Source organism: Pleurotus ostreatus (assembly GCF_014466165.1).
Source record: "Pleurotus ostreatus strain PC9 chromosome Unknown scaffold_9, whole genome shotgun sequence".
NCBI classification, from domain to species: domain Eukaryota; kingdom Fungi; phylum Basidiomycota; class Agaricomycetes; order Agaricales; family Pleurotaceae; genus Pleurotus; species Pleurotus ostreatus.
The window spans coordinates 1,262,585-2,134,864 of NW_023503164.1; the positions used below are offsets into that span (position 1 = coordinate 1,262,585).

The window sequence follows — 872,280 nt, forward strand, 5'->3', positions numbered from 1 at the left end:
ACGTGACGAACGGAACGGAGGACCTGCAACTGCTTGGACTCGCTTTCGCAACGCAACTGAGGCTACTCAATCACGACAACTATTACCTTTTGCCTCCATTGACTTGAAAGATATCATCCAAACGAACTGATACCTTCAGTTGTCGATGTTTCCCTGGGAAATACATCCTTCCAGCTGACCACGGTCCGCGTAGGTTCGATGGGTCCTCCACTGTGCGCGTCAATACCGTAAAGCTCAGTGATCATTGGATATCATTGAAATTGCTCTCTCCTCTCGCTGCTACAGGTGAAGCTAGCCTAGCTATCAATGACGCTAGCGGCAAAGTTATCGTCATGACCATCAGAATACTCTGGGTTCACCAACGTCTCTCACCCGACAACACACGGTCGACGTCGACGTCGCATCTGAGAAAGTGATCGCCACTGGCTCACTCGCAGTGTTCGGAGAATTGACCTGGATATTTCTGTAAAGAATGGATCGTGCAATGCCTTCATCTTTATTCATTCTCTTCCTTCCTTTTATATACATCCCCTTTCCGCTTTAGTCCCAGCGCCTACTATTTAGGTGTCGCCCCCTATTCCCATACCTCAGCTTCGCACCACATCCTGGTACGACTGAGGTATGTAATCCCTCGACTTGCCCGGTTATAATCTAGCGTTACTCACACACACCATTGTAGAACATACGCTAACTCGCTCGTTCTACAGGTAGTTATATTTACTATAATATAATTGAGCTTCGCACCACATCCTGGTACGACTGAGAACATACGCTAACTCGCTCGTTCTACAATTTCCCCCGAACAGACAGGTCGAAGCGGTGTCCCATTATGCCCAGCAAATGGTTCTCCGTAGCCAATCCTTGTCTTTGGATCTCCAGGGTACTATATCTATGGTCGCCACCCAATAAAACCAATTCATCCAACTGCTGCGTCTTTGAAATAAACGACTCAGCGCACATCCGTTGGATCTTCTGCTCTGTTTCTCTGCAGAGTAGATCAAAGTCTTCACGGAGTAGACACACGCGACTAGGCATCAATGCACCTACATATATCAAACCGGGCTTCGTTCAGAGCTTTGTACTCGGCACGATTCTGAAAACCTCAACGGGCGTGCAGCTGGACGTAGGGGAGAAATTGACATTCACTGAAATGCCAGGTCGAAGGATAGGTTATCCAGCAGCAAGCAACGTCGTTGTGAAGGTGGTGGTGAGATCAGCATAGATGCGAGCGCTAATAGAGAGCGCAGAATTTGGATCGGTATCGAGACTCGAGAGTGGTGAAGGAGATTCGGCTGGCCGAAAACGCAGCTGAGGGTATTCCTTCGGGGGCTGCCTCGAACGCTGCTCCGCTACGAGATATTTATTTCCAACGTCACACATGCATATATATAAAGACTCACACCGTACCAGAGGTTCGCTGGTGCCAATTGGGCCAACTTTGATAACAGCGCGCACAGAAATGTACTGACCCCCAACATTCGGTCCACTGACCACGAGATCAGGCAACCCCCCAAAGAACTGTGGTCTTAGAGTCTGAATTCGGAAGCGAACTGAATTGACGCTGGAGAAGTTGTAAGCTGGTTTCATTGCGAGGATAAGGAAGATACATGCGGGGACGACTCGGAATTAACATAGTTCAGGCGAGCTGGATAATCTCGTAGTTAGCTTGCGCAAGCTGCGGGTGCATTGTGTTTTCTTACGGTCTTCAGGGTCGGAACCTTCGGGAGGAGATCCTGTCGTGCAAGTGTTGAATTCGCAAGGTGCGGTCAATGTCGTCGGCGGAGCCGTCGAAGATCCTGTTCCTGACTTATTGATCGCGGGGCAGGAAAGTACTAGCTAAAACGAATACATGCACATTCAGTGATTTTGGGAAAACGCAAACGGTACCGCGTATATATATGTACGTACATTGAATCCAGCGGCTTCTAGGGCTTTGAATTGCGCACGAGTTTGGGCTGTTGCCCATCCGTCGTCATTGGCGACTACAATGTTATTCGGTCTGTCCGATTGCCTGTGTACGAAACCAAATCCAATGCATAGGAGGGCGGCGAAGATTGAATACTTCATGGCATGATTTGTCCGCTGAGGAAGGTAGATGACTTGGTCGACATCGCTTATACGCCCTAGGATAAACTGCCAAAAGGTCTCGGTGGGTATGGCTCCCAAACGTGCTGGTGAGAGAAAAACAACACGCCATGGATTCTAATCAAGTGACTAGCTCTCGAGAACGCTCCAGATTGATGGGAGGTCACATCATTATTTCACTTGAATGGAGTGTGCTCATGTGTGTCTGTCTGTCAACGGCTCAGCGATGGACCAGCTGTATAGCAGCGTGCGAGCAGCGGGTACTGGAGCCTGGAGGACCCAGGGGGTTGGAGAAGGTTGGAGACTGGTACGCGGCATGAAGGGCACCATCTGAATGGACGGTTCTTCAGGAAGACAGGCACGTGAGGAGGTACGGGGGCACGTGCTGGCTGAGTCGCTATCGCTTGGGCGCCTCCCCGAGTCGGCGAGGACACTGGGCTTGATATCTTCGACTTCAACGGTGATGGACACACACATCTGTCCATATGTGCGACCTGAAGAACTCGGCCTTTTGCAACCACAACCTTTGCAGTTTGGCTGTAGTGGTCACAGACTTGTTCCGTCGTTGGCGCTGAGCTTCTGTGACATGGGCATTTCAACATTGCAGGCAATGCTCGGTGCATATCTACTTTGCCGTAGTGGATCTTCAACGTTGACCACTGTTGACCATTGTTTTTGTGCGTGGTAAGCTTGGGGTGGTAATCTCACTACCATTACTGCCACAACCTTGCCCTGGAATAGACCCGCTATGAATACCTGCCCCTCCGCTGAATCACTTCACGACTACCACTACGACTATTACAACTTCTACCCTTCAACTGAACCGTACTACTCCAACTCGGACTCCAGTAAGTGGCAACCTTACTATTTCTCATTCTCGCTCACTCGTCTTCATTTCAGGCATGGACAGTGGTTTGCAGGCAGAGCTTTTCGGCCTCGTATCAGAAGATGTGGATATGGAAGAATATGTGCAGCATGTGTATGGTGTATCAAAGGCCGATGTCGAGTACATACGCAACAAAGAATGGAAGCTCGAAGGCTTGCCTACCTATACTAAGTTGCTCGATGAAGCCGCGCCCGAAGAAGACCTCTACGAACCATTCAAAACGATCATGGCCGCCCTCTTCGACACCTTCATCGACAGCGGGCGCAAGCTTGACGTGCACCACGCGTCGCTTGGCAAGACGCCACTGAAGGGTATCTGGAACGTCCGAAAGCCGGAACAGTTATTCCTCTTCGGCTCGCACGACCATGAGTCGCCCGTAGCCTGGTCACTCGCCAAAGCCTTTGTCGAGTTCGCCGTGACACCTCGCACACAGCGCGTCGCAGGTGGTGACTCAACTATAAGCACAACTAACGAGGAGGGGACCGCTGCTGCGGCTGCTCCAGCTTCATCCACGTCTGACCTAGCACTCGCTGCAAGCTCTAGTACCAAGCGCAAACACTGCAGCGCTGATACCCCCGACGAGCCAAAGCCAGCGCCGAAACGCCCGAGACTCGCAGCCTACGCTAAGAAAGAACCGCAAGCTGCTGGATGTGCTTTGGAGCTCTTGGCTTCGACTTGCAGACGATGGGCCACCGGTGTGGTCATCACGGACACGCAAGTGACGTTACATTACTACGATCGCATGGGTGCTATCCTCACGCAGCCTTTCAAATTCGACGAGGAGCCGTGGAAGCTAGCGTTAGTTGCCTTGGCCATTGGACAGTGTAACCTTGCACATGCAGGGTTTGAGCCACTCGTTGCGTCCAACCTGGACACCGCCCTCTCGCAGCCGCTATACTCATTGCAAAACGCGATCCTCAAGATTCCCAACGATAATAGCAACAGGATCAACAACGACTCGATTGAAGTTGTGGATAACCTTGGGCGAGGGATCTATTCGCACTTCCAAATTACCGGCAACCCTCTATACATTTACGGCGGACTTACGGGTAAGGGATCACACGTCTTGCCTGGATATATGGTCAAGATGATTGGTGGGGCTCCTTCGCAGGACGACGGAGACTTTCGCGACGCAGCGAAGGAACTGGCGTTGCAAGTCAACTCAAAGGATACAATGGTCGTCAAGCTCAGTTGGCCATTAGAGAGGCGTCCATGCCTAGAAGCCCGTACGATCAATGCCCTTGTTAACAAGATTCCTTGGATGAAGCGGCACCTCCCCAAGGTTCACTGCGCCTTGACATTCAAGGGCAAATCCACGGGACTTCCGCGACATCTCTTCCATGACATGAACGTAGCACATGGATTGGAGCAACGGTACTTCACCCTCCTATTCTCGGATCGTTATAAACACCTTTGGGAAGTCAAAACGTTGATTGGGTTCCAAATGGCATTCATTGACATTGTTGAGTGTACGTGGTGCGGTTCATCATTTAGACCTCACTAACGCTTCGAAATTCACAGGCCACCGCACCGTGACGAGGTACGGAATGGTGCTTCATAGGGATATAAGCGAAAACAACCTACTATGGACTAATGATAAGCGCGTCGTTGGTGTCCTCAATGACTGGGATCTAGCCACACCCGTCGATGCGGTTGGCAATAGCACCAACCACCGAACCGGGACGGGCCCGTTCATGGCCTACGACCTACTCGGGCCCAAACCGCCTGTCCATCTGTATCGGCACGATCTCGAATCGCTCTTTTATGTGCTTATATGGGCGGTAGTGCATTATAAGATCGGCAGTGACGTCCCTTACTCCCGCGTTGTCAATCCAGTGCTGAAAACATGGACTGGGGATTATGGAGAAGCTCGTAATGCGAAGCGTGCTTTCTTGGGGGACCCTGAGCCCGTGCTACACGAGGTACAGCCTGTGTTCAAGCCATTGCAAGCTACATGGATCGAACCACTCTGCGACCTTTTTCAAGAGGCTCAGACGAATCGAGACAAGCATGCGAGAACGAGAAGAGCAAGAGTAGAAGTCATCGGACAGGACGTTCTGACGGGAAGCCAAGGATCTGCACTCATGACCACTGGCGACGACAGCGATGACGAGGACAATGCAAACAACTTAGCGCTTCCTGAGCCTGCTGTCAAAAGCGCTCCGGCTCATGATATCGATTTCGAAACCCTAGGATGCTTAACCTTTGAAAGCTTTATGGCTGCTCTCGATCACTGGAAACCTCGTTCGATACCAAAGGAATACCGCGAGTATGCAAAACGACTTCTCAAAGAGGACAAACCGCCAGTAGTTAGTGAATCACTAGTGGGCTGAAAATAGGTCACGAAATTCGGAATGTCTACTCACTATTTGTACAATCTAAACGAGGATACCCTCAGCTGCCGATGTTTGCCAACGTCATGCAGACAAATCGCACTCGCAATATAAATACAAATTGAACGTCCTGAAGTGAATGCTAAATATAAACGACGGCCTACTGCCGATGCACAGCCATTCGGAGATAGGCCCGCCACATCCGAAAAGGACTTACGTTCGACTTCGCCCCAACCATCTTTTATACCTCGCGGGGCGCATGTAGCCTTCATGTCCTTCTAAAATACCTCTCTCGGAAAGGACCTTCGACGAATCCATTCTCGTTTGCAAGCCATATGTCCGAGTCAAATAGGATTCTACAGCTTTCGCTCGCCATCGTCGTAGAACGGCCCAAATCCATGGATCAATTACGACGCCAAGGTACAGATCCTAGAAACAAAGCAAGAGCGGACTTCGTAAAGACAAACGAGATGGGAATTGGTGTCAAATGATTTCCCTATACATCAGGCGCTCGAGTGAGCAACTGAGCTTTCTGGAAAGCTTTGCTTCGGATCTGTGTCGTCCTCCATCTGGGTAGTGATATCTACTTTGATGCGCTTCATCGGCATGCACCCGATCGTCTGGACGGGGTCGGACCTCGAGAACGCAGTGGAGTTGGCGCGAAGCTTGATGCGAATAGTGATAGCGTTGAAAGTGATCCCCTGCTCGTATATCAAACCCATGGCATGACCAGACAGCCAAGGAGAGACGCGCCACTGTAGGCGTCATCAGCTCCAGCAACTCGGAAGAAGTACTGCCCGTTCACCGTGCGCGAGTAGAGCGCGAGCAGCAGGATCTCCACGACAAGCTGTAGCGCCGCAGACTCGATGAGGATGCGTGCTACCGGGAGGAGGTAGCTCCCGGTTTTGTACTGGGCGGATCTGGCGGATGTGTGCCAGATGCGGAAGGCCATGAGGGAGGTTGTGACGACGTTTTGGACCACGGCGATGGAGCACAAGGGTTGGATCCACGCGTTCAGCCGATCCGTGCAGACGCTTACCGTGGGGTCGATTTGGACGAAGAGGGCGCATGCTACAGGACCAAGGCGAGTTAGAGAGATATCGACCCAACTGATGTTGGTTACTCACGAACGCACAGAACATCACTCTCATCTACAAAAGGCCAAACAATCTGGGGGTTCCTAGTCCCTGATTTGATACCAAAGTTCGCGGGCAAGTTCTTCGCCGAGGTACCCGCCCGCTCCGCCCAAGGAAAGATAAGGAGCCAGGAGGCCATTGTCCAGGGTTGGGAGAATGCTCCCGAGGCTGCTCTCTTGGATATGTTGAAAGGAGGAGGGAAGGTTGGCAAAGTCGTTGTCATCGTCGCTAAGGAGTGAACTCGTTAACGCCGATGCAAAGTATGTACATAGGTACAGGATGAATCACCCGTTTCCCATGCCCCTTAGAGGGAATAGTGCACACCTAGTATATTCTAATTGACTCGGTGGCAGAGCGCCCTACTCGTATGCAAGCATACAGAATGAGGGAGTAAGTCGTTCAGATCGGTCGTCGCACAAAGCAACTTGTGCATGAGGAAGGTTTTGTTAGTAAGCCTAATAAGATGGCTTTGTCGGGGCGCAAGCGATCTAGTTCGTCGGCCCGCCCTTGAAGTTTCGCGTGTGGGTCCAAAGGACAATAGAATGGAAAAGCCACAAAGTACCAACCTCACGACTCCGCAAGCCGCCCGATACCCTCTGCTTCGTCTCTTCCCTGTCCCCCTAATCTCTGCAAGGGGGATGATAGGCTAGACGAGCACTTCCTCCACCCTGCTTTACTGCGAATTCTGAACGACCCCCGTGGCTTCGCTACAGTCCCTACCTCCAAGAATGCTGTCGAATTGGAAGATTTTCCCCCAACAGCTAGTGCTGGTTCGAGTGTAGGTACAATGTCCTCGTTGGCTGGATCGACGGAATTCGAGATGCTTGCCGACTCACATCGCTGGTCGTTCTTCTTAGAGGATGGAATGCGATCCTTCTTTCGGAAGAACCAAGGGAGAAGAGGCGACACACAGGTATCGTAGGTTGATTACAAATGCATCAGAGAAGTTATGCATCCGTGTACGAGTGACCCTGCAGCATTTCGAGAGGTGGCGGTGGAATGGGAAAGACTTGCAACACCTGATGTTTGCAGACCCTATTATCGTGGGCACAGGTTTACATGTATGTGCTTCTGCTCGCTGCTAGTTGGTTCGTGCTAGTACTCATGGTAGCGCACCCACAATACCCCGTTCAAGGACAACAAGGCAACGTCGAACCTCAGTTGCCGCTCCTGTCGTTAGTAGCGACATGTTGATACTATGTAGTCCGTCAAATTTTCAATCAGTCAATCTGAAGTAGCGGTGCTAGGATTTCATACCTTCCGAGCCCAAAGGCATTAATTTGCGAACGAGTTATCTTATCATCCTAAGTTAGATAGCGCTTAGGGTAGAAATTGAAGCGGAGATGTAAAGTAACGGTCTGTGCGTATTGGACAAACCTCGGCCGAACGGCATCAGCGCGGGGCTTGAAGCAGATTCCCAGCACCAAAAAGCCCAGCACTCCACCTAAGAGGCAGCCAGCGCCCCCTCTGCAACCCAACACAGTGATTGCCCCTACTGCGATTTTAGCTGTATACGCCTGGCCTGCCTGCGCTCTCCTCTAAAATCCAAGTCTCCAATACTCCCTCTTTTCCTCAAACTTAGTCGCCAAGGTATGTTGCTATGGTTCATTCGACACTGCTGGCGGTGTTTTTGCCGTTGTTTGGGGGTTCCTCGTCGTTGTAGACGGCGACGAGCAGGAAAGGGGGATGGCAGAGAGCGCGTTGTTTGTTTGGTCACACGGACGCGTCGCGCTCTCCCTCCGCCCTCGCTCATCGGCCACATCGCTCGAAGGCGACCTCCTGGCGCCGCTGGAACTTCGCTCGACGTGTCATTTGTGGTGATGGTGTCTGTTGAATGATCGTTGGCTGACTGGCTTCTGCCCTTGCACTTCTAGATGCCCAAGGCTGCCACAAAGTCCAAGGTATGTTCAGATCAGCTTTCAGGACCTTTGTTGCGCTGTTTCGGGTCGGACGCCATGCTGTACAATGCTGTTGAACTTGAAAATTTTCAACTTTGGCTCGTTTTAGGGCGCATATACTTGTGTTCTGGGCTCTCGTCCGATCCGTGATGCCTCTTCGTTGCCGATCACTCTTCTGACGACCTTAGCGCTGCTACCATCGCTGGCGGCATGGTTGCAGCTCGTCGTCGTCCTCAACGAGCTCCGAGCCTTCTCTCCCTTTCACTTCCGATCCTACCTTACGATTCCGTGCACTCCGCTGACATCCCCTTCCCGTCTCTAGTCCCGCAAGGCCGCCGATAAGGCTGAGAAAGCACCTAGGAAGGGCAAGAAAGACCCGAAGGCACCCAAGCGCGCCCTCTCCGCATACATGTTCTTCAGCCAAGACTGGCGAGAGAGAATCAAGGCTGAGAATCCCGATGCTGGGTTCGGTGAGTGACAACGGCTTCTCGTTGTCTGTTGTTTCCTTCCTAACACTATGCCTCGTACTTAGGTGAAGTTGGCAAACTCCTTGGAGCTAAGTGGAAGGAGATGGACGATGAGGACAAGAAGGTGCAGCTTTCGCTTTATTTCTGATAACGCTCCTGCTGACGTCCCACATACAGCCATATGTTGAGCAAGCTAACAAAGATAAGACACGGGCCGAAGAGGAAAAGAACGCTTACGATGTTCGTACTTTTCTCTCGTTTCTCATCAACGTTCTCTCATCACTATTGTCCAACAGGATCGCAAGAAGAGCGAAGAGAAAGAAGAAGCGAAAGACGAGGACGACGAGGACGACGATTAAATATACACTCGTTCACTGTCCGTCGGATGTTCTTATACCTGCTGGGACGCTGTTGCCTTCATGACGCTGGGATTAATCACTTCCATCTTTTTCTCCTGTCGCTCATTCTCTGTACTCGTACTCACTCCCCCACCCCAGCCGGCTACACTTTCCTCTTGCTCTCTCTCTCCTCATCATTTTTTCGTACATTCATGTTTATTGTCTGGCCTCTGTTCGCTTAAGTCCTGCTGTCCTGCCTGGTCATCCATGTAAATTTGCTCGTCAATATCCCGCTCGCCTTACCCCCGTGTTGTACGTACCTTTGTAGTGCATCATATACCTCAGCAGCAGCACCTTGATGTAAATCCGTAGACTAGCCTCCGAAAATATTATATAGCTGCTTGGCGGGTAAACAAGGAAACATTTCGATGACCCGTATGGTGCTCGGCGCTTCACAACAGGCTTATATCGAGAAGGCCATCACCAACCGAACATACGCAGAGAGTGAGCGCAGCGCCACCTCCGCCCCATTTCTAAATCGGGAAATAGTTCGGTGTTTCTTTCTGTTCATCGTCTCGTCAACACGAATGGTAAACTCGAATGCAATTTCGACTCTGAATGTCCCAACAGCGAATGCCTATCCTTCTATTCGCTGCGTGCAATGGTCGCGCGACGGGCAATTGCTCCTGATGATGAAGTCCTCCATTTACATTTTGGTAAAGAACTACGTTTGACAGGCTTCCCTGGTGCCCATTTCGACGGACATGTAGACCCCGCATCTAGGTTTAAACTTTGATGTAGCCTCTGTCATCAGGACCTCGACTGGCTCCCCCGACGCACAATTGAACTGGTATCGCAACTTGATTGACCTGGACGCGCTGAGCCCAACCAAATGGCCAGAGATTTCCCAAGGCGAGTCGTCCCGATTTCTGTGGAGCAAGCGACTGAAACGGCACTAGACTGGGGCGCTCTCTCGCTTGGCTCTTTGGATATCAGTCTCAAAGCGATATGCTCGTCTCCTACTGATGTTTCCCCGAGTGCAACGTATGTAGTTCATCTACGTCTCGAGACTTCGCTGATCCCCCTCTCAGATGCGTTTTGGCTGTTCTGACCTCCAATATGGACCTGTCGATATGGGCGCCCAGTAAGAACATATTGAAGGGCGAATGGAATATGGTATGCATATAGCTCACTCTTGCCTGACGTCGGGCAACGAAGATCAGATCCACCATTATACAGCTGGGCGACAAATTGCTGGACATGAAGTCCAAGAGTACCAGATCATGAGTTCGTGGCCTGTCTCACCTATAGCTCTGTATTCAGAAATAGCCATATAGGTATTACATGGACAGGGCAAGCTGCCTTTGGCCTTTCCCCATCGCCACTGGTCGACGCATCGTTGCTGATAGCTGGCACTCGCGCGGGGACAGTGTTGCTATTCCGGTTGAGTCCCACTCATAGGTAACGCACCCTTTCAGCTGACCGCGGTCTGCATAGGTTCGACGGAAAATCCGTTGAACGCATCAATACCGTAAAGGTCAGCGATTATTGGGTATCACAAATTGCTGTCTCTCCGTGGGTTGCCTCTGGGGAGAGTACATGTACGTTGGTTGTCGGATTCCGAAAACCCCTCTGACCCACACCGCTGCAGGTGAAGCACGCCTGGCTATCAACGACTCTAGCGGCCAAGTTATCGCCCTGGCCATCAAGCAAACGTTGAATATACTGGGCTCACCATCATCACTATCTCGACAATACGCACTAGACGTCGAGGTCGCATCCGAGAAAGTGATTGTCACCGACGCACTCGTAGTTTTTGGAGAATTGTCTTGGATATCTCCCCCAAGCAGACAGGTAGAAGCAGGTTTCCACTCGTGACAAGCAAAGAACTCATTAGTTCGCCATAGCCAATCCTTGTCTTTGGGTCCCCAGGGGTACTCCATCTATGGTCGCCTCTCAATAGAAGCGATTCGTCCGACTGGGTAGGATTGCGTTCCTTGAAATTGACAACCCAGCGCATGTCTGTTGGGTCTTCCGCCCTCTATCCGCCCTCAGGCATCCAATACCTAGGTCGATGGGACATCCTCCTCATTTCCCTGTTCGATGGGTCAGCCCATATCGTTCACAATATAACGGGGGGTCCCTCCTGGGACCCACCTGCCGAAGATTGCACCAGCCTCGCCACCGGACACACCAGCAAGTTGGTGCGCTCAATCTTTGAAGCCTATGAACCCAACTCCACGTTTGAAGACGTTGGTCGAATTTGCGGAATGTGCTGCTACGACTCTTCCGCTGCCGTTTGGGTACACGAGTAAATCTACTAGTTTATTTCTTCCTCTGCGCAATTGATAGGCTTCTGCTAGGTCATGTCGGCCAGCAGACTTCAGCTACAAGCACGAGGCGAAGCACACAAGCATGCTCGTAGTTGCGCAGTTGTTCCCGGAATCTGACGATGACGCCTTCCTTGCCGGGCTGGATGACTTGTTGAAGAATTGCAAAGTTTGTAAGCTCGTGGCTCTTTCTTCGCCATCGGTGACCCTCACGCTAGCATGCCACCAGCCGATGGGGCATCACCGCACGACTTGCTTCGCGCTGTATTCCGCCGGTTGAACGGACCAGGTACTCTCGACAAACTCCACTCGAATATCCTGAACATAATTCGGCCGTCCGGCGACCCTCCTCTCACATTCGCCCCCGATCCGTACGACGGAGTGCTTTGCGAGGACTTTCGCATCTGCTTTAGGCGGTGTTTGAGAGAGCAGCTATTTGGTTCGGATCGTGTACTTTCCTATCGCCTCCGGCTAGCCATAGCAGATTACGCTTGGGTAGGCCTGTAATACACACTCTGCGTTTCCGCTGACGCTGATATGGCTTCTAGAAAATCTACCAGGACCCCGAGAAGCAGGAAGCCTGTGGCCGCATTGCACAAACACTTTTAGACAACATATCTCACCACATTTTGAGGGCCGTGGTCCAGCATCTAACGGCAGTTGCTCCGATCCTCCAAGGTTCGTTCGTCGTTTCTACGTATAACTCATATACGTACCCAGCCGGATTTCTATAGCCGACGACATACCGTTCATCCGTCGCCTTGTCGTACAGTCCAACCTCCCTCGCTGTCCCCCAGACTTATTGCTCAGTGTCCGACATCTTGCTGAGAAGCTCAACGGCCTCGGGATGCCCATCTCCTCAGAAGCCCTAACTCCGACATCGCTCAACGAAAGTTGCCCCGCGTGTGGGTCGAACATCCCTTTCCAGGACATCATTACTGCGCAATGCGAAAACGGACACAGCTGGAGTGAGTGAAGCTGCTTCATCGGCGCTTGGTCAACTCGTACTGAATTTGTGCAGGCAGATGCTCCGTCACGTCCTTCATCTTGTCGACAACATCAGTAAGAACGTGTGTTGGGTGCACGCGTAAGGCGTTGCTGCCGCCTTCGGCTGCCTTGGGCCATTCATCGATGGGTTGGATCGTGGAAGAGATGTTGGAGGCGGGGTATCGCTGTTCTTTTTGTGGGAATAACTATGTAAGTATCGTGTAGCCAAAAGTCTGTCCTATTGCGGCGTATGCATGCCATGATGGCACAGTACGTTTTCGTGGAGCAGGGGAAGCATCCAAGTAAGACCTTACTTTTCCACAACGTGTCCAATCAATTCCTCTAGCTATAGTATGGTCTACAGTATCGTTACTCTTTGGTGCTCTGCTTACAAGCAAGATACCAAGCCATTCAATCGACCCAATACTTGCGCTTGTTTTTCTTTTCCTACGTCTAATTTCAACCTATCATCCAACGCCGTTACGCTGGCGAAGCAACCTCTCGCCACTGTCGTTGTTTCATCAGGTAAGTGATCCTTCCCACAAGTATTCACGTCTTTGACGAATGGGTTCGGGATTAATCGCGTGAATATGAACTTGAAGCTCTCCGCTGTGGGGCAATTATCTGTCGGCGCGAAGTTCACGTTCAAGAACGTATGTGATGGGAGTATGTCGCCCGGGCCGTCCAATAGTTTGTTGACGAAGGTAAGGATCAACGAGCTGTAAATTCGCGCTGCGACGCTATCCTGGGAGGTTGGGTCGGATTCAAGCGAGGTGTATGATATATGCGAGGCGGTCGCCCCAGAAAAGGCGATGGATGATATGCCTTCTTTAGAGCCTTCGGCCGCAGCTCCGCTAAATTCAATCGATATTAGTGCGTTACGGAAAACTAAGGAAAGAGTTGCGACGCACACCGTCCCAGAGCCCAGAACTCCCAAATTAAGGTTGTCTAATTGGGTTGGTGAGTGAAGCGAAGCGACTTGAGTGTCTCGGTGATACGCACTCCCAACATTAGATCCGCTGATAACAATGTCAGGCTTGCCGTTGAAGAACTTTGGAGCCAACGTTTGGATGCCGAAGCGCACGGAGTCCACACTGCAAGGACATTGAGAAGGCGAGGACATAGGAAACGTTAAGTACTCACGGGAAAGCATTCACGTAGTTTAGGCGTGCTAAGTTACGCGTCACTCGTTACAGCAAGTAATGTGAAGCTGGATGCCTACGGTCCGTCTCGTTGAAGCCAACAGCTGGGGACCCTGCTGGGCAACTATCAAACTCGCAAGGCTCTGTACGAGGCGTTGGATCCTCAGATCGCGAGCCAGTCCCTGACATATTTTCTGCGGGGGCAGACAAGACAACCTTCCTCCATACTGATAAGCAGACGCACGGAACTAATCATTGATATACTTACATCAAACCCAGCTTCATTCAGAGCTTCGTACTCGGCACGAATCTGCGCCTCCGCCCAGCCATCGTCGTTTGTCAGGATAACTTTGTGCTGCGAGAATACCACAGGCAGGCGGCAGAGCACTAGGACAGTAAACAGATGAAGCGCGTGGAGATATTTCATGTTTTCCTGGGGAGTACGATGTCAGTGACATATATTTATATCCATAAACACGCACGTTTCTGAGCTTACTCCGCATGGAACGATGGAGTCAGCAAGGATATGTCGACGGAGAAGCGTGAGCCAGTGAGAAACTATGTACATGAATTCGGGGTCAATATATTTCGACATTCAGTGCTGTAGTATAGAAATGAGGTCCATGAGGTCCTGTGTGACTACCAGCCAATTTCAGCAACGAGCACTCACCAAGAGCCTCAGCTTGTAGCTTACAAACGTGCTAGCGAAGACTAGGCAGCCAAATGTGCTTATACACATTCTTCAAGAGCCAGCCAGTGGATTCCCCAACTTCTGCAAGACCAAGGTACGGTGTAACGACCGGGCAATTGGCGCCTGGTCCCGTCGAGACTTCCTCGACCATCCCCAATTCCAATTCCCTCAACTCCACCTCATCCATGATATTGTTTCGGCTACGTTAACTCCCAGTCGGCCCTCCGTCATTTCCAATCTCGGATCCCCGACTATTCCTTATCATATGTCTGTCTACTCCTACTCTACCTATAAAAACCCTATAGATACTTTGTATTCAATAGCGTTTCTTGAATCGACGGTTATTCCTGTCACCTTTCGAGCGACCTCAAAACCTTCCTATTCCGTGTGCCGAGACTATTTTCCCTTTCGGGAATCTCCTCGTCACATTTTTTTGACAGTACCAACCAACCTATCCGACTTCAACTCTCCTCCTTCTTTTTCGCTCTCATCCTTCTAAAAAATCTCGGGACCACCCAGTCTGATCAACTGGACCACCGACTAGGAAAACCTTCAAAATATTTCATTTTCGGCGCTCCTTTCAACACTACTACAAAACAAAACATGTCTCGCTCGATGCACCTTCGAAGCCGCGGCCCCGTTCAGGACACATCTCCTACGGTCCCCGGGCATCTAGCTGAGTCCTCCCCCCTTAGTCTTATTCCTACTAATAGAAGTTCGGTGTCGGACACCGAAGAGATTGGCCAAGAGTCACCTATCCCGCGCTTGCGTGCGTTATCGTACAGCGAGGTAGTGGCTGGCCCGGCCCGAGCGCGCCTGCAGTCGCCTCGGGTTGACTCGTCTGACCATAGCGTCGACGCCGCTCAAGACGCCATTGAAAGCGTGAGCGAAGGTCCGAAGGGTAACTCGGACCCTGATCCCGCAGTATCCAGGATGGATAAGGGACAAAGCGAAGGGCGTTCCACGCCAGGTGCTGACACCGTCGATGCACACTTGACGAAGGTTCAAGTCGAGGCCATTAGAGCGGCCGAAGATAAACTGTCGGCAGAGCAGCGCGATGTATTAGCTAGACGAAACAAAGCATTAACAATTAAAGAACGAGTACCTGAGCACGAAAGTCGTGACAAAGGCAAGGGAGCTGATCCCGCAAACTGGGGAGAGTTCCACTCGGATGATGAGATCCAGGATGTCGAGCTACAAAAAAAGGTCATGAAGAGCTACCAGGACTTGAAGCGTGGCGCGCATACCAAGGATATCGGTGGCGCGGGACCGTCCAATAGTCAGGCCGCCTATACAGGGAAGGTACCGCCGACGGAGCACCGAACGGTCGACATCACCAAAGTGGACCCGAAGATTGAGCGCGGTCCAAGTCTCGACCAGTTGAAACTTCAGAGTTTGGTGGACGAGGTGGAAAGACTCAAGGGAGAACTTGCGAACAAGCCGTTCTTGAGGACCAAGAAGGGGAAATCCAAGAAGTCCCCGAAAGCGAGGGCCGATAGCAGCGCAAGCGAGATTGAGAGCGGTGAGGACCGCGATAATGATGTCCTCCCCATACGGCAGGTTGCCAAAAATTCGGCATTGGGAAAATTCTTCGCGCAAGTTAGAGCTCGAAGTAATGCACCATCGGATCCCTCCGATTCTAGTAGTGACGATGACTCGTCTCACCACAGTGATTCCTCGGGAAGATCAAGCTCCAACGGCGGGCGAAGGAACAAGCAGAGACCTAAGGGTAGGCACTCGCGGCTGTCTAGGTCGCATTCTGCATCGCGACGACGGGCAAAGAAAAGAAAGGCAGTTAGAGAGTCTAAAATTAAGCCTGTGCAACCAAAAGCTTACAATGGTGAGGCTTACCTGCCTGATTTCCATAGATTCATGATGGAGGTTGTAGCATACTTGGAGGACGGGCAGGTGCCGCGAGTCAATGAGGTACGCACAGCGTTGCGCTTCCTCGAAGGGTGAGCCCATGTATTCGCGTCGCAGGTTATTCTGTTTGACATCGAGAACTGGACGCTAGATCGCTTGTTTACAGAATTGTTCAACCATTTTTTCCCGAGTGACTTCCGTGAACGCCAGCGTATGCGTTTGAACCGATGCTATCAGAACGATAGATCAGTAAAGGAATACGCAGCCGAGCTTGCGGAAATTTACATGGCTATCGGGACGAACGACAAACAAGATAAGGTTGTCCGGCTGTGGCAGGGTTTCCGAAAGTCGTTGAAGAGCAAGCTGTGGGAAAACGGCTTCACGGGCCTTCAATGCTCTTGGGAACGTATGGTTCGACAGGCAGAAACCTATGAGGTGGCAGCGAGTATTGCTGGTAACGGCGAGCGTCCTCGTGAAAAGAGGCAATCGTCAGCGAAGCCAGACGGCGGCCGCAACGAACGCACAAATGGCGGTTTTCTTTCCCGTAAGGGGCATTCAATGCCACAGAGCAATGGAGGTTCGAGTAAGGGCAGTCGGCGTGACTTTAAACCTAGTAACGGGAATGCTAAACCGAAGTCTAATAAGTTTAACCTCTCCAAACAAGAGATGAACGACTTGCGTGCGGCGAAAAAATGCTTCCTGTGTAAGGAAGCTGGGCATGTAGCCCGTCAATGTCCTCGCGTTAACAGTGTAACATCTTCAGCGGGAGGACGGCGCCCTCCTGGTGTTCGTAGCAATAATGTGGAGATCAGCTTTGAGAACGCTGAAGACCTAAGAACGTCAATTGAAGATGACAATACCTTGCATACCATTGAAATTGGTATGATCAATGTGAGCAGCCAATTGGTTGAGGCCGTGACCTTAACCGGCCCTGTAGACGACAGAACTGAGGACGAGGGTATGGGTTATGACACCGATCCCGAGATGCCAGGTCTGATTCCTGTCAACAACGACAACTCGGACGATGAAGGCGAAAGCGGTGTGCCGATCCCTGAAGATGTGGGGAACACTTTCCAACGATACTTTGACGATTGGGACGATAACAACGGTAATGGGTCTGGCATCCTTGCCTCTGGTATGGAAAGCCCGGAGGCGGAGGATGGAGCCCAAATTGACCCACAGTCCATATACGTAATGAACTGGGGGCTCTTCGCCTCGGAAATGCTGGCTGAGGTTCGGGTCATCGACGATTATGTGCACATCCCGGTCGAGAAAACTGTGACTGCCGATCCTTTCGAGGACGTGGATGGCGAACTCGTGATGACACCTGAGGTGGACATAAAGGAATGGGCTAACATGTCACCTACTCAGTGGAACGAGCGCACCCACTGGGAATGGTACTCAGCGTATTATTTTCCAGGCGGACGTATGGGTGACAGCGTGGCGAATGCACAAACGATGTACATGGAAACGGTCAAGGAATTGGGGTTTCCTGGCGATGACAAGTTCGCGCCCGTTAACAAATGGGAACCGCGGTTCACGTTCTGGTCAATTTCTTCCCAAGACTACGCGCTAAGGGATAGCCTACGGAAAGGAGAAATTGTGCTCATCAACAAGGAGCTACTGCAGGCTGAGGAATTCAACCTAGCGTGGTGGTATGCAAAGTACTTGGCAGACGTGAATGGGATTGATCACGCGGAGCGCTGCGTGTCCTTGATGGAATGGCAGCCGTTTGTCGTTGATGCCTTAGATGAAAACGTGTTTGCGCACCTGGGCGCAATGGAAATCCGTGCAGCCCTAACTGAGGGCAGGGAGGCTTTTGTGAAGGATAATGGCCGGTGGTGGCTGGATTTTGACGACGCCCGTGAATGGTGCACGATTGGCGACCGACTGCTAAGGCTCGAGTCAAAGATTAAGGTGTCGTTACTGGAGAATGCCTTGTTTAACCTCGAAGATTGGTATGAAAAGAGGATCCAACAGTCGTACCGTGATGTGGAATTGGCTGTTACTGGTAATGACGGAACAGCTGACCTACGAGCACTGTACAATCCTGACAAGGGCAGGGAGGAGCGTGCATTGGATAGCCTTGCTCTGATGATGACGACCTTGTCGCGTGTACGTTTCGATGACTGGGAGGACGAGCTACAGGTGGTGGAAATGTTTGGTCAGCAAGTTCCCCCAGGAACGTACCCTGCAATTCAACGAAATGCAGCGATCGCAAAGGACTTTGTACGATTAATTCCACGACCAGTGGTTGTAATGGTGAACGTGAACGGGAAACCGGCAAGGGCTTTGCTGGATTCGGGTTCGCTCGGGGATTTTGTGTCGTCCACACTGGCCGAACAATTGAAACTGGACCGAGTAGAACTTGAGAAACCGTTACCGTTGCAATTAGCCGTGCAAGGGTCTCGCGCGAAAATTAATTTTGGCTGCCGGGCTAGGATAGAGTATCAGACGGTGAAGGAGGAGCATTACTTTGATATAATTAACCTCTCCAACTATGATGTTATCCTCGGCACACCTTGGATGTTCCAACATCAAGTAAAACTTGGGGTGAACCCAGCTAGCGTGGTTATTGGAAGTACAAGTCCGCTACCGCTGAAGGGCGATGGTGTAAGCAAGCTTGCCTCGCGAGCGATGGAGATGCACGACGAAACAGTGGAGCGCGCCAGGGAGGAGCTGCTTCGATACGCAAAACCGCTGTGTCTAACGGTGGAAGACACCCCGTTGCCTCCTCTGCGCGCAATTAACCACACTATTCCTCTGATAGATGAGGGCAAAATCTATCCTTGGCGGCCCGCGAAGTGTCCTGAGGCCTTGCGTGCTCAATGGGTAGCGATGCGTAATGCGTACCTAAAGTCCGGGCGGTGGAAGGTCACTAACTCGGGTAATGCCTGCCCCATGCTGTTGATATACAAGCCAGGGACAAAGCAACTGCGGACGGTGTTTGACCTGCGAGAACGGAATAAGAATACTCGCAAGATGGCGACGCCGATGCCTGATATTGAGGGAATATTGAGGTGTGTGGCTTGTCGCCGCTATCGTTCTACAATGGACGGCAAAGATGCTTATGAGCAAATCAGGATTGTGCCTGAACATGTTGCGCGCACCACCGTAACGACACCTAACGGAAATATGGTCTCGTTAGTAATGCAGCAGGGGGATTGTAATGCGCCGGCAACATACCAAGCGCTGATGAATCACATCTTCGGCGCACACTTAGGACAGTTTGTAGACGTTTATCTTGATGATATTATTGTCTATTCGGACACATTGGCTGATCATGTTCGGCATGTTAAGCAGGTTATTGATATCCTTAAACGAGAGAAGCTGTACCTTTCCGAGGCTAAGCTTCACTTTCTGCAGCGAGAGCTTAAGATCCTGGGTCGTATCGTTGACAACGACGGCATTCGGATGGACCCCCATAAGGTGGATTCAGTGTTGAAGTGGAAAGTGCCCACGAACCGAGACTTGCTGCGAGGTTTCTTGGGTGCGGTGGGTTATCTAGCCGACGACGCAGCACGTATTCGCATTCCCATGGGAGTTCTGGCTGCGTTGACTGGGGATCGCGTGGCGTTTCGGTGGGAGCATACCCATCAACGCGCATTTGACGAAATCAAGGCCTGTATTGCTCAGTTCAGTGAGCATCGTCGCAAACCGTTGGACTATGGGAAGGACGCACCTCCTGTTTGGATCGCAACTGACGGTTGTGTTTCTGGAATCGCAGGCGCGGTACTTCAGGGTAAGGACTGGAAATCCGCGCGTGTGGCTGCCTTCTATTCCGCGAAATTGAGCGCGCCTCAGCAGAACTACGCGACACATGAAATTGAGATGCTGGCCGGGCTGGAGACAATGATGCGACATCGTGAGATTCTGCAGGGCATGAAGTTCAAATGGCTGACTGACCATCGGGGCTTAATTCATCTGCTGAATCAGAAGGGATTGACGGGCCGTCAAGCTCGATGGATGGAGAAGATGAGCGAATTTGATTTCGAGCCCATGTACATCGCTGGGACGGACAATGTGCTGAGCGATGCGTTGTCTCGAATCTACTCGAACGACGCACCTGGAACAGTGTGTTCTGCTTCTGAGTACACCTCCTTCGATGACGGCCTACTAGTGACAAAGGGAGTCGGCTCTTATTCGGCGCCAGTACTGGTGGCAGACGAGGGTCGTATGGCTGGAACGGCTCCCGGGGGCGCGAACAACGCCCTGTGTGTAAACATGCTGGATGTCGATGATGATACTCCCAAGCAGGTGAAGGAGTTCGCTCGGCGCATGGCAGCCAAACCGTTTGTGCTACACGGACCTTGAAGGAGTACCGCGCATGGTGCTCATCGCGCAACGTCGCCAACGGCAGGCTTGTCAGAGAAAAAACTTACCCTTCGTATCCCACGTATTGACAAGCGTGGTGGTGGTGGTGGTAATGTGGCGAAGGCGCCAACTCAGGGTTCCGCTGAGTTTCACAACAAGGATGTAAGCGGAAGCAAACCGGGTCCTGCCAAGCAATACTCAAGTACATCGCAGGAAGAAGGCACCACGGAGGACGTGTCACTGCTCGGTGTACTGACATTGAGGCATGATGGAATTGACCTCCGAAGGGCTCTTGTGGGGAAATACCACGGCGACTCTTTTTTTCGTTTGATTCTGGAGAACCCGAAGCATTATAAGAACTTCGTGGTGCGCGAAGGTTTGGTTTACATGAGGGAGCGCGGCAATGAGTTGTTGTGCATCCCGAATGTCGTAATTGATGGTCGGAACATACGGGAAATAGTCCTGAATGAGGCCCATTCGTTGTTGGCGCATCTTGGACATGCTAAGACGTTGGCATACCTTCGGGACCATGTGTGGTGGCGGGAGATAGTCAAGGACACCCAGGCGTATTGCGCATCGTGTACTGTCTGCCTGCGTTCAAAACCTAATAATCAGCGACCTTATGGCCTCCTGAATCCACTGCCAATGCCACGTAAGCCCTGGGAAGTTGTGGGCGTTGACTTCGTCGGTCCGCTACCTGAGTCGAGTGATCGCGACGCGACCTTTGACTTGATTACTGTGGTTATTGATTTGATGTCGGCGATGGTTCACTTGATTCCCAGTCGTACAAATTACACAGCGAAGAATGTAGCGGAATTAATGTACGACCGTGTCTGGAAACTGCATGGATTACCCTCCGCTATTGTCAGTGACCGAGATGTCCTGTTCACTTCCCAGTTCTGGCGCGAGCTACATCGTCTGCTGCGCACGAAATTACGAATGTCGAGCGCGTATCACCCAGAATCCGACGGCGCCACTGAACGCGCTAATCGCACAGTCACTCAGATGATCCGTCAGTGCATTGAACCTAGCCAAAAGGACTGGGTTTTGCGCTTACCCGCTATTGAATTTGCAATCAACTCGGCACGATCTGAGTCAACAGGGTATGCGCCCTTCTTCCTGAACAATGGTTGCATGCCTAGATCGTTATTGTGGGATTCTCCTAGTAAGGACGAATTCCCCGGAGTTCGTGTCTTTGCGCAACGTATAAAACATGCGCTTATGTCCGCACATGATTCTGTTCTAGCCGCGCGAGTTAAACAGACACGAGACGCAAATAGGAAGCGGTGGCCTGCCCCTTTCAAGAACGGGGACCTGGTGTATGTTTCTACCAAGAATATCACGTTCCCTAAGGGATTAGCGAGGAAGCTCCTGCCGAAGTTTGTGGGACCTTACCGTATTACGAGAGATTTCAAGAACAATTCATTTGAGGTTCGGTTGCCAAGTGAGCTGCTTCAGCGCGGAGTACACAATGTCTTCCATGCTTCATTGCTAAGGATGCATATTGCGAATGATGACAGACTGTTCCCAGGTCGGTCATTGGATCAGGTCTCGAATCCTGGGATTGGCAGTAAGGAGTGGGCAGTTAAGGAGATCATCTCCCACCACGGTGCCAGAGAAGGGGCAATGTTCGAGATCCTGTGGGCCTCAGGTGATAAAACCTGGATGGAATATGATCAGATTGCTCACTTACAGGCTCTGGAACGTTACTTGGAGGCTCTGGGTGTTCAGAACATTGCCAAGCTGCCTAGAGGTTCGGGCACCCCTCCTGAAGGTGATCCTCAAGTGTTTATAGGGGGAATTCATACTGCCCCTATTAGAAAGGTATTTAACCGTGAGCTTTGCTCCCAATGCCGACAGCCTTTGCCTCGCCGTCTCTTGGGAGTAGTACCTGCAAAGCGTACTCAGCATCTTGCAACATTGTCTTCATTTTCTCTACCGAACTCGCCTCGCTCCCATCGCCCACAAATGGCTGCCCCGGTCGGAAACAAACTTTTCCATCACCATGTTCTCACGACGTCACCTGCCCTTGACCAGTTCGTGATTTCCAATCCTACCTCCAACGAGGTCATCACTCGTACGGCTGCGGAGATCCGCAACTACATTGTCATTCATCATCAGGCAAAATCTGAGAACATACCCTTTGCCGGTGGTTTGCCGTCCGACTACCTGCAGTTCGCCCGCGCCTACAACCAGGAGCCTAACATTTGGGCAAAGTTCGCGATGCCCAACGCGAACGGCTCTCTCATCGTGTCCGACCGCGACCCCCGTACCCGCAACTTCGGATTAGAAGACGATAGCCTGACCCAGGCATTCTCAGCACTGCTGCCCGTTCAACATCACACGAACTATCGTAACAACCACACCAACAATCGTAACAACAGCGTCGAAGAACAAGGCTCGAGGGTCTCATCGACACAATCCGGTCGCCACCAGGAGTCGGCCCCAAGGCACCTTTTTGAGAACGCTAGTGCCTGCGGCAGCTGCCTCTGTCCCTGTGGTTAGCGCTGCTGCCTCCACTGCCGTCCTCGGTAACTCTGTGACAGCGACCATCAACACGACTAGCGGTGGTGAATCCCCTACGGGGAATTCGAAGAAGAAGAACTTGCGGAAGAAAAGGGTTGCTGGCAAAGTGACCACCGCTGTCGAAGAAGGTGCTGCCGATGAAATGATCGTCGACTATTGCGAGGATCTCGAAGGTGGACCTGTCGCATCCTCTAGCAAGGCCTGAGCGCACTCGTCGACACGAGTCCGGAAGGGCGAGTGTAACGACCGGGCAATTGGCGCCTGGTCCCGTCGAGACTTCCTCGACCATCCCCAATTCCAATTCCCTCAACTCCACCTCATCCATGATATTGTTTCGGCTACGTTAACTCCCAGTCGGCCCTCCGTCATTTCCAATCTCGGATCCCCGACTATTCCTTATCATATGTCTGTCTACTCCTACTCTACCTATAAAAACCCTATAGATACTTTGTATTCAATAGCGTTTCTTGAATCGACGGTTATTCCTGTCACCTTTCGAGCGACCTCAAAACCTTCCTATTCCGTGTGCCGAGACTATTTTCCCTTTCGGGAATCTCCTCGTCACATACGGACTCTGGCGTCGTAACCTTTGTGGTCGCATAGGCGCGGGAGTAGACATCCCTATGAACAATACTAGGGGTACTAGGGGTGCAGTTCGGTGGAAAATGCAGCACATGCGGCCGGCAGATATGATGAATCAACTTCTAATACAAGGGGCAGTAAACGGAAAAAAGACAATTCGGATCCATGACTATGCATACTACCAAGGCATATCGCCTCAAAAGCACGTCAAAATGGGAGACAGTTTCTCGAACACAATCGCCTGTGTTGCGGCATCTACATCACCCTTGGATGCAGCATTCATCACGCTGACACTAACGAAGCATCCTGGGCCGGTGACAACTCCTCTCTCAGCAGGAAGATGCTCTGTCGCACAAACAGGTGCATCTATCACATTGTTGTTCGCAGCAATACGTGTCGGCACGAATCTGAAAGCCCCAGCGGACAAGCAGTTGGGGGTGGGCGAGAAGTTGACATTCACTGAGATGCCAGGTGGGAGGACGGGTCTCCCAGCGGCAAGCAGTGTTGTCGTGAACGTGGTGGTGAGATCAGCATAGATACGTGCGCTAATGGAGAGCGCAGAATCCGGGTCGGTAGTGAGAGTGGTGAATGAGATTTGGCTAGCCGTGGAGGCCGAAAACGCAGCTGATGGTATTCCTTCAAGGGCTGCCTCGCACGCGGCGCCACTGTTACTGAATTATTTGCGACACTACGCATACCAAGAAGTAAAGACTCACACTGTACCCGATCCGTTGATGTTTGGGCCGAGATTTGCTGGTGCCAATCGGGGTCAACTTTAGCGGCGTCGAAGTGTGGTACGATACTCACTCCCAACATTCGGTCCACTGACCACGAAGTCGGGCAACCCCCCAAAAAACTGCGGGCTCAGAGTCTGAATTCCGAAGCGGACTGAATCAACACTGAAGAAGTTCGTAAGCCAGCGGTTCGAGCGTCGGAGTCATAGAGAGAATGGAGTAGATACACACGGGAACGAATTGACATAATTCAGGCGAGCTAGAGGATCTCAGAATTAGCTCTCCTAGTTTACGCATACATTGCCCCTCCTTACGGTCCTCTGGATCAGAACCTTCCGGTGGAGAGCCTGTTGCGCAAGTGTTGAATTCGCAAGGTGCGGTCAGCGTGGTAGGTGGGGCCGTCGAAGATCCTGTCCCAGACCTATTGATTGCAGGGCATGAGAGTATCAGCTGCACCAAACCGTATAGTCAGCAATCTGGGGGCAATGCGTTCTGGATGCCATGTATATACGAACATTAAATCCGGCGGCTTCCAGGGCATCAAATTGCGCACGAATTTGGGCTGTTGCCCACCCGTCGTCATTGGTGACTACTATATTATTCGGTCTGCCCGTCTGTCCACTGACGAAACCGAATCCACTACAAAGGAAGGCGGAGAAGAGTGGATACTTCATAGCGTTGTTTGTTCGTTGGGAGAGTAAGTCGTAGACAATGACTTTGTCGACATGGCTTATATGTCTATACTTCGAAATAGAATCTTCATGAAGTCATATGGACGCCGCACACGTTGGCGTACGCATTGGATGCCAGGTCATGCACCATGTAGGATGAACTGCCAAAAGCTCTAGGTGAGCATGGCTTCCAATCGTGCTGGTGAGAGAAAAACAACGCACCATTACTATTAATCGATATCCCTCGCGATTGCTCCAAGTCGATGGCAGGTCAGCATTGTTTCGCTTGAATGGATTGCGCTCATCAGTATCTGCCTGCCAACAGCTTAGCGAAGGAGCAGCTGTGCAACGGCGCGAGCAGCGGGTACTGGGGACCCAGTGGATTGGGGACGTGCAACCTTCGAACGCATGCTTCAGGAGACTTCTTTTCTCACAAACGGTGCCTTCACGGAATCAATGCGGTCGACCTTCTGATGCCCTAACCTTGCAGCTGAAACCACACATGGTGAACAGAAAAATGTCAAAGAAGTAGACAACGTAGTTACGTACCAGACGGCACTGTCATCTCTGTCGAAGTTTCTGTAAGTCTCGATGCGGAACGTTGAAGGGGTCGGACAGGAGGTGCATTTCACCAGTTTCCTCATCTAATGTTTCAAGCAGTCAGTTTGATGGATAAAAATACACTGGAGCCTATCTCCGTCTATGTATTGCCTGAATCAAAATGCTCTGTTGGGCGAGGTATAGATGAAAGAAAGACTACAAATTGCAAGGACATACGATATAAACGGCCCTCATCTGCTCCATAGGGATGACAGCGAGATAAAAAAGAACGAAAGCAAGCAGTGGCTACAAAGGAGTCTACCAGGACAATTAAGAAAATAAGGTCGTGAGTGAGGAGTGTGGTCTATCGAGTAAGTGGGGGGAATCAATCTCGTCGATACTTGAAAATACCACGGGGGGAGGAGGAGAAATAAGACACTTGACTATCTGCGGGCGGCGTCAGCGGCAGCAGCAGCAGCAGCTCCGGTCTTTCCCTTGGTTGCTGGTGCTGAAGGCTCAGTTGCAGCTGACGCTACAGACGCTGAGGCAGCAGCTTTGGCGTTCGCGTTCGCATTTGCGTTCGTGTTGCCATTGGCGGCACCAGCAGCAGGGACAGCAGCAGCGTTCTTGCCACGCAACGACACGGTGGGTTCGGCTGCTGCTACTGATGACGCAACGGGAGCGGCGGCGGAGGAAGGAGCTGCCGCTGTGTTGCCTTTCTTACCGCCACGCAATGAGACGGTAGGTTGTGCTACGGCTGCTGCTGTTGACGAGGCGGCGGCGGCGGGATCGGGAACCGCAGAAACGGCACCACCAGCGGCACCACCGCCAACCTTGGGGCCCTTTCCACCACGGATGCCTACGGTCGATTGGGCGGCGGCGGCAGAGCTAAGGACGCCAGAGGCTTTGACAGATCCGCTGACGACTGCTGAAGGAAGCGCGGTGGCGGAGGCAATGTTGGAAAGGACGGCAGTTCCATTGTTAGCAATACCTGTAGCGATGGCTGTGGCGTTGGTAGCGATACCCGAGGCAGTAACGGAGGCAGAGGCAGTAGAATTCGAGGCACCAGTGTTCGCACCAGTATTCGCACCGGTATTCGCGCCGGTGTTTCCACCGGTAGTGGCACCAGGCGCGGCAACGGGCACACCATCAGCGGTGACAGTGAACTAAGAAGTGAACAATCCAGTAAGCGTTGAACAGACCATATTATGGGCGGCGCTTACGTAGATCACATCGTCCAAAGAACCGTGCTGAGCAACTGGAGCGATGGCGGGCTGATGGTTGGCGGCAGAGTTGATCGAAGAAAGGCGGTAAACACCAACAGGGAGACCGTTGTCGACGGTAGCAGTGAGGACGTTGTTGATGGCCTTTCCGTTGAGCCCCTTGAAGAACGCGAACTTCTTGGGATCCGTGACCTTGGTGTCCTGAAGGGAGGCAATCTGCTCAACGACAACGTGGGAGTGTCCTTGGATTTGACCTTGGGCGTTGAGTTGCTGGGGCGCGGAGAAGTAGTTCTTCTGCGCATTGACGAAGAAGCCCGTATCGAAATTTCTGACCGCCATCGCGATCGTGAAAGGGGTGTCGGCCTTGACGGTGCCGAAGTTGGGAGGGAACTGGAATTTGGACGACGGCATGTTGTCGGTCGAGGGGATGGTGCCAATGGGAGCGGGGTTGCACGAGCCAGTGGTGATTTGCTGGCCGTTGGTGATGGGGAGATTGGGGACGGTAAGGCAGAAGTTGATGAAGTTGTTGGTCGACGTGAGCGAAGAAACTTGGCCGGCGGCAGGAACGTCTTGTCCGTCATTGGCAAAGCCTTGAGCGATGACTTTGGGGTCGAGCGCTGCGGAGATACATCAGGTTGGCCCAGCCAAAGAAAGGGCGGTAAGAAACTCACTGAGTGACGTCTGTGCGGCGTTGGCGTTTCCGCCATTGTTTCCGCCGTTGTTGCCACCGTTGTTTCCAGTGTTCCCGCCAGTGTTCCCGGTATTCCCTCCGTTGTTTCCAGTATTCCCTCCATTGTTTCCAGTATTCCCTCCGTTGTTTCCAGTGTTGCCACCATTGTTCCCGGCATTGTTGTTGCCGTTGTTTCCTGTGTTGTTGCCGTTATTGCCAGTGTTCCCGTTGTTGTTGTTACCGGTGTTCCCAGTGTTGTTATTGCGGGTGTTCCCGTTGTTGTTGTTGTTGTTGCCAGCGTTGCCAGTGTTCGTCTAGTGAGAGCATCGATAATGATAAGTACGACACTCTCTATGGTGCCAAGTAAACTCACCGAGCCACGGGCGGTAGTGGTCACAGTGCCCTTTCCGCCGCCAGTGTTGTTATTACCATTGTTGCCGGTGTTGTTATTGCCGTTGTTACCAGTGTTCCCGTTGTTCCCAGCGTTGTTATTGCCGTTGTTGCCAGTATTGGTGTTGCCGTTGTTTCCAGCCTTGCCAGTGTTGGTCTGCACGAAGTAAGAACGCATCCAGCGCAATAGAAGAGCGAAACTCACCGAACCACGAGCCGTAGTGGTCACGGTTCCCTTTCCACCGCCAGTGTTGTTGTTGTTGTTGTTGCCTGGAATATAATCAGAATGAAACGTACGCCGCTGAATGAACGATCTAACCGTTGTTGTTGTTGCCTAAAGAGGGGGAAGGCGGATTAGATATGTTTTCACGAGACGAACGTTATATCCAACTCACCAGTGTTGTTATTGTTACCGGCGTTGTTACCAGTGTTACCGTTGTTGCCAACCTTGGTATTCTGGCTCTGCGCTGCCGTCACGGTCGCGGTAACGGTTACAAACCGGGTCTTCACTTGGGGCAGCTAGAAAGTGAACATTATTTATACCATTCAATGTCGATCACCGCTTGGCACGTACGTCACAATTCTGGTTATTGAACTGGCGAGCAGTCGGCATAGCCTGGGCGGTAAAGCCGGCCAGATAGATGGAGAGCCAGACGAAGCAGAGAGTCTTCGCGAACATAGTGTCGTTATTAGGAAGAAAGGTTGAAACTGGTAGAAATTTGTGTGGTAGAAGCGAACGAGGGTGCTTTGAGAGCTTGAAGAATATACGGAGTCCTTGCAAGTGACTTCAGAAATGAACTGTGAAGAAAACGACACCAGTGCCGGGCGTGCGCAGTCTTTGGGAGTCGCACTAGGCGGCTTGCCGTAGAGCAGGTTGATTCAGGCGAAAGAAGGGGGGAAGGAAAAAAGGTACCTGAACTCATCCAGATCATTTGCTTATATCTACGCCTGCTCACTTGCTCGGTCACACAGCCTGTCACACTATCATTGTTGCCCCCGGCACCTCGGCTCCCTTGTCACGGTCCATCAATTGCTCTTCCGTGATACAGTGCGTTGCTCGCGTTCGTTGCCACTTGGTAAGCACGAACATATGAGAGTGGGTGCCGGCGAGGGACCTCGCTACTCGCTGCGAGCTCAGCTGCACAATATTCTGCGATTTTAGGACCTTTTTGCACCTCGAACAGTGCAGAAATACACCGTTGCTAGGTGCGTCTATATATATGACTCCGACATTGATATTGATTGCTCTGTCGGCAGTTCCGACCATCCAGCTCCCTGCTCACCATCCAGAGACTCATCATCGTGCAGACTGATGCTGATCCTGCGTGTGCATTCTGCAGAGAAATCATTTCATGCGGCCACAAACTCCTTCGATACAGGCTCGCGAATCTGCTGCAAGTTCTCGCTGGCCGGTCTCCATCACATCGGCAGTGGGCGTTGCCATCCGCAAAAGCTCCGTTCTTATTTGGACCGAGCACATGGCGGCCGCATTAGCACCAGTAATGTCCTTTTAGCGAACACACTTTGCGGTGAACCAGATGAGGGGACACTCTCGGAGTAGACAGCACCCCGGGCAGCGAGCATCAGTCAGTGCCCCCGGTCAACCAGCATGCGGTGGCCACAAAATGCTTCCCATGACATGACTGTGATGTATTGATGCTGATGCATTGCATCAACAGAATACCCGTTCGTTGCGCTGGTCGTGATCAATGATATCTTCGATTGGTGTTCCTGAACGCTAACGAAGCGACGATGCAAGTCCTCGCTGTAATTCGTCCATCAACCGGCGTCTGCTACCCGCTCTATAATATTCAGAGCCGATCACAACGACGTTGTAGCACTCACATCAAAACCCAGATAGGCACTTGATCGTCGTCGTCCAGCAGAGCGCACGCTTTGCCCAAATACCCGGAATGCCTGGCACGCCATCAATGCTACCGTTCTAGCCCCCAGGCGCAGATGATATACTTCCTTCAGGCCGTGAGTTTCGAGTTTCATGGGACTCCATCACGTACGGAACGCTGCAGCGCTGGACACTGAATGTTGAACACTGAATGGGTGGCAGCCACCCGCGCGTGAGGGCGTTCCTGGCGCTCTCCCTTCGTAGATACTAGCCGGCGGTGCAGTGACGGACACGCCATCAGAGGGTAATCCTCTCGAGTCTCTGATCACCTTGAATCCCTCGTCGACCTCGCTTAGCACCAACCCGTTTCTCAAAGTAATGCCATCCCCTACTGCGCTGCGTCTCTCCCGACTCCTACCTACTCAGCCCTGCCCATTCTTCAGGATCTCGACGGACCTGGCATACCTCCCACACTTCCACTGCAATTCCACACAACTTAGAGTTCAAACCCCAGCACCCCTTCAGAGCCCCTTCAACTCTTCGACCGCGCATCGACTACACGCCGTATCCATCTGAAAGGACACGCTTTATCCCAGCTTACCCAGCGAATTGCTCGCTCTTCAGTGGAGTCTCGGGTAGGACACTTACAGAGAACTGCGCACAGAGACAGAACTACGTACAGAGAACTGCTTGCAGAGAAAGAGACGCGGTCCTGCCCGTCGGCCCTCGGCTTTAGACCTCCAGCTTTAGGCCTTTGGGACGCAGGCGCGGATGGAGGTCAGCACGAAGGACGAGCTGATTATTAACGGATCATTCGATCGGTAGCCACTTGTTCTGTTCTAGGTTCCTTATACACACGCACCCAACCACGCACCCCTTCCCGCGATCCCTTCAAAATCCCATCCCTTCAAACAAACAAATCCGCACATTCCCTCTGTTGACAGACTTACTCATCCATGCAACCGCATTGCCGGTGTACAGAGCCCGCGCAACGAATTAATGATGACTTGATCACTAAGCTTGGGAAGTCTGATATCAAAGCGAATGATGAGATGATGATTTCCCTGCAGAGTCGTTATCCCTCGTATCCCTGCCCTATCCATGCAACGCCATAATGCCTCAGAATACTCAGCAAGACGACAAACGGCGAATCCGGATTCAAACACCTTGGACATTGATACGACACCTCCAGTGGTCCGCGCGACACACTACTGCACCACCTTCCCTCATACCCTTGCCAAGTCCTGTAGGGTTGGCTCCCTGTTCGAACCCGCACACATGGTATGTTGTACGCTTGCTATCGCTTCGTTTACTACTTGTTTCGGTCCGCAACTGAACATGAGTTGCTGCGCCGCCACATTATTTCTTAGGTATTATCTTAGTTTCCCCTTAGTTGCATTGCGAAAGCGAGTCCAAGCAACTGGCAGTTGCACGCGGCGCCCGTTCCGTTCGTCACGTGGCATTCGGTGTCATTCATTCCTACATACCATTCCCTGTCCACACCCGCGAATTCCCCTTCGCGCCTACAGTCCGTTGAACACCACAATGCGTAGAGCGTAGAGAAGAGCGCTGCAGCATGCTTGGAAGTTGGCTGTTTGGCGCAGGTGCAGGCGTGCTAAGTTATAGATATGCAGGACCTTAGTTGCGTAGCGTTTTCCAAGATTTTCCGTACATGGATGCATACCTTAGTGGTTAGTGGTTAGTAGTTAGTAGCCAGACAAATCCCATACATCACTGTCACGGCGTACACGATAAATAGCGCTGCGCGTAGTCGCGTTGCTCACCTACTGCTACGATCAAAGTCCGACGTGTATTCGCCCGCCAGGATCATGCTAGAGCTTAGACACACGGGACTGCGTACTATGCGCACGTCCTCAATATCAATGTTGGCACAATGCACAATGCACATCAGTGACACTCTGTAGTTCTGTTGGACTTGCAGACCTGAAACATATTGGGTTTGGGATGTCACGGTGCGCACTGCCGACTGTCTATATGTTGCGCTGCTGCTTAGGCCAGCCGCCGGGGTGCGAAGGTGCGTACAGCCTGTGCTCTATGTACTGGTTTATGCTCCTTGAAACGATATGCATAGTACAGTGACTACCTGCCTGGCGGTGGCAACTTGGAGAACCTCCTGATAATGATGTGGCGTGTTACCTCCATCCGACCCTGACCACATCCCCACCTTTTGACAGAATCTGCATTACCGTTCAAGTCACCCGGCAGGAAATGGTCATCTCATCCAACATCTGCACGAAGTCTCAGGCGGGCGTCGTCTCAACATCTCAAGCAAGGAGTCCCGCCAGCCGCCCGACGCTCGTATCGATCCTAGCTTACTGGTTACCTCATTTGCAAATTATTACCTCCGTGGTTACAACAGCCCTGCACAGAGTGAGAGCGCCCAGTGCCGCGCGGAGACTCCTCATTATCATCCACATCCTCTGCTCTTTTTGACGTTTTTTCTCCTTCCCGACGGCGTGTGGCGCGCCCTGCTCTCTAGCATACCACGACCGTGCTGCATTGCACAAGACACCTACTGAGCCTCACCTCCCGCCATAGATGCCGCGTGTGAACCACACCATCGACGACCGCAGCCCCTTGATCCGTTATGCGCCCGCGGGCACTTGGTCGCTTGGGAGCAGAACCCTCGACCCCCTAGCGTCGCGGTGCGTCTGCACGTCGCAAAGTCTGCCCGGCTTCTTGCTGGTGCAAGAATGACGTCGAGTGGGAGCTGACGAACTGGCACATTTGAATTACTAGGTATAGCAACAACGGAACGTTCACGCTTTGCACTACTGCGGGGGCGTCGGCGACGTTTACCTTCAACGGCACAGGGATCTGGATCCACGGTGCCAGGCGAAACAATCACGGTACGTCTATCTCGCTGTACAATGGACAAAAGCAAGTTCTGACAGCTGCACAACAATCTGTCTTCTGTCTCTCTGTCCTCTGCTTACTAGGCCCATACGAGATAAACCTCGATAACGACGTGAAGAGGTTTGATGGGTTTCAGGCCGTAGAAGACTTCACCACGCCGCTCTTTTCCGCAGACAACCTGTTCAACGGGCTCCACACCATCTCGATCACCAATCGCCGCGATACCAGCGATGCAAGACCATACCTAGACATCGACTTCGTACGTTGTTGCGTTGTTGCGTTGACGCCCTCTGCTGGCATCGTGTCTCTAATTGAATGGCTGCGCAGATCACTTGGACGGCGGAGGTACAAAATGCGTCGGCGAGCCAAGTTGTTATACCTCACACAGCCGGCGCCTTTCAATACGAACCGGCGTCAGCCTGGAACCAACCTGTCTCTGCTGGGTTCAACAGCACAACGGCACAGTAAGTCTGCCTTTAGTCAGGACTCTCAACCCATGGCAAACCGTTCGCAGCTTCACAACCACGACAAACGCCGAGGCATCGTTGACGTTCACCGTACGTTCACACCTACCCCACCCCGTTGCCTGTAGTGATAAAAGCTACGAGTAGGGCAGCGCTATCTCTGTGTTCGGTGCTGTAAGCGGCACGACGGCGCCGTACTCGGTGCAATTGGATAATCAGCCCGCGCAGAATTTTGACGGTCGAGTGAACGAATACACACCGCAGACGATGCTGTACTTCGCGGACAACCTGGGGCCTGGGAGCCACACCCTAAAACTGGTGAACTTGCCGGCTGCAGAAGGGCAAGGCCTGCTCCTCGATTATGCTCTGGTCGTTGACGGGGGGTGCGTGTGTCTCCTGCTAATGTTTCGTGATGATCGCTGACAAGACTTGCGACGTAAGCTCGGAGACTCCGACGACCGCAGATACGAGTTCGGGAGGGTGGGTGCCCCTGTTCTTTCTTCTGCGACGCATTGCTGACCCTCATTTGTAGAATGAGCTCGGGGGTCATCGCGGGCATTGCTGTGGGCGCCGTGGCGCTGCTGGCTTCATTCGTTGTTGCCTTCTTTTTCTGGCGGAAGACAGCAGGGCGGTCCAAGCGCGCATCGATGGTGATCGAAGACCGCCCTCTCCCTCCCAGCAGCCTCGTCTATACGCCATTCACCATGGGCTCCACCACCCAATCTGAACTCCTACCCCCAAGCGAACGCCCTGGTGCCCCGTCAGCTTCAGAGCGACCTTCTAATTCCGTGCGTCACGTCTACTCGTATGGCCCCTCTGTATACAACGACTCACCTTTTCGTAGATATACCCGCGGAGCAGCATGTCGCAGGTGTCCAGTGCTGGTGGCAGCCGCCCTCCATACACCGCGAACCCCTCCGAGCCCGACTCGCCTCGAGAAAGGTCGTACCCCGCAAGTGTGAGTACCCACGCCTACCATCCCCCGGATAGCAAGCGTTCTATGGTCCAGCTCTCTCATACCGCCGACCAGACTCCCTATTCCGCCGTGCCGGACATGGAGGAATCCCCGCCGAGCTACGACCACGCGTCGTATCGGCAGTAGGACGTTGTATATAGTTAGCGTTTACTTCCAGACCTTCGTTTTGTATTTATGTTGCGAATGGGCTTGTGACGGTTCCAGCCTATTTTTTAACAGGTTGGACTGCGGGGAAAGATCAGCAGCTTTAAGTATATCAGTTTACTTGAATGGTAAGTCCATCGAGGGCCAAAAGTTAAGGGGTAATGAGTCGCCTCACTAAGCCGTACAAGTAAATAGATAGGGTACAATATTATACACCAGTGAAAGGCTGGAGATTGGCTGTGCTACGTGCTGGAGATGAAATACATAATCATTCCTCTGCCAGAAGTCGTTCTGCATACTCGCGGTACTCCTTAGGTATTGGACGAGGCGTCCCGCCATTGAGAGCAGCCAGGAACTTTTCGTACGTCAAACATTCGCCCAGAGTTTCGAAATCAATGTTTGCTGATGGGACAGGCGGAAGAGGAGCGGGAGTCGTTGAGGCCTCGTCTTCGTCGCAATCCAATCTAGACAATAGTGCTCCTGACAAAACGTCCCGTCCGATGACTTCTTCTTGTGCTTGGTGGGCCAAGTTCGCAAGATTGTCCCGGTTGACTTGTGCTTGTCGGAATAGGTTGCAGAGTGGTTGAATCCACAACGCTCGCAACGACTTGAACACAGGCTGTGTATTGCGGAGTACGGGCTCTGGATCCCCCAAGAAAGCATGCTTCGCATTACGAGCTTCTCCATAATCCCCAGTCCATGTTTTCAGCACTGGATTGACAGCGCCGGAGTAAGGGACGTCACTGCCGAGGTTGTAATGTACCGCCGCCCATATAAGGACATAAAAGAGCGATTCGAGATCGTGCCGATACAGATGGACAGGCGGTTCGGGCCCGAGTAGGTCGTAGGCCATGAACGGGCCCGTCCCGGTTCGGTGGTTGGTGCTATTGCCAACCGCATCGACGGGTGTGGCTAGATCCCAGTCATTGAGGACCCCAACGACGCGCTTATCATTAGTCCATAGTAGGTTGTTTTCGCTTATATCCCTATGAAGCACTTTTCCGTACCTCGTCACGGTGCGGTGGCCTGTGAATTTCGAAGCGTTAGTGAGGTCTAAATGATGAACCGCACCACGTACACTCAACAATGTCAATGAATGCCATTTGAAACCCAATCAACGTTTTGACTTCCCAAAGGTGTTTATAACGATCCGAGAATAGGAGGGTGAAGTACCGTTGCTCCAATCCATGTGCTACGCTCATGTCATGGAAGAGATGTCGCGGAAGTCCCGTGGATTTGCCCTTGAATGTCAAGGCGCAGTGAACCTTGGGGAGGTGCCGCTTCATCCAAGGAATCTTGTTAACAAGGGCATTGATCGTACGGGCTTCTAGGCATGGACGCTTCTCTAATGGCCAACTGAGCTTGACGACCATTGTATCCTTTGAGTTGGCTTGCAACGCCAGTTCCTTCGCTGCGTCGCGAAAATCTCCGTCGTCCTGCGAAGGAGCTTCTCCAATCATCTTGACCATATATCCAGGCAAGACGTGTGATCCCTTACCCGTAAGCCCGCCGTAAATGTATAGTGGGTTGCCGGTGATTTGAAAGTGCGAATAGATCCCTCGCCCAAGGTTATCCACAACTTCAATCGAGTCGTTGTTGATCCTGTTGCTATTATCGTTGGGAATCTTGAGGATCGCGTTTTGCAATGAGTATAGCGGCTGCGAGAGGGCGGTGTCCAGGTTGGACGCAACGAGTGGCTCAAACCCTGCATGTGCAAGGTTACACTGTCCAATGGCCAAGGCAACTAACGCTAGCTTCCACGGCTCCTCGTCGAATTTGAAAGGCTGCGTGAGGATAGCACCCATGCGATCGTAGTAATGTAACGTCACTTGCGTGTCCGTGATGACCACACCGGTGGCCCATCGTCTGCAAGTCGAAGCCAAGAGCTCCAAAGCATATCCAGCAGCTTGCGGTTCTTTCTTAGCGTAGGCTGCGAGTCTCGGGCGTTTCGGCGCTGGCTTTGGCTCGTCGGGGGTATCAGCGCTGCAGTGTTTGCGCTTGGTACTAGAGCTTGTAGCGAGTGCTAGGTCAGACGTGGATGAAGCTGGAGCAGCGGCAGCAGCGGTCCCCTCCTCGTTAGTTGTGCTTATTATAGTTGATATTATAGTTGAGTCACCACCTGCGACGCGCTGTGTGCGAGGTGTCACGGCGAACTCGACAAAGGCTTTGGCGAGTGACCAGGCTACGGGCGACTCATCGTCGTGCGAGCCGAAGAGGAATAACTGTTCCGGCTTTCGGACGTTCCAGATACCCTTCAGTGGCGTCTTGCCAAGGGACGCGTGGTGCACGTCAAGCTTGCGCCCGCTGTCGATGAAGGTGTCGAAGAGGGCGGCCATGATCGTTTTGAATGGTTCGTAAAGGTCTTCTTCGGGCGCGGCTTCATCGAGCAACTTAGTATAGGTAGGCAAGCCTTCGAGCTTCCATTCTTTGTTGCGTATGTACTCGACATCGGCGTTTGATACACCATACACATGCTGCACATATTCTTCCATATCCACATCTTCTGATACGAGGCCGAAAAGCTCAGCCTGCAAACCACTGTCCATGCCTGAAATGAAGACGAGTGAGCGAGAATGAGAAATAGTAAGGTTGCCACTTACTGGAGTCCGAGTTGGAGTAGTACGGTTCAGTTGAAGGGTAGAAGTTGTAATAGTCGTAGTAGTAGTCGTGGGGCAGGTATTCATAGCGGGTCTATTCCAGGGCAAGGTTGTGGCAGTAATGGTAGTGAGATTACCACCCCAAGCTTACCACGCACAAAAACAATGGTCAACAGTGGTCAACGTTGAAGATCCACTACGGCAAAGTAGATATGCACCGAGCATTGCCTGCAATGTTGAAATGTGAGCCCCCCATGTCACAGAAGCTCAGCGCCAACGACGGAACAAGTCTGTGACCACTACAGCCAAACTGCAAAGGTTGTGGTTGCAAAAGGCCGAGTTCTTCAGGTCGCACATATGGACAGATGTGTGTCCATCACCGTTGAAGTCGAAGATATCAAGCCCAGTGTCCTCGCCGACTCGGGGAGGCGCCCAAGCGATGAGTAGGGGAGCGACCCAGCAAGCACGTGCCCCCGTATTTTTTTTTTTTTTTAATGTCTGCATTTATATACCGCAACAAGCAAGCTAAAGCTACTAAGACGCGGTGTGGGTTGAGTACAACGAATTAACGCTGCACCCGGTTGTTACGAGTAGGGTTGGTCAAATTGGGGTTGGGCCGTGTTTGGAGTAGTTCCCGGTGTTATGCAGCGACTTTGAGCAGGATAATGGTTGGTCGGGTGGTGTTTAGCATAGGGCATATTAGCCATAGAGAGGGAAGTTTAAAGTCATTCCAGGACTGGAGGGCGTGGCTACATCCACTTTAAGCTCCTTTACCAAGGGAGCACCGACAGTGGCTGGCACTGGGAAGTTTCCAGTCTTTCCAGGACTCAGAGGGCGTGAACACTCATTTAAGCTCCTTAAAGAAGGAGCACCCTCTGGCAGGAACCGTGCTGCCTTCCCTCGTCGTCGTAGTGCGAGAATGGCTGTAGAAGCCTGTACGTGGCTGACGACGGGCCTCGAGAACTGAAAATCAACCGTGGGAAACCCAGAGATGGTGATGGTTCGAGTCCAAGAGCGGTTGGCACGTGCCCCCGTACCTCCTCGCGTGGCTGTCTTCCTGAAGAACCGTCCATTCAGATGGTGCCCTTCATGCCTATATATCTTTCTTCTGGAGCATGCGTACCAGTCTCCAACCCCCTGGGTCCTCCAGGCTCTGGTACCCGCTGCTCGCACGCTGCTATACAGCTGGTCCATCGCTGAGCCGTTGACAGACAGACACACATGAGCACACTCCATTCAAGTGAAATAATGATGTGACCTCCCATCAATCTGGAGCGTTCTCGAGAGCTATTGATGAGAATGCATGGCGTGTTGTTTTTCTCTCACCAGCACGTTTGGGAGCCATACCCACCGAGACCTTTTGGCAGTTTATCCTAGGGCGTATAAGCGATGTCGACCAAGTCATCTACCTTCCTCAGCGGACAAATCATGCCATGAAGTATTCAATCTTCGCCGCCCTCCTATGCATTGGAGTTTCGTACACAGGCAATCGGGCAGACCGAATAACAGGTCCTCCGTTCCGTTCGTCACGTGACGTTCAGTTTCACTTCACTCTTTCTTACTTCGTCTTTTGGTGGAAACACACCATTCCCAGTCCTCGCATTCACACAAGCGCGAATTCCCCTTCGCACCTACAACAGAAATTTATACGAGTTATTATGTTAAGCGCATGAAAGATACATACTGAGGACAAAACATGACCGAGAACCTCGATAAGCAAACTATATTAAATGTAGTAGCAGACTCGATTATTGAGTCTCACTTGGGCACTGCAAGGAGGGATTCCGCGTAGGCGCGGTATTTCTTCGGTATCCCAACGGGCCGGCTTCCACCCAAGGCAGCCATGAATTTCTCAAACGTCAAACAGTCTCCCAGAGTCTCGAAGTCGATGTCGTCGCTTCGTGGAGCAGGAGAAGGAGGGACAGCCTGTGGAACGGTCGGAGAAGGGGCTGAGCCCTCGTCATCATCCTGGTCTTCGTCCCACAGTCTCATAGCGAACAGGTCCGTCTCTGTGGCAGATCCTTGGCTTCCCGTCAGAACGTCCTGTCCGATGACTTCTTCTCTTGCTCTTCTCGTTCTCGCATGCTTGTCTCGATTCGTCTGAGCCTCTTGAAAAAGGTCGCAGAGTGGTTCGATCCATGTAGCTTGCAATGGCTTGAACACAGGCTGTACCTCGAGTAGCACGGGCTCAGGGTCCCCCAAGAAAGCACGCTTCGCATTACGAGCTTCTCCATAATCCCCAGTCCATGTTTTCAGCACTGGATTGACAACGCGGGAGTAAGGGACGTCACTGCCGATCTTATAATGCACTACCGCCCATATAAGCACATAAAAGAGCGATTCGAGATCGTGCCGATACAGATGGACAGGCGGTTTGGGCCCGAGTAGGTCGTAGGCCATGAACGGGCCCGTCCCGGTTCGGTGGTTGGTGCTATTGCCAACCGCATCGACGGGTGTGGCTAGATCCCAGTCATTGAGGACCCCAACGACGCGCTTATCATTAGTCCACAATAGGTTGTTCTCGCTTATATCCCTATGAAGCACTTTTCCGTACTTCGTCACGGTGTGGTGGCCTGTTGATTTCGAAGCATTAGTAATGTCTCAATGACGAAGTGACATTGCTACGTACACTCAACGATGTCAATATATGCCATTTGGAACCCAATCAATGTTTTGACATCCCAAAGGTGTTTATAGCGATCCGAGAATAGGAGGGTGAAGTACCGCTGCTCCAATCCATATGCTATGGTCATGTCGTGGAAGAGGCGCCGTGGTAGTCCCATAAATTCACCCTTGAGTGATATAGCGCAGTGAATCCGAGGTAGGTGACGCGACATCCATGGAATCTTCTCGACGAGATCCTTGATTGTATCCGCCTCGAGATACGGACGTTTCTCCATCGGCCAACTGAGCTTGACAACCATGGCGCCCTCTGGTGCCTCTGAGGCTTCAGCAACCTGCTTTCCCTTGCTGGCCACACCTTCTGCGCGATCCTGGGCAGGGGCTTCTTCGACTAGATCTCCAGGTAAGACATGTGACCCGCGTCCAGTAAGACCGCCATATACGTATAGCGGTTCACCAGTGATTTTGAAGTGCGACCAGACTTTCTCGATGACAGTTTCACCTTTCACTTTATCGCCAATCACTTTGTCGCTGCCGTCCTTATTGCTGTCATCTTTTGGCAATCTAAGAATCGCATTCTTTAGTGAAAGAAGCGGCTGCGAGAGCGCGGTGTCGAGGCTGGACGCAACGAGTGGTTCGAATCCTGCTTGTACAAGGTCGCATCCTCCAATGGCCAAGGCGACCAACGCTAACTTCCATGGCTCTTCGTCGAATTTGAAAGGCTTGGTGAAGATGGCACCCACACGATCGTAGTAATGCAAAGCCACTTGCGTGTCTGTGATGACAAGACCAGTGGCCCACCGTCGGCAAGTCGAAGCCAGGAGCTCCAAAGCGTACCCTGCAGCTTGTGGTTCTTTCTTATTCAAGATGCTGATTTTGGGGATCTTCGGGGGCTTCGGTCTGTCTGTGGGATCTGTGCTCCGGCGCTTCGTCCCCCCGGACGGTGTTGTGATTGTTGCGGGTAGCATCAAGTCGGGCGCTGACGCAGCTAGACCAAATACAGCTTCCTCTTCATTGATTGTGGCTATAGCCGAGCTACTGGACGTGATGATGCGTTGCGCGCTAGATGTCACGGCGAGCTCGACAAAGGCTTTAGCGAGTGACCAGGTTATGGGTGACTTGTCGTCGTGCGAGCCGAAGAAGAAAAGTTGGTCTGGTTTTCGAACGTTCCCGACACTTTTCAGTGCGGTCTTGCCAAGGGATGCATGATGTACGTCAATCTTGCGTTTCTCGCTCTCGAAAATGCCGAATAAGTTGGCCATAATTGCCTTGAATGGTGCATAGAACTTCTCTTCTCGAGCACCTTCGCCAAGCAGCTTCATGTAGGTATCCAAGCCCTCAAGCTTCCATTCTTTGGACTTTATTGCCTTGATGTCGTCTTTCGATACGCCGTATACATGTCGCACAAATTCTTCTAATTCCACGTCTTTCGTGATGAGGCCAGCAAGATCTGCCTTCAAGGCAGCGTCCATATTGGTGCGGTTTCGAGCGTACACGCCAGTTGCCCCTTGCTTACTCGGCGTAGACATGCCTAAGTTAAGATATGTGAGCAAGAGTATGGGATAGTAAGGTCGACACTTACTGGAGTCGTTGGAGGAGAACGATTCAGTTGAAGGGTAGATATGGTAGAAGTTGTAGTAGTCGTAGTGGTAGTCGTGAAGTGATTCTGTGGAGGAGCAGCGACTCATGGTGGGATGGTCCATTTTAAATCAAGCGTGGTGGCAAGGTGGCAAGACTGAATGGTGGTGGATGAAGTTCAGGTTTGGACGATTGCCAATTTAGGCTTACTACTTAGATTGGTTGCTTCTTTTGGCCACTAACAGCAATAAGTAACAACAGACAACAATGGTTTAGCCACCCCCTAAGTGTGAGTCGGTGGGCCGTGGCTAGATTGTGGACTCTGTACTGTTCCACACACGCGCAGTGGTCCTGGTGTCTCATTATTTGGCGCTCACGTAGGGTTCCAGGAATATTGACGAACATGGACCGGTACGATAACTCAGATATTTAACTACAGAACGAGATCATCGTGGCCGGGAGCTCCGCTGGCCGACGTATCGATAAACAGGGCGTGTCCGCAATTTCAGATTGTCAGAACTGAGCGAGCGACGAAAGTTACTTTTACTGTGTGGGAAAAAGTTCGCACAGTAAGGTCGAAAGATCGAAAAGTAACTTTATGCACACTCCTGAGCGAGCAACGCTAGAAAACCATATCCCCATGTCATCGCGACGAAGAAGCAGGCTCACAAGAACACCCTCCTCTGACGGCATGGACTGCCAAAATATCGCGTACCATTGGGTGGGGGATGGCAGGAGCTGTTTACCTGCGGAGAAGCACCTTCCCCCAAGTCAGCTTCGACTTTCACCACAAGGATGGGCCCAACGTGCGCAAGCGGAGAGCAAAGCGTTGTTTATCGTATAGCCGTATATGTCGTATTTGTTCGCCGGCTATAGAACTAGGGTTGATTACTACTTGGTCGTCAGAAACATCAGTGTACCCAACACAATCCCCCACGTCTGATGACCTGCACTGAATCCAAAGGCAGCCTTGTCCACGCTTCTACCTCCAAGTGCGACGGTGATGAGCGCCCTCGTCCCCGTGCCAATACGACTGCGCCCTCCAGTCAACTATTCATCTCATGTTGTTGTCCGCCCCGTCCGGGCCCCAGGTGTCCCAAGGAACCAGCATGGGTGCATGACCAGGAGCCATGGCGGCGTAAGAAAGCAGGACGCGATTGGGGACAAACAAACGGAATCTAATCCCAAACTGCGCGTTGTATGCTACTGACATAACGTGGATGTGAGATTTCCGCTGTGGGGGAAGCCGTTTTGGATTGAAGGGGCCGTGCAACGATGGGCGGTGAATGAGAGGTGAAGAAGCGCAGCGAGATGCCGGGAGTCAAGGAGGGGAGGGGTAGCGTAGCCTTGAGCTCGGGGCGTGGGGTTCGAGAGTCATTGGAGAACTCAAGGGTATAGATTTGTATTGAACCACACCCTTTGAGTGAGGGGAGCATGAAGGATCGTGCAGACAGAAGCCCGCAACCACCGCAAGTCATAGAATAGTCCTCGGTCTACCGAAACAAGAATGAGATATCAATCAGAGTGGAATGCGGGTCACTTACGAGCCATAGATCGCCGGTCATCCAGTTCCACAGGCGGACGTGGACAGACTCGGCAGCAAGGGTGGTATATTGAATCAACACAACGTCCTCTGCAATTTGCCAGTAAAGCACACATGATGAAGGGGTGCCCAACGAAGGGGTATCGGGCGGCTTGCGGAGTCGTGAGGTTGGTACTTTGTGGCTTTTCCATTCTATTGTCCTTTGGACCCACACGCGAAACTTCAAGGGCGGGCAGACGAACTAGATCGCTTGCGCCCCGACAAAGCCATCTTATTAGGCTTACTAACAAAACCTTCCTCATGCACAAGTTGCTTTGTGCGACGACCGATCTGAACGACTTACTCCCTCATTCTGTATGCTTGCATACGAGTAGGGCGCTCTACCCCCGAGTCAACTAGAATATACTAGGTGTGCACTATTCCCTCTAAGGGGCATGGGAAACGGGTGATTCATCCTGTACCTATGTACATACTTTGCATCGGCGTTAACGAGTTCACTCCTTAGCGACGATGACAACGACTTTGCCAACCTTCCCTCCTTCTTTCAACATATCCAAGAGAGCAGCCTCGGGAGCAGCCTCGGGAGCATTCTCCAAACCCTGGACAATGGCCTCCTGGCTCCTTATCTTTCCTTGGGCGGAGAGGGTGGGTACCTCGGTGAAGAACTTGCCCGCGAACTTTGGTATCAAATCAGGGACTAGGAACCCCCAGATTGTTTGGCCTTTTGTAGATGAGAGTGATGTTCTGTGCGTTCGTGAGTAACCAACATCAGTTGGGTCGATACTTCTCTAACTCGCCTTGGTCCCGTAGCATCCGCCCTCTTCGTCCAAATCGACCCCACGGTAAGCGTCTGCACGGATCGGCTGAACGCGTGGATCCAAGCCTTCTACTCCATCGCCGTGGTCCAAAACGTCATCACAACCCCTCATGGCCTTCCGCATCTGGCACACATCCGCCAGATCCGCCCAGTACAAAACCGGGAGCTACCTCCTCCCGGTAGCACGCATCCTCATCGAGTCTGCGGCGCTACAGCTTGTCGTGGAGATCCTGCTGCTCGCGCTCTACTCGCGCGCGGTGAACGGGCAGTACTTCTTCCAAGTTGCTGGAGCTGATGACGCCTACAGTGGCGCGTCTCTCCTTGGCTGTCTGGTCATGCCATGAGTTTGATATACGAGCAGGGGATCACTTTCAACGCTATCACTATTCCCGTCAAGCTTCGCGCCAACTCCACGGCGTTCTCGAGGTCCGACCCCGTCCAGACGATCGGGTGCATGCCGATGAAGCACATCAAAGTAGATATCACTACCCAGATGGAGGACGACACAGATCCGAAGCAAAGCTTTCCAGAAAGCTCAGTTGCTCACTCGAGCGCCTGATGTATAGGGAAATCATTTGACACCAATTCCCATCTCGTTTGTCTTTACGAAGTCCGCTCTTGCTTTGTTTCTAGCGATCTGTACCTTGGCGTCGTAATTGATCCATGGATTTGGGCCGTTCTACGACGATGGCGAGCGAAAGTTGTAGAATCCTATTTGACTCGGACATATGGCTTGCAAACGAGAATGGATTCGTCGAAGGTCCTTTCCGAGAGAGGTATCTTAGAAGGACATGAAGGCTACATGCCTTGTGTACTGCCCCGCGAGGTATAAAAGATGGTTGGGGCGAAGTCGAACGTAAGTCCTTTTCGGATGTGGCGGGCCTGTGCATCGGCAGTAGGCCGTCGTTTCTATTTAGCATTCACTTTAGGACGTTCAATTTGTATTTATAATTTATTTATATTGCGAGTGCGATTTGTCTGCGTGTCGTTGGCAAACATCGGCAGCTGAGGGTATCCTCGTTGGGATTGTACAAACAGTGAGTAGACATTCCGAATTTCGTGACCTATTGTCAGCCCACTAGTGATTCACTTGTCCTCTTTGACAAGTCGTTTTGCATACTCGCGGTATTCCTTTGGTATCGAACGAGGTTTCCAGTGAGCGAGAGCAGCCATAAAGCTTTCAAAGGTTAAGCATCCTAGGGTTTCGAAATCGATATCATGAGCCGGAGCGCTTTTGACAGCAGGCTCAGGAAGCGCTAAGTTGTTTGCATTGTCCTCGTCATCACTGTCGTCGCCAGTGGTCATGAGTGCAGATCCTTGGCTTCCCGTCAGAACGTCCCGTCCGATGACCTCTTGTCTTGCTCTTCTCGCTCTCGCATGCTTGTCTCGATTCATCTGAGCCTCTTGGAAAAGGTCGCAGAGTGGTTGAATCCACAACGCTCGCAACGACTTGAACACAGGCTGTATATTGCGGAGTACGGGCTCTGGATCCCCCAAGAAAGCATGCTTCGCATTACGAGCTTCTCCGTAATCCCCAGTCCATGTTTTCAGCACTGGATTGACAGCGCCGGAGTAAGGGACGTCACTGCCGAGGTTGTAATGTACCGCCGCCCATATAAGCACATAAAAGAGCGATTCGAGATCGTGCCGATACAGATGGACAGGCGGTTCGGGCCCGAGTAGGTCGTAGGCCATGAACGGGCCCGTCCCAGTTCGGTGGTTGGTGCTATTGCCAACCGCATCGACGGGTGTGGCTAGATCCCAGTCATTGAGGACACCAACGACGCGCTTATCATTAGTCCATAGTAGGTTGTTCTCGCTTATATCCCTATGAAGCACCTTTCCGTACCTCGTCACGGTGCGGTGGCCTGTGAATTTCGAAGCGTTAGTGAGGTCTAAATGATGAACCGCACCACGTACACTCAACAATGTCAATGAATGCCATTTGAAACCCAATCAACGTTTTGACTTCCCAAAGGTGTTTATAGCGATCCGAGAATAGGAGGGTGAAGTACCGCTGCTCCAATCCATATGCTATGGTCATGTCGTGGAAGAGACGCCTTGGTAGTCCCATAGATTCACCCTTGAGTGATATAGCGCAGTGAATCCGAGGTAGGTGACGCGACATCCATGGAATCTTCTCGACGAGATCTTTGACTGTATCCGCCTCGAGATACGGACGTTTTTCCATTGGCCAACTGAGCTTGGCAACCATGGTGCCCTCTTGTCCTGATTCAGCACCCTGTTTCTCCTTGCTGGCCACACCTTCTGAGCGATCCTGGGCAGGTGATTCTTCGACTAGATCTCCAGGCAAGACATGCGATCCTCGTCCAGTGAGGCTACCAGATACGTATAGCGGATCACCAATGATTTTGAAGTGGGACCAGACCTTATCAACGGCGGCTTCGCCTTTCACTTTATTGCCAATAACTTTGTCGTCGTCGCCCTCGTAAGCACTATCCTTGTTGCTGTTATATTTGGGCAGCCTAAGAATGGCGTTTTTCACCGAGAAGAGCGGCTGAGAGAGCAGGGTATCGGTGTTGGGTGCGACGAGTGGCTCGAATCCTGCTTGTACAAGGTCGCACTGTCCAATGGCTAAAGCGAACAACGCTAGCTTCCATGGCTCCTCGTCGAATTTGAAAGGTTGAGTGTAGATAGCACCCATACGATCGTAATAATGCAATGCCACTTGTGTGTCTATGATGACCACACCGGTGGCCCATCGTCTGCAGGTGGAAGCCAAGAGCTCCAAGGCGTATCCAGCCGCTTGCATTTCTTTCCGAGTGAAAACTACGAGTTTCGGGCGTTTTGCAGCTGGCATCGGTCCGTCGAGGGTATCTGTGCTAGAATGTTTGCGTTTGGTACTAGATCGCGTCGTGAGTGTCGGGGTGGGCACTAGGCCGGGCGATGACACAGCTAGAGCAGCTGTAGCAGCTGTCCCCTCTTCGTTAAATGTACCTATAGTTGAGTCACTGGCTGCGGTGCGCTGTCTGCGAGGTGTCACGGCGAACTCGACAAAGGCTTTGGCGAGTGACCAGGCTATGGGTGCCTCCTCGTCGTGTGAGCCAAAGAAGAAAAGCTGGTCAGGGTTTCCGACGTTCCAGACGCCTTTCAGTGTTGTCTCGTCAAGGGACGTGTGGTGTACATCAAGCTTGCGCCCGTCGTTGGTGAAAGTGTCGAAGAGATCGGCTATAATTGATTGGAATGGTTCGTAAAGGTCCTCTTTTTGCGCGCCTTCATTAAGCAACTTCGTATAGGTAGGCAAGCCCTCGACCTTCCATTCTTTGCTGCGTATGTACTCGATATCGGCCTTCGATACGCCATACACGTACTGCACGTAATCCTCTATATCTACATCTCTGGAGATGCGGCCGAAAAGCTCTGCTCGTAATGCATCGTCCGTGCCTACATCAAGACGCGTGAGCAAGATTGTGAAATAGAACGGTCGCCACTTACTGCAGTCGTCTTCGGAGAACGACTCGGTCGAAGAGTAGAAGTTGTAATAATCGTAATGATGAAGGGAGTCGTTAGAAGAATAGCCGTTCGTGGAGGGGTCCATTCTAAGGCAGAAGTTGTGGCGGATAGGTTAAGGCAAGGCTGAACGAAACAAAGGCAGTGGATGAAGTTCAGGTTTGGGCGAGGCCCAATTTGGGCTTACCACTTAGATTAGTTTCTTTCGAAAACAATGGTCAACAGTGGTCCACCTGACGAGATACCTGGTGGCCACGGCGGTATACCTGTACGGAGCGTTACCTGCCAGAGTAAAGTTCGTTGACCTTATCTATCCTGCATCTCCATCATTGTAGCTCATTGACAGGAAGAAGAGACAGTGAGACGGTGAGAGCTCAGAGGATGTAATGGACACGCTTCGTGTTATTGCTTTTCCCGCGTAAACGTACGTCAAGTTATATGTGAGCGGAGGACGGTTCTGTTATATTGACGGCTCTTACGTGGATGATTGTAGGAATGCTGGTTTTTTTTTGTAAAAGGGGCCTCATAGATGGATGAGATCCTCCAACTCTGACTCGCAGCCGCCTCAAGTCCTCACTGTCGATGGTGTGCCCACCGTCGCTCCCATTGGGCGTCCTAGGCGGGTATCGCTTTCGCTTCATGCTGGAATCCACCGTTTGCGCATAATTTCGTCTTCCTGCGTTCTCCTGCTATATTCCTATGCACAGGAAAGGGAGTCACCCACTAATTCTTATACCGTCGCTGTCGTCGTTGCTGCGAATGAGAGGAATTTCGGAGGCGTGTATATTTTCCGCTACGTCCTGAGTCGGGTAGTAGCTGGAGTAATCTGGGCGCTAAATTCCTCCTTCCAGACATCTCGTGACGATTCTCGTCAGCTCGACGTCTAACGAGGGCGGATCACTCTGGCTTGCCATAGTGCTAACAGTATATGTTTTGGCAGGTTATATCCGTCGTTGAAAATAACAGTCTCATCGCGGTGCAAAGTGCGACGCATGCTGATACCATGGACTGCGTTTTCGGCTTCCACAGCGGGCCAAATCCTCGTTCGCCACTCTCGATACACACTCTCCAATAGCGCACGCATCTATGCTCATCTCACCTCCACCTTCACGCCGGATCTCAGTGAATGTCAACTTTCCACCCACCCCCCCACTGTACGTCTGCTGAGGTTTTCAGATTATTGCTGCGAACGACAATGTGATGGGTGCACCTGCTTGTGTGACAGTGCATCTTACCGCCGGATGTCCAGGATGCTTTATTAGCACCAGCGCGATGAATGTTGATGAATGCCGCACCCAAGGGCGATGCAAACACCGCAACTCGAGCACTTGTGTGCAAGAAGCTGTCTTGCACTTTGACGGGCTTCTGCAACGGTAGGCTTTGGTTGTACAGTCACAAGCCTGTCTCTTTGTTTTGTTTACTGCCCGTATTAGGAGTCAATTCACCGATAGTTGCATGCTTACGCATACCTCTCTATCGAGAGAGCTCAGCACTCCTATTGTCACTAGGGGCATGCTCCCTGTCGCCAATACTTGCGCGTCTGGCTACCCTAAGTTTGTTGCCCGCATTCATCATCCTATCAATGGGACATCTATCATCAGTGGTGTCCGTCTGAATGCGACCATGAAGGATACAGTGTAGATCCCGCAGATGGAGCCTTCGTCTTGCAGATGTTAGGGTGTTTATTGGCACCATTTATCGCGTATGAGGCCGCATAGTCTTTTGGATCAGCACGTTTGCAAGTTTTAATCTCTGCTCTGGTGAGGCTTCGTTTCTGAGAGTGGCCAGTAATCGTATATGCTTTCACAGGACGTTATGGACGTTGCGGAACATGCCTTCTGCAATACAGATGGTGGAATTGCCAAACTTTCTCTCCCCATGTATGCATTCTCTCACTGATTGGCGACCATCTACATATCCATGCTGACTGCATGATCCCATGGACAATAAACGTGTGTATGGCTATGGATATAAATATCGGTCGCTAGCCTCGCACCCACTGAAAAAACATGAGACCCTATCATGTACTTCATCTATTCACCGTCCTAAATTTCTGCTTGCGCGGGGTATCGGCACAGCGCAAAGTCATCTTGACAAACGACGGCTGGGCCGAGGCGCAGATTCGTGCCGAGGACGAAGTTCTGAATGAAGCTGGGTTTGATGTAAGGGCATCAATGACTAGTTGCGTGCGTCTGTTTATCAGAACGGAGGAAGGTTATCTTGTCTGCGCCCGCAGAAAATAGATCAGGGACTAACCCGCAATCGGAGGTGCCTACGCCCGGTAAAGATCCTTGCGAGTTTGATAGTTTTCCAGCAGGATCACCGGCTGTAGGGTTCAACGAGACGGACCTTCGGTATTCAGCTTTACACGGTTTGATGTGATGACTGATTCGCAGCCCAGCACGTCTAAACTTTGTGAATGCTTTTCCGTGAGTACCCAAAGGTTACCTATATACTGCTCCCGCTTGTCAATGACGAATCGCGATCTCCCTTCCAGATGCTGGCTCCGAAGTTCTTCGATAGCAAGCCTGACATCAGTGGATATAAAATCTGGGGGTGCTGGATTCTGGGACCGTGTCCGTCACAACTATTTTCGCAGCGCACGAATAACAGTCGAATTTAGCAGTGCTGCGGCCGAAGGTTCGAGGTTGACGTCAAAAACAACAGAGTTTATATATATATTATATGCTATACAGAAGACATAGACTAACCTGGTTTTAGCATCGAGGAGAATTAGCTGTACTGTTGGGAGTGGTAGAAGTGACAGGTTCCTCCTCAAGGAGCCGTTCTGCATACTCGCGATACTTCTTGGGCACCCCGCTGGGCTCCCACCCATCAAGAGCCTTCATGAAGTTCTCGAAGGTTAGGTACCCCCCTAAAGTTTCGAAGTCGACATTAACCGCAAGAGAGTGCGCAGTAGGTGCAGGTGGTGGTAATGGGTGTTCCTTCCCATCGATTCTTTCCTCATCACTTTCATCGTCGCTATATTTTGGTAGTTTCCTTGGTTTCCGGGCTAGTTGTTTGCTGCTCTGGCCGCCTTTCTTGGCTCTAGCAAGGAGGTTAGCGTTGGCGCGTGCCTTCCGGAATAAGTCGAGGAGTGGTTCAATCCAAGCTTCGCGCAATGGCTCGAACGCTGGCTGTAGATGTTCCAGCACGGACTCGGCATCCGAGAAGAAGGCAAGCTTTGCCACGCGCGCCTCTTCGAAGTCCCCGTTCCACTTCTCCAGTGCGGGATCGACAGTGTGAGAGTAAGGCACCTTGCCACCGATGTCATAGTGGACCGCCGCCCATATAAGTACGTAGAATAGTGATTCGAGGTCGTGGCGATAGAGATGGACAGGAGGTTCCTTGCCGAGGAGGTCCAGGGCCATGAATGGGCCCGTACCCGTTCTGTGGTTAGTACTGTTGCCGACCACATCGACGCGTGTGGATAGATCCCAGTCGTTAAGTACACCTACGACCTCTTTCTCTTTGCGTGTCCACAGTAGGTTGTTCTCGCTGATATCCCGATGCAACATCTTGCCGTACCTCGACACGTTGTAGTGGCCTAAAGAACAACATTACCATTAGTACCGCAGATTCGTAGGACGCATCTACACGCACATTCAACAATGCCAACGTATGCCACCTGGAAGTCATCCAACGTCTTGATGTCCCAAAGGTGTTTATAGCGGTCGGTGAATAAGAGAGTAAAATAACGCTGCTCGAGTTTATGGGCCGTAGTCATGTTATGAAAGAGATGTCGAGGGAGCCCCATCGATTTACCCCTGATTGTCAAAGCGCAATGGATCCTGGGGAGGTGTCGTTTTATCCAGGGAATCTTGTTCGCGAGCGTGTCGATGGTTTGGGCTTCTAGGAACGGCCGCTTCTCCATTGGCCAACTGAGCTTCACAACCATAGACCCCTTTGCGTTTACTGGTACGGTCGGCTCCTCTCTTTGATCGTCCGTGGCTCCATTATCCTCCATCCTGATGAGATCACCAGGCAAGACATGCGACCCCCTACCAGTAAGACCCCCATAAATATATAGTGGGTCACCAGTGATCTGGAAGTGCGAATAGACCCCCCGACCAAGATTATTCACGAATTTGATACCGTCGCTGTCACCGCCTTGGGTTACACTACCCTCGTTTCTGGTTTCTTTGGGCACATTGAGGACAGCGCCTTTCAACGAGCCTAATGGCTGGGAAAGCGCGGCGTCGACGTTGGGTGCAATCAGTGGTTCGAATCCTGCTTGTACAAGGTCGCACCGTCCGACGGCCAGGGCGAATAACGCTAGCTTCCAAGGCTCTTCGTCGAATTTGAAAGGCTTGGTGAAGATAGCGCCCATACGATCGTAGTAATGCAACACCACTTGCGTGTCTGTGATGACCATGCCGGTGGCCCATCGTCTGCAAGTAGAAGCCAGGAGCTCCAAAGCGTAGCCTGCAGCTTGTGGTTCTTCCTTACTCAAGACATTGAGTTTCGGAAGTTTCGGGGGCTTCGGTCTGTCTGTAGGATCTGTGCTCCGGCGCCGCTTGGTCCCCCTGGACGGTGTTGGGATCGTTGCGGATGGCATGAAGTCGGGCGCTGACACAGCTAGAGCATGTATAGATTGTTCATCCTCGTTGATTGTTGCAATGGCTGAGGCACTGGACATGATACGTTGTGCGCTAGACGTCACGGCGAGCTCGACAAAGGCTTTAGCGAGTGGCCAGGTTATCGGTGACTTGTCGTCGTGCGAGCCGAAGAAGAAAAGTTGATCTGGTTTTCGAACGTTCCCAACGCTTTGCAGTGCAGTCTTCCCCAGTGATGCATGGTGCACATCAATCTTGCGTTCCTCGCCATTGAGAATGCCGAATAAGTGGGTCATAATCGCCTTGAATGGCGCATAAAGCTTCTCTTCTCGAGCGCCGCTGCCAAGCAGTTTCACATAGGTAGCCAGACCGTTAAGCTTCCATTCTTTAACCTTTATTACCTCGATGTCGTCTGTTGATACGCCGTATACATGTCGCACATATTCTTCTATATCCACGTCTTTCGTGATGAGCCCAGCAAGATCTGCCCTCAAGGCAGCGTCCATGTTGGTGTGGTTCCGGACGTACACGCCAGTTGCCCCTTGCTTACTTGGCGTGGACATGCCTAGGTCAAGATAGGTAAGCAAGTAGTAAGGTCGACGCTTACTGGAGTCGTTGGAGAAGGATTCAGCTGAGAGGTAGAAGTTGTAGTAGTCGTAATAGTGGTCGTGAAGTGACTCTGTGGAAGAGCAGCGACTCGTGGTGGAGGGGTCCATTCTAGACCAGGCGTTGTGGCAAGTTTGAAGCAAACAATGGTCGTGGACGAAGTTCACGTTTTGAAGACTTATCAGGGTCCTTTAGCGTTCTGCACAAGCTAGTACACATGAAATGGTTGAAACGGCCAGCTAGGATTGAAGCCACATTATACGTTGTCCAACGGGCTATCCGACTATTCGACTCGAAGATTTCTTCTACTACGGAGGTGATAACGTCGTGACGATGTTCCCTCAGCGGGAGACGCAGTTGCAGTCAGAAAGTGAGTCTGATACTCGTCCTTGATTTGCCCTTGATCATAGATCAGAACGACTGCTGACGGCCTAGCATCTTGGTTCTTCACTGAATATAACGAATGTGGCGGACAGAGACAAAGATGTGCGCGTGCGACCAAATAATAAACAACGCGCTCTCTGGCCCCCATATGTCTGTCGCCGCCTGCAACAACGAGGAGCCTCCAATCCCAAACACAATATCAAAAGACACCGCTACTTGGAGCCTCGCATGAAGTTTGATAACACACTCCGGCTGCCAAGTTGAAGTCAGAGGAACCAGGAGAGCGGCTATATCATCGCTACTGGCAGGCTCATTCGAACACCCTCCTGCTTATCTTCATCTCGTACTCCTACCAACTCGCCCAGGGGCGCGCCAGTTGATCTCACCACACGGGTCGCTATTAGACAAACATAGACTGCAAGAGATCTCGCGTGTCATAGAGAGGATAACAGGAAATGTCGGCCTGCGGGGAAACAGTTCAAATACCGACGTACATAGGTATGTTCCTCCAGATTTCGCCTGCCCAACTTCTGGAATCCACTCGGATGGTGTCCCCTGGGATGACAATTCCTGGCCTCAAGGCTACGGAGGATAAAAATTTGTTTCTCTGTGTGGCAGCTTTGCACCTGAGATGAAGCGAGGACGATAGCTATTTTGTACTAACGCCCGATTTTGGAGGGTGTACCTGGGCGATCCCTTCGTATGTGAAGAGCAGGAAGACACGGAAACCGACTCCCCCCTTTTGCCACCCTCTGATGAATGGCTTCGATTAGACGCAGTTTGACAGTTCGAGGGAAGATTGGAGGTGGTCTAGAGCTCACAGTAGCCGGGATCGGGACCTCATATAAAAGTGTAAACCATCCCAACGGATGTAGCCATTCAATCGTTTCTCGATGATCTCGATGATCTCTGTACTCTACGTCTTGGTGCTACTTATTGCCCCGACAAGTTTCGTGAATGCTCAAAGGAAGGTTCTTCTTTCTGACGACAACGGCTGGGCAGTAGCCCACGTTCGTGCGCCGTATACTGCATTAAAGGCCGAAAATTACGATGTAGGCTTTTTCTCGATATTTTTCATTTCTATCGATATTTAATGAAAGTCTTAGGTCTTGCTCGTCGCCCCTGCTGACGACGTGTCGTCGGGTCTCTTCCCGCCATTTATACCTATTCTCAATCAACGACTGCTACAATGCCAGTTCAACACATGCCCCGGGCTATTAGACCCTCTAGGGCTTCCCCTGGGCCTCTTTCCGGCGTCAGGTTACAATTCGACTGATAGTAAGGCATTCCAAGACGACATCCCCGCTAGTTCTAACATCGTGTCTTCGTAGATCGGCTCAATTACATCACTGGCCTTACGTTCGTATAATCAGCATCGACCCGCTTCATTGCCTGATATATTGATTCCAGCGCAGACGCAGTTCAGAAAGGCTTACAAGATTTATCTCCCACCGCCTTCAACTCGCCTCCTGATCTTGTTCTTATCGGTGTCCACGTTGGTAGTAAGTCCCGCTTCCTCACTCGTGTGTGTGGGGGCCTTCATCACAGTCCTCGTTAGATATCAAGGGCACGTCAATAAAGTCTTCTGGCATTGTGTAAGATGAATTTTATTCCCGTCACACAAGCCCTCACAAAATCTCAGCACTGCCGCCGCTGCAGCTATTAGTCAAGGAATACCAGCGGTCGTCTTCTCTGGCGCAACAGGCTCACAAGTATCCTACACCACCCTCGACTCGGATCCAAATTCTTCCACATCCATTGCAGCCCGTACCTACGCCTCTCTAGTCGTGCGTTTAGCCAACAAACTCACAGCACCGCCCGGCCCCATCCTCCCTCCCAATGTCGGCCTCAGCGTCAACTTCCCTCCTGCAACCAACTGCGCGACCGCTTCCAGCGTGAAGTTCGTCTTAAGCAGACTCGCTGCAGATCCCAACGCGAATGACGAATCCTGCACCAATCTCCGCTTACCCTTGGAGTCGGTTGTGTTGAATGCCAACGGCGGTAGCAGTTGTTTGGCTAGCATAAGTGTTTGGGACGTGTCAACGAAGGAAGATGCGGATCCTTTGGCTCAGGCCGCGGTGATGTTCAAGTTGCTGGACATTCTGACATGCCCTAATCTGTCGTAATTGGTGGCTGAATGCTCTCATCAGTGGGAAATTCCCGCATCCGTTACCCTACGTACATCTGGCCAAAAGTGCTGTCTTCTTCCGCCGACCCTATGGGGGCACCTCCTAGTACCCGGCAAAGGTGTGAACGGTTCCTGGCATCTGTCAAGATGTGCTACTATCTCGTCTAGAGCCTCCTCACTTGTACGGAAACAGCCCCGACCTCGGGCCCAAATAACTCGTTTAACCATTCTACGTAATGTCTACATGTGCTCTATGGCTTCTCTCTTGAACGTGGCAATCCCCAGAGGTGGCGAGTGCAAAGTGCTCTGTGTGGACGACGATTTGTGTAGAAATCACGCTACCAAGTACGACGTAATATACCCCTGCCTTTCCAAGGAACCGTATAGATAGCTTGCGAAGCCCAACGGATGTCGGCAAATGTACCTTGCGAAAACACCAGCCGGGTAATCTTTCTCGGATCTTTCTTATTAAAAAGCCCAACCCAGAGTCATCGATCTGCGCAGGGAGACTTTGGTCTTACGGCGATCCTTATTACAAAGACTCTTTCATCAAACGTCGTGGAAGAAGGCACCCGCACCGAACCACATTCATGCGTTGGACTAGGAATCACATCGGAGCGTTATGGATCCTGTGTCTATCTCCCTGGCCCTCTGCTGCCCAACGGAAAGTTCTTCTTACAGCCGACAGTGGATGGGCGACTGCTCAGATTCGTGCTCAGTACAACGCGCTGAAGGCCGCCAATTATGATGTACGTTGTTCCTTGGGACTGTCTCTGCGTATCGTATTTGATGTGGTATCCTAGGTGCTCCTTGACGCTCCTGCAGACGATACCACCAGCGGAATCGTATCGCCGGTGCTCAGTCTTCCTCTTCTGGGCATAAATACTCGCCTGCTCCCGTGTCAATTCAACACTTGCCCTCCTTTACTGGATCTCTTAGGCATACCGTTGGGATTTCCAGTCAGTGGATCAAATGCGACTGATGGTGAGTAATACCACTTTGAGCATTATCCTTGGGGCTCTTACGTCTCCTTCATAGCGCGCCTCCATTTCCTCACTGGTCATCTGTCGGTGTTTCCGTTTGTTACCTCGCTGATGGCTCACCGTGGATTTCAGATCCGATGCGCTTAATGATGGTTTGAATAAGTCGTCTCCAACCATTTTCGGATCCCAACCAAACTTAGTGATCGTCGGCCCTCATTTTGGCAGTAAGTGCTTGTTCGGATCCCTCTCCCCCTAAGCCCCTGATCGATATCCCTAGATACATTTGGCGCAGCCATCAATAGCTCAGAAACTCTGTAGGTTGCCTCTCTCTTCTATCTTTGCACGACCTCGCGACCTGATTCGGCTTGAAGTGGCGCAGCAATAGTAGCTATCAATGCAGGTACCCCGGCTATCGCATTTTCTGGCGCAACGGGTAGTCCTGTATCGTTCACAACTTTGCAGTCCGATCCTACTTCCCAGTCGACCCTCGCTGCGCAGGCCTACACATCATCGATGATGAGGCTTGTCAATACTCTCACGCTACTACCGCCGGCGTTACCTGCGGGAGTTGGTCTCAACGTCAACTTCCCTGCCCTATCGAATTGTACGTCAGCGACCATACCTTTCAGGCTCACTAGGTTCGAAGCCAGACCAAACCAAATTGACCTATTGCCTTGCCCTCTGAGCCTTCATATACCCGACGAGGCCACGACGGTGAACTCTGGGTGCTTGGCCACCATTACTGCCTTCGATGCCGAAACGAAAGCAGATGTAGACGCCCTGACTTTGACTTTGCTTGTAACGAAGATGCTTCCCATTTTGACTTGTCCTAGTATACTGTAGGGAAACACGCGGGGTATGATAGAACACATAAATAAAACGATAACGAAGTTATTGACACACTTTCGTTAGTAGTGTGCCAGTAGAATCAACAAGGCAATGCATGGCCATAGGGTTAGAGACGGCGTTGCAGAAATGGCGCTGTTGCCAGTGCTTTTGATTTCGGTTGTCTCAAGAGGTCCTCTAGTGCACTTGAATCCTAGCGTATCTTGTTCTCCGGGGACAAGAGTCGTGGGATCGCAAATGACGGTGGTAGCATTCTCTGGTTTCTCGAATGGACGCACATTGATGTCGCGGAATGTCAGGTTGAGGGCTATGACACGAAAATAAGGTCGCACTCTGATAGAAGCAAGCTCAGCCGGCTTACCAGTGTCCGGGAACAGATCGAAAATGATAGCTTGGGTAGTGTCACCGCCCTCAACGAAATTCCAGCAAGGGTTGCTAATGCAGGTCCCGTCGGCTGTAACATAGATGAGGGCGAAGTTTACTCTAGCTATGTCGAAAATACGTACTCCAATTCGAGCCCAAAGTACCTGTGAAATTTTGGAACAGGAAATTGGAGATCTTAGTGCTGGTTTTATTGATGTTATCCGGTCGAGGACCTTTGTCCTAGAAGAGCATCAGCTTTGAGCGCCTCGTACCAAGGAAACACGAACCTGGTCGAAGTAACTGAAGGTGCTCGGTCAGTTGTATTGCAAACAAGATACAAGTAAATATATACTTCTGAGTAATGAAGATGGCAGTCGATACATTGACCACGTGAATATCTTGCCAAGTAATGTTGTCGGCAAAACCTTGTCCTCCGGTCCAGGATTTGAACTATGAACAAAGTCAGTACACGAGAGTCAAGTACGAGAGATCAGATACTGACGCGAGCTCCATAAACTGCGCCCTCCATCGTCCAATTCTTAAACACTACATCTTTTACGGTCTGGTTCGCACCATTCCGGCCGAGTGAGCCTATGGATAGCCCATGGGAAGAGAAACCGCAGAAGCCATTTTGAGCGAGGATATTTCGGGCACCATTCACCACCGAGACACAGTCGTCGCCATTATGTCCATAATATCCGTCGATCGTTATGTTTTGACCTGAAAGGTTGAAGCCTACGTTTGAAAGGCTATCTGAGTCAATGGCTCACCACTGGTGACTGAATGCCTTACCATCCCTATTTCAATTGATGAGTCAATATTCTCAGAAAGAGGGTGTAGAGGACGTACGTGTTGAAAGGGAAACTCTGGCACGACATAGGTGAGCATCCGTCTGTGTTAGAGTTAGACAAGGAAAAACATACGACTGTGCTGTCTCTTGTGCTGTTATCTGGAGCGGCATCAACGAAATGATCTTCCACGCGAATATTCTGGCCAGGAAGATTCCAACCCCAAGCAACGGGCTTGATCACCTTGAGCTTGCGAAGCAAACCATTCGTTACATTGAATGTCGCCAGTTGTGGACGGAGAATCTGTGTTGGGAAGACGATAAGCGCCTCTCCATGTACACATCAACCGCAAGCTGACCCTGTTGCCGATATCCCACCACTGTTGCCCAAATCCGTGGAATCTTCCCCACTCAAAATCGTCAGAACCTATAATTTGGACATCCGATCCCTGAATGTAAAACCAAGGTGTCGCATAGGTCTAAAATACGAAGTCAGTCTGGGGCTGGGATGTGGGCCATAACCTGAACGTACACTTGGGGTGTTCTGTGTGATGTTGATTTCATGCTGTACTTGCGATATATTATTGGGTAGATTTAAGTTTCCGTTCAAGAAAACGGTGACATTTCCTGCAGAAGTATGAGATACTGCAGAGGAAGAGAGTTGCAGCCTTACGTAGGCCGGTTAGGGAGAGAGGTGTGTGAGCACTGTAGTTAGCACTCTCGAATGTAATCGTGCTATCAATTGCGCATTCTTGGAAGGCCTGAAGTATGGAAGGGCTGTCGTCTGTTCCATTGTCGCTGTGTTTCACCGTGCATTCTGCGGCATGAACGGATGCGATTGAAGACAGAGAAACGAGGAGAGCCAGCGTCGAAAAGCGTCCCATGGTCGGATCGAACAGCGTTGCCTGGGGGGTGCGGTAGCTCTGAAGATGCCCCAATTTCTGCCATTTTATCGAAAGAAGCTTCGGACTCAGTATGCGTGCTTTTCCTCGTTACATTCTTCGCCAGCTCGTCAAGTCGTCGGAGGATCACACGAGTGGTCAGCAGACCAACGGGCCGGCTATAGTTCATACTGTAACAAGTTGCAACGGGTATCGCCTATACACCTACGAATTGTGGGGAATGAGAAACGTCTCCGAAATTGTTCCTTTGGTAGAGTGGGCGCTTGGCTGGCACACAGCGGGCCGCCGGAAGCTTGGCCTAGTAAACGCCGCACATCCAAGAATCTAGCCGGGGAGAGTAAATCACTTCCAAGGAGAAAGATTTGGGAAGAGTGGACGATCCGGGACGCTTCAGCGGAGGTTGTGGAGCAAAACATTATCATTTTTACGTACCACCCCAGACATCGGTGAAAGGCAGGAGAAGATGTAACTGACGCAATTCACTTCTTCTTCCCGTCCAACAGGTCATGTACTTCAATCCACTTCTTTGGTACCCCCTTCCCAAGCAGTAGATCTGTAACAACTTGCGCTTGTTTCCCCTGGACCAGCACCTCTTGTCCGGACGACTTCCCAGGGGCGGGAGACACTGCACATCCGTGATGAGCACGCACGGCTAGTGACACTGAAAAGACGAAATATGATATACCTGAGGTAGCGGAAGCACACAGTTTCCTCAGCTCATCGGCTAAGTCTTCCGCAACAAGAAGAAAAGGCTCAAAGCCTGTGATCAAGGTAGCAGCCTTTCGACCTTGTCTGATTTTCACTGCAACAGAGATCGGCTTTAAGGCCCCTTTTCTGCATCACGGCCTCTGGTAAGCTTCTTGCTATTATGGTAGCGCAAGATCGGCTTACTTCAGGATGGGATCTTTACCATCCGGGGTGATTTCATGCCAGCTTTGCATTTTGCCTAAGATAAGGGGTGAGCAGGCGGAGAAAAGGAGCGATATTGCCCATACCAATAACGAAGCGCACTAAGTCATCCCTTTTCAAGAATTGGGTATCGGGGTCACAACCTTGCATCGCCTTTTGTAGTGTTTCGTCGATATTTATGTATTGTTGCTCTCGTACGTTTACCAGTTGTTTGTCCTGAACATACTGGTTGATGATGGCTCGGATCTCGGGGGCGGTGTACAAAGCGCTGGTGCTTGAATAGTCCTACTTGATGAGTATTTCCAGGAGAAAGCTGAACGGGCTTACTTCTTTCCACAGTCTTCGAAGAAGCGCACGCTTCCAGATCCCATCGGTTTGTACTTCTCGGTAACCGCATGTTCTTTTACTTTGCTTCGTTCCTTCACTTCTCGTTGCTCTCGTTTCTCTTTCCTTGCCTCGATGTCTGCGATGGTGGTATAAGACGAATGAGACTCAACGTCTGGATGCTTGGCGTTTACGGCAGTGACGACTACGTCGCCCCCAGCTTTGCCCTTCGGCACTTTAAGAGTTATCAGACCTTCTTTTTCCATCGCCTTCAGAAACGCAGTCAGAGATTTGTGGGATGAGTGTTTGACGTCGACGGGTGTTTCGGAGTATGGGGAAGGAAACGCTGGGCGAGATGGAAGGACACTGTTTGTGTAGAGCGTAGTGGCGATGATGGGGAAAGATGACTGAGGGGTTTTAGACAGTGTCGTCTGTATGGCTTGGAGCAGACTACTCCGTAGTACGGCGGACACATCTAATTAAAAGTATCATCCGCACTGACTTGGTTTTGGACGGTAGACAACCAACCATCAGGAGTCAGCTCGACGGCTTGAGCATTATCACTGCTGGCACCGCCGGACTCGGGATTGGGCGATCGATCATTCGACGCCCCAATGACAGGTGCCGTAGGATTACCCTCCACCTGAGACGAACTGTCTTGTGGCGAGGCCGGCAAGTCAATCGTCATAGGATCTGGGATCTCTCCACCGCGCCCCATATCCCATAGCGTATCCCTCCAGGTGTGTTTAACGTAGACTGCTTTCCCCTTGCCATCTTGATGCAGAGTTCCTTTATCAACAGACATGTGTCCAACGGCTAACGGATATCCTCGCTTTGACTCGTCCGGAGTGTATTGTACGATAGCAACGAGCTGCCCCTCTGCAATAGCCGGTGACCACTGCACGACTGGCTTGCGAGGCCCAAGAAAATATGAGTTAGGTAACGAATCCTTGAAATCGACGTACCGCCTGGAATCATAAGATCTGCTCCACCGATGAGCTTCGGAATCACAGCTTCTGGAGTCGAAACCCATGGCAAGAGTCCAGGACGCTTCCACAAAGTGTACACTATCCAGCTCGTCTCAGAATCTCAGTGGACAAGTGGAAACAAGTTGGATCGCGACATACCTGTAGGAATCAATTCATCTGAGTCTTTACCGATGGAGAACCACAATGGATCTCGGCCGTCGGGGGCAAGATACGCGGTCTATGAAGGTTTTCATTTTCTCTAGATCGGACTGTGCCATCGAGTCGAAGACGTACTCCTGGCTCCTCTAGATGGGTTAGAAATTTGACTGATTGCAGGCCATCTGGCACCAACAGATCCCCTTCTTCGTTGGATATCTGATACGCTTGGACCACCTTTTGACGAAGCTTGCGGCGATCTGAACCACGCAAGGGTGCTAATTTGCGAATGAATATTGAACTTCATGTGAACTTTGGGCCGTTCCCCGTACCCGAGGTCTTAAGATTGGACAGAGGTTTCTTGAACATGATGATTTGTGACGAAGTCAAGGTGCAACGAAGGAGTGCGCCACTTCTCGCGGTGAGACGAGGCGTTGTTTGCCTATGTTGTTATGAAGCGTTAACAATTTGCTATAGGCGGCTTCGATCTCCCAAAATGCCTCGAGCAACGACCGAGCGATTTTCCCGAGCACACCAGCCATCAGCGAAGGCTCAAGAAAAGAATGCAGAGGCCGGACCATCTTCGTCTGGCCGAAATCCCCTTTTCAACACTGAACGCTTCGGCCAACATATCCTCAAAAATCCACTGGTTGCCCAGGCGTGAGTAGCCATCAGTGAACTGCGCTCGAATCATCGTTGAGCCAATGCATTAGGATCGTTGACAAGGTATTCGACTTAGATATCTGATCAACAGTTAACTTATTGATATCTTCAGGCAAATTTACGGCCTACGGACAGAGTACTTGAAGTCGGCCCTGGTACGGGGAACTTGACGATGAGGATACTGGAAAAAGCCAAGAGTGTGACAGCTGTGGAGATGGATCCTCGCATGGCCGCTGAACTGACAAAACGTGTCCAAGGAAAGTGCGTATGCGACAACCCTCGTGGGCTTCAGGATCTTTACGAAGGTCTTCATTCAGGCCAGAGCAAAGAAAACTCGATATTATCATCGGTGATTTTGTCAAAGCAACCCTACCCTACTTCGATGTCTGCATATCAAATACGCCGTACCAGATATCTTCACCCCTTATCTTCCGTCTGCTGTCTCACCGCCCGATTCCTCGCATCGCCATCCTCATGTTCCAGCGCGAATTCGCCCTCCGGTTGGTCGCCCGTCCGGGAACGAATCTATGGAGTCGGCTCTCTGCAAATGTGCAATTGTACGCCAAGGTGGACCATATAATGAAAGTTGGGAAGAACAACTTCAGACCTGCTCCCCAGGTTGAGTCGAGCGTCATACGATTGGTGCCTATAGATCCACCGCCACCAGTCAAGTTTGAAGAATTCGATGGCTTGAATCGAATACTATTCAGCCGACGGAACAAGACAGTACACGGCAACTTCATGGCAAAGGGTGTAATAGACATGCTGGAGAAGAATTGGCGAACGTGGTGCGCGGAGACTGGGAAGGTAAGCAATATCGCAAAATCCGACTGAACATTGCTCACCACTCAATAGATGATTGAAGACGATGTGGATATGAAGGCTAAAATAGAGAAAATATTGGAGGAAACGGAGAATACGGAACAACGCCCTGCTAAAATGGACGTAGACGATTTGCTCAAGTAAGTCCTTGGACGAATTTGATACTGTAGTCACTGATCCCGCGCTAGGCTGCTATCTGCGTTCCACGATGCCGGGATACACTTCGCCTAAGGGTGTCGATTGCGACTTGATTCATATCTATAGCGTTGTTAAAATACAGTGATCTATGTAGTCACTGCGTTCGTAGCATGCCGACCTATCCCCTGCGCGGTAAATGCAAGTTAGCCTGCTTTTATGCACAACCTTGGCCGTGCAGAACTGTTTTCTACTTCTTAAGTACTTGAGTCTCCATAACTACTTGACAACGGACCTTGGATGAAACGAAATCAAAGCAGTTCATCGGTGGCAATCATCATGCCTCGAAGGCAAAGGGAGAGATGGTCAATAATCTAGTACAATAGTGTCAGTCGAGTCATCACTGCGTAGACAAGGATAGGATGAAAAGATAATGTCCCTGCGACATTCGTGCCGATTTAACGGTTCTCAAAGGGGTGTGTTCGTGCCCCAATGGACTGATGTGGACTGGCGAGGGAGAGTAGTTTCAGTGTGGATCCCCTTGGCAGACTCTAACGCTCTGGCATTTCAAACAAGCGCTAATAACTTGGAACATCCTACGATCCACCAAGATGCCTAGCTGTTTGTGCTCCGCAGATATCATGACCATCACCCAGCACCTATAACTCATTTTAGTTGCAGAATTGCGGGAAAGGGCCGCCAAAGCTGCAGATGCGGGAAGACACAAATTCAACGACACCGTTGACAGGAATACCAGGTGAGCGTTCAGTACATGTCAGACGCGTCGGTGAGCAGATAGGAACTATCGCAGCGTTCCTATGAAGAGCACGAACTGGGATCCTTATTCCAAGAAAGCTCCGCCACCACCGCCGCCATCTAGATCTGCGGCAGCAAACGACCAAGGACGACCGTCATCGAGCACCCCTCCTCCTCCCCGAGTGAATATAGCGAATCGCCCCACAGGGCTTCATCCAGTGGGAAGTGATGAGATTGATTGGGCCAACTTATCGCCCGATGACAAGGAGGCTTTCTTCAGCTGGCTTGATGAGTATTTTGAGCGATTATTCAAGGTCGGGATACAGCCCCAGAACCCGGGGGTTCGCTTGCCGCCCGTTCATCAGCCTCGAGCAGCCACTTCGCCCGCTTCTACGGTTAAATCAGGCGTAGGGCCTCCTGTGAGTACTCTTCGCGTCATGGAAATGACACCTCTTATTGACAGAGAGTGAAGCCCAAAGTCGCAACGTGGTCGCGTCCAAATACCACACCCACCTCGAATAACTGTAAGGCCCATCCACAGCATGGACTATCTCACGTTTGATTGTGTATACATCGCAGCGCCATCAGACTTCCCACTTTCTCATCCTCCGCCTACAGTCCATGGCTCTTCGGCACTTGACCTTGCCTATTTCTTTCACCCATCAGCACATTGGTCCTCCCCTTGGTACGATGCCGATAATATCCTCCCTCCGCCACTACACGGCAACAGCGACCACCGGTTCGCGGGCTCCTGGCAATCTCGGAACGCCGACAAGCAAGTCTTTGTTGGCCTATTGTTCGCAGATCTTAGCTTGTGCTGGGGCGTCGTCGACTACTCCACCAAAATCCATGCGGACCCGAATGATACCCTCCTGGTTCGTCGACAAGCTCAATACCTCCCGCGACCCAAAGCACTGGAACGAGAACCTTTGGTGCGGGCTCACGAAACATACGGCGAGACTATTGCGGCGTTTGCCGAATCTTTCGTTGGAACGGGGCAATACTGCTCGCGAGGAGAATGCTGGGATCTCGCCAGTGAAGCGCTCAAATACTTTGATCAGTTCGATTACGTTCCGAAACCTGTACCGAGCATCAGTCGTACACATGGCCATCTAATATTCGAAGGCAAAGCAAATGGGGTACACAAAACCGTGGGTCGATGGCGAGGCGGCGATGATCGTGTGCGTAGAGGAGATATCGTGGAATGGCGGAAGGTTAAGATCGGACTTGTTGGCGGCGCACCCGGAAGCTGGGCTATCCTCGGTGATCCTGATCATACTGCTGTTATTGTACGTGATTCCACAATAGCAGGTGGACGAACGGTGCGCGATGGTGATTCGGTCAAGCCAGGCGACTTGGGGAGTTTAGAGGTCGTCGAGCAGAGTGTCGGGAGTCCCCCCGATAGAAAGGAGTACGACCTGAACGCGTTTGAAGAAGGAGAGATGTGGATTTACCGGCCGATCGGTATGAAGGACTATATGGGATGTGAACTGGCGGCCAAGGCCCCGGAAGATGTAGCAACTATGAGCATTTGAAAGTGCAAGACGCGGCCGTTACAGATTATGATGATGTACAATATCAAATGACATTCTAAGTAGCGATGGAGGGTGATTATAACTGTTAGTGCATCCAAAATCTAAATGTGGTGTCTATAAAAATTTGATGATATCAGCGGGTAATGCGTGGACATTCTGGATGATTTGCTTGAAACATATTCTGGACTTGGTTGTCATCCGTCACGATCTTGTGAAAAGAGACTTTGAGATGAAAAACACCTTCGAGATGGATTTCATGTGAACATACCTCGGGGCAACCGCAATTTCTTGCGGTCTTGTGTTTATGCTTTACGCTGGACTTGCATGTGTCCCTTAGGCAATCGTGTATCTCACCCGTATAGTACCGACCATGAAAATGCTATGATTTCAAAGGTTATCGCTGTCGGATGTCTGAGTAGATGAACGGCGCACCCCGCATCCTCTATAATAGTCTCCTATACTGAATTGAACCGTTAGTGAACGATATCGAATAGGCAACGGCGCCGCGCACTCACATTTCGTGCCTGCACATGGTGGGTAGTAGGGTTGGAATGGGTGACAGGACCGAAGAACATCCCGCCTTTTATAAAGAGGGAAGAAGGGCGCATATGGCCATGCTATCACGGTCGGACGCAGGCATCTGGCACTGGGCGGTTGCCATGAGTTGCCAGGAGGCACTGGAGTGGGCGGGCCCGTCGCGTGCCTTAATCGTAGTGGGCCGGAAACCACCATCGTTGGTTTGACTCTTGAGTCCGAAAAATTCATATCGCATCGCATCAAAAGTAAAAAGTTAGTGATAGCGGCCTCGCCACCACCTTGGATCATATATCGTTGACATGACATTGGTCGTAGAACTTTACGACGAAGTGCAGTATCCGTCATGCTGATACTTGCAACGTCGAGACATCCCTGGCCGCATAATCTGGCCTCCGACTCTGCATAGTTTCACGGAATACTGTGGTCGACTCTGCGACGGCGACAGGGAAGGGAATTCATTCAGGGGGTAGCCCCTCAGGTTCTCCTATTCCTATTCCTATTCCTCCGTTATTTATTTTTTGGTATTTCCTCTCTTTGCGCATCGTTTTGACGCATCTGTTGGACGCTTCGCTAGCATGGCTTCCGATTCGCGTCAAAATTCAGAGGCTTTCACCGGATTTCATAGTTGGAGCACTCAGTTTTGTTGGATGGCTGGATCTCTTTGGTATGTGTCGCCTCGGTCTCATTTTCCTTCTTGCATCCACTGGTAAGTGCCGTATGCGTGGGGTGTGCGCGTGTTTCCCCGTGTGTTCCAAAACGTTACTGGGGTTCCACTCGCGGTGTATCATCATATGCGCTGGTCTGGCGTCAGAACGTACTGCAGAAGGCACGCAAAGTCAACACTCACTATTGGCGTCCCCCCTCTTCAAGCTCAAACTTCAAGCAATGTGCGCTTTGTTCGGCCTTCTCTCTTGTTCGTCCCTTGTGCGGCACGATGGCACCGCTTCCTGTCGTAAAAGCGAAAGAGAAAGTTGCTCTCGTTACAGCAGGATGAAGAAACACCGCCACGTCAGACGTTATACTACCCTCTGGACGCCTCTTGCATGCTCTGTTGCGCACAGTGCGCTGTCGTCTCGATGCGGATGCTGCCAGGCAGTCTCTCCGTGCATAAGGGTCGGTTGTTGTCCTTGATTTTGCACCATTAGGGATGTGCTGGTGTGCGCACTAGGCCGACGTTGAGTTTCTATAAAAGTGTACGGGCGACAGCGGTATTCTCAACACAAGTCTGACCCATTGGCGCCTACGTGCTCGTGCTCGTGTGAAGGTGTAGTGATCTCGCGGCGCTCAAGACGAAGTCGGGCTTACTGTGGTTGGAAGCTGCAGATGACGACGAGTTCGACGCCATTTTCTAATAATCAGCTCACAGGTCATGCATCATGCCTTGCTTGTTCGCGTACCCTTGCACTGCGAAGCGAGTGTATCGCTGGCGCGTCCCACAGATCCATATTTGGATCTTGTTGATGATAGAGCTTCGGGCTCATCCATTTCACATCTGCCATGAATCTATTTCAGAGCACAGCATGCTCTTGGCTTGTCTGTCCATCATCTCATGAAGCCCAGACTATCATCCGTGTCTTCGACCCTGTTTGCCATTGTTCTGCTGATATCGTGGCTGGAAGACGTTAGCTTTGCGTGGCCGGTCACACTGAAAGATGTCGTGAAACGGTGAGCATCGAACTTGGTTGAAGCGCCAACGATGTTGACGAGAATTGGAACAGGGCCACGCAATGCAATGGTCATGAAGAACTCTGCAATAGAAGTTACGGAAACATCACTTTTCTGGGGGCTCATGATTCGTTCGCAAGCAGTAGGGACCCTTTGGCGTGTATGTATCTCTTCAAAGCCGATTCCGCGCCGGATACCCATGCTTGCATGTACCAGTGGCAAGGGACCAGGAAGTCAACATCACCGCGCAACTTGAACTTGGGGTGCGCCTTCTTCAGGCTCAGTCCCATATGTGAGTCCTAGCGTAATACGAATACTCCGTGCACGCACTCAATCTCTGGTAGGAAAAATGGAACATTACATTTCTGTCACACTTGTCAGTATTCCTTTGCCCTTCATCTGAATCTCACGTTGAAGGACTTATATATGTGTAGCCTGCGTAATCATCGAGCCCAGTTAATCTGCCTACTAAAGAGATTCACCAAACACCTTAGACGTTATTCGACGGCGGAACCGTCCTTTCCTACTTGAAAACCGTCAAAGCGTTCCTCGACGGTCACCCGAACGAGGTACTTACCCTCCTTTTCACAAACCCTGAGGGCGTATCCGTTGCAGGGCCATGGAAGGATGTATTTAACAATGCAGGCAGGGTTCCTTCTCCCCTGTACCGTTCCTTTGCTTGACGAGGATAGCGCAGGATTGACGGAACTCATATATACTCCGAGCCCAGCTGACGTGCCTATAAAACGCGACGATTGGCCTACGCTGGGAAGTATGATCGCAAGCGGACGTCGCCTCGTGGTCTTTCTCGACGCCGGTGCCGATCCTACGCAAATAGCGACGATCCTCCCCGAATTCGCCATGGTACGCCTCCTGGACGCGTAGCAGCCGTGTTGCTGACTCGCCAAACCGCAGATTTGGGAGACGCCGTTCAGCGTAACGGATCCCGCGTTCCCGTGCTCCGTCAACCGAATACACGGTCCACTCCCAGTTGAAGACCACATGTACTTGATCAACCACTCGTTGAACGTCAATATCATCCCCATTGGCGAGGGCGTGATCATTAGCGATCCCTTCGAGGCGAGCACCACCAATAGTGTCACTTCGTAAGTGATAGCCGCTCGGACATGTGCGGTGCAAAGGAACTAACGATGTCCATGTAGGATTCAGGCGAATGTGGACCTTTGTGCGCCATTGGCAGGTGACCGGGCGCCGAACTTCATTCTGCTCGACTTTGTCAATCGCGGAGAAGGCCTCCGCGCCGTTGACCTTCTCAACGGTTTCGAGTAAGTGAGCTGCCTGTGATGTATCACTCGGCTAACCGACCGTGAACTGAAGCATCACGCCCCCTTCATCAAATACCACCACTACTCCTCCAGATGGAGACGCAAAGCCGAACAGCGGGTCGAGAAGTGTTGCGGGCGGCGTAGGACATGGAAATTGGTTGTCCGCTTGTGTCGGACTAGCCTACTTTGTGTTCGCTGGTTTGCTCTGATGCTTTTAACGATAGTTGCCAAGTCCTCTTCGTTCTTTGGCGGTACGCTGGACCCTTTTTCATGTGCGCCTGCCCGTACAATGACCCTTGCTCAAATATTATACTCAGCGCACGCCGGTTTGGGCGTCCGCAAGTCCGCTGGCACGTACGTCTTGAATCACCGCACACCGATTTCTCAGAAACGAATAGTCGATATCAGCACTCTATTGTCCGGCTTTACTGTGTAATGGCTTGTCCACGATATATGAATTAAATGGATTTTGGGCCTTACGTAAAACCACGCGTCGAGTGGTAGGCTGTTTTATTTTCCATGAACTAATCCAAAGACTTACGAGGAATGCGGTGGAAAACACAGCATGCCGAAAGGTCCTCGAAGTTTGTTTGACAACCGTGGACCAGCGCATACGTAGCACCATATCCAGACGATCACTCAATCGATGTTCCCTAGGTCACTAGCGCTTCACGTTTGCCACGTCTTCCATTAATCCCACCACAGCCCACCATCTATCTCCCTGAACGCCAATTCTTTGACATCGGCTCAGCTGTCATGAATTGTCCCGAGATTGCGGGGTATATAGTACTCGAAGACGTGAAACATGCAGGAAGGATAGAAACGAGTATTTCCCGGGCCACATCTAGAGCTATGGGCTCCTGACACTACTCTTGTACCTCCCTTTGGCAGCAGAGGCGAACTCCGGGCAGGTATAGAGTGAATGACTTCTTCAGGCCATCACTTCGACGGCGGAGGATTGTCGAATGGGTCTAGTGAATGCGGAGTGGTGATTATCGGGGAGGGTCAGGCTCGTGGACAAATTTGGCAACGACCACAGCCGTGGTCAATAGGCCGACGACAAGCCCCAAGGCTCCCAGTCCTTTTAAAATCTTCATGCGAGTGACGGGCCAACCAGCTGCGGGGCCTACCTCGCTGAGATTCCCGCGTCGAATTTGGCCATGCTCTAGGTCCTGCCCAGGAGCCTGAGGAGAGTACGAAGGCAAGAGAACGGCCCCGGAGTTGTGTGCTACGCCGCTGTGGTAAGCGCGACTCTGACGCAAGGCAGTTAAACACGTACGAGAGAAATACACGGGGGGCGGTGTGTTCACTTCCGCGCGGGACGAGAAGGCAGAGTTGATGCTGCCTCCAGCTCCCCGACCCTATGCAGTGTGTTAATGCTGTTGGCATGCGAGGCAATTGGTGCAAGACAGACCGAGGCAGCGTAGGGAGGGCATGGGTGCTGCTCCCATGGCGAGATATGGCTGAACTCTAGTGAGTCTGAAGGCTGGGGTTGACGACTAGTGTTAAAGCTCATGGTGGTGACGAGGATATGGGCCGGGGACGGTGCTTTAAATAAATAATGCTCGGCTGTTAGCCACAGCCTTACACCATCAATGTGTATTTACTCAGACTTTGACTGTCGTCCTGAATATTCTTACTTCCCCGGATAATATTGATTCTCTTTGGATCAGTGAGAGAGCCTCGACGCCATTGAGCATCGGGAGACTAGAGGACTTCCTATCAACGATGAAACAACAATGAAGGCGGATTTCTCTCCAAACTGACGACGTCCAATAAAGACTTTGCCTTCCAATGGTAAAGGTTCCGTGCTTTCCTCTCTTCCATGGATGCCTGAGCCGCTGAGCGCTCTCTAGAAACACGCCCGAATACAGGGCAATTTCTATGGATCAATCACTGACGTAGTTAGCAGTCTTTGTTTCTGAGTTCTGTAGATGTGTGGCACTTCTCTAGATATCACTGCTGTTGATGCATTGATGGCAACTCGAGCCATACTCAACTTTTGGTCCGCAACAGCCTTTCCACGGCATTGTATTTGTATGATACCCGAGGAGCCCTATGTTGGCGATGATGCGCCAAATGATGCCCGAGTAAGCTTTGTGCATCCGAACTGACGTCGAGGAATCAAGCATTTACGAGTCGAAGAAGCGGAAAGCGGTTGTGAAGCTTAAACGTGACCAGTGCCAGCCGAATTTACATCCAAAAAAGGGAAATTTCGACTCCGCCGCTAACTTGAGGCAGCCATTCACCAAATGTTGAAATGCGGCGTAGAACATCATGCGGATACGATGGGAATCGTGTGCTAATTACGGTCGAGATAACGCACCTTTATCTCGATGGTATAGGGTGACTTGATAGCCTGACTCACTTCTCCCTTTTGTTCAACAGTCAACCAAAGGTTTGACGCAGCACATCTACCATTGTCAACGATGTCCTCCGAGTCCAATACACCACAGTTCCGGCCATTATTGGGCAAATACTCAGCACATTTTTTTTGATAGTATCCGGGGCTAACTTTGATTCGACAGACCAAAGTATTGGATACGGCGTAGTTGTCGGTGCGTCCCTTTCACTTGATTTTTTTATGCTTTGTTGACGCAGATATTAGGCATTGGGTTTTTCTTTGCTTTGGTCATGGTCTTCTTGACCTATTTACAGTCTAAATTCACAACAGTATCGCCGAGTTCATCAGAAGAATTCACCGTCAGTCACCATCAGTATTGAGCGTAGAACAGCGACTAACGGGTGCTATTCTCAGAGTGCCTCTAGAAGTGTAAAGGTTCGTAATTTCATATACAGTATGCGGATATGCTAAGGAGCTCGGCCCAATTTCTGCAGCCGGGACTCGTGTGCTGCGGTATGTAAGTACCCATACGGCTTCGTCTGGTCTTTTGATGGTGCTGATACCGTTCCCCAACAGTGTCAGCGCTTGGACATGGAGTGCGACACTGTTACAGTCTAGTACAGCTGCCTATACCTTTGGCGTCAGCGGTCCATGGTGTGTGTAATCTGCTTCCTGTGCAGCGCAGTACTTTTGATTTCAGTTCTTCCGGTGGTTAGGTGGTATGGTGTTGGGGGGACTATACAGCTTGCGATATTCGGAATGGTCGCTGCCAAAGTTAAAATGAACGCAAACGGAGCTCACACCTTCCTCGAGGTGATGCATACCTCCACGAGCTTCTGTGATATGTTCGCTGATTCCATGATGTCACAGATCGTCCAAGTACGGTTCGGGACAGGACCCCATCTTTTGTTCACATTCTACGCCTTTTTATGCATCATGGTCGTTTGTGGATCTCTTCTATGTGAGCTGTCTGGCGGTGCACATTGGTCGAAGGCTAACTCGGCTCAGTAGGAGGCGCAGCAACAGTCAACGCTCTGACAGGAATGAATACTGTTCGTTGATAATCTCACCACTGTCTCCGGTTTTGATTATCAACAAAACAACAGATAGCCGCCTGCATGCTTCTCCCCATAGGTATTGCGGTGTATGTGCTCTGGGGAGGACTTCGGGCTACATTCATCTGCGATTGGAGCCATACCATCATCCTCTTCACCATAATCTACATATGTAAGATGCTATACTGCTATTCTTGTTTCGAAACCCTAATCCATCACGAATACTAGTCATCTTCAGTGTCTTGTGAGTATGACGATGTTACTGGAAGCTATAACTTACATAGCTGTAGTGGAACCTCACCCGTGACGGGAGGCTTGCACGGCATGCACGATCTACTAACCGAGGCAGGGAATGAGGTTCCTGTCACAGGGAATGCGCAAGGCAGTTACCTCACAATGAAGAGCAATCAGGGCCTTGTATTTGGTGCGGCCACGATTCTCAGTGGATTTTCAGGAATCTTCTGTGATCAAGGCGAGGCTCCTGTCCATACGCCGTTCGCATCATATTAACATCAATTGGTTCTTCCATAGGTTACTGGCAAAGGGTATCATCCTTAAAGCCGTTTGTCGAGCACAGCCGATTGATGCTGATTTCATTTGTGTTGACACAGGCTATCGCAAGTGACCCGAAGACGACCACAAAAGCATATGTAAAGTTGGAATGGCGGTTCCTCGTACCTATACTGATATTTGTGGATAGATGCTCGGTGGGTTATCCTGGTTCGCGGTCCCATTTGCATTCGCCTCGTGCCTGGGACTGGCTGCTCGTGCCCTCGTCAACGATGTAAGTTTCCTCGCTGTATGGCTATCAGTGTCCTTATTGTGAGACATTTCGACGCAGCCCAGGTTCCCCACTTACCCGGCGCCTTTATCCCCAGCGCAAACTAGCGCAGGATTGGCGGCACCAGCGGCCGCATCGGTGATCATGGGCAAAGGCGGAGCAGCGGCAATCTTACTGGTTGTCTTGTGCGTGGAATATGCCAAACGACCCCATCCAGATCATTTGATTTGATTTGAATAGCATGGCCGTAACATCTGCCGTCAGTGCGGAATTAATAGGTGTTTCTAGTCTCTTGTTCGTGTTTCTTTCTGGCTTCCACGTACCTCCAGCTCGCTAACTGATCCCGGTTATGCAGTTCATATGAGTGAGCACGTTTACATCCCGCAGCCGAAGCTGTCATTCCCTGCGACCATTCACATCCTTCACACATCATCTCCGTAAACAGCATTTATCGGACCTACTTCCGACCCACCGCGCGGGGACCCGAAATTGTTCGAGCATCACATTATTTCATCTGCTTCTGGGCAGTGTGGATGGGATGTTGGGCAGTGATCGTGAGCATCTCTCCTTCCCCCATCCACTAATCACATCGCACCCACTAATCACATCGTTCCTAGCTACACAAAGCTAGTATAGATCTAGGATGGGTGAACCGTTCTACCATTGCTCTTGAAATTATTGTTACTGATACTTTGTCGCTAAATCAAAGCTGTTTTATGTCCAGTGAGTAATTTACGCCCGGACGTTCGTTCATTGCCTTATCAAATGTCTTATAGGGGAGTAGTTCTGAGCCCCGCTGTCATACCAATTGCTTTGACGGTGTCCTGGAGTAAGCTTACTCGGGCAGGGGTGCTGTCCGGTGCCCTCATTGGCGCAACACTTGGTATGGCAGCATGGATGATAGGTTGTTGGAAAATATATGGTACGCCTTTCCATCTTCTCCAGGGTATTGGCTACTAAGTGAGTAATATCATCACTTAATAGGCGTGATTAACGTCGCCAACCTCGCGAACCCATACTCTGCCGTATGCAGCGGTTTGACGGGACTTCTGTTCTCGGGGCTAATTACCGTGGCCGTTTCCCTTCTCAGTGCGTCTTTTCTCACTTACAACGCAAACGCACTTCATTGGAACATTCAATTTCTTCTCGCTTTAAGGTCCAGATGATTACAGCTTCCATGGTACTAGGGCGATAGAAGATCTAGACAAAGTTGCCTCAATTCCCCCTGATAGCCCCCCTCTCACTGTCAGGGGCGACTTCAGTCCATCTGAGAGGAAAGCAGGGAAAGTCGATGTAGAAGCGGGGTCAATCCAAGTGAAAGAAAGTGCACCATCAGAGCAAGATGAGCGTGACAAACCTGTCGACATCACTACCCTTCGAGCATCATTCAAACGTGCGGCTATATACTCCTCGAGTCTGACCGCCATTGTCACCATCATTGGTTCGTCGAGTCTCACCCGTAGTCTCTTCGCACTAGTTTACTTACCTCCTGCCCCGAAGTGCCCATCCCCATGTTCTTCAGCAACTACGTCTTCAGCGTGCAATTCTTTGGGTTCTGGATTTCCGTGAGCATGTAAGCCCGCTTCTCCTCTTCCTCTTCTTCAGCGAAGTCGCTTATCATTGTACACCGTCAGGATATGGGTCCTTATGAGTGGTATCTTCTGCGTTCTTTTGCCTATATGGGAGTCCAGGGCACAAATAGTGATTATCGCAAGGGGATGCTGGAAGGCACTGAGGTCATCGCTTCCGCATTAGGGCAAAAGCATTAGGCACGTTGTGGCGGCCAGACATCGTCGACTGGGAGCGTGTAATCGTATGACAGACTCTATTACAGGTATAAGGGGACCGTATCGTATCGTGTATGTTTTACGTGGGGTTCACTGGAAGTAAGGAAATGGTTCGTGGCATCGTCATACGAGGGGATTGTTGGTTACGAACGAAAAAGATGGGGGTATACGTGCTAGTAAGATGCTCGTAAGAGAAGCCTAGTTTAGTTCTTTCTCTTGAACCTAGACCAGAAAGGCTTCTTCTCAGACGTGGTATACGTGGTGGTGGTAGCACCTGACAGCCTATCTTTGCGGCGGCCAAAGCAGACTGTCCCGCCAGCCAACAGCAGGAGGATGAAGGTGACAAGGGTCAGCCAGAAGCCTTCGCAGGCACACGTTAGAACCACGGTGATGGAATTTAAGTTACTCGATAGACGCACCTGGACCAGCGTTTGTGTTGGGGTCGATTCCATTAATCTTCTTGACCTGATGGCGTACGTATACGAAGAGCGCGATATCGATAGCGAAGGCAATTAGGGTGAGAAGCGCGGCGAAGAAGGACACAATCGAGGACACTAGGGTGACCGTGATGTGCTGCGAGAAGGAGAGGAGGAGAGCCACGAAGGTGATTGCGGTGGCTGACGTATTCCGGCCATGAGTCTAAACGATTTGAGGGGGGAAGAAGTGAGCTTACCGACGGGGTGGACAGCCAGTCCACGGGTCCAGGATGATCCAATGATCACGCTGGTGTTTTTATCCACGACACTGCCGATGCCAACGTTGTATCCATGTCCTGGAGCCGATGTAAGCGATGCCCTCTGACCACACCAAATATATCGCACCTGCTTTGCTGCAAGTACGGCTATCATTCACATCGTACGAGCAATACGCCCTGAAAATTTGCGGTTAGTTGACGGGAGTCAGGCAATCAGGACAACGCGACTCACCAGACGCCGAGCTATCCCAGGACAACGCAGATCATGACGCGAGTTTAGATATCGCCATTGGTAAAACTAGCTTGCACTGAGCACTCACCCTCAGCTCCGTCACGCCTTGATCCAAAGTCCCTGCAGTCCCAGCATTTCCGAAATGCACTCGCGTGATGTCGAGGGCGGTCAGGTAGGGCAGCGAGATCGACGTCAGGAAGCTCAGCACGAACGCGCAGAGGAGGAAGATAATCCCGGGGATGCAGAATATGCGGGACATTGCTGAAAATCTGGGACCAGAACAGCAGCAAAGTGGGGCAGGAAAACTTTTTCGCTGGTGGTTCGAGATATAAAGGCCCGGATTCTAAAATAGTCTACGAGCAATGGAACCGAGCATCATTGGACCCTGATTCAGGATTGGCCCCTTCCACCCCACGTGGAAATGGCATGTCAATGTTCTGGCGTCAAATGCTGTCTCAGGTCAATGGATCATGGTGTCGAATACTCTTGATCAGCCTGCGCTGCATGGCGGACTCGCTGATAGCCGTCGAGACAACGTTTTGATACGAAGCAAGGCTGGAGGGGGCATGCCGATTGCGCTGCCACGTCGCTTTGAGTAGACTATAGGAAGCAAACTAAAATTTCAGTCTAAGCCTGGATCATTCAACAATTGGGCTGTACAGTTCGCCACGCCTTTACGCTACCATCGACAGGTTCTACCAGGTACATCAAATTCGAGGCCCAGTCATCCTTCGCCACTTATCATAGGGACTCGTATCCGGCCAGCTTCTTTCCATCCGGTGTGAACCTGTCGTGGCCGATGATTAGTTATTGTGCGCCATTACTCGCCTTCAAGGCGAGTAGCGGAAGGAATTATGGCGTACCTGTAGTCCCAAGGACCTTCCTTCCGATTAATCAATTCCCAGTAAACCTTTGCGTGCGTAGGACCGCTCTTTAGGAAAACATCATACGGCGGGGCTTCGCCACTCTCTGAAACCAAGAACGCGAAAGCGAATCTACCCAACATTCATGTCAACATCAGGAATGCACTTGGCAAGCGAACAAAGGGGCAATGAACGTACTGTATACCGATCCTGTCGGCGCGGGCGAATTGGCCGATAATTCGCTGCTCGATGACCTTCTGAAGATCTAAGGCCAAATAGCCGGGCGTCGGGGCCTTGACTGTTGGAAGCCTGTTGCCGGTGACGATGAAGGCCTTCGGGTTGTTCTCATGTTTGCTTGACCGGAATCCAACTAACGCCTCTTGGATCGCGACGAACACATTGCTTCCAATTGACGCGCCCTTATCGAAAGCATCGAGCGGCAATGTCGAGGGGTCAGAAGCATCAGTCGGTGACTGATGGAAAGCAGCTATAACGAATTTATGCACTGTTACCAACCGATCTCCGTCCCCGGGTGCAAACAAAGTCTTACCGTTGTACACAACAACATTGGGCGGGCCAAGATCGGTGTTGACGGCTGCGAAAGCGGCTTTGATGCTGTCTTTCTCAGTCGCGTCGATCTTTACCGGGTAGTATCCGTCTTGCTTGACCTTCTGGGTGTCGGGGTTACGAGACCCAAGCGCGACAGCATAACCCTTCTCTTTCAAGAGGGCGGCGACAGAGCCGCCGACATTGGACCCAGCGCCAATGATGAATGCGACAAGCGGGGACGACATGCTTCAATCTCCTGAGTTCTGTGTGTGTCGAGTTGTAGTATGAGGATAAGATGTGCGTGCAGACGGGTTGATTGCCGTTGAGAATGAAGTATATACCTCCCTACCACCGACCCGCCTTTTATCCAGATCCACGCGCACCCACGACTGTAGCACTCCCTATCCCTAATAATAGGTGTCATTAGCACCATTGATACGGGCCCTATTCGATAGGCTTTGAAAGCAAGGTCTTTAGTCAGACTTCAGTAAATAAAGTTGATGGCGACATTGTACGCTTACATGAACAATATTGCAGTATCCGTACCGCATCCTGGATTGCGGGGCGTTCCCATGGATTGAAGGCATTAACGCCGTTCTAGTCGAATATGGCGCACCCAAGCGGAATCTGCCAATAGTAGGCCGATTGATAGCCATGGCGTGCTTATCGCAGGTCGATAAAGCGGATTGCTGGGCGCGAAGTCTTCTGACTTGATAATGGTCTGAGGTACTCTTAATACAGTAGTATAGTAAGAGCACATCCCTAAGATTCGCATCCGAAAGAACATCAGGAGTCAGGGGGTATTCTAGGAGTACATCGTAGTAAGCAGTACAGAGTTGCTGATAAACCCACAGCGGGACTATGTACGCAGCGAGGGTAGGAATATCTCAGTTCTCTTCGCGCCATGACCAAGATGACTTGATGAGGAGGCCTCAAGCTCAAGGGCCTAGGTTCATTGACAATTATCAATCATAACGACTCGTAGTTGGCCAGCTTCTTTCCATCCAACGTGAACCTAATGAACGGTCAATGGTGAAAATGGTGGCCGGTGTCTCAACTGACCTGTAATCCCAAGGCCCTTCCTTGCGATTGATTAATTCCCAATACACTTTCGCGTGTACGTCTCCGCTCTTGAGGAATAGATCATACGGAGGTATTCCTCCATCGTCCGCAACCAGAGTAGCATAAGCGAATCTACATGGCCATCAATCGCTCAAGGCCGAAGAAGCAGGTCAAGAGCTGAGGAACGTACTGTATACCGGTCTTTTCGTTTGCGCGGGCAAGCTGGCCGACGATACGCGACTCGATGATTTTCTGTATATCCAAAGAGAAATAGAAGGGTGACAGAGCTTTGTCGGCGGGCAGGACGTTGCCTGTGACGATGAATGCCTTCGGCGTATCCTCGTGTTTGCTTGAGCGGAATCCTTTCAATGCCTCTTGGATAGCAACGAAGACATTGCTGCCTATCGCAATGACATCGTTGAAAGCTTCAAGGGGGAGCGTGGAAGGGTCAGAGACATCGGTAGGCTCTCGATGGATCACGGCTAGAACACAAGCAATCACGATCAGCAGACTCTCCTAATGTACGGACAGCAGGAGGAAACTGACGGTTATACACAACAACACTGGGCGGTCCGAGTTCAGCATTCACGGCTGCGAACGCCGCTGAGATGCTCGCTTGCTGCGTCGCGTCGACTTGGACCGGAAAGTACCCTTCTTTCTTGACTTTGTCGACGTCGGGTTTACGGGACCCCACTGCGACAGTGTATCCTTGCTCCTTCAGAAGGGAGGCTACTGAGCCCCCGATATTGGGCCCGAACCCGATGATGAACGCGACGAGTGGCGTTGAGGAAGGCATGGTGCGGCTAGAAAATATTGGTTGTGTGTGATGAGAGGAGTGGGCTGGGCTAGTGCTGCGGTGATGAAGCTGTCGAGTTACTTGCCTATTAGTAGACCATTTTATATGTTGGAGTGATGTCTGGGGTTTGAACCTGGAAGTGTTGGACGCTTGGGATTGCAAGCAATAGTCATACCCCGATATCCGGTCGCCCGGAATATCGCTAACAGACGGCCATGAAATGGCCATCGTGGTGCTCGCGCAGCGCTGTAATACCAGGGTTCACCCATCAGAAGGTGAGGGCGAATTGGCAGAGGCATTTTACGCTTCAGGTGACATATTGACGGGTCTTTGCCTGGTTGCTCTTACGCGCTTGAGGTCATCTCCATATAGTGATGCAAGAGTGCGGCCATCCCGGAAGAGAAGAATCGTAATACATGCATCTGTCCAACAGGTTGAACAACGGCAAGCTCGAGAGAGGCGATAGAGATGCTGGGTATTCGCTCACGTGTACCAATGCAGATGGACCCGCTGCTATTGAACTTGACACAACCATGGACTTGTCTGACGAAGGCTAACCATTGCTTGGGGTTTCAATATAGATGTTAACGGTCGGATAGAATTCAACTGGTATCCATTGAATGGCAAGGTTCGGAGGTATGCCAAATCAATCTACTGCCATTACGCTATCTCTCTCTAATGATGGTCCTCTTCTTTCGGGAGATCCTGCTCGAGGAAGCTAAGGTACGCGTCGGCACCAGTGATGGTCTCTTCACTCGACGTGGATACGGGTTTTGTGACCTCTGCCGCGGTGGGTTCAGCAGCATCGTATGCGGTGAGCTCCCCCGCCAAATCGGCTGGAAGTGCAGGTGCTTTGGGTGCTGGCGGCAAAGTATACTGCTTCACGTTTCCAACATGGGCGTCTTTAGCCTGCAATTAAGTCGTATAAGCTCGGCTTGCTCGAAACAGTAGTGTAACGGCTCACCACAGGCGTAGGCTTGTATGCCTTCAATTCCCTGAGGTAGAGGTCCTGTACTAGGTCTGCGGACGTACTCGGAATTTAGCGGGTTGTCCTGCATGCAATCACTGTTTCTTACCCTTGCGAGCGACGGCCGTCGAGGACAGTGAGCGCGAGACGGCGCGAGCCTAGATCTCATCAGTACACCGACGCTGCGGTTTGGAGGCTGGACGTACAGCGGTAGTGGCCTGCCTGAGGAATGTGGACATGGTGGGTGAGGAAAGAAAAGTGTGACGTGACTCGGAGGAAGGTCACAAACCGTGAGACTGAGGCGCCCAATCAACTCCGTCTCCCGCCTACGTTGAACCACCTCTCAATTCTACACCACCAACCACAAACAATGCTCGCCAGACTTGCTGTTCGCCGTGTCCCCAGAGTTGCCGTCGCCTCCGTGCGGTTCTCCTCGAGCTTGAAGGAGGGCTCGGTCGCCCAATCCAGGGAATTTAGGTACGATTCTGCGCATATCCACATGACCGCATCCATAATTAAAACGCCCTAATAGCAAAAAAGAGAAGGCCCATGAAGGTCAGATTGTTGCGGCTGTTCGGGGGTGAAGAAGTTGAATTGTCTGTAGACCAATATATTCGTCAACACGAGCAGCAGCTATTGCAGAAGCTGAGAGACAACGTATGTTCGTTCTTATGTGGTTGGCCCATAGGGCTGAGTTATTTTTGTTAGATTGAGGCCAAGAAGGCCGAACTGGTAAGGTTATTTTATCGGGGAAGAATGGTACACATACTCATCATTCCTAGGCCGCTCTTGAGAAAGAGCACCAGGAGGAGCTTGCCAAGGCGAAGTCCGAGTAAAGCAGTAATGCGCCTCTATTGGGTATGTTGCTTCCCCTGCACGTTGAGATGTGTCTCAACATTCCCCAGAATTCAACAGAAAGATGTCGTTTTGTGTCGCAGCTCATGGCCAATATGAATCATCAATACAAACTCTATCTGCTATCCCTTCTTCCTGCTGAAAATGGACAAAGCAATTGTAGCAGTGAACGCCCAATCATCCGAGACTGAAGCCAGCCAAGTTCGTGCTGAATCTAGAAACTCTATACCGTTAGCTCGGGGTAAGCAAGGCAGCAGTGAGGTCACCCTGGCTCTACGTGAGTCCACCCTACCTTTGGGCAAACGTTTCTCGGCTAGCTCAGGTCGTGGGGTGCACCTCCGCGAGCCGCGAGCAAGCCACCACCCCCGAGCCATACATTCGTTTCGACCCATATTGCGAACACTCGCGCTGGGTGGATTATCAATGTAAGTTCTAGAAACCGAAAGCCCTGTAGCCGCTCTGTCGGTCAAAAGGTCGAAGATATGCTAGATACTTGCCCTCGATCGTCCCTACATCTGCTAGCATTCATCATCGGTGCTGGGCCTACCGTTGGGAAATTTGTCGCCGCTTTTTCAAGGAGGAAGGTTACTCTGTCGCCGTGGGTCCCCGCACCCCAGATGTAGATGCGTTTCGAAAGAGGGTTACTTTCGATCGACACCAGTGACGAGGCTAGCGCAATAGCTGCATTAGCGGCGGTGAACGTAGGCATCGATGCTCCCAACGTCGTGTTGTACAACGGTTAGTTATTGTCGCGCATAACCTAATGCGCGGCAACGTACCTCACCCGGTAGTGTCATAGTGACATAGCTGCCTTGCGTCGGCCACCCGACGATCTCAGTTTGTGATGTAAATTGCTTTTTGTGATGTAAACTGCGAGTCCCGCAACTCAAGACTAGCTACTCGAGGGTCAATATCTCTTCTCTATGCTGATTTAGCTGGGGCACTTAGCGTCTACGACACTGCTGAACGTTGATCCTATCCGAGCGAACAAACCAACGCTTCACCTGCACAAGATACAAGAGATTTCTACGCCACAACTATACAAATCGCTTGAACGTCTTGAGACTGCAGAGTGTTCGCATAAGTTCGCCTTGGGACCAATAAATGTATTATTATGTGCTACATATGAATATATATTATGCAAATGCGGAGGTGGGACGATATGTGCTTCTAGATGCGATGAGATGATGAGTGAATTCGACAACAAAAGGACAACGACTAGAACGATTAAGAGAAGAAGTACTGCGAAGACTTTATAGCCTCGACTTTAAAGTCGCCCTTAGCAGGCAACGGCGGCAGGATGTCAGTCAAGTCAACGAATTTGCCCAGGAGAGTGATGGTAGCTGCGTCCTCCTTCGCCTTCCTCTTCTTAGCGGCTTTCGCACGAGGACTAAATTGTTCGTCCTCTTCCTCCTCATCCACTTCTGATTCGTCCTCTTCGAGAAGCATCTCAACGAGAGATTTCGAGGGATCGTCAGATTTTTCGGGAGTAGCAACCGGTGTCGGTTCTTCTTTTTGTAGTTGTTCAAGCATATTCTGGAGATCAGCGAGGGCGGCGGGGTCGTCGGTCTCTTCAACGGTTGGCTTCTCTGTGTCCGAGATGACCAGGAGTTCTTTGATGGCGTCCAGCGTCTTAGCTTGCTCCGGAGTAGCCACGACTCTCGCTCCAGCTTCTTTGAGGTGCTTCACGAGCCGAGGGGAACGGAGGTTCATTAGAGGGACCTTGTATCCCCGATACCGCTCTAGGAACTACATATGCGTGATGTAATAAGTATGGAACCGGATCGCATGTGGGTGGTTGTGGGGTACGAACCTCTTCTTGGAGTTTTACTAAGACGTCGGAGGAATGCAATGTAATAAAGGTATCACGGATTACTTCGGACATCTTGTCGATGCTACACGCGTGTGTCCAATAAGAGTCATGAACGGAAGCAAATGTAAGGCCTTGAGCCTGCAAAAAGAAACGTGGGTCAGCATTTCCGCGTCGGCATAGCATCAAATCCACGGTGCTTACTCTGCATTCAAGAGCGGTCAACATCATGTGCGTAGCATCTAAACTATGGATGAAGTTAGGCGGGAACGCGGAAGCTTGTTTCATCGTGTTCACTGGGTAGAACGGTCAGGCTGAGAGCAGAAACGCTAGCATGTGCACCACATCTCACCTTCAGCCGGTGAATTCGGGTCCGAGATAAACACCGTTTGCAAAGAGGTCATAATCTGCTTTCGTTTGGGCTTCCTGTACGGCTGAACAATGGGCAAGCCCAACGGGGTAGTCCAAACGACGGAGGTCATCTGCTCTTTGCGTATCCGGTCCTGAGGGAGGGTGCTCTTGCGGGAGCCACCCTTTGATTTCGAATGATCCGTCAAGACTTCAGGTAATCTGTCAGCGGGGATGGATTTCGATATAAGCCGCGCGCAGAGATTGAGCCAATTCTGTATATGCTGTGCACCGGTGAAAAGGTCACCAATACAAGCAAGGACCTTGATTTCAGGAGCTTAGTACCTGAAGAGCGGAGCAGAAATGAAATGATGAATACCTTCTTAGCTAGGTAGGCAGAGGCGCCCCAAGTATCTTCATCAGGAATATCCTTTCGGTCCTTTAGCTGTTTCTCGATTTGGTCACGAGCACCAACATAAGTCACGCCGTACACGGTTGTCATGACCTACAATAAGTGCTGGTAAGCCAAGCACCCATGGAAGATACATACACAAAAAGACTGACGGTCTGCTTGACGACCTTCCTGGTGATTTTGCCCTGGAGTAGAATAGCGTATTTCTCGCCTTTCTGAGCATCTTCCTCCAGGAGTTTTTCTACCATGTTGCCGACATATGTGTAGACATCCGATGGACGTTCTGAGGCGCTGAGATTGACCTGGGCGGCACCACGCGCATCCCCACCGAGGGCGGCGTAATGTTGCAGACCGTTACAAGTACCATCCTGGTGGACCGGGATCGACGACATAAATGCTGGGGGATCCGGGGAGGTTAGCGCAGCATGTAGTTCTATACAGCATGCCAGGCATTGCCACGGGTCATCAGCTTGAGTCCACCATCGACGGCCCTGTAAACTGGAAGTTAGACGCGTTTCGTTTACGGTGACTATAACAAACCTCCAGGGGTCGAGTCGCGCTATCAAAGACGTCATCTAGGCGATCCATAACGAATTCGACGCGTTCATCGAAGCTGGCCTTGTCAAATCCATACAAATTGGCAAGGTGAATCTTGAGCCATCGAAGACCACGTTCACCCAAGGGCTTAGCTTCAGAGAACTTGAGAAGGCCACGAGACAGATCATCTCCAATGTGATTCAGATGGGGAGGGATAGGGTAGGCGCGGCCACGGAAGTCGAGATTGTGGGGTAGATAGATCGTGTCACCAAGGAACTAAAGAGATAGTTGAAGCATGATTACGGATAGTCACACAAAAATCTTGGCTTACCGCTCGAGCGATCTCAATCTTATAGTTGACGCTGCATCGATCACTGTGGTTATTTGCCTTGCCTTGCGCGTAAGCACGCTGGCGCTGCAGATACGAGTTCCTGGCCCTGAGATCAGTTTCGTAGTTGTCGGGTCGTTCGGGTTCCTGCTCATCGTATGTCGCTGGAGGCATTTTCCCTAGACGAAGGCCGGAATTCCACACGGCGAGGACAACGTCAAACACGGGCCTGTTTATTCTCCACGGAGTAGACCCGAGGACGTCCAGACCAGCGTACACGAGCTCGACGTTGCCTAGCTGAGATGCGTGCTTGAGGTATGCGAGTTGCTCAACAGAATCTTTGAAACGCATTGCCGATGCTAGGAGCAGTGTGAGTAAGAACGAAATAAACTTACGAAGTCAATGGAACATACTCTTGTTGTAGAAATATCCTCCTTGATCGTGATTCAGCCATGGCTTGGGTCGCACTAACATGGGAAGATGACGTGGATGCAGCGTTTCCCTTAACCCATCTTTCGCAATGCGTTCAGCAACAACTGGATTTAGCCGAATGACACCGAGTTTCTGGCCACGGATGTACTCGTAGGAATGGAAGAAGGCTGGTTGAACTTCCGAGCTACAATCACATATTAGGAGAGTCATATGCCTGTATGGGGGGTACTCACACGATAGCACCAGTCTTGGGATGCACACCGGTCCTCTCAACCTCAGCAACATCCATCAGACATTCTACCAGGATACTTCCGACCTTAAGCCTGACTGCCTGCGTCCAATCCGCCGTCCACCCTTCGCCATCTTCCACAAATTGCTTCGCGGCCACCCGGCGAGCGTGCAAGTCCCAGTACTGATACTTCGAGAAGATTTGAGCCGCTGGCGCGCCAGGGACCGCAGGAGCGGCATCCGTGCTCTGATTCGACCCGATATCCGAGGTAGGGATGCTCGACGGAAGAGACGTAGTGTTCTTTTTGCACATCTGCGCCTTATACTCCATCTCCACGCATTGGCCCACTCCAATCAGTGCACGGGCTGTCTTCATCCCGTCGCTTACGCCACCCGTTCCCTGCAACCGCATGATCTCGAGGATAGTGATTAGGGACAACTTCTCAGGCTTGACAAGTTGCAAGAATGGAGAAAGTGGGATGGTTGTCGCTACTCTCCCCCTCTTCTTCACTGGGTTGGATTCGACCTCGAGGATATCTTTGATAGCTACCGCCAATCTTTCCTGCAATTTAAGATGCCATTCCCACATCCACTTTTGCAAGTCATGGGTTTTGAGTGCCTGGCTGGTGATCCCCAACTCTGCAAATCTCTCGGCTTGGTGCTTCAGTCGTGTGACAGCAACATCATACACGGATTCTTCGAGGAGCTTTTGACGCGCTGTGAGTTCAGAAGGGAGGACGCGTCTAGCGAGCACCACGTCCGCCAGGTGGTTCCGCAGGTTCGTCAGATTGAATGGAATCTCTGGGTCAGCTGGGGTGCCGGACTTGTGGGAGCAATTAGCCACATATTCAAGAGGATGCGATGTGGCATGACGTACCTTATCCTTCATCTTGAAGGCCAACACTGGCCTCACGTCCGGGACGTTCTCGAGAGGATCTTGATATGTTGACCCGATGGCTTCTGCCTGCCCGAGTTCCGACACTACCTTTGAGAGATTGAGGTCTACGGCAGCTTTGGACAACATTTTGATGACTTGCGCTGCCTCTTCATCGGACTCAAATACACGGTCCGAGACAATAGATGGGACTGATATCTCTCGGTCAATGAGATTGGAGAGCAGAGCGAGAGGCGTTTGGGCCCTGTCGCAGGACACTGGATTGGCCGAGTCCGGATTAAATCTAGGAAGTATTATGATTAAGGGTTCGAAGGGTAGAGATATACACACACCTTAGCCATGCAAGTAGCATTAGAGCGTATGTAGAGGCTGTAGGAGCGATTTTATCCACCGTCGAACTCTCCATCGTTTGGTACAGTCGCCAGGCTTCCTCTAACCAGTACTTGGGTTTGGCCGCGTCGTCTGTTGCCGAGGCCATGGCAACATAAGACTCTAGCATACTATTGTATATTCTCGGCTCCAGCACATTTGACGACCGTTTTCTTAGCCGGTCGAAAATCTGCTTTGCACGCGGCACGTCATATAAGTTGTGCAAACAAGCGTCGATCACGGCAATAAGCTCTTGCGTGGTCGAGTCGGTGAACCAGACATCGTTCGCAGGCGACGAGGAATCTTGAGGAAGGGGGGTCGGGAGTACCGTGAAACGAGTCGTCCCTTGAAGCGTTCCCGGGGTTTGCTGAACGCGTGCGATGAAAGGAGGGTAGTCGGGATGGGGAACGGGGTTCGTCGCAAAGGCAGGATTAGACAAAAATCGTCGAATGGGAGGCAAACGACATCTCTGAACCGTTCTCAGTCGAACCAACATGAAGGGATTTGGAAAGTTTTTGAATCCGCTGCACCCTGAGCCTATGCGCGTCCGGTCCGTGAGAAAGAACCCCTGCATATGTCTTCGAATCCCTTAGCGTATCATTTCCTCAGTGTCACATTGTCCCTCCAAAGGAACACCAAGAAATATAAGATACATATCAAATCTACTCTAAGGCTAACCGGCTATAAATCTCAAGCAAACTCCAGGGATTCATAAGTCGCTATGGTATTGAAAATGATACTGAAGGCCCCTGAGGCCGGAGGTATGAGAATAGGAGAACAGTCACATGGTGTTTTCCTTTGTTGTTGCACGAAAGAGGCAACGCATCCAGGCAGTAAAGTCGCCGCCACATCTTGACTCCGTGCCACCAAGTGTGTTCGTTTCATTGATTCGCAACTAGCCCAGCATCGCGAAATGAACCTGCAGCATGTTTGGCGCCGCTCCTTCCTCATCCCCTCACTGCCACTATTCCTCCGATGAATACTCTAGCGATTACTACTCAGACTCCAGTAAGCATGACTCCTTCACGGTTCCCACCCTTCGCTCACTTACTTTGGATTAGGCACAGAGACGGATGCTGCCTGGAAGGCGGATGTCGCCTTGGCGAAGCTCCTCCTCTGCCAACCGCTAAGCAATGTCTCAATTGAAGACTTCGTGAAAAATGTATATGGCTTCACTGACGACGACGTGGATTACATCAACAAGTCGAACGTGTGGACGCTACACTCTGGCGGTTTGCAGGAATACAACACCGTGCTCAGCAAAGACCGGCCTGAAGAGGAGCTATATATACCGTTCAAGACTATCATAGACGATCTATTCAAGAAATTCAGCGACGATGGCTACAAGCTAGATTTAAATCTGGTCCCTCCAGGCGACGAGCAATTGGATAGCACTGGCGCACCTTGGACCCCTGATGGACTTTTCTTTTTTAAATCGTTCAACCCCAAGGTCGACAAGTTGTCTTGGTCACTCTCTAAGGCCTTTCTGGAATTCGCCGTTACCCCACAGGAGCAAATGAACGAGACTGAAGCCTGTGTCACTGTCTCCGCGCCGGACTCGGCACCGTCCTCGACGTCGTCTGGCTCTAAGCGATCAAGCTCCGACGTCCTCGAACTTGAAGAACAAGGTCCTTCGAAGCGGTTCAAACAAATTGCTCGGAAAGAATCACAAGCAACTGGATATGCCCTGGCGATGATGACATTTGCTTGTAGACGTTGGTCAACCGGTCTGGTGATCACGGATAAAGACGTACGGGTGCACTACTATGATCGGATAGGCACCATCGTCACCAAGAAGTTCAATTTCGCTGAAGAACCAAGCAAGCTGGCGATGCTGGCGTTAGCTCTGGCCAAGTGCGACATGGCTCATGCTGGATTCGAACCACTCATCTCTTCTGGCCCCCGCCTCGGGCTCCCTCTCTCCGCTCCGCCCTCTTCAATGAAGGATACGGTTCTCCGGTTACCTACGTGCGATAGTGCAGGAGCTACGTTCGTAAAGGACCTCGGGCAGGGCCTCTACTCAGACTTTGAGATTACTGGTGATCCACTATATGTGTTTCGGGGTGTTTCTGGCCGAGGCTCACACATTCTTCCCGGTCATCTCGTTGCAGCAGTCAAAGAAGAGGGCACCCAGACAGAGCAGGTAGCAGCTGACGATACTGACCCTATTATTCCGAACCATGGCGGCAAAAATGGAAACGTGGCCACTGGAACGACGAAGGAGGCCCCTTCTCAAGTCACTATGGCGGCGAAGCTCAGCTGGCCCTTGGCTGTGCGTCCAAAACTCGAAGCAGAAGTAGTCCAATCACTCCGTGAGAGTGTGCCTTGGATCAAGCCTTTCCTCCCCAAAGTTCACTTTGCGATGGTGCTCAAGGGAAGGTCTATCGGCCTCCCTGGAAACCTGTTTCGCTCCATGACGACAACCCACAAACTTGAACAGCGCTATCTCACTCTCATGGTTGCCGATCAGTACAAACATCTATGGGAGGTTCCAACATCCGAGGATTTCATGCCAGTGTATCTTGATATAGTCGAATGTTCGTTCTGTCCATATCATGCAACCCTATCACGCTCTGACATTATTACTAGGCCACCACGCTGCGATGAAATTCGGGAAAGTTCTTCATCGCGACATAAGCGCTGGCAATGTGTTATGGCGTAGCGTGCCAAAGTCGCGCTGTGTCGGCGTCCTCAATGACTGGGATCAGGCATCTGATATTATTCCACAGGGGCCTCTGAAGTACCGAACGGGAACTGGCCCATTCATGGCACGCGATCTCCTCGCTGGCGGCTCTGAACCACCGACTCACCTCTATCGACATGATCTCGAATCACTATTCTACCTCCTTGTTTGGGCGGCGGTACTCTATACCCTCGATAAGCAACAGCCGTTTTCGAGCAAACCCAATGCATCAATACTGAGATGGACTGGTACGTATGCCAATGCCCGTCAAGCGAAGGCAGCCTTCCTTTGCGATCCGCTGCCAGTGTTTGAGGGTATACAGCCTGCATTCAATCTGCTTCGTGGTCGTTTGTATGGCCTTTGGGGATTATTTCACAAGGCCCATAACAACTCGGTCTCCCTTGCATTACGACCCCGAAGACGCAGCCATGCCAATGTTGCCCCTAATGCAGGCAGAGCCGTGAGGAATGTAGACCTGGTCTTGCCAGAGGGTAGTGACGATGGAGAGCTTCCTGTTGTTGAGTCGAGCCCTCATCTCGAATCTCCTACCCTGGTCGAACCTCTCCCTCTCGATGAGATTGACTTCGAAACATTGGGAGGGTGCTTGACGTTCGAGAACTTCCTGGCTGTTTTAGGTGAAAAGCCCCGGCCCATCAGCGCCAAGTACAAGCACCTCGCTACAGAGTGATTACTGCGATTCGCGTTTGGATGCTTTACCTATATCCTATGTCATATTCGAAATATATAATCAGCGCTTATGTCGAACAAAGCCGCATGTAAAATGGTATAATGTCACCAATATAACGATAACAGTATGGTATCGTCGAAACTTTAAGCAATGGCCATTCGTGGGCGCTTCGAAGTTCTGCTGGAGGAACCAAGCTAGACTTGGGTAGGTTCCTGATGGGCGACATCCGACAAGTGGAAAATGTGGTCAGCACTTGAATAAGCGGGTCAATTAGCGGGCCAGAGGGCATTGATATACATGATTCACATAGAAGACATCTGGAATTCTCTAGCGAACGAAAGATTCATGCATCTGGGGAACCAGTCGACCATGCCTGATGCTATTCGGACTGAATAACACATGCGTGAACGTAAAACCTTCCGCTGGATCCATCTCCGTGGAGGAATTAACATCAATGGTTTTCTATTGAACAAAGACATACGAAGTAAAGTTTACTGTGGATACTAAAACAAGCCCAACAAATCCTCTTCGGGGTTTTGCGGTTGCGCCGGTGTTTGAGGTTGAGCTGGGATAGCGGGTGAGGGTACGCCTCGAACGACTGGACTCATGACTTGATTTGTCGGTGTCATCAACGAATTGGTCGCGCCCAACGACAGGCCTGCAAAGGCGTTGACCGGGGGCGTAGGAGCCATGCCGCCGCCACTGCCACCAAATATTGAGACTAAGTCGTCTAGCGGATTTGTCGATGTGCCGGCGAGGAGACTTGCAGCAGCTGGTGTTGACGTCAGAACTTCGGTTGCTGCAAGGCCAGATGATTGGCCCTCGTAAGCTGGTGCGTCGTCAAAGTCTGATTCGCGAAGTATTAGCCGAGCAATTAAGCATGTCGAAACCTTAGACACTCACCGAGGAGGTTCTCAGCTTGCTGACCGGCAGCAACCGTTTGCAACGCCTTTTGCGTCGAGAACTTATCATCCGAGAGTCTGCGAGTGATGTTACCAAAGAAACAACCTTGAGAAGAAGTAACTATGAAGTACTGACTCGTTTTCCTTGCGTTGCACGGAATCTGCGCCCACTCGGCCTCCTCCAATAAATGTTTCTTCCGGTTTGTGATAAACGCTGGCGAGGCTGGATATTTCACCAAGTAGTTCTTCCAAAAGGGCAGGAGAAACGGTCGTTTGGGGTATTGAAATAGGTGGTCGATGAGCTAGGACGACAGCCTGCGCACATTAGAGGGTCAGTGGCGTTAGGCCAACATAGGATGTGATATACTTTTGCAGCGCCCGGATCTGTTGAGAGTAGTCGCCAGTATATGTATGCTCGGTCGCGGACATCAGGCGAGTCACAGTCCTTGGTAGCGGTATCGAGTATCCGTTGGACGATTCCTTGTGAGGAATCCGGTTTCGTAAGGAACAGCTTGACGACCGCTGTCAAGGTTTGCAGTTGCACCTGACCGCCTCATGTTAGTGGTGGCTCGAGACGGCTTCAGAAGTGATACCAACAGGATAAGATTCTTCCGTGAACGTGTCAACGAAAATACCCAGCAATTCGTCCGCATTGTCGATTTTGTTCGCATATTCACCGATGATCCAGATAAGTGATGCTTTGGCTTCGGGCTCATCTAATTCATCTAAGTTGGAACATAGAATCGGGATGACCCCTTCATATGTTGATGGATATTTCCGGAAGATATCCTGACAATGGTGAGACAATGGCTTTGTTAAGATTGAGATTCAAGAAGAAACAGAGCACACTGACTTTCATAACAACAACAGCCTCCTGAACCACATAGCTCACGCGAGTCGCAATAAGTTCTAGCAGTACGTTGACGCAACGTTCTGCGGCGGCGTCTATTTTCACCGCTGTCTGACCAATCGCCTTAATACTCTTGCGCACAAAGTCGACATCGACTTCGGATGAATACCTGAACCGCATTGGTTAGTCGAACCACGCCAGATCACATACGAGAAGACTTACTCTTTCAGCTCGCTGAGGAGGGGATCTACATTATTCTCGTTTGCTAACCGGACCATAATATCCAACTTCTCTACCTTGACGTATAGCGGATCGTTGTATTTACAGAAGAAGACGCGCATTTCGTTAGTCAGGAGGTCGGACCGCTTCTGGAGTAGTAGATTTATATTTCGCAGGGCCACCCATTGAACCTCCGGCGGAGACGACAGCAACGTAACCAATGGGGGAGCCATTTTACGGATGAGCTGCTTGGTTAGCTCTTCTCGTCGGACACCACGCATATGGATCATGATGACCTGGGCCGGGAGTTGACTTCAAGGACAAAAAGAACGGCGCGGGCCATACCTTAACAGCCGCCAGAACCACACTCCCGTTGACATGTTGGAATTGGGGAACAACTCGTTCGCAAATATGCTCGCTTTCTTTATCGTCTTGAGCTTCATATCTTGCGAGGGCGTTCAGTATCGCGACGCGACCCCATTCGGAGCATTCGTTTAAGGCAATAAGCAGTTTGCTCAGGATAGAGGACGTGATCGTGAAGACAGCTTGTTCTGAAGTAGATGATGATGGCTGGGCTACGGCAGCGGCGTGGATGTCAGATAGAGCTGTAACGGTGTTGGCCACAACCTATGACAGCAGTTTATTACCAAAAGCAAAGATGTCCAATAGACGTACCATCGGATTGGCATCTGCTATCATCTCGTGCAACTGCTCCAAAAATCCATTCTCTATTACAAGCTCGGGTTTCAGATCGTAGAGTTTAGCTACGCAGAGCGCGGCGGTCTTCCGTACGTATGGATTCTCGTCACGTAGGCACTTTTGAAGAGGGTCGCAGAGGTAATCAATGATCTTCTCTGCGCGCAAGCAACCCATGGTTCTGATGGCCAGAGCCCGGACCAGAGGATTTGGGTCATCTGTGTCCTTAACGAATGTGTTGACTGCGAGAATAACGAGCTCTGGCTGGGTCTTCGCGTAATTCATGAGGTATAGATACACCAGCTTCTTCTGCTCCAGGTCGTCCGTCTGCATGTTCTTGAGCACGTCAGGAAACAGGCCGCTGACATCTGGCCTTGATAAGTACGAGACACGGACTGTAGATGTGCGCATTCACCCTTCCCAACGGTCATCGACGCTATCACCCTTTTGATAGCATCCTTTCTCTTCTCGCGATACTCGCTATTGAGGTCAATCCTGAGCTCGTAGTTCTCGCCTTTGGTCGGGGCCCGAATTGACATGATGGGTGAAGAAAGGGAGCAAGAGGGGATAAAATGCTTCTGGTGGCTACACCAAAGATCGCGAACGCGGCTTGGTTATATTACCTGAATCTTGAGTGCGTACTTGAGTATAATGTCTTGGTAGCAACTCAGGGACGATGTTACCGCGGGAACTTATTCATAACCGTGAGAAGTTCAAGATAGTAATGACCATTTATGATCAACAGTGGTCGCAAACTTATCGCATCCTGATGCCTGAATTTACAGGAGCGGCGGGGGTTCACCCCCACGAAATACTACTAGAAATATTTGAAGCACTCATACCCGATTACTCCACTCTGTACAACTGTACCCTTGTGAATCGCCAATTCAACATGGCTGCGTCCAAAGTACTTTATACACGCATCGTTTATTCGCCTCGCAGCGACGAACGAACGCTGTCGCTGAGAGACAGAGGGAGATTATCAGTATATCTCTTTACCATGCCTCGCTATCTATCGCTGAGGAAGCGCTGTAGGAACCATCTGCTTTTGTGTCGTCCATGTTGCCTCACAACGCGATCCATGTTCAACGGCTTGAGATCCATGGTACGCCTTGTTGCTGGCTCCTATGATATAAGTTTGCTAACTTCCACGTATAGGCGATATACCTACGCGTACCCCTCCGTTTAATCAACTACAGGAGAAGTTACCGATTGCAATCCATGCGTATCGAAACTTACGGGCGGTCGTATTCACCCCAGCTTCATATTGCCCTAATACGTTTACCGAAGCGCTCGTTAAATTACAGGGTCTTCCATGCCTAGAAGAAGTGGAAGTCAATGCTTCTTGTGCCGATGAACAGAGAGCCCCACTCCTCGCAGGCATCCCCGTCTGACCAAATTGACGTTACGGGACCCCCCTCGCGCCATCTTGCAACTACTTCCTGAATGGCTTAGGCTGCTGAAAGAAAGTCTGCTATGCTTTCACCTCAAGGTTCGTCTGTGATTATCGTCGTCATGAGAGGCGTATGGAACCTCTCTAGGGCAATTGTGGCTCGATTACCCCAGGCGTACTCCGTTCTCTCATACCATATCTGCAAGGCATCGAATCCTTCAGCCTAGGGCTTTCGTATTCTCTAGCGGACGCTGACGTCTTGCACTTTCTCGATCTCCTACCCTCTTTGACACACGTCCAGTTGCAGTACTACTTAGTGAGTACATCGTTTCCCAATGTTGCTAGTTCTTGATTGACCACCGGTTAGCAATTTAACACGCCCAGGAGCGTACCACCTTTTCCCCGGTTGAGGAGTCTCTCCGTCAAGCATCCCATTCTTGATACACGACAGGATGTTGACCGCTTTTGTGTGTGGATTAGACGGATCATCTCATCCTCGAAGTTGGAGAGCTTGCATCTTATCGGTGATGCGTCGCCGTTTGCTTGTGGCGCAAGCGTCAGTTTTGACGGCCTTGGGGAGCACATCTCAAAGAGGCACGGCCCGACCATAAGGCACCTCAATCTCGGCTCTGCTTTTCTAGGTCTACCTTCTTTGCAACAACTTTGCCAATGTTGCCCTAAATTGGAGCTGCTACGAATCGCGCTGTCCTTAGATACCCTGGTACGTCGACAACAGTGACAAAGGTGTCGTGCTTACCACTGGTAGACTAAATTTGGGATGGTTTCTCAAGGCCTAACCCGTCTCCACACGCTGGAATTATACGTACGAAACGCCCGGAGGAGCCTTTGCAACTTTAATGACAGTTTCATTTCCCGCGCTTTTCAAGACGCCCCCAAGAGTCTGCGCCGATTGAGCGTCGATCATACTACCTGGGAGGTAAGGGGATCGGCTCCGTGGCGGTCTTGCTTACTCTTTCCTGCTGTACGCTCTACTGAATCCACGCCACCCTTAGGTGCGATGGTATACCCAAGAAGCCGACACGAGCGTCATCTCTGTGAGGAAAGTACCTGTAGTAGTACTTCCATGGGATAGATGAGCACAGCTTTCGGTAATCCTTCTTACATTGTTGTTACATACATCAAGATAGTCGAGTCTTTTCACCGGAAGGACCAGGTGGATGTCTCCATCGTCAGCATGGTAAGCATGTATTCTTATTCCTTCTTCGTCGATGGGGTCGATAAGGAAAGCAGCGTGGCATCATCGTCTTCATCGGGGCTCCCACCGTTACTTTTGCGTGCATTCTCTTCGTTGGCAAGTCTCACCCTAAACCCACGAAGGTTAGGATTATCATAATAGCCCCGAAAGAGACCGTACTTATTCCTGGCGAGCAAAATGCGGAGTGTTCTTTCTTTCTCCGCCTCTGTCATACTGCCCCAGTTTGCTATTCGGGATAGGGTCTTCATTATGATGATAAGAGCCGTGACTTTAGCTATCAGCAAACGATGGAGATAGTTTGGCATACTTACGCCATCGCTGTTGACCACCATCGGCCCCAGTTCGTCTAACTTCACGGCAGTGGACCCGACTGCTGCTTGAGTAGTAGCGCCAGGGTCATTCGGGGCTGGGAGAGCAAGCCGAGCTGTCTGATTCTGAGCTTCGATGGCGCTGATGTCGACCATAACACGATGCTGGTAAATGGTTCTATCGAAGTCTGTGTTTTAAACCTCCGTAATCGAAGCCCACCGAAAATGCGAGAACACGGGAGTAGAAATCAGACCGGACTTCGTAATATCATGCACCATCTCTACATACAAGTACAAGTACTAATGATATAAATACGATGGACCCATAGAGATGCGTATTGATGACAAGGAAAATGGCGAATATGCATAATGGAAAAGTTCGCTTGGACACTGAAGTCTAGGACTTATGTATATGATGGATTACACTCGTGGATTAATCTGAGACTTTCTTCTGATCGTGGTTTGATGGAACAGCTGAATGGCTTGGGATGTCTTCTCGGCACGCATTAATGTTTAATCTCGTAAAAGTGGTAACCGGAAGCTCACCTGACGAAGCCAGAGCTGAATTCTGGCAAAACTGGGGTCGGGTTCCCATCGGAATCAACTGCAGGTGATAGCTCCATAGTGGCGATTATATTAGCGGCGACCAACCAGACACTAGAATGGGCAAAATGTCTTCCGGGGCATATTCTACACCGAAGAAAGCGAAAACGTCAGATACGTACGGCAAGACGTGATGATTGATAGATTTTAGGACATACCTTCGTCCGAAACCGAAGACAAAGGAATGAGGGTCTGGAAGTTCAGGATCCTCTAAATATCTCTCTGGATAGAAGGTATCTGGAGATTGACAATTTTTCGCCATTCCCCTGGGTCGCAAGGTTAGGTTTAATTAAGGACGAGGCAAAGTTAGAGCAACGACGAACCATATGTTAGCCAACACCGTAGCGCCTGGAGTTATCGGTCAGTTCTAAGCTCCGTACAATCGAAGTCGAACTTACCTTTGGGTATATGGTGCCCATCATAAATGTCATCTGCCATAAGCCGGTGCGGTAGGCCTAAAGATAGAGCAAATTGAGGGTCTTTGTGTACTCGCAAAATTGAGTGGGCTTACCGAGAGGGACTGGGGGATGCCATCTAGAACGCTTATTAATAAAGTGGTTTAGATTCATGGCAATGACATACCTGTATACCTCCTTGACCAGGCAATCCAGATACGGGAGTGATCCAACGTCTTGGAAGGTAGGAAGGCGCTGTCGGCCAATAACCGCATCAATCTCCCGCTGTGCCTTCTTGAAGACCTCCGGATATAATACCATAGCAAGGATAAATGTTGTTAGAGTAGAAACAGTCTAGCGCCATTCATTAAGCATGCAAGACTCGAGCTTAGGAGACGGTATCTTACTGTATCTTCGGCAGCTTATCGGAAACATTCAGAAACACACATGAACGGCGTTAGAAGTAAATTCACCTGCGTAGAGCGTCCCAGCAGCCCCTTTGATATCCCTCTCGTCTTCGATAGGAAGCTTAAAGTCCCCTGATTTACAATATGACTCGAGTATAGAGGATGTGAAAGAGGGTGGAGCATTGCCGTTAATCTGCAATTAGTACAAACTTTGTGAAGTGGTCACGATACCTTGCATAATTGTGCCACTTACCACACTATCGCGAACACTTTCAAACGGTATGTCAATCATGGCTTGCACCAATGCTTGGCATTTTCGAGCCTCACGTTTGAAACCGCCTCCAGGCATCCAACTTGGAAGGTGTCTAACAAGGTATTCGGTGATCATTACATCCAGGAACGTGAAATCCACGCACTTCAACAGTGGGATAAAGTCTACCAATGTGGCAGCCGGGGTCCCGACCTCAATCGTGGCCGTTCCAGCCTTCTCAGCTAAGTGACTGGGGCCTTAGTGGCAATGATGAGAATATTTGTAAGTATCGTCGCACCTAGTTGGACAAACTTGTCATCGTACGACTTGACGTCGTGCCCATATGTGATTTTCATGATGGTAGCCGCGCCGTACCTTGAACGTGTCCGGCGGTTGTCAACAACGTCAACACCGCACGTTGCCCGAGGACGCCCTCACCTTCTAAAGTGTTGCACAAAAGAAGTCGGGTCGCTTGCAAAGCTGTTGAGAAGGATACCCATTTCCTGGTGCTGTAAAGGTTGATACGACCTCACGGCACCCCGATTGAAAGTTTGCTGCGCAAAGCGACGATGCTTTCGAAACCGGGGACCATACCGCATGTTCGTCGTAGCATCTTGCCAACCCATTCTGGCCACAACTCAGCTGTGGTAGCGACCATAGATTGGAAGACGTACAATTCTTCCAGTAATACGGAACGTGGCCGATCTGAGTATATGGCACTTCGCTTCTCCAGCAAGTCACGCGCTGCTTGCAAGGTATTTAGGATGATCATTTCTTTCCCTAATAGACGTGCGTAGACCACGTCGCCTAGGCGTTGTATGAGAAGCTATCGCCAACGTTTCAGAGTGCTCGGGCTTACCATATCTGGTCCCCCAATCCGAAAATGTCCGCTCCTGGTGTTCGAGTGGTATTTGGCGTAGGTTGCCGATGAGGGGGTCTGATTTTGGACCTGGGGGATAATGTCGTGGGGGTGAATGGCAGCTCGTGATATAGATGCTAGAGACCACGAGCAGTATGAGGATTGCCCATGAGACGGGGGATTGCAATGTGGATATCCATGCTTCGCCTGGCGAGTAGAAGAGGGATGTCATGATATTAGAACTGGGCGGTATGTGGACAGAGAGATTTCAGTTGTCATAGATGGCCTTTTATAGGGAATCTACGCTTTGAGCGTAGATGTCACCAAGAGGATTTATTTCCTGATCAAAGATGCTGGGACGCGAGTTCCCGTGACGATCCACGTATTCCCGCGAGCTGAAAACCTCAGAAAACGACGGTCCGAAGGAGCGGCAAGGGCAGGCCAGCGATAAAGTCACATTAGAGGGAAGGGTATGATCGAAGCACTGAGGGTGGCGCTGGTCAACCGGGGACAATTGGTTGACGCGACCAGGGTATGGGAGAGTGTCAGTTTACCCTTTAGGGCCCGGTCTGCTCGTCGAGATGTTAGTCCCTACCTGCCAAATTTGGCTCCCACGGTTGGACCAAACCTGGCCCAAACCTACTCCAAACCGACAGTTTGGTCTGCTGTACCAGGGGGTTTGCGGGTGGGTTAGGACCTTCCTGTCACATTATTATGTCAGCGTTAATATACCTGGTGGCACCTTGTATCAACTGCATTATCTATTCCCTCCAATAAACAGTACTACAGCTTGTGGTGTTTATTTATTAATGAATGTTAGTGGTGAGATAGCAGGACGAAGAAGTGAAAAAAGGACAATCCGTGGCTCGAACCCGCAACCTTTCCGTGCTAAAAAGTAGTACTCAAGCGCGCAAACCGCTAAACCAACGTACCACATGTTAAACTCTTTTGGACTAGTATATCACCTACTGAGCCGGGATACTTCAGGTCGCCGACAAGAAATACAAGAAATACCGAAAGCAGAAGTTTGCATGTATTTACTTTGTATCTATTGCCGCTTTCCCACCATGATGTCTGTGACTTATTTGTGACGATTCCCAAGCGCCCTGAGCAGACTCCAGCGCTAGGTTTTGTCAAGTTCAATCTCCGCCAACCCCAGGCCCGAGGGACTGACATCTCGACGAGCAGACCGGGCCCTTAGGATACAAGCAAATGAGGACAGTGCGTGCCATATGTCAAGGGCTTCAATTCAGAAGCAGCCTCAAACTTCGTGAAAAAACTCCTTCAGGCCGGTTCCCTTCTCGCAGACGCCGGATCCGTTGATGCCTCTGCTTCAGCACCGGCGTCCGATGTATTCGCGCTCTGCATTGGAGGCCAGGCTCATATGGGAGAATTCTCAGACCCCAGGGGCTCAACGGCCAAGTGAATTGGCGATTTGAATACCGACAGGATCAAAGGTTCCGCCGGTGCAATTTTCTAACGAACAGTCGCCGCGAGGGTGTTTCGGGTTGAGCAATACAGAATGAAGCTTCGAGTTCCTGCATCGTTGGTTGCACGCCAGAAACTAACTCGCCATAGGGGCGCTGACCGCCCTTCTCTTGGCAACCAGTGCAACAACGGCCCTCGTCACCCACTTTCTATTCATATTTTTACGACAGCGCTCGGAGCGGAGCCCGGGCTCGACACCGCGCCTCGGAGGCAGGCTATGGGGAAGCGGGCATTAGCGACTCCAAAATCGGACCCTCAACGATAGATAGCTGCCCACAAAGAAGCTACATAGAAGATGAGTATCTCCTGGTTGATGTAGAGTGGTCAAACTGCGCTGATTCGGTACTTCGTAGTCCAGTACCAGTACCCTTTGAATCCTACAAACGGTCGCGGTTCACAAGAGTACCGTTGGTATGGCGGGATACGACCGTAAGCTGATATCAGTTGAATCCGGCGGGCAGTTGCTCGTACGGAAAGCAGCCAAAAGGACTAAAGCTCATCACGTAGTGCTGTGTACATATCACCATGATAATCACCATCATCGATTGGGCGCGTCAGGGTAACATACAGCGTGCCTCTGAAATAGCCGCATCGTCACTGTAGTGTCCTTGCAGCCTTCCTTTCCTGTGGTGTCCCACTCCTGCATTTAATATTCTAGATAGTGCGGTGCTTGTTCTAGTCCCACTGTCGGCTGAGATGCGGAAGTCGAATTGAAGCCAGAATTGTTCGCGACCCTCCGACAAAGCTGCTTCGCCCCTCATTGCTTTTCTGGACAAGCTCTTCTGCGTGTGTACCAGCGGCGGATTTAGCCAGGTGACCATACGGTGTGGCACCGCGTATTCTTGTCTGCAAACTCTCACTGAAGTCTCACAACATCGCAGGTCCCTGGGGCTGAAGCCGTCCCCTGGCCGATCGCACGTAGTCACAGGACCATGCGAAATCGGGAAAGAATCTCCCGATGATATGCCCGATGCAGCCCGATTCAATATTTCTTATTTTACCCAGATAAGCTTGCTAGATGATTCGGGTAAATATATTTATTTCACTTGTCGATGCTGCTGACCCTTAGTATACTTCCAGGTTCACTACCCCAGATGTCGAATGTCCAACGACCACCGAGCCAGGTTAATGAAATGTCTCCATCGTATGGAGCATCACAATTGGAGCGGACAAATTGTTGAGCAGTTTCGAGGATGGGCACGTTATGAAAGTTCACCCACATTCACTCGCTTCCAGTCTTCGCAACTTCCTATGCTTACAGGTTCCCTTTGATCTTAAAGAGGTGGCGCAAGGTTGGGAAGCCCACGAAGCTCGCCGTGACGCAACACAGTCAACGAAAGTGTGCATTCCATGCCACGCTGAGTGCCCCACTACCCCCGGCGAATTAGCAACCGCGAAAGGGAGATGTATATGGCGACTTCCGTTGCTTGACCTTCTCCCATGTTCTCGGAGAATTATCCTCATCCTGGCAAGACGAGCACCTTGCGACCCATAAGACACACGGAGTTTTCCGTTATCATTGACTACCACCGGCTCGCCCTCCATCGTGCTATGTAAGTGGAAGCAACGGCAACAGAAATCGACCCCTTCCATTCCGGATTTAGCTTCCTCAAGGAAACATTTACTCACCTGAGGTACCCTTGAAGAACAGGTTGTGAACTCCGCCAGGTTCTCAAGATGTCTAGCAATAGGACATGTAGAGCCGCCCGGGATTTGCTTCTCCAAAAGGCGGAACGCCGGGATCATCAGGAACGAAACAGGCAGACACCGTTGCGAAAGCTTCTCTCAGAACCCCAGCTAGCTGCGCAGCTTAACGATGTGCTGACACCAACCTACTTACCCGCTCAGCAGTATTTGGCCCATGGAGGTACTATAGGAACCCCCTTGAAATAAGGTAAGCTTTCTTCATGATCATGGGCACGAGCACCCTTCCACGGGCCTTCATTTCATCCAGATTATGTATAGAATCCTGAGTTATACACTCGAGACGGGACTAGGCTTCAGAAGGTGTGGATATTGTGCGCCTATGCACTTGCCACTTGCTCAGATGATAACATCCGTGTGGTGCACCTTTCCTTGATATTACCTTTCATTTCCCTACATCTATTCACCGCCTCGTGTGCCGAATACATGACGACCCATGTGTTGTTAGCACAATTGGACGAGTTCCTCCGACTCCGCCGAGACAGTTGCCCTGGACCAAGGTAGCCTTTCTGGCCCTCAAGGCCTCTCATCAGCGGCTTATGTGGCGTAGCAATTATCACCAGTCAGCCACCAACGGAAGGGAAGTTACATGAGCGCGATGAAATCCGTTCATCGATTCGCGTAATTCACAACAAATGAAGTGTTGATAGAGAAGAGGTAACCAAGGTGATATTAAGACGGCAAGACATGCAGGTGTTTGATGAACGTAACGAGTTTTGCATCATGCATCATGAGGAATCGTGGAGGAAGGCGTTAAAAGTATTGTATCAGAAATAGGCGCTGTAAAGGCCAAGTCAATCCGCCCGATTAAAATTTCCAAGAGGCTGCTGTGTCCCATCCCCGTCCGCGAATATGTTCCCATCAAACCCCGCTGTACCGTTGAACGATTGCTTTGGTGCATACCACCTTTGGGTCAATCAGTATCTCCTTGCGCGGTGATTGACTTATGAGTGTTACGTACCACAGCGTTGACACGCCCACAGGGAAGGTGATTGTAGCCTCCGAGTCGGACAAATGTCAGCGAAGACGAGTGATAGATGTTTCCAAGGTAGCCTACCTGGGTGCCGCGAAATTCGATGGTCGTCTTCACGGGAACAGGGTTCCAACTGCCGCTGCTGGTGTGGTCATTCCCTAACGGCAAAAGATAAACAACGGCGATTTCGGCATTGATTAATTGATTGACGAAAGACAGCTTACAATTGAGTACCACCAAGGAGTATCTCTCCCAATCATTCGGGTTAGCCCTTCCGGTGACGAAGGCGCTGACGCGCAGTCCAGAACCAAGAGTGCCACCAACAGAAACACCGACCCTCTTCCCCCAAGGTCCGCCGGAGTCCCGTGGAAGAATCGCTTTGGAGGCTTGAGCCATGGCATAAACTGGAAAGCACATATTCAGGGGCGCCCATGATAAAGCCGAGTTGTGAGTCTCATGATAGCGAAGAACATACATTCTTGGTTGACACTATAGGACCCGTCGCTGTTCACGGTTACGATTGCACGGCAACCTGGGCCTCCGCAGCTGCTCGTTCCAGGCAACTTGGGATTCCCCTTGCCATCAAGGGCAATGTTCCACATAAGGGCAGCATGCGCACTGCGTTCAACCGAACCTTGGGTAACATGGATGAATTAGTGAGGTCATCAGCCTCATGAAGGGGCAGCTGTACCGATAAAACTATGTGTTTGTCATCCCTGGAGTGAGTAATCGAGTATTACCACCGCATCGTGTACTCACATGTTATCCAAATACCACTATATGCGGAACATGATGAGCAAAACGATCAATCGACGATAGAACAAGAACTCACTTTGATATCGCTCCACCAATCGGATCCAAATGTACCAGTGCACTCTAGAAATTCCATGGATTAGTAGGGTCTCGCACGTCAGAGGTTGGTCTAACCAGAGAAGTAGATTTCCTTGGTGGGGAACGCCTCATGGAATGTCTCTTGCTGTGCGACATTACCCTGGAATTCGTTCATCCGCAGTGAATACTTCGTATCTATCACGTAACATGAAGAGACTAACCGCATAACAATGGAAGGCCACGCCATCGAAAGCATCACCGCCGGCCTGCATGAGCTGGACCGGATAACTTGATGCAACAGACCAGTTATGTTCAAAGCCTGTGAAAGGAACAACATCTTAGTATCATCACCTGAGCATGCCATAAATCGCATATGTATACCAACCAATGAGCTTAGTGGATGATAGCCCATTGCTATTGAGCTGACTACGGAGAGCTTTACCAATCTGTGCTTCGATGGCTGCTGTCATAGTACATGTTGGGTAAGTAGGGTTACTGTTCAGAGGTTCGTTCTGTGGAGAAGCCAGCTTAATTAAGCCAAAACACGAACAAGGGTAGCGCACTATACCTGGATCGAGATGGCATATACAGATACCCCCTTGCTCTTGAAGCCCTGAACAGCCTTCCGGAGGTAGGTAGCATCTAGATACGGTCATATATTATTGCATCCACTGAGGGATGGTTTCACCCACATGAGTTGACGACATTGGAATTCAGCGACCCGCCCGACATTGTGCCAGTATTCTTCATCCAACCAGGCTACAAGGTGCTCAGCACGCCCTCAAAACATCGACAGACAGCCTTAAGCCTTACCGGAGACCACGGCACAATGTGGATCCTCGTGATCTTGTTGAGTGACTGAATATCCTTGAGAACAGAGAAGAGGTACGAAGGCGCGCGGTCAATGTTGAAACTATTGAATGAGGTATCGCCATTAGTGTCGTCGAGGCTGTATTCTGCAAACAAAGGCATAGTTGGGGTCTATACGCGTGAATTAATGCAAGGAACGTACGGCTTGCGGAAAAGTCTGAAGCGCCAATGGGAATACGAATATAGCTGAGCCCAGCTGCATTGGCTGCGTCCGTAGGCACGAACAAGTAGTTCAATAGTTTCCAATAATTATCCGGGTTCTTCGACTAGGAACACAAAGTAAGTCCCAGTATAAACGGTCGATGCAACAACTCACTTTCAAGTTGTTGAGTGTAAGCGCCGAAGAGTCGGCTATAGATAGCATCAATACTGCAACACAACATTGGAAGCGAAAGAGACCAACTCAGGGACCCGCCAAAGCCCCAAACCGACTGGAAAGTACTTGCATCGTTCACGACGATATCTGCGCTGCCTTTGCCCGAAGGCGAGGTGAAATTAATGGGCGGGGAGATTTTCTGGTATGTGAAGAGCTGTGAGCGATCCCACGTAGTCTGCCACTGCACACCGCCAGTTGTCACTACACGTCGCGCTACAATGTCAATTACGCATAGCGTACCATGTCCCATATCTGATACTGGGCAGCAATGCCATGCACGTAGAGCAGACACGCCAGCGGCGCTAAAATGTTTCGCATGTTGGTGGTTGAAAGAAAGACGACCGTCGTCGTTCGATCAACCTGGGGGAGCCCTTTATACAGCAGCGTGTGTTATTCTTAGGGGGAGAACGCTGTCACACAGGCCGAGAAAGCCTATTGCAACGATGGGAACGCCGCGCTCAAGCGGGGAGACTCCTGCACCGCGCTTCGGTCGATCCAACAAGCATACGGTAAACATCATCATCATTTCACGGGATCACAGACCAGCAGGACTGCAGAGGAAGCGAAAGAAGTCATTTCATGGTTGTTGGCAACAGGCTATTCATATCGCGGCCCATGTGCAATGTCGTCCGTCATGTATGACATATCTTCCCAGCCAAATGTGATATCCTCCACGGTGGAGACAGTCATGGTATATCGTCCAGTACTGCTAAATAGTGTCGCCAGATAAAAGCTTCTCAAGCCCCGCATGTCTGAGAGTTGCGATGTAGCCCAGCAGCGTTATACAGGACACAGATGAGCGTAGTGGTACGGTGCCGAAGAGTATCCGAATCACAGAGAACCTCAGGAACTGGTCGTCCCTATTTCACTACCGACTGCAGACTGCAGAAGCTTTGTTTGGGACCGTAAAAAGGATAACGGGACCGGTAGAAGTCGTGGAAGTCAGCTGGAGCTTCAAACTGGCCAAAGGGAGTCGTGTGAGAGGAGCGAGCAGAATGTCGTGTTTTGTGCATTGTGGAGCGGACAAAGAACGGTCCGCAAGTTGGCATCCTAGTTCCTTGGATGGAAACACGAGTAAACAGACGCCCACAACGCGTCCATAGCCTCCGACCTGCCTTGAAAGGGCTCGGCTACCCGACGCGTATCTTGCTGCCTTGCACTCACGTACAACGGACGGCGTCCATGCAAACTTCGTTGCAACTCCCACCCGAGCTACTCTACGAAGTGATATCGGACGTCGTCGCGAGCTGGATCGACCTTGCTATCACCGCCCCTATTAGCGTCGCGCCGGCACAAGATGCCTCTGTCGAGGCGTCGTCCGGAGCATCTGGAAATGCAGTGGGTGATGAACTGGGAGGTGATGAAGACGACGAAGAAGTATCGAACGATGACGAGGATGGCGACGAGACCGATGTCGATGTCGATCTTCCTTCGCACTCTGAGCTAAGGAGGCAGCTCGTAGAACGCGCAGCTAGTATAGACGTGGACGAATCCCTCCCTCCGAACTATGCCAAGCCCCTGCTACTCGTATCGCATGTAGTCCGTGAAGTTACGTTAAGGATCCTTTCAGAAGCACTCGACATACCTCGGGATCCTGACGGCCGGTTAGTACGCTCATCTCATCGACCTTAAACTCCGGTAACTTTGTATGTTCATCGCACGCCCTCCGCCAGGTTGGACCGGAACCCATGGGCATGCATAAAGAACGGCCGGAGGATTCGATGCTTGCTTCTGTCACCCACGATCAGCCACATGCGCGAGCCTCTGCTAATCGTCTGGGAAGGGCACTCGCTTTTCGCAGTCTACGGTTCGATCGCCATGTTAGAACTGACCCAACTCAAATTCGCTCTCCATCCATCTCCCTCAACTCTCCATGTGATGACCCAAGCTGCTCTGATTGCCGAGGAGAACACCAAGTTCATCTCAAGCTCTACTATTGTCGCGCGCGCCGCTGCGAGAATTCAGAGGCTGGATAACTACACCACATTGCGTAAGCGTTCTACGATGCCTTCTAGATCGATAGGGTTGCGGTTGCCATGCTCATATTTATGCTCGCATTTTGCAGTCTCAGAGATTGGTCAATTTAGATGTATCATGGACTGCATCGTTGAAGACCTGAAAAGCCATGGCGCTAATAGGAACTGGGAGCAAATGGCAGTGAGGAGAATCACTACTATATACGTGTCTTTCGACTTGGTTACTCACCATTCACTAGCCGATAATAAAGTTAACGTTCAAGGGCATTCGTTCCTTCCGGCAGCACTTCCTCCCAGATGAGGCCACTCTGAGCATACTCCCGGAACACTTAGCAAAGGTGTTTACCTTCCTCCGCACTTACCTCCCGTAACTCACTGAGCATATAGGCGTTGGACTTGTCAACCATGACGTGTTCGATGAGGCACGAGCTCGCGCGTATAGCCTCCAAGGTTGATTTCTGTTTACCTGGCGCGGAAAGCCTCTTCAAGTACTCCAGAAAGGGCATGCACGAGTTGTCGAGGATCGCGTACATATGGGACTCCGCTACATTTGCCCAATCTGATCCGCCATTGTCGTAGGTGAGTTGCCTCCAAGAGACTGATGGTTTTTGAATTTGGATCTTGTGATTTACCTTGCTTGAAAGTTAGATCCCTCATGTTTGGACTCGCCTAGTTTTTGCGGATTGCTAGTTGTGCTGCGCCCACTATCTACACTTGTTAAGCTCTGTCATCAGGTATCCTAAGGTATCATCCATCGCCCCCGAACCAAGATTACCCCGAACCAAGATTAGAGATGGGGCTCTTTGCATCGCCTTCACCTTGGACCATTCGACAAGTAGGATCCTTCGTCATACTGACTCGCACACAGCTTCCGTGCCTTGTGCGCCGGCCCTCTTCACACCACCTTCACAACACCCCAAACCAATACCACAATCATAATTCTCCCTCTCTTATACAGATGCTTTCTGTAGCGGGAGACCTGATGATGACAGCAGTTCGACCAGTTGCACATAAGCCGGAGACCAACGCGTAACGAAGACATTTACTAGCTTCCCGACGTGGAGCCATCGCGATTGCGCTCCAAGTTCCAATACCCATCTCCGTTGCAAGGAGGTAGACTGGTGAGCATCCCGTTTATGGGGTCTCGCTGAAAGATAGATTGTTGTTGTTGACAGACCCTCAGAGCAACCGTCGAGCGCGGACAGCGACAAGGTGAGCTTGGGCGGTGGCAAGACCTTCCTCAAGCTGAGAGTCTTGTCGCATTGGTCGATGTTAGACCTTAATTGGAAGCCAACCCGCAAACAGTCGCAAACGTTACAAGAAAGCAGCGGCAAAGATCGTCGGTTTGGCAGGGGAAAGAGGCCTCGACGGATAAATGTCAGCTACCGTAAGACTCCTAGTCAAGCTTGGTATTTTAAAGGCTCCAGAAGCTAACAGAATATGAACCGATGGGATTTCAACAGTATATCGGAAGAAAAACATGTGTCCTCCCTAAAGCTCCTAAAACGCGTCAGCAGGTGACTCCATGTGACTCCGTTTACATGCCAGGGTTCGATAAACAAGTCTCAACACCTCCCTTTCCTGGACCATCATCAGGAGGTCGAGCATTTCAGCCACTTTCGCGTCCACACAGTGAGTAGCTCCTCATGGCCAATGCCACGACTAGCCCAACATCTGACGACCTCATCTCACGTATGCTCACCGATATTTGCCAGGAAAAACCACGTACAAGAGTTCACCCTATTCACTAGGACATTCGAGATGGTAGCCAACCCCAAGTCAGGAGGGAAGTCGAAGGCCGGATCGAACCAGAACGCGCAAGGCGCGAACCAGCCACGGCAAATACAAACTAGGAGTCAGAAGGCTGGATTGCAGGTACGTCGCTTGATATTACTTACGTTTCTTAATTTCTCATAATATCTGACATCTGCCTTCGCAATGCGTCCATAGTTTCCTGTCGGTCGTATACATCGTTATCTCAAGCAGCGTACGCAGCATAATGTCCGCATTGGTGCGAAAGCAGCTGTCTATACATCTGCTATTCTCGAATACCTTACTGCCGACGTACTGGAGCTTGCGGGTGGGTTCACTCTCTGTGCGTACCTCATGGATGCTTATATAATTTCCATCTAGGTAATGCGTCGAAAGATCTTCGTGTCAAGCGTATCACCCCCCGACATCTTCAGCTAGCCATTCGTGGTGACGAAGAACTCGACACCCTCGTTCGGGCAACAATTGCTGGTGGAGGTGTACTGCCATTCATCCACAAGAGCTTGACGACGAACATGAAGGCTCAAGTCAAGAACCCTGGCCAACAGTGATTGTTCCCAGCCGCATGCTTTGGACTTTTTTTGGCGTGCGACTTATGTTCGCTTTCTGATTTCCTTGCTATGGTTGTCGTACTAGTACTAATTATTGCGCTCTTCCCTTGTCTCCAGGTCTCGAGTGACCTGATTGTATCTTCTAGCCCCCTACTCATATATATGTAATATGTGATTCTGCGTATGTCCCCTCAGTTCTCCAATTCTGACAGTACACTGTGCGTTTGCGTTGAACTTTTTGAGTCCCCTGCAGCTCAGGGGTCATTGAGAATCTATACCAAGCATTCCGGTTAGTCGTGATCCGATTCCCAGTTCTCTTGTCTCTGAACCAAGTCCTTCCGCCTCGCAGAACGTCTTTGAATCTAGAGATTATTGATTAGATAAACTGATTATCTCGCTAGCGCCGGTGAGTTTGCCAAGCAGCTTCCCTGCAAGGGGTAATTGTGGGGTATTTGTCATGATCGAGTTGCCGAACAGCCTGCGAACCACGCTACTTATACTAGGGGACTGTCCACAAGACGACCGTCCTACCTTTCACCGCCTCATCATCATCTTCAAGCAGCCTTGCACCCGAATTGCAGTTGGCCGCCATTTCAATTCATCAGGAGATCTATACTCGTACGTTCAGGGCTACCCTCGGTTGAGATCATCACACTCAATGCCCTCCCACAAGGAGCCTTTATATTCAACCATCGTATATTAGAGAGCGATGGTACGGTATTACACAGTTCACCTTCCTCTGGGTACTTCAATATCCGATCTCTAGCCCGGGCCCACTCAGGTGCAAAGCCCGCCGAACGACAACTTCACTCAGGGCCATGGCCACGGGCACGATCTACACGAGAAGAGCCGCAACGAGGGCGGCCCAATGAGTGCCAACGCTCAACACCTTCATAAAGAAGCCCTTAGAATGGCTCTAGGGAGCATCCTCAACCCGGTGCGTACTCGCATCAAAGGGTTCTTCATCGCGACTAACAGTTATTCGATGCAAAAACTGGCCAGAAACGACCATATACCCCGTCTTCTCGCTCGTCGTCTGGCACTGCGAGCCCTGCCTATCCTTATTCTTTTCATCATTCACCAGTTCCAGGGACTCCATCTATACCCCCTGCTCCTCATCCGACGCCATCCAGTGGTCGGTTTTCTGAATCACACCTTAGCCCTTTTCCGTACCATCCTCACCCACAGCCTCACCTCCCTCATGCCCACCCTCCTTTATTGCACTCCCACTCCCAGCCTCATGTGCCTTCGCGTCTAAGTCAATTGGTGCGTGTAGCTTTCATTTCGCTTACCACGTCTTCCGCATGGAATTCTTTCCCCATACTTCTTTACTCCCTTGTCCATCGCTTCCTGGACTTGTTACTCAAACCGCCTTAGGATACTCAAACGGGCCCCCAAGACGGCGATCAGGTATCCCATTCGCAAAGAAACAGCCCGACCCACTCTGGAGCGGCATCCAATTCGGCCAGTCACTGTTCATCACCTATTTTGAGCCAGGCGCCAGGAACATTGTCAGATGCTTCGATCACGGCGCCAGCCAATCCTCAACAAGAATATCCGGACGGCCCGGTTCTCGCTCCAGCTCCAATCAAAGGCGCCGTCGTCGTTACAGATGAAGGTGGTGCCCCTTCGGAGAAGTCGAAAGTCACTTTCATCCAGACACTACAATCGAAGAGCGCTTGGGAGGCTCTTATTCACGGATCGTTTTCATGATGTTGGCTGAGTGACTCTGGACTAGCTGATTACTTACGGTCTATAATTTTTCTCAGTCGTGTAAGTATGTGTGTGCCTGTACGTATAGAACTGTTGAACTTGGAAACTATGTTATCAAGGCTTTGAGAGATGTCTCTGGATCTCATCTAACTAATCTGAAAAAGAGACGAGCAAAGATGAATGAGGAAATCAATATCTGAATGTTGAAACTCTTCAGAGGACGCAAAGCGCTTGTCACAAGAGAGCAAGGAAAAGGAAGGGGAGTATTATGGGACTACCTAGAGGTAGGCTTGGTGGTTGTGGTTTGGGATACAATGTTCTTGTTATATAAGACAACGCGTCACTTGATTACTGGCACAGTTATTTGGGATAGGCACTGAGACATATGACACTGATCATTACATGCTAATAGGCGATAGAAAGGAGATAGAAAGTACGAAATCTAGTAATCACCGGTACTGTCGAGGTTTTTGGTCTAAGGCAGCCAGAAAATTTTCAAAGGTCAAACATCCTCCCAGCGTTTCAAAGTCAATCTCAACCTCTTCCAATGTAGGAACGACCAGGGGAAGAGGTTCGGACTTGGATGTAGATAAAGGAAGCTCGTCATCCTCGTCATCCTCGTCGATCTCCACGAGTAGATCACCATTGATCAGTTCCTCAGTATCAGGAACATATGGTGTACTGTTGCTTTGGAGTCGAGTCGCAAGCGTGACCGAATTTTGATGGGCCTTGTTGAACAAGTTCCTCAGGGCGTTGAGATGCTTTCGTAGGGGCTGGAACGCAGGTTGTATCTTACTGAAAATTGGCAGCGGGTCACCTAAGAAGCTTTTTTTGGCTTCACGAGCGTCGGCATACGTTCCAGTCCACTTCATTATCGTCGAACCTGGTTGGCTCACAACTGGATTACCCTTGTCGAGGGTATAGTGTACCGCCGCCCAAACAAGGACGTAGAATAGAGATTCAAGATCATGACGATAGAGGTGGGTGGGTGGGTCGTCATCGGTGAGGAGGTCGAGTGCCATGAATGGACCAGTTCCCGTTCGGTGCTTCGCGTGAGGACCCAAGGGGATAACGTCGGATGCAAGATCCCAGTCGTTGAGGATGCCGACAGAGCGTCGGTGTTTCGAGCTCCACTTCCATAGTAAGTTCCTATCGCTTATATCACGATGGAGGAATTTTCCAGTTTCCATTGCGGCGTGATGACCTAACAGTGGAAGAGTCAGGGCACAATAGGTGTACATAAGGTAGAGCGTACGAACATTCGATGATATCGAGGTACGCCTTCATGAAGTCTGCGTAAGTCGGAACCTCCCACAGGTGCTTATACTGCTCAACGATCATAACCGTGAAATAGCGCTGCTCAAGGTTGTGCTCCGTAGTCATGGAACGAAACAGGTCTCCGGGGAGATGGATAGATACCCCCTTGAGCACCATCGCGAAGTGGACTTTGGGAAGGTGAGGCCTCATCCGCTTCACCCTCTCGCGGAGGGTGTGTATTACTTCTGCTTCGAGATTCGGCCGCGTAGCCAGCGGCCAGCTTAGTTTGACCACCATAGAGACTTGAGAAGGGAGAGATTTTGTGGTGCCGTGTACGATTCCAATGTCGCCGGAGTCATTCGTGCCGTTCGCTAGCTTGCTTGTGTCTGGTGTGTCGCTCGCTACCTGCTCCAGCTGGGAACCACTTCCCTTAACTGCTTCAAAGGGACGACCCGGGAGGACTAGTGAGCCTCGGCCGTTAAGACCTTGGTATACGTATAATGGATTACCGGAAATCTGGAAGTGAGAGTAGAGGTGGTCCTTCATATATGTAGCGCCCGTGTCGTCATCGCACGCAGGCAAACGAAGGAACGCGCCGTCCATCGAAACGAGAGGAGCGGAAAGCGGGGAGTCGAGGCTAGGGGAGATGAGGGGTTCGAATCCAGCCTGAACGACGTCGCACTTGGCAAGGGCCAGAGCCACCATCGCCAGCTTTTGTGGGTCTTTAGAGAAATCGAACTCCTCAGTGAAGATGGCCCCTATGCGGTCGTAGTAATGCACCCATACAGTTGTATCCCTGATCACGAAGCCGGTAGCCCAACGCCTACAGGCAGCTGCCATCATCTCGAGAGCGTACCCAGCGCCTTGAGCCTCTTTCCAAGTCATTTCTTTGGGTCGCTTCGAATGACCTCGCTCTTCAATTTCAGGGACGTCGGAGCTCCGACGCTTCGATCCAGACGGCGCCAAGTCTAGCGCAGAGGCTATGGCGCCCACATTAACTCTCGAATTTGGCGCAGATCCAAGTGTTCTTCCTTTGCAAAGTGTGCGCATTTGGCCGCGTGCCCCTCGTGCCTCCTTCCGAATCCTTTGATCGCTGGGGCTTATTTGGAATTCAAGGAAGGCCTTGGAGAGTGACCAAGACACCTTGTCTGAGTCTTGGTGCGACTTGAACATGAAAAGTCCGTCAGGTTTCCGAGGTGTGCCCATACTCTTCAATTGCTCGTGGCCTAGAGAAGCAAGATTTATGTCGAGGGAATACTTGTCATCGCGGAATTTCTCGAATAACCCGTCCATGATAGTTTTGAACGGCAAATACAGAGCATTCTCCGGCCGGCCTTGACTGAGTGCTGCGTTGTATTCGGTCAGGCCTTTGAAATCTAGCGTCCACTGATTTGACGTTATGTACTTCATGTCGTTGCTCGTGAAACCATATACATGCTTCACGAAGTCTTCGATTGATACATCACGGAGCGTTCGACCAAGAAGGTCCTCCTGAAAGGCAGCACCTTGCTTGTTGGGAGTAGAGTTTGTAGACGTCATACCTAATTCAAATCGAATGAGCGAAGAAACCAAATCGTTGAGAGGATGCTCACTGGAGTCAGAGTCGTAATCACTAGAGTAGTCGTCGGAGTAATGGTAGTAGTAGAGGGAGTTATTGGATGCCGTGCCACTCATGTTAGCGGCCATTTTGTGAAATGTAGTGTGGTCAATGGCGAATTGGCCAAACAATGGGGTTCGGGCTGGCAGAAAGTCAAGATGTGGCTGTTGCCACATTAGGCTTACCGCTTGGATCCCATGTTGCTTCTTTCAGACAACAAACAGCAGCAATGGACAACACTGCATGTGATCGTTCTTGTTTCCGTAAGCGCCACCAGCGCTTAGATCTGAGGCTCAGGGGCTCCTATTCCGTTCACCATCGTCCATCATCATGGAAAACTTTGAAACGTACCAAACGCCTCTTTCCAGGTCTGAAAAGTCATTGCGTTCCCCGAATGTGTCTCACGTTCTGAGTTTAGCCGATATGCAAGCAAGGAGATGGCCCGCCTGTTCTCTCCGGCCGTACGAAACCGCTCATCTCATCCTAAGACTCTTACTGACGCCTCAATAGATGCGATTCCACACCTGGCGGAAATTATGGCTCAACCTTGCGGTTGCCGAAAAGGAACTAGGCTTGCCTATCTCTGACGAAGCCATCGAACAGATGAAAGCAAACCTTGTACGTCTCCCTATCCACTCATCACCCGCGCACAATAAACTCATGAGACGATAGGATCTCACCGCAGAGCAATTTGAGATCGCAGCCCAAGAAGAGAAGAAAAGACGTCATGATGTAATGGCGCACGTCCATACTTTCGGACAGGTCGCCCCGGCAGCTGCTGGGATCATCCAGTAAGCACGCCGATTTCGATTTCGCATACTACTGAAGCTCATCCTGCCGTTTAGCTTGGGAGCAACGTCGTGTTATGTTACTGAGTAAATCAAATTCATAACTACCTCGAGCAACCGCTCAACTTCCCGATTAGCAACGCCGATCTCATCTTTCTTCGGACTGGTTTGACCTATCTGATACGATCGCTGGGCATCCTCATATCGAGGCTCTCATCCTTCGCTGCCCAGTACAGAGATCTCCCCACCTTGGGATTTACCCACTTCCAGCCAGCCCAGCTGACTACCGTAGGGAAGCGCGCAACCTTGTGGATCCAGGTCCTCATTCTGCATCCAACGAACCATCCAGCTTGCTCACATCACATTTCCCCAGGAACTTCTGTGGGATCTGCGAAATTTGCTGCGTGCCAGGGAAGACATTGGCTTCCGTGGGGTCAAAGGGACGACTGGCACGCAGGCCAGCTTCTTGGCCCTCTTCGACGGAGACCACGACAAGGTACGCATGATGGCCCAAGCTTCACTAAGAAATCGCCTGACAGCGGCATTAGGTTGAGCAGTTAGATGAACTGGTCACAAAGCTCTCGGGATTCGAGTACTCGTATCCAGTGACTTCGCAGACCTATTCACGCAAGATTGACATCGACGTCCTGACCCCTCTCGCTTCCTTGGGCGCCACCGCACACAAGATCGCCACAGACATACGTCTACTTGCAAATCTCAAGGTACTATACTCGATCTGATGAAGTTCAACCTAACTCACAGCACTCTCGTTGCATACATAGGAAATTGAAGAACCGTTCGAATCCACCCAGATCGGGTCGTCGGCGATGGCGTACAAGCGGAACCCCATGCGATGCGAACGTGTGTGCAGTCTGGCGCGCCATCTGATGATACTCCCCCAAAACGCCCTAATGACAGCAAGCGTTCAGTGGTTCGAACGCACCCTTGACGACAGGTACGTCCCTGTCCCTCGCAATTGTTCTCCAACGCGTATCTGACTCTGATTATGCAGTGCCAACCGCCGCATCACCATCCCCGAGGCATTCCTGACCGCAGACATCGTCCTCTCCACCCTGCAGAACATCTCCGAGGGTCTCGTCGTCTACCCAAAAGTTATCGCACGGCGCATCGCCCAGGAACTGCCCTTCATGGCGACGGAGAACATCATCATGGCGCTCGTCAAGAACGGCGGCGACCGACAAGAAGCGCACGAGAAAATCAGGGCAAGTTGCTCCACCTCCCTTTACACCTGGATCTGAGTATATCCACCCGCGACCTAGGTGCTCTCCCACGAAGCTGCCCATCAGGTTAAGCAACTCGGCTTGGAAAACGATCTCATCGACCGCGTCAAGTCGGACCCGTACTTTGACCCGATCAAGGATCAGCTCGAGCAGCTGCTGGACCCCGCGACCTTCGTGGGCCGCGCACCCCAGCAGGTGGACAAATTCATCAAGGACTGGGTCGTGCCGGCCTTGGCGCGCGATGAGCTGCAGGAGGCGATCAATAAAGGCGGCAAAGTAGAGCTCAGCGTCTGAAGAGGGGTAACACGACTAAGCTAAAATGCGTATGTACGATGTTTGGCGAATTGCGTAGGGTGTTAAGCGCGCCGAATACAAGTCGAAAGTTACTTTGTATCTGTGTTCAAAATATAGTGTAGAAGCACATTCACGGCGATGGTAGACTCGCGAGCAAGGAAAATATCACTTTTGGTTTAGCTCGCTAGCTTCCCGAAGTCGACAGCAACACGGTCGGTCAGCGGGACCGAGCCGTCGCTGCACGCCGCCACGCTGATCGTCGCATAAGTCCCTTTCGACAGGAACGACGGATTCACAACGACAGTATGGTCCACGGGCTACCCGGAGGGCCATAAGATTGAGTTCCGTAAACCTCCAACCAGCATTTCAGGCGGACACACGCACCTTCACGAAATGCTTCAGCCGACTCGGCACGATGAGAATATTCGGCGCAACACCAACACCACTCCCCCCGTTGTCAGCCCCCAAGTCTACCCGCAGGCGCTCGGAACGCGACACGTCAAGGTTGACGTCGTGCGCGAGGTCCGCGGACACGGGGAACAGGGGGTAAAAGCTGCTGTTGGGTGAGTATCGAGCATCATAGGGCATCGAGCATCACAGGTAGAGGGCACGCGGGGCGACGACGATGAAGAAGAAAGAAAGAAAGAAAAATGCGTACCTGCGTTGTCGGAGCAGATGTTGACAGAGGCCCGACATGCCGTCGTACGGCGGCGGGGCAGAGTCTGCCTCCATTTTCACACCTCCCGGTTGTTGCTGCCGTTGCTGATATTGTGGTTGTTGCTGTTGTTGAGGGATCTCGCCCGCAGGAGCAGGAGTTTGGAACGCAGCGCCGGGATGCAGGTCGCGGTTGATTGTGTCGATGAACCCACTGGCGTCAGCAGCTGGCGTCGTCGCTGTTGTCGTGGATGTCGCGCTAGCAGGGGGAACCCATTCCGCGTATTCGCCGTGTTTGACCAGCTCCTCCTTCCTGAGGTGAAAGAGCACATCGACGCTCGTCGCGCCGAACGTTACGCCGTTCAGGCTGAATCGCGCGGGGTTCGGGAGCAGCTTGATTCGCTGTAGGCCATGTGAGCTCAGTCACATCGTCATAGTGAAGAGAAGAGTAGCACACACATCGTCGTTTGCGACTAGACTCGGGTCGAAGGCGGCCTGGGGGAAGGACGCAACGGTGTTGTTGATGTCGCGGACGCTCGGCACGATGAGGGCGGTGGACCCCGGCGCTGCATTGAGATACACCGTGAGCGGGGCGAGGAAGTGGTGCGCGAACAGCTCGGACGGCGACATGTCCACGTCGCCCTTTCGGATGCACTGGTGGCTGGCGTCTACGAACGGGCCAAGCTGTACATCATCTCCCTAAGAAACCGTCTATACAGTTAATGAACATGGGTTAAACGTACGAGGAGCACGACGGATGGCTTCGCTGTTTTTAGGGTGTTGAAGAAGGATTTGGCGAAGCCGAAGCTGAGATCGGTGTCTAGCGTGTAGGGCCCCGCTGCTACCTGCATGAAGAACGCCTCGATCTTCACCGGTGGCATCGATTTGAGCGGGGGAAGCTGCGTGGATCCAATCAGCATCACGATGGACAGCGAACAAGGGAGAGGTCTACACATATCGCTTCGTCCACTGCGAACCACCCGCCGCCGCCGTTCCGTCCTTTTAGTGCAGCGATCATACCAGGAAAGAACCCGCATTTCGAGACGCCTTCGGGGCCGCCCCTCATCTGAGCGTACACATGAGGTGATGATGATGATGATCTGACAAGGATCGGGCTTACCTTGACCGTGGGCTCGAAGCGGAGAGGCACGCGCTGCCCGGACCCCATCATGCGCGACGACTCGAGCGCAAGCGATGCGTCCGCGAGCTTGCCGCTGCCGTCTGCGGACGACCCTTCGACCTGCGGCACGATGCGCCCAACGACGTATATCGGCTCCTAAGGGAAAGTCAGCACTGGGGGAGGGGATCTAGATGGCTCTATGATCTGACATTGGTAAAAGTGCACGGGTCGCCGAGCTCGTCGATGTGGTAGTGCTCCCGCACCAGCTCCGCGAACTCGTCGATCCGGTTGTCGAGGACTAGCCGACCGTGAGTCGCGTTCAGTGGTGCTGAGAGGGACGGCACGCACCTTCACTGCGTTCGTATATCTTCTCATACATGTATCGATCTGCGCAGCTGTTAGGGGGGTCCACGTAGAGCATGCTTACTCACAGCTGCGTTTGTCTGTCCGTGGAGGCCCTTGGAATGCGACCTTGCTGGGCCCAGCGTGAGCGAGACTCGTCGTCTCGGACCCCGGTTCGACCTTGACTCGCGCTCGTGCTTGCATATGATGGCGCCCCGCACCTCTCACCGGCGCGCTGTTCAGCCCCCCTCGCCCTCTCGCAGCTCGCTGTGCCACCTTCGTGAGCCCCTGTACCTCAGCCTGCCGCCGCAGCGTCTGTCGAATCGTGTTGCACATGTCCAAGCTGAGGCTGGGAAGCGCAGATCCGCGCGGCGCAGAGAACTTGAAGGACTCTGCCTCGACTTTAAAACTGAAGTCGCGCGGCGTGAGGTTGAAGGACTCGCAGATGTTGGCGCCTGGTCTGGAATTGGCGGGGTCATGGCAGGGGATATTTGGAGGTACGTACATTCTTTGAGGAGCTTCTCGTCTGATACATCTGCCCCGAATATTTCCCTGAGTTGATCCAACGTTCGGGAAGCCATGGATACTAACACTGAAAAGTCAGTGAACGCGCTGAGCGCGTTCGTCACACTCACAGACAACGCGATGTGTCACATCACGGGATTTTTCTACCTGAAAACTTGGCGCGTAGCTGATAATCGACTAGTGTATGTAGGTCAACAGAACATGACTTTCACAAAGAATGGGAGAAAATTGATACATAAATCCCGTAGTAGCAGTCCTGATATTCAATCACTGGGGTTTCGCAAGGAGAGATGCCGCGTAAGCGCGGTATTATTCGGGTACCCCAAGAGGCTGGCTTCCACCCAGGGCAGCCATGAAGTTCTCAAACGTCAAACACCCTTCCAGAGTCTCGAAGTCGATGCCAAGCTGTTGAGCAGGAGTAGGGGCAACAGGAACGAGCAGAGGGGGGGCCGGAGTCGCATTACCATTCCGGTGTTCGTGCCTCTGTCTTCTGGCAAGGTCATCTCTGTGGTAGGTTCTTTGAGAGCACGACTTGCGTCCAGTTGCGCTAAGTGGAGCCGATTTGCATTCTGCCGTGCTCAGATTCGGCGTCATCGGACAATTGACAAACCACCTTTCACGGGATCTGCTTGCCACCTTGAGAGTGTTGATGGCTCGTTGGCGTGGTAGCACTTGGAGTACCTTGGAGTACCTTTTGTAACATCTTGATCCACGAAGAGTATTGGAATTTTGGACGCTATGCGAAGTCGCGGAATGTCAACGTATTTAGTGCCGCGACCTTCAACATTTCCTACACGCCTTCGTTAGGTGATCTAAATTCTCATCTCCGTCCCTACTCCTGATTGTCACGCTTTCTCATAAGCCAACAGCAGGGGGCCTTGATGGCTTTCCTCGTTATCCCAAACAGCAGAGCCATACTTAGGATGAGTACGGTAATTGACGACGAACGGCGGGACAGGCGAACAAGACTGTTGTTACGACATAGGCGGTCACAGATATTACAAGTGCGAAGGTCAATGGTAATCACTCATAAAGTTTATCAGTGAGGTTTATAACCCAAGAATTGAATATTGAGCGACGAAGCACTGAAGAATCGATGCGAAGTCGAACAGGGGTCGATAGGAGGAATATGGAATTCGACAAATCGAGCTCGAATGAGGAGCTGGAGAGGGAAGGAGGGGGTGAGATGAGTACCCAAGTGGTGGATGGGACTACCTCAGAGATTGAAACCGTATCGCAACCTTACGGTAAACCAAATGTGTTATAGACATTATATATACAAATTATACATCAATATCTCTTGGCAACTGACATCTGACGTCAAAAATAAGCCACTGAGCGCAAAATATAGTAGAACAGGTAGATATTGTGTTTCAGTGATTGTGTGTCTAGCAAATGCAGAAAGAAAAGATACATGAATCACTTTGCTTTAGAAGCTTGATCTTTGGTATCTACCGGGCGTATCACTCTGGGAGACCATTTAAGTGCAGCCATGAAACTCTCGAATGTCAGGCACCCGCCTAAGGTCTCGTAATCGACGTCTACTGGCGGCGGCGCGGGTGCGGCTGGGGGAGGAGGCAAGTGTAGCTCTGACTCCTTCTCTTCGTCATGATCGCTTTCATCGTCATCGTCGATGTTCATGTTAGCGGGAACCTGTCCTTCCTTCAGCGGCGCGAAAACGTCATTGGTATCGTCGAGTTCTACTTGAATTTCTTGCTGGGCCGCTTCCACGATCTGGCTCGCAAGCAAGACACGATTGCTCTGTGCCCTCTGGAATAGTTTGCAGAGTGACTCGATCCAAGTCGGCCGCAAACCATGGAACGCGGGTCGTATACGCTTGAGCACAGGCCCTGTGTCACTCAAAAACAGAGTTTTTGCACTAAGGGCCTCCAAGTAGGTCCCTGTCCACTTTTCTACCTCATCGTCGACACGGTGCGCGTATGGGACGTCATCACCTATGTTGTAATGCACTGCCGCCCATATAAGAACGTAGAAGAGTGATTCAAGGTCGTGGCGGTAGAGATGGACAGGGGGTTCCGGGGCAAGGAGGTCCAAGGCCATGAATGGGCCCGTGCCTGTACGGTGCTTGGAACTGTTTCCAATGGCATCGACAGGTGTGGCTAAGTCCCAGTCATTGAGGACGCCAATGGTGCGCCCACGCTTAGCGTTCTTAGCGCTCTTGGTCCACAATAGGTTGTTCTCGCTGATATCGCGATGCAGTACGTTGCCAAACTTCATCGCAGCGTGATGACCTGGAGAATTGGATTAATGAGGTTTATTGCCCATACCGACTACACTCACATTCGACGATGTCAATGTACGCCAGCTGAAAGTCGGCCACAGTTTTGATGTCCCAGAGGTGATTATAACAGTCGGTAAATAGAAGGGTGAAATAGCGCTGCTCGAGTTTATGAGCAGTAGTCATGTCACCGAAGAGATGTCGTGGAAGTCTTATGGATTCACCCTTGAGCGTTATGGCGCAGCGTATTTGAGGAAGATGATGTTTCATCTTCGGAATCTTCTCGAATAGGTCTTGAATTGTGTTGGCCTCTAGCCACGGACGCTTCTCTGTTGGCCAACTGAGCTTGGCAACCATGGCAGCCGTAGAGTTCGTTGGTAAAGACGGTCGCTTCCCCTCGTCGTCCACGTTTTCAGCGCTTTCGTGCGGAATTGCGCTTTCAGCCTTCTTGATTAGTTTTCCAGGTAATACGTGTGATCCACGGCCAGTGAGGCCACCGTAGATATACAGTGGGTCATCGGTGATTTCGAAGTGCGAATAGACTCCCCTTGCAATCCAGTCGTCAATCTTGCCTTTGTCGTTGTTGCTTTCGTCATCAATGTCTTCTTTATTTCCATCTTCCCCATTGTTCTGTGCATTTCCATTGCCCTTCGGTATATGAAGAACCGCGTGCTTCAGCGAGGAAAGTGGGTCGGTAAGTGGGGTGTCGAGATCGGGCGCAATTAGCGGGTCGAATCCTGCTTGTACGACGTCGCACTGTCCGATGGCCAGGGCGAATAAAGCCAATTTCCAAGGCTCTTTATCGAAGCTGAATGGTTTGGTAAAGATAGCCCCCACTCTATCGTAGTAATGTAGCGACATTTGCGTGTCCCTGATGACCACACCAGTGGCCCATCGTCTGCAAGCGGAAGCCATGAGCTCCAAAGCGTATCCGGCAGCTTGCGGCTCTTTCCCACTTAAGGTTTCATGCCTCGCGCGCTTAGAAGATCCACTAGGCATGTCGCTACTGCGGCGCTTTCTTCCTGATGGAGTCGTGGTCGTGGGGGATGGCTTCAAGTCGGGCATAGATGCAGACACAACGTTTCCTGGAGCGACAGAGTCATCTTCATTGATAGTGCTGATGAGACCGAATGAGGCTTTGACACGTTGTGCGCTAGGTGTTACAGCGAATTCAACGAAGGCCTTCGCGAGGGACCAAGTTATAGGCGATTTGTTGTTATGTGAGCCGAAAAAGAAAAGCTGGTCCGGTTTCCGAACATTCCCAACACTTTTCAGCGCGGTCTTGCCAAGGGAAGCATGGTGCACGTTAAGCTTCTTCTCGTCCTGGGCGAAAGTGTCGAAGAGATCGGCTACAATCGCCTTGAATGGCGCGTAAAGGTCTTCTTCTGGAGCGCCCTCATTGAGTAGCTTCGTATACACAGCCAAGCCCTCAGGCTCCCATTTCTTGGACTTTATGTACTCTAAGTCGTCCTTCGATACGCCATAAACATGTTGCACGTATTCTTCCATCTCCACGCCACCTAATATGAGGCCGCAAAGGTCGTCCTTCAAGGCAGAGTCCATGTTGTTGCGATTTCGTTTGTAGACCCCAGATGCACCTTGCTTACTGGGAGTAGACATGCCTAAGTAAATATGAGTGAGGCAGACTGTCGAGCAGCGATAATAGTCGCTTACTTGAGTCAGTACCTGAGTCGTTAGAGTAGGATGATCCAACTGAGGGATAGAAATTGTAGTAATCGTAGTAGTAGTCGTGAAGTGAGTCGGTGGAAGAGCAGCAAGTCATGGTGGGGTCCATTTTAAGCAGGGATTGTGGCAAGCGAGGCTGCACCAAACAATGGTGGTGGATGAAGTTCAGGTTTGGCCGATTGCCAATTTAGGCTTACTACTTAGATTAGTTGCTTCTTTCGGCCACATCAAAACAATCGACAACAACGGTTTAGCCACCAGTGTGTGTCTCTACCGGACATCAACTAGTACTTGACGTAGGAGACCGCTCTCTCTACTTATACAGAAAGGTAAAATACTGCCGCTCGATTTGATAGGCGGTATATTGCACCCTTCCTCTCTATCGGCCTGTCTTAACAAGAATTCGAACGCTCATCCAGCAGCTTGCGGGGTCTTGGGTGAGTCGTATCGACGCCATCTACTACGAGGGTCGTTCTGACGTCGACTGGTGAGTCGGCACGGCCCACAAAGGCCATCCATCCTTGTCGTGACTGAACGTTCACAAGAGCGTTTAAGGCGCATTGTTTGCACATCACGTTCGGAAATGAGCAGCTTGGGGAATGCTGTACATGATGTCGACCAGCGTACATACGAATTCATGGCACCAGTTGTAAAAAGAACCTGAAGACCTTCGACAAGAACACGGAGGTCGTGGTTGCCGGCCCCCAGCTTGACGAAAAAGTATTCACAGTGCTCGATACTCTTCTCCCAGTGTTTCAATTCTTGACAGTTTATTGGTACTGCGCCCTGGCAGCTCGGCACCATCGGACATTTGGTAAACTACCTTTGACGGGATCTGCTTGCCACCTTGAGAGTATCGATACCATGGAAGGTGAAAGTGGCGAGCTGCAATAACGGGCGCTATGGCCGTAATGATGTCTCCTTGGTTCGTTGGCCTAGTTATACTAGGAGTACCTCGGAGTGCCTTGTGCAACACCTTGATCCACGAGGAGTGTTGCACTGGAATTTTGGACGTTATTCGAAGGGTGTTCGATCTGGTTCCACGCGGGCGGTACAAGACTGTTGTTGTGTGGTGGTAGGGAGCTGGGAAGGAGAGGCTAGATTTGCTACCGACGAGTACTTGATTCTAAGCCTATTCGAGGTGCTCTGAAACCCTCAAGCAGAAACATGATACGCTTAGTTCCCAAATGAATGGATGACAAAAACTGGTAATCAAGATTTCATGGCAACTAGGGAAAAAATACACTCTTAATCAAGGGCATCAAGGAAATCGTATCCCAAATCCCGAGATTCCAGGTAGTCACCGTAATACTCGCGTTCCTCCAACTCGGCTTCTTCGCGGGCATACAAGTCCTCCATCTCCACCTCTCTCTCATTCAGTTCGTCAAACTCCCGAGCGTCAAGATCAGCCCAGTACTCCCTGGCCTCCAATTCCTCGTCGATATCCCTGGTGTCGTACGAATCCCACGATGTGCTAACCCCTCGTCCGTAAAGCCTATCGCGCTCCTCCATGTCCTCCTCCCGCTTGCCTTTCTTGGGAGGTTGAACGGCCGGCTTCGCTGGTTGCTGCTTCTTGGGCTGCTGCTTCTTTGGCTGTTGCGGCTGTTGCTTCTTTGGCGGTTGGTGAGGCTTTTGTTGCTGGGGCTTCTTAGGCTTGTTCTGAGTGCCCCATCCTCCATTGCCCCCGTAGTTCTGGTAAGGGTTTCCGTAGGAAGGGAAACCTCCACCCCACTGCGACCATGGGTTCCACGCACCAGCACCGTTATCGCCGTGTCCGTTCTCGTTCCCGTAATCCGGAGCAGGCGGGTACCAACTGTACGGAGAGTTGATGTAGTAGTTGGTGTACTGGTTGGAATCGTAGTCGACGTCGTAATCGTTGACCGGGGCCGCCGGCGGGGTGGCGGGGCCGTTGTTCTGTTGAAGAGGGGGAGTGGGAGTCTTGGGTGGCGCGGGCTTCGGGGTCTCAGGCTTCTTGGGAGGTTGGGGGTTGTTCTTGGGCGGGTTGTTCTTAGGAGGGTTGTTCTTGGGCGGATTGTTGTTCTTGGGGGGAGGGCTGTTGTTCTTTGGGGGTGGGGTGTTGTTCTTAGGAGGTGGGTTGTTGTTCTTGGGCGCCGGCTGCTTGGGCGCCGGGGCAGGAGCCTTCGGGGCAGGCTTGGGACTATCGGATGAGGGGTTAGTACTGCTGGTCGGTAGAAACCATAACTGGAGGGACTAACGGCTCCCTTGCCACTAAGGCATCAGATACATCCGATCCCGGACTATAACGAAAGAAATCAGTACGGTCCTTTCAAATAGGGCGTAGGATGAGGATACAAACATTGGCTTAGCTAAGACACCGGACGCTGCGTTGAGGGCAACGAGCGCGATAGCAAGGGTGGTGGCGGTTGACTTCGTGAACATCTTGGCGTAGCGAGTGGTATGTAGTAACAGAGTTAACTGTTCTGAAGGACGTATGGGATAGTCGTGAACGAAGAGGTGTACGAGTGTAGTTGGATGTAGAGAAAGTAGAAGTGACCGGCACCTGCTACTGTTGAACGATCGAGGGAGTGAGCTCAGCTGAAGAACCAAAAGCGAAGGAGACGAGGTTTATATACCCGTCCATGCTCGGAGCTAGGGGAACTTGCACCGTGAATCCATAGCCTTGGTATCGCCTGATATTGATGTCGCTATCCTCTTGGTGTTTGAGAATCAGTCGTACGCCGCCGCGCGTGGTGGGAGTTTTGCATAGTTCTTGGAGTAACATATGGAAACCGAGTGATTGCGGTGCACACCGAGGCTCCTTTAGGATCTTCCCAAGGGAGCAAGCAGGCTGAAACGACTTTGAAACATGAGCGCCATGCGCACTTTGCTGCTCAACGATCATTGAGACACCAGACAAAGTTCTTCGAACTCTCGTGCATGACTACTGCAACACAAAGAGCATCAGCTCCATGGAAGACCACTAATTGAAGCACGCACCTTTACACTGCCTTTACAGTAGCGCTTGAAAGCCTAGACGTTTAAATAGCATCGGAATGATATCCCTGCGGCCTTCTCCGGACTACTTCACCCAGCATACGAGCCTGATTGGGAGCTACGGGCATTGGCTGAACGTGCAATTGAGCCATTCACTGTATTTGTGAATTATTTCTGAACGAAGTCAACTACGGCGACTGTGGTCCTCACCTTGTTCGGTTGATACTGATGCTTACATCAGCACTCAACCATTGATGGGGCGAAAGTGGGCGCTTATCAAGGTTGCCTGAAACTGTTCCTTCTGTTTCTCGTTCTCATCGACGTGCGCGTCGTCCAGGGCTTCATCCAGCTCGTGAGTTGGGAACTGCCCCCTCCGTTTCTGTCAGATACTGATGATTTCTACCTTTTATGGCAAATCAAGACTCCTAGACGCCCTTGTCTAATACTAAGACATTTCACAAGACTTTGACAGGAAAACTTCAGTCTCGGACACCGTCCCCGGCAATGGCGACAACAGCCAGTCTCCAAATTCCTTCAGCGGAGCCCGGCCCCTCTCGTCAACAACAAGTTCAGCAAGGACAATACCGGCCGGTTTCAGTTGCAGTGCAACCTGCATCTGCGACATCACCCCCTCCCTCTGCTGCTCGAAGGCAACGCGCGTCGCATACCGTCCAACCCAGTAGCAGAGACGAATCTGCTAGTGGAAACCACAGTGGAAGCGCGCCGGTCGCTTACCACGATGTCTATTCTCACCCGGCTGCTGTAGCATATCTTGCCGCGCATCCTCGGCGCACCATTCCCAAGTTTGGGCCATATCTCTTGCTCCATACCCTTGGAGAAGGTGAATTTGGGAAGGTGAAGCTGGGCTTACATAGTCTATGGGGAGAGGAAGTGGCCGTCAAACTCATTCGCAGAGGCAACGTAGACAATAGCGTGAGGATGAGTAAGGTCGAAAGAGAGATTGAGGTATTGAGGGTGAGTGACTCCGTTCGGCTACCAGGTCTTCCTTTTGATGGCATGATACCGCACTTTAGACCCTCAAACACCCCAACATCGTTCGTTTGTACGACGTGATAGAAACCGACAAGTACATTGGTATCATCCTCGAGTACGCGTCAGGGGGAGAACTCTTCGACCACATTCTCGCCCACCGGTACCTTAGGGAAGGATATGCCTCCAAGCTTTTCTACCAACTCTTATCCGGTGTTTGGTACATTCACCAGAAGAAAATAGTCCATCGCGATTTGAAACTGGAAAACCTCCTCCTGGACCGCCATAGAAACATCCTCATCACAGACTTCGGCTTTGCCAATCGATTTGAACATCGCGCAGATGATCTCATGCAGACATCTTGTGGTAGCCCTTGTTATGCTGCCCCCGAACTCGTCATCAGCGAGGGTCTCTATGTCGGCAGCGCCGTAGATATCTGGAGTTGCGGTGTCATCCTCTACGCCATGCTTGCCGGGTATCTCCCATTCGACGACGATCCAGCAAATCCCGACGGGGACAATATCAACCTCCTATACAAGTACATTGTCAATACTCCGTTGACGTTCCCCGACTACATCTCAGACCAGGCCAGAGATTTACTAAGTTTGATGCTAGTCCCGGATCCTACCAAACGAGCTAGTTTGGAAGCTGTAATGAACCACTCTTGGTTAGCTGCTTTCCATGCTCCTCCGGCCGAAGGCGAAGTGATGGATATCGATGTCCCTCGTGCCTTCGGTAGGACCGTGGAGGATCTGGAACGACAGGCTATGGAGCAGCATCAACAAAAGCGCTTAGCTTACCAACGCCAGATGCGTGCTGCTGCCGCTGCCGCGACTGGTCAGCATCAGCAATCATCAACCACTTCACCCCACGGTCATGGTTCTCGACATGGTCATCACAGCTATCAACCAGATGTGCTTTCCGCTGGCCCGGCTTCTGCTGGCGTTGTCAGCCCCAACAGCCGGCATCGCGAACGCAGCGAACATCACAGGGAACGCACTCAGCCAGAATATCTGTATGAAACTTCCCTGGACCAATCATATGCATCTACAGCTTCCCCAGGAATGCCCACACCGCCTACTTCTGCCCCCGCCGTCAGTGGTTCTACGGCTGCTAGCGCTGGAAGGAAAGGCTTCGTTCCCAGCCCAGTCGCAGTGCCGATGGACGAGGATGATCCGTTCTCCATGCCCGTTGGTCCGAAGAGTGCCGGTGTTGTCGCGAACAATGCGCCCGCTGAACGTGAAAGACGGCCGAGTATGGACGGGACTCGGCTCCCTGCAGCTGTCGCTAGCCCCCCTCTCCCGGAAGTCGCTACAAAGAGCCCGCCAAAGAAACCCGCGGATGGCTTCAGGCATACAATCCAGGTCGAGTATGATGAACCCAAAAGCAGCAGAAGGAGTGATGATCGTGCTGCTTCAAGACGGAGCGAAGACAAGGAGAAGGAGAGAAGGAAGGAAAGAACGGATCGGGATCGGTCAGCGAGTCCGCGCAGGTCAGCCGGCGCAAGCAACGCTGGTAGGAGCCCAAGTGTTGGCCCGAAGCGGGATGAGAGGGATCGACAGAGTCGGGTCGCTTCTGGAACCAAACCTCTTCCGCCCTCACCCAATATCCTTGCAGCGGAGCCTCCGATCACGGCCAGCTCGGCGAAGAGAAATGGAGAGACCCCTCCCCCAGCTAGTGAACGCACCCCGACAAAAGCCAAATCGTGAGTTGCTCTTTATATACGTGTGGATCTACTAAGCCAGTCAACAGCGCTGCAGCTAATGGTGCTTCTACCCCAACACATCCTAGGAACAACGTACCTGACACATTGTCCATGCCGACGCCAGTCGTGAACGTTAACGCGGCTAGTCCCCCTGGTACACCCGTTGCCTTCTCACCTACCGCAAAGGACAGGGATGATATCAGTATGGACATTGACGATGTAAAGGGGGCCAGGAAGAAGCCCAGCAGTGAGGACAAACGAGAAACTAGCTCGCAGCACTCCAAAGGTAGTGGCCATCGGCGGGGTTTGTCCGCCGTCGGCCTGGGCAAGATATTTGGTGGCTCACCCAGTTCCACCAACGAGCGCATACCATCAGAAGGATCTGACACATCTGGACAGAGCGGCAGTCGACGGCCAAGTACCCTACAGCTACCTTCAGACGGGGAGAGTAAGAAGTCTTCGGTGGGATCCTCTGTTCTCTTATCCCCAGCCAACAGCGACAAGGAGGGCGGCAAGGAGAAAGATCCAAAGAAGACTTCGCGGAGGAATACATTGACGGTCATGGTCGAGCCGTTCAGCAGGAGCATCAGGAATAGGAACAATAAAGGCCGTGGTGCCAGTACCCCCCTTCATACTCCTGGAGCGGAAACCGCCAATATAGAGACCAAAGACGTACCCGTACCTTCCATGCCCACGAAGGAGGAACTGAATGCCGACGAGTTCATCAAGGTATCACAGGCAGACACAAGCGTCGATCTTGATGCAGGAGGTATGCAGGCCTCGACAAGCGCCGCGAAGAAAGTCATGCAGTGGTTCAGAGGTAGAGGCAGGGGCGGAAGGGATTCCATTGGATTGGGCGAACCTCCTCTCAATGCCCCAGAGTTGCCAGAGAAAGAACCCGCGGAACGGTCGCGAACTCCCACACAACTGACGACGAATGAAAAGGCCAACGCATCATCAACTACTGTCAACCAAGCGACTGCTGTCACCTCACCCAAGGAAAGTGCAAGGTCGCCGTCTACACAACGCGGCGGTTTGTCTCCGCTAGGCCACCCGCAGAGGTCCGCATCCTCAGGCGTCTCGAATCCATTGTCCATCGGTCGATGGATGCGTCCTTCGCTTACTACTGCAAGCCCTGCCGTTACCGCTGCTAGGACTCGTCAGACCTCAAAGAATCCGAACGACGCCATCCGTATACATCACGGACCTGTCGTCACAGCAACGATTACGAATATGGCCCCTCCGGAAGTGATGAAGCACGTCAAGCAGGTATTGGACGGGATGGGTGTCGAGATCCAACTCGAAAGCGAGTTTAAGTATAGGTGTGTCCGGGTGAAGAGGAGAAAGGGAGCTGTCGGTGGGTCAGTTGCTGGCGCGGATTCCGGTAGTCAACTCACGGCTGTGAATATGATGGGGAGCGCTGCTTCGAACGGAGTGAGTTATCTAAATCCTATTAAGCTGTACTCCATCTTATATATGGTGGCGCATAGGTTGATAGACGTGGCTTGCCCGTCCCCTCACACGGAACGTTTTCTGGTAATATGTTGAAGGGACTGCTCATGCGTCGACAATCGTCTCAGGTATCATCACCAAACATGCAGCCCTCCCTTTCATTCGACGATGAGGCTATTTCACCCATCGGTGAGACCACCTCTCAATCCATCAACCCCTCACAAGACCATTCCCCGGTCTACGGCGACATTTCGCAAGATGCTGGCGATGAAGTTCGGTTCTCCGTTGAGCTGACGAGGCTGGACGGCTTAAACGATACGTACAGCTTGGATATCAGGCGACTCCGGGGTAACCTAAGAAGTTACAAATTCTTACACGACATTATCAGAGAGTGAGTCTAAACTCCCTTGGATTTTTTGGCGACACGCTAATTATTTTGCAGTCGTGCCGATCTGCAGAGATAGGACATTTTTCCGCCAATACTGCAGACATGCAGTCTAGTGACAAAATGGCATACCCTAATATCCTTCAGTCCCCCGGATCCTCTCTCCATTTCTTTCCCCTTCTTCGTCTTTTTTCCTTGCTTGCTCGCTGCTAAGCGATTCCTTTCGTCTCCGCCATTCTATGGGTCCTTGTATGATTTATATGGTTAATGACTATGGTTATGGGGCCCAAGAGGCTCGACGTATTGATCCCAGTTGAAGAGTGGATCACGTATAAGTGACGCTACAGTCAGTTGTTAACCTAATCATTGCGCTTCAAGAATCACTTCTGCAGTGTCTCATCTGCAACTCTCATTCCTGTTGGCACCGTTCGGTCCGGGGATGAAGTCGGGAAAATCACGAGAGCGGGGTCTCTACTCTTAGTACGTGCCGCGAGACAAAGCGTACTTATATATGTCTGACCAGGTTGCGAGCAGCGTAGAAGCTCCAGAAATCACGAAGTGAGTCCCAGGTTGCATTGTCCATTGTTGTTGTGGCCAGAAGAAGTCGCCAATCCAAGCGGTAAGCCTAAAGTGGCAATCACCTGAATAGGCTCTCCCACCATTGTTTAGTTCAATCTTGCCACAACTCTTGCTTTAGAATGGACATGAGCTTACACCTTACTATTTCACACTCTAGCTCAATCCCGAACCTCTTCTCAGGCATGTCTACTCCCAGTAAGCAAGGGGCAACTGACGTGTACGTCCGAAACTGCACCAACATGGACTTGCAGGCAGATCGTGCCGGCCTCTTATCGAAAGACGTGGATATAGAAGAATATGTGCGACATGTATACGGCGTATCGACAGACGACATCGAGGCAATAAAGGCTAAAGAATGGAAGCTTGACGGTCTGGCTACCTATGTGAATCTGCTTGGTGACGGCGCTCGAGAAGAGCAACTCTACGAACCATTCAAGGCGATTATGGCCAACTTATTCTGTACCTTCGAGAACGACAAACGGAAGCTCGACGTGCACCATGCGTTCCTTGGCAAGACTGCACTGAAAAGCGTCGGGAATGTCCGAAAGCCAGACCAGCTTTTCTTCTTCGGCTCGCACGACGACAATTCACCTATAACCTGGTCACTCGCCAAAGCTTTTGTCGAGCTCGCCGTGACACCTAGCGCACAGCGTATCACAGCCAGTGGCTCAGCTATAACCACAATAAATGAAGAGGAAGCGGCTGCCACACACGCCCTCGCTGCGTCAGCGCCCGACCTGATACTGTCCCCAACAATCGTAACACCGTCTGGCGGTACCAAACGCCGCAGCACAGATACTCCAGACAGGTCGGAGGCGTCGAAGCGCGCCAAAATCAGCGTCTTGAGCAAGAAAGAACCGCAAGCTGCTGGCTACGCTTTGGAGCTCTTGGCTTCCACTTGCAGACGATGGGCCACCGGTTTGGTCATTATAGACACACAAGTGGCGTTGCATTACTACGATCGTGTGGGCGCTATCTTCACGCAGCCTTTCAAATTTGACGAGGAGCCATGGAAGCTGGCGTTATTCGCCTTGGCCATTGGTCAGTGCAACCTTGTACAAGCAGGATTCGAGCCGCTCGTCGCATCCAACACCAACACCACCCTCTCTCAGCCGCTCTACTCATTGAAAGACGCGATCCTTCAAGTGCCAGAAGGCGAAGGAAAGGAGGGAAAAGCCCAGGGAGGGGACCTCAACGACGGGATTGAATTCGTGGACAAGCTCGGGCAAGGGGTCTATTCGCACTTCGAAATCACTGGTGATCCGCTCTACGTTTATGGTGGTCTTACCGGTCGGGGATCGCATGTCTTACCTGGAGATCTGGTCAAGGTTGGAGAAGTTACTCCGCAGGATAACACAGGAACTTTGGATGACAGCAAAAAGCGACCGGCCACCACAGCAAAACCAAAAGGAGCCATGGTTGTCAAGTTAAGTTGGCCAATGGAGAAGCGGCCATACCTTGAGGCGGATACGATTAACGACCTGCTCAAGAAGATCGCGTGGATGGAGGATCAACTGCCTCGAATCCACTGCGCTATAACGCTCAAGGGTGAATCTATGGAACTACCGCGACATCTCTTCCACAACATGACTACCGCCCATAACCTCGAGCGGCGGTACTTCACCCTTCTATTCACCGACCGCTATAAGCACCTGTGGGATGTCGAGACACTGGCTGAGTTTCAGTTGGCATATATTGACATTGTTGAATGTGCGCGTCGTATTACATTGCCAGTACTCCTTGCTGATGAAATCCCATAGGCCACCATGCTGCGACGAAATATGGTAGAATATTGCATAGGGACATAAGCGAGAACAACTTATTATGGACCAGGCGTGCAAATGGCGTTTTCGGGGTGCTTAATGACTGGGATCTAGCAACGCCTATCAACGCGATTTGTGGTACTACAAATCACCGAACAGGAACGGGCCCGTTCATGGCCTTGGACCTTCTCGACAAGGTTCCGGCCGTTCATCTCTATCGCCACGACCTCGAATCGCTCTTCTACGTACTTATATGGGCGGCGGTTCATTACAACATCGGGGACACTGTCCCGTACCTTCATCAAGTTGATCCGGAGCTGGAAAAGTGGAACGGAAACTACGAAGATGCTCGTGCCGCAAAAACCCTCTTTTACGAAAACACCGAGCCTGTGATGCAGCGTATACGGCCTGCAATGCTTCCGTTGCGCGCCATTTGGATCAAACCCCTCTGCGACTTGTTCCAGAAGTCGCGGGCTAATGCTCGAATTCTGCGAGCGGCCCAGGCACAACCCGAAGTAGTCGTTCCAAGTGTCCTACAGGCAGCCCGTGGGTCGCAGTTGATGGATGCCAGAAACGCCAGAGCCTTCGATGAAAGTGATTCCGATTCGGACGACGAGCAAGAGGTTTTACCACCTCCCCCTGGACCTTCTACACCAGTTGCCCCACCCGTTGCCATCGACTTTGAGACTTTAGGCTGCTTAACATTCGAAAATTTCTTGGCTGCTCTCGATGGTTGTAAACCTCGTCGGATACCCAAAAAATACCGCGAACAAGCCAAACGACTTCTTGAAGAGCTATGACTCAATCATAGTTCCTCGTTCCACGATGTGTATTTCAGTTGATATGTAGAGTATTATAAAGGCCCGCTTGTGATTCCCTTGAATGAACCGTTTGAAAGATAACTACAGCATCGACATACGTCTGGCGTCGCCTCAACAACTGAACAACGTTGTTAACTTTTACAGACTTTTACTTCTTTTTCGAGCTACACAGCGACAGCTTCCAAAGTTTCGATCGCCAGCGAGGAGAGGATGGAGCCGTTGCACACGACCCCGCATTATATTCTCAGGGTGATTTAGGAGTGGTTTCACTTTGGGAAGGAGCAGACGGAAGCAAATGATGGGGCATCACAAACGTCCAAAGTTGGAGCGCTGAGCGCCGCCGCCGAAGCCTGAAACCCTTTGATGTCGAGCGTCAGGACACAGATACGCCCTTCGTTTGCTAGCTCTTCCAATGCATGGGTCCCACCCTCTAGGTCTGGCTTGCAAGCAAAGAGCCTGAACGACGCCATTCGTATTCATGACGGCCCCGTCACCTCTGCTACTACCACAAACATTGATCCTCGAGAAGTCATGAAACGCGTTAAAGAAGTGCTAGAGGCTAATATGAGGCTCCAAATCTATCCTGAAGGCGAATTTAAATACAGATGCGTAAGAGTGAAGCGGGACGGCGAAGGGGTTTCAGAGACAACTACAGTATCGACTGCTGGAAAAGAAGCGGATTCTCAGCTGCCCGGGGGCAGCGGTAGTACGGGTCCTAACCAAGTCAGTTACCTCGGTGATGAAGACCATTACTCTCTCAGTAACATCTGAAGCAGGTGGACCATAGACGCGGGCTTCGACACGCAGCTTCCTCTGGAATGCTTTTGAATGGAGTGAGTAGCTAAAATTGTACGTTTAACATCCACCCTCTGAGTTCAGGACAGGCAAGCGGACTCCGTGGCTCACTCAAAATACCCCGCTACGTTAAGCGAGTAGCGTCGTTTGACGACGATCCCGTTTCACCAAGTTCACCTGTCAGCGAATCCCTTGGTCTTCCACCGATATATGGCGATCCCTTGCAGGACCCTGGTGACGAAGTCAGATTCTTTGTTGAATTAACGAGACTGGACGGGCTGGACGATACGTACAGCCTAGATATTAGAAGATTGCGGGGTAACCTCAGAAGTTATAAATTTTTGCATGATGTTATGAGGGAGTGAGTATGTTTCTCTGACTGGTCGACATGACCTGACTGTTTTGCAGCTGCACGAATTTGCAGTGATGGTCTGCCTCCCACAAAAAATGTACCGGCCCCTAGTACTAGGAAGCTGAAGGAAGGAAAGGAATTTTTTTTTAGAATTTTGTAGATTCTAGAAATCGTCTGTGCGTTCGAGAATTGACACCGCAGACAAAATGACAATGTGGCCAGCTGCTACCGCTGAACCGACTCAAAAAGCCTTGGAAAGCCTCCTCTTGAGCTTCTCTTTCCGGTGATGAAGGTCGCTTCCCCCGCTCGATGTGCACTTTCCTGCACATTAACTACTAATCAGAAGGTGTAAGAAGCAAGGGATCTACGTACACCGTATATAAGAATGGGGTCCTCGATGTACGGTTAGATATTGCTTCCTTGATCCCCCGAGTTTTACCAAATGTTGCGCACCATCCTGTTAATTGCACTCTCCTGCTCTGCCTACGTGCTGGGGAGCACACCCAGACCCAGGTATTAGTTCAATAGACGTTCTACGAGGGTACTTGCTTACGATTGGCATAGGCAAAGGGTCTGCGGGTCGCAACCAAGCCAAGAAAGAATCCAAAGGGCGGAGGCTCATTTTGATGGCCTTAGAAGCAACGTCAGCCTGAATAAAGAGAGTTCTTTCACCGTCTCGGTGCACTGGCATGTCGTCAGCCAGAATTCCACGGTCCGTGGCGGGAACATCCCGTGCGTTAAACCTCGTCGTTTCTTCGGGCAAGATGGTGACCTTTGTGTTAGCGATTCTCAAATTACGGACCAAATAAAAGTCTTGAACGACGCGTACGCGTACTCGGGCTTTTCATTTGAGCTTGCAGGTACCACACGCACGGTCAACGCTACATGGTTTGGCAAGGCCGAACCGGAAAGGTAAGTTGAGCCTGTACGTCAGGCGCCCTCACCAATTCGGATTCCTTGTAGTATATACCAAGATGAAATGAAGGCGGCCCTGCGAAAGGGGGGAGCCGCTGCTCTGAACATCTACAGCGTCGGGTAAGCCTCCTTAATTTCCGCGTTGCGTGTTCGCAGAACTCACCCACTTTCACCAGGTTTACTTCTGGTTACTACTACGGGCTTCTAGGATACGCAACGTTCCCATTTGAATATGGGGATAATCCAAAGGATGACGGTGTTGTGATCCATTACGCCTCTGTTCCGGGGGGTAACTTGGATACATACAACCTCGGGATGGTACGTGTCTGGGTTCCCTTCCTCCCGAGCATACACCTGATCAGCTGATGATTACTGTTCCTCGCATAGACCGCAACGCACGAAGTCGGTCACTGGTTTGGCCTCTACCACACCTTCGAAGGAGGTTGCGACGAACCTGGAGACTATGTTGATGATACCCCCTCTGAGTCGTACGAAGCCTTCGGATGCCCCATTGGTCGTGACACTTGCGACGGCGAAGGCCTCGACCCTATCCGTGAGTCTTGCTTGCAGTCTCGATGAAACGTTGGTTCAGATACTGGAACTCTCGAAGATAACTACATGGACTACACCGATGATGAGTGCATGACCGAGTTCACCGAAGGGCAGGGTCAGCGCATGAGAGAACAGTCCTGGACGTACCGGGGCGTCGAGGCCAGGGTAGCATCACCGGTTTAAGGAACCTGCATGTAGCGCGAAGCTGTGGTTGATTATCAGCATGTTGTTGGAACATGGCACTTGCATGTGAACGTGGCATCCGATTCAATCTATTCATTTGTATTCTGGGCCGAAAGTCTAATGTAGAGATTATGTCTCGCGCCCTCCAAGGGATTTGATGATGGCCTCGTATATCGTAAACACGATGCCCCCGCTCATCTATCAAACGGGTAAGAAGGCACTAGCGGAGGAACGTCAATGGACTTACAACTAGGCGCGCTAATCGCGGTGTAGTACCTGCCCAGAACCGCAGAACCCCTTCCTCTGTCGCTATTCGGTACGCACAGTGAAATGAGTTGCGATACTGTGAACGGGCGTCGAGTGACTGCATCCGTGTTTTAACAACGCTGCCAAACAATACCAATGAGTTGGACATCCACGAACAACGAGCTAGGAGAAAAGTACGTACTCTAGTGGCATAGTAGTGTAAACCGTGACGAGGCCGGCAATCGCTCCAATACCAAAGGTGATGGTACTAGGCAAAGTCTGTCCCGGCCGTGCAGTCCCCTGGACGAATTGCTTGAGTGTCGAATACGTGGTAAACCGTACGGCCGAGTTAGCACCTTGCCGCATCATCTTCACGGATACAATCAGCCTTATGAAACGGGCAAGTAGTTGCGATAGAGGTCATACGACTGGGAATAGACCGCGATAGATGCCGAAGATTCCTTCCTGGCGAACGATACTGACTGTACCATGGATGAGGCCACGATATTGCGGTTTAGGCTGCTTCGCGTCATCTATTATCTTCGTCCTGCGATGGCTAAGTTAATGCTTATACTAGCGATGCCTAGAACGAACACACTTGATCGTTTCTGATGGCGTTACGGCAAATATAGCCTCCATCATCCCGGCACCAAGACCAGCTGCACAAATAGATTTCAGCATGCGTTTCAAGCTCACAGTCTCTTCCCAACATACCGACCAGACTTCGTGGTGCGCTGACTTTTCCCTGTGTGGCAGTAAATATGCCAACTGTCTCCCAATGGGAGAAAATCAACACTCACCTCCGCATCAGCCAGCTTGTTCTTGAAATGGTCATAACTGACGAATCTCACACCCGCTTTCACAGCGTTCCCCACCACGAGAGCCATGCATCCTGAGTAAAGACCAGCAACCCCTTTGTCTCTCAAGGTATTCCGAATGATTGCTAGTGGGCTCTCCTGCGTGATGCAAAGAAGTTTAGAGAGACGGGATTTATATAAGGCAAAGACTCACCTTCCCGCCGCCAAACTGAGATCTTGTCTTTATGAACTCCGTGGGGTAAGTCACGAAACTAGCTTTCTTGAATCGCTCAGCACGGTAGATTGCACAGCGTGCAGGCTACTCACGCCTCGACTGCGCCTGCAGTGGTCCCTGCAATGACTGAATGCAGAGGCTTTTCTTTCTTGAATGCCATGGCTCGGTGATGGTTCGGCAACAAGTTCAATAGCGGACCGAGAATAGAACTTTCCGTGCTTTGGGCGCTTATTCCGCACTGTGGACGATGCCAACCAGCGTCCTCCTCCTTCGAGCGGCGTCGAAGGACGCTCCAGACAAGTACGAGTCCTCATTTGTCGCTGCTGGATATGCCCCCACTTCCATCCCCGTTCTCGAGACCAGCCTCACAAACGTCGAAGAACTAGTCCGAATTCTCAGCGACACTAGCACTGGCTTTTCTGGAGTGGTCTTGACGAGTGCTAGGGCTTGCGAGGCTTGGAAGAGTGCTAGTGACCTTGTGGCTGCACCATCCTTAGGTCTGTATCATCCCGGTCAAGTAGCCCAATCGTTATTGGAGCTGTATCTTTAGTTCGCTGGTGCGCTCTTCCATTCTACGTTGTGGGCAAGTCTACGGCATCAGCGCTGCGCGAACTTGATGGTGCGCCCAAGGACATCTGGGGCGAAGACTCAGGAAATGCCGAGCAGCTAGCTCGTCACATCTTGAACGATACTCGTCAGATGTCGGGGAAACTGCTGTACCTCACTGGTGACAAGAACAGGGACACTTTGCCTAATATCCTAACTTCCAACAACCTGATCCTTCATCAACTTCAAGTCTACGAAACACGAGGGTCAGCCCATTTCGCGACTGATCTGGCAGATGTGTTGAGCAAAGGCACTGATGGTTGGTGACTGCCTCGAATCCCTGTCTACGTCGCATTCACGAAGTAGGACAGGCCTTGATCTATGGTGGATTGTCTACTTTGCCCCCTCTGCGGCAGAATTCGTCACGCCCACCTTGAACTTGCACTTCAATTTTGGTGACAAGGAAGACCGATCGCAGAAGCGTCGGCAAGCTTACGTCGCTGCGATTGGCCCGACAACCCATGACTTTCTGCGAGATACCCTCAAGTTGCATGTGCATGCTGTCGCTTCAAAGCCCACGCCCGATGACTTGGTTTCTGCCATCAAGGCACACGACGGTATCGACTCAGTTGCTGCGTAGTTCCCGGTTTACGATTTACAAACACTTACTACGTCGTCGATAAGGACCATACCTTGCCTCGTCAATTATTGTTCGACAGTTCCATCTCCGTGTTCAATCTTGACCCAATCGCTGAATACTTTACTGGTCCCGTAGTCGAGTATGGTGCACTCGGTCACCCCATGTCCGATATTAAACGATCGACATAAGCTCCATGTCGATCGTGGCGTTGCATTTGTGGCAGGTCGAAATGGAGGTTTGTTCTCGCCCTGTGAGAGTCGACGACATAGTTGTCCGTAGTAGCGACTGCCCGATATGATAAATGTGCCTCCCAAGTCCTTTCAATGAGTCACCTAGCGAGGTAGGTATCTCAGTCAGATAGCCCGTTGGTATTGGCATGCTGGTGCGTCCCCTTGACTCGGCTTTGCTGCTGCAGGCACTGGCGACCTAAACTTCGAGTACTCCATACAATAGATCCACGACAAGGCCCGTATCTGCGAAGGCTAGACTGAGAACGCCTCAATGCCTCAATCCGTTGAAATCCTGGTCAGGACGATGCAATCATCTCAATGCCGGTCGTCGCTTTTTCGTTGCTTTGCCTTTCCTTGGCTGGGACTTGTCAACTTCTTGTCTTTATTTCGGAGTTGAAACATACGTCTCCTTGTGGGTCAATTCCAAGATATATACCGTATACTTGGAATTACGCATGTGCCGTGTATTTGTCTGGTCATGTGTAGGCTATGTCTTACCTTCAATACACTGCAACCGAAGCGGAGCGAGGCAGGTCTTGTCAAGTTCAAACTTCGAAGTTGTAACACCAATTCTGGGGGAACCAGCCACTGGCGATCTTCTCCGTCCCCCGACGTTGCGGACGACTGACAAGACGACTTCCTTATTTATCGTTTATGATTGGAGAACAGAAATCCGTCGCTGCCGCCAAGAAGTCACGTAAAATACAGCCGCATCAGTGCGACAGGGTGCACGTTATCACATTGCTGCCGAAATACCCAGGCTTTTTGCATCCTTTGTTTCTCTCTTCCCCTCACTTAATACTATACCCTCCAGTACTAACTCTCAACGCGCTCGCGCCCATCTCAGCATCACATTCTTTTCAACTGGCCCTGATATCGATAGGGCCCGTCCATTGAGTAGCGACTCGTTCCCCCCCTGCACGAATTACGACGATGGACTCTCCATACACCGGATCCACGTCGAGTCTTCATAAAGAGAGCCGTTCGAGGGTCAACTCGAACATGAGTAGTGGTACTGGATACCCAGTGAGTCTGCCAGCTTGTTCTCCAACCATGTTTGACTCACGTGCGTCGGCAACGTGGTGCAGAGCTCGATTTCCGACAAGGTGTGTGTAGAGTGGTAGTTATGACTCCCAGCTGAATTGCTGACGACCTGGTGCTATAGTATTCTCTTTCACCTTCACCTGCTTCATGGGGTACACCTCTGTTGATGAGCGTGCCGGAACCCGACGACTACCTCCACAACCCGGACCCGCGTAGAGATAGGAAAATCGACAGAGGCGGCTCCGTATTCTCCTCAAGAGGTATCGCCAACCTTGGGTGTTTGCTCATACTGGCCTTGGGCATGTTAATGTTGTTGTAAGTAATTTCTCTCGTCAACATTTCGTGTGACAGTGATTGATCATCCACAATCCAATTTTAGCGGAGGTGAGGCTGTCAATTGGACTTCTTGCTCGACATATTATGGCTTACTGACAGCGATGTGATCAAGGCTACCCTATTTTATCTCATTTATTAGTCCCCTCGCAGACTACACAAGGCGGCTTCAACCTCGGGGGTATCAATGCCTCCGGGCAGATCCCCGAAATGCCAGGGAACTGGGGTCTGATTGATCGCGACACACCGAAGGAGGCGTACGTGAAGAAATCGTATACGGGCGAGGTCGAGATGGAGTTGGTCTTCAGTGATGAGTTCAACACCGACGGACGTACGTTCTATCCGGGCGATGATCCGTATTGGGAAGCTGTGGACCTACATTACTGGGGAACGGTGCGTTACAAAACTGAACGGCCGTAATTGGCTGCGTGTGCTGACTATGAGGGATGTGCAGAACGACTTGGAATGGTATGACCCATCGCAGGCGACGACAGGCGAAGGCCATCTTCGGTTAACGTTGGACAAGGTTGAGAACCCTGCGAATAATCACGATTTGAATTATCGTTCTGGCATGGTAATGCAACCCACTCCCATCTCCAGATCAGGCCTTGTATTGACATCAACTTCTGTCACAGATTCAAACATGGTACGTTACGTGTGCCAACGTTACGCCAAGGTACTGTTGCTGAGGTCCTGTCTGATTTCAGGAACAAGTTCTGTTTTACTGGTGGACTTATTGAGGGTGTGTTCTTTTGCCATCTCAGTGGACTACAGTTCTAACGTTCACCCTAGCTTCCGTACGCTTGCCTGGTGCCAACAATGTTGCGTACGTCACTCCATTGTAAAGTTAACACGATGCTGACTCTGCGTGTAGCGGTCTATGGCCCGCTGTGTAAGTGACTATCTAGCTCTTGGATAATGTGTTCTCATCATCTTGTAGCTGGACAATGGGGAATTTAGGTATAGAATTTGACGCTATCGTGTCTTCTTGCATGCTGAAACTCGCACAGGCCGTGCTGGATTTGGTGCAAGTCTGGAAGGAATGGTGCATCGCTAGTTTGCTGCGGTTCCGAGCTACGCTAATAACTAGTATTGTTTTAGTGGCCCTACACCTACGACTCTTGCGACGTTGGTACCCTCCCAAATCAAACGTACCCAGGCACACGTCTTCCCCTCGCAGCTCACCAAGGTGGCGACCCGACTGCCAATAACGAGCTAGTACGTATCCATTCTTATCTCCCAACAAACTTCATCATCGATCAAACTAAAACTCATCAAATTTACTCCCTTTTAGTCTTTCCTTCCTGGACAACGGTTGTCCGCATGCACATGCCCAGGAGAAGCCCACCCCGGCCCCGTACGTGCCAACGGCGATTACGTAGGCAGAGGTGCCCCGGAGATCGATATCTTCGAGGCTACTATCGAGAGAGGTGTTGGCAAGGTCTCTATGTCGTCCCAGTGGGCTCCATTCAACGTACGTCTGAGTCCCTGTTCTTCATCATGATCGTCTCATAGGGCTTGACCTCTACAGGCGGAGTATACCTGGAAAAACACGACTGACAATATCATCTTCCACGATGGAGATCGTACGCATCTCAATGAATATAAAGGCGGTGCGTACTTCTGTATAAACTATGCACACGAGGACAATGGTTAACTGTTGGTATGTATATTTCAGGTGCATTCCAACAGTGTACTAGTGGCCTCTCTATTACCAACCAAGATTGTTACGAACTGGAAGGTGGTTGCTTCTCCACCTATGGTTTCGAATATACACCTGGGTGAGTAAAAAGTACTACAGCTATCCGGGTTCAATATTGATCCATTTTCTCAGGTTCGATGATGCGTACATCACATGGATAAACGACGGTACTCCTTCCTGGACAATCGTTGGCCGCGGTATGGGATTGGACACCCTGGCTGAGATTGGTCCCCGTCCTATTCCCCAGGAACCCATGGTACGTGGAAACAATAGACTAACTGCTTATGTGGTACTCATCGCTTCCTTAAAGTATATCATTGCCAATCTGGGCTTCTCGTTGAACTTCGGACCTATCAACTTCGAGCAAGTGACGTTCCCCACCACGATGGCAATCGACTGGATCCGTGTCTATCAGCCTGTGGGCAAGAAGAACTTTGGATGTGACCCAGCAGATTTTCCCACAGCTTCGTACATCAATGCGTAAGCCTGACTTATACCATCCTACAATCGTCGCCTCTGATTGTTTGTTGCAATAGTTACCCCGAGGCTTATGCCAACGCCAATCTCACCCTTTGGAGCCAGTACGGCCAACCGGTCCCCAAGAACCGTCTCAACGGAGGATGCTCGTAGGGACAAGCTTACTTCCTCCACCTTTCCATCTATCCTCTTGATTTCATTTTAATGGCATATAACATATACATGGTCGGAATGCTCTCCATTGATTGACGGTCTCACTAGCTCTTCTCCGTTTTCGAGTTCAAGTACAAATTGCTTTAAGTTATACCTTTCACCCCACTGCCCGCTAACCGGCGACCTGGGAAGTTTCTCGTTTTCCCCCTTTCGTCGAACTGTCGAACACACATTTTTAGTCACTACAACAAGCTCTCTACGTCTCGGCCATCTTTGTAGCATACTACTATTGGAATAACCGAAGTTGATAATGTCAAGGGTCTCTCCGCCTGACCACCGAAGTATAGACTTACTTCCAAGTTCCAGCAACTCCGACTTCTTGTGGAGCTCGCTTTACTTTTGACAACTTCAACGCACGTTTACATAAATACTAAAGCCCGAGCCCGGATGGCAACGGCGATGAGTGTCAACGTTTATAAGTTTAGACTTCAACATCCCCGAGCCCCTCCTGTCGATTGCATTCACATACAGCAGAAAATTCCAGCCCACCCGCATAAGGAAGGCACTGGTCCTCAGCGTCGAGGAATTTCCCGAGGCCCTGAAGTAGTGTATGTAATTCCCGTCTAGGCGAGCTTAGTCCTCGAATATCTCAGTCTTCTACCATGAACTTGCCTCGATATCTTCGACAACCGCCCGAGAGCCCGCTACACGACCAAGTAGTGATCAAGGATACCATGAAGTTGCCGTGGAGGATAAACTGTAGTATGCAAGTGAACGCGTCTTACGCTCATCTACTTGGCGTCAGGGGGTTGGCCAAATGAATATAAGTTATAACCAAAGAACCACTCGGCGAAGTGGCGTCAATTCAGGCGACTTGAAAATGGGACGCGACGCGATGCTCGACTCTTGTATGTCGTGGATTTTTGCTAGCCTACTGAAAGTTTTCTCAGACAACCCTGCGAGTACGCGCCTCGATTACCTTCGTCGGTGATGTGAACATTGACGCCGCCTACGAAGTCCCGGGTTTCATGCCGCAAACGCATCGAAACGATCTCTAGTACTGAGTGAGTGGGCCTCACCATTTCATTGATCAACAACTACATCTGACCGTTGTACGCCATCGCTCCCGCCCCACGGGCACCCGTCAACTCATATCTATTGAATACATGCTGTACGAGCACCACCTCCGCGCGAGCGTCTCGGACGGTATGTTGATGACTATAGGTCTTCAACTTTGTTCTGCTAAATAACAATACTAGTATTCGACTGATAAATCATATATATAGATGGCCGATATCTTCAACAAGGACGACATATAAGACGGTTCCTCCTATTCTGGGTACACTGCAAATCCATACGACGTTTCATGCTACTGGGTGTAGGCGTAATGTGTAAGTGACAACAAGTAATACTGCCTACGTGCAATATAACCCACGAATGTATAGGATAACTGTGGAGTGACGCAGCTATGCCGGCGATACTGTTCTCGGTGCTCGTTGGCGTCGTCACTATATCGACCATGGTGAACAAGCGTTGCTTGCCAACTTGGACCTTCGTGTGCACTATGTGATACCTTGTTGATATCGTCTAGGTGGCTCAGGTTTGTCTATGGGAAAATCCCAGCAGGCGCAGCAATATGACATGAGTACTGAATGTTGAATGTTGAATAGGGCAACGTTGTAGGGATGGTGTTCAGCCTTCCAGCGAGCATGAACACATGCGATAGGGGCTACAGCTCACGGGCCGTTAGTAGGGTCTGCTTGGTGCCAAGCGCATCCATGTGCGGCTCGATGCCGCCAAATACAAACGCCGATGTGACCAGAACCATGCAGTACGTCTGCCATCCTTGATCTTTCTCCTCGTACTTGCCGTATCTCTCTCTCTCTCTCCCTTGACGCGCTCGCGCCCAGCGCAACTCTTCATTCTTTTGACAGGCCCTAATATCGACGATCGCTTCTAGTACCCCTATCAAATTCAGCCATAACCACGATGGATTCACCGTATAACGGATCCACGTCAAGTTTGCTCAAGCAAAACCGCTCCAGAGTCAATTCAAACGTTAGCAGTGGTACTAACGGATACCCAGTGAGTCCCCCATCATCAGCCAAACGTACCTGACTCACCCAGTACGGTGGTGGGGCGCAGAGCTCGATATCTGACAAAGTGCGTAACTCTTTGAGTCTGTCTTGAACTGGGGACAATCCTGCCCTATAGTACTCTCTTTCCCCATCGCCTGCGTCATGGGGGACACCTCTTCTAATGAGCGTGCCAGAACCTGACGACTACCTGCACAATCCCGACCCTCGTCGAGATAGGAAGCTTGACAGAGGCGGCACCGTGTTCTCATCAAGAGGATTCGCTAATCTCGGGTGTTTATTGCTACTGATCACCGCCGTCTTGATGTTGTTGTGAGTAGATTCCTTTCATCAATTTGTCGTTGGATAATTGATCATTTCCAACGCAACGGTCAGTGCCGGTAAGGCGATACCATCCACTCGGCATATTGTGACTAAATGACGACAAGGCTACCCTATTTTGTCGCACGTTTTGATACCCACGCAGGGCACGCAAGGTGGCTTTGGCCTTGGAGGAATAAATGCGTCTGGACAAATCCCTGAAATGCCGGGAAATTGGGGGCTGATTGATCGTGACACCCCGAAGGAGGCATACGTGAAGAAATCGTACAGGGGGGAAGTCGAGATGGAATTGGTCTTCAGTGATGAATTCAATAAAGACGGTCGCACATTCTACCCAGGCGACGACCCATATTGGGAAGCTATGGACTACCACTACTGGGGAACAGTGAGTTCTCGGTGGGCATGCTCAGACATTGGGCACTAATTGGACGTTACAGGAAGATCTAGAATGGTATGATCCATCCCAGGTAACGACGGGCGGCGGTCATCTACAGTTAACTCTGGAAAAGATTGATGATCCCGAGAACAATCACAACTTGAACTACCGTTCTGGCATGGTAGCGTCCGTTTTCATTTGTGTGTGATTTGTATACTAAGTTGTGTTACAGATACAATCATGGTAAGGCAGCCGTGCCCAACCTAGATATTTTCATTCAGCCTAACCTGACTCCAGGAACAAATTCTGTTTCACTGGTGGGATTATCGAGGGTATGTTATTGCGTCAGTCCCGCAGAATGTAATGTCTAATGCTGCTATCAGCTGCTGTGCGGTTGCCGGGTACCAACAACATTGCGTGCGTTACTCACCCGTCTCATTGATTGCGAATGGAATATATTAACACTATAACATAGTGGTTTGTGGCCAGCCGTGTAAGTAGCGTTCTATCTTATGGATGATGGAAGCTGATCATCCTATGTAGCTGGACGATGGGAAATTTAGGTATGCAAACTGATACTAACATGCACCTCCTCGAATGCTGATGTATGTAGGACGTGCTGGATACGGTGCGAGTCTCGAAGGAATGGTAGGCACTGCGGCTTCTCATCGTTCGTTCAGGGCTGACATCCGATTCATCAGTGGCCCTACAGCTACGATACCTGCGACGTTGGTACGCTGCCCAACCAAACATATCCGGGGACGCGTCTTCCCGCCGCGGCACATGAGAACGGAGACCCGACCGCCAAAGGAGAGCTGGTACAGTTGCCCGCTGCAAATTGTCTACGTTAACCATGCTCATATACTTTCTTAGTCCTACTTGCCCGGCCAACGGCTGTCCGCATGCACATGTCCAGGAGAGCCACACCCTGGCCCAGTGCGTTCAAACGGTGATTACGTTGGCAGAGGTGCCCCAGAAATTGATGTCTTCGAAGCAATCATCGAAGAAGGCGTTGGCAAGGTCCGCCTGAGTCGATCGACACTGCACTCTGGTTTATACTCACGCCGCTATTCAACAGGTTTCTATGTCGTCTCAATGGGCTCCATACAATGTGCGTAATTAAAACTTAGCCCACAACTCACAAATAATCAATGTCCATACAGGCGGGATACGATTGGAAGAACACCACCGATAATATGATCATGCATGACGGAGATCGCACTCATTTAAACACATATAAAGGTGGTGCGTAAATTCGTGGCATACCCGCCAAAGCTCAATGGATGACATCTGGTACAATACAGGTGTATGGCAACAATGTACTAGCGGTCTCTCTGTCACAAACCAGGCCTGTTACGAACTGGAAGCCGGCTGCTTTGCCGTCTATGGCTTTGAATACTCACCTGGGTCGGTGGAATTGTGTATCACGGACAAGGGGTCAGATACTGAATACGTCCTCCAGATTTGATGACGCGTACATAACCTGGATAAACGATGGCACCCCCTCCTGGACGATCGTTGCGCGTGGAATGGGACTGGACACAGTCGCCGAAATTGGTCCACGTCCTATTCCTCAAGAACCTATGGTATGCCGAATCAATCGACTAAACGCGTGTCTGGTATCCTTAACATTTTACAGTACATCATCGCCAACTTGGGTTTCTCTCTGAAGTTCGGGCCTATTAACTTCGAGGAGGTCACATTCCCCACCACAATGGCTATCGATTGGATTCGTGTTTATCAACCCGTTGGTAAGAAGAACTTCGGGTGCGACCCAGCAGATTTCCCCACAGCTTCATACATCCGCGCGTAAGTCTAAACTGTGGCATTGCGCTTGCAACTGCTGATCTTAATTGTTGTTGAAATAGCTACCCCGAAGCCTACGCCAACCCCAATCTCACAGTTTGGAGTCAGTATGGACAACCGATGCCTAAGAATCGCCTCAACGGTGGATGTACCTAGGGTGCATCTCCCTACCTTTCCTCCCCTTGATTTGATGTGTATATATCGCTGGAAGTCTCTTCGTAGATCTGGTAAGACTCTTCTCGTTCCTAAATTATTGATATTACTCCCATCGATTGGGGCTATCATTTTGCTCTCATAGAACTTACCTTTTCGTAACAACGAGTTATCTACATCGTCTTTGTTGTAGCATACAGATACCTATAACCAGAGTCAGAATTCGAAGTCATTGAACCAGACGGAGACTGCCGAAATCGCTGTCACCCAAATCGTCGAGTCTTCGTTCTCTCATACCAACTCCCATCACCCTCAACATCGCTTGCCTCTGCTGATCAATTGTCCAAGGCGAATCCTACATTTACCCTATTTTCTGTTTAATATCATGACCAGGAACGCACAACCTAAGCCATATTCTCGTCCCAGTAACACTGACTCTGCACATCTTGACTCGCCGGTGGAATTTCTACGTCAAATCGCCTCTGAATGTCAACATCAAGGCCCTGGAAATCCGGACTATGCTCAGTACAAGCAGGCCGAAGCCGACTACGCGCTGGCTCTAAAACCCAATAGGCGGGCTAAAGCCCTTATTGACCATGCGACTTTCGAAGATATCTGGGCAGTGCTTCATGGACTCGACCGTAGGACTCCACAATTCCGCTTTTGGGTTAGAAAGATGTTCACGCTAGGGCCGCCGCCCGAGGACCTTCCCGGGCTTCCATTCCATCGCGACTCTCCCGACTTGGTGGTTCTTCACGAAGGCCTGCCGATCGCGCTGCAGGAACATATATACGACATTCTCTGCTACTGCCACGAACTTAGCGGACACGGCGGTCGCGATAGGACATGCGCAATCACGCGGTCACGCTATTCCTGGATCCCTAAAGACCTTATAGCGCGGTTCATCAAGCATTGTCCAACTTGTGGGACAAAGAAAGGGTGCAGCATCAATGTGGCCTTTCCTTCTCCTGCTCTTGGTGTCGTTGATCAGCGTGATTATAATGACGAACTATCGCAACTACAGGAAAAGTTATCTCATATCGCCGAAGAGCAGGCGGAAGAGGCGTCAGACGGACCAAGTACTTCCTCAGAAGATTCTGGTCTATCTCGGCGCTATTCAACTACTTCGTCGTCATCTAATACTTCTACAACTGCTGTCGAGTCTTTCCCCCATCATACTGAGCCTCCGATGCTGTGGCTGGCCGCGACTGGATTAGCTCCTGGAGTTCGCGACCGCTTCATGGCCAAGTCTGAATCGGCATCTGACACTTCCTCCCTTCCGATGTCGCGTTTCTCGTCCTCGACTGCTAGTTCTTCAAGCGCCTCCAGCACTCCCATGTCTCGCGAAGTCTCTTTGTACGGCGGATTACCAAACGGTTGGCAGTATGTCTCCGAATACCACGATGCCTACAACAAGTTCGCCGAGAACAAGTTGCGGCATCTTCCTCGGGAGGCTGAGCGATTGGCAAGGAGGGAAATGCAACTGCATCCCAGGGTCCCTAGTGTTGCGCCGTTAGGAGCTGCCATTTATTCAGACGCGGATGAAGATGACTTGGTCATTCTACCGCCCATCGACGAGCCTCCGAAGCAACCCTCCGAATTGCCCGGCGAATTGCCCGAACTTCGCTCCTTGCAACCTACCTCGCCTCAAATCGACCCAAAGCTCATGCAACTTCATGCACACAATGACCCAGATCCTCGCTTCGTTTCCTTTTACGATAGGGCTAACAACGCTGGCCCAGCTTGGTCTGATTCTGGATGCTATGTCGTTCATGATCCCTCCCTCGACCCTCCAGACGCGACCGTTCACGCACATTAGCCATTGTAAGACCCGCCCCAGCCGCTTGACGGGTGACAACCAACCCGCATCCACAAACTATCAGCCTGTTATCCTCTATACGAAACCCATTGCAAAACTATTAGTCTTCTTTGTACAGCCTATCGTTCCGCCCAGACTCTAGTAAAGTCCCAGTGAAGCTCATCTAATAATAACACAATTTGAAACGTTCTCAATTTTTTGCCTTCCGATACTTCCTCGTCGCGCGGTGTTATCCTGATTACCAGTTCTCGAACCATCGAGTGCCTTTGCATAGAGGATTGTACGATGCTCTTTTATAGCAGATGGCTGACAGCCGGATAAAGCACATTACAACGGAACTTCAGTAAGGATCTAGCTGCTTACATTACATCTGTTATACGTTCACTTCCTTGTTTCCCGGACAGAGCGTTGTGCTTTGCAAGTCATTTGACTTAATGCTCTACCGTCGCCGGTTCTTCGATCGTTTACTTATGCTATTCTGCGATTCTCAAGCCACTACCTTCAGCACTCCTTTATACCTCACGGTACTGGAGTAGCACCTGGAGTAAAATCTGCGGCTACGTGATTGCTAGGGTTTTGTATCATATGATACAGAGCTTCTGTTCTCTTGTCTCCTATATCGCAGCAGGGGTGAGTAAATATCACGTGAGCAACACCCATGCAAGTTCGGTGGGTCTGCCACAATGACCAGGATACCGGTCATGCCAAAGAAATTGTCTTTCTCTCGCTTCTAGTCATTCTTTTCTTCTCAGGGCCCCACTTGAGTTCACGCGATATTTTGTCCCTTGCGTATATCTCCCCAATGGTCTCTCATAGCGCTGGTCAAGCTCAGCCATCGAAACGGAAGTCAGGGAAGGACACCGGGAGCGGACAAACGTCCTTGAATGGCACCTACAAGGATGCCGGTGGCGACCCAGGAATCAATTTATCGCAGGCTGCGCCTGCTATACTAGATATCTACTGGGTATGTCTTATGAACCGTGGAGGAAGAGGCATGCTGACTTGGGCAGGTCGTCTCAATGCTGCTCGGTGGATGCTGTGCGTACGTGGTATGGGATCGGATTGAAGGAACAGGCTGAATTCCCACCTACAGGAATGTAATGGCCTATGAGCAGTTGCTGAAGACGAATCCTCGTATTGGTGAGTGGATTTGACCTGCTTGGCAATGGCTACACTGACCAGGAGACGGGGCGTAGGCTCGGCTTTAACGTTCTCGCAGATGTTGTTCATAACCACGACTTCGCTACCATCTTTCCTAGTTTGGAAGCCGCACTCTATAATACCTCGACTAAAACCTCGACAAGTGCCGTTGTACAATTGGGCCATACAGGTGGCAGCATTGATTTCTGGATCGCTGATGAACAATTGGGTCTTTGCGTTCAACGTTCCTCTGACCGTGCAAATTGTCTTCAGATCAGCTGGTGAGCATTTTCGCACATGTGCAGAGCGTGCCTTGATTGTGATTTATATCAGGACTCCCCGTGTCCATGCTGATCGGCCGGTTTGTGTTGCAGCGGCGGTATTCATTTCTACAAGTGGTATGAATGTGTCAGCGTTGATGGCGCTCGTCAGCTCACCGACGTGCAATATAGACGTCAGTATTCATGGTGTCTGTCGGCGTAATACTGGCCACACTATCCCGGCCTTCCGGTAGCAAGACAGAAAGCAGCCATGATATACGCCAATACACCATAGGCATCACTATGTTATTCGCTTCTTTATTCCTTACAGGTTTCCTTGGCCTCCTCCAGGAGCGCACGTATAAGAAGTATGGTCCGTGTTGGCAAGAGGGCGTCTTTTACACGGTGAATCTCTTTGTTGCAATAAGCTTTACCGCTGTACTGATTAGTGAGTATGAGTAGCATTTCCTGTCGCTTCCGATATTCCTTTTCCTCGCGTCAGACGTCAAGAGAGGTTTCGGAGGCTTATCTTCGCCTCGAACGGGCACTGATGCCGCGCTCTCCGTTTCACCATACATTATACTCGCCACAAATCTGGTGTCGCAACTTATATGTGTCTCTGCTGTTAATCGTCTATCTTCGGTGTGTCTAAAGTTGTTCATCGCTATCACATATCTGACTATTGCCATAGCAAGTATCATCTGTGTCTACGAATATTGTCCTCACAGCTCGCAAGGCCACGAGCCTTTGCTTGAGCGTGTGGTGGTTTGGAAACGGGTGGAACTGGCAGTTAGGTGCCGGTGCTGGAATGGTGTTCCTGGGTAGCTCCTTGTTCACCGTGGGTGGAGCTAAGGCGAAGGAAGTCGCAAAACCGAAGAAGGAATAATAGCGTGCTATCTTCGTTTTATCATTAGATGGGGACAATGCATATGTAGCTCTACAACCAAGAATCAGCCGACGCCGTCGAGTCTATGTCTATGTCTCGACGACTCTAGATACGGCACTTCCTCATACTCACTGCTTCAAGCGAGACCGCGCTTCACGTTCCTCGGCCCGCTCTCTCCATTTTCCGCCTTTCCAGATGACGAGCAATATGAGGAGCTCGGTAACTACCATGATTAGGCCCCATATTGTGTACATCCAGCCTGAACAGGATCTAGTCAGCGTATGCCTCAATACATTGGAGATCATTATTCACCATCTCCTACCGCGTCCTGCATTAGTGGAGTGAGCAAGTGTACCATGGATAAATATGGAAACTTTGGAAACGAGTAGCTACCTGAAGCGGTACAGCAATCTCGGTCGCAGCGAAAGCAGAGATGCCGCGGAAGGCGCTATTTGATGCCATAGCAGTAGAAGAACGGCCGTTATTGGCGTCTACGATATAAGCAAGTGTGCTGGCATATATCCAGCTGTTACGGACGTCAATCCATGTCAGGCTACCAATGAAGATACTACGTACATGGAGAAGAAACCGTTCAAGAACAGCATAACGCATATTGCGGATATATGGAGATGCTGATGGCTTACCCAACCAAAGCCGATGATGGAGGGGGGAAGAAGGACAAGCCCGAGAAGAGTGCTCTTCAAACGCATCTACAAGTTGATAGTATGATTGGAGTGGTAAGGACTCGATAATGTGATGCAGAATTCAAGTACCTCAGGTGAACTTTTGCCTCCGTTTCCTTCTTTGAGTTTTCTATATGTGTAGTCGGAATAACGTCCCCCCAACAAACTTCCACCCAGGCTACCTATGCCACCAATCAGACGAACTGTATCAAGACGTCAACTGGGAGGATCTACGTACCTATGCCGAAAGATAGAAGAACAAGTCCTACCTTCAACGCATTGTAGTGGTACATGTTTCCTAGAGTTCTAGCCGTCGTGTAGGAAATGAGGAACCCGAAAGCAAAGAAAGAACCTTGATCAAGAATCAAATTTAGAGTGTGGCTGGTTGTTGTAATATGTAGCACAAACCAGAAGCCAAGAGAATGATACAATTGTTGGGCCTTCGTAATACGAGCAAAAGAGGCCTGACAGGATTTACATCTTTGAGAGAAAGTTTGATTTCGGGAAGTTCAAGCGCAGGAGGGAGGCCTTTGGATTCGACGACGGTGTTCTTTAGGATATCTATCAATGGATCCGCCGTGTGAGCCGACTTTTCCGTCGGAGCAGCAGTTATTTCTGTAACACAGGAAGCGTGGTCCGGCAATGGGGTTTCGGCTCCCAGGTTCTTCGCACTAACGCTGTCCCGCTTGTTCTCACTGGCCTCTAACTCCCGCAATCTCGCTCGCAATACGTTCTGGTAGGTCAGACTTCGCTCTTTCCTCCACGTGTCCTTGAAGAAGAATAGAAACGATAGGAAGCTGAGGCCTGAGAAGATCGCCATGAACCAGAAACATGCACGCCAGGAGAACCCCGCCGTCAGCGCGCCACCAAGGATAGGGCCAAGGGAAGGACCAAGCAGTGGTGCCGCATAGTATATTCCCATCTTCGTGCCTCTGATAGACGGGGGGTAGAGATCAGCCAGTGTAGCCCCGCCAATCGATATAACAGACGCAGAGCTGTTCGTATCACAAATATCACTTGCCTCAGTCGAGTAATAGTGAGTGAGATAACGAGAATGTTCATACCCAGCACCTTGAAGACATCTAAAGCCGATAACGAGCCCAATGTTCGGGGCGAGTGCCGTTACGATACACCCAACCGTGGACAATCCAACAGACAGGATGTAGACGAGCTGGGGTCAAGTGTGAGGCGAATGCTGCCACAAAATAGAAAACGCTTACCTTTCTGCCCTTGATTTCGCTAAGGGCGCTCCAGAGAAGCGGGACTGTGCCCTGCAGCAAGATGAAAAGGGACAGCGACAAGCTTATTTGCGAGCTAGTAGCTGGAAGCTGCTCTTCCATTTGCTGTATAGCAGCTATGAAGTCGACGAATGCAACACAATGAGTAGATGTCGTGCAGCCAGAAGGCTATAGACCAGGGTACTCTACGGTTTTGAATGTTAGCCCCCAGTCCAGCTATCATTGCGGCAGCAGAGATGATGAACAACACGACATTCTGATGGACCACGTCAAGTGTATTGGGAAGTAAAGTTTCAATCAGTTCATCTCCTGAGGTCGAATCAATTGAACACGCCGACTCACCTTCCGCGTCGGAGACCAGGTTCGGGGGTCGTCCAGAACTGGGACGAATTCGATATTGACCTGGTTTTGCATGAGAGTATCGGCTCAAGGAAGAGACCGCGAGGGGGGCCGATATCGCACTGATATATCCTCAAATACTTATTATTCATGTCCATCACTCAATCCACATGGCCGCACAGAAGCAGCCCGGCTTGAACCCGGCTCACCAGCTTTGCCGTCGGTTTTATCGGCTTCTACGCCGTGTCGACTCCGAGCCACCGCCGACGGAAGCAATGCTACATTTACGTCTAGGAAATGGGATGACTCTTGTCCTATGAATATATCGTGGAAACGACGCTCTCAATGAGTCGTATACTAGAGTGTTTTCTATGACCTACGTGCCTATTTGTGGCTGGCACTGAATCATATCACGAATATTGTTACCCTCACGTTACGATGTACAAGATAGGGAGAATGATCATACCCAGCACCTTGAAGACATCTGAGGCCGATAACGAGCCCAATATTCAGGGTGAGTGTTGTCACGATGCACCCGACCGTAGACAAGCCAATCGACAGGATGTAGAGTAGCCAAGGTAAATTTGAGACACTTATTGCCGTCGAACAAAAATGCTTACTTGATTTCGCTGAGGGCGCTCCAGGGAAGTGGGACCGTGCCCTGCAGTAAAATAAACAGGGGTAGCGAAAAGCTGCGAAATAGTTAGAGGAAGCTGCTCTTCCATTCGCTGTACCGCAGCTGTGAGGTCCACAACAAGTGCGCCATAGCAGTAATTCAGTGTTATGTGGGCAGAAGACCGGGGTACTTCACGGTCTTGAATGTTAGCACCAGTCCAGCTATCATTTAAGCGGCCGAAATAATAAACGGACAACACTCTCATACACCCGATATTGAGCCCCGTCAGGAAATAACCCACCATCAGTGCACGAAGCAAAAGCGATTGAACACAGTCAACTCGGCTTACGCGTCAAAGACTATGTTCGGGGGTCCAGAACTGGGACGAACTTGATACATTATGGGGGACAGAAGCAGCAGCAATAACTTGCTGTCGGGTTTTCGGCTTACGTGCCGAGCATGCCGCATCCCAGACAACCCGACGGAATGATTCCCACATTGCTTACTTCTAGGAAATGGCAAGGGGATTCAATGTATCGACAATTCAGGGCTCCGAAGTAGATTGCCTCCAGAGGAAGTAGAATTTGTCTGATCAATGCAATGGCACCCAAGTAGCAGGCGACACATGAGGATCTCCGGGACAAGCAATATCAAGATCAAGGGTTTTCTTCGAATGTACCGGGCAGAAAAGATGATACTAAATCAATACAACGTCTTCAAACGTGGGCCCCGCATTGACCCATTCTTGGAGGTAAACTCGACCGATGGAGACACGATACATGTAGCCATTCCTTCTACCAACGATCAAGACGGCGACTGCTAAAGGACTCTCAAGAGACTTGCCACCGATATCGAGATGACGCAACCGAGGAGGAAAAGGGATGAAGGTGTTGGTGTTGAATGTAACTGACAGTCCAATGAATTCGAATATGTCGTTGCCGCCTTCAATTTGAGGGATAACTTCAGTACGGATGAGAGGTTCTAATCTGCTGACGACACCTATACCATTGCCATCAAGATCAAGGACTCTAAGGGTGACATTCGAGTCTAACTTGTTGACTACCCTGAGACGAGCGACCTGCGCACGGCCATATAGAGCTCCTGGGGGCATTTCGGTTTTCCAACGATGTGGATAGTACGACTTAGCGCCTAGTCCATCGAACGGCGAGGGGTTGTCATCCTCTGCCTGGGAAGCAAAAACTTCTGCAGCGAAGTCGCGATAAGTGGGCCACCTATCTGTCAGCATTCTATCAAGTTCTTCGAAGCTGGTTTGCCCCCAAGAAGATCCCTCCAGCACAGGTAACTCAAAGCAACCTGACATCCAAGCCCAAGCCATAGACACCCGAGCAGACACTCGGCGGTTGACCCATGAGTCTTCAGTCTTCATCCATGACAAAGGCGGGCTCCAAAGATTGGCAGCGAGAACGACGACCTTATTCTCCTTCGGGTTGTTGTACGAATAGAGCGACCATGACACTAAAGACCCTTGGAAGTCGTCCGCCTCGAGGTATATGCCGCCAATGACAGAACTCCAGGACCACGAAGGCAACACCAAGCTCTTCGAGTCGTTTAGGACATGCACCTTTGTGCGTAGGGTTGTCGTGGGACTTGTGCCCGGGTGACATCGCCAGAGCAATGCTTGGTCAAATTCAGGGAGCGGAAGACCAAAATAGACATCGTTGGGATCATATAGGGCGTTTAGGATGCCGGCAATAGCGTTATATGTGTCCAATGAATAAGACAAGCGTCGGTCACGATAGGCTAGTAGATGCCTTATATATTCGCCAAAAGGAACATGCCGTCCTCCGTATAAGCCCATCGTGAAGGCCGGAGTCCGGTATTCCGGGGCTTTCTTGTTGAGATTGCCATATCCGAATGAAAGCCGATCCTCGTGCCAAATCTGATTCTCGCATTCAAACTGGATCTGCGAGGAGGTGAAGTAAAGCTTTCGCTTCGCGAGGATAGCTTCCTGGTACGTCCAACTGCGACTAAACCAACTGGACGTGGCGACGGCATGGTGATAGCTTTGGCCAACAAGGGTAACCATCAACCCTTCGATGATTTCGCACTTTTGGTCTTGCCTATCTTGACCCATACCCGCCAGCCCTGCATTCATATGGTCTCCCTCGACAGCAACGAGAACGAACGCCGCAGAAGAGTAAACTCCCGACATTGCTTGAATCTGTTCCATCTTGTCGTTGGGATCGTCCTGGATGATGCAAAGGCGGTCTGTCCACAGGTATCGTTCCTCTAGTTGGATACATGCCTGCATCGCATCCTCGATGGTCCTTGGCATTTTGAGAGCATCTAACCCCCCGATTTTTTGATACGACGAGAATGTAGATACGGTGGTAAGGAGGAGTGATGGATCGGGATTGGGCCCCCAAACGTAGCTCAGGGCAACGTACCGACAACCTTCGGGTATTTCTACGATACGCCTTTCCTTAACATCCACTACACGAAAACCCGTTGGCAAAGAGGTGTGTTGTGCTTTGCAATCGGGATGATCGAGGTCGCATTGATGGAGACGACCTTTTACTGTGGTCCAGTCGGAGATGTGCTTCCTGATAGGGAGCGGCAGAGCCTCCTTCGTTTCCACCGGCGATATCAATGTGAGATTCAGAATAGACAGTACCGCAACCTCTGGCCTGCTCCCAGCAATCATAGCGTACGCTCCCTGCTTATCTCCCGAGTACTCAGTCCACTGACCAGAGTGAAGTCCTGGGACGTAGAAGCTGAGTTGGATTTGAGTTGAGGGTTTACATCCCTTGTCTCGAGCTTTGACGGCGAGCACGATTAAAGAGCAGAGTGGACAGTGTTGGCGCGTTTCAACATCCTCAAGTGCACCGTAAGGTACGACAGCCTGATCGAGGCGTCGATAGCACAAGGAAAGGTGGCGTAACCTAAGGTGCTTGCAGAAGCTACACAATGGCCCACCAACTTCATCCTCATCAGCGAGCTGGCAGCTTTCGCAGCGCTTGTGGAACATCCGGTGTAAATCCGCTGGAGAATATGTTCGTCTTGTCTGAACTTCTCGGCACGTAGAACAGTCCTGCGTCGGTTGGGCCGTCATCATTGTCGCCCGTCAAGAGGTAGCACATCTTGACGGTATATCAAGTACATCAGTCAGCCAGTCAATCCGGTTTTGAGATAGCAGATGGAGAACTCACAAGCCAAAGGATTGGCGCCTCTTCGCACTTTTTTCGCAGGACTTTAACGCTTTGGCTTCCATCTTGATCTAATGGCAACCATGCGACGCCCCTCCGAGGTTCATCTGCTTTCTCGTCCGCGTTGACTTTTGCGCAAGCCTCCTGGTTCTCATTCGCATCCAGAATTTGCATACCGTTGATTGATATCGCCACCCCTCCGCAGCCTAGGCCAACGGAAGACACGGATTGGGTGCAACACTACGGAAACCTGGATGTGTGGGCATGGTACAGTGCTCGACGCGCGTTGTAGTCAGCTAGCCTGCTGCTTGAAGGAGAGGCTACCAGCGAATTCCAAGTAGACGCCCAAAGCCACCAGCCGGTGAGTTTCGGGCTTTTTGACCGGGAAGCCACCGAGTTCCGCAAGCTCCGCGAAAGCCACCCGGTGGCTTTCGCAAACTCTCTATTCAACTCCGCTAGCGACTCCATCCAACTTCTGCAGTGACACGACCTAGAAGGATGAATATTTGAATCTGGCCACTGCGACTGTGTCAGTATCTGCGACGTCAAGGGAGAAAATGTATCTCGGGCTGCTGGCGATGTGGCCGAGTATTATGTCTGAGTTCTCAAAGTATTTTCACATTCGTTTGGCCCGCAAAACGACTCACAGGCCCTGAGGTTGTGTTCGTACTCATTACAACGCCGCACTTGATGTTGCTTCGCCGGCGTATGCTATTCCCCCGCATCGTTCCCCTTATTCTTCTTACCAGTAAGTTCATCATACCAGTGAGTCATCATACACACGTACTCACTGTTCGCCCCTCCGATTCGCTATCGCCTCTGTGCAGTGTACGTTAGATGGAGCGGCAAATATCCATACATTCTCCTTGGTGTCTTCTAGCTCTCGGCCCACTCCGATACCCTGATTCTTGTCGGTCCACATTCAAAGCTGGGTTCGGTCGTTCCTGGTCAATTATTATCTTTCGTGTGTCACCGGTCCGTTTTCTGTTTCCTTACCTATTCCGTCTGTGAGTTCCCCGTTAATTGGCTCTCACACTTGCTAGGTCCAACGAAGGACCTGCGAACCTGATTTGAACAAAAGAAGCACGCGGTGACATAGGATTTTTTTCTCGTCTGCTGAGGAATCATTTGCCTTTGGCGCCAGGCTGCGTAGCATCGTACCAACCTCCATCTGGTTGAAAGTGATCGGACAGAAGTAGGTCCGTACGCACAACCCCTTCCCCACATCAATGAAACCTCAAAGAAGTCTCCCTATCCATCAACTTTAGACTCATTTTAATCGGTTAATGGACCAAAACTTTCCCGGACTCGTATACTTAGACTCAGTACATCTGGAACCGCGGGCTTGCAACAACATCGTCATTAAGTCGGACCTCCCGGAGTACCCCCCGTCCGATTTTGATTGCACAGATTAGCATAGGTTGTGTGGACGTTTTGCAGTGACCACCACGGCCACCCCGACGCGATCTGCTCTCCGAGTTGTTCGAGGAAGTCATGATCAACCTCGATCATGATACATGGTCATCGGAGCGTACTGTCACCGCAAGTACCCTATTCTTCAAGTCTCGCCGGCATCCTTGATCCCCTTCAGGAAACATTTGTAGATCCAAAGCCTCATATATCGCACCCAATGGCAGAGATGATTAACCGAACCTCGGTCGCTTTCACCGGCTTATTTCTTCCTCAACCAACGCCGCGGCCGCCATGATTATCCCGATCTTCATGGTCATCACCACGGCGCCCCAGTCACAACCTGAAGATGTGCCTGCTGAGAGATGGCAAGATGCCGTGTGCAGTGATGTGTGTTGTGTCTTTTTCTTGTTTATGATCATCTTTGGTATTTCTATGATCATCTTTGTTGTCATTTGGTGAGAACCTCCCAGATCTCGTTGCCTTCGTTACTAACCATTCTCTACTTCCAGCATTCTGCAGAGAGGGAGTACCATCATACAAATGTTCGAGTTCACCACATGCCAGTATCACGGGGATATATTCAACGGCCCCATCTATGGTGGGAATAACGGCGGCGCTCGTAATCAAAGTGAGTAGTTATTCAGTCATTCAACGTCGTGATCTCTTATGGGCCCGTGCATAGATACGAGCGTCACTTGAGACTGATAGTGACGGGCGCATTCATTGTGGGCAACCAATCGCGGCCCCAGTTATAATAGGGGTTTACACCTCCTATTCTACAACCGGGCTCATTATACCCTAAGCGTACGGCCAATCCTCTTCGAGGAAACGGCACTGTCCAACATACCAATAACAAATTGTAACATTATATGTATATTGCATCATGGATTCCATGAAGCCCTCGACGGCGTCGGTCAATATTGTTTGCCTCCCTCGCTTAGAAAGCAGAATGGAGTGCTAGGCATCGTCTATTTGACTAGATATGCTATCTTCATCTGCATCTTCATCGTCTTAGTCTCCTCTGAGTCTGACATATGATGAAACAGTCTTGCGCAAGCCTTGGCCACAGGGATCCATAACTTTTAAGGAACATGATTAATATTAATTTTATGGAAGGTAAGCATATCGAAAGCAGATAGCAAATATGAAGCATGGTATCTATATACAATGTATTCTAGGTGTATGCAATATGAATCCCGAATCAAAAACAATCTAATCAAAGAGTGATAGCCTGAGCGTATATGCAGTGTCCCAAAAGCTGTATGAACGCGAGTGTGAATGTTGAAACGTTGACCAGTAACGGTTAAGCCGCGACAGTGTCAACAAGTGGCTTCGCGCCTGATGCTGGCGCATCCGTGGGTGTGGGTATGGGCTGATCTCCGGTCTGCGGTGGTGCCGGTGAGTGGTTCGTATCACCATTAGGCACCTGTTTCGAGCGATTCAGTTCAGTCGGCAGAAGCACGGCGCGGTCGACTGCGAGAGGGAGACCTCTGTGCCTTCCACGGACCCTATAAGCATGTAGTATTAACGCCAAAGAAGCAAACGAGTGGAAAGAGTACGCACATGATAACGATGATAACAAGCTTCGACAGCGGCCGCATCGCTCCGCAGAACGAGAAGTTGTCCTGCACACGGAGTGTCGGTCAGCTCGTATCTGAAAGGTGGGGTATGCTTTCACTTACATATGGTACACCCAACGTCAGCCCAATCCCACCAAACGCCGACACCAACTCGAAGAGCACCCTAAACAGATCGAACCACTTCTTATCCTCATCCATTAGATTGCGCCGCTCGATGACCGCGATAGCCAAGACGGCCCAGACGAGCCACCATATATCTGCGCCCACGAAAACATGGATGAGCATTGACGGAGCGGACGCAGGGAGGTGGATTCACGCACCGTTGGAGATCTGCCTGCGCAGGTGCCAGTCGAGGTACTTGCCCACGCGCTCGCGAGATGGCAAATTCTCCAGATCGCCTGGTTCTTCGTCCTCGTCCGGCGGCGGGGCTTCGAACACGCCTAGGGACCTCTCCTCGTAAACGTTCGTAGCGTGTATGCTCATGGCCACCTGTACCGAGAAGCTCAGTTAGAGCGAAATTCCACACAATGTACAATCCTACTGGGTAGACCTGAGATCGGGAGGTCAAGAGGCCAGAGAGTTGGGGAAAGAAAGGTAGAGGTTAGCGTACGAGGAGAACCCCAGTAATAGGAAGCACTTACAGCGATATACATCATCACTGCATACAAGAATCTTCAAGGTTTTAGGTCCTCAGACGACAGCTCATTGAAGGCTAGGTCAGAAACACTTACTGAATAGCAGGCGCCAAGTTTGCAACCGGCACAATGGAGAAACCTGACGCGCGGGCGGCAAGTCCTTGAAAAAGACCCGCCAGAACGCGCGGGCCTTGCGAGATCGTTTCGAACGCAGGTAGGCCGATGTCTACAACATAATGATTAAAGCACGTCGTGAAACTTGCGTCGAAGTGGAGGAGCGTACTCAGAACTTCGAATGCGGCCCATTCCACGGCACTGATGAATATATGGATCAACAGTCAATCGAACCGTTCAAATTAGCTAAGCACGAAGACGGGTTAGACGGACCTGAAAGCCACGAGACAGATGAGAAGGAACCACGTTTGGTGACTAGGGAATCTGACAGAGGAGTGTTGCGTATGAGGTCTGGGGCTCGATAACAAGCGAGCAAAAATGGAAGGACGTACAGATAGATAAAGCATCTACAGTTTGTCTGTTAGTTAGAGTCTTATCGCGGTCACTGAGATCTGCGTGCGTACCTCCGAGGATGGTCGATAAGGAACTCCATAGCCTTGTGCGTTTCCGATGTGATGGGCGTGATTTTATAGCCGATCCATCTTTCCGACATCGTCAAGATCAGCGACCATTATCCACAAAGAAATCAGGCCATAATAAATGAACACATACATAACAAAGCGCAAACTGGCATGAGACAGATTAACAGATTCGTTTCATTCGTAAACGAGTGGTCGATGAAAGCGAAGGAGAGAAGGAGGGGCTCACAAGATCGGCTGCATCGGTCAAGATTAGTTATCTCTGGACGGATAGTGGGGAAGGGGTGCACTGACCAATGCGTGATTACCCGCAAGGATAACGAACATCAAGGCAACTGACACGGTCGTCGAATCCCTCTGTGTAACAGAATAAATGGAATACTACTCACATATCATGAGATACGCTGACTGGAATGGCACCATGCCCCTGAGAAAAGCGACATGAGAGGTAGGCGAAGACTATAGAAAATGAACTCACATATCCACCAACGAAAGACCGCCGCCGGTATATGCGCCCATCACTTGGAAAAGACCGAACCTGCGTCAAGTAACCTCAGACGGTGCGTAAAGCCTTATTTGAATATTGAATAAAAGCGTACCAAGGCTTCTGTATGGTTCGTGGCTGCGCCTCGAAGACACCGTCGTAGGTGTGCGTCACGGAGATCCACGGCACGAAGAGGATGTACGCGAACACCTGTGTGAGCACGAAATACTATATGCGCATGCGAGCGAGCGAGCGGTCAGACGAGATGGTAAACAACACGAACGGCCGTCAACTAAGTAACACTCACACAAGGAACCAAGTAGCTCAGCACCCTCAGCGCCCTATACTCAGCGCCCCCGATCTCCTCCACCTGGTCGTCCGTCAGCTCGTCCACCCGGAAGTACGAGTTCCTGCCGACTTTCAGCGGGAAGCTCAGCCACGTCACCAGCTTCGTGTTGATATCCGCTATGAACTTCTCCATTGGCGTCTCGTCCTCCCTTATTAATTCACCATTGAGAGGTGAGTGCCGGGCGAGAGGGCTGGAGACGATGGGGCTGGAGACGATGGGGCTGGAGACGATGGGCGCAGGGCTGCCGTTTAGCGTCGTCGTGTAGGGCAATGTGAGCGAGCGCTGGAGCTTCCTGTACGCCGTCGGAGCCATACGTTGCAACGCCATCTGCGCGAGGTTGACCGGGCCTGGGAACCCCCCGTGGTTTTTGTATTTGGCTATATGCTTGCCACTGGGATCGTCCGAAGGCGGGGATACGTGGTGATTCGGGGTGAGCATCGTCATTCCTCTACGAGGCATGTCCCGCGACCCGCTATGGGGTAGACCAGGTCTGACCGCCGATGAGAATGAAATTGTTCGCGGGAAACCAGGGTCATCGGGGCTTGTGGGAGAGGTAGGGGAAGGAGGGGAGAGGGCGACGCTGGCTGCTTTCGGCGAGCTCGTGAACGTTCGCGCGTCATCGCTCATGATTCGGTCAATGTCCGCGCTGTGACGCTCGCCCTCATAACTGACGTTGCCGAACCCGAAGGAAGTCAGCCCCGTCGGGCGGGGTGTGGGTTCTGTTAAGATCACGACATCCGTGGCGTTGGGGAGACCAGTTGGATTGCCGATAGAGAATGGAGAGTCGGTGATCTCCTTCTCTGCATCAGCCTGGGTAACCTTCGGCGATGATATTGAGTTCGGGAGCATCGTGCGCATGCGCTGCAGGGATAGTAATGCGCCACGGCGCGTCGGAGGGCGCAGACGCAGAGAAGCAACGTATTCGCAATGGGTACGGAAGTAGTGCCTATCCCAGCGTCAAATAAAGGCAATGTGAATATTCAAGGTACTCACTTTCGGACGAGTACCATGACCCACGAGACCATCGTTATGTCACCCTGTGCGAAGAACTCGTTCATATCCCATGGTGTAAGCGCCAGGAATATTGCTCACAATCATCATCAAGAAGAAGAGCAGGGCCTGCTGCATTGCGGTCGTTGTAGATAAGTTGATCGTCGAAAGACCAGTGACGGTCATCGCCGAGTAGCATAGGAACAAAGAGTCCAAATAACTGACTGGAAACCGTCCGTTGCAAGCATAGAAGATACCAGAGAAGACGAGGGGGACAATGGCAAACGCGAGGAGGTGAACACGGAAAAACGTGGCTTCTTTCTTTGCGAATCTGTAGAAACGTTGGATTGTGCCTTCCCGGGTATTGAGGTCGAGATCTATTTGAGAGGCGTGGGCGGCAGAAGCAATAGAAGAGGCAGCCATGGCAAGCGCGCCCTCACACCGCGGCGCACGATACTGGCCGCTGAGGATGGAAGTTGATGTCTGCGCGCATCGTGGTAGAGGAGCGGAACTATTTTGGTTCGGCGCTTATCTTCGAAGCCCTCATTGCCCGACCGCGAGCCAAGGAACTTGGCGAACTGCTACGACGATGAAAACGAAGCAATCACCAGCGACAAGCTCACATCCATGGGACCTTACCTATTCAATTAGGAAACGAGCTGGCTCAGTTTCATAGTCGATGTGCACACATCCAACTTTTGCCATCCCAAGGTACCATATTCTACTCCCTCCACCGACAACTATACTCACGACACACTACCCAATCCTAAACGTGGACGATGGAACTCCCTCGAATGCTGCACCAAGACCCCCCCTTAGCATCGAACGTATACGCCTGTATCTCTACGGGAATAGGTGGGCGAGCCATGGGTCAAACAAGAAGCGTGAACGAGACCGAGACCGAGAGGATAAAAAAACAGGAGGAGGAAGAGGAGGGAGTGCGCGAGATGGGGGTCGGCACGGCTTACTCGATGCTATGCCCTCGTCGTCGATGGAAACTGTGGATACGGGGTCAAAGAAGAGGTCAGTTCAGCCTCTGCAAAAAATCAACAGAGAACCTCTCATTATATCTATGTATCTTCGTGGTAGTTAGTTACGATGCAGCCGCGATAGACTCGCGTTTCTCGAATCGGGGGAGATCGCCCACGCACCGTGGATAATGGAGAACCTGGCCGGCAGGAGGCCTACCTTCTACAGCGCAGAGCTCAGAGCTTAGAGCTGTGCCAACGCCAACGCGTGCATAGTCTGGACATGGCCGCGGCTTTGGCTGATAATGTCGATGGGTAGGGCGGTTACACTCACTGGAAACAAGAACGGGGCATAGATAGGGCGGGAACAAAATGGGGATGGTGAGGGTGAGGGTGTGCACAAGGCATGGGAGAGACGCTCACCTCGCGGTTGTCACTCACCCTGTTGTCAGTTGGCCATGCCAGACGCAGCACGAGGCGCCAAATGGGGGGTGCAGGACCCAGTTGAGGGGAGAAGAGAGATGGGATGAAGGAGGATGCGTGCGAGTGTATGGTGCGTAGGTGTTAAGGTAAGTAGTCCGTCATTGCGTTAGATTCGATGAACATTTAACCCATCATGTGTAGGTGTATAGATCGAGAATGGAGATTCGCTCATGGTTATATCAGCCTACAACCTAGAGACTGATCCGCAAGAAACTTAGAGACATGAAGGATCAAAAGGCGAACGAGGGGAGGGATGAAAGGGCAGGGATCAGAGGTTCCATCACGGAAGCGCCAGTGGAAGCGCGGGACCTGTCGGAAAGGTTCCAGAGAAGGGAAGCGATAGGGCTGGGGAAGCCCTCAAGTGCGCACCGCAACGCGTTTGCAAGCATGTCGAATTGGCGCAGTGCCTTCCCCAACGTGTTCGGCATGCGGGGTGTACGAAGAGACAGTCAGCCACTACCTGGTAAAGTGCGAGGCACACCGAGCAGCCAGGGAGGGGATGAGGGGGAGGATAAGACGAGCAGCGATGAACGCGGAAAGAATACTGGGGAATGTAAAGCATTACCCAGCGGTGCTACAATTCGTCGAGCGAACGGGGCGCCGCATTGTGCCAGGACAGCGAACGTGAACTAGTGACCAGCCTCAGCAGTGATGAGGGGAAAGCCACAGGGATATGAACCACCCCGATCCATTTTATATCTCGCCTCTATGATTTACTTGAGCCATGGGGGCGCCACTATTGACTATCTCATCTTATTACGCGGTGTAAACCGCCACGGTGCAGCAGAAGCGGTGGTTCAGATGATAACGATGTAGGTAGTAGACACATCATAGTACACACCCTCCCACGTATGGCTGTGCCACTCCGGAGGATAAACGAGGATAGTCATTTACACGTCAGAGCTCACGCATCGCGGCTGCAATCCGCGGCCTGCTCCCAATCATGACTTTGCATCGCATGCTTGTTGTCTCCTCCGTCGTCCGCCCTCCCCAGGTGATCGTTACCTGCTTGGGCGCCATCGTATCGATCAAACACCTTCTTGTTCTCCAGGAGGCAAGCGGAGAATGTAGACCCTCCCATCGAATTAAATCATGAATAAAAATGTAGGGCATACCGCATCTACTTCGCGGCATCGAAGCGTTGATACCCAGTCTACCTGCTATTTCCTAGAAGTAAACAACGTGGGAATGACTCGCTCAGGCTCTCGTCGCAGTCGGCACCGAATCCGAAACTCCGCTACCACTGTAGGATGCATGATGTACAAGACCTGCGGGACGGTGCCGAATGGGTATCTTTCCTTTTCGTTCCAAATTCTTTGCCAAATTCGCGGTCTTCATAGGAACGAGGCCGCTCCGAGCCGACGACGTTTACATGCCTCTTACGGTCTGTGCCCACCGATCCTGATCGCCGATTTCATTGTTCGTTCGTAAGGAATCAGATTCGGAATCAACCCCCAGGGCGTACGATATAGGGAACCCATATCCCAACACTCTTACTTGTCACTTGCGAACATCCGGCCTCTGTTTATCTAGGTGAGTTCAGTGCAATATTCGTGTCCAGAGTGACTCACGTGTGGGAACCCGAATTTCTCTGCTACCTTCCTTTGCAAGTACTCATTTGCCCTTCTAGCCTTTTGCAGCTTATCATTCATCGTCTCCAGCTCCCCCAAAGCTCGCCATGCAACGCCGTCTTCCACATGGTCTACCATTGCTTCGTACATCTCCAAGGTACTCGTCATATCCTCTAGAATATGAAACATCAGCTAACAGAACGGCAGCACACTGTCTAGTATACCTTTGGCCGCGTAAAAGGTACGCGTGTGGTTGTTTCTTCCACCGTTGTTGCCGCCCGTAATTGGTTTACTAAAATGGTCGCCGTTGTATTTGTCCATTATGTGATCTGGTTGACGTAGCGGCTGGACGAAGGACTGGTCGAGTCAAGACTGAAGAATAGGTGAGTGGTGTACCATGTATCCTCGGAGGCCATGGGACCTACAATGTATTTACTCGAGGGATTGATGTTTGTCTTATGATAGGGAATATATGGTCGTTGGCAGTGTGCGTTTTAAGAGTTCAGTACCAAGGCCAATTGCCTTACCGCTGGTTCGGCATCTTTACTGTTCCTCGCGGAATGTTGCGCTGGCAGCAAGCTTACAAGCACCAAAAAACAAGCCATCTATGGGTCCTTGTTACGACGTGGGAGTTTCGTTTTGTTTCGTCCAAGTTTCGTCGCCCAGACGCCACTTGTGGGCGCTTGTGGGCACATCATTTCTTGTCCGCTTTGGCACTTACTTTGCACTTACTTCCAGCAGCAACCTATTTCAACCATATGCTATCTTTGTTTTCTGTCCCCTGAAACAATACTCCTGGTACATTCAGCCATCCGTGTATCGACAGCAGCTCCGCCTTTCCTTATTCCATACAGGGCCGAAACCCGCGCTATTCCCGAAGGGCTATTCAGCTTTGGCCCCGCGCGACTCAAATACAATGACTTCTTTGTCTATGTGAGTGATCCAGCGATTATCGTCGAGTTTACTGATTAAGCATCGAAGTTTGGTACTAGGGGCAGGCTGAACACGTATAAAGCATCAAGAAAGGGCTATGGGGTTAGCGCACAACTGATTCCTCCCCGAAGCCTATCGCCAACAGCCCTGAAATATATACAACGGTGAGCTGATTGTTCTAGCCATTAGCTGCGAAGCTTGCCATGTAATGCTCAAATGCAGACTGAAAGCGATCAATAATCGATAATGCCGGAATATCAACACCCTGCCCACTTCGCTGGTGATACTTTCGCAGAGATATCCGGCGGCAACAATGGCGGAAAAAACAACATCCATGACACTTTTCGTATGACCGGTGGTACGCAAATTACCGTCTTGCTACCAGAAAATGACCAATCGACGTGAATCATAGAGGACATTGAAGCCGAACTCGATTCGATCAATGCCCGGCTTCCGAATATGTCTTCGACAGAGGGAAAGACGGCATTTGGCAAATTAAAGGAACTCGCTAAGAAAATCGAAGACATGACTGCTCGAAATCAACGGCTGCGAGCAAAACTCGAGAAAAAACTTGTGTTGAATCACAATGGCTATCCAAACCCAATCCGCAGGGCCTGAAGCTTCACGAGTGATACGTCTGCCCAAGTCAGTTCTTATTGGAAATAATTTATACCGTTCCCCGGCCAGTTGTTAGCACTTCTAGCACTTGATGTGCACCCAGGAGCATACCCCTGACTTCTTGTACAATGTACATTAGGATCAATACAAGCGCTGAATTTCAAATTTCCATCCTTGTTCTTGAACCCTGCGTGAACCTGAATCATCACTTCGCCCACACCGTCCGTTTGATGTTGGAATGCTCCAACCACAATGATACGCTACCGAGATTTGTGAGCTCGACTCCTTCATTGTCTATCTCAAAACCAGATTTTCTGACGTATCATTAAGATTGTCGAGAATCCACCTCTTGACGACGAGCGACAATGACGATGGCCCGCAGGACTGTCTTATACGCCGAGAAATACAGACAAGGCGCACATGCTCTCCGGCGCTGTTCCACGGGCGCTGCGATAGCTGCCAGCTCGCTGGCAAGGATTAAGTTGGTGGACTACTATGCGACTTCTTCAAGCACCTCAGATTACGCCACCTTTCTATATGCTATCGAGGGTTCGATCAGGCTGTCGTACCCTACGGCACGCTCGAGGATATCGAAATGCGCCCAGGCTGCCCGCTGTGCTCTTTGATCGTACTTGCCGTCAAAACTCGAGACAAGGCCTGCGAACCCTCAACTCAGATTCGACTAACGTTCTACATCCCAGGACTTCATTCCGGTCAGTGGTGCGAACACTCTGGAGATAAGAAGTAGGCAGCGTATGTTATAATTGCTGGGAGCAGGCCAGAGATCGCCGTATTGTCCATCACAAACCTTCAAATGATGTCGACCGTGGAAGCGAAGGAGGCTCTTGCGCTCCCTATCAGAAAGCAGATTTCGGACTGGACATCAGTCAAGCACCATCTCGATCAATGCGATCACGATCACCCCGATTGCAAAGCACCGCATACCTCTTTACCCGTGGGGTTTCGCGTAGTGGATGTCAACGAAAGGCGTATTGTCAAGATGCCCGAGGGTTGTCGGTACGTTGCCCTGAGCTACGTTTGGGGGCCCAATCCCGATCCATCACTCCTCCTTACCACCGTATCTACATTCTCGTCGTATCAACAAATCGGGGGCTTGAATGCTCTCAAAATGCCAAGGACCATCGAGGACGCGATGCGGGTGTGTATCCGACTAGAAGAACGGTATCTGTGGACCGATCGCCTTTGCATCATCCAAGACGACCCGAATGACAAGATGGAGCAGATCCAAGCGATGTCGGGAGTTTACTCTTCTGCTGCGTTCGTTCTCGTCGCTGTCGATGGAGATCATATGAATGCAGGGCTGGCGGGTATGGGTCAAGATAGGCAGGACCAAAAATACGAAATCATCGATGGGTTACTGGTTACCCTCGTTGGGGAAATTTACCTCCAGGCCGTTGCCACGTCTGGTTGGTTGGTTCAGCCGTAGTTGGACATATCAGGAGGCTATCCTCGCGAAACGAAAGCTTTACTTCACCTCCTCCCAAATCCAGTTTGAATGCGAGAATCAGATTTGGCACGAGGATCGGCTTTCATTCGGGTTTGGGAATCTCAATAAGAAAGCCCCGGAAAACCAAACTCCTGCGTTCACGATGGGGTTATATGGGGGGCGGCATGTTCCTTTTGGCGAATATATAAGGCGTCTACTCGCCTATCGTGATCGAAATTTGTCTTATTCATCAGACACGTATAACGCCATTACCGGCATCCTGAACGCACTATATGATCGCAATGACCTCCATTTCGGTCTTCCGCTCCCCGAACTAGAACAGGCCTTACTCTGGCGATGTCACCCGGGCACAAATCCTTGTTCGCAACGAGTCAAAGAGCTTGGTGTTGCCCTCGTGGTCGTGGAGTTCTGTAGTTGGCGGCATTTACCTCGAGGAGGACGACTTTCAAGGTTCCTTAGTGTCATGGTCGCTCTGTTCGTATGATAAGGATGATAAGGTCGTCGTTCTACCTGCCAATATTTGGAGTCAGCCTTTGTCATGGATGAAGATTGCGGACTCATGGACCAATCGCCGAGTGTCCGCGCGTGTGTCGATGGCTGTGGCTTGGATGTCAGGTTGTTTCGAGTTACCTGTGCCAGAGGGATCTTCATGGGAGCAGATCGGGTTTGAAGACTTGGATAGAGTGTTGATGGATAGGTGGCCAACTTATCGCGACTTTGCTGTGGAAGTCTTTACTTCTCTGACCGCCGAATCAAGCAATCCCCATCCTTTGAAAACAGGGATGTTCCCAGGAGCTCTTCGGGGCCATGCGCAGGTCGCTCGTCTCAGAATACTGAATTCGCATGCCACCCTTAGGGTTGTCGATCTCGGTGGCAATAGAATAGGCGCCGTCAGCAAATTGGAACCCCTCGTCCAAGCCGAAATTCTCCCCCAAATTGAACGTGGCGAGGACATATTCGAGTTCATTGCATTGTCCGTTGCGTTTGACACCACCTCCTTCATCTATTTTCCGCCCCCGTCGCGCCATCTCGATACCAGCGGCAAGTCCCTCGAGAGTGCTTTAACAGTCGCCGTCATGGTCGCTGGTAGAAGGAATGGCTGCATGTACCGCACCTCCATTGGTAAAGTTTACCTCCAAGAATGGGTCAATGCTAGCCCCAGATTTGAAGACGTTGTGTTGATGTGAAAGGACAACTACATTCGCTACCTCGGTACAACTTCGGCCACAAGATTCTTGGTTTCGCTCCTTTTGCTCCTTTTCGGAAGCGACTACCATTAGGCGTAAAGCCAACTCTAGACACTAGTACTGTTGTGTGTTGCTTTTACATTCGTGCTCGCATCCGCAGAACCTTTGACACATTGAATGCTCGCATTTTTCTCGCGTCGTTTCAGGACTCACTCATCTGTGTGGAGTTCGCCGTACCATGCGCTACATCTTTCTCGGTAGGCATGTAACACATTGTCATCTAATTGGGGTCCAGAAGGACATATTAGAACTCCACTCCGCCTCGAGGCACAGGTGAAATCATAGTGAAATGAAATACACGCGTTACCACCAAGTTCAAAGACAAAATAGTCACCTGCAGCCTGGCCGCAGCTGCGAACATCCAAATACCAGATAGCTACGACGGGCGTACTTTAATTTAATGTAGGTGAGATATATGAATGCGAACAGTCCGAAGCCTCCCCAAGACATACATACATGCAAAGTATGATATGAGCCCACCACCAAGACACTAAATATAGAAGCACAGGAACGGGTATGAGCAGGCGCTTGTTGGCTGCCAGCATGAAATGCTTGTTGACCACGAAGAATGCGGTCACGATTCTCAAGCTACATGATGTTCGTAACTAAGAGCAGGGCATCAGTTGGAACGATGAGGAGACATAAAGGGTTGCTCACTTGTATTCCCTCTACCCCCGTTTTGTCCGCCATTGATAGGGCCGTTGTAGTGGTCCCCCGAGAAATATACATTGATGAAGGTGGCAATATGTTCTCGGGGGCTGCGCAAAGAAGGGTTGTTAATCAAACCGGCATTGTGACTCTGGGGAGTCCATACAAGATCATGGAAAAAATGACGAGGATGATTGCGAATAGGAAGGGAAGATACCACACATTGGCATTGACCGATACCGCGATACTCAACTGCCATTTGACTAATGTGTCTGCAGGCATATCGTAGAGTTGCGCTATGGCCGCCTTGGTGATGTTCAGGTAGATTTGTAGTCCTATGTCGGCCGTAGTTCGTAGCAATGGAGGAGGCTCAACGGTGTGCATTTATAACACCCCAGCTGCGCCACGCCTCGAGGTAGCGTTTTTGCAACGGGGAGATTGACAATAAGACCACTGGACCATAGGCCATGCACGTTGAGTAGGGCAGGTAGGGACACATGGAAACGGGCAATCTTGTAGTCGATATTCAGAATTTTCCATCGGAGGCCCAAAGACCTAGCATACATAGAGTGTGGGACCAGAATGATTTCTTGTAGGTGAACGAGGCTATCAACGTGCTTTGAATCGCTGGCCGGAAGGTTCCGAATGTCGCTGTTCAACGGCAGGTATTTGACCATGATCCTGGGTGTTAATGACCTGCTGATGAAGAGGTTGTTTGACCGAAATCCGACAAACAGAACGGTTGCTAACCTATATCATCGGCACCAGATGTAGATGGGTTTTGGATATCGGCCCCGATGATGGGCTTGCGCTTGTGGCCATATTTCTTGCCCGCCAGATTCCGTAGAGTGTTGGTGGCACACAGCCTGGTGCCGAAGGCAAACGATTCATCAGATTTCAACAGCTCCAAGCTGCCCCTGGGATGCTACGACATCCTTTGTGCTGGTTCATGCTCACAGATCCCCGATTGGACCTGGTGACTGCAGGACCTTGTTGGCGTGGAACTGAAGGCGGGGGTCAGATCGAGGAAACAGACAAAGGAAATGATAATGTATGTGAATGACCGGATCTGCCCGGGGAATATGCGGTGGGGTGCGGGTCAAAGGGGCGCGGAAACCTGCTGGCGATAAGAACTCAGAAGAGAAAGAAAGGAATTGATGTGAGTACGCGGCTCTTGTGCACTGGGGATAAACATACTGGATACTGGGCGACGATCACGTGAAGAAGGATGGAACCAGGAAGAACCAGGAAGAACCAGGAGGAACCGGCATACTCACCCAGACACAACACACGCAAAATTAAATACTGCTGGAGCGTTGAGGCCTGAGATATGAGAGATATGAGACTTCACACCATCATTGATCTTGTGCACCCCTGGCAATGGCGGCGGTTCGCCTCCTGGAGGTTTGTCAAGAGATCGAAGATATTGGGTCGAAAACGAAAATATTCGAGTCACGGTTTGAGTTGTTTTCGCATTGTGCATGACTGGTTTGCCAGTCCATACATGGGACATATACAATGTTTTCCGCTCATATCACCTCGGAGGTTCAACGTTCAAACGTCCAACAAACGCAATGTCAACAGTCGTGTCAGCTTGGTGAAAGATTTGCCGTCTTATTGCCTGGAAGCCATTCCGTCATCCGTGAGTCAAACAAAAGCGGAGAAACACTACTTATGTGGGCCATTCCTCCAAGCGAAATACTCGCAAGTTCCCCGAAGCTTGACAGATAGAAGGCGACGCTGATGATGGTCACGGTGGCAGTCGCTCCTGAGGAAAATAGTAAGTACCGCGTGTCCTAATTTGGGAGAATGGCGGGCGCCTAGTATGGTTATGAAACTTGCCGTCACTGATGTGCGACTTCTACCCCGAACGTGAACCCCCACTAAGTACTATGTATCAGATCCCGCCTCTCAATATCAATGGAAGTGCTGATGGTCGCTACGCCGACTCCGATGACCACTGTAGGGCCGCTGCTGTATGATTGCTGCTGTATGATTGCAATACGGTCCGAACCACATACACGCATTTGTCTACGCTCTGAACCGAATAAATGAAGCTAAAGGCGATCTTCAAAAGACCTGCGTTATGCAAGACGTCAGTGCTCATTGGTGATTCGCTGGGTCGCTTCGTAACAAAAACTTGGCTATCCTACTAAAATACAAGACAAGGACTGCAGCCCCGCCGTTTTCCTTGTTCGGTCTGCTGGACATCACCAAGCACCCGAAGCACCATTGTGATCAGTGCCATCACGGTGATCCCCCTTCCACGCACTATATGCCTCTTTGCCGATGGGTTCCCGCGTGGTGAATATCAACGAAAGGCACCTCTCGTAGAGATCCTAGAGATGTACAAGATGCCCAAAGCCCTGGGTCCATATGTTGCCTTGTGTTTTGTTTGAACCTCAATCCCGGCTCACCACTCCTCCTAATCACCGGATCCGGTTTTGTTTTAGTCAAAAGTTATAAGGCTTAATCATTCGCAAGGTGCCAGGGGACTTCTGAGGATGCAATGCAGGCGTACATCCAACTATCTGTAGGCAGATCGCCGTTGCGTCCTTCAGGGTGACCTGAACTATAAGATGGAACAGGTTTGGTCGTACTCCACGATGTTTGTCCTCGTTGCTGACGAAGATCATATAGATGCAGGAATGGATCCAGATAAGCAAAATGAAAAACACAAAATCATTGAGAGATTATTGGTAACCCCATGGGTCAAAGTTAATTCGTCGCCACGCCATGTTGCTTCGAACGCAGTTGGACTGGAGCTTTATCTCACCTTCAATGCAGATTCAGTCCGAAGGTGAGAAACAGACAGCATGCCGCGCCAATTGAATACTCCGATCACCCCACCCGCAGCCTTTTCTCATTCCTATCGATGTGCAAACGTGAGTTGTCTCATACAGCTCGTTTCAGGTTTCGTTTACGACTCAGAACTCTGCTCAGTAACGCGAGCCGCGCGCTAGATTCCCCCAGAAGGCTGGACGATCACTGCCGCGGCCGGTCTCGAGTCTACTCATTTGAGCCAACCCAATTCAACCCCCAACAACTTGACCCCCAACTCTGTCTTCTGATGGTTTACCCGACAGTCGTGTCCAGGCCGTTCAAATGCTTCCAGCCCCACTTGCATCAAAATGACACTCTGATGATCCCTCGCAGCACTGGATGTTCAGAAGGGGCAGCTTATTCCCAGTTTTCAACCGCGAAGGGTACCATGATTCGTGTCTAATTTTATTGCCATCACTGACTTGCTAGGCAATTCCTGAAAGTAAAAAATTGGTCTCACGTACCGCCATTCTTTCAAACACTTGACCACTTCCTCCTTCCGCATGTCTTCCTGTGATAACTCGGGAACTCCACCGTTGCCGTGCGACTTGGGTGCAGGTCATCAAGATCCATTCGCTCGGGAGTTCACTGAGATATCACCGGCTGGGCGTATGGCGTTGTTCGCTTTTCACATGAAAACATAGAACCAACCCACAGCTGACTATACTGCATTGTCCGTCGACATAGGACCATCGTACTTACATGAGTGCCGAGTGCTTGAGTCTCCATTTCTTCTCATCAGCACTGGTGTCTGTCAACATGTGAGTTTTTCTATATCTATATTTGGTCCATTCCAACCAGTTCCTTCGACTTTCGACAAGTAGCATGTAAACAAGGGGCCGTCACATAATACCTACATCCTCGCTTATCGGTGTTTGCACTGTGCAAGCCAGGCCGTTTGCCATCAGGAGTAACTCTGGGGAGGCAAAGCAGAGAAGTGATTGTTGCATCTACCCGACGTGAGCTCTCATGAGTGTCTTTTTCAAGATTGGATCCTTAAAAGCTCACCACGTCGATTGTCTTCAGCAGACATTCTCCAATAGCAAACAAGCATCACTTCAGCCAACACACCAATTAGTAGGTGCGAGTAAAGATGCCTCCCACTGCATTTACTTGCTACTTGGTTTTGGCTGACTGCTCCTTCACGTAGCTATCATCGTGAATTTTTGTGATGTCGACCATATACGACGGCGACCGATTTAATGGAACAATCCGGGGCGGTCACAACGGTGGTAGAAACAATCGCATTCGCAACTTCAACGCATCCCAACAAGGTGACCCGGACGTAGGCGTAGTGCCCCTGAAATATGTGTTGGGAGTCAAAACAGGCGCTGGATTTCAAATTTGAACCTAACCGGTAACCGGTAACCCTTCAAAGCTTCACTGCTCCTCGCTCTCCGCATCCCAAACCGCCGAAATCACTCAAATATGCCCCGAAAATTCAAAAATCTCACTTCGTCGAACACCATGTCCACGACGATGCACATGTTGCCTACACCCACTTCCTGAGCTCTGTCGGTGCCGGAACGCTCCGACCCAGCGCCGGAAGTTTGCTACCAAGATGCAGTGTATCTCGTGAGTTCTCTTCATCTACTATGTTAGATCAGGATTTACCGGCGGGCTGATGTGTTTGATGTATTCGCCTAGCTTGTTCTACCTCTTGACCGACGATAACGACGACGGCTCAATCGATGCGAGACTGGCCTACATACCGAGAAGTACAGACAAGTCGGACGTACTCTCCAGCACATTTACACTGGCAGCCAGCTCGCTGATGAAGATGAAGCCGATAGACCACCATGTGACCTCCGCAAGCACCACCTTTCCGCACGCTATCGACGGCTCGATTCGGCTGTCGCACCCTACTGCGCGCCCGATGATGATGTTGAAACACATAAATACTGCCCACTTCGGTCTTTGATCGCACTTGCCGCCGAGACTCGAAACAAGGGATGCGGACCCTCAACCCGAATCAACTCAGCTTCTGTGTCTCGGAACTTCATTCTGGTCAGTGGAGGCCGGATACTTTGAATGTCTGCGTATGCTAACGTCGGTGGTTGCAGGCCAGAGAGCGCGGTATTGTCTACATCAACCTCCGATCGATGTAGAAATTGATGTCGCTGGTGGAAACGAAGGATACGCATCACGAGCTGGACATCCAGTGAACCATCGTCTCGATCACGATCATCCCGATCGCAAAGCACCACATCCTTCTTTACCATCGGGATTTCGCGTGATGGATGTTGACAAAAAGCGTATCGTAGAGATGCCGGATCAACCAATCCTCCTTACCACAGGATCCACATTCTCATCCTATCCCCAAATTGGCGGCGAAAATACCCGCGAAATGCCGAAAACGATTGAGGATGCGATTGAGGCATTGTGTCGGAATAGAGGAATTGTACTTGTGGGGTGACCGCCTTTCCATCATCCAGGACGACCCAAACAAATGGAGCAGTTTTAAGCTGTGTCGGGAGTCTATTCTTCCACCTCGTTTGTTCTCGTCGCTGTTGCGTGGAGTCATCTGAGTGCAGCATTGTCGGGGACAGGCAAGACCGACAGCACGAATTCGAAGGCTTTGATACTTTGATGGATAGGTGGCCACCCTATCGTGGTTATCCTGCGGAAGATTTTTTTGCTCCATAGAGAGGCTGGCAACCCTTCAACGTCTGTTGGATTGGTCGTCGAGTCGAGCAATCCGTAAAACCCGAGCTGCCCTCGACAACTCTTCACGATATTGCGCAGGTCCCTCGCCTTAGGATACTCGAACGTTCCATACTCGAATGTTTTCCTTGGAGTCGTTGATCTCGATGGCAACGGAATAGGTCCAGGTGGCAAACCGGAACCTCTCCATTGAAACTGAAACCCTCCTAAAATGAACGCTGGCAAGACATATTCGAATCCACTGCAGTGTCAGTTACCGACACCTTTTTCCCGTCTCGGTTGCGCCACCTCAATAAGCACCCTCAAGCTCCGTTAGTCGCGTTTACTTCCAAGAACGAGTCAAAGGCGGCCCCACATTCCAAGATGAAGTAGAATTACCCCTTCTACCCGGTACAAATTCGGCCACAAAATCCTTGGTTGCGCTCGTCCCGGAAATCCTCGCGTGTCGCCTTTTCTTGCCTCCGCCCTAGCACATGTGCGTGGCGCTCCGCGTCGTCATCGTGTCTTCGTATCACTGGTGGGGATTGGCCGTACCTTCTTCCCCCTAACGGAATCTGATGCCGTTCATCCCTTTCAACGCCTCCCGTGGGGTAGAAACTCCACACATCCGGGGTTGCATTCCTGCGGACGACGTATTAGCGCTGGGCACTTCCCGACACGGGGCCGTGCGCATGCTGGAGGCTGTTTGCCGATGTTACGGACGGCTACTTGTCGATGTTAATTGCGTCATCGACTCACTCCACCTACGGCATCTGCACGTCATGGAAACTTTTCCTCGTTGCTCGTCATGAACAATCGTGCGACCGTCGTTGGGTATATAAGCAAGGCGACATCCTCCAACATTCTTCCTTCCCTTCTCCCATCACCACTTTACTCATAATGCAATTCACGATCCTCACCGCCTTCGTCGCCGCCCTCGCCGTCAGCGTCAGCGCCCAAAGCGAATCCACGACCGCGACGAGCCCGATCTCCTCCGTATCTAGCAGGATAGAAAGCGAGCTTTCCAGGTGATTATTTTGTCAGATATTTTCTTCGACAACGTGACTGACCTATCTCATCAGTGCAACAGCCGCTAACTCAGCTTCTGCCTCGTCGGAGCTTTCATCGGCGCTTGCATCGCAGTCTGCTTCGGCCTCAGCAGCTTCTTCTGCGGCCTCTGCCGCCGTCAGCTCTGCCTCCTCGTTCCTGAGCTCGGTCGCTGGAGACGCCACTTCGCGAGTAAGCGCCGCGTCCTCTGTTTTGAGCTCGGTCGCCGCCGGTGCCACCAGCAACGCTGCTACGAATAACAAAATTGAAATGGGTGTCGATATGATCGCTCTGGGAGTCACAGTGATGATTGGCGCTGCCGCAGGTGCTATGATCTTGTAAAAAGTCAGGGATCTCCTTCATTCTCTACTCACACTCAGCTTACATATTACGTAGACGCATGGGTTTTCAGCTGTCGAAGTTCTCGTACCATTGTTCGTTCATCCTTCGTTCCACCTGTCATTAATGGTGTCATTTGAGCTATGTACGCGGTTATACCACATATTTCGGACATTTTTGTAGACGGGGTTCAATGCACGCTACTCTTTTGCAACATTTCTTAACAATGGTCTAGCAGTTCCCAGTAAAATCCGAATCCATCAACAAAATCATGTCAAGCACAATTTGACATCACAAGAAATCATTGAACATTGATATATGCGTGTCATCAACGCACTAAATGGAACCATAGGAAGAAAGGCGAAAAGAAGTACCGCACGAAGGCTTCGTACGATTCTTCTCTTCTACAACCCATTTGTTCGGCTTGGTCGTGCCATCTTGCGTAATTCTTGATGGGTCAGAGAATTGGTCGAATGTTCCCCTGAAATGGAAACTAAGTAAAGAACTTGAGCATATACGACACTATCCATCTGGAAGCCGACGAGCTTAAGGAATGGGTCATATAAGAGGGATTACAATACCGCTGTGGGCGCAATACGACCTCAACGACGCACTGACGACGAGCATGAAATTCTCAACTGCCTCTGTGGCCCTTTTCTTGCTCGCTAGCGGAGTGAGGTTGGTGCATTTACACCCTGTACAGCGAACGGCGAGCTGACAATTCATTTCTGATAGTGCCCACACGACACTGACATCTACCGCCTCAGCTTCGGCAACGGTCTCAGCGTCGGCTTCCTCAGCAGTCGAGCCGGCATTGTCCACGGCCTCGGTGCCTAGCGACGCGAGTGCGAGTGCAAGCGTAAGCGCGTCGGACGTCGTGAGCTCTGCCGCGAGCAGCGTTAGTAGCGCTGTTAGTAGCGCGGCGAGCAGCGCCAGCACTGTCAGCAGCTTCAATAGCAATGTGCGAGGCAGCAGCACCCGTCCTCTCGCCTCGGTTGCTAGCTCTGCTGGAGCCTCCGCGCCCAGCAGCAGCAGCGGGGCATCCAAAAGCATGAACATGGTTAACGGCATGGGGGTTCTGGGCGTGGCTGGGGCAGTCGTTTTGATTATGCTTTAGTCGAAGTCGAAGTCGGAGGCTGGGGATGGAAGAGATGAAGCTAGTATTCTTGAGTTCTTGTGGACAATGATACACTACGTATGATGATATGGAGATGTACTTCTATGGGGTTTGTACCGCGGACAGTTGCGTTTTGTTTATGGCATTAATCTGGGGAATGGAGTTTCATGATTCGAATGCGGGGGAACGAGCTTAGCTACGATCTTCAGTCGCGTATTGGAGGAGGGGAAACGCAAGATACTAGAAGAAGACCAACCGGCGTGAGCTTGTCGTATATACTTAAATAATGATGGAGACCTTGCCTACATTCTAGATGGTTGCATGATGCGGCGAGAATCCTAGCTAGCTAGCTCCAGCACTCTTCTATGAGGCGGCCAGCCTTCTCCATTTCTTCGACGTATTCTTGGGCATCCTCCGAAGTCATACCACCGCATTTTTCTGCAGCGAAAGCCACCGCTTCTTTGACTGCAGCAGGCATCTTATTCGAAGACCTAGAACCGTGGAAGCGAAGGATGTGAAACTTAGGGTCTAGTGTGCTGATACGCTTGAATACATGCTCACCCGGAAATGAGCACCCAAGCGCCACGTTCCCCCACTAGTTCCCATATACGCTGGGCATCTTCACGCATGACGTCCTGTACGTATGTGCGTTTCACACCCTCGGGCCCGTCACGCGAGCATGCCACTCGATAGTTGAGTAGCTGCTTAGAAGCGTAGTCCTCCCACTCGGAATGATAGTGCTGGTCTTTAGAGGCAGAGCGGCACCCAAAATACAGAGAGAGGGTAGCTGTATGCGTGCTAAGTTGGCATCGGGGCTCGGAAGAACGACAGATACACGTACAAGGAGAGACCATTCCACTATGAATTCGGTCTTCGATGACGGCCCTCATAGGGGCAATCCCTGTTCCTGGTCCCACACAAATGATAGGAGTCGACGGGTCTTTGGGGAGCTGGAGGAGACCTTTCTGTAGGCCTATCGAAAGCCTATCGCCTGGTGAATGTCATTTAAGGATCAAACTTACACCCAGATGGAACCTACCGACGACTAAGCCTGAAAGGTACGATGTGCAAACGCCCCGTCGTGGAACTTTCAGTTTCGTACGGTAGTCGACTATGGCGACGCAAAGATGTATTTGGCGCGGGTGCCTCTATTGACTCGATTGAAAGAGTCGGTGAATAGCTCAGTGCTGGAGGTTCACGGAATACATACATGAATTGAACTGGAGATGGAAAACTGGCGGGGCCGCAGCGGAGGGAAAACGTCGAAGATGTACTCTTTAGGGATACGAACATTGCGAAACTCGCTTAAAACCTCCAGTATCGTCCGACGGACTTTGAAGCAGTAGTCGTAGAGCTCGTCCTAAGGACTTTTGTCACCATAGGTCGCAACGGACGGAGAGTAATCGTACGCACTGCACTTTCAGGAGAGAGAAATTCATCTAACCGCTCTGCCTCCACATCACTAGTAGTAAAATACCGGAGCATTTGGAAGAAAGAGCGGCGAGGTACGGCCAGAAAGTCGACATGACGTCTGAAGAGAGCACGGATAGACACTGCCGAAGGGATATCTGTTGGGAGAGACTGATCTGAAGAGAGAATATCAACGTGGTTATTTTTAGGGCAAAAGATAGGGCCTACCTTCAGCTGTTGGCCGTACTGTATATGCAATGTCGGCATCGTCCGTCCATCCAAGTATATCTAGGATCTCCTCAACACGCTCCTCTGGAATCTCTGGATGAATAACGGCTACATCACCAGGGAAATAGCTAGCCATTGTTATATTCAATAATAACCACCGGAAGATACAACAGAGCTCCTTACTTAAGGTCGCCCTCAAAGTCTAATTCAAAATGGCGAACATCTTGATACCAATCCTGAGACGTGATCCGCTGATTTTTTGTCACAGTAGCTTGATGATACGTAGTTTGCCGGTCGCTGATCCAGTAGACATCGCTAGACTTGCCCAGTGATTGAGAAGAGGACGCGACAAAAGAAGCTCGAGGATTTGGCTTTGCATTAGGCGAGAGTGGTTCCACGCCTGGTTGTAGAGGATATATCTCCAGCAAACTCTGGGTCAATTTCTCGCACCACGGATCCAGCGCCCCGTCTATGCTGTAGATGCAAGTTAAGGCTTTTACAGGCACACACATGCGCATGACTCACCCCATTGGATGCTGTTCATCGCCTTCGCCACGTTCACATATGCGGGCTGCTCCCAAGCTTTCCAGCCTCCGGTCCAGTTTCTTCGCCGGCCAGCAGAACTTGTCGTACGCAGTGTCACCCAAACCAAACACCGCGAAGAGCATATCCTCAAACAAGTCGTCTGGAAGTCCCGAACGCAGCAGCATCGACCACATTGGTGTCATTGCACGCGGTTCGACACCGCTCCCCGTGGTCGATGCCACGAATATAACAAGGTTCTCGGCGATGAGGTCGGTCTGAACATTGAAGATGAGGTGGGCCTAAACAGCGCAAGATGGAAGATTTACGGGTTCATAGTCGGCCACGTTCACAACACGGCATTTCAAGTGAATGCAACGCAGTCTTCGAGATATTCGCTCCGCTGCATCTTGCGCGGTTCCAGTTTCAGTCGCGTAGAGAATAAGAGCAGAGCCCATGCTGCCGTTCCGGAAGGGATGATATCTGATAAGATTCCAAACAACGATCACATGACGCTATTATTGCTTGTTGTCGTCCAAAAGAAGCAATCCATCCAAGTGGTAAGCCTAATGTGGCATCTTGACTTTCTGCCACATTCCCATTGTTCCGTCACTTCGAAATTGGCCACAGTACATCGCATAAAATGGCCTCCAACATGAGTGACACCATATCTTCTAACTCATTACTACACTATGACTACTCAGACGAATTTTTGAGTGGTTACGACTCCGACTCCAGTGAGCCTCTTCTATATGATTCACTTCCTTCACTCATTCGACTTGAACTAGGTATGGCGTCTACAAACTCTACTCCCAACAAGCAAGGTGCAACTGGCGCTCGGCACCGCACTCGCGACAACATGGACGCTGCCCTGCAGGCGGACCTTCGCACTCGAACGCTCCGTGATGTGTCAGTTGAAGACTTCGTGAAGCATGTGTATGGTTTCACGGAAAAAGACATAGAGTATATCACATCAAAGGCGTGGACGCTAGATTATCAAGGCTTGGCCGAATACAACTTGGTGCTCAGCAAAGGCTTGCCGGAGACTGCCCTGTATTCGCCGTTCAAGAATATCATGGACGGGTTATTCCAGAAATTCCGCGATGACGGATATGCCCTCGATATCAATCTTGCTTCTCTAGGCAGCGAGCAATTGAAGAGCACGGGCACACCTCAAAAACCTGATGGGCTTTTCATGTTTAAGTCACACAAAGACTCTGACAAGGTGTCTTGGTCGCTCTCCAAGGCCTTTCTTGAATTTCAAATTCGCCCCAGCGAACAAAGGCTTCGGAAGGAAGCGCGCGGGGTACGTCGCCCCATCGACACAATTCGCGAAGGAACAACGCCTGCGGCTGCTAATGTGGGCGTCATAGCCTCCACGCCAGACTTGGCACCCTCTCCGCCACTCAAGGCGCCGTCTGGTTACAAGCGTCGGAGCACTGACGTTCTCGGCACTGAAGAACAAGGTCCTTCGAAGCGACCCAAGCAAATGACTCGGAAAGAGACACAGGGCGCTGGGTATGCCCTCGAGATGATGGCAGCCGCGTGTAGGCGTTGGGCTACCGGCTTCGTGATCAAGGATAAAACCGTATGGGTGCACTACTACGACCGCATAGGCGCCATCTTCACTGAGGAGTTCGATTTCTCTAAAGACCCACAAAAGCTGGCGATGGTGGCTTTGGCCCTTGCCAAGTGCGACGTCGTTCAGGCCGGATTCGAACCCCTCATCTCCCCTAGCCCCGACTCCCCACTTTCCGCTCCTCTCGTTTCGCTGGACGGCGTGTTCCTTCATTTGCCTGTGCGCGATGATGACGCAGGCGCTACGTATGTGAAGGGCTTCGAGAACGATCTGTACTCTCACTTCGAAATCTCCGGTAATCCATTATACATATACCAAGGTCTTAACGGCCGAGGCTCACTAGTCCTTCCCGGCCGTCCCATTGAAGCAGTGAAGGGAAGTGCCCCCCAGCCAGAGCAGGTCGCGGCCGACACACCAGGCACCAACAACAGCACGAAGGATTCTGGCGACATGGAAATCGTACACGGAACCACGACATCTGGGGAATCCGTTCCTCAAGTCCCTATGGTAGTCAAGCTTAGCTGGCCCTTGTCTACGCGACCGAGTCTCGAAGCAGAATTGATTCAGGAGCTCCGCGATAAGATTGGGCGCATGAGACCTCACCTTCCCAAGGTCCACTTTGCGATGGTGCTCAAGGGGACATCTATACAGCTTCCGGGGGACCTGTTCCGCTCCATGACCACGGCGCACAATTTCGAGCAGCGTTATTTCACGCTTATGATTGTTGAACAGTACAAGCATCTATGGGAGGTCCCAACATGCGATGATTTCCTCGATGTGTACCTTGACATTGTCGAGTGTATGTCCTCCTTCCTATGTCCGTTTACAATCTAATCTGTGGTAATAGGTCATCACGCTGCGCTGAAAACCGGGAATATCCTTCATCGTGACATCAGTGAACAGAACTTGCTATGGCGACAAACGTCTCGCTGCGTCGGCATCCTAAACGACTGGGATCTATCATCTGTCGCTGCCCAGCTGGGAGCTCACGCAAAGCACCGCACGGGGACTGGTCCATTCATGGCACTTGATCTCCTGAAAGACGCTGACCCCCCCTCTCACCTCTATCGGCACGACCTCGAATCTCTATTCTACGTCTTTGTTTGGGCGGCGACGAACTACACCCTCGACAAGGATGCACCATTTGTCAGAAAGCCAAATCCAGCCATATTGACATGGGCTGGTACGTATGCCGACGCCTATGAAGCGAAAAAAAGTTTTCTTGGCGACTCGGAGCCGGTTTTCGAAGGAATACAACCTGCATTCGAGCCGCTGCGGGGGTGTCTGGACGCCCTTTGGGAACTATTCCACGAGGGCTTCGACAACTCGGTCAAGCGTAAGAAGCAGCTTCAGAAGGCCAACGCCGCTTCTACTGGACAAAGGAATCGGAAACGCCGGAATGTAGATCTGATCTTGGGGGGTAACGATGAAGAGTTGCCTCTGATTGAGCCAAGTGCTCATTCGCGACGCCCCGTTGGAGTTGATCCTCCCTCCATCAACGAGGTTGACATCGATTTCGAAACTATGGGAGGGTGTTTGACGTTCGAAAAGTTCCTAGCTGCATTGGGAGAGGAACCTCGACAGTATACTGATTTATGAAATGCGACTGCGATACCCTCCTTCGTTGTGTCTCGGAATCGTTCTCTCCATGCATCCCATCTTTCTCCCTATATACCCTCATAATATTAATATATGCCATGACCGCTAACCGAATCCGAATGTCATCACTCTGAGTTGTTAAACGCCGGTAAATTTCCTCTGCGTGTTTGCATGGTATGCAGGCAAAAATGTTTCTTCTGTATACTGGTGAAGGTTGATTTAATCAGCCCCTGACTATGTCCCCTATCCGGCCCCGTTCGAACTAGAGTAATACATGGACGCTAGTTGGAATACTCATATATCATAAATCAATCTTCCGCAAACTTTTCCCAGTCCCACTCAAATCTGCATGCCATAAGAGGTATGCCCTTGATGGTGGCAGCACGGGGTGCACCTCGACGCTAGCGCTCCCACTGGCAATCCCCATACTGGCTGCGGAAGTCGATGAATTGCAGCGTTGGCATCCGCCGAAATACGTGCTCAACCGTGCGCCAATCGTCAAAGGCGTAAGGGACGGAGATGCGGAGCCCTTTCAGTTTTGTCGTTCGCACTTCAAGGAGAGCGTGTAGGATGAGGTATGCGTCTACAGCGAGTAGATAGCGGTCAACACGAGCCGGACAAGTGTAGTTCAAAGGAAGGGACAGTGAAAGGAAAGGAAGGGGATAAACGAGTGTAGAGTACAAAATCGAGTTGGGCGCAACACTTCGACGTGTGGAAGAGGAACAGGATGTATATGTGGATTCGGAAAGAGTAATATAAATATATACACCGATCGTGCCGATGGTTTCTCCAGAACTCAGCCGGTGGCAAGATTGGATCGGAGATATACTACATAGAGTAGGAGGGCGGTTGTTGTGACGACGATTGGTTCCACTGCAAAGACTTGGGAGGAAATCAGTCGCTATGATTGACCATCAACTGTGTGCTTACTACATGCTGGGATGACTTCTGTCGTTCGGTGGTCGACATAACGTCACTGCGGAGGGGTGCTTCGGAATCCTGATAGGAACTTTCAGCATCATGTGTAAGATACGAAGTAGAGGCCATAGGGTGTAAAGTGGAGGCCATAGGATAGAAAGTGGAGGCAGGAGGTGCGGCCAATGGCCGAATCTGTGGGTCGGATTCGGCGTCCACGGAAGAAGTCTTCCCACTGGTGCCCCGGGACTGGCGGTACCACAAGTACGAGGCCAGAATAGTCATCAAGAGCAGCAGCCCCCCGAGAACACCACCGACGATCGCAGTGGTTGGCGGTGTCGGCTTCGAGTCAACGGTTACAGGCACTGCCGAAGTTGGGGTTGGCAAACTGGTGCTTGTCGGTAATTCGAGCGGTATCTCGATCAATAGGTAATCCAGAATCACTCGACCACCCTCATCTGCGCAGGATCCAACAAGCGTATGCTCGGCATACGGCAGGGCGGGGCTTGTGTAGAACACTTGCTGATATTGGATTCGTGGTTGAGGTTTCCCGAAGAAGGAAAAAGGATTGCCGCCGTCTAACACGTAGGTAGTGTTGGGAAGTGTGACGCTATCCAAGGTGCCATAGACCGCTACGGAGGTCCCTGTAGGAAGAGATCAGCCCTGATGTGTGGATACGAATCGAATGTTGAGAGACATACCGACGAATTTGAACGTGAAGGATGCTCCACGTGTCTCAGTGTTGCTAGTCGTGCGTTTGTACTCGTTGGGGGATCCACTTGCCCGCCAACCAGGAGAGTACTGGATTTGGGCGTCCGCATTGTCAATGATCACGCTTCTCGAGCTCATACTGCTTGGCACTTTGAGCTTACACCGTACACGGGAGGGGAACTGAGTTTTGGGGGGGGGGGAGTTTTGTTCTCCCTAAGTTTTGCTTTACGTCGAAGCGCTCATTGCAACCCTGTGGCACCCTGGCCCTCCGTCCAGAGCGTCGAGCGGTGTAGATTCCTGCAGCAAGGCTGAAGCGCTGAAGTTACAGAATCGGATCAATTGATCGTGATGCATGATGTGTTCCAGTGATTGTTAGCTGGACTACAGCTTTTCCCATCCCATAGCGTAAGCTGTACATAGTTTCTGTCAGTACACGCACGTCGCGGGGATACACAACTCACAGGCCATCATAGTCACGCCCTCAAGAGGCCGTAACCAGGAAGCGAACTTCGAAACACAATCAGATTTCTAGTCCAAAGGAAGAAGAAAGTACAGTCTGACCTAGAGATGCGAACCGTCACAGTCCTAGTCCGAATTTCATTGGCGTTGATTGAGCGTTGATGGGAATTTTACGGGCGCTTATACACTGATGGCGCTCCTTGAACTGTCACCCCCAGGTCCTGTTATCCCCCTTCTCCCTATTGCCGTATCTCGGTCTCAGCTCGCCTCACCGGCAAGCTTGCCGTCAATATCGAGTCTATGTATCTAGATGTGGACGAAGAATAGCAATTGAATACGACAAATGATCAGGCTATACATTCGCTGCACAGCTTGCGCGTTGGCAGACGAACACGGAACCGCTGAATGAATTTCCTGTGAGAGAGTGCCATATAACCGAGGAACGTAAGCCCTCGTCCCCTCGACATTCGCAGGTACCTGATGGTGTCCGACACTTTCCTCATAGACGACCAGGATAGTCAAATAGAGTGAGTACTCACCCGGTTGGGATACGCCAGCCTCTGCCACCGAGTACCGCAATACCGCGAGCGTTATAACAAAGCGGGGCGCACCGTTTACGTTCAGGTTTGTTGGTCTACGGTAGACTATCGAGAGCGAATTCAGCAACCGACTTTGGCGCATTTCCTAATACTACGTATGCCCTAGACGGCGGTCAGCCCACATCCTTCTTCGGGGTACCCAGCTTTGAACGCGACCTAATTTATCAAATGTTTTACGCCAGCCCCCCTCTTGCAAACACTAAGCACACACCTATTGGGACTTGCGAGGATGAAGGTGGCCGGGTCATTCTAGCCTACATTTCCGTCGTTCCCCGTTGATTTGGATCTGTCGGTAAACTTTAGTCTATCGCCACTCTCCGCTAGTAATTATCCAGCTGTTGAGCTACGCCCCCGATCATTAGCTACGTCCTTCTCGTCGTCAACGATGTCCACTTTTTTTGGCATCCGCCACAAATCCAAGCTCGCTTTCGCCACCGTCAGCAACAGAGATCCCCACAGCATTGAAGTCGAACCCCAGCTCCGCTCGGGTAATCGCTATTGTCGGCGGCGTCCTTGCGGCTTCGTTGTTCGTGTCTATCACTCTCATCTCCTATCTGCGGCGACTCCGCGTCGGAGGCATTTTCTGCAGACAAAGTCCCAAGGATGCAGTACCACGCCCATTTTCCAGGATATCCGTGGACGTCTTATCAACATCGAGTCGCATGGACAACGTTCTGGTTTGCGCTGAAAGCCATAAGCCCCCCTTCCCTCGGGTAGGCACTTACTTGATGAGATCCAGTGAACAGGACTTATAGAGTGTTGGTTGAGGTGCAAAGCCATGCCACCGTGCGCGGTCGTCGCCACAGGAAATGAGGTCGGTGAGGTAGTGCCGCGCTGTATACCACACTGGCGACCTGGAAGTATATCTCCGTCTACTATCAATATTTGGGAAGGGCGCACCTCTGGCACGATAGCCAACATACCGTGCTCCGTCAGCAATAGTATACTGAATAACAATAGAAGGCTCCATCTCCCGCAGAATGCGGCCCGATGCATCGCACATCTGGCTAGCCTCGGGGCTCTGAAGGTACTCGTCGTGCACAGGAGAGGAGAGCCGTAGAACGAAGGAGTAGAGTAGAGTTGGTCGTGGTGTTCATCAACTCGCCAGAAGCCGAAGCGGTGTGTACGAGATGCAAGAGAAGGATGGGCCACTTAACATGAATCCGTCAGTGCCGGATCCCCCAAGCCACTTCTGACATCTTAGCGATATACACGACGCAAACGATGAATCCCGGAGAATAAGCATAAACAACATTGACAGCAAATGTACATTGACTTCGAGCACGAGGCGTAGCTTGAGACGGTGATCACCAGTCGGGAGGTCCTTCAGGTGTGGGCTGTTCGGGAACCTAGCAATGGTGTGAAAAGCAATCCTTCCTGGCGTTGTGAAAATCAGCGAGATCATTTCGCTCTCACCTTCGTAACTGGCTCTGCGGTTGGTTTGACGTCTTCTACGGGTGAGGCAACCGCAACAAGAACTGAGATCCAGAGGGCGATTGCCATTAGAACGGAACGGATCCGAAGCCCCTTCCCGCGAAGGAGGGATAGGAAGAACACTTACCGAAGACGAGGACAGAGGCGAATACAGCAGCGAACTTCATGTTTGGCAAGATGAGAGGCGATTATGCGTGTGGTCGTAAAGCAGAGCGGGTGCCTTTTAACGTTTCCAGCCACCGGCCTTTAGACTCCCCTCGTCTCAAAACTGAAAAGCCAATCAACGATCGGCGAAACGGTTAAACACCCAAGTCTACTTGTCCGTGTACACCAGGAAAGGCATCGTGTACCGTGAAATCATGTTGATCCTCGATAGAATGCGGGTATCTCTCTGTTTAGACGCCACTCCTCGCAGCACGTTGGTTTTCCAGCTGTTTCCAGGGACTTGGCAACGGTGTCCACATGGCAAAGTAGGTACGGGGTTCGCTGAGTGGTTTACGTGCTAAGCATCGAGCAGGGGGCCACTCTTTCCCCGACTACAGCAGCTGTGGTATGGGAGGGACCTGCTTGGAACGCTTCGACCTTTGCATGCATATGGCGAAATATGGGGTTTTACAGAGAGTGATCTGGTTCCATGACGCCGTCGCCAGATGCCAGGGCGAGTCCTCGTTATCATATGCGCGACGAACACTGAGCCCGCGTGGTAGGTAAGACCTTTCAGGGTGATGGTATGTTCTTGCACATGGTAGAGAATCGGCATAGCGCTGCGTCGACGGTGGATAAGAAGCAGACACTCAGGATGGTCGACCAAGCAGAACAAAACTCCTTTTGTGTTTTCCAAGAAGTCCCAAGCGCGCTGAACTGTGGGTCCTCAGCTGTCCTCAGTAAATCATACCCCGTCGTGAAGCGGGTGTTTACTTGAAGCTTCGTCCCAATCCTTGGCATGCTACCAACCATGGGTTAAGTGCACTATGCCCTCCAGCTTCGCATAAGTTAGCGACCATTCACGACATCGAGTGGGTCGGACGTTGGAATGTTGGACTCGCAAGCAGGCGCTCGAGTCGGCGGTGGAATAGGAGTCGTCACGTGACAAGACTCAGGAGCTCAGGAGGACTATCAGTGATGCCCCAGGCTCTAGTGTCGTGCCCTGGCTCTACGTAGGCGGCGAATGCAGCAAGCGCGCAAATGAGTACTTGAACGTCGTCTACATCCAGCAAAGTCCACCAAAACACATAGATTGGACAGCCATTTTGTTCCTGGAAATGCGTCACTTTGGGTGGGACCTGCGCCAGCTAGCCCCACGAAGGCAAACCTGAATGACCATTGCAGTAGGCCGGCCCCCATTCCCATGGCTCAAACCTATGAAGCGCAGTAAACTGTGATGCGTTACTCCTCAGGCATGCCTCGACGCTCATCATACGCACCATGTGTGACGTCACACTTTCGGCCTACATGGTCTATATAAGAACGAGGAAAAGGGAATGATTGGGATTCAGAAATCTATCCCATAAAACATCACACCAACAACACTCACCCATATACTCATATAACAACAATGTCCGGACTTCCCAGAAGCGACGATAACTTCGCCAGCGTCGGCACCGACTACTCTTCCCCTCAATACTCCTCCAGTAACACCACGACCGACAGTACTTCTCCCCAGTACGGATCCAGTACCCGGGCAACCGATAACTCTTCGTCACAATATTCCGCCAGCAAGAACCCCGCCAATACCACGGACTTCTCTTCCCCACAGAACGCTGCCAGCACCCGCGTCGCTCACGGCACAGACTTCAACAACCCATCCCACCACGTCCGCCACGACGAATCCGAGCCTCTTCCCGGTGCACGAGGAGCACGCGACACGGTTGATTACAGCCCGGATAATCTTGGAGATGACAACACCAGTTGGGCCAGGGACAAACATACCGCAGCTGCAGACTACACGTCGACCAATGAACGTCGCAATGAGTCTGAGCGTCTTCCTAGTGCCCTGGGAGGACGCGATACGGTTGACGATCGCACGAACAACCTTGGGGGTGACAACACTAGCTTCGGCAGGGATAAACATTCGGCAGGTATCAACACCTCGTCCAACAATCAACGAAGCAACCTCGGGAGCAACACAAACCAGGCTTCAGGGGGACGCACAGATGCCTTCGAAGATAATTTCTCCCGCCAAGACGATCCAACACATGGTAAGCTCCTTCGCGGTATACGTTTCAAATTGAAGGCTCAAATCGTCTTGTAGCTGGCTTCGGCAAAGACATTGCGGCAGGCGAAACGAAGGGACACGCCGGTGTAGGCGACAAAGTAATCGGGAAGACCCAGCAGGTATGTCTCTTCTGTGTACGTCATTAATCAGTTCTAATAGTTCGAACAGATGGTAGGCAAAATGACAAACAACGCTGACCTCCGCGAGAAGGGTGAATTGCGGGAAACAAGTGGGAAAGAGGGTGTGTACAGGGCGCCCCGCGACTAGGTGGTTTGGGGCAAGGATAATCGCATTGAAGGACCTTATGAAAATTTAATGTAAATCATGTAATGTCATTGACGCAATTGGGATACTCTCATTGCATTGTGGAAGCATGTCGCAACGGACTTGGTTTGCTTAGAAGACAATACAGCCGTTAAGCACTGGTGGGTGGTAAAGGCAAGACGTTGTATACTTACTTCGGAATCTAAGAAAACCTGGATCAAGCTTTCGTGGGACGCCCAGGCTGCTGAAGCTCGTCCGACGTTGACGCTGGCGAGTTGAACCGTAATGAGATAGATAAAGGTGCCGATTATTCACGCCGTTGCAGCTAGTATCACAGCCATAGATTTATGAGAATCCAAACAGAAATTCTAAGTATTTCGTCTGCGAAGTCAGTAGTCAGCGCGGCGCATTGGATCACCAAAGCATACTCTACTCACCTACTAGCTACCATAGACCTTTCGGCGATTACCCGTTACGCGATCAGCGTACTGAATTCGCATCCTTCAAATCCTTTCTCCTCGTTCTCTCGGCACATGTCCGCATACACGTTCAAACCGCCCGTGAAGTTCAAATGCTGGATAGTCTTGCCCGGGATGTTCGCCCCGGTGTACCATGATTTGGCCTTCGACCACATGCCTTTATTTCCTATGTCATTCACGAGCTTCGTATATTCTTCTTCGGCTTCCTTCTTCGGATGAACCCTGGAGAGTCCGTGGTCTCGCATGTACTGTATGCAATGGATGACCCAGTCGCTTTGAATTTCCTAGAAAGAATTTAATTTAGTCAACTTAGTCGCGGACAGACGGGGGTGATTTACAAGGGCGGTGGGGCCGTTGCTGAACGCGGTAGGGCCATGAGTCGCGTAGACAAAGAACATGTTCGGGAAGTTCGTCGTCATCATTCCCAGGTACGTGCTCGCAAATGCGGTCCATTTATCGAAGATAGTAACACCTTCAGTACCTCGAATGTCGATCTGAGTCATGCTGCCGGTCATAGCATCGAAGCCGGTGGCCAGAACGATAATATCGAATTGATGTTCGACACCGTCCGCCGTCTGTATGCCTTTCGGTGTAATTCGGGTGATTCCGTTTTCATTGACGTCGATGAGGCTGACGTTCGACTGGTTGAACACGTCGTAGTAATTCTGGAAATCAGATTTAGCTCATCACGAGCAGGTCATATGTTAGTTGACTCTCACCTGCTCTAGTAGCGGACGCTTTGCTGCGAATGGATACGGTTTAACAGCGGGGGCAAGCTTTTCTTGCAGCCGAGGGTCGTTAATACGCGCTCTGACTGTGTCCCTCCAGAACGCATACACCCAGTCGTTCGCGTCGTCGTCCGTGTAAACCTCCCGGAATCCACACAATAGTGGAATGAATCCACCACGCGCGTATAACTGTTCATAGAACTCCTTTCGCTCCTCTGGCGAGAAATCGGATGGGCGCATGTCGGTGAAGCTGTAAGAGTGACCCGCGAACGTCTTCTTTCGGAAGTCGAAAGTCTTGAGCTGTCCGTCCTTCAGCTTCCTTGCCGCATCGGCGTCAAGCTTGCGCTGAACCAAGGGCAGGGCGATGCAGGGAGTGCGCTGGAAAAGGGTGACTTGGCGAGCGACCGCCGCCGCTTCCTGAACGACCTGCACACCGCTTGAGCCTGTACCAATGACCGCCACCCGTTTGTCTCGCAGATCAACGCCATCTTGGGGCCATGTCCCAGTGTGATGCATTATCCCGCGAAACGTATCCAGCCCTGGGATCTTCGGGGTGTATGGCTTCGAGGCAAAGCCCGTGCAGAAGCTCAAGAATCGACATCGCACCGTATCGCCTTTCTCGGTTCTGACCACCCATTCGTCGGCAGCCTCGTCGAACTCAGCGGCGACCACGCGAGTGTTAAGGGAGATATCGCGGCCAAGGTCGAGGGTACGGTCGATGTATGCGAAATACTCCCGAAGTTCCTTCCAATCAGGGAAGTACTCTGAGTAGCTCCAGTTCTGCCAGAGTCCGTCGATGGAAAGCTGATAATTGCTTGCATCGGAGTCGACGCGAGCCCCTGGGTAACAGTTCCAATACCAGGTGCCCCCAATGCCCCTTCCTGCCTCGAAGACCTTTACGTTGAATCCGAGGTTCCGCAGGTGATAGAGTTGGTAGAGACCGCTGAAGCCGGCGCCGACGATGAGGATATCGACTTTGGTGGGCATCGTAGACATGTCAGAGACTTAATGGGAAGCAACGTGCAGGAGCTCCTTTTATTCAGCTAGCATATGTTGTTCCGGTCGGTCAAGAAGTCATGGCGGTCGTCCCTGGGGTAAGAGTGTATATGCCCAGAGTACACTTACGCTGGATGAAACGTACTGACCAACTCCTACGCGTCCCCAGCACATTTGTGGCTTATGCCTGCGTTGATCATTCCTTTCACGTCATCCCAAAGTAGTTTGGGAAGAAGCACGCGTACAAACACACAGATATCGTAACCTGAAATGACATGAGCACTTGGTCGTACGCTGTTGTACAATTATTGCACTTGCCTTAGGTCATCACAAAGTCCACCTAGAACATCTGATCACATATATGTAAGACTTTAGAGGCATGAGAACTCACTGTAATTGATATTACGAGCGATATTTCCATGATTATCCCCATGGTAGACCATCAAACAGACACTTCGTCAGGACCTCGCTTCTGAGTAATGGACTCGCACGCCTAGGCTGATCCTGACTTGACACATCCGGGGAGCTGTACTTGAAGACTCGTATTAGAAGAGCACTGCACCTTCGTTGAAGTAAGCGTCGGGTTCTAGACGATGAGCGGAACAAAGATGTATGTAGTCGTTGAAAAAGAAGTGAATGTGAGAGTCTGTAATCTCACGCTCCATATGTCCGTGCATATATGCTGATTTAGCTTCAAAGTTCCCCTTGAACGACAGAAAGCCAAGTAGAGTCCATTCTCGCAGCTGAGTTGTCGCTGCACAATCAATCCTTGTACTTCGAGCGACAAGTCGCTCACCTTCAAGATAAAGTATACTGTTAAACCCGACTCGGAATACAAATCATCACATCGTGTCATCAACGCAATCGCTACGGACTCGCAGGATCATGTCACAATAAGTCGTCGTAGAAGGCTGGGTATTCCAATGCTTGTTTCGCGGCAACTATGCTTCGAATGAGGAAACTCTGGAGGAGCTCGTGCTGAGTAGCATGCCAACGCAAAACCTCGCTCATACATTCATTTCTTGAGAACGAAAACAATACTATCCCCACATTGACCAAGTCAGCAGATAACTGAGGCAAGATCAAAGCAAAGCCTACTCACCTACTAACATGAATTTTCGTTATTTCTTCTGCTTACTCAATTCAAATCCTTCATATCCATTCGCCTCGTTCTCTCGGCACATGTCTGCATACATGCCCACGCCGCCCGAAAAGTTCAGGTGCTGAATTGTCTTGCCCGGGACATTCGCCCCAGTGTACCACGATTTGGCCTTCAGCCACATTCCTTTATCCCCCAGGTCATTCACGAGCTTCGTGTATCTTTCTTCCGCTTCCTTCTTTGGGTGAATCCTGGAGAGTCCCTGGTCTCGCATGTACTGTATACAATGAATGACCCAGTCGCTTTGAATTTCCTATACATCGTTTAGCCAATCTCGTCGCGCATGGACAGGAAGTATTTACCAGAGCTGTGGGACCATTGCTAAGCGCGGTGGGGCCATGAGTCGCGTAGACGAAGAACATATTCGGGAAATTCGTCGTCATCAACCCGAGATACGTGCTAGCAAACGTAGTCCATTTATCGAAGATGGTCACGCCTTCAGTACCACGAATGTTGATCTGAGTCATGCCACCAGTGATGGCGTCGAAGCCAGTGGCCAACACGATGATATCGAATTCGTGCTCAACACCGTCCGCCGTCTGTACGCCTTTCGGGGTAATTCGGGTAATGTCGTTTTCGTTGACGTCGATGAGGCTAACGTTCGACTGGTTGAAAACGTCATAGTAATTCTGGGAATGAGATTCAGCTTGCAGCGAGTGGGTTTTATATCACAGTCGAGCCTAACCTGTTCCAGTGGCGGACGTTTGGCTGCGTAAGGGTGTGGTTTGACAGCGGGAGCAAGTTTTTCTTGCAGCCACGGGTCGTTGATACGCGCTCTGACTGTGTCCCTCCAGAACGCATATACCCAGTCGTTCGCGGCGTCGTCCGCGAAAACCTCTCGGAACCCACACAACAGTGGGACGAACCCGCCACGCGAGTACAACTGCTCATAGAACTTCTTCCGTTCATCCGGCGAGAAATCGGATGGGAGCCTGTCAGTGAAGCTGTAAGTGTGGCCGGCGAACGTCTTTTTCCGATAATCGAAAGCTTCGAGCTGCCCTTCTTTCAGTTTCCTTGTCGCATCGGCGTCAAGCCCTCGTTGACCCATAGGCAGGGCGATACACGGCGTGCGCTGGAAAACGGTGACTTGCCGAGAAAGAGAGGCCGCTTCCTGAACAACCTGTACGCCGCTTGCCCCTGTGCCAATGACCGCCACCCGTTTGTCCCGCAGATCGACACCCTCCTGAGGCCAAAGTCCTGTATGATGGATTATCCCGCAAAAAGTCTCCAGTCCTTGGATCTTTGGAGTGTATGGCTTCGAGGCAAAGCCCGTGCAAAAGCTTAAGAATTGGCACCGCACCGTGTCGCCTTTCTCAGTTTTGACCACCCATTCATCGGCAGCCTCGTCGAACTCAGCAGCGACCACGCGAGTGTTCAGAGAGATATCGCGGCCAAGGTCGAGTGTACGGTCTATGTAAGCGAAATATTCCCGAAGTTCCTTCCAATTAGGGAAGTACTCCGAGTAGCTCCAGTTCTGCCAGAGTCCGTCGATGGAAAGCTGATAATTAGTTGCATCGGAGTCGACGCGAGCCCCTGGGTAACAGTTCCAATACCAGGTGCCCCCAATGCCCCCTCCTGCCTCGAAGACCTTTACGTTGAATCCAAGCTTCCGAAGGTAGTGGAGCTGGTAGAGACCACTGAAACCTGCACCAACGATGAGAATATCGACTTTAGTGGGCAACGTAGACATGGCAGAGACTTGATGGGAAACAACTTGAGGGAGAGCTCATTTTATTCAGCCAACACATGCCATTCAAGTCGTCTCGTGGGAGGCCAAGCAGCCACGGCGATTGACCCTGGGCCGTTTCCTGTGGGAGTGTACACGCCCCGAGCACAACTACGCAGCATCAAACGTACCGAACAACACCAGCTGATCCTCGCGATGGGGCAATCCAGCACAATTGTTGCTTAAGACGGCATTGAACATTCCTTTCCATCCCTACCCGGGGAAGGAGCACGCAGCATATGAAGTCACGGTTACCTTAACTGACACGAGAAGTGGTTAGCACTTATCAAGTATAGTTGTGCCCCATTGTACTCGCCTGAGGTTATTTCAAAGTCCACTTCGGACAGCCAATGATCTGATCACCGCGTCCCCGACAGATATGTAAGAATTATGAGAACTCACGACATTACGAGTGAAATTTACGACTAGCCTCATGATAGACTGTCATACGGACACGTCGTAGAAACTCGCTTTTGAATGAAGCGATATGGTTGCAATATTGCTCTATATTGGAATGGCCGTGGATCTCTAGAGCATCTCTAGGCTGCCAGACACCAGCCGTTTCTTCGCCGAATGAATGAGGCTTTAGGTAGTTGAGGACTAGACCTGGAAGAATAACCGCACCTCCGTTAGTCAACACGTTGATGGAGACGGTGATAGAGGTGGAAAAGCCGCGAATAATGAAGTGAGAGTCCACAATCTCACGCTCAAAGGGGTCGCCACTTGTTGATTTTCTCTACCTATGATCTACGTCTATGGGTTGAAACTCACTGATATTGATGCCCTGCTGATACGAATGCTACGACGAGGCCATTTTTGACATATATAAGGCGTGCACTGTAGGGTTGGCACCCTGTTCGAGCCTTGATACACGAATTACTGTACGTATACTATCGTTTCGTTTACTTCCTGTTTCGGTCTGTCATCAGCTGCGGCCGCATTCATTGTTAGGTACTAGCTTACTAGATTACACATGCACACTCTGCGTGCTTATTTACATCTACCTACAGTATATATAGTACCCACATCCACCTATGAAGAAAAACAAGAAGTTAGTTTCCCCTTCCCTCCGTTGCGTTGCGTTTGAGTCGAGTCCAGCAGTCGCACGCGGCGCTGCTTGGTCGCGTTTCCGTCCTCCGTTCCGTTCGCCACGTGGTGTTCGGTTTCACTTCGTTCCTTCTCACTTCGCTTTTGGTGGGAACACCACCCATTCCCAGTCCTCGCATTCACACCAGCAAATACGACTTCGCACCTACAGCACAAAGCTCTGTCTTTGTATTTCATTTAGACAAGCTACCTCGGCAGTGCGCATTGGGTACTGCTGAAAATGGGATCAACACAGTCGTACTACTCTGATGGACTGAATTCTGAGTATTTCGTTGTTTGAATTTTGTGTTGACGGGGATTCTTACGGAGTACTGAGCACTTGTGCTGGGCAGCTTGCTAAAGCAAAACGTCACTCATACATTCATTCCTTAAACACTCCGAACTTTTCTCCATATAAAAAAGTCAGCGGATAGCTGTGCTGAGAATTACTTCGGTGTACCCACCTACAACATAGACCGCGCCGGCGGGCCGCTACTGACTCTGCCTGAAGTCAATTCGAACCCTTCATATCCATTCGCCTCATTCTCTCGACACATCTCAGCATACACGCCCACGCCCCCCGAAAAGTTCAGATGCTGGATCGTCTTGCCGGGGATGTTGGCCCCGGTATACCACGACTTGACCTTCATCCACAAGCCTTGATCTCCGAGGTCACCCACGAGCTTCGTATACGCCTCTTCGGCTTCCTTCTTCGCATGAATCCTGGAGAACCCGTGGGCTCGCATGTATTCCAGACAATGGATGATCCAATCGCCTTGCACTTCCTGAGGAATCATTGAACATTTAGTCAGTCGATGATAAGGGCGGAATAGACGAGGGCACTTACTGCGGCCGTGGGGCCATTGCTGAGCGCAGTGGGCCCCTGAGTCCCGTATGTAAAGAACATATTCGGGAAATTTGTCGTCATCAGTCCAAGATATGTGCGAGCGAAGGCAGTCCATTTGTCGAAGATGGTCACGCCTTCAGTACCGCGGATGTCGATCTGCGTCATGCTGCCAGTGATAGCGTCGAAGCCAGTGGCCAACACGATGATATCGAATTCGTGCTCAACCCCGTCCGCTGTTTGTATGCCTTTCGGGGTGATCTGCGTTAGGCTGTTTTCATTGATGTCGATGAGGCTGACGTTCGGTTGATTGAATAAGTCGTAATAATTCTGGAGGTAAGATTCAGCGTCTTACGTCTATTTTTGAAAGTGAAGTCTAACCTGCTCCAATGGAAGGCGTTTGGTGCCAAATGGATATGGTTTGATAGTGGGCGCAAGCTTTTCTTGCAGCCAGGGGTCGTTGATACGCGCTCTGACCTTGTCCCTCCACATCGCATATACCCAGTCATTCGCGGCGGCGTCCGTGTAAATTTCCCGGAATCCAGCGAACAGCGGATAGAACCCCCCGCGCGCGTACAACTGCTTGTAGAGCTCCTCCTGTTCCTCCGGCGTGCAATCGGCCATATTTCTATCGGTGAAATCGTAGCTGTGCCCTGCGTATGATTTCTTCCGATCGGTGAAAGCCTTGAGCTGCCCTTCTTTCATCTTCTTTATGTCCTCGATATCGAGTTTGCGCTGACCCATAGGCAGGGCGGTGCAGGGAGTGCGTTGGAAGATGGTGACTTGTTGAGCAATAGGCGCGGCTTCCTGAACAACCTGTACACCGCTTGCACCCGTACCAATGACTGCCACCCGTTTGCTTCGTAGATCAACGCCTTCTTGGGGCCATGTTCCAGTATGATGCAGTCTCCCGCGAAACGTATCCAGTCCTTTGAATTCTGGGATGTACGGCTTGGACGCAAAGCCCGTGCAAAAGCTCAAGAATTGACATCGCACAATGTCGCCTTTCTGCGTTCTAACCAACCACTCATCGGTAGCTTCTTCGAACTCAGCGGCAACCACGCGCGTATTAAGCGAGATGTCGCGGCCAAGGTCGAGCGTGCGGTCGATATACGCAAAGTATTTCCGGAGTTCCTGCCAATCAGGGAACAACGTCGCGTAGCTCCAGTCCTGCCAGAGTCCATCGATAGAAAGTTGATAATTGGTTGCATCGGTGTCGACGCGGGAGCCTGGATAACAGTTCCAGTACCAGGTGCCGCCGATACCCCCTCCTGCCTCGAAAATAGTTACGCTGAATCCGAGCTTCCGCAGGTGATAGAGTTGGTAGAGACCGCTGAGGCCTGCGCCAACTATGAGGATGTCGACTCTCGCAGGAAATGCAGACATGGCGACAAGTTGATGGGAAGAGGACTGGACATGGAGCTTTTATCCACACAGCACATGCCGTTCGTGTCGTCTCGTGGGAGGTCAAGCGGTCACCACAGTTAACACTTGGCCTTCCTATAGGCTCTGACTTGCGACCGTACCTGTGGTCCTAGAGAGCCAGTGGTGATTCGGCCGGCAATTACAGCACATGTGTTGGACGGGACCGTATTGATCATTCCTTCATTCTACCTCATCCCCAGATGGTTCGAAGGAAGCACCCCAGTATTCATATGAGGGAACTGCTGCCGTACTCTATACAACTGATAAGCCGTGAGCACGATCAAACGCCGCTCTCACCTTACGCGATTTCAAGATCCAGCTTGAGCGGCTGATCGCCGTCTCGACAGGCACTGGGCTGTGTCAGAGGATGATGGTCGAGAGGCACATGTACGCGACCAATTGGCGTTCCTCCAAGGGAGGTTGCGCTCTTATCGAAGCCAGCACGCGACATTTTGAAATACAAACCAGAAGCAACGGAATGAGCGTGAGAGTTCGCGCTCTCACGCTCATTATTACGCGGACAGTGTTTTGATAATGTGAATTCGCCCAGCACCCAGAAGATCCAAGCTTCTGCCTAGCGAAACAACAAATGCAATGGCGACCACATTCTTGAACTCTATCGAATCTGTCCTTCCAGCTGAGCTGGCGTCCCGCGTAGCCAAGCTTTGCACTTCGGATGACAGTAAAGCCACCTTGGAAAATGTTCTCCGTTTCGCAGTTGGCGCGCCGAGCTCACTGGAAGCGATTCAGCCGGACGAGTGGTCTGATAAGCAAGCCAAAGCTCGCACCATTCTTGCAGGTATCGTACCCTATTCATCAGACCAAAACAAGAGACCTAGAGAGGATGGTGGCGCATCGGAGGACGCGCAAGACTCTAAACGCGCCAGAACCTCCATTCAGGACCGCGGCAGCCCACTTTTTACACTTCATTCCATATCTGCGACATCTCCAGTCAGAAAGAAGACTGACATCAAAATCTATGCTTCCAGTGTTGCCTTTGAGAACCCAGCGACGCATGCTGTCGAGACAGAAATCCCAGTGCAGACCCTAACCCGGGCCTTTGTCCTGCCTACTCGGGGAAAATCAAAACCCCACTGGACTGTTGTGCTCTTGACTGCCGACGCTCCGTCCGCCGTAAAGGGCGTTTCCAACCAACAGGTCATCTTTGGCATAGATGCGAAGGCAACCACACCCATAACCACTACGGGCGGTACAAACGAGGTCACCCATAAAAAAGGCTCGGAAACCCTCCCAATTCTACGGGAATTTCTCTCGCATCTTCCTATCCCCCTTCTGGAGCCCTCCGTCGATATATTTCGCAGTTCTACGGAAGGCCCTGGACCAGGTGGCCAGGGTGTTCCTGGTATTCAAGCTTACCGAGGCGCGAAGGCCGGCAGTCTGTGGTTCATGAGGGAGGGCATTCTCTGGGGTGAAAGCAAGCCTTGTGAATTCTGGTCCATCGGGGACCTCATAAATAGGACGGAAGGTCTGAGAATCATCGGTGGCACTGGAAGAACTTGTTCAGTAGTCCTAACTCGACGGCCGATGAAGGACGAAGCCGGTGACGGTGACGATGATGAGGCAGACGAGGGTGAAGAAACCCAATTCGGCGTCATCGACGCGAAGGAACAAGACCCTATCAACGGCTGGGTGCGAAACCACCGTCACCTATTTGGCCCGCCCAACAATCAACATCCACCAGCCACTGAAAAATCTAAGGCCCGTGCAAACGTCATGGTTAACACGGGCAAGGTCACCCTCGCCAGTGCCCAGTTTGACGAGTCGGACGGTTCTGACGTCTCGTTCGAAGCTGATTCCGACGATTCGGAAGGCTCTGGGTCGGATTCTGGAGATGAGACTGACAATCAAAACGGGAGCGCTGCCACAAGTCCACAAGAGGACGATGCAGAGAGTAGCGATGGCGGAGACGACATGGATACCGAGGAATTAGATCCAGCGCAGCATCCCCTCCTGAGGCCAGGTGCAGTTCCTCGAATGAGTCGCGCTGCCATGGACATGGTTGTAGGTATGGTTGAGCAAGATATGCTCGGTGCGCAGTCTAAGGAGGAAGAGGATGAGCTGGATGATTGATTTACATGTATATAATCGAGAGGAATGGACTTGTGAGTCACTTGTTGTCAATGTCGCGAATGCCAACGGGTTCGTTATTAATGGGTCAAGAACGGAGGGACTGTAAGTCTAAGGCCTACTGAGAACTAAGATATCTAGAGACATTCCCGACTGGCTGCCTCCGCCAAGCTCAATTCGATTGCAAATCTCAAATCATCGTCTATGTCGTCTAAATCAAAGGCTTTTGTCTCTTTAGCCTTGCCTTTATTGGGTTGCTCCATATCGCGAGCCTCGGGCGATTTACTAATGGCCAGAGGCTTGTTCCAAGCGGATGGCGATTTAGAGGTAGAAGGGGAGCCGCGCGACTTCGGGGTACCATCAGCGTATTGGCTGGGACTGCCCGTCCAGCTTTTGCTCGCCATCATAGGGAAATGTTGCTCGGATTGGTCTATGTTGATGGCCTCCAGTTTGCTGGACTCCGATCCGCCGCTAGGTTGTTTCCCGATGCGAGTGGACCCAGCTTCTCTAGGCTCATCCTGCATTCTTGGAGAAACCTGGATCTTGGAATTGGAGTTTGAACGGGAGATCCAAGAGACTGCACGGCTTCCTTGGGGAGAGGGTCGAGGACTAGACCAAGATGATGGGGGCGAAGTAGTCGGAATCGACGGGGTAGGCGACGGAGCACTTGGGCGGTGGGAAGCTGCGATAACGTGCGCCACTCCATCAAGCTCGAAATCATTGTCAAACACGCCTTCCTCCACGTCGCCAATATATCGTTCATCATATTCTTCCTCATAGTTGTCCCGGCTTAGCATCAGCACGTACTCCACGGCTTCGGCTTCACTTAATCCCAGACTCTCTAACCCAACCCTTTGTTCTCGTTCATTTTGCCTCCGCTCGAGGACACCTTCAGGCATAGGAACATCGTCGGTGAGATCCCTGGATTCATCGATGGCTGCCCGAAGTGCGTAGGCATCTTTGAAGAACGAATTAGAAGCTAGACATATTGTCGGAAAAGTGAAAATCATACTTGAACCTCTGCTCACCCGCCCCGCGTCTTTCTTCTTCTTCGGTATTCCCACCACATTTCTACCTCGAACGCCGCCTCTATAGCCCTTGCGATCTGGTCCAGCCCACCATCCAACTACTCTATCGCCAACGTTGAATACAAGGACTTGCTTGTCCCCCGTCAACAGGATTTGGCCGATGGATTCTTCGTCATAGGTAGCCTCTGCTCTATGTTGACCACGTTTTCTGGGCCCAAACTCTCTGATGAAGGCGAAGTTCAAACTGTCCCAAACCTTAACCTCGCCGGTTGAAGATCCAGTGATCAGGACGGCATCGTTACCCGCAATGGCGGTGATCTTTCCACCCTCGGTATGGGCTTCGAACCTGGATATAGGGAGGACCGGGCGATCTCGCGCAGCCCCTGGTAATGTGTCACTCCCGAGGTCTACCGTCCAGTCATAGACATTTATACATCCCAAAGAATCGCCAACTACGACAACACTGCGACCTTCCGTGTTTTGGACACGAGTAAAGAAGGACTCCAAGCAGGAAATGGAGCCGAAGGATGGGTCGTTACCGAATGAAGTGATCCGGGTTTGCTGGGTAACGGTATCGACGGAAATACGATAGAAATCGGCGTCGTCTTGATAAGCAACCAGGAGATGTATTATGTTCGCCTCTGGATCTCCAGCGTCGAGGACGAGCTTCGAAATGGTCAGGGGAGACGTGTTTGGTGATCTAGCGACTGGACATTCTATGGCTAACCCCCTAATTTCTGGAGTCTGGAGAGTAGGAGATCGCGTAGACGTGGGCAAGAGTTTCCCAAGACCAGACCAAATAAACAGACTGCCGTCTGCGAGGCCGCATGCGACGATTCCGTAATCTGTAATCCTGGCTTCCACAGTGAAGAATGAGGATGTGCCGTACGACGGGTGTGAAGACCAGAGACAGTGTAGGGAATTCCTGTTGGCGTCCCAAACCTTGACCGTGTTGTCGAGGGCAACGCTAGCCCCATATCTGACACCACCGTCCTTCCTAGTGTCGAGCTTCTCCCATGTAACGGCTGACACTGGTCCTGTATGACTAACGTCGATCGGACTGATGATTGGTACAACGTGGCGCATGACGCTCGCGTGATCAATGGCCTTCTGTACGATAACGAGGCCAACTTTTCCGTCGGGGTACCCAAATAAGGCTTTTCCTGCACCATCATGAGCAGAGATGGCGCACGGGTGTGCTACTCCAATGAGCTCCGGGGCCAGGTAGACGTTACCAACCTTGCCGGTAAGGGGCAAAGAACGACAAACAGCACCAGATGAAGCGGAGAAAACAATTATGTTAGGAATCGGAGTGGTCCATGGTGCGATATTTGGCATCTGTGTGCAAGCGAGCTGCATGCTTGTCCCAGGCGTAGCGTTGTTTAATGGTGTATGCGTCATTAGCGAGTTGCCGGAAAACCCCCAACGTCTAAACTCGAACTGATCAGCGGGATTCCGGTGCCCATACCATCGGCGTACCTCAAAAGTTTATATCTCGCAATGAATAGGTCCCTCCATGGCTGCTGAGGGGACCTCCTAAGCATTAAGGATTTATTTTCAATCAATTCAAGATCGCTCTCAGGAGAAATTGCTAGGCATTGAGTTGCGAACGCCCGAAGCCAAGTGCTGTCTAGCTTTACGTGTTGAGACAGGATTTTGCATACTCGTCCGAGGGCCAAGAGGGACGGCGGTTCGAGATAAGAAGTAATGTGGAGGAGGGATTCCTCTGGGACATCAAGCAAGAGCCTGAGGCCAGAAGGGACTGCGTCGTCTGAGTGGGATGATCCATCTTGAGGAATATAATGGTTGCTGGGTAAATAGAGGTCTGAAGTCGATTCTTTCTGGGCTGATTTGTTTCTTCTATAGAGCATACAACTGCAAAAATGAAGCAAAGAGGAGGCCGTGTGCGCAGACAGGTGTCTGCGATGTCGATGGTAGTGGTTCTGGTTCAAGTGCTGGCGCAGAGACAATCCACTTAGGTCGGCGGTTCGGCGTTTGCCGTCCCCTATGGTCCATAAACCAGCTCCATAACGCACTCAGACAAGAAATATTTGGTCTGGGGAAAAGAAGAACTTTGCTAGCAAATCGCGGTGATAATACAAACTATGAAGTGTCTGTATCCTCAAACTCTACGGCGATCGGTCATCGTGCGCACGATGGACCCGACGCCAGCGATCTCAGTCAACTGGAAGCAAATGAGTGACAAACAGAGAAGCGGCGGGATGAGCGCACCTTCTCGTGCCACCCTAGCAGGACACTGCCGCTGATATCACCCCAGCCTGGCATAGCCATGCCCTTGTAAAGGTACTTCATGAGAGCATCCTGCGAGTCTTGGGAGAGAGCTTTGATGACTGAGGACACCTCCGTGGACTTGGTGCTGTTAAGTATGGTGAGGATTGTCTGTAGCGTCAAAACCTTGTGAATGACGATAAGATCAGCAGCGAAGGACACGGTGCAAGGAGGATAGACACACCTTTGCGTCTTCGACATTAGGCCCGTAGGGCGCGTTCTCCAGCGCGATGCTAAGAGCACCTGGGACGTCTCCTCTGCACTAGGGATCAACCGATGCACCACTATCGAAGAAAATGCTCACGAACGCACTTAGCCAGGGCACTCCGCACTGCGGATTGTCGTTGCTTTGCTTCGTCTAATGCCTGTGCAGCATCCTGAGGAAATGGCTCGTAAAGTTCTGATTCTTGCAGAACGTCCTCATCATAAATATCGATGTCGATCTTGCGGAATGCAGTGTCCATTCTGTCAATGTATGGGATGAGTGCGAAGTCAGGTAGTTCACGCCTCACTCACGATGCAGAGGCGCTTGTTATCTGATAAGATGATCTTACGAATCACTTCACTTCACGGGTTACAAATCATAAATATGGTGGAAGGGTACATGGAACAAACGTCGGCGGTATCACACAATGTGATGGCAAAAAACCACATATGTACTCGGATATGTGTACTGAGGACCAAGTATAGCCCCATCCAAAGCTGTGGTGCCGCTAGCCTCCCGTAAGAAAACCACATCGACGCGTTAGACAAACCCTTGCGGATAGTAGGGTTCCAGCCTTTCATTATACAGGGTGCACAAAATTCAAAACCTGCCAAGTGTGGGATAGTCCAGCGCAGAATTGTGGTGTTATGGCAGTGTTAGTTATGCTACTTCTCTTTGAATTCAAAGCCCGCTCCAGCGTTAAAGATTTACTTGCTACTTCAAGTCTTCAAGTCGCTTGGTATCATGGTGCTAATTCAGATGGAAATACGGGACCGGTCCCTTGCCCTTCTGGGATTTGGACAGCTTAGATGACAGTGGCTTGGCCCTTAACAACAGTGTCAAAGTCAATGGGCTTCCGAGGTGAACATGAAATGACTTCCCATTCGGACCGCCCCACGGAGGGGGTACTAGATAATATAGATCAACCGATAGCCGGAATAAGCAGTCTAACAGCCCAGCTGTGGGTTATCATCAATCCTTCTTTTTTGCCAGGGAACATCACTGTGCAATGCAGCCGCTAAAGTACGCACTCTCCCTCATTGGGATAGCGTCCCCCACGACTCGTCGGATACAAAACACCATGACATAGCCCAGATCCACCAGCCATGATCGAGAAGGCGGGGAGCGCGAAGAAGAGAATCGGAATGATTAAGTCGAAGGACAAAGATCCGACTAGACCACGAGTTCCACATCATGTCCAAGAAGTACAACAGTGCCCATATGCGAAACATAGCGAGAGTCGCAGTAAGGCTGCTATGTCTTGTACGGGCGTCACGTCGGTCAGAATGTTGATGCTAAACCGGGGTGCGCCGATGTCCCATTGATTTATAAGGTGTAGTCTCGCTGATCTAACCACGAGCACATCGCCACGACCAGCCGTCAAATCCCCTGTAGTACGCAAAGTACGCCACTTGATCTATCGCCGTGCCTAACAACGATGCCACCCCCCAGAAGTCCGTTTTTTTTTCGGACTGATGATGATGGTGCAAGGTCTACAGCATCAAGAATCGATATCCAGATCAGGTGCGCCTTAGCAGGTGTGGGTGGCGGTTGGCAAAAGAAACAAGACGCACCTTTTGAGACCTGCCAGCCTAATCGAATGCACGTCGTCGAGATTGGCCTCTATTTGTAGGTCCATGTAATTCTCACTGGAGCGGCATTTGATGGGTTCTGTAATAGTCTGCGTTACACCGCCCACACACGAGACTCATCTTGATCAATGAAGAAGCATGATCTTCGAATGATGCGACATAGCCCTCGGGAGGGTGTGAAAGGAAGAAGCTGACGGAGGCGAAAGACAAGTCATTTACCACTGAAGGCCTGAAAGCCGAACGCTTATAGAGGTACGGCCACAGCATTAATGAAAGTCCATTCCTTCCTCCCTCGAATCCAATGGCACAGGCAGTATCACCAGCAAAGCCATCTCTTGTAGAGAAGGTGATGCTTCCGCCATCCGTGACCATACCACCGGCAGTAGCAACCAGAAACGCAGACCCTAGGCGCTTCTCGGGGAGGGCTATCAATATTTCGTTAACTGGAGCATCAGGTGGGAATTACACACCGTTCTTTATCCTTGATGGAGAGCGGCCCTTGACACTTCGTTGCAGTCAAAGGTTATATCCCCCCTTCAGATATGCCTTCCTTGGGGGAGCGCCGCCTTAGGTCCATGACCAATGATCTTGACCTCGAAGCAGGACAAATAAGAGCCCACTCGATACCGCGGGTCCCCCTGTGGGTGAACCGTGTACTACGGAGCGATGGGCTGAAGAAGGCGGTGGTTTTCATGTACTTCTCCATCGCAATAGCATTAGTGATCACGGGGGTCGAGCTACAACGAGGTCGCTCTTTCCCTGATACGGTCCCAGGCAGCCACCGAGGCGTGTAAAGGGAGAAACGTCAGAGCAGGAGAGGATTAGACGGACTAGCCAAATCATACGCAGGGTTATCACTTACAACAGAAAACAATGTAGCATTAGCATCTCGGTGTACAGAAACACATATTACTCATATCAAAGCGGCAGAGAATATGGTATATATCCCTCACTGAATGCCCTTCTGGGATAGACGAATACCTTCGTGGATTGCCACAGCCTAGAGGACATGAGCAACCGTCGAATTTTCCGTATGAAAGTGCTTACCTCTTCTACCCACGGCAACCTGAAAAATTCACTCCTCTTGAGCTCTTCCGCTCTGACGGCCGCACCTTCACCCGCTCCGCCTAGGATACTTTCCAGGTCCCTCGACTGAGATTCCAGCCATGTCTGGATGAACTGAGCTGGGTCATCTGCAAACGATTGTAAGAAAGTCCGTTTGAGGTGGGAGTTGTGTAACGATTGAGCGAGTAAGGCGATCTATGCAGGGGTCAGTAATTTCGACAACGAAGAATGTTTATATATTACCTCTTCGTCTAGTTTAGCAAGGGTCGCAGCACTCTCTTTGTTAGCCTGGAGCATGACAGTCATTCGATTCTTGAGCGTATGGTCCTCGATCTTGACTTCCATATCCCAGGCTGACGGTCTCTCAGGTGGTGGTATTCCTGGATTTAGTGTATAATGGATGACTACGGGGTCTGGGGCAGTCAGGTATCGATTCACAATGTCTGGGAGTTTGTGGAAAGGCACAGATTCTGCACCGAAGATCTAGTCCTTCGGTTAGCAGTCGTGATAACTGATTAGGGTGTGAACGAACGGGTTTCAGTGCATCATCGGCTCGTACTATCCGCCTATTGCTTTTATCCTGCAGCCCTTGCACCTTCACGTAGTTCCACAACGCTTGGATGACGCCGACCCGACTTTCTTCTTTGATGCTAAGCACAGCGGCTGTGGAAATGGTCAGCGTCATGGTAGAGTAGGGCGCAAGATGATGTGACCTAGTTCAGGAGCGACCTTGAATTGCTCCGGCATATGGTCAAGGAATAATATGAGCCTGATCTTAGTGAGCACATCGCCCGTCCTGCGAATAGTGAACCCGTCCAGAACCGGATTCTGGTGACTTGACGCGCGGGGCCACTGACAGTAGCGTGTAAAGGCCTGGACCTGAGGGGGAAGCAATATACTCACTTCGACGATGTTCGACTCTGGGTACACTGCTGGGTCTCTGTCCATCTCCACTACCATTCGTTTGATCAAAGTCGAGAATTTTCGCGGCTGAATCTTGTCCCTGCTTCGTGCATTCGGGGGCTGCTATTTCTCAGAAACAAGTATGCATGTCCAGGACGGACGCACCTCCAACAACCTGCCATCAATCTTCAGCGTCCACGCAGGAACACCTTCTCCTGTATCGAAGTTGGGAACCACAGCATCAGATCCTGCCTGCCATGCCTGGCCTGAAGTGCTGTGACTGAGGAACAGCCGGAGGGTGCGCGTCGTCTTCGAGATATTGGGAAGTCGGAAGAATACTAGTATCTAATCCACTCACTGTTGGATTTCTCCCCAGCGCATCCTGAACTTCGGCTTTCTTTCTCGTGGTAGTCCAATCTAGTTTGCGTTCCATCTCCAGAAGGTCCTGATACATTGCTGAATCCTCCGCGAACGCTGGGTTTTGTAGGATAACATTCGGGATGGACTTGTCGGTGAGCTTTCGCTTTCTGGTATTAACAACACGCTATAGGTTAATGGAGGCCCCATCGAGGACACACACATATATACTCACTTTGCTGATTTTGGAGCGTCTGCGTTGGCGGCTACATTCGACATTGCTGTTTCGCTAAGTGGAAAGTAATGGTAGGTTATGAAGAAGAAAGAGTGATTGGCACTGAGCATGGGAGTTTCTATTCTCACGGTCACTTCGCTCACTCCTGGAAGTTCACCTCCGAAGTTACTAGTACTCTCCGACTCCGTTGGTCCCGTACATGTCGTTCCGTTCTTCCTCAGGAGCTCTGAGACATGTTGCATACATCGACAGAGGCGTCATTCTCCTCAACAAACCCGCTGGACTAGTTTGCCAGGCGCAGCTTCCTAAGAACGCGTCCCCAGAGTCGGTGGTGAGCAGCGGTATCTTTTCCGTGTTGCACGCAAACTGAAAGTCAGCAAACAGACCGACGAAAATCAATTTGACTACCTTCTCCAAGGTATGGCTGTGGCGTAAGGATGTACGGGTAGTGTCCTGATGCTGCGTTGATATAGGTCTCAAAAATAGTCTGAACCTACCGGATGGCCCATTTCCCGTCCATCGGTTGGATAAGGTGCCCTAAAGGGAGTCCTGCATCCTGGAACTTTACTCACGATGCCTGTGTCGACAGTGTACAACGGGGTCTCTTCTCTTGGCCCGCTCGCCTTCCATGGCCCGAGACCTCTCACGGCAATTTAGTCAACGAACCATTGACAAATACTATCTAGCCATAGTGAGGGGCGGAAAGGCGTCCTTCCCTGGAGGAGAAGGTACCGTCGAAGCTGCGCTGCAGTACAATGATGGCCGAGGCTCATTGAGCTCATCAACGAAGGCGAGTAACTCAGTGACGAGCTGGAAGCTTCTCGCTTCATCTGTACGTCACAGTTTCGACTTGGCCGCAGGAACTGCCTGACATTTGCATCGTTTAGCCTGTAGCTCCTTTGAGCCTCATTCAACTCAAATTACACACTGGTTTGAAACATCAACTTCGAATACACATGGCGCAATGCCTCCGAGGTACGAGACATCCCGCCCTGTGACATCCCCCTCTCTTAATCCGCCTCGTGCAGCACCAATACTTGGCGATGCTCTTTATTCCTCCACAGATTCTTCAAAGTCCATCGGGAAGAGTATTAGTCTCCCCAAGGATCGTGTCCTTTTACACTCTTCCTTCCTCGAATTCGACGTCAGTACTCATTTCTTTCCTCTCCCATTTGGAATTTGAACCTCTTCTTAGCGATTCAGGAAATCAGGTCCAAACAAGCACCTCCGACTTGGCCTAAGATCGCCACTACCCAATGATTTTATGAAGCTTTGCTCCGACTTATCAATTCGTATTGATCCAGAATATGCACGCGGCGGCATCTATGTAGACGGTCATCGAATTGACGGACCACTATTATCGGATCTAGACGGTCGATGGTTCTGACCGCACAGCCAACAGACATGAATGGTAGTACAAGTATGTGAAGGGCTAATGGTCGTAAGTGCATAAAATGATAACAAATAAATTTATAAACAACGTGAATGGGTCCAGGTCTTGCTACCTGTCCCGCATGTAGCAACTTCGGGAACTTCAGCGAACGGTCGACGTGGCGGGGGCATTGGCTGCTTGGACTTGTCCGTCCGTTTGTGCTTTCAACAAGTTACCGACACCGAGGGCCACCGCGCTGACGGCTTGCGCGGCGTGGGAGGCCAATACTGCTCCAACGGGTCCTCCAACGCCTGCAGCTACCAGAGTTGCGGGTAGAGTACCAACGGTAATGAGAACAGCGCTGCGAGGAGAGTTCAGTATGTCACTTTCTACTAAGATGATGGGCAACGCTCACCTGATCGTCGTCATGGTTTTTGGATGCTCAGTGGTGAGGAAGTCAAGCGCGTTACAGGCGTTGAGGAGCCACTTTGGTGCATGAGCGATGGTTGTAACCGCTAAGATGACATGAGCAAAAGCCGCTTACGATGCTAAAAGGGTTCCTTACTCTCTTCTGGACTCGACTCGACCGGCTTCGAGGGAAGGACTACAGCGGTCTCAGCTTTCTTGGGAAGAGGCGCTGCGGAGATGACCTCCTTCGACACTTCGTCTTTGGAAGACTCCTTCTCCTTCCTGGTATTCCAAAAAGAAGAGTCTGTTGTCTTGGATTTGACTGGTATGGGCCTCTGGGGCTGTTCACTCGCATTCTTCGAATTCTTGCGCATGAGCCACAGCGAGTCCGAGCGCATAGACGACAAGGTCGGACGTTGGTGTCCCTTGACATCCTTGGTCTCTACGACCTCTTCAACAGATTCAGGTTCCTCGGTCTTGTTCTTCGTGAACCAAAATATCCCAGACGGTTTCGTTTGGACACGAATAGCCTCGGTTTCGGACGCATCAATATCCCCTGGTAATAGCGTTAGTCTGGGGGAGAGGTAAAGTCTCAAATAATACGTACATCCCATATTGCGCATAGCGATCTTGAATTTCTTCCAGTTCCAGCGATAGTTGCCACCATGGACCTTGGCCATCACTTTCTTCAACTCGTCCATCCTACGTCATCGTTTCAGTATAGAAACATGTCGTCTAGAGAGCAAACTTACCTCGCTTTCGCCTTTGGTTCCATGAAATGACGACCGACTTTGTGCCAGTATTCCTGCGGCACCTTGCGCTGAACACACCCCTCCTTGATTTGGTTCAACCATTCGTCGACAGGTAGGTCTTTCTTGGGGTTGCCCGTAAAGCGGGGACCGTCAGTCCAAGACGCGAATATCGGCTCAAGGTCGAAGGGCTTGATCTTGAATGCGTCGAGCATATTGCACGGTACGTAGTTGCGGTATGGTACTATGTTTGAATGAGCCTCTTACTGTTTGACCCTCCCTCTTATACATAAAGGCCTTCCTTTCAGCCTCATTGTCTGGGTGTGGCCAACCCACCGGCAGGCCTTTATCCCAAGGCCTAGGGTAGTAAGTAGGCACCCTAAATCTCCGCACCGAACCGTTAGGATGGTCACAAGAGATAACCGAATGAAAACCACGTTTACTGCTTCCCGATTTGTTGCATAATGGGTGGCATAAATCCCCAACACTAGATCAGGCAAGTGTTTGAAGGTTGCCTCGCCGGTACTGCCTCACGAGAGCGGACGGTCTCCACGAGGCGAACAATGGCATCACGTACCCTCAAACAACGGGTTGAATGGGCCACCGGAAGATAGCCGAACGTTTCTGCTCCCGGTTTCGCGTCTTTTGCCCCAACACACATGGGTTTCGAAGAGTGTGGAAGGATCCGGAAGAGACTTGCAGAACCTATACACTCTCTTACGGTGTTGTTAGCAATGCACTCCACGATTGCGGAAGCGAAGGTGCTCATGTCGGGCTGCTCTACAAGTTACGCCGGATGCGGGTCATGGCTTCAGAGGTCATAGCTTCAGAGGTATATCCATGATGTTACAGAGACCATGGGCACGAGAGTCAGGATTGCAGAAGAACTTTACATCGTGGAATTCACGCAACTATCAAAGTAGCTTCTTTATGTGTTTTGCTGGTCACTACCCGTGTGAAACAAGCTAGGATATTTATCAACTTAGAATTAAACTGAGCTTCGTGCCACTGTTCCACGTCCTGGCCATGCCCACCGAAGAACGTAAAGAAGGCTACGAAATTCGCGAGGTGATCCAGACGACTGCCTCAAACTTCTTCAATTCCCTCACAAACTCCCAAACTCCACTAGCGGTCGTTCTCCCCACCGCGTTTGCCCTTGGCTCGCTCTCAACAGTAGTTGGAACCTCTGTATACAGGCGGTACTTTCGTAGAATAAGAAATGCGGAATGGATTACCCCGGACGTCTTTCAAAAGCGAAAGTGGGTGAAAGGATACGTAACGAAGTGAGTTTCTCGATTACTGCTCGCTCGGTGTGCATGGTACGGGCGTGGCCGCTTCCGCTAGGACGTCTTATCAGTTGAGGACACAGTGTGGGGGACGCAGATAACTTTAGATTGTACCACACTCCCGGGCTGGGCTGGCGTTGGCCTCTGAAATTTCGAAGAATACCGGCCGCTACCAAAGGTCCGTGTTCCCCGCGTGTATAACATACCGTGGACTAACATTTGTGCTCCAGCACTCAAAGACAAGACCATACACATCCGAATCGCCGGAGTGGATGCTCCAGAAGTACGCGGTTACAATCCACGCAAAGCTAAAGTCTAACCTTTCAAGGGCGCTCATTTCGGCCGTCCAGCGCAACCGCATTCCGCGGAAAGCCTGCTCTGGCTGAGGAACCGCCTACAAGGGCGCACTGTCTACTGCCAGCTCCTCCGCAGAGACCAGTATAACCGCGTAGTGAGTTGCGTAGGTGTGGCTCCGGAGTCGGGCTTCTCACTGTGTTACCTACCTAGGTCGCGATCGTGGTGTCCCCGCGTCTGCTGCCGGGCTCGCTAGCGATTAGAAGGGGAGCCAACCTTTCGATAGAAATGCTAAAGTCAGTGTCCAAGCTCTGAGTCTCGAACAAATTCTGAAGGCGAATTTGCAGGGCTGGCTGCGGCACAGTGTACGAGCAGAGCAACGCTGAATACGGACAGTGGGGGAAAGAGCAGTATATGAGTGCGATGGAGGAGGCCAAGTGCGTTCTGTTTGTCTGCCATTTGCTCATCACTTACGGTATCCTCATAGATCGGCTCGTCGAGGCATGTGGAAGGCCGGTACAAATGGAGAAACGCCAGCTGAATACAAACGTCGCTACGCCAACAGCAGCCCCATTCCCACCTCGAAGGGACCTGGGGAAACTGACAGTACTGAGCCCGATGCGAGTGAGAGTCCGCGCAGAACGTGGTTGAGTCGGATTTGGAGAAGATAGCATGAACTGCTGAGATGTTCGAACTTCGAACAGTGGCTGAGTCCGAAACGACTTTCTTCTTCTTACCATTATCTGTATACCTTGGGGTGTTCTCTAGATCCAATTTTGTTTTAGCTACGCGCGATGCACGCCCTCAGGCACATGGACAGCCTGAGATTTCGACACCAATTGTCAGGTCAGCGGACCCGTTCCACGTTCCCAATATAAAGTGTTGGCGCTCTTGTTGCGCTCTTGAGCACTGCTTTGACTCGCAGTATGATCTCTCAGATTCCTACAGAGCTCGTTGGATCCGTCATCGCCCACGTCGACGACCGACCGACGCTGCACTCGCTCCTGGTCGCTTCGAGATTGATACGCTCAGAGACAGAGCGAATTCTGTACGAGGACGTCTCTCTCGGCAGCGCGGCGCTCAGCTGTGGTCAGAACATCCAACCCCTCCGCAGATTCCACGATACCGTAACCGACAAAGGAAACCATCGCCTCACACTTTACGTGCGCAGATTCACATTCTGCCTGAACTACCGTCTCGAATGCTCCTCAGAGCCCGGACAGCTGGTCGACGCGATCCTCAGTCGGCTGGTCAACCTGAGAGGGTTCGTATTCCTGGGCTCGTACTCAAGTCGCGAGGTCCCGCTGCACAAGACGCTGCATTGGAGCAGACCCCCGTTTGCATTGAAGAGGTTCACGTGGGATCACTCGATCAGGGACTGGGACACATTTCACTCTATTCTCAGCACTCACCCATCCATCACCCACCTCGAGGTGCGCGGCATCTCTGCACAACCCTTGGAAGCAACTCTCCTCCCTAATCTGCACACGCTGTGGGCCTCGGTTGATTTCACCGGGTGTCTGCCGCCGGACAGGAGGCTGCTCAGATGGAAGGCTGAAGTACACGGGTCGCCTGCAGAAATAGCGATATCTGATCGCGTGAAGGAGGTCATACGGAGCGTGCGGGTGTTCTCGATATACTCCCTTCGCATCCCCGCCTTCTCGCTCCTCCAGCACATGCCTGATCTAGAGTACTTCGACTTTCAGAATGGTCGAGATGGTGCGTTTGCCTTTCTCTTTGCCTCCTGTTCTCCGTTCGCCGGCTCGTGTTGACCGCTATCTACTCGCTGTAGACGCATACCTCATCCTACACACTCTCCTTGAAGTGCGGACGCCAAAACTGAAAGGGCTCCGCATCTCCGTCCCTTACGCCTTTGACGATTGGCGCACGGTTGAGCACGTATTTCTGCGTATGCCAACGCTGCAGTTCATCGACTTCCGCAGCCAGTATGGGGATTGCCAGTGGGAGCGCTGGCGTCGAGGTGCACCCCGTGCTGCTACCATCAAGGGCATACCTCTTATGGCATGCAGATTTGAGTGGGACTGGGAAAAGTTTGCGGAAGATTGACATATCATTTATGTGTATTTCCTTGTTGGAAAACGAGAAGACCAAGTACTATGGCGTATTCTACTGTCCATTTCCGTCCCCGTGCATAAAAACCAATGTAGGTCCCTACGGGGCAAGCCAGGGGTTAGGGATTGATTACGGTTATGATAAAGGCGGCCATTTGTGCAACGTTTGGGTCGAACGGTAAGTAGCGTTCTGATAGATAGATATATCCAACCCAACATACATCGGCGTTTAACAATCACTCAGGTTTTAGCAGGCCTGTAACATGCAGATGATAAAGCCCCGACATTTTGGTTTCGAGACGAGACGAGCTATTACTGGATTTAGCAAGCAGTCGTTCACCCATCCTGCCACACTATTTTCTACCGCATACATAGCACAGCATAGCCAACAGGTAGTTATGTGCTTCGGAAGTTGTCGCTTGTAAGTAGCGAGGGTGGTGATCACATAATATTCCAATCCAGTCAACGGCTATGTCATATATATTATGAGATGTGTACAGGGAGAAAAGGAAGAGAATGTATAGCCATGGAGAGCACAATTTCGAGGAACAGCAAAGAGGCTGGATGGAGGGCATCATCACAGCGATTAGGACTTATACTGTCGGGGTTGTTCTCCTAAGGCAGCCAGAAATTTCTCGAAGGTCAAACACCCTCCCATAGTTTCGAAATCAATGGTAACCTCGTCGACAGTGGGAGGATTGACCTCAACGGAGTTTTCGGAATGAGGACTTGAATGAGGACTCGGTTCAACGGGAGGGAGTTCTTCATCGTAGATCATATCTACATTCCGGCGTTTCCGAGTCCTTCGCCCAGTAGAAGCGGTTTTGGCTTTCTCAAGTTGATTCTCAAGCTTGACCGAGTTCTCAAAGGCCTTATGGAATAAACTCCAAAGACCATCGAGACAATATCGTAGCGGCTCGAACGCAGGCTGTATCCCACTGAACACTGGCCTTGGCTTGGTTAAGAAGCTTGACTTCGCTTCGTAGGCGTCTGCATATGTACCAGCCCATTTCAGTATTGCTGAGTTGGTCTCTTTGACAAATGGCTTCTCCTTGTCGAGGGTGAAGTCTACCGCTGCCCAAACGAAGACGTAGAACAGAGATTCGAGATCGTGCCGGTAGAGATGAGAGGGTGGTTCAGCACCAATCAAGAGATCAAGCGCCATAAAACGTGCGGTGCTTCGTGTGAGCCCCCAACTGAGCAACGGCGGATGATAGATCCCAATCGTTGAGAACACCGACACAGCGAGACTTTTGTTGCCATAACAGATTTTTTTCACTGATGTCACGATGAAGGATGTTTCCGGTTTTCATCGCAGCGTGATGACCTTTTAGTGGAGTTAGATCTTAGACGAACACTGGAAGAAGGAGAGGACATACATTCTACAATATCGAGGTATACATCGAGGAAATCGTCGCATGTCGGGACCTCCCATAGATGGTTGTACTGTTCAACAATCATGAGCGTGAAATAACGCTGCTCGAGATTGTGCGCCGTGGTCATGGAGCGGAACAGGTCCCCCGGAAGCTGTATAGATGTCCCCTTGAGCACCATCGCAAAGTGGACCTTGGGAAGGTGAGGTCTCATGCGCCCCAGTTTATCGCGCCGGAGCTCGTGAATCAATTCTGCTTCAAGACTCGGTCGCGTAGACAAGGGCCAGCTAAGCTTGACTACCATAGGGACTTGAGGAGGGGATTCCCCAGATGTCGTGGTTCCGTGGACCATTCCCATGCCGCCAGAATCCTTCGTGCTGTTGTTGGCGCCTGGCGTATCGGCCGCGACCTGCTCTGGCTGGGTGCCACTTCCCTTCACTGCTTGAATGGGACGGCCGGGAAGGACTAGTGAGCCTCGGCCGTTAAGACCTTGGTATGTGTATAATGGATTACCGGAGATTTCGAAGTGAGAGTAGAGATCGTTCTCGAAGCCCTTCACATACGTAGCGCCTGCGTCATCATCGCGCACAGGCAAATGGAGGAACGCGCCGTCCAGCGAAACGAGGGGAGCGGAAAGCGGGGAGTCGGGGCTAGGGGAGATGAGGGGTTCGAATCCAGCCTGAACAACGTCGCACTTGGCAAGGGCCAAAGCCACCATCGCCAGCTTTTGTGGGTCTTTAGAAAAATCGAACTCCTCAGTGAAGATGGCGCCTATGCGGTCGTAGTAGTGCACCCATACGGTTTTATCCTTGATCACGAAGCCGGTAGCCCAACGCCTACACGCGGCTGCCATCATCTCGAGGGCATACCCAGCGCCCTGTGCCTCTTTCCGAGTCATTTGCTTGGGTCGATTCGAAGGACCTTGTTCTTCAGTGCCGAGAACGTCAGCGCTCCGACGCTTGTAACCAGACAGCGCCTTGAGTGGCGGAGAGGGTGCCAAGTCTGGCGTAGAGGCTATGACGCCCACATTAGCAGCCGCAAGCGTTGTTCCTTCGCGAATTGTGTCGATGGGGCGACGCACCCTGCGCGCTTCCTTCCGAAGCCTTTGTTCGCCGGGGCGAATTTGAAATTCAAGAAAGGCCTTGGAGAGCGACCAAGACACCTTGTAAGAGTCTTTGTGTGACTTAAACATGAAAAGCCCATCAGGTTTCCGAGGTGTGCCCGTGCTCTTCGATTGCTCGCTGCCGAGAGAAGCAAGATTGATATCGAGGGCATATTCGTCATCGCGGAATTTCTGGAATAACTCGTCCATGATAGTCTTGAACGGCGAATACAGGGCAGTTTCCGGCAGGCCTTTGCTGAGCGCCAAGTTGTATTCGGCCAAGCCTTGATAATCTAGCGTCCACGTCTTTGATGTGATATACTCTGTGTCTTTTTCCGTGAAACCATACACATGCTTCACGAAGTCGTCAACTGACACATCACGGAGCGTTCGATTGCGAAGGTCCGCCTGCAGGGCAGCGTCCATGTTGTCGCGAGTGCGGTGCAGAGCGCCAGTTGTACCTTGCTTGTTGGGAGTAGAGTTTGTAGACGCCATACCTAGTTCATGTCGAATGAGTGAAGGAAGTGAATCGTCTAGAAGAGGCTCACTGGAGTCGGAGTCGTAACCACTCAAATATTCGTCTGAGTAGTCATAGTGTAGTAATGAGTTAGAAGATATGGTGTCACTCATGTTGGAGGCCATTTTATGCGATGTATTTGAGGGACCTTATCGGACAAAAAGCAATGCATAAGCGCTCTGAACCCTGAATCACCCGAGTTCACGAAGGATTCTGAACTATCCTCAGGTATCATTGCTTTTCACGCAATGGGTATGATTTTCTTTACAGATATACATATGTACTGGCATTGTGCACAATGAATCACTGTTTATCATGATGAATCACTACGGTCAAATCATATGCAGCGGTAAATACCACTTTGCCTAAACATGCAAATTCACAACAAATCCTCATGGATCACGGAATGGTGAGTAGTTATGCATATGCATAAGCTGTACCACTGGTGACGGCCTAAGCCTATGTTATGCAGAGCAGGATTCCATAAACATAAGCCTTTCTAGGAAAACTGTGATTCACTGTCTGTCAACGTTCGGTTTGAAGTCATTGCTCAAAGTTCAGTCAAAGTCGTCTTACCATGACCACCCCTGTTGACCAATTTCGTGCTAGTTATGCCGTCCTTGAACAACGTGTCACCACTGCACTTCGCACACAGGTAGGGGCAGTCCAACAGCTGTCCGAGGTGCGAGACCAAGTTCTCAGTCTCTCCTCAGCTGCAGAGCAGGTACGTCATGTGTCATATACCAAAGCTGTTCTCAATGCCTCTGTCCAGCACCTGCAATCATTTTCTGCCGCTGAATATGCAACACTGCAAGCCAATTGCACGGTGATGGCTAACGACCTTGATGCTGCCTGCCATCGCTCTTTGGATCCGCCCCATGGACCAACATTGGTCGTTGCTCAGCGTGTTCATACCGGAGGAAGAGGACGTCCACGAGTACACATTGACCCAACATTCTTGGAGTCTGCTCTAGAGCTTCGTGGCACTACCCATCTTGCTGAGGTCTTCAATTGTTCTGCAAGATCTGTTCGTCGACGCGCTCTGGAGCTCGGCATTGCCCTACCTGCTGCGCCCGTTCGCAACATCGTTGAGGTCGACGGTGAGCAAGTCGCCCAGTACACATCTACGTCGGCTCCTGTCTCCACTCTGAATGACGAAGAGCTTGACCAACATATCCGCTCCATTTTGGAAAGCTTTCCAAATGCTGGACGTCGTATGATCGATGGACATCTCCGTGCCTCTGGCCATCGTCTCCCACGTGAACGTGTCACCATGTCCTACCTCCGTGTTCACGGCACACCTGCAATCTTTGGAAACCGACATATTGCTCGCCGCCGCTATTCTGTTCCCGGCCCTAACTCTTTGTGGCATCATGATGGACAGCATGGTCGGCTCTGTTTCATTCTCCTTCTCAACAAATCTTCTGAACACTCTCAGGTCTTATACGTTACAAGATTGTCATTCATTGCTTCATTGATGGATTCTCCCGCTTCATCACCGGTTTGCGAGCCCATAACAACAACCGTGCATTGACTGTGCTGGAACTCTTCCATGATGCTCGTGAGATGCATGGTGACCCAAGCCGTGTTTGAGGGGACCATGGTGTGGAGAACCTAGCTGTGGCAGCTTGGATGGAGGAGTATTTTGGAATAGAACGGGGATCATACATCTGGGGACGGTTTGTTGTTAACTTTTCTCCTTTGCCTCAAGCTCATGATGATTCTCAGAAGTGTTCACAACACCCGAATTGAACGGCTATGGTACGACCTAACTCATGGGTTTGGCCTCAAGTGGAAGGACTTCTTCCATGATCTTGAGTGCAACCATGGCCTCGACCCTCAGCGCCCTGGCCACATTTGGCTTCTCCATTACCTGTTCCTTGAGGCCATTAACGAGGATGCCCAGGAGTGGGTCGAGGCTTGGAATTCCCACAAGATCAGCATCCGTGGTGAGCGTGCCCGCAGTCCCCGTGACATGTATATCTTTGGAATGCTTCAGGAAGGCGCACGAGGAATTGAGCGGTTTCTGGAACCTGTTGCAGAAGATCTGGCAGCGGAGGACATCATTGGATATGGTGTTGACTGGGAGGTCCTTGATGACACACAGCTCATGACCCACCTTCTTGAAAACAATCCAGAGGACTGGGACAACGACAATCCCTTTGCTCCAGCAACCACACCATCAAATCTGAATAAGGTAGACTGCGAGCCGCCGGTGATGCCGCTCTCACCACATCAGTTTGGAGCACTCACCCAGGAGCTTCATTCCCGGCATGATGTTATGTCACGTAATATGAACACTCGCAGACTTCTTTGGGTAGATGCTTTGGCCACTTGTTATAGAATGTATGATGGCTTTTAATTTAACACTCTCTTGTTTACATAATAGTACTATTACAACTGCTAGTTCCAGTATCTCTGAACTGCTGGGAGTTGTCTGCGAACTCTTTGATAGTGTGAAGCCCGGGCCACATCTATGCTTCGCACTGAGTTATGGTACCCAGTTGAGGCTTCACCTGGACCAACCACAACCCACATCAGACCACCTGGATAGGCAAGAGGTGGTGCGTTAGCATGATTCCCCAAGTGGACTTGGTCTCCTGCTGCTCCACCAGCAACAACATTATGTCCACCAGTACTACCTCCACTCCTTTGGCCTTGAGCCTCTGCCATGGTTGATTTGCTAGGCATGGTGCTGCCATGCATGTCATTTCCATTGAAAAGCCTGAAGAGAATCAGCTTTTACAAATACAAATTTTAAATCAACTCACCACAATGTGTTGGGCCCATTGTCAAGGTAAACTCCCCATCTGAGAAACACAAAGTTCCACTCCCCTTCCTTGCACCGCTTTCCAAGCTGCATGCATGTTGACATTGTCTTATCACGGTCCAAATGCATGGGGCTGCAGTAGTTATGACAGATGAACAGGTTGCCACCTGCACTGCCAAGGGGGTCCACACCATGAGCAACAAAGTGCTTCCCAAGAGCCTTGGTGACTGGGGAGTAAACAGACTGCCCTGTTGTCACCAAGGTGTCAGCAACCTACCATCATTCATCAACACAAATTCATCTAGATTTAAAGGACTCTTACCTTTGCGTGGCCAAACAAGGCATGGATCTCCTCTACCTCCTTGGCCATCATGTCCTTGTAGGGGCCATATCCACTGGCAGGATTGCCTCCCTGGGGCAGGCGTGATCCGAGGGCCTTCATGCTCCCCCATGCAAAAGCTCGAAAACCCGCACCTCGTTTGACACTGCTGAGCTTATCAGTCATCTTCTTATGCTGTGACATTTCATCAAGTGTTTCTTGAGTAAATGCCTGATATTGCACCGCACCAACCTACAGCGATGTCAGAGTATGGCCTTCATAATATAATGACACTTACCAGAAGGCCATCATTAACCAGAAGGGTGACATCTTTGGTACATCGCTTGTACACCTCTGAGCGAGCCTTGATTTGGCGGAGTTTGAGGTCATCAGGGTGGTAGTAATGGGGCTCTTCACTCTTCTTGCTCCCCTTGACCAGCTGATCATCTTTATGTTATTTGGCATATCAATGACACATGTAGGAGACTCACCATGGGGGGCAAACGATCCTCTGGAGGAGCAGTGGTGATGACACATCCCTCATACTGCTCATACCCCTCCAACTCATCCACCGCAAACCTACGAATGCACCACTCATCCTCTGTCAGAGTATTGCAATTCACACAACTGTTGGTGAATTCATCAGGCATCCTGAACTCCTCAGAATCGAACAATGGAGCATTGGGCAGGTCGACCAGTGGCTGAGTAGGAATATTGGAAGAGTTGACAATATGATGGGGCTGAAGGTTGGGTGGTGGTACACTAGGGTCCACTGGGCTTTCTGGACGTGGGGTAGGAGAAGGGGAAGGGGAAGGGGAAGGGGCAACCGATGAAGCAGGGGAAGGGGCAGCCAAGGGTAAAGGAGACAAGTAAGTTGCACCATCTAATTCCAGATGCTTTCGACGTCTCTTGGGTGTCTTCTTCTTTGGCCGTGGCACTGCCTTCTCTTCCAAGTTTCGTTTCTTCGACCGGAAGTTACTGTACTCGGTGTCCTTGTTCTTGGAAACAAGAGCTTGAGTTTCCTCGAGAATCACCCTCAACACCTCTGGTATCTCATGGGTCCTTTCAAAAGCTTTAAGATTCATCCCCCTCAGATGGCGGTGCAACATTGAGAGGTTGACATTGCTGGTCTAGCAGTGAATCACCAGTCAAACAACAATATCTGAGAGTTATTTCCTAGACATACCTGAATACCACGGTGCTTGAGAGCACCCTCCAGCCAGACTTCCCATGCATGGATAAAGTTCTCCTGGCTAACCAGAAAGAACACCGAGCAAGGATGAGATACCCGTGGAATGGTCTCCACATGCTCACACATCACCTTGAGCACATTTTCAGCAGTGCAAGGCAAGTTGTTAGGGGATTCATCAGCCTGGGTCTAGTCATGTTAGTCCCCCCCTCTCATAATTCTGCCACTGTGCTTACCTTCTCTGTGGTATCCTCTTCAGCATCAATAGCCGCTGGTGGCATCCAGCGAAGCAGGATTTCACCCAAGGTTTCACGCCAAACATTGTAGCGGTAGGTCTCGAGAACATGTGGGGACTCAACACTGAATAAGTATCCACTATCACAGATGGTGGTCATAGCCTTGGCCAATCCTGACTCCTGTGCTATTTTAGAGAACACTCCCATCAGAATACACCAATAACATACCTTAACTGCAGTCCGCCAGGTCTCCTGTCTCCATGTAGTGACAGTAATCTTCCGCATCTGTTGAAGAGCCTGAATGGCTCCCCGACGGATGCTGGTAGTTAGTTTCTGTCCTTGTGTGAGTATATTAAATATCTCGCAGAGAGTGGTCACTCACATCAGGTGTATCAAAGAAGTGCTGCAAAGCTTCAGCCCAAAGCTGGCAGACCTGGAGCTGTAGGCTAGGGTCTGTACGTATCATTGCCTTCCACTCGACTGGAAGCTTGGCCTCCCAAAATGTCTCCAAAACCCTCATCCCATCCACTTCTTCGTCACTGTCTCCTTCTTCGTCATCTTCATCATCACTAGCACCTCCCACCAGCATATTGGACTTTGACAGCTGATAGAGAACATCAACAAGCAGAACTATAAAATGGCAGAAGGACACTCACAGGCAAGGACATGCACTCCCTCAGTGCTTCATTGAGCCTACCTCGGGCCTCAGTATCTTTCTCCAGGGCCAGAAGGACAAAAATGTCAATGAAAGCATTCACTGAATGCTCAGTCGGCATAGAGCTGCCATTCAGGCAGAAGGAGAGCCAGTCTGTGATACGCTCAGCCTGGATGAATTATTTGAGCTTCAAAATACACGGTCTGAAGATTGCTCACTCACCAACTGCTGATGTTTGCTCAAAATCTTGGCAGCTACGGAGATCTTCCAGTCAGCATAACCTTGGGCCCGCTCTTCCTCATCCACTTCATGGATCCATCGGAATAAGCTTAACAGCGGTTCTTGTCTAATCCATGAGCGATCTGCGAGATCTAGCTCAGGATCCTCATTTGTGACAACAAAAAGAGGTTCAGAGGGCATTGGTCTACTATATTGAATGAGTTCTTTGCAACAGATGGAGTAGATCTCTCTTACAGGTGTTCAATGCCTTGAAAGTGGCGGTAGAAGTGAGAGTTCAACCAACTGCCAGTTTAGGTAAGTGCTACTTCCTGGTTCTCACAGCACTGCCACCCTTCCTAGACGACGATGAGTCGGACAGGCCTCTGAATTACCAGTTTACTTTACCTCTCATGACACTCAAAACTCCGCCAATCATCTCTTACACCATTCCATCATGATTGTCGTTCACAAAATTGCCAACTACTGTAATACTCAGTGACACAGAATCCTCCTCAGATGATAACTGGCAGAATGAATCACATTGCTCCTTTGTTGGGGTGCGTACGCCTGGATATGGACTGTCATCTGGGTTTGGTTAGTGGTACATGGGATGTACAGACAGAATGGCGGACTCACGGCGAGGACAAGGGAGAGGTCCACTGAGCCCATGTCAACAACGCTCATAGATAAAGATGGAGCGAACTTACTTAGGACCGAGTTCCTGTCTGTGAACCGCCACCCACCGATAGGCGCTATCTCGGAGTCCGTACCTGAGGACTTCTGCGGATATTTTGGATAAACTGTCGAACGAACATCAATATTTCTTTCCGAGTGAGCGCCGTGCGTAAAGCGCTTTACGACTCTTACCATCCCGTTGAGCACGACATTAGGCGCTTGGACCGAAGTGCCATTCGAATCAAGGAAGACGGTGCTATGCGTTCTAAAGGGCTCTATTGTTAGGACGGGAAAACGGAGTATAAAGAAGACTGACCGGCGTAGGATCTCTCATGGAATTTACCAGCAATCCACTGAATGGAGAATTTTTCGAATAGCAGGACGGCAGCGCAGACGAAGAAGGCAAACAGAAGTTTGCCCATTACGTCGACTGCACGTCGAGAATTATCGCTAACTTCGCCATCTTGCCTTCTATTAATGAGGTGATTGAAGCTGACCCAGTTTACCAAGGTCCATGCGAATAGAGCGACGTATCTGACAATGTCACGAATTAGACCGCGAAGTGCTTGCCTTCCTGTATATAATTACCTGTGTAGTACTTCCATTCAATCCACATACCGGCGCGTAGCAACAGCCACAACGTCAATGGTTGAACGGAGTACTGATGGAAAGATTCGCCTATAATATCCATGAGCAAAACCTTCATCAAAACACAACAATTGAGACATACGACGCATGTCTTGACAAGGCCAAATTTGACAGCTGTAAACTGTCAGCTGTTCCAGTAACATCATATTCGACGCCGGTCATGTTGTCGATCAAAGCTTCTCGGTGCTCGCCACTGCTTCGTTCGTCGCGCCGACAATTCTGGAGCGATGCGGCCCTCGACGAATGGATAGCGTCCCCCAAGCACCTAGTTATGCGAAATACATTTCATCGGGAACGCGTCTCGGACCTGTACATCACTTTACCAACCCGCGATGGTACAAGGCGTCAGTGGACCGAGCCTAAAGACGGTGCACCACTAGGTTACGGGCACCACCTCGCTTTCTTCCACCCCCGCAATGCCGAGGCTAATCTGCGCAAAGACGGAACCGACGCAGAATTCTGCCCACCCGAGCCGTTCACGCGGAGGATGTGGGCTGGAGGGAAGATCACTTGGAACACGGAGAAGCCATTGCTCATCGGTCGGGTAGCCACGGCGACGTCCACAATAGGCTCCATCGAAAAGAAGGGATTTGAGAAGTATCGAGGCCGCGAGAGGAGCTGAGCAACGTCCTGCGTTGGGGAGGTAAGCGTGTCTTTGTGTGTACGTGTGGAGGGACTTACCTGCGTTGCTCGTCGTTCCAGATAACCGTCGTTAGCAGCAACGGCGTTGATCGTGACAAGGGTGAAGCTAGAGGGAGAACGAGTTAGAGCGCACGATCAAGAGAGACGAAGTGGGGATTCAAAGAAGAAACCAGCGCTCGAAACGGAGCGCGGCACAAAAGAATGCAGGGATGGGAGAACAAGGACGATCAATACATGGTACGCACCTTTGGTTGGTTGGTTGGACACGGTAACGACGTCCTCGTAGATGCAATCGATGCGTTCATGTTGGCTCAATCAGGCCTGATAGGCACGCAGTTATTTGCGAGAATGATTATGCCAAGATGAACGATGTTAGTTCACGGTCGTTCGATTGAGGGGGACACTCAGAATGCAGTGATGGCATTCACAAGGAAGGCGGGACAGGATGGCACAGCGAGCGAACACTGACGCGCCCACAGACAGCAAGACGGGGATGCCAGACGGCGGGGGGGGGGCGTGCGCTCAGGCGTTTATCATCGTGAATCCACTGTCGAAGAGGCTGGCGGCGCGGCACAGACAGGCGCTTATTTGATGCTCGCGAGATGACGATGTTCGAGAGGCGTGCTGGTGGTGATATTCAAAGCTCGAGGATCGAAAACGTCAGGCACGGGGGCGTGAGTTTGGGACTGGTTGAGTCGACCTGTAACTCGGAGCAGCTCGTATGATGCTCGACGAAAGGAAAGGAGGCTGGGAGACGTACCACAAGAGGTGATAGCAAGCTGCGGTGCTAGAGTTCGTCCGTTGGCTGCACGCCATCTCATCTTCCGGCGGCGGCCATTCGAGCGTAGGCAGGAGTTGTCTACAGTCTCGCCGGGAAGCAGCGTATAGGTGCGATGGGCTAGTCAAGCTGAACGTCAAGCTGGACGGGGGGATGCAGACGAAGGTGTCTGCGCTTGCGCGTGGTAAATGTGACGGGATATGGATCCACGATGGCACAGCGCGAACACTGACGCACACGCAGACAGCAAGACGGGGATGCCAGACGTCGGGGCGCCGTGCGCGCTGACGTTTACCATTGTGAATCAATCCACTGCCCGCTGCTTGCCAATGACCGAGCCCATCCGAGAGTTGGGGATCATGAACTTGATGGTGACTGCGCGACTTCCCGGCACAGAGGGGACGTCAAATGGTTCGTCATTGATACGGCGAACTATCAATCCAAAGGCCTGAGTACATTCGGTATCAATAACTGTGTGCAGGGTAAAGAAGAGTACGTGAGAAGTTATGATAGATAAAAAGAATCACCAACAAGAATCTCATTGCTGGAATCGTCTTGTTCGTGAGCTCTCCTGGAGTACAGTGCAAATCACGTACGATATTGGACACACTTCCAAAGCAATTCCCCGTTCTCGGCAGATTTCCATTAATCTGGGATGCCTTACTAGAGAAAATCTACGCAACGTCAGGCACTTGTAAGACGGTAAACTCGCGGAGGAACTCACCCATGGCCAATCCGCTTCGTGCCCAGGAGGATGGCGTCGTACATATTCATATCAGCTTCAGTGCCGTCACCAAACGTTTCGCCGGCATGGAATAGGAAGGGAGTTTCAACGCCCTTTTCCTTCTGCCTCTCTCTGAATTGCAACAGAGGTTCGAGGTAATCAATTAGAGGCTTCAACTCGTTCTCATTTCCGACCAGGTCGAATCCTACAACGGTGATCAGCAATCGAACGTGTTCGTGGTATCGAGGAATAAACCAACCTGCAATGAGGTGGGGAAATTCCTTCTTCAATGCAATACAATCTTCGGTGTACCTCGTCAGCTCCTCGGGCGTAATGAAACGAAGGGTTGTATTAATGATCTAGCATGACATCGATATCTGAGCAACATTACAATCACGGCAAAAGCTGACACTCACCTTGGCTCCGATGAATTCATCTTCACGACCTTGCTTCTGCAGGTCTTCTTTGACCTCCTTCAGAACTTCATCAAACATGACGAGCCATTCACGATGAGGAACACAATCATTCCCGTCGGCATCGTCCATGAATCTGGACCACGGGCATAAATAATTGACCGGTGCAATGTATAGCAAGAAGTATACCTATGACGGAAGTTGATACGAGGTTCAACATATGAGATACCGTCGGCGATAGAAGTCAAGAGGAACTCTTTGACGTAGTCGCGGAATATTGGCGCGTAACGTGTCAAGCACTAGACAAGCCAACATCAATCCAACGAATCTGAACTAGCAACGGCACACTTACGCTGGCAACCGAGAATGTGTTGGTGAATTTTTGCCAAATCTAGTCACCAAATGAGTCATCAAGCCGCACGCGTTTCAGATCTATATACCTTGGCCACTGTGTTATGAGTTCCATACGCTTCAGACGGATTGATCATTGCATACCTGGGTGCTGCTACATCGGATTCACACCCGGCACTCCAGGATGAACGCCGACCTGGGCGGGCCAGAAGCGTACTGCTGTTGCTGTGGTTGCTGGCGCATCAGGCTTGGGCCCGCAGGAGACATCCCCACACCGACGATGTACGGAGGGTACGCCTGTACGCCGGGGTGTCGCTGGTGCTGAGGGGTACCCACGACGCCGCCATCATGCGGCATCCCATGAGCATGGGTTGAGGCGTTCCGCGTCCGACGGGTTTATGTGATTCGTGGGGTTTGGGAGCCTCGTTGCGCTCGAGCTGTTATAAGCATTGAGTTCCATTCCGACGCGCTTTCCTTCGGCCATCTCATTTCAGAATACCACGAACCAGTCAAGAGAGAAGAGACATACGACAGCCTGTGTGAGAGCCACTGAATCATCGCGCGATGAGTTTCGTTACATGATCTCGAACTCCGTTCTCCCAGTCATCCCAGCAGACGGCGAGCAGCGTACTATGCCGCCCCTTCCCGCCGCCCCTCTCAGCCGGGACGACGATCCCCTCCTTCTCCTCCTGCAGACAAAAACTCCATCGCATCGCCGCCGCCTCGACCTTCATCCCCATTCTCTCCGCACTCCGCACTGACGCTGCGTTGCTCGTATTCGCCGTCCACTGCACGCGCCTCCAGCCCAGCCCGCCTTGCGCAGGGACCTCCAGGATATACCGCATCGCTGCCCCGATAGCGTGCGTCGACACATGCGTGCGCTGGTACTCAGGCAATACGATCACCGGCCCCAGCTCCACAGATCTCCTCATTGTCGACATCCCGAGGTACCCAATCACGCCGGCGATGCAATCTTTTTCCTCCGCCCCCTGCTCGAGCTTGAGCTTGTCGATGATGGTGAGAAGGAGGTAGTCCGGGCTCGCTTGGAAGGGCCCCACGACATTCACCAGGAAATCATCGAGCTTGGTGAAATGGAAGGGGATGAAGCGCATCGTCTCGGGGGTTTTGGTCGCGGCGGCGTAGAAGGGGATGGCATGGACGGAGGGGATGAAATGGACGAGCTTTATTTTGGGGGTTTGCTGAATGTCGAGGTTGAGGGGGTTTGTATAGGTTCGTGTGTAAGACGCTTTGCTTTTCGGACCAAGCCGCAACGCAGCATTCTTCCCATGTTATCCTGATTTTGAAGAGGTCTAAGTGCTCTGACCGTGCTCTGACCGATCACGTAGGAGGTGTAGGAGTCGGGCCTGTCGAGTAACGAGTTTTGAGCCAGGCCGTGTGCCAGGAAGCCGCCGGAACGACAGCGACAAAGGAGAAGGTGGTTCACAACGAGAGCGCCGAGTGTGTACTGGGCGTCAGAACTCGAGGACCCTGCCGGAATCAGAAGCGGAATCAAAACTCTCAAGGACTTCGTTGGCTTGATGCATCCCTGGATTGCCAGCTCATCGCCTGTGTCACGCATCAGCTCACTCTTCGCGACGCAACGAGCCCTGTCTTTCAACAAAATCAGGTGATCGTCTACTATATAACTCAAGCAGGAAACTAACAAACCTCATCCTGTTGTGAGTACCCCGGTCGCTCGGCCTCTACAGTCTGAGCTCCCGTCGTAACTGGGGGAAAGCTTGGATAACTTCATTCTTGCCTCTCCTTACGTTCACATCTCATCTCTCCCCATTGCCAAAGTCCCTCACTCCCCGTCATACTTCCACAATGTGTTCGACATTGGATCCAATATCTTACAAGGACTCGGAGTATTGACCCAACATACTTCACTCATAATATCAACGGAACATGAATATATGTTCTTCCGTACTCAAGTAGCCCAGCTCGAGTAACAAGTCTATGTAACTCAGGATGATCGCAACAGAGACCTTGATCTTTTCATCTCCATGCTGTGTAAGTGTTTGCCCGTACTAGAGTGCCCTTGGGACTTGTCTCACCTTGGGCACAGATTGCAGCTTGAGCAAGGTCGCTTTCTTTCTCTCGATTCCGAATTCCTGCTGGCTTCGTCTGCGTGATCGGCACTGAGGCTGTGCTGCTGTTACCGATTCACACCTTTAGGGTCTTCGTGTCCCGACGTTTGTTATCAACCCCCCTGAAAGCTCCCCCCAGCATGTCGTCCAGTGACAGAGAGCGTAGATTGCTTGATAGGGCTCAGCGAAGAGAAGACATTGCTGCTGGAGTCATACAACCCACCCGCAGGCATCGTCAGCATCGTCCTCAGACACTCGTTATTGAAGAGAACAACACCTCCGTGGGGCGCTCAGTATTGGACCCCATCCTTGCCACAGATTCGACTTCAATGGACTCCCCTCTTCTCAGCTTAGTGGAATCCCCATTGTCTTCAGGTATGTCCCAACTGTTTGCTGTCGACAAGGACTTCGGGCTCAAATGCAACCAGTGCCCCCTAGCCCAAGCCCTGAAGCTCATGATACTGCTGCCAGTGTTGTGGATGTGGGCACCGTTACTCCCGAGATTAATGAAGGTCTAGTGGAACTTCTGCAAACCATTATGGGTAGGCCGGAAAGATCGTTCCGGAATATGTTGATGCTCATGCTTTTGTATACAGCACATCTCGACTCTTCCAGTTCAACTGAAGAGGCCCCGCCACTGGCCATGCCTACCTCGCCGCAGCCCCTCATGGACGAACACGCGGGTGAAGGCCAGTCAATTATCCCTATTCCAACTCAGCCCTTCGCCAATATAACAGTCTATTGGACCGTCATGTTGCCTCCCAATCGACTCGACATATTTTATTGTCCAAACCTCATGACATCGGTTGCCGACACCATCTCCCTGGATCTGGTCCTCCAGGCGATGTGTCATGAGCAACCAGGCATCTTTCAGGAACTCCAAGACAACATACCTAACATCAATCTGCACCTTGCAACCTCTCAAGTACCGATTCCTCCAGTGGGTGATGATGCATCGAGACTTCAACAAGGTGTTCAGCCATTGGGCCGTTTGTCCGAGGCATTCTCCTCCACCTATCCTCTCCGTTTTGCGACCATGGATGCCCCAGAAACATTGACGCTTTATACCACCAATTCCACCGTCATGAACCCAGAATCAAAGCTAGTGGTTCTGCATATTTACTTTCGGGCTGTGTATGTAAGTGTCTACTTGTTATTGCTCTTATATGTATTCTCTAAAACGTCGACCAGATGCCTCTCTTCCCCAATCTACTTCAGCAAAATGTCCAGTCTGCATCATCTATCATTACCCCAGCAACCGAACATCTTGAGGATGCAAGCCATGGAATCGTGGATCGTCTCAATTCCTTGTATCCTTCAGAAAGAGCTAGCTTTCTACGTCTCAACACCAAAGTCTTTGGCACAGCATACACGAAAATACGTACTGTACGGATTGTCGATACCATCATGGATCAGCTGGGCATGTCCCTGTCTTCCCGGCATGAAGGCCACTTGGCCGATGGCACCACTGTCTCTGAAGAAAGTGTCTATGAGTGGGCGGGTTTACAAGCTGGGACTCATCAGAACAGCCGGACATTTGCGAAGAAAACCTATTGCTTGTGGAAGACATTAGAAGCTCGTGTCGCCTCTACTTCTCTTACTGCGGAGCAACAAAACCAGCTGGCTGTTCTAAAACGCCTGTTCGCCACTGAGGAGATATCTGCAACATGGAAGCAGGAGTCAGGGCTTGACAATGTGACGAAACAAACTGCTGGCCTCAGGAAGTCCACTGTGGAGAAGATGATAGATGCTTGGACACGCACAGAGGCTCTCGACGAGTACGGTACAATATCATGGGAGTAACAAGTACGCTAGTTAATCATGTAAGTAACTTTCTTAAGTACATGTTACTTGTTATCATAAGAACCACTATCAACGGTTAGAATGTCCAAGGAACATAAGATACATGTGGGAGACCCGGTCCTTACAGTCCTCGCCACGTCACAGGTTTTCTATATTAGAAGTCCAAGGGACATAGGAAACTTTGGAAAGGGTGGCCCTTACACCGTCCAAATCGAATGGTTTGAAGCCCGTTTCTATACCAGTTCGAAAGTGTCGGGACCTATGAGCTGCAAATGAAGCCATGCATCAAACGCTGTTGCCTGCCTTGGGTTGGATGGTAAGGGATCCAGAAGGATCTTGCGAAGAGACGAATCAACAATGACGTCTGCTGAAAGGAAGCAAGCGTGAATTCTCATAAGGGGAGGCTAGAATCACGAAAACGTTAGGCTTTCTCAGATGAGGAACATAGAAGATACGACACCATTTTAATATGCAAAATGTCCACAAATGGTTGATAAGACATGTTGAACTAGAAACAGTAGATGAGACGGTAAAAGAACATTGACACAAGACTGAGGCTCACCGTCAAACTCCAATTATCTGCAGTTGGGATCTTGTTTGACCCAGTGAGTGTAGCCAGCAAAAGACGACTGCGCAGCAGTAAATCATGTTTCTTAGCCGCAACATCAGTCTCAACAAGGAAAGGTCGTGTCCAGTGATGCTCGACATGACCGACACCGGAGATATAGCGTTGAAGGTGATCCATGAACCTCTTGCCAATGTCACACTGATTGGTGGTAGCTGTTGTATGCGAACCTAAGCAGGTTTGGCGCCCAAGTTCAAGGTGTTTGAAAAGTGTGTCCGGTGAGTCGAGACGTCGGTTATACAGATAGGCCAAAAGCCCCTTCGAGGACCAAACAAAAGTCTGGCATTCCCATCACATTAAGCAGTTGATAGGAACCATGAAGATCGACACTTACATCGAGGACAGACAAGTCATCAGAAATTTGGAGATTGAAGCCATTACAGAAAGCGAGGTAGTCAGGATGGTGGCTGACATCTTTAGAGCCAAAGAGAAGATAGCAAAGCAAGCTGCGCTCAATGCCATCCAGCTCAGAGTCACCCATGTTGTCTGTTAGACAGTTGGTCTGAGTGCGGATGATGAGCGCAAATACTGAGCTGGAAGTCAAGAACACATACGGGTATCTCACATGCCGACAAAAGACCGTGGAGTTCGGTAGACTGCCCATGCAAAGGCTGGCTTGAACAGCGGTCCCAAGTTGTCCAAGGGCGCAAAGTCTTCACAAGATCTTCATCGATTTCTTGGAGAAAGGGGAGGTCAATGGTGAAGGCCATGCGTCCGTCAATCGCAAGATGAAGCAATAAAGGATGTACAGGAAAGGGAGCGGCAGGAATGTTCAACATGTGGATGAAACAAAGGAATCCATGGGTGGAGAATGTTGTGTGCCTTGTTTGAATACCATCAGTCGATGGGAAAAGAAGCATCGACTGGTACAATGAGCTGTGTCCGACACCTCGCTGCCAGTAGGCGACATCTGATGAGGCGATCTCAATGGCACGGGACAATACTGCACGCTCAGGACCTGATCCGATGCCTTCACCACTAATGATATAATGCTCAGTGAATGAAATAATGCCATGGAAAGAGAAGCATACACGCCAAAGGAACGTCGGTGGCTGAGAAAGGCCGACAGTGGGACCAGTTTGCACTGCGCTCCAGGACAATTTTGAGACAGCATGTCATCCCACTGTGAACGTAAAAGTGGAGGATCGCGGAAATGCCACATGATGAGAAACACCAATGCCTTGGCGCATGTGTCCACATCAGGTCCCCAGATGCATAGTTCTGGTCCACCGACTCCTGGTGGCAAGGCGTCACGCACACGTTCAACCCATGCTTCAACAAACATCCCATCAACACGATCAAATGGAACAGGTGCAGGAAGACGACTTGGCACACTGGGTATGCTCTAGAGTGCGATTAGTTGAGATGGAATGTGCTTTGAGAATAACAACTTACTTGAGACTGTGAGACTGGCACAGCGATCACAGAATTTGAGGGGGAGCCCACACGTGGACGCCTGGCTGGTCTGCATATCACATCAACAAGCTACATTCACTCAAAGTAAATACTTGAAACTCGTGTTTCGTACTTGAAGTGCTAACCTCTAGAGATGGAGACCTTGAATGAACTAGTAATGGCCGTGTCGAAGAAGTACCTGCTGTAGGTGATGCCGTGGTAGCTAACGTTGATGAAGACAGGTTAGTTGAGGGTGTGGGAAGGGTAGTCGAACGTGAGGAGAATATCTCTGAGGGAAAAGGCGGCTATGATATTACTTAAAATTAATTGATCATAAGAGGATGGAGCGGGTGACAGACCTCAGAGTCTGAGCCTGAGTGATAAACATCAAAGCCCAGATTCGATGTAGAGGCAACATCATTGCTACCAGGGATTTGACCTCCAGGGCAACCCTGAATGCAAATGGCCTTGTCGTCGTCGTCTTGGAAAGGAGGCAGAAACACCATGACCTTCTTGTAAAAACAGCGGTGTATTCCATCGGCACCAGGTAGAGGACCCCAAAGATGATCGAAGTTGGGTGCTGGGAAGAAGGTGAAGCTGAGACACAATGTACGACAATCAGCACTCACCTATGAATACAAACACCCGTGGCGATATGTGATTTGCTACATTTTTTCCAAACGGCGCACGACGTAAAGTAGCGAGTGTGAAAGTGTCTGCAGTGAGAATTCTTGCTCCAAAGTTCCGTGAATGGTTGGCTGTACGGCGTAGGGGAACATAAAAAGTCCAGTTATAGTTGGCAACTGAAGTAGAAGATAAAGTCTGTTTGGGATTAGGCCTAGGTTTCAACGTAAATTGGTTTGAGATACAGAAATCTTCGATTTGTTGATTGAATGCCACATGGATGGGACCATCTGCAGATACCTCTACCGTCAGAACTAGGTTATGCTCCTGAAGTGTCTCCTGCAATGTGGCGATTTCATGGTCTTTAAGATTGAGCGTAGGAGGTGGCTCTAGGTTCATTTCGTCAGACCACATAGGTGCTTGCGGCAGCTGTGATGCACAACAGTAAGTCAAAGTGACCGCTAAATGCTGAGATGAAGAGCTAACCGCAACAGGCAATAAACCAATATCAATGGAGAATTTTGTGGGAGCATTGAGCTGGGGTAAAGACTGGGATGCAGCTGCAGTCGCACTGGATGCTGAACCAAGTGGATAGTCATGGCGGGGACGTCGACGAGTGCCGACCGCTTGCCAAGTGGATTAGTGGTTGATTCTGTTATATGGGCGAAGGATTGTCACTCACCATGTCGCTGGTATGCATTAACCCGTCGATCATTGGTGCTTCCTGTCGCTGCTGCCCGTATTCCAGTATATGCAGCAATAGGGGGTGGCATTTGTGTGCTCCGTGACGAAGCTGGGTTGGAGGTCTCCACAGGGTTGGTAAGAGATGTTACAGTTGGCATGCAAAGAGGTAATGGGGGAGGCCCCAGAGCGCCTGTAGCTTGGGTACTGTTACTGAAAGGGGTCAACAGATGGATGATGTATTTAGAGGCAAAGATGTACTTAGGACGAGGCGGAGTATCTGGGTGTTCATGCTGTTGCCAATGCTGACCACAAAGACAGCTGGCTCCCATGCTCCATGGCCCATTCTTGAGCGTGTTTGATATCAGATCTTGGGCACAAACAACAGAGAAAGCGCACACCGGATAGAATCCACCACAGGTGGTATCAGGAACTCCTCCGCGGAAGAGAGGCGCATTTGGATCTTCTGGCAGTGGACGACGCGCAGCATGCTCAATGTATTGACACCCACATATACAAGTAGAAGATGCAGATAACGCGTCCTAATTAAGGCATTAGGTTGATCATGCATTAATAATTGGAAGAGTGACTTGCATATAAAGGTAACCCATTAGGACCACGCGTACAGTAGGCGCGACATGCCCTGCAACGTACACAGGCTTCACGTCGAGGCAAGGCCATGGAGGTGGGGGCAAATAGTCATAATGTGCCTATGACCTTTTAAATTTTCCTATCAAGGGGAAACAATGAATCACCGTAAATCTATGTTTCAAATAATGAATACATGTGCTCAATGTTCAAGACAAATGCTTAGACATATAGGCATGTTTGCAAAAGCTTGTGCAATCACCAAGATTAATGTTTATTCACAGTGGAGCTAAAGTCTATGTATATTACGTGACAAGCTTTACCTATGCTGAAGAATAATAACGATAATGATTGTTCATGGAGGGTTCCGGTGATTCAGGATGGTCTTGAGTGAGGTGCCGTGATTGTTGGTGATCGACGGTGAAATCGTGGGAACGACATACGTTTTGATTTTTGTCCAATAAGGACCTTCATAGATGTACTGTGGCCAATTTCGAAGTGACGGAACAATGGGAATGTGGCGGAAAGTCAAGATGCCACATTAGGCTTACCACTTGGATGGATTGCTTCTTTTGGACGACAACAAGCAATAATAGCGTCATGTGATCGTTGTTTATCCCTTCGAGAACGGCAGCATGGGCTCTGCTCTTATTCTCTACGCGACTGAAACTGGAACCGCGCAAGATGCAGCGGAGCAAATATCTCGAGGACTGCGTTGCATTCACTTGAAATGCCGTGTTGTGTGGCCGACTATGAACCCGTAAATATTGACAACAGGGACCCTCAGATACATTATTCTCCTGGATGGCAAGCAAATGGGTCTCCTACACCGATACCCAAGGAGCATCCTTTACGCTCACATTTGTCGGCACGTAGCCTATTACCCACCGTGCATGCCCCCAATCAACTTCTTTCTATAGGCCCCTCCGTCACCGCCTACGGAACATTAGACGCTAACACTACGTATGTCTTGGACGGCGGCGATTCTATCCCCTTCTTCGGAATGCCTATATCAAGAATCCAATTTCAACAAGAATTTTACTCCAGTCCTATCGTCCCCCTACGGCGAACACACACTTGTGGGATCTTGTGCTACTGAAGGCGCTCATGTTATCCTCGATTACTTAGTGGTCACAATGCCCCTCGACTTGCTGACAAATGCTACCCTGCCAACAGCGACTACAACTGTTCTTATTAATGTAACGTCTAACCCAAAGCCAATCCATCCGGTGGCCACTATTGTCGGCAGTGTTCTTGGCGCGATGCTACTCGTCCTGACCGTCCCCAACGCCCCCCTGTGGTACCGCCGCTTCCGGAGCTCCGGTATAAAATCGGAAAGCGAACCGGATACACAATCCCGACCATTCGAAATCAACGTCCTATCAACGCCCGCCCCCTACCATGATGTTTTGGTCGCCGCTGAAAGCCACAAGCCCGCTCTTCCTCAGGTAAGTACACGGGTTCTGTTGCCAATTTTAGCTAATGTTGCTCCAGCAACACGTACAAGGCTCTGCTCCAGGTAGATTGCACAATACTCAACGTGATTACGAAAACAACACTTGATACGTGTATTCACTTACGTTCATTTGTGATCCAATGTCTAAAGACTAGGTGTAGAACACCATCAGGCAAAACCTCAACCCATAACTTATGTGTACCTACCAGAGAGATATCTTAACATGCAGTCTACTCGCATCGAAGGAGTAATGGCAATACCCGGCACTCCCTGGGGTCTAAATTAAATCATGGGATACTTGACACTCACCGGTCGGTGGAACGAACACTTTTCAAGACAGTATATCACATATCAACACTTGCGAACTAATCAACGACATGGGCGCGTCAGTGCTAAATACACACTTACTCTAGGACAGGACTCGGAAGACAACGGGCCGGCCTCTACTCCGAATTGTTCGCAGTAAATTGAACACTCACCTTGCTTTAGACGCTCAAAGTACACGTTCAAATGTCGTCCCAAGTTTCACCCTGATTGCATTGTTTTAGTATCGCCCACTGTTGCTCTTGTACTCTCACTAATTGAGCTTTACGTAGCGTAACTTTACAGAGGTTGATCCAGTGCTCATATGTTGCGAGGAAAGCTGAACTCCGACATCAGGCGCTGCCAATCATTAATCGCCAGACACACATCATGATCGATTGATCCTGCAACTCTGAGCGCTCGACGCACTGGACTCCGTAGGACATAAATCCCACAGGGTCGCATAACCCCTTCAATGATTTTCGTAGGGGAAAGCAATTCCCCAGGCATTCACTCCAATCCCATTCTCCCCCATCCAAGTGCCAAGCGGTATGAGCTCCAGAAGTGTGATCATCGACAACGCAGATGCTCAAGTCCAGTATTCTCCTGGATGGCAAGCAAATGGCTCACCTAACGAGTACAAACGCACAACCAGCAACACCGAGACACAAGGCGCATCTTTCACGCTCAAATTCGTCGGTTCGTTCGTTGATGTTCAAACTTTCATACGTTGGTATTGATTTCCATCTATAGGAACCTCCGTAGCGGTATACGGCACTTTGGATACCGTTTCACTTCCTAACACTACCTACGTCTTGGATGGTGGCAATCCTTTCCCCTTCTTCGGTCAACCCCAACCGCAAATTCAATACCAACAAGTATTCTACACCAGTCCCTCTCTCCCATATGCGGAACATACTCTCGTTGGATCGTGCGCCAACGGGGGCGGTCGAGTGATTCTGGACTATTTTGTGGTTGAGATACCTCTCGAAAAACCAACCAACACCAGTATGCCAACCACAACTTCGACTGTTCCCACAACTCTCGACTCGAAACCAACACCACCGACTACTGCAATTGTCGGTGGCGTTCTTGGGGGGTTGCTGCTTTTGATGACCATCTTGGCCTCATACCTGTGGTATCGCCAATCCCGGGGTAACGGTAGAAGTACCGATACGAAGCCATCTTTCATGAACGCTGAACCAGACGCACAACTCCGGCCATTGAACGCGCCTGCTATGGCTTCCTCTTCGTATATTACTACGCAGCATGAAACACCTTATCATAATTCCGAAGCCTCCCATCAAAATGACGTTATATCGACCATCGAAAGACACAAGTCCCCCCATGTGGTAAGCTCCCACTAACTTGGTAATGATCGTCACTGATTTCCCCTAAGTCGTTGCAGTGGAACCAGTCGCCATCACAGCAGCCCCCCTCATACTCTATGTAGAATCCCACGCTGCCACTGGATGGCAGGCGGCGGAATCAGAACTTTGGGAATCTGTGGACCATGGTTGGCGTATACGTGCCTCTTCCTCAACCTGCGTATTCGTTTCGTTTCTCAAGTCCGTCAGAGTGTTGCGCTCAGCTTAAGCTTGTAATTCACACTCCTTTCTACCCCCCTCCTTTCACTTCGAAGTATCCGGTCTTATGGACACGTGATACTGATTATACCCAAGTTGTAGACCCGCCGGTGGATGAATGTAACACGCTTTCGTGGTATCACAGTTTCACTGGATCCTGTTCTCTTTGTACAGTTTCTCATTGCTCAGCGGAAACTCATTCGCGCTTGGAAGATCACCCCTTCAGCAATAAATCAATCCATCAAGCACGACCCACTATATAACCGACATTTATCTTAGTTTCGATCTGAATCCAGTTTGCTGCTGTGATAGGGTTATTTCCTTGTGAGTATCCTCTGTTTGTTTGAGTTCCTGCGCGCTGACTAGCACTGGTCGAGCCTCCCATGTAAGCAAGTCTGCGGAAGACTACCATCAAGCGTTTCGGCTCAATCAAACGGACGATAGCTGAGTCTTCCCCGAGCGGGCGATCTCATGACGCTCAGATTAAATATGATTGTCAGGAGAGACAATCATTTCTAACTATATCTAACATCGTAGAGCGATATGAGCACTAGAACCTTGATCGTGGACGACGAGGACACCCAGATTCAATACTCCCCTGGTTGGCGACCAACGGGTTCACCAAACGAATATAAGCGTACGACCAGCTTCACTTCGATGCAAGGCGCATCCTTCACACTGAATTTCACTGGTGTGTTGCGCGGTATTGAAATCTCTGTTCGCTGGTGCTAACACAATTGTAAAGGGACATCCGTCACGGTCTACGGTACATTGGATGTTACGACATTTCCTAACACTACCTATGTCCTGGACGGCGGGGATCCCTTTCCCTTCTTTGGGATACCGAAATCAGCTATCCAATATCAGCAAGTATTCTATGCTAGCCCGCCTCTTCCGTATAGGGGGCATACGCTCGTTGGATCTTGTGCAGATGAGGGCGGTCGGGTGATTCTTGACTACTTTGTAGTCGAAATTCCTCAGGGTGTGCCCCCGAGTCCGTCGTCGCCGTGCAGTCAGTCGTTGCCGTGCGTCACAAATTCAAAACCAACCATCATAACTGGTGCAGTCCTCGGAGGACTGCTCCTCGTGATGACTACCTTGGCCCTCTACCTGTGGTACCAACAGACCAGAGGCGTTCGCACGAAATTGCCGAGTGCCACCGAATTAAACACACAAATCCATCCATTTGAGGCGTCCGATATGCCTTCGTCATCATCTAATACCCTCCACAATGTTTCTGTCTCCGTCGAGAGTCATAAGTCGCCTCTCCCGCAGGTCAGTGTATGGGGACGTTACAGCTTAGCTTGCGTTACTCATGAACTCAGCGACAGTGGCATCGGCTTCCACCATCACAACCTCCATCCTATACGACGTAAAGTTGGACCGGGCTAAATGATATCCAGTGGGATTTGAGTCCTGGGAGCCGAAACATGCGGAATGATGGGGCTTGCACATGTATCATAAACTTCCGTGTATTACAGGTACGTGTTTGATCTTCGCACCATGGATCTTGTACTTATTGACACTGGTTTTTGGTCGCGATCCAACGATGGTAAGATTAGTCGAATGAAAAGTATTTATGCCCCTAAAGCTCCTTTATGTGCTAGGGGCACGAACTCGTATATTGGCCTCTGGGATAGTTACTAAGTAATTTGCTGTGCCTACTTGCTGACTTGACAGTCTTTCCCCCGAATCAAGGCAAAACCTGGCTTCGCGTGTCGACCGTAGGTGATGTGACATGTCACCGCACATGTAGTCGGACGCAAATCTACACCAACTTCTTGATATAGCTTGACGGCGATCAATGATAAGTCCTAAGGCTATCATGTCATATCCATGGAAGCATCAGCGCAGTTTCAATAGTGTCCTATTTCCTATGTTGCGCAAGGAACTATCTCCAATCTTTGTATCTCCCGAGTCCCCAACAGCCTCAGGTAGGATGAGCTCCGGAAGCTTGATCATCGACAACGCAGACACTCAAGTCCATTACTCTCCCGGTTGGAAAGCAAATGGTTCACCTAACGAGTACAAGCACACAACCAGCAACACTGAGACGCAAGGAGCGTCCTTTACTTTCAATTTTGTTGGTATGTCACCACCAATGTATGCCTGTGTTGGTTGGTCCTGATGTCGGTGCTCTTTCTATAGGCACCTCTGTTGCAGTTTACGGCACATTGAACGACATAACATTCCCTAACACCACCTACGTCTTGGATGGCGGCAATCCTTACCCCTTCTTCGGCCAACCCGCACCACTAGTCCAATACCAACAAATATTCTACTCCAGTCCCGTTCTACCATATGGCGAACACACACTTGTTGGGACTTGCACGGACGAAGGCGCTAATGTTATTCTGGATTACCTGGTGGTCGAGATGCCACTCAATTCGGCAACAAATGCTAGTTCGCCAACACCAACACCAACTACAGCAGTTCCTGCAAACCCGCAACCGACATCCTTAACCATCGCAATTGTCGGTGGTGTTCTTGGAGGGTTATTGCTCTTGATGACCATCCTGGCGTTGTACCTGTGGTACCGTCAGTTTCAAGGCCGGAGATCAAGAACATCCTTCATGAGCGCTGAGAAAGGGATGAAACCCCGCTTCCTCAGTGCTGATGGGGGCTCGTCTGTATATCCTGTCCATCAACATCGTGGGGGAGACGATCATGATGAGGATGATGTCGAAACACCCCATCATGATGTCGTGGTGGCCGTTGCGGTCCACAAGCCCCCTCTCCCACTAGTAAGCACGCACAAAGGTGAAAATGGTTATAATCACTTATCTTTATTGCATTGCAGTGGCACCAACCGGTACCCCCACCCTCATACGCCATGTAGCATGTCTGCGATTCTGTCGCAGCTTGGGTGATGACTGGGTGGTGGTATATATGGTCCGAGAACCGTGAGAGTACACTCGACGCATCGGTACTTTCTTTTGGGATCTACGTGTGTCTATTTTCTCCCTGAATTGGAGTGTTGTCTAGTGCGCTGTATAATTTAGGCCTGTATTTCTTACCCTGGGTACCCATCTACCCCTAATTGTATCATTAAAGTTGCGTTGGTTGTAGTCAACCCGCACCAATTCTCTTGGGCATGGGTTTTTATTTTCGTGTTTTCCGCTTATCGACTGGAGCGCGTATGAGGCTAAGTCCAGGTGTACAGTGTCAGTTGGACAACCGCGTACATTATGGAACATGTCTATGATTCAACCTCACACAGGTCAGCATACGCTGCCCCCTGCGGCTTTTATTACCTGTGCTCAAACACGATAGCTCTAAGATCTGGTTCCTGGAAGCCAAGTTCATTGGGGAATACTAATAAATCTCCAGTGCCTTTATATCTCTCCATGCACTCAAATTAGGTGTATGTATATTGCTAGATACGGCAGTACAGAGATATACATCAAAGCCTGATCGCCCAACATGCGACATGTTCGTCCCAGCGCATCTCCTGACGGTGATCAGTGTCGAGCACCAAGGACAGTGCATCACACACCCATAACAGCATCAGGGTGGTTTTAATGGTTTCCTACTTCCTATGCTGGAGAAGAAACTATCGCTGACCTCTCTATATCTCCCGAGCACCCAGTGTTCTTAGTCAACATGAGCTCCGGAACCTTGATAATCGATAACGCGGGCCCTCAAATCCGATACTCTCCCGGTTGGCATGCAGACGGCTCAAACAACGAGTACAAACGTACAACCAGCAACACGGAGACACGAGGAGCGTTCTTCATGTTCACATTCGTTGGCACGTCTCTCGATGTGCAATTGATTCATGTACTGTTGATTTACCTATGGTACAGGAACCTCTGTTGCGGTTTATGGCACGTTGGATGTCGTCACACTCCCGAACACTACCTATGTCGTGGACGGAGGGACACCCTTCCCCTTTTTCGGGCAACCACAACTGCAAGTCCAATACCAACAAATATTTTACGCCAGCCCGCCTCTTCCGTACGGGGAACATACGCTCATAGGATCCTGCGCGGATGAAGGCGCTCATGTGATCCTCGATTACCTAGTGGTCGAGATACCACTCGAGTCGCCGACTAATAGCAGTTCGCTAACCCCTCCTTTGGCTACTCCTACAATACACAACTCAAAACCGACACCACCGACAGCCGCGATTGTCGGTGGGGTTCTTGGGGGGTTGCTGCTCATATTGACCATTCTGACGTTATACCTGTACTACCATCATCATTTTAGAGGCAGCTCAAGAGCATCCTTCATGAGCACTAGAACAGAAATACAACAAACACGCACAGTTAGTGATGATGGGACCTTTTCTATCAACCAGCATAGTGAAGGACACGATCATGATGGCGCCGGAGCATCTATCCATCGTGATGTTTTGGTGGACGTCGCAGTTCACAAGCCATCTCTCCCGCCGGTAAGCACGTACAAAGTTGACAATCGCGGTACCTGATTATCTTCGTTGCAGCATCACCAGGCAAGGCTATACCACTCACACAATATGTAGAATTGCCACAATTTATTGCTTCACTTTGGGCGGGACTTTATTTGTTGCGAAATTCACAGAATCAGTGTGTTGCCTAGTGTCTAGTGCACTCTATGCTTCTATTTGTTCCGTTTGTTGGTTCACGCTCACTTTGTCTCTTCTTCCATGCTGGGAGCCCTGCGATGTCGACCCCTTATAAAGCCCCTGTATGACTCTGTAAAAAGGCCCTTCGACGGTGTTCCAGTTGGCAACGGCACGTAGTTGGGCTCGCTTGAGGTTGCGTCTATGGTGTCCTGTCCCGGAGGTTTCCGGCGCTCTGCGCAGCGGAACTTGAGTTGGCATCGGACTCGAATATGCTTTAGGATCTCCACTGAGTTTCCATCGTATATACGCCCTGAAGCGCGCTATTTCACGAACTGATCAACGTTCTCATGTCCACGATGGTGGCACCGCACAACAGGACTATCACAGCCTCGGGGGCTTCTATTTCTGTGCAGCAAACTTAGGTGTTTCCCTCGTTCCTTCTATTCCCCAAGACAGTATGAACGCCAGGAGCGTGATCATTGACAATGCAGACACTCAAATACAGTACTCCTCTAGTTGGCAAGTAAATGGTTCACCCAACGAGTACAAGGGCACAACCAGCAATACCGCGAGAAAAGGCGAATCCTTCACAATCAAGTTCGTGGGTAAGCCCTTCTGAGTCAACACTTGTACATTAATGTTGACTTGATCTGTAGGCACCTCGGTTGCAGTTTACGGAACAGTGGCCGCAGGGACGCCTCCCAACTCGACGTACACGCTAGACGGGGGAGATCTATTCCCCTTCTTCGCTCAGCGTAGCACATCGATACGATATCAACAAGTATTTTACTCCAGTCCCGCTTTGCCATTCATGGAGCATACCCTCGTTGGAACCTGCGAGAACGAGAACGAGGGCGGCGAAGTAGTTCTGGATTACTTCGTGATCAAGACTCCCCTCGATTTCACGACAAACACCAGCTCGACACCTTCGATATGTGATTCGAAACCAGCCCCACCTACCACTATCATCGTTGGTAGCGTTCTTGGAAGTTTCACACTATTGGCGACAATATTTGCGTCCTATCTTTGGCACCGTGGTCGCAACCCGAAGCTAATGGACGTCAGTACCAAATCGAATACCACATATAAACCTCCACTTCATGCCGCCAATTCGAGACCCCCGATATTCACCCCAAACAGAAGTCCACGAACTTCAACGGCAGCGCTGTCAGCTATCAATACGAGAAACTCCTCAAGCAGTCAAAGTAGTCAAGACGTCCTTTTGTTCCGCCTTGAACCAGGACAAACCGAACCGCAGGTACGCACGCACGTAGCCCATTCCTTTCCTAGCGTCACTTATGGACAATCGGTTTCACCCAGTGGCACAACTACAAGGATCGCCCCCGTCTCTGGTTGAACACCGGAATTTGACCGTTCCAACGTAGTTATTTAGCATATGTAGCTGCAAGTAGATACTTATTCGCAGAGTGCGGTTCGAATTAGAATTCACTGACGAAATTGAGTCGGCGGAAAGCTCGATGGCAATATAGTCAAGACATAAATGACCTGTCAATCTCCATGAATCAGACAAGTGTCATTAAGCCATCTATCTACTACATACCCTTGTACATCATGTCGGCGCCTCGCTACCTCACAATCACTGGCATCCACATGGACCACACCGCCTCTGTAGACCCATTTGTAGTCAATTCTCAGTTCTCTGCACACTGGCTAGTATAGACAAAGGACTCGCCCGAGGCAGCGAGTACGTGAAGCTTGGAGGTCTTCTTGCTTAATTCCAGTTGCGACATTAGGTGATGGAAAACGGCTTCCAAGCAGCGGCTCGACCAAATGTACCGACGAAGCCCAAGGGCGCGAGACCTTATATTTACCATATACATTTTTGAAATCCAAGACAAGGCTGAGACAACGTCCTGGCAATTTGCAAAGCCTGCCAACTCACCGCCTGGTCACGTTACCGTGTTCAGCTTGGCGTCGATTGGTTGGCTCTCCGATACGGAGGTTGGTACCAACCACTCCCGGCGACGTTGTCTTGACAGTGAGCGAGCAAGTTTCTTCAGGTGGTGTCACCTACTGAGACTGGGTAGGAGGGCTGGGCGAGCTGAGAAGCCGGTCGAGCTCCAATGCGACCCGAGGACACAGTTCGAATCAGTAGGCAACTGTAGGCTACGCCGCTGACTCAACTCTGAGCCAGAACACGCGTTCCATCTTGCACTCCATTTGCACTCGAGGTAGCATACACCTTGCACTCTCTGTGTGTCGCTGTGCTTCGTCTATGTCGTAACATGGGGTTAGACACTGTCCGAGAGGGATGGACTATGCGCCATACCGCGATCCACCCGAGTCATGGCCGGTCATGACCTTTCAGCTCACGTACGTACTAGTATCCTGACCCTTGCGGATTCCTATTAAGTCAGAACCAAGGTGACCGATTTTGAGTTCAACAACATTTCTTTCCTATCACCGCCAATCGGACAATTTCACAGATGTCTGTGGTAGTCAACGACATCTTAGACGATAGAGATACTCGCATACGGTACTCACCTGGCTGGGTTGCTGGTGGCGCAACAAACGAATACAATGGCACTACTACCTACTGCTCCAAAGAGGGCGCAGAATTCTCGTTCAAATTCTTTGGTATGTTGACGACTTGGCACCCGTGAAACCTGGTACTGACCCTTCCTTGAAGGTACATCTATGAAGGTATTCGGTACATTGGGACCAGCGGGCCACCAAGGGCATTCCAATATTACGAATGTCGTCGCACACTACGTCCTGGACGGCGGAAAGCCCGAGCCCCCCGAGCCCCCCAAGCCTGACAAGCTTACTTCGGGGCCTCGATACCAGCAGTTATTTTACTCTAGCCCATTTCTTTCACTTACAGACCACACTCTCGTCGGTATCTGCGGAAGTAAAGATTCCGGGCAGGTGTTCCTCGACTATTTTGTGGTCGAGACACCCATCGATCTCCCCCAAAACTACAGACCACGTCCTACACAGACCAGTACAACATCTGTACAAGCCTCAGAGACTGTGGCCCCTGGTGGTGCAACATCTTATTCACCGCCATCAAATCCCCCTACTGCATTGATTGTCGGCAGTGTCGCTGGAGGATTTGCCCTCATCTTCATCATCGGGGTATTCTACCTGTGGCTCCGTCGACACAGCAGCCCTTCAAAGGGCGCTATTTCCTACAGTAAACGCCTACCTTACCTACCGTATCTTCCTGGTCCCAAATCCATGAGTCCTCGCTCTAAGGAGCCAGCCACCCCGTTAAGCAGCATTCCATTAGCATATGACGGGCGACGCAAGTCAATTATGTCGCAGTACGCAACATCACCGACCTTAGTGCAGCGATCCGCATCTCCTGGGAGCGGTTGTTCAGGATGCGGGGGGCATTTGTCTCACCAAGGATACTAATCTAGGCGTTCTCGTGGTATCCGATGAGGACTTCTATACTATCTGTGTGGGTCCTATGGAATGTTATTCTCCTGAAATCATCAATGGAGTGGAATGAATTAGTGCAAAACCGTATCCCATCGATGTTGAAGGTAAACGACTAACCGACTATCAACGTTTAATTATCAACACAAAGCACGATCATGAAGAAAACAGTACATGGAAAGCAGGGGAAAGGCCACGATACCGCTACACAGTAGCGTTACGAGTTACAAGTTTCTGAGGTAAGTGCATGACGAAAACTCGTCCATTCCAAATTCCGAAGGTTATGAAGTTCGGTCGTATATCATTGCTACGATGACGGAATTCCAATGGCAACCGCCAAATCTCCTGGCCATCTGTCTCGTACTTGACCACACCGTCGTCGTCGTCGTCAATGATGGTCTTGGGGTGGTGGTAGACGATACGCGAATCTGTATATTTCCAAGTCAGGTCCCTCGGATTGGACCCTTCGATGGCAGCCTGCCATTCCTTCTCTAGGCCTGATAGTTCCGAATCAGGCAATGAATCCACGAGGGTGACTATATCTCCAGATGATGTTACGAGTGTGTCCGGCGCATCGCTATATTTTTCTTTGTACTCTTTGATTTTGCTCGCTAACTCCTCGTCGTTTTCATCGTCCTCGGCTATATCTTTTATAAATGTCGCAGACATGTCGTATGGATCCATCTTGAGCTCACGTCCGGTCACCGAACTCCAAAATTTGGTTTCGTTTGGTCTTGATGAGCGTACGATTAGGCCACTGGGAGAAAAGATCACTTTATGAGGAGGTCGATCATGCCGAGAAAATCTGGTAAGTTCGTCTTTCCCAGATACATCCCATGTTTGAATGTTGTTCTTAAACGCCCCCGAGACTAGCTTGCTTCCGTCTTGAGAGAAGGTCATGGAAGAGACAGCGTTGAAGTGGCCTTGCAAAACAGGCCCTACTTCTTCGCCAGTACTCGCGTCCCAGATTTGGATCGTGCCGTCCGTCGATGTCGACGCCATACGTCCATCAGGAGAGAAAGCCATCGGTTGGAATTTCGTGATCCCTCTGATGTCGATGGTCACAGAACCGACGGCGTCTCCGTAAACAGGATCCCATGTCCTCACGTTTCCGTCCTCCGACGCTGAGTACAATTTATCACCTTCTGGGCTAAAAGCAAGAAGGATAATTTCCTTGGTGTGACCCTCTAGCTCGAGGAATTTCTCGCCCGATTCCGTTCGCCAGATGTGGATTTTTCCGTCGCCAGCGCCAGCAGCAAATACCTCGTTGTCCGGCGAAAACACGATGGAGGGGAACATTCGAACAACTTCCCTCCACTCGAGTCTGGAGCAATCATCTAATGTGTCATATGTTTGCTTCCTAGCCTCGCGATCGATAACATAGAGCTCGCCGGAATCATCGCCAAAGATAACCCATTTGCCATCGTTGGAAAACGCGGCCCTGGTAAAGCCACCCTCAACATTGAGGTCTGAAGCAACGTCTCCAGGGTCAGTTGGATCCATGGGTAAGGATGTTGCTCGTGGAGAACTTTGGGCAGAATCACTGTCACTCGTTTCAGCATTTGCTTCCGACTGCTCAAGACCGTGCGACTGAGGAATACCGGTGTCCAGTGACATAGTATGGTGCATGGAGCTTGGTGGTCTGCTGGGAGCTCTACTTCTTGGAGCCGAGCCAAGATTTGAACCAGCGTCTGAGGACCTCCAACTCCGAAGGGATGGAGAAGGCGACCTGGATACATCAGGGGAGTGTTCCGGTTTCTTGAGCCATTGATTCCAGATTAATGTAGATAATCGATCACCAGTGCCGGCATCGAGGACGTAGACACTGCCTTGCCCAGTGGCGACCCAAACTTGAGCTCCATCAGAGGAAAACTGAGCGATGGAAGTGTACTCTAGCTCGACGCTTGGCATAGCCTCCGTGCCAGTAGCGACGTCCCAGCACCGAACACAGTTATTCTCGTCGCCATTTATTGGCGCATCGTCATCGAAGCGGGCACCGGTGGATACGACCTTGGTCATATCAGGCGAGAATGAGACACATATGACACTGGTGTCAAGTATAGGGAATACGCGCAAGGATGGTGACCACTTTTGTTGATAACCACCCATGACCGTCGGGAGCTCGCGATGATCGTGGAATAGTTGATATAATTTGCTCTCTAAAGGAACGAAAGGGAGCGCAACCTGCGTGATCAAGGCGGGGTGCTCAGCGATGGTTTCTGCGAAAAATGTCGCGAATCGATATGCATCGTAGGCCAGAGATGTCATGTCATCCATTCCCACATCCTATTTAGCGATCATGAGTGATTTGCATGGTCATATAGCATATATCCAAGTTGACGTACCATTGCCCATTGATAGAGTTGCTCGAGGATGCTCGGTGTGGAACGCGACGTCTTGAGAATACTCGTAGCCTCCAACCAGTGCAAAGTATGCACCTTCATGAAGTCGTAAACCGTCAATGCCAGCTTCGTACGATCTGAACCGTCTTCAACCGCGATAACATGGTGTATCCAATATGAGCAGGAGTAGGTAACGGCTTCATCATAGTCTAGTTTGAGGATCGCTCCCGGTGTGAACAGACGAGGCCTTTTGAACATCACCTCCATTTGCGCGATGCAGTTGACTGCCGCGCGATGCTCGTGATCTGAGACGTTGATGAAATACATAGGTTCCACGCATCTCGCGAGGCTAGAGATGAACTCGCTGAATGATTTATGGAGAATGCGAACCGGTTCATTATCCGCTTGATGGATAACGCTGGCAAATCGAGAAAGCAACCGCTTGGATGGAACTTTCGTTTTGAGGAACTTGTCAATGGTTTCCGTAGTTATAGGGTTTTTGGCGACCGAGATGGTCCCCACGATGGATTGGAATTCGTCTTTGAATTTAGGTGATTTCCAATCCCCAGCACCTCTTAGAGCCTTGCTGTAAAGGTCGTCCAACCCTTCGTGGAATCCTTCGCCTTGCAGGAGGTCCTCGAGGGCAGCATCTGGGTCGTAACAATCGATATACCTACACGCTGTCGAAGCCCAAATGAACAAGCCACCAGCACGTGAAACCAGACGTCTGAGCTTATCAGGCGCCGGCCAGCCTTCGTCAAAATAGTTCTTCTCCTCGATTTCCTTGAATTGCGATTGAATGTACACAGATATGTCGCCATCGTGAGGTAGGACTTCAAGCTCGTGGTGTTTGATGTGTGATTCTTTGCTGAACGCCCCGACGATATCTGGCTCGGATCTGCTGGTGATGATAACACGAACGATTTTGGGCAATTTTGCTGTTTCTTTCGCAAGAATTTTCAGTAGCTGCTTTCGGGTGGATTCGTTGCCACATTCGTCCAAAGAGTCGATGACGATGACAACTGGCCCTTCGTCTGCGAGTGATTGGCCTTCAGCGGTATCCGATGCAGCTTGAAATAAAGGCATCCGAACCAAATCCTTGAATTGTGCGTCTAGCTGCATCTGTGCTATGCGAGAGTTCATGTCGACGGCACCCTTTATCCCCTTAGCTATGCGGACGTCACACCGGCTTAGCTCGTAAGCAAGCGTTCGGAGGAAATTTGTAGGATCGCTTCGTTCCTTTACGTCGCGGTCGAAAAACACGAAGGCGCCCAGTCGCCCATTCTCCGCGTACATGTTGGCGACGGTAGTAGCGAGCGTGCTCTTTCCTGCGCCCGCGAGACCGGTGATCCAGAGAACCCTGGACTTGGCCTTTGGATCAATAATCCATTCCGTAATGGTGCGGAGCATGTCTAGTCTTGTGCGAGGATGGCAGGTGGGTCGACCGGTCCACTCCATTTCAGCAGGGTTCAATTTGCTTCTAAGGGCTGTATCACAGTCAACAAGTGAGCCGCGATGGTAGCGCACTAAAGACGCACCGAGGTCTTGTACGTCGGAGGCTATGCGTATAGATACCAAGGCATTCTGAACACTTAAACCCATATCTAGGGAATTTCCCAAGGAAATAAAGGCTGCTTTGAAAGTCCTGACCCTCTCATCAGTGGTGGAGAAGGTATGTTTGATAGATCGGCCTATGAAAATCGTTAGATGACGATGATAGTGTCGTGAGCCATAGCGTACCAGCGAAGCCCTTGCCACTGTATTCTTGCACGAACAGAGAGCACTCGATGGTTTGCTGTAAGATCTGCTTGATAACGTCCACCAGAGTACTGTCTAGCTCCGTGTGGTCCCTACGCATAACCTCGAGAGGGACAGTGAATCCGTACAGTATGGCCATAGTTTCTAAGAGATCACATATTGCTTCATCGCGGTCTAGTTGATTTTTGACAACCTGGTGGTTGATCAGTTTGGCTCAGCAAACTATACGTAAATCTAATATCTACCTTATATACTGACGATACGGTCTTCCAGGCAACGTTGATGTATGGATGTATCTGAGTTAAGGCCGATGAGGTGGTGCACGAGATAAAGCATTGTATCTCTCACTTGGGCGGCGGAATCCGCTATCTCCATCAACTTGCTCAGAGAATCGACAACTCCGCCAAGAGAGGTGTACGCCGATGTAGTGACCTTAGTTTGATTTGGCGCCTTCGCAAAGTCACGGGTCGCTCGTTGAGCATCGGCCAGAGTGTCTGATAAGGCCGAGTCCGTGTCTTCCTTCTCCACCCTGATGGAAAGAATTGCATCGCCAAGAGGAAAGCTGATGTCTATAAGTCGAGGTGTCATTGGCACTGGTCGGCAAGTGATTGACCGAATGCAACATTCCTAGTCTGGTGCCAGCCAACATCTCACTGACCGTCTTCTGAACGGTCCCATACGAATGTGAGGATCCAAAGCCCTTGTCGAACATCTCGAATGTGATCGTCGAGTCCATCGATTGAGAAAACCTGCAACACATGTCATACAGGGCGAATGGTTTGTAGCTCATCACCCTCACAATCGAAAACTCTCTTCCCATAAGGGAGACGTTGTGCTTTTAACGACTTGAGTCCGATGTTCTTGAGGTCGCGATCCCAACACCCAGTTGATAGTAACATATCCGTTCGGTTTACTCCGCAGCGTGCTCTTGCATCCTAAACCAGTAGCCTTTTGTACTAGATATCAGGAAACCATCAGTTCCGAGGAGAGCGGTCGGATGGTGAACGACGTACCAACAAGAATCAAACTGTATGGGGGATCCGATCAGTGCTCTAAGATCACTCCCAACGCCTGTAATCAATGCGCTCACTGTATGTCCCCCATCCCTTGTTCTTTGCACGCAGGGTCGCTATATACCTGGAGGCAGCGAGCAGAGCTTTACAATGCTGCAGCACGGTGTAGGCGGAGGATGGGGCTCTTGTCGTCGTCGACTCAAAAGCAGTGATAGGTAGGCGCGCGTTCCATGGTTCCATGCGGCCATCAGAAACACTGAATGACCACAAATTCCAGATCCAGTTAATATTCGTCGAACAATCGATGTTGCATGTCACCTCCAGCGTCTATGATGTGGTGTTGCAATCAAGTTCTTCGCGCGAATCCAAGCGAAGAGAAATCTTATTTACGTCCTACTTCAATTTCGACTGGAGAAGACCTCCTGGCATACGGTCTTCGTGTTTTGTAACCATTTCGGTTCCATTGACCTTCCCGAACCCCGAAGATCTGGAAATCTTTAATCTGGAAATCAACGCTGAAGCGCTGAAGAGGTCTCATGATTCAGCCACGACTCACACGAGGCGAATATTTGACCCTGGTTACAAGCGCCTCCATCGACAAGTATCCACTGTGCTTCATCATAGGTTCATCGCGTCACTAGTTGCGATAACTGGGTCAGATGGGAGGTACTGCAAGGCCTTGTCGTTGTGGTCGATTGTGAGATTGGTCAACAACGTGACAACAAGAGTTTACGGTTGTTTGGACAGGCTACTTTGATAGAAAAATACAGTACGAGTGGTATGATAAAAGAACACTACAGAATGGGTACAGCCTAGCGGCTGACACGGAAGGTATAAGAGTCTCTACCGTATAAATTATTGCGAGCGTAGCGAGCAATCATGCTCTAAAGGGTTCAAGGCCCGTGCAAACAAGGCCAAACAAATTCTGCGTACTTTGGAGGCTCGGTCGTGTTTTTTTCTGGCTGAACTGGCCTCTTTTCCACAATTCTGAATCATGGGAAGTGTAGATTTTGCTTGCCGTCGTTGATTTGCGCGAAAAAACGGGCGCGTTTGGTGGATTTTTGACGTTGTGCGTCCTTTTCTTTGGTTTGAGGACGACTTTTGGTGTATTGACGCATCGTAGACAGGTCGCAGCTCTATATGCTACCTACTGTGCATGTAGTTGTGTTTTCAATACATCTTACTTCTTCCCTTCATGCCGTCCGAGACTTACTGGTATCTGCAATGCGTGCTCCCAGGTGTTCCCCCGCACTCGGAATCACTGGGATTCGACTCGCGACATGTGTATCCCGTGTTCGGGGGAGAGGTCTTTGCTCGAAACGCGCCGACATGAGCGCCAACGTTTGACCATTCGTGTCCCCCCGTTTCTGAAGTCGTGTGAACTATGTACAGATCGTTTCCCGAGGAGTGAGTTCTTGAATAGCTCAGGCGACATCTTATATGCGCGTTGCCGTCGTTGTCGCAAGAGGGAACGCTGCACTCGTTGCCGCGGTATCAAGAAGAGGCGCCTTTTCGCGAAGCCTCGTAGCCTTGATTCCTTCTTCAAGACGTGTATCACTTGCCGCCAAGCAGAGGCTGCCCGGAATGTCCGTCAACGGATGGATGCCGACGTGCTCGGTGTGATCTTTCTTTGATCTTATTTAGACGTAGCTGATGTGAGAGCGCTAGGTGAACGTTGGTGTGTCATAGGGCAACACCGTGTTACACTTGACGCGTGTCTGAGTGCAGAAGGGATCCTCCGTGCAAATTGTCAGGATTGTCTGACACGACGCCGTTTGCAAGCCCAGCAGCGAAGAGATGCTGACGCTCAAGGTGATATTGATGACGGCGTATTGAATGTTGAGGAAGACGATGGCATAGAAACAGCTGCAGGCGATGAATTTGATGATGTATTCGGTGACGGTTCCGACCTCATGGATATTGACCTCCCAACGGACAGTGCACTGGATGCCCGTGAGGCGAAACTCCTCCAAGACCTCAACGAGAAACTGGCCGCAGTACAGTATGAGGCGTGCGATAATTGTTGGGAAGAAGGATTTGACTTACACGTCGTTGACGGCTCCTGTTCGTCTTGCCGCAACGATAAAGGCGAACCTGTCAAGAAGTGGTCGGCTGCTAATCGTGTTCATCCATGTCAGTTCGAATAATCCTATGATACCTCATCTATTTCTCATTTCATTTAGCCCATGATGTCCCCGCATGCCTGAAAGGACTCACCGATATGGAGGATATGTTGATTTCAAGGGTGAAGACTTACATGCAAGTCCGATATACGAAAGGCCGCCAGCTGTGTTACCAGGATCACATCATCAACTTTCCTCAGGACATTACAGAGATCGCGACAAAATTGCCTCGGTTGCCGGAAGACACTGATCTTGTTATCATTCGACGAGAGGATGTTGACATGTCCCAGCACATCGACTTCACCGTTCGCCGCCAGAAAGTCCCAGAAGCATTGCGATACAAGGTTGCGAATGATCCTGGGTACGCCGACTTGGAAATTGACAATGATGCCTTGTCGAGTTTGCCTGAAAACGGTTCCGTTGCACACCGTATTCCCACCTGCCGGGAAGGCCGCCAAGATCCCAGTTCCATCGTTCGAGTTGGTCCACATGCCGCAGCAGATGTTGTACAGGAGGATGAAGGAGATACACATGGAGATGTTGGTGTGGGTGGAGTTCTTAACGTGGGTGATACTCTGGAGATTGAGGTCGATGCCATTCGGAACATTGCAAATGCTGTTATTGAACCTGGCCCTCGGTACACTCAAAACATCGTTGGTTTCTTTCACGACTTATTTCTAGTCGACTTGACTTACCCTCTATACCACAGATCAATGCGCCAGGGATAAACCCAGAGCCAATCAACGAGACAACTGCCGGATACATGACACTTGCATTTCCAACCCTATTTCCCAACGGTGAAGGTGACTTTTATGAACCACACCTGCGCAAGATTGATTTGGGAGAGTACTTCACCCATTTACTCCGCCTTCGAGGGGGTCGTTTTGCACGCCATCGCCGGTTTCCTTGGTTTGCGTTCAACACGTTGCAGCGCCATCGAGCGCGCAGCCAGGCAAGAGTCTTTGTCAGACAGCAGCACGATGCCGCGCAGCTTAAGGCATCTGATATTCGTGACCTGCTTAATGAGGGGGATCAGCAAGTTGTCAACACGATGCTGCGCTATGGTGCTAAACTCCGGGGTACACGAGCTTTCTGGCTTGCGCGACGCCGGGAGTTAATGGATAAGATTCAAGTGCTGGGTAGTCCGAGCGTCTTCTTCACTTTGAGCGCAGCCGACCTTCAGTGGCCAGACCTTCACAGGCACATGCCGGAGGAGATTCCAGTGCCAGCTGGGGATGATCGGGCAGGACGACGCCAACGCACGCTTGCATTGAACAACAACCCTCATATATGTAGCAGCGGCATACCTTGATAAACGACTACAGCTATTCATGAAACATTTCCTAATCCCTCTCCTTGGCGTGGCGCACTTCTGGTACCGATACGAGTGGCAAGAGCGGGGGAGTGGCCATATTCATGGTTTCTTGTGGTTGAAAGATGCTCCAAATGCAGACGAGATCGACTGGGATGTCCTGAAGATGCCAGATACCGTGATACCCCCCGAACAAGAGGAGAAGATGTGCACCTTTACAACATTCTGGGGCGACATCATCTCAGCAACTAACCCCTTCCCTCGTGAAGACGAAAACACTCCACTGATTGGTCGCCATCCCTCAAATCTGAGCCGCGAAGAGGCTTCGAACACGAAGGAAGACTTGGCCAACCTTCTGAACTGGGTTGAACGACATACAAAATGCATGCCTGGGTATTGTCAGGTGCAGCGTAAGGTGCAGGGCTCTCCTGACCCTCAAATCTTCTGCCGCTTCGACTTTCCATTACCCTGCCGACATGATGCAGGTGTGGGCTTGGATTCCAAAAGCCGGGTTCGGTTTGAGGCACGCCGCAATGACCCATTGCTTAATCTCCATAATCCAGCTATGATATTGGCGTGGCGAGCTAACATTGACCTGAAACCAGTGTTGAGCAAGTCTGCTGCTATCAAGTAAGTCTGCTTGTCCTTTGCAACGACTTATGCTCTTACCTTCCTTAGCTACATTGCTAAGTACGCAACAAAGGCCGAACAGGATGCACCTGAATTTACAGAACTTCTGTCTGGGATTGTCAATACAGTAGACCCCGAGGCAACAGCGCAATCGGCTTGTCACAAGATGCTCAATAAGATGCTCGGAGAACGAACTTACTCGGCGCAAGAGACTGCCCATCTAATGCTGAGTACTCCGCTTGTTCGTACGTCTTCGGCATTTCAGCCGGTGTACATTGGTACAGAGGGCAGTATGCGCGAGCTGGGGGAAGAAGACATAGTTGACAATGGCAAAGCTATTGGACATGATAGGGCCGTGACGGGAAAATCTTTCTTTCAATGGTTAGTGGCACCAGATTTGAGGCACCCGCAATGGACACTCACACGTACTATGTATAGGTATATGGAAAGACCACCATCAATGGACACAATGTCTCTTCATGAAGTTTGTCAGAAGTTTACTTGGCAGAAGTCGGAATGGCGTCGCCGAAAGATTTCAACGCATGTAGTTGTCCGCGCCTATCCACGATATTCGCCAAATCCAGAAGACGACCGCTATGAAGATTATTGTAGGACAAAAGCCATCTTGCATCATCCTTTTCGCTCTCTAGATGACATCAGGGTTGTAAACGGAGAGGAGAAAACATGGGCCGAAATATTTGCAGAGTGTCAAGCTCATAATCACCTACATCCTACTGATACTCTCCGGTGCTGGGATGAAGAAAACCGTGACATTGAGGATGAAGAGGAGGACGAGGATGTCCCCAATCCTGATCTTGCCGACATGACCGAGGAGGACTGGCAGACATGGGCGCATCTTCATCCAAATGTGCCAATTCCCCAATTCGATGTTTCTGATTTGGGACGGCGGCCAATCGATGATGGATGGGACCTTCAAAATTCCCGGCAAAGATGGAATGATATTGAATCAGTTTCATCGTGGATTGATGAGAAGAAACGAGATACACCTATGGGCGACAACGAAATGGGCGATGAAGAACTGATTGACGTCTCAACGTTAGAAGATGAGCAGCGTGCAATCTTTGATGGATATATTGCCTCTTACTCACGGATTCTTGCTGGGGAGGCGGTTGGGCAGGTTTTGTTGAATATAGATGGTACAGCAGGCTGCGGGAAAACTTACCTCATTAGGGCTATTTGTCAAGAATTACGAGCGATGGCGAGTCAACATAACCAGGCAGACCCTATTCGTGTACTTGCTCCATCTGGAGTTGCTGCGCTAAACATCAACGGGCGAACTCTACATTCATCTTTGTCACTCCCACTCCAAGGATTCTCCCCCCTTACTGGCTCACGGCTTGCGACCCTTCAGGTTCAATGGAAGGGTGTACATTTTGTTATCATCGACGAAAAATCCATGGTTGGCCTTCGGACACTAGCTCAAGTCGACTCTTGTCTTCGCCAACTGCACGCCAATGGAACAACTGCCTTTGGCGGCCTCAATGTAGCAATCATGGGGGATTTTGCACAATTACCTCCAGTCGGAGATACCCCTCTCTACTCCCCTCCATCTGTTGCTGAAACCGACAATGGCTCCCTTAGCCGTGATGGACACGCCCTGTATTGTCTCTTCACTCAAAGCTTTAGGCTTCAGATTATCCACCGGCAGCAAGGCAACTCCAACATTCAACAGCGTTTCCGGGATCTCCTCAAGCATGCTTCGCTTGGTGGCTTAACTCAGGACGACTGGCAACTACTCAATACTCAGGCTGCAAATAACCTTAATCTGGCGGCGAAGCAAACTTTCAAAGACGCAGTTTGCCTTTATACTACTAGGAACGACGTCCAGGATCTTAATTTGGCAGAACTGGTTGCATTGAACAAACCCTGTGCTCGAATTCTTGCTCGCCACGATGGTGGTCCTACTGCAGCAAAAGCTCTATCTGATGAAGCTGGTGGTCTGGAACCCTCAGTCGTACTGGCTCAAGGTGCAAAGGTAATGGTATCAAGAAACATCTGGCAAGCTCACGGTTCATGCAAACACCTATCTTTTACCTATATCCGGGACTCATGTCTGGTAATCTTAGGGCTTGTCAATGCTACAACTGGGATTCTCGAGGACATCATCTGGGCACCTGGTTCTTCTCGCTCCGACCTACCCCTGGCTGCCCTTGTCTCTTGCCCTGCCTACACTGGACCGACTCTCTGGCACACTGAACCACGCCCTGGTTTCCCCGATGGTGTACCAATTGTGCCCATAACCCCATTGAAGACAACCTTCGAACTTCAAGGCAAGAAATGCTCGCGTACTCAATTACCCCTTCGACTTGCCTGGGCTGTTACCGTTCACAAATCTCAAGGTCTTACTTCACCGCGCATTAAGCTCGGTCTGGGGAAGAAGGAGTTCTCATGTGGCCTTACATTTGTTGCCTTATCACGCGTAAAAGAACTTGATGGGATTATGCTCACAGAGGGTGTCGATTACTCACGAGTTGCTAAACTAGGCGGTAAACATTTACAATACCGGTTAGATGACAAGGCTCGTAGATATCCTGCAAATAATACTCTAGGTGCCTTGTGAATATGTGAATATACATCGAATACATGGCTAGCACTTCGAAGCGAGCTACCGCCGGCGCGTCCCGCGGATCCATATTGTAGGTATATCGTATTATACACAGAGTTATTCCAAACTCATTCGTCCTGCTGTGTTAGCTAGCCTCTGCTGTTGCTCGTCTTCTGCAGGAGTGGCACTACTAGTAGTCATGCCGAAGAGCTGTTCGCCTGTCTGTGAGTACCAGGCCTATGCTCTCAAAGATCTGCACCTACATGTTTGATATCCTTCACACTCAGCCTGTGTAATTTGCCTCCAGAGCCTTCGCCAAGTGCGGCTTCAGCGAGACCTATGTACGAGCCCCATCAGAATGCAATCACTCAAACAGTAATATACATTAAGAGCTTACCAGTCTTAACGTCTTGCAGCTTAAGCATCCTAAGGATCTCTTAGCCGCCGATAGAGGGGATCGGGCAAAGTGCTTACCGTTCTTCAATTGTATCCCTCACAACAAGTCGCTTCACGAAAACATCCTTCTCCTGCCCCAGACGGTGCACGCGATCGTACGCCTGCGATTCAGCAGCATAATTCCATGATAAATCCATGCTGCAGAGGATCAGGCCCAATATCCAAACGTTCGGGCAGACTAACTTACTTGATGACACGATTGGCAACCACAAGATTAAGCCTGGAAGAATGGGTTAATATGGAACACGCAGGGAGGCCAACATTCTCGTACCCAACACCACCACATCTTGTACTAAGATGAAGACATGGTGAGTCAAAATCACCATCTATTCAGCACGCCGTCACCTTACCTGACCAGAATGACCTTGGGACCTCCAGGTCGTTTAAAGTTAGTAAGCGCAGCCTCTCGGGAAGGTCGATCCATCCGGCCGTCGTATCGAAGACACTGTATGCCATGTCGCGAGAATAATTTATCAATCAAATCAAGCATGGTAGTCCCTAGGTAATGTGGTCAACCCCTGCTTTAGATGAAGAGAAGAGGGCCGACTTACATTGAGAGTAACATATAGTCTTATCGTCGCCACTCTTCTTAAGCAGATCGACCAGCGCCAGCATTTTCGTACTAGCTTCTAAGTTGTCGTCGCCTTTACGCCACGTCGCAATGACTTCGTCCGACGGACCGTCATCAAATTTACGTTTGGGTTTGACCTTGGTCTCGAGTGAAGGCCCCACACCAGAGGACCGCCGACTGCCTGTCATCCTTCTTGCAGGGGCTTTCCGTATACGATCCATGGATAGATTCAAACTGTCGCCATCCTGTACCTATCGTCAATGACACTGCTACAAACGTATGTCAATTGGACTTACATCACTTATTTTGGCGCGTTTTGCCTTAGGGGCAAAGATGGAGGAGGCGTCAGGCAACTCATCCTCCGATAGTTCCTCGATCTTATTCGGCGTCGGCGATGACTCGCTGATGTCGACGTCAACATCCATGTTGTCTTCGTCATCTTCATCCTTAATCTCGTATTTGACCTGATGCCGTCTCGACCCTCGGCGATGGGCATTAGCATATGCCGTTAATTCCTCGTCGGAGGGCTCAAAAGCGATTGATTTGAATACTTTGTTTGTGGCATTGAAGTCACACATCTTCTTGCAAGTTGGGCCTACAGCATCTCAGTGACAATGAAGTAAGGTATTATTAGGTCAGCTCACAGGGTCGGAGGCCCTTCGTTGCGGCCTCTTCATACGCTCGTTCCACCTCCATGTTCTGCTTTTCGGAACCGTAGCCGCTACACGCCATATGAGAATGTAGCTATCGATGAGTAGAATAGAGTAGCTTACAAGATTCCGTCATGTGCAACGGCCGCATTACTCAGTTCCAGCAAGCAATCTATCGTTCTTGAACAAACCAATACATTGATGAATAAAGGAATCATACCAAAGCATAGCTCGTGGCCGCACTCGATAATGCGTCCGCTACCATTCGCGTATACTGTAAACCGTCAACATCGTACAAGACGAGTAATTGAAACAACATACGATCATGACAAACTGGGCAAGTGTCGTTCCCTTCCGCGATCAAGTCCGCGAAATCGATCAGCTCGCTCGCAGCAGAGCGCTCCAAGAACCTGTTACAACGTCACTCAGGGTTCCACCCAAAACGAGCCAGCTGATGCCCACTGTTTCTTGACCTGAGCAAGTAGACCTGATCAGCTGGAGAACGCACGTAGAAAAGCCCCTAACTCACGTCATTGACCCAAGATTTACCCATAAATTTGATGGCTCTGCTTAATTCCTTTTCACCGTCGCCCGCCATTAGCAAAGTCGGATCTTCGAAGTCATCTGTATCCCGCTGCGGTATCGTAAATGAACCTAATGTGTGTAGTAAGCAAATGTAACGGGCTCACCAGTATGAGGTTGGGATGGCAGCACAACTGTCTAAGGCGGAGGATCATAACTAAAACTACAGCGTGGCTAACAAGGTTAATTATGAACCAGTGATCCACCCTGAGATGGTAGACTACGTACTTCTTGACTAGCGTGCGCTCCTTTATGAACTTACTCAATCTAATCTTCGAACGTTTCTCGAAGGAGTCATATAACTGCGAAAGCCGCGATGATTATGAGCGAACAACTAAAGTCACGCAATAACGTACATCTCGTTCTTCCTCTGAGAATTCAAGCATGCATAGTTCTATGTCCTTTGGTGGTAGCTGAAGGATGGGCTCGCCTTCCTGTGACACGCAAGACTCAATAAGTTGGAGGAAGACGTGTAAAAGACACTTACTAAAGTCGAGTTCTTCGTGCGACGTAGTATTAGAGGTTCGAGTATGGCTTGGGCACGTTGGCCTAACGGATTGATGGAGTGAGACATGGCGCAATCAATTCTGCTACTTCTCACCGACCTGCCAGAGGGGCGTCTTCGTATTGAACTTTCGCGACATACGCATTGAAGTCGTTCCAATCATTCCATGGTCGGAATCGCCCGAATCGTAGTAAACCATAAATATCTGCGCTGTACACATAGAGGTGAACACAAGGCACTGGATAATACGCAGAGGGTGCTCACAGGGTGTTGGTGACTGGCGTTCCAGTCAACATCCATCTATAAATCGAACGAATATAGGCCAAACTTGTGCTTGCACGTGTAGATCTAAAGATTTTATCAGTCAGCTAGACAAGGCGTTGTATTGTATCAATTCTTTCCCACCGGTTGCGAATGAACTGGGCTTCGTCCGCTACAACGCGGAAGAATTTCGCTCTCGCAAGTATGCCCCTACAAATTGCAAGGTAAATACGGGTGGGGCATGGGAAGACAAAGATTATCACCCTTCTTTGGCTAGGTATTCAGCCTCTTCTCCTGGTTCCAGATCTTTCGGAAGCCAAAAGTCTTGACATAAAGTCGGATAGGAAGTAATTATCACCTGTGGACAACGGGCTTCAGATTAATTATAACGATCGGAAACATAGCTAGTCACTAACATCCTTCGACTGAAGCTCGGAAAGCTTCTTTATCTTATCTTTTCCGTGGTGTACATGCGTTTCGAAGATTCCGTTAGTTTTCGTATCAATCTCGTCTTTCCACTAGGTGAGGTTTAGCTAAAATATAGTGTGTGCGTGTATTTGCTAACCTGTTGTAGGAGTGCAGCGGGTACGACGACTAAGGTCACGCGGCAATCAGCGTCTGGTTCTGGCTGATTTATGACCATCGTGGCAATCATTTGGACTGTTTTCCCAAGCCCCATGTCGTCTCTGTAACACGAAATCAGTTCAAGTAGATGTCCACCATCGAATCAACCGACGCTAATATGCCTCCTCTACGGGTGCTTGATTCTTGAGCGACCATCCTACTTGCCTGTGAGTATGTGATATTAACGGCCATCATATCGGACCCTACCAACTGACACCAATGACTTGATGAGGCAGAAGCCGTACATCGAGGCCAGGGAGGAAATCAGTCTTACTGGAGAAACAAAGATCAAGAATGAGGTATCATCATATTGGTAGTGAAACTCACTCTCGTAGACCGAGATCTTTCATAGCATCTCGAACAGTGATTCCATGGCTGAGATTGTCTATCGCATTCGTCACAAACTCGGCTAGCCTAGGGCGCCAGGATATGTAAATGATAGGATACGACGGAGCCGAATACCTCGTACTTCTGTTGTTGGTCTTCCCCTCCGACATCGACACTTCTCAGCGGGGTTTCTTGGTCATAATTGAGGTGAAAGCCCCCAGCAATTCCACCGGTACGCAATAGGGCCGCAGGCGACTTCGATGGAGAAGACGTGCCAGTGAGAACCTGAGACAATGAGAACGTCGTTGGCGCTGAATAACCGACGTGATTCCCAAGAGCTGGATTTTGCCGAAAAGTCTAAACGTACCTGGTGAACCTGGGCTCGTCGCGTCCATCGCAGCATCGTTGGGCCCTTCGTCGTCGTCGTCTGAGGGGATGACGACTGCCGAAGGCAGAGCCATGGATCTATCAAGCGCGTCGAGGATGCTGGAGCGCATGATGATCGACGACTGAGGGGAACTGTCTCAGTGAACGTCGATGAAAGACTGTCACGCGCCACGCGACGCGACTTAACAAAAGGTTAATATCTTGATCCTGAATTCAGGGGCTTCCCCTGTTTCTCCAATGTGCTCAAAGGCTTTCAAAGGTTCAAATGTTCATAGATACAGATAGTACTGAAAGACAACACAATCCAACCTTTTCGTGGTTGGATCTACAAGCAGCAAGCAGCAAAGCAAAGAGTCCAGTTCAAAAAAGTCCACCAAAAGCATCATGGTGTTCTCGCCAATCAAAGGGGTATCCGACCGTGCAACCTCGCATCTCTACTGCTTGCTCCAACGGTAATCGAAATTCTACCGGCTGGTTTCGCCCATCCTTGGGCAGCAGTGTCCCATATAGATAGATCGTATCTCGACAAGTTGATCGTGACCGTCCGCCTCTCGTTTGGCGACAGCTCAATGTTAGTGAAGCCCTTGAGTATGGAAGGTGGTTCACCCGAGGACGCAGGCATATTGACGTAGAGTTGAGGAATCTAGGAGGCGACATCAATATACAATGATTGTTCAAAGAAACGAATCAACGCACGTCGCCTCCGAAAAGCTTTCCGGTGTTCTTCACGTCGAAAGTAACCCGGAACGCAGGCCGGTGCAAGTACAACGCCGTTGACGAGCCTTGTCCGTGCGGACTCGCTTTCCCAGCCGCCCAAGCGCGTTCGAGATCACTTTGAACGTGGTCGGGGCTGTCGATCTTCGACACCTTCAAGTTGCTGTACTCAAAAGTGGTATAACTCAGACCGAAGCCGAATTCGAAACGCGGGGTGATGTTTTTCTAGCCCGAGGTATCGGTCAGCCTAGCTAGGAGGAATTTAGCATGATTACATACCGCATCGAAGTGCCTGTAATCAATTTCCAAGCCCTCCGTATAAGGTATAGGTATGATGTTCTCTGCTCCTCCGCCACCAAGGACTAGCTGCGCAGGGTAGTCTTCTGGTCGTTTTGCGATGGTGTACGGTAGGCGGCCGGAAGGATTCCACGCTCCGTAGAGAATGTCTACCAATGCATTACCGGTTTCAGTGCCAGACACGCCAGCCCAAACAACCTGGATTCGAATTACAAATCAATACGGAATACGAAGTCGCGTCCGAGAGGCCACGTACTGCAGTGACGTTAGGGTGTTCGATCCATGGCTCCAGAATCAGCGGCCCTACACTGTGCACCACTACGATGGTGTTGTTATTCTGAGCCGCCACTGCGTTGACGAGGTTGTCTCCGCCGTGCCAGGCCGTTAAGTTGCGTCTATCGCCCTCGTTGCCGTCAACAGTGATGTATCCTTCGCCAGAGTCTGAGTTAAGGAAAACAAGGGCAGCACTCCTTCCGATGGCCATGTTCCCAGCGCGAGCGAGGTTAAAGTCGTCGAATATCCATGAGAGCGTTGTATGGTCCTTGCGTGCGCGAGCTGAGATTGCTTCGTAGGGCTAGTTCGCGACGTCATTTACATGCCAGGCAAGCGACGATGAGTACCATACGCACCGAAACGAGGTATGTGAAATTCGCAGTACTGGGAAGGTACCATTGTTAAGCAATACAAACAGACTCCAGTAAAAATCCGTGCTCACCCAGATCCCCAACCCATAGCCAACACGCCGTCAACGCCACCCTGAGTCCAAATGAGCCACAGATTTGATGCAACACAACATGAAATATGACGCACTTGATCAGAGAAGTGATTCGGCCCGATCACACCAGGACCAGCATCGCTACCAACCAGTACAAGACTTCTCGGCTTCCTCAAGGGCAAGGCCCCCCTCACATTCTTCAACAACACGGTGCTCGCGGCGCCCATCTCCCTTACCAGGTCACCATGGTCGTCTTGCACGTCGATGTGGAAGTTCGTCTGCTCGTTGTCGGGACGGAATGCATCAAAGTTTGGCGTGGGGAAGTCAGATCTTTGCTGCTTGAGGAGGTACCAGGCTGCGATAATGCGAGTAGCCTACAACCAATGAGTATCGATGATTGTAGACCGAGAAGAAGCTGACCATGTCATCAAGGCGAGCTTCAGGGGTTTGATTATCCCTGACGGATGTGGTGAGATTTCCACCAAACCAAGAGTCCCCTGAGTTAAATGTGATGTCGCCAGGCATGGTCATCTAGATGTAAGTGGTCAGCGTTGAGCTAAGTCAAGGGGACCGAAAGTGCGCACATCAAGGCCATCGTTAGCTGAGTGGGTAGAGTGTGTAGCTTGCCAGTCCGACATGACATCTGTCCCAAGATATGTTACCCCGAAATGGTCCAACCAGACGCTACCTACAGCCTTGGAATCCAAACTCGCGTTTCAGTACGTCGTTCAACATCTTGTCATTCTCGCACGCAAACGTTCCGTTGATTTGATCTACGAGATAAAAGCCATCAACGAGAGCGATGTCAAGTTTCGGCCGACTTACTGTAGGAACACATCACGCTGGCAACGCCAGCCATGACGCTCTTCAAGAACGGATGCGCGTAGATTTCATGTTGCGTGCGGTCGTCGACGTCAGATGTTGATTCCGTACGTTTGTGCTCTTGCTCACTAGAGGGCCGCATCATTGTCGTATTCCACACTTGACGCGTTTTGAACTTTGAACTCACTTGTTGATGAAATGTTTCGCACAAGCTTGTACACCAGCTTCCTGCATACCAAGGATAGTTTCGTACGCAGCCTCGCCAGCCAAGAAAGGGTCGGCACCAAAGCCCTCCCAGTTCCTTCCACCATTAGCCACTCTACCCATGTTCATCATTGGGCCCAACGCAACGTTGACACCCTTCCCAACATGTTCTTGCCCCATGAACAAACCTCTGAGACGGATGAGGCGCCGATTCCATGTTGCAGCGGCATTGATCGCCGTCGGGAATGCGGTTGAGAAATCACCAAACCGAACTCCCAGAGGCGAGTCCTCTAAACACAAGCCCGGCCAATTCTGCACCGGCGGGATATTCCCTACACAAAGACCGTTCATCCAGCCGACGCCCGTGGTAACGTTGACCTTCTCTTCGATTGAGAAGTTTGCGATCTTGATGGGGGTTTAGCATGTGGAACGGTGTCAAAATAAGCGAAAGCTACTCACGAGAGTTCGCGCTTTCGCATATGCCTCCGCCCATGCTGGATTGAAATCAGGGATTATGGGCGAATCCACAGGTGGTGGTCGGCTCGGGTCCGTGACCTCGAAGACGCCCCGCACTGGGGCTTGGGACGGCGTTGGGAATGGGGAGAACACTCCGACGCTGGACGTTGAGGAAGTTCTAGGGAGCGAAGTCACCAAGGATGACGACGCAGTAGACCCGGAACTCAAAACACTCGAGACACTGGAGATGCTCGAGGCGCTAGAAGCGGGGGAGCTACTAGACAAAGTTGGGGCACTGGTACTTGAAGGGACAGGTGCACTCGACGTTATGCTGCCAGGGAAAGAAGAAGTGCTGCTGGCTGGCACAGAGATGGAAATTCCGACCGAGCTCGTGGTCGACAGAACTGCGCTGGAGCTGAAGTCCACGATGGACGCGGAGGCCGACGCTGGCGCATCCTGAGCCGCTGCACCGACTGCGAGAACGAGCGCCAGCAGTGCGCGAAAGTTCGCGCGGAGGGCCATGGTTGAAGATGGTGGTGCAGAGCAAGGTCGAGAATTGGAGAAGGCATGGATTTGGAACTACTTGTAAGCGACTAGGCCGATGCTTCTCTCGCTTCTATGTCCATGTCACGTGGAAATCTACATACTTCCGAAGCCGATCACTCAGTCGACCCTGCCCCAGAGTACCTCCCCGTATTCTAACTTCCAGCCACAATATCTAGCCACAATTGCCTGCTGATTCTGCCACTGGGGATGGCGCATGGATCTTCCGCTACCTGACCATGCATGTAGCAATACGCCTGTCTGCCAGCAGCACGCCTACGCAACAGTGTTTAATGACGCTTACGTTACACCATAAAATCATCAGAAAGTCGGCGTCCCATCAACGCTATTTCAGTTACAAACTTCCCCAAAATATGGCACCATCATTTAAGACGCAACAGTGTATGTGAAGAGGTATACCAATGGGCGTGGCTAATCAACTGAAAGCACCGTTGGGCATCTATGAGGGGTATTTATCCCACATTTCTTACGACACACGGCTTCCATCAGCATCAGAACATTTGTGTGCGCGAGAGCGACGGTTCGTATTTACCACACGTGACAGGCGTAGACTCGTATGTTCGACGACCAGAGGCCCGGAGCATATGGAAGAGCTTACTTTAGCAACAGCGCGTGTGAGAGAAGGACGGCGAAGAAGGCGTCAGGCGATCAAAACCAGCGTGGTCAAGCGTGTCTGGCGGGGGAAACAGAACGGGTTCGGAAGGCCGATGATATTCACTGACACGGATGGGCTGTAAGGAGGGATACTTCTCCCGCCTGATCAATTTGTTTATAAACCAGCTGGCGTAAGGAGCTATTGTGATGAGGACAGGAGAAGAAAATACATTACCCATACTAGAAGTCTGATGGTACATTGAGTAATCTGCCTTCCATCCCACCGTCCACCATGAGGACCTGGCCGGAGACATGACCTGAGAGAGTAGGTGACGAGATGAGCGCGATTTGATTGGCGATATCTCTCGCTTCGGCTACTTTCTTCAAAGGCGTTCTGAGTACGCACCAAGTCAGTGAAGGCGAATGGCAAACGAGATGCACGATTGTGTACGTAGCGAGTGCACGTTGGACAAAAGCCGTATCTCGAAGGGTTTCTTCGGCCATAGGCGTCTTTACCCAACCAGGGGCTATACAATTTACCCTTCCTTTCGGTGCGATCTTCACGATCTCGTTCTTGAGTGACAAAGTCAGGCCGTACATCATAGCTTCAGTCACGCAAGCTCCACTCAGCCAACTCGTCAAGGGTTAAACGAACATATGACTCACCGCTTTTCGTAGCAGCATAATCGGCATGGCCAGCCTCGCCGTACTTCCCCGCAGTGCTCCCGATAAACACTATGTTCGCCTTCGCCCTGAGCTCTTCGGGAGCCAGAGACAACTGCTTCAGGTACTCTCTGGCCACCAAAAATGACGACGTCAGATTGGTACTGATTATATGATTCCATCGATCCAAAGACATCACGGCGATGGGTTCATCAGCGGTGGGCCAGATGCCATGATTTATGACGACGATCTGAACGGGTCCGAAATCGGGCTGGCCCTCATGCTGGGAGAACATGTGGAATACACTGCTCTCGTTCGTAAGGTCTGCTTGGATGGCACGCACGCTGGCGGATCCGAAAGCTTCAACCAAGTCATGAAGTGGGGAAATGTTGGTATTGTAATGCGCTGTAACTTTGGCTCCATGTTCTATGAGATAGCATGAACTTGGGTAAACAGTTATTCGTGAACCATCCGGTACCAGCATATGTGCGAACGGTCTGGAGGCCTTCATTCAGCAAACTCCTTAGCATTGAAGTACACCAGTAGAAATGTCGGACGACATACCTATTCCACCACTGGCACCTAGAAGCAATCCACCATTTAGACATTCAGCATTGTGCATGAATGGTGAATAGACCTGCCGGTGACCAGGATATGCACATCCTTTAATCCAAGATCCATCAGTTGGCCTTGGTGCACTGCAAAGTTGTGAGAGTTTCTCACTGTGGATCCATGTGAGACACACGTGGGTGGCGTATGATGAGATGCAGGTCAAGTCTCCGAGTCCTCCGAATCTTCGTCCTATTGTGTCGCATTTCCTACGGGCCTCTGCCTGAGCAGACCCCCTGGCTCCCCTCTCATTGTTCGCCAAAAGAAGGTTGTGGCCAAGTTGAAGCAGGGCCGATGAGTGCGAGGCCGATGATCACGTGATGTTTGCACACACGACAGCGGGGGTTAAATGTCGCCTCCTCGAACATTTCTCATCTTCAACTTGACCTCAAACGCCATCCATCTACCCCGCCGCCATTCTTCAATTTTACGACCATGGTACGACCCTTACATGCGAGCATTTCCGAGAGTCATTGCTAACGCGGTTTCCGCAGTCCGTTCAACCAATGGTGATGCGCCGACTGATGCGTGAGCTCACCGAGCTCAAGAAATCTCCCCCCGAAGGAATTCGTGTGCAAACAAGCGAAGATAATATGTTAGATGTGACCGGAATTATAGAAGGACCAGGTGAGGTCGCCCGTCACACTTCCGTAGCACCAGTGGCTGACCGATGTTCCCGGCGTAATGTTCAGAGGGTACGCCGTACGCTGACGGCTACTTCAAAGTCAAGTTTCAGTTCACCGAGGAATTCCCTGCTGCGCCGCCAAAATGTACGTCCTTTCTCTCTACGCGGTGTCGTGGCTGAGCTTACACGCGTGTTAAGGTTGGTTCGCCACCAAGATATTCCACCCTAACGTCTCCACCGCCGGGGAGATCTGTGTTAACACGCTCAAGAAGGACTGGAAATCTGAATACGGCATTGGTCACATTTTGCTGACCGTGAAATGTCTACTTATATATCCCAACCCTGAATCAGCCTTGGACGAAGAAGCAGGCAAGCTCCTACTAGAAGACTACAAGAGCTACTGTAATCGTGCTAAGCTGATTACAAGTGTTCATGCACGAGCGAAGCCTGTTGAGTTCAACGATGCGTCAAGCAAAGATACATCCGCGAATCCTGTCGCGTCTTCGTCAACACTGCCTACATCTGTCATTACCCCGCTTCCCACAGGCCCTATATTCTCGCTCCCCCTCGCAGTGGCACCGATTGCTCGCAAGTCTTCACCGGCACCGCCGACACATAACGAGTCGCAAAATGCTCGTAAATCCCTAGGCCCCGATAAGGATGGCTCGAAGGACAAGGAGCGACATGTATCACCCTCGCCACTGAGCACAGCAGACGCGAACGTAGTTGGTGGAGCCGCAGCGGCTGTAAAATCTTCTTCGGCTACCCCCGGTGAAGCTGCTCTTCCCTCACACACTAAAGCTGTCAAGCGGGCTGCTGCATCTTCTGCTGCCACCGGTGCGGAGAAGCGCAAAAAGGCTCTCAAGAGGTTGTGAGCACGATGATGACTTGGATAGGACCCCTAGGGCCCCTTTGTATTTGGTGTGGCATGTATGATTGATATTTGTGACTATAGCGTCCCCATTGTTCGTATAATTATATCGTTTGGATCCGCAGCGACCTTCGATGTCGTTCGTTGCAATTACGTGGAGAGTAATGTATTGTCCAGGGTGGAGGACTAAGCGTGCTTGAAGTCGTGTCCGCGCGTTTGTCTTCTAACGGCGATGTTCGACTTGCAGCCGGTAGGCAGCAATCTGCTGCTACTCGCAAGGAGCGTCCTTGGCCGTGCATGTAGGTCTGCAACTTCGCGGCTCTCCCGTTCATGTGGTATAACGACGATGTTCCAGACAATGCCGGTGGAACTCCTTCATTGCCACGCAGACCTCTTCAATGCGGGGCCTTTCTTCCAGTTCATCGCCCCAGCAGCGCTGGATGAATTGCCATTGAGCACTAGTGACGAAGGAATCTGACGGTCTTCGAGGTTTGTTGCCTTTGTGCAATTCGATGACAACTTGTGCGTCCGCGCGAATGTAATGGTAGGGTATGCGGCCGGAGAGGATCTACCACAGGGTGCTTAGGGTGCACGATCGAAATAACGCCAAGGATGATTGCTCACCTCCAGCATGACACTGCCGAAAGAGTAAATGTCATTACAGGTCGTCACAGTCGGCGTCTCGCCGTCGGAAAAGGCCGCGAGGGTGAGCCTGGCATCTGCCCACCGAACGGAGCCTGCGACGCCCAAGGTGGTTGGGGAGTCTTGGAACTCAGAGGCTATGCTGGATAGTCCGAAGTCACAGAGGCATGCGTCGCCTTCGTCGTTGATTAGAATGTTTGACTTCGTAGAGTGAGTCCAGGTATACGACTGTGGAAGAGCTGAAGATGCTTACTCCTGTGAGATCGCCATGTACGATCCCGAACGAATGTACTATGCGCAGGTTTAGATTTTTTGGGCGGTATGTACCTGTGGGGGGTAGAACTTACGATACGACAATCCTGATGCTACTTGGCACAACTGTGACACAGCAATGTTGAATCATCTCATCGACTATGTGGGGCATGTCTGACTCACCAATCGAATGCGGTCAGTCATTGACAAGATATCGCCGTACTTCTCCAAGTACTTGCTTACACTCCCGTATTCATACCACGGGCATACCATGGCGCTGTAATACCCGAAATCTGATGCCGTGCCCAGCAACGGGATGATGTTCTTATGATCAAGCCTCTTCCACAGATCAAGTTCCCGATGAAATAGCTATGGCAAAGACGCAGGTTCAGCGAAATGGTTGGTAGCCTAGAGCCGATGCTTACCCGTTTCATTCGCTCCTCGCGGTCAACGTCTTCGATGCGTGACCTCAAGACTTTCACGGCAACCTACGATGTACATGTCATCAGTTTGGAAGAGACATCGATAGTTCGAAAGGGCTTGCCTTCATTTTATCCTGTGAACCATTGCCGACATTCCAAGTACCCTTCCATACATCAGCGAACCCGCCTCCAGCAGAGGGATATGCCGCCTCCTTCTCGATCTGACCTGTCAGATCCGGAGGAGAATTCGAACCGGCAGATTCACGCTTGTCTAACGGGCGAAGATGTCGTTTAGCATCGCCATGTATCATTGCCTCAGCAGGACATGTCCTACCTTCTGTTGTCATAGTCCTAATATCCTGTACCAGCACCCTGTGGACATACCGGTCGCTCTTGCTCGAAGATTTGTTCGATCTTGGGCTCAACAAACCATCTGATGAAGTGCTGAAGAGTCTCGGTAGTAAATTTGGGCTCAAGAGGTACTCTGTCTTCTCTTGCTGGAACGAAGAGGTATCGGAGCGAGGCCCCTTCCTCCCTATGACACTCCACGAACGCGGCCTAGCCGATCTCCCCACAACAACTACATCGTAGTAAGTCAGCTTAGGATTGGCTATAGGACGCCTAAAGAAAACGCGACAGAGGTACAACGCACTTTGGCTTTGATGATGCACTGGTAACGGGGAGCTGAGTGGAATACAGTGGCCGCGCCCTGAGTCGAGGTCGGGAGAGCGGTAATACTGGGTCGTAAATGGTCGAAGGGTTTCGCACCACTGGTCGCACTGCTCCTGACTCAGCCGACAGAAAATCAACCCTTTCGTGCGACCGCCTTGGCCATCGTGCCAATCCAGTTCGAACGAATCTACAAGTCCAGATCGCTGAGATCAATTTATTTATCGGGTGGATTGTGGATTCGGGGACATACCATGTTCGAAACACCGAAGAGCCAAAATGTGATCGATGGGTATGGCGTGGATCAGGTTCAGCAAAGTATTGCTCCTGAGGGCGGGCCCGATCTCCCAGTCGGCGATTGGGTAGGAGTCAAACGCCATGAGTGCCACCTGAGAACTCTCCTGTTCGTTTGAAATCTGGCTACAACACAGGAGCATCTTCTCGAATAGGAATACAGACAGCTGCTCTCCTGAAGACCCTGTACAGAGGTGGTCATCGAGGAGAAGAATACCAAGGTCCCCTGGATCAATCTTGTTCCACTTGAACGCGCGTTTTCTGAGTTTGGAAGAAGCGAAAGACGTTCGTGCGGAGGTGCCTAGCTCGTACAGGTCATCGGAGAGAAGTACGAACTGAAATATGGTTGAGCACAGCGAGTCGAATTGCGCGGAGGACTCTGAAGGGTTGGTGGTGAATAGGATGTCCTGTTGGCAGTTGAGTTAGGGTGATTGCGGGAGCGGCAGGAATTAATCAGCTACTTACTTGAAGAACAATCACGTAGCTTGAGATGCGAGAAAGAATGATAGAAAGTGCATCTTGGATTGCAAATATATGAGTAAACTACGAACGATGGGTTAATGTCACGAGTTGTATACGAAAAGAACTGGGGGGGGACTCGCATCTCGTCCGGCGGTTCTGCCTTCCAGTTGCTCATATAGATTGAGATAATCAGAGCAACACGAACGGTATGCTGCTGCTACTTTGGTGTACAGTGGGGTCTGAGAAGTGTACGTGAGCGCAATTTGACTAAATTATGAAAGAATAAACACGCACGTTGATAGCAAAGATTTCGTCCCATTGCTGAGGACCAGTCCCCTGAGATACAGTTTCCTCGACCTTGTTTGTCACATGGTGATGGTACACAGAAAATCGTGAAAGGTTGACGAGAAGGCATTCGAAAGAGGCCGTCCATTCTATTTGTTGATTCCATGGCAACGGCTTCCCCTCCTAGTCAAGAAGCTGTAAACGAGTCTATATGAAATCCGTTAATTAATGACGCACTATGGTTGACTCTACAATGCTCAAGTGCACGCGCTCGCTTGCTAGAAGCTCTTGAAGTAGACGGTGCCTTGGTTGTGACTTCTGCAACACATACAACCCAGGAAACGAAGCTTGGAGCGCCAACAAGACGCGATCCACGGTACGCAGTATTCTGGAAAAGCCAGCGCAAGAGCATCCGAGAAGGTCCTCTAGCCGCAGGACCTCACCGAACGGCAGCTTGCCCTCGAGTTCAAAGAGTCGTACCCGTTGTATGAAGTCTTCGAATAGTGCGAGAGGGCCAGCACCCAGTGGGTGGTGGCTTCCGGAGGGCAGCGAGCCCAGTATATCTAGAAGTACGCCGAGGGGGGCAGCCCAAGAAACGAGCCGCCAAACGACGCTGTATGCGTACAGAGAAGTATCCCGCTTGGAGACGGCCTGTTGGCAAGCACACGCATCCTCAAGCCAGCTGGCCAACTCTGGGATGGATTGGAGCAGGGAAAGAGTACGGAAACTCTGGCGTTTGAGCTCATTCGACGGGGCCTTTGGGATGGCGAGGGAGTCCATGTTCAAGTTGAGAATTTCTGACAACACTGCTATCTGCATTTATAGTAATGTTCCAACCAATGCAGATCTCAGATCTTGCGTGACTCTCTTTGGTCTTGTTTGCCTGAATACACCCCGAGGCGGCCGGAACACCAATCATCCACGCAACTTTCCTTATTTATCGAAGTTGGGCGCCTGCGCATATGTCAAACTCAGGCATTCGCGATCGCAGTCCATCACGATTGTGGCGCCCACAGAATGCCGAACGATCAATAACTCTTAGTGTATTTCACATTACAACCGAGAACCTACTAATCAAGACACACATCCTTCCAAACAAAAATGGACAGATGCATAGTATGCGACATTGTATTAGTATGGTATGTACCTATAAAAATACAAAAACAAGTTCTGGGACTAAGTAGGACTTCCCTGGTGAGACAGCTCCTCCTGTCTATGATTGCCACGGTCACGTTGCGGCCGCAAGGCCTTGCTTCAACTTTTTCTTAGAACCTATTGCGACGACCTTTCTCCTTGACGGACTGGAGCCATGGACTCGATATCCAATATCCTAGACACCTCGAAGCCTTCGTTGTACTTGTCATTGTTTGCGATCGCGTTCAATCCTACAGTATGGAACATAGTCGCCCGACACGGTAAGCCTATTGTGATGTCGCGAACTCCTTGCGGTATATGTCAGTCTGAAATTGCGGATGCTAACTTGTGCTATTCTCCTCAGAGTACAGGAACAAGACAATCACGCGAATCTTCGGTGGCGACCCCTACAAGGGATGTTACTTCCTCGCATTCATGATATTCACGTTCGGTATCCTTCGGGATTCATTGTGAGTAGACAACCCCAGGGTCTATAAGCGTTTTGAGCCGTAACTTGCGTTGAATCCATGAAGGTACCATAAAGCATTAGAGGAACAACCCAAGGTGGCCATGCTTCCTGAACCGTACGCGACTTTGGTGCCGGCGGTTATGTTCGTTATGGGCCAAATATTTGTGGTGACTTCGACTTGGGCCTTGGGTGTTACTGGGACTTTCTTGGGTGATTACTTTGGTATTTTAATGGACCATCGCGTTGAAGGGTACGCGTGTTCTCTCTCACATATTTCTTATGATGATAAATGATTGATCCCCCGTTATCTAGGTTCCCTTTCAACGTCCTAAGGGACCCAATGTACGTCGGGAGCACTCTTAGCTTCGCTGCCGGTGCTCTTTGGTCAGTTGAACAGGCGTTCCCTCGGTAACATCCACTGACATACATTTAGGTATGAACGACCTGCTGGTCTACTCATTACTCTGTATGTGTACATCGGGTATATCATCGCTCTTCGCTTTGAAGGGTACGTGCCTTCGCATTGACGTGTTTCTACTCTTTACCAAGCTGAATCTCCTCTCAAGGCCCTTCACGGACATGATCTACGCTAAGAGGGAAGAAAAGAGGGCGGAGAAGAAGGACTGACGCCTTTCATGCCTCACGATCTTCAGGACATGACAATTTTAGTTACTCATGACAATGCATCTAGAGTGGAGTTCTGAATTAGAATTAGAGGCTAGGTCTCACTTCATGCCTAACTTAGCAAGTAGTAGCTAATATATCGTACTCGGATTATGATTGGAATTTATGTCGAGAACTGATACCGGCCGACGATGGTGTCCCACAGCGTCCTAGTATCAAATCTCGCCCCCAGCCTCGACGCAAGGAGGAATGATCCGCTCAATTTACTATGGTTATACGCTCGTCAACGTTCTCTTGGACAACACTGCCTCTGCTTACCGATTCAAGCTGTACGTCTCCCTCGGCGGAGGTGTCAATCTGTGATTGAGCATGATGGGTATCTGTTCTCTGGTTTTGGCGGTTATGTCCGCCCAGGCCGACCCTGGTCCAAAGGCAAATGGCTGTGTTGTGGTCGGTCGGAAAGGCGTGGCAAGCAGTGTCATGGATGCGACATGTGCATCAAACATTATCTATTTTTACGCGTACTCGTCAATGTCATCAAATGATGATACGAATGGAGAGGGTGCGTACGTCGGTTTCTTGCCCGGTCAGGTATCCCAGCTTGATACTCCATTCTATACAACTAGTTCGGTCCTCGGATATAGCTGATTGGAGGAGACGGAGCCAGTTGTCCATGAACTCTTTCGTGTATTCACGAGTTGCACCGAAATCAACCAACTCGATCTACGTACCCCGAAGTCAGAGTGGGGAAATTAACGTGGAATACTCGAACGCACCTGTCGCGTCTGCGCATTCCAGAGGAAATTCGTCCAGTTTGGGTCCGTCTGCATCAATCTGAAGTCAAAGAGCTCACGAAGACAGAGCTGAAGGATGCTGCTGGCAATCTGGTTGAACAGTGTCAGAAAGGACCGAGCACATGTCGGCCGCTGACTCACGTCGTTCCTTTCCTCTTGACTGAGCTTTTTGGTTGCGTTCTGATGGGTGATCTCACCAATATTCACACCGCGAACCCTCTCCATCACAAGGACCTCGTCCGTGCTCCCCTCCCACACCCAAGGGACTTTGAACCGGGGATCATTTCCCAGGAAGTCAGGAGATCCAAACTTGCGAAGGAAAGACGCTTCACGGATGTAACTACACTCATCCGCGAGCTCTCCCTTCATCACGTCAATAGTTCTATCGAGAAATAGGCCCTTGGGCAGCAGACTGCTCGCAGTCAAGAGCATCTTGATGTACCCCAGATCACTTTCTATAGAGTCAACAATTTTAGGGAATTGAATTTTGACCGCGACGTCTTCCGCGCGGCCTGTGGGTGAGTGGGATGCGGAGAGGACTGCTCGGTGGACCTGTCCGATAGAAGCGGCAGCAAAGGGGATGCGGTCAAATGAATCGAAGTATGAGGGCCAGTCTGCTCCCAGAGATGTTGAAAGGACTTTCTAAGTTGAGGCCGTTCAGATGCGTAACAAAGATACTGATACAGGAAACAAACCTCCATCTGCCAGTCAGGCATATAGTGGGCGCTGTCTTGAACCATCCTGAAGATCCTATCGACAGCAGGTGGCAGGACATGCGTGTCTATTTAACGAATACTGAGCGGATAAGCCGGAGATACGAACGACGTTCTGACCTTGAATGCTCATGAACTGGCCCAATTTGAGTGCTGCGCCACGCATTTTCAGGAGTTTAGACACCAATCGATGGATGTTGGCCTCCGTCATCATAACCGGGGATGACGACTGCGAGGACATGCCGGTGCTGCGCTGGAGAATCTCTGAGGCAGCTCCGTACCCGAGCGATGCGGCTAAACCTGATATACGCGTCGCACAGTGAGTACGCATGTCAAAGACGTGGAGAGATGATCGACTTGCCTCCGTAGTGAAACAGCCGTCCGATACGCGATGAAGGGACCGTTGACGCGCGTAATTTACGCGTCGGGATCACGGTCTCGGTTGCTATCTCTGAGGTGGTCTGGAGACTGTCTTGAGACGGAAGAATGGGACCTTGCACTATGCTCACCTCGTCAACAGGGTGGGCGTCGACCACCGCACTCTGATTTGACTCATTCCCCGACAACGACTTGCCCTGCAATGTGCCGTCGACACTGAAGTCTTTCTGCCAGTCCGAGTGTTGTGTCACGAAAGGTAAATTCAATATTTCAATCTCGTACCTCGTCAAGGACGGGGGGCAAGGTCTGAGGCTGAATTACTGCAACTGGTTCGGAAACGACTGGCGTCTGCTCTGCTGTAGTGCTTTCACTATCCACCACAACGCCAGAAATGTGGTCCCCGTTTGTCTGAGGCTGCTGCGCTACCTAGAAACTATCCGCATGTATTTGATTCGAAACTGAAGTATATGCGTACGCTATTTTCCACTTCCTGTGCGACGTTGCTCGTTTGGGGTGGCACAGAAGACATCGCATCTTCTACTGCAATTTGGACTACCTTGAACGTGTCGCCTGGGAGGTGGCCATGCCTTTGGATTGCGTCTTCTGGTACCGCCTCCGATACGTCGCGTTTGTGTTTCCGAGGTGTCGCTGTCGCCCGCGAGGCAGTTTGCGAGGCTAATTGACTGGCACGAATGCGGAGCGCGTTGGAGAGGATATTGGATAATGCAGACGCGACACAAACAGCATTGAAGACTGGTCCCGGCGGCATGAATCCGGTCAGGGAACGTCGTTCGTCGGCGTCGCTAGCTGAGGTCGGGAAGCGCTCAGGGGCGCACTCCTTCCTCCACGACCATATAGATCTAGAGCCATTTAGCCACTATGCAAGGCAGCAACGGCGGGCTCCCCACAATCCACACACAAGGGCGAGCGTATTCTAAATTCAAGGTGCAGAGGTCAGTGGATGGCTTGGTGCCTTGCTCGTACTGATACTACGATCCTTAGTTCTGATGTTCTCCAGGACATGAGAGTCAATGTCTCAGTCGAAGGCCACGAACAGATTCTTTGGTACAAGGTAGCCGTCACTCTGCCATACCAGGCATGCACGAATCGGCATTGAAACTGATTGAAGGAAAGGTTCCTAAGTGACGACGAAATCATTGAGAACGTTGTGGTGAGCTGCTCGCCTTCTAGTCAAAACCATTCTGACGGCCAACAATTGCAGCATAATCCCACATCGACGATATGTTGGACAATCCATCGACCGAAGCGCGGCTGGTACATGCGCATCCGAGCACCCAGCTTCCCGCCTGGGATGTTCATACCCCTGATGCCTGTGCCTCCAGCGTCAATGCACCATGTCGACGCGGCACTCACATTCAGCTCGCGAACGAATGCACTTGCTCCTTCGCGTACACCTGCGAGTGCTCACTCGTACCCGCCAACCTCGCCCCCAGTAGTCGTGGTCGTCGAACCTCCGTCACCAACGGACACTGACGTCTCGGAGGTCAATCTCGATGCCGTAGTCGAGTCCATGAAACCCGCAGCAGCTGTTAAGAAACCTCCTCCCCCTCCCACCCAGATCACCGATTTTATACTAGCACCTTATACAGGCACTGTGCAGCCGGAAGCCCCTTCCCTCCTCTCGAGAGCGTTTTCATTCCTCAAAACCCATGCGCCACACCATTCCAACTCCTTTACGTTGACACGGATGTCTGCCGGAGGCGCTCCTCCTCCATATACCCCCGCTGCGCCAATTGGAACCCCACCCATGCCGGACAATCTACCCTTACTGACGTTTCACGACCATACACCCGTTCTCACTGTCCGTTCGATCACGGGCCTTCTCGAGATTGACATCGAGGAAGAGCGTCTTTTGGGCATTGACACTAGCTTCTGGATCGCCGTTGCTCTTACATATCTCGAGTTTCTGGAAGAAAGAGAGGTGAGCGTTTTCCTGCTGTAATACGGAAATGCATCAACTGAATACATTGCATCCAGAGCTATCTAGCAGCTAATAGTGACTAGGAGTAGTAGGGTGTGCTGACTATAATATAATAAATGGATCAATTATACCCCAAATCGGCCCCTCTTGGTGTAATCCCTTCGTCCTCTGTCGTTGTTGTGGTTATTATTTTTTGGACGGGCATAAAAGATGCTGATAGGTTGCCCGTCAGGTCCCTCGGCTCCCAGCATTGCTTCCAGTGCTTCAGTTGCTTCTTCCGTACTGTTGAAGCTCATGAAAACATTGCCGTTCCTCTCTCCAGTTTCGTAGACTTTGGCTGTAAAAGCCAACATTCAGTAACGAAGTAAAACGGAGTCGGCAAGTTAAAAAAATGCTGAAGGAAGTACGCACGAAAGTAAATATCAGTGATACTCCTCGAGAAGCGACCGAACGCGTCTTTCAACTCGGATTCGCTACCTGGCCAGTTAACGAGGAAGAGCCTTTCGTTAGGCTCGGGCCGTGCATTCCTTGGCGTTGAGGAGAAAGAGTATTCTACTCTCGTAGTTCTGTCGAAAATGGAGATAGGTTCCTCAAGGGAACGTTCTACCACTTTTGTCGCACCTTCTTGCGAGAGGAAGGTGACTCTCGCAGAGCCCTTGCTGCGACCATCGGGACCCGTGACTGTTGAGATAGAAAAGGACGACATTGAGAACCGAAAGCGAAACAGTAGAGGAAAACGGACATATTCGGACACTTTCTATGTCCCCGAACTCTTCGAAGGCTAACCGTATATCGTCTTCCTCGGCAATGAACGGAATGTTGCCGACGAAAAGAGCTTTGCTGGGCACGGTGGGTGCTTCGCGGGGCTCACGGGGCTCACGACGTTCATAGCGAGGGGGTCGAGACGAACGGTGTTCTGACGAACGTCGTCGCTCGTACTCTTCCAGAGCCGAAGCCGTCGCGGAAATGTTTCGTACCCCCAAAATTTGCGCCTGGCGTGCGGGCGCAAATGCAACCGCTGATTGCACTGCGGCAATCCTGCTGCAGGCAACCAGAGACCGGCTGGCCGACCTCGAAAAGTTTCTGGCGGTTGACTGGAAAATGGGGAGTAACATGTCGGCGTCGAGGAAAAAGAGGAGAATGTCGGCCTGTTCGTGCTCTGGCGCGGGTAGGCCAAAAATATGAGATCACGTGGACGCATCCATTTTTGGCTCGTCGCAGTTGTGGTGACAGGAGGTGAGGTAGAGTCTCCAACGACTCGGATGAGTGCATAAGGTCAAGTGCTGTACTGGGCGGTATTGAATATGCGGTGGATTCGCTTGGAGTCCTTGCTGTGAAATTAACTTACGCCTTGCCTCTCAGAAAAATCGCTACCGCCAATTGTCTCCTCTTGACGACAGAACTTATGTCCCATTCTACGCGCTTTACATCAGTGATCTTGGTTATGTCGATGGTCAAGTTTGACTGTTCCCCCTTGCATATTGACGCTGCAGCCGGTGCATCATCATCCGGTCGTCAAGGTCCCGAATAGCGAGTTTCAATACGTCCATCTAATGCGTACGAAGTGATAGTGAGAATAGCATCGCGCAGTGCCCCCCTACGCCACATCACGCGCATTGATATGCTTTTACTGAGCAGCTGGTGGCGGATACTTGTTGGTCCCAGAGTATATCACGCTTGCTCCGAATCCGTGGGGTTCCCGAAGCCCAATATTCAACCGCAAATGTATACCAAGCCTCCACTTACAAGGACATACGTAGCACTATGACCCGCAATGCTATCCTATTGAGTCACCCATGGGACTACTTACATCTTCGCGGAATGCAGGATGGTATGCCTGGTATTTCTTGAACTCGGAATCTGGCTATATGTAGATGCAGACGGATCAACCAATCTACAATATGCTGTGATTATGACCGTATGTATATCCAAGTCCCGTACATTTACTTGTTCAGCTGCGCATATCGAAGTATGGAAGAGCGTGAGCTGTAGGTATTGGGTCAGCCAAGGCGCAACAGTTTGGAAGTCCATCTCGGCGCAAGGACCTGAAACAACTTCCCGCCCGAAAATCCATGCGCCCATGCACGCGACCCTGCTTTCATGCAACCGTTCGGCGCTGCACCCTTCTTGTACTTTTGTATGCAAAGCAATGACCAATGGGTTATCCACCGCTTCGTGTCAATTACAATTACTAGAGAAGTGGAAGTATTAGCGCAATGAGCTAGATTCATAGAGTCAGCCGCTGCGGCTTGAGTCATTCGAAAGTATGTACATCCCGCACCGTTCCTGTCGACACACACAACTGCCGCTCCACCGCCTGTGACCACTCAAGGAATTCAAGGGAGAAGTGCCTTACATATCCTATCTTGACTAGGGTCGCGGCTGGGCTGATCGGGACGCAATGGAGGTTTGATGTGGAAGTGCCTAGCGATAACGTTATAGCAACAGATTACAGTGTCGCCTCGTACGTCCTGGAAAACATACTGTGATCACTTGAGCGCAATGGAAGGCACCGGGAGGTATCACTCTGTCAGGAAGGTGGATGACAACACTGGGAAATCGCTGTCCAGCCCGAACTGCTTACCACCGGGCCCGACTGACTGACACTGTAAGGAAACGTTTCGCAACTCCGAAGCTTAACTCCTTTCCTATCACTTGATCTCCAACCCAGAGGTGATCTACCCCTGCGCAAGTGAGCGTTCTTGGGAAGCAACGGAACCTGTTAAAGACGTACGTATAAAGGCAAGCGCAAAAGTTAAGTACCATCCATTCCACATACTCCTGCCCTGCTCCCGCTCATTCACAATGCCCTCCTCTACGAGCAACATGCCCCCCAACGCCCCGCACCCGTACGCACCCCCGAAAGAGGGGGAAAAGAGGTCGCCGTGCCCTGGCCTCAACGCAATGGCCAACCATGGCTTCATGTTAGTGCCCATTGCCGAGTACTTTTATATGGACCCCCTGACTGACAAGATCCTTCCTCAGACCCCGACATGGACGGGATCTCGGTTTCGTGCAGCTCGTGAACGCGATGCGTGAGGTATACAATCTGTCGATACCTCTGGCATCTCTTCTCGCGTTCGCTGGCCTACTCCTTTGTGGTCATTGGAAAGGATTTCAGATGGTGGTTGACCTAGACGCGCTCGCAGCCCACAACAAGATTGAACACGACGCATCCTTAGTACACACGGATGCCATGATTGGCGACAAGGCAGCCCCAATTGGCGTCGATCAGAGTCTTGTCCATAGGCTCAGCGCGTACGGCGCCCCTGGCTCCGGTCTAGCGCTCAGCGACTTTGCTAGAGCGCGCCACGATCGCGAAGCGCTATTAAAGAGGCCTCTCAGCGGTCCTCACGAAGAGATCGCATGCGCGGAACCAGTGATGACTTGGCTCATTATGAAGGATAGCAATGGGGAGGTTCCTCGAAAGAGCATCGAGCAGTGGTTTGGGGAGGAGAGGCTTCCGGAAGGATGGTCGCGTCCTTTGAAGACGGTCGGGCTGATGCAGACCCGGGGTATGGTCAAGCAGCTGAAGGAGATCATGAAGCTACCGGCTCCTCCGACCATTGTGATCGACCGGGTAGCAACCCAATGATCTTCATTCCGGACGACGGACCAGCGATATGCGCAAATGGACTCTGTAGTATAGATCTTGTATATTGCTTCGTGTTTCGGATAATTTTGTATCATGAATGTTCTGGTAATCAGTGATGTGTCTAAACTTTGGCGATGTAGCGATCGCGTCGAGCCGTGTGACCAAGATCAAAGAATCATTAATCACTGACAGAACAGGGCAACTGATGAACATGATTGCAATTGTTTCCATCGATGAAACGAACGCTCACCGACGCCGACGACTATCGAAGGAAAGGACGAGCGAGTGCGTGATAGCGATCACTTGGGCGCGGCGTCACATTCTGTGGACGATCGTGACTCACGGTCCATGGACCCGTGATGGTGTCAAAGTCTTTGTTCGTATTTGCGTTTCTAGTGTCAGGGGTCCCTCCTCGTGTCCGGGCCCCCGAGGCACCCGTTCTGGCAGTTGACCATCAACCAAAACCATCTAACCCCGCTTTTGCAGAAAGTTCAAGAGACAGCTCACTTTCTTCTTCCGTTCACGAGACGCACCGTCGATGGGGTCAGGAAAGAGAGCCCACACTCAGAGAAAAGCGGGGAAACCGCAAACTCAGAGTAAGTTTGAGCGTCTGATCGACTGCTTGTGCTCATCATCACGCCACGAACCAGTGCGGCCACGAAATACGAGGTCGAAGGGCAGGGTGAGCAGCCGAATTTGCTTTGTTGTGCGGCGTATCGGCTTATGCACATTACAGCTCTTGTCTGATCCCGCCGAAAACACGCAACTTCTCACGGAGCAACTTCGCTCCCTTGGGCTTTATGCTGCCCCCACATTGGGCGACGGAAACTGCTTGTTTCGAGCCCTCTCAGATCAACTGTATGGCTCGCCCTCACGCCATGCCCAGTTACGCCAGGATATCTGTGACTGGATAGAGGGGCACAAGACCCGCTATGAACCGTTCGTCGACGACGAGCGGGGTTTGGACGTGCATCTGCAGTGCATGCGCCAAAATGGTGTGTGTGGGCCGCACGCGGTCGCTCTCCATCTTGTTACCAGCATTGCTGATCTATCCACGCATTTCCCATTGCTGGAATAGCCACATATGGCGGGCATCTTGAACTTTCTGCCTTTGCACATATGACAAGACGGAACGTCAAAGTCATCCAGCCTGGCTTGGTCTACGTCATTGAATGGTCCGCCGGCTGGGACCCAGAGGACGACGAGGCTGGGGATAGGCGGCGATTGCGCAGTGATAAGAAGCGGGGAAAGACTCCTCTCGGGGACAACAATTCCGACGAGGAGGTCGACTTCCCAACCACAGTTTACGTTGCGTACGTTCTCGAGCCGCTATCGATTTCCCGTTGAGCTTCTATTTACTCATATCTGATCAGGTATCACGATTGGGAGCACTTCTCATCGATTCGAAACCTGAGAGGCCCTCATGCCGGACTACCGTACATCCAGGAGCTACCGGCTGATGGGTCCCCGTCAACATCACATCAGAAGGCCGCACCTCCCGCTCCACCTTCGTCCAACGGCAAACACGTCCCCAAAGTCAAACTTAAGGTTTCTAAATCTGCCTCATCGATGACAATTGATGTCCATCCTCCGACACCGCCCAATATGGCTGTGCCAGAACAGGTACCCCTCCCAATTTCCCGCTCGTGCTCCGGGTCCCCTTCTCGTTCGCCCACACCCCCTCCTTCACTCCCAACTTCTCTTTCTCACGACTCGCTCCGAGTGCACCGATCTCCGAAGCGCTCGTTTGATGAATCATCCGCCGGTTCTGGATCTAGTTCTGAGGGCGTTGCTCGACGAACCCGATCTCGCTTAGCAGCCGTCAGTTATTCTCTTCCCAGTTCCACCACCGACCAAATGAATACCGATGATCCAGAAGATGTAGATACGCCAGATTTATCTGCACCTGGATCATCATCATCCTCTTCACCGCCCGACTCCGTTGCTTCGTCCTCTGCATCCTCTCCGCCGCCCACTCATGATCCTCAAACTGCCGTCCTTCCTGAGGAGCCTGTAATCTCGCGGCCGTTGACTCGACGCCAGCGCAAGGCCCTCGGTCTCCCAAAGCCTCGAGCAGCGCTCGGCAACTCTACTAGGGGTGCTGGCAAAATAGTCATTCCCGGAGGGCGCTTCAAGGGACCCGCATCAAAGAAGACGGTGCGAGTGAAGAACGAGGACCACGACGATGGCGAGGACGCTGATGACGACGAAGAGGCGGAATGGAAGAGTAATGGCACAGGCAGAGTGGACGTTCGAGGGTTTAGGGAGTTGAAGATATAATGACAGCACACAGCGTGCACCACGAGTCCCTGGTGGACCAGTGAAGCCTAATCGCCTGCTACACGCTCTCCGCATCACACGGACTGTTTATTTCCTCAAGCATTATTTCTTTGGAACTTTCTACGCATCAACAAGCACTGCTACGACTCCTGACGACCTCTCATACGAACATTGTGCATACACTACATTCTATCATCTTCGCAACATCCTTGTCCATTTACACCCATTTCCATTCGCTCGCAAATCGCTCTGTATTCATATTACACCCTATACATATTTATTATAAGCTTACAGCTAGGCGGCTTTCTCGGGCGGCCTCCAGTGTATTAGTTGTATAATATAAAGATCATAGATTACCTTCTAGGCTGGAAGCGCCGTAAGGAGAATCCAGAGGCTGTGAACTGACGTCGTCTCGGCCCAGAAAGTTGGTTCCCATCCCTGCTGCACCTTTATAATTCTCTTTCATCGTCAAAAGCCGGTACTGCAGCCTCGCCACCAACCACCTCGACGCTTGTTTCTGCGAGCGCTGTGCTTTTGCACTAACTCGCTGTATTTCAGCCATAACAGCTTATCGTGTAGCTGACCCGCAGTCCGTGGCCGCAGTCCTCGCCCCATTCGCCATTGGCCGACTTCCCCAAATATCACAGAAGGAGGCAGAACAACCCACTGACTGACTACTTATAATTCCCTCTCACCATGATCATCGATGAAAAGTCCATGTCCCAGCAACCTCCCCCCTATGTCCCAGGGGACAGGCCCACTGTTCGTACTACCATACGCCCGGCCATCCCTCCGCCACTCCCGCAACACCGACTTGGGCTGGGAAAGCCGTCGCTTGATGCATTACCCTCGCATATCCTGCTGCAGATCGTGTACATGTCGTTCCCGCAGACGCCTGGCGTCGACCAGGGGCGTTTAGAGAGACAAAGGAAGACGCTATACTGGCTGTCGATGTGTCTCAGGCTGGTGAACCGCTCTTTGTACATTGGTGAGTGCTCCCAAACAAGCTCTGGCATACCGGGAAGTAAATGCTAAGCTTATCATTGCTTTGATCTGCGCTCAGCGTGCATGCATGTCCTACGATCGACATACCTGCCGGCGTACGAAACGCTGATCAAACCCCCATATTCCTCCGACCCGTTCCCACTGCCTTCCCCGACATCACAGGCACCTTCGTACTCTTCTTCCTTCTCCCAACCCGAATCCATCCATACCCTCCAGCGTGAAACAGCCGTTCTCGACCTATTCATAGCGGTCAAAGTCCGAGAAGACGTATGGATGGACGATTCGGAGCTTCACTTGGAAAGAGAGGAGTCGTTCAAAGATATCTTTGATCTCAATCAACCCCGAAGCCGGCTTGAGGATCTGGTGAGGGTGTATGGGCTTAGGGAGGGCGTGATCTCCGTTCCGTCGACGGCGTCGGCTTCGACATCGCCGACGATTGCTACCCCCACGAGAGCATCAGGATTCCCTACGTCGAGGGGATCTAAGTATGCATCATCGAAGCAACTCCCTAAGATCCCATTCAGCTCGCTGTCAGTCTCGTTCTCTCCCAGGAAAGTCGGCTTGGTCATCAGCACTGCCAGCCGTTCCAGGCGAACGATTGTGGAGGTACCCCGGAGTCGGGATGAGAAACTCGAAATCGCGGCCAAAAGATTGGTGAAGGAGCTAGTCGTGTGGCTTGAAGCCGGAGGTCGCTGACTATATGTGGATGTTCATTGCCTTGTAAAGTGTCGTGGTACTAATTCATACACGATTGGATTCCTGTTATTGTGTTTATCGTATGTGTGTATCAAATATACATCCTTGTATCAAAGGTTTGGGCAATAGTCAACTTGATAAGATATATGTAAGTAAGTATATGGTAAAAGTACAGTATGAGTTGCAGGAATCTTCGAGTGCATATGTGCGTAATTCATGGTAGATGGCATAAAGCATAAGTGGAATCATAGTAGTACGGACATAGCAACAGTGCGCCGAATTCAATCCAAGAAAACACTATCAACCACTCGGATCGGAGGAGGATGGACTAAACGACTCTGGTGAAGCAACCACTCGACCGGAGCTCTGTGCAAGCGTCCTCGAGTCCGATTGTACGTGACGTCGAAATCTGCATCTTCCGGTGGCTGAAGCTCCAGAAGCTCGGCCTCGACCTCGGCCTCCTCCGCAGCATCCTCAGCGTCCTCAGCTGACAGAAATGTTCTTGTTGTTCTGAGTCGTTGGCGCTTAGCGATGGTAGATTCTCGCGGAACGGAGGAATCAGTCTGTTTGCGCTTTTTGGTTCGAAGCGGCTCGAAAGTGTTGCCGTTCGGGAAGGGGTCGGGAAGGTTTAAGAGTAGTACGGGTGGAGAAGAGGAAGATCCAGGGCGGGGATGTGATGACAAGGGCAGGGGAGAAGGGCGCGAAGCTGCTGCAGGTTCTACAGGGAGGTCTATATCATAACGTATGGGGGAGGAAGAGGGTGACAGAGAATAATAGGTGGTAGCCGGCGAAGCGGAATTACAGTCTTCGAAATCCATGGGCGCGTCATGAGGCGGTTCGTCGTCGTCGTCGTCAAGATCGTCAAACATCCCTCCTGGTACCAGCAGGTCTAGGTTGATACCGTCCATCTGTTCGCGTGGAACTTGCTTGCCGGTCAACAAGATCTTCGTGCACAGGGTGCGCAAGTTCAAGAATTCGGCGTGCATCCGGTCGGTTGAGCGTCTGAACGCTGCATCAAGCAGTGACCCGATCGAACTCGTGGTCGACCCTCCCGCATCCGAACCGCCCCCAACAGTGGACTCGGAGAGCAGGAGGTCGATCTTATCAGGTACGCAAGTCGAGGACGACTCCCCGTCGTCGGTCAGGCGTGAAGGATAGTCTATTCGGCATCGTAGGGGCGCTCCTGGCGGCGACGATGGTAATGAATACGTGTTGATGGGGGTTTTGGGAAGGGGACTCAGTGGGCCATGATTGTACAACGGTGATGTTGGTGGGGAAGTCATGACGGGAGGTGGGATCTGTATTGCCATTGCCTGGCGCCGCTGGTGCCGAAGGGGTCGCCGAGGAGGAAATGGAGGTCGAACAGAAGTCGTTGATGGGCCTTCCCTTGGTGCAATCTCGAGGGGGGATGCCAGAGCCGGGACAAATCCACTTCTACGAGGCTACACGCTACTTTCAGTGACCTTGAACATCTATTGGATGATTTGTACGCACCGATGGCGACCTGCGCTGGAGGAGGGCACTGAACATTGTAGGCGGGCTTTGAGGAGGGAAACGGAAGCAAATGAGTTTACCGCTTGGAATATATACGATTCCAGCTCCATTGTGATCGTCGGTCGAGTCAGCCTCGCAGACAAAAGACGCAGCTGTCACTGGTTGCACTTGCGAAGCAGCTCGAAAATTCGAGGACAATTAGAGTCCCCACGAGAACATTGCTAGGGCAGTAAGTGACTCGGTGCATTCTGGGAACCATCACGGCCAGACAAAAAGAGGAGCGGCAATGAGGCAGAACAATAATGTCAGGGTTATTCCCACGGTCAGACAATTTCGATCACAACTTCCGCTGTGCAGTCTCTTCCTCGCGCGCGACGCATGAAATCTCCACCAGCTTCGCGATACAATGTCGGCCAACTTTTATTTATTGGTTTGGTCTTCCACCTGGCGAGTACAAAAGCCATCCAGCTTTCTTCATATTGCTAACGAAATGTATCTATAGGTCTACATCGGCTCAGTCTTTGACTGTTACTTTACCAGTCCAGTGGTAAAAGGCATGACGCCCGTTGCCGTACCACACAGCGAAGCGAAGAGGCTGGTCCTAATAGTTGGTACTACAGACCATCCCATTCCTCTCTGATTAAAGTTGACACGCATCATGACCAGGTGACGGGCTACGAGCAGATTTGCTCTTCTCTTTGAATCCCTTCGAGGGTATCCCCGAGGCACCGAAAGTGGTCGCGCCGTATCTACGCGAGGTCGTGGAGAGCCGGGGTGCGTTTGGAATATCGCATACTCGGGTACCAACAGAGAGCCGCCCGGGACATGTTGCCATCATCGGTGGGTGCATATATGCTGGCGGCTTGGAGTGATCTGACGCGGGCGCGTGTAGCTGGGATGTATGAGGACGTCTCAGCAGTCACGAAGGCAGGTGTCAATTTCAACTCACTAATCACTCCTTCTAACAAGTCTGCCACAGTAGGGATGGAAATCCAATCCGGTAAAGTTGACTATGGACAATTGATGGCCGGGATGCTAAGCCGTTCATTCCTCGCGTACAGGTCGACTTCGACTCTGTGTTCAACCAGTCTAGCACGACATTCTCCTTTGGTTCACCCGATATACTTCCTATGTTCGCCCGAGGGGCTGTCCCCGGGAGAGTACGTACTTGGTGCTATGATGAGGAGGATGAAGACTTTACGAAGGGTATGTCTTTTGTACTTACTGATTTTCCCTAGTATACTCAATCCGTTATGATTAGATGCTAGGGCGCTAGACGTCTGGGTTCTAGAGCAGCTGCAGACCTTGTTCCGCAACGCATCATCTGATCCCATCCTAGCTAATCAACTCAAAGCAGACGGAACGGTTTTCTTCTTGCACCTGTTGGGCTTGGATACCACTGGGCACTCTTATCGCCCTCATTCTAAAGTGAGAATATCCCTACATGGATCAAATGAACATCATTATTCAAGCGCATACCCAGGAATACATGCAGAACATCCAGGTGGTTGATGAGATCGTGGAACAAACTGAGAGGTTATTCTCCGACTACTTTCGCGACGATCAAACCAGCTTCATATTCACTGCCGACCACGGTATGTCGGTGATTGGCAACCACGGAGACGGACGTAGGTCCTCAACCATTGCTACCCGCATTCCAAAATGCTCATGGTTTCCTACCTTACGATTTATAGACCCAGATAATACACGAACGCCTCTCATTGCATGGGGCGCCGGAATCCGTGGGCCATTACCAGATTCATCGCCTTCATCTCACGATGAATACTCTCAGCCTTGGGAGTTAAACAATCTACTGCGAAGAGATATTGAGCAGGCGGACATTGCTGCATTGATGACTTCATTGCTCGGAACCCAATGGCCCGTCAATTCAGTCGGCGTCCTACCTGACACGGATTCTAGTCGACCTGGATATCTTGCTCCACGCAAAGGAGATGAGGCTATTGCCCAAGCTTCCTTTGTCAATGCCAAGGTGGGTAAAGATATTGTTGGCCCGTGGTTGGGATGCTTATTCGGTCGACCAGGCTTTAATGGAACATTACCGCGTGAAACATGGTAAGGAAACCCTCATGACCACAAATACAGATGTTGAAGTGAAGTTACGTGTAGAAATGAAACGAGAACGGACTCTGTTTTACCGTCCATTCAAGGCCCTTGAGGGAAGCGCGGGGATGGCTGTTCCTCCCAAGGTTTCAATGATCCAAGCTATTCAAGCGGCAATAGATGCACAAGATTGGACAAGTGCTCGCAAGGAGTCTGTCATTCTTATCGAAACCGCGCTTGAGGGTCTTCGTTACCTTCAGACGTATGTATTCATCCCCCCCTCTTGCTGGATACCTGCCAACGATCTGACGTTGCTGTCCATAGGTACGACCGCTTCCTCATTCGTGCTATTGTCACCGTTGCGTATGTTGGATGGGCCGCGTATTCTTCATTGTACATATTCCGGCCTCTCGAACAACTGAAGCCGGGGTCCTCACGAATTCCATCATCGCCCATTAACACCGCTCTCTCTCTTGCTGTTTTGCTCTCTTTTTGGACTGTGTTTGCTCTTCAGCGCTCTCCTTGGACCTTCTACCTATATGTCGCGTTTCCGTGTTACTTTTGGCACCAGTTTCTTGCTCAAGCTACCCGAAGCCAGCTTCCGCTTCTGCAGGGTTCCGGCCTCGCACGCCGTGTCATCAGCGTGGTATTGGTTGTTGGCGTGCTCCAGTGTATGACGGTGGGTGTCTTGTCTTTATCTGCGAACCCGGGGCTCACCCTGTTTTCAGTTAGCGTACACCCATAGGGAGATATGGAGTTTTGGTTTGGTGCTTATAGGCGTTGTGTGGCCTCTCACATCCTGGTCTTGGGACGTTCTGAAAGATCGGCTGGGCCTTTACTTAGCTTGGATGGTCTCGTGTTTGATCACTGCTGTCTTTCCCATGCTGCCGGTGGATAAGAGCGAGAATCTCTTCGCAATGTGAGTTTCTATGCACAAGCTGTTTGTGTCTCGTACTAACTGTGGTGGATGACAGAATGTCGGGCGGTGTGTTGATGATTGCGTTTGGTTTGGTCTCGTGGTCTTGCTTTGCGCAAGGGACTGGGAGCAAACGTTTATCGACTTTGTTGACGTCGCAGGTGGGCAGTTTCCTTTAATGTCCTTGGCTAACTAATTGTGTTTCAGTTAATGTTGATAGCGCTGGCTATGTGGGTGACGTATGGTTCTGTGCTATCCCTTCAAGCAAAGACGGGTCTTCCCGTGCTGAATCAATATTTAGGATGGATGATCCTAGGTCCTTGCCCTTTCCTTTTCTCATTCAAACCAACCTAATCATATCTAAATAAACCCCCAGTGACTTCGTCTATCCTTCCGTTCATCCACCGCGTTCAACTTCCTAACGCAGCCACAAAGACGACAATTTATGTTATCGCCTTTGGCGCATGCTTCATCATCCTCTCCATCAGCATAGAAGGACTGTTCTATCTCGCGTATACAGCGACGCTACAAATCTGGATTGAAGTCGAGGCCGCGTTGCGTCACGGCGGCGAGCAGGAACCTGAAACCCGGACTAGGAGCAAGAGCAAGTCATATGAGTTCCGACCAGATGATCTAAGAATAGCACTTTTCTTCTTATTCTTCGTCCAAATCGCCTTCTTCGGGACCGGAAAGTAAGTCATTTATGTCGCTCTTGTTCCCCGGAGACTGACGGTGTTGGGCAGTGTCGCATCCATATCGTGAGTTCATCCTAAAGGAGGGCATTTCACCATATTTATTTCCCTTCAGATCGTTCTATCTTGAACCGGTGTACCGACTGGTGCCAATATTCAGCCCATTTCTAATGGCTGCACTTCTCGTCAGTCATTTCATGCAACTGGCTAGGTTCAGCCTCAGCTAACATGCATGCCTCAGATTTTCAAAATCGTCGCTCCTTATGTGATCCTATCTATATCATTCTCCACTCTGAACGCGCGACTTCATTTACCACCTTTCTCACTCTTCCTAGTTGCATTGACTTTGACAGATGGTATGTAACCCCGCTCTCTTCCCGCTCGAATGCTGCTGATGTCGGTAACAGGGATGACCTTGACATTCTTCTATAAGGTATCCGACACAGGTAATAACTTCTCGCCACTTGGGTGCGGAGATTCTGGGATTGACTCTCTTTTATTGCTAGGATCATGGTTGGAGATCGGACAATCCATCAGCTTCTTCTGTATAACGTCACTCCTGCTGCTTTGGTCGGCAGGGATTTGTGCGGCAGGAGAATATTTGATGTCGGACGTACTCTCACCTGAACGGGCAAAAGTAGAGTGAAGCTTTGAAGCTTTGCGGCTTAGTCTGGCGAAGCTGAACAATTGATCTGCTACTAATGCAGGACAACCTTATCCACGTTCTAATGATCTATACAGTTGGATATAATTTAGATATACGGAGGGCCGAGTGCTATGGACAAAGGTCAAACAGTGTTTACGCAGAGTACGTTATGCTACTCACCTTGTCTAAAGACACCGAGAGTGAATTCGACAACGAGGAGGAGGACACCACCTCCCGGAGCGAGTCGTAGGACTTTGGGAACGAACCCTTTGTAAAGCGCGGCAGGACCTTCCTCACGGAAGATGGTCACCAACCTGGACACAAAAGTCAGGGAGGGCATGGCCAAAAGAAGTAGGTCACTGACGCAGGATAAGTCCAGTTGTACTTGGGGACGACACCGGGAGTTTTGGGGGTTCCTTGAATACGGGATTTTACAACCTGAAACACGCGTCAGGACGTATAATCAGCCAGTTAATACAGTGGCTTACGTCAAATCTATAGCAATGAGGTCAATAGCACTTTCGGTGGCGAAGCCTTAAGGAAGACTCACGGTGTGTTTATTACTGTTCCCATGAACCCTCCAATCGTTCCAGATATCAAGTTGTTCGTTAACTGAGCTTGCTGGGTCTATACAAGGTTCTTTAAGGATGTCACATCGCCAGAAATGCGATGCGGAACCCACCTCAGCTTTAGGTAACAATGCTCGGACCTGGAAAATAGATCCGAAGTAGCCTCCATTCCACCAGACGTGCCTGTCAAGACGTTGATCATCCAAACGACAAGTTCTCTCCGCGACACACGCACCTCCAGAATGTAGCTTCCATCCCAGCGTAGAGCCCGAGTAGACCATCTTTCGCGACAACTTGTTTTACGACATCCATGGGACCTTTGTAAGTACTGGTCTTGTCTTGCAGTCTATAATCGTGTTCAGGAATTCAGGTTTAAGCACTAGGTACTTGGTACGAGGAGACGGACCTAATTTTGACTAGTTCGAATGGAACAACAACGAAAGATTCTGCGAAGTGCGTGCATGTGAGAGGCGGGAATGCCCACAGACATGGAGGCACGCACCAGTAGCACCAGCAGTGCAACCCGTTAAGATGGACAATTGCTGATCTATCTTCGCCTTGCCGGAGAGTTGGAGGTAAGTCTTTCCCCAGAAGTCATTCGCGGCGCTGTCAGGGTCGAATAAGCTCAATTGTAAAGCAAGAAAGGTAATCATGAGACTTGCAATTTAACTGCACGCTTGGGTGCTTCCAGCAACAAGGGCGGTACAAGGCCTTTTGAGGTCGTTCAGCCTACCGTAGCCGTGAACTTAATTTCCAGCACTCACCTCGGTACAATCGCCCCGCACTTGAATGTTGTTAGCTGACTTAGTCGTGTGACTAACGATCGTCGCGACATACCCTTCTTCCTTCACAATGGACTTGAACGTCCCAACCAAACCTTGGGTCGTTTTTCCGGTATCGAGTTGCATACGGGTTTTGACCTGACCGCATATAATATGATTTCATTCCGGTATCACGCCAGTAAAGCGGCGTACGCACCACATCGAGGGGGTAGAACACCAGGATCTCAGAGATGCCTGCTATGGCACCCGCTGCGAAATTGGCAATGAACGGTAATGCTATACCAATGTCACCGTCAACGTGAGAGAGACGACCAAAGACGCAGAAATTGCATACGCTTTGGGGGTGGTTTGGCGTCGGACGACATTGTGCAGGGGAGTGGAGGGAATTCTGGAGAGTGATTTCCCCGCAATGGAGGATAATATATGGTTCGTGAATGAGCGTGATTCAGCCGCAAGACCCGCTCCGAGCTTGTGCGCACTGCGGCGATTCGCGAAGGCGCGGATATTTAGGCGCCCATTACGGAGAAATTGATCATACATTTAGGCGCCCTCAGCTTGCCACCGCCATCCATGCACCACGATGGTGTACATCTCAGTGTGGCAGGATTTTCAAGAAGCTGCCGAGGCTCTCTATACCAAGTCTCCGGATAATGTGCGATTTCTTAACCCACATTGTGCTCGTGTTTGACGGTGCAAAATGTCCCCTAGGCCAGATATTGCGTCAAATGGAAATCATCGGAGGGAAAGCTGGTGTTGAAGATCACTGATAACACGACAGTGCGTTGAGTATACTGCATTAAAGAATTCATCGAATGCGGTCTTTACTGGGCTTTAGTGCATTAAATTCAAGACCAATTCATCCATCTTCTTGAATCGATTTGAAGTCCTCAACCTTACACTCATGCGGAAGATGCAAAACAGGCAACCTACGCCAGAGCCCACACCTCAGCCTACAGAGAAGAAGGCAAGCGTGTTGCACGATGCTTCTGGTGCAGCTACACCCCCCGCACCGTCGCCGGTTCCTGGAGCATCTACTTCAGGCGGCGTGAAGAAAAAGAAACCGAAGAAGAAAAAGTAAACTGTGGCCTCAATGCTGGCGGCGAGCACTTCGTTGCCAGAGTGATTCTAGATCAATGCACAGACTACTCTACCACTCGTATGAGTGTGCGTCCATTGGAATATTTATACGATCACGATTGCTGTCATTTGCTGAACGCGTATTGAGTAATGATATTGTGATTACGGTTACTAGTATGCAACATTGAACTGGTCCTCACAACAAAGATCAAACAAACGAGATCGTAAGGACTAACGTACTCGGGGTTCGGCGAATACATTGGATACGCAATTGAGAGGGATTGTTAGTGCAAAGACGGAAGAAACAGCACATAGTACACTATACTATAGTACACTCCATTCCGGGGGACAGGACTATATCACTGGGGTATGTTACTATGTACCAGTTTCTGGGGTATATGGACCACGAAAACTCTACCATTCCAGATCCCAAAGGTTATGAAGTTGGGTCGCACATCATTGCTCCGATGGCGGAGTTCTCGGGGAAGCCTCCAAAATTTCTGAGATTCATCGTTCTTGACGACACCGTCTATTTCGCCAGCGCCCTGGGGGTGGTAGAAGACGCACGAATGCAAGACACTCCAAGACGAGAGTGAGACGGCTAGACTCGAGTGTTTGATCACTGCCTCCCATTCTATTTCCAATTCTGATAGTTGTGCGTCTGGCAGCGAATCTATGAGAGTGACCGTGTCTCCGGACGATGTCACGAGCGTATCTGGTGCCTCGTTGGACTTCGCCCTGCTCTCCTTGAATTTCCGTTTTATTTCCTCGTCGTCTCCATCGTAATCATCAAGTAGCGCCACGAAGTTAGCAGACTTGTCGTATTGAACCATCTTCAGCTCGCGCCCCGTTATGGCACTCCAGAATTTGGTTTCGTCCGGTCTCGACGAGCGTACTATCAAACCACTAGGAGAGAACGCTACTGTGTGAGGGGGGCGATCGTGTCGAGAAAATCTGACAAGGTCGCCCGTCCTAGACTCCGAGACATCCCATGTTTGGATGTTGTCCTTAAACGCCCCTGAGACCAACCTGCTCCCGTCCTGAGAGAAGGTCATGGCAGACACGGCGTTGAAGTGACCTTGCAAGACGGGTCCTATCTCCTTGCCAGTACTCACATCCCAGATCTGGATCGTACCGTTGGTGGATGTCGAGGCCATACGTCCATCTGGAGAGAAAGCTATTGGTTGGAAGCCGCTAATTTCGGCGATGTTGATATTGGTAGAATTGATCCCGAATCCGGTGGTGCAATCCCATACTCTCACATTACCGTCTTCGGACGCCGAGTACAGCTTGTTGCCTTCCGGGCTGAAAGCGACAAGTATGACTTCGGCATTATGGCCTTCTAGGGGCGCAAAGAGCTTCTCCCCCGTTTCCGTTCGCCAGATATATAAATTCCCATCACCCGACCCAGCCGCAAACACCTTGCCATCCGGCGAGAACGCAATCGAGTTGAACATTCGGACAAGGTCCCTCCATTCAAGCCTGGAGCAGTCGTCCAATATATCGTACGCCTGTTTCCCGGCCTCGCGATCAATGACATAGAGTTCGCCGGAGTCATCGCCGAAGACCACCCATCTGCCATCGCCGGAGAATGCCGCCCGAGTGAAGCCGCCCTCAATCGTAGGTGTCTGAAGTTGCGATTCCGTAGTACCGGAAGCAGTAGGATCGTTGGGCTTGTTGGCCCACATAACCATTGTTAATTTGGATAGCTGGTCGCCGGTGCTGGCATCAAGAACATGGACGTAGCCTTGCCCGGTGGCAACCCAAATCTGGGCTCCATCGGGGGAGAATTGGGCGATGGAAGTGTACCCTAGCTCGACACTGGGCATTGCCTCCGTGCCAGTGGCCACGTCCCAACAGCGTACACAATTATTTTCGGTACCTTCTATGGGTGTGTCGTCGTCGAAACGAGCACCAGTGGACATGACCTTTGTCATATCAGGCGAAAATGACGCGCATATAACACTGGTGTCAAGTATTGGGAAGGCGCGCAACGAAGGAGACCACTTCTGTTCATAACCACCCATAACCGTCGGGAGCTCGTGATGATCGTGGAATAGTTGATAAATTGTGCTCTCCAAAGGAGCAAAGGGAAGCGCAACCTGCGTGACCATGGCAGGGTGCTCGGCAATGGTTTCGGCGAAAAATGTTGCAAATCGATATGCGTCATATGCTAGAACTCTCGTGTCGTCCACACCAACATCCTAACGGAAAATGAGGCCGTCGAATTATGAGGGATTCTAGTGAACGTACCCTTGCCCATTTATATAGTCGTTCAAGAGCGCTGGGCGTAGAACGTGACATCCCAAGGATGCTCATAGCTTCCAACCAATGCATGGTGTGCACCTTCATAAAGCCATAAACCGCTGCCGCTATCTCCATCCGTTCTACGTCGTCTACGACCGCGAGGACATGGTGGATCCAGTGTTCGCATGCGTACGTCACTGCTTCATCGTAGTCCCTCTCGTAGGCAAGCCCCAATGCGAAGTGACGAGGTGCTTCGAAGCTTTTTTCAATTTGACGGATGCATTTGGCGGCTGCCTGGTACTCGTGGTGGGGGATATTGATTAGCCACATGGAATCCCCACATCTATCCGACGTAGAGATGAACTCGCTGAAGGATGTATGGAGGATACGGACTGGGTCGCTATCGTTGTGTCGGATCACGCTGCTCAACCGCCCCAACACTTGTTGCACCGGAACCTCGAAGAGTTGTTCAATGGTGCTTGAGCGAAGGGGATTTTTAGCGACCAAGACGAAGCCAACGACAGCCTGGAAGTGATCCTTGAAATTGGAGGCCTCCCAATCCCAAGCACCTTGCAATGCCCTCTTGTAAAGGACGTCCAGCCCTGCGTGGAACCCGTCTCCTTGTAGCAAGTCTTCAAGCGCCGAGTCTGGGTCATAGGAGTCGATGTACTTGCATGCCGTCGATGCCCAGATGAACAATCCGCCCGCACCGGAAACAAAACTTCTGAGCATGTCGTCGCCTGGCCAAGTCTCGTCTAAGGAATTCGCCTCCGCGATCTCCCTGATCCGCGACTCCATGTACATACGAACGTCTTGGTCGTCAGGCGAAACTTCAAGCTCGTAGTGCTTGATATGCGGCTCGTTTTGAAAGGCACGATATATGTCTGGCTCGGATCTGCTGGTGATGATGACGCGAAATACTGGTGGTAATTGTGATGTCTCCTTCGCAAGCACGTTCAGGAGTTGCTTTCGAGTGGATTCGTTGCCGCATTCGTCTAAAGAGTCAATGACTATCACAACCGGTCCTTCGTCGGCGAGTGATTTTCCCCCAGGAGTATTTGATGCAGCACTCTGTAAAGGCAACCTGACCAGATCCCTAAACTGAGAGTCCAACTGCATTTGCGCGATACGTGGATTCAGTGTAATAGCTCCTTCTACTGCTGCCGATATCCTCCCATCGAACTTGCTGAGCTCATATGCAAGTGTGCGGACGAAAAGCAGAGGATTACTCCGTTCTGTTACGTCGCGGTCGAAAAAGACGAAAGCGCCAAGACGGCCTATCTCAGCGTACATGTTCGCCACGGTTGTGGCAAGTGTGCTTTTCCCGGCGCCGGCCAGGCCGGTGATCCAGAGAACCTTGGACTGAGATTCGGTAGGAGGCTCGATGATCCATTTTGTGATCATGCGATGGACTTCAAGTCGTGTGCGAGGATGACAAGTGGGTCGGTCAGACCAATCCATCACCACCGGATTTAATGTATCTTTGAGGGCTACGTTGACGTCAGGATGAAAATTATGGCAGGTATGAATGCGGTGTACACGTACCCAGCTCTTGTACATCGGGTATACAAGGGGATACGTGTATGGAGGCCAAGGAAGTTTGCACACCCAAGCCCATATCGAGGGAATCACCGAGGCTGGTAAATGCGTCTCGGAACTCATTGACCTTGGATTTTGTGAAGGGAGATGCATCTTGGCCTGCAAAAAGCGTTAGATCACGATAATGTATATAAGATAGTGCCATGTACTAGCGAAGCCCTTACCAATGTGCTCTCGAATGAATAGCGCGCATTCAATCGTCTGATGCAGAACCTGTTTGACGACTTCAACGAGGGTACTGTCTAATTCCTGGTGATTCTTGCACATGGCATCCAGAGGATCCGCGAACCCATAAAGCGAAGACATAGCTTCACAGAGTCTGCCCATCTCTTGATCAACATCTAGCAGACCTTCGACAATCTGCATGTGTGACAGTTGAAAGGTCAGCGCCATCAACAGAATTAGATGCAACCATGAAATACTAACCCCAGATACCAGCGATACAGCCTCCGATACAACTGCGATGTATGGATGCAGCTAGTGAATGTGTCAGGAAGTGAATGTGAGAGCTGCAGAATCGTTCGTGTTACACACCTGGGTTGACTCTGGGATCTCCGTCAACTTGTCTAATGCTTTCACAACCTCAGTCAGGGTCTGAGAGGGGCTCGGCCCAGGTCTCTCTACTTGAATGAACAAGGTTGCGCCGCAGGAAGGGAAGATAATTTCTGACAATGAACATCTATGTGGTCAGCATAGACATAAAGTAGATACTGCACTGAATGGTACACACCCAATCTGTTACTGGCCAGTACATCACTAACGGCCTTTTCCACAGTTCCATACGAAATAGGAGCCCCAAGGCCATCGTCGAATATCTCGAAGGCAAGGGGTGAGTCCCCCGAATCAAAAGACCTGCAATAAATTAGGCAAGACATGGTGGCACCCTCGCATTGAACTCACAATGGGAAAGTCTCGTCCCATGTCGGCGACGTTGTCCCTTTGACCACCTTCGTACGACATCCTTGAGAGTCCTCCGACCCTGCGAAGCCAATGTGGGATATCTTGACAAATGTATTAGGAAGACGACCGAGTTTGCTTTTGCATTCTAGCCCAGTGGCCTGGAGTACTGAAGAAGGAAACGAGGTTCACGCGATCAGTAGGACGACGATATTGCGATGTTGTACCTTTGATATTCAAACTGAACAGCGGCACAGGATGTCAGTTCGACGAGTGCAGGACTAGATGGTAGTGCACAGTGGCTCACTTTATCTTTGGCATCTGTCTTCCTTGTCGATCCTGGTAGGGTACTGTTCGAGCAAATGAGGCGAGAAGTTGTTTGGGGAGCTGTTTGTTGAAGACTTCAACGTTGTGGACCTTTGTAGGCGCAGCAAATAATGCAGCCGGCTATGCACTGCTATGCAGGGGTACGTTGAGGCTGCGCTGGCTTCGAAATCACTGACTCACCACACGTTGCAAAAGCAAGTTCAACAGGTGTCAAAGGTGTACAAGTACAGCACACGGTGTATCGGTGCTAATTTGCACGTAACTGACCCATTGGTAACATGCTTCTGGTCGAGTCAACAAAGTCCGAAGGCAAATAAGCACGAAGCTATCCCAAGAAAGATGAGGAGGAAGTGTGACTAGGGTCAACCGTCGGGTTCTACGAAGCATTTTAGTTTGGAGGCTTTGGAGGCCTTGCATTCGCTTTGAGTTCCTTCGTCGTTCAACTTCTACCCAAATCTCGCAGCCTGCATGCTTCGCAATACGAGGTCGTTGTGGCCCACGATGCAAACCTGGGACGGTAGATACTGCTCGAGGGCCGGGGGGTGAGAAGCAATAATGATGGCGGCGAGCGAGCTTGAATCCCACCGGAAATGTCGCCGAAGTCCGTTCTTTTCTGTTCCATCAAGAATGAGCGGGTGTGTTCATCGAAATGCACGTGATCGTGTCAGACGCGATCAGACGCGATGAGGGCCATCGGTTCGTCGATCGTTGGTACTTACTAAAACGGCGACAAGCATCGGCCCGCCGTATTGCGGTGCTAGGATTGCTAGTCTCAGTTAACACGCACCCACCGACTCGGAGGGATTGCTCCATGTCCGTCAAAGCTTGTTGCCGTTGTAGCATGGTCTACCTTTGCTGCAAGCACCTTTGCCTTGCGATTGTATGACTGGGGCTTGGGTCACACCTTTCGAGTGGGTTCAGATATGGTGGTCTTTTTTAGTTTGCTTTTGAGCTAATCAACTGTACGAGCAGGAGATGGTAGCGCATGAATGATCACATTGCAAATTACACGACAACTGTAGATAAGAAACAACCTGTAGGAATGACGTGAAACAACTCAAGTCTACGAAGGCGGAAGGGAAATTTGTGGTACAAAACAGCTTCCCCCAGAAGCCATTGCACGGCGAAGCTCACATACCAAGTTCAGCGCGACTAACATAGTGCGATCCACCAGCGCAACGCCAACCATCGCCACACGGTATCCATCTATAACCTGCAGAACAAACACCCATCGCGCGCAATTTCTGTTGAGCCTTCTGTTCTTCCTGCTTCCGCCGCCGCTCCTCCTCCCTCTTCGCCTGCAGTATTTTCTCCTGCCTAACCCTCTCCTCCCTAGCTCGCAGCGCCTTCAACCTCTCCTCTTCCAATTTCTTCTGCAGCTCCCGTTTCGCCGCGTCTTCTTGGGCGTTCCGCTCAGCCTGCTCCATCTCTTGTATCTGGCGCTTCAACTTCTCTTCCTTCCTCTTAGCCTCCGCACGGGCCTTCTCTGCTTTCTGGATCGCAGCCTTGGCCTCCTTTTCGACTCGCAATTGCTCCGCCTTGGCCCGCTCTACTTGCGCCCAAACCTCGTCTGAGACATCGGGATCGCGTTCGCTGGACGATACCCCTGGAGGGGGCGTCTCTGCCTTCTTCTGGGGACGTGGCGCCTTCGTCTTGGTATTTTGGACCGTCTTGACAGTGTGTCGCGGTGGTGGACCCGCATTCATCGTCTGCACGGGGAACGACGGGTGTTTATTGCTTCTAGAGTTCTTGTTGTCTTCCTGCTTCTGACGCTCGTCCAGCATTTGGCGGATGATCGAAACGGCCGTGTCGAGAGGCAATATCGTCTCCGCAGTAGACGCAGAGGCTGCAGAGGGATCCTGGTTCGCAAAGGTCCATTGTATCATCTTCTTCGCAAGCGTCTTGATATCCCTCGCATTGCCCCACGATGGCAGAATAGACAAGTCTTCGATCAGTTTCGTCAGGGAGTCGTAGCCATCTGAGGACGTGTCCTCGAGCTCCGCCAAGCGTACACTGTTCTTCGTCAAGTCGGCGGCAAGGAGCTTCAAAGCGTGCGCTGGTTTCACATCTTCAAAGATGATAGAGTCTGGGAAGCGACTGGCGAGCCCGGGGTTCACGCCTAGAAGGCGATCCATCTCCGTATCGTAGCCTGCAAGGATGACGACGATCTTGCCCATGTAGCGCTCTTGGGTCAGGATGCCGACGAGTTCGTCCATGGCCTCTTGGGCGAAGTGACCTTCGCCAAGTCGATAGGCTTCGTCGATGAATAGAACGCGTCCCAAAGCTTTCTCAAACAGCTTCTTCGTCTTGGGACCTGTTTGGCCTACGTACTCGCCTACTAGGTCGCTTGCGGAGCACTCAACGACTTCTGTTGATGATAGGAAGCCCATATCGTAGTAGACTTGTCCCATTTTCCGAGCTACGGTGGTCTTTCCAGTACCTTGACATACTCATGAATTTGGTGACCATTGTAGACCACTTCAGACAACTCACCGGGGGGACCTTTGAAGACAAACGAAGTCGGGATCAACGTTCGGGCATCCATGTTCTTCGCCTTCATGGTTTCAGCGATGCGCTGGTAGTCGCCCAGCCGAGTGATGACATTCTCGCAGCCAATGATGTCCTTGAAAAGTTCTTGGAGGTTGGTCGCTGCCCTGGAATTGCGGTCGTGGTCTGGGTCGAAATCTTGAGGCTCGAAGACAATGTCGACAGCGTTCTTTGAGGCCCGGGCCTGATATCGCGCTTTGGCTTGAGAGAGCAGGTTCTCGACTTCCCCACCGTTTCCAAAGTTGGGTCTGTTGCGAGCTCGGGCGAGCACCGCGATAGCGACCTTCTTCGCATCATCCGTGGCGGCAAGATCCTGTTGCTTGAGCTTCAGGTTCATGATCTCAAGCAGCTCAGGGTCGGTGAAGTCCTCAAACTTGAATGCATTCTCTATCGCAAAACGACGCGCCAGTCCAGGATTAACGTTCTCCAAGGCATAGGTGAGGTTTGGCTGCGATACGACTCCTTTTCACTTACTTGAAACATTTCCTCCATCTGTTCTTTGTACCCTAGCAACAGAACGCATCGATCTTCTCCGGGCACACTTTGGACTTCCGCGACGATCGTATCGATTACTGCAGTTTTGTAAGGATCAGCCGTTCCACCTTGCTTGCTGTAAAGCATGTAAGCCTACAATGAAAATCAGCTATGCAATCACTCCATGATTCCACAAGAAGTTTACCTCGTCTATAACCAAGACCTTCCCGACGGTGCTAGCTAAAATAGCTTTCGTGTTGGCTTCCGATTGACCTAGTACACTGCCAACAAAGTCTGCGGGATTCTTGACAACAACTAAGAGTGGAGTCAGAGGTATGCTAAAGACGAGCATAAACTCGATGCTTACCTTCGCCGTTTGATAGCACACCCATGTTGGCCAAAATTTCTCCGTAAAGTTTCGCTACCGTCGTTTTCCCAGTACCTGGGGACCCAATGAACACTCTGTTGAGCGACACTTCAACAGGCTTCTTCTCGTGAAGTTCCCTCTCGTAATTGGTCGCGATTAACGAGAACAAACTGTCGACGGATTGCTTGACCGAGTTGAGCCCAGTCAACTGTTTTAGCTTGGTATAAGCCGTACTTTCGCGAAGGACCGCAGCTGGGTCGGGGCCGATGATATCCACCCCCAGCAACTCGAAATCACTGTTTGGTTGTCCACTCCGTCTTGCCTTCTGAACGCGGGCAGCTTGCCGTTCCCTAATCCTGTCGAACATGTTCGCGAGGGCTCGTGCGTTGCCGAATCCTTCTTTGCCACGACCACAACCGAGACGACGGACAGCGATACGACAGAAAAGACCCTGTGTTCCATCTTCCACCTTCATCCGCCCTTCCCAGTGTTTCTTTATCATCTTTTCCAACATACCCAGCAGTTCGGCATCGGTGTAGTCCTCGAACAGCATGCTGTATGGAACACGGCTAGGCAAACCTGGGTTGTGCTCGAAGAACTTCTCCATCTCCTTGCGATATCCAGCGAAAAGGAACACGATTTTGCCGACACTATTCTCCATTTCGGCGAGCAGAAAGTCTAGGACTTGGCGACCTTGAAAGTTATGACCTGAGGTCAATTGATATGCTTCGTCGATAAATAGAGCACCGCCGCCGTCATTGATCAACCCCTCAAGTAACTTCTTTGCCTCCGGGACTCCATCGTTGGAGAGGCGCGCTCCTGTCGTCTCGATGAATTTGTTCCCCGGCAGTGCATCTACAGAAGTCAGGAACTTAGCGTAGATCCTGGCTACCGTGGTTTTACCTGGAGGTGACTTAGTATCAGGTCAGCACTGTAGGCTATCTCGACGTACCGGTTCCAGGGTTCCCTTGCAAGACAGCATGAAACCTTTCGTTCTTCAATGAGGTGTTCTGCCGACGAGCGATGTCGACCTTGTCTTTGATGCGTAGGAGTTGGCTTTTGACCTCTTCTAGTCCCGTCATCTCCATCAGCGTGTCAATTGCATCGTTTGCGGCACCCTCCAGCGACTTTTGCCTTTTCCATTCAGTCTCTGGTGCTGACTCTTGAGCCTTGCCAACTTCGTTAGGTGTGGAGGTAGCCTTGAGGGGAAGAGTTGGCGTCGGCGTCGGCGTCGGCATCATTGGCGCAGGTTTGTTTGTAGAGAGTGGCGGAAGTGCTGGGATTGTGATAGGAGGAGAGTGTGATCTTTTTGCCTCAGTTGGATCGTCATCGTCAGAAGTACTTTCCTGAATACTTCCCGCAGTGGCCATATGGATTGTCTCCGCGAGCTCCTTCTTCCTCTGGCGAATGGCATCCTCCCGCTCCTTTACAAGCTGGGCATCTCTCAGTTTCTGTCGTTCTCGCTCGATCTCAGCTTGGATTTCCGCCATTTTATTGACATGTGCAAGCTGCTCCGCTTCCTGCTTCTGCTTGAGGTCGAAATCTTGCTGCGCCTTTTGTTCTCGCCGCTTGACATCTTGCTCGCATTTCCGGCAGTTCGGGGGCGATCCTTGATGGCATTTATATTGAGTAGTGTGCTTGCCATTAGGACATTGTGTCATCATGATTTGTAGGCATTCCATTTTGGAATGATCGACGAGTTGATGGCACTTCGAAGGACAGGTATGGAGCCCACAGCTGAGCTTACTACCACTGAAGGGAGACATATCAATTGCGACACAAGGGTTGATAAGACTATGTATACGCACCATGGTTCTGCACAACCACCATCTGGGCATAACATGTCGAAATCCTCGGCGTTGACCTGCAAGACGGACGGTAAACATCTCAGTGACAAGGGACGTAACTGAGGGATCTTACGAGGGTTGCGATTCGGCTCGGATGCCGTTCACACTTGACTGGCAGTCCTTCATACAGATGCCCACCACTTCTGAGAAGGTCGATCAGTTTGCTCCAGAGTTCTCCGCCCTTCTTTGAGTGTGTATATGTTGTCGCATTCCCCACCATAATGAGCCCGTTACGAGCCCGGGATAATAACACATTCAACCGCTCGGGAGAGAACATGAACCCGATATCATTGTTGGGGTTAGATCGTGTCAACGAAATGATGACGATATCACTTTCTTCGCCCTGGTAGTTATCTTATAGGACTGTCAATCTAACTCCTTTTGACATCGGTTGAACTGAATGCTACTCACCGATTGTGGCTAACCTTATGGGCTTCTTCGTGAGCTTCGCAGATGCTTGAGTGACCAGGCCTGCTCGCACAAGGTCAAACGAGTCAAGATCGTTGAGAATCGGATCCGTGTCCCTTTTGAGCTCGTTGAAAAGGTTGTTGAGTTGCCCTAAGTACGGAGTCAAAACCACCATGGAGTCAGTGCCGTAGCCTTGTTGGGCGAGATATCGTATGATCTTAATAACGATAGCCACTTCGTAGCTGTTCTGTTTCGAGGACGTCGCGAAACGGTCCACAATTTCTGAATTGTTGTCCTCTGGATGACTGTGGTCGATGAATATGACATTGTCGCGCAGGCCACGAGTGTCTGGTCGACCTTGAGTGCTTGGTGCATCGACCAACCCCGGGTATGTCAGTTCACGTACAAGCCTTGATATCTCGGGTCTCATTCGATGTTGCGCGTTGAGAGTTTCGTGAGGATATCCCTTAATGACCAACCTTTCGAATAATGACACGTTCAGATCGTACCCCTCGCCTTTTTCGACCTGAAGGACTTGCTGAGGAATAGGACGATGGGAGATATGAGGGATACTCACAGTTAACGTATAGTTGTTGACCTTTGGGCGGAGCTGCCTATTAGGCTTGTTAGTGCCAACCAACGGAAGACACCGAACTGAAAAAAGCATACTTGTGATCACCGATCAGAATCAATTGCTCCTTTCTCCCGCCCAATGCGGTCAAGACATGACTTTCAAGGATTTCTCCCGCTTCCTCCACCAACAAGACTTCTGGAGCAGCTGATTGCAACACTTGTGTATATTTTGCGGCGGCTGTGGTTGTGCAGCCCACAATCCGTTTGCTTTTCAGAATTGCGATGTCCTTCTGCGCGAATATAGCTTCTAGTTGGTCTTGCGTGTCGTTGTACAACTTCGCGTACCGTACGACCTCTGAAACCCTCTCCTGTACAATGGCGGCTTGCCACTGGGATAGCCGTTGATGGCGAGCTACGTTCGGTGTTGTCCAAATAGCCTCGGAGGATTTGATATGGCTATGGCCCTTCAAGACCCCGGCGTCTTGCCCTCGCATCCATTGTTCTATAAGGTACGTAGGGAGAAGCTTGCGTCCTTTCTTTCCGACAAGCACTTCGCCGTTAGTTGACTGGGGCACGCTGAAAGCTTCAAAGAAATCGGGCTCTTCGAATTCAAGATAGGCGAGGATATCGCCCGGACGGATTTTGGCTACCTTGTACTCATCGAAAGCGCGCTGCAGATCGGTGGCTGTATTTTGGAGTTGCTGTTTCAGCTCGCCTATGGACGTGTAGGCAGTCCTCCCAAATCTGTGGTCGAGAGTTTGCTTTCGTAGGAGTGCTTTTTCGGTCCGGGAGGTGAACTTGCCGCCTAAACGAACCATACTCTCGATGGGTATGCCAATGTCAAGTAGATCCTCCAAGAATTGATCCAAGGCGTGATTGGTATAGCAAACGACGAGTATGCTTTGAGAGGTATGGTCGTGAATAACCTTCGCTAACAGAGCGCCAATAAAACTCTTCCCGGTTCCTTTAGGTCACAGTGTCAGTTACTTCCCCGGGTCGGGTGAAGGATTTCATACCGGGAGGGCCTTGTATCAATGTTAAGCGCTGCGATAATCCAGCCAAGAGGGATTGAGACTGCGACTTGTCCAACTTGATCGACTTGGGTGTGTGCAGTATATTCTGTAGATCACTTCGCGGGCTCGCCTGGATTGCACTGACGATAGACCTTGCCATGCTTTGCAGCGAAATCGGGGTGTATCCGTCGTGCCAAAATAGAATCTCTTTCTCAAGCGGCACAACCTTCATCGACTGAATAGCCTTCAGAACAGGTTCGTAGGCGAAGATGGCAGTATTGATCTGCATGATTGATAGTACGTTGCTGCTTTGTAACTTCGTTAAAAGGTTCTCTATCGTGGTCTTCGAGCCGTGAGGAAGAAGCAGTAGAACGGGAGGACTTCCCGAGAGGAGACCCTCGTCGCGTTGAATCGATGCGAAACCGATGATATGCCCGTCGCCAAATAGGCAGGTCAGACTCTGGTGAGCCAGGAACTTCGATTGATGCTTCAGATAGTCGACGCGTTGTTTCGCATTTAGTTGGCGGAATTGGGGAAATTCGTCACTTAGGCGTAGCAGGATGCCCCATCTATCACGGTTGACGTCGGGTGTGCAATGAACATCGATGAGTTGCAATCCCTCAGCTGAAAATCCCCGCCGCTTTCCTTTCTTCGGTTCTCGCGCAATCTGTATCTCCTCCCGTATTTCACCCAACATGTCTTCGCGCAACAAGCGAAATTGGTTATCGAGGTAAGTCGCTGCGCGCGACTCTAGTGTCTCTGGATCGTCTATATCGACGCGGCGGCGTAAGAATGGGAACTCGCTTGACAAAACTTCGTCACCGGTGGGTAGGATTGAGATTTCGCGGTAATCCTCGAAATCGTTGTCGTGCCGACCCCCAGGACGGTAGTCGCCCTTCACGTCTGCTGTCGCTACCGAATTCTTCAGCTTCTGACCGTAGGTCCGAAGTTCGAGGTCAGGCGAATTTAGGAGGGTATCAATGATTTGCTGGTCTTCGGCGAGACCGCGATAGCCTGCACCGTCGTTGTCGGAGAGCAAGATGAGTTGAAGTAATACCCATGCGAAGCATTTCCTTCACATTACGTGAGTATTCGTATCATTCTGGATTCCGAATCGCCGAACTCACTGGGCCTCGCCACCAAGTCTCTGCGCTTTGAATGCCTCGCAAAAGGGCGTCCAGAAGATGGGTGGCTCAATGATCGCGTGCAGATATTGGAAGACGAATTTCCCGGAATCGATATTCACGACATCTGGGCCTTGTAGATACGTGAGGACCTTCACCGCGCCCGAGTTGAAGAAGTTTTCGGAGAGGTCGAATCGCATTACGCTCTGGATAACTTGCAAGCCTTGCTTGCTATTCCGAACCTGGTTCAGGCAGGCGATCACGTCTGCTTGCGAACAGAACGCTTCGATGAAGAGGTCTTTCTGCGAGGGTGCCAGCGGTTTCTGGCCCGCCAGTGTGGTATTGAGGAATTTCCGGAGCTTGATTTCGCGTTCAGTCATTCTGGGGAACAACGTAGGGGTATCCAAAGGATGCAGATTCAAGCGGCAGAACGAGACGATACATAACTGCTTTGCACCGCAGTAGAGCTTGTCCCTTTCCCACTTCCATCAAAGAACGTTTTGGGGTTCGACATGGTTCGGCGCGCCTCCTTTGTCTATCTATGGAATGATGTTAGACGAAATCAAAGATAAGGCAGAAAGTCGAGGACCACCCTTCCGGCATCGATTAACTTAAGCGCCTAGCGCAGCAACACCACGAAGCTTCCACCCAGCATGCTTACCCGGAAATGGTGCCCAATGTCACGATGCGTCGCAAGTGTGAAGGACAGTGAATGGGCGCAGCACAACCCGTGTTAAGTGACAACGACAGAAGTACTACGCAAAGGCCTGGTGTAGTGAAGTTTGACATAGAAGCCGTCTCCGGCGTCAGTAATAGCCAAAGAAGGTTCCAACTTGATTGGCCTGAGATCTAGTTAACAGTGAACGTTATCTACGGCTCGTATACGCGCCATAGGAGAGATCCACGCGGCACTACCTGCCGGCATACAATGCCACGCTTTACAGTAACCAGATAGTTGCGCAATTTCCCTAGCCATCGCCCGTAGAACGCGCGCCAATCACGAAGAGAGGTGATCCTTCAAACCGTAAACCAGCTGCGAGTCTATCAGGCCGTAGTGCGAGCCACATGGGGGGCTAGAAGAATGCTAGAAATAAGAAAATAAGTTCATTAGTAGAAGCGCAAGGCAATGGCGTAAGGAAATACCTTCTGCAAGAGTGAAGGGGAAGAGAATATGTCGCCATCCGCAGTCGGCAGGTGGCGGCAGAAGTAAACCGCGTCGGTCACATGGTCTCGCTTAAAAGAGATTGTGATCACTCAGGGGGTTACAGTTGTTCCCTAGCTATTCCCGCAACTCAAAGATAGAGGAACTTCATATATCATACCCCATGCTTGCTAATTTGCATCCACAACTCCATTTACCTCGCTTTCCAATTTCGCAAATAGCAACATCAACGTCGTCGATAACTCGGCTTTGGGACTTGCTCAAACAAGGTTGAAACCGACGCACTCCACTGCCATGGCATATGATCACATACCACATATTTCAACTTTGTAAGTTGCTGCGTGTAACAGGATTGAAACGCAGCGGGATCGGAATGCAGTATTAATAAGTGGCTCGATGTGCCGAAACCGGACTCATCGTTCCAGGACTCCCGTTGTGCTGAACGCCGGGCGGTCTGTGAACGACGAGAGTACCTAGTACCTATTTCGCAAGAACAATGCGTCGCACAGCCGCTCCGCATCAGGCGGCGAGGTTCCTGCAGACATCGGATGCACGGATGCGAGGGAATGACAAGGAGACGCGTCGGTGATGTACCTCCGTAACTCTCTCGCCCTCCCCGTATCAAACTGCGGGCTAAATAAAACATACAACTTAAACAGTAGGATAATTAGTGAGTGATCTGAGTTATTAAGTTACAATCAACCTAAAGTGATGGGGGTTGAGCTGTGCGTGGCGAGAACTGCGTCGGGGGTGACCTAGACGTGAACTTCGACGACCATTGGTTAACGCGAGACTCACTATATATTTGGACGGTCGTCGGCCAGCCTCTATCAATTATCTTTATCTGATTGGGGATTTCTTTGCCGAGCACTCAGCGACGGCTCAGCACAACTCCAGCGACATGTCGTCTATCATAGCACGTACCCGCCGAGCCGAATTTCCAAGGAGATCCTGATTCTCCAGCTCGAGTTTCAACGACTTGATGGGAAGGCGGACGAGCGTGGGCACGATGAGGTGCATGGCGACCATCGAGTGCGCCTCGCACATCGCAACATGCGCAACATGATCGCCAGAGTCCGAAGCCCAGAGTGCCAAAGCGCCAGGCTCTAGAACGTGTTGTCGGTTCGGATTATCGAGTGCCATCAGCTCTAGGATGTCGACGGCGGCTCAACGATTTCCCTTGTGCGGGCTAGAGACGGGATACGCGTCCATGTTACGAGTTCCGTGGGAGGCGCGATCAGTGGTATTTTGGGCCTTTCCATTCTTTCCTCCTGGAGTCAACTGGGAGCCGTAGCAGCGATGAATTTGCGACAGACTCTCGGCTAGCCATGATCCCGAAACAAAGCAAGAGCTTTCAATTCAAGGACGTCGGTATATCAGGCATGTGCCGCTAAGTGCAGTACTTGAGACGCAGCGTAGGTAACTTGCAGGTAACTGAGAGCAGAGTCATTCTGTCAAAGGTTAAGCACCACCCCTGTCATAAAGGAGACTCCTAAGCGCTTCTGCACGACAAGTCTCCAACGGAGACAACGGTCTACAGAACAACTACGCATCAGGTATAAGCAACAACACACGCCAAGGTTACCCGCGAGCTGACGACGCAGTGTCCCCCAAATCCTCCAACTCCTCAATTATTACGTGCATACGTGGCCTCTGTTATCAGGTGCAGTCTATACTCTTTGCCCAGCGAGTACCCTCGAGGAGCCTGGGGGTTGAATTCGAGGCCTGAGGCCTGAGATTGAGGTTTGAGAGTCGTTGATCAGGAGTCTCGAGGGGCTCGTAGCATCGCATTCGCCCGCCGCACCCGAACTTCATACGCGGCCCTGACTATATTATAATCACTCGCAAGTCGGGAGATTGCCTAGCTTGGTCGCGCTCGAACGGTTGATTTGCGGTTTACCCCATCGATCACCACGATCCGCTATGATTTCGGTACAGTTTGGGACAATTGCAGGGTGCCGCACGCCGCACGGTGTTCTCCATGAAGACGCGGACGGAGGGACGGAGTGTTACTTGAGCTTGATTCCGTATGCCCGTGCCGCTGGACATCGGATGCGCGCTCCGTTGTTCCGTAGTAAGTAAGACACGGCGTCGAAAAAGATCACGCCTATGTACTTGTGGATAGTCAGCGATAAGTTAGGAAAGGGTTCGCGCGACAGCGATTGGATACAGCTACTCCTATGGGGATCGAACAAGACGCGTCGGCGTCAGCGTAGGCGCAGGTGCCGTCGTGTACATGTAGATATATGTGTATGTGTGCGAGCAGGCCCCCTGTCTCCTCGTTCTAGGTTGGCAGCTGAAGCACTGAACGGCGCGCACCAACTTGCGGCGATAACCCACCTTGGCCCGATCCCGCGATATTGACGGGATCACTGACAGAGTGCGACTTCAGCGTCATCGAAGGTGTCGGTGGACGGATTGAGGTTTGATAGCCGTGCTACCGACTCCACCGCGATGTTGAAGGACGTTGAGACGTTTGCGCAATTGTTTGCACGTTTGAAGTCTAGGTGTAATTCCAGCTAATTCCAGTGTAACAGCGGGGATAAGGCAAAGGTGAACCCAAGTCTCTTGCAAAACCAGGAAATATCATATCGATCGTTTGGAATGGAAATGGACATTGCAAAATGCTGGCTCCGACTCTACTGTCGGGTTTTGTGTGTCCGCAGCGCGAGCGACGGCGGTGCCTTGGGCGTAAGTATGTGGCAGCAATTCCAAATGGCTTCATGCCCCCAATCCCTTTCGTTTTGGAGACTTGATGCCTTGGAGCCTGGATCCGTGCGTCGCGCCGAGGGTGGGTTAAACGTTGAACTTTGATGGGGGGGCTGATGGCGAGCACGCGGGGATGAAGAAGCGGTGAAGGATTAAAAAGGCATTTAATGATGGGTGGATGATGAAAGAAGGGGCTGTGGCAGTACTCTGGGCGGCACAGGTATATACAAGGAGGCTTACCGTTTCGAAGGGGGATTCGCGGAGACGAAGCATACGGCTACGTCTTGGGTCGATCGTGTCTCAGCAGCGCGTGGTTCTTTTCTCGAGGGGGAATTGAAATTGCATCGAAATCTGAATCTCAGAGCGTCGATGCGGAGTCTGTTGTACTGGATGCGGGCATTACTACGACCTGCGAGTAGCACTGCGGCATCTCCACCGTCGTTGGCAACTGTGATAATTTTCTGGGAGGAGGAGCACGGCGTTGGTCGGAGTGATGGGGTTGTGGTATCCAGGGCACGGAGGAGTGCCGGATCAGAGGCAGTACATTAGTTGTCTCTGTGTGCGTGTGTGATTCCAGATCTGATATCAGATGACAAATCGAGAAGGCAATACTTGAACTCTGCTCATCCTCTGCTCTCTCTTTCCGAATCTCACCAACTCGCCATGCACCGTTCCTATTCAGATTCCCACTCGCACCCATCACTCCACTCATCGCCCCAGCAGTTCCCCCACCAGCTCACCCAGCAGGACTACTTCCCCTACCACCCCCGCGTCCCCGTCAAGAGCGCGACCTACGCAGGGCCCTCGTCTCACCAGCAGCAGCTCCATGTTTCCACCGCCCTCCCGCCCGCCCACGACCACGACGAGCACACCGCCCGCCCCGCAAATGCCCACCGACACACCCTCTTTCACGCCCAATCGCTTCCACCTCAAAGCCACGACCTTCTCGGAGCAACACCCACAGCGACGACTCCGCCAGAGCAGTTGCCTCTACCGTCTTCAAATCCGCCGACAGCAGACACGGATCCCACCCCAGGCCTTGCAAATGGCCTCTCTCGCCCGCTGACATCCCAGGAGCAGGAGCGCTTAGCACAGCTTGATAGGCTCAAGTTTTTCCTTGCGACCGCACCCAGCCACTGGGATGCACACGGCGTACCCGGGGGCGAAGGAATCTCGTCGGCTGTGGTCCCTGCGGACGGAATGAATCAAGGTGCGTGCTCATGGGACGTTATCGTAGGTCCTGACAGCTACTAATGCTGGTTCAGGCCAACCCCTGGCATCGCTGCCCCCATCGATGCATGCTCTACCGACAGCGCACCCCTTTCTCAATCGCTTTCTCCTTCCCTCCAACGAGTTTGTTACTTGTGTGCTCTGGAACGGGCTCTTCCACATAACAGGGACCGATATCGTTAGGGCGCTTGTATTCCGGTAAGTGCGCGATTTCGCTCGGCCCTTTCCCCCATCTCGTTTACCCAAATTTCCGTTACTCACTCTCATCCCCCCTGTCTCTCCATTTAGTTTTGATGCATTTGGCCGGCCAGTACGCAACATGAAGAAATTCGAAGAGGGCGTATTCTCCGATCTGCGAAACCTCAAGCCGGGCGTCGACGCCTCACTCGAGGAGCCCAAATCGCCCTTCCTCGACCTCCTTTTCAAATACCAATGCATCAGGACGCAGAAAAAGCAGAAAGTATTCTATTGGTTCTCGGTGCCTCACGATCGGCTGTTCCTGGATGCCTTGGAAAGGGATCTCAAGCGGGAGAAGATGGGCCAGGAGCCGACAACTAAGGTTGTTGGCGAGCCAGCCCTGAGCTTTACTTATGATGAGAGGAGGGGCCTCTATGAACAGTTCATTGCTAGTGTTCGCAAGGATGGTATGTGCCAATTACATATAATTTATAATACAACGGTCTTATCGCTCTCGATACAGGCAAGAACACGTCATCCCGTAAGAAGCGGGGTAGACCCAACAATGGTGACGATGGCTACAGCGGGGAGGGCGAAGAAGGTGTCACTTCAGACGGTGAAGCAAGCGGTTCCGATAGCGGCAGCGAAGGCGAGGAAGGATCTGGAAACGACGGCGAAGATCGCGGTCGTTCGTCAAGGCGGAGGAAGTCTGCATTGGGGTTCTCAGGCGAGGATGCCGATGACGAGGCTGGGATGAGCGATGCTACAGGAAGCTCGGTCTCACGAGAGAGCAGCGTGGACGGAAGCGAGGTGAAGGAGAAGAGGAGCAAACGGAGAAAGAAGGACTCGCGAGGCTCCTTGCCCGCTGCGGTCACCAGCAACCGCACACCGTTCTTTTCGATGTTCAGCCTTTTCGAGGGGAGTCCTACGTACAAGCAGAGGCGTAAGAAGAATACAGGTACGTTCGGCATCGTGTTTGCGCCGACTTTATAATTGGTATCTGGATGACGGGGCTAACCTCCTTTTGTTGTTTTGTAGCCAATAAGTCTGCACTCTCGGGCGCACCGATCAATGGGCCGGGGGCAGCAGAGCGATCGAGGAGTTTGGGCGGTGATTACAGCGAGGGCGAGGTCCCTGGGGTCAGCGCGGCCGAGATGTTCATGCGACAGGCTCGCGGGGAGCTCCCAGGCGGAACAAGACGGCGACGGGACACAACCACGCGGGGCCACGTTAACAGGCACTCCTTCCACGCCGTCGGCGATGGCTATTATCCCCATCAACTCGATCCCTCAATGCACGGCGTGAATGGTGGAATGGGAGGATACTACAACAACAACGGATACAACAGCGACTATACTGGAGGAGGCGGGAACGGTGAATACGGTGACTACGCGGCTGCGCGAGGCGTCGATGATGTTTCTATGCTTAATGTGAGCGCTGCGTTCCCCGGTGTTGGGGGCGGGAATTTGGGGATGGGGATGATGGGTGGAGGATTTGGAAATGGAGGTATGGATGTCAACGGTGTTGGTGTGAGCATGGGAGGCAGTATGTCGGCGGGGTATGTCGATCAGTCCTTCGCGAGTCAGCAAGCGCAAGATCCCATGGGCGGCGCAATGGGCCTACCAAACGGCGGCGATCCGAATGCGCTGGGCCTTGGTCCTGGCGCGCCGGCGTTCGGCCATCCAGGGCAGCAACAACACGCTTTGGCTGGCGGCGTAGGGGGTGTGGGGGCAGCAAAGGCGTATCCGTGCCCGCTATTCTCGTGTGGGAAGATGTTCAAGAGAATGGAGCATCTGAAGCGTCATGTGCGGACGCATACCATGGAGAGGCCATATGCGTGTCCGCGATGCACGAAGAGGTTCTCGAGGAGCGATAATCTGAACCAGCACGTACGAACGCATCTGAGGGCGGAGGGCGGTGTCGGGGATGCCGGTATGGGAGCGCTGGGGGCAATGGGAGGGCTCGGGTTAGGGGACGGACTGCAGTGGTACAGTGGCGAAGAGGTGGGTATTTCCCGCCTTGTCGGCGATTGCTGAGCGGCTAACTGACGTCTTATCGTGTTATCAGGACAACAGCAGCATCAGCGGAGGCGGCGAGTCCGAGCTCGACGATCCTGAGAGCAGCTCCCTCGGCGGCGACTTCCCCGCCGACATGAGTGCGCTGAGCCTGGCCATGGACCCCGGTATGAACGGACTGCAGGGATCGACGGGGATCGAGATGAACTTGGGTATGTTTGGCGGCGCGGCAGGGATGGGGATGGGTATGGGTATGGCTGCTGGTGTGACGGGGGTCCAGGTGGCGAGCCGAACGGGGAGCGGCGATATCCCTATGGCGGAGGATGCGAACGGCGAACAATGGGCCGTCCGGAACCCCCGCGCCAGCCCGGCATTCAGCGATTCGTCGCCACCCCTTGGATCGTCGATGCAGTTGATGAACAACAACCAGGCGACGAATTCTCCAGGAAGTTTCCTCAATCAACCATTGCCCGGTGGATCGGCATTCCCTGACGACTACGCGTCACTGAGCGCGCCATCGCATAAGCAAGTGTTCGACCAGACCGCGTTGTATGGACATCTGGACAACGGGATGGGTGGTGTGCCACCGAGCAGTGCTGGAGGGCCGGTGAGAAGGCATAGGAGCATGACACCGTCCGTAGTGAGACATGGAGAGCAGATTCGACGGCCGTTGACGTCTACTAGTGGGGATTTCTCCGCTGGACTTCCTGGCACGGGGAGTGTGAACAACGGCTCTCCTGGATCAACATCGTCACTCTCTGGTGTCGCCGCTGGAAACGGTACCAGTCGAGGGTACCATCCATACGCTGCGTACTCGGCTTCAGCCTCCCGGAGTAACTCTGCGCAAAACAGCCCGATGACCTACCCGCTTGCTCTTGGGCCGGACTATGGCGTCCAGCCGATGCGTCGCAGCGACTCCAGGGCGTCGAATGCGAGTGCGAGTGGAGGAGGGGGAGGGGGAGGAAGTGGCGGGGCGTTGCATGAGCAGATGCGGGCGATGATGAATATGGACCTGAACGGTGCTCAGCAGCAGGCTGGGAGTGGTGGTGTGTTTGGGAGCGATATGTACCGAACGGACAGCCCAGGACCGCTGCAAGGAAGCCACAGCGTTACGGCGAGTCCGGCACCGTTCGTTGGGGGAGAGCTCCCTGGACAGTACGGCGACCAACACTTTGTGCCGATTGATGGGCAGTACGATCCTCATGCGCAGGCGAGAGAAGGGTACTTCTCGTGAATAGTGAACATCTATGACCACCGTTGAGTCAAAATGAACAACCGCAATGAACGACGAATTAAAGACGCGCGCGTCGACATTATCATAACGAAATGAACGGTCTACCACCATGGCCATCCCTCCCCTCTCCCCTCTCCCTTCCTACTGTTTTGAACGCGAGCAATTTATGTTCCCCGACCGTGACGACTGCAATCCACCAGCCCCTACCAATACTTTTCTTACCTCTCTTCGCATCTATTTATTTATTCATCTGAATCACTCCTGTAAGTAATAGTTCTCTCGACCCTCAAGCTCGACTACATACATTATCATCTCCATCGTAAGTATAGCTGCGCTACTTTGATATCTTTCTCTCTCCTCCTGCATTACGCTTTATGCTTATGATTGCAATCTGGGGCTTTGGGATTGACGATTGACGATCTGACGAGATTATTGATGTTGTGTTTATATTATTATTTTCCATTTCTCAACGTACTCATCCAAAGTTTCCTAACTATCATGATATCGTACCACACATAATATCATTATTTGCTCTCTGACCTCTGCACACTCTCGATGTCCCGATTCTTTGATCTCATTCAGCTTGCAGCAATATACACAACATCTGACAATGCATCTGCGGAGCATCGTGCTCATGCCTGACTCATAGATCGACGTCCTCTCCACTGTATCCAATGGATACTTGCTGTCGAACTAGAGACTGCTCGAAGGGGATCCTTCCTTGCCTCACAACCTCCGCCGAACTTGGGATTATTCTTCCTCCGATGTCAGTGGCTTTTGAATCCGCCCACACCATACGGGCCCTTCAAGGCCCTTCGCGTCCCTACGAGAAGTAAATGATCGTGAATTGATCATTTGTCGCAGACTAGGTTTTCGAAACATGATCGAATGTCCTTGGACTCCTACCCCCTCCTGCAATCGCCTGAAACGCGTAACTTCTATGTCGGCTCCTCAAGTGGAGGGCGATCTAAAACATAATGCATAAGGACTAAGGAGCGGGATTTGATTCCATCCCCGGTTTGTGGCTGGTTTGCGGGGTGGACTTTTCGGAGGAGATAAAGCAGGGGTCGCCGCCACAATGTCAGGGGCACCGTGACCGTCCAAGTTCGGGACACTTTTGAGGAGCAGCATCTGTACTTCCTACCACCATCACGTCGTCGCATCAACCCCATCAAAGGGCATTGGACCGACGGCGACACGAAAAATCCACACAAGCCTCCAAGGAAAGACTATCCATCTGGCACAAACGCTCTATCATGCCATCAACGCTTGGTTAGTTACATTCCGCTTCAAGCCCTCGTCGTCGTGGGCGCTGCGTGCTATAACATAAGTCTCCGCCATTGAATGCCTTCTGGAAGCGTTGCGGTGTCGACGGTCGTGTTTACGACCTTGTATTATATTAAGTTGTCCGGCCATGAGGTCTGGCTCACTTCCTCCGGACGCACGACTCACGGTGGAATACGCATTGCCGACAATCATACTCCTTCTAGGATCACCTTGATGGGTAGGCACCTTCGTAAACGATAAATCAACCACTGATTTTAGTCTCCACGACCCCGGTATCAAATCGCAAGTCAGACGCTAGTATAACGTGGATAAAGATAGAACCAAAATCAAGCAACGGGGGTTGCAATCGCTACATTATGGACCCAGTGCGGAGCGAGAACCACTTCGCGGCCAACCTAGAATCGTCGAACGGCTTGAGCGCCGTGATGGGAACTATCTTCTGCGACGCAGACTGCCCCCCTCTGACTATGTGGTACCTCAGACAGACCCGTCTCCACCCCTGTTACGATGTACTCGAACTTCTCTCGGAGTCTACTCGATGCCATGGCGCCCACAATGGGTTTTTACGTTGTTCGGGGGACCAGGGCTTTAGCTTGGCTCACATATCAGCCATCTCGTATACTCGCGTTCCCAAACTTCAGAGGCTTGCGAGTGCATGAGCTTTGGTGAGCTCGTTGTCCATCTTTTCGTAAAAAATCCATGGGCATCCTTTAGCTTCATTCCTTCTTGACATCATTCTAGTTTTAGCCATCCCATGGAGGGCCTCGGCGGCACCAGCGCTGTTGTAGAGGTGCTCACCGCTCACTAGCATCGCTCAGGCCGTCGTGAAGCGGGATCAAGCTATCGTGTCCCAGCCTCGCGTCAATCGTGATGCATACTACAGCCCAGACGAACCCAGAGGATCACCCAGCGCATCAATCAAGTTGGATCGATACGTCGTCGTGACAAGTTGGCGATACTCAGATTCACGCGCTACCTCGCAGATTGATGATGGCGCGGACGAGCCTACTCCGATGAAGTCCTAGCTACCATCCTTTCTTTGACCGGACGGGGTGTGCAGCAACGAGATGGGGTGTTGTTGCTTTGAGAATGATTTGAATGCCAATGTATGGTAAACTTTTTTTCCTGCGATTCCAGGGAGACATTCCTACTCACGGCGCCGATTCCACCTCTGGCTTCGACAAAGCAACCTTATTCCCATCCATATCTCAAGCTTACTCGTTCAAGTAGAGTAAGTGTGATATATGCGTGCGGCTGAATCTCTCCAGCGCGACCAGTCTCGTCTATGCAATTCAACAACTCGACACCCACGACCCCTCCTGCTCCAATCATCGAAGTCAGTGTCTGTAGGCCTCCTTATAGGCCTTCCGAGCAAAGGCCTTGTCGTCGACGGCCATGGAGTCGCTGTGGTACCTCCTCGGCGTAGACCCCCTTTTGGCGGGCTTGCTGGTGTCGTATCTCACGAAAGGACTAGTAGTCGAGCATTCGAACGTAGGGGGCACGTCGAAGACGACAAAATATGGGAGGATTGAAGCACCCTGCCAATTAAAGAGGGCGAATCTGTAAGTCAGCGGAGACGTCGTCCTTATAGAAGATACTGCCGATTTGAGAGAACACCCTCCCGCTTGTTTGAGCTTGCTGCTTCATGCAGTGCACCACAATATCTGCGAGGTCTTGGTCCGTGAAGTCCTCCTTATCCCAAAGAGCAGACAGCGGTGTGCCTCGTACTTTTTCATACATGAGATACGGTACACCGACGCCGTTAGGTTTACTTGAACTCCAAGCAAGAACAGTAGGAGTATTAACTTATCGAGCTTCCGTCCGGATGAAGTCCATCGTTGCAACCTCGCTTGCAATCGTGAGGTCTGGAGGTCCAAAGACGGGGAATGGAATCCTTGCGATGAAATCCCTGTTGTCATCCGTCTTGAGAAGAAAGACACGAGAGAAACGGCCTGTATTTGATCATTCTGTTGCAACGGAAATCGAGGGATGGAAGGTTTTAGGTAACGTACCTTCATGTATCTTCGTCAGTGATGTACATGCAGCACCCGGATGCACTAGCGGCTGCTGCATAAGGTGCGTCCACATTGAAGGGTAAGTAGCGGATGTCGAGCTCTACAGGCGGAGCCAAGTCATTAGGGCGACCCACGTTTCTCGCGAGTATATAACCATAACCATCTCCCTTGTCGTTTGTCCCCGCGAGATTAGTAGAAAGGAAAGGTGTTAGTTGTTGCTTGCATGGTGGTCCACATTCAAGGGATCTATATATTCCAGTGTCGCAAGTATTTGACCACTAGGCCTGAGTGGGTGTTTTTACTTTTACCACCATTGTCTCGCACAGAGTGTCGTAGTGGCTGTATTGCACTCGAGAGTAGTCCCGTTGTCAAACACAACTGACGACTTGATCGAGGACGCGGACAGATCTATGTTGGAATGGGAGCAACGTAGTCAAACTTCGGTCGAGTGTTTAGCGATCCATATCCTGGGACCCTTGCCAGGAAGCCCAGTGTATTGATGTGCCGAGATCATCAGGTGAGAAGCTTGGAGAACGGTGAGAGCAAGGCGAGAGGACAAGTTTCCTGATATCGGCGCTGCTGCGTGCGAAAGGACAATACGTTGCGTCGGCTCACTGGCCCAAACTTGAAGCAAATATTGAGGATTTGGTAGAATGGCCAGCAGCTCGAATACGCTTTCAAGAAGCTGCTTGCGAAGTGCAGTACAGAGTTCATGACCTTCAGCCTGTAGTTTTTGAATATCCGAGTCCATGGTGGTCTCCAGAGAGAAAGTCGCGTCTTACGCAAAGCGACCAAGCGTTCGACGTTCAGACTTAAGCACATGTCTCTCGGCGAAGTTGTTGAAGTATGTTCTTGAACCTGTAAACGTAGCACTAAGGGCCGAAGCCTAAAGCATCACAAAAGCATCAACGCAAAACACATAGCACAGTTACTACATTCTTCTCAAATACTCTTTCTAACATCAATCTGCATACTATACAGTCATTTGAAGGATTGTTTACCTTCTACTCTTCGTGTGCGCGTACCCAAAGGCCTCCCTAAAGCATCAATAACGCCAATGTCAGCGCCTCGTATAGAACAGAACAAACCGAGAAAGAAAGCAAGAACTGGATATGTAAACGTTTGGCTCACATTAGCGTACATCGTCAGATTAACCTTTGGATAGAACTTCTCGATCGCCTTCCTCGTGCCGTATGCTTCCTTCCAGTGTGCAGGGGGTTGGGTCGAGGGAGGCTGGGCGTCTTCGGCGAGTGTGAAGGATTCGAAGTTCTGGAGAAGTCGAATGATCATGAAGGACATTTCGTTGTAGGCAAACTAACGGGTGAGTTAGTTATCGCAGTATGCATGGGATTAGGAATGAGCGAGGGGTAAGAAAGGGGCAGGGGAAAGGGGGGCAGGGGAAAGAAAGGGGCAGGGGAAAGAAAGGGAAGAAAGGGAAAATACCTGCTGCCCGAGACAGATCCGTGGGCCGGCGTTGAAGGGGAGGAACGCGAAGCTGTTAGAGATGAGGTACTTCTTGAGTCGGTCGTCCAAGAATCTATCCGGATCGAATTCCTCGGCTGCCAAATTTCACCAAGGCGTTAGTTCACTCCATTTGAGAATGAAATGACGTCGACACCGCTCCGCGCAGATGTGATTTGTGGATAAAGTGCGCACCATCTGGACCCCATAGATCCTTGCGCCTGTGCATCATGAAGACAGAATAACAGATCTGGGTCTGGGCGGGGATATACAGCGGTTTCTCGTGAGGGTTAAGGGAAGGCCACACGGCGGGATTGATCGTGGATCTGACATTGAACGGTCTATCCGTATTCAGAAATAATATCAGTATAGTATACCCAGGAAACGCGGAGAGGGTTGTCTAGCGCAGTAGAAAGGGACTCACACAATCGGATAGAGTCGTAATGTCTCGTTGATGACGGCGCGAAGGTACTTGAGTTCCCTGATATCCTCGTACGTCGGCCGCTTGTTAGGGCCCACATGCGAGAGTATCTCCTCCCGAAGGCGCTTTGCGACTGCTGGATATACGGAGAGGAAGTAGCAGATGATAGTTAATGTGCCCGCAGTCTGTTGTATTATTATTGCCATCAGTATTTTGGTTTTTAAGGTAGGCGAATAAACGGAAGTTGAGAAAAGAGCGTACGGTATCCCGACCTGCCAACATGATGTTGAGAGTTTCGTCCTTGAGGAGAACAGGGTCTAAGAAGTGAAAAGACGTCCGGGAGGAATAAGCTATAGCGAATTGCACCATACAATTTGAGTACTGACTTACCGGACGTGAACTTCACCAAATGGTCAAGCAAGGTCTCACCCTCGTCTACATCTGCTGGATTGGCTTCTTTCTCCATATCGGTACTATGTTTGGCGTCCTTTTTCCGGATGGCCTCTTCGATGATCGGATTGATGAATGCGTCCACTATCTTCATAGGACCCTTCATCTTGTCGCCCCTAAGTTCAAAAAGAGGCCACAACCCGCCCATCTGTTCACGTCGCGCGACAATGGTCTGCGCTTCATGGAACGCCTTAGCAAACACGTCCGCAGGATGGACTCGAGCCTCCCTGTTGAAAGCCTGCGAAAGATGATTATACGGGAACGGCGTCTCGCCTTGGAGTGAGTGCACACACGCTCCGAACAAGAACTCGGTCGCCGAGTCCAGCGTAAAGCGACCCATAAGATCCTGGAAGTCCATAGGGATCCCTGCGCGTGCGCGTTCCTTGATCTTCGCGACGACAGCGTCGGCGTGGCGGTCGAAGAGGTCGAAATGCGAGATACGGTCGCGAGAGAAGAAGGGACGCGTCATTGAGCGGTGGAATTTCCACATATCACCATCTGAGCTGAATACACCATTTCCCAGCAGACTGGCTACTACAGTGTTGAACTCTTCCCCTGTGGAAGCGCGGTGGTTAGAGCTAGCGCGCGTTGGGCAAGGATGCGTACCTTTCTCGTAGTTGGCAAAATCTGTGGCCAGAACGATCTTGATGTACTCTGGGCTTGTGGTGAACATGAGGTGCCTCCAGAGGACGTAGAAATCGGCGACGTGGCCATATTTCGCAACCAGGTCGGTCAGGCTGTCATCTGCGCACGATGTTCTTCATTCTCCTCGCTCTCGTTGAAGTGCGAGGAATCCGCTTACCTGGGTAGCCAGACTCGACGCGCTTGCTCATAGCTTGCAGAAAGTCTACATTCGCGATCCATTTCCCTCTGAGCTTCGGGATTGTCCTTGCGCCCAACCTAGCAGCCTCTCTCCTGTTCTTGAACTCCCGCCAAAATATGCGTGTGGTTGCGTAACCGGGGAACACTGAGACTCCTAGAAGGATCGGGAGTCCATGGGCGAGATATGCGTTTAGTTGCAGAGCTTGTAGAACGTCGAGATAGTCAATGAGGCGCTGGAAACCGAGGATGAAGATGATCGTGGGCAAAAGGTAGAGGACAGCGCATTTGAGGAGAAGGTCGATCCCCGGGGTTGTCAGCGTCTTGTGGGTCATGGTTGGGGAGACTCGCAGTAACGACTCCAGAAGACCCTGCAGAATATATATGTTAGCTAATGCGCAGTTTTTGTCCCATCGGCTGATTTGCCTTCCTGCTGAGCAATCGCCTTATTTTTATGATTTTCGGATGGGCTCAGTATTTGTGCGAGAACTCATGCGGATAGTTCCTTTCGCGACGTGAAACAATGCGTGAAAGACTCTGTTATAATTAGATGTAAGGTCTGGGTATCTACAAGAAGTCGAATGATGGTGTGGATGTTGAAGGAGTTATTGACGGGGTAGACATAAAATCGAAGTCGCCTGAAGCCCCGAAACAAAGAAAAAGAGTGAAAATATACATCAAAAAAGTTCGTGGCATAACGGGGATTGCTATGCATGTTATAGTCCAAGAAGATTCGTCTTAGTTGGGGAGAACGTAGCCAACAATACTTTCCATCTGATACCCGGAGGCGTTCGCTTCGTGCAGCGAGGTTGTGTAGAAGTGGTCCTTCGCGTGGGGGCTATACAGCCGATACAACGGGACGCTGCCGCAGATCTGCTTAGCGTACAGATGTCCCGCCACTCCCTCGTTCTTATACCCAAGCCGTCCCGCCGCATTATCGCGCTCAGGCGCCGAAGTCGTGTAGAAGTGATCATCGGCCCCATGGCTGTACAGACGGAAGAGTGGAACGGTGTCCTTGACGGAGTAGGTGAAGACGCGGCCCTGGTGCCCTTCCTTCCTGAAATGGAGCTTAGTCACGGCGTTCGTCATCTCCGCAGTGTTCGTGGTGTAGAAGTGATCAGAGGTCTTGTATGCGCGTTGGAGGAAGACTGCCTTGGAGGGATCGGCGCAAGTGGATGCGGTGGCTTTGGGTTTCGCCACGGTAGTCTTTGCTGCGGTCGTCTTGGGTTTCGCGGTCGTCACAGCGGCCTTGGTTGTGGCGGGCTTTGTCGTGGACACCTGTTGGGTATGAATGGAAGTTGTTGCGGGGGTATGGACGGGGGCTGCGGACGACGAAGGGGCTGAGGAAGTGACCTGCACGGGTAAGGTGGTACAGGAGGGAGAGGAGAGCGGGGATGAGGATGGAACGGCGATCTCAAACGCGCCGGAAGAGAAGGACGAAGATGATGATTCTTCGGAGGACGACGATGAAGATGAAGACTCATTTGACGAGGATGAGGACGAGGAACTGGATGAAGAATTGCCGCCATTGTTGTCGTGGGAAGTGGTAGTAGACGAAGTGGTTGACGAGGCGGATGATTCCTCTGCAGATGAAGAAGCAGAAGATGACTCACTCGACGAGGAGCCCGATACCGACGAAGAAGTAGCAGACTTTCCATCCCCGCTATAAGAGGTGTTGGAAGACGATGATGCGCTCGAGGATGCTGACGAATCTTCTGCAGAGGACGATGCAGAGGAGGACTCGTTCACTGAGCTTACATTCGACGAAGTGGTAGTGGACTTCCCGTCTGCTCCATGGGACGTGCTCGATGACGAGGAACCAGCAGATGAAGAAGAAGCTGCCGCGGAAGCGGACTCAGAGGAGGATGCGTTAGAAGATGAGGACTCGGATGTAGTCGTGGTGACCTTGCCCTTGCATCCACCGCCGATAGTCGATGACGACGTGCTGGAAGACGAAGCAGACTTATCGCTTGACGCAGCGGAAGACGAGGAGTTATTGGAGGATGAAGACTCCTCAGACGAAGTTGTCGTGGATGACCCACTTCCACTTCCACTTGAACCATGATCCGTAGTTGAAGATGTGGAGCTAGAAGAAGTTGAACCTGAATTGTTGGACTGCGAGCTAGCGGAGGATGAAGACGAAGATGAGGAGTTGGCCGAAGATGACGAAGATAGAGCGACGTCAGAGCCGCCGCAAGTACAGGCAGGCGTGGTCTATTCAGGGTGAGCAGAGGCGGTATGGGTTAAGCGATTGCGAACTGACCTCGTATGTTCGCTTAGAGACAGGGACCGAAGCCACCTGAATAGCAAGGTAAACGGAGGCAATGAATACGACTGAGAGCTTCATGATGAAATTCAAGTGGGTGGGTGTTTCCTTAAAAATGAACGAGGGTAGCCAAAGGCAAAACGAATGAGAGGGAAACGACCCGGAAACAAGTCTCCTCTTGGGAGCGAGAGAGGAAAGATAAAGAAGGAAGAGAAAGGCGTTAATGGGGAGCAGTTGTTGCCAGCATCCCCCTTATATGTAGAGACGGTGAGCCCGGCAGGAACAAAACTCGGGATGAAACCCGACGACGGTGGATTGGGAATGGAGGTCACAGCTCGAACCTTGGAGGTCATCCGGTTTCGCGCAATCCGAGGTCATGTTCACCGTGTTTTCGATGACTCGGTGTATCATCTTGACGTTCCTTGACTGGTTATCCTCGACTCCCATCAAAGTAGGAGGCATGTGGTTATGCGTTGGTTATGGCGCATTCACAAATCTTGAGTATTATATATAGAATTCTGCCTTGAACAGTCGGTCGATATTTTGTTGAGTCCCAATCGAACCAGTAAGAACGCGATCTACAACTTTAACTTGGTAGCTATCCTGAGAGTCTCCAACGTACGGGGTTGGCACCGTACCTGGCACGCTTGTCGGGCTGCGGCGCGAGCTCAAGATCCTCGATCGCAAGTGCCAATCTTGACGTGGTGGCGGTGAGGGAGTCGTTAAGCTGCGAAAATCAACGACTCTAATTCTTTCCGGGTCCTGGTCGTGATGGACGTGCGCCGCGCACGATTATACATAGTCCTGCCTGTCCCGCTCGGGTCAGACAGAAAAGCCACCGCCCTCGGAGAACGACATGCTCAAATCAAATGGTGCTTTTCTAGATGGGAAGACATGCTGAGATTAGAGATGGCTTATTGTCGGACAACTAGACGAGACTAGACGGCACCTCTGCTTGGTCCAATTATCGTGGTGCATGTCGGGGTCGGAGTAAAAGCCACACTCACGGCGAGCGCTTGAAGTTGACCGCCAGGTATGCAAGCCACCATGACTTCAATGAAAGTCAAAGACATGCCCTCTGCGCTGTCTCGCTTCGTGGACACTACTGAACTTCTCGAGGGCATGCTGAAGTCACTGCCGCCCGACGACTTGAGAAAGACAATCACGGTCAGCCGACAGTGGTCGGACGTATCCCTGGATGTACTTTGGCGAGAAGTACACTCGGTGGTGGCCCTTTGCCGCGGTTTGGCCCCTGTTGTGAGAGATCAAAATGCAGTACGTGTAGGGAACGTGTGGTAAATGACATTCATTCATTTTGAAAGATTTGGAGATTTACTCGGGAGCTGGAGCAATCAGACTGGGATCGGTTCGACTCGATATACGCCAGTCGCATCCGAACGCTTCACCAAAAAGCAGTCAACTGTGGTCAGCTGGTCGATCAGCCTCAGTATTTTGCCGAAGTCAGCCAAAGTCCCGAAATAGGTCCGTCAGAGTGACCTATAAGTCAACTTACAGTCGAGGCCTGCACATTCAATGTAAAAAACTGGTCACCTTCCTTTTATAGTTTAGTGCACATTGTAATCCCAAAAATTTGATCATATTCAAGTCATAGTCAGTCGTCCTTTTTGCGACTGTAGGAGAATCTGCTTGACTTAGCGACTGACTTAACGGCCATGCACTTGGCGCCAGAGAAAAAAACAGATTAGGTAATGACGGGTAGAAATCCTACAACAGCGCTAACTGAGCGGTATGCGAGCGAAACAAGGGTAATAGAATGTCTATCGAATCACTGGCCAGCTGATGTTCGTGCGGTGAAGTGCTCGGGTGCATCATCACGGCGAGGTATTCAATAATGCCTTTCTTGTATATCTGCGGAGAATTGAATTTGCAGGGTACCGGCGGAAGACAACACGGTGATAAACCCACCACTATATCGTTCTGCACAGGCTTGGGAGTCAAATGTACTTGGATCATCCGGAAGTCGAAGGCGTTGACTTGACCTTTCTTAGCTGATGAAGTACTTAATGCTTAGTGTAACGACAAGACAGTCTGATATTCGTACCTTCCCAGACCCGCCTCGTTCCGTCTTGTGAGATGACAACGACGTCTTCTGACGTCTCTCCGTGGAGGTCAAAGTAGGAGTGATAGTATCCAACAGAGGTCATCCCGCGGTCGGCCCGGAGAAATACTTTGACGACATTCTCAATCCAGTCGTATTCCTGAGATAAAACTGTGTTAGTTCTGTATATTGTTGGTGTGTGCAAGGGGCCGCACCTCATCTTTGTGCATGATTGACACAGAGAAGGGCTCATTATGTTCCTTCTTGACGAACATGTTTGAACTTGCTTCAAGTCGGGAGGGGACGCCGATCCAAGGGGACCCGCGGTCGGGACGCCCACGAACATTGGATTCGTTCGGGGTCGCAAGAAAAAGGCGGAATTCTTGACGTGGCTCCCGCATCTGTGGGTGAGTGCGACAGTGAGAGACAGGTCCTCTTATAAGGCAGGAAGGGGTCGACACGTGCATAAAGCACTGACGACTCTGCGAAGATTTGAACCGTACGGCGCGGGCGTAGGCAAGGCGGAGACGAGGCCTTGAGGGAGGAATGTGGTACACAGGCGAGAATTGTACCCGTGGATCGACGTAACTTGCACGACACTTCAAGCATGTCAGTTGAGCGTGAATTCAAGCGAGGCGATCAAGCGAGGCGATCAAGTGAGGCGAGTCATCTGGGGTTCAGTTATCTAAATAGACCGGCATAAGCGAGGGTCTCAGGATACGAACTAGAAGTCGATAACGTACCGGGGGACGGATTTGGACTTATTCGGTGGGAGGACACCGTTGCCCATGTGTGCTTCAGAAATCACTTCAACAAACCAGTGTCTTGCAGATTGCGTGGCACCACCGGCTGCTGCTAACATGAATGGTGAGCGGCACGAGTTAGATGATGAATTTTCTCAGACGTAGTGCTTGACGGAGGGGGACGGTAGATGGTAAGGGCTGCATCGGAAGTTGAAAGGACACAGTGTTTTGAAGGGGGTGAGCTTACGTAGTAAGGAATCGGTAAGGAAGCGTGGAGGACACGAGTTTGAGCGGGCAACAGGGGGGGGGGGAAGGTGGCGAACGAGGGTTTGAGGTTGGGAGGCGTAGGTCGGCGGGTTTGAATGAAAGAGGCGTCGAATGGGTAGTTTCAGGCTGATAACGGAATGAGAAAGGCGTCGAACGGCGCTTTCAGGCTGATAACGGAATGGGAGGTGTCGAATGGCGGGTTTGAATGTGAGAGGCGTCGAATGATGGGGGTAGGCGTCGAACGTTGGTTTCAGGCTGATAAAGGAATGGGAGGCGTCGAATGGCAGGTTTGAACGAGAGAGGCGTCGAACGGCGGGTTTCAGGCTGATAACGGAATGACAGAGGCGTCGAATGATGGGGGTAGGCGTCAAACGGTAGTTTCAGGCTGATAACGGAATGAGAGAGGCATCGAACGATGGGGGAGGCGTCGAACGGTGGCTTGAGGCTGATAAAGGAATGGGAGGCGTCGAATGGCAGGTTTGAACGAGAGAGGCGTCGAACGGCGGGTTTCAGGCTGATAACGGAATGACAGAGGCGTCGAATGATGGGGGAGGCGTCGAACGGTGGCTTGAGGCGTAGGATGGTGATTTTGTGGTTAATCACTGAGTGGAATGTGTGGCTGATCGCGATCGTAGTCGTTAGAGAGGTCACCGAACCGCTACTAAGTACTACCTACCATTCGGTGTGTCATCCATTGTAGTGGCTCTCGACATGCAGCTTTCGATGCCGTTGACGTCGAATGTTAGTGGGAAAGCGCTGACTGGTGGGGAAAGCTCAGAGAGTACATAGTGGGAAAGTGCACTGGGAAAGCGATAAGGCCAGTCGGCGCTCGTTTGCTCCTAATCGCAACAATTATGAACTGCTGCTGCTCCAACTGCTTTGGCGTCAGCAAGAGGCTACGGGCCAGAAAGACCATACAAAGTCACCTCAAGCAAGATCGAGACCTGGTTTTGAACCATGAACACGACCCCGTCGTCCTTCAGTTTCTTCAGGATTGCATCAAGCAGAATGTGGAGCTGCTTGAGCAGTCGAAACGATCCAGTACGCAATGCCACCAGTCATTATTTGTGAGAGCAGAAACTGAGCTCTCTTTAGACTCGCAGCGTGCCGATCCTGACGGTAAGCATATCTGACGGCATTAACTTATCACTAGCTGTGGTAAACTCAATACTACTGCAGCGATGGATGTAGATGATAGTGGCGGCCCGATGTCCGTCCTCGGTATGTCAATCATATCAATATCCCTACGATATAACTGACCGCTGAATAGATCCGGCACGTAAGTGCTAGTTACATCCCATGTCCCCCTGCTTCTTGCCGCTCCCCTTCTGCTTGGTGCTTATTGCGGCAGATATCTTTCATTCAATGTGATATTCATTCCTGCCGGTTTGTATTGATATTATGCCCACACAATGCAATCCGTCAGGAATGAATATCACACCGACTGAAGTATATCAAGTTGGTTGGCTGTAATACACATTCTGGCTCGGTGAAATCGGGAAATCATTAGTGTCGCTATTGGAATTTATCATGCGGAATACTGACATCTTTTCATTACTATTAGACAATAACGATAACGGTCAATCAGGGGAGGAGATTGAAGGTAAGTGGGCATAGCACGTAGGATACGCGCTGATGCTGACATTCAATATCAGAAAACGAGGAACAAGAGCCAGAGCTCTTGCATGGCATTGCTGTTCGGGATACTGAGGTTATTTATCTTGATCAGGTGAGTGTTGAGGTTCTGAAGGGAGGATGTAGAACATTGAAATTGCTGTCTTTTTAGGTGAATATTGAGGAACTTCCATCAAGCGAAGATCCGTATTATGTGAATCCCAGTGGATTTGATGTGCGCCCAAGTGCTTCTGACTCTGAGTCTGATGATGGCATGGAAAGCGATGAGGAGGAGGAGGAAGAGGAGGAGGAGGATTCTGAGACAAAGTCAGAGGCCGAGAGTTCATCCTCAGACAACAACACTGGCAGTGTTGATGATGATGACAGTGACTCAGAATTGGAGGCCGATTATGAGGCTGAGACCCAGTTCTCATTTCCTGCGTCTAGGAAAGCCCTCATAGAAAAGATGCTGGATGGCTATAAAGCAGAGCCAGTGCCACCACGCTTCGGGCTTAAGCCAATTGCATTAACAAAAATGCAAATTTATAGCCTCAGTCACTGGACTGTTTTTCAGCTCACAAACACCACTAGGCGAGCTCATGAGGCTTATGCTAAATTGCTCTCAAAGGCACTTGGACAACCGATAATGAGCATTGATCGATGTCGTCGATTGGCTCAGAAAATCACTGACTTTATGCCAAAATATATTCCTATATGTCCAGGAAAATGCATAGCATTCACAGGAGATCATAAAGACAAGACAGTATGTGACTTTCTTCGCAAACAAAAGAAAGGGCCACCTCTTGTCTGTGGCAGAGATCGAAACCGGCCTGGCACTACAAAGCCAGCTGCCCAGTTTATGGTGCTACCATTGGTGCCTATCATTCGAGCTATGTTTGCAAACTATGAGAAATCATACCTTTTGCGGTATAGGGACAGACTTGTTAAAGCTGCTATTGAGTTATTTATGAAAGGTGCTGAAGTCAAATACTCTGATTACGCCAATGGTAAAGCACACATGGAACATCTCATGAACCAGGGTCTTTTTGAGCATGAATGTGATATGATCTACATCATGTCCATTGATGGTGCTATGCTTACTCTTAAAAAACAGTCTGATTCATGGTTTCTCATTTTGATCATTCTCAACTTGCCGCCAGATATAAGATATTTGGCAGAAAATGTCATTACTGTGTTTTCAACCCCAGGCCCAGAGCCACCTGGGGATCTTAGTACATATATGTATCCTGTCGTACAGGAGCTATTGCAAATGGGCCAAGGTATTTGGATCTGGGATGCATTCGACTCTGCATATATTATGCACCATGCTAGTGTTGTAGGCCAAAGTGCCGATCAGCCTGGCCAGAATAAAGACAATGGCCATCTTGGCATCAACTCTCTTCATGGAAACTTCTTCAATCTGAAGTTGATTGGCATGAGATCAAGTGTTAAGGGCTGTAAAAGGATCTACTGGTGTGTTACAGTACCAGAGGGGGCAAAAAAGTTCAACCCTGGCAGACCTGATTATGATCTCGATAATTTACCAGAGTTTACAGAGAAAGACTACTGGAATGCCATTCAAGAGCTGGAGGGGGCAACTGATGAGAAGTCCCGGAAACACATTGTGAGCAAATATGGAATTGTCAGACTTCCAATGTTGGCAGCATTCGAAACATACTCTTGGCCAAAATTCTTTTTCTCTGACCCATTCCATTTGTTGTATGAAAACAACATGGCCAACTTTTGGGATTTATGGACTACAATCACTGGGCCTGATGAAATCACACATCTTTCTGTTGAACAAGCAGCATTCTTTGGGAAAGAAGTGGCCAAATCCATGGAAACAATTCCAGCTGCATTTACAGGGCCAGTCCGTGATCCACACACAAAGAGAAACACTCAGTACAAGATGTTTGAATGGAAGGCTTTGGCCCACTGGCTAACGATTCCCATCCTCTTGGAGCTTGAAATGCCAATGGCAGTTGTCCGCAATTTTGCGCGGTTTGTCAAAATTGTTACCTTTGCAATGGAAATCACAGGGAGAACAGAAAATGATCTAACAATGATCCGCAAGGAAATTGTCACTTTCTTAAATGAGTTTCAGGAATTATATGTGCCAGACGAAACAAAGGCATCAAGAATGCGCCTTTCTATGTTTCATCTGCTGTACATACCTGATCACATTCGATGGAATGGATCTTACCGCATTGGCTCACAGGGTACACTGGAAAGGCATATTGGTGTCTTAGAGCGAAGAATCAAATCAAGAAAGGAGCCATTTGTCAATTTAGCCAATAAGATATATGAAGGTCAACTAGTGAAAAATCTGCTTCATTATTATCCATCCCTTGCTGTACCTGATGAGGAACCAAGACCCCGAGTAGCAATAGGGAAGGTGCCTATTCTGAAGAGGGAGAAAAAGGAGAAGAACTCAATCTACAACCAGCATTTGCAAGCAATATGCAAATGGTTGAATGTGTCATTCAACATTGATCCAGAGGCAACCTGGCTTGTCAGGCTTGGGAAAGTCCCTTTGCCCAGTGGTGTTTATCTACGGAGCCGCCTTAATGAATCACGAAGTAGACAAGGGCAAGGGGTTACAAGATCAGCAAGCTATTTTGAGGTAGATGATTGACTCATTTCCTGAGATACAGAATACTAAAACTGTCTACATAGGCAATTAATGAAGACAAGACAATGGCATTTGGAGAGGCACTGGCTTTCTATGAGGATACAACTCATGATTCAATGCTGGTTGTATACCATCCCTTCATTGACATAGAGGTTCACTGGGATGTTGTCACATGGGGAAAGGCAAGTAGCAGATTAGAGGTGCGGAAGGTGGATTCAATTGTCAATCTCATTGGTATATCCTATGGAAAGGAGAATCGGGTTTACATATACCGAAAGCATTCAGCAATGACAGCATATGATGGGGCCTTGTAGTTATCAATGTGTATATATTAAAAGTGGTGGTAATGAGACAACGACAGATGATATTATCAAGCTACAGGTGGTGCAGTAACATCAAGTATTGGAACATATTATTCTAATTGAAGGCGAGACTCAAATTCTAACAATATATGCATATATATAATGCATGAACTAGTTTGCTTGAATGACTGGGTGCAGAATGGCTAGGTAACACCCAGCTATCATAGAATCTTGTTATAGGTGCATCCAGGAGGCCCCTTAGGGGCAACTTGGGGCGCATTCACAGTGTTCCCGGCTATGGGCTCGGGCCGCGTATACACGTGGCCACTCGGACCTCTCGAATTACGGACTAAATACATACTCAAGCACACCATACTTATTACAACTGGACTCATTGCTGTTTTGTGAATGTGCGGACACCATGTGTTCTCCAGTATATATTCCTGTACCGTACACACAGTTACCTTAGTTCAAATATTAGTTCCTTTTCCGCACTCGCACCCTTGCCTCTCTATTGAGGTCTCTCCGTCACATACCCTTGGTACCCACGTAGGATCCCCTCTGGAAGTACAGGGCACGCAAGAGTGTGGGAGGCGCAGCCAGTAGCTGAAGCCAAGCCCGCATCTGTTAAGAGCCACACTCGCAGGGGGCTCGGGATACGCGGACACACGGGTGCGCGGTTCCACGTAGACGCGCGGGGGAAACAGGGGAAACGAGGACATACGGGCTTGGCTTCAGCTACTGGCTGCGCCTCCCACACTCTTGCGTGCCCTGTATTTCCGGGAGGAGTCCTACGCGGGTACCGAGGGTACGGGCGGAGGCGAAGGGGTGTGACGGGGGGAGAACCCATTAGAGGGGCGAGAGTGCGAGTGCGGAGAAGGAACTAATATTCGAACTAAGGTAGCTGTATGTACGGTACAGGACTATATACTAAGGAACACGCGGTGTCCGCGTGTTCACAAAACAGTAACGAGTTCGGTCGTAGTAACTACAATGTGCTCGAGTATGTACTTAGTCCGTAATCCGGGAAGTCCGCGTGGCCGCGTGTCAGCGCGGCCCGAGCCCATAGTCGGGAAACGCACGTGGGCGCGCCCCTAGTAGCCCCTAAGGGGTTCCTTGGACGCGCCTATAACAGCATCCGCGACCTTCTCCGTACGGCGATTTCTAGAGGCGACCTTGAGAGGCCTGAAGATGACACGCCACAGCAGCCAGGCCCACTCCCTGTCAACCAGCGCTTAGAGGACCAGATTGATTTACTTCCCTCGGCAAGTCAAGGCCAGGACAGCGCAATCTCTATTCAGGGGGCCGGCGTCAATTGTTTGACACTGCCTATGGAAATGCACGGCGCGGACAACCCACCAACGCCTCCCACGCAGCCTTCCATCGCCGAGCAAAGCAGCGGGAATTCACGGCGAAGGTATACAAAGAAAAAGCGATGTGCACGGCGAGATAAACGCGAGAAAGTGCTGGCATTGGCTGGGAATTCTGTGAAGAAGGTTGCGACTATGCGTAGACTGAAATCCCAGAAGGTGGCCGTAAACATTGATGTAGGTTCAAGCGGCCATGCATCCACCGGCTACATTGGACTGCACAATCCTATCAGCGAGCCTCACAGGCATATCCTCAACCTCCAGGCGGAGGGATTCACACTTCTACCATGGAATCAAAGGTACGAGGCCCACTGATCTGGGCTAAACATGCGCACTCAACGAGCTTAAGGGATGGGTTTACACTCATCGACTTGCAGGGCCACATCATTGGCGGCGGTGCCTCCCCCAGAGACCCGACATGGGCCCAAGTTGCATTGGATGCCTCTAATGCCGTGAAGCAGGCACGCAACATTGCTCGGTTCTCCGATAAGCAGAAGCAGCATAGGCGAGGATGTTTTCCTGCGATGGCCACTGGGATATCCTATGGGGGTGGCCAGACTCAGCCGATGACTTTGAGGAGCTCTCCTGAAAATGCTGCGGCTATGGGGCTTTTGATGGGTAGCCCTTCAATCCGACGCATCACCGGTCTTCAGTCCAAACTACTTCATACGATTGTTCCTAGGCTAGGTGCATACTACAGAGATACTCTGGACGCCCTTGTTGCGTCCAATTCAGGGCTCGCACGAAATTTTCGAAATAGCGACTTCGCCTGTATGACAGCCAACTTTGGGCCAAATACGATTACTATTGATCACACCGACTTTGCAAACCTCGCGACGGGTTTGTGTGCAATTACTTCCCTTGGCAGTTTTGATTCCAACATCGGCAGCCATCTAATTCTTTGGAATCTCAAGTTGATTATTGAGTTCCCTCCTGGGGCAACGATCCTCATCCCGTCCGCCCTGCTTAGGCACTCCAACGCCCCAATTCAAAGTGGGGAGCAACGGTTTTCGTTGACCCAGTACTCAGCGGGAGGCCTATTTCGCTGGGTGGAGAACGGATTCTGCAAAAATAGAGATCGCCGTCCTCCCAGGAAGGAGCCTGAGCAAGATGACAACGGGTGATGGGAGCAGGGACTGGGTATGTTTGATATGGCGCCTTAGGAGGTCTGCCATCGATTTTTCTGGCCGCAGGTCATATACTACAACTTGGATAACTCTAGCACTACCATCCCACATTGTTTACAGCACCCCTTTTCATCCCTGAACACGTGACCACCTTTTCTTACCGGAACTCAGTGTCTGACCTTTCTACCATGTCCGACTACCTCTTCGACGGCTTCGACGCTTGCTCCCAGCGGTCGCATCGAGCTACACCCTCCCCCAGTGAGTTCCAAGGAGGATCTACGGTTGGAGCCCTAGCCCGAGGCCCCCCCGTGTATAACGACTGGGCAGAGCCCGCTATTCCAAACCCTCAAGCCTTCCCTACTGCTCGGGACAAGTTGCGCGCTGGTGCCCAGGCGGAGCGGGTATTTCGCCCTCCCCCGCACCGTGTTGACCAACCTTTTAGAGCACCAAGGCAGACCCACGGGGACTATCGCGCCGCCCACCCTGAAACTGACCGCTCTTATACCGCTGCCGTTCCCTTTTTATACCAAAACGAGCACGCCGTTGTCTCCCACTATCCTCCCGCGCCCCCCGCTCCCACTAGGCACTATGAAGAAGCCAGCCCAGTGACTGATCCGGCGTATGCTTGGCAGGAATTCGTTGTCGTGCGACGGATTGTACACAAGCTTGAAGACAAGGTTGCACGCTTAGAAGAGCTAGTACTTGAATTGAAACAGACCTGTTTCAACATACCTTCACGGTGAGTCGATAACATCTCAACGCTCGTTCACCCGCTGATGGCTCTTCTTAGACCACATGCGTCGACTCCTTCCCTGGGTCCCAGCGACTCCGTTTCGCATACAGGCAACATCTCGCACGTTGACATAGATGACGGCGAGGAGGAGCTCCTTGCTGCATATCAAGCCTACTTGAGACGGCCGGACGCTCTTGAGAAGCCCTCCGCGATCCCCGATACTGTGCTCTGGACCTTCAAATCGGCGCAAGACATCGGCGCTCTCGCAGGCTTGAGTGCGAAAAACCACTACAGGCCCTCGTTCCATAAGGCCCTTCGGGATTCCAAAGGCAAACTGTTGGATCCAGCCGTAGTTAAGCTCATCAAGAGGACTGCCTCCTCTCTCGCTGATCGAATACTTGCAATCCATCCGTTAGATCAGGTCCAGGTCGACGTCAAGCAAATTCGGGAGTACTACCGAAGCAAACGGCCCGACCTCTGGTATGGTTCCATCACGGTGCTGGAGACACGACACAAGGAGGTAGCCTTATGTTCTGCACACTGGAAGGCAGATCATCTGATTGGACAGTCAATCACGAATGCCAGGAAGGCGGCAAAAAAAGCACAAACTGGCGAGGCTGATAGTGATGACGACGAAGGATCCGTACACGGCACACTCAAGAAACGACCGGCCAGGGCCACCACCCCATTACCATCGGCCCCCCCCTCTAAACGCCCTCGAGTCGGTAAGTGGGCAATATACATCACGTCGTCGTACTGACCCGCTTTGCCAGGGGAGAAGCCAAGGGCTCTGCCCAAGCCGCTTCATGGTCACCCTGCCAAGTTACCAGACGAGGCCGTGTCCAATGCCACAGCGCAGGTCGATCGCCCCCCCTCCCCCGCGCCTACGAACGAGCCCATTCCGAGTGTAGATGTGCTTTCGCCCACACTGTCTACGCCGAGCGTATTCACCCCGTCATCGTTTGCGCCAAGCTCGTCAATGCTGCAGCCACCACCCCCGCCACCTTCTTCTTCCGTTAGCAGTGCCCCTCCCTCGCTGGCATTCCCCGGTCATAACGCCCTGTCCATGATCAAGACTGATGACGGCTGTAAGTCCCATCTCCTTCTACGTAGTATCTTCACTTACGCATATGGACTTGCTCGTAGATGAGAACCTCCAACGTAGGCCAAGTCCTATGCCGCTGCATCCTAGCTAACGTGGTCCAAAAGGTACCATTCAAAGCTCGCAATTTCAATTTCCTGAAGCATTAATCAATCTCGCGGTGGACCTTTTGGCTGCTATGGAGCAATCACCTAGGCACGGCGGGTACAGTTTCCCAACGACGGATGTAAGCACACTCTTGGTTCGGGTCCAGACAGCAGACCCTGCCTGCATGGAAAACGAAGAAGATTTACAGGACAGCTGGGGTCATTGGCAATGGACAGCGGGGTCCCTCACCATCGCTGGAGCCATCACTTCGTGGAAATCGGTGGGCAATACAGAGACGGCTCGACAACTCATTGCTGCTGCATTGACAACCTGCAAGGCTGCTCGGTATCTATGCATAGGCATGAGTCGGAAACCCCAGAGCTACCTCAGTGATATTTACTTGGACCGAATAGTCTCCACACTCTCTGATGCTTGGAAGCGGTCAGGAGGGGTAATATTCTTTCCATTTTCAAGTAAATTTGTTCCTAATCTTCTTCCTCCATAGCCCCTCAACAAAGGTAAAGCTCAGGCAGTAGTTTCGGAGCCTGCAGCTCCTGAGGGATTGGATACCTCAGCTTCCGGTGGAGGCGGCGGCGACCTTAACGAAGTCGATGCTTTGGCCGAAAGTGAGGGACACCCGACCGCGAACGACGATCCACAGAGTGCGCCAATGCGCGCTGAAGACACCACTTTTCGAAAGAAACTTGAGGTAGGCTGGCCGCCCTGTACCCTGTCCCGTTATTGATTATATATTCACAGGAGGTTCATCTGCCCGATCTCAAGACCCTGGCAGCTAAAAAGCAGATATCCAATGCTCGTTCCATGAATAAGGCAACATGTAAGTCCCCCCCTTTCCGTAACGATTGAATGCTAAATACTTTGCAAACCTAGGTGTGTCCGCCTTGTTCAATCTCCCTCCATGCAGCCGCCCTAGCACCGATGAGCTCGATGCAATGATTGCAAAGGTATGTGTTATATCTTTGGTTTATGAATGAGACAAATTAATATACCCTCAATAGCGCGTCAAGAAGGCCAAGGTACCCAAATCGGCCAAATCGGTCAAGCCTACCCACGCCAACCATTCTCCAATCGACGCCAATGACACTGGTGGTGCGCCAGAAGATCCCGACAAAACGGCGTCAGCACCTCGTCTCATTGCCAAAGCCACCGACCTCCATCCCTGATCCGTACCCTGTTCCCTACGTTTCCTTTCCCGTTTCCAAACCGGCCGTTGATCAGTGCCTTCTCGCAACTTTTCTGTACCTAGAATTACCATTTCACGACTTTCCTGGACCGTTTGTACATTTTATCTTGACACTTTATGACCTGCGACGACTTTTATACGACATTTACGGACTTTTCTAGACTTCTTAATAATTGATATTGACTGCAACTGACTGATAATGAGAGTTGCATTAATATAGGCAGACTCTAAACCGACTTTTCTTGACTTTCACTGATTGCAAAAAGCCCCGGATTTATTCTGACCTGACTTATACTGACCGAAAATCTTACTTTTTATGTAGTAAAACACTGAACAGGACTTTTTTTGACTTCAAATGACTCAGTTGTCCTGGCCGAAGACATTAACAAGGGTCAGAAATTGACGGTGCAATGACTTTTATTGACCTAAGATGACTGCCATATACACGGCAACCGACTTTTACTGACCTAAAATGACTTCCATATACATGGCACTGACTTTTACTGACTGTGGGATAATTCGCTTCGAAATCCACTCTCTGACTCTTTTCGACCCTTGTCGACTTGATCATGAAGCAAAGTCACTTTGCGCGGACTTGAACTGACTATGATATGACCTCAAAACTGACTTTGGGTGACTTGATATAACTGATCGTGACTGATATTTGACTCGGATGATTGACCTTCAATGACGCACTTTGATGCACTATTGACCTCGAGAGACAGTCATTTGACCTAAGCTGACTCTTACAGAGTGAAACACTGCGTGTGATTGTTTTGACTTATCGTGACTTCCCATGACTCGACTTAGACTCCAAAGGACTGAATACGACCGTTTTGTTTTTATACCCGGGCGGAGCCACAAAATCATAATCAAGTCAATTTCCAGTCAAAAAGTGGGACTAAGTACGACAAAGTCCGCTATAGTCGTTAATTTTCGACTTCCGCTGACTTAGGCAAAACACTGAGGATCAGCTCGCGTGAACGCGGCCAAGATATGCCATTTTACCCAATCTCCAATCTTTGCATTGGAATGGCTCATTGGTGCAGTGCCTCACGTTTATGCATCCCGACGTGAAGAAACTTGTCTTCACAGTTCCTGAAAACTTCTCGTCTCAATATCTCAGCTTCTCTCAATATTTCTACGCCCGCCTTCCAAACCTACAATCCCTCGAGCTAAAAAATCTGACCTCCAGCAGCAATCCTAATGCCCAGCAGGCTCTCGGTACGACTATCGAGAAACTCGCCCAGCTAAGGCAGTTGACACTGCCTTGCGGACTTGTTGATGGCTTGATGAATATACTTTCTAATTTGCCCAAGCTGGAAGCTTTGTCCATGACAAGTAGAAGCAACTCCGATAATAACTTACCACTAAGCGACGGAGCATTTTCTTCACTATCCGCGATTTCTCTTGTAATATCATTTGCTGCGTCAACTCAGCTCTTCAACCATCCCAACCATCCTCCTGCACTCGTTCGCATTCGTATCGAGTCTCCGAGAGCCGAATCGCCAGCGCACATGACCCAGTTACTGGATGCCATCGCCGCCAGCTACCCCCGCCTTCGTCAACTCCATATCTCTTGCCTTACCTCTTCCGCCCCTCCGGATATCAATGAAACTGTTGACATACGCACCATCCGCCCAATACTGAAATGTGCCATGCTTCGTTCTCTGGAACTTGCGCACTATCATCCATTCCGCCTCCTTTATGTCGATGTAGAGGAGATTGCAATCTCTCTCCCACACATCGAGACACTAGTTCTAAATTGTAGCCCGGCCAGCAAATCACTACAAAACACACTCAGCTTCCCCGCTCTGATCTCTCTAGCTGCCAATTGCCCAAAACTTGAACACCTCGGACTATACCTTGGTTTGCGCGATGAAGATATACCAGCTTCAGACCAGAATCCACAAGTCAAGTTCAACAACCTACGTACATTGTGTACTGGCTTCTCGTCCGTCAGCAATCCTCGTTCTGTCGCTTTCTTCCTTAGCTTCCTTTGCCCGTGGCTCGCCGATTTTGTACGGGGTGATTCCTGGATGGGGGAGGGGCGTACTGGGAAGGATGGGATGAAAGAATGGGATGAAATTGAGAGTTTGCTACCTTTTTTGTCCTCAGTCCGCGCCCATGAAAGAGCTTCCGTTCATCGCAAGCTTCAAGGAGCCTAAGTACCGCAACAGATCAAAGGTGCGTCACCTTACAGGAGGAAAATATCAGTTAACCAATCAAATGTCCTATTAGGGCCTGTTCTCTCCCCGAAATATAAATAGCAATCACACTTTCAATCCTCGACAGACGTGGAGGCGTGCATTCGGCCTCATCCTCGAGGGTAAAGCAATTTTCTCCTTGACGGTAGCAGCGACAAAATATATTTTACTCCGAGTCACCATACTCCATGGCGTTCTTTTCGGCCCGAGTGTATTGTCCCTGATGGACGACCCATCGCTATATGAGGGAACGAGGAAACAACGAATGCACTTCATAAATAGATACATGCCATCGATTTTATATTGGATTCTGGCATGAAGCACACCACGCACCTAACACGCCTTTACCTCACAGGCCCAGCAACAGGCTCCCAAGTCGACACCCGCAAATACCGTGCTATACCAATGAACACCCTACTTACGTTCTCGAAGTGTATGTGATTCAGCGCGCAAGGAGCAAATGGGAGACATACAGTGAGCATTAACCTTAAAATGCTGCCCCTAGCGCATCGATTCATTTTCTTCGTACAGCTTGATCATTGTTGGTATGCTGCTCATCATCCGTTTGCGCACTTTAGTGTTGATATTTCTGTGATGTCTAGGTTTGAAGGCTACTGGTCTAACAAGCAAACGGAAGTTGACGTTCCAGAGGAGGCCGAACGGATTTGTTACCATAAGCTGGGTGTCAGATTCGCTACCCTCAACGCATAGGACCGAAGTCATCAAAAGAACAGCATCTCCCGAATGGAAAGAGATTGTCAAATTGTGAGGGTGATATAGCTCGGTACTCTTCGCCCACTGAGACATCTGTTGTAGGTCTCCTCAATCAATAGACTCGACGATCTCATTTGAGATGTTCGACAAGGGTTGTGTGCGCCTACATTCGTATGGCATTGTTGAAAAGACGGTTCGTGATTTACTGGCTGGCAGTCCTAAACTAGGTATGTTGCACTCATGAACTACTCCAGTACCAATGACGGCCCGACTTATAGATATCACCTTTCCTAATGGGGCCGTGCTTTCGGTTATGATTAGCTAACGCTCCAGGTGCAACCGAAACCAACGTATCTGCCTACGCCCTTCTTGGTGGAATCGTCATTTCTCTTGCCGAGCTTATGGGGGTAGCAGACACGCTGGCCCGAGTGAGGGATATCTCGCCTTTTCCTATTCATTTCCTGACCTGTCTTCTATTCAGATACATCCATACGTCAATTTTGCATGGAGTGTTGTTTCATGTGTATATTCGGTTAGTATCGTGTTGTATATTGACTAAGCAAACAAACTTGATCGACCGCCAGGTCGTGAAAAATCAACTAGATCGTGACGAAGTAGGCTGGGACGGACCCGGGGTGTTTTGGCTGGAGGGTGTGCTTCGGTGTTTGAAAGAGGGTGTAACGCCAGGCTCCTAGAACCAACCACTCGTACGATTTTTTCAAGCACGTGACGCGCGCTAAAGCGCGATGTAAACAAGTACATCGTCAAGCGAGCTTGAAACTCTCGACAGAGAGGCTGGCAAAATATGTTGCCGAGACCTCCGAATTCATTCCCATGCCCTTTGCCGAGAGTGACCCGAGTTGTTGCTTATTTGCTTATTTAATTGTAGTTCTCACACTCAATAAAACCGAATGTAGTAATTTGATGAGATCGAAATTAATCAAATTATCTGGTACATGTCCGACTCGCGACGCGTCTGGAGTATCGAAGCCATACGCGAGCTCACGTTGAAGCACTTCGGCAAACGGCCATGTCTGTTTCAAATCCAGGTAGCAATGGCCATCTATTGTGACCAGAAGGATGTTGTTGCCTGCGCACCAACGGGGTCTGGAAAGACTTTGTCGTTCTGGATTCCTCTGATCATGGCGCAAGCGGACGGATTAAAGAAATTGATGATCGTGGTGACGCCGTTGAATTTGCTAGGCCAGCAGAATGTTGACGACTTGGCATCGGTTTGTATTCGAGCTATAGCAATCAATAGCGAGAACAATTCAGTATCCTTATGGAAGGTGCGAGACTTTACTTACCAGTTCATGGACTGAGACAAAACGGCAGTGAATAGGACGTGAAGAACCACCGCTTCGATGTCCTTATCATTAATCCGGAGATCTTGATGAGTAGCAGCGAGGCAACGGCTCTTCTCGAAGACGAGAAGTTTGCGTCATCAATCCTACATATTGTCTTTGATGAAGGCCATTGTATCAGCGAGTGGGGGAAATTCCGGAAGGATTACACTCGCCTGGGTGCCCTGCGTCACACAATCCAATCGATTGAAAGGATCCCGCTCTACGTTGCATCTGCTACACTGCCGGAATCGATTCTCGTCAGCATCGCGAATACGCTCCAGCTAAGAGACGAGCGAACACGGTACATTCTGCAGTCGAACGATCGTCCGGAGGTGGCTCTTCTAGTGCGAATGTTGGTTTATCCTGCCAACGGCTACAAGGATCTTGAATTTCTGTTGCCAGGCAAACAGTATTGCGACAATCCGCCAGACAAGTTTATCATCTTCTTCGATAATACGAAGGAAGCAGAGGCAGCGAGAGACGTCCTACGAAAACGACTCAGTACCGCCAATAAGAAACGTGTGAAGCACTTCCACTCAACAATGACTCAAGAGTATCGTCAAGAGGAATACGAGCGCTTTCGACGAGGTGAGGTATGGGGAATATGCTCAACCGATGCCTTTGGTATGGTGAGCACATTTTCGTAACATCTGTAAGGGAACGTTATTGATATGTCTGATATACTAGGGAATGGACTTACCTGATATCCAGGTAGTTGTCCAATGGCGCCCCACCTGTGGATTAAATACACTCTTTCAACGGTTTGGCCGTGCCGTGCGAGAAAGAGGAAGGACAGCGGTAGCAATCTTGCTTGTTGATAGAAAGGATATGGATGAGACACGCAGCCATCGAGGGTCCAAGCGGAAGGCGACAGAGGCTGAGAACGATTTGCCTCGTAAACAGGTTGTACTTACCGGCAGTGGCAGCGTTCGCAATGCAGTCCCCGTCCCCCAACAGGCGAATGAAGATGTCGGCGTGGAGGAGGCCCAAGTAATCGTCGATGGCACTGGCGTTAATGGGGCAAGTCCTGTATCGATGGATCCTACTGAGTGCGCAAAACGATATCAGAGACAGGCGAGGAACGGAGAGACGCAAAGAGGGAGGGGAAAGGGAAGAACCAACGACGTGGGCACACCAATGGATGATTTCATCAACTCCCACGTAAGGGGCCTTGCTTGCCAGCGTATCATTCCATCCACATTCTTCGGCAATGATGACAGAAGTAAGTCACTTGATACAATTGCCGAGCCAATAAGGAAGTAACTTTGTTCTTAAAAAGGTAGTAACACTCACCTCACATGCAACCCTGAACGTGTTACTGGCTGTGAGCGTTGCGCGCCTCGTCCTAAAGGCAGCTGCTGTTCCATCTGTACACCTGACGCCTTCACCCAGTATACCGTTGCATACGCCAAACCCAAACGAGCCCCACAGAAGTCGTCGATTAGAAAATTCAAGATGTCAGACGAGGCAGCGGCATTCCGCGCAGGTTTACTTCAGTGGCGCAGTGTGCAAGCTGTGAGGGAGTTAAACGAGGATGTTGTCGACGAATACGGCGCGAACTCATTCATGACGGACGACATCGTGTTACGGGTTGTTGCTTGCGCAGCTATGGGGAAACTGAAGACCCTCGAGCTCCTTGAGAGGGAGATTGGGTGGGATATTGATTGGGCAGCTCGTTATAAGCCCGATCTCCTCAGACTGGTCCACGATTACTTCCCCCCACCAGCTCGTCTCGCAGAGGCTTCTCTGGAACCCACTCTACCTAGCGAGCCGGCATCGTCACTTCTTCCGCCTACCCTCACTCAGCCAGACCTTGCCCAACCATTGTCGAAACGTCGAGGGCTTCATTGCAGCCGATGTGGGGGTTCAGGGCATATGAGTACGTGCCAAACTATAACGACAAGTATATACTAATGCGAATGCTCTAGAAACCAATCGGAAGTGTCCCATGTACCGACAAGAGCGGTTCATGGAATCGGCTGGTGAGGCGGCATCGACGAACAAGGAGAACCTTGCTCCATCCGAACCAACTTCCTCCTGCGAACCCATTGCCCCGCCAGTTCAACCGATGTCATACTACCGAGCTATGCCATCTTCCGCAACAGCAAACGAATCCTACGGATACAAACCGCCCATGCAGGCGCAGCCAAGTCAAATTCCAGCCCACGCATTCACGCCACAGTATACGCCACAGCCCATCGGCCACGATAACCCTTACCGCCATCTGTATCTACGACCGCAAGACTATTACGCATATTATTCTACTTCAACATCCCTTCATAATACCACGAACCCATCTACTAGTCCTTACACATCTATACCGCCATCGTCTTGAAGCTCGATAAGTTCCTCTTCGTCACCATTATCTATGCCAGCTTGCGACCCCTGCACATGCCTTCGATACACTATAGCTAGGCCCTCCCCCACAACGTTTGGGATCCGATACTTAGTCTTTCGCCCGGGAACCTTCTCGTTTACCTTTTCTCTCTCCATATACTTTGCTAATACCTTGAAAGTTCTCACCATCTTCGGCGGCGAGTGGCGTGTCGTCTTGTGATCCAAACAGAACATCTTCTCAAATTGGATTCGAGTGTCTTTAAAGACCTCGATGAGTTGCGACTGACTGATGATGTGTGATTTAGAATGATTCGAGTACTTTCCGCCATATATTCTCTGGCAATGTAGTCAGGTATGTTCTCATGAACATGATAAGAATTCTAACTGACCTTAATGTAGAGATTATTATGTTCAACAATCCAATCTATCCCCCGAAACTTCCCCTCTTGCCCCGTTGGATTACAGAGAATATTCGCGCGAACGGTGTTTCTGATGGTATTGTAAGTTAGATCTTCGTCGAACATTGATGGAGTTACATATACTCACTTAAGGCCCTCAGGGTACCGAAAGTGAACATCTTCGAGGTAGCGTTTCAGCTCAGCGGCATATTTATGCTTACCGCAAGCTGAGAAGATAGACATCCAAGGTATGAAGCATGCTTCCGTGCGGTCAATATCGCCATGGTTCATCGCGTACGAAAGTTCTTCATATAACAGAAAGCATTGCTGACGGATTAGACTGTTCTCATGCTGTGCGTCCCGTGTACTTTCTTTGGCAATGCGTGTAGTCGAGTCGATATCAGATGCCGCGACCTGACTTTTGCATAACCTAGTTGCCATATCAACAACCTCCTCCCAGGTCGGCGTCCTTTGAGCGAAGACTTCCAGTGAACTACATGATGGAAATAGTTCGTTGGCTAGGATACGCCAACAATCGAGGCGAAGAACGATTCCGACATGTTGAATGGCTTCATGCATTCTTCGAAATCCCGGTTTGCTACCCAATTTCCCTGTTTCTTGTGGGCGGATTTGACTCAAAAGTTCCATCAGACTTGTAGGGTCCTCTCGAGCGCTCTTATCCCGAATAAATATCCTCCAGATCGCCTCTGCAGCAGCCATCTTGAGATGGAACAACCCCATCACATAGACGACATATTGCATCCGCCGCCACGGTGTCTGTTCTTCGAGCCTTGAAGACAGCAAGCTACATATCCGTTCACCAGTGAGTAAGTCCCCAGATATTAATAGAACCTGATTTCCAATGTCGACGCTGTTGCCTTCATTCTTGCTAGGGTCCGTGATACCAGCTTGCGCAAGAAGCTCTTCGATTGCCCGAGCGTTAGATGCAGGCGTACTCGGTGCCACGTCCAGTGTCTGATTTGGCACTTGGAATGTCTGGTGAGTAGGTGTGATAATCTTGTACGCCTCAGCCTCGCCGAGATCTCGTTTGAACCGTCGAAAGTACTCTGGCCCATGATGCACCAGATCAAATAGGAACTGCCAGCGGTTGAAACGAGCACGGCCGTTCAATCCATTCGCATCGCGTGGCTTCAGGTGAAGCTGTAGCAACTTGGCTATTGGTACATCAGGTGCCTGGCCTGGCGGGCACCGTTCCCATAGCATGTCGGAGCAATCAAGGTCGGCGAGAGCAGTGCTCGGGTGAAGCGGTAGCATTGTTCCCGTAGTGAAATGGATGAGGTGGTCTTTCTCTGTCTCCATAGTCGGGACTAATGGCTTCATCTCCAGGTCCAGATTGTCGTACGCAAATAATACTCGCAGTGACTTTCCCAGCTCTTTCATTTTCGTTCGTGAGTTCTTTGCTAAGCTTTTGACCGCTAGATTTATTGTTGTCGTTGTAATCGAGATGCCAAGTGATGAAAGGAACTCTCGGACTGTCTCGGGGGTGTTCGTTGCATGAAGAAACATCCCTACAACACTCTGGAATGCATTACAATGCTGGTTCGAGCTTTTCATAAGCACACTAGCGCAGAGCAAGCCTCGCTACAGTCCAGAGGTGAGAACTACTAGTTACACTGTCAGCAGCCGCAACAACTTACTATATTCATTAGTTTTTGCCGTCGTTCCATGGCCTGATCAACCCCGTCCTCAGGCTCATCGTCGCTATCATCAGGAAAGGTGTCCTCGTCCACATCGTCCATTTCATCCTCGTCTTCGATATCCATATCGGCATCACGATCGGTGTTATCAACGTTAACCTTATTCGCCTTTTGCTTCTCATGCCGTCGTCGCATCAAGTTCAATCGTCGAACATTGATCTCATCATCCGCAGAGAGTAACGATGACAATATTCCCCACAGAGTGGGCGCCAGCTTCTCGGTCTTCTTAACGGCCTCCTCTACTTGATAGGCATGCAGTTGCTCCTCTGTCATTGATCTTGCGGTGAAATGAAACTCATTTGTTTTTGATGACAGTTCGACCACTTCTCTCTTGCACTGACGCAATACCCACTCGTTCGCATCTTGCGAATATGCTGCCGACAGCCTTGGATGCTGTTCCATCGCCTGGAGGATTGACGGAAAACGATCGATCATATCGTCGAGTGCCTGCTGGTGTACGGCACTGTTCAGAAGTGACAATAGCAATTCCCCTGGTGTCGTATGAAGGCTTGTTAACATGGTTAACACTGTGTTTAGTTGGGGAGTAGTCAAGGTCATCTTCCGTTTCACTTATTGTACTGCTACAATGCCTATCTATATTGCAAATCTATTGTAGTTCGGCGGCTAAGATACCCTAATCAGACTTAGGAGGCATATGGTAGCAAAGCATGATCTATCCCAATTAGGACATAAGTTGTCTGCCGTAGCCTGCCGAAGCATAGCTGTCACAGTGACTCAAAGCTCTCGGCAAAGGGCATGGGAATGAATTCGGAGGTCTCGGCGACATATTTTGCCAGCCTCTCTGTCGAGAGTTTCAAGCTCGCTTGACGATGTACTTGTTTACATCGCGCTTTAGCGCGCGTCACGTGCTTGAAAAAATCGTACGAGTGGTTGGTTCTAGGAGCCTGGTGTAACGCGTGGCCCATGGGGCGCGGGGTATGAATGCTGAACCGGTCGTGCGGCGCGACTTCCCAAACAGCTCATCCCCTATACATTAAACCTTCATAATCATCATAGAGTCTGAATAAACTGGATTTTACCACACAAACTACCCCGGGGCGAGTCCCTGAGCCTCCCAAACCTGAGGTCGGCTCTCCAGACTGGTTCCAACAAATACTTGCGCCAGCATTAGGATATTCACAACTCCGGGATTGGCAGGTCAAGCTGGCCAGCGACGTTTTCAAGGGAAACGATGTCGTTTGTGTAGCTGGAACGGGGTCAGGAAAGTCGGGGATGCTGCACATACCGTTAATGGCAAGCAAAATGGCGGAGAAACCAACTTTGGGGATGTCAATCGCGCCAACTAAATCTCTTTGTGACGATCAAGTGAGTGCCTGTGGGATTCACCACTTTGTTAGCTCACGATTCCATTATAGGCACGCGCGGCAAACGAGCGAGGGTTAAACGCTGTTGCTCTTCACAGCGACTCGCTTCGGGAGGCATCTTCCAAGGGCCGCGATCTCTTTAAGGAAATCTTCACCGGAAAATGGGATTTATTCGTCCTTGTACCCGAGCTCTTGCACATGAAGGAATTAGAAAGCTTCTTTCGTGAACAGGCCGGGGACGACCCAGAGTTAGCCAAACTTAGCCTCGTCTTTGTAGATGAGTGCCACCTTGTCCATGAGCATGGCAAAGAATTCCGCGACTCATACCGAAGGATAGGGCGCCTCCATGGGCGTGTTCCCTCTACCGTTCCTGTAAGGGGACACTCCTATTTTCTCTCCTTTCCTTCATTCCATGGACTCTTACCTACATTCCCTTCATTCCCCTTCGTTCCTTTTCGCTCCCTTTCCTTTCCACTTCCTTTCCACCCACTCCTTTTGCATCCGAGCCGCGTCCGGTGACTCCGGAGTCTTCCCGCACTTCGGACACTTCGGACTCGCTCGGACTCGTCTCGGACACTTCGGACTCGCTCGGACTCGTCTATACTCTTCGGGGCTCGTCCGGGTTACCTCTATCCTTTTCCCCCACTTCATTACTCTTCGCCCTTACTTCCCCAAGTCGCTGGCACGACTCCTGTGCATTTACCCTCCACTTCATTATCACATGTTTCCTTGTACCTTGTGATATTCGTTTGTACCTGTGGCTGGTGTACTGTACAGTTACCCTTCATTCCTCCCACGCTACTACAGTATATACTTCGCTTCCTAGCATGGAGAATCCTTATCCTGTTCTCTTTGGATTCTCCCTCTGCTAGGTGAGCAGCTCTCTCATGTATTGCAGTTAGTCTTATTCATCTCTTTGGATTCTCCCTCTGCTAGACCTGCGCTGTCGGCCATCTTGAGGTTGCCCTTACATCTCCATGCTAGGAAGCGAAGTATATACTGTAGTAGCGTGAGAGGAATGCAGGATAACTGTACAGTACACCAGCCACAAGTCCGAACGAATATCACAAGGTATAAGGAAACATGTGATAATGAAGTGGAGGGTAAATGCACAGGAGTCGTGCCAGCGACTTGGGGAAGTAAGGGCGAAGAGTAATGAAGTGGGGGAAAAGGATAGAGGTAACCCGGACGAGCCCCGAAGAGTATAGACGAGTCCGAGCGAGTCCGAAGTGTCCGAGACGAGTCCGAGCGAGTCCAAAGTGTCCGAGACGAGTCCGAGCGAGTCCGAAGTGTCCGAAGTGCGGGAAGACTCCGGAGTCACCGGACGCGGCTCGGATGCGAAAGGAGTGGGTGGAAGGGAAGCGGAAAGGTAAGGGGGCGAGAGGGAAGGAAAGGGAATGAAGGGAATGTAGATGATAGTCCATGGGATGAAGGAAGGGAGAAAGGAAACGAAGGAGGAAGGGAGAGGGACAGGGGAACAGGAGAAAATAGGAGTGTCCCCTTACATCACCCCCCCTTCAAGGTTGCGGCGACCCGACGCGAAGATTCCTGCCTGCCTCGCCATGAATTCACCAACCCCGAAACTCCGGATTGCTGCGAGAAGATGTCGAAGTACGACTGCGCGGAGCCCGGAGCCTTCTGACTGCGCCAACGCTCCCAGGACTGGTCCAGTGCTGCAGGAGTCATCCGGAGAGGTAGAGCAGTCGTCGGATTCATCGGACTCGTCCGGAGTACGCGTACTGCATCCGGGTGACGATCATGGAAGTCCTTGACCTTCCGGGCGGCATGCTGGAGGTTGCTCGCAGGCTCCCAGGAGTCGTGCTCGATACCATAGCCTCGCCAGCGCACCAGATACTTCAGGACCCGACCGAACCGTCTGCTATTTCGGACCTCTTCTACCTCATGCTCCTCTTCTCTGTCAACGAGCTGCGGAGGTGGCGGAGCGACAGGGCGTCTACCCGGGATGGGGTCCAGAATGAAGGGAGAGAGTTTGACCACGGGGAAGACGGGATGGAGACGGGATAAGCCCGGAGGGAGCTGGAGCCGGTACGCTGCCTTGCCAACCTTCCGGACGACCTTGTAAGGACCAAGTCGTGCGTGTCCGAGTTTCCGGGAGGGTCGGGCAAGGTTGATGTCCGACGAGTCCAGCCAGACCTTGTCACCTGGTTGGTACTCCGGAGCGGGAGTCCGACGCTGATCGTAGTAGCGCTTCATGTCGTCCTGAGCCTTGATCAATGCGGACTGAGCCTCGTCGACTGCGGATTTCATCCGGTCTACAAACTCGTTTGCGGACTCCATCCGAGACGGTGGCTGATGAGGTTCGAACCCGAGACGAGGATGACGGCCGGTATCCAGGAGGAAGGGTGACTGCTGAGTGGACGCATGGACCCGGTTGTTGTACGCAAACTCCGCCATAGGTAGGAGGCGAGCCCAGTCGTCCTGACGCTCTCCAACGAAGATCCGGAGATAGGACTCGAGTTCCTGGTTGGTCCGTTCCGTCTGTCCGTTGGACTGAGGGTGGTACGCAGTGGAGGCAGCCAGCTTGATTCCGAGCATCCGGTAGACTTCTCGGGTGAACTCTGTGACAAATTGCGGACCCCGGTCGGACACAACAGACCGAGGGAGTCCGTGCAGCTTCCAGACGTTCTGCAGGTACAAGTTTGCGGATCTGAGGGCAGACACTGTGGTGTGAGTCGGAATGAAGTGGGCGCGTTTGCTTACGGAGTCGACCACGTTCATGACAGCATCAAACCCATCGGACTCCGGAAGCTCGACGATGAAGTCAACACTCAGGCGATCCCAGCGTTCATCCGGAATGGGAAGCGGATGGAGTTCACCTATGGGCGGATGCCTTTGGGCCTTCGTCCGGAGACAGAGGTCGCAATGGCGGGTGTAGGATCCGACGTACCGGGACATGTTGGGCCACCAGTAGCTGCGTGAAACGAGCTCTAGAGTCTTCCATCTGCCAGCGTGTCCTGCGACCTTAGTGTCATGGTGCTGGGCTACAATGGTCCGACGCAAGTCCGGTGAGTCCGGAACGTAGATCTTACCCCGGAACATCAGGAGTCCGTCCGATTGAGACCATTCCACGCTCCGGACTGTCTTGCGACTGCCCTGGGTCTTCTTCAGCTCCTCTGCCGCCTTTGCCACTGCATCTTCAAACTTCGCATTCCGCACTCCAGTCCGGATAGCCGTGAGGATATCCTTCTCCTCCCCTTCAAGAGTGACACCCGTGGCACGGACGGCAAAGTAGGACGGCTTAAGTAAAACCACATCCTTGTTATCATCCTTACCATCCGAGTGATCTGAGCGGCGCGAGAGAGCATCCGGCTTACCCATTGTCCGACCCAGACGGTGCTGGAGAGTGAAGTCGAAGCGGGAGAGGTATAGCGACCAGCGGGCTTGACGACGATTGAGTTTCTGGGCCTTGATGAAGTACTCCAGGTTCTTGTGGTCCGTCCAGATCTCGAACGGAGTCTCTGCGCCTTCCAAGTAGTGTCGCCATTCTTCGAGTGCCCGGATGATTGAAAGCATCTCCTTGTCGTGTATTTCGTAGTTCCGCTCCGCAGCCTGTAGACTTTTAGAGTAGAATGCGACAGGATGCCATTTACCATCATCTGGATCCAGCTGCGACAAGACCGCACCCGTAGCGTAATCCGACGAGTCCGCTTCAACCCGGTATGGCTGATCCTCCTTTGGAAAGACCAGAACGGGCTCCGAAGTGATCAGCTCCTTGATCCGAAGAAATGCGGATTGAGCGGAGTCGTTCCACTGCCATTCCTTTGCGCAAGTGAGGTCGAAGAGAGGCCGGGCGATATGCAAGTAGTCCTTGATGAAGCGGTGGTAGAAGTTGACGAACCCGAGGAAGGATTGGAGTTCAGTCCGAGTCCGGGGGGTCGGCCAGTCCGCGACTCCGGAAACCTTCACGGGATCCATCTCGATCTTACCCTCAGAGATGACAACTCCGAGATACTCCACCTTGGTCTGCTCGAAGTCGCACTTGTCCGCTCGGAGGAAGAGCTTGTTCCGCTGGAGGATCTCTAGGACTCACTTGAGAACCCGGCGATGCTCTTCGCGCGTCTTGGTGTAGATCAGGATGTCGTCCAGATAGATAATAACCACACCTTCCGTAATGAGCTCCCGGAACAAGTCGTTCATCATGGTCTGGAAGGTGGACGGGCTATTCGTTAGTCCGAAGAACATTACCAACGGTTCGAAGAGTCCGCGCGTAGTCCGGAACGCGGCCTTCCTCTCGTCACCCTCCTTGATCCGGACGTTGTTGAAACCCCACCGGACGTCGAGCTTGGAGAAGTAGCGAGCGTTCCGGAGTTTATCCACCAAGTCCGAGATGAGTGGAAGTGGGTACCGATTCTTGACCGTCATGCTGTTGAGCTTCCGGTAGTCCTGGACCAAGCGGAGCGATCCGTCCTTCTTCTTAACAAAGAACACCGGGGCAGCCATGGGCGACTTGCTGGGGCGGATCCGACCAGTCCGGAGATTTTCTTCCAGAAACTCGTCCAGCTGTTTCTGCTCCACGGGGGACAGTGGGTAGCATTTGGTAGAGGTCGGTTCCGCTCCGTCCATTAGCTCAATGGCGTGATCCCACGGACGCGGCATGGGCAGTTCATCAAAGGACTCCTTGGCAAAGACGTCCTCGAATTCTCGGAGGAAGTCCGGGACTGCACTGTTCCGAGGATCATGGGGCTTGTTGCGCTGGAAAGCCAATGCGAGGCGCTGCGAGACCGTCTCCGAAGCTCGGACGTGTTCTTCCCGAAGACTCCAAAGGTACTCCAGAGTCGGAGGAGGAATGGCTGCGAAGATACGGTCGCCCTTCTCAAGTCCGGAGTCATCCGGAGTTGTGGCCTCATTGTCCTCGTCGTCGACCTCGCAGTCCTGAAGCTGCGGGAGATCGTCCGAGTGCAGTTCCTCGACCATTGGCATCGGACCCGTACAACACTCCCGGAGTCGTACGGACTCCTTGCGTCGGGTCAGCTTGTCATGGCGGAACTCCTTCCAACAGGTATCGCATCCGGACGGACAGCGGCTCATGGTCACCTCCTTTGTCTGCCAGTCAATCTCGGGGTTGTGCTTCCGAAGCCAGGTGTATCCGAGGATGATGTCCTGCCGTCCGATGTTAGTGACTGCGAAAAGCATCCGTTCCGTGTGATCCTTGAACCGGAGTACAAGGTCCACGACTTCGGAGATAGATCCGTTCTCATTTGGTGATCCGTCAACGTTGAAGACCGGAATCGGAGCGGACAGCTTGCGTCGGGTGAAACCATGGGCATCAGCAAAGCGCGGATGCATGAAGACTCCGGTGGCTCCGCAGTCCACCAGGGCCTGCAGGGTGCATCTGTGTTGTGTATCCGTGCTCTGCACTTCAACGGGTATATCTAGCGAAAGCTTGCCGGGCAGCGCAGAGATCTTATAGCTACTGGGTAGCCGCTGTTCCCACTGCGGGCGAAACCTTCGGAGTGTGCGGATTGTAACCGGAGTTGCTTGCTTAACGTCGGACGAATCATCGAAGTGATTGGAATCGTCTATTTCGTCTACGCTAAGACAAGCAAATCGGTTATTTACCAACGAGGTCGCACTGATCACTCGTTGGTCCGGACAAAATCCGCCGTGTCCGATTCCTCAACCGGGGCCATTCCCTCATCGTCTATTCCTTCTGAAGTCCCCGTACTTTCTACAACATTGGCCGCGGTCAAGAGATCTTCAATGGCGGACATCTGCTCCTCGGTGGTCATGAACCGGACGTCGTACCGGAGTGGGCACTCGCGAGACATGTGACCGGGCTTGCCGCATCGGTAGCAGAGCTGTGAGGTGGCAGGTCGGGAGCGGGTGTGGTCGACATCCATTGGGACACCGGGTGAGAGAGCCTTTGGAGGAGGCGGAGGTTGGAAACGGGGTTGCAAAGGTGGGAGCTGAGTCCGAGGCGTGGGGAGCACACCCGCAGGAGTCCGAGCGACTCCGGAGCCGGCTGCTGGTCGGACAAGGGATCCAGAGTTTCCGGAGTGCACGCCAAAGTGGAAGGATTGGTTAGCAGCACGGTTGTCAGCAACCCGCTGTGCTGCCTTGTACCATTCCTCGAAGTCATCCTCGTCCGGACAGTCTGCGGACTCGGCAATGCGGCTCTGGATGATGGAGTCCAATCCACGACGGAACTTCATCGTCATGTTGGAGCCCTCAGTGTATCCAGACTGGTCTACAAGGTCCCGGAACTCGTCGAGGTACTCCTGGAAAGTCCGGCGGCCTTGGTGGTACCGGGTGGACTCCAGTTTTAGCATGGCAGCTTCGCGTTCCCGATCCGGAAGGAAGCGAGTCCGGAACTCGGTTGCGAAGGCGGCCCAGGATGCGAAGTACGGATCCTTCGGACTCCGGAGCACCATGTCCGCGTACTCCTTAGCTCGATCCTTCTGGAAAAAGAAGAGACACCAGAGGATTTTGGCCTGCTCGGTCGGAAAGTGGTCCGGACAGAGCTGGAAGTAGATGGAGCATGCGTTGTAGAACGCGCGACCATCCTTGCGGTTTCCGTCGAAGATCGGGGGAGAGGCGGGCTTCAAGCGGGAACGCGGGGTGTTTTCGGATCGACTCGGGGCGTGCTAGGAGGCTTTGGTGCCCCTCAGCTCGGAGTCTGGAGTTGTTTTCGGAGTAGTCGGACGGGGTGTTAAGAGGAGTCCTTCAATTTGGGCGAGTGTATCCTGGATGGAGCTGATTTGGGTTTGGTGTTCGTACGTCTGAGCCCACAAGGTCTGCAAAGTCTCGGAGTCCGGTCCTGAAGCGACTGGCTCGGATGGCGGGATCTGGCTGGAGGCGCCCGGCATTTCGGAGTCGTCAGGGGAGCGAGGGATGGAGTTCCTTGGGTCCTCAGAGGTGGGTGGGAGTAGCAGGAGAGCGTCCGGAATGTCCGCAAAACCGGAGAGACGTCGAGAACGAGTCCGGAGTGGCGCAGGACGTTTTCCGTAGGGCTCTGGTGCCAGGATGGGAGATCCTGTTCTGCTGTAAGGGCAACCTCAAGATGGCCAACAGCGCAGGCCTAGCAGAGGGAGAATCCAAAGATAATGAATAAGACTAACTACAATACATGAGAGGGCTGCTCACCTAGCAGAGGGAGAATCCAAAGAGAACAGGATAAGGATTCTCCATGCTAGGAAGTGAAGTATATACTGTAGTAGCGTGAGAGGAATGCAGGATAACTGTACAGTACACCAGCCACAAGTCCGAGCAAATATCACAAGGTACAAGGGAACATGTGATAATGAAGTGGAGGGTAAATGCACAGGAGTCGTGCCAGCGACTTGGGGGAGTAAGGGCGAAGAGTAATGAAGTGGGGGAAAAGGATAGAGGTAGCCCGGACAAGTCCCAAAGAGTATAGATGAGTCCGAGCGAGTCCGAAGTGTCCGAAGTGCGGGAAGACTCCGGAGTCACCGGACATGGCTCGGATGCGAAAGGAGTGGGTGGAAAGGAAATGGAAAGGAAAGGGAGCGAAAAGGAACGAAGGGGAACAAAGAGAATGTAGGTAAGAGTCCATGGGATGAAGGAAAGGAGAGAGAGAAAATAGGAGTGTCCCCTTACAGTGACGAGCTTATCAGCTTTGTCTCCGCTAACCGTCGCATTATTCAAGGAGATCTCACCGACCCCCTGTCTCTCCCTCCTCGCTACATTGTGTTTGCGACCCTGTACAATAAACAGTTCCACGTCAGAACCAAGTTTAACGTACCCCATGGGCATGCCTTCCCGACTCGCATCGCGGGGCCCGGACTCAGATTTCTGGGACTTGTTGTGGCGAGACCCACTATACCACATAGAAATCCCAGGGACCGTTACCAATCCCAGACCCCGTATAATCGGCGTGCGGCGGTCCCGCCTAATCGTTTGGGCCAGTCTAGACCTATGGTGGGCCAGAGTTCTGGCGGACCTCGACGGTCGGAGGCCGGAGAATTCGTGTTAACAGCAGAAAGGCACGATGTCGTAACCAACCTCCTGCTCGATATGGTAATGAGTAGTGGTGTTCCCGCCGCTCCTTCCCTCCCTGTGCGCGAATCTTCTGCCGTCCGTCGCGGCGGTGCTTCCCTTCGCCCAGCTACGCAGAAACATGAGAAGCATCACAGACCCACTCCGTACACTCGCACTAAGAAAATTCGTCCCACCATTATTCCTACCAAGCCAAGTCGCAGCGCCAGTTCATCCCCAATCGATCAGAAGATCTCGGATCTTCCAACATCAGATGACATTCCCAACACGGACAAGCCATGTGAAACTGTTCCTATCGACACTTGTCCCTCGCCATCCGGTTCTGATATCGAGCTCGTCAATACACCAGCTTCGGTCTCATCTGAGCTTACGACCATCAGCGAAGATGTTGACATGAACATTGAGAATGACAAAGCCAGTGATTCCCCTCTCTGTAAGGGGACACTCCTATTTTCTCCTATTCCTCCTGTCCCACCCCCTTCCTCCTCGTTCCTTTCCCCTTTCCTTCATTCCCTTTCCTTTCCTTTTGTCCCCTTACCTTTCCGCTTCCCTTCCGTTCACTCCCTTCGCATCCGAGCCCCGTCCGGTGACTCCGAAGTCTTCCCGCACTTCGGACTCGCCTCGGACTCGCTCGGACGCTTCGGACTCGCTCGGACTCGTAGATACACTTCGGGGCTCGTCCGGGCTACCTCTATCCTCCTTTCCCACTTCATTACTCCTTGTCCCCACTTCCCCAGGTCGCTGGCACGACTCCTGTACATTCCCCTTCCACTTCATTATCACATGCCCCCTCGTACCTTGTGATATTCGTTCGTACCTGTGGCTGGTGTACTGTACAGTTACCCTTCATTCCTCCCACGCTACTACAGTATATACTTCGCTTCCTAGCATGGAGAATCCCCATCCTGTTCTCTTTGGATTCTCCCTCTGCTAGGTGAGCAGCTCTCTCATGTATTGTAGTTAGTCTTATTCATTTCTTTGGATTCTCCCTCTGCTAGGCCTGCGCTGTCGGCCATCTTGAGGTTGCCCTTACACTCTCTCCAAGGTTCCCACTGTGGAACTTGCGGACCTTTCCATCTCCCAGGGCTCCGCTATTGCCGAGAGCGCCAAGTGAATCTGTTCTACAGATCCAGGAGGGCGTATGTAACAGAAATATACCCGATACGGTAAAGCCACGTCTAGCGCTGGTTAGTCACACTCCTTTATAGCTACACTCCTTAGTATATTTACTATCATTAGTCTAACCTTAGTCACTCCTTTATTTAGCCTATATACTCTGACAGAGTCAATGGTAGTCTACTATATAGTTACGAGCCCTATGTACATTGTAGGGCAGTGTTGCACAATCAGGACGACTTACCCCTGTCATTCCCCTGTGCGACCTCGTGTGACGCGACACTTCCCTTACCGGTTGTCTCTCGCCACAAAACCAGTGTAAAAACGGATCCTACATTACATTTCGGACCCGTAAAAGGTCCGTCTTTCGAATTACTCGTAGGCAGGAAAACGTGAATTGACATGGATAGTAAGCAGATCTTGGATCTTATAACCAGCTTTCCCCGTAAACCATCAGATCAGGTCTCTTCATTAGCTTGATATCTTGGGAGTGGCCATCAGGGATTTGATAGTGTCTGTATGCAATTCCATGACAACCTCCTAATCATGGATGTCAGGACTTGACTTGTTGTCCAAGGTCTATTACTCACCGCTGCAGGTTTAATCTCTTTCGTGAGGCCGACGCCGACGCCAGCCCACATGACTGTGCGGCCCACCTCTCCCTTGGTGGTTGCTTCGTTGAAGAGTCTCTGCCTCTCATCCAGGCTCAACCCTTTCTGGCTGTCAGTGACGATTTCGTTGGACAGAGCTCTTCCGTCGTGGTTCTCAGGCCAATTGCACCCCGGTACAGCCATGACCTCGTCGAACATCATGCCTCTCGCCGTCGCCCCGAAATCAGCTTTCACCAACTCGGCTTTCATGTCGTCAGTATAGATAGACTCCGGAGTAAACAAGAATCGTGTCCCGACTGCTGCTCCCGAGGCTCCAAGAGTGAGGAGAGCTGCTACTTGTGCCCCGGTCGACACACCTCCGGCGCCGATCACTAGTGGACCTTGACCCGGTGGAAAGGCCGCAAGGATCGCCGGGAGAAGCGAGAACAGAGGTGGCGCGTATGTAGCGCCATGTCCTCCAGCTTCGATACCTATGGGGCATATCCTCAGCAATCAGACGACGAATACTGCACTCTATGGGTTACCTTGGGCCACCAATACATCGACACCCCACTCGTTTGCGGCCTTCAGGGCCATCTCTACGCTGCTGACAATCGCGAAGACCAGCGTCTTATGTCCATCGCTACGCTTCGCATCATAGTCTCGTACAGACTGGATATGTCTTCCCATATTAGGACCGAATGCAAACCATAGCGCCTTAGGCTTCTCGGCCAGTGCAACATGAATCAGAGGCTCATCTAACGCCTCTGTAATATCCAGGATCCAGTTGATAAACCCAACACCAACTGGAATCACTTCGCCGTCCGGAATGGAGAGGGACTTCCGGACGCTGCGCAGGTTTTCTCTGATTTTTTCTGCATCGTCTAAGCCTGGTATCGTCACGGACTCTGTGTTAATGGATTTCCGAGTCCCTAATCTAGGCTTGGCACTTGCCTGCCGGAATGAAGCCAAAACCACCTGCCCCGCTGACTGCGGCAGCCAACGCAGCACAAGAACCGAACGCCATGGGTGCCAAGGCAATAGGGCTCGAAATACCTGCATGTCGACCTAGTTAGTGCAACACTCACCGGAGTGATGCTTGCTAACGTACCGAGTTTCTCCGTGAAAGGCGTGATGATTCGTTCCATGGCAGAGGCGACAAGAATACCTGAAGATGTGGGGTCTCCCTACGCCTTGCTCTCTCGGCTTTTGTAGGTTTTCGTTGGTTTCAATTATCCCAAGAAATCAATCAGAGACTGTTCGTTCATCGTTGTTTGATGAATCATGAAGATGAATTCATATCTTCTATTCTATTCTAACCGCGATACTCGCGATGACATCGGACAGTCGACGAAGATGTAGAGATTGAGGGCAACTCGGGCGTTCTGTCGACCTTGGATCACGGCCTACCTGAGGGTTGTATACACGAAATGCTGTCGCTTTCTATATCCGATGATGACCCAATCATTCCAGTAGGAAGATAGGTATGGTATCAATTTAGTATTAGATTGTATTGTTCGGTCTTTGAGGCAGGGCGTACACACAAGATATATTTCGACACCCACAATCATATACACAGGATGTTGGGCCGGAACAAGATACAAAAGGGACGAAAAGAACAGGGGTGGAACCAGAATAAAGCAAGAGGTACATGGTTTTCATAAGAAATGAGTCGAACAAGCGGTTTCAACAGGTGCGCGATCATTATAAGAAATAACTTGGGTGATGACTTCTAGTGTGGTCAAGGGAAGATCATTGGAGTTTGCTTCACTGCGTATACTGCGGTCGAACCGTGTTTTCTTGCGACGGGTCTACGGAGTGTTCAATCACCTTTGTAACATGTACAGCGGCACTCTGATCAGCCTCCAAATCAATATCTTTTCCAAGACGTGTCGACGTAGAAGCTGTCCCGAGCTCGTATACACCTGTGACAATCTAGACGCATGTGAGAAATATAACCAGATACACAGCGCAACAGAGGTACCTTCCGATGGTCCGTCTTAGACCTTGTAGTCTAAATGGGAAGACGAGATCAGCGCTAGAGTACCTTGAGCTTAGGAGGCGACATACTGTTCTGTCAGTCCGCCGCATCATGCTTTGGTTATTGTCACCACCGAACAAGACATTTGACTCGTCGTTTATAACAAGGTTGTTCCATCCAGCCCGGGCGTTCAGGGTAGACAACAGCGAGTTGGTGTATAATTTGCAGAGAGGGAAGTCCCATGCGAAGTTCCTTGGGAAATTAAATGTTAATAACGAACCCAGGCAATTGCGACTGCCAAGAGGCTCACATTGACGTTTGCTATCGGACACAAGATATATGAGTAAGAATGAGAGTCGTTTGGGCGACTCGATACTCACATGAAAGGCGTTGAAACAAATCACGTCTAAAGTAGCGAAGAGAGCAGTGATCATACCTGTCTGGATGGTGACTACAGGCGCATGAGCGAAGTGTGGCTAGTCAATAGGCTGAACTTACGCCGCATGATCCTATTCACCAAGTCATCCGTGCTCCGAACACCGGTCTTCCTACGATACTGGAGGACGAACGGTCAACACCAGGGGCGGTCGCATAAGGCTGCAAGGCGCACCAAGTGGTATACAAGGCTGACTGTGATGATGATGTCCGTTGTGGCAGCGGATGTCAGCCATGTAATGATACCAGGGGCCATCCGTGGGAGGCGATCATAAGTCATACTGTCCGTAACTTTGGTAGCGATGGGTGCAGCAATTCCGCCAACTAATGCAAGTTCTTAGTCAACAGAAAGAGGTGATCTGCTGGAATACACTTACTGAACGATGACATGGCAAAAAAGGAGATTATGCCAGTCAGTACTTTGGACTGACTGATGATCTTGATTCGCCAAGCGAGGAACAGCTGGATCGGTGTGGAAATAAAAACCTGCAAGAAATAAGTCTCGTAGAAGACGGATGCGAGGTCATAATGAAGGGACGAACCGTCACAAATGGGTCTGGCACATGTATTGAGTAAGCGTCGGATATGTAGGAAATGTAGTTCGGTGGGCATACCTGCCAACAGCACTTTCCAAATGGAAATAAAATTAGAGATGTAGGTCGAAGCTAGGTGCAGGACTTACTTATAGGAATGTTGGTTATTCCCTCCTCCGTGCCTGTAATATCGTTGTTAGCGGTGTGAGCATACACCCTTTAGAAGAAATGCAGACCGTAACGAAGAACAAGGGGCTCATACATGGTGAACATTGCCAAAGCGCTATTCAGAGTCTCCACAAGAAATAGATAGAGAATCTGGGTCGCACAGAGCACTGGGGTCGGAGGCATATCGGCAACATAAGGCCAAATCAACATACCAGATAGCGGATCCATTTCTTGTCGCTGAAGATTGGTCAGATCGATGGTGATAAACTGAGCACGCAGAGCTTACTTCTTATAGGTTTGGTAGTATATGAAACTCTGTCCGGTGATTAGTACCCTCTCAATATTTGAAAGGAATCCCCCTGCGTACTTGGACAACTAACATCTAGCAAGTGGGAAGCGAAATCAGTATACATTTGCCAAGAGGAGATCATTTCGCCAACCCCATAGAGAATGTTGTTGAGAAAGGTCCCAATGAGCATCGGCCCAAACCTAGTCGTAGAATCATGGATTAACTGTCCATCGTACTAGCAGTAGACGGGACCATACAGTAATTTGACGTCTGGCATTTCGGTGGGGCGAAGTTGGGTGCCATTAACTTCAGAATTCCGGATGCTCTTAAAAGCGAAGTGAGGACTGAGAACAGACCGTTAAAGCAACCACATCGGTATTTTAATCTAAGAAGTAAATGTCTTACTCAGGTATATCAATGATGCGTGGCCTGGACACACGAACACAGTGTCCGACGAGCATGGATACTGATTGTTGTATCGAACAACGTACCTCATGAGTTATGAGTACCTATAGGTACCCATCTTGATCGGATTAAGAGTACCAGGCGGACTCCCCTTACAATAGAAGATTCTTGACCGACAAGGGCATGATGTTAGGTTGTCCGACCAAACTATTCAAGTTTGCGGTCGCTGTTTACAGATCTGAAGGGAGAGAGGCGCCGCCGGCGGGGCCCACACCATATGCATCGGAGCTTCAGTGTTGAAGATGAAGTTCGAAGAAGTTAAAGCGCACACGGCGCTGAGGCTCTAAAGTCTCTCATGGATTATTATTAGTAGTAGGTGCCCTCACTGCATCTCCGATAGTCCCGGGCGCTATTTTCGATACGTGGGAATGTTTCCATTTACAGCTCGTATGAATCTATTCAAGGCGGTCTGTTTGATATTGGTTTGATGACATCTGCTCAAATCAAGTCAATAAGGCGAGGGACTTGACAGTAAGTGCTTTCTGATTCTTCATACTCTGATTCTGATGTTCCCGCCAACCTCCAGACGTATCGATATCAATCCGCGGCTGGTACTCAGACGCGGCGCCATCATGGCCGCAGGTCGAAGGGTGGGGGTACCGCACTTGCAAGACAACCAGCTTCTTGCTTGTGAATAACTGTTTTACCATATATAAAAGACAGAACGAACCTTGAAGGTGCGACAAAATGTCTGAATTGATCTTACACAATATTGGGCCCTTCATTCGAGACAGCCTCTTGGTGAGGCAATTTCTCTCCCTTCTTACTACATCTCATACCATCTATCTTCCGCAGATTTATTCTACGCCATTTGTTGCCGCTATTGTTGCTATAGGGCTCCTTTGGCTCCTTATTCAGAGGCCCAACCTCGTCGACAAGGAAGGGAATCCGACCCCTCCAGGCCCACCTATACGCTTCCCATTCCTTCGTAGATATCCCGAAAGGCCCTTGTTTCGATGGGCCAAGCAATACGGCCCCATATATTCCGTTTGGATGGGGACCCAGATTTTTGTTGTCATCAACGACGCCCAGATGGCTCGCGACTTACTCGTAACCAACGGTGCGAACTTCTCAAGCAGGTGGTCATACTTCGTCAAGAACCAAACCATATTGAACGGTGGGGGAATCACCGCTACTAGGTACAACGACACATGGTTAGCTTCGTCTTACACCGAACGTCACAACCCCTAACCGCGGTCCTCACTTACAGGCGAAAGCACCGTAGGATCGGGATGTGGCTACTCAACTCGAAGGCCGTACGCAGCTATGCGGAGATGATCGACTACGAAACTCACATTCTTGCGCGGGCGCTCTACGAATCTTCGAAGGGAGGGCAAGTTGCCATCGACCCGGCCCCCCACGCTGGTCGTTTCGCGTTGAAGCAAGCTTCCCTCTTTCGTATCTGTATATGGACGATACCTGACCCAATCTGTAGTACCATGCTCAGCCTTACGTTTGGCAGTAGAACGGTCACTGCATCCGACCCTCTAGTCCTTGAAGCCCTTCGTATAAACATCGAGTTTATGCGCTTGACAGGTATGGCCTACATGAATTACTTACGCGGTAGCTTTCTTACGATAGATGTCAGGCCCTTGGACAAATATGATCGACTTCGTCAAAATATTGCAGTGGCTACCAACTACTACTCGCTATAGAGCACGCAAGCTTCACTTCGACGTCATCGCTATATACGGCGCGATGATGCTCCGTACCAAGGCTCGCATGGACGCAGGAGATGATGTTCCAGACTGTCTGGCCAAAACACTCATAGAATGCCAAGAGACCGAACAGCTCAGCTGGGAGGATATGTGCTTCATAGTCGGTGCGTTCACTATCGGGGGTGTACATTCGGTGAGGAATCAGTCACGTATTTGTTTCGCTAAACTGAAATCTATCAAGACGTCCGGTGTTATAGAATGGTTTATTGCGCTTATGCCGTCGAACCCCTCCGTACAAGCGAAGGCACACAAGGAATTGGATTCAATCGTCGGAACCCTTGGTTGGCCAAAAGCGGACGACGAAACGAAGCTCCCTTACATTCGGGCAATTGTCAAAGAAGTGAGTCTCCACCACAAAAATACCGATTGAAAGGCTTTGACGTATGCCTTAGGTCTTGCGCATGCATTCCCCTTTCTGGATGGGGACGCCACACTGTTCTGACGAAGACTTCGTGTACAAAGGGTATTACATTCCCAAAAACTCGGTCATGATACTCAATGTATACGCTCTTCATCACAACGAAGAGCGATACCCAGACTGGTGCGTCACGGTGCGGGGTACCCTTATTCCTTTACTGACAACCTGTTAGTTGGACCTTCAACCCAGACCGATACTTGGGGGACACTCTTAGTGCCACTGAATCTGCGAAGCAGCCAAATGCTCTCGAAAGGGACCACTGGGCGTTCGGCGCTGGGTAAGTGAAATTCAAATCCGAATTATCTGACCGTTGGTTCTGAACTGTTTCACCCTCGTCAGTCGGCGCATCTGCCCTGGGATGGAAATGGCCGATAACGAGCTATTTCTAGCATTGGCACGGTTGCTGTGGTCCTTTACCTTCCATGAAGTGCCTGGAGAAACCATTTGCCTGGATGAATATGAAGGTTTATCCGGTCGAACACCGTTCCCTTTCAAGGTAGTCCTAAAGCCAAGGCACGAGAACGTTCGCGATATAGTGATAGAGAAGAAGGAGGTGGTTAAGCATGTGGTGTAGTCCGAGTGTAGTTACCATGATATATCATCATGGACAGATTAAAGCTTGATCATACACCTACTTCGTCCTGATTCTGATCACGCACCAAGGCGTCGGGAGTAGCAATTGGGACACAATTCTTGTTCTGAAGCGGTCATGCGAGGTGTGATGTTTGATTCGGCTTGGCCTGAGGATGTCGGCACTCATTAACGACATTGTTACGGGTAGCGACTTCCGTTAGAGGAGAGGCGGAGGCTCTACAACGAAGCCACATCTGGAAAGTGAATGAATCAAGCAGCTATTTTGGCTGGTGTTGCAGTAGGCATCTGATGAGATCTTTCCCCACAACATAGTTTATTTTTTACCTCTCAATTCATCGCTCTGTGAGTAAATCAGATTTTTTTAGCGGTCGGAACTCTAATCGTCGATCCCTGCATCATAAATGATGAAACACACTGCGCGCCCAGTTTCTTCTACTTTCGTGTTATGCTGCAAATAGATCTCTACTTGTACAGCTCGGTCGTTCCGCCGAAGATTGGAGATTTTTTGGAATACTACCAGTTATCGTAATAGTGTGCCATGGACTTCTAAATCATTTGATGAGTGAGATGGAGAGGTACAGGGCTTACATGTGCGGCCGGAAGGAAGGCCCCTGATATCGAAAGGGGCCTAACTTTTGATTTTATCCCTTGCTCCGATCCAGATGGAACAGTGCACGTCTCACGGCAATACCGCCTCATAATGTTGTGGTGCTGAATATACATAGACATCCCACCGAGTACTCTCTGATTGTGGGCAGATATAAAAAGGTAGATGTGAGTAGCCTCAGGACTCAGCGCTCAGCATCCAAGCTCCAAGTCTTAACTCGAAATGTCCTTACCCAGAATTGTATGACTTGGCATTGTTTCCGTTAGCAGTCTACTGACAGTGCTACCTTAGCCACAACGTACCACCGTCCTTGTCATTGGCGGAGGACCGGCGGGAAGCTATGCATCCACCCTTCTGGCTCGAGAGGGACTAGATGTAGTCCTGCTTGAAGCGCTCAAGCATCCCAGGTATTCAGGATTGTACTGCAAGCGGACCAGTTGGCTAACATGCCCGTATTGCACAGGGAACATGTCGGAGAGAGCATGCTCCCTTCAATGCGACAATACCTTCGCTTTATTGATTTGGAAAACGAGTACGATATCAGAGGTTTTCTTCACAAGGTGGCTATGATACTTCCGACCCGATCAAGAGATATCAACTGAAGGGAGTTGTTTAGCCAGGCGCCTTTTTCAAGTTTATCCATGGTGCACCAGCATGCTGTAAGTGTCCAGTGACCGGGATTTGGCCACTCATTGACAAGGTTCACTGATCTACCGTGCCTTTAGATGCTGACTTCGATATTCTCGGACGGGACAAGAACACCTGGCATGTCGTGAGTACAGTACCCGCCTTGCTCTGATAGTAGAAACTCATATGAAGGTTGTATAGTTTAGAGCAGAAGCTGATGAGCTCATGCTTCGTCATGCAGCTCAACAAGGCGTTAAAGTCTTCGAGGAAGTCCGTGTCGACTCAATTGAATTCGCAGGCAGTGACCCTACGACTTCGCGTCCCATCGCGGCCAACTGGAAGTCCAAACTTGGGGAGACCGGTGCTCTCTCATTCGACTGGCTGATAGATGCCTCCGGTCGCCAAGGCCTTATGTCTACGAAATACCTCAAGAATCGTATCTACCGTGAAGGCCTGAGAAATGTCGCCGCGTACGGGTACTGGGAACATGCGGCTGCCCCAGTCGAGGAGGGCAATCCTCGCCAGAATGCAACTTGGATTGAGTGCCTCACTGGTTGCTGTCATTTTGCCAATCACTGCTCATACGTACTCATATTTATTTCATTCTAGATAAACGAGGCTGGGCATGGCACATACCTCTGCACAACGGCAAGACCTCAATTGGCGTTGTCATGCATCAAGAGACGTCTAATCAGAAGAAGGCTGTTGGACCCAAGGGACTTGAAGCTCACTATCTAGACCAGGTCAAACTAGCACCAGGTGTTCTCGAACGCCTGGGGCACGGCGCGTCCTACATCACCGGGAGCGTAAGAAGCACTGCTGATTTCAGCTACCATGCGAAATCGTATTCCGGCGACCACTACCGCATCATTGGTGATGCAGCAGGTACGGCTCTATACCCTCTTACTGTCTCACGTGTCTCACGTCAGGACAGCGTTCGTTGATCCACTTTTCTCATCGGGAGTGCACATTGGGATGACGGGTGCTTTGTCCGCTGCGTGCACTATCCTTGGCTCTATGAAAGAACAAATTACCGAAGTGGGAGCATGCGCTTGGCACGATGCAAAGATAGGCATATCACAGATCAGGTATACCTTGTCCTCGCTCTTACCTCACATCAGATGGACTGAATATTTGAGATGAAGGTTCTTGCTGGTCGTTCTCAGCGCATACAGACAAATGCAACACCAAGGAAACTACACAGTGTTAGGCGATTTCAATCCCCAAGATTTTGGGCGTGCCTTTGAGCTCTTCCGACCAGGTGCGCCAATCTGCTCAGCTTGATGTATTTTCCAGGCTCACTCCTTCTATCAGTTTATCAAGGGCAACATGATGTAGAGAATAAATTGACCAACGAAGAGCTCGAACGAATGATCGACTTCACCCGCAATTTCTTCCTGCCAATTTCCCAAGACCAGCATGCAGCTGTTAGCGAACGACTCGGACATTTCATGCCGATCAACGGTCCAGTCATGGGACCTGATGACCTTGCGAAGGTTCTCGATGACGACGACAGCGACGCGAAGGCTGTCCTTCAGAAAATCAATGCACGTAAAGTGCTCAGCACAGAGATGGGTTCATCAGGATTGAATTCGGAGTCTGTCAATGGGTACACGCTGATTCTGGAGAAAGGCCGGCTGGGGATGAAGAAGGAGATAGGAGTTGCATAGTGGGAGGCGACGCAATTATGGTTACTAGTTTCAATTAAGGATCGCCCAAGGGGCGATCCAAAGACCTTGCTTGTGGTTACATCAGAATCTACCTAGTTCTCTACTCACAGAATTTACCGCGCCCGACAATTGCCTGTTACTGTTACTCGTTTTTGGTGGGATTGAATGGCTTCGTGCGCAGTATGGACTCGGATTTAGACGGCACTATCCAATGTACGAGCGACCACGACTGCTAATCGGCAGTAAGCACAATAAGCACTTGCCTGGGGGGTAGACAAAGCACCGCGAAGCAAAAAAGTATAGGTGAGTGTAATAAAGATGGTTTAAGGTACTTGTGCGCATCCATATATCATAGCATTGGGAGAAGCTTAGGCTACTATCCTGGACTTAGTTCGTTCATACTAAGCGGGTAGTGGGTATCAATGAGGTTCTATTATAGCTCACGCGAGGACACAATTGTATTCTAGTCGTGTCGATATGGGGGATATAATCCAACATCGGTCAGTCATGCAGGGCTATTGCTTGTTCAATCGTGACGGCTGAATATTGAATGATAAAGAGTGTTATTTCTTGGCGGCGAGTCTTCGATTTTCCTCCTCTGAGTGTGCGTCCAGGGTTTGAGTGCAAAGAAAGGGTCTCAGCATCATCGCCCGAGTCAACAAGGAGGACTTCGAGTTCGTCAGATTTGATACTCCAAACTATATGGGTATGGGTTCGGTTGTCTGCATTTGACAAGGTCTAATTGAAACGATGCGACTGTCTGGCGTAGAAGCATGCCAGACACGACCCGAAAGCTGCGTACGAAGTGTCTGACCAAGAGAAGTGGTGGTCCATCCGTGAGGGTGTTGGAAGGGAACGAACCAAGAAAAGCTTTCCGGGAGGTCGTGGTTACCGTCTTACTCGCCTCGCCGGGAAAGCCCTTTGGATTCCAGGCGAGGGGTAGAGACGGCACCACCGCACGAAGTCCCATGGACAGACAATGAATAGCAAAGGAAAAGTGAAGGGGAAGGGGAAACAAAACAACACGAAGGAGGGATCGAGAGACAGGATAATAGAAAACGAATCCCATACCGTGCCAGTCAACGCCGACATGTGCACCAAATTCCCCACTCCATCCCACATTGCTGCGACCCGCGATTTGGGGATCTAACGTGAACACCACAAGCATGACTACCATGAGAACAAGTAGGAGAACACCCAAATAAGCAACTGACCTTTGGACTGATTCACGAACGACTCGCAAGCTTGAGAGCCGTGTCCTAGTCCATGAGATTGAAGCGCGGACGGTCGCTAGCCAGTGCTTCAAGCTTCAGTGCTTCAATCCGCCGCAGTTGCTAAAACGGTGGCGACCGAGCAATTCACTGGTGGTGGGAGTAACAGAGAGAGTCTGCGGTCGGGTGTTGGTGTAAAAGTACACACGGTCATTGGCGCCAGTGCCTCCCAACTTTCAACTACTCTATGTCGACGTGTCTTTTGTTGTCATAGATGACTGTCCGACACAGAAACTTGAATACTACGGTCGACAGAGTACGATCACAAATTCACAACTGGACCAGCTAGTGGTGTTGCATGATATGCCTCGAATACAACCGACATTCGACTTGATCGCTTGGGCATCGTTTGTCAGGGCATCATGGTTATACAAGAAGACTTAGGCGGGCAAGCACAAGGAGCGTTTTCGACTCAAAGTACAAAAAAAGCATGTTATTCATTGAATACATATTGTTTCGTGTACAAGGGAGACATCTCGATATCCTGACTAGGTGTGCTTGCGGCGCCCGCGTGTTAATTTCACTGCTTCAACAACTTCGGGATACCCTTGAGTACTTTAACTGCATCTGAATGCAGCTCCAAAAGAACATCCTACGAAGGAAATTAGCGATTGGTAAGACATCGAGCATAGCCGCTTACCTTGGTAGGTTTGATTTCCTTTGTCATACCCACGCCGACACCAGCCCACATGATGGATCTGTTGGTTTCTTTCTTCTCGGTGGCCTCCGCGAAGAGCCTCTGCCTCTCCTCGAGGCTCAAGCCCTTCAAGCTATCGTTGACTATATCGTTGACAATAGCACGCCCGTCGTGATTGGGGGGCCATCCCATCTTGTCCATAACCTCGTCGAACATCATTCCTCTAGTGGTTGATCCGAAATCAGCTTTGATCAGCTCGGCCTTCATTTCGTCGGTGTACACAGATTCGGGGGTGAAGAGGAACCGGGTACCAACTACGGCACCCGCTGCTCCCAAGGCAAGCAAGGCCGCAACTTGCGCACCCGTAGAGACGCCCCCGGAACCAAGTACCGGCGGGTGGCCTGGTGGAAGTGCGCTGAGGATCGCTGGAACAAGAGAGAAAAGTGGCGGGGCAAACGAGCCGCCATGCCCTCCAGCTTCGATACCTAGAAATCAAATGAGCGTCATAGTGAGCAAGGATATACAAGACAGATACCTTGGGCCACGATAACGTCAACCTTCCACTCGTTTGCGGCAGTGAGTGCGGCATCAACAGAGTTGATCGTAACGAAAATCAGTGTCTGAAGGCGATCTGACCGCTGGGCATCGTATTTCCGTACAGTAGCGATGTGTTTCCCTAGGTCGGCGCCGAAAGCAAACAGGATAGCTTTTGGTTTCTCGGCCAACGCCACAGGAATGAGGGGCGTGTCGGAAGCCTCAGTAATGTCGAGTATCCAGCCGACAAAACCGATCCCGACAGGGATCGGGGCCCCATCAGGGACAGCAAGGGCTTTGCGCGCATCCCGCAAGTTTTCTCGGACTTTATCCACGGTGTCCAAACCTGTGGCACAGTTATCGCAAAGGATAGCGACCAAAGGTGACTATCTCACCTACGGGGACGAAGCCAAATCCACCAGCACCACTGACTATGGCAGCCATGCTTGGATGGGCACCAAAAGCCATAGGCGTCAGTACAATTGGACTGGGGATGTCTGGATGTGTATATTTCTCTTGTCAGTCGTGCTATGCGAGGCAAGAAAAATCACCCAACTGAGTTTCTCTGTGAACGGAGTGCTTATTGGTTCCATGATGAATGTAGCACGCTGATGAGTACACCTCTCTCGTGGACTTTATGTAGGCATGGATCGTGTCGTCAGCTGTACACATCAGACGAGAATGGAACGGTGCGAAAATCGGGCGCATCATTGTATCAGGGCCCTACATCAATGTCCGTAGTTCTAGCTGTGAAGATATGAGAGGAAACATCAGACCTTACGTGGAGAAGGGAAGCCGTCAGCTGAATCAATCTGGATAAAGCTTATTTATGACCTTGTTCTGAGAGTCGTGAGTTCGAGTTCGTCGGACTGGGTGTGAGAGTCGGCCAATGTAAGTGTTTCTAAACTATTTCTGAGAGTGGAACAGTACTACTCGCCGTTAACCACGGCCTTCCTCAAGGCTCGCCGTCTTCTCTGGAGCTGCCCGCGAATCACGAAGTCTCTATGCTCGTAAATCAACTCAGTTGAGTTGTTGTGACAAAGATGCGGTACCACGGAATACCACGTCGTGTGGTCAGTACCTCTTCAAAAATGGTACTTTGGTACGCGAAATTCGGTCCTCCGCGTCCTGTGGATTGTAAAAGCTTGAGAGGCAACCTAAAGAGCTTCTGATGTTCTATCGAGTCTCAATCATTGTGGATTTGGGGTCTTCATGCTGTGAAGATTTTGGCGGCACAATTCCCTGCGACATGCAACGGCACATCCTTGTGACCTACCTGTCATCCATCATATCAATCTGATACATGTGCTGCGCTTTGGGCGGCGGTACCACGATGGTGATGCCTGGTTATCGCCCACCCGGCGGTGGTGGGTGAGTCGGCAAAATTCCCAGATAATAGACTCACGTAGAATGTGCGTTTTTCTGATTTAGATGGTGCTGGCAGATATACCATAATGTTGGCTAATATTCGGGATCCTGCCTGTATGCTATGCTTATCTGCCTTGAATACAATACGCGTTGCCTGGTTCAACAGAGAGAATCTGTCTTCGCCTCAGGAATACTTGAATGGTCGATGATGAATTGTTTGTTTGGGGGGCAGTACTGATGGCTGAGTGGGTGAAAGCGAGTGTATTTTTCTGCGATACTGGCGGACCATCAGTTCATTCTTGCTTACAGCGACGATTTGCATGGTTCGGCAGAGTAAACCGAGCGAGAGGTCGAACTAAAGGTGCGGCGGCCTATCCGAAGTGCCATACGGCTAGAGGGGAAGCACAAGAATGCATCTATACCACAGAAGATGACTGCTCTGGAGCGTACGACACTCGCCGTACCTCGGTAAAGAGTCGCCTCCGTTATATCCCTCGGTTACTGACACAGGCTAAGGCTCGCCGACCACACCATGACACTCATCTAACACTGATCAACCGTTCAACGATTCTAGTTGGCCGACGGAGTGGTTCCCGCTCCCTAGCCTAGTCCATACCATTTATTTCTTGTAAGTAGGGGCGCGAAGGGCCTTGAAGGGCCCGTGTAGTGTAGGCAGAGGAAGAATAATTTCGGCGGAGGTTTCGACGCAAGGGAGGGATCCCCTTCGGGTGAGTCCGACGGCAAGGATTCATTGGACACAGCGGAGAGGACATCGGGGCCTGAGGGTCATCTACTATGCCTTGATGAACGCTATGATTGGGCGAGAGAACCACTCCGAATACTTGAATAGTTTGATAGCAAAAATGAGTTGAACATTGAGAAACTCGAGCCGAACCGTGTCGATCAGCGTGCGCCCAGTGAAAGAGTATGATTGTCGATGATACCGTGTTTGGTTGTCGAGCCAGCCTCCTCATGCGTCACAGTGCATTCAATGCCGAAATAGTCCCAACAACGACTTGTGAGGTCTCGCAGATATCGCAATAACTCCAGTTAAAGGCGATTGTCGGAAGTCATTGAGCCACCGCAAGTTCATTCCACATTCCCCACGCCGACAAGGGGGAAAATACCAAGGCATGGGTACCGAGGTTTCTAGATACCTTCGTGCGCGGATTTCTTGAGTTGGAGTCGATACCAGGTCCCCAGTTAAGGAAGAAAAGACGCTGCTTCCAAATGGTCGCCGACCCTAGTATGTTTATCCGTCCACCCTGCAGCAAGATTTGTCTCCTGACGTTGGGTTAGCAGCAACTCTCAAGCGATTTACTAACACACCTCGAATCGGTTCTCCATCTCTCCCACCCAGCCCCAAAGTCAGTGACGAGGTTTTGGGTTGAACTGGTTGACGGTATCCTGGCCTCTTTTTAGCTCACGACTCTCCTCGTCCATTGGGGAAAGATGGAAAGGCAGTGAAAAGGGGTTATGGAGGACGCTGGGACACTTGAGAGGGAAAGTTGGCAGGAAAAGAAATAGGTTAGTAAAGACTTACACGTTATAATTTCGTTTTGCACGGGAAAATGATCAGTAGCGTCTGCACGCCGCGGCATCACTACAGCACCAGAAAGGGATGATAGGTATAACAAGCAAATCTCGCTTGTCCAACGGTGAACGAGAGGTAGTGTGTGCCTTTGACGAGTCAAGCAAGAGTCAAGAGAGCCAAGACTCCCGTGTCTGGCGCTCCATATTTATATCGCAGCCACCTACCACTTTCACGTATCCGAGAAACGAACACGACAAAGTGAACATGATTACCTAGGAGGAACAACGCCGCACGAGCAAACACGAGCTACTACTAGTAGGGGAAATTATTAGTGAAGAATTAATACCTCGTCGTTTGGTCGGAATGTTGAAGATGAACACTTGAACAGCGGTGTTAAGGGGATGGATGGATGGATGTAAAGTCCTCGCAATCCCCCCCTTCCTGCTGCGTTGAAATGGACGCGAGGTGTTCATTCTGTAGGCAGATACAGGCTCAGACAAGGTAATACAGATACAAGTACTCATACAAGGGTCTAGCAATGGTATCGGGCATGCATAACAATCTGATGGCTGAACGACGGGGCCACCGAAACGATCCCTGCGCGCTATATCAAATAACGTCGGGAATGTCTGATGAGCCAGTGTGGGTGTGGGCGTGAGGGTATCGAGGTAGGTATTCAAGCAGTAGACATGGGCCTGCCTGGGAACGTTGCATGACTGTCCCTGTATCTGCTCGCCCTTGGGTCCCACCGTCCATGCAGCGGCTCCATAAGAGCCCCATTCGCAAATGAGAACAGGATACTCAGGACTAGTAACACAGAAAGGATGATCCATCCCAGCCACGCAAATGCGAGGAGGGCGGAGAGGAGACGGCACGCGCCGAATTGTTGGCAGAATCCTAGGTTCCCCCAGATGGACTGTGCGTTGCGGTGCGGTTAGAATGGCGGGGGTATTGGGGGAAGAAGGTGATGGAGACTTACCGATGCAACGGCGGAACCTATGAGCCAGAACAGCCAAAGGACTCCCAGTCCAATCATCTCATCCCGGAAGAGTGTCACGGGCCGGTCGTCGATCCGTTTGTGGATAACGAAGATGCTGCACAGCAGAACAATGCGTTAGCACCCATGTCTGCCTCGTGTTTGGACTGCGGCTGCGCGCTGCGATGGTGGGGAATGAACGCACATGTATATACACCAACCCATTGTTATCAAGGTCGTGAATATCAGCTCGGCGATGACAGGGTCTACGGAAGCAAATATCGGAAATCAGCACGGTCGTATTTACGGTAGTCATGGGCTCGGGAAATCTTGCTGAGAAATATATCACTCACCATAGAAATTGTGCCCCCCATTCAGAGGATCGCCCGCAGGGAGATGGGTTGTGTAGTGTATCCTCGCTGCGCTGAGACAGAAGAGTATGAACGAAAATAAGCCCTACATTCCCGGAGTCCGCAATCAGTCTCCTTCCCAGTTGCTGTTCGGCAGCGCCACCATCGGAGTGTGGCGCCTGGCTACAACTCACCAAAGTAAAATACAGAGCAATCCGCAGAGGCGGCAGATCGAAGGCCATAGTGGGTAGTCTGACACGCAGGGGGGTTGAACGCTGGGTCGGTGGTTGTCAAGCAGACAGGGATTATCGAGTGAAACGTGGATGCTGAGGGAACGGAGCGGTGTGTCGCAGTGTGGCAAGCAGAAATCAGTAAGCGAGAGTGGGCACAGTCGAATCGATTTATATAAATGTGGCAGTGAAATGAAATGAAATGCGAGGAGAGAACGAGGATGTGATGGGGAGAAGCAAAAAGGACCAGCACGCACCAGGCGTGTTGCGACGCCTCGTTTATTGATTCATTTATCCGACCACATACTCCAGCTCCGTTGCCACCACAATCTTGCGCCACACTGCTCTCTTAGGAGAGATAGGGGTGGTCCAATATTCTTACCAGTCGTCAATCCAAGCACAATACATCCAATGCTGGTCCATCGGAAAGGCAGCGCAGCGCAGTTGTGGGTATCCATCCATGAAATTAATCGGGTATGTCAAGTATGACAAGTACGTTGATACGGTATATGTTCCCAGAAAATTAGAAAATCCAATTTCTCCTCCCGCGAATATGATTATATGTTACGAGATAAGGCCGGGGCTGTCGAGGAACAAGGACGTATCAACGTGAGCGGACACTTTTGGTGTAAGGTTAACGACAGTAAGGGTGCAGATAAATACGGCAGACGGTGTGGAGGTTCGGGGCTAGCGGGTGGTGGAACGAAGGAAACGACGGGTTGAAGAACTGGTTCATGGTTCCGAAGGAGGATCGTGCATGAAGATGTTCTGGCCCTTGACGTTAATGAAAGAGTACTATTGGAAATCCGGTCAGAAGGTTCGGGCACGAAGAATGGCGGCAACACGGACCTCAGCCAAATCCGCCGACCCATGTCGGTTGTAGTTCTGATAGACCAAGTTAGGCTCCGTCATGAACGGCCTGAGTCCAGCGTCCTCCAACATTTCCCACCACTTGAGGAACTCAGGGAACTTCTTGTTCCAGGCGTGAATCTCCAGTTGGAGTTGGCCGAAGGGCAGGGGCAAGCCAGCGTCGACGTAAGGTTTGATCAAAGTTGTAAGCGTGTCGAATTCCCAGCCCTCGATATCAATTTTCAAAATATCAATATGGGTATGGCCTGGGAATCGTGGGCGGTAAGTAAGGGAGGGTCCATTGCTACGAAGCATGTGCATACCATTCGCTTTCATCAAACTGCTTAGCGTCCAGAGGGGCATCTTCTCGTCGTCGTGCTTATCCTCACCACCCAGAGCGTAAGGTTTGAAATGAGTTCGGTGGCTGAGGCGACTGGGGATTTGTGGCCCAAAGGATTTGACGGAGAAATCGTAACCCCAAACTTGACAGTTGTCCGTATTGGTGAGCAGCTCAGCCTCGAATGACGATTCGTAGTTGATGCCTAATCAATTATGTTTCGTAAGGATCTTTGCAGCTTTACAGCATGAAATGCAAGGCGGGCCCGATCATTGAACATGCGGTAATTCATTTACTCACCAACTGAGTAAACGACACAATCCGCTTTCTTCTGTACGCGTGACAGCCCGCAGACCCACTTTCCTCCGTCTCCCATGGCACCAATACGCTCGACCTCATGAGGACAGTTGTACGCGGCAGGGAAGAAATCCCCTGAGTGAAATTCAGCTGCTTTCAAATCCGACGTGGCAAAGAGGCACTTACAAACCGTATACGCGGGCCAGGGGTCCTTGTCAGGTGGGAACCTACAAAGAGCACACTCGTAAGTGTCTTACTCAGAAAAAAGAACGGCAAACGCACATATCGACGTCGTCTGCTGTTGGGCCGAACTTCTTGATCATTGCCTGTCGGTCCCGTAATACCTTGTTATAAATACGATCGCTTCTCTCTACCCGCTTCGGGAGGCCATTGTCAGTGTAAATGGTGCTCGTTCTGACCGGGGAGTATTGCTGGGGCAGGTCCAGATTATATGGGCTGAGCATGTAGAATGTGCCGCATATTACGAGAAATACGAAGAGAGTGTAACGAGGGTGGCGCTGCCAGACTCCGGGCATGGTCGTACTCTGGTTGAATAGACGACGTGGGGAACGGGTGGGACGATGAGGAACCTCCTGCAGTTGAATGAGGGAGGGGAGAGAATTGGAAAAGATTGGATGGAAAGGAGGAATCGACTTGTACTCTGTGCAGGAACAATTTAAGACTCCGCGCGTATGCTGAGAAAGTTCAGCTTACGTGAGTGATGCACCACCTCCGTGAGCTTGGCGTGCGCCAATTTGCTGTATCTTTTTGCCAATTCTCATCGTGATATTTTTCTGTTGCCTTGATACCGCTCCAAACGTTGATGAGCATGTTCCATGAGGCCTTGAGGCCTCAGCCACCCCCAGACACTGCGCAAACCGTCGGCAAAGGCGGACGTTTTGCATCCAGCTGGACGTCCCTAGCGGCGTCGACGAAAACTTCTGGGGTGCGGGGTCAGTCAGCTGGATGTCCGATCAGAGATTGCCGCCCAGCGCAGCCAAAATGTCAAATATGCTCCAAACCCCAGTTTTGTTGTGGGTACCAGGATAATTTGGATCTGCTTCCGCCGCGGCGCCCCCGACGATGAACGACGTCGAGGCCGACGTCGAGGTCAGTGACCGACTCTGTTCTTGCGTACACGTGATGTCTAATCCCGGCAATATAATGCCCGGACATCATTTACACTTTTGAAATCAGCTCTGAATGGTGCGGATGGTGCTCAATCGTTTCATCTATTGGCGACTCGAGAAGATAATCTTTTCACGTAGAAACCATTGAAGAAACGCAGGAGACTTGATCGTACAATCATCTCTCCCATCTTGCCTACGGTCATCGGTCATGATAAATCCAGAGTTGATTGGGTTCGTGGACCAATGAGTCATACACCGACTAAATCGCCTACAGTACATTGCTTCTGGCGTCCGTACGCACTGCGCGACGCTATTGAGGGACATGGCAGAAATTGGTTTGTTTGGGCGCGCCGCCCAAACTTATATATAGTCGCTTCATAGCCTTTCAATCCGATTCTGGGTCCTCTCCCTGCGCCATCCTCTTCCCTTTCCCAATCTTCTTTGCATTAAATCTCAACCCTCCCGCCACCATCTTGCCCACTCCTCTGATACGACGTTTGATTCGCTTTCCCGCTGACGGCACCTGCGCCTTGGGCTGCGCTTCCCTCATGACCTGACCCATTTGCCCCTCGGTCTTGTCGCCTAGCCCCAATTGCCTGTCCTGATTGTTGTCAAGCCCCTCTTGGTACGACTCGTTCAAAGGAACGCCCTTCCATTTCGCCTTGGCACCGCCTAGCGGATGGGTGCGCGCCTTGGGATTGACGACTGGCTGTCCTGAATGCTAGATAGCACATCGTTGAACGGGATGCTTCTTGGCGTATAGTGACTGTTCCTTACTCACGTGCTGTGGCTCTGCTGCCGCATGATCGGACTCAGAGTTGGACTCTGATTGGGTGTGACGACGTGCGCTGCTCGGACTTGGTGAGTCCTTTTGTTTGTCGTTAGGGCGTGTGTCCTGTGCGCTCATTGTCGATGCCGAGCGTGGTGGTAAGGGAGAAAGGCTAATTCGACGACAGCAACCTCCCGAACCCAGTCGATGATGTCATGCGATGTGTACCTTGGAGTGGCGCTCGAAGCAACTTACTTCCTAGATGTGCTCGGGCGACGTTTTATTTTGAAACACAACCAGCTAGTGTACAACTTAATAACTTTACTTATCCGCGGAAGGGTCTTGGGCCGGGAACCTATGTGTCGGGTCAGCGTACGAACCTCTGGATGGATTATGGCGGAATGGCATACCGTGTATGAAGTAGGGACTGGGTAGTAGATGTTGACGGTGAGTCCAGGGTCTGCAACGATGTTATTAAGTTCACGGATCATATTCACAGCATGGCAGAGCAGAGACACCCACCGCTAGCCTGTGCGTATCCCGGGAAGGAGACCTTGGCGGGATTGGCATTCCCACCGCCGGTGATGCTGATCTGAGCGCAGGATATGTACCATTGCGGAGCACCAGCTACGTGTAACCCAATTTGCTCGATACGGACTAGATACTGGATAATTGTCAGTATGGAGCGCATGAGGATGTAAAGGTAGGTGGGATACTTCGCCGGCTTGAACGCTCGAAGGGATCGTAGTCGTCAGTGTACTGAGTCCCTCAGCGGTAAACTTGAAGGGATCGAATGTAGCTCCCCATTCTGCGATCTTGGTGGCAGGTCAACTCAGCTACGCCCCATATCTAGTAACCATTGCGAGTCTGACATACCTTGAACCAGTTAGCCCCGCTCCCATCCCAGCTAGCGACGGACCCTGGGGCTTTGCCGAGGTAGATGGCAGCTGGCCCGGAATGGTACAACGTGTTGTCTAGGATGAAGCCGATGGTGCTGCCGGCCGCGACGCTGACGGTCTGTGTGGCTGGGGTGTTGATGTTGCAGCGGATGTTGGGGGAGGTGACGTCCTCAACGGGGGAGTTGTTGATGGGCTGGCGGACAGCTGCGCTGGATTGGGTGTCTCCTGCGATGAGCGTGTGCCAGATGTCTAATTTCGCGGGATTTTTTATTAGAGTCGAAATGGGAACCTGTAATGGGGTACGTACAGTGGGCAGACGCGCTATGGGCTATCGCTACCACGAGGAGGGGTAAGGCGGAGAAGAATTTCATCCTTCAATCGATTTTGCTTCGAGTAAGTGTAAAAGAACGAGAGAGCTTGAATCAATGCAAGTAGCCCAGGAGCTGTCCTTTTATACGTTCGCACTCGCGTGTACATTGGACTTCGATTGTACCCGTACTTGGCAAACGTCCGGGGAAACATAGACATTTGTCAGAAGACCTACAATGTCAGTCAGGATTTGAATGGGGATGTACATTGAGCATCATAGCACCCGAAGATCACCTGGTATCAACGCGAGAGGCTCAAGCCTCGTAAGTCCACTTCAGATTATGCCTCATTGGGTGCTGAACCACTCACGCGCATATGATACCGCCCTCCGCCATTGTCATGCGATTAATCTCCCTCCGTTCATTTAGCCGTGCAAACGTTCGTAACGCACTTCAACCACACAGAGCTTACACTTCAAGCAGAACATATGACCAAACTCGCGTATCGGCGATAGCCTTGTGGGGCGCGGAGCTATTTCGGGCACATCGAACGCTTCGACGGATTATCACTTGTCTTGGCTGCACTTTAGAAGCTGTTTGTCTTTCGTGAAATGATTATTCTGCGTGAATCGGTCCTTGATGTCATTCAGGATTGATAAGATCGGGACATAAGTCACATTTCCGAGGCGATACGAAGATACATAGTGTACATTGACGAGGGCGCTATGCTAGCCAAAGTCCTTTTATCCGGTGAAGGGAGCGGGGCCGGGAACCTACGAATCCAACCTTCAGCCGACGCACTACACGGAAAGAGAGGGGGGAGGTGCTTACAACGTAGGAGGTGGGGACCGGGTTGTAGATGTTTACGGTGAGACCTGGGTCTGGAAACGGATCAATGTGAGTGGAGCGTAAATAGCCGAGGACGAGGGAATTCCGCCGTACCAGAAGGCGAGACGTATCCGGGGATGGAAACCTTGCTGGGGTTCGCGCTTCCGCCGCCAGTGATGTTGATCTGGGCGCAAGAGATGTACCACTGAGGGGCACCTGCGACGTGAAGGCCGATTTGCTCGATGCGGGCGAGGTACTATAGAACATAATGCGCTGAGTACCGATTACTGGATAAAAAACGTGACTAACCTCGCCGGCGGGAACACTGGCAGGGATGGTGGTGGACAATGAGCCCAAGCCCTCATCGGTGAATTTGAAAGGGTTGAAAGTGGCTCCCCATTCAGCGATCTACAAATCCGAATTATCAATACTATACTACTAGTTCACTTTGTTTAGTCAATTACCTTGAACCAGTTGGCCCCGGATCCGTCCCAAGACGCAGCTGTTTGGCCGGCAGGGACTTTGCCTAGGTAGATAGCTGCAGGGCCTTGGTGGTAGAGCGTGTTGTCGAGGTTGAAGCCGAGGGTGCTTCCTGCGGCAACGCTGACGGTCTCAGAGGCCGGGGAGGGGTTGGCATTGCAGGTGATATCGGGGGAAGTGACGTCTTGGACTGGAGAGTTGTTGACAGGCTGACGAACGGCAGCGCTGGATGTCGTGGATCCAGCAATAACCTGGTGCCAGATGTCTGTGGAATCACCGTCAGTCCTTTGGTTTATACACATAGGCGAGGAAGACAGTTACAATGCGCAGACACGGAGTTCGCGAGAACGGCGAGGGTAGCGGCAGTAGCGAAGCCCTTCATTGTGTGCAAACTGAGAGATTTAGAGAGGGACAAGGAGCGCGTATGAAAGCAGGACTTGTTGAGGACAACTCACGATACGTTGCACTCCTTAAATACCGCTGGGTATCGCGCCTGAGGATAATATCTATTGCAATGGTCGTTAATTATGGCCGCCGGCTACATTACTCGCTAGTTCTTGCTCCACATTCGCGAAATATTATCGAGGGTGAGGCCATGACGGGCAACGATGGAAACCAACATACCCAATGCCGATGGATATGGAAAATAATCGGGCGAGGACCATGTGAACGCCTCGCTAATGCGAGGCATTTTAATTCCGAAGTTTCTTGTTTTATCCTATGTCGTCGCTTATCCAGAATATTCCGCGATTGGGAAGCAGGATGAGGTGGGGGATAGGTCGTCCAGCCGATCATGACGCGATATTAGTCTTTGAGTAGTTTAAGGCTCATGACTACGGCAAGGCTGCCGAAGCCAGGTCAGATTCCCCGCAATGCTCCACGAGCCGAATTTTGAGGCATTTCTGAACATCCGCTGGTCCTAGAATTAAGCTCGAAGGCAACACCATGGCCCTAGTAGACGTCAACATGGGAGGTTAGAAGGCTCGAGCTCGGTGCTTCGAGTCAGTGACCCCCGAGGTTCAGTTGGTGGCATCGTCGATGAACTCAGGCTTCCAGGAAAGCAGGAATGAGAAGTCGGCTTTACTTGAACGACACGGAGGTAAGTGGCGTTTGTTAATCGTTTATCCTGAACGGAGCTTCGAAGTTCGAAGCAAAGAAACGGGACCATGACAACCAAGAGAACGACCATGGCGCCATTGAGCCATGTGGCGCTAGCGCCCGTGCTTGAGTATGTAAGACAGGGGCTAGCTTGGAGTTTGGCTTCACTAATAGCTGCGGTAATCGCAGTGGAAGCAACAACTGCGAAGGAAATGTTGACGCGTCTTTTCCGCCTGGTCATCACTCCAGTGAGCAACCAATAGTAAGTACTGACCTTAACGGACAATTGTTCTGGCCTAACCTCGTCCGGTAAAGATAGGCCTAATCACTAGGTCCCCTTGTTGACTCCCCCAGGGCAATGGTCGATGTCAGATTCGGGAGGGATTGACGCAGTCGGCAGTTGGTTGACAGTGAGAGAAGGCGCTGTGAGGCCTGGCATATAGCAACTTTGTATCGATAAAATAATATTCCTCGATTGACTGGACAATTATATACAACTTACATGGCATGGCGGCTAGATATCAATATACATCAGAAAGATCACTTGCGGAGAACGTGTGGTTCAACTGCAGGCGATATGATCAACGCCTTCCACAGCTGCCGCCACGAAATCGGGCTGCCCTGTACCAAGCCATCAAGCATCAACAACCTCGCGCATCGAGAGCAAGAGAAGGCACGCACCTCATCGCGCTGCATCACACAAAAGCTGCCGTCCGACCCGCGGTACTCAAAGGGCTCCACCTCGACCCAGCCCTTGAACATCACCTTCCTCTTATCGAAGCCCCCAATGCGGAGACGGTGCTGCAGCCCTCCGCCGTCGCCGGCATCGTATATGGGGCGCGGCGGCTGGTCTTTGCACTTGACATTGAGGCCCTCGAGGCTTTCCTTGATCAGCGCAAGCAGCAGCGGGGGGCCGAGCGACGCGTAGAAGCGCGTCAGGTGGGGCGTGTAGCGCTGTCCTGTTTGCGTTTGCGACTAGAGACAAATAGGGGATGAATACGTTAGGTGATGGGGAAGTGAAGAGACACACGAAGAGCATGAGGGTCTGCGTGAATTGAGAGCGATTCGCGGCGGAGAGCATGATCATATCGCCGTCCTCGTCCATGCGATTCTCAGCGTCCAAGTTCGGCGCAGCGTATCCCATGTCTCCGTTAATCCGCAGCCCCTCTGTTAGTTTATCCGCCAATTCGCTCACACCGCGATTCGCTAGTTGACTCGGTCTATTGCACAAAGAAGTTAGAACGCGTCTCAGTTGAAGTGGGGGTAGATAGGAATGAAACCCTTACTTCATTACCCATGGGTGTTGCTGGGCATCTCGCAGGGTGAAACGCGTCGCGGGATTGACCGTGAGCATCCCGCGAATCAGAGCTGAGTATAGTGAGTTCCCTGTCGGGAGAGAAACGGACGAGGAGGGGAACTTACAGAGCGCGCTGTCGCCCAGCCGATTCCACGGGTCTTCGGCGAAGATTTTGCCCGACATGTACCTGACATATTCGGGACTGTGCAGCGTTGGCTCGTCCCAAGGCGTATCTATATCGCGGTTAAACGAGAACAACGCGAGGTGTATAACAAAGGGGAACGCACTGCCCGCAAGCATCGTGAACAGGATCACCCCCACACCCCACACATCCACCGGCTCAGCATCGTACGGGTCATCCGAGTTCAACTATGAGCAGCTGAGAATGGCAATGGTGGGCGATCGGGTGTGACTCGTACCTCAGGCGCGACGTACGGCAAGCTCCCGCAACGTTCGGTAAGCGTCCGCGTCTTTCCCGACTGTTTGAGGCGGAATACGGCCGACAGTCCAAAGTCAGAGATCTTGAGCGTGCCGGCGGCGTCGAGGAGGAGGTTCTCGGGCTTCAGATCGCGATGGCAGACTCCCTCCGAGTGTATGTATTCCTGCCTGTCGTCAGTCAGTCTTCGCCAAAGGGTCCTCGATATACTCACCATACCGGCGATCAGCTGAAGGAAATAGTAATGTGCCACTTGGTCGCCAACACCTTCGTCGGGGGCTATCCATCGACACACCCTCAAACTCCTGCGCCGTTGAAGAAGGTCTATCCACTCACCAATCTTATCAAATAGATCCCCTCCCGCAGCGAGTTCTAGCAACATGTATATCCCCGGCACGTATTGGTGTTTGTGCTTCGGCTCGACAACGACAGCATTGATGAACTCGAGGACGTGCTGATGCTTCAAAGCGGCGTGCACGCGCATCTCCTTGTCGATCGTTTTGCGCTCCTTCTCCGTGGACTGCTCCGTCAGCGCGATGACCTTACATGCAGCCACACGGTGCTCCTTGATGTTCACGGCGCGGAAGACTCTATAGTTTAATATCAAGCTCCATTATAGGGTTTGGAAGAGACGGCATGTACGTTGAGAAGCCACCACCACCTATCTGTTGGATGAGTTCGTAGCCTTTGTTCGGAGTCAAGATATGGTCGTCGTGGGTATGGTAAGCCGCACCTACAACCTTTGGGTACTTCGGACTCATGATAAAGAAATTAGAGAAGGTTCCCGGTAAGGCAACATAGATGAGTCGTAAAGAGGGTAAATGGACAAGGTTTGCGCTTCGTATGTAGCCCCTGACAATATCTCATGACCGTGGTGTGTAATTAGCCACGTGCGCCAGACTAAGTACGACGATACTCAATAGTCTCGCTTATCGACACTATGCCGCTACAACATGCCCAGAACTTCACATGAACCCAGATGTGACTAGCATACAGTGCCTCTTTGCTATCTTACATTGTTGTTGTACACGATCCTAATATAAAAGTTTTACTCCTTGCCCATCATGCGCCTTCCTTCTTCCACCTTCTCCTCATTCTTGCCCAACTTACCGGATATAACCTTCACTTCGCCTTTCACCTTGTCCATGAAGCTGGGTTTACTGCTGCTGGAAGACATAGATCCACTCCGATCCTTCGGGTGATCGCTAGCAGCCCTCGTGTCCAAGTGCGACGCCGCAAAGTCATGGCTTTTACGACGCGACTCCGTCTGGCTAGCTGTTCGTCCGTGATGGGAACCGTGACCTGTCGTGGCCACTTCTGAGATATCTTTGCGAATAACATCGTTCATCTTCTCAGTTTCCTCCAAAATGTGTTGCCTTGCAATGAGCTCACCTTTGCGAGCGATTGGTTTATCGTCTGCGACGCGCCTAGGGACACCGGAGGTTTTCGGAGGGACCGCGGGAGCGTCTGTGTCCTTGGGTTCAACGCCGGCTGCTTTGGCAGCGTCAAGGGTGGCAGCGTCGTGAGCGTCAGTGGTAGCCACTGCATTCTGCGCGGGCGTGCCGAAGCCGCCAGAGTTGACCACTCCGCCAGCTGAGGCACCGCCGAACTCGTTGCCTGTCGAGGGGATCGCCGGGGGCAATACTGCGTTGTTGGTAGAGTAGCCACCCGAACCAGGAGTCGGTGGGAGCGCGACATTCGACGCATTAGAGTCTGCTTGCGCATTTGAACCAGCACTAAGGTGGTTTACCGGGGATGTAGTAGAGTGCTGATTTGTAGTTGTTACAACGGGTTCTGAAGTATACAATGAATACAGCACCAAGGGCAGGAGGTGAAACTTACTGCTAGTAAGACCTTTGAAACCGCCATTTACAGTCTTCTCCTCGGGCGACCTAATGACGTCCGAATCGGTTTTGGGGCTAGATCCACCTGTACCACCAGACATTCCTCTTGTGATCCGCTCATCAGGCAGGATTGCCACGCCTGTTTCAGACTTCGGACCAGGCAGATCACCTACACCACCCGATGACTGCGATATCTTTAGGAAAAATTTTGGGCACAATGGAAAGACTTACTGTTTGTGACCACGCTTGCTCACGGGCATAGGAACTTCCGAAGCTCTCTATAGGCTTTGCTCAGCGAATATCTGTGAACTGAATATGGGCGGATGATACACACTGGCATTCTCCAATCCTTCCAATCGACGCTCTTCAGGGAGTTTTGCAACGCTTACTTCAGAAAGAGTACCAGGCAGCGCGCCTACGCCGTCGGACGACGTGCCCATATTGCCATACACCTCTTGAGAAGGTAATGAGATCGCTTGTTTTCCGTCGGCTAATGGAAATTAGCTATAGACCCGCGAGTCGCGCGGCACACCACTCACGTAGATAAGCCCCGACGGACGCAGGCAAGTACTGCTTAGCTGTCGTGCTTGCATTCTCTAGCGTTTGCTGTATATCCTCTTGGGCGGGAATGTATTGTTTTGCGGATTCGTAAATCTGATACGCGGTATCTTTGGCCGTTGAAGCAGCAGAGGTAGCCATCCCGGGTGTCGTCGAGTTATCCCGTGGATAAGCCCCAGGGAACTCGTTTCCCGGAGTCGATGATGTAGATGCCTTAGAGGTGAGCGGCGGCGCGCTGACTCTAGCGCCGCCGACGCCGATTGGAGACGAGCTCATCGTCGCGTCTGTATTCAGAGAGTGGATTGGCTGCGGCGACTGGTCGTCCAACTTGGACTGCAGAGCAGAGGATGTGCCTTCCGCCCATTCGTGCGCTGGAGTGTCGGGGAGAGCGGCGGCGTCGATGGTGGGGACCATGTTCATTTGTGGTGCTTTAGGTGCAGACATTGGGGTTGGAATAAGAAAAGTGGGGAGCCCATTTTGCTCGGTGACCCTTTATGTACTGCTGAGGGAGCGGGAGATGACGAGTATGACGACGAATCCGTCGTGATGTCATAGCTTAAATGGGCGTCAATCCATCTAGCGCCCATTCTCCGTCTCCGTCTCACGAATTCCACTACGATAACGCACGGTCCATGCACCATAGAGTGGCGGCATAACCAAGTGGCGACAGTCGCTGGAGTGGGTGCAGACTTTGTAGGATCTGCGATACAAGGTGCTGGAGATTGTCTATTGAGGTCACCATAGCATGTTGATTTTGTATTGTCAGAGTCGTAATTGCTGAATCAACTAGGAGTGGCGGCGTACCATCCTCAGCCGCCGTGAACCTGCATATCTCAAGACATAGGTACGGTATGCATGTCCCAGGAGTAACAACCTGAGGATGCTCATAGACCACTGTTACCGTCTGGGCCGGGGATTCGGATGAATCGGAAACATAACAAGTGACGGTTTGCCTCGTGCGAGAGGCTCCAGGCCAGAGTCAAAGAGTCGTAGCCAAAACTACGTAAAGCAGAGACACACCAGCAGGGACCAGGGACGATGAGGGAGAATGAAAAGAAATGACAGTTGTCGAGTCATCTCGGTACCGAGACCCACGTGACCGCGTAAGTAATATAGATTATTCGCGTACGCGCTTCTTGCTCCTAACCACGATGCGCACCATCAATACGCAGGCCTCCCATGGCCTCAGCTCTTTGCCCAACATGTTCTGGAAAACAAAGCCAGGACGTCCCATATTCCGGCCCACTCTCAACATCCGCGAAATTCTGCACCTTCTGCGGCCATACGCGAGCACCCAAGAAGATAGAGATCAAGATACACATTTAAAGGATGGGAAGAAGCGCGCGCCAAGTCCGTCGGTAAACCAGCCCTCTCCGAAACGCGCGAAAATTGTGGATACAGATACTCCTGAAGCTGATCCAGTGGCGGAGCCCAGCGCGACCTCGTCTCTGGCGGTGTTGCTGAACGAATGTTTAGACTCGTGGCCTGAAGTGGTGCATGCCTATCCCTCCACCTCCTCAGCTGCTTCGAAACACAGGCACAGCGGCTATCAGCGTTCTGCTCTTGCGTATGTGCGGATCGATACCATTCGATATACCGTTGATACCGCGACAGCCGGAGCACTCCATAGGCCGCCGCACTGGGTCGAAGAGGAGGCCAATCTGCGGAATGTGATGGAGGCGTTCAGTCGTGGATGCTCAGAGCCACGCGCTATTGGACTCGGGTTCGTCAAGCTGCACGCCTTTGAAGGACGGGTGTATGTTGCATCGAAGGCGGACGAGTGGTTGTTGCTACTCCCCCTAGAATCGGACAATGTCGCAGAATGCGAGGATATCCTGTGCAGCTTCCTTATTGCAGAGAAGGAGGGGCAGGTGAATACATCGGCGAAGCTCAGTATCACCGTTTACCCGCAGGGGATGTCCGCGGATGGCGAGCTCCCGTTTTCCATCCAGGTGGAGACGAGCTGCAAGTTTCTGTATCCAGCTATCCTGGAAGACCCCGCGAACCGACACAAGGGCAAGACCGCTGCTGCTCATGTGCGCGAGGCAGTGCGGCGCGTGCACAACTACCTCTACACGCCTGAAGCTCACCTGGGGACCGTCGACATCCCCTTTTTCTACGCAAGCCTCAAACCTGCCCCATTCACGGATGTGGAGGAACGGGTGCAGCCACGGGCGCTCGTGCCCAAGCTGCTGCCGTTCCAGCGGCGGAGTGTGGCTTGGCTCCTCGCGCGTGAAGGGGTGACGCTGAACCCCCAGGGCGAAATCGTGCCGCTCCCGGTGTCATTCAGCGCCGCAGAGGGCGACGCACAGAACCCCATGCTGTTCTTCTGGAAGAAGGTCGTCGAGGGGAACGAGACTTGGTATTTCAACTGCCTCTCCGGGGAGATCGCTGAAGCCCCACCTCGTGTAGAGGACGTCTTTGGGGGGATCCTCGCAGAGGAGCCGGGCCTCGGGAAAACGCTCGAGACGATTTCGCTCATCCTCCTGCATCCCGCGCCGCATAGAAACCCGTCGGTCACGCGCTGGGACCCCATTGCCGCCCTCGACGTGAAGCAGGTCAAGGTGCGTACTTCGTAGTTCTATATTTATATTTGGTCGATCCCCGTTTGCTTACTCCCGGATCCCGGGATATGTATGTAGACGACGCTGATCGTTACACCGATGACACTGGCTAGTCAGTGGGCCGACGAGTTGGCGAAGCACGCGCCGACGCTGAAGGTGCTGCTCTATGACGGGTGGAGCAAGCTCGGCGTGCCACTCACCGACGGCGCTGCGACGAAGCTCCGGGACGAGCTGAAGAAGAAGCAGAGTCGCCCCACCAGACGCACGGACGCCCGCGCGCAGAAAAGCGCGGCGGTGGAGTTCGCTGGTAAGCAGGTCACCGATCCCGCGGATATCATGGACTGGGCGCACTACGCCAACACGTTCGACGTGGTGATCACGACGTATGCGACGCTGCGGGTCGAGGTCAATGTTGCGCGCGCGGCGCCCGTGCGCCCGCGCCGCGGCGACGTTGTCTATGCGAATGCGGAGCGGCCGCGGAGTCCTTTGGTGAGCGTCGAGTGGCTGAGGGTGGTCATGGACGAGGTGCAGATGGCTGGCGGCGGAAAGACCGAGTACGTGATTCACTTTCACTTCCTAGCCTACTGGCATATGCATATTCCCCACCTTGCATTTAGGGATATGGTAGGGATGATCCCGCGGCTATCGTCGCTCGCGGTGTCTGGTACGCCTGCTAAAGGACAGGTATCGGATTTGCTCCACGTTATAAGGTGTGTTTGGTGCGTTGGAAGGTGAGAAGGTGATCCTGAGCTACATGACTCGGGGTATAGGTTCCTTCGTCTCGAGAATGTTATCGGTTCGCCGAAGAATTGGAGTACCCTGCTACAGCCTAGCCTCGCGCGCGAGTTCGCTGCCTTCTTCGAGTACTACGGGATCAGGTATGTGCCCCTTTCCCGCCCCTATCATGATATCATAAAAGGCGTCCGCTAACCAGCGCTGGATCTCACTTAGAACAACGAAGGCCCTCGTGAAGGATGAATTAAAGATCCCGACACAGACACGGTACCTTGTACCTATAAGCCTCGGACGCGTTGAGAGACATGTGCGTGATATCCTCCCTTTGATGATAGAGATTTGGCTAAGCTGTGCTCTAGGTGTATGATCAGGCCCTCGAGGAGGCTCTACTCCATCTTGGTCTTGATGCTCGAGGGGTTGCAGCGTCAGAAGGCTGGGACATCGACGGCGCCCTGTTGAGGGTTCGCGTCAGGCACCTTCGTGGTATCTGTACGCATCCGCAGGTAAGTTTCTTTGATTCCGTCTATTTAGTCGGGACTCAGGAAGTCTTCTAGGTTGGTGAGCTCCAATTGAATGCTACAGGCGGGAACAGCAAGAAGGCGCTGAAGACAATGAATGAAGTACTGAAGGCGAGTCGTTCAGTCACTATAAATCATGGGTTTGGTATTGATCTTCGCGTGTACTAGGGCATGAAAGATAGTACCTGGAGTTCGATTGTGGAAGATTGGAGGTACAAGGTAGGTATTGCCAATCGCTCCAAGGCGACGCTAACCAGGTGTACCCCTAGGTCAACGCCCTAGTCACCCAAGCACAACTACTACAGATGGAACAAGGCTTGAATCGATACCAGCGTGTGCTCCCCATCTTGAAGAACGCGGAGAAAGAGGGAAAGCTGTTGAGAGACGAAATCAACGCCGCCCTTTCCGCGGTCACGGCGAAGGGCCAGTCTTCTAACGCAGATGAAGATCCTGAAGATGATGAAAGCAACGCCGGGAGTGATGACGCTAATGGCGGCTCCGCTGTGCAGAAGGGTACCTTGCGAAACCGGCTCAGGGAGGTGATCATTGCCCTTCATCGTGCGTACTTCGTGATGGGAGATGTGTATCATGTCCTGGGGCGCAAAGAAGAAGAGGATGCCGCGTATGCACAAGCAGAAGATCTGAGGAAGAGTATTCTTGCTAGTGAGTTACAAATGCGCTTCCGAATCGGTTGTAGCTCATTGATGTTTATCTTTATAGACGCAGAGAAGGATGCGCAAAACGCCATGGCACAATTAGCAAAGGATGCTGCGTTGCAAGGAATTACTGAGGATGCTTTGCTTGTCGAGACCCCCTTTCTCCATCAGGGTGCGGAAATGCGAGCCATCGAGGACAAGCGGAAGGCGAGGCGCAATGAGAATAGAGTTGCTAGGGGTCTGGCGCCTTTATCCGAGTCGGAAGACGAGAATGAAGAGGGAACCGACGTCGATGGGTCAGACAGTGATGCCTCCAACCCAGAGGTGAAGCCGAAGAAGAAAAAGAAGAAGCCTGTCCCAATGTCTGCTTTGGTAAGGCAATGGTCGTTGCAACGTACCAAGTACTGAACTAACTACTCATAGATTGAGCAAGCCAACTTCATCGCCAGCGAGGTCCTAAATCAACAGGCCAATCTAATGTGGGAATGGCGTACTCGACTCACGGAACTATTGACGCGAAAGATTGCGCCTCAAGGCAGTGGTGAGGATGAAGCTGATGGACAGGAATATCAACGCAGCCTCGACGACCAAGGAGCCGCCGAAAGCTACATGCAGGCATACTCCATCTTGATTGCCGATCACCGGGAGGCATTGATCAAGGAGCGTACCATCCTCGCAGCTCATGATGCGAAGGAGAAACGCAAGAGGCATACTCGGGCCGCCATGAACGCAGCTGAGACAGTTGCACCCGAAATCAGAGATCTCGACGACGAGAATCAAGCGTTATACGTCGAACTCTCGTACCAACGCAAGGATCTTGTGGAGCAATTGGATGGAAGAGCAATCAAGAGTGTAATCCATTTCCCATCGGACACCCCTCGCCTATTGACGATTGGCACCCATAGATCCTCTCTGATCTCAAGGCGCGTATGACCAAGATCAGAAGTGAGAAGGACCCGGAAAAGATATTGTTGAGGGACGCGATTGCAAACATCCATGTTCTACTCAATGAAAGGGGTTTGCCTTCCCTCTACTAACACCCGAAAATATCTCCTGACTTTTATCTTCCTAGCCCCCTTACTAGAAAAACTAGAAGTCGACTTGAGCTCCTTCCGCAAGGTCTTCAACCTTCGGGTTATTTATTTCGCCCAGCTCCAAGAAATCTCGGATTCTGTTGCACAACCTACGATTGAGACAACCTTACCAGATACGATCAATGCGATCCAAGTAGAGCTTCAGGAACTGGACGCGAAGATCAACACTAGTAAAGCGCGGCACAGATATCTTGCCCATCTTGCTCAGGCCGGTAATGTGCAGCCAGAAGACGACGACGACGATCGAGCATGTATTCTTTGCCGACACGACTTCATTCGAGGTTTCATCACACCATGGTACGAACCCCGCAACTCTCAGGTCTTTCAGTGCAATTGATGTACTTCGGCAGCGCGCATATCTTCTGCGAAGTCCGTCGCCCGACTTTCCATACTCATCTGATAACACGCTAATAATTGCTGGAATTGTAGCCGTGTCTTCAAGCTTGGTTAGCTAGAAAGGAAGGCAAAACGTGCCCCGTCTGTCGGTATGGCTCTTCCCGGATTGAACTATGCTATCATCCTGACATCGTGAAAGCGTACCCGTTGCCGCTGACCAGATGCAGCGGTTCACAGTCGATGAAGCCGACAAAGCCCCTGAGCGGAACCCTATCCAGAGCGATGTTGTGGTCCCGAAATCTCGTCGCGTCATCGAGTATAATGCTATCGGTATGAGCCTTCTTGTCTTTCGTTAAAATTTCCTCCGAACTGTGTGTGCAGATGCCTCGCTCTTCGAGAAAATACAATCTGTGTCTTCGTACGGGGACTTTGGTAGCAAGATCCAAACACTTGTGAAACATCTGCTATACCTCCAACAAACCGAGCCGGGGACGAAGAGTATATGTTTCTCCTCCTGGCCAGATTCACTGCACAGTACGTGACGCTCGTTCCCATTGTCATCCCATGGCTGACAAGCCATGAGACAGTCTTGCAACGTGCACTGAATGATAACGGTTCGTTTACATCCCCCTACCAACGCCCATGATCATCTACTTATTAGGGCTGTGCCAGACATTCCTTCCATTCGTATCGACCAGAAGAAGGGCCACAATAGTGCAGCGAAGCGATTCAGAACCGATCCAGACATTCTCGTACTTCTGCTCCATGGGTATGACAACAATTAAACATAATCCGAACTGTGCTCATGGATATTGCCGCAGGGAACGTGAAAATGCTGGCCTAAATGTAACTTGCGCATCCAGAGTTTTCCTTCTAGAGAGTGTCGTTCATCATGGGTTTGAAATTCAAGGTGTGTCCGCTTCTGCATTTGTTTTCCAGAGGTCGCCAACTAAGTGAACCGGCCCTTTTTGAAGCAATCGCTCGTATTGATCGGATGGGCCAAACTCGTTCCACCGAAGGTCTGTCCCTCAGTTGCACTCAATATTCATCCCACTGATATAATTTGTCTAGTGTTCTGTTATTATGCAGAAGGTATTAAACTCACATTGCGGCGCGTCTTATAAATTCCAATCTTACACTTTGCTAGACACCGTGGAGAGGAATATCCTCGACCTCGCAGCTCGCCAGGGCTTGTCTTTGTACACCAAAGATAACGCAGCTGGTACATTGAATACCGCCAAGTTCGGCGTTACTCCGCAAAATGCAAGGCCTGCCGAAGCGAAAGCGAAGAAAGAAACTATCAAAGGCGACTTCATTGGAAAGTACGTATTATCTTAATATTACAGGATTGGCCTCGACTTAGCGCTTCTCTCAGGGTTGACGACATGTTGGCGGTACTGTTTCCTCACATGTACGAAGATGTGGAGTATCTAGTCGACCAAGATGGCGACGCTCAGATGGTAGAATCGCGTCAAGCATTCAGTGCTACTGAGGCGGAATCTTCAACGGGAGCCACCACCCGGAGTAGGAGAAGACTGCCACCACAGGTCAATGCCGTAGCTGGCCCGTCCCGAATACGCTAAGCTCGAGGTTATGAGTTAAGTTTAATGGGTTCCGTATTTACAGTATGTCAGTTATAAGCCCATGTACGGATCATATGTACATATACCACACTCTTCGACAATATTAGAGTTCCAGCAATTGCCCCCAAATCAAACCTGAAGGAGTCGTAGACTGAAGGGTAAGTGTAGGTGTTTCGTCGCTGCTTTTCAACTTAATCAGGGGACAGGGGCACTCCCTTGACATAGCTCCATTTCACGCTCAAGTAGAGCTTGCTGAACACTATGTGTCTTAGATATATCACCGTTAGACACGACATCCAGATATGAAATCATATCGGGCAAGTGGATAAGAAAATCGATTTAGATTCGGGCTTGAACCAGGCCAAGAAGCCTGGTGAAGCATTCTAGTAATCAGACAAATAAACAGAGTACAGTACCTATACGTTTAGATAGAAGCCTTCCCTCGAGGTTCATACGGTAGCAAAAGCGACAAGCCGCCCGCCACCATGATCAACGCCCCAGCGATGTACACTGGCACCGCCGTCTTCAAGTCAGCATAGAGCGCAATCACCGGTGCCTGGAGAGGGTAACGTGCTATGTAAGCAGGCCATTGTCCAAGGACCGAGACGGTGAAAAGCGAATTAAACACTCACTATCACACCAAATACGCGAGTTGCAGTGGAGACAAGACCGTTACCAGTACCCCTATCTTTGGCTGGAAAGACTTCAGGAGAAAGTGCATACAGAACACCATACATTATCTATTCCACATGTAAGTATAATCTAGAAGAGTACAAACAAAAGATATTGCTTACGTTGCTATTGAACGCATATGCGCAGTTCCACCCCAACAGAGCATTGGAGCTCCGTGCGGTGGTAGTCGCGAGGAGAAAGGCACCTGTGAGCCCTACATTTCGCGAGGGGTCGTTGAATAATGCACACGCGGTGAGGGAAACAGGTTACTCGCCGGAGGAAATCGCGAGTGTGCCTCTGCGACCGACCCATGGCGATTCCACAGCCCAACCGGCGAGGAGAGCGCCGGGAATTCCAAGGACGGATAGGATAACTTGCTATGGGAAGGGGAGACATGGCATGAGTGATTTCACGAGCCCGTCGAGGATCAGAGTAAACTCTTACGTTGCGATATGTGGTGTTTAAAGAACCATCCCCGAAGTCCCTACCTCTACTGTTTAAGCTATACCGATACATGTTAGCGAAGAAGTTCAAATAGACATGTCATAGTTTCTTACATGAATGGTAGGAAGTTGTTGTATAGGGTGGATGCGAGCCCGATAATCCCTGTTAACAGACAGGTCGGATTTAGGTTTTCAGCAGATATGTAGTACACATGTCGCTTACCCCAGAGGGCAGTGAGAAGCGTAGTCGACCACGCCAACTTGCGGGTCCTGAACAGCGCCTTGATATGGCCGACTCCGTAAACAGAGCTTTTGCTCAATATAGCGTGCCTGTTCGTAGTCTCGAGCTGGCCAACGCCGTAGACGCTTCCAGCTGAGTCTGTTTCACGAGAATATTTCTCCGTTACGAGAGCTTGCGCCTCCCGAAGATGGGTTACGGTTAGAGTTGTCTTCGTCCCATTCCGCTCGGCCAGCTTGTGTATGACCTCGACCGCTTCCTCGTCTTTATTCAACCCAATGAGATAGCGCGGACTTTCTAGGAGGGTAAAGACGAAGAATCGCAAGCCCCACATGAATAATGTCAAGGCGCCAAGGGTGAAGAGGAGATAGCGCCATCCCATGTTGTCTTTTCTTGCACAGGTCACTGATGAGGGGTCACACGAGAAATTGGCTATAAACGGCCAGGCGATCTACCGGTTTGGAAATAAGAAAGCGGCATAGAGCGGAGTGTAATAGGAAAAGGCTTACAAGGCTTACGAACAACTGACCGAACGCCCACCAAATGGACATAACAGTTAGGAGGTATTGATGTGTGCCGGGCACCATGTCCAGAAATACAGCAGAGTCAACAGGCATGTTCCCTACGAAACCAAAGTGAGTAGAACGCCGAATGTTAAAGAGATCGCTGTCGCTGCTGACCTCCAACGCCCACACCAACCACAGCGATGAGCGAGGCCAACGATACGAAATTGGCTGCTCCACCCGCCAATAAGCCAAAAATACCAGTGATCAAGAGGGTCAAGTTGAACGACCATCTGTACAATAGGGAAAATTAGGTGCATCTCAACGCATGATGATGAATATTAATGTCGTACCTCCTGCCCCATATATCGCAACCTACTCCCCAGACCACTGCGCCGACGAGCAGGCCAATATTGGCAGCTAATGACAGAAATGGACCATTGAAACTGAACTCGGAGAGTACAGGTGCTAGAATGAGACCGCTGAGAAGCTGATGAACACAATGCGATCAAAATAGGGCGCCTCATTACTGAACAGGATTACTCACCGGCCAGACGCTATCTCTGTATGATATGATATGAAACCAGATCATTTACATAGCTACAAATGTAAAGTTCTAAGGTACGCACGCGAACCAGCCAAACCCTGCAACGAGGAATAGTGACCACTGCAGTATATAGAAGGTCAATATAGTAGCTTTGGACGTTGGGGCGAGTAGCTTGCCTGATATCTCCCCATCCCAATCTCTTGGATAGCGTCGTTCAATAGTCTGGCCTTTGCCTGATAGACTGGATCGATGGCATCTTCGTCGTCAGCGTAGATATCGATCATTGCCCGCTGCTTCAAACCCGTCGCGGAGTCGAACAACGACGGCGTCCTTTCAGCTGGAGCAGAGGAGATACTTGTAGACTCCTTCATGGTGTCCATCGGTCTGAACAATGATGTCCGGGGAACTTGCTATAAAGACTCAGACTTCACGGGGACGAACGGGGACCGAGCTGGAAACTGCTGGAAATCACAGACCAAAGTTACCTCCGTCTTATAGGCCCTCGCCGTACCAGCATTATGTCCGGTAACCGCGGTTGCCGCTTACGATGCACCATGGACCCGTGTGTAAATTAGGTGCAAACGAGTAATTGACACACCAGAAATAGACAGACCACCTGCCGTGTTTACTTAGTAGCGAATAGGAAACGAGTTGGTAGCCGATGATAGGCCACTGTGGGCACCATCACCGAAAGCCAATGATGAAGAGCTGGATGCAAGTGCGTTATCTACGGTCTCAGTCAATGGGAAGTGGCTCTCATGTTTTCGCGGTTTGATTGGTTCCAGGGAGAGGGGGAGATCCGTCGAGTGGGAAGGCACTAGAATGGGTCGGCCAATTTCTTGACAATTGATCCCAGGCTTGATCATAGCAGCAAGCCTACGTATCGCGATTTAGGAAGCGACGAGAAGATCGAGCAGGGTGACAATATAATACAGAATTTGCTGGCATCTTACTAACTGTCTGTCTTCTCAGCTAATTGCTTCGTTTGCGCCTCTTCTTTCATCCGTTTCTCCCGTCTTCGTTTGACATCCCAGTTGTACACGCGCGCGGTGTTCACTTCCATGACAGTCAGTTGTTCACGCAGGAACTCCAAGTCCTCGATCGTGTTTTCCAGACTTGTGCTCGCTGCGTCGAGTTTCGATCTCAAGAGTGATACCGCCGCAGGAAGTTTGTACGAGAGCATCACGTTAGCCTATGAGGACACAATGAATGGACGTCAAAGACAAGGCACGTAAACTCACCCCCAGCCATAAAAACACGGTGTCCGTATCTTCAAGTTCAGCCTCAGCGAAAAGCGTATCGTTGAGCTCAAATGTGGTTTGTAATGGTTTCTGCGCGTCGTCTCCGTCAAGGTCATCTTCTAAATCGTCTTCCTCTCTGGTCTTATTTTTCGCTTCCTGATCAAGGAGACATCAGTTCTTTTCTCGTATAGAAGAAGCTCCCCTACGCGTCGCGATTGAAGATATTCGACCATGTTCAGGGTCTTCCTGATATCAGGTATTTTGTCTTCAAGCCCTCTTCTCCGCTGAGCTAGGTTGTTCTCCATGTATCGGTACTTCCTGCCCTTTCCAAGGTGAATACATCTTAGCTAGCGACGCGATAGGACCCAAGTATCACGTACGCAATAGCATCTTGGAAGTTTCGCAACGGGATTTCGACTTCTCCTTCAGGACCGCCTAAATATTGTTCGACATCGGCCTGGCATGGTAATATTGGTCTGTCAGTGTCTAGCGAGTGTAATCGACACAACTCACGATGAAGGGAGCTTTTGGGATACCTCGAGGGTTTCTTTCTTCTGTCAAAAGCACTGATCCAGACGACATCTGTGCTTGAAGCTTGGGCGCGTCAGAATTCTGAATTCTGAGAGCAAGTGTATCCTCGGCTGATGCCGAGATAAGTTCCCAGGATTGGATATGTGACCAATTTTTTTCATCTCTCATCCACCCACCTTCTCCTCCTCCATGTCACGGCTCATCGTCAAGAACCTGCCAACGTATGTAACCCCCGCGCAACTCAGGAAACATTTTGAGCAAAAGGGTGCCCCAGGAGGAATCATCACCGATGTCAAAGTCTCGTCCAAGTCGGATGGCACGTCAAGGCGATTCGGCTTTGTTGGCTTCAAATCAGATCTGGAAGCTGAGGCTGCGAAGACCTACTTTGATCGCACATTCATTGATTCTACGAGGATCAATGTCATGGTTGTGGACGTGAGTTCTTTATGAATTTTTGTACGACCTTAAGCCCAATGTTAACAGAGAGCGAAAGATGCACCTAGGCCTAGACCAAATAAACGTCCTCGTTTGGACCCGTCCCCCGACGATGATACCCCTAGTAAGCACATCAAAGTGAGGGAGCACGCCGATTCTGCTACGGACGACAAACTCGAAGAATTTCTGGATGTGATGCGACCTCGGACGGCGAAAGGGCCTCTTTGGGCCAATGACGAGGGTAAACCCAGACCAGGTGGACCGATTGCCAGCGTGGAGCCCCCGTTACCTGAACCAATAGCTCAATCTCCTCCGAGAGAGGGCGAGGCCGGGAAAGATGAACCTTTGTCTGACTTAGAGTGGATGCGGCGGCGTATGTCGTCTAAAGTGGATGTCGCGCATAGGGCCTTCGAGCAGGATGATGAAGTTACAGAGAAATCATTGAACGAGCCAACGCCAGCTGTGAGTCACTTCCGACTGATGTTCGCTTTATCTGACCTAGATACAGGTACCACCTTCGCCGGCTTCTCCCCATGACGTCGCACGGGATACAATACTACAAACAGGAAGACTCTTCGTTCGCAATCTGACATTTTCGTGCACGCAGGAAGAAGTCGAAACGCTATTTAAACCGTATGGTGACATTGCTCAGGTAAGCTTTAAAATCCATCAGTTCTCTCTTGCCTCCATTTGTTTGGTTGCCTTCCGTCGCTTTGGTGGGATGATAAACTTGCATAGGGACATCTTACTCGTATGAGGATGATGATTCCTTTGGGAAATCCGATAGTAGAAATAATATCTGAACCCTCTTTGCCATATCTTGCATCGTTTCGGACGTAACGAGTATGCTAACAACTTCTTTTTTCAGGTTAGTAACTCAGCTCCCTTTTCCATACTCTCCCCCCTCCAGATGAAAAAAAGCATAGGGACATCAGACCGCTCAAGTGGGATGTTGATTTCCTGGGAAATATTCAGTAGTAGAAATTTTTATATTCTGATCTTTTCGTGCTTCCTTTCACTCGTTTCCGATTATATGCTAACTCGTACTTTTCCCTAGGTGAATACCCATCTACTTCATTGCGCGGGATGAGACTTTACAGGGATATAAGCTGACCTACGGGAATGCTGAACTTACAATTTTACAATTGTTCCTTCTGAACTACAACATTTTCGTATTTCATGAATCCGAAGTTAACATTTGCGCTAGGTACATATCCCGCTGGATTCTCTCACCAAGCAGTCGAAAGGACTGGCCTACGTCACCTTCCGACAAAGCAGCTGTGCGTTAGCTGCCTTTGAAGCTCTCGATCGGAAGTCCTTCCAAGGACGGCTGCTGCACATTCTCCCGGCTGTCGACAGGAAGGGGAACATTCAGATAGAGGAAGGGAGTGGTAGGAAGAAGACGGTGAAAGACGAGCGCAACCAGAGCCGCAAGTCAGCGGCGGGAAAAGAGTTTAATTGGAGTATGCTGTACATGAATGTTCGTCATTCTTTGAACGCCTTGTACTACTATCAACACCAAGATCTGATTGTTGTGATGCACAGAGTGATGCGGTGGCCTCGTCCGTCGCCTCGCGTATGAATATATCTAAGTCGGAGATCCTGAACCCCGAGTCCGATAACGCTGCTGTCAAGCTTGCCTTAGCAGAGACCCATATCATCAGCGAAACGAAGACATACCTCGAGTCCCAGGGTGTCATCCTCGAATCTTTTGCGGCACGCGCTCGTTCCGACACCACGATATTGGTCAAGAATATTCCTTTCGGTACGACGGTCGAACAAATTAGAGAAATGTTTGAGCAGCATGGGTCGCTGGCGAGGGTGTTGGTCCCTCCTGCAGGAACGATGGCTGTGGTGGACTTTGAGCATCCAGACGAAGCTCAGAAGGCTTTCAAAGCGATTGCGTATCGGCGACTGGGGAATAGTATAATATACCTTGAGAAAGGTCCACAAGGGATGTTCCTCCCCACGTCGGAAATCAAAGCATCCGACGGTGGCCATCCTCCAACATCCGCCGCCATCCGCATCATAGAGCAGGAACAAGAAGCCCCGCAGGAAGACGCGCCGTCTCTTGCCGCTGGCACTACCCTCTTTGTCAAAAATCTCGCGTTCTCCACTACGAGCGAACGTCTCACGCAAGTCTTCCGCCACCTTCCTTCGTTCTCCTTTGCTCGCGTCCAGACGAAGCCTGATCCTAAGAAACCAGGGAAGGACGCGCCGAGATTGAGCATGGGATATGGGTTTGTTGGGTTCAAGGATGTCGAAGGGGCGCAGAAGGCGTTGAAGAGTATGCAGGATTACGTCTTGGACGGGCATGCGCTGCATGTCAAGTTTGCCGGAAGGGGGCAAGAAGAGGCGGAAGACGCAGTCAAAGGTGGTTCAGTTTCGAAGGGCACTACGACCAAGATCATCGTGAAAAACGTACCGTTCGAAGCCACAAAGAAAGATGTCCGGGCTTTGTTCAGGTACGGCCTGTCCCTTTGCTTCCGTCCTTTTTGTCATTGACAAACACTCGTCTCTCCTGCCCTACAGTGCACACGGACAACTGAAATCTGTGCGGGTGCCCAAACGGTTCGATGCTCGCAGCCGCGGTTTCGCTTTCTTGGACTTCGTATCTCGCCACGAGGCCGAGAATGCTTACAATGCTCTGAAGCATACCCATTTGCTCGGGCGTCATCTCGTCTTGCAGTGGGCTGAGGAGGGCGAGGATTTGGAGATGATGAGACAGAAGGCTGGTGCTGGCTTTGGAGGGGGCGCAGAGATGCCAGGGCGGAAGAGAAAATTGAATTTGGGAGGGGATAAAGACGCAATCGATGTTGATGGTCTCGACGAGTAATATTCACACTCTTCTTGAGGAGAAGAACTCGTTTTTATGACCATGTATCATATAAAAGTATAAGTACATACACCTGTGATAGTATAGTTCTGTGATGTTCCACATCCTTGAACCCGGCGCAAGGTGAATGGGAAGTAGGTAACTACGCTGGAACATCTTGTTTCCGATTAGCATCACTTCCAGGAGAAAGCCTTGCAAGGACGAACAATGCTTGAAAACTAGCGCGAAGAAATCCATGAATGTGGCAGATGCGACGCCAAAGGGAAAGGGACAAAATCGGGAACCCTTAGAGCACGATATATACATAATCCAACAGATAATATACACTAATGTAGTTGAAAAGCGGGTATTTCGAAGTCAGTACTTGTTCTCTACTCTTGGGCTTCCTTTGCCTTGATCCAAAGTCCTCCCTGGAGCCAATGATTAATAACAATGTACAGAGGAGGAAGACTGTTACTCACATGGGCGTACAAGGTAAGGCCAACCTTGGGGAAGAACTTCTCCATCCCCTTCCTAGTTCCTACTTCGTTCCTCCACTCGGGGAGAGGCTTAGTCTCGGGGGGTTGAGCGTCCTCGTCGAGGGTGAACGAATCGAAGGCTTGCAGAAGACGGATGACCATGAACGACATTTCGTTGTACGCGAACTAAAGCACGAGGCCGGCGCGAGTAAGGACTCATACAATACAAGAGAGACAATGAAAGGCACTAACCTGCTGGCCCAGACATATTCGTGGCCCGGCGTTGAAGGGGAGGAACGCGAAGCTGTTGGATATGAGGTACTTCTTGAGGCGAGCATCCAGGAAGCGATCTGGGTCAAACTCTTCGGCTATATATATTGCCAGTTACCCAACGTCGATCATCGCCACAATCGATCAACGCCAAATGGAGAGCACGGTAAAAATATCAACGTAGGAACCAGGAAGTAAACCAGAAAAATAAGCACTTGAGTGGAGTGAAGACTGCGAGTAGGAATGATGCATACCGTCGGGACCCCACAGGTCTTTCCTCCTGTGCATCAACATTACGGAGTACGACATCTTTGTCTTCGCGGGTATGTATATAGGTTTCTCGTTGGGATCGGGAGAGGGCCAGACGGTCGGCTCGATCGATGTGCGCACGTTAAAGGGCCTGCATAAATATCAATATCACGGAGGAAAGTAAACACCAAAGAAGGAGGGAACTTACACGATAGGGTATAATCTCAGAGTCTCGTTGATAACTGCTCGAAGGTACTTCATTTCCCTGATATCTTCGAACGTGGGCCTCTTGTTTGCGCCGACCTTGTCGACAACCTCGGTGCGAAGGCGGGCAAAAACAGCAGGATGTGTGGAGAGGAAGTACAGAATAATGGTCAGCGTTGCGGCGGTCTGCGATTGCAAAGGATCATCAGATTATAGGCCAGCGAGGAAAGAAGGGAAGGAATGTGCGTACAGTATCTCTACCAGCTATCATGATGTTCAACACCTCATCCTTCAGTACAATCGGGTCTGATGTGAATTTGACTAAATGATCGAGCAGCGTCTCATCATCACTAACATCGTCCTTCTTCTCCATGTCCAGCGTTGCAGAACCAGCAATACCTTTCTCCTCGTCGGCCGACCTCTTCTTCTTGACAGCGTCCTTAACGATGGGTGCGATGAACGCGTCGACGACTCTCATGTGTTCGTTGGTCTTGTCACCCCAAAGTTCCGTCAGCGGCCAAGTCCAACCCATCCGTTCGCGTCCAGCGATGATCTGCTGCGCCTGTAGGAAAGCATGGGCGAATTTCTCTGCGACTTCCTCGCTTTGATGGGTGTCGGAATAGTGAAGCAGTTGCTTGTCGTATGGATAAGGCAGACGCCCGTTGAGAGAGTGCACGCAGGACCCAAAAAGAAATTCAGTGGCAGAGTCGAGTGTGAAGCGGCCCATCAAGTCTTGGAAGTCGATGGCCGAGCCTTGGCGGGAACGCTCTCTCATCTTCTGAATCACGATTTCTGCATGTCGATCGAATAAATCAAAGTGGGAGATACGATCACGGGAGAAGAAGGGCCGTGTCATGGAACGGTGGAATTTCCACATGTCGCCGTCAGAGTTGAATACCCCGGTTCCAAGAACAGAATGCATGTTCGCGTGGAACTCCGGGCCTTGGATTAATTAGTGAGCAACAGCAAGGCTACGCAGAACGCGGGGTGCGCACCCTTCTCGAAATTGGTAAAGTCTTTGGCTAACATAGCTTTGATGTGCTCGGGACAGGTGGTAACAACAGCACAGTCCCATAAGATATGCATATCGACAATGGGACCGTGTTCCTTGATCAATTGCGCAACGCCGTCACCTTGTATTCAATTGGTCGCTCAGCAAAACATCACGGCCGTGGTGCGACTAAATACGCACCAATATAACCGGTCTCAAAGTCCTGCATCAGTTGCCGGAGTACGTCCAAATTCCCTGGGAATCTCCCTTTGACTCTGGGTATGAGGCGTGCACCAAGTTTGTTTGCTTCGCGTCTCGCTTTCCAGTCTGATGCACATATTTTGAAGGCAGTATATATTGGTGACGCAAGAGCCCCGATAAGCACGACAACGACAGTTGGTACTTGAATGTCGTTCAAATGGAAGATATGATTGAGAGAGACGGCGAAGAGGACGCTTGGAGCGAGGTAGGAGAAAGCCCCGCGCAGGAGGAAGTCGATGCCCGGGGTGATGACAGTCATGTCAGTGTCAAAGCAGAAGATCTACAACAGAGACATTCGTCCTTTTAAATAAGGGACAGGTGATTGACTAGCCGGTCGCGTCTAATACTGCTGACATGGGGAAGTCCACGAGGTCGTTCCAATTGCGGGGGCGCAGCACCATGTGATGGACTTGGTTGGCAGTGATCGCATGGCGAATGGCACTCAGTGCTTGGCCGTTACTGGCTCTCCGTCGTTCGATCTCTTTAAAGAGGTTTAATTAGGCATCGAAAAGGAGAGTTTACGTACAGTACGCACCCTCAACTTGATACTTTGGCAGGCATATTTCTGCCACAAGAAAGTAAGTGATTCTTCGATCCGTTTTCAGTCTGAGAGAATTAGCTCGGAAAGCCCGATGGCATTCAAAGGACCATCAGACCGTTTCCGGAGGCCCTGTCAATTTCAGTTTGTGGTCGGCCCTTTCAAACCGTCCAACACCAGAGAACGGGATGTGCGAGCCTCGAGCTGCAGAAGATGGTAGTACTTCCAAACTCTACAGAATGAAATTATTCAAAAAACAACTTCTTGAGGTGAAGCCTTGTTGTGTAATGACTGTGAGAAATCCTCATTGACCGTGTGAAAATGAAAATCAACTCCCCCCCATTAAATGTATTTTTCATCGGGGAGACATACATACCAAAAGCAACGTTGCTAAGTGGCGTTTCACTCCTGCGCTATTATGCTGATACAGTCCATGAATTCAATCAGGGATGTATCGTCCTATGCGCTTCGCGTCGTATCATCACCTGTTCCAAGGCTGTAACCTTGCGATGAAGTCGGGTTTCGACTCAGTGCGGGGCCAATATAGATAAGATAACTTCTGAAAGATCTCATACACCACAGCCCCATGACTATGTAGAGGCGATATAAGCCACGGAGAACAGCGTTAGGGCTTCGTATCCAACTACCATCACCCACGTTTTCCAAATGACCTCGCCTTCCACTCAAGACGCGACTAACGCACCAGCGCAGGTGCCTACAATCCCAGGCTCTCAACCTCCCAACGACTCAGTCAATACTGGAGGGCCTGCGGCTCCCGGCAGCGCCGTAGATGCATCGTCTATGGATGTCTCTGGCGCGCTTGCATACCTCGATTCCGTTCGCGACCAATACAGAGACAGAGCAGCAGTGTATGACGAGTTCTTGGAAATTATGAAGGAATACAAACAAGGAAGGTCCGGAATTCATGCATGCTCTGTTCTAGTCGAAACACCTTATTGACGCGTCATTCGTTAGGGTAGACCGTTTGGATGTCGTACGGCGCATTTCTCGCCTCTTCCTCGAATCCCCTTACCATATCGAGAGATTCAGCGCTTTCCTCCCGCCTGCCCTCCAGTTAGAGATTTCTAGCGCCGATCCCGACCACCCCGTCATCAATTTGAACACCCGTAACCCAGGCGGCACCCTGGAAACACTCCCAATTGCTCTTTCAGACGAAGAAACGGCACGGCTAGCGACGGCATTGCGAGGACAGCCATCCATTGTCTCCCATCAAGCCGCCCAGCAACAAGGACCTGAGTTCATGGACGCCATCACCTTCCTGGACAAGGTCAGAGCGCGGTACGGGAGGGAAGACAATTCTTTGTACCGGTCTTTCCTGGACCTTATGCAAAAACAGCAAAAGGGTGAAATCACTTTGGTCAGTAACAAGTTATCTAGTCGGCCTTAGCTGCGAGCTGATTCAAATGTGAGTAGGATGAGATGACGCTCGAAGTTGAGGTATTGTTCAGGAACGCCCCCGACTTATGGAACGACTTTCAGGCCTTCCTTCCGACGCTGAGGGCCAATGCAATCTTAGCGACCGTGTAGATGGACCGCTGGTCATTGTGATCATTGTGAAACCATGAGTTGTTGAATTATTGTTGTACAGTGTTACTATTTGTCTGACGTGCATCTCGGCCTCTGATATATATAGACCGGCACCGTCTGAATGCTTTGCGAAGGACCCGTCTTTAAGGATTATGGATTCCTCCTGGTTTGTTCCTGATCCTTGATCAGTCCGTGGTGATGGTAGCGATGGCGAGCGACTTACCATGTCCACCAAATAGCAATGAAGGGGATAGAGAAGCCAGTCGCTACGAAGGTGAAATATTTCAAGGCAAAGGTGCGGCGGTTCGCATAAGAGAATGGTAGGTGCTGTCTGGCGATGAGCAAATCGACTCGACAACAAGAAGGGGGCTGCTACAGACCCCATGTCCACTGGTGCTTGCGTACCGCCTAGCAACTTGGCCGATGGGGGTCGAAGTGAACTTCGGCATTGGTTGCGAGCGCAGCGCTCTCAGTCCGAGTCGGGCGGTGTTCATTTCAGTGCGCAGGTCGAGGGTAGTGAACGGTAGGCGGTTTGTTCGATGTGTGACCGATGGGTATGTCCGCATTTATAGCGGGCGGTGCATGTTTAGGGGTGCATATTCCAGACAAGTCTCATGCGAAACCGATGTATTCTAGGCGGATGCTGGGACGAGACCTGACGGCAATTCTGTTCTAGTACAGACGAGCCGTGCTCTGGCCTTGGAAGTGATCAGGCGACCCCTAGCGCACTCCCAAACGAGGAAGGCGATCCCCCACCCCCGGTAGCTCAGCTGGAAGAGCGTGAGACTGTAATTGGATGAATTATCTCAAGGCCACTGGTTCGATCCCGGTCTGGGGGATATATATAGCATCATATTGGCAAATTTTTGCTAGGCGCTTTTGGGCGCTAGGCGCTACCTTGCTATGCCGTTCTCCACGTGGTAACCTACATAAATACATTGATCATGGGAACATGATGGAAGAAGGACCATTATGCTAGTCGTACAGCAAGGCTGCGAATCGCGCAGTTCAACCAGCGACCGTCACAACTGATCCTGGTGAAAGTCTCTAATCAATCCGATGCTCAGATTCACGCCAGGCGTCGACTATGCCCTCCGCGGCGCGACCAAGTACCTTGCTCCCAGTGTCCTCCTTGCTGTCTTGACGCAACGATTCGCCGGTTTCAACGTGGGGCTTCTGGCTGGACTTCTGGCAATACCGTGCTATGCTTCGGCGCGCATCCTTTGGTCGGATCTTAGAATGAAACGAGAAGCTGCCAAGTTAGGAGCTAGGCTAATCCCGAGGCTCAGGGGACGGTGGTTTGCCAACCTGGATATTCTAAAGGAAATGAATTGGCACTTCAGCAATGGCTACCTTGGTAAGTTGGCTTACAGTCGTAGATCCTTCCACTTAGTCCTGACTCCCGTCAGGCGACGGCTTAACTCAAATCCTCGAGGAATACGGGAACGCGTTCAACTTCCATGTTCTATGGGGCGAGGGCGTCTTTACTGTCTGCCCCGAGCACATAAAACTCATACTAGCCACCGATTTCAATAACTACGAGAAAGGTACATCACTCGCACGCTTATTGTCTCAGCTTACCATTGTCACCCCATAGGTCCCCGATTCATCGAGACAATGTCTCCCGTCCTTGGGACAGGTGTGTTCAACTCTGATGGTTCAATGTGGAAATTCCACCGGTCCATGACACGCCCCTTCTTTTCGCGGGATCGTATCTCTCACTTTGACCTTTTCGACCGGCATGCGGAAGTCCTCATCTACAGGATGAAGGAGCGAAGTAGCATAGGGATGGGTATCGATGTACAGGATTTGATGGGAAGGTTCACCTTGGACTCGGCCACGGAGTTCTTGTTCGGATCGTGTGTACACTCTCTAAACGGAAAGCTGCCATACCCGCATCATCTGGATCCCGCCTATCTTGCGCCCTTGGATAATCACCAAGTTGCAGATGAGAAGTTTCCTAGAGCATTCCTGCAGGCACAGGAGGCAATATCTCAGCGTGAAAGGCTGGGCCCGATCTGGCCGTTGTGGGAGATGTTTGGCGATGCAACGAAGGAGCCTATGAGAGTCGTCAATGCATTCATCGACCCCATCATACAGGAGGCGTTGCGCAAGAAAAGAACGAAAGACACGGAGACGGGAATCCTCGGGGGTCAAACTATTAAACCGGAAGAGGACGCAAATAGCGCAGAGGTAGAGGATGATGTAACGTTGTTGGATCACTTAGTCAAATTCACCTCAGGTGCTTTCACCCGTCCACTGCTATTATGATGTAGCTAACTCTTGGATCGATCGTAGATCCTGTCGTGCTCAAGGACGAGACGTTGAACATTATGTTGGCGGGTAGAGACACCGTTCGTCCCATGGTTTGGCTTTCAACCATGAATACTGCACTGAACCTCGATTTACTCGTAGACTGCCGCTACTTTGACCGTTTTGGTTTACTTCCTCGCAATGTACCCGGAAGTCCTCAAGCGCCTCCGTACCGAGGTCCTCTCCAAGGTCGGCTCCTCCGAAAGACCAACGTACGCAGAGATTCGAGATATGAAGTACCTGCGAGCGGTAATTAATGAGGTTCTGAGGCTGTACCCTGTGGTGTAGGCTCCCCGAATTTTTGCCCCTTAAGTTTCGTTGAATCATCACATCTCCTTTAGACCGTTCAATGTTCGCCAGTCGATTAACGACACAACCTGGCCTTCTCCGGACCCGAATGAGAAGCCGTTGTACATTCCTGGTGGCACAAAAACGATGTACTCTGTATTTCTTATGCAGCGGCGAAAGGATTTATGGGGTCCAGATGGTACGTCGCCTTTTTCAACTAACCAGATAGTTGTTGAGGGACCGCATAGCTGAGGAATTTGACCCGGACCGCTTCCTCGACGACCGCCTGAAGAAGTACTTAATCTCGAATAGTTTCGCATTCTTACCTTTCAACGCTGGGCCGCGCATTTGTCTGGGCCAACAGGTACTCTCCTGCCCTAACTCTCCCAACTCCTATCTCACATCCGTCTGCTCAGTTCGCCTACAACGAGATTTCCTTCATGGTCATCAGACTGCTTCAAAACTTCGAGTCCTTCTCGCTGGACGAAGACGCACAGCCGCCCGAGACACGGCCTCGCGCATACTGGAAGGATGGGCCAAGCGGGAGGAGGGCTATAGAAAAGTTCTATCCCAAGGTGACTTTGACTTTGTACGCTTATGTGAGTCTCAGTTCACGCCCTGCCCTCTTTAACCATACCGATGACGAATTTTGACAGGGTGGGTTGTGGGTTAAGGCGCATGAAGCGAAGGAGTCCTAAAAACGCGGTCTCTCGCCATCTGTTAATATCTGGTTACTATTCAGGCTTGCGATATTGTGTGTTTGTATATTTATCTATTAATATTATCTATATACTCTGCCCGAGCCCACGAAGAACACATTAATGCCCTTACATCCCCGGCGCCCAGCTTGGCATTTTCTGGTCTCTCCCCCCCCTATTCGTGCCGAAGTTTGTAAAGAGGTCCAGTCGATGAGTGAGAGCGGTCGGCGTCTCAATTCCGTGACGTAAAAGGCAATAGATGGCCCAATCGGGTCAGGCCCCTAGTCGTGTTTGTCTTTCGAGTAATGTATTTTGCTTCGAATAAAGAGAAGTGTCGATCTTCTCGTGACTCCACACAGGAAGAAGCTGTGAGATTGCCTCTAATCACTCGAATGTAGTTTGAGGACTGGCTTGCTTTTAGTATCAAAATATCCAGCGCCCATGACTTGACATCCATCTGCAGACCATCAAAGATGATGCTCATCACCATCGTCTCTCCGGGGACAGCTGCTTGATAAGTGAGCGTCGTCTGTGCTGATGCGCTGACTCCTTGCTTACTCTCTTCTACGGATACACGGAACGGCAATTCGGTCGCCTGCAAGTACTTGATGCCTCACAGCCGTCGGTTTATAAGTCATGGAGTGACTCAACCATTGAATTAGCGGGTGGTGCACTGGCCAGTATAAATACAGCGGCGGCTGAAGTATGTTGGTCTACTCATAATCTACATACTACATAGCTAGTACTAGTTGCATATTATAACCAAAGAATGACACCAGCACAATCCATCCCGTCCCTCTTTCACCCAATCAAAGTGGGACGCCTTACCCTTCAACACCGCGTTGTCCTTTGCCCACTTACCCGATGCCGAGCGACTAAATCCGAACAGATGCCGATCCTCCCAATTGTTCGTGATTATTACGCGCAACGCGCGAGTGCACCAGGCACTCTCCTTATCACTGAGGGGACCATCATAGCTCCAGAAGCAGGTGGACTAGACAATGTCCCAGGCATCTGGTCCGACGAGCAGATTGGGGCGTGGAAGCAGGTATTTGGTGACGTGCGTTGAACGAATCGACTTTGTGAATAACATGTCTCTAGATCACCGATGCCGTGCATGCCCAGGGCTCACATATCTATATGCAACTGTGGGCACTCGGTCGATGCGCGAACCCGAGCATCCTCAATGCCCAAAACACCCCTTACGTGTCTGCCTCTGATATTCCACTGAGGGCATCCCCTTCGGCCATCCCACGTCCTCTTACCGTCGCAGAAATAGAGGAACTCGCCCAGAGCTTCGGGAGAGCCGCGTCGAATGCCATCAATAAGGCAGGGTTCGATGGCGTTGAAGTACACGGCGCTAGCGGCTATTTAATGGATCAATTCTTACAAGATACTTCGAACAAGAGAAAAGACGAATATGGAGGAAGTGTGGAGGGAAGGACGAGGTTTGCCTTGGAGGTACTGGAGGCCGTAACGAGGGAAGTGGGACAAGACAGGACGGCGATACGTATCAGCCCCTGGAGTAAATTTAACGACATGCGCATGGAGGATCCCAAACCGACATTCTCATATCTGGTTACACAGATCCGTGAACGCTTCCCAAATTTGTCGTACGTCCACGTCGTCGAGCCCCGCGTGGCTGATATGAACATACGAAAAGATTCGGACCTATCCGAGGATGAGGAGAACGACTTTCTTCGGAAAATATGGGCACCTAGGCCGTTCATCGTTGCTGGAGGTTATACGAGGGAGCTTGCCTTGAAAGGGGCCGAAAAGGGGGATATTATCGCTTCGGGGAGACTATTCCTTTCCAATGTAGGTGGTTGAGCTTCGACATAACGATGATGTTCAAAACTAATCGCATAGCCTCCTTCTATAGCCCGATTTGGTTCTACGATGGAGGAAGGACCTACCTCTTAATGCATATGACAGATCAACGTTCTACGCACATGGGGATGCCAGCGAAAAAGGCTACGTCGACTACCCATTTGCAAGCGAATGACTATCGTGTAGCTAGATAGTGTATTAGTAGGCCGTCTATTCGCTATCAATACACGATCCAATTTAGGGATAATAGGGGAGATGTAGAGATGATACAGGAGGGTTCCGTTCTTCCGCGGCTGTCACTGTAGCTTCAGGGTCCAAGTGCTGAGTAACGGCTAATAAATTACCAGTCTATTTGCAAGCGATGAATAGGCTGGAGACGATTGTGTCTCGTACTTATCCAGAGCCTCGTCAAACATGACGGTGATCACCCCCGGTATAGACTTCCTCCTGCGCGGGGGTTTCTCTTACATTTTTCCAAGCGTCGTCTTCGCCATTGTTCTCAACCATGTTTCGTATTCAAACGGCATCCCAATTCCGACAGTCGCTCTCGTGCTTATTGGCCTTTTTGCGACACCAGCGTATGCGTTCGTGAGGGTGTACACATCCGAGTGGAAGACGAGGCGCGAAGCGAGGAGGCTCGGTGTCAGGCTTATACCTAGAGTCAAGGGCGCGTCGGTGGGGAATTTGGATGTACTGCGCAAGCTTATGCGAAACTCTGAGAACGGTTATCCTGGTGTGCATTGCTGTGCCCCCTAGTAGACACTCAGCTGACGGCCCCGTCCAGGTGACGGCTCTGCCAGTTTCATCAAGGAATATGGCCCCATTGTCGATCTACACATCTTGTGGGATTATGCCGTCGTGACTGTCTGTCCTGAGCACATTAAAGCCATGCTGGCGAAGGACTTCAACAATTTCGAGAAAGGTGCGCGACTTTCGTCCCCTTCGTCTGTCCTACGTAGCTTCACTGAAATTGAATATCTTCCCCAAGGTCAGGATTTCCGCACCAACATGAATTCTGTCCTTGGAACCGGCGTATTCAACTCTGACGGCGACATGTGGAAATTCCACCGTTCCATGACACGGCCCTTCTTCTCTCGTGATCGTATCTCCCACTTTGATCTATTCGACCGACATGCAGAAATCGTGGTCCAGAAGATGAGAGAGCGTTCTCGTGAGGGTTTGGCCATCGACTTCCAAGACTTGATGGGCCGCTTCACACTCGACTCCGCCACCGAGTTCCTGTTCGGATCCTGCGTGTACTCTCTTAATGGCCGTCTGCCTTATCCGTACGACAAGCAACTGCTCCACTATTCTGATTCACATCCAAGCGAGGAAGTCGCAGAGAAATTCGCCCACGCTTTCCTGGAGGCGCAACGGATCATATCTAGCCGCGAACAGTTGGGTTGGGTGTGGCCACTGACAGAAATTTGGGGCGATAAGACGAAAGAGCACATGAAAGTCGTCGACGCGTTCATTGCACCCATCGTTAAGGATGCTGTCAAGAAGAAGAGGTTGGCTGATGAGGAGAAAGGAACCATCGGCGTTGCGAAGCAGCAGAACGACGAAGTTGCTGATGATGAGACGCTGCTGGACCATTTAGTCAAATTCACGTCGGACCCGGTCGTCCTGAGGGATGAGGTGTTGAATATCATGATAGCAGGCAGAGACACTGTATGCATATTGCCGACTTTTCTTTATTTATCGACCCACTGATTTCTGCGATCATAGACTGCTGCGACGCTTACCGTGATTTTGTACTTCCTCTCCACACATCCAGCCGTCTTCGCTCGCCTTCGCAACGAAGTAATTGAGAAGGTCGGGACAAGCAGGAGGCCCACGTTTGAGAATATCAGGGAAATGAAATTCCTTCGAGCGGTGATCAACGAGACACTGAGATTGTACCCTATCGTGTAAGTCCAACCCTCAATCTAGGTGTCTTCTTCGCGATGTTGACCATGTTGCAGTCCCTTCAACGTCCGCACATCCATCCAGCCAACCGTCTGGACTTCTCCCGATCCTACTGAGAAGCCACTATATATACCCGCTAAGACGAAGCTGTCGTACTCAGTTATGTTGATGCATCGGAGGAAGGATTTGTGGGGTCCGGACGGTACGTGGGACAAGTTGCTTCCAGCAATCATTTCACTCGACTTCTTACTTCATGTTCATTTATTTACTTCCTGGTCCCTTCGCTGATCCTTCGTCGACGTCTTCTGTATTTGGTGCTGATGTATTCTGCCAACGATGATCTGCGCCTTCGCATACATAGCGGAAGAGTTCGACCCCGATCGCTTCCTGGACGCTCGTCTCAACAAGTACCTCATACCCAACAGCTTTGCATTCCTCCCATTTAACGCCGGGCCAAGGATTTGCCTAGGCCAGCAGGTATGTGACCTCTAGTTACTAAGATTTCCTCGGTGAAGCTCATGTTTACTAGTTCGCGTATAATGAAATGTCGTTCATGGTCATCCGCCTTCTCCAAGCGTTTGATTCGTTCGCTCTTGACGAAGACGCCCAGCCCCCACACACCAAGCCCAACCCCGCCTGGAAGCATGACGTCGGGACAAGGAAGGGGATGGAGAAGTTCTTCCCCAAGGTCGGCCTCACGTTGTACGCTCATGTGAGTAACAGTATTCCTCTCGCTCTCGCTGTACATTGTTTATTGACCGTTGGCTCTAGGGTGGACTTTGGATTAAGACACAAGAAGCCACAGAGTAAAGGACAGGTAGTAGCAACGAAATATCCGCTATATCTCAACCACATTTGTGTATATTATTTGAAGGAACGTGTATATGATACTCGGACTGATTTGATGTCTTTTCGGTGTCGCATCTTCAACATTGATTTGTCTTCATGGATTTAGTTTCAAGCGTGATTTTTGATGCATTTCAATGTTCTCCCCTGGAAGTAAACCTGCTCATGTGCAATGCAGCCAATATGCTCCGGTGCAGGTACTCACTTCCCTTCATCGTCTGCTGTGTCCAAGGTTGTTTTGCAAGGACGTGGAAATTCACAGAACTATCAGAGGTATATGTTCTGGTACTTTTATATGATCATAACCAACGAGTTCTTCCTTCGAAGAAGTGTGTAAATCCTACTCGTCCAGACCATCGACATTGACTGTGTCTTTAGTATTTACCGAGTCCTCCTCTTCCTCTTTCGTCCTAGCATCCCTGCGCCCCCTCCAAAGCCTGTGCCAGCCTTTTGTCTCATCAACTCCAGACCCTCTCCTTCCTCAGCCCACTGCAAGACTAGCTGCCTCCCAAGTGAATGTGTATGCTGCAAAGCACTGTAGGCGTTCTCTGCCTCGTGGCGAGATACGATGTCCAAAAATGTGAAACCACCCCTGCAAGCTTCTCAGATTACTCGACTTATCATAATCTCGAATAGAACGCTGGTTTACGAGCCTACCTGCGAGCACCAAATCGTTTAGGCACGCTCACAGATCTTCATTGTCAATCGTCTGTGGGCACTATCACGCAAAAGAAATGAGCGCTCGTCAGTGAAGAGACAGGACGTACCTGAGCCGAGCTCGGATATCTTTCTTCGTGGTTTCAAACGGAACGCTCTTCATAACGATCTTGGTCGTAGTGCCCACAGAACTACCTTTGGCCGAGTCTTCCTCATCTTCTTGCTCCCTTACGGCAAACTTGTCATGCAACGAATGCCCATCCAAGGCATCATCCTTCGTCTCCACTCTCATGTCTCTCTCTCATCCTGCGTGGGAGCACCACACTGGGCCCCTTTACAAAGTCTGGCAGGAATGGTGGGGAAAATCAGAGAATGAAGCTGAGCTGGTCGCTGGGAAAGTCATCGACTTCAAGTCCTCGACCGTGAACTTCGCTGAACCCACTAAGGGACAGTTCGTCGTCCGGGAGTATCACACTTCACTTCTCACAAGTCTTCAGCAAGTGGACACACACCGCCACGGAGGTGTGGTGATATCCGGTCAGCCAGGATCAGGAAAAAGCTACAGCCTTCTGTATCTGCTGCTCCAGAAGTTAATCAAACGCGAACCCATCCTTTTCCTTCCAGTCAACACCGGCGCCCACTACTTTTCTTCGGATGGTGTCCAGTATAGCTCACTAGTTGACGAGACTTGCTTAGACGAAATCAACGACGATGAAAATTGTACCTGGGCTCTTGTGAATAGCGACATACACCTTCAGCCCCTTCCTAGCCCCTTACTTGCAGCGTTCGGTATCTTCATCATTCAGTCTACATTGCCTTCCCGCTCGCGATATAAGGCTTGGGTCAAACAGAAGAGAGGGCTGATATGGTACATGCGGCGCTGGACTAAAGAAGAAATCGTACAAGCGTGAGTTTGCTCATTCTCTAAAGTTTGCCATTATTAAAGCCAGCTATAGACTTACCCTCGTCCGCGTGTTGCCCCAAAGACCTTTGGACGAACTTGAAGCTTCTGCCGACAAAATGATTGCGAAGTGGGGTTGGGCCCCTCGCGACATAGCAGCGGCGATCGAGGATGAGGAACAACTTGAAAACGCCCTTACTGAGGCTCTCAAACATTTGAAGACATCCAGTCAGCTCCTCGAACTATTCGAACGGACCACCACAAGCGACACAAGCGACGAATTCTCGCATCCCATTATTTCTCTGTACCATTCTGTCGCCGGAAAGCCTGTTGTCGACTTCAAGTCGGTGTATATCCGATATCGCGTGCAATCCAAACTTGGTGGCGTTCACCGAGAAGAAGCACTTCAGCTCATCAGACTTTGTCAACCGTACAGAGAAAGTTCTTCACTGGCTGGCTGGGCCTTTGAGAACCTCGTGTTCGACGTCTTATGTAGCCCCGGAAATGAGGGCGATCTCTTTCCCCCACGCCCGGCTCCTGCGTCGGGCACAACATGGTCGTTGCAGATCGACCCCTTGCAGCTCGCTTCGGAGTCGACTTCGACTTCGTAAGTTCCTGAATCTACGACGTCTCATTCACTGAATGTTTGTCAATAGACGAGCTGTCCATCCGTCTGGCCTTACGCGTGTCACTTTTCAGAAATCGCTCGACAATGTTACTTTAGACGATACGAAACTATTTGTCCCATCTCAGCCCAATTTTCCCCTTCTCGACGCCTTCTTTTTGCAGGTGGATGGTCAAAAGAGACAGGTCACAGTAGTCGTCCTGCAAGTGACTATCTCTTTGAAACATGATGGCTCTGCCAAAGGCTACGCATTCTTAGGACGATTGAGGACCCACTTGATGCGTCTGGATGTCCAAACAGATGGAACACCCCGCTTTTCCGTCTCTTTCATCTACCGTCTCGTGGTTCCCTCTCCCTCTGAGAGCCAGACCTTTGCTTGGAACTTTCCAGGCAACATTCCTGAGGCGATTTCGGGGGATGTCTATGTTCAAGCTGCCCGGATAAAGGTATGCATGCTGTTATATCCCTCTATGATGGCCTGTCTTAAATAACCACCAAGGATCCTTTCTTATGCAATGAAGAGGATGAGAGCCTTTTTGTTGAAGACGCTTAGCGAATATGCTGTTTCTTGTACTATGTATGACATTTGACATTACTTTACCACATGTCTACAACTCGCCTCCTTCGTTATCGTCGTTCGCATTCGGTATAGTGGGCTCGATGAGACCATTGCCAGAGAAGAGGTTGGCAATACATATTGCATTTCTTTCTGAAAACTTTTCAAAGGCATTCTTGAGATCCTATCATCGTCCACTGTCAAGTAAATATGAGTCCGGACGCTTTCCCCTCTCTTGGATGAATCACAAGCTCTTTCGCCTGGCTCGGCACCGTGTAAGGAGTCGTAACCTCTCGTGCTTAGGCTCGTCTTTGCCTTTATCTAAAAAATTCAATCAGAGCTCTGTCGACGCCCATAAGCCTCCCGTTCTACTTCTTCTGTGCCCTATTTAGCATCAATGCACGCGTGTTGGTCCTTTTTTACTACACTGACTTGCATTATCCATTGCCGGCTCCGAATGTGCTCCACGTCTTCTGTCCGCGTGTAAGTGGAGCCACGGTCGCTCACATATCTTATAAGTATGTCAGAACCCGCTGGAAATGGGTGGCGGACCTAGTCTAAGAATATTGCTTCGCCCGTTCACAGCCCAAGAAGTTGGTATATCGACCGTCGTTCGCAGCCAGATGGTTCTGCAAGCCCAAGGCGCCGCGGCCAGACGCATAGAATATCATGGAGTTGCACCACTTGGACAAGAACCGTCAATTCTTGGAATTCATCTCGCGGGCTGCAGAATTCTTCTCGTTCAGGAGATACGATGAATTCAGCAGGTCATGCGTGGGAGGGGGAACGAAGCATTGGGTACCCAGCCAGAGCATCTCTGCGTGGCTTAAATCACGCGAAATAGTTCATGCAGAGATCGATCGAAAGACCTAAGAGAAAGCCAATAGCCTGTGAGTACGCAGCTCTGGGGCAGTCATGGTCATACCGCTTTCGCCGGAGATCACCCTAGCGCGTGAGTTGGCTCTTCACGTCTCGCTAGGGCCAATGTAAGGGCATGATGGGTACACCGAGGGTTTACTCGTTACACCACTTTGCTTTGCGCAAATAGCTTCCACTTTTTGGTTGTTACTACATTACACGACACACGCACATACATAGCTCGTTCCCCTGTGCATTGATGAGATGCTATCGACCAAACACAGCACTCACTTAGCTAAACCATCCTTTGGGTTGGTCCACTTCCTCTCCTTTCGCTTCGCCGTCCCTTTGCTTCCGCAGATTCTCCAAAATTTCTTTCACCCCCTCAACGTCCCCTACGCTGGCCTTTCCTGCAGCCCAATCGACCACTACGGGCCACTTGAACGTGTTAGGATTCTTTTTCGCTAATCCAACTATTTCCGAGATGTTAGGAGTTTCGGATGCGGTCGAAGGGTGCGCTGATAAAAATAATGACGGAGAACTCTTCGGCAAGAAGGACGTGATGGTCCGTAGTTGGTCTGATGTCGGCGGAGACTCTATTACTTCAAGATTGAAGTGCAAAGGAGGTACATCGGCCTTTCCAGCGGGATAAGGACTGGATAAAGAGGCACGTAGAAGTGTTAATGCCTTAGTGGAAGGCGGCGAAGCAGGATTATGACTAAGATTTCAAGTCAGAGTCTTAAACTTGGGATTGGAAAAGCACTCACAAAATTGAAATTTCAGGCTACAGAAATCAGTAAGATATTTGTGATAACAGCAGAGAGAGCTCACCAAAACTCGTTTGAAACCGGAGAACATGGTGGTCAGAGTTATCGAAGTGACAAGCGCTTGGGGCCGCCGCTTGATCTTTGTGCACGAAGGCTTTCGGGCGCTAATCTGACCAATGTTGGCCTCGCCCTCTTCAAGTTCCAGCCCAGTTGGCACCGAACCACGACAAGATGGATACGTGGTAGAACCTCCACCTCCCCAGAGGACTTTAGAGGATGTTCGCACCCAAGTGGCGGAGGAGGTAGCCCATCGTGCCATCACCAACGCGGAACAAATAGACGGTATTTTATCTCCTTACTCTATTGAATGAAATTTCGCCGACATTACTTCTTTGTAGGTGTTCGCATCGGTGTTCAATTTACGTTTACGATGCGTGAAGATGAACAGTTCTTACGAATAGTGGAAGCCTGCATCGCTCGCAGACTTCTTGGCATGGATTACCTCTTCGCCATCGCTACGACAGGCAAGCCTGTGGTGGGATCCAGTAATTCCCTCATCATCTGCAGCTCCTCCGAGGACTACGTGCAGCGCGCTGTTCTGCTTGCTAGCTCCAAATTTCTGGGCCGTGTCGAAGTTGTCTTCAATCATGGCAAAATTTGGGTTGCAGCAGTACGAGACATAGGCTCCTCGTTCGACGGCCTAGCCCTGTGGGATGTAGTCAAGAAGTCATCCCGGAGGACAATAAACCCACTTCTGCCTCCACCAGGCTCGAGGAGTATCGACCAAGTCCTTCAGGACGCTCGTGCGCAACTTGAGCGCATCACACCAAGCGAGGCCTACGAGGAATTGCGCCGCTGGGAAATACATGCTCCAACATTCCTGGTAGACATTCGCCCTGCAGCTCAGCGCGAGGCTGAGGGGGGCATTCATGGCTCGTTGATTATTGAACGCAACGTCCTTGAATGGAGGTTGGATCCACGGAGCGATGCCCGACTGTCAATAGCAGATCGCTACGATTTGAGGGTGATTGTCTTCTGTCAGGAGGGATATACGTCCAGTTTGGCTGCATACGCGCTGCATGAACTTGGGCTATTGAACGCAACAGATATCATAGGCGGCTACAAGGCTTGGAAAGAGGCCGGTCTACCTGTAGACGTTCCTGATGCGCAGCTCCTCCTCGGGGAGCCTGAGGAAGGCTGATGCATGTATTCTCACTTCTACAATTGTTCGCGTGACGCTAGTTATCTCTGAGTCCCTTGTTCTGCGGTAGTAATGCTTGTCTTGAGTTGTGCACAAAATGTCTACTATGCGTTATATATGTAATAACATGTAACATGTCACTAGAAGTACAATCCGATTAAACTTACACCTATACCAATCGAATAGAGCCCAAAACCTATCTAGCTATGCCCACCTCATGATCCGGATCCGTTATAGAACCCCTTGAGGGAGGTCTCGACTCCGGTGTTCTACTCGAGTCCTCAGAAAACGCCGGAGGATTTGAATGAGATTCTGAAGGAGTAAACGGCGGCGGAGAAGACGAAGGAGGCTCGCCGTTTGATACCCCTTCAGAAGTCCCCGGCGTTATCGATCTGTTTGATATGGACGAAAGGACAGGGGATGGTATTCCAGGTGGGGGCGGCAAAGCAAGAGGGATCCTCAATGGAGAAGCGATTGCTTCACCAAATGACGGCGGAGGAACTGATGGAACGTCGTCGGCGAGTAGAACATCTTCTAACCCAAGCGGCAAAGCGGGAGGGGGGTCCGCATAGGGCATTGTCACTGGTATAGACGAGGCGCTGGACATTAAGGGTGAATAGGGAGATACCGGTGACGAATCAGGGGAAGATAAGGACGATCTCGACGTGCTCGGGATATATGGTGGTGGTGCAGTCGGTACTGTTCCGGGGAAATACCGGGGCACAAAAGGCGCAGGTCCGTGCATACGGGGTGAATCCTCGGATCCTTCGGTGTGAAGAGACTCATTATCTCTTTCTCTACGTAGTCGTCTGGCCGACCGGACACGACGATAGTAGATACTGATAGCAAGCCCTGCAGCGAAGACGGCGAGGACGCCGACACTTCCACCAACCGCTCCGGCGAATGTTGCAATGTTGTGGTGTTTCTCGGCGCTGCTTGAAAGTGAGAATAGGATTAGTCAATGCGGAGAAAGGTAGATGTGAAGCAGGGAGGACGGTAAAATGGCGGATGGTAGATATAGGTTGGGAAAGTATCGAAAGATACGAAGATCGGACAGCGGATGAAGGGTTTAAACCAAGAAGACTTTGCACGTACTCATCAGAGTTACTCAATTCCGCATCTCCCGTTGATCGGACTTGCGTGTAGACCAGATAGTCAAAGAGGAAGACGGAGTTGGGGCCGATGTCCACACGTACGGTGTGCGGGGCGTTGGCAAGGCCATCAGCGAAGAAGACATTGACGTTGGATAGAAAGCCTGATTCCGAACTATCCCCCGTATGGTGGTACGGATCGAACGTCTGGTCGTCGAGAGTGAAGGTTAGGTTCACTGTTGTTGGCATCGTATTTGGAGGCGCCGCTGCCTCGGGAAGAAGGCAGTATATGTATATCGCAGTACCTATGTCCGATGAACGAGGTCATCAGTAAATGCTAACGTGGGGCCAAAGAAAATGAGTACCAGTGAAATTATATTGAACAAAGACAGGCTGATCCACAAACTCTGGATCATCAGCGTCGAACTTGGACGTTGCAAAAGGATTGAACTCCTGTTCCTGCCGACGTGTATGCGAGGGTCCATCGTTTCCGTGGTCATCGTCGTCGTCATCGTCATCGTGGTCATTATCCTGCGTGGTCGTCTGCGTGGTTGGTCGTGGTGCTTGAGAAGGAGCCCGGGAGGTAGAAGTTGGTATGCGTGAGCTGGCAGAGCTCGTCGCTGCGTTCCCCGTGCTGGTGGAACGTGGTGCTTGCGAACTTGACAAGCTTGGCAAGTCGTCCCCGTCGACGGTAGGTATTATGTGTGTCCCATCGTGGAACGTTTTCTGGTAGGCGAGGCTGGAATCAGGCTCCAGGCAAAATGAGCAGGGCACTAAATTCGAGTGCCATGAACCAGAGGGCACATATAGAATGGACGGGTCTGCATCGTCCACTGTAACATTGACCTCTGAGGCGTGCGCAATCAAACTCTCATTCCACCAATTGTAGAGGAGAATGAGAAACGCAAAGCATCCAGGTCGGGAATTTCTACGGAGATTCTGTATGAGCGCCAGGCGACTGCTACAATCCGTTGCGATCAACGCACCTCATAGCAGCAGAGATCCAGAGCTAGAAAGCCACTGCAGGATCTAAACGACGAGCAGGTAGAGGGACAACTCAAGCACTCCAATCGGCGTGAGAGGCTTAAAGGGACTGCAAGCCTAATGATCATTGGACAAGCCACGCCTGTCCCAAGCTTGGCTGTTCCCCACGCGCCATGGTGCAGATTTTCCGGTCCCAATACATCGCAGAAGCCTCGGGGTCAAACCAATGAATCCACCGGTTCAACTTTCCCTCTCAGTTCCCGGCCTGATCCTGGCTCTTTTTTCTCACGGCTACTACTCAACCGGTCACTCATCCTCTCATCCACCAGGTCGCCGCTCCACGCCAATACTCTCTTTTTCCAGACGTCCCGACCGCCGCTGAAACTAACTGCTTTCGACGAGGAGACTACATAGTGCTCTCTCTTTCCTACGGAGAAGCCTCCTGGCATTTTTGACTCGAGTCTATGATATCCATCTTTGACATTCATCCTTGCGAAATCATCTAAATATACAGTCCTTTTACCAGTTACCCTTCTCTTGGGCTATCGCGCGGCGCAGTCAGTTCTAACTCCATAGGTCCCTCACGCCTGTACCGCCCAGTGGCTCGTACCGTCGTCTTGGGCTCCTCATTTCTGATTGACGGCGGTGACTTTCTCATCCCCAGCTCCTCCTTGCGTCCATAGTCAGGTTCAAGATACTTAAATGTGCTCAATTTCTCAAAAAAAGGCACCCCAGGAACGGCCTTGCTTCCCTCGAGCGTGGACGCTCATAAGGTCTATATGTAACCTCTAGTAATCTATCAATCTTCTAATATACAAAGCTCGTTTCAGAGGAGAAGCCGTACGTACTGGAACTTATCATCAAACCGCGCACTACGGGCGGGTGGTGGCCCATCTGTTTGACGTTTTGGCTCCGATCTGATATGGGGGAGCTCAAGAACAGCGCGCCAAGGACTCACAGGACATATCCATAGAGTGTATCTAAACCCGATCGTGGAAATGATATGAACGCATGTTGCGGTCTCTTCGAACATTTCACATCCTCCCAGCCCGCCCCGAAGAGCCTCTTGTCTCGCTTATTCAACCACTCACATAGGATGATCCCTTTAGCGTGGAACGTCGGGCTACTTGGGCACGCTTCCTGGAAGTAGGGGACGACCCCCTCCAATCCTTCTTCGCGGAATCCGGGCCAGCAGCATCCGGTGGGTGTAAATGAGGCCGGCGGGTAACCTTATTTGCTCACCACAACGATGATCATACTCAATCATTTGACAAAGCCAGGAGTAGAAAAGCTCGGCGATTGAACTTTACGAGAGACTCGCTGGAACGGGGCCAACGCCACGAAGCATTGCACGGGATGCCGACGTTCAGGCCGCCCATTCTCTGCCGCATCCGTCAGTTTCCCCTCACACTTCAATGATGGCCCGTTCAACTGGTATTCCCCGCTGTCTACGGCACCCATTTAGACCTTAACATAATTATACCAAACCACTAGTATATACCACCGCCGATACGCTAGAATGAAAAGACCTGCTGCATCATCAGTGCCAACATGAGCTGTGTGATAGTAACGCAGGAAGCATCCGTGCAAGGCACACTGGTGAACGAAAAACGGACCTTCGAACAGATCAAGAGAGAGAAGGAAAGCACATACAGCGGTCCTTGCGCCGTATGGAGGGGATGTTGGCGGTGACATTCTTCTACTGGGTCGATACACCCGTCGTAAATAGTGTGATCAACATGTTCACGCTTGACTGATATCACTTTGACCGTCCCAACTATAACCTTCAAAAATATTCGCCCACCAACGGAGCTCTGCCCCTCCTCCACTACTTCCCGAAATTTTGGCCTGGGCATCGTCGCGACATATATAACCTCCTTGTTCTACAGCATCGATCATTTCCGTAGCCAGCCCGACGGCCATTTTCTCCTCTTGGGCCACTTCAATGGTCGTCTTTGGGCCAGACAGCGCCAGAAGACCAGAAAGCCTTGCAGCGAAGGCAGCGTCAGTGAAGGGAGGAGTATGCAGGACGCTTAGACCAGAAGCGAAGGTTCGACGGCGTATAGGAGGGTCGGTGTAGGAGGAGAGAAGGGGGATGACTTGAAGAAATGTTGACGGTGGTATAAGAGCTAGAAGGATTTTTGCGAACGGTTAATGGACCCGATCGAATCGACAGGACGCAAGCAGGGTGGATACTGACCAACACCTCGCGCACGATTCCAACCACCCCATACTTCGTCAAGAGGAAGGATGCCACGTTCCCCCAGTAATCCGGTACCGGTGGAACCATTCCCTGAACGAGACGAGCCTTGCAGTATTCCAGCCAATTCGCGAGCGAGCTCATCAAACCATTTCCTGTCATCCTTCATCATATCTAATGTCACTGGCGTATTGGCCATCTGTAGCCCAAGTTGAGCTAGAGACGATCGAATGAAAGTAGCCTCTTCCGGTTCCGTGACTGGTACCAGCGCCGAAGAGTCGGAATTGATGGAAGTGTTCAGAGGGGAGGCAGAAGGTCCAGACGATGCAGACGCAGTGAGCTTCTCGTTGAGATCGGCAGCCAAGCGAACCATTTCTTTGGCTTTGTTCATCAATGCTTCAAGATCCTGAAGCGAGTCCTGTAGATCGTTCTCTCTATTCTGAGCAGAGCTCTCCACAACTCGCAGGATACCATCTGATACATGTCATAACGTCGTCGATGAGTAATAGAACACCAAGGTCAAGGGACAACATACTAATCCCTGATCGAGTTGTGGCATGACGTTCAGACGGAGTACCGCGTTCGTTATTCTATTCCAGTCATGACACCCACAAGAAACATCAACACAACAAACGACATACCTCCCAGGCTTTACCTTTCAAGCTCCGTTTTAGAGCCGAATAGAAGGCTTTGTCTCCACCCTTGCGAAAACTTATCTTAATCATACGAGGGACTGTTTCATCATCGGGAGACCTTGGCCGGGATGCTGGAGCTGACTTGGCGGAGAAGCTCCGTTCCGAGGAGTGTTTTACTCTGGGAAGCGGCGTGGAACAAATTTCGCAGACTGATAGGGAGGGATGATTGAGAAAAGTACACGCAGGACATGCAATAGACATCGTTGGATCATGGGAAACTGGCGTTGTGGTCCCGGAAACTGGTGGTGAAGAAGGCAGCGAAGTAGCTCGCGGCTCAGGGGCAGGCACCGCGCTACGTGGGACGCCGCAAAGCGAACATATTCTCGCTGCGGATGGACTGAGACCGGGAGGATTGCGATACGCACAAACCTCACATTCCCAGCTTTCAAAAGCAGGCACGGCCGTGGTAATGGTGCCTAATCCAAGATTATCAGAGGAGCTGGGTGCCGTTAAATATAGCGTAGCCTTGGGAGAGGAACTGAACAGCCCTCCATAATGATCTGTCTGGGTCACGTAGGCCAAATCCAGCGCAAACGACTGCGTCGCTTCCTGCTGCGAGTCGATATAGAAGAGACGGTGCGTGGAGAGATGTATAGTCCCGGATTGGTGCTCTGGAGATTTCTGAGAGCTGAATGTGAGCGATTCGTCCATCTATGTGGTTATTTGGCGTGCGATGGGGTGGAATCCGACACATGCGTACCCATCATAGATACCGACGCTATCCTGAACAGCGACGAGCTCTTCGTCGTCGTAGAGCAAAGCCTGGACGGGAATTGTGCCATCGACAGACCGCGTGTACCGACGGAGGGCCATCTCTGTAGATACTGATCGAAAGTCAAGAATCCTCGCGACAGTCTGAAATCCGGTTACCAAGATTTGTACATGTTTACCATCGCTATATATGGGAATCTCGCTTACTTCCAAATAAGTAAGGTATCAAGCGCTTTGCGCCTGTCCCGTCACGGGGCGATCATCATCATCTCGTGTTCTACTCTACCGGAAAATGCACACGAAGCCTACCATGGAAGGCACAAATGGAGGCTTCTGCAGACTGCGACTGCAGCAGTGAGCCCCCCACTTTGAAAGCACCGAACCACGATGTCCATAACACAGAAAGTCATAACACAGAAAGTCGGGAGCGAAACAGTCGGAAATATTGAAGCCGATTCCTTGTGACACTGATAGCCCGAACCATTGTGCAAATTAAGAAGGGCTTTCTCCATGTCTTTCTAACAAGGAGGTAAGTAGCATTCTTTGAGGCCCTACATCCTAGCCCTTTATAGTACTAACTGGGTGGCCCTGAAAGGGATTAGCATTCCTGAATACAAGCAAAAGAGATCTGTCGGAATTCGTGATAGTCAAAGCAGGCGGAGCGTATCTATAGTATTGGTGCCGCTATGCTTATCGCTTTTCCATGCTCAGAATACATGCACTCCTGTCAGCGGTCGGTCGTCGGTAGCCCTGAGAATTCACCCCAGGGTTCGACGGTGCTCAAGTTTAGAAAGATTCAGACACTCGCTTGATGCTTCACGGTTGCATTTCAGCTTTCAAGACGCTTCAACACACTCCGCAATTCATCCCATGCTACTTGAGCAGTACGCCAATATAGCCCATTTGATGTCCTAGTGTACCGTCCCCATGTTAAGCGAGGGAGAAAACCAGCACCGGTGCATGTCTCATGTCGCTTTATCCTGCTAGTGCTTACCACCTTGCTCTAGTACTCCTAGACTCGCATAAAGGCAGTTGTACTACCGCCAAGAGGAGCTGCACCCCATTCATCCCCCAGGAAAAGGCTATGTGGATGCGCCTCAAAGTCGCGACTGTGGCGTTCTTTGCGTTCTTCCTCGCCTTCGTGACGCTAGCTGACGGCATGAAGCTGAATGTCGACGCAACAACAGATTGTGACTGCAAAGTTGTCAGTATCCGTGTATTGGCATACCCAGATTTACACTGATGAGCGTTCGTGTTGAAGAAAGTAGGAAACACGACACTCGGAAACACCTATAATGACCGCGAGGTGGCAGAAGTAATCAAGCGGGGGCAAGACTTGGAAAAGAGAGGCCAGACAATTGGGTAATTGTTATTTCCTCGGCGAGACCTGATATGTTATGAAAATGGTCGAAATATAGAGCGGGCAAATTTCCTCACCCCTTCCGAAACGGCGAAGTAGGTGTTCGTCCTAGTACCGCAAGCACGATGCTGAAAGTTGGCTACAAAGGGCTTAAAATTCCCAAACTCGTGCAAAGCGGGAGGGATGTCGGAATACGTAATACTCCCAAAGGGCGGGGCGAGTCGCGACGCAGAGCAGGAGCGGGTCGTCTGGGACAGCAAGGGTAAATTTTGTGGTACGTAATCCCCAGCAGCAAGAAATTCGTGGTGCTAAGGTGCCAATTGCAGGATGCATAACGCACAATGGTGCAGTGGGAAACGGTTTCCTGGTTTGCAAGTAGCTATTTGTGCGCATGTATCACCAACGAAGCGGCGCGATTCAAAGATACACCTTTGATACTTGTCGAGTCGGAATGCCAGCTGGCACCCAGTCGCGATAGCCCAGAAAGGAAATCGGTGGGCGAACACTTCATGCAGGTTGCTTACCTGCCCAATGGAGTTCTATAGTAGGTAGGTCCGCGCGTCTACTCGCTCCAGCGTCGTCTTCCATTGGTGACTAGGACTGCATTTCACCTTTCAGCGGCTTTGTTCGGGGCATGCGCGTCGATAGACTCGATTTTCTCATACACGGTGCTCGCATCAGCTAACGCTGCCGCGAGAGCTTCCATACTGCCGTACTGCTAGTCTGACTTGTATCATACGGGAGATGGTGTAGGATTAAAAGCCGGGTGTAAGGATCCAAAGACGTGTCATCTCACTCCCCACAGATGAGCTTCCGAGGCACGGCTCTGCTACTCTTGCTCACCGTCCTAGTCACCCTGGCTCGTGGTGCCAAGTTGAATATCGACGCTACGAGGGACTGCGACTGCAAAGTTGTGAGTTGCTGCACAATGAAGAATATTTATTTTGAGCTGACATTTATCCAGCTAGTCAACGGGAAGAAGATCGGCAACACATACAATGCCGGTCAGGTGGATACGGCTTTGAAGCGTGGGCAAGACTTGGAGAAGAAAGGCCAGACCCTCGGGTGATATCACTTCTCATGAGGTACTCTATTTCGTGTTGATGACGGCCCTCTTTCTGCAGTGGTAATGCCTACCCTCACCCCTTTGGGAATAGGGAAGTAAGTAATAAACATGAAAGTTGCTAAGCACTAATTGAACATCCAAGAACTTGATATTCCCGAACTCATGCAAAGGAGATCTGTCGGAGTTCGTGATACTCAAGAAAGGAGGAGCAAGTCGAGCCCCGGAGACAGACCGAGTTGTATGGGACAGGAAGGGAAGGTTCTGTGGTGCGTGGCCTTTCCTAACCCCAGTAGACCCCTTCTAAGGACCCGAACTGCAGGATGTATGACACACAATGGGGTGCCTGGCAATAGCTTTCAAGTCTGCAAGTAGTCGAGGGCTCGATTACTGCATCTCATACGCGGTGTTCCCAGTCCTTCTCTTACTTCTGTAGCTATATTACTGAGCAATATACACAACCTCTCGACCCTGTGCCCTGTGCTTTTAACGACTAGTATTGCAGTTCACCTTCTAGTCCACCCAAACATCATGGGTGCGAGGCTTTTAGCTCACATTGAATGATTTGGAGTCGCTATCTAGTCTCAGACTACGCATTTCTCGGCACGTAGTGGTACTATGATCACGCATACGGCCTCTGACCTATCCGTTTGACACGATATCATTTATATAAGTACAAGCGACTGACAGATCGTGTAATTCATAATAGTAACAGGACTTATTCGATAGATATTGAATAAAAGCCTTTCAACGGGGGGCAAAGCGAAACAAGAGCAAGTCCACCACAGCTCCTGAGTAGCCCCTGAAAGAAGTACTAAAGCTGAAACCCGTTCCTTGATGGAAGACCCTGATGAGTTTGGCGCTGACCCGCACGACCATGCGAGGCTGTTCCCTTGTCGTCTTTTGACATCGACGAGCGCTCAGTCGTCCCCGTTGTTTCCGACCTCTACCAGACCGCTCGCACTGGTGCGATTTCCAAAGAATCAGCATGGCCTCAACGAACGGCCACTATGACCAGAGCCTGCTAGCTGCAGCGCCCAAAGCTACACAATCACAACTTCAGGTAAAATTGATGATCCCCACCTGCAACCTGGATATTGAACAAAGATCAAACAGGAGGGCTACAATCCGGATCTGCTCAATGAGAGCACGCAGCCGCCGCCCAGCAGAGATATTGAGAGCGCTCATGCTTCGAAGGAATACTTGGGCACCCAACCGACGCCGGTTCCAACAAAAGTACCTTTCTGGCGGACAACGAAAGGCATAATCATCATCGCGGTCGCGGTCGTAGTTGTCATTGGCGCAGTGGTTGGTGGTGCAGTTGGTGGAACAGTTGGTAAAAATAAGAGCAGCAACAACAGCGGATCTCTTGAGACTGGTGATACGGGTTCGCAAGAGCAGCCCGGGGCCGCACCTGCCGCCACGACCACCTCGACTACGCCAGCAGCAGGGCCCACTCCACAGCAGAACCCCACCACAGCAGACACCGGCGCCGACACGACAAACGCAGGAAACACTGGTGCTGCTCCTCCTGCCAATCCCAATCCTCCTGCTTCCGGTACAGGGGGCAGTCTTGCAGCTTTGGGGAACGCAGTGGCTCCCGCATCTCCTGAAGTTTTGGGCGTAGATACCTTGATATGACTCGACGTATGATTATTTCATTCACGTTTGTATCTTTCGCTTTCATACCTTGATTACGGACGTAGTGCTAAGTATTTGTCCTGCTATATTATGTACTTTCCAGGAACTCCGCCGTCAAAGCACTCTGCGCTGCTCTGCGGCGAGAAATGCCACCACATTGCGATGATAGTGTCCAGTGCCTGTATATCAGCACAAGAACATACAAAATACATATTCGTCAACGTAAACGAACCCGATTAAGATAGAGCGGCATAAAAATGGGGAACCATGAAAAGTCGTTCAATCTTGATAGTAATGGGGAGGGGAGGATACCACAGAAAAGTCTGCAGAATGCCGCCCTCTGCGCTCCTCCTCGTCCAACTGTGAGAACCCACTGCCCAGGTTTGATTTACTAGTCTGAGTATTAAGAAGCGCTGCCACTTCGCGCGCCAGTTCGTTGATATTTACGGGAGGACCTGACTGTTGATCGCTTGTGACACTTTGGGGGCCGTGCACACCGGGGGAAGAGGGCTGTTCGCTATGAGAGAATGTGGTATTGTTAGGCTGTGGACTGGGAGGGAGGGGCCTGACACGACGAGGGGGGTCCGGTGTACCAGGACCTAGCAGTCCATGCGAGGTACTCGGAGGGGTATACGCCATCGTAGGCGGAGGAGACGCCGTCGTCGAGGGCAGGGGAGAGAGCTGCCCTGTCCTTGATAAGGTCGGGTCTGAAGGCGATCGATTTATTTTTACCTGGGACATAGAGCGATTGTTGGCATCATCGCCGCGACGAGTCCCCGGATCCGTATAGGGAGAAATGGCCGCAGTGTGTCTGTCCCTTCTGAGGGCCCGATACACAAGGATTGCGAGGAAACAGATAATGATGAAACCCACGCCGCCTCCAACTGCAGCGCCGACAATCGAACCTGTAGAGATAGCGGATGATGTTGAAGCTGCGGGCTCGGCGGTCTCCGTCGCCGCCGCGGTACTACTGGAACTAGAGGTGCTTGATGCTGACGCTGAACCTGAAGTTAGTGCACCAGAGCTGGCAGGCGTCCCCGACGTTACTTGGGGTGTCGCAGTCGCAAAAGCGCCTTGACCGGAGAGAATTATCGACGGTGCTTGCTAAAATCGACTGAGCACCGCCGCGGCACCGGAAAGGAAGAGGAAACCTACTACGGGTATATTCAAAGAGACGTTCTTTGCAGCCAACAAAAACTGATTATAAGCATCTATGGATGGGGGATTGATGGCACTACGATCCATGGATGGCATCAGTGGGGATCGGCGGGAAATTGCGTTAACTTAAGCACATACCCGACCATGCCACTAGTGCAATGAGGTAGAGGGATTGTTGCACCACAATAAAACCAAATGGCTGGGGGATAATCAACACAACAAACAGGTAATAAAGCGAGACAATACTCACGAACAGATGCATTCGTGATGCGGAGGCTCCAAGACGGAGAGGGCGCAGAAGTGTTGGTGCCTTTGCCTGCTATCCCGCTACTGAATCCACCCGCTAGTGGTTGGCACGGTTTGGCGAATGTCGACTGAGTGACGTCGTGGAAGCTAAAGATATTCCTTCGTCGGCTATCGTTGTGCGTATGCGGGCGGTCTCACTCACGGGCCATCGAAAATGAAGGTGACAACGTCGTTCTGGTTGGCCAGGATGGTCGCCGGGTCATAGAAGCTTCCCGAGGCTCCTACGTGAATCTGTTGAGATTCAGGAAATTGGTCAATTGATTGGTGACTGTGCGGCGTTGGGACTCACTTCATGGAAGGCCTCACATGCTACGAGAGGGAACAGGTGCGCGATCGAGACTACGGCTACAAGGCCTACTCTGCGAGCCATAAAGAAGGGGAGTCTCCCGACTAGTGGTCGATGGGGAAAAGAAAGAGCTGTAATACCCTATTCAAGGAGTTGTCCAATTACATAGTTGAAGGTGCCACGGGTCGGGTGGCATACGGGGCTCGTCAGAACCTAATATAGATGTCGATATCAAAGTGATGGTCAATTGATGGTACTTACAGGACCTTGATAGATGCATGGAGCAAATTCTGACGTCTACTGTGACTGATAGAGCGCCCCATTGCTATGATGGATGGAAGGTGAAGCCCGCTGTTGCACGGAGGAGTGGGGGTCGTAATAGCTGACTTTGAAGGACAAAGAGACTTTGGTGCTTCCCGGGCCTGGGCGACTATATGGCACAAAGCTCCCATGGAGCGGATCTGGTGGGAGATCAGTGTGTGCGGCGTGAAACCGGGCAGGAGGGTCGGCTCACGATTTCTTGAGAGCGGCTATCCAGGCACCAAGTGTATTGACATGCATGTGGTCGAAACACACCGTGTCTCATCAGCTGCTCGTCAAGGTATCAATATGTTCCATTGGGTTATTGATAGATCGTGTACTTACCCAGCTCAGTGCCATGAGGTTATTTCACTTCAAGGAGTATCATCCAACTCCAGTGGAGTACATGCACTATCCCTCTTCGTTTCCTAGTCGACAACGAAGCCAAATGTTGCTTCTTGGTCGCCCTGAATCCCCCCGGTCACACATATTGAGGCGATTGCGCTGCGATGAAGAGAGGCCAATGCCCGAAGTGCACCGACATCCGAAGCTCCCCATGGCTATTCAGTACGAAGCACTTGCTGTCGAGCGACATAGAAGTCCTTCTGCTCGGTCATACGCGCAAATGTATCCCACAGGCGTGTCTTCCCTCAACGAAAGACCACGCTGGATTCATGGGGGAACGACCTGTCAGACGAAAGAGTCTATCTATCTATCTATATTATTAAAACACAACGGTCCATAATGTTATGTAATCAAATTTAATGTTACATAATCAAAAAAGAGCGCTCACCTCATTGCTTCACAGAGCCTCACAGGGGGACAGGGGATGGATAGGGAATAGGGAACAAGGACCAGACTGAACTCTGGACTGTTAATGCTACCAGATCATGATAAGGGTAGCCATAAAGGCATCATGTCTTCACTCCCTCTGCATAACATACTTTAACAAATAAGCTTCAAGTACTCAGATTAAGCAATTCATCAAAACATTGAAGCAGGATATCAACAAAATGTAGATTGTAGGGTTATGCAGTTAGCATTCAATTGGAGCTTTGATCATTTATCTACAGCTGTAATTAATGTCTGAGATTGAACTTTGAGGTATCTTGGTTACTATTTTTTAGCCCAAAATCTGTACCTATGGGAGTAGCAAACTAAGCTATACAGGACTACAAGTAAGAGATATGACTAATAAGAAGGGATTAGCATACCTGAGAAATGTCCTTGCATGCATGCAAGTTTCATGGCAGATTTACTGTATTGAATACAGAGTGTTGGTAGGGGTGCTTACTAAATGAGGGTTCTGGGACACAGTGGCTGTAGATAACCATGGGGAGTGCTCTGACAAGCATTAACAATGACAACCAATGCCTCTCAATGTAAATCAGGGTGAAAAGTCTACTAATCTATTGAATATGAATCTTTTAGATAGATATATGTTATCAAGATCAGAACAGTGGCCAGGATTAGTAAGGGTACACCAGAAGGCTGTGGAAGAAAGAGAAAGGGAGTATGGAGGAGAGGGGAGGAAGTTGGAAGTTAGATGAGAATATTCAGTACCCATTTACACATCTGTACAGTAAACCTATCAGAGTGACTTACAACTTAACTATGATTTTGTGGTAGTACAATTGGGAGGTTTTACAATGTAACAATTGCATGATTAGAGGATGTCAGAGTTAGTGTAATGGTTGAAACAAAACGGTCAAAACACTACACCAGATATGCTGAGTTCCCCAAGCTGTTTGCCACCTGAAACTGTTACTGCAGAGAATGAACTTTTGAAGAATGCACTGTGGCAAGCAGGTCTTTGTTGTTCCATTTGTTTTCACCGTATATCACATCTGGCCTGTATACATACTCACTGAGTCACTAATCTACACCACCGTGGATGTCACATTGTTATTGCTTTCAGCCACAGCTTACATAAAGCTATTTACTTTTGAATTATACTGTATGGTATGCTATGGACTAACAAGCCTGCCCCTAAGCTGGAATTAGTGCTTATTCTTTTGTTTTGGTTTGTTAAGAGCCACACTTGCAGAGGGACTCAGGATACATGGACTGCGGGTGTGCGGTTCCACATAGAGGCGCAGGGGGAAATGAGGGAGCAAGGACGTACGGGCTTGGCTTCAGCTACTGGCTGCGCCTCCCACACTCTTGCATGCCCTGTATTTCCAGAGGAGGTCCTATGCGGGTACCGAGGGTATGGGTGAAGGTGAGGGATGGGAAGGAGAGACCTCAGTAGAGGTGGAGGTCTGAGTACGGAAAGGAACTAATATTTGAACTAAAGGTAACTGCATGTACGGCACAGGATATATCTACTGAAGAACACGCGGCGTCCGTGCGTTCACGAAACAGCAATGAGTCCGGTAGGAGTAAGTACAGCATGCTCGAATATGTACAAGTCCAAAGTCTGTAACATGTCTGTGTAGCCATGTGTATGCGCAGCCTGAGTCCGTAGCCGGAACACCTGTTAGTAGCCCCTAAGGGGCCTCCTGGATGTGCCTATAACACAGTTGCATTATTGGGGTGTCGGAGCTGAATCCTTCATATTGGTGGAATCATAATGTTTTGACCATTTTGTTTTGACTGTTACACCAACTCTGACATCCCCTATTATGAAGCTGTGCAATTTTGAGAGGATGCAAGTATGTTGGACTCTTTTCTTGAGTTCCCAAATCTCCAAATCTCCAAGTTCCATGAAAGTGTTACTGAGCAAATAGAACAGGTAAACATCAGGACTGTATAGCATGTATCAGCCCTTAGGGTAGCTTAGTTGTAACGGGCCATGGTCAGTTGCCAGGGGCTGCATAGCAAAAGCTGTCACAGTGGTTTGGAATAATACTGGGGAACACTCTGATCATTGTTGATAACAATGACTGATATCCCTTAGAGCAATTTAGGGGCATGAAGGGTAGATATGTATGTTAGCTGAAGCTTTCATGTAATATTTCCAGGCAAAGTGAGTGGTTAGCAGATTAGATGTATAGTAAAGATGAGGGATTATGAAAAATCATATTTACATATAAACTCTGCCCCAATGACTCCCAACCCCTTTTTTTCTATAAATCTGAGGAAAACTGTGTGATAAATGAAGTGAATACCATCCCTGATTCAATGGGAGCATGAAAACAGGGGAGGGTGGAAGGGATTGTTACACGCCAAAGGTGCGGGATGCAACGGGCGACTTCCGAGGTCCACGAGACAGAGAAGAGAGCTGAGAGACGGTGAGTCAACCTGAACCAGTGTTGACGAGATGAAGGTACAGGAGTCGAGTGGTGGAGTACAAGTACGATATGCGGGAAACACTGACAGGAGTCCGTAGTGGTAACAACTACAAGCATAGGGCATAAGAGATACAGGTGAGTGCATAGTAATCTACGAAAGGCCGTGAACTAAGTAGAATGTCCATGAATAGCTAGAACAGCCATGACCACAAAGGGCCTGACCCTCACACGGGACATCAACAAGATTTTAAGATGTATTCAATGAATGGTATCCCAAAGCCACAGTCCCTGATTTGAGTTGTCTACATTATATCTATCATAGCCTGAGTCTCATGCGTGACGAAGTCACGGGCCTGAAACTTGTATATTATTAAAACACAATGGTCCATAATGTTATGTAATCAAATTTAATGTTACATAATCAAAAAAGAGCGCTCACCTCAGAGCCACACAGGGGGACAGGGGATGAATAGGGAATAGGGAACAAGGACTACCAGACTGAAACTCTGGACTGTCAATGCTACCAGATTATGATAAGGGTAGACGTAAAGGCATCATGTCTTCTCTCCCTCTGCATAACATACTTTAACAAATAAGCTTCAAGTACTCAGATTGAGCAATTCATCAAAACATTGAAGCAGGATATCAACAAAATGTAGACTGTAGGGTTATGCAGTTAGCATTCAATTGGAGCTTTGATCATTTATCTACAGCTGTAATGTCTGAGATTGAACTTTGAGGTATCTTGGTTACTATTTTTTAACCCAAAATCTGTACCTATGGGAGTAGCAAACTAAGCTATACAAGACTACAAGTAAGAGATATGACTAATAAGAAGGGATTAGCATACCTGAGAAATGTCCTTGCATGCATGCAAGTTTCATGGCAGATTTACTGTATTGAATACAGAGTGTTGGTAGGGGTCCTTACTAAATGAGGGTTCTGGGACACAGTGGCTGTAGATAACCATGGGGAGTGCTCTGACAAGCATTAACAATGACAACCAACACCTCTCAATGTAAATCAGGGTGAAAAGTCTACTAATGCATTGAATATGAATCAAATAGGAAATAGGGGAGGAACTACTCAACTGTAAATGACCACAACTTATTGTAAGTATGCAATAAAGACATTAGTACTTCAGAGTTTTTGCGTAGAATATTTCAACTATCAGTCAAGTTAAGGGATCAGAATTAACTCTTCCCATTGAATCTCAAGACTCATGATAAGTAAGCTGCTTATGTAGTAGAACATCTTTAAGATAGTCAGAAAACAGGGGTGGCAGGGGTGGTGAAAGCAAAAGATGATCATGATCAAATAACTTGGATTTTGATGGTAGTGGGGTGGGATAGGAGTATAGTATTCAAGTGTAGAAGGAGATCAGGGAGTATGAGTAGAAGAGGAGAGGAGAGATAGAGGAGAGAAAGGGAGTATGGAGGAGAGGGGAGGAAGTTGGAAGTTAGATGAGAGTATTCAGTACCCATTTACACATCTATACAGTAAACCTCTCAGAGTGACTTACAACTTAACTATGATTTTGTGGTAGTACAATTGGGAGGTTTTACAATGTAACAATTGCATAATTAGAGGTTGTCAGAGTTAGTGTACATAATGGTTGAAACAAAACAGTCAAAACACTACACCAGATATGCTGAGTTCCCCAAGCTGTTTGCCACCTGAAACTGTTACTGCAGAGAACAAACTTTTGAAGAATGCACTGTGGCAAGCAGGTCTTTGTTGTTCCATTTGTTTTCACTGTATATCACATCTGGCCTGTATACATACTCACTGAGTCACCAATCTACACCACCGTGGATGTCACATTGTTATTGCTTTCAGCCACAGCTTACATAAAGCTATTTACTTTTGAATTACACCGTATGGTATGCTATGGACTAACAAGCCTGCCCCTAAGCTGGAATTAGTGCTTATTCTTTTGTTTCAGTTTGTTAAGAGCCACACTTGCAGAGGGACTCGGGGATGCATGGACCATGGGTGTGCAGTTCCACGTAGAGGCGCGGGGGGAAACAAGGGAGCAAGGACGTACAGGCTTGGCTTCAGCTACTGGCTGCGCCTCCCACACTCTTGCATGCCCTGTATTTCCAGAGGAGGTCCTACACAGGTACCGAGGGTATGGGCGGAGGCGAGGGATGCGAAGGAGAGACCTCAGTAGAGGCGGAGGTGCGAGTACGGAAAGGAACTAATATTCGAACTAAAGGTAACTGCATGTACGGTACAGGAAATATATACTGGGGAACATGTGCCGTCTGTGCGTTCACAAAACAGCAATGAGTCCGGTAGGAATAAGTACAGTGTGCTTGAATATGTACAAGTCCAAAGTCTGTGACATGTCTGTGTAGCCGCATGTATGTGCAGCCTGAGTCTGTAGCCGGAACGCCTGTTAGTAGCCCCTAAGGGGCCTCCTGGATGCGCCTATAACACGGTTGCATTATTGGGGTGTCAGAGCTGAATCCTTCATATTGGTGGAATCATAATGTTTTGACCATTTTGTTTTGACTGTTACACCAACTCTGACATCCCCTATTATGAAGCTGTGCAATTTTGAGAGGATGCAAGTATGTTGGACTCTTTTCTTGAGTTCCCAAATCTCCAAATCTCCAAGTTCCATGAAAGTGTTACTGAGCAAATAGAACAGGTAAACATCAGGACTGTATAGCATGTATCAGCCCTTAGGGTAGCTTAGTTGTAACAGGCCATGGTCAGTTGCCAGGGGCTGCATAGCAAAAGCTGTCACAGTGGTTTGGAATAATATTGGGGAACACTCTGACCATTGTTGATAACAATGACTGATATCCCTTAGAGCAATTTAGGGGGGGTAGATATGTATGTTAGCTCAAGCTTTCATGTAATATTTCCAGGCAAAGTGAGTGGTTAGCAGATTAGATGTATAGTAAAGATGAGGGATTATGAAAAATAATATGTACCTACAAACTCTGCCCCAATGACTCCCAACCCCTTTTTTCTATGAGACACACTTACCGCTCAAAATACATCCAATTTAAGCAGAGCAGAGTTTTATTCCATGTCCTTTTATGTTATTCTTAACTATAAATCTGAGGGAAATTGTGTGATAAATGAAGTGAACACCACCCCTAATTCAATGGGAGCACTAGAACAGGGGAATAGTGGAGGGTGGAAGGGATTGTCATGCACTGAAGACACAGGACATCAACAAGATTTTAAGATGTATTCAATGAATGGGATTCATATATGTATCCCAAAGCCACAGTCTCTGATTTGAGTTTTCTGCATTACTGTATCATTTCGACTGTAGGTTCAGTAACACATAACGGTCACGTGTGAACTGAACCTCGGTGGGTGTTCGTAACAGGTAACACTGGCGAGTGAACCTCTTAGGGGCTTAGTAACATATTTCCGGAAAATGGCTAAAAATCGAATAAATTATCTCAGGCAAATTTGAGGGCTCTAAAGTGTCTCATATAACTTCAGTTTTCATTGAACATCATAACAGTAGTCTAAAGTGGCCATAAACACCCTGACTAACCCCAAAATCCCAGTGAACATGAACCTCAACCTTACAGTGTAATGTGTTACACGGGTTTGTGAACCTCTTCTTGGGTGAACATGTGCTGTGATGCGTAACAGGCCATGAACCTACGGTCAAAATGAATATCTATCATGGAAGCCTGAGTCCCATGCGTGACGAAGTCACGGGCCTGAAACTTGTTACGTTATAAGTCTTGGTCGTACGGCAAAGAGAGCCGCTTACATGGGTTTCGGACACCCAAACAGCGTGTGTTACCATCGCCATGTTTTCAAGATGTTTGCTCGACGAAGTTCGCAGTAAGCGGTTTGGTGACTGCACTGAAAAGCGGTCACTATGACAGCCGGATTCCCGCCTGGACTTCTAAATCTGGACGAACGCACCGAGCGCTGCAGCGTTCTCGCTGTTTGTCACGTCGCGGCCAGGCATTCAAGTTGCTCATTCTGGATCAAACATCGTACATTGGTATGAAAATAACAACTCTTGACCTTCACTCTACCAAAGAAACGAGAAGCGGCATCTGAGTTCCTTCGCTCATTTTCCCTTTGACCACAGGGACCATGAATCCGGCTGGAAGCCGTAATATTTCCACGCCCTCGGGCACCGAGAATTCGAACTTTTCCATTATTTCTACCAAGAGAGCTTGTAGCTCTATGACGCTGCGATAGAATGGATGTCACTGATGTCAGAAGTAAGCATACGGGAGAAGGGCACTCACGCGAAACGCCACCCAATACATCCGCGAACGCCGCTAGCTATGATTGCAAGGGAGAAACGACATGAGCAGGTTGGGCAGATGGATGATAATTTGGGTTCACATACAGAAGGTCATCCTGTTGAAACCATTTTAGCGAGGTAGAGGATTTCAAGGGGAAAGGGGACACACAAGTTCGCATAGACTCCAACCGTAGTCTGTTTCTCCTTCGACATCTCGAGAAACCTTTGAGGGTTCCAGGATTCTGCGTCGTCCCCCCAGACAGACCGCAGTCTGTTGTATCCACAGATAGATATTGAGAAGTCCTGGCCCTTACTTACATGGAGTTCCTTGATGGTTTGCCCGTCACTAGTGACTACAGGCACAGCCAAAGGAACTATATCATCTTCCTCTGCCGTGCGGGATATTGCAGGAAGAATAGGGTGAAAACGCAGGGTTTCCTGTAGAGAGTCAATTGGGTAAATGTCTTTGAGCCCATACTCAGAGACAGAATGTGTCGGAAACCCAACCATACCTTGATGGTGGCATTGGTGTATGACAAGGAATCTAGGTCGGCGATGGTGAAGGCTGCTTCAGCTGGGAGCTGAGCTCGCAGTGCTCGAATCTCTTCCCTTATCCTCTTCTGGTCGTCCGGATGTTTAGCGAGCTCGTATAACATCCAGCTCAGCGAAGACGCCACAGTATCGTGTCCGGCTAAGATAATTGTCCTGTTTGGGTGGTACGAGTGTCTTAGAAGTAAAGCGTATATCGATCACAACCAACTCACCCCATTTGTGACAATACTTCGTCTTCGTCCAGTCGGTACTGAGGGTCTTCCGAGGCGTTAGCCCGGACTAAATAATAGATAAGCAAGGAAATATATAGTACATCGTGGATAACTCACATAATACACTCATGAAATCCCGTCGGGGTTCATTCTCTGGGGTAATTTCCATACTTGATATCTTCTGAGTAACCAGTTCCTTAGCGACTCTCCGGGACACAGTCTTGAAATGTCGGAATCGGAGAAACTCCTTCGTTGGTATATACTCAACGAATCTGAGAATGGGTGTGGGTATGTAGCGCCATAAGGCTTTGAAAAGGACGTTCCATTTCGGGGGGCAGGCGCGGGCAGTGGCACTGAGATGCGAGTGGGGATGAGATCATCCAAAGGGCCGTTGGAAGATGTCGATCATACACAGTGAGAACATTGAACGTACAAGAGGTTATCCATAGACTTAGATAATTCGTTCTGCGCGTCGTCCAAAGCCCCGAAGTGGTAATGAAACGCCGCTGGGTAAGGGTAAGTGAGCACGTCTAACATGGAGGGATGCTTAACATGCCTTCTCCAATAGCGTCTAAAGTGCACCGGGCCATCCAAGAGGATATATTGAATCTACCTTCCCCACACTGAATCTGATCTTTCCACTTCCTGGTCATCTGGGAGGCTTATCATCATTATACTTAGACAATGACCGAACAAACATGCACTTACACGGGAACCTACAGTTTGGAATATCGGAAGGAAGCCTCGCAACTGTTGAGCTGCGAACGCTGGATTCACAACTTTCCTGTGGCGCTTGTGCACATTCCCTACAAGATGAAAGAGGTTGAATATCAAATCAATGTAGCTGATCGATCCATACCCGATGCCCAAAGGATACCTCTCCCGAACATATTGCGGTTCATTTGAGTGACATCGGCACGTTTCTTGTAACGGTAGCCCGAGGTATGAATAATATGCTGAATCGCGCGAGGGTCCGCTGTGAAGAAGGTTGATCGCTACTAGATCGTCTGTTATCTGCGCTGTGGTGCTCAAGTGCAGAAACTTACCCCGTAGCAAGAGCTGATGCGAAATGTGGTACCGTATTCACGTAACCAGGCAAATTCCGAGTCACCAACCTGGCTCTGTCCAAGTAAACGGTGTTCGTTTCCTGCCAGTTAATCAGTACTTCGGTTCACAGCAGATGTCAAGTATCCTACCAAGTAACCATGACGTTATCGGTGGGCCTTTCAAACGCTTGAGAAAGGTATTTTTGCGGCGGTTGAAGAGGGCCGCAAGGGTACAAAAGACTGCGGCTGCAAAGGAGTAGAGAAGGAAGCTCATTGCTCGATTCATAGCCTTTCGAATAGCAAGGCTCCCCATTTTATACGGGCGTTCGAATGTCTGAGTAAGCACGGTCATGCTGCAACGCCGCTATCAAGGTTATGATGGGGGAGGCGAACGAGCGCACTGGATCCACAAAGTACAAGGGGTTAAGCTTCCAAGGTAGGCATTTCCAAGGTGGGCATTCCTTCTAGTGGGACAGGACCCTCAGGGGAGTACCAGGAGGCCGAAGCGGGGGCTGGTTTGTGTTGGGGCCAATGTAAGCATCGTCTCATGCTTGTAGTGTCTTCAAAATAACGGATTCCGAGCGGACACTTGCGGGTCGCCTTCAACCCCTTCGATTGAAGTGCGATCGTAACGCTAGCTGAAGTCTTCTGCAATGAGAGAAGCTAGAGTCCATGAAATGGTAGAAGTGCACCGACACTCGAGGCTTGCCAGGTGTCATGGAAGGATTTCTGTGTGGTCATCCACGCAAACATTCGCACCCATTGCGCAAAGAATCGAGCACTTCCCATGGGAAAAATACGTCAACGGGTGGACCCACGGTATAAGTATTGGCCATACTTGATGGCACTTAGATAGTACTGAGAGACTAACTTGCAATGTACACGGATGACCCGGAGGATGACCGGATATCGTCTGTCGTCGTCGTCGTCGTCGTTGCGCATTATCAGAGCAGTGAGCTACAGAGATTTTGACGGGATAACGTCCATGTTGCGCACACAGAAGTGCAGAACCAGGCTCAACGACAATATGAAGTTCGTGGCTTAGTTACGTGAGGCCTAAGTCTGGACATCGACATTAATGAAATGTTAAGTTTAGCTGCCGTGCCTTATCTGGTGAGTGAATGTCAGCCTAGCTTTCAATGGAAACCGATTGATTCGCGCACTGGAAGCCACAACGGAGGCAGCAGTTCAGGTGGATTTAGTGGTACGACGAGACTGCACGGAATTTTCTCACGACCCCATAGTATGATTGCTCTGTGCTTGGCGAATTTTCCCACACGGTATGGTTGAACCTGTCACATCCACTTCAAATTCGTTCAAGTCCTCCATATCATAGACTTTGGCTTGTGAGTTCCAGGGCGCCGTTCCTTGGAAAGACTATTGACGAAATTCAAGTTTAATAGTTGACGCCAAACCACCATCTTCTCGAAATCGCGATGCCCTCTTTCTTGTCCAAGGTTTTTGGTCGCAAGAAGGACGAGAAGGAGGAGTCCAACGGTCGCGCTTCCGAGTCGTCGTTGCTGGAGGGGAAGTTTGAGGCTGTGTCGCCGAATGTGTCACCGACGGCCGCCATATTCTCTGAAAACGGCCATGGCAAAGAGAAGGAAAAGGAGAGAGACCTCGGGTTCAGTCTTTTCAAGGCAAAGTCCAACACCCCAACAGTTACTTCTCCCACTTCGCCTTCTGCTCAGAAACATGGCGACTTTCTCCAGCTGTCCCTGAATCTATCTTCTACACCCAAGGACGAGTCTAACTCCCGTCCTATGGGCTCGGTTTTCGACGCGGACCCCGATGCTCAGATTTTGCTCTCAGAGAGCGTTATTGGGGAACGAAGGTTGACCCCCCAGGAAAGCATTACTTTAGTTCGCGCTTCTAGTCAAGCAATTACTGCTCGGGGTACGTCGGTCATGCCAGAAGAATCTATATTCTCACCTCCTTATTGTTTTGGCTGATTACAGGCCTCGAAACCCTTGGAATCATGCATCCGCATTGGTATTCGGCTTCGCCTGACGTTCAACGGAGACTCATATCCCTCTTCATACATTCTTTATCTCCCAATGCCTCCAAAAACACGCTCCTTTCAACCTCATCGTCTCCTCAATCCGCGTTCGAGTCCGAAATTCAATTTACCCGTTCCCCGCACGACGTTGCGGCCGTACTGCGCTGGGGGTTGCGCCACCTGAAGCTTGAAGGACAAGCCTTCGGCAAGAATGAAGCCTGGTACAAGGACTTCTTGCAAGCTGAACGGGCATCCAAGTACCCTCCCGGCGCGTTCTCTGATCAACTCGTACCTTTGCTACCAAAGGCCCACTTAGATGCCCTGAAATCCACACTCGAAATAATGACATCTCTGGCTGCGCACACCGAGGCGAACAGCACCTCCGGAAGCAAACTTTCGAAGCTGTTTGGCCTGTGGTTGGTTAGCATACCGAGAGTGGAGGCTACTGATGACTGGGCATCATTCTATGCCCGTTGGGAACGGTCAGGCCGCATCCTAGAGCATCTCTTCTTGGCGTACATCAGGTATAGTTGACCATTCTTTCCGGGTGATATATATATTGAGATTCGTATAGGGATGAAAACCGCAGCCTTCGTATGCCAACGCGTCTTACCGAACTTGTTGAGCGATACCCCTTTAGCAAGACACCCGCTGACGGTGACCTACTCCCCCGCCCTCGTTTCTCCACTCGCAGCTTCAACTCACTGTTCGTTCGCATCGAAACCCAGACGCCTACGCCCGATATCGCGAGATCCTCATTCCACCCACTCGTCTTGCTTGTTGAAGCTTTCAAGGCGGATGCCGATGCGGATGCCCCTGGAGAACAGCAAAGTCTTTGGGAGATACTCAAGAAGGCAGCGATGACGGAAAGCGTGACGGCGCCTCAACTAAACCAGATCTTCGCTGAGGACACCATTCGATTGTTGTCCCTCATCCCAGTCGATAAGGACTATGTACCCTTGGTTGATTCTCTCCTCCCTGGATCCCGCAAGCGCTCTATCTCTCTTGGTGCCGCCGAAAGGAACCAGCAGACCAAGACTGCCCCCAACCCTCCCAACGTACACAATCGTGCCGTCACAGATGAGCCTACATCCCCGTCCAAAGTTCCTGATTGGGCAGAATTCTCTTCCGCTGGGTTCCAGTTGTCGACTGACATTGCACCTCTTTCTTTGGCGTTTTTGGACAAGGACGTCGAAGTCACCACTCCTAAGAAGGCAAGCAAGAAATCGAGAATTAGTCCAAACCCCGGCCGTGGCCGAAGATCTCTTGAAATCCGACCTACTCCTCAATCGGCGGAGGTGAAGGTGGTCTCACGCTCGAAGGCCGCGTCGATTATCCAGGTCGACGAAGCGTTCGTTGACTTCTGGAGCGACGCGTTGCTAGACCCTATTTCCTCTGATTGGCCTACTTTCGTTCTTTGCAAACTAAAAGCGTCAGTTCCAGGCTTGGTTGCTAACGATAAACGGGTCGAGTGGCTCGTTTTGGAGCAGGCGTTTGTGAAACCTCCCGCACCGGCTATACCAACTCAACCTGAAGTTACCGAGTCTGCTAAGCCTCGTGCTTCGTCTCCCCGACCTTCATTCAAGTCGGATTTCTCCGGTACTTTCTCCGCTACACGTAAACGATTCAGCATCTTCACGTCCAGCCGATCGAACTCCCGTCAAAGTATAGACAGCGTGTCGTCCCCCACGAAGGCTAAGAGTAGCCGGGGCAAGAAGTCCGCGAAGAGCCCGCAAGTCGGCGAGATGGGCGAGATATTGGCTGAGGAACCCGAGGAGACCGAGAAGATCAAGACTATCGAGAAGGTTGAAGCGAAGAAGGTTGCCGAAGCCCCGAAGATTAGAGTACCTTCGCCTAAGCCTAAGAAGTCCTTAGACTCGCGGAAATCGCTTGATGGTGGCAAAGGTGTTGCGGCGGGCGCTTCGTTGGTCGCTGCTGCTGCTCTAGCATCCGGAGCCGCAGCTGTGGCTGCAGCGGGCGAGCCAGCCAAACCTGATGAGGTTCCTGAGGCTGCCACCCCGGCTCCTGAGCCCGTACTCTCTGTGGATGCTGATCCAATTCCCGCTAGTGAGATTCTAGTCGTAGCGGAAGCCACCGCGGATGCCCCTGCCCCCGTCGAAGTTCCTGTGCCGTCTGAGACCATCGAGCCTGTACCTACCAAGGAAGACTCACAAGCCGTCGTTGCTCCTGAACCCCTCGTCCCTGCAACTATCGAACTCACCGAAGCCCCCATTGAAGCCATCTCCCAGTCGGTGGACACCCCAGAGCCGACGATCGCTGAACCCACCAAGGTCGAGGAACCAATTGTCGAAGACGAACCTGTGGAGGAACTTCCCCGTGAGGCGTCATCTGAACATGTTGCCGCGGCGCCTGTGGCCTCGGTTGCAGAGCCAATCATCGAGGCTGAGTCTACAGAAGAGCCAGAAGAGGTGGCATCAGTCCAGCAGACAGAGACCTCGGCAAAGGAGCCTGAGGTTGTTGGTATTCCAGAGCCTGTAGTCGATCTTGCACCTGCCACGCCGCAGCCTGAGCCCTTCGTTGAACTTGCGCCAGCAGAGCTCGCCCAAGAACCTGAGGCGTCGGTACCAACTGAAGAAACCACTCCTGAATTACCTCGGACAGAAGATGTCTCAAGTTCTGAGGCAATCACTCCCGAGGCTGTACCTATCGATTCGTCCGCGGTTTCTCCCTCAGAGCCAGAAATTTCATCTTCCTCGACCGACTTACCAGACGTACCCATCGTTGAAGCCGACTCGAACGTTGAAGATGGGAGGGCATCACTCGAGCCTATACACACCCAAACTGATAAGGCTAGCGAACGTTCGATACACGAACTGCCTGCTGAGGAGGAAGTCGATGCCTCGAGCAGCCTACCCCCAGCTCCTGAAGCAGTAGTGCTTGCCGGCGAGACTCCCGGACCGCAGATCGCCCTCAGCTCCAGCGAAGCGGCAACACTCTCCGAAGTGGCACACTCGAAGGTTGAAAGCGAACCGTCAGAATCTCAGGAGGTCACCGAGGCAACGGATGAGACAGAGGACAAGAGCACTGAGACACACCCAAATGGTAATGGAGCTGCGCCTGCCGCGCCGGAGGAGCCGGTCGATGGTGAAGATGATGGCGCCGATACAGAAGGTAGATCATCCAAATAGTCCTCTGTTCATTCCATCCTAATCCTCGTACCTATCAGATGTTACACAAGTCTCCGTCAAGGAGGTGATGGCTGATGTGCCAGAGACTGATGTGCCCCTTGTGGCTGAGGCATTGGACGAGGAACGTGCTGATGTTAACTCGGAAGGTAACTTCACCGCCGTTCTGTTATTTACGTGGCGGCTGAACTTGGCGTATCTTCCAGAGCGAACAGCGGAGGTCAGCCCCGTGCAAGCTGCTCCATCATAGACAGAGCAGTAGTGATATAGGTTTGAGGAGTTGGTGGATCTGATTGGTGGTGTTGATATACCCGTTATCATCTAGTTGGATATGACATTGGTTTCAGCTGACGCTTTAGTTATGCATTCGGCTTTTCGTTCACACTCTCTATTTTCGTACGCTGTTCCAAACGGCCTTTACGCGGCGTGCTTTGCCATCATATGCAACCCGTGCTTCATCATTAACATATACATGTCCCATACGCTTCCTTTCTCCTTCGGATAAAACGCTTCGCTTTACTCTATGCACATGTATCGGCGGCCTATATAATGCACACACATATCAACTCCCAAGGATATGTCGCATATAATTCTCGCTTGCTATTCGGAAGTTGCTCTACAACACGATATACTACATGTACAGTTATATTTTGCGAGAGTTTACTTATGTGCATGTCGAAGAGGTTAATCCTTTCCAACGGGAATTGGCTCCAGGTTCCAATACTCTTGGGCGTAATCCATGATGGCTCTGTCGGAACTGAACTTGCCCATCTATCGAACAAGTCAGGAAACGAAGCTCAACGTGTTGAAACGGCACGTACATTGGCAGTTGTGCAGATAGACTTTTTAACCCATTCATCGCGATCCAAGTAAGCCTCGTCAACCATGGCAAGAGCTCGAATGTCTATAGACGATAACGATTAGTGGTCTTTTCATTGGTTCGAGCGTAATGAAGCTCACAGGAGTCGAAGTCGTCTGTTACGAGGTAGTAATCACCTTGCCTGATGGTGTTGACAAGGCTAAATGTGAAGGAGGTCAAGATGAAGAAGGAACGTGGGTCGGGGAAATGGACTTACGGTTCATACACACCACCGTCTCCAAAGAGGCCGCCAGAAATCTGGTTGAGAACGTTGGCAAGGGGTGGGCAGGCCTCATCAACAGGGACAGGATGGTACATATGCTGGTAGCGAAGGTCTTCGACGGCAGGAGTAAGATGGCCAAAGAAGACTACATATCGTGATGTCAAACTAAAAGACCACCGTGAAGCAACTAAGTTACTCACAAACATTTTCCTCTCCAACCTACAACATTTAGAAAGTGAGTAATACATCTGCGAAATGCCAGAATATGTACCTCTTCAGCGATTTCGATGTTTGCACCGTCTTGGGACCAGTATAAGTAGGTAATCGCAACAAACAAAGGAACAAACGTACCGACGGTACCCACAAGCAAACCGCCGTTGAGACAGAACTTCATGTTGGATGTTCCAGAGGCCTCAGTACCAGCTGTAGAAATATGCTGGCTGATATCAGACGCCGGGATGAGTACTTCAGCCAGCGATACGGAATAATCGGGCAAGAAGTAAAGAGACAAGTAATCTGATAGGAGTTGGAGTTAATAGGGGAAACGCATCCCGGGACACGGCTTGCACTACCTTTGGTCTCTGGGTCAGCATTGATAACGCGAGCAACGTTAACGATGAGGCGAATTGTCTTGAAAACTATGAGTTCGAGTGGAGGTAAACTTATGAATGGACCATACCAGTTTCGCGATGTAGTCTGATATGATAGAATCCAAGTCAGTAACGAAAGGTACTACACAAAGCCGCTACTCACAAGCAGGCGCAGCTTTTCCAGCGAAGAATACGACCTTGGGGTTGACCTTCTTCCTTAGTGCAGGGGTCAAGGCCTTCAGCTCGAGGTATCTCTGAACGGCAGACATCAGGATCCATAGGATGGACGAGGCGGGGGAAATTTACGTGAATAACACCGAGGATGTTCAATGTTTGACGCTATGAAAGGCATCAGCCTCGTAGCTACAGGGAAAATAACACTGCCCGTCGCCCACCTTGTATTCATGGAGACGCTAGTAGCCAACAATTGTCAAGCATTGTAAGTAGGGTTGGAATCTAACCGACATACCTTGATTTGTACATCGAACATGGCATTGGTGTTAACTGTGAAGCCAAGAGTCGTCTCGATGTGGTGAGCCAATCTCTCCTTGTTGCGCTGCTTGATTGCGGCCCATTCCGCTCGGAAGCCTTTGTCTGCAGCATATTTAACGAGATCCTTGAGTTTGTACAAATCCTTGAGCCAGACACTCTTGTCGATCTTGAGGGTCGACGAAATGAGCTTGCTCAATTCTGGGTTACACTACAACCATGTTAGCGGGCAGTTATAGAGATACACGAATGCTGCTGACCTGGTCGAGCCAACGTCTCGGGGTGACTATGAAGGATGCTCAATATCTGTGATATGATGAGGCGAACATATACGTACTTCCGTTGGTCACATTGCCGAACCTAGAAAACATGTCAGCCCGCATACTTCAACAAAGCAAACAAAGCAGGACGCACTTGCTGACACCGAAGAACTCTACGAAGTCCTTGAGAATCGTAGTTTGCACAAGCTTACTGTGAAGCTTGGGTGTACACCAGTTAATACGGAGCAACGGAGAAATAACGAATATAATTACCTCCGCAACACCATTGATTCTTCTGCTACCTATAATCGAGATGTCAGGCTAACGCAAATACTGGTGACCGAAAGTGTTACGAACCGATGCAAGCTAAGTTAGCCATGCGGACCTGCTTAGGGAAACCCTCTGATGAAAGATTGTTAAAAGCGTAGGATCGAATGCGAGGTAGCTTTACCTTCTATCAAAGACATTCTAGCAAGTCTTTCGCGGTCGCCGGGGAACTTCTTCTCGACGGCTGAATGAAAGATTGGTCAAAGCGTTAGGGATTTCTGCCGATATAACCAACCTTGCAGGAAGATCCTAGCGGCGAAGGTGTTGGTGTTAGACACTGCTTTCTAAGGCAGGATCAACATATCACTTACATGTTCTACGTGAAAGATATGGTCGGTCATCAAGCCAATGATTCAGGATGATTCAGAACTTACAATATCATAGATGATTTGCATGTGCCTTGGTTGCAGAAGATTTCGTTAATATATACAATATGCCCGAAAGATGAAACGTCCTCACCTGGGTAGAATGTGCTCCATCAACGGAACCGGCCATTTCTCTAACGCTTCCTATAACAAAGGACGTTTTATCAAGATTGCTTCTGGCATTCAAGCGCGAGTGACCCACCGGCAACACGGTATGGTTAGTGAAGAAGAATACGTTAGTGACAATTTGCCAAGCGAAATTCCAGTCGAGGTCCTCTTCGTCAATGAGGATACGCATGAGCTCGGGAATAGCAAGGGTTGGGTGCGTCTGAGCATTCCTTGACATCAATATCTTCAATGTTTCAAATTAGCAGGACAACACACGTCATTCAGTTGGATGGCCACATCTATTGTACACGTCAGGGGGAAGGTCAGAGGGAATCTCAAGATTACGCACAGTCGGGGAACTCGTTGATCGACTTGCCAAGGTTCTTAAAGCGACGAATGATGTCGGCAAGAGAAGCAGCAGTCCAGAAGTATTGCTGCTTGAGACGAAGCTCTTTTCCGACTATGTTCAGTGTGAGCAAATCGGCAAATCAGGCTTCAAGCAACGCGTACATGTAGTATGATCGTTCGGATACAAGACGGAGGTGATGGCTGCAGCACTGTTTGAAGATTCGACTGCGCCCTCGTAATTTCCAGCTAAACAACATATCCTCATTAGTATTCAAAGACATGCCTATATCTACCAACATACCATTGAAGGAGTTCAGATCGAATCCTCGCTTGGGCTTACTCTCCCATAGCCTCAAGTTGTTGGTGTTCCTGGTGTTGCAGCCAGGAATCATGACGTCGTATGCGACAGCCAACACTTCCTGGCCTCCCGTCCACAACGCACGCCCATGGCCTTCTGAAAGTCGTTCGGACTGGCCGTAGAAACGAACTTCGTAGTTGACATCAATTCGAGGCAACTAAACGCGTAAAACGTTCAGATATATGCGCGTTGTTTCCACTCAACACATGGAAACATACCTCCCAGGGGTTTTGGTTGTCCAACCATGGGTCAGGCGCTTCGAGTTGGTTGCCCTCAGGCGAGATCAACTGCTGGAAGATACCATATTTGTATCGTAAACCTAACCGACAGAGACATAAGCAGCAGTTTGACACTCGCAGAAGCGATCGCCATACCGTATCCCCAAACGGGCAAATCTTGGGATGCGGAAGAATCAAGGTAGCAAGCCGCCAATCGGCCAAGACCACCATTACCAAGAGCGGCATCACGTTCTTCCTCGAGGAGGTCCTCCAAGGAGAATCCCAGTTGATTGATACCATCTTTGTATTGACTCTTCAAGTCGAGATTGAGTAGCTGCAGACAATTATCAGCTTTAGTAGTCGTGATTTCAGGGCAGGATACGTACAGCATTGTCAAGGGTTCTGCCCATGAGGAATTCCAGAGATAAATAATACGCCCTCTTGGGAGCCTTGCGCGTATAGTGGAGCTGGGTTTCGTTCCAGTTGACAAGCATGTTGTCCCGAACGGACAGAGCAGCGGCCTGGTATGCACCGAGGTTGTCTAAAGGCCTTGACAGTCAGGTACAAGCCTCAACGCGATAGACGTTGTCTACAGACCGAGATTGTATGCTTGACGTGCAAGAGAAGTCTGAACATGGTTCACGACAGACTTGGTGATGTCGCCAACGTCTATAGATAAGATTTAGCGTGAATGGGCGCGCATGGCGGCATTGGGCGCTCAACGCGGAGCCCCTTCTCCGCCCCTGATCAACGACGACAACGACGTACCTGCATCGACGCCTCTCATGTTGGTCTTCCAGACCGTCTCGTCGCCCCTTGGCCATTTCTCCTTTCCAGATGCATCAGTCTCGGGTGTATATCCTAAATCGCGACATCGTCAGCATCGTAGAGGTACCCAATCAATGGCCGAAACACACCGGTCAGGGTTCTGATATGTCGCCGCTGCCGCACTGGCTTTCCTATGGTCTTGGGATCGATGACAGAGGTCATGGTGGTCGATGGCAGAGAGCAGGGCCCTCAGTCTGGGGGTTTAAATACGGCTGAAGGAAGCCTTACAATCGGTCAGCAGATTTCACAGGGCAACACTCTCCCAGGGGTGGCGAAACTCTGGCAGATCAATTCGTCCCATCCTGCCCGACCTCGACCTCCACAACCGTAACTGACCGAATATATGCGTCATTTTTCCCTTCTTTATCTGATCTTATCAGTCTCGGGCCCCAAACGCCCAGACATTTCCCCGTACTCTACTTGTACAGTTTCGTTCAAGTTACTGAACGCGTGAGTGTCTCGTTCGTGGAGGTCCTCATCCCTGATGTTCTAGGAAGTTAGATCGGTGATATGGGACGAATTTTGGACTGACCTTTCTGGAACAAATTCATGTTCTGCTGCTCGCATCTCCAATTTGGTCCCATAAACGCGTGGAACGCGGTCCGCAAACGCGCTGTACCCCAGATGCTGCAGACAATATATTACATTGACCTTCGGATCAGCCCGCAAAGAAGGACACCGGTGCGTCGAAGCCTTCTTTGGCATCAAGTAGATGAAGTTCTGTGGATTCCAAGGCGTAAGGAAGCTAGGGATTAGGGCCGTATCGACGGGAAGCCGTCAAATTTGCTTGCGTGAGAGTGCATAGACATGGTGAGCTTGAAGATTTCAGAGCCTTGCCTGATAATTGGTTGGTCGCATGGAATGTCCAACAATAACACTAGGTTCAGCCGTGCCTTCACCTAAAACCGACGGCTCCGATATCACCAACGCTCTCAGCAGATCCTGACTCGTTCGGCGAAGGAAGTGAAGTAAACTACGGCTGCACACGTCTCGAATACACGGAGTTCCATGGGACTCCTAGAAGGAACCTAATATTTGGAAATCGAGTGAGTACCGCCGAAGAGTCCACCCTGTCCATCCTCCTGACTAACTCCTAAAAGCTCCTGAAAGCTCCTGATCAGCCCCCTTCGGACTGAGACGTAATTCGAACACTGATATATGCTCGGACGCCAGCAACGAGCGAGCAGCAAGTGAGAAGCTGATGTCTCAGAAGCTTAAACAGCCCACCTGGTCTGACAAATGCACCTTATTTGACCATTCCATCTGCGCCGCGCTGATTGACGCCAATAATACCGTCTACTACGGCAAGGGTGTTACAGTAATAATAGGTGGGCACACTCAACTCGGTTCAGTTGATTTAATCTTGGCGTGAGCCTCTGTATATAATGTGGCAGGCTTTCGGAGAGTCAAAGGAAGGAATGGGATTCCTTCTCTATCCGTTCGTCGCTGCGACACTCTGTATCACAGCCGTCCTCGTGAACCGCCGTAGAAATCTGTTCATGAGACGCCTGAAAGGACCGCCGACACTGTCGTGGCTACTTGGTAAAACTTTAGCTCAGCCTCCTTCCTTCGCAATTTGACGGACCGCTCGATTCGCAGGGAACGAACATCTCCTGCTTAGGCAAGAGCAGGTCGGGGACCTGGAGTATGCCTGGATATGTGAATACGGGGCCACATTCCGCATCAGTTCTTGCTATGGGGTGTGTGCGGGACTCTGATCGCCGATAGTCGGGAGATTGATGGTCTCGCAGCGACAAAGCTTCTTCACAGCAGACCCTCGGGTCGTCCAACATATTGTTCACACCTCAGGCTATCGTTACGGGAAACGTGTCGACCACACACAATCAACCCGGAATGTGATGGGAAGAGGTATTGTTTGGGCTTCAGGTACGACTTTGCCACAATCATTGGACTAACCACTCGAACCAAATACAATCAGGCGACGTGCACAAACGTCACCGGAAAGTTATGAATCCTGCATTCAGAACTCTAGAGTTGCGAGGCTTTCTCCCACTATTCCAAGGTGTTGCTTCACGCGTAAGTCCTTGTTTATTTAGTTGCGGAGTGATTATTGCTAACGCTTTCTAGATGACTAGCGCATGGAAAGATCAGATCCAGAGTGGCGACAACAAGATCAATGTGACTCCTTGGTTGGCTCGGACCGCTCTAGATGCCATTGGGGGCGGTACGTCTAATGTCCCCCTTCAAACTGAGATATACATGAAGCCTCCACCCAGCGGCGTTTAATTACCAATTCGGTGCTTTAGACAATGCACAGAACGAGCTACGCATGTGTCTGGACAACCTCTTGTACGTCCAATATTCCCTCTATGTGGCTTCAATGTTCTGATGGTCTCTCCACTACCCTCAATGCAGTTGCGATACCCTCCCCTCTCGCCCGAACTGGGACATCCTGTTCAAGGCTTTGTGGCGCTACATCCCGCTACCCATCCTCCAGCTCGTTGAGTATATGCCAACAAAAGAGTATCGTCGCTTCCGACAATTCAGGAACGTGTGCCGGAGCGTCGCCAAGCAATTGATCACACATAATGCCTCGAAGATGGATACTTTCCCGGAGGTTAAACCTAAACGTGATTTGATGAATGTTTTGGGTGCGTTGTTCGCAACGAATTATCTATGCTGTTTTCATTCGTGTTGGGTATCAGTTCGGGCCAACGCCTCCGAAGACCCTAAACGTCAACTTGACGAAGATGAAGTCTTGTCGCAGATGGGGTGAGCTCGTCTTGGTTGATGCGTACTTTCATTGCAAGTTGACCTTGTTATCGCTTGATCAGGACGATTATCTTGGCTGGGCACGATACCGTCGCCTTTACGCTCAGCTGGATGCTATACGAGCTCGCAAAACATCCGGATGACCAAAAGAGATTGAGGGATGAAATTCGGGCACTCAGAACACAGATTCCAGCCAATACAACCTTCACCACTGCGGACCTAGAATCTCTGCCATTCACAAATGCCGTGATTAAGGTGCTCTATATTTTACGACTAACGCCGAAGCGATTCACGCCATTCATTGTCTTCAGGAGGCCATGCGTCTGCACCCCATTCTTCCTACTTTGAATCGCACGGCAGAGCGAGATGATACAATCCCTTTGGCCTTACCCGTAGTTGCCGCTGACGGACGAATCGTCAAGGAACTGTCTGTGAAAAGGGGGCAGGACTTCGTGATATCTGTGAGCGGGTACAATAGAGTTTCATCCGTCTGGGGGGATGATGCAGGGGTATGGAACCCTCAAAGGTTTCTCGAGATGTCTAAGGAGAAACAAACTTCGGTTGGAGTTTACGCGAATTTGTACGTTCCCCTTCCCCTATTTACATCTCCTAGTGTCTCACCGACGAGTCGTGATAGGATGACGTTCTGTAAGCGAACTCAGATCATCGTTCCACTCAACATACTCATTTCATCTCGCCATCGACTCGTTACAATGATAGCTGGCGGCGTTCGAGGATGCATTGGATGGCAATTCGCGTGGGTCACGTCCTCTTCCACGGGCGATCTAACTCTGATGCGAGCTGCCCGTATTTCCCCTCAGCCTCATAGAGCTGCAAGTTCTCTTAGTAGAGATGATCGAGAAGTTCCAAGTTTCGTTGCCCGAGGGAGTGGAGATACTAAGACTTCCAGCCTTATTCATGCTGCCCGTGGTTAAAGGGCGACGAAGTGAAGGAACTCAGATGCCGCTTCACGTCTCTCTGGTAGAGTGAAGGTCTAGGTATGTCCTTATGGTGTAGGCACATATTACTTCCGTGCAGCTACTAATGTGGGACATGTTTCTACTTCGAATGATACGTGATAAACAAATTCCCCAAAAGCGCATCTTACCTCTCAGAAATATCCATCAGGATCGTTCCTCATATGCCACGAGGGACCATTACGCCTACATATCTCAGTGCTTACACGGCGACACCAGGCGGTCCGGCATAGAATGAATGAAATTCTGTGGACTCCAAGGCGTAAAGGCGCTCCAACGCTCTCGGCAGATCCTCAATCGGCTGGTAAGCGAAGAGGAGGAAGATAACTGCAGAACATATTTTAGCAGGCACCTGAAAGCTATGAGGCTTGACGTACAAAAAACCCCGAACGTCTCCCGGCATGTCTTCCAGCCAGAGAAATTCGAGCAAGGACAGCAATCATGTTCATCGGAAGTTTGAAAATTGGCACAAGAAAAACGACCAGTACTCGGGCGAGCGACGAATCCCCTTGCTCGAGAGCTTAAGTCATTCTCCTGCTGGCGTACGCCACTTTGTTCAACCTTCCATCGTAGTCTTCCTCGGTACGGATGTGGTCTAGATGGACGTCCAATACAGCAAGAGTCTTGTAACATTAGGTCGACGGTCTTGCTCGGTCTTGTATAAAGTGGTACGCTTTGTTCCCGAGGATCAGTGGAGCGGGGGGCTTCCGTGTGCATGCAGCAGTTTGTATCGCCGCCACCACCACCGCCTTCAGCAGGACCGCCGACACCATCGTGGCTACTTTCGAGACCACCGAATCACTCGCCACATATGTCATGAGGTGCGTTGAGGCCAGCTCAGCGCTCAGCAGACCGTTCCAGCCGGCCCGGTTTGAATGTCTGATGTCGCTGCTTCTTTGACGCGGACACTCGCCATATATGAAGGAGCTGGTAGCAGTATGACTTTGTCTCATTGTATTTTCAATGTTGCGGGCCTTGGCGTCGATGGTCGTACTTTTGCCTCTTTCAGTCGTTGCATTGGCCCCAGCAGGACCATGGGATAAATTCAACTTCGCCCCAACCTCGAAAGTGGTATTCCCTTTTGCGATACATGAAGTGGACGGCAATGTTAAGAATGCAGGTCGTATAGTCGGTGGTAGTGGTAGTGCAACGCTCATGGGGTCAAGTGCGCTCACCCTTGATTTTGGCGTCGAGGTGCGTTCTTGTTTCAACTACCTCGATGCAATGGGCCTTGTTAATGCGTGGCTACACCTTCGCAGGTCGGCGGCTTAATCTCCATTAACTTCGAGCAGATCTCGTCTTCATCTTCGGTTGCCCTCTCCTTCACTGAATCCCCATTGTTCATTCGTCGCAACGCTTCAGACGACTCATCCTTTCCTTCTGCGAATACAACGTTTGATGGTGTACTCCGGGTCACTTCGCCTAGAAGAGGGCTCTGGCAGCAACCCGCCGCGAGTCTTCGAGGTGGATTTCGATATCTGACAATTGTCAACAATGACGATGACGACCTGACGATATCTAATGTCACTTGCGCTATTTCATTCATGCCTCATGTTGCGAATCTCCGAAGTTATTCGGGCTACTTCTTTGCTACCGACCCTGTCTTTAAGGACAAGGATTTCTTGACCAAAGGTTCGTCTCGAACGTCGCCCGAATTTCAGTCCACTCACTTTCGATAGTTTGGTATGCCGGGGCTTATACTATCCAAACGAATACTGTCCCATTGAATACTGGGCGGAAAGTTCCCTTTGCCCCCGCTGGAAGTTAGTCTCATCCTGTGTCCTCCATTGGGACTTACCTTACTCCTCGCATAGCATGGTTCAATAATGCCACTCTGGGTGTCAGCGGGCCGATCATCGTTGACGGTGCGAAACGCGATCGGTAAGTCGCTTCGCGAAGTTCATCTATGTGCCTTTACTGATAAACAAATTTCGTTGTCAGAGCGGTCTGGCCAGGTAAAACTATCGCAATGGATTCCCGAACTGACACTAACCCACTATAGGTGATATGGGAATTGCTGTACCCAGCCAATTTGTCTCCACCAACGACCTCATTCCCACCCGCAACGCGCTGTCGACTATGTTCGCCGCGATCAACCCGACTACCGGTGCACTTCCCGAATCCGGACCGCCATTAAGCCAACAAGGCTCCGATACATACCATGCGTGGACACTCATTGGTACACGTGAGTACGACTCCTCAGAAGCCCGATCAATGGAATGAATTCTAGCACAGATAATTACTTCTTATATTCGGGTGATGTGGAATGGCTACGAACTATCTGGTCAAATTATACAAAGGCCGTCGCGTTCTTGGAAGGGAAGGTTGATCGGAGGATTGGGCTGATGAATGTTACTGGACTTCGAGATTGGGCAAGACTCGGAGGTGGAGGCATCAATGCTGCTGGAAATGCCCTTTTATATAGAGTAAGTCCTTCCCTTTCTGCACCTGTTCAAGCTAACATTCAGTATAGGTCCTTGTGACGGCATCGGAACTCGCATCACACCTGAACGACAGAAGCCTGTCTACTGCCTACGCCGCGAACGCGACAAGTATCAAGACGAGATTCAACGATGTCTTCTGGCTCCCAACTGCTGGGATGTACAAAGACAATCAGACAACGACACTTTGTCCACAAGACGCCAACTCGCTTGCTGTGATATTCAACGTGACTAACACGCCAGAGCAAGACAAGAGCATCAGTCAAGGTCTGACCAAGAATTGGAACAGTATTGGTTCGATTGCCCCGGAACTCCCAAATACAATCTCCCCGTTTATTGGCGGATTCGAGGTGAGCCTCCAATATAGGTTCGGTTATTGCAGACCCATACCCATCGTTGAGTTAGTTGCAAGCGCACTTCATCGCTGGTAATGACGATCTCGCTATGGATCTACTTCGAAGGGAGTGGGGGTACATGCTCTACACAAATCTGAGCGTGCAGTCAACTCTTCTTGAGGGATATAATTCCGACGGTAGCATAGGGTATTCATCGTCCATCACCTCGACGTACGGGTTGCTTATTTCGGTTTATGTAGGTATCGGGGCGATCGGGGCTACAACAGCGACCCAGCCTATGTCTCACATGCCCATGGGTGGTCTGCAGGGCCTACGTCAGCGTTAACATTCTATGTTCTGGGATTGACAGTCACTTCGCCTCAAGGAGCAACATGGGAGGTCGCGCCTCATCTTAGTGGGTTAAACGCAGCTGAAGGCCAGTTCGAGACACCTCTCGGGGCTTATTCGGCGAGTTGGAGGACAGTGAACGAGGGGGGCAAGGTCTTCGAAATTGACTTGGAGACACCATTGGGAACAAGCGGGGCGTTTCGCTCACCAATTATCGGCGGTGCACTGCTTGTCGATGGCAAAGAAACCCCCTTCAACGGAGACCATATCCAGTTATCTGGCGGTAAACATACCATCCAAGTACTTGAAAAATAGGTCACACAGACTTTGTGGCAATGTCATAATTTTCCAGGCAGGAATCCATCCTCCATCGGGTTGACCAAATCCTCAGCACTCTGTACCTCTGTACTCTGTGTTGTCTCCATGGATGTCGATAACTTTCCAGATTTTAATCCCCGCGACTATACAGGCGTCATGGCGCAATCCCAAGGTTGCTGACTGTTTGCTGACTGTTTATTTCGACCATCACACGGTGGCACACCGGTAAAATGGTGCAGACTCACACTGCCCTCGGTCAAAGTTCCTTTATAGAGAGACCTTTACCAGAATCCAGAATGATTCATCATTGAATATCTCACCTGTCATAGAAGACTTTCGGTAATGCCGGTATAAAAGCGAGGATGACCGAGCGATGTTGGCTACTCAGATACTTGCTCCCGTTCGCAATCTGCCTTCTAGCATACCTCTTTGCCCCCCGTATGTCAGCTTCGACCCCAGCCCTCTTTAGCCCCATCCAAGTGGGACGCGTGAACCTCCAGCATCGCATCGCCCTCTGCCCGCTGACCCGATATCGAGCGACGAAAGCACATACGCCGATCGTCCCTGTCGTTCGCGAATATTACAGACAACGGGGCAGCGCAGGAGGTACACTTCTTATCACTGAGGGAACCTTCATATCGCCAGAAGCGGGAGGGTACGATAATGTCCCAGGCATCTGGTCCGACGAGCAGATTGAAGCATGGAAGCAGGTGCGTCCTAGTTTCATCGAGCGATAGACTTCCTCATCGACACATACTTAGATCACAGACGCTGTTCACGCCCAAGGATCGTATATCTATCTTCAACTGTGGGCGCTTGGTCGAGCGGGCAACCCAGATATCTTGGCGGCGGAAGGCCTTCCATACGTCTCTGCATCTGACATCCCACTGAAATCGGTTGTTCCTCGCCCTCTGAGCGTTCCGGAGATCAAGTCGTACGTAGAAAAGTTTACCAAAGCCGCTTCAAACGCCGTCAACAGGGCTGGCTTCGACGGCGTTGAAGTCCATGGTGCAAACGGCTACTTAGTTGACCAGTTCCTTCAAGATGTTACGAACAAGCGAACCGACGAATACGGCGGAGGGGTGGAGGGGAGGACGAGATTTGCCTTGGAGATATTGGAGGCCGTTACGAAGGAAGTGGGTCCGGATAGGACTGCGATAAGGATCAGCCCGTGGGGCAAATTCCAGAACATGCGCATGGAAGACCCCAAGCCTACATTCTCGCATCTGGTCACCCAAATTCGCCAACGCTTTCCGGGTTTGGCATACATCCACGCCGTCGAGCCTCGGATAGCCGATGGCACTGTGAAGGCAGAATCAGAGGTTCCCGAGTATGAGGAGAACGACTTTCTTCGGAAGATATGGGCACCTCGACCATTCATTAGTGCAGGAGGCTACACCAGGGAGCTCGCCTTGAAGGTGGCAGAAGAGAAGGGGGACATCATTGCTTCAGGGAAACTATTCCTTTCTAATGTGCGTCGCCCGTCTCAAGTCGTGTAGAGCTTGATGTACTAACCATAATCTCGTATCGGCAGCCTGACTTGGTACAACGCTGGAAGAAGAACTTGACACAAAACGCGTGGGATACGTCTACATTTTATATTCCTGGTGATGCCAGTGGTAAAGGATATATTGACTACCCGTTTGCTGGGAGCGAGTAATCACGATATCCGAGTAACATAAATCATAAGATACGAGGGAATTAGACGTGTATACTTCGAATATCTTCTTCGCCTGGACTAGATGCTATCTCCCAAATTATAAATTCAAGCTAGATCCCTGACTCCTCAGGAGCTTCTTGTCCACGTGATCTCAAGTGGAGGTCGAGCGTCAAACGCCATTGCGCTTTTCTCCCGAATTCGCTATGTTTTGTCGGACTGTCACTCGCATTTCCTCTACTGCGGGACATCTCCAATCTCGCTCTGTTTCGTCGTCGCCGTATGGGCGCACACATGTCTGGAAACGTCGTCCCCCTGTCCTACCAAACCCAATGGTCCCCAAATTCCCCCAACAAGTGATACGGTCGGACGGCTCGTCATTCATTCATTGGACCACTTCTCCCCGGTCACTGCTTCGCTTGACGCGCGACACGACGAGTAACCCGATGTGGAACACTGGTGTATGGATGGATGAGCAGAGTATTGAAGAAGAGGGCGCGACGACCGGACGTCTGGGTAGATTCAACAGGCGTTTCGTTGGGATGGGTGGTTCAGGCGAAGAAGTCAATTGGATGGAAGGTTTCGAAGAACCCGCCGCAGCTGCACCGTCTGCTTCACCTCCCAACACACCTTCGAGTAAAACAACGCCGAAAAAATGAGGGGTATGTACTCCTGCTCGTGTGATGGGGTTGTCCCAGGGAGAGTTCTGACGCTATGACTTCCAGGAGGACATATCCGGACTTGCTGGGCCTTTACTTCTTCGTCGCATTGTCGCTGCTGCGGAGTACCACCATAATCTACTACACGGCCAGGCACGCTCACCGCGTGCTGTTGCGATAATGCATTGTTTATTCGATCATACCTTCGGGACATATCCATCGTTTTGATTGAATTCAATGGTCAGGTGTGACTGTCGCATGTCGGATATGGCCGTAACAGACTTGTGCATGCGCACGGAAAGACCAAGCGCGGGTGTGAAACCGTGAGCCCGATCCTGTCGTTTTGGAGATGCCTCTCGTCGCGGCGCGCTTCTTGACCGACCAGATAACGTTGGGCGCACGATCCTGCCCCTCAGGGTAGTTCCCATCATATTGGCCATATGGTTCTCCCATCCTCGGTAGATAGGACAAAATTACGGCAACAATGAGTGGTCTCGTCGCGCTGGAACCTTGATTGATTCAAATACCTGATAGGTTTCCCCCGTTCAGCAGAGCGGACGCTTCTTCCATTTAGGTCGTGGAATTAACTCCGAAAGCCACGACGGCATCGTCCTACCGTAGAGGTCGCTCTGCAGCTAGGCCGTCTAAACCCTTCCCACAGCATGGCCTCTCGAATCTATGCTATGTCGGTACCATGTGCCTTTGCCCACCAACGGGCTCCAAGGAGATGAGAGCATGCCCCCGTCCTGTAACCTATCACCTTTACCGCATGGAAACATACGTAGAAGGCCAGCATACTTCACCCGGCGAACTAAGTAAGCCTATGTATTCATTGTCCCTAGCCTCCACATTGTCTTGTTTTCTCCAAAGGTGCGCATGATGGATTCTGTCGGTCCATCGGCATTGGAGAACGGGTCAAGCTATTCCATAACGTATTTAAGCGTTTGCTCATTGCTCCAGTCCAACCAGTCACCTCCAGAATCCCCCAATCTAGAGACATGAACTACAGACTATCTATCATCTCTATCATCCTCGCCCTCACGGCTTTTGCCCAAGCGGCTCCTTCTCCAGCCCCCGCCACCATGGCAGATCTCCAGGCGCGAGGCTGCTCATGCCACAAGATCGGTGGTGAATGGATCTGTACCGGCAGTTCATGTCCATCAGTCCCCGTCGCGAGGCTTGTTGCCAGACAATGTAGCTGCAAGAAGATCGGAGACGAATGGTTCTGCATTGGCAGGACTTGCGTCTAGCACGAATCGTGGATGATGTAGGTTTCCCAGTTCGTGCTGTGCAATGACGCCCCGTATGAATGTGGCTCTTTCTAGATAGCAGCGCTGGATAGCGCTTCGTTGGGAGTTTTCAGCATTGTGTTGGTGTTTGTTAGCACGCATGTAAAGTGTCCCAATAACCGTTCGAAACGTCGAAATTTGAGGTTAAGGCTTCTTAGTATCCCCTAACGGTTTAGGGCAGGCTGATTCGTGTCTTGGAATCATATCGGCCGATCGGCGACCTGCTAATAACGCCACAATTTCAGCATGAACATGGATAAGGTGTTCGTGGATACCCTCCAACTTGCTGCACAAGTCGGTTCGGATTGTTGGGGGCGACCACGGTCACAGCAAATCTCCTTATCGATATACCTTCATCTCTCTCCCCTATTCCTGGAACGCGCCGGTATATCAGACGATGTCGAGCACTCAGTGCACTACGGCCATCTCACTAAATCCATTACCCAGCTCGTTCAGGCTGATGGTGCCGCCTTTTTTTCTGTCGATGATCTTATAGATCGCGTTGCCGTGCAGGCGTTTGAGCTGGCAGGCGGATCGGCGGTAGAGGTGCGTGTGGTGGTGGACTTGCCGAAGCTCATATTGCTGGCGGGTGGATTCGAGGTGGATGTGACGCTTCCAACGAGAAGGAAGATAGTATCGGTAAAAGATCTGGTATTATTCGTCATCATCGGCGTCAATGCACCGGAGAGAGAGTCCAAGCAGCGGGTGATCGTGAATATTTCCTTTGTCGAGAAGGTTGGAGCTGGCTGGGTCGATTATGCGCAGATCGTAGACGCGATTCAAAAGGTCCGTTGAGTATCTCTTCATTTTAAAATTATCTGACCGTTTGTTTAGCGAATGGAGGCGACGGAATACTTGACATTGGAGAAGTTCGTGCTTGAGACAGTACGCCTCGCATGCGTGACCTCTGTGAATATTCAAGCGGCAACTGTACGCGCACAGAAGCCCAGTGCATTGTCTTTTGCTCATTCATCTGGCGTGGAGATCACTCGAGAACAGTCTCACTTTACTACGTGAGTAATCGACTTACAGCCGCCGAAGCACCTTCTGATCAGTGATCACCAAGAAAGTGTTCCAGAATTCATCGAATTGAACTGAATGTATACGCCATAACGATTGTACGTTGTCTGCTCACCAATACCCGGCCATCGGTGTTTGCATCATGAGTAAGTGAGTAACCCCAACTACCGACGTACCGTAAGCGCGAGTAGCCCCTCACAATCGGCGCTGCTTACACGCTCTGGCGTCTGACTAACCGTATCTCAAGTTTAGTGATCACTAGGTCTTAGATGTTCAAGTTGTTCTAAAGATGTGCCTATGAGAGGTTCACTCGCCATTTCCGCAGAATATGACATCTTCGCTCACCTGACTAAGCGACCGTTGGAACGATGCATATAAGTCCAGGAGCGTGGAAGGGTGAGACACACCAAGCACAATAAGCACAGCAAGCGACCGAAATCCAATGGCCACAGCAGCAGTTATCGCTCCTCACGACGTCCAAACCACGCTCAACTACTTGGGCAAGGAGACCCTTGACGGAGAGCCACCTTTCAACATCGTCTACAAGGTACCCCCTGAAGTACCCCGCACGAACATTACTACCGATCCCCGCGAAGTTGTCATCCATGATGTCCGTGGCCAGGAGGACACGGTCTCCCTCGACAAGACGGGGTTCCAGTTCGTCAAGCATGTCAGTCAAGAGAAGGATTTCTTAGACGATAAAGCGATCGAGACGCACTACTACAAGGAGGTGGAAGAGCTTCTGAAGAGGGAGACAGGGGCGAAGAGGGTATTCATCTTCGACCATACGATCAGGTATGTGCAGTAGTGCTCGTCAATTTGGCGCGCTTGCTGATACGACACCAAGGCGCAACTACGACACCACTCCTGGGGCTGATCCTGACATCCGTGGCCCAGTGGTAGGTTATGCGTACTCCTCTGGGGACAAAGGCTCACTACCTCGACAGCAACGAGTGCATATCGACCAGACGTTTGCAGCTAGTGTGAACCGTGTGCGCTACCACCTCCCCGACGAGGCTGACCGCCTGCTCAAGTCGCGGGTTCGCCTCATCAATGTTTGGCGTCCTATCGGGCACCCTGTCGCCCACAATCCGCTTGCAGTCGCTGATTACTTCTCGCTCAACGTCGACCACGACTTGGTCTCGACGCGCCACATCTACCCCGACCGTGAGGGAGCGACCTTCGCTGTGAAGTATAACCCGGGTCATCGCTGGTACTATTTGTCAGACCAGACCCCGGAGGAGGTGACGCTTATCAAGTGCTTTGATTCGAGCGAGGATAGAGCCAGGTTAACCCCGCATTCTGCCTTCGTGGACACAACTAGCCCCGCAACGGCACCTAAGAGGCAGTCGATTGAAGTTAGGGCATTGGTCTTTGATGCAGAGTAGATAAGCCGTATTTGTACTAATGGGTCTCCAAGCCCTTCGTGTCTATTTTGTTGTGTCAAACATATGGATTTTGCACTGGTTTTCGGTTCCATGCGGTATGAGTGAGCGTGTGTCGTAATCTATTTTCGGATTATATATTAGGGTTTACTCTGTTCGACTTCGTAACGCTCTTGGACACGACTTCCATCTCGGAACTCTTCTAAAATGCGGCTTTGCGACGACGCGGGCCCGTTTGACCTGAAGAGTACATGCGTTCGGAACTCATGGAGTTCCCTCATTCCAGCTGCATTCGTACTTGCGATATGCGTCAGTTCGATACCAAAACCGGGGCCGATACGAAGGCTCTTTGCAACCATTTCGAAACCATTCAAGACCTTTATCACCTTGGAGGAAGCAGAAGCCCTCACGAATGACAATATGAGCCAGGAGAAGGGCTTGGAACAGGAGCTGGATGGGGGGAACGGCATCGAGGGAGATACCGGACCTCCGATGCGACAAACGATATTCATGGTTTTTATTGGACTCGTGCAGTCGTTATTCTGGATGGGCGAAGGCTCATTTCTCATCGTTGGGGACATTCAAAAACCATGGGGAGGCATTTCTGCGCTACTTCGGGCATCAACTTGGCTATACGCGACAGTTCGACCAGTCTCCCACCCTTCGAGGACGGCCCCATACGACCTCTTCGCGCTCTATTTCATGCACTTTGTGATGGGTTGCTTGACTACTGGCGGAGTGATCTATGACCATGCCGTTCTGGGGATTCCATGGCCCTCCACTTGGGTTCTCGTCGGAATGGGTGCGAATTTAGCCTCCATATTGATGCTGTTGGGCGTTGTGTGCAGTATGCCGGTGGGAGTACCAAGCAAGCGCGTCAAGAAGGAGGATATTGGTGTCACCGTTTCTTGGGAAGACTATACAACCCTCGGGGGCTGGATAACTTTCTATTGGATCTACCCACTGGTTCGGAAGGTACGTCGCCCATATACTACATTTCGTTCGCTCTCTCATGCCCTCGGCAGGGCCGTAATGAAACTCTGAACGAAACTGATGTCTGGAATCTGAGCCCGACCATTCAAGCTCGGCCAATCTTTACGAAGTACAGCACTGTCCGGTACGCATTTCCCTTATCATTGGCATGAGACGTACTTATATAAATAGGGGTTCCACACTGCTGCGCAAGCTCTTCAATGCGAATTCGCTTGACCTCATGCAGGTGTCTACTTTGCTTTGCCTTGACCATACTAACCTGCGAGCAGTGTCGATTTTGTGCTCACCGTTCTAAGCGCGATACTCACCTATGCTGCGCCATTCTTCATGAAGCGCATTTTGGAAGCGATCGATTCAGACGACCAGTCGCCGGAAGTTCGCGCCAACGCGTATATTTATGCCTTCCTTGCGTTTTTCTGCGCGCTCCTCAAATCTCAAACAGATTTGCAACATCTGTGGTTTGGCCGGCGCGCATGTACACGCATTCGTACGGAGTTGATGGCTGCTATATATGACAAGGCATTAAAAAGGAAGGATTTCTCTGGAATTATTGACAAGGACAAGGCAAAAGATGCTGCGGACGCAAAGGCCGGAATCTCGCCAGGTGAGCGCTGCTGCTCTTTCTTCATAGACCGGTGATGTAACAATAAACATCATTCAAGATAAATTGAAGCAGAAGGCCGATAAAGGCGACGAGCCTAGAGCCGGTGCCGACGTTGGGAAGATTGTCAATCTCATGGCAAGCGATGCCAACAGGGTAGGTGCACTGTGCGTTACATCGTGTATCGCGGGTTTGACGTCAATAATAAAGGTATCCATGACCGTGTCTGCCGTGTATTTCATCTATGGAGGTACTGTCCCGGCTTATCATTTCGCTCTTGAGGCCGCGCTTACATTACACTAGCTCCATTTGAAATTATAATTGGATCCGTCTTCTTATATCAGTGAGCCCGATCCTTCGTCGTTAGTGTGCTTCGCTTACATATGTATTGCAGGATGCTCGGTTGGTCCGCCTTCGCTGGGTTCATCGTCTTGCTAGCGGGGTGGCCGCTCAACAGCTGGGTCGCTAAACGTAGCATTCGCATACAAAAGGGATTCCTCGCCGCCAAAGATAAGCGGATGGGTGTTATCAACGAGCTTATTGGGGCGGCAAGTCGTAGTTTCATCATTCATCATACCAACACGCTAACACGGCTCTGGCGGTGCATAGATTAAATTCATCAAGTTCTTTGCATGGGAAGATCGGTGGATTGGACGAGCTCTTGAAGCAAGGAGCGTCGAGATGAAATGGCTGGTCAAAGGTGTGTATCACTTCGAGCCCCAATATCTTCCTGAAGGTTAACGCGTCATGAATAGCGCGTATTAATACAATATTCTTCTATCTCTTATGGAACTGCTCGCCGATCCTCATTTCCATTATCTCCTTCTTGGTATACGTCGCTCAGGGCAAGGAGTTGACGATTAGTGTGGCATTCACGGTGAGCTAACACCACCAAACTGCATTGTTGTTGCGTCCTGAAAATGCTTCCCTAAGTCTATTGCTCTTTTCAACCTCATTCGTCAACCTCTAAACGTCATCCCTACTTGGATAATTCAGATCCTTCAGGTATGCATGATACAAATGCGATGGCAGATCACTGATACCAAGACTTAACTTAGACGATGGTGGCTCTCCAACGAATTGCTACGTACCTCGATGAAGACGAAGTCAGCGAACAGGTGTCTTCCCTCAAGAAAGATCGTTCCGATCCCTACCTACCAGGCGACGACGACGAGGGATTGGGCCTCGCCAATGTTACATCTAAATGGAACGAGGTGGAGGAGAAGGAGAAGGGTAAAGGCAAGGATGCGAAGAACATCGCCAATGGTAACGGATCATCTACTCCAGCCGATGAGATTGCAACAATCGTCGGCGATACTGCCAGTGCGGGTGGGCCTGATGAAGAGCAACTCGACCACCATTTCGAATTGAGAGACGTGACAGTAATGTTCCCCGAAGGACACTTGACCGTAGTGACTGGTCCCACAGCTAGCGGCAAGACTGCGCTCCTCGTGAGTTTATGCGAACCACCCTGTGAACGCCGCTAATAGTCGTATTTCTCGTGTAGATGACGTTGTTGGGAGAAATGACCGTTCTGAAAGGGAAGATTGTGATGTCGAAGAATCTCTCCAAAGTTGATGAGCACGGGCTCGCAAATGGCATATCTTATGCCGCCCAAATGCCTTGGCTGCGCCATCAATCCATCAAGGATAACATTCTCTTTGGATATCCCTACGACGAAGAACGGTATAATCAGGTCATCGAGTGCTGCGCTTTGAAGCCGGACCTTGACATCTTCGAAGACGGTGATGCAACGGAAATTGGTGCTCGGTATGTGAACTGTACCGTCATAATTTCGACTTTGTGAAGCTTACTCTCTGTATAGGGGGGTCAGTTTATCAGGGGGGCAGAAAGCAAGGTGAATGTTAGCCCTCTCGCGCATCTACTAATGCTGAATGCATTCTCAGAGTTGCGTTGGCCCGCGCCGTGTACGCCCGAACAAAGTATGTCCTGCTTGACGATCCCCTCAGCGCCGTGGTAAGTATAAGCACAATCTCGTAATCCCCGTCGCTGTCTGTCTAACGCTCTTCTTTAGGACAGCCACACAGCCAGGTTCCTGTTTGAAAAGCTCTTCCAAGGGCCTCTTCTAGCTCATCGCACAGTGGTAAGCAGACGCAACGCAGAGAGTAATTACAGGCCCCGCTAAACATTGTTGGCATAGATTCTCGTTACTCACCATGTAGAGCTTGTTCTACCTGGAGCTGACTACTTAGTTCGTATGCTCGATGGCCGAATCGATACTCAGGGCACAGTCAAGGAACTTCGAGCTCAAGGCGTACTTGATGATATTGCCCATGACTCCGCTGTTGAAGCACATCAAGAGGAAGAAGCTGTGGCTAAAGAAGTCTCATCCTCTACCGAGGCACCTGGAAACGAAGCAGCAGGGGATACCAAAAAGCCACGTAAACTGATACAAGACGAGCACAGGGAAACTGGTGGTGTGCGGTGGTCCGTTTACCATAGCTACCTGAAGGCATCGTAAGTAGAATACCACATACGCTCGAGAAGGGCGACACTGATTTCACCTCACAGATCGTATTGGATATGGGCATGTCTCGCGCTGCTGCTACTGGTACATGAAGCACTAGGCGTCTCAGAGAAAATCTGGATATCGGTAAGACCTTCTGGCCTTCTTGAGTATTGTATGTCCTAAACCTTTCAAAGATATGGGGTGCTGCATACCCTAAATTGGCACCCTCCGCTTTCCTGTACAAATCGTTTTACGCACCACATCACGAGCTTCCGACGGATGGCCAGGTCCCACTTCACACGTATTATTCCAATCCAAAAGGCTCTCCCCAATGGACATCAACATATGCTTTCCCGTCGGCGAGTGAACACCCTATGTTCTACGTCGGCATTTACGCTGCCATCGGTATCGCCAACGCCCTAGCCAGTGTATTGTCAGTCATAGCACAGTATACGGGCGCACTTTGGGCTTCGCGCATACTGTTCAAGAGATTGCTAGAGACAGTAGTTCGGGCTACCTTCCGTTTCCATGGTAGGTCACGTTGCATTTACGAACCTTTCGTTCTTAAGTTTTGCTGTAGACACTACTCCGCAAGGACGCATGCTGAATCGTTTCGGGAAGGTAAAGATGCGCCGCGCTGATTGTAGAAATTACTGAATCGTTCTTAGGATATTGAAACAATTGACATGTCACTCGCAGGGTCTCTCCAATCAGTCAACTCCTCTATGGCCACCCTAATAGCTTCAATCCTCACCGTCGGGTGAGTGCAAAGTTCACTGGATACTAATGCCCTCAACGCTCACCCATTCCTTTTGACAGCGTCGTATTTCCATTATTCCTTATCCCCGCCTTCGTAATCGGTGTTGTTTACTACCAGCTTGCCGTTGGTTATCTTAACACAGGGCGTGATCTCAGGAGAATGGAATCTAACTCCAGGTCTCCCATATTTTCCGACTTCGGTGAACTGTTGGAGGGGATCGTCACCGTACGGGCATTTTCTGCGGAAACAAGGTTCCTCGATAATCTGCTCCGCAGAATCGATGTGACGACCAAGGTATGGAGCCTTCTTGTGTCAAGTGAAGCATTACTTACCCAGTAATTTAGATGTGGTACTCTTTCTGGATGACCAACCGATGGTTACTCTTGAATTTTGATGCCCTCGGATACAGCATCGTTCTCATCACTACCTTGTTCGCCCTCTCAATATCTGATGCGGGCTTGGCCGGTTTGTGTATAACGGTACGAACCACCTTGGTATGTGCGCTGTAATCAGTTCTCACCCCTTCCTAGTCGGCCATGACATTCACGATGAGCATATACTGGGTTTGTCGTATGTATACAGCTCTGGAACTCGATCTTAAGTACGTTGTCATATTTATTCCCAGATAGACATCCACATCTAACCCTTTGCAGCTCTGTCGAACGTATTGCAGAATACTTGGACCTTCCGCAGGAGCCACCCGCCATTATCGAAGATCGACGTCCCCCTGCATATTGGCCGTCGAGCAACACTACCGGATCTCTTATTGAAGTCGAGAATCTAGTAGTAAAGTACTCCCCGGAGTTGCCCCCTGTACTCCAAGATGTTTCCTTCAGTCTCAAGCCGCGGGAGCGGATCGGGCTGCTCGGGCGCACCGGTATGCATACCTCACCCATTAGGGCCTATCAAATTTAACTTCAACACGCTTATAGGTAGTGGGAAGTCGACATTGGCAATGAGTATTCTTCGCTTTGTGAGTAACCCCTTGTCCATCTACTCCTTGTCTAATAGTTTGTAGGCCGACCCTGCCAGTGGACGTATTCTCATTGACGGCATCGATATTTCGAAGATTGGCCTCTATGACCTGCGCTCGCGATTGGTGTGTAACATTTTGGAGACTAAGAACTTTAGCTCATACCTTTTGTCCTTAGACGTTCATTCCTCAGGTACCCTATTTTTCGTCTCGTCATTATCTGTTCCCTGAGCTGTTTCAGGATGCAACACTGTTTTCCGGTACACTGCGCGAGAACCTTGATCCCTTCGGTCAGCAGCTGTGGTTATTTCTCTCTCGAAAATTAGGTCTGACCCGATCGTAAAACAGAGGAGCATACGGACAGCGAATGCCTTGACGTTCTCTTCAGAGTACATTTACTCAACCGAAGTACTTACACTTCTCGCCGAACATCTCGCGAAGGATCTAGGGCCCCATCCATCCACGGTACCGATCAATTGCAGCAAGAAGAGCGATCTCCATCCGTATCTACGACTATGACTGATACTGATTCAAAAACGACTATCTCCCTTGATACTCAAGTCTCTGCTGGAGGAAACAATTTCTCTCAAGGTCAACGCCAGTTAATAGCAATGGCTCGCGCTCTTCTGCGTCGGAGCTCGATTATTGTCCTCGATGAGGCCACGAGCAGTATCGACTTCGCTACGGATGCGAAGATTCAGACAACGATCCGCGAAGAGTTCAATGACTCTCTACTGTTAACAAGTAAGCGTTTCCACGCAGAGATCGATGACAAAGGTTTGATAATTTCCTCCTAGTCGCTCACCGTCTTCGTACGGTCATTGATTACGATCGACTTATCATCCTCGACAAAGGAAAGGTAAGGCTACCATTACTGTCTAAATATTAGCAAAAGATAATCATTCAACTTCCATTACAGATCGCCGAGTTTGACACACCCCTCAATCTGATCCAGAAGGAGAGTGGTATTTTCAGGAACATGTGTCTCCAGAGCGGGACGTTTGCCGAATTAGAGGCTGCCGCGAAAGCGAAGGCGGAGCATGCCTAATTTACATCTTATATATTCCACTTTATGGAATCATCCGTGCTTGATCTCTCTTGCTGTTGTACTATCTATTTGCTGTCGACCGGAAGGTCCTACGATAAGAATACAATTGATACTATCTACTACAACTAAGGTGATTGATGCGACAATTACTGGCGGCATCTTGCCATAAAGGACGCATGGAGGTTGATGACGAAAGTGTATGGGCGGAATCATAAAAGACTGTTAAACTACCTATGCTTGTACTACTTAATGATAAGAGAGATATGCTATCAGGACTACAATTGAAAGGCATGATGAATTGAAGTGGTCAAAGGGAATGATGAAAACAAAAGTATGAAAAGAGTGTTTGTGCGATGGAATGGAAACTCTGAAAGGGATGTCACAATCACCGCCTAGTAACCCGCTTTCGCTCTCGACCATCTTCTTCTACGTCCATTGCTTCCGGCGGTTGCATGATGTTCTGATTGTGATGGATAGTGAGGTTCCTCGCGCTCCGCGTTCGCCGCCGCGTAGCGATTGATGAGTGGTTCCCGCCTGGGGGTGCCAGCGTCGAGGCAGAGTTGGCTACTGAAGGTGCAGAATCGAGCATGACCATGACAGCATGCCGACGCTTCGAGCCGGCCGTTGGAATTTGATCGGGAAAGATGTGATTGATGCCCGGAAGTGCGGGGGATGGATTGCGCTCAGAAGTTGGAGGGTCAGCGGATTCTTTGGCACGATTCCTGGAGCCCTTGGAGGGGGGCTGAGGGTGTGGTATCGTCCGCAATGTAGTGGTGGGCGATGACACTACGGTCGAGGCATCCGAATTGTCAGGAGCAGGGGACAAGGTCTAAAGGACGGTAAATCATTGTGAATCTAATAACGGGGGAAAGACTCACTGGGGGCCGCGATTGAGTGGCTTGAGTTGTTGGTGTGGTTGTGGTCCTCGGCATTGGGGGCGCTGGCGGCGCTTTCGACGGCCGCGCGTGATCCCTTTCTTTCTCCCTCTCCTCATCCTCGTCTTCTTCCTCTTCTCGAGATCTGATGGCCTCAAGCCTTGCCTCTATCCAATCCATTACTCTCCCAATCGTCATCCCATCATCCATCCCTCCTTGTGACTCCGACGTGGTGATGCCACCAGCGGAAACACCCTGCTGGATCATCATCAGCAGATCCTTATAGGCCGCTGAGTATCCTGCATTGTACGCCCGCTTCGACGCTGTTCGCGACGAACGGTACAAAGTCGTGATGCTCAGTGCAGCAGCTGTGCAAACACAAACAGTTAAACATCACATCAAACTCTACGTGAATCAACGGGCATACCTTTGAAGTCGCTAAGAAGCTCTTTTTCTGCATTCTGGTAGGCTGTAGGCAGCGAAGTAGCCAGGGTGTCTAGGTTGTCCATCGAGGAGCGAAGTGAGTGGTCCAATCAGCGCTTTCACTGACTTTATCATTATATAAGCGCTCACGTGATACCGCCGCTCAGCGCTAATATCCTTATCTAGACAGGCGCCGTCCCGTTTAGAATGGTCGAGAATGTATGTCATTCTGGCGCCTGTATGCTCGTGACTGCGACCAGTTCTTTGATGTTGTTTGGTTTGAGGGGCGATGGCTGGCTTCTTGATCATCTCCCGCTAGTACTTCCCACTATAACGGACGACGAAATATGTCTTTTGGAACACTCGACAGATGGATAGAACAACTGATGAACTGCCAGCATCTCCCTGAGAATGACATGAAAACCCTCTGCGAAATCGTGCGCACCATCCTCATCGAAGAATCGAATATCCAACCCGTCTCCAGCCCGGTCACAATATGCGGCGATATTCACGGCCAATTCTGGGATCTACTCGAGCTCCTGCGGAAAGGGGGCAAGCCACCCGACACGAGCTATATATTCATGGCACGTATCTCAAAGGAACTCGGGGAGACGCAGAGTGCTTAAGCCTTGGAGCAGGGCGATTTCGTCGACCGAGGTCATTACAGCTTGGAAACCGTGTCGCTGCTTTTCGTGCTCAAGGCCAGGTGAGTCGTTATAGCTTGGATTCATCCGCTCGAATGCCTACGATAGTCAGATACCCGGACAAGGTCACTCTATTGCGCGGAAACCACGAAAGCAGACAAATAACGCAAGTATACGGTTTCTATGGTGAGTGGGCCTTGCATGACCTCAGCCTCTCGTATCCTTCCCGTCGATGAGATGTTCGCGATTCGTGACCCGGGAGGGTTTACTCAGCTTCTGACAGATGAATGCCAGCAGAAATATGGGACAGCCACGGTCTGGAAGGCATGTTGTAACGTGTTTGATTTCCTCAACATCGCTGCCGTGAGCCCGCCGTCGCCAATGCATAGCGTGGTTCTTGACGCAGAGCTTAGACAATAGACGGCGAGTCATTATGCGTGCACGGAGGCCTGTCGCCCGAGATCCGGACTCTGGATCAAATCAGAGTACTTTCTCGGGCTCAGGAAATACCCCACGAGGGGGCATTTTGTGGTACGCTCCCTTCACGCCTTGCCTGCTTTCTGTCTCACCAGTCGTCAGACTTGATGTGGTCCGATCCCGACGACATAGAGAGTTGGGCCGTCAGCCCCCGCGGGGCCGGCTGGCTGTTTGGCGGAGGCGTTACGCAAGAGTTCAACCACGTCAATTCCCTGCGGCTGATCGCGCGGGCTCACCAACTCGTCCAAGAGGGCTACAAATACATGTTCGACGAGCAGCTCGTCACCGTGTGGTCCGCGCCAAATTACTGCTATAGATGCGGAAATATGGCGTCTATACTGACGATACACGAAAACGGCGAGAAGACGTTCAAGGTATACGGCGCGGCGGAGGAAAACGAGCGAGACAAGGGTATGCAGACAAGAAGAATGGTGAGTCTGGGTGGTATTGCTGCTTTTGCTAATTACTGATGTTCGTCGGTCATTCAGAACACGATGCCTTATTTCGTTTGACGAACTCTTATAATTATCTCTTCCGTTGTTCCTCGGGCAAGTTGTAGTATTGATAGAGTTCATGGTGTCTAAAGTACTGTACGTTGTTGACATAAATATACAAAGGTGGCATGCGAGATAGCGATTTGGGATTTCCGATGAATGGTGGGTAGCACGAGAGAGTATTGCTGCATAGGGTATCATCGATACACAGATAGGAGAGGCCTCGAGGAACTATTCGCGTAATTTGAGCTCCCGTTCGGCTTTGGCAAAATGCTCTTGCCACCAAGTCCACTCTTCGGGCTTCTCCTTGAAGAACGTCTGACAATCGGGGCACTGGATGAAGTAGGCGGTAGTTGAAGATGAGCAGTTCAGCATTTCACTGTGGGCAGTAGCACACCGTTAGCTTCGGTAGTCGCTCGATAGAACAACACATACAACTCGGGCAAGGTGTCCCCAATGGCGAGGATCTCGTCCTCCGGGAGGCAATCTTCGCAATACGCATCAGCGCAAGTGCGGCATCTAATTCAACCGCGCCGTTAGCCTGCAATCACCCGCGCATGGATCGTCAACTTGCCTAAACAGCATCCCGCCCGCCATCGACGCCTTACGATGGCAATGCGCGCATTCGTGCTGAGCACATTGCATTGCTCCTATCACGTCTTTTGGTCGAAGGCCTGCACATGCGCTATGAAATACTGTCGGAAGTTCGTCAGCAGAACGGTTAGCTGAGACCGGGGAGCTCAATACCTCGAGGACAAGCGGAGCAACACACAAGGTCACCGCCGTCATGGCAGTGAATGCAATAATCCTCTGATTCATGCTTCTTCTTCTTATGCTTCTTAACCACCGGAGGAGCAAATACCTAGAGTGCTAGATGTAAGCCAAGTCGTGTTTGGAGGTAATCAGTAACTGACCGATTGTTCTTCCGCTGGTTGCACGAGGAATGGGATGCCACCAATCCACACCGATTTGTCATTCCGAGCCCGCTTCTGCAGTTGCTGCCACTCATTCGCAATACCCTTGTTATCGTGACGCTGAACGACACGACCGTCGAATAACCGAGCAGAGACCTGAGCCACACCGCTTAGAAGTCTACGCTCCTCTTCTTCTGCATTCTTTAGCAACTGATCTTCATCCACTTCCTCTTCCTTCTTCACGCTGTCGCCCTCCACTGCTTCTTCACATAACTCATGCTTCATCTTCACCACTCTCAGCTGTTCCGAAGATCGAGATGACTCGAGGATGGTGTTAATATCAGCCGCTGTGAACCGGGCAAGATCCATGCCCTCTTCCCCAGAAGAAGATGCAAGGACACTAGACCCTTTGCGGAGAATATCAATCAGCTCGGATGAACCAAGGCTGGGCCCGGAGGATGAGGAAGAAGGGTTGTCAGAGCCCATAACTTTCACAGACAGAAATAATTTTCGGCGTAGGCGATCAAGCATTTGATCCTCAACACTGCCCCGACAGATGAGACGGTAGACCTAAACGCCATCGTATTAATGCTTGTATAGCTCCACATGGGGAGACACGCTTACTTTGACGGTCTTCGTTTGCCCTATCCTATGTGCACGAGCGATTGCTTGGAGGTCATTCTGCACAATCAGGTCGTACGGTGGGCGAACAGCACTAGCAAATAGGTGTCATACCTGGGGATTCCAATCCGAGTCACACATGATTACATGAGTAGCCTTCGTCAAATTAATACCTGTTTGTCGTCAACCTAAACTCTACAACGTGGAATGTTTACGCACCAAGGCCGCCAGCTTTTGTCGAAACGAGGAATACTTTGTAAGCTAACAGGAAAGAAGTGATTTTAAGAATAGAATCAAGTCACCCGAAATTCACTTACGAGAAACCTCTTGCTGGAACTGTGTACAGAAATAATTAGTTAGAAGGAATCGAGACATGGAGTAACCACTACGGACCAATCTAATGTCTAGGGTTCGGCGGGGCCTCGCAGTTGAGCCATCAAGTCGCGCGTACGGAATCTTTCGGAAGGCCATGAAATCCTCAACGCAATCGAGCATCCTGGTACCGTCAGAAAAGGTGCTTGATATGGGAAGCAAATGCCCTCACCCCGTCCATTGCTATAGGACCATCAGCTTATTGTATTTGCGAGGAAACACGAGGCCCTACCGAAAAGATAAGAACACGATCACCCTTTGGTAGAATATCGGCAAGGAGTTTGTCAATAACCATAAGTTTCGACGACGATGCTATGAGGTGCTCTCCGAGGTAATAAGGCTCCGGTTCTGCTCCAGGTAGTAGATACGGACTATAGAGCAGTTGATAGGCATATCACACAGATAGTTGAGTTGAGCTTACTGGTCGCAGACTTTGCGCAACTGCATGAGGAGGTTCATGAGCTTAGTCCATTCTACAATCGCAAGTGAAGTCTCTTTAGAATCTCGTGACAATGAATGATGCCCAGGTGCTTACTGTTATTACCCCCCTGCTTGGATGCACTTTGATTCACGAGTAGCTGAATGACTTCGTTCCGTCCGTGATTATGCGCACTGATCGAGTCCGCCTCCGCCTTCACCTCCGGTTTCACAGCTTCCGCATACTCGCCACCGAATACTTGCTTGAAGTCTGGAGCATCCATTCTTGTGAGGAGTCTATACGTCCAAAATCGTTGGGCCTCCGTCATCGGAACGAACACGGTAAGCTCTTCGCGAGGAGGGACGCTCATCTCCACTGTGGCCTTTGTACGGCGCAGCATGATAGTTCCAAGCAATGCCTTCGCAGCGTTGAGGGTGTCCATGGAATAACTGCCTTTCGTGAGATTGAAGGAGTCCCGGAAGAGTCGTTCGGATGCTGGGGTAAATATGAGGGGATATAACCAATGGAGTAGAGCCCAAAGCTCAGCAAGATTGTTCTGGAGGGGAGTACCCGTGATCACTATGATATTTAGGTCAAGACAGGAGAGGGAAGGATCTGAGAAGGAACATACGCAGACGATACATGCTTCCAAGACCCTGAAGCTTATGCGCTACATTTGTGTCTGTGTTCTTGATTTTATGTCCTTCATCCAGAACGCAGTATGTCCAGCGTCGCATCTTGAACCAACTATCCTCAGCTACGTATGTCTCATACGTTGTCAACAAGATGTCGAAGTTCTCTAGATTGTTTTTCACCAAGTCCTTGATTCTCGTGCGTTCGGGAACGGCGCCGTGGAGTCGCAGAGTACGCATGGAAGGGAGCCATCTAGCTGCTTCTGCCTCCCAAGACGAGAGGACGGAAAGGGGGCAGATAACTAAGTGTGGATCAAGCGACGTTGTCGAAGATTCCCGGATGTAAGCGAACAGTGCGAGTGTTTGAAGAGTCTTTCCGAGACCCATTCTGCGAAATCGCATTAGATAATGGCATGAGGGAAGTGACGAGCACTCAACTCGTCCCCAAGAATACAGTTCATTCCTGCGATAGGGGATAAGCAACGAAGATAAGCTTGTAGCCTGGACACATACCATTGTGATACATGTAGGCAAGAAACGAAAGCCCCAGGAGCTATTCTGCTTTAGCCATCGCCATCTGAAAATGTGAACGGAGTTAGGAACAACGTACTTGGTAGTCCTTCATGACACCTCCTCGGATTAGGCTAGGCTGCTGATCAAATTCATGCAAGGGAGTGAATGACGCATGCTTGTCCACACTTGGCCCAAAGTGAGTGTTGAATGACGATGATGAGGGCAGCAATGGTATGAAAAGGTGTTGGTGGTGATGCAGCCAAATTTTCCGCGCAGATTCGCAAGCATCGCGTTTCATGTGAGACGCTGCAGTAGCCTTTGCCATAGCTATCAGTCAGGATAGATATGAGCACGGAGTAGTAGTTGCTTACAGCCTTCTGTCCTTCCAGTTTCGCCTTCTTCACCGTCACTTCAGTGCCCTTGGCGTCGTTTTGGGCTGCCGACATGGATAAGGTACGTTTCCTGTACTGCTTCGGGGCTTCATCTTTGGGTACTGGCTTCGCTTTGCTGGGTCTCGCTGATCGACGAAGAGGGCGCGTGTTCTCGTTGCGTTGAGCGTTCGTCTCGTAGAACCCCCGTGAAGAAAGCGGCGCGAGAATGCAACTCAGTTCGTCATCAGATACGTCGTCGACGCTCAACATGGCGGGTAATTTGGTCTGATGAAAAGTGAGTGGTGAAAAAGGTCTGAGACAGAAGGACGCGACTAAAGTGGTTTTCCGCCGTTCAGGGCCGGCTGGTTCGCGTCAGTCACATGATCCAAGCGCCCAGTACCATTCAGCGCTTTCTATATTTCGTGTGTTAAGTATGCGCTGAGTGGTGAATATATGGTTCTACAATGGTCCCTACATACAATGTGAAAGAATGTCTTTTGGCCAGGCAAAGAACTCTCCCTCAAGCCGATACAACATTAGCCAACTGCCACAAAGCCTTCGTCGCAATCTTTGCATCGAGCTGCCATTTAGCGTCGGTGTTCTTGCCGCTCGTGGAGACTGTCTCGGAATTGTCGAACTCGTTCAGCCTCCTCAACAATTTTTCATCGCTGCTGACCGCCAAGATACAATCCAGATCCAGGCCGGCATTGTCATCCATGGTGTCTGGCGACATCCACACCGCTTGGGCTGCGAGCGGAGAATGCGACGGTCCGCCAGGGTGCAATATCGCACCCACAGCCGTTGATCGCGAGATGTTGTTGGGAAGAACGAGGAAACTGTTGTTTCCGGGAATGATGCGCAAGCCATAGCGTTCGCCGAGACTACGCCGATGCAGAGGGTTAACGACAATAACGTATGTTTTCTTCCTCAAGGCTCACCTGTCAAAGATATGGTTCTGTGCTTCAGCCGCTTGACGACGAGCCCATTGTCGATCTGGGCTATCAGTCTCTGGCCCTGTCCAAAATCGCCATACGATTGAAGCTTCTCTCTCCTCAACGAACGCGCCCGGCGTGCGCTCGGTGAACTATTCGAATCGGTCAACCTCGTGAGAGAGCCCCGTAGAAAGATCGCGTACGTAGTCAAGAATCTCTAGACAAGAGCTTTTCCATGTCAAATTGAAGTTTGCGACCATGTTAACCCAGGCTGGTGGCTGCCCTCGACTGGGCCGTGTCTTGATGAAGCACCCGTTTTCAGCTCTGCAGGGAAAACAACGATCAGTTGATCGACACAAACTGTCACGGAGAGTTTATCACGCACACAATCCCGATCTTGGGCACCTTTTGGGCAATCTGATCAAGCACGTTTTTGACAGGCAGTCCGCTCAATAGCCACACTTCGTTGCGCTTATCATCGGCAAGCTTCTCTAGCAACTCGAATATCTCGGCAGGTGGGTTGAAAGCTCCGCGCTGAAGGCTCCCCCTGGAGATATCTCGGTGCCAGAGCGTCCCTTCGAGGTCGATAAGCAAGAAGCGTTTATGGGAGTGCCTGTACCGCGGGAGAACGCGAGCAACGTCAAACGAAGGGACATCGATTAAATCGCCTTGAACATGCTCGGTGTTTGCGCGGAGGCAGCGTGTGAGGAACGACGTGACGAAGGCCTGAGCCGTTTGCGTTATAACGTGGTTGTGAAGATCCTACAATTACATACAAGTTAAGATGCGCAGACTGCAGAAATGATATTGAAACGTACCTCCCAACGAGCCTTGGCCTCTTCGTCACCCATGATTAAAGCCTGTAAACGAGATAAAGAGACGTTCAGGAATCTACAAACTCGCCCCTACCTGATGAATGGCATTGGCAGTACTGCGGCTATCCCATGGATTGATAGCAATGCAAGACCGAAAACCACTGTAACTATACGACCCAGTGAACTGAAGAGGCAAATTCGAATGAAAGACAAATTTGGATGACGTTCGGACGCTTACCTCGCTGAGAATAAGTGGCCTGTGTCGTTCCTCCTGGCATTCGACATATTCGTGTGTCCTAAATGCACACGAGTTAGCTTGAAGTTGTTGTATGGCACAAAGAGTACGCCTGCCTCAAAGCCATTCCTTCGCGCAAACTTGTGACCAAGAACGCATCCGCGACGCTCAATAAAGCCAAATATTGAGTGAACGTCAAGTCTTGGGTATGTAGGAAGACCACAGGCTGCCACGTAAGAGTAGAGAATCGAGAATTGATGTGAGAAACAGCATCCGCAACGCCGCCTGCAAACTCGTTGGTTTCTGTGGTTTGTAGGGCCACTTGGATGAGAACCACCTTGTGAATGTCACAACGGTGATTAGTTTTGCAGTCAAGTTCTACGAAAAGTGCGCACCTTCTGTTGAAATTCGGGATGTTTTTCGAGGAACATCTCAAACGCCTGTATTTTGTGCCGCACGCCCTTCACAGACACGTCACGGTGCGACCAAGAAAAGGGTGCGAGGAAGGCATACCTGGACTTCATCAAGTTTATCCCGCCCTACGACGAGCTTTAACCCAGCGTAACGCTGTTTTAGAACCGCAATCCATTCACTGACTTCAGGATCACGCCTAGACCAGATGTAAGCTTCACGACGCAGGCCCTCCATAATCAGACTCACATCTTCTCCCTCAGCTGATACACATCAATCCCCATCGGGAAAACGCCAACGTCCACGAACCGTCCCCTCCCAGCGCCTTCCTCCCCGTCTTTGATCTCGATGCCTTTTGGCAGCGCCTCATACGACATAATCCGGCTCACCGTCTGCCTGAAATGACGAGCATATGACGCGGTTTGAAATCCTACCAGGTCGGCACCAAGAAGACCCTTCAGCAGCTTCTGTCTCACGGATAGACACCGGAAGATCTCTGAAGACGGGAACGCGACGTGCATGAAGAAGCCGATGGGCGTCGTGGCTGGAATCTTATTTGATGCGCGCAGCATGGCCGGCAAGAGCATGAGATGGTAGTCGTTCACCCAGACTATGAAGGTTCAGATAACAAACAATGTACAGAGCGCGATTGCGACTTACTTATGTCGCCATCTTGGTAGTTTTCTATAATCGTGTCCGCGAACCGTTGGTTGACGGCTTCGTATTGCTTGTACGCAGCGGATTCGTAGAACAGCTTCGTCTTGGGCGCGTCTGGAACCGCATAGTGAAGGCAAGGCCACAAGACCTTATGGATACGATAAGGCTAGAAATGTATAACACGAAGCTTCTGCGACGCACCTGGTGACAGAACTCGTCATAACAGCTCTCGAACTCTGCGTCTGGGATCCAGACGGGTTGACTATTGCATTCTACGACCATCTTTCGATCAATTTCCTGCCTCAGAGGCTCGCTGAACGTGTCCGTAGCCGTCCCGAGCGTTCCCACCCACAACTTCTTGCGCAGCCTCGGCCCGACGCTCTGTACCGCGTTCTTCAGGCCGCCATTGCAATGGGTGTTTGCTTCGAGGTTCCAGCAGCCAACTGTCCGTCCGTTAGTCAACTTGATATCATTGTCGGCTGGAGGTCGGCGAGACGATGATCGGGAGCCCTTGCGCTGTATACGAGCTGGGGTGTTGCCATGGTCTGTGTGTGTCGTTTGGTGCTTTCGGGAAGCCGGGGGAGATGTCGGGTTGCTGGTGGGAGATTCATGTTGTCTCTGGTCTTCACCTAGGTCTCTGGTGAGAATTCGAACAGCCTTGAAGAATGGATTCGCGATCTCTTGTGCCGGGGAGAGGGTAGCCGGAGTGATGTTTCTGGACTAAGTATACAGTCAATCAACTCGGAAACAACGGTCAATTGATGATGCGATCACTCACCTTTCCCTGAAGATCTTCAACGATGCTCTTCAATGGTCCCGGGATGCTAGCGGCGAGTGCATTGGTTACACTACTTGATCGGGTGCGCGGCACCGTCCCCCCTGTTCGCGACGACGTCGACTTGGGCTTGTCGAGGTTCCGGAATGCGGAGGGTGGGATTGCGAGCGAAGGGGGATCGCGGAGCTGCTTCTCTGGCGTCGGTGGGCCCGACTCGCCCAGAACAGCGGTGGTCGGCAGGAAGAGGGATGCAATAACGATTCGGTGGTTGCGGAAGGAGCTCATTGTCGAATACAAACTATACAGAATATATTATAAAGTTACAAGTGGGGGAGATGGTGGTGGTAGAAGGTAGAGAGGGAATTGGGGGAAGTGGTACATCGACGTCACGATATAACCGGTAGGCGCCCAAGGACCAGAAAGTTCCGTTTGGGATCATCGTCTCTGATCTTTACGTGTATTTCTGGATAAATCACTACGACCGTGGTTTCTCCGTCTAAAATACACGAGCAACGTTCGATGTTGGTGCTGTTGCGGGCAGAGTCGGAGAACAGTTAATTGATACCAAGAAGGTAGTTTCTCACTTGATTAAGAAGTCTTGTGCATCAGATTCACGTCCCATACGCGGCTATCAAGCACAATCATTCCGTTCTATTGGCCATGGACCCATGTCTAACGCGATCTGGAAGATGTGGCAAAGGGGGAGAAGGCGAATGGAAACTTCACGGTTGGGCCTTGCCTTATCGTCAACGGTCATAGCGTCCAGTGGGTACAAGTTGCATTCGATCCTCAGTGTGCGTAGAGGAAGAGCAACCTGTTCCATTATCAACCGCCATATACCCGCACGCATCGTACTCGTAATACCACAGCACTCGAGTCTCGTTATCCCCTTCCCGGTGACGAATGGCAAGTCAAGAGGCAGGTCCGCATGATCAGTGCCCGAGGGAATAATGCGAGGGGGACAGGAGGTAATCAGAACCTTCATTCACAAACTTCCTGCCGCACCATCAATCCTTGGCTTATTTGGGCAACCGTCACAGGCAACAGTATATGAGAGGTACGACAGAAGAGATACTCAGTCTCTAGTATTCAGCCGTTTGTAGGCACTGCATGATAGATAGCTGGGGGCATGTCTACACCAGGATCTGTGGTGTTGCCCACTGGCAGTCGCCGAAGTCGTCAGGAATGAAGCGGATGAGCATAGTAAAGACTGAAGCCTCCCACTAACTCTCCTTATGCCTCGGTTCGGCACGAGAGGTGCAGGAGTCTGTACAGGCCATACGTCCAGTTGCAAAGGAGTGCAGGGGTATGAGATGCAAGAAATTGACGAGAAATGGGGCATTTTAAGGTTGTAACATGGAGCGGCGCACTGAACTGCAAAGCCGAATCCAAAGCGCGTCAGATACGCCTGAGCCGGTCAACGCAAGCTTCGTCGAATGTGGATCCACAAGGGTCGCCGGTGGTACGCGCTGGGTACGCTCGCTTCGAAGTGCTATGGCATGGGTTTATGAGTAGAGCGTGTATATGTTTTCGAAAGTCACCTCCGGTTCATTTCAATAATAAAGATCCTTCAAGACGAGAGACACCTCGGCAATGTGAGCGAGCGTAACTCGCAATTGTCAAGGAGCTTACGGCATCGCGCGATCGGCGTGCGGTAGAGTACGACTGGAAACTTTGAAGGATCTTGGGTGTAATTGCAAACAAACCTGGACAGGAAGACTTTGGCCTAGCTAGCCAGTCTTATCGTCTCGAGGAACACGAATGAAGCTATCGTACTCACGTACTCGAAAGACACACGTAGAACGCTCGCGCTCAATTTATGAGGAGCTGCCCTGACTCCTGAAACTGTGAGACACGTGATCCCTCGGCGACTGACATGGACGCGAATGCAGCGTCAACGTCGTCAAAATTAAATGCGGTTGGGTCGTCTTGCCTCGTCGCTGGCCCTCGTCTTTCCTGTCGCATTCGCATTGCACGAGTCCGATGTCGGTGTCGTCGATTGGCACAAGAAGCTCGTCGGTGTTCCATTGACATCCTCGTCCACCACCGCGCCAGTCTTTCATCGTGTCGGGGAAGAGACAACGCACAGCGTCATCTTGACCGCTACCGCAAGTAATGTTTTAGCTGCCATATTTCCAGAGAATGGCACTGTAGGTGAGGGGGTGCTTTGACTTGCTGTTTGGGACCTTGCTAAAGCTTGATGTAGCTTGGAGATATATTCATGAGTCGGGGGACAACATAGCGAGCTTCTATATCCACAAAAACGGTGAGCTCCCTGTCTTGCTTTATTGGTCCCCCTCTGACACCACAGAAGTCGTCGCTTCGTTGTCTGGGCCCGGAGGAGCGACATTACGCACATTCGACATTCTGAACGGCCACCTTCTGCTGGAACAACGGATACATGAACCGTCTCATGGGCATTTATATGAGCCAAGTTACCTCGGGACCTCTGTGGCCTATGCTGCAGAGGGCTCCGACTTGGTTGTTCTGAGCAATGGGGGGCTCGTGCAATGGTTGGACAATCTGGGAACTGTGAAATGGAGTTGGAGTTCTTCAGATCCGAGGTGCGTACTGTCGCCCAACCTCTCCCAGGGCAGTCGAAATGAAATCTCCCCAGCGCCCTTGTCATATTCTCAAAGGTGGTGACAACGACGACCCACGTCTACGCGATCGGCCTCTCCAAGACGCCCTCCTCATACAAATTACATGTCGCCGTTCTATCAGCAGGTACCGGTGAACTCACCCAGTCGTCGGACATCCCATCATCTATCACCGCTGGACTAAATGACCTTATGGTTGTGAGGCGAGCGGACGAAGTTCTTGTCGTATGGCTTGAACAGGGATCCTTAAAATATCTGACCCTTTCCCCCAACCTACAATCGTCCCCGACCGCCGTTAAAGGGTCTGCATTCAAGCGCATCGTTGACGTTGGCCTCAGCGAATACGGCCAATTCCTTGCTGTGAAAGATGATGGCTCTAGTCGCATCTTCAAGCTAGATGGGTCGGCTCTCAAATCTATCTGGGAATTCTCCGCATCTGTGAGCTGTTCTGAAACGTCCGTGTCTACCGTAAAGATAACCCTGCTTTCTAGGGTAATAAGCACGCTGATCCTATATTCTCTGGCGGTCGGGACAAAAAGGGCAACCCGTACATTGCTCAAGTGCGGTGGTCGCATGCTCTCAATGTGCGTCTTGGCCAAGCTATTCGTCTCTTTGCGCTCACTGTTGACTTGAGCAGCAAGCCGCGGTCGACGTATATACAGGCCATTTGGGCAAAGGCGTCATGACAGCCTACACCTTCCCTTTCGACACTCAGAGCCATGGCATCATTACTCATGTAGGTTCCCATCTAACTACCCTTGAAGTCCCCTTCCCTAACTCTCGTCACACAGGCGACCCTCGATTGCGTCAACCCCAGCGAAATGACCGTCGTCTCGCGATTGGCCATTACTACGTCTACCGGCGCTATGCAACTCTGGCAACAAAGTCAGCACCAGTGGACGCGGGAAGAGTCGCTCTCTACCATTGCCGTCGCTGAATTCGTCGAGCTGCAGGAGAAAGTGGATATTTCGCACATACCTAAGGAGCGCGAAACCTTCGGTCAGCGTTTGCAAAGGCAGATAATGGAGGCCCAAGTGAGTTACGCTATTCTGTCTGGTCAATCGTTCTTAACGTACACGTCAAGGATTTCCCTCAATATGCCCTGAAATTCGTCAAGCGCTTCGCGACGGGATCCTATGCCTCCGCATCATCAGCAGCCGTGGCCCCCGATTCCGCTGGTAAACCATACCGCGACGCCTTTGGTTTCAGGCAGGTCATCGTCGTCGCTACTCCGTACAGCAAGGTGTTCGGTATCGACTCAAGCAACGGCGAGATTCTCTGGAGCAGGATGTTTGGCCTCGGGTGGGCAGCGGAGACCGGGGGAAGCATTCGGCCTGTGAAGCTTTATGTCACGCAGACGGTGCACGATGGAGATTCGCCCCAGGTCGTTCTTGTTGCTCAACGCAGAGCAGAAAATGTATGCTCGATTTCTTTCAGCTCCGACATATGACTCACCTGCGTCGCTAAAGACCCTTATAGATACAGTCGTTTATCACCTAGACGCATCGAGCGGAGAGAACGTAGCGCCGGGAGTCGTCGATAAGGATGTTCTTGAGGGCGTTGATATCATATCGGGCCCGCTAGTCGAATCCTTCATCTTACCCGATCATAAAACGGTCGTGATGTTAGACGAGTTTCTTCAAGTGAGTTCTCTCTTCTTCAAGTTTTCCAGCTTTCCCTAACATACTGCAGGTCTACCTATACCCCGATACCAAGGAAGCCACAGCGTCCTTTACCAAATTGGCGCCATCCCTTCACTTCCCCCTTCGTGTCAACGTTGACGGTCAGCGACGACTCGTCGGCCAGCAAGTCAGCCTCAATACGGAACTCAGCGACCGCTTCGTCGCTCACCCCACTTGGACGCTATCCCTTCCTCCTTCTGAAGATATCCAGACGCTATTGCCCGCCTCGCACGAGCCCATCGCGTCCTTCGGGAAAGTCCTAGGCAACCGCACGACGCTGTACAAATACCTCAACCCAAGGATGTTCGCGTTGTTGACTGCGCCGAAGGCCCAGCCGGCATCGTGTACTATCTATCTAGTGGACAGTGCCAAAGGGAGCGTGCTCCACCGCACGTCTGTCCCCGCTAGTGGGGGCGTGTGCGATGTGCAGATGTCGCTCGTGGAGAACTGGTTCTCGTACTATTACTATGATCCGGAGTTCACTGGCGTCGGGCAAAGCAAGGGACATCGGATGGTCACCGTCGAGCTTTACGAGGGGAGTCAGGTAGACGAGAAGACTAAAAGGTTGGTATTCTTCCTTTCTGTCGGTCCGGCTGTTAACTTAAGTATGTTTTGCTCTCTAGCTCAGAACTATCTGCGTTTTCCGACAAGCTGCTGGATGTGTCTACCTTTGAGCAGGCGTATATTTTCCCGCACGGCGTGACGGCGTTGGCAACAACATCAACCAAGTTCGGGATCAGCACGAAAGATCTCATAGGTACGTTTGCAGTTGTCGACCTCTTGCGCATCTTTTGAATGTCGTCGCCATGGTCAGTTGCCACGAAGAACCATAAAATCTTATCCATACCTCGTCGGGTGCTCAACCCAAGACGCCCTAACCGAAAGGTCACGGCAGAAGAACAGGAGGAACAATTAATCCATTACGATCCCCTCATCCCCGACGACCCCCGACGGACATTATCTCACAACTACGAGGTGCGTGAACAGAGTCGTTCTTCTACGGCATCTCGGTCTCACTCTGTTATTGGTATTATTTAGGTCGCGAACGTTCGGCGGATAGTTACCGCGCCCGCTCTGCTCGAATCGACGTCACTCGTATTTGCCTACGGATTGGACCTTTTCTTCACGCGCGTCGCTCCGTCGAACACGTTCGATGTCCTCAATGAGAACTTCAATAAGGGGCAACTGGTGGTCACAGTCACTGGTCTGGCCGTCGCGATAATGGTTACGAGACCCATGGTAAAACGTAAACGTCTACGGGAGCGATGGTATCAGTAAACGGGCGGACGAGGAGGAAAGTAAGCACACATCCGTAGTATGTACTTACGCTACGGTCAGACTCAAGCGGAAGAATATCGATCATGTGACCCGGACATTGAGTACCAGCTTATATTTTCATTCCAAGTAGGTCAGTAATAGTCCCACCCCTTGATATTCAATACAGGGGAACTATGTAGAAGCGATAGGTCCATACCAATGTCAATAAAGCCCATAAGTATATCTCGGCGGGTGCTACAAGTAGATGCCCCTACAATTATTCTCCCTCAAGCTTAGATTTTATCGCGACTCAAGAACTCCACGAGGACATCAAAATACCTATGCCCGGTCATCACGTTGTGCAGACACCGAGAATCTTGCACACTTACCTCTCAGGTTCTTCGAACATCGGCATATGCGTACTGTTCTGCAGTTCCACCCACTTCACCTTTGAAACCCCTTGGAACCATGGGATTATCGTGTTGGGCTGCATGACATCGTGCGGAGAGCTGATCAACAGCATCGGGCAAGTTATTTTGTGTAGTTCGGGGATGAGCGACCAGTCCTTCACAAATCCAGATATATGATATATCGAAGGGCCACACCTGGTATGAAATGAGTGATGTACTCGGTACTATCAACAGAAAACATACATATTGGAAAATACTGTCGGATCTTTTTCCACCGCAAGGATGGACGTCAAGAGATCTTGCGGTATGGGATCTACTCGACAGAAATGCCTAGCGTGAAGGGCCTTGATCGATGCCTGGTATTCTGGGGAGGAAAAAGTCCCCGCCTCAGCATGCTTGCGCGCGATGGCACCGACATCCGGATTCAGGTCCAGTATCGCTTCGGTGGATATTTTCATTAGAGGAAGTGATGCCGGCGAGTTGGATACTATCAGGTTCTTCAGTCCGGGCGGCGCCTGAGTTGCTGTGAAGTACGCCGCAAGCATACCTGTCCAGGGATCGATTAACATCAAATGGTGTTTTTCGAAGAGGTGAGATACAATTACTTGCCTCCCCATGAGTTTCCTATGAGATCAAAGTCATCAGCGATCCCCAGGTGCGCGAGCAGATTGTTAAGCTCGTCCACCCATAACTCGGGCTTCCAGAAGTCCTTCGGCGCGTCTGGAAGGTGGGTTGACTCTCCATTCCCCAACTGGTCGTAAAAAATAACGGGGATGCTGAAATGATGATTAGATACGACAACGAATCTCCGCAGATTCACAACTCTTACTCGAGACGCGAGTTCAGCACAGCGTGGGGCCTATCGAACGGGAGGGTATGAGCTGAGGAATACAGCGAGAGGACTTGATACAGACAACATATAGTGATGTGACATTCCTCCGCCGCCGTGTAGACACACAAGGGGTCTACCTCCTACTCCGATCTCGCCCACGATTTTGTACCAAGTCTGGTACGTCTCCGTTCCAACTCGGAATGGGGCATATCCTGTTTTCTCTGCTGTCATGGTTCAAATCGCTGGCTGTGAGGGTAATCGTAGTCAGCCAATGGATCCTACTTCAAGGCCTTTATACACATCGCGATAGCCACCATCCTTGATAAAATTGGGTAAAACTGTAGAACTATAGATATCTGAATCGTGTCAAACTAGTGTCAGAAACGGGCAGTAACATGTGGCGAAGATTCTGCGGGATGTTCTTGTTAGTCACGGAGAAAAATGACCACCGGGTTTGACAGACTTCGATTCCGTTGATTTGCGAAAGGCGACCGTTTAGTCGAGCCAGTAGGAGGACGGTGTGTAATGCAGGTTCGAGCGCTCGATGCGTTGTACGGCCAACGCTGCGAATCCCTGGGACCCATCGGTCAATTTGGGTAACATGGCATGCTTCGATTTGGATCGGTGGCCTTTGGGTGATCAATACTTCAGTCCCTTGGCGACTGTACGTAGTGTCGCCCTAGGCATCGCGTCTAGTCATGCGACCTATGGCATCCACACGGGGGAAATGTTCCGGTGTTCCAGTAGATCCGAGTTCTTGTAATTCTTTGACGGTTCTGGACGCTATTCGACACTCGAAAGAACGAGCGCCGCGGCATACCTTGGAATTCTCCGTTTTGAAAAATTTGTGCCCTGCGCAACCAAGAATTCAAGGATGAAAGCCGTAAGCATTCGCTCACCGTTACAATTGGAACTTGTTGGATTGGTGTGCGGCGGGCATTAGATGGCGAGTTTAACGCAATAGTTGGAACTGAGAAGGGGTGTAGATAGATCAATTCAACGCGGGTGGTCTAAGGGCTTTGTCCCTTGCCATGAGAAATACCAACGATATTATTGTGCACGGCGTCGAGGCTGGACGATGGCCGTGGAGAGGATACGGCACTTCCTAGCGGAGTCCCAATGGATGGAGGGACGGAGCGGCGGACGTGTTTTCGGACTTGACCACGATCCCGAACACCTGTATGCGATGTCAATTGAGGCTCAATCAGTAGCAAGTAGCAGCAAACAGGCCATCAGAGATAGAACCTATGGTAAATCTCTTTCTTGCTGTTAGTTTTCTGTATTTTCCTCATTGAACGAAGTTCACGACGTTCACGACGATGACGAGAGCTCTGGCGTAGAACCCACAAGCTCGGAAGGAGACGATAGCTCGGAGGAGGAGGACGAAGAGGAGGCACCCATATCTAATGAAGACGTGGCAGCTCAAATGGCTATCGAGAATGACTTTGAGTCAGACCCATGCTCGTCCTTATTGCCCGAGACTCACTCTGACGGCCCCCAGCCGACTGGTGCAGAACGTGCGATCCAACGAACGCTCACAGAGCGTCGGCTTGTCGAAAGAATGGGACTTTGCCATTGAAGACCAGGATGCCGAGTTCAAGGATGACCTCAGGGCTGCATCTGGAATAGGTCGGTCCCGTCGAAAAGTACGTCGACTTGCCACCCCGGAATGTTTTTATTTACATTGGTGCATCCCTAGAAAGGCAGGCACGAAGGACCAGCTCTGTCCCCCGAGGTCCGGGCATTGATCGGTGAGGGCAACCAGGCATATGTGGATTGCAACACCTCCGAAGCCATCAAAATGATGCAAGAAGTCATTCGAATAGAGCCTCGAGCGCATTCTGCTTGGACAGTGCTCGCTCAATGTTACGAAGACCTTAAAGAAAGCCAAAAGGCCCTTCAACTTCGAATAATGGCTGCCCATCTACGACACGACGCAGATGAATGGGATCGCCTAGCAAAGCAATCACGGTACGCTCTCTCTCTTTATTTCATCTCATGATGTAACTTTATTGCGACAGCGACCTGGGGTACCACCAACAAGCGCTGTACTGCTATCGCAAGGTAAACAAACTCGACCCATCCAACATCCATGCATTCTGGGATCTAGCGACGCTGGCGAAGGAGCTCGGGGACTTCAAGCTCTCGCGCAATGCATTTCTCGCCATCCTGAAACGTTTCCCCCACGACCTCAACGTCTTGAACGAACTGCGTACGATCCTGATTGAGTTGTCCGAGTTTACGCTCTGCGCATCGCTTTTCCAACAAGCTTTCGATCATTTCGTGACGCTGCACCCTTCTGGCAGAGGAAGCGACCCCCTGACGGGCGGGGATGTGGCTGGTGGTGGATTTGGTTTGATGGAGATTCTCGTCCTCGCCGACTTGTACAATACCCTTGAAGAGTACGAAAGATCTGCCAATGTGATCAGGAGAGGCTGCAGGTGGCTGCAGGGACGCTCTGAGCAGAAGTACTGGGACGTTTGCGCCGATGACAGGGAATACGATATACCTGACGAAGACGGACGCAGTTCAATTCAACGGCGGAATGGCGAACCTCGCCCTGGATGCTATCCACTAGATGTCAATGCTCGCCATCGACTCGCCGTTTCGAGGCTGAAGATGGGAGATACCGATGAGGGCAAGGTAAACCCAACTTACCTAGTCTCCCTTCCTTTGTTCACCATGAATCGAGACAGATGCACGCCAATATTGTCTTAGCGGAGGATGTTCTCGATTATGCGCCTCTCTTCAGCGAGATCGCAGACGTATATTTTGAACGTGAGATGTATGCCGACGCCAAACCAATATATGAGTTACTAGGATCTGGTGCAGCGGTGCGGATTTCCCTCGCTGCACTCGTATCAAACTGACCGTGTTTTAATCAGACCAGTAGCTTGTATATCCTTCTCCAGACAGCCGCTTGCCTCCGTATGCTAGGAGAATTACAAGATGCAGCAGAGGTATATGAACACAGTATGTCCGTACCTTACCGTCTCCCATCTCATTGGCCGACGACTCTTGTCCAGTAAGAGAGACAGATCCATCGAATAACGACGTTAAAATGAAGTTGGCCTCGCTGTATGAACTTCTAGACGAACCTCGGAAGGCGTTGGCGTTGGTATACGAAGGTACGTTAACACTTCAAGTCCATCCCAAAGATTTCCGCCTCATTTATCTAGTCATCGACGCACGGAAACGTCGTCGCGCTGAGGGCCAATCTAACGATGGAAATGAGCACAGTTCCAGTACGCCCAGTGCACAGGGCGGAGCTTCTCTTTTCGAAGAGAAGAAGAAAGCTACGAAAAGCGGGCAGCAGAGGAAGCTCACGCTAGCACAGCTCAAAGAGCTCGAGGCAAAGAAGGAGGCGCAGGTCGTGAGGGGGTATCGGCGCTTGACTGAGTTGTGGCCCGCCATGATGCAAGATGAGGGCGATGCGGAGAGGGCTTGGATGGAGGAGGCGGAGAAGCTGGTGGAGACGTATCGAGAGACAAGAAACCTGTTTGCCGCATCTCGGGTATGTCTCTGATTATCCATCTCGCTTTGTGCTTTGATTAATGAGGTTACTAGCAATGGAGGGGCATGTTCCCTCGGGCTAAGGCTGGGTTCACTACAGAAGCGGACGAAGATAGTATGGCGTCTAGATTGCATCTAGACTTGGGTGCGTCAAGCCAATTTACCTCCAGCTTCTGTCCTCATGTATGACAGAGCGCGACAGCATGATGAAGAAATTGGGCAAGAGTAGTGAAGCAAAAGGAGATCTTCGCATGTTCCGAGGTGTATCCTTCGACGATTGGATGAATGTGTTCATGCAGGTGAGCGGTTGCTTTACCGACTATTGCTTGTCAAACACTGAGTTCCTTCGATAGTATGCGTTCTTGCTCACGAGACATGGACAACACGAAATTGCGGATGAGGTGCTACGGCACATTCTCCTGTCCAGCCCTTACCAAGACCGTAGCGCCCAAAACACAATTCGGCTATCCTTGATCAGTGAGTCTTCGTGCGACCTCTATATGCGCTTACCTCTGACCTGTGCTCACCGTAGCTTGCGCTATTGCAAGCAGGCGCTATGATATCGTTGTCGAACAATGCAGGAAGCTGATCACTGTGTACCAGTTCAACAACGAGCCGTTCCGGTTGTTATTGGCGTCTTTGGCAAGCGGATTGCGACCCACAGACGCATTCATAACGTCCACGCTCCAGAAGGCCATGCTGCGTGAAGTGAAATTATGGGACTCCGCTACCACCCACCCCGAGACGATGAAATTCGTTGCATCGAGCAAGCGTTGGGCGTCAACGAGCTTGGGCAAAAGTGGCGATGACGCCGGAGCTGACGAGGAGGGTGATGATGCCGGCGACACGCTGCAGAGTAACCTGGCTGAAAGTGCGTCTACGTCAAGTAGCGCGCCGAAGCTGCCCACGACGCACAACCCCCTCCTTCCAACGATCTATGGGCAGCTCTGTATATGTGCGAAGAGTTATCAAAGCGCAATATGTGGGTTGCCGTACGTTTGGATTTATTTTCTGCTGCTGACGAGTGGGGCCATGTAGTCTATTTACTGCTTGCGTATGATCACTTCCCCGATGATCCTGTGATATGCTTATGTCTAGCAATTGCGTCGTTTGGCCGCGCTATGCAACGACAAGCAGATAATCGGCATCATCTCATTGCCCAGGTCCGTATTCCCCCCTTGCACTGCAGTCAGTTCGGTATTCATATCCCCCGTTTAGGGAATGGCGTTCCTCACACGGTACCGTAAACTCAGGAGCACGTCCGCTCCGTCTGTCGAAGAACTTGAGGAGGTCGAGTTCAACTTTGGTCGAGCATTCCATCAGCTTGGTAAGTCAACACATTGTTATGTATCAATGATACTAAGTCCTTTTCCGTTGTCCGTCCAAAGGGCTTTATTCCTTTGCAGTTAAACACTATGATAATGTACTCAAGATGGCAAGGCAGCATCCACCCAACGTGAGTCCTGGCCACTAAAATAATCCTAGAACGCTAACGTGCATCCAGGATTTGGGGGTCTCCAAGGAGGCCGCCTACAACCTCGCTATGATATATATGCTTACCGGCGCTACTCCGTTAGCGGAGGCGCTGTATAGGAATTGGTTGTCAATCTGAATTTTCTGTGGATATATTCGCGGCATCTCTATTCTCTTGCACGACGTATCGCCAGTCCAAGGACGTTGGGTTGAAGGTGATTGGCCACCATATTGCGCCGCGGTGCCTGTGGCTGTGGTTCCCTATGGGGCCTCGCACTCTATGCAGCGCAGCGAGGGGAAACGAGCATTGCGACGTGGGACGACGAGCCGGTGCCGCTGAAACGGATGTATCATAGCTGCGTGTCTTCGGATAGCGGGATGAACGCCGTAGAGCCCAAAGGTGACTGGATTCATGAATTAAGAGGTACTGTGAGCTAAGACCGCGATTGTGGCGAACCACTATTACATACCGAGTCTGAGGAGTCGACTTTGAAGTCACGCAAATTTGCGCCGTCCCACTCCAGTAACAAACGGGGCGAACTGAGAAGAACGGGGCGAGACTTGCAAGGGGTTGGGTGATTAAGTGGTTAAGCGATTGGTGGTTGCGATTACGGGATCACCACCGGGACGCAAGTACAAATGCGTATATACGCGGGGCAAAAGGGGATGCTGCAGATCGTCGCGGTTGTGCATTCCCTCTCGTGCTCGCGTTCACAACGTTTTATTGATTTATTTTGGGATTTGTGTGCTTCCTGATCCCGGGATATGGCTGGGAGGTTCATGGGTGGCGCGACCACGCCGGTGTGGCCGTGTTGCTTTCCAGAGTGCAAACGTCGTGGTTGACGAGGTGCTATGCGCGCCGTCGTAGGCTAGACACGACGAGGGTTGATGTACAGCGCAACGACATGTACCGCTCGACACTAGATCCACTATAGAACAAGAAGTCTCCACGGCGCGATGCTCGCGAACGACTCGCATTCGCACCTTCCTTTGCAGACCTACGCGCCGCAATTCATTTCAACTCGAGTCAGGATGAGTTCGCGCACGCAAAATCTCCATCTGTGACACTGATCGTCGCCGCTGTCGCCGCTCCACGAATGTACGTTCCAGAATGTGCAAAGCTCGACTCGCGGATGTGAGCGATTCGGATGAGGGTGGTGCGTTATGTGTCCTTGTATATTGGGCTGAGAATCGTGCTGATTCTATTCTTGAACAACCGGGCAGTCCGAATTTTAATGGATAGACGGGTGTTCGTCGCTGACGCCTGTGCATTACGGCGTCGCGATTGCCACCCCCAGATGGCCGGCCACCGATTCCCCTCGATACGAGCCCTTGGTAGTCTGGTCCAGGGTCTGCAATCCTTCCAGGATAATGAACGAACATCAAGACAACCATAGAGCAGAAGAGGCCAGTGTACGACAAGGTGGCACAACCATGCGAAGGTCATACTAGCTCCAAGAGAATATGTGATGGAACGCAACTGCGGTGAACCCGTGAGCCATCTATCGCGCCGCTAAGGGAATCACCCACACGAGTGGCCTGCGAGCCTAAACTAACTTGACCAATTTTGTTCTCGGTCTCACTCTAAATCTGTTGCTGGTATTATTTGGGTCGCAAACGTTCGGCGGATGGCTACGGTGCCCGCCCTGCTCGAATAGACGTTGCTTGTTCCGCGACGGCATCATGATGTCATAGTTAACAAGTTCCAATGTTTATAGATCATGTGACCTCATCCTGGATTCATATATAGAAGCAGAGGTCTGAAATTGCGAATCATTGTGTTCTTCCCTCCCTCCTTTTACTTTGTTGAATATTTGAATCGTTCGCAACATGGCTCAACCCGCTCAACCCGCTCAACCCGCCCCCCAACCCGATTTTGTTCGAATGCATCACGGGCTCGCCCAATTCTGCCAAGAAATTCAGTTCCTTCCTAATTGGAATGCCGGCGCTGGCGGTATTCCCGCAATGCAAGTCGTGTTGCAGCGAAACTCAGCATGCAGCTCAACTGTCAGATCTCCAGGTTCCAACAAATCATGGACACTCAAGCTGCCATGCAAGCAAATATAACTGCCATGCAAGCTGAGTACGTCCTTTTCCTAAGTATATATGTCCGAAGATGTCTTGATGTAGCACAGCTTGCAGTTACATCCTGTCAGGATGTTCAATGCAACTGCATCCGTTACGGCCGACCTCATATACCCTCCCCATGTCCCAGAGGGAGCTCGGCCATTTCTTCCCCGCACCAAAGAACAGGCAATACGCTTGTCCGGTACGTCCAGAGGATACCACCCTTTCAGCATATTTGATTTTATTGTCAAACTAGGCGAGGATGCAGCTCGGTGCTCCGCACTGATAGGGCTTCCGGCTTTGGCATCGGAAGCGACTGCCTTACAACATCGATGCCAGTTTCTGAATTACCTGGGCGTACAGATTGATACCAATTAGCATAGAGAACTAGCAGGCCTCGTAGTGTGTATTGAATAGATCCATTTGGGGTGTAAGTCGTGCAGAGAATACAAATTAACAATACACCTGACAAAGCTGAAGACGGGAGAATACTGACGTGAGGGAGGTAAACTTGACCGACCTATTCTCCCTTCCTTCAGTCACCGTGAATTGAGACAGATATGCCCTCGACTATGTGGCTCTATTCAGCAAGATAGCAAATGTGGATTTTGAAATTGAGATATATGCTGATGCTGAACCGATATAGTTACTAGGGTCCCTCACTAATCGTGTTTTAATCCAGACCAGTAGCTTGCATATCCTTCTCCAGGTTGGGAGAGGTGTGCTAATAACTCTCACTTAAAAACACTCGTTCAGCCAGAGAGTCCATGCTGCGCGAAGTGAAACTATGGGACCCCGAGACGATGAAATTCGCCATCGAGCAAGCATTGGGCTCAACGAGCTTAGGCAAGTAACCCGGCTGACGGTGCATCTGCGCGGACCTTGTCATGATATACCTTGGCTATCAACCTGAATCTCCGGTGGATATATCCCTGCTATCGTGTTCGCCATCTCTGCTCTCTTCTGCGACGCATCGCCAGTCCAGGGACGTTGGGCGGAAGGTGATTGGCCACCATATTGCGCCGCGGTGCCAGCGGCTGTAGTTGCCCTGTGGTGCCTCGCAGTCTATGCAGCGCAGCGAGGGGATCTGCCGGAAGCAGAGCATCGCGACGTGGGACGACGAGCCGGTGTCGTGGGCGAAGCAGGTGCCGCTGAAGCGGATGTACCGTAGCTGCGTGTCTTTGAACAGCGGGATGAACGGCGTAGAGTCCAGGGGCGACTGTGCAGTAAGAGGCAGCCATGAGCTGATGCGGGAGACGACGTCACTGCGACTTACGGAGTCTGCGGAGCCCACGTCGAGGCAGAGGAGCGCGGGCATGTGGGAGGCGAGGCCGAGGATGGTTTCGAACTTCCCGGAGGAGGAGAAGACGCGGATTCTGCGGAGGCTCTCGCGGGCGAACTCCTCGGCGATCGCGTAGAGCTTCGTGATCCTGAGGTGCGTGACGGGGCGTCCGGGGAGGAGCTGGCTTGCCACGCGCTGGGAGGCGTGGAGGGCGGATAGGGCGGGGAGTGCCTTGGCGGACAACGGGAGTTCGTGGACCATCGGGAGCTCGAGCCGCTCGAGCGATGGCTGCGCTTCGAGCAGCGCAATCAAGGGGCGCACGTAGTACGTGCCGGTGGTGTAGCTCAGATGCCTCAGCGCCAGCCGCATATCCCGAGCGCCGTCGAACATGCCCCAGTCGGTCCCCATGCGGCTCCCGAAGTCGAAGACGACCTCGGTCAGCTTGTGGCACTGCTGCAGGATCGAGTTGATCAGCAGGAACACGTCTGCGGGGAGCGTCCATTGCCCGGGCGCGGCTTGCACGGCGAAGGAGGTGAGGCAGAGCGCGAGTCTGCCGTCGGATGCGGAGATCTGCTCGCAGAAGGTCTTCAGGCGCCGCAGCAGGGATTCGCCTCCGTGGTTGAGGAAGCTGGCCTTTGCGTAGAAACGAAGCTCTGCTTGCGGGTGGACGGTGCGTGAGACAAGGAGGAGGGAAGCGAGAGTTCGCCGATCGTCGATGTAGCGAATGATTTCGTGGATGATTTCGAGGGGGAGACGAGACACCATTGTGTGGTAGCTAATCAAGCTGTCGTGGGAGTATCTCTCAGGAGACACCATTGACATATACTACAAAGGTCTTGCAGGTCGCAATATTCGGATGAAAGGAAGGTACGGTGTAAGCTACAGCCTGAAATATGTATAGTCCTTATTGCTTGCTAGTCTGGGCGCATCCAGCTCTGCAAACAAGAATCTCATAGAGTGCGTATCTACAAAGTTTGGTGCATTGCACTCTTGAAGGTCAATTTTGCAGAGAATACGCACCATGGAGCGTCGAGACCAACGCGCGCTCTTATGTTTCAGTACTTTGCTGAACAAAGAACAAGTATCATATCCCGAGGAGCCCTCCAACTCGAAAGCCTTTCACTCAGCACTTGTGGAAAACCTGATAGATTCCACTCCTCCGACAATGCATTTTTTGTATTACAACATTGGGAGCTGCTTGACTCCGTCTACACGCCCTCTGCGCTCCATACTGTCACTGAGAGGGTAAGTACTGAATGAGCCCCTCGTGGGAATGTAGGCAGACTTCGCGAGTTGAGTACTGAGTCGCTGCTCCGAGTCATTCAACTGTATCACACGATAGCGACAATGGAAGATATAAAACCGCGCCCGCCACGCTTAATACTGGATAGCGAGAGATTCAAACCGAACGGTGATCGTGGCACTGGACCCCGGAGCATGGAACGCGGCACCACTTCCTCGACATTGGACTCGCCATTTGGTTCTCAACTCAATACGCCCATCGATGAGAAGTTCCAAAACCTAGGCGGCATCTTGAGGATCCAATCATCTGATTTTGCGCACGTCGAAGCTGAAGATAAGGACGGGCTGGTGAAGGAACAGGTTCCTTGCATTTGTTCTATGATTGGGTCACGGTGATGCTGATACAACGTTTGTTAGGCTGCTGCAACGGCAGTGGAGTCTAGAAACGAGGACACCATATATGAGCCGCCATCCGAGTCAAGGTCGCCGTCGGAACGGTTAGCGAGGCCGAATCAAGAGTCTACGTCTGCTACTAGCGCTATCCCTTCGGACCTGTTCTCGTCCGTTGTTAATGAGCTTTTCTCTTCGTCTGACCCAGCGTCTGGCGTAGAATACGTCGCATCCTGCATCATCAAAGTCCTCTTCTTCTTGCCCTGGTGCGCTCTGGTCGGCGGCACGATCCTCCTCGCCCCCGAATATCTAGAACAAGTCACCTTCTGCACAGGCTACACCTCGTCTCCCTTAACGCCCATCCATCGCTTCGCCCACTGGTCTGAGTACGCTCCCACCCACGTCTTGTCGTTCTTCGTCTTCCTTGGGTCTGTTGTCTGGTGGAACCTCCCTCTAGGGCTCCTGCTTTTCTCGGGCGTAACGGCGCAGATTATCATGACGTGGAGCGAGTTCGCGGTGGACCCGAACGTGCCGCTAGGCGAGGACGATAAGCAGACGTTGTATATCCTTGCTGAGAAGCTCGCGTTTGGGGGTGAAGCGTCGATGGGGGTGAAGTGCCTTGGGTCGAAGTACTACGCTATCACTGATGAAGGAGAGTCGGATGAAATCCATCTTCATGCTGAATGAACGATGTACCTTACATACCGCAAATGCAATCTTTCTTGTAGAATGATCATCACTTCACTATCTGATACGAAGTTGGTGTATGATAAGTATCAGATGCTTGGTGGCACATGGCACACCTGCACCGCCACTCACATCCCTCTCCTCGTACCAACCACTAGCACGCGCGTGTAGAGCTTCCGTTTCGCCGCCTTCTCTGTATTTCTACTTCGTTTTCATATCACTCTCGGCCTATACAAGGTGTGCTCCATCCGACCGTGGTTTCCTGACAGATCTGATCACGCATGCCAGCCAATAATAGCAGGAGATTATAATAACTTGAATCTTATACTTCCGGTAACGCTCGGCAGGCGATACGCAGCACGACGGTATTCGTGTTCTCTCCCACCATCTGGCAGGCGTCCGCTTCACGACATCACGATTTAATTGATACGCCGCCAGCCGTTCTCACTCTGGAACCACCACCATGTCGTCCGGCGAGCCCACCCCCGGCAGCAGCTCGAGCTCGTCGCCCATAGCGACGGGGACGACGACGACGACGGGATCGTTCTCGTCCTCATTCTCGCCGCCCCCTGCCTCAACCTTCCCCCCAGACCCTACGCCGTCGCCGACCTTCGGGCCCCCTAACAACAACAACAACAACCCGACGCCCGGAATCGCCACCTCAGCGTCCTTGTACCTCTACACATTCCTCGGTGAGTCTCGTCGTCTCCCGTAATCCCTGACGAGCCGCTCAATATTCAATATTCAATATCGGGCGATCGTGATAGCCACCCTTGTCCTGCTCCTCGGCGTGTCCTCGGCCATCGTCGTGCGATCGCTCGTACTCCGCAGACGGCACCGCCGGATGATAGAGGAGGCCATTCGCAACGGCACATGGGTCCCCCCCGCAGCGGCGTCCTCTCGTCGAGTGGACCTATCCAAAAAGCCGAAGATGTACGAAGCGTGGATCTCGCATGGGAACATCCAGGACAACCGGGCGGTCGAGCACCCCGACTGGGAGGGCATCATGGTGAGTGCCTTCGGATTCAGATTCGGCGTCCTTCCACTTCTACCCCGCCAATGAGACTGCTTGCATGCGCTCGCCGCGTAGTCCCGCTCCTGGCGATCTGCTTACCAACCAACCAGCTCTCCTCCATAAATAACCTCTCCACTTGACTGACTAACAAATCATCCGCTCTTCCATCTATTTCCAGCCCTTCTCCGTCTTGTACACACTCTCAAATAAACCGGCTGCTGGCACTCCGCAGGCTTCCACTTCCATCAACAACAACAGCACCAATAATATTACGCCCCCCACATCAAACGCCGACGCTAGGACAGGCGCGCCCGCCCGTTCACGACTACTATCATCACGATTCTCGCCGCTCAGCCTGTTCAGGCGGCCTGTTGCGCCTGCGGCGTCGCCGTCTGGAGCATCCCCCGCAAGCCCGGCAGGCGATGCTACGACCAATACTGCGGGTGTTGGTAACGCCGCCGGCAATAGCGGCTCGAGCGGCAGCCATGGTAATGAGAAACAACCAGTCGCGCAGGTAGACGGACGGAAGAGCAAGGTGCAGGTTGCAGTCCTGATCGCCATGCCCAATGCTTCGCATTCCAGTTATTATAATACACCCTCGCCCCAGTCGATACCCCCGCTGCCGATATCGGGTGCGTCGTCGACAGGGTCTACACAGGCGCCGCCGCAAACACTTGATCCTCTAGTGTCGACGCCATTAGCAGCGACGCCTCCACCATCATCATCTCTCCCGAATTCAAGTACACATCACGACGATGAAGAGGAGGAGCTCCCGCCTATCGAAGTCGGGGTCGCGCAAGTCAGTATCCTGGGAGAGGACGATGACGAGGAGATGATAGATCGTACATCGAGCGAGGCGAGGGGAGCGAAACGCAGTATAGGGAGTGTGTCGGACCACCACCAGGATTCTGGGTCACGGAGCAGCGACGGCGTATAGCTCCCCCCGCCTCGCGCTCTTACTATACGCATACACGGGACTCTTGGCGAACTGTTCATCTCTGTAATTCTTACTGCGCAACGCCGGGTTGTATTCTACTTTGATTTGTAGGCTATTCTCGATGATCAATCTAACGTTCACGCGCTCGTGCTTGACGGGTATGCCATGAAACGATATGGAAACAAGGATGCGTCTTGTTCTTGCGGTTGATGCAAGGTTGATGGGACTGCGAGACTGGTTTGTATCCCCTGTTACACGACATAGCCCAAACGCGAAGTTCATATAAGTATAAGCCGATGGGGATGGCGATGGGGACACACGGCGCGGTAGGATGTGCTTAACTCCAGGCTGGCGCTCCTTTAGCGGTATGCTTCGCTGCAGTCGTTAGAGTTGTTCATCCAATCAGGGACGAAGGATGAATATTGTAGTAGGCGGAAAGAGAATCTGTCTAGGTAGCTCACTCACATGGGGCATTTTGAGCGGGCACTTCCGTATGAGACCGTATCGGGGCAGAATTGTGATAGTGATACCTGTCTCTTTCTACTCAAGTTTTCTGTTCGCCGCCTCCTTCACCTCCTCTACTTTCTTGTTGGCCGTATGGATCGCCTCACTCACCACCGACTCACCCTTCTTCGCCTGCGTCTCCCCCCAGCCCAGCGTCTCCTTCACCTTCAACCCCGTCGCGCCTTGCACCCACTCCACCGCCCCTTCCACACCTTTGATCACGCCCTCCCTCCCGCTCTGCGTCCCCTCCTTCACCCGTTCCCACGTCATCCGCGAGTGCGCGTTCGCAATCGCATGCTTCTCTGCCAGCGTCGGGAAATACGTCTCCTCTAGTGCGGAGAAGTACGCCGAGAGGTTTGCGGATGTTTTCGGGAGGAAGTGGTTGAGGGAGGCGAGAAGGAAGACCGGCGGGAGGAGGATGCGGGTCGGGAGCCCGCGGTTGCGTGCGAGGATGGAGCCCGTGAGGGTGGAGATGCCGACGTAAAGTAGGGCGGGGGTTAGTGGCTCGTCCGGTGCGATTATTGATTTTACGCGGTCTGTGCTGCGTGAATTAGGGTCCAGCAGAGGTGAAGCTGACTACGTACGCTCGACGGCGTGTTCGACCCCAATCCACTTCGATACAAAGCCCTGCACCTGGGAGTAGGCGTCATGATATGTCTGCGTGACCGCCCTCCGAGCTATCCCGATGTGCTTCTCCAAGGGTGTTGATTCTTCGACAAGTAGGACGTCGGGCGTTCTCAAAGGATAAATGGGCAGCTGGTAAAAGCATACGAATCACAAAGTTCAGTACCGGTCTCTTCTTGGTGAATGAACAACTCAGTTGTGCACCTTTTCTGGCTCCTGCGACGAAGGCGTGGAGATAGCAATACCAGTGGCTGCAGCTAAGGCAACGCGCCGCTAGAATCCATCCATTAGCTTCATAAATTCAGGTGTCAGGGTAGAACTTACCGGGCGCAGTGCTGCACGAAACATTGTGTCGATGATACCAGAACGAGCGCCAGAATGAGGAGTTGTCTTGCAGAGTATTCCCACGAGGAGTCTATCCTACGGAGGGTAAATTTCGGAGGATTGTCTCTTTCATACACGGCTCATTCACGCGACAGGAACTTTGGAGGGATGGACGTACTGGAGTGCGAGTCCAAGACAATGTTATTCTGATCTTTTTATACTTTGTTTAAATCTAAATCTAGCTAGCATTTGTGATGAACTAACTGTCTGTCGCTGGGAAGAAGCTTAACTTGGGGGAAACTGCCACGAAAATAAAACTTTAATATAAGTTTGCCTTTCTTTAATTTTGTTATTTTAGAAATTTAAATTATTAATTTAATTTTTTCCTAGTCCCTTATCCAAAAGATGAGGAAGGTAGTTTTTATTTATATATTTTTATTTAAGTATAAAAAATAATAATTTTTGCATTTAAAAAACACTTATATTAAGATATTTAGTATCTGTTAACCCATTTAAGTAACATCTCAAAAGTCATAGCAAGGTAGCTGTACTGGAAAGTGCTGCTGGAAAATAAAAAATATTGAATTTAACCCCCCTCCTCCTCCGGTATATATTATCTGACAACACTCCAATATGATATAACTAAGAAACACGTTTGTTCCGACTTTTGGTTCTACGTTTCGAAACCTTAACGAGACCTTCAAATAACTTCAAGTCGGCGGATGTGAGTTGACAATATATGTCAGAAATCTCCAAGGTCTCGGTTTCAACGCTGTGTAGCCCCTTCCATACCTTCAGCTGCTCCACAAACTTGGATAACAACCTTGGCTTCTGTATGCGGCTGAAATCGTCTTCGAGAACTATCTTCTTGAGGGATGGGAGGGATATAGGATGCGTAACACCTAGAAGATTAGTTAAGGCCTTCAAACCGCTGGTCCAAACTTCCGTTACACGCGTCAGGTGACGGAGAACATGTTGCAGGGGGGCATATTGAACATGGTCGCTGGCCATTTCGATATCGGAAGAAAAATGAAGGGCCGGTGGATGTGTGATAGGCGGAAAGAGAGTTAAGACTGATTCTTCTGTCCTAAGATTGTAAGGGCAACCTCAAGATGGCCGACAGCGTAGGCCTAGCAGAGGGAGAATCCAAAGAAATGAATAAGACTAACTACAATACATGAGAGAGCTGCTCACCTAGCAGAGGGAGAATCCAAAGAGAACAGGATGGGGATTCTCCATGCTAGGAAGCGAAGTATATACTGTAGTAGCGTGGGAGGAATGAAGGGTAACTGTACAGTACACCAGCCACAGGTACGAACGAATATCACAAGGTACAAGGGGGCATGTGATAATGAAGTGGAAGGGGAATGTACAGGAGTCGTGCCAGCGACCTGGGGAAGTGGGGACAAGGAGTAATGAAGTGGGAAAGGAGGATAGAGGTAGCCCGGACGAGCCCCGAAGTGTATCTACGAGTCCGAGCGAGTCTGAAGTGTCCGAGCGAGTCCGAGGCGAGTCCGAAGCGCGGGAAGACTTCGGAGTCACCGGATGGGGCTCGGATGCGAAGGGAGTGAACGGAAGGGAAGCGGAAAGGTAAGGGGACAAAGGAAAGGAAAGGGAATGAAGGAAAGGGGAAAGGAACGAGGAGGAAGGGGGCGGGACAGGAGGAATAGGAGAAGATAGGAGTGTCCCCTTACAAAGATCCCCCGTGCCAAGAATCACCATGTTGAGGAACGGTGCACGCTTTGCGGTCCCGGTAGCAACACAATTGTCCCATAGTTTGACGCGCGTACCAGAGAAATTGCCGACACACAGTGAGAGTTCAGAATAGGACGCGGGGAAGGTCGGAAGAAGCTTTTCGAAGATAGCGGCCACGATGGGTGTAGCAGTCTCGGCGCTCGCTTTGCCAGAGTGACAGAGATCTATGACTTTGAGCTGCGGTGCCGTGATGCACGCCGCCATTCCTAGATTGCGTATATCGGCGTTGTGGATGCATAACCTCGTCAAGTGGGTAAGTCTCACTGACGACAAAGGTGAGGGCCCATCCAGTGAGGCTAAGGCTTCTGTCAAGGAAAGGTCGGACAGATTGGGGAGAGATGATAATATGGCAAGGAACTCAAAGCCGCTCGGGAGTTGTGATTTATCGAGACTGCCCTCAGCCGTGATGGTGAGGGAGCGCAGAGTGGTAAGAGGTCCCACGGTGGATGTGTAGACGAAGCCACTCAGCTCCAAATATTGTAACACTGGAAAACCGTCGGCGGGAGGCTGGAATCTTTCAATTTCCCCACAATTCCTGAGCGAAAGGCTTTTGAGTTGAGGAGCTCCTTGGGATATGATACGACTCGACCAATCGGCTTCACGGCCCTGGAGGTTGATTGCTTTCAGCCGGTGTAAGTGGTTCGGGACCTTCTGCACGTTTTAGGGAACATTGTCGTCTGAGTAGAGTAGATGCAGTGGCGCAGACTTCGAGCGTTCCAAAAATAGGTCCACGAGGCGGGGCATCGCTGAGCAATATATGAAACTCCATATTCTGGCTGAATGAAGAGCTACTTGGCGCCATAGGCGGCAGACTTGTGTAGCTGAAAGCAGGTCGGAATATGGTTCCACATCATCCTCAATCGTCATAGCGATAAACTCAAAGATAGTGGACAGGACTTCAGGAGGAAGCTTGGACACTGGAAGATATCAGTTGTTCTTGTATTCCTCGAGGCTGCGTATTTCGTCGTTTATCTGCACAACCTGCAGTCTGAGCGATTGTATTTTCATGTCGATTTGTTCTTTGTTCAGCAGGTTACTGAAGCAGAGTGCAGGCTTTTCTCAATGCGCCATGTTGCGTAAGCGCTATTGAAATTACGGGCTAAAAGTGCAGTACACAGAGCTTTAGACGTGCGTACTCAATGTCCCTTTGCTTAAAGAGCTGGAGCTGTTGATGGTTGCGTACTGAAGCTGAGGTGCTGATCATGGCGGCGGCGTCGCGTTGAAGTAGCCACAACACACGTGACGGTCACTGATCCCACCCCTAATGGCATAGGAGTGTTGAACCCAGTGTGACTAACGGGTAAACCAGAGCAGCCTGAGGCCTTTGGAGGCATGAAAGGCGATCACGCTGGCATCAATATTTTGAAAGCCAGGATTACACAGTTCGCACACAGATGTGGAGCAATTTCCAGGCCATAGACGACGGTAGTCAGCCAACTCTCCGTCAGCTAAGGATCATTTATGGTGTTTAATCCCCCTGGGTGTCTCTGCCTTCAAGTTGGTAGTCTTCGTAATTTTTGTCTTCTCACTAGTAAGCGTAGAACCATCGTAATGTTCTCTGCTATTTGGTCTCTAGCGACTAGCGTTATCATCACGACATAGAAAAGCAATGAGGACGTCGAAGTATCTGGTTAAGATGGTTGAGTCCTGAAGTATAAGAAATAGATGTTCCTCACCTCTTAGGTTCCTCAAACATCGGCGTATGTGTACTGTTCTGCATCTCCACCCACTTAACCTGACGAAGTTCTTGGAACCATGGCATAATCGCTTTAGGTTGGGCGACGTCATATGGAGAGCTAATGACCAACACTGGGCAAGTAATTTTGTGTAGTTCGTCGATAAACGACCAATCCTTCAGAATCCCCGACACATGATATATAGAGTGACCGACCCTAATAAATCATGAGCAATTCACCCGTTGTGACCACTGAGGAAGGAATGGAGCGTACAAAACGGAAAATACGGTCAGGTCCTTGTCTACTGAGAGAAAGGATGTCAAGAGGTCTTTTGGCATGGGATCAATTCGGCAGAAGTATCTGGCGTGAAGAGCTTGAATCGCTGCTCGATATTCCGGGGAGGCGAAATCTCCCGCCGCAGCGTGCTTCCGCGCAACCTCACCGATGTCGGGATTGAGGTCCATGATCACTTCGGTCCCCATCGCAAACAAAGGGAACGAGGGGAAAGAGTTGGACACTATCAAGCTCCTCAGGCCAGGCGGGGCCCGAGTAGCAAACAGCGCAGAAACCATGCCTACTCGAGAGTACGAAAGCGGTCAACAGGAGACCATAGAACATAGAACATAGTACAATTATTCACCTCCCCAGGAGTGGCCAAGGAGATCGAAGTCGTCGGAGATACCCAGGTGTTCGAGCAAGTTGTTCAGCTCGTCTACCCATGTCTCGGGTTTCCACAAATCTCTGGGCGCATCGAGTGGCAGATGGGATGATGCTCCACCGCCTAACTGATCATAAAATACCACGGGGATGCTGGTGCAGAAGTAGATAAGATAGATTGTCGGCCACTGGATAGACATCTCTCACCCGAGACGCGAGTTGAGCTCAGTATAGGGTCTATCGAATGGCACGAAAGAATCATTATAAGTTCAAGTCAGTTGTCGAGCGATACCGTCGGAACGTACGACATATAGTGGTGCGTCAACCCTCCCCCTCCGTGTAGACACACAATTGGTCTGCCTACTCCTAATTCGCCTACGACTTTGTACCAGGTTTGATAGATCTGTGTGCCGACATGGAAAGGTGCATATCCAGATTTCTCTGCTGGCATTCTTGGGGTCGTTGGGTGTGAATACTAGCTAATGGGCCCCATCTCGCAGTACTTTGATAGTAGAAATTATTCTTCTACTTTTATAATCTGAAATAGAAACTGGAATTCAGTTTTTGAAAACTGCAAACCCACCAGAGAATGTGAAAGAAAAGTTGAAAGGTAGAAAATAGAAAATAGAACGCAAACTAGAAATGTGAAGGTCTATTGTCCCCCTCTGGGCCGTCTGGGACAATGATTGCAGTCACAGTGTGTCCACTGTGGTCATTGGCCCACCATCCACTGTGGTCTTTGGCCCACCATCCACTGTGGCTTGTGGCCACTACAGAAAATATATAAGAACGGCGGGTGTGGGGTATCACACCTTGGTCAACACCTCCCAACTCCGTCGCCATGCTTGATCTTTCCATCCTTCTGCCTAACAGGTCCCAATGCGGATATCTTGAAAAGGGGTGGGAAGAACATCACCGCTGCCATCTCTCTCTCTCCGTCCGGCGCTGCCAAGGGGTGCGAAATCCAGAACATCGGGGCCGGATATATCAGGCATGTGTCGGCTGAGACCACTTTTGCGGATGGCTGCCGAACTATGAGCTCCTTGAGGCCGACTATGGAGCAACTCTAGAGCCCACGTTCACCAGTCTCTTGAATAACCCTCTGACTCCCAATATCCCTCGCACCGGTACTTTGTCTACCCCTCAGTCAACACCTTCAGCATCAGGGACCATCACTTCCAACTTGGGCGTTAATCTTGAGGTTGATCTAGGTGATCTTGATCTGGCGCTTAACCGACACTCTTCTCCGGCTCCCACAGCTCTCACGGACCTGTCCCCACGCCCAAATGTGCCACGATGGATGCCCAATGGCAAAGGCGGCCTTAAGGAATCGTGCAATGGTCCCCGCTGTCAAAAGTTAGGCAAGGCTGTTCGATTCTGTAGCTCATGCATCAATAAATACTGCCAGAAATGCTGCCACCTACACCAACAACAAAGTAGCAAGATATGTCCAGTTCACAAAATCCCCATTGCATCACCACCCAAGCCGCCAAGTGCTGCCGCCGAGCCTCCCACTACGATCACTCCGGTGAAACTCTCTGTCATGCGCGAGCCGCACTATCAAGCTCTGTCACACGCCCAGGCTCAGCAAAAGCAAGATACCTCACGCTTGATGGATCAGAAGCGAGCCGAGCAGGCTATGGCCCGCACCATCACTGTTTATATATGGAAGGTATGTGCTCGCATTTTCTACGCACCCCTGGTTTCTCATCATGTACAGGATCCGGCGAAGCCTCTCGTTGTCAAGACAGAGGCATACAATTATCCAACATTTGCACTTGATGATTGCAGCTCAACTGTCAAGCGACTCCTTGCGCTTGATCAGCAGGTATATGAGTTGTTCGTTCCCAAGGATAGCAATTGGGTAATTATTGATTCGGCCTCTGTTCGATGTGACATCCGCGATCGCGACAAGATCCTGTATAGGGTCTTTGGGGTTGAAACAGATGATAGTATGGCCGAACAGGTCAACGATCTTTCCTCCGCCAAGCCATTTAGAGGTTTGGCCACTCCAATGTGCACACCATCCCGCAAACATGCCGCAGAGTCTACTCCGGAACTGGGACGTCGCGTGAAACCAAGACTTGACGAGCGGTCACACTTTAGGGCACCTGCGACACCGACACAGAAACCTTCCACAAATTCGGAGACATCTTTATTTTCTTTCGGTGCTACTGACAACGATGATGACGATGTTTTCGCAATACGGCCCCCAGCTGCGGTATTGTTTACCCCCAAAACACTACCCAACCCTGTCTCTGAAGCCCGGAAACCTACGCCGACCAACTCGACCAACACCGCCAATCTCACCCTGGCCCCAAGTTCTGGCCATTCAAACTGGCCGTTGAAAGACTTCAAGATCATGGCCCATGGCTTCACCCAATACGAATCCATCGCTAATTTAACTCACGATGAGAAGTTTCCAAAGGTCTGGCCTCACATCACAAAGAAACCCGCTACCGGTACTTGGAACACAAACTACGCTGCTTGGGTCCACTCCTCGGATATTCTGAGGTCAAAATACTTAGCACAAGAGGATAGTTTGTGGAAAACCTTTCGTCACAATGTGAAAGAGGCTTTTAGTGGCACTATTCCTGGTCTGAGAGTTCCACGGCAAGTGATTATAGTAGAATAGTTATGATTATCCTGTAGGCTACAAGGTCCACATGTGTATACAGTATGTGTTTACGAGAATACATGGTTATCTGCTGTAGAAAACGACCATAATTTGTGTCTGTACTCCGCAATAAGTTGCTGACGGAGATGGAACCACCAGTCCCCGGTGCGATGGTATTTGCCGCGTTGGTGATTGGGAGTAATGTCGATGTGGCGGCGATGTTTGCTCATAATCAAGTAATCAACAGAGCGCATAGGCCTGGATTGTCGTAGGGAGTGAACAGAGTGGCGAGAAACGATGGTACTGATGGGGAGCAATGGGGAGACCTTCAAGTTGCTGATTTGTTGTTTTCCAGACGATGTGAGCGACGCTGAGGGCTGCACCTGCGCAAGCTGCTCAAAGATCTCCCGCACCCCCTACCCCGTCTTCGCAGACGTGTAGCACAGCTTCGGGCTGTGCAATGGACCCAGGGGATGTGTGGAGGGACGGCCAAGCAACGTGTTATCCTGCGTCGTCGTCGCGCGCTGGCCCCGCGCAAACATGTTCGGCGTGATCGTCGTGCCGCTGTCTGAGCTGGCGTTCGACGGGGAGAACGCCGTGTTCATCCTTGATCGCGTGGAGTTGGGGCTCGTCGCATGCAAGCGACGTGTTATCCCGCGTTGTCGTCGACATCGAGAGTGTCAATGTGCCGCGCTGGCCCTGCGCAAACATGTTCGGCGTGATCGCCGTGCCGCCGTCTGAGCTGGCGTTCGACGGGGAGAACACCATGTTCATCCTTGATCGCGTGGAATTGGGGCTCGTCGCGCGCAGCGGAAGGGTTACAGCTGCCTTGTCGTCTCTTCCTCACACTGCCTACAGTGGATCCTCTCCGGTGAGTCTCATCATGGGCATTACTATCCTGAGACATGTACTCACCTTTTACCACTAGCTCTCCTGCCTCCTCCTCCTCGTTGATATCTATGGGCGTTGCAGTGGGTGACAAGGCTGTATCGACAACTCGTCGAGCTTGTGCGCTCATCCACCGGTTGGCGAGCATTGTAAGCGTTGGGGATCTTGGCATTTGAGTGCGAAGTGCGGAGTGTACGCTGAGTGAGTGAGTGAGAGAGGCTGAGAGCAGAGAGATGAGACGGCGCAACCGTCAACGGGATCATGTGACGTGGTGGTATATTTAGTACCGAGAAAGTACCCTGGACTTCCACCCTTCAGTCAGTACCCCAGACGCTCGGCCTCTGCAGTGGGAGCACCCGTCATAACTGGGCGAAAGCTTGGGTGGATTCTTCTTCTCTGAACCCTTCGTCCTTCTACAGTCTCTAGTCTCAGCACTCCATACTCTGAGCTCAGCTGTCATCTCAAACGCGCTGTCTCTCACGTTGTTGTGAGTCCAGCGTCTTTCACATCTCGTACCCCGAAATACTTAAACTCCGAGAGATTAGGACCACACGAAGGCTGTCACACTGACCTTGCCTGGACTCGCCGGTGAAGAACACACCTGTGACGTGCAACTGTCAGAACGGCGTCTGCGGTGCGAAAGGCGATTGTGCGGAAGGCGGACAACGGTACTGCGTGCGCGATTTAACGCGAGAACCGTTTAACACGAGAACGAGCGGAAACACCGCAGACTCTCGCTCACATATGCCATGCAGTGATGTTTTCAGTCTACGGACGTCCAGCAACCAGGACTTTTTGTCCATGACTTGTCCGTCGCTGTGCATGACGACGAACTATGTTGACAGCGAACGGGTGGGGTGTCGAGCACAGAGGTAGGCCAAGCTGTCACTACGACCGTGTAATTTGCTCAGCCTCATGTACAGGGATCGCCGACAATGTCCGCCGCTCGTCCAATACGGGTTTCACGCCCCGTGAGCTCGGTGATGTTCTGGATCAACGTAAGCGGCCTGGGATGTTGTCGAGCATGCTCTCAAGACACCGATTAAACTCACCCCAATACCTCCCTCAGACGTGCACTCCAACGCGCATTGCGCCACCGTCGACATTGATGCCTCGAGTGGCCGGGATACGATGTCAGCATCGTCAGGTGCATCGTTGCTGGCGTCACTTGCTAACGCCAGCGAGATGGCGGTGGACGTTCAATTCGTGCACGACGAGTCAACGGTCGAGATGTGCCGTGGACAACTCCGGGAGACTGAACGACGGGAATTCCAAGCGCACGACGAGGGTTGTCCTGAGCGCAAGTGCAAGATGCCGCTGAGTGAGACCGTCAGTGTGAGTGAATGGATTTGTGCCCGCAGACCGAGTGAACCCGCGACTGATTGAGTTCCAATGACAGAAACAGAAGGACGGACCGTCCACCGACCACCGACTCGTACACGCAGCAACACATCTAGACAAAGCAATGTGCAGTATATGAGAGGGGACATGGCAATTGGCAAAATACATTCTTTCAATCTATGCTACTACATATTGAGGAATACAATATGGCACCTTGCCTTCATTTCGGAGTCGACGTATCAGCAATTGGTTGCGACGTTTGATCATTTCATCCAGGAAGAACTCGTAGCGATGTGGGAGCATCTCACGAACAATCACAATATAACCTCCCATCCATACATTGGTTTGTTCAGCAACTGACGAATTGAATTTCCAGCTGCCATCATCATTAACCAATTCCGGCCATTGTGCTGGGTTACAGTGTCGCTGGCAGAAGTCGTCGGAGAGTTTGTGCTTGCTCGAAAAATGGAATACATCAACTGGAAGCAAGGTGCCTTGGAAGTAAGTATCACGTTGCTTTTGAAGATGAGCTTGTAGGCTACAGTTGTTGTCGAAGAAGATAACATCTGGTAGATCTTGTGGCATCTGGTAGATAGACTTCAAGGCATCCTTAAGAGATGTGTCAATTGCCCACTCCTCAATCGGACAACACGGCAAGTACCTTCACACCAGAAATGGCCTCAGCACCAAACATAGTTGCTCGGCCTGTGATCACTCCACAGCAAGCTACTACAAGCTGCTCATTGTGAGTTCGACGACGCCCAAACCGTGCCTTCACTGTCTGATTGCCGGCATCGGACTTGTGGACTGGATCCATGGGAAGGTCTTGACCGTCTGCAATTGTCTCCGTATCTAGTGGCGCCACAGAGTCTTCAAGATGTGCTATATTATGCCGCTCGAGTCGCTTTCGCAACTGAAAGAAGCCTTTTCCTTTGGCCTTGTGATGACTCTCTGCTTGTCGGTGTGCAGGCTCGGAGCAAGTCTGGAATGTTTGTTCAGCAGGTCGGTCGCAATCAACAAAGACACACTGCTGTTTAAGTTTCTCGTGAAACTTGCAAAAATGGGCTCGATTGGTGGGTAAGGGTTGTGTGCAGTTATGAACCTTGCAACATGGCCGACCAAGAGTGATACCGTCTGTAACAACAGCACGGAAGGAGTCTAATTAATTAGAATGCATCAGCCCTGTGAAGTGTAACACATAGAATTGAAGTATACATGGTCTCATGTTATCACCTCTTGAAAGAGGCTTCTCACAGGTCATACAAGCATGCATCCGTTGTGGTTGGCCATGAATAATATACTCATCGTTGCGGGCCTCCATCACTTCCTTGAGTCTGGTGTCATTGTCTGTATTGGCGCGCAACACGAGTGGTCGATGTTGTTCGGCCGATTCGCGATGAAGTGCATTATATGTGAAAGCCCTTGAGACTTGTTCCGATGTAAGGACCAACGAAGAAGGTGGGTTGCCATCAGCCACTCCTGATAGTGCCGTGTTGAATATGTGGCTACAATTCTGCGATGATACCCATGCAAAGAGCATGCAAAAGGTAAATAGTTCGCACAGATCGGCTGAGACAAGGGCATGCTCCTTGATTTGAATGATCTCTGGTACTTGCGGTGAGTAGTAGTGATGCATGGAGCCATGTGTGTAGTATGTTGGATAGAATCTAGCCGTACATGCTAATGAATATGCATTAGGATAGTGGTACACGTGTAGGGATGGATCTACCTTGACAACCAATTGAAGTCATGTATGCGTGCTGACTGCCATGGCGTACCGAGAAGTAGGTGACACGATACCGGGAGAGTTTTGAGTACTTGAGGGGCATCTTACAGAGCGTACACAATGATACTGGTGGGTAAAACATGAAGGCCGCTTCAAGAGCTCAGCGCATTTATTAGCTGAATTAATCAGAATTTCAAAGACACATACCTAGTTGTTCTCGACCTGGGAGTTCTGGTGCATCACCATATTTGCTAATGAGCTGGATGTCTTGCTCGCACAGTGGCATTGAAATATCCAAGTCCCAAATAGTGTCCTTGAATACTGACCATAGGAGCACTACATGTGCCTCAGGAAACCCGATAATAAGCATCAAGAGGCATTGGATATAGAGTGGCAGAAACGAAGGAGGCGCAAGAGAACCATGGGGAATGTGCAGCGCGATCTCGGACTTGATGTGGTGCGTGATTTGTATGAAACGGAGGACATCGATGATCGTCATGGAGTCGAGAAGGCACTCGCTACTGCTGAGTGTTTGCATGCGCGCCAACAATGAGCTTAGTGAGTGCATGCTGGAGGGGAGAATGCCAATGGGCGATGGGGAGTCGCAGTATGAGAACACCCTCTTTATATGTCTGCCGTTCAGTGGCCCGCGCATATGCCACACATTGTTCCACTTGCTCATTGGGGCCACCCGTTGTTGTGCCAGGCCATTTTACCCACCGATTGGTGACCTATATGGCCATCATCTATTGTTCTATGTGGATCAAACGTCAATAAAGGCCATTTTCTACTTTATTTCAACTATTCTATTTTCTCTAAACCAAAATAAACTGCGAGACCCTGACTTTCACTTTTCGTGTGGCGTTTCTATTTCTATTTCTATTTCTACCTTTTATCTGCAAGAATAATTTATGGTGTCGATGTCCTCCCATCTCGACGATCTTATACATGTCGTACCGTGTGATAGCTCTCAACCTAGAGCAGGAGTGGGAGACCGGTAGATCACATATACCTTCTTACATGCCCACCGTGTCAAACGTGTGTCGGAAAAGGGCAGGGACATGAGCCCGCTCTTGCAGTCACGGAAAACCATATCTGCAGCACTGGATAGATTCCCGTCCAGTTAACGTGCGGAACTAACCGCTCAATTGAGCTAAGTATACGGTACAGTGAAGCGGTGGGGTTGATTATGATGGCTCGACCTGACAGCCTCCTTCGTCGCGATTTAAGAACGCTACTAGGACATCAAAATATCTATACAAGTCCATCAGCTTTATGAAACGGTAGAACACACGCGGACATCACCTCTCAGGTTCCTCAAACATCGGCATATGGGTGCTATTCTGCAGCTCTACCCACTTCACCTTGGGGACACCTTGGAACCATGGGGTGATCGCACTAGGCTGCACGAAGTCATGCGGAGAACTGATGAGTAACAGGGGACAAGAAATCTTGTTTAGTTTGTTGATAATGGACCAGGTCTTTATGTTCCCGATTATGTGATATACCGAGGGACCGACCCTGGTCAACGATGAATGTCGACGACGCGATCAAAGGTACGGGACACACGCACATGGTAGAGAACACTGTCGGGTCCTTGGACACCGAAGTGAGGGACGTCATGAGATCTTCAGGTATGGGATGGGCTCGGCAGAAATGTTGAGCGTGGATGGACTGCGCAGCTAATCGATATTCTGGGTCGGTGAAAGTTCCTGCCTCAGCATGCTTCCGCATTTTTGCAGCAGCGTCGGGATATCGATCGATCAATGCTTCTGTCGCTTCCTTTAATAAAGGGATCGACGCCGGGGAGTTGGATACTATCAAGCTCTTTAGGCCAGGGGTCGTCTGCGTTGATGCGAAATGCGCCGCAAGCATGCCTGTGCAGAAAGGGAGTGATTAGTGGACATCGATGATCACTGTTGAAGAGAGAAGTATGAGTGCCCACCTCCCCAAGAGTTTCCAAGGAGGTCAAAGCCATCGGAGATACCCAGATATAGGAGGAGATTGTTAAGCTCGTCCACCCATAGATCGGGCTTCCAGAAGTCTTTAGGCGCGTCCGGGAGGTGAGTTGATTCGCCGTTCCCCAACTGGTCATAGAAAACGACGGGAACGCTGATGCAAGACCCACGTCAGGTGTGCGACAGATCTTCGCAGACACGGACAATGAGATCTTAATCCTCACCCAAGGCGCGAGTTGAGCGCGACATGTGGTCTACGAGGGATAGTGCAGGTAGATGGTGAGCTTATGATCGGATAACTTGATGCGGCATGAAACATACAACATGTAGTGATGTGTCATTCCTCCCCCTCCATGCAGACACACGATCGGTCTACGTCCGGCTCCCAGCTCGCCCACAACCTTGTACCAAGTTTGGTACGTCTCTGTCCCAACGCGAAACGGTGCGTATCCCGATTTCTCTACGGTCATGGATATGATGCGAACGCCAACTGATCGTGAGTGTCAACTGATTCCAAACTCAAGCTCAGAGTTTTATATCGCGCCCTATCGTCTGATGAGATAAATATACTGGGTGCGCTTTTTTGACACGGCCACCGTGTCAAACCTAGGTCAAAACGGGCAATGGCATGTGGCCACTGACCAAAGCTACAATGTGCGGAGTGATATGACTGGTTGCGGGGTTTAGCATGCAGGATTGAGTTGAACCAGAAGGAACATTTCAGAGCTGCTTCGGTGGATTTAATTCCCGAGCCCAAATGTCATAGTGACCGAGCAGAGTCAAGGCCTTCTAGGACTCAGAGGGCGCGGGTATCCCCACCTTAAGCTCTTTTAACAAAGGGAACGCCACAGTTGGCAGGATATTGTGCTGCCATCCGTCTTAGTACGGCAATGGCTGTAGAACTTGAAGCTTTGAAGCTTGAAGCGACGAGTATCCGAGGTTGAACCGTGGGAAACAACGAGATGGTGATGGTTCGAGTTCAAGACCTCGGTCCGAATTCTCCCAAGCCTCGGCTCGTACTACAAACCTTAGAATAGTGGAGCTAATAGTGGCTCCTCGCCTCGCCACCATGAATATTCGACTTGCCAGGGTGAGTTTCGTGGAGGACTACAACGCAAAGGATCGCTACTAATGCTACTACTCACAAGGTCAGGCAGGATATCGCATTCATCGTGCCAAACACCTTAAGTTGACACTTGCACCGTAGATGGACGATTTGCCTGGTATGCAAGCGACAAATCTCCAAAATCTACCTGAAAACTACTTGATGAAATTCTGTAGGTCCCTCCATTCACTTCACTGCATGCAACTCAACATACGATCAATGCATCAGGGATATATCATGCTGCAACATGGCCTCAAATTTCTTTCGTCGCAGAGGACCACAAAGGTCGCATCGTCGGCTACGTGCTCGCGAAAATGTGCGGATTCATATACAACTGGGCCCAGGTGCTTATCGTCCCTTCGCCATAGAGACGACGAATCCGCCGATAAGGGGGAGGTGCATGGCCACGTTAACTCTATTTCAGTGTTGCGATCATATCGGCGGCTGGGTCTGGCGAAGAAACTGATGCTTTTGTCTCGTGAGCAATCAACCGTATGGCACCGCCCTGGGTGTTAATGAGACCTTTAGAAGAGGCTATGGTGGATGTATATAAAGCATCTTTCGTGTCGCTTCACGTACGCAAGTCCAACAAGGCGGCAATAGGCCTGTATAGAGATAGCCTAGGGTTTGAGGTTGTTTCGGTGGAGCAAAAATATTGTGGGTCCGCTTATCGCAGGCTGAGGAGTGGTGGCTGATACACTCTTCCAGACGGCGACGGAGAAGATGCGCTGAATATGCGTCTCACTATGAAACGTTAATCGTAGAGGTATCTCGGAATCTCAATAGATGCTTCCTTTCATAGTTCGTCGATGGACTGTCCTCGGCGACGCCCGGGTTCGTGAATTAAGGCGCGCCAATCATTGAACGTACAAACGTATGGATTATACCCCACGCCAGCAGCCTTCAATCAGCGCCTGGCTATGTGGTACAGCTTTCATAGCCCAAGCGTAAGGGACCGGGATGGAAGCCTTAAACTGCGTCGACTTTTTCCCAGAGCCTTTATTCTACGATGCCATTGACGATGACTAAAAGTCATTATCCCGCTCATGGTTCAGCGAAGGGAAACTCGTCTTCAAGAGATGGCTTCCCAGTGTCCCCCTAAGCCCCCCGCCCCACATCACGATGGGAAGAAACCATCACAACAGTCTACTTTGTATCCCCCAAGTAAATATAGCTGCCTTCATCTGAACAGATGATCTTACCGACTTCCGATGTAGCAAAGCCCTGTGATCCTGTATGATCAAGACTCCTACGTATGACTGGCTCACACAACTAACGGACTTGCCGGTTTTCTGTCATTCCACCCGCCGTCCCAGTATATGTACGTCTCCCTCACCGATGTATTCTGTCTGAACTTACACTAGGGGTTTCGCTTAGGAGGCACCGTGCCCTTACGTATGTTCGTCTCATCCGAGTTAGTGATCTATGAGCTTACCACAAGGACTTAGGGCGATGTAGAGGAAGACAGGTCCGAGTCTAGCAGACAGAGGCTTCAGGAAAGGTTGATCAATGCATCCAACGCCGCGATTAGCAGGAATTCCACGTAAGACACAACGACACGAGGTGAAACAGTGATGTTCACGACTAAAACACCTAGCAGCCCGTACGAACTGAAATTTACGCTTGGATTAAACCAAGTTGTATGGCCTTGAGCTCCAGTGCCTGCAAATATATCGGTATCAGCAGTAATCGGGGTTGACAGCGCGCACGCATACCAGCCTCTTTGAATAAAATCTGGAATATACAAAATCGCCTGCTGCGAACCATAACTGCCAGAGAATCAGAGGATGCAAGAGAGACGGAAAGGAAGGTAACGAACACCAGGATGTCCGGAACGGCGAAAAGAGGACCTGAACTCTCCTTCTTCGTCTAGCCCATATACGGGCCCTGTTTTGTCGATGACCTCATCGCCGAAGAGTTCTCGCATCGTCTCTCTAATGTTCTCGTACCCAGTCCTGCCAAAGAGCGTCATCCTAGAAATCCGGGACGCGTTGTGAATAGGCTTACGCAAGGATAACAACATCAGCTTCGAGAGTAGAACCATCCGTAAAGTGGACTAAGTCGCTCGACAATCGGGCGATTTCTACTCCTTGCTTGACTTTGACTTTCCCATCTATGATGAGCTGCGAACAGCCAACATCCAACCCTGATAACTGGATTAGAAAACATCGCTAGAACAGGATAGAACCAGGCATACAGTAACCTAGAAAACGGATCGATCAACCGTCGCGATGGTCTCAAGAATTGTGTACACTTACCGCCCAGTCGCTGGTGTACCAAGCTGGGAAGCCCAGCGCCATCTACACCCATGTTTAATTTCAGTCCCGCCTTTCTCAAACCTTCATGCATGTCTTTATGGTCCTCCCAGACCTTCTGCTCATCTTGAGACAGAAGTTTCTTCACCATCCCAAATGGAAGCGATTCATTCTTGAAATCAGCAACCTCGGCCGGCACGCCTTCGGGGAATCTCATGTCGAGGCCAACGTGCGCGCTTGCGGCAGACACAACACACGATGAACTCCGCTGAACCATGGTGACAGAGGCGGCTCCATGGAAGACTAGATCCTGACAAATGTCCGCAGATGTATTCCCCGCGCCGACAACGACAACCTTCCGGCCTTCAAAGGGCTTCGCTCCATGGAAGTCTGCGTTGTGAAAGATAGTTCCTTTGAAGTCGTCCCGCCCTTCGATGGTGGGGATGCGGGGTGCACCTAGCGTTCCTGTGGCTACTACGATGTGAGTTGGGTTGAGTTCGACGATTTTCCCATCACGGGCGACTTTAACGTGCCAGGTCTTCGTCAGGGGATCATATTTTGGCTGGGGGAGAGGTTGCGAATTATTCCAGACCACCAAATCCTGGGTAACAGCGTATTGCTCCAACCAATCGGCAAGTTTGTCCTTTGGTGTGAATCTAGGCCATGTGCTTGGGAAGGGTTGATAAAGCACTGAAGAACAACATCAGAAACACAATCGGACTTGTGTGTTGCAAATATAATGCATACTTTGGTGTTGGTTGCGAGGGGTATGCAAGGTCAAAGTTGGATATCTGTTCCGCCACACATCACCTACACGAGCCGTCCTCTCCAGTACGATCGCAGGTAGGTTCATTTGCTTGAAGCGCGCTGCGACTATCAAGCCGGCCTGCCCCCCGCCGACTGGGTATCGACGAATTGTCAGTCTACAGAGGTAGCTAGACGAACGGAGCGGAACGTCTTACTGATAAGTACATGTGGGTGTTCCTCGACGTAGTCGCGGCGGGAATTCTTCACCGACTCCCACGCCAAAGTATGCCCGCCATAGACACCCAATTCATATCTTTCTTCTTCGTGGCCCTTCAAATCCATCATTTCCGTAGATACGGAAATAGCTCTCCATTCCCCCGAATCTTGTGCCTGGGTGAGGCGAATGTAACCACGACCGTGTGCAATGTCTGTCTGAAAGGTGAAACCAAATCCCACCCCATGATGCGCAGCCGTCACTGGGCCTAAGTACGGCCCAACATGGGGGCGCTCGTCGAGCTTGATATCCCGGATATTGGGCGTCGTCAACGTATCGCGTAAGTAGGCCCTGATCTTGTCGTGGCCTTCCAGCGAGCGATTGTCCCAGGTGAAGATAAGGATGTCCCGAAGCCATCCGTCGGGCTGGAAGTAGGAGACAACGTCATCTACGTTACCGGCGTAGACGTGCTCGGCGAAGTTATTCAGCCAGTGACTGGCTATCTGCTTAGCTTCCATGATTCGGGCAATCGTGGGTGGGGGAGCAATCGAATGGAACGCCACGGTACGCCCCGTTTATAAACGCACTGCGACAATATGCCGATAACTATGACACACCGTGGTGTGAGTTAGTGCTACCACCGTGTGATACTCCCGCGCCATGCCCTATCGGCAACCAGCCTGGGTGCCAGTGGCGAGCCGTGGCATGCAGGCGTCCAAAATCCTCCTAAAGATATGAGCATCGAGCCTAAAGGCCTAACCGTTGAGTCAAACTGTAATTGAGGAACGAGGTTAGCACACGAATATTCAACAGGTCGCACATTCACGTTACTTACTTATTGGTAGTGCGTGGAACTAGAACATATGGTTGTTGGTCACCTGTCCACTAGTTTAACAAAGATATCCAAATGAAGAAGTCTTCTGGATGTAGCGTCGAGCGCGCCGCCGAGAGTATGGCTGACATTGCGCTCGCGGGAGAGCTTGAAGATAGAGGTACATCGCGAGTAAATCTAGTTGCGGATATGCAGTACTGTTGACGCAGATGAGTTGGTGATTTGTTCGCAACTTGGCGAGCCCCGAGATCGTCCGATCTCAGCTTCCACTCAGCACCTTTTACGGTCGCCGGAATGGCAGGTATCGCCGCCGCAGGTACGAGTACGAGTCGTATGACGCTTTTCACGAAGAACGAACGAACACTAAGTAATTGTGGCTTCAGCCACGACCCAGAGGACCCGGTCATCAAGCGCCTATATGGACGAAGTCGAAAACGCGCTTCTCGAGGGCGACGAATCCTGAGGCGAACGTGGCGTTTAGGCTGAGCTGAGTACGACCAGAGCTACGGGAAAGGGAGCACAAGCAACGCAGAATGACAGGCGACCCCGAACCACTCCGGGTTAACTCTCAGTATTTTACCTAAGTCAGTCAGTATCACCGAAAGGTTCCCTGTAGTCGCGATTAGTCAGTTTCGGTAAGCTCTAAGTAAAAAAAACAGCACTTGCCTTTTGGAGTATCTTGCGGAATCTCTAAGCAAAGTTTCATGTATTTTTAAGTCAGTTCAGGGTACTCATCGGTCGCTCAAAAATCTGACTGAGGTTGACTGTGTGCGACAAACACATGATATATTATGTAAAGAACGAGTAGACAACAAGTAATCGACGAAGTTCATTTCATGGCGGCGTCGGCGAAGGCTGCGAACATGGACTCGCCGACCTGCTTCGCAAGCGCCTTCTCATGGTCACTGGTTTCCAAGCTATCTAGCGTACTCATAGCACCTTCAAGAAGCTGCCGGAGTTCCTGTACATAGTTAGCTGTAATTAAATTAAATGCTAAAAGACATGTCAATTAAGCACTCACTCGCAGCGTCTGACTTCTGGATTCCTTCTTGCGTCGTGCACATAAGATGCCGTCAGCGTGGACGATAAGTGTTTGTGCGTCTCTTGCTTGTATGAGGCCTCCCGCGGCTTAACAATTCATTAGCTAGCGTATAAATGAAGCCAAAGGATTTTTCTTACCAATTACTTTCTTCACGCCGTCAGGGGAGGAGATGCGAATCGTAGCGGGGTTCTGGAGAAAAAGGCTGTCCGCGTAATAACCTTCTTCATACATTCCGATGTCGATCACTGTCCGTACACAAGTGGCGCCAAGGACGGTCGCCGTGGGCTACGGATATCAGTAAATATGTACCAGAGTCAGGTACGGATGTACTCACAACACCTTCTTTGAGTATTACGACAGAGAACGATGCGTTATACTCCTTCTTGATTGTGACTTCGCCATACACGTTGACCGACGGAATGCCCAACCAGGTTGAGTCCCGGTCTGGGCGCCCTCGGACGTTGGAAGCGGCAGCGTTGGTGAGAAATATGAGTTCATGCGTAGCAGGGGCCATGGCGGGAAGGAAAGACCGGGTGAGGCAATGGTAGATCTGCTGTATAAGTACTCACCTGTAGAATCAGGTGAGGTCAGCTGTAGATAGCATGGCGTAGGACGTACATCGGTGCTCCAGCTAACGAGTAGAACATGTGTCGTTTGACGCGAGCGAGTGTGTTTGAAGAGCGCGAGTTTTTTGAAGCGAGCAAGCGTGTGTGTTTGAATTCTGAAGCGAGCGTGTACGGCAAGTAAGCGAACGTACGGCAAGTAAGCGAACAAGGTGGGGAACATCACGTGTACACGGTAACGAAGTCCTCGTTCTGATAGTGGAGGCTTTGAACAGGAGGAAAGGTGTCTGGATTTGATGGATACGTAGATAGATAGCGCTATGTGAATGAAGTCCCTAACACGATGCACTCAATAAACCATGCCCTGATCTACCTTGAGTAAACTTTGAAGCAAGGATCTAAGAGGCCAGGAAAGCTCGCTGCAGGTGGCAATGGCACCATCGGTGGGAGGGGAGGGATGGAATGGGAGACCTTCTTTCCGAGAAGTTGAATCTTGAAGGTACTCGTAGTCGGCGTCGTGATCAAGGTGGCTGGCGGAAATAACTCTGCTCTGGGTTTCAGGTTAACGAAAAATCCCTTCACCAAGGGCTTCCTGTCATACTAGCTCGGGGGTTTTCGATCGAATGGCCTCGAGGTAACAGAGGGCGGTCTGTAGCACGCAGACAGACGTCCGCGATCGCTTGAGAACCTCGTGGACAAACCCGTTGATTGGCACCAAGCCATGCTGAGTGTTGGCGCTAGCAGAAGTGTCGGTGATACGGTTGTCGTCTGATTTCTGAGACGTCGGAGGAGGAGTCGAGGGGTAGAGGGGGTTTGCGAGTGGAGGGGGATATGGGGGATGGAAGTTGGACGTTGCGGCGACATGTGTCGCGAAGTAGTGTCGATGGCGTCTGAAGCGGGGGCGGGGTTGGGGGTACGGTCGCTCTGGAGGACGTCAGGAAGACAGAAGGGATATCTTGGGGGTGCCATATGTCGGACAATGCCTTTACGGCTTGGTCTGATGGGGAATAGTTAAGATATCCGACCGCTGTGTCAGACAGTGAGACTCTTACCAACAAGGCTTAGAGCGTACTGCTGTTTGTTTGCATCGCGTGACTGATGCTCTTTTAAGCTGTGGGATAGGGAAGGGGTGGCGTGGCGTGGGTCGTTGGGAGTGTTGACAGATGGAGGGCTTGATACAGAGGAAGCAGGGGTATTTAAATAAGAGGACGACGGGGAACGGCAAGAGACATTCGATGATGATGATGAGGCGTTTGAAGAAGAGGAGGAGGAAAGGGCAGAATAAGGCTGCCACCTGACTCGAGTCCGTGTTGCAGGGGGGGCCCGGTGGGCGAATGAGGTTGTTACGGCGTACATTCGATATTTGAGAGAGTTGAGATTGTAGTAGAAGGCCGAGAAAAGAAAAGGAGCTGGGATTATAGGAATGGCGATTGTGGTGAGGCAAACGTAAGGACGGGGGTTTTCAGGCTGATAACGAATGGAATGCGAATTCCTTCATTTCGACGGCTGTAAGTCGAGGCTTAGTTTTCGGGACGTTGAAGAAGGAGTCGGGAGGGGAGTTTGCGTGGGGTTGGGGAGTGGGGGAGGGAAGTTGGACATTGGTACTACACGCAAAACTATTTCGATGGCGTTCGGACCGGGGGACCAGGGATCAGTCGCTCGCTGGTATTCTGAGGGAATTGACAGGTGGAATGATGGGTCGGAACTGCCAGAAACGTTCAACAGCTTTGATGATCAGGCGATAGATGAAGATCATGATGGCAAGGAGACAGCCTTGAGTCCTTGTTGCTGGAGGGCTGTTACAGCGTGATTTGGAGAGAGAAATCGCTAGTTTGAGGAGTTGGAGAAGGATTGCGCTCACAAGGGGTGGATGTAAGTTGGACAGTGATATGTACACAGAGTAACTTCGATTGCGTTGTTGTCTCCCGTGAATCGCCGTGTGAATGGGGTCTTTTGAGGCGTATGATACTAAGGCAGGGGTCATGGACACGAGAAGCATTCGTGCGATTTCGAAGGCTTCAACTTGAGGCAAAGGTGAGAATAGCCAATGAGCATTAGACGACGCGGGAAGTAAAGTAGGGCGCCGCGGGAAGTAAAGTAAGGCGCCTATCTATGCGTGAGATGACAACAACATGTGTTGAACGGTGCGTGTTCTTTCCATTATCATCAAGTCACTCTTCCACTCGTACCGCCATGTATTGCTGTTGCTCGAACTGCTACGGGTTCAGCAAGAGAGCCCGCGTGAGGAGAACAATACAAGCACATCTCAGGCAAGACAGAGAATTGCTTCAGAAATATTCGCATCATCCAACAACCCTTCAATTCATTCAACGTTGTATCGAGGCAAATGAGGAGCTGCTTGCGGGATCAAAACAGCGCGGTGGGTGATACTTTTGATTGCGTGCGCAGTCATTAAATAATTGATTTTTTGTTAGTTGTGCAAAATACAAATGACGATGGTATACATTGATAGCTTATCAGTTTGGTATTATAACTTACTGTATGCTACTGTAGCCATGGATGTGGATGACACCGGCGGTCCTGTGTCCTTTCTGGGTAAGCAGATGAGGCCGAATCCTTCGCACAATATACTGACCCACAGGATAGATACGACAGTAGGTGAGTATCACCGGTTATCACTGTTGTATCTTCTGCCAGTGGTGATACATTTTTCTTGAAATGAGTTTCTCACATTTCTTTCTAGATGACGACGGCAAGAATCAGTCAGATCAGGGTGAGTATATCACTATGTTACCTTGTTTATTGATTCTAATCTACATCTACTATATTATTAGAGAAACCAGAGGTTCTAAATGGCATTGACGTCACCAATACCTCAATGCCATTTCTTGATCAAGTAAGTGTCGGCGTCTGGTTGACAGTTATTATCATCCCCTAACTAGTCTGTTACTTATACAGATAGAGACCGAGGAACTTCCAGCTGAACTGGATCCCTACTACCAGGACTCAGAGAAATTTGATCAATGGCAGCCGCACGACCTGCCTTCTGATGATGATGATTTTGCATCTTCCGATGAAAGTGTGCTCTCATCGCCAGATTATCCTGCATCTGCAGATGATTATGACTCAGCCCATAGTGCTGCTACGGATGATAATTCTGGCTCACCGTCTGCAAATGATGCCAATTCAGACTGGGACTTTGAAGATAGAGACAATAATTATGAATTTGAAGTTGAGGCACAGTTCCCACTTCCTGAGTCCCAACAGGCTCTCCGCGAAAAAATTTTGAATGGCTATAAGCCTGAGCCCGAGCCTCCTGAAGTTGGTCTACGCCCAATTGCATTGACCAAACTTCAGAATTATAGCCTTAGTCATTGGGTGGTGTTTCAACAAACAAACACCACTAGACGTGCTCATGAAAGATACTCTGAGTTATTCTCAGCCCGAGAAGATGAGCCAATAATGAGTATTGAGCGGTGCCGCAGACTGGCTCAAAAACTCACAAACTTTATGCCAAAATACATTTCAATATGCCCTGGAAAATGTATAGCATTTACAGGGGATCACAAAGACAAACATGTTTGTGACTTCCTGCGTAAACCAAAAAAGGGGGCTCCTGTTGCCTGTGGCAGAGATCGATATCTGCCTGGTACTGAGAAGCCAGCAGCACAGTTTATGGTTTTACCAATAGCTCCCATCATCCGGGCGATGTTTGCCAATAAAGAACAATCAAGACTGTTGCGCTATAGAGACAATCTTGTCAAAGCTGCCATTAAACTATTCAATGAGGGGGCAAAAGTGAAATACTCAGATTATGCCAATAGCAAAACGCACATGGATCATATCAGAAAATTAGGACTCTTCCAAGATGAATGTGATATGCTTTACATCATGTCAATTGATGGGGCTATGCTCACACTCAAGAAACAATCTGATTGCTGGTTTCTTATTTTGATTCTCCTTAACTTGCCACCTGAGATACGGTATCTTGCTGAGAATGTCATAACTGTCTTTGCAACACTGGGCCCAGAGCCTCCAGGAAATCTGAGCACATTTATGTATCCTGTCATAGAGGAACTACTGCAAATGGGTGAAGGTATTTGGATCTGGGATGCCATTAGGTCATCTTATATCATGCACCGTGCAGGTGTTGCTGGTCAAAGTGCAGATCAGCCTGGTCAAAATAAAGACAATGGCCATCTTGGGATCAATTCTCTTCATGGAAATTTCTTCAACTTGAAGTTGACTGGAATGAGATCTGATGTTAAGGGCTGCAAGCGCATCTACTGGTGTATTACTGTACCAGAGGGAGCAAAAAAGTTCAACCCAGGCAGGCCTGATTATGATCTTAATAATCTGCCAGAGTTTACACAACAGGAGTATTGGAATGTGATTACCCAACTTGAATCTGCAAGGACTGAGAAGGAGAGGAAGCTTATTACAGAAAAATATGGAATTGTTAGACTTCCGTTGTTGGCAGCATTCAAAACGTTTGCTTGGCCAAATTTCTTCTTCTCCGATCCATTCCATCTGTTGTATGAGAACAATATGGCCAACTTCTGGGATTTGTGGACTTCAATTACAGGCCCTGATGAAATTCCACATCTATCGACTGCTAGAGCAGAATTATTTGGACAGCGTGTCACAAGGGCCATGGCCACAATACCATCTTCATTCACAGGACCTGTTCGTGACCCACATCTCAAAAGAAATACTCAATACAAGATGTTTGAATGGAAGGCTTTGTGCCATTGGCTTACAATTCCTATTCTCATCGAACTTGAAATGCCCCTGGCTGTCATTTACAATTTCGCATGTTTTGTCCGGATAGTGAATTTTGCTATGGAGATCACTGGAAGAACTGAAGATGATCTGGAAATGATCCGCACCGAAATTGTCAAATTCTTGCATGAGTTTCAGGAAATATATGTTGGTGTTGACTCTACAAAGGCATCAAGAATGCGCCTTTCCATGTTTCACCTACTGTATATACCAGATCACATTCGCTGGAATGGTTCTTATCGTATTGGCTCTCAGGGGACCCTTGAAAGACACATTGGTGTTCTGGAACGAAAAATCAGGTCCAGAAAGGAGCCATTTGTGAACTTGGCCAATAAGATCTATGAAGAACAGTTAGTTAAAAATCTTCTATTCTATTACCCATCTCTTCATATGTCTCCTGAGCCTGCAAAACCAAGGGTGCCAGTAGGCAAAGCTCCTATCAAGAGAAAGGAGAGAAATGATCCATTCTCATCATTTGTCCAACATTTAAAGGCAATTTGTCAATGGTTGAACATGCCCTACAATGGAGATGCAGATTGGCTGGAGAGGTTTGGAAAAGTGCCTCTGCAGAGTGGTGATTACCTGCGCAGCCGTCTTAATGAATCAAAGATTGGGAGGAAAGTTACTCGATCATCCAGATACTTTGAGGTGAGTTGCTGATTTATGCATAACATGTTCAGGATTAACATAAGTTGTAGGCCTACAAGCATGGTGCCACTAGGACAGAATTGGTGTTTGGAGAAGCACTGGCCTTCTATCAAGATACAGACCGAAACTCTTTGCTTGTGGTTTATCACCCTTTCATCAACTTGGATTAGTGTTGCCGCGGCTCCGGCTTGAAGCCAGCTTGGAGCCGGAGCCAAGCCACGTTGAAGCCGAGCGAAGCCGAGCCAGCCTCCCAGCTTCGCACGGCTTCGCTCCACAGCTTTGCGGCTTGAGCCGGCTTTGAAGCCTGCTCAAGCCGCCTTTCCATGGCCATCGGCGCCTATTCCTCTTGCTTTCTCTTTTGTTCCTCGCTGCTCATCGACGGGCCCGTTCAAGTTCCTACGCCTTGGTACGCTCATATTAACCTCTGTGAGGCTCTTCTTCATGCTGAATATACATGCTCTCTTTGAATCCTCCAGCTGTGACCGCAACATATCAACCGCAGATGAGGCAGCTGGGCTGACACCCTCAGAGTCGAGATGGACCTTTAAAGGTGTGTACAGCCATCGTTATCAGTCTTACACCTTGCTCATGCGTGAAACACCCCAAATCCGCGATGTTTTATTGTAGCAGGCCACACATTACCACCGTGCTCGCAATGTCGGCGTCATCACCTCACCACTAGCCTTGTACTTCGGCTCGCGTAGTGCCTCCCTGTTTACAACCTCCTCTATCATTTCCGCTACCTGCTGTGTTGCGCCATGCATTTACCATGTTGAAGGAGGCTTCGACTGTATCCGCCACCACCATCACTTTTGCGCGAGGCTTCGCTTAACCCTTGACTCGTCAGTCGCCATATTACCTACATGTTTCAGCCGCTTCAGCCCTCAGGCCTCATTGGTTTTAGCTTATGTGCCTTATTGATTCATCACCTTTCACATGTGTTTGCTTTGAGCATACTGTTGCGGTGCTGCACGACCATCGCATGGATGAACTACTGTACTAAGTATTTAACTACACAGGAGAGCAAGAAGCCAACCTATACTTGCTGCGCTTATTTACATATGGCCCCGCGCCGGCAAAGGACTCCAAGCCCCAATACTGAGGTGCTGCCAGCGCCTGTGGCACGCCGCTCCCCGCGAAGGCGGGCAGGGCGCAGGCAACTGGCACCTTCGCCCCCATCATCTTCCAACGAGGAAATCGAGCTGAATGCCCAGGATTCGGCATCCTCAAGCGAAGCAAGTGACCAGCGTCCTCAGGCTCGTCCTCGTGGTCGTGCTGCCACTCGCGCAGATGTTGAACGAGCTGTCAACCATCCAGTCGGGTTGCCTGGCCGTACCCCTGGTGTCTCTCCTGCTCAAGCTTCCATTGCCGACAGCACCTCATCGCAAAATAAGACACCAGACATTGACCATTTCTTCATCCGGGGCGACAAGCAGGCTGGGACAAAGACAGTATGTTGGACGTGCCGGTATGGTCTCAGATTCCATGGTTTTACTTGTCCTATAACTTATGAATACATTCAATTGTAGTGATGCGTACGACGCAAATCCGGCGAGCAATCCACAAAAGAGGAAACCGACGTTTGAATATTCAATCACCACCGGCACAACCAACCTTCGCTCCCATCTTGAAAAAAATCACCGAGAGAAGTATGATGAGGCATGCGAGGAGCATGGATGGCCTAGTATGCTCCCCAAACGCAAGCAAGACAGCAAAGCAGCAGAAGCTCAGGCTGCTGCCAACGCCAATGCAAAGCGGATCAAGTTCTCCATCGAGGCGATGCATGCTAAACTCGTGAACTTCGTCGTTGCCGATGATCAAGTGCGCCAGTCCGTTCTCAGCTGATCCTTGCGCAAGTTTCCTGATTGCGCATCTGCGTCAGTCTCTCAATGTTGTAGAATGCCCAGAGTTTCGTGGTCTTCTTCTTTTTCTTCACGAAGAGCTCAAGGACACAGATATACCACGGCGTACTCACCTTCGTAGCCTGATAATCAAAGCTTGGGCAAAGTGGTTCGAACGTTTAAAGATTGATCTCCAGGTGTGTTCCAATCCCAACGGTAGCGAAAGCATCTATTTTTAAGTGCGTACATGTTTAGCAAGCGCTCGGAAACATCTGCTTCACTGCCGATATCTGGTCAGATCAGCGCCTCCGACCCTACTTTGCAATCACGGCACATTGGATTGCTCGAAATGAGCGTACCAAGGGACTCGAACTCAAATCGGCACTGATCGCGTTTCATCGCATCTTTGGTAGACACGACGGCAAGAATCTGGCTGCGATTGCGCTGAAGATCTTAGACCGTGCGGGCATTACTGTCAAGGTACGTGACAACAGATTAGAAATGTGTCACTGTGATTTATCGTACTTCAAGGCCGGTCACTGGACACTTGATAACGCTGAGAACAATCAGACGTTCATGCGCGAGCTTGAGAGATTGCTCAAGGAGCGCGATATAAACTTTGATGCAGTTGACCAACGTATCATGTGCTTTCCTCACATCATCAACATCTCCTCGCAACACGTCATCGAAGAATTCACCAATCTTGATCTTGCTGATTTTGCACACGAGTTTCTAAGTGCTGTTCCCGCCGATGATCCAGAGAGACAAAAGTACGAAGATCTTTGTTCTGGAGACCCCATTGCTCTCGGACGCGATATCGTACGGGTTCTGCGGGCTTCTGGACAGCGTCGTGACGACTTCGATGAGATCATTCGCCTTGGCAACAAAAGGGACTGGTTTGGCAAAGACACAAACGGGGACCCCATCCACTTACGCCACCTTCAGCTCCTGCGCGATGTCAAGACTCGTTGGGATTCTGTCTTCTATATGATTCGCCGTCTCCGTGAACTTCGACCGGTAAGCACCCCGGTTGTGGTAACCAAATAGATGACTTATGCACACAACAGGCTATAGATTACTTTCTATCCACGCCGACCAACAAGGACATTGCTGATTACAAACTTGACAACGCACAATGGAAATCTCTCCAAGATTTTGAAATTATCCTTTCGGTGATTGTCAATCACAATGATTATCTGCACCGCAACTGAACGGTCTGAACTTAGATACCACATCGCGTCCAACAAGTCATGTCCAGAGAACGCAATCCTGTGTTAGCTGGGGCCCTTCCGGCGTTCGAAATCTTCATTACGACGTGGGAGTTGCTTGGTCAAAAGAATCCACACCTCAAACACTGGACAGATGTCGGATTGAAATGGGCTAATAAATACTACAGCCGCATGGATCTTACGAAGGCATACATCGTCGCCATGTGTATGTGATGCTTGGCTTCCAGTGTTAATACACTAACAACTAATTGGAAGTCCTCAACCCGACCATCCGGATGAGCTGGATGCGAGCTCATTGGACATCAACATATGTGCAAAAGGCAACTAAAATCATCAAGACACTTGTGAGTACTCGTAGCTCTGGTTTTCCTATATGCATCATTCATTCTTGTCTCTATGGCACCAGATGAAGGCATACCGGGACAAAAGACCCTCAAGGGATGCTTCCGGATCGCAGTCAGCTGCCCAATCGTCGCACGCTGCGGCACGGCCCGAATTTGGCTTCGACACTCTTGCACAACAGTACGGTCTTGATGATATGAACATAGGCCCATCGGAATCGGGGAGCGATCAAAGTGTCGATGATGAATTCAGGGCATATGCCAACGGCGTGCTCTCGCCTAAGGGAACTGACAGTCTCAAGTTCTGGGAGGTACGCACAGCCGCATCTAATCCGACAAGAACCATAGCCAACACACTGGTCTAATTATAGATTAATACTGATACCCACCGCACCCTGTTCGACATTGCAATGGACTACCTCCCCATACAGGCCTCGGCAGTTCCCTGTGAACGTGTCTTCTCGTCAAGCGCCGAGACAGATACCAAACGACGGAATCGCATCAAGCCCGAACTGATGGAGGCCCTTCAGATGCTGAAGTTCGCGCTGAAGAAGGAACGGCTTGATTTTATGAGCGGGTGGGAAACTCCAGAGAGCCTGATGTGCGATTCCGACTACAACGGTGGGGACCTTCTTTCTGAGCTTCTCAAGCCCGATTCAGGGTCGTTGCTCGAAGCCCTTTGTGCGGATGACTTAGAGACAGAACCAGAGGATCAGTGTACAGGAGAGCCCTAGGCATAGTATACTGTACGAAATGTTTTTCTCTGTTACATCCTTTCATGCAGCTGTAGTTCCTTCCATACATATCTTTGCAGTATCTAATAGAAAACTGATGAATCTTGTGGCTTCGACACTTCGCGCGGCAGAGCCGACGTACACCGGCTCGAGCTGCGGCTCAAGCCCAAGCTGCGGCTCGAGCCGTGCCCTGGGAGTTTAAGCCAAGCCGAAGCCGAGCCAGCCGAGTGAAGCCGTGGCTTCAACCGGCTCGGCTCAGGCTTGCCGAGCCACGGCAACACTAACTTGGATGGCCTTCCATTTGATGGTGTTTCAATATGGGGAGAGCAAAGTGATCAAATAGTTGTACAAGAGGTGCGGTCAATAATCAACCTGATTGGGATATCCCATGGAAAGGAAGGCCGGATATATATTCACAGAAAACACTCAGCAATGACTGTATATGATGGAGCACTGTAGTTATAGGAAGAAATGTAATTATCGCAAGTGTAGCTTGCAATTAAAGGAGAAACTGCTCAACAAGATTGTCGGTGTCTGACTATATGTGTGCCGGCTTTTCTCAAGGCCTGCGAGTTGTGCAGAGATTGCTTTCCAAGGTCCTCATTCTTGAATTGGAATATAGATGAATAAGGTGCCAGCGGCACCTGTCTAGTACGGTAAGCAAAAGCAAGGCAGAAGGAGCCTGTGTTGTCCCCTGTACCCCTGTATGATCTTGTGACCGCTGTGTGATGTTGTGACCCGCGCGCCAGTTTCGGCTTCGTTTGTTGGTCTCTTACGCTTCGCGCCATCGACATGTCTACTTACCGTTTTGACCAGCAATCCCAGTGTTCGTCTTCGACGCCGAGCGAGTACTCTGCAGCACCTTCTACTCATACTCAGCCCCGTGGCCTTCCTGCCTACGACTGGCATGACTCGCAGTTGAATCGCCGTGCTCCCACTTTCCAGGACGCCCCGCGGGATGCCATCCAGATGGACCATGGTTTACAACCACCTCCGCGCCATGCTGTCCCCACTGGCTATCTCGACCCTCGCCCCCGAGTTCCTGGGCAGCTCCAAGAACCCACCACGAGGGATTTTCGTGACGCACGCTCCAGCACTGACGCTCTGCCTCCAACCAATCGACCATACACCCCACGTCCCTTCCATGAAGACAAATACCCACCTCGTCCCCCAGCCCCAGCCGCCCCCGCCGGATATTACGGACAGCCTGAAGAAATCACGCATGTCCAGCCACCTATGGCTTATGCTTGGCGCGCACAGGATGATTTCCGCCAGCCGCCTAGGCACAGTCGCGACAGAGACGATTACGAGGTCTTGCGAATGGAACTATACGCATTGAAGGAGACCGTCTACTATATTCAGAGAGAAATGGCTGAAATGCATCTCAGCAGCTTCGACGCGTCCCTCCGGTAAGCTGGAGACCATTTACTTAGATTGTAGCTAATAACCTTGATTTAGACTACGCTCGTCTACCCCTTCTCTAGCCCCCAGCGACTCCATCTCACGCGTCAATGGAGAAACTGACAGCGAGGAGTTCCAGGCAGCATACCGACGCTACCAATGGGAGGCGGCTCCCTCTCAAAAGCCAGCACATTTACCGGACTCCGTGCTTTGGACTTTCAAAGGGGCCCAAGCCGTAGGCCCCGACGCCGGTTTCTCTACATCGAACCCCTACCGCCCTTCGTTTGGCAAAGCACTTCGGGATTCCAACGGAAACCCCCTCGACTCCGCGCTCGTTTCGATCATCAAACGCACTGCCTTGAATCTCGCCGGACGCATTGTTGCCCTTCACCCAATCAAGCATCAGGCAAATAAGAACCAGCCTCGCGATTACTACCGAACGAAATGTCCCCACCTCTGGTACGGCGCCATCATCCTGCTTGAAGAGCAGCACGGGGATGTGGCCATCTGCTCTGCCCATTGGAAGGCAGACCACTTGCTTGGTCAGGCCATGGTACGAATCAAGGGCCCCCCGAGGGAGGCCAAGCGAGCCCGCTCGGCCAAGATTGCTGGGAGCGATAGCGACGGCTCTGTCAACGATGGAAAGCATGCGCAGCAGAATGCACCCGCCACGCCTCAGAAGTCTAAGCGAACCGCGAACGAGGTTACGCCATTACATCCCGGACCCTCAAAGCGAAATCGTACCGGTAATTCCTGTTAAAATATCATTGTATCTTCATACTAACGCCGATTCACAGGGTTTGCCTCCCCAAAGGCTGTAGAACATAGGCAAGCAGCAAAGGCATCATCGAAGCTGCCCCCCGCCTCGCCGACAAAGCAAACCCGACCTCAAAGCCTCCACTCTCCCCTTCGCAACATGTCTCCATCATCATCGAACCGGCCTTTATCAGACGTATCTACCCAAGAAGCTCCAAAGTCCCTTCCGCCTCCGTCTGTAGTATCTACTTCATCCCTTCCTCTGTCGTCTACAGCACCCGCCCCACCCACTTCTCAGGTGTCCTTTGTAACCAAGTCTCTCGCTGCTGTGAAAGTCGACGATAATTGTAAGTTGCCTCGTTTACTTCACGCAACCTTTAGCTAATTTTTGAATAGATGAAAACCTTCGCCGTAGGTCGATTGCCCTTGCATTCGACCTTTGCTAACTTCCCTTTAAGGAACACTCCAAAGTCCCGAGCTCCGGCTTGCCGAGGCCGTCGTTACTACTGGGTTGGAGCTTCTCGATGCAATGGAACATGCCCCAACACACGGAGGCCAAGGTTTTCCGTCGAGCGAGGCCAAAGCGTTGTTGGCGCGCGTGAAAACCGCTGATCCCAATTGCGTTGACAACGAGGACGATCTATATGAAAGCTGGGGGCATTGGCAATGGACGTCAGGGTCTCTCACCATTGGCACCGTCATCACATCCTGGTCCGCAGTGGGCAATACTGACATGGCACGTCAACTGATCGCCGCGGCATTGGCTACCAGCAAGGCCGCTCGGCTGTTGTGCCTCGACCATACTCCGAAGCCTACGAGTTACTTGAATGATATGTACATCGATCGACTTTTATCAACGCTCTCCGATGTGTGGAAACGATCTGGGGGGGTAAGTTATATTCTCCTACTCTAACGTTGTATGTTAATTTCTTTACAGCCGTCTTTCAAGGGCAAGGCTCGAGTAATAGAACGTCCAGCAGTATCAGCCACGTTGCCCCCTGCGCCGCCAGCCGCTTCACCGACAGAGGAACAAAGCGTGGGCCTCGCCATAGCAGATGGCCTCGATAATTCTGGAAATGCGGACCCAATGGCCGACGGCAACCTTGACGACCCTTTCGCGCTCCCAGACGATGATACGACAGCGCTGCAATCGAAGCTAAGAGTAAGTGGTGTCACATCGTGTGTGGGTATACCTCTAATACCTTGGCTACAGTCTCTTCATGTACCCGAGCTCCGGACAATTGCTGCCAAGAAGCAGATCCCCGGTGTAAGACATATGAATAAGGAAACATGTAGGTCATTGGGATCTCCGTTGAACATCTAACTTATTTGATACAGGTGCATCCGCCCTCGCGGCTCTCCCACCCACTATGTGTCCCACTCTGGATGAGCTCGAAGACGTTATCGCGAAGGTATTCCACTCGCAACGGCTCTTTATTTATATTAATATGCTACTCTTAACAGCGTGCCTGTGTCAAGAAGATAAAGGCTCCTGGGGCAAAATCTGCCAAATTGGGCAGCTCTGCTGCAGCGGAATCCACAAACAATCTGTCGCAAACCCCTCGCGCCTCTCGCATTATCGTAAATGCCGGCGAATTTGCTTCCTAATTATATCTCGCCACCATCGATTCCAGCAGTATGAACTGATGTGGCCGCGTACGCCGTATTTTTACTATTTTTTCACTTTTTCTGACTCATATAGATATATTTTAACTTTTTGCGACCTTTCTTGACTTGAGATGTCACTTTTTTTTTACCTTTTATGACTTTTCTGTACGCATTTTTAGACTGTTGGACGACTTCTTATGACCTGTTAGAGACAAGAAACATGACTTCATTTGACTTACAATGACTGTGGGAACTGTGAAGTGACCTATTCTCTGACCATTCATGACCTAAGTTGACCGAGTTGTGACTTCAAAAGACTTCGCATAGACTTATTGTACAACTAATCTTGACTGTGTGAAGTATCATAAACAGAATCAAAATGACAAATCTCAGACTTAAACAGACGTAGTAGGACTGTGATAGACTAGTATTGACAGCGGAAACGATGCTCGGCAGACCTTGGATGACTTCTTCATGGCATAAATGGACTTACATTGACTGAAGTGACGGATCCTTGCCCTACTTATTTTGACCTCTTGTGACTTTCCACGACCCTTTACTCGACTTGCAATGACTGATACTGACCGTGAGACTACTTACTAGGACTTGCAAAGACTCGACCCTTTGACCGTACCTGACCGTGTAACGATTAACCCTGACTATTACTGACCGTGCGACAGTGCCAACAGCAGGTCAATTGTGTTGACTTATCTGTACTGACCTTAGACGCCAGCTGACTAGATTTGACCGTATTTCTCAGATACGCGAGGGGGACCCACAAAATCGATTTCCAGTCTATTCACAGTCAAATTTTCGGCCTAAGTCCAGCAAAGTCCGCCCAAGTCCGCCAAAGTCAGTATTTTCTGACTGTGATAAAATACTGAGGTTAACTCAGCGCTACTGCGGAGAGCGCTGACCCTGCATGATGTAGTACGTGCCATATTACTGTCGTTCCCGCTCCATCATCACCATCAGTCGTAAATCTCGCACTTTGTAAAGGATGGCGTTAGGTTCCAACCTCGAACGCCAAATGAATCGTTGCTCGAGTATTGTGGGTGTCGTGTAGATAGGATTTGGTTTCCATGAGCTAGTGAAGGTATCATTGGGCGGTTCTGCGCTTGCAGTGGCCCTCGGAGCGCCAGGATGAGTAAGAGTTCGACATTCAACACCATGTACACGTTCCACTCTCATGCTCGTAGCAAGACTTCCCATGAAGCACCTTCTTCCGACAGCGGGTTCCTAGACACCACTCAACGCAGAAAAAACAGCAGGAGCGAACGTTGCGAACAGAAGCTGACACCACTGGGGGAATGTGTAAACTGGGGCAGTTGATCAAAGGTATCGTCTCACGAGCGCCTTCCATCACCGAGGCGTGTCCCAACGCCGCAAGGACATAGTGAGACACAGTCGCCGTGTCCGACATGCTCAGGGTTGAGCATCTATTGAATTCTGCATGAAGGAGTCTCCAGAGAAGCCGCCATCCAGCTCAGTCCTCTTATCGCCATACTCGAAAGGGCTGAGCACCGCGATTTCTGCCGCCTCGTAAAGACAGCCTTCCGACGTTCGTGGTCACTGGATAAACATCCTCAGGTGAATCTCGCTGGGATTAGCTGCTCGCTTTTCGCAGAAGAATGTGGGTGTCTGCAAGACCCGGCACCTCCAACCGGTGAGCTCTGCCACCGGCTGTACATCCTCCCTTCAGATAGACCACGCGACATCTATGGGGCCATGCTCTCCGAGAAAGTGGGCATGAGCCTTGCTTGACATCCAGGTCAGGCGAGCGACGCGCCCTTATTTGGTAGGAGCCCGGACGTGCATGGGAGGGTGATCAACGACATAGTCAATTTGGACTTGGTTAGAGAGTGGTTGCAGATATGCGGTAGACATCACAAAGACGCATGCGAAACCGTATGGTGGAGAGACGGAGACGAGAGACTCCCGGAATCTGTCCGTAAGGTGGGCGTGGATGCCCTGTCAATTGTCCCAGCGCCTCCGGGCCTTCGAGAGGGAACTCGCGCAAAGAAGCAGCACATAGAGATAATCCAAGAGGTCCACCTTGCAGTTCCGCTACCGACGCTTGGAGCAGTGTTAGCTCAATCGGTGTGGAGAACCCGCGGGTGGATGTACCAGGAGCTCATGCTGTCCCGGCGTCGGCTTTACTTTACTGAGCACCAGGTGTACTTCGAATAGGGGCGGGAGGTGTGGTGCGAGAATGTGCTTGCAAAGAGCAACCGTACACCGCGCTCATATCACCCGTTGCGATACATGGGCGGGGGCAGCTTCACCACCCTCAAAGCCCCAAAGCCCCAATGGACCACGTTGACCTCCGCTACGCGTCAGTGATTAGTCAATACACCCAGCGGGAACTTACCAACGAAACCGGCACCATCAACGCGGTATCAGCACTGACGAACGCATTCACAAAAGCGTTCAAGCTAGGTAGCGTTCCTTCCAAGGCATTCCGCTTCGGGATGGCGCTGGCGGACCTGAACCATGCACTGTTGTGGCAGCCAGCTCAGAACGTGCTGCTCACGCGTAGGAACATACTCGGGCAGGCGCCATCGCCGAGCTGGTCGTGGGCGGGTTGGCGAGCGCCTGTCGAGCATCGCGTCCCGTGGTCCACCGTCCTGGGCCACCCAATAGTTGTAGAATCTCTTATCCGTGCTTGGTACATCTGCGAACACGGCGCACTAGCGCAACTCGACGTACGGCCAATCGCTGGAGTGGGTTTTCCGGAAGAAGGGAGTCGAAGGAGGTACGTACCTCCGAGTGAAAGAACCGACCCAGAGCAGGCCCCGCATGCTAGCGAAGGTGCCCTGGTATTTCGAACCACAGCCGCGACGTTCAAGGCGCAGCGGATTAATGGGGTTCAAGTAAATGAGGACGCACGATACGAAGTGTTCGCTATCCTCCCTGCTGCAGGTCGCATATATCTACCACGTTCTACGAGGTCTCCTTTAGATCTGCGGCTCATCACTCTGCCGCGGTGTAATGCCGTAGCTGGGCTGTATGATACTCAGGTCTACGGCGACACGTACTCTGGCGGATGTTTTCTGAACGTCATGGCGGTCCAAGAGAGCGAACAGAGAAAGCTGGAGCGCATGGGGATTGGAATCATCTTTGAGCAAGCTCGGATTGAGGCGAATCCGGCGGAAGAGCAAGTGTGTCTAGGTTGAACTGTGGCCAGGGGACGTCGGTAGTGGAATCCAATAAGGCTTTCTGAAAGGTGGATGGTGGCAGAGCAGTGAATGTCTAATATGCATTATGTACCTCGCACCGTTCTGACTACATTGTCCACGCAAACAATGACCTCACAGGCAGACATTGATCACCACTCCCGACACCCTTCGGAATATCCAGTGTAATATGCAGCAAATGTTCATGTAGAACATATTAAGATTACTTGTTCTTAGTATGACTGACAAGCAAGCTCAGCTCGACGCGTCGCGTATTCGCAGGAGACCACTCACCGATAAACGAAACGTTTTTTCGTATGCGAAAACTCTCCCAGCTTATGGCCGACCATATCCTGCGTCACCAGTACGGGTACATAGTCCTTCCCATTGTGCACCATGAACCGGATTCTGGCGCCAGAGCATCAGACGCGTGAAGATTGTTGTGTCAAGCGTAAGGCTCACCCAACGAAATTTGGCAGAATTGTACAGGATCTTGCCTGTGTTTTTATGGGGACATGGTTCTGCAAAGCATCACGGAGGTTTGGAAATGAGACGAAATAAGGCCCTAGGGATGAGCTTCAGTAACAGGAGCCATGGCTCTTTGCCACACGCTCACCTTTCCAGGCAGAACGACCAGATTTCAGCAACGCAAGTGATGGCCGCATAATGTGAAGCACACCGTTTCGGTCACCTTCGGCTGGACAACAGAATGGACTTACATAAGCAACGCGACAGGCTAAATTATGGCGCACTAGGCGCCCAAGTTACTCGCTCCCACTGTGCGCGCTGCCAGGCTGCAGTCCCATACCAAAGGTACAATATTCCAGGATTATTGTGAAGCCAATACTGGAGATACTGACATTGGTTTATTCTAGAATTCTACTCTGTAACGATCCTGACGCTTGGATGTAGAGATGTCGGAATCATCACTGTCACCGTCGTCAACAACCTCATTTCCACCAACTTCGGCTTCAGTCTCTGCCACGACGACAGACCCCCCATTCTTCATTGATCCGGCTACAATGTCACCTTTGCCAAATTCCAACGGTCGCGACGTTGATATGGCTCTGGTCAAGGTGAGTTTCGCTGTGCAGTTGACGAGGTCCCGAAGTTGACTGTTGAGGTCCGGGTATGAACTTCTAAAGACGGTTTTGGCGTGGCTTTTCCCTATAATCGGGATTATAACGACAGTCGTGATTGTCATGTGGATGTGCGCACATAAATCTGCCCTGGACTCTAGCTTGGTGCTAACGACTCCTTCCCCTATCCGTATTTCCACCGCTTTCTAGACTTTATCGAATGCGGACACGGCGTCAAACACTCTCAGAATTCTTCGCTCGCAAACGCACAGACTCGACCATTCCCACTAGTAGAGCCCGACGCGTTCCTCGTACGACAGCCCTTGCACAGCTCAACGTTGAGGACAATGGATACTACCCATACGTTGTACCGCCGGCCCTCGTTTACGCGCAACGAAGCAGGCGAGTTCGGACGAGGGGCGCTGATGTGGATGTTTACGGGAGACGCATGGACGGCGGCGGGGATCACGACGACCTAGGCGACAAGGATGAGCTGCCCGCATATGAACATGCGGGTGGGCCGCCGAACTATGTGGATTTGGAAGTAGGACATCCTAGAGCGGTAACTATACGTTCAGAGTGTGCGCCGTCTTACCAACCCACTCCCCACCATCTACAGCAACACGCCCCGCCTGCTGTACAAAGCACCCCCGGAGCACCTCCAAATCCTGATGAATATCCCCCGCCTCCTTCTCTGCATGACCCTCAAAACGATCCCGCTCGTTAATGTTATTGACCTTTGCTTCTTCCCGCACGGACAACTACTGTAACCCGCCACACTGACTTTGTATGTCTTCTGCTTCTCATTGTTGTAGTTTTCCCAGTCTTTTGTTTTCCTCCTCATTTTCTCTTCGCATATCACCCCGTACTCGGGGAAATATCTAGGACATCACACCACTTTCGTATTCAATCTTCTCCCCAATAACAACTGGGTGCTACACGTAGACTATTTTCCACGCGGCGCATTCTGTTCTTTCCGAATCAAGTCCTCGGCGGCAGCGCGCATCTCGAGTGTCCAGTGCTCCTCTAAGAATCAACGCCCAAAGGTAAGTACCCCTGCGCATCGTAACGTCGAGATTATAACGCACCGGGCTCTTGGAGCAATTCGAAGACATCCTCTACTTTGTCAAAGGCCTTCAAATCCGCTAGTATGGTAGATGTGAGCCACCCATTTCCTTGAGCTGCATCCATGACGAGGAGTTCTTTGTAAAACCAGGTCAGGGTTTCGCCGATATGCTGTGAGGTTTCATAGATCACTTCATCAGCTTCGTTCATGATGCAAATGTTGGTTTCCTGGTGGTGAAATCCGGCACTGAACCATTTGTGTCAGTAAACACCATGGAAGGAGTTTGTGGTTCACTTACCGGCTATCAGCATTTGATATGCTCCTGACCGTCTCTGCGCAATATGCAATGCACGCTCGCACATCGCACAGGTTTTCCCCGGTCTCAAGAACACTCCATATATCACGCAGCCACTCAGCCATCTCTTGACAAATTTCAGACATATAGTCCCCTTGTTCCTCCAACCCATCGTGCCAATCGTACTGGCAACTGCGAAGAAGCTCCTTCATGACACCATCTATACTCTGCTCGTGTTCCTCTAAGTCGAGTTGCTTGATAACTGGATCCTCTGAGAGGGCACTGGAGATAGATGCCACAAGAGCCCTGGTGCGTCGAAAGGTCGTAATTCCGGAGTCGTTGTCACAGATCCTCCTCGCGTCGTATAGGGCGTCCGTCAGAGAAGCAACGAGACTTGCCAATAATTCTTCGTCGCTGATTTCTTTCTTTGTGCCACCGGCAGGGTACCCCATCTTCGTAGGATATGCTAGACGTTCAACTGGCTTGACAGCTGTGCCCTTTGCATTTGACATGTTGCGGTCGATGTAAGTCTCTGATACCAGGTGTATCCTATAAGAGGAGGAGGATCGTTGTTGGTCTAAATTTCGACGCGCCCCTCCTAAGTCGCGTACTTGAATGAGATGAATAACCACGTGACATATCTACAATGGGTCTCTAGGGGTCTGCTATATTGGAGTACATTCCGTAGTTATAATAAACGTACTCGAGTCTCCATTCCAACGGTCATCAATATTTTTATGCTAGAGTATGTATTAAGATGAAGCCGCTAAGGTGTGACAACTACCAATGAATATACAGTGATTTAGAAGAATGTCAGATAATTCGTTTGAAATGTGGTCATGGAACCACGTCAGTCATCGTCTTTGGAATATACTTCTCTAGCGCCCCTATGTCTTTGCCCCTGTAGACCTTGAGAAGTGTACGAATACTTTCAGTTAAGTACCACTTCTGTTCTTCGCAGCTAAAAATTCATTCATCAGAAATGAGTAAAAGCCACTCCTTCGCGATCCATCCCATCCTGTTTCACACAGACATCGCAGCCATTTGAACACGGAGCCCTCCAGCTCCGATTGCTTGCTATAATCACTGAGCTACGGGGTCTTGTGCGCCGTCGAAATCGACTTCACACTCAGGATGCGATGGGAAGAGCACGGTAGCTCTGAGCCCAATCATGCCACCAATGAACAGTGTAGCTCCACCAAGTCTGCTTCTCGATCACCTGGATAGTCACAGCCGATTCTGACCCTCGATACCAACGGTTGTATTGTAAGCACATCCTTGCTTCGAAATCGACGACTTCCAGGGAAGGAAACGTTTGGAAGAGGAGCCGTGCCGTTTCCTGGCCTGTTGCATCAGGCAGCGACCCGCAAAGGTCGAGAATTGAGATACTTACGATGGAGTCCTGCGTAGACTTATAATATCTCGGTCGTGATTTCAGGTGGAAGCGAATGCCTCTAAGCCGAGGAGCCCGACACCATTGAACGAAATATTCCAAAGCTTCGTAGAGTGTATCGTGTTGCTATCCTCAGGTGAGTCGTTATATCCGCATGCATAAAATGGTTACCTACTAAAGGAAAATCCAGCTGCAAGAGTTCTAAGTTAGGAAATAATGATGCAAACAAGGCTGGCATAGTATCGTCCATGCCGTCGCATCTTAGGAACGTAATTGATTGAAGTCGATTTGAGTTGGCGATGGCACGCTTCGCTATTTCTCCCTCGAAACCGTACACCCATAGATGGGAGAGGTCACTTGATGCCCCAGTAAGTACAGGGTAGATATGTGGGAGGTCACCGTAAAGGATGCGCAATCTTGGCAGAGTCAGAAATGCCGCTGGAAGGGCGCGCCGGTGGTCCATGTCTATATCCAATTCCAAGTGCTCTATCGATGTTTGCGTGCGAAGGAAAGTATACACCTTCGAGACGTCGATGGGGACGCCGGTGTGCGTATATATAAGTCGCGTCAAAGAGAACGGTGCATCAATAGGAAGGACGTGAGAGTTGGTGAAGGAGGTAAAGATCAATGTGCGAAGGCCAGGCAGGAGAGGCAGGATGTCGTTGATGCTTAGATTCTGGTCGTCAGCCACCGCATTGAATACCAGATGTTCTACCTGTCTTGCGTTTCGGCTGTTCTCGACAGCACGCAGAAATTTCGTAGCCTGGCCGTCGTCCGCGGTGTCGCATGGCGCTGTCCGTATATACACTCTTTTGAAGAAAAATGGCCGAAAGAGTTCACAGAGTGTTCGTGAAACGAGTCGGAAGCGGCCAAGCGCCCGAGTTGAATCCTTACAGTCAAAGTGGCCTGCAATGAGGATGATTATATCCAAGGGCAAAGTTTGCGACATGGTGGTTACCCTGAGAGATGGATCGCCCTTGGTGGGGAGGAACGTGGTAACAGACTTCGCAACATCACATGCTACACGAAGCATAAGGATATGAAGGTAGGGAAAATTTCTACAGGCCGTAAGTAGGTAATACAGTGGTACTCGAGAGCTCAAAGGGAACATGAGGTGCATGCGAAATGGGTCAGCAAAAGCAAAGGGCATATCTTGCATGGATCATAAGTACAGTCTTTGGGACGTAACAACATAACAACGGAGAACGCAGAACATGGTATCAATCGAGGCATATGGACGGAGCTAAAAACCACCTGGAGTAGGATAGGCCATTCGATCTGAGTTGGCGTTGGCGAAGACCTTATAAAGCGCCATGGCCTCCTCAAACTTGGCATTTCGGAGACTGAAGTGGGCCATTTCAGCGGAATCAGCGTCTGATGTGGGGTCGACAAGGGAGAGTTTGATGAGTGAATGATAAAATCGGCAGAGCTACAATTGACGGGACAAATGAGGGTTAAGCAGGTTAGTAACGAGGAAACATTAGTGAGAAGACGACATACATGACGAACGCCTACAGCCCATTTGTCTTCGCTACTCCCTTCTTCCCTCTCTTCACGCTCGGCTTCGTCCAGATATTCGATGCAAGAGTGGACAAATGGCCCAAGGTAATCGTTGCGGATCAAGTCTGCCACAGTGGTCTTTGGAACCGGGCCATTCGAATCGCTATGTATCCCAGGGCCAGAGGAAGGGCTTGGAATCACGGTGGGATCTCTGAGAAGCCGGCCCATGAGGTCGAAGGATGGGAAAGTCGGAGGAAGCGTAACAAGGACGTCGAGGAACCGAGTTCGACTGAGATCGACATCTCGTGTGGGTTGAGTGCCGAAATTGGCCAGCATCTCCCCGATGGAAGCTTCCCCCAAAGGTGATCCCGCTTCGTTGGTGCTTGTGGAGGGTGGAAATGTGGCATCAGAAACCACGACGCGGGAAGGAGGGGGATCAGAAAGCAAGGAAACGATGATCGAGTAAGCGATATTCAGGTTATTATAGACGATAGGAGCGATATCGAGGGATGTCAGGAAGATGCCTCCGCCATTAGTAGCTCGCGTGTCCGTGTCATTATGAGAGTTCGTAAGATTATCAGCCGGTGCAGAAAGAAGAGCCGGAAGCAATGGATTCAGAACCTGCAAGAATCAGGAACCTACTCGCTGAGAACGAAGCCGAGACTCACCTTCTGCTCTGAGAGAGTTAGTACTCTTTCTCTCGCCGCCAGTAGCAGGGACATAGCGCGAACAAGTGACTCCTTATGGGATTGGGTTTCATTCGTTAGGTCCGGTTGCACGAGTGACCTCGAGACCCTGCAATTAAGGTGTTAGATGAGTCAAGTGAAAAACGAAATAGGATGTAGACTTGCGTAGCGCTTCCATTACCGCGACCCATATGCAATGACGGTGATGCATCCGAGAGCTCATCTTCTGACAACATCAGATGGGCTGCTCGAAGCTTCGGCGGTAGGGGAGAACGCGCCAGCGTGCTCGGAGAGTAAGGTGCGATCTATAAACGTTACAAGAAAGTTCCGTAGATGAAGTAATGGATGCATACATCATTGCCATCTCCCTTCAGAATCTTCCACAGAACCCAAACTAGCTGCTCGTTCGGCCCCGTCGTTGACGCGTCCACGATAGACGATCGCCTCTCCTTGACAAAGGTCGCAAACAAGGCAGTCTTGAACGGATTAATAGATATCGGATAAGGCGCATAGAGGGAATACAGGATATAGGCTGCTAATATACGTTGAGCAAGTTCATTGCTGGGGAACTGTCCGGCCGAGGATGAGCTAGATTCGAGAAGGGGTAACAGCGCGTCTAAGGCGACTTGGAACCTCATCGTGGGTTGTATTAATTGGGAGAAAGCTTGAGCGGCGGTCGAGCAGGGCAGAGATAGAGTTCGAGACATCAGATGGGAAACTGAGGCCCTGACGATATCTGGCGGGCCTGAGAAGGAGGCCATTGCCAGGGCAGCCTTGCCTCCGGGATTGTAGCTAGCAAAGCTTCTCCTTTGCCCGAAATCCACAGAGGTTGCGGGACTCGGGGATGTTAGTGTGCTCATGCCTCAGCATGAGTGCGATACTGGCGATGCAGGGTCAATGACCTTTGGCTACACAGTAAGAAGTATGAGAACTCACAGCCGTACGACCTTCGTGGCTTTCCAGATGCTCGCTCTGCGCGACGAGGACGACGGCGACCTGAACAAGTTCAAGGACGCTCTACGGCTCAGAGTCCAAAATTCGGCTGAGTCATCGATGTATCACGTGACACGTCGAGTCAAGATCGTCGCCGACAAGCAAACCGCTTGAACCTCGAAGGACTGCCAATGTTCTAAACGGATACATATATGGATATGCACACCTAGAAGTACATCTATCCTAATCATCATGTACATACATCCCTTTTCTTCCAATGACCAACGTGAATATTTACTCTTGCCACTTGTTCCACGCGAGAAAACACAAAATACGGGGACAGATAGAGGCGGGAATAGGATATCGGCGACTGGAGTATAGGTAAAAGTAGAAGCGCTCGAGAAGTGGGGGCATGCGTCGGTGATATGGGATAGACTATAAGGAGCCAATCGTCGTGGTGTGCGACAAGCCTTGACCATGAGTATGTAGAGTCCCATCACAAACAAACGAGTAGGTGAAGGTGAAATGTCAAGGAGGAAACGGATGCTTGGGAGGAAGTGATATGCAAGATCAAATAACTAAAGGCAACTGTTGAGCAGAGCAAAAGAGAAGCGTAATTCCACAAGTCGAGAGTGAAGCAGGAAAGGCCGGCGAGGTGAGCGTCCTGGCGAAGGATCGTCCTCGCGTAGAATAAAATCTCCAGGCATTAGACGAGGCAGGCATCTTATGATTGTTGCTTCGTCTTGAATCTGAGCAGGGGCGCAAGCCCTGACAATGCGCACGCCTTGCGCAAGAACTCGTGCTGCACGGGAATAATGAGTACACTCTACAAGGTGATACAGATCAGGAGACTCACATCAAGTAGTTCGTTTGCCGTCGCCCGACTAGCCACGTCCACGCACAGGCAAACAGCCAAAAATCCTTTGAGCTCCCTACTCAGCGCTTCCGGCTTCTTCAGCGTCGGGGTACCGTTCGTTGCAATCAAGTACAGAGCCTTCAGAGGCTCTTCGTCCAGATATGGGGGCTCGTTCTCGATCATCTCGATCGCCATGATGCCCAAGGACCAAATATCGACCTTCGCACCGTACTCCTTCTGCTTGACTACCTCAGGCGCCATCCAATAAGGAGTGCCCACCATCGTCGCACGCTTGGACTTTTGGTCCGTGAGCTTGGCACAGAAACCGAAATCGGCTAATTCAAATGAATGAGAATAGAGCGCAGTCATTTCGTCGAGGCAACATACTAATTTTAACGCGGCCTTGTGCATCCAGCAGTACGTTATCTGACTTGATATCTCGGTGGATAATGCTCTGACTGTGCAAATGTCCCAGGCCTTTACAGGTCTGACCGCCCATAAATAAGTCGCGTAGTTACTGGAGATTGAAGGGAGCACTTGCCTCGAAACATATACTCGCTATCTGATCCTCTTCTAGGGTGTTGTTCTCGATTATATCGGTGAGAGCACCGCCCTCCATGTACTCCATGACCACCCAAAGCTCGTTGCTTTTGACGAGGTACGACTCGAGGAAATTGACGATATTCGGATGCTGAGATTCCTTCATAACCAGAATTTCATTCACGATAAGCTCCTTTCGGGGTTGGTGTGACAAATCCATCTCCTTAATCGCCACTTTCTTCCCAGTCGCCAACGTCTTGGCGACATATACATGTCCAGACGCACTGTACGAGCGGCGATCAGTCCACTTGGTCGCTAAGAGCAACGAACTAAGAAAAGCCACTCACCCTTGCCCAACTTTCCTGATCTTGCTATAAATCGCCTTCGGGTCATCGTCACAAACGACCTGTCTCAACTTCTCCATGATCTGGACCTCCGTCATCGTGCTGATACGTTTCTCCTTCTCCTTAGGTTTCTCAAGAGCAGCGGCGGCAGCGGCGATGCCATTTGCACCCGTCTTGGGTTTATCATCGGCCTGTATGTGTACCTTCTTCGCTGGTTGCAAAGGTTTGACTGGTGGAGGGCCGACAGTGGCGCCAGCTGCACCGGAGGCGGGCTGAGTCGCAGGTTTAGTGTTGGCAGGGGAAGACTTAGCAGGGGCCCCCATAGGCGGCCGTGTGGTTTCTTTCTCCCGCTCCCGCTCCCATTCCCGGTCTGCTCTTTCCTTCTCTCGCTGTGCTTGCTCCTTGGAAGATTGTTGGGTAGATTGTTGAGTTGCCAGTGACTCTTTCCTTATCGGGAGAGCGGTGGCAGGGGGGTTAGTGGTTGGCGGTCCGTGGGCTTTTTGGCGGGCACGAAGGTCGGCAGAGGATGGCGTATGATCGAGAGATGTTTTGGGGGCAGAGAGTGAGGGTCCAGGTGCAGGAGGAGCAGGTCGATTTGCAGTAAGGAGGGGACGAGGGGGAGCAGGTCTCGAGGCTTGTAATGACGAAAGCTGAATTGGCGGGCGTCCGCCAGCGCCGGCCGAGACGGTGTTGGCGTGTTGAACGTGAGAGCCATTTACCAACTCAGCAGCCCGGGCAGCATCGGTGGAAAGGTTGTCGCTCGTAGAAAGCCCAGGAGGAGCGGTGTCTTGCCGTTTCATGCCTGGACGAGACAAATCACTAGATGAAGACGATGAAAGCGGGATCCCCATTTTACCCATTCCGCCGAGCCCAGTCCCAGCATTGAATCGCGCTGGTGCGCCTAAAGACGCTCGATGAGATTCTACATATGACGAATAAATGGAAGGACGCACCCATGTCTTCGAGTTCGCGTTTCTGATGATCCGTGTAGAACTCCAAGACATCGAGGACTGCCTGAGGATCTTTGGCGTAATCTTCACGGGTGATGGCAGATTTGGTGAGTAGCTTGTTCCATTGCTCCGGCATACCAGTGAAGGCGCCCGAGATCGGATCGAAGCCAACATGGACTTTGTGGACGAAGTTGGTAGGATTGCTTACACCCATGAGAGGGCTACGCGAGTAAACGTCGTCCTGCCATCCGTAGAGCTCTTCGTCGCTCTTCAAGGATAGGAAATATCGTTTATCCTTAGTCTCGAGCAGAAGGCAATACGGTTTAAGATCGGTCCGTTCAATATTCGAGATATCGGATAATTGAATGAGCGTTTGCTGAGGGGCAGTCTGTACTAGCCTAAGATTGCGTTCACCAACGAGCACGATGGCGAGCTCACCTCAGATTTGTGGATTGATAGTGTTTGCTCTTTCAGGACTAGCCATTTCACTTTCCACATCCAGGCGAACGCCCCCTCTTCCTTCACACTTACGACACCATTTCGTACAATCTGGGAGCCACCGAACGCGTTGCTATCTTGCGACCGATTGGGTGAACCACCGATTCCTGGCGAGCCGCCGATTCCCGAATACGACGAGGCGTAGGTTGAAGCTGACGGGGAAGCAGGGGTAAAGGCAAACGAAGGATTGTACCCTGATGAAGCAAGCATTGAAGTGGCAGGATAGCCGTTACTACTGTCGTCCGTTCCCCGTCGAGGGGCCTGGGGTGCGGGTCGCGAGGGTGTCAAAGACGTTGCGGTCAGGTTGAAAGCCATGATATATGTAAAGTCTCTGAAACGCTGGCTGCGAACAGTGATGGTGTTTCAGATAGTGATTGTACCAGTAAAGGCCGCGAGGTGGGTGCGAAAGCGCTGTACTGCGTCCGGTTCGTTCTCCTGCGTCAGGTCTGTCTAGGGTGAGGCTTTGCTGGTCGTCGTGGTCGTCAGTGAGGGCAGTGTCTGAGATAATAGTCTCTGTGTTTGGTCTTGATGTCACGGATCTATCCGGTCTTATAATCACCACAGCAACCGCAAGCGCCTTACTTCAACTGGTCAGCACTGCACGTTGGAGGAGAGGAGAGCTAAGAAGAACGAATTCCAAAAAATTCTACAATACTGTGAATAGTGCCAGTCTCGAATGATCATTATTGCAAAATTGAAGACATTGAAAAACAAAGCATTTGACAACCGGCGCTTCTTTTGGATCTGCCCTGATCGAGGAAGGTTAATGAATTGGAAAAGCCCAAGCTCTCCTATGTGAATGCCATGTACCAGAGAACGCGATAGGCTGCGGAGAAGACATGGCATGTGAATGAGACGCGATGATAGAGTCACGCTCCCAGACATGTGAGTGAATCTGCGGAAATTGTTGATCAACACTGGCAACCATAGGAGGACGGCTGCCGCCTCGATCACTTTGAGTCCGAGTGCCTTCCAGAGCACTTCATACACAATCGACAATGCCATCTCCATCACCGCACGCGCAGCACGCAGCCGTAATCTTCAGTCAAACCCTTCCCCCCCACACACACCAATACTGGCAAGATCAGGATGTTAGGCACAAGAACAAGAAGGTGAAACTGATACTCATACACATAGCCATCAAATACGATGCAGATGTTATCAGAGCAGCGATGATCATGATATATTCTCCGTTCATCAGCGAAGTTTAATAATACGTACTCACAGTAAGGATTCCCTGGTTCACTTATCTATCTACCAGTCGCTTCGCCCATTGGCGGGTTCCAAGCCCTACCGCGCACTGCGCAGCAGACGTACTCCGAGATTTGATCGCTCAAACGTACCTGGAACGACTCCGAGTCAACTCAGCGCTACTGTCGGAGCACTGACCCTGCACGACGTACCTTCCACTTTGCTCTCGACCGACCAGTGGCCGACAGTGCATTGATCACCACCCGCTACCCCGTGGGATCGACATCATCGCCGCTAGTAAATCGCACAGGTTGAACAAGGTGCCGTAACATCCTAACCGTGGAGGTGTTCTTGCGGGCCGTCGAGCCCAGATGAATCGTTGATTGAATGTCGTGGGTGTCGTGGAGATGATAATGATTTCTGGGTTCCACGAGCCAGTGGGGGTGCGTCCGATTGTTAGCCCTCGGAGCGTCAGGAGCCAGTATTCGGCACCATGTACACGTTCTCTTCTCATGCACCGCGAGACTCCCTATAATGTCCTCCTCTCGGCATTAGGTTTCTAGACACCGTCCTACGCAACAGAAAAGAGAGAACTTCCAATGTTTTGAATAACAATCGATAGCCGAATGTGTGGCTTGTAGACCATATCATCTCCCAGGTCGACACACGCACCTTACATCACAGGGTCCTACCCTAACACCGCAACGAGATCACCCACTGTATATCTTGCGTAGTGTCATTGTGGTGATGCCGGTCTTCTACGCCATCCGAGAATTGTCAAAGATTTCCGAAACTATTCGGCCGCACGCGAATGGTGGCTCGGTCTGCCAAGTATAAGTGGATGGCACTATGTCGAGATTGCACTCACGGGAACTTGGCCGTACATGCCTGAGTCTCTTGCGGCCTCCTGGATGGACTTTTTCGGTACCTTGTAATCATAACAAACCGTCCAAAATGGACCACATAAAACAATGTCATGAGTGTCCTTTACCATAAATTCGCGTCGATGTGCCACCTGCGACGACTTGGAGTAAGTTAGATGGTAGGGTCATTGCCAGAGAATTTGATGGCCGACCTGTAATGCCCTCAGAACCCATCCTTTGCCGCGGTCTGCGACTCCGGGTCCCAGCCCGCCCGCCTCCCAATCCTAGACAAAATGAGGGCCCCTTCGAGGTGAATGCTCGTAAATCATATCAATAGCTGGGATCTTCAAAGTCGTTGTTTATTCTTGAGCGTTGGAATTGGGATAATCTAAGTGGGCATGGTGTGAGACGGCGTACTTTTGTAGCTGAAGTGAACGCGGTGGTACCGTTGCTTTTGATTCCTTCAGTTACTAAATTACTAGTTTGTCTTGCTTCGTCATTATGCAATTTAGAACTCTTGGAATTAGATCCTGCTCTCGTGCGCCATGACTTTCTGCGTCTTTGAAAACTGCTCACTTGAAAACAGGGCCCACGTAAAGACTTTATTAATGCCATGCATCATTTAATTGGGCCATGTCGCGGTCATAAGCTTAGAGGCATTCGCTTCCACCTGGTATGGCCGCCGTTGGACGATTCTGCGGAGAGGGAATCACTTGACAGCGTTCCGCCCCTCCTCTTCCAAGCAATTCCGTCGCTCTGAGTGGTCGATTTCCGTGTGGGCCACGAGGAATCCGAACGTTGGCATCGAGTGTCAGAGTGGGATGTCCCGGCCCGAGCGATTGAGCGGATTTGGTGGAACGACGAAGAGTGGTGGCGATTGGACTCAGATTTGATGTACTTGCGTGAAATCGCATGTTCTCCGAGGCCTGCCAGGGTCCATAGCCAAGTAATTATGGCATTCGCAGTTAATCCTCGCGTGCCACGCCGGAACCCGTTCGGGTAAATGAGAGGGCTGAATAGAATACGAGGGCGAGGTGGTGGGGCGCAGTCAAGCTAGTACCTTCCTCTCCCTTGATCTGTATGATTTCTTTGGGTGTAGAGCAGAGCTGCTCGTCAAGCACGGGTAGGCCTCTTCCCTCTGCTATAGATATGAGACAGTATCGTGATCAACTAGCGATAGCGCCTTCACGCACGCCATAACGCCAATAGATGGCGAAATCCTGAGCGTTGTGCAAGACTCAGTAGCTAAGTGGTTATAGCATGCGATTGCAGATCGCAGGGTCCCGTGTTCAAATCACGGCTGGGTCTGTTTTTGCTCCCGTCCGTTGATCCTCGATGTCCTCTCGCGTTGAATGTGGTGTTAACCTGCGGCTCATGCGACGGATCCGCAGCCAGGCTTTTTCAGTGAATTTTTGAACTCACACTTCGTACACAGTACTGTTTTCATGCTATGTCCAGTGTTTTGCTAATGCTCACTGCGGCTAGTCCTCTGTCGAGGTTTTGGGTGCGTTGATCATGAGGTAAGTCACCACATTATATATCATTTGTAACATACATGAACTACAGTCTGGATCTGCAAGCATACATATCAATATAGAGGTTCTTGATGAACGAAACGGACAATGGGTTGAGGTTCGCTTCCTGAAGCCGCACTAGTAGAGAACGAAGCTTGTTCTTCAATTCTACTTCTCCAGTTTTTTACTACGTGACGGGGATGCACGACGCCTACCCAATTGGCCCTATCACAGGACATATTGCCCCTAAGAGCCCCTGAGTTATCGTGCGATCAAGAGTCGGGTGTCCGATCTACCACAAGCTCAAGCTCAAACTTCAAGCAAGTCTCATGACAACTCAGTATTAATGCGTAGCCGATGCTAGAACAACCGATTAATCCAAGTCTTCCTTCTTGTCTTCTACAACATCAAGATCGATAGTGCTGGCCGTAGTCGTGATAAGAAGCGCACAAAGGGAGGAATAGACACGAGGGCGAGCTTAATACTTATTGGTGCATTTGTGGGCTCACCGCACGCCGCAGCAGAACTCTGTAGGAATAGATAAAGGCGTCAGGACTGATATTACTCGTTTCGCTGGTTCCCCATGGCCACCGCCGATGCAGAAACCTTTGCTCTCATAGCAAGGCTCCTTCTTGACGATATCAACGAAGTCGAACGTTATCGCAAAGGGAAAAGGAATGAAGGGTCGCCTCCAACAGACGAAGAATTGTCTTTCACTGCGCAGCAGAAGGAAATGCAAGACTTGCTTTCCAGCATGCAGGACCTCCGAGTCGCCCAAGGCCTGAATCGCGCGTTGACAACCGACGACGCCATCCTCAGCGCGTTTGACATTGCCGAACGATCTGCTGACGACGATAGGAGGGCAGCTATTGCTCTCAGCTCAGGTCTTCCATTACCGCCGAGGACGGACTATCAGCAACGCGTAGAGGATCGCGGGTTTTCCTTGAATATCCCTGATGCTCCTATCCACGCGCCTCCCAAAAAGCCTTCGGCACCTCCTTCCTTTGTATTTGTACGTCAGGATGAAGTCGAGAGCACCGTGTCTATCAATCCGTACCGCTCCAAACCCAACCGCCCATTTCATTCTCACACCGCGAAGGACTGTATTTCGTGCATGGAATCATTCACTCCATCCCACAACCTCCGCCCGGCGTGTGGCCACGACTGGTGCTCTCGCTGCATCGTCGACTTAGTGACGGCTTGTCTCAAAGACGAGTCCTTGTATCCTTTACGATGCTGCGGGCAGAACTTCGTCGAGAGCGAGATTCTCGCTTCGTTGAGGGATCGGAGACTCCATTCACAGTTTCGACTCAAAGCGCAAGAGTTCGCCACCCCTCCATTGCAACGCGTCTATTGCCCAGAACCTCGCTGTTCTTCGTTCTTGTGTCCTGCAAGCAACGTGAAGAAGAGCGTCGCTTGCGAGTCTTGCGGAGAGATGGTGTGCCTAGCCTGCAAGAGTCTGGGGCACGGGGATGAGGACTGCGTCGAGCAGGCAGCGCTCACTGAGCTAAAAGAGCTTGCGCGTGAGAAGGGGTGGCAGACGTGTCCCGGATGCCATGCCGTGGTCGAACTTAACTATGGCTGCTACCATATGACGTGTCGGTGCCGTGCAGAATTCTGCTATATTTGTGCCGTCCCTTGGAAACAATGCCAATGCGCGCAGTGGGATGAAGAGCGACTCCTCGATACCGCCCGCCAGCGCGTCGCGAATGACATGGGCCGCGAGGCTATGATACAGCCCCAACTATATCAAGCGCAGGTCCGACAGGCGGTGAATCATCTTCGCGTAAACCACGACTGCCAGAGTCATCGCTGGCGCTATCGTAGCGGCGGGGGACGTTGTGAGGAGTGTCATCATAACTTACCTCAGTATCTTTTGGTCTGTCGATTTTTGTATTCGTGCAGGACACTCACTGACGCTTTTATAGGTGTGTAGGGGTTGTGGTATGCAAGCATGTGTCAGATGTGCGCGTAATCGCCTTGTATGATGTATATACTACGGTTGCCTGTCGTGACTCTGCACTGTAGTCCGATGGTAATGATCATGTTTCAATTCAGGAGCGGCTACAACCGTCGGTGAGATAGAGTATACCAACTGCTATAAGACTGTGCAAAGCTCTAGGCGTGTCGTCGAAGGAAAGTTATAGTTCGTCGTTGGCTTCGTCTTCAGCGTGCTGATATCCCGGGAGTGTGAGAAAAGACTGCGGAGCTCAACTCGCGATACGACGTGTGCTGGTTCTAGGAACCTGCTGTAGAGTCAACTTCTCTGCCGCTGCGTGCTTCTTGGGCGTCGAGTGCTTGTCGAACCGATCATCATCATCTTTGGCTTTATCCACTTAATTGCATAAGGACGCATGAGCATTTTTGCTCACTTATGCTTGGCTTGGCTTGTTTCGTATGACAATAACCAATTTAGTTCCCCGATCAGATTCAATACACGCTCTGACTCGTTGAATCGCCGAACTTGGTCGTCGAGCAGGAAAGCGAATCGGCATCTTGAACTGTAGCCATGATGAGTTCTTTCCATAACCAGGCAAGGGCGGGCGGCGTTTCGCAGCTTTTTGCGGCTGCTTCATGAGAGAGTCGATACGCTTTTTGTTACCCTCCAAGTCAAATTTCTTTATCGGTGGATCCTCTAGGATACTCGCAAGATTAGAGGAGCCGTCGTCACTATCTTTCACAAGGGCCAGGGCTTCCTTCAGAAGGGTGGCGGATTCGTCTTCATCTGTGTTGTTGTAAGCAACTCGACGGGGCGGATCGCAACTTCAATATCATCGTCTGGCTTATGCCCTACCTTTCTCTTGACCATTCTGCGGGACGATGGATGTGGATTTCAAATCCCGCGCGTGGACGTAAAATGCGTCCTTGGTGTGAATTCTACCCCCGATTCAAGGGCCGCTAGAAGGTTCGACCACAAGGCCGTTGCAAGAAAAGCCTATGTATACCGACGACGTCCGTTCAAGATCTTGGCGCGCCTTCGTTGCTCCGCCCCAGCAACAACACTGAAATGGAGCCAGCGATATATGCACAAGGTAAACTCAGATCTTTGCAGTCGATGACTTCGTTTTCAGCCCTATTATCGTATCATAATGCCGTGCTCTTCGGCCTTTGATGATCCCTGGATTACCAAGCGACTCTAATCCCACTGTCAGTGAATGTTATGCTGTACCTGTCCATTGCGTGGCTGCAGGAGGTGGATGAATCAGCGTCTTATATAAATCCCGATGGTATGGATATTACATAGTCGGTTCTGAGGTACGTGACATAACAGATCTTCTCCTCTATTACCAGTCTATCGCACCGCATTGTCGCATTACATGTCCTCCGTCCCTACTTATACGCTCAACAATGGGGTGAAGATTCCAGCCATTGGTACGGTTTACGGGTAGAGCATCGTGGGGCTGCGCTGATTGGCGATCACATTTTCTTAGGATTGGGCGGCGCGGCTGGTCGTGATGAGAAGGAGAAGGAGAAGGCGAGAGTGTGGTTTCTGACCGCGTTACAGGTTGGTTGTCAGATCATTGTCCGGCTACAAATCATCTAACGTCGTCAGGCCGGGTACAGACACATTGATGTAGCACAAATCTACGGTTCGTGGCGACACATGGGACGACATTATGATCCATTACATGATGACCCGCTCCCTATCAGGTACTGAAGAGGCTCTTGGGAAGGCTATAAGAGAATCAGGCGTCCCACGTGAGGAAATCTTTATCACGACGAAGCTACCGTGAGCGCAATCTCTGTGATGAGTTGACTCATTCATACAATCTCTATTCCCAGTCCGAGCCACCATACGCGTGTAGCTGAATCATTCCAGGAATCTTTGGACAATCTCGGTCTTGACTACGTCGATCTCGTAAGTATCATTCCGTGTCGAATCAACCTAAATGTTGACTATTGTTGATAACGCTCGCAGTATCTAATCCATTTCCCCTTCGGACTGGCGTATGAAAGTAAGTTATGTCGCCAAATACTAGCTATCAAACGTGAACGTGTTTTATTTCAGAGGGAGTCAACTTCCCCACGAATCCAGACGGAACACCAAAAGTGGTTGATTCCCCAACATTTGTTGAAACTTGGGCCGATGTAGAGAAGTTACTCGATACCGGAAAGGTGCGAGCGATTGGCGTTAGCAATTTCTCGGTCAAGAAGTAAGCACATCGGCTTACCATCACGTAAGGTACAATTTGACATATTTAACCAACAACAGCCTCGAGATCTTGCTTAAGTCTGCGAAGGTTGTCCCCACTGCTAACCAGGTCGAGTAAGTATTTCGCAAAGCGCGTGTTAAGGTGCGCTAATGCGCCACTTATAAGGTTACACCCGTATCTCGCGCAGTCGGACCTGGTTGAATACAGCAAGAGCAAGGGCATCGTAACCACTGCCTACACCCCCACCGGTAAGAATACCTGATAACACAACGTTTCGTCGTCTTGATCAATGGTCTCCGCTTCAGGTTATCAGACCGTGCTTTCTGACCCCACCATCGCGGAGTTGGCTGACAAGTACGGAGTTTCTCCTGCGCAAATCGTATTGGCGTGGCACGTCGCCCGCGGCGTCGTTGCGGTACCAAAGAGCAGCAACAAGGAAAGGCAGAAGCAAAACATAGCTGTAAGTCTTCCTATATTTGTACGAAGATTCTCAACTTAGTCAATGGATAGCTCCCGACGTTAGAGCCGTCAGATGTCGCCAGAATCTCGTCTTTGGACAAGGGAGAGAGGGTGTGCAACAAGCCGGATGCGGATGGCAAGTTCTTTGGCATTACGAAGGAGCAGCTCGGGTGGTGAGTGCTTGAGTGCTTGAGGAGTCTTCGAGTCGGAAATTTGTGAACGTCTCTGCTCCGCCGATTTTCACTAAACCAGTTTAGTCACCTTTGGAATGTGGAAGGATGACCCGGATCTTAATGGACAATCTCCAAGGGCACAGGAAAATTGGGAGGTGAATCAAAACAAAATTTGAGATTTCCGAAACGTCAGATTTGGGGCACAAATCAGTGGATTTCACGGTCCATACAACCGCTTACTGGGGCTGAAGCGAAGACCCCGGTCTCCACTGGGACGGGGTTCAATGTGCACACGCCTGACTGGCGTTGTCTTTAGTGGGGGTTTAAACTTTTCCTTCAACGATGGATATCAAAGCCCAATTTCTGCTACACGTCCCCGCCGACCAGCAATCGAGGAACACAAGCTCGGCTCCCTGTATTTGAGGTAATTAATATGACAATGGGATGCTCGGGACCCCCAATAAGAAACCGCTCCATCCAACTCCGTTACATACCACATACGCCCTCAATCCATTTCATGTTGAAAGGGTGAGGTCGACACGAAGCCTCACTAAAGAGTAAATCTCGTCTTTGGATTCTTTGAATGTTACTTGATTAGCTCAACTAATGATGTTAGGATGTATGGGACTTACTAGATACGAAAGACTCGATACCTGGCAGTTTTGTCAATGGTAAATGGAACGTCTATAGATTCAGAATTGGCACACGCACCGAGGGGTGGCAGTACCGGGCTTTGAGATGCGTATTTTCTGGTCCCCGGTGTCGTTGCCGGTCTTTGCGAGTCGCCTCGTACATCTTGTAACTGGCATTTCATCAGGCTGTTATTAGCTTTCCGTTTCTCACTAGTGGGCATTCATTACCTAAGTTGAGTGATTAGGTCCTCGAGAGGGAGTTCTCGGCGCTCGACTGCAAGAATTCACGTCAAAGATGATCTGCAAGGCCGTCATTACACAGCTTACAGAGAATATCCACTATGATCTAATACACCACAATGAGCCCAATCCACGCACGATACGCTTAAAGCCTACCGTAGTTATTGAGAAATAGCTTGATTGGGAATCTTTGGCCGCAGAGATGGCAATCTGGTACATACATTTTATCTCATCAGTCACATGACAAGAAGACTGGTCGTCTGCATTACCACGGTAGGCTTCAGATCATTTAGCCCGGGGGTGGGCGGGCAATGATGATGGACTTCCTGCATCGGAGACTCTGTGATTTCGCTATCCGAGGAAGAACACTGCGCATCGTCAGGTAGAACCGCCAGACTCGTCCGTCTCGGGATTCGTATGGACAAAGACATGGCCTTCATATTCGTATAAGTGCTGTAGGCTGATTTTGCGGGCCTCATAGGAAACTTGCGGCGAGGGGCGTTCATTCCTTTCAGGCGCTGTAGTCTCCAATTGGGGGCTGGTAATGATTTTTACAGTAAGACAGCGCACTTAACCTATCGGTAGGCTGACTTACTCGTATAGTCATCCTCATTCAAGTTACTGCCTGTGTGTTTCAACGGCACGTAAACTCTGTTGCAGTGATAATGAGGAAGGTCTTGTAGCGGTGAATTTATTAATCCAATCATTAGAGTGGATTAGCCTTACCAAGCAGCGTTTCAGAGTGGCATGTATCGAGTATGGCCTGGTATGAATATTCTTCAGCACTGTTCTACTAGTATTCGCGGCCACGACAACACCCACCACAAGTGTGGATCCAGCTGGTAGCGGATCAACTAGATGCTCTTTTAATATCTGTACAAGTTTAGCATATTGAACACTTCGGTGACAATTGCGGGTCATAACACGTACATCATCCAGAATAGGGCCATCTAGTGCTTCTATCGCTAATGACAAGATCGATAACCTCGTCAGGAATACCTCTCTCGTGGTGATTTCGGGAACTGACCTTCGTCTAGGTTGTCTTCCTCAGTACCGTCTAGTCGAGGATATTGTCCACAGTGGCCAGAATCTTATTGGCGTCAGTCGCGCCAAAGCACAGGCGACACGGCACGTACAGTGGAATAGGATCCGATCGCCTGGCTCAACGTCCGCCACTAGATCATCAATCTCGCGGAGCTGCCGCAAACATAGTGAGTGCGTGCGCTTTATCGCCGCAACATGACTACTCACTATATTCTCTCGTGTTGGCTGTCGAAGGAAGTTCTTGTCTTTATCTGTCAATGTGATTATGTCTTCTGGATAGTAACCATACTGCCCTAGAAACTGTTCAACCCGAAGTCAATTACAGTTAGTCTGAAGAACGCTCACTTCGTAGAAGCGAAGCTAGCTTCTCCGTTTCTTCTGCAGGCCCTGTAAGACGCCCGAGCTCCGGGTTTGTGGACCGAATGTATTCAATACCGATAAGAAGAGCGCGCTTTCGTGGACTGCCAGAGTCCATATCGTAGGTAGAACGAAAGGAAGAAGTGAACGAAAGAAAACAGGTATAGGGTGAGTGACCAAGACTGGGGAAACTTCATTCTGAATCGTTCGTATATGTATGAGAGGATTCACCGATCAGATAATCTCAGGTTGATATCCAACACCAACGAGAAGACATGTTCAGACGGTTGCCAACCAACTATCACCGTAATTCATAGACGATGATCACAACTTGAGGGGGAATCAATCCGGCATCGCGTTTCAGATCTATCATACGTGTACGCTTACGACACCCGATGTTAAAAATAAGCGCTGATGGTCGCAATGTCCGAGTCAAGTCCGAGTGAACAAGTAGTTGTTTTGCGTTTGACTGGGACTCCAGCAAACGCATGAGGAAAAGATACACAGCGCGCAGGAACTATCTAAGTACTCACGTGCCATTTTAACCCCGCCCAGAAGATTACCATTCATTAAACCATACATACTCACGTAGAAATGCCCTCTCCTTCACAACAAATAACCAACTTCATCATAACTCTACTCGCCGGATATTAAGGAGCCGGGCGCGCCGCCATGAGCGCAACATAGATGTTTTAGGCATTTCGTATTTCATGGCGTTCTCATCGGTAAGAATACACCTTGCTTGAGAATATCACGGCCTTCATCATTGCTGCCGTTTCGATGAACAATCCGCATTTCAAACTGGAACCACACTGATATGGGATGATTTCAATTTAGGAGCAGACGTAAAGCGACAACACAGTGGAACGTTTCAATCTCTGCGTGTACATGTAAAACTCTAGAAGAACACGGGTAGCTTGAGGACGAAGAGCTACCGTGGTTTGTTGTCTTTGGTATGTACCTCGCGAGCTCCTGCGTGTACTTCCAAGCATAGAGTTTGATCATGGCACGAATAACCTCTGATAGGTATCACCAGTTGCCTTCGCAACTACAACGAACAGTGCATCAACACACTATGCGAGTCGAAGGACCGTGAAGCAACACTCACTAGTAAGACATCATCCGTAGTATATCGTTCACTCCGAGAAGATTATCATCCAGCGTATAGCATTCCACGTCTCCTCTACCTCGACTTTGTCCGGCCATTCACCGAGGTGCCAATCAAGGAAAGGACGAGTCAAATCGGGAGGGAACGAGCGCAAGCCCTGGATTTCATTTATGATCTCGGCGTGCGCGTCGAATAGACCCTTTCTAACGAACTTCAAGTCTGTTGCTCCGTATTCCTCCTTGAGCGGACGTTGGATAAAAGTGAAGTATCGTCAGGAGTCGTGGCAATGAGGGCAATAATGTCGTCGATCAGATCGTTCCGCTTGAATATCTCAATGGCCTAGACCATCTCGCTAACTCCGTTCTTGATGCGGATGCGGACATTCGCGTCCTCGTCTAAGTACTCGGCGCTGTGAGATGTTGATGAAAAATCCCAATGTCTAAGACCAGATGTTTCGTACGTACCAAGTTCAACAGGTCTCAATTCGGTGCAGAAGACGATGAATGTACGTGTAAGCTGGAAATTTCCTCCCGCCTATAGAGCATTCTAGATATGGCGTAGCTATTTTGCAACCTTCTTCGAGATTTGTTCCGGGTACCCGGCCTGTTCCTCACACCCGTCATGGTAGTCGTTTTTACAACTACTTTTCAGCTGTTTCAGAATATAATTTATGAAGTTCTTGCAGCCGTACACAATTGAGCGGCCGTGTAACTGGGTCTTCAAAATGGATGTCGGGGCTGACTCGCGAACGTGAGAGCATGTCATGAAGTGGAGATCCAACAGGGGACAGAGGCCCTAACGTTTAACCTTTGAAAGTGCTAGGGGATCATCCGGAAGTGAAGTAATTTCGCGAACGTAGCGCCGGATTTGACTTCGCTTTCCGGCTCGTACATACTGCACTGTTTCTTCGCCAGACGCGTCGCATCGGTGAATTGATCTTCGTTTTTAGAGCTCGGGTTGCGTTTCGCTGGGGTCAATCATCACAGTGTCTTCAGTTTCGGCGATGTGTTTGGAGGCTACGTTTCTTTCTGCCATTTCGTGGACTTTCGATTGTACAGGACGCGAGTTGGGGTTTGGGTCGCGTACCCCTAGCTGGTCGTGGGAATATAGCACGCGGAGGGCAGGTTCGCCCTGCAGCCACCAAGTTCTTAGTTACTGTTCACCGTTGTGCCGTTAGATTCGAGATACAGGACTTGGATCTACGCCGCAACGCTGCCAACCTATCTTGCGAGGAGAGCCTGCATTGCTTCTTGCAAACGAGGGACAACTACGGTTCTCAAGCGCGAGACTCGGCGTATGTGCATCCAGTAAAGTATTCAATTCTTCATTGCGCTTTTTGTCAATGAGTGAAATGCTCACACTCATTTGGGGAAGCGAAACCAGGCTTGCCACTGCAGCCAGGTTGACGGAACGAACCCATCGCGTGTCTTGTATCTAGCGCGCTCAGCGACGGAAGTTGGAACAGTTTGTAGTTCGCCCTAGCGGAGCAAACCAGGACTTCTGAGCCTGGAATTTTCAGTGCCTCACGTTGATTGAAGTCATTCGCCATCTCCCAGAATGTGCTGGTCAGCCAACACCTCCGCGCCAAGACCGAGCATTCGAGGTCGATTGTTAACAATTCATTCCGAAGGATGCCATCGCCACCGCAGCCTGAGGCCTCGCATTCCCGTATTCGACGGGAGGGATTTGTTCGAGGAGACATTCAATGGACTGCAGGATCTCGAGTAACCTGCTCGGATACAATACGGTCGTGAACGCAGAGTGTTGGCCAATCGTCCGCCGAATCCGTATATTCATTCCCCAACGACCAGACTCGCCGTCTGGCAGCCCACAATCACAGACGGTCTTTAGGACGTTCGCAGGATCCAATGGCCTAGGATAATCGGAAAATTAGGTTCGGGGAGCGAACGTTTGAACGCTGTCATACGCCCCAAGTGGAATGTAAGGCGACGTTTAAGATGCGAACGAATGCCAGAGGATAGGCAGGTTAGAAGCTTAGTCCGCTAACAACTCGGAGGTAAGCATGTTCCTCTTGATCTCCGCAGTCGTTGAGTCTGTCCAGGCCATTGCACCATTCTTTGCTTCCTCCCTTTTGGAGTTGAACGCCATTGGTTGCGCCTTCGACAATTACAAAGCGACTCTATCTAGAGGTATATCGCGGTACACCTCTTCTCCCACTATGCCCCCTCGGGACTGGATGAATAATCCTATTACAAACCCAAGAGTAATGGTCCGTATGCGGTATATTTCGCCTAGGCTGAGTAAGTCGAAAACATCTGGTATTAAAAGGTGCATCACTCATAATCTACGCTAGACCTTCTCCTTACTAGCCTATCAAGCATAATCTTACATCTCAACCATGTCATCCATACCCTTTTTCACCCTCAATAATGGCGTGAAGATGCCTGCCATCGGTACGGTTGACTGTTCATGTCTCAAATGTATCCTGCTGAATGGCATCGGCATTTCACCCAGGATTGGGTGGATGGGGCGGCGAAAAACCTCATGAACGGGAGGCAGCGAGAGCGTGGTTTCTGACGGCCTTACAGGTCCGTTGTTGGACCTCCCAGCGGCACTCCGCATCATCTAACTCGTGTTTATTTATGGCAGTCTGGATACAGGCATGTCGACGTTGCGCAAATTTACGGTGGGCCTACAAATTCCCCCCTCCCCCCGAGCACGCTCAACTGAATTCCTCGCGATCCGCGATCATCTCAAGGTACTGAGGAATCGCTCGGGAAGGCCGTGAGGGAGTCAGGCATCCCCCGTGAAGAACTCTTCATTACGACTAAGCTTCCGTGAGTCTGACATCCGTGGATGAACTTGCCCATGATCCAATATGTCTGTATCTCGTAGGGCAGGCCATCATTCGCGCGTGGCCGAATCCTTCCAGGAGTCTTTGGATAACCTTGGCCTCGACTATGTCGACCTGGTGCCTATCATTCTCTGATATATCAAACTCGTCAACACTCACTGCCGTCAACACTTACAGTACCTTGTCCATTTCCCGTTCCCGTTTGCGTACGAAAGTACGACATTTTACTAAACTCTGGATCTCGAAATACAGTTGCTTACTTGGCTGTAGAGGGAGTCGCATTTCCCAAGAACCCAGACGGGTCAATCAAAGTCCTCGATTCTCCCTCGTTCGTTCAAATCTGGGCCGACGTTGAGAAGTTGCTAGATACCGGAAAGGTGCGAGCGATTGGCGTCAGCAATTTTTCCGTCAAGAAGTAAGTACAAGGCACGTCTTATCAGGATGTCGAAGCTGACATACGCCAACAGCTTGGAAATTCTCCTCAAGTCGGCAAAGGTTATCCCAGCTGTCAATCAAGTCGAGTAAGTCATATCACGCAAATATCACCGCCTACTAACGTGACATTGGAAAGGTTACATCCATATCTCGCTCAGCCCGACCTAGTTGAATACTGTAAGAACAAGGGTATCGTGGTTACTGCCTACACCCCTACCGGTAAGAATGTCTTAGTGATAGTGAGCGACTCTGTGATTTTAATACTCTTTCCAGGTTACCAGAATGTTCTTACTAACCCCACCGTCACGGAACTGGCTGGGAAGTACAGCGTCAGCGCCGCACAAATTGTATTGGCGTGGCATGTCGCCCGTGGTATCGTTGCGGTACCGAAGAGCAGCAACAAAGAAAGGCAGAAACAGAACATCAACGTACGTGTTTCTAAGTTCTCAGGAGGAACTGTTTCGCTTATTCGCTATGTAAATAGCTGCCGACGTTGGAGAAATCGGACGTCGCAAAGATCACGGCTCTGGACAAGGGGGAGAGATTGTGCGTCAAGCCAGATGAAGCTGGTTTAGTATTTGGAATGACGCTGGAGCAGCTTGGGTGGTGAGCAACAGAAGGCGATGGCGATCCATCCACACGGTGTGGACATGGTAAGATACTATGCATGATATACGAGACCCATGTACTCGCTGAATGGGAGTACATATATCGGATGGTGCCGAACCGCATTTATGATCGTGTTAGTGACTCAGGGTAACAGTACTTACTGATCAAGATCGAGTTGCAAGATCGAGTTGCCGGTTGGGATGCCGGTCACTCACCCTCCTTGCATCCAACCCCCAAGGCCCCTGGGGATTTATGTCGTGCCTCACTGTATGTGTTACGGTTACGCCTTTTGTATCGTTTGTATTGATGATCATCCCTGAAGGTAGCTCTCGTGAGAGGATTGTCAGGAAGACACGCTCATGTCCGTGAGGCTCGGCATATCGTCCCTACACTTTCTCTGTTCGTCGCAAGACAATGAGTCAGCTCATTGTAAATCCCGGTGAAAAGGGCATTATGATATGCTTTAATCCTGGACCGTTCTGAACCCCTTGAACAGTATTTAAGTGCAGGATTCAGACACCCAGTTATCTATCTGCTCGAACTCTAGCAATACGCCGTTGCATCTAATATGTCCCCGATACCCATTCTCACTCTCAACAATGGTGTAAAAATACCAGCCATCGGTATGTTTCTGAGCGAGGCTTTAACCTCAGTGTACTTACTGATACGTACGGCTTATAGGATTGGGAGGCGGTACTTATCACCCTGCGGAGCGGGAGACTGCAAAGGACTGGTTTCTGACTGGATTACAGGTTAGGCGAAGTTTTATCCCCCTGCGTCCCTAGGGCTTAATGTTATGATCACATTAGGCTGGGTACAAGCTGGTCGATGTAGCCCAAATTTATTGTGGGTGCCCAGCGACGACCCGGTTAGCATGCGGGGCTTACTCTCTCTTACCAGGTACCGAGGAAGGCCTTGGAAAGGCTATAAAGGCATCTGGTATCCCCCGGGAGGAGCTCTTCATCACGACGAAGATTCCGTGAGTGTGAGCGTCCGCGATGAACTTGACACGTTATCTTTGATTATTCCATCCCCAGCGCGGGTCACCATTCACGTGTGGCTGAATCCTTCCAGGAGTCTTTGAAGAATCTAGCTCTTGACTACGTCGATCTAGTGAATATTCTTCACTGTCAGTTCTGAAGATACGACTAACGAAAACGAATATTCACCACAGTACCTGATCCATTGGCCTTTTCCGTTCGAATACGAAGGTAAATCTTTCTCTAAGAGCACCTATGGCTATCATAACATCGTGCCTACTTTCAGAGGGGGAGTTTTATCCCAAGCACCCAGACGGCTCGATCAAAGTTGCTAAATCCCCGTCTTTCGTGGAGCTCTGGGCCGAAATAGAGAAGCTGCTGGACACCGGAAAAGTTCGAGCAATCGGTGTCTGCAATTTCTCAATCAAGAAGTAAGTGGACGGCACAGATGAATCTAGTGACGCGATACCTGACTGACATGTGGGCATCGTTAGCCTCGAGATCCTTCTCAAGTCCGCTAAAGTCGTTCCCGCCGTTAACCAGTTTGAGTAAGCGGCCTTGAAAGCGCAGCTCATCACACACTGATCACCGTCTACAAGGTTGCACCCATATCTCGCTCAGAATGAGCTAATTGAATATTGCAAGAGCAAGGGCATCGCCGTCGAGGCATATACACCTACCGGTAACAAGGGTTGTGAAGACCAGCATCGTGCACATGCTCACCTTATGTTCTTTATTCCAGGTTATCAGAAAGTCCTTTCCGATCCAACTATAACCGAGTTAGCGGGAAAGTACGGTGTTTCCTCTGCGCAGTTAGTGCTGGCTTGGCACCTCGCCCGCGGATGTATCGCCATACCGAAGAGCAGCAATGCAGAAAGACAGAAGCAAAACCTTAATGTAAGACATGCTATTTGGAGTTTGAGTGTTGATGACATTTATGTTAATGAACGGGATGAACAGTTACCAACACTGGATCCATCGGACGTTGCCAAGATTTCAGCTCTGGACAAGGGAGAGAGGATCTGTGCCAAACTGGACGAAAACGGCACCCTTTTTGGAGCAACGGCCGAGCAGCTCGGGTGGTGAAGTAAGTATTCCGAATGTATGGGAATGCTGAACCTTTGGAGATGTACCAAAACATTGTAAAATATCATTTCGCTGCTACGCTGTGTCAAGTATAGGATCCGCTATTGTCAGCACCTCAATCTATTCGTCCAATCGTACCTTCTCCGTTATTCACCATCCTCACTCCTCGATCGACGCACATACGTCAACGCGTCAAATCCTATAGACCAGTTGCCGTACGCAAACAGTGTCGCGCCTTAAGTCGCTCAGCGATTACCACCCAAGGACCTCCATCGTGGCGCCATAGACCTTGCCGTTCTCATCAGGTTTGTTGCAAAGCCGCTCTCCTCTGTCGAGAGCCGTAATTTTCGCAATGTCCGATGGCTCCAGCGTTGGCAGCTGTTTAAACAACGAGTAAGTGAGTGCACAGATCCTTTCCCTACCAATGAGCGGAAACTCTCACCGTGATATTTTGTTTCTGCCTTTCTTTATTGCTGCTCTTTGGGACCGCCACGACGCCGCGGGCGACATGCCAAGCTAAGACTACTTGCACGGGGGCAACACCGTACTTCCCTGCCAATTCCACGATGGTGGGGTTAGTCAGAACGTCCTGATAACCTAAAGTGAAGATTGTGAGACGAGCGCGCGCCGTCAATAGTGATAACAAACCCACCTGTCGGGGTATACGCAGCAACCAAGATGCCCTTGTTCTTGCAATACTCCAGCAATTCGGGTTGCGCGAGGTATGGGTGCATCCTTCAACCGCCTGATGAGCAAACATCGGTCGGTCGGTGAACGCCTGCGAACAACTTACTCGACTTGGTTAACGGCGGGGACGACTTTCGCCGATTTTAGAAGGAGCTCCAGACTATCCATGATTACATGCATCAATCATCGCGTCGCGAAACAATAAGAAAGGAGGGCTCACTTCTTTATCGAGAAATTGCTCACGCCGATGGCCCGTACTTTCCCGGTGTCGAGCAGTTTCTCTATGTCGGCCCACACCTCGACCATGGAGGGCGATTCGACGACTCGGAGAGATCCGTCTGGTCCTTTGGGAAGGTAATTCCCCTCTGAAAAGCGCAATGTTAATTCACGAAAACTGACATTTGGTAGAAGTAACGGACCTTCGTACTCAACTCGGTGCGGCCAATGGAGGAGGTACTTTAGGCGTTTATTTAATTAGCACCGAAGCTGAATTCATGGATAACAATACTCACCAGATCGACGTAGTCAAGGCCTAGGGAGGTCAAGGAATCCTGGAAGGACTGGGCTACGCGGGAATGGTGGCTCCATCTGCAAATATACAGATGGTACACTGCATGAGGTATGTCTCGCAGAATCAAGAGGCTGACTCACGGGAGCTTCGTCGTGATGAAGAGTTCTTCGCGCGGAAGGCCTGACTCTTTTATAGCCTTCCCAAGGGATTCCTCGGTGCCTTACAGATGTTAAGTTGTGAGTAAATGTGTTCCACGGGGAACAGACTAGTGTATCTCCTCACCATAAATGTGCGCTACGTCGACGTGTCTATACCCAGCCTATCATGGTTGCTGTTATTTCGAGGAACTTACGTAAATGAAGGGGATGATTACTGACTTGTAGTCCTGTCAGAAACCATCCTCTGGCCGCCTCTTGCTCTTTAGGGTCTAAACCAGTCCAGCCGCCTAGCCCTAAGTAGATATGCAAGTCAATGATATTGTTTTCTGCGCAGATACATATTGATCTCACCAATCGCTGGAATCTTTACTCCGTTGTTGAGAGTATAAATCGGTATAGAGGGCATTGTGTATTATGTGGTAGTTGACGAAGACTTGGAACGAGCAGGCTATGGACCAGTGCAACCATTGCCCATGTATTTATTGACCATGGGCTGGGTGACGTCGACATTTATAAGCTGTACGCTGATTCATCCAACCCAATTTCGATAGCAGCGGAAATGATGCGGGAAGCAGGCCACTGGCGAGTGATGGATGCGTGCCGGTCTGCTTCGTCTGCATTGCGGCAGCGATGAAGGGGGGAAAGGATGCCTCGTGGCCGGATGCTCCATTCTGCAAAGTATGAGCGGGTCCTTCGGCAAGTCAACGTTTCGCTTCTTGAGTCTTCATACTAATTGGTGAGCCGCGAGATACACCTCTTATCTGAATGAAGAAGTTTAAGGCCTCGGTCACGGTCCTCAAGCTCAAGGATGCATTTCTGGTCGGCCAACAGGTCACGTTGAATGCCTGTGCACGCACTAGGTAGTTCCCCTGATAAATTCCTCGTCAACATGGATGCCAATGTAGGTGTAGGATGAAGATGGTCCAGTCGTAGTATCGCACACCTTGTCTGTACTCATCGATGTTGATTCTCGATTTCTACATCATGATCCACTTCCACTAATACGTCCACGACATGGTCGTCGCCACTGAGTTGGAGATTCTCGGCTGGTAAAACCCACAGTGTGCAGCGTATCGAGGCTTACTTTACGCTCCCATCGGAGAAGTTACTCTAGAGTCTAGATGCTTGTGACAGTTTGGAAAGGCGAGGAAGGCCCTGATCTGATTCACAGTTAGCCCACGTCGGAAGGCGAGGAAATGGATTTTCGCTGGAGGTTGACCAAGTTGGGTTGACCAATTCTGTCCGTAACTTCTCGCAGTACGATATTTTCAATCGTTATCGTCAAACCGACAAGACTGGTCCACCAGGCTAACTTCTCGCGGCGGCCTGCCGCGCCGGGGTACAATTATCAGAAGGTCTTGAGCTTCCTCTGTGGTCTCAAGTAGTATAGCGTAGATTGTTTTGTGTTCTTAGACGTGTGAAGCCATCTCATAATTTACTTCAGCTTTCGTCTCCTTTTCTCATCCATGAGCCCAGGCACCGAGGCCAGTGCTGCGACTTTTCAACCTCCTATCATCTTATCAACGCACTTTCCCCCCGAAGTCCTTGGCCTAACACGACTTCCTGATCATGAAATTTGCAGTACATCGGCCTAGGCTTGGGATCGACACCGAAATTCGTCTTCCATACTGCGTGCTGATCAGAACAAACGCTGTTTGATACTTACAAGCTATATATAATACGGCCGGTAAACATACGATGAAATCCACTCCTCCTGCCTCCATTCAGGCCAACGCCCGAAGGACATACCGGGCCCGAGACATCATCTTTGCAACTTGTACGTACGCGTTCGGTTCTTTGCTTGACGCTCATCAACCGCTGACCAGGACCTTCCCACAACGCGTCTGCACTGCGTGCTCATGACAGCTCCCTGTCAATTTTTGGTTAGATTCGTTGGTTCTTAACCGTCTTTTGCCGACAGAACGCTTCACTTATATGCGAAGTCTTGGAGAAGAAGGGTTGCCTTTGGTCACCACCACCCCCTCCTTGCGTCCGCCCACGATGATCTCCCGTTTAGTGTCCCCGCGAGACATTTTGCTCCTCGTTGCGGGGGCCGCGTCCATGTACCTACTATCTGCGTGGTTCCTCATCCCGGATAGAATCACGGTCAATACCCATTTCAACCAATACCCCATCGCTCTCGATCACACTACCGCAAAACTCTCTGGTAGAGCGACTACCACCGTCTACACAACGCGGCATGCCACCAGGACGATCAACCAGTTTCGAACTGCCACCGTCACCGAAACCGTTACGGAGACCGTGGCTCCCGAACCTACAAATTCCATTGATCTCGCGCCAGTTATCCCCGAGACCACGATCATTCAGCACGCGCCGGGATGGACTGTTTTCCGCAATCTCTACATGGCCCACGGCACTCTATACATCGTCACATCCGACAGAGAGGCATTCCCTCAAATTCGAACAATGTCGAGTACTGGTATCGCCTTCAAAAATAATCCCGATAATATTGAAGATCGTGATGCTACGCCAGAAAATATGGACTTCCTGACTCCGGAAGAAGCGAAGGATCTCTGGGGGCCCGACTTCACGATCGGTGAAACATTCAACCGTATAGTCTCTGTTGAGGGGAGCACAGTGCGTACCATTTCCGTTTACAATATGTACGTGCTCACAATGAAGTAGTGGTTGTTCAATGATCCGCGCCAGTTTCTTCATCACTATTACCACCTGGTTGCAGAGCTTCTTTTTGGTGCCTGGGCCATCTGGACAGGTTCCTTCACCGAGTCTTCGTACGACACAGTCTTCCAGTACGCCGACGTCTATTCGCCGCCCCCAAAAGTCGATCGAATGATCTTCGTCCACTCCGATGCAGATGGATGGCGAGATTCCCCTGGCTTCGATGCCTATTTCCTTCGCGCTGCCTTCCCCTCCACCACGATCGAACATGCCGAAGACTGGCAGGATCGTGTCACGATGAGCACAACGAACACCTCACACGATGATTTCTACAGCGCGACGCACCAACGGGCCTGGCACTTCCCACTCGTCCTACTCGCAGATCGCAGCGGCGCTTTCCGCGGCCAGTCCTGCGGAAGTCGCACCCAGCGCACGGCGTCAGAGGCATGGGAGGCCATGATCACACGTGGGCAGCTGCCGGGTCTGGCTGTTGGCGGGTGGTGGTCGCCCATTCGCAAAGCAGTTTGGAAGTTCGCCGGTGTGCAGCTAGATGCGAGTCTGCAACCTGCCTCGAAGCAGGCGGCCCTCGCGGAAGCGTTGCGCGTTGGGGGGCCGGAGGCGATGATATTGCCGATGACGCAGCTGCCTGCACCCGAGACTATCGTGATCACGTATATCAGCAGGCAAGCGGGCAATCGGAGGAAGCTCATCGACGAAGATCACGAAGGACTTGTTAGCGCACTGCAGGAGCTGGTGGATCGGAAGGGTCAGGGATGGGAGTTCCAGCTTTTGGAGGCAGAGAAGATGACGAAGGATTCACAAGTGCGAGCGGTATCGAGGAGTACTGTAAGTTGTTCTGCGATGTCAGTGTCGCTGTTCTCATGGTGGTTCCCTGTAGATTATGCTTGGAGTGCATGGGAACGGACTCACGCACCTTGTTCTGATGCCCCCGTCGCGGCTGTCCACCGTTATAGAGATATTCTACCCCGAAGGCTTCGCCCACGACTATCAATGGACAACAACTGCTCTTGGAATGACGCATTTCTCAGTTTGGAACGATACGTACGTCTACTTCCCCATTCATATTATGAGATACGAGTACCAACGGCGCTATAGGTATCATTCCGTCTTCGACAAGCCTAGCGTCCACTATCCGGAGGGCTTCCAAGGCACAGAAATACCAGTCCACGGTCCTACGGTTGCGAAACTGATCGAGGACCGCGTCGAAGGCCGACTGTAAACACCGCCGATCTTCACTTATATCTACGGACAGAAATCTATGGGATGGGTTAGCACAAGGGATCTAAAGAAGAGGTATTCCTCCCCCCAGGGAGCGCTATAGAACGCTTCGTATATTTGGGGATAGGTACGTTGTACGATTGTATCGTTGCAGCTCGTTGTAGCTTGTATCAGCGAATCACATGGAATTCTGTTGATTGATCTTCCTAAGCCTAAGCCTTCCCCACGTCCGTGTGGGCGTGACGTGATACGATGGGATGCGATTGGTCGGGATAATTGCGTATGCCACCGCTGAGATGCCGGTGAAATGGGCTTTGTCACTGTCCATTCAATGCCTTGCCTATGCGGAGAGAGGCTGAGTAAGGCAAATACACGGCAACGCGGTAGGATGGCAGTATATCTTGCCTTCCTTCGAGTTACACGAGCCTGACGCACAGCACACACATTGGCGCAATGTCTTCCGGAGTCCCCATCCTCACTCTCAACAACGGTGTGAAGATCCCGGCAATAGGTGTGATCTTCCCGAGCTAATCTTCGCTGCTATCTAACTACAGTTTCTTCCTTTTCAATTCGTGTAGGGCTGGGCGGCTGGGGTGGCTTGACAGCTGAAGAGAGGGCCGCAGCGAGAGGGTGGTTTCTGACGGGATTGCAGGTCGGTTGGTCGATCTCCCGGCGACGCCGTACAGTTGAGCTCGATCGCTGAGATTCACCACGGCAGGCTGGGTACAGGCACATCGATGTTGCACAGATGTACGGTGAGTACACAATAGTAAGACTCAATGATTAACGGCATCTAACACTTCGGTATAATTTAGGTACCGAGGAATCCCTTGGGAAAGCCATACGAGAGTCTGGCATTCCGCGCGAAGAGATCTTTGTCACGACGAAGCTCCCGTGAGTGTCAAGATAAGCCAACAAGAGTTGTCTTATACCTTGGCGCAGATGGAACCATCACTCGCGCGTAGCCCAATCCTTCCAGGAATCTTTGAACAATCTAGGACTTGATTACGTCGACCTAGTGAGTGGCGTTGTTATCCTTCGGTTAAGAAACGACTGACTAAAGCCAATAATATCTGCGTCCTTAGTACCTAGTCCATTGGCCTCAACGAGTTGTACTTGAAGGTACGGTTCTCTCCCTACGAACCCCACTTGAAGGTCCTTGTAAGACAGTTCATTCTTCCAGAGGGAAACGACTTCCCCAAACACCCGGACGGATCGATCAAAACCGTCGAATCCCCGTCGTTTAACGAAGTTTGGGCGGACGTGGAGAAACTGCTCGATACTGGCAAAGTGCGGGCGATTGGCGTGAGCAATTTCTCGGTCAAGACGTAAGCGCATTAGACTTGCTGTTGATGCTGCAAGGCGGTGACTGATGTGCGACAATAGCCTCGAGACCCTGCTGTCGACCGCCAAAGTCGTTCCCGCGGTTAACCAGGTAGAGTAAGACATCCAGCGAAGCATTGTCATCAATCCCTGTCCGCTAACTTGACCTTTCAAGATTGCACCCGTACCTCGCGCAGCCCGACTTGGTTGAATACTGCAAGAAAAAGGGCATCTTGATCACTGCTTACACTCCCACCGGTGAGGCTCTCTGCTACGATTGTTGCGATGCACTCGTCTGATGATTTTCGCCTTAGGCTATCAAAACGTCCTTACTGACCCCACAATCACTGAACTGGCGGGCAAGTACCGTGTCTCTCCAGCGCAAATCGTACTGGCGTGGCACGTCGCGCGAGGAGGTAGCGCCTGCCCGAAGAGCTCCAACGTGGAAAGACAGAAGCAAAATATCAATGTCAGTTCTTCTTGTGTGGCATGTGTTGTTTACTTACTGGTTGATCTACAGCTTCCTACTTTGGACGTAACAGACGTCGCTAGGATCACGGCGCTGGACAAGGGGCAGAGGCTATGCAACAAGCCGGATGAAAATGGTAGAGTCTGGGGAGTGTCAGTCGAGGAACTCGGATGGTGATTCACCATGAAACACTTGTAATAATTAGTAGTGTAACTCTGGGAGTAGTTAGAGGCTGTATTCAGGAGAGGACAAAACCTGTCGAGACGACTAGTTATTCTACGTGTTTGCCCAGCTGGTGCGAGGTATGAGAATGAAGTGATGATAGGCGCCCCAAACATGGTTAATCCGCAACCATTGTCTGGTATCTGTAGGCGAGTCCTTCCGCTTTCCTGGACGACTGCAGCCCACTCAGATGTATTTGCGATGTAGCATGCAGACCTTGGCTTCCAATTCCTCTTCCAAAAAGCTCCCCATTGAGCTCATCCATGATATTATCGCTGACCTCGCTGATCAGCACGACGCCTTGTACTCGAGGGAGGATTGGCTTTTCCGCAAGAAGCCTATTGCCCCAGGCCTATCCTCTTGCTCCCTTGCATGTCGCGCATGGAACTATATATGCCGGCCTCACATCTTTAGCACGATCGTCATGCATTCGGGTCAAATTAACGCTCGACTTTCTTTCCTGCACTTCACATCCCCTCATCTCTACGAGCATATCCTCGACCTTCGGATATCTGTCGGAAATGAGTTGAACAAGGCTCTGAATCTTGAAAGACACTACTTCGATCGATTTACGAATCTACGTGCTCTATACATTGCCCTCGGGTTTTCTACCAGGGCCTCATACGGAAGGCTGTGCATGCTGGGTATCTTGACCCTGATCTCTACCGTCCCTCTGAAGCGTCTTGTCCTTCACAGTTGGGTCATCGAGGAGAATGGATCGGACCTGCTGCATGTCCTGTCCGCATGCTCAAATACCCTTGAGGATTTGACGTTAGACATTCTCAACACCTTTCAAGAGACAACATCAGTGGAAACAGACCCCGTTCGTCTGGACTCTCTCCACAACTTGCAGCTCAGAGGATTTCCTCCACCCAACTTGATTGCTTGCCCCAATCTCCAATCCTTGACAATTGCCAATGATTCTTGTGACATTCCTTCATGGATTCCCGCCGGTTTGGCCAAGCTTGTTCTCGATGGTATAGCTTATACTCCAATTTTCCATGATGTCTGCTTTGGGCTTACTCCCTTGTAGTCGGCAAATCTGTTCCGTGTCTCGGCACGACAATATCCCCCTCCGACATATGCATCATTTGTATACGCAGACCATACCACGCCTCGTACTCTATGGTCATCCAGTTTGCAAGGGAGTCTCTCCAGTGCCTCCCGCACCCCGCTTGTGTTACGCAGCTTACCATCAAGATTGCTTGTCAGCACATGGCACCACGCCTTGAGGAATATGAAGGGCTATGCTGCGCCATACAACCGCTCCATAGCCTCGGGATGTTGAAGCGGGTCAACCTTAGTATTGATCTTATCCCGGGAGCTTCTTTGCCATATCCCTGGCAGGACGATGCAAAGGAGATTGCCAAGCTCGAGAAAGCATTTGCTCCGCTATTGGGAAATATATCACCTGTCGACGCCCTTGGGTCCTTTGCTCGCGAGCACGGGCTCAAAGTGATCATACGATGCGATTAGGCTTCATCTGCAGGTGCGATTGAATCCTTTCTAGAGTAGATATCGCATTGAGGATATATGTGAAATTCTTCTGCAGCTCGTAAACTTGCCTAGACTCGTGTTCGCCCTTGCAACGTGTCCAGCAAAGATATTTTTTTCTGCATTCCATCCGCCGATGAGCTGTACTTTGGGGGTATCAGACCTGCCAGGTTAAATTATTGCCCCCTTCCATTCAACCGACATCGACGTTGAAGCAAGTTACTATACCACACAGGGGCTATAAGGGGGACACGTGCACGACGGCCAGAAATGTTTACCATTAATACTCTTTCCAAACTTCTTTCTGAATGGCACCGCATCTTGAGATATTAGCTACTTAATCTTCATTCGACAACTTATCGTCCTTCATGACTCCTCGTTGGAGGCGCCACTAGTTGCTGCGGTGGCACGAGCAGTCTAGCACTACCTACGACTAAGCTTTGGTTTCGAGTTCTCGCTTTCAGCTTGCTGCGAAGGACATCAACGTTTCTCGGAATGTGGAACTACTCTACCCTGGCGAGTTTACCTCATTACTAGACTCGGCGAGTGTTTAAGGTTCATTGCAGCTTTTTCGGGTTTCTATAGAGGTCGGTTTCTTTTGGAGCTACGCGAGGATTCCGCTCCTTTGTTATGACGCGGGAATCAAACCAGTGTTTTGCTGCGAGAAGGAATCCTTTAGATGTTCATCCACTGGTACATTCATAACTTGGCATTGGGGTGACTTCCCTTTTACGTCGCCCAAGCCGGACTGTATACTCTGCGGTGTACTCGCACTGAAGCATTTGTTCCCGACACAACCCGAACGCCCACGACCGGGCACTGACCCGATGGAAGAGGACTTCCCATACCCCGCAGACGCTGTGCATCAATCTAATTACAGCACGTCGGCGATCACAGTCAAAGATGAAATCAGTCGACCGCAGTTGAACGCACGCAGTTCCTGTGCGCAGCACCTGCTGTAGCTTGCTGTAGTGATGATCATGCGTGGGTCTTATTAACTGCAAGTAGACTTGCTCATCACCCACGCAACGTTCAGATGCTCTTCAGAGCCACCTATCGATTCTTCAAACGAAATTTTGGAGATAGCCATGAGCGTCAAGACGAGCTCGAGCCTCGCTCCACAGTCAAATCTGAACACTGGAGGTGGCTGTTGACATTGTCTGTTTGTCTCGCCGTGCCAGTTCTGTTAGAAACGCTTGATTATACGGGTAAGTGGCCATTCCCTGCCATCCCGTAGATCGCTGACCTTTGTCTAGTTGTGGCGACCGCGCAGCCTCACATCGCTGTATGTTCCTGATAAGCATCTGAATCCTTGCTGATGTTCTGCAATGCCCAGTCCGCTTTCAACCGACTAGATCTCCAGAGGTAGTATTCACCCTTGGTACAACTACTGTAGCTAATGCTGCTGCCTAGTTACATAGGAACCGTCTATTTGCTCACATCGACGGCCTTCCTCCCATTATTTGCCTCACTTTCCGATGTTTTCGGCAGACACTTCGCCCTACAGCTCTCGTTGTTTATCTTTATGATAGGGAGTGCCATCAGCACCGGTGCGTTGAATATCGAGACTATGCTCGCAGGCAGAGCAGTAGCGGGCGTCGGCGCGGCCGGGTTACTTACTGTTTGTTTATAATCGTCTCGGTTCAAAGAAATGACTGATATGTTTATTACAGATCGTTCGGGTGATCATCTCTGATTCAAGATCGCTGGACAGCAACAACTGGCAGACTACTTTGCTGTTCTTCCTTTACACGATCGGATATGTCATTGGTCCCGTTATAGGCGGTGCGTTAGTCGGTATATCCTTCCGATGGATCTTCGCAATCAAGTGAGCCGTTCCCCCACATGTTATCGAAGCCTTTCGCTGAAACGCACAAGCCTTCCTTGTTGCACCGTGTCCATGATTCTATCCCTTGTTCTCTTGCGGAACAAACTGAAGGATCGTCAAGCTGCAGTCGATGCCCGTTACAATAGTCGGGGAGATCAGGGATTCGTTGCACGGCTTCTTCGAATCGATTGGATCGGCGCTTTCATCTTCATCACTGGGGGTCTGCTACTCCTGCTGGCGTTAAACTGGGGATCCAACGAGGCATGGAATAGCGCAAAAGTTATTGTATGCTTCGTTTTAGGAGGCCTGCTCATATCGATCTGCCTCTTCTGGGAGTGGTTCTTAGAGAGCCAACGTACCGATACCGCAAAAGTGAACTTGTTAGCCGTGTTCCTTGCCGAGCCGATGATTCCACTGGAGATATTCACGTCATACGATGTGTGCGCTGTTTTAGCTGCGTCATTTGTATCGGGGATGGTGATGATTGTCATGCTCTACTTTGTCGCCATCTTTATGACCATTGCTACTGGTTTATCTGCCACGAATGCAGGCGTTCAACTGTTGTATTTCGCTCCTGGGATGGCAAGTTGACCTCCCGAACCAATGTCATGTTTTATCCATCGCTGACGTTGATCGTCTATAGGGAGGCGGGTCATTGCTGTCGTCTCTCATGATCAAACATCTGCGCCAGGTACGTGAGCTTTTCTTTCAGCTGTTGTAATCCATTCCTAATGTATATGTTCCGACAGCCGAAGTACCCAATCCTATTCGGTGGCCTACTCCTCCCCATCGCGCTCGGTTTGATCTCGCTGGCAATGCAACAGGATAAGCAGAATCTCGTCAAAGGGTGCGCTTCGCTTAATTATCTAGAGATCACTCTTAGCGATAACTTCTACTCCGTTGGTCTAGATTTATGGTTCTGGCTGGTGTCGGTATCGGTGTAGCGATAGGCCCCTTAGCCATCCACGCGCGATTCTCCCAGCCACCAGAACGCTTGGCGATTGTTTCTGCAATGCTGCTTTTCGTAAGTATTTCATGCCCCATCAATTTCGGATTGACGATGATTATGTAGTTTCGGTCGCTCGGAGGGACCATCGGCCTGGCTCAGTGCGCTGCAGTACTCAATGCTAAAGTCCGTGTCTATCTTCAAGACGCGGTAGCATCGGGCGCAGTCTCCGCAGAACATGCAGCAGCCCTCGCGTCGATCTCTGGTAGCGGCGGGTTGGGTTCCATCCAGGAGATAGACATCCTACCACCGGATGTCCAGGAATTAGTGAGGAATGGGTTTAGGAACGGCGTGAGATGGGCATTCATCTCGTTGATACCATGGGCGGTGGTTGCTTTCGTCTTGACAGTGTTCTTGACAAACATTAGGGGTACAGATGCGGAGGAGGAGCCGGATGTTCTTAAACGCGAAGAACATCATCTACGACACATTTCTCCGCGATCGGACAATTGATGTTGATCGGGGGTGCTTATACCCAAGTTTACTACGTGGTGTTGGGCGTCTTTGCTCCTACAAATCGTTCAGCAAGTGAAGTGGGGGTCCTTGCGAAATGTAAGCATTCCTCACAACAGCGTGCGCCTCAGCATAAATTCGCCATCTTCAATAAACGGTTCGTCATCAATTTAGCTATATTCACCGCACGAATGTTCTTTCTCCGTTATTAGTGTGCTATCTTGACGAGGTTTACAGTTAACAGAGGAATTGGCGTAGGGAAGTTCAGCATACACCGACGTCACTCATGCCCATAGTCTCGGTTGGCCGTGCGGATCTATTGTCATCTATGTCTCACCGCTTTTGTCCTCAGATACTAAGACCTCATGTTTTTTAAAAGACAATAGTGGTCGCTGCTACCAGACCCTACCTCACGACGTGACAATAACCGCTTCATCGCCTTGAAGGCTCCACTTCAACAACGCACTTTGGATATTCCGGGCATTACTGGCGAACAGACCGAGTCTTGGACAGCCTTCGACAATGTTCTGCTCTATATAACTCTGGCTTTGTCTCTGGCGGCCAAAACATTGCTCAACCCCCGCCCTCACGACTAACTATCTTAATCTCTCTCACAAACCCACCACTCAAAGCACGCATGGACATATTCTTCACCCTCGTTGCCTACATCGTTCCCGGTACGGCACAGCCTGCTTCGTCGTCGGCGTCATCTTCGTCCACCTCGAACGATTCTGGCCCTTGTTCCGACGACGAGAGGACTAGATCGGGGGCGTTTTGCTACTGCGTAGTCACATGAACGCTCGATTACTGGTGCGGCGTCCTTCTCTTTTACCTCATCGCAATCACTGACTTTCAGTCATCACCTCTAGTCTTTACATATACACTTCTGAGACGGGACTCCAAGGTCAGTCCAGATGAATACGACATTTGCAAGCCTGACGTCGTTCCCCAGGGATCCGTGCTGGCATGGATCAACTTGATGGTTCATGGATATCACCAGACTAATCATTATGTATTATCGCTACTCACGGACAACTACTGTATGAAATTATCTGTTTATCACGTTTCTCCGGGATCCCGGGCTCGGAACGGATCAGAATGGTTGGTCCGACTCATAATGCAACCCATGTAGCGCTAATTTGTTGCTTTATGCTTCCGCGTCCCTTAGTGTTAAAAATAGCCGAAGCGAGAATAGAGCAACCTCGGATCTCAGCCAATCATAACGCAGCTTTCAGAATGAGGCAGTGGGCGGGGTGGCTGTGAACCCTTTCACGAACACTGAGGAAGGTGAATAGCACGTTCAAAGTCTTGACAGATTGAAGCTAGCTAATAGGGCACCAGCCCCAGCGAGCCAATTACAGCCGGAAGTTGCAGGCCGACCGTGAAACGGGCTCGAGGGTTGTCGAAGTTTGTCCCTCGTCAGGGTTGCCACCCTCAACTACAATGACCAAATCTGGCCACTATCTGTATTTTGGAGGACAATGGAAGCGCCAAGTGAACCACCGACTGACTATCTAGTGGTTCTGGAAACCACGCAGAGTTCTACATAAGCAGGCGAAGAGTCATCTCCCCCCGACAGACGCTATTTCACCTCCGGTTTTGTTCAATTTCTCACAGGGTTGCAGGAGATATAAGTATCGCTCAACAATTACCCTCACACATATCTCTCTAACCCCCATCCCAACGTCCATCTAAATTTATTTCCCCCTCCCGCGCTACCTCTCCATCAACCATGACTTCCTACACGACTTCTGATGCTGCATCGGAAGCTTCATCATCTGTATTTGCGACACCCACTGCTACCTTGGCATCGTCCGCCCCAACGACTAGCCGCATCCGCCCAGACCTATCTTCGCCATCCAAGAAGTTGGTGATTCACCAGGAGGTCAACAGATCTGATCCTTTCGTCGATGAGCCCGTAAGTATAATTCCCATTCTTGGCTCCGTCGCGAATTCAAATCCTCTTCAGGTTTCGCCTAGCAGAGTCCACCGGAGCCCTGTGGATACATTTTCCTTCGCTAAGACAGCAAGAGAGTTACAGATCGCTCGGGAAGCCGCAAGCTTGATTCAAGCCAGGATTTCCGAGAATTCTGCGGTCGAAGTCGAGGACGACTCTGAGGGCATCGATGACGACGTCGAAACTGAAATCAGAAGTAGCGGGTTCGAAAAGGTCAATAAGTGGCTTATGTCAATTCCGTTCACCCCCAAGCGACGCCGAACGATGTCGGCAGTAAGTAGTCAACCATTTGATGTCTTCCATCCACTAAAGAACCTTCAGCCTTCCTCTGCGTCCTCGTCCCACACCTTCCCTTCTTCGCCCTCTAGTCCGAAGTGGAAGCGCTATGTTCCAAGCATCAAAAGGACTTCCAGCTCACCATCCATGGCCAGTGCTACGCGTAGCGTCCCGACTACGCCAACGAGAAATCGTCGCTTGTCCCTTGCATCCCTCAAGCGTTGGTCCACAGTCCAGCGAGCTCACTCCCTCCCAAACATGCATAGCCCTCCCTCCACCGCCTTTCCCTCCCCAAATACACCGAACACCCCGTGCTCTCCCAGTGCGAGGCGCGAGCGTCGGCTGTCGTTAGCCTCCTTCAAGAGCTGGACTTCGCCATCCAGACTCCGGACGTTCTCTATGACCAGCTCGTCAACTGGTGGCTCATCCGAATTTGGAGTTCTCGCTAACGCCTCTGACGATGGCGACGACACATTGTATGACGAAAGCTCGGAACCTGATGCCTCTTCAAGTGCTAGTGGCGACGATGAGGATGTCAGTTTCTTCGGCCTCTAGCCTGTTATGGTATCTTACTCACATTCTCTCGTTGTTTAGTCCGTCGACTCTGAAGATTCAGACGAGACTCTTCTTACCCCGTTGGCTTTATTCGCATCGTCTCCCACTAAACTTGAGAAAGTCGAGGAAGGCGACGAGATCGACTGCTTCTTCGCCACACCCACAGAGACGATGAAACGAAACGCGGATGTGGACTTGGATACTTCAGACCTAACCATCGAAATATCAATTCCTGATACCCTCGCGGCTAAGCTACTGGCTGATACACCGCTGCTGAACAAAGTCCCTGATAAGAAGCAGCAGAAACATACTCATTCACCTACCCTCCCCTCAAACGCAGAGCTCGCCACATTTCCGTGGCCGACCAAAGAAACCATCTCTGAACCATCTCCATTCCCAACCATCCCAGATCTCTGCCACGATCTCAATCTCACGCAATCCAACATCCAAATGCACAGTAACGCATCCGGAAAGTGGTATAATTTATTAATATTTTTATTATTCTCGCCTTTCTTATTTTTATTCGCATCTCTTGGGACGTTTTTCTTTTTTATCTTAGGCGTCCCTCTTCACGCGGAGAATAGGCCGACTGCAACCCTTGACTGAGGGTTTCAGGCGTCGTATTCGCGCGTGTTTGAAAGTCAGAAACCTCCACTTCGAGGTCAATCTCACCGCCTTGTTCTGTGAATGTTGTCGTTTTGCTTTGTGCACCTGCTTTGTTTTTCGCTTTCCTCTTTGCTTTCTTCTTGCTTTCTCCTGCTTTCTTCTCACTCACGATTTTACGCCCAAATCAAGATTATGCCTATGCCTTATGCCCAATTATGCCCACGAAATCATAAATGTACTTATGCTAACGAAACCTTGAATAAATAAATTTCTTCCATCAATTAGTTCCCTATTCCCTTAACGTTTTCAGGGGCGCTGAATCAGTCATCGCCGCCACATGGACTTCAATGTCTGCCCCTTCGCCATCCACCACCACCTCAGACGGTTCTAGTGACTCTCGTGGCCGTGGTCGAGGTCGAGGCAAATCACGCGGCGGCCTAGGGAAGTACCTCCGCGCGAAAGGCCGACGAGGGGGTGGTCGTCCCGCTGTCTTCGGCAAGAGATTATTGCTAGATGGCGAGGAACCTCCGGATGAGGAGGACGAGGAGGCAGCTAGAGAATTAGAACAGAAGTTCTCGAGGAGGCAGCTAGGCTCTAATGCAGATCGATATGCTGAACCAGAACCAGAGTTAGATTCGGACGGTAAGCCACTCGTTCAATGATATTCCTGGATCTAACGTGTTACTCGTGTGGACTCGTCGCTTGTAATATGTAGGGGAACCCATCGTCGAGCCCGAGATTGATCTATCGCATTTTCTGGAGCGGCAGAGGATATCGGACGAGTCTGCTCTCCCAGGGATACCGCTGGGTAAAGACGCTATAGAAGATGATGACGAGGACGTCGATCATTCCTTATCGAAAATATTACCATCGTCCTCAAGAACGCCTGCTGCTTCATCGAAGAAGGGTCGCGTGTCGCAGATCGAATGGGATAAAGATCTAGCTCAACTGAGCAAAGAGAAGGCAGCCGCGGACGCTGCTCGGGGTGCGTACTACCTCCCTAACATAGCTCCCTGTAGTCTGGATCTAAGTCGGAGTATTTGATTGATTTGATGTGTTCGTAGACCTGAAGGAACGATTCTCAGCGAGGGCAGAGCACCTGCGGAATAAACCAGCCGTCCCAACCCGTCTTACGATCAAAGAAGGTAGGTATCCCTGCATCCTAGCGAGATAACAAATATTGATTAGATTCTAACTCTCGTCCGTGGACCGGTATTTGTAGATGAACTCAACCTGCCCCCAGCATTACCCCCCGCTGACGGTTCGTCGCATCCTCAAAAGGGGTCGAAAGCAGAGATGGAGGCTTTCCTCGACGAATTGTTGGATTGATCACGCCATCAGATGTACACCATTCGTGTAAGTCTTAATCTACATGTACATTTCTTCATGAGCTTCGTAGCAACGTCATCCAAACACTACCAGTGTCTCGCCAGAATAACAAATGAAGAGAATCTTGGAATTTTTTTGACTGATAAATATACAGTGAGGACCTATTTTTGTCCTTTCATGGTGGCATAAACTACAAACGCCCTGTAGGTAGGTAGACGCTATTACTTTCTTTGTCTCTAATATTATACAATAGAACGAAAGATATAGGTATCGATGGTATGCTGATGAGAGATGATGAGTAGATGATGAGGAGGTCCGAATGAGAGGAGAAAAGGAAGACAGAAAAGGCATGGGCGAGTACATCAAGCACTCAAGCGCCGTGTCTCGTCTCCGTATGCACGGTCACTCTAATCGCATCCATGAGTCCGCGCTGCGAGTATGACGGCGTGTTCGAGTGTCCAAGAGCGCCCATAACGTCAACATGCGGCCGATCTTCACACTGAACCGTCTCATCATCGTGTCCGTCCTCAGTCAACGACGGCCTCCTTGAAGACACCGTCGACTGCGACTGTGACTGCGACTGTGAGTAAAACGACCTCTCGTCTTCCTCAGGCTCCGACGGGATCTCCTGCAGATCGCTGAACGGCGCGGGCGTGAGCGATCTCACGCGCTGGGGGCGCGAGCCCGAAGGGGAGGAGACGAGGTAGATGCGCTCGACGGAGGGGATGGAGCGCAGCGTGAACGTCGTGCTGGGCTTTGTAGTGAGGAACGAGCCCGAGGACGGGGCAGTGGCGTAATGGGAGTCGGAGGTCGTGATGGTGAGGTTCTCGTACGAAGAAGAGGGAGAGTGCGATGGGGAGGAGGCGGGGGATATTTGGATGCATGCGGGAAGACTCTCGGTCGACCCGATTGAGCGAGGAAACGTTGATGGACATGATCTGGTGGATGGGTTGGCGTTGGGGGCGTTGAGGGAGTACATAGGTCGTGGTGTGCTGGATTCAGGAACACAGGTTAGTTTACCAGATAGGTTGTGCGGGGGAAGAAGGGACTTACGCAGGCAAGCCTACTCGTACCATTACGCGAGAAGACTCGTGTTCAGGCGCTGGTGCAGAGTCGATGGCACCGCCATAGTAAGATAGAGTCGAGATGCTAAACGAATCGGGATCGCGCTTGATCGGGGTGCGAGGGAAGGAAGAGTTCGTAGACGAGGCGGTATACGCTGGAGGAGTGCCTTTCTCCAAGTCTGAGTTAGCGGTGGAGGCAAACGTGGATGAGGTGGTGGAGGCGGTAGGCCGTGTGGTGGAGAGTGCCAACGAGCCCAGCGTCGATAGACGGAGCGGTTTAGGGAACTTTTGGTGGCTAGAGCCAGACAGCGGTATCATCTTCGCTTTCTCGGAGTCCTTTCTGCGGAGAACGTTCCTGCGTATCCACGCCCACAATTTCGTGTATTCCTTCTTCGCCTCCTCCCCGAAGCCAAAGAACACGAAGAAGATGAATGCCGAGACCGGCATCGTCGTCCACAGGAGCATCATCATCGAGATGAAGCGCGGCGGGAGGAGGATGGCGGGGAAGAGCGCGACACGGGAGAACCCTGAGTGGACGTCCGCCCAGTTGGTGTAGGGGCGGAGGCCGCCGAGGACGTTGTTCCAGAGATTGAGGGTGGTGAATGAGGTGCCCCAGATGATTTCGGTGATGGCCATGGCGATGAGGCGGAGGTAACGGTTGGGGGTGAGCGCCGAGTTGGAGTTCTGGAGGTGGGCGGCGAAGGTTATGCGGCGCCGGATGAAGTGATGGAGGGCAAGGGCTAGGGAAGGCGGAGAGATAGTGTGAGTAACGGGGTGGGAGATAGAGAATGAGAAAGACGTACATGCGAAAATAAGAGTGAGGACGGAGAAGAAGAGGGGAGGGACCCAGATAAGCAGGATGGCAGGAACAGAGATATAGACGGTTGCTTGACATCCGATGTACTGGAAAATATCGTATCGGTGGCCTTGTACGATGTAATCTAGATGGAAATGAGCAATCAGCTTGGTTCCATGATTTAGGAGAGGAATAGACGCACGGAGGGCCATGAACACAAGCGGTACCACGAAACACATCACCGATTCGAAGATCACACGACGACGTTTGTCATTATGGTCGAACTTTACTTTGCGGTTCGAAGACACCATTTCGAGGTGCTTGCACACGCACATTGTGCATATCGGCAGAGCGAAGGATGCGCCTACAACTATCTTTGTACCTATGCAAAGGCTCATATATCAGACTGTGCCCATCGAATGCCTTTGGGGGGCCGAGGCTAAACTCACAGATATCACACCATATAGGTGCGCGGTCGATAACATCCGAGGCCCAAAGGATAGAGTTGACGCCATATATGAAGTTGACGACAAAAAGCCAGAATATAATGCCACAGGTGGCAATATTACGCGCCCTCCAGTGCCAGGGTGTGGGGATGAGGACGAGAGCAGCGGCAAGAAAGGCCGCAACTGGTAGCTGAGGATACTGCATGATGAAATGAACGAGTCGTGAAGGCGAATGAAAGGCTCAAGCTCAAGGAGAAAGAGGGCGGGAGGGTGAGCGGTAAGTCCAACCTCGTAAGGGGAAACCATTATTAACCCTTCCAATGTCCATTGACAATTTCTTCAACAAAGGATCCCGCGTAGCACAATGGACTGGCAGGTGTCAGAGGAAACTGGAATTGCCTTATTTGGAGCATAATGAACTCGATTGTGATCACGTGGTCGCTAGCGGCTAGAGTTTGGTTTCGCTTGGTTTGACCAATTAAGGAAGAACCCCCTATATTTGCGACCACCTTCAAATTTCTATCATGCAGTCACTCCAGTGGCAATTCCAAGCTCTGGCAAGGGATAACTGCGACCACGACCTTGTATGCCTCAACACTCAACATCGTTTGGCGAACATATGAACTCGCGAACGTTGCTTACATGGCGCTGAAGCTATATTTCTCAGGAGAACAATGGACAATGGACAAAGTTTTCTTTGCTCCCGTTCGCATCCCGAGTCCCGGGTTCGGTACGTATGTACGTACTGATGTTGTACTCTCTGATGTTTGGCTACCCTTCAGTGTGCAACGTATCCCTGCTCCGCTACACAGCTGTCGCCGACACATGGCGGCCCCCGTACCATAAAATAATTTAACCCAAATACCACGCGAGCGGCCGTCCATTTTCGTATGACTGCGAATTAGAACAATGGCCATGCAGTCCCTCCGAAATCATATAAGAACCTCCTCCTCGTCCCCACTTCGTCAATTATTCGACTTTCGACCTTCACCTCTTGCCCCCGCTTTTTGAACGTCGCTTAGGCCGACTAGTGATAGTACTCCAATAGGGAGTCTGCACTTAACACTTGACAACCCCATCGCAACCTCACAACACCCAACCCACCCTTAACACTGCGGTATCATCGTACCCAGTGTTCTCAACCCCAAATCCAAACACATACCGCACAGCTGAACGCCGTACCATTCACCGTCCATCGCAATGGACGCGTTCACCACTTCAGACGACCTCGCTACCATCCTCCTCGAGCTCGAGCCCGCCGCTGCCCACGACACGAGTCAGCCACAAGATGACTTCGGTGGTGTTCCGCTCGATGAGGACCACCCGTCTCAGATCATAACGTGGTGCACCATCGCTTGAAACCTCGTTTCCCAGGGTATTAATCGGATCAATCTAACCATCTCGTGAGTTGCTTCGCTCCATGTCAGTATGGTGGATGTGGTATCTAATACGGCGTGTTGGACAGATCCCACATCCCGCAGCCTGTGTCCGCTATTATTTAACCCACATGAAAACCACTTCGACCACATGGAAACCACCCCAACCACACACCCACATACCCTCTAATATCTCATCTCCGAACGCGAAACCTCCTCTACCTACCGCCCCCACATACCACCTACCACATGCGATACCTCACGTCCACCCTCCCCCGCCTACCCCAGGTTCGTGCTTCGTGCTTCAGGCTCATAAAATCATTCCGCTGACCGTCATCCTCCCCTAGATCCTTCTCCTTCCCCTCTGCCTGAATATTTATCAAACAACAACCAACCATCGCAACGGCGACTCTCGACGAGTCGAATCGTTACCTTACCTTGGGTGCTTGACGCAGCCACCCCTCATTCCTTCAGCCCCGCGGCTCGACGCCAGCATCTATCCTCGCCCTCAGCATCTATCCTCGCCCTATCTCCCATCTCCCAACCCCGGATTCGCTCCCTTTGAGCGCGTATGCAAACTCCACGGCTGTACACGTCTATCCGCCGACTGCCCGACTCGCCCGACTCTCAGACGTTGGGGACAAGTCGGGGCGTATTTATTATTTATTCCTAACGTATATACGCAAAGCGAGAATGTACTTCTACTTGTACTCATGGTGTATACTATATTTTGGATTGCGCAAGGACAGAACAAAGAGTGCTCGCGAATGAGAAACCATAGTATATTAGTACGGGGTTGATGGTAAACTGTACCCCGAAAATAGGATACGGAGTCCCGTAACTCGGACACGGTGCAGAAGGACTACTAAAGCGTAACCCGTGTTGTTTCACTCCGGAACCTAAGCGAACCTTGCGTCGAAAGTAGGTCCGAGCCTTGACCATCCTTTCGCAAGCCAACGCGCCAATTCACACTATGAGAAAGGCATTGAAAATGGATGCAATACCACTGTGTCGAAGGCCACCTTGTAAGGTATGAATTGACATAAACTATGTTGCAAAATCAGCTCTAGGTTCGACTAAAACCAAGCTCAATGAGCATACTCACTATTCGAGATCATGAAGTGGATCACAGGGAGGTACACTTGCGTCGCTTCTGTGGCAAACTAGTGCGACTTGAATACCACGAGGGGCTTCCAGGAAGGAGGACTTACAATAGCCAATGCTGTGAGAGAGATGATGATGTACGTTCTCGTCAATGGCAGTACCACGGTATACTTGGACTCTACCGACCTTGTGACGCGCCCGATAGTAAGTGTATAGCTGATCAACAGGGTAACGAGGCATTTAAATTTAGTACTGTGTACACTGTACAGAAGTCAAGGTAACCTTGATCTCCACATAGCCGCGATTCGCGAAACGCCTGGACACCCGTACCCAACCGTGACAAATCTAACGAATCTTGTTCCCAAGTTCAGTCCCCCTTTAGGCTTTGAGGTAATAAAACATAAAACATAAAACACGCCCAAGGTTCTCAACCTCAACACATCAGCGGCTAAACCTAAACTCGAACCGAGCTGCGAGTATCGGGACACCTTGCGACCAAGCGTCATTCAGAATTTCAGATATCCAAGGAAGACACTGATAGTGATTGTGCACTTACCCTTACTGTATTTATTGTGTTGAGAGCGGGGGAGCGAGCTCCAGTTCCGGAAGGTCCACCAAATGAACGAAGGGCCCTGCGCGCTCGTCTCACAATCTTCACCTCAGGATATCAGGATGTGATGTTCTGACTAACCCCACCGTCGTGGAATTGGCGGGGAAGTACGGTGTTGCCCCCGCGCGACTCGGCGAGTAGTCTTAGCTTCGCATGTCGCCCGCGGCGTCGCAGCGGCCCCAAAGAGCAGCAATAAAGAAAGGAAAGGCAGAAACAACATAAATACCACCGTGACGGTGGTAGTTTCCGCTCATCGGTAGGTCGGGAAAGGATCTGTGCACTCACATTCACATTCACTTACTCGTTGTTTAAAGCTGCCAACAACGCTGGAGCCATCGGACACTGCGGAAATTACGGCTCGCGACAGAGGGGAGCGGGTTTGTTTGCAACAAACCTGATGAGAAGGGCAAGGTGTATGGCGCCGCGAATCACGATGGAGGTCCTTGGGTGGTGCCGGTAATCGCTGAGACTTGAGGCGCGATACTGTTCGCGTACGGCAACTGATTTATGGGATTTGACGCGTTGACGTATGAGCGTCGATCGAGGAGTGAGGATGGTGAATAACGGAGGAAGTACGATTGCACGAATAGACCGGATCCTATACTCGACACAGCGTCGCAGCGAATGATACGTGATACGTTACAACGCGTACGGTTTGGTCCATCTCCCAAAGTCCAGCATTCCCATATACACTCGGAACACTTACTTCACCACCCGAGCTGCTCGGGCGTCACGCCAAGAAAGGTGCCGTTCTCGTCCAGCGTGCCAAAGATCCGCTCCCCCCTGTCCAGCGCCGTGATCTTCGCGACGTCCGCCTTCGCCAGCGTCGGCAGCTATTCACATATATAGCGAATAAGTGAAACGATTTTTCCTGAGAACTTAGGAACACGTACGGTGATGTTCTGCTTCTGCCGTTCCTCGTTGCTGCTCTTCGGCACCGCACCGACACCGCGCGCGACGTGCCACGCCAGTACGATCTGCGCGGGGCTGACGCCGTACTTGTCCGCCAAGTCCGTGATGGTGGGGTTAGTGAGAACGTTCTGATAACCTGGAAAGAGCATCAACATCACACTGGCAGAGCGGCTCACTATCACTAGGGCATTCTTACCGGTCGGGGTGTAGGCGGTGACCACGATACCCTTGTTCCTGCAGTATTCGACTAGGTCGGGCTGCGCGAGGTACGGATGTAGCCTTTCCGGTGTCCAGTGTCATGTTAGTACTTAGCAGGCGGTGATATTTGTGCGATGAGACTTACTCCACTTGATTGACGGCTGGGATGACCTTTGCGGACTTGAGGAGGATGTCCAGGCTGTTGTGTTGGCGTATGTCAGCTCCGACATCCCGATAAGACGCGCCTTGCATGCACTCATGTACTCACTTCTTGACGGAGAAATTGCTGACGCCAATGGCTCGCACCTTTCCGGTGTCTAGCAGCTTCTCGACGTCGGCCCAGACGTGGACGAACGAGGGCGAATCGAGGACTTTGAATGACCCGTCGGGGTTCTTGGGAAACGCGACGCCCTCTAAAGCGAAGTAAGCGACGGTATTGCGAGATTTCGAGATCCAGAGGTTAGTAAAAGTAAAAGTAAAAGTAAAATGCCGTACTTTCGTACGCAAACGGGAACGGAAAATGGACGAGGTACTGTAGGTGTTGTGACGATAGTGAGTGTTGACTTGACGAGTTTGATATATCAGAGAATGATAGGCACCAGGTCGATATAGTCGAGGCCGAGGTTATCCAAAGACTCCTGGAAGGATTCGGCGACGCGCGAATGATGGCCTGACCTACGAGATACAGACATATTGGATCATGGGCAAGTTCATTCACATTCACGGATTGAGTCAGACTCACGGGAGCTTAGTCGTAATGAAGAGTTCTTCACGGGGGATGCCTGACTCCCTCGCGGCCTTCCCGAGCGACTCCTCAGTACCTTGAGATGATCGCGGATCGCGAGGAATTCAGTTGGGGGTGCTCGGGGGAGGGGGGAATTTGTAAGCCCACCGTAAATTTGCGCAACGTCGACATGCCTGTATCCAGACTGCCATAAATACGAGTTAGAGTTAGATGATGGGAGTGCCACTGGGAGGTCCAACAACGGACCTGTAAGGCCGTCAAAAACCACGCTCTCGCTGCCTCCTGTTCATGAGGTGTTTCGCCGCCCCATCCACCCAATCCTGGGTGAAATGCCGATGCCATTCAGCAGGATGCATTTGAGACATGAACGGTCAACCGTACCGATGGCAGGCATCTTCACGCCATTATTGAGGGTGAAAAAGGGTACGGATGACATGGTTGAGATGTACTATTATGCTTGATAGGCTGGTAAGGAGCAGGTCTAGCGTAGACTATGAGTGATGCGATGCACCTTTTAATACCAGATGTTTCGACTTACTCAGCCTACGCGAAAAATACCGCAGATACGGGCAATTACACTTGGGTTTGTAATAGTATTATTCACCCAGTCGCGCAGGGGCGTAGTGGGTGAAGAGGTGTACCGCGATATACCCCTAGATAGAGTCGCTTTGAAATTGTCGGAGGCGCAACGAGTGGCGTGCAACTCCCAAACGGAGGACGCAAAGAATGATGCAATTGCCTGGACAGACTCAACGACTGCGGAGATCGTCGATCGAGAGGAACGTGCTTACCTTCGAGTTGTCAAGCCTCTACCTGCCTATCCTCTGCCATTCGCCCGCATCTTGAATGTCGCCCTACATTCCGCCCGGGGCATATGACAGTCTTCAAACGTGCGCTCCCCGAACCTAATTTTCTGATTACTGATTATCCTAGGCCATTGTATCCTGCGAACGTCCTAAAGACCGTCTGTGATTGCGCCTGCCAGACGGCGAGCTGCACATAACGGAGTGACAATGTACCTATAATTAGATCAGAGCGGAGTTATACCGGATATCAGCGGACTTTACTGAATATGGAAGGAGTACATTGTAATCATTAGGCATAATCTGCCCGGAAGTCATCCGTTCGTCCGTATGCCTGACAGGGTAACCGATATGGGCACCACAAGCTATGTATGAGCTCGTAGAGTAGTGTAGTAAGCAGGGCTGTAGAAGTAATAGACTCAGTGTATTGTGGCACCAGATTAGTGGTGATCCCAACAGAATAAGTTAATGTGTCTGGGGATGATATTGGGTCTTATTTATTCTGAGATAGTTTGAATATATCCCACATATATCACACAGGAGTAATGCACAATCCTTTGCTGCATTAGAAGTTATTTCTTTGATCACTTTTCCACACTTTATTTATTGCACTTCTCATGCTTTTATTGCTTATGCACCTCCAGTGTTACATGAATTTTGGTATGTAGCTATGTTCCTTGTAAACTTCCTGTGGTGAAAGGGATGGATAGGAGGGATGGCATTCAGCTAGATAGGATGATAAGGCTACTTGATACCAATGACAAGCTCCACACCGTTACACAGTCAAGCAGCAGCCCTTGTATCTGTTCCCTCGCTTGCTCGGCGCCCCTAACGCCGACTCCTAACGCCCCTCCCCCTCTTCCCTTTACCCCTTTCACGTGTACATCACATCACCTGACCACCCCGTCACCCGAACAAAACACAAAACACCCTCCCCCTCCCTCCCATGCACCCAAACAATGGCAGCGACTGGGTGTTTCTCAACCAAACTATCCCCTCGCCTTTTACTAGGGGATACCGTGGGAGACGCCACGTAACGTCGCATAAGCCAATTTTTCAGCACTCTCAGTGTTTCTGAGCCCTTCGTGGGATGATTGTTTGTTTTTTGCGGTGTGGATGCGTGGGCGACGCGCTTGCCTACCACTTGTATCTACTCGCACACACCTGCTCCGTTGGTGGATCAAGTAGTCCGAACCGTCCGCGTCTCTTGGATTGCCATCATGCCAACATGGACGACCATCGCGATGAGATTCTCTGTCCTAACGCACATGCACGCATGGTTAGGAGCAGCCCATCCACCCTATCGGCCAGCCAGTGTTCTAGCGCTGCAGTACGCGTCGTTGCGCCATAGATCGTCCAATCAAGCCTGAGCCGAACCACACACTCCCCCAACTGGTCCGTCTCATCATACTGCTAACTAGCTAGTACTACGCACCTCTGAGTCTGCCGTCACGCGCACGCTCCATCGCATCTCCTACGCGACCATGGAGGGGATTCTTCCCTCTTCCCTCGTCACGATTCAGCGCATACATTTCCGTCGCGTCTCTCGCGTTGGACGACCATCGACTGTCATACCGACATTGCCATATCCTCCCTCGACACCTTGACTCCGGGCTCCTCCAACGTTCAAACGTTCAAACCCTCGGCGCGTCAACGTGCTCCATCCCGCCATCCAACGCGCCCCGTACCCCCCCTTCCTACCCGCGCACGCGCCCATTATCGGCATCGACCGTCTCCGACGCGCCCAAGACGTCCCACCGCGTCAAGCTTCTGCAGGGAGACATCACGGGTCACGAGTCGCGTCCCATCGCACCTTGGAGGGATGACGTATTGCGTACGGCGTATGTACGTGCGTTGTTCTTCGCTCTTCCGTCGTATCATTATGCTGTCCTGCCCTGTCCTGCACTACCCCGGACCCGGACCATGGGATCTCTATCTCTACATCTATCTCTATCTCTATTTCTACCTCTAGTTCAGCCTCATGTTTCGGACGCGAATCGCGATGTTACTCGACCGACTCTCTGGCGTTCGAACGAGACACGAAGACACCAAGTAGTCCAAGAGCGCGGACTTTACGTCGATCCTATCAACGCCTCACGCATCACGTCCCACAGGATCCCGTAGCATCCCATTAAGCACCATCTCGTCCTGTCATTCGATTGCATTTGCATTTGCATTTGCATTCCCATTCCATTCCATTCCGGCCTTCGTACATATGTACACGCGTTATTCTCCCTTCCCGCGTCCTATCATACAGACGAGGATGCAGACATCCAGCCGTACTGCCTCGCGTTTGACGGCTATTCGACGGGACCGACGACGACTGCGTTCATCCCATCCATCCCATCCATCCCATCCATCCCATCCATCCCATCCATCCCATCGGACTCGTGCGACGAGAAGGCGGTGCCGTTATCCATTATTCACTAACCACCGACCACCCCCTTCAACCGGAGAGCGGCTACGAACGACATCCTGCCCTACCTTGCCCGCCCGCCCCTCCGGTGTGGCGGGACACGACGACCACGCGAAACGCGAACGCGATGATCCAGCGCCATCTTGATTGTTATATCGCTATGATTAGTATATCGCTATATCGCCCCGACCTCGAACTCGGAGGATGGATGGGCGCGACGCGCAATCCGCTTCTCGAGACGACATCCATGGTCCACGCCCCCGAAGACAGCTACGCAATCCAGCCTCCATCCACGAACTAACGCCAAAATATTGGCGTCGGACGCGTTCCTGTAAACCAATAACGCCAGCACCGGCCTCGGCGCCCCGGTATTTTGGAGTAATGTATTGTAGGCCTTGGATTCGGTGTGGTGCGTTGATTGTGCCGGTCGATGGGCCGGGTGGGGACCGTCGTCTAGGACCGAGAGCTGTTGGAAACGCCACGCACTACGCACTATGCACTATGCACTACGCGAGTCATTGTAGAAATGTATCTGTATCGGGACTTCTTTCTCGCTACCACTTCGTCCACTCGGCCGCGTTACAGTTTGCTACACGACGGGGAATTTTATTCGCGGTGGCTCAAGCCGCACTGCACGCTGCACGCTGCACGCTATCACCCTCCAGTACCGAAGGACCAGGAAGATCGGTTGATTGATCCACTTGTACTAAATATCAAATTTCGAAACACCCACCCCGGCCCGCCCTGCCCGCCCCTCTGGCGGCACTGGCCACTAAGTACTAAGTATTTACCAAGTGCGGAAGGCCATAAATAGATTCGATGTCATCAATTTACGTGCAATCGACTTCCGTCACCCGTGCAACCCCCCCTCCCTTGTGCTCCTTGTGCTTCGGACGGTCCCAATGCGGCCTGCGCTCCCGAAACCCGAAAGGATGCACTTCTATATCATCTATATCATCTATTCATCTATCACCGGGCCTGTGATGGGTATTCTTAGCTCTTGGACGTCTGGACGTGTGAAGCCGCTCTCGTTCCCCAGGCTGGGGACTCTCGGCGCGCTTTTCCTCGTTTTCCTTGTGGCCCCTCTTATAATCATAGTATTAGTGTTCCTTGGGACGATGATGCGCCAGGCACCGCGCAGCCTGCGCTTTGCTTCCGCCGCGCTATTCAATTCAAACTCTCGTGCTGAATTCGCAATCCTCGCTGCCAATCAAGCCCGATGCGCTCTTCCGCGTACGTCAGGCGGCAGTGGTACCTCGAACATGGTCATGGGGGCTTTACGGTATTACGGTATTACGGTATCGCTGTATTGCGGTAGTGCGGTATTATGGTATTATGGTATTATGGTATTGGGTATTGCGGATGTCTAGGCCAGGCATCGTCAGCACCAACTCGAGCCATCAATATCCCCATCCCCATCCCCATCACCATCACCTCACACACGGGGCTTTTACGATTTCTGGACCTCTGGATTCCCCAATCGTCGCCCATTCTCAGACGCACGGAAGACAGACGCCAATCGACCTATCACGGCGCAGGAGCCAGATCAAGAGGAACCTCTCAAGCGACGGAACGACAGAAGATCAAGCGGCCATAGACAGGCTGAGCAGCCCTGTCCAGTGCGTGGGGTGCTAAAGATAGCTGGGAGATATAACGAGAGCGAGCTGGGGACTGATGGCCGATGAAACCACCCCTGCTCTCCCCCTTCCTGCCTGCGGGCCCGTCCACCCTGGCGTGCAGCGCCATCCCCCAGGTTTCTTCCAAGTCGACTACGACGACGCCGACGAGCCCCGATACGCACACATCGAAGACGAAGCGGAAGAGCAACAGTTCGAATACGGATACGGATACGAATACGAATACGCGGCCGAGGACGAGGCGGAACTGCTTGAAGACGAATTAGCCGCGATGAAGACGATGTTCCTGCCCATGCGCGCGACGACGCTCGCGCGCGCGGTGTCGCGGCGGGACATATTCCTGCTCGCGATAGGCGCGGCGTCGACGTACCTGCTCTCGACGTGGCTCCTCGTCCCCGATAGCATCACCGTGCACACGCATTTCACGCAGTATCCCGCCGCCCCTGAGCTCGATCGGGATCCAAACCTCCCGATTCAGGTGACGACGACTACTGCGACTGCTACTGCTACTGCTACTAGTATAACGACTGCGACTGCTACGGCGACGAATATGGTCACGGTGGTGACGACCCGCCATGCCACCAAGACGGTGCGCCTGAAGCAGGTGAAGACGGCTACTGTCACCGCGACGGTCACCGAGACTCTAGGCTCTCCCGAGGCCACGCACATTCCAATCGACCAAGCGGCCGTTATCCCAGAGACGACGATCGTGCAGCACGCGCCCGGGTGGACGGTTTTCCGGAACCTGTACATGGCGCACGGGACGCTGTACGTCGTCACGGCCGATCGGGAGGCGTTCCCGTCGATCGGGCGGATGACGAGTACGGGGATCGAGGCGAAGAATCCGAATAATATCGAGGAGAGGGAGGCGACGCCGGGGGATATGGATTTCCTGACGCCGGAGCAGGCGAAGGACCTCTGGGGGCCCGATTCTGCCATTGGCGAGACGGCGAATCGGATAGTGTCTATTGAGGGGAATACGGTGCGTGTCCTTTCCGTTTGCCGTGCTTTCGTATCTTGACGTGAAGCAGTGGCTGCTCAATGATCCGCACCAATTCCTGCGGCATTACTACCACCTGGTTGCAGAGCTTCTTTTTGGTGCGTGGGCAATGTGGACGGGGTCGTTCACCGCGCCGTCCCAGGACGCGGCGTTCCAGTACGCCTCCACCTCCGCCTACCCGCCCCCGCCCCCCGTCGACCGCATCATCTTCGCGCACTCCAACGCCGACGGCTGGCGCGACTCCCCGGGCTTCGACGCCTACTTCATCCGCGCGGCGCTCCCCTCCACCACCATCGAGCACGCCGAGGACTGGTTCGACCGCATCGCCCTGAGCACGACCAACACGTCGCGCGACGACGCCTACAGCGCGGCGCACCAGCGGGCGTGGCACCTCCCGGTGGTGATGCTCGTGGACCGCACGGCGGCGTTCCACGGGGAGGTGTGCGGGAGCCGCACGCAGCGCACGGCGGCGGAGGCGTGGGAGGCGGTGCGGGCGCGCGGGCAGCTGCCGGGGATCAGGGTCGGCGGGTGGTGGGGCCCGGTGCGCGAGGCGGTGTGGACGCTTGCGGGCGTGCAGCTGGACGAGTTTCTGCGGCCTGCGGCGAAGCAGGGTGCGCTCGCGGAGGCGCTGCGCGTCGGGGGACCGGGGGCGGACGAGGCGAAGGTGCTGGAGGCGACGCAGCTGCCTGTGCCTGAGACGATTGTGATCACGTATATCAGTAGGCAGCGGGGCAGTCGGCGGAAGCTGGTCGAGGAGAACCATGAGGGGCTGGTTGATGCGCTGATGGAGCTGGTCGAGAGGAAGGGGAGGGGGTGGGAGTTCCAGCCGTTGGAGGCGGAGGGGATGACGAAGGACCAGCAAGTAAGGGCGGTGTCGAGGAGCACGGTTCGTCGTTTGCGTTTTGTCAATGTGGTGGATGGATGCTCACGATTGGACTTGTATGAATGGTAGATCCTGCTAGGCGTGCATGGGAATGGACTCACCCACCTCGTCTTGATGCCCCCATCACGGCTGTCTACGGTCATCGAGATATTCTACCCTACTGGGTTCGCCCACGATTACCAGTGGACGGCCACCGCGCTCGGCATGGCCCATTTCACGGTCTGGAACGACACGTACGTTCATTCACCTATCACCCACCCACTCACCAACATAGGTAAATGTGTGCTCATCGTCGCCATTTGTGTTCGTAGATATCACTCCTCTGCGGATAAGCCCGACGTGAACTACCCGGAGGGGTTCCAGGGCAACCAGATACCAGTCCACGGGCCTACGATCGCGAAACTCATCGAAGACCGCGTCGAAGGCCGAGTTTAAGCCGTGAACCTTCTTTGAAGGCGCCGGTATTCGCCTTCGTCTGGAAGTAAAAGTCCATGCCCTGGATCGGATCTATGAGAGGTTCGGTCGGGAGTCCCAGGGTGCACCAGGGAGGACCTTGTATTAGTATTCGGTACGACACCGGGACGTTGTATGATTATGGCGTTTGTGCTGTGCCCGCACACTTGGTGCGCGGTGGTGCAAATTATGCAATGATGTTGATCTACCAACTAACCCCCTTGTTCCGAATGGTCCGAATTGCCCCTGCCACCTGGGACCCAGTCGTCGACAGCTGTTGCTTGATCGAACTGGTTGTGTGCATATGCTGGTGTGGCATCGTTGGTACAGAAGTACGGGATGCGTAAGAAACCTAGGTCGTCCGAAGAACAATGTCAGCATGGGAACTTCAGGGTTCCTCACATGCACACACTCACTTCCAGCGTCTGCATGTTTGCAATGTCGCAGGAACTAACTTGCAGCAAACCACCGTGCCTCCCACACCTCAGTATTTGTGCTTCTGCATACAGTGCAAAGGCAGGAAGTCCAGAACTATATGTGTACACATTGCACATGACCGTCCAACAGTCTTCAGATGCGACTCATCTGGAGTGGGTGGGCTCCAAGCACAGGGCTGCGGCAGAGTTGAACGAAGAGCACTTACTTATCTTTACTGATAGCCGAAGGATCACGTCTATACGGCTCGCCTCTGGCTAAGCTTCGATAAGACGATCTCAATGACAGAGCGAGGAGGTTGGCGTAAGAGGCGTGAAAAAGGAAAAAGGAAAAAGGCGAATGAGAGGGGAAGAGGAGGATGAGAGGATGAATAGATCGATGTACGTCTATATGCACTATTACGCGCTTGCAGGATGGGGGGAGCGGGCTGAGACGTACATAGGGCACACGGGCGATCTCAGCTTGGTGTCGACGCGTTGGATGACCCATTGGCTCATTCTATCTTCCGCCTTGCGTTCAGGCTGCTTGCTGGGCTCCGCGTATTTGGAGGGTACGCCGTGGACGATGATTGCACTTGGATTAGGCAGGCAGATGCGCTGATACGCTGATACGCTGATGCGCTATACGCTATACACTGCTGGCCTCCGGCATCGCTTGCGTACGCAACCCCGTTCCATCGTTCCATGTTGGCCGGCACGCTCGCTTGCTCACAAGCCATCACCTGGTGGGGCTTGTGAGTCGGGACGTCGTGGGTTTGGTGGTTCGGTGGCGGCAATTCGGAAGGCGTGCTCGACGACCGGCGCCGCCATCTCCATCTCACCGTCCCAGTCGTCTTTTCTCGCCCTTTCGCTCACGCCTTTGCACCCTCGCGATGGGGGAGAAGAGGCGAGTGTCGGACATCATTGCAGCGTCAGCGACGTGCCCGTCTGTCGAAGGTTTACTTTGAGCCGAATATCCGTCGTGTACCTGGCCACCGTTGCACCAATCCACTCTCATCCCGGAATGCCGGGCCCGCGTCGAGATTCGGATTAGGATTTGAAGGAGATTCTGATGTACGCTGTGTACGTCGTGGATGATGGTAGCATGCTGGCCGATCGGTGGTGGACGGTGGGCGCGACAGTCCACGGGATGTGGAAGGTAGGAAGCGGTGATCAGGAGTCGCTAGCAGGCGCCCGGGATGGTTTACCTCGAGTCGTATTCGACGATGAGCCCTTCGTCTCGTCATCTGGGCTCTCTCGGTCCTCGTCTTTCTCTCCCTTGCGGCGAGAGAAGAAGAGGCGATCTTCTGCGCCAAATCGCATTCGTCGACCAGTCATTTCTGGATCGCCGTCGACATGTCGATGTTGTTCTTGGTTCTTGGTTCTTCGTGTTCATGCGTTCATGCCTGATCTAGCCTCAATGGGCAGGCCTGTCTCGGTGTCTACTTGTTTGGCGGCCTGTCGCTCTTGAGATCTCGCCTCTCGCCTCTTGACGCTTAACTCTTGACGATGTTTGACGCTTGATCCTCGAATACGAAGTCTCGGAGACCTGGGGAATGGTCGAGTTGAAGCCTTTCAATTCAGAACGTTGAAGCTTTGAAGTCTTAGGCCGCCTTCACTGTCTCACTGTCTACCAGACGTCGCTTCGAATTCTGGCCCCGCTGGGAATGGGGACTTTCCTTTCCCTTGCTTTGTGCTTGGTCCGCCTTCCGTCTTCAAGGCGGCGCCGATGTATAGACTCAGGTCAGTAGGTCGGTGCATTCAAACGCCCGGCAGCTGGCCTCCCTTGAACGCTTTCTTGCTTCTTTTTCTCTTCTTCTTTTTTTGTTTTTTGAAACTTGAATTCCTTGTTTCTGGGCTCCAAATTTGCCAAGTTTGTATGTATCGCGTCCTCGGCCCACGGAACGCGAAACAACTAACTCGAGGACGTGGTTCAATGATTCTGTCTTCGCGGCATCGCATTTACGGCCACGGTGTACATCGGTGTACTAGGTACTGGGCCGCAGACCGCTGTGTACGCCGTAAACTGTGCGCAAGCGCGTCTTCGAGATTTCGTCGCGAAGCTAGCAGCTGATGTGGTCGGTGCGCTGAAGATTGCTGGCATTCTGTGCATGTCTCGTTGTCTTTTGGGAGATCTGGTGCACGCCTCTTCTTTTGGAAGACTTGTTCGGCCTTGCTAGGAGGCGACTCGCCGGCGGCTTGATGAGCCGGCGGTTGGTGGTGGAGGATGGATGATGGATGGGTGATGGTGATGGGGGTGGCATTGATTCATGATTTGCTATTGGGCTTTTATGAAACTGACGGGGGTCGACGGATTGGCCTGGGCGACACCTTGCCACAGGGATCCAGGCTTTAATCTCGATAATCACGGTGGCACGATGGGCGCAACAATGGACAATGGATCTCTGAATCTCTGACCCGGTCCAAACTCTAGATATCTCGATGATGCTATGACCTTCGTCGATGCCAAGGCCCTTCGGGTGGCCAGCTTGATCGGTTGATCGGTGCTGTAGCCAGTAGCAGGGTGGTAGCAGGTATAAATAAACTCCCTGGACTGCGCCGGTCTCCCAATTGTGGTTCCATGACTTTCACCACTATATGCAAGTTCGCTGTCTCCCATCGACGCGTCTGCCACCTCCACCTTCATCGAGCCAATGGCAATGTCAGATCCGCGACACTCGACGAACGGTGGCCATCTGTCAACAAGTTCGAATCGGCATGGCATACACGGGCGTGTAGCGATGATGGTCCCAATCTTCGTCAAGATCTCAACCGATTCAAGGCCATAGCTTCAAGTCCATAACGAGAACGATACAACCAGACATCGCAGGTTTCTCGATGAGTCGCACCTCAGTTCATCCTTGTCCATTAATATATTCACTAGTATTACACGGGTATTACGATTACAGGTCATACATATTGGCGCGTACGTGCCCGAAAATGGTACGCCGGCGAGCTGATGGTTATGTTGATAAATACCGCTGATAATAATGATATAGGGACGCCGCATGTAGGTTGGTTGAGGAGGATAAGGTAGGCTGCACTCCAGGCGCAGTTTGCTGATTACTAGGAGGGGAGGGAGGAGAGAGCGTGGGTGGTGGTCTCGCGTTCTTCCTCTGGGAAAGACGCAGCGAGCACACGAGCAAGAACGGGGGTAGGTGAACGAAAAAGGGTTTGGGTTTGCCTTTGCAAACTTGGATGTGGGTGGGGCTGTTGGAGGTCGAGGTCAGCTCTATCTTCGTACGGAATGAAGAGGGACTAACGCTGTAGAAGATTCGCTACAGTGCCACGGGAATACGGACGGAGACGCGACCGGCTCTGGACGCAACCGTCCGAGGGCTCGGGTCATGAGATGATGCACCATCCTCGGGAAGTAAAGCCCGGGATGTCTCGCTCAGCGTCAACCGGTAAGTCGAAGAGGCCATCGTCTGTCGTATGTGATGACGACGACGACGGTGCGACTTCTGTATCTGCGCCTGCTTCTGTCCAAGAAGATGACGAGAGGGTGAGGAGTGATTCGAGGCGGTTAAAGGTGTCCATTGAAATAGTGTGGTTGGTAAGTGGTCGGGTATCGCTAAGGAAGTGTACGGGGCTGGCTAGGATGCGGTGGTTGGGGGCTAAGCCCTATACTATGCGCTGACACTCGCAGTATCAACCTTCTGTCGCTGGTGGTGGAAAATTATGCTGGGGGGCCAAGCATGTATGTCCACTCACCCTATAAGGACCCGCCATTACATCGAATAAGGCAATTCTCTCGCTGTTGTGACCTATTTGGCTTACACTCCATTATAGTCTAACGGGTCGGAGTCATTGTTTGGGCGGTCGGAGCTCGTAAATGGCAAGCACAATGGGTAACGTGACTGGATAGCGATTCGTCGGAGAATAAATTAGCGCTCGGCAATCCCCTTCCTTTGTTCGTCTATCCATATAGGGGTATAGTGTAACTCTGCATAATGGAAAAAAAAACTTGCTGCCCCCAAATAATTTGCGTAGGATACCAGCACAACGCCAAACACACGAAGTCGGGGACTGATGGTAATCGAATAGTACTAGGACAATGGCGCCGCTGTACCGGTCCTCATTGTACGTTTGTTTAAAGATGTCACAGGGGCGCAAAGCTTGGACCATCGCGATTATCCACTACCACCCGCCACAAACCATATGGACTTCTTTGCTACCACCACCATCCTCGAGCAGCTCGCTGCTTCAATACCATCACTACCGTCAATACCTGTCGAAAGCAGCTCACATCCTGACAGTAATAATGATGAACCGGACGAGCTTCCCGTGCCAGTCGACGAAGAGCGATACGGCGTCGGTGTTACCAACTCTTGGTGCACCGTTTCGTAACCCATGTGAACCGACAACCTGAGTAGCTCGACGACGCTGGGTTTTGTGAGTTAACCTCTCTGCTTGAAATGGGGTCAAAGTTCACTGACGCTATTTCCCATTCGTTGTTAGCAGTCGCTTGCTATGCGGGTCGTCGGCAGGGTGCAGGACACCACCCCTTCGTATTCATCCCCCAATCTAGTCCCAGCGACTCGACTCGGCTCAAATTTTCGAAACATATGCATATGGCATCCTCACTCATTATCGTCGCTATCCTATTTTATTCGTTTATTTATTCCTCCCACATATATGTGTATCGCCGTCGTTGGATACGACGCTATTAGTACAAGGGGGAGTTAGTCCTTCGTAAACATGGAACAGTTGTGTAGTACCTGATATCTCCTTGAGCAATCGCAATATTTATTCGTATCGGACAACTTGCAAATGGAATGCATAACTAGTACGCCAAAAGAAATGAATCAATTGCGCAAAAAGGGGTCTGGGTACGAACGGGGCCTTCTCAAGGCGAACAATGGCATCTACGAACAATGATAAACAGTGGCCCACGCCCCAAGTTCCTGCGTCCTGAGCTCCGATCTCAACACGTACTTCACAGCAGCCACGCTGAAATCGATGAGTCCCAGAGAGGATTTCAGATACTAAAAAATACATTCTAAGATATTCATAAGGCTACTGCTACAGAAGATTGTCTTTTAATATCATATTGTATTTGGTGGTTGAGATCGAGAGCTATATATTCTGTTGCGCCTCGTTCAACGTCAGGCGACAGCGTAGAACTTGAGAAAGATGATGAAGTAGGTGTTATTGGTGACTGCGGGAACTTGGTGTCTGAGGCGGGAAACGTTGTAGTTGATGTGGTAGTGGTGGTAGTAGTGGCAGAGTTTGATCGTTTCATAGATGGCTCAGAGGGAGAGGGTAGGTATAAAGGGATCGAACCGGTCGACGAGTATGCTGGAGGCTTGGGTTTCTCAAACCGTCTATACATCAGAAGTTGGTTAGCAGACGTCATGACTATGGACCCCACGGATCGGCTTACCCAATAGAAACGAAATGTCTCCCAGGCTGTATCGGTGTGGGCTTGAACCCAAAGGGCCTAACGATAGCCCAAAACGCCTTCACGTAGTTTCTCCTCGCTTCATCTGCGAAGCCGAAAAGGGCGAAGAACAGGAAGCCACAAAGGGGGGTGAACCAGCGCGTCGCTTCGGTGGCAATGACCAAGCGGTGGTTCATTTTCCAGATGACGGCGGGGACTTGGTCCACGCGCGAGAACCCGAAGTGGGTGTCTTCCCAGCTGATCCAGGGAGCAATGGGGGTGGCTACGGTGTTGAGCCAGATGATGAAGATGGAGAGGGGGATAGTGAAAGTAAGGTCGCAGGCGGCGAGGGCCATGAGACGGAAATAGCGCCCGGCGGTGAGGGACTTGTTGGACGAGAGGAACTGATTGAATTGCACGCGACGGCGAATAAATGAACGTAAGGATAGAACTAATATAAACATTAGAGAAGGATGGGGAACCGCATGGGATGATATGCTTACCACAGTATACGGCAGAGACAAGACCGATGAGGATTGGCCACATATATGAAATGAAGTAGGTTGGCAGTGTGTTGTAAAGCGCGGGTTGGCAGCCCAGATCTTCGAGTATATCGTATCTGTGTCCTTGCACGATGTATTCTGGGGGCGCGGGAGTCAATCAACGCGCTACGAATACGAAAATGTTGAACTCACGAAGGGCAATGTACACGATGGGAAATACGACACATATCCCGGTGTCGACCAGAATGTCGCGTCGTTTCTACGAGGCATCAAGATGAGTACATCTACTCAGAGCTAAAGGGTAGGCATAAAGAAGACGAACCTCTCCGCGAGAAACCGAAACCGCCTGAATACTGGCGATATGATATAGTCGTCGGTTGATACAAAGAGACGCAGCGGGAATCCCGACAGATGCGCCCATAAGAATCCGTATAGCTGCAAATCCAAAATCTAATCAGCCACAATGTCCGCGCTAGACATCGATAACTTCCGTCAACGTACATATCTCACACCATATCGGTGATGGGTTGAGTGCGTTATTGTGCCACACAACGGAATTGATGAATTGGTTGAGGCAGGCGAGGGAGGACCACATCATGAAGTAGCATGTCCCCGAGTTCCAGGCTTGAAGATGCCATGGTAGTGGAACGAGCGAAAGGAAGAAACCCAAGAAAGCGAAGATGGGGTAGAGTGGGTAGGTGAGGTCGGCCATTACGAAGCAGGGGGTCTAAGCGTAGGAGTTCCAGTGGCAGAAGGGGGGGCGCTTTGATTATATCGGACATGTCCTTCCATTGTGCGCAGAACTTTCGGTGAGCTGGGTTGGAACGAACAATGGAGGAATAAAACGAGGCGGATCGGAGTCGGGGCATTGTTCGCGATCACGTGAGAAGTTGCGCAAATAAATTCGAGTGGTTATCCTCGTTTTCTGCATGTTCAGCTCGAAGTCAGTAGCAAATGCGATTTAAAGCAGAATACTTCGATTTAGAGTACTTACCTACGTATTTAACTGGGCACATCGAAGCCAGCTGGATTTTTTCTTCATCTATGTGACAGGGGCTCTAGGGGCTTCACGTGCCAAGGTTGTCCATTGTCCGCCAGTCCTTTGTTCGTTGCTCCCAACCTTGATTGCACGCGAGCTCATACTGATGCTCAAAAGCAACATGGGACTCGTTCCCTTTCAAAGCGTTCCCTTCCCCGGACTATACCGCTATGGCCATCGAGCTCCCCGTCGTCTCATTCATCTGCGCCTTCCTTGTCCTCCTCCCTCTCCCCTGGCATTGGAGAGCAGGGACCGTTGCTACCATCTCTATCACTGTCTGGCTGTTTGCAGCTAATATTATAAACGGCGTCAATGCTATAATCTGGTCCGATAATGCCATTATACAGGCCACGATTTGGTGTGATATAGGTCAGTTCTACCAATACCAGTATCTTGCACCAGGAAGCTCATTGTATCCCATAGCGACGAAAATAACTATCGGGGCAACATTTGCACTGCCTGCTGCGCTCTTCTGTCTCTGCATGCACCTGGAACGCGTGTCCTCTATCCGTCAAGTCAATACTTGCGTCCAAGACAAGCGTCGCCGACAAACAATCGATTCATTGCTCTGCTTCGGCGTACCAGCTATCTTCATGGCACTCCGTGAGTTTCACGGCCCCTCCGAAAACTGATGCTTTACTCACACTTTACTCAGACTACGTTGTACAAGGTCATCGCTTTGATATCATACAAGAATTCGGATGTCGCCCTACAATCTATGTCTCCATAGTTGCGCTCTTCCTCATGTGGATACCACCCCTCTTATTCTGCGTCGGTGCTTTCATATTCGCAGGTAAGCAATCCTTTCACCCAACGCAAATTCTCTCCTCACCGCCTCACCCATATAGCACTCGCATTCCGCAACTTCTGGCATCGTCGCATCATCTTCGCGCGCCACCTCCAAAACTCCAACTCCGCCCTCACCCCCTCGCGCTACCTGCGTCTCATCGCCATGTCCCTCTCCCAGATGGTCTTCGCCATCACCGGCTCCTCCCTCCACATCGCCTTCTCCCTCAAGAACGGCTTCCGCCCGTGGATCTCGTGGGCGGACGTGCACTCCGACTGGGGACGCATCGGCCAGTTCGCGAAGGTGCTGATTCCCGTGCAGCAGTGGCGATACACGTACGCGCTGTGGTGGACGGTGCCCCTCACGTCGGTCGTATTCTTTGTGTTCTTCGGGTTCGGGAGCGATGCCGTGCAGGAGTACAAGGCGTTCGCGGCGCGCGTTAAGGGAATCGTGTGTGCGCCGTTTAGGAAGTTCGGTCCAACAAATGAGAAGGGGAGCAAACTACCGTCTTTGTACGTCTCTTCCCTCTCTCTCTGCCCGAATGGGATCATCTAACGTGTGTGTTCCCCCCAGGCCGATCACGAATAAAAACATGATCTCCTCTTCCTTCTCCTTCCTCAAGAAAGGCTTCGTGAATCAAGACCACAAACTCGACAAACTCAACAGTGAGAAATCAGCCTCAACCTCGACCTCCTCGAGCTTCAGCAGCAGCGGCACCTATCCCACGACCCCCACTCGGGCATTCGCTTTCCCAGTCACTCTGCGACCTCTCCCCGCCGCCGCCGGAAGCGACGACACCGTGATCAACATCAATAAGTACGGCAACGCCCCCTCACGGGGAGAGCAGGCGAATACGAAAGACATGGACGCCGTATCTCTTTCTGAATTCGCGTTCTCCTCCACGCCCTCCTCGTCGCTCCCCAGCTGCTCCCAGTCCCCGCTATCACTGTCGCTGGCGTCCCGCGCGTCATTTGCCTCGGCGTCGTCATCGCGGCCCTCCCCTACCTCACCATCCTCACCATCAACCTCGGCATCGCCGTCAACCCGCTTTTCGACGCATAGCTCGTCTTATGAGGTCGACCTGGAGGCGTATCCGCTGCCCCCCACCCCCACTACACCCTTTACGCCGTCGACACCGTCGACTATCCATTCCGTCGCGACTTCGACTGCAAATTACACGCATCGCGATTCTACGTCCTCAACGCATCCCAGCGTGTATCCGTTCGTTGCCATATAGCCAACGCCCTTCAGCCATTTACGACCCACCCCCCGCACTTCGTCCACTCATTCACTATTCACTACATTCGCGCGTCGCGCTCGCTCTCTGCCCTAATTTTCCTCGCCTCTTCGCTGATATCGTAAAATGTATCTCTATTCTCAGCCACCAGTGTATCCATAGTTCTCCGTCTGTTTCTCCTCCCTCGTATCACCCCGTCTCCAGCTCACGCACTTTCTCTGTCTGGTTTACGGAGCATGTTGGTTTCCCGTTACTTCGTTCGAATACGTATAAGTAGAAACAATGAATGATACTATGTTCCAGTGGATTTAGAGGAGAGTCGGAGCTCAGGATTGTGGCGGTCGTGCTTCTCGGTGGTGACTGCAAGCCATGCATCGCAATGCATGGTTTCGGACTCTAGGGAGGCACGGGCAATAATGCATGGCCTGCACGTCGCCCCATTTCTGTGGTTTTGGAGCCGCCTTCATACGACTCGGAGACTCGACACGCGATTTCGACTTGTGCAATCTAGTCCAGAGTCGGGACTATTTTTTGAGTCTCCAATAATGCCTAGCTAGTCATGGAGACTCTGAACGCCAGATGAACGTCCCGAGTTTTTCGATGGGTAACGTTAGATGTGCTGGGACATTTGGTGGAGTTGTAGGCTCTGCCTGGGAGAACTACAAATACCTTGACGGAGCATTAGAACAGACTGGTAGTATATCATCAGCTCTTATGCCTTCACAGATATCATTGACGCGACGACCGAACGCTATAGAACTTGACAAGATTCGTATTCTCCGCAATAACTGTTGACCGGAAATGTGTACTGTGAACCGACCGACGATCATGATGATGGAAAGTCTGAGCTGCTGCCTACGAACTACTCCTGTGGTTCCTGTTCGAGATCAACATTGTACTGTCCAACAACACGGGTACAGGTACTTATATACAATTATTCTCTCGACTTCCAAACAAGACAGCTAAATGAAAGGTTGAGCAGGGAGAAATCCAGGGCCTAGGAAGTAACGCGTATGGCAATAATCCAGCGCACGCATGGCACAGATATAAAGAAGATCATCAAGGGCAGCGTTGGAATAAATAGAATAATATTAACGAATAAGTTATTTCCGTTCGTGGTTGTACATTGGTTTGGGGCGAATTCGAAGAGGCCGGGCCTGCCTGCCCAGTCGCCTTCTGGTATGGTACATAGATGGGAGGGATTAACAGTACTAATGGGAGACCGAGACATATTGACAAGGAGTGTGGGTCACTGTGCGACAAGCGCCAGTTGTCCTGTGCGTCAAGCACTGCATTTTAGCGCATCAGCCTCGGGTTCTTTTTATAGCAGGAATATGGATAACGGACCTGGCGTGAATGGAACGAAAGGTGCTTCAAGCACTGCAGATGCCAGCGAAAGTCAGATAGACACGACGGATCGGAGCCGATGGACGTACCTGATGCGAAGGCGAAGATGGTATATGATAATGAAAAGGAGTATTGAGAATCACATTATGTCGTGATTTGCGCTTCCGAAGACACTGGAGTAACGGCAGTCAGCACTGGTGCGTGCGCCCGTTGGCAATGAAACTAACGGACGAACCTTATAAGAATATGAAGGAGTGTGCAACGACCGTTTGGAGGTGTATGTGCTATGAGATAATGCACCAGAACTGTGCGGCGCCACCTGGACCTCTACGCTCGAAATTGACTGGCATGGGCATCTCGCAATCCGAGTCTTCATCCTCGCTGTCCGAGGATGTCTGTGACATGATGTCGACATCGCTTTCGGATCCTTCAATGAACAGTTCATCGAGGGATATAAATGTGTCCATGGGGACGAGGTCCAAGCCTTCGCAATAGTTCTAGACGAGCCACCGACTGGTCAATTCGGACGCTATGATTCGGAGATGCATGGACCTTACTGGGGGTGTTAATATGTAAAGTACGGGGAGACTGTGGCTGTCACGGGGATTGTGGATGGTGGTGAATCGATGTGGGTTGCGTTGAGGGATTAACAAAGGGCGTGTTCGGTTATAAAGGCAATTCGTGAACAATGGTCAACAGGACAATGGCGGCTGTTTGCCGAGAATGGATGCAAGTCGCCTTTTCTGGCAATGACTCTGTCGGAGTCTGAAGAATGGTACGCAAATAGGCTCAAATAACCATTGTCCTACATAATCTCATCCCCATCCGCTTTTTCGGGGTGCTGTCCAAGGGGGCCCACTGGGTACAATTTCATACTGAGTTATCTGGATAACGTAATGAATATGAGATAGCAATGGCAGTATTATCCTCAACTGACATAAACCCCTCGGTGTGATTAAATACCATGCATGGATGGGGGAACGTCGCGGGATGTGGTGATGCGTGTTTGGGGATCTCAACATTTCACCCAAGGAGGAAACTTTTGTTGGAACAAGGAAATCATATTGTGCGGTAAATAAAGGAAGATACAGAGTAATGGGCTATGTGATACAGATGATATTTCGGTCATGACAAAGGTAACGCTATAGCAATGCCTCGATGCCATGCATCGGCAGAAGGATAAGTCAATGGTCGTGGAGAACCAGGCTCTTGGGCATTGCTAGCGGGTATGATTGGCCTCACGCGTGGGCGGGACGGCGGCGGCGGAGGGAACGGCGATGTTGCTACGTTGGTAGGGACGGGGATTGGGGCGAATGCCCGCGAATGGAGAGAAGGTGTTTCGCTTTCAACCTCAGTGCTAGATGATGAAGAGCTTGATGCGCACGACGATGGCGTAGGCGGAAGGGGGTGAGCTTCTAGGTCAACGTCAAGCAATTGTTTGGGAGCAGGGGGATAATACGATGAGGAATCGGAGAAAGAGGAATCGACAGGCGTCTCTGGCATGTATTTCGGCGGAGGGGGTGGTTGGGGATATGTGTATGTGGGAATAGACGAGCTGGAAGCAGTTGTAGATGAGTTCATCGTGTCCTTAGACCCGCCAAGGAATGAAGGAAGGGTGATTTTAACAGGAATACTATCAACGGCAGTCAGCTCAAATACATTAGCAGGAAGGCACGTGAAGGAGACATACCGATCGAGGAGAGATCCCTTGGGATTGATCTCTTCCGAGCCCGGAGCCGGTTTGTTTCTGAAGATGACTGATATCAGCCACATGAAGCATTTCTTGTATTCGTCCAAGGCTTCTTGACCGAAAGCAAAGAAGGCCACAAAGAGGAATGTAGAGAGGGGGACCATCCACCAAAGAGCGTAAAAGCTCCGTACGACGAGAGGAGGGGTGAACTTAGTGAGATACTGGTCGATCCGTAACCAATCGCTATGGACATCAGCCCATGACGTGTATGGGCGGATAGGCACGGCAATGAGAGTGAACCATAAGGTATACGCCGTGACGGCAATGATGGCGAACATCTGGGCGAGCGCCATAGACATGAGTCGGAAGTAGCGTGAAGTCGTCAGGGCAGAGTTGGAAGCTTGGAGATGGAGGGCAAATGTGACGCGGCGTCTGAGGAAATGTCGGAGCGCAAGCGCTGAGAAGACAAAGGAGACGAGTGCCATGAAGAGTGGTGGGAAGTACATCAAGAAGATGCCGACGTAGGAGATATAGGTGGTTGGTCGACAACCATAGTCTTCAATGACGTCGAAACGGTGACCTTGCACGATATAATCTATACGCAAATTGATGGGTGAGCAAGATATATGCATCAAGATTCGGTATAAATACGCACGAAGAGCCATGAATACGGCGGGTAGGCCCCAGCACATGAGGCCCTCGAAGATCTGTCGGCGGCGTCTATCTTGCTGCATGATTCTGGCGGCACGAACCGATGCGACGCGTTCGAGATGTATAGAAATACAGAGACATGCTGCTGGTAGCGCGAATTGAGATCCAATGATAATTTTCGTGGCTAGGAGGACCGATAAATCAGATGAATGTCTTCGCCTCGAAGCTGAGTAGGTACGCACTGATGTCACACCAGACAGGAATTGCGATCTTGACATTGTCGGACCACACAACAGCGTCAATGGCGTAGATGGCATTCGTTATAAAGAGCCATGCGGCCATTGATAGTGTGGCAACGTTTCGGGCTCGCCAGTGCCATGGAACAACCAACAGAACCGAAAAGGCAGAAATAAAGGCTACGGGGGCAAACTCGGGACGCATTGTGGAAGTCGAACGGGGGGAAGAAGGTCAAAGCTAGTGGCCGCCATGATCAGGCGAATGGTATTTAGAGCTACCTCAACGAACAAAGGGCAAAGTGCTACAGTAAGGAGTCCATTGTTCGGAGGTGGTCTCTGTCACGTTGTCACGGATTTGTGACTATTATTCTTTCAACTCAGCTGATCCTACTCAAGCGCTCACGACGGCCAGACAAACCTTCTAGAGATTCAGAAGAAAATCAACTTCGGTCACCGCCGACTCGCCATCTCGCCCCCTGCATTGGATCCTCAAATAACGACTAGTCCCGTCTAACATAGGTATCCCAAAAATCAAGTCGTATACTGACTATTCCTGATGGCCGGTCGTCTCTGTCATCTACGGTACTTGTTGCGGCCACCGCATGCAATCATGCAGTTACACTGCCAATTATTTAGCCTAGTACAATCCGGTGCGTACGCCAGTGCGTGGGAGTGGTAACTAGAAATTGAAATTAAACGCAACCACCACCGTTTGGACTGCAGGTGACAATTAACAATCCCCTGTTCTTGCCCGGACGCGCTGTTGTATCTTCGTATCGGTTGTTGCTTCACTAGTTGCGTCCGACACAGTCTGCAACGGAGAGTGTTTTCAGATATCTGTAGAACCCGTGGTGAATGGTACGAAACAATCGAACCTTGATCTCTCTATGAAGTTCCCTCGTCTGACTCAGTACATCGCGTGCTGCTGCACGATCTCCGAGAGAAACCAATCGCTTAAACCATGAAAATCTCGCGGTTCTGTCCATTAGTTCATCGAATTTGACCCTGTGTCTAGATTACGATGTTGAGCCCTCCAAATATTTCGGCTGGTTGTGATACTCAACTGCTCGTATCGGCGAAAAAGTTTATTCATGGCGACCGGATTATAATTCAGCACCAAGAGTAGTTTGAGCCGGTGATGCGATGCCTGAAGATATGCGTCTGATTGTAGTAGAATATCGATGGTGTTCATTCCAGATCGCGGAGCATCTCGCAGAGCTTCCTTCGCTGCCTTCTCAAGAGCTAAGATGACAATTTGAGCTGTACAATGGCGTGCGATGATGCAGTATCTCGTACCTAGTACCTCATCAATGCAGAGGGAGATGCTGGAGGCTTGAGGAGGAATATCATTCGCAACTTCGCAGGCGAAATTTTTGATATTCACAGAACAGTCAATGACCTGAGCGTTGTACTCATCGATACTGCATGCTGTTATGGCCGTAGTTACTGGCATGATGTTCGTGAGGCAGCGTGGCCGAACGCTTGTCTTCCAAAGACGTGAACGTGGAGGTCTAAGAACGATAATGATTGATGGTGTTTTGTGAGCAACCCAGTTTATATACTTCTGGAGACAAAGAGAGCTGTCTACAACCAGTAAACGCTTCCTAGATGGGAACTATGGCACCATAGAGGTCAGCTCGCGAAACGCGCCGGCGGAGTTTCAAATGAATGTGGACCCCCGAAACCGCTTGTTAGACTTCTGCGAAGTCATTCCGCTATCCCTTGCACTGCAACCACCATCATGGTGAAGTGCGTTCCAGCCTCTACGTGGCGCAAGGGACTAGTAACCACCTAATGGGGGGTGAAGCAAATGGAACGTCCTCTGGCTCTACTTAGCAGAGGTTCAAAACACGCCGTGAGGCCCCAGACCGACGAGCCAACGTCACGAGGGATGCGCCACTCATACGCGAAAGAGTGGCGTTACCAAGGGGTGCCGTCCCCAAGGGATACGAACTACGATAAACTAAACACTCGGAGGAGATACTATACGAGTACTCTAACAGAGGATTAAATATCATTACATCCAGGACAAGGGGCTCATCGGAGACACCAGCGCAGGCGCCGTCCGCGCGTAAGTCCAAATCAAATAGTAGTAAACACACCGACTCAGCTCTGTACTATCGCCCACGACGTCAGACTACACGAAACAAGGCAAGCATACAAGGATATGCTCGCGATGTCGACCAAGACGACGGCAAACCCATCGCTCAGTCACCAACCAACATGAGGCCAGGCGCCACTCGGGGCACGAAAGTGGGGGACAAAGCACAAAGGCAGACAGATTAAATACGGAAAGAAAAGTGAGCACGACCCTCAGAACCCCTTGACGAACCACCACCACCAGTACCACTACACAACAAACCGAGCACAGAACTAATGGCTGAAACGACCAACAATCTGCCTACCGACAACACAGAAACCAGCCAGCGGGTAGAGCAGAATGGACCTGCACCAAAGCGGCCACGGCTGGAGAGGGACGAGACCCCGGAGGAGGGTGAGTTGATAGAGAACCCCACCACTCAAACGAGAGGCGACATAGACATGGAACGCGATGCAGGAGGGAGACATGATCAGGATCCAGCCACCCCGTCCCCTCCAAGGTCCCCTCCCCCCCTCCCCCCCGCCTACCTAGAGAACCCGCATATGCAATTCTCCCGCAGAGACCTCGCCCCCTTGTTACCGGCTGAATCGAGGATCGCGTTCACCCAAGGATATTTTGTTAAGGACTGTGTCAAGGGGCCTCCTGACTCATCCGCACAGGGGCACGGGAGCGCGGGCGGAGCGCGGGAGCGCGGACGCGCGGACGAGCGGAGCACACAGGACTTGGCTTCAGCTTTGATGCTGCGCCCTCCTAGCCCTGCGGTGTCCCAATTTCGGAGAGAGCAAGGTGAGAGGCGGGCTCCGCGGAGGAGCCCGGAGCGAAGACTTAGAAGGACAAGTGACGGAGAAGGAACTAAGATTCAGAGTGAGGAATACATGTCTACTAGTGCTACTATAAATACTAACTAACACATGTATGTAGTGAGGCTTAGTATGTAAGTACACATGTAGGTGAAACATGTAACAAGTGAATCCAAGTGCTGCGCACCATGCATAGGCCGCGAGGGCGGAGCCTGAGGGGCTCCGAGGGTCCGAGTATCCGAAAGGGGCGTAGGGGGGAACCCCTAAGGGGGCGTGAGGACTGGTATATGACATATTTCCCCCATGTCGTAAAATCCCTAGACTCCCTGCTCTCCGGAATCAACGACAAAACTGCCGAGGCAATCAAAAACCAGCCCGACAAGTTCATTGCACTGCTAGTCTACGGGGGAGGCGACAAGATCAAAGAAGAAAAACCCAAACCTCATGAAGGACATCCAATCCTTCCTCCAAGGGCTCGCTATAGAAGGAGCGGAGAAGCTGAGAGTAATAGACCCCCTGAAGAGAGATGAAAACAACCGAGGCGCGTTTGCGAAACCCCACGTCCTGCTTCTTCAGTACGGCTCTAACGAGCTCCGGGCCTTCATTCTATGGTTCCAAACCTTCGCGTTCCAAATCGAAGGAAGGAAGATAGCTTTCTCAGCCATCCGCTTTGACGTAGACGTCCGCCCCTGGTTCATCACGGACATCACGGGCCAGTTCGTTGAAGATGACCCCCACATGATGAACACGGCACTCGCAGCCATCAAACGAACCCTCTATAAGAATACAGAATTTCGCAACCACGTCGACGGATGCCTCGCGAAGACCGAGAAGCCGAGATCAATCAACGACAGAGTACGGGATGCTCTGAGCACCTTCGAGTTATGGAGTATGAACGTAACGAACAAAGCAAAGCGAGAACAAGTAGTCTGGCAACTCTTCGCAAAGCCAATCGCGGGTGACGGGCTGGAATATACGGAGTGGCTGCACATCATCAAAGGACAACACTATTTCATCGACACCGCCCTCGAGATCAAACTCGCGAAAATGAAGAGCGCCAAACCTTACGACTCATGTGCATTCTGCAAGTGCGAAACCCACGCCAGCGAAGACTGCCCCTACCCGAAGGTCGAAGACTGGAAGGGCCCGATCCCGAAAGAAGTCATGGCGGCGCGTGAGACCGAAAAGAATGAAGCCAATACGAGAGGAGCAACCAGAGGTAGAGGCGCCAGAGGCAGAGGAAATCGTGGGGGTTTCAGAGGAGCCAGAGGAAACAGGGCGAATACACGCCGAGGCCGCCCCTACTAGCTACCTACATAGTCCTTGTAGGGAGACACTTAATACGGGCCACACCCGCGAACATAGGGACCAGTACAATCTAGCATAGAAGCAATACACAGGATACGCACACACAACAAATATGATGAGATAAGATAAAATACTGATAAGTAGCATAAAGAGATGCGACACGAGGGATGCCACAAGAGAGATATAAAAGAAAGATGGAAAGAGAACCCCCCCAACAGTGAACCATCACTGTCCATGGCGAAACGAAGCAAGACCTCGCACACCACCCTCGCATCCCGGGACATAGACCAACACCGGGAAGACGAACCGACGAAGAGGAAGACACCTAAACACCAACGCCAAAGAATGGATGTCGACAACGAACGAGAATCCTGCAAGAATGGGAGGCCGTTCAAAAAACTCCCAAAGACAAAGAAAAAACCACAATACGTACCGTATGCGCCACCCTTCCTGCTGGGACCTCAGGAGAATACGGCCAATGCGGTGGCCAGCACGGAGCACATCATCCTCAAGGAGATGATTGTGAACCAGGGACCACTCCAAACGACACTCATCCAAGCCCAAGTCAACGGCTTCTTCAGCACGGAGCTCCCCGACGACCTCACAAACGAGAACCCGCACTGGGGAATGATCCCGAAACAAGGAACCCCCCCAGCCACCACGATCCCGTATACAGTGGTCGATATGCCGAGAATGGTACACAAACACTCGACCTTGCTAGGGAACATGAAAGCAGAGGTGAAGGACATGCTGGATAGCAGACGAGGAACTTCTATCCTGATACTACCCCTTGGAGCGGGAAACAAGTTCGTTAGGGAGAACGATCGCTACGCGGAGAAGGTACTCACCTTCCTGAAAAGCCTCGAGTTCGCAGGAGGGCAAGCAGTAACAGTAGCTCCCCCAACACACCAATTTGAACCGCCCACGAAAGCCCGTTTTGCACTGCCCTTCGCGTACATCGCCGGAAACGTACCACCCGAGCTACGTAACTTCCTCCTGCATCGACAAACCTTTGCCTTCAAAATCCTGGGGAAGGAGATAGCCTTCCAAGCAGTAGAACCACCGCAAGATGCCCCGAGGTCGTGGGTGATAGCCAACTACACAGGAGGATGTGTATCGAGCGACATTGGGGAGATGAAGAAAGCCCTGGGAGCCATTATCTCCAGCCTCTTTGACGATGACGCTTTCACACGCGAGGTCAGCAAGGCCTTGGCAGCCAAGAACGTAGGCCAATCGGTTCTAGAAAGAAAAGTAATCATGCTGTCCTTCCTCAGCCTTGCATTCATCCACAGGTCTACGGACGAAGTGGAACATACCCCGGTATGGCAGCTAGTGGGGCGACCGCTCTACGACAACATGAAAGAACACAGGCTGTGGCTGAAGAAGTTCCGAAGGACGGCCTTCAATATAGGAGACATGAAGTACCTCACCTCGACCCAAGAAGTTATTGGGTGTGTGTGGTGTAAGGCGGAGACCCATAGCAGCGAGGACTGCCCGTTCCCGAGGTTGGAAGACTGGAAGGATCCGATCCCCAACCACGCATTCGTGAAACCGGAACCACTCTACAGACCGGAGGTAGGGGCCAAGGAGCGAGAAATGAAGAAGAAAGTAAAGAAAGACAAGGCGGCTAAGAAAAGAGGAAAGAGAGCGGCTCAGACGGGAAAATAGCTCGTAGTAAACAGTAGATAAATGATCATGTATGGAGATGTGTCAAACAGTGTCGGGACTGTGGAATGGAAAAGAGTAGAACAAGCGACACAACTGAGCAGAGGTCAACGGCTGAATTTACTGGTAGGTTCCCTACTCAGGTAAGCCGTGACCAGGCGAAGGCTGGAAGGAAGCCGGGTGAGCCTAAATCACCAAAGACGCATGCAAAGTAACCCCCCCCCCCGAAGGGAGGCGAAATGCTGCGTCACCTTTGGAGGTTAGCAGGTGTGGCAGGCCTGTTGATCAATGGTTATCTGCTACGAACGGTGAAAATAGTAATGCGCAAGCAGCCATAGGCTTGAATGATCGCTTCGACAGAGGGGAGGGTAGTTCCAGAGCCGGCTACAACCCCAGGGAAGTCAGGCGTGAAAATACACAAGGCGAAAGTGAAATGCAAGAGCATGCCGCTCAAAATACACCCATACAGGGTACAGACGGAACGAGATCGCATGCAGCGAACTCGCAACCAGGTCATAGCCAGCATGCCGCAGGTGTATGACCAGCCAACAACAGAAGGCCACATGGAGATAATGGGCGAATGCGAAACACCGACACCCCACCCGCAGAGAATGAAAATGCCGGGAATAAGAAGAAAAAGAAAAAGAAAAGGGGGAGATCAAACAGAGCGAACATCAAGGTAGCCTCTTTCAACATGAAAGGATTCTCAGCTACACAGAATGAAGGAGGTCTGACAGCGAAATGGCTGAGGATAAATCAAATAATGCGAGAAAATAAGTATGGGATAATGATACTCCAGGAAACTCATATGGATGAGGAACGCGAAATGAGCATACAAAACCTTTTCGGAAGGCGACTAGTAGTCAAAGCGTTGGCTGACCCCATAAACCCAAGGCAGAGAGCGGGAATTGCAGCAGTGTTAAATAGAGGGGAACTTGATGCTGAAAATGCGACGGTGGATGAAATAATAGCGGGACGGGCAATATTGGTAAAAGCCACAATACACAACGGAAAAAGGTTGACAGTCCTGGGAGTATACGCACCCAACAACATTAGTGATAACGCCAAATTCTGGGATGAGATAAGACTATACTTCGAGGAAAACCCAAATGTGAGGAAGCCAGACTTAATGTTGGGTGATTTCAATGTCATTGAGGAAGCAATCGATAGGCAACCAGCCCACATTGAAAGAAACAGCGCAACCGAAGCATTAGACAAAATAAAACTGGAACTAAGATTGAGGGATGGGTGGAGAACGATCTACCCCAATAGTGTCAGATTCACATTCCAACAAACAAGGAGAAACGAAGACGACCCATCTTCGATGTCCCGTATTGTGTCATATACCAGTCCTCACGCCCCCTTAGGGGTTCCCCCCTACGCCCCTTTCGGAAACTCGGACCCTCGGAGCCCCTCAGGCTCCGCCCTCGCGGCCTATGCATGGTGCGCAGCACTTGGATTCACTTGTTACATGTTTCACCTACATGTGTACTTACATACTAAGCCTCACTACATACATGTGTTAGTTAGTATTTATAGTAGCACTAGTAGACATGTATTCCTCACTCTGAATCTTAGTTCCTTCTTCGTCACTTGTCCTTCTAAGTCTTTGCTGCAGGCTCCTCCGCGGAGCCCGCCTCTCACCTTGCTCTCTCCAAAATCGGGACACCGCAGGGCGAGGAGGGCGCAGCATCAAAGCTGAAGCCAAGTCCCGTGTGCTCCGCTCGTCCGCGCGTCCGCGCTCCCGCGCCCCTGTGCGGACGAGTCAGGAGGCCCCTTGACACGGTCCTTAACATATTGATAGAATTTATATTACAAATGACCAACTGAGAAGGTCAAGAGAGTGGAGAATAAAACCGTCCGGTTTAGATAGCACTGACCACTGGATAATATCAGTCCAAATATCAGCAGAAAACGCACCAGAAATAGGTGACGGTCGATGGACAATACAAGAAAGAGTCCTAAACGACAAATGGTTCCTAAACAAAGTAAAGGAAAAAGCAAAAGAATGGAAGCAGAAACGAGCTGACGAGGAGGGGCGACAGCAAGAAGCCTTCAACGCCGAGCGAACTTACTTACATTTCAAATGGGATCTGATGGAGTTAGCTCGAAATAGGGACAAACTGCTGGTACCCAAAATAAAATGAGAAATAGAACAAGCGCAGAAGGAAATTCATGAGCTGTCAAAAGGAGAGCAGACGAAGGAAATTAAAGAAATAATAGCCGAGACAACACAGAAGCTTACAGCAATGGAACGACGAAGACACCAAAAAGCAAGAAGGAAAGTCAGAACCATGGACAGACTGGAAGGAGAAAAAATGACAAGAACATGGATACAGACAAATAAGAAGATCAAGCCGAGAGATATTATGTACGCCCTGAAAAAACCAAATCAGACCGGAGAGAAAATTGAGTATGAAAGAGACTCAAAAAAGATGGCAGAGCTGGCAAGAAACTACCATGATAACCTGCAAAGCGACGGAAGAGAAGAGTGTGACGAAGTCGAACGACTAAGAGAGACACAAGACTTACTAAGGAAAGTCAGAGCGGAGCTAGACGACCATGGAAAACAAATTCTGGGATCACCGATAAGTCGAGAAGAAGTACTCCGTGCACTAAAACTGTCAGAAAACCACAAGGCGGCAGGACAAGATGGAGCGACATACGAGATGTGGAAAAAGCTTCTAATACCTCAAAAAGATGAGATAGAAGGGGAAAATATAATACTAGATATGATGGTGGAAGCTTTCAACGATATAGAAGAGAATGGACTCACACAAAACTCACGTTTCGCGGAAGGTTGGATGTGCCCAATCTATAAAAAGAATAGCAAAGAAGAAATCGCAAACTACCGACCTGTAACACTGCTGAACACCGACTACAAACTGATGATGAAAACTTTAGCACTGAGACTAGCAGAGGTAGCCCCAACACTACTGCATAAGAGCCAAGCAGGCTTTGTACCGGGGAGGCAGATATCAGACCAGACACAACTACTCAAGATGCTGGTAAACTATGCAGACCTGACAGAAGAAAACGGCGTAATATTAGCCTTAGACCAGGAAAAAGCTTACGATAAGTTAGAACATGATTACCTATGGGCAGTGCTAAGGGCCTTCAAAATCCCCGAGCGATTCATCAAAACGATCAGGGGCCTGTATGAGAACACAAATACGGCGGTAATGATAAACGGCTATATGAGCTCCAAATTTAAAGTGACAAGAGGGGTACGACAAGGAGACCCATTGTCATGCCTCCTCTTCGACCTAGGGATAGAACCCCTGAGCATAGCTATAAGAGAATCGGGCATACAAGGTATCGAAGTACCAGGGACAAACGAGAAGCTAATTGCGAACCTCTTTGCGGATGATACAACCGTCTTCCTTAAGGAAACAGACGGCTTAGCAACGCTACAAAACATATTAAACAAATGGTGTCTAGCAGCAGGAGCAAGATTTAACATACAGAAAACGCAAATAATACCCATCGGGAGTACAGAATACAGAGAAAGAGTCCTGCGGGAAAGGAAAATTAACCCAGATGGGCAGGAAATACCAGCAACAATGAGGATTATCCCAGACGGGGAACTAACAAGGATTCTGGGCGTGTGGATAGGGAATAATGGGAATCAAGAAGCCCCATGGACCCCAGTAGTAGAAAACATCGACACAGACTTGGAAAGGTGGGGGAGAGGAAACCCAACGATAGAAGGACGCAAGCTAATTATCCAGATGGTAGTAGGAGGCAGGACGCAATATTTAGCAAGGGTACAAGGGATGCTGAAACAAATCGAAGATGGCCTGAGAAAGCGAATAAGGGCATTCTTCTGGGGAGATAAACGGAGCCCAGTGAAGGAGAGCATGCTCTACATGCCGATAGAACAAGGAGGACAAGGAATCTTAGACATCAAAGCAAGAAATGAGGCCATAAGGCTCATGTGGGTCAAAGATTATTTGAGGCTTGAGGACCGTCCGCAATGGACCTACTTTGCGGACAAAATCCTGTCCCTAAATGGAAGAAAGATAGACAAGAATGTACCCGAGGAACTAAGGAATAACATGTTCCTACAGACCTGGAGGGCAAAGCTAAGCGGAGCAACAACCACATGCCCAAGGGAGCTTACAACAATGGTATCGACGGCGTTCAAATATGGAGTCAGACTTGAGGCATTACGATTATCACAGGAAACCTTAAAGAACATGCCAATATGGTTCCATGCGAGAGAAAATGCAAGACTAAGGAGAGTCGCAACGTCAAACGCGAGTATCTGCCTAAGAACTAAACACAAGGTGAGACTCGTAGGCGAAGCAATGTTAGAAGCAAGTACCTTAGACGACCCGGACCATAAAAAATCGAAACGGTGTAAATGCCAAGGGTGTACGAAAGGAAGGAACGAATACAAATGTAAACACCCAGACGAATGCTCCAGGAGAGCAAGACAGCTACTGGACGCACTACCACAGAAGTGGGATCCAAGAGGGGTGGGCGACGAAAATCTGGGAAGAGATGATAACCAGGAAGGCTGGCGAGTTTTCGATAAAAGCTCAGCTACGATAAACACCCTGCAAGAAGCTTTCAGAGTGTTTACAGAAGGAGAAACATCAGAAACACTGACACAGATGGAACCAGAAATACCGCGAGATACGATTAAAGTAGCAACGAACGGATCGTGTCTTAAAGGACAAACCTGTAAGGGGACACTCCTATTTTCTCTCCTTTCCTTCATTCCATGGACTCTTACCTACATTCCCTTCATTCCCCTTCGTTCCTTTTCGCTCCCTTTCCTTTCCACTTCCTTTCCACCCACTCCTTTCGCATCCGAGCCGCGTCCGGTGACTCCGGAGTCTTCCCGCACTTCGGACACTTCGGACTCGCTCGGACTCGTCTCGGACACTTCGGACTCGCTCGGACTCATCTATACTCTTCGGGGCTCGTCCGGGTTACCTCTATCCTTTTCCCCCACTTCATTACTCTTCGCCCTTACTTCCCCAAGTCGCTGGCACGACTCCTGTGCATTTACCCTCCACTTCATTATCACATGTTTCCTTGTACCTTGTGATATTTGTTCGGACTTGTGGCTGGTGTACTGTACAGTTATCCTGCATTCCTCTCACGCTACTACAGTATATACTTCGCTTCCTAGCATGGAGAATCCTTATCCTGTTCTCTTTGGATTCTACCTCTGCTAGGTGAACAGCTCTCTCATGTATTGTAGTTAGTCCTATTCATATCTTTGGATTCTCCCTCTGCTAGGCCTGCGCTGTTGGCCATCTTGAGGTTGCCCTTACAGCAGAACAGGATCTCCCATCCTGGCACCAGAGCCCTACGGAAAACGTCCTGCGCCACTCCGGACTCGTTCTCAACATCTCTCCGGTTTTGCGGACATTCCGGACGCTCTCCTGCTACTCCCACCCACCTCTGAGGACCCAAGGAACTCCATCCCTCGCTTCCCTGACGACTCCGAAATGCCGGGCGCTTCCAGCCAGATCCCGCCATCCGAGCCAGTCGCTTCAGGACCGGACTCCGAGACTTTGCAGACCTTGTGGGCTCAGACGTACGAACACCAAACCCAAATCAGCTCCATCCAGGATACACTTGCCCGAATCGAAGGACTCCTCTTAACACCCCGTCCGACTACTCCGAAAACGACTCCGGACTCCGAGCTGAGGGGCACCGAAGCCTCCCAGCACGCCCCGAGTCGATCCGAAAACACCCCACGTTCCCGCCTGAAGCCCGCCTCTCCCCCGATCTTCGACGGAAACCGCAAGGATGGTCGCGCATTCTACAACGCGTGCTCCATCTACTTCCAGCTCTGTCCGGACCACTTCCCGACCGAGCAGGCCAAAATTCTCTGGTGTCTCTCCTTCTTCCAGAAGGATCGAGCTAAGGAGTACGCGGACATGGTGCTCCGGAGTCCGAAGGATCCATACTTTGCGTCCTGGGCCGCCTTCGCAACCGAGTTCCAGACTCGCTTCCTTCCGGATCGGGAACGCGAAGCCGCCATGCTAAAACTGGAGTCCACCCGGTACCACCAAGGGCGTCGGACTTTCCAGGAGTACCTCGACGAGTTCCGGGACCTTGTAGACCAGTCCGGATACACTGAGGGCCCCAACATCACGATGAAGTTCCGCCGCGGATTGGACTCCATCATCCAGAGCCGTGTTGCCGAGTCCGCAGACTGTCCGGACGAGGATGACTTCGAGGAATGGTACAAGGCAGCACAGCGGGTTGCTGACAACCGTGCTGCTAACCAATCCTTCCACTTTGGCGTGCACTCCGGAAACTCCGGACACTCCGGATCCCTCGTCCGACCAGCAGCCGGCTCCGGAGTCGCTCGGACTCCTGCAGGTGTACTCCCCACGCCTCGGACTCAGCTCCCACCTTTGCAACCCCGTTTCCAACCTCCGCCTCCTCCAAAGGCTCTCTCACCCGGTGTCCCAATGGATGTCGACCACACCCGCTCCCAACCTGCCACCTCACAGCTCTGCTACCGATGCGGCAAGCCCGGTCACATGTCTCGCGAGTGCCCACTCCGGTACAACGTCCGGTTCATGACCACCGAGGAGCGGATGTCCGCCATTGAAGATCTCTTGACCGCGGCCGACGTTGTAGAAAGTACGGGGACTTCGGAAGGAATAGACGATGAGGGAACGGCCCCGGTTGAGGAATCGGACACGGCGGATTTTGTCCGGACCAACGAGTGATCAGTGCGACCTCGTTGGTAAATAACCGATTTGCTTGTCTTAGCGTAGACGAAATAGACGATTCCAATCACTCCGATGATTCGTCCGACGTTAAGCAAGCAACTCCGGTTACAATCCGCACACTCTGAAGGTTTCGCCCACAGTGGGAACGGCGGCTACCCAGTAGCTATAAGATCTCCGCGCTGCCCGGCAAGCTTTCGCTAGATATACCCGTTGAAGTGCAGAGCACGGATACACAACACAGATGCACCCTGCAGGCCCTGGTGGACTGCGGAGCCACCGGAGTCTTCATGCATCCGCGCTTTGCTGATGCCCATGGTTTCACCCGACGCAAGCTGTCCGCTCCGATTCCGGTCTTCAACGTTGACGGATCACCAAATGAGAACGGATCTATCTCCGAAGTCGTGGACCTTGTACTCCGGTTCAAGGATCACACGGAACGGATGCTGTTCGCGGTCACTAACATCGGACGCCAGGACATCATCCTCAGATACACCTGGCTTCGGAAGCACAACCCCGAGATTGACTGGCAGACGAAGATGAAGGAGGTGACCATGAGCCGCTGTCCGTCCGGATGCGACACCTGTCGGAAGGAGTTCCGCCATGACAAGCTGACCCGACGCAAGGAGTCCGTGCGACTCCGGGAGTGTCGTACGGGTCCGATGCCAAGGGTTGAGGAACTGCACTCGGACGATCTCCCAGAGCTTCAGGACTGCGAGGATGATGATGAGGATGACAATGCTACAACTCCGGACGACTCCAGACTTGAGAGGGGTGACCGTATCTTCGTGGCTATTCCTCCTCCAACTCCGGAGTACCTTCGGAGTCTTCAGGAAGAACATATTCGGGCTTCGGAGACAGTCTCGCAGCGCCTTGCATTGGCTTTCCAGCGCAACAAACCCCACGATCCTCGGAACAGCGCAGTCCCGGACTTCCTCCAGGAATTCGAGGACGTCTTCGCAAAGGAGTCCTTTGATGAACTGCCCATGCCGCGTCCGTGGGACCATGCCATTGAGCTACTGGACGGAGCGGAACCGACCTCTACCAAGTGCTACCCGCTGTCCCCGGCGGAACAGAAACAGCTGGACGAATTCCTGGAAGAAAATCTCCGGACTGGTCGGATCCGCCCCAGCAAGTCGCCCATGGCTGCCCCGGTGTTCTTTGTTAAGAAGAAGGATGGATCACTCCGCTTGGTCCAGGACTACCGGAAGCTCAACAGCATGACGGTCAAGAATCGGTACCCACTTCCGCTCATCTCGGACTTGGTGGACAAACTCCGGAATGCTCGCTACTTCTCCAAGCTTGACGTCCGGTGGGGCTTCAACAATGTCCGGATCAAGGAGGGCGACGAGTGGAAGGCCGCATTTCGGACTACGCGCGGACTCTTCGAACCGTTGGTAATGTTCTTCGGACTGACGAATAGCCCATCCACCTTCCAGACCATGATGAACGACCTCTTCCGGGAGCTCATTACGGAAGGTGTGGTCATTATCTATCTGGATGACATTCTGATCTACACCAAGACGCGTGAAGAGCATCGCCGGGTCCTCAGGCGTGTCCTAGAGATCCTCCAGCGGAACAAGCTCTTCCTCCGAGCGGACAAGTGCGGTTTTGAGCAGACCAAGGTGGAGTATCTCGGAGTCGTCATCTCTGAGGGTAAGATCGAGATGGACCCCGTGAAGGTCTCCGGAGTTGCGGACTGGCCGACCCCTCGGACTCGGACTGAACTCCAATCCTTCCTTGGGTTCGTCAACTTCTACCGCCGCTTCATCAAGGACTACTTGCATATCGCCCGGCCTCTCTTTGACCTCACTTGCGCGAAGGAATGGCAGTGGAACGACTCCGCTCAATCCGCATTTCTTCGGATCAAAGAGCTGATCACTTCGGAACCTGTTCTTGTCTTTCCGAAGGAGGATCGGCCGTACCGAGTTGAAGCGGACTCGTCGGACTATGCTACGGGTGCAGTCTTGTCGCAACTGGATCCGGATGATGGTAAATGGCATCCTGTCGCATTCTACTCTAAAAGTCTACAGGCTGCGGAGCGGAACTACGAAATACACGACAAGGAGATGCTTTCAATCATCCGGGCGCTCGAAGAATGGCGGCACTACCTTGAAGGCGCAGAGACTCCGTTCGAGATCTGGACGGACCACAAGAACCTGGAGTACTTCATCAAGGCCCAGAAGCTCAACCGCCGTCAAGCCCGCTGGTCGCTATACCTCTCCCGCTTCGACTTCACTCTCCAGCATCGTCCGGGTCGGACTATGGGTAAACCGGACGCTCTCTCGCGACGCTCGGATCATTCGGATGGTAAGGATGACAACAAGGATGTGGTGATGCTCAAGCCTTCCTACTTTGCTGTCCGTGCCACGGGTGTCACTCTTGAAGGGGAGGAGAAGGATATCCTCACGGCTATCCGGACTGGAGTGCGAGATGCGAAGTTCGAAGACGCAGTGGCAAAGGCGGCAGAGGAGCTGAAGAAGACCCAGGGCAGTCGCAAGACAGTCCAAAGTGCGGAATGGTCCCAATCGGACGGACTCCTCATGTTCCGGGGTAAGATCTACGTTCCGGACTCACCAGATTTGCGTCGGACTATTGTAGCTCAGCACCACGACACCAAGGTCACAGGACACGCCGGCAGATGGAAGACCCTAGAGCTCGTTTCGCGCAGCTACTGGTGGCCCAACATGTCCCGGTACGTCGGATCCTACACCCGCCATTGCGACCTCTGTCTCCGGACGAAGGCCCAAAGGCATCCGCCCATGGGTGAACTTCATCCGCTTCCCATTCCGGATGAACGCTGGGATCGCCTGAGTGTTGACTTCATCGTCGAGCTTCCGGAGTCCGATGGGTTTGATGCTGTCATGAACGTGGTCGACTCTGTAAGCAAACGCGCCCACTTCATTCCGGCTCACACCACAGTGTCTGCCCTCGGATCCGCAAACTTGTACCTGCAGAACGTCTGGAAGCTGCACGGACTCCCTCGGTCCGTTGTGTCCGACCGGGGTCCGCAATTTGTCGCAGAGTTCACCCAAGAAGTCTACCGGATGCTCGGAATCAAGCTGGCTGCCTCCACTGCGTACCACCCTCAGTCCGACGGACAGACGGAACGGACCAACCAGGAACTCGAGTCCTATCTCCGGATCTTCGTCGGAGAGCGTCAGGACGACTGGGCTCGCCTCCTACCTATGGCGGAGTTTGCGTACAACAACCGGGTCCATGCGTCCACTCAGCAGTCACCCTTCCTCCTGGATACCGGCCATCATCCTCGTCTTGGGTTCGAACCTCATCAGCCACCGTCTCGGATGGAGTCCGCAAACGAGTTTGTGGACCGGATGAAATCCGCAGTCGACGAGGCTCAGTCCGCGTTGGTCAAGGCTCAGGACGACATGAAGCACTACTACGATCAGTGTCGGACTCCCGCTCCAGAGTACCAACCGGGTGACAAGGTCTGGCTGGACTCGTCGGACATCAACCTTGCCCGACCCTCCCGAAAACTCGGACACGCACGACTTGGTCCTTACAAGGTCGTCCGGAAGGTTGGCAAGGCAGCGTACCGGCTCCAGCTCCCTCCGGGCTTATCCCGTCTCCATCCCGTCTTCCCCGTGGTCAAACTCTCTCCCTTCGTTCCGGACCCCATCCCAGGTAGACGCCCTGTCGCTCCGCCACCTCCGCAGCTCGTTGACGGAGAAGAGGAGCATGAGGTAGAAGAGGTCCGAAATAGCAGACGGTTCGGTCGGGTCCTGAAGTATCTGGTACGCTGGCGAGGCTATGGCATCGAGCATGACTCCTGGGAGCCCGCGAGCAACCTCCAGCATGCTGCCCAGAAGGTCAAGGACTTCCATGATCGTCATCCGGACGCAGTACGCGTACTCCGGACGAGTCCGACGACTCCCGCACCGCTCCGGATGACTCCCGCAGCACTGGACCAGTCCTGGGAGTGTTGGCGCAGTCGGAAGGCTCCGGGCTCCGCGCAGTCGTACTTCGACATCTTCTCGCAGCAATCCGGAGTTTCAGGGTTGGTGAATTCATGGCACGGCAGGCAGGAATCTTCGCGTCGGGTCGCCGCAACCTTGAAGGGGGGGTGATGTAAGGGGACACTCCTATTTTCTCTCCTTTCCTTCATTCCATGGACTCTTACCTACATTCCCTTCATTCCCCTTCGTTCCTTTTCGCTCCCTTTCCTTTCCACTTCCTTTCCACCCACTCCTTTCGCATCCGAGCCGCGTCCGGTGACTCCGGAGTCTTCCCGCACTTCGGACACTTCGGACTCGCTCGGACTCGTCTCGGACACTTCGGACTCGCTCGGACTCATCTATACTCTTCGGGGCTCGTCCGGGTTACCTCTATCCTTTTCCCCCACTTCATTACTCTTCGCCCTTACTTCCCCAAGTCGCTGGCACGACTCCTGTGCATTTACCCTCCACTTCATTATCACATGTTTCCTTGTACCTTGTGATATTTGTTCGGACTTGTGGCTGGTGTACTGTACAGTTATCCTGCATTCCTCTCACGCTACTACAGTATATACTTCGCTTCCTAGCATGGAGAATCCTTATCCTGTTCTCTTTGGATTCTACCTCTGCTAGGTGAGCAGCCCTCTCATGTATTGTAGTTAGCCTTATTCATTATCTTTGGATTCTCCCTCTGCTAGGCCTGCGCTGTCAGCCATCTTGAGGTTGCCCTTACAAAACCGTAAAGGCGGCAGCAGGAGCCGGCATTTACTACGGACTGGATGACGAGAGAAATAAAGCAATAAGAGTGCCGAAAAGATGGGCGCAAACGAACCAAACAGGCGAGATGGCGGCGGTCTGGAAAGCGGTAGCGGAAAACCATGACCACAGAAACCTGAGGATAGAAAGTGACTCGAAATATGTTATAAATTCCTTGACAAAAAATTTAGCAACGCTAGAAGACACAGGCTATATAGGCAAAGCAAATAAGGAGTTAATCCAGCTAACCGTGGCAAAAATAAGAGCAAACGAGGGATCGATGGCCTTTAAATGGGTTAAAGGCCATAACGGACATATGGGAAACGAAGGAGCAGACAGGCTCGCGGACGAGGGCGCGAGGAAGGAATATGAAAGGGATGAAATCGACGAAATACCCCAGGAACTGAGGCTAACGGGGGCAAAGCTGTGTCGACTAACGCAAAGCCTAGCGTACAAGGCCATAAAAGAAAGAGAAATCAAGGAAGAGAAGGTCGGAAGGGATAGAACGAAGAAAATGATCGGTATAATCCAAAACCACATCAAGGAAGTACTGGACGAGATGCCAACAGAGGGACGGATCTGGAAATCGTTGCGAAATAAGGACCTGTCTAGACGAGTAAGGTACTACTTATGGATGACAGCACATGATGCCTACTGCATTGGAACACACTGGCTAAAGCCAAACTACAAGAAGGAGCTTCAACAGAGGAGCAAATGTGCCCACTGCCACGGCGCGATCGAAGACATGAGCCATATATTGTCAAGGTGCGAGACCCCAGGCCAAGAAGAAATCTGGCAACTGGTAAAAGACCTGTGGACAAAAACAGGGAGGGAATGGACACAGCCATGGATAGGAAACATAGTGGCGTGCGCAATCTCAAAAACGCCCGAAGACAAGAAGGAGAAGGACCCGGGAGGGAACCGACTCTGGAGAATAATAGTATCGGAGTCGGCGTACCTAATATGGAAACTAAGATGCGAAAGGGTCATTCAAAATAATAACGCACCCTTTTCGATCCAAGAAGTAAATAATAGATGGATGTCGATGATCAATACGAGACTAGAATTAGACTGCGATATGACTGATGAAAGCCTGGGGAAGCGGAAACTGAAGGCCAAAGTCGTCCTCGAGACATGGAAGGGCGCCCTTAGGGAAGAAAAGAAACTCCCAAGGAACTGGACGAAGGTAGGCGGGGTTTTAGTGGGTATTAGACCGAGGCTTCATCAGGGGGAGGGGTAGGTGTTGCCTTCAAGAACGGCCTGGAGTCCCACACGGCGTGCGTAAAAGCATTTCCTCGCGGTTTTAATCAAGTCTTGGTTCGGCTTAATACTCCAGGGCAACTGTCCTGGGGGCAACAGCGGGTGGGGAAGTTCTGGCATTGACGGAACGGAACCGCTATCTAAACGCTCAACCAAAAAAAAAAAAAAAAAAAAAAAAAAAATCATTCCGCTATCCTCCTTGGACACTGCCCAAAACAACGAGCGACTTGACAATAGCCATTTGTGCGCGATGCCAACAAAAACTGCTATTCAGCTGCGCAAGAGGAGCCGCACAACTCAGCCAGTTCCTGCAGCAATCCAAACTTCGTGCAAAAATGTTGAACAGTGTGTTGTCTGCTCTCGATGGAAGGACCTGGTCAATTGGATACCCCAAGACTGGAAAAAGAGAAAGAGTGCAACTAGCACAAACCAATCCGTGAGTTGCATTGGCCTCTTCCTTTCATGTTTACCCTCAGACTAGTATATGAATTAGCAGCAGAGGAAGATCTTTGGCCAATCATCAAATTTCATTGATCATTAGGATTCAATGACAAGGATATAGCACATCATGCTATGGACCACTTTGACCAATCAAAATATTGTTGGATTTGTTGTTATGTGTTTCAAGTGTTCTCCGAATTGCAGCATGCGTTTAGATAATTACAATGCATTTATATGTAGATACATTTGATTCTTCACACATAGATAAATAGGTAGTTTGAATTACATGGTCCCTCACACATTTGTGAGGGTCAACTGCTATTCCATACTCCCAAGTAACCACGAAGAAATGGTTATTTCTACAAATATGGCCTCAGGTAATGTTCATTTTGTTAAGGACTGTGTCAAGTGGGGCTCCTGACTCGTCCATAAGGGGCGCGGGAATGCGCGGATGAGTGGAGCACACGGGACTTGGCTTCAGCTTTGATGCTGTGCCTGTAAGGGGACACTACTATTTTCTGCTATTCCCCTGTCCCTCTCCCTTCCTCCTCGTTCCTTTCTCTTTTCCTTCATCTCACAGACTCTTACATACATCCCTTTCATTCCCTTTCCTTTCCACTTCCTTTCTGCCCACTCCCTTTGCATCCAAGTCACGTCCGGTGACTCCGAAGTCTTCCCGCACTTCGGACACTTCGGACTCGCTTAGACTCGCTCAGACACTTCAGACTACCTCAGACTCGCTCAGACTTGTATATACACTTCAAGGCTTGTCCGGGTTACCTCTGTCCTCTTTCCCTGCTTCATTACTCTTTGCCCTTACTTCCCCAGGTCGCTGGCACAACTCCTGTACATTCCCCTTCCACTTCATTATCACATGTTTCCTTGTACCTTGTTATATCCGCTCGGACTTGTGGCTGGTGTATTGTACAGTTATCCTGCATTCCTCTCACGCTACTACAGTATATACTTTGCTTCCTAGCATGGAGAATCCTTATCCTGTTCTCTTTGGATTCTCCCTCTGCTAGGTGAGCAGCCCTCTCATGTATTGTAGTTAGTCTTATTCATTATCTTTGGATTCTCCCTCTGCTAGGCCTGCGCTGTCGGCCATCTTGAGGTTGCCCTTACAGGAGGCATCACATTGACATTGAAATATAAGGTACTCACAAACCCCCTCTGTGTCCATGGCATGATGATTGCGTGTATTGAGTGGTCTGGAAGCTTGAACTTGAGTATGAGAGTCAGAATAGTTAGTGAAGCACGTAGGGGAATGGGAATCCTGCCAGTAGTCTGTTTGCCAGGTGTGTGGATCCAGAGAGTTGGAGCAGTTGTTATCCACATGGGGTGCGTTACAGCGAGAAGAGATGTCAAGAGCTTCAATTTGGGGCTGCATTGAATGCCCCAAGTGTTGTGAACGGTTGTCGAAGAAATAAGTGGACATTGGGGATGTTGGTGAGGAGTTGAAACACCGAAACATTGAAGTCCAACAATTGAACTGGCGATTGAAATAAAAAAAGATGATGTAATTGAAGACAGGGTGTAAGGGCAACCTCAAGATGGCCAACAGCGCAGGCCTAGCAGAGGGAGAATCCAAAGATATGAATAGGACTAACTACAATACATGAGAGAGCTGTTCACCTAGCAGAGGTAGAATCCAAAGAGAACAGGATAAGGATTCTCCATGCTAGGAAGCAAAGTATATACTGTAGTAGCGTGGGAGGAATGAAGGGTAACTGTACAGTACACCAGCCACAAGTCCGAACAAATATCACAAGGTACCAGGGGGCATGTGATAATGAAGTGGAGGGTAAATGCACAGGAGTTGTGCCAGCAAATTGGGGAAGTAAGGGCGAAGAGTAATGAAGTGGGGAAAGAGGATAGAGGTAGCCTGGGTGAGTCCTGAAGTGTATGTACGAGTCTGAGTGAGTCTGAGTGAGTCCAAGTGAGTCCAAAGCGAGTCCAAAGTGCGGGAAGACTGCGGAGTCACCGGATGTGACTTGGATGTGAAAGAGGTGGGCAGAAAGGAAGTGGAAAGGAAAGGGAGCAAAGGGGAATGAAAGGGAACGAAAGGGATGTAAGTAAGAGTCCGCGGGATGAAGGAAAGGAGAAAGGAACAAGGAGGAAGGGAGAGGGACAGGGGAATAGGAGAAAATAGAGGTGTCCCCTTACAGAGGGATTCCGAAGGTCCGAGTATCCGAAAGGGGCATAGGGGGGCTCGGGACTACGCGGACCTGCGGGTGCGCGGTTCCATGTAGAGGCGTGGAGGGGAAACAAGGGTGCAAGGACATACAGGCTTGGCTTCAGCTACTGGCTGCACCTCCCACACTCTTGCGTGCCCTGTATTTCCTGAGGGGGTTCCTACACAGGTACCAAGGGTATGAGCGGAGGCGAGGGGAACAAGACGGAGGCCTCAATGAAGAGGCAAGAGTGTGAGTGCGGATAAGGAACTAATATTTGAACTAAGGTAACTGTATGTACAGTATGTTATATACCAGTCCTCACGCCCCCTTAGGGGTCCCCCTCTGCAAGTGTGGCTCTTAACATTGCTGCTAAGACCATTTATCAGGAGTTCACGAGCTCCCACAGGTGCAACAAATACTGTTGCTTCTTCCAGCTCACACCCTTTGGTCCTGATAATAATTCTTGAACTTCCTCCCTACGTTCTTCAGAATCCAAACTCAACCCTCCACTCCTTTCTCATTCCCATGCCTCCTAGCCTCTAAAAAACATACAACTCAACTTTAATATTTCACTGCTTAATACCACATTCATTTTCTACGGTTGAACTCTAGATTAGCTTTTTGCATTATCATTCATTGATATTGAGACTTTGTTACAACTTATGATAGGTAGCTCATTCTCCGTTTGCTCGCGGTTTCGGGGTCCATCCATTCATTTGAAACTCCGCCGGCGCTTTTGACCTCTTTGTGTGTTGCCATAGGGAACAAAAGCGTGGACCCACAACCGTGCGAAAGACAGTCTACTTCACGGTCTCCATCTCAACTTTGTTCTTGCTGACCACGAACCAATGGATGCATCTAATATTCGGCCTACTGAGAGTCCACCACGGAAAGATCTCAGAGGGCGTCTCTCTGAGGACGAGGTCTTCTGGAGAGATCACTATGTCTGGCTTCTAGAATGTGGCTACCGACTCCAGCCGAGATACCATCCTGACTGGAAACCATCCTGGGAAGGAACCGACAAGTTGTGGATGACATGCGTAGATGGTTCAGGTCCTCAGGTGAGTTAAATTGCCCTTGTTGAGGCGAATGTCCTACCCTGAATCTGCAGTCATAGCATTACAGCACGATGGCTGCCGAGCGCGTCTCTGATGGCGAACTACTCACGTTCAAAACACTATCCAAATCCATATTTCCTCACGAAATAGAGATTGGTCAATATTTCTCGACGGCACCCTTATCAAAGGATCCTCGCAATCACTGTGTGCCGATATACGACGCTTTGCAGGTTCCTGACAACGACGACATATGGTTATTAGCAATGCCGCGCCTTCGAGCTCACGACGATCCCCGGTTTGATACTGTTGGCGAAGGAGTGGAATTCTTTCGCCAGATATTCGAAGTGTGTGTGCCCGCCTATCTGGCCATTTGCTAGGTCTGATGCCCCCCCCAGGGATTACAGTTCATGCACCAGCACCACGTTGCACACCGGTGAGTTCTCGCGTCAGACCCGGAGATATATGCGCACTGACGTAGATTAGAGATGCGACCTACATGAACATTATGATGGACGCTCGACTACTATATCCCGAAGGATATCATCCGTTCTTGCCATGGCGCAACCCTAACATGAGTGGCTCCGCTAAGCACCTTACTCGAACACAACGGCCTGTCACGTATTTCCTGGTGGATTTCGGTCTGTCTCGTAAATACAGCCCAGAAGAACGCCCTCCGCTTGAACCCATTATCGCAGGTGGGGACAGATCCGTGCCGGAATTCGCTACGACGAAGGCATGTGACCCATTCCCCACCGATGTCTATACCTTGGGTAACTTAGTCAAGATGTACTTTTTGGACGTGAGCCTCTCCATCCCTTTCTTTCACTTTTGTCTGATCGCTCAGCAGGGTGACGAATTTACCAGTTCTCGATCTGGATTCGAGTTCATGAGGCCACTCGTTACTGATATGACACAGGCCGACCCTTCTAAACGGCCGACTATGGATGAAGTTGTGGAACGGTTCGAAACCATTAGGAAAGGCCTCAGTTCATGGAAGCTTCGCAGTCGGGTGGTCAAATCAAAAGACTCATATTTCATGGGCTTCTTCCGTGGTATCAGACATTGGCGACGCCGTATTGTCTTCATTGTCAAACGTGTTCCTCCATTGCCCACTCCGAATTAGTCCCCTTTTTCCCCCATGTCTCGAGTCACTATATCAGACCTTCCTAGTTTGTCCAAGACAATGATTATACATTAGTTTGCACGGTATTATGTATATTGATCAGAAGCGACTCTAACTGAAGTTTGAGATGGGAATGTAGTGCTTAAGGACACGAGGGTGAGGTGGGGGAAACGGCATAGAAGCGGGACAAGGGCATTGGCCAATCCCATGGTTCGTGTACGAACGGTGGAGGGATGTTGTCCGCTCACGTGTCTCCTTGCGTCGACGAGCGCTTAACGACTTCATACCTGCACGTAGACTAAGAATGCTCGCAAGTCTGGACATTGTCTACCAGATCCTACATTGGCTGAAAGAAGATAGGAAAGCGCTGCGGGAATGCAGTCTCGTGTGCAGATCCTGGCTTCGTCCCTCCCAATGCCTCATCTTCAAGAAATTCGTCTCCACCATTGTTCTCGACCGACCCTATACAAGGTACACTGGACGAGCCGCGATTTTTGCCGATTCGCCCCATCTTGCTACATACGTTCAGCACGTACAGATATACGTGACTTCTCTTCGAATCTGTGGTCATCTCCCACCCCTTCTTCGCAGGTTTACGAACACTCGATCATTCGGCATTACTACTTATAGCAGCGATCATTGGGCTGATGTTCCGAAAGATCTACACTGCTGCATAGAGGACATGGTTGCTTTGCGAACATTGGAGCAGCTTGATCTAGGCCATTGGATTTTCAGCCCGCAGCAGCTGAATAATTTACTCAAACATTGTTCCCCTACGCTTCGATCGTTGGGTCTATGGACGTTGGAGATTAGGGCTAGCGAACAAGGAGGAGAAGTCGAACCCGTAGAACTCGCTGGTTTGACGGAACTTTGCTTCGACAAGCATACGTCTCTCCCTGCTGAAGGAACATTGAAGACGCCGAATGACAATACCGTAGCACGTTTATTGCACAGTCAGTGCAGTGCCGCACGCTGTCGACCCTTATCGATCCCTGGAATCTCGGATGAGGTGTCTACATGGTCGTTCCATATCAATCTATGTGAGTATTGGACCTACGATTACTCTTTGAGTGACCTTCCATACCTAACGCTTTGATAGTTGAATGCATCATTAATGAGAGGTGCAGCGCAATCAACTTCGATGACCTTGTCAATCTTCGTCACCTTAGTCTCACTATCGAGTGCCACTTTCATCCTGCTAACCCCGACCCTCTTCTTCACCCAATCATCTCTGCTCTCGGCCGAATTCTACTCAGGATCCCAACTGCTCATCTCAGATTCCTCGATATTTACTTCCTTTGCAAGTATGATTGGTTCAAATGGGTCCAAGGTGACTGGGATCACATGGTAGCCAGCCTGGTGCCTTTTGTGAACACCGGAAAGCTCTTGGAGAAGGTTTCATTCGTGGTCGAGACCCATAGGGACGACTCCACGTACTCGATGATTACTTGCGCAATAGATAAACGGCTCAAATGTTTCGAGACAAGGCTACAGCCTGACGTCGGTCCAGGACGTATCCCCTATGGTAGGCGCACACGGTGAGTGCTGTAATGGCTTGCTGCTTTGAGCCATGCTTTAAAACCCGGTTACAGTCCGTGATCGTCAATATCCCTGTTGCGAGTTTACATAATACACTTCAGTGGGACGAGTTTACCCCTCGGATGGCGAACTTCTCTTACTCAAGCACATAGCGAACGATGGTGTAGCAGTAGGTCAGTATTTATCCGCACCACCCATTCAGGAGGATCTCAGTAGTCACTACATCCCAATATACGATGTTTTGCAAGTCCCTGACGGCGATCATTGCTGGTGGTTACATCTGCCCCCCACATTAATGACTGAGGACGTGTGCATACCTTTCCCCTCATGTTGGGAAAGTTGATAAGAATCAGATTTACTAAAGTGCGTGAATATACCATCTTCAGTCTAAGTTGCCTTACAGCCAGTGCCATAGAAGCACTCGACTTCATGAAGCCACTTGTTGCAACTATGACCAAGACTGACCCGTCCCACAATGGATGACGTTGTGGAATTCAAAACCATCCGAAAGGTCTTGGTTCGTGGAAGCTTCGTAGTCGTGTGGCCAAATCGAGAAAGACCTCGCTTTTCATGGGCATCTTCCACGGTATCAAACATTGGCCACTCCGAAGGTTCTTCATTGCAAAGCGTGTTCGTTACTGACTATTTGTCTCCTTCAAAAGGCATACTGTTATTTCAGGAACCGAAAATTGCAGAGTTGGGCGACGACGTGGTTGTCACAGAAGGGGTAGCGCAGAACTGCTGCGACATGAAACGCGCGGCACAACTTTTCTATCATTACTAAACCACGTTTTGCTGGCGTTGAAACATAACCTTGATACCTGAGGGACATAGAGGCCATCGCGACACTTGAAGACAGGGAGGTCCACAAAGTCCTTTTCCCGTCAAACTGAAGCTGATCTCCAACTGACCCAATCGCGTCTGACTGTTGAACGGGTGTCTATCAGGGAGCACAGTTCACGCACGAACATCACGTCGCGCATCAGTGAGTAAGGAGTGGTCCCCGACCTGTGTCTCCGTTGATCAATCTTACACATAACCAGCTTCGACTTCATGAAGCCTCCGGTTGATCTGACCCAGGCGGACCGGTAATAACCTCACAACGGCCTACAATGGTCGAAGTTCAGGAACGATTCGAAATTACTCAGAGTAGCCTCAGTTCGCGGAAACTTCGCAGCGGTAAAGTCAATGACTCGTATTTCAATGGGCATCTTCCGCAGTATCAATCTTTGACAGCGCCGGATGCTCTTCATTCTGAATCGCGTTCCTCCATCAGTGATCACGCACTTATACCTCTGAGTTTGCTAGGTCGAGCGCCGATCATTTGCCATTCCTAGCCTGTCTGCCAACGACAATCCGCGGCGACCGCCTAGGAGGTACCTAGATATTGCCTCGATATCCCGGGTATCGGGTGGGGGAACTTCCCATTGGTCATTACTACCCTTCCATCATTCATACCAATCCCTTCAAACCTCAAACCCACATTCCTCGCGGTTCTGAGCCTAGTAGCTATGCCACCTCGTACGCCATTCGTTCTTCGTTGTCGGCCATCACCAACGCCGGATTGGCCTGATAATGACGTTCCGTTATTACGAAAGCCTAGGTCGTTCGTTTGCATCATGGGGCACCATGCTCGCTGAATGATACATACCCATGAAGAAATACCGCATGGATAGTTTTGTTGTCAGTCGACGGTTGTGCTCAGAGCCGCCGGTTCAATGATGCAAAGGAAGCACTCGTTACCTTCGGTGTCTACTTGTCCCGATGTCCTCTGATGGACGGAGATGGACCCACTAATGTTGCCAACCTACTATTCACTGATTCAGGTGCAAGGATCCAACATCGGTTTTATGTCCGATATTTAAGGAGCGACGAATTTCAATTGAAAACTTGACACATATTCAAGTCCAGCGAAGGTCCAGATTACTTCTCAGTATAGAACCATACGGAGCTTGTAATCCGTCGAGGACACGGTGGGAATCTCTTCGCTTCTTCTTCGCTTGTCTCGTTCGTTATCTATTTCGTGAGGTGACAAAAACAGATGTCGGGATAAAGAACGTACCGGCGCCTTCAGGCTGTATACGCCACCCCTGTTTTGCATTCTGTCATCTTTCTACACACCCGAGCAAACACCAGGGACAGCCAACTGAGTCTTCCGTGGACTAGCCGGTCTTGCTGGCACAAAAAAGGTGGATGGCAGATGGGAATCAAAAGAGACTGGGCCACACTCGCTCCCAAGGCACATTACACGAGTTCTTTTGCGCGACCCGGTCCAAGAGATGCCACTGCTGCTGTATCAATAGCAGAGATAATCGATTACTCCGTAAATATAGACCTATGGGAGCCGATACTCCGAGGCACATCCTCTCGAGACGAGAATAGCTTGTATACAAGGCACTGACCTACGATCCAACAATTTCATGCTGAGTTTGAAGATCCATCGAACTTCCATTTTGCGGCGTGCGTATTGGCCGGAGGCATTGACGAAAGCATTGGTGGAATATAAAAGACCTAACATCAATTGGTGAGGATAACAAACAAGCACCCTCTTCGAGATGAATACTGTAAAGCGCGAGCTTCGCCTTTTCTTCGACTTCACTTGGAGGGACTGGTCTACGACCCTTATCCCTGGCCTCATCGTCGCCACTGGGGCGGTCAAACATGCCTCCCTCCCGGCGTGGAACGTCGCGCGATTTGTGCCATGGGTCGCTTGCTTTATCTACTTCTTCAACCTTTCCAACCAGATCGTCGGCGTCGAGGAAGATCGCATAAATAAACCAGACAGACCGCTTCCGTCCGGCAGAATCACCGTCCAGGGCGCGAAGCGTCGGTGGGCAATTGCCCTGGCTGCCTTCGTGGGCACTGCGCTATTTAACGGCAGCGGTCACTTAATCATCGAAACGGCGACATGGGTGACGACGACAGCTTTCTTGTGCTTGACGCCATATGGAGGGCATTGGTTTGGAAGGAATTCAGTGGCCATGGGCACTGGTACATGGGCACTTCTCAACGGCATATACAAGACGGTTGCGAGACCCGCCTCGGTGGAGGAGCGCTTCTTCTTTGTGGTAGCCATATGGCTCGCCACAGCCATACAGATACAGGACCTCAGGGACATCGAGGGGGACACGATCGTCAGAAGGAAGACATTGCCAATCGTGATTGGGGATAGGCAAAGTCGATGGCTGATATCGCTTGCATTCCTCCCACTCAGCTACGTGGTGTTGTGGGTGGGGGGCATCATATCGATGGCACCCACCACGGTGTCGGCAGCCCATGTGTTGTTGGGGTACAGAACATGGCACGGGACGGAGGCTAAATACGACCATAAGACGTATATGGTGGGTCTTTCCGTTGGTGCCGCTGGTTAGCGATTGAGCTGACGTGGTTTTACAGCTTTTTACTTACCTCTTTTGCTACATTCTTACGCTGCCCATCTGGTGCCGGCCTGTACTGAATTATCAAGCTCAGTGGGAAACGTTGCGCGCAATCCATATATAGACATCCACGTACCTTTTGTTTCGTTCTTCCCATTGGATTGGGGGTCTCTTAGACCTTTGGCGTTGTGCATAGTGCTGCTGTTCATCTGATTTCGTAATGTTGTTTGCTAGTATCTGAAAGCTGAGGCCTAAGGATTCGCGTGCAAACGCGACAGCCCCGAAACAGCAGATAACATTGTCATCAAGCGTCTCCCAATGCTAACGATCCTCGTTATCGTAAACATGTGCATCTGGCATGCTGATTGATCATCGTACCAGCGGTGAGAGTTTGGACCCACGCACCAGACGGAAATGAAGGTGTGTGGGACTTGTCTACGGAGATTTTACAACATGCTGTGTTATCCCCAGTGTGATATAATAAGAACGGAGACAGAAGGAAACAAGGGTCCGACAGCAATGTTTGACAGACGAAAGCAGGCGCACGAAAGTCCATATGTAAGGGGTCTACAGCAGTAATACGAAGAACCGGTGGTTTTGGCCGCATGGGGTGAAGCTGAGACCGTTAGAACCCCGTAGTCATCCAGAGAGCAAGAAGTCGACATAGCTGATCCAGCGGCGAGAGAAAGGTGCACAAGAATAGAAGTCACAGTTGGATTCCCGTCAACGCATCTAGTGCCAGCTTGACCTGCTTGATGAAATCGCTGAGACGCCTCCTCGTATCCTCTGAGTACACGAAAAGTTAGCTAGATTGATCCGAGAGTCGGAGAGAAAAGTGAAAGGGATATCGGGGTGCCAGATATGCAGAATGAGCACGGAGCAAACCCCCCAGCAGTGAAACGGCGCCTACCAATAAGCGTCGAACGAAGAAATGGAAACGGTATACGATAGGCGCGCGAAAGCACTGTGGATGTAGACGACCTGCCTTGTTCCATTTCTATGCTCATCACTTTCCCGATCCTTTGTTCGATGAGTTGCCCGGAGTATTCGCTTTCCCCTCTGGGTCGTGCGGCAGACCAGGCATGAAATTCGAGCATGATGTCCAGTAACATTGACGTAAATTCTAGCATACAAGAGAAGGGTGAGCATGTAAGTCCAAGGTACGACAAATTAGAGCCATTGTAGGTCATCCCTTTCTTAGATAAAGGTGCATATAGGAAATGAATCGAGATATATGCGCAATACGGGCCTCCCCATCGACTCTGAAGCAACTTCTGTCTGTTGAAGTACTCACCGCGTTCGAACACTGTATCTCGGTTCGTTTCCTCTTGAAACGGCTTGACAATCGCAGCCTCCGCGTCGAATGGTACGAACGGCGCCGAAATTGTCTCAGCCACTCTTCGGGATTGGGTAAGTGACGGCTCCTTGAGTTCCTGCTTCTTCTCGGTTGCGTGTTGCACTTGATTCAATGAAGCGCTAGTGCTCGTACTGGTGTTCGGAGATGAAGCTGGCAGGACACCGGTATCATCTGATGACTGCCGGGGACTCGTGGGAGGGGAAGACATGGACGAGGGTGATGGTGGTTGTGTGGAAGAGGTTAATTCAGACTCCGAGCGTCGCGGTAGTCGAATACATAGCGAGCGCTAATCGCTGCTCTGGAATACGTCGCAGAAGTTCCACACAATGCAGCTGTTCTCTGTTCGGACGCTAGGTAACTGGTAACTTCAGTCGCGCGTATGAGATGTTACGGTTTATGATTGTATATTTGACGTGTGTCTAGGTACTTCTCCAAGAATCAATACATATGAATAGTGATATCGACACAGTAAACGAAGTGGTATCGTTGCAAATTAAACTAACAGACTAATCCGGAATGAAATGACACGGCTAAAAATACAGTAGGGTGTCGGTCGTAATGCGTAATGTTGGCAATGCAGTGAATATGAGGTTAGGTCTTTGGAATGTTTAGGGCGTTGTGGGTTTAATGGGTTTACGAAGGGGAATGTGAGGGGCGGTTTATACGGCGCTCAAGTCGCTCTCTTTATATGTTGAGGGTGTATCGGGGGTATGTCGCGGTGGGTTCTCCTTGTTGACGGGAGATTCCGAAGGGGAGGGTGCAGGGGAGTCGAGGACAACGCCGCGTACAGAAGATATTTCGATGCCGACGACGTCCTGTCGAGTGTGAGCTTGCTCGGGCACCGAAAGAGTCGAAGAACTGGAAGATGTGGAGTATCCGACGTCGGTCTTGACATCCAAAGCACCACCAGCGTCCGTGAAGGACATATCGGAGAATGAAGCGTACGATTCGCGCTTGGTGATCATATCGGTGTGTACAAAGACGGGAAGGGTAACGCCGGTGCCAGTAGATCCCATACCAGGGTATGACCGCTTCTCGTTGAAAGTCCCGGTGGAGGACATTGTCCCGCCAGTGGTGTAACCGACACGCTTGGCAACGGAATCGAAAGCGATGCGGTAGTGCTTGCGGGCCTCATCGGCGAAGCCGAAGAAGAAGAAAAAGATGAAGGCGCAGAAGACGATGGACCATCGACTGAGTTCAACAGCGGTCACGAAAGTCTTGTCCATGCGCCATAGGACGCCGGGGATCTGGTCGACGCGGGAGAACCCATAATGGGTATCAGCCCAGCCCAACCAGGGGGAAATCCCGATGCGTGCGTTGAGCGAGATGGCGTAGAGACCGAGGGGGACGGTGAGGACGACGTCGGTGCAGGCGAGGCCCATGAGGCGGAAGTAACGGTTAGAAGTGAGGCGGCCACTGTTTGCAGAGAGGAGCTCCTTGAATTGGAGGCGACGCTTGTTGAAGGCAAGGATGCTACGAATGCAGTAATAGCCGGAGATGCATCCGATGAGGACCGGTGGGCAGTAAACGAGGACGAAAGCTACGGGGGTATTGTAGGTGAAGGGGTAGCATCCCAAGTCTTCGAAGACATTGAATCGGTGGCCCTGAGGAATGTATTGGAGGATCATGCCCAAAATTGGGATACCCAGACCAATTGCCAAGTCCACCATGATAGCGCGGCGTTTCTGAGATAATATCAGTATCTGAGCATGGCAAGCAAGCCAGCGCATAGCTCACCTCAGCCTTGGTCACAGTCACCGATTGTACGCAAGCAATGTGGTAGAGGCGGCGGTTAATGCAGAGAGAAGCCGCGGGGATAGCGAAGGAAGTACCGATGATGATTCGGGCGGCTGGAAAACTGTCAGGCCTCATAGCCAATGCCAAGAAACGCCAAAACTTACAGATGTCGCACCACACTGGGGCCCAGTTAATCGCATTGCCAGACCAGACGATCGAGTTAACGAATTGGTTGAGGCAAGCTAATGCCGTCCAGAACATGTAGAGGCAAGTACCCGTATTCCAGGCTATCCAATACGGTAAGTCAATCGATTGGGTAAAAAAGCGCGAGCCGCGTACCTTCCAAATGCCATGGGAATGGGATACTAACCAGCAAAAAGCTGATGAAGACGAAGATAGAGTATACGTAGTTTGGATAGGGATAGGACATCTTCGGTTCTAGCAGGTGCGGCGGGATGTGTTCTGAGGAGCGACCAACTGAAGCACCCGAAGGATGGGGGACCGATTCTCGAGTACAAGAATGTAGAGGCGATGGGGATCAAGCTGTGTTGATGGACCCAGTTTTTAAGAGCGAATGCTCTGCCCGCCATCCTTGTACACAATTTTGGCGGTCCCCTTGTCCTCGGTGTCAAATGGCGTCCCCATATGATGAAAACCTAGACGACTTTTGGTCGTTGGCTTGTCGCCGGATTTGGAAGTACCTTTGTGAATGAATCCGGAAAAGACAATGTTCGATTTCCTTTTTCGGCCGTTAGCTTGTACGTCGGTGATCTGGAGCTCGAAAATTCCCACATGGGTGGCGCTGACCTGACCTGCTGATGCCGCGAATTTGGAAAGACGATGCACAGTCGAAGCAGGTCGAAGCTCCCTGGTGCAGGGTATTCGAGCCAACAAGGGTGTGTCCAAAATGCGAGTGTCTTGTCCGGGATGATATGTATGATATTTCCCATCGCAGACTGTATGATTGAAAGAAGCGTCGTCTTTGAGATCAATGGTTGGTTTCTAGGCGAATACAAGCTGCAAATGCCTATGCGCGGCGGCCACACCATATGCACATTGCCTCAGTCAACCTGAAATACAAGATATCCTTTGAGTTTCCATCGACTACATGGGATGGTAGTCCATATCACACACCTAAAGTCGTCCCCATGATTCCCTTATACTTTACGCCTCATCTCAAATCCACCCGGCCACAACAATTCCACCGAATCCTGAGGAGTCCATCGAATTCGCGGCTGCAACCCACAACGCGGGGGCGGGCGTAATAATGGCGGTGAGACTGAGGAGATGGATGGTGAGGGGAGGAAGGAGAGATGTGATGGACGCTGGACGGCTGGTTCAGTCCTTTGTATAGGCAACACCGTGGACGCGCGACAGCTCTCTTATTGTCTCCCACGTGGCGAGCTTATTGTCTTTCCTCGCTTATGTAACCCACTAATTGTCCCGCATAACAATAAGAATATGTCAAGCGCCCAACAAGCGCCACTTCTCACTGATTTGACAAGATACTGGTTTGCACTCAAGGCTGAATGGCGGTCGTGTTTGCCTGTGAGATATATCACTTTGATGTTTGTCCAGTATAGCGTCACCAAGACGAGCGAGATCATCATTTTATCTAGAAACCGATAGTTCATAAAAATACATGTGTGTATTCGAAGGGTGAAAACATAAGATACAGAAAGGATAGGTCATAATAGATACATGTGTAAGTGCTTGAGACCAGATATATCGAAAAATGAAGCAAATCACGAAACAATGCAGATGAAGGAGAACGATAGTGGTCGAGGATTCGCTACGGCTAGACTGTCTCCTTCACCACTGTCATATAGATTATCTCCTTGCCTGCGCGGTTACTCACGCCCCTCCCGATGCCCGGAACGTTCAGCCCCTCAAGGCTCCCCAATCGTCTCAGACTAGAACGTCTAGGGGGTCGTATTGCTGCTGGAGAGGAGCCGGGACGTCCGGGTAGTAATGCCTCGGCTACTGCACCTTGAAAAGGTTTGTCAGGAGGCGACGAAGGCGATAAGATGGGCAAGCCCAACGTGTCGCAAGATAAGGCAGGAGAAGGACATCGAGACTGTGGTAGGGATCGAGACGACGACCGAGCATGGAATAGGCCTTGGATGAGGGACGGAGTAGGACTCCCTTGCGGAACTGAGGCAGGCGGTTCCGGCCAAGGTGCTTCCCATATGGAGGACACAGTCGACTTCGCATCATCGGGTATACTTTGTCTCGCAGGTCCCTGAGCCTTGAGCGGCGCAATATCAACCTCTACGGTGACTGTACTCGGGGTCACAGGCGTGGGTGCCTTGGTCGGGGTCTGAGGACGTCTCCAAGGCGTGATGTTGTATGACGTCTTCTGGGGCGAGGAATATACTGGAGGGGGAGACCTCAGGCCGAGCGATTGAGCAATGGGAGAGTTGAGATAATTCAGGGTATCTATAGCGAACGAGTCGTTCTCCGGGGCGGGTGAACTGCGAGCTGAGCTTGGCGTGGGGCTCGAGCAGGGGCTTGAACTGGGAACAGAGCTCGCGCTCCGACCACTGGACGGCGAAAGGGATAGCTTGGATCGATTCTTGCTCTTGAAGCCTTTTGAAGCCTTGTCATCAAGCATATCATCCCATCCAGACTTGAGTTCAAGGGTAAGAGGCGGAGGCGGGCTCAGTGGAGGCGGAGAGCATTTGGTAACCATCTGCGTTTGTCTGATTCCTCTTTAAACAAAAGAGACGAGAACGAAAGAGCCGTACACTTACTGGGTATGCATCATCAAAATAGATGGGACAGAACGTCGTTTCCTATCCTTATTCCACTTGATGATTATCGATCGAATCCATTTCGCGCCGTCTCTGATTTCTTGACCGATCGCTAATGACAGGACAAGATAAACGATCGACACTGCTTTGAAGCCCCACCACGCAAACTGGATGCCCGTAAGTTCGTTCTTCGTGCTAATGATATCGATGTCGTAGAAATTTTCGTGAACCTTCCGCCATGAGGTCCAATTGCTGAGCCTCGGAGGCGAGAACAAGGCGAAGAGGGACGTTAAACCCAGGACGGCCGAGGTGATAAGGGAGATTATGAGGGTGCGTATGAAGATAGAAGACGTGTATGCTGAGCGTGATGAAACGTGTGAACCGAAACTTGAAGTCGAGATGCGGAATGAGTTATGTATAGTGACACCTGTAGGCTGATGAGTTCGTCTAGCGTGTATTCTAGAAACGAGTACCACGTACCACAGTAGAGAAGGGCGATACTACATGTAAGAAGTGGGGGAAGCCAAACGATTATTAGGGCCGGCGTAGATGGGTGTATAGATGCGAAGCACCCTAAATCTCTGACCAAGTCGAAACGGCGATCTTGTGCAATATAATCTACGGCCCTACGTTGAGCAGAGTCCAGATGCTTGGAAGCTGACTCACGAAGTAGGATATATATAATTGGAAGCACGATGCACAGCGCGATATCTATAGCAATTTGTACGCGTTTATTTTGACCGTCCGGAGGGGGTTCGCGTTGAGACGACACGAACTCCAGCTTCCGCGCGATGCAGATAAACGTCGCAGGTAGACCGACATTAGCTCCTAAAAGCAGCCTTGTCGCTATAATTCGTCGTGAATACCTCTTTACGCTTTACTAAAAAAAAACACGTACTGATATCGCACCAGATGGGTATCTTGATGTCCACATTTCCCTTCCAAATTACTGCGTTGACCCCGTGGATGAGGTTGCATATGAAGAACCATGCAATCAACGTCGAGGTAGGCGTATTGAGCCGAACGCGGTCGGCGAATAGGAATAATACGAAGAACCCAGCGCAGACGAAAGATAGTATGGCGAGTGCGTCGGTCATCGTGGATGCTTCAAGCTGAAACGGGTTATGAGAGCCCTGACCCGCAAAGCACTACCCGTTGACTATACGAAATGACACGAGACAGCTGTCTTGCAAGTGCGCTGATCCACTGGTAGAAGGCGAAGGGAGGGAAGTTACCCCACGGTACCCCAGCTGATATGTAAACGCGACATACCTCAAAGAGAACAAATCATCAAGGTATAACCTGGATGGAGTCAGCCCCGCTCAAGGGACTCCAGCACATGGATATACTTCCGCTGCACAGAACTTTCTCCCTTAGGTAAGAGAACAAGTAGGGTACCTTTTGAAATACAAGGCCTGTGTAGCGGTAGTCAATCGCGGACATCAGATTTTTGCACCGGTCCGCGCCCTGAGGCGGTCGTTTACGTGGAGGGAGTGAGTCGTATAATCGTACACAATGGGATGGATATATCTGGCCTGTCGATTTGCTTCCAGGAATGGGAACAAGTATAAAGTCACCTAATATGGAAATTTGCATACCAATTCTGATTTCCTGCAAGAAATAGTCGAAGACGTAAGAAAGCTCTTCGGGGGTGGGTCAATGACATAGCTTGTAGGCATGCATCTTGTCTATGGAACGCCTGGATACCGGCCTCTATTGAAGCCAGCCTGGCGAAGGGGAAGAGTCCCCGGGCGTTCGAGGAAGATTTACAACGATGTATGTTGATTATAATGTTTCATTGTCTAAGTCCTGGTAAGAAAAATCCCTAGCACTGTCATGGAAAGGTTCACTGGAGCTGGAATCAGTTCAGTTCTGAGCTGACCACAGCGACGGTTCGAAAGGAAGGACTGTGAGAACATCTTGGTTCCTGCATCGGTGATTATAACAGGAGGCCCCTTTTTCTACTTTCAAAGTTCAAATAATCAATCATTGGTATTTGAAATAGCGAGTTAGATTGTATTGATACTATATTTATGATCCTCGGGAAAAAAGCGACATCGTTCAAATAAAGGTAGGATTAAGCAGCGATTTTGTGCAAGATGGCGGACATGGAGGGGCTGAAGAAGTAGTCACCTCCCTTAGACACAACAAAGCTCATGAAAGTCAAGTCGTGATTGAGGTCTGTGTAGTCGATTCCAGACACAACAAGCGGTTTGCCGTTGTTCTGGCCGACAATTGGGTCAAATCCAGGCGTTGGGTCGCTTTTACCGGTGGGAATGCTAGGTGAGGGATTAGATGGGTTCAGCAATGGGTGTAGATTGTGACTGACTTGACGTTGTTAGCCCACTCGGCTTGCTGGAAGTGGAACCCGGAGCCGAGATCACTCTGATATGTCACTAGAATTGGTATGGATGCGTGAGAACGGAATCTAGCAAATATAGGTAGGGGGCCTACCGAACGCCACACCACGTTCAGTCGCTGTTTTCTTGTTGTTGATCTCATCGTCGCTGACTGAAGGAACATGAGCTACAACCAAGAAACGACGCGGATGAAACTACTTACGCTCTTCGCCATAGGGTATACTTGCCCTAATCATTTGGTTCTTGAGGTTTGTGTTTCCCTGGTCAGCGCGGGGACGAATCTTGCGGATGTGTGCGGAGAAGGGACAGTAGGACTGGTTACTGTTGATATCGAAGGGGGCAGGGTGATTGAAGTCGAAGTTGTTGTTGAGCATAAGATTTGGGCCAATGGAGGGATCATCCCTCTCTGGGGCAAGGTCAAGAGGAGTGCCCTAGTTTCGTGGATGAGCAAATATGGCGCATAGAATGCGAAATAACAACTGACACTCTTCCAGCGACCGAACATACGAGCGCCAAGAAGATCAGCACGCTCGCGAACGCTCCTCGACGAGTCTTGGATTAGGGCAGCTCTGGGGTGTGTGTGATCAATACAACATTGCAACGAAAGAGTGATTGAGCGACGAACTCTTGCATGAGATAGTTATCGAACTCAGGAACGAGCTCTTGGAGTTGTCGGTATGCCATGAAGGAGCCCCATTTCGTCCATGCTGGTCGGGCAGCTCTGCGGGGGTCGCCAATTTCTTTCGTCAGAAGCGTGCCAGGTAGAAGAAGCTGTTGTCCGGGGTAGGTGCTCGTAGCAAAACCAGCGACTGCGGGTTGAATCTGTCACGAAGACGATGGGTGAGCCGCAAAATTTCCTTCAACTTGGAAAGGAGTCGCTTACGAAGCCATCAAGCCAACCAAAGTGTTCTTTACCAGCCGCATCGCCGGGTCGTACCGCGCCCCTGTTGCTGTGCGTTTCTACGATCGCATCGCCCAACCAACTCTTCATTTGATTCAGTAAGGTGTCGATAGGCTCCCAATCTCTAGCCGCAATCAGGAAAGCACCGTCCGTCTTGTTCGCATAAAGACCTGGAGCCCACGTTGTGCTTGGATCGGTATCGCCAAGGGCTGCAGCGTCGTTTAATTGCCCCATGGCGAAGTAGGGATCCCCGAGGTCGTCCAATACACCAAGTTTACGAAGTCCTTGTGAGGTCCAAGCAACGTTGAGCATAGCTGATGGTTGCGTGCAGGTAGTGCAGACCATTTGAGCAGTCGCTAATTCGAGAATATAAGAGTTAAGTCCTCTCCTGAGATAATAGGGTATATTACTTGTAATATGAGGGTAGATCAGTTTCGCGAGGACACTCTTGAACTTTCTTGGGTTCTGAATCGAGTAGAAAAAGAATATTTCCTTCGGCTTCCTCATCCCAATCCTAGGGAGACAGTGCGTTAGGGACACAGGACACGACTTCAAGCGATCGGAATGCGTACATGATGTCTCCTTGAATCTCCTCCAGCGGAAGGAATGTGCCATTAGTGGCATTCAATTTCTGGATCAACTCAAGCGTTGGCAATGTATGCTGCCCAGGATAATCTACGGGTAGGCGAGTGAGCACGCAATCTTGGCAGGAAATAGTGCAACTCGCCGTGTAAGAGTGATCCACTCGGATAGTCGTTCTGCCTCGCCTCGAGCTGCTGGGGCAGACTGAACCCATAACTGGGCAGGAGGGCGTAAGGTATTAACGAAGTGAGAGCGACGCAGGTAGTCCACCAGCGCATTGTAGATGAGTTGGTAGGCCAGTATGCTTCAGTACATCGACCTTATGTACTGTTCTGGAGAAGATCCAGGAACGTGAGATCTCATCCAACTTGCCAGCCGCGCGGCCAGTAGGGTGCTCTGGATTACTCACGTCGCGGCAATGGATGGGTCCATCGAGGGAGGAAGGAAATCCGAGAGTGTACGCTTCTGCATATCAACAGAAGCACCTGACAGCAACGAACGGCTAGCCGAGCTTCTTAGTATATAGTATATGCGAGAACGTTTGTCACTGCCTATTGTAGGCGCGTGGAGTACGCCTCTCAATCTGAAGATCGGCAATGACGCTGTTTTGTTGTTGCAGAGAGCGCCAGAACGTTACATGCCCTCGGACAGACAGCTCGCCCGCCATGCGCTTGTGGTCGAGGCCGCCCCAGTCGTGTCGGACAGTTGTGCCGGACGGCTGAGATATATAGGCCCGAAGGATTGGGGTCGAAAACTGCTGAATAAACTTGAACAGCCGTATGGTACATCAGCTTCTGTACCGATGATCAATTATCATACTGATACAGACCATCTGTAAGAGACCACCATCAGAAGTCACTCACTCAGGCTTCGAGTGGAAATTACGAACCAGCATACTCCGGCCCAGCCTTTGACACAATTGACGGCCCTCACAGTTACGGCGCTTTTGGTTCCGAACCGAAGTCATATTGAATCTTTTGGCTTCATTCGATTGGAAATTTTGACATGCGAGGCGCGACCGTCGGTCCGGGTAAAGTCTGGTAAAGTCGGCAGCTTCGCGGATGATGCGTAGTCTCCAAGGATATCCAGCCCGACTTGAGACCCGACACAGGCCGACGGATGAGAGTATACGTGTCGAATGCCCCACTTTATCCCCCGCAAGCTCTTTGACATATCGGGAGAGTTGATGATTGATTGATGAACGTCCAATAGACAGGGCCATATTTGGCGAGGCCGCCTAAATGTTGCATAGAATTCGCCCGCCGCGGCGAGCAGGGGGGCGCTGGTGAGGCTCTACGTCTAGAATCAGAAATGTATTCTCTCTGCAGAGCCTAGCTGAATCCATTTCTCTGTCGAACCGCTCGAGACGCATTTCCCTTTGAGAGGCATATGCGAAGGCTTGCTGAGTACCGCAAGTTCGGGCGGGGTTGAGGTCTACACATGCTGATGCACGGGTAGCAGGGTCGGTATGTTAGACATAGCTGCCTCAACGACCCACTCAACTCACCGGTTTTCGTGACAACTGACACATTTTCTGACATCAGGAGGCGGCAGCCCTCGCACTTGCAGCCGTTTTTGTTTAGCCTTCGGTCCTCCATTAGCATCCACATCAGCGACAAAGTATTTATTGGAGAATGTTCGCTCACCGAGTCCAGCTGGCCTCCTTCGAGGATGCGCGTCATGATTGCCAGACCGGGCAAATGCACACTCCGCGACCGTTTCTACACCAGATTCCAGTGAATCGCAACAATCCCGGGCCAAGGGATGTGATTCTAGATTGCCATAAGTTGACTGCCGCTATCCTTATGCTGCCCAGCGATTATGTGGTTGAGCGAGACCCTCTACGAATATAAGTAAGTAGATGACACTTGTTAGCCGGCAGAATCTCGAGAATTCGAACTCGCAAATGCCACATACCGCTACCAGTATGCCACCTTCTTTCGGCAAACTATGGGGAGTCCCAGGATTCGGAAGTGACGTGCTAAACGGATCAACGCGCAGTAGGTATGTCGAACTTGCCAGCTCTAATTGATTGCGCTCAGACGATTATGCTACACAGTTGCAGATGGTGAAGGGACGGAATTATTGTCTTGGATTCTCAAAGATGTGTTCGGACATTCTCCGTCGGTGCGCCAATTTCGTGCGGTCCTATTTCTGTCTGTCGTTGATCCCGAGACGGGATGTCACTTTCAGTAGGCACCTTCAGCGATGCCGGGATGAGGCAGCGACCCGAGATACACAGATATTGCAGCAAAAACTTCATTCCATCTTGACGAGAACAAAGAAAACGCTACGTAGAGGGCCTGGGGTAATTAATTTGTAAAGATATGGCAGCGCCATAGCCGGGTCACCGATCAGATAACCCGACCGACCATCGGTCGACCCCCAGAGCCGAACACTCTGGGGTATACATCTCTTGATGTATCTTTGCTCTACAGCGCGGCGCGCCGGAGCCTGACAATGATTCAACATGAATCTAACGAGGCGATTAGTGTCTGAACATCGATACGAGATAAGAAGAACCAACCAGGGAAACGTGGTCCAATGCGCGACCACATATGCCGTCATTCCAACACTCAGTTGGCTCAATCTAAGAGGTGTAGTTACTTGAATATGGTCATCGTCTGTGAATGGATGGACGAGGCTCACCTGGATATCAACATCGAGGGGCGATGCGATGAAAGGTGCATCATGACCGTCGAGTCATACGCCGAAATGGAAGTGTCGTGCTTCCCAGTGACAAGGTGTATACCGCGCGTGGTATGTACCATCATTATAGACTATCGTAGTCTCTAAGAGAGTATCGTCGGATATCTGCGCATCGGGGTTAAGGGTGAGATCAAAGGGGTCAATTCGACTACTTACCTCACAAAAGTGGCGTCGTGCCACACAGATAGAACGAGGGATGCTCGAGCGACCCAGCGGCCACCTAGGGTTGCGTCAATAAAGCGGGTGCCCGGCAGGGAGTAAACTTACCGTCGTGGTGGGAGGATAAGGGACATTCATCGAAGCGCTGGTCCTATATATCTTCTCGACATTAGGGCAGGTCGAGTTGTCACTGAAGTCACGATACCTTTCCCAGATTAGCATCCTTAGTATCCAAAGAAACAAGCAAACAACCGCAAGCACATGTAAACTCCCGCCGACGCGTCGCCCCGCGTCATTCCCGGCCGTCGTTATCTTGTTCTCTGGACCGAGGATGTCGTCTTCAACATCGACCGCTGCGATGGCTATTGATTCACCTGCAGCACCCAAGCTGGACCTAGACAGTTTCATTGGAACGGCACTGTCATCAACGCCCGCAGAATTGCACCCGTTCTTTGAAAGTTTCCGGTCATTGTACACACGAAAGTAAGCAAGATGAGCGGTGGAGATGAGTGCGTTTACTCAAGGCTATCTGCAGACTATGGCATCAGCTCACTCAGAAGCTCTTTGCGTTCGTCGACCATCCGGCTTCGAAACCATATCGAGTGAACGTATTCAACATCTTCGTACGGGACTTTGAGAGCAAGATGAACCAGCTGCGGCTGGTGGAGATGGGTGTCAAGGTGGCGAAGGATATCGAAAGTTCGTCTGCCCTACCATCCAGTTCCCTCGCAATTTACGATGGTGTCGTTTAGACCCACAAACGCAACTTACACAGCTGACCTCACTTCTGTCTCGCATTCCTATCCCTCCGTCTGTCGCGAAACCCAGCCCGGATGCCCCGGACGCGCCCCCCACCTCCCAGTCTTCAATTGAGGCATATGTCCTCCTCCTCGCCACCATCGCCCACACCAAACTCGTCTTCGGTGATCTCGAGGGCACCAAAACCGACATGGACGCCGCTTGGGATGTGCTCGATCGATTAGATGGCGTAGAGAACGGCGTGAGGGCCGCATACTATGGCGTCGCTGCCGATTACTACAAGGTACGCCTTCGCAATCCCTATGCGGCATTTCTTAATGGTGCCCATAGGCTAAGGCTGAATACGCCCCCTACTACCGCAACTCCCTGCTTTACCTCGCATGCGTCGACCCAGCGACTGACATGTCCCCAGAGGAACGGCTGGCGCGCGCGCACGATCTCGCTATCTCTGCCTTCCTAGGCGATACCATATATAACTTTGGCGAACTGGTGAGTTCTGCACGCCTTGGCTCGTATGATTTTGCATGTCTGACGCCGCGCCAAGTTGATGCACCCGATCTTAGATTCACTCGATAACACGCCGTATGCGTGGATCAAGAAGCTCCTGTTCACGTTCAACGAGGGCAACATCGGCAAGTTCGAAGCACTGGCGCCTCTGTTTCCGAGAGAGGTACGGCTCTTCTAAGATTGCGCCGTTGCTGACATTCTGACACTCTGGAATCGCAGCGTATACTGCAAGAGAACTACTCATTCCTCCGCCAGAAGATCTGTCTGATGGCGTTGATGGAGTCGGTTTTCAAGAGAAGCGCAAACAACCGAACTCTTACCTTTCAAACCATCGCAGAGGAGACACGGCTGCCGCCAGACGAGGTCGAGCACCTCGTCATGAAAGCACTCAGGTACGAGCAACCTCTAATTTCCTTTTCGCTTTATTCACCTCGGGTAGTTTGAAACTCATCAAAGGATCGCTGGACCAAGTGGACGGCAAGGCGAACATCACATGGGTGCAGCCGCGCGTGCTCTCGCGCGAGCAGATCGGGGGGCTGGCGCAGAGGCTGGACGAGTGGGTGAACAAGCTGAACTTGGTGGAGCAGCGGATAGCGCCGGAAGTGGTCGCGCAGTAGTGTCTATGTATTTTCGTCGATCTCATTTCTCGAACTGAAAAGCTTCTTTTTTCCACTGAAGAAGTTCTGAAGCCATGTAGCCGTGTTACTCATCTAGATATGACCCATGATTTGCACTGATACGTTTCCACATCGATGTCGCAGGCTGAAATAGTAGCTCTTCGGGTTTCTCCTCGGCCAATCTTCGGGGGTAGAACGCCTTCTAACGTTCTTGACAAACTATGTACGATGGTATTCTATAATTCTATGTTTCTCCGTGATACGAACTTGAAGCTCCACGAAGTATACTCTAATAGACTCCTATCCCTTGACGTAGCCCCTACTTGAGCCTCGGTCACGGGACCCGAAATCAGAGTTAACTCCAACTCCAGCCCACATCATATTCGAGCAATTTGCGCTCTCTGAAGATTGGTGATGATGATAAATACTAGCCTCAACATCCACCTTCGTCTCATCCCTTCTTGCGTGTTGCCCAAGTATGCATCGCCTGGAGGGAAATTGCTTTGCGCCCGCCGCCTGAGGAATTTGGGGAATCGTCTGTACGGATCCGAAACCCTGGTTGAAAGAACTTCAGAGGCGCTTCAGGCCTTCCCTACTCTTCTTTAGGTATTGACGCGGAGGGGTAAATCACGCAAGCATGTCGTTCCCGAAAGAGCAAGCGGTTGGTCCTGTGAGACCCCCGACGTATTTGTCGCTATTACCGAGACTCGGACACTGGCCTGGCCTGCGACCCATCAAGTGCCTAGTCTTCAGCGACTCTCTTTCAAATCTGCCGGTCCCACCTGCTAAACTGCCATCTTGAGGTACATTGGATGGACCGCAGTTTCCTATATATCTTGAAATGACTTTCGGCAACCCGCATCAAGGTCTTAGTACTCGAGCTGAGTGCTCAGGGATGCGGGTGCAGACGATGTCGACGGAATTTTCAGCGTGCTCCCAAGTCCTTCTGCGAGTCCGCGCATCGATCAGGCTCCGGGCACACAGGCATGTTTCTCTCGAGCGCTGAGATCTACGTATGTCGATAAACTCCTCGCGCGACTCTGGCACCCGCACCCTTCCCGTCACTTGGGCTCCGATCCGTTTCACAGCTGTGGCTGGCGAGCAACGTCACGTCGCCGCGAGCCTCTTCTCTCAGTTACCTGTGGGGCGACCCGAGCTCCTTTATTTTACCTTGGACGACCCTCCGAGTTTTCTGCTGCCCGATCCAAAAAGAATATGTACAATCTCAAAGCAAGCCCCCGCGTAGGAAGTTGAGGCAGGCTTATGGTTGAAGACGATGCCCCTAATGCGGATGACCTTACAGTCGGAAGAAAGTACACCCAATACAAGTGGTCAAGGAGAACGTATGAAGCTTTCGCCAGCCAAGGACCTGAGATTACTTCAACAAATACTTCAGGTCGAAATGCTCGATCATGGTACGGCTCGCTTCCTTCTACGACCATGGATCTACTAACAAGTGCTTTGGTAGATGAATTCATGGGAGCGATTGATGAAACTGATGGACTATAGTTCTGAGTTTGGCTGTACGACTGTTCCCCATGTCTTCCTGCAGTCATACAAGATCGTCGACTCGAACTCGAAGAAATATAGATAATGCTTACGCTTGCAGAGTGCCCGGGCTGGAGCCTACACATCAATTGGGGGTGGAACCCTTGGGTTTCTTTCTTCTTCGACCTGTTTCCGTTTCGGAGTCCCGTCAATGGCGACTGAGAGAGGCTTGTGATGAATATATCACTTGAACGTGGCAGTGATCTTCGAACCTAGAAGCTACCGACCGCAGCGAGTCCAATGTCTTTGCGCCCATAGCAGGGTCAACAAACCGTGTCCGGCCATGGAGATAGAGCTTACCGCGCAACACGACGCTTCATGGTTGTAGCATGTTCAACGACGAATTTGGATTCTGAAATGAATCGTCACTAGTCAGATTGAGAGAAACCTTTCTCAAGCGGCTCGGAATTATGGAATCCCTGTTCTGAGCTTACTTGCATCGTTGCAAGATCTAAGTTTATCATATCCAAGTTGTAAGGCGCTCAGCCTGTAGACGCTCATGGTGAGATGATATTTGGGCGTCTGTTGCCTCCTGGTCTGAACTCGTGCCCTCCTCCATCATATCGAACAGCGACCACGACCTTTCCTTCTGTCGCTTTCCTTCTACCACCCCAGAACGCTGCAGCATCATCTCGAACGTGTCCGCCTCGCAGCCTCAAGAACGTGTACACGTACCATATCAACCTCAGTTTCTTACCGTTGACGTCGCTCTTGGTCCTTCTATACGCACCGGGGCGACTCGTGGAATTCATATCGGATTCTGATAATCGTGTAACTCTGCCGTTCATTAGATCGGTTTTGCAGCTGGGACTTCGGAATTTGGTAAATCTCTGATAGTGGGTGGCCTTTAACTTTGGTGCATCCGTATCTTCGTCATGTCGACAAACACCGGTGCCCCTGCGGACCCAGGCAAGAACGGTATGCCTACGTTAACCGTGACGGCCTGCAAGGCTACTATGCCCCCTCCGGCAACATCGACATTTTCTTTCAAGGCGCCATTCCCGGTCGCTAGCCCGGGCGCGATGCTGAAACCGCGACGAGTATCACTCGCCCTACCATCATCTCCTCGTCTCGTACCAGACTCAGCCTGGAATTTCCGAGACGACACTGGGATAGATGCCCACAGGACTGGCCATAGCAACCCCGGTCAGGGGTACGAATCCGACACTGATGTTTTACTTCCTGAGAAGAGAGGGAAGATGCGGAGAATTGCCAGTGATGGGGACGACTTCACATTGGGAAGTACAATGGGGGCTTCGGGAAGCGCAGAGAGCGCGGCGGGACCCAGTAGCGAGAAGAAACAAAGAAAGAAGTGGACGACGGAGGAGACGCAGATGCTGGTGGACGGATGCAACAAACATGGAGTGGGCAACTGGAAGACGATCCTGAGCGACAAGTCGCTCAAATTTGATAGCCGTTCACCCGTTGATCTCAAAGACCGGTACGCTCTCATATTTCATTCATTCGCGACGACTCTAACGGAATTCATACATCTATCCAGCTTCCGAACATATTTCCCAGACGCATACAGGCTGCACTACCCCAACGCCAAGACTCACCTCTCCTCGAAAATCAGGAGGTCAACTCTCCCCGACGGCAAACCTCTCTTTGAGAAGACCCGCTCCAAGAAGCGACGACCGTTCACTGAGGCGGAGGACAAAGCCCTGAAGGAAGGGTATGAGAAGCACGGCACCGTATGGGCGACCATTGTGAAGGACCCCGTCTTCCAGGATCAAGGTCGACGCTCGACGGACCTGAGAGATCGCTTCCGGAATGCGTTCCCAGATCTCTATCAAGCGGCAGGCTACAAGCCCAGAGCGGCCAGTACCAAGAAGAAGGAGAAAGACGTCGCCACCTCAATACTATCATCTGCTGGCGCCACAGGCATTACCGCAGATGATGTCGAAACCATTGTCGACCCTGCGGGGACGATTACCGCACAGAACATTTGGCGTCGCCCTGCTATCCCCCTGCCGATGCGCGCCGCAACCGATGACCAAATTCCAGAGTCTGGACCCGTCCGCCGGCGCCGCCGCGCGTTATTTCGCGGCGGGACAAAGAGTGTACCGCAAAGTGCCACCGTTTCCGAGGATGAAGATGAGGGCACACTTGGGAGCGCGATTGAGGAGGATGAGACTTGCGTATTGAAGCCACCTTTACGACGAGCGAAGCGACCCACGTTTAGCACTGGTTCCGATTACACAACTTCGGAGAAGCGGCGCGCAAGGGCGAGCTCAGCATCAGCAGCGATGACGTTCGCAACAGTGGACAACGACGAGATTGAGATGGACTTGGATATTTCGATTCCAGCCCCTTCTGGGAAAGACGCATCGATGGATGCTTCTGCCTCACGCTCGTCCCATCACGCCTCAAGTTCGCCATCTGACCTTGATATCGACGATTCCCTCTCGGCCTCCCACTCTCACTCTGGCTTGGATACGCCTGTGCATGGCCACGCTACCTGGTCTCCTACATCATCCCACCTTTCCTCCGACTTGCTTAGCCAGACGCATACGCCAGCTATGGGGATTTCTTCGCCTACTTCAAGGCGGATGGATGCCAGAAATCCGTCTGACGGCAATAGCATGATTGGTAAATCACCATGGGGCACCGCTGACTGGCTAGTATCCTCCAACCCCCGGTTAGAACCAACCAATTCCATGGGTGGCTTCAGCGGAACCTCCAACTCTAACGCATCCAGTGCATCCGTCAACGACCTAGACCTAGATGTAGATGAGAGCTTTTCGCCTGCTTCTCCTTTCTCTTTCAACCATCTAAATCACGGTGTCATGGACCGCTACGATCTCTTCCCCGCTTCGACGTCTCTTCATGGACACAGTATGAGCCACAGCATCAGCCATGCATCCAGCCCACAACACTTTGGGCAGCACGCTCAGCTGCACAGCTTTGGCATGCATAGTTTGTATAACAGCTCAATGGACGAGAGGCAGGATGACTTTGCGTCCGTCTGCTCTGAAATTGGCTTCGGAGACCGAGACACCCACTCGACCTTCTCGGACGATTTATCAGGCTACGCTCATACCGGGTTCAGGGGATTCACTCATCACTCCAACTACGCCGGAGACTTGATATTTGGTGCTCGAACGCATCAACCGCAACAGCCGTACTATGGTATGGGCTCAGCATTAGGATTAGGGCTAGGTGGTCCGTTCGGTGCTTCCGCGGGCGTCGGCGTGAATAGTGGCTTTGGTATGCCTAGCAACAACACGATGGATATGGCAGCTGAGGGGCTCGGTGGTATAGGCCTTGGTTTGGACTTGGATGGCATGTCTCCTTCTCCAGCGACGGCCATACACTCACTACAATTGCATGGGTCGTCCTTGCCAGGCATCGACGAGATTGAGCTCACGAACATCACGCTGGATGATCGGGCCCAACCCGAAGAGCCCGACCAAACCATGGAGGACGCCGCGAATCCAAAGGACACTATGAAGCTAGAGTCTGCAAATACGTCTGCAATCTCAACAGGGAGCCAGTACGACCTCACAAGCATAGATGACCTCATTGATCTTTCTCAGCATGAAGATCCCTCCCTGAACACCACACCTCCTGGGACACCCGTGATGTCGTCCCGACCATCTTCTCTATACCACCGGGCGCTCAGCGGGTTTAGCGGCCAATCACTACATGGTCGCTCTATCTCAGTGCCACCTTCGCAAGTGCGAAGCGTTTCTCGACCGGAAACTGCTCAACCACACGCTCATTCGGAACCGGAGTTATCCGTTCTGCGTTCTGTTCCTTTCTTCAGTTCTCTTTCTCAAGATTCCACCAAACGCATACCTTCAGCAGATCTCAGTACTGCTCGGCCTCCGTCAGCATTTGCCCCCAGTTTCGCATTTGGTATGCTTACCTCCGGAGGACCATCCCATCCGAACACGCAGGACCACGACCTACCGTTTTTGGACTTGCATTATAAAACCTCTAGCAACCCGTCTGGCACGGGTGATGCTATGGACCATTCGCCTGGCTCGAAGCCTGCGTCTGAAGGTTATTATCGCCAGGGGCAAGCCCTCGATCTAGCGCAATCGGCTGCTACCTCCGCCGCTCTGAAAACATTGGGCATACCCGCCTCTTTACGGAGACACATCCCGATGCCACCTCCCAAGTGTACGGTCATCCCGTCGAGCAACCTGGGTAGTGGCGGGATGCTCAGTCGCAGCCACTCGTTGCATCAGCGCGGTCAGAGTACAAGCAACGTAGTTTCGCCGCAGGACCTCTTGCTGCGCAAGACCAGCGACACCAATAAGCGAAAGAGGAGTAGTTGGGACGGGGGCGCCTTCTAGTGGACTCTATATTCATGCAGATTTGCTCGTTTCATAAAACTTTACTTACTTATAGCTGCCGATATGCATACTCAACGTCTGGATTTATTCTTCAATTCTGCACTAACCTCGATAGTATCTGATGTATTTTCATTCACTGGTATCCCTTCATACTGCATTAGGCCTCATTAAATCCATATTCTCGGAATCAATAGGATATCGTATCGCTGGAAATGTAGGAACCCGTACGAGCTTCGTTGCAGATGCTGCTGACGATGTGACAAAGTCCGATCGGACAGAATGAGACTGAGGTGTGGGTGCAATTGATAACATATTGTCTCGTAGAGTATCATCTATGTCACAGTCATGCCAGGGTAGCCCATTGACGTTCTGGTCGTAGTCCCCAATCTTTCAACCATTCGCTGAACAAGTTCGCTATCTTGACGTGTCCAGGTACGTTTGGATGCTGATTACTATGGATGAGCGCGAGTCAGCTGCCTTGTTATCACGATAGAGAGAGCAAAGCCCTTACTCTGCGAAGACGTCATCAAAAGTCACCCAACCAGTGGTGTTCACAAGGAAAATGCGGCTGTCACCCAAGGCAGTCCTACATAGCGAACCTGATATCGACGTGTGTTACCAAAGGGGACTGAGAATACTCACTGCTTCCGCACTATTTCTTCGTATTTGCCGTCATAGTAGTACCAAACGTTGCCGTCGGCGCTGGGCCATCCCCACTAAGATTATTCGAAGCAAGACGGTGAGAAAGGACGATGAAAGCATGCCAAGTAGTACGGAAGCGCACCGGTGTGAAAACGAAGATAGATTGAGTGCGATAAATAGTTCGAAGCCTCTTCAAGAAATCCAGGTACTCCTGGACGAACTGGTCTGGAGTGACTCCCTGAGATACGTCGTTCGCACTATCGTCGACGACGGGTCGATGAATCAATCTGCGCGTCAGATACAGTTTTAGCATACCCGATATGAATGACAACGTGGGTGGGCGAGGGCCTATCGCGTCTGAAGTCCCATGGTGTCGTGTAGTTGTGATCGGACGTCCAGACGTAGCCTGTGTCCTCTGTCTGTTTTGGTATGAATACTCGCACATAGAAGATGGCTCCAACTGCGGAGCTATGTATGTACCTTGAAGAACTGGAACGAGACGCCGTGGACGTTCCCATATGACGGAATATCCTAGGAAGCGGAGGAACAGGGTGAGCCAGGCCTACGGGGTGGGTGGATTAGACCGCACTGTGAGAGTGGCACCAGGTTGGGCATTGATGGTGTGTTCAGCCTTGAAATTTTCGCCGACTAGGAAGGGCCACGCTTGGTCAACACCCAAAGGAAGATATTGGCCCTAATTCTCGGATTAAGAGCAGCACGCAATTGCAAGTCACAAAAACGCACCGCTGAGAGCGAATCACCGATGAATTGAAAGCTCAGTTTAGACGGCTTATATGGGAGTAGCTGGGCCCCCTACCAGCCGGCGGATCAATTGTATCATCCCTCTGAGAGTCAAGAGCAACACACACCCTGTTCAAGACGATGGTTTCCAAATTGATCCGATTATTCTGCCACCCTTCCACGTTGAGACGAATGACAGATTTATCACTGCGCTTGAACCTCGGGGCGGCGGGGAGCGGAATATCATTCCAGCCTACCGAAGCATTGACAGTGAAGAATGGCTCGTAATTCACAGAAACACCCAAAGCCGCAAATGGGGATGTCGTTAGGGATCCAAGTCGTATCTTCATGGTTTTCGCATTTTGGACGTGTAATTTGAGTCCCGAGCCGGCCCTACGAGGATTCGTTAATGCGAAAGTGTAAAATCGCACCGCAGAGACTCACCACCAAGTCCCAGGCGAATCATCCCATCTTCCGTGATAGTGGATGCGAGGATCGTCGTTTTGTATGGTCAGGCCGGAGACAAGGCCGACTGTCAACGCCGCGAGCAGCAGAAAGACACGACAGGACGAGGCTAAGATTGCCATCGTTGGCATTGGGACGATCCAAATCCTGGAATCCAGGCTTTATAAGGACGAAAGGCTCAGGTTGGCCAGGACATGTATGTGTACCGGGAGGGGAAGATGCAGGCAGAGCCGAAGTATAGCCGAAGTAGTAGAAGAATGCCTCCTTCGAAGTTATGTTCGTTGCCTTCAACTGATATGTGCTTAGAATCATATACCGTATAGAATAAGACTGAAGAAGCATTGCAGGCGCACACCGGGGTTATCCTAATAGAAAAGATAGTTTTAGATAACCTCGGTTGTTTCCAAGATGCCTTGAGATTCGCGACCGAAGAGGAATCATTCAGGCCTTGAGCTCGACGGCAGGTGTATGGGTGCGCCACAGCAGACCGTAATGGATAATGGCAACTTCCTACAAGCGGGTCAACAGGTCAGTTATATACTGATGGCAAGCACCAGGGATCACCCACTCCCAGAAGGACGGCATGAGGCCTTCTGGCGTCCGGCTGCTTCGTTGCCGTTGCCTGACTGATGTTGGCCTGCAAGATGAACTTGCAAGACGAATGTCAACACACTGACAGCGAAGAGCCTCAACGACCCCCGCACCACGAAGGAGTTCCTTTCCATGAACCAGACTCTGCCACATACGAGACTGCCTTCTTCACTCTTGCCACGATGCCCCTTCGACGAGGCGTAGCAATTTCATTTGGAAGGCTTGTGATGTAAGTGAAATATAGTAACAAACTGGCCACCGAGGGAGAGGCTGAGGCGAAGACGAGGGTGCTAATGTGCGCTCAATCAGGTTGCGAAATAGAATGGGTAAGTTACTAATACATATCATGAAAGACTCAGGTACTCACCATGGAAAATCCCACCAAATATTGGTTCGGTGTCTGCTAGTATTTCGTCCATATATGGAAGGAGGGCTGATTCAAAAATAAGAGCCATCTCCTAACACATTATCACTGAGTACCTAGCTAACTTACTTATTAGAAAAAGCAAGTTTTCCCCTCAGTTGCGGTCGAAGTTGAGTCTAAGCAGTCGCACGCGGCGCTGCTCGCGTTTCCGTCTTCCGTTCCGTTCGTCACGTGGCGTTCGATTTCCGACGTCTTTACTTTGTTTTTGGTATGGGATACATCCTTCCCAGTCCTCGTATTCACACACCCGCGAATTCCTCTTCGCGCCTACAACAGGCAACAAATGTGTCACGCAATTCTGGTCTCCTACTTGAGCCCCAAAAAATCGATTTTATCGGATATTTCAGCCAACCATCCATCCGTCGACGACTATGTCTGTCGGTGACAGAACATCTTTTCCGTCACTTAGAGGCTGACAATGTCAAGATGCTCGACGGGGAAGATGTAGAATGATTACAGAGGATCTAGTGGGACCTCTTGATTATTCCTCCCGCCTAGGTTGGTCGATTGCTACCCAGAACGCGGATCTCTGCGCCTTGCCTCCTAGGAGAGACGCACCGGAATGGTCCCATGCCACGTCGGACGTCTTGTGTTGAGATCGATTAATCACCGCCGGGACGCCGCTGAGAACACATGCCTGAGCCTATTCGGTTGTATTGGAGCTGCATCGTAGACTGTCATATCCAGCACTCCATGCTTTCCATTACTTGCAGGCTTGATCCATACAGTCCCAGGCGCGTCGTATACCTCAACGTGTCAGCAATGCCTACCATCAGATCGCAGGGCTCGATCCGAAGCGAGAACCCGTCGGGTGGGCGTATCACGGTAGAGCATGGCCTGTGCCTAATAACTGCGAAGAACGCGTGCCGATGGCCTAGGACGAAGAAGGCAGGCAAGAGTGCAGGTGGAGATGAAATAGCTGGGGGATGAGATGAACGGTCAATGCGCGAGGGAAGGGATACAGTGAAAAGAGGGCAGCACATGGCTAAGCGCGGCGAAAGGAAGATGTCGATGTGAACAGGAATTTTGGGCGACGAGAGAAAGGCCCACAGCGAAAGTCCGCCAGTTGTTGTGCAGCAAATCAGCACAATCACTGTGCTCTCCCGCTCGCGCGCCCATCATCCTTCCTGACACCACGCACCCAAGCCAGAGGACTGCGATGTTCACCTCCATCCAAACAATGTCGGGCATGAGCCACATGTTCGTTCTATATTTGTAAAATCGGTTTTCAAGTTCTGCTGATTCCCTAGCTGAACTAGCAGTCGCACAGCACACTCTGGGACACCGAGTCGGCGAAGTACCAGGCCTCGGATCTCTGCGTCCGGCTTGTCGCAGGGCGGGGGACAAAAGAGCGCCATGCCAAAGTCGTATATCCACCACATCGAATCTTGGTCCTAACGGTCTATCCTGCAAGTTATCAACTTCGAAGTCAGAGGGACGCCTCATCGTCGAAGTCATTCGAACACGCCAAGCAGTGCGAATACATATCCAAGGCCCAGCCAGAAAGATATCTTTGGACGAATTGTACTCTTCGAGGAGCATTTCGTCGCCGTCAAAGTCTAGCTCGGTGTTAGCGAACTCGACATGAAGAGAACATTCATTTCTGAATTATAACTAGCGCCAATACTGCACCCAGATACTAAACTACAAGCTACACTGCCCATAAGATGTATCGTGAGGCCTTGGTTCAGAATCATCGTTGCCTAGGCCGCTTACCTACACATATAGATATCCCTTCATCATGGTCCCCTAAGATTGACCGTGAGCATGATGTAAGATCGTTGTTGAGAATGCCGTACTAGGTCTTAACACCGATGAAGTTAGGGGTGTGCCCCAGTTCCTCAGCCCGGCTCTTCTCCTTGTCGTTCGCAATTCCCTGGGGTTTATCGATTATCATTTCTGAACGTCAGATTGGGGAGGTGAGCGTCATTTACCAAATAGACTTTGCTGAAGAGTTTCGCCTTCTCTTGATCTTCGCAGAGGCGCCATTTTTGGAAGTAAGCAATGACATCTGTGGGGTAGCAATCGAGGCATGGGCAAATCTGAGACGCATCAAGGAGCTTAGCGAGTTCTTGGTGAGTGCTGTTGATTTATCATACCTTACAAGCCGGAGCACAGCAAAACACGTCTTCAGGGGGGCTTTTTAGCTCGATTGTCATTATGATGCATGTCGTGGTCCGGACAGGCATAAGCAAGCATTCGCCAGCATTGCAGTCTGTTTTTGCAAGGCCGTCAAAGATGACGGGGCCGTCTGAAATGCGCCATCATCATCCAAGTGTTGTGCCATGTCTACGGTTGTACGCACAGTCTTTGTGAATTGCGGCTTCCAAGCTGTCGGACAAGCCAATTCCCAGGGCATTGTGGCCCGGCTCAACCGCGATAGTGGATTTGAGAATGGCGCATAGGACGGCGAGGTTTGTTAGGAAGCGCATATCTGGCTCGAAACCTTTGAGGAAGGGATTTCATCGGAGGTTTTTATACCTACTGCACGGCGCTGTACATCACCGGCAAACAACAGTTTGTTCGTCAAACCACGACCTCAAAAACGTCGAATCGCTGACGCCGTTCTGCATACTCGGCTCCTACACACCCTCCATACAACACGGAAATACAAAGTTGACAGCAAGTCTTGACAGCTGGAATTATTACAGGTGTTTAGAAAATGCCGGTGAATATTTCAATGGTATCGCTTCTTCTTCATCTGTCCGTTAACGGCAAAACAACCCGCTAACCAAAAGGACCCATCCACTCCACTTTGGCATTGGCAGGTCCTCCATTCTGTGCATCGGCTCTTCTCCGTGCCGCTCCTTTATTAACCTTTCCCACTGCCAGGACTTTTGGTGCTCTACCGCGATTGGTCGACATCAACTACTCAATTCAACACCCTTGTAGATTCCACCGCCAAACTCGAGTAGACAACACCTCAATTTCTATCAGTATCAGTATCAGCGTGCCACTCGCATTGTTCGTGCGATGGATTTTCACAGCCCCATCCTTCTCATCCTTCACTTCTTCTGATTCTAATCATAGCGCACGCCTCCCCACGCCTCCCCACGCCCTTCCCATCCCGAGCACGGACCAATGTCTCCGCCTATCGTCATGAACTTACCCGATATACAACCAACGTTGCATTCGCCATCGTCTTTCTCCAAACGATCTTCATCGTCATTTCTTTGGCCTATCTTCGTCTTCGCCTGGAGCGAGTCTCCAGTTGTCTCGACGAAGAAAAGCTTCGAGGGCATGGCTGAGTGTCTCCTTGCTGGCCCGTAGGTCCCATCTACATATTGTGGTTACTGTATAAAAACGCACTCGGGGATGCACTCGCCCGAAAATTGATTCAAAATCATTCTGCCTTGGCTACTGCGTGCAAGACCTGTGACAGATGCTGGGTTCGAGTATCGGCTTCAGAGTTTTGATACCAACTTGGTTGACGGCGACAAGCTGCTGCACATCAATCTTCTCTATAACTCAGAGCTCAGCAACGCGTTTGGCTGGAGATAACCACCATAGGTTACCTGTAGTTTGTGGTAACTCATCCGAGCTTTCCCAAAACTCCGAGGCAAAATTCATACCAGTCCTTGGTCTGCTCGAAGCGATTGTATTTCTTATTTGCAGAGAGTTGAGCGAGGGTCAGGAAAGCTATGAGCGGGATCGCGGAGAGATCGCGGAGAATTCTGGACGCACGAAAAACTTAGACCCGCTGGGTAATACTGGTCCGGCGAAGTAATTTTAACCTTTTCCTTTGAATTGAATACCGACGTGGCAGCTCGTGGGAGACAGCCCGTCATTTCACCTTGGGTGATTCAACCGCCCCATGTAGCCAGATCCATGACTGGAGGTCAGGCCTCAGCAGCATCGAGCTCGCGGGATACGTCTTCGTCAGGCATACGCCTCGAGAGACCAGCGTATCGCACGACAACGAGGACAATGATGTTTAGCAGCGAGGTGGAGTGTCGTTTGTGAGACTAGCGGCCCGATCTCGGGCCGGCTAGGTCTGTGGACCGAAAGAATTGCCTGACAGTGGTTCTCGAGATGTGAATTTATTCAGCGTACTTGAACTATTTAATAATCGCCGGTCTGGAAAAGCCGAAGTGTATAAGACTAGTCAGTGTTTATGGCACTCACCCTGGGCGACCACCATAGCGCATACGACCTGGATCGACTTGCAACACCAGCCGCATTGCCAGATCTTCAGAACCTTTCTTTATCGCGCCATTAATCATTGTATATAGATTCCCACCCGCGTCAAACACGAAGGTCACCTTCTCCAATGATTCGGAGGCGTTCAGGAGGGCCTCCAGGCTGGTCGCCATATGATCCAAGTCATTTTAAATCCATGTCAACCGTTCATACCTGCAAAGAAAGTCGATGTCGATGCATTTGAAGTGGGCAGCTGGGATCCATTCGACCGAGGGCGGAGATGGATAAGGTTCGGTAAAGAAGGGGTATGGGGTCGATGGGAGGCAAGTGACGTTCGATAATAAGGTGGAGATGGCGAAGATTGACGAGATCAAGGAAGTTGATCACGCCGCAGCCCTCGTTTTCTACGCATGCGGCTGTCAGATTGCTAGGTAAGTGGGAATTCAGGATGTAATTGGGTATTTGACACTCGCATGTCCCATCAATTACGCAACAGACGCCCAACGACATCGACGTTCGGTGTCTTCGATGTTCCGTGAGCGGGAAAGGACGTGCAGTCGTGAATGTAGATTTCCTTAAGCCCAAAGAGCTCCACAGGCTCTAACTCTGCCCTTTGCTCGCTAGACCTGGAGTCCGACGACCTCAGGCGCAGCGATCGAAGGGTAGAGGAACAATGTCCTAGCAGATTATTTAGTTGCTGCGGCTCGAAGATCCAGCGATTAGGATTGAGCTTTTCGAAGGTCCGTCAGGCGACTATATTCTTTATGGAGCGGCGTAATTCTTCAGAGAGATGAGTCCACTGGGCGGCGCTGAAGGCGGTGAAGGTAAGCGACTGGACGTTTGTAAGTCACTACAGAAGAGGAACAAGAGGGCGAACACTTTCAGCAGATCCTATAGAGATGCACAGTCGTTGAACATATTCATCAAGATGAGGCGAATCAGTAAGAATCGTGGCTTGTCGTGTGTAGTTTGTATAGTTTCGGTCGAGAACGATGGTGAAGACAAGTTTTCTGAAAATGAAGCATTGGGAAGGACAACCCCAGGATTTGCATACGACACTGCAGTTCCGCAATGTTCTTAGATCCTCTGCTATGAAGGACTTCTTCGACAAGATCCAGAATCGCGGGCATCCTATCGCCTTTGAAATTTTGAGTTTCAAGTTTGGCCTGTGAGCTTAAGCGCCCACGATGAAGTATGTTACATAAGCGGGAACGCGCATTTCGCGAACTTGACCTCGCGCAGGCCAGCATGAACTCTCCTCGCAACCACCATGAGCTCTCCACTTTTCGGGCTACGAAGACGGCGCAGCCTCCTCCATCACTCTAATTCTTCTGCTCTGTCAAGCAAAGCGACCGCGTCGTCCTTCGCTGTGGTCTCACCTATTCTCGGTCCAATGGAATCCATACCGAGCCCGACGAACGACGAACTCTTACATGACGGCGAAATTGACGACGCGCAATCTACATCTGACACAGATTCTGGAAGCTCGGACGCCGATCCCGATCTTGGTGAAGATGGCGAGGACGGAGATGGCACGACGAATAACGGTGGGACCAGTCATCGACCTAGCGCTGCATTGAATGAGGGGGAGAGGGGGGGCGGGAATGAAATCAGAGTCGAGAATGGCAATGGTAGCACAAAGACGTCGCCCACTCCCAAGCGCCATGTGCGCATAAACTCGCCTCCGCGCGTAGACACCCAAGTCCCACACCGGCGTCCAACGCGCAATGACCCACCGAGTCCCACTTCGCAGAATCGCCGGGCATGGTACGAGTTTGATCTTGCCGTAGTCGTCGCACTAGTCTCCCCGATTGGAAGCTGGCTTACGGGGGGCGACCATGTCAAGAATCTCGTGAGTTCTGACAATCCTTTGCGGTCAGAGTTGTTTCTCAACACCTATTTAGCTCCTGGTGTCCCTTCTCATCTTCTATTTACACCAAGTAGTCGAAGGTAGGTGCCTCCTGATTCCCAAGACTCTTGTATCTCACTCATAACCCCTAGTTCCCTGGTCGCTCTATCACGCTTGTCGCGCCCGTCATAAGATTGCAGCCCACTCGGCTGGCGCACCCACAAAGTCCGTCGCTTCTGCCCTCCTATCCCTCGAACTATTCTTCCTCGCTCTCACCGTACTCTCCCCTCTTTTCGGCGCGTTGCTCCTGCGAATTGTCGGCAACGCCATCGTCGGCCCCGATGCACTCTCCTGGTTCAACGTAACACTATTCGTCCTAGCCACTGGCCTTCGACCCTGGCGCCATCTGGTCGACCGCGTGGCAGGCGCGGCAGAGGAGATGCAAGGGATCGTCTGTGAAGGCGCTTGCGGCGGCAGATGCCAGTCCCCCAGCGAGACAGAGGAGCAGCAACGATTGGAGGAACAGCGCGCGCAGCAGTCGGATATCTTGCTGCACAGACTAGAAGCCATGGAGGCGGAGTTGTCTAAACTGAAGACGCGGATGAGTGTACGGCAGGATGAGCTGTATGATTACGTCGACGAGGCCGTGGATGCAGTCGATAGACGCGTTACAGACACCGAGTCGCGGCTGGTGAGGACTATGCATGATGTCGATGAAGTCGGAGCGTATATAAGACACTGGGGGAGGAGCTACTCTGCGACGTATCTGGATATCCTCCCGAAGTGGATCGCGCGCACGCTGGCGCTCCCGTTCTCCAGTCAAAATCAACACAGTCCCAGTGCCAACGGGAAAAAAGAGCACATACAACAACAACATCATCATCATCATTCGGGAAGCTCTGCGAACACGCTCCGCACAGTGTCATACAAGTCAGCAACGAACCATGTTACGACCCCATACTCGTCGATGTACGCATCCCCGAATGGCTCAACGGCGACCATCTACTCCAAGAAGCTCGAGCCGATCCCAGAAGAAGACTCCTCTCCTCCCCCGCCGACTCCTCATGCCAATGGCATATCATCTCCCACCATCATTAGATCGTCTGACGTACCACCATCCAACCCGATAGAGTTTATCGGCTCGCTCGTTTTTCTACCGTTCCGTATTGTTCGTGGTGTTGTTTCTTGGAGCACAGGTTATGTATATGGACCTTGATTCATTCGGTACCTAATTAGTAGTTAGCCTTCATCTTTCTATCACGCTCTCCTCATTGTACGTACTATTGTCTAGCATGTTCTCGTGTACCATTAGCCATCCTCGCTGTATTCTGTCTATCGCTGTTGCCTGTACACTCACTAATACCTATTTGTTCGTCGTGACGAGATGAACTTGGCATGTTGTATGTTCGCGCGGCTGCAGTTTGGTCTGCGCATTCATCAAGTCGGGTGTCGTGACATGGAACGTGGCACATACCCAGTGCTCAGCATTTGAACTGCACCCAAGTCATCAATGTCGCCTGTTCCAAGTCACTCGTCGCTACCGAACGCACTAGAAGCAATCAATTGAACGCAGCGCCAATGATACGTCCCACCACGCAACACTCGGCATGACCATGCACCGTCGCAACGGTCTTCGGTCGCGACGGATAAATACGACTCCCCCCCAGAGAAGCGAGCCTACCCAGTGTTCCTCGCCAATCCACTTGGTGAGTTAACTTAGCACATTCCCTCTCCGCCTACTCCATCCTCGGTTGTACACGGTCTACGGTCCCCCCGCGTCGCTCATCCACTCAGCACATCAACTTATCTTTTGATCTGCACGAATTGAACGAATCTCGCGTACCCATCATGAAGTCATTTACCTCAACACCTTTTGCGATGACGATGATTGCGCTGTTCTCTGGCGCTGTTATTGCTATGCCTCAGATGGGAGGACCACTGCCGAATGGAATGTCAGGAGGAATGATGCCTGGTCAAGGTCAACCCCAGGGTATGCCGAAGTACGTGATCCACCATCCTTTTAGTCCTTTCGAACGCGCTGTTGATGGGGCGTTTGGAACTAGCCAACCGATGCAACAGGGCCAGCAATTCCCGCAAAACCCACAGATGCAGAATCCGGGGCAGATGCAGGGCCTGCCGCAACCCATGGCGAATGATCCCAATAACGCGGCGATTCAGCCGCAGAACGGTGTGCAGCTCCCCCCGGGAGCGATGCCGACGAACCAGCAGCAGCAGCAGTTCGGGATGAACCCTGGGCTGAATACGCAGATGAACGGAGCGGCGGCGCGGGGTGCCAGACGACAGGGGGTCGCAGTGATAGGGGCCGCCGCTGTCGGCGCTGTGGTCGCTTTGATGATATGATGCCGGCGGAAGGAAGGAAGGAAAAGATGATACCACCCTTCGACTCTTGCCCTGCATTCAACTCGTGGTAGTAGTGGTTCACCAAGCCCAAGGCGGACCTCATATCACGCTCATTACTACCCGTCATTTCTGAACTACAACGCTTGACGCTGTCTAGGTTTTCGCGCATATCAACGGCCTACATGTATATACCCAGCTGTATTATCGGATCCGGTTCGGTCTAATGTCCTCTTGTGTATTTGGTTACATATCTGTATTTTAGATCGTGTGTATATTATACTTTGTCAAAAGCAAGAAGGTAACGACGGATGTGCCAAGGACTCTTATGGGAAGTATGTTACATGACCATTACAACTGCCGTACACGTACATAGAAGAATAAATAATCACAACCAAGTTACAGGTCAGAAGAGGCTTATCCTCAATATCAATACCCAATAATAAATTCATGGCCGTACCATGTACTTCTTAGACCTCTGATTCCTCAGACATCGAACTCGATTCTCCGCGCCTCCTCACCACAGCCATATTTTCTCCAAAGTTTATCTCACTGATCCCCTCCGCCCCGCCCACCCTATAACTCGTACCCCCGTTGACACCCTTCTCTCCGGCCTCTTTCAGATGCACCAGCAGTCGCGCACCAAGTATCACCAGCAGACTCGGGGAGCCCATGATCCCGAGAATGACTTTAGAGATGACGCGCGGGTCGGAGGTTGTGTTTGAGATGATCATGCCGACGTTGCAGAATATCGCGCTACAGATGCAGATGGAGGTGAGATTGGTGGTTGTTATGGATAATAGTCGATACGCGGAGGGTGGAGATGGAGGGAGAGGGACTCACACTGCGAAGTAGAAAGCTTGATCTATGACGAGTACTTTGACCAGATGGAAGCCCGTCAATCCCTGGGATAGGTTCCAGAATTCCGCGGCTTTGTACAGTGCGAGGACGAGTAGAACACATTCAAATGACAAAGGGATAGCCCTACGATCACGGGAACGAGTTAGGAATTAGAAGACTTTGTATGTAGTAGACGTAGTACGGACCAGGCCAAGATGAAGAAGACGGGCTGGACTCCTCTGATGGACTGGCAAACGGTGTAGTTTGTGCCGAACTCCCCTAGAGCAGCTTTACGTACGAGCGTGTAAGAGTGCGCCAATGGTATAATGCATGAGGGCGAGACGTACTGCCATTGTACACTTGGACATATGTCAATACACCGAACATCGCAACAGCTTCAATGGCGAATAAGACACGTAGGCATATCTTCGTAATGCGATCTGTAAATCATAGTCAGGCTGGAGTTCTTCCGGAGACCATGGCTTATGTGTGTACCATTCGAAAATAGGGCCAACACTCTCATCACGAGTATATCTATGTTTCCGAGGTTCGAATGAATACATGTCGAATGAGAATGCAAGAGGCAACCGAGACGTACAATCTATCAAGTTGATAGTGATCCAATCTAAATATCCGTGTAAGTCTTCATTCTCCATCAAAGCAGAGGTATGTACGCACTCGAAGCCACGGCTGTGTACAGCGTGAACTGGCATCTATTGAGGTCGAATAAGTATACAACTTTGAGACTGGAAAATGATGGAGGCCAACAGTGTCTTAGTGACGCGATACGTGTTATCTATAAACCCCAGATCAGCGGCCGACTAAGTACCCCAGTGGGGACGATGGACGTACACCATAAATACACGATAGCGGAGAATATACCGATGTATCGGTTCTGTACATCAAGCGGGTCAGGACCGAGCATAGCGGAGATGTTTATTCCGAGGCTTGATCTTACCGCGAAGTATATGAGGCTGACGAATCGCCGTGGTGCGCTCTGCGATCAATATTAATATAGGTGTTCTGGACCGAACCGAAAAAATCGCTAGCTAACCCAAAAATATTTGACCTGTTCGTGATATGTTAGTCTAGCGCAAAGGCAGGCACGAAATCAGAATCCTCTTACCTCTTTATCTAACGTCGACACTGGATAAATTGCCGAAAGAAAGGTGAGCAACGAAAGCGCAAGTGATCTATTGAATACGCACAGGCGTCGTAGATGAGAACAGTGACGATTGCGACTTGAAAGCATTCCGCGAATCGAAGTTGGGAGAAGATCAAAGGGACGAGAGACGAATCTATAGAGTGTATGACCGTTCTCGTAGCGAGCGAAGCTGTGCCGACAGTGGAATTCATCTCAGCTATCTTCGTTTATCGGGTAAGGGAGGAAGGCGGGAGGGAGGGAGAGAGGAAGAGCAGGCGACGGGCGCTGGGCGCTGGAGCGATAAGCTATCTAGCTGAGTTGAGATAGTTTTATAGCCTCGCACGTCCTACGAGTATACGTACATGCCTGTCAGCTACCGGACTCGTGAACGCCCTGACAGTGATTAACTTCACTAGAGCGGCGACGTGAATGGATTCAATCCAGTGCCCGCTGATGAAGGTGATGATCACATTCAGGAGTAACACCTTTGAGGGATTTCGACGGCATTACGACGTATGTTTTGAGGGGCTGAAGACTTTGCGGTTTCATCCTGCAAGGAAAGCAGTCTTCTTTCCTTGCATGCACAGCATGATGATGGATTGATGGCGCCGCTGTGGTCGTGAACCTTCAGCAAGGTTTGATTTTCGGAGAGTGGTGTAATTGGAGCACTTGCGGCCTTATCTCTGGTCAGTGCCAAGTGGGGAAAAGTCAACCCTGTGCATCTAGCATCAATTGTGTGTCGAATTCTCGAGATGTGGACATCGCACTATACCTGCGCAAGGACCATCTAGACGAAAATCCTCTGAGAGACGAATCCTTTCCCATAATGACAAGGTACATGGTGGAATCAGAGAACAGCCCTTAGATCCCCGTGTCCGTCCATCACTCTTCAAGCCTCATCAGTTTTCTCTTCCATCACGCACGCATCAACACCCCTACCACAAACTGTAGCTCTGTAAATGAATCTGATGACCACGGTGATCGCATGATAAAGATCAGTCTTCTTCATCAGGTCGCGGTCTACTCTTAGCACTCACCATATGGAAGTAGGTGCTTCGAGATTCGGAATAAGCAGGAGTCCAGGACCTTGCTCGACCCCGAGACTTGATGCTGGGAACTACGGAGCACTGATGATGCATCGATAATAGATATGATGGAAAGATAAGCCCAGAAATAGCTTGACCCTTGACGTGAAACTAGAGCAGTCCAACTTGTTGTGATGTGGAAGATTCGGAGGCGCACTGCATTGTACAGGTATTGAGTGGGTATGGGAGACTTGGGATTGGAAGTTCAACTGGATGCCTGCCTATGTCCACTCTCCGTGGAACATGGAGCCACTTGGAGGGGAAACGATGGTGGCTTTCCATATCACGGTGCTCTAGTTTTTCGTTCCAAGATGGAGGATCCTAGGGTAGTACGGACAGTGGCCCCAGGAATGACCGAAGCTAGAAGCATCTAATACTAGCGTTCATTTCCTAGTCTTCAACCGATTTCGAATTGCGAGGGTCGTGGGACAACCGACAACAGCATCCAATTGTTGTGCCGCCTGTAATCAGCTTACAACCTCGTAGACGAGTTAACCCCCCGAGGGGCGCGCTTCTTTCTGTAGCCAATCTCAAGTCGAAATCCCCATAGTGCGTGGCGTGAGTGCTTGGTTATGTTTGAATATGACCCACTGCTCTATGATGGTTGGCTCGAAGACTAAACACCTTGAGGGGTCTGTTCAGATGACAATAGGTTCCGTGGACTGTAGTGTAGAGAAATGCTTGGTTAACGAGCACCAACCAGATGGCCGGCTTCGGGCGGTCGGTGGTGGACAAACGGATCACGGTAATGAAGTCGCTGTCGGTTTTTTCCATTCGGGGACGCTGGCGCGCGCCTGACAGGGCTGTTAATCGATCGCCTAACATACCAAGTATACGACATCGCCCCAATGCTTCCATGCTTGCCCTACTTTCTTTAGATTCTCGCGCTTCAACTGCGATGCTCCTCAGCACATATAAACCTGCGAGTCTAAGGACCGTTGACTCAAACAAGGACCCACCGGTTACCCACCACACCACACCAGAAGCCTCCGCCTCCTCATAGACACCATCATGACGGGGTACATCTCTCGATGGGATCGCGAAGGTCTACTCAAAGAGCCACAACCGAGGCCAGTCATACCAATACCTCTGGTGTATCAGAACGGGGGTAACGCTGGGGTAAACTACGCACCTAGTACGTGACTTCCTGACAGTCTCGCAAACTTGACCTAATATGTGTGATTAGCATGGGTAGCATGCGCACCCAGTACATCGGTGGTGACGGTGCCTCTGTACAATACCAACTACCTCCTTCCGCCGCCTCCGCCTCCGCCTCCGGGCTACCGGGCTACGCATAGTGTTATATACACGCCCGTCACTACAACCACGGCCATCCCATCCTCTCCGTGGGTCTACCATACCACGTACCAGCCTTCGCCATCTTGGGTCTGCGGGGCATGGAGATGGTAATGGACGGCCGCAATCCAAGAAGGAAACGAAAAAAAATTGTATATATTAGGACGCACATTAATTTTGAGTTACTTTGTACTCGGTTTCCTTCTCTGTTCTGTCCACTTGCTTGAAATGCACTGGATTGTAATCTTTCGTGATTGCCAGGTACCGTCGTCTTACATACTTGGCTGGATCAGCGGCCCTGGAAATGGAATGGAGCTCATACCATTTTGGGGTTGTTCATGAGGGCTGCGCCAATGCACAACTCCGTTACAAGGAAGTTTATCAAGAATACGCCCACCTGTTCGTATCAGAGCGTGTGTAGAATCTCCGGAAGGAAATGGGTGAATCACGGAAACGAGACTTGGCACTATACATGACATTAATTCCGATTCGCAAAAAAGCTCACGTATTTGTATTTTGCCTATTTTTCCAAGTCAATTTCCCCTCTTCGTGAGTCGCTAACATTGGCACCAACGTGGGCGTCAGATGTTGTGTCGCTGTAGGTCGCACGGTTCAGCCGAACGCGATTGAAAAATGGTGGTATTGACACGGAGAGGAGGGGATAATACTGAATTTCCGGGTTTATGGTGCGTGGTAGGGACCCCTGTTCGAATACCCTTAACGCTCAAAGTCATCATTGTTGCGGAGATGATTGTCCGATGCTTGAACTCACCTTGAAGTATATGACGTTGATGAATAGCAGCCCATCCCTAAGATGTCAGCCCAGCGCAAAGGCATCTATAAATCCCCAATTCTCTTTGTCTAACGTCAATGCCAGATACATGGAGGAGCCTTGGAAAGCATACGAACATTAGAGTCTTTACGATGGTGACTTGGAGACATGAAGCTGCAGCCTGAAAGGGTATCTAGGGGGTGCTGGATCAAATGGACGACTGTGCTCATAGTGACCGAAGCAATACTGGTGGATTTTAGTAATGTGAATGTTTCAAGTTACTGAGGGGAGAAGGAGACGGGGAACATTGGACGATAAATTAATTAGTTAAGTCCAGATAGCTTTACTGCATGTACATACCTGCCATCATCGCACATCCTCGCGGACACCCTGATAAACTTCAGTCAAGCGGCAACATGTAGGGACCCAAATAACCGCCGTGTCTGAGTCTATGGATCATGAGTAGGTTTCTTCACCAAGACCAGGCTCACAGAGACCAGAAGATTCTGTGTCTGCTGTAGAATTATTGTTGCGTTCATTTTCACCTACGCCCTCGTCACAACTCGTTTGTTGGGCTCGACTCGACATGAATTCCTGTATTGTGAGCGTGAACAGGTGACCATGGCGAACGGCGACATGGTCACTTTGCTTGACGGATTCGATGGGCCAGAATGATGGAGGAGGCTGAGTCGATCCCGTATCCTGGATAGATTACGCGAAGGGGAGGTCGTGGTGGTTGCGAGAAGAGTCTGAATCATGGGCGCTTAGTGCTGGCAGGAGTGCGTATGCTACTGATGCTCTTATTGATTCTGGATATCGTCAACAAAATCTTTCAATGCTTCGCAGAAGATGGAAAAACACTTGCGAGCATGTAGCCTCGCCTTCGAAGCATGAGTTTGCCCTTCCGCCACCGCGCCTCATCTTCATTGAACGCATCCGTCCACTGTCAGTCTTAGTACATCATCCCTTTCGACCCGAACTATACTAACTATGCGTTGAGCGCTCAACGAGCCCGATTCCTGCCAATTCGCCTCATCTGGCTGCGTACGTCCGACTCGTGTCTACCTGCGTAGGAATGATCAACAGCTGTGCCTTTCTCGCTCGTCTACGTCGGATTTTACGAAGACCCACTCATTCAGGTTCATTGCAGCCTACAACGTCGCTTTTTCTAGCACGAGTGCGCCGCGCCATAGCGTACATATTTTCCCTGCCCACACCGGAAAACCTCGATCTTGATCGCTGGATTTTCAAGCCTCGCTAACTCCACCAACTGCTCAAATGTTGTTCCCCTGCCTTTCAATCCCTGGGCCTGCGCTCATCGAGGATTGTGTCTAGAAAAATAGGTATTCAATGATTAGTCGCGCGATATCCGATGTACCTTTGGGCTTCCTTGAGGGAGATTTCGTACACGGGCGTCATGATAGCGACCAGGCGCAGATATTTCTGCTCGATCAGATCGAGCTACACGGGCATCGTGCAGGAGAAAGCACATCAGGAGGAGAGAGGGATGCGCACCTCTTCGTCGCCGTCGTCGCCGTCGTCATCCTTACTCTCATCGCCACTCTCGTCGTCGCTGCTACCCGGCACCCAATCCCCCAAGTTGGGCCTGTTCTTGTCGCCACCTCCCGAATCATATTCATATCGTCGACCGGCCACCCTTTCTCGAACCGCCGCAAGAACTCGATTTCAGCATTCACCCGCAACATACATTCCTCAGCGTAAGTTCCCCAGCTGAATGGAACCAGATATAGGATATCGGATATGGAATCTGGTGCGCACATATAGCGCGAATATATGCATATATGCTACTCAACGACGCGATGAGCTCGTGTAATACCAGCTGATCTTGCTCATTTATCCGCTTCTCGTTACAGCAAGCCGTTTGGACTTTCTTCTACAAAAAATGAAGGTATGATCGCATCGTTACCTGGATGCTGCAAGCTAGGATAAAGTACATTACGCACCACGATGAAAAGATGCGCCTCGCGCTTATCCGACAGCCCCATCGCGTGTTGGAGGTTATAGTTCCGCCCTGCGGATCCCGGCGGCTTGGGGATGAGCAGTTCGGGGACTTTGAATTTGGATTTGACGCTGCTCCGAGGCTGAGAGTTGATGCCGACGATGGCGTGGAACGTACGCGGCCCTCGTCGTGTTTCGTCGCCCTGTTCTTGGATTTGAGAAACCCTTTATTTTGGGCGTGGTGGTGGTGAGGGTTAGAGACGCGACGTGCAATGTACGGGCCTGGCGCCAATGCAGCTGAGAAAAGGTGCCCCTGTCTCCTCACTCCTACCTCCTCTTCCCTTCCTTCGTTCAGGCTTGTTACTAGTTCTCGGTTATTGTGCTCGTTAAGCCATTCCATTAAATATACGCTACACTGTAACATAGATGTAAATGTATACACAAAAACAAAAACATAACATAACATTTACTGTTCAACGTTCAACTCCAGCGCGCAGCAACTTTTAATAAACATCTCAAGAAAACGCCCCCCCTTCCCGTAATCTCCTTCCGCGCCGTCCTCACCTACACCGTGTACCACCTTATACCACTTCCGCGCGTCCCCTGAAGCAGCAAGCACACCGCAACGTCAAGAAAGGATAACATATCGTGTCGTATCGTGAACGCATCGGAATAGAACGCGAACCGTAGGATGAAAGTGGGGTGAAAGGTCCACGAAAACACGACGCAAGTCCTAATCCCGCACGATGCTATCGTACGTCGGCGGGATCTCGTCCACGTCGCCGCCGCTATTCTGCGCCTGCGGCACGCGCCCGCCGTCATGGTGCACGAGGACGTGCGACGCGTTCGGGTGCTGGGTCGCTGAGCCTTGAGGAGCTACGAAGAGAACAAAACGCAACGGGTTAGGATCAGGATCAGAGGCAATGAATTAATGAAGGATGTGAGAGGTGTGGTGAATGATATGAGAACGGCGATGTGAAAAGAAATGATCTTCATCATCATAAGTGTTGACAGAGCGCAACAGCGCGACATATAAAAGCCCAACCAAAGAAGGGTTACATCCCAATCATTAGAGCAGACACTCACCATCTTCATCGGGATTAGCAACCATCCTCCCCCCGCCCGATCCGCCGCCGGTATACGACGCCATGGCCTCGCGCTGCTTTTCCGTGACCTGGCCGACGGAGAGCGGCTGGCCCTGCGAGCTCGAATTACCTGTATGGATACAGATTAGTAAACAAGTCGAAGATTGATAAAGGGGAAGGCAAAAAGACGTCGACGCACCATACCCACTGACGCTCGTGCTGTAATTCGACTCTGTCTCTTCGTACCCTCTCCCTCCGCCTGCTGCTGCCCCAGCACCGAGCGCGCTCATCGCCGCATTCCTTGCCATCGCGTTCGACCTGCCGCCATCCGACGTGCCCGCCGACGAAGAATGGTCATTCGACGTCGGGTACCCGTCATACGCATTGAACCCCGAGCCCTCGTTCGAGAACGTCGCGGTCGTAGGCGACACAGACGTCGGTGGGGGTGACGGGTACACGCCTGGACCGCCTGCGCCGCCGTACGTTCCGTAGGGATTGGGGAGGTTCGGGTGGTTGGCGGCGAGGTTTTGCGGGTGTCGTTGGAGATTTTGTTGTTGCTGCTGTTGCGCGAGCATGAGGCGCTGCTTCTCCGACATGTTGGATGAGGGGAAGTAGCCGCCGACGGGTATGCTTTGCTGACGACCTACAAATTGAAAGAACCAGGTCAGCGATTGGTCTTCTCCCTGCCATGCCGTACGCCCATCCAACACCTCGCTTGGAGGATAGTGGGAAAAAGAACATGAAAAATCACTCACCACCAGGACCAGGACCAGGCCCCGGCCTCCCGAGCACGAATGGCGTGACGACACCCCCTCCAATCGCCGTCCCGCCCAGCCGTCCGCCCATACCATCGTCCTCGTCTTCAATCCCCCCATTCCTCCCCTGGTTGTTGTACGACGAGGGATTAGGGTACCCATTCCCCTGCCCGTTTCCACCGCCATTAGCGTAGATGTTACCGTTACTCCTCCTGTCACCCCGCCCAGCCAACCCCGCGCCAGCCAAAGCACCCGCGCCGGCGACGCCTGCCATAGCAGGCCCTCCAAACCCATCTCCATCGTCCACACTTATATTCGGCAGCGTGCCCGTCCCCGTTCTCCCACCACCTTTCCCTCCTCCTCCTCCCAATCCCGCTGCCCCCGCTCCAAGCGCACCTCCACCTAACCCTCCGGCCCCCGCGCTCGTAAATCGATCCGGGTCAAAATTGCCGTCGAACTCAAACTCCTTGAACCTGTTCTGCCTGCGCCTCCACCACACCAAAGCCCCTACGATTAGTGCAAGACCCGCGATGCCCCCGACTACACCACCGACGATCGCGCCGGTGTTCGAGGACGAAGAGGAGGTGTTGTTGGTATTGGGGGCAGCGGTGATCGTGGACCCCGGGGGAAGAACGGACGATGTCTGAATTACGGTCGTGAATATCTGCCCGTCTGCAGATGTCTGACTGTAGGTTTGAATAGATGGTCATTATTCGAGGATGTACGATAGTCAGAAAAACAACGGATGATATAATCGAAGGACTCACACGACTGAAGTCTGGATGACTGTCGTTACAGGAGTCGATATAACAGACGGCGTAGCGCTAGCCGTATCGGACGTCGGTGTCGGTGTCGTAGAATCGGTGGTCGGGGGGACGCTGCCTCCATCTGTCGTGGGTGGATTCGATACGGGCGGCGAAGTCGGGGGATCTGATGTCGGGGGCGAGGTCACTGGGGGGGACGAAGGAGGCGAGGTGACAGGAGGCGATGTTGGGGGAGATGTGACGGGTGGAGAGGTTACTGGGGGAGATGTAACCGGGGGGGTTGTGTCCGAAACTGGATCAGAAGAGGGTGTTAGCGACGGTGACACGGGTGCGGAAGTTGTAGGAGAAGTAGGGTCGGAGGGCAGGGGTGTGGTGGGGGGAACGGTGGTGGCCATGGTAGTGGGAGGAGGAAAGGGGGCAGAAACGAGGAGAACGGAATGCGGAAAGTGATGTGTGGATAGGATGAGATAATCGGCGGGGGCGGATATCACACATGTAATAATAGAAAGAACGGCGAGTACGGGCGTAAGGCGACAACGAGGTGCTCAGGTAAGCGCCTCGCTGCACCGTGACGTATAACGGCGAGGGCGACACAGCGCACAGGGACACAAGCTTTTCAATTTGAAAAGGAGACTCACTCGATGACATTCTGGCTTAGCCTGGTTCACTGTTTCTCCTGGATCTTGTTCTGTCTTGTTTGCTGGGTTCCAGCTCTAGAACTCTCCTCTTGTCGTAGAATGTCGCGCACTCTTTTGTGGCGCACTAGGAACGGAAATTGTCGTGAAATGGATGGAGCGTTGTGGACCCGAGACTGTGGTGGACGTTCCGGGTGAAAAGAGGAGTAGAGTGGATGACCAACCGCAGCGACCAGCATCGGATATTCCACTCGGCCTCCTCCTCCCGCGCCGCTCGACGTGGTAGTCCTTTCCCACGATCACACACCTCCTAGCCAAACTTCGAACGGTCTCGAACCACAAATTGGCGAATATTGTGCGGACCGGGGAGAAAAACTCGAGGAAAACTTCTGTAAACGGTGTGTTCACTCATAATACTGGTCATCGTTGGAGTCACCCACACCACTCGTGCGTGCTTTTTCAACAATATCTCATGATAGACCCGTATGATCATTCTGCCGAACCAATAGTATGTTGCAAAGTATCACTATCGCGACGGGACCACTAGGCGCATGCAAACAACTCCCTCGTTGGCCGACAGGAAAGAAAGCTGAAGTAGCGAGCTTAAAATTTCACGCATCACGTTGCGTTTGCCCGCAGTCGTAGTCGTTAAGTTTTCTTTTCTCATTTGGAATTGTAATGGCTAGCCTGCAAATACTAGAATAAAGCACCACGCATGCTTCGGCACACGCAATTACATATCCATTTGCATAGCACCGAAAATTGCGCAACGCCGCCGGTGTACACGGAGTCCGCCTTCGAGCGTACACTATGTGGGTCGTGAATATATATAAGAAATCAAATTGCAGATGACGGTGACAATATCATTTCAAACATTTGGGTCCATTCCATTCCATACAGTCGCTTGATGATGGAAAGAGCCGTTGACGTTTTCTGTCAACTCCATCCTAGTAGTGGCGAGTTTCAGGGGCTAATTACCGTTTTCGGCATCACCGCCTCCCGCCGCGCGCCACTGTACGTACGGGCGCTTGTCCCTATGAGTTCACGATCCACCGTCCTCGTATTGCATCGTCCCCGTGTTCACGCTTTCGCAAATCGGAATAACCGCAACTCACGAAGACACCAACTTGAAATCTCACTGGCTGATTGAAATGAGACTCGAGACTCGAGCGACGACGAAGAGCTCCCAGATGGTCAACCGATGATACGACTCGACGAACAAGATTTTTCAGCCCTATCGGTTTAGCGGGTCTGAGATAAAGGCAGACTGGACTCGACACTGACTTCGCGTCTATTTAAGCTCACTTGATGCAAGGGATAGAGGAGACGCGCGTGAGGAGGTTGAAGGTGAGGTGAATTTGGGAATCGGTGATCACGCGATGGTCGCGGATGGTTGTATGGCTGCACTATCCTTTGACATGATTGCTTGGAATATTGACCTACTCACTTCAAGTCATCGCGCCCTGTAGCTCTTCTTGAGCCATTGTGGAATCGGCACGCAATCATTACATGCAATCATTACACTAGACTGTGGCCTCTGCGACCTCCACCTCGTCGTCACCTGCGACAGACAGTACTATGAATCAAATATCCCGTTACACAGAAACGAGTCAATAAACTGGCGAAACACCATGATGCATGACGAACATGCCCAACCGCCCTCTCCGGCCGCTCATCATCTTGGCCAACTCATATCCCCAACTCTTCGGATTCCACCTTGCGCAGGGAATATCCAGATGATCCTCGACACGGTTGCCCGGCACTGGAGCACCCAGACCATCGCAGTAGACGAGACTCGCCCTCTGCCGAGTGCCTCCGTCGGTTCAAGTTTGGGAAACTAAAAATAGCAAACAGGCACCTCTGTAGTATCGCCCACAGCCTGGCTCCGTATTGAAATGTCCACCTCTACGTCTACCTAACGGCTCGTCTATGTTGCATCGACGTCTCCCATTCTGCCTCCCCTCCGCCGTTTGGCGCCCACTCTCTACACTCGATCTCTGTGCTCGTTCACTCGCCCATCGCTGACTATATTCTCTAAACTACACGCATCCCCCTCTGGTGTATGTCTAACACTCCCGCTTCTATCGCTCAAATCACAGCGCGAGATAGTCACCGTGACGATGCCACTTCTATCCATTGCTTTCAATGTTTCTTGACCAGTTTCTCATTCAAAACTAACTACTGTAGACATGTTTTAATATTTATTTCAAGCGTCTCACGGCCCATAAAATGATGGAGCTAGGTGCGTCTCTTCTCCGCTTAACATTCGCCAACATCTAGTCCTTATCTTCTCTATTCAATTCAAGGATTTTTGCGCCAGGTAGCCATCCTTTGAGCATCCCCCTTCCCACGGGCATATGAAACGCCGCCAACGTTAACGTTTACCGGCAACCAGCTGTCCGCGAAATAGTAAGGAAATCCGCCTTTGGGTGTATCCTGTCGTGCGCTAACTCTGGCATCCATCAGTCCCTCGGTATTATCCGATGGCGGACAACGCAAATCTGTCCGCTCGAATACCTATGTTTTAGTGCCAGCTCAACGGTTGGTCGGCTGGTGTCGCCGAGTGCCACAACTCGTGTGTTTATGTTCCCATCGAGCACGAAGAAACGAGCTCGTACGGCCATAAGGCTTCAAACTCAATGGAAGGTTGGATCAGTATTGTCGATCATTGCTTATCAACTGATGTAGAGATTCAGTTGTCGGGGGTAGGCACGGCGTGTCGGACATCCATCCATCACATTTCCGTGTTCTTTCGTTCTGGATCCTTCTGTACGATGCGCATACTTATTGATCCCTTTTTGCTTTTTGCCCTATCTTTGTCTCTAGCTTCATATCTTAGCCAATGAGGCGATGCCAGCGACACCGGAGAAGGACTTCGATGGTTGACGGTGGGTGCGCATTGTGACATGTAACATTCTGGCACTTGCTTCGCTTGTTTAGATTCTCATAGGAGGGCTTCAGAACCAGATATCGCAGAACATCCCCATAGTTGGGTCGTACACAGTAGTGACGCTCGTGATATTACTGGAGGATTGTTAGCAGAGTTATTTATAAGACGGCTAGCGGTTGGCGATTGGGTTGCTTGTTAACCGGTACGTTGGATTTGACGTCGTATTACAAGTGATTTGACTTAACTCCTTGGTATTTAGCAGTGGAGTGACGGTAACGGGTATAGACTCCCCTCGAACGTCTAAAACCAGTGGTACGTAAAAATGATATTACTGTGAATAGAGGTTGATCTTACCTCATCTACGTAACCAGATTCCACGTAGATTCTGGGGTTGATTGTTGTCCCTCAAGCCCTCAAGGCCTCATGGTCGACGGTCAAATATCAGAAGACGATACTATTTTGGGGGAGCAGACATTCAAAGTCAACCAAGTATAGGCCCTGAGCGATGAACAGAATATCCGATATCGTAGGAGTAGGCCCTTCTTGTACGAAATGGTCCAGCGATGGAAACGGTACGTACCGGCGCGAGGCAGAGAGTGCTCGAAATCCAGACCCTACCCTTTTGAGGCTTCTCGTAAGAGTTGAATCGATGCGTGCCATCCATCTCTACCGTTCATTGGGTGTGCGAGACAAGCGCGTGATATGTATGCCAGATGGTGCCCTTGAATGGATTATCGTATTCTGATGAGGAGGAGATCACCCCCTTCCGAGTCGTTGGGACGCCCCTGACCAGCGGTTGTATACACTACCCATGAAAGACCCGGATTCCAGTGCAGCGGTAAACGCTTGTTATCCCTGAGGCCGAAGGGAATGTAGCGGGGAGGAAGATTCGAACTTAGTCCGCAGCGTGCCCGCTTATTGTGAACCACACTACCTTGTGCAGTAAAGACACGAGTCCAGCCTAGGCCGAAAGGAACCGTCTTTGAGATTGTCTTATATGCACCTCGGGCTCTCACATCCTAACACCAAGCGATCTTGTATGTTTAACACCACCAATGCGTAGGATGTGAACCAGTCTTGGCATCGGCGAACTGACTGTTGGGCACCTCGGTTATTCGTACATGGACCAACTGGCCAGTGTTGCCACCAAGTCTCCCACGTCAATCAGTCCCAAATAATTCCTAGCCAATACCTATCATCCTATCTAACTTTTTATCCAATTACGCGACTCGCTGGACGTCGAACGCCCAGTATGATTGCCCTCAGTGAGCTAGACCGAGACCGTAATGCCGTCGACGGCCATCTTGCACGAGGAAGACGACCCAACATGATGGATCCACCCCTTCAGACCTTCGTGCGAAGCTGAATTGGCCTTCGAGGTTTCCCTAGGTCCACAGCACAGGGGTCCAATAATAAGGTGATCCGGGTCAGCGGGAGGCCGTTCGATCTGACCTTCAAGCTTCAGCTTCGCTGCTTTAGCATTGGTTGTTTAAATTAGATGCTCGTCCCAGGCCATAAACCACGGGATGGGGCCCCTTGCGTTATCCGATGACTACAAGAAGTTTGGCGGGGAGTACGTTTGTGGTTTATCGATTGTATGAGCTTGAAGATTAAGGCCGAAGTGCCTGTGATCGACTTCTGACGGCGATGGTGTTGGGTGTCTGATGTAATTCCGCTGCCATTTCCAAGCTCTCGGTTACAAGGACCGGTGTGAGGGCACTGTCATTGAAAGAGCCAATACGTTGAACGTGTATCGACGATGCCGTGGCTTGGCAAGCTGCGTTAGTCCGGTTTGGGGCGGGTCTGGGAGATTCGTTCTGTATGCTGTTAGACGAAGGCGGTCATGGTTATCGCTTGGGGGTAATGATGCAAAAGAAGCTTTCGGGGACCCGGGAGCATTCGTGGCTTCTAGAATTTAAGTAGCTATTTTGTCCTCGAGTCGGAGTTTCGCTATTTGAGATAGTCTTCTCGTCATACGCACGCTGATACAGCGCTACTGGGAGTGTATAGACTGCGGCCGGTGAGAGCGTGTAAACGGGTAGAAGTAAAGCGTGTGTATTCCCATCTAGAATAGGGAAATGTACAAATGATCGGAAACGATATACGGAGATCAAAACAGACTATGTTAGAAGGTCCTTATTGAAGCTTGGAGGTGTGGGCAGGAGGCCGGTTTTTGAGTAGTAGGGTCGCTCAGCAGGCTAACTCTTTCCGCTTGACCTCTACTATCATCCTGAGAGGCTTGTGCATGAATCCTTCGGTCGTCTCGAGGTTGTCAGATTCGAGTTTGAGGTCGTAGCGCAGGAGCATCGTAGCTATCACCAGTTGCATCTCGATGTAAGCCAAACTAAGAAATAGAGGAAATCGATAGTCAGTATGAAGGTAAACATGTCAAGACATCTCGGGTTTCTTACTTCCGTCCCAGCTGTGTGGGAAGAGGTAGTCGACCGTTAGCAATAATGTGATCGTTGCGCAGTATGTTACTCACGCATTGTCTCGGTCCTTTCCCAAAAGTAAGTAAATAACGTCCCAAGTCCTTTTCCTCGAGCCAGCGTTCAGGTCGGAAGTTTTCTGGGTCGCCCCAGATCGTGCGGTCGTGCTGAATGGTATAAGCCGGAACAGACATTTCCGTCTAAAGAACGAGAAGATATTGACAATTAGACCAATGCCGTGTTGTGGATAACGTAGGTAGATAAAGCGACTCACCCCTTCTGGAAAGAATTTCCCTAAACATAGCACCCCATCGCGAGGAACAGATCTATGTAAACCAATGGCGGTTGTCGCATAATAGCGCAGGCTATAATTGGATGGTTACACCCCAACTTCTGATGTCGGTGCGCAGCACATACCCTTCTTCGATGACCGCCGTAAGGTATGGAATGTCTTTCACATCCTCGTGCTTTGGGACTTGACTATCTGGAACAGCATCCCGGAGGTGTTGGAGCAGCTTCTCGTGTACACGAGGATGTGTGAGCACAAGGTGAATGATTGCGGTAATCGAGTTTGAGGTCGTGTCAGAGCCTGCGATCCTGTAGTTTATTCCTTCATTGAGCAGCAGAGACTTAATGAGGAAATGGAACCACTGACAAAAGTGTAACTGTCTCTGCTATCAGCTCGGTAACCTGCTCTGGAGTTAAAGCGCCGCTCTCTTCAACACGAGTTTCTATCAATTTATTGAGGATATCTTCTCGGTAGGATCCGGATTCTAGGCGCTTGGTGACACGGCGACGCGCGAGGTCTACAAGGCCGGTCGACGATTTATGGCCGCGAATGAAAAATGGGTCGGGGATGAACTTGGACAGAGTTTTAAACCATGGATGTATCCCAACAACTGCAGCCAAGTGCTCTCTCTGGACCGATCGATTGAGGGCATACCGTCAAAACGAAGGCGATCAAACCCACCTCGTCTACAAGCGAGATTGCGTTCTCTTCTTTGACTTTGCCGTCTGCGCACATCACAGTTACTACGTCAGATTCCTGGAATATCGGTTATCATCAGAGCTCGGGGTTTGAGACATCAGAACATCGTTCGCGTACGTTTGTGACCATTCCAATCGGTTCCCCGAATGCTAGATCGGAGAGAATGTCGAATGCCAGGAAGTTGAACCATTGAAGTACGTCGATGGAGCCCGGGCGCTGGCTGATCTCATCTATCTTCTCTACGAAGTGATAAAGATTCGCATGCAAGAGCGGTGTCACGCTCATCAGCGACTTGTATGAAAATCCCTGAGAGACGAGGCGTCGCTTTTGGGCGTGCTCCTGACGATCGACGGTAGAAAATATGGAAGCTTTGTCCGAAACGAAGGCATGATAGTACGGCGACTTGTCTAAGGCCCGAGAGCCCTGTCCGTAAACGACGTTGATGGCATCCTTGTGAGCGACTGAGACATGGTTGGGAGCGATCCGAACGATGGGCCCATATTTCTGTCAAGCGAACAATTAGGGGAGATTTCGGATGCCTTCGTCTCTACTTACTTTGTGTAGCGCATCAACGACAAGGTACCGGCGGCCCATGCGTACTTGGTATGCAAGCCAGAGAGACGTCCAACGCGCTAAGAATGGGCCAGGGACTTCGCGCAAGGGATCTCGATAGCGTTCCAGTGCTCGATGGATGACAGCGAACACTGAAGACAGTGCCATCAAGATGACACCTATCGAAAACGAAGTGACATTTGGAAGAAGATCAATAGTCGACATTGTGGCGAAGAAGGGATGAGAAGCCCTAGAATGATGGAGAGGATGAATAGATGAAAGCGAAGTGAAGAACTCATCCAGGAATAGCTGACCTTTTAACTCGAGCACTTCTTCACTTTGCTCTCGCTTGCATTTGTCGCAGAAAATCTCCGTGCAGGCATCTGTCGATCCAGATGCCTTGCGCCCCACACGGTCAATGAGGGGGCCTTTAGTTCATTCGGAGGACGCACAGGTAAACGGTTACCCAGGTCAACTTTGTGAAAGGGATCGCTGGTTGATATCCCAAAGCAGATACAATGGTATGCTTCTTGCGCTTAGCTCTTTGTCTGAATGTTGTGATAGACTGGCCTAGTAGGGAGCAAGTGCGAAATCCGGCCCCATCAGTGTACCATTTATAGCATGGGCGATCGCGTCGCGCAAGGAAGCGTCGGAATGTCCAAGCATTAGTCGATTCCCGAAAGCTTCAAGCGTTGGGATCATCATACAACGCTACGAACTATTACCTAGTGAGTGTGTAGTTCAGGTCTCGATATTAAGAACCCACTTTACTGCGAGGATCCTTCCAAAGCCTTTCGAAGCTTGCCGATAAGCGAAGTCGGTTAGTGAGGGACTGTCGCACATATGTGACGCACATGAACTTGGATAAATATGAAGGCATAGCGGAGCCTTAGAAATGTAGACAGCTTACCAGTATGTCAATGGGACAGTTGCAGAGGATTACGCCATTTTTGTCACCAGCTAACTCTGAGCGATTTGGACGCAATGGATCGACTACAAGTAGCCGAGACTCGCGTAGATGATGGGCGGTGACCGGTGATCGTGGTAGGGCCGCTGCACCATGTGCAGGAGGTTTGTATGGACATAAGCTTGAAGGAAGAACGACCCACCATGACATTCCAAGACAAATAACTCGGTGTCCACCATCTAACATCCCCTGTTTCGCTTTTACCATGACTGCGACCGGATTATAGATCAAAAGAGGATAGTTTTTGTGGGTCGCCCCCGTCGCCAACCGCTGCGACACGGAAGGACGCAGGATGTGAGTGATAGTTTTGGCTTGAAATTGAGGGAAAGGCCCCACATTCAACCGTTCCATGTACTATCGTAGAGATCGCATCTGATCTTACGGCAGAAATTTCTTGGAGAAGGCTTTGTCCTTAAGAGAAGATTCTCAGAAGTATACAACTGCACCTACCCACTCCAGCAATCATGCAATCGTCGACTTTGAAGGATATCATCATCGTTCTCGTCGTTTCTGGAGTAACGACATTGAATGTACGTTTGTCTCTGTTGCACTGGCGAGAAAATGTTTATAAGCGCTCGCATAGGTTTTTCTGTCCGGGGCGCTTAGGGCCCGGTCTGCTCGTCGAAATGTTAGTCCCTCGGGTCTGGGGTTGGCTGAGTTTGAAATTTACATTTCCTAGCGCTGGGGTTTGGCTGAGCGCGTCACATTTGTCACACATGTTCTATATACGGCGCCAATCTGATAACAATTGCAACAATGGTTCGTACTACCAACAGCCGCACCCAAACACTTCGAGAAGCTGCCAATGCTCAAGCACAACATCGTCTACGGACCTCTGCTATCCTTGCCGCAGTTGTAGGGGGGGCTGCCCTTCATATGGCTCAGTATCTGATCAAGACTCCTATGTATACCTCTGCTCTCACTGGTGAGCAATGGACAAAGGAACTTCTTGATGGACATTGGGAGCGCTTTCACAATATGATGGGGATGAATAAGCGAGTCTTTCAAAAGCTCAATCAGGAGCTGCAGAAGTACTCTGGATTCAAGGGTTCAAGGTATATTGGGCAGGAGGAGCAGTTGGCAATGTTTCTGTACATGTGCCGGTCAGGTGCGGTACACCGGGAAGTGCGTGAGCGTTTCCAACATAGTCCTGGGACAATAACACGGTATACATATCAACTTGAATTTTTTAACCGTTGCTAATGATTCTCTAGGGTGTTCGACAACCTTCTGAACCGTTTAACTGATCCCCAGTTTTATACACGCTATATGAAGCTTCCGCCAAGTGATATCACACCGCCTGAGATACGTACCAACCCCAAACTCTTCCCATTCCTCAAAGACTGTCTTGGAGCTCTTGACGGTACTCATATCGATGCCTTTATCCCTGACGAAAGTCAGATTGCACGAAACCGAAATCGCAAAGGCGGGCTCACTCAGAATGTTCTTGCTGCAACCACGTTCGACATGCGGTTTGCATATGTACGGGCAGGTTGGGAAGGGAGTGCTGCAGATAGCCGTGTTTTTGCAGATGCAAGGGCTACCGATTTTGCGATCCCCCCTGGCAAGTATTATCTTGGTGATGCTGGTTTCCCTGCATGTGATGCACTGCTGGTACCCTACCGTGGTGTCCGATACCATCTCAAGGAGTGGTCAAGATCTACAAACACGTGAGTTTGTCTCTGACTGTATTGGTGTCTTACTCATTCTGTATTAGCCCACGCGATTACAAAGAATTGTTCAACTTGCGACATGCTCAAGCTCGGAATGTTGTTGAGCGCATCTTTGGTGTTGTCAAGCGGCGATTCCGGCTCATCAACACTGCTCCAGAGTATTCGTTGAAGAAGCAAGCAAAGATGGTGCTTGCGTTATGTGTACTTCACAACTTCATCCGTGTCCATGATCCCCAGGACTTAGATGGAGCAACCTTGGAGGATCTCAGCAACTATCGCCAGCAATCACATACACCAACCACAGATGATTATTCAACTCACATCTCACATGAAGAACGAGATCGGGCAAACGACTTCCGGGATAGGATTGCTAAACAGATGTGGGAGCAGTACCAACAGTATCTACAGCAGAACATGTAATTACGTTGGTATTAAAATTGCAGGAGGTATGTAGATGTAAAGAGTGGAATGGGGTAAAGAATGTGAAATGATGTAATAAAGGAGTGGGATGAATTAGTAGTAACCTAGAGAGAAGATAGCTCAGCAAGGATATATGCATGGCGAAGTACATCACTATCAATGCCCATATATGTATCGACACTTGAACTGTCCTTTCGGAAGAGAACAAGTGCCTTACCTTTCTCTTCTATGGTTAGATCATGATCCATGTCCAACGCAGCAATGACCTTGACCAGACGAGAGCCAGAAAGCATCTCCGAAGAACCTACAGCAGCCGTTCCCGCATTAGCCACCTTGCTGACAGCTCCTGCCAATGCAAGAAGAGCGTCAGGACCAGAGGTACGGCCCCGCTTCATCCTGTATGGAGCCGGAGTGTCATCCGCATCAGAGGCAGCACGCTTCCGACACTGAGATGAAGGTGGTGGTGGTGGGGAAGGGGAAAGAGGAGGGAAAAGGGGAAACATGTCCATATCCTACAATGATTGAGTTTTCAAGTTAAACTCAATACTGATAGCACATACCTGAGAGGCTTCGTCCTCATTATCGCTACGAGGAGTTCCAATATCCCCACTATCATCAGCAACCATAGCGGTGATACTGACAGCATTATCACCAGTTGCACTACGACCTTCAACCAAGGCAAACATGAGGTCATAGCAAGGAAAGGCCTTCTTTCGCCACTTCTTGGCGGAGGGATGTTTCTGGTATAATCAGTAATGGCAGGCAGGAGAAGATAAGGAGACGTACATCAATATACTTGTCCCAGACATCATCAGTCGCAGTGACAAGATGTCGTTGGTCATCCCAACCAAATCCTGAAAGAGAGCGAAGGACTTGGACAACAAGAAAGCTCTCCTTGAGCTAACCAACATGATAAGTCATAGCCTGTAGACTAAGATATCAAGTACGCACTGATTTGAACCTATCACGACAACTGGTAGCAGTCTTGCGACTACCCTTGCTCCTCTCTTCACTACCCTTCAAGCTTTCCTCAGCTGCAGTCCACACCAGGGTTTTCCAGCCATTGTCCCCTTGATTGCCAGCAGCTTGTTGCTCAAGAAGGCAGTCAAGAAGGGCCTTGTCATCGGCATCCGTCCATATGGCCTTTTTCCCCTTCAATACAGGGGGATTCTCCTTATTTGATTGCGTCGAAGAAGGCATTGGCGCGTGAGTGAAAGAAGCGAGGGGAGAGAAGCGAAGGGGAAGAAGCGAAGGGGGAAGAAGCAGGGGGATACGAAGAAGCGCCGAGAATTGATGTGACATGGGGCCTGCCCCAAACCCCAATGCAGCAGAGCAAACCGCCGGCTTGGGGTAGGTTTGGGCCGGGTTTGATCCAACCGTGGGACTCAAATTTGGCAGGTCGGGGCTAACATTTCGACGAGCAGACCGGGCCCTTACTGTGGCTTTACCAACTATCGGGAAAGACCTAAACTTTAGACAAGTACGTGCCCTTGACTCTCTTCGAAAACATCAATCAAGCCATGATTGTTTATTCAGGCCGACTTGCAATGGCCCGTGAATGTCTTCGCGTGAGCATGGCCCTTGAGCCTCTGGCATCTGTAGTTCAACGTGTGACGGAACTGATGCACGCATTAGGCTCTCGTATGGGTGTCTCCTACTCTTCTTCGGTAGGGTAGGAGATATTGTTGGGGGACGTATCATGTTTATGGCTGGCTCTGCCTGGTTCGCTGCGTGGTGAGCAAGAAGACGAAGCTACTTTGATCACTCAGTACTCAGCTACTGATCATACCCGCTATCTCTTCTAGGAGCATTGCAACAGCATTCGCTCCGAATGATAAAGCCTTTATCATATTTATTGCATTGAAAGGACTCGGTGCAGCTGCCAATACACCTTCCGGCATCGGCCTGCTGTCATCCTACTTTCCCCCGGGGCCGAAGCGTAACAAGGCCTTCGGAGCGCTGGGTGCTGGCCAACCTTTGGGATTCATCGGTGGTCTGATCTTAGGTACGGTCAAATGCTTCGTCACCTAATGCCTCACTCACGGCTCTATTCAGGTGGAATACTCACCGACAGCCGAGCTACTTGGCGTGCAATCTTCTTCATCCAGGCCGGCCTTGGTTTCCTCTTCGTAGCCCTAGGATGGTTAGTTCTCCCCAAGTCGCAGATCGAACATAGATATACCAAAGGCCTTGATTGGGGTGGCGCGATATTGAGCACGGCTGGTATTGGGCTTCTGACATACAGCCTTGCGTGAGTCATTTTTCATGGTCAAGCTCGGCATAGACTCACTCTTGGATCAGCGATTCCACCACGGCGAGCAAAGGATGGGCCACACCTCACATCCCCAGCCTTCTATCCGCATCTGCGGTCATACTTGGTGCCTTCATCTTCTACGAGAGGTGGCGTGAAGCTCGAGATAAATCAGTCCTTATGCCCCTTAGCATGTGGCGCCAACCTGGCGCCAAGATGGGAAGTGTTATCGCAGTCGTTTTCTTTGCATGGTATGACCGGCTCTGTCACACAAATGGACGTTACTTACAACATCATCTTCTAGGTGGAGTTTCAATACATTGAGTTACTTCGCGACTCTATAGTTCGTTCGGTTTTCCATTCACTCCGTGTTACGTCCATCAACTGAACCTGAATTTTCACCGTTTAGTTATCAACAGGTTAATTACCTAAACCCCATACAAACGTCACTGAGATTCATCCCCATGGCCCTCGCCGGGTTTTCCGTAAACTTGATCACGGGCTACGTGGTGAACCGTCTGCCGGGACAAGGCTTAATACTGGCGGGCCTTGTCGGGAGCGTGGTACGTCATAATGCCGTTCCGTGTCTAAACCCTCATCATGAGACATGGTCATCAGGTCGCGCCCATCATTTTCAGTACTATCAATGTTGACGCTTCCTACTGGGCGAGCGCCTTCTTGGTCATGATATTCATTGGTAGGAGCATCGTGTATTCTTTCAGGCAACTCGTTGAGCCTTTCCTGACAGTCGGCGCGGATGCTGTCTACCCTGTCGGAAACCTTCAAATTATCAGCCATTTCAACGAAGATTCCCAGTCTCTGGCTGGTGGTATTTTTAACGTCGCCACTCGTGTGAGTTACATCCCAGATGCGGCCGCCTCTGTCTCCTTACTGCCCATGTCCAGCTCGGTACATCACTTGGCTTAGCGATCACCAGCAGCATCGCGACAGCCACAAGCGAGAGATACAACAAGGCTCATCCAGAATTAGCGTCCGACTCTCCCGAGGTCCTGATGGCGGGCTTCAGGGCGGCCGGATGGACGTGTCTCGCAGCAGCAGCCTTCGGGTTCATCGTGGCTGCGATTGGGCTGAGAGGCATAGGCGTGGTTGGCAGGATTACCAAGAATGACGACTCTCATGGCGGCCTATCTTTGGAAAACATCAAAACGAACTCCCAGGTATCCGTGAGAACGATAAAGACTGCCGGAATTGAAAGCTGCCGCACAGCGCCCGACTCGTCCCTAACAATAGACACCACCTGGAGGAACCAATCAGACGTCTAATTGTCTCGAACTTCTTCCATTTGGACTGATTGGGCCCGACAGAATGTACACGCTGACCAAGGTTTAATCAAGGGGTAATACAGCAAGAAGATGAATGGACCGACGGTCGGTAAACAGAACTTCGTACATGTAGAGATCGTATTTATCTATTCCTCATCATCAAGACTTTCATAATTTAATGTCTCGTCATGATAGTTATCGTGTATCGTCCAGAGATCGCCGACCAATTCCTTGAGTTCGTCGAGATCGAGGCCACTGCTTTGAACCACAAGCCCGGGTTTGCGGGTGATTTCATTATGAATCAGGCTGGCATAGGCATCGAACATCGCCGCGGTCTCAGTTGTGGTGGTCAGACGTGTGAACAGCCGGCCTGGGCAATTGTCCGCTTGCAAAGGGGTCTGGGACGAAGGTCCCGTCGGTACCCCCATTGACAGCAACCCTTCACTGGACGGGTAGCTTGGGGCATGGAAACTGGGAATAAATAAAGTTCGGATGTCGCTTAACGGCATAGATAACTCAGATAACAAACCTGGTACCAGGGGAGAAAGACGAAGGGGCCTGAGAGCGCCACTTGTCGTAAGCTAGCAGCTCTTCTGAAGTAAGTCCCCGCGTCACGTCTGAGATCGCGAATAGCGTGGCACGCGGAGACTAGCTCATGAATAAGGCCCTCTTCTGTAAAATGACTATCGATCGTCCCTTACCTTGTTCGCTGGCAAAGAGAAATCAGAAACGGACAAAGATACGTCAAAACGTTCGGTAGTTTTCGATAGAAAGGCGCCAGAGAGGTGGCTGAATCTATTAATGCCACGCCAACCCAGCTGCGCCAGCAGGCTGGTCAAGGAGAGTGAAGTCGATCGATTCCTAAGTCTAATCAACGTAAACTTCCATATGGACGGTTCGAGTGGGGTAATGCTGATGACTAACCGTAGAGGTAAGGTAGAACTTTCGAGATGGCTACATAAGATAGCTGACGCAGAATAAATATCCACCTACCGCAAGGGATGAGTCGTATATACAGACACTCGATAGAGGAGCAAGGTCGATCACGGACCGTAGGTTTGTCCGCTGTCTTTGGGAAAGTCCAAGCAGCCGATGGGCTAATGGGCACCGCCAAAGCAGAATCCATGTCGTTGTATGTTCGAAGAACCAACGCGTCGTTGATTATGACCTTCAGATCTCTGAGTTGTGTCTATTTTGAGAACATAAACGCCGGGCCGTGAGACAAGGTCTAAGTGTACATACGCCTTCTGTCCCAGAGCGCGTCGGTATCGATTGAGATAAGAGTGGAAACGAGAGAATTGGCAGCCTGGAAAACTCATCGCGGAAAGAATTGATGAACGAATCGATAAAAGATCCAAACGTCAAAGTATCTTCGATGATTTGGATACCCTGAGTAAAGCCGGGTAGCTTTAGAGGCGGCATCTGAGCATACCAAGGTTGTCCACTGACCTGGGGCGAGTCACATTCTTCAAGGGAGCGCCTGACCGCGCCGTCCATAAGGTCCGTTTCCTGATCAAGCGAAGCATTATAGTCGTGGGTGCTTCTCCCGCTGCAAATTGCTCACCTCATTGTATTGGAAGAATGTTCTGCGCCCTACATCCCAATTACCATTCAAATGGTCCCAGTCTGGCGACTCTGGAATCTTTTGTATGCTTCTCGGTATGTAGGACACCCTGGCAAAGTCGGACCAGAAGGAGACCTTCGAAAGGGATTCCTTGAGTCCGTCGAGAGCGTCTTCAACCTCGTTATCAATACGGGCCTCGGAAGAACTACGGACTACAGGTGCATCGTGTTTCGTTGGCTGGGTTGAGGAGATAGGCTCTTGTTTATAGGCAAGTATATCGCCGTCCCTGTGCCGTCAATAGGATGAATTGTTAACCCGGATACCGTTTGAATGATTATCAAAATTCTTTAACTCACCAGATAGACTCTTCGGCCTGCGATGAGTTATCAACGGATTGATCCTCATAACTGTAGAGAGATTTCGCCGCAGAAAGAGAGCCGAAATTTCCTATTGTGGTCTCTCGATAAAATCCACGTAAAAAGGCTAGAATCAAACTCGCCCCGGACGTCAAACATGAGTAATCGAGGGCAATACGTCTGATTCCCCTACATGATAACACAATTATTTAACAGCGAACGTAGAGACATTAAATCTTACACGCTGATCAATGCCTTCTCTAAACGAGATATCATGGTTCACTAAGGGCTCCGTCTCATCATCGTAAGTGAAATATTCTTCTTGGGTATTCCAGAAATGGGTGCCAGTGTAGTTCGCGAAGGAACCAGCTTGGATGTAGAGTATTTCTCTCATAGCTTTCAAGGGCGCAAGATACTCGATCCAGGGTGAGAAGCGTTCGGCGGTAGTTCAATACGATCCACAGCTAGTCGTAGAACTGAGATCAACTACTTGGCAGTAAATTTTGGAAGTTGACGAAAATGCTGTGTGGGGGTTTGTTTGTGTCTCGGCACCTCGGCTCCAACGAGGATCGGCAGGCTTCAGTGTGGTCACTGGAGGCTTCGTTCGACGCTTGATCATCATCTTCTACCGCCTTGTGGTCGTCGACGATCTATTTCATATCTAAGACATACTTCTGTAGCTGTGATCACACTCCAGATAACATAAGAAAAGTAAGTTCTCTCCCCATCGGCCTGCGTCTCGCGAGATTGTACCCTTTTCTCAAGATTCCTCGCAAACTTCAGGCCATACGAAGTAGGCAAGACATACGGTTGTATGGCGGTTCATGCGGGCCGCCTGGATCGAAGATAGTGTCAAACAGATCAAGACTTGCGAAGGATTGCATCCGCAGCTTTCGAACTTGGGGTGCGGACCACCAGGGCCTCCATCCCATCCTCTGGGCAACGGACCGCGTAGCTCATATTGGTGAGGCTTCATGAAGGATCAGGGACATGGGAAATAAGCTGTATTACCTCCTCAATCGTGGCGGAACGCTCCACCGTTCTCAGACCAGCGGCCCAATGTCGGAGTCCCTCTGTCCTGGGTGTCAGGCAACGTCCTGAGCAACAAGTTGGCTTTATACGGCGCATATCCCCTTGGATAATGAACGCCTAAACGTTATAGTGGAGCGCCAGCTCAATCTACTCTCTATCTGAGGTCACAGGATCAATGTCTTGGAAGATGCTGACGCACCAAGTCCAACGGGAGCTCCTTCGCCTGGCACAATGGGGCTGCTTGCGTGCTCGAACATCAGGGACGTTAGGTTACCACGCCCCGAAGAAGCAGCGACATACATCCGCCTCGTAAATGCAATAAACACTATTTCTTGCACTCTCAAACGTTCCTGGCAACTCCTTGGTAGGATCAAGCAAGACTCGTAAGTACAAGTGTATTAGGGTATCGTTTTATTGTCCTATCCTAGATTGTCTGTCATCTACTGATGGGGACATATTTGCACAGGTAGGTTTTTGTTCGATGAGAGAAATAGTCTCAATCGCTATAGAACAATTTTGAAGCTATCTAGAACTCGGCGATCTTCGGGCGATAGAGGCGCATACTTGGATGTTGGAGATCGTTCTGACGGATGCACATAGTGTCCAGCTGGAGTCGTTTGCCGATGGTGCAACCTCGGTCTTGATTCAGGATCACATAGCGATGACAACGGAGGCAATATCACTTTTTCCTGTCGGTCGTGAACTTTCGTTGGCGCCAGCGGTGGCGAAAGATAGCGTGACATCAAGGATGAGGGGGGCGAAGACGAAGACGAAGGTGGCGAGGTGGGATATCCATACGCGTAGTGGCCGGGGTAGGGCTGGAGATGTGCCTTCACTCGCGGATCTGTGTGCATCTCTCCACTAGGGTGAAGGTGACGTTCTGGGGTTCCATAATCGTCTATTTCTTCAGGAAATGCCGGCATCTGGTCTAATCGAGCGCCTGCTTTGCTAGAAACGTAAATGCCAGGTGGAACCCTTACATTACGCAAGTACTCGTAGTTCTCGATGACGGGCAATCTCGTATAGTCATTCCCCTGGAGACGCGTCAATTAGTGGCAGAACGGTGGCAATGAACATTCGCCCTCACCGAGAAATATGCGACAACGTGCCACTTTTTAGGAGACGGAGAGCCCGGTAGCTGTACCAACGCAGAGTATGTCTGCTTTGTCAACCCATTGGGCTTCGTCGGTCGGTCCTTTCGCCGCGTTGGCGGGGGGATGATGGCGGTGGGGTCCGATGCTCTTCTCGCCCTGTATGGCATAGTAAGCGTGCTGTCGCCTAATGACGCAAATTGTCTTACCTTCTGGCGGCTTTAGCGTCCTTTTCGTCTTGTGTAGTCTCGACCTTCTCTTCGTAATAGAGGTAGTCCCCTCTCATTCGACTTTGTGACCTAGTGAAAGGGCCACTCTTTAGTGTTCCGTAGAGAAAACTAATCCAAACGACCTACCATCGTCGACCATCCGTCCACCGGAGTAAGCCACCGTCGTCTTCCGCTTCCTCCCAAACGAAGACATTGCCTGTTTTCAGTTGTTCGCGTTCCGTGGTGGCCAGTCGACGCTTAATGAGAGGAAGTATGTTGAGTCGTACGGCTTCAAGGATGATGTGGGCATCGTTGGCGTCCCTAATATCTATATAATAGTTCAGCAGTTAGCGTCAAGTTCGATGCCTCGCGTCTCGCCAACGTACGGAGGGAAGGGTGCGTGACGGAGGTATGGCTACCTAGGGGGTTCTGCATCAGGGGGAAGCGAGCGCAATGGAGTAATACAAAGGGTGGGATAGGGTGGATTGAGAGCTATATCAACGAAGTTACTTATATACTCTAAGGGATACTTTGGGAGGAAATTGGAAACATGAATGTGACACATAGGCATTGCATGTCGTGTCTTCTCGGAGAGTTGACGGAGCGTATATGAATTACAGCGCACTTCCTAATGTGTGAAAGACTAGTTTGAGACTGGCTGTACCATGAAAATGGTAACGGAGGGGCACCACAATTCAGGTAATCAATCGCCGTTCGATTGAAACCAGTTGGGACTGTTATCAAACGGGCCGGCAATGAGTGGCTTCAAAAGGCACAAGACTCGTGACATACAGGATCGATGGGTCCGCTATTCCTTTCGCAAACAAGCAGGATGGGATTCGTGGGCCGATCATGCGAGGCTTATTTCTACGACTTGCGCCTAAACAGCGGATGGCTAATTTGGTTCGTTTTCAGGGTTTCTTGGGGCCTTTTAGCCAAAACCGCCGCTTATCTCTGGGATGATTATTGATCAGGAGTCTGCATGGTTGTAATTCTCGGCTGCTCACCTATCTGATCGTTTATTTCACACAGGAAATTCGTACAAAACACACGCAGCCAATCTACTTTCCCAGGCAAAACCTCGGAAGGCCGAGGTTTTCCCAATCTTGGTAAAAGTCTCGAGTCTGTTTCTGAAAACAAGGGATCATCCTACAAAGAAGCACTTCAAAGTGCGCGGAGATGCCTAGCGGACATGTATATTGGAGTTGTGAATTATTCTCTATAACAAGCGCTAGTACGAGGGTCCTGAGGGTGGCGAGGTGGATTGCTGAACGGCTGTTAGCCTATCCCCCTGCAACGTGTTTATCCCACACAGGAGAAATCATCGCCGTAGAGAGGTATTTGGCAGTATGGTGGGGGGGAATACGGCGGGCCTATGCGGGGAGAAATCTTTGAGACGTTCCTTGCAACATTTTCCATTAGCCGATCCTAATAGAGAATTGAATTCAACTTACCGCATGCAAGGTTCCTGACCACTCCGGCCATACCTAGAAGTATCTACACCACCGGAGTACCCACGATCCACGAGGGAGGTCGTGCGTAAGGCGTCAGCTCCTTGGCGACTGACGCGCCGATGTACGGACTATGCACCTTAGGGGGCATGAAGTTCTTACGCAAGTGACACGTATCGTCATTGCGGGACAGGTATTTCTGAGCGTGAGCCACTTTGTAGGCGAGATACTATTGACAAGGGAATTTAGAGTGCGTTTTGGGAATGATGATAATTGATGGGAATAATTGAGGTACGTAGAGAACATGGGAGTCGGCAACGATACTTGTCGGAACCGAACGGCGGCTACCATTTCCAGGAAGATCGATAACAAACCGGCGTGGAACGTTCGGCAACGTGCATTCATAGTCTAGCTCTTGAAGTTGTGGCGTTACTATAATCTTAATAAAAATTTCAGCCGTTTGAAAGTTGTTTACATGTCTAGGTGAAGGTTTTGCCTGGACCTAAAGGACTATCCGACGGCCTAGAATTCAAGTGGGAAATGCAGCATCATGGGTTCACCTCCATGCGCCCATCAGTGAGATATCCAGGCGATGGAGAGAAACATCGTGAATCTGATGGAAGTAGGTCGAAAGGAGAACCAAGAAGGTAATGGTTTCCAATATTACACGACCAAACACCCGGCATTGTCAATATCAACGTCGGCCGTGAGGAGCAGATGGACAGAAGGTGGCGATTAAACACGGGCCTTCTGTTCAACATCATATGACTGTATGTGACCAAACGATGGCGCGAACGTTCGCGGAAATAGACACTGGCGATTGTGCCCTAAGTAGGTACGTAATGCCATGTAGCGAGAGACGAAGGTCTCACCATCGCGTAGGAAAACCGACGGCGGCCGTATCTTTTCACTCTGGCTTCTACGGGGTTCAGATCTGAAAGGCCAATATGAAGTCATGTACTCAATCGGTGCGAAAATATATCCAGATAATCGTCGTACCTTGTCGACCAAACGATAAAGACGTTCATGTGGCCGCGGTACCGCAAGAAGTGCTTCGAATCCGTTTCCAAACAGAGAAGTCTATTTCAAAGACGGCGTATAAATGCTCATACCTCTGGCTCGGTCCCGCGATGCCCCGGCTGCCGTTGGGTGGGGCCAAGAGACATGTCCAGCAATATACATCCTTTGGTGAGAAGTGTCAGACGCGCATGGAGTCTGACGCTACGTAATGATCGGGGACAAAAGAGAACCCAAGGCCAACCTGTTAGTGCTTTCTCCGTTACCAGTATCTATTACGAAACGGGAGATAACTCACGCAAGTGTCTGAAACTAGTATTGACAGTCGCATCCGCTTTGGAAAGAAAACGAAGCAATGTCAATGAAGTTCCAGGATCGGATCTAGAATTTGAGGTCAAAATGCTTGCAAACAACCGCTCAGTACCTCGTTGCAAAGGATAAATATAACGAGAACACGAGCCGGAGATACGACTACAGCGAGATTGCTATTCGTAATGGGAACATGGCAGAATGGGGATGATCAATTTATCCTGAATTCATTATTGGCCAGTAATCTATCTAAATTGGTTAGTACACGACGCTGAGAACCAAGATACCACTTACTTCTACAGTTGTTGATAGTGGCCACGAGAATACACCATTGTCCGCACTTAACTTCGAGAGAAAAAGATTACAAAGAAGTTGGCTCAGAAGCATCCGGTTTGAACCGTAGCTTCGCTATGATCAGAGTATCCCAAGGCCCCTCTCCGACTATCGATACCTTGCTCGCACACTGAGGTTCAAGACGATCTTCGTCGGACTCATGATATGACGGTCCGCTATCCTGTGGAAGTTCAGTGTCAGTCGTAAATGCTCCCCATGGTTGTCGGACCCGCTGGGCCCCATATACGTTGAAATGTGCCTGAAGAAGCCATGAGCGATGGGAAGTGGCAAAGAAGGAGGGTCACATGCCTGCCCATTAGGATGGCTATGGCACACAAATAGCCCATAGTTGGGCGTGCTCAGTGTACCAATCACTACGCGGTTGCGCAATTCAAAAATAGGTCAAACTATTTTTAGCATCGTTCTCACCTAAATATAGGTCCTCTTTTTGTATGTCGTGCTGAGCGCCATATACTCTCAGAATAGTTTCTACATTGGCTTTGAACCACTTTTTCGGGGTGTCCAGATCCTCGAAATACCGATACTGCGTGGTTTCTGAGCACAAATACGCACTCCTATGGCCTGCCCTGAGAGGAAACGAGTATTTTCGGGAACTACATAGGATTAGCGTGCGGTCGGTCGGAGGTTATCATGGTACGCACGGAATCGAGTTGCTACTGAAAAAGCTTTTCACAGTATCCAGTTTCCTTTGCGCAAAGTTACGTTTGTCTTGTCTTTGCTTTCCCGTAGAGAAGTCTCCATAGCCCTTTAGTGAGGCCATGTCTATTCCAGCTGTTTTAAAGGGATTGACGGCATTGAATAGAGTGACGAAAGAGCCTTGAGGCTTTCTGAGATATCCCACCGCTCCTAACGCCACAGGCGATGGTGTCCAAAGGGGTAGTGTTACTACGTTAATCTGATGTCAGCTCACATGAACACACGAGCCTAGAGAAGTCTCACGGGAAGGGTGGAAGTCGTGAGTCAGCAACATGCGATATCGTCGCTCGTTTCTCATTTGCTTCAATCTTTCATCAATCGGAGGGGGAGTGTCGTATCCGCTGTAGTGCCAGACGTCAATGTTTTCGTCGGATGTCGTGCTGGGCGATACTCCTTCAAAATCCGAAGAATCGCGGCTGAGAGTTCGAGTCGATGACACAGTGTTATACAATGTCGGTTCGGGCATCGCCATTGGCCTGCTGACCAGCGCCTCTTCTGATCGGTCGAAATGATAAGGGATAGATGATTGGGGGGAGGACGAGATATCCCTTGCCGTCCGAAATGAACTTCCCGCTTCCGATGACGCTGGTGAGAGGCCGAGAGCGTCCAAAAACTGTGTGCGTGCTAGATGGTAGAATAGATGAGCATATCGTAACGTACATATATTTAGAGTAGGGTGCTTGGATATGAATATGAATGCTTACGAGGGGATGCATACGGCAACGGTATTGGGTGCATATCCGGAGAAGGACGTTGCTTCGGCTCCAGTTCAAGGTGGTCAGACATAGCTGGGGAAATCGCTTCTTCCCCTCCGTTCCCAAAAGCCTTGCGAATCTGCTTGAGGTCTGGCACCAATTTGCTGAACGGGGGCCGCTTCGTTGGATCGTGATGCCAGGCTTCATGAAGAAGATCTTCCAGGGCAGGCGTAACATATCTCGAAGGAGGTATGGGTGGGCGGCCGTTCTCCTCTGTAGCTAAGTCAAGCATCTGCCATCGAATAAGTAGTTATACGCTCACTCAGCACATAAAACGTCACAGTTTCGTCATTCATGAGGGGCCACGGCAATCTCCCCATGTTCAAAATTTCAATGCAGGTGATCGCAAAGGAATACACGTCCATCTCAGGCGAGAGCTGTGAGGCACCTTGCATCATCTCCGGCGCTTGCCAGCGTAGTGTCCCTTCTACTCGAAGATGAGTTTGCAGCCCTGAAGATTTATACAAACTTACGCGGTTTCTTGCCGCCGCTCATCCTAAAGGCCTCCGACTTCATTTCGCTTTGACCGAAGTCAGTGATGACACAGTGTATTTTATCGTTCATCAGGACATTGGCACCCTGAAGCACCAAAATGAGCACCCATTGCAAGCACAACGAAAGATCCCCACCTTTAAGTCTCCATGTACAACCCCGTTACGATGCAAGTATTCCATTCCCTTTGCAATTTCATGCATGAACCTCAACAGTTCGGTCTCCTTCGAATCAACCCCACTAGAACTCCCACTCGTGTACGGTCCAAGACTGAGCATACGCCACCCGCCGATTCCAGGACCTCCGCCTGGGCTACCTCTAGCTCGCCTTGAAGGGCTCTGCCTCCCAGGACTCACACTCCTCCTTCCATCGCCGACGTCACCAGCACGGCTCAGCCCTGAAGGACCATGACCAGGAGTTGCTCCTTCCTGCCTCTCTTTCTCCCTGGTCGCAACTCTTCTCAAGAAATCCACCAAGCTCCCGTTCTTTGCGTACGCGCTGACGAAGAAGTAGGGCGGCGCGCTCGGACTGCTTGCACCGAAGAGTTTTAACACGTTTGGGTGGTTGAGTTTCTTCCAAATTTCGACTTCACGAACGAATAGGCTACGAGAGGTACCTTCATGAAGGATTTTGATAGCCACCGCCCGCTTGCGCCAATTGCCACGAAATACAGACGAATAGTAACCGACGCCGATGCGCTCTTCAGTGTCGACTTCGAACCTGGAGAAGGCGCTGCGTATTAGCGATCCGAGGACGCGGGAAACAGAAACGAACGAACTGTGTGATGGTCCACGACGGCAATGACGTCTCTACCCCCTTGCTCATCCTCCTCAGCGCATCAATACCGCTCTCCATAAACTCCCTATCAAGGGTATCCTTTGCAGGTACCTCGTCTGCGGCCAGATCATTCTCGATGCTAACCACTGTTCTTGATCTCGTTAAACGCGGGTCAACAGGTGCACCTCCACTGCCATGTTCACCGGGTGGTCCTTCGATGATATCATCTAATATCACATCTCCTCCCGCGTCCACATCCATCCTCATCGGCAAGGGATGAACGGGAACCTGAGTTATGCTCACCCTCCTGGCAACTTTCGTTTTCGCTTTCGCGTCCGCGTCCGCCAACGACAGCCCAAGCCCTCCGCCTGCTCCGCCCAGTCCGCCGTCACTAAGTCCACTGACACTGGGCGCCATATCGGGAGGCAAGCTGTCCCGCTCTCTCTCCACCTCCCTCTCCAGTTCTCTCTGCAAGGCCTTGATCGCCTCCGGCATGTTCTCCCTGCCAACCTGAAGCACCTGGATCATCTCCGCATCGCTTCCTGCTTTCAACGCCATAGTCATCAGGCTCCTCAAGTCCGCCATATCGTAAGCGAAGCCGACGCCACGCTGTTGGCGGCGGACATCCTGAAGAACGGTCAACGCGTCTGGCTCAGCGCCCGGCAAGGGGGTATATCCCGGCATAGGCGTCGGGGAACCGGTAGGTGAGGGCACGAATATCGTCGGAGAGTCTGTCCCCGGCGACCGACGCACAGGGAGAGGTATATCCCCTGATAGAACCTGTTCTAAAAGTCGATGCATATCTTCCGACTGCTTCTGGGCTTCAACATTATACTTGAGGGCCCGGAGCGCGACAGACCTCTGGAAGCAGATACTTTGAGACGATCATCTTGAAAGACGATATCATGGACTTACATCAAACATGTCCAGCGCCTTGTCCAGCTTCCCATGACATCCCTTAATTTGTCTAGAAATATCGTCCCTCTTGAGATATCCCTTGAGGAACGACATATCCGCAATCTTCTCGACAAGTTTCAGGACCTCTACGAACGCGCTTTTCGACAGAATCCACGGGAGCGAGAGTCCGAATAAGAAATTCACGAGAGCTAAGAACAAGCGAAAGAACGAACTATTGCTCACCTGTTTAGCCCTTCGAATGGCTTCTGTGTCTCAACCTGAAGGCCTGCTTCGTTGATCTCATCCCGAATGGCGAGCACGGTCGACGCGCAATCTTGTACGAGGCCAAGGCAGGACATACGGTTTTGCTACATCAAGAAAACACGAATTTCAGCCCAAGATTCACAGGCAAGGAGAGCAAGAAATGAATGCGAATGCGAATGCGGATACAGCAGCCCTGATGACAAATTCGAGGCATTTAGACTGCATCGGGCTCTTTCGGAAGAGCGCTTTACCCCGCATCCTCATCAAGCCCGCAAAGAGGAACACGCAACAAACGGAATCAAAACCAAGAAAACGTGTCGATCAATCGATTCAGGAACCGGCCCTGGCAAAAACACCGAGCCCCTGTCAAGCTAACCACCGCAAAGCCGACACACACACATACGGGCATAGCATATGGGAAGAAATGAGCATACGAGGAAACGGCGTGCAGAAGTCAAGCCAAGCTTGATAGAGAGGGAGTCCAGCGTCCTTCCCGGGCCCGCAACTCCGCCCGCGCCGCCCATCCACGGCTCAACTATTCACTTCATTTGAACGTCATGGGGAACAGCGCGACGAACAAAGTAGGTATCGTGGCTGCTGGACGCGCAGATCGAGTGCATATAAGCACCGTGCCACAAGAACACCCGAGGATCAGAACATCCCAGCATGCATATAAGCACCGAGCATCGTAGTCGAGCCCAAGGATGTGGGCCGGCGAAACTGAAGTAACATCTATGTCGAGGGCCCCATAATTGGATCGATCGATAGTGATGGCGGCACAGGAAAATGCCAGATCATGCATGTGCGACAGACCATAGAGGGGACGTCGAAGCATCAAAATGGCCCTGTATCCGACCGGCCGATAGATATCCAACTTGCAGTGACACCGCCAAACAATTGTCGGCGGAATGTCAACGTGGGATGTGGGGTGCACGGATGAAATCGCCACCTGTCCAACGCTTCGACGGCCTCCGGACAGAACAGCCCGACGGGGTGCTTTCCCAAGGACGACATCGTTGCTCATAGCCAGCAACATAGGCAGGACAGAGCATCGGAGGGGGAGACAAGGAGGAAAACTTACATCAACCATCTGCAACACGTCCCATATTTTCAGCAACGTCTTGACGGCCGTCTGCAGTCCTGGTACGGGTATAAAGTCTCCAACTTCCAGCGTGAATTCAAGCAATTCATGGGTAATGTCACCTGCAGTAGATAGCACCGATTGCGCGGCCTTCGCAACTTGCTACGGGAGCCATCGTCTGAGTAAGGCAAGCAACACTCGCCACTCCAGCACTCACATCTCGGGTAGCAACCCACCCTTCTTCTTGTTCCTCCGGAATCGCCTCTTTCTTCTTCTGAGCACCCCTGTTCGCCTGCCACGGCCTAGACACTCGCGCCTCGGCCCATGGGACATTGATATTTCCCTTGCCGCCCCCTACGGACCGCACAACCTCGAAGGATTCAACGGTCGTTTCTGGCGCGATGCAGGGTGAGTGGACGACCCTAAGGGCCCGGTCTGCTCGTCGAGATGTTAGTCCCTACCTGCCAAATTTGGCTCCCACGGTTGGACCAAACCTGGCCCAAACCTACTCCAAACCGACAGTTTGGTCTGCTGTACCAGGGGGTTTGCGGGTGGGTTAGGACCTTCCTGTCACATTATTATGTCAGCGTTAATATACCTGGTGGCACCTTGTATCAACTGCATTATCTATTCCCTCCAATAAACAGTACTACAGCTTGTGGTGTTTATTTATTAATGAATGTTAGTGGTGAGATAGCAGGACGAAGAAGTGAAAAAAGGACAATCCGTGGCTCGAACCCGCAACCTTTCCGTGCTAAAAAGTAGTACTCAAGCGCGCAAACCGCTAAACCAACGTACCACATGTTAAACTCTTTTGGACTAGTATATCACCTACTGAGCCGGGATACTTCAGGTCGCCGACAAGAAATACAAGAAATACCGAAAGCAGAAGTTTGCATGTATTTACTTTGTATCTATTGCCGCTTTCCCACCATGATGTCTGTGACTTATTTGTGACGATTCCCAAGCGCCCTGAGCAGACTCCAGCGCTAGGTTTTGTCAAGTTCAATCTCCGCCAACCCCAGGCCCGAGGGACTGACATCTCGACGAGCAGACCGGGCCCTAAGAGCGATATTCGCACAGAACTCGCCTGTCACGCCGGCATGGACAAATGATGTAGCTGGCTTGGCCGCTCGACCGCTCGAAACGGATAGAATGCTTGGTGTGCTGCCGCCTTTGCTCTGCGTCCGCGACGATATCACTGGCACTGACACTGAGCTTGATACAGGAGGAGTGATTTCGTGCGGCGGATCCAAGGCTATGCGACCATCGCCGCTGCTCGTCTCGTCTGGGAGCGGCGCATATTCTTGCTGGGGAGTCAAAGAGACTGACCTTCCGCGTATGTTCGCTGACGATGTGGGAAAGGCGTTCGACCGTAGTAGACGCTGTCCTATTCCTGTATCCATCTCGCCCTCGTGCGTTCCTACGGCGTCTCCACGGAAGAGCGATCGGTCATCGCCAAAGTTATCACTGGGCCTTCTGACGCCGCCGCCCAAATACGCCGTGCTCATCTCTAAGTTGGATGTAGATTGCCCGCGCGGGCGAGTACGAAGTTGATTATAAGGTGTCTCTGCTGGCGAATGCGGTTGGCTGGGACGCGAGTTCCCTGAGAAAGGCGAGAGACGCTCCGCTGAATGGATCACTGGAGACGAAATGGATGAGGTCGACGAGTCGCTATGTAGCGATCTTGGATTCAGCGGAGATGATTTGCGTGGAATTGAAGATGGCGGAGATAACGGTGAGGACATCGCAGTTGACGGTGGCGAGTGCTGTTGTGAGTCTGACTTTCTCGCCGCTTGCGACGACGACGAAGACGGAGGTAACATGGTGGTCGCTGTTCAAGGTGTTCTCGACGGAAATATACAGGGTCGACGGGATCGGCCAGTCCGTGGGAACGGTTTCCAAAGAAACCTTGCCGGCGGCAAGACTTTGTACGGGCAATCACTGTTACCTCTGCTTCGACCGCGCAGGACAGCGAGAAGTGAGGCCTAGAGGACTGGAAATTACAACACAAGGCGGCGCCTGCAGCACGATTGAATGGACCCCGTACCTCCCCGCAACTTTGTCAAAGGCTATCGGTGTGTGTTGACCACGGAGGTCCTACATGCTGAAGTGATAACTGCTGTTGACCCTTAGGTATGTGGTCAGTAACAGTCTGAAGAGTAGTATTCTTGCCACCGTCAAATACATATATTTTAAAGCTGAATGGTGTGAAAGCATAGACCCCTCAATGTCCTCACGAGGCACCCTAATCAAAGCTGAACGTAAGACCTAGCATATTCTGTCCGGATGGTTTGACGATGACAGTTGTCATCGAAGCTCATAATTGATGATCATCCGTCCCCTCAGAAAGCCGCCAGCGCCGAGCTAAGTATCGTTGTAGCTCTACTCAATGCTTCAAAGCACGCGATGCCGCGACCATGGGTACCCTCGTTGCGCTCCTCGCTCAGCCAATTGACATGCGGCTTCCAAGAGTGTTTACTTGAACGGCCTAGGGCTGGGCTTATTCTCTCAAAAGCGCAATGGGGACCTCCTAGACCTCCAGGATCCAGTGCCGAAGATTCGAGATTCGGCCAGCCTACTTGACCATTCGGCTAGTGCGTGGTGTATCAGGACGATTTCAATGACACTTTGCACTACTTTCGTCTCCTACGACCCTAATGACGGAGCTATCCTGAAGTTCAAGCAGGCGCTTGCGATGACTCTAGACGACTACCCAGATCTCCCAGGATACTTGAACTGCTTGCAGGATGCCTGCACTCTTCACAGTACCTCAGCTCTTGACTTAATCTTTACGAGCTATTTATTTATTGCTATTTGAAGGCTTATCACCGTTTGTCACCGATATCCTGGGAAGGAAGTAACCTTGCAAGCTCGAGCTTCAGCTTCAACCTTCAAATAGATAACTGGAGCATGTAGTGAACGACGCCCATGCTAGACATGATGCGAGGCAACCGTAGTATGCATCTATGCTCTGATCGACAATACTGATCTAACTGGTTCGCTGTCAGGTGCTTTCGGAGAACAGCCGTTACACTTTTGGCTCTCGATTTACGAATTGCAAAGTCGACTGATGGAAAGAGATCTGTTACTGCATGAAACTGGGCGCGCCAAATGTGTTGCCTACGCTGTGCGACGTGGTGCCACAAACATTGGTGTCAAATTTCCATCGGCGTGGATAGTGTTGCCATCATCTCCATCGAGATCAGATGGTGGCTCTTCCACTTGTACTCCGCGGAACTCGCCCCCGCCACTCTACGCGTACCGGAAACATCCCGAACAATGGCGCTGAAAGGCCCAAGAGCTTGTCTTCGCCCGAAGTTGCCATAGCCTGGGAGTTGCCGTCATAAGAGTCGCCGTACGAAGGGCATGCACGATCTACCAATCTGCAATCATCGTATGCCATATAGAGTCGCAGGTTTCCATCAATGAAATTGCTGCAGATTGCATCAGTTATCACCATCATTGTGATCACAGCGCTTCGTCCCACCGTCGTACTCGCGATTTCTCCTTTCTACTATAGGCAGCTCCAAAGTTGAAACAAAGAGACGGCTGCGGCATCCAGTGCTAGCAGATACCTGGCCAGACGATCGGCGACAGATGCAGCATCTAGTTTCGAGGTATGTGCCGTTCGGCTCTCTTCGAATCGGTTTGCTTGTTTTTGGTGGACAACACTTTGGCCTGACCGGCTGTCGAGGTATAAAGCCTCGTGCGTTCAGTGAAGGATCCCCAGAAGTGCCGGCCACTCCTCTCATAAGCCCCCCCATATAAGCAGCAGGTCTCTTATCTACAATCCAACCACCATCAATCACTTTCGCACAAATACTCTCCATCAAAAACTCAATCAGCCATGCAATCATTCGCCGCTAAGCTCCTTTCTCTGGTCCTGGTGTGGACGGCTCTTGTCCTTGTCGTGTCTCCCGCACAAGCCTACCCCACCGTGAGCCAGACACTCCATTCGCGATGAAGTAGTTTACGTACTTACCCGCATACAACAGCTCGACGAACGTGGCCAATCTTACATCCAGAGGTCATCCACTCCATGGAGTACGCTCGACAAGCGCGGCAAGAGAGCCACTGCCTGCAACTGCAAAGTCGTGCGTGTTTTTATATCCTGTCATCATCAGTGGTGTTACTAAGTAATGTCCAGACGGTAGGCGGTAAATTGCAAGGATCCAGCTACATTGCGCCGGTGGTCCAAAAGGCCCTAGATCGAGGGATCGAGCTCGGCAAGAAGAAGCAGTCCGCTGGGTATGCGCTGATAGTTACCTATAAATAACCTTTAGAAATTGACGATAGGAAATTTCGACAGAGCCAATGATTACCCTCACCCGTACAACAACAAAGGGACGGGATTGATGGAATTCCCGCTTCTCAACAAAGGAGGGGCCAGCCGCGCGCCGGAAGCCGACAGAGTCGTATATGATTCTAAAGAGAATTTCTGCGGCTGTATGACACACCTCGGCGTTCAGGGCAATGGGTTCCAGCTTTGCAAGAGTTGAACAAATGGCTCGATGGCGGTAGGATGCTCTCACTAATGTAATGCAGTTTATGTTTATGCTATATATTTTGTTCACTACGCGAGGGAGACCGTAGACGGCATCTGAGATTCGAGCGAAGAGCACAGCAGGAGCAAAGTCAAGACCAGGTGAACAGTGAATCGTTCAGCAGAGAGAAGGCGAGAGGCGAGAGAAAGCGACGCGGGCAAGGAAACAATGCAGAGGTAACAAAGCCCTGGAGCGGTGATGCGATTTGACTAGGTTTGACGCCTCGGTTAATCTAGAATTGGAGGTTTCGACTCTTCGGAGACATACTAAGCACCGAGAACATGCAATGAAATCAAAGGACGTACTAAACTACCTTCGGCCGCGATGCGACTCACTGGTATCTCCTGAGGCTATGATACTAACTTGAATGATAACCAGGGATCACAAGCCGTAGTTAGGGTGCCGAACTCTGAGACTTGGGTTGACTCGTGGGCGGTCGCTGTTAGGCCACTGAGAGTTCACGGGGCTCTGCTTGATGAAGACCTGAATTTGAAGGAACGGTGCCAACAAGAAGGCATTTCTTCGTTCTAACCCGTTGACTTACTGAGTAAACTTCGACGGAAGTTAAATCAATGCCAGCGACATCACAGTCATGCAGGGTGCCACAGAGTGGAAAATACTTCGTGGTTGGGAGACAGTTACCGTTTTCTTGGTCGCTTGGCGGTTGCCAGGATCATTGTATGTAGGTCGCGCTCCCGGGCGTAGTCGGAAGGCGCGCGGCGCGAAGTTTGGATCGGAGGGCTATGACAAGCGGCGCCTATCGTTGGATACAGTGATATCACGATTCACTGATGTTCAGCAGCATCTTCCATCTACTGCATTCCAGGACGTACGAGCGTCGAGGAGAGAAACACCCGAAGTAATCGTTTCCCGGCTTTCTAGGGTTGGACTCCGGTTTGATGGCTGAACCCGAGGGTGAATCACCTCACGACGCGCCGCTTTCTCCCACCATTCTCGAACGAGACTCTTCAAGATCCGTGCAGACGAGCGTCAGGAGCTGCGTGTGTGCCATGCCCGACTGCGGGCCACATGTCGCAACTGAGGCGGCGTACGGCGGCGGCTTTCCTTATCGGGATACTTTTGGCGCGCCTCACTTGCCACCTAGCTGTTAACTGTCAACTGATCACCATCATCGCCCCGAAACTTCTCTTCTCGCATTATTCCTGCTTTGAATGCGATGCTAGAGAAGGTACATTAACCTGCTAGACCAAGGCAAGGATGCTTACTACTTCACTCACCACTTCGTCGGACACCTTCACCACTTCGCAATCATGAGATGCACCTCCAAATGGGACCAATTCAGCACGCGGCATGCTCGCTTCCAAGTGGCGCCGTCCAAGCCAGTAGCACCCGTGATTCCGCTCCGGAACGGCCATAATGCTGGTGTGCATCTCGCCACTCGTACGTGCTTTCTTCGGCAATGATTGCCTTGTGCTCATCCTACTGTCCGGATAGCATGCCAACCGAGTCGTTTGGCGATGACGCTAATCTATAACAGCAACGTTCTCGTTTCATCGCCTGGACCCGCAACACCGGCCTATTACGCCACGCCTGGCGTCCTCTATACGCCTATGACAACAACAACACACGTCCCGTTGTACCCTTATGTCTGCCATACATACACCCCGCACTCCGTCTACGCGTATATGTGGTAACGCGCGCATTGGGCCAAGAGTAATTGGCATTGTACCATTATCAGATTGCTTTTATCTGCATTTACTTGGGTGTCGGATATCGGGTTTGGGTTTTATGTGATCGACTTCGGGACGCTGGACTTTGTATCCTTAGCATATTCATCATGAACATCTCTAAACCTTTTCTTTGGTGACCTCTTCCCTCATCCGTTTAGTCTCCCGTTATACACTCGGCCGAGCTCCTCTCACTTTTCTCAGGATCATACTTAATATTATCACACTATTCCTTCCCACTCTACCCCCTTGCACTCCCATTATCACCGTCGCGGACTCGTACTGACGGCAACGTCAGAAAGCCCACTAGGGTCGGCAAGTTTTTGCGTCGATGATTTATTCTGGAGTCGTCTGGCTCAGTAGGAAGGACCATAACTTCCAAGATGCGACTCCGAGTCTCCGGCTGATAGGTTAGAGAAGTTTTACAATATCACGGTGCGTGCATCTTACAGAATCGTTCGAGGGAATGACCATCGTCACCGAATGTACACCGACGCGATGGTTCTAGCATCAAGTCCAAATCACTTGCTCTCAGCACCTCAGAACTACAACCACGAAGTCGGCCCGTCTACTAGCACTTCCTTTCCATCGACTGCCCCGTGTGCTACAGGACCGAAACATGGTCTCGTCGCCATCGGCTTACATTCTGTGCCGCAGTGACCACTACTGCTCCTTGTCTCAAGAAGAAATTCCAGGCGTCGTTTGAAAGTGAATGACACCGTGTGCGAAGCCTTGCCATACGTTTATGTTGTAGGACATCGTGTAGCTTACAGTTCAGTTTATGAATTTTCATTTCTTAGTATATGTGAGAGTGTCGGACGAAATCATAACCCAGCATTGACTAAAGATGCTGGCGGAGACATTTGTTAGGGGCTCTGTATCAGGGGATTAGGAGCTCAGCGCTCAGGCCACAGGGTTTGGACGATCGTCCAAAGTAAAGACAACCAACGCACCAAATGCCGGCCAGCTACTAGACTACTGTCCCCGGTCTCGCCTCTCCTATACCTGTCTTCACCATCACCATCATCTCCACCATCTCGAACCCGCATTAGCAGCAAAGTCAGTGAAAAAACATCAGACTCAGCGAGGTCCCCAGGCAACTCATTCTAAAGTCGCCTAGATCATCATGTAGAACGATCTCCAAGACGTGATGAGGTAGGAAGTAGCCCAGCAAAGTTTCGCGATATGCACATGGCTAGATCTTTATCCCTTCCTTGATGAAAAAAGTTCGCTGCCGCCTGAGATTTCACATTGACGGGGTATTGTTGCTGCAGCCAGTCTAACATGCTTGCTCCAAGCATTCGGGCCTCAAGAAAAGGATAGACCAACAAGATCAGCTACGATACATGAAGCCGTCGCGTCGGTGAGTAACATATATGCACCTACACATATCCTAACGCCGCACATAGGATGTACTGGTCGAGTCCTCTCATTTCTTTGCACGTTTATGACAATTCTATATGTTGCAGATAACCGCGTAGCGCGTTCCTGCGCATGTTCGAGAATAGGCAGCCGACCCACGATATGACACGTCAGTTTCTTCGGCGTAGAGTTAGCGGCGAGAATTGGGCGAGAGGAGTGAACTTGGGGAATGAGAGGGGCGCACAACAGCTGGTGAAGGAGACTCGGGGGCAAGGACGGTGAAAGGAAAAATGACGATGGCGATGTGGAAGAAGCTATACATCTCCTCGATTCTGATAATGGGTTCAAGTTGGTGCGTCCACATTGTCCTTGGCCCTCTTTTGCGCGCAGTCTGCGCCACCCAAACGAGTGCATCACCGTGGCAGACGGCATGCTTTCAACCACTCCGCCGACGTAAAACGTCAAACTACGACGGTGTACAAGGTCGTGCAGTCGAACAGCGTCGTTTGGGAGTTCGAAAGCCACATTCGGTGCCACGCGTACTACAATCAGCGGAAGCGAACGCACTCGGGTTCTTGTCGCGTCAGCCTCAACCTCAGGGACGGGGACTAAGGTAAAAAAACGCACTCCAAACCCCAAAGCACAAAGCAATTCCTTTTCCAGTGCACAGTGCACAAGGAGGTGCGTGCATCCGGCCTACCGAGGATGCTCACTCCAGTGGAGTATGGCTATACCCTTTATTTCAGCTAGATTGGCGTCCTTCCTGCCTCGGTTGCGTGTTGGAGCCTCCGTCTCTCCGTCCATCCATCAACACGCCGACGTCTCCTGTTCGGCGCTATGTTGCTTTGCATTCAATCTCAACGTGGAAACCCCACCCGCTATTAAGTTCATGCGCAAGTCTCTCCCTACAACGGTTCCTTTCACCGCTATAATTGTGTCCGTTTTCTATACTCCGCCTTCTATCTGCGCTTAGAATCATTCGCTCTACTGCTCCAAAGTATCTTGCCCTCTATCGCCCAACCCGCCACCCCGGTGCCTTTTCTCATCCCTTTGCCTTGTTCAAATTGCTGCGAATCCTGGCCGACGACTTTAGCATGCCCAAAGTGAAGCATTTGCCGCCGGGGGTCCCTTCGAGGCTGGGTTACTACATAACGATCTTACCGGATTCAGTGGAAATGATTTGCGGGGAATTGGAGATGGGGACAACAGTGAGGGTATCGTAGTTGACGGTGTAGAGTGCTGCTGTGAGTCTGACCTTCTCGCTGCCTGCGACGAAGATGGAGAAGGAGAGAGGAGTCGCTGGCGAAGGCTGGGGCGTTTTGGACGAAAATATTGCCGGGTAGGGATCGGCATGTGACCGTCGGAACGAGTCACCCCACAAAGGGCTTGCTGGCGAACAGTTATCTTGCTCGACCCAATTACTTGACTGGCGACGACGTCGGGGAGAAGTAAAGAAGGAAGTGATGCGAGTGGACTCTACAATACTGCGAAACATGTACAACATCAAGCTGGCGCCTGTTCACACCGCATTGCACGCTACAGCCTCATGTTCTTGTACTGGGCGTCTCTCCATGTCCACGACTCCTCTACAGCCATTTCCCCTACAGCCATTGAATGCACCCCCATACTCTGACAAAAGTCCCGCCGATTTACAACGAAGGCCAACGGTATGTGCTGGCTACAGAGCCTAACTCGTAGCAATCTGCTGACTGCTGCCGACCCTTAGATACGCAGTCAGCTTGGAAGGTCGTTATTCTTGCCACTGTTGAATACATTAACCCAACGCTGAATGTCATAGAAGCAGAGGTTCCTCACCGAGCCCCGTTCTCAAAGCTGAGCGTAAGACTTGCCACATTCCGTCTGCATGTTTCGACAATGATAGTTGGCATCGAAGCTCGTAATCGATGATTATGCCCACCCTCGCAGAGCTCCATCCACAAGCCCCGAGCTAGGTATCACTTTGTGCTCTCATGCTCTACGAAACTCTTCAACACGGGCGATTACAGACACACCCACTGCGCTCCTTCGATCAGCCAATAGACACGCGGCTACTAGGACTCCGATCTACTTAAACAGCCTTGCGATGGCCCTATTCGGACGATTCCAACGCAATGGCGATCTCCTAGACCTCCAGGATGCGGTGTCGAAGTTTCGCGAAGCGGCTAGCCTACCCGGCGCTTCGGCCAGCGCACGGCAGAGCACAACGTTCGCAGTGGCTCTTTGCGCTTACTTCTTCGTCTCTCACGACCTCAACGACCTTGATGAGGCTATCTCGAAGTTCAAACAAGCCGTCGTGATGACTCCAGATGGCCACCCGGATCTCCCAGGATATGTTGCTAACTTGCGGGATGCCTACGCCCTTCAGCGTAGCTGTACTTGCCACGCTTGACTTACTTCTGATATATATGTATATGTCCCGTATTTATGTTAACTTATTTCCAGCATCCGAAGGTTTACCGCTGCCTTACTTCTTGGAGTGATTATCAAAACTACCGTCAAACCTAGTCAAAACTTCGAGCTTAGGTTTCAAACGCGTATCTTAGGCCTGAAGCACTCGTTGTATGATGTGCGAACTCGACGCGACGGGATGGCAACCCCAGTGAGTGTCTGTTTCCTATCGACGGGGACATCTGACCACCTCGCTCATAGCCACCTACCTTCGGGGAACAGAAGGTCGTGCCACGGTTCACCTGGTCCGACGAGTACACTGCGTGTCTACCGGTCTTCAAGTGTTTACCGAGATGGTATTCTGATCAGTGATCATCAGATGGTGCTACTCGTCCCATGCACGATAATGCGACGCAAACGAACGAAGAAGAGTTCCAAACTGCCTTTCGAGCGACCCCGCCATCCAGTCGGTCCGTCGACTTGCGATCTCTGGTAGGTCTATGTTTTACAATGTGTTGTAGGAGTCCCACAATGACATTCGCAACTCGTTGCGGATGCTATCAAAGCTTAAAATATCATTGCGATCATTGCGCTCTGTTGCAGCGTCATATCAAACTCCTTCTTTGTACTTACCTCGGTGGGATATACTTCCAAAACGACGCAATCTTGGTGACATCCAGTGCGTGTAGACAACGCAAAGGAGCTCAAGCACCGGTGATAGGTGCCCCTCTGATGTGAGTGTCCCGTTCCGCTCTCTTCAACCCAGTTCGCTCGTTTCTCCCAAGTAACAGCTCAATCAACATTTGTACAGGAATCGAGTATAAAATGCTCGTCTCCTCAGAGGAGAACCCCAAGAAGTGCCGGTCACTCCTCTCCTACATTCACTACCGCCAAAAGCAGCAGGTCTCTTTATTCACCTTCACCCTTCCCCCTCCCCACAAATAATTACTTAACTATGCAATTGTTCGCCTCTAAACTCAGTGCCCTGGCCGCAGTGCTGTCGATGGCTGTCCTGGCCGTCGTTGCGTCGCCAGTACAGGCTGATCTCACTGTGAGCACTCCTGCGTTCGTCGCGCAGTCGTTCAGTTACTTATTCTTATTCATGCTTAGCTCCGGCAGTTTGATCATCATCAAACTCGGGACACGTCCGCCGAATGGAACATTCTCGACAGACGTGCCAAGAGGGCCACGGCCTGTGACTGCAAAGTCGTATGCCGCTTCGACCTCCATTCCATAGGTTTATGACATTAACTATGGATGTTATGCCTAGATGGTAAAAGGAAAATTGACCGGTAACACCTACATTGCACAGGTGGTCCAACAAACATTAGACCGGGCGATGGATCTTACAAAGAAGAAACAGACCCTTGGGTATGTGCTATCAGTAACCCAGCAGACCAAAAAAGTTAAACATATCAACAGCACCAACGCTTACCCACATGCATACAACAACCACGAGGTGCGTTGGCATAGAAAGTATCGGTCGAATGGATAAATGATTCTCGTGCTATTCGCAGAAACTGAAATTCCCTGGCTGCAAGGGCACGAATTTGATGGAGTATCCCCTCCTCAAGAAAGGAGGCGCGAGCCGTTCGCCAGAGGCTGATCGAATTGTGTACGACGCCAAAGGCAGGTTCTGTGGATGTATGACGCACGAAGGCATGGAAGGGAATACGTTTCAACTTTGCAAGAGCTAAACAACTTGTTCAGTGGGGGTAGAATGCATTTGCGGATGTAACGTAGTTTACGCTGTATATGCTTCTTCTCCACGAAGTTATTGACGACATGCGTAGGTAAACTAAGTAAGTTGCTGAGTCTGCGCCGGATGACGGTGTGCCCACGGTGATGTTGGCTGAGGACGCGTCGACAAAGTCCACGGAGTTAAGCTTTGGGAGCTCAACCTATCATGGACGCGCCCATGAAGGCCAGCCCGTGTGCAGATACGATGTCAGAAATGATTATCATTTCAAGTACTACTGACCACCGTCTGATGTGGTGCCAAACGTTCAACAACTCTATTGGACCGATCGATTCGACCGGAAGTGCTCGTGGAGAGGGAGCTAGAACATGATCCCCTCGTAGTATATAAGCTGGTTTTCGAGCCTAATGGTTCTCTGCGTTTCCCTTCCTCCTAGCTAAGTGTGATGGGGAGCTTCTCTGCAATTCAATCGTAAGAATGGAGCGAAACTTATCTAGAAACTTATCTAGAATAGGCGACGAACCAATCGCCATCGAGTATGATTTCCCCGTACCATTCAGAATGATACGGGAGTCGTTGACTCAATGGAGCCCCCCCACGCACAGGCAGAAACCTTCCTATCGAGTTGATCAGCCATATGTCCTATTTCCTCTTACGGGTTTGCACGGCAACTATCGTTCTTCCACTTCACGGCTCCCCACCTATGCCAGTATGTACGCAGCTTCGAGCTTCGGCTGTGGAACGATATCCCCGAAACTCCAGAGTGGACTCTGGAGTGTTTTGGCAGATTCAGGAATTTGCATGCCTTACACTTGTGGTGCTCCTTGAGTGACTGCGCGACCGCGTTATTGTGGTGGCTCCCCACGCCGCTTCACTCGGGAGTCACAACTCTCCTGGCCTCATATCATCTTCGCGAGCTGGAGATGCACTGGGACTTCGGAATCGATACCGAGGGCCTCCTGTACATGCTTTCTCTCTGCTCGACCTCGTTGAAAAGTCTGACGCTCAGCTGCGTCAGGACCAGTTACCTGGGTGATACCGATGAGATGCCTGGATTATCGGCTATAACTCTTGGTCTTGGAGCCTTGTCCAACCTATCCTTGAGTCACGTCAATCATCTGGCAATAGATGCAGCCCTCGTTCAATGCCCAAGCCTGAAGTCGTTGACCACTCATATATTCGGTGACGCGGAACTCCCCCGGACGTTACCGCCATATGTTCCTTCAAGCGGGGTTAGAAGAACTACACCTACTCGGTAGTTCAGATGGTTCATTGTGCTTCGTTGCACTGACTCTGCTTTTCTACAGTTAGGTATTTCCATCCCACCCCATACTTCGCTGAATCTGTACGCCTCTCAGCACTCCAAATCGACATGCACATTTTCGAGGCGCCTACGGTGGCTCATTTCAGCAAGTGGGTCAGGCCCTTTCCTGAGCTTCTCCGCCGGCTCACGCTCAACCGACACAGCCGTGTAGCCTCGCATGACTTTACCTACCCCAGGCGACCGACTTCCAAATGTTGTCAACATCCCTAGCGATACTACGCAATTCTGGGGCATTGAAGCGTATCAGGATTGATGTCCTGATCAGTGGATCAGTACGAGACTGGTGTAAACATACCAAGCGATATCACCACGATGGGGGAGGTGAAGAACATACGGGATGGGTTCGTACCGATATTAGGACCGGGGGTGAACAGTGAACTGGCCATCGACACCTGGGATAGGAGAATGGTCCCTGTTAGGTGGATTGGATGTCTGGGAGAAGGAGGCGATCGATTCAGTAGATAGCTTATGAGACATACCATGTATCCTTCTCCGAATCATGGCACCTGTCGTCAGATCCGTGTTATATGAGAACTCTGTATCCCATATGCCCCATAAATTGCACTATATATCGCGGTAAACCACAACCAGAAGGCGTCGTGTGGGGCTAATATGCAAGCGTGCTTTGACCGCACCCAAGTTCTCAGCCCGAGCACGCAGAATGACACGCACGCAGGGTTCTACACGGCTCGTGATTCATATTCATGAATATCAGGTCCAGTCAGTACAATAATTTACATCGCGAACAACTCAGTATGCAATCCGACGCCGCCCACCTGGTTTCCTTTCCTCAGCCCGAGTCTCGCGACGGCATTCGCAGCCTCCCGCGTGAGGCTCTCCGGACCGCTCGCACAGATACCTATCCCGCCGCCGGGCCCTACCCAACGCAGCGTGGAGGGCTTCTTAGAGGTTGCAGGTGGGTAATGATGATGATGAGGGGATTGTGACGCTCGTGCCTCGAGGTCAATGGCGGCGTCTACTTCACCATCCTCGGCACTATGTCCAGCAGAAGTCGCAGGTATAGAAGAGGGGGGAGTGATCAACGCCTCCAAAAGCTTGTATACGTCGGGGCGTTCAAGTATGACGTCCATGTTGGGGATGTCGGGCACGCTTTCCGGGTCGCAGAGGCACGTTACGAAGATCGTGATGTGCAGCTCGAGCCCCGATGAGGCGGCAGCGAGCTCAGCTATGGGCGCCAATAACGCTGCGAACCAGTTGATCGAGCCTGGTGCAACCGGTCAGAAGAGCAGGGAGACGAGGAGAGAAAGTACTCACCAAACGACTTGACACACCAAACAAATTCAATCCTCTTCGTCTTCTCGCCTTTCCTCACGCCGGCGCAGCGTTTGACGATATCGTCTAGCATGCTGATGGTGAACGTGGCGCCACTACCTCCCGCAACTAGCAACACGCTCTCATACTCGCCCAGATCGATCGAACACCCGCCGTACGGCCCGTCAATCATGACTTGAATGGGGATTGGTGTCGCGGGTGGTAAAGGAGTAGGGGAGTGGGAGACGTCCTTCTCGTTTGCCGAGGAGATACGCCGGACCCTCTCTCCCTCTTTCAAGGCGTACTCGTTCACTGCTCGGGTCCAGTCACCACATACCCTCGCGCCGAGGACCATGCCCTCCATCTTGTCCCCATCTTCCTCCTCCACGCCGCTGCTGCTCTTCTTCCCCACGACGCCGACCGAACTCGGGTTGGTCATAATGGTTAGTGGATGCGATTCGAATATTCTCCCAGAGAAGAAAATACGGAGCCTGACGTGTTGGCCCGGTAACCACCCATCGGTGCAGTCCCGTATGTTTATCTAAGGCAAGCCGTGAATAAGGTAAAGATGAGATACGGAGGAAAGACATACAATGGTCATCTGGTTGCCTACGGGTACCAGCTCTGCGTCCTTGATGCGGTATCGGAACAGCCGTAGCAGGATATCGAATCCGTACAACGCTAGCGGCGGGAATATCCACGGCGAAGCGTATATCGTATGGTAGCACAGCGTCACAAAGAACGACACGAAGCCCAGCACACTGATTGACCACGCACACATTAATACGCACGTCTGGATCGCAGACGAAAGAGAGACTCACTGAATGATGAAAAAGAACTGATACCACCTCCTGCGAAGCGGCCGCAGCGACGAGATCACCAGAACGCAGAGCACACCTAGGGCGGCAACGCCTGTCGTCTCCTTCTGCTCGCCAAGGATAGGGAGATTCCACTCAAGGTGGTTGCGTATCCAGAGGGCGCCGTGGAGGACCGCCGCTAGGAACAGCGAGCGCGCCGACCATTTGTGGAGGAAGTTGAGCTTCTCATATCCATAGCCTGGGCCGAATAGGAGGGAGAGAATGGAGTTCTTGGATGCGAAGAGGAATACTGGGGGTAATTGGGCGATGGCGATGAAACCTGTCATGCCTCTATTGTAAGCAGGAGATCGCACGTGGGTCATATGATTGTACGAACCAGCACGATTGGAATTCTCGATGAGCTGGGCATCTGTGACAATACACACGACGACCAATACTATGTATCCAATGATCAAGGTGACTATTCCGACCGAATTATCAGAAAAAACAAGCGCAGGATGAACGTGAGTACTCACGTTGCACGACGTTCAACTCGATCCCAGGCGGCGTTAACAGCATCAACGACCGTATTCTGTTCAAGAAAGCGCTCCTCCTAGAGAGCGTTGCACGATGCCCCTCCGATTTGCTTTGATGTACGTCTGAGTGGTCGTCAACGGGTGTATACCTCCTTGTCTGCCTGTCCTCCCTCACCCCGCCCAACCATGCTCGGAAGACGGTGACAAATCCCCTCCTATGTATGAGTCGGACCAGGCTCGGTAGCGCTATGAAGATCGCGGCGCCCAAGAAACTAGCCCAGACAATCGAGAACTTGCGCTGCCATTTGGGATCCTCGACGTACGAGCTATTTAAGTGTGCGTGAGCATGCAGACGAAGACGAAGCAAGATACAAACTTGTAAATTTGAAACTCTGCGGGGATTTCTGGTGGTTTGCCTGTATTGGCCATTTAGAGTGAGTCGCCTGGACTGTTGAGGGCGGTGAACGTATTAGAAGCGACGAAAAGTTCAAGCGGGGGTCCAAGGAGAATCTCAAGTATGTCAGGGAGACGACTTCCGTGGAATGCAGTAGGTAGAAAGAGAGGGGATGAGAAGATGGGTCCAAAGAGCGACAGAAGGCTAAGCCAGGGAAACGTCCGGAATGGTGGGAACCGCACCAATTTCATCAAGCACGTGCAAGCACTAATTCTCGCACTCGTGGAACAACGAAATTCAAAAGAATAGCATTCAAAAAATACCTAACCCATCCCTCGCATACATGAATGCAGATTAATCTCCGAGTTGCCGCTAAGTCAGTGCTGGAGGGTGAGCTGAACCTTTGAAGAAGTGAGGGGGGATTGCAACTTGAGCCTGCGTGAATCCGGCTGTCGATAGCCGGCAACAGGAGCGTGATAAGAATCATGTGGGTCGTTCCCCGAGTCATTCCCCGAGTGAGGGCGGCATTCGAAGGAAAAAAAGCAGTAAGAGGTGGCGAAAGGAGAAGGCAATGCTCAGTGGGGGAAGTGAGTAGGAGACGAACGCTTCAACATCGGCCTTCACGGGTCGGAGGGCCAACTGAAAGGCGGCTGAGCCGTTGGCGTTAAGATTGCTCGGCGATGATTGATCTAGCAGCAGATCGAGGGGAAAGTCATGGAAATCGGGGAAGATGCTATTGAGCATAGGTGGACCTCGAGTACGCGCAGGTCATGTAGTTGGCAAAGCGAGGGATGGCCCATGGGGCAGCGGAGCAGACAAAAGTGGTCTAGCTTGGTGAGGACTACGCTCTCGCCTTGCACCTTTGTCTAAGTCTCGTCTGTCCCGCTCATCGCCGTCTGCAGCACTGAGGGGTGGGTGGGCATCGTCCCAGACGACGTTCTTATAGGCAATGGGGCAGGAACGAGGGGGAGCAGAAGCAAGAACAATCGTCTCAAATCATGAGCCATTTGTGCTGTTTTCGTGAGAATCTTGAGCGGTTTCTCCCATTGGCTGCTCGTGCTTGACTGTGCTTGACTGTGTTTTCTTTAGAATACTTAGGCAAGCCAAGTTACACACCAATCGCATTACGTAAAGAGACAAAAAGTTTTTCCATGATTTCTCAGAAGTGTACGACCTTACGACCGTACGACTGACTGTTGAACCTCGACGCTTTACCCTTCGCCATCGGACTTAATTCTTCGCCTCACCACAGTCCAGCACCTGAGTCGTGCGTGGGATCTCGCAAGCACCTATGCCTCAAAGCCACTCGTATCTCGTTTTGCGATCGATACTGCTATTTCTTTCGTTTTCTGCGGGGTTGACGGGCGCACAACATGCAAACGGGATGGATATGAGTATGGACGGGCCGATGAACTTGGTGAGTTTTTCTTTCGTCTCTCGTCTCATCAACCCTCTCCCATGCATATAAACATCGAATACTCAATGATCGTTCTACTTAGGCCAGCGGCTCCATGATTCCATACGTCCACTTCACGCCGGGCGACGTCCTCCTGTTCCTTGGCTGGGTGCCCAAGTCCAACGGTGCGATGGTCGGCACCTGTATCGGCCTGTTCTTGCTTGGGATATTGACTAGATGGTTTGCCGCTATCCGAGTTGGTGGGGAGAAGATATGGAGGGGAGAGGACGCTGCAAGGCTGGTGGATCACAAACGAGATGAAGATTTGGATCGAGTGCCCTCTGCGGAGTCGGCAGAGGTTTCAGAAGCTGTATCGGAGGTGTCGAAGAAACCCCCAACATCGAAGCAGATGCAGCACCCGCTGGTCGTGGTCTTGACGTCCACCGTCACAGCTTTGAGAAGTGTGAAGATCGTGCCGCAGCACGCGTATGCCAGGGGTATTATGCAGGTCGTACAGTCAGCCTTGGACTTCGCGCTTATGTTGATTGTTATGTGAGTTTACCTCCCGCCATACATGTCTTAGTTACTGTTCGCGGAACTGATGGTTATCCCTTCGTGATGCAGGACATATCAAGCCTCGTTCATTATCTCTATCGTACTAGGCCTAGGCGTTGGAGAGACGCTCTTTGGGCGGTATATGGTTATGCTGTGAGCTCGCGCTAAGGTAGTGTTCTTCTATCATTTGTGTGACTTTGTGTATATAGCTCGGTGTTCGTTCATCCGGTTGTTTTTTTACATGTACGGACCTGTTACAGCTGCTTGATGGATGGGCGTCGTGTACTTTTAATTCAATTCAATGCCTTCTAGGGCTTCGCTAGTTATCATGAGCGCTCGTCCTTAGCCAAGTAGTGGGTGTTCACACCCTACGCAGACGTTACTGCTATCCTCAAGAGGTTACCCAGGTCTGCCCGGCTCCAGTTCATACAGACGGCAAGTCGGTATGTCAGGTTTCGTGATCCATCGAGATTTGTATGTCGATTTGCGGTTCTATACGCGTGGTTCTAGCTGACTGTCGTATACCAGTTTCGCACTCGCACTGGTCTCCCATCAATGTACCAACCTCGGGCCACCATGAAGGCCACTTCGACATCCACGGACGAATGCTATGCCAAACTCATCGAGGCGGAGGAAATCGAGGAAGGTGTAAACACCGTCACCAAGCGCTGAAGGTCTGCATGGGTTCTACGTAGTACCCTTTCTTTCACCTTCCCAGATACAAGAGGTAAATGAACGGTATAAAGACTGCGTAAGACATACCGAGCTGGCAGGTAACAACTAGGAAAACAATTGAACATGCATTTCATCTCCCTTCTCCCAATGGTCGTTGCCTCGACGGCTTTGGCTGCACTCGCAGCGAATGACTGGTCTCAACCGTGCTTTGACGGCGAGTGTGCGTACGATTTGCACGAAGCCACCGGGACATCAGGCATATTCAAAGTGGTACGCAGCTAGTGAACTAATCATTCTTCCCTCGCCGTTGCATGTGACATTTCGCTGATGAGTATTTGGCATGGTTGATAGCACGCCACTCCGATGGGTCTGACGGACATTACGCCTGCGGCAGGATGGGTGATCCTCGAATGTAATCCCAATGTGATGTCCCAGGAAATCCGGCTCGTCTGCGAGACTGATCACGAGGACGCATCGTTAGCATCGGGATGCAACCACGTCTTCGACTACCACGGGCCCGCTCACAAGGTCGTGCGTTTGCCTGAAAGCGTAAGTCGACCCGGCCTCTTCTTCTCTAGTGCGTTGATGAGATCTCATGTCGCTAGTGTGGCAATGGTCCGTTTGCGCGTATTGTGGAGATGACTGTAGCGGAAGACCAGACTATCCCTGCGCATGCAGAGTCGAAAATTCGCCGCAGGGACGGGGCAGCGCCCCGAATCCACAGTTTGAAGATCGATGATAATTTTGCTGCTATCGACGCTGAGTTGTGCGTGAAAGAACCTTCTAATTCTCTACATGGACTTCCGTTAACGCCTTAATGTCGTAGGTGCGGAACTGTCCAGTTCGCGTTCGTCGGCGTACGTATCCTCCTTACGAGTATCCGAACTTGTTTTGGTTTACGCATGCCACCACCTTCTAGGCTACTAGTCCCGGTTTGGACCTCAATTCCGCGTTCACTGACTTCTTCTGGGACGACGTCGGTAAATGGGTCGGCGACGCCGTGCATACGGTGGGCCAGGCTATCTCCACCGCAAAGGACTGGGTGGCCAAAGCGGGGAATTGGGTTGGGGATAGAATGCACGACGTGTCGGATTTGGTCAAAAGTCTGTCTTCACCGCTCTGTCTTCCCTCTTACTCTGATTCGATGGCTACATACCGCCCCTTTTGATAACAGACAGAACCTCGTTCGAGATCGCGCCGAAGGTAGAAAGCCAGGATATCTCCCTGAGGAGTGACGTCCAGTTCTCGTCTGAGGAAGCGCATGGGCCCATATGCCCCGGGGGCACGCACGCGAAAGTCGACGTCCACTTCAAAAGCGACGGGAGCCTCAAGGTGAAAGCGGGCATAGTCAGCTGGCTGCCTTCGGAGGTGCGTTCGCGGACTAAACTGTGTTTCTTCATCGCATTTATTCCGCTCGTAGGCGTGGATGGGTCCGTGGACGCAGCTTTGAAGGCGACGGTGCAAATCAATGGCGGCTTCAAGTACGAAAAGAAAATTATTGAAGGTTTAGGTCTACCCGGATTTTCTGTCCCAGGGTGAGCCCCGACCGCTCGTAGGGTATCTATTGGCCTCACTGTGTCAATAATTATAGAGTATTCACGATCGGGCCTTACTTTGAGCTGGCCGGACGGGTACAAGGTCATATCGCCCTTGACTTGCAGACCGATATCCATTTGAATTATGTGTTCAATGATATCGAGATGTGGTTCCCGAAAGAATATGGGAATCACAGTAAAGAGGGTGGTGTCAAGACCAAGGACTCTAGTAAGCCACCACCCTCGATCTACCCTGCGAGTCATCAAGCACTCATTCCATGCAGACTTTGGTTTCCAAGCTTCGGCTCACTTAGATGCCCAAGGTATTTGATCTTTCCCCAAAAATGCAAACCAGTTGGCAAAAAAGCTCCCAGGATGGCTTCAGGCAACACTCGCTCCACAGCTTCATCTCGGTGTTTGGGCGGCAGCAGGGAGCGTCGATGCTAGCATCTATCTCGAAGCGGCGGCGTACGCGCGAGCGTCGGTCCATGTTGAAGTCAGCGCGAAGAAGCGCGAGTTCCTCCCCCCCGGACGATTCCTACCAGCGAAGCCGGGACATGGAGGGCGTGTAGTCTCAAGGAAACTCAACAGACGCGACGTCGCTTTTAGTGGATGCGCTTGGCTGGATCTCGGGGTGGACCTCAGTGGAGGAGCGACGGGGAAGCTTGGTCCGTTGAAGGCCGATGCAATCCTTCCGATTTGGTCGAAGAATCTTCAGGTACTCGAGGTAAGTTTTATCTGTGTTTCGTGCTATATATTCTGCGATGATGTCTATCTTAATCAGAAATGTTGGGAGGCCGGGAGGGAGCGTTCCGGGAAGGTGGCTCTGTCCAAGCCAACGGCAGATCTTAACAAAGTCGACACCAATGCACAGTGCTCCAAGGAGCCATCTATGTCTTCGCCTCTCACAGGTAATGTCAAAGGACAGACGTCAGTACCGTCCTCTATTCCAGGGTTTTGCCACTGATTTACTTAATAGTCTGAAATGATGATTGAATGCTCATACTTTGATATGTAGAACCAGAGTGGTACACTAGTAACCAAAATCCAAATCCACAATGTTTACGAACATTGCGTAAAAATTAGTCTCCTCAACCTACTTAGGAGATGTCACGTGTTAATTTGAACGGCCTTCCTACACAGTACACTTCTTCAGCCTGACCTTCCATTCATCGTGTCGTCTCCATTGCTGGCTGCGTCAAAGTCATCACCGTATCACCCAACAAGAACGGCAGCTCATATGTAGGGTTGCGTCCATAGTATGGCCATTGCTGTCTCAAGCTCTGATCTTTTTATAGAAATGCGCTACTAGTGAACAGAAAGACTCACTGGCACACACTTCCTCCGCAAAATGGTCAGACTTAAATTAGGCCACAGTCTTAAACGTACTATAAGTTTCCACGAAAGATTTTACACGAATAGTAGTCGTGATTCATGATGCAACAGGTCCTAGAAGCGATTCCGGCGTCAAAATCGCACTAACTTGCGAAGCTACTGTAACGCAGCACAATAATGGAGATCTATAAAGGCATTGTTTCGGGGACTTGGCACTCTAGAGTAAGCTGGTCTCCAGGCCATCTCTTCTCCTTTTCATCGAAAGCAACATGCTCTCGAGAGGACTTCTGGCGTTCATTAGCGTCTCTGTCACCTTCATTGGTGCTAACGCTGCCAATGACTGGTCCAAACCATGCTTCGACGGCGAGTGTGCCTACGATCTTCTTCCGGGATCGGGAGGGTCTGGTATCATTAAACTCGTGAGCTCACGCGCTCTCTATCATTGCATCAGATTCAGATTCATATTGACCGCGACATGTAGTTTGGATCCTCGAAGTCTATCAGTGATTTCACTCCTGCTGCTGGATGGGTTGTCCTTGATTGCGACCCCAATGTGGTTGATCAGGAAATACGCCTCGTCTGCGAGAATGACGACGCGGAATCGGGATGTCAACATGTCTTTGACCACCATGGCCCGGTCGACAAGATTGTTCGACTTCCTGAGAGTGTACGTATTCGCGGCGTGATCAATACTCACAATCAATTAATTATATCTTTCCGTAGTGTGGTAGCGGTCCATTCGCAAGGATTGCGAGCATGATGGTTGCGGAGGACCAGTCGCTCCCTGAACACGCACAAGGGAAGGTCAGCCGCAGGGATGGCGCTGCTGCTGAAGTACATGTTGTCCGGCTCGATGGTAACTTCGCCGCAGTCGACCCCGCAAAGTACGTTCACCTTCTGCTCTGTCCCTCTGAACTCGTCCTGATCTAACCCCTACTGAAGAGTCGGCGAAGTCAACTTTGCTTTCGTTGGGGTATGTTCCTACCCCTGATCAAATACATAAGTGCTAATTAGATGTTCTTGTGCAGGCGACAGTACCTGGTTTGGATTTGAACGCTGCATTCGAGGACGGTATCTTTGATGCCATCGGTAACTGGGTCTCTAATGCTGCTAACACCGTCGCCACTGCTGTCACCTCTGCTGCCAAGAGCGTCGCTACATGGGCTGGCAAGGCTTACCAAGACGTTTCAGCTATGATAGCTAGTAAATATTGTTTTCTTCGAAGAACCACCGAGGCGACTGACTGACGATGCCCCTTTCCGTTAGACAAAACCAGTTTCGAGATTGCTCCCAAGGTTGAGAGCTCCGACATATCTCTGAACGCCGATGTTGTCCTTTCGGAAGGCTCTGCCCCACCAGCGTGCCCCGGTGGCATCCATCCCAAGGTTGATGTAGAGTTCCACAGCAAGGGTTCCATCAAAGTTAAAGCTGGGATCGTTATCGTCGGCAGCGTTATTCCCCCCAGTATCAAGGAGTTCTCGGCCTTTGGCGGTCAGTATGATGGCTTTACTTGTTCCATAAGAAGCCTTACATCTGCACTAGGTATCAGCGGAGGTGTCGATGCTAAGCTACATATCGACCTTGCGCTTTCGGTATGCCTCATATTCATCGCATATTCCTGTGTCCTCTAATTTCGTGCAGGGTGGCTTCCACTATGAGAAGCCATTGCTCAAGGACTTGGGCCTCCCTGGATTGAGTGTTCCCCCGTATGTATCAAATTCTTATTGATCATATTTTGAGACGCGCGTTAAGCATATTGTTGGTCGTAGTCTCATTACCATTGGTCCCTACGTCTCTTTGGACGCCATTGCTCAAGGTCACCTCGACCTCGCTGTGACGGCAGATATCCACCTCGCTTATGACTTCAATGATCTCGAGTTATGGTATCCGAAAGCACACAGCAACCTCACGAAGGAGAAGGGTGTCAAGAGCAAAGACACTGGTGATGCATTTGTTCACATTTCAGGTCGTGATAGTGATTAACGCGCATCCTCCCCAGATCTCGCCCTCCAAGCCTCCGCTCATTTGAGTGCAAAAGGGTTCGTTCAAGGGACGATTACCCCTAAAGTCCATCTCGGCATCTCTGCTATCGGAGGCGCCGTTTCTGCGAGTCTTTGGGTCGGCGCCGACGCTTGGGTCCGAGGAACTGTCGTTGCCGAGGCTGATGCATCTGTCAGCGCTGGAGCTGCTCCTGCGGCCAAAGGAGGTAAAGCTGCTGCACCAGCGGCGAAGGCTGCCGCTCCCGCAAAGGGTGGTAAGAAGGGGAAGCGAGCCTCGCTCGCATATGTGCCACCGTACTCGCACCTCTTGAGAGAGCTCTCTGAGAGGAACTCCATTGCCTTCAGCGGTTGCTTCTGGATCGACGCTGGTCTCCACTTGAAGGGAGGTGCAGAGGGCTCGATTGCCGGTTGGAAGGCAGCTGGTGATCTCTCGATCTGGGAAAGCCCAGCTTGGGAACTATTCCATGTTCGTCATCTACTTCTTGAACCCATCTAGACATAGTCACTGACGCGATCGTGTTCTAGAAATGCTGGGCCGCTGGTGCCGCGAAGGAGTCGAAGACAAGCAAGCCTACTTATACGCTCAAGGATGTTGAGAGCTTGTCAAAGGGCAAGCAAGAATGTTCAGCGCATGCTGAGGTGTCGTCACCCATTACCGATAAGGTCGCGAGTAAAGTGTGAGTTTGATGGCGTTGCAGTCGCCTTCCTTTACTGATAGTGTATATTCAGGTTGGTTCCCTAAGGGATATGTCTTACGGTGTCTTTACGGTGTATCGTGTTTCCTCCACCAATATATCCATCATTGATATCAGATCCGGAAGTATTCAATGTCGTTAGCAAATCAAGCAGGGAGGCCAAGAAATGCACGAAGAGCGTCCCTCTTCGCGGTCGTATCTCCCTTGATAGGTAATCCGTACGCCTTCATGATATCCTCGTATCTTTCCTCTAGATTTTAGGTTCAGTATTGTACTCACCACGAGGACTGGCACTACTCACTTGTCAAATGTTCATATTCACCTTTAGTCGCAGGGAAATTCGGAGGTGGCTTTCCACTGGAAGTAGGTAGTGGCTGGATGGACATCTTTGACATCGATGCAGTTGAATTCAGCAACCGGGGATATAGCCTTGATTGTCTATCAGGCACCAGTAGTGAGTATATTTCGTTTCAACTCCAATACTGCTTACTCTAATTGAATGTTGGCCAGAATTCCGTCTACTTTCTTCTGCAGCTCGTCGTTATCCCTCTTACTGCCCCCCTCCTGCTGGTGTCCTGCCCCAACATCCTGGTTTGGAAGCAGCTGCTCAATCATCCTTCGAACCTGGGCTACTTCCTCTTCAAGATGAATCTGTCTCGCTTCCAATGCTTCGATCCTAGCAGCACTCTCCGCGTCTCGGAGAAGGATTTGGTCACTGGGGATGACGTGGGAGATTGTCGATAATTGTTCGCCAAGCGTTGCCAGCGAAGAGGACACCTGGGAAACCCACGTCGACAGCGACACGCTAGATTGCTGGGAATCGTGGTGGTTCATCGTCTCAGATCCCGTGGTTGGCCCCCCAAGAGTCATGGAGGAAGACTGGCGCGACGTAGAGAATAGATATCCCGCACGGTTTAAAGCAATGCTGTAGGGCTCCCCAGCTTCTGGGCCAGGGGGTACTGACATTTGAGGTTCGTTAGCCGAAGGTACGGGGTCATTATAAAGGGACTCGGCCTGTTGCGACATGTCAAGTTGAGCGGATCGCTGAGGACCAAGGTTTCAGTGTATCTCCCCGGATGGAGTGGACGGTTGAGCGGGACCGTGGAATCGAAACATGATGGTGCTATATGGACTGAGGGATAGGTAACTTGCGCTCGCACCGGGCTTGGGCGTACTTAATAGCCTACCTTTTCGGTGAGACACCGGGTGGGAACGAATTCATTTCCTCCTCCATTTAGAAGGAACTTCTTCACGAGCGCACTTCACCCGTTACCTAGACCTTCAAAGCTATTCTGAAATTCTTGCGGGGGCGTGGTGACCCACTCACAGCCGATGTGGGCATATCAATCGCCTACCCTCATGCAGTACCATGAACTTACATGGTACGTCAAAGACGGCCTACTCGCCTTTTTTATACTGAACATGTATATATTGGTGTTGGCTCTCTCTCAGATTTGGACAGTACCAATACTATTCAGTTGATGTGCACTTCGCTGCTAATCAAACGCGGGAGAGCTACTAAAATGTCCCTTGAGCTCGTCCACCCCTCCCACTTCATCATCGCCATCGTTTCCTCCACTAGCTCGAACTCATATGTCAGGGTCAGCAAAGCCCCCAATGATGTCCGAGACCTGACTCGCGAAACTGTCCACTCTCGTCCCTCACCTACAACGCTCCCTTTCACGGCCATGATTGTGTCCGTTCTCTATCTAACGTGTTCTATCTGCGCTTGCAATCATTCGCTCTACTGCTCCAGGTTCGCGGAAGTCTCTTGTCCTCTATTACCCACCCATCATCTCCGGTGCTTTCTCTCGTCCCTTTGCCTTGCTCAAATTGCTGAGAATCCTTGCCGACGATTTGAGCATGTCCAGAGTGAAGCATTTGCCGCCGGTGGTCAGATCTCCGACGTCACCAAAGAAAAGGTTTAGAGTCATAGCGCAAGTACACGTTCATGATGATTATACTAAGAATACAAAGTCCAGCGTCCCGAAGTCGATCACATAAAACCCAAACCCGATATCCGACACCCAAATAAACGCAGATAGAAGCCTTACAATGCCAGTCGGGCACAAATGATCGCCCTCTTGGCCCAATGCGCGCGTTACCACATATACGCGTGAACGGAGTGCGGGGTATATGTATGGCAGACATAAGGGTACAGCGGGACGTGTGTTGTTGTTGTCATAGGCGTATAGAGGACGCCAGGCGTGGCGTAATAGGCCGGTGTTGCGGGTCCGAGCGATGAAACGAGGACGTTGCTGTTATAGATTGGCGTCATCGCCAAACGACTCGGTTGGCATGCTATCCGGACAGTAGGATGAGCACAAGGCAATCATTGCCGAAGAAAGCACGTACGAGTGGCGAGATGCACACCAGCATTATGGCCGTTCTGGAGCGGAATCACTGGTGTTACTGGCCCGGACGGCGCCACTTGGAAGCGAGCATGCCGTGTGCTGAATTGGTCCCATTTGGAGGTGCATCTCATGATTGCGAAGTGGTGAAGGTGTCCGACGAAGTGGTGAGTGAAGTAGTAAGCATCCTTGCCTTGGTCTAGCAGGTTAATGTACCTTCTCTAGCATCGCATTCAAAGCAGGAATAATGCGAGAAGAGAAGTTTCGGGGCGATGATGGTGATCAGTTGACAGTTAACAGCTAGGTGGCAAGTGAGGCGCGCCAAAAGTATCCCGATAAGGAAAGCCGCCGCCGTACGCTGCCTTGGTTGCGATGTAGCACGCAGTTGCGCCTGGCACACCCGCAGCTCCTGACACTCGTCTGCACGAAGCTTGAAGAGTCTAGTTCGAGCATGGTGGGAGAAAGCGGCGCGGCTTGAGGTGATTCACCTTAGCCCCCTGTACCGCCTAGACTGCCCGTTAAACGGTACGTTCAAGAGGTCTACTTGCACCCTGTTCTTATTGAACTCGTATAGATGGGCGTTTGCTTTATGAAAGTGAACCACGTCTTGTATAAGCCTTCCTTAGGCGACATTGACTGCGATCAAGCCTAGGGCGTGCTGGGTGAATGGAATGTGAATCTGATATTTATGCATGTGCTGGAGAGTTGATGGTGCGAAGAATAGCCTATAAGAATACATACACAGTAAAAAGACATCAGCATGAATATGCGTTAACTACGTAAGGCGAAGACAATAATCAGGGTTCCCCGCGGGGTTCTACATAGACACGGTCAGTCGACACAGTATCAAGGTTGTGACTTGTACTCACCAATGCCCATCTCGGGAAATCTACAACGCTACCGCTCCCGCCACCAACTGCGAACGTATAGACGAATACCATGACTTGCGTTCCGCCATCCAGGGCGGCTGACATCAAGAAATTGTACTTGCGGAACCAACCAGGACGATATCGGCGGAGGTAGTATTGCGAAAAGACAGCGAGACAGAACGTTGTGAAAACTGAGGAGTTGATTCCAACGCTGAGATATCCGAGGGTCCCTGAAAAGCGGAAGGATATTCAGTGATTGTTCTTTGATCGGGAGGGAACACGCACAGCAGAGAATTGGCGTGACAACTTTGTCGGCGTTGAGCTTGGGGAAGAACTTGTGGACAACCCAGAATGGGATTGGAACAGCGAGTCCCATGAGTACGGCGAACGGAACCATCTAGGAAGTGCGTCAGCGCCTCGTCAGCCCAAGGGAGGGAGTATTTATTCAATGTACCCAGTAGCGGCCACCAGGAGCGTACAGATCGGCGCCAAGGGCACCCCATGAAATGGCGTTGGAATTGAACGATTGGACTTGTTGACCGGACCACTATATCATGAATCAACGCTCAGCAATCCATCATCTAACGGAAAGTTGATCTGAAGCTGTACGTACAACATTGGAACCCTGAACGTCGAGTAGGATCTCTCGGCGGGACGATATGATAGATTTCATGATGACATAGTTGAGGAGACCACCCTGTGAATTGTCGTGTCAAATCGGCACAACCTTGGTTGGACATCTGAACGTACAACAACGGAGCCAAGGCACTGAACGGTGAATGTCACTCGAGGAGGAAGCTTCGTATACTGCCCCATCTTCAGATCCCGGATGAGACCGCGGGCTTGGTCGAGAGTGTTATAACCGTAGAGAGTGAAGTACATGTTGGCCTGGGGATTGCCGGGGATCATGGCTGCTCCAAGCATCTGCACGAGACTCTGGATATTCGGGGAGAAACCTAAGCAGTGGAAACTCAGGTACCGTGGGCATTTGGAGCGAGGGTGAACATACCAGTGATAGCGTAGACGGTGAGGACGAAAGGAAGGAAGGCGGCGGAAATGATGATACCGACAATCAGTCCCCACCACGGGAGACCTGAGTGACCGGTGTACATCGTAGCCATGGCCATGGCGAAACTGCTGAAGAAGATCGCAAGGTACCACCACATAGGTACTTCATTGTACACCTGTCAAACAGATTGGTGAGTCTGCGTGAAGGGTCGGAAAGGAAATGGTCTTCGCACCTTCATCTTTTCGTAGTGAGGATCAGCATTTTCGCCATCCTATATGATATGTTTGGATTAGCTCGTGCGCAATAACCGTTTGCATAGCAGACGATTCTTACCCTGTAGTTTCTGATGACTTTCAGGATATCCTTTCCGTACCAGAGAACAACGTGGGTGATCGTCGCCCCAATTGCGAGGTTGGCGCCGATCTTCGCGAGTACCTGCGAACTAGCGAACCACGGCAGACCCTACGAAGAGTAAATTTGTTTATATTTATGACAATAGCGAGACGGGATATAGGTACTCACGACTTCGTCTAACTTCTCACGATCAAGCAGGAAATGGTCATTGAGGATAGAGAGCTGATTGAATCGCGAGCCGTTGGGGAAGAAGAGTTGCTGCGACAGGAAGGGGAAACTCTGTCCATTCCAGATGTTGTTAGCGTAGCAGGCACAGAACGCAATCCTGTGGGTACTCCGTGAGTAAAGAGGTCAAACAAGCCGTGTCTTTGGTGTGGGAGAACACGGGAGCGTTGCAAGGGTATAACGCACATGCAAATAGCTGTCCCGAAGTACAACGAAAGCTGAGTCGACAGCGGGGTGAAGAGAGCACCCATGGAACCTCCGCCAGATCCGACGTAATTCCAATCCAAGCAGAAAGCGAACATTCCCAGCCCTTCGTTACCAGCAGCACCACCTAGGTCATACGAGCAGGTGTCAGCAAGAACCAGTCGTGAGTACATGCACGTAAACGCCCACCAAAGATGCGAGTGAACCATGCGCTGTCTTGATTCGCAAGGCAGAAGATACTGATACCAGTGAGCGTCGGGGCTAAGCAGGAGAAGATAAAGGCCACGTTAATTCCCTGTCTTCCGCTTCGCATATAGAGAGCGGCGACGTACCGATATACTCTGGGAACCATTCCCATACGAAGATGCCGATAAAGACGCTCCAGAAGAATCGAACGCGCTTCTTCTGGAGGAACAGCTTCTTCCCTCTGTGAAGGGCGTCGAATAGCTGGACGGTGGGAATCAAGTTAGGGAAGACCATGTAGGTTGGGTAGACGAGGAACGAGCGCATGAGTCCTAACGGAAATAGGAAGATAAGCGATGTGGATCAAGGATCCCAATGAACGACCATACCACCAAGGCCGTAACCCAGTAACTGACTGCCAATCAGAGTAAATATGCCCACACCCGCATTCGGCTGAGAAAAGCGTTGTTTTAGGGAGCTGGCGAAGATAGCGGGATAACGAGGATTTTACCTGGATTTGGTAGAAGAGATCATCGGCAGCGAAGATACTGATAGCAAGCGCGGAGTCCGCCGCAGTGGAAGCAAAAATAGTGATGGCAACGTGCTCCTTAATATCTATCATACGGGAGTGAATCAGAACGCTGTAAGATGAGCTCGCGAAACAGGGGTTGGGACGCACTGAAAGGACCAGGATTGCAGAATCTCCAGAAAGCGGTGTTCTTCGTCTGCAGTTTAGGGCGAATGTTACCAGGTCCTGGAATGATTTCCTCCAAAACTACGCCGAGAATGTAGGCAATGATCTGGATGAAGAGCTGGCTGACGAAGACGGTCTGCGGCCTGAAATACTGATTGCGCATTCATGGTCAGTTCCGAGGGTATAGTGAAGAGAGAGATATTGAAACGTACAAAGATCTGTCCAAGCACAGCGCCGAAGCAGGAAAGACCCAAGCCAAGGAACCACATGCGGAAGGTGAAGACCGGGAGTGCTGGGTCGTCTTCGAGTGAGATTAGTCGCGTAGCCACGTCCATATCCGTGACTACACAGCATCATCAGCCACCAGCTACCGTACACGATCGAGATATGATAACTTACCGATAGGCTTCTCCTTCCCATTCTCGTCTATGTCGATGATCCCGAGGTCGTCAAAGTCGGCGCCATTGAGAGACCTGGCAACCTCCACCGAACGCCTCTGTCCTTTCTCGTTAAGGCTCTTCTCGTCATCCAATGAATCACTACGCCGGGAAGCGGGCAAAGTGGGGAGGGCCTCGACCGCGGCCATTGACTGTGACGAGTACGATGGTACGGTAGGGGGAGGAGCCGACAATGAGAAAGTCGCTGGAGGAGCGATTGGTTTCTCTCGTTTGCCGCTTTATGGAAACTGGGATGACAGGTCCACACAGGCTCCAGCAATTCGTCAGGTACGGAGTAAGATAAACGGGAAGGTTGGTGGAGCACATGGAACATTAGAAGCACCATACGCTCAACATCTGGGCAATCGCACAATGCAAGGCATGCGACTGCCTCCGCAAAGCCTTGGCAAATCTAAAATGGGTCCATGAGCGGGAAACGAGAGAAGAACCGAGCAGAAGGGGAAGCACCTGGAAGAACGCCGCTAAAATGAATTTCAATACATTGAAGTCTATCAGAGACATGTATCTGGTACGATCGGAATCAGGAAGTACCTGTAATTGACGTTGGCCATGGATTGGATGGAAGCACATGGGCTACATGCATCAGAGTTTAGTGCAATACGTACCTCAGTCCTTATGTGCAGTGCCAAGTTACGATGAGTACGTGGGCGACAATCAAGTTGCTACGACCACGAGCGAGACTGGACACTCCGGGCATGGCTTGGGTGTGATGTTCAGATGTTAGAAACTAGTAGACCATGAGGATGAGCCCTCGCGTTTCGGTTATCACCCTTGCGAGGCAAGTTTTACACATGGCCACTTTTTTAGACATCTCCCAAGAGATATCGTTTCAAGGACCATGCCGCCGAGGATATGTCGTCGCATGGCTCTGGGCTCTACAGATCATCACCTAGCGGGACGCCGGCGTATCTCCATCGCCTCTTGTTTTGTCAAGACACCATATCGAAGCTTGCAAGGTTTGATAGACGGTGATCAGAATGTGGTCATGTTCTATGATGGACAATTATGTGACCACGGCGACCAGTAACCACGTGGCACCTCCTAGCTGTCTTTGACAGGCATTGACGGTCTTTCGTAAGATTCGGTCTTCCATGAAATTCAGAAATATGGAACTGCATAGCCGTGGATCATCACTCTCACTATTCGGTAGGGCGGAAAAATATCAGCAGTTCGCATCAGCATTGCGTGTCTGAGCATACCGGATTGGCGAAGATGGTAACTTCCCCAGTCCAGATCAGAACGGTTGCTCTGCCAGCACGTCGCCCACCTTTACCACCAACTCATTTTCGCTCTTCAAGGTCGCCGCAAAGTATGCTTTTGCCCCTCCGACGCCGTGTGCCCTGACGGCCGCGTATATCTTATCATACGCGTCGAAGCCGTCCCCTCGCCTCACGCTGCATACAAAATCTCTCTTCTTGTCGTACACCAGCAGATCCATAGTTGGCGCGGCCAAAGGTACTTGGACCTTGATGATCATGTCCTTATCTTTTTTGTCGACGTTGTCAGGAACATGGGACGCGCGCATGTGTTTGGGGTTCACGGGATCCTGGGGTATGCCGAGGGCGTTGCGAGTGACTGCAGCAGTGGGGAGCATCTTGCCGACCGCTGTGTTGTAGAACGGCTTGATGGTGACAGAGTTCGTTGATGAAAAAGCGACGCATATCCGTTTGTGGCGTTTCCAGTCGCTTTCTGTATAGGCAAATGGTTTTACGGGAAATTCGGTAAGCTCGACGTGCACTTACTCTGGCAGGCTGGCGAGCAGTATTTTGATACCTTACATCTCGCGCAAACTTTGAGATCCTTTTTCTTACCACATATACAAGCCATCGACTCCCCGCCAACCTCGCCCTCCGTTCCCTCTCGTTTCCGCACCCACTTCCTGATGCACGCCGTTATCTGGGGCCCGCAGTTCACAAAGAATTGTCTCGCCGACAAGCCATCCCCATCGGGAACATCCAGGTCTGCGCCATGCTCCATCAGCAAGTCCACCACATCGACGCGATTCTGCTGAAACACGCCCAAAAGCGCGACTTCGCCGTATCGCGACCGGTGGTTGACATCCGCCTTCCCTGAGACGATAAGTATGCGTGCAAGATCGATGAGTGGTGCGGGAGACGCTGTGCAGTGGTACAAAGCGGTCTGGCCGGCGATGTCGGGTACGTCGACAGGCATCCCTTTCGAGATAAGGTATTCGAGGACTCTATCGTGTTTGAGAGAATCGGGGTTATCGCTACCGGTGATTCGTTGGGCACCGCTGACAATAAGTGTTGCGTAGCCAAACTCATACGGCGTCTCGGTTCCGTCCAGAGGAGGGGCCGTCCGTCCTTCTACAAGCTAGGTCACAAATTGTGAAACTATTGACACTAGGTTGTAGTCACTATCTACATACCTTTTCCACTTCCTTCAACACGCCAGCGCAGCACGCCAATCCAAACGGTGAAAGGCGCGAGATATCAAACGCGGCAGAGCCTATTATGGATACATCTCAAAGAGCCTGTTTCCTGCGAATAGGAGGTCCGCACCGTCAGAATAGAGCTCCCGGAAGCGCTGGCCAGCGTCGCCAGATAAAGTCCCAGGTTGAGACATGAGTCGCCGCATTTGCGGAGTCACGGTCAGGCCACCGTCGAATTGCATGGTCTACACGATGGAAGAAGTTAGAGTTCACCAGGCGTTGTTAAGAAATTAGCAAGAACGAGGTTAACACTTCGCCGTGTGATGTGGGAAGTGTGACTTAGGGGGAACGTGACGTGACGCGACGCGACGCGACAGGCCCCCTAAGTTTAACTTGCCATCGGAGCTGCACAGAATGTCTTAAGCATGCGAAACTACTTTCGTAGAAGTACAGCAAATCGATTAAAATATGACATCTAGGTCACTATGGACTCGGTCGGACATATTCATGTCCCGGCGTCAGCCATAGGAGCAAAGAGCGGATGTCAGCCTCATGGGACGCATACCTATATGAATCCCTCGTAACGGTGAAGCCCCGCACTGCACTTTGGCACAAACCACACATCACAGGCCATGAATTTCTCCCCACCACTTCAGCTCATCAAATCTACCCAGTTCTGGTTCTCCGATGGCAACGTTATCCTCGTCTCGAAGCCACATATGGGTTTCAAAGTTCATCGAGGGCAACTGGCACGCCACTCCGACGTATTCAGCACTTTATTCGACATCCCCCAACCTCCCGACCAACCTCTCATTGACGGTTGCCCCTTCGTCGAACTCCACGATAATCCCTTGGACCTTGCGCATTTCCTGAAGGCTTTGTACGACGGAATGTAAGCATTACGCTATTGATAAGATTTCGTCGTAAGACTAACCTGACCTTGTACCTCTGAAGATACTTTTCTGGGCCCAAAGCGGGCGATTTTCCAGCGGTAGCGGGCGTTCTCCGTCTGTCCACCAAATATTTCGTGGAACATCTGCGGCAACAGTGCCTACAGCGCCTTCACCACGATTGGCCAGCCACCCTAGTGGAGTGGGATCGGCGCGAAGACGCAGCGACCACCGCCAATGGCCAGTACTCCCCAAGGGTATACTACCCCCATCCAATCCTTGTCATCCAACTTGCGATGGAGCTGGATATCCCATCTATCGCCCCCGCAGCATTCTACGACCTCGCCCGCTACGGACCGACGAAGATCTTGGCTGGCATTAACGCCCTCCAGCCAGCCTGTGATCAAGAACCCCAACTCGGAATCTCGTCAAGGACCCAAGAGCTGCTCGTTCGTACGTTCTGCGGACGCGAATCCGGTCAACGCTACATCGCCGACTTCCTCGCTAGAGAGCTTGAAGATCGTCCCCTAAGCAGGGCATGCGCTAATCGAGACGTCACACTCGGCGCCGTCAGCCACGCTGACTCTGGACGCTTAGGGATCAACGATTGCTACGAATCGTTCTATTACATCCTCTTGAACATCCTGCGTGCGATTGGGGGGATCGCCAGTGGACGAGACGCCGATCCGGTGTTTACGCTCAAGCAAACAAAGGAAATGTTGAGTAGGACGGACTTTTCGGATGGGAGTGAGGATGGAAAGATGTGTGGGTTGAGAATGTGTGGAGCGTGTAGAGAGGAATTCGAGAAGTGTGTCGGGAGGGCGAGGGAGAAGGCTTGGCAGTCAATACCAGGTTGGTTTGATGTTAGTGAGACTTGGAGAAGTGCGCGTGGCTCAGTCGAGGGCACGGCAGTCCCATGGTAGGACATCTTCAGTACCCACATACTCTTCATCTATGATATGTATCGCAAGATTTTATGCAATTGCTTCTGCTTTGACGTTCCCATAGCGCCATAGCGCCGTGTTTCGTACGGATAGACCTGTACACTTGGAGGGATGTTAGCAATGAGACAGGCCCCCTTAGCAAGAGCCAATGCTGACATCTAGTCACCAGTCGTTGGGCGCGAAAGCGACGGGGCCGAGGAGGAGAACGTAGTTCAACAAGGGCCGCGCGGGGCTCCAAATCCAACCCTTCAAGATCGGAGTCCTAACCTCTCTTCAACTTATTACCACAATCTGCCTACGCCGATTTCGGTGTCTCTGCTAGTTCAAGCCGTGCCGCTTCTTGGAATTTGCCGGGAGAACGGACCTAGGAGCTGCATGGAAAGTGGTGGCACAGGACTCTCTACGTCAGCAGGAGCTCGTCTTCAAACTTCTCTCCCGCATGCTTGCCTTTGGAGACCTGGAGTCACGGCCAGCTTGCTACTTCCCACCTTCCTGACGAAAAGAACACGGCGTCAGGCTAATCGGGGGGCAGGATTACCGCTATGGCTGGCGACACTGCTTCGAAATCTCCATGTGCTCCGACAACCTTCTCGTCTATCTTGTTTCGTACCTGACGCATTCCTGGAGCCTGCGGGAGTACAATGTGGGCACACCCTCGCAGTTTCCATAAAATGGCACACGAGAAGAGCAACTCGCCCTTCCCGCGGGTTTTCCTCTTTGTCGGCTCCCATCGTGCTCACCGCAATCAATGGCATTGGTCGATGCTCTCCCCACCCTGCTCGACTCCCGGCGAAGCAGTCCTTTGGATGACGAGAAGGGCACCACTGAAAAAGGCCAGAGAAGTTCAGTGGAAGTTGCCAGGTCTCTCGAAGACGCCGACTTCGACGATCTCAGAATAATCGACATAGACGAGAATGGGAAGGAGAAGCCGATCGGTGAGCTATTCTATTTAGGCCGTCAACGACCTTTGACATATTATTACTGTGTGTAGTCACGGATATGGACGTGGCGACGCGACTAATCTCGCTCGAGGATGACCCAGCACTCCCGGTCTTTACGCTCCGCATGTGGTTCCTTGGCTTGGGTCTCTCCTGTTTCGGCGCCGTGCTTGGACAGATCTTTGTATGTATCACCCCTTGCTCGTCGTTGTTCCGTAGTGTGACGACCACGAATACTCTGTCAGTACTTCAGGCCTCAGACCGTCTTTGTCAGCCAACTATTCATCCAGATCATCGCCTACATTCTTGGCGTTATAATGGAGGAGATCGTCCCCGGGCCTGGTAACATTCGCCCCAAACTCCGGACGAAGGACACTGCTTTCTGGAGGTTCTGCAATCCGGGCCCTTTCAGTGCGTCTTTAGTCTCGGTTCGAAAACTTGTCTTACGGCGTTCTGATGCCCTTTCGCGTCGTAGATCTCAAAGAGCATGTTGCTGTCACTATCTTCGCCTCAACCGCAGCGGATTCTGCACTAGCCATTAGTATCTTCGCTGCAGATGATCTGTTTTACCGAATTCAGGTATTTTAGTTATCTCGTTATCTTCTTTCCTCCCGCTGGCTAAACCGGTCTTCTTCTTAGCCGAATGCGGGTGTGGGCATATTTACTTTAATTGGGAGTCAGTTACTGGGGTACGGCCTTGGTGGTACGATCGTTTACTGAGGGCCTCAATCAGTCTCGCTTACCTTCGTACCCTTGTTAGGGGTCATGCGCTCGTTTCTCGTCTATCCGACCTATATGGTCTTCCCCAACTTGATTCCTACCGTTCAGCTATTCGATGCGCTCCACAGAGGGAAGAAGTTGTTCCTTCAGAAGAAGCGTGTTCAATTTTTCTGGAGTGTCTTTATCGGGATCTTTGTCTGGGAATGGTTCCCAGAATATATCGGTACGCACGTCTGCACATGCCACAGCGGGAGATAGGGCTCTGATACGGGCTTTATCTTCTCCTACGTAGCGCCAACACTCACTGGTATCAGTATTTTCTGCCTTGCGAACCAAGACAGCGCATGGTTCACTCGTATCTTTGGTGAGTGTCAAATCTCAGCCGCTGACGTGTGTACGGCACTGACGCCTCCCGTGTGGATTAGGTGGCGCTGCTGGTAACGAAGGCCTGGGAATGTTCGCTTTTTGTTTAGATTGGAACTATGTTGGCTCAGGCGGGGGTTCTATGGGTGCTCTGTTCACCCCGCTGTCAACTCAGCTTTCACTGTACTTCGGTACAGCTATTTGCATGTGCGTCATATCTCTTCGAAGTTCTCTCGCACCACAGGCCGAACTCCCTTCTCGATATCATCGCTTACATGCCACTGACAGTATTGCCTTCTGTGCCTGCTACGCAAACAACGTATGGAATGGACAAAGCTATCCTTTCCTATCACAGCAGCTCTTCTTCCCCAATGGCTCCCAATTCAACCAGCTCGCTATTCTGAATGATCAATTCGTACTTGATCGTGCAAAGTTGGATGAAGTAGTGCGTACAAAGAGCTTGCCTCATTGTTGTGAAAGCACACCAATCTCCCCGCAGGGTCTCCCATGGTTCGCCAGTTCCCAAGTCCTCACAAAAATCGGTTCCAACCTTGCAATTGGTGCGACTATCACTCACGTCGTTCTTTGGTACGGAAAGGATATCATTAAGGTTATCAAGAACTATAGAGTAAGGGCCGTCTACTATACACGTGTCATCGTTCATGGGCTTATAATTACAGGACGGTGACAACGCTGATCCTCACTACGAGAAGATGAAGGTATGACCCGTCCCCTTGACTCATTTTTGTTGCGCTCGACTGAGCAATATGTACGACAGATGTACAGTGAAGTGCCTATGTGGTGGTACCTCGTAGTATTCCTTGGTAGCTTCGCTATGGCTATGGCTACCATGTACACCGGTCACTCAGGTCTCCCATGGTGGGGATTGATTGTTGGTATCATCATTTCCGCCGCCTTCCTTCCATTCGTCCTCACCGTTTATGCAATCACCGGTTCGTTCAAATATTCAAACTATCTCCGCATTATATGACTGTTGTTTTCCACCATGCAGGATTCTCTCCGGACATTCAGAATCTCGTGCAGATGCTTGGAGCGGCTATGATCCCCGGCAATCCCCAAGCTAACATGTATTTCACTCTCTACGGTTATAACACCCTCGAACAAGCCCGTGGCCTCACTCGGGATCTGAAGATGGGGCAATATACGAAGCTTCCTCCTCGTGCGACCTTCACCGTTCAGTGTCTTGGCTCTGTAGTTGTACGCTCAAAGCTGTCATGTTCTTGATGCTCATCTGACACCGTGACTCGCAGGGCGGTCTCTTGAACTACGTCATCATGAAATCTATCATATCATCCCGCCGAGAGATCCTACTCGACGTCCAGGGTTCCAACGTTGTACGTACGATTTCAGATCAACTTTCCTTCGGATGGCGGATTGCTGAGTGTTGATTTATGATGTAGTGGTCCGGTCAACAGGTTCAGTCGTTTAATTCGGATGCCATTTCTTGGGGTGCCCTTGGCGCTGAGCTGTACGCCCCTGGTGGTCGCTACTGGGTATGTTGAATGATCTTTCCCTCCCTTGTGATGGCGACAGGCTGACTCCCTCTCCTCAGATGGTTCCATTCGCCGTACTCATGGGACTCGCTGTTCCCATCCCATTCTGGGTTGTCCACAAGTTCTTCCCCAAGCTCAATGCAGACAAAGTCGTCACACCAATTCTATGCTGTACGTATTTGCTACCGATCAGAGAATGATCATTGAATATGCCACGGCCTTTCAGGGACACTCGGATACCTCAGTGTAGGAATCAACTCGTCGGTCTTTACGACGTTCTGCCTCGCTGTCTTCTCGCAATATTATCTCCGCCGATACCATCCTGGTTGGTTCCGCAAGTACAACTTCCTGATGTCTGCTGCCCTGGATGGTGGAACGCAAGTCATGGTCTTTGTCTATACCTTTGCAGTCGGAGGCGGAAGTGGCAACGTTGTAGATTTCCCGAGATGGGCTCTGGTGAGTAAAGTCTGCAAACACGAAGACATGTATATTAATTGACCGCTTCTCTTTAGAATCCTGCAGGGAACCCTGATTACTGTCTTCGACTCACGTAGATCACACATATTTCACGTTGGCGTCAACTCTGTATTCTAATTGATTATCCTTCTGCGCGTCAACTCCCCAGCCCGGACCTGATTCGATCTATTGCGTACTTCGTATCGTCATCCTCACATATTTTAGAGGCTGCTGGCCCGTTCTGATCGAACGATACCTTAAAATCAAAATCAAATATTGCGGACCAGAGGTTGAACGGGCGATGTTTTTCCGAAGAGCATCGCCGTCTGTTGCAATGCAGCTTTCCCAACATCATTTATTAGAAAAGCTGCGTTGGGAACTTTGGCCGCAACGATCAGCAATCAGTCATCGACTTACGAGGTCAGTGTGATTGAATTAATAACGTTCAACCATAAAGGACCCGTCGGCCACTTCAACGAATTGTCCGAACGCGGACAAGGTGTGGAGGAGCAGAGGGTACCAGGTGGAGGCCAGAGAGACAGCGTCTCGACTCGGACTCCCCCGAGTTCTGCGTATCAATCTCTGTAAGGACTGGTTGATAGGCAGCTTAAGTCTTTCGGTGGTATTCACGACAAGAAAGAGTCGGTATCGGCGAGTAAGGTGTAGCACAATCATGGGCTGATGTTGTAGCCTTCCGGCCAACGGTAGTAACAGCGGTATGATAGAACGAGGGTTGAAAGCCTCGAGCGAACCGGGCACCCGCCTACGCGAGGTTAGCAAGGCAAGGGTGTAAGGTAACGTCAACGTACCATGTACATGGTGAGGAGAGGATGAGAACAGACGACAGTCTAAAGGCGGGTGGCATACAGCACCCTTGACATTAGGCCAGGGCATCGTGTCCATATCGATTATAACCATAAACCCTAAGATTAACTCTGAAGCTTGAGCTTGAACGGCCCAAATCCGCTCGTGAACGACTTCTTGTCAAGATGGTCAACGCGGGGGTTTCACTGGGGCTGCGAGGGAGAATATTTCAACCAAGCAGTCGATTCCGCACCCATTTTAAATGTAGAATCACCGATGTTCGTCGTGGCTGCGATGAAAACATTGCACGCACACCTGCAGTTAGGTGGGTACTGGCAGTGGTACCTTGTCCGCCAGTAGCCGACCCCCAGCGAACCCATGGTATTACAGCTGCTAGGTCGTTCATGCCGAGGACTCCAGAGATGGAGATAGAAAGAGATACGTCGTTAACTTAGAGAGCCGCGAGGTTTGAACCTAAGAGTGCGTTCCTTTGGAATGACATGCAAATGTGCTATTACTTCCTTCACGTATTTGCAGGGAAAAAAAAACGGATCAGACTTTGAGACGATAGCCCAATACAATAGGAGAATGGCAGCGACCAGTGCTCCCCTTCGAATCGAATCTGACGGACTGAAATGGTAGTGCGAAGGTCGTGTTTTCAGAAAATGAACGCGGCGAAAAAGATCCGATCATGATCGAGAAGGTCCATGGACTGAGTCACGTGTGGAGGTTAAGCGCCCTAGACCCAAATTTGAGATTTGGCTCAACTCTTCTCTTTTTCGTTCTGCACGTCAATCAGGAAATGCGCATGCTAGGCAACGACCACGCCCGACGACAATAGCACCAGCCAGGCCACTCGACGGCCCAACGAATCTCCGCCAAAATGACACCCACGACGGATACGCCGAAAACGAGTACCCACCACCCACGGGGTATGAGCACGAACATTCCGACCCCCTCAAGAAGTTTCAGTTCTAGTTCAGGTACTGGGATACCTGCATTTCGTTCTCTTCGTTCTCTTCTACCTTTTGGACCCGGAAAATCTTCTTCGTCGACCCCAGCAAAGGCTGCACCGTCGACCTCTTTTTCTTCTGCAAGCTCCCCATCTGCAACTGCACCAAAAACACCAAATTCAAATTCAAAGTCGTTATCTAAAGCCGCTGGTCATGGCTACAGCTTGTCGGTATCACAGACCCAAGGCAATAGTTCGTTTGGTGCCGGGAGGTCATTCACCGCGTTCGGGACTGTGAGACGGTCGATGACAAAAGAGAGAGGCAAGGGCGAGGACGGGAGTAGACCGTCTGGCTCGTTTTTGCGCCCGCCAACGAAAGTCAACCCCGCTGAAGAAACATTCGATGATGTGATCGCCATTGGCCCGGAGGCTTCAACGTCAGCGATAGACGTGTCTGCAGATGTTACCCAAGAATCCGGGTCAAACACGCCTTTGCGGCGGTCGGTGTCGTATCCACGGCTGGATAAGGACGTCGTAGAGCAGGACAGCCGTATGTTCTTGCTTCGGTCTGAACACTTCCGTATCATTGACTTCTGCTAGGCGACTTGTCTACTATCATCGAAGCGGATACTTCAGGGCTATCACGGTACCTCCCAGACCTCAACACGTCCCAGACTTCTTCACCTTCACGGTCGCCGCCTTCTCGAAACTCGCCTCTCACCCGGACCCAATCCGACTCTTTACTCCGGCCGGTTTCTACGTTCCTCGCATCTGGGTCTTCCAGTTCTCGATACTCGGCTTCAACGCAACCCTCGCCGACAGACAATGAACTGGAACTGTCCGTGTCGAACGTCCAAGGCCAAGTGCTCGACGCGCTTCTTGTCAAGGATTACGCCGCCGCTAGGGAATGGCTTGATTCTGGGGATGCTGTCGTTGTTGACGATGATGAAGACCTCACGCAGACACAACCGCTCCGCAAAGCCTCGCCACCACCAGACAGCCGTGTTTCCCTAGAACTCGGACCTCTGGATCCCGAGCTAACAGCTCTTCTCTCTCCAAATCGGCTGTCAGGGTCTTCGTCGCCTAAACGACAATCCCTCTCTTCCCGTCGCAGTTCTGTACAGCTTTCGTCACGGACATCTTCGCAGCGAAACTCTTTACCGACGCCCTTTAGCTCAGGTTAGTTTGGTTCCTGCTGCTTCTCGGAATCTATGCTGATGGTATCCAAGGTCAAGGCGCTGAGAATCCGCCGTCATCTCTTCCTCGACTTCGCTCCCCCGTCTCCATTCCTTCACGCTCACCACTCGTCCTTCCTTCGTCTTCTTTGCCATCACTGTCGCCCCTCGCTTCGCCGCCCATTTCTGCCTCGCCTCCCCATTCTCCATTTGTACCACTACCTGTATCCAGTAGCCCCCGTCCTTCCCCACTTGCAACCACCACCATATTCCCTAGTCGGTCGTCTCGGCAGTCGTCCCCCGAGCGACGATTGCAACACTCCTATCAGCCGGCTCCACCTTCTCCGCTGAGAGGCGAGAGCTCCGGAGCTTCGGGGGATCTTGAGAATCAGGAGCCCAGCCTAGCGAGTGCTGAAGGTGACGAGGTCAAGGAGGCGATGAAGGAGAGCACTGAATCGCAGCGTATACAGCGCGACTACCAAGCGCGAACCAAACCCTCGGCGCTGTTACCGCGGCTTATCACTCCATCTCGCCAGCCGAGCAGCCCGTCGTCACCTACGAAAGATACAGACCCTATGCCTGAAGCTTACGAGGCTCGTCTGCCGTCCCGTCGCACATTCACTACTCCGTCTCCCGCGCTCCAGATTCCTCGCTCCGCGAGAAGCTTGTCTAACCGCCCTTCACCTGCGTCATCAGTCGTGGGCGATGGCACTGTCAACGCGTCTCCTGCGACTACGTCAATGATTATGGATGATACACCTTCCTCGCGTCCTAGACCCAGCCTCGACGAGTCGCGTTTGGAGATGATGGGATCATCGAGGACGTCAACAGGGCGTCGTGGCCTCACGCACATCCAGATGAAGACGCGCATGAGGAAGCGAAGTATGAGTGTCGAGAATGGTAGCCCAGGCCTCAGCATCGGGAGTGCTGCTAACCGTGGTTCGCCAGGTGAATTCGGGATGTTGTCAGTTCCAAGAGACGATGATACGACGCTGAATGGGCTGCGACCCTCGAGTTCGCTCTCGAATCGCCGTGAAGGCGGCAGTAGTGGGTCCCAGAGGACGCTTGACTGGATGGGTCCACGTGCTGCCACTAGGGCATTCGCGGCTGCGGGGCTTCTACCTTTGGACAGGGACAGGGATCGGGAGTTTGAGCAGGACATGGACAGAGAGCGGGAACGGGAACGTGATAGGCGGTTGGATTTGGCAGGTATTCGGTCTGTTACCCCCACCTTGGAACGGACGAATTCCCGAGCCGTCACACCGAACAACTTTGGCGGTTCGACGGCCCAGGGATTGAGCCGCTACGGTTCTCAACGAGGTGGTACTTCAGAATTCCGAGCGCAGTCACGTATGGCATTCTCGGAGAGTGCTGGGCCCAGCATAGCAGGCAGTAGGAAGGGGAGCGGCTCGTATTCGGCTGCTAACTCTCACAACAACACCCCTTCAAGCTATGGGAATTCCTCGAGCTATGGGTCTGCGACAACGGGAACGCGGTATACTAGAGAGCGCGGAGGAAGTGTTAGTGTTAGTGTGGCTGGGAGTGCAGTGAGCCCGTTGATGGATAGCCCGACGTTTAGCGAGAGCATGAGAGGCCGAGGCACCCCGATGAGCGTGTCGACGGCGCCTACGTCTATATTGAGTGGCGCATCCGAACGAGGGAGAGGCTTTGTCGGCGACAGGGAGCGGGATAAGGAGAGGGAGCGATTGGAAGCTGAGATGGAGCGAATGAGGGACAAGCACTCTCTAGAAATGGGGGCTCTGCTATCCGCGCTTTCGGATTCACAACGAACGACCAAGGTATTGAGGGAAGAGAATACGTCGCTGCGGGATCGACTGGATAGTGCGCTGGAAGAGGTGCATATGCTGAGGACCCAGTGCGAAGAACGGAAGTGGGAGGTCGAGATGCTGCGAGGGAATAGCGGCCATGCAGGAAACGAGAGCGTGTTCGGTGGTGGGGGCGTTGCTGATGGCCGGAACTCTACTCCCACACGATGGCGGAGTCTTCGTGGATGGGGTAGTGAAGCTGGAGGCCGAGACGTCGAGGGCAATGCGTCTATTGGGGGACGCGCGAGAGGTTTGGGTCTCGGTCTTCCGTCAGTGCTGCAGCGTCATCGGGAACGGCTCGAACCCGGCTTTAGCACCGCACACCAACGGAGGACCTATACGCCTAGAAGTCGAGCAGCATCTGCGTCTGTTTCGTCACCCCAGACCAACAATGGACAAGACGATGATCTCGACTTTCAAACTCAACGACCATTTAGTCGGGGTGTTGATCACGGACAGGGCAGCGCCAGTGACTCAGGGAGCGGCAAGGTCATGCCACCTCCGCCACCTCCTTCAATGAAGGGGAAGCCGCAACACCGTAGACGGTCAAGCACCACCTCATCCGTATTTCCCAATCCACCGCCAGGTATGGCGATGTTGACGCTGGACCCGCAGTCCGACGATCCTGATTTTGCAGCTCTTGCTTCGTTCTCCATGACACCTTCACGGCCTCCGTCGTTTGCGTCTTCGAATCCTAGACCTATCGGTTCCAAGAACGCTCGTGCTCAAAGCCATCATAAGCGGTCACAGTCATCTGTGGGGAATGTCTCGCCGACAACGGCTAATTTCTCGATGACTGGGTCACCTGGCAGCCTCAACCTGCGACCTGAGGACGAGCTTCATCTGAAGGACATGGATATCATGAGCCTCAATCTGCGTATAGCCAGCGGCGACGAGAGCGACGGGGAGTAGACACACTTGTTTTGTGTTCCACTCTTCTCAATCTTCATTCTTTATTATCCCCCCCGCCGGAAATTTCGACTTTCTTTGTGTATGTTGGATGTATTTGATTATTTTCTTTGTGGATATTTTGCTGCGTTTTGCTTTCCCCTCCTCGCTCTGGGACTACCACCTTTCGGAATGTATCATAGTTACTTTATATTGGCGTTGCGACGCATCATATTTCACTGGATTCCTTAGACTCTGTGCGAAAGGGACTACAAAAGAATCGTCCGCTAAGTTCTCAACGTAAATAAGATGGCGCTACTAAAAGAAAGCTCGTAATGTACAGCTGTTCGTCCCTCCAGTATCCCGTTGTCCTTCCAATAGCTATAATTACGATCCAGGACTGTGGTACTCAGTCTTCAAAAAGGCTGCTCAGCAAGTACATCCCCAATTTTCACAATCAATTCCTCTTCGCTCTTCAAAGTCGCAGCGAAGTATGCTTTCCCGCCAACGCCCTGGGTGTTGATCACTGCTAACATCCTGTCGTACACGTCCTCTCCATCCTCTCGCCTCACGGCGCATACAAACTCCCTCTTTTTATCGTACACCAACATATCGGCATTGTCGCGGGCCAACGAAATTTGTATCTTGATGATCATGTCCTTGCCTTCCCCTCCTTTGGACAACTTTGGAACGTGGGACGCTCGAAGTTGTTTAGGGTTCTGAGGCCCTGTAGGCAACCCAAAAATCTGGCGAGTCTTGGTGGCCGTCGAGTGCACGGTCATATGGCGTGAATTATAGAACGGTTTGACGGCGACTGTGTTGCTTGGTGAGAAGGGTATACATATCCTTTTATGACTGTCCCAGTCATTCCCTGATAGACGGTGAGTACAGGAGCAAAAGAGCGAGACGAATGCTCTCACGCTGGCAAGTAGACGAACAGTACTTCGACACTTTACACTCGCCACAGACTTTGAGGTCCTTCCGTTTACCACAAACGCACGTAATGGTTTCCCCGCTGACCTCTCCCTCCGTGCCTTCTCGCCGCCGAATCCACTTCCTAATACAGGCCGTTATCTCAGGTCCTACCTTCGAGCAGAATTCTCGAGCCGTCAAGCCGTCCCCGTCCGCAATATCTATATCAGCCCCGTGCTCCATCAGCAAATCCGCCGCCTCGACGCGATTTAGCTGGAACACGCCGAGAAGCGCAACTTCGCCGTATTTCGACTGGTGGTTGATATTCGCTTTGCCTGAGATTATGAGGATACGCGCAAGGTCGACACGTGCTTCCGGAGATACGATAGAATGGTATAACGCCGTTTGTCCAACGACGTCGGGTATATCTACAGGCATGCCTTGCGTGATGAGGTATTCCAATACCTGTTCGTGTTTAAGAGCGTCGGGATTCCCTCCATTCCCGGAGACTCGTTGGGCACCGCTAACGATAAGCGTGGCATAGCTAAATTCATAAGGCGTCTCCGTTCCGTTGAGGGGCGGTGCCGTGCCAGTTTGAACGGCCTAAACTCGTATTTAGAGCAGAACTCTGGCCTCTAGAAGAAGTGACGACTTACCTTCTGGACTGCTTTCAACAGACCTGCGCAGCATGCCCACCCGAATGGTGAAAGGCGAGTCATATCGAACTCTCCGGAGCCTGACACACCGACAATATCAGAGTAAAAACGCATTTATTATCGATTCATCGACAGGAGGTGAAGCTGAGACATTAATTACCGTTAGAATAGAGCTCGCGAAGCTCCTGACCGCCGCCATTGCTTGACAAGAACCCGGGTTGAGTGAGGATTGCTCTCATTCGCGGCGTAACAGCCAATCCACAGTCGTTTGGCATGGTTAGAGTACTCAAATCCTGGATGTCAGATTCAAGGGCGCTTTCTCACTGTAGAGAACCATTTTCAAGTTGTTGCCGGTTTTTGTTGGCAGTCTAACCGTTTTGAGACTCGTATTTTGCAATTGTGGCTGGGCGCCTAATCGCTAGGCTCATTTTGTCACCTTGCCTCGTCCCTCGCATTTTGCAGCATGTCAACAAACCTCGATGGCGAGATCGGAGACTTACTTCAGAGGTTGCAGGACAAACTCGAAGAACGGGATGCTGCGCAGGCTGTCAATACCCCTCAGATTCCACGTTCTCCTAGGTCGGGTCTAGGGGGAGAATACATCAGCGAGTTAACGCCTCCTACTGGAACGATGTTCTTCAAACGGTCGGATTTTGTATATCTCGATGAGAACCACTCCGTGCTAATCCAATGGCATTATTCCATGGCAGAGAAACACACACCATACTCGATCAAGAGTGGATCTACAGCGAGAACCCTTCACTTAGGATGCTACTTGCTATGCTGATTTGGCGTGTGGACGTATATACTTATGTTACAAACGCAATGCCAAACGATCCTTTCTTCTCGGAGAAAAACGGGTCGATCTTGGTCGTCTTTGTACATTCTGGAATGGTTGGGAATGCAGGTCCTGGTACTTGCGACACTACCTTACGGGTCGAATGCCTGGCAGAGTCTGCTATCATTCCACAAGCACAACTTCCTCCACAAGATAGCGGCGTACCTGCTGGTAGGAGGATATTGAATTGTACGTCCCGCCAGCCAAATGCCCAATTGATAGAGAGTATCGTTGAAGACGTCGTATAGATACGATATCGTACGAAGAGAGATTATCGATGTTCAACAATGGTGGCAATGGTGTCTTCGACTTCTATGCGAGGTATAAAGAGGATTTCAGTCGCCGGAATAGCGAGCAGATTTCGAGGGTGATTCCGAATGGTTGCGAGTTGGGTGTAAGAACGCCTACGAAAGTGAGTCGTGTTCGACCATCGTTGTGACTGTCCTTACCCCCTTTCTTTCAGTCAGACGAATATCTCAAAATCGCTGGCGTAAGCATCTTCCACACGGCAGATCCCAAAGGGTTTCCAGCTTACTTCGGTATGTACTGTGCAATTGGAGGGCTTGAAGTTGATGCTACGAAACTTAGACTTACGTGCAAATGTCGTCTGTGCCATTGGAGGTTTCAAGGTACGTACGCGTCCCTCTAAGCAAGTTAATGTACACCTAGAACATGGCCCACAGTTGAGGGGTATGAGGAACACGGGAGTAGTGGTGAGAATTGGCGAATAGCTATTCTGACGTTGTATCTCAGGGTAACTGAAGTCTGAGAGTGTACACCGCTCCGCTAGACTGCCATGATCTCGTGCTGTGCAAGCCTGGTCTTCACCGGTTATGATGGTTGCTCCTGCTGGAAGATAGATACGTCCGAAGATGTTTACCCTGTATTAATTTGAGACCTTGGTCCTCTTCGTAAACCCTCGAAGGGGGTACTGTAATTGATGGGGCGAGTATATTTCTAGTGATATATCGACAACACAATGATCATGACGACACTATGGTTATCACACGCGCGATCTATTTCTGCAAGCTAAACAAACCGTTGGAAATGGATGGCGATTATAAGAAGACAGCACTGACGTTTGACCAACTACTTTGTCTGTAATGGCGGCGGACATGTCGACATGTGCCGTGCATGCCTGCTTGTTTTTTGACAGGCTGTCGACCTCTGCTAGGGTGTAAGTGGGTTTGGTAAGTTCGAGAGCCTTGTCCACGGAGCCGACAGCCCAGCATTTCTGTGGCATATCACGTCAGAAATGAGAGAGAACCTCTCAACGTCAACGTACATGGAATAGCGCCCACGCAGGACTTTCCCAAATCGAGAGCTCCGCGCCAGCCTTCCAAGTCAAAATATTACCTGTCGCACCCCCCCTCAAGTGTAAACCTGCGTCAATCCACAGGCAACCGCTGAACCCGATCGAGTCCCTTCCGACAAGCTGTCTTTGTTGGTGAGAGTATGGTGGAACATATTGAAGTGTGCTGCGTGCGTGCTTCTTTCCACTCTGCTTGCCCGAAGCAGCCGCCTTTCCGGGGACAGCCGCCTTTGCGGGGGCAACTGCATTCCCTGGCTTCTTGCCCGGAGCGGCGCCAGCACTGATAGACGCATTAGCCTTTGCGACGACGGATGCTCGCACCCAGGCGTCGGCACCGACCCATAGGCTTGCAGAAACGGCGCCTCCGACAGCAGAAATACCGAGATGGATTTGAGGGGCAAGTGTTCCCTGAACGAATCCTTTGGCGTCCATATGAGCGGATGCCTGAAGACTGAGGTCTATACCGCGGAAAATGAGAGGGGCAATGATACTATATATCAATGTCCTACCAGAATCTTTGCTTCTGATACCCTTCTCGACCGCTAGGTTTTTATGCTCTTTTGGGTACCACATCTCAAGATCCTTGAATTCGTAAGCGAGGTGGACGTCCGCTTTCACGGCAAGGTCGAGATGGCCTTGCGCAATGCCATCCAGAGTTACATATGGGCCAATAGTGATCATTCTATCCAACAGTTGTCAAGTAATTTCACGCAAACCAAATGACTGGTACGCACGCAGGAATGCTCAGTCCAGGAAGGCCCATGTCAGTGATGAGCTTCTTCTGGTACATAAACCCTCCCTAGATGAAATTGAGCGGGAGGATGGTATACAAGTAGCGCATGACGCACCGAGAACTCAAGATCAACTTCAAGTTTAGCATCTACACTCCCGTTGATACCTGCCTACCTCGTAAGACTCCAAGACATAGAAGCGAGGTTCGAGCGAAGGCTCACCCCCAAAGGCCGCGAATTGCTCGATGCTGGGAGGAACGATGTTCCCTACGATGACGATCCCGGCCTTCACCTGAATCGACCCTGTGCTTTCCACTTTTACAGACACCGAGGCATGCGCACCGCTGGGGCAGGTGGGAGGAGGGGTTTCGAACGTAAGCGGGCCCTTCGTATCTAGGGATATGACCGAGCTCTCCACTTGCGGAGAGATTTCGAAATGATTCAGTTCTGTTCAAGACGAGTGTCAACGCAAAGGATCTTGGGGGATGATGTCAAGATCTTACTCCCAAGAAGATGTGAAACGTCTTTATAGGCCTGGCCGGCCCAGCTGGCGACAGACTTGGCGGCAGTAGAGACAGCGGTAGCGACAGTGTTCGCAGTATTAGACACAGCAGTGGCGACGGTTGTAACGGCCTGCGATACCCAGGCACCAACCGACTTGAAGATGTCAAAGAACCCATCATCAAATGCTGCATTCAGGTCCAATCCGGGAACCGTAGCCTTCGTAGGCATCGCGTTAGTGGGATTCACATATCTTTAGGTCACAGCCAACGTACACCGACGAAAGCAAACTTGACCTCACCCATCCTTGTTACATTGTACGGTTAGAACGTTTCGGAGTTTTGGTGGTACGGCGAGGGTGGACTCACTTTTCGGGATCCACAGACGCAAAGTTACTGTCAATTCGGACGACGTGAACTTCGGCAGCAGCACCATCTCTACGGCGGATCTTGGATTGGGCGTGAGTTGGGAGTGATTGATCCTCCGCTACCATCATGCTTGCGATCCTGGCGAATGGACTATTGCTACACTAATGATGCAAGCGCTTAGTATCATCGTATAACTATGGGCAGTCCCCTCTAGAGGACCACATACACTCTCTGGAAGTCGGACAATCTTGTCGATGGGTCCGTGGTGGTCAAAGATGTGTTGACATCCTGACTCCTCGTCATCAGTTTCGCAAACGAGCCGGATCTCTTGATCGACCACATTGGGGTCACAGTCCAGGATGACCCACCCAGCAGCAGGTGTGATATCGGTGAGGGACTTCGAGGATCCAAACTAGAGTTCACATTCAGTAGAGCTCTGCCATTATGAAACGATAGATGAGAGATTCACGTACTAATTTGATGATACCAGACCCTCCCGTACTGGGAAGCATATCGTAGGCGCACTCTCCATCGAAGCACGGCTTCGACCAGTCATTGGCGGCGTTGACGCCAACGATGGTGATGCAGACGCTAAGAAACACCAAGAGTCCTCTCATGCTGCTACGAAGGAAAAAGAGGCAAGGATACCTCTAGCCTATCGATACCACGACTCTCAGTTATTTAATGCATACCGCAGAGGCATTCAGCGCATTCCTTCCATTTTAGTTGACGTCTACAACGAACGGCCAGTCATACGCGACGCAGACCAATCTGTGTGCGGCGAAACCATCACACCTGACGTCGGAGGGACTATGCCGCAATGGAGTCATATCGTGACAGTTCAATGGTGCTTATCTCTGAGGCCGTTGAAATAGCTGCAGCAGAGTCGGAGGGGATAGCCAGTCTAGTGAACTACGCTGAGACATTGAAGACTCGCCTGCTGAGCGTCGAGCGTTGAACCTTCACTCTTTTGTATTCGCTTTCTTTACAAAAAGGCTAGGAGAGTCTGTGGAGTTTGAATTAATTGGCTAATGAAGCGTTCATGCTAATGCATAGTGGCTTACCATTGAGTGAGTCGCCAAGCGCTGAGCCATTGGTGTAGACGCCGACCAAGACTTTCAGAACATCGCTTCAAAGAGGATCGTTCTGTGGGAACGACTATGTGTATTCATACATACCATAATGACTTTGCATGTTGGCTAGTTGCTATAATCGCAACATAGAACACGGAGTCCTCTGTTGCTGATTCAGACAAGTAGCATGTTGTCTGCCCGTGATCTTCGAAGATGAGGCGAAGGATACGCCGCGAATTGCAGCATCAGGATGCCCCCATTTCCTTATCACCCGGCTCGTCAGGGTTTGTCTTGAACTCTTCTCCAACACTCGACTTCATCGCTTCCCACACCCTCCTCGCACTCCCCTTCGCCAGATCCCTCGCGGTAATCACATCGTCTTCATCTCCACTACTCCCTCGCCAATTCGACCACACGCAAGTGAAACCTGCTTCGTTGGGCGTCCGGCCTACGCCATGCCCGAACATGAACGCGAAACACCCGCTGCCGCTTCCAGCTACCTTCGCCGATTCCTCCGGTGACGGGTCCACGAAGAACGTATTGTCAACGCGTGCGACGGCAACTGCGCACACCACCCCCCTCATAGGAATCGACCCGGCGTTCAAAAGTGCCATCGTGCTCGCGTTGATCATGGCTGTGACAAGACCGTTGTCCCACTTCGAATGAGCATCATACGACGGCGTCAGGGCCTGGATAACGAGCTGTATAAGTGTCCGTGGGTTTGTCGTAAGAATCAAAGAAGGTAGCAGTGCTGCTCTGATCATGGATGCGAGCGATTTCGACTCGATGCCTGGAATGGATGATAGTGGGCGAATTGAGACATCGAATGTTGCTTGCGACGGGTTTTCAGAAGCCAAACGAACTTCAATAGGTCCCGAGACTGAAGCCAGCGCAGCCGTCGATGTTCCTGCGGGAAGGCGACTGTGTCATGGTTTCGGCGTAGCATTCCTGTTGAGAATACGCACCAAATGAGAATCGAGCCGACGCATCTACTCGAGCAAGGCCATCGAGCGATATTTTCAGAGGTCGCGCTTCATCCAAATGCCGTCCATCGCGTCGAATCATTTCTCGGAGTCGTTTACGGTTCGCGACAAGGCACTCAGGTACTCGATAACAATTGCTCAGGTGGGCCCGTTCTCGCGCCGGCCCTAACCTTACAGTAATTAGGCGCCCTACACCCCATGCAGTTGCACAACTTGGCCGCCACAGCCATACCCAGGACCATTCAAGTTTCTGAATGCTTGTTATACTATCTAGAAGGTCGAATCGATAGACTCAGAACACGGTAGCGATAACCCCACGTCAAAGACCAACACTGCAACCACGGGATGCGTTACCGTGACTAGGGTGAGTTATTCAAGATTTAGTAGGGCTGGCGGCATGCAGTTTCTGTCAAGTTTCTGCAGATAATTTTAGAGCAACCACAGTGCACTAGGCGCGTCAAATTTACTACGCGGTCTTGCTCAAAAATACTAAACCTTTTTTTATCCAGCATCAGATCAGACTCCACACTCAACCGAGACGTCGAAGCCTAATCGTCGAAGCATAAAGACATATTCGACTCTCTGAGCATGGACTGCGCATGAGAACCTCAGCAAGTCGCATCAAACGGCCGCCTTTGTGTGTAATTATACTTGCAAAGGACAGAAATATTACTTCAGTAGCGCGTGCTTCGCGGACGGTGGTCCGGTCGTGTCCCTGCTCTTCTCTTCGTCGATCAAATTTGGGGATGAATTATCGACATGAAGGTGCTCGTCTCGCTGGTTAACGCAAAGTTTCACGTGAGTAGAACCACTGTGACAAATGCCTGATATCAGACCCACTCTTCGCTCCGTTTGTTGTGAGTGTGAGTCCACCACGGCCGAGGACTTTGGCGTCTGCCTGAAACCGCGCGTTGCAAGACAAGGATCCTATTCATGGAACATTGAACAACGCCCTTGGGCATTTATAACACGTGACCTGTAATGTACATACCCAGGTTTTCGAACTTCCTCATACTTTCAGTCTAGCACCAAACATCGGACACACATATACTTCTCCTTCATCTTGAAATCACCGATGGCACTGTCAACCTTCAGAAATTCAAAACGTTAGGCGCCCGCCAACCTTGGGCGCGCTGCTCGACTCATTTATTATCTCGGGTCCGATGGCGAGCACCAATGTCTTGTACATCCGCCGCTATCGGAAAGGGCAAAGACCTTTCTAGCGCGAAGCCATTGTCCGGCTTTATGTCCCAGTTTTCGTCGGATTACTACTGCAGGCCTTCCGAGGACTGGATTACACGCGCAAATGCCAGATTATACACACCGGTCAGCTAGTACTGTCTAGTGTTCACCTGGCACCCTGCTTACTGTCTCCATTCATCGAAGCGGCGAACGTCATACTCGGCATCGATGACACTACCGCTTTCGAGAAGTTTGAATAAGCTGAGCTCGACCATCCTACGCCGCGCAAAGAAGTCGATGGTAGGGTTATCTACCTGTTTCGCAGGTTAGAGAAGCCCAAGACTATTGGGGCACCTATCCTCTGTGACTCTGGTTCGACGGCTTTGGGGCGAAGAGCAGAACGAAGATTTTGTGCAACCCGACGTCTATCGATCGCCAGAAGTTATCCTCAAACCCCCCTGGAGTTATCCAATCGACGTTTGGAACGTTGTATGTATGGTATGTGATCCCTCGTGCCCACTGAATACTGGGTTATTCACCAAAGGCTATTGTCAGCCTTAAATATGTCGGTATTAACAGCTTATCAGGAGAATTCCAGGCCGGCATTCCAGTGCCGCATCCTTTTTCCCTGGAGCAGTTGGAGACAAAATGGCGAGGAGAAGGAGCTGTTTCTGCAATTCATGGGTAAGATGTTACGGTGGGACGCACGAGATCGAATGGAGCTGAAGGAGCTTCTTAAGGATACGTGGCTGAAGAAACATTTGTGGCCTTTTTGTACATACTTATGGATGACACTCGATACCCAAGCAAGAACCACTCAGTTGTGGTCGCTGTGGGGGCATACTCGCAATGCTTACAGACAAGAGGGGTTTGGCACTGAGCCGGCATTTCGCTCAACTTACTTCCCGGTTCACCTCAACACTTGCTCAAGACTGAGTTCCTCGCCTCCTACTCTAATCGTCGAAATGCATCATGCACCAGCGGGGGCACGTTGGCACTTAGTTAATCATAACGTCGCTTGAACGTAGCGAGAAACTATATGACCGTATTGATACTGTCTGAACACAGCGACACGTAGTGGTGATCCGCAAGAAATAAGATATCGGGCCTTTGGTTTACTGGAAAGCGTACGTACCGATGAACCATGTTGTTCTCTTTGCATCTCCAGCTGTGCGTAGACATGTAACCGGGTACATGGCCTCGCAACGTTACGCAGGTTTCTCCGACAAGGCCTCCTCCAGAACCACGGCACTGGTCCAGAATGGTGAAATTCAGGATGAGTAACTTCAACACATGCACGCGCACCCTCTCCGCGGAGAACTTGTGAATAAATCTCGCAACCGTACAAGCAGGCCTGTTATTCCGTATCAATTTCAACAGACGCTTTACGACGAGCGGAGCACTGAGTGGATCACAGTTGGTCCTACTCTCACTAAAGGACATTAGTACTGTTCGAGTGAAATGTCGGGGTCCGGAGTCATGTCTTCGAGCGCATGGCCAGTGGCGCGAGCGTAGCAAGGTGGGTCACAGATTGGCCGACCGTCGGTGCACACATGACTTGAAGTGGGTGATATGTTGATGGCTTGCGATACCTTCGTGCGTATAGATGTAAGCCTAACGGAAACCTGTCGAGATTTCCATACCTCATCAAACATCAATAAGCTCAAGATACGGTCAGCGTGCTTACGTACCTCCTTATCTCGTCCGGGTGTTGATGTTTGCTCGTTGGTATAATTGATTGGCGAGGACAAGTAGCAAGTCACGAGTGGGTTCAAATTCGGAACCACAGCGTGGGTATTCTATACGGAGCTGAAGAAGGTCGAGGTTCGAGGTTCCCCACAACTTGGAAGGAATCAACTGGAGTGGTTTCTTCGATATCGGCTACTTGAAAGCATCGTGAAATTTTGGTAGAGCTTCCGAGTCGGCGGTTCTGATTCTCAGAAGCTGCGCCTCGATGTTCACGTCTTCAGCATGATCTTCTATCTATTAATAACACCGCGATAAAAAACCTATTTGCGAATTCGTTGCATCCTACTCAACATTCGCGGCGGGATGTTTCGGGATGGCCGCTTGGCCGGAATCAACTTGTTCCATGGCAAGGCATGGAATGATATGCTGCTCACTGTGGCTGGAGCTTCATTCGACCTTTCTGCAGGCAATGATCTACGTACATGAATTGCTTTTGAGGGTGGGTCGTTGGGCAGCATCAAGACTACGACACTCGAGCCTCCGGGGAGAATTGCGACGACACCGACATGCACGCAAACTTTCGGAAAGACTCCTGGCAGTTGTGATCATTGGCCGGCACTTACGTAATATCACTCTTTCTCTACTCGCCACTGCCTCAAGCCTCGGAGTCTGGGGGCTGTCGCAGGGTGTCTACGCTGCCAAGGGCACTGCTAGCTGCTTCAAAGCTAAAGACTCTGAAATGGTCCCCGCGTTGTGATCAGGAAGCTTCTCATTTTACGCCGCACCAGTGACCAAGCCTCGATGAACCGGGGCATCAATCCTATGGCCCGCGTATAAACCAGTCGCGCAGCAGATATATTCCATGGGAATGGAAAGGAAAATCAATGAGGAGATGAGGCAATTGACGAGTCGAATCCGTTGGAACCGGCCATGGGCTGCGAGACTACCCTTGACGCATGCCGTAGTCCACCAGAAGTATGGTATGTGTCGCATTACATTGTTGTGACGAATCACCACAGTTTTTGGCCGAGGACATCGTCAGGTCGCAGTCTGAATCTGCTGATTGACTCTAATGTATATTCGCAGATAGATCTTGACTTCGGTTGCTGGGTTTGGGTTGATGGATATTGCGTGGGCCCAAATTCGCCGTGTTAGGGCCAAGGGAGGTCTCCGAATACGCACGTAGCTGCGAGGGTTATGGATAGCATCACATTCATGGTATGTGTTCTGTCGAAATCAACCTCCCATACCAATCCGGCATTCACTCCCATAGGCGTACTCTGAACAAAGCCTTGGAGGTTGTGTCCCTTCTGGAATGATTCGTCGGCGTGCTTACGATTCTTTCGCTAATGTCTCAGGTCACGACACTGTTTAGTAACTACCTCAGCCGATAAAATTAGCCTCGCTTGTGGGGCAGCGATTAGCCCCGTCCGTTCGAATAAACTACCTCGACCATTCTACTAAGCGTGTCGACCGGATCAAGGAGAGTATCACTTCCTCGACGGTTCTCCGTGCAATCTTTTCCTGAGCCAAACACTATGTCTGAGGACAACAGCTGCAACTTAGGTGTCAACACGCCCATCGTCTTATAACCCACAGGATTCTTGTATTGGACTGACAATTTCTCCTCCTCTAACCTCTCTCCGAAAGACCTTCCCCCTTCCTGTTCTGCGACATGTCGCAAAGACCCTCGACAGAGTCAACGTCTATCGCCTCTCCTGAGCTATCCGAAAAGGGTGACCCGTCGAGCACTAGACATAATAGTTCCGAAGCCTTAGATGTTTCGTCAGTTCTTGGTGAAGCCGAGAAAAATACCCCGAAAGACGCCGACCATTCTTCTACTTCCAATGTCTCAAACTCTACGCTCGACGATCCCTACCAAGTTACCCTTGACGCCTCAGAACACCCCCAAAGCGGCCTATCCACATTCCGCAAATGGCTCGCCGTCGTAATTATCAGTACCTCAGCTCTCTGTGTGGCTTGTGCTTCATCAATCGTATGTATCCCTCATTTCTGGCTTTCGACATCCATCCTTATGCCCTCCATTCAAAACTTAGGCGGCCTTCACGGAAGACGCTGTAGCCAAAGAATTCCACGTCCCACACGAAGTGGCGATTCTATCTATCTCACTCTTCGTTGAAGGTGTCGGTATTGGGCCTCTGTTTGTAGGCCCGCTTTCCGAAGTTTATGGCCGGAATATCATATACCAAGTCTCTTATACCCTTTTCTTTGCCTTCTCGTGGCCCGTTGCCTTCGCTCCAAATATAGGTAGGCAGTTTCGGGTATTTCTTGACATCGTCCTAACCCACAAGACGGTTCTGAATAGCTGTATATCTAATCTTCCGATTCTTTACTGGTCTATGTGGCGCCGCCTTTCTCAGCGTTGCCGGAGGCAGCGTGAGTGATATGTTCACGGATGCCACTGTCGCAAAGTAAGTGCCTCGTTCGTTGGCTACAGCCATCCTCTCATCCGACTTCAACCCAGCCCCATGGCCTTCTACACCATATCTCCGTTCATTGGGCCAGTGTTGGGCCCTCTGATTAGTGGGTGAGTTGGTCTTCTGGTCTAAAGCATACCTTGGCGCTGAACTTCGACCACGGTATTCAGATTTATCAACCAGGTCAGTAGCCTTCCATAAAACTTCGATGGAGATTATTCTTGACGCCCTGACGCAGAATCTGAATTGGCGCTGGACATGGCGTATCGCCCTGATATGGGTTTTTGCGCAATGGATTGCTTTGCTGTTGGTATGCAAAGGATACACTTCTATTGGGACCTCGCTGACTTTCGGCCTCTAGTTCGTCCCGGAAACATACGTTCCAGTGTTGTTAAAGCGAAAAGCCCAAAGGTCCGACTATCTATATTTTCGTTCAACGCTCGCGTGTATTGACGTCTGTCGTTATTGAATAGAGTTCGAAAATCCACAGGAAATACCAAGTATTACGCTCCACTGGAGAAGGTCAACAGCAGCATCTTCGGCAAGATCCTTGTCAGCTGTTATCGGCCGTTTCGTGCGTACTGCTCCACCCTTGCTATTACTGCCGCGACTGACGCTATCTATGCAGAACTCATTCTGTATGATCGAATGGCACTATTGCTGGATGTTTGGTGCGTAATCAGACACGAGTCTGCACTAGAACTTGGGTTCTAATATTGAGTCTAGGAATGCCCTCATTCTTGGAATTCTATATCTCACCTTCCAAGCGTTCCCTATCGTCTTCGAACGCGGCCATGGATTCAATATGCAGGAAACAGGGCTATCCTTCTTGGGCATTGGGTTGGGCATGTTGATCGCTATATTTACGCAGCCATTCTGGAATAGGTGAACCTGCTCCTATTACGATTCGATTTTGTCGAGGAGACTAATTATTTCGTAGGCGATTTGCTCGACAGAGCCTTATCTACGATGGCAATCCTCCTCCTGAAGCGCGACTCATTATGGGCCAAGTTGGCGCAATCCTTGTCCCCATCTGTAAGTCCGTCCCCTCCTATTTCACTCCGTAGTCACTAATATACAAATGTGCTTCTGTGCAATAGCCCTATACTGGCTTGCCTTCACCACGTACTCCCACGTTCACTGGATAGCGCCCATCATCGCCTCCGTGCCGTTCGGCTCCGGGATCTACTTTGTCTTCATGTCGACATTCACCTACCTTGTCACAGCTTACCGCCCTATCGCCGCCTCGGCTATGGCAAGTAATAGTTCTATGCGTTCCATGTTCGCTGCGGTCTTCCCGTTATTCGCGGGTGCAATGTACAACCGATTGGGAACAGTTGGAGCGACCGCACTCCTGGCCGGGCTAACCACTATTATGGCCCCTCTGCCGTATGTCAACCATATTCGTGTGGCTCGTGTAACTTATGACGTCGAAATCGCAGCTTCATCTTCTATAAGATTGGTTACAGACTGCGCCAACAGTCTCGGTTCGCAGTCCACTAGCTCTTCGCTCCTCCTTGCATTCCGAGGTCACCACAACACACTGTCTACTCTCGCCGGTTCAACAGCCGAGCGATTACTTGATTATTTATTTCCCGTCGTCTATTTCATATCGCATTCACTCTATACTTTGCCACAACTTACACGCACCAAACAGACGGACTTGAAACACTTGTATATATGCCCAATGACCAAATGTAATGTCTCAAAGAACTTAATGTGCTCTTAATCCCCCTGACTTGCATCGTTTGCCGGCTTTCCAGCCGTACACGTTACATATATTTGCGCTGCACGCTGAGCTCCAACCCGGCCCTGAGCTCATTCTGGGAACCCTCTTCAACCTGCGTGCCTTTCTGGCCACCGCCTGGTGAGTTACGAGCGGGAAGAGATTGAGAGCGTCCCAGTTCTACATTCCATTTTCATATTCAAATTTACACGTTCTAATATTCGTCTGTATGATGCATAGCACTGGAAGCGACGTGGGCAAGTGGCAGGGACAATTATGCTTCTATCATCATACAGTATCCCTTGTTGCAGAGTTGACGAATCTATACACTGGCATCCGTATGCTCGGCTAGAGTATCGTCGGGATCATATTGTCACCCAGGAAATGTTCAGCCAGAGCGCTCAGATCCGCGGCCGGTGCGAATTCATAAATTCGTTGCATGAAAGAGTCCTTTGCAGAAACAGCATCTGTATTTCAGGAATGCGACGTCGTGACATGTTAATGAGCTCACTAAGGGGATAGATGATTAGAGTGTACTCACAAAGACTACAAGACAGGCGCGGACAGGTCGCTTGTAGCTCCACCACAGCTTCCTCGTAGAATTTCTGGTATTCTTCCATAAATTGCTCGCCCGCCATGAATTGAGGGTCGAGTCGAAACGAAGTTAAGGCCTTGAATTTGGGCAGCATCGCACACATCTCAGGCTTGATATCCTATCCCGGCCGACACTCAGTTGGGCAGCTGGTAATAGATAATCAAAACACATACCGGATCCAACGTCGGCATACCTTCCAAAATTGTAAGACTTTCTAGTAGTGGTAGATGTTCCACGACGAAATCGAGAAGTCTTGGGATCCACCGGAAAACATTACACTCGAGGCAAGTCAGCCCTTGAGCGGACGCTTGCCCGAGCGAGCGAATTGGGCGGCCGACTGCGAAGGGGATGTCAGGGTAGGATGGAGCCGTCCATTCTAAGCTTGCGGTCGTTAAGGGCATTAAGCCATCGATGTGGTCAGCGATGAAGGAACATGGTCCCACAAAAGATCGTAATTTTGAGAGATGACGGATTTTGTCGGGCGACTCGCTCGGGGTTGCGATATCCGTTGTGCTCGAGGGTGCTGACAAGAACATCCTATTGTGGGCGGAGATTTTGAGTGCTAGCTCCTCGAGATCTTGGTGCCTTCCAACGAAATGATGGGCCAAGGCATCAACGTCCGTTATCGCCTCCAACGAGGTGTATGAAAACGCCCGTAAAAGAGGTAGAGTAGCTTGCGCTAGGATATCCGTCATCTGACATAATATGGAATCGCGGATATCGAGGTTGCGCAGGTTCGAGAGGTGGGAGACAGCTCTAACAAGCTTGGGTCCAAGCTGCCTGAGTGCCGTTTGTTCCTTCTTTGATGGCGACATGGTGTCGGGGATGATGGATAGCGTGAGCGAACGTATCAACGGTACCCAATCTCGGTCCCTCTCCACCGCCTTGCAAAACTTCGTCGCCATCAGTGGGCTACGCAAGCAAATCGAACGGAATATATGGCGTAATGCGACTCTCCTGACAGCCCAACAAGCCGAAGAAAACGCTATCTGCTCGCTTTTATCCATTCGAGCAACGAGATCGTCTATTATCTCGACGGGAAGCTTAAGGATTAGCGCGCCCCTCGACTTTCCCTTTCTTGACTTTTTGGCCATTTTCCCTTTGTAGCGGTGGATATCTTTCTCGCCCTCCCCGTCGTCTTCTTCGTCGGTGCTGGCTTTGGAGGATGAGGAAGAGGAAGCTGTAGATTGGGGTGAAGGAGAACAGAGGCGACTGCGCTTAAAGGCCCCATTGGTCGGCAAGTGGCGAGCACTGCGACGCACCATCGTTGTCAACGAGGGTTTGTCCGTTTGTTATGGGAGAAAGAGAGAAAATTGTGGTTGAACCAGTGGCACTCCTTCGAGGTCGGACCATTAGCGCTCGCAGTACGTTCGCGGAGATGGAAAGCAAGAACAAAGGACGGAGCCATGCGAAGACTCTTGTCGGTTTAGGAACATGGGTGCTGTGAATTAAACCATTTTGTGACGGGCTAATCAAGTCCTCGTCCGCTCGCGTCTCTGCTTCAATGTGTCCCACCAAACATCAACAGTTAGTAGGAGTCACCTATCCATGCCACTCACTGTCAGCACGAAAAGAGGGAGGTTCAAGCACACGTACCGCAGCGATCTCTATGACTAGTAGCGATTCAGCAGACGGGAAGGGAAAACCCAACGCAGGAAATGTACGACCCATTTCATTGCCTCAGCGCTTCGTACACCATGCTTACACCAGTAGTGACAGCAACGCTGGTACGGGAACTGTGCCAATACTACAGAAAATAGATAGCTGTCGGCCTTCGCGAGGTCAAGGTAACCTGGAACAAGGAGTTAACGATGGTTGTCTTGCGATTCAGATCACGGTTACAAATCCACACCTTTCAAGATGCACCTCGGTCTCCGAGCGCATTCACGAGGCTCCGAGCCTTACCCAAGTGAACTTCGCACTGTGAAGGCCACCATTCCGGTACACCCCCGTCATCTATCCGTGTACGACATCTATAGTGGTTCAGGCTGACTACGATTGCGAGGGCACTTGCAACGGGAGAAGCCTAACAGCCGACCATTACCACTGCACACTCGCAGATATCAGCGCCCAAAGGTCACTCCGAAGCCACGGTTTGGAAACAGTGGTCAGTCGCTCGATGGGATAATCACAGCACATATTGTGCACCGTTCGCGGGCGGGGCATAGAAACATCCCTGGGTGGTGGCGGTGGCCATATAGTGTCGAGTACGCATAACTCAGCCCTCCCCTGCGTGATGAAAGAGGGCGCTTGACTTCTGAATCCATCATCCCCTTGAAGGAAGGTTGAAGCAGGCCGCGAGGGGACTATAGATGCGGATTGTCATTGCGCATGCCCGCTTCGACCATAGGCTGTGAAAGCTGTTTATGCGGAAGATGCCTCCATCTGAGATTGTGCAGTATATGAGGGATTCACGATGAATTGGCGCGCTCTCCCTACCTTAAACGCAGTGAATGAAAGGTAAGTCGCGCCATATACCAAGCTAGTATCCCTCGTTTTTATTTTCGAAGTTCAACTTTCAGCCCCTGCAGGCAACCAACTGAAAGACGTCAACCGTCCCGCACCTTGGTCGGAACAGTCAGCACACGGCAGCGAAGACGCGGAATACAGCAAAGCCATACAGTACACCTTCGGGGAGGATACTTTGAGCTCGGGCGTTCGGATGATGTATGGGATCGACGGAGATGAGAAGTCGTGAAATGACAAGAGACAAAATCGCGCCTCCCGTAGATCCCACTCGAGACCCTCCTGGCGGCAACAGAGATTCCAATTGTCCATACGCCACCCTAAATTCAATCTCTGGCGAGTTGCAGTCGGGCGGAAATCCAGAGATCATATACAGAGAGCACCTTTCCTCATATCCGAAGGCCTTCATGCCATGTACCTTTACCCTCTCCCTCTCTCTCGCGAGATGCTTCGTGGATGAAGGCGATATAGACCACGTCCCAAGCCTCCAGCGCGCCATCTCCCATTCCATTCTACTCTCCTCCGATCTTCATCCATTCTCCCGAAAGCCTCCGGAAACGGTTCGCAGTGAGGTATGCGGGCACTTCGATTTTGCCTACCAGCAACCATACTGAAGGACTGACTGTCCGCTGTTCTAATGCCAAGAAACCAACGGCAATGGATGAAATACGTAGTGGGAGGAGTGTAACTTCTCTCCTCTTGAGATCGTCCCGAAACCCGCGAGCTCGAGAGGTCGGTGTCCACCACTCTTCGCATCCCCCGACTTCAATTTAGACCCCCCTCTCCATTCCGCAGGAAAAGCCCATCTTGAGCGTGCTCGGTAGCAGCGCCTTGTATCCTGCGAGCCGAGGAGTTTGAGATACGCGCATAACCTCGGGATTGCGAGTATAGATATAGTGACCGGCAGACGACACGATTCGAGGTGCCCTAGCTCGATGTCCTGCAGATTCGCAGCGCCTTGCCGAGCTTCATGGATGTGGAACGGAGGTCGATGGGCGCGACTGCGCTGGGGTTCAAACTTCCATCCTCCGAAAGCGACATCGCAGTCGGAGCCCAAACCTCTTTTCCGACGCGACGACACGTCTCTAAGACTCCGGGAGTTTGGCATTATAGAGTCGACGAGGAAGAGCTACGTTCGCTTGAAGTTTTTTCAGCCTCGAAATGCCACCCTTTTGAACCCGTCATACGCGTCCCGTGGACTCCTTCAGAACATTCCAACCACGCGCAAAGGAAGACAAGTACACGCGTCGAGACGTGCTCGCAACGAACCCGACACGAGACGTATACTGTAGGCTGGAGACTGCTGTACAATAAACTCGGAAAATCTGTGGGATCACGAAAGGTGAGTTTCTCGTATCTTCCAGCAGAGATTCATATTGCTGACTTGATTCACGCAGGCCTATTCGGCTTGGACACACCTGTGGACGCATATCATGTTTTGTCAATCATCGTGCCTCTAGCTTCGTTGCTTGATATGATTGGGAAGATATTAGGCCCTACAGGAGGCTATGTAGATCGTCAGCGTGTCAAATGATGGGTCACTGGAAATCCTACTCAACCATGTCGGCGATAGTAATGGCCAAAGTTGAGCTCGCGACTCCCGGGGCTCGTGTCGGCCCGTCACGCTGAATTCAGCAGAACTAGGCTGCTATCTTTCCTCATCAGACAACTATCTCAAATCCACGACAGCCTCGAACAGCAGATGGGAACACACGTTCGCAGTCTTTCGACGATAGCGCCTGTCTTATCTTGTATGTGCCTAGGCCAACGCAACTCTAGACGCGGTTCGCTGCCGACGTTCAGGCCCAGGGAGATTCGGCACTTCTGGTAGCCCAGGCCCTGGTATCTGCAACAAGGACCGATGGAGCTAGCCCACTCGTTCTAGTCTCGCAGGACGTTCATCAATGCAACATTGGGCACTCGCGATTAGCGACGCAGACGGAGGATGAGCTTTACTTGAGACTGGTCTTGGAGGAACCGTCAACGTACGAGGTGCGCGTGATCATTCATGCTTTGCGTTAACGCCCATCGGAGCGAGTGTTGGTCATAGGGTATCCTATGCTCAGACATGCCCAGGATATCCCCATCGTCCATGTCACGTCCAACGACCCTTGACACACACCTTTCCCCGCCCACGCTGCTTCGACCATGGAACCCTTCACTAGCTCCGCAGATAGCGCCGCAGGGGTCGACTCTCATCCCCCGGTTTCGTAGGCCATCGCCCTCAATCGTTTGGACTCCATCGATCATCACCTCACAGTCGGCTGTCGGAACGGCTTCGATAACCGCAAGCACATCCCCGTCCAGGATAAATTACCTTGGTATACTTACCACTGTTGGGCTGTAGGCGTTCGAGATTAGCGTGGAAATGAATAATGCTGGGTAACTTTTTATGAGAATGAGGCGGAACGTTCGAACTAACTCTGCGCATGAAGAATAGAGTGCCACACATTCATCTTACCTTCGGTGCGCAACGACGGCCAATTCCACCTATGGAAGTCTACGTTGGACCTGTGGCGCTCCGAAGGAGGAAGTAGAACAATTTCATGAATCACAAAGCAGATCAAGACAGCTTTCAGGGAAGGCGGGGATGTCAATAATGACAAAGTCGACATCTCAGTCTTGTTTTTATGCTCTCATTTCTTCATTATCGATTCTGTTGTCTCGTTGATCGACCCTGCTCAGAATGAAGATGGATGCTCGACGCTTCTCTACGCTGAAAGAAGGAACGGGTTTCGGTGTTCAGACCATAGCCTGTCTCTTCCTCTCTCTTCCTTCGCTCCGAGAACCATCATGCTTCGCGTTTGATTGTTTCTTTCACCTTGCTGTTCAACCCTGATTGGAACCACCATCGGAGTAACGTTCCACGCAAAACTTCCAACGTCCAATGGTGTTTGCCCTATGACTGAACGCTGATTGGGTGATGGGTTCCTTTACATCCCCCAGCACGATGCTCTACCTCATAGTACAAAGGCGACATCAGTAACCTTGGTCTTGGAATCGTGGTGGCTATATATCATGGTATCCTATCTGCGCGCCAGACGTCAGGCCTCCGGATCTTCGCTTCGCTCGCGCCGACGTTCTTACCCTTCAATTATATTGCGCCCACTGCTAGAAGACACCCACTCCAAACATATTGACAGAAATAGTTCACCCAGATGATCCCTCGAAATTTCCCCAGTAACCTGATCATAAAGAAGGTGGCGCCGACTACGTTTCTGACGTTGACATTTCCCCAGGATTCGTCTTCCAGCACCAATGAACCAGCAGAGTCTCAATCACACTTTGATTTTGTCTCGCATTGCCTACTCGTGCTGCTAAATTTGTGCGATCAACGGCGCGTGGCTAGATCGGCTGACCCAACTGATAGGTAATTCTCACTCGCCTACCACCCCTACGCCCACACCCTTACATTATAACCTGGTTTCGTCGTATGCAGGGTGTTACTAGCTTTTCATTCGTCCAGACGTCTTCTAAAAAGCTTAGTGGGCGAGCCAATGCGGCGAATCAAGGCTCTGAGCTGCCGGTCACCGCATTTCTAGTACATCCCCATCTGTCACGACTGTCCATCGTGGAGGAAGGTCGCCCCCGGCTGAGCTCACGTCATACAAAGGGGTTCATATTAAGCCTGGCCCACAAGTGACTGCGACTGCGGTAGCGCTATAGGGTACACTTCAGCTCAAGCATGCCCACTTGTGTGAAGATTCCGTACCTTACGAGTCGCGTTCATCACCAGTGAGTCGTGCTGATTGCCTTCATCCTATGCTGTGATTACTAATCCTCGACTCGTTAGAAGCAGTAGCAGCATGACCGACTCAAAGCCACCTACCGAGCCCCACCTTCCGCCTGAGATACTAGATCATATCGTCGATTACCTGCATAGTGATGCCGCATCGCTGCTGAGTTGCGGGCTGTGTTCGAGGAACCTGCTCAGAGTGAGCCGATATCATCTCTTTCGCGACATGATAATGAAGCTCTCTGCCACCGATCTCTTCTCCTTGCTCGGCCTCTTAAGGTCTCCCGCAAACCGCATTGCTCCGTTTGTCCAAAGAATCGTCCTCTTCAACGTCCCTGCGTTCCTCCGAACACACGGCAGAGCAGACGTCGTTCGCGCTATCCGGATCATCCCCCATATTCTCGCCCTCCTCCCCCACGCATCCTCTCTCAAGCTATGCCACTCAGACCTTACACGCCTCCCGGAAGATCTCTTCCTCCAACTCTTCCATCACTTCCGCAACTTCCAGGGGACCTTGCACCTCGAAGCCGTGCACTTCCATCGCTTCGTGGACCTGGCGAATCTGGTGACGGGCTTCAAGCTTCTGCGCCACGTGTCGGTGAACTGCGTCTTATGGGCACATCCCAGTCCGGCCACGGATAGACTCCTCCTGAGGCAATCGCTGCAAGCTGCCTCTGCACGTTGGCAGATCCGGGACGCTGGGATCCGCTACCAGGATTTGTTCGATTGGCTAAAATCCCAATGCCCGCCGGCGCCCGTCGAGAGCATGTACTACCACGCAGAGACGCCTAAGGCGAGGTCCGATCTGAATGATTTTTTGTCCTGCTGCGCTTCGTCACTACGGCACCTGACGTTGTCCTTTCCCGCGTGCTTGAAGAAGACTCGTTTCGCAGGTAAGACTATCTATCTCTTTCACATACAAAGCCATAACGCGTGGCCAATAGAAGTGATTGACGACTACGGTGATACGAGCGACTGTACCAACCTCCGGTCCCTGCGTATGAAGCAAGTTATGCTGGTCCCGGCCACAACGGTCTCGCGACTCCTCCAATCCCGAATATCAAGAATCATCGCAGATATCCCATCCCCTCACCTCCTAGAATCTATTACTTTAGAACTTCACGTCTCCACAACTTTTCCTCTCGAGAAGAGCCTGCAGGAGTTCGACTGGAATGGGCTCACTCGTTTTCGGAATCTTCGCAGGATAACACTCCTCGTCGATCCTGGCCTCTTGGCGGAGTTCCAGGACACGGTCGTTTCGATCTTTCGTGCCAAGTTACGTCCTCTGGCGGATGTGATGACGATATCGCACTTCGACAAGGCGGCAGAAGAATACGAGTAGGCCTTGATTTATATACTATTTATAGGTGCATGCACCATGGAAAACTATTGTTTTAGTATACTTACATTAATGGACACCTTTCTTATTGCATCACAGAACTCCCAGATCCACCACCACCATACGTCGTCGGTGTCATCTGGCTCGAGGGATACGTGTCTGTACCGGAAGATGGAGGAGTAGACGCGGTATAATTCACTTGTAAAAGAGAGGGATGGGATAAAGGTGTTGCCGTGCGTCTGGTCAGTCAGGTCAGCGGTTAGACCGACGTCTCCTCAGTCAAATTACTCACCGACCCCATGTCGGCTTGTTTGGAAAGCTGGAAAGCTAAGGTGCAGCTTAGCGATATGCATGACAAGAAAGCTCCGAACGTCGGCCCGCCATGGGCCCCTGACTAATACTTCCAATACCACGTGATCGACTCACATCAAGGGAGCCGTTCTCCTCCTTGTCCAGTCCCCTCTTTCCTCTCCACGTTCATCGCAGTCGAAATGGTGAAAATCTGGGGGTTCGAGCTATCTGAAATGTCGTTCAGCGCCTTCGGGTCCAAGAACATGTTCGACAAACGTTGGCCATTGCGCAAGGAGCGCGTTAGTGCGTACTGTGTCTCCCCCACATCCGACTTCCCCTAATCGCGTTGTTTCTATTGTTAGTTCTTTACCAGCTGGCCATGTCCATCTGCCTGGCTGCGGAATGCTCTGCGACGTACTCGCTCTCCAAGTACGAAGACCAGCAGACCAACATTGAGCGCCTCTACGCTCGCGAACACCCAGATGCCCAGTTCGGGGATATCGCCGTCCATAATAACCCGGTTATAGCGGCTGCTTGCGTTACAATCGTCTTCGCCGTGCTGGTCGCCACCCTCTTCGGCGCAGATTTCTTCTTCCTCCTACAGTTCCCGAGGAGAGTCTACCCCACCTGGTATAATGTTGCGAAGAAGTTCCTCTCATTGTTCATCACGGCCGGTGTACTAGCTGGAGCTTTGTTCAGTACCGTGGTCGTGGCGACACAGGAGCAGTACATAAACGGCACCGCCGTGACGGAGGCCGAGAGTCGACGATATGAAGAGTTCTTCTATCGGCCGCCGTTTGTGTACAAGCGTTGGGCCGTTAACATCGCGTGGGTAGTCTTGATTTGGATTGGATGGGTAGCCACCGTTGCGAGGTTAGTCTAAGCTTTAGTGCGACTTGCAGGATTCCCATTGACGCTTGTCTTAGCACCATCATCATGTGGAAGGCGATAGAACACGACAAGACTCACGGGACAGGCCCTAGGTCGGATATCCCTCTTGAATCGACGGAGAGTCAACGTGCCCTTGGAGGCGTCATTGATGCTGAGAAGAAAGCAAGCGCGTAACACTCCGCCTTCCTTCCCTTGATGAACGACCGTTACTTTGTATAACACTGTACACATCTACGCTAACGGCCACCATAACTGTTACTGTAAAGCGTTCGCTTTTCTACACAATCAGTAAAAGTAGTGTATCCGTATAATCTTACTGTTCATCATAACGTAAAGAAGTTGAAAGAAATGTATTTGCCATATAACACCACAGGCTCACAAAAAAACTTGTCAAGCTGCCTCGACCCCGGATCGAACGAGGGATCTTCGCATTACGAGTGCGACGCTTTACCACTGAGCCACCGAGGCGATATCATTTGCCTGCTGGAGCCTTGACTCATTCGTCACCACATTCTTATCCTAGGGCAGATCCGAAGTCCAAGGATTTTATTTGATACTTTCTTGCTCATCATGCTACAACCCAAACTGCATCTGCTTCATCCTCATTTTCGCCCCAACGAAAGACCTGGGCATCGTTCTAACCCGCACACGGGTTACAACTTCGGTTGATATTCAAATAAACCACAAGCGATGAAACGCTTTGGAGAATGGGTCTGCTGCGATTTGTAGAAACAATCGATTCGCAGGGCTGAGGAGCGTTCAAAGAGACTCAGTCGCGACGCTGGACTCCTATACTGCCAGCGCACTCTGCGGCTAAGGAGGAGTCAAAGCTGAAGTTGCGCTTGACTCACGCTTTCACATTGCGAAAAGACCGGTGCGTTCCAATATCATGCTATAACATTGTCTTTTTGGATTCTTGTCTAATCAATATGTCACTTTGACTTCTTTTCAGAAGGGTTGGGTTTGCGTACTTAGCACAGGGTCGCCGTACTCAAGCTGTACCCAAAATCATATTTTTTCAGACTTCCAGCTATCCCTATGGCACCCGTCTGAATTTTGATTCCGAACGTGCCAATCGATGCGCCTACTCCCGCAGTCGCCTGGGGTCGACGGTTGACTTCGAATCACCAGGTCGGTAGTGCAACGAACTTGCCAGCACTGCCAGGAATCACGCGCGCGAGTACAGTGTTGGGTTGACAATTCATTCAAAAGGTATCGAACGTATGCATTGCCAGTGCGCACCGAATACTCCCACTGTCGTCTTCGCCGCTAGACGTCGATATCTCGCAAGGCTTCTCCAACTCGATAGCAGTATTGAAGAGATTCAGCGTAGCATCTGAACATGGGATTTGGGAAACTTCGTTGGGCGGTCCTCCTGCTCCCCTACTTCCTCCCACTTGGGTATAGTTCGGCGAATGCGGTGGAGACGAGTACGTCTTCATAATTATGACATCGACCACCAGTGGAAATATACTGATGAACACTGTTTTTAGGATCATGGGACGAATCATACGCGCTTTCCCATAAGGTTGTGTCCCAAATGACGGTCGACGAGAAGGTCGGGGTACTTACAGGTGTTACTTTTGCTAAGAGTGCGTCTATTTTCTTCCTCTTCGTCCCGGCCCTTGTCTCCATTCCGTTCCTCATTCTCCGTTGTCCTATGTTGTCCATCATCATCGCATGTTCACTCCCCCGATGATCAACGATCTTACTGATTGATGTCGAGCCAGGCAAATGTAACGGCGATACACACCCAGTCTCCCGGCTGGGCATCCCCGCTCTCTGTTTCAAAGACGGCCCCGCGGGCGTCCAACCTTCCAAAAGCGTGACAGGCTTCCCCGCAGGCATCAACGCTGCTTCGACGTTCAGTAGGACGTTAATGAGGAAAAGGGGGGAGGCTATTGGCAGGGAGTTGAAGGGTAAAGGTGTCAAGTGGGCTTAATATTTCGTTACATGATAAAATAGGAATGCTAAACGTATATTCACAGCACATGGTACGGACCATCTATCGACATCGTGAGTTCTCTATTTATTCTGCCCATCTGCAATTTTATACTGATACGTATCGCTTATGATCTCCTCTCCTTTTCCCCTCCATTTTGAATTGCGGAACGTAGATGCGCAACCCCAAAGGTGGACGTGGTTGGGAAGCCTTCGGTCCAGACCCCTACCTCAACAGCGAAGGGGGCTACGAAACTATCATGGGCGTACAAGGCGTAGGTGTCCAAGCCTGCGCAAAACACCTTGCTGCCAATAATCAGGAACACAATCGGTATAATCTCAGTGTAACATTGGATGATCGGGCAATGTGGGAGGTTTACGGGTATCCGTATATTCGAAGTATCAAGGAGGTGAGCGAAGCCACTGGATGCAATTGATCGGAGAGTCGTCGTTAATGGGCCCCCTTTGGCGGTGTAGGCCGACTTGTCGTCCGTGATGTGTTCCTTCAACCGCATCAATGGAACCTTCACTTGCTCGCACCCGAAGCTCCTGGCCAATGACGGTTTCTTGCGGTCAAACGGTTTTAAAGGTTTCGTTGTTAGCGATTATGGCGCCACGCATGGTACTGCCGCTGAAATTGCCAACGCCGGGATGGAAATGGAGCAACCTGGAGAGTTCGATCCACTTGGTGAGTTTTAAGAGTTAGGAATATTTCATCACGGCGTTTGACTATGTGTTGTAGTAAACGGTGGGGGCGTGTTCACGGAAGGTGGTCTTAAGAACTCGGTCCTCAACGGCACCGTGTCTAATGAAGTATGACACGCCTCTCACTTAGATATGCTGCAATATGCTGACGGAATTGCTCCGTTCGTCATTTAGCGCCTTGATGAAATGGCCGTCCGCGTCCTGGCTCCATGGTATCGTCTACGACAAGACGTGGTGCGTGAAACCTAATAATCTATCTTTCATTTACAAGGGACTAATGTCTAATGTGTCCTCCTCGTGCAGGATTACCCTCCAATCGACCATGCCGCAAATGTGCGTTCAGAGGAACACACGGCCCTTGCCAAAGAAATCGCGTCCGCCTCTGCCGTACTCCTCAAAAACGCACCTCGTAACTCTAACTCATCTTCACTAACTCCGGGGCGCCACTTCGGCCTCCCTATCCTCAGGTCTGAAATCAAGGAAATGGCCATCATAGGCGAAGACGCCAAACAACCGGATCTCAGCCTTTGCAATGAGCTTGTTGAGTGTACGAACGGGACTTTGGCGGTTGGGTACGTCGTTCATGATACGAGGCTCTTTTCAGCGTGCTCAATTCAGAGCATGTTATGGTAGATGGGGATCGGGTGGCAACTCACTGGAATTCTTAGTCGCGCCAGCAGACGCTATAACGTCATACGTCGGCGATTCTGCTACGATCGCTACTTCGCTGTCGAACGATGCTACTGCAGGTGCCGCCGCTGCGGCCAATAAGGATGTAGCGTTCGTCTTCGTTAACGCGTAAGCGTACCGCACTGCTCACGCGAACTCCGAACTGTCACTGATTATCTTGACGACCACAGGCGGAGTGGCGAATGGATTCAAAATATCGTTCACGACCAAGGCGGTGACAGAAACGACTTGGAACTCTTCTACGAAGGCAGACAGCTGGTCAGTAATCCTATGCTCCACGTCTGACTCTCTTCCGAAGCTTCAAGGAACTAACACTTCCATTAATCTAGATCGAACGCGTCGCCGCTGTGTGCAACAACACCATTGTAGTTGTACATTCTGTGGGCCCCGTGTTCATGCCTTGGAGCACACATCCGAACATCACCGCCATCGTCTATGCTGGAGTACCTGGCGAGCAATCTGGGCCGTCGATTGTAGACGTCTTGTATGGGAACTACAACCCCAGCGGACGATTACCCTTTAGCATCGCCGACGTAAGTTATTAGCTACCGTCGATTTCCAGTCCCGTTTGATGCTGATTTCTTTCAGACTGAAGAAGCGTATGGCACGCAAATCGTGTACGATCGTACGATCGGCCCATTGACTGTAGGCATTTACTTTACCTTCGAAATCTTATTCACTCACCAAGCTCACATCAGCTCAACTACACCGAAGGCTTATTCCTGGACTATCGGTACATGGAAGAACACGGCATCTCCCCCCGTTTCGAGTACGGCTTCGGCCTTTCGTACACCACCTTCTCCTACGGGAGCCTCGACATCCGCTCTAATGGTTCCTCAAAGAGCGTCACGTTCAGCATACGCAATACAGGTGGCGTGGACGGCACGGAGATTCCCCAGTTATACTTGGGATTTCCCGAAGGCTCGGGCGAGCCGAAGAAGGTGTTGAGAGGCTTCAGCGATGTGGCTGTCAGAGTCGACGAGATCAAGAACGTCACCATGACGCTTACTGAGCTGGATATGAGGTATGCGGTTCCGTTCGATCCTTCAGCCTTCGGCTTATAAACTATGTGTCTAGCGTTTGGGATGTTACGACCCAGCAATGGACAGTGCCTTCAGGCGAATTCAAAGTGTATATCGGAGCCTCAGTCAAGGATATCCGATTGACGGGGTCGTTCTAGGTGGACAGTTTTATGGAATCTTGTACAAGCCGATAGTTGTTATATCATCCAGCATTTATATACCCATAGATTATCGGTCCTGCATCTTGCTGTCGTCTTGACACGGTGGCGAACTTGCTCTTACTGGTGCGCGGTAAACGCATCGAAGTGATACTTATACTTGTCAATGTATCATGTTAGCATTCTATAATACAACAAGAGGCGATGGTATCTGTATGATCGTACGAATCATTACTACGAGAAGAGCGTGAGTTGAGGAACGGAATGGGGAATCATGTCGATCAGTCGTAAGAAAAGAAGAATCCGTTACTATTCATCCACTTAGCGTACTATGCTTATCTGCACCTAATCGTCGCTGTTGCCGAGTTCCTGTATTCCCTCGCAGCATAGACCGCAGCCGATACACTCGAGGCAGGCTTGAATGATGTGGTTCAACATATGGATAAGAGGCGTTGGAGGAGAACATACCGAGACCACCGCAACACGCGCAGAAGTAGCAGGGGCAACAACACGGGTTCTCGAACGCGCCTAGACGGGGGCCATGTCCTTGTCAAGAAGGAAACTGACGAAAGAGAGTTAATATAAACACCACGCACTTTCGCAACACCAGACTGAGAGAAGGATCCCCAGGATGAGCACGACGAAAAGGCCGACGAAGACGACGATGAGATACAGTTTGTGTTTCGTGAATGCGCTTTCCTCCCGTTTGGCATGGAGGGGGTGCGCGGCTGGTTCTGCGTGTGATACTATGGGGTGCGCGGTGGGAGGTAGCGCGTGGGTGACCGCCGTACCAAGCCCAGAAAGGGCGGCTCCCGCAGGAACGGCGACAGGGGAGTTCCCGGCTGCCTGAGGAATAGGAGTTGCAGTGACGGGTGCGAAGTTGGTGCCACCGTTAGTCAAGCTGGAGTGGGCTGATGGTACTGGGGATACGCTCGGAGAGTGCTCGCCGACGATGCCCTTCCATTCTCCAACGCCCTTCCAATCGGGATCCCAGTTTCTCCACGAAGCGATGACGCCAGAAGCGACCAAGCAAGCGTTCAGGATGAATATCCCTGCGACGATGATCAGTATGACGATGATTGGGAGAAGGTATCTGCGAAGTCTTGAGTTGTGGCATCGTTTGTGGTCGTGATTGTCTTCAGAGTCATGGCCTTCACCTCCAGGTTGGGGACGCAGATGCATGCCGTTGGAGGGATACGCGTAAGGGCAAGGGCCACCGTGTTGACCATGTTGACATTCGTAGTCATTATGCCTGTAGTGGGGCGGAAGCACAGGGATAGACGGCGAGTTGAGAGGGATTTCCTTCATATCCGTGGTATCGCCGACCTTCTCGTGGACGACTCCCTCTCCATCTCCCGGTACCTTCCTCATGATGGATGCCCCCCGGCTGACATACCCATATCCTGCCGCTGCTGCGGGATTCGGTGACGAATGCGGGCTGGATGTATAAATCGGGAGGGAGAGTTGCGAGGCCGAATGGGAATGGTTACGATGGAATTGATTGTAGAAGTCCAAAGCGCTGAAAGGGGGCGGCTGGGGAGAGTAGGTATGAGGACCGGGGTTCGCTGGCTTCTGCGAGGGCATTGTGTAGCGACGACTCTACGCAAGAGATGGCTCTGTGAGGAGACGTTGAAAGGAGGTGGGAAGGAGGGCAGAAGTCGGCCATTGACCACTTATCAGTGGGAGACTCAGCACACTAGTCTCCCATCACGACGTCTAGCACGATAAATTGAAGCGAGGGGGTCTATGAAGAACTGATTTAAGTGTCGTTAGTGTGTTGACTAGTGGCCTTGGAGTGGCCTCCCCAGAAGTCTTAGCTCATTCCGCGAAGTTCCAGGCTCCAGACGCCGGCAAGTTTGCAATGAGCCCTTCAGCGTTTCGGGTGACGAGATGGGTGTTGAGTATGTTTTACAGTGGAAGTGGTGAGGACGATCGACTTTCAATCATTATTAGAGACGATGTGGCTCTGTTTGTCATTGTCGGCCCGACGCTGACAGAATCCCGACGCGCCGCCTCAACAACCATCACTGGCCAGTTGATAGTCCCTCCGAGTCCCTGGACACACCGGTGCACGCTCATATCATGCTGAAAGTCGAAGTACGTGGGACTGGGCCCATGAACATTCTGGATACAGGGACTTCGATCAGAAGTGCGGACCCACAACTTAGAATCAAGAAGCTTCTATCTTTCTATTACAATACCTGGGATCCTTCGTGTATAAAAGGCCAACCAAACTACAGGTAGGCAATTTCGAAATCATGCCCCCTTCAGATCAGCTTGTCGTACTCGAATCACTCGATCCAAAGGAAGCGAGTGCTGTCCTGGTTCCATTGACACAGCACCAGCGTTACTATCTTAGCGACGGTGACTTATATGTAGTGGTAGACCCAATCGTCCTCACTCAAGGATGCCCTCGTGCTGAATCGTTTGAATTTTGACAGGCCCTTTCGGATAATACGATTTTCCGGATTCATGCACATTTTCTTCAAAAGCATTCTGTATGGATGCAGACCCAGCCTCACTTAGCCGGGCGCGAAGAGGACAAGCCTTTGGTCCTTTGCGAGGGCATCAGTGCAAATGACTTTGCCAAAGTTTTATGGGTGTTCTACGACGAGTGAGTTACTGGTCGGATACTCCCAGAAGGCTAACTCAAAAGTAGTAGGACGCTTGAGCGGCAGGCGTCGGGGGAAGAGTGGTTCGGCATCCTCCTTACTGCGGAGAAGATGCAAATGCCGCGTGTCCAGCTACTTGCATCCAGCAAGCTCAAAGAACTCACCTTCACCACGGATCCAATAGAGAAGATCGCCGTCCAGCAACGGTATTCGATTCGTCCTCATTGGGCGCTAGATGCGTACCTCGAGGTTTGCACACGCCCGAAACCTCTCACACTAGACGAGGGAGTGAGGATCGGGTTGCCTGAGTCGATCATGATTGCTGAGATTCGAGAACAAGTGGCCCGAGTACCTGTGGGCGGCATTCTCGTTGAAAAGCCAGCCACTCTCGTAGAGCGCGTTATCAGCCAAGACATCCCCCCTGAATCCGAGCCTCCAGTACCAACCGTGCTGGACGAATCAGAAACTTTCGAATGTGGTGTAGAGGGCGCGAATGTTGTGGTCCGTGTAGGTCACATCACGGACGCTCTCACAATCTATGTATCTGACACACGGTTAGACAAGAGATAAATGGTTCCGAGTCCATCGTCATTTCTTAGAGACGCATTCCCCTCTGATGCGTCAAATGTTGCGCCCTACTTCCCCAGGGGGAGGGGGGTCTAGTCGAAGATAGCATAACACTGTATGCTGACGGCCTACATGTCTCGTGGTTACTGGCCCTTTTTTATAACGAGTTCAGTTTTCCTCATTATCACGATTCAACGAGTTTCCTCACCCCCTGCTAAGGAGCCTCTCCATAGAATTATCGCCTACTCAGCGCGAGGCCATCCGAGCGCTCGCGGAACAGTACCAGATGGACAAAGTTGGCGCATTCGTGACGAGGGGAGCGAGTAACACGATGGATCTCGTCGAAAAGGTCCGATCTATTCATCGCTTTAATATACCGCTGCAGACTCCGTGGGCGGCCGAAGTCTACCATCAGCTATGCACTAGACGGGCGCCAATATCCGCGGAAGAGGCGGCGCGATTGGATCCAGCGGTATGGGCTGACATCAGCGCGCGAAGAGAAGAGGTTCTCTGGAAGAAGTGCGAGGAGTATGAACGCGCCGCAATGGGTGCGTCTATAGTCAGAGACGATCCGAGCACGCTTTTTGGGCAATATGGGAAGCTAGGAAAGAAGCGTAAAATAAGAAAATAGATCTTCAGTCCATGGTACATCATGATATGTTGCTAGCGGTCAACGGCACCCCCTAGTCCCTGTCACTCCTAAGGATCACCTGACTTCGGTGCAGTTCAGGATGATTACTCGAGCGTCTATTTATTCTCCCTTTCCGCTCGTACCGTAACCCAGCTTCATGTTTGCTAGGCTACGAGGCGTCTTACATGCAGACCACAGTCCTGATGACTCTGATGACTATGAACTCCTCCTTCCCTCGTCCTCCGACTCCAATGGCCACGTTTCCCAACCGTCCAATGGCTCAATAGCATCGTCTCCGTACGCTTCTCGACGCAGGCGCACGAAGCTCATCAAGTACATCAAGCACTTTTGTACTCTTAGACGACTTCTTTTCGCTGTTGCGCTCGTCCCCATTCTACTTGTAGCAGCAGTGCTATGGTCGGGTATCCCGCCGGACTTCAAGGACGTGAGGGAATATGAGCGCCGATTACCGCAACACAACGGCAATGATGCCATGGCGCGGGGGGACAGATATTTGCGATTTCCAGGGCATCTATGGGGTCATGGCCTCAATAATGTCCTTCAAGAAGCGTACGTGACCACCGCTACTCGCCCTACAATTGACCACATCAGCGGCCCGCAGTCTTCTCATGTCCTATCTGGCGTACGAAGCGAATAGATCATACGTCTTCGAAGACTATGTATGGTCTCACACCCCATTCTCCTACACGCTCTACGACTTCGCATTGCGCCCAGCGCGCATACCCCTCAATGCCTTCATTTCAGGACCGACAGCCGGGGGTCCCATGCCCGACGTCGCGGCGGCTGTGAGCTCTTCTTTCTTCGAGAAAGTGTGTCCCAAGGCGTCGCGCAAGGTCATCAGCTCCAGGGACGCGCCGACGGACGCGGAGGGGAGCATGCTCATCAAGTGGTGGGTGGACAAGCTGGAGACGGTGCCCGATAGATGCGTGGAAGTTGATTCATCAGAAAAGGTCGTCTTTGATCGCTTGTGAGTCCTGACTTCGAGGCTCAGATATGTGGGCTGACAGATGTCGACAGCCTGTTTGGTGGGCCAAGGATCCTGTCTATACTCCCAGGGATGTTCTCGTCGCCCATTCTCTCCCGGTTCTCGTGGTCCCCACTGGTCCTCTCCGCGATAACACGGAACTTTGCCGTGCTGCGCCCGCAAAATCTTGACGTGTTACTCTACTCTCCCCATGCTGGCTCACGTGTTTTCTCAGCTTCGTCTTCACTGAAACAATCAGCGTCGACCGACGACTCTTCATCTACATCAGAATCTCATACATCTATTTCCACAAGCTCGTCGTCTTCCTCGTCGTCGTCTTCTACGAGCGACTCGTCCACGTACCCTCCGATGTTCGAGGGCATGCTCGCGGTGCACATCCGCCGAGGCGACTACAAGCGACACTGCCCGCGCTTGGCACAATGGCACTCCAACTACATGGGAATCGCACAGCTTCCCGGTCTCCCTGATCGTTTCGACCCATCATCATTTGATCATGACGAGGGAATAGCGGCTTCATCAACAGATGATGAGGTAGGCAACGAGAGGGATGGCAACACGGACCCGGAAGATACGCCACATACGCGCGAAGAATACTACCTCGCCCACTGCCTCCCCTCTGTTTCCCAAATCGTCAAACGCCTCTCTGCTGTCCGCAGGGAACACAACTTACAACAACAAAACCAAGATACAAATATGACGCTTGCATTACCACCGTTATCAAAAGTATACGTCCTCACCAACGGATGGTCTTTTTGGCTTTCGCAGCTGTTCGAAAGCCTGAAGGCAGATGGATGGGAGGACGTAGTGTCGTCATTCAATGTTGAAGGGAATTTAGATCGCGAGCAAAAATATGTGGGGATGGCTGTGGATATGGCGATAGCGGAGAGGGCAGAAGTGTTCGTTGGTAATGGGGTGTGTATGCTTCTTTCTGATAACCCTTGCCATGCTGACACTCTGTAACAGTTCTCGAGTCTATCTGCTAACATAATTTTATTGCGCATGGCGCGGGGGATGGATATACGCACTAATAGATTTCTGTAATTTCTATTCTCCCTCCGAGAACGGCGAGAAAATGCGGGGTTCATGGCGATCTACTGTATGCACAATAGCTTGCGTGCTTGGGGCTTCGGGACGAAAGGTCAAGGCGGGACACCTCTGATAGACTTCGGAAGAAGTCGCGTGTTGTCGCCCTCGCTTCCACCCGTTACCTCGAGAGTCTGATCGGGTCGGGCCAGGCGCTTGAAGGCGTCTCCTAGCTGTCGCCGTACTCCGAGCAAGCCCCTCCTTGGCCCCCAAAGGCTCATTCATACCACTGACGATGCATCATGATAGCCGTTTTTCTTTAGGAATCGCGGGTGCCCTTAAAGTCTCTTTCAATCAACGTTTTTCCTACTCCTTTGTTCACCTGCACTTCCCGCTTTGTAACTCGCCACTCCGGTGGCCTTTAATCTCTTGTGCTTTCCCCCGTCTATTCCTATCATCTGTTGCTCCTTACTCCCTAACTCTCACAGCATGCTCATAGGCCGCCAGGACGAGCTTGGCGCTTATACCGTGGCGGATCCAACGCCAGCACAGGCGGGTGAACATGAAGATAGCACTAGCTCTAACGGAACCCCGTATGTCATTGAAGAAAATCCAACCGGCGGCATGAGGATGATTGCCAACAAGGACTTCGAGTGCGGCGATCTCATCCTACAAGAGCGGCCACTTGTTCTTTTCCCTTTGGAAGTTGCCTTACCGGCAAAGTCGGATGTGAGTAGTCTACTCGGAATACCTTCTTGTATCCAGTAATTGAAGTTGAAACTCGACAGCTTCGGCTTTCACTTCAGCGCGCCTTGAACGCCCTTAACGATGCTAAGAGGGCTGACTATATGGGATTGGCTAATATTTACGCTACCGATGCATTTGAGCCGGTTCTTGGGATTTTCATGTCCAACAAGTTCGAATTTTTCAGTACCGATGACGCCGGTGCGTGGTCATTTCATAACTTGAAGAAACCCGCGTGCTCAACACACCTCCAAGAAGCTGCCTCTGCCGACCGTACTAAGCCCTTTGCCGCAGTTTTCAAGGATATCTCGCACATGAACCACAGGTAAGCCGTTCTGACATTGCTCTATTTGCTCATGGACATCTACCTCACCTCGTCATACAGTTGTTGCCCAAACGTGGTACGCTACTGGTGCATGGCTTCGCGTTCGATGTACGTACACGCGGCGCGCTCCATCCAGAAGGGGTCCCAAATCGTCACAACATACTGCGACCCCTTCTTACCCTTGCGCGAACGCCGAGCCCTCCTTCTTAACACATACAAGATCGCCTGCACTTGCCCTGCCTGCACCAACAGCGAGTCGGATGCAAACCGGGTCCGTATTCAAAATATTCAGGACAACTTGGCTCCAGTCATCCAATGGGCCCTCACGCCCGCCCTCCCCGACGATCTCCTCCTCGTCCCCTCCTTGGAGCAGCTGAAATTGATTGAGGACGAAGGGCTGGAGGGGACCGAGTATTACGCCCGAGTGTTGAGGCGTCTGTGGTACATATACTTCGTGTTGGACGACTTCGGAGCATCCGGATTTTACGGGCGGATGTTGAGGGCGTGGAAGATCACGAATGGGACGAAGAGGTCGGACGTGATAAAGGAAATGCAGTCGGAGCTGGAACTGATCCAATACGCTGTAAATCGTCGCAGGTTGTTTATGCCGCGTAAAGCCAAGTTAGTACGGCCAGTCAGCTAAGTAGGGGATTGAAGCAGTCCCCGTATCTTGCTGTTCAGCCTTTTATGTCAAATTTGTCCATTCATGCATCCAGTACGAAATGCAAGTAATGTTCGACATGGGGAGGGGCAAGATTGATGAATCTGGATTATTGACCTGTTCGTGCATTGACGCGGTCTTCCCCCTTACAGCCTGGGTACTCTTCCAGCGCTTTTGCAGGAATCTCCATCCTCTGACCACCACGAGAGCCCACGACTACGACGACCCCATACGGACATCTTGCCAGTGGGTCCGGCTCGCACCAACTCCCCAGCGCCGCCATAATCAAGGTTCCAAATCCCAACCAAATCCAGCACCACAGTAGTCGAGAGCCCATGCACGGAGCTTCGGGTCTCGTTTCTTGACATGGGGAGCGCAAGCAAAATAACTTGTCTCGAGTGAAGGATGGGAATCGTAGAAGAACGCAAAGTCTCGCCCTTTCTGACATCCAGGAATTCTTAGGACGGTGACCAGACGGCGAACAAGGATGTCGGCGCAGTCAATTGGGTGTCGCCATTCGCATTCCATTGTAGTTATGGATCTCGGGCCCAAAATCCGGATGCTGGTCACTACCTTGGCCACTCATCCACATGGACTCGCATGCTTTATGGTGAGCCCATTGCTTCTAGCGGCCGCATTACTTGTGTACCAATTTCCGCAGCTAACAATCATCAAGTTCTGTGTGAGCCCGTTGTCGCCACCGCGTAGCACGATGCTGAAAAGCATGCAGCTCAAACTCTGTCTGTGGACGCCAAGTTGTGCATGTCAGGCATACACATGCGGTAGGTTTGGCCACTGGACGAGAATTGTGGTTTCTTCCACAGTCAAACAATGGATGGGATCCGAACTCAGCTGCTCACTTGTGGTTGCATTATAAGTGACCTAGTCACTTCACTCCTTCGTCTCTCATCATCACCTTTGCACGATGGGACAATACTACAAATTGTACGCCATTCTCAACGTACCTCGAGCTTCTACTGATTCTTTCGATTGTAGTATGAACTTTGATAAGCGCCAGGTCCACAATGGACTGGGTAAATTCTGGGAATTCACAGGCGACGCCCTCGTGAGGCTTCTCACGTCTCCTCGACCTTATCCCGACCTCGACGCTGCGTTTGAGCGCATCTATAAGTGAGTGTCACTGTCACCTCGCAATATGCACGGCCACCGATAACGGATATGATGCCAGCGGATACGACATAGCAAAGGCAAGGTCATGCGATAGAGCCAGGCTTGGACGCCTAGGCAAGCTCCCCGTTGAACTTATAACCTACGTCTTCGAAGCCACTGACCTCGACGGCGCCGCGATGCTCGTTGCAGCCCACCCACAGCTCTTTGCCATCGGGTACGCAAGCATGCTCGCGAAAATCAAAGCTATCTCTCTCTTCAACAACTGGTCGTACGACCGCATCATATGCATCGGAGACTACGCACGGACGCTTCCCGCAGATTTCCTCTCGGCGGCTGAGAGACACAGGCTGATGAAGTGGGGCGTAAAGCATAAAGCGATTCTCGACGAGTACGGGGACGCGCCGTTGGACGACATCGTCGAGGGCGGAAGCGCGGCTCCCAACTGCGAGGCCGCCCCTTCGCAGGAACGCGATGCGCATGAGCTGGGGCTTGCCAGCGAGGTCGCTGCGTACACCGATCAGAGCTTCCATCTGTACCAGTACGGGTGCAAGATGCCGTCGCTGTACGACATGGTGTGCTCGCGCAAGTGCTCTCCTACGCTTTCATACGATCTTCTGTGGAGGTGTGACGACTTAGACGGCCGGCGCCTCGGGAGGCTGGAGTCCGCACTGTTGTGGTTCAAGCCCTGCTACTACCTGGATTGTCCGGTGCTGATTAATACTACGAAGTGTGAATTTCTGAAAGGGGTGGATGAGGAAGGAGAGTCGATCCTTGATATGGCTATCCCAGTGCTCACGGTCTGGGGTGCCGATGAGGGGTATACACACACGGTTAAGCGAGAGGGGGAGTGGGCTGGCGATCGGCTGGCAATTATTTCAGAGGAAGAACTGGAGGATCTTATGGAAGAAGAAGAAGGCTGGAAGGAGCGAAAAATAAAATGGGATGATGTGTAGCTGACTTGGCGCGCTTACTAGTAAACACCATCCTTGTTCCTGTATCCGTTGTAATACCCCGGGTTTGTTCATACGAAATGCTCGCTTTTCAGTTGCGAAGAAGTCACACTCTCGCATCGTAACTTGTCGCTGACTACAGCTATGTTAGAGTGCCGTGTTGGAGGAGAACTTGTGCGCTAGATAGCATTGTAAAGACCAAACTGTCCGCTGGGCGGTGAATGTATAAGAGTACCGCGGGCGAAGGCGAGAACAGCGCAGCGTAGATGTACGTAGTAGACATGCCTTCCTCCCAAACTCTGGGCATGTCTTCACAGCATCTCTATCCCAGGTGAAGTTCAATGAATACATGGACATGTGATGGTGCGGTGGTGAAGCGCGGCGTACAGAATCTTGCTTTGGTTTCTTGTGATGGTGTCTATGGGAGATGGTTGAAACTCAGCGTCGGACAACCTGGCACACGCCGCATTCTCTCCCAACCGCCCCAACCTTCTTGCCACTGTGCAACGCGCTTCGGTACAATTCTCATCACTATATGGCCTCAAATCACGCGAAGGCTAGCGGATCCCCACTAAAAACACTGTCGGATTTGGGCATCAGAGTCGGAGGAGATAGTTCGAGAGTTCGAGAGTTCGAGACTGGGTACGCATTACTGCTGGTGCAATCAGTGATTGGTACCCAGGTGCTCACACGTATGGCGCATATGTACAATCCAGAAGAGGGCGCCCGTCTGGCATCCTTTCAAATTTCAGGCCTTGGGATTCGCATCTATAGATCTTCTTGGGGCACAGCGTTTCGACGCTTAGCATTCGAGGCAAGTATTTCTTATACCTAGTTGAGGGCTCAGCATCGGTAGCGATGTTCGAGCGAAGTCCAGACGATCGGCCTTTGGTGCGCAAAAAGGGGGGCAGGGGAAAGAGATAGAGAAAGAGAAAGAGAAAGAGAAGGAGAAGAAGAGAAGAGAGTTAGCAGCTGGACGAAAAGACGACTACATGAGGTCTCTCTCCGCCAATACGCCATGTCCCTTAATTATGGAAGATAGTGGACGACGCAAGGAGGGATGGGGAGAAGAACGGCACGTACCGTGCACCTCGCAATACACTCGCTACACGTCTCACGCGGGAAGAGGGGGATCAGTCGGAGGGTACATGGAAGATACGAGGAGGAGAAGCGGGCCGGTCCGAGGCGAGGAGGGGTATACGCGATACGCGGCAGCCCCTCCGTCTCCATTTAATATTGTATTGTCTCGCTTCTACATAATTCCACCCTCGAGGTCCAATATCCAATACCAGTGGAATCCACGAGCCGACGACCGTTGTCTCAGTACCGAGAAACACAGGTTGAGGAAGTGGGCGGCAAGCATAAAGAGCATAAAGTGCATGAGGAAGTGGGCGGCAAGCATAAAGTGCATAAAGTGCATAAAGTGCGTAAAGCGATTCTCGGTCCTCGGTCCTCGGTTCTCGGTTCGAGGCGGGGACGTTCCGCTGGGCGAAATCGAGGGAGCAAAGGCAGCGCTGTCGCTGTCGCTGGCAAGAACGCCCCTCAGAAAGGAGAACGCGACTCCCACGAGGTGGAGCGCGCTGCCGAGGTCGATGCGCATGCCTACGCCTCAGAGCTCCATATTCAGAGCTTCAGATTCAGAGCTTCCATCCATACCAGCATGGGTCCCGCGCCTGCGCCTTCGAATGATCTTATGGACATTATGGACGGGAGTGGCAAAGCGATTCTCGGTCCTCGGTTGTTCGAGGCGGGGACGTTCCGCTAGGCGAAATCGACGGGAGCAAAGGCGGCGCTGTCGCTGGCAAGAACACCCCTCAGAAAGAAGAACGCGACTCTCAAGAGCTGGAGCGCGCCGCCGAGGTCGATGCGTGTGCGTGCGCGGATCCGCACTGCGCACTGTACATGTTGTGGTCCACGCCTGCCGGGACCTGGAGTACTACCCGGTGCTAATGCTAAAATGCTAATGCTAATAACAGCATTACAACGTTACAAAGCGCCTGTTTCTGAAGGATCTGGATCAGGATCAGGATAAGGAAGGCGAGTCGATGCTTGGCCCGGGATGGGTATCGCAGGGCTCATGATCACGGTCACGACCACGGTCTGGGGTGGCGATGAGCGATGGGGGAGACACGGACTTGGTTAAGGGAGAGGGAGAGCGGACTGGAGATCGCCTGGCGGTTCTTTCAGAGGAGGAACAGGAGGAACTTCTGGCTGAACAGAATCGTTGGAGGAGATAAAGTACCAGGGACGACGCGGACCTGACGTGGTTGGCTATCGTAACCCGTCGCTGATCAGCGATCATCGGTCAACGCTCCGAGTCTCTTAAATTGCAGTGTGGTTTATCTGGAATTTCAGCCGGGGAGATATTCAGACAAGGTGTACCATGCCGTGTATGCTGTTACGCGGTGATAAGGTCCTTTTCTATGTCTGAGCGCCAACGTTCAACGTTCAACGTTCAACAATGAAGCTGAAGCTAGGTAGGTTATTCTTACCATTTGAGTGTCACCGAAGTATGTCGATTCGATGCATGTTGAAATATGACAATGATCTACAGTTACAGATCTATCGTTTACGCCTGCTGTTGGCCAGCCTCTTATACTCTTCCAGCGACGTTTCCAGGTCTTCCCTTACTATCTCGGCATCCCTTGCTGCGCTTTCGTACTCCTCGCACTTCTTCCATAAAGCCTCTTCTCTTCGTGCGCTGATGTCCACCAATATCTCCGGGGTCAGCCGCTCGCCTTCGTCTATAGATATTGGCGCACGTCTGGAGCAAAGTTGCTGGTAGACTTCGCTCGCCCATGTACTACTGGCCGGTACATGAAAGTGTCGGATAGACTTGACCTTATCAATAAGATCTATCGCGTTGCCCGTCCGACTTGTCGCGAACGCGCCAATCTTGTCCATCTGGTACTTCTCTGCGATCGCTCGAATTGCGACACACTGAGCAGGAGAGAGATCTATGCAGAGGCTTCTGAGTAGAATGTAAGAAGAGTGGTGGAATCGTGAGATTCATGGAAACCAAACAAACTCGTTATAAAAGAGGGCCAGTATCCACGAAAAGTGTATGCCGTCGACATCCAGTGAGATGCTATCTTCAACGACATCCCATTCCCCCGGGGCCGCAGGGCACAGCATTTGACGCAACAGAGGGGAATGAATCTCCAAGAAATGTCGATGGACTCGAAATTCTCTATCTCTTGTCTATCCGTGGTCAGACGACGAGGTGGAGAGGTTTCCGGATGTGACTTACATGGACCACAACATTCGACCCCTCTACAACACATTCAAAGAGTTCTGACAGGCCGAGTGTAACTGGTACTGGGGGCTCGAAATCCGGTGAAACGTCTTCGCTAATAACGCGTGCTACAATCTCATCTGGCCGCTTTCGGGATCTCCCATCCAGTGAAGCCCGAGCCATCTGCTCCCGAGCATCAGCTACTTTGACCATAGCAGGCATCCCGATGATCACGCCCTCAGCAAGTGTGAGAGGCTTCGGGCGAATACAAAGCTCAAGGTAAGCGTCTTGGGCCCATTGAGTGCGAATCGAGTAGCGCTGCTGGACGGCAATCTTTGCTAGCGGATCGGTAGCAACGGGGAGATCTTTGAGCTTACTGAGAGCAAGGAGCTGAACATGTGGCATCTGCATCTTCTCTGCGATAAGGAGGATCTCGAACCACTCTTTCCCCGACGCACGCCGCTCAAGCGAGCTATAACTCGAGTTAAATGTGTGTTAGATATTCTTGATGCGATCGCTAACTCACTCGTCGTAAAACACCCAGAGAATAATCGCAAAGTCCTCTGCAGTGACGCTCTCGCAAAGGGACAAGGGATTGCCCTTGTCCCTCCCAACTGAGAGAGCCTGTGACTGAATCCAGTTCGAATGTTTCCGAAGAAAATGTGCGTGAACACGGAAAATGATGTTGTCCTCGACGGCCTGTATTCAAACACGAATGAGTGCAATGTCTATGATGAGGCTGGAAATACTTACCACAACATAGAAATCACCGTCATCCAGATAGTAGCGTGAATGCTGCACTGGTGGGACGGGGTCCTCTGGTTGGATCTTGATATCGACCTCGAATATCTGATCTGGAGGGGGCATAATTTCCAAGTCGCGAATGTCCATGAACTATCCTAGATAGCCACCTCGATGGACGGGCAATGCACGTCGTGAGGTTTAGGTGTGAATACAACTCAATTCGGAGTCAAGTCCGAAAATCAAGCCTGCAGACAGGCTCCATAATTGGAAGTTTTGTCCCAGTAGTCTGTCTATCGGTTCGGATACAACATGGAAGAAGGGAGGCACGCTCCCTTCCCCCCGCATTTCCAAGAACTCAAGACTCTCAGTCTCAGGCCCCAGGATCGCATCGAAGTACCAGTGCCAGACTGCGGTTGGACGAGCAAACGTCGACAGATGTCGATGAGCGGCTACCGTCCAATGTCTCGCCCCAACACGCGGTCCAATGATCATCGATCCGCCTTCTCATACATCTCACGCCACACGCCTCTCTTACTTAGGACATAGCGGAAGGTGAGGATGAGGGCGAGGGGTTTACGTCGGCGTCTCACACAGCTACTACAATGTGACGTTTTAACGCACCTTGTTCGAGTCAAGAGGGGGAGACACGAGCTGAGTGCCGAGGATGGAGGTTGAACGTTGGGAGGCGAATATTTGAATAGGGAGGTTGGTGGCGAGGGACGGGGAGGATAGATGCAGAGAAGACACAGCACATACCATTCACCGCTCACTGGACTCGTTACCCGGGTACGCGCCCCATGCACACGAACCGACCATCACACACCCTTTTCCCGGTGTGCATTATGCGCGCATGCATATATACGCACAAGAGCAATGGTCATTGAGACGTCCTGAGAGAGACTACAGTCAACCTGTTTCGAGTGAGAAGGAGAGGAGTAAGAGACGGAAGGGGGGATATCTAGTGGCATAACGCAGCGCCTCACCTTTATCGTCACCGTCTCAAGCTCGGGGATGAAATACGCAAGCTGTTTTATGAGAGGGACCACTGTAACGCGCAACCTCCTAACGGTACATGCCGCGCCTAGCGAATACACTCCCGCGCGAACCCAGAACCAAGTGCATATATATGGCTTCGCCGCGGGGGATCGGGGCTGAGCGCTGAGCGCTGTTCAAGGGGAGGGGAGAAATTTGGGACGAAGTGGAGGTTGACGTTGAACGATGAGCGATGACGCAGACGTTGAATGCTGAGAATATCCCCCAAGCTGTAGCTGAACGAGACTTGCTGCCGTTTTCTGCTGGGAGAAGATGGGCGACACCCCTGATCAGAGGTACACTGCTAGCCGTTGTCGTAGTGAGGGACGGGGAGAATGGAGGCCTAGTGCTGTTCTTTAACACGACCCGCCGTGCCCTGAGCACCGGAAAATGTGGGGATACATGGTTGACTTGGCGGAAGAAGGGGGCGGGAGGGGAAGAGAAATTGACACGTGGTCAATATTTTTTCTGGGTCCGATACCAGGACGACGCTTTGACCTCCTCCGAGTTCTTACTTAGTTCTTCTGCATCATCCATACTTTTATCACATATCACAAAGGTCTTGACTTGAATCTTCCACTAGTCTCGGATGCCGCCCGTATATCCTGTAGCGCAATACCCAACATTCGGATCAAGGAAAACCAGAAGCTAGGAATGGAAACCGGGAGTACTGGAAGTCTGGAACTCGGAGCTTCGAGAGATCGGGGCCCCAAGGTTCGACAACTCCATCATCGACCACCATCAGGTGTCGACTCTCGCGATGGCCATGGGTTAATGTGTATACACAGGTGACAGTGCACAATCCAGCGAGGCCGTGGAATTCCATCTAATAGGCGCCCTTGATCGTGGTCAACACCCTGTACGGCATGTCAATTTGTCAAGGCGGCATCCTGTTTTCTGCGACCCGTTTCGGTAGCTCGTGGACCTGGTGGAGTGTGAGAGTGTGAGATTTCAACCATTTGAAGGAGGGCTCCCATATGCGGGGAAGCTATGGCGCTGGTAAGTTAGTTACCAGCGCCAGTGCAGCACACACGCACACTCAGCCTTATCTCCCGGCCCCAAGGACGCAGGGGACACTCAGACACTCAACCACCGCCCTCCTCATGACGAACCACGACTACGGTATGGTACGGAAGATTACGAGGCGCACCGCACGAGAACGACAATACAAGGTGGTGGGTGCAGGGTGCACACACGATTCGATTAGTGATCTGAAATCTTGACTACTGAAGTACTTCAGTGAAGTACACCATGGTTCAACCAGCGCTCAGACCTCGCAGCACCTTCCACATACATCCCATATGATTGTCTGATCTGGATTCGATTTGAATTAGGGTACAGGAGCACCCATTCGATTCGTACCGCAGACATCCGTGTCGGATTGGACAGCTTGAACTGGATTCCGGGCTCGGTGTTGAACGTTGACGTTCTATGTAGTATGGTCACGATATCATGATGGCCGGATTCAACGAGATCTATCCCCGACTATCCGAACTCACAGAATGGACAACACTTCCACTTCCGCTTCCATCTGCGTCTGCGTCTGCGTAAATACCAACCCACATCACATCGCTCAGATACCTCAATACCTCAAACTGATTCCATTCACCTAAAACTGATTGGCTAGAACGATATCAGAGACTGACGCTCTCCGTGCGGAATCTACTCATAAAGGATCGGCAGGCCGACTATCTTGTGGTCTTGTGGTCTTGTGACGCGGGATGATGTGTGTCGGTTGGCCAAGTACCGACGGGGGGGCTGTTATACTGTTATACTGTTACGTCGATGTCGAGGTCGCGGTCGAGCGGAAGCGCTGTTTCGGGACAAGCACCGCCTGCGTCGGGGTGCGCATGGTACGCACAAAAGCACAAAAGCACAAGTGGCTATATTTATTGTACATGATATGCTACGTGGGCAGCACATCACATATGCTGGTGCTCTGACCCAAGCCAGGATGCAAACACCGTGGACACTGCGTATGCGTGCTACCGTCGGATTCGCCAGCAGCGCGGACTGGCGGGAGACGTCGACGACTTCACGGCGCACCAAGATTCAGCACACTCAGAAGGGATCCGCAGGTGGTCCTCGTTATCACGCCGCCTTCAGACACGCATCCGCGCCCCCCGAGCACAAATGCCCAGCTCTTGCGCACAATCGCAGCGCGAGTGCACGGCGCTTCTTCCACATTTCAACTCAAGACTGTGTAGTTCACATTTAGTTCGGGCTCTGGACACTGTGAGTGTGGAAATGGGCGAGCTCGTTGCAGAGCTCTCTTCGGCCCGCGGGCTTCGTAGCCCCACAGCGGACACTATCTGGGTGCGCGAGCCGACGGGATCGAGATGGCTCACTATCCCCCGTCATTCTGCGAAACGTGGGGGGTACTACCAGGATCCCCGTTCGCATATCCACGTGTGCTTCACACCGAGTTGTTCGCAGGACTTTCCCGCCGTCATCTACGATCTACGAGTACTGCACAGAGACGGTCCAGAGATCGAATACATCCGCCGGGGGAACCGGGCGGCTGTTCGCGATGCCAACAACACTATCATCGACCAAACGCAATTCACCAGTGTCCTCAAACCAGAGATGCGCTTCGACATCGGCGTGATTGTACGCCTCGCTTCGTTTCTGGCGCGTACATGTCCACAATGTGGCTCTACCAGGGCGATGGGGGTAATTCTGTGGATGGCTGGTTCGTTAGTAGCTATCAGCGGGCTTCTCCTCCGCTTCTCTTTCTCTATATACTATGTTCCCTAGCTCCAATGTCGAATGCGCGAATTTATTTCGCATCGTCTTCCAACCCCCACCAAAATACCCAACGTGAACACACGCAAGAATATCCATACTAGGGCGTTATCCCTTCTCAAGAAACGCGCAAAAAGTCTGTTCAGGAGCCCAATTTCCTTCCGGACCCGAATTCAACATCTATCCACCAAGTTTCGTCGGGTCTTAGCGGACGTCGACGCCACTCATTCATCGCTTGGAGATGCCAAAGTCAGGAAAGGCCAGGATAAAGTTTCGGACGACACTGTCCGAACCAAACACCTACCTAGCTGGGGGAATAGAAGGGCATCATTAACTATATCGCCATTGCCGTATCCAAACATCATGAATCGCAACCATTGCGCACCCATGCGCGCAACCTGAAGCTAAGGGTTTGCATGCCCAAACGCGGCCAATGCCTAAATGCAAAGGTGTATAAAGTAGATATCCGTATTCAATGTAGTCCAGACGCTACGAAAATGTCTATGTCCATTGTGATTGTAAGATTGTAACGGCTACGCGAAACCAGCGACCGTGTTGCGAGATCAAGTAGAGTCAAGTAGAGTACGGGGTGGTAAATATGAAATGATAATAGGTATGTGGTCATCACAAGTCGTGGTCATGCAATGCAATCCTAACAGTTTACGACAAGAAAAGTGCGGAGAAGACAACACCTATCACCGAAACCAAGCCCGACATAACGACAATGCTCCCATCGTTCGTCGTCTGGTTGGCATTTTGCGCAGTACCCGTGCCCGTGCCCGAGCGTGTACCGGTGGCACTGCTCCCAGAGGCTGAGCCTGTCTGCGAGCCGGAGACGGCCGCGCTACCCGACGGCGTGACAGTAGCGAGGGCAGCGAACAACGCCGTGCTCTGGAACGGCACGCAGTTGCTCGATGCGGGGACACGGGGCTGGTACGGCATCGTGGAGATGGCTCCCAGGGACTCCGGTGGCTGCGTGTACGTGACGACGGCGCCGTTGGTAGTGTACACCCCAGGGAAGTCCTGGTTCTCGCCTTGGCACGACTCGAAGGTCCCATTCTGCGCGTTGTTAGGCGCGTTGTACGCGCACCCAATGCGGTCGTAGATGTGCTGGCAGAAGTTCGCCGCGTTAGGCCCAGCGGGGTCGCAGACTTTGAAGCAGAAGGCGTCGCCACCCATGAAGCTAAATAACGATGTGAGACGAGATTCATCGTATCAGAAATAGTGACGTACTTGTGCCATTCGATGACCTGGGTGAACGAATCGTTGTTGCCGGACCAGGCGTTGGAGTAGACGAGACCCCCAAGAGGATTGCCACGCTGTGGACCACGCATTAGCAACCAATCACCAAGTGAAATACAGCGGGAAACTCACCAAGTCAGCGCCATGGGGGTCAAGTTCTCCGCCGAAATCGCCCGTTTGGATATTGATGAGACTTTGGTCTATGAAGCCGACGACTTGGACGTAGTCGGGCGTGCGCATGAATTGGACGCCTTTGAGGGCACCCGCGGGGATGAGACGAGTACCACGACCGGGCTTCGTGCACCACGCGACTTCCTCGCCTTCAGTGTCGGCAATCAACGAGTTGGGTTTTATCGGGGCCCATAAGCAAAAATCTACACAAGGCGGTGTCAGGGGGCCGAGCCGAGTCCGCAGTCGCGCAGAACACTCACCATCAAGGGCATTGAGAAACGACGTCTGGCAGAGCGAGTCCTGGTTCTCCGTTGTCGAGTTGCAGATGTTGTACCCCGTCTGGGTGCCTCGTATGAGGTGTTCCGAGTCGGCTTGGTAGGGCTGAGAGTTTCCTCTTACGTTGAATACGCTTTTCTTGGCATTACAGGGACGGATTTACTTACCAGGCCCGTGGGGTAGGCGAAGTGCTTTGAAGCGAGCGGGGTGGCGGGGAAAGTAGCTTGCGGGTTGTCCTGGGCGTTGACGAGTGCGTTCGGGAGAACGGCCGCGACGGCCAAAAGAGCTGAAAGAGCGACGCGAGACATGGTCTCAAGTGAGATATACCGGGAGATGGAATAAAAGAATTAAGTGCTCGAAGAAGATTTGGAGGAGGGCGCTGTGGAGACTGCCCACGTCGACGATGAGAATGGAGGTGAAAACAAACGAAGCAACGGACGACGTGCCCGCACTAAGTATCCGTTTTGAATCGCCGCTTCAAGTCTATACTTAGCTGGCCTATATTTAGTGCTGCGCACGGGCCTGCCTCGCCCTTCAACTGAAAAGCAGAAGATCGTCGACATGTTTACGAATACCTCCTTCTTCTTTCCCTCCATCTCGTCCATAACTGCAACCGTACGCGTCGAACGTCGAGATGCCGAAAATCCAAGTAGGAGGTAAGTTCCCTGCAGTCGATCAATATCTCATGATCTCATGTCTTGGCGCGCCTACCAGCTTCCAAGGCCAAGTCCGCCACGAAGGCGACGACGACCAAGCCTGCCAAGCAAGGTTCGTCATCATCCAACGTCCTTTCAACGCGATCTCACTTTCTAACCCCGTCGTAGCGAAAGAAGTGAAGGAGAAACGCGAACCAAGCGCATACAACATCTTCATCAAGACTGAGATGGCGACATGGCGCCAGGCTAATCCTGGGAAGAAGGTCACCGAAGCCATGAAGGAGGTAAGCGTCCTTCCGACTTCGAACCCGCAATACGAAGTCCCATATTTGGACATTCTATACTACGCGATATCCTCCTAGCTGTACGCGCCGTCGCCATCGCCGTCTATGTCCATTCTTCACATTGTCAACGTTCACATATGCGTGCTAGTACCATTAGCTAACGATTAACTGCTAGCTCGGCGCGATGTGGCGCGATCACCCCAGCAATCCCAACCGCGGCAAGGCACCTAGGTCGAAGTCGAAAGCCGTCTCCGCGAAGGAAAAAGAGAATGCTCTCCCTGGCGTTCTTCCAGACAGCGATGATACCGTACCATCCAGTGACGACTGACATCGTTGGTGAATTGCTCCATTCTGTTCACCGCTGTGACTGATGTCGCCGCTCCTAGCATGTTTCGTTGTTGGACTAATTACTCACTCCGAGTCTCCAAACTCGTCCGTATGGCCGACTATCCTTATTCTCACTTACCTTCGTCTTATTCTTTCGGTTTTCGGGACTGTGCTGGGACTTCACTACGACTTCTGCTTCTGCCTATTGTGTGCTGCTCATTGGACTTTGACCGGGCGCGCCTGCTACTCAATATTGTACGGTTTAACGAGCTCGTATTTACCTTACACCTTAATGAATTACACCTACCTCCTCAAGGGGGGGCGACTTGAGGCTGCACTACAAAATGTTGGGCGCTTTGGTACTAGAGAGCGTTTCAAATAACGAGATCCTCTTATTGGAGAAAATATGGTTACACGAAACTTGGTTTTAGGACGGATGAGGATTATATCAGGAGACATAATCTACGAGGCGTTGACCAAGAACTGCCAATGAGTCTGCGAGACAGCGGGGTCGACGGTGAAGGTCAAGATGCTAAACGCCGGCGGAACGAGACGTGTTTCGGCAATGACCGGCGACCAAAGGAGGTGTGATACGGTGCCGAGACGCGAGTTCGTAGTCATCTTGGTCGATGTCGTCATTTTCCTCTCAAAGCGTCTTCTTATATGCCCTGCGCGCCGAAGAGTCAGAGTCAAAATTTAGCGGCAGCCTGGTAGCCCGTAACCAGGTATCGAACCGAGAAATCTAGCATAATGTGTCACTATCGACGCTGATATATCAGCTCATGACGGTGCGCAGGATTCCCACTGGTACGCCAGACTCCAGCGCGTAAGGGTTATGTATATCTATCGACCCTGGCGCCAACGTCCGGGATAAAACTCCAGATACCGGACTCGGGGGCAATGACGCATAGACGAATCGATGGTGGTTCGGAGTGACGGGAATGTTAAGTAGGCGATGTCGATGGACAGTGGCGGTGTCTGTCCATGTCAATATGTGAAGCACTGCAAGCATTTAGACGCATCAATCGTCAATTGTCCTCTCAGTGACGCCTTCGCATCCCAGTTCAACCGGCCCCAAAGGAAGGCACACAGACGGGGCTTCTTCTGTCGCTCATTTCGTTTGTCTTCCTCTCCATCCATCCATCCATTCTAGCGCGGACTCTTCAAATCCCTCTCCGATCGTTCGTTCCGCTCCAAGTATATCATCCGTGCATTCACCGCACCTTCCTCTTGCGCGCCTCACTCCCGATAATGATGGTACCAAGCTCCATCCCATCCACTTTCACTGCCGTCTCAGTTCCTGAGGGCATAAACATCAGAATATTGTCGAATGTCGGAAGACAGAGAGAGAGGGAATTACCATTGTATCGTGTTTACTTGGCAACGTGGGAGTTCTCGGGCTCAAGGGTGGGGAAAGTAGAGCGGTGGTCTGTCGGCGTGATGAGATATCGGAAAGGCGAGAAGATGGCAGTAGTCCAAGGACAGGCATACATTTCAAACCCAGCACACGGTCTCGGTCCGGGCTCGCTGCTCTATTGATTTCTGACAATTGATGATGTATGGAAGGAGGAAAGGCGTCGTTGGGGGATGTCGATGGACACACATAAAAGGACGAGGTGGATCCCGGGTTCCAACCACCGTCGATCAACATGGATGGCTGCAGTACATAGATACATAGCAGGTCAATCCGCCGTCATGAACAATGAGCAAACAGATCCAGCCACTGCCTTCGACCAGAATGATGAATCTCGCACATCCCGCTTAGACGATTCTGAGGTTCAACGTTCAACGTTCAGTACTGAGTGATGGCGCGGATGTTGGAGCTTGAAGCCCAGTCAAAAATCCCTAGGCTGGGATTGGTTGGGATTGGTTGGGATCAGTGTAGTGTCAAGCGCTGACCGAAACCGATGGTGGCTCCTCTAATGGGCTCTCAGCCGATGACGTTGGATGTTGCGGCCGGTTTGTATCAGTTTCTATTAGCATACCTTTGTACCGCTAGCTACAGCCAATAGAAACCTTTTACTCGCTCATATCAAGCTGAAGAATAATGAGACGATGATTTATTGGGTACGGTAGGTTTGTACCAGTTACTGTAGGGCATTACCGGTAATTATTGTAGTACGTGAAAGCCAGGCATCCAGCTTGTTCCCCGCCACACTTCCCTTCCGTTTCACTGCCTACAATCACTCAATTGTCTATTCACTGGTCGTTGACGCCATGACGACGGAGTCGTTGGCATCAGGTGCGGCTGTGGAACCTTTCATAGCCGTGACATTGATTTTTGCTGCGCTGTTCATGTTCTCTTTATTGGATTTCTTCTGGTAGAATAGATAGGTCAGGGCATAGCAGGAAGGTAAGAGTAGCTGCATCACATACCAGTTCTTTCTCTTGAAGCCGATATCGCTGAGGTGGTCGTGGTTACTACAGGGCAACTTGATGGATTGAATAAACCTACCTGCCGCTCTACCTCTGTTAGCGCCTTATAATAGCCCTCGAATTCGCCTTTCGTTCCATTGGGATGCGACGCATTCCATTCCCTTCCACATATAGACCTAGTACAGAAGGTATGAAATGAGTCAACTGGTAGTGTGATTGAGACGAACGTACTTCGCTGTATTGCTAGTCTTGTTTGGCACGAAGAGCTGCGCACTCGCTGGCTGGCGCTTCGGAGCAGATCGTGTCGCCATGCTTGCCTGATCCGCCGCTCGGGAGGTGGAGGCGACAACTGGTGCCAAAGGTTCTGTTCCGGGGGGAGCAACTGGAGCAAGGTCTGCAAGGTCTGCGATGGCAATGGAATCGGTTGCAATTGGGGCATGCACACGCTCGGGAGAGGGTTGGGAGATGCTGGAGGGAGTTTTCGTTGTCGAGCTGGTAGGTGGTATGATGCTGGGCTCGTCTGTCGTCTTGGTAGCCGTAGACATGCGAAGGCGGGCCCTAGAAGATGTTAGTTCAGGAGAAATGCAGGCAATGTCACGTACAATGGATTGATGAGCTAAGGAAACAAGAACCTCAGTGAGAGTACAAGCGGCGATTGAGATTAATTAACTTACCTTTAGTGGGGCCCTTTCCTTGCCCTTGCTAGTGCTACTAGTATCATCCATTCGTCCTGCGCTGGGGGTGGGGGCAGACGGGGTCTCGGCAGAGAGACGCGGCCGCTTTGGAGAAGGTCCCTTGGGCCCCGTGTTCGGACTTGCGCGTTTCGCAGGAGGCTCGAGTTCGTTATCGGAGATTTCGATCGGTTCGTCCATGTACTCGAGTGTGAGCTCGGGGGAGTCCTCCTTGACTGCTGCTGTAGCCACGACCTCAGTTAGTAAGCGTTCCGTTTTGATGTCCATCTTTGAGTCACGGCTGGCTGGCTTCTTGAGATATGTTGAGCACGTCTGCTTCCAGAGTTCGTCAGCCTTCCAGTGATGCTCGCATAGCCGAAGGAACCAGAAGTCGGCCTCAACAGAGGTGCGAAACCGTTTGATGATGTCCAAGTTTGTGTCTCGAAAGTTCGTCACCTTGATGCCAGAATCTTCTAGAGCTTTCCAGAATGCGAATGCATGGTTATAGAGGCGTGAGCGTAAGGACTTGCTTATTTGAGTACCAGTGTCGTCCTCCAGATACATCGTAGTTTTCTTGCTGTCTTCTTTTTGCCGCAGTGTAGTGTCTTCCTTGTCACGCTTCTGGTATTCAGTTTGCCGCCAGTATCTTACATTCGGGTAATCCTTTTGAAGAAGCTGTGGAAGCGCGAGAGTCGGAGAGACACCAGAGACTGGTGCGGCAAAGCCTGTTGTTGGTATGGGTAATCCTGGGGGGGGCGTTACGAATTGGAGGAGTTGCGGAACAGCTTGAATGAGTGCAATATATGCGTCACTACAGGGCAAATTTGTCACTGGTATAGTAAGCTTAATGTCTTTACACACCGTAGGACCATATATTGCGCATTACAAACCCTTGCTTCTTGCTCCAGCTCCATGCAGCGGCGCATATAGTCCACCTGTCCTCCCATTAGGCCTGAGTTCGATGCCAGAGGTTGATAGGCAGTTTCAGCCACCCCAAGAGACGGATCTAATGGGAACGTCACTTCGAGATCTTGAGTTGAAGCCATAGATGGGCCGTTAGGTGAATATGGCAATGTTCCAGCCAGTTGCAATCCAGTCGGGCGCAGAGAACCAGATCCGAGTGTCCGTTGACCATGCTGATATGGAGAATGAGAGAAGCTGTGGCCAAAGCCCGACATACTAAGATATTATTGGAAGACAGTGTGAAGTGTGGTGATGGTGAGAGTGAAGATACTCAGGAAACGCGAGGCCAAACTCAACCATGGCCGTGTGAACTTCTATATATGGCATGTTGTATTCACTACTACTCTTCGTTGTCATCGTCTTCACTGGTATCTACGATGGCGACATTGTGACTGAGCTGCTCTACCATAAAATATTTCCCTGGTTTCATCAAATGTCCCTCCGCAAGGTCGATAACCGGCTTCCATTTATATGGCACCATTCCGATGACTGACTCCACTGATTTTGCATCAACGACGCAAATAGCTGTTCCCGCGGCGGGGAAATCACACACCCACAATAAATTGGATGAGTCTTCGAGTATGGTGGGATCTGGAGTTCCATATAGAGTCACCATTGCGAGGGAAAGGGTGAGGCCGTTCACATGAAACTTGAAGTAGTACATCACCTCCGCAATTTGAACAATGCTGTTGGTGATCAGCTTGACATTGCGAGAACGACGTGGGATTTTGGAGGTAAACTGCTCTACCCAGAGCGAGCGTGCTGTGTGCCCATTCGGTAGTCGTAATCGAGCCCATCGGATGACTCGGAGTTCCTGGATATTGTCGTGATCAGGTTGTATATGATCTAAGTAAGTGCGAAGGGCCGAGGCTTCGTGTGAATCCGGATGCAAGAGATGAGATGTGTCTTCAGTTTTGTGAAGCAGTGTATAGCCGTCACCAATATCTTGACCTAGATGTGATGGACCAGTTTCACTTTCGACGAATCCAGGGACCAGCGCACGAAACGCATTGAGTTGGCACCGTAGAAGACTGCGTTGAGCCAAATTTGCGTAAGGATTTTGATGCTGTCGGATTTCGGCACCTAGATTACCAATTGTCCTTTCTAGAACCCACTGCGCTAGTAGGGCATTCGGTCCCAGGCGATGGGTTTCAGGTCCTCGGTGGAGAAGAAAATGGATAGACGGCCGAATAAAGTGTAATCGGTCCATGCGGCGTTGATAGTAAAGCAACTCGAAGTCCTGGCAGTAGTCGATAAGCAGCTTGTCCGCCGTTGATACAGCTTCTGAAGAGATAGAGCGCTGCGAGAGAAGGTGAAGTGCACGGACAAGTTTGCAGAAGTGTTTCCAGAAAGCATGTGGTAGAACACCGTGAAGGAGGGCTGGACAAAGTGCGTAGACGTAAACAAGGTACTCCGAAGCCTTGAAACCACTTGATATCTTCTTTTCGGGATTCCGTGGTGGTCGCTCGATGCAATTAGGAAGATAGGGCCTTGCATCAGCAACAAGCTCGCCATGTTGTACCCAGGTATCTTTATCATGAAGGACAGCCCACTCCCAGTTCATGACACTGTCCGATGTGCTAACAAGGTCACTTTCACCGCGAAAAAGTCCGATGAGAAGGTCAGGTAGATTGAGCCCGTCGAGATGCATCATATCACCAGTGAAGCAAAAGGGTGGAGGGAACACAAGCTCGATGCCGAAAAAGATGGAGACACCAGATAATCCAGAATCACGACGGCGACGCTCAAATTGAGTCGGATTGGGCGAGGTGATAACAGAGCGGAGATTGTCAAGGAATCGTGCTGCTGAACCGTTGGGAAGTGCTGCTATGCTTACATCGCCATGAGAATTTGCAGGAAGACGACCATTGGGGCGAAGGAGAGCAATAAAGTAGTGGGGTGCACCTGGTTTGTGCCGTCCAGGAAGACCACAGAAGATTCGGCATGGGAATCTACCAAGATGGCCAACCCAGCGGGCGAGTTTAGCCAGTGCCACCGAATCGGCAGTGACAAAGACAAGGCGTAGTCGAGAGGAGCTTAACCGGCGCTGGCCACCATCCCAAATGCGAAGCCCACCTTCGTTTTGAATCGCGGCAAGGTGATAAAGTGATGGGAAGACGAAGGAATCTATGTTCTTCGGGGAGTCGGGCCCAGGAATCGATCCAGCAGGAAGAACGTAGCGAACCTTGTACCGCTTGTTTGGATCAAGGTTGAGGATAACCCAAATGTACAGCCAGCAGTCTGACTGCTTCATGCGGTAGAGCTGGGCGCTGTCCATGGAGAAAATCAGCAGAGTATCGTCGTTGGTAATGTCGCCGTTGATGACAGCCTCGAGATAATCGCTGCCGCACAGGAAATCATCATATACATCCAGTTTTCCACCGTTCTGACGAAGCCTTTCAAGCAGCTCGTCGGTACGCCGTTGCCGGTATCGCATATCATTTGCGCCTTCTTCCGAAGCCCATTGCGCTTGAATTTGTGGACCAATGGGATATGTGGTGAATGTCTTGAATGGATCGTGATAATGGTTTCGACGAGGATGTAGGCACTGGGGGCATTCTTCAAGCAACTTGTATAGACCTGTATAGGCGATGCAGCCGTTCGTGCACATGTCGTGCTTTATGGCATAGACGCCGCTGATGCGTTCCAGCTGGCGCTTGAGCTGATCCGCTGAAAGCATCTTGGTATCATCTGTATTGCGTTCGATAGCGGCGCAATTCCTTGTATAAACAGCCTGCGCTGCTGTGATGTTTGCCAATAAGACATCCAAAGAGAACCGTAGGTTTTTGTCGAAATCTTCTTGGTTAACTGGCTGGGGATTTCGAAGGGCATCCAGTTGAGATGCTGTGAGACCAGAGTTATCCAGGGTGGCTTCACGAAGGAGTTTCAGCCATTCCAGCGACTGCTGAATATCAGGAATTTGAGATGTGGCAGGAAGTCCAGATCCTCGGTCCAAAGTATCAGCAGGTGGAGGAGAACGAGGCGGCGAACGAGGCGGCGAACGAGGTGGCGAACGAGGCGGCGAACGAGGCGGCGAACGAGGCGGCGAACGAGGCGGCGAACGAGGCGGCGAACGAGGCGGTGAACGAGGCGGCGAACGAGGCGGCGAACGAGGCGGCGGTCCAGGAGATCGTGAATTAGGCAGCAATCCAGGCGGTGGTGAACGAGGTGGAAATTCAGGGGGCGGTCCAGGTGGTGCCGGTGAACGAGGTGGCGAACGGGGCGAAGAGGGACGAGGCAATCCAGGCGGCAATCCAGGGGGAGTACGAGGAGGAGGAGACCCTGGATTTCGAGAGCCAGATGGACCTGCTGTTGCTTCGTTCACTTCAAATCGACGTCGCTTTGCTGCGGGCTGTTCTGAACCATCCTGATCTAGCAATAATCCCAATCAGTATTGTCCAAACGAAACCGTGCGCATACACGTACCTCGAGACTGGGGAGCAACCCGTGCTATTGTTTCAGCTTCACGAAACTCACGATGTCGGGTGTAAGTTGAGGATGAAACTTCTTTACCTCCCTTACATCGGTGCTCACATGTACACACAATCATTTGTGTAGCTGAATGAGGTTGATTTGACACATTGCCAATCGACACGGCAGTATGTACTTGCTAACCTGCTACAACCGATGACGCCTGGTACCAACCGTGTGAACTTTTCACAACCGACGGCAGCTTCCCGACTTTTGACTGGGCTTGAAGCTTGAAGCTTTGAAGCATGTGCATGGATCCCGTACGTACTCAAGTTCTTGACCATCCAAGTCTTCGTACATCTCGTCTTGGTGCATCATTCATCATTGGGAATATGTCGATCTTGCCGGATCGTCTGGTGAGTGCTTGAGTCGCCACCGAGCGAAGCACCTAGACACAATCAATGTGTTCTCTTGGTTCACGTTCAGTCTGAATCCCAGGGCATCGCATCGAGTGTACCCAAGTCCGACCTCGACTTCGTATATTAGGCTCGGGTGTCCACATCAGTACTCAGCGCCAGTATTGGGACGCAGCACCCTCCTTCGCGTGGATTCTGGTTCTGGAACAGCGTACAGGTAAAATATGTAAGATAAGTAAGTAAATCTCAGTCTAGGCGCGGGAGGACGTCATCGAGCTAAGCTCGTCGACTGGTCGTTCGAAGGGATGATCGATGGCCTGTGAACGGTGTCTTGTACGACAGTTGTTGCCTGTTGCCTGTGGCTGGTGCATGTTGCTAGTGCGGTGCAGTGCAGACCAGTCGTCCACGGCCAACTGGTGGTATCCCCGTGCGCCGTGTGCATCTCATCACAACATACAAAATACAACGTACGGAATACCCAGCACAACGAAGAGCACGCCTGCTGGACGACTGCTAAAGCGCTAAATATTAATCGTCGAGGAGATACACCATCCATTATGGATCCTAGATCGTGTAGATGGGCATACGCGTCTCTCGTCGTCTGACCCGTCCGCGTCACGCCTACGACGCCTAGATAGCGCCAGGCTCTAACGTTTAATATTTAACAGTCAGGACAACCTGTCGGTGATAGTACGAAGGAATTCCGAGGGCGGTATATACACCGAGGTGCCTAGGCCCACCCGTCGAATCTGTGGATATCTTGCTCCCCGAGTTCCTTCGCGCACGGTTGGTACTCATTGTACAGCGTGTCCGACTCGTCGTCTCCCTTCTGAGAGGTACTCCCTAGCCCCGCCAGCCCCGCCTCCGTCATCTCCCTCTGACCCGCGCCCCCATCCCCGTCCCCATCCCCGAGACCCCCGCCCCTCCCAGAGCCGACGCCGACGCCGACCCCCTCTCCCCCGTACTCAATCTCCACATCCCCGACGCCCTCAATCGTAACATACACAGTGACATCTGTGACACGGACGTACACGCCCCGGCGCCACGTATCCGCCGCGTCGCGGCACACAACGACCTCCCACCCCGCGCGGTCCCACCGCCCGTCCCCGAACGACGTGGTCACCGCGTACCAGCCGTTGCCGCCCCCCTGATAGCTCGACACGAACGCCTGGAACCGCCTCCCGGATACGTTCCTGATGAGCACGCAGTCGCCAATGTACGGCTGGGAGTGCGTGCGGCCGCGATTCCCAGTGTGGTCGAGTAAACTGGATTCAGGAAACGTAAATGGAGGCATATACGTGCTTATGGCGCCGAGCGCGGCGCAGCCGTCCCGTCCGTACTCGACGCGGATGTCGTGGAGCGCGTGGACGGTGATGTAGACAGTGACGTCCTTGATATGCATGTACACGCCCGTGCGCCGACTATCCCTCTCGTCGCGCAACACGACGACCTCCCACCCCGAGCGGCCCCACCTGCCGGCCTTGAAGGAGTTCGTCAAGGTGTGCCAGTGGTCGCTGCCCCCGTTGTCGCGCGAGACGAAGGCTTGGAGCTTGTGGTGCGAGAGGTTCTTGATGAAGATGCAGTCGCCGACGTACTGTGGTACAAGATGAACGGGGGTGAGGGCAGTGGTCACTAATTATTCTGCGAGGTGCGTACCGTCATGGGGTATCGAGGGGTGAGGGGACGGTCGCGAGCGCGAGCGAAGGCTTTGAGTGATGGCTGCAGGAACTCTGATATCGCCCACGTTTTTGTGTATGCATTCCCACCGCGGCTTCGCAGCTTCTCCGAATTCGTTAGAGAAGGTTCTTGTCTAGCTGCTTCCTTCGTCGTCGCCTGAACTCTGGACGGGAGATGGAGAGTCGAGAGTCGAGAGGAAAGGGAGCTTAGAGGTGGAAAAGGGTTATGATATATGAGGCCTGACGCGGACGGCCAGTGGGAGACGCGATCCATCACGCACCCTGGGCGAACATATGCATGTGAGCTTCAATCACAAGATCCATATCTCAAGCTCGCGGGGTCCTTGACATTAGAGGTGGAGGACGACGACGAGAACGAATCGAAAGAAGGGCAGAAGAAAACGGGAAGGGGTATATGTTTTGTTCTATCGTCATTCACCTTAGACTATGTCACAGCGACGTCCTATCTAACGCATGCAGGCATTCGCCATTCACGCAGCCAGTTTCAGAGACCTCTTCATGGTTCGTGCGGCCTCTGGTGGGGATTGGAGATTTCAAACTCCGCGCCGAGCGTGTTGACACCGACAGTTAACTTGCTTCGGTTGTTGCTCGACCATGCCATGACGCACGTATCGACACCATGTGTCCGGCGACGTCATCAAGCTATCAATATCTCAATGTTTGACTTCAAGCTGCAAGCAGAGGCCTCGTCGACTGGTCATTCGAACGCGTCATCGATCATTACAGCGTACGGAGGTCTTGCGTGAGCACGGTGCTCGGTGTTTGGTATTTGGTACGTCTTGATTAGTGGTACGTCTGGACTCGTGTTTCTGTTGCTGGTGCTGGTGCTGGTGCTGCGGCGGTACCGAGGAGTTCGACGCGGATGCTTATACTGCTTATACGCATGTGCGTGTGTGCGTTCGTACTTGCCAGCACAGACGTTCTGGTGCTCATCCCACGGCAACAACCCCTGCCCCTCGGCGAGGACCTGGGGAAGGAGCAAGGACGGAAGATGGCGATGACGACGAAGATGAGAGGGTAGAGATCTAGGGGGGGCGCAGAGCAGGGTTAGAGGGGCCGTCAGATTCACGATCCATATCCATATCGATATCCAGATATCCATGACGCATGCTCAAGCGCTCAAGCCTCGATGGACATACGTATCTCTCGTCGTCAGACCCGTCATTCAATAATCGCGCCTACACGTCGCCTATATGCGCAGGCTCTCCCGTTCTCGAGACTTGCATTGCATACCAGATACACCACATACACGGATCAGGGATTTATTTCCTCCTCTCGAGAACCCACGCTCAAGCTCTCAGCGTAACATCGTCGACCGCAGCCTTGTCAAGGAACGCGGACTTCGGAGCGGCAGCGACTTAGCGCTTAACGCGAATCGCGGATGAGAGATGAGAGATGGAGAAGGGGGGAGAAGGGGAGAAGGGGAGAAGGGGTGCGGGAGAAAGTGGATATTGGATATTGGATAGGTGGAAGCGTACCGGCATCCTTACGAACCTTGATGCTCGACGAGTTCTCGTGGCTCCAGTGGTCGACGTCGGCGCTCCGCCTCGCAGACAGGCATATCTATATCCGCGTCGGTCATCCTCAGCCAATAACCAACAACCATCTGTATCAAGTCCCTCCACCCTCGCCGACTCGACGTAGCCACGACAGCATCCCCCACCCTACTTCCCTACTTCCCTACTGCCCCGTCTCCTCCCCCTCCCCTCCCCCCTTCCACCCCACACGGACCAACAACGGACAACCAGCAACCCCGCGACAACCCCGGGCCAACCCAGCACGGACGCGCATATCATATCATATCATATCATATCAACCCAACACACGAGAGCTAGAGCCAGAGTCGCGTAGACCATGCTTCCTTCGCTCCCGCCCCCCGCTCGCCCGGTCATCGGGCTGGACGAGAGAGAGAATGTATGTGGGGGCGGGGGAAGAGCGACGCGCGGGATGCGCTGGGATTGCAGCGCGGAGGCTGGGATGCGTTGATGTCGAGCCGCCTGGGTCTGCGCGTCTAGGTGTCTGCGCGTCTGGAGGTCTGGAGTCTTGAGGTCCGGAGATGGAGATCTGGGCTGGAGAGCTCCTCGGGACAACGACACAACGAGCAATGGCCAACGACCAACGAGTAGCTTGTCGGGGACTTGAGCAGAACTTGCGACGACCAACGAGCAACTTGCGAGCAGCTTATTAGAAGACCTTACGACGAGCGCCGAGCGAGATGAGATCCGACCGCGGGCGGACACCCGCATCGTATATCGTATCTCGTCCCGAGAACCAATCCCTGATACGCTGATATCCTGATACCCTCGAACGCTGGAACCCTACAGGCTAGAGAAGGGAGAATCAGGAAGTATGGCACGGCGTACGGAGAAGCAGGAAGTGTGGCATGGAGGAGGAGGGGAGGAGGGGGTGGAAACGTACCTACAACCTACGACCGCGTCTCAGCGTCTCCGTGTCTCGGCGAGTGGGCGTCTCGGCTCTGCATAACGATACTCCATACTCTATCCTCCATACCCTATCCTCTATACTCCATACCCGCAAACCCGCAACCCCGCAACCTCCCAAACTCGCAAACGTGCGAATCCGCAACACCGCAACCTTCCAAACCCGCAACCCCGCGAATCCCCAGACGCGGTGCGTGCATACGCAGGTGACGCGCTACGCCCCCCCCCCCCCCCACCCTCGCCTCCATCTGGTGCTGATACTGGTGCTGATACTTGCCTTGGAGCCGCAGAACCGCAGAACCGCAGCTCACCCGATAACCGCACCACCACGCACCGCGCAGCTGTGTATTCGCGGGAGGGGGGAGTGAGGGGAGGGGGAGAAGGGGGGAACGAGGGGAGGGGAGATGGGAGTAGGAAGCAGGCGAAGTAGGGGCGCAGGCGCAGGCGCAGGCGTAGGCGGGAGAACCAGGGGCGCAGCTTAGGTAGGACCGGAATGAAATGGGTTACAAGGAAACGGAAGAAAACGAAGGGAAGAAAACAGGGAAAAGAGAGCCGTGTCACACGCAATGCGCATGCACCCTCTTGCGTGCACGGTGCAGGGACAGCTGACGCTTGCACCGGGATCTTGTCCCATCCCTTACGATTTAATCCCTTACAAATAAATCCCTAGGTTGGCGGAGATTGAACTTGACAAAACCTAGCGCTGGAGTCTGCTCAGGGCGCTTGGGAATCGTCACAAATAAGTCACAGACATCATGGTGGGAAAGCGGCAATAGATACAAAGTAAATACATGCAAACTTCTGCTTTCGGTATTTCTTGTATTTCTTGTCGGCGACCTGAAGTATCCCGGCTCAGTAGGTGATATACTAGTCCAAAAGAGTTTAACATGTGGTACGTTGGTTTAGCGGTTTGCGCGCTTGAGTACTACTTTTTAGCACGGAAAGGTTGCGGGTTCGAGCCACGGATTGTCCTTTTTTCACTTCTTCGTCCTGCTATCTCACCACTAACATTCATTAATAAATAAACACCACAAGCTGTAGTACTGTTTATTGGAGGGAATAGATAATGCAGTTGATACAAGGTGCCACCAGGTATATTAACGCTGACATAATAATGTGACAGGAAGGTCCTAACCCACCCGCAAACCCCCTGGTACAGCAGACCAAACCCTTACAAACTACTAAATTACGATATAACATACAACATATTTACATATTTACACCGCGCCCATCCGTTATAATAATCGCGCCCATCTCGGTCCTGCGCGCATACTCGCGATGGTGTTCCAATCCCATCCGGCGATCACTCTCCCTTCTTCCCTACAACGCTTCTCCCCAACGCTTAGCTTCAACGCCCTGCAGATTCAACGACCTTCCACGCACTGGAGCGTGAACGTCCGAGCCCCCTTTAATGCCGGACCTGCGTCTGCCAATGCCAGTGCTGGGGACACGAAGCACTCCCATGCGCGCATGCGGGGCGTCACGCCTCTCAGATCTCAGGCCTCAGGTGGTGGCGGTCGTGCGCCCTTCCACCGGTCTGCGCGTTCTGGCCTTCTGGTGTGCTGTTCTGGCGTGTATCTGTGTTGGGGTACTGGGGTATTGGGGTATTGGGGGACACCCCGCGCCCCTCGTTGTGCTGTGTTGTACGTTGCCGCGGTCATGTGAGATCGGAAGCACAGAGCTAGAGCCGGGTAGAGCGCGTGGACTGTGGGCCGTCTGACGTCGCGCTGGTGCGGCTCTGGGGAAAGTGATGGACGAGGATGGGAGTGGGAGGTGCGAGGCAGAGCTTAATGATATAGGCATAGGTGTTGGATGTTGGATGGTGATTGTTGGATGTTGGATGTTGGATGTTGGATGTTGAATGTTGAATGTTGAAGGATGGACCACAGAGCGTCCGTGCCTTGGGGTCTTGAGTCGAGAGAGGCGGAGAGCGGGTGTAGTAAGATGTTGGGGGGTGCCAGGACTGACAGACTTCTCCTCGTAGACACCTCGCGGACATCACCAGTAAACGGAAGCGTACTCGTACCCTCATACCCCAGTGCCCACCTTCGCCTTCCTTCGAGTCACCGATTCATGGCGCCGCCCTGGTGTGATGCAGGCATGCAGCATGATATACGTCGATACTAACCCTAAGCTGCGTCAAGCCATGATGCATGATGCGTGATGTATAACCTTGCGTTGCATCCCAACTCCAGTCAAAGCCGTCACAGGTACGCCGTCGATGTTCGCGCAACGTCCGCGTTCGTGCCACCCAACGAACCACCAACAACGACGAAGAAACGAACTGGAACGAGGGGAGGGAGCACTGCGAGCTGAGAGCTGGGCGCTGGGCGCTGGGTGCTGATATATGGTATATGATACCCCAAAAGGCCAGGCGAAATGCACATCCTCTGCTATGATCCATGCCATAGGGCCAAAACACCGCGCCCCGCTCCCCGTGTGAGGCGTTATCCCAGGATGCGTTGGTACTGTCGTGGTTGTGGTAGTCGACTCCGACACCGACCTGGACCTCGGGGCCCAGGGTCGAACTAGTTATTCGTATTCGTATTCGGCTATTTAGCGATTGGTGAGTTGGCATCGGCAAGGGGAGGGTGCAGGGGAGGGTGAAGGTGAAGGTAACGCAGTGCAGCGTTGGACCTTGGTTGATGCTGGTCGCCTGGTCGACTGGCTGACTGGTAGATCCTCTTCGGCTCGCGACCTCTCCTGCGATCATGTGATGAAAGTGTCCGCTGATCCTCGTGTCCGTGTCCGTGTTCGCGCTCGTCATCGTGGTAGGTCGGTATTGATAGCGCAGGGTGGCTGGACCTTTGTTCTCTGTGATCGTCGTCAACTCAGAGAGCGTTGCTGTCGTCATCTCAGAGACCAGCAGGCGATGAGGGCTAGTGGGCGATGAGTACTAGTAGGAGATGAGGCCACAAGTTTGGCAATCACTTCGAACACCTCGTAGCATCGTAGAATCAGTCAGATCGGGCCTGCACATCTTACTTTCCCGGCCTCATAGGCTCCTGCACCCGGTCCTCAGATACCTTCGTTTCCGCCGTTCGACGTCGAGGATTCCTGGAGTTCTGGAGTTCTGGTATACGGTAGGCTATGAGGTCAGTGTTGACTTTGGAAGAATGGGAGATCGGCTCACCGAGCACGGATGCGTAGCAGCGTACCACTCTATCTATACCCCCGTTCCACGCGTAGATGCCTAACCAATTCAGATGATGATGGAGGAAGTTATGCAGTAACCTATGCGCACCGAGCGTTGAACGTTAATGAGCCGCTAGTTCATACTTGTAAGCTCCGAGCGGCAGGGGAGGGGTAATGGCAGCACGGACCGACCTCGCACACCGCGACCCACGCCCCGCACAATGCGTGTACCAAAGCTGAGCGTCTGCTCCGTCTTGACGGGATCCTGGCTTTGGCGATGCTGCTTTCTTTTCCAGCTGCCAGATTCCAACTCACGTACACATCACGGAGTCAGCGCGTGGCATCCACCGGTATACTCGACGTGGATGGCATCTTGCACCCCCTGCGTGGCGATCTGGTGAACTATGTATGTAATACATAGATAAAAGCGTCGGTGCTTACACGGCGGGATATTTCGAGCAGTCGACAATCGTATAGAATACGATTTTCGGTATGGGTATGGGTAGGTATAAGAAGACGAGACGTGGTGCATCCCGGGCTCAAGCTGCGATTGTAGTCAACAGGAATGGCTGCAGCACGCTAAAGGTCAATCAATTCAACGCCCTGAGCAGCACAGATATAACCGCTGCCTTCGATCGTGAGCTCGCAATTATCGCTGAAACGATCTAGAGGCTCGGTGGTTAGGTATCAGACGTCAAGCATTGATCCCGTACGTACTGCAGTTCTTGGCTAGACGAGTCTTCACATATCTCGTCGTCTTTGCACATCACCGGGAATGATATCGATATTATTAGATTGCCCGGTGGCAGCGATTACTTGAGGATGCTGGAAGATAGAAGATGGAGGCAGTGAGGAGACAGTATTCCGTTGCGCTGTGTAAGTTGTCAATATATGGAAGCCGTTGAACAAGAGGCATCCTCACACTACTAGGCATCTACGATGAACCTCAGCCAACGACAGAGCTGTATTAAGTCGGTGCATATGAAAGCCTAGCAAAGATGGCTACCAGGCGGACGCTGATTTGGGAACGTCGCCCGCCATACGCAGCAGGCGTTGTGTGCCAGACTCGGGCGCCTTCCGCCTATCATGCACTCTGACATATTATGGCAGCTGGAATAGCGACAGAGGAGAATAGCAAGGAGTTGATACGCGGTGAATCTCTTTGAGTGACAGCTGCGAAGTTGGAGGGAGAGCAGGAAGGACGTTCGGCGCGATCCTTGAAAGTTGGTGGGTCGTCAGATATGGGACTGCGAGATTAGTAGACGTAGCGCTGACCATGTCGGTACAGCGCCCCTCCTCAGCGCTAGTCCGCGTTCATCACATCACAAAGCCGTCCATCGACTTCCCGCCTCCCTTCGGCCAAGGTAAAAGTTCGAAGCAATAATTAATTCGGATCAACCTGCCAATCTGTCAGTGCCTCAGAGTGAAGGCCGCAGCGAACGGTGCGAGCAGCTCGGGATTCCTCATCCCAAGCACGCGACATGTCTAACGTCGATCAGTCTATATGTTAGTGTCATGACACTGAATGAAACAACCGACGGCCCCGCTCGTTTGCCCCATGGATCCAAAAAGCAACTACGTTCAATTTGCGCCAAAAATGCCACTGGAACTGGCAGGCGGTCGAGACGCCGTCATCATCAATATGCACTCTTCTCCGGACGTCGGGCTATCACCAATATCAACCAAGCGCAGATAGGCGTTAGCCGGCTCCCACCGACGCCGAAGGATGTTTCTGCCTTGGTTTCAGTCTAAATTTGAAAGTGCGTCGGGCGTACCTCAACCTCGGGATTCTCATGGGTTCTGTGGATCTGCCGGGGATCGACCCTCACGCACGTGGACGAGAAAGGGAAAATGCGCAATGTACCTTGATCTCAAAACATAATATTCGTCTAAAAATACAATCAAGGCGCGGAGAGGCTCGACGGATGCACGATATCACCGTAAATTACAGCCACCCCTCGCCCGGGCTGATGGTCTCTTCCTCCTCTGGAACTTCTGGGATCTCGGGCTCCTCAGGCTCCCCTCCCTCCTCCGCCGAGTCTTTACACTCAGTCGGGACATCGAAATTATCAACGAACTTGTCGGCGTTAGCTCCAAGACCCTTGGAAGCGAACACCTTCCAGATAAGACACTTATGAGTTCCTTCGTAGCGATTCACATCTGCTTGGAGCCACGCATCGCGAGCGTTAACGACTACAAAAAGGGAAGGTAAATCAGAATCCCCCCCTGACCACATAAACATACGTACATGTCGGATTGCATGGCTGAATCGCTAACGCGTCAATAAAGAGCCTCATGAAGACGACGTTGCCGGCGTCTGCCTGTGCGTCCGGGTTCGTAAATGCCGTTTCAGAGTACCCATGGTCGGCGAGGAGGGCGGCGTGCACATTGTGCAGCATGTTGGCCCACACTGTCCCGATGCTGTGGACCGCATAGTTGCCTTTGACATTGGAGTACTTCAAGGGGTTGACGGCGCTAGAAAGTTGAAACTTCCGTAAGTACAAGTGGCGGAGACGAAGAAAGGACGACATACGGGTCAGTGGAGTATGGATACGCGCGTATACCCTCGGGCTTGTAGACATACCAGCCAAGCTTGTAATCTTGGATCGTACCGTTCTTTTGCCATAGCCAACTAGGGGACGCCTCAGTCTATGGTTTCGGGGTATCGGTGAATGAGAGAGTATGAAACATACTCGGCAAAGGCGTCGCTCCATCCTTCACCCATACCACCGGCCTCAGTTGTCTGCAAGCATCTACCGGTCCCACCGCCGGTCATGCGGTTCGTGAGTCCATGCGTGAGTTCATGCGCGATAATGTCGTTCTCAAACGATCCATCTCGCCGAGGCTAGACATTCGAGGTTTGGTGAGAATGCGAATACAAAGATCCAACTTAAGCACAAACCGTAGTCATGGTCCACAAATACATTCGGCAACGTCCCGACTGCCCACTAGACGAACAAGATCAGGGAGGGGCCAGAGCCGGAAGGAGAAAAGGGCATGAGACTCACTCGGGTGGCGTAGCAAAATTGGCATTGTTGGTGCCAGACGAATCCTGGACCGACATCAACACCTTATCTTCCGCCTTCCCTCCTTTGTCAAAGTTCGTATTCTGGAAGTTATATGCGGCCTCGGTGAAGCCATACAGATAGGTGATATCGTGGATCATATTGGAGACATAGAAGGCATTGGTGCGCGCTGCGTCGAGGTTGTTAGTGGTGTTGGGCTCTGTATCGGGATCAACGACGTAGGTGTAGACATGGCCTTCCGAGGATTCCTTGGTGAGAGATGATTGGGAGCCCTTGTAGGCTACGACGTTGTTGCCGCTACGGAGACCGTATTCAATGTCGGTTGGCAAAGGAAATGAGATGGAGAGAGGGTACGCACGTAGTGCTATCAGATTCAGAAGAACCATCATTATGCCATCCGTTCGGCGACGCAGTAGTGATCTGCGGGTCGACAATAGTCTCCAGCCCTTCGGGAATGACCATCTTATTGATGGGAAGGACGTGGTACTGTATATTGCGTGAGCATCCGTCATCGACGGCAAGAGTGATCTCAGTGCTCACCGACGCATCGGCCACAAAGTCAGTGACGGATACCACATCCCCAGAATGGGCATCGACAAACGCTTCGAACCACGCGTCCGTGGCCTCGTTCTGTACTTGTACGACATGGGTGAGGACAACAGAACCACCGGGAGTGACGTAGTACTCCAGTCCAGCAGGGTGTTCGTTGCGTTTACCTTCGAGTGCATTCTCTGCTATGGAAATGGCCTTGTCTAGCGAGATAATCGGGGTTGAAGACGCTATTTTCTCTGCAGTGATGCGAAGAAAGGTGAGTGAAGACGGAAGTCAAGGGTAACTACACTTACTCGGCTTGACAAACGACGAACCAAAGGCGACTAGCTTATTGTCCTTGAAGGCGACATTAGCCACAGCGTTGGCGAAAGGAATATCATTCTACGAAAAGGTGAGAAACTAATAGAGGGGTAAGATGGGCGGTTCGCTACGTACGTGTTGCTGCTTAACGTATCCAAAAGATTCCGACGATTGCGAGTACCCCGACTTGAAAGTGATGGAGGCTTCGTCCACGCCAATGCGTTCGCGAACAGCCGCGATTGTTTGCGATTTAAGATCGCCTCCCTTGAGTAGTGGTCCAGAAATGCCGTCTCCAAAAGTCTGTCAAGGACAGAGATATAGTAATCAGAGAGAATATCGGGAATACGGATGAAGAGCACAGACGACATACCGAGTATGAAGTTGGTGGGTGGAAGACTTCGACCTTGAGGCCCCGACCAATTTCGCGAACGCGGTGAGTAGCATGCTTCACATCTTGTTCAAAGGGGACGGCCTGGGACACCGACGCGTAGGCTACGGCAAGGAAGACCGCGCTGAAGAATCTGTTGAAGGCGACCATGATGTCCCAAAGGAAGAGCAAACCAATGGACTTCGAGTGAAAGGGAGCGGGTTTATAGGAATGCTAACTCCCTTGACGCAATTTACTCTCAAGATGGAGAGTTATAAAGGAATGAACCGTCCTCCTTATCCGAGACTGGACAAGGATATGGACCCTTGTGTCGGGGATAAAGAGATTGACAACCTCTTGAACTTGCTTGCTTCATGACGACTCTAAGAAAACGAGAAGCGTGCTCTCGTAAACGATCAATGGCTGAATGCGAACGAGCTGAGCTGGAGAAGGAGGAGGATTGATAGGCTGACTAAATGCGTTGGGCGAAGCCTCCCACATGATGCATGCATGCTACGTTGGTAGAGTGCTCGAGCCCTATGGTCGTGCGACATATAGTGAGGTACTGAGAACCACGAGGGCCAAGCGGACGTATGCTTCTTGCGCGCATGTGGAAAGCTGCAAGAGGGCAATAGAGCCTGTACAGTAGCGTAACTTCCGCTAGCCCCGAGGCGAGCGGCGAACATTGTTATCGTAGAAGACAGAGATCGGCAGCTACGAAGACCATCATTGTCAATCCAGAGCGTCTACTACATGGTTCCGTTCGATCGCGGGGGAATCGATCAAGATCGGGGTCGCTGAAGCCGGATATTACGACGTTTGTGAACGAGGGGAAACGGCTGGATTAAGAATATCCGCGACAGGTAGGTGCTTCAGAGGCTGATGTAGACGGGAAAGGGACACTCATAATCAGAACAATTCGTCATGAAAACATCGGGTATCAACTCACCTGGAAGGGACACCCACGAACACACCTCGCGCTATTGAGGCCCATACAGAGTCGACACATATCTACCCCCAGCGTAGGTGATTGATAGCACGGCTAAGAGCAATATACTCACGTTGATACACCCTTTAGATTGCCAAATTCCGACTGGTACCCGAAAGGCAATACTTGGCGAACGGTGTTGCATGGCATGCACGGCACCAATCTGTCCACTTTTGCGCCAGTTCTTGGGATGCCACATGCTCTTGAAGCTAATCGTGACATGTGGACATAGACAGAACTCATGCGAGCCCGACCACATATGAGCATTGACGCCTTTATCATCGTTAGTACTGTACGTGGAGGTTTGATCACAACGCTCACCAAAGATAACTCTCAAGTCGATCCTCTAGCCCGCGATCGCAATGGAGTAGCGACGTAGACATCGCGATATAGCTACACACCGCTGATATAGGACTCATCTTGATAGATGAAGCGCGTAGCTAAGACCCCGCAAAAACATGAACATGAAATCGAAGTTAGACTTCAAGAATTGTTAGGCGCCAGGCGCTGAGCTTCATCACAAGTGCACACGCACGGACCATTCGCAGCAAACTTGTTCAGCGGTACCACAAGCACACATTCGATAGACCAATGTAGATTCCAAAATCCTTTTACACGTGGAAATAACGCGAAACTCACTCGAATTTTAGCTCCAAGCTTGAGATCGCGAAACCTGGTAGGTTTCACAAGTCAAACATCGCAGGTGGCGTACACTGATGTTGGTGATATAATACAGATATTTAACTCTGACGTAGTTGCTGAAGATTCATAGGGTCATTATTCGTTCAGAAATTCTTCATTAAACGCAAGAGTATCATGTAGCCGTTTAGCGCGATGCAAGTGCGCCTTCTCCATCGTTTCTGCAGCTGGTAGGGATGCGCATACTTCACGGCTACATCATTGATACTCAACGAATGCAATGAAAATCGCCAGAGGTAGCGGTACTGCAACGAGTCGCGGGCTCGGCTGGCCGTGGCTTAGACCAAGCTTAGCGACAAGCTCGGCTGCCTTCTTGAAGGATAAACTGCTTCGTAAAGGTGGCACAAGAACCCAATTGCTGCTCAAAACGAATGTTCCATACGTTTTCTTGTCTTGATCGTCGTTCGCTGACCTCGATTTGGGATTGTAGGGGGTGCTCCAGGGCGACTTAGCAATGTAAAGGCTCCCTGACGTTGATTGTGAGATTCGGTGCGACGTCTTTGTCGTTCCGCCAAGCTGGTTCTTGTTCTCTGTCCCTTAGATCCCTAACGATACTCGCTTCAATACGCAAACCTGGACGAAGCCCGAAGTGGTTCAGCCGCAAGTTCGAGTACGGTTTTGCAAGTCGGCGGTAGAGGCGCACCGGGTAAGATTTCTCTAACCGGAATGAATGAGACTTGCTGACTTTCTACTTGTTTGTATCGTTCAGTGCCTCCGAACGCGGGGTGTTCACTGGAAACTCCGCGATCCCAACGATCCTTGTTTGTCTCTTCAACTCGGCCAGCATATGACACGGGCTCAGCAGGTTAGAAGATATTTCGCAATGTCTGGCTACGAAGCGTTCCACTGTGACAGATATGTGAGTTCCCTCAGCGAATTTTGAGAGCTCGCTAATCTTGACCAAGTCCACATAGTTGTGACGTCGCCTCGATTCCGTGGGGACGTATGAGTTCCCGTTTGCGTTGGCTTAGGCGTGAGGAGGCGACGTCGCGCAGAGTGGACGGACAGTCGCCGCTTCTCGATTTCCCTCTTGTTGCAGCTTGGCTAGGATGACCGAGTCTGCTTCATGTAGTTTTTCTTTACTGTGCCTCTTTACGCCCTGTGAAAGAATTGTTCTTCCATCCCGTTTACTACGTGTATGACTGCGTATTTGTGCTGCTATGCTTTACCTTTCCGACCGCAACCCTGTACACTGTCAGTTTCGTCTGCATTTCTCGAGTCCTCCCGAGCACCATGTCCGTCCATGGGGATTACAGTATACTTCAAACGATTGCTTCGATATAACCCACCTAAAATCAGGCACCTTTGATGGAACCTAGAACGTATCTCGAAGGAGTGCCGCCTTCCAAAACCACAGAACCGGCTCCCAAAACAGTAAAGCCCTAACGTTATGATTAAAAATTCTGCTTCTTCACTGCGTAGGATTCGCAAATGCGCACTGTACCTCCACTCTCTGTCCATTAAATAACTCTTCTACCACTGCTCGTAAATACCACAAACCGATCTCTTTTCCTCGACAATGGCAGTACAAAGGGCTCCGTCTAACCATTCAAAAGGACATCGTTTTCATCCCTATCGCCAAGGCTTAGAGTGTCGTCGTAGTAGACTGTTGCGTAGAATCGTTAATCTGGCCGTTGCTAGTGACTACGAGGAGACGGTAAATCGGCGTCCTGTCCTCCCAAGCTATCCAAATGGCTGAACATCGTCGATTCCTTCCAGATCTCTGAGCATAGGGAGGATGTGATGGACATAGAGGAGTCAGAGCAGCGCACTGAACCACTCCAAGTAAGTTTTCGATGGGTATATTCCTCAATGACGGCGTTGTCGACGATCTACCGCAAGGTGTTCAACGCGCTCGCGCAACTCGCCTTTGTACTGTGGCAAAGCTCTTCAGATCCTGCGTAGATCATGTAAGTCATGACTTCTGTCTGAGTATACTCGCCAACTAAATCGCCCTTTGCGACGTTCTGCTCTACTCATTAGAATCAAAGCACTTCACGAAAAGATGGCAATATCTTGGATTCAGTGTTGATTCAGTCCGGCTTCGTCAATCATATACATAGTGTAACCAGTAAAATGAACGATACGCCAGTATTAGAATGTGAGGACTGGTGTACGGAACAGTAAAGGGCCCTAGTGCCTTCACTGTCTTCCCGTCTGACATCGGTGAATGGTCTGTGCGCGATGATTCGGAAGGTGCAATATTCAGACTCAGCGCGCTGTCCTGAAGCCGATCACCGTCTCGGTTCCGTTGCTACGATCATCGACGACCAGTTGACTGACTTAGGGTTATTCTGTATACTTTTCTTCAAAATTGTGGAAATTCAGACGCCAAGCACGCCGTTTCATTCAAGACATTTTGGCATCGTTCCTTTTCTGGAAGCATTGTGCAAGTTTCGCATGTGCGACGTCCAACATTTTCTGACGTCTGCCAGCGGGAAGCCCTTGCTATACGTGAGTTTGTTCGCATCAGGTCGCTGTGCTCTGAAGTAGGCGACCCCAGCAACTTACCAGATTGCATCAGCGACAGATCAATGCTAACCATCTCCGAACCACCCTCGCTTCTCCGGTACCAAGTCCCGAGTCTTGAGTCTTAGTACGAGCAGGTATTCGAGTCCTGCAACGAGGTGGATTCTAGTACGTATTTATTTTATCAGGAATAGAGCTTTCCTCTAAGATCTGTAAAGGATCTTCTCATCCGCCGCCGTACACCCGCCTCCACCAAGCTGATGGTTCGAGCGACACGCTGACGTTGTCATTGCCCGAACGCTGGGAAGCCATGTGCCCTGCTAGAGAGCTACACGCATATTCTTACCTCGGACAATTCCTCATCGCCACATTATGAAGCTCTGGCGACTCGAAGTCATCCAATGCCACTAGTTAGTTGGACTAAACGAGAAGCTACTTGGTGGCACTATGTCTTCCACGGAAGCGCACTCAATCTGAACAAGCTGAATGTAAGCCTCCCCCTCATCCTTAACAACCATCACCTTACACTCGTCAGGTCATGGAGCCTCGGAGAAGTCGACCTTCTGCAGTCCCCTGGTAGGCGCACGATGCTCGAAACTTTTGCGGGCGAACATGTCGGAGCGATACACGCTGAGGTAAGAGGATCTTCCCATTCTGACAGACTCGTCTGACCGTTCTCCGCCCATTAGTAACTAACAGCAAGGCAGACGTCTCTTGTCGAAAGGGTTCTCGAATACTGCGCGAACAGAACCCCGAGACCCTTCGCGCAGTCCATTTCTGCTCCTACTATGGGGATGGGACATCTGCTAGGACGACGGGAGAGCGCTGGCGCCGACAAAGACGCGGCGACTCGCGAGACGTCAATTGCATCTCAGTATCGATCTGGAACGTGTTTGAGGGAATGGGATCGGCCGAGTGGCTCTTTGGACGACGTACACTGAAAGGCGATAGTCCATTTACGTCGTCAAACTCTTCCACCGCACGGATGCCAATGCCAGCACATGCAGTTACCAAAAGAAAATAGTGCTCGTGCACGCTATATAGTCACTATCATACTTGGATTGCTGATTCCCCCATTCATGAGACAGCTTTCTATTGCGATGTCATACCCCGTCCTCGCAGGAATATATCAGAACTTGGGCGTCATGAAATTCTAGTTTCGTTGCTTACAAGCCTGGCATAGCAGTTAAAGTAGATCTTCCTGCGGTCGCTAGGTATTGCTGTATCCCTGGTTATTGGGCATTAAAAATGATTGGAAGACGCCATATGCTTCTGTCGTGACACTTTTATGTCAACCTCGCCGTAGGGAAATTTCGTAACGCAGAGCAGGGAAGCACCGCTGTGGCGTTAAGCACGACTATCAGTGGCATCGAGTCGCGAGGGAAGCCATGTTGAAATCGCTCCTCGCCTAGACGTCCAAAGTCAACACTTCCACGATGTTCTCCCCAAGATGGCGTGTTTTCCGCGCCTCGGAATAGCACTTGTGATGATCCTGGAATGGCAAATGGACAGAATTTCCACTAAGTCCTTAGTAATGAGTATCTTGATGCGCACGGAGAGCACGGTGCTTATCCCATAGACACATCACAGCGGAACCGGGCTGTGCATATCAACCGTCCCCGCCCTGTCATGGGAGCAATCCTGATGGTTATGATCTACTGTTCGCTTTGTATGGGTACGGGCGCATCGATCGGTCTCCTCTCCACAGCCTCTTCAATGCGAGCGATCGTATACTACCAACGCGACGATCGAGGCGTCACCTCTGTTCCCAACAGATCTTGACTTACTTCCGTTGATAACGCCGAATGGCGATCGTATGCATGTGGCATTCAGTCTCTAGTGCCAACCGATTCTCTAGTGCCAACCGATGCTGTACCACCTGTTTAATTATTATCGCGCCCGCAGCGAAGCAGAAGGTGAGCGTGATGATATATCATGAAGCCAAGCTCGTTTCGTACTTTCCAAGCAAGCTGCGGTTGAAACATTCGGCTTTGTGGTATCTGCGTATGGGGGTGTCTGCTGAGAGTCGCGTGCTCCACTCGCTGGATCCCTCGGCCTTCTTGCTGATCACTCGCAGGCGTATATCTGTGGGACGGTAAATCTAGCCGAGGGCTACGGACTTATGCTACGAATAGCTTCCTGGTTGGTTATTGATATTCTCCTGTTTGAAATCTCAGCGGGCACACTTCTTTTGCCCACATAACCGACTCCACAATCGCGCGATTCAACGCATGTCGCCGACCTTCTCCAGACGACCGAACCGTTCGCTTTCACATCTGGGCGCCAATGTAGTATCACCGTTTGTACTGTGGGCGCATTGCTGGGGACGATTTTCTTGTAATGACTCACCTGAGGTACACGAATTTGGACATTATTTCTCGTCGTACGAAACGAGTATTTCGGTGCTGTTGATACCCTTCTGATATTCCACGGACTGATTTTAGCCTGGTTGACTGCGGGTAAGAGCAGGGACGTACTGCAATCTCAAACATTGTCATGGTTCCGCCAGCAGTTCGATTCTAGTGCCTAAGCCTCCGTTTATTCGTAGCTCGACGCGCCACCAGGTATTCCGGAGCAGAATGCCAAAGGTCCCGACAAGCTGAGGTCGAACAGAGCCCTCCCCTCGTGATCCAACGCCGGTATCGCGGAACGCTTCCTGCTTACTCTACGCTTTGTCTCAGGCCACCTACATCCTAACACGAAGAAGATTACTTATCATTTCATCCGTTATGATGTATACCGCTTGGCTTCAATTCTCACCGCAGGCTGCAGTCACGGAAACTAGTCTAACAGTCGGGTCCCAAATTGAGAGTGACTATTACACAGCTTACAAGAGATATTGATGAGGTTGTCCTAACACACAACCGTGAAATCTACATCAAAGATGAACGTGGAACGCTCTGATGCAAACGACTAGATGCTAGTGGACTGCGAAGCGTGACGATTGTCGTAAACGATGTCCAATACGATAGAAAACGAATCTAGAAGGAGGATAGAGCTGTCAGCGGCAAATATGAGTCGTCTGAGGAGAGCCTACACGCACGGCAAAGGCGCCATGATGGTGGTTAGGCCGGCGAGAAGCGCTGTCGCACCCACCGTTCCCAACTTTGAATACATGGCGCCAGCGAACAGTGGGAAAACAGCTGCGAAAATGGAACGTAGCGCGCTATTGCTTGCCATGGCCGACGCGGCGATAGGGCGGTAAGCTGTCACCAGATACGTGAATGTAGATGTGAAGACAAAGTAAATGCCGGAGCCAAAAGGGACCGATGCGATAATGGGTACCATCCAATGGACGTGTGGGTACGTTGTAAAAGCCAGCCAATACAAACCTGAGCGTGTGACGAAAAACGGCGTCAAACGTATCCATCCGTATTATTAGCATAGTATTGGGCGTCAAAGAGAATCAGAGTCTTACCAACAGGAACAAGGATAGCGCCTACCTGCCCCATGATGAGGCGCGTTTCCGGAGGAGGGGAGCCTTCGAACTTCTGGCGCTGTCGGAGAAAATGCCTATAATCCGCGATGAGCCATCCAACGGAGTTAGAACTATATAGATTACGTACCTATTCCACAAGGGTTGAGTTGAGATTGCGAGCATCATCCCGAAGCCGATACCAAGGAATGTCAATCCGGCAGATTGCATATTGAAGCCATGGCCGCTTTCGAATATGATGGGAAATGCTTGGAACGTGAGGTACAAAATCCCAAGGATAAGAGCCGACCTGCGCCAGTGTAAGAGACCGGGGTCTTCGTTATGGCAGTGATGGCTCACCAAACATCCAAGAGCAACGCCATTTGATCGAAGAGGATCAGCTCTATATCCCAAATGTGTCAGTTGGCGCAAGGAGTAGCAAATCTAGCGCATACGGAACGGTTTATAACAGCTTACTAGAACTGCCACGAAAAGGCTACGATCTGACTTCTCTAGCGGAGCGTAATATCTTAACTCTCCAGTCGACTTACGCAGTCTGCAAAACCATCGACATGAAAGTCAAGCACTCGATGTCGGAATCCATAATTTACCTTTCTGCTTTCCTTTTTCGGAGGACAGGGACGTATGTTTCTGGAACGAACTGCCCATATTCATTAGCTCGGCGCATGCAAGTCCGTTGTAGTGCTTACCAGAAATAGTGCCAAATATTGAGCGAATATCCACATCAGTTGAACGCGATATGTCCAGCGCCAATACAAATTCTGAGTGTACAATGGTTATCGTAAGGCGGGCGCCCAAGGTACTAAACGACCCCTCACGAACTTGATTGATAAATCTGGGAACGAAATGGCGATTCCACGGCGATCAACAGCGGTCGTTAGTCGAAAAGGAACGAAAGTTCGAGGACTTACCCACTGATTAGAGGTCCTAGAACAGGGCCGATGAAGGGGGAGATCGTATAGAGCGCCATCGGGCTATTTAGAAGCGATAAGCGTCAGAGAATAGCGTCATCACATGTTAATTCGTACCTTGCGACATTCGCGTCAGAAAATAAATCACTTACGCTACCTCCAGCGACGCTGAGGAAGGCAGAGCCGCAAAGACCCGTAACGAATCGGAAAATTAAGTACACCGCTGAAGGGTCAACCCTCATTACCTCAGTAGAGGCAGAAGGTACAAACGGGCTTACCTATGTTTGGAGCGAAAGCAACTGGCCAGGAAAACGCAAAGAAGAGCGTATAAGACACCTGATACACGATATTCCGGCCGTACACTTCGGACAATGGACCAACAAGCAAGGGCCCCACACCAAGGCCCTCCACGAATAGCGAAATTGATAGAATCGTGACAACATGAGATACGTGGAACTCCTCAGCCACCGCGATCTCTGTAAATGAAGCCTGCGCGGATGAAGCTAACTGATCGCAAATAGCCAATGAATTACGCACGATTGAAGACGCCGAAGTGGCGCAAAGAGCCGACGAACTGATAACGATGACCGCTAACCATTTCCTTAAAGAAGACAGATTTTGAGGATGTTCTGTTGGCTCGAGGAACACCTGAAAAGGGTCGGGGGCAGAAGCAGGGTCTTGGCCAATTTCTTTTGATACATTCTTCTCGGTTTGATCAATCTGAACAGGAATTGTAACGGACGCCGTAGACGCAGATCTATTCGACATGAAAAGATTTAGGTGGCGATTTTGGGGAATCGTGGGGTGGTACGAAGAGCAAACAACACGATACCGCGGCTGTTGGTCGAGCGTGAGTGCATGTCGAACCCACGATTCTTGTCCGAGCGACTCTGCTGATGGAAGCAGAGGCGCTTCTGCCGAAGTCGCCGGCGGAAGATCGCGACGAACGAGAAAGTAATGTTGACCGTGGGAGAAAATGACAAAGCATAATGCCTCCAAGACCAACGTCAAAGTTCAGTCAAACACTATGTGAGGCAAACGTCGAAGCTCAGTGTGTGGTCCTCAAGAAATGTTTTAAATCCACTCAACGGATCAGAAATGTGGCTTCTCATCGTGCTCTGATCAGGCGCTTTTGATTGTCTGCGTTAACTTGGTCGCCAATTTCTCCCAGCAAGAACGTTACAATGTCCCAAATTAAAAGGCGGAGGGATGTTAGCAAGGTGGGTCTGGAATAGACTGTAGCGCGACGTATCTTACGTTCTACAGCAGATACCGGCCTCTATTTCCCTCCCGTTCGCCATCATATTCACCACATTTCGGGGCGAGACGGGGCATTCAGCCATTCAAGCAATTATCTCCACTCAAGTGACCGTTCAAAATGAACAGGAGAGATAGAATTAGGCAAAAACTCGCCCGCGGGATCGGTTCATATCGTTGCACGGAAATACCTGCATCCGAGTTGGGTAGACTTCAGAATGATACAAAAGGCGTGTAACAGCATCCCTCTGGCAGTTCTTCTACCCCTTCGAGCAGACACACCAGGTGAGGCTGTCACGCTATCAGGACGAACCGACCCCAAACCCATCCTCGGCGTTCATTCGCAGAGCCGATTTCCAAGCTCCCGACTCCGATGAACGATATCTACATGTCGTGGGGACCATCATTCATTTATCCCACAATAGAAACCGTCCAACGACATATGACCAGTCAGTGATACAACCGTAGGTAACAAATCCCCTAATCGTTGCTTATATTATGGCTGTTGACTTTATGCGTTCTTATCAAGGGACACAAGAGTGAATGCAGCTCGCGGGCAATCGTACTTCCGAGTGCTCGATGACAGACCGCTACTTTTTCGGCCGCCGTGTTCATCAAGGACTGAGGTCGGCAAGCATCGTCGGGCTGGACATCGGCCGGACATTCTAAAGGTATGCTCGACGTTGCAAGTGGCCTTTTGATCTATCTGAACTTGTTTAGAATGTTTGTTACGTTTCGTCTAAGCTGTATGGGGATCCTATTTGTTAACGCGTTCGACCGCATTTGTAGATCTTAGCAATGGAGCTATTTTCTCCCTCGCATCACCCAGTCGCCTCCATGACACCAGGTTTGTCCCAGGCGCCCACAGCACCAACACGGTGTACGACAGTTACGTCCATAATAGTCGCCGTGGTTCAGACTCCGTGACACATGCACCATCGAGGTCCAACATGTTTGTCCACGATCGACCCATGGATCAAGTTCACATTGAACCGATCCCACACGGCGTTCATTCAATTCAGCGTATTTCTCCTCTTATCTATCGCAAATGGTGGGTGCCTGTCAGACGTTTCTGTCTGGCTATGCTCACGGTGAAGGAGCCACGCGGAACGTCCTTGGTGATGAAACACGGAGGACGTCAGAGCGAGGACCGGCTAGCTCAAGTGAAGGCGGAGAGATAGACGCGGCAACATATGGTCCGACTGTAAGTGACCGCCATTTCTATGGGAGGCCCTCCTATCGCCTAACGCCCAGTAGAAGGAACGAGCCGAATTCTGCCACATATCTTTGTCTTCTTCGACCATGATGCATGTTTTACCCCTCTATTTCCATGGGCTCCACGTAAGCATCTTAGGCGACTCCTGTTCCTTCCTATAGTAAACTTCCAGCACGATGCTGAAGTTCGCAGGCTATGTCAAATCTACATCCATGGGTGTGTATTTCCCCAGGGCCTGCAATACATGTCGTTTGAATTCTCATACGCGTCGATGCCTTCGAGACTGTTTCATCGGGATTTCCCTCTCTCAATCCCGCCGCGACGCTACGAAGAAGTCGGGATCCTGGTCTCCATTGGGTCAAGCCCCGCAGCACGTTCATGTACTAATTTTGGAATCTGATCATGACAATGGTGCGCTTGATAATCAATTGCGGAACTATCGATTCATTTGGGCGTTCCTTTACTTAGACTTTCTGCGTTCAGGGATATTGTTCTCAGTGCCGCCATAATCCCGCGAGCTTAAGAATAACGACAATTCTAATCCGAGACTAGGTGTTGACTCAGCACCCTTATTCACTCGTGTGTAACCATCTGCTTCTTGAAACGCGACAATATAATTAGGGTATTCGAAAGAACGTCGCCAAACTATACAACTGATAAATTACAATTTCATAAGCTCTAAGCTTGAGGAAGAACGCTCGAATGGAATCTCTCCTCCCCACGCCTCGACTTGCTTATGGCATTCCTCGACAGCAATCCTTAGTTTGGTTATGCTTTCACGCGCCAGTCTGATGTCCTCGACCCTACCCGCCTCGGTTTCCTCTTTACAACTCTGGGCGGCTGCTTCAGCGAGAAATTCGGCTATATGCAAATGTTCGGCTTACCTGGAGTGCTTGCGCGATATCCGCATCTATCATGGCCAACGTATCAGCCATCTCCCCATCAGATGGCCATCGCAATTCACTCGCTGCCCGAACGATCGCTGCAAGAATGTCTAAACTTGAAAACGCCATTCCGACGCCGTAAAGAGATCTTGCCCGCATTAGCATATCTGCGAGCCGTTTCGTAGGTTGCCACGACGCTGTTTGCGATGATATCGCGAATATGGGCATAGGGCTCTGCAACACGGACGTATTGCTCGTCTTCTGAAGTTGCGTTCGCGCAGCGGTGGTGAACGCAGACGCAATACCCGGTGAACCGGAGGATAGGAGGCCACGGACAGCCGCTCGGAGACTGTCGAAATAGAACATTAGATTGGAACGTAGGGTCCAAGACAGAGAAACTTGCTCTTCGATGCTAGCGTTACACAGAAAGGTGTCAAGCATTAGGTTCCTGTGGTGCTAGTTAGTACCCATGCGACGGACATAACGACTTGGACGACGAACACATGGCCAAGAGCTGGTCTACCATCTTGGTTACGAGGGAAAGCTTCGGGGGCTGGCATCGTTTAAACGCGTTTGATGGAAAGCACCCTGTTAGTTGCCCAATTATATAGTCGACCGGCTTCCATTGAATTTTATAATTTCAGGGACCCAACGTTAGGGGATGGATATCCAGATCTGACTTTCTTGCGGTAGGATTTCGGGCAAACGCTCAGCTGTCCCTTTCGAACATTCGGCAATTTGATGATATCCGGACTCTATAGTTTCGAGTGCAAAAGCTTCTTTTCTGATGATTTGAACCAACTCGTTAGGGCGCGAATCCACGCTTGATTCGCTGGCAACGTTGAGTCAATGTGGACACTCACTAATCCCGGCTTGATATTGGAACAGCGGGGTATTCACCGATATATCTTGTTCAGCAACCAAATTTCGTCCTTCCCATCCCCCATCATATAGAGCAGATCTTTTTCACGCACTACATACCAATCATGACGACTTCCTCCCACTTTCCTGTGATGGAGACCTTCAACTGCGGTCCATTCAAAGCCCCTCGCGTATGGACGGGCCTCTGGCAGCTTTCTAGCAACGCTTGGGGCTCCGCGCCAGTATCCAAGATCAGAAGTGGTATGTCCCGGCATGTTAAGCTGGGATACACCGCGTTCGGTGAGTGAACAATCACTCATCATCACATTACAGCTGATTGATGATTGCTTAGACATGGTGAGTGGCCCCCTCGGTGGTGTAGAATTAATGATCGCTCAACCCTGACTTGCGGAACCTAGGGTATATTACGATCCGAGTTACCTCTTGAATGAATGCTGACCGCTTTCTCCACAGCCGACCATTATGGCAGCTCCGAGATCATCTTCGTTCGTAGCGTTCATCCGTCTCTTGTCTGTAACTGACCTCCGAAAACAGGGGCAATTCAAGAAGAATCTTTTATCAACAGATGGACCGCATGTTGTTGGCGCAACCAAGTGGTGTGTGTTCAAAAGCTTAGAACCATCGCGGGCGGTCGTCGAAGCTGCGGTCCAAGAACGACTGGAAAGAATGTCTACGGACCGTCTTGATCTTCTCCAAGTAAACAATGATCATCTCTCCACACGTTCGGTTGCTGATTGCGACCCCTCAGTTCCACTGGCAGGATTACTCCGACAAGGGGTATCTCATCGCCTTGCAATATCTCTGCGACCTCCAAATAGAAGGAAGGCTCTCTGCGATCGGTAGTACTCCCACTTCTTTGGTGATTAATCACTGACCGACCGCTAGGGCTCTGCAATTTCGATACGAAGAGAACGGATGAAATTTGTACTCAATTGGGACCTGGTTTCATCGCAACTAATCAAGTTCAGGTTCGTACGGGGCGCATCCTTACAGTGGTCAACTCATTCAAGGGCCGGGACCTAGTTCTCCTTGATAGACACACGCCCGCTTCACGGCATGGCGGACGTTTGTGATAAGCACGATGTCAAAATACTCGCATACGGGACACTGGTGCGTTTAGTACTCAACGTTGAGCGTGACAGATGAAACTTATACCACTGTAGTGTGGGGGATTCTTAGCGGACAAATGGCTTGATCAACCGCATCCAGATCTGTATTCGGGGCAACTGACGCCGTCACAACGAAAGGTGTGCCCTCTCCGCTTGTCCAGATTTTGCATGACGTGGATACCAAAATGCTGCAGTACCTCGACATGATCACAAGGGCATGGGGCAATTGGGACTTGTTCCAGGATTTACTGCATGTGTTGCGACTCATTGGAGATCGACATGGCAATGTCAGCATCGCCAACGTTGCTACGCGCTGGGTCCTTGATCACTCTTGGGTTGGAGCGGTAATCATTGGTAAGCTTACACTAAACGATGGCGGTCCCCCTCTGACTATCCGTCATGGGCGGCGCGCACAGGTGCACGGCTAGGACTGTCGGAACACCCTGGCGATAACCAAAAGGTCTTCACCTTTGCCTTATCCGCCGCGGACAATGCAGCAATCGATGCTGTGCTAGCGCGCTCGAATGGGCATCGTCTCATTACTACCATCGGTGACTGTGGGGCAGAGTATCGTTGAGTTGAACTTGATCCTGATTTCGATCTTGATGTCGATGGGCGTTCGCGATCTTTTCTATTTCATACTTTCTATCATGGCTAGTGCTATCAAATCAGTGTCTGAGTTCGTCTATGTGTACAGCGTTATAATATGATTAGATGCGACGATGGTTGGTAAAAGCGATGCGAGTGGATAGATACACGAGTCCATGAAATTACAGCTTGCTAACGGAGTTGGAGTTGGGAATCGGCGATGATAATGATGATGGTAGGCGTTGAATGGGTTGAAGCTTGCGCTTGATATCGCGCAGGACGGTCGTTCGGGGTTGCCAATCACGAAACGTATCTCGCAACCGACCGAACTCAGATTCAAAAAGGTGATATACTCGCTCGTCTGCAATAAGGTCTCGCAGGGCCCATGGTATCTGCATCATATGATCAGTTACAACGAGTGGATGTGGTGGGGTAGGACGCGCACCTCGTAGTCGTTTAGCTCGTTGTTGACGTTGAATGGCTCGATCACAAGCTCGGGCGGCTCTTCTAAACCATCGTTCGTCAGGAACAGATATTTGACGGCGAGTCTGAGATCAGAATGGAGTCGAATTAGGTAAAGTCGCTTCCATACGGTAGCTGACGTACGAAAACACAGCCTGCTCCTCGTACGCAGTCGAGTGTCCAACGCCGTTCAGTGATCCAGCGGTCGCCTCCGAAAGATGGGTAAGCAAGCCGCTGTCAGACAGCCCGGAGTTCATAATCCTTAGCAACAAGACAAGGAGGTTCGAAAGAAAATCGGAGGAACTAAGAGGTATCTCAGCAGCTAATTAAGCAAGAATTTGTTATACGCACTGGTATGCGTCGCCATCAATGTATAGAGCGCGAAGTATAAGGGGGTGGGACGCCGACGTGAACAAGCCAGAGTATATTGGGACGACTTGATCGTTCAGAGAAGCAACGTAGACCATTTTGACCTAGTATGCAAGTATGATCAGACGGCGAATGGATATCCCGCATCTTGGGCGTACCTGATGATGGAGCACGTTACTGAGAGCTGCTATGTAAGACTTGGAAACAGGGCTCTCGGTATTCTGTGAACGTAAGTTATGAACGGACGTCGCGACGTGGCCGGGAGCAGCCTCACCTGAAAATCGAACAGTTCCCTAGCGGCCGTTGATTCGAAATACTGGTGGGTGGATCAAATCTTGTTCATGACGTACAGCATACTTCACGTACCTGGATGTACGGCTGTAACAGTGAACTCGTGCTCAAGTACCTCAAGGGGCCGAGATGAATCCCGCAAAGCGCTAGACAACAGACTTTCTGCGGTTTCCTGAACGGCATACCGCCTTCAGCTAGAGAGACGCCATCAACCGCTACGCCCGCAGAGGTCGTTGAGTTGACGGTTATGATGTGGCCACCCTTCAGGAGCCGGTCGAGTAGATGGGTAGATACTATCGAGCCCTGGGAATGAGTGGCGATGAAGATGGCATCGGCAGCATGGATATCTGACAGCCATTCCTCGTTAGCCATCAATGTTGTGTAGAGTCTGCGGAAGCAAGTAAATGAATATTCCATCAGATAATTTGGATAATGAAATCAAAGGCTGAAACGCACTTCTCCACTCTGCGATCAATAGTACCTTCACCTTCTAGCGGGATCTTGGTGACCTTCTCGAGGGTAACGTCGTTCTGCGATTGAAACTCGTCCAGCGCTTGCAGCATCATATTGACGAACTTGCTACTCGTACCCGTTGGCTATGAATAGGAGCATCAGAAAACGAAGAGATCGAAGACGCAAGTACAAACCTCGCCCAACATTGTTCGCATGACCGCACCTGTGAGAGTAGGCAACTCGTTTAGGACAAACGACAAAGACTCGAAAGGAAGATGAAATCATTGAACCATCCGCTCCATGGAACAGTGCCATCGCCATCTCGGATGGACGTACGGAATCAATCAAGGGCTCGGAAAGGCACTGACCTGGGAACCAACCATGGATTCCAATAACGACAACCTTGCGACATCCTCTCAGTACATCTTCTGGTGCAAGACCCGAGCCCGAGCCCGAGCCCACGGATGAGTGTTTCTTCATCACGTCCCACGCTCGGGGAAGCGACTTTCCGAAGTGTATCATCTCCTTCTCTATCTCTTTCGACTTCCCTTTCCGTTTCAGGCTGGAACCTTTCAGAGCGCTCACGCCAGAAGCTTCTCGCCCTGCCCCACTTTCCCCTTCAGTCGTCTCTTTCGCAAATAGCACACCACTGACAAATTTCATCGTACGAGCCAAGGTTGAAGGGGGAGGCGGCGGAACCTGATTCCGAGGCTGCGCGTGGAACGTGTCCTCCCATGTGGGTAGGACTAAGTTTGGCGTCCGACTAGCGGGGGTGGACGTTCCGGATTTCTGCTTCGTTGGCTTAGCCTTGGAGCTAGTTGATGTGATAGAAGGAGCGGGGGAAGCAGACTTGCGACGAAGAGCCTTGTTGGCAGTGGTTGAGCTTGAGTTTGTGGTGTTGTTGGCAACGTCACGCTTTACACTATCCGAGATTGTGAGGGGAGGGGCTGGAGGCTTCGAACGTGGTTCCTTATCTCGACCTCGCTTACTCTTTTCCATCGTAGCTGGTTTGCTCAACGCAGTTGGGTTCTGTGGCGACGGAGGGGGATCAAGAGGAGGGACAGTCTGCCTCGGCGGTTTCGCCACTTCGTCCTTTTTCGTCGCATCGTCTGTCTTCGCGGCCTCTGCCTCTTCCTCGTCGATAGTCATCACTTCCATCTCGCCCTCCTCTTTCATCTCGATTCTCTTCGTCAGCAGGCCGCGCGCAGCGAAGAATGACGCCCATCCTACTCGGTTACTCGTGATCGTGTCCTCGATGGGATTCGCCGACACGTCGGAGCCGGCAACGCTTGGATCGGGGTTGGGGGAAGCATCCGACTTCCCTTCTGCCTTCTCTCCCCCCGCCGGCTCGTCTGAACGGGTCAGAGTCTCTTCTCTCACTATCTCCGATTCTGTCTTCACGCTCTCACCACTTTCCTCTACCCTCGTCTGATCTGCTTCCTCGGCTATTGTTGGAGCCACGGAACCATTCCCATACCAGGCCCAAGGCGAAAGCCATGCCAACGTTCCCTGAGACTCCGTCGACCGCACGCTCATCACATCCTCCGCCTGTTCCACTTTATTATCAGGCGCAGCGGGCTCCACGTCTGGCCGCGGTGCCGTATCGCTCGGGAGTGACGTGGCCGTAGCCGGTGAACTGGAGATCGGCGTAGAATTGGGGTTGCGATTGTCAGGGTCAGTAACGGAGATCCGGGGCGGAACGGAATCAGTATGCGCATTTGCTATAGGATTCGCAGGTGCGGAAGCTGAGGAAGACGCAGAGTCAATTTCGTCCGGAGTTACGTGCTGTAAGTCGCTGGCATTAGCCGCTGAGGTACCAGGGTTCGTCGGTGTATCGTCGGGCTGAGAGGCCTTCCACGTCAGATAATCCCACCAGGTCGTACTTGTAGACGTGGTAGTCGTAATCGTCGTCGTAGTTGTGGTAGTTGTTTCGATGATGGGGTCTGCGGAGCTAGCCGACGGCTCAGCCGCATTTGCCTCACCCATGGAGGTAGGTGACTCAGTGATTGGCTGCTGAGGTTCGGCTGGTCTTGGATCACCACGAATGGTTGGGGTCTCCGAGTCTTTGGGGGTTCGTGAGTTACGCAATAGATAAGATAGGCGAGAGACGTACTAGTAGATGAACCGCTCGCGCTCCTCTCAATTCCCTCCGGTGCCTCCGTTGTCTTGACCTCGTTACTCGCGGGGGCCTTCCGTCCGAAGAGCGGGATGCTGAGCGTGAACCTGGAACTCGCCGGGCCGAGCGAAGATAACGTCCTCGGACGAATGGTGCCGTCGTCGCGCAGGTCCGGTGGTGAAGGGACAACAGATGGTGGGCTTGGTGGTGGAGGCGTCTGAGCGCCATTAATGGGCACCTCATCGTCTACCGAGGTCACAGAAGAGCTGTGGGTGGAGCGAAGAGGGCTTGAAACTAAGGGTGATGAGGAGGATATCGATGCGCGCGTGGTGGAACTGGATTTGGTGGGTTTGCTTGCGGCTGGAATAGGGAAGGGAACAGATGACTGGACGGGAGCTGGCTCAAGGATGGGCGGCATGGTGGATGCTGTAGGTGGCGGTTCCGAGCTTGACGGCATGTCGGATTGACTTGGTGGCGACACATCCGTCGTTTGTTGAACCTCCTCCGTGAGGTCGACGGTGAGGGTCGGAGTCACGTCGTCTGGGACAGTGGCCGCGCGCACTTCCATCCTCTCTAGCTTGGGCGCCGTAGCCCGCCCCTTCGCCCTAGACAGCGAGCCAAACCAAGTGGGTCGAGAAGGTCTGCGACGAGACGGAGTTGATGCAGTAGACGCGCTCGTTGCCGCCTCGCTCGACCTCACATCTATACTTCATTCGATTACCGGCATTGTAAAGAGATAATCAGGACGTACCAGTAGCACTACTCCACTCATTGCCCCCACCGCTTGATGACGAAGAGTCCTGGTTCATCGACTGAATTGACGGCGACGGCGTCAACGACGGTGCAGAAGGTTGGCTCAAGTCAGGGAGTTTTGATGCTGCAGATGCTAAAGGGGCTCCTTGCTCTGGCTGCGCGAAAACCAGTGCTAACGTTGGTGGAGTTGATTGTTTCGTGCGCGATGAAAGCGAGCGCCAAGTGGCAGGGGGGACCGATTTTGATGATCTGACTGACTGGGATGTCGACGAACGTCTTGAACTCATCGGAGTTCGCCACAGCGCCGCAAGGATGCACGTTGAGGAGCGCAGCAAGGACGACCTGGGTCGGTGTGACATACGTGACGTCTATCACGTGAAAGATTGACTTCAACTCCTGGACTGAAACGATACGTTCAGCAGCGCTTAGCCATAAAGCTCCTCTCAGTCTCAATCAACGAAATACGACGACAACGCCGTATCCTGGTTTACCATACTAATGGAGACGAATGACGAACCTATTCCGATTTCGCATTAATCAAAAGTCTCAAGGACCTTTCGGGACAGGTAGGACGACGTCGAAATTGTCCAAACGTTGAGACAACGAGGTTCAAGCAAAAATGATCAACTTGGGAAGTACCGTCTTCCACCTAACGCTCCTGACCTGTCTCAACACGTCATGTATCCAGCGGTGCGTAGACGTGCCCCACGACCCAATAAATAAGGAGGGATGTGGCTACGGTTCCAGTACGTGCATATCGAGCATAGATAGATTCCGCATGATGGACTACTGGCGCGCTAGAGACCACTTCCTCAAACTCAACGTTCCTAGTTCTTGTAGCGCAGAGGCGGTTGGTTTGCATCGCTGTATCATAGCGAGCGTTAGCCAGTTCTACCTCGCGTACCCGGGATCCTGCGAAGTCTAGTCTCCTCGTCGACTCGACATCAACCGTGCGAGAACGAAGGTGAATATCTATCTCATCCTGTCAAAACTCAGTCGTGATGGCCTGTAGGCCATTTTGACCTACCTAAATCCTAGTCCACCCGACTCGGTAGCGCTCGGCAAATCTCGCTGCATCGTGTCCACGCCGAGAAGCTTCCCCATGTTCGACCACGAACAGCGCGCCAAGGAGTTACGAAGCTTCGCAAAGTTCGGGGAGCTCAGGCCTTCGCCTACAGCCGTCCAATTGAAGTTGGGGAAGTATTGGGTGGCCACTGGCAAATGGATCTCGACGACGTCGGACGACATGGACGATAGGTTCGTTGAAAGGAAATAGACCCATTGATTCCGTCAGTTATACCGGGCGTTGAGCACCAAGGTGATACTCCTCAGGAGCGGGTGTTGCGCGAAGTCGAGCAACGGTGGTACTGGGTCACCGTCAATACGAGCAAATTCATGTGCAAGGAATACTATACCCTGAATCCTCCTCACAGTGAGCACCACCCTTTCGAGTTTGCTTGGGTGCGCAAGAACATCGACACGCCATTGTGCAAGTCGCCGAAAAGGTCTACCGTGGTAACGTTCTTGATGGATTACAGCCCCATGAGCCACCTAAAGAACACGTTGATTGAAGGGAAGCGTAAGACGCAAGCCACTTTGCTCAGTTCCATCGGCGGCTTCAGAAGCTTTGAGCTGCCGGAGGATGAGGGGAACCGGTCGACTTCGAGAGACCGTAGCTTCGGGAAAACCGCATACGAATTTGAGAAAATCGTGAAGGTCCGTGATCCGCCCCGTTTATCCTGAGGATCTCGAAGTAAGGGAATGAGTTGATGAGAATGGTGTGGTGTTCTTCGTCGGTGTTTTGGGCGTGGAGATGGAGTGATGTGAGTTGACTAGCTCTTCGGAGTCCTTGGTAGCGAGAAAGTCGCCCGGATGGTATATTCGTTAATGTAAGACTTATCATTATGATGAGGGGATACAGGTGGATATGGATACGGCTCTCGATGATGCCGATGAAGAGGTGGTTTTTTCCCATCGTCAGGGAGTTGGAACGAAAGAGGATTGGGCGTACGAGGCAGTACCTCGATACAAAATACTTAGTCTACCCGTCGCACGCCATATTCAGGATCTCCGAGAGGATTTCGAACGATAGGCGCGTGAGTGCGAAGGCAATGGTCGCCGTTTAAGTTGAAGTCTTCTAGATCAGATAAGATAAGGTAAAGACTTAGGCCTCAACTTTTCGAGCCCCGCCGCATCAGGTTTGCGACTTTCGCTTTAACTCTGCGATGACACCGTGCAGTCGTTACGACGGCGAGGATCCCAGATATTTTAGTCTTAGAAGAGCTGAAACCTGCGGCTACCTCCCAACTTGTTGTCGCAACGCTACTTTGCTGTCCCTATCGCCGCCATTCCTCCCGTCTTACGCGCGCCGCACCTGCCAACTTGACTTTGGAGGAGTATGATTGATAGTGACGATGGATTACGGAGATTGTACCCAGTAAGCACCATCTTATTGTTCATAGTTGGCATGCTACTGAAGGACTGGGACCTCTCAGACATACGAACAAGGGCATTGATGAGGAGTAGAAGACTCCTTCCCCTCGCCTCGCCTGGCGCTGGTCCGTTCCGGAATATGTGAATCAGCGCGTCGCGATTTTGCCGCAACCCGGACATCATCCTCGTGTTTTCCTGACACTGGAAGGATATCGTTGGAGCTTCGCCCAAACTACCACATGTAAGTGCTATCTTGCCGTGCTTAACATCATGCTTACGATACGACGTATCGGTTCAGTAGGGGTGCCACTTCTCGTAAATTAACCACCACTTTTCTTTGGTAGATGTATGAACGGATCGGGGGGGGGGGATCGAAGAGCGGTAGAGAATACAGGCGCGAATACCTAGAGCTTATACGATGGTACGAAGGGGGATCACATGGAGACACGACGCTATGGTATCTCAAGGCAGCGGGTAAGTTCATTCACCCTCACACCTTTGGCCGTTCCAATTGACGACGTAGGTGTTTGCTGGAGCTATCCGCTCTGATAGTCACGCCATCAAGATGCCTCCCACAGCTCTCGTCTTATGGGTGCACATTTCGTCGTCCGTTTCCCCCCAAAATCCGCTAATCTACATCTTCGTGCGCAGAGCGGCTGCGAAGCTGCGACGTCCCAATTTCAGGCGCTTTGGCCCTTAGTACTTAGTACGTGGTGCCGTCATAACCTGCATTCAACGACGAGGACCCGCTGGACACCCTGGAGTAGACAATGTTCGCCATCCTTCCGCATCCTGTTCACGACTTTGCTCAGCTTGCCGAAAGAGACGACTTGCATGCGGAAGTGAGTAGAATGAGAGGAGCGGGAGCACGAGCACGATGGATGGATGGATGGATGGATGGATGGAAGAGAACGAGGGGGAAGTAGAATCAGGTACGAAAGTCGGAGGAGAATAGGAAGACGTACCACGATGAGCACGAACGCGAACGGCCTCGAGTTCGATTTTGATTTTGAGTTCGAACGTGACGGGCAGGCTGACGCCGACGTCGATGATGGAGGGGTGTGGGTACCTAAGAACGAGATGATGAACGGGAGGAAGGAGGAGGGTGGGGAAAGAGAGGAAGTGGAATCAGGTACGGATGCGCAGGAGAGGGCACGGAGACGAAGCAGCGCAAACTGAAACCCGAGACCGCACTACGTCAACACCTGCACCAAGGCGACGACGACGAGGCGGATTAGGCCTTGAGGACAAGAGGGAGATGTCACTGGAGACGTTCTGGTGACGCAAAACGCAGGTGAGTGGGTGAGCTGTGCTGGAAGACGCATGAGCTGACCTCGCAATTCTGCTGCTTCGGTGATGTCTCTCCCACCGCCTCATTCCCGCACGGTCGCGCTGACGCTGGCGCAGCAACACGCCTCTGGATAAGCGCCATGCTAAGCACTGACATGCTACGTAGAGTACACCTCCTCCACATCACTAGTAGTATTGCGTACATTCTTCACAAAGATAAGTACATCTCATCGACGAGTCCATCAGGTGGTGCATGACACGTGCACGCGACGGTTTTCCTCTTTTCCATCGCCTCTCCTCTCCTCTCCCCTCAGGCCTCTCCTGCCCCAGGTTTCCAATTCCCCCCGCCGCCCACCCACCTCGGCCTCCACACCATAGGTCGTAGATTGTAGACCATCGACCCGATCCGACGTTTCCTACCTCCCTGTGGTTGTAGCATTCTCGCGTCCTCCTTACTCCCTCCCCATCTCCCCATCTCCCGATTTTCCCATTTCCTTACATGTATTTCCTCTGTCTCCTCCTGCTAGCGTGATGATTCGATCCTCCCCGCGTCGTCACCCCGCGTTGATACTTATTAGCCGACACCCCGCACGCTTCTTGTCTCCGGGTCTGCGTATGTGACTCGCCTCGCCGCCTTCATCTATCACACACACACGTCTCATTCCCTCATGCTTGTGCTTATGCTCGAATTTAGATACTGAATGGTACATCAATGCGATCCTATGATTCCTATTCTTCTGATCTACCTTCTCCCCGATGCCCCACTCCGTAGATTCCGTCCATGTGTCCTCTCCTCCCTTTTGAAGTGGCACCGTCAGTACGGCATTGGTTCGTTATGTTACGTTTGCTTCTCACGTTGCTCTTTATGATCTGTAACGACGACAGCCTAACAGGAAGTTCTCTCGCTCGGCACGTCCACCTGACCCTGCTAGGCATCGCTTCTCCTACTACGCACGGAGTACACGCGCGAAGACCATACTCCCGGGATCAGGCGCACGTCCTCAGACACGAGATCCCACCCACGTCGACCCGCTGCTGCATCAGATCATGTGTCGTGTGTCGTGACCAACGTAATGCTATTGAATATCGAACGGCGGAGAGCCCTGCTGACTTCTCTGATATGGAACGTCGTCCCCAGTGAACTGCCGATAAAAGACATCAACCGCGCTGCTCCCACCTGGCCTCTCATCCCACCCATCCCACCCATCCTACCAATTCCACCAATTCCACCCATACTGCTCACCTCGCATTTGCATTTGCATCTAATACATGTCCGCATCCAAAGGCGTAGCCCTCGTAACAGGCGCCGGCAGAGGCATCGGCCGCGCGATCGCGCTGCGCCTCGCCCGCGACGGCTACTCGCTGGCCCTCAACGATACATCCCCCAACCGCGCCGCCGTCGCTGCCGTCCAGTCCGAGATCGCGCAAATCACATACAGCGGCAGACCTGCCAAGGCGGTGGGCGTGCCGGCGGACGTGACGGATGAGGGACAGGTGCAGGAGATGGTGCGGCGGACCGTCGAGGAGCTCGGTGCCGTTGATGTGGTGGGTGTATTTTATCTTCATTCATAATATATATATATATTGCGGTGTAGTTGCGAAGAGGTGAAAATGCTGACGAGGGCGTCGTTGCAGATGGTCGCGAACGCGGGCATACTCAAGGCGCGGCCGAGTCTGGTCGAGAGTACGTGCGCCTCTACTCCCACCCACGCGTTATGGCTCATGCATTATGCTCTTTTCCAGCGTCATTGGCGGACTTCGACGCGACGTTCGCGGTGAACGTGCGCGGCGTCTTCCTCTGCTACAAATACGCGGCGCAGCAGATGATCGCGCAGCACCGGCAGAGAGGGGGGGCGCCGGCGTCGACGGGGTGCAGCATCATCGGCGCTGCGTCCGTCACGTCCAAACAAGGTACGTGCATTGTAATCGAAACCACTGCGCTGTGTGGGGTGGATAGTGACAATACTCTATCTACTATTGCTGTTGTGTAGCGTGGGCGGGGCTCTCTGCGTATTCGGCGAGCAAATGGGCGGTGCGGGGGCTGACGCAGGCCTCAGGTGCGTGCGCTTCCACTCTCTTCTGCACTGGTGTTATTTATGGCGATTGAGTACTAAAATGCCAACGACCCTTGTTGTTCATATTCCATATTCAGCGCTAGAGCTCGCGCCCTATGGAATACGGGTGAACGCATACGCACCTGGCCTCGTTGATACCAAAATGGGTACGTCCTACTGATCCCGACGATGGACGCACCTGTGACACGTCTATCGAACAGTGGAAAGAATCGCGGTAGAGAGCAACAGGGAGCACTCGCGATACATAGCCGAGGTGCGTGTATATCCCATCGCCCATCGCCCGTCTCCGCGGTGCCAACACCCCGCCAGGAATCGCGCAACATCCCCCTCAAACGCTTGGGCACGCCAGACGACGTCGCCAACCTGGTTGCGTTCCTCGTGTCGGACAAGGCGTCGTATATTACCGGTGCGTTCGACACTAGCCGAGGCACATATAAACAACCACCACAAAACTGACGCGCACTCTCTTTGCACTTACATATCCGTACTTGCGAACATTTTCGCATGGGCATGATCAGGTCAATCGGTGCGTCTCCACCCACACTGTGTCGGTGATCCCGGTGCTGACGCGCAACGCCCAGGTATCTGTCAACGGAGGAGCGTTCTTCGATTGAGGGTTATATAGCTATACGAGGGAAAGAGTGCCGACTCTTATGTGCATTGTGCGTCGAGCTCCGTACGCAGATATCGGCGGTATCAGGTAGTTGTCGGTGGTATAGGAAAATCTAATCCGCGTTTCTTTCTATTTTCTATTCTTTGGCTACGGCCACATTGACGACGATGACGGCGAACACGATGCAGGTGACTGGGCACGGCCAAATCGACCGGGGTGGCCACTCAGAGGCAGTGTTGATGCGTATATGCCGATTCGCATGCAGAACCGTCTATCTGGTGTACATGTACACCCATCTAGGCACGTCGAATCATGCAACGAGACGGCGGATACTTTGCATGGTTAGAGTCTAATGCGTCGTAAGCCGGTGCGGGCCAGAGGTACAGGTACACGATCATCCGTTCGTGTGGTATAGCGAGATTCGACTTCGACGCCGCTGTCCGGTCATCCGTCATCCTTCTATCTATCAAAGCCTATCCACTGACTCCGGACCTAGTGCTGGGTTAGGTCGGCCCAAAACTGGTACTTCTGGACTACCCTACCTCTTTCTTTCAACCTCATCATATCACTTATTGGCCAGAACCCTATCTATCTTATGCCCGGCCAGTGCTAGCACTGGCCGGGCTAAGATAGATGGTGGGGATAACCGTAACACAGTGTCAGAAATCCGTAGCCACACTGTGGCTACGGTGGGAAAATTATATATACCTTGAAATATTATATTAGCACCTCGTAGCCACACTGTGGCTACGGTGAGAAAATTTTATTTACCTGGAAATCTTATAATAGCAACTTGTAGCCACACTGTGGCTACGCTCAGCGGTAGAAAAATTCAATATACTTTTGAATATTGAAGTAGCAATTCGTAGCCACAGTGTGGCTACGATATTTTACTTAGTAATGAGTGGAGCGCGACGGAGTTTCAATCTCGGCCGCCCGGGCGCTTGAGCAGGGTGGAATCACCCTGCTCAAGCGCCGGCGACCGGGTCCGTCGCTGCTGGCTCAACCCAATGGCACGGACGGTTTTAGAAACTCGTAGCCACACTGTGGCTACGGTGAGAAAGGGTTATTGGACGCGCCACCCTCTTACGCCGCCGTCTACGGCACTCAACGACTACCAGCTACTGACTACCCATGTCAACGTCGCCGACTTCGACTCCAGGCTCGATTCCCTCCCCAATCACCCGTCAACGCCCATCAGCGCTGTCCACAGCCATTTCCAGACGCGTACATCCGCCTGCGCTGCCTCTCCTCTCCCACCATCTCCAATGGCGACTACTATGGCTTCTACAACCCCAGCGACTGCCCTATCAACACCACACTGTCCCAGCTCACTCAAATCAAGTCTATGCCCCGAAACGCGCCGAAACGGCCTCGAATGCCCATAAACGATGCCGCAAATGTATACCACTACCCCCACCAACTCTAGCTCCCGTACCCTGCCTAGAATACCCCAAACTGCGTCGAATACCCCGAGCCACGCACAAACACCAAAAACGAGGCGGAGAGACGCGTTCCCGGCCTAGGTAGTGCGTAGTGCGTAGTGCGAATGGGTCAGGCTCCGATCGGATCGCGGGGAAGTGCAGAACGGAGGAGAGGAGAGGCGGGACTATATGAGCGAATGAAAATGAAGATTAGAATAAGTACGAACGAACGAAATGAAAACGAATACGCGAACGAGAACGAACGCGAAACCAATGCGAAACGAAACGGGGAGACGATGGGCAGACGCTGGAGAGATGGGGACATAACGGAATCCGGGAATACGACACGAATGAATGAATGAACGGGGAACCAAAGGGAAGATAACGAAATGCGCAATACGAACAGAACGAAATGGAAAAGACATCGTCGTTCATCACAACCCAACTGCTCCATCTAGCGTGTCTCACCGTCTCACCCCACCCCATCATCTACGAGCACCTTCATATCCATATCCTAAGCCGTATCCTTCTGCTTACAGTACCTTGCTAAAATCGGCTCCGTCGTCTGGTTCCTATAGCGCTGCCTATGTGCCACCGCAATTGCCATTCCCAATTCCTTGTAGAATGTGAATGTAATTAATATATACCAGTAATAACGACGCCCCGTCAACATGTATAGCAAATGATCAAGCGATTACGAGATGTGTCGCTGCAAGAGCCTGCAGGACTGCTCATATGTAGGGGAAACCGCGACGGAAAGCACACGATTGCTGGCGTAGCTTCGGGAGTCGCCTGGGAAGCGGCATCCAGGATGGTTCAAGAGGTCGTGCTCGGCGAAGCTAATGGGCGCAAGATATCTCAGATTCAAAACATAATTATTCTGGAGGGACGTACCGTTTGCTGCTGCCGTCTTCCCCTCCACCTCAAGTTCCTTGCTCTGGAGCTCCTCTTCATTACTAGCGAAGCTTCGCGACCGTAGACCAGCCGCGAATGGAGGTCAATTTTGGCTGTATTCGTGTGTGGAACCTAAGCCGAGCATGAAGGGACTGCCTTTTGAAGTCGTTCGCAATCCTGCGGCCGTTGCTTACGGCTGCGAACGCCTTCGTGAAGCGAATCACTCCCAGGGGAATGGGGACTTACCTTCCGTGTAGTTCACTGTAGAGACCGTGTCCACTGCCTTCTCTGCATCTCCCTCTCTTTTCGCTGGCTGAACGGTTGTCGGTCTGTCTTGGAGACGAATGGAAACACTGGCGCATGCTCCGTGTTGCGCACTACGTACCGGAGCCTGCCGCGTAACCTCGATATGGAGAGGGAGAGGGCGGGAGAGTATAGAAAGGGTCCGTGGCATCCCCTCATCGCCGCGTTGGCGTCCACTTCGTGCTCATCGTCGTCGTGGTTTGCGTGTGAGAGGTGGACGGGTTGAAGACACTGAGTCCGAAGTCGGCTCACGGAGCGGAGCTCGATCGAGCACGTGGCGCTTGTTCTTGCACCACAATGGGCAGCCCCGCCCTCAACGGCCTCAACGTTCAACCTCGATTGTTTTGCTCGCTATCACAACCAGGGAATGGTTGGTGAGTAACTGAGTACCACAGAGCTTGGGCTGAACTCACCACCAGCAACTACTCCAGACAAATCCAGCCCCAGGCAGATCCCGTCGCAAACGTGGACAACAGCGGCGGGTTCCCTGAACGTTGACAACGGCCGACCATGGACAGCAGCGGGGCACGAGCGTCTGCAAGTTTGTTGAACACGCAACGTAGGGAGCGTCGTCAGTCGCTCCCATTTTCCCTCTCCCTCATCCCCCCTCTCTCCGCATTTAACGCCGGACGATTTGCTGGACTCACTCGGAACAACGAGGGCGATCGAGAGCGGAAAATCGACGCACATTTGGCCAGTTCTTACTGCGCAAACGTCTAGTATGTGTCCCACATATTCATTCCCACTGCCTTCTTACTCACACGCTTCGCTCGATCCCAGATACTCTAAGCCGCTTTCCATAAACCCTGTCACACCATGAACACCGCTCAGAGCCTTGTAATGGGCCACAACATGCAGCCAACTCACAAGCACGCCGCGAACACGCCCTACGGCCATCCAACGCGTCCTGATGCCCAAGCTGGCGCCAATACATTCTTCAATATCCAAAATCGGCACGCACGCCCTGGAAAATGCTGCTCATCACAGAACGGCTCGGGAAACGAGGGAGGCGAATGGGAGGCGACGAACAAATATAAATGGGCAAACGCGAACGGCGTAATGGAGAAACGGAGCACGCAAAATGGGGGGTAGCATATGTAGCGGGTAGCGGGTAGCGGGTCGTGGCGCAAACAGAGAAACGGGGAGAGAAATGCAGAAATGAAGACATGAACAACGAAGTAATTGCAAAACAAGTAATGAAGAAATGAAGACGAAGAAATGAAGAAAGAAACGAAGGTAGAAAGGAAGACGTCTGCGTGCGCACCCTCGCCTCGACGACTCGACGACTCCTCTCCAATAATCTTCTGAATCCGAATCCCGGGGCCGGCGTGAGCGGCTGCAGCACGATGCGCCAAACGCACGGGCAAACGCGAACACCACCACCGACGACGACGACGACGTGGGCATGGTACTAACAGAAACGCAAGCGCAAACGGCAACGCCAACATAACCACGAATACGCAACGCAGGAGACGACCGTGAAGGACGGGCGCAAGAGGGGCGGAAACGCGCGCACGCACGCCAACGCCAACACTGATGCCAATGCCGACGTGCGGGCGAGAACGCGGGTACGAGACGCAAGGGGCTGCAGCCTGCAAATGCGAATGCACATGAACATGAGCACGAACTTGAACACAAATACGCACCGGGAGCGGGAACGAGAAGCAGAGCGGGAGCGGGACGGAGCGCGACACAACACGGTGCAGGAGGAACGGACGAGTGGGAGGGAGGGAAACGGAGGCGGGGGCGGGGGCAGGAACGGAAACGGAAACGGAAACGGAAACGGAAACGGAAACGGGAAAGAAACTGATGGGGGACGAAGTGGACGGACAGGTGAATCCAGAGTGCAGGCCATTCATCGTGGAAACGAGGTAATTTCTCCCATCCGTCGTTATGCTGGAGAACGTAGTGTTCCCGCTTCGTGACGAGAGGGAGTGTGGTGGAGGGGGGCACCGTGTCGCTGCGCCAAATTCCACGGCGCTGGTCGTGTTGAAGTCCGAGTTCAGGGAGTCCCGACGACGGAACGGGACGAAGTTTGAACCTCCATGTGGCTGGGCGCTTGAGCATAGTGTTCCATATGCTCAAGCGCCGGCGACCTGGTCCGTCGCCATCGATAAGGTATCTCCCACGTCGTCTACCTCGCCTACAACACCCAATCGGACACGTACACACAGTAAATCACCCTCCAACATCCATTTGTTACCCCTAGGGAGATAGTGAGATAGGGAGGATCGAGGCAGCACCTCGGCATAGACCAAGTATGTCCTCTCCACGCGCCACAACGAGCAAATGCGAGCTCACCGCGCTGTGTAGGCACTGGCCAGCGTAGCATTCAACCCTGCGACCAACTTTCGCATTCACACCCCGCATGAATGGCGCGCTATGAGCCTGCACCCACTTCAACTGACAAGCGACGTCAACGGCGACGGTACGGACGAAATTGATGTGGCCTCGAAGCGCGCAGTCAACGTAGACGAGGCGAGTATACTCCAGGCCAGCAACGAGGTATGGCACGACAGGAAGGCAGCGAGGAGAAGGAGATGCACAATGTCCCGTTCAGGCGCTGGGGGGGAAAGAAAGTCGAGGGGAATTAAATGGCGCGGCGCGGGCCACTAAGGTGAGTTGGTCGTTTTCGCAGTCTAAAACGTACTGACCTGCTTACGCCCCGTCGACAGTGTGGACTTCATCCAACAAGTCCCTGGCTTACACGTTTACACGTACGGCGGCCTGCAACCTAGAGGCAGCGGCATAGCCCTCGATCGTAGGGGACCGCCTTGACAAGGAAGGGTGTCGACGCTAGATAATGTCGATGGCGATCACGAAGAAGAAGAGGTACTTATACGGCATCAGTAAGTCTCTCGAGTCAGCAGAAACGGCAATGAGGCTCACATATGGACACAACCCAGACTTTGGGCGGCGAAGAGGGAGAGACAGCGGCAGCGTTGATGGGAGCAACCGGAGAGGGTAGCAACGACGAACGCGACGGGGAAGTAGGCTCGAGTGGGTTGAAAACAACATCGAGCGGGGGAGAGGTGGTGAGGAGAGGTGGGGAGAGGCGGGGAGAAGCTGAAGTGCAGGAAAGGGAGAAGGGAGAGAGAGGTAAGCAGGCAACGAATTGCTGCCCCCCCTCCATCTTGACCTTGCCTTTTTTATAGCTTTCGAATCTCCCATTACGAACGGGGCTACCAACGTGCGCAAGGACGTGAACTCTATAAAATGGGATTGAGCTAGAACGGGAAGGGAACGCCCGGACCCTAGGCGTACGGGGATACTTGGAGTTTGGCGTCCAGCTGCCCTCGCAGACGCGGTGCACTTGCTCCAGGTCGACCCGGTTCGTCAGCTCGCCAGCTTACAATACGAGCGCGGGAGATGGATAGATGAATGCTAGATGGGAAGGAAAGGTTGGCATTACGGGATCGACACCACCTCGCAACCAGGGCGCGTGCAGCCACAGAACCACGAACACTGCTCGCAAATGGAGGTGGACGTGTACACCTAGTTGCTGAGATTGTGGAGTGGCGATCCATCAGAGGTACGTATGTGTCGTTCTTGCCGCCCTTGCGCGTTATTGATTTATTTTGGGCCTAGGTTACTTCCTGGATACCGAACTCAGGGCAGCACGTCGCTAGGGTGCATGTCGAATCCAGTGTCCACTCGTAAATGGGGAGGGTGCGAGGCTCAGCGATCTGGGGGTACGCAATAGCAGTAAGTCTGGCCTTCTATGTGATTCGATGATGTCGAGAGACTCATATGTTGGTTTACAGATCTTGTGGGGTGTCGGAACGCGGTGACTGGTGGGCAAGCAGTTGCAGACACGATTTGACAGCGAATTGGAGCTGTGGGTGGCAGTTCGAGCGGGATGGATACTCCGGGACTGGGCAGCTACGACATGCACGCATGCCCGCGCTCTCTGCGAAACAGGAACGACCCACCAACATGATGTGTGCAGCAGCGTCTCTCCTTCATCCCTGCGCCCCTCCACGACATCCCCACTCTCCGGTGCTTACCCATTCTCTTGCACAACCCCAGCACCTCTAACCTCTAACAACCACTTCACACGGGGATAGCAGGAAATAGGCGATGTTGATTTCGGGGGTAGGAACCCAGGAGCGCGACGCCCGCGCCACATCGACAACTAGCCTTCATCGATCATCCCCCAAGGGCTCCCCAGCAACCTTGAGGCAGCGGGAGCGCGTCCAGATCCCAGGGGACCGCCTTGACGAGGCGCTGCAACAGCAGTTAAGGTCGACGGCGAAGAGATACTGACAGTGTTGACGAAGACAGAGAGGGTGCAAGGGCGCTGGCTGGAGCTGCGTCGAGTGGGTCAAATACGACCCTGAGGAGAGCAGAGGGCGGGAGATGGGAGGATCGACGGTGGAAGAGGCAGAAACAGGGAGGTGAGTAGGCAACGACTTGCTGCTGTCTCCCCTACTCACCTTGCCCTCTTATAGCCTTTGACCGCCCAATCCTCAGCAGAGCTATTGGATCACGGTCACACGCAGCTAATTCAATGGGATGGGAGTTGCTCCTGGGCGTCAAGTGTTACGGAAGGACAAACGCCGAATGCAGGCCAGCATTTACTGTCTTCGTCGTCGTCGTCGTCGTCGTCGTCGTCGAGACAGCAGGTGCAGGCGCAGGTATGGGAGATTGGAGGTGCTGTGGGGAGAGGTCAGCGATGCGATCACGGAGAGGAGGAGAACGAAGCGAGATGGAAAGGGAACTCTAGACGTGCTCAACCATCTACGACACCCCAGCCCTTCTGTACCACCCGTCTCCTCCCACCAACTCCAACGGCGGTCCAGCGGCTAGTACAACGACCCCAGACTACCCCAGAAACCACCCACTACCCCACGAATCCCCAAATCAAGTCAACGCGCTGATCGCACGAACCAAGACGATAAAGGTAAATGAAAGCAACAGCAAAAACCAGACACGGCGTAGGCAGGCAATACCGGGGCGAAGGCAAAACGGGGCGAAGGCAAAGAACGTGTTACGATGGATGATATCAGTCACAGGGCTTCGTCGAAAACTCGTATCTTCAAAGGCTTACACCGCAGGTATTCTTCTACGCCACTGCCGGTCGCGAGGGTCTCATCGATACTGTGCCGTCGGTGTCACAGTGCCATACCAAGCGTAAACCCGACGATGAGCCCGCGCAGAGACGCGCAAGGTCTCGCGCAAAGGCGACGAAATGACGAAGACGAGTTACAGCATGAATATGAGCACACGAAGAGAGCACTGGGGGACACAGAAGAGCCAGTCATGGGGATTGTGCAAGATACCCTTTGAGGTATACGCAAGCTTGCGCTGCGAGACACGTTCATGGACTGGAGAGCGCCAACATCTTCGTCGACGCCTGGCGGCAAGCTTACCTATCTATATTATCCGATGGAATAGGCAGCTTATTCCGCTGACCTCCTCAGAACCTAACGCCACAGGTGCACCCACCTCCGTTAGGGCCTACTGATGGAGGATCACCTTGTGGCGTTAGGTGTTTCTTGTCCCGTTGTCCCTCCACGCCCCCTTCTTCGTTGAGAATGTCGCTGAGCGTAGCGAAGCAACCGTCGCTCCCCGACCCAGGGTTAGGTGACGAAATATGTCCGGGCATGCTAGGAGAGTATACTGATAAAATTTCTACAGAGATAGCTTACCTCCTGCTCGTGCTATAGCTCAAATACCGTTTCGGTACCAGGAGAAGAGGGTGCCAATAGCCAGGATGTTGGTACAAGTTAACGCCACAAAGACCCATCTCTAGGTATACCCCCAGGCTATATGGGAAGCCCTTTCCCATTTACTTGTACCACTTTCTCCTCATGCAGCAGCTGGATTACTACCTGCAAAACCACTATACTGGCTACAGAGCACTGGGAAAGTGGTACAAGTAAATGCTACTGGGCTCCAAAAGTTCCTATATATATCCCCCAGGATTGGACCATAGCCCCAAGTACTTGTACCATCAGCTGCCTGAGCTACAGAATTATCTTTGTGTTTTATTTAATGCGCCCCTGTTCCCCTTTTCCCCTGACTTGCCTATCTATATTATCCGACGGATTACAGGGTGTAATCGGTCGACCTTCTCCGTTCGCGGCGCAACAACTTCACACACCTCCGTTAGGGTGTTCTGATGAAGAATCACCTTGTCGCGCCGAGTTGCGCCGCTTCCCCACGCTCCAGTGCCCCCTTCTTCGTCGAGAATCTCGCTGAGCGCAGCGAAGCAACCGTCGCTCCCCGACCCAGGGTTAGGTGACGAAATATGTCCGGGCATGTTAGGAGAGTATACTGATAAAATTCCTACGGAGATAGCTGCCCTCCTCCTCGTGCTGTAGCTCAAATACCGTTTCGGTACGAGGAGAAGAGGGTGCCAACGGCCAGGATGTTGGCGCGACTCGGCGCAACAAGTACCCATCTCTAGGTATACCCTCAAGGTATATGGGACAACTTGTTGCGCCGTGTTGCGCCGCTTCCTCATCATCCAGCAGCACGTTTACTACCTGCAAAACTACCATACTGGCCCCAGCCACTTCAAACAGTGGCGCAACTCGGCGCAACAGCTCCCCAAACCTCCCCATATATATCCCCCAGGACTGGGTCGTTGTTGCGCCGAGTTGCGCCACCATCTGAGGAAGCTGTGGAATTATCTTTGTGTTTTATTTAATGTGCCCCTGTTCCCTCTTTCCCCTGACCTGCCTATTCAGGCAGCTGAGTGTTCGCATTTTCTCACAGTTACAATACATCACAACTCCGACCTCACTACTAAATTAGTTTCTCACAGTCAGTAGCCCACATTAGGGACTTCAAATTCCGCTCTAATGACACTTTTTGTAATGAAACATGGTCAGAACCTGCTCCAATTGCTTAGGTATATAGAGGAATGTTGTTCAGAATAATAAAAAGCATAAGATGCAAAAGCTCCGAAGTAGTTAGGGCCATTTTAAAGCAGTCAAGAAGGGCAAAAATGCGAACTTAAGTAGCAAATAGTGGGCTACTGACTTAGGGATTGACTTTCATGACTTGCTTGAGTGACCAAAAGTGTTCAGAATGCGAAATTACATAGGATACAATTGACAGTATATACCTAGCATATTTTAAGGACAAGCTACAGTCTCCAAAATGCGAAATTAGCAGGAAGAATGAGCTGTACTGCCTCAGGATTTGATTTTCATGGCTTGCTTGAGTGGACAAAGTTGTTCAGAATGTAAAAGAACATAAATCCGATGTGGGGCACAATTTGTAGCAGCAGATATTGCCATTTAAATTGAGCAAAAATGCGAAGTACAGCCAGAAGGTGACTCCTAGCCCCCCTAGATCATGTGCTTACAGAAAACCTCTGAAGTATTCTGTAAGCACATGACCCAGGGGAGCTAGGGGACATTCCCACAGGCAAAGAACAACAAAATTCGCTCAGAGGGCCTTTTTTTTTGTGAGTACAAGGGCAGGACTTGTCCCAATTACTTAGGTATATAGAGGAAAGTTGCTCAGAATGATAAAATACATAAAATGCAAGAACTCCGAAGTAGTTAGGGCCATTTTAATGCAGTCAAGAAGGGCAAAAATGCGAACTTAAGTAGCAAATAGTGGGCTACTGACTTAGGGATTGACTTTCATGACTTGCTTGAGTGGCAAAAAGTGTTCAGAATGCGAAATTACATAGGATACAATTGATAGTATACCATTGGCATATTTTAGGGACAAGCTACAGTGTCCAAACTGCGAAATTAGCAACAAGATTGATTTATAATGCCTCTGGATTTGATTTTTATGACTTGCTTGAGTTGTTCAGAATGCGAAATTACATCGAACTGATTCAATACAATGTAAGATTAGAGGGTGAACCAGCAGCATCAGAAAGTACCAATGAGAAGGGAAGTCTCATCTTCCTTTAGTTTGTTCTTAACTCAAAGATGCAAAATCTATACTGACGTCCTGGCGTGGGAAAGTGTTATGGAAGAACTGTATAGCTAATTTACAGTTGAAGCGGAGTCCGAAATTATTATCTGACATCAATCCATCAATTTCTCTTCTTTCTTCTTTACCACTATCTGATCTTTGAGTGAATTGTTGTTCAACTGAATCCCTCAACAACTGCTTAGTTTTAGTTACTCCGTCTTGCTATACCAGTTTTCTACTACATAAATTGATACAGTATATACAAAAACAGATCAAATACATATAGTATATATAAAAAAAATGGCCTCTTTACTTCCTTTTGCTCAAGTTCTTGATAAATTTCCTTCTTTATTATCTTCTGATGCTTTACAACTTCCTCCTCCTGTAAAAATTCAAGTAGAGTCTGATGTTGTTAGTGCAGAAAGCCCTAGCGAGCTCAGTAGTTTACTGTCAGAGTTTGAACTTGGGCATTTTATTCTTGATTTGAATTATGCTCAGCCTCACCCAGGTACATTCTTTTCCCATTTTGAAGACCAAACTGATACATTTTTGCTAGATCAACGACCTCTGATTCCCGGCCATGTTCAGCAATTCGTCAACGACATTGAGAGTGGCCTGTTGGGTCCGTATCATCAGAACAGCCCTCTACTCGTCATCGCTCAGGGCCCTTGCCCAATCGTTACCGGGCCTGGCATATGGAGTCATCCTATTGTCGATGGCAAGCCTGTTGAGTTCCTGGTCATTGCTGGTCAGCATCGTCTTGCTGCGATTTGCGCCAGTAACCTCTGGCTGAAGCACTGGAAATGTTTGGTTTACCGTCGCGGTATGTTGAATCTTCTATTTTCAGTTGCAATAACTCACTCTTTACTCAGAGCTGCTTGATTTATCCAAGCCCCGGACTATGGAGCTCTACATGGCGCAGATCAACGAGAGGCAAACAGCGCTGGAGAACTCAGACGATGTTCTTCTTCCCTCGGTTATTAATGTTCTCATGGCTTGCTACAGCCATGGGAACAGGAATACTATCGCTGCAAAAACAATTCGGTCATTCCCCAACCGCGGTTATCTCAACTTCATTTTACGCATGCCTGCCGCCTTACGCCCATTACGAGATCTGCTCATCACCTGCCCCGACTTCGCACAATCTAGCAAGTTCGACATTATGATGAAAGAGTTAGGTGCAAGTCGCAATCCTGAGGTAAGGGCTCTCTTTAAGATTGCACTGTGAACTTATCTGTCTTGCGTATAGCTGGTTGCTATGATCTTGGAGACTTGCAAAGCCCATGGAGAGTTTCTATCCACTGGCGCGATACTTCGGCTGGAGCGGCTTTGCAACGCAGAGGACACAGACCAGCACTGGGGTAACAAGAGATCTCTGTTACGTACAGCGTGGTATGCATCCGATGCCGTCTCGTGGAACAGAGTCTTCAGTGGAGTCGTCAATAAAACACTCCTCAAAAGCTGGGTTGAACACTTGCCTACTTTACGCGGCTATCCTTGCGAAACATGGGACGATACTGAGTTCGTTCAAATGGGCTTTGAGTTTCACCACATACATGACGACTTTGGTATGCTGAACTCACGTTTGGTAAGCTATATGATTAATATACTGCTGCATACACACTCATCAAAATATTAGATGTTGACGCCTAGATCCTTTGTTGCGCGTCCAATCCGTGATGGTATCATGGCTCTTCCTCAAGGACATCCCATGCAAGTCATACATATCGTCAATACGATATTGCGGTTTGTAAGTCTATAATATTTGATGGTACTATTTGTAACTGAGAATATGCTTATTAGCTGATTGTAATCCTGGGTGACCCACAGTCCCTAGTATCAATCCTGAGTGTTGCAAAAGCTGCACCTTTGGATGATGAACAGCAATATCCCATGCTTGCCCTCAAAAGTGCCTTGCCTTTTTGTAAACCAGACAGCAACTTAAAGCTGGAGAACATTCAACAAGATAAGTGGCCACGAAAGGTATGATATTAGCTCAATTTAAAATCACTACACTCACCACTTTGGCAGCTTGTGGCTTATCTTTTGAACCATGGCTTGGTTCTATGGGCAGAGATCGACAAACTCTTCCCTGAGGACACGACATTCAGGAAGTTCATATGCGGTGCAAAACTCAAGAGCGAAGAAGTTTCCACTTTGTTTACCAGGGAGATCACTGTGGCACTCATAAACTTAGCTCATGTTCCGTCCTGGCATGCCCTTCTGAAGCAGTTTCTCTGCATTCAAACCGACACTATATTGCCTGGATTCCCCCCTGGTGCAATGTTTTTGTCTATAGCTAGTTCACCGTTTGTACGCACAGTTCAGCCATTGGATCCCATCGCTTCATCGTCTTCCTCATCACATCCTGCTGCTTCGACCTCCTCAAATTTACCACCACCACCTTCACCTTCACCACCACCACCACCGCCACCTTCACCTTCATCACCTTCGCCACCACCTCCTCCTTCGCCTTCACCACCTTCGCCGCCACCACCGCCTTCGCCTTCACCGCTTTCGCCGCCACCACCACCACCTTCGCCTTCACCTCCTCTTCCTCCTCCATCAAAGTCCCCAACGCCACCCTCTCGCACTCGCTCAGTCACGCCACGATTACCTTCTCCTACACAAAGGCAGACTTCACCAGATCATACTGAGCCGCATACTCCACCACCTCCTTCGCCGGCTCTTTCAGCAAGTCACCTTCAACTATCAGCTCCTCCATTGCAAACAGCATCACATACGCCTCGTAATTCGTCTTCTTCCCCAACTCCACAACAACCTCCACCACATCGTCGTTTGGAATTTCTTGGAGTGGAGCTGTCTCCCATGCGTCCTTCCTCAAAGCGGCGCCGTTCTCCTCTGAGTCCTGAAGTTGAAGATGATGATGCTTCTTCTTTCGCAGCCAGTCTAGCTGAACAAGTTAACAAAGCTGCAATACTTCAGAGGTCGAAGGGGAAGAAACGTGTGGTTGACATTGATGAAGACACCAGAAGTGAAAGCCCCTTGTCACCGGTACCCTCAGGCTTTGAAGATCTTGCTGAACCTATCAGCAATGTGGATCTTGGTCACATCTCATCTCATACGCCAGAATCCAATCCGCCAGCTTCTTCTTCGAAACAACTCCAAGTTACTCCACTTGCTGTTTCTCAATTCAGTACATTGCTCAACAAGAAGGCTTTTCGACCAAAACACAACATCAAGTATAGCTTGGCCTATCTATATTATCCGACGGATTACAGGGTGTAATCGGTCGACCTTCTCCGTTCGCGGCGCAACAACTTCACACACCTCCGTTAGGGTGTTCTGATGAAGAATCACCTTGTTGCGCCGAGTTGCGCCGCTTCCCCACGCTCCAGTGCCCCCTTCTTCGTCGAGAATCTCGCTGAGCGCAGCGAAGCAACCGTCGCTCCCCGACCCAGGGTTAGGTGACGAAATATGTCCGGGCATGTTAGGAGAGTATACTGATAAAATTCCTACGGAGATAGCTGCCCTCCTCCTCGTGCTGTAGCTCAAATACCGTTTCGGTACGAGGAGAAGAGGGTGCCAACGGCCAGGATGTTGGCGCGACTCGGCGCAACAAGTACCCATCTCTAGGTATACCCTCAAGGTATATGGGACAACTTGTTGCGCCGTGTTGCGCCGCTTCCTCATCATCCAGCAGCACGTTTACTACCTGCAAAACTACCATACTGGCCCCAGCCACTTCAAACAGTGGCGCAACTCGGCGCAACAGCTCCCCAAACCTCCCCATATATATCCCCCAGGACTGGGTCGTTGTTGCGCCGAGTTGCGCCACCATCTGAGGAAGCTGTGGAATTATCTTTGTGTTTTATTTAATGTGCCCCTGTTCCCTCTTTCCCCTGACCTGCCTATTCAGGCAGCTGAGTTTTCGCATTTTCTCACAGTTACAACACATCACAACTCCGACCTCATTACAAAATTAGTTTCTCACAGTCAGTAGCTCACATTAGGGACTTCAAAATCCGCTCTAATGACACCTTTTGTAATGAAACATGGTCAGGACCTGCTCCAATTGCTTAGGTATAGAGAGGAAAGTTGTTTAGAATGATAAAAAGCATAAGATACAAAAACTCCGAAGTAGTTAGGGCCATTTTAAGGCAGTGAAAAGGTGCAAAAATGCGAACTCAAACAGCAAATACAGGAGTAGTGACTCAGGATTTGATTTTCATGACTTGCTTGAGTGGAGAAAAGTACTCAGAATGCGAAATTACATGGGATACAATTGACAGTATATAGCTGGCATATTTTGAGGACAAGCTACAGGCTCAAAAATGCGAAGTTAGCATGAAGAATGAGCTCTATCCACTGAGTCCGGGCCTAATGCTGGGTTAGGCCGGACCAATATTATGACTTTTTGGCCCATTCAGGCCCTTTTTCTACTGAAATGTAGACCAGAATCAAGTATAAGGTACACAATAAGTATTATATGCGTCTGAACTACAAGCGTTAGAGCTCGCGCATGCGAGCTCTAACGCGAACTTACAATTGAATTTGCACTGACACGTACTAAACACTAAGTAGCTTTAGGGATATTAGGGATTATTAGGACTTTAAGGCTTCGGGTTTCAGAACGTTTATTTCAGAGCTCGTTTACGAGCGATTGTCTCGGTGGTTAGGTTAGGTGAGTGGGCAAAGTTATGGACTAAGCATTGCCTACAAGCTAGAAGTGTTAGAGCTCGTTTACGAGCTCTAACATGGACTCACTACTGAATATTCAAGTATCAGCACATATATATACATCGGAAATCTATGCTACACACTATCTACAAGCTCACAGCCATTCTACTCTTGACACCCCATCATGTGATGAGACTGCGCCCGCATAACAGAGACATTGCTGCGAAGGGAGGTAGAGGAAGATAGGGGCTCCCTCGACGAGGGAATGGCTTCAGGGGATTGCGCTGAAGGGAGGCAAAGGGAGTGATGTGATACAGGGGCCCACACCAGTTGGGGATAGCGTTGGGAATGGCAACGAAGGAGAGGTGCACGTCATCATGTAGTGACACGCACATGACATAGGGGCCCCACATGGTTGGGATGGCCTCAGGAATCGCGTCGACGAAGAGGCGAAGGGAGGGATGGGAGATAGGGGCCCCCCACATTGTGGGGGTGGTTGCGGCCATCTCGGTGAAGTGGAAGAGGACAGGGCTGCCATTGGGGCACGGACATGCATGTCATCACACCGAAAGAGACAGGGGTCCCTCAAGTTGGGGGCGGTTTTGGCAATTGCGGGGGAAGCAGGCAGCAGAGGGAGCGATGGGAGATAGGGGCTCCCCCGGTGAGGGAGTGGTTGCGGTCATCTCGGTCGAAGGAGGGCGCGCGTCAGCGAGACAGCAGCATCGCAACCCATCCAGTAGCCGCCAGGCTAATCTACTGCGTGTCAGTGCATATATGCGCATGGACTCAACAGCAACGTACCACGGTAGTGCTACCAGTTGTAGCCTAGTCCTCTGCGCCCTACAGCCCTCCTGTTCTACCCTCCGCCTGCACCTGTACGCCCGCTAGTCAATACCCGCGTGTCGCCAATATCGCGTTTGACATGAATATATGCGCCCGTATGATTCCCCCTTGAGCTTCCTCTGCGAACCACGACTGTGGGTGAGGGCACTAAGGGGGACGTAACGTGGTCGCAAATTTGAAGACGGCGGTAGAGTGAGGACTATGGACGCGCCAGTCATGGATGGAACGCGCCAGGCGCGATGCTGATGTGGGGAACTCGACGACGCCTGGCAGAGCTTGAAGATGACGGCATCAGGTTGGGCTCGTATTCGCTTTCGTTCGCGCACCCGCAGCGGTCGCGCGCGTCCACTTCAGGCTACAAGAATGAGACGGCCTTCCCAACTGCGCAGAGACTCACCTGACGGCTTCAGGGGAGGATCTCTCCGTCTCCACTCCATCTCTCCTTCACCCAACGTTCTGGACCCCCGTTCGCCGCCTCGTTCGCCTTGAGAACAAGCACAATTGGATCCTGGCATGTTCTCCGTTGGTGGTTACGCGCCAGAGCCCTCTCACTCAGGGAGACACGGAGTAGGGGGGATTGGAGTGAATTGGGGGCGCAGCGGCCTCCCCTAGCTGTCGTCAATGTCCTTAGTGTCGTTGCTGTCGTTGTGGTAGGCATGAGAGAGTGGTGAGCTTGAAGTCGGGACTTGGTCGACGGATTAGGGCGGAGTTCGATTTCCAAGTGGTGCTAGTTCGAGCGTCAATAATGCGCCTCTCGCACTCATCTCCTTCCCCGCTCCACATGCCAGACTCTCATTCGCCACTCCACACATCATCCTGCCTCAATTGACGCATACACCAGCACCGCGCCGTCTTCTCCATCGTCTATGGAGCTCAGGGTAGCAAAGCGGCGCCTTCGTGCGTCGCTAATGGGTCTTTACCACCGGTACGTACCCCATTGGTTCGTTCTGGATCCTTACTCACGCACTCCTCGCTCACACTATCTATTACCCGCGCCAGAACACGCCAAGACGTCGTCTACGTCGTCTACGACGCCTCGAACCTGTTCCACCATCCAATCAGACGCGAATTCCCCGCCAATCACACCCCAACGTCCGCGCTTCGCGCCAAGTCTGTACGCGACAACTGAAACACCGCAAACGAAACGGGGAGTCAAGAGATAACGAAAACAAAAGGGGAGGCGAATGGAACGGCAAGAACGACCCTACGGAGAAACTACGCGAGAGAAAGGAAAACGGCGGCAGGTGCGACGGCAGGGCTGCGCGCGAACTAGCAAATGAACCAAGGTGAGTGCATTCGTGTTTGATTACGAGGCCAGCGACCTCATGCACCCGTAGACGTGCTCGATGGCGAGCACGCATGCACGCATGAGGGTGGAGAAACGGGGGAAGACGAAGGAGACGGGGAAGACGAAGGAAATCGCCCTCTTCCTCACTGTCGTATACCTCCGCGAGTCGTTGATCTCTATCGCCCTAGAAGCTCAGGGCCCGTCACTCTGGTGCCGCCCGCCCACTGCGGATTTCTCGCGAGCAGACGGCCTGTTCGAGGATAAGCGTAGAGGGCGACATCCGGTCATCGAGCTTATCGAGCAGGCGGAGAGGGAGTGGGAGGGAAAGCATGAGCGGGCGAGCAAGACCCTGAGCGAGGCCGTCGTTGAGTATAAACGCCGGTACAAACGCTTGCCACCTAAAGGGTTCGACGATTGGTGCGTCGATGATCTTACGCCACTTTATTAGGTTAAACCTAATTTGCAAGTATGGAATTCTTCAAATCTTGTTGCATATATCCCATGTATACATACTAATAATGTACTCTACAAAGTCTGACGGTGTTCGGCGGTCCCGTTTGTGAGCAATGAGGCATACAAATTGTGTCTGACAGTCATGACCGTCATGGGCGCTTGATTGACGGTCAGTGACAGTTATGACCCACGCCATGCTAGGGACATCTGAAGGACATCGCAGGCTGTGTCTACCACGCTGCACACTGGTGAGTACTCCTCCAGTGACTGTTGTGACTCTCCATGACCGGCAAGTTGACCGTCAAGTTGACCGTCATGACCGTCAGCCTGACCGTCAAGTTGACCGTCATGATCGTCAGCCTGACCGTCAAGTTGACCGTCATGACCGTCATGACCATCAGCCTGACCGTCAAGTAAGCGCCAATGACCGTCATGACCGTCAGCCTGACCGTCAAGTAAGCGCCGATGACCGTCAGCCTGACCGTCAAGTAAGCGCCAATGACCGTCAAGTAAGCGCCGATGACCGTCAGAGGTTCTCACGCATTCTCCATTGTCTGAGGTTCCTCTCCATTAAAATGAATGTATTCAGCAACATATTCTGCGCATATTTCCCTGAACCGACCCCTGAGATCACTTGCTCAGTTGCACCGGAATTCCCGAGCAAATAAGCGCCCGTTGACCGTCAATCTGGGCGCCTAATGACTCCGGAAAACCGGAGCCTATCCACTGCGTCCTGGTGCAGGCAAGAAAGAACCAAATCTGCTCAGAGGGATGAATATAAAGAACAAAGTACAAAATATAAAGCTATAATTGTTAAAGCAAGACATGTTCTTCTAATACAGCCGTCACCGTACTATACAAGACATCGCTCTTATCGTTCACAGTGTTTGTGAATAAGCAGGCACCCATCCATGGCTCTATCTCGCTCACCCAGAAGGAGTATTGGCCGTTTTCAGTCCTGAAGACACCAATATCCAGCCTAGCAAAAAGCCGAAGGTCGGACCAAAGGTTCCTTTCCCCCGCACCAACCTTCTTCCAATCTTCTTCCTGCCTCGTGATAAACTTGTAGAGGATATTGGTGGCGAAGCTACGAAGTCGCTCAAAGCCATGGGAACCCAACCAGAATGGGACATTGCTATCCAACATGTCGAACACCTCCTGATTGGATATCATGGACGCCGTTTGTTGATTGTCCCCATCACCAGCACTGAGAAAATAATGCGTGAACAAAAGATAGCAACTCAGAGGTGTCTCACTCACCGTAGCTTTTCCAACGGGATGATGCTTACAGGCTCCATGGACACCATTTGGGACCCACCCGCACGCGTACCAACCGTGTAGATCAACTCGCCTCCAGCAAAAAAGCACCTCACCTCACCCTTCTGCTGCATCTCCTGGATGAGCGGTTGAATGAAGTAGTGAGGTCTTGGAATGGTCGCGTTCGCTGTTTGCCACATCTTTTTCGTCTTCTTCATGTCGTCCTTCACCTTTTTCAAGACTTGCCTTGCCATGTTGTTATCATCCACCTTCCAGACATGGCTTGAGCTTGCCCCCATAGTTCGCTTGATCACAATGGAATTGAGATCGACGTTCATCTGGCGCAGTTCCTCCATGTCATTGAAGCCCAATACTGCCGGGAATTTGCCAAGGGCGTCCATGAGGCCAACAGAGCAGTGAGCGACAGACAAAAGAATATTCCTTTTGTCTGATAACCACCATAGCTGGAATGGGTCGGGAAAAAAGACGACGGATTGGCTCAAATGTCTCAACCCATTCAAGTAAGGAGCCAAGTCCTTTGCCGGCATGGCGTTCGGGCTGTAGGTGGGATCTCTGAATGAACGTGAGCCACGGAACCACCGCAGGAAAGAGATCGACTCACAGAGGATCGAGAATGAAGTCCATTCCCCCGCAAATCAGGTCGAAGGACTGGAGTTGAATCCAACCCGGAGTCTTGGATCCTTTGAGCACGAGACGCATCCACTGTCCCATGTCCATGAACGTAATGTCCCAGGCATCCTTTCTAACCCACATCTCGATGGCCAAGGCTGACTGGAGCAGACTTGTCAGGTCTGGGTGAGAGGACGAGCGGAAGGAGGCTTACAAATTCATCCACCACATAGGGCACATTCGCCAAAGCATTTCCAAGCTCCTTCGCACGCAGCTTGTCCACTGAAAAATGATCTGGCCACGCCTTCAAAAGGATTTCTGCCAGTTCCTCGTCCACATGCTCTAGCCTTTTGAAGCCTAAGAGATCCCCTTCGTATTCAAAAAATCGAGAGACTGGGTTTCGAAAGTTTGGCAACCAAAGGACCTTTCTCCTGAAGCCCCTGATTTTATGCCCGTCCTTTGCCTTGGGAAAGGGAACGACCTGTTGGACCTTGGGCAGGCTGGATGCCGGTCTGACAGCCCAAGCGGTCGTTTCATGCTCTAGCACAAGCGAAGGTTGAGCGTGCCCGTGCCAGGGGGTTGGCGTGGCTGAGGGTTCCCGAGCAAGGCCAAAGTCGCGTGGATTGCGGGGCGTCAACCAACGTGTTTCATGGATGGGCGTCTCTGCATTAGAGGGTCGTGGCAGCTGGGATGGCCTAGGGGTAAAGAGGTGTAGGGGATCTTGGGGAGGTAGTGAGATGCGCGGTGGGGAAATCGGTAGGTGAGAGGGGCCTGCTGTGGGTGGCTGCTGTGGGGAGGAAGAACGGCTGGTGTTGAGATTCAGCCGAGCCGCCACCTTCTGCTCGTAGATATCCGGCGGGCATTCTGCCTTGAAATTGTCCAGATGAGCCTTTTGATTGCTCAGTTTCCCCTCCGTAATGAAAAGGTAGAAGCCATAGGCGTTCTCTTCCCACTGTTGCCGCGTGGGTGCAACAGTTTCGTCAGGAAGTTTGACAGGCTTGGGGCATGGCTCATTTCCCTTGACGCAAGGATTATCCTTCTTGCATAGAAGGTGGTGCATCGGACATTCAGCTGTGCATTTTGGGTGGACCCGGTTGTTCGGGAGGTGCTTTCGAAAACGGCTGCCTCCTTCTTTTATGAACAGGAGACAGGTCTTGGAGGCAGAGTCTTGTCCCACGGCGCGAGCAGTTTTTAACATATGGTTGCTATCGTGGACGCAGGTGTGGGGGCAGGCTAAGATCTTCATGGTGTAGGTGGAGGAGGATCGCATTTTTTTGTACCATTACCTGTGATGGTCGTGACCGTCAGATAGGGGTCATTTTTGTCGCACTTAGCTTATCAGATTGAATCTCATCAACCGTCATGTCGTTCAATCGCAAACGCTCAGACTCTTCTAGCTCTGAATCTGAAACAGGGAATCTGCTCGCAGATCCCAACTTCTTGGATGTGGAGGATGACGATGCAATGGTAATTCCATCTCTTCTTAGAGCGCAGCCTGAGCTAACCCTGTCCAGAAAAAGCGGAAAGCAAAGTTGGACCCGCTCAGATCCCGCTGCGCCGTACCCCCCATTGAAGGCAATCTCACGTCTCCTTTTTCTCAGCACGCAAAGAAGAAACTCAGCGAAGAAATCCTTCGCCAGAGGTTGCATGAGCAAATGGGGAAGAAACTTGCCAGCTTCAACAAGTACGCTCCTACGTTCAGAACAAAGTTTCGGTTGGACGAACTGCAGCCATCAACGCCAGGCAACATGGCAGAATATGCGCGGAAACACCTTGGAGATGACGTTCTACCTCAGGTCATATCGGGGAAGTGGGTTGACGCCGACGACGAGCCTCTCCTGTTCTATCTTGGACAGCGAGATAAGAATGACAACACGGAGAAGCCGGTAAGTCTTTTCACTTGTCTTTGGCCAGATATCATATTCACAGGTTGTTTACAGATGGCTGAAGATCTGGACGCTCAATATGTTCCTGAGAGAACCAGCCTCGATCACCCAGGGGCCAGTTACGTCCACGATGGTCTGCCAGTAAGTCTGTAAGTTGTATATAAGAGTCCCTTTCTGATGTCTCTGACAGCCAGCCGCACTTGAGCGGCTCTGGCAGGCCACACAAGATCTTTGCTCCCAATTGCCGCCCAAAATCCCGCCCGAGCTGACTCGGCATGGGCTGCAGCGCCGGGACGGAGGAGATGACCGTGTTATGGAATACAGGATGGAGGATGGAAGTATCCGAGAGGAACGGCGAGGAGTACACCATCTCGTCCAAGGGTGGGTAATGCAAGGACACCACGATGTACGTCCCGCACTTTCAAGGCTTTCTCATCCTCACCAATTTCATGCGGCAGAAACTCTACCTATCGGCGGACATCCACGAGTCTTCTTCAGGCGTGGCAGCGACCAGAGCATATTACGCAGCCACGAAGGAGATAGCAGGACTCCTCGGCCTCGTTGTCAAGACGCTCCTTCCGGAGCAGTACGAAAAGTACCAGGAGGCTTTTGAAGCGGGAGTTTGGTTCGCAGATGAAGATCCTGGGCCCTTCCTGGGCCGTGCTGTAGTATGGAAGCTTCAACTTAGGATGCATAAGGATAAAGCAGACGCAGGCTTTTCTATCAGCGTCCCATTTGGTGCCTATACAGGTGGTTATATGATCATCCCTCAACTCCATGCCAAGCTCAGGTAAATCACTCTTCGAAAATTCTTTCTCAACTCAACATCTTCGTGATTAGCTACCGCCCTGGGGACTTGTGTATATTTCTGTCGTCCAAGCTATATCATCAAGTTTCAAGATGGGAACCTACAGATGGCATGCAGAAGGGTGGCCTCACTCCGGGCAGATCTGCCCACGTATTTTTCTTTCCCAAGCCCACTTTTCAACTCCTTCAGGATAAACCCAAGTTTTGGGGGCGTAACACGGCTTATGGGAATGTGGGCGACGTATCAAAAGTTGTAGGGTAGCTACTATTTTGTTTTTGCCCAACAATGTATTCGCTAGTCTTGAAATGAAGCGTAAGGATTCTACAGCGCTCACAAATTGAAAGCTAGTGATCCAGATACTATATACTTCTAAATTTGAGAACACTTCACACTTGAGAACTTACTTCTAAGCAGGACCTGTACTATCACTGCGCTAGATGTGCAAATATTTGGCACTCTTTCACAGAAACGAAATTCTACGACCACAAGTTCGCGCTGGATCCCTTTCTGCATGAGTGGTCAAGTAGTATACATTGTAATCTACCTTAAGAAATAATCCAGAGGTGCTCTATCCAGAATTCAAGAGGTTATAGACATGCGGGAGTGCGCAGTGCAAATGGATCCTCTAATGCAAAATGCCAAGACGCAGTTCTGTCTCGATCTGTTAGCAATATTTGCACTCCGCCATCATGCTGCTATGCTTTCCCTGAGCCGCGTCCAAGTCGCGTCAGACGCGTCGCGCGAGACCTCAAGAGCAGTGGAATGACAAGGAGAAGAATTGAATACTAAACTCTAATACGACTAAAGCTATGAAGGATTATGCGGGTGATAGTGGTATAGTATGAATTAGTAAAATAAGCAGCATTCAGACTTAACGCAGAAGTTGAGGGCTGAGGACGCGTCGATGGAGTTTGAACTTTATCGCTGTTGTCCATGCCAACCATGCCCGCCACCCAATTCCTTTTTGTAGCTCGCATTCCAGGTAGCCAATCTTGTAGAAACTTGATGTAATGTCTTACGATGACAATATCCGCACGACGCATTTCAGCTCTGAACGATGCTGCCAGCTCGCTGGACTGTGATTTGCACCCAAATGCAAACAACCATTTGCTACCTATCTATATTATCCGACGGATTACAGGGTGTAATCGGTCGACCTCCTCCAAAGTGGACGCAACAACTTCACACACCTCCGTTAGGGTGTTCTGATGGAGAATCACCTTGTCGCGTCCACCTTTTCTTGTCCCGCCGTCCCTCCACACCCCCTTCTTCGTCGAGAATCTCGCTGAGCGTAGCGAAGCAACCGTCGCTCCCCAACCCAGGGTTAGGTGACGAAATATGTCCGCGCATGTTAGGAGAGTATACTGATCAAATTCCTACGGAGATATCTGCCCTCCTCCTATCTATATTATCCGACGGAATAGGCAGCTTATTCCGCCGACCTCCTCCAAAGTGGACGCAACAACTTCACACACCTCCGTTAGGGTGTTCTGATGGAGAATCACCTTGTCGCGTCCACCTTTTCTTGTCCCGCCGTCCCTCCACGCCCCCTTCTTCGTCGAGAATCTCGCTGAGCGTAGCGAAGCAACCGTCGCTCCCTGACCCAGGGTTAGGTGACGAAATATGTCCGGGCATGTTAGGAGAGTATACTGATCAAATTCCTACGGAGATATCTGCCCTCCTCCTCATGCTACAGCCCAAATACCGTTTCGGTACGAGGAGGAACAGGGCCCAAGTCGCAGGATGTGGGCCCAAGTGGACGCGACAAAATCCCATCTCTAGGTATACCTTCAGGCTATATGGGAAACCTTGTTGCGTCCACTTGGGCCACTTTCTCCTTGTTCAGCAGCTGCATTACTACCTGCAAAACCACTATACTGGTTCCATGGGTGTGGGAAATGGGCCCAAGTGGACGCAACAGCTCACCAAGCCTCCCAATATATATTCCCTAGGACTGGGTCGTTGTTGCGTCCACTTGGGCCCACCTGGGCCTGACCTGTAGAATTATCTTTGTGTTTTATTTAATGTACCCCTGTTCTCCTGTTCTCCTGACCTGCCTGTTCAGGCAGCTGAGTTTTCGCATTTTCTCACAGTTACAACTTATTACAAGTCCGACCTCATTACAAAATTAGTTTCTCACAGTCAGTAGCTCATATTAGGGACTTCAAATTCCGCTCTAATGACACCTTTTGTAATGAAACATGGTCAGAACCTGCTCCAATTGCTTAGGTATATAGGAGGATGTTGTTCAGAATAATAAAAAACATAAGATGCAAAAACTCCGAAGTAGTTAGGGCCATTTTATGGCAGTCAAAAGCTAGAAAAATGCGAACTTAAACAGCAAATAGTGAGCTACTGACTTAGGGATTGATTTTCATGGCTTGCTTGAGTGGACAAAGTTGTTCAGAATGTAAAAAAACATAAGTCCAATGTGGGGAGCATCTTGTAGCAGCAAGTATTGCTAGTTAAATTGAGCAAAAATGCGAAGTACAGCCAGAGGATGACTCCTAGACCTCCTAGATCATGTGCTTACAGAAAACCTCTGAAGTATTCTGTAAGCACATGATCCAGGGGACTCAAGGGGCATTCCCACCAGCAAAATCCGCTCCAAGTGCCTTTTTTTTATTCAATACAAGGCCAGGACTGGCTCCAATCTCTTAGGTATGTAGAGTAAAACTGTTTAGCATCATGAAAAACATAAAATACAAAAACTCCGGAGTAGTTATGGGCCTTTTAAGGCAATCAAACAGTGCAAAAATGCGATCTTCAGCAGCAAATAGTGGAATAGTCAGTCAGGATTTGGTTTTCATGCCTTCCTTTAGCAGTACAGAGTGTTCAAAGTGCGAATTTGCATATATCCCAACATCATTACAGCTTTTAGGGACCACCTGCAGGCTCAAAAATGCGAAGTTACCAGGAAGAGGAAGCTGTACTGCCTCAGGAATTGTTTTTCAGGTCTTCTTTGAGGGAGGAAAGTTGTTCAGAATGTAAAAAAACATGAGTCCACATTGTAGGACAATTTGTAGCAACAAGTATTGCTAGTTAAATTGAGCAAAAATGCGAAGTGCAGCCAGAAGGTGACTCCTAGCCCCCCTAGATCATGTGCTTACAGAAAACCTCTGAAGTATTCTGTAAGCACATGACCCAGGGGAGGCAAGGGGCATTCCCACACTGAGTACCTGCCTCAACCAAGTACAAAATTCGCTCTGAGGCCTTTTTTTTTGTGAATACAAGGCCAGGACTTGTTCCAATTGCTTAGGTGTATAGAGGAATGTTGTTCAGAATAATAAAAAGCATAAAATGCAAGAACTCCGGAGTAGTTAGGGCCATTTTCATGCAGTCAAGAGGTGCAAAAATGCGAATTTAAACAGCAAATAGTGGATTACTGGCTTAGAAATTGATTTCCATGGCTTGCTTGAGTGGAGAAAAGTGTTCAGAATGCGAGATTACATACACTCCAGTTTACAGTATATCAGTAGCATTTTTTAGGGACAAGCTACAGGCTCAAAAATGCGAAATTAGCAGGAAGATTGAGCTGTAGTGCATCAGAATTTGATTTTCATTGCTTGCTTGAGTGGACAAAGTGGTTTAGAATGTCAAAAAGCATAAGTCCAATGTGGGGAACAGTTTGTAGCAGCAAGTATTGCTAGTTAAATTGAGCAAAAATGCGAAGTACAGCCAGAGGATGACTCCTAGACCTCCTAGATCATGTGCTTACAGAAAACCTCTGAAGTATTCTGTAAGCACATGACCCAGGGGCTAGGACTCTGAGTTCCAAATGTGAAAAAATGCGAAATGAACCCCCTATTGTCTCTACCTGCACACTACTGCACTCTATTTTTGCATCCCCTTCACCTCTCCATTCCTGCAACTTTTCACCAAAGCAATGGCATCATCTCAAGGGTATGTAGCTATTCTTAGAGCTCTTCTAGTCCCAGAATCATAGCTCCTTTCATGGTCTCTGTAGAAAGCTTTTCTGCTCTGTCTGCAACAAGGATTGGTCTAGAAAGAAGAGCTACAATGAGCATATCAAGACTCTTCACCATGAGAGATATATCCTCTCTTTTGGTGAGTTACCATGCTCCCTTGCTGATCTTGTAGTTGTACCAACTGTAATTAGATAGCAAAGATTACTTGGTGGTTAGGGATGGCACTCAGCATTTGCTTTGCTGTCCCTTATGTGAAGTTCAACATGAGAATGTCAAGAACTTCAGCCACCACTCCAGGAGTGCTCATAAGGTGGTTAAGTTCTCTTGGAAGACTTTGGAAGGAGATGAGGGAGTTGAATTGGAGGATAAGTTTATGGATGTGGATTTCCCAGCCCCAGTTTGTATTTAATCTCATTCAATTTGATGTTAACTAACTTCATATTTGTTAAGGATCAGCCCGTCTCTTCGCCTACTCCAAAGGCGACACCCCTTCGTCTCCCGTCTTCTGGTCTTCGCTCCACGCCTTTACCTTCTCCACCAGCCCAGCCCTCTACTCCGCCACGTCTCGAATCGCCTCACTCGTCTTCAATGGATCTTGAACTCACTCCTCGTCCACTTCCAAGTCTGCCTACGCAACGCATTACAGCTGCTGAACCTGCCATGAGCGACTTAACAACAACAGATACATTGGCCAAGTATGGTCTCATGGTGCACCGTCACTATTCTACGCTTCACTGCATGGCCTGTCTCGATACTTGGGTTCCTTCAAAGGTAGTGGCGCATCTTCGGTCTCACAGCTTTACCATCTCCCGTGAAGATGAATCCCAACTGCTACATGTACTCCGCCAGCTCCATATCGTCTCCACAGAAACTGCTTTGGCGCCCAAGACGTTAGGGCCACCAGTTGAAGGTCTCGCTATTCACACTGGCTTTCGCTGCAACTTCTGCACGTACTGTACTCTGAAGAAGACGTCTATGGGAAAGCATGTATGCAAAGAAGCTCCTGTTGGTTCACAATTCGGTTCACCCTTCCGCACCGCTACTGTGCAAACATTCTGGTCTGTACTACACCGCCACTACTTCGAGGTTACGGCTCCGCTTTCAACACAACCTGATGACATCTCCTTGCTTGACATCTACGCCTCCAAGCTACTGCCAGATCTCACTACCACCACCCACATCCTACAGCCTATTCATCCGCATGAACTACCACTCATGGTTCAGATGACTGGCTGGCATACGCATCTAGCAGATTATCTGAAGGATCGACGTCTCGTGGGGGATCTTCTGGACTTGGTTCAGCTGCCTACACGTGGGTCTGGAAGTCGCCTGGCTAAGCTTGGTGATGTGGCGAATGAGTATCTTGAAATCGCTGGGCGCAGAATCAGCAAGTCACCCTTTGAAGTTCGCAAGATGTTGAAACGGTATCCAATGTATGTCTTATTTATATTGTCCTGGTCATTTCTAATCTTTAATTGAAGGGAAAGCGTCCACTTCAAGCCACTTGAAGACTCCTCCACCATTCGCAACTACTCTACGGTTCTCGCTAAGCTTGCCAACGCCATTATCAAGTCAATAGATAGTAAACGCAACAAGTCTGGCTACCAGTTCCCGCTATCTGAAGACGACATCAGACATGCTCATGCCCTCCTTGCATCACTAGAAGATGGAGTCCATATGAAGAGCCGGGTCGTGGCCATGCATACACTGGTCCAGCCAATGCTGAGTCGCTTCGCTAACGTTACGGAGTCAGAAGATGGCAGCAGCAAATGGAGTAGATTCATTGAATGCTTCATAGCGCTGCTTTCAATTCAAGATGACGGATCTTTCAAACCGCCTCAGTACATGACGCAACCACTGGCTATTCTCAAGTATCTCTGCCGGGTTACATGCTTCATCCACGCCCTTGGCCATCTTGATGGTTCTGGAAAGGAATTTGAGGAGTAAGTTCCTTGTCATATCCTATCTATATTATCCGACGGATTACAGGGTGTAATCGGTCGACCTTCTCCGTTCGCGGCGCAACAACTTCACACACCTCCGTTAGGGTGTTCTGATGAAGAATCACCTTGTCGCGCCGAGTTGCGCCGCTTCCCCACGCTCCAGTGCCCCCTTCTTCGTCGAGAATCTCGCTGAGCGCAGCGAAGCAACCGTCGCTCCCCGACCCAGGGTTAGGTGACGAAATATGTCCGGGCATGTTAGGAGAGTATACTGATAAAATTCCTACGGAGATAGCTGCCCTCCTCCTTGTGCTGTAGCTCAAATACCGTTTCGGTACGAGGAGAAGAGGGTGCCAACGGCCAGGATGTTGGCGCGACTCGGCGCAACAAGTACCCATCTCTAGGTATACCCTCAAGGTATATGGGACAACTTGTTGCGCCGTGTTGCGCCGCTTCCTCATCATCCAGCAGCACGTTTACTACCTGCAAAACTACCATACTGGCCCCAGCCACTTCAAACAGTGGCGCAACTCGGCGCAACAGCTCCCCAAACCTCCCCATATATATTCCCCAGGACTGGGTCGTTGTTGCGCCGAGTTGCGCCACCATCTGAGGAAGCTGTGGAATTATCTTTGTGTTTTATTTAATGTGCCCCTGTTCCCTCTTTCCCCTGACCTGCCTATTCAGGCAGCTGAGTGTTCGCATTTTCTCACAGTTACAATACATCACAACTCCGACCTCACTACTAAATTAGTTTCTCACAGTCAGTAGCCCACATTAGGGACTTCAAATTCCGCTCTAATGACACTTTTTGTAATGAAACATGGTCAGAACCTGCTCCAATTGCTTAGGTATATAGAGGAATGTTGTTCAGAATAATAAAAAGCATAAGATGCAAAAGCTCCGAAGTAGTTAGGGCCATTTTAAGACAGTCAAAAGCTGGAAAAATGCGAACTTAAACAGCAAATACAGGGTTAGTGACTCAGGATTTGATTTTCATGACTTGCTTGAGGGTAGAAAAGTGTTCAGAATGCGAAATTACATGAGATACAATTGACAGTATATAGCTAGCATATTTGATGGACAAGCTACAGTCTCCAAAATGCGAAATTAGCAGGAAGAATGAGCTGTACTGCCTCAGGATTTGATTTACAGGTCTTGTTTGAGTGGACAAAGTTGTTCAGAATGTAAAGAAACATAAATCCGATGTGGGGGGCAATTTGTAGCAACAGGTATTGCCATTTAAATTGAGCAAAAATGCGAAGTACAGCCAGAAGGTGACTCCTAGCCCCCCTAGATCATGTGCTTACAGAAAACCTCTGAAGTATTCTGTAAGCACATGACCCAGGGGAGCTAGGGGACATTCCCACAGGCAAAGAACAACAAAATTCGCTCAGAGGGCCTTTTTTTTGTGAATACAAAGGCAGAACTTGTCCCAAATACTTAGGTATATAGAGTAAAGTTGCTCAGAATAATGAAATACATAAAATACAGAAACTTCGGAGCTATTGGGGACAATTTGAGGTGGGAAAAAGGTGCAAAAATGCGAACTTTACCATCCACTAGAGGAATACTGAGCCAAGGATTAATTTTCATGACTTGCTTGAGTGACAAAGAGTGTTCAGAATGCGAAATTACATAGGCTACAACTGAGCCAACATCACTAGCACTCATTGTTGCTAAGTTAGACAGGCAAAAATGCGAAGTTCAGCAAGAAATCATGCAATACTGGCTCAGGAATTCATTCTCAGGACTTGCTTGATTGAAGGAAGTTGTTTAAAATGTAGAAAAACATAAACATGAATTGGTCCGAGATTAGGGTTAGGGTTAGGGTTAGGGTTAGGGTTAGGGTTAGGGTTAGGGTTAGGGGTTAGGGTTAGGGTTAGGGTTAGGGTTAGGGTTAGGGTTAGGGTTAGGGTTAGGGTTAGGGTTAGGGTTAGGGTTAGGGTTAGGGTTAGGGTTAGGGTTAGGGTTAGGGTTA

General features: G+C 51.0%; 277 protein-coding genes and 3 non-coding genes across 280 annotated transcripts; 142 read left to right on the forward strand and 138 right to left on the reverse strand.

Moving 5' to 3' along the window:
- Window positions 1-1,170: 1,170 nt before the first annotated feature.
- Window positions 1,171-2,067, reverse strand: PC9H_011596 (uncharacterized protein; the record flags this gene model as incomplete). Its single annotated transcript, XM_036781079.1, has 5 exons — window positions 1,171-1,349; window positions 1,401-1,561; window positions 1,618-1,645; window positions 1,701-1,836; window positions 1,909-2,067. 5 exons carry the CDS (start codon window positions 2,065-2,067, stop codon window positions 1,171-1,173), a joined length of 663 nt encoding a protein of 220 aa, XP_036626934.1.
- A 766-nt stretch (window positions 2,068-2,833) lies between these two features.
- PC9H_011597 (uncharacterized protein) lies at window positions 2,834-5,304 on the forward strand (the record flags this gene model as incomplete). Its single annotated transcript, XM_036781080.1, has 3 exons — window positions 2,834-2,933; window positions 2,986-4,440; window positions 4,493-5,304. The coding sequence occupies 3 exons, from the start codon at window positions 2,834-2,836 to the stop codon at window positions 5,302-5,304; spliced, it is 2,367 nt and encodes a 788-aa protein (XP_036626935.1).
- Window positions 5,305-5,807: 503 nt separating this feature from the next.
- On the reverse strand, window positions 5,808-6,663 carry PC9H_011598 (uncharacterized protein; the record flags this gene model as incomplete). Its single annotated transcript, XM_036781081.1, is given in 3 exon segments — window positions 5,808-6,005; window positions 6,023-6,375; window positions 6,432-6,663. The coding sequence occupies 3 exon segments, from the start codon at window positions 6,661-6,663 to the stop codon at window positions 5,808-5,810; spliced, it is 783 nt and encodes a 260-aa protein (XP_036626936.1).
- Window positions 6,664-8,314: 1,651 nt separating this feature from the next.
- NHP6 (Non-histone chromosomal protein 6) lies at window positions 8,315-9,164 on the forward strand (the record flags this gene model as incomplete). The annotated part of the gene is made up of 5 exons (XM_036781082.1): window positions 8,315-8,341; window positions 8,661-8,808; window positions 8,871-8,929; window positions 8,983-9,045; window positions 9,102-9,164. 5 exons carry the CDS (start codon window positions 8,315-8,317, stop codon window positions 9,162-9,164), a joined length of 360 nt encoding a protein of 119 aa, XP_036626937.1.
- Window positions 9,165-10,035: 871 nt separating this feature from the next.
- On the forward strand, window positions 10,036-12,806 carry PC9H_011600 (uncharacterized protein; the record flags this gene model as incomplete). Its single annotated transcript, XM_036781083.1, has 13 exons — window positions 10,036-10,187; window positions 10,235-10,319; window positions 10,367-10,430; window positions 10,481-10,586; window positions 10,641-10,744; window positions 10,795-10,997; window positions 11,051-11,454; window positions 11,507-11,646; window positions 11,703-11,968; window positions 12,022-12,151; window positions 12,208-12,441; window positions 12,495-12,639; window positions 12,686-12,806. The coding sequence occupies 13 exons, from the start codon at window positions 10,036-10,038 to the stop codon at window positions 12,804-12,806; spliced, it is 2,154 nt and encodes a 717-aa protein (XP_036626938.1).
- Window positions 12,807-12,848: 42 nt separating this feature from the next.
- On the reverse strand, window positions 12,849-14,480 carry PC9H_011601 (uncharacterized protein; the record flags this gene model as incomplete). The annotated part of the gene is made up of 6 exons (XM_036781084.1): window positions 12,849-13,408; window positions 13,463-13,554; window positions 13,604-13,631; window positions 13,683-13,818; window positions 13,871-14,035; window positions 14,340-14,480. 6 exons carry the CDS (start codon window positions 14,478-14,480, stop codon window positions 12,849-12,851), a joined length of 1,122 nt encoding a protein of 373 aa, XP_036626939.1.
- Window positions 14,481-23,774: 9,294 nt separating this feature from the next.
- Window positions 23,775-24,986, reverse strand: PC9H_011602 (uncharacterized protein; the record flags this gene model as incomplete). Its single annotated transcript, XM_036781085.1, has 6 exons — window positions 23,775-24,243; window positions 24,295-24,331; window positions 24,386-24,477; window positions 24,544-24,571; window positions 24,627-24,762; window positions 24,828-24,986. The coding sequence occupies 6 exons, from the start codon at window positions 24,984-24,986 to the stop codon at window positions 23,775-23,777; spliced, it is 921 nt and encodes a 306-aa protein (XP_036626940.1).
- Window positions 24,987-25,966: 980 nt separating this feature from the next.
- Window positions 25,967-28,485, reverse strand: PC9H_011603 (uncharacterized protein; the record flags this gene model as incomplete). Its single annotated transcript, XM_036781086.1, has 8 exons — window positions 25,967-26,689; window positions 26,747-27,363; window positions 27,418-27,730; window positions 27,790-27,963; window positions 28,012-28,076; window positions 28,126-28,140; window positions 28,202-28,325; window positions 28,381-28,485. 8 exons carry the CDS (start codon window positions 28,483-28,485, stop codon window positions 25,967-25,969), a joined length of 2,136 nt encoding a protein of 711 aa, XP_036626941.1.
- Window positions 28,486-32,208: 3,723 nt separating this feature from the next.
- PC9H_011604 (uncharacterized protein) lies at window positions 32,209-34,092 on the forward strand (the record flags this gene model as incomplete). The annotated part of the gene is made up of 9 exons (XM_036781087.1): window positions 32,209-32,315; window positions 32,410-32,519; window positions 32,610-32,785; window positions 32,854-32,990; window positions 33,041-33,083; window positions 33,138-33,373; window positions 33,432-33,470; window positions 33,523-33,778; window positions 33,835-34,092. The coding sequence occupies 9 exons, from the start codon at window positions 32,209-32,211 to the stop codon at window positions 34,090-34,092; spliced, it is 1,362 nt and encodes a 453-aa protein (XP_036626942.1).
- A 286-nt stretch (window positions 34,093-34,378) lies between these two features.
- Window positions 34,379-36,656, reverse strand: PC9H_011605 (uncharacterized protein; the record flags this gene model as incomplete). The annotated part of the gene is made up of 2 exons (XM_036781088.1): window positions 34,379-35,136; window positions 35,189-36,656. 2 exons carry the CDS (start codon window positions 36,654-36,656, stop codon window positions 34,379-34,381), a joined length of 2,226 nt encoding a protein of 741 aa, XP_036626943.1.
- Window positions 36,657-38,465: 1,809 nt separating this feature from the next.
- Window positions 38,466-41,017, reverse strand: PC9H_011606 (uncharacterized protein; the record flags this gene model as incomplete). Its single annotated transcript, XM_036781089.1, has 3 exons — window positions 38,466-39,280; window positions 39,337-40,860; window positions 40,912-41,017. 3 exons carry the CDS (start codon window positions 41,015-41,017, stop codon window positions 38,466-38,468), a joined length of 2,445 nt encoding a protein of 814 aa, XP_036626944.1.
- Window positions 41,018-42,085: 1,068 nt separating this feature from the next.
- Window positions 42,086-42,720, reverse strand: PC9H_011607 (uncharacterized protein; the record flags this gene model as incomplete). The annotated part of the gene is made up of 3 exons (XM_036781090.1): window positions 42,086-42,400; window positions 42,452-42,642; window positions 42,693-42,720. The coding sequence occupies 3 exons, from the start codon at window positions 42,718-42,720 to the stop codon at window positions 42,086-42,088; spliced, it is 534 nt and encodes a 177-aa protein (XP_036626945.1).
- Window positions 42,721-43,056: 336 nt separating this feature from the next.
- PC9H_011608 (uncharacterized protein) lies at window positions 43,057-43,826 on the forward strand (the record flags this gene model as incomplete). The annotated part of the gene is made up of 4 exons (XM_036781091.1): window positions 43,057-43,204; window positions 43,261-43,292; window positions 43,333-43,524; window positions 43,575-43,826. 4 exons carry the CDS (start codon window positions 43,057-43,059, stop codon window positions 43,824-43,826), a joined length of 624 nt encoding a protein of 207 aa, XP_036626946.1.
- A 527-nt stretch (window positions 43,827-44,353) lies between these two features.
- Window positions 44,354-46,826, reverse strand: PC9H_011609 (uncharacterized protein; the record flags this gene model as incomplete). Its single annotated transcript, XM_036781092.1, has 4 exons — window positions 44,354-45,135; window positions 45,188-46,554; window positions 46,600-46,672; window positions 46,724-46,826. The coding sequence occupies 4 exons, from the start codon at window positions 46,824-46,826 to the stop codon at window positions 44,354-44,356; spliced, it is 2,325 nt and encodes a 774-aa protein (XP_036626947.1).
- A 2,629-nt stretch (window positions 46,827-49,455) lies between these two features.
- Window positions 49,456-51,857, reverse strand: PC9H_011610 (uncharacterized protein; the record flags this gene model as incomplete). Its single annotated transcript, XM_036781093.1, has 2 exons — window positions 49,456-50,285; window positions 50,342-51,857. The coding sequence occupies 2 exons, from the start codon at window positions 51,855-51,857 to the stop codon at window positions 49,456-49,458; spliced, it is 2,346 nt and encodes a 781-aa protein (XP_036626948.1).
- A 1,320-nt stretch (window positions 51,858-53,177) lies between these two features.
- On the forward strand, window positions 53,178-54,410 carry PC9H_011611 (uncharacterized protein; the record flags this gene model as incomplete). The annotated part of the gene is made up of 6 exons (XM_036781094.1): window positions 53,178-53,336; window positions 53,391-53,562; window positions 53,616-53,643; window positions 53,695-53,786; window positions 53,843-53,879; window positions 53,927-54,410. 6 exons carry the CDS (start codon window positions 53,178-53,180, stop codon window positions 54,408-54,410), a joined length of 972 nt encoding a protein of 323 aa, XP_036626949.1.
- Window positions 54,411-55,002: 592 nt separating this feature from the next.
- On the forward strand, window positions 55,003-56,238 carry PC9H_011612 (uncharacterized protein; the record flags this gene model as incomplete). Its single annotated transcript, XM_036781095.1, has 6 exons — window positions 55,003-55,161; window positions 55,216-55,396; window positions 55,451-55,478; window positions 55,528-55,619; window positions 55,673-55,709; window positions 55,767-56,238. The coding sequence occupies 6 exons, from the start codon at window positions 55,003-55,005 to the stop codon at window positions 56,236-56,238; spliced, it is 969 nt and encodes a 322-aa protein (XP_036626950.1).
- Window positions 56,239-56,303: 65 nt separating this feature from the next.
- On the reverse strand, window positions 56,304-58,275 carry PC9H_011613 (uncharacterized protein; the record flags this gene model as incomplete). Its single annotated transcript, XM_036781096.1, has 10 exons — window positions 56,304-56,548; window positions 56,603-56,695; window positions 56,748-56,844; window positions 56,892-56,904; window positions 56,957-57,054; window positions 57,107-57,357; window positions 57,524-57,695; window positions 57,751-57,870; window positions 57,924-58,018; window positions 58,065-58,275. The coding sequence occupies 10 exons, from the start codon at window positions 58,273-58,275 to the stop codon at window positions 56,304-56,306; spliced, it is 1,395 nt and encodes a 464-aa protein (XP_036626951.1).
- Window positions 58,276-58,772: 497 nt separating this feature from the next.
- On the reverse strand, window positions 58,773-61,019 carry PC9H_011614 (uncharacterized protein; the record flags this gene model as incomplete). The annotated part of the gene is made up of 10 exons (XM_036781097.1): window positions 58,773-58,918; window positions 58,979-59,127; window positions 59,185-59,239; window positions 59,289-59,476; window positions 59,530-60,001; window positions 60,055-60,432; window positions 60,492-60,593; window positions 60,654-60,732; window positions 60,789-60,928; window positions 60,983-61,019. 10 exons carry the CDS (start codon window positions 61,017-61,019, stop codon window positions 58,773-58,775), a joined length of 1,746 nt encoding a protein of 581 aa, XP_036626952.1.
- A 127-nt stretch (window positions 61,020-61,146) lies between these two features.
- DIM1 (Dimethyladenosine transferase) lies at window positions 61,147-62,366 on the forward strand (the record flags this gene model as incomplete). Its single annotated transcript, XM_036781098.1, has 6 exons — window positions 61,147-61,310; window positions 61,364-61,376; window positions 61,426-61,574; window positions 61,631-62,120; window positions 62,169-62,275; window positions 62,324-62,366. The coding sequence occupies 6 exons, from the start codon at window positions 61,147-61,149 to the stop codon at window positions 62,364-62,366; spliced, it is 966 nt and encodes a 321-aa protein (XP_036626953.1).
- A 515-nt stretch (window positions 62,367-62,881) lies between these two features.
- PC9H_011616 (uncharacterized protein) lies at window positions 62,882-64,561 on the forward strand (the record flags this gene model as incomplete). Its single annotated transcript, XM_036781099.1, has 5 exons — window positions 62,882-62,891; window positions 62,946-63,027; window positions 63,082-63,445; window positions 63,499-63,550; window positions 63,606-64,561. The coding sequence occupies 5 exons, from the start codon at window positions 62,882-62,884 to the stop codon at window positions 64,559-64,561; spliced, it is 1,464 nt and encodes a 487-aa protein (XP_036626954.1).
- Window positions 64,562-64,694: 133 nt separating this feature from the next.
- On the reverse strand, window positions 64,695-65,093 carry PC9H_011617 (uncharacterized protein; the record flags this gene model as incomplete). The annotated part of the gene is made up of 4 exons (XM_036781100.1): window positions 64,695-64,769; window positions 64,830-64,940; window positions 64,994-65,021; window positions 65,077-65,093. 4 exons carry the CDS (start codon window positions 65,091-65,093, stop codon window positions 64,695-64,697), a joined length of 231 nt encoding a protein of 76 aa, XP_036626955.1.
- Window positions 65,094-67,402: 2,309 nt separating this feature from the next.
- PC9H_011618 (uncharacterized protein) lies at window positions 67,403-68,053 on the forward strand (the record flags this gene model as incomplete). Its single annotated transcript, XM_036781101.1, has 3 exons — window positions 67,403-67,627; window positions 67,679-67,869; window positions 67,927-68,053. The coding sequence occupies 3 exons, from the start codon at window positions 67,403-67,405 to the stop codon at window positions 68,051-68,053; spliced, it is 543 nt and encodes a 180-aa protein (XP_036626956.1).
- Window positions 68,054-69,041: 988 nt separating this feature from the next.
- On the reverse strand, window positions 69,042-69,565 carry PC9H_011619 (uncharacterized protein; the record flags this gene model as incomplete). Its single annotated transcript, XM_036781102.1, has 3 exons — window positions 69,042-69,277; window positions 69,329-69,410; window positions 69,464-69,565. 3 exons carry the CDS (start codon window positions 69,563-69,565, stop codon window positions 69,042-69,044), a joined length of 420 nt encoding a protein of 139 aa, XP_036626957.1.
- Window positions 69,566-70,478: 913 nt separating this feature from the next.
- Window positions 70,479-73,998, forward strand: DUR3 (urea active transporter; the record flags this gene model as incomplete). The annotated part of the gene is made up of 25 exons (XM_036781103.1): window positions 70,479-70,504; window positions 70,585-70,607; window positions 70,658-70,752; window positions 70,808-70,828; window positions 70,888-70,910; window positions 70,970-71,047; window positions 71,110-71,206; window positions 71,264-71,354; window positions 71,402-71,445; window positions 71,500-71,620; window positions 71,677-71,692; window positions 71,739-71,942; window positions 71,980-72,010; window positions 72,060-72,098; window positions 72,149-72,232; window positions 72,290-72,414; window positions 72,470-72,523; window positions 72,675-72,783; window positions 72,847-72,876; window positions 72,939-72,952; window positions 73,006-73,151; window positions 73,214-73,318; window positions 73,386-73,670; window positions 73,730-73,794; window positions 73,864-73,998. The coding sequence occupies 25 exons, from the start codon at window positions 70,479-70,481 to the stop codon at window positions 73,996-73,998; spliced, it is 2,061 nt and encodes a 686-aa protein (XP_036626958.1).
- Window positions 73,999-74,219: 221 nt separating this feature from the next.
- Window positions 74,220-75,201, reverse strand: PC9H_011621 (uncharacterized protein; the record flags this gene model as incomplete). The annotated part of the gene is made up of 6 exons (XM_036781104.1): window positions 74,220-74,377; window positions 74,436-74,633; window positions 74,690-74,788; window positions 74,838-74,887; window positions 74,943-74,953; window positions 75,010-75,201. 6 exons carry the CDS (start codon window positions 75,199-75,201, stop codon window positions 74,220-74,222), a joined length of 708 nt encoding a protein of 235 aa, XP_036626959.1.
- Window positions 75,202-75,683: 482 nt separating this feature from the next.
- On the reverse strand, window positions 75,684-76,599 carry PC9H_011622 (uncharacterized protein; the record flags this gene model as incomplete). Its single annotated transcript, XM_036781105.1, has 4 exons — window positions 75,684-75,729; window positions 75,806-75,937; window positions 76,004-76,292; window positions 76,356-76,599. The coding sequence occupies 4 exons, from the start codon at window positions 76,597-76,599 to the stop codon at window positions 75,684-75,686; spliced, it is 711 nt and encodes a 236-aa protein (XP_036626960.1).
- Window positions 76,600-77,323: 724 nt separating this feature from the next.
- On the reverse strand, window positions 77,324-78,212 carry PC9H_011623 (uncharacterized protein; the record flags this gene model as incomplete). The annotated part of the gene is made up of 4 exons (XM_036781106.1): window positions 77,324-77,369; window positions 77,417-77,548; window positions 77,607-77,898; window positions 77,942-78,212. 4 exons carry the CDS (start codon window positions 78,210-78,212, stop codon window positions 77,324-77,326), a joined length of 741 nt encoding a protein of 246 aa, XP_036626961.1.
- A 675-nt stretch (window positions 78,213-78,887) lies between these two features.
- PC9H_011624 (uncharacterized protein) lies at window positions 78,888-79,418 on the reverse strand (the record flags this gene model as incomplete). Its single annotated transcript, XM_036781107.1, has 4 exons — window positions 78,888-79,121; window positions 79,177-79,232; window positions 79,289-79,337; window positions 79,386-79,418. 4 exons carry the CDS (start codon window positions 79,416-79,418, stop codon window positions 78,888-78,890), a joined length of 372 nt encoding a protein of 123 aa, XP_036626962.1.
- Window positions 79,419-79,549: 131 nt separating this feature from the next.
- Window positions 79,550-80,015, forward strand: PC9H_011625 (uncharacterized protein; the record flags this gene model as incomplete). Its single annotated transcript, XM_036781108.1, has 5 exons — window positions 79,550-79,656; window positions 79,712-79,734; window positions 79,784-79,836; window positions 79,888-79,911; window positions 79,962-80,015. The coding sequence occupies 5 exons, from the start codon at window positions 79,550-79,552 to the stop codon at window positions 80,013-80,015; spliced, it is 261 nt and encodes an 86-aa protein (XP_036626963.1).
- Window positions 80,016-81,261: 1,246 nt separating this feature from the next.
- Window positions 81,262-85,889, reverse strand: RPO41 (DNA-directed RNA polymerase; the record flags this gene model as incomplete). Its single annotated transcript, XM_036781109.1, has 11 exons — window positions 81,262-81,783; window positions 81,848-81,985; window positions 82,049-82,140; window positions 82,197-82,515; window positions 82,572-82,697; window positions 82,757-83,095; window positions 83,145-83,417; window positions 83,473-83,828; window positions 83,883-84,085; window positions 84,135-85,307; window positions 85,357-85,889. 11 exons carry the CDS (start codon window positions 85,887-85,889, stop codon window positions 81,262-81,264), a joined length of 4,074 nt encoding a protein of 1,357 aa, XP_036626964.1.
- A 430-nt stretch (window positions 85,890-86,319) lies between these two features.
- Window positions 86,320-88,764, forward strand: PC9H_011627 (uncharacterized protein; the record flags this gene model as incomplete). Its single annotated transcript, XM_036781110.1, has 3 exons — window positions 86,320-86,401; window positions 86,455-87,930; window positions 87,983-88,764. The coding sequence occupies 3 exons, from the start codon at window positions 86,320-86,322 to the stop codon at window positions 88,762-88,764; spliced, it is 2,340 nt and encodes a 779-aa protein (XP_036626965.1).
- Window positions 88,765-89,267: 503 nt separating this feature from the next.
- Window positions 89,268-91,970, reverse strand: APL2 (beta-adaptin; the record flags this gene model as incomplete). Its single annotated transcript, XM_036781111.1, has 10 exons — window positions 89,268-89,611; window positions 89,668-89,744; window positions 89,803-89,981; window positions 90,034-90,210; window positions 90,264-90,455; window positions 90,520-90,685; window positions 90,739-91,031; window positions 91,081-91,362; window positions 91,411-91,799; window positions 91,847-91,970. 10 exons carry the CDS (start codon window positions 91,968-91,970, stop codon window positions 89,268-89,270), a joined length of 2,223 nt encoding a protein of 740 aa, XP_036626966.1.
- A 2,066-nt stretch (window positions 91,971-94,036) lies between these two features.
- On the reverse strand, window positions 94,037-97,094 carry PC9H_011629 (uncharacterized protein; the record flags this gene model as incomplete). Its single annotated transcript, XM_036781112.1, has 16 exons — window positions 94,037-94,148; window positions 94,200-94,282; window positions 94,352-94,526; window positions 94,895-95,038; window positions 95,110-95,217; window positions 95,275-95,299; window positions 95,350-95,406; window positions 95,463-95,485; window positions 95,534-95,700; window positions 95,754-95,767; window positions 95,820-95,946; window positions 96,007-96,245; window positions 96,302-96,378; window positions 96,442-96,630; window positions 96,678-96,810; window positions 96,863-97,094. 16 exons carry the CDS (start codon window positions 97,092-97,094, stop codon window positions 94,037-94,039), a joined length of 1,905 nt encoding a protein of 634 aa, XP_036626967.1.
- Window positions 97,095-100,848: 3,754 nt separating this feature from the next.
- Window positions 100,849-103,422, reverse strand: PC9H_011630 (uncharacterized protein; the record flags this gene model as incomplete). Its single annotated transcript, XM_036781113.1, has 18 exons — window positions 100,849-100,960; window positions 101,016-101,053; window positions 101,112-101,185; window positions 101,252-101,431; window positions 101,503-101,661; window positions 101,719-101,726; window positions 101,787-101,803; window positions 101,860-101,903; window positions 101,955-102,018; window positions 102,080-102,177; window positions 102,244-102,370; window positions 102,427-102,500; window positions 102,551-102,617; window positions 102,672-102,814; window positions 102,871-102,994; window positions 103,045-103,079; window positions 103,132-103,285; window positions 103,345-103,422. 18 exons carry the CDS (start codon window positions 103,420-103,422, stop codon window positions 100,849-100,851), a joined length of 1,596 nt encoding a protein of 531 aa, XP_036626968.1.
- Window positions 103,423-104,286: 864 nt separating this feature from the next.
- On the forward strand, window positions 104,287-107,401 carry HTZ1 (histone H2A.Z; the record flags this gene model as incomplete). Its single annotated transcript, XM_036781114.1, has 8 exons — window positions 104,287-104,708; window positions 104,778-105,094; window positions 105,170-105,261; window positions 105,320-105,418; window positions 105,468-105,655; window positions 106,796-106,955; window positions 107,031-107,160; window positions 107,214-107,401. The coding sequence occupies 8 exons, from the start codon at window positions 104,287-104,289 to the stop codon at window positions 107,399-107,401; spliced, it is 1,596 nt and encodes a 531-aa protein (XP_036626969.1).
- A 658-nt stretch (window positions 107,402-108,059) lies between these two features.
- On the forward strand, window positions 108,060-109,114 carry PC9H_011632 (uncharacterized protein; the record flags this gene model as incomplete). The annotated part of the gene is made up of 4 exons (XM_036781115.1): window positions 108,060-108,095; window positions 108,168-108,338; window positions 108,404-108,667; window positions 108,779-109,114. The coding sequence occupies 4 exons, from the start codon at window positions 108,060-108,062 to the stop codon at window positions 109,112-109,114; spliced, it is 807 nt and encodes a 268-aa protein (XP_036626970.1).
- Window positions 109,115-109,563: 449 nt separating this feature from the next.
- Window positions 109,564-112,057, reverse strand: PC9H_011633 (uncharacterized protein; the record flags this gene model as incomplete). Its single annotated transcript, XM_036781116.1, has 2 exons — window positions 109,564-110,318; window positions 110,374-112,057. The coding sequence occupies 2 exons, from the start codon at window positions 112,055-112,057 to the stop codon at window positions 109,564-109,566; spliced, it is 2,439 nt and encodes an 812-aa protein (XP_036626971.1).
- A 241-nt stretch (window positions 112,058-112,298) lies between these two features.
- On the forward strand, window positions 112,299-114,291 carry ADE13 (adenylosuccinase ade13; the record flags this gene model as incomplete). The annotated part of the gene is made up of 11 exons (XM_036781117.1): window positions 112,299-112,336; window positions 112,387-112,429; window positions 112,479-112,586; window positions 112,641-112,759; window positions 112,814-112,843; window positions 112,894-113,074; window positions 113,130-113,252; window positions 113,305-113,478; window positions 113,539-113,711; window positions 113,769-113,979; window positions 114,037-114,291. The coding sequence occupies 11 exons, from the start codon at window positions 112,299-112,301 to the stop codon at window positions 114,289-114,291; spliced, it is 1,455 nt and encodes a 484-aa protein (XP_036626972.1).
- Window positions 114,292-114,467: 176 nt separating this feature from the next.
- POL12 (DNA-directed DNA polymerase alpha subunit pol12) lies at window positions 114,468-117,526 on the reverse strand (the record flags this gene model as incomplete). The annotated part of the gene is made up of 13 exons (XM_036781118.1): window positions 114,468-114,608; window positions 114,676-114,844; window positions 114,950-115,347; window positions 115,405-115,644; window positions 115,689-115,844; window positions 115,898-116,011; window positions 116,066-116,221; window positions 116,275-116,363; window positions 116,414-116,452; window positions 116,497-116,862; window positions 116,913-116,993; window positions 117,043-117,109; window positions 117,254-117,526. 13 exons carry the CDS (start codon window positions 117,524-117,526, stop codon window positions 114,468-114,470), a joined length of 2,289 nt encoding a protein of 762 aa, XP_036626973.1.
- Window positions 117,527-118,351: 825 nt separating this feature from the next.
- Window positions 118,352-120,954, reverse strand: PC9H_011636 (uncharacterized protein; the record flags this gene model as incomplete). Its single annotated transcript, XM_036781119.1, has 3 exons — window positions 118,352-119,184; window positions 119,234-120,793; window positions 120,846-120,954. The coding sequence occupies 3 exons, from the start codon at window positions 120,952-120,954 to the stop codon at window positions 118,352-118,354; spliced, it is 2,502 nt and encodes an 833-aa protein (XP_036626974.1).
- Window positions 120,955-122,105: 1,151 nt separating this feature from the next.
- On the reverse strand, window positions 122,106-123,257 carry PC9H_011637 (uncharacterized protein; the record flags this gene model as incomplete). Its single annotated transcript, XM_036781120.1, has 3 exons — window positions 122,106-123,015; window positions 123,074-123,115; window positions 123,175-123,257. The coding sequence occupies 3 exons, from the start codon at window positions 123,255-123,257 to the stop codon at window positions 122,106-122,108; spliced, it is 1,035 nt and encodes a 344-aa protein (XP_036626975.1).
- Window positions 123,258-124,316: 1,059 nt separating this feature from the next.
- PC9H_011638 (uncharacterized protein) lies at window positions 124,317-128,423 on the forward strand (the record flags this gene model as incomplete). The annotated part of the gene is made up of 5 exons (XM_036781121.1): window positions 124,317-124,787; window positions 124,847-126,507; window positions 126,555-127,941; window positions 127,998-128,350; window positions 128,402-128,423. 5 exons carry the CDS (start codon window positions 124,317-124,319, stop codon window positions 128,421-128,423), a joined length of 3,894 nt encoding a protein of 1,297 aa, XP_036626976.1.
- Window positions 128,424-129,162: 739 nt separating this feature from the next.
- On the forward strand, window positions 129,163-131,486 carry PC9H_011639 (uncharacterized protein; the record flags this gene model as incomplete). The annotated part of the gene is made up of 2 exons (XM_036781122.1): window positions 129,163-130,633; window positions 130,684-131,486. 2 exons carry the CDS (start codon window positions 129,163-129,165, stop codon window positions 131,484-131,486), a joined length of 2,274 nt encoding a protein of 757 aa, XP_036626977.1.
- A 384-nt stretch (window positions 131,487-131,870) lies between these two features.
- PC9H_011640 (uncharacterized protein) lies at window positions 131,871-132,667 on the forward strand (the record flags this gene model as incomplete). The annotated part of the gene is made up of 2 exons (XM_036781123.1): window positions 131,871-132,213; window positions 132,387-132,667. 2 exons carry the CDS (start codon window positions 131,871-131,873, stop codon window positions 132,665-132,667), a joined length of 624 nt encoding a protein of 207 aa, XP_036626978.1.
- Window positions 132,668-133,096: 429 nt separating this feature from the next.
- Window positions 133,097-134,304, forward strand: PC9H_011641 (uncharacterized protein; the record flags this gene model as incomplete). Its single annotated transcript, XM_036781124.1, has 7 exons — window positions 133,097-133,167; window positions 133,219-133,386; window positions 133,438-133,566; window positions 133,618-133,689; window positions 133,746-133,887; window positions 133,957-134,122; window positions 134,180-134,304. The coding sequence occupies 7 exons, from the start codon at window positions 133,097-133,099 to the stop codon at window positions 134,302-134,304; spliced, it is 873 nt and encodes a 290-aa protein (XP_036626979.1).
- Window positions 134,305-134,433: 129 nt separating this feature from the next.
- On the reverse strand, window positions 134,434-135,742 carry PC9H_011642 (uncharacterized protein; the record flags this gene model as incomplete). The annotated part of the gene is made up of 9 exons (XM_036781125.1): window positions 134,434-134,502; window positions 134,552-134,690; window positions 134,753-134,919; window positions 134,977-135,097; window positions 135,149-135,209; window positions 135,265-135,295; window positions 135,351-135,506; window positions 135,562-135,619; window positions 135,675-135,742. The coding sequence occupies 9 exons, from the start codon at window positions 135,740-135,742 to the stop codon at window positions 134,434-134,436; spliced, it is 870 nt and encodes a 289-aa protein (XP_036626980.1).
- An 87-nt stretch (window positions 135,743-135,829) lies between these two features.
- Window positions 135,830-136,768, forward strand: PC9H_011643 (uncharacterized protein; the record flags this gene model as incomplete). Its single annotated transcript, XM_036781126.1, has 3 exons — window positions 135,830-136,079; window positions 136,133-136,447; window positions 136,500-136,768. 3 exons carry the CDS (start codon window positions 135,830-135,832, stop codon window positions 136,766-136,768), a joined length of 834 nt encoding a protein of 277 aa, XP_036626981.1.
- Window positions 136,769-137,931: 1,163 nt separating this feature from the next.
- PC9H_011644 (uncharacterized protein) lies at window positions 137,932-140,707 on the forward strand (the record flags this gene model as incomplete). Its single annotated transcript, XM_036781127.1, has 18 exons — window positions 137,932-138,024; window positions 138,087-138,104; window positions 138,164-138,320; window positions 138,518-138,768; window positions 138,830-138,949; window positions 139,011-139,021; window positions 139,083-139,117; window positions 139,168-139,201; window positions 139,250-139,267; window positions 139,316-139,335; window positions 139,386-139,420; window positions 139,477-139,593; window positions 139,670-139,849; window positions 139,907-139,988; window positions 140,054-140,156; window positions 140,210-140,333; window positions 140,388-140,557; window positions 140,614-140,707. The coding sequence occupies 18 exons, from the start codon at window positions 137,932-137,934 to the stop codon at window positions 140,705-140,707; spliced, it is 1,662 nt and encodes a 553-aa protein (XP_036626982.1).
- Window positions 140,708-143,326: 2,619 nt separating this feature from the next.
- PC9H_011645 (uncharacterized protein) lies at window positions 143,327-145,462 on the forward strand (the record flags this gene model as incomplete). Its single annotated transcript, XM_036781128.1, has 16 exons — window positions 143,327-143,509; window positions 143,562-143,681; window positions 143,733-143,743; window positions 143,798-143,832; window positions 143,884-143,917; window positions 143,976-143,993; window positions 144,044-144,063; window positions 144,114-144,148; window positions 144,202-144,318; window positions 144,374-144,520; window positions 144,579-144,611; window positions 144,664-144,745; window positions 144,805-144,907; window positions 144,963-145,086; window positions 145,140-145,309; window positions 145,369-145,462. 16 exons carry the CDS (start codon window positions 143,327-143,329, stop codon window positions 145,460-145,462), a joined length of 1,326 nt encoding a protein of 441 aa, XP_036626983.1.
- A 382-nt stretch (window positions 145,463-145,844) lies between these two features.
- On the forward strand, window positions 145,845-147,278 carry PC9H_011646 (uncharacterized protein; the record flags this gene model as incomplete). Its single annotated transcript, XM_036781129.1, has 1 exon — window positions 145,845-147,278. The coding sequence occupies one exon, from the start codon at window positions 145,845-145,847 to the stop codon at window positions 147,276-147,278; it is 1,434 nt and encodes a 477-aa protein (XP_036626984.1).
- Window positions 147,279-148,080: 802 nt separating this feature from the next.
- Window positions 148,081-149,564, forward strand: YEA4_2 (golgi uridine diphosphate-N- acetylglucosamine transporter; the record flags this gene model as incomplete). The annotated part of the gene is made up of 8 exons (XM_036781130.1): window positions 148,081-148,242; window positions 148,289-148,320; window positions 148,372-148,418; window positions 148,475-148,699; window positions 148,752-148,816; window positions 148,871-149,083; window positions 149,141-149,320; window positions 149,370-149,564. 8 exons carry the CDS (start codon window positions 148,081-148,083, stop codon window positions 149,562-149,564), a joined length of 1,119 nt encoding a protein of 372 aa, XP_036626985.1.
- Window positions 149,565-149,692: 128 nt separating this feature from the next.
- Window positions 149,693-151,899, reverse strand: PC9H_011648 (uncharacterized protein; the record flags this gene model as incomplete). Its single annotated transcript, XM_036781131.1, has 10 exons — window positions 149,693-149,823; window positions 149,877-149,892; window positions 149,958-150,090; window positions 150,141-150,274; window positions 150,338-150,429; window positions 150,486-150,599; window positions 150,656-151,418; window positions 151,468-151,601; window positions 151,675-151,741; window positions 151,828-151,899. The coding sequence occupies 10 exons, from the start codon at window positions 151,897-151,899 to the stop codon at window positions 149,693-149,695; spliced, it is 1,656 nt and encodes a 551-aa protein (XP_036626986.1).
- A 1,238-nt stretch (window positions 151,900-153,137) lies between these two features.
- Window positions 153,138-155,429, reverse strand: PC9H_011649 (uncharacterized protein; the record flags this gene model as incomplete). The annotated part of the gene is made up of 1 exon (XM_036781132.1): window positions 153,138-155,429. One exon carries the CDS (start codon window positions 155,427-155,429, stop codon window positions 153,138-153,140), a length of 2,292 nt encoding a protein of 763 aa, XP_036626987.1.
- Window positions 155,430-158,323: 2,894 nt separating this feature from the next.
- Window positions 158,324-162,074, reverse strand: PC9H_011650 (uncharacterized protein; the record flags this gene model as incomplete). The annotated part of the gene is made up of 18 exons (XM_036781133.1): window positions 158,324-158,528; window positions 158,584-158,645; window positions 158,703-158,857; window positions 158,921-159,089; window positions 159,242-159,272; window positions 159,332-159,461; window positions 159,519-159,550; window positions 159,623-159,673; window positions 159,742-159,756; window positions 159,814-159,891; window positions 160,097-160,163; window positions 160,218-160,255; window positions 160,307-160,366; window positions 160,428-160,540; window positions 160,620-161,008; window positions 161,054-161,607; window positions 161,655-161,698; window positions 161,754-162,074. The coding sequence occupies 18 exons, from the start codon at window positions 162,072-162,074 to the stop codon at window positions 158,324-158,326; spliced, it is 2,514 nt and encodes an 837-aa protein (XP_036626988.1).
- Window positions 162,075-164,595: 2,521 nt separating this feature from the next.
- On the reverse strand, window positions 164,596-164,994 carry PC9H_011651 (uncharacterized protein; the record flags this gene model as incomplete). Its single annotated transcript, XM_036781134.1, has 3 exons — window positions 164,596-164,631; window positions 164,674-164,846; window positions 164,898-164,994. The coding sequence occupies 3 exons, from the start codon at window positions 164,992-164,994 to the stop codon at window positions 164,596-164,598; spliced, it is 306 nt and encodes a 101-aa protein (XP_036626989.1).
- Window positions 164,995-165,852: 858 nt separating this feature from the next.
- PC9H_011652 (uncharacterized protein) lies at window positions 165,853-166,224 on the forward strand (the record flags this gene model as incomplete). Its single annotated transcript, XM_036781135.1, has 2 exons — window positions 165,853-165,964; window positions 166,019-166,224. The coding sequence occupies 2 exons, from the start codon at window positions 165,853-165,855 to the stop codon at window positions 166,222-166,224; spliced, it is 318 nt and encodes a 105-aa protein (XP_036626990.1).
- Window positions 166,225-167,041: 817 nt separating this feature from the next.
- On the forward strand, window positions 167,042-168,879 carry PC9H_011653 (uncharacterized protein; the record flags this gene model as incomplete). The annotated part of the gene is given in 3 exon segments (XM_036781136.1): window positions 167,042-167,655; window positions 167,672-168,075; window positions 168,107-168,879. 3 exon segments carry the CDS (start codon window positions 167,042-167,044, stop codon window positions 168,877-168,879), a joined length of 1,791 nt encoding a protein of 596 aa, XP_036626991.1.
- Window positions 168,880-169,558: 679 nt separating this feature from the next.
- Window positions 169,559-171,070, reverse strand: PC9H_011654 (uncharacterized protein; the record flags this gene model as incomplete). Its single annotated transcript, XM_036781137.1, has 4 exons — window positions 169,559-169,738; window positions 169,810-169,922; window positions 170,338-170,453; window positions 170,865-171,070. 4 exons carry the CDS (start codon window positions 171,068-171,070, stop codon window positions 169,559-169,561), a joined length of 615 nt encoding a protein of 204 aa, XP_036626992.1.
- Window positions 171,071-176,123: 5,053 nt separating this feature from the next.
- On the reverse strand, window positions 176,124-176,614 carry PC9H_011655 (uncharacterized protein; the record flags this gene model as incomplete). The annotated part of the gene is made up of 2 exons (XM_036781138.1): window positions 176,124-176,435; window positions 176,531-176,614. The coding sequence occupies 2 exons, from the start codon at window positions 176,612-176,614 to the stop codon at window positions 176,124-176,126; spliced, it is 396 nt and encodes a 131-aa protein (XP_036626993.1).
- Window positions 176,615-176,997: 383 nt separating this feature from the next.
- On the reverse strand, window positions 176,998-177,510 carry PC9H_011656 (uncharacterized protein; the record flags this gene model as incomplete). The annotated part of the gene is made up of 1 exon (XM_036781139.1): window positions 176,998-177,510. The coding sequence occupies one exon, from the start codon at window positions 177,508-177,510 to the stop codon at window positions 176,998-177,000; it is 513 nt and encodes a 170-aa protein (XP_036626994.1).
- Window positions 177,511-177,902: 392 nt separating this feature from the next.
- Window positions 177,903-180,174, reverse strand: TAH18 (NAPDH-dependent diflavin reductase; the record flags this gene model as incomplete). The annotated part of the gene is made up of 10 exons (XM_036781140.1): window positions 177,903-178,047; window positions 178,118-178,343; window positions 178,398-178,547; window positions 178,596-178,704; window positions 178,767-178,916; window positions 178,970-179,142; window positions 179,195-179,322; window positions 179,378-179,668; window positions 179,720-179,994; window positions 180,046-180,174. 10 exons carry the CDS (start codon window positions 180,172-180,174, stop codon window positions 177,903-177,905), a joined length of 1,776 nt encoding a protein of 591 aa, XP_036626995.1.
- A 197-nt stretch (window positions 180,175-180,371) lies between these two features.
- Window positions 180,372-182,894, forward strand: PC9H_011658 (uncharacterized protein; the record flags this gene model as incomplete). Its single annotated transcript, XM_036781141.1, has 3 exons — window positions 180,372-180,453; window positions 180,505-182,094; window positions 182,143-182,894. The coding sequence occupies 3 exons, from the start codon at window positions 180,372-180,374 to the stop codon at window positions 182,892-182,894; spliced, it is 2,424 nt and encodes an 807-aa protein (XP_036626996.1).
- An 828-nt stretch (window positions 182,895-183,722) lies between these two features.
- Window positions 183,723-184,658, reverse strand: PC9H_011659 (uncharacterized protein; the record flags this gene model as incomplete). Its single annotated transcript, XM_036781142.1, has 3 exons — window positions 183,723-183,776; window positions 183,825-184,453; window positions 184,511-184,658. 3 exons carry the CDS (start codon window positions 184,656-184,658, stop codon window positions 183,723-183,725), a joined length of 831 nt encoding a protein of 276 aa, XP_036626997.1.
- A 1,470-nt stretch (window positions 184,659-186,128) lies between these two features.
- On the reverse strand, window positions 186,129-187,179 carry PC9H_011660 (uncharacterized protein; the record flags this gene model as incomplete). Its single annotated transcript, XM_036781143.1, has 5 exons — window positions 186,129-186,252; window positions 186,304-186,432; window positions 186,502-186,599; window positions 186,995-187,056; window positions 187,140-187,179. 5 exons carry the CDS (start codon window positions 187,177-187,179, stop codon window positions 186,129-186,131), a joined length of 453 nt encoding a protein of 150 aa, XP_036626998.1.
- A 1,388-nt stretch (window positions 187,180-188,567) lies between these two features.
- Window positions 188,568-189,494, forward strand: PC9H_011661 (uncharacterized protein; the record flags this gene model as incomplete). Its single annotated transcript, XM_036781144.1, has 3 exons — window positions 188,568-189,210; window positions 189,264-189,346; window positions 189,396-189,494. 3 exons carry the CDS (start codon window positions 188,568-188,570, stop codon window positions 189,492-189,494), a joined length of 825 nt encoding a protein of 274 aa, XP_036626999.1.
- A 469-nt stretch (window positions 189,495-189,963) lies between these two features.
- PC9H_011662 (uncharacterized protein) lies at window positions 189,964-191,694 on the reverse strand (the record flags this gene model as incomplete). Its single annotated transcript, XM_036781145.1, has 3 exons — window positions 189,964-190,254; window positions 190,309-190,635; window positions 190,690-191,694. 3 exons carry the CDS (start codon window positions 191,692-191,694, stop codon window positions 189,964-189,966), a joined length of 1,623 nt encoding a protein of 540 aa, XP_036627000.1.
- A 1,121-nt stretch (window positions 191,695-192,815) lies between these two features.
- PC9H_011663 (uncharacterized protein) lies at window positions 192,816-194,543 on the reverse strand (the record flags this gene model as incomplete). The annotated part of the gene is made up of 3 exons (XM_036781146.1): window positions 192,816-193,106; window positions 193,156-193,482; window positions 193,539-194,543. 3 exons carry the CDS (start codon window positions 194,541-194,543, stop codon window positions 192,816-192,818), a joined length of 1,623 nt encoding a protein of 540 aa, XP_036627001.1.
- A 1,586-nt stretch (window positions 194,544-196,129) lies between these two features.
- Window positions 196,130-197,895, reverse strand: PC9H_011664 (uncharacterized protein; the record flags this gene model as incomplete). Its single annotated transcript, XM_036781147.1, has 3 exons — window positions 196,130-196,450; window positions 196,513-196,839; window positions 196,891-197,895. 3 exons carry the CDS (start codon window positions 197,893-197,895, stop codon window positions 196,130-196,132), a joined length of 1,653 nt encoding a protein of 550 aa, XP_036627002.1.
- A 633-nt stretch (window positions 197,896-198,528) lies between these two features.
- PC9H_011665 (uncharacterized protein) lies at window positions 198,529-200,025 on the forward strand (the record flags this gene model as incomplete). Its single annotated transcript, XM_036781148.1, has 1 exon — window positions 198,529-200,025. The coding sequence occupies one exon, from the start codon at window positions 198,529-198,531 to the stop codon at window positions 200,023-200,025; it is 1,497 nt and encodes a 498-aa protein (XP_036627003.1).
- Window positions 200,026-200,159: 134 nt separating this feature from the next.
- On the reverse strand, window positions 200,160-202,921 carry PC9H_011666 (uncharacterized protein; the record flags this gene model as incomplete). The annotated part of the gene is made up of 2 exons (XM_036781149.1): window positions 200,160-202,479; window positions 202,530-202,921. 2 exons carry the CDS (start codon window positions 202,919-202,921, stop codon window positions 200,160-200,162), a joined length of 2,712 nt encoding a protein of 903 aa, XP_036627004.1.
- Window positions 202,922-203,172: 251 nt separating this feature from the next.
- Window positions 203,173-203,803, reverse strand: PC9H_011667 (uncharacterized protein; the record flags this gene model as incomplete). Its single annotated transcript, XM_036781150.1, has 4 exons — window positions 203,173-203,235; window positions 203,283-203,465; window positions 203,524-203,596; window positions 203,652-203,803. 4 exons carry the CDS (start codon window positions 203,801-203,803, stop codon window positions 203,173-203,175), a joined length of 471 nt encoding a protein of 156 aa, XP_036627005.1.
- Window positions 203,804-206,085: 2,282 nt separating this feature from the next.
- Window positions 206,086-207,740, reverse strand: SNF12 (SWI/SNF complex component snf12; the record flags this gene model as incomplete). The annotated part of the gene is made up of 9 exons (XM_036781151.1): window positions 206,086-206,136; window positions 206,184-206,396; window positions 206,445-206,684; window positions 206,734-206,864; window positions 206,915-207,053; window positions 207,105-207,224; window positions 207,270-207,413; window positions 207,463-207,631; window positions 207,697-207,740. The coding sequence occupies 9 exons, from the start codon at window positions 207,738-207,740 to the stop codon at window positions 206,086-206,088; spliced, it is 1,251 nt and encodes a 416-aa protein (XP_036627006.1).
- A 155-nt stretch (window positions 207,741-207,895) lies between these two features.
- PC9H_011669 (uncharacterized protein) lies at window positions 207,896-209,083 on the forward strand (the record flags this gene model as incomplete). Its single annotated transcript, XM_036781152.1, has 7 exons — window positions 207,896-208,027; window positions 208,081-208,114; window positions 208,170-208,228; window positions 208,286-208,528; window positions 208,584-208,671; window positions 208,725-208,840; window positions 208,892-209,083. 7 exons carry the CDS (start codon window positions 207,896-207,898, stop codon window positions 209,081-209,083), a joined length of 864 nt encoding a protein of 287 aa, XP_036627007.1.
- A 147-nt stretch (window positions 209,084-209,230) lies between these two features.
- PC9H_011670 (uncharacterized protein) lies at window positions 209,231-210,440 on the reverse strand (the record flags this gene model as incomplete). Its single annotated transcript, XM_036781153.1, has 5 exons — window positions 209,231-209,429; window positions 209,484-209,583; window positions 209,634-210,032; window positions 210,084-210,178; window positions 210,229-210,440. 5 exons carry the CDS (start codon window positions 210,438-210,440, stop codon window positions 209,231-209,233), a joined length of 1,005 nt encoding a protein of 334 aa, XP_036627008.1.
- Window positions 210,441-211,251: 811 nt separating this feature from the next.
- LCL3 (putative endonuclease lcl3) lies at window positions 211,252-212,476 on the forward strand (the record flags this gene model as incomplete). Its single annotated transcript, XM_036781154.1, has 7 exons — window positions 211,252-211,508; window positions 211,595-211,689; window positions 211,742-211,794; window positions 211,840-211,962; window positions 212,019-212,101; window positions 212,153-212,242; window positions 212,293-212,476. 7 exons carry the CDS (start codon window positions 211,252-211,254, stop codon window positions 212,474-212,476), a joined length of 885 nt encoding a protein of 294 aa, XP_036627009.1.
- Window positions 212,477-212,731: 255 nt separating this feature from the next.
- Window positions 212,732-213,872, forward strand: PC9H_011672 (uncharacterized protein; the record flags this gene model as incomplete). The annotated part of the gene is made up of 2 exons (XM_036781155.1): window positions 212,732-213,524; window positions 213,598-213,872. 2 exons carry the CDS (start codon window positions 212,732-212,734, stop codon window positions 213,870-213,872), a joined length of 1,068 nt encoding a protein of 355 aa, XP_036627010.1.
- Window positions 213,873-214,463: 591 nt separating this feature from the next.
- On the reverse strand, window positions 214,464-216,994 carry PC9H_011673 (uncharacterized protein; the record flags this gene model as incomplete). The annotated part of the gene is made up of 4 exons (XM_036781156.1): window positions 214,464-215,073; window positions 215,129-215,204; window positions 215,257-216,849; window positions 216,901-216,994. 4 exons carry the CDS (start codon window positions 216,992-216,994, stop codon window positions 214,464-214,466), a joined length of 2,373 nt encoding a protein of 790 aa, XP_036627011.1.
- An 8,310-nt stretch (window positions 216,995-225,304) lies between these two features.
- PC9H_011674 (uncharacterized protein) lies at window positions 225,305-227,600 on the reverse strand (the record flags this gene model as incomplete). Its single annotated transcript, XM_036781157.1, has 10 exons — window positions 225,305-225,448; window positions 225,528-225,663; window positions 225,725-225,929; window positions 225,984-226,083; window positions 226,141-226,273; window positions 226,327-226,436; window positions 226,490-226,528; window positions 226,660-226,785; window positions 226,821-226,925; window positions 227,067-227,600. 10 exons carry the CDS (start codon window positions 227,598-227,600, stop codon window positions 225,305-225,307), a joined length of 1,632 nt encoding a protein of 543 aa, XP_036627012.1.
- Window positions 227,601-228,718: 1,118 nt separating this feature from the next.
- Window positions 228,719-230,381, forward strand: PC9H_011675 (uncharacterized protein; the record flags this gene model as incomplete). Its single annotated transcript, XM_036781158.1, has 4 exons — window positions 228,719-228,953; window positions 229,007-229,120; window positions 229,175-229,716; window positions 229,770-230,381. The coding sequence occupies 4 exons, from the start codon at window positions 228,719-228,721 to the stop codon at window positions 230,379-230,381; spliced, it is 1,503 nt and encodes a 500-aa protein (XP_036627013.1).
- Window positions 230,382-230,614: 233 nt separating this feature from the next.
- PC9H_011676 (uncharacterized protein) lies at window positions 230,615-234,277 on the reverse strand (the record flags this gene model as incomplete). The annotated part of the gene is made up of 14 exons (XM_036781159.1): window positions 230,615-230,785; window positions 230,842-230,889; window positions 230,944-231,285; window positions 231,341-231,508; window positions 231,561-231,984; window positions 232,038-232,351; window positions 232,402-232,491; window positions 232,548-232,706; window positions 232,761-232,981; window positions 233,031-233,454; window positions 233,512-233,651; window positions 233,708-233,899; window positions 233,968-234,053; window positions 234,108-234,277. The coding sequence occupies 14 exons, from the start codon at window positions 234,275-234,277 to the stop codon at window positions 230,615-230,617; spliced, it is 2,949 nt and encodes a 982-aa protein (XP_036627014.1).
- Window positions 234,278-235,430: 1,153 nt separating this feature from the next.
- On the forward strand, window positions 235,431-239,015 carry PC9H_011677 (uncharacterized protein; the record flags this gene model as incomplete). The annotated part of the gene is made up of 6 exons (XM_036781160.1): window positions 235,431-235,742; window positions 236,542-236,752; window positions 236,807-237,405; window positions 238,177-238,330; window positions 238,385-238,914; window positions 238,971-239,015. 6 exons carry the CDS (start codon window positions 235,431-235,433, stop codon window positions 239,013-239,015), a joined length of 1,851 nt encoding a protein of 616 aa, XP_036627015.1.
- A 500-nt stretch (window positions 239,016-239,515) lies between these two features.
- On the forward strand, window positions 239,516-240,478 carry PC9H_011678 (uncharacterized protein; the record flags this gene model as incomplete). Its single annotated transcript, XM_036781161.1, has 3 exons — window positions 239,516-239,726; window positions 239,788-240,383; window positions 240,440-240,478. The coding sequence occupies 3 exons, from the start codon at window positions 239,516-239,518 to the stop codon at window positions 240,476-240,478; spliced, it is 846 nt and encodes a 281-aa protein (XP_036627016.1).
- A 2,164-nt stretch (window positions 240,479-242,642) lies between these two features.
- Window positions 242,643-243,556, forward strand: PC9H_011679 (uncharacterized protein; the record flags this gene model as incomplete). Its single annotated transcript, XM_036781162.1, has 3 exons — window positions 242,643-242,790; window positions 242,842-243,443; window positions 243,506-243,556. The coding sequence occupies 3 exons, from the start codon at window positions 242,643-242,645 to the stop codon at window positions 243,554-243,556; spliced, it is 801 nt and encodes a 266-aa protein (XP_036627017.1).
- Window positions 243,557-244,632: 1,076 nt separating this feature from the next.
- PC9H_011680 (uncharacterized protein) lies at window positions 244,633-245,566 on the forward strand (the record flags this gene model as incomplete). The annotated part of the gene is made up of 2 exons (XM_036781163.1): window positions 244,633-244,783; window positions 244,836-245,566. The coding sequence occupies 2 exons, from the start codon at window positions 244,633-244,635 to the stop codon at window positions 245,564-245,566; spliced, it is 882 nt and encodes a 293-aa protein (XP_036627018.1).
- A 228-nt stretch (window positions 245,567-245,794) lies between these two features.
- POC1A_1 (POC1 centriolar protein A) lies at window positions 245,795-250,794 on the reverse strand (the record flags this gene model as incomplete). The annotated part of the gene is made up of 10 exons (XM_036781164.1): window positions 245,795-247,876; window positions 247,936-249,419; window positions 249,471-249,623; window positions 249,673-249,883; window positions 249,936-249,986; window positions 250,039-250,283; window positions 250,345-250,439; window positions 250,490-250,646; window positions 250,704-250,717; window positions 250,781-250,794. 10 exons carry the CDS (start codon window positions 250,792-250,794, stop codon window positions 245,795-245,797), a joined length of 4,506 nt encoding a protein of 1,501 aa, XP_036627019.1.
- A 6,657-nt stretch (window positions 250,795-257,451) lies between these two features.
- PC9H_011682 (uncharacterized protein) lies at window positions 257,452-261,807 on the reverse strand (the record flags this gene model as incomplete). The annotated part of the gene is made up of 30 exons (XM_036781165.1): window positions 257,452-257,544; window positions 257,598-257,671; window positions 257,732-257,760; window positions 257,809-257,928; window positions 257,978-258,010; window positions 258,062-258,082; window positions 258,141-258,288; window positions 258,342-258,606; window positions 258,658-258,956; window positions 259,006-259,082; window positions 259,135-259,183; window positions 259,232-259,285; window positions 259,333-259,421; window positions 259,474-259,484; window positions 259,541-259,645; window positions 259,701-259,767; window positions 259,822-259,895; window positions 259,950-260,027; window positions 260,081-260,142; window positions 260,199-260,308; window positions 260,363-260,446; window positions 260,504-260,569; window positions 260,623-260,717; window positions 260,776-260,877; window positions 260,925-261,045; window positions 261,096-261,140; window positions 261,191-261,256; window positions 261,311-261,397; window positions 261,453-261,621; window positions 261,678-261,807. The coding sequence occupies 30 exons, from the start codon at window positions 261,805-261,807 to the stop codon at window positions 257,452-257,454; spliced, it is 2,823 nt and encodes a 940-aa protein (XP_036627020.1).
- Window positions 261,808-262,097: 290 nt separating this feature from the next.
- PC9H_011683 (uncharacterized protein) lies at window positions 262,098-265,427 on the reverse strand (the record flags this gene model as incomplete). Its single annotated transcript, XM_036781166.1, has 13 exons — window positions 262,098-262,340; window positions 262,394-262,636; window positions 262,691-262,906; window positions 262,965-263,282; window positions 263,338-263,365; window positions 263,424-263,464; window positions 263,519-263,797; window positions 263,844-263,954; window positions 264,008-264,066; window positions 264,116-264,196; window positions 264,249-264,373; window positions 264,433-264,854; window positions 264,909-265,427. 13 exons carry the CDS (start codon window positions 265,425-265,427, stop codon window positions 262,098-262,100), a joined length of 2,685 nt encoding a protein of 894 aa, XP_036627021.1.
- Window positions 265,428-266,303: 876 nt separating this feature from the next.
- PC9H_011684 (uncharacterized protein) lies at window positions 266,304-267,407 on the reverse strand (the record flags this gene model as incomplete). The annotated part of the gene is made up of 6 exons (XM_036781167.1): window positions 266,304-266,457; window positions 266,515-266,668; window positions 266,730-267,152; window positions 267,205-267,231; window positions 267,291-267,308; window positions 267,368-267,407. 6 exons carry the CDS (start codon window positions 267,405-267,407, stop codon window positions 266,304-266,306), a joined length of 816 nt encoding a protein of 271 aa, XP_036627022.1.
- A 363-nt stretch (window positions 267,408-267,770) lies between these two features.
- Window positions 267,771-268,835, forward strand: PC9H_011685 (uncharacterized protein; the record flags this gene model as incomplete). The annotated part of the gene is made up of 4 exons (XM_036781168.1): window positions 267,771-267,773; window positions 267,830-267,962; window positions 268,028-268,105; window positions 268,159-268,835. The coding sequence occupies 4 exons, from the start codon at window positions 267,771-267,773 to the stop codon at window positions 268,833-268,835; spliced, it is 891 nt and encodes a 296-aa protein (XP_036627023.1).
- Window positions 268,836-269,017: 182 nt separating this feature from the next.
- On the reverse strand, window positions 269,018-272,637 carry PC9H_011686 (uncharacterized protein; the record flags this gene model as incomplete). Its single annotated transcript, XM_036781169.1, has 15 exons — window positions 269,018-269,117; window positions 269,203-269,399; window positions 269,456-269,674; window positions 269,727-269,764; window positions 269,821-269,851; window positions 269,909-270,094; window positions 270,151-270,213; window positions 270,270-270,418; window positions 270,482-270,727; window positions 270,800-271,006; window positions 271,070-271,517; window positions 271,576-271,628; window positions 271,709-271,811; window positions 271,867-272,040; window positions 272,095-272,637. The coding sequence occupies 15 exons, from the start codon at window positions 272,635-272,637 to the stop codon at window positions 269,018-269,020; spliced, it is 2,757 nt and encodes a 918-aa protein (XP_036627024.1).
- A 529-nt stretch (window positions 272,638-273,166) lies between these two features.
- OPI3 (Phosphatidyl-N-methylethanolamine N-methyltransferase) lies at window positions 273,167-274,087 on the forward strand (the record flags this gene model as incomplete). The annotated part of the gene is made up of 6 exons (XM_036781170.1): window positions 273,167-273,272; window positions 273,356-273,461; window positions 273,525-273,710; window positions 273,773-273,844; window positions 273,894-273,968; window positions 274,027-274,087. The coding sequence occupies 6 exons, from the start codon at window positions 273,167-273,169 to the stop codon at window positions 274,085-274,087; spliced, it is 606 nt and encodes a 201-aa protein (XP_036627025.1).
- A 160-nt stretch (window positions 274,088-274,247) lies between these two features.
- On the reverse strand, window positions 274,248-276,738 carry PC9H_011688 (uncharacterized protein; the record flags this gene model as incomplete). The annotated part of the gene is made up of 11 exons (XM_036781171.1): window positions 274,248-274,350; window positions 274,403-274,593; window positions 274,655-274,807; window positions 274,861-274,968; window positions 275,020-275,520; window positions 275,574-275,659; window positions 275,712-275,891; window positions 275,932-276,052; window positions 276,101-276,196; window positions 276,252-276,395; window positions 276,445-276,738. The coding sequence occupies 11 exons, from the start codon at window positions 276,736-276,738 to the stop codon at window positions 274,248-274,250; spliced, it is 1,977 nt and encodes a 658-aa protein (XP_036627026.1).
- Window positions 276,739-276,848: 110 nt separating this feature from the next.
- Window positions 276,849-277,994, forward strand: PC9H_011689 (uncharacterized protein; the record flags this gene model as incomplete). The annotated part of the gene is made up of 5 exons (XM_036781172.1): window positions 276,849-276,922; window positions 276,972-277,041; window positions 277,099-277,140; window positions 277,192-277,911; window positions 277,968-277,994. 5 exons carry the CDS (start codon window positions 276,849-276,851, stop codon window positions 277,992-277,994), a joined length of 933 nt encoding a protein of 310 aa, XP_036627027.1.
- Window positions 277,995-278,036: 42 nt separating this feature from the next.
- Window positions 278,037-279,026, reverse strand: PC9H_011690 (uncharacterized protein; the record flags this gene model as incomplete). The annotated part of the gene is made up of 3 exons (XM_036781173.1): window positions 278,037-278,248; window positions 278,323-278,592; window positions 278,654-279,026. The coding sequence occupies 3 exons, from the start codon at window positions 279,024-279,026 to the stop codon at window positions 278,037-278,039; spliced, it is 855 nt and encodes a 284-aa protein (XP_036627028.1).
- A 1,690-nt stretch (window positions 279,027-280,716) lies between these two features.
- PC9H_011691 (uncharacterized protein) lies at window positions 280,717-281,506 on the forward strand (the record flags this gene model as incomplete). The annotated part of the gene is made up of 2 exons (XM_036781174.1): window positions 280,717-280,835; window positions 280,897-281,506. The coding sequence occupies 2 exons, from the start codon at window positions 280,717-280,719 to the stop codon at window positions 281,504-281,506; spliced, it is 729 nt and encodes a 242-aa protein (XP_036627029.1).
- Window positions 281,507-281,711: 205 nt separating this feature from the next.
- PC9H_011692 (uncharacterized protein) lies at window positions 281,712-283,786 on the forward strand (the record flags this gene model as incomplete). Its single annotated transcript, XM_036781175.1, has 6 exons — window positions 281,712-281,791; window positions 281,993-282,102; window positions 282,157-282,188; window positions 282,243-282,501; window positions 282,585-282,819; window positions 282,880-283,786. 6 exons carry the CDS (start codon window positions 281,712-281,714, stop codon window positions 283,784-283,786), a joined length of 1,623 nt encoding a protein of 540 aa, XP_036627030.1.
- A 696-nt stretch (window positions 283,787-284,482) lies between these two features.
- PC9H_011693 (uncharacterized protein) lies at window positions 284,483-285,487 on the forward strand (the record flags this gene model as incomplete). Its single annotated transcript, XM_036781176.1, has 2 exons — window positions 284,483-284,774; window positions 284,850-285,487. The coding sequence occupies 2 exons, from the start codon at window positions 284,483-284,485 to the stop codon at window positions 285,485-285,487; spliced, it is 930 nt and encodes a 309-aa protein (XP_036627031.1).
- Window positions 285,488-285,768: 281 nt separating this feature from the next.
- Window positions 285,769-287,017, reverse strand: PC9H_011694 (uncharacterized protein; the record flags this gene model as incomplete). The annotated part of the gene is made up of 2 exons (XM_036781177.1): window positions 285,769-286,929; window positions 286,982-287,017. 2 exons carry the CDS (start codon window positions 287,015-287,017, stop codon window positions 285,769-285,771), a joined length of 1,197 nt encoding a protein of 398 aa, XP_036627032.1.
- A 342-nt stretch (window positions 287,018-287,359) lies between these two features.
- MCD4_4 (Glycosyl phosphatidyl inositol anchor synthesis) lies at window positions 287,360-291,296 on the forward strand (the record flags this gene model as incomplete). Its single annotated transcript, XM_036781178.1, has 21 exons — window positions 287,360-287,428; window positions 287,484-287,592; window positions 287,648-287,821; window positions 287,874-287,908; window positions 287,964-287,981; window positions 288,043-288,187; window positions 288,243-288,409; window positions 288,465-288,609; window positions 288,676-288,971; window positions 289,024-289,054; window positions 289,109-289,304; window positions 289,367-289,721; window positions 289,771-289,961; window positions 290,017-290,119; window positions 290,166-290,274; window positions 290,335-290,650; window positions 290,702-290,716; window positions 290,766-290,835; window positions 290,892-291,006; window positions 291,058-291,096; window positions 291,157-291,296. The coding sequence occupies 21 exons, from the start codon at window positions 287,360-287,362 to the stop codon at window positions 291,294-291,296; spliced, it is 2,838 nt and encodes a 945-aa protein (XP_036627033.1).
- Window positions 291,297-291,402: 106 nt separating this feature from the next.
- PC9H_011696 (uncharacterized protein) lies at window positions 291,403-293,012 on the reverse strand (the record flags this gene model as incomplete). The annotated part of the gene is made up of 14 exons (XM_036781179.1): window positions 291,403-291,425; window positions 291,477-291,610; window positions 291,661-291,734; window positions 291,785-291,791; window positions 291,847-291,923; window positions 291,979-292,048; window positions 292,101-292,211; window positions 292,272-292,311; window positions 292,368-292,471; window positions 292,528-292,576; window positions 292,630-292,649; window positions 292,703-292,785; window positions 292,844-292,923; window positions 292,982-293,012. 14 exons carry the CDS (start codon window positions 293,010-293,012, stop codon window positions 291,403-291,405), a joined length of 903 nt encoding a protein of 300 aa, XP_036627034.1.
- Window positions 293,013-293,227: 215 nt separating this feature from the next.
- On the forward strand, window positions 293,228-293,725 carry PC9H_011697 (uncharacterized protein; the record flags this gene model as incomplete). Its single annotated transcript, XM_036781180.1, has 3 exons — window positions 293,228-293,299; window positions 293,356-293,424; window positions 293,483-293,725. 3 exons carry the CDS (start codon window positions 293,228-293,230, stop codon window positions 293,723-293,725), a joined length of 384 nt encoding a protein of 127 aa, XP_036627035.1.
- A 358-nt stretch (window positions 293,726-294,083) lies between these two features.
- On the reverse strand, window positions 294,084-298,788 carry POC1A_2 (POC1 centriolar protein A; the record flags this gene model as incomplete). Its single annotated transcript, XM_036781181.1, has 9 exons — window positions 294,084-295,928; window positions 295,978-297,461; window positions 297,517-297,669; window positions 297,720-298,028; window positions 298,101-298,235; window positions 298,301-298,422; window positions 298,471-298,636; window positions 298,695-298,708; window positions 298,775-298,788. The coding sequence occupies 9 exons, from the start codon at window positions 298,786-298,788 to the stop codon at window positions 294,084-294,086; spliced, it is 4,242 nt and encodes a 1,413-aa protein (XP_036627036.1).
- Window positions 298,789-299,924: 1,136 nt separating this feature from the next.
- Window positions 299,925-307,527, reverse strand: PC9H_011699 (uncharacterized protein; the record flags this gene model as incomplete). The annotated part of the gene is made up of 13 exons (XM_036781182.1): window positions 299,925-301,234; window positions 301,288-301,765; window positions 301,816-301,951; window positions 302,010-302,130; window positions 302,183-303,085; window positions 303,135-303,934; window positions 303,991-304,046; window positions 304,103-304,383; window positions 304,441-304,963; window positions 305,015-305,051; window positions 305,107-305,974; window positions 306,027-307,096; window positions 307,151-307,527. The coding sequence occupies 13 exons, from the start codon at window positions 307,525-307,527 to the stop codon at window positions 299,925-299,927; spliced, it is 6,960 nt and encodes a 2,319-aa protein (XP_036627037.1).
- Window positions 307,528-311,681: 4,154 nt separating this feature from the next.
- Window positions 311,682-315,674, forward strand: STE12 (homeodomain transcription factor ste12; the record flags this gene model as incomplete). Its single annotated transcript, XM_036781183.1, has 6 exons — window positions 311,682-312,228; window positions 312,284-312,446; window positions 312,537-312,892; window positions 312,949-313,383; window positions 313,464-314,428; window positions 314,493-315,674. The coding sequence occupies 6 exons, from the start codon at window positions 311,682-311,684 to the stop codon at window positions 315,672-315,674; spliced, it is 3,648 nt and encodes a 1,215-aa protein (XP_036627038.1).
- Window positions 315,675-319,980: 4,306 nt separating this feature from the next.
- PC9H_011701 (uncharacterized protein) lies at window positions 319,981-322,462 on the reverse strand (the record flags this gene model as incomplete). Its single annotated transcript, XM_036781184.1, has 9 exons — window positions 319,981-320,013; window positions 320,108-320,290; window positions 320,420-320,535; window positions 320,633-320,778; window positions 320,862-321,043; window positions 321,120-321,175; window positions 321,249-321,863; window positions 321,915-322,052; window positions 322,111-322,462. 9 exons carry the CDS (start codon window positions 322,460-322,462, stop codon window positions 319,981-319,983), a joined length of 1,821 nt encoding a protein of 606 aa, XP_036627039.1.
- Window positions 322,463-322,865: 403 nt separating this feature from the next.
- Window positions 322,866-324,474, reverse strand: PC9H_011702 (uncharacterized protein; the record flags this gene model as incomplete). Its single annotated transcript, XM_036781185.1, has 2 exons — window positions 322,866-324,341; window positions 324,391-324,474. 2 exons carry the CDS (start codon window positions 324,472-324,474, stop codon window positions 322,866-322,868), a joined length of 1,560 nt encoding a protein of 519 aa, XP_036627040.1.
- A 1,644-nt stretch (window positions 324,475-326,118) lies between these two features.
- On the reverse strand, window positions 326,119-326,853 carry PC9H_011703 (uncharacterized protein; the record flags this gene model as incomplete). The annotated part of the gene is made up of 4 exons (XM_036781186.1): window positions 326,119-326,262; window positions 326,320-326,402; window positions 326,456-326,612; window positions 326,668-326,853. The coding sequence occupies 4 exons, from the start codon at window positions 326,851-326,853 to the stop codon at window positions 326,119-326,121; spliced, it is 570 nt and encodes a 189-aa protein (XP_036627041.1).
- Window positions 326,854-333,341: 6,488 nt separating this feature from the next.
- On the forward strand, window positions 333,342-334,504 carry PC9H_011704 (uncharacterized protein; the record flags this gene model as incomplete). The annotated part of the gene is made up of 2 exons (XM_036781187.1): window positions 333,342-333,679; window positions 333,730-334,504. The coding sequence occupies 2 exons, from the start codon at window positions 333,342-333,344 to the stop codon at window positions 334,502-334,504; spliced, it is 1,113 nt and encodes a 370-aa protein (XP_036627042.1).
- A 191-nt stretch (window positions 334,505-334,695) lies between these two features.
- PC9H_011705 (uncharacterized protein) lies at window positions 334,696-337,613 on the forward strand (the record flags this gene model as incomplete). The annotated part of the gene is made up of 9 exons (XM_036781188.1): window positions 334,696-335,246; window positions 335,298-335,965; window positions 336,014-336,328; window positions 336,387-336,401; window positions 336,450-336,880; window positions 336,935-337,138; window positions 337,189-337,267; window positions 337,321-337,394; window positions 337,449-337,613. The coding sequence occupies 9 exons, from the start codon at window positions 334,696-334,698 to the stop codon at window positions 337,611-337,613; spliced, it is 2,502 nt and encodes an 833-aa protein (XP_036627043.1).
- A 1,081-nt stretch (window positions 337,614-338,694) lies between these two features.
- PC9H_011706 (uncharacterized protein) lies at window positions 338,695-339,801 on the forward strand (the record flags this gene model as incomplete). The annotated part of the gene is made up of 1 exon (XM_036781189.1): window positions 338,695-339,801. The coding sequence occupies one exon, from the start codon at window positions 338,695-338,697 to the stop codon at window positions 339,799-339,801; it is 1,107 nt and encodes a 368-aa protein (XP_036627044.1).
- A 499-nt stretch (window positions 339,802-340,300) lies between these two features.
- PC9H_011707 (uncharacterized protein) lies at window positions 340,301-341,249 on the forward strand (the record flags this gene model as incomplete). Its single annotated transcript, XM_036781190.1, has 7 exons — window positions 340,301-340,314; window positions 340,372-340,385; window positions 340,443-340,605; window positions 340,657-340,781; window positions 340,888-340,982; window positions 341,036-341,086; window positions 341,139-341,249. The coding sequence occupies 7 exons, from the start codon at window positions 340,301-340,303 to the stop codon at window positions 341,247-341,249; spliced, it is 573 nt and encodes a 190-aa protein (XP_036627045.1).
- Window positions 341,250-341,510: 261 nt separating this feature from the next.
- On the forward strand, window positions 341,511-343,163 carry PC9H_011708 (uncharacterized protein; the record flags this gene model as incomplete). The annotated part of the gene is made up of 3 exons (XM_036781191.1): window positions 341,511-341,843; window positions 341,897-342,529; window positions 342,588-343,163. The coding sequence occupies 3 exons, from the start codon at window positions 341,511-341,513 to the stop codon at window positions 343,161-343,163; spliced, it is 1,542 nt and encodes a 513-aa protein (XP_036627046.1).
- Window positions 343,164-343,355: 192 nt separating this feature from the next.
- PC9H_011709 (uncharacterized protein) lies at window positions 343,356-344,183 on the forward strand (the record flags this gene model as incomplete). Its single annotated transcript, XM_036781192.1, is given in 3 exon segments — window positions 343,356-343,779; window positions 343,829-344,126; window positions 344,144-344,183. 3 exon segments carry the CDS (start codon window positions 343,356-343,358, stop codon window positions 344,181-344,183), a joined length of 762 nt encoding a protein of 253 aa, XP_036627047.1.
- Window positions 344,184-344,207: 24 nt separating this feature from the next.
- Window positions 344,208-346,626, reverse strand: PC9H_011710 (uncharacterized protein; the record flags this gene model as incomplete). Its single annotated transcript, XM_036781193.1, has 4 exons — window positions 344,208-344,573; window positions 344,627-344,726; window positions 344,784-346,237; window positions 346,294-346,626. The coding sequence occupies 4 exons, from the start codon at window positions 346,624-346,626 to the stop codon at window positions 344,208-344,210; spliced, it is 2,253 nt and encodes a 750-aa protein (XP_036627048.1).
- Window positions 346,627-347,277: 651 nt separating this feature from the next.
- Window positions 347,278-348,054, forward strand: PC9H_011711 (uncharacterized protein; the record flags this gene model as incomplete). Its single annotated transcript, XM_036781194.1, has 4 exons — window positions 347,278-347,289; window positions 347,371-347,679; window positions 347,730-347,951; window positions 348,016-348,054. The coding sequence occupies 4 exons, from the start codon at window positions 347,278-347,280 to the stop codon at window positions 348,052-348,054; spliced, it is 582 nt and encodes a 193-aa protein (XP_036627049.1).
- Window positions 348,055-357,242: 9,188 nt separating this feature from the next.
- On the reverse strand, window positions 357,243-358,423 carry PC9H_011712 (uncharacterized protein; the record flags this gene model as incomplete). The annotated part of the gene is made up of 3 exons (XM_036781195.1): window positions 357,243-357,311; window positions 357,362-357,852; window positions 357,907-358,423. The coding sequence occupies 3 exons, from the start codon at window positions 358,421-358,423 to the stop codon at window positions 357,243-357,245; spliced, it is 1,077 nt and encodes a 358-aa protein (XP_036627050.1).
- A 705-nt stretch (window positions 358,424-359,128) lies between these two features.
- Window positions 359,129-360,860, reverse strand: PC9H_011713 (uncharacterized protein; the record flags this gene model as incomplete). Its single annotated transcript, XM_036781196.1, has 15 exons — window positions 359,129-359,296; window positions 359,346-359,375; window positions 359,432-359,594; window positions 359,653-359,663; window positions 359,723-359,793; window positions 359,841-359,898; window positions 359,953-360,101; window positions 360,155-360,263; window positions 360,320-360,333; window positions 360,392-360,403; window positions 360,460-360,492; window positions 360,547-360,628; window positions 360,691-360,715; window positions 360,765-360,793; window positions 360,846-360,860. The coding sequence occupies 15 exons, from the start codon at window positions 360,858-360,860 to the stop codon at window positions 359,129-359,131; spliced, it is 969 nt and encodes a 322-aa protein (XP_036627051.1).
- A 1,059-nt stretch (window positions 360,861-361,919) lies between these two features.
- On the forward strand, window positions 361,920-363,942 carry PC9H_011714 (uncharacterized protein; the record flags this gene model as incomplete). The annotated part of the gene is made up of 9 exons (XM_036781197.1): window positions 361,920-361,973; window positions 362,028-362,386; window positions 362,443-362,613; window positions 362,668-362,768; window positions 362,821-363,083; window positions 363,132-363,290; window positions 363,343-363,491; window positions 363,541-363,645; window positions 363,708-363,942. 9 exons carry the CDS (start codon window positions 361,920-361,922, stop codon window positions 363,940-363,942), a joined length of 1,596 nt encoding a protein of 531 aa, XP_036627052.1.
- Window positions 363,943-364,791: 849 nt separating this feature from the next.
- Window positions 364,792-366,866, forward strand: ARMH5_2 (Flavin-dependent halogenase armH5; the record flags this gene model as incomplete). The annotated part of the gene is made up of 10 exons (XM_036781198.1): window positions 364,792-364,809; window positions 364,861-364,976; window positions 365,033-365,129; window positions 365,186-365,228; window positions 365,295-365,341; window positions 365,398-365,749; window positions 365,806-366,081; window positions 366,131-366,284; window positions 366,342-366,457; window positions 366,511-366,866. 10 exons carry the CDS (start codon window positions 364,792-364,794, stop codon window positions 366,864-366,866), a joined length of 1,575 nt encoding a protein of 524 aa, XP_036627053.1.
- Window positions 366,867-368,657: 1,791 nt separating this feature from the next.
- On the reverse strand, window positions 368,658-369,901 carry PC9H_011716 (uncharacterized protein; the record flags this gene model as incomplete). The annotated part of the gene is made up of 5 exons (XM_036781199.1): window positions 368,658-368,729; window positions 368,778-369,259; window positions 369,310-369,654; window positions 369,704-369,805; window positions 369,865-369,901. 5 exons carry the CDS (start codon window positions 369,899-369,901, stop codon window positions 368,658-368,660), a joined length of 1,038 nt encoding a protein of 345 aa, XP_036627054.1.
- A 2,985-nt stretch (window positions 369,902-372,886) lies between these two features.
- On the reverse strand, window positions 372,887-373,778 carry PC9H_011717 (uncharacterized protein; the record flags this gene model as incomplete). Its single annotated transcript, XM_036781200.1, has 5 exons — window positions 372,887-373,126; window positions 373,190-373,304; window positions 373,392-373,452; window positions 373,540-373,642; window positions 373,731-373,778. 5 exons carry the CDS (start codon window positions 373,776-373,778, stop codon window positions 372,887-372,889), a joined length of 567 nt encoding a protein of 188 aa, XP_036627055.1.
- Window positions 373,779-374,498: 720 nt separating this feature from the next.
- On the reverse strand, window positions 374,499-375,785 carry PC9H_011718 (uncharacterized protein; the record flags this gene model as incomplete). Its single annotated transcript, XM_036781201.1, has 6 exons — window positions 374,499-374,561; window positions 374,616-374,881; window positions 374,939-375,157; window positions 375,253-375,384; window positions 375,436-375,476; window positions 375,532-375,785. 6 exons carry the CDS (start codon window positions 375,783-375,785, stop codon window positions 374,499-374,501), a joined length of 975 nt encoding a protein of 324 aa, XP_036627056.1.
- A 979-nt stretch (window positions 375,786-376,764) lies between these two features.
- PC9H_011719 (uncharacterized protein) lies at window positions 376,765-377,286 on the reverse strand (the record flags this gene model as incomplete). Its single annotated transcript, XM_036781202.1, has 2 exons — window positions 376,765-377,100; window positions 377,161-377,286. The coding sequence occupies 2 exons, from the start codon at window positions 377,284-377,286 to the stop codon at window positions 376,765-376,767; spliced, it is 462 nt and encodes a 153-aa protein (XP_036627057.1).
- A 187-nt stretch (window positions 377,287-377,473) lies between these two features.
- Window positions 377,474-378,418, reverse strand: PC9H_011720 (uncharacterized protein; the record flags this gene model as incomplete). Its single annotated transcript, XM_036781203.1, has 6 exons — window positions 377,474-377,503; window positions 377,559-377,608; window positions 377,671-377,812; window positions 377,865-377,963; window positions 378,025-378,296; window positions 378,355-378,418. The coding sequence occupies 6 exons, from the start codon at window positions 378,416-378,418 to the stop codon at window positions 377,474-377,476; spliced, it is 657 nt and encodes a 218-aa protein (XP_036627058.1).
- A 680-nt stretch (window positions 378,419-379,098) lies between these two features.
- On the reverse strand, window positions 379,099-380,045 carry PC9H_011721 (uncharacterized protein; the record flags this gene model as incomplete). The annotated part of the gene is made up of 6 exons (XM_036781204.1): window positions 379,099-379,128; window positions 379,187-379,236; window positions 379,298-379,439; window positions 379,493-379,591; window positions 379,648-379,928; window positions 379,985-380,045. The coding sequence occupies 6 exons, from the start codon at window positions 380,043-380,045 to the stop codon at window positions 379,099-379,101; spliced, it is 663 nt and encodes a 220-aa protein (XP_036627059.1).
- Window positions 380,046-381,301: 1,256 nt separating this feature from the next.
- On the reverse strand, window positions 381,302-383,255 carry CHK1 (Chk1 protein kinase; the record flags this gene model as incomplete). The annotated part of the gene is made up of 11 exons (XM_036781205.1): window positions 381,302-381,382; window positions 381,443-381,736; window positions 381,792-381,981; window positions 382,048-382,129; window positions 382,184-382,291; window positions 382,346-382,427; window positions 382,478-382,660; window positions 382,709-382,773; window positions 382,831-383,084; window positions 383,137-383,179; window positions 383,228-383,255. The coding sequence occupies 11 exons, from the start codon at window positions 383,253-383,255 to the stop codon at window positions 381,302-381,304; spliced, it is 1,410 nt and encodes a 469-aa protein (XP_036627060.1).
- Window positions 383,256-383,542: 287 nt separating this feature from the next.
- Window positions 383,543-385,340, reverse strand: PC9H_011723 (uncharacterized protein; the record flags this gene model as incomplete). Its single annotated transcript, XM_036781206.1, has 5 exons — window positions 383,543-384,288; window positions 384,337-384,523; window positions 384,570-384,616; window positions 384,673-384,828; window positions 384,878-385,340. The coding sequence occupies 5 exons, from the start codon at window positions 385,338-385,340 to the stop codon at window positions 383,543-383,545; spliced, it is 1,599 nt and encodes a 532-aa protein (XP_036627061.1).
- A 707-nt stretch (window positions 385,341-386,047) lies between these two features.
- On the forward strand, window positions 386,048-387,475 carry PC9H_011724 (uncharacterized protein; the record flags this gene model as incomplete). The annotated part of the gene is made up of 1 exon (XM_036781207.1): window positions 386,048-387,475. One exon carries the CDS (start codon window positions 386,048-386,050, stop codon window positions 387,473-387,475), a length of 1,428 nt encoding a protein of 475 aa, XP_036627062.1.
- Window positions 387,476-387,559: 84 nt separating this feature from the next.
- PC9H_011725 (uncharacterized protein) lies at window positions 387,560-392,382 on the forward strand (the record flags this gene model as incomplete). Its single annotated transcript, XM_036781208.1, has 23 exons — window positions 387,560-388,014; window positions 388,078-388,170; window positions 388,231-388,338; window positions 388,412-388,502; window positions 388,555-388,698; window positions 388,750-388,815; window positions 388,882-388,932; window positions 388,983-389,376; window positions 389,434-389,741; window positions 389,793-390,221; window positions 390,275-390,386; window positions 390,442-390,760; window positions 390,814-390,832; window positions 390,893-390,948; window positions 390,999-391,129; window positions 391,181-391,333; window positions 391,387-391,413; window positions 391,472-391,568; window positions 391,621-391,709; window positions 391,774-391,818; window positions 391,871-391,891; window positions 391,947-392,121; window positions 392,175-392,382. The coding sequence occupies 23 exons, from the start codon at window positions 387,560-387,562 to the stop codon at window positions 392,380-392,382; spliced, it is 3,591 nt and encodes a 1,196-aa protein (XP_036627063.1).
- Window positions 392,383-392,806: 424 nt separating this feature from the next.
- MFS1_2 (MFS sugar transporter) lies at window positions 392,807-395,156 on the reverse strand (the record flags this gene model as incomplete). The annotated part of the gene is made up of 13 exons (XM_036781209.1): window positions 392,807-392,938; window positions 393,015-393,122; window positions 393,177-393,268; window positions 393,329-393,431; window positions 393,499-393,556; window positions 393,612-393,660; window positions 393,721-394,186; window positions 394,245-394,357; window positions 394,416-394,531; window positions 394,592-394,728; window positions 394,786-394,801; window positions 394,868-394,905; window positions 394,962-395,156. 13 exons carry the CDS (start codon window positions 395,154-395,156, stop codon window positions 392,807-392,809), a joined length of 1,623 nt encoding a protein of 540 aa, XP_036627064.1.
- A 581-nt stretch (window positions 395,157-395,737) lies between these two features.
- PC9H_011727 (uncharacterized protein) lies at window positions 395,738-396,608 on the reverse strand (the record flags this gene model as incomplete). The annotated part of the gene is made up of 5 exons (XM_036781210.1): window positions 395,738-395,977; window positions 396,027-396,182; window positions 396,233-396,344; window positions 396,407-396,483; window positions 396,540-396,608. 5 exons carry the CDS (start codon window positions 396,606-396,608, stop codon window positions 395,738-395,740), a joined length of 654 nt encoding a protein of 217 aa, XP_036627065.1.
- Window positions 396,609-396,746: 138 nt separating this feature from the next.
- Window positions 396,747-399,828, forward strand: MRD1 (Multiple RNA-binding domain-containing protein 1; the record flags this gene model as incomplete). The annotated part of the gene is made up of 6 exons (XM_036781211.1): window positions 396,747-396,996; window positions 397,045-397,454; window positions 397,495-397,644; window positions 398,200-398,472; window positions 398,538-399,457; window positions 399,525-399,828. 6 exons carry the CDS (start codon window positions 396,747-396,749, stop codon window positions 399,826-399,828), a joined length of 2,307 nt encoding a protein of 768 aa, XP_036627066.1.
- A 371-nt stretch (window positions 399,829-400,199) lies between these two features.
- PC9H_011729 (uncharacterized protein) lies at window positions 400,200-402,520 on the reverse strand (the record flags this gene model as incomplete). Its single annotated transcript, XM_036781212.1, has 8 exons — window positions 400,200-400,238; window positions 400,290-400,472; window positions 400,539-400,654; window positions 400,811-400,956; window positions 401,014-401,195; window positions 401,260-401,951; window positions 402,005-402,142; window positions 402,202-402,520. The coding sequence occupies 8 exons, from the start codon at window positions 402,518-402,520 to the stop codon at window positions 400,200-400,202; spliced, it is 1,815 nt and encodes a 604-aa protein (XP_036627067.1).
- A 945-nt stretch (window positions 402,521-403,465) lies between these two features.
- SIN3_2 (Transcriptional regulatory protein sin3) lies at window positions 403,466-404,347 on the forward strand (the record flags this gene model as incomplete). Its single annotated transcript, XM_036781213.1, has 3 exons — window positions 403,466-403,713; window positions 403,775-404,177; window positions 404,234-404,347. The coding sequence occupies 3 exons, from the start codon at window positions 403,466-403,468 to the stop codon at window positions 404,345-404,347; spliced, it is 765 nt and encodes a 254-aa protein (XP_036627068.1).
- Window positions 404,348-405,102: 755 nt separating this feature from the next.
- Window positions 405,103-405,186, forward strand: PC9H_011731. Its single transcript has one exon. It is a non-coding gene; the product is annotated as a tRNA-Tyr (tRNA).
- A 220-nt stretch (window positions 405,187-405,406) lies between these two features.
- Window positions 405,407-407,646, forward strand: PC9H_011732 (uncharacterized protein; the record flags this gene model as incomplete). Its single annotated transcript, XM_036781214.1, has 9 exons — window positions 405,407-405,704; window positions 405,757-405,894; window positions 405,945-406,589; window positions 406,646-406,701; window positions 406,763-406,944; window positions 407,002-407,147; window positions 407,197-407,312; window positions 407,365-407,547; window positions 407,605-407,646. The coding sequence occupies 9 exons, from the start codon at window positions 405,407-405,409 to the stop codon at window positions 407,644-407,646; spliced, it is 1,806 nt and encodes a 601-aa protein (XP_036627069.1).
- A 769-nt stretch (window positions 407,647-408,415) lies between these two features.
- PC9H_011733 (uncharacterized protein) lies at window positions 408,416-409,651 on the forward strand (the record flags this gene model as incomplete). The annotated part of the gene is made up of 3 exons (XM_036781215.1): window positions 408,416-408,694; window positions 408,748-409,464; window positions 409,529-409,651. The coding sequence occupies 3 exons, from the start codon at window positions 408,416-408,418 to the stop codon at window positions 409,649-409,651; spliced, it is 1,119 nt and encodes a 372-aa protein (XP_036627070.1).
- A 239-nt stretch (window positions 409,652-409,890) lies between these two features.
- Window positions 409,891-412,194, forward strand: PC9H_011734 (uncharacterized protein; the record flags this gene model as incomplete). Its single annotated transcript, XM_036781216.1, has 7 exons — window positions 409,891-410,209; window positions 410,261-411,147; window positions 411,205-411,386; window positions 411,441-411,586; window positions 411,746-411,861; window positions 411,914-412,096; window positions 412,156-412,194. 7 exons carry the CDS (start codon window positions 409,891-409,893, stop codon window positions 412,192-412,194), a joined length of 1,872 nt encoding a protein of 623 aa, XP_036627071.1.
- Window positions 412,195-413,177: 983 nt separating this feature from the next.
- PC9H_011735 (uncharacterized protein) lies at window positions 413,178-414,966 on the forward strand (the record flags this gene model as incomplete). The annotated part of the gene is made up of 4 exons (XM_036781217.1): window positions 413,178-413,794; window positions 413,844-414,395; window positions 414,445-414,859; window positions 414,913-414,966. 4 exons carry the CDS (start codon window positions 413,178-413,180, stop codon window positions 414,964-414,966), a joined length of 1,638 nt encoding a protein of 545 aa, XP_036627072.1.
- A 1,152-nt stretch (window positions 414,967-416,118) lies between these two features.
- On the reverse strand, window positions 416,119-416,685 carry PC9H_011736 (uncharacterized protein; the record flags this gene model as incomplete). The annotated part of the gene is made up of 3 exons (XM_036781218.1): window positions 416,119-416,545; window positions 416,595-416,611; window positions 416,659-416,685. The coding sequence occupies 3 exons, from the start codon at window positions 416,683-416,685 to the stop codon at window positions 416,119-416,121; spliced, it is 471 nt and encodes a 156-aa protein (XP_036627073.1).
- Window positions 416,686-416,770: 85 nt separating this feature from the next.
- On the forward strand, window positions 416,771-417,795 carry PC9H_011737 (uncharacterized protein; the record flags this gene model as incomplete). The annotated part of the gene is made up of 2 exons (XM_036781219.1): window positions 416,771-416,936; window positions 416,993-417,795. 2 exons carry the CDS (start codon window positions 416,771-416,773, stop codon window positions 417,793-417,795), a joined length of 969 nt encoding a protein of 322 aa, XP_036627074.1.
- A 196-nt stretch (window positions 417,796-417,991) lies between these two features.
- PC9H_011738 (uncharacterized protein) lies at window positions 417,992-419,877 on the reverse strand (the record flags this gene model as incomplete). Its single annotated transcript, XM_036781220.1, has 4 exons — window positions 417,992-418,727; window positions 418,891-419,191; window positions 419,252-419,814; window positions 419,873-419,877. 4 exons carry the CDS (start codon window positions 419,875-419,877, stop codon window positions 417,992-417,994), a joined length of 1,605 nt encoding a protein of 534 aa, XP_036627075.1.
- A 1,736-nt stretch (window positions 419,878-421,613) lies between these two features.
- Window positions 421,614-423,578, reverse strand: PC9H_011739 (uncharacterized protein; the record flags this gene model as incomplete). The annotated part of the gene is made up of 5 exons (XM_036781221.1): window positions 421,614-421,999; window positions 422,071-422,544; window positions 422,606-422,660; window positions 422,712-423,393; window positions 423,466-423,578. The coding sequence occupies 5 exons, from the start codon at window positions 423,576-423,578 to the stop codon at window positions 421,614-421,616; spliced, it is 1,710 nt and encodes a 569-aa protein (XP_036627076.1).
- Window positions 423,579-424,443: 865 nt separating this feature from the next.
- On the forward strand, window positions 424,444-424,842 carry PC9H_011740 (uncharacterized protein; the record flags this gene model as incomplete). The annotated part of the gene is made up of 2 exons (XM_036781222.1): window positions 424,444-424,680; window positions 424,738-424,842. 2 exons carry the CDS (start codon window positions 424,444-424,446, stop codon window positions 424,840-424,842), a joined length of 342 nt encoding a protein of 113 aa, XP_036627077.1.
- A 799-nt stretch (window positions 424,843-425,641) lies between these two features.
- Window positions 425,642-425,905, forward strand: PC9H_011741 (uncharacterized protein; the record flags this gene model as incomplete). Its single annotated transcript, XM_036781223.1, has 2 exons — window positions 425,642-425,749; window positions 425,801-425,905. 2 exons carry the CDS (start codon window positions 425,642-425,644, stop codon window positions 425,903-425,905), a joined length of 213 nt encoding a protein of 70 aa, XP_036627078.1.
- Window positions 425,906-426,887: 982 nt separating this feature from the next.
- On the forward strand, window positions 426,888-427,540 carry PC9H_011742 (uncharacterized protein; the record flags this gene model as incomplete). Its single annotated transcript, XM_036781224.1, has 2 exons — window positions 426,888-426,962; window positions 427,016-427,540. The coding sequence occupies 2 exons, from the start codon at window positions 426,888-426,890 to the stop codon at window positions 427,538-427,540; spliced, it is 600 nt and encodes a 199-aa protein (XP_036627079.1).
- Window positions 427,541-428,516: 976 nt separating this feature from the next.
- On the reverse strand, window positions 428,517-429,374 carry PC9H_011743 (uncharacterized protein; the record flags this gene model as incomplete). The annotated part of the gene is made up of 5 exons (XM_036781225.1): window positions 428,517-428,694; window positions 428,837-428,897; window positions 428,949-429,091; window positions 429,147-429,235; window positions 429,294-429,374. 5 exons carry the CDS (start codon window positions 429,372-429,374, stop codon window positions 428,517-428,519), a joined length of 552 nt encoding a protein of 183 aa, XP_036627080.1.
- Window positions 429,375-436,839: 7,465 nt separating this feature from the next.
- PC9H_011744 (uncharacterized protein) lies at window positions 436,840-438,367 on the reverse strand (the record flags this gene model as incomplete). Its single annotated transcript, XM_036781226.1, is given in 6 exon segments — window positions 436,840-437,008; window positions 437,236-437,530; window positions 437,545-437,771; window positions 437,831-437,897; window positions 437,948-438,183; window positions 438,264-438,367. 6 exon segments carry the CDS (start codon window positions 438,365-438,367, stop codon window positions 436,840-436,842), a joined length of 1,098 nt encoding a protein of 365 aa, XP_036627081.1.
- Window positions 438,368-440,312: 1,945 nt separating this feature from the next.
- On the forward strand, window positions 440,313-444,271 carry PC9H_011745 (uncharacterized protein; the record flags this gene model as incomplete). Its single annotated transcript, XM_036781227.1, has 5 exons — window positions 440,313-440,772; window positions 440,835-441,399; window positions 441,450-444,007; window positions 444,063-444,170; window positions 444,228-444,271. 5 exons carry the CDS (start codon window positions 440,313-440,315, stop codon window positions 444,269-444,271), a joined length of 3,735 nt encoding a protein of 1,244 aa, XP_036627082.1.
- A 434-nt stretch (window positions 444,272-444,705) lies between these two features.
- GPH1 (Non-essential glycogen phosphorylase) lies at window positions 444,706-449,156 on the reverse strand (the record flags this gene model as incomplete). The annotated part of the gene is made up of 32 exons (XM_036781228.1): window positions 444,706-444,792; window positions 444,843-444,925; window positions 444,982-445,040; window positions 445,098-445,248; window positions 445,304-445,322; window positions 445,375-445,403; window positions 445,455-445,619; window positions 445,676-445,741; window positions 445,857-445,947; window positions 446,000-446,032; window positions 446,089-446,106; window positions 446,163-446,393; window positions 446,443-446,468; window positions 446,520-446,542; window positions 446,597-446,661; window positions 446,716-446,744; window positions 446,800-446,844; window positions 446,894-446,953; window positions 447,005-447,053; window positions 447,144-447,168; window positions 447,229-447,278; window positions 447,337-447,462; window positions 447,519-447,541; window positions 447,592-447,702; window positions 447,753-447,836; window positions 447,892-448,105; window positions 448,167-448,267; window positions 448,323-448,500; window positions 448,553-448,707; window positions 448,764-448,835; window positions 448,935-449,027; window positions 449,084-449,156. The coding sequence occupies 32 exons, from the start codon at window positions 449,154-449,156 to the stop codon at window positions 444,706-444,708; spliced, it is 2,634 nt and encodes an 877-aa protein (XP_036627083.1).
- Window positions 449,157-450,962: 1,806 nt separating this feature from the next.
- Window positions 450,963-452,361, forward strand: PC9H_011747 (uncharacterized protein; the record flags this gene model as incomplete). The annotated part of the gene is made up of 8 exons (XM_036781229.1): window positions 450,963-451,031; window positions 451,083-451,179; window positions 451,232-451,304; window positions 451,371-451,606; window positions 451,661-451,727; window positions 451,790-451,982; window positions 452,039-452,236; window positions 452,341-452,361. 8 exons carry the CDS (start codon window positions 450,963-450,965, stop codon window positions 452,359-452,361), a joined length of 954 nt encoding a protein of 317 aa, XP_036627084.1.
- A 1,306-nt stretch (window positions 452,362-453,667) lies between these two features.
- Window positions 453,668-456,143, forward strand: PC9H_011748 (uncharacterized protein; the record flags this gene model as incomplete). The annotated part of the gene is made up of 10 exons (XM_036781230.1): window positions 453,668-453,898; window positions 453,964-454,336; window positions 454,384-454,467; window positions 454,519-454,585; window positions 454,646-454,659; window positions 454,707-454,889; window positions 454,940-455,130; window positions 455,178-455,495; window positions 455,551-455,687; window positions 455,741-456,143. 10 exons carry the CDS (start codon window positions 453,668-453,670, stop codon window positions 456,141-456,143), a joined length of 2,001 nt encoding a protein of 666 aa, XP_036627085.1.
- Window positions 456,144-456,586: 443 nt separating this feature from the next.
- PC9H_011749 (uncharacterized protein) lies at window positions 456,587-457,806 on the forward strand (the record flags this gene model as incomplete). The annotated part of the gene is made up of 3 exons (XM_036781231.1): window positions 456,587-456,856; window positions 456,908-457,618; window positions 457,681-457,806. The coding sequence occupies 3 exons, from the start codon at window positions 456,587-456,589 to the stop codon at window positions 457,804-457,806; spliced, it is 1,107 nt and encodes a 368-aa protein (XP_036627086.1).
- A 203-nt stretch (window positions 457,807-458,009) lies between these two features.
- On the forward strand, window positions 458,010-458,462 carry PC9H_011750 (uncharacterized protein; the record flags this gene model as incomplete). Its single annotated transcript, XM_036781232.1, has 1 exon — window positions 458,010-458,462. One exon carries the CDS (start codon window positions 458,010-458,012, stop codon window positions 458,460-458,462), a length of 453 nt encoding a protein of 150 aa, XP_036627087.1.
- A 1,535-nt stretch (window positions 458,463-459,997) lies between these two features.
- On the forward strand, window positions 459,998-460,768 carry PC9H_011751 (uncharacterized protein; the record flags this gene model as incomplete). The annotated part of the gene is made up of 2 exons (XM_036781233.1): window positions 459,998-460,537; window positions 460,586-460,768. 2 exons carry the CDS (start codon window positions 459,998-460,000, stop codon window positions 460,766-460,768), a joined length of 723 nt encoding a protein of 240 aa, XP_036627088.1.
- Window positions 460,769-461,213: 445 nt separating this feature from the next.
- On the forward strand, window positions 461,214-462,159 carry PC9H_011752 (uncharacterized protein; the record flags this gene model as incomplete). The annotated part of the gene is made up of 3 exons (XM_036781234.1): window positions 461,214-461,566; window positions 461,619-461,670; window positions 461,719-462,159. The coding sequence occupies 3 exons, from the start codon at window positions 461,214-461,216 to the stop codon at window positions 462,157-462,159; spliced, it is 846 nt and encodes a 281-aa protein (XP_036627089.1).
- A 204-nt stretch (window positions 462,160-462,363) lies between these two features.
- PC9H_011753 (uncharacterized protein) lies at window positions 462,364-469,001 on the forward strand (the record flags this gene model as incomplete). Its single annotated transcript, XM_036781235.1, has 32 exons — window positions 462,364-463,131; window positions 463,182-463,273; window positions 463,321-463,371; window positions 463,419-463,753; window positions 463,812-463,906; window positions 463,961-464,000; window positions 464,054-464,093; window positions 464,145-464,298; window positions 464,360-464,450; window positions 464,506-464,627; window positions 464,684-464,755; window positions 464,809-465,201; window positions 465,258-465,520; window positions 465,576-465,608; window positions 465,658-465,727; window positions 465,786-465,854; window positions 465,912-466,228; window positions 466,283-466,364; window positions 466,415-466,751; window positions 466,801-466,841; window positions 466,889-466,980; window positions 467,040-467,274; window positions 467,325-467,459; window positions 467,511-467,581; window positions 467,634-467,857; window positions 467,913-467,953; window positions 467,999-468,079; window positions 468,132-468,146; window positions 468,195-468,243; window positions 468,302-468,697; window positions 468,751-468,812; window positions 468,873-469,001. The coding sequence occupies 32 exons, from the start codon at window positions 462,364-462,366 to the stop codon at window positions 468,999-469,001; spliced, it is 4,995 nt and encodes a 1,664-aa protein (XP_036627090.1).
- A 385-nt stretch (window positions 469,002-469,386) lies between these two features.
- Window positions 469,387-470,385, reverse strand: PC9H_011754 (uncharacterized protein; the record flags this gene model as incomplete). The annotated part of the gene is made up of 3 exons (XM_036781236.1): window positions 469,387-469,830; window positions 469,880-470,244; window positions 470,304-470,385. The coding sequence occupies 3 exons, from the start codon at window positions 470,383-470,385 to the stop codon at window positions 469,387-469,389; spliced, it is 891 nt and encodes a 296-aa protein (XP_036627091.1).
- A 261-nt stretch (window positions 470,386-470,646) lies between these two features.
- PPP6C (Serine/threonine-protein phosphatase 6 catalytic subunit) lies at window positions 470,647-471,932 on the forward strand (the record flags this gene model as incomplete). The annotated part of the gene is made up of 7 exons (XM_036781237.1): window positions 470,647-470,883; window positions 470,938-471,005; window positions 471,056-471,129; window positions 471,227-471,306; window positions 471,357-471,474; window positions 471,523-471,851; window positions 471,909-471,932. The coding sequence occupies 7 exons, from the start codon at window positions 470,647-470,649 to the stop codon at window positions 471,930-471,932; spliced, it is 930 nt and encodes a 309-aa protein (XP_036627092.1).
- Window positions 471,933-472,145: 213 nt separating this feature from the next.
- PC9H_011756 (uncharacterized protein) lies at window positions 472,146-476,025 on the reverse strand (the record flags this gene model as incomplete). Its single annotated transcript, XM_036781238.1, has 19 exons — window positions 472,146-472,293; window positions 472,350-472,433; window positions 472,489-472,609; window positions 472,662-472,776; window positions 472,829-473,398; window positions 473,453-473,509; window positions 473,564-473,622; window positions 473,669-473,710; window positions 473,767-473,785; window positions 473,843-473,945; window positions 473,994-474,004; window positions 474,054-474,192; window positions 474,243-474,294; window positions 474,357-474,818; window positions 474,871-475,259; window positions 475,310-475,334; window positions 475,385-475,424; window positions 475,482-475,700; window positions 475,756-476,025. The coding sequence occupies 19 exons, from the start codon at window positions 476,023-476,025 to the stop codon at window positions 472,146-472,148; spliced, it is 2,925 nt and encodes a 974-aa protein (XP_036627093.1).
- A 250-nt stretch (window positions 476,026-476,275) lies between these two features.
- On the reverse strand, window positions 476,276-479,865 carry PC9H_011757 (uncharacterized protein; the record flags this gene model as incomplete). Its single annotated transcript, XM_036781239.1, has 14 exons — window positions 476,276-476,636; window positions 476,694-476,839; window positions 476,891-477,011; window positions 477,073-477,449; window positions 477,506-477,547; window positions 477,597-477,686; window positions 477,741-477,798; window positions 477,854-478,074; window positions 478,133-478,198; window positions 478,251-478,347; window positions 478,398-478,758; window positions 478,809-478,953; window positions 479,007-479,525; window positions 479,584-479,865. 14 exons carry the CDS (start codon window positions 479,863-479,865, stop codon window positions 476,276-476,278), a joined length of 2,886 nt encoding a protein of 961 aa, XP_036627094.1.
- Window positions 479,866-481,493: 1,628 nt separating this feature from the next.
- Window positions 481,494-485,140, forward strand: PC9H_011758 (uncharacterized protein; the record flags this gene model as incomplete). Its single annotated transcript, XM_036781240.1, has 13 exons — window positions 481,494-481,734; window positions 481,787-481,846; window positions 481,895-482,144; window positions 482,198-482,618; window positions 482,672-482,764; window positions 482,818-482,916; window positions 482,972-483,214; window positions 483,265-483,597; window positions 483,650-483,823; window positions 483,873-484,426; window positions 484,486-484,619; window positions 484,677-484,837; window positions 484,901-485,140. The coding sequence occupies 13 exons, from the start codon at window positions 481,494-481,496 to the stop codon at window positions 485,138-485,140; spliced, it is 3,003 nt and encodes a 1,000-aa protein (XP_036627095.1).
- Window positions 485,141-485,412: 272 nt separating this feature from the next.
- PC9H_011759 (uncharacterized protein) lies at window positions 485,413-486,592 on the reverse strand (the record flags this gene model as incomplete). The annotated part of the gene is made up of 7 exons (XM_036781241.1): window positions 485,413-485,458; window positions 485,509-485,724; window positions 485,773-486,076; window positions 486,135-486,153; window positions 486,215-486,305; window positions 486,359-486,388; window positions 486,444-486,592. 7 exons carry the CDS (start codon window positions 486,590-486,592, stop codon window positions 485,413-485,415), a joined length of 855 nt encoding a protein of 284 aa, XP_036627096.1.
- An 847-nt stretch (window positions 486,593-487,439) lies between these two features.
- On the forward strand, window positions 487,440-491,486 carry TFC4 (transcription factor TFIIIC subunit tfc4; the record flags this gene model as incomplete). Its single annotated transcript, XM_036781242.1, has 17 exons — window positions 487,440-487,611; window positions 487,663-487,810; window positions 487,863-488,007; window positions 488,061-488,332; window positions 488,383-489,004; window positions 489,058-489,195; window positions 489,247-489,334; window positions 489,388-489,489; window positions 489,541-489,875; window positions 489,929-490,019; window positions 490,067-490,173; window positions 490,228-490,351; window positions 490,407-490,856; window positions 490,913-491,037; window positions 491,093-491,201; window positions 491,263-491,330; window positions 491,379-491,486. 17 exons carry the CDS (start codon window positions 487,440-487,442, stop codon window positions 491,484-491,486), a joined length of 3,204 nt encoding a protein of 1,067 aa, XP_036627097.1.
- A 1,691-nt stretch (window positions 491,487-493,177) lies between these two features.
- PC9H_011761 (uncharacterized protein) lies at window positions 493,178-493,792 on the forward strand (the record flags this gene model as incomplete). The annotated part of the gene is made up of 4 exons (XM_036781243.1): window positions 493,178-493,323; window positions 493,368-493,430; window positions 493,483-493,616; window positions 493,671-493,792. The coding sequence occupies 4 exons, from the start codon at window positions 493,178-493,180 to the stop codon at window positions 493,790-493,792; spliced, it is 465 nt and encodes a 154-aa protein (XP_036627098.1).
- Window positions 493,793-494,318: 526 nt separating this feature from the next.
- Window positions 494,319-495,461, reverse strand: PC9H_011762 (uncharacterized protein; the record flags this gene model as incomplete). The annotated part of the gene is made up of 2 exons (XM_036781244.1): window positions 494,319-494,633; window positions 494,691-495,461. The coding sequence occupies 2 exons, from the start codon at window positions 495,459-495,461 to the stop codon at window positions 494,319-494,321; spliced, it is 1,086 nt and encodes a 361-aa protein (XP_036627099.1).
- Window positions 495,462-496,043: 582 nt separating this feature from the next.
- On the forward strand, window positions 496,044-497,015 carry PC9H_011763 (uncharacterized protein; the record flags this gene model as incomplete). The annotated part of the gene is made up of 2 exons (XM_036781245.1): window positions 496,044-496,298; window positions 496,356-497,015. The coding sequence occupies 2 exons, from the start codon at window positions 496,044-496,046 to the stop codon at window positions 497,013-497,015; spliced, it is 915 nt and encodes a 304-aa protein (XP_036627100.1).
- Window positions 497,016-497,478: 463 nt separating this feature from the next.
- PC9H_011764 (uncharacterized protein) lies at window positions 497,479-498,967 on the forward strand (the record flags this gene model as incomplete). Its single annotated transcript, XM_036781246.1, has 3 exons — window positions 497,479-497,707; window positions 497,783-498,024; window positions 498,209-498,967. 3 exons carry the CDS (start codon window positions 497,479-497,481, stop codon window positions 498,965-498,967), a joined length of 1,230 nt encoding a protein of 409 aa, XP_036627101.1.
- Window positions 498,968-499,507: 540 nt separating this feature from the next.
- On the reverse strand, window positions 499,508-500,443 carry PC9H_011765 (uncharacterized protein; the record flags this gene model as incomplete). Its single annotated transcript, XM_036781247.1, has 4 exons — window positions 499,508-500,007; window positions 500,056-500,227; window positions 500,300-500,368; window positions 500,420-500,443. The coding sequence occupies 4 exons, from the start codon at window positions 500,441-500,443 to the stop codon at window positions 499,508-499,510; spliced, it is 765 nt and encodes a 254-aa protein (XP_036627102.1).
- A 618-nt stretch (window positions 500,444-501,061) lies between these two features.
- On the reverse strand, window positions 501,062-502,378 carry PC9H_011766 (uncharacterized protein; the record flags this gene model as incomplete). The annotated part of the gene is made up of 2 exons (XM_036781248.1): window positions 501,062-501,321; window positions 502,114-502,378. 2 exons carry the CDS (start codon window positions 502,376-502,378, stop codon window positions 501,062-501,064), a joined length of 525 nt encoding a protein of 174 aa, XP_036627103.1.
- A 1,368-nt stretch (window positions 502,379-503,746) lies between these two features.
- Window positions 503,747-504,958, reverse strand: PC9H_011767 (uncharacterized protein; the record flags this gene model as incomplete). The annotated part of the gene is made up of 6 exons (XM_036781249.1): window positions 503,747-503,801; window positions 503,851-504,066; window positions 504,124-504,424; window positions 504,491-504,660; window positions 504,715-504,744; window positions 504,813-504,958. The coding sequence occupies 6 exons, from the start codon at window positions 504,956-504,958 to the stop codon at window positions 503,747-503,749; spliced, it is 918 nt and encodes a 305-aa protein (XP_036627104.1).
- Window positions 504,959-505,348: 390 nt separating this feature from the next.
- On the forward strand, window positions 505,349-507,142 carry PC9H_011768 (uncharacterized protein; the record flags this gene model as incomplete). The annotated part of the gene is made up of 3 exons (XM_036781250.1): window positions 505,349-505,462; window positions 505,547-506,179; window positions 506,228-507,142. 3 exons carry the CDS (start codon window positions 505,349-505,351, stop codon window positions 507,140-507,142), a joined length of 1,662 nt encoding a protein of 553 aa, XP_036627105.1.
- Window positions 507,143-507,625: 483 nt separating this feature from the next.
- PC9H_011769 (uncharacterized protein) lies at window positions 507,626-508,160 on the reverse strand (the record flags this gene model as incomplete). The annotated part of the gene is made up of 2 exons (XM_036781251.1): window positions 507,626-507,966; window positions 508,040-508,160. 2 exons carry the CDS (start codon window positions 508,158-508,160, stop codon window positions 507,626-507,628), a joined length of 462 nt encoding a protein of 153 aa, XP_036627106.1.
- Window positions 508,161-508,847: 687 nt separating this feature from the next.
- PC9H_011770 (uncharacterized protein) lies at window positions 508,848-509,492 on the forward strand (the record flags this gene model as incomplete). Its single annotated transcript, XM_036781252.1, has 4 exons — window positions 508,848-508,884; window positions 508,936-509,010; window positions 509,082-509,347; window positions 509,412-509,492. The coding sequence occupies 4 exons, from the start codon at window positions 508,848-508,850 to the stop codon at window positions 509,490-509,492; spliced, it is 459 nt and encodes a 152-aa protein (XP_036627107.1).
- A 38-nt stretch (window positions 509,493-509,530) lies between these two features.
- PC9H_011771 (uncharacterized protein) lies at window positions 509,531-511,647 on the reverse strand (the record flags this gene model as incomplete). Its single annotated transcript, XM_036781253.1, has 6 exons — window positions 509,531-509,962; window positions 510,015-510,511; window positions 510,608-510,680; window positions 510,783-511,033; window positions 511,083-511,229; window positions 511,287-511,647. 6 exons carry the CDS (start codon window positions 511,645-511,647, stop codon window positions 509,531-509,533), a joined length of 1,761 nt encoding a protein of 586 aa, XP_036627108.1.
- Window positions 511,648-512,266: 619 nt separating this feature from the next.
- On the reverse strand, window positions 512,267-513,507 carry PC9H_011772 (uncharacterized protein; the record flags this gene model as incomplete). The annotated part of the gene is made up of 6 exons (XM_036781254.1): window positions 512,267-512,333; window positions 512,385-512,600; window positions 512,653-512,956; window positions 513,025-513,191; window positions 513,262-513,291; window positions 513,359-513,507. 6 exons carry the CDS (start codon window positions 513,505-513,507, stop codon window positions 512,267-512,269), a joined length of 933 nt encoding a protein of 310 aa, XP_036627109.1.
- Window positions 513,508-514,106: 599 nt separating this feature from the next.
- On the forward strand, window positions 514,107-514,900 carry ARD1_2 (N-terminal acetyltransferase A complex catalytic subunit ard1; the record flags this gene model as incomplete). Its single annotated transcript, XM_036781255.1, has 6 exons — window positions 514,107-514,127; window positions 514,245-514,314; window positions 514,371-514,458; window positions 514,511-514,620; window positions 514,671-514,799; window positions 514,851-514,900. The coding sequence occupies 6 exons, from the start codon at window positions 514,107-514,109 to the stop codon at window positions 514,898-514,900; spliced, it is 468 nt and encodes a 155-aa protein (XP_036627110.1).
- Window positions 514,901-515,759: 859 nt separating this feature from the next.
- On the reverse strand, window positions 515,760-517,876 carry PC9H_011774 (uncharacterized protein; the record flags this gene model as incomplete). Its single annotated transcript, XM_036781256.1, has 7 exons — window positions 515,760-515,804; window positions 515,858-515,911; window positions 515,962-516,097; window positions 516,150-516,288; window positions 516,395-517,087; window positions 517,145-517,297; window positions 517,360-517,876. 7 exons carry the CDS (start codon window positions 517,874-517,876, stop codon window positions 515,760-515,762), a joined length of 1,737 nt encoding a protein of 578 aa, XP_036627111.1.
- A 1,143-nt stretch (window positions 517,877-519,019) lies between these two features.
- On the reverse strand, window positions 519,020-519,746 carry PC9H_011775 (uncharacterized protein; the record flags this gene model as incomplete). The annotated part of the gene is made up of 4 exons (XM_036781257.1): window positions 519,020-519,151; window positions 519,212-519,318; window positions 519,370-519,517; window positions 519,567-519,746. 4 exons carry the CDS (start codon window positions 519,744-519,746, stop codon window positions 519,020-519,022), a joined length of 567 nt encoding a protein of 188 aa, XP_036627112.1.
- Window positions 519,747-520,532: 786 nt separating this feature from the next.
- PC9H_011776 (uncharacterized protein) lies at window positions 520,533-521,151 on the reverse strand (the record flags this gene model as incomplete). The annotated part of the gene is made up of 2 exons (XM_036781258.1): window positions 520,533-520,792; window positions 520,848-521,151. 2 exons carry the CDS (start codon window positions 521,149-521,151, stop codon window positions 520,533-520,535), a joined length of 564 nt encoding a protein of 187 aa, XP_036627113.1.
- Window positions 521,152-530,123: 8,972 nt separating this feature from the next.
- PC9H_011777 (uncharacterized protein) lies at window positions 530,124-533,096 on the forward strand (the record flags this gene model as incomplete). Its single annotated transcript, XM_036781259.1, has 9 exons — window positions 530,124-530,740; window positions 530,790-531,478; window positions 531,530-531,835; window positions 531,885-531,899; window positions 531,947-532,377; window positions 532,426-532,650; window positions 532,702-532,780; window positions 532,827-532,900; window positions 532,953-533,096. The coding sequence occupies 9 exons, from the start codon at window positions 530,124-530,126 to the stop codon at window positions 533,094-533,096; spliced, it is 2,580 nt and encodes an 859-aa protein (XP_036627114.1).
- A 2,309-nt stretch (window positions 533,097-535,405) lies between these two features.
- On the forward strand, window positions 535,406-536,272 carry PC9H_011778 (uncharacterized protein; the record flags this gene model as incomplete). Its single annotated transcript, XM_036781260.1, has 1 exon — window positions 535,406-536,272. The coding sequence occupies one exon, from the start codon at window positions 535,406-535,408 to the stop codon at window positions 536,270-536,272; it is 867 nt and encodes a 288-aa protein (XP_036627115.1).
- A 223-nt stretch (window positions 536,273-536,495) lies between these two features.
- RSM19 (mitochondrial ribosomal small subunit component) lies at window positions 536,496-536,937 on the reverse strand (the record flags this gene model as incomplete). The annotated part of the gene is made up of 4 exons (XM_036781261.1): window positions 536,496-536,514; window positions 536,567-536,680; window positions 536,735-536,837; window positions 536,889-536,937. 4 exons carry the CDS (start codon window positions 536,935-536,937, stop codon window positions 536,496-536,498), a joined length of 285 nt encoding a protein of 94 aa, XP_036627116.1.
- Window positions 536,938-537,186: 249 nt separating this feature from the next.
- PC9H_011780 (uncharacterized protein) lies at window positions 537,187-538,078 on the forward strand (the record flags this gene model as incomplete). The annotated part of the gene is made up of 3 exons (XM_036781262.1): window positions 537,187-537,348; window positions 537,418-537,541; window positions 537,600-538,078. 3 exons carry the CDS (start codon window positions 537,187-537,189, stop codon window positions 538,076-538,078), a joined length of 765 nt encoding a protein of 254 aa, XP_036627117.1.
- Window positions 538,079-538,297: 219 nt separating this feature from the next.
- Window positions 538,298-539,224, reverse strand: PC9H_011781 (uncharacterized protein; the record flags this gene model as incomplete). Its single annotated transcript, XM_036781263.1, has 3 exons — window positions 538,298-538,377; window positions 538,440-538,663; window positions 538,716-539,224. The coding sequence occupies 3 exons, from the start codon at window positions 539,222-539,224 to the stop codon at window positions 538,298-538,300; spliced, it is 813 nt and encodes a 270-aa protein (XP_036627118.1).
- A 617-nt stretch (window positions 539,225-539,841) lies between these two features.
- On the reverse strand, window positions 539,842-541,138 carry PC9H_011782 (uncharacterized protein; the record flags this gene model as incomplete). Its single annotated transcript, XM_036781264.1, has 3 exons — window positions 539,842-540,051; window positions 540,106-540,231; window positions 540,281-541,138. 3 exons carry the CDS (start codon window positions 541,136-541,138, stop codon window positions 539,842-539,844), a joined length of 1,194 nt encoding a protein of 397 aa, XP_036627119.1.
- A 210-nt stretch (window positions 541,139-541,348) lies between these two features.
- PC9H_011783 (uncharacterized protein) lies at window positions 541,349-543,151 on the reverse strand (the record flags this gene model as incomplete). The annotated part of the gene is made up of 5 exons (XM_036781265.1): window positions 541,349-541,534; window positions 541,606-542,226; window positions 542,274-542,400; window positions 542,493-542,596; window positions 542,645-543,151. The coding sequence occupies 5 exons, from the start codon at window positions 543,149-543,151 to the stop codon at window positions 541,349-541,351; spliced, it is 1,545 nt and encodes a 514-aa protein (XP_036627120.1).
- A 797-nt stretch (window positions 543,152-543,948) lies between these two features.
- On the reverse strand, window positions 543,949-546,727 carry CLA4 (Protein kinase; the record flags this gene model as incomplete). Its single annotated transcript, XM_036781266.1, has 7 exons — window positions 543,949-544,026; window positions 544,081-544,415; window positions 544,468-544,557; window positions 544,618-544,904; window positions 544,968-545,865; window positions 545,918-546,302; window positions 546,353-546,727. 7 exons carry the CDS (start codon window positions 546,725-546,727, stop codon window positions 543,949-543,951), a joined length of 2,448 nt encoding a protein of 815 aa, XP_036627121.1.
- A 2,974-nt stretch (window positions 546,728-549,701) lies between these two features.
- PC9H_011785 lies at window positions 549,702-549,774 on the forward strand. The gene has a single exon. It is a non-coding gene; the product is annotated as a tRNA-Cys (tRNA).
- Window positions 549,775-550,563: 789 nt separating this feature from the next.
- Window positions 550,564-551,968, forward strand: PC9H_011786 (uncharacterized protein; the record flags this gene model as incomplete). Its single annotated transcript, XM_036781267.1, has 2 exons — window positions 550,564-551,859; window positions 551,909-551,968. The coding sequence occupies 2 exons, from the start codon at window positions 550,564-550,566 to the stop codon at window positions 551,966-551,968; spliced, it is 1,356 nt and encodes a 451-aa protein (XP_036627122.1).
- A 1,329-nt stretch (window positions 551,969-553,297) lies between these two features.
- Window positions 553,298-554,770, forward strand: PC9H_011787 (uncharacterized protein; the record flags this gene model as incomplete). Its single annotated transcript, XM_036781268.1, has 11 exons — window positions 553,298-553,352; window positions 553,412-553,485; window positions 553,534-553,570; window positions 553,632-553,710; window positions 553,764-553,839; window positions 553,900-553,936; window positions 553,990-554,134; window positions 554,194-554,247; window positions 554,300-554,382; window positions 554,440-554,594; window positions 554,645-554,770. 11 exons carry the CDS (start codon window positions 553,298-553,300, stop codon window positions 554,768-554,770), a joined length of 921 nt encoding a protein of 306 aa, XP_036627123.1.
- Window positions 554,771-555,622: 852 nt separating this feature from the next.
- Window positions 555,623-557,157, reverse strand: MCA1_8 (Ca(2+)-dependent cysteine protease; the record flags this gene model as incomplete). Its single annotated transcript, XM_036781269.1, has 11 exons — window positions 555,623-555,672; window positions 555,773-555,848; window positions 555,908-556,176; window positions 556,234-556,314; window positions 556,365-556,401; window positions 556,461-556,511; window positions 556,569-556,603; window positions 556,666-556,728; window positions 556,775-556,835; window positions 556,890-556,975; window positions 557,028-557,157. 11 exons carry the CDS (start codon window positions 557,155-557,157, stop codon window positions 555,623-555,625), a joined length of 939 nt encoding a protein of 312 aa, XP_036627124.1.
- A 3,349-nt stretch (window positions 557,158-560,506) lies between these two features.
- PC9H_011789 (uncharacterized protein) lies at window positions 560,507-562,007 on the forward strand (the record flags this gene model as incomplete). Its single annotated transcript, XM_036781270.1, has 11 exons — window positions 560,507-560,561; window positions 560,623-560,696; window positions 560,758-560,794; window positions 560,867-560,945; window positions 561,004-561,079; window positions 561,140-561,176; window positions 561,233-561,377; window positions 561,430-561,483; window positions 561,534-561,616; window positions 561,671-561,825; window positions 561,882-562,007. The coding sequence occupies 11 exons, from the start codon at window positions 560,507-560,509 to the stop codon at window positions 562,005-562,007; spliced, it is 921 nt and encodes a 306-aa protein (XP_036627125.1).
- A 567-nt stretch (window positions 562,008-562,574) lies between these two features.
- On the forward strand, window positions 562,575-564,072 carry PC9H_011790 (uncharacterized protein; the record flags this gene model as incomplete). The annotated part of the gene is made up of 8 exons (XM_036781271.1): window positions 562,575-562,629; window positions 562,688-562,758; window positions 562,816-562,852; window positions 562,907-562,985; window positions 563,235-563,417; window positions 563,481-563,534; window positions 563,586-563,883; window positions 563,947-564,072. The coding sequence occupies 8 exons, from the start codon at window positions 562,575-562,577 to the stop codon at window positions 564,070-564,072; spliced, it is 903 nt and encodes a 300-aa protein (XP_036627126.1).
- Window positions 564,073-564,324: 252 nt separating this feature from the next.
- Window positions 564,325-565,834, reverse strand: PC9H_011791 (uncharacterized protein; the record flags this gene model as incomplete). The annotated part of the gene is made up of 11 exons (XM_036781272.1): window positions 564,325-564,450; window positions 564,515-564,669; window positions 564,725-564,807; window positions 564,866-564,919; window positions 564,980-565,124; window positions 565,179-565,215; window positions 565,272-565,347; window positions 565,411-565,489; window positions 565,553-565,589; window positions 565,648-565,721; window positions 565,780-565,834. 11 exons carry the CDS (start codon window positions 565,832-565,834, stop codon window positions 564,325-564,327), a joined length of 921 nt encoding a protein of 306 aa, XP_036627127.1.
- Window positions 565,835-567,429: 1,595 nt separating this feature from the next.
- PC9H_011792 (uncharacterized protein) lies at window positions 567,430-569,308 on the forward strand (the record flags this gene model as incomplete). Its single annotated transcript, XM_036781273.1, has 5 exons — window positions 567,430-568,026; window positions 568,075-568,606; window positions 568,664-568,914; window positions 568,967-569,130; window positions 569,185-569,308. 5 exons carry the CDS (start codon window positions 567,430-567,432, stop codon window positions 569,306-569,308), a joined length of 1,668 nt encoding a protein of 555 aa, XP_036627128.1.
- A 452-nt stretch (window positions 569,309-569,760) lies between these two features.
- On the forward strand, window positions 569,761-572,797 carry PC9H_011793 (uncharacterized protein; the record flags this gene model as incomplete). The annotated part of the gene is made up of 13 exons (XM_036781274.1): window positions 569,761-569,818; window positions 569,886-569,959; window positions 570,026-570,062; window positions 570,123-570,201; window positions 570,250-570,325; window positions 570,393-570,429; window positions 570,491-570,635; window positions 570,694-570,747; window positions 570,806-570,888; window positions 570,945-571,099; window positions 571,151-571,272; window positions 571,529-572,298; window positions 572,355-572,797. The coding sequence occupies 13 exons, from the start codon at window positions 569,761-569,763 to the stop codon at window positions 572,795-572,797; spliced, it is 2,133 nt and encodes a 710-aa protein (XP_036627129.1).
- Window positions 572,798-573,851: 1,054 nt separating this feature from the next.
- On the forward strand, window positions 573,852-576,102 carry PC9H_011794 (uncharacterized protein; the record flags this gene model as incomplete). Its single annotated transcript, XM_036781275.1, has 10 exons — window positions 573,852-574,023; window positions 574,072-574,100; window positions 574,152-574,180; window positions 574,229-574,436; window positions 574,489-574,600; window positions 574,945-575,195; window positions 575,287-575,334; window positions 575,393-575,490; window positions 575,553-575,667; window positions 575,716-576,102. The coding sequence occupies 10 exons, from the start codon at window positions 573,852-573,854 to the stop codon at window positions 576,100-576,102; spliced, it is 1,449 nt and encodes a 482-aa protein (XP_036627130.1).
- Window positions 576,103-577,834: 1,732 nt separating this feature from the next.
- On the forward strand, window positions 577,835-579,496 carry PC9H_011795 (uncharacterized protein; the record flags this gene model as incomplete). Its single annotated transcript, XM_036781276.1, has 4 exons — window positions 577,835-578,020; window positions 578,072-578,332; window positions 578,381-578,869; window positions 578,930-579,496. 4 exons carry the CDS (start codon window positions 577,835-577,837, stop codon window positions 579,494-579,496), a joined length of 1,503 nt encoding a protein of 500 aa, XP_036627131.1.
- A 347-nt stretch (window positions 579,497-579,843) lies between these two features.
- Window positions 579,844-580,825, forward strand: PC9H_011796 (uncharacterized protein; the record flags this gene model as incomplete). The annotated part of the gene is made up of 4 exons (XM_036781277.1): window positions 579,844-580,138; window positions 580,212-580,481; window positions 580,561-580,641; window positions 580,719-580,825. 4 exons carry the CDS (start codon window positions 579,844-579,846, stop codon window positions 580,823-580,825), a joined length of 753 nt encoding a protein of 250 aa, XP_036627132.1.
- Window positions 580,826-581,195: 370 nt separating this feature from the next.
- PC9H_011797 (uncharacterized protein) lies at window positions 581,196-583,336 on the reverse strand (the record flags this gene model as incomplete). The annotated part of the gene is made up of 6 exons (XM_036781278.1): window positions 581,196-581,817; window positions 581,879-582,056; window positions 582,159-582,629; window positions 582,693-582,830; window positions 582,888-583,067; window positions 583,135-583,336. 6 exons carry the CDS (start codon window positions 583,334-583,336, stop codon window positions 581,196-581,198), a joined length of 1,791 nt encoding a protein of 596 aa, XP_036627133.1.
- A 1,302-nt stretch (window positions 583,337-584,638) lies between these two features.
- On the forward strand, window positions 584,639-585,072 carry PC9H_011798 (uncharacterized protein; the record flags this gene model as incomplete). Its single annotated transcript, XM_036781279.1, has 2 exons — window positions 584,639-584,795; window positions 584,855-585,072. The coding sequence occupies 2 exons, from the start codon at window positions 584,639-584,641 to the stop codon at window positions 585,070-585,072; spliced, it is 375 nt and encodes a 124-aa protein (XP_036627134.1).
- Window positions 585,073-586,928: 1,856 nt separating this feature from the next.
- PC9H_011799 (uncharacterized protein) lies at window positions 586,929-588,512 on the reverse strand (the record flags this gene model as incomplete). The annotated part of the gene is made up of 11 exons (XM_036781280.1): window positions 586,929-587,054; window positions 587,115-587,269; window positions 587,330-587,412; window positions 587,477-587,530; window positions 587,600-587,744; window positions 587,827-587,863; window positions 587,931-588,006; window positions 588,074-588,152; window positions 588,224-588,260; window positions 588,323-588,396; window positions 588,458-588,512. 11 exons carry the CDS (start codon window positions 588,510-588,512, stop codon window positions 586,929-586,931), a joined length of 921 nt encoding a protein of 306 aa, XP_036627135.1.
- A 4,457-nt stretch (window positions 588,513-592,969) lies between these two features.
- PC9H_011800 (uncharacterized protein) lies at window positions 592,970-595,250 on the forward strand (the record flags this gene model as incomplete). The annotated part of the gene is made up of 4 exons (XM_036781281.1): window positions 592,970-593,914; window positions 593,964-594,818; window positions 594,885-595,048; window positions 595,127-595,250. The coding sequence occupies 4 exons, from the start codon at window positions 592,970-592,972 to the stop codon at window positions 595,248-595,250; spliced, it is 2,088 nt and encodes a 695-aa protein (XP_036627136.1).
- A 3,816-nt stretch (window positions 595,251-599,066) lies between these two features.
- Window positions 599,067-600,031, forward strand: PC9H_011801 (uncharacterized protein; the record flags this gene model as incomplete). Its single annotated transcript, XM_036781282.1, has 2 exons — window positions 599,067-599,237; window positions 599,735-600,031. The coding sequence occupies 2 exons, from the start codon at window positions 599,067-599,069 to the stop codon at window positions 600,029-600,031; spliced, it is 468 nt and encodes a 155-aa protein (XP_036627137.1).
- Window positions 600,032-601,063: 1,032 nt separating this feature from the next.
- On the reverse strand, window positions 601,064-602,279 carry STE3_4 (a-factor receptor; the record flags this gene model as incomplete). The annotated part of the gene is made up of 5 exons (XM_036781283.1): window positions 601,064-601,515; window positions 601,568-601,705; window positions 601,760-601,826; window positions 601,890-602,002; window positions 602,069-602,279. 5 exons carry the CDS (start codon window positions 602,277-602,279, stop codon window positions 601,064-601,066), a joined length of 981 nt encoding a protein of 326 aa, XP_036627138.1.
- Window positions 602,280-602,776: 497 nt separating this feature from the next.
- On the forward strand, window positions 602,777-604,630 carry PC9H_011803 (uncharacterized protein; the record flags this gene model as incomplete). Its single annotated transcript, XM_036781284.1, has 5 exons — window positions 602,777-602,975; window positions 603,030-603,209; window positions 603,262-603,399; window positions 603,455-603,905; window positions 603,967-604,630. The coding sequence occupies 5 exons, from the start codon at window positions 602,777-602,779 to the stop codon at window positions 604,628-604,630; spliced, it is 1,632 nt and encodes a 543-aa protein (XP_036627139.1).
- A 2,472-nt stretch (window positions 604,631-607,102) lies between these two features.
- Window positions 607,103-608,759, reverse strand: PC9H_011804 (uncharacterized protein; the record flags this gene model as incomplete). Its single annotated transcript, XM_036781285.1, has 4 exons — window positions 607,103-607,610; window positions 607,668-608,262; window positions 608,323-608,502; window positions 608,561-608,759. 4 exons carry the CDS (start codon window positions 608,757-608,759, stop codon window positions 607,103-607,105), a joined length of 1,482 nt encoding a protein of 493 aa, XP_036627140.1.
- A 2,171-nt stretch (window positions 608,760-610,930) lies between these two features.
- On the forward strand, window positions 610,931-611,593 carry PC9H_011805 (uncharacterized protein; the record flags this gene model as incomplete). The annotated part of the gene is made up of 2 exons (XM_036781286.1): window positions 610,931-611,519; window positions 611,577-611,593. The coding sequence occupies 2 exons, from the start codon at window positions 610,931-610,933 to the stop codon at window positions 611,591-611,593; spliced, it is 606 nt and encodes a 201-aa protein (XP_036627141.1).
- Window positions 611,594-611,899: 306 nt separating this feature from the next.
- Window positions 611,900-612,763, forward strand: PC9H_011806 (uncharacterized protein; the record flags this gene model as incomplete). Its single annotated transcript, XM_036781287.1, has 1 exon — window positions 611,900-612,763. The coding sequence occupies one exon, from the start codon at window positions 611,900-611,902 to the stop codon at window positions 612,761-612,763; it is 864 nt and encodes a 287-aa protein (XP_036627142.1).
- Window positions 612,764-612,997: 234 nt separating this feature from the next.
- Window positions 612,998-614,431, forward strand: PC9H_011807 (uncharacterized protein; the record flags this gene model as incomplete). Its single annotated transcript, XM_036781288.1, has 1 exon — window positions 612,998-614,431. The coding sequence occupies one exon, from the start codon at window positions 612,998-613,000 to the stop codon at window positions 614,429-614,431; it is 1,434 nt and encodes a 477-aa protein (XP_036627143.1).
- A 16,139-nt stretch (window positions 614,432-630,570) lies between these two features.
- On the forward strand, window positions 630,571-631,903 carry PC9H_011808 (uncharacterized protein; the record flags this gene model as incomplete). The annotated part of the gene is made up of 5 exons (XM_036781289.1): window positions 630,571-630,783; window positions 630,840-631,124; window positions 631,176-631,213; window positions 631,264-631,579; window positions 631,628-631,903. 5 exons carry the CDS (start codon window positions 630,571-630,573, stop codon window positions 631,901-631,903), a joined length of 1,128 nt encoding a protein of 375 aa, XP_036627144.1.
- Window positions 631,904-635,997: 4,094 nt separating this feature from the next.
- On the forward strand, window positions 635,998-636,813 carry PC9H_011809 (uncharacterized protein; the record flags this gene model as incomplete). Its single annotated transcript, XM_036781290.1, has 1 exon — window positions 635,998-636,813. One exon carries the CDS (start codon window positions 635,998-636,000, stop codon window positions 636,811-636,813), a length of 816 nt encoding a protein of 271 aa, XP_036627145.1.
- Window positions 636,814-637,525: 712 nt separating this feature from the next.
- On the reverse strand, window positions 637,526-638,384 carry PC9H_011810 (uncharacterized protein; the record flags this gene model as incomplete). The annotated part of the gene is made up of 3 exons (XM_036781291.1): window positions 637,526-637,605; window positions 637,730-637,942; window positions 638,114-638,384. The coding sequence occupies 3 exons, from the start codon at window positions 638,382-638,384 to the stop codon at window positions 637,526-637,528; spliced, it is 564 nt and encodes a 187-aa protein (XP_036627146.1).
- Window positions 638,385-638,835: 451 nt separating this feature from the next.
- On the reverse strand, window positions 638,836-640,343 carry STE3_5 (a-factor receptor; the record flags this gene model as incomplete). The annotated part of the gene is made up of 4 exons (XM_036781292.1): window positions 638,836-639,861; window positions 639,914-640,026; window positions 640,078-640,200; window positions 640,253-640,343. 4 exons carry the CDS (start codon window positions 640,341-640,343, stop codon window positions 638,836-638,838), a joined length of 1,353 nt encoding a protein of 450 aa, XP_036627147.1.
- A 1,368-nt stretch (window positions 640,344-641,711) lies between these two features.
- On the reverse strand, window positions 641,712-643,763 carry PC9H_011812 (uncharacterized protein; the record flags this gene model as incomplete). The annotated part of the gene is made up of 4 exons (XM_036781293.1): window positions 641,712-642,624; window positions 642,667-643,093; window positions 643,147-643,512; window positions 643,565-643,763. The coding sequence occupies 4 exons, from the start codon at window positions 643,761-643,763 to the stop codon at window positions 641,712-641,714; spliced, it is 1,905 nt and encodes a 634-aa protein (XP_036627148.1).
- Window positions 643,764-644,743: 980 nt separating this feature from the next.
- On the reverse strand, window positions 644,744-646,787 carry PC9H_011813 (uncharacterized protein; the record flags this gene model as incomplete). The annotated part of the gene is made up of 10 exons (XM_036781294.1): window positions 644,744-644,945; window positions 644,996-645,062; window positions 645,121-645,177; window positions 645,229-645,457; window positions 645,511-645,595; window positions 645,652-645,848; window positions 645,910-646,283; window positions 646,338-646,441; window positions 646,500-646,602; window positions 646,655-646,787. 10 exons carry the CDS (start codon window positions 646,785-646,787, stop codon window positions 644,744-644,746), a joined length of 1,551 nt encoding a protein of 516 aa, XP_036627149.1.
- Window positions 646,788-649,708: 2,921 nt separating this feature from the next.
- RPN9 (26S proteasome regulatory subunit) lies at window positions 649,709-651,260 on the forward strand (the record flags this gene model as incomplete). The annotated part of the gene is made up of 8 exons (XM_036781295.1): window positions 649,709-649,860; window positions 649,913-650,076; window positions 650,130-650,191; window positions 650,240-650,419; window positions 650,467-650,625; window positions 650,681-650,806; window positions 650,863-651,035; window positions 651,083-651,260. 8 exons carry the CDS (start codon window positions 649,709-649,711, stop codon window positions 651,258-651,260), a joined length of 1,194 nt encoding a protein of 397 aa, XP_036627150.1.
- Window positions 651,261-653,683: 2,423 nt separating this feature from the next.
- On the forward strand, window positions 653,684-657,112 carry PC9H_011815 (uncharacterized protein; the record flags this gene model as incomplete). The annotated part of the gene is made up of 1 exon (XM_036781296.1): window positions 653,684-657,112. The coding sequence occupies one exon, from the start codon at window positions 653,684-653,686 to the stop codon at window positions 657,110-657,112; it is 3,429 nt and encodes a 1,142-aa protein (XP_036627151.1).
- Window positions 657,113-657,455: 343 nt separating this feature from the next.
- On the reverse strand, window positions 657,456-659,091 carry PC9H_011816 (uncharacterized protein; the record flags this gene model as incomplete). The annotated part of the gene is made up of 10 exons (XM_036781297.1): window positions 657,456-657,564; window positions 657,624-657,698; window positions 657,755-657,828; window positions 657,897-658,011; window positions 658,070-658,173; window positions 658,235-658,285; window positions 658,344-658,448; window positions 658,499-658,567; window positions 658,624-658,888; window positions 658,940-659,091. The coding sequence occupies 10 exons, from the start codon at window positions 659,089-659,091 to the stop codon at window positions 657,456-657,458; spliced, it is 1,119 nt and encodes a 372-aa protein (XP_036627152.1).
- A 2,682-nt stretch (window positions 659,092-661,773) lies between these two features.
- Window positions 661,774-662,407, reverse strand: PC9H_011817 (uncharacterized protein; the record flags this gene model as incomplete). Its single annotated transcript, XM_036781298.1, has 4 exons — window positions 661,774-661,851; window positions 661,910-662,017; window positions 662,075-662,226; window positions 662,281-662,407. The coding sequence occupies 4 exons, from the start codon at window positions 662,405-662,407 to the stop codon at window positions 661,774-661,776; spliced, it is 465 nt and encodes a 154-aa protein (XP_036627153.1).
- Window positions 662,408-665,385: 2,978 nt separating this feature from the next.
- On the forward strand, window positions 665,386-667,180 carry PC9H_011818 (uncharacterized protein; the record flags this gene model as incomplete). The annotated part of the gene is made up of 3 exons (XM_036781299.1): window positions 665,386-665,967; window positions 666,020-666,065; window positions 666,117-667,180. The coding sequence occupies 3 exons, from the start codon at window positions 665,386-665,388 to the stop codon at window positions 667,178-667,180; spliced, it is 1,692 nt and encodes a 563-aa protein (XP_036627154.1).
- Window positions 667,181-667,812: 632 nt separating this feature from the next.
- Window positions 667,813-668,325, forward strand: PC9H_011819 (uncharacterized protein; the record flags this gene model as incomplete). Its single annotated transcript, XM_036781300.1, has 1 exon — window positions 667,813-668,325. One exon carries the CDS (start codon window positions 667,813-667,815, stop codon window positions 668,323-668,325), a length of 513 nt encoding a protein of 170 aa, XP_036627155.1.
- A 467-nt stretch (window positions 668,326-668,792) lies between these two features.
- Window positions 668,793-670,518, reverse strand: PC9H_011820 (uncharacterized protein; the record flags this gene model as incomplete). Its single annotated transcript, XM_036781301.1, has 13 exons — window positions 668,793-669,078; window positions 669,166-669,306; window positions 669,369-669,450; window positions 669,510-669,602; window positions 669,658-669,696; window positions 669,761-669,787; window positions 669,841-669,875; window positions 669,931-669,958; window positions 670,015-670,057; window positions 670,121-670,159; window positions 670,217-670,231; window positions 670,289-670,308; window positions 670,371-670,518. 13 exons carry the CDS (start codon window positions 670,516-670,518, stop codon window positions 668,793-668,795), a joined length of 996 nt encoding a protein of 331 aa, XP_036627156.1.
- Window positions 670,519-672,402: 1,884 nt separating this feature from the next.
- PC9H_011821 (uncharacterized protein) lies at window positions 672,403-672,801 on the forward strand (the record flags this gene model as incomplete). Its single annotated transcript, XM_036781302.1, has 2 exons — window positions 672,403-672,526; window positions 672,578-672,801. The coding sequence occupies 2 exons, from the start codon at window positions 672,403-672,405 to the stop codon at window positions 672,799-672,801; spliced, it is 348 nt and encodes a 115-aa protein (XP_036627157.1).
- A 2,005-nt stretch (window positions 672,802-674,806) lies between these two features.
- Window positions 674,807-678,417, reverse strand: PC9H_011822 (uncharacterized protein; the record flags this gene model as incomplete). Its single annotated transcript, XM_036781303.1, has 9 exons — window positions 674,807-674,920; window positions 674,975-675,138; window positions 675,239-675,353; window positions 675,424-675,621; window positions 676,164-676,294; window positions 676,505-676,633; window positions 676,703-677,146; window positions 677,259-677,944; window positions 678,026-678,417. The coding sequence occupies 9 exons, from the start codon at window positions 678,415-678,417 to the stop codon at window positions 674,807-674,809; spliced, it is 2,373 nt and encodes a 790-aa protein (XP_036627158.1).
- A 5,320-nt stretch (window positions 678,418-683,737) lies between these two features.
- PC9H_011823 (uncharacterized protein) lies at window positions 683,738-685,741 on the reverse strand (the record flags this gene model as incomplete). Its single annotated transcript, XM_036781304.1, has 9 exons — window positions 683,738-683,891; window positions 683,959-683,969; window positions 684,033-684,176; window positions 684,251-684,341; window positions 684,394-684,573; window positions 684,632-684,894; window positions 684,947-685,021; window positions 685,082-685,468; window positions 685,520-685,741. The coding sequence occupies 9 exons, from the start codon at window positions 685,739-685,741 to the stop codon at window positions 683,738-683,740; spliced, it is 1,527 nt and encodes a 508-aa protein (XP_036627159.1).
- A 4,534-nt stretch (window positions 685,742-690,275) lies between these two features.
- PC9H_011824 (uncharacterized protein) lies at window positions 690,276-692,110 on the forward strand (the record flags this gene model as incomplete). Its single annotated transcript, XM_036781305.1, has 9 exons — window positions 690,276-690,310; window positions 690,382-690,581; window positions 690,632-690,827; window positions 690,878-691,078; window positions 691,132-691,170; window positions 691,237-691,390; window positions 691,446-691,524; window positions 691,576-691,679; window positions 691,733-692,110. 9 exons carry the CDS (start codon window positions 690,276-690,278, stop codon window positions 692,108-692,110), a joined length of 1,386 nt encoding a protein of 461 aa, XP_036627160.1.
- Window positions 692,111-692,256: 146 nt separating this feature from the next.
- Window positions 692,257-694,424, reverse strand: DML1 (mtDNA inheritance, partitioning of the mitochondrial organelle; the record flags this gene model as incomplete). The annotated part of the gene is made up of 10 exons (XM_036781306.1): window positions 692,257-692,581; window positions 692,640-692,758; window positions 692,812-693,099; window positions 693,162-693,299; window positions 693,353-693,499; window positions 693,560-693,619; window positions 693,675-693,960; window positions 694,031-694,121; window positions 694,174-694,219; window positions 694,272-694,424. 10 exons carry the CDS (start codon window positions 694,422-694,424, stop codon window positions 692,257-692,259), a joined length of 1,653 nt encoding a protein of 550 aa, XP_036627161.1.
- Window positions 694,425-695,565: 1,141 nt separating this feature from the next.
- PC9H_011826 (uncharacterized protein) lies at window positions 695,566-696,797 on the reverse strand (the record flags this gene model as incomplete). The annotated part of the gene is made up of 5 exons (XM_036781307.1): window positions 695,566-696,096; window positions 696,150-696,312; window positions 696,363-696,452; window positions 696,510-696,690; window positions 696,749-696,797. 5 exons carry the CDS (start codon window positions 696,795-696,797, stop codon window positions 695,566-695,568), a joined length of 1,014 nt encoding a protein of 337 aa, XP_036627162.1.
- A 2,703-nt stretch (window positions 696,798-699,500) lies between these two features.
- PC9H_011827 (uncharacterized protein) lies at window positions 699,501-706,281 on the reverse strand (the record flags this gene model as incomplete). The annotated part of the gene is made up of 14 exons (XM_036781308.1): window positions 699,501-699,731; window positions 699,782-699,846; window positions 699,902-700,086; window positions 700,135-700,378; window positions 700,433-700,813; window positions 700,894-701,157; window positions 701,207-701,368; window positions 701,418-701,523; window positions 701,574-702,156; window positions 702,215-703,074; window positions 703,129-703,319; window positions 704,365-704,617; window positions 704,673-704,877; window positions 705,512-706,281. The coding sequence occupies 14 exons, from the start codon at window positions 706,279-706,281 to the stop codon at window positions 699,501-699,503; spliced, it is 4,500 nt and encodes a 1,499-aa protein (XP_036627163.1).
- Window positions 706,282-708,305: 2,024 nt separating this feature from the next.
- PC9H_011828 (uncharacterized protein) lies at window positions 708,306-708,957 on the forward strand (the record flags this gene model as incomplete). Its single annotated transcript, XM_036781309.1, has 4 exons — window positions 708,306-708,395; window positions 708,454-708,552; window positions 708,606-708,706; window positions 708,768-708,957. 4 exons carry the CDS (start codon window positions 708,306-708,308, stop codon window positions 708,955-708,957), a joined length of 480 nt encoding a protein of 159 aa, XP_036627164.1.
- A 1,316-nt stretch (window positions 708,958-710,273) lies between these two features.
- Window positions 710,274-710,657, forward strand: PC9H_011829 (uncharacterized protein; the record flags this gene model as incomplete). The annotated part of the gene is made up of 2 exons (XM_036781310.1): window positions 710,274-710,403; window positions 710,458-710,657. 2 exons carry the CDS (start codon window positions 710,274-710,276, stop codon window positions 710,655-710,657), a joined length of 330 nt encoding a protein of 109 aa, XP_036627165.1.
- A 2,966-nt stretch (window positions 710,658-713,623) lies between these two features.
- On the forward strand, window positions 713,624-714,441 carry PC9H_011830 (uncharacterized protein; the record flags this gene model as incomplete). The annotated part of the gene is made up of 4 exons (XM_036781311.1): window positions 713,624-713,719; window positions 713,779-713,785; window positions 713,851-713,891; window positions 713,947-714,441. 4 exons carry the CDS (start codon window positions 713,624-713,626, stop codon window positions 714,439-714,441), a joined length of 639 nt encoding a protein of 212 aa, XP_036627166.1.
- Window positions 714,442-715,395: 954 nt separating this feature from the next.
- PC9H_011831 (uncharacterized protein) lies at window positions 715,396-716,137 on the forward strand (the record flags this gene model as incomplete). Its single annotated transcript, XM_036781312.1, has 4 exons — window positions 715,396-715,491; window positions 715,551-715,649; window positions 715,711-715,899; window positions 715,958-716,137. The coding sequence occupies 4 exons, from the start codon at window positions 715,396-715,398 to the stop codon at window positions 716,135-716,137; spliced, it is 564 nt and encodes a 187-aa protein (XP_036627167.1).
- A 925-nt stretch (window positions 716,138-717,062) lies between these two features.
- On the forward strand, window positions 717,063-717,716 carry PC9H_011832 (uncharacterized protein; the record flags this gene model as incomplete). Its single annotated transcript, XM_036781313.1, has 4 exons — window positions 717,063-717,100; window positions 717,158-717,394; window positions 717,451-717,556; window positions 717,615-717,716. The coding sequence occupies 4 exons, from the start codon at window positions 717,063-717,065 to the stop codon at window positions 717,714-717,716; spliced, it is 483 nt and encodes a 160-aa protein (XP_036627168.1).
- Window positions 717,717-718,197: 481 nt separating this feature from the next.
- PC9H_011833 (uncharacterized protein) lies at window positions 718,198-720,497 on the reverse strand (the record flags this gene model as incomplete). The annotated part of the gene is made up of 7 exons (XM_036781314.1): window positions 718,198-718,688; window positions 718,739-719,276; window positions 719,328-719,496; window positions 719,557-719,872; window positions 719,930-720,013; window positions 720,069-720,394; window positions 720,445-720,497. The coding sequence occupies 7 exons, from the start codon at window positions 720,495-720,497 to the stop codon at window positions 718,198-718,200; spliced, it is 1,977 nt and encodes a 658-aa protein (XP_036627169.1).
- A 1,256-nt stretch (window positions 720,498-721,753) lies between these two features.
- Window positions 721,754-722,570, forward strand: PC9H_011834 (uncharacterized protein; the record flags this gene model as incomplete). Its single annotated transcript, XM_036781315.1, has 3 exons — window positions 721,754-721,879; window positions 721,962-722,410; window positions 722,483-722,570. 3 exons carry the CDS (start codon window positions 721,754-721,756, stop codon window positions 722,568-722,570), a joined length of 663 nt encoding a protein of 220 aa, XP_036627170.1.
- A 144-nt stretch (window positions 722,571-722,714) lies between these two features.
- PC9H_011835 (uncharacterized protein) lies at window positions 722,715-723,085 on the forward strand (the record flags this gene model as incomplete). The annotated part of the gene is made up of 3 exons (XM_036781316.1): window positions 722,715-722,751; window positions 722,810-722,856; window positions 722,942-723,085. 3 exons carry the CDS (start codon window positions 722,715-722,717, stop codon window positions 723,083-723,085), a joined length of 228 nt encoding a protein of 75 aa, XP_036627171.1.
- A 150-nt stretch (window positions 723,086-723,235) lies between these two features.
- Window positions 723,236-725,612, forward strand: PC9H_011836 (uncharacterized protein; the record flags this gene model as incomplete). Its single annotated transcript, XM_036781317.1, has 11 exons — window positions 723,236-723,358; window positions 723,440-723,637; window positions 723,694-723,854; window positions 723,915-723,945; window positions 724,008-724,191; window positions 724,263-724,623; window positions 724,680-724,852; window positions 724,908-724,946; window positions 724,998-725,350; window positions 725,408-725,553; window positions 725,603-725,612. The coding sequence occupies 11 exons, from the start codon at window positions 723,236-723,238 to the stop codon at window positions 725,610-725,612; spliced, it is 1,779 nt and encodes a 592-aa protein (XP_036627172.1).
- A 615-nt stretch (window positions 725,613-726,227) lies between these two features.
- Window positions 726,228-728,639, forward strand: PC9H_011837 (uncharacterized protein; the record flags this gene model as incomplete). The annotated part of the gene is made up of 11 exons (XM_036781318.1): window positions 726,228-726,377; window positions 726,440-726,625; window positions 726,682-726,842; window positions 726,901-726,931; window positions 726,987-727,161; window positions 727,225-727,449; window positions 727,501-727,550; window positions 727,600-727,664; window positions 727,728-727,900; window positions 727,958-728,424; window positions 728,484-728,639. The coding sequence occupies 11 exons, from the start codon at window positions 726,228-726,230 to the stop codon at window positions 728,637-728,639; spliced, it is 1,839 nt and encodes a 612-aa protein (XP_036627173.1).
- A 160-nt stretch (window positions 728,640-728,799) lies between these two features.
- Window positions 728,800-729,679, reverse strand: PC9H_011838 (uncharacterized protein; the record flags this gene model as incomplete). The annotated part of the gene is made up of 3 exons (XM_036781319.1): window positions 728,800-728,903; window positions 728,955-729,091; window positions 729,144-729,679. 3 exons carry the CDS (start codon window positions 729,677-729,679, stop codon window positions 728,800-728,802), a joined length of 777 nt encoding a protein of 258 aa, XP_036627174.1.
- Window positions 729,680-730,754: 1,075 nt separating this feature from the next.
- Window positions 730,755-731,138, reverse strand: PC9H_011839 (uncharacterized protein; the record flags this gene model as incomplete). The annotated part of the gene is made up of 2 exons (XM_036781320.1): window positions 730,755-730,954; window positions 731,009-731,138. 2 exons carry the CDS (start codon window positions 731,136-731,138, stop codon window positions 730,755-730,757), a joined length of 330 nt encoding a protein of 109 aa, XP_036627175.1.
- A 641-nt stretch (window positions 731,139-731,779) lies between these two features.
- PC9H_011840 (uncharacterized protein) lies at window positions 731,780-735,128 on the reverse strand (the record flags this gene model as incomplete). The annotated part of the gene is made up of 18 exons (XM_036781321.1): window positions 731,780-731,821; window positions 731,874-732,103; window positions 732,159-732,270; window positions 732,328-732,420; window positions 732,487-732,570; window positions 732,624-732,829; window positions 732,883-733,057; window positions 733,115-733,153; window positions 733,216-733,344; window positions 733,405-733,561; window positions 733,648-733,792; window positions 733,855-733,926; window positions 733,998-734,180; window positions 734,238-734,301; window positions 734,360-734,463; window positions 734,528-734,693; window positions 734,755-734,885; window positions 734,942-735,128. The coding sequence occupies 18 exons, from the start codon at window positions 735,126-735,128 to the stop codon at window positions 731,780-731,782; spliced, it is 2,319 nt and encodes a 772-aa protein (XP_036627176.1).
- A 1,106-nt stretch (window positions 735,129-736,234) lies between these two features.
- PC9H_011841 (uncharacterized protein) lies at window positions 736,235-737,634 on the reverse strand (the record flags this gene model as incomplete). The annotated part of the gene is made up of 4 exons (XM_036781322.1): window positions 736,235-736,689; window positions 736,743-737,334; window positions 737,390-737,469; window positions 737,523-737,634. The coding sequence occupies 4 exons, from the start codon at window positions 737,632-737,634 to the stop codon at window positions 736,235-736,237; spliced, it is 1,239 nt and encodes a 412-aa protein (XP_036627177.1).
- A 390-nt stretch (window positions 737,635-738,024) lies between these two features.
- On the forward strand, window positions 738,025-739,205 carry PC9H_011842 (uncharacterized protein; the record flags this gene model as incomplete). The annotated part of the gene is made up of 2 exons (XM_036781323.1): window positions 738,025-738,284; window positions 738,347-739,205. 2 exons carry the CDS (start codon window positions 738,025-738,027, stop codon window positions 739,203-739,205), a joined length of 1,119 nt encoding a protein of 372 aa, XP_036627178.1.
- Window positions 739,206-739,974: 769 nt separating this feature from the next.
- On the forward strand, window positions 739,975-743,315 carry PC9H_011843 (uncharacterized protein; the record flags this gene model as incomplete). Its single annotated transcript, XM_036781324.1, has 18 exons — window positions 739,975-740,161; window positions 740,218-740,348; window positions 740,410-740,575; window positions 740,640-740,743; window positions 740,804-740,867; window positions 740,925-741,107; window positions 741,177-741,248; window positions 741,310-741,454; window positions 741,536-741,692; window positions 741,747-741,875; window positions 741,928-741,966; window positions 742,026-742,200; window positions 742,260-742,465; window positions 742,519-742,602; window positions 742,669-742,761; window positions 742,821-742,932; window positions 742,988-743,217; window positions 743,274-743,315. 18 exons carry the CDS (start codon window positions 739,975-739,977, stop codon window positions 743,313-743,315), a joined length of 2,319 nt encoding a protein of 772 aa, XP_036627179.1.
- Window positions 743,316-744,904: 1,589 nt separating this feature from the next.
- PC9H_011844 (uncharacterized protein) lies at window positions 744,905-748,886 on the forward strand (the record flags this gene model as incomplete). The annotated part of the gene is made up of 3 exons (XM_036781325.1): window positions 744,905-745,523; window positions 745,574-746,152; window positions 746,203-748,886. The coding sequence occupies 3 exons, from the start codon at window positions 744,905-744,907 to the stop codon at window positions 748,884-748,886; spliced, it is 3,882 nt and encodes a 1,293-aa protein (XP_036627180.1).
- Window positions 748,887-749,278: 392 nt separating this feature from the next.
- On the reverse strand, window positions 749,279-750,705 carry PC9H_011845 (uncharacterized protein; the record flags this gene model as incomplete). The annotated part of the gene is made up of 4 exons (XM_036781326.1): window positions 749,279-749,733; window positions 749,927-750,377; window positions 750,431-750,510; window positions 750,591-750,705. The coding sequence occupies 4 exons, from the start codon at window positions 750,703-750,705 to the stop codon at window positions 749,279-749,281; spliced, it is 1,101 nt and encodes a 366-aa protein (XP_036627181.1).
- A 188-nt stretch (window positions 750,706-750,893) lies between these two features.
- Window positions 750,894-751,955, forward strand: PC9H_011846 (uncharacterized protein; the record flags this gene model as incomplete). The annotated part of the gene is made up of 6 exons (XM_036781327.1): window positions 750,894-751,075; window positions 751,141-751,457; window positions 751,517-751,680; window positions 751,732-751,807; window positions 751,857-751,897; window positions 751,938-751,955. The coding sequence occupies 6 exons, from the start codon at window positions 750,894-750,896 to the stop codon at window positions 751,953-751,955; spliced, it is 798 nt and encodes a 265-aa protein (XP_036627182.1).
- Window positions 751,956-752,284: 329 nt separating this feature from the next.
- On the reverse strand, window positions 752,285-754,797 carry PC9H_011847 (uncharacterized protein; the record flags this gene model as incomplete). Its single annotated transcript, XM_036781328.1, has 12 exons — window positions 752,285-752,297; window positions 752,348-752,502; window positions 752,554-753,038; window positions 753,090-753,262; window positions 753,315-753,379; window positions 753,429-753,478; window positions 753,534-753,758; window positions 753,815-754,031; window positions 754,088-754,118; window positions 754,181-754,341; window positions 754,407-754,592; window positions 754,654-754,797. 12 exons carry the CDS (start codon window positions 754,795-754,797, stop codon window positions 752,285-752,287), a joined length of 1,905 nt encoding a protein of 634 aa, XP_036627183.1.
- Window positions 754,798-755,498: 701 nt separating this feature from the next.
- RRP46 (exosome non-catalytic core subunit rrp46) lies at window positions 755,499-756,318 on the reverse strand (the record flags this gene model as incomplete). The annotated part of the gene is made up of 2 exons (XM_036781329.1): window positions 755,499-756,160; window positions 756,219-756,318. 2 exons carry the CDS (start codon window positions 756,316-756,318, stop codon window positions 755,499-755,501), a joined length of 762 nt encoding a protein of 253 aa, XP_036627184.1.
- Window positions 756,319-760,782: 4,464 nt separating this feature from the next.
- Window positions 760,783-763,048, forward strand: PC9H_011849 (uncharacterized protein; the record flags this gene model as incomplete). Its single annotated transcript, XM_036781330.1, has 13 exons — window positions 760,783-761,103; window positions 761,165-761,375; window positions 761,434-761,539; window positions 761,593-761,655; window positions 761,716-761,728; window positions 761,784-761,855; window positions 761,907-761,956; window positions 762,019-762,119; window positions 762,174-762,216; window positions 762,272-762,430; window positions 762,486-762,580; window positions 762,646-762,934; window positions 762,988-763,048. The coding sequence occupies 13 exons, from the start codon at window positions 760,783-760,785 to the stop codon at window positions 763,046-763,048; spliced, it is 1,584 nt and encodes a 527-aa protein (XP_036627185.1).
- A 571-nt stretch (window positions 763,049-763,619) lies between these two features.
- PC9H_011850 (uncharacterized protein) lies at window positions 763,620-765,131 on the reverse strand (the record flags this gene model as incomplete). The annotated part of the gene is made up of 3 exons (XM_036781331.1): window positions 763,620-763,738; window positions 763,813-763,984; window positions 764,040-765,131. 3 exons carry the CDS (start codon window positions 765,129-765,131, stop codon window positions 763,620-763,622), a joined length of 1,383 nt encoding a protein of 460 aa, XP_036627186.1.
- A 5,007-nt stretch (window positions 765,132-770,138) lies between these two features.
- PC9H_011851 (uncharacterized protein) lies at window positions 770,139-771,410 on the forward strand (the record flags this gene model as incomplete). Its single annotated transcript, XM_036781332.1, has 1 exon — window positions 770,139-771,410. One exon carries the CDS (start codon window positions 770,139-770,141, stop codon window positions 771,408-771,410), a length of 1,272 nt encoding a protein of 423 aa, XP_036627187.1.
- A 488-nt stretch (window positions 771,411-771,898) lies between these two features.
- PC9H_011852 (uncharacterized protein) lies at window positions 771,899-772,763 on the forward strand (the record flags this gene model as incomplete). Its single annotated transcript, XM_036781333.1, has 3 exons — window positions 771,899-772,001; window positions 772,061-772,571; window positions 772,625-772,763. The coding sequence occupies 3 exons, from the start codon at window positions 771,899-771,901 to the stop codon at window positions 772,761-772,763; spliced, it is 753 nt and encodes a 250-aa protein (XP_036627188.1).
- Window positions 772,764-772,985: 222 nt separating this feature from the next.
- Window positions 772,986-773,057, reverse strand: PC9H_011853. The gene has a single exon. It is a non-coding gene; the product is annotated as a tRNA-Thr (tRNA).
- Window positions 773,058-773,931: 874 nt separating this feature from the next.
- On the forward strand, window positions 773,932-777,105 carry PC9H_011854 (uncharacterized protein; the record flags this gene model as incomplete). The annotated part of the gene is made up of 15 exons (XM_036781334.1): window positions 773,932-774,019; window positions 774,083-774,181; window positions 774,320-774,521; window positions 774,578-774,605; window positions 774,707-774,940; window positions 775,008-775,218; window positions 775,273-775,343; window positions 775,410-775,469; window positions 775,539-775,807; window positions 775,869-776,033; window positions 776,096-776,183; window positions 776,255-776,458; window positions 776,514-776,570; window positions 776,624-776,949; window positions 777,003-777,105. 15 exons carry the CDS (start codon window positions 773,932-773,934, stop codon window positions 777,103-777,105), a joined length of 2,205 nt encoding a protein of 734 aa, XP_036627189.1.
- A 345-nt stretch (window positions 777,106-777,450) lies between these two features.
- On the reverse strand, window positions 777,451-778,689 carry PC9H_011855 (uncharacterized protein; the record flags this gene model as incomplete). Its single annotated transcript, XM_036781335.1, has 3 exons — window positions 777,451-777,521; window positions 777,574-777,633; window positions 777,702-778,689. The coding sequence occupies 3 exons, from the start codon at window positions 778,687-778,689 to the stop codon at window positions 777,451-777,453; spliced, it is 1,119 nt and encodes a 372-aa protein (XP_036627190.1).
- A 674-nt stretch (window positions 778,690-779,363) lies between these two features.
- On the forward strand, window positions 779,364-780,915 carry PC9H_011856 (uncharacterized protein; the record flags this gene model as incomplete). The annotated part of the gene is made up of 6 exons (XM_036781336.1): window positions 779,364-779,486; window positions 779,547-779,719; window positions 779,768-780,224; window positions 780,277-780,297; window positions 780,365-780,450; window positions 780,504-780,915. 6 exons carry the CDS (start codon window positions 779,364-779,366, stop codon window positions 780,913-780,915), a joined length of 1,272 nt encoding a protein of 423 aa, XP_036627191.1.
- Window positions 780,916-781,072: 157 nt separating this feature from the next.
- On the forward strand, window positions 781,073-782,962 carry PC9H_011857 (uncharacterized protein; the record flags this gene model as incomplete). The annotated part of the gene is made up of 4 exons (XM_036781337.1): window positions 781,073-781,485; window positions 781,538-781,903; window positions 781,954-782,833; window positions 782,885-782,962. The coding sequence occupies 4 exons, from the start codon at window positions 781,073-781,075 to the stop codon at window positions 782,960-782,962; spliced, it is 1,737 nt and encodes a 578-aa protein (XP_036627192.1).
- A 471-nt stretch (window positions 782,963-783,433) lies between these two features.
- Window positions 783,434-784,656, forward strand: PC9H_011858 (uncharacterized protein; the record flags this gene model as incomplete). Its single annotated transcript, XM_036781338.1, has 4 exons — window positions 783,434-783,673; window positions 783,733-783,889; window positions 783,944-784,013; window positions 784,074-784,656. The coding sequence occupies 4 exons, from the start codon at window positions 783,434-783,436 to the stop codon at window positions 784,654-784,656; spliced, it is 1,050 nt and encodes a 349-aa protein (XP_036627193.1).
- Window positions 784,657-785,599: 943 nt separating this feature from the next.
- PC9H_011859 (uncharacterized protein) lies at window positions 785,600-786,758 on the forward strand (the record flags this gene model as incomplete). The annotated part of the gene is made up of 2 exons (XM_036781339.1): window positions 785,600-785,805; window positions 785,864-786,758. 2 exons carry the CDS (start codon window positions 785,600-785,602, stop codon window positions 786,756-786,758), a joined length of 1,101 nt encoding a protein of 366 aa, XP_036627194.1.
- A 2,559-nt stretch (window positions 786,759-789,317) lies between these two features.
- On the reverse strand, window positions 789,318-790,881 carry PC9H_011860 (uncharacterized protein; the record flags this gene model as incomplete). The annotated part of the gene is made up of 5 exons (XM_036781340.1): window positions 789,318-789,726; window positions 789,784-789,956; window positions 790,006-790,462; window positions 790,517-790,689; window positions 790,744-790,881. 5 exons carry the CDS (start codon window positions 790,879-790,881, stop codon window positions 789,318-789,320), a joined length of 1,350 nt encoding a protein of 449 aa, XP_036627195.1.
- Window positions 790,882-793,669: 2,788 nt separating this feature from the next.
- On the forward strand, window positions 793,670-794,590 carry PC9H_011861 (uncharacterized protein; the record flags this gene model as incomplete). Its single annotated transcript, XM_036781341.1, has 4 exons — window positions 793,670-793,931; window positions 793,985-794,376; window positions 794,430-794,458; window positions 794,524-794,590. The coding sequence occupies 4 exons, from the start codon at window positions 793,670-793,672 to the stop codon at window positions 794,588-794,590; spliced, it is 750 nt and encodes a 249-aa protein (XP_036627196.1).
- A 581-nt stretch (window positions 794,591-795,171) lies between these two features.
- PC9H_011862 (uncharacterized protein) lies at window positions 795,172-796,508 on the reverse strand (the record flags this gene model as incomplete). The annotated part of the gene is made up of 5 exons (XM_036781342.1): window positions 795,172-795,694; window positions 795,745-795,830; window positions 795,886-796,127; window positions 796,185-796,305; window positions 796,368-796,508. The coding sequence occupies 5 exons, from the start codon at window positions 796,506-796,508 to the stop codon at window positions 795,172-795,174; spliced, it is 1,113 nt and encodes a 370-aa protein (XP_036627197.1).
- Window positions 796,509-796,834: 326 nt separating this feature from the next.
- On the forward strand, window positions 796,835-797,468 carry PC9H_011863 (uncharacterized protein; the record flags this gene model as incomplete). The annotated part of the gene is made up of 4 exons (XM_036781343.1): window positions 796,835-796,856; window positions 796,915-796,968; window positions 797,025-797,140; window positions 797,316-797,468. The coding sequence occupies 4 exons, from the start codon at window positions 796,835-796,837 to the stop codon at window positions 797,466-797,468; spliced, it is 345 nt and encodes a 114-aa protein (XP_036627198.1).
- A 2,194-nt stretch (window positions 797,469-799,662) lies between these two features.
- On the reverse strand, window positions 799,663-801,692 carry PC9H_011864 (uncharacterized protein; the record flags this gene model as incomplete). The annotated part of the gene is made up of 7 exons (XM_036781344.1): window positions 799,663-799,785; window positions 799,844-799,870; window positions 799,923-800,019; window positions 800,075-800,401; window positions 800,446-800,459; window positions 800,518-801,325; window positions 801,376-801,692. 7 exons carry the CDS (start codon window positions 801,690-801,692, stop codon window positions 799,663-799,665), a joined length of 1,713 nt encoding a protein of 570 aa, XP_036627199.1.
- Window positions 801,693-801,817: 125 nt separating this feature from the next.
- Window positions 801,818-805,201, reverse strand: PC9H_011865 (uncharacterized protein; the record flags this gene model as incomplete). Its single annotated transcript, XM_036781345.1, has 2 exons — window positions 801,818-804,849; window positions 805,093-805,201. The coding sequence occupies 2 exons, from the start codon at window positions 805,199-805,201 to the stop codon at window positions 801,818-801,820; spliced, it is 3,141 nt and encodes a 1,046-aa protein (XP_036627200.1).
- Window positions 805,202-806,034: 833 nt separating this feature from the next.
- Window positions 806,035-807,254, reverse strand: PC9H_011866 (uncharacterized protein; the record flags this gene model as incomplete). The annotated part of the gene is made up of 2 exons (XM_036781346.1): window positions 806,035-806,898; window positions 806,961-807,254. The coding sequence occupies 2 exons, from the start codon at window positions 807,252-807,254 to the stop codon at window positions 806,035-806,037; spliced, it is 1,158 nt and encodes a 385-aa protein (XP_036627201.1).
- A 7,268-nt stretch (window positions 807,255-814,522) lies between these two features.
- PC9H_011867 (uncharacterized protein) lies at window positions 814,523-816,993 on the reverse strand (the record flags this gene model as incomplete). Its single annotated transcript, XM_036781347.1, has 11 exons — window positions 814,523-814,770; window positions 814,826-815,052; window positions 815,111-815,209; window positions 815,271-815,422; window positions 815,480-815,525; window positions 815,586-815,900; window positions 815,962-816,089; window positions 816,144-816,391; window positions 816,449-816,536; window positions 816,591-816,755; window positions 816,826-816,993. 11 exons carry the CDS (start codon window positions 816,991-816,993, stop codon window positions 814,523-814,525), a joined length of 1,884 nt encoding a protein of 627 aa, XP_036627202.1.
- A 6,905-nt stretch (window positions 816,994-823,898) lies between these two features.
- Window positions 823,899-826,093, reverse strand: PC9H_011868 (uncharacterized protein; the record flags this gene model as incomplete). Its single annotated transcript, XM_036781348.1, has 13 exons — window positions 823,899-823,959; window positions 824,022-824,310; window positions 824,397-824,491; window positions 824,545-824,703; window positions 824,754-824,796; window positions 824,849-824,949; window positions 825,005-825,054; window positions 825,104-825,175; window positions 825,237-825,249; window positions 825,326-825,388; window positions 825,443-825,548; window positions 825,604-825,814; window positions 825,863-826,093. 13 exons carry the CDS (start codon window positions 826,091-826,093, stop codon window positions 823,899-823,901), a joined length of 1,494 nt encoding a protein of 497 aa, XP_036627203.1.
- A 2,366-nt stretch (window positions 826,094-828,459) lies between these two features.
- Window positions 828,460-829,242, reverse strand: PC9H_011869 (uncharacterized protein; the record flags this gene model as incomplete). The annotated part of the gene is made up of 4 exons (XM_036781349.1): window positions 828,460-828,630; window positions 828,683-829,031; window positions 829,086-829,130; window positions 829,184-829,242. The coding sequence occupies 4 exons, from the start codon at window positions 829,240-829,242 to the stop codon at window positions 828,460-828,462; spliced, it is 624 nt and encodes a 207-aa protein (XP_036627204.1).
- A 426-nt stretch (window positions 829,243-829,668) lies between these two features.
- PC9H_011870 (uncharacterized protein) lies at window positions 829,669-831,250 on the forward strand (the record flags this gene model as incomplete). Its single annotated transcript, XM_036781350.1, has 9 exons — window positions 829,669-829,843; window positions 830,018-830,049; window positions 830,099-830,260; window positions 830,313-830,406; window positions 830,450-830,532; window positions 830,588-830,674; window positions 830,728-830,811; window positions 830,868-831,027; window positions 831,090-831,250. The coding sequence occupies 9 exons, from the start codon at window positions 829,669-829,671 to the stop codon at window positions 831,248-831,250; spliced, it is 1,038 nt and encodes a 345-aa protein (XP_036627205.1).
- Window positions 831,251-831,443: 193 nt separating this feature from the next.
- On the reverse strand, window positions 831,444-835,992 carry PC9H_011871 (uncharacterized protein; the record flags this gene model as incomplete). The annotated part of the gene is made up of 12 exons (XM_036781351.1): window positions 831,444-831,653; window positions 831,707-831,809; window positions 831,868-832,026; window positions 832,075-832,196; window positions 832,251-832,313; window positions 832,367-832,408; window positions 832,459-832,771; window positions 832,840-832,979; window positions 833,031-833,059; window positions 833,205-834,899; window positions 834,950-835,654; window positions 835,704-835,992. 12 exons carry the CDS (start codon window positions 835,990-835,992, stop codon window positions 831,444-831,446), a joined length of 3,870 nt encoding a protein of 1,289 aa, XP_036627206.1.
- An 815-nt stretch (window positions 835,993-836,807) lies between these two features.
- PC9H_011872 (uncharacterized protein) lies at window positions 836,808-837,977 on the forward strand (the record flags this gene model as incomplete). Its single annotated transcript, XM_036781352.1, has 5 exons — window positions 836,808-836,962; window positions 837,139-837,421; window positions 837,542-837,594; window positions 837,627-837,801; window positions 837,945-837,977. 5 exons carry the CDS (start codon window positions 836,808-836,810, stop codon window positions 837,975-837,977), a joined length of 699 nt encoding a protein of 232 aa, XP_036627207.1.
- A 1,130-nt stretch (window positions 837,978-839,107) lies between these two features.
- PC9H_011873 (uncharacterized protein) lies at window positions 839,108-839,376 on the forward strand (the record flags this gene model as incomplete). Its single annotated transcript, XM_036781353.1, has 2 exons — window positions 839,108-839,270; window positions 839,354-839,376. 2 exons carry the CDS (start codon window positions 839,108-839,110, stop codon window positions 839,374-839,376), a joined length of 186 nt encoding a protein of 61 aa, XP_036627208.1.
- Window positions 839,377-840,697: 1,321 nt separating this feature from the next.
- PC9H_011874 (uncharacterized protein) lies at window positions 840,698-841,959 on the forward strand (the record flags this gene model as incomplete). Its single annotated transcript, XM_036781354.1, has 7 exons — window positions 840,698-840,973; window positions 841,064-841,112; window positions 841,172-841,339; window positions 841,420-841,485; window positions 841,581-841,649; window positions 841,704-841,756; window positions 841,813-841,959. The coding sequence occupies 7 exons, from the start codon at window positions 840,698-840,700 to the stop codon at window positions 841,957-841,959; spliced, it is 828 nt and encodes a 275-aa protein (XP_036627209.1).
- Window positions 841,960-846,353: 4,394 nt separating this feature from the next.
- PC9H_011875 (uncharacterized protein) lies at window positions 846,354-849,617 on the forward strand (the record flags this gene model as incomplete). Its single annotated transcript, XM_036781355.1, has 6 exons — window positions 846,354-846,608; window positions 847,051-847,242; window positions 847,298-847,354; window positions 847,644-847,836; window positions 847,893-847,927; window positions 849,189-849,617. 6 exons carry the CDS (start codon window positions 846,354-846,356, stop codon window positions 849,615-849,617), a joined length of 1,161 nt encoding a protein of 386 aa, XP_036627210.1.
- Between the last annotated feature and the right edge of the window lie 22,663 nt (window positions 849,618-872,280).